Source organism: Manis pentadactyla, chromosome 3, assembly GCF_030020395.1.
Source record: "Manis pentadactyla isolate mManPen7 chromosome 3, mManPen7.hap1, whole genome shotgun sequence".
In the NCBI taxonomy this organism is placed as follows: Eukaryota; Metazoa; Chordata; class Mammalia; order Pholidota; family Manidae; genus Manis; species Manis pentadactyla.
Window position 1 is genome coordinate 171,057,020 of NC_080021.1, and position 1,153,433 is coordinate 172,210,452.

The window sequence follows — 1,153,433 nt, forward strand, 5'->3', positions numbered from 1 at the left end:
TGGTATCCCACTGGCCATAAATCCTCTTGTTGGCCTCCTCAAATATCCTGCTCACTCCCCTCTCCAATATTTCAGACCCTTCCCCAGCATTCTCCTGGTCTGCAGAGCACTTGGCTTGTTAGAGAGGAAGACTAAATGTCCTTCTCTTTGTTTTGGAGGTAAACTGAGAATAGTCTTCCAGCAAATCGTTCTCACTCTCAACCTCTTCATCATCAGCTGTGAACATCTCCTTTCCAAAAGCAAAAATAATAGTCCATAACCTGGCAGGTACACTGTCTTCTAGGTTGAGATCACAGTTTTAGAATTCAATGCTAATGTGGCAAAGCAATACTTTTGAGTTATTAACCAATGACTTTTCTGCTATCTTCCTTTAGTTAATTTTTCCCCTCTTCCCTCACTGCTGTTCAACAAGTAGACAGCCTGAGAGGAGGGATGCAGTAGGACTGAAAGCTTCCATGGGGCTGTGTGTGCCAAACACCTAAGCACACTAACAAGATTAGGCTAGGTGCCTCTGAGATAGAGAAGGAGCCTCATTTGGGAGTCTCGGATGGTAATAAGCTGATATCTGCTCCAAGAAACCGAATGGCTTCCTTTCTCCCAGTGTCCTTAGGCAAGAAAATACTCCCAAGAGTTAGGGTGGGACTGGAGACAGAGGGGTGTTATTACCAGAGCTCTGGAGGCTGCTGATCTGTGCTCAGGGCTGGGAGCAAGAGGGAACTCAGGCCTCACATTATTATTGCCTGTGTTTAGCTTCATGCTCTCTAGAGGCCAACTTGGCCTGGTTTCCTACTTCTGCAGTAGAGGTCCCAGGAACCTGTCAGGACACCAGAGAGGGAACCGTACCTTTACTCATTTAGGCAGGCAGTGCCACAGTGAGCCTCACTGACAACTGTGTGGTTTGCTTCACATGTGGAGGGAAGAGGAGAAAGCCACCAGCCTGCATGGGCCGTGTAGTCATGAACATGGTCTGTGGCAAGAAAACCAGCATAGCGAGAAGAGTTGAGGATCAGATGTTACCACTTTCTTCCAGTGCAGATTCCTCTCCTGTGACGTTGGTACATGTTCCCGAAATTATGGGAGCCTGAGGAAGAAATTAAATTTTGTTGAAGAACAAAGTTAACAAATTAAAAAAAATTCTAAATAGTAGATGAGACATATACTTATTACATTCAAGTTTGGCATTTTGTTGCAATTTTACAACAGTGACTTTAATTTATAAAAGTGATTAGTCCTTATTATAAAAGAAAATAAAGAAAACCCCACATCGTACTAAATATACCATACCTTAGAGATAACCTACACTGATGGTTGGTGAGCTTCACCCAGGATATATTTCTATGGGTAGTCATAGATAAAAGGTTAGATAGATATAAATCATCTTATTAAAGTGGGATATATTATATATGCTAATTTAAACAAGGATAATACTTACCTTTAAATGAATTTAATACAGGAAAAAGAATACTGAAGCAAAACTATACCTCACATAATTATTTCTTTACCATATGAGATACTAGTTTGTATCAGATTCCTTGCAAGTTAAGGGGGAAATAAGGAGGAGGTTTCAATTTTTATGTTTTGTTTATGATAATACCTTTTGATTTTAGAGTTTCAGTTGATCTGATAGAAAAGATAAGATTAGTGCTTTTGCACTTCCTCTCACTTCCTATATTCCCAAGTCCCAAATTTAGTTTAAGTCGGTCTCAGGGACTTTGGGTTTGGCAAAGTGACCTGCTTTGGCCAATGAATGGTGGTGGAACGTGACACTTGCCTCTTCTAAGCCAAATGTTTAAATGCGAATGTGTGCTTTGGCTTGAGACGTCTTGCATTAGCCCTCCTCAGTGACAACAGCATGTTCTAAAGAGGGGCTACTTTCAATCTGTTTCCCGTGAGGAGAAACCGTGAGATGAACCCATCAGAGCTCCAGCTGATTCACAGCCCTTATCTAATGTGAGCAAGGGACACATGCTTGCTGTTACATGCCAGGAGGTTATTGAGTTTGTTTGTTGCAGCACCAAACACAGTAACTAATTTTTTTTAACTTTATATATTTATATTCTGTCCTATAAACACTCCAATTATTTAGAATTAGTTTTACATTTACATGGATTTAGCATTTAGCACAATTTTTTTTGCTAGGGGTTGTCTATTTCTGGATTTGTTTTTGTTCATCTTTTGATTAGCTAGATTTTATCATCAAGTGGTTTTTTTTAGAAGAGTTCATGATGGCCATATTTTGTGTATTTTCAAGTTTGTGAATACCTTCTTGTGGCCCTTCTCTACTTGAATACCCACTTTGCTAGGTATAATATTCTTGTATTATAATTTCTTTACCTTAGAGTTTTGAAAATAATGTCAAAAGAATTAGAACAGTAAGTTAAAAGATGCTGTGAAAACATCCAGAGGCCAGGCTGATATTTGTTCCCTCATAAGTAACTTTTACTTTTGCTTGATTACTTGATACATTTTTTTGTTCATTTATTTGAAGTTCAGTAAAAAAACATAACAAAACAGGATTGTCTCTAAGTGGATCACTATATAAACATTTTTTCCAGGTTCTTTTCTATATCCAGGCTTTTCATTTTATGGAAACTTTCCTTTATTGTAGTTTGAATATTTTTTTCTGTTTCATTTGGATTTTCTACTTTAAGACACTCAGTTATCTACATAATGAATCATTGCCTTTTACATTTTAATAATTATTTTTAAATTGTAAAATATGCATAATACAAAATGTACTATTTTATCCATTTTTAAGTGTTCAGTTCAGTGGCACTAAGTACATTCACATTGTCGTACAACCATAACCACCATCTATCCCCAGAACTTTTTCATCTTGCAAGACTGCAGCTCTTTACCCATAAACAGTAACTCCCTGTTACCTTCTCCATTTGCTCCTGGCAACCATCATGTGCTCTCTGTCTCTCTGAATTTGAATGCTCTAGGTACGTCTAGAAGCAGACCCATACTGTATTTGTCTTTTTGTGACTGGCTTATTTCGCTTAGCGCAATGTCCTCAGAGTTCATCCATGATGTAACATGTGTCAGAATTTCCTTTTTCAGCTTAAAACTATTCCATTGTCTGTATATACCACATTTTGTTTATCTACTCATCTGTCAATGAACATTGGTTGCTTCCATCTTTTGGTTATTCTGCATAAGGCTGCTATGAACACAAATACACTATGTATACAAATATCTGTTCAAGTTCAATTCTTTTAAGTATATACTCAGAAGTGGTATTGTTTGATCATATGGTGGTTTAAAAATTTTTTTAAACAATTACCATATCATTTTCTACATCACCTTTACCATTTTACATTTCTACTGATTCGTACAGATTCCATCATCACCATGTTCTTGTCAACACTTGTTTTCTGGTTTTGTTTGTTTTTATGATAGCCATCTGAATGGGCATGAAGTAGTGGATCATTTCTTGATTTATTCTGTCTGCATACCATCTCTTCCTTATTTGCTGCAATCTCTGTCATTCTCATCTATATTTATTATGAATATTTCAGATCTTTGTTTCATTAATGAAACCAATATCTGTTTTTTTCTTTGCTATTAACTTATTAAACTGGTTATGCTCCTGTTTTGGCAATCCATTAATTCCTTTAGCTTTGCAGCATGCATTTTCAACCCCTTCAGTAGTTTTATGACCTTCCTTTATAGAATTTAGATATTTAAAAAATGTTGTATCTCAGAGATTTCCAAGGAGTAGCATTCCATCTCTTCTGACGGATTTTCTTTCAGACTAGGCTCACTAGTTGTCTTTTGCCTGTGATGCTCCTTTGGTTCTTTGCTTTCTCCTTTTTTCCTAGTGTGTTTGTATAGTTGCCATCCACTTCTCTTCTTGTTTATATTTAACCATAGTACAGGCACCTCTAACTAGTCTTCTCTTTGTCCTGACATGTTAGGAGTACAGAGTCCTTGCCAACCTTCCTTCTTTTCCCAAACCTACTTTTCTTTCTGTCTTCACCTGGAATTTGAGGGATAGGTGTAGATTTCTGTTCATTTTTCTGTAGCCTGAAGGCATTGAAGTTTGAAGGAAGGGTTAAATTAGCTGGGGGCTGAGCGCAATCTTTATCAAAGGATGTGAATTTTCCTTGTTTTAAGAGTCATTAAATGCCACATGAGGGAGCCCATTTCTTCAGGAATACACCCCAATCCCATTGCTTTGGGCTGTTCCCCCAGTCAGCTCAGATCCCAAGCAGCACCTTTGGCCTGGAGCTAAGGTCTTGCAGGCATATAGGAGCTTCTACCCTTGAAGACATTTCCCTGAGCTGCTCTCTCCCACAATTTGCTTCTGTTCAAACTGGTAAATATTTCTGTGAAATACTGAATTTTGTCAATTATTCTTTCCTTAGTATAATTTCTGGAAGGGTGGGTTAGAAAGCAAGCCACAAAGAAATCATTGGTTGTCTTTCTTTAACATTTCATAACATCCATGTCATGAGACTTACCCTTTTTTCCTTTTTTTGACTGTTCTGGTTTGTTCATCTGTTTATTAACTTCCAATGCAATTTTTTTAGATACCAAAAGAATATAATAGGTGGCTTTTGAACATCATTGTAATCAGGATTTGTTCTGCTGTCTTTTCCTGAAGTCCAACATACCATTTGAATTTCTGCCATGAAGAGACTCTCCTGCCCTCTAAGGAGAAGCATGCTGTGGTTCTTAAGCATTGAGGGTATGTTGGTTTAGAACATGTGTCAGGCACACTGACATTACGTTTTTCACTTACTGTGCATTTTGGTAATGCCTCGTAACCTCTCCACCAATGGATTTTAGAGGGGCCTGTTTTTTTCATTTTAAATGCTAACCTCTTGGGCTGGGCTTGATGTGGATCATGAGAAGGCCTTTTACCTTCTATGATATCTGAAACGCCAGTTTTCTCTTGAATTCTATTGATGGAGACAGTTGAAGTGAAGAGAACATCAGGGCTGGAGAGAATCTAGCCTGAGGAGCTGGAGAGGTTGGGGCAATCAATTCACTGGCTGAGGAGAGGGGCTGCTGCCCCACAAGACTGTCAGCGAGAAAGGAGCTGTGGGAGGACATGCAGCAGCTCCAGGTTGGGAGGAGTGGGGCCAAGCTCAAGTCTCTGCTGGCCCGTGCTGTTTTACTCATCCACCTGCCTTCTCTTCATCTTGAGTCTACCTCTTTCCTGTATGCTTCAGCTCTGCTCAGTCCAGGTCCAGTTCTATGAGGAACTAACACAGCAGTGTATACTGCAGAAGTAGAACAGGTGGCTTTTGAACATCACTGCATCATTCCAGGTGTCTGTGAGTATACACTCACTTTCATCAGTTACTTTAACCACTTTGTAGGCCTTGTTTTAGTCTCTTAAATGGCTTAAGATGTTTGGATTTGTATGCCTTACAAAAAAGAAAAAGGACTCTTGACTCACAGAAGAGTTCATGCATTTACCACTAAAATACCACAAATGCCAGAGAGAGAGAGCACCATAATGTTCACACTAATCTGGGTGAAATGTTAACAATCTTTTCTGATATGAGAAAAATCATAGTAAACCTGGATGATCTACCATGTCTGAATTATCTACACCTTTTGGGTTCATAAACAAGTAAATTGTGAACATGTGGGAAAACACTCAGAGTCCTAAGAATTCACATAGAGCCCTGGGCAAGGGAACAGTCCCAGATCCCACATGGCTTGCTCTGCTGGTGTTGGCTGGGCTCACCCAATTGGTATCCATCAGATCCCACCTTCTGGGGATGCCTTTCAGAGGTCCCCTCATCACTTCATTTGGCTGTGTTTGAGACTTTCCCCTGGATGACCTGGGTGACTGCACAGGCAACATTGTGTTAGTTTTCCCTGCTGAAGACTGATTCTGCCACGAACTTGAATTTCAGTGGCATTCTTGCCTCTCTGTGGTAGGGGCCTAGAGGTCCCTGATGGGTGCTTAAGATCAGTAAGAAAAAGGGCTTTGGATGTTCACCTGTTTCTGTGCTTTATGAGAATTCTCCCCAGCAGCTCTGGTGGCCTGGTCAGGTTTTCAAGGGCTTCCAGTCACACAGCATCATTCTGTATCTGAGGCTCCTTTTTCTTAAAAAGTAGCTTTGTATCATGCCAGATGCCATCAGCAAGATCATGGCTCTGAGTCCACGGTCACTCTGTACTCTTTTGGTCTCATCAGTAAGTGAGTAGCTCATCTTACTGTGCATAATACTTCTAAGTAAATATATTTTATTTGAAAGGGTAGAGGTAGGATAAGGTCAAGACTTGAAGTCTGGACCCATTCTCCCTGTGATTCTAATTATTATTATTATTGTAATAAAATAATGAAAATCCCAAGCTAGGATTTAAACCCATTGAGTAAGGCTGTATGAGGATTAATTTAAAATAATATATGTAAAGCACATAGGTTAGTTTCTGACACATAGTAAGTGTTCAATAGTAAAAATAAATATGGATTCTTAGAAAGTCACTGTAAAAAATGCAGGTGTCTGTATGCCCACATATATTTATTAGTTGTTTTAACCACTTGCACAAGTTAACCAACATCAAACCTGTGTAGATTTTCTAAACCAATTATGTAGGCTTGCATTTTTCAACAATTCATAGGAAATAACTATAATAGTACTATATAGGAGATAATATATATATATATATTATTACATATTATAATATGTAATGATGCATTATTATATATTAATAAGTTGAATAAACTATACAATATGTTAATATGTAAATGAAAATATTCTGCATTTATAGTACTAATTATTTTAGCTATTATAGCTGGTTTATGGAGCTCTGTCTGTATACTAGTTATTACACAAAGCACTTGACAAATGTGATCTCACTTAATCCTGCATGAGCAGTGGGTGCTACTGTTATTCCTGCTTTCCAGATGAGGGAATAAACTCATCTGTGTGTGTGTGTGTGTGTGTGTGTGTGTGTGTGTGTGTGTGTGTGTGTGTGTGTTGGTGCCATAAGTATTTTCCCTGTACTCACAGAGCTACTAATTTAACAAGGCAGGATTTGAACCCAGGTGTGTTGGGGTCCAAAGCTAGTGTTCTGATTCTCTAAGCACCAGTGTTCCTCTCACTAGTGACTTGCTTGACTGTTCCCTAGGCTGCTGCCTACAAGCTCTCTACCCCTCCAAAGGGCTTTGATGTTGACTATAACCCCAAGTGTTTTCCTTATTCCTCTCCACAGCTCTGCACGGTAACTACTAACATCCTCCTGTTATGGTCAAGGAAGAAGAGGCTCAGGGAGATGAAATTACACCACTCTTTAGGTGGCAGACCAGAACTGATCACGAGTCTAACTCCCGCTTTTTCATCTTCTGTCTTCTTCCCCAGACCCATGTCCACACCCCCACCACTAACCCACCGGCCTGGGAACCTCTCCTCCATGCGTGCAGCAGGACAGCCGCCAGGCGCGGCCACCCCGACAGCCCTGCCTTCTGGTCATGCTTATGCTCCAGTCTCATTGAAAGGGAAGGGGAACATCCGAAGAGTCAGCGGCGTGGCTCTCTCAGGAAGCCTGCCTCGGACCTTCTGCTCTAGCCCAGCCCTGCTGAGATGATGGGGCCTGGCAGCCTCACTGCTGGGGGCAGGGCCAGCCTGCCGGGGTCTGATTGCTGATGTTTGTTACGGTTCTGACATGGGTGTTACTGTCATAGCACTTCATCTATTTCTTTTTAGATGGTCAGTGGTGAAGATTTTCATCCTTGTCTTTGGGTTAACCTCAAATAAAAAGAAAGTTAACAAGTACCAAACATGTTTGGGAGGATTTCAACCCCAATTAAGTGTATATTTAGCATAATTTGATTTGTAGGAAAGGCATACTAAGGAATTCAGAGAAAATCGTATCTAACATGAAAACAGGGACTAAATTTAGATGCTTAGCTACATGGAATGTGAGGTTGCCCACCCAGGAACACAGCTATTCCCACAAATTCTTAGAGGCTGCTTACAGGCTCTCCAGGTGTTCATCGACATCTAACAATTTTTTTTCCCTATCAACTCATGAAAATAGGAATCAACCATTTGGTTTCCACCACCCCTTAGGTGTTAAGAGAACCGTTGTAAGGTGCTGCTGTCTACCTCCTTGACAAAAATGTGATGCATCAGTGCAAAATTAATCTCCCATTATTGCATACCCTCAATTCTGTCTGAGCCTGGGAAACCAACATAGGCCTGGTCTCAATGTACCTAAGGCACTAATTAAAAAGGTGTGTGTGTCAGTCCTAGTCTTCCTGTTTACATACCAAGTTGTTTCTTTATATTCTCCCTCTCCCACCATGAACCTTTTATATAATATTCACCAAGGTAAATGGCAACCTCACCAGCTACTCATTTTTCCCTCCAGTCAGTTGCACTGAACAGCATAGTGTTTTTGGAGGGGACATAGTTCTGTCCACATTCTTTTAAAACTCTTGTTTGCATAATCAACAATATCTATTGAACACTCACTACATGGTACTGTCTTGAACTATTTTATTAGTGATTGTCAATTTTTTAAAATTTCTAATACAGATTGAAACTCTGCCCTTCACTCTTCACTCTAATGGTAGTTAGTCTCTGTCTTACCTGTTTATCAGCCATTTCCTCTTATTGTTGGTTCATCACTTTAGCCAATTATTAAAGAGTGTTTTTCTCCTCTACATTTTCCTACTGAGAATGAGAGAGAGTTTTCTTAAATTTTGTTCTGGTTACTATAATAAGTCATCTTCAAATTTTGACTCATCCTGTAAGTCTTTAGAACTAGGATCTTTTTTCTTTGTCTAGCATTTTTATAGGCCTGGTGTTAGTATTTTTCTCCTCTTTTCTTATTTTTAAAGAAGGAGAGATATATCCTTTCCCAAAGGCAAAATTTATTGTTTGTCTTAATCTCATTCTTCAAATGAGCAGCTGAGCAGCAGGTTAACATACATAGCTTCTAGACCCATTCTTAAGTTCTGAGCTGAGAAAGCTCAAGTATTTGTTAGACTAACATTCCCTTATATCCTCTGCCTGCCTCCTGATGCTGACCCTGATAGAAATCGTACAGGGCTCTCATTCCTAATCTGTGGTGCTCCTGGGACTGCTGCTGGAAAACAACCCTGCCTGTTATGTTTTACTGTAGGGAATTGCACCTTCCGTGCATTTTTTGGGCATTCTTATCTATAACTGGATATAGGAAAAACACATATGGGCTAGGATAAAAAGTGGACAGACAATGGCATCAGTCCTGAAGACTGTCAGCCACATAGAGAGATGGCTGCAGTTATCCAGGTAGTAGGTATCTTGCATTTCTGAGCCAGGGTATCTTCCATTTCAGATACCAAGAAAAAGCAGGGATTTCTTACCTGCCTCCCATCAGCTTTCAGGGTGGGAGGGGGAATGTAGCCATATTTCTGGTGGTTACAGCACAAGGGGTCATGGACTGTGTTTTTAATCCCATTTTGCCAGTCTTATATTTAATGGCAATTGATTCTAGATTCTGAAAATAGGTTAGTTAATTCCAGTTTTGGTGATGGCATAAGTTTGCATTTTATCTGTGTTTTTATAAATACTCTGTTGAACTGTTGGGAGAGATTGAATAAGGGCCTCTAAGCCAGATGCCATTTTAAACCCAACTTTCTCCCAGTCTTCATTTCTTAAAAGTCAAAAGCCCTTTAGTCCAAAATATGGTTATGTTGATATCCTTGTAGATAAAGCATCATGTACCTGACAGGAAAGAAAGGTCTATTCAGCTGGGACTAGTTCTGTAAGGCAGGGAGACTTCTAATTGAGGAACAGGTTTCCTGTAACAAAGTTTCTCATTGTCTGGGGAGACTGCATTGACAGAAGGTCTACATTGATGAAGCCATCTGATCTTTTAACCCATTCACTTTATGTGGAGAGGTTCTGTAAGTTATAATGATCTAATAGCAGAGCTTAGAAACACCTGAATGAAAAAGCCATACAATCCTAAGAGCAGATTGTATTCACTGTGCTCAGGGGTCAGTTACCATGGGATGTGGGCCAATTTTCCTGTCTCTCCAGAGGATTGGCACTGCAGTTCATGTCAAGCTTGTGCATCTAGCCCTCTGTGACTTCACTATGAGGGGACGCCTCCCACAGGCGGGATGGGAGGACGAGCACCTTCCTTAGTCACAGGTGTGTTGACAGAGCCTTTGCTGCAGGGGAACAGCATGTGGACAAATGTTTGGTGCTGGAACAGGACTTGGTCTCCAACAGTGGAGCTGCTGAAGCCAGCAGAGTCCTGTAGTCAGCAGCATCCTCACAGCTTGCTCCGCAAATCCTGAATCCAACACGTGTCAGTCTAGACTCCGTTTGATGGATTGCCCTGTGTACTGGTGATTTCGTTTAAGGGCCTCAGGATGAGTTTGGTCAGGTGGAATAGAAAGATAATGTGCGAGTGTGCTCACGGCTGTTCTCCAGCTTCTCTTTCACCAGAACTCAATGGCTCTGAACCTGGTCCTCTGTAGTTGTAGGAGAACAGCACAACTGGGAGGAAGGATCACATGAAAAGTTTAAAATATCTTTTTTTTTTCTTTTTTTTTTTTAGATAATTATTTTTTATTGAAGGGTAGTTGACACACAGTATTACATTAGTTTCAGGTGTACAACACAGTGATTCAACATTTATATACATGATAATTCTAGGTACCAGCTATCACCATACCAAGTTGTTACAATATTTTGACTATATTCCTTATGCTATACATTACATCCCGGTTACTTATTTATTTTACAATTGGAAGTGTGTACGTTTTTTGTGTGTGTGTGAGGGCATCTCTCATATTTATTGATCAAATGGTTGTTAACAATAATAAAATTCTGTAAAGGGGAGTCAATGCTCAATGCACAATCATTAATCCACCACAAGAATAATTTTCGTCACTCTCCAATCTTCTGATGCATAACGAACAAGTTCTTACATGGAGAACAAATTCTTACATAGTGAATAAGTTACATGGTGAACAGTGCAAGGGCAGTCATCACAGAAGCTTTCCGTTTTGCTCATGCATTATGAACTATACACAGTCAGTTCAAATATGAATACTCATTTGATTTTATACTTGATTTATATGCAGATACCACATTTCTCTCTTTATTATTATTATTTTTAATAAAATTCTGAAGTGATAGGTAGATACAAGATAAAGGTAGAAAACATAGTTTAGTGTTGTAAGAGAGCAAATGTAGATGATCAGGTGTGTGCCTGTAGACTATGTGTTAATCTAAGCTAGACAAGGGCAATAAAACATCCACGTATGCAGAAGATTTCTCTCAGAACAGGGGGGGTGAGGTTCTAAGCCTCACCTCTGTTGATCCCCAATTTCTCACCTGATGGCCCCCCTGCGACTGTGCCTGTCTTAGGTTGTTCCTCCCTTGAGGAATCTTACCCGTCTCTGGCTAACCAGTCATCTTCCAGGGCCATACAGGGAAATGTAAAGTTGGTAAGTGAGAGAGAAGCCTTATTGTTTGAAAAGGTTAGCTTTTTACTTCTTTGCATATTAATGCCCTGTAGCTTCTATGCCCAGCATTTGTCTTGAGGTATCTTTACCACTTGGAAGAATTATGATACTCGGTAAATTTGATATGAGGCACGAATTCTATTTAAGGGTTGTAACTAGGAAGGAAGAAGACAAGCTATAGAAGTAGCAGGTGGAAGAAAACATGGGAAGATTGATTATTTCTTTGACATATCTTCTTGTAGAGTAACTTCAGCATGTATAGGTTTTAAACTACTAATTAAATTGTGCACACACATTAACATAATAGGAGTATAGTTACATAACGAAAGCATACCTGTAATTACCAGCCATCTTCAGTGAAACCAAGAAAACCAGTTAGGCACCTTAGGCATTTGTGAAAACTTATCTGTGATATGGTGGATATTGTCCAATTGAACTTGAACAGTCTGAGAGAATTCAGACAAATTAAAACAACCCATTCCTGGGGACTGTTCACATCCCATATGTTCTTTTAACAGTAAATAGTCTGTAGTTGTAAGATTTTGGAGCGCTACAATTTGCACTTCTCCTAATTCTTGATTGAGTTCCAACAGTATAGATCCAGTCAAATTTGTTGTTTTACTGTATGCACAGGCCAGCTTAGATATATCCTTCTTCATTCCCATGGCAAGTTCAGGAACTGGTGGGATGAGTGCAACTACACCTGTAGCAGTGCGTGGATCTTTGTTGGGGTTTTTTGATGATCATCTTCTGGCATGAGTCTTCCAGAGATTGCTGAGGTTCAAAGTTCTTTTTCATATTGTATCTTAGTTCATTTTTGGGGTAGCCCAATTAGGCTTTGATCCTCTGTATAAACATAAACAGACCCTTTGCCTACACTTTTATATGCCCTTTATATCATTGTGTAGAACTCATTGGAGGTCACCACACAGGAACTGCTTTTTTTTTTATCATTAATCTACACTTACATGATGAATTTTATGTTTACTAGGCTCTCCCCTATACCAGGTCCCCCCTGTAAACCCCTTAACAGTCACTGTCCATCAGCATAGCAAAATGTTGTAGAATCACTACTTGCCTTCTCTGTGTTGTACAGCCCTCCCCTTTCTCTCACCCCCCCATGTATGCTAATCTTAATACCCCCTTCTTCCCCCCCATCCCTCCCTACCCACCCATCTTAACCAGAACCTTTCCCTTTGGTACCTGTTAGTCCATTCTTGAGTTCTGTGATTCTGGTGCTGTTTTGTTCCTTCAGTTTTTCCTTTGTACTTATATTCCACAGATGAGTGAAATCATTTGGTATTTCTCTTTCTCCGCTTGGCTTGTTTCACTGAGCATAATACCCTCCAGCTCCATCCATGTTGCTGCAAATGGTAGGATTTGCCCTTTTCTTATGGCTGAGTAGTATTCCATTGTGTATATGTATCACCTCTTCTTTATCCATTCATCTATCAATGGACATTTAGGTTGCTTCCAATTCTTAGCTATTGTAAATAGTGCTGCGATAAACATAGGGGTGCATTGATCTTTCTCAAACTTGATTGCTGCATTCTTAGGGTAAATTCCTAGGAGTGCAATACCTGGGTCAAATGGTAAGTCTGTTTTGAGCATTTTGATGTACCTCCATACTGCTTTCCACAATGGTTGAACTAATTTACATTCCCACCAGCAGTGTAGGAGGGTTCCCCTTTCTCCACAGCCTCGCCAACATTTGTTGTTGTTTGTCTTTTGGATGGCAGCCATCCTTACTGGTGTGAGGTGATACCTCATTGTAGTTTTAATTTGCATTTCTCTGATAATTAGCGATGTGGAACATCTTTTCATGTGTCTGTTGGCCATCTGTATTTCTTTTTTGGAGAACTATCTGTTCAGTTCCTTTGCCCATTTTTTAATTGGGTTATTTGTTTTTTGTTTGTTGAGGCATGTGAGCTCTTTATATATTCTGGACGTCAAGCCTTTATCAGATCTGTACTTTTCAAATATATTCTCCCATACTGTAGGGTTCCTTTTTGTTCTATTGATGGTGTCTTTTGCTGTACAGAAGCTTTTCAGATTAATATAGTCCCACTTGTTCATTTTTGCTGTTGTTTTCCTTGCCCGGGGAGATATGTTCAAGAAGAGGTCACTCATGTTTATGTCTAAGAGGTTTTTGCCTATGTTTTCTTCCAAGAGTTTAATGGTTTCGTGACTTACATTCAGGACTTAGATCCATTTTGAGTTTACTTTTGTATATGGGGTTAGACAAGGGTCCAGTTTCATTCTCCTACATGTAGCTGTCCAGTTTTGCCAGCACCATCTGTTGAAGAGACTGTCATTTCGCCATTGTATGTCCATGGCTCCTTTATCAAATATTAATTGACCATATATGTCTGGGTTAATGTCTGGATTCTCTAGTCTATTCCATTGGTCTTTGGCTCTGCTCTTGTGCCAGTACCAAATTGTCTTGATTACTATGGCTTTATAGTAGAGCTTGAAGTTGGGGAGTGAGATCCCCCCTACTTTATTCTTCTTTCTCAGGATTGCTTTGGCTATTCGGGGTCTTTGGTGTTTCCATATGAATTTTTGAATTATTTGTTCCAGTTCATTGAAGAATGTTGCTGGTAGTTTCATAGGGATTGCATCAAATCTGTATATTGCTTTGGGCAGGATGGCCATTTTGACGATATTGATTCTTCCTAGCCACGAGCATGGGATGAGTTTCCATATGTTAGTGTCCCCTTTAATTTCTCTTAAGAGTGACTTGTAGTTTTCAGAGTATAAGTCTTTCACTTCTTTGGTTAGATTTATTCCTAGGTATTTTATTTTTTTTGATGCAACTGTGAATGGAGTTGTTTTCCTGATTTCTCTTTCTGTTGGTTCATTGTTAGTGTATAGGAAAGCCACAGATTTCTGTGTATTGATTTTGTATCCTGCAACTTTGCTGTATTCTGATATCAGTTCTAGTAGTTTTGGGGTGGAGTCTTTAGGGTTTTATATGTACAATATCATGTCATCAGCAAACAGTGACAGTTTAACTTCTTCTTTACCAATCTTGATTCCTTGTATTTCTTTGTTTTGTCTGATTGCCGTGGCTAGGACCTCCAGTACTATGTTAAATAACAGTGGGGAGAGTGGGCATCCCTGTCTAGTTCCTGATCTCAGAGGAAAAGCTTTCAGCTTCTTGCTGTTCAATATAATGTTGGCTGTGGGTTTATCATAGATGGCCTTTATTATGTTGAGGTACTTGCCCTCTATTCCCATTTTGCTGAGAGTTTTTATCATGAATGGATGTTGAACTTTGTCAAATGCTTTTTCAGCATCTATGGAGATGATCATGTGGTTTTTGTCTTTCTTTTTGTTGATGTGGTGGATGATGTTGATGGACCTTCGAATGTTGTTCCATCCTTGCATCCCTGGGATGAATCCCACTTGGTCATGGTGTATGATCCTTTTGATGTATTTTTGAATTCGGTTTGCTAATATTTTGTTGAGTAGTTTTGAATCTACATTCATCAGGGATATTGGTCTGTAGTTTTCTTTTTTGGTGGGGTCTTTGCCTGGTTTTGGTATTAGGGTGATGTTAGCTTCATAGAATGAGTTTGGGAGTATTCTCTCTTCTTCTATTTTTTGGAAAACTTTAAGGAGAATGGGTATTATGTCTTCCCTGTATGTCTGATAAAATTCCGAGGTAAATCCATCTGGCCCGGGGGTTTTGTTCTTTGGTAGTTTTTTGATTACCTTCAATTTCGTTGGCAATAAGTACATATCTTTCAATTTCATTGCTGGTAATTGGTCTGTTTAGATTTTCTGTTTCTTTCTGGGTCACTCTTGGAAGGTTGTATTTTTCTAGGAAGTTGTCCATTTCTCCTAGGTTTCCCAGCTTGTTAGCATATAGGTTTTCATAGTATTCTCTAATAATTCTTTGTATTTCTGTGGGGTCCATCATGATTTTTCCTTTCTCGTTTCTGATACTGTTGATTTGTGTTGACTGTCTTTTCCTCTTAATAAGTGTGGCTAGAGGCTTATCTATTTTGTTTATTTTCTCGAAGAACCAGCTCTTGGTTTCATTGATTTTTGCTATTGTTTTATTCTTCTCAATTTTATTTAATTCTTCTCTGATCTTTATTATGTCCCTCCTTCTGCTGACCTTAGGCCTCATCTGTTCTTCTTTTTCCAATTTCGATAATTGTGACATTAGACTGTTCATTTGGGCTTGTTCTTCCTTTTTTAAATATGCTTGGATTGCTATATACTTTCCTCTTAAGACTGCTTTTGCTGTGTCCCACAGAAGTTGGGGCTTAGTGTTGTTGTTGTCATTTGTTTCCATATATTGCTGGATCTCCATTTTGATTTGGACATTGATCCATTGATTATTTAGGAGCGTGTTGTTAAGCCTCCATGTGTTTGTGAGCCTTTTTGCTTTCTTTGTACAGTTTATTTCTAGTTTTATGCCTTTGTGGTCTGAAAAGTTGGTTGGGAGGATTTCAATCTTTTGGAATTTACTGAGGCTCTTTTTGTGTTCTAGTATGTGGTCTATTCTGGAGAATGTTCCATGTGCACTTGAGAAGAATGTGTATCCTGTTGCTTTTGGATGTAGAGTTCTGTAGATGTCTATTAGGTGCATCTGCTCTTCTGTGTTGTTCAGTGCTTCCGTGTCCTTAGTTATTTTCTGTCCGTGGATCTATCCTTTGGGGTGAGTGGTGTGTTGAAGTCTCCTAGAATGAATGCATTGCAGTTTATTTCCCCCTTTAGTTCTGTTAGTATTTGTTTCACATATGGTGGTGCTCCTGTGTTGGATGCATATATATTTAGAATGGTTATATCCTCTTGCTGGACTGAGCCCATTATCATTATGTAGGGTCCTTCTTTATCTCTTGTTACTTTCTTTGTTTTGATGTCTATTTTGTCTGATATTAGTACTGCAACCCCTGCTTTTTTCTCGCGTTGTTTGCCTGAAATATATTTTTCCATCCCTTGACTTTTAGTCTGTACATGTCTTTGGGTTTGAGGTGAGTTTCTTGTAAGCAGCATATCGATGGGTCTTGCTTTTTTATCCATTCTATTACTCTGTGTCTTTTGATTGGTGCTTTCAGTCCATTAACATTTAGGGTGACTATTGAAAGATATGTACTTATTGCCATTGCAGGCTTTAAATTCGTGGTTACCAAAGGTTCAAGACCAGCCTCTTTAGTATCTTACTGCCTAACTTAGCTTGCTTATTGAGCTGTTATATACACTGTCTGGAGATTCTTTTCTTCTCTCCCTTCTTATTCCTCCTCCTCCATTCTTCATATGTTGGGTGTTTTGTGCTGTGCTCTTTCTAGGAGTGCTCCCATCTAGAGCAGTCCCTGTAAGATGTCCTGTAGAGGTGGTTTGTGGGAAGAAATTCCCTCAGCTTTTGTTTGTCTGGGAATTGTTTAATCCCACCATCATATTTAAATGATAGTCGTGCTGGATACGGTATCCTTGGTTCAAGGCCCTTCTGTTTCATGGCATTAAATATATCATGCCATTCTCTTCTGGCCTGTAGGGTGTCTGTTGAGAAGTCTGACGTTAGCCTGATGGGTTTTCCTTTATAGGTGACCTTTTTCTCTCTAGCTGCCTTTAAGACTCTTTCCTTGTCCTTGTTCTTTGCCATTTTATTTATTATGTGTCTTGGTGTTGTCCTCCTTGGATCCTTTCTGTTTGGGGTTCTGTGTATTTCCGTGGTCTGTTCAATTATTTCCTCCCCCAGTTTGGGGAAGTTTTCAGCAATTATTTCTTCCAAGATACTTTCCATCCCTTTTCCTCTCTCTTCTTCTTCTGGTACCCCTATAATACGAATATTGTTCCTTTTGGATTGGTGACATAGTTCTCTTAATATTGTTTCATTCCTGTAGATCCTTTTATCTCTCTCTCTATGTCAGCTTCTATGCATTCCTGTTCTCTGGTTTCAATTCCATCAATGGCCTCTTGCATCCTATCCATTCTGCTTATAAACCCTTCCAGAGTTTGGTTCATTTCTGCGATCTCCTTTCTGGCATCTGTGATCTCCCTCCGGACTTCATCCCATTTCTCTTGCGTATTTCTCTGCATCTCTGTCAGCATGTTTATGATTCTTATTTTGAATTCTTTGTCAGGAAGACTGGTTAGGTCTGTCTCCTTCTCTGGTGTTTTTTCTGTGATCTTTGTCTGCCTGTAGCTTTGCCTTTTCATGGTGATAGGAATAGTTTGCAGAGCTGGGACGAGTGACGGCTGGAAGAACTTCCCTTCTTGTTGGTTTGTGGCCCTCCTCTCCTGGGAGAACAGCGACCTCTAGTGGCTTGTGCTGGGCAGCTGCGCGCGGACAGGGCTTCTGCTTCCTGCCCGGCTGCTATGGAGTTTATCTCTGCTGTTGCTGTGGGCGTGGCCTGGCTCGGGCAGCTACTCCAAAGGGGTGGAGTCGTGTTGGAGGGGGAGTGGCCTGGAGGCTATTTATCTCTGTAAGTGGCCTCCGTGCTCCCTGCAGCCCAGGGGTTAGGGTGCCCAGAGATCCCCGGATTCCCTACCTCTGGATTAAGTGTCCCGCCCTGCCCCTTTAAGACTTCCAAAAAGCACCCGCCAAAACAAAATGACCACACACAAAAAAAAATTTACAAATTAAAAAAATAAATAAATAAATAAAAAATGGCCACTTGTTTTTCTTTATTCTCCAGTGCCAGCCTCAGGCATCTGCTCACCGGTCTTGCTGCCCTGTTTCCCTAGTGTTGGGGTCCCTATCCCTTTAAGACTTCCAAACAGCGCTCGCCAAAACAAAACAGAAAAAAAAAAAAAATGGCCACTCGCTTTTCTTATGTCCTCTGACGCCAGGCCTCCGGTACCCACTCACCATTCTTGCTGCCCTGTTTCCCTAGCATCCAGGGCCCCCTGGGCACGTACTGTGTCTGCGCTCTGGCCCGGATGGCTGGGGCTGGGTGTTCGGCAGCCCTGGGCTCCGTCTCCCTCCCGCTCTGCCTGCTCTTCTCCCGCCGGGAGCTGGGGGGAGGGGCGCTCGGCTCCCGCCGGGCCGGGGCTTGTATCTTACCCCCTTCGCGAGGCGCTGGGTTCTCTCAGGTGCGGATGTGGTCTGGATGTTGTCCTGTGTCCTCTGGTCTTTATTCTAGGAAGGGTTGTCTTTATTATATTTTCATAGATATATGTGGTTTTGGGAGGAGATTTCCGCTACTCTACTCACACCGCCATCTTGGCTCCACCCCCTCTAAAATATCTTTAAAAGTCATTTTGCTGATGTCACAGACTAGTTTTTAAATGTGTCTAAGTAATTAGGTGTTGGGTTTGCGCTAAATAGAAGGCAGTGGTCACCTATCTGGTCACTGGTACTCCATCATCTACACAACTCCCAGTAAAGAGTTCATTACAACTAACTGCTAATTAGACCTCTTCGGAGTTGGCATTGAGATTGTGTGGCCAATAACTAAAACAGTGTCCTCACAGGAAGCATTTGTAGGAGCAAGGAAGTGTATGCTTGTTTCTGTGTTATGGATTCAAAAAGTAGAGATGCTCTCAGTTATTCAGAGTCTGGATGTCAGCCTTGTGAACTGCCTAAGGCTTGTCATTTTCCCATCATTTGTTTTATATCCATCTTACTTCCCTGCTCCACACTGAAAATGAGGAAGAGAAGGGAAAACCCACAATCAAATTCTTAAATTTCTCTCACCAAGGGCTAGGTCCCCAAATGGCATTTGCCTCCCATCTCTCCCTGGAGTCTGAGCCCTGTGCTGACAAGATGGGGAAAGAAGAAACCAAGAATCCTGTCCATGTTGTCCCCTACTTGGGGCAACCAGGTTACTTCACGTGGTTCTGGAATTTTCCCTGGTGTCATTTGAGCTCCTCTGGTGAGACTTAGACTCTTGGTTGGTCTCAAAATCTTGAGGCCATGCTTTAGCAACTGTCAAAAGTCAGGGTTTTCTCTGGTAACAACCAACCTCAAAATCTTAATTACTTACTATAATAAACACTCACTCCTTACTCATACTTCTCACATTAGCTGCAGTTCTGCTCGGCTGGAATTGCCTACAGGCTGCAGGTTGGGTCGCTGTCTGTCCCATGTATCTTCTCATTCTAAAATTCAGGCTGAAGGAACAGTCACTACTGGTGGCAGGTTGTTCTTTAGAGGAGGGAGAAGATCAGAGGAGTGAGAGAAATCCCACCTCCTTAGAGCCTCTGCTCCAAACTGGGACACTGATGCCAAAGATATTTCTCATTCATATTCCACTTTAATGAGGCCAAGTACAAGATCAGTGGGGTGGAAAGGTATATATTGCCCACTAGGAAGTATGGGCAAATCAACTGGAAAATGGATGTTCTTACAGGGACAGAGCAAAAAGTTGAAAACACTAATTCTCTTCTACCACACCAACCAAATAATGGCCTGAAAAAAAAAATTCACCACAACTCACACCAATTTTACTAGATGTCCTCAGTTCATAGGTAATAATATCAACAGTATAGCACCTATCTCAATCATGGCCTCATTTAACTTAATTTTCCTAGGGAGCTAGAAGAGAGTTCTTTTATTACTCCTCATCCCTAACCTCTCCATCAAATAAGGTATGCATAGTAGAAGACATATTCATAAGATTACAGAAGATTTATTTTCTCTCTTCAGTTGAGTGTGTAGTGGAAATAGTCTGGGATCTGTTTTCATTCAGACATGAGTTTCAATCCAACCTAGGAACTAAATAGCTGAGAATCATCTTGGTCAATTTATTAAGCTTTCCCACTCTCCATTTTTCTAGCAAGGAGGACAAAATACCTTCCTTACTGAATTGCTCTGAGATTAAATAAGATGACATATAAATTACTTAGTATGTCTCTTATAAAGATTTATTTCCTTTCCCTTCTAAATTTCATCTGCCATCCAAGGTAAATTTTAAATGCCAGTGCCTTCCTTAAACCCACCTATAACTTCCTCTTGAATTAAATGAGCCCCCTGTCCTCTGAACTTCTGTAGTTCTTAGGGGAGGGATCCCTGAACTGTCCTGCATTCATGAATGGATTTCAGGAATTTCATGGACCACCCCACTTCCTTTTGGAATCAACAGGAATTTTTGTGTGTACGAACCTTATGCGTATTTCTGGAGAGAGACCACATAGCCTTCCTCTGAACTTCAGAGAGCTCCTGGACCCAGAAGAGGTTCTGAACTGTGATACTAGATGAACTGCATAACTCAACTCTCCTGATATACCACCTTGTACAGTGGGTGTTATTTCAAGTGATTGGCCCTCTTTCTCCATCTTAATGAACTTCTTGAGGGGGAGCAAATATCATATCCATGGCTCATGTATCTTCTACAACTTCAAGTGCAGGCTGAACACTTGGTGAGAATTCAAGAAATATTTGTTGATTAATTACTCAGGTAAGGGTTTAAAAAATACCACTACTACCACTGCAGTGAATCCAAAAGGTCAAACATTTAACAGCAATGCTAAAATCACATTGAGATAAAGATCATTGAAAGCAAAAGCAAACAACAACTTTGGTGGTAGCAGAGTTTGTCTGCAGACTCATTCTGCAGTGCGAAACATTGCATCAGTTGTGACTGAAGCACATCTCCTTGCAGATTGAAACTGATGTCCTTGCTTCATTTCCTAAAAGAAATGTGGACTGCTTTAGTAATTATGAGTGTGGCTACAGGTTATTGCTGGGAGAGGGAGGCTGTTGGAGAAAGGGACATTTTGACAGTATGTTGGAATGTTACATAGTCCTTAGAGAACTCTTGGCTCTTTTTGCAAAAAGGGCCTCTCCTAATCCATAGGTTGATGTTTGGGCCACACATAATCTGAGAAGAAAGAAAGAAAATAAGAAATAAAGATATTTATTTGAGCTTTTTCTTCTTTGGGAAGCAAAACAAATATAGGGTTGAGATCATTAACCAGAACCATAAGTACCACCCAAAGATATTTCTCAGAAAGTTTCTAAACATTTAAGATCATTCACCCCACTGGGAGTAGAAGGTAGGCTTGGAGGACAAATAATGGTCAGGAAACTCTTCATGGAAGATACAAGCATGTTGTTAAAAGGCAGGGAGCCCTCCCTGGTCTCTGGTTCCTTATGAGTTATGACTTCAAAGATTCACAACTTTGATTCCCCATGATCTGCATGATAATTTTAGAGGACATCATCCTCAAGGACATCGTGGCTATAGAATTCACAAGACACACTCTCTACATAAAAATTCGCAAGCACACATTTTCACAAGTCAATCCTGTAACACATTCAGAGGGCCAGATTTTGTATGCCTAGCAACAATCCTATTTTTTGTGTGTTTTATCCTTTTTTTCAGCTTCCTTGCAAGGCTTTAGGGAATTAGCAGGACTTACCACCAATTGGATTGCAGAGCTTTTTGGCCCACAGTAAGGCTTGCTATCATCAGGTATGTAAAATCTTGCCCAGTGTAGTCAGAAGTTAAAACCAAACCATCATAAACCTGCAGGACTTATGACCCTGAAAGCCTTGGGGGAGTTTCCTGGACCAGACCTCAATGGAACTTTGCCAAAAACCCCAAATGGGAAATATACATGAACTGATTCTGTGCGGTGTGAAGGCCAAGGCAGCAGCAGATGCAGTGATAGAATAGCAGACATTTAATCTGAGGTTAGGGGTTTAGAGGAGTCAGTCTTCCTCAGTCCCTCCTCTCTCTCTGCTGGTGTTAATAGTCCAGAGTATGGGTTTAATGGTAATGGGCATTTTTCTTTTGTGACACAAATATCTAAGCCAATTAGAAAGTCATTCCATAAAGAGAAGAAGTGCCAGTGGGACACCATTATATGGTGTGGCTGAGATTTGCTATAGGATTGTAGACTTCTCACTTAATTTGGATTGGAGAAAAAGGAAAGACCATAGGTAGTTTAATAGTTATTTGATGACAAAAAATAAATAACTTATCACATTTTAAAGTCTATAGATATCGCTGACTTTAAGAAAGTCTGCTGACATACAAACTTACAGAATCAATGAATTAGGGACTATTGTTTACATTACAAAATTTCTTTGCTTTTTGCTTTGGTTTCCATAAACGATAACTTTCCTGGTTATGTTTAACACATAGTTGATTTGCCAGCACCCAGTGGGTATACTTCTTTTCAGTAGTCAACGTATTGTAAAAAGCAAGATACTTTGCCTAAGTATTAGAGCAAAAAGATGCCATGTTGGAAAATACTTAGGACATAAACACAGAGTTCTTGGCCACAGTTTATGAGGCAGAGAATTATAGGCTGTTTTGAGAAAAGCTGAAAAAACAGACCCACGTGGCTGAGTTTGTGAATCTGATGTCTGGTGTGTAGGCATGCGGAGGTATTTTGATCACAGAAATCATGTAGCAGCACACCCCAAACAGGAAAATCCAGGTGAGGTCTAACCTGCAGGGTTTAGCACTCTTGGTTATATTCCATATCAGATTCTACATTCCACCAGAGCTTAAGCAAAAAACAAAAACAAATGATTCTTAGATTACAAGTCCCTAAAGGAGCATCAGAAACCCCTTTTAGATAAACAATTTGCCTAACAATGTTGAGTTTCTTGCAGTTTGGTATTTCTAATACCATACCCTTACCCTGACTTCTAGATATTTTAAGTCATTGGACTTGTCAGAGGCTCTAAGTATCACCAGTTGCAGCTGAAGATTTCTATATCCTCTTCCTTTGCTAATGAAGATGGAAGTAAATATATTGGCAAGTGTGGTGGGTCTGCCAGAAGAACTAGAAGCAGTGAAAGCTTCTCCCCTAGGCTTTGGGATACTGCCCACTGATCTGTCTAATAGAGGAAGGTTGGCTGCCTCAGGGCCTGCAAACTGCCTGATATTTTTTTCCTTCTGGGACTTTTTCTTCTCAGCTCTGAGAAGTGCTCTGGAAGGTATTAAGGGGAATGGAAAACAAAACAAAAACCTAGGATTTGGAAATGTGCTGTGTTAGAGTGACAGTGAGAATTCAGGGTGCTCCGTCTAGTTCAGAGTGCAGACCCAGATTTCAACTGCTGTTGACTGTGTCCAAGATCTCCAAGTGTTTGGGCTACCTTGCCCTTTAAGATTTACTACAATTGGTTTGAACCTCATGAAATATACAATGTTATATCTGTGTCTTTACTAGTATATCTAGAGGTTCTTGGTGGTGATGATGAATGGTGATGGTGGTGAGTAGGGGTGTGTGTGGTTGTGGCAGTGAGGCTTTCTCTTACTCAGCTCTGACCTGATTCTTACATGTAGTGAATTCTCTGGGTCCTCCTGGATTTTTCTACCGTACCTTTGCAGCACCATGTCATCCCACGGGCACAATCCTAATCCCTCCTTATCCAAAATTCACTGACTCAAGACTGTACCTGGCAGTCTTCACTAAAGGTTTGGAACTAGAATTGCACAATATTAAAATCCAAAATGGAAACTTCACATTCATCTTCTTAAGTATTGAGGCAATTTCTGAAACTAGAACTTCCCTCTTTCATGGTGTTCTCTGCCTCCAACTCATTCCTTATTCTTTCCCCTCCTCTCCAGCTCATTTATTCCTTATTCCCTTCTCCTCAAATTGCTATTCCTTTGTATATAGAGATCCTTTTAGTTCATTCTGTGTCTTAATTCATACGTATCTCAGTTTATCCTTAAGTTCATTCCCAGATAAACCCATTAAGTCTGAACAAAGATGGTTCTATCCCTCAAAGGAATTCATTACTTAGCAGGAGTTAAATAACTATGTTTAATGAATTCTCACTTCACATCAATGCCTCAGTGCACACCTGTCACTCACTCACTCAACAGAAGTACCATCTGAGTACTTTAAACTCTTATCCACTCCCTCTGGGCATGTAAGAAACAGTGTCCCTTTTTCATTAAACTGCATCAGCCTTGAACATGGAATCACAGAGGCCCTGGCCTTTACCTGCTGCCAACTCACTCCCCTTTTGTGTGAAAACTAATTGGGAAGAATACGTAGGCTCTTCTTCTTCTTTTTTATTTTTTTGTTAAGGTATCATTGATATACAATCTTACAAAAGTTTCACATAAACAACATTGTGGTTACTACATTCCCCCCTATTATCAAGTCCCCACCACATGCCTCATTATAGTCACTGTTCATCAGTGTAGTAAGATGCTATAATCACTACTCGTCTTCTCTGTGCTATACTTCACAGGCTCTTCTTTTCAACACTTTACCTAAAATCTCCTGGTGGTTTCAAGAGACTCTTACTCTGCTGCCCTTTTAGCTCCACATTCCTACACTTACCATTCCCAAAACTGGGGGCCAGACACTCTTCTGAGAACCGCCACTGTTCTCACCCTAGATGTGACTGTTGTCTTTCTGCAGCGGACCATCTCCAGGGATGACACCTCTTTTAGAGCACCACAAGATAGCTTTAATTCCTCCCAAACACCTTTACTTTCACTAAGCATAGGCTTTAAAGGGCTGTTTGTAGGTCCATTTGTTTGTATATCCTTTGTGATTAAGGGTTTAAATGTCAAAACCAGGCACAGTATTTTCTTCTGTGCTAATATGTGTTCTTTTGGACAGCTTTTTGAAAAAGTAAACCAGTTTGATGCACATTGAAATTTTATTGCAGCATGACTACCCTCCATTTACACCCCATCTCACTCTACCCCATGACCTGTGCAAGTGATGTCAGGAATATCTTAGCAGCTACAGTATTCACACTGACAGCCTTATCAACACTCACTGTGATGTGCAGACTTGAATGGGCATGGAAACAGTGGAACCCTAGGAAACACTGAGACAAAAAGGTTTCTGCAGCACACTTCCATAGTTCTCCAACACCTTCCTGGCCTTCTCTTGAATTAATATTGGGCTGATAAGCTTTTGATATTAAGGCTAAGTAAGTATTGCATTCTGTCAATCATTTGTGTTGACTTGTGCTGATTACTGTCCTTTGCTTAGACCTGGAGGTTTTCACTTTGCATGGTTTGCTCTTTGTCCTTCAGAATTGCTCCCGCTGATGAATGAGTCATCCCATGAATCTGACCAAGGGCATTGGTCACCTTGCTGCTTCCAACTTTTTCTGAACTTTTGCCTTTTGTTTCCATTGTCATCATAGCCTTTTATTATTGGCAATTTCAAAGCTCACAGTGCCTTCATACTCATCAAAAATGAAGCACTTACTAGGAATAACAGAAATAGAAGCATTCACAATATGGGCTAACACACCAAATGATGGTTGAACTTAGAATAACCAGCATGACCAATGAGAGCATCTGTGGTGGTAGGTAGAGTTCATAGTCTTTTACTATATTGTGTATCACTTTGTTTATGATTTTTTTTTAAAGTACAGAAGTTGAACATTCGTATGTCTGTATATCTCCCTTGCTATTTAGGAGTTCATGCTAGGCTCCCCAGGGGCTGGGTCATAGTGTAATGCCAGCCTGTGGTACATAATCACCATACTGAATTGAATCTCTGTTCTGAGGTGGACTCAGTAATCCTATGCCTCAGTGTAGCTAGTCTGTTTCTTAGGGGTCTCCTCTGAGGTGCTGGCAAGGTTTGCTCTGCCTTTCTTTGTTTTAGAGTCACTCTTTGTTCAAGAGTGAGGCTGAAGGAAAGGAGGTGGAATGACCATTATCAGTATTTCTGCCAGAGTTCCCCTCACTGCTCTTCCAGGAGGTCTAGATGCCATTATGCACATGACTTTCCTGGTGGCCAAATCCTGAATCCCAGACTTCCCAAGTTAAATTCTCCAATTAAATTCTTCATCACGATCCTTGCTAAAGTAATATGAATTAAGGTCAGGACTTTTAACCAAAGTTTTCCCTCTATTACTCTCTATATTAGCCAGTTCCCGGTGCTGAAATATAATAACTGAAGATTCGGTGAAACTTTGCTGTTTCACTGCTTCTCTGTCCCAGGGAATCACAGAGAGGGTGGGAGGGGAGGAGCTCGATGTGTTCCCAGAGCCGAACCCTGGCTCCCACTGCTGGATACACTCAAAGACCTTGAAAGAGCTCTGCTCCACTAATTTTATAGGATTTTGCCCTATAACTTAACCCAAAAGATGCCAAGACTTTGCAATAAATGGTTACCCTGGAAACTCAAGGAAACCCAGGGTAAACCCAAAGTATGAAATCATTGTTTAGAATGTCCCTGGCCTACTCTTTCTAATTCTTGGTTAACGCTTTTTGGAAAGGCTCTCTGTTGCTGAGGAGGAGGCCTGAAACTGCACATGCTTCATAAACAGATGAGAAGTCAAACTGCTTCCGAGCAGACCCAACCTAACAGACAATGGGCCCTGCTTTGAATTTCATCAAAATACCTCATTTTCTTAGAATGCCTTACCAAATAAAATGCAAACCTCTGCCTGTCTCTCTTGTGTACTCTCAGGCTGACACCCACTAACATTCTTTGTTTTTCAGTTTTAAAGGTGTTACATGCACATTTGTTAGACTCATTTTGTTCTAGGAATTACTTGCTACTTTTTTTACTTATCACATCTGTTCTTTATTCCTTGTTTTCTCTCCTTCTTTTGGATTAATTGAGAATTTTTTTGGCCACTGTTGGCTTAAAAGATTATTGGGCTGATCTTGTTGATTTAGTTTTTAGTGGTTGCTCTAGGTTATAGGCTCCTCCTTAACTTTTCACATTGTATTTAAAAATATTACACCATTTCTTGTGTAATGAAAGGAATTTATAATAATCTATTTTCATTTCTATCATCCTGTTGTTTGTTGTGTTCATACAAGTCATAAACCCATAATATATTACTATTATTTTTGCTTTAAATATACATATGTTATTAATTCCATAATGCATTGCTAGTAGTTCTGCTTAATCTCTTAAGTAAAACCAAAATGGAAAAGTTTTAAATATCTATGTCCTTACATTGCTGGTGAGCTTCATTCCTTTGTGAAGATCCCAGTTTCTTTCTGTTATCATTTTACTTGCTCTTAAACAATTTCTTTTAACAAATCATATAATCCGATTGGCTAAAAATGAATTCTTTCAGAATTTTGGTTTCCTTGAAAAATTTTTGATTTTTTTCCTTCATTTTTGAAAACATTTTTGCTGGATTTAGAATTTTAGGTTATTAGCCCCGTTTCACCCCCTATTCCCAACAAGCCCCTTCAATACTTTAAAGATGTTCTGTTATCTTCTGGCTCATATAGTTAATGACAAGAAATCTATTCCATTTTTTTACCCTAGTTCTACTTAAGTAATGTGTCTTCATAAATTTGATTATCACATGCTGTGATGAAGGTTCCTTTTTGTTGTTTGTTTTTCTCCATCTCTCTGGTTTTTAATCCTTCTTTGGGTTAATTGAGCTTTGTGTATCATCAAATTTCAGCCATTATTTCTTCCAATATTCTGACATTTATCTCTTAATCCTTCTGAAATTCGAAATAAACATTAGACAACTTGCTATTGTCTCCCAGATTACTGAGATATGTTCATTTTTTTAGTCTTTTCCCCCCCTTTCTGTTTCATTTGGATAATTTTTTTTGTGTGTGTGTGTCTTCAATTTCATTGATCTTTTCCTTTGGAGTATCTCATACTTTTCATTCAGATCTTGTGGTGGTTTTTATTCCAGAAATTCCATTTATTTCATTTTCCTATCTTTCACTTACATCCTCACTCTGTTCATTTGTTTTGTTAAATACTTGAATGTAGTTAAAATAGCTTTTAAAATGTCCTTGATTGCAGTTTCATTATCTCTATCATTTATTAGTCTGTTTCAATTGAAAAATTCTTATCTTGGTTATGGGTCACATTTTCCTGCTTATTGTAATGTCTAATAATTTTTGTTATATTGCTGGACTTTGTGAATCTTATATCATTAGGGTCTAGATTTTTCTCTTTTTTTTATCCTTTCAAGAATTTTAACTTGTCTTCTGGTGTTCAGTACAGTTTGCTGTTCATTTTGAATATTTTGAGACTTTGAGACTTCTAAAAACTTTCCTTAGGGCAGTTCTAGATTATCCTATACTTTAGGAATATTTTAGCTCTCTCCTAAGGGGGTTCTGCTGAACATCTAAAGTGATCGACAAGACTCACCCGCTTGTATTGTCAGAAACAGAACACCTCCCAGCTCTGTGTGAGCTCTGTGAACCATTCAGTCCAAAGCTCCTGGGGTGCTACTTGCCTAGACTCCTGGATTTTTACTCTATTCATGCAGAGCTCTTAGCATTCAGCTAGACTCAAGGGGACCCCTATGAATAATTTTAAGCTATTTTTTTTCATAGGTCCCGGCACCCAGAATTTTGCACTGTAACTTCCAGTTACCTCAGTCTGCCAGAAATCAGATCTTGTCTCCTAAACTTAGCAAGTCTGCCATGCTCTGCTTGGGACCCCTATCTTCCTGTGGTCTGCAGTATGCCTCCACGCAGAAGGCAAACATGATTGTAGAAATCATTTCTCTTCTCTCGGATCAGAATCCTCCGGCGCGCATTGAACAATGACTGAAAAGAGCTGCTGTATTTCCCCACCCCACCCCCTGTTTTCTAAGTATCTATTTGGGGAAGGTAAATCAAATCTTTGCTACTTCCTCATGGATGGAAGTAGACCTTCTCAAACAAATCTTTTTACAGTCAGTTTGTTTGAATCAGGATCAAAAGAAGGTTCACATATTATATATGGAGGTTTTGTCCCTAAAAATCTCTTTTCTATAACTCATCCCTTCTCCTGTTTTTTTTTTTTTACCCATGCCATTGATTTCTTAGATACACTGGGGAGTTGTACTTGGAAATTCTGGATTTGGCTGATTTCTTCCTTGTGTTGTCATTTAACTTGTCCCTCTATTCCTGAAGATCTGTAGTTAGATATAGAGGTTCAATAACTTATGTGAAATTCTTTAGGCTATGTATTTCGTAGGTGCTGTGTACACTCCTAATGCAGTGCAGCATGGGGAAAACTTTTGGTACTGCAGAGATTGATCATTGAGTTCAGATATGACCAATCCAATCCCTATTATAAATTCTACAAATCAAAATTCTCTTTATAGTTTTGGCATTTATTTGTGATATTTGACATTACTTCATTAGAATTATAAATCATAATTTTAAAATTCTATCATCTTTATGGATTTCATTAGCTAGAACTATATAGCAGCTGCTTCTCAATGAAATTTCTGAATGTTCTGACATTTTAAAGAGCAATAAGTTGGAATTTTGCAAGGGGTATTCACAGGAAAAGACAAATATGGTGTTATATAAACTAAACCATTGTTTTTGAATTTTAATAAGTTAGGACTGTTCCAAGTATTCATAGGAAATCACATAATTTTTCTGTTTCTGCTTGTCGTCACCTAGCATCTTTGCAGATGGTACTGGGGGTAATACTGAACCACAGTATCATATTTTAAAACTCTCTGTAAAAGTAGAAAAAAGAATGGTTCTTCAAACTGGAAGTCCCCCTGTTTTTATTGATGAGAAAAATGAAGCTCCGAGAGGTTAAGTGAAGTAGAATAAAGTACTGGTGAACGCAAAGGCTCTGAGATCATTATAGACTTGTGTTTATTATGACTCCATAATTGACTACCTGTGTGACCTTAGGACATTACTTAACCTCTTAAGTCTTTAGTTTCCTCATTTGGGTTACATGATGACTAAATGGAATAAGACATTTTAAGCTTCTAATGCAGCCTTGAAATATCTTAGCCACTTATAACAGCAAAGTTATTACTTAAAATGTATTTAATAGACAGCTATTGAGTGTCCTGTGCCTGGAACTATGCTACATACCAGATATAATTTTTGTGGGATGCAGAATAATGGTCCCTCCAAAGACATCCACATCCTAATCTTCAGAACCTGTGAATATGTTACCTTAAAGGGTGAAGGAGACTTTGCTGCTGTCAGAGTTTAGGCTCTTAAGATGGGGAGATTATCCAGGTGGACTCAGTGTAGGCACAAGTGTCCTTTATCAGTGCAAGAGGGAGGTAGGAGAGCCAGATTCCAGAGGGAGATGTGATGATGGAAGCAGAGGTTGGAGTGATGTGGTCATGTGCAAAACGATTGTGGCAGCTTTCAGAAGCTGGAAAAGGCAAGGAACAGATCCTCCCCTAGAGCCTCCAGCAGGAACACTGCTTTACTGACACCATGATTTTAACCCTGTAAGACCTATTTCTGACCCTTGACCTCCAGAAATGTAAATAGTAGATTTGTGTTTCTTTAAGCCACCAAGTCATCAGTTATTTGTGCAGCAGTGATAGGAAATGAACATGATTTTAAAGAAGACATAGTCCCCATCTTCAAGGACACTGTTATTACTTCCTAACCATTCTCAGTTGGCCTGTGTTAATCACTCAATTCAGTTGTCTTTGTGCTACTTTAGTATTTCCCAGGAATTGAACCATCACCATCATGCCTTTTATTATAGCTTCATATCAGCTGACACCAACCACACTTGTAACTCTGAGGGTTAGCATAAGGTGACCTACCATGCTGTTATTGGTTTCAGCCTCTTCTCAGCAAATATGCTGGTTAAAATCACAAGTTTGATATACTAATTATACTCTTTCTGATATGCATTAAGATATGTCTATATCCACTAAAGTTATTCTCCAAACCCCCACCCTGAAGTTATATTGCAGACTATCAGAGATGCTCATCAGTATTTTGGGACACCAAGCCATACTCTATTCAGCATTTAGGAATTTCTTATCTTGGAGCTTTTTGTTGGGAACTGTAGCTCACTCCAATGAGGTGTGGGTTAACCAGCGTGACTACTAACCAGCAGAGCAGCAATGGTGGAAAGACGCCAGGAACTCGGTTCCTTGCTGATCTATGATGTTATTAGGCATTGCTCTTTAATAAACTCTCCTGAGAGCTTGTAGATATGTGTAATTTGGAAAAGGAGCATAGTGCCTTGAACTGTTTTGAACACTCCCTCACTCGGGCAGCCCCTCTCAGTCACTGCTTGCTAATACTTTTCTTGAATGAAGAACATTAAAAAAAAAAAAACTTAAAGAAAAGAGATCTTATGTCAGCATTGAAACTCCTGGAATTTGGTGTTGATTTAGGTAAACTTGCCAAATTCTTGCATGTCCTAAATAAAACAATGAACTAGAGGGACTGGGTAAGACAGAGCCTAGTTGAACACATGACACAAATCCTCTCCAAATTTCCTGCATTTATAGGAGTGAGTTGGAACCACATGCAGAAGGCTATAGATTGCAGCTTCAGCAATTATACAGCTGATCAGACCAAGCCTAACTGAATTTGGCATGGCTTTGAGGGCTGTGGTTTTCTTATTTTTTTCCCTTCCTTTCGGGGTAAGACATTCTCAGACAGTCTCTCAACTGTATATGCCACACTTACTTTTCCCCCTCAGGGACACGGGCCTCTCTTCTCCCTTGGCCCTAATGTCTTCTGTAGGGACTGCCCCATCCTGCCCCTCTTAGTCTAGTTTAGAAGAAAGAAGACAAGAACAGAAAACCTGGATTAAATGCCTAGCTGGGGCACATATGCACAGTGTCACCTCGAACAAAATCCCAAACTTTTGTGAGTCTTTTTCCTTATCTATAAAATGGCAATAATGATACCCTAAAATGTTAGTAATTCAAATAAAATTATGCTCTGAACAGAGGACAAATTTTTGTGAAAGCAATTTGTAAACTAGTGTCTCTCTCTTTGCTCTATAGTTGCCTTTAAACACACTGTCCTCCGGCATCTCTTTAGACAAACATCCTAATTAGGAATTCTTTCATTCTTACAGATGTAGGGAAGAGTGGGGTATGTAGTGAGGTCCAGCTTGAAACCCTTAAATATTTTCACATGTTCACTTTGAATCGCCATCATCTGGCCACTGCTTACCTCTATAACCTTATTTCCTTTTGGCTATATATCTTTTTAGCCACACTGGCTTCTGATATTTCCCTAACTGTTAACATCATTTCCATTTCATAGCCTTTGCAGTACATGCCTGCTTTGACTAGAAGGCTCTTCCTCCTACACAGCTGGTTCCTTGATCCCTCAGGACTGGGCTTAAACCTCACCTTCTCAGAGACCCTTAGTGCTTTATCTAAAGGGATTGTCTTGCTTCATAATTCTTTATCACAGTAGTCTATATTTCCTTCATATTGTTGATCATAAACTATAATTAATCTGCATGCCAATTTGGTGGCCAGTTTACTGTGTGTTGTCAATGAAATGTAGGCTCCATGAGGGCAGGCACCATTTTTTTCCTCTTTAGATGTAAAGAATAAAACTCTACGAGGTGGTCATTCATTCTGGCAAAGGCATGTTGGTGCTTTGTTTAGGGCTGTAAGGCTGTGGTGGGGGTCAGGTGAGCATTCTCCTGGGCTTCTGTTCAGGAGGATGCAGTCCTCTAGGCAATAAGGCTAATACTTCGTTCTTCCTCAGTACCTTCAGCATCTAGCATACAGCCTGGCACATGGTTGGGCCTTAGTATGTTTTGGTTTGGAAAACCTGTGTTTTTTGTGTGAAACCTGTCTGTTTTCTGAAACAGACTTCTGGGTGGACACACGGCTGCTCCACTGATCCAAGAGAGCTGGAATCTCATGTTGGCCTCTCTACCCACCTCAGCACCTCAACCTTTGATGACATGACATTCCTGGAAATGCCTTCCTCTTCCCCTTCCCCTCACCCGCCAGCTTGTACCAACCAAATCCCTCTGACTTTGTTAACAGAAAGTAGGGGCTTTCCCATTTCTGTACTACTTGTTAAAAGAAACACTTATGAGAACTTGTTAAAAATAAAAATAATTGATGATAGCACTCATAATAGGATAAATCAAAACAGAGCATTAAAATAGGTACTAGGCTCTATTCCAAGAGTTTTGCATATTAGTATTTGCATATTAACTCCTTTGATCCTTACAATAACTCCATGAGGTAGGTTACAATTATTTCTTCCATTTCATAGTTGAAAAAAGTGAGATAATGAAGGGCTGAGGAACTTGTCAGTGACACAGCTGGGACATGAGCCTGGTCAGTCTGGTTCAAAGGACTCAGCTTAGCTGCTCAGCTGTCAACATTGGAATCCTTAACCACAGATCTTCGCAGCCTATCATTAGCCCAAATGTCAGAGTCTCTAATAAATTGTTTAATGTTTTATTATGTAAGTAATACGTGAAATAAATTCTTCTGTAAAGCAGTTAATGCATCCACATAAAGTACAAGTCCCACTTTGACCTTCTTTCATAACTTGACTGCTTCTCTCTTTTCCAGGGGTAGCCATTATACCCAATTCTGTGTATGTCCTTCCATCCATTGAGGTTCCTGCCTAACATGAGCCAACCTTCTCACACACAACTACAAAGACTATCTCTCTGTCCTGGAGGCAGCAAACTGCAGTCCAGCTAGTGCATGCATGCAGAGGTAAGTCACAATGCCAAGGCCCTTGGCAGCCACTGTCTCCGATGATGTTTGTCCCTGAGTCCAAACTATTTGACAAATGATTAGCTAAATGATCAGTTTAGATACCATATATAAATAGAAAAGAATAAGGCAGAAACATTAAGTATATTATCAATCTTTGTATACTTGAGCAGCATACACAAACTTACAGGTGGTTGTTAAACACCCTATTTTTATAACTGGTTATAAGGCTTTGGCTGGTATTTTGAGTTTAAAGGAAATTATACACTAAAAGAACATTCTGGAAGGCAGTCCTTAGAAACTTTTCAGGTCTGTAATGAAAATATTAAGGAATTAATTGCTTGATCATAGGAGCTAACTTATTTTCTTTCAAAGTACTTTCATGTCTTCCTGGAAATTAACTTGTTTTACCTTAGCCTCCCTTGGGAAGTACTTCAATTTGAATCCTAAAGTCATCATTTTGTCTGGGTTAATAGACTGGAGTGTCACTAATCTTTTTATTATCTTAGGACCGGATCAACAAAACCTCAGTGACTGCCCCACGGTGTGTAGTCATTCCCAGGCCTCACTCAGAAAGAAGGCAGAACCAAGCTGACACAGGAGGCTCTCCCTCCCCTGATACGGGGGTAGACTAAGAAGTTGAGCTCCATGTCCGTGGGGCTAATAAATCAAAGTTGGGAATGGGATGAGCATTTAATAAAGACACAGCATCCAAATGGTGATGACTTCCTTTCCAATTATAAATGAAAACCTGGGAGAATGACTCAAGCTGGCTGTATATATACAGCTGTCTGGAATTGTTTTATTAATTACCTATAGACACTTGAATATGATACCATATATTAGTATATGTAAAATACCTATGTAAAGAAGCAGTTTATAAGATACAACCTTTGGACTTAAAAATATGTATAATCCAATAGTCTATGGAATCTGCAACTTAGCCAAAAAGGTGAAGATAGCACTTGAATATAATTTTTAAACATTTACTGAGCTCATTTTCCACTCTGATCATGAACTATTTATATACACAAAATAGCATGTTACAACATGATTACACAAAAAACTCCCAGAGTGTTCCCACAACACAGATGGTGCCACATAACTCCATAATGAAGGGTAATATTGTAGGATAAAGTCTTGGTGAAAGTATTCTTGTTTGTTTTCTCATGAGGACAGAATAACTATGGAATGTATATAACGTTATTATAAGACCACATGTGCTGCAGTGACTTGGCACAAGGCAGCTGGCTTACAGGTGCTCTGGCAAGTCGTGCCGGGAAGGCTTCTTTCCTTTTGTATTTCTAATAACATGTGCATGAAATGATTTTAATGTGTTTTTTATGCTGGGGTAGATACTGTAAGTATTCTCTTTGGGCTGAGCAGTTTGTCTTTGAATGGGGTTTTCGGAAACAGGTGACAGTCTTTCTTTCTTAAGAGGATTCTTTGTTATGAGTTGTATTAGGGGCTGTTAGCTGGAGGAGCTCTCTTTTGGTCTCTGTCAAAATTGAGGAAAAGAAACTTAATGACAAAATGAACCAAAAAATTACCTTAGAAAAGACAGCTTCAGCAATGCAGCTCTAGAAGGATTTCAGGCCAAGGCAAGAGGATCATAAATGATTAGCAAAAACTTTTATAAGCAAAGAGGCAATTATGCACATTCTTAATAGCCTGTAATGCGGAAGTGTCCCAATGTTTGTTTTTAAATCAGATGGTCATGGCTTTTACTGCAGGAATGCAACCAGCCTGTAGGGAAGAGGACAGCCTCATGATTCAGCCCAAGCAGAGCTTCAGATGAATGAGAAGGCATTTGCCTTACCTAGATGCTGCACTGCTCTGGGGGGATGAGTCTGCTTGGAACGTGGCCATCTAAGGGCTGTTCTTTTAGCATATGCAATGAAGAGAGGAGGGAGGAAAAAAATAGCCACCCATACAACTGGGCTGAAATAAAACTGTTCTTCGTTAGATTCTGAGCATTCCTCCATTGTGCATTCTCGCTGGATGATGTAAAGTTGTTTGGGTGTGGGAAGACATACCATGAAGCACAGGAAATAGCTTAAATCTTTGGAAATGTTTTTAAGGTTAAATAAATGGGGAAATGACTATAGTTAAAGTTGCCAACCACTTTAAAAGTAATTTTTACTGGCAGGTATTTGTTAATTGTCAGTGTTTCTCTGAAAACATCCACAACCGAGTTATACTGGTATAGCCTGCCCCCTGGGTACAGGAGATGCTTTTTAGTGAGGCTGTGGATGTCCATTGATTTCTCTCAGACTTGACTCAGACTTAGGCAATCTTCTAGGAATCAGTAAGTTAAGTAAGTATGTTTGACCGATCTGATAGTGTGACAGGGATTTCTTTATAGATGATGACAAGCAGATGAGATTTTAGGGGTTTTGCCTTCAGTAAAGCCAACAAACACATGTCTAAGCTGCTTTGATGGAAATGTTACACCTGTTTCGTCAACTGTTCAGATATGATGGCTGCAAGGAAATCACGGGTTGTTGGTTTTGATGACAAAATATAAATTCAATTCAAGACAGAAAGTGAAAACTCATTGGCTAAAATTGCTTGAAAAGTTGTACTATTCTCTGAGGCAGAGTAGCCAACATGATTATTTGGCCTAAAAGCAGCAGTTTATATGTGATCCTCATGACCACCAACTGTTGATGGTGGAGATCTGGGAAAACCAGGCTTCTTGACTTCTTGTTTCTCTTCCATCTCTGTAATTTCCTCCCACTTAACTGCTTGATCTCCAAAGAGTAAGGCAGGGAAGGTAAAATGAATTAATTTTAACATCCTTTTGTTATAGGTCAGAGTCTTAGCCATGTGTCATTGTTATGGTTTACATATCATATAATATTATAACTATGTTAGTGTTTCTGTTAGTTCCTCCAGTCTATTAATTCCTTAAGGCACTATTTCATGTTCAAATTTCTATTCCCAGCACCTAGAAGGTTGCTTATAAATAGCAGGCTCTTAATTAATGATTGTTGAATAAGTAAATAAATAATAAAAGGTCAGTATAATATTTAGATAATGGGCAGGTGGTTATATCGTCCTATTACTATGTCTAATTATGCTTTAACAAAACAGCTTTGGATATAATTAACATCATAAAATTTACTTTTTCAAAAATGTAAAATTCAGTGGGTTTTAGTATATTCACAGTGTTGTGCAACTTCCACCACTCTCTAATTTTAGAAAATTTTCATCATCTCAAAAAGAAACCCTGTGATCATTAGTGTTCATTCCATATGCTCCTGCCCCCAGACCCTTGCAACCACTAGTTTACTTTTTTGTCTCTATGCATTTGCCTATTCCAGATATTTCATAAAATTAGAATCATGTGATATGTGGCCTTTGGTGTCTGATTCCTAACAGTTAGTATGTTTTCAGGGTTTATCCATATTGTACTATGAATCAATACTTCATTCCTTTTTATGGCTGAAAAATATACCATTGTATAGATATACCAAAATGTGAATCTACTCATTCATCAATTCATGGACATTCTGGTTGTTTCCACTTTGTGTCTATTATGAATAATGCTGCTATAAACATTCATGTACAAGTTTTTTGTGGGCGTATGTTTCAATTCTTAGGTATATATCTAAGAATAGAATTACTGAGATAAAATGTAATACTTTCCTTAATTTTTGAGGAACTCCAAAACTGCTTTCCAGAGTAGCTGCACTGTTTCACAGTCCCACAGTGCATAAAAGTTTGATTTTTTCCACATTCTCATCAACACTTGTTATTATCTCTTTTTTTAAATCTTAGCCATCCTAGTGTATGTGAAGTGTTTTCTCATTGTGGCTTTGATTTATATTTCCCTGGTCACTAATGATATTGCGCACTTTTTCATGTACTTATTGGGTATTTATATACCTTCTTTGGAAAAATGTTTATTTGAATCCTTTGCCTATTTTAATTTTTTAATTTTTAAATTATTTTTTACTGTGGCACATATAATGCACAAATCTCAGTGTATAGCTCAATGAATTTTGACATGTGTGTATACTCCTGTAACCATCACCCAGATCAAGATATCAAGCACATTCTCACTAATTTTTTCCCCTTCACCTATTTCACCCAGCCCTCCACCCCCATTCCCTATGGCAACCACTAGTCTGAGTCTATTTGTTTTGCTTGTTTGTTTATTTTGTTTTTGAGGTTCCACATAGAAGTGAAATCATACGGTACTTGTCTTTCTCTGACTTATTTCACTTAGCATAATACTCTCTGGTCCATCTGTGTTGTGACACATGGCAAGAGGTCATTCATTTATGGTTGGGTAATATTCCCTTGTATATACATGCTACATCTCCTTTATCCATTCATCTGTTTATGCTTTGCCCATTTTTAAACTGAGTTATTGTTCCTTTGTTTAGTCCTAAGATTTGTTTATGTATTCTCAATACAAATCCTTATCTTATATATTATTTAAAAATATTTTTCCCAGTCTATAGGTTTATTTTTCACTTTCTTGATAGCATCCTTTGAAGCACAGAAGTTTTTTATTTTGATGAAGTCCAGTGTATCTAGGTTTTCCTTTGGTTGTTTATGCTTTAGTTGTCATATCTAAGAAACTACTGCCTAATTCAAGGTCACAAAGTTTGCACCTATCTTTTGTTCTAAGACTTGTATAGTTTTATCTGTTAGATTTAGGTCTATAATCCATTTTGAGTTAATATCATATTTGGTATGAGGTAGGGGTCTAACTTAATTCTTTTACACATGGTTATCCACTTGTTTAAGTATGCTTTTAGCACAAAGTGAATATATCAGTAGAAGTTGAGTGATGTTTGAGAACATAATAAAACCTCAATATTTCAGACAGCACTACACTAAAAACTAATGATAATTTGGATATTGGCTTTTAGTGTTACTTACAAAGAAAGGCTTTACCAAACAAATTATTAATAGCAGAATTTCAGAGAGGAATGTTATTATACTTAGAAAATTCTTCTGAATATCCATAAACTGCATCCAGCCACTCTCAAAAGTTATTTATAGTATTAATATTGCTTTCTTTTAAAAAAAATCATTGAACACTTGGTTTAGTTGGCCTCTCCAAGTGGCAAAGAACAGACATGTTCATCATTAACCTTAATTAAAAAGGAGTTTATTGGAATGAATCTGTAAAGCTATCAGAATCCAAGTCTGGTGCCCACATCCTTAAGTGGGGTCTCTGTTATTTAGTTCTAGTCTGAGAAAGAAAAGAAGCCTTTTGGTATAATAAGATATAAAGCTATGTGGGAAGGAGATTAGCTCCCCATGGCAGAATGTTCTTTTCCTTTGGATAATTCATCCTGAGAGCAGAGTGCCTTAATGGTCATCCTTCTCTCCATACTCAGGAATAAAGGCATTCCTGTTCCAGCAATGGAAATGTAGTGCAGAAGGTAAGCAGGACTTACACCTTAGAAGGTGTGTGCTTCATGAGAAGGGAAAGTGATGAAGAAACCAAGCGCTGTGGAGTGAGTCCGAGGGAGCAGCTCTCTACCTTGCTCAGGGAGTCCCATGTGGAACACTCTGGAAGGCTGGAACAAGGGTCCCAGATTATAGAAGGAATAAGAGCACCAGACCTGACTTCTCCCCACATTCCTAGCTTTGTACAGGTTCGATTTTATTGTATGATGCTGGAGTAAAAAATCACAAGTACAGATTGGTCTCTTTGCCTGTGCAGGCACAGAGAGAGCATGTGAGGATAGCGAGGAGATGGCTGAAGACAAGCCAGAAAGAGAAGTCTCGCCAGAAACTATGATGACACCTTGAAAATGGTCTTCTAGCTCCAGAATTGTGAGAAAAGGTATCTCTGTTGTTTAAGCCACCAATATATGGAATTTTGTTGTGACAGCTGCAGCTGACTAATAGAGTGAAGCAAATGTTGACAGGGTCAATTCTGACCATCCCTAATGCTGAACTCAGTTTTTTTGTCCTAGTTCTATATGAAACAAGCTTATTTAAGTTCTTACTTAATGTTTATTGGCAATCTTTAACAAACTGGGACAAACTCCATAAGGAGAGGACTCTCCCAGGCACACAGTAAACAAATACTGTTTACTGAGCAAATGCATAGATGATGAAATAATTTTGGTACACTTTGGTGAATAAGAACATAGGAGATGTTTTCCATAAATATTAATATTTGACCCAGTTGATCATTCTCTTCTCATGATGCTTTCTACATTTGGCTTTTAGGGGCCATGTGCTCCTGCTTTAATCTCTTATCTTAAGGGCTGCTCCATCACCATCTCCTTTACTAGCTCTTTTACTAGCTCCTCTTATATCTGGATGTAAAAGTCTGAGCTTCCTGTCTCAGGCCTGTCCCCCTGTGTCTTCTGATGGAAGATGAAGCATTGAGTCCTGATCAAGAGCACCAATTCTTGAACCACATTGCCTCAGTTCAAATTCTGGCTCCACTACATATGTATACGTAGAACACATATACCTGCTGCCAAGTTCACTTCTCACATCCAAAAAGAACTTTTGATTTCTTTCCACCATCCTACATTTTCCTTTCCTCCTCTCAGTAAGTTGCTCTGGCCTAAAAATTATGTAGTAGTCTGTGTTTGGGCAAGTGTGTTAACCTCTCTGTGCCTCAGTATTATTTGTGAAATGGGGATTTCAGGTGCCTCAAAGCATTGTTGTGAGAGTTAGATGGGTAATAAGTATAAACTACTTACGATGATGCCTGTCAGAATGGACTTAGCAAATATAAACTACAAGAATTTTTTATATTAATGTTTTTTGTCCTCTACGATCTTTCTACAGATGATTTTATCCAATCCCATTACTTCAATTCCCTGAACTGCCTCAGAGCTCTGGCCTCATATAAACATCGTGTGGTAGGCAGGATTCTAAGATGCCCCTAAGATTCCTGTCCCCTGGCATACATACCCTGTATAATCTCCCCTCCTTGAGTATAGGTGGATCCAGAGAACATGATGTGACACTGTTATTAAGATGCTAATTAGTCGACTTGGAGATAATCAAAAGGGAGATTATCTTGAGTGGGCCTGACCTAATCAGGTGAGCCATTAAAAGAAGGTGAAGCATCAGAGACACTCTGCTGCTGGCCTGTAAGAAAGCAAACAGTTATGGTGTGACCCACGGCTGGGAGCCACATGGCAAGGACGTGAGCACAGCCTCTAGGGCTGAGAGAAATCCCTGACTGACAGCCAGCAAGAAGATGGGAACTTCAGTCATAACAGCTGCAAGGAAATGAATTCTGCCAGCAACCAGTGAGCTTGGAAGAGAATCCCAAGCCTCAGATGAGACTCACAGCCCTGGCTGACACCTTGATTTCATCCTAGTGAGACCCTGAGCAAATGGCCCAGCTAGCCTGTCACTGGAATTCTGATTTGCAGAAACTGAGAGACAACAAATGGGTGTTCGTAAACTGCTAAATTTGAGGTAATTCATTACACAGCAATAGAAAACACATATACCTGCTGCCAAGTTCACTTCTCTATGTCACTGTGAAGGAAGAAACTCACACTTCTCACATCCAAAAAGAACTTTTGATTTCTTTCCACCATCCTACATTTTCCTTTCCTCCTCTCAATAAGTTGCTCTGCCTAAAAAATTAGAATGGTCCTTGATGTCTCTCCTCCCCTCAGACCACACATACAACTCATTAGCAAATCTTATGGTCTCTGTCATCAAAATATATCCTGGCCACTTCTCACCACCCTGCCAGCTGCCACCCTGGTCCAAGCCACCTCCATCACTTGCCTAAACCTCTGCACTAGCACCAGCTGCTCACCACAGTCCATGCAGTTACCCTATCACTGCAGGCACTGGGAGTGCTGCAATGTGAATCACGCTCTGTGCGGGATGCCCCAGTAACTTCATGATGCTCAGAATAAGATCCAGACTTCTTACCATGACCTCAAGGCCCTGCATGATTTGGTACCTGGCTCTCTCTCTCATCTCATTTCCACCACTATCCTTTTCCCTCTTTGTGCTCCAGCTACATAGGCCATTCAGCTTTTCCTTTATGATGCCAACCAATCTTGCATTCCAGGACCTTTTTAAGTATTTTCCCTTTGCCTGGGACAAAACATTCCACCCCATATCTTCCATTACGCCTTCTCACACTTCACTAAGGGTTCTGCCCAAAGGTTATCTCCTCTAGCAGCCTTCCCTGGTTGCCCTAGCTAAAAACCTGCTTCCCCATCACTGCCTGTTTGTCCTCATTGCACTTAGCACCCCTGGCATTGGTATATGTGGTGTGTTCTTTCTCTATTTTCTTGTTCGTTTATTCCCTGTCTCCACTATTAAACATAAGTTCCACCAGGACAAGGACGTTGACTTGATCATCACTCAATCCTCAGGTTTTATAACACTGTCTGGCATATTAAGTAGGCACTTAAATAACCTTTACTTATTAAGAGTAAAGAGAAATATTTGATAAGTTGACACTAAGAGCAGAATTGAAGCTTTTGTATTTTCTAAGCAAGTTCTGATCATGATAACTGTTAAAAACAGGAGTTGAGAAAATACGTTTATTGAATTGAGAAATATTTATGCTATCAAATTACATGGTGTTTTAGAGAAGTTTAGTACTATTAAAACAATATGGACATTGCTGATGCCATTTTTGCTGATACAAGGTCATAGGGATTAAACTCCAAGGAATAATGTTGTTCTCATGATGGCCTCTTTTTATTTTGGCAAGGAAGAGCTAATTTCAGTAATCCAATGCTGAAATCTAAACCCTAGCCCTGATAAAAACAGACATGAAAATGGGGCTGTGTTGAGACCATGTCCTCTGTCAAATACAGACTGCCTTAATCAATAGCAAACAGACCTAAAAAATATCCAAAATATATGTGACATTGAAAATGGAGTTGTTTAGAGCTCATCTCATATTTTAAATATCTGGGTGGATCACAAGTTCAAAGTATCAGCTCAACAAATAGATGCCATTACAATGAAGTTTGAAATATTGGAAAGTTTTTCCCAGTATAAAAAACCTAATATCAGTTTTTAAGTTTAAATTTCCAGGTTTAAAATTATCACTTCACATGTAGATACATATTCCTTCCTTTTCTTCCTTTTCACAATGGAGCTTAATTTAAAGACATTGGTAAATAGTCTCCACTAATCAGTATCTTCCCTGTAGTGTTGAATATGGCATATTGATTACAAAGAAAGCTAGTGCAATATGGTGTGCTCCTTTCCGTCTGACAGCTTAGATTTCTACTCCTTCTAAACTAGCATATCTGCTCAAATGATGCATTTACTTCTTTTTCTCTAGGAGATCAACTCCTTGCCAACTTGAGACTTTTTAAATAATACAAATATTGTTTAATTTATAAAAGGAATGTTTGTGGTAATTTGGAATGGTTTCATTAAGCAAATCAAATTCAACTTCCCTCTAAATTATCACCAAAAGAGTACAATGCAATTATTTATTTAAGGTTTAAAATGGATATGAAAATATTTGTTGTTTACTAAAACGGGCCTTTTTTGAGCTCCAGTCAAGTATGGAAGCATGCTGTGAATTAAAAAATCTGATCTGATAAAGTGACACATAAATATTTTAGCAGGAATTTTGGTCCTAATGCCCAGGAGATGGCTGTAAATCTGTCTGTAATACAAAGCCCTCACTCTTTTGACAACTTCAGAGAGCCAACTATTTGGGTATTAAAAACTCCTGCCCAGATTATTGTTAATGCTAATCCTGATGGAATTACTTAATAAGTCTGATTTTTATCCCTTTTATAATGCCATAGCTGTATGGCTGTTATATTGCATGTCTTCACTCTGACGGGATTCTGGCTTTTTCCATTGTGCACATGGACAGAAATTATGGTCTGTTTCTTGTGAAGGTGGGTTTAGTGCTAGTTGAATGAACATTATAAAATAATTATTTTTTTAAGTGAATGTCAGTGTTGTACCCAAATCCTAAAAAATAAAAAAAAAATCCTACATTTTATTTAGACGAAGAGACAGGGCAATATATTTAAGATTCAAAAAAAAAATCTGTGTTGACCAGAAACAGACTCAGGTCAAATAATCAAAGCTTTAGTAAGTAAGTGGTTAAAGGACTCAGGTGTGTAAGAGCATTCTAAATTGCACTCACACCACACATTAGCAGGTGCTCTAGGAGGGGGGAAGTGTGGACTTTAAGGCACTAACAAGCTGGGATGAAATGTTCACAAATAGACCAACAGAGGATGATTAACGTTCTCCCCTCATCACTTCCCTATTATTTTCTCAGTGATCTTCATACTACTCCTGAGAAGGGTTAGGTGTTTACCTCCATTTGACAAAATAAAGACACTGATGCAAGGAGAGACCCAAAGAGTTTCCACATGTCACCATAAAAGTTGAGGTAGGAAAATGGCAGCAGAATCCAGATTTCAAAACTCCCTAAATACTGCTAGGTCTACAGTGGCATAATCCATTAAATTTCGTTTGAAATTAAATATCTTTACCTATCCAAATAGAAATAAACAGACACCTTGGGCTTATGCTGCCCTCTTTTATGAGAAGGACCTTTTCTTGTTTTACCTTTTACAGGGGGCCTGGAGAGCCTTCTTTATGGAATTTGATTTTTAATTATATAAATTGTTCACTTTTAGAATTAAAATTTGCACATTTGGGCAGTTTAGCAGGCAATGTAGATTGCTAGAGTGCTACTAAATGCACCTGTGGTTATTCAGACCCTTGTCTTCACACTTGGTGACCGATTGCACTGGCCTCAGCATACAGAACACTCGCAGCTCCTCCAGTCATTCCTCTTAAGGCATTTCTAAGCTTAAGACATTTCATTGGTGCTTTATTACAAAATGCCATATTTCAACTAGTAAAGCTGGCCATCAGGACTCTCCACTAACTTTACCACCCTACATTCTCACTCATTTATTCAATTCATATTCACTGGTTATCTATGTCACATATGAGGCACTGCATTAGCGCCCCCCCTTACCCAAAGTCATGTAAATTATCATCGTTTATCTCTTGAGGAACTCACACTTTAATAAAGGGAGACTAAATAATTATTTGGCAATGAAACAAGTTAAATAATGCATTGGAGGGTGTAATGAGAGGACTGTGTCTAAACAAAGAATAAAAACAGGAAATAGATAATTATCTAAAGAAATTTATAATATTGAAGGGAAAAAGGATTTGGAAAAAGATTGAGCTATAAGGCTATTCATACAGGCTTGTTTATCATAGAAAAGAATAAAAATGTATGGTAAGCAATTGTCCTAGAATGGGCTATGGGTTAAATAATTGTGGTACATTCACAGATTGAAATAGTTAGGCCATTTGAAATGTATTGTTCCTAACCTCTTTCCAGCCTCTTTAGCAGTGAGATGGAATCTTCCTCCACCACTACTGCTTGGTTCTCCACAAGGTGCAACACGCAGAGTGCCTGATGATGGAGATCTATGGGAGCTCTTCCCAGCATGCATAGCAGAGCCTTCCAAAATGCCCATGAGCTTTCTGGAAGTTATAGTCTGGTTGGTAGAGATGTACTTAAGAGGAATCAGACATGCACTATTCTCTCTGCCACAAAAAATACCAAGTACTTGGAACAAGGATAGTTCCTCAATTCTGTGTTTGGACTAGGCTTTAGAGTGGACTGACAGTGAAAAACAGAAGAAGGGCTCTCTCTCCTATGGGCCCCTAGGTAGGCATAGCATGATTATCCTTCCATCATTCGCTTAAGTGGAAATTCTTTTCAAATTCTGTCAATAGCTTGATTGATAGTACTATTTTTCACCCTTATCATTGCTCTTCATCTTTTTAAAAAAGCTTCTGAATCATTGTTGGTATTTTAGAGGGAAGTTCAGGAAAGCTTTTTACGGACCCATGCCAGCAGTATTTAAAACCCACTGTTTTATTTGGCTTGTATGATTAAAAACAATTCCTTCAGAATGGACACCAATTCTCCACTTTGTCATAGTTTCTACCACTTCCCACTTTTTCAGAGTGACTTATTCATTTATTCAGATTATCGTCCTGACCATTGAAACTGTCTGTGGTTGCCATCCCTGTTTTACAGCTGTAACAGTAATGGAAAAAAAAATCACTTGGACAGGCATATTATGCTACTATCAGGGATTTCTAACATTTCCAACTTAGAAGTCAATAGGAACCAACAATAAATTCATATGGGGAAACTTTAATGAATCCTAGCATTTTCCACTCATTTCTAGATACAGGGAGGGAAATGTTTTAGTACTTGTAAAGTCTGACTTTAGTCCTTGAATGGGAGGAAGGAATGTGAGGCCTAACAAAATTGATGTATGAAAGGACTAGGAAATGCAAGCTATATAAGAGTGATATGTAATGGGAATCCTGCCAAGTAATAAAGCATTTGCCTTTTAAGTCAGGCACTGGGCCCAAATCAACTAGCTGAATCCTTCATGGTTCAGATCCTCCTTGTTTTCTTTCTAACTCTCCATCTTGCTAGTCAACTCTGATGTTTTCCAAATATTTAGAAACTGGAATGTTATCTCAGAAAGAGAGGGATTTCCTCTGGGCAGCCACCCTGATCTTGTAAAGAGACAAGATTTTAGATTCTACACCCTCTTCCTGGAAAGCCCATTTCAGATTCTTCTCTCATAGGCTACGGAAATGCAGATGCCAGTAAGGAAGACATACACCTTCCCAGCATTCAGCAGAATCCCTGTGAAAACCCTTCTGGTTTCACTTGGGAGAATTCATAGTAGAGTCATAAAAGATTCATTTTATCATTCATAAAACATATGATCAAGGTTGATCAGATAACCCATTTTTATCCAAATTGCTAATCTGTATAATTTCAAAAATATTAAAATGGAGAAGGGAGATTCTGAGACATTGTTTAAAACAAAAAAACACAATGATTGGGATTTTTCAGTGTTAGATAGGACCTGGGAGTCTACACTCTTGACAGGCACCTTAGGTAATTCTGATGCAGATGGCCCATAGACTACACCATGAGAAGCACCAAGACTTTATGTACATGTGCAATGTATCTGCAAACTTTTCACTGTGAACTTATGATTATTCTTGATTATGAGGAAACTGGGTAATATAAATCTTCTAATAATTCAGACTTCTCATTTAGCTATAGATTCCCACATTTCCCCAAATCTCCATACTCTAACAAAATTCTTCACTGGGACAAGGAAGAGAAGTAAATGCTATTGACCCATCAACTGGATAATCCATCCAAGTTCACTATTGAGATACAGTTAGATTTCTTCTTTGGGTGTTAAAGTTTCAAGGGCACAAAAATTTGCAGACGGAAAAATCAGTTTATTGAAATGTGACTTAATTCAGTATTTCATCAATGGAAAACAAACACAAGAAAGTGATTGGAAACGTGGGCTTATTTGTTGCAAAAGTAGAAGAATAACAGCAAGAAATATGTTACTTCTAATGAAATTTGAGGATTACAGTAGATTATGTAAAATCACTTACAGAAATGTAAATATAAAGTTGCCAAATTGGCCAGAGTATTTCAAGATCACATCACTTGCATCAGTCAATGCAAAATAAAACTGCATCCTAAATGTATGTATGTTAAAATCTTATAACATTACCTTTATCAAGATCAATAAGGACTGGAGTTTTGAATATATATAATGTTAACATGGTATGGGTTTTAATTAATAGGCATTTCTTTGAAGATTTTCCTCAGTTTGTGTATTTATTTTGTTTTAGGTCTTGATTGAATTCAAGAGGAAAATGAACTTCTGTTAAAATGTTATGTGGAAGTATTTAGGAAAGTGCAAATGTTGCATAAATGAACAAATTCCTGAAATAATTCACAATTTTTACCCTTGTAAGTACCCCTATAAGCCTCATACCTTATTTTCTCAAATAAGTCTAGAGTTCACTTAAGATGACTGTTAGTAGGGGGCTTTATAATCTGATAAGATTTAGAGACTTTGAAAAGATTCCAGATATTGTTCTATCAATGACTAAAGTAATGTGTCCTTGTTTGCACTGCCAACACCATAATTTGCTCATGTAGCTCAATGAATATATTTATGTACTCAAAGCAGCAGTATATGAGGCATAAGGATTTTAGGAGGTGTTGTTTGCTCTGTGTATTTGCCCACAGATTTCTTTCTTTCCCTTTGGAAAGGATGAAATAAGGCACAAATATCATTTACTGCCAAAGTAGTTTTTATATATTATAGCTAGATAAATTAAGATTGACAGTTTAATTCTAGTATGTTTCTTCCCTAAACTCATTTTCATGTAACAGAATAATGGAAAAGCTTAAAAGCAAAAATAAAATTGAGTCTGTCCTTCTTTTCCCCAGAATAAAGGCACTTAAACATTTAGATTTATCACATTTCTGTGATTTACTTTCTAATCAACTTACTTTCTTACACAACTAAAAGATTATAGCTAGAGTTTATCTTCTAAGTTTAATGACTTTCAGAGTTCCTGTGATTCTCATCTCTCTCCATTTTTCTCTCCTCCCCTCCATCCATTCCTTCAGTGAATGTGAATAAGCACATTTTATGTGCCAGGCACTCTTCTAAGCACTGGAGATGCAAATGAGAAGATAAAATTCTTGCTCTCAGGGACTTACAGACTATTTGGGGTTAAAAGAAGTAAACAAAGAATTACACTGTAGTGTGTTATGAGCAGGATTATAGGAACAGCATAGGAGGGGAAGTGTGAGTTGAGAGGAAGCATTTGCAATCATCTAACCTAGTCTTGGGAGGTCAAATAAGGTTTCCTGGAGAATCTCTCTTAGGCCTTTGTTAATTTAAAGCTATTTCAGTCTTTTAATTCCAAATGGCATCATCATCCCTTGCTCATTATAAGGATGTTTAGTTTTCTGGAAGTTGCCGTGAGCTTCTGAAAGGATTTTTCACATATGGCAGCTACCATGCTTGGCCAAATTTAACCAATTTATCTTTAACAGCTATTGTATTATGCCAGTAAGATTTGGGGCTTTATTTGGTACAGCAGTTACTATTACCAATCCCTTGGTCCTTACTTAGGTCAGTTATGGGATCTTCATATATGCCTCTGAGGCTGAACCCTGTGGAAATCCCTGATGAAGCCCGAAACACATGTCTTCCCTCTCTGGTACTGGCACCTTGGTGAAGGTAACAATTTCCATGTTTTATTTAATTTAGCTTCTTCAAACTTCAATTCTGAAATTTCCTCCTGTGTCTCTTTGTACATCTTGTCTAACATTTGAAAAGCTTAAATGTACAATTTAAAGAGGAAAATATCCATTCAAGAAGTTTTGATGCAAGAGGTAGACACTATGAATCACAATGATAGTTTCTTATTTATATTACTGTATCATTTTCTGCTGATAATGAAGTGCTAATAACCTGAAGGCATATGTGATAAAATTACATGAGGCAGGATAAAATACAACTATGAAACTTTTCTGAATTTTGTCAAGGCCTGTAGTACTTTGTCTATGCAACTAGTTGTTTTCTTTCTTTTTTTCCCTCCAAGATGGGCACTGTAATTTATCAGGTTTCATGACTGCCTGAAAGTTGAGAGCCAAATTTCTGGCTGTAGCTCTTTAAGGAATGTGCATTTGTATTAACTTCATCCTTGGCACCATTTTAAGGCCATATCCTTATTTTTCTTTCTCATCTATTTTTTTTCAAATGGAAATATCTTTATTGTTTTATTCAATTATGAAGTCAACTCATGCTCCAAGTAACAATGTTCATACAATATTGTAAACCAAAATAGAACCTGAAATCTGCCCCTGTAACTCTAGGGGGAAAATATTTTCCCAGTTAGGGGCAAATTACCTTTGAAGCCAAAATCAGTCAAAGGGAGAAATAAAGTGGGAGAAGCCATTTCTTCCTTGCAGGTAGTCGCCCAATTTTGCTTGCCCATGTCTCTCGTGACCTGGCTGCAAAAAGGGACCCCACCCAACCTCTCTGTTCCAGATATGCCCTCGCTCCCCCTTATAATTACCTATTGATATGGAGATGGAAACTTCTCTCCACCCCTTGGAAACACCTATTGATATGGAGATAAACTAAGACCAGGCGAGAGATTCTGGAAATATTGCAATTTTACTCACAACCCATCCCTCCAGAAATCTCACCTCACAATCTACTTAGTCCCCATCTTCTGCAATGGCCCCTGTGCAAGAAAACTGGAACACTGTAGCCAAACTAATAACATACAATAAATAACAGCAATAAAATCACAATCCTCAAGCCAGAGGATTCAGCTAGGTTCAATGTCCTATGTAGATTAAGTCCATAGCTCGCCCATTCCACAGGTGACCAGTGGCTGAATGGGTAGGGAGATCACATGGCAGCTGCAGCCAGGGGGAGGGTCCAGGCCACAGGGGCTGCAGAAGAAAAATAACCTTAAGGGTGATAGGATACATGTTTTAATGACACCAGCATAGGCAAATCTTGTCCATCAGGTAGGAAGCATGCAAGAGAGTGGTCCTAGCTTCCATGACTTTCCCCAAGGTACCAGAAGGGCCAGCCATCACTGGTCCATGTGTTTAAATGTCCAGGGCCATGTCCATTTAACAGTATCTCCAGGGTTTAGTGCAGTTGGGGCTGGCAGCAGGATGTTGCTCTGCTGGCCCTATCCTGGCTTCAATAACTCCTGTTTGGTTTGCCCATATGGTTGAATAGGAGAGATAGCAATGTGTGTTAGCATGTCCACAGGGCACAAGGCTCCTTTTCAGGGCTTCTTATTCAAACGCCGTAGCACTGTCCATAAGCGAACTGACCATCCCTGTAGACTATTAGTGTCTGACATCAGGCCAGATTTCAACAAACCACTGTACCTCTCTATCATGCCTGTCCCAGTAGGGTTATATGATATATGAAACTTCTACTTTATTCCTAATTGCTGCACCCATTCTTGTAATACATGTCTAGTAAAGTGGGTGCCTTGATTGCTCTCAATCACCTGTGGCTGGCAGTAGGCTGCAAAAAGATGCTCTAGGTCCTTTTTGGTTGTTTGCTGATATGTATGATGTACAGGAAAAGCAATCAAGAGTCCAGTAGCTATGTCCACACAAGTCATGGCATACTGATTTACTTCTGATATGGGCAGAGGCCCAGTATAGTCTATCTGTCACCTGACAAGGGGTATCGGCCCCTCTTCTACTGTCCCATGTTGCTGCATATATGCCCTTGCTCCCCCTTGTAATTACCTATTGCTGCAGGACTTCATGTAAGTCCCTCTTAGAGCACTCCTTCCAGGCTCTGCTGACTTCTTCAAAGGTCATTGGCAAGCTCCAACAACGGGCTACAGCCCATACTGTCTTTTCCCCTGTGTGTAACAAATGCTGATGTAGCCTTTGGGCTACATCAGTGGCAGGCTTTCTTTCTAGCCAGTTCACCTGGGCCAATGTGTCTGCTTCATCATTCCCTGGGGATGCCAAAGCAAATGGCCAGTCACATGATATATGGTAGCAGTCTTAGTCTGACCAGAGGCCCATAGGTTTTGCCACAACTCTTGCCCCCAAAAGGGCCAGTGACCAACCATCCAGTTGGCATGGTACCATGTTGGTAGTCACAGGGTCAGGCCCTGATTGATGGCCTAGATATCAGTGCAGACAACTATAAGGGAGGACTCCCCTGGGTGATCACAAGCCATACTGCCCACAACTCAGCCCATTGGCTGCTCTTCCCCTCTCCATCCTCCATCCGTATTGTCTCAGTCTTAGGATGGAAAGCCACAGTCCTCCACTTCAGGGGCTTCCCATGACTGGAGCTGTCTGTATACCAAGGATCTTCAGGTGTAGGGGCTTTTCCCTCCTGATAAGGACTCTCAGCTACCAATGGCTCAAAAGCAAGTTCTTTCTGCTTTCCACTGGTATAGGTCACTGGCCCCAATAAGTGATGGAGTTCTCCATTTAAGGGGCTAGCAGAGAGGGTGCTACACTGCTGTAAATATGTGCCCCATTTGGCCAGTGTAGGCGTTTATGCAATGCCACTCCATGGCCTTTGGGTCCAGTATCTCACCCACCCTGTGATGAGATAGGTGGTTATTATATTAGTCAGAGCAGTTCCAGTCAGTAATGGGCTCTGTAGCCAGCACTATGTGGTACACAGCAGCTGGTTACTTCTCTATCAGGGTGTACCAGACCTCTGATCCTTTCTATAGTTCTGAACAGAATCCAATAGGTTGGAGTGTCTGTTTAAGGTGCTGCTAAAGGCCCCATACATAACCATCTTTGGCTGAAGGAACATCTAGCCCACAGGGCCTTGAGGAGTCCATTACACTCAAGGCCTGTACAGCCTTGACTCCTTGCTTAGCAGCAGTAAAAGCTGTTGCACATATTTCATCCCAGTCCCATCTGATGCCCTTTTGTACCAACCTGTATAAGGGCTTCAGAATTTGTACCAAGTGCGGGATAAACACTCTACAGTAGCCTCAAAGACCCAACAACTCTTGTAATACTGCCACAGTGGTAGGGGTAGGGAAAGCCTGGACCTTGTCTATAACTGCTTCTGGGATAACTTTAGTTTTACCCCACCAGAAAACCCCCAAGAACTTTGAGACAAACCAGTTCCCTGAACCTTGGTGCTGTTCACAGCCCATCCTTTCTCTTATAGATGTTGTAGCAGTCTAGGAACCGCCCCCTTTAAATCTGCAAGAGAATCAGATGTGAGCATAATATCATCAGTGTAATGATATAGCCACACCATTTGTGGTTCCTTCCACATGGCGTAGTCCTGGGCTATGAGTCCATGACAAATGGTGGGACTGTGGAAGTGTACCTGTTGAAGAACAGTGAAAGTCTATTGCCATCCTTCCCACGTGAAGGCAAACTGTTCCTGACTTTCCTGTGCTATGTCAGTAGAGAAGAAAGCATTAGCAAGGTCTATACATAATGATACATCCCTAGTTCATGACTGAGGGTGTCCTAATGGCTGTTATAGAGGGAACAGCAGCATGCAAAAGGGGTGTGAGTTTTTCAATTCCCTGTAATCCACGGTCATGCGCCAGGAGCTATCCGGCTTCTTCCTGGCCATACTGGGGAATTACAAGGACTATGAGTGGGCTTTATGACGCCCACCTTCTCCAACTCCTGTAGAGTTTCTCCAAGTTCCTTGTATCCCCCAGGCAATTTATACTGCTTAGTATTTGTAACCCACCGAGGTACAGGCAGAGCTACAGGCAGGTGCTTAACATATCCCTTCAGAACTGCCTTTACCACATGGTACCCTCAGTCTGAACTCCCCTTCAGTGGTCTGTAACCACAGGTCCTGCAGGATATCTACCCCCAAAATATATTGAGGGATGGGAGAAATGTACACAGTATACTCGTTTGATGGTAAACACCCTATCCCCACTGGGATTTGGTCTAACTTCACTCTAATTGCCTTAGCCCATAGCCATTTATCACAGCAGAGGTCCTAGGAAAATGCTCAGGGTTGCCATAAATCAAAGAACATTTGGCTCCTGTGTCCACCAGTGCCAGGACATACTGTACCTTCACAGGGGACCAATAAATTGGTAATTCTGCATGTGGCCTCTGGTCCCCACCATGCCCCCCAAGGTTAGATCACAATACCCAATCATCCTCCTGTGGGGTGAGGGCCCAGACAAAGCCTGATTACTGTCTCCCAGGAAGTCTTGCAGGGACACATGCCAGACATGGGGCTTTGCCTCCTGCTTCCATGTCCCGGACCTTAGTGGCTGGAACTGCTGCTCTGGCTTTAATTGGTGCCACAATTCTAAAAAGATCCTGTTGGGCTGCCGATCACTAACCTGGTCTTTAACAAGTCAACCCACATCTGGGTCCTTGAGACCTTCACGGGGCCCTTTGCACCTCTCCTTTCAGTTGTAGTCCATACTTCCTTCCATGCTCTTATTGTTTCAACCTCCCCTAGATCTGCTAAAGTACATGTAGCCTCACTTATGGGTTGCCCTATTTGAGGGGACAAAAACTGTCACTAGAGACCCAAAGAGAGATGTGGGAGTTGTATGCAGCACCAGATTTCTCATTCCTACAGTGAACAACTCCTCATTGAGGCCCTGGGGGTTCATATTATAGATGAGATTTTTCATGCCCAGCTCCCATAGCACCTGCTAGAGCTCCGCATATGTTTTCTAGCTAGTGGCTAAGTATGGTAAATCATCCTGATTAGGCCAAACTGCCCTGATGGCTGCTTTTAGCCAATCCAGAAGCGCCTGATTCCCTGAGGTGTGACGGGCACTTTGGAACTGCTGCTGGAGGGAAAAACAATGTTTCCCACCCCCATATCCCAAAGACCCAAAAGCCGTATAGGCAGAGGTTCCTGCAGCTTCTGCCCAAACCGGATGCTCATGTCCACCAGCTCATCCTGTGCATAGGGGTGGAGCATGGAGTGCTCCACAACCTGGGGAGGGCACCACCCCTCCCCCTGAGGAGCCCATGGTTGTTGCATTTTTATTTTCTTAATTACAACCGGGTGGGCCTTTAATACAGGAGAGACTGGTGCCTTAGGCAGTTGGCTCAGCAACAGTTTAGCCCTCCACCCCACCCCCCCATCCTCTCCCAACATCTCCTCTACCATCTCCAGGGCTGAAGGCACCGCTCTTTCCTCCCCCTCCCCCATGACCTCCTGCAATGCAGATCCTCCTGCTGCCTCCTCCCTTTCTGCTAACATATCTTCTAGGAGCATGACCTGTCTTCTCAATAACTGTCTCTCTTTCTTAAGGGCATCCCATAGGTCATTTCCCAGTTACTCTAAGTGATGCCAAATTGTGTCTCTCTCCTTGATAACCCTTTCAACATCCCACAATCCTGGCTGCTACACTGTCACTCGGGGCCTCTAAGCAATCTTCTGTCTCATGGAGGGATAATCCCACAGCTTCCCATGTCTCCACCCTTCTGTAATTCTGGGGATGGCCCCAACCCTCTAGGAGGTGCTTTACCCTAGACCAATTCCCCATGAGGGACTCCCCCATTGGAAGCCCCATGGATAGGGAGCACTCAGGTAAAGCCACACCCCCCAGCACTGCAACCACTGGGGCCTCCCACCATCCACGGGGGTTTCTGGGTATCTCCCCACCATGTCTAGGGGCAGCCTGCCTAAGAGTCGCACCCATGAAGACAGATTTCGTATTCAGAGATTCTGCTGACTACTGCCAGGTATAATTCTGGGGAAAAAAATACATTCCTGGCCCGGGGCAAATTACCTTTGTAGCCGAAATCAGTGAAAGGGAGAAATAAAGTAGGAGAAACTCGTTTATTGCTTTCAAACAGTCACACACTTCTGTTCGCCTGTGCCTCTCAATCATGATCCGGCTGCAAAAAGGGACACCACCCTATCTCTCCAGTTCAGATGTGCCCTTGCTTCCGCTTGTAATCACCTACTGATATGGAGATGGACTACTTCTCTCCACCCCTTGAAAACACCCATTGATACCGAGATGCACTAAGGCCCAGCAAGAGATTCTGGAAATATTAAAATTTTACCGACACCCCCAAATCCCATTCTGACTCTTATCCCCTGAGAATATTAATTTTCTCACCTATATTTAATTAGATATCTTAACATATTTTTAAACATGTATGTTTATAAGCTGCCTTAAAGTTTTCTGGAACATAGCAGTGTACCACTGCTTAAAAAAATATAAAATAACAAGCCCCAAATGGAGTCACATGTACTAAGCCCCACATCAACAAACCAGGACTTAATACCTAACCTGATTGCAGTTACATCATCTCCTAAGAATGTAACCATTAATCAGTCAATCTGGAATTACCTGGTTAGCACTAGTGAGATATCTGCATGTAAGACAACCCCTACCACCTTTCCCTAAAGGAAAGTGACCTTGCCTGAAACAATCCATACTTTTCTGGAAATAATTTCCTTGCCCTGCTTCCTTCTGCCATTTTGTACAGCTACTCAGAGCTCCTTTCTAACTGCTGAGATAGGATGCTGCTTGATCCATGAATCATTAAATAAGCCTAATTAATTCTTAAAATTTACTCAGTTGAATTTTGCTTCTTAACACTAAACAAATAATGAAAAAAAGTACTTGTAATATTGCTTCACAATTTACAAAGTACTTCTACAAGCTTTGTTCATTTAATCTTATAAGCAAAGATAAGAGGTATTTTCTAAAACATGTTTATTTTATTATTGCCCCAAATCTCATTGATTTGGCTGAATTTCATTTTTTCTCCAGTGCTTTTTTTTCTTTCTTTTCTTTTGGCCAGTACATCCAGTTCAGAAAAAACTAAGTCATGCTCCAAAGTTTATGTTCATTCTTCCTAGGGAGTAATGCCGTTATCTACAGGTGCATCCTAGAAGAGGGAGGGCAATATATGAGAATATGTAGGGCAGTAGAACAGGTCAAAGTATATCAGTCATTAATTGGGGGTCAAAAGTGACAATTGCCTTCAAATTATGTTTCATATTGCAATTTGTTTTAATTCTGATTGAAGAATTATTTTACTAAGTTTTAATGAGAAGCAAACAAAATCCCTGTGTATTTATTCTTATGGTGTGATTTTTTTTCAGAGCTATCCAGGGACTCCGTGTTAATTTTTCTAGCAAAACTAAAGGGAATTGTGTCCATATATACATTGATATTTCTTTCAGAATGAACCAAAGAGAGGTATAACATACCACTGCCTTCTATAGATACCTGTAGGAAAACTGAGGATAACTTAGTTCAAAAGAAAAAGGGTCCATTTTCCTTTAGTTTAGACATTGATTTCAAATAAAAGAGAAAAGATGAGAGTTTCTGGTTATAGCCAATATCCAGCCATGGGCAACAACTGAAAAGTAGAATGTTGCTTATTACATAGATGGAAAGTACTTTGGTTTTGTTGTGTTTGCTGGAGTGAACCAGCTCCTGGGACTTATTTTGGAGGTCTTGGGACACAGTCGAGTATCTTGAGATGCTGCATGTGGAATAAGTACTGTATTTTATCTGTTAGCTTTTTAGCATGCCTAGTGTGCCTGGGGGCATGCAGAATGGTAACAAACGCTGTGCTGGCTGATATTGTAATGAAGCAAAACATACCAAAACACACGGAATACTTGGATTTAAAAATAGTATTCTTTTATACAAGAACAAACTCCTCTAATGAAATGTTGATTTAGCTAACTACCTACTAAACCACTAGTACTTTCTATGTAATAGATTTAAGTTAAATCTCCAAATCTGCAGTATCAGCACTTTAGAGAATTAAGGATTCTGATCCTTGACATTCTCTGATGGGGGCCTTAGGAAGCTGGTCATAAATACAGAATCAGTGTTTGTTTATCACAGTGCCTATCTATGGATGTGGTCTGCACTCGAGTAAGTGTTTAGTGTAGTTCATCAAACACGTGCCGAGTGCCTGCTGTTTGGTAAGTGTTGCAAATACAAAAATAACTACAAACACGCTGCAGGGAAAGATACCATGCTTCCAAAATACTGAAATAATGGAGAATGAATATTTTCAAGATAAACATTTCTTTCATAAATGTATTTTGCAAAATTTAATTGTGCATTTGAAAGAACAGGGATCATGTATTTTACTTCTTTTACGTATTTTCATAATGGCTCGTACAAAATAGACACTGAATATTACTGTTGATAGACTCACTGACTTATGGAAAATTATTACCAAGATTAGGTAAACTGTTTCTGAGGTCTTCAGAGAAGATGAGCAGATTTAATATGTCTGTTTATAAATTGTTGATTCCTTTATAATTTGTTGTCCCTTGCTATATTATTTGGACAAAACCTTCAACACATGGAGAAAGAATGACAATATTTTTGAAAAGGTTATTATAAGATTTTCTGTGTGATAAAACCACACCCAATGAGCCTCACCCAGAGGAGCTTATATATGTTATTAGATTCAGGAATGTTAAGTGTGTTAGATTTGGTCCCTGTTGGGCGGTCATATGACGCAAACGGTGACTCTGAAGTAAAGCCATAATATATGGTTTAACCTCTTAACAGTTTGTGATGTCACTTTTTTTATGTGGTAAGAAAAACAAATGCTGTCACATTTTATATTTGAGACTCCTGCAAGCCAACATCAAGAGATTAAGTATGCACATTACTAACACACTATCATGAATGCAGTTAGATGGATGCCAGGAAATCACTGCGACCTCAAACAGTCCTCAGTAACTCAGTGTTATAGAATGAAAAGATAAGTCTGCTGATAAGTTATAACGCTGAGATACTGTGTTTTCCCCTTAGAAGGAAGCAGAGGTAATTTGAAATATTTTGATCTGATTGTTTATTCATATAACTATGTTTATGTAGTTTCAGCCAACCTTTATGCTTATAATTTACAAATCCAGAAATACAGTAGCTAAAATTAAATAAAAATATGTATCTTCATATAAAAGACAAAATTAGAACAGGGCCTAAATTGGGGCAGCAAGTAAGTAAAACTGCTGGTTTCCAGGGTTTACTTTCCTGAAATATGGTTTTGAGTCATTTCTGTGAGATATAAACATACTACTTTATGTTTCCCATTATTTTTTTTATTAGGCACATAATTTAACAGTTTGTAATAGTTGAAGCCACATGTCTCTATGGACTGGAATATTGTCGAAACAGCTTCACTCAAGTGAGGAGACTTTTAACTGTATAATTCAGGTATGTATATTTTCTTTGAACGAAGTGTGTGACATTCAGCTTGTCAAAACTGAACATTTTGCTTGACTGAACAGCTTTGCTCTGTGTTTTGCTTGTCTACCGAGGCAAGTAAAGGCTGACAAGAAGGGCATTTCCAGCTAGTTAAATACCAAGAAGGGAAGGAAGCAGGATTTGAGCCAGTTATCCCTTCTTGCTGAGCATTTTATAACATACGTGGTATAATGTACTAACTATAAATAATTCCGATAAATCTTAACTATGGGTAACAGAATGTGTACCTCCCCATTCCACCTGTTTTGTTTAATGAAAAAGTGTAATTTGTATTGTGGTGGATGTTCTATATATATTATTTACTTGATTTACTTGATTATTTACTTTTCATTTTTTCCTTATTGTGGAAACTTCAAGGTGATGATGAGGAACATAACTGGCTCTGTAGCAAACTTCACTATACATTTTAAAAGGAAAAGTTGTTGGAATGTTTTATTATCTATTAAAGAATTATATAGCCTATGGATTTTTATTTGGCATTTGCCTAGGAATTCATGTAATTAGCAGTTTCCCATTCTCTGTCCATTGATTTAGTCAGTCAGCCAGTTTTTGTTTTTTCTTTCTTTATGTCCCGAGGACTTCCGTACTAGGAAAAAGGTCAATAGCTTATAATGTCTGGTTTCAAGGAGCTTGCAGTTTGTGTTCTACTTGGTGGTTTAGTTTCCAGGTCAGCTCACTGACAGATGTGAAGTACTAATTCATCCATCTATTAATTCAACAAGTTTTGATATTTGTCAAACATGATGTGCCAGGCATTTGGACTGGGTTGGCACTGGAACCACAAAAGTGAACTGCTCCTACAGAATTTACAGCCTAGTGGGAGAGAGAAAGACACATTTTGGTCAATTAATCACATTAATAAAATTACAATTAGAAATTGGAATAAATTCTCAAAAGGAAAATAAACCACATGCACAAGTGCAGATAAATAAGGAATCCAACCCAGAAGTGGTAATGAGTTAACTAGGTAAGGGGGGGCCACACATACAAAAGACATGTTTCTGGGAGGAGCGTGCCAATGTCTGAGGAGCACCAGGAAGGGAAGAGTGGCTGACCGTGCCTCATGGCTTTGGGGGGTGGGTGGAAAGAGGACCAACCTTCATTCACTGGATGTGATAGCATGGAGGGAAGTTGTGACTGGAGCAGGTTCTATGTCTGTAGAGGGATGGTGGCTGAATTCTGACTGGAATGGGTTAAAGATTAAATAGGAAGGAAGGAAGGAAGGAAGGCAATAGGAATATAAATAAAACCTTCAAGAAGTATGGTTATAAAGGAAAGATGTGGGGGGACTGAAGGAGAGTTATTCATTTCTTTATACATGGGAGAGGCTGGAGCATGTTTGAATACTGAAAGATAGGATAGAGTTTACAGGGGGTTGTTGAGTACACAGTAGAGACGGGAAGCCTTGTAGTAAGTTTCCTTATGCGTTGAAGGTCTTGCTAGATTAGATCCAGAGCACTGGAGGGACTGTCCTTAGAGAAAACAAAGGAGATGATGGTTGCAGTTTTAACTCGATTTGGTGGGTGGGAAAAGGTAAGGACTGTTCAGCTGATTTGGTTTTCTCTGAAAAGTTGGGGCTTTGCATATCTGTTGAAGGGGACAGAGGTGAAGTTGCTGGAGGGTTGGAGAAAGTTTTGAACAGTCATTGTGGGGAATGCAGTGCTGTGAGTGAGTAGACCAGGAGGCTTGATGGGCATTGTGAGAGCCCATTTGATGTTGTTGATGATGATACTATGTTAACACTTATCTTTTCCATTCTGTGGCTCTTCCCTGCAGTGTTTGGCTCCTGTAGGGCAGGTACTGAGAAAACAGACAACTGAGTTTGAGTTGAGGTATGAAGAAAAGACCCAGGGACAAGGGAGTGTAGAGTATTAGGAAGAGTGTTTAATGAATAAATAAAGTGATTGGTAAAAAAGGACAGGAAGAGAGGGCTGAAGAAAGAATAGGACTTTGTAAACAGTCCATGGAGCAGAAGTGCACTGAGCAGGTCAAGCCAGCGTGAGGTATTCTAATGTTTGCATGGAAGTGCTCTTTGAGAGGTCTGATTTGTGAAGCCCAAACACATCTGCTGCAAGTCTCATTGAAAGGGCTTGTGGTCCAGAGGAAAGACTCTGCCAAGACTGGGACTGGGGTGAGATCGAGAGCCATCAGTGGGGGCTGGGGTCTTCTGATGCTCCATGTGGATTCTAGTACCTGAGGATTATGACATGTCTTAGACCTTGTGTCTCACTGAGTTTGTTAAGATGTTAAGTAAAGACATGTTTTAAAGCGTCCTCCCTATATCATGCAACATCAAGGAAACTTCATCTTCAGTGGATCTTGTTCCATTCCATTCAGTTATTTCTTAAACTACCAGTGATGCATATTGATTGGAAAGTAGTAGAAGAGACTATAGATGTTTAAGCAAACAATGAACAGATTCAGACTATTTGCTGATCTTTGAGTCTGGTGTCAAGGATCTGAAGTTGGACCTCCAGTGTGGAGATGCTCTAAGGAGGTACCATCTTCTCACATAGAACAAATAAGCTTTCCTTCTCCTGGCTGGCTTTCCAAACACTAACTGTGTTCTCCAGTAGCTAGAGCACATCTCCAGTAATGGATGCCTTCATCATCTTGTTTCTGGTTTACAGCAGCATCTTCTTAGCTGGTCTCTCTCTTTTTGCACTTTCTACCTCTTTCTACTTAACACATAACTGCTTTGTTAATTAACTTTACATTGCTATTTTCTTTTGCTACCTCATAGTTCAAGGAACATAAGCTCACTTTTTCTTTACTACATTGAGGTAGGAATAAGTTTATCTGCCTCTTAAGTGTGTTACATTGAACAGGTTGCTTAATTTTCCTCTGCCTTAGTTTCTGTCTCATTTAAAGATAAAATCATGGCTATTGAACTAGATGGGCAAGGTCTTTGGGGTTTAGAATATATAGTTGGTCTAGAGTTCCCTTCCAATCCTGAGATTCTGTTACTGTATTCTCCTCCAGGGTCTGGTTCCAATCTTGGTGGTATAGCCATTGAGCTTCAGGATTCTCATATGCCATGTTGAGATAATCTGCACCTATCTTGAGGGTTATTTCAAGATTCAATTCAGTTAATGTTGCCTAGCACTGCCACCTGGTGCCCCAATGAGGGTTCCCTTCTTTCCTCGAGCCTGGTGCTCTAGGTTCCCCCACCCTACCACTTTAGGACCCCCCTCCACCACCACCAACACCATCACCATCACCACCACCACCACGCACAGCCTTGCCTTTTGTTGCTCAACCCTGTGGCTCAAACATCCCAGCAAGACAATCCATTTGCAGTCTTCATAGGAACACTTTCCTGTTTCCAGCCTCTATGGTCTTTGTTATTATTTTTGTTATTATTATCTTACCTTTTCCTCTTTACCAATTCAAGTTGAAAACCTGGCCTAAAACCACTTAAAAAAAAATCTTTAGACATTTTGACCTTCCAGCTTTGACTTTCTGGGATTCTGGGCTATAAGGAAGACTTCTTGCCACTTCTGATTTTTCCTTTCATTTTGGGAACTTAAATACACACAATGAGTAAATAGATGAATTCTGAGCAACAGCTCCTTTACCATATACAAGAACAAAATTCCCCTATTCTGGATACAAAGACTCAGGATGGTATATGTAACATTCACTCCCTGTAGGCATTTTTGCCCTGACTGCCTCTGTCAGCAGTTCATGTCTGGTCTGTTTATGCAATTAATATGGGCAAGCTCGGAGTCTGTGTAGATCACTGATGGGCTACAATGTTTGGGCACAGTGTTTGGCTTTAGGAATACATGGACTGAATGAATGGTTGCTAGGGAGTATGGCAGCGTCTTCATTTTATGCTGGGCTCATCTCAATGCGCACAAGTGGGAACTTCACAAAAATTATTTCGCGAGCGCTATGCTGAGTCCTCGTATCATACAGAGTTTACTGAAGTGGGGCCAGCTCCCCGCCTCTGCTAGTTTCGCTGCCAAGGTTCGAGAGGGGTGGAGTGCCTGGAAGAAGGAGCGCAGGGTTAGGGTGGGGTGGCGGAGGGAGAGGGGGGAGCGTTGCTTTTTTAGATGCTTTGAGAGACTGGCTTTGGAGTGCTAGGTTTTCAGGAAGAATTGAGCCTGGGTCCCAGCGGCAAAGAACTCCGTAAGGGCACGAAGTATGCTTTCTGTTACAGAGAACTCAAGTCCAGTGGGTAGGAGCGTAGTCCACAAGAGAGAAGGGAGCACCTGGTGTGCCCCAGAAACCCGCTGGCACAAGAAGGCAAGTGAAGTCAGTCTCACTGAGCCCATTTCCTGGGCTTCCTATGCATGACGCCGGTTGCTGGGTCACTGCGCCCTCACCTAGCTGTCGTGGGTCTGTGCTACTCTCGAGTGAAGTCCTCTTTCCCCAAACTTAAGTTGCAAAACAAACTAATTCCACGGAAGAATCTCTTTGCGCACAGAGCGAATGGGTCCCCACGGACAGAAAAACACACCATAATGTACATTTCTGCCCTACTGTATAGGCTCAGGACTTAACTTAATCTTTGCCCCCTTCGCACACGCACAAACGCTTCCCCAGTCCCTGGAGGGTATTGCGTGGTTCCCAGGGCAGCTGCAGCGCACGCAGCCTCGAGCTCCAGGGAAAGCGCGCAGGGAATGGCTCTGAGGACGCTTCCCGGAAAGCGCCAGCGTCCAGGATGAGCCTTTCCTTTTGCATCCCGCAATCTCCCAGGACAGGCAGGGTGGCATTCCGAACGCGAGGAAGGTGTGCATTGCGACATCCTCCCTTTAAAAAGAATAGATAAATAGAAGCCAGCGCCTAGCTCCGCACCGGGCTCCCGAAGAGCGCACGGCAGTCGCTGCCGGGCGGCTGGGTGTCTGCGCTCCCCGCCTTCACTGTGCTGACACAGGAGGGGAGGAGCGGGAGCCGGAGGTGGTGCTGAGTTGGGGAGAGGTTGGAGCGCGAACCATCCCGAGCCAAGACAAGCAGCACATTCACAAATAACGCTCCCACCCCCAGCGCACGCGCTCCCATTCAAAGCAGCGGGCCTCCGGGGCCGCAGGGCGGCTCCGACGACGCACGGCCGGCCCCAGCGCAGCCCCGCCGCAGGCGCACGCCGCGAGGCCGCCCGCCGCCCGCCTCCGCCAAGCCGTGGCCGCCCGCGCGGGAGGCGGTCACCGCTTCCAGGGACGGGTTTCCCCCGGGACTCCCCTTGCACCCCGCCGTGGGACCATGGCACGGCTGGCTGTGCCCTGGCGCTCGGGGCTCCTGGCCCGAATCCTCGGCGGCACCTGGTATCTGCTGTACGTCGTCGGACAGGTAGGGCAGTCTGCGCGTCTGTGTCCCTCCCCCTCCCGGTCTTAAAGTCTGTGTTACGGCGGGGAGCTTAGTAGCTTGGGGCGCGCCCTCTCCGGGCAGCGTCTGTCCTGGACTGCCCTGCCACCCGAGCTGGGACAGGTGGCTCGCAGTTGGGGCTACGGCGGCCTCTCGCGGTGAGCTCCGGGCTGGAGAGGTCAAACCCTGCACCGAGTGTCAGCCCTGCCTCCTGGGGCCCCGCTTCCCTCCGGGCCCGGGTCCTGCCTCCTGCTGGACAGGGTCCGGGGGAGGAAAGGGCGCCTGAGTCAGGGTGCGGCCTTCTCCCACGGAGCCCACGGCCCCGGGCCCTTAGGGAGAGCCCCGGAGCCCTTTCTCTACTTGGAGGAGGCTCTGGCGACACTGGGAGGCTCGCGGGCTGGGACGCGCCTCCTCACTCCGGTCCTTCCCCAGAACCAGTGAACTTCTGACATCGTCACCTAGGTCACTGCCCCCAAGTGTCGGGGGCGGAGCGTTGTAAGGGGTACGGAGCCCGGATACCAGGTGGGATCCCCGGGTAACTTTGCGGCGGAGCAAAGGAGGTTCTGGCCGGTGCGTGTGGACCCGGCCTCACCACGCCCCCTCTGAATGCCCCCAGGGTGTCCTCTGAGACGGACGGGTGGTATGAACGGGGACTTCTCCTCAGTGGAGGCTCACGCCCCGGGGCAAAGCAGAAGGACCCTGGGAGAGTGTCTTATTCACAGTTGGCTTGGCTATGGCTTGTTATTGAAAAGACCCTGAAGGGAGCTGTTTAGGGAAGGGGGCCGGGGCCAGTCTGTGGTGTCCTTGGCATTTACGCTTTCCAGAGTCAACTAACTTTTGATTAAAACTCAAGATTTAGGCAGTTTGTACATAATTTGGCCTACAGAGATTTGCTTTTCACAGGATTACTTGGGTAATCTGGGAAAATGCCCAAATACTCTTGGCGGGAATTATCACCAGATAGCCTCCTTTTCCTCTGTTTTGCTTATGGAGACTTGTCCAAATCGGGGGATTTCCTTCCCTTTCTTTTACTTAACGTTTTGAAACTTGTTTTCAGATCCTTATTTTAATGGTCATTTTGATGGCGTTTGTGCCCTTTTACAGGCTGAGTGAGGACCAAGAATGATGGCTAAGAAGGGCCTAGAGCTATTATATATAACTTGAGGAGCAGGGACTACCCTAATAAGTGACAGAAATACTCAATAGAGAGCACCTGCTTAGACTGGAGATTGAAAACCATTTCAAGAGCTTGTCTTAACAATCAGCAAGTTTGATTCCCAATATGCTTTGCTCCATGGCAGGGCTTCTCAGAGGTGGCTGTGCATTAGGATTGCCTAAGGGAGCTTTTGAAACTCCTCCTGCTGGGGCCACACCCCAGCTGGATTGCATCAGAATCCTTGGGGCCGTGGGGGTGTGGCCGGGCATCGCAATTTATAAAACTCCCAGGTGATTCCATTTTGCAGCTGGGTGGAAAACCACGGTGTAAAAACGGGACTGCCTTACAGAAATGACCTGTTCCTATAGAATCATGACCCCAAAAGGAAAATTAAAGGAGAACAGTAAAGAGGGCCTAAGACACAGGCTCGGTAGAGAGTCTTAACATGTAGCTTCCAGTCCTGGCTCTGTCTCTAACTAGCTGTGTCATTTTGGTCAAGCCCCTTAACCTTCCATTTCCTCATCTGTAAAAAGAGGGTGTTGGTTTTGTGTTCTCAAAGGGATTGCGAGCTCCAACAACACCAGGCAGGTTGACATCAAACCAAAGTCAAGACAGAACTCCTTATTTTTAAATAATCACAGGGTTAGAAATTTTACTTCATCCTTGAGATGTTGGCAAAATACCTGCTAATATTTGAATTACTGAAGATGCTGAAGAAGATGTGAAGATGCGTAAATGTGGTTTCTCAGGCTTGTGGGTTTCTTTTTTAAACATTTTTGTTTTGTTTGTTTCTTACTTCCACTCTGCCTGTTGAGAGACCTATTCCAAGCCATTCGGTGCCTTGTGGACACTCAGAACAAACTTTATTTTTCCTAGCATTACACACCTGTTCCTTGCTCCACTCTGGATGAAGGTGATGAACACAGATTTGAGCTGTGTGTGCATGTGTATTGGAAGTGGTTTATTAATTCCAATGACTTTTTCTTGTTCCACTTGGCAGGGCTGCTCTGCACTTGTGAGAAGCCTGACTAAACTTGTCAGAGAAGGGAGAACAAGCAGTTTAAAGATGGGTTCTGTATGCTGGTGGAATGCCATACAACTCAAGAGTTATCTTAGTCGGGTGTTGGTCGGAAGCAGCTGGTCTTGCAATACTGTTTAATGTCCTCACTGTTTTAAATTGAACCACCTGGGTGTTATATCTAATCAGCAAATTAAACACGAGAAATTTGAGGATACTTAATATCAAGAAGAAATCATTCATAATAGCCTGTGCCAAATAATTTGAACATTGTTTGGAATTCATACATTCTTTAAACTGTTTTTAAATCAAAGCACTCAGTACACAAAGGCTTGACTACCAGAGTTATCAGATCTTTTGTATATATTGTAGCCAGAGTAAAAGTAGAGTCTGTTCAAGGGTTTCTGTCTGCACAAACTGAATTACACCTGAACTATATTCTCCAAGTCCAAAGAACAGTTTTAATACAGAAAATTATCTGGAAACACCAGCATTTCTCTATTTTCCTCACTGAAATTCTTTCTTGGGCTATTTCCCTTTCCTTCTGTTCTGACTGAATTACCCTCCTCAACTTGGAAGAGTCTTTTCTTTTTCTGTGCAACTTGAAGGTAGCTCACTCTTAGGGTTCTTATGAAACTGATTACTGATATCAGTTTCATTTCATCAGTTGAGCCCAAATTCATCCCATTGCCCAAATTGCTCCCAGGTAAGGAAGTACATGATTAACAGTCCTAAGCACTAGGGGTTATCAACTACTTAATGATTTCTACAACCCATATGTAGCAATCAACTGTAAAAACAAGGTTATTGGAGAAAGTTGTGGCTAGAATCCGTTTGTGGCACAAATCCATTACTGTTGCTTAAAAATGTCACTTAGTGGCAATTCGGGTCCTTGTGGTGGTATAAGAGTGATAGCTTGTGAATAAAATGAGAGTTCCTGTGGCCAGAATTCTCACTTGGCCCTGGTTGACTAGCTCACTGCACACCTGTGGGCAATTTGACACTATATAAAGAGCTCCTCCCAGTGCTCTGAGCACAACACGGTGGCAGGGCTGCAAGGCTGCAGGAGAACAGAGCAGAGGCGGGAGTGGTGGCAGCGCCAAGGACAGAGGCCCAGAGGATGGCTGTGTGGGACGGCTGTGCGGACAGAGGGGCCCAGAAGCAGAGACTGGGATGCTGCATGCAGACTCACTCTGAGTGAATGGGATTTTAGTGACTGACCTGCCACCTGGAAATAGAGTTGGGTATAACCCTTTCACCCCAAGAATGTTTTGCTGTCATTTTCTTTTGTCACACTGAATCCATAGTGAACTTGCCCAGGGCTGAAACCCATTGGCAAGACAATTGGTATAGTCAGCAGGATTCATTGTTGACCAAGGAAAAAGACAGGCCGCCCTTATGGGAGGGGTACTTTAGCAGGCTGCCCCTGTGAATGGGGAGACAGTGGGTCATCCCCCAATGGGTATGTGGTCTGAGGTGGCTTGCCTCCTAGAGGATTGGGCCCCACCCCAGGACTGGAGGCACCTGGAGGTGACACCTGAGGCAGTAGGGGTAGCCCTTGGTATAGTAAGCAGATCCTTTGAGAAGCAGAGTGCCCGTGAGGCAGTGGGGACTGTGAGTCGGCTGCTTCTCACAGTATTAAAAAGTCTACAGAGGAGACCCAAGAAGTGGTAGCACAAGAACACGAGCTGAAAACTTCTGTGGGTTCCCTGAGGAAGGAGATGGCATTGATGTGGGAGGAGGCAGCAAGGTGCCAGTGGAGGTGAGACAGCAGCGCTGCCAGGTGTTCTGAAGGAGGAAGAGGCCATCAAGGAAAAAGATGAGCTCCAGAGGGAAGCACAGGCGGAGGTGGCACGAGAATGTCAGCTGCAAAGCATTGAGCTGAAGGTAAGAGAGCTTCTGAAGACTGAGCTGGCATTGCTGCGAGGCACTGTAGCAGAGGAGGCACTTGGGGGAGTGGAGAGAAAGGTGCCATCAGCCCCAGAAATGGAGGAGCTGGGGAAGGATGAAGGGATGGTGCTGGAGGCACTGGTACCTTCTGTATTGAAAGCACACCCAGTGGTTGTAAAGAAAATAAAGACCCAGCAGCTGAAAGTTCCCCAAAGAGAGGAGCAGCCGCCTCCCCAGGTCATGGAGCACTCTATGGTCTGCCCCTATACTCAGGCTGAGCTGATGGCTGTGGGACTTAGGGGTGGATGGAATTGTTCTTTCGGAATCAGAGATGGGAAAGCTGTCTTCCTGGACAGTGCAGCCTGCCTTGAGGCAGCGAAAATGCGAGGTGGCATGTACAGTAGCTGAAGCAATGAGAACCCACAAAGAAATAAGACCTGTTACTCCAGGAGGAATTTGAGGGGCCCCATGAGGGTTACAAGGACCCAGACGTAGGCTGATTTGATATAGGCAGGAGTAGATGGAAGGAAATTAGATGGGAAGCCAAATAGGACCTTATTGGAGCTATGGCAACAACTGAAATCAGCAGCAGTTCCAGTCATTAAGACTAAAGAGGCAGAGGTCAGAGACAGAGCCAAGAGTCCAGCCTGTGTGTCTGCAAGACTTTTTGCTGGAGAGGCTGGAGAACAATGTTCAAGCTTCCTTGCAAAGGGACCACTGCAGAGGACTAAGAGCACATAGATTGAGAGGAGAGAATCCTGGAGGGGTGGAGTATGGATAAAATGAGAGTCCCTGTGGCCAGGATTCTCACCAGGCCCTGGTTGACTAGCTCACTGCACACCTGTGGGCAATACATGGCTGTTGACTCTATATAAAGAGCTCTGCCCAGTGCTCTGGGTGTGACACGGTGGCAGGGCTGCAGGAGAGCAGAGCAGAGGCTGGAGAGGTGGCAGTGCCAAGGACAGAGGCCCGGAGGATGGCTGTGTGGACAGAGGGGCCCAGAGGCAGAGACCGGCTTGCTGCATGCAGGCTCACTCTGAGTGAATGGGATTTTAGTGACTGATCTGCCATGTGGAAATAAAGTTGGTTATAAACCTTTCACCCTAAGAACGTTTTGCTGCCAATTTTCTTTGGTCACATTGAATCCACAGCAAACTTCCCCGGGGCTGAAACCCATTAGCAAGACAGAGCTCATTCAAACATCGAGATTGAATATTTTCATTTCCTAAGGTATTTTTAACTGCATCCTTGTTAGGAATTCAGTAATGAAGTAAATAGTTACAAGGTGGCTAGAAAGAATTTGCCTTATGGTCACCTGATCTTCAACTGGACACCTTGAGGAAAAGATGACTCTTGTCTCTTTTGTTATCCTCTTGTATATTCTTGCTTTTGTTTTACTTTTATTTTCATTTTTACCATAAGAACTCTGCATGGTTTAAAAAAACAAACACTACTAAGGGCTTATAAAGAAACAGCAACTTCTTGTTCTACTCTTTCTCCTAATCTGATATCCTACAGCCCAAAGGCAGCCTTTCTTGTTTATTGTAAAGTATCTTGAGATATAATTGACATATAATAAACTGCACATATTTAAAGTGTGAGATTTGGTGAGTTTGGGCGTACATGTCCACCCATGACACCATCATGGCAGAGCTCCCTCACTCCCCTTTGCAGTCCCTTCCTGCCACCCTTTCCTGACCCTAACATCACCAAGACAACAGCAATCTACTTTCTGTCACTATAGATTATTTGGTGTTTTCTAGAATTCTACGTAAGCAGAATGATACAGTACGTACCCTTCCCACCCCTGTTTTGATCTGGCTTTCTTTTTATTGCTCAGTATGATTATTTTGTGATTATGCTATGGCATGTATCAATAATTCTTTACTTTATATTCCTGAGTAGTATTACATTGTATGGGTATACCATAGTTTGTTGTCCATCGACATTCACCTATTGATGGACAGTGTTTTTTCCAGCTTTGGCTTTTACAGATTAGGTTGCTATGAAGAATAGTGCACATGTCTTTATATGGACATGTGGTTTCATCCATCTTAAATGCTGGGAAAGGAATAGCTGAGTCATTGGTAGGTGTATGCTTAAATTTTTAAGAAACGGTCAATTTTTCAGAAGGTTGGATCATTTTACATTCTTACTAGCAGTTTGTAGTGTAGAGTTCCAGTTGTTCTACATCCTTGTCAACACCTGGTGAGGTCAGCCTTTTATATTAGCCATGTAGATAGGTATAGTAGCTTGCCTGGATTTTAATTGTGGTCCCTAATAATTAATGGTGATGAACATTTTTTTCATGGGTTTATTTATATTCCATATACATCTTTGGCAAAATTTCTATTCAAATTTTTGCCCATTTTTTTACTGGGTTGTTTGTTTTCTTATTGTGTTTTGAAGTTCTTTGTATATTCTAGCTATACGTCCTTTATTAGATGCATCATTTACAAATATTTTCTCTCAGTCTGTGGCTTGTCTTCATTTTCTTGACAGTGTCTTTTGATGGCAGAAGTTTTTAAATTTGATGAAGTCATTACATTGTTTCTTGGTAGATTGTGTTTTTGCTCTGGTTTGTAGGAAATGTTATTTGCCTAACCCAAGATCACAGAGGTTTTCTTCTAGAAATTTGATAGTATTATATTTTACATTTAGTCTACTTTCATTTCAAGTTAATTTTTGTATTTGATGAAGGCTCTGGATCAAAATTCATTTTTTTGCCTATGGACAGTCAGTTGTTCTAGCATGACGTTTTCAAAAGTCTATCCTTCCACTGAATTGCTTTTGCACCATTGTCAAAAATCAGTTGTTCATACATGTGTATGTCTATTTTGGGGTTCTCTATTCCAGTGAACTGTATGTCTTGTTTTGCCAGTACCACACTGCCTTTAGTACTGTAGTTTTATAGTAAGTGTTTAACTCAGGAAGTGTGATTCCTCCAAATTTATCCTTCATTTTCAAAGACACTGAGTTGACTACCCCATAAGAATTTCAGGTTGCCAATTTAAAAAAAATACATGCAGGGATATGATTGGGAGTGTTTTAATTTTGAGAAAATTAACCTCTCAACAATATTAAATTTCAAGACCTGTGAGTTTCATGATCATATTCAGGGTTAAACCCCATCACTGTTTAGGACTTCTTTAACTTCTCTAAGCAATATTTGGTAGTTTTCAGTGTATAGGTCTTGCATATTTTTGTCAGGTTTATACTAAGTATTTCACATTTTTGATGTTCCTTTAAATGGCACTGTTTTTAAAAATTTGTTTCTGATTTTTCCTTGTTAGTATATAAGAACACAACTGATTTTCGTATATTTTTCTTATTTTCTGCAACTATCCTGAACTCACTTATTAGTTGTAGTAGTTTTTTGGTATATTCCATTGGATTTTCTACACATATGATCATGTCATGCAAATAAAGACAGTTTTTCTTTACCCATCTGGCAACTTATTATTTCTTTTTCCTGTTTAATAACACTGACTAGAATCTATAGTACATGGTTAAGTAGAAGTGGTGAACAGAGATCCTTGCTTTGTTCCTGATCTTAGGGAAAAATAATTTGATGTTTCACCATTAAGTATGATGCTAGGTGTGGGTGTTTGTAGATGCTTTTTGCCAGATTAAGGAAGTTCTTTTTATTCTTCACTTGATAGTTTTTATCAGAAATGGATGTTGGATATTTGTCAAATGCTTTTTCTGCATCTAGTTATTATATGAATTTTCCTTCTGTGTTACTACAGTGCATTACATTAATTAATTTTTGAATGTTAAACCCACCTTACATTCCTAGGATAAACTTAATTTGGTGATAATATTTTACCTTATTTTTTTTATATTATTGGATTTGATTTACTAAATTTTGATGTGAATTTTCATGTCTATGTCCATGAAGGATATTTGTCTTTAATTTTCTTCTCTTGCAATGTCCTTGTCTGGTTTTAGTATCAGGGTAATATTGGCCTTATAGAATAAGTTGAGAAATATTTCTTTACAGTTTCTGGAAGTATGTGTTTAATTTTTTTCATTTAATGTTTGGTAGAATTTACCAGTGAAACCATCTGTATCTGGAGTTGGCTTAGTGTAAAGATTTTTAAATAACTATAGATTTAAAAATTACTGAGTAGATATATGGCAATTCAGTTTATCTATTTCATCTTGAGTTAGCTTTAGTCATTTGTGTCTTTCATGAATATGTCTATTTCATCTATGTTGAATTTTCTGGTATAAATTAGTTCATAGTGGCTTTGTTACCTTTTTAGCATTATTAGAACATGTATTTTTCATTCCTGTTTTTTCCTGATCAGTCTGCTTAGTGGTTTATCAAAGTTATTCTCAAAGAACCAGCTTTTGATTTCATGGATTTTCTCAATTTGCTTTTTATTTCATTCATTTCTTCTCCCATCATTTTTATTTTCTTTCTTTTACTATTTTGAATTTCATTTGGTCTTATTTTTCTAGTCTGTTAGTGGGGATACTAAGGTCATTAGTTTGATACTTTTACATTTTCAAACATAGGTATTTACCGGTACATAATTTTTCTCAGTGCTGTGTACTAACCATAAGTGTGTTTTGGCATACCATAAGTGTGTTTTCATTTTTATTTGGTTCAAAATACATTATTTCCCTTAAATTTCCTCTTTGACCCACTGGTGTTTTTGAAATGAGTTGTTTAGTTGCTAAGTATTTGGAAATTTTGCAGATATCTCTGTGTTCTTGATCCTAATTTAATTCCACTGGGGTCAGACAACATGCTTTATATAACTTGAATTCTTTAAAATTTATTTACACTTGTTTTATGGCCCAAAAATGTGTTCTTGTAAATGTTTTATGTGTATTTGTAAATAATTAAACTTCATATAAATGTGTGTCTTCTAAATTTTCCTGATCCGTCTAACTATTGATGGGTGGTTTATTCTATAAATGTCAATTAGGTCAGGTTAATTGAGAGTATTGTTAAAATTTTCTGTATCTTGACTGATTTTCTTGTACTTTTGGTGTCAATTATTGAGAGAGGGATGTTGTAGTCTCCATTTACTGTTGTGGATTTGTCTATTTCTCCATGCAGTCCTATCAGACTATGCTTTATTTTGAAACTGTTATTGCATGCATAAGGATTTAGACTTGGTGTCTTTTTGGTGTATTGACCAATTTGTCAATAACCTCTATCCCTAATAATAGTCAAAGTCTACTTTGTGGCTATATTAATGTTAGGTGAGTTTTTAATTCTTGGAGATTTTTTAAATGTTACCTCCATAGTTCTTACAGTATACATTTGATGTAATTTATTCTATTAAATTTTCCATTATGGTGTGATTTCCTATTCTCTTTTGCATTTTACTTTGTCATTCTTTCATGATCTTTTATTGCATTTTAAAGATCAATGGTCAGTATTAGTATATTGTAATGGCTACAATGTGCCGGGTAGTGTATTATTCTACTTTTTGTAATTTATTTCCTTTTTAAAAAAACAGCTTTATTGAGATACAATTCACATATAAAATTCACCCATTTCAAGTGCACAATCCAGTGGATTTATTTTATTCACAGAAAAGTGCCTTTATTACATAGTCAATTTTAGTAATTTTTGGTACCTCAAAAGAACCTTTTTACCCTTTAGCTGTTATACCCGTACTTTCTCTCCACTCCCTCCCAACTCTTAATCTGTTTTCTTTCTCTATAGAGTTCCCTGTCCTGGATTTTCATATGAGTGGAATCGTATAACCTGTTGACTTTTGGGATTGACTTCTTTGGGATGAACATGTTTTCAAGGTTCATCCAAGTTACATCAGTACTTCATTCCTTTATGGCTGAGTAATATTTCATTGCATGAATATACCACAGTCAGTCATCCATTTGTCTGTGAATGGACATTTAAGTTGTTCCCACCTTTTGGCTATTATGAGTATAATGCTGCAAATAAACGTTCATGTGTAAGCTTTTGTGTAGACAAAAGTTTTCATTTTCCTTAGAAAATTATTTTAGGCTTTGTAGGCTATGTAGTCTCTGTCACTACTACTCAGCTCTGTAACATGAAAGCAATTTTGACAATATGTAAATGAATGAAACTGGCTGTATTCCAATAAACTATTTACAAAACATGGTAGTAGTCCAGATTTGGCCGATGGGCATAGTTTGCCTACCTCAGAACCAGTTTCATGATGCCATGCTGGGTGTGGGTTATTTAAATTCAGCCTGCTAGGTTCTTCATGGACCTTCAGTAGATCTATGTCCTTCAGTCTGAGAAATATTGGTTCTCATCTGGCTTTGATAATTTCCTTGCCAGCATTTTATGTGTCTGCTTTTTGTGAAATTCCTTTAGTTGTTAAGCCTCCTGGATCGACCATCTTCTCGTCTTTATTGTTATCTTTTTGTTATACATTCTAGAATATTTTCTCAATTTTGTTTTTCAACAGAGTCATCTTTAGATAAGTTTTCAACCAGCATTCCTGGTTGCATCCAACATCTCACCTTTTGCTGCACCAGGTGCCTTCAAGTCTGAAGCCTTTCTAAAGTTTTACAGGCCAAATGTTCTTGCTTCTCATCATTCTGTCCCTCTGCAGGCACACTTCCATTAAGTCAGTTACCATTCCTTCACCAGTTTTTCATAATCCAAAAATTTGTTGGTATCTTTTGTCTGTTGTCTCCTTTCCAGTTCTCTTGTCATCTTTATTTACTGTCATTTTAGCAGACATTTGGGAGTAAGTGGAGAAAATATGGCATTCAATCTGCCATGTTTGACTGGAAATTAGTACTATTTATTCTCTTTCATTATTTCTATTTTTCCTGTCCTGATTCATCTCCAAATACAATTATAACTCATTCTGTTTATTATGCACACTTTTCAGAGACTCAAACTTTTTGTTTCCCAGTGTTAGTAAGACTTTGGTCAGTAAGACACAGACTTAAGGTCTAAAGATACTGGACTTGCTGAACTTCTCTGCAACTGAGAGATTTTTGTCAAGGAAGGAAATCCATGCTTACCAACTGCCTGCTAGTTGGCATAACACAATAATAGGTACTCCCTATTTTTATGTTTGTTTTAATCTTTCAGTAACTCTTTACTTCTCATTCCTTGCTTAAGTAAACATAATCTAACCTATTTGCTCACAATACAGCACAGAAATATTGTTTTACACATTTTGATGTTTGGAAACAGTTTTATGAGAGAACATGGAGTTAACGATGTAAATATCTGGCATTAAAATATCATGTATTAAAATTTATTCTTTAAAGCGTGATTGGGTTCAGGTTTTTTGTGGTGGAAATGGGGATGAGGTCAAATGAATGGGGAAATAGTTTTAAATAGTAATACTATATCAGTTTTAATACATTAATTTGCACTGGGATGATCATTAAGAGAAGTTTTGGGGGTGATGGAGTGGGAAGTACAGGAGCTACATATTTCTTTTCAGCTCTGCTCATGACTATAGGATTATAGAGCTGGAAAGAGCCTTAGAAATTCTTTAGTCTTATGGTTCATGAACTTCTTATGCATAAGTCAGTTTGGCTGAATTGCCTAAATTACAAAGGTTAACACAGATTAAGAGCTGTGCAGCTAAACCTGAACTGCTTTTAAATGCGGAATCCTGGGCCTCACTCTCAGAGATTCTGATTCAGTAGGAGAAGTATTGGGTCCTAGGAATCTCCCATTTGTTACAGCTACACCTTCCCCTTCACCCACATATCCACAGTGGAGTCAGACCTAGTTGGATCAAGGACCACATTTCAGGAAACGGATTTTCTCTGTCTTATTTAGGATAGGAGAAACAGCGTCCTAGGAAATTGAGTGACATGTCCTAGTTTGTTAGCGGGAGAGGTAGGAGTGGACCACAGGTCTCATAACTTTTTTCAATGATTTTTCCCACCAGAGCATACACTATTATTTTAGTGTCTAGTTACATCATGAGCTAAAGATATGAACCACCAGCTTCAAGTATCTTTATTTGTAGTAACCTCAGTTTTTTTATAAATGGTTTTCAGATGTTTGGGAATAGCTTTAGCTCTCAGTCACTGCCTGCAGCTGAGGAATGATGGTGGGGGAAGGGGAAGGAAACCCTCCATCCTTACCCCTTGCATAACCTGTTAGAAACTGGCTTCTGTGTATTTTCTCCCCAAGTCATCATGCCGCTGGAAGATTAACAGATCCTTATTTAGAAAACTGTCCAAAGCATCCAGGAACTTGACACTTGCTGAGAGGGAGAGTACGTGCTGCTGAACACCTTCCCTACCCAAGTGTGATGTAGCAACTGTTGCTACGTTCTTGGAGGACAGGAAGGAAATGTTTCATGTGCCTATTATTTAGGATGTTCTCCCCATCTTTATCACAAACCAGCCAAACAAAGTATACACACACTCTCCACTGAGTCATCCACAGCCTATGATGTAGCACTACATGAGGAAAGGAAAGAGGCTTTCTTTATTGCTAAGTCATTGTTAAACATCTTGTACATTTTATGAAGAATGATTGTGAACTTTCTTTCAGATATTAGTCAAATAAAGGTGCTTTCTCCCCCTTTCTTACTATTAAAGACTATCTACTTGCTCATGTAAGCTGAAATTCAAATTCTCATCCTATTGGTCCTTTTAAAATTCTGTATTAGTCAGCATGGACCAGATTTTGCTGTGGTAACAAACAAGCCCAAATCACAGTGGCTTGACACAAAGGTTTTTCTCCCCATCAGTCTGCATGTCCAGTGTGGGTTGTCAGGAGGGCTTGGCTCACTGTGTGCACCCAAGAACCTTGCTGAGAGCAACTCCATCTCAACTTCTACCCTTCCACAGTAGCCAGGACAGGGAGAGGAGACTGCGGCTCTGTCTTCCACTGGCAACTAAACACTTCTACTCAAAGTGACAGATATCATTTCTGCTCACATTTTAGTAGCCAAGTTAAATTCAAGAGGGTTAAAATGTAATGTTATCATGAACCCAGAATGTTTTTTTTATTGCTTTGGTTTCAACCTCATTCACTTTTCCAAATTTTCTGACTTCTAAGATGTGGCCTGGACATTGTTTTCTGATTATGTTTGTGAACAGAGGTTCTCTGACATTAGTTTAAAAATATTTAAATTTATCTGTGCCTTATCTTTAAATTGAAACATTCTAATCATGAAATGTGCATAACCAAAAATTTGCCATCTTAACAACTTTTTGAGTGTATAGTCCAGTAGTAAGCACATTCACCCTGTTATGCAGCCAATCTCCAGAACTCTTTTCATCTTGTATAAAAGAGAAGCAACACCTTCAGGCCTGTAATTTGCTATTTGGGAGGTCCAGGAGTTATTTGAATTTGGACATATAGGCTCAACTTAGAGAATCTTGTGCCAGTTGTTGCAACAAAAGCTAAGCAATACTTTCAACCAAATTAACAGTGCCAGTGGGTTCTGGTGTTAGTCGTGTATGTAACCTGCAAATCTTGACATTTTTCATGATAGGCGTCAATATGTGGTTAGGACATTATTTGCCTTCTAAAAATTTGAGAGCATGGCAAAAAGAAATTATATCTTTTTCTTCCTTGTACATTGGACTCAAATACTATATGAAGGGAGGGCACATATGAATTAGCATGTAAAGTGCAGCCATGCAAACTAATTGCATGGATAGCATAGATTTGTGGAGGGATAGGGTAGAATTTTGGGAACAGTGCTAAAATTTGGATCTCTGCAAAAAAGGACCTGGGCTATATGATTTTGGTGGATTAATACCAATTAACCATAACTTTTGAAATGAAGAGGGGTTTCTAATCTTTTCTAATATGAAAACTTTTTAAACAAGGAAAAATATTAAAAGCTCTCCTGGAACTTTTAGAAATGATCATCGGATTGTGGCACTCCCTTGCCTGACACCTTTAGTGGATTCCTGTTGCCTTTACACCAGTATCTGAGTCTTTTTTCATTGTTGCTTCCCTTTTCAGACATTGTTAGACATTTTCCCTAAATCCACCTCTACCCCTATGAAATTTTAATGCTATAAAGTATCTGTTTGCATGTTCTGGGGTCTATTGGCGGGGGGAGGTCTCAAACCATTGTATCATCCTCAAACCATTGCTATGAGGAGGTGTCTTCTCCCCCAAGAACCAAGTTTTCACCCCCCTTGGAGGCATCATTGCGCCCCTTGAGGAAGTATGGTTTACACTAAGATTGAAGATCCTTACCAGTCTTCAAGGCCTGGTGGGCTGCTTCCGCTGCCTCACTCTTCACATTCCTGCCCGTCTCCCCTCTCGTCCCTCTGCTTCCCCTTGCTCATCACTGTACCACTGCCAACCTCCTTGTAGTTCCTCAAGGGGATCTAGCTTGTCTCTACTTCAGCGTTTTTGCACATGTTGTCTTTGCTGGAGAGCATGCTCTTATTTTTAATTAATTAGCTGATACTCACCCATCTGTTATCTGGCTTAAATATCACTTCCAAAAAAGACCCTGTCCCTCCAGCTCCTCTTGCCCTAGTCTTTAGATCTCTTCAAACCTCACAATGTCCAGTTTCCTTCAAGCACTAGTAATTTGTAATGATACACTTATTTGTACTTTGATGTCTACCCTTCCTAATATATTATAAACTTTTGAGGCCAGCAATTGACTTATATCCTCTGTATATGTCACATCTAGCTCAGTGCCTGAAATTTTTGAAAAGAGTTAGTGTTTTTGAGAAAATACACAGTGACAAAAAACTGCTCTGAATTTGTTGTTGCTTTTTAAATGAATATATACCCTCATGTTGTGTTCTTACCAAAATAAAAAAATAAAATAAAATGAATATATACCTTATTAATCATAACAGCACCTATGTACAGGTATTATAATTAAGGACACATTGGCTGCTATCACTGTAAAACCAAAAGAGTTTGTTTTGTTCACATGAAGTCCAGTTGAGAGTGCTGACGTGGGGGTAGGTGATCTCCAAGCTGTCATTCAGGGACTGGATTGATGGAGGTGGTACTGTCTTAAGGCATGGCTTCCACCGTTACCCTGGTGCCTGTGTCTGGATGATGGGGTGGGGCAGAGAGAATGTTGGGAATTGCCTGGGAGTCATTTTTCTTGGGGGTAATCTTGGGAAAGGAATGCATCACTTCTGCCCACATCTATTTTTTGCATTCCCGACTGGACTGACATCTCCAGTAGGATCCCAAACCCTGTTATCCCACCACAATAACTCACATGGCCACACCTGCTAGCCAGCAAGGTGGGCAAGACAGCTGTGAACTCAGAGGAGCTGTAGCCTTTGCTACAATACACTTGGAAAGTCACACATATGTGTGCCAGTGTGTAGTTGATGTCTAGATGTATGTGGGTTTGCAAATCACACTCAGCAACTTAAGGGCCCTTGAGTCCAAGACCCAGAGAATAAAAACCAATAAAGATAGGAAGATGTGAATTTATTTTAGGAGAGGTTTTTGTTTCCTCCTTCATTTTCAAAATTATAAGGTGAAAGATGTTAGATGGGTGGAGAGGGGAATGGGCTGTGGATTAGAAATGTACTATATACATCTAACTGAACATAGCTGTTACCCTACAAATGCTTATTTTCCTAGGCTCTTGTGTAGCCGTGTTCAAATTGGGCAGAATTAGCATCTTGTCAGCTGAAAGTGAGCCCTAGTAGGGTTTTAGCTGGGCTTTTGGCAGTATTGTCCTTAATAAAATGGAGCCTTTTTACCAATGGACTGTTCTCAGTTCCCAAATCACCTGATAGGTCCTTTTCTTTTGATGAACTACAAAGAAAAAGTAGTTTTCCATCCCATGGGGCTGCTAATCAAATAGTGTCTGTTTAAAGAAGAAGAAGAAAAAATAAGGCCTATTGCATGTCTGGTTCATAATACCACAAGGCAGTTGTAATTGATCTAGGAAATCATGATACTGTACTTTTATCTGGGCCAAAGCTTACCTGGCCATCCTTCAGGTTTGCCATTTTTCCTGATGCCATGACATGGGAGTGGAAATATGAGCCTGGGCATTTCTTTTGTGCACAGTTGGTGAGCCTCTCTCAACTCCTATCCTTAGCAGAAAGAAAGAACTCAGAGCATGGTGGCTGAGGCAGGCTGCTGAGTTACTTCTGTTTTGTTGTGTTGAGGAGCTTTTGAGATTTGCCCTGTTCTTTTCTCTTCTGCCATCCACCTAATTCTATAACCTAGGTACTCCTTTGGAAAAGCTGGGAGGAAAAACAGCATTTGGACACCAACTATATCCTCCAAGTAGAACACTGTTGTACATTTTAAATTCTGAAATTCCAAACAGGTTAATTGGCAAACTGAATATTTTTAAACATTTTCCACCTTCCTCTTCCAGCAATTTTGTTTTTTTCCTATTGCATCAGGTGTATCCTTTCAGATCAGTGTTGCCCTGCTGTCTCTGCTTCTGATGAAGCTGGGAAGTATGTGACTGACATTATCAGAAAGTCGTGGCAGTTGTGAACATGACCCCAAAAGCAGGCTGGTGCGGTCACACCGGCATCGTTCATGGTGCCTTAGTAGGATAAGGAGTTCATGCTGAAGTTCCAGTCAGGGCCAGAGCTGGACAAGGGACCTCCCAAATCCAAGGATCTAGACAGAACTGCACAGGGTGGTGACTTGCAGCAAGTTGGAGGACAGTCATCTGTGTATTATGAAGAACGGTCTTGGGTAGAGCCAGAGAGCACTGTAAAAGCTGTGAGGAAACAGCTCCGTGGACCTTTGCAACAGTAGGACTGTTTGTTACATTCCTCTGGACCTGCCTGTAAAGAACTTTAGGGGTCCTTGTGTTTGGCAACGTGCCATTTCCTGCTGGATTGTGTGCTGGGTCTCTCCCTGAGTAGATGGGGGCTGTTAAGAGGAGTGCCGCTGAGTGGGAATCCAGGAGCCTGTCAGCCAACCAGGAGTTCAAGCAGTGCTTCTTCCTTACAGCTGGATTTGGTTTATTTTTAGCTGCCACTGTCAATGAGTCAAAAGCAGCATCTGCTGAAAGCTGGGTTGGCACTTCCCGAGCCCCTTGCCCCCTTTCCACCGCTTGCTCCAAAGAGGGCCCAGGGGCTGAAGCAGATAAACCTGAATGTTGGGCATGTCATTCTTTGAGGCCATTTTGAGGGAAAATGATTGACTTTGACATTGAGTGACTTGCCAATGACAATTTATACCTCTTATGTTTTTTGTGTATTGGTTGCTTTTGTTTAATTAGAAGGTGTTCAGGGGTAAGCTTGGTTTTGGTTGGAGTTCTAGTTCTGAATTTAAAGGCTCGTTAGTTTTTTGGGTGATTTCTCAAGTTGAGACTTTGAAACAGTTGACAAGAAGCTCTTCCACTAAACTTACTTTATTCATTTTGTAAGTCTTTTCTGTGTTGGGCAGGTTCCCTTTAGTGCAGGCTATCCCAGAAAATGTTTTCATTTTGAATAGTGTGATCTAAGCAATCAGGTTATTACAACATGCTAGTCTCCATGTTTTGTTTTTTGAAAACAAATATAAAGTGTAAACTTTTTGGAATTTATTCAGGAATCCATAATCTGGGTAACTCCTCTTGTATTGTGACCTAATATATGATCTTTTCCCCACATTTTAGGACACGTTTCTTAAAGTAGTATGACTTCTGGATTTGATCTGTTACTTTTTTCAGAGTAATTAAATTAGATATTTAAAACCTTCAAGGAAAGGACTAGGTCCCCTGCATCTAGGGCCTTCCCAAAGTGCCCAGCCCAAGCCCCAGCAGATACTCTTTGGTTAAGTTGTATGTGTTTCATTTGGTTGTTGAAATAAATTACCACCAACTAAGTGGTTTAAAAGAAAAATTGATTCTCTCACACTGCTGGAGGCCAGAAACCTGAAATCAAGGTGTCAGAAGCCATGGTCCCTCAGAGGCTCTGGGGGAGAATCTGGCCCTCGCCTCTGCCAGCTGTGGTTGCCAGCCTTCCTTGGTATCCTTGGCTTGTGGCTGCATGGCTCCAGTCGTCACCTCGGTCTTCATGTCACCTGTTCCACCACATGTGTCAGACCTCTCTCTCTGCATCTCTCTTGTGACGGCATTTATGACTCACCTGGATAATCTAGGATAAGACCCTCATCTCAAAATCCTGAACTTAGTCACATCTGCAAAGATCCTTTTCCAAGCCATTATCAGACTTCCACATCCGTGTATCCTTTCTGCATAACCAGGTGGCCAGTCATTGGATCTTCATCTAAAGCCCTTACCCTCAAGGATATTTCCTGCTCTTTTATTTTTTGTGGGCTCTTTGCTTCAAGTCACTTCTGTTTTGATATTCTTTTGTTTATTCTTTTGCCTTCAGGATAGCAAGTTATTTGCAGTAAAAATGGCTTTCACTTCAGTGGGAATCATTCTGGCCTTGGCGGTCTGTTGTCAGTAGTGAGTTTTACATGCTGTTTGGCGCTGAGGGCAAGGCATTGAAGCTGTTATGCCCGAAACCAATGAAAAGCTGAGTGTGGTGTTCAGAGCAGGCTTACTGTGCATGTATAGGTTAGATTGCATCAAAGTTTTGTCATTAACAATAAATGTAATTCCCCCCTAATCTCAATCATTTTAGTCTCTAAGCTTCCTCTTATCTTCCACACTCACTTCCTCTGGAATTCCCAGCACCCATTCTTCAGCCGCCTGGATCCCGCACGTGCTCACTCCTGCCGCCTTCTCCCCGCGCCTCGCTCACCTTACTCCTCCTTGGCTCCCTGTGGCAGCCATGCCCCCACTTTCTTTCTTCGTCTCTCTGTGTTCCACTGATGACTAAGCAGTCAGCCAGATCCACCACATCTCTACAGTTGCTTGTCATAGTGTTAAATTCATGATCCCTGTCCTCAAGTGGGCCCTCAGGCTGCTCAGGGTCAGGCTCTGTCTCCCTAGGCCATCCACTCTCCTGTTACCTCAAGTAAATAAACATTTGGTTTCTTTTCTCTGATTAAACCTGACAGTTTCTTCCCTGTCCCCAGTCACAGGTTCTTCTTTAATTGGAAAAATAGAATCCGTCAGAAGAAAACATCTACATTTCGTCACCTACCTGCCTCTGGTTCCTGTGTTCTGACTTCTCTCCAGTTCTGATGGGTGAACCATCCATTATAACAGAAGCCAGTCTTTCTATTTGATGTCCAGGATCTTGTCCCTATTTGCCTATCCAAGGATATCCATCTAATAATTCTGCCCCTCTTTTCTGCCTGCTATTTTTTGTTGTTGTTCTTTTTTTTTAAGCTCATGTACTGGTCTTTCCCTGGCAGCCCAAAAGCATACTGTTATTTCTGCCACCTTAAAAATTTTCTCCTGATACTTCTTGCCTCTTCATTTACGACTCCATTTTCCACTTTCTTGTACAGTAAAACTTTGAAAGAATTGCATATATTTGCTCTATTTCTAATTATCTCTTGAATGCATTGTAGCCAAGCTTTCACACCATTGCTCCTTTGAAGCGTTTTTTTTATTAAGGCCATCATAGCCTTCAGAACACCACATCCAGCGGATAGTTCTCAGTCTTTATTTTACTTATCATCTTAGCACTTAACACCGCCGAGCGTGCCCTCGTCCCACGCAGTCTTCCGTCTCCTGGTCTCTGGGACACCGCATTCGCCCCTCTTCCTGCCTTGTGGGCCTGCTCCTCTTCTGTCTCCCCTGCTTCCCAAGAGTCAGTTTGTGGAGTCTGTTTTTTTCCACATTTATTTGGTAATCTCAGTTTCAGGACTTACTGACTAATTAGACTCTGATATCCAGACTTACATCTGCAGCCCAGAACTTTTCCAAATGCCACCCTCATGTATTCACCACCTAGTTAGCATTCCTACATGGATATTTAATAAGCATCTCAAACATAACATATAAAGCTAAACTCCTGACCCTCAACCTCCCCACCCCTGCCAAAATAACAAAACAAAATATACTGCTTCTCCTGTAGACACACCCATCTCATTGAAAGTCAACTCAGTTCTCCCATTTGCTCAGGCTAAAACATTGGGACTGTCCTTGACCCCTGTTTTCATCACACCACACAAACCTCACCTAGCAATGCTCTGAACTCCTCTCTGTAGGTGCAGAAAAAAAATCACTTCTTTAATGTCACCATCTTGGTTCAAATGGTCCATCTTTTGCCTGGATTTTTGGAAAAGTGCTATCCAATAGGCCTCAGCCTCTGCTCCTGCCTACCTTTAGTCTTTTCTCAGTACAGCATCCCATTAATCTCATTAACCTCAGTCAGGTCATGGTACTCCTCCACGGATACCTTCCAGTGCTTTCCCATATCCTGAAGAATAAGTGCTAAAACTTTAAAATGCCCTAAAAAAACTTATTATGCCTAAAAATATGGCCACCTCTCTGATCTTATTTTCTGCCCTCCTCCTTACTTACTATGCTCCAGCCGCATTGGCCTTCGTGCTGTTCCTTGAACATGCCAGGCATGCTCCTATCTCAAGGCTTTGTATTTAGCTTTTTATAAAAACAAAACAAACAAAAATGGTGTCTTTATGCTTTTTCTACTTTGGTGATATGGGGACAATATGTATGCATATGTGGATTTTCTAAGCATAATTTCCTTGCTATTTGCTAAACAAGTTATTTTTATGTGAAATAATTTTTCACATAAGACCCTTGTGCTTTTATGTTATTTTACAGACTTGTTATCTGTCCCCTTTGGACCCCTACAAAATAGTTGAAATCCTCATTTTCTTATGCATTTCTTTAACCTTGTGGCTCATTCTTAATTATGATTCATTGTTGTTGTATGCTCAGTACTCATTGGCATCATGAAGATTGACAGTCCACCTAACATAAGCAGTTCATAGATAAGAAGAGCCCTGCTTACGACCAAGTCTTGTTGCATCCAGGCCCGATGAGAGAAAGTATGCAGGCTGGGTCCTGGCTCAACCATGTAATTGGCAGTGTGACCTCAGAGAAACCCCTGTAACCACTGAGAGCCTTTGTTTCCCATCTGTGAAGGCAAAGAGGCTGAACCAGTTGATCTCTGAGGCCCTTTTTAGCCCTAACCATCTGTGAATGTGGACAGGGGCACCATTAAGCTATAAATGCCTACTAGATTATATTGACTTCTCTCCCTTTCCTTACCTGCTTTCTTTGCCAGGTTTCATGTTAAATTTTTCCACCCATCAGGAACACCAGAGTCAAAGGACTTACAGGCAGGTACCAGCCCTGCTGACTGCCAAATATCCCTGCAACCTAGCCCCTGCCCACATGGACAGGTTTTTGCTAAAACTTGGCCAGCTTAAGTCCCCTTCCACAAATAAACTTTAAAGTACTCCCTTGAAGAGTGAGAAGCTGCCAGTGGTACTGGCAGTGAGTTTTATAATTATTTTTTGATGTTTTCCATGTGACTTTTGGTCTGACAGCAGGGTGTTTGGTTGGGTTATACTGACGGGTTTCCCACAGACATGGTTCACACCTGCTGGCCGTGTGGAAGACTATGGTAAGGGAGTTGCTCGTTTTCTGGCTCTCTGCTAGCGTGGGTACAGATGGACGGCTATCCCTGCAGCTGCCAGCATGGCCAGCCTGTCTGCCTTTGTTTGTGCCTCACACATGGCAGGCTGCGGTGAGTGGGCGCTACTCCACTCAGACCTGCTGCAGCAGCCTTGGCATGCATTTCCCCACGATTGGGGGGTTGGTGATGAAGGATGACCCCAGAGGTGCACCACTGTAGGGCCTGCCCGGGTTGGTCCTATCTTTAATCCTCACAATGGCCCCTGCAGGGGAGGCTTATTTCCCTGTTCAGATGATGAAAATGACCTAAATGTTAATTAGCAACCAGCAGAGGGTTGAGCCAAATTGGAACCCAGACCTCTCTGACTTCACAGTGCATGTTCCCTGCCCTGTGTTGCTCTGCACTGCCTCTTGGATATAGTCAGTGCTAGACTCAGATCCCTTGTTGTTAATTAGATTTTGATGGGTTGATCGAGAATCTAGATCTCAATTCTGAATCACCGTTTTGTGGACAAAAGGAATTCCTCTTTTTAAACAACTTAAAAACTTTTGTAATATTAATGCTTTGTAGGTTGGGGATCTTGGCTTCTTTGTTGATTGAAGTTCAATTTTTTTGATCATTACTCAGGCACCTCTTCCAATAAAAAATTAAGATAATTGAAGTTAGTTGAAAATTGGTCTATGACTATCGTGGGCTGTACTGTTTCCTCATTTCTCTCTTAAAACAACAAAGCATTACCTCTACCAGCAAAATTATACAAATAAAAAATTAGGGAAAGGGGAAGACTAATGCTTTCTTTTAAAACAATGGATCTTGAGGCTTGAAACAAAATGATAATGCTTTACAATTCATATCTATTTAATTGTGACATGGTACACCTGCTTGCTTTGAAGAGCAGTAATAGAAGTTTAAGGTGGGGGGAAGGTGATGTGGACACCCAATAACGCTTCTCTGGTGATATCCTGATGAGTTAAGCATAAATGAATAAGAAACAGATGGACTTCTTTCTCCCTTGAAATACACATGGGTTTAAGAACCAAGGGAAAGTGTGCTTGAAAAAAATGTTCTTTGTTAAAGCCCAAACATTTGAATTATAATTTAAGATTCTCCTAGGTTCCAGCAGGTAGTTGTGTGCATTCATCTCTGATGCAGACAGGGTGTGTGCATAAGCTGAGCTCTTAAACTATTCTGTGGAGCTGCTGTCAGGGAGGCGTGACAGTCCTGTAAAATGACATAAGGCACAAGGGCCTTATGTGCAAACTCATTTCACATGGCTTCTTGGGTATTGAGTAACAGGAATTTCATGTAATTTGATTCTTGAAAATTTCATAACATTTACCTCAGTCTTTATGTGTGAAAGTGGAAACAGTTTCAAAGGGATACTTCCAGGTGCTGTGCTGGGCATCTTCTTCACTCTCCATCCTTCTGCCAAGGGTGGAGTATCATCTCCATGACCTTGTGCTTAATTGATTTTCCTTCAGTTTCCTTGGTTCATTGTTTCAGATTCGAATGAAGCTGGTATTCCCCAAATTTGTTCCACTAGCTGCAGGGGTTCCCATGGACTTCTACTTCACATCAACTTCACTGTAAACTGGAAAACTGCAAAAAGGTGTCAATTGGCTATCAGGAAATCCCCCTCACCAAACAGCCGCTGAGTACTAGAACAGATCACCAAGTCATCTTACTCTCGTAAGGCCCTTTGTTGTTGACTGGCTTACCTTGTTGTAGAATCTATGATTTGAGGAACTGTGGGAATGGTGACCTTTTGATTTTGAGAGCAAATTTTTCCAAATTATGAAGATACTAACTGAGCAGATCTGCTGCTTTTCTTGGTATTTCTGGCTGGGTGTGTTACTACCATCTTAAGCTAGAAATGGAGAAGATCCTTCGTTTTTTTTTTTTTTTTTTGAAAATCATTAAAGAGCTGCTCTGCCTAATGCCTTTGTCTCTGTTAGGAGGGAAAATATCCCTTATGCTGTCAATCTGAACTACGAAATCTTTCCTTTCTCACAAATACCCATCAGTTTTCCCACTTCTACTCTCTCTTTGCATAGCTTGGTAGCTGTTGCATAAGTTTTGTCATCTGGTTATACAAAGACTGCCCTACTTCTCTAGAAAATTCTTCATCTCCAAACCATTTTTATTTAGTATCTTACTTCATCCCTTCCCTTTTGCTGGTCAACTAGTTCTTTTAGCATAAATTTATTATTTCTGAACCTTGCAAAGCCTTTCTTCATTAAACTTTTTTTTAAAAACTCCTACCGTCAGCATCAGGTTTCCAATTTGTTTCTTTGTTTTTAATCAAACTAGTTTTCTTTTTGGGTCCCTTTCATTCTTTTTCTTACTTATTATGTTCTATGCCATCTCCAGTGCCTAAAATACTGACATTTCCACCTCATCAGTGTCTTTTCATCTCATTAAAAAATCTTCAAGATTCTCTTTAAAAATAATGTGTACTTGGCTGGTAACAATGATGTATGCCTGTGATATATAAATTCCATCTCAAGAAAGCTTTAGTTCATTAATGAAAGAATGATTATAGTGATCAGAGTGAATCTTGCTGGGATTTTGTTTTTTTTCAGCTGGTTGATATTCTGCGCCATTCATTCATTTCCTTAGAGCCCATATATTGAACACACACCATATTCCCATATTATTTTAAACACTAGGGATAAAAATAAGAATAGTATGTTACCCTGCCCTCTGAAAGTTTATAATCAGAGGAATGCGGTCATATATAAACTATATTACAGTATACTGTATCTACTATGATGAATGTTTTAACAAAGTCTTGTGGGATGTGGAGGAGGAAGTAATAAAGTCAGCTCAAGAAAGGGAGGACATCACTAAGAAAGTCAGTCACATTGGACTTGAGTCTTGACTGAGTGGTGGAATGGGGAGACCCAGGATATTGCAAGAGGCATGTAAGCGTGAAAAGAAGGGTGTGTTGGAGGAGGGACAAAGAATAAAACAATAAGTGGGGTTAAAATGTGGAGTGTGGTAGGAATAGTTTGTGGTATAAAACAAAAGGCAGAGTAGTAGTTTAGACCAGATTTGTGAAAAACTCTTTAAACCTTGATAAGGAGTTTGACTTTAGTCCAGAGTTCTTAGAGGTTGATTCATGCTGTGTGTGTGTGTGTGTGTGTGTGTGTGTGTTGGCATAAAGCAATGATCTAGTTTGTTTTTAAGATTGTAATCCTTATACCATTATGGAGGATGGATTTGAGAAGTGAAAAGATTCAACTGGGATATGAGTTGACATAAGTATTCCAAGGATCTGGGTGAAAGATAATAAGGCCTTGAGCTGTGGCAGTAGGAGGGAAAGGACAGAATAGCAGATAGAAATCAGGGGCCAAGTACAAAGGGAGAGGCAGCTGACAACTCTAAGAGATCCATAGCTTGTGGGGATGGTGATGCAGGTTACAGAGATAAGAATACAGGAAGGAAAGCTAATTTGGTGCAGCTATATAGAGTTTATTTAGTTGTTTACTTGGTTAATAGGCTGGGAGGCATCTAAGTAAATCCTGGTAGGCATTTGGAAATGCAAGATGGGTATGAAAAAGAGGGAGTTTGCCTTACAAATAGCAACTTATCATGTCCTTAGACTTCCATCTCCTGAACAATGGTACTTTACATATACACTTAAATAATACTGATTATACCCACCTTACTCTTTTCCCTTGGCCATTTTCAAATTTTCTTGATAAATTGTTCCATTAATATCTCTTCTGTGGCTCCAGATTTTGATGTTGGTTCTTTTTTTTTTTTTAATAGTTGTTATTCTTGGCTTCAACTTCAGACCTTTGGGAACGATAACAATTTCCTTTCTTTGTGCCATTTTGAAGTTGCAGTTCTTTGCCAACCATGTTTTTTTGTGTATCATAAAAGAGAAGCCAAGCATATTTCTCTTGGCTTCAACATTTCAGACAGGTGATTTCACAGCTGTTGTCTATTGGAAATCTTCCCGTTCTTCTCCTTATCACATTGAGCAAAATGGAAACTAGCAAGGTCTGTAATTTTTAGTTTGTAGTTATAAAAATTAATGGTTTCGTTCCCAAAGCAGTCAGTGTTGTAGTTAGCCAATGTTACTTCAAAAGGCTTCAAGCATTACTATAGCTTTTGAATACTCATAATTAATCCATGTATCTTTTAGTTGATGCAGTCGCCAAGAGACATCCCATCACTGGGGAGAATATCCTATATGCTACTATCAAACACATGTCAGACCTCACTTTTCAAAGATGTGGAGCTTTGAGTGTAGAGTCAGAAATAATATTAACGACTAGTATGTAACATGTAAATGTTTATTTAAAAATATATTGCCTTATGAATGTTATTCTCATCTATATGAAGTATATAATAGGCAAATTCAAAGAGATGGAAAGAACAGAGATTAACTAGGAGGCTGGAGTAATGGAAGTTATTTTTTAATGGGTACTGAGTTTCTCTTAGAAAGGACAAAGAAGTTCTGGGAATGAATAGTGATGATGGTTATACAGCATTGTGAATGTACTTAACAGCACTGAATTATGCAGTTATAAATATTGCCTTGTAGTCTCTAAATTATAAATATACATCATAAAATTGCCTACCAAGTATGGTTCAAATTATCCATCAAATTATTGTAAAAATTTCCAAGTTATTTCTGGATGCTTAGAAATTGTTGATGCAATCTTCTCTTTGACAGAAGATGTCTTAGTCTGAGCTCTGATGTAACACAGAGAAACTGCTTCAAACTCTTTCAAGTTCTCCATCACTGATGAGCAATCAGGCCCCTAGTGCTGGCACTTTGTTATAACTCAAGGAGACTGACTGATGCTCACCATGTGACCTGGGAAGACTCTGTGCCTTGACTTGTACCAAAAAAGCTACTACCAACCTTCTCATTGTAACCCCTCATGCACCCCTCACACACATGCCCTGTGCTGCCATCACCAAGGTGGTTTCAGCAGCCATTGGAAGTGACTCACATCTGTGCTGGCACCACTCCAAGGTCTGTTACCTGCTCCCATGGTGGCCACTGGATGACATAATTAGGTAGCTTGTAGCTTGTAGGATTTCTTTTTACCAACTGGTATGAAAGTACTTCAATATTTTTACCACCGGTATATATGATATGAATGTCAGCACTGGTTACTTACTGCAGTGTGATTTATATAAGAGAATTTACAAGAACAGTGTTCACTATTATAATGGTTTAGTCCTTAGAGTTTAATGTTTTATACCTGGACTTGACCTGGATTGCATGTTGAAGTTTTGGATTTTGGGGAGTTCAGAGGTATTGCTACTGATAATGAGATGGAGTAAAAGACCATTCTTACTTCATCACAGGTTTGTACAGAGATAAATGTTTTTTTAAATTCCTAAATACTCCTCTCCTATCCCTCATGGGATGGCAGCAGAAGATCCTTGCTTACGTTACCTTGTCCCATCTGCACATGGATGTATTCCTTTTGCCTCTATTCTGCATGAATAAGAATAGCTTATAAGTTATGTGTTTGAATCATTTTCAGAATATGAAAATGCTGTGAAAGCTCTTCAAGTCATTTCCAAGAGAACTTCATGGTTCCACAAGTAGATTCTTATTTGTACAACTTTGTGTTAAACTTTACTGGCATCTGTAGCTCCAGGAGTAATGTGGTTCCCTGCCCGGAGCAAATTCCTTATGAATCCGGTGAAACCAAAGGAAGACAAGGGAAAGGGCAGATCGGTAGGAAGGGTTTTATAGGTCTTAGCTCAGTCTCTTGCTTGTCTCCACTAGCCAGCCCATACTCTGTCCATGTTGCTGCAGCACATGTTCTCTTCCCCTGCCCACCCCTTCCAGGAGAAACTCTGTGGGTGAGTCCCTGGTGACTGGCGGGCACCAGACCGATTAGGTACCAGGAATGGAGGGGAGGAGAGAATGGCCATTTTCCCTCCACCCCTTGCCCCACCACAGGCTCTGCTGTGGTAAACATCCATTGGTATGTAAATGGCCCCTTATCTGCCCACCACTATGGAAGTCAGGCAGAAATTCTGGGTGGAAACTTCCATTTATCCCCCAGCATCTTTTAGAAAATCTGGTTCTACCACAAATGACTTTTGAATGTGTTTATAATTCTTTGTACTGAAAGACAAACTCATGGTTGTATGTGAACAAGAAGAGTGGAACCAAGTAGCATCACTAACTTATTAACTACTTGTTCAAATCACTTGTGCGAACAGCCAGATCAACACAGTTCTAATTAATGATACTTACAATTTACTGAGCAAGACATTATGTTGGGCTTTTCCTATAAGTTATTGCTAGAGGGATCATAAGATTTAATATTCAAATAAGTGAACTTTTGTGAGCAAAAGATGGCAGTAAAGAATTATAGTGATAGATTTCTGAAAAACATTAATCAACAGATTGGCTTTATTATATACAAAATAGTGCTATTTAAAAATAATTTTGTAGAACAATTCTAAGAAATAAGAACAGTGCATATTAAAATGTAAAAGTTTCTTTATATTGATTCTCTGAATACTAAAACCAACAAAGGCAGAATAATTATAACATGTATACATAATTTAAACTATTACCTTGCCATTCATTTCTCTGATAATATATCTAGTAGTCTTCTGAAAATTGTACTTTCAAGATGTGGTTTATATGTAAACAGTTGCCTGCAAACTTTTGTTTGATTAATACATATGAAACTATTGTGTCCTTCAAATGTCTCTTCTCTGTAGATCTTAATATTTTTGATAGAAAAAATACTTTGTCAACTGGTTTATAGGTACCTGTTGAGTCAGTGAACATTCTAGTAAATAAAAATTTTCTCATTTCCATAGCTTTCCATAATATGTAGAATTATTTCAGCTTCAATAAGATTACCATTTTTGAGTCTCCAGTTAGAAAACTTTTCTTTCACAAATAGTTTCACAAGACAAAATTCATCAAATAACTTGCCTTTATTTATGACCCTTTTTAATGTTTTGCTAAATTTAGATGCTGTGAAATTTGAGGCCTTGTGTATTTTTTCATTATACAAATGCAAATTTTCCTATTAAAGATAGGAATTCTAGAATTCCATCAAAAGATTATTCCCTACAGCTGAGCTAATGAAGAGTGCAAATGGAGAATTTAAAATGAAATCTTGTACACTATTTGAGAAGATCTTATTTAATTATATCAGTTGCTACCTTGCTTTTGTAGGGATTAATTCCAATGTCTTCCTGTTTGAAAGCTTTGATTTTATGATTGCAATTAGCTAAAAGCTTCAAAAGCTTAAGTGTTTTGGCATTTCATTGACTGGCACTTTGATAACTATATATTAGAGATTTCTGATGGATTTTGAGCAGGATGCAGTAAAATTTAGAGGATTTGTTTATAAAAATAAGCCAGTGCATTGTACAATACTGATACTAGGTTTGATTTTAGAAAACTTGCAGAACTAATTCATAAATATGATTGATTGAGAACAAGGAAAGAAGACACATACTGCCATGCAGAAGCATGTGTAAGCATTGACTTGCCATCAAAATTTGTTTCTAGTTGCTTTAACTGTGTGTGTGTGTATATAAACATATATATAAGCTATTTAACTACATAGTTACTTAATTATAAAACTACATACTATACATTATATATGTTTGTGTATAAAAAAGATATCTATAAAACTATACATATATGTATGTATATATATTATATATACTATATATACATACACATATAACTATATATTTAAATTATTTTATATTTATAAATATTCTTTATATATATATTCTGTATATAAATGTACATTATATGTGTGCATATATATATATATATATATATGTATATATATATAAACCTAAAAATTACAAGGCATTGACCTTATAACAGACACACACATGCACACACACACATTACAGTTGGTAATTTTATACACTACAGTTATGTTTTGATTAGTTGACTATCACAGTTTGGACATAATTTTTAATTATGTCAAGTATATTTCTGTACTATGCATTTTTTAAACACATTTTTTGATTGGAATAAAATTGATACACAATATTATATTGGCTTCAGATGTACAACATAGTGATGTGACAATTATATCCATTGCTAGATGCTCACCATTGTAAGTGTAGTTCCCTGTGACCATACCAAGATATTACAATATTATTGGTTATATTCTGTATGTTGTACTTCCATTCTTATGATTAACTTATTTTACAATTTGCAGTTTGTACTCTTTATTCCCTTTACCTGTTTCACTCATCACCCCACCCCCTCCCTATGGTAACCAACTGTTTTCTATAGTTATAGATCTATTTCTTTTTTGTTAGTTTTGTTTTTTTAGATTCCACATATAAGAGAATTCAGATTGTATTTGTCTTTCTCTGCCTGGCTTCTTTCACTTAGCACAACATCCTCTAGGTCCATCCATGCTGTTGCAAATGGCAAGCTTTTCTTCTTTTTTATGGTTGAGTAATATTCCAAGGTATGTATGTACCACATCTTCTTTATCCATTCATCTATTGATGGGCACTTGGGTTGTTTCCATATCTTTGCTATTGTAACAATGCTGCAATGAACATAGATGTGCATATATTTTTTTGAATTCATTTTCTTTGGTTAAAATTATTTTGTTTTGTTTGGGTAAATTTCCAGAAATGGAATTGCTGGGTCATATGGTATTTCTATTTTTAGTTATTTGAGGAACCTCCATGTTGTTTTCCACAGTGTTGGGCCAATTAACATTCCCACCAACAGTGTAGGAGAGTTCCCATTTTTCCTCATCCTTACCAACACTTGTTATTTCTTGTCTTTTGGATTGTAGCAATTCTGACTGGTATGAGGTGATAACCTCATTGTGGTTTTGCATTTCCCTGATGATTAGTGATATTGAGCATCTTTTCATGTGTCTGTTGGCCTCTGTATGTCTTCTTGAAAAATGTTTATCCAGATCCTCTGCCCATTTTTAATTGGATTATTTGTGGCTTTGGTGTTGAGTTTTATGAGTTCTTTATATATTTTAGATACTAACCTCTTATCAGAAATATCTTTTGAAAATATATTTTCCCATATAGTGGGTTGCCTTTTTGTCTTGTTGAGGTTTCCTTTGCTATGCAGGAGATGTTTAGTTTGGTATAGTCCCACTTTTTAATTTTTGTTTCTGTTTCCCTTGCCTATGGAGACATATCCTTAAATAAATATTTTATGTTGATGTTCATGAGATTCTTGCCTGTTTTAAGAGTTTTATGGTTTCATATCTTAGGTTTTGGTCTTTAATTTATTTAAAGTTTACTTTTGTGTATGATGTAAGATAGTGATTTAGTTTCATTCTCTTTCATATAGCTGTCCAGTTTTCCCAACACCATTTAATGAAGAGGCTTTGTTTTCACCATTGTGTATTCTTGCCTTATTTGTCATATTTTAATTGATAATATATATGTGAATTTATTTCGGGGCTCTCCTTTCTGTTCCATTGATTTATGGGTCTAGTCTTGTGCCAGTACCATACTGGTTTAATCACTGTAGCTTTGTAGTATAGCTTGAAATCAGGGAGCATGATATCTCCAGCTTTGTTCTTCTTTCTCAAGATTGCTTTGGCTACTCAGGATCTTAGTGATTCCATATAAATTTTAAGATTATTTGCTCTAGTTCATGGAAAAATGTGATTGGTATTTTGATAGAGATTTCATTAAATCTGTAAATTGCTTTGGGAGGGATAGTCATTTTGATAATATTAATTCTCCCTATCCATGAACATAGGATAGATTTCCACTTATTTGTGTCTTCTTTGATTTCTTTCATCAGCTATGTTATAGCTGCTAATTTGCCCATCAGCTGAGGAGATGGAAAGGGTGTGTACAAGTCAGGTATTTGTGAAATGTGTGTAGGAAATAAAGGCTAAGTAGTCCTACTGGTGAGCATACTGAGGGTCCTTTGAACACTCTTGTTAACAGTGGTTTCATCATTTATTGTGAAATTATTACAACAATCAAGATAATGAACATATCCATAACCATGCAAAACTTTCCTTATGCCCCTTTATAATCACCCCTTGTTGACCTTTCCATCTTCCCCTAAGCCCACCCAAGGCAACCACATTGATCTGCTTTCTATAACTATAGATTAGTTTGTATTTTCTAGGGTTTCATATAAATGGTATCATACAGTATATATTTCTTTGTCTCTTTTTTTCATTCAGAGTAATTGTTTTAAGATCCCATCCCTATTATGCGTATCAGTACTTGATTCCTTTGTGTTGCTCAGGAATATTCCATTATATAGATATATCACAATTTGTTTAACCATTCACCTTCTTTTGGGCATCTGAGTTGTTTCCAGTGTTTGGTTATTTTACAAATAAAACTGAACTCTTGAGCATGAGGGTTTCACATACTAATCAATAAAAACATGGCAGAAACTCAAAGTACAAAGTGGTTTATTGCAATATTATAAGTAACTAGAAACTAGTTAATCCATGGTGGTTTAATTTAATGCTAATGTTAGTAAAAATATTTTAAAATCAGAAACAGCAACAATAGGACAAATGTTAAATTAGATAGAATGCTAGGTTTAAACCATGACTGTAATGTAATCCTCTCTACAAGGTTGGCATCATTATGCCCATTTCACATAAGAGGAAACTGAGGTTCAGGCAGTTGAAGCACCTTATTCAGGATCACATAACTAGTTAGAAACATCTGTATGATTCCAAACCCTTGTCCTACTATCAATCACTGCCATTCTAGTATCTGGCAACTTTAAGTATATGATGAAGGTAGAAAGTTAAAGAATATGTATCTGAGCTCTTCATACACATTTGTATTTAAAAAAGTATTTAAAAGATACATACATATAGAACCTTTATATTGGGACAAGAAGGTTGCATGAGAGGTTAAGTTATGATCTCTCTTTCAGGGAGGGCATCTTTGATCTTGGAGAACTGCTATAAAAGTGGGGAAGGTGTTCAACCTAGGATAGAGATAGCAGGTGAGAGCCAAGCTTCAGTGTAAAAGGCCTGAGTGAGTGAATAGAGAGTGCTTGCTGTAACAGTTGCCTGGCAGGTACTGACAGGAAGGTCCATTGGTCAAAGAAAAAAAAATTTGGTTATTTATACTATTAAGCAGGGCTTTGAATGAGAGTGAAGGTCTCTATTCATACTTCAATGGGAGAGCATCCTCAGGTCCTAAGTGGGGGGCTGGCTAACTTTTTTGTTTTTTCCTCTTATTAATCAACATATTGTAACATTTTAAGATCCTTATTCAGTTGTTTGGAGATAATGCTATAAAAATATTTATGTACTACCACCTAGAATTAATGTGCATTATATTTTACCACATTTCTTCTTAGTTTATTAAATAACTAAATATTACTGATAGCAGCAAAGTACTCTTTGAACCTAATTTTTCCTAATCCCAAACTCCCCCAGAAGCAACTGCTATCATGAATTTCATGGGTCTTCTTACATTCCCCTTTTTATACTGTTAGCCACACATTATGATGTATGTATTTAAAATTTTAAACATTTATGTAAATTTTACATATTACACTGCATGAAATAATCTGTTACTACTTTATGCCACACTATTCTTTGTGATCCAGTCATATCCACACATGGAGATCAAGTCATGAATTTTAATGACTGCTTAATGTTTCCATTATATGAATATATCAGAGTTGATGGATTTCTCTGTTGATAAACATATGTGCTGATATAATTGCGAGTCACAATAAAAAACAGATGGCACACATGCTGGGTAACGGAGGAGAATTTAACAAAGGGTCTGTTTACAACTATGTGGGAAAGGTTTCAGAATACGCCGAGGGAGGGTGTATTATCTCAAAAGATGCAACAGTGCACCTGTTACTAACCCTATGCCTGACACAGTGCTGTTCTTCCCAGAGAGAGAGAGAGCTGTCTAGAGAGGCCTGACATAAGTTGCAGCCCTCTGTCTCTTGTGACCCTCAAAAAGAGAGGACAGTAAATACCTTGACTGCATTCTCTTCCCTCCTCCTGACTTCCTGTTGGAATTCTCCATTGGATGTTCTCAGCTGGAAGACAGGTCAAGGGAGTCATTGCTCTAGCCCGTAAAGAATTGCTTCCCAAGATATAGTGTCATGGAGAAGGGTGGATTTTGAATCTGGAAGGGTAGAGTAGAGACACGGAGCACACCATTGTTTCACATACTTTGCAGCTATACTCAATACTTCAGGGGCCATCTTTGTCATGATCCATATCCACCTGCCCAGAATTTCTCCAGGGTATGTGTGCACCAGTGGCATTGCTTAATCTTAGGATTGTAGATTTTTCACTGTATATATGTTGCCATGTTGTCCTCCAGAGTGGTTGTATCCTCTCCAGGTCTGTGTGGGAGTTCCTTTCCCCATGTCCTCACCAGCACTTGACATTTTATATTTGCCAAAATGATGAGTTTGAAATGGTATCACAGCCTGGATTTTAACATGCCTTTCCTTGATTATCAGAGGTTGAATACTTTTTCCTATGTTTATTAATATGGGCAGAAATGAAATTTTTATATTACATCTTCCCTTTTTTTAATTTGGTACTGTACCTTTCAACTTAATCAGGTCTTCTTGTCTTTCATTCAAGTTTTGTCATTTTTCTCAGAAAGTCATCTATATTATTGGTTGGATTTCTCTATAATTGCCTCATTATAATTATGTAAACTCAGTTACATAAGAAGCTTGTAAGGACACAAAGGGTCTGGGGTATTAGAAAGACTTAAATTTCATCCTATATTTTTCCAGAATGGTTTAATTTGAAAAAAGGTCATTATAATAACTGTATGACATTTTTTGATTGAATAAACAGTCCCCAAACATAGTTATTCATAAAAATCTAAGGGAGCACAACATTGTACGACTGGTTGAGGCATGGCAAGACTCTGTGCTCAGTCACTGAAATTGTCCCTCAGTGTGCCCGTGAAGTGTTTGCTCTCTTGCACAAGTAAGGGGTTAGAGCCTATGAATAGGGAAAGTAGAGGGCAAGGTTTTAGTCTAAGTTAACAACCCTAAGTGCTAGAAGGGAAAAAACATTAAACACAGTTAGGTCTGTTTAGGGTTTTCACTTGAAATGGAAATCACTCTGTACAGGAAAGGTTCATGTTTCCCCTAAACTTCCTGAATTCCCATTCCTCCCAGTTCAGCCATTTGATGGTCCTGGACCTGGAGTCTGTCAATCCAAAGGTGAAAAGGTACTGGGCTGCTCTTGAACTCCTAAGGCACCTTAGGAAGTGTAACAGCAGTGTCTAGCTTGCAACACAGGGGTTAGGTGCACATGGATGTGGATCCAGTTAAAAGTAATGAGGAATAAGATAAAAAATACATATGCACATGTGTATGTGTGAATTTTTTATGTCATATATAGGTGATATCATGTAGACAGAAAGTTATAGAAAGATTGAATCGGCTACCTTGCACATATACATGCCATGACTTTCTCTTAAAAACACAGATGAGCCTGCTTCTCATATAACTGAAGCCTGTTCCTTGTGGCCCTGGGTTCTGACAACCTTTCAAGTTGATGAGTCACGGAAGTGTCTCTCATTCCTTCCTGGGACCTAGGATAGGAGACTGACAATCAGCAGAAAGGAAGGAGGGCTTTCACTTTCTTAATTTGCTTGTTTTGCTGAGGCATGAATCTTGAATATTAGGGTTGTGTTTATAATGTCTTTGGAGCTTCTTATTTTAAGTTTATTTATTCAATTTTTAAATTAGGAAACTTTTTCTTTAGTTTGAAAGCTTTCAAAGGGGAAAAGAATTCTAAAAATATTTGCTGAAATTCTTAAAAACGACAACTGAATACCATGGAAAAATCTGAATTATTTCATTTTATTTAATTCAAATATGCACAGTTACTAATACAAGTCAAATGTTTTATTTAAGAGAAATTTGCATTTTTCATGAATATATTTCACCTATAATGCTTTTTGAAGTAGTTTAACCTTCCTTGGAGACACATGCCTTTGCTGTTCTGCAGAGAGATGGCCTAAATCTCATAATCAATTACCCTCCATATAAAAAATAGTTTGAGCACTGAATTCTGATCTCGTTGGTTTGGCTATACTTCTTGGTACAAGTGCTAATAGTAATATTGATAGATTGGTAGAATTGGTAGAATTGACAATGTTGTTGGCAGTGTGCTCTTCTTTTGCCCTAAAGCAATTAGAAACTCTAATGATGTTTTACGTTATTTAAACAACAACAACAACAAAAGAAATGAAGATAGCAAAGAAAGTTCCAAAGTAAACCACCTCATGAAAGGGAGTCCTAGGTAACTAGCTTTGGTAGGTTTGTCTGCTGGCAGGCCTGCCAGTCTATGGGAGGACACAGAGGATGCAGTTTTCCTGCACTCTTCCTCCACTGGGACTGATGCAAACCTCTGTGTCACCGTGGGGGGGCTGTTGCCTTTCCCTTGGTTTGGACATGAAAATTAAATATTGAGTTCATTGCTTTTCTTTTTCTCATTGCTTGCAATAATTAAAATCATACTACTTTGGTGCCACTAACATGTACACTAATTGTTGCACATAATTATTACCACTAACATGTACACTACAATAGCATAGCTGTCAGATGATCCAGAATGTATATTTCCTAGATTTTCAAGAAAATGCAGAGAGTGAAAACAGTGCTCTAGTGTTCTTAAAATTAGTATTAGAATGGAATTCAAAGATGGAGATTTATATGCACATAAACACATACATATGCATGTATATTAACATGTGTATATATATATATATATAAATGAATGAAATGTTTCAGAGATTCTCTTAGACCCACACACCCTCAGTTTGAGAAACACTGCTGGAGAATCAGAGTGTAGACAAGCCCATTGTAATCTCCTTGAATTCTACCTTCCACCTACTTCTGCTTTCCAGATCTTGCCATTGCTGGTCTTTCACCCGGTGTTTGCAGTATTGCAGAACAGCACGCCTTAGACTCTGCAGGTACTACCCCCAGGGCGAGGCTGCCATCAATGGCCTTAGAGCTTTTGGGGCTTTCTCATCTTCTCCACTGCTTCTGCCACTGCTCTATTGCCAGTCTAATTTTTGTCTCTCCATGGGTTCATCTCCAATGGTCAGGGAATCAATAATGCAAAATTGGCCTTTGTTCCCCACTGTAGCGGATGAATAATGTCCCCCCATATTCATGTCTACCTAGAACCTCAGGATGTGACCTTATTTGAAAATATAATTAAGAGACTGTCACACTGAGTTAGGGTGGGTCCTAAATCCAGTGACTAATGTCCTTATAAGTAAAGTGGACAGAAGAGGCACAGAGAAGATGGTCATGGGAAGGAGGAGGAGGAGACTGAAGTGATGCAGCTATAAGCTAAGGAGCATCATGGGTTGCTGGGAGCTACTAGGAGCTAGGGAGAGGCAAGGAAGGATCCTCCCCAGATGGGTGAGGAAGCATGGCCCTGGCAACACCTTAATTTCAGACTTCTAGCCTGCAGGACTGTGAGAGAATACATTTCTGCTGGTTTATGCCTCCCTGTTACGGCTGCCGTAGGAAGCTAATACCTACAAAAATAGATTGATCTTACCCTGTCTCCATTTACTCCAACTGCTGTTCTTTCTAGTCTTTTTCTAAGTGTCTCTTCTTCCTTGTGTCTCAAGTCATTTCACCTCCTTCTAGTCCAACTCCACTATTTAAGAAGGAATGGGTAAGTTTTAGCTGTACAGTGCAAGCCCTCCTTGCATACAAAACTGCTTTCTTGTTCCTAGTAATAGCAGTGTAGACAATAGAGCCACAATAAATAGTGTTAAGATTTGTTTTTCCACTAGACACTCAGATGAGATAGTGGGGCAAAGAAACAACTTGCAGAATATTCCTTCCATCTTGGGAAATACTTAGCAGTCTTGTTTATTAAAGGCTCAAGTTTTGTGATCAAGTTCATTGCATTAATTTTTGTTACAGGAAGATTATTTTAGCTGACATTTTTTCTTCCATGTAAAATTCATGGAGTGCTAACAATGTCTTATCTTTATCCTGAGCCAAAATAATTTGCTGATCCCTAAATGAAGAATGGCTCATTAATTGGGCCCTGGACAAAATGTTCTTTTCCTGTATTTGTCCTTAATTACTTTAATTAGCTGCAATTTCTATGGCATTGTATGTTCTGTGCATAGCACATTCCAAGGCAGTTCAAGCAAGGTGATTTCAAAATTGGATTTGTATATCAAAACCTAAGACCCAAAACCAAACCAAAAGCCACCTTTACCCTCTTTGAGAACTTAAACATATTCAAGATACTTAGCAATCCTTTCAAGTACCTTTTCACATTTTAAACTATGTATAGAACTTATGTTGGCACTTGAAAATATTTTAATGCACTATAGTACTAATTATTTTAATATTCCCACAGACCAAAAACTGATATTGATTCAGGAAGTTTCTAAAATCTGAAAATATTTGTGAGGCACTCAATTCAATATTTTTAGGGTTCTGATAAAATTAAAAATTTAAATTTTTGCCCAGTCAGAATTTGCTTTAGCCCTGATTTAAAGTATAACAGTCTTAGTATCAAACTGATATGGGTTTTCTCAACTACTGCCTGGAATTATGACAAACCCAAATTTCTCATGGAATTTAATAGTGTTATCTTTTTATAATAATACACATTTTTATATCAGGCAAAATCTCACATGTCCTCAAATGTAATTTTAAAGGCTTGCTTTCCTTCCCACTGGCGTGGAAGGAAAAAAGTACAATTTGGGCTGTGATTTTGCCATTTAGACTTTTAATTATATGATTAATGTCATTTCTCATTTAGTATATGACTTAATGTCATAGTTTTTTCTCAGCTCCTAACGTCAGCATCTGCTGCTTTTAGCTTTTCTGTATAATTATATAATTGATACTGTAGAAATAGGTGATAATGATACCCCCTCTTTTCCTACCCACTACTTTACTATTTGAAATACATCACAGTTATGGTCAAGTTTTTTTTTTTCTGCATTTTCTTCTTTTTTCTCCCACGACCCATGTATTTTATGCTAGAGCATGACTTTCTCAGTTTGGGTTTCCAAGTCTGATCTGACTTATTCATAAAATGGGTCTTTGACTTTCTGCTAACAGTGGTTTGGGCACTTTCTGGTCTATTACAGGAGTCCCTGGGACAGAGAATAGGGTAATTTTAGCTGTGCCAGAGAACCTGAAGTTTAACAGTGCCTCAAACAAGATATAAAAGTCCAAAGTCCATTTCTCTTTCTCATCAAACATTGATGGTCCAGGCTGGTTATACTTTAAATCATGGCTTCATGATCCCCAGCACCCTCTTTCTTGTGTCTCCATTGTATTGTCTTCTCTAACAGTTTTCTGGTTTAGTCCACCATGGCTGCTCCAGCGCCACTATCATGGTTATATTCCTTCCGGCAATAAGTGACAAAAGGAATACAGGAGGGCATGCCTCTCCCATGGTGGGCACTGTCTGGAAGTTGTATGTATCATATCTGCTTGTATCTTACTGGTCAAAACCTAGTCATATGAACACATCTAACTTGAGGAAGACTGGGAAATGTAGTCATATTCCAGGCAGCTATTTGCCCAGTTAAATACTTGGGGTTCTATTCTTGTGGGAGAAAGGGAGATGAAATACAAGGAATAACTAGCAGTCTTGGTCACAGTTATAGAAAGAAAGGTCAAGATGCCTAAGGGGAAGTCTTGAACTCTGCTATTGACTTCATGACCTTCTGAAAGATACTTGCTCTGCATCTCAATTTCTAAATCATCATTAGTTTTATAAACATTTATTGATCTCTGCTTTGTGCACAGCACCGTCCTCATCATGGAGTAGATAGGAAAGCACGTAACATTGTCTTTTTTCCTCAAGAACTAATAATCTACCAGATAAGAAAGAGGTTCGTTTCCCTCCTTCCCTGTGCTCATCTCACACTTTAACATCTGACCCGGAGATGCATCACCACCTCCACCTCCACTTCACTGGCCCCCTTCGTGCGTCACAGAGCTTTCATTGCCATTCCACTGTAGGAGCTTGTATAGCATGTGGCAAGCGGTAAATGCAAAATGAGCAGGAACTGTGGCAGGTCTCTGGACTGTTCACCCCTTTTCCTTTCCTGATCCTAAAGCAACATGATTCTGATTCACTCACAGAAGTCTTTACTAAGTTAACATAAATCTGGAGACAAATAGTTTAGTCAGTCTAGAATCTGATTTTAAAGTATACCTTAAACCATTTACTTCTGTGTGTATTTAAATTACACTTGAAATTCAGAATTTTCAGGCAACTTAGCCTAATGAATCAAAGGGACCTTGGAGTCTTTTGTTCTTAGGAATGTACTTGGGCTCTGCCAGTTTCTTACTATGAGAACTTGGATGAGTTTTCAGTTTCTCTGAGCTTCTGTTTTTTTCTTCTTTTTAATGGGTATAATAACTTTTCATGAATGTTGTGACTGCTTATAAGGAGACAGTGAAGGGTGGTGGTGAACTACTTGCCATTTGTTGTTTTTGTTTCAACAGTTTTAAAATGATCACTTTAAGTCTGCTTGTTTGGTTTTGGCTTCAGATGAGTTTTGATCTGGAGCCCCTTGTCATTGTGGGGCGTCAGTGGTGGGAAGAAGCACACTGAGAATTTGCTCTCTCTGCCTGTGGCCCTTTAATCTGGAATCCATTCCCATTTCTGCTCAGTCTCAGGGAGTTTAAGGTGGAGCAGCAGGGGTGTGGTTACCCCAGCTCTAGCTCATCTTCAGAACCCAAGAATCTGGGTTCCTATTCAGGACTCCCTGGGGGTAGAGTATGTGTCTAATGTAGAATTCCCATGCTAATTCTAGAAATACAATAACTTACTCTATACAGAACTTTACCATGTAAGGACATATTCTTTGGCAGCAGGGAGATTAGTAATCTTTACAGATGACAAAATCTGAGTTTTGTAGAGGTTAAATGAGCTAGCCAGAGGTCACAAAACAATTAGAGAGCAGAGCTGGGGCATAGATCCAGGTGTCCTAATTCCCAGTCCCACTTTATTAGGTGTCTTGATCTTCTCCCAGCAGACCAGGGTGAAAGCTGAAAGACCAGGCAAGGTCTTACCAGCCTTAGCTGGTACCTGAAGGGCTGTCCTGAGACCACACTCCAGGATTGGGTGGGCAAGAGAAGCTTAGCATAGAAATTTACTCTTCACTGTGTGTATCACAAGATGCCTTCTGAATACTTTCCTGTTGATCTTTTTACATTTTTCATCTTATTGATCTTTTGTTCAATATCAAGTGTTATGATTTTTGTCTGTGGAAATAAGCCCAGGCTAGAATTGACTTTCTGACATTTCCCATCTCAGTGCTATGCTTTGCCTTATACTTCTAATATGAGAGGAAAAATCCAGGACCAGCTTTATATGTATAAAGAAAACCTATTAAGTATGTCATCTAAATCATTAATGGCTGTAACTGTGACACAGCAGAAAAATATGAGGTCCTGGCAAAGCAGTGCTTAAAGTTCAGAAATTCCAAGTTCTAGATCTGCTTATGATACCCTTTTTGTAGGTTCCTTGAACCAATTCCACAGTTTCTCCCATGTGATATTTTTTAAATTATGATTTCTGATATAGTTATATATTTCCAATTTTCAAGTATGTTTTCATCTATTTTTCTTAAGAAACATGTTTAAGATTTTTTCCTTTGGAGACAGTCTTGCACAGCATGTAGTTATTTCATTGGCTCAACAGTGACGTCATACTCAAAGTACACAGCCCTGTTGCCAAGTTTCCTGGTGAGGTAATTGTCAGTTGGTATTTAAGAACCCACATCAATTGAAACTGTTTCTCATGATGTCACCCTGTCAGGGCAGTGGTCCAGAAGATATGACTCCCTTTGACCTTCAGGGCACAGAAATGTGCAATTAGCTACCTTTGGGCAATATGCCCTTGAGATAAGTAAATGAGATTAAGAGGTCCCTTTGAACAATTCCATTAACATACTTTGACATTTTTGATTTATGATGATTTTCCCAATTCTATCTGGTTCCCTTTCTGAGGATGATGTTTTTTGTGCCTTTTATTATGAAAAATTTCAAACATGTGGAAGAGTCAAACATACAGAACAGTACTATGAAAATCCATATACCTCTGCATAGATCCTACAAATAACATTTTGCTGGGTTTTATCACATTTATTCATCTATCTCTCTGTATGGATGGGGTTTTTAAGCATCATCATATACTAAAGAAGGCTAACTATTGGACTGTACATATTTGGTACCTTTAAGGAGAAAATTAGAGTATGGTTACTTCCTTGAAGAAGTCCTTCAAGAAGATGCTTCATTGCAAAAGAGTGATTTCAAGATAATCATTGTACAAGTAATGAGATAACAGTATTGAAGTTGGGATTAAAGGTGAAAAAAATTCAATGTGAAAAAATAATAGGGAATCAAAAAAAATGAATACATTTTTAGGAAGTCCTTATACTCTGATGTCTGCGTGTTCTTAATTGTAAAGGGACAGACATTCAATTCAGGAAGCTTGGGTCCTAGTGGCTTCCTGCTTTTTATAAGGGTCACCTCATTATGTAACATCAGGTAGTCCAGATGGAGATCAAATTGAAAGACACTAAAACTGTTATGGCCTTTTATTCTTCTGGCCTAACAGAATTCTTTGTTAGTAGATCCCTTCAATTTTATTGTTGAACGATTCCCAGGAATAACAGAATTTTATACCCTGGTTTCTCTTTTTCCTACTTGAGAGCCAAATTTTTTAAAAAAGAAATCCTCAGTTGTAGCCGGAATAGTCTGTTGGCTCCCACTTTCCAATTCCCTTTAGTTATTTAGTTATGCCTTTGACATACTAACAGATCTATATCCCTCAAATTATGATTTTTTAGTTTAGTGGAACACACAGCATAAAAATTAGACAAACTTTTATAATGCATGGTCAAAAATATTTTTGATAAGGAAACTGAGGGAAGCATGCCCCCCTTGACCACCCTGGTCTTTGAAAATTAATCCAAAAATTTACAAGATTACTTATTAGTGACACATTATATGGAAAAATAGCTCTTTCTGGGTAGTAAAAATAAATTTGTTGGTCCCTGGATGTAAAATCATGTGGTCTGGGTAGTTTTAGTTAAAAACGGCTGCCATCTTGTTCAGAAGCTAGGTCATCTCTGTGTCCTCCTTTCTTCAATTTTTTGCCTGTAACTTTGAAATTGTTTACTAGAACAATATATTCTCCAAACTCCAAAGTCAGTGTTCTATATTGTATGATTCCATTTATATAGCATTCTTGAAATCATAAAATTATCGAGATGGAGAACAGATTAGTGGCTGCCAGAAGTTAGGGGGAGAGAAAGAGGCAGGAGATAGTGTGACTATAAAAAGGGCCACGCAAGTGATCCTTGTGTGGTGATGGCACTCTTCTGTGTCTTGGCATGTATATACATGAACATACACATATGACAAAATTGTATAAAACAGATACACATGCAAATGAGCATAAGTAACACTGGAAATATAAGATAGGTAGATTGTATCAATATCCTGGTTATGATGTGGTACTGTTTTTGTGTGAGATGTTACCATTAAGATAACTGGGTGGGATATCCCTGTGTTACTTTTTTACAACGGCATGTGAATCTATAATCTAAAATTAAAAGTTTAAAAATGTTTATTCAATCATTTTCTCTTTGGGGAAATAATTCTTTTGTTTAAAAACAGAATTCAAGCCCTCATTTCATCTAGTTTTTTTTCCATGTAGCATTTTTACAATTACAATGACATATATTGGATAACTTTGAAATGAATTGGAATCCCAAGAAAAGTAAGACTTAATTTTTTTTAAACCTCATGGTAATTTTTATTTTCTACATATTTTCTGATGTATATTTCGTTAGGACAGTCTCAGTTTTTTCCCAATGAACATTTTACAGGTGAAAATAATTTTATACCAGAATAAAAGGGAATAATTTACTAAAAAGAAGAAATATGATGTAACCAAAATTGAGCATATTTTGTGCTTTCTATCTTCAGAGAATATACTTACATTAAATATAGATGTATTATTTATAAACCATAAGGGCATGCATATTGATTTCTCATTGATTAAATGCTGAATTTCTGGTGTTGTGGAATAAAAATATTCCATCAATGTTAATTACTAGCTGATGTGCTCTTTATAGACTGATAAAAAAATAATCACACCATTTATTATTTTATCTAGTTACAGGAGACAAAACAAACCAACTGAGTTCTGGTGAAGATTGCTAGGGCATCCTTAAAGAAAATTCCATTATGTTTGTGTGATAAATTGGGATATCGAAAGCTTTGATAATTTCTATGACTAAAAGGAAATAATTTTCAGAATTTCAATTCAGTGGGGCAGAATAACTGATTCTGTAAGAGGTTGGAGGCCCTAAGGGCATGAACTAGTCTTCCAAGTCCATGTGGTTGACTGTGTCTCCAGGCTATGGGAATATTAGGCAGCTCTGGGCGGCTCAGAACTCTGCATCCCAGTCTTCTGGGTGACTTGATCCTCCATCCGAAGTAAAGCCAAGCAGCTTTTTTTTTTTTTGCTGATGACTGCACATCTACTAGCCAGGGACTGCTGCCTGTCTAATCACTGTGTCGTCTTTGCTTTGTTTTCTTTGGCCAAAGTTTGAACTAGTGAAAAGGAGCAAATTAATCTCCTATTACTGAGTATCAGTTCAGTGATAAAAGTGATAAATTCAGTATAACAAGAAAAGCTGTTTGTTCACTGTTGCAAGTCTAAAGCATACACATTTTAGGAATGCAGAGGCCCACGAAGAGTTTGTAGGATAGATCCAGATCAAGATGGGTTGAGGGGACATATTGAATATACGAAATGAAGAGCTCAAGACATAGTTCTTGCTTTAAGGAGACAAGTCCATAGGGAAGACTGAGAAGGAATAGTAATTATAATCAGTAACAGGTCAGAGTGCTCTGCTAGAAGTTTGTTCACTCATTAATTTTTTGTTTTGAACTTTTTACTATAAAATAGAACATAGATTCAGAAAACAAATACATGTTTAATTAATTATAATTGATTAATTATAGGCTACTCAGAAGCCTGTTTCACATGCCACATTCCAGTCACAAATCCTTCCTTTCTGTATATTCTGCCTTTTATACTAAATTTTTCTTTCCTGTGTTTTTCTTTTTCTAGTTTTATCAATGAAATGTGATTGTGCAAAATGTGCATCTATAGATAATATAGTTTAATCTTGCCTTTTAAAAAATATATGCCTTTTAGTGTTCTTTCTATCTGTAAGTCCTGCAATCCCCATCTTATCCTTTTCTTTTGTTTATAATTTTCCATTGTAGAATGAGGCCCATTGGACCAGTATTACTTCCTTCATTTGTGTTTTGTTGACTGTCCACTCCTGGTATAGTTCAGTGTGGTCCTCTGTCCTGGTATTTCTGCAAATTGGTCCACTAGACCCAGAGATTGGATCAGACTCTAGTTCCATCTTTAAGGCAAGACTTCATCACTTGTAACACATAATTCCTTGTGATTTTAGCAAATGTCTTGTTTTGTGATTTTAGCAAATGTTAATACTTAATGCTTATATCTCTTCGTCCATTGAAGGTTGCAAATAATGATATTCTAGCATTTCTTTCTTTCATTTATTAGTTGGATTACTTTTTAAAGGAATATTTCCATTCACCCTGTTGTTTGATTACATAATGGTGTAGTTCATGTAAGAAAAAAATATGTGTCTAATATTTCCTTTTACTTAGTAATTGCCAAGGTAATGACTTAGTTCTCTATCAACTTTTGAAATTAACTAACATTTTCAAATATCATTATGAACTCATGGACTTAAAGGAATGTGGCTTCCAAGCCACTGATGTTTTTATTACTGAAGTTCAACTTGACTGAATTCAGATGTCTCTCTAAAAGCCATAATTACTTTTTATAAGAATGGTTTTTCAGGACCATAACATGACATTAAGGAAGTTTATTGTTACTGGGTCAATCATCGTCTTCAGGGCTTTCAGTAGACACAGGTGGCAAACAAAGAAAGAAAACACATGTTCACATTCATTCCTAGAATTAAAATTTGTAGGAACTCCTGATATATACCGTTTCAAGGCTTTTGATACTTCTTGTCAGATTTCTTTCCAGACAATTTATACCCATTTATATTCCTACTGCTGCATTATCTATAACTTTATGGTTAATTAGTTTGCTAATCCAATTTGCCATGATTTCTTATTATGTTCTCAATTTAGATTAATCTCTAAGTTGCTTAGTATGTGTGTGATTCTTTAAAGATGGGCAATAACAGCAGTAATAATAATAATAATAACATGAGTACCTGCTGTGAGTCAGGAGCTCTATATAGCACTTCACATACAGTTCTCAAAGTCACCCAGTTAGGTAAACATTGTTAAATTAATTTTCTAGATAATGAAAATGAGATACAGGGAAGTTAAGTAGATTATAAATTTATATTTGGATTTTCAGTTTCTGTATCTTTATATGATTTAGTTTGCATTTTTATCTTAGCTTTTTCTTTATAGATTTCTGTTCTGAATTCAGAGGTCTTTTTGTGTCCAGTTGAGGACATCAGCTGGTTTTCTAAATACTCTTTTTGTTTGTGTAGTAATTTTTGAATGTACACATTTTCTACATTTTCTCCAGATGTTGTCTAAATTTGTTTTCCCCAGGTTTTTTTTTTCCTGTTTATTCACCATGGGACAATGAAAAATCTATCCAGACTTGGTATTTGCCAACAGACTGGGTGTGTAGCTTGCTCTTGGCCTTGCTCGTTGACCACTTGTGAAGTGTCAGAGCTCATTTTCTGTTACACAGCTGGAAAGCAAGTCTCTGTGCAGTGCTTCCACTTCCACTGCAAGCTTTGCTGAACAGACATTTGTCTAATGTAACTTTAGTTTGAAGAGGAATCTCATTTCTCTTCCCAATTCTCGGAAACTGAACCAATTGGTTACCAGAAAGACTACAAATCTTAGTGTGTACTGGGCCCATCCTGTCTTTTTCCTCCATCATTCCATGGTAGTATACATGCTGATTCTAAACCTCACAGAATGCATGTGCCACTAGCAGTTCCCATCCGTTTTCTGGCCTGTGCGTGAGGTGTGTGTGTGTGTGTGTGTGTGTGTGTGTGTGTGTGTGTGATCTTTCTTTGTATTTTCTTCCTGTGTATTGCAGTTTGTAAATACATGTTGAAAGAGAAGAACTGAGAGGATGGGATGAGAACAGAGTGCTGGACATTGCTAATTGCTCACTCATGCTTCAGAGGTGTGCCTGCCCAATTTCCTGGTTAGTTCAAATGCCCAGCCAAAAACTAGGTGAAGTGGAGCAGATGAAATTATATCCCTGTGTTCACTCAGATTGGTGAGTGTGCTTTGATAAAGCAGGCATTGGCTACTTATGCTTGAGTCTTAGTTTACCTCCATTAGCAATGTAGTTAGTAGAATTTTCTCCTAGATTCTGGCATTGTGTGTTTCTCATTTACTGGAGCTGGTTTGACTTCATCTATTTTTGGATCTTAAAGAGATTTTAGTGTAATGTTGAAAGGGCTATGTTACATACTAGCTAGCACCATGCCATTTTCAAACCAAGATCCAATGAGTTTTGATTATCACTTATTTTTTAACGGTGTTTGGAAGACTTCTAATATCTTGTCAGTTCTTTAAATGCAAAATAATGTATAACTAGCTGAATGACATTCCACATAGGCTTTTGTTTCTATCCAGGTATTGCCAGTACCACCTTTTAATTGCATTGACCCATAATATATTTCTGATGTGCTTCACTAGTTCTTCTTTTGGGACCTCATTTTGAATCCTCCTTTGGGAGTTCTGTATGATAAAACTTTGTTCTTCCTCCCAAAGCTTCAGACACTTACCTCCTGATTGAATTATATACTCACTGTCTAGAATATTTTTCTTTACATATATATATTAAGCCTAATTTTGATAATTTGCATAGATACTAACTGCATAAATATCAAAAAACAGATAGAACAGAAATGGAGTGTTTGCTAGATTGCCAGTTAGAATCAGATTTCTGTCTCCTATTGGGAGAAGAAAGCCTTTTAGAAAATAGGAAGGAGGTGTAATACTAGAGAATGATATTTCTTGGGCGATTTTTATCCTTCCTCAGCAAGGAAGACAATGTGGCAGTGATGCCTGGAAAAGTCAGTGAGGCTGAGTTATGAGGACGGAAGCTCTTTGAGAGAGGAGGCTGACTTTGCCTCCAGGAGGTCTCTGGTTTCAGACACTTCTTTCAGCCATATTCTAATAAACAAAAAGGAATTATAGTCAGTAAATCAGTACCCTTTAGGATTTAAGATCTTAAGGCAGTACTATTCTTTTTTTTTTTTTTACACATCTTACCTTTTTACCAGAGCTAAGAAAATGGACATGAAATTCTGTTGAGTATTAAATGTTGTTTAATCAGAAGATCAGAAGAAATATTTGAGTGGTGTGCTAAATGAAGTAGAACATCTACTTGTAGGTTAAAAGCATACATCTTATCTATAAGTTATTAAATTATTCTTAAAGAGTGTTTTAAATAGGCTAGATACAGACAATTTTTAAGTCAAATATTTGTAATTAACAAAGTAAAAAATAATTTTTTAAAGGAGGAAGGTATTTTAGCCATATGTAAACTTCTGTTGGTGTTACAAGTCCATATTACATGCTATATTAAAAATCTATAATGAAATTCTTTGTAAAAGTGAAATGAAAATAATTCACAGAGCACAGTGCTAACATGAAAAGTCACAATGCTTTGTACTGGTATATGAAATGCTTTACCCCATGAACAACTTACATAATTTTAGATAAAACCCAAGTAGGGCCTCAGTTTTGTTTGTTGAATTAAAGACACATCGCATAAATTCATACTTTTGAAAAGATAATGTAGTGTATTATGTTTTGTTACACTATTATAAAGTGCTTGGAGTGGACATACATTTATTTAAAATAGAAAATTGTTAGATTTCTATTTCCTCAAATGCCCTTTTTAATTCCTTCTGGTTAGGAATGTTATATAAATTCAAGGACTTGCTTAGGGTATCCACAGAATAGGTATACATAATAAAAGAACATGGAGCACTCTTGCTTATATAATGAAATACAAGCTTAGGAGAACATGTGTAAACAAAGGACATACAACTGGGATTTTCATGGAGACAGTGTGAGAATATTTTATGTATATGCGGTTTCATACACAAAGATATAGTGATATGGCATTATCTTATGTGATATTGTACAAGTCCAATAAACATTAGGTCCTCTTGAAAATTTATTTTCTTAGCCAAAAGGAGGAATATGTTAAAGGAAGACCTGTTTGCCACATTTCACATGTTCTAGAAATGGTTTACATGCAGAGTCAATGACAAGGCAATATATTTCTCAGAAGCAATCAGGCCAGGCTGGCTTTAGCTGTTGATTTACATCAATGGGTTCTGAGGCCCCCTGGGGTTTAACTTGGCTTCATTGTTAAATGTCTCTGTATCTGGTGCCGGTGCCTTTTTTTTTTTTTTTTAATTTAGATTCAAGTCCTTCCTGACCTTCTACCTACCTACCTAGCTAGAGAAACAATCGGGACAATCATAGGTCACAGTAGTAGCCTCATGCTGGACCTGTGGGCTCATCTGTTACCTGTCATCAGTTCTTGGCTAATCTTCAAGTAATGTATTCAGATACCTGCTGTACATTTCCATTTGGGTTTTGAGACTGATTTTTCTTAATGAATGTGACCTTATCATCTTTCCGCAGCTCCCATTGTAGACCATCAGTGTTCTTACTTCAGTTATTCTACCATTTATCCAGTTAAAAAAAATCATGGGAGCCATTTTAGACTCTTCCTGCATGGACCCATTACACTTATCAACAAGACTTTAACCATCCCCTCCACTCTACCCTGTTTGTTAGTGCTTACTCAGAACATGGCCATATCCTCCTTCCATGGTCAAATGATTCACACAAACATCTATGCCATTTTCCTCTTTAAAATCCTTCAGTGGCTCACTACTGTCCTTAGGGTGAAATCAAAACCCTTGGGCATGGAGTATAGGCCTCATGGTGACCTTTCCTGAGCCTTCTGGACAACCTCTCCTCTGTCTTCATCACCTTTAACTCTATGCTTTGGTGATTCTGAGCTGTGTAGATGTTCAGGCTTCCATACCGACCTCTCTTCTGTGCTATATATACAGAATGACTGTCCCTTTCTTCACTAAACACGCTCCTTCTGACCCTTCAAGTCTCAGCTCATGCATTATCTTCCATGAGATGTCCCTGGCTCCACTCCCCACTACCCCGTAGATTGGATGAGGGGCTTTTGTGCTCCATTAATGCATTGCACTTAGTCCTGTCTTGGCAGTGGCTTGAGTGTAACTCTGCACTCACCAAAAATTATCTGGTTATGTCTCTTTCCCATACAACTCCATGGTGTTTGAGAATTGAAATCAAGTCCAATGTGTCCAGGACAGTTCCTAAAGCATGGAAAATCTTAAATTGAATTATATATATAATTATTAAAATGTCATGCTTTAATTAATGTTTCCCTAAACATTGGCATATATATATGCTGTTTAGTAAATTTAGTTATTGGTACATGTGTATGTGTTTATATGCATACACATAAATAGCTAATTCTGTTTATATACAAGACTTTGATTTTTGAAATACAGCTTTAATGCTATGCTGTACGTTTTGTGAGGAGCAGTCAGGTATGAGAAAGTGAACTGTACCATCAGAATGTAATTTTCTTCAATTTTTTTTTTTTTTTGGATAGGGTTAAGGTGCAAAAAATGTAGTTGAACAAACTGCCAAGTATCCTTCGAACATTAAAACAACCTTCTTCCTAGAGTCAGCTTTTGGCTTTGAAGAATAATTCCTTGTCTTCTCATCTGACAAGAGCAAATTCCTTAGGCTCTCCGAACTAGTGAACAGTTTTGTGACTAAAATTTGTTTTGGCTTGTTAGTCTCCAGATTCCTGATAACTATCAATGCTCATTTAATTCTGATTTTAAAGGCTTTTAAAGCGAGGATACACACAGCCATAGCTAATTAAAAGTCTTAGGAGTCTTAGAATTGGTTCATAATTAAATTACCTTATGGGTATAAAATTTAAAAAACTTAATCCACAAAATACTTATGTTATTACTAGAAAGGTAAATATGTACAGTATATGACTTTATTAAAGTTATTTTTTCCATGTCAACAGCTGCTTTTAAATTGTGGCCAACTTTAAGTAGCTCTACAAATTTAACTAAATGGAGTTTTTATTCAGTTTTACTTTATTAAATATACTTATGTTTTAGTGGTTCTTCTGCTGGCTTACTTGAATGTGCCTATCCAAAAGATACATTTTTTAACTGCTTAAATGTGACCATTGATCAGGAAGAAACCATCCTTTGTGTTGCTTATTTTTTTAAGAAAGCCAATTTAAAGCATACTATCTGTGCATTTTCCTTTTGGGATTCTAACCAGAACTAGGTTACACCTTCTCCCTATATCCTCATTATCTTTCTGTTCTGTCTTCCATCTTTTTGTTTCTCTATGCCATATTCTAGACAGATTTTTGTCTTTTTCCTTTCTTATCTTCCAGTTCACTAATTTTTCTGTTACCAGACATGGCCATTGGATTTTAAATTTGATCACTATATTTTCAATTTCTATCACTTACACTTGACTTCTTTTCAAATTATCACTTTTTATGATTCCCAGTTCCCTGGAGGTATTTTCAAGCTTGTCACTTATTTCACTAGCATGCCATTAAAAGTTATTGTGATGATTTTTATATATAAAGCCTCTATAGGGACCTTACTGCTTGTTGTTTTGCTGGTTCTTGTCCATGTTGTTTTGCTTCCCATGTGCGTCAGTTATTTCACTGCTTGCTTATCATCAGCCTTGGAAATTGTGTGAGCCCTCTTAATGGTCTAGGATGAATGTGACCTTTCCAGAGATGTTCTGTATTTTCTTCTGCCAGGTACTTGAGGGTACTACCTTTAGAAAGCACCACTGTGTATGTTGAGGTTCCCTGGCCCACTGGGTACCACCTGGTTCCACTCAAGGTGCAGATCTACTCAAGGCCCAATCTGTGCCCACACATGCTTAGAGACAGGCTCTTTTTATCCTTTGTCTTCTGTGCTTTGGATCCAGGCATCCTTCTCTTTAGTCTCTGGAAGCTAATGAGGGATAGGGCAGGGCTTAGTTCTAGGTCTCTTTTACCATAGGGTATAGCTATTGGGGTATCTATTTAATGTGGGAGACTTGGTCTTTATTTCTGCAAGTTAGGAAACAAAGGCTCAAGGGTGAGGTATAAGTGAATGCCCTTGGGGCAAAAATGACTAGAAGCTACTAAAAAAGAGAAAAACCACAATTCATGGATAAATTGCACTACTTACATTTACTTTGCTTATAACTATATATTTGTCAGCTTCCAGTTTTACACATTCACTACTGACACCAAATGACATTAGTTTTGTGATGATGCCATGAAAGTCATATAGCATTCAGTCAGATAATTTAAATGTCTATAAGTGGTGGCTCTGCCAGATAGGAAGACTGAATAGAATTAAGAATAAAATCACGCAGGGAATACGCTAGCAAACTGAGTGTGCAGAACTGCAGACTCAATTCAAATGGCAGAATCAGCTGACATGTAACCCGTCTATAAGGCCATTCTATTTGTGGGGAATGAAATATTTAAAGGGACTCACTTGTCTTAAGTTTCGATACATTCAGCCTTACCGCCAGCCCCCAGAACTTCATCATAATCAACAGTTCTCTTATTGCCATTAAGATAGTTAAGTCAGTTATTGTCTGGATTGGTATAATTATTTCCTTCGAACAAAGGTTCTCAATCCTGACTTGTTATTTCCATCATCTGAACCACTCTGGGGAAAAAAGAATCCCTTGAGATTCTGAGTTAAGTGGGTTGGATTGACATTAGGCTTTAGTCATTTTTTTTTTTTTTCTTTAAAGAATCCTAGGTGATTTTAGTGTGTAGACAGGATGGAGAACCCTTTTCCTTATTGGGTGTTTCCTTTAACCCTTAAAAGCTTAGCATTAAATATAAAGAAATAAATGCATTGTATTAAAATGTTGCATTGTGTTTGAGAGTAAGCTCTGTATGTGGTTGGGTACTATTCAAAATTTTTAAGAGAATTAAATGTTATTGACTAGCCTTGTGAATACATTTTAAATTATGTAATTGGTTTTAGGACTTGGGATTTTAAAATTAAAATGTATTAAGGTAGTTTGGCTGTATATGTAGACAGAATTGGACTGTTAAAGAACTTGAGAGGCCATATTTAAGTCTAATTGACTAGATTTATTAGGATTAATAACCAAGGAACATTTTGTTTGTTAGTCTTTTGAAGTTTTTAAAGAGAAAACTCCACATATTAAATTTCAAAATGTAGTTTGAAATGTTTAGGGGGGTTAATTATCTAACTTTGTAAATGGGACCACATGACACCACATGTTAAATCATCCCTTGAAGGTGATTGTAAAATATACATTATTTTTTTTATAAACAGATAATAGGATTTATAAATTCAATGTAACTGCTTTAGGAATACTAGAAATTTTAATTTATAATTTTAGTTAATTGAATATTGTTTTCAAGGTTGCCACAGATGGTCTATTTTTGTTGTTTAAGAACCTCTCAAGAATACCAAGAACTTATTTTAACAATTGCTGGGTCCCATTGATTTTTCTATTTCCTTTGCAGAAATGAAAACATTTTATTTTCCTATTTATAAAAGTGACACATAATTCGGAGGGCAAAAAGATGGAAGGAATGAAGTGAAACTCACATTCACAGTGCCTCAATTACAATTGTTAGCAGTTTGATGTGCCCTTTTGAGTGCCTAGTTGGCTGACTGATGGGTTTAATCTGTGTATCTTTATCTGTCAGTCATCTATCTGTTAGTACATTTGACCCTTGAATTGACTTATAGGTACTGACTCCCATGCAGTTGAAAATCTGTGTATGATTTTTAAGTTCCTATAAACTTAAGTATTAATAGATTACTATTGAATGGAAGCCTTACCAGTAACATAAATAGTTGATTAACACGTATTTTGTATGTCATATATATCATATACTGTATTCAGTAAAGTAAACCTGAGAAAAAAGAATGTTTTTTCACATTGTCACAAATCTCAAAAAGATTTCCAATATATTGACTGAAAAAAATCCACATAAAAGTGGATACATGCAATTCAAACCCATGTTGTTCAAGGATTAACCATATTTGACTAAATGTGATAATACCCTGTGTTGTTTTACAATCTTCTTTTTCCTTTGATATGCTCTTTTGGACATATGTCTTTATAAATTTTAACTATAGGGATTGCATTGCATTCATTATTGGGATTTAGCATCATTTATATGAGCAGTGTACCAATTAGTAAGTTATTTCCAAACTTTCCTATTATAAACACTACTGTGAGGTACACACTTGATTTTTTACCTTTAGGCAATAGTGTGATGATCTCCAAAGGATGCATTTCTAAAAGTGGTATCTATTCTATGAGTTATGAATTTTTGGATGTCAGATTGCTCTCCAGAAGTGTCCTGGGCCTGCAAGAGTTGGAGAAATAACCTGTCTTTTGATGGCAGTTAAGCATTTCCAGATAAATTTTTTCCTCCTTTTGAAATGAGTTTGTGGCCGTATTCTTGTTCTGATTTAGGCTGTGCCTTACTTGTGGGAGTTTGGAGGCCTGGGTAGAAATCTAGCCTCAGCACCAAATACCTTTCTTATTTAAATAAAATAAATACTCAGTTTCTTATGTCATAAAGTGAAGATAATAACATTTACCTTAAACCATTTTTGTGGGAGAATAATTTTGTGAAAGTAGCTACAATGGAGACTAACACACAGAAAAAGCTCAGTATGTATTTATTTTTTCTCTACTTGAGCAAGAGAAGATGGAATTCAATTAGTTCCTCCTAGTTCCATCACTGAACTGAATGAGAGATTGGCCACAATTTTTCAGCTGTTGCCCGAGACTTCACTCTGACATCTCATTCTCTTTCCCAGTACCTGATATTTACTAAAATTTGAATGAAATGAAGTAATCACTCTCTACTACAGAAGCTTCTTACATGTCTTTTCATGATTGAAATACATTTCCCTAACATTCAAACTTCCTTTGAAAATGTAACTAGCAAAAGCATTTAAAAGAGTTATGACAGTGTTTCTTTTCCTACTCATAAAGTTTACATAGGCAGATTTAACTACAAGGAAAATAAAATCTTGAAAAACACTTTATAGTTCTGAGTATTACACAAAGAGGTGTTTGGGCTAAGATATAAAGGTAAGAGTTCACTTGCAGTATGTAAGACAAAGAGGAAGTGGATTGACTGAGTGCAGAAACGTTTTGCCTTGCAGAGTTTGAGTGGATACAACTTAGTAAAAATAATTTTTCCTCTGAGCAACTTTGCATGATTACATAATTGAACATGGGATCCTACAACTTTACATATCACATAGGAAGCAAGTTTAGTGAAATCATATAGTTCAATTCTTTTATATGTAAGCAAAATGAGACTCAGGAAAGTTCTAATGTATATTTGATTTGATTAAAAAGAAACCCTTGGCGTTTTTGTTAGAATGAATTATAGACACCATCTTCTTCATTTTATGCAAGAGGAAATTGGTAACTGGAGAATCTGAAATATGTTGGTGGTGATAAACCAGAGTCTAAGCCTAAGACTCTTATTCTAGTGTTCCTCTTAGCACTGATCAATATATACGCTGAGTGGGCAAGAATAATAAATGGTTTTATTTATCAGCCTGAAACTTTTTTATATGTGAAGGAAAATTCATTCCTTTTAAATGGGATATCAATTGGCTAACAAAAAACAGTCAACTGTTTGCACACAGTTTTGTTGATACTTGTTTACTTCTTGGAGGCTCTGAGTTTATAAGTGTGGGAAGGTTTTCAGGCATGTATTTTAAGGAATATTAGAGCACCAGTCCCATGTTCCCAAGTGTTTCTACTTAAGGCAGATTGGTCATTAGAAGACACATTCCTTTAACTGCTAAGCTGGAGCAACGATTATCCTTAAGAACTTAGCTGCCAGCCCTCTCTTATTGTCTATGTAAAGGCTGAAACCACTCATTCAACCCAGTTGTCCACATGGTAGAAGTCTAGGAGTTTTGGAAGAGAAACTTACAAGAAACAGTTCTGAGTACATACCCAAGTAAGAAGCAGTGGACTTAAGCTGAAAACTCAGTGTGAACAAATATCAGAAAGTAAGAACGATCTGTTATCCACAATCATTGCATAAATAAATATTCTTAGGTCTTCTCCATTTTCTCTCACTTGCATTTGTCAAAGATAAGATGCATGTCCGAGTTAAGACTATGTTGAATTTAAAGAGGTCAGATGAAGAGATCCACTTAAAATTCTGCTTACTGTCCTTTAGGAGGTTTGAGGTTTCAGGTAAGCCCTACCCCTTTGCCCACTCTAGCAAATGCTAACCAAGACATGGCATTGCAGCACAATAATTTATTTCAAACTCCAGGTGTGTATGAAGTACCAGTATTTGGCCTTAAAAAAATTTATTACAGATGTCTGGAACTGAAGACTGTTGACTAGGTGCAAACATTACCTCATACTCCATTTGACACTAGCACAGTTGGGGGGAGATTATAAAGGTAAAGAAAATGTGCTAAAATGTAAACATGTGCTATTTCTTCAGCAAATTGGATTTTCTTGTTATAGCCATTTCAGTGTTTTATGAGTCAGATAATAGAAATCCTGAAATTAGGTACAGATTTACAGCCTGTTAGGGGTGCAGTTCCCACTGATCCCTCAAATATTTGATACTCATGGCTTCTTCATGGACTTAAGAGATAATAGCTTCTTCTATGTCATGTGTCTTTTTAAATTTTTTTATTAAGGTCAATGTTGTGGTTACAACATTCACCCTTATTATCAAGTCCCCCCACACCCCGTTGCAGTCACTGTACATCAGCACAGTAAGATGCTATAGAATCACTGCTTGTCTTCTCTGTGCTATTCTGTCTTCCCCGTGAGCCACCTACATTATGTGTGCTAATCATAATGCTCCTCAATCCCCTTCTTCCTCCCTCCCCACCCCTCCTTACCCCACCTTCCCTTTGGAAATCGCTCGTTCCTTTTTGGAGTCTGTGTCTGCTTCTGTTCTGTTCCTTCAGTTTTGCTTTGTTGTTATACTCCACAGATGAGTGAAATCATTTGGTACTTGTCTTTCTCCGTCTGGCTTATTTCACTGAGCATAATACCCTCTAGCTCTATCCATGTTGTTGCAAATGGTAGGATTTGTTTTCTTATGGCTGAATAATATTCCATTGTGTATATGTACCACATCTTCTTTATCCATTCATCTACTGATGGACACTTAGGTTGCTTCCATTTCTTGGCTATTGTAAATAGTGCTGTGATAAACATAGGGGTGCATATGTCTTTTTCAAACTGGGCTGCTGCATTCTTAGGGTAAATTCCTAGGAGTGGAATTCCTGGGTCAAATGGTATTTCTACTTTTAGTTTTTTGAGGAACCTCCATACTGCTTTCATAGTGGTTGAACTAATTTACATTCCCACCAGCAGTGTAGAGGGTTCCCCTTTCTCCACATCCTCGCCAGCATTTGTTGTTCCTCGTCTTTGGATGTTGGCCATCCTAGCTGGTGTGAGGTGATATCTCATTGTGGTTTTAATTTGCATTTCCCTGATAATTAGCGATGTGGAGCATCTTTTCATGTGCCTGTTGGCCATCTGAATATCTTCTTTGGAGAAATGTCTGTTCATATCCTCTGCCCATTTTTTTAATTGGGGTATTTGCTTTTTGGGTGTTGAGGTGTGAGCTCTTTTTATATATTTTGGATGTTAACCCCTTGTTGGATATGTCATTTATGAACATATTCTCTCATACGGTACGATGACTTTTTGTTCTACTGATGGTGTCCTTTGCTGTACAGAAGCTTTTTAGTTTGATGTAGTCCCATTTGTTCATTTTGCCTTTGTCTTCCTTGCCTAAGGAGATGTGTTCAGGAAAAATTTGCTCATGTTTATATGTGTCTTTTAAAGTTTTCAGAGTCTTTGTAAATTTTGATGACAGATAAAAGATTGTCTGGCATTGAGAGATCTAAAGCAATGGCAAGGGTGGGTTCACCAGGACAGTGTACACAGACTGCTGTTTCTATCATTGTGCTCATATTGTGTTTTCCCATCCTGATGGTAGGTCCCCAGATGGCAAACACTATATTGTAAGGATCCTACAGAGTCAGAGCACAGAGAACTGTCAATACCATTTGATAATTATCAGCAACAAAAAGTGGCTAAAGGAAATTAAATGTCACAGAAATCTGACCTTATTGTCATATTACATAGGTTGAAAATGACATGTGGATCTGATCTGTACAGCTAAAGTAAAGAGGATTTAAAAGAAATATTAATGGATGAGGGAGGTGCTTGGGATATTTGGATCATTTTGGAGTTGTAGACTTAGAGTTTGTAATGCTTTTTATTTTGGCCAAGGGAACCACCTGAAATGTGCCTGTAGAATCATCTAGTAATGAAAGAATTGATTAACCATCAAATCCTTGTAGAAGTCAGCCAGCAGCATGCTTATGATGGTTTCAAATGCCCGGCTCTTGCTTTGGAGCCATTGCAATCTTTTCCTGCCTGTCTTCCAGAGGTCAGCAGAATCAAGTTCCCTAATGTGTTGCTTGAATATTGGAGTCAAGTGCAGACTCAGTCATTAGGAGTTGAGACAAGTGGCTCTTCAAAGAGCTCCTATATTCTTAGTCTCTGTAATAACCCAGGCTATGCATCTTTGCTTTTGCAGAGAGCCCATCCCAGGATCCCAGCTTATTTTGCATCTTTCTTTCAATTATACAGGTTATGACAAATGTGTTTTGGTCCACTAAAATAGTCATTGCAAAAGTGTACTCTTAATTCAGTTCTGTGATTTCTAATTCACATTGTCTGGTGTTGATCGTCAGTTCACTATTCTGACATCTGTGTCTGTGTTTCATCTTGGAAGCCATGTACAGTTGTAACTGCGAGTTGGCAGGTGGAAGAAAAGACTAAGTAAAGCTTTGTTGGCATTGTTTTATTCCTCAAGATTCCTTTCAGAAAGTGAAAGAAGAAATATTGACTAAATAGGGAGGACTGGCATGTTAAAGCCTGTTAAAGGTGTGACCTGTTTCTGAGTTTATATATTGCTCTCTGTTGATATCAATGCCATTGACAATTATAACAGAGAATTTCACATTTGTATTCCAATAATTATTCTTTCCCACAATGAACATATCCAGTTCATGCAGATTTAGAGATCAGAAGGCCCTTGAATTAATATATTGTAAGTTTCCTTAGGGGTTATTACACTGATGTTAAAAATCAGATGTGTTCACACCATTTCATGTGTTGCTAGTTACGTAATTTTTTCTATAAAATCACTTATCAGTCATTAAAAAAAAAACAGTTTATTGGAGGAGGTAGCCCAAGAGTACCATCATTTTTAAGTGAAGTATTTGACTTCACCTGCCAAGGGTAGCCAATCTGATAGGAAATTCTGTTAAGGATTTAACTTTTGCTGGCATCAGCATAAATATGTTAACTGCTTTCAATTATCAGTGAGATCTTCGCCTTTTTTCAGAGGAAGAGAATTTATGTTGACAGTACAGATTAGCATTATGATTTGGGTTTTTATTATAAATAATGATTTTCATTTTATATGAATAATGGTAAAACATTTTATCTTAGTCTACTTCAGTGTTTCTCCATTTGTTTTTTCAAACAAATACTTGTTTGAAATACTTGAAATAAAGATTTTTTTTTTCAAACAAAAATGAGCTCCTTATTTGTTTTGTCACAGATAAGGAGCTTACTTTTAGAAATTATTTTTCCTAATTGCTCTCCCTTTCCCTTAAATGAAATTAAATAAAAAAGAGGAAGATTTTGTGGGGCAGGATTTCACACATACCTGCAAGACTCCATTTTCACTCTCTTGGGTGTGATATGGCCCTCATTAAAAATGCATGGTGTATTTGAACTTATGTACAATTAAATAATTCTTAAAATTTTCTTATCTGTTATAAAACAAATTAATGTTCATTGCAGAAAAATCAGAATACAAAACAAAGAGAACATAAAACCCATCTGTAAGCTCACCTACCCAGACATAGTCATTGATGACTCTTTGATGTACACTTGCAAATCTTTGTCTTGATATGTTGTTTGTTTAGCATTTTAGACCAAGAGAAAAATAGATTGCCACATATAATGTCCTTGCTTTATTCAGCTGATATCTTTGGACACCTTTTCAGGCCAAAGGTAGACCTGCACAACATCATTTTTACTGACTGAATGCTTCATTGCTTTGCCATAATTTATTTCACTAATACCCTATTTTTGATGTTTTGGTTATTTAAAAATCATTGCATTGGTGAAAAAATCATTTAAGAAGTTACTGTACTTTCCTTGTAACTAAGATTTTTGGCACATAAATTGCTTAAAAATTTTCAGAAGCAGAATTAAAAGCCAGGCACACTTCAAAGACTTTTTGCAAAAATCTTATACCAGTTTACATTCCCACTAAAATTAATTGTAAATGTTCATTTTCTCTCAACTTAACCAATAAAAAGTATTATCACATTTAAAAATATTTGCCACTTTGAAAAGCAAAGCTTGTTTTAGTAGGTATTCTTTTATTTCTAGAAAGAGTGGTAGTATGTCAACATTTTTTTTCATGTTTCTTTGCCGTGCGTATTTTGTTTAGCCTTTCTCTAAACTAAAAAATGAGCATCTGACTTTGGTATTCAGGTATACAAGGTCAGTGTAAAAAATCTTGAAGTGAAAGCAATTCCTGAGGATAAGTTTACATTATTGCAAAACAAATATTTGTTTTTAAGATGCAGATTTATTAAAAGAAAACTCAAGATTATTTAAACAGAACCTTTCTTGAGACAAGAGAATATTAGGTGGACTGAGCAAGAATGACCTTCAGATTTAGGGTTTATTAAAATAAGTAATGTTTTTTGAAGTAGAGATGTCTTGTAAATTACTAACATGGCATAGAGAAATTATCTTTGGTCACGTGTTAATAGGCTTACTTTTTATGTGACAAATTTGACCTTTTGAAGAGTTGGAGAAATAGTTCTGCTTGGGAGATTTTGTATATGACCATTTACATAATTTAATTCATGTCATTGATCTTCAAGAGTTTACATATTTTTATCATTGGGATTTTCATAGTCCTTTTCATTTTGTTTTTGTTCAATTTATTGACTCAGTGAATTAAGTCAATTTATTGCTACAAAATAGCAACTAATTGATGCTAAGAGACTTAGTGGCATTTACTTCACAAGAGGAACCTCAAGAATTATTCTTTCTCACATTTTTTGCAGTAGATTTATGTATCAAAATCTATCATTGCACACATTTTATTGGCCACACCTTGAGATGAGTTCATTCTACTTCCATTTAACTTAACTTCCAATTAACATTTAATTATTAAGCCCCTTTTTCAACAAGGAGAACCCAGAAAGTCAGATGATGTTTTTTAAGTGAAATATTGAGAAATGCATATTTTTAAGCTGAGCCATGTCTGTGGATAATACTGTTTTGCTTTTGAAATGACATACTGTCAAATGGCTGATGGCATTATTTCTGTCCAAAACTATGACATCAGTTCTTCACTGTTTGGCATATTAGATATTAGTTACACCAACTTGAGCAGGTAGGAAGGTTGTAGGTAGAAAGATGCAGGCTCTTTATCTATGGTTAGGATCCTTTTATTAAAAATCTCAGTAACAAAGCAGATTATAATACATTAAAATGAAGGAAATGTTAACTTTTGACAGAAAATCCCAAATACTTGCTTAGCTTCATTAAACTTTTTGCCAAGATATGGTCCTAAAATATAGTCAAGGGTATATGAAATTTACATGTGGATGTACTTTATCCCAGACACTGTACTAGGAGTTGAATACATCTTATCTCACAACATTAAACTAATACCCCTGTTCAAAATATAAGGAAACAAGTTCAGAAGGGTTAATACCTTCCCAGCTTGATCTACACGCTTTGTGAGTGTTCTGGAAGCAGTGTTGATGTCATTGCAATCCTTTCCCTTTCCATGACCATCTGTGTAAACATGCAGAAATGCAACATTCTTATAAGAGCAATGATAAACATCACATGGTCATATATGTAGGCAAAGGGTCTGAAAAATGCCCAGAAGAGGGGTTCTAAGCCTCTGACCAAGTCAGGGATAATGGAGTGATCACCTCGGGGCTTAACAAATTACTGGGATCCCAGTCCCAACTACCTTAATCTTTTTTCAGATGTTGAAAAAGCCAAGTCTTTTAAGGGGTGAATGGTTAGGGCATAGCTCCTATCTCCCAGATTCCCCTCTGGTTGGCTTCTGTTTGAGTAATCCCCATTTCCTACTGCAATGCCTGAGCTCCTTAATAAGAATATAAGTAGCAACTTGAAAATCTTTGATTTTACTAATAGGATTTCATTCTTATATGAAAGTTGAGAAAGTGTTCATCAGCTCCTACTGAGTTTTGCAGTTGACTTCCCCTGCACGCACATACATACTTGTATGACTTCTGCTAGTTAGCCTCACATGGTAAGAAAGTCTGAACCTGGGCTGTACTGAAAGGGATGGAGACTACATTTGTTAAGTCCTTCTCCTGTGCCAGGTGCTTTCATATTCTGGTACTTCTCAGAGTTTGTGGTTAAACTGTTTCACATGTGTGTTTGCCTTTCATGTTGTAACTCCTGGGGCAAAATACCTTTGAAACTGAAATCAGTCAAAGGGAGAAATGAAGTCGGAGAAACCCATTTATTGCTTACAAGCAATCGTCCAGTTCTGCTCACCTGGGTCTCTCTCCACCCAGCTGCAAAAGGGGCCCCACCCAACCTCTCAGGTCCAGATATGCCCTCGCTTGCCCTTGTAATTACCTATTGATATGGAGATGGACTACTTCTCTCTACCCCTTGGAAACACCTGTTGATACGGAGATGTGCTAAGGACAGGTGAGAGATTCTGGAAATATTGCAATTTTACACACACATGTAACTTCATTTACTAAGTGATATGTAGTGTAATGAAGAATTGAGCCTATTCATGACTGTTTCTTGCTTACACTTGGAGATGTTTCTTGGGGAATACAGACAGGTCTCTACAACCCCAATTCCTGTGCATCACCTCCTTGCCCCCCCCTCCTGCCATTTCTTCCCTTTGGGATGGAGCCCCCCAGCCACCATGGGCTCCATGCTTGATCTCTCACCCCTGGAGAGGTCCAGGAAGTGTGATGCCTTTGCTGCCCAGGTTCTTATCCTACAAACTGAAGTTTATTCTTGCCACTTTTATGGCATGAGGCCCTGCTGGCTCACAGGATGTACAGGTGGGCATAGAAAGCAGCAAGAATGACCCCTTTCCTTTTAAGGGGTGAACGGTTAGGGCATAGCTCTTATCTTCCAGATTCCCCTCTAGTTGGCTCCTGTTTGAGTAATACCTTGTGTAGGGCTTTCCTTCCCTGGTTGCCTACCGGAGCCCTGTGGAGAGACTGGGGGGGTGGTAGGGTAATGGCTGGAGGAGGCGCCTTTCCTGGTGGCCAGCAGCCTGTGGAAATTTATCCCCATTTGCTGTGTTGTCTGTAATGCTTGTTTGTTTTAGAAGTGGGTGCCTTCTAGTATTTTGTTGCTTGTAGAATATACTTAATGTCATTCATATCATTTAATCTCAGCTATCCCTTTTTAAAAAATGATTTAAAAAGTGTCGCAGAAGTTTGTACTAACTTTGTTTCTTTTCTGAAAATTGCTTGTACTTGGTCTCTCTAACCTGTGGGAGGTAAATGTTACTATCCCATCTCTTATGATGAGAAGAATGGGAGGTCACATAACTGGGGGTGAAGGCAAGATTAAAATGCAGGTTTGTGTAATTCCAAAAGTGACACTCATTGCTTTGTGCTGCTATCCCACATTATACATGATCCTTTACTGAATTTGAAAATTAAACTGAATGTAGACTAGAAGATGTGGAGAGAGGGATATTCATCTATGTGAATTTACATACGATGCAGAAGTTACTAAAGTGAATAGCCATCTTACGGGTTATAAATAACATACTCCATTGCAATGCTGTATTCAAAAGATGACAGAGGTGATAATACATTCTTACTAGCATGGGATTTACTTCTCTAAAGATTTATATAGCTGCTCTTCATGGAAAGGAAGAAAGATCATAAAAATGCTGGTAGGTTATCTTGTTGGGTGGAGTAAGAATTACAAAATCATGCAGAAGGGTGTAGCACACATCTGGCCTTTTATGAAGTTAGGGGAAAGTGAGACATTCATTCATATTCAACAAGTTAAATTACATATTTGGTCGTGACTTTTTTCTCTTTTATTTTAAAGGTTTTTCTCCATGTGTGTTTCCTAAGAAACAATGGGTACCCCTAATGGCCTGGTCAAAGTAATGGCTGAAGTTCATGCCTTTCAGATTGTTCATTAATAATACAATAGGTGCCTCTCTCAGCTTGCAGAATTCTATTCAAATAAAAATTCTTCAGCTATTGGAATTGTGTTCATATTCATGTTTATTGGTCATAGTTTTCCATTTTGGGGCAGCCTGTGTCAATCTAATGAAAAGGGACAGGATTCCATCACTGTCAGCAATTTCAGCTTGGTCACTATTAGCTTTTGTCTCAGTTTTCTTGCAGGACTTCCATAGTTATGTTGTTAATGGGGGCAATTTTGGGGTGGTTGATCCCTGAAGTTTTTCTAAATCAGAGTGCTATTTGATTCTCACTTTATTAATGAACTTGACTATTATATTATGCAAAAGTTTGTTTCTTTAGCATTTTCAAATTTTCTGCTGTCCTGAACTTCATGACTTAAGTTGTGCACCCACATTTTCTGGGATTTAGATATGTCTTTGTTGAAGAATGTTGAGTTTAATATATTCCTTAATATCTGGATCTCCATATTAGTAGGAATCATTCCTCCTTGTCTTACTTACCTTTGTCTATTTTATTAGCATTCAGCGAGGACTACAGGAACTAACTTATGTTTGGATGAGGTGGGTTTTTTTTTTTGGGGGGGTTTACTTTTTTTAGACCCATAGTGTGACTTTGCTGTGTTTTCCCTCATCAGAGATTATTTCTCCACCTCAGCAAAAGTAGCCCTTTAAAATAAAAATGTTGTCATTTTATGTGGTTGACAGGAGTGATACTTAGAATCCACTGGTTCACCAAAGGCACTGACTGTTCTGAGCAGTCACTCTGGCCAACTGCAAGGGGCAGTGGCTGTCAGCAGCTGGGGTGGCTGTTGCCCTGAACAAGGAGTGGTTGCTGGTTGGGGATATATGTGAAACATCTGCATCAAATAACTTCCCTGTCTTTTTGCTTTTTACTAGCTATGCAATTAGTATCATAGATATAGAAAATGTTGGCGGAGAAACCATCGCAATAGTCATTGAACGTGATAATGATGAAAGAGCAATTGGAAAATAGCTTCTAAGTCATTTTCATGTGGCCCTGTGATAATTAGATGGTTCAGTATAATTAAAAAATGCATTTATTAGATTTTTGGTGAATTCAATTCTATTTTTTTTTCCATCTTCTGTGAGTACAACCACTTAAAAATATAAATTCCTAGCACTTGTACATAATGTATGAGAGCTAACTATCCTGTATTTAAGATGAATTTAACAAAGCAGAGAGATTAAATCTGAATGCTGTCAGGTTAGTGGTAAATTTAGGGTCAAGGTTCAAAAGAGACTGTGCATTTGCAGTCTTCATATTCCTCTGAAATCCAGGCATGGGCTCTTTTAGGTAGACTGAAATGTTTATTTAAACATTTTAAAGTGATTTATTAAAGCAGATGCATCAATATTTTTTGTATGCATGTAAAATCCTTGAGAAATTACACATTTATAAAGGAAATAGATGATACTTTGCCATTTACAGACCAAAATTCCCTTCAGCTAAAAATACACTTGGAGAAAGAGATTCACCATTTTTAAAGAGAATGTCATCTGTTTATGTTTATTTCTTATTCTAGGGATTTTTTTCTGACAGAATGTGTTGCTTAGCATTACCTAAGGAATCACGAGCTTTTCTCCCTCCATTGTCTTCCTTACTTTGACAAAGAAAGGGAGCAGAAGTTCAGGGCTAGCAGTATCTTTTTTTTCAGCCATGCTTTGTAGTAGTACTTACATCTCCCTTTTCTTAAGCTGTGAGACCCAGCTTCTTTCCAACACTTTCTTTCTGAAGGTCAAGGAAAGAGGAGGTGGTCACACCATAGTCATGTTATCCTGCTAGGTCTGGCCAGGGGATGGGAAATCCTATTTCTGATGGGAAGTAGAAAGATTCTCTGACTATCTTTGAATATTTGTTTTGGTCACATATATGCTACTATGAGAAATGCTGCATTCTCTCTGTTGGCAAAAGAAGGGCCGCTAGTGAAGTGCAAGGCAGATAGGTTGAAGTGAAGAATTAAAATGGACTGAAAGACTCAATAAGGAGGAAGTTGCATTTTTGGACAAAAGGAAGTTAAGTGCCTTAATACTACAGTGATTTCAGAAAACATTTAATTTTGGATTAATTTGGAATAGTTCGGTCTGCAGGAAAGACCGAAGATAAAATGTTAATGATCTTGAGCTTATTATTTTAAAAATTAATTTAATTCTTTTTCCCACTAATTCCTTATCAAATTATTTCTTCACAGAAGGTGTTCAAGTAAAGCTTTGCCAAGATTGCTTAACTTAATAGAAGGAATACATGTATAATTGAAAGTATGTATATATCATAGGAGTTAGAATGTAAAAACTGAAATACACTATGTTAGGCAGGGTATAGATGATCCAGACTTAAATCCTGGCTCTCCCCCTCCTGGACTTTGAGGACTGACTTAGTTTATTTCTGCCCCAGTTTCCTCATCTCTAAAATCACATAGTATGTGTAGCTAATTCACAGTGCTGAGGTGAGGGGTAATGTAATCCAAGTGCCTGAGAATAGCGGCCAGCCCAAAGTGCTCAAAAATGTGAGTTGTTACTACCAGGTGAACATCAGTCTTTTCACACTGTTCATGGGTAAACTTCGTCTCATCAATATTAGATGATCACACTCTAAATCACCATGCCCAGAGTGTTTGTCTGGGTTTTGTTTTGTTTTGTGACAGAATCTTCTGCGAGCTTCCCCTTGTGTTTAGTCCTGCTCCCACCCCACCCACTGCAGCCCCCGAGCCTCGTTAAGGGACCCAGCGCTGTATTGATGATGGTGAGGAGTACAGACTTTGGCTTGTTTTTCACTTGATTGCTTTTACTTCCCTGGCACGCAAACCAAGATGTTAGTTAGACAAGATGGGTTTGAGGATAGCAGCGACCCTTTTAGTGGGAGGTGAAGATGATACTGATTGCGCCACAATGTTAGTTTCAGTTCAAGTAACTGCCTCTTTTGTTACTTGTTGAGAATGAGCACAGAGGTGAAGATTAAACACAGGGATCATTGGGCAAGGCGGAATGCATTCTTGGAGAATTTTATAGTACACTGCGCTTTAGTTTAGAAAGTTCATCAAAATGCCACCTAATGGTCTGAAAGTTATGGGTATTGTTTTCTATATTGAATCCCAAGTGCTGTTAGCTGCTTGCTACTTTTTTCACCCCGCATTTTCTGTTCCTTTATCTCTCTCACTTGCGCACCCCATCTTCTCTGCTTTATCCTTCTAGGTCTTTGTGCCTGTATCTCACTCCCTTCTCACCTCTACCCCCTGTTGCACTTTTTTATGGTAAATAAAATAATTGTGTGGTGTAAGCTCACCAGGGTAATGTGGCATTGGCTTTTGCATATCTTTTTGGTAACATAAGCCAATATAAGTGAATATTCTCTTATTTATAAACAATGTACACATAATTCCATTTAACTAGAAATAGCTTAGGGTGCTTTTGAATTTAACCTTCTTGCTACTTCAGATAAAGAACCTACACAAGCTTTCATTTGAGCAGGCATTTTGCCTAAAAATTGACCCTTTGATAGTGAGCTTTTCAGGGCAGTTCTGCATTCCACTAGTGCCATTAGCCTTTAGTATGCATGTTGAAAAGTAGCATACAGAGTTGGATTTATTCCAATCAGTTTAGCATCTAGCTGAAACTTGCACCGAGAATAAATGGAAAAAAAAAAGTCAAGCCAATTGGTCTAAAAAATAAGCTCCCCAAATAAAATTTGAAGTTTTTGGTTAAGGACCTTTCTTGCATTTTGATATTAACTGTAACAGACTAGGATGTTGGTTATAATTTTACAGAGCTCAGCTATCTTTTGAACAAAGAAGGAATTGACACTGGTTGTGATGAAGAACTACTGTGTCATATATATGGGTGGGAGGATACATATGTGTTATATTATAGATGAGAACATTTGTCCTTCCTCAGTACTCTAGGCAGGAAATTAATTCCTTGGAAGTCTTATTTACACATATGTGGTAATGTTTATTACTTGTTAATTCTATGTAAGTGGCTTGACTTTTATTAGAGACAAGTATCTGTTTGAAAAGAAAAGTATTTCTCAGAAGAGTCCTCAAATGAGGACGTCACCACTCGGTGATGTGGGTGTTTCACCAAGCCTCATGTACAAGTGCTGCCTCTTGAATTAACACATAGGACAGTTCTGCACAAAAAAAGTGAAAAAGCACTAATATCTCCCTTGAAGAGTTGTTTTGAAGATCAGACATGTAATACATGGCATATGCTAACATTTCACAAATGGCAGCATTGTTTTAAGGAAACAGATTTTTTCATAAAGATGGGACCCATGGGAATATCACATCTGTCCTACTGGACCTCTTGTCCTCAAGCTTCTGATACCCCAAATTAGCTGCTGCCTCCAACTACTGTCCCCTTCTGAAAATGCCATACTGACAGCTGTGCCTGAATGTTACCGGGAATGACTGGCACCACTGTGTTCTCCATTAATAAAAATGAAAATAGTGTTCACCTTTAATAAAAATTGGGCCATTCTCTGTTAACAAAAACTAGATTACTTAGGCATCTCACATAGTCCTAGCCTTGCTATTATTAGCAGACTAAAAAAAGCCAGTTTAACCTAATAAGTGGAAGCAGACATGTTAAAAGTATACATATTTAGCATATGCACATATGCTTACAAACATATGTCCACACATACTTACACTTGTGGAAATTCAAGCACCATGTCGTTCATTAATGGAAACCAATCTCTCAGAGAAGGCAAGGCATAGTACTAAAAAGGAAAGTAGTGAAAATGAGAGAAGATGAGAAGAATACGATCAGCATAAAAATGTAAGGAAATGAGGGAGTCAGGTGGCGGGTGGGTAGCAGAGCTAGGTACGCAGGGAACAGGCTGCAGAGACGGAAGTGGCTTGTCAGCAAAGTCACCCTGGGCTGCTGGCCCATGATACCAAGAATGTCTAGGAATGCTAATAGACTTGCAGGTAAAACTATATTAATTGGGAGGCCTTACCTGAGAGAAAGAAAGCAGTATCTTCTCATGCTGTGTGGATTCAGCAGTATCAGGGTATTTTGCGTTATATATTTTTTTCTTTTAATAATTATCTAATATTACTGGGTCATCTGGGGAAGGAAATGGCTTGGAAAAGAAACTGTTAGTAAAGGGGAAAAGTCTTAGAAAGTCAGACTATGGAATGGGTTGGTGGGTTCTTTATAAGTATTTAATTTCCTGTCCGAGAGGTAGGAATTAAGGAATTACCTACCTGACTTTGTGTCTTAAGAGTGAGGTGACCTCTCAAGCTATTTGCTGTGACCTCTGCTCCTTTCCTGCCTGTTTTACCTCCTGGATGGCTAGAATAATCAGAGAGGAGACAACAGAGAGCAAGCATATGTTCAATACAAAGGCCTTGTGAAATCTGTGAGCCTGCTGTGCATCAAGTTGATGTAATTCATTTATTTTTTTATAGTGGTGATGATACACTTTTTCCTCTGGATGACAAATTACAGAGCACATCTGAAAAGCCCTCTCTTTGGGGAAACATTCTGCCTCTTTTTTGTTTTTTGCATAGTATCTTTATTATGTATAATGAATTTAAAAAAGCAACATTGTCTAAAAAGCCCTAAAAAGAAAAAAAAAGATAAAAGAAGTAGATATGAATATATGAATATAGTAATGAGCACAAATACACATGCACTATACATAGCATTTAACTAGGAGAAACAGTCGTTTTAAAGTTTTTGCAACTGTCTAAAATATGAATTACAGCTCAGTGCTATTGTGTTTTCACTATGTTGGAATTAGAGTCTAGAAAGAGCTAAGTTTAGGAGTAGGAACCACAGTGAAAGTTTATCTCTGTAGGATCAAATTGGTTAGTGGCAAACTGTGATGCCTGCCTAAGTACACCAAGAGAATAGCTTTACTTTCCTCAAAGAATATTTTTTAAAATTAATTAATGATTTATTTTTATTTTGGTATCATTAATATAAAATCACATGAGCAACATTGTGGTAACTAGATTACCTCCATTATCAAGTCCCCACAAAGAATATTTTTAATAGTCATTACTAAGAGTTTTGGTAGTCATTGTAGATATTCATTGTATTTGCAATGGGAAAGATTTTCCACTGATGTTTTAATGTTATGATATATTGATATTTGTCTTCAAGCTGCCCAGCAGTCCTCATCATCATTGATTTCTCAGTGTCTTCCTTAGACAACTATTTCCCTGTCTCCTAAGAACCTCTAATAACCCTCCTCTCCCATAAATTTCTTCTTCTTTAAATAAAAATTGAGGGTCCAGCCTAACCACCCTCATCTACTTTTTCCTGTAGTTTGACGTCTCTCTCCTGTGGATCCAGAACCAGAGGAAGGGAAGGGCATGTCTCCTCTGAGCCAAGCCCCCTAGTTAACTGCAGCTGATAGCCTCTGTCTTCCTGCCCCAGGTGTTTTCCCATGTTCACCATCTTTCTTTGTAGCATATGTATTTCCTTCCAAACCTTCATACTTCTAGGAATTTATTGGTCCTTTTTAACTTGGGAAAAACATTCCTTTCATTCAAATACTCATTCATCATCATTCATTTGGTGAACATTTGTTGAATATCTATGTACCTCTTAATGTTGGTTGTTTGCAAGCCACAGAAACAGACTTTGGTTACCTTGAACAAAGAAGGAATGTGTCGGAAGGCTATGAGGCAACTCACAAATGGACAGAAAAGTTAAGGATCTGACTTTGGAGAAGACATTGGCAGCAGCAGTTCAGGAGAATCCATGTGGCAGACTAAAGAAAAATCTCTTCTGGGATGAATTAACTCTAACCACCCTCAGCCTCTGTATTAATGTTTCCCAAAATTTAAATTTCAGAGAGTGACTGATTGGCTTGGATCTCAGTCCCATCCCTGGACTTAAGTGAGGAGGGCTGGAAACCTGGATCGACAGTCTCTCTAGGACCGCACTCCCAGTGGGGAGGGATAGTTTCGAGATGTTTATCACCAGGAGGAAGGAAATGGGTATCAGTAAGGCAGAAACCATGGCTAGCCCTCCAGTATGTCAGGCAGCCACCATGATGGTATTTAGAACAGATAGATCAAAAAAAACCTAATACCTACTAAAAGGAAAATAATGTGAAAGAAGTAGACTTGAATGTGAATTTGCAATAATGAGTCCAAAGATTAGAAGATCCCGTTCACATATCATCCAGAGGAGAAATAGTCCCTTTTCAAAGATGAAGGAAGACAACTGCCAAAACATTCAATTATGGTTCCATCACACTATTTTGTCTCAGTGAGAAGACAAGAAACTGGAACTTGTCCACGATGAATAAGATAGCACCTGACCTCAGGGAGCTTATTGTCAGTGGGGAGTCCAGTGCAGAAAGAGCTAATTTTTAGAAAATGTAGAAAGCTACTGATATGGGGACACTGAGATGCACCTAATGTTAGAATGGGCTGATTCCGGGGATGTTTCATGGAAGAAACAGCTGGAATTTAAGATCACCTCATCTGTGGTAGATGGAATGGTGCAGTGGTGAGAAGAGCACACTAGGAAGAGAGAATAGCCAGAGGAAAGGAAGTGAGGTGAGAAACAATTTGTAAAAAGAACTGTAGTTGTGTTGAGAAATGACTTGAAGGAACAGAGGCTGGAGGTAGAGTCTTTGGGGCAGAGTCAAAACAGTCAAGGAACATGCTAGAGAGGACCAGTGGGGTGAGCAGTGGGAAATGCCTGCTGGTGTTGGAGGGCAAGGAGCTAGTGGTGAGCTCCGAAAGGGCAATTGGAGTGGAGCAGGGCAGGTGGCAACCAGTAGTGACTGAGGGAGGAGTGAATTGGAAGTCAGGAAGTCAGCTGGAAATGGAAGCTACTGTGCAGAGAAGTGTAGGTTAGAAGGAACAAAAGCAGATGGGCTCATAGCCGGAGAGGATTGGAGTGAAGGCTGTATTTTTATGCACTGCAAGGATGAAGTCAGAGAAGAAAAGATAGACAACACAGAGGGAGAGTGAACTTAAAGATCAGAGAAACAGGAAGGAATGTTGGCCTTAAATAGAAGACATGACTTATCCTCCAGTACTGGAGATTAGGACATAAGAATAGGTATCAGTATATGGAAATCTGTGGGTAAGAGGATGAGGATGTTGAGGGGAGATTTTATGGATAGCCTCAATAGGAGACTAGATACTTTGGAATTAAAGGAAAAATGGGTTCAAATTATAGTTCCACAGTGTAATAGCTGGGTGACCTTTGGAAAGCTTCTTAACCATTCTGAGCCTCAGTTTCCCCACCTGTAGAATGGAGACATTAAAGAACCTAACTCAAAGGACTGCGACAAAATTAAAATACTGAGAATTGTCCCTGACATCCAGGAAGTACTTAATAATTAATTAAGTATATCTTATTATTAGCAAAAGTATATATGAAAGTATTAATGAGTTACTTTATAATACATGTGATCTCATATATAAGAGAGGCTCTGGAGCCACTGAGTCCCATCTGTGCCAGTTATAAACTGTGTGACCTTTAGGAAGTCATAGTATCTACCCTACAGGGTTACTGTGAAGATTAAGTAATTCATATAAAGCACTCAGTGAAGATGCTCCAAGTGTTAACTGTACTAGTGTTTTAATTTTTATTCAATATCCAAAGCAGTACTCTTCATAAATTGTTACCTCCAGCTTGTAATGGGGGGGGGCCTTAAAGTACAGAAAGGTTAAATGACTTACCCAGAGCCAGATAACTAGCCAATGACAGAGCTGGACTGAAACCCAGATTCCCTGTGTCTCACATTTTATTCACTTGGCATTAGCTATGACTTTGACCCAATGTGTACCTTTCACCTTTAGTACCTGTTTACCTGTATTCTCAATTGCTCACCATCGCATACTCTTGAGTTCATCTTGACTGTTAGCCTCCAAGCTCATCCCTGAGTCTAGCCAACCAACTCTATGTCCTGCCTTTGGGATCTGCTGCTCCAGCTCCAGCTACTGGCACTCTATGTATTGAAGAAGCACGAGGGTAAATATACATTTGATTCACCCAAAGATGGTTCTACAAGTGTGCGGTGGAGGTCAGAAATACTTGAGAAACAGAGGATACCACAATGCCTACAAATACCAAAGGTTCCATTTATTTTTGTAATGAAATGTAGTTTAAGAAATCTGCCCTGGCCAGTCCCAAAGATGCTGCATATCTGTGCTTCTTCTGCCTACACACGCCTGCATTTCTTTCTCTTCGGCAAGGCCAGTTGCTTTACTGCAGTCCGAGTCAGCACATTGGAAACACCCAAAGACTTACCATTTGAATTGTAGTATGGATGCTTGATGATAAAAGTCTGACCCTATTTCTTCTCTTTTAGCAGATCTGATGGGAATCTCAGTTCCAAATGTTACATAATATCGTGACCTTTCTTTGAGGTATCACGGTGTGGCAGAAAGATGTACTTAAGCATCAGCATCTGGAGTATTTCTAACTACCCTTGTTCTTCATAACAGGATTAGGAGACAGAATGGACCTTCTGTGCAATCCAACTTTACCATGTGAAAGAAAATGTATGTAAAAGAAAATGAAATGTATGTAAAAAGCAGATTCTTTGTATTTAGAGACGAGGTTCTTTGGGATCAGGTTTTATTTAATTTAAATACACTTAGGTTTTATTCAAAATATATTCCCACTTCATGGCCTTAAGGAGTCAAACATTAAAGATTGAAAGAAGAATTCCAACAGCATTTTAAAACAATTAAGCTGCAGAATGTCAATACTTGGTTACCTAAAAAGAAAATATTTCTTTTAATGAGTGTTAATGTAATCACTAATATGCCAAAGGAAGGGTTCATAGGGACCATTGAATTCACTAATGTTTTAAAAAAGGGCAATTTTAGTTCAGCTGCTGAGGAAAATGTTTTATTTCAATTAAGAATAAAAGGGTTTTGTATACAAATGAAATGATTCTACAATATGGGAAGGACTTGGAGTGAGTGGGAAAAACCCCTAAGGATCAGAAACGTTAAGCAGGGAATGTGAAGGAAGGATGAGAGTGACAGGAAGCGGGGCGCTATCTGAAGAAGGGGTCAGATCCTTGGCTGTTTCTACAGGCTGCTAGTTGGAAGCTTCCTCTGTATGTGGTAAAGGGATTCTCACAGGTGGCCCAGGGCCACCTCATACATTTACATGAACCTCACTAAACACAGGCTGAGGGAGCAGAGGAGGGGATCTGTACATGCCAAAGGGAGGGTGGACAAATGTGCAGAGATAAACCACACATGTGCCACATGAAAGGTTTCCATTTTACTATTATCTCAAACCAGTTTTAATACCAGTTTTAAGCCAGATTTACAACCTGGAAGTCTACGATTCTTTGACATCCCTTCTATCACTAGTAGGAAATTTCTATGTTCATCAGTCTCAGAGGGACTATAAAATGATACCTCTGATGGATTACATGCTATGACTAAGTATTAGAATTTGGTCATTAAATTTTCTCAGAAAATGAGGGAAATTCAGTATCATTTGTTAGAACATTGAAACAATAGGTTTTACAAAGTGTTGACTAGAGGGAAACTAAATAGAAACCTGGGGGCCAAAAAGGTGAAGAGATGTAACAAATGGAACTAACTGTCTAAAAAGATCTAGTAAGATCATTAATTTACTCAGCATATATTATTAAAGCACCTTCTGTGTGCTAAGCATTGTGCTGGGTTCTTTATATACATTGGTAAGTAAGATAAGTATAGGCCCTGACCTCATGGAACATACAGACAAATACATAGTGACAGTGAAGTTTGACCTGTGTTCTGATGGAAGATGGCACTGTTATGAGGCCAAACTGAGCTTACTGTGTATCATGGACAGCTTCTCAAGAGATGCAGCTCTTCTTAACTGATAACTGAATGGGAAGAGATAGCCAGGCAATACCAGCATACCTGGGAAGCTGACCAGCTGAGACCTGGAGATGACCCCAAAGACCTGCACAACTCACTAGAGAAGCTGCAAGAAGGTAGATCATGGCTGAAGAAGGAAGCTGAAGGATGAGAAGTAGTATTTATTGAGTACCCACTTTGACCATGTGCTTTACATACACGATCATATTTAATGTTCAATAAAGCAGATTTGCTTTAATATTATGGATGAAGAAAGAAGTTGAGGGTAAATAGGTGACTTGGCCAAGGATACACAGCTTAGTATAATACCAGCCCTATCTGGAACATAGCTTCAAACATTGCTGCCCCTCAGCCTGTGCTTCTACTGGACTACCCTGTCTTCCCCGGATTTAAGGAAACAATAACCTATTCCATGAAGATGACTATTTAAGTGACAGGCCAAATAGGCCTTAGCCTTTAAGTAATACCAAATCTTTTCCAAAAAAAGGTTTCATGTGGTGCATGGCCACTCAACAAATGAGTGGTAGGTATGTGGAGTATATGTGGTACTAGGAACACAATTATAGGAATATATTGGAAGCCAAATGGTCTTAGTTTTCTGGCATCTTCAGTATTATCACCTCATCTTTAGGTGAATTTTCCAAATCCAGATCAAACTGCCTCTTCTTGTATTCTCTTAGCTGCCATGCAAAACTCACTGCTTCCTGCTCTGTTCATCTTGTGACTATAGGACTTTTTTGTATTATATTACTTTTGCTATATATGTTTATAATATATATAAATATAATTATACATATGAATAATATATAAAATATATATAATACAAGTATATATTAAACAGGCCTTTGCCTTATATGGGTCATAAATCTGTCTCACAGGACTTGAAAGAGTGTATGAGATCAAGAATATGTAAATTTCTAGTCCTACTGTAAACTACATGCTACAGTCAAGTACAGTCTATATCAGTGGTGAAGTGATAAAGGTTGAATGACCACCTCATAGGAAAAAAGATTGCTAATCTCTAGCATTTGCTGATTTCCATAGTGTAAATGCTCCCTGGATTTCAAGCTGCCAATATGATATCACTGGCAGTGAACTTGGGAAGGGATGTGCCAGAGCATTCCATTATCTAGTTTTTTCACTGTACACATGCACTAGATCTAAATAACCACAAAAGCATGGAAATATAGTAAGATAATTAGGAAGTACTGTGGTTTGAGTGTTTGTTACCTTGAGTTTCAGTATAATGTAATTGCTAGTTTATACAACTTAACTTTTAATAATTTCTGTGTTTAATTATTGGCTCACAAAATTCCTGAGACTTTAACAATTGGCCTTTCTGAGCTGGTAGCAGCTCATTGCAACACACTACTGAATCATGAGTGTTTGAGGCAGTCAACATTTTGTGTTCCTCTTTGTGCTTTCCATGCTTAATATATGGCTTGGAACTCAAATGTTTGGTACATCAATAAATAATAAAAAGATGAACAAGTGCAAATGTGAAACAAAGTCACCGCTGCATATGAAAAAAGACCTTAGATGTACCCCATTGCCTCTCTCAGCCTCAGTTTCTATAAGGCAGGGAGTTGGCCTCAGTTTCTATAAGGCAGGGAGTTGGGTGATTTTGACTAACCTAAGGCTCTCACACATTACATGTTTCTAATGACTTAGGAGCAAATTCTGTGATTATGTCAACTCTTTTCTTGGCTCTATGCTTACATTGTGATGATATCGTTATGACTACCTCATTTAGGACTTAGGCACTAAATGAATGGGAGGTTCAGAACTTTATCCTGAACAGAAATGAAGATTAGTTATTTTGCTTTGGTTTACTATTCAGTCATTAGAATATTTGTCTAGATTTGCTGTAACAACGCATTGGCATGTGCTCTTACACATTTGGATTTAATGAAAAAATCTGATTGTTTCTTTCAGTGATAGAAAAAAGAAAAACAGAGAAATACCTCATTTTCAAATGCTTAGTAGAGTTTAAATGCTAACTTTTGAAGCTGTGGGTTTAAGATGAATTTTACCTGTTATTTTGTTTGAAGGGGAGATCAGAATAAACACTAAAGATAAAGTCTTTAACATAGTTTAAGTCATGTTCCTGAAACTCATCTGATTCTAGAACGCCTTTCCCCTGGGAGCTACAGCAATATCTCACAGAAAACACTACTCTTGATGGTTCTTTCTGACAACTGGCCATGAATTGGACCAGAAAAAAAAATGGCTTTACTATTTCTTTACATATGTTAAATAATCCATAATTTTGAAGTTTCATGTTTGCAATTATTAATTTAGAATTCTACCTTTCCAGGTGTCATATTGTCAAGTCCCTTAACCTGATCTGTAGGAAAAATTAAGAAGCAATGTTGTATTAGCATAACTTCAGAGTAAAGGTAGAAAGACTAAGACATTTTCCTCTTCCAGATTTCCTGAAGATACCCAGTCTAACCTGCTGCCTCAGTCATCTTATTTGTAAAGTGAGGTGGATTAGATAGGCCCCAGAATCTATGACTTATTTATGCCATTAGCCTACGTGTAAGCACTGCACAGGGAGCGCTGGCAGCGGGAGGATTATGGTACTAAAACCTTGAGAACATTCTCGGAAGTGAAGGGGCAGCCAGAGAGGAGTTTAATTAAGCTACATGTTCTGATGTTGAATGTTGACACACTCAACTGTGCTTAGGTCCAAGAGAGTTTAAAACAATTTTCTCCTGGGAGAATAGACTTGATTTACATGGGACTCTTTCATTAAATTCAGTGAAGCCTGCAAAACTTGTTAATGAAGGAAAATTATGAAGTATTCTGGTTCAGTTTACTTGCTCTTTCCATAATTATTTGGCCTCAGACCATCTGAACACAGAATCTAAAGTAAAAAGATTTCAAAGAATTAACCCCTCATTCTTTAGCTTAAAATTCAAAGAAGGGTGTTTTGATCTTATCAGAAAGATTAAGAAGATGTGGTAAAGCTGGATTTCATTGTAAGATATTTAGATTATGTTTTACATGAGATTTTAACATATTTTTAAATATCTCTCTAGAGGTTTTCAACTTTTCTGAGGTAAGTTACTGCTGTCTCAACCCTTAGAAAACAGGTCTAGAAGAGTTGTTTAACCGGGCGATGAAATGGTGAAATTAAGACTTTGCTGGTCAGGAATTTGAGATTTTTATGTTGCCCCTCCAATCCATTCTGTACTTTGCAGTCAAAGTGATCAATATTATCATGCAAATGTATGTAAAGCCTTTCTTAAAGCCCTTTAAAGGGGTCCCAGTGCCTTAGCATAAGCTACACACTCCTTAGTAAGTCTGGGAGGCCCTGCATGATGTCTCTGCCACTCTCATCTTGAACACATTAGGATGAACTTTATTTTGGTTACTGGTTATTCCATGGTATCAACAACCCCAATTCTCACGAGGTTAGCACAACACAGGTTACTCAGGCGCCAAGACCAAGTGGTTAGCACTGGGAATCTGCTCACTGTAGTCTACTCTCGGACTCAGGCAGCCTAAACATCTCCACGTTGAATGTTTCTTGTCCTCCCAGAGGGAAAAAGCTCTGGAGGGTCCCACATCTGCATGTAGGAGCTTTGGCCTGTAAGTGACATTTTGCTTACTACTTCTGTCCATAACTAATCACAAGGTATCATCTAACTGCAAGAAAGCTGGAGAGACAATCCTGCTGTGTGCCAGAGGAAAAGAGGGGACTGGGCGCTGGAGAGCAGCCCTGACTGCCCCAAGCTTTGCGTCTGTTGCTGTTTACGCTCCCCTACAATCTACACTCCAGAGTCAGTAGAGCACCATTCACGCAGTTATGCACGCCCTTCATCATGACACTAGGTATGTTCACTCAGATCACCCATGCAATTTCCTCATTCATTCCTCTCCCTCCCTCCTTCTCCACTTTGCACCGGAGCCTAGAATATTCTTCCTTTTCTTCCCTTCCTCTACCTCTTCCCTCTTTGTTTACAACTCAGTTTTTCCATCACCTTGTTGAGGAGGCTTCTCTGTTTCCACCCCACAAAGCTGGCTTTTCAGTCTTTCCTATGGTCTCTCTAATGTAAACAGTAACACACTGCATTGTACCACTCCGAGATGGTGATGGATACATAAGCATGTACAAGTCACTCTTGTGCTCAGGGTACCTTGCATGATACATGGAAGAATGTCAATTAATAAGCACTTAATTACTATTTGCTGCTTGAGTGAATTAGCTACAAGAGATTGGTTTAGTGAAGAATTTAGCATTATTATGGATCTAAGAAATTCCTTGTACTATGGTTTTCAGAATACTGCTTTAGTTAAAAATTATGCAACTGTAGGTCTGTTGGTTTTACTTGATGAGAACAATTCAGAGAATGAATTTTAGCTTTCCAAGTGGCTATGATTATAACTATCTACTGATGCTAGAGGTGTTGGAAATAGGGCTTAACAACATGTAAGACTGAATTTAAATTCAAAGTAAAATATTCTAACTCAATGGCCCTTATAAACATTAAGCAAATTGTCACCAATTAATTCTACTTGTATTTAGAATCCAGCCTTGAAAATACATGGACTGAAAATATGTCAATTTTCTTTAAATACATTATTTTCTTTCTCTGAACAATTAGAAAATAGAATAGAGGAAGAAATAATATAAACATTTTTTTTTACTTATAACTCAACAATCTTCAAGAAATTTCTAAACTGTTTTCAATTACGTGGGAAATTTATACCCAAAATAAGAATAATTCTCTTTCTCATTCCACAGTTGATACTGTGTATGGTTAAATTATCTGGGGGACAGCTGAGAGCATCAACCGCTATACACAGTCCTGGCTTTCAAATTCTGTCCCCTAATTTTGCCAAGTTTCTCAGATGAAGCTCAAGCAGCTCTGAGAATTAACACAATGGTTAAGGCAGATTCTTTAAGAATAAGCATTAAGGATTAGTTCTGAGCCTTATGTAGAAAAATTGCCAGTAAAACTAAGGGGATAATAGCTTCTAAGCAGAAAAAATTATGACTATACACATGTACATAAGTACTTATATATGCATTACATTACATGCTTTAAAGTCTAGAGATTGTTACTAGAATATTAAACACCAGGGAAAATCATTTTTTGGAAAAGGAACATATCCAAATAAAGGATTAAACAGCAAATAGTCTAATTCTGTTCAATGCTTAGCTAATAAGGACCTGTACTGATTTCCTTCAGAGCCAGAACTTGGAGAGATTTATAGTGAGCTACAGTTAGTTATTTCTGACACCAAAACTTAACATTTGTGGAAGGATAGGTGTCAATTCCATGGGACGCTGGGGAAGAGGAAACCATTTTCAGTGCTGCTTCTCTGCTTCCTTAACTCAGGAAGTGCTACAACCCTCAATGACGTACACGGGGAGCTAGCTTAGCCGAATAGGGTTCCCAGGCCTTGATGTGCTCTGTTTGATCGGAGTAATCCTAGACCTACGGGTATTCTTTCCATAATTACCAAACCCAAACACCACTTTGCAATGTACCCAAATACTTTTCAGCTTTATATGTTATATATATAATGTGCAGTTAACATTGTTCATGAGTTTTATGCAATTGCTTATCTTGATATACATTTACTTTTGTGAACATAGGGTACCTTGCGATTATTATTATTATTATTATATATTATTATAATATATATAATATATATATAATATTATATATGTATAATATATTTTTTATATATAGATATAATAAATTATATAAATAAATAATTTTGATTATTGTGATTTCTTTAGGTAGTTTCTCAAATATGTCATCATGAAAATTATGAAATTTTTCATGACAGTGTCAGGTATCTTATGAATGGTAAAAACATTTGTAAGAATAATAATGACAAAAATTATTCAAAAATAGCATGAAAGTGCTGAAAGTTCTTAAAACTTTATAGAAAGCCTAGAACTGATGTTTGATATTGGGACAACATAGATACAAGTCAGAAAAGATCTTTCCCAACTATGAGATTGAGTTGAAGGTAATCTGAGATCTAATACTTATAAAAAATGACAGCTGAACTTTTGTTTGAATTATTATCATAATATAATAATGTCAGTCAAATATTATCTATGGATTTTAACAGAAAAAATGTTCAGCAACTTAGACTCTTACTGAGCCATGGAGTGGGCCAGGCAAACAACTCTTACACCTAGAGGTTGCAATGGAGTATTTATCCTCTGGAAAGGGAGAAGGAGGTCACTCTCATGCCCATGAGATGAAGGATGGAAGAGGGCAGGTAGCTGCCCCCAGTGTTGGAACTTAGGTTCTCAGTTAGAGAAGACATGTCTTGTTGAGTACACTGGCTCAAGAAATCTGCCTTCTTCCTCTCAAGTCTTTTGCTAGATGCATCTGAGCCTGCCAGAGTCCAGGGTCTTTTTAAAGCCTTCAGATAGGGAATATAAATGACAAAGCATTTAAAACTCAGTTTTAGAACTCAAAGGAATAGTAAAGATCACTGAGCCTCTTTGATTTTGCAGATGGGAACCTGAGGCCAAAGGGGTTGTGTGACTTTCCCAAGTTCATACAACGACTGAGCAACACTAAAGCCAGACTTTAGGCTTCTCTCCCAGTGTACTTCCCATGACACAGGCAACATGTGAGTCATCTGGAGAAGGAAGCCTAGAGTTAGGAGGGTGGGGCAACTGGTGAAGAGAGACTTAGGTGTGTGGCTTTGGCACAGTGCTCCCTCTGAGACAAAGGGGCCATTCTTGAGCAAATGTCCCCCGTGTTAGCACTAAAAAATCCAAAATATACACTGGGATCTTTAGCTGTCAGAGTGAGAAGGTTCCTATCTAGAGAAAGAAACAAATTTGTCCTGGCAAGGGTCTGAACATTGCAGGGGCTCTTGTGGAACCACAGGCATCCTTGCCCAGGCTTGTTTGAGAGGACCCCGTCATGGAAGGGTTTCCCCAAGAGCTCTGACCTGCAGGACCCATGGCTACTAAGAAGGTGGCTTCTACCAGATGGCTTCCATCTGACCACCAAGTCAGAACTGCCTTTATGAAAAGGCTGCCACTTTCCAGGGTTTCTAGCATGTACATTCCAAACAGAATCAAGAACATCTGGAGAACTTGGAACCAGAATCAAGCTTAGGTCATGGCCTCTAGGCAAGCAATCAGCAAACTGAATCACTGAAATCTCTCTTTTCTGAAGCATTAGCTGTAGGTCGGGACACAGCACTGAGGGGAGCCCACGTCCATAGTCGACTTCTCTCCACCCGTGTCCCTGGATGCACTTGTGCTGGAGCCCAAGGTCATGGGAACATGGCCTCCCAACCAAGGAATTTAAAAGCATGAGGAAAGAGAATAGTCATAGATTGTGGAGGTGCTGAGATGGGTGGCAGAAGACCCGACCCTTGAGCCCTTCTGAGTACCTGTGGTGGGTTTTATGAGGGAAGGTGTGGGGTGTAGGCTTCTCCCATGAGACTGAGAGACCTCTGGGGTGTTTTGATCCTCTGTAGCATCTTCCACAGTTAACTGAATAAATGTCACCAAATGGGGGCTTTGTCTTTCTCGCTCCTCCATGTATTTTCTCTACCTAGAAAGAAAGGAAAAAAGGAATGATAGGAAAGTTAATGTGCATAGTAAAATTTTACTCTGAAATGGTATTTGTAGGAAAGTGCCTTTACAGTTAGGACTGGAATCCAAGACTGTATTCTGTTTTTGAGCTCCCCACTGCCACCATCATTTACTGACACAGCAGTTACATTTTACATATTACTTTTTAATTTTCCATATTTTTGTTTCTGTTAGTTACCTTTAGATTCTAAGTACCTTAAGGGCTTTCATGATCCATTCATCCTGTCCCTTCAGCATCTGGAATTGTACTTATTGGAAGACTAGAAGTAGTGATTCTCACTAATCAATAATTGCCAAAAATGACTATAATTACAATAACAATTATACATGTGCAGCATTTTATATGTAGTGTGCAAAGCACTTTCATATGTATTTTACTATTTCAAATTTTGACTACGCTCTTAAAGCAGAAGAGTGAAGGTGTTCTTTGAGAAAGTTAAACCTCCCATGGACGCACCTGCCTGGGGGTTTGCAGCTGACATCTGGTGGAACTCCGATTCCTCCGATTATCATCAGGTCTTGCAACTCCAGATCAGATGCTTTTTTAATGCAGGAGGATATCTGGATTTCAGAATAGTGTGTTCATCAGAGCACAGAGTGATCAAGATTGATAAATTTATACGTATACATTGTGAGAAATGGAGGTATGTACAGTCTTACCTTGAGTGTTTAAAATTTCAGAGCAACACATTTTTGTAAATTTTTAAATGAAGGAGCTTTATAATGGTGAAGAACCAATTCAAAAAAACCAAACAATAATACAAATATCAAAGGGACTCTAAAACATTAAATGAGGAAATTCTTGAGTAAACCATTAGTTTTTCAATTCCTGTTTTTGGTGCCACAAGCAATTATGTGTCTCTTCATATCACTTCACTTTAATTTTCCCACCTGAAAAATGGCATAGAACCAACTGATGCCTCTGTCACATTGTATCTTAGTGCATTCAGGCTGCTATAACAAACATACCTTAGCCTGGGTGACTTAAACAACAAAAATTTATATCTCACAGTTTTGGGAGGCTAGGATGTCCAAGATCAAGGTTCCAGGAGATTTGGTGTCTGGTGAGAACCCTGGTTCATAATGGCTGTCTTCCCATTGTGCCATCACTTGGCAGAAGGCGTGAGAGCACTTTCTGGAATCTCTTTTATGAGTACTAATCCCATTCATGAGGGGTCCAGCTCTGTGACCTAATCACTGCCTAACAGCCCACCTCCTAAAACCATCACATTGAGGGTTAGGAGTTTGACATTTGGATTTTGAGGGGACACAGATAATCAGTCCATAATACTTCCCATAACAAAATTCCACGCTTCTGTTATTCTAATTAAAAGAGTTGGAAGGTTGTCACTCAGTTGTAGAAATGAGTGGGGTGACTTCTCCAATCTGAAACTTCAGCAGAGTTACTGAGATGCTGCTAGTTAGGACTCAACAGTTAAAATTCTGCATGTACGAATGCTTAACAATCAGAAAACAAGGTTGAGAGGTCACTTTTCATGAGTCCATAACTATGGGAAAATAGAGAAACTGGGGGGCATGTCCTTCAAAGGTTTGAAATTTATGCCCCTGGAAAATTTTCTTATGCCATCTTCCACAGATTATCATCAGTCTAGGACATGGTAAGCACATTTGGTCAAACTGCACTGAAGATGGTACTCTGCAAATATGAAGTTCATTAGAGACACCTCTTCACATCCTATTTATGCTGTCGTCCCTTCTCAGCTCTAAGACCTGAGCACTGCCACTTGAGGATCACGTCAAGTATGCCATTTCTAAGCAGGACCAGCCCTACATTGGCAAGATGTGCTGCTAATAAATCACATTCAGAGCCTGAAATACACATATGAAAATTCAGTACTGTTTCATTAATTTCATGGAAGGGATTGACAGTCATATCAAAGCATAATTTGGAAATAGAAGCCTTGATTGTCTAGGAAATATAAGCATAACAGGGGCTCTTATTCACGCACAGAATTTCCTAAAGGGCATCTATTTAAATCCTCTGGTGAGAATTCAGAACCTGGAATTATACCAATAAAATATTAAAATAGTGTAGTGAAAATGAATTCACTAAGGGCTTATACCTGATACATTAAAACTTCAACACTTTTCATGCAAGCCAGGTGTTTGTGAAAGGCCCAGAAAATTGCAGGCTGAAATCTTAATGTGACCATCTCTGCATGCAAAATCTTAATAACTAACTGTAGGTTTCAAAGCAAAGTTGTTGATGCTGAGGATCATGTTGAATCGGTGGAAACTGCTTGCAGAGGAACAGCACAGAGGCTAAGGCAGTGGAGGCTGATAACATCTAGGGTCTCAGTCATCTGAGTGGTGTCTGCTGTTGCACCTGAATACATCAGAACTGTCTTCTCCATTCCAGAGTCATTTCTAGAAATGTATGGAGCTGCTGGAAAAATCTATCAATCTGTAAAGCCTTCCATTGTCTGTTAATATTTTTAATGACTAAAACTCAAGTAGGGTGAACATCAAGAAAAACCATGATAAAATTAGAGTGTAGGTATCAGGAAAAGTTTGTAGGTTATAATGGAAAAATATTGATAAGAGAAGTAGCATACATTGAATGTTTACTGCAGAAATACGCTGAAATGTTAATGTGCACAACATCCGCATGGGTTGGTATGAATTTTCTGAGTGTACAAAATTCAGGAACTAAGACTGGGAGAAAAGCAGCAGCTTGCTCTAGTGCACATGCCAGTGAGCTGAAGAGTCACAGTTGGAATGCACATGTGTCTGTGCTCATGTTCTCTCTCTCTCTTTCCTTGCTGGGGGCGGAGGGAATCCAACCAAAGGATTGTAAATAACCTGAGCAAGTTCCTAGAGGAAAATGGAGAAGTTACATCATTAGGATGATCTCATTTCATATGCTGATGGTAGTTGAATTAAATGTTAGGTTCTAGCTATTAACAGCCCTGTTTTCCTCCTATTCATAGGCTGCCTCGGGGTCTCCTGAAGCTTGGAGATTAACCATGGAGCAGAGGCAATTTTGATCCTAGAGCACATTTTATTTAGTGCTGTTTACTACAAACTGCTGGTGGCCCAAGGACTCACTCGGCACACATTATTGCTGTGAGTTGCACCATGACGCAGAAAGATGGGTATTATTCCCACTTTACAGTTATAAAAGAGTCTCAAGTAGCAAGCTTTAGTAATATTCCTAGTATCCTGTGCTTGGTAAGTGGCAGGATAAGAACTGAGGATGCCAATTCGGAGACTTTTCCTATAGGACAGGACTCATCTCATCCCAGGCTACTCATTAGGAACGCCTATGACTTCAAAAAGTAAAAATGCCTGGGTCCCTCCCCAAACCAGCTAAATTAGAATACCAAGATGAGGGATGACATGGACCTCAGTATTTTCCAAAAGCTTTATAAGAGATTCTGAGTGATTGTAATTGAGAATTATTGCCATATATAGCCACCGATCAAGTTATCCTGTGGAGCACAATAACCTCATAGTCTCTTAAGAAAACACAGTGGCTAAGTGATGATGATGATGATTATTTTTAGTTATTATGACAGAACTAATCCCTTCTGCAAAGCCTTCAATGCTAGGTTTGTGAAAGTTGATACAATCTACCAAATTCTTCAAGGATTTGAATAGACAGGAATTTTCCTGGTAGTTGTAAACATAAGAGGACAGTCAGGAGAGGTCTAGTGAATGCCCATCCATTTTGACAGTTGCTTCATTTCTCTAGTAGCAATAGAAATGGAATTCATAACTATTTTATTCAGGGCTCAAGTCTCTGTGAATACCAGAGTACCTGGACCCCAAGAGGGCTTGCAAGAGCCTTTGGTGGACTGAGAAGCGAGTCCTTGGCATTGTCCTGACCTCTTGCTTCAGTGGGCCCATAATCTTGATGTCAGTAGTCAGGTAATTTTCTTCCAGTATCAGTCTTCCTTCAACAAGCTAATGGTTGATGTGGCATGGGATGGTATAAACTCTCTTATACTTGAGACTCAGAGAATCATAGAATGAAGGGTCCTTATTATTATTGGGCGGGTACGTCTGGGGAGGTCTCTCCTTGTGCACCAGGTGAAATCTCAACCTGGATAGGGGAGGGTTCTTGACTCTGATCAAGAAAGAATTCTTGAACACGTTGGACAAGTGTTGGTAAGGAAGGAATTCATTAAAGTGAAAGTAGCGGTGAATGCAACAGTGGTGTGCGTAGCAGAGAGCAAGGAGGACAGAGAGAGGAAAGGGAAGCTCATTGAACTCCTGCTCAGCATAGGGCAGAACCCACCAACTCTGGAAGCCGGGGGCCCTTGGTGTCCAGTGTCCACTTGAATCTGCACGGCATGGGAACAAAGCCCCTACCACCCCAGGATTTGGGGGAGCCACACAGGACTGGATGGAGTGATATTATATTCTGACAACTTCCCAAAGCAAAGAAAGGAGATTTTGAGGCAGGCTGCTAAAGAGCATGACTGTGCAGCTGCAGTCCCGTCCAGGTCACCCAGGTGATGGGAACTGGCAGGCCCAAATCAGAGCTCTCAGTAGCCCTTCCCTACTTGTCTAAGGTAGAACAGAGAAAGTGAAGACTTGTGCTTAAGTCTAGAAAAATGGAATGAAATAGCATTGTAACGAGATGCTTACCAATGGGAAAAGGGGGTCTCATTAATCTCCCAGGAGGCTTGGAAGAGCACAGAGACAAACTGCAGTACGTTGAGCATCAAGAAGGCTTTATTTAAGGCAAAGCACACACTCGAAAAAAGGGGAGTGTGGGCAAACTCAGAGAGGAGGTGTGCTTAAAAGGTTTAGGATTCTGTCTTTTAAGAATCTCAAAATAGGGCAAATGTCCAGGGGCAGGTGTAGGCCTGACATGTGGTCTCATGATGTCTGTCTCCAGTGAGAAACATTATGTTATTATCCATGGTCAGTCCTCTAGATATTCTGTAAGACAAATGTAACACAAGGAATCTCTTGATCCTGTTCTTCTCCAAAATAGTGGTTACCCTCAAACAATGGAAACATATCATTTAGGACTGCTCACCCTGCCCTAAGATGGGGGTGGTTGTTGATTGATTACCATAAAGTATGTTGGGAATCTTCCCTCCTGACTTCCTGGTTTTTAAAATAGAATCTTAACCTTAACACAGAGTCCCTCCTGTTCTTACTATACTGTTTATATCTCAGTGTTTTTCATCATAGCCAGGAAAATTAATCATGATGCTTGTCCTATGTCACTGCTGTACCCCACTATGGGTAAATAATTTCCCCCAACAACATTTGCAAGGTATGTGACTGCAGAGACTCTTATGTATACAGTATTTCTTCTATTTCTTTCTTCCCACCCACCCTCTTCCCAACTCTAGACACAATAAATAATTATGGAATGGAATATAAATTCTGGGATAAAACTATTCCAGAAGTAACAGACTCAGTTGTGGTTTTTAAAGATTGCTTGAGATGATTATCATGCATCCCATAAAGGTGACATGTAAAAAAAAAAAAAAGGAATGCTTTGTGTTGCTAATTATGATGTTAAATTTAACTTCAAATTGGTGGATGGCAGCAGAATGTGGTCTTTGAGTTTAAATTATTGGTATTCTGTGTCAAGTTAAAGCTAGTATACTCAAACTGTGGAAGCTGGTTTGTAGTAGAGTTTGCAACTGAAATGATGAAAAATATTTTTTTCTGGAAATTAAATATTAACAAATTGGAGGACATAATAACGTGCACATTTGCATATGACTGGATGGATGGCAGGTACCTAGTATGTTTACCCTTATTCCATTCTCCTGGGCCCCTCGAAGACATTATTAATTGATCATGATATTTTACCTCCTCTTTTTCTGGTTAAGCACAGGCATGAACTCAAACATTTTCAATATTGTGACCCATGTAGTGACTACCAATAGATCAGATTTGGCATGAAAGATAAAACTTATTTTCCATCTCTATCATAGCAGGGTACAGTTTATAAATGATATTTATGCCCATTACCTTATTGATACTGCTCTTTGCAAAAGTAAAAGCCCTATTAAATATGTGGTGGGGAAGCTTATATAAAAGATGGCTGAGCTTCTCCTATTCATTTTGAAGGATAGGTAAATACTGCAACCTGTTCTGTTTTTTTGAATATGCTTCCATGTTCTTAAATCCAGCAGGGGGAGTACCCTGCTTTTTTAGACCTTGCTTTTAACACCTGCTTACTTTCAGTACTGACAGTTTATTTTCTAATCCCCCCAAATTGGAGGAATCAGTTGGAAAAAAAATCACATTTAGTTGTTTAAGATTATCAAGGAAATTAGAGCTCAGTTCCCCCACAACTCATGGAGTCCCATTTGAGGCACCTCTTGTTCTTCTCTTGGATTCCGCACCCAAGCCACATGCAGTTGGTTCTAAGGATGTGGGCAGCCAGCATTCTTGTTGGAAATCCTTTCTTTATAACCGAACATGGGATCATGATCAAATTTTCTCTTGAGTCTAACAGGTTACATGATATCCCTGTGTACTGGCTAGGTTTCAACCCAGGTAATTATATCCAACTTCCCAAATTCCATCTTAGTTTATATGGTTCTCTTTCTTTACTTGCCTCCATGAAACCTGTATTGGCAAGGAGAGATTGTGGCATTCCTTACAGGGACAGGCTGCCTTTTCCTGGCATGTGAACTAATGTCTGTTTACTAAATGGCATCATACCTGTCAGATCAGTGTACAAGTGATGGTATGCTTTATAATATAAGAAATAACAATCTCTTTGTTACCCTCAAAATTGTGCTTAATATCAAGCATTGTAAAAATTAAAAACCCCTACATATACAAAGAAGAATATGCAGAGACTGTATGTGGCCTGCAAAGCCTAAAATATTTACTAACTTGACTTTTACAGAATGAGTTTGCTGACTGCTGCTTAAGATGACCATAATAATCGTAGTAGTAATAGGATGCCTGTTGTACACCTGAAACCAATTGTATATCAACTATATTTCAGTTTAAAAAAATAGAAATAGTATGAATAAAAGCCCACTTATGTTGTAGTCAACTGTGTAACATTTAAGCATTCTTTATGTTTTTACTCAGTTAATGTTCATAGAAGTTATGAGATAGTGTGTAGGCTGCCCATAAGACTGTCCCCAGTATTCCCTACTTACGGCCTTCATGTCCTTACAGAATTTCTTCCCATTTAGTATGGGCTGTATTTAGAGGCTCCCTTCTAATGAATAGTGTTTTCCTTCTAATAGAATATGGCAGGGGATATAGAATATGATGATGGGTTATTATTGAGATTACATTATGAAAGACTGTGGCTTCCTTTTTGAATTTTCTTCTGGGTTCTCATACCCTCCCTCCTTCCTCTCCTTCTCTCTCTCCTTGTCCCTCTCCCTCTGACTGATCATATACCATGTTGAGATGCCCATGTAGAAAGAGACTGAAGTCTGCCACTTAACCCTCTGCATGAGCCAATTCCTCCCTCCCTCATCCCAGTTGAGCCATCAGTTGAGACCACAGCCCCAGCCAACAATTTGACAAGGAGAACTTGAGTCACAGGCAGACAGCACCCAGCTATGTTGCTTCCAGATTCCTGATCTACAGAAATTGAGATAAAAAATGCTGTTTAAAATGTTAAGTTTTGGGCTAAATTGATAGGTATCAACAGATAAATACAGGTTCTGGCACCTAGAAGTAGAAGTATTGCCATAACAAATACATAAAAAGTGAGAGTGGCTTTGGAATCAGGTAGTGGCAGAAGCTAGAAAGATGTAAGAGTTGTAGGAGAATGTTAATGAAAGCTTAAAGTACTTTGAACACATTCTTCATAGAACTGGGGCCTTTGAGGATACTGAGGGTGAGAAATTGAAGGAAAGTGAAGAATACTGGAGGAAGGGGAGTCTTATTTAGTGGCAGAACTGTGGCCTGCAGGTGTGTGGAAAATAGAAAATGTGGCTAATGGACTGGCTGATTTACAAGCAAAATGTTGAAGATGCTGCCTCACAACTTCTTGATAACAGTAAACTGTGAGAGGGGAGAAAGAAATTGAGAGAGAAACAGGAGCCAAGACTTGATGGCTTTGAAACTTTTCAGTCTCTATAAATAGCAAATGATGCTAAAATTAAGAAATGGCTTCTAAGCAAAGATCAAATAGAGGGCACAGTCAGGAAAGCATGAAGCTGAAGCTGAATGACTGTAGATTTTTTAAGTCCACAGAAAAATAAGAAATAGCGCTTCAGCATACTCTTCAGCCATACAAAGGCTCTTTAACGCAGTTGAGGTTGTATCTCACACTTCCTCTCAGTTTAACAATAGGGCCTCCAGGAAATTTAAAGCTGTTGTCTCTTAGCCATCTCAGCAGGCACCCAAGGTATAGAGAAGGACTAATTTGGAAGAGATTTTTAGGTGTGGCTTTTGTCTAGTGGAGTGAACTCAAGCAGATTCACCGGAGACTCACTAAGGTTTCATAACAGTTACACATGCAGGGACGTGAAAGCTGTAACGGAGGGGGACAGGAGGCAGAGAGAATAAATGCCTTGGGATGCTCAGAATTCTGTCAGGAAGCAGGCTGGGAGAGTTGTTTAGCTGCAAATATGTACTACTTTTCATTAACATAAGGAAAGATGACTCAGAAAGTAGAGCCAAAAGTCCCGAGGATGTAGCTAAGAGACATGGAGAATTATTTCTTCAGCCTTGAGAATTAATCAGGGAACTCTCAACATTTTCCTGGCTAGATTTAGAATTCCTTGGACCAGTGACTCCCTTGTGCTTCCCATTTACCCCCATTTGTACAGGAATGTGTATCATGGTAATCCTGTGCTTGTCTCACCTTTGGATTTTGGGTGTATATATGAAGCAGGGAAAAGTTTTTAGCGTTAGTCTAGAATCTGCATTTGACAGGCTGTACTCAGGAACTATATGTGAGGAGAATGATCTGCATTTGGACCTGATTTAGATAATAAGATTATAGACTTGAGTTGATGCTGTTATTGGGTGAAACTTTTGGGACCCTTGAGGGAGGTAAGTGTATTTTCCATGCGGGACGGATGTCAATCACTGAGGGGCAGAGAGAGGACCGTGATAGGCAGCTTCTAAAATAGTTCCAATCTATTGGCATTCAAGCCATTGAGTGTAAACAAGATTTAGTGACTCATTAACCTTATTAACAAATAGAATATTGCAGAAATGATGGGATGTCACTTGCAGTTATAAGTTATAAAAGATTGTGGGTTCTCTCCCGGGTGTTCTCCTCTTATTCTCTTTTGCATTGCTTGTTCTGGGGAAAGCCAGCTATCATGAGAAAGTCCCATGTAGAGAGACTGAGGCTTGCCAGCAACCATGTGAGTGAATCTGGAAGCAAATCTTCCCTCACACTGGGCAAGCCTTCAGATGAGGTCATAGCCAAGGCCAACAGTTAGACTGCTGAGCTAGGGCCTAAGTTAATTGCACCTGGATTGCTGACAAAAAGAAATTGTGAGAAAATAAATGTTTATAGTTTTTAACTGCTACATTTTGGGATAATTTGTTACATATCAATAAATAACTAATACAGATGGGTATAATTATTATCCATATTTTATAGAAAAAAATGCGGTATCTGAACCTGTCCAATGCCAAACCACTGAAGAGGGGGGAGCTCAGATTTGAACCCAGGCATACTGGCTTATATGCATTTTGAATCACGATGATCATAAAGAGACTAAAGTAAAGTAGATGAGAATGGGAATTCATTAAATGAATGAATTGGGAGCATAAGCATTGAGCCCCCGTTACTGGTGTGTGTATGGGTGTGTGAGCACCAAGATTCAGTGACTGTGAGCATATCTGAGAAACAGGGAGGATCCTTTTGGGAACTTGCTCTGTTGTCAGGGGGTGCTGGGTACAGCATATATTTTTAAAATGGCCCATTTTTTTCAAGTATTACTTACCAAAAGTTGAGGATAGCATTCCGCTTCAACCTGGGGATTACTGAAACAGCTTTTGGCCTTAAACACTGAAAATTTAGGGAGAATATGTGGAAGTAAGGTTAAAACAATAGGATAAGTCCTACAGCCAAGTTCCCCCTCCATCGATGTTTATAACTTTGTATGTGTTATGAATAAGATGTGGATGTCCAACTACTAATTCAGTTAACTTTTTGGCACATGCAAAGGATAATTGTTGTGATGTCATGACTTTCCTAGAAAAGGAAGTCAGTTACATTAATCACTTTTGTGTTTAAACTGATACCTTTAAAAGAGTTTAATAGACTTTATTTTTTAGGGCAGTTCTCGATTCACAGCAAAATTGAATGAAACGTAGAGATCTCCCTTATATTCCCTGCCACCCCTCACTGCCTCCTCAAAGCCCTCAACTAATACCTTTTAAAAGCAAAGTTGAATTACCATGTTCTCACTAAGAAATCTCCAATGGGTACCATTACATATTAGTAATTTTGTCAAATCATCAGGTATTAATATGCCAGGGAAACATGTATTCTCTTTGGTTTCAGGGCTCCAATAAACTGCTAGGTGGTAACTTTAATTTGAAGAATTTTACAGACCTCACTATGTTTATTTGCGTGTTCCGCTTATTTCCTTTTTTTTTTGTACAAAATGTCATCAGGATTCCAAGATTCTGTAGACACTTCTCAATAAATAATTACAGAACTTCACTTAACTTCTCTTCTTCTGTGGGGTTTGAGGTGGGAGTGGCAGGGGCCCTGGAATGTGGAGTAAGGGGTATATGACTTTCAGCTATGGGAGGCTGTTGCTGTAAGACATCTGTGTTATATTAAAGACATCTGTCAGCTGTCAGTGTATTTTCCTGGGTTCCTTAGAGTAAGTGTTGACTGACATAGAACGGACCTCTTGAAATGTGTATGCACCTTGCTGTTGCTCCTGAGACATCATTTTGGATTGCTTGCATCAGCTACTGGTGACTGAGTGAGCAAAGCATCCATGACTTGGAAAATCATTTGCACTGTAGCATTTTCAAAGCCATGATCATACCGAGGAGAAAGATACAGATGCTCCTTGGCAGTATAACTTCAACCCAGCTTTTGTTCCCAAACTGCTTAGTGATCAGGGAATAGGTCCAGTGTCACTCAGAAGGGAGTCTGTACATGTCACCTTTGAGCTGATTAAAAATGCAAATGCTCGAGGCCCATCCAGATATAGAATTTCTAGGGTTAACCCAGCAAGCTCTGCCTTGCCTGTGATTGCTGCACACATTAAGTTTGAGAAGCACACGAACTTGTGCTATAGGTTTGATTAACATTGTCATGGTTCTGAAATCTGAAATACAGGTTTTCCCCACTATTGGAAAGTAGAGCTTTCCTATGAGACCTTTTGTAAACTGAAATGGTGTAAAGCAAAGAGTATGACAGACCCATGTTAGTGGGGTAACAATTTCCTTTTCGAATTTCTTTTGGTCAGTGCAAACGGGTACTAATGCAGGCCTTTTGTAAAAGCGAAGTAGCCTACTGTGAGCTTTTGGATAGCTGAGAGATACCTGAGTACAGTTTTAGCCCTTCTGGCAAGAGTTACTTTGTTCACAGTAAATTTCTATTTTAACACCTCATTTTTTTCTTCTGTGTAGTAGTGCTATTTGAAATGCAGTTTGCAAGAACTCATTTTAAAAGGGGAAAATGCCTTAACAAGTTGATTCTATATAACTCTGTTTTTCCCTGTGGATTCTGCTATGATTTCTTTTTGGCTATCTAGAGATTAACTTTTCATTTGAAAACACGGTTAAATATGCTAATTGTAACAGCATCAGAATTTAAAATTGTGGCTAGAACTACAGTGTCTATCCTTAAATTCCTTCTTTACAAAACAAGTGATTGTTGTCATGGTTCCATGGAATAAGCATAAACTTTGAGAGCCGTTAGAAAATAATTATTAGCAAGCTCTAATAACCTTTTATTATAGATAAAAAGTTATTTAGTTTTGTAACTTTCTCAGAAGACACTATTTAAAAGAAGATAGATATCTCTTAATCTATCCAGGGGTCTTCTCATTAATTGTCAGTTGAACTGTGCCAGGAAATTATTCTACCGTTTATATACTATTTTAAGCTTATTGCAGATGGGGAGCTTCACGTCGAGGCTGGAACATTCTTAATCTTTCCTGTCTCTTCCAAACAAGAAGATAATAAACATTTCTGACAAAATGTAATCAGGAACTGGTCTTGTAGTTAATGAACGGGTCAGGGGTGGCCGTCAGGGATGTTTATGAAGGATGTTCATAGCACATGCTCACTGGCTTAGACCTACAGCTTCATGGAAGTGGTGATAAAAGGCATTGGGGCCAGGGTAGGGGGAGACCATGGATTAGAGCCAGGAAGATTCTACATGGCCGTAGGAACCACAGTGCTCACTCTTCTCTCATTGTGCACTCGTAATATTTCAGAGTCTTGGATGTGTCTAAACCATCCATCCGGCACTGATCACCACCTTGGAGGGCTAGGTTTGGTTCCACACCTTCTCTGTGGCCTTGCAGGAAAGACCAGCATAAAACAGGAGGAAAAAATCTGAGGTTAAATTTGGGTTTGGGTACTACCTTTGCCTCTGAGTGCCCTTAGGAAAGTCATGGATATGCGGACAGCTGTCTGGGAGGAATACCATGCTTAGGCCCCAGCAGGAGGCAAGAACTTTTGTCCTGCTTTCCTCCCTTAAGAGCAGTCCCATCACCAAGAACTGAAGCCTTGTTCTTTGACACTGGCACTACCATAGCACACCATCTTTGCCTCCTGCTGCCACATCTCCTCTCAGGCCGGTGTGGGGGACACCTAAATTCTGCAGTAATTCTTGCTACTTTCGCGCTTCCTCCAGGTTGTAGCATAAATGAAACAATGTTCTTTTTTTTTATTTGAAGAAGAGCATGTGATTGAAGCTGAGTGTGTGCTGAATCTGAGTTGTGTGTCTTACAAAGCTTGTGAATTTCAGGTGTGTTCCATAGAAAAAAGTGCTTATTTACTAAGGGAAACTATAAAACAAAGGCAGTTTTTAAAAAGCTAACAGACTATATGTAGCTTTCTAAAATATATGTAGAAGCATAATTTATATGTTAAGTTGATTTATGTGTTATAATGTATGTATAATGTATAACATGATTTCTATGTTAAATATGATAGATATGTTAAATTATTTCCCACTGTGAACATGAACCAGAATTGTCTCCTCTATTAATATTTACTCTGAACATATTTTTTGAGCACCTACTATTTGCCCATTTTGGTTCTGGGACTACCATGCAAGATTTGGTGCCTGCCCTCCTGGGTGGGTAGCAATTGATCAATGTCACCAGCTCTCAATCTCCCTTTCTATTCCCCTACCCTGGTCCTCTCTCCCTCTCTTTGTGTTCTTAACACTTTTTGTATGAGTCAGTCAGTGGTGTGACTGGTTTGGAAGTCATTCCAAAATGGCTACTTCTTGAAATTATTACTTACAGTCATGGATTTCTAGATCTCTATGTCAGGATAATTTACTGTGTGTATATAAAGTAGCAATTTACCTGAGATAATGGCTCTCAAATTGTAGGATACATTAGAATCACCCAGAAGGCTTGTTAGACCACAGACTGCTGGGTCCCACTCCCAGAGTACCTGATCTAATAGGTTTGGGAGGCGCTCAAGGATTTGCATTTCTAATAACTTTCCAGCAGATGCTGCTGGTACTGGGATTGCACTTTGTGAACCATTGACTGAGGACATTGTTTCAGGGGGAGACTTTGTTAATGTCTTTCTTTGTGGAATAAAGAAAAAAATAACTTGTGGTAGGATATTTTCTGGGGATGAAAGACCAGATGGGGTTAAGAACCCCAAGATCATCTACTTTCTCCAGACTGCCCTTAATCTCCAGGAAATTCCCTGTATCTGGCTCATTAACACATAAATTTGCATTCCTGTTGATGGAGCTGGGGTGGCTGTTGGCTTTGGGATTTTATTTTCAAATTTCCCATTTGGGTGGTATTGGAATAGTATCATAGCATATCATCTCCCCAGATTTCCCCAGCTGTGTGGATTGTGGCCATATGTGCATAATATTCCGGTTTAGAACACTTGTGTGCTTTTTTTGTTTCTTTGTGTAAAAATTCCAAATAACTGCACGTATGTCTCTTCAAAGACCATTTTAATAATTTGCAATGAAAGCAGACAGGAAATGTGCTAAATGATCTGAACATTCAAATATGTAGTAATGTCAGGATAAAGTCATTCAGTAAAATTTAATTAAGGAATCTCAACTTATTAAACTGTCATGTTCAGAAAGAAAAATGAGAATAGGTGTTCTATTTTTAAATACTGAGATATTCAACTAAAATACTTTTTCCTTTTTAAGTATTTCCTAAAGGTCTTTCCTCCCTTCCTTTCTTCTTTTCTGTTTTAAATTATCATTTTGTGTTTGACTGCATCTTAATCAACTACTTTAATATAGTTTACTGCTTAATTTTTTATTGGTAAAAATGGGTCAATAGCGTTCTTTGTCATGAAAATTGTAAATGTTTGGTCATAAAACAAAGGGAAAAGAGTGTTTTACATTTGTGTGAATATTATGCTTCCTTTTTCTTGACCCTAATAGTTTGTGAGAAATAGATCTCTCCATTCTCCATTTGACCCCTCCATCAAGGACAATTGTTAATTACTTTTCAAAATTAGTGAATAATTTTCTTTCAGATTAAGTTAGCACACTCTTTTCATGAGCTAGGCAATGGTTTGTAGGAAGGTAGATTAATTCTTACGATAACACTTTAATGATAAGAATCACTTACCAAAGATTAGCAAGTGATGTAAATATAATTTTGGCACATTATTTCCACATCTTTTCAAAGCTCTTTTAGTTGTCTAAAGGCTGCTTCAAACAGAGATACTCAGCCTTGAAGAAAAAAAGAGGGTTTAAGGAAGACCACCTATCTTGCCTGTTCCTGGTTAGAAAGCTAGAAGTACGACTCCAGTGGTAGCCATCTACTGAAACAGAAATGGAAACAACCTCTCAACGTGCTATCCAGTTTTTAACTTTGAGACAACCAAGTCTCATATGTAGTCCACAATTAGCTCTTACTCACACCATCTGTTGAACTTAGGTCCAAATTTTCACTTTACATCTTTTCACCTACCATTTGCACCTCTTGAGAACATCCATTAGCCTTAAGTTCCTTTAAGGGGAGAGACTACCTTTGACATACGTCCCTCTGCCCCATGTAACACAGCATCATAGGTGTTGACTATGATTTTATTGGTTATTTTCATCTTTTCACTTTAACACTGATTATCACAAAGTCTTCCTTTCTAACTCAAGTTTTGTCCATGTTCTCACTCCTTGCATTCACCTTCCCTCCTTGCCTCTCTCAGACAGAGGATAGAAATCAAAGCTAAGAGCTTTTACTCAAACTGGTTCTCTGTAGTACTTTAATCTCTTGCCTCTTCAGTTGCTTCTGTATTTTATTTTTTTCTCTTAACCTACTTTTTCTCTTTCTCACCTAAGAAATGGCTACAGAAACTTACTCTTAGAGTTAACACTCTTATTGTTCACCCCTTTCTCTACCAACTTTCTGGAGAAAATAGTCTCGACTTTATTGTCATCTGTCCATTCACTTCGTGACCCTCTTGCCCCTCAGCATCTGCCACATGGCTCACTGAAACTACTCTTTAAAACATTACTCTTGAGTTTCTAATTCCTAAACTGGACCCCTTAAGTCACCTTCCTGTCTCCCTTCAAACTCTTTTCTCCTGGCTTCTTGGGCACAGTGCCATCTGGACCCCACTCCATCTGTATGGACCCTTCCAGCTCTTATTTCATTGTCCCTGCTTCTTTCTGGTATTTAAATGTGAATATACTCCAAGATTTTGTCTTTTGTCCTAGCCACTTAGGTTTCTTTCTACTCTTTCCTCTGTTCATTACATCTGCTTCCATGATTCAACTTTCACTTGTATACAAGTAACTCCTACATCTTTATCTTAATCCCACAATTTTCTACCAAGCTTTGGTTCCATATATCTCTCTGACTTCTAGAAATACCTATTTGGGTTTCTCACCAGGAGGTATGTATATAAATATAAATTCACCATCTTCTTTCTCTTCCCTCAAACTGATTTTGCCTTTGACTTCTATACATCTGTGAAGAAGATGATCGTTCCTTGAGTGGTCTTGGCTCAAAACCTCAGCACTGTCTTTGACGACTTCCTCTCCTTCTCCATCCAGATCCAGTCCTGGTGGCTCTTCCTCGGCCACTCATGCCTTCACGTCCACTCATGCTCTTTCCGCCAATCTCCGTCCCTCCTTGACTCAGACTTGAGCTATTGCTACCGAGACTACCTTGATGGTTCCATTTCTGATTTTCTCTATATTCTACCCACCTGAGCCATCTAAGACACCTACCCATCTGAAGACTTCTAGTCTTATTTTCCTAAACAACACAAAATTTGTATACTTTGCTATTCTGAAAATGTCAGTTTCTCCTCATGTCCTAACAAGTAAGTTTTAAACTCTTTGGTCCGGTAATCAGAATGTTCTAGTCTTAACTTGTCTGTCCTATGATACGTGATCCATATCGTGTTCTAACCATGTACACTGTTACTGTTTTCTCAGTGACCTCTCGGTTTACCCAGACTATATAGGATGTTTTTTTATAGGGGACTATAGTAATTAAAATTATTTTTGCAATTAAAACCATTAAAATTTTATCAAAGAATAATATATTCTTAAATTAGTGTGTCATTAAACAAGGGCTATGCAAGAAGAGGACTTAAAAATTCCCTAAGCTGTTCCTCTTCTTTCAGGTTCTCCACTTAGATGAAAGGAGAAAAATGATATGCGTCAACTGAGTGGGGCCTATCCTTGGCTCTTGGCAGCCAAGTGGCATTGCAGAAAGGCCATATTCTGTCCCTGTACTGTAGGATTACAACGGCAGGAATGGGTATTGGGAAGAAATGTGGTAGCATAATTTATCCTGAGGAAAGCAGTCCATTTGCTTTGTCTGGAATGTCCAGTTATTTGTATGGCTTGCTTCCTCACCACCTTGTCAAGTCTACTCAAATGGCTGCGGAGGCCTGCTGTGATCATCTTATTTAAAATTACAGCGTCTTTCCCTTGGACACTCTGATTCCCTTTAAGCCTGCACTATTGTTTCCCTATAGTACACCCCACCTTCTAACATTCCTTATTGTTTACTTGTTTGTTATATTCAGTGTCTGCTGTTTCCACTAGTAGTTCAGCTTTATGAGGACAGGTACATTGACTATTTTATTCTGGTAATTCTCCTAGAATTATGACTGACCCTAGTAGGTGCTCAGTGAACATACGTTGAATCAAAGAAGAAATTAACTTCTTCAACAAATAATTGTGTTATACTGAGTGCATGCCAAGAACTGTGCTGATTATGGGGGCCAATGGTGGAAAACTAAACAAGCATGGTCCTTCCCTTGCCTACCTTACAGTCTAGTCAAGAAAACCTACACCAAAGTTAGAGTGAAATAAGGTGAGTGCTCTGCTCTGAGAACACTGAATTACACAAGGGATCTTGATAGGACATCAGCGAGGGCTTCACTGAACAAATGATGACCGAGATGATACCTGAGGTTGAAACAGGAGTTGGCCAAGTGAAGAAAGATTTTAGAAGAAGGAGGAGGTCTCCTCAGGCATGGTTTAAAACATTACTAGTTCAAGGAATTTTAAGAAGTAAAATGGCTGGACTGTAGGAAGTAGAAGAAAAGCTAATGCTAGAAAGAGAAGCAGGTAAGTTCAGAGAGGTCTTTTTAGGTCCTTCTAAGGAGTTTGCACTCTTCCCAAAGGCCAGAGATGTCTCAGTACACACTCCATCACCCCATTTAATGCAAATCCATTTCAGAGTGTGATTGTCTTGCAGTTGACTTTGCTCTTCAGCGGATTGGAGAAATACTTTGTAAAGAAGCATGCACTTGGTCAAAGTAATTCTAGGTATAAAATCACATTTTTATTTTTAGCATTTGTGGCTGTAGAGCAGTCACAGTTCTGACCATGGTATGTTTGGCTTGGCATTAGCCAATAGCTTGTTGCTTAAATAATATTCCATCTTTCTTAAAACAGCATTGTACAATTTTACTTCATTCTCCAGGGTAATCAGATCAGTGACATATATTGGGAAACTGAAGAAAAAATTTTAGGAGGTATCAGATATCTTTCCTGGTAATGACCTACTGTGATATAGGTCTCCTCTAATTAACTGTGTGTTAAAATTCTGCTTTCAATATGTAGGTCAAAGCCCAGACCATATTATTGACATGGGTAGAGCTTTGTTTTCATCTTTCTCTTAATTATCTCTGTTTATTTAGAGTTCCCTATGGACATATTAGTGTCCTTCTGCAACTTTGGTTACCTAGAGGGACATTTTACCTTATATTGTATATGCACACACACACACCCTTATTAATACAGTGTTAGTGATTTTTTACTCCACCTATCTGTGAACCTACATGTACTAATACTAATGAACCTACAGCCTAACCCTCCTCTGTCCCATCCCTTTTGGGTCTTCCTAGGTGATTTGTTAACTAATGTCTAACAACGCTTATTCATTCTAATGCCTTTATAACTACTACACTTCTCAGAAGTATTTGCGTTGCAAATAATGAAGGGTTGAACCTTCAAACTTCAAGCGGCCACGTTGGAGAGTAATTTTGCTTCTGAAGGGAAACTAAGCATACAAGGTGGGACTTGTGGGCCCTTTAATTTGACCCTTAGATGTCTAATACTCAGTCTATATCTAAGACCTGTCAGTTTCCACAGAATCTGTCTTGATGATAAAATGTCACAAGGGCTTTACTGTCTCCTGGGTGTTTGTGGCAGACTGCCCTGTTTTGGGTGGAAACTACTTAGCAGTAGAGGGTAAAACATCAGTGTTAAAGGTAGAACATCTCTGGTTCCTGATAGTCACAGAAATTGATATGTTGCCAAACTTCCTGGAGGCTTGTTTATTTTTCCTCCTGTTCTGAAATGTACTCTTTCCACAAAATATTAAATAAATATTAAATGATTATCAAAGTATTTCAAAACTACAAAGTGCATACAGATAGGAGTTGGTATTTAAATGCTTTCTTTCAGAGTTTTAAATATTTTATTTGTGTACGATTTTGGGTGGCTGCTCAAATGAACAATTCCAGTCTATTGCATCTCAAATACTGATGTATGTAATAAAGTTTAAAAGGTTTATACTTTTCTTTATTTAACCAGAACTCTGTTACAACTTCTTACTTGACTGAAGTAAAATTGTCCCATATAAGAGAAATGCATCCTCTCCAAATAGAATGTGCAGAAATAGCATATGAAAATTTATTACAGAAACAAAACAAATGGCGCACAACTAAAATAGGCATGTTCTCCAGGAAAAATGTCTCTCGCCAGCCTCAGTATTATGACTCTACTTTTGGATTTGTCTGGTCTGTCATATATACCAAGAATATAAAGTATTTTAGAGTGATGCAATATTTTATTTTAGTGGTCATGATACGTGAAATCCAAGGGCACCCAAGAGAGTGTGATTCAAAATCTGGCCCAACAAGAAGCAGTATCCACGGGCATCAGTGACCTGACCTGACCCAACTCCTGGGCTGCTGCCCTCATGGCCATTAATCATGCCTACCCCTCCCTGGAAGTGTCGGCCGCACCTCTGTCATCAGGTGGACCATCTGCTCATGCTGCTTGCCTGTGTGAGCCTGGTTGCTCATTCCAGAATAGCTATTAATGGGACAGCAGTTTGGGGACATTTCAAAGTGGCATTTTTGTCTGTCACTCTTCCCTGGGCCTCTGGGGATCTTAGAATAGTCCATTTTCCACGTACTCCAAAGCCAAAACCAAAATTAAAACCAAAGCCATTCCTGCCAGCATTTCAATTAATTAGGAAACCAAGAAGGCCCTAATCTCCCTGAAAGATCAACTTGGAAAGACTTTTTTCACTTCACTTAAGTCTGATTTCAGAAGTCTTCAACACATTGGTAATCATAATAGCTTTAACCTGATGGCAATTTAATATTTATCTTAACCTGCAACTTTTATATCTGGTATCTTGCCTACAGGATTTCAGAGGAGGGCTAGGGAGAAGACAGAGAACAGAGAAAGCAGCTGGGTGGGGCAGCAGGACCTGCGGGAAAGACAATTAACTGGCTTGGGCGTTGCCTGACTTGGGTTCGAATCCCGGCTCCACGAATTCCCAGCTGTCTGACTTAAGTTACCACTAACTTTTCACATGGAGCTTTGGATTAGATAATGAACATTAAACACCTAATAATGAGGTTCAGAATACATGTTAGTTACACTTCTCCATAGGAACAAAAACGTTCTGGAGAGAGCATTGCCTAAAATTTACTAATATAGAACTTCCCACATAGCTGGTCAGATTTCTGACGGCAATTACCAGTGACAAAGCTGTGAACATATAAATCAGATAAGGAATGGGGTGCATCACCTGCTAAATAAACTCATGCACTTCTCACCATAGAATAACAGAACATTAGCCCTAGAGCATAACCAAAAATTTGTGAAAAGTAATTGAAGTCCCAGGACTTTGGGAATCACAGCAACAAGGACCGACTGGCACTGGCTGAGAAAGAACCTTACAGGAAAAAAAGACACTAAATTTCTGGGTCATTATTTTAGGAACAAATTGCATTGCTAACCTCAACAGAATGGTTATCTTGTGCCGTAAAGAGAAGACCGAATTATGTTTGGTATGTATATATCATTATATAATACCATGGAGTCATTAAGATTTGGACATACAGTTATCTTTATTTGGAAAATGTCACCATGGGGAACCTCACATTGACAAATTGATGGGCTATTACTGTATTTTATTTTTAAAGACGATCAATATCTTCCTATAGGTTATTTTAGAAAGTAATTCCTCCAAAGAATCATAGTAGGTCAATAGAGTTTTCTGATAATTTTGGTGGGCTCAAGAATTAGTGTGAGTATATTATTATTTTTTTGATCTCATTATAGGATGGAGGTTCTTTCTGTAGAACAAACATTTATCACAAGGAGCTTTTCTTCTTACAATACTTAGAGTGAACTGAGATTGTTTCCAAGGCTGTTACTGGAGGAATTTGAAAAATTTAGATTAAGAAAACTATCAAGTTAACTCTAGGGAGATATGGACACAAAAACACCTCCCCCCAAAATAAACTTGATTGTTTCTTCCCATTTCTCTTAATGACTAACATACATCAAGTGGTGTTGTTAAAATTAGGATTTTTAGGATGACCATTTAAAAAAATCGACTTTATTTCTGAGTCAGGATAAAGATGAGGGAAGGAAGGAAGGTTGATTGTGAGGATGTTTGTATATTTAACTAGCTAATCAGATGTATAAATCTGGGAATTTTTCTCTTTAGGCATATGCTACTTTATATTGCTATGAATAAAATAATATATATATGTAACGGTGGGGTTACCATAGATCCTTGTTTCCTCAGGACAGCCCTTATTTATGTGTTATGTCTTGACATTTTTTCTGGCATAGTATTTATCCAGTATTTATTTTATTTTCTTATTTATTATCATTAAAGTTATTTAAAAAATAAACCAAGTTGGGTTCTACCATAGTCTATTTTGCAGTGAGCAGAGCTCTCCCCTTAAATTGTGACTCAATTTGAAAGACAAGTAGTGATGACTTCTTTTTCCCATCCCTTTTTAGAAGCAAGGTAACAGCCCTTCTCTTTCAATGAGGAAATGCTCTCTGATTAAAAACAAGCTCTCTTGGATGTGAGTAGATAGGGAGAGCTAATTGCTTCTGGTTGCTAAGTTGTGGTGGAAGAATCTTGATACTGCTGTCCCTGCTAGCCACTTGGTTTTCCAGCTAGTTGGGCTGTGGCCCAAGCATGCAAAATGCACAGACCCTTCAGGCCACCAGTGTGCAGTGCCAGTGGCAAACAGAGTAAATTATACATGAGGAGTAATGAAATATGTGTGGGAGAAAGAGGTTGAGCAATCCTGTATTAGCACACATAGAGAGTGATCTGAATACATCTGCTGTCATGATTTGGTCATTTACTATACAGTACAAATCTATACCTAAGTATTTGCTTTATCCAGGTTGTCAGAATTATTTCAGTTATCAGAGAAAGCTCTTACAACCCAAATGGTTCACTGTTTCAACTCTTATTTGGTTTATATTTCTTCCTGGAGCCAGGTGAAATGGAAAGTTAATTTGGGGGGAAGATAAGATTCACCAAAGCCTGGAGAATGTAATTTCTATTTTGTTGTCAAAGGAGAGTCCAATAAGATATCTCAAAAGTCCGAGGCTCAGTTTAAGTTAACTGTTGTGCTATTGTTCTGTAACACTTTTATTAAAAATATTTCAATAAACCTATTTGGCCCCAGTGAGCTTTAAGTGTAGTGTAATGAAAATCCATTTCTCAAGTAATTGATAATGAATGGGAAACACAGAAGAAAATGCTTATTGACATTTACCGTCCACTAGGGGGGCTGCAGTGTTATCAGTAACCACAAGAAAACCAGAGGCAGAAATCTGCTGCAGGAGCATCAGAAGCGATTTTGTAAACTACTGGTTATGTTAAGATGATTTAGCACATAAAGCTGCAGAAAGTGCTTCTGTCATTACTCTGTGAAGCCTGCCCTGAATTAGTTAAGCTCATTTACTTCAAATTTATTTTGCAAAAAGTGAAGCAGGAAGAGTTGTTAATGTGTTAATTTCATTAGCAGGAAAAGAATTTTGCAAATATTAAATGGTGCAACTTTTATATCAATGTCATCAGCTGCTTCAAATACAAAACTCAATTAAGCTAATTTCAGTAATGGTTTGATTATTTCCATTCAGTTTGTGGAATAAAGATAAACATTTGGAAGTGAATTCTATAGAAGATAAAACACTTGACACTATTTTTAATGCTGTTGTAGATTCAATTAAAAATTTAAACATGATGAGATTATTCTCTACCATAATTATACATTTACACATGTTGGTGGAGGACTGAATCATCTTTAAAATGGCCTTGAAATTAAACCTATAGAACAAAAATTACTCAGAATTGGTTGGGTGTGCACATAAGTCACAATTATGTTCAAAACAAGCAGATATTATACAATTGTGATATTCTCCAAATTGATAGGGAAATTATAACTTGCGAGATTTATAAAAAGTTTGTATATCCAGAGTCAGAATAACTCACAAAGTCAGCTGATGTTTAATATAAAAATAAAATAAAACACTTCAGCGTGGTAGTACATGATCTCTTTGCTATTCACAAATCAGATTTTAGGAATGTTTGCAACTTTGATGAAGCTCTTTGCATGTCAACTTTCCGGTCCTATAATCACACTGAAAATTTTTATAGCAGTATTCTAAATTTTGGTTACATTTTGTTCAAAATCAGTGAGGTGAAGTCTTTGAGTAAATTTTTCAATACATGAAATGTGAATTTTTACCTATACAGTTTTACTGAATTGAAATTGCAGGAAAAGTAAAGAGAAAATGCTTACAAACAGTAAGAAATTGGAATGTCCTTCCATACATATGGGATATACTGAAAATACTAAGCCATGAAAGCTTAAATATGTACAAATTATAAATCAGAAATAGTTACAGTTCATATGCAAAGGTCTACCTTTATTGATTTAGGGAAAATTGCCTAATATAGAAAATACTCTTTCAAACATTTTATTTTTTAAATTATTTTTGTATTGAGGTACATACAATAAAATGCAGAAATCAGTGTACAGCTTGATGAATGTTGCATGTGTATAGTTATGTTTCACTTATGTAACCTTAACCAGATAAAGATAGCAAACATTCCCACTAATATTTTCCCCCTTCACCTACTTTACCTATCTCTCTAGCCCCTTCTGTATGGCAGTACCAGTCTGTTCTCTGTGTCTGTGAGTCTATTTCTGTTTTGTTTGTTTGGTCTTTTTTTTATATACCATGTATAAGTGAAATATTTGTCTTCGACTTATTTCACTTAACATAATACCCTCTAAGTCCATCCATATTATTGCAAATGGCAAGATTTCATTCTTTTTTGTGGCTGATTAATATTCCATTGTATATATGTACCATGTCTTCTTTATCCATTCATCTGTTGATGAACACTTAAGTCTCTTCTGTATTTCGGCTATTGAGAATAATGCTACAATAAACATAGGGGTGCATATATTTTTTCAAATTAGTGATTTTGTTTTCTTTGGGTAATTTCCCAGGAGTAGAATTGCTGGGTCATATGGTATTTCTGTTTTTAGTTTTTTGAGAAAACTCTGTACTGCTTTCCATAGTTGCTGCACCAATTTGCAATTTCACCACCACCATATGAGAGTTCTCTCTTCTCCACCTCCCTGTCAGCACTAGTTATTTCTTCTCTGATTAGCCATTCTGATTGATATGAGATGACATTTCATTGTGGTTTTGATTTGTGTTTCCATGATGATTACTGATGAGGAACATCTTTCCATGTGTCTATTGGCCATCTGTAAGTCTTCTTTGGAAAAATGCTTATCCAGATCCTCTGCCCATTTTTCAGTTGGATTGTTTTGGTGTTCAGTTTTATGAATTATTTATATATTTTGGATATTATCCCCTAATTGGATATATTATTTGCAAATGTATTCTCTTATACAGTAGATTGACTTTTTGTTTTGTTATATTCCTTTTGTGTAGAAGCTTTTTAGTTTGATGTAGTCCTACTTGTTTATTTTTGCTTTTGTTTCCCTTGCCTGAAGAGATACCCAGAAAGAAAAACTAATGCTGATATTTAAGAGTTTACAATCCTTGTTTTCTTCTAGGAGTGTTACAGTTTCAGATCTTATGTTTAGGTCTTCAATCCATTTTGAGTTTATTTTTGTGTACGGTATCAGACAGTGATCCAGTCTTATCCTTTTGCATGTAGCTGTCCAGTTTTTCCAACACCATTTATTGAAGGGACTGTCTTTTCTCTATTGTATATTCTTTTATTTTTTTGTCATATATTAATTACACATGTAGGCATGGGTTTATATTTGGTCTCTTTGTTCTGTTCCATTGATCTATGTATCTGTTTTAGTGATAGTACCATACTATTTTGATTACTGTAGCTTTGTACTATAGTTTGGAACCAGGGTGCATAATATCCCCAGTTTTGTTTTTCCTGGTCAAGATTGCTTGGTCTATTTGAGTTTATTTGTGGTTCCATACAAATTTTAGGATTATTTGCTCTAGTTCAGTGAAAAGTGTCATTGGTATTTTGATAGGGATTGCACTAATCTGTAAATTGCTTTGGGAAGTATGGCTGTTTTAACAATATTGATTCTTCCTATCTATGGCATGGAATAGATTTCCATTTATTTGTGTCTTCTTCAATTTCTTTCATCTATAGTGAATAAGTGTCTAGTGACAATAGTAACTAAAAGCAATAGGATTCTAGTTATGACTGAGCTTAGCAAAAATAATGAATTCTTACCAGAGGAAATTTTAAAATAACATTTACTGAGCATTCAATATGTTGTAGAAACCAGTCATGGACTATCTCATTAAATCCTCTGACAGTTCTCTAAAATGAGGTAAAATGATCTCTTTTTTAGATGAAGACATGAGGGTTGAGAAATCAAGTCATTTATTCAAGATCATCACTAATATGTGGGATCTGAAACCAGATCTGCTTGATAAGAAAGCACCCCCAATTAATGACTGCCCTCTACTGCCTCTGTGTAGTTAGTATTACATCAAGAGATATCAAAGAAAGCTCTAACCCTAGTGGTTCACTGTGACAGCCTTTATTTAGTTTGTGTTTCTTTCTGGAAGCCAATTGAAATGGAAAGTTATATTTTGGGGAGATTAGACTCATGAAAACTTCTATTTAGATGTCAGAGGGTATCTAAAGGCACTCCTAATAAGATATCCTTAAAAGTTTTGCAGCTCATTTTAAGCATAGCTAATATGTAATACATGGGTGAGACTGTGAGTGACTTCATTCCAAGTTTGTGGTGTCCAAGGCCTCTTTAATTTCAGAAATCTGCCAGCCAGGAAAAACCCACAGGGGAACCCACGGAAATGTTCTGTGGTAAGGTGAGTGGTTGAACCCAACATTCATAGCTGGGTAATTAAATGAGGATTCCTTCTGTAAGGCAAAAAAAATCAGGAAACAAGAACATTTACAATCTAGAAAACATGATTGGGTGAAACTGTGATATAGGCCGGTCTTTTCCAGACATGTCATGTATTGGAATACCTAGGACACTTAAAGTAGTATATATTCATATGCCCCACTGGGGAGGAATTGTGTTTGATTTCTGGTAGTGGGATCCATGTATATTTTTAAGAGCTTCCAAGGTGATTCTTTTATCAGCCAGATTTGGGAACTATTAGGCCAGAATGCTCTCAAGGAATAGGAGGCTACTATACTTCGGTACATTGGAAAAAAATTATCCTGGTAAAGTAGTCAAGTTCCTTAAAAAATAAAAGTATATATATTTTTAGGCAAGTTTAGAACAGAGAGACTTTCTGGAGTAAGTAGACAGTTCAAGTTATTTTATGTCTTCTGCTAGTGCAAGCAAAAGATAATTGGATATATAAGAATAATTCCAGATTTTAGTGAATTTTCCTAATACTACACTTGGATGATAGATAAGAAAAAAATATAACTTAGAAATGGTGAATAATTTTACTAGCACCAATGCTAAATAACCTGATGGCCACCCTCTTCTTTCACCTAGTGCCTAGTGAACTTTTATAACTGTACATGCCTATCCTCACATATGCAACCCCTCCCACCCAGTAACTTATTTTCTATCATTTACTATTTGTCACCCTTGGGAACCACTGTTATCATCATAATCAACAACAAATATTTATTAGGCACCTGCTATGTGTAGGCTATTGCATGAGATACAAAAATAGGGCTAAGTCGTTTCCTGTAGGGAATGGTCTTTGATCTAGTTTGGGACAGAGGGCATTCACCAAGACCAAGTGCCAAGTGGCTATGGATCAAACAGATGGTCAGAGAAAAAAGACATTGCAAAGGACTATGCAGATGCTATGTGGAGTAGCTGGGGCTCAAGTCGGGCCTTGAAGGAAATACCAGGACTTAAGTTCATAGGAATGAAGAGGGTGTTCAGCAAAAGCCAGAGGCAGGGAAGTTTATGGTTCTCTATAGAACAAGAAACAGACCAGGTGGTAGGGTGGTTTGCTTGTTTTTCTTAAGGGGTAGGATTTGATTTAATAGTTTAAGACTGGGCTTTATAGATTTTGACTAGTGTTTTGGTTCAGGGAGTTTAAGGTGTAAAACAATATTAATTTATTTGACTGGATTGGTTTTTTATTTCTTCACCACTTCCTTTAACATCTTATTACAAGTCGTAGAAAGATTAGACGATAAGGAAGATGGAATAAATTAGAGTTCAATCTGCCAAGCTAAGTCAAGGTGTCCAGTGGTCTTTCTCCCAATTCTGTAATCATAGAACCAGGGCATGTAAGAGGCATTTAGGAATGTATTAAATTCCTTCACTTTACATTGTCTGAATTTAAGTCAACTCAGAAAGTTATTAGCAGAGTCATGCCTAGAACAGAGATTGATTTGCTCCCATTTCAAAGGTCTTTCCTCTACAAAATGTGGCTTTCTTCAACTATGCAATTGTAACTCTGGGGGGAATTTACCTTTGAAGCTGAAATCAGTCAAAGGGAGAAATAAAATGGGAGAAATCTGTTTATTGCTTACAAGCAGTCGTCTACTTCTGCTCGCCCATGTCTCTGTGACTTGGCTGCAAAAAGGGACCCCACCCGACCTCTCTGGTCCAAATATGGCCTTGCTTCCCCATGATATGGAGGTACACTACTTCTCTCCACCCCTTGGAAACACCTGTTGATACGGAGATGCACTAAAGCCAGGTGAGAGATTCTGGAAATACTGCAATTTAGCCATAGCAGTATTAGAACGTTTTATTGTTTTTTCAATTGTGACTATTTAGAAGGATGCCAGCTCATTTTTACTTACTAGATTTCATTCTTTATTTTGAATATAAAGCAGTGAGAGTAGAAGTAAGAGCATTACTATGATGTGGGATACCAGATTCTTCTGCAATGTCTGCCTTCTGCCAACTTACAGAACCTTAGTTAAGTTCTGGGACCCCTGTGGGCCTGGAGTTCCTCATCATCAAAGAAAGGAGGTTACATTAGAAGCACATTAAAGTACTGTAAATATTTATTTGTTCTGAATTTAATATTTTTTCAGGTTAGAAGTGTCATTTGCAAGAGAGTTGGACCGTATCACAACTGAGTATATACAGTCGGAGAATTGCAAGATTTATTCTCTTGCTAGATGTATACTGATGTGGTGCATTATTCTATTCCTTGTCAAGTATTTCTTAAATCAGCAGTTGGAGTTGGCATTAGTGAATGGGGCACTGATGAGTGTAGCTCTGAAATCTTAACACAAAGAAAGTGATTTTGCCTTCTTTTGCTGACTCTAGGCGAATTCAGCAAGAAAGAAAAAATCTTCAGAAATGGTTTTGACTAAAACTTGGCATTTTGCTTTAAGTCTGTCCACAATGATACCCATTCATGATTAATGAATGCTTATTAAATTAGATGAATGGGTAGGTCTCAGAGGGAATTTCATTGCCCAAATACAAAAGCATTGCTCTTCCATAGAAATTCTCACATGTAGTGATAGGTTGTAGCTTTCTACAGTGAGTTTAACTCTATTTTACCCTCATACATTGTAGTCATCATTTTCCATGGATCAGCCTATCTAACTTTATATTTCTTAAACCTTGGATTATCTTCTTTAGTTTGCCTGGTTCTTTCCTTTCGTGTGTCCTGAGACTTGGCTGGCACCTTTATTTTCTAGACATTCATCTGGCATCTTTATTTTCTTTGTGATATTGATATAGGTAAGTTCATATATGTCGATATTTTCATCTCAGTCAACAACTGTGGAACCAAAAAGATCTCTGCTCTAAAGAGAAGAAAAAAAAAAGAATAGATATCGGAGAAGCCACTTGTAATTAAAATAGGGAGTGTTAATACTTCAGTGGGGGAAGATATCTGTTTGTAGCCATAATGCAGAGAATCATCTTATTCCACAGTGGATTTTTAAGGAAATGGCAAGTTGAGGCTAAATTATGGGAGGCACACATGATAAAGGAAATGTACTAGTTAAGAGTTAAGATACAGATTTGGCTGCCATAATGAAGAGATTATGAAACAATAGTGGCTTAACTAAGACAGCAATTTATTTATGTCTTAAGAGTTAGGCTAGATAGTTCCAGGGTTCTGTGGTAGCCCCAGAAGCTAGAGGGACACAAGCTTCTTCTGTCTTGTTGACTTGCCGTGCTCAATGCATGGCTTCTGTTTAGTGGTTCAAGATGCTGTTCCTGCTCTGGCCATCACATCCGTAGTCAGCAGGAGGAAGGAAAAGAAAGAGGCGAGCAGGCTCACTCCTATTAAGGACATGGCCCCAAAGTTGCACCATCACTTCTCTTGTCATCTAATCGGTTAAAACCTAGTAACGTGGTCACATCTCACTGACAGGGTAGCTAGGATATATAGTTTACCAGCCCATTATGACTCTTACATATGGGCTATTCTTGAACAAAAGTTTATTTTTTCATCAACCCACTTTTTGTTTTTTTTTGTAGTCTGTACAGTCTTTTTGTGATTCCTTTCTGCCCATGTTTTCTTTATATGAAAATGTATGAGTACATAAATTTCATGATGCTTTTTATAATTCTTCATTTTACAAAGAGATAAAGGTTTATTTCCAATTGGTTTTATGCACATTATAACTACTATATACTGAAGCAAAAATGACATTAGGTAAAAACTAAGGAAATCCTAATAAAGTATGGACGTTCACTCATAATAACATATAGATATTGGTTCATTAATTGTAACAAACATACCTTATTAATTTAAGATGTTAATAATAGAGGAAATTCAGTGTGTGGTATATGTGAATTCTGTCTTCACAATTTTTTTGTTATTCTAAACCTTTCTAAAATATTTATTTGAAAAAGGAGATTTTTTGAATGGTTGTGGTTTGAAAAACAGGAAATGTCTACAGCAGACTCCTCAGTGCCCACCTTCCACTTACCAGCCTAGTTCATCCATCTACTCTCTTCCATGTCATCATGTGCTTAAAGGCTAGTTCAGCAGCAGAGGGTAGAGCCTGTGTATCAGTTTCCTAGGGCTGCTGCAACAAAGTGCCACAAATTGGATGGCTTAACTAATTTATTCTCTGACAGTTTAGGAGGCCAGTAGTCCAAGATGAAGGGGTCAGCAGGGTCAGTTCCTTCCTGAGGAAGACTCCATTCCATGCCTCTCTCCTGGCTTCTGAGAGTTGCTGGCGATCTCTGATGCTCCTTGACTTGTAGCTGTATCCTCCCAATCTCTGCCTCTATCTCCATTTACCACCTTCTCTGTGTCTCTACTTTCCCTCTCCTTTCTCTTATAAGGCCACCAGTCATTGGATTTAGGTCCACCCTAAATCCAGTTACTAAAATTAATACTAATTTTAGTATTAGTTGCAGTATTTAGATAAATACCAAAATCCAATACTAAAATTAATAGTAGTAGCCAGTGATCTGTTTCAGCCTCTACCAGTGATCATTTCATCATGGGAATTTATCACAATTCTGGCCAAAAGATGAACAGGAAAGTTGGGGGTTTTCTAGGAAAGAAAACCTAGGAATGGTTTTATTGCTTTTAAAACATAATAGAGGTTAAAACAGCCCCACTTCTTTCTTAGGCCATGAATATGTTGCTATGTCCAGATATAATGACTGGAATTACACAGCCATTTTATGATCATATGGGGATCTTGTCCAATGGTAAAACCATTATATGGGTAAAGGCAGAGCCAAGAGTGACAAAGAAACAGAGATAGAACCTTGATGAAAATATACCTGAAATTTTCTATTTTTAGACTTATTCTTTAGGGCAAAAATGTCTTTATTGTTATAAGACATTTGTCACTTGCATCCAAAGGAAGTGCAGTAGATATATTATCTATGTTTACATATCTCTTTAAAGAAAATTTAGTGGTCTCCATCATCTAATGGAAAATTTTACATGATGTTTGATTTTTCTCACAGCCAGGCATGAAATTGAATAAAAATTAAATTGTATGGAGTTCACATCTCTTTATATAGAAATCATAAAATATTCTGTTGACATTATTAAAATTAAAGTAAAAATATTGTCTTTTAAGCATTGACTTGTAGATTTTAATGTAACAAATGCTTTAAGTTGACTTTTCAACTTTTTAAGTGGGTAATCCTTTCTAAAAGCAAATATGCAGACCAGTAAACCACCTTACTTTAGTTTTCATCTATCTATATCAAATTACTAAATACAGTTGGGTTGAAAGTCAGTAATCTACTTTCCAAAAGTATTCCTGGGACTTGCAGCTAAAAGATGGTGGAGTAGAAAGGCAAATTAGAACCTCCTCCCACATACATATCAAGAAAGCAATATAGCAAAAACAACTACCCGTGAAAATGACCTGAAGACCATCTATACTTGGTCTTGCAGATTTTCTATTTTTAGACTTATGTTTCCAGAGCAGATCTCCACTGGCAGGTGTGCAGAGTTCCTGAGTATTTATCCCCTCCCCGCTCTATTCCTCTCCTTCCTGCTTGTGAGCTGGGTTGGAGGAAGGGCTTGGGTCCTGATCTATGGCTTCTCTGCCAGTTTACCCTTCTCCCTGTGGTCTTCTCTTCTTCTAAAGTGGAGCACTCTAGGAGGCTGAAACTAGTCACTTGTGGAGGTCAGGCATGCTCTGTCAGTCCCACTGAGATCCAACACAGAGGCAGCAGTGTGAAAGATTTACCAGTGGCAGGAAGGATACAAGAGGGGCCAGGGTTGGATGGAGTGCTCTCTGCAAGAGAAAGGGCAGGTAGACAATGCTTCCCCAGCCCTCCCTTAGTCCAGTTGGTTTCGCAGTCACAGGAGCCAGCCCCAAATGCTCCATCCCTGTGCTGGTGGCTCAGCCCTCAGGCACTTCTTTGTGTACCCAACCTGCCTACCCACCTTGCCTGTGCAGCCCAGCAGCAGTCAGATTTTGCAGTCTGGCAGGCAGAGGGAGGCTTTCCCAGCTTTCCTGGCCCTCTTTCGGCCCAACTGGGGAGGTGCCTGTGAGAGTCAGCTCCAAATGCTCCTTCTTGCTCACTGGTGGCCCAGCCCTGTGCAGTGCTACCTGTGCACCTGCCCTGCTCACCACACCAGTCCAGCAGTGTGGTCATCTCTGCAGGGCAGGAAGAGGGTGGCCCCACCCACAATGATCCCAGCAGAAACACCACTGCATGGCCCACAAAGGGCCTCTGCTGACAGAGATCAGCAGATAGGAAGATAGGCAGAAAGGCAGTCCTGCCCACTGCCCACCAACAGCAACTGAAGATCTGCTGCAAAGGAGAACCAGGCACAGGTGAGCAAAGAGCCTCGAGCTTCTCATTTCCACAGGCCATCTTCTTCATAAAGCCATTACTGTCTAGGCCAGGAGGCATAGTGGATCTAATGCAAATGAAGAACACAGAAACATAGACAAAATGAGGCAAAGTAATATGTTCCAAACAAAAGAAAAGGATAAGACACAAGAAAGAGGGCTAAATGGAATAGAAATCACCTATCTTCTTGATAAAGATTTCAAAATAACAGTCAGAAATGTGCTCACTGATCTGCAGAAAAGTATTGACAATCTCAAGGAGGACTTCAAGAAAGAGAGAAGAGCTGTAAAAGAGTCACTCAGAGCCAAAGAATACAGTAACTGAAATGAAATGCACAATGGAGGGAATAATAGATTGCTGCAAGTAAAGGAGACAATCAATGGGATGGAAATTAGGGAAAGGAAAACAATGAAGCTGAGGAACAGAACAGAAAAAGAATCTAGAAATGAGAGGATGCTTAAGAGAGCTGTGTGACAACTACAAATGACATATAATAGTACCCAAATTATATGGGTACTAGAAGGAGAAGAGAAAGACAAAGGAGTAGAAAGTCTCTTTGAAGAAATAATTGTTGAAAACTTCCCCAATCTGGGGAAGGAAATAGGTACACAGATCCTGGAAGCTCAGAGAGCTCCTATAAAAAGGAACCCCAGAAAGACAGCACCAAGATATATAATACTTAAAGTGACAGATTAAGGATAAAGAGAGGGTATTGGGAGCAGCTAGAGAAAGGAAAAAAATTACAAGGGTAACCCCATAGGGGTATCAGCAGATTTCTCAGTGAAAACTTTACAGGAAAGAATGGAATAGCATGAAATACTTAATGTATTGAAACAGAAGTACCTTCAACCAAGAATTCTCTACCCAGCAAGGTTATCATTCAGACTTGAAGGAGAGATTAAAAGTTTCCCAGATAAATGAAAGTTAAAAGAATTCATCACTAAACTGGCTTTATAGGATATAGTAAAGGGACTTCTGTAGATGGAAATGTTCTTAAGCCTAAATAGCTTTCAGCAGTGAAAGTAAATTCACAGTAAAGTTAATTAACCAATTAATTACCAAGCAAGTATGAAATTAAAACAAAAGCAAAATCAAGTATTTACAAAATCAGTCAAGGGATGCACAAAAAATGCAGATTAAGACATCTAATACATGAAGTGTGGAGGAGGAAGAAGAATAAAATGTACTTTCAAGCTGTGTTTGAAATAGAGCAACCATCAACTTAATATAGATTGTTATGTATTTAGGAACCTATCTATGATCCTCATGGTAACCACAAGCCTAAAGTCTACAGAGATACACCAAAAATTTTTTAAAAAAGAAAACCTATCACAACACTAAACAAAACCATCAAATTATAAGGGAAGAGCATAAAAGAAGAAGAAAGGGTCAGAGAGTAGTTACAAAACAACCAGAAAACAGTTAACAAAATGGTTAAGTACATACCTATCAATAATTACCTTAAATGTAAATGGACTGAATGCTCCAATCAGAAGACACAGGGTGGTAGATGAAGACCCATCTATACGCTGCCTACAAGAGACTTATTTCAGACCTAAAGACATACATAGACTGAAAGTGAAGGGTTGGAAAAAGCTGTTTCATGCAAACAATAGAAAAAATCAGGAGTAGCAGTACTTGTATCAGACAAAATAGATTGTAAAACAAATAAGGTAATGAGACAAAGGACATTACATAATGATAAAGGAATCAGTCCAACAAAAGGATATACAATTATAAATATCTATGCACCCAACATAGGAGCACCTAAATGTATAAAACGAATACCAACAGAACTAATGGGAGAAATAGGGACTTCAACACACCACTCACATGAATGGGCAGATAAATCAGACAGAAAATAAATAAGGAAACAGAGGTACTCAAAAACACACTTGATCAGATGAACTTAACAGATATACATAGAACATTCCACCCCAAAACAGCAGGATACATATTTTTCCAGGTGCAAATGGAAAATTCTCTGAATAAATCATATACTTGGACACAGAAAGAGCCTCAGTAAATTCAGAAAGATTGAAATTTTATCAAGCATCTTTTCGGGTCACAATGGTATGAAACTAGAAAATTATATAAAGAAAACAAATACCCTGGAGGTTAAACAATATGCTTCTAAATAATCAGTGGATCAATGAATAAATCAGAAGAAATCAAGCAATACATGAGACAATTGAAAACAAAAATAGAACAGTTCAAAATATGTGGGATGCCACAAAAGCAGTTCTAAGACAGAAGTACATACAATGCAGGCCTACCTCAAGAAAAAAGAACAATCCCAAATACATAGTCTAAACTCACAACTAAAGAAACTAGAAAAAGAACAAATGAAACCCCAAATTAGTGGAAGGAGAGACATAAAAAAGATCAGAGCAGAAATAAATAAAATAGAGAAGAATAAAACAATAGAAAAAATCAATGAAACCAATGTTCTTTGAGAAGATAAACAAAATAGACAAACCCCTAGCCAGACTTATCAAGAAAAATAAAGCACACAAATAAATAAAATCAGAAATGAAGGAATAATCACAATGGATACCACAGAAATACAAAAAAGCTATTAGAGAATTCTGTGAAAAATTGTATGCCAATAAATTGAACAACATAGAAGAAATGGACAACTTCCTAGAAAACTACAAACTTCTAAAACTGACCCAGGAACAAACTGAAAATCTGAACAGACCAATTATCAGTAACAAAACTGAATTGGTAATCAAAAACTCTCAAAAAACTAAGGTTCATAACCAGATGGCTTCACAGCTAATTCTGCCAAACCTTTAAAGAGCTAATATCCATCCTTCTTGAAGTATTCCAAAAAATCGAAGAGGAGGGAACACTTTCAAACTCATTCTGTGAGGCCAGTATCACTCTAATACCAAAACCAGACAAAGACACTACAAAAAAAAGTTAGAGACCAATATCTCTGATGAACATAGATGCAAAAATCCTCAATAAAATATTAACAAACCGAATTCAAAAATACATTAAAAAATCATCCATTATGACTAAATGTGATTTATTCCAGGGATTCAAAGATGGTATAATATTAATAAATCAATGTAATATACCACATTCACAAAAAGAAGGATAAAAACCATATGATCATCTTAATGGATGCTAAAACCACTTTATAAAATTCAACACCCATTCATGATAAAAACTCTCAACAAAATAGGTATAAAGGGAATGTACCTTAACATAATAAAGCCCATACACAACAAACCCACAGCTAACATCATGCTCAGTGGTAAAAAGCTGAAAGCTTGTCCTTTAAGATCAGGAACAAGACAAGGATGTCCACTCTCACTGCTTTTATTCAACATAGTACTGGAGGTCCTAGCCATGGAAAAAGACAAGATAAAAAGGTAAAAAGCTTCCAAACTGGTAAGGAAGAAGTAAAACTGTCACTGTTTGCAGATGACATGATACTATATAGAGAGATTCCTGAAGACTCCACCAAAAAACTATTAGAAATAGTAACTGGATCCAGCAAAATTTCAGGATACAAAATTAGTATGCAGAAATCTGTTGCATTCCTATATATTAACAAAAAACTAGCAGAGAAATCATGAAAACAATTCAATTTACAATTGCATCAGAAAGAATGAAAAACCTAGGAATATAAACCTAACCAAGGATGTGAAAGACCTGTACTCTGAAAACTCTGAAACACTTATGAGAGAAATTAAAGAAGACACAAATAAATCAAAATCTACCCCATGCTCATGGATAGGAAGAATTAATAGTGTCAAAATGGCTATCTTTCCCAAAGCAATTTACAGATTCAATGCAACCTATCAAAATATCAATGGCATTTTTCAATGAACTAGAGAAAATAACTCTAAAATTCATATGGAACTACAAAAGACCCTGAATAGCCAAAGCAATCCTGAGAAAGAAGAACAAAGCTGGGGTTATTATGCTCCCTGGCTTCAAGCATACTACAAAACTATAGTTACCAAATAGTATGGTACTGGCACAAGAATAAATCAGTATTATAAAATAGCCCAGATATAAACCCACTGATATATGGTCAATTAATATATGATAAAAGAGCTATGATTATAGAATGGGGAAAAAACAGTCTCTTCAGTAACTGGTTTTGGGAAAACTGGACAGTTTATGCAAGAGAATGAAACTGGTGTGCTGTCTAACTCCATATACAGATGTAAACTTAAAATGGATTAAAGTCGTAAATGTAAGACATGAAACAATAAAACTCTTAGAAGAAAACATGGGCAAAAATCTCTAGAACATAAGTATTAGAAATTTTTTTCTGGACACATCTCCCTGGGCAAGGAAAACAGAAACAAAAATGAACCAGTGGGACTACATCAAACTAAAAAGCTTCAGTATGGCAAATGACACTCTCAACGGAACAAAAAGGCAACCTGTGGTATGGGAGAACATATTCATAAATGATTTATCCAATGAGAGGATAACATCCAAAATATATAAAGAACTCATATGCCTCAACACCAAAAAAAGTAAATAAATAATAAACTGATTTAAAAATGGGCAGAGGACCTGAATAGAAGAAGAAATACAGATGGCCAAAAGGCACATGAAAAGATGTTCCACACTGTTAGTCATTAGGGAAATGAAAATCAAAACAACAGTGAGGTATCACCTCATACCAGTCAGAATGGCCACTATTCAAAAGACAAGAAAGAGTAAGGTAGGTGAGGATCTGGAAAAAAGGGAACCCTCCTACACTGTTGGTGGGAATGTAAATTGGTGCAGCCACTGTGGAAAGCAGTATGGAGGTTTCTCAAAAAACTAAAAATAGAAATACCATTTGACCTGGTAATTCTACTTCTAGGAATTTACCCAAAGAAAACAAAAGCCCTGATTCCAAAAGGTATATGCACCCCTATGTCTATGTTTATTCCCACATTATTTACAGTCACTAAGATATGGAAGCAATCAAAATATCCATCAACAGATGAATGGATAAAGAAGAAGTGGTGCATGTGCACAATGGAATATTATTCAACCAAAAAAGAAGAAGACTGCCAATTGTGACAACATGGATGGACCTAGAGGGGATTATGTTAAGTGAAATTAGCCAGGCAGAGAAAAACAAATACCATATGATTCCACTTATTTGTGGAATCTAAAAATAAAACAAAATGAACAAAATAGAAGTAGACTCATAGACACTGAGAAGTGACTGGTGGTTACCATTGGGTAGGGGTTGGTGTAGGTGAGGGGAGAGGGTGACGGGAGATAAAGGGGCACAAAAATTCTCAATCATAATATAACTTGGTCATGGGGATGGTAGTACAGCATGGAGAATAGAGCTAGTGATTCTGTAACATCTTCCTATGTTGACAGATAGTAACTGCACTAGTTGCAGTGAGGATTTAATAATGTGGGTAACTGTTGAACCACTGTGGTATATACTTGAAACTAATATAAGATTGTGTATCAACTATACTTCAGTTTAACAAAAGAGTACTCCCATATGAGAAGACTTTTTAAAATTTCATTATTTTCTAAAGGATTCCAGCATCAATTCATATGACAAATCTCTATATTAGTACAGTTGCTTCCATATTAGAATAATTTCCTTATTTCATCAAAATAGACTCTGTGAAATAATACTGGAGATTGAAATATGTTTTTTTCTAAGTCAGACTATTGCAGAAAAGTGCTGCGAAAGGTCTAGCCTTTTGTAAATCTTCTGATTTTCAGGCTGATTTTACTTTATTTCTATTTTAGCTTCGGGCCATTTATTTTTCATTAGTGATTTTATTGATGTTATGTACTGGTTTTATTTGTTACTTATTTATTGGTGTGATCTTTTCATGATTTTCACTCTTATAGAGGCCCAGAGGAAGATCTAAAGGGATAGACAGTGCCACAGGTGGCCCAGGTTGGGGGCCCAAGTTACCTGAGTGTGAGGGGGAGAGTGAAGTGAGAGCTTCATGACCATGGCAGAATGATTGGGCACCATGCTTCCATGTCAAAAAGCTTGTGTTAGTAAAGGAAATCCTTTTGTAATTCTCACACTGGTAATATGACCATTGCACATCAATTGTGATGTGACATTCCTTTTTACCCAATGGGACTTTATCACTTCACTTGATCCCTAAAATATCAGACTATGAAGGCTATCATTGACTGTGTGACTCTAGGCTGGGAGCTGGTGGAGCACATGGGAAGGGGGTCATCTGTGAAGGGAAAGGTAGGGAGACTTGGAACATTTGACCAGCAGTACGTCCCAAAGGGCCATTTCAGTGGCATGTGTCCTCTTGGGCTGCATGGCTTTAGCTCCAGAATTGGGTTTTACCTGGAGAGAGAGAAAGATGCAAGAATAAAAACAACTTTTAGAATTTTTTTTTTATACAGAGAATCCCTGAATTAAGTGGACCTTTTCAAATACAGTTAGGTTTTCATTTAAGTATTTTATACTTAAATGGTACATGGCTATCAAATTCCTATCCATATTGTATAGCATAAATGGTATAAATAATATAGATGAGAATTCTTTGTTTTGAAGCTTTTGGAAAGAAGAGTGTGTCAGAATTTTGATTCACATCTATTTGCTAAGACAACTACCCTATTTCTCTCCCTGGCAGAGAGCAAGTCCAGTAGCCCTTTACCTCCATTTTTTGGATATCATTATTATACTCAATTGTTTCAGGCAGTGAGTCAGTCAGTCAACAAGTATTTACTTAACATTTGTATTTGCAGACATGGCCCTTGCCTGTGTGGAGTTTACAGTCTAGATCAGAAAGCATTGGCATGGAAGTGAATACATATGCCACACTACATAAATGTCCTGTGGGAAAAGAACAAGATGCTGGGCAAGAGAATAACAGGGTACTTACTTAGGTTGAGTGGACATGTAAGGCTTTCCTGAGGTGTTGACTTTTAAGCTGAACTTTAAAGGATGAGTAAGAGTTGTCCCAGTGGAGATGGAGGGGAAGGGGAATGTTCCACGCAGAGGATCCAGTGCAAAAAAGAAAAACCCAGTGGGCAGACCAGTTTGCTGGTATTTAGAGATTTGGGGTCAGAATAATAGCCTAGACTTTGGTTTGGTCTGTGCTTGGCAGCTCTGTGAGTTCAGTCAGGCTGACTGCCTTCCCCATGTCTCAGTTGCTTCATCTGAAACATGAGGCCAATGATACACCTTTGCTGTATTGTACTGGGGATGAAAGATGACCACATAAAGCAATTGTGTGTAGTTAAAACTATATTAGTGTCATTATAATTATTTTTGCTAACAAGGAGTCTTTATGTCGTTTTGTAGTTAACCCAGATGTGTTTTGTACTTTGGGGTGGGGTCACATTTTGGAAGTCAGAGCAGTAAGTCCTCTGTACATTTTAAAAATGATTAGAACAAACCAAAGTAAAATCATCTTCACAGCTCTGTCATGCCTACCACCTTTTCAGGAGCTCATAGGTTTGAATGTGGGAATCTTACTGAATGAGAAATGGGTTATCTTTCTTCAAATATATCTATTTCTTTAATTTGTCAGGTAAATTTTAAGAAAACTTCTTGTTTCTTTGATTCTTACCTTAGAATACTGGGTAAAAATTAAAACCCATAAAGCTAAGGGAACCCCACATGTGGGGAAGTGGAATCTCAGAGCTGCAGGCCTGTCCCCGGCGTGCAAAGGCTCACTCACCTTCATGGAGGTGGGTCTTAAGTTGGGCCCGTGCAGCAGGGTCAGCACTGCTTTGACGAGTAGAGTCTCTGCTCTGGATTTTGTCCTAGATCTTCTAATGAGACAAAGAAGGCAGGGGAGGAGGCAACATCTACTTCACTGCTCCTTATATTGCACTTTTATTTTCTCAAAAAGAGTCCTCTTGGGAGTTAAAGCTTTTCATGCTCATTCACAATGTAGAGATGAATCTGAGTCCAGAAATTATAAGAAAATTGGTTCAGTATGTTTCATACATGACACTATCTTCATTTTTAAAAACATGATATATTTTCTGATTTCACAAAAAGTTGTATATTGTAATAATCGTGTAATGTACTCCACCTTCTTGTCAACTCTCCTTTTCTCATTCTGAATATATTTCTTTGAATATATATGTATATATTTCTTGGACTTTCTTGTCCAAGTGTTTTTGTTTCCAAGAAAAAAACAAAATAGAAATCATGAAGGCCATTATAATTATCCATCATTCTAATGCTGCCTTCATTTATTAGTTCTCTGAACAAGTATTTACTGAACACTTACAATGTACCAGGCTCTGAGCAGACTTCAAGGGTAAAGTATGGGTAAGACTCCAATTACTCTGGTCTGTATCCTGGAGGCCATAACAGTTATCAGACAGTGTTTTTTGAAGTGGGAGTATCTTTTGATTTTTCTCATTAATTGTTGGTGTTCAGCTTTTGCTCTTTATGACATTATGTTCAGTGTTCTGGTGGTGTTTAAACTGTGGAATGATGGCATACCACTCATCTTTTTCTACAGTGTTTTGGTAGCCTGATAGCTCCAGACGTTCAAGAGCACAGACACTTATTTATAACAGAAATTATTTGTCCACATCATTTATGTAGCATATGTATCTGATTATGCAAGATATTTATATATAGACACAGATGTATCTTATATATGTATGTATGTGTGTATACATTGTGTATGTCTGTACACCACATACACATCATAGAAAATTGAGTAACTATGAAAAAATCCAAAGAATAAAGTTACTTGCAATCCTACCTCCAAGAGTTAACCTCTATTAATATTTGGATTATGGTCTTCCATGTTTTATTCCATACATATGTAGTATATGTGTGTTGAGGAGTGGAACTGATATTTATTGAGTCTTACATTCAAGGTGCCATTATGCTAGGTATATGTTTTCTCATTGAATTATCCCAACTTCCCTTGGAGTAGGAAAATGTGCTATATCCAGCATGAAGTTCAGGGGACTTGGACTTTCCCATGCTCCCTCAGCTATTAGGTAGAAGAGCTGGGGTTGCACACACATGAATATTTTTAAAAACCCTTTTGATTTAAGCTGACTTTTCATTATCTAGATAGTTCCTTGTATATCCAGATGCTTGGCAGGGTGAAGATAAAATTAAGAATTGAGGGCCTTATGTTAGTGAGGTGGGGGGAACAGCTGCTTTGTAATTTGTCAATTTTTTCTTTACTTCCTTTTACTGAAAGAAGCATTTTTAACAAACCAAATCCTTCTATAGAAATAACAACTGGTCCAGATGTTACTTGGAACTTCTTACAAAGTACTGCAGGACATTTATTTTGACATTGGTGCATGTGCCTGGTGCCATCTGGTACAGCTGGGAGAAGGGGATGGATTTCTCGGGAGTAAGGCTTCCTGCCCCGGTGAGGAGGAGTCTGTGCAGGGTGACCTGTCTCTTCCAGTGCGAGGACTCAGATGCCTGCAATACTGTGCATCCTGGGAACAGACAGTGGCATGCACAGTCTCTACTGTCTTCCTAAAAAGCAGGGTAAAATGGCAAGACCTGGTATCTCAACTGAAATACTAAAGTAGAAACAGTGTTCTTTTTAGCACCTATTCACACTCAGTTTAGTAAAAGCAGTTATATCTCTATTCTTATAATCTGAGTTATAAAATATAAGACTCTGGGTCTCACAATCACAGGCTAGTTTTATTGCTCCTGTTTTCAAAGCCCTTGTTTATAATCATTGTATTTGTATTACTTTTCCTCCATGTGTAAGTGCTGTCACACCCCTGTCAAAGGAAGTGTGTAAAAGTAGGGTCAATCTCTTTGTGCTTTTGTGGATTAAAGCTTCCTCATGTAAGTATAAAGGCTCATCTAAAAACCCTTCTATAAACTTCTATAAGCCCCTAAGACCTACTTGAATGATGATACATTGAATGTTTAATGTACATACAGAGACAAAAGTGATTTTCGCTTTTCTAGGGTTCCCTTCTAAAATTCCACAAAGTCTTTCAAAGTCACAACCATTAGGAATCCTAGATGCAGCTTCATCCATGTGTCACCCGACTGCCAGGGTGCCACGCCTTAGAGGGTGCTGCGCATCACATCACCCAGTCCACACATGCCTCTGGCCCTTGAAAATATTCATGACAGGAAAGAATAACAAGATAAATTAGGACGGAGTCCTGGCTTTGGTTTTGCACTGCCGAGATGTTACAAGTCTAAGTCATTCTTTGCCATCCTGTCAAGGTTTAGTATTCAAGATCCTAGCCTGAAGCCTTTGTGAGGGTAACTAGATAGTAACTCTGCTTTCATGTTTAGTTCTTAAAGAGTTTAACAGTGCACTCATGAATTTGAATTGCTACTATTGCAACCAATAATATTTGAAATTTTACTGTCTGAGCTATTAACTGGTAACCACGGCAAAAGCACTTACCCAGGGTCGGCTCGTCCAGATGGACCATAGGCCTCGGCTGTGCATGTCACCCTGCAAGGGCAGAGGCACCATCAGGAACTGGTAGATATTTAGGAGGGGTGACATTTTTTTCCTCTCAGGAAGAGCAAAAACCTTTTCTCCTCCTTTGCCTTTCTCTTAAAATTTCGATATTATAGAACAGACTCTTACACTAAAAACAAACAAATAAACCCCCACCCCACCCCCACCCACCGGTTTTTCCAAAGTTGTAAAATAAATGTTGATATAGAATGGGAAGTTTTAGTGAAGAAATCCGAGTGTCTGCCCTTAGAAACATGGAGCCGGGGCTGGATCCATCTGGTACGCAGCAGCCTGGCAGGAGCGTGTTTCGGGTCCCTGGTGCTGGCGCCGGCCCCGCCAGGGCTGCCGACAGCAGTGGCAGAGGTTCATGGGACCCCAGACCGGCCGAGAGCCCCAAGTGCTTCCTTGGGAGGGCGACCAGCTGGCTCCTCCTCTCGTGTTCTCAGTACAAACCACACCCGGAGAGTGGCTCATTTGGTGGCAAAGTATATTTATGCGGGAGGCAGGGAGAGAAAGAAGAGGCAATAAAAAGAGACTTAGATAGCGGAAAACTGAAAATCTCAACATAGCAAACAGTCCAGAGCATGGCAGCCAACCAAGAGGAGGACCCTTCATGTGTGAACACACATCTACTCTCTGAGCCCCTCCAGATGTACGTACAGCAGGGAAACGTCCAGCTGCATTTCAGCAAGCACGTTCTCTCGGGCCCACAGAGGAAGCCCTGCTGGGTTCTGCCCGGCCTTCCTGGGCCCACTGCCATTCTTGGCTCGCTCTTTAGTTCCCTCTTCTTCACCTTTAACTGGTCTCCCTATACATGCGTCTGGAAGGCTGGGGCCTAACCCAGACCACCATTATTTTTTGATATGCCTGGTTTCCCCTTTCATCAACCAGGAATCTCTCACAATGGAACAACCTTAAGGGGTATCTGGAAATATCCAGGGAAATATCCACTCCCCTTGTTCTTGTGGAGAAGAACTTTCATATCCATTAAAGCAGAGACACTCCCATCTCCTCCCCGCCAGTAGGCAGCTGGTGGCCTCTGAAGAACGCAGTCTTATTGAGAGCTGAGGAGGTCACAGACTTTGCATTCTCCACCTACAGAATCACTCTACATCTAGTTTTCATGAATGTGAAACTGATGTACAGTGTTGGTTCAGAGGATTTTTTTCCTCTGTAATGAGAAATCTAGAAATATAATGGGGACTTAACTATTTCCCTGTCTGCATCATTTTTAGGCAATTGGTTATGTGGTAATACTCTAAGGAATGGTTTTACAAACCATTTACAAACTATCATGCATGAGGGGTTGATTAATGATTGTGCATTGAGTCCCCTATACAGAATTTTATTGTTGTTAACAACCTTTAGATCAATAAATATGAGAGATGTCCTCTCAAAAACAAAAACAAAAACAGAAAAAAACTATCATGTATGAAGAAATGCTTTTTAAAAAAGTGCAAAGATCATTCTGTTCTCCCAATATAATGGTTAGAAGCATATTCCTAAAATGGCTGTGAAGATCCAGGGAAAGTTGTCTACAGATGGATTTGCAAATTTCCTTACCTGAGCTAAGGAGTATTTTTGATTCATGCATTCAAAACAAGGGAGTAATCATGTAAGCAAATCTGGTATCTAGTTCTAGACAGAGCAGTTTTTGTGATGTTTGAAATAAGAATTCAACTGTGGCCTGGCCATGGTCTATAGATGCTGAGTCACATAGGCCCAGTCAGAAATCATGTCTCACCGCCACCACCATGTTCTCAGAGCTCCAGCCCTACCTGCTGACCCCACCAAGTTCCTGTCTGCCTCAGGTCCTTTACACTTGCTGTTTCTTTGTCCTTCAGAGTCTTCCCAGCCACTCTTTATCTGCTGAATTCTTCCTTATTCTTTCAGATTCAGTTTTAAAATCATGTTTTCAAGCTGGCCATCTTTGAGCCCCAGGACTTGTTTACATCTCCTACATTATCCATCTTAATTTCTTACAGTATTGTTCTTCAGCGCTTACCCATGAAAACATGGGTAAATGGAAAGTTGTTTTCCATTGTCTCCCTGTCTGGCTACAAGTTATAAGGTCCCAAAAACCTGCTTCCTTGTTCGTTTCCAGCACCGAGCTCAGAGTAACATACATAGAACGAAGGACCTACATAAATATTTGCTGAATGAATGGTAGAAGAATGGATAGTTGAAACAATGGGTGATTGGAAGAATAGATGAATAGAAGAATGGATGAAAAAATGCAAGAGTGGTTAGTACAGTAATCCAGGATAATCTTTTTGTTTCTACCCAATTAGTAGTCTGAGCCCAATCACCTTAAACATGCGATCAGATGAGCTTTCCCATCCCTAGATACCAAATAGATTTATATTCTGGGTACCTGAAAATAACATTCCCATAAAGAGAAGAGACCAGATGGGCACACTGTCTACTCCTTGAAATCTTTGTTTAATTTCTAACAGCTCTATTTACTTTAGTCATTGTCCAATCATAAGATTAACCATTGAAGAGAAAATACTACATCTCATTGGTGTGTATGCCATTTGTTACATTTCAGCATATAACACTCCAACACTATGAATATGGTGTACATGATCCTTTTTCGATGACTGTAACTATAAATGAGGATTTGGGGATGAATGGACTTTTACTGGTACAATATAAATACTGACATTGCTCACACAAGGAAAAACTATGTAAAATCCCACACCTTTGACCCATCAAATGGGTCTCACTGGTTCTTGCCACAGCAGAGAACTTGCTTTGTCCTTATGTTGTGAATGCACATTGAGATGTTATTAAAACATCTTTGTCTGTACATCTATTGTATTTCTACACCATTTTATTTTATGAATAAGCCAAGGAGGAACGTTTGTCTCTCATAAATCTTTTACAATAATTCCGGCAAAAGAAACCACAGTTTTAAATTTCTGACGAATAACTCTGCCAGCCCCACGTGAGCTTCCAAGTTGAAAGCTTGCAGTACTTGGAAATTTTATGGAGATTCCTGCATTTTAGCTTTGGGATGAGCTTTGCCAATGATAAAAACATGTTCTTATTTAAGCCTTAGGAATACTGTGGCATTTAACGTTTACTTGAGATTACTTGGCTAATTTGTCCCTGTCCCTCTTGCCCTCCTTTGCTTCTTTCTTTCTCAGATATCATCAATTTTCCTTTAAACTCTGTGCTTCATTAGTTTCAGGGGTATCACAAACACAAATTTCTGGTTTCAAATGTAAAACTTATCACGTAGTTTCCCCTGAGTAAGTTAATTTTCCTACAGGACTGTTAGCTTCTTGCAAAGATGGGATGCAGGTCACTGTTGATCTCAGTGCTGGGACAATGACTGGTATAGGACATTCAGTAAGGCCCATAGGGTCATTTTACAGATTATCTGAATTACACACAACAGAAACTGAACAGACTTGCCAGAAACATTCACAAGAGCTCACACATGGGAAGTCACTGTAAACACAAATACTTGTCTCAGGTTAAAGAACAAGCTAAACTGAGTATCTCTTTTCTGTTGAGTCATTTATGGTACTAATTTTGTGTTGTAGATTTTGTAGAATTTTGAAATGTGTATAAAACTGCCACCTATTAATATGTGAAAGAATGGTGCTATGGAAGCAAGCATATTCAAACCTAGGAACATTTTGACATATATGCCATGTATTACAGCACAGTTTATAGTATGACTTTGATAGGCTTTAGCAGAACATGGAATTTTTTCTCACAGACACCGATAAGGAAGTGAATAGTTTTATGCACAGACATGCACAAACATGACATTAGGTTCAAGAACTAAGTATAAAAGCAAGTACAAGGTCTACACTTGAATGATTATTCTTGACCTTGTAAAATCTTACCCAGAGATGTTTGTGTATCCCATGTTTTTATACTTTCCAAGTCATAAAAGTGGATTTCTACCTCACCTCATTAATTTTGAAACATTACAGTTTGGAATTAAATAAAAATACAGAATTTGGCTTGATTTTTCAGCCTGTATTATAAATCTTACTTTGGTACCATTTGAAGTTCTCTTTATTACATCTGTTTTCCTCCTAACTCAAAGGTCCTTAAGAAACTTTCCTTTAAAAAGTGTATTTCATTTAGTGAATAGGTAATTTGACCACATGGCATAACATTTAAGAGCTACAAAAGAACATATATTGATAAGTCTCTTTTCCTCTGTTGTCCCCCGGCCACTCTGTTAAGCTTCTTGGAATTACTTACTATTGGCTATGACTCATGTATCTTTCCAGAGTTGGTTTATGCCTACATATGCTCACTTGCACACACACACACACACACACACACACACACTTTATGTGTGTATTTTTAAAAATGCAGGTGGTAGCATCTCCTTTTGCTTTAGAGTATATGTCTAATCACTTCTTTAACCTGAGACAAGTATTTGTGTTTACAGTGACTTCCCATGTGTGAGCTCTTGTGAATGTTTGTTGCAAGTCTGTTCAGTTTCTGTTGTGTGTAATTCAGATAATCTGTAAAATGACCCTATGGGCCAAGAAACCTGCCATATTTTGCTTTCTTCATTTCAAAAATGGATAAGAATCTGGCTTCTGTCCACTGAGGGTCACAGTGGCTGTGAATACCCTTATGAAACAGCTTCAGTTTCTGACGTGTTGGGCAAGACCAGACATAAGACTATTTTAGTAAGCTGCCTATAGACATCTGGCAAAGAAACAAGAAATGCCTATCATTTATTTCTTATATATTCTGCCTCCTTAAAAAATATGTACTTTATTTTTGCATGGACATGTCTATTGTACTGATTTTAGTCAGGTTAACATGCTAATTCTCACCACCCCTACTTTTAGAAATTCTTAGATCCTCTGTTTATATGCATAGAATCCTTGCTGGACCAGAAAATGTCAGGGTGGAAACCATGTTTTTCCCCCTCCTTTTTATTTCTTCCAACAGAATTTAAAAAGGCACTATGTCCCGTAACTAAGAAAGTGATTCAAACTGAACTAGAGGATTAATAGTGCGAGCTAGAGGTTTATATGGGAATAATAATTCTGTGATTCAAATTCCTTTGCACTGTGGTTCTTAGTGTCATGTATTCTAAGAGTGGACTTCTTCCTTTTTTTTTGCTCGTTCAGAAAATCCAAGTTCTGTACCTCTAAAGCAGGGAGTGGACATAAAAGAGGAAAGAGCAATGACTTATTATCAGAAAATACTAATATCAGACCAAATCTAAATAGTTCCATTTAACTAACTATGTTACATTAGACAAGTCACGTAGCATCTCTGATGGTAGCATTATCAACTACTATGAGCATAAGAGGGATAGTCAGGATAAACATCCCATAAGAGGGATGTTTATGAAATGCTTTTGTGGTTAAGGTTGAGTAGGTTTCCTTTCATGTAGTCTTCATTGGCTTTCCATTGATTTCTCATTTTTTTCTGATGTCTAGTTACATGTATTTGTTTGTACCACAAATCATGGTGGTCTCGGTTTTTACAAGTGGTACTAGTAACACTTTGCCTGGCTGTATTACGGAATTGCTGTGAGATCAAACCAGTGTAATATATGTGAGACTGGCTCCATCAACAACAAAGCGCTGTGCAGATATAAAATAGTATATTGTTTCCTTGCACGTGGCCTGAAACTGCATCATGTGAACCAACCCTGTTTCCTCACTAAGGATCAGGTAAGCTGGCCCCGGACAAGCTGGGATTGTGCTCCATGCACCATGCTCAGTTTGAAAAGGATTTTTTTTCATTCTTTGAGAAAGGAATTTGTCTGAAATTGATGTCATATCATTTGAAAACATCTTCTAGTTTCTGGTCTCTACAGATCATTCCTCTTTGTATTTCAGAGATCAGTTCATGGTCAGTCTAGTTGAGTCTGTGCAATAGATGGAAGGTACTAACAGTGTAGGAGTCCCTGATGATAGAAATGCTTTGAATCACCAAATGGTAATTCTTCTTCAGTTTCCATCTGAACAATGATCATTCATGCACAGAATCTGAATACCAGTAAAAGGCTACACAGTATTTGCTTTAGCATTTACCAGGGAACAGGACAGAGAAGTACAAGTTGCAATTCAGTGAGTTGGGGCCAGCCGCAAACTACACACAGCTTAGGGGCTCCTTTGTGCTCAAAGGCAGATTTATAAAAACAGGAAGAATGGGCATTTTATCCACAGAGGTTCCCTAAAGAGGCATGGCTAAGATAGGCCTAGAGAAGCTGGTAATTTAGGATATTGCAGAATATTTCATTTTTATTTTCTGAATATTTCAACCAAATGACTTCGTTTCTGGAGTATTTCAGGTTTATAACATTTTCACCTGAATGCAAAAATGTCATGATTGTCTTGTGTTGAATATTGGAGAATATGCTCATTTTATATGAGCCTGTTCAGAAAAAGGCAATTCTGAATTTAGCAATTAAAATTATCAAATTACTGAATATTAAAATAGCTTGTAGAGTATCACAGAATATATTTGAATGCTCTTATTAAATTATTGAGAAAATAACAAATTAGGCAGAGTATAAAAATGATGGAATAAAAATGAAAAATATATGAAGGAAGTTGTACAATGATCAATTATACTTTTATTCAGCAAATACTTATTAAAACATTTGCCATGTATAAGCTATCTAATGAATGTTGGCCATGTACTTTTAATTGTAAATGATTTAAAGAAGAAAATCAGAAACTTATAAGAGAAATAAGAAATCATTTGAACAGTCTGAGTAAGGAGAAGAGTCACAACATAAATATTTGGAATTAAGGAATTATGCAAGATTCTAAAAATGTATAGTGCCTAATTGAATAATTTAATTTTATTAAATTCAGTCTGGGGGCTTTACTGATGACATTGAAAAGCTTATAATATCTTTAAAGATTCAGCTTTAAAAATTTTTTCTTCAGTTTTGTACTGTGATTTGTGTCCAGATACTCTAATGAAATTTCCATTAACAGATACTTGTTAACAGTATTTCCTCCTTGGTTTTGCTGACTTCCTTAATTTTGTATCATCTTGTTCCCTAGGTTGTTGAAAAGAAAGTATTTTGCATGGCCCATTATGCCAAGAAAAAATTCACTTTATTAAACACCTTCAAGTAATATACTGTATTCCTATTATATTTCATATTTTAAGAAACAAGCTGGTGTCCACCCTTTTATTTTGGAATAGTTAACGAAGGGAAGACTTTAGTAACCAGGAGGAAGATACTATATAATGAAATGAATGAATAACTTAAATATATTTTCTCTGTTACCTAAAAATGTTTATGAAATACTCATTTTCTGTCTTGGAAGAGGCCACAGGGAAACAAAGTGTTCAAAACAGGGGTAATTCGGAGCTCTTTTTCTGTTACTGGAGTCAGTGCAGGGGAAAGCCGCGTTGAGTGGAGCATGTCAGCACGGTGTGGACATTAACCAGGAGAGAACAGTAATCCTGTCATTAGGCCGCAGGGAAGAGTTTGGGGATAATCCACATGGATTGCATCCTGTGATTTCATTCACTTAGGTAAAATAACTGGAAGAACTAAACTAGAATTTTCTTTTGAGTATCTGCCCACGCATAACATTTTTGGGCTGAGTGGTTTGGTTGTCAGAAAACATCCTTTTTTCTCACAGCTTCTGTCCCTTGTTGTTGCAGAGGTTTGACCCTGAACCTCCCTTACAAGCTGGTGTTCTACCCCAGACCCAGGGCCCCACTTTCCATCCTGGTTCAGAATCAACAGTCACAGGACTCACATTTTATTCCTTCACTGCCTCCCTTCTCTCCATTTATGGCATCATGTGTATTTTTATGAATCCCTTCCCTTTTCCAAAGTTAAAAGAAAAGTAGGTAAACACAGATGCTCTTACTATAACTCCATGTGGAAACCCACTTTCTAAATGAACAAGTTGTAGATCTGAGAAGTGCACTGAGCTGTCTGGCTTGAGCTATTTCCCCTGGGAATGTGCAGCTGGATGGGATTCTTAATTCAAAAGAGCAGAGGAGAAGGGTATATGTGTTGGGGGCAGGAGTGCATGCAGTGGAATGATCAGTGTAGTCAGTAGGGACATAGAAGGAAAATCTGCAAAATGTTAATCTCCTCCATTCCAAATGATTATCAGACTATCCGATGTATAAGTTTACAGTAGCATTCTAGAGACACTTGAAATTTGAGGAGTCAAGTTTAGATGAACTTCCTGGCTGCTTCTTTCATTGTTCACAATTTAGGAGTACTATTTCATCAGAATTAATTCCAAAAGGCTATCTGTAGGAATATAAAGTCAAAGTCCTATTACCACCTTCTTGATCCATAGTTACTATATTTACTTTTAAGAATGCAATATATTAATACAGATACAAGGTTTTTTAGATCAGGGACTCTCTCCCTTTTTATATGCCCTGTAGCATAAGCCTAATACAGTGAACACTCATGAATGGATAGATGGGTCAATGAAAGAATTATGATACATGGCCTAAAAATAATGATCAGATTGCTGCAAAATCCCATTGGCTTCCTTGTTTCTTTTAATTTATAGATTCATATCCTTTTTTTTTTTGAGGTTTGTAAATGTGTTTTCAAATTATATATACATATGTTTGAAAACTTTGTAGACATTAGTTTAGGTAGACTAATATTTTCTGGAGATACTCTTGAGTCATGAAGTTGGAAAGAAATACCAAATAGGATTGTTGCTCATTCCCAACTGAATGACACTAGTACTTAAAGATTGATTCATAAAACAATATTTACTGTAGATTTTGTTTGGTAGGTTCAGAATAAATCTGGGAAAAAGGAGATGTTTGATAAAGATATGGATTTTTAGTAAATATATTTGAAGCAATTCAGTAACGTTGGGAAAAACAATTTTAGATTTCCAAGAGCCTCTGTGCAGCTGGGAAAGTAAATTCGTATAAAACCTTTTTCACAGCTAACTCCCAAACATGATGTTATGTCTTACCCAGAGGGACAGAGTCCCATCTCTGTTGAGCTGTGCCTGCAAGGATTTCCTGCACATGGAGATGGAATAGTATTGCCTTTGCTGGCAGTTTCTAATCTCAGAGTAAGGAGACTGCATGTCTTTAAGAATTTAGTTTTTCATCTTTAATTACAAGTGGGTTAGCCCATTGTGCTTTTTCACACCCTTCTCAAAGTTCAGTCATTTGTATACCTGCTTTATAATTATTGCTATTTTCATGTACTATTATAATTTTGATGCATTTCATTGAATCAGCTCACTTTGTAATTCAGTCAATTTAGAAGTAGTCTCATCTTACTACCATAAATGGAAAGTCAGTGACACAGGCCACAGATCAAAGGTACACAAAGAAAACAAAATAATGTCATTAAATTCTGTTCTGTTTGTCCATGTCCCTCTGTGCTTGAGGTCTGTTTGCATTTTGTTAAGTGGGAGATTATCAACTGTTGGAGAGAAGTTAAAAATAGGCTTGACTTAATCAGAATGATTGAAGAGATGAGAAGAGCAATAAATTTATGACAGTGTGATGTTATTTAAAACAGGGTTGCTATGTTATTTCAAATCCTCTTGCATTTTCTGTAAAACAATTAGAATATACCTGCAATCCTGGGTACCATCAGAAGTGAGGCATCCCAGGTTTGGGGAAACACTGCACGTTAATTAATCAAGGATAAAAAGGACTTCAGCACAGAAATGGAGGCAGCAATAACAAACTTACTGCGTGATATTTCTCATATTGCTAGGATGCTAACATGATCTGGTAACTAGTTTTGAGTTACATAAGGAAAGATAGTTACAAATGTTCATAAATTTAAGATTTGGAAGGTAGGATTATTTAACCTGGTTAAATTTAAGGTGGCTTTAAAATACCTAAAATAATGGTTATGTTTTTATTACTTTGTGTATCTGTACTCCAACCCTTTTGAAAATAATATATGATACTTTTATATATTATGTACCTGTATGTACAGAATGTGTATAATTATTAAAAGACTAACTCTTTACTGAAATACTATTCCTATATTTTTAGGTAACTGATGACTGCTATTCTCAGTAGATGTTTTGTTGAAATATTTTGTTCTAGTTTGTCTAGTTTCAACTTCAACAGCAATTTGTGGGGAGATAAAAAAATATATATATGACTGTGAGGTCCTAATAAGGATAGATGCAGAGGGTTCAATAAACAAGCTATTAGATTAGAGACCAAAGTGGTGAAGAGAAAGGTGGACTCTAGATTGCATCCCGGCTCTTCCATTTATTATCCATGTAATGTTGGTCAAATTTCTTAATCTTTTTGTGCCTTTTTTTCTCACTGGTAAGGTGACAATAATTTTATTTATTTTTTTACTTTTGTTTTACTTTCAAAGTTAATACAGATGGCGTATAAAACAACACCTGGCATGCAGTCAGAATTCAAAAATATTAGCTGAAGTTACTACTGCTTTTTTGCCATAATACAAGATAAGAAATCTGAAACCCTAAAATGCCACACAATTACATTGAAAGAATAATCATTATCATCTCACTGTCATATTTTAGTGAGTAGAAGCAGTGGGCAATTCAGTTAAACATGAAAAACTCCTGATTTTGAGAATTACCACCATGCTACTTCCAGTTTTCTTGCAAGCATTACATAATGCGAAGGGGGGATGATTCACAGTAAGGCTGGAGTACTTCTCGGCACATGGAGCTGTCAGCAGTGCTAAGCTTTGCAACAGCAGTAGGACATAGGAACTTGGAGAGCCGAGTCTGGAGGCATGCCACTGCAGTGGTTAAAAGCTTGTAAAATAAGATCTGTGGAGGAAGGCTAAAGAATTGTGGATTGTTTACCCTGGAAAAGAAAAGACTTAAGGGTGATTTAATGTGTTATTGAAGTGTAAGAGGGTCCTTTTTTAGCATCTCGTGGTAAGCTCTTCTGTAGCTCTCCTGAGATCCAGAAGGGAGGAGGTGGGCTGACAGTGCAGCATGAAGGATTTAGGGTAGGTAAGAAAAACTTTTCAACAGGGGATTTTTTAATAATTTGAAAGGGAGCCTGTCTAAGTTTTTTCTTGAGTTTTAAAAAATAATCGTGTGAAGTGGTTTGGTCTGGTCCTGCCTTGAGTCATAATGGTGGGCATGTTGCTGGAGAAGGTACCTCCTGCAAATGAGTAAAAGGCTAGCCCATCTGGCTCTCCAAAGTAGGAACTTTATTGACTAACAATTCTTTCCATCAGTGAGAATGTGAATAGCTCCAAATAGTCAAGCCCACAGGGAAGGGTGCAACCCAGGTTTATTAAGTAGAAACAAAAGCATATCAGTCCTGAAGTCCAAGAGTCTCAGCTCCAGCCATGACTGTGTGTCCCCCAGATCCTCCTATAAGTTGTCCATATTGTGAACCTAGAAATTTAATATATTTAACACATTTTTGCTGAACACCCTCAATGTAGTAGTAACTATGCTAAGTTAGAAGGATGTGAAAAAAAGTAGGGTATATGTTTTGCCTTCAAGAAGCTCACACTGTAGGTAAGGCAGCATGGAAAAGAATAATTACAGTGCAGCAGTCTCACTGTAGGAGAGTTTTGCTCTAGGATCCTAGAGGAGAGTGTAGAACTTGGTCTTGTTGGGTCATGGAATTTTCCAGTGGATGTGGCTGGCCCTAGATATAAATCTTTAGAGATAATTTGGATTTGCTAGATGGATTTAAAAACAAAAGAACAAAATTGAAGGAGACTGGGCATAGGGAACAGCATGTGCAAAATCTGGATGGTATAAGGGAGAATGGATTGCTTAGGTAGTTAACGGTGTGTCTAGGACTGCTCTAGCAGTATGGTAGCCACTAGACACATGTAGCTGTGGAGCACTTGAAATGTAGTATCTGAATTAAGATTTACTTTAAGCGTAGCATACACATAAGATTCCAAAAACTCTGCACAAAAGGAACATACATCATTATTTTTTATTTATTACATGTTAAAATGATAGTATTTCAGGCATATTGAGTCAAAGAAAATATTTCATTAAAACTCCTTTCACCTATTTCATTTTACTTTTTATAAAATGTGGTTACTAAGAAAATTTAGATTACATATATGGTTCACGTTGGTGGTTTGCATTATATTTCTGTCAGAATACCATGGTCTAGAATATAAAATTCTGGAAGAAGTGAGGCAAGCTGTGGGAGATGAATCTGGAGAAAGTATTCATGGATCAGATTACTGTAGAGTAGTAGATTTAGAATTTTTTTTTGCAATCCAGAAAAGTACATAATATGCTACAACCTATTACATACATACATGTGCACAAAACACACCAAAACATGCAAAAACTGAAACAAACATTCACAGATCTACCCTCTACTTTGCAAATACACTCTGATATTGTCTCTCCAATTATGTTTCATAGTCTTTTAGTGCCAGTTGAAACCCATTAACTTGATTTCAAAATTCACTATTCCACTAACAGGTCACAACGTACAGTTTTTAAAACACTATTCACTAATCTGGGCTTTATCCTTTAGTAGCTAAACTATTTTTTTTCAATTCTGTGATATTATTGGATTTATCTTTGGGATCTGTTGATATGTGTAAGAAGTGAGCAAATGACCAAAATCCAGATATGGAGTTGAAGCCATTATAATACTCTGTGAGAAAGATCAGGAAGCTCTGAACTATAGCTATAGCAAGTGGTAAAGAGAAGATAATCAGTAAAAAGGTGGTGAAGAAAAAGGCAAAAGCCAGTTAGAAGGTATATTAGTAGGATTTGGTAAGTGATTGGATGTGGGAGGAGAGAGCATAGGAGTCTGTAGCTGAGTCTTTGTTTCCTGGTTTGAGTACTGAGATGGAGGCAGAGTCACTTGTAGTGATAAAGACAGAGCCAGTTTGGGGAAGGTAAGGAATTCAGGTTTGAACATATTGATTGGCAATGTCTGCGTAACTCCCAGAGTGAACCACTGAGTGAAGTCATCAGTGTTGAGCTTAGATGTGGGACAGCAGGTGTAAATGGGACAGCCCAAGGACAGTGTGTGGAGTGCAAAGCACCTGGTGAAGAGGACTGAATTCTGAGAAGGAAATGTGAATGTAGGAAAAGCCAAAAGAGCCAAAAAAAAAAAAAAAACAGGACAGGAGAGGAGAGCATGCTCTAGTGAAGCCAACAGAGGAGGGAGTCTAGAACAAGTGGACAGAGAGTCTGCTGCTGGAAAAGGCTGGTTGACTTAGTCTAGGAAGCTGTTCATAAGAGACACTTCCATGGAGGCCTAGCAGGCACTGCATTGGTTGGAAAATATAAAAGAACAGAGATGATAGACTTTTAAACAGTTTTTCTGGAATTTTGGCTGGGGTGAGCATGTGAGATTAAGGATAGGGAAGAGAGAGGCAAGAAATAGAAAGGCATGAATAAGTGAATGAATGGTAGAAAGTGGAGGATGCAACTTTCAGCCAGTGTTTTTGCCATTATATTTATTGTTTGTTTTTTATTTTAAGAAGGGAGAGATTTGCTTGTCCTTATGAGCTAAGCTAAATGAGCCAATGGAGACGGAAATATGAAGATGAAATCGTGGATGATGAAAATAAAACTAAGCCCCTCAGGAGACAGAGGCATCTTACACTTAAACCAAAAGCCGTGGCCTGAAGAGTGCAGGGGCAGGACTGGACGAGGTGGCTGAGGAGAAGGGAATGTTGTGGGGATGCGTGATGAATTCTGAGCAGAATCGGAGCCCCTCCCTGCCCCCTGCACTGGGGATCAGGCACTCCATACTGCTCGTGGGTTGGGTACAGAGTGGGGGCCCTTCCTCAGCAACACCCCTCAGCATAGACCCAGGACAGGGAGGAAGGGTGGTGGGTTGGTTCAGGGTAGTCATGCCAGAGCTGCAGAACCTGAACTAGGCTAGACGGGACAAGGACAGCACAGCAGGAAAAGAGCAGGGGTCAGAGGACTAGGACTTTAGTGAGGTCAGAGATCAAGTGTGTTTAAAATAAAGGAGGAAGAGGACAGAGGAAGAGGGGATCGCAGACAGGGCTTGAGGTTTTAGATCAGTTTTCTGAGATAGAGGTTTTTATGGAGAATGGTGATCTGTTCACGGTGATGATAATTCCCTAAAAACAAATGAGCAGGGGGTAGAACTAATTTGTTGCTGCTGTTATTGGATATTCTCAGGTGTAAAATATTTAAAAATTTGGTTCTCTGGAGAATATCCATGTGAGCACTTTAGAATTTGTTTGGATAACAAACAGGTGTGTGTGTGTGTGTATAGACATGTGCACATGTGCCTCATTGTGTCCAGATACTTGGAATGACAGGGGTCCCTGTCTTACATGAAAGGAACTCTGTGAGGAAGAAATAGTTAAGGGAACTGTAGTTCAGGGTTCACTTAAAAAGTTAGTAAGCTGTTATGTTATTTTTACAAACTCTCAAATGTGACAAATACTTTGTAAATGTATTTGATATGATAAAAATGCAAGGAATGCTAATATACTCAGAGGGCAGTGATGATAAATCTCGTGGCAGGTTCAATGGAAATGACATTTGTACTGGCATTCTGCTTTTATCCTTGCACCTAGCAGAGCACAAATGAAGCATGTGAAGGGAATGCATCATCAAGAAGTTTTCCTGTGTCAAGGTATTTCCTCAAATAAGTAGATTAACTGTTGTGAGCAGTACCTCAGAGTACAGCCAGTGAATTATTTGATACACTGTGTGTTCCAGGATGACTCAGTCTGGTGAGTGTAAGTGTTGGTGCTGGAGAGATCTGGTGAAGGGTGCTAAATAATGAGATTCATCAGCATCACTTCTTATGTGCCCCTTGCTAGAACACGATCCTCAACTTCATCCCCATTTGACAAAAGAGGACTCTGAGTTCTATTTTAATATAGAACAAGTCTAACAGTTCCAAGCTCTTGACAGTGCCAGAAACCTCCTAAGGCTCTTAGCTGTCCTGGAAACTTTAGAACAAGAATATTGTCCTTCATGTGGCCAAGCTTGGGCTTTCTGGGTGGTCCAATAGCCATGGGCCTTGGGGATCCCACTTTTGGACTGTATTTGTCTGTTTTGTTTTTCAGGGAAATGATGGTTGCAAAAGCAAAAAATGGACAGATTGAGGGCCTCTCTGAATATTTTTCATTACTTGCAGTGGCAACTGGTGGTTTTATGTTTCTTACTACTGTAATGCAAAGCATAACATCATTTCATGTGATAGGCCTATTGCTGGATGGGTAACAATAAGAATAAAGTAAATGTGACCTTCACTGTGAGTCACAGTAGAGCAAGCTGAGCCTGGAGAGTGTTAGGGTGTTAGATCACTTGCGCACATACTGTAGAGGTTCCTGGATTTATAACTGAGGAGTTAAGTCCTACACATCTTGACCCATTCTGCAAACCTGAGAGTTTGCTAGGACACTGGGGTAACTGTATGTAGGAACTCAGCTATAGTGTGTTTTGTTTTTGTTTTTAAAGAAGAGGTGTTATTTTCTATCTTACAAGTACTGTGCCTTAAACAGTGGTATTGCCAAAGAGTAGTCAGCAGATATCTCAAAGTCAGCATCTTAGACCACCTGTATTTTTTATCAAGATGTGTGTACGGTCCACTTATCCATAAAGGGTTGGGAGCTATTGGCTGATGATGTTTTGTGTCTACTGAGGGCTGAGAAGGGTGATGAATAGCGTAGTCTTTCAGGAACTGATGTCCAAAACCATCCTCTGGCTCAGACAGCATCTCTTCTCTTTTCCAAAGACAAAATGATGATTTTCCTTTCTAGGGAAGATTGTAACTGTTACCCATTTCTAGCTTAGGGGCAACACTAAGAATATTTTGTGGGATGTTCAGTTTGTTTGGTCCGTTTAGGAGCCGAGGTACTGGAGAGGATGTGTAGAGTGTTTCCTCGGGTGGATTGATAGACTTGCCAATATGCCACATGTTGTCTCCACCAGTGAAGTGTGCTTCAGGTCATGACATTCTGAAAAGCACAGAATGGGCACACTGTGCCTGTCACCACATTTCCCTTTCTCCCAAATGCCGGGGTTCCTTGGAATTCATGGATTAATTGTACCCACTCTCTACTCTTGAAGGTAACCCTAAAGTCCATGACATGTAGCAATTTGTAACTTGAGTTGTGTGCCCTGTGAGGAGAGGGCTGCGTGGAGAAGAATGGTCCAGCCCAGGTGGGTGCCCAGCCTGTAAGCATCTACATCTCAGCTGGTTTTGCTGTCTTCTATTTAGTCACATGAACTCTTGTGAAGAGCTGCTCTGTAAGTCAGTCTAAGTGATATTAAACAACCATTGGGATCTAAAGTGGTCATGTGTATGTTTTATTTGTATCTATGTATTTGCAGAGGAAATTACATGCCAGAGAAGTATTTGCAATTGGGGTAGTGGTGACGGCCTGTAGACAGGGCCATTGTGCATGCCCACAGGCAGCGTGGTGCTGAGGAATCGGAACTCTTTCTTGAGTGAAAATAGGAATACTTTCACCCAAAATTAAATCATGCTGTTACATTTGTAAAATGTGCATGGATTTTCCATACCCATATATTGTACTGAGATGAGAGACACATGGTGTACTTGAAGGAGCCCTGCCTGGCAAGGAAGGAAAAGCAATGGGTTCTGAGTCCCAGTGCGTGACCTTGAGGAAGTCACCTGGCTTCTAGGCTGTGGCTGTCATCATTTGCTGAATAAGGTAGTTTTAATTATAACTTCAGAATATACTTGGGGACTAGGTGTTCTAGTCAGAATCCTGAAGCCCTGTTTTAGGTTAATGCTTTAAAAGATGACTTTGCAGTGAGATCACCAGCCTGTTTTATGCCTGGCTCATAAAACTGAGTTTCTTGCATTAACAGGTGAGGATGCAGGAGGAAGGAGGTTTATTTATTTTTCAGTGAATGGTGTAAGTAGTTAGGTTCATTTCTCATTTCTTGGAGCATCTCAGAATTCCCTGTCCTTTGAGCTTTGGGGACAGGTGATTAAAAATCAAGCCCCTCTGCTCTGATATGGGTCTGAAGTGTCCAGCAGCTGCCATGTGCCCCATCTGCTCATATGACAGGCAACTCGGGCTCTCCTTTGGCTTAAAAAAAAAAAAAAAAGCTTTGGAGCTTCTAAGGTCATTTCCTTTTATAAAACTACAAACAGTGCAGGAAGCAGCATCCCGGGCATCCATGTGCTGCTAAAGGATGCTGTGCTTGGGATGGAGAGGTCTGCAAATAGATGTCACATAAGCAGAGGGCAGGGTCTGTTTTCAGGTGGTCACAGGAGAGAGGGCTCACCAGCCCTTGTGGGAGTGGGGTGCAGGGGCCTGTTGGCTTTTCGGAGGCCTTGACCAGGTGTGCTCTGGAGTTCCTCCCTGGAGGGAGGCGAGCTCTGCCGCTCGCCTTGCCTGAAAGCTCAGAAATCCCGCGGGTTCTCCGTGGGCCTGCTGTGTTTGCGCAAGATGGATTCAAGAAGGGCGAGAGCTTCCTCTCTAAGCCTCCTTTTGGGTCTCACTTTGGCCGGTTTTTTTCCTTTGGCAAATGTATTCATTTCTCTTCTTTGTGTTCTCCATCTTCAGAGAGGGATGATATTCAACCAGGCAGAACAAATATATTTAATGTGCATTTTTTATTTCCCTGCCTCCCTTCTCCCTTGTCACTCCCCTCCTACCTTCCCTTCATTCTTCCATCCATCCTTTCCTTTCTTTATAAAAGTTCTGTGAGGGAAAATAAACTCTTTCCTTCTGGGTCCTGATGCAAATTTCTTTGTTATAATGGTAATTGACATTTGTATAATTTCTTATTCTAACGAAAATATTGCAGTAGCTGTTACTCAACTTATTAAAACTCACGTGATGTGAATAAGTATGTATAGGACATTTGTACACATTTTTAAAAACTAAGCACCTAACTTGAGGTCACAGTCATTCTCCAAATGTTTCATTTGAAGCAAAAACTATGGTCATTTAACTTGTGTGGGAGCCGCAAAGGATTCTCAGGACCTGTTCCATCCTACCCTGCTCCCCCTCCTGAAACTATAGTTTGATTACTATGTAATAAAACAGGTTTAATGTGTATAGTTTGAAGAAGTCAGTTTCAGTATAAAGGTTTTATGAAAGTCAAGTACATTACCTTATAGCACATTTGATTTTGGCATATACTCTGGCTGCCTACATTGATTTATCCAAGAAAGAAAACAGTTTCATTTGTAAAGGATGAAAAGGCAAAATCATAGCCAATATCAGGAAGTGGATTAGGGAAAGGAGCAACATTTTTGGCCCTTTGCCCACCCTGGGAGGGCTGTGTGACCCTCCCAGAGGGCTGCAGCTCCTTAGAGCTGACCTAGCCTTTGGGGCTTTTCCAAGCTGAGGGCAGCCTGTGCATGTTAAAGGTGCTGACTGGATTTTTATTGATAAGCTATTAAGTCCTAACCCCAAACTGACATTCCATCCATCTGAATTCCAGAGGAAGTAGTATAGTGTCTACACAAATAAACTGAGCTAAGTAATAAGCAGCTAAAAAGCTTGTACTTTTTAAACATCACCTCAAGTTGAATAACCAATTCAATAATAAGGATATCAGTTTTTCTCTTTTTTTAGGCTGCCGTTTGGTTTTCCTAAACAGTGAAGCATTAAATAATTGTTGTTTCCTCGAATCCTTTCAAACAAAGGCCTATTCCTGTTGTTTGGCCTTTATTTGATTTTTTACCCTTTCCTTGTGTGGATAGATGAGCCCTAATAAAATCATTGTTCAACATAGGAAATACTTGCAAAGTGTTATGAAATTTAGGTCATGGCCCTGTTGATGATGGGCTCTCAGAGTAAGACCTCATTCTGAACATACTATCGAGATCCTTCTGTAGACCAGGTATTTTCCTCCTTGTTGGCTGGACACAGGTAAACAACACTGACATGGCTCCTATCTTTAAGGTGCTTAAAGCTTGTAGGAGAAGGTAATGTAGGCATGTTTACAAATAGCTGTAAGCACTACAGCAGAAATAAAAGGAAAGGACACAGTGATAAAAAAAAAATGCAGTGACTCCTGGGATGATCAGAAAAGGACTCTCTGAGGAGTGGAGCATTAGGCTGAGTCTTAAAAATGAATCAGAAGCAGCCCGTGTTTGGATGGAGTGCTTTGAAGTATGTTCCAGTCAAAACAGAACATTTCAAGGTCTCTTTGAGGCATGTACAGACAATGACATTTGGCCAGTGTGGCTGCATCACATGAACAAGGCTCTGGAGCTAATGGCCGGAGGACAGAACTTGGCTGAGTGAACTGAGAGCTTTCCTGTGTGTGCGCAGGAGTTGGAAATGATACGTTCATTGCTGGACTGTCACTTTTGATGACGTGGAATGTGGGTTGGTGGAGAACAGGAGGACAATAGGAGGGACATGAGGCTTTCGCTGCAGTCAGGAGAGCAGTTTGATGGCAGTAGCAATGGAGATGAACAGTTCAAGATACACTTGGAATCACCATGAGGGCAATGAAGAGAGAGAAGGAATACAGAATGACTTCCAGGTTCCTAGTGTATTAAATGGAGGTGACATTTACTGAGGTGGAAAGTGTGAAAGAGAAGCAGTCTGGGAGGAGGTGGAGGGTGGAGATTTAGTGATCTATTTTGGACAAAGTGGAATTTCACATGCCCACGAAATGTCCAAGTGGGAAGAAGTGGTTGGATATAAAAACCTGAACTTCCCAAGAGAGATTTGGACTGGAAATATAAATGTGGTAGTTATCAATATGCAGACAGCATTTAAAGCCACAAAAAGAAAGAGAGGGCAGAGAGCAAATATATGAAGGCCCAAGGGCAAGCCCTGAACTCTCCCACATTAAGAGGTCAAGTAGAAGAGGAGGGGGTTGCAAAGGTGACTGAAAAGCAGCAGCCAGAGAGTGAGGAAAACCAGAACAGAGTGATACTGTGGAAGTCAGGGGTAGAAAGTGTTTTGGAAGTAGAGAGGAACTGGTAATATTGAGATAGTTGAGTCTCATGACCAAAAAAAAAAAAAGTCCCTTGAATTTAACAATTTGGCAGGTGAATTTGTTGAGCAGTTTCAAAGAAGGGACTGGTGAGCTACAGCCACAGTGGAGTGGCTGAGGAATAAATGGGAGGTGGAGAAGAATAGACGTCAAGTAACTGCTACCTATCTGAGAAGATGGGAGAAGAAAAGCCAAGAAATGGAAAAATAGCTGCGATGTCATGTGGGACCCAAGGAAGATTTAAAAAATATGTGTTTGTCTTCAGTTTGTGAATGTATAGATAAACTATGGTATATCCAGATGGTGGAATATTTTTTTTAAAAAGCTGTACAAGCCATGAAAAGACTTGGAGAGATCTTAAATGCATATTACAACATGAAAGAAGCCAATTTGAGAAGGCTACATACTGTATGATTCCAACTATATGCTCTTCTAGAAAAGGCAAAGCTATGGAGACAACAAGAAGATCAGTGGAAAGGAGTGGAGTGGGAGATGGGGGGAGAGAGGAATAGGTGGGGCACAGGATTTTTAGGCATTGAAAATACCCATACTGTTATAAGGATGGATATATGTCACTGTGCGTTTGTCTCAGTCTATAGGAAGTGCAACACCAAGAATGGACCTTAGGCAACTATGGACTTTGGGTGACTGTGATGGTCAGTGTAGGTTCATCCTTGGTACAAATGTACCATTTTGGTGAGTGATGTCAATAAGGGGAGAGGCTATGCAATGTGTAGGGGTAGAGGGTATGTGGGAAATCTCCATACCTTCTCAATTTTATTGTAAACCTGAAAATGCTCTAAAATAAAGCCTTGAAAAATGTGTGTGTGTTGGTAGAATGAATAGGTTGGAAAAGCTGCTGATGGGAGAAGGGGCTAATCCCAGGAGGTGAGACGGGTGGAAGGGGATTAGCCTTTTACAGAAGAGTCGTCCTGGAATGTAGCAGAAGATGTGGCTGATACAGGCGTTTTCATGGGTGAGAAGTTAGAACATCACCATCCTGGAGTTTCTGGTGTCTCAGTGAAGTATGGGATGTACTCATCTAAGGGTGAGGTGGTGGGAAGCGATGGAGGTAGGAGATCCGAACTGAGAGAGGAGGTATAAAAGTCATACAGGGGAGCAGTGGGAGAGCAAGCCTACTGGAGAACTGCAAAGAGCCGCGCTGTGGGCTGCGCCGAGAGCTCACGCAGGGCTTGCGAGCACGCAGTCAAAGCAAGACCAGTACAAGCAGTGTATTTACAAGCATGATCATGATATAGAATATGGATACATTTAAATTTTTTCAATCTGTTTTTTCTTGCCCATTGTCCCTTTTTAAGTCATACAGTGGGGGAAGTTTTCTCTCTACCACAGATAGAAATCTCTAGACAGTCCTTATGTCTCCTAGTGAATAGAAGGCCCTATAGGTATTGCAAATTAAAAACACTCTAGGTTCAGAAATTAGAATGTTCAGTTGTACATATTTGTCAGTACTTCAGCCTTAATCGTCATCCAAAGTAAGACTTCTTTTCTCTCCATCCCTCATTTGTTCCCACTCCTGGGGCTTCCTGACTCTGTCAGGTTCATGCAGGGTTGGTGCTCAGGGAGAGAGGAGAGGAAAGGAGGTGCAGAGTATTAAGTGATTTGCTCAAATAGTAGGAGTGAACTTGAATGTAGATCTTCTGGTTCCAAATTGTTCATTTCTACCCTGTAGTCATCCTGTCATTTATCCTGGACACAGCAATGCCCATCTAGACTGGTAAAAGTTGTATTTTGAGTTAAGAAAAAAAAAAACACACTTCTCTCTTATTATTATATTGTCAGCCCTAAAAATATTTTAACTTGAGCTTAAAAAATATTTATTAATATTTTAAGCATTGGTAAGTCAATTTTTATTAATGAGTATCTGGTTATATAATACCTACATTTAAACCAAAAGGGATTTCTAGTTGTGTCTTTCAGGTAGAGATTACTTGGGATGTTTAACTGACCTTTCTCCTGGAAAAAAGAAAACATTGTATAGCTTATTAATATTTCTGCAACTTGTGACTTTGAGTTGTGGAGGACTTTGGCAAGTCCAGCCTATCAGAATTAGTAGTCAGAGAATGAATGTGGTCCCAGGGTGGAAAACTTCTCTTTTAATTCTGAAACTCCTGAGATGCCAGCCAAGCTAGTTCTTAAACTGTGTGCTCCCAGATATATTTATCACTGATTTTTCCACCTTTAGTCATGCTTTAATGTGAAAGAGTATCTTTTTCAAGCTTGTAACACAAATAATTTTTTCCATTGTTTTTTTTCCTGCCTTACATTACTCTCACTTTATAAAACATTCCCAATCTTTAAAAATCGCCATCCCACAACTGACCTTGCACACAAGAGGACTCAGTAGTCCTATTAAACATTTAACAAGGCTTCATGAAAATTGTGTGCAGGTGGATCAGAGCAAACCTCCTTAAAAATCAATATATCTGAATGACATGTGTGTGTATTTTCACAGATCCAGGGCATTTGTTACTTGGTCAAGGCTATCTTCTTGAAGAAACTGAGATCAGGCACAGAATTTTTTAAATGAGCAAGTAATTTTCTCATTTTGTTTTCACCAAGCCAAAGAACAAAAGTAGAATCCCTGATTTTTGTTTGTTCACATTTTTAATGCAATTTTAATAGTTTGGTTTCTTTAAAGATTATGACACAAGTATATGTTAAGTGTGTCTGCATCATTTTAACCACTTGTTTTAATACAATGAAGAAAAGCTATATATCTGTGAAAATACAAGAGTATGCTTCTCATGGATAATCTAAACTCTTTAGATGCATTTTTGGCATAAGTACAAGGTTAAGATTATCAAAGAGTCTTTATAATGGTAAAGGTTATGAATTGGTAGCTTAATGTATATTAAACTGCTTTTACTTTGTTATGATATGGATCATTCTTTTGGAGTAGATCTGTTGGAGTAATTTTTTTAAATGAAAGACATGAGTAAGCACATTTTCAACAACAGCTATTTATAATGTTAAATATTGAATTCATAATTTTTAGGACAGCAGGCTTATACAGAGCATAGCAATACCTTTATTTTGTCTAATAACATACAGAGCACAAAGAGGGTGAAACTAAATATGTGCCCATATTAAATTTTGAAAGGGTAGAAAACATCAACTAAGGTGGAGATTTGCATTTTGATCACTTCTGCTTCCTAGACTACCCCTTCATTTTTAGGTGCTTACGGACACCTAAAGAGACTGTCTTGCACATGTCCCTTTTTAGCCTCCCCAAACCAGCTGGCCCCCCAAGCTGTCTACAAATCCCTGTACCTCTGACCTGTCTCCCGCTGTGTACTCAGATGTTGAGTTTATTCTTTTGCAGTCCCTCTTTTAGCTGATGTGAGAGAGATGGCAGAAGGAGAAGTGCTGAAAAAAGGAAGAGGTAAAGAGAAAGAAGTTAAAGAGGCTCAAGGAACCAGTTAGAGTGTCTGGCTTCCATTATCTAAAATCCTTAAGTGACGAAGGACATGAGAAAATGTGATAAGAGGGGTAGAAACGCCCATAATTAAAGTGAAAACCAATGGGACCAATTGCAAATGAAAATGGTATGTCAGGAGCTTGGACTCTGAAATAACTCTAAGCAAAATATTATTAGATGAAGGTTGAATAAATGGAGAAATTAAAAGCATGCCTTTGCTACAGCAATGTTATAGCCCAGCATGTGGAACATAAGACTTGAGACCAATGAAGTCTCAAAAAAAAAAAAGCTTTTTTTTGAGGATTTGGGGCCAAACATGAAATTTTATACCTTTAAGTCTGACTACTATTAAAGAAAATCCATGAGTCTTTAGGACCACTGTAGCAGTGATAGTCTGAGGAACATAAGAGAATTGGAAAAAACAGTGGTTAAGTGTAGGTTCAGGTACTCTAAAAGCGGGTTTTTCTTATATAGCTTCAGGTCTCAAGGTTAGAACTGTAATGTCGAAATACTCATCTGACATAGGCTAAAGTCATTGAGGAAGAAAGTTACTGTGTTAGGGAATCTTTCATTGCCAATGAGACTAGGTTTTTCTAGATAAAAATGCCCATAAGCTTGACTATTGGCATACATCACCCAAGAAAAATCTATGTCTGGTTTTAATGTTGATATTTAGCCTTTAGCTAGGTTCAAATGCTGTAGGTAATTTCAGGCTTAAACCCCCACTTGTGTAAAGCCCTGAAAAATCTCAGAGCACTTAAGAGTTCTATGAAAGACAGACCTGCAGTCATCTGGAATTCTAATTCCAAACCTGGTGCAACCAGGGCTCTTTATGAGGAACAATTTGCTTTTTTGTGCTTGCTATTCAGAATTGTGTGAATAACCTTGTCCACAAGACATTCATTTTAAACAATGGTTCTGGATATTCTGCATAACTTGTAAATATCATTCCTGACATTAATGTTAGCTTATCCCCCACTTTTGATGCATTCTTGCTCTAGTCCTAAAATTTGGGTTGTTTCTTCTTTTTTTTCAGGGTTTACTATCTTAGAAAATCCTTTGCCCCAATTCTCATTTCTATAGACCTAGACCAAGACAGCAGTCCTGCATTCTCTGTACCCAGAGAACTCTGGATAGGATTCAGTAAAGATGAAATGAAACATTCTGAAAAATAAGAAGGCTGATTAAAATATTCACAATGAAAATCACACTTGCTTCTGGTTCTTAAGGACACTTCCCCATGTCCCAGGTAAAAAAGATTCCCTACTTCCCAAGCCATTTCACAGAGTGAACTCCAATCCCTGGCCTTAGCTAAACCCAAGACTCTTATCTCGGGGCACTGCCTCCCATAGAGATTAGGTGAGTGTGGTCTGCTCTTTGTTGTCAGATTAGGAGGTGATGATGGAATTCTCCTAACATCTCTTAAGTGTTCAATTCATAGTCACATCTGAAGCTGTGAAGAAAACCAATTACAACCTACAACTCAGGCTGCCTGCCTGCCTCCCTCCCCACTTTCCTTCCTCTCTCATCCTGCCTTCCTTTCTTCCTTCCATATGTCAAACACTATTCTAGGTATTGGAGACAAAGAAGGAATGAAACAGACAAAAATCATTACTGTCATGTAACTTATGCCTCAGTGGGGTCAGGCAGAATACAGTTAAAATGTATGTCCTGTCAGGTGATGCTAAGTGTTAGGGGTGAAAATAAAGCAGGCGAGGGGGATAAGAAATGAAGGGAGAAAAGGACTGCGATTTTATACAGGGTCCTTAGGTAAGACTCTACTACTAATCTGACATTGGAGCAAACCGTGTGGGCAGCCAGAAGAACAGTGTTCAAGTTGGGGAAACTCCAAGTGTCCATGTGCTGAACCTGGGGTGCTGCTATGTTCGAGAAAGAGCAAGGAGGCAGTGAGCCTGGAGGGGAAGGAGAGAGGAAATTAACAGGACCCATGTTGAGAGAAGGCTGGATTATATAGGAACTTGTAGACTTTTTTTTACTCTGAATTAGATGAGAAGCTTCTGGAAACTATAGAGGAATTAATGCCCAGATTGCCTGGGTTTGAATCCCAGCTTTACCACTTATGGGCTCTGTGATCTGGGGCACTTGGCCTTTCTGGGCCTCAGTTGCCTCCTCTGTAAACAGGGATGATACCAGAACCTTCTTCACAGAGTTGTGATAATGAAATGACTTAATATGAGTGAGGCACTGTGCACAGTGCTGGCTACATGATACACATTACATGCGTGTTAACTGGCTGGTTGGCCACTGGAAGGCTCACCAGGTTGCTCTTTGGAGAACCGACTCCAGGGAAATCAAGGATGGGCAAGAGAACACGTAGGAGACTATTTGTGTAAGTAATGCAGGCAAGAGATGCCAGGGGCGTGGACCAGGGCAGTAGCCCTGGATATGGTGAGAAATGGTCATATTATAGATATATTTTAAAAAGTAGAATCAAGATCAGCTGTCAGATGGGATGTGAGGTGTAAGAGGAAAAGGAGAGTTAAGGAGGCTTTCCAGGGCTTTTGCTCTAAGCCAATTTTCATTTGCCAAAAGGCAGGAAGGATATGTGAGAAGCAATTAAAAAAGAAATCAGAATTTCTGTTTTTAGGCATGTTAATTTTGATGTGCCTATTGGTCATCTATCAAATAAAAAGAGTGGCGTTGACTAGACAGAGTTTGTTCTTAGTTACGGGGCCAAGCAGGCATCAGATGGTCCAGAATGAAGGGAGCACAGACCTCCCCACAGAGGACCATAGAATAAAGGGGGAAGCGCTCAGGCATTTGGCAATGGTAATTACGGTAAAACAGAATGACCAATAACTTGAATTCTATTGCCTGTGCGTGATATAAGGGAATTCATAATAAATAAAGAAGCAAAATAGAAAGCCAAAATTGATTTCTTTTAAGAGCCATCACATAATCCTAAACCTCCTTAAAAGTTAGAATAGAATCTCCCAAATGCTGCCTCTCTAAATTTCACAGCTGTGGTAACTACATTCTTCTACCTTCTAATTTACTGCCATAAAAATAAAACAGATACTGTTAAACAGTAAGATGAGAACTGTACATTCTGATACACAGCAGGGTAAGCACAATCTTAAGTAATTGGTAACTGCTGTTTGGTAAATTGATTTATGTGTACTTTAGAAGACATTTAAATGATTTTATATGACAAGGATGGTTCTAGCTGATTAAAGTGCTGCTTGTGACAATTTCTGTAAAAAGTTGGGCGTTGGACCTTGATAAGGGATGCCTAAGTTGTGTTGTAATTTTTCAGATCTGTTAACTTTGTCTTATTCATTTGATATCAAGCACTTAGAAAAATAGTGAACATTTCTTCTTTTTCTACCTTTTCCAGATTCAGGACTTAAGATTTTGATGGCTTACATTTGTTGATTGCTTGCCATTTTAAGAATACTCCAATATTAGCCTATTATGTAGCTCCATAATCAAATCTATTTTTTTTTTTTGTAAAGCCATCTCCCAATCAAAATTCTCATGGGGCTGAGTTAATTTTGTTATTAGACATTTCATTCTTGCTTTGCCTGGCTTGCATTAGATAGCCACTTTGTTGTATGAACTTTATATATTTTTTCATTTGTTTTTCTCATTTACCACACAGTGTAGTTAATTTTACTCATAACCTCTTTGCACTCCCTCCCTGAATACTTTTTAAAAAGGGGGGTTTTCAGCCAGAAATTTTTCATGCTTAATTTCATCTTAAAGCACTTTCTGGAAAGTTTTAACAAAACAAATTTGGCAACGAGTATATTTTATAGAGGAAAATAACCTTTCCACTTTAAAAAAATTAAGTTTTATGCATGGATAATTCTTGAATTAATGAACTATAGATTGGACATATCCATGTGTTTAGGTAGATTTTAGTGAGGAATTTTGGGTTACTTGAAGTAGAATAATATGAAAGTAGTGAGTCCTACAAATCAACCTTAACTTTAAAAAATTAAAAAAAATTTACCTATCTCTTTATGTACTTTCTTGTTAATAGGTCAAGAGTCATGTTGCTATGTAGTTTTAGGTCATTTCTGTCATTTCATGTTAGAAAATTTTGAATGTTTAAACTAGTAGACATATTTGAGTAGGATATAGAGAGTTACATAGCAATTTAACAGAGGTCATTTTGGAGTAGGTGAGATAATGGATATTTAAGTAATGTTCTTGCCAGTGTATTCTGATTTTCCTGTAAAAAAAGAAGAGTATAAATTTTACTTTTAAATGGAAGAAACAAAGCAAATCATGTCAGTGTCATGTCTTATTTCCAGATGTTCTTGGTCTTTTGCAATAAGAAGCTGTAGAAAATATAAATAGTGTCAGCTATTGTCTGTCCTTTCAGGATGGAATAGAAGGTGGCTGGTCATCTTAGGGGGGCTTCAGTGAAATAACAATCCATCTATACATGATATCTTTAGGTCCTGTTATTTAAATAAGACAATTAGCCTGTAGACATTTAAGTTGATACAGTTAGGAAGTTTTTACAGTGTTTTTCACATTTGTTAGCACTTTGATCTTCAGTTTGAATGCTTGGTCATTAAAAATTACTTGTCCATACCTATTTGCATGCTATTATTTTTAAAAAAGAAAAGTGTTGGCAAGGATGTGGAAAAATTGGAACCCTTGTGAATTGGTGGGAACATAAAAGGATGCAGCTTCTTCAGAAAATTGTATGGCAGGTTGTCAAAAACATAAGCATATATGGTCTAACAATTCCACTTCTGGTCATATATCTAAAAGAATGGAAAGCAAGGACTCAAATAGATAATCGTTCACCAATGTCCACAGCAGCATAAGTCATTAGTAGCCAAAAGGCGGAGCCAACCCAGTGTTCACTGAGGGATGAATAGATAAAGAAATATGGTATATACAGTACAATGGGCTATTATTCCGCTTTAAAAGGGCAGAAAATTCTGGAGCATGCTTTAACATGGGTGAACTTTGAAGACATTATGCTAAGCGAATAAGCCAGTCACAAAAGCACAAATACTATATGACTCCATTTATGTGAGTTACCTAGAGTAGTCAAACTCATAGAGACAGAGAGTAGAGTGGTGGTTGCCAGAGCCTGGGGGATAAGGGAATAGAGGTTAGTGCTTAATGGGCACAGAGGTTCAGTTGGGAGAAATGAAAAGAATTCTGGAAATAGATGGTGGTGGTGGTTGCCTAAAAAATCTGTACACTTAAAAGTGGCTAAAATGACAAATTTTATGATATGTGTATTTAACCAGGATTAAAAAAATGCTTGTAAAATTAAACCTACTCCACTGTACTCCAGCTTGACATTTAAAACCCTTTCCAGCTTTATACTGACCTTCTTTCCTGCATGTCCCTGGGATATGAAGACGTTTTTGCTGCTGTTTCTCATAACCACCCTACCCTTCTCTGCATGTGCACATCTGGAATGGCTTTATGTTACTTCCCTACCTCTCACCTACCCTTCCAGGTTCTGCTCAAGACCACCTTCTCCATTAGCTTTTCTCTCTGACTGGAGAGAATCTCTTGTTAAGTTGGTAGCATTCTCTCTGTATCATACCTAACATCAAAATAGCCAGTCTGTTATTGTATATAATTGTCAACCATTATCCCCACTGTTCTGTTTTTATTATTAATTTCTTTGGTATCAGGCATAATTTTCCATTTTAAAAATGGTTGCTTCTGTAATGTTCAGATGGTGTCTTACCTATCTTATTGTTGTTAATGTTACCTATCTTTTGCAAAGGGTCATAGTTTAGTGCCATGAAAAGAAGTATTTGAATTAATAAACCTACAAAGAACCTTGAATTCTACCACTGCCTCTGGCTGTGCCTCTTAGATGAATGCATCATTTAACTTCTCTCATCCTGAGGTTTTTATCTCTCTGTGAAATCAGAATGTTCTTTTACTAGGAGAATAAGCTGTAGTATCATTAGACATTGTTTAAAATACTATTTAAGACATTAGAGAATCAAAGATATTTTGGTCTTGATCTCAGCTTTGTCATTAATTAGCTATGTAAATATTGTCCAAGTTGCTTAATTTTCTTCACAGTTCTTCATTTTCAAATGAGTATAGCTGACATAATAAGCTACAGAATAATGTGGCTAACAGTGGTTTGTAAACACAATGTGCCGTAAAAAGGTAAAGGAACGTTATGATTATTAAGGCACAGCCCCATCTATCTAAAGCAGAATGCTGTGAGTGGTGTGAATAGTGAGTGCTGGAGAGGTCAAAAGTAAACCATAAATGTCCAAGAAAACCTTTTTTATTTTAAGGAATCTAATGAAGTTCTTTCCTAAGTGAGTTCTTTGGGAATGGTCTGTGTCAATTTCTAATCCTAATTTTTTATTTCACCTGGTATTCTGTTCATCTATAGATATTTCTAAGATAACTCTTTCCCAGTCAGGCTGGGATTACCTAGGAAAAGAATCATTCAGAAATGTTTACAGGGCATTATCTTGGCGTGAGGCTTAGCTCTAGAGATTGCAGGATAAATCAGACATTAGCTTTGCCTCATGGGTATCCCAGGAGAGTTGGGGAGGACTGGCATGTGAAGAGACAATTACATTTCAATGTAATTCATTCTCGAATCCATTTAGGCACCCAAGGCTGTGAAAGCACAGGAGAGAGAGATTATCTCCTTGGGGAAGGCAAGGAAGTCTTCAAAGAAGAAGTGACATTTGTGTTGGTTCATAAAGGATGGTTCTCATAGTATGAGGAACCTTGTCAAACTAATGACAGTGTCGTGTCTTCCCATGCAGAGAAAATGGCTTAAAGAACAGAGTTGAGTAAAGGAGTGTGGGGGTGGGGTGGGGTGGGGGTGGGTGGGCACGCACGCGCACATTTGTTTCAAAGTCAAACATGAATAATTTGGGGATTATCTGCTCTCTTTGCTGTATGCCCACTGCTACTTTTTTCTTAATGTGGATAATTGAGAACTGACTCTAATGTCATAGGAGCTTTTAGAATCAACTTGTATGCCTGGTATTTGCACTTTAGGTTTTCCCAGTCTTTCCCCAGTGCTCATGATCCAAGTGGCTCCTAATAAGGAATTTTTCCTTTGCTCTAGAATCCCCAGTTCCACCTCCCACAGAGATAGTCTGCTCAGGATACCTTGGGGCCACCAACAGAATAGCAAGTTGCCAAAATAAATGTTTTCCATCAAGATTTCACACTTGAACTTAATGAAATAGACATTTTCCAAACTGTTTCTTTAGAGCTGAGTTTTTCTTTAAGATTTGTAATGAAAATATTTCATGACCTGTTGACATATTCATATGGTGATTTTCAAAAAGCAGATTTCGTTTACAAAATGGACTTGGCAACAAGGAAGAATATTTGGGAAGTTGAACAAGGCCGTTGACAGGGAAAATTAAGGCTGAATCATAACTGACATTGTTTTGCAGCTGTGCCATTTTTTAAGACTGACCAATGGGACAGAGTTTATAGAGGTCTTGTGGTAATAATGCTGTGATTGGCAGCTAATGACCATTCAAAATGGAACTGCATAGGTAGTAGCTGACAAGTACAGAATAATTTGTTCCTGAACTGATATCTCTTGGTAAATGCTAAAGGAGAAATTATGCCATTTAGGAGAAAGATAGTAAAGAAAAAATTCTGTAGTATTTTTCTAAGTAGCAGATTAAAATCAGAGAATTTTCTTTGTATTCTCCATTCTGTAGTATCTTTTTTTTTTCATCTCATTGTTTGCTCTTTTGCTGGTTAAACTCATTGACTAACAGATGTCTAATTTAAATTTATTATTGCAATGCAGTTTTGAGTAGAATTATTCTGTACTCCCTCCAGTAGTTGAAAATTAGCAGGGAAGGATCAAATTCGGATGACAAGGCAGCTTTGGAAATAGTTCTAAAAATTCATCAGTTCCAACTATTCTTTTAGGTTTAAGAAATTTATATTAGATCTATTCTCATTTTTCTAAGTTTCTACTCCCCATAACAGTAGGGTGAAAGGATATAAGAAAAATAAAAACATTGTTACTTGGAGTTCCCTAGTGATAGATATTACTATAAAAGCTAGGAAATTCTTTAGGAACTGAGAGACACATCTAAAGTTTTTAAGCCATTTCTGAAAATGGTATCCAATGACTCAACAGAGTGTGGTTTTTGAGGTTTGGTTTTAGAAGCAAATAAAATCACTTTTCAGTGAGGAAGATATCACAGAGGAGATATCTTGGAGAAAGCGGCATTTGAAGAAGGCTTTAAGTAGGGAGAGTATTGCTGGGTGATGATGGGGTTCACTGGGGGCAGAAATATGCATTGTTCAATGGGACAACTTCAAGAGGAAAGGAAGAGAGTTAGGTAATTCTGTCATGCAGAGGGGTTGGAAAGGTAAGAGGTCCCAGATGGAATTCTAGATTTGAAAAGTTGATGTAGTATTTTATTCTGTCACACTGGGAAAACACTGAAAAGTAGTTCTCATTGAATAATGTACACAGAGTAGGTTTCAGAAGTTAGAAACTGAGGCCAAGAAACCTTTGAGTAATAGCTACCATTTCTGATTGCCTATCAAATGCCACTCACTCTGATACAAAATTTTTGTGCATTTATTTTAAACCCTTTAAAGCCCAGAGAGATTATATCTCTATTTTATGGTTACTCAGCCCATAGGCAACAGGCTGAGAATAGCCAGCTTTACCTGACTCCGTCACCATGACTTGACCTCCCAATATACTACCACTGTGTGGGCTGCTTAGTTGTGGGATTGGTTTTATCGTTGTCTGCTTCCTTCCTTCTTCCTCCATATGCACTTCATCGGCACATCTTATTTTTTGTCCACCTGATTGTTTTCCAGTTCTATTGAGATATGACATTGTGCAAGTCTAAGATTTATAACATGATGGTGTGATTCATGTATATATTGTGCAATGATTACCATGATAAGGCTAACGTCCCTACCACCCCACATAACTACCTTTTTTTCCTGTGATGAGAACATTTAAGATCCACGCTTTTAACAAATTTCAAGTATTTAGTACAGTATTGTTAACTATCATCACTCTGCTGCGCATTACACTTCCAGAATTTATTAATCTTCTAACTGGAAGTTTGTATCCTTTGACCAGTATCTCCCCGTTTTCCCCACTCCCTAGACCCTGGCAAACACCATTCTACTCTCTACTTGTATGAATTCAGCTGTTTTAAATTCCTTATATAGGTGAGACGGCACAGTGTTTGTCTCTCTTTGTCTGACTTACTTCACTCTGCATAAAGCTTCCCACGTCCATCCATGTTGTCACAAATGGCAGGATTTCTTTCTTTTTGTGACTTACAATAATAAGTCCATTGTGTATATTTTCTTCAACCACTCATTTTTGATGAACACAGGCTTTTTCATGTCTTGGCTGTTGTAAATAATGCTGCAATGAACATGAGAGTGCAGATATCTCTTTGGGATAGTAAATTAATTTCTTTCAACTATATATCCAGAAGTGGGGTTGCTGGACCACATGGTAGTTCTATTTTTAATTGAGGCACCCCATACTGTTTACCACAGTAGCTGCACCAACTTACATTTCCACCAACTGTGCACAAGGGTTCCCTTTTTCGCCACATCCTTGCCAACACTTTTTATCCCCTGGCTTTTTGATAGTATCCATTCTGATGGACATAAAGTGATAAATACATCACTGTGATTTTGATTTGCATTTTCCTAATGATTAGTGATGTTGAGCACATTCTCGTGTACCTGTTGGCCATTTGTATATCTTCTTTGAAAAATGTCTGTTCAAATCTTTTTCCCATTTTGTTTTTTGTGGTTTTTTTGCCTTTGAGTTGTATGAGTTCCTTGTATATTTTGAATATTACCACGTTGTCACATATGTGGTTGACAAATATCTTCTCCCATTCCATAGGTTGCCTTTTCATTTTGTTGTTTCTTTTGATGTGCGGAAGCCTTTTAGTTCAATATAGTCTCACTTTTTTATTTTTGCTTGTATTGCTTGTGTTTTTGGTATCATATCCAAAAAATTGTTGCCAAGACCAATGTCAAAAAGATTTTCCCCTGTGTTTTATTCTTGGAGTTTTATGGTTTTAGGTATTACATTTAAATCTTTAATCCATTTTGAGTGAATTTTTGTGAGTGCTGTAAGGTAAGGATCCAACTTCATTCTTTTGCATGTGAAGTTGCTATTTATTGAAGGTATAATCCTTTCCCCATTCAGTATTCTTGGCTCTCTTGTCCCATATTAGTTGACCATATATGTGGAGGGTTATTTCTGGGCTCTCAATTCTGTTCTATTAGTCTGTGTGTCTGTTTTATGCAAGTGCCACACTGTTTTGATTACTAGAGGACTGTAATTTATTTTGTAATAAAAAAATGTGATGGCTTCAGCTTTGTTCCTTTTCAGGATTGCTTTGGCTATTCAGTGCCTTTTGTGTTTCCATTCCAAATTTTAGAATTTCTTTTCTAGTTCTGTGAAAAATGCCATTGGAATTTTGAAAGGGATTGCATTGAATCTATAGATGGCCTTGGGTAGTATGGACATTTTGACAATATAACTTATTCTGACCATCAACATGGATTATCGTTCTATTTCTCTGCGTATTTTTAAATTTCTTTTATCGGTGTCTTATAGTTTTCAGTATACAGGTTTTTGGCCTCCCAGGTTTAATTGATTCCTAGATATTTTATAGTTTTTGGTTCTACCATAATAAAATTATTTTCTTAATTTATTTCTCCGATAGTTTATTGTTAGTGCATGGAAATGCAACTGACTTTTTTTTATTAAGGTATCACTGATATGCACTTTTCTGAAGGTATCACATGAAAACCGCTGTGGTAACTACACTCACCCATATTATCAAGTCCCCAAAACAAACCCCATTGCAGTCACGTCCATCAGCATAGTAAGATGCCACAGAGTCACTACTTGTCTTCTCTGTGCTATACTGCCTTCACTGTGACCATCCTACCTTATGTGTACTAATCATAACACCCCTTAATCCCCTTCTTCCTCCCTCCCCACCTTCCCTCCTCACCCCCTTTCTATTTGGCAACCCCTAGTCCCTTCCAGGAGTCTGTGAGTCTGCTGCTGTTTTGTTCCTTTAGTTTTGCATTGTTGTTGTAATACTCCACAAATTAGTGAAATCATTTGGTACTTGTCTTTCTCCACATGGCTTATTTCACTGGGCATAATACCCTCCAGCTCCATCCATGTTGGTACAAATGGTAGGATTTGTTTTCTTCTTATGGCTGAATAATATCCCATTGTGTATATGTATCACATCTTCTTTATCAATTCATCTGTTGATGGACACTTGGGTTGCTTCCATGTCTTGGCTGTTATAAATACACCTCCAATAAACATAGGGATGAATATGTCTTTTTGAATCTGTGATCTTCTTTTCTTCAGGTAAATTCCTTGGAATGGAATTACTGGGTCAAATGGTATTTCCATTTTTAGTTTTTGAGGAGTATCCATATTGCTTTCCACAATGGTTGAACTAATTTACATTTCCACCAGCAGTGTAGGAGGGTTCCCCTTTTTCTGCATCATTGCCAGCTTATGTTGTTCCTTGTCTTTTCGATGTGGGCTATCCTAACTGGTGTGAGGTGATATCTCATTGTGGTCTTAATTTGAATTTCCCTGATAATTAGCAATGAGGAGTGTCTTTTCATGTGCCCATGGGTCATCTGAATTTCTTCTTTGGAGAAGTGTCTGTTTATATCATCCACTCATTTTTTAATAAGGTTATTTGCTTTTTGGGTGTTGAGGCATGTGAGTTCTTCATATATTTTAGATGTTAATCCTTTATCAGATATATCATTTACAAATATATTCTCCAATACGGTAGGATGTCTTTTTGTTCTACTGATGGTGTTTGCTTTTTATTTGATGCAGTCCCATTTGTTCATTTTTGCTTTTGTTCCCCTTGCCCAAGCAGATGTGTTCAGAAAAAAGTTGCTCATGTTTGTATTCAAGAGATTTTTCTCTATGTTTTCTAATTGTAGTAGAGTTTGAAATTGGGGAGTTTAATACCCCCAGGTTTATTCTTCCTTCTCATGATTGCTTTAGCTATTCAGGGTCTTTTGTGGTTCCATGTGAATTTTAGAACTATTTGCTCTAGTTTGTTGAAGAATGCTGTTGGTATTTTGATAGGGATCTCATTGAATCTGTAACTGGTTTAGGCAGGATGGCCATTTTGACAATATTAATTCTTCCTATCCATGAGCACAGGATATATTTCCATTTATTGGTGTCTTCTTTAATTTCTCTCATGAGCGTCTTGTAGTTTTCAGGGTAAAAGTCTTTCACCTTCTTGTTTAGGTTTATTTCTAGGTATTTTATTCTTTTCTATGCAATAGTGAATGGAATTGTTTCCCTGATTTCTCTTTCTTCTAGTTCATCATTAGTGTATAGGAATGCAACAGATTTCTGTGTATTAATTTTATATCCTGCAACTTTGCTGAATTTAGCTATTACTTCTAGTAATTTTGGGGTGGATTCTTTTTGGTTTTTATGTACAATATCATGTCATCTGCAAAAAGGGACAGTTCATCTTCTTCCTTGCCAATCTGGATACCTTTTATTTCTTTGTGTTGTCTGATTGCCATGGCTAGGACCTCCAGTACTATGTTGAATGAAAGCGGGGAGAGAAGGCATCCTTGTCTTGTTCCCAATCTTAAAGGAAAAGCTTTCAGCTTCTCACTGTTAAGTATGATGTTGGCTGTGGGTTTGTCATATATGGCCTTTATTGTGTTGAGGTACTTGCCCTCTGTACCAATTTTGTTGAGAGTTTTTATCATGAAAGGGTGTTGAGTTTTATTGAATGCTTTTTCAGCATCTATGGAGATGATCATGTGGTTTTTGTCCTTTTTGTTGATGTGGTGGATGATGTTGATGGATTTTCGAATGTTTTACCAACCTTGCATCCCTGGAATAAATCCTACCTGATCATGATGGATGATCTTTTTGATGTATTTTTGAATTTGGTTTGCTAATACTTTGTTCAGTAGTTTTGCATCTATGTTCATCAGGGATATTTGTCTATAATTTTCTTTTTTTGTGGTGTCTTTGCCTGATTTTGGTATTAGAGTGATGCTGGCTTCATAGAATGAGTTTGGAAGTATTCCCTCCTCTTCTGATTTATGGAAAACTTTGAGGATGGGTATTAGGTTTTCACTAAATGTTTGATAAAATTCAGTGGTGAAGCCATCTGGTCCAAGGGTTTTATTCTTAGGTAGCTTTTTGATTACCAATTCACTTTCATTGCTGGTAATTGGTTTGTTCAGATTTTCTGTTTCTTCCTTGGTCAGTCTTGGAAGGTTGTATTTTTCTAGAAAGTTATCCATTTCTTCTAGGTTACCAAATTTGTTAGTGTATAATTTTTCAAGTATTCCCTAATAATTCTTTGTAATTCTATGGTGTCTATAGTGATTTTTCCTTACTCATTTCTGATTCTGTGTATGTGTGAAGACTCTCTTTTTTTCTTGATATGTCTGGCTAGGGGTTATCTATTTTCTTTATTTTATGAAAGAACCAGCTCCTGCTTTTATTTATTCTTTCTATTGTTTTATTCTTTTTGATTTTATTTATTTATGCTCTAATCTTTATTATGTCCCTCCTTCTACTGGCTTTGTGCCCTTTTGTTCTTCTTTTTCTAGTTTTGTTAATTGTGAGTTTAGACTGTTCATATGGAATTGTTCATTCCTGAGGGAGGCCTGTATTGCAATATACTTTCCTCTTAGAATAGCCTTCGCTGCATCCCACAGATTTTGCAGTGTTAAGTTTTTGTTGTCATTTGTCCCCTTATATTGCTTGATCTCTGTTTTTATTTGGTCATTGATCCATTGATTTTTTTAGGAGCATGTTGTTAAACCTTTATGGGTTTGTGGGCATTTTTGTTTACTTTGCATAATTTATTTCTACTTTCATACCTTTGTGGTCTTAGAAGCTGGTTGGTACAATTTCCATCCTTCTGAATTTACCGAGGCTCTTTTTGTGACCTAGTAGTATATGATCTATTCTTGAAAATGTTCCCTGTGCACTTGAGAAGAATGTGTTGTGCACTTGGGTGGAGTGTTCTGTGGAGGTCTGTTAGGTCCATCTGTTCTAATGTGTTGTGCAGTGACTCTTTCTTGTTACTTATTTTCTGTCTGGTTCATCTGTCCTTTGGAGTGAGTGGTGTGTTGAAGTCTCCTAAAATGAATGCATTGCATTCTATTTTCCCCTTCAATTCTGTTAGTATTTGTTTCACATATGTAGGGGCTCATATGTTGGGTGTGTAGATATTTATAATGGTTATATCCTCTTGTTAGACTGACCCCTTTATCATTATGTAATATCCTTCTTTGTCTCTTGTGACTTTCTTGGTTTTGAAGTCCATTTTGTCTGATACAAGTACTGCAACTCCTGCTTTTTTCTCCCTGTTAGTTGCATGAAACATCTTTTTTCATCCCTTTACTTTCAGTCTGTTTATGTCTTTGGGTTTGAAGTGAGTCTCTTGTAGGCAGCATATAGAAGGGTCTTTTTTTATTTATCCATTCAGTGACTCTATTTCTTTTGATTGATGCATTCAGACTATTTACATTTAGAGTGATTTTCAACAGGTATTTACTCACTGCCATCGCAGGATTTGGATTCATGGTTACCAAAGGTTAAAGGGTAACTTTTTTACTATCTAACAGTCTAACTTAACTCACTTAGTATGCTATAACAAACACAATCTAAAGGTTCTTTTTTTCCCCTCCTTTTTCTTCCTCCTCAATTCTTTATAAATTAGGTATCATATTATGTACTCTTTGTCTGTCCCTTGACTGACTTTGGGGGTAGTTGACTTAATTTTTCAGTTGCTTAGTAATTAATTGGTCTACTTTATTTACTGTGGTTTTACTTTCTCTGGTGACAGCTATTAAGCCTTAGGAACACATCCATCTAGAGCATTTCCTTTAAAATATACTGTAGAGACAGTTTGTGGTAGGTAAATTCTTTCAACTTTTGCTTATCTGGAAATTGTTTGATCCCTCCTTCAAATCTAAATGATAATGTTGTTGGATACAGTATTCTTGGTTAAAGGCCTGGCAGTTTCATTGCATTAAATATATCATGCCACTCTCTTCTGGCCTGTAAGCTTTCTGTTGAGAAGTCTGATGATAGCCTGATGGGTTTTCCTTTGTAGGTGATCTTTTTTCTTTCTCTGGCTGACTTTAATACTCTGTTCTTGTCTTCGATCTTTGCCATTTTAATTATTATATGTCTTGGTATTATCTTCCTTGGGTCCCTTGTGTTGGGAGATCTGTGGACCTCAATGGCCTGAGAGGCTATCTCCTTCCCCAGATTGGGGAAGTTTTCAGCAATTACCTCCTCAAAGTCACTTTCTATCCCTTTTTCTCTCTCTTCTTCTTCTGGTACCCAAATGTAATGTGAATATTGTTCTGTTTGGATTGGTCACATAGTCTCAATATTCTTTTATTCTTAGAGATACTTTTTTTCTCTCTATGCCTCAGCTTCTTTGTATTCCTGTTCTCTAATTTCTATTTCATTTACCATCTCCTCTACTTCACCTAATTGCTTTTAAATCCCTCCATTTTATGTTTCATTTCAGATACTGTATTTTTCAAAGTTTGTATCTCATTCTTGAATTCCTCTCTGGGGTCTTGAATATTTTTCAATAGCCTTAATGAGCTTGTTTATTATTTTTTAAAATCTCTTTCAGGAAATTTGGTGAGTTCAGTTTCACTTGGCCTTCTTTCTGCTGTTTGTGGGAATTTGGTTTGAACCAGGTTCCTTTCACATTTCATATTTATAGGCGGTACTCTCTAGTGCCCAGAAGCTCTAGTCTCTGGAGCTGCCTATACCCTGGTGTGATGGTGGGGGTTGTAGGCAAGCAGTGTTGGTGCCTGCCAGGAGGAAAGAGATCTTTCTTTCTTCTCAGCTGCAGTGCCTGCTTCTACTGCCAGGGCCAGTGGACCGAGCATGCAGTGAGGAGCCTCTATGCTATGCACTTGTAGCTGCCATAGGCGGGGCCACCCTCTGGCTCATCTGGTGCAATGACAGGGCAGCCATGTTGTGAGCAGGACCAGGAGGAAGGAGCAGCAGGTTACGTATTGCAGTGGGAGGCCTCATCACTGCATTACCAGCCAGAAGGATTGAGTGCCTGAAGCTCCTGAAAGTTGCCAACCTGCTGGGATGAGTGAACCAGGACAATTCTGTCCACCTGTCCTTTCTCCTGAGCAGCAAGCTCTGTGCATTCTTTGCCCCCTTAGCAGTCCTCTTGCTGTTAGGAAGTCTCTCATAGTATTTGCCTTTCTTTTGTCTCCAAGCAGCTGGTTGTGGGTATCTGTTCTCCATAAGTGGTTGTATTCTCAGTCTCTCCAAGTATTCTGCCTGTCTTAGCTTTCCAAGCCCACTAATTCCAGAACACCATGTAATGTAGGTTCTTGCTACCAGAGTAGATCTTTAGGGCTGGTTGTTTAGCAGTCCTAGGCCTCCACCCCCTCCCTGCTCCATTTCTCTTCCTCCTGGCAGTGAGCTAAGGTAATGGGAGGGCTTGGGTCCTGCTGGATCACAGCTTTGGGACTTTACCCTTTTCCATGAGGTCTTCTGTGTTCTCCAAGTGTAGGCAGTTTGCTGCAGCCTTCTTCCCTGTTGGTCTTTCAGGATTAGTTGTATTTGCTATATTTTCATATTATAAGTGGTTCTGGGACAAGGTTTCAGTGTTACTTCTCATGCCGCCATCTTTAAGTCAATCAAAATGCAACTGATTTTTGCATATTGATTTTTATCCTGCAACTTTACTGTATTTATTTTAACAGTTTTTTCTCATTTGATGAAGTCCTTAGGGTCTTCTATATATAATAATATCATGTCATCTGCAAATAAAGACACTTCTACCTCTTCCTTTCTAATTTAGATGCCTTTTACTGATTTTTCTTGCCTAATTGCTCTGTCTAGGACTTCCAGTACTATGTAGAATAAACATGGTGAGAGTGGATATTTTTGTCTTTTTCCAGATATTGGAAGAATAGCTATTAACCTTTCACCACTGAGTATGATTTTAGCTTTGTGTTTGTCACTAATGGCCTTTATTTTGTTGAGGTAAATTCATTGTATGCTCGATTTGTTTAGAGTGTTAATCATGAGGGGATAGTGAATTTTATCAAATGTTTTTTCTTTATCCATTGAGATGATCATATGATAATTTCATTCCTTTTAATGTAATGTATCACATTTATTGATTTTCATATGTTGAGTCATCTTTGCATTTCCAGAGATAAACCCACTTGATCATGCTGTATAATCTTTTATTGTGCCATTAAATGAGTTTGCTAGCATTTTGTTGAGCATTTTTGCATCTACAATCATCAAGGATGTTGGCTTACCTGTTGTTTTCTTTTCTTGTGTCTTTGTCTGGCTTTAGCATCAGGGCTTGTAAATGAGTTTGGGAGTGTTCTGGCCTTTTCAGTTTTTTGGAAGAGTTTGAGGAGGAGTGACATTAACTCTTCTTTAAATGTTTGTTAGAATTCACCAGTGAAGCCTTCTAGTCTTGGGTTTTCTTTGTTGGGAGGTTTCGATAACTAATTCAATCTCCTTACTTGTTACTGGTCTGTTCAGATTTTCTGTTTCTTCACGATTCAGTATTGCTGATTGTATGTTTCTAGGAATTTATTAATTTCTTCTAAGTTATCCAATTTGTTACCATATAGTTGTTCACAGTTGTGTCTTATGATCCTTTGTATTTTTGTGATATCAATTGCATTGTCTGTCATTTCTGATTTTATTCGAGTCTTCTCTCTTGCTCATGGGAACAATAGTATCCAAGGTTTTAAGTAATTATCTTTTCCTGAAGTGAAATTTATATGAAGTGCGCACAGTAAAAATTCACTTTAATGGGTTTTTGAAAAATATATATATATTGTATAACCACCAACCAAATCAAGATTAGAACATTTTTGTTCATTCCAGAAACTTCCCGTGTGCCCCTTCCCAATTATTTCCTCATTACTCCTGCTCTGAATAATTGCTCATTTGATTTCTATCACAATTGGTTAGCTTTACCAGTTCCACTCCTTTGTATAAATGGAATAATATCTTATGTGCTCCTTTTGCGTGAGCTTCTTTTACTCAGCATGTTTTTAAATCAACTTTGTTGAGGTATAATGTACATAAAATAAAAGGCAACCAATGTAAGTTATACATTTTGATGAGTTTTAACAAGTGTATCCACCCATATATCAGATATACTATCAATATATACATTCGCATCATCAAAAAATATCCCCTTGTCCTCCTTCCTAGTCAGTTACCTATCACTGCCACAAGCAAACACTGATATTCTGTATCACTCTAGATTAGATTTGTCTTTTCTAGAGTTTCATATAAATGGAATCATATGATATGTACTCTTTAGGGTCTGACTTTTTGGTATAGCATAGCATTTTTGAACATTGTATGTATCAGTGTTGATGTGTAGCATTCCATTGTAGGCATATATTACAATTTGTTGATCCATTCACTTGTTAATAGATATTTGTACTGTTTCTAGTTTTTTGTTTATTATCAGTAACACTGCTATAAACAATAGTGTATAATATTTTAGTAGTCATATGTTTTAATTTCTCCTGGGTAAATACTTAAGAATAGAATTACTATGTCTTATGACATCTGTGTATTTAACTTTATAAGAAACTTCTAGATTATTTTTCAAGATGATTGTACCAATTTACTTCTCAACCAGAAATTTATGAAAGTTTTGTCTCTATGACCTTGCTAATACTTTATATGCTCTTTCAAATTTTAACCAGTCTAATGAATGTGTTTTGGTATTATCACTGTGGTTTTAATGGCATTTTCCTGATTAATGATGTTGACTGATAATAATAATATTACTAATATTGATGAATTAATGTTGACTTTTTGCATGAATTTTTACCATCATAAATTTTTGGTGAACCTTTTACAGACTCTTTAAATTTAGTTTTTGTCTTCCTATCAGTAGTTATAAGAACTCTTTACATATTCTGGTTATAGTCCTTCATCAAATATGCTTTTACGGTTAGTGCTTTGTGTACTGAGAAATCTGCATTCTCCCAAGGTGGTGAAGAATTTCTCCTATATTTTTCCCAGAAGTTTTATAGTTTTAGCTTTTAGCTTTAGTTCTGTGATCCACTTTGGATTAATATTCTGTTTATGAGGTAAAGTAGAGATTGAGGGTTTTTTTTCTCCAGATTGATACCTAGTTCTTACAGCAACACTTATTATAAAGATGATCCAATCTCCTTAATGGATTAGTGCCTTTGTCAAAAATTGTGTGGGTCATTTCTGGAATCTATTTTGTTCCATTTATTAATGTTTGTTTGTCTTTATTGTAGCACCACAATGACTAGATTGATATCATTTTATAGTAAGTCTTGAAACCAGATAGTGTATATCCTTCAACTTTGTTCATCCCCTTACAAAATGATTTTGACTATTATAAGTCCTTTGCATTTTCATACAAGGTTTAGAATCTGCTTGTCAATTTATGCAGAGGTCTTGCTGAGATTATAATTGGAATTGTGTTGAATTTATTGATCAATTTAGAGGGAAAGGAAATCTTACCACATTTGGTTTTCCAATTCATGTTTGTGATATATCTGTCCTTTAATTGAGATTTTATTTAATTTCTTATAGCATTGTGTTGTAGTTTTCAGTGTAGACAACTTGGATATTTTTTGATACATTTATTCCTTATTATTTATCATTTTTGATGCTATTGTAAGTGGTATTGTACTTTAAATTGAATTTTTCCAGATGCTGTTGCTAGTCTAGCGATATGTAGTTGATTTGTGTATAGTGACCCTGTATCATACAACTTTGCTGAGTTAACTTATTAAATCTAAGTTTGTTTTTATAGATTCCCTACTATTATTTATGTAGAAAATGATGTTATCTGCAAACAGTGACAGTTTAATAACTTCTTTTCCTATCCTTGAGCCTTTTATTTCTGTGTCTTGCCCTATTACATTGTTTAGGACCTCCAGAGTACAATGTTCATTATTACTGGGGAGAGTAAATATTTTTGCTTTGTTCTTTATCTCAGAGAAAAGCAGTATTTCATCAAGTATGACATTAGTTGTTGTGTTCTTTGTAGATTTATCAGGCTAGAGGAAGTTTCTATTCCTAGTTTGCTGAGATACTTTTAAACTGAGATAATTTTTAACTATGTAAATTGATTTTGTGCATTCCTGAGAAAGCCTTATTTGGTGATTATGTATTGTCTGTTTTACATAAAGCTGAATTGTATTGCTGATTTTTTGGTGATATTTTGCAATGACATTCATGAGAGAATTGGTCTGTAAATTTGAGTTTTTGTAATATCTGTTAGGTTTTGATATGAGGGTTTTCTTACTCTCATAAAATAAGTTAACATACAACCCCTCCTCTGTTTTCTGGAAGAAATTTATGTAAAATTATATAAAATTAAAGATTTGATCAAATTTACCAGTAATAATCTGGACCTGGAGTGTTTCAGGAGAGCTCTTTGGTTACGAATTTAATTTCTTTAGTAGACAGGACTGTTGATATTTTTTAAGTATTTTGTGTTTTCTCCCTTTCTTCACTAACCTTGCTAGGGCTCATTAATTTTACTAATATTTTTAAGTAATCCACTCTGTATTTTGTTAAATTCCTTTAAATTGTTTTCCATTTAATAAACTTTTGCTCTAATCTTTATATTTTCTTTCCTCCTTATTTTGGTGACAGTTAATTTTATTTCTAGCTTTTAAAGACAGACTCTTAAAAATTAACAAAGAGATCATTGATTTTAAACTTCCTTTCCTAAAATAAGTATTTAAAGCAGCATTTTTTCTATACAGTTTTAGCTGTGTCTTATAAGTCTTGATAGTTTCCATTTTCATTAACTTTGAAGTAAGTCCAATGTCCCTTGTGAATTCTTCTTTGACTCATCATGGAAGTGTGTTAATTTTAAGATGTTTGAACATTTTCTAGGTATCTTATTTTTAGATTTCTAATTTAATCCTGTAGTGATCAGAGAATGCATGAATATTCATTTTAGTACTCAGCACGTGGTTTATCATGGTGTACTTTCCTGGGCAAACCTCATATGGTCTCTCTCTGCGCAGGTACAATCTAGTCCTTGGCCAAGAACTAAAGAGGGAAGCACCCACACCACCCACACACAAATCCACAGAATTCTGGGCATCTTTTTTGTGTCTGGTATTCTCCCCTACAGATTTCAGCCTATTTAGCTACGTTGAACTCTGATCCATGCCTTCTAGTCTCCACAGGACCACAGTGCTCGGTTGGTACTCCGGCTCACTGATGTGTAATAGGGAATTCAGAAATGTCCCTATGCAAAGAATCATATCAATCCTGGGGCTCACTTTGTAAGTTTCCTTTCTTTCAAGGATCACAGTTTTGTGATATCTGTTGATTAATGTTTGAAAATAGTTGCCTTATTATTTTGTTCAGTTTTATCAATTATGGTGGGAGGACTAATTCATGAATTCCATCATACCTGGAAATAGAAGTCCATTCCATGACTCCATGAATACTGGCATGTTGACAACAGTTTTTTCTGTGCAATTCATATTTGGAAATCAGTTTTGCAGGATATGAAATTCTTGGCTCCCATTTTCTGTTCTTGAGTATTTAAATATGTTACTCCATTTTCTTCTGGCATAATATGTTGCTCTTGAAAAAGATCTGATGATAATCTAATTTTCTTTCCCAATTAAGTCATTGGCTGTTTTTGCTTCAGTGCTAAATGGACTTTTTTAAAACTTAAAGTCCAATAATTTTACTAGAATATGTCTTGATTTTGGTCATTCTGGAGATAAATATTCTTCAGTATGGGATATGTTATTTCAATAGGAATTTTCCATTATTTTCAGGAACTTCTTTTTAAAGCATAGTTTTAGTCTTTTTTTTTTTCATTCTCTTGTAGTTTTCTTCAGGGACTCATATTATCTACATCTTCAGTTTTCTTGCCTATCTTCATTATTTGTCACTTTCTCTTGAATCCTTTTTCTTTTTCCCTTCCTTTTTCATTTTTAAAGTTTCCTCCTGTTCATTTTCCATACATATTAAGGCATCATCATTTATTATCATATTTTTGTGTTTTTCCTAATTTAGTTTCATTTCTGATACAGCTTTTCTTATATTTCTAGTTTTAATTCTGGTTTATGTTATCTTTTATGTATTATACCATTTTCTTAATATGCTTAAATTTAGTGAAATTTAGCTTACTTAAATAGGTAGTCTTGTTAGTGAAATGAAATATTACAGATTTAAACTCTTCTGTGGATACGTCTTCCAGGCATATTTTCTTTATCTGTAGGAGTCTCATTTAGTTCCTTTACCCCTTTTTTGCTTTCAATAATTTTTAATGGGAGTTGACCACAGTATTTTTATGTTACTCATTTTTATGTGAAATTTTCTTTCCCTGAACTTTTAGAAGGAGCATCAGGGTAGTTTTTCTAACTTCACAGAGCTCCATTTTTTGTTTTTTTTTTAATGCTCTATTAGAAAGTATGGCAAAAGTACAGGTGAAAGACTCAAGTTTTAATGAGACATCAGGCCTAGTGAAACATTATTACATAGATGTAATAGCTGAGATTTTTGGGATGGATGAGATCCCCAAAGGAAGAAGTGAAAATGACAGAAGTCCCAAAACAGGAAACATTGAAAATCCACACTTTTGGCAAAAGCAGAAGAAAGGAAGGAAGGAAGAAAAGAAAGAAATGAAACCTAGAGTTAAGGAGAGAAATGGTATGGTGCCTTGACAGTTAAGAGAAGACTCTAACTAAAAAGACATGGCAGCAGGATTAAAGGACATAAAACAAGTTAGTAAAATTAGGGCTGAGTAAAATCACTGATACTGTTGATTAGGGGAGGTGAGAGTGGCAAATGAGAAACACTCATTGGACAAGTTTAGGAATGGAGAAAACGGGGGAGGAGTTAGCATGAATGATAGAGTTAAATAAAGCCTTTATTCAAAGGTGGTTGCAATCTGATTATGTCTGAAAGCCAGGAGGAAAAAATCTGTTAAGAAAAAATGAAGATGCTAAAGAGAGAAGGTAAATGGTATGCAAAGGAACTATGAGGAAATTAAGGGGAATTTCTTTCTCTGAAATAGAAAGTAAAGAAGAAATACATAAGGATAGATTTTCAATGAAGAAGGCCAATGAACATTTTGAAAGATGCTTAATCTAAAAATAAAAATTAAAAAAATGGCAGCTTGCTTCCTGAAATTGCCTGGCTCTGTTCCCTTCCTCCACTTTTTTCTGTACATTCTCTTTCCTTCATCTTTGTTTTCCTTTTCCTGTTCAGTTTTGATTCCACTTCCAGTAGTTCCTCTTCAGTGCAGGGCCCTGTGCTGGCAGGGAGTCCGGGCTGTTCAGTTCTGAGTGTTCATGCGGGCCGACTCCTCCACGTCCCTAAGGCCCTGCCAAGGGCCCTTTGTGTTCACTGAGGAGTGGATTAACCAAACCCTTCTCAGCTTCAGCTTCTGTTCTGAAGTTGGCCTGCCAGTATTTTACAGTAAGTACCTGTTGGATATTTTGAGATTATTCTCTTCTCTGGTGTTTCAAATACCCATTTTTTCCCATCTCCCCCACAGGTACTGATACCATGCCAGTTTGGCTTATAGCTGGGGACTCATGCAAATACTCTTGCTGTGTATGTTTATGTGATTTCTTTTCCTCTCCCTTCCTTCCTTGCTTCCTTTCTTCTTTCCTTCTGTTGAGATGTGAGGTCTTTTTAAGACCACGATGGTTTCTGCCATCTTTCTAGATTTCCTACGTTATTTAAAAATGAATTCTAACTGATGTCAAATACAGAGGAATGCCTTAAATGTGCACTATGTTTTTTGAAAAGTTTGAGAACTATTTGCCCTATGTAATATAATCCCATCAAATACCTGCTAGTGGAGCCACTTCTCAGGGCTCTTGTTCCCTGGTCCAGCATAAGTTCAGGGAAGGAGAATCACAGTGAAGTTGGATGTAAGGGCAGAGGATGGCGGTCTAAGAGATGGCAAAGATAAGGGAGATAGACAGTTACTATAGGTAGGAGTGAATGAATGTGTTATATTCAAGTAAGAAGGCATAGTTTAAAATCTACTCGATCAGAAAACAAAAGGAAGAACTAGCTGGGCCCTAGCTCTTGTGCTCATATGATTGGCTATATTTCCAACTCAAGATCAGAGGATGAGGTTCCTTGTCTCACACTGGTGTTTTTTCCTGGTAAGAATTTTGGTTCTATGTATAGGTTAGATAGTGGTAATAAAGATGCACATAAGCAAAGACTTACTGTATTTAAGGCAGGGACAGAAATTTTCATTTAAGATCAAAATATGTAGGAGTTTATTTTTTTTGTTTCTTTTGCATTGTTCATTGAGTGCTTTTGGGGAAAAGTGCTACTTCATCATAGTTCCAAAAAACATCATTTTAAAAATGTACTAAAGAAACTACTAACAAGTATGGCATTCTAAATCCTTATGCATATAGTTTGCCACCTTCTAATGATTTTTTCATACATTCAGATTTTTTTCTCAAGTGTCTGTGTATATGTTTTGATATAAAAGTCTTGAAATTCATTTATTTATGAAAATACTATTTACAAGTACCTCAGATAAAGACATGCTATGTCTGGTCTTTTCTACATGTATCATATACAAACATGGCAGATCCTAAATGCTTCAAAAAGGTATCAGTGTGGGAAAGGGCTATTGGTTCGGTTAGTTAGTGGTCACATATACATGAAGATAACAGAGTTTTCAGAGAAAATCAGAGAGTAAGAAGTGAGCAATGGCTTAGATAATGAATAAGATTTGACCAGCAACATATGGAAGTAGGGAATGAAGAAAGAACAGAGGGTACCATCCAGCAGAAGGGGTCGGCTTGAGCAAAGGTACTAAGAGGAAAGCATAGAGTGTACCCAGGTAATACAAAATAAACCAGTTTGGCTAGATTATACGATGTGTATGAGGAAGTTGTGAGAATTAGCTGAGAAAGGCTATACATACTATCAAGGGGTGAAAGGCATTCTTTTAAGAAGTATTTTTGTAGAGAAAGGGATCCTTCAAAAGTTTTCAAATAACCCATTTTTGTGATTAGAGGTAGAGGATGACTATGTGGAGGGTGGATCAGAGAGGAGAGGGTGCAGAGGTAAGGAGCCCACAGGTATGAGACCTTTGGGCTTGATTGTGACAAAGTTGGTTGGTTTTGTTTAAATTTGAACTGATACCCTTCATTCTTAGACTTCTCTTTTCTCTATGCATATGTACACAAGTCACTTTTATGTCTGAAAAGTAGACTGTTCAGTGAGAAATGGTTTCTCTATATTCCTGGGCCATTTCATAATAAGCAGAGATGCCAAACATTTTCAGGATAAAGAGACCTTTAAGGATATGTAACAAAGTAGATTGCAAAAGGTCAGGAAAATACTTTTTTTCATTGAAAATTAAAGACATCTGTGCTTTTCATTGTAAATATTTTATATGCTTAGGACTAGGTTAACTGATGATTTTAGGGACAATTTGCAGTAAAATATACGACTGTTTAAGCTTATTACATGCTACATATATTTTAAAAATCGGACTTGGGTACCTATAACTATGTTCTCTCAAGAGATGATAATCTTAGGATTTTTATGATGTCAAGAACATGAATGTATTTTAAGAACTAATCAAAGGAAGAGAGTAGAGCTAAACTTTTTTCTCTTTCCTCTCAGGCCAGCACTATGAATTTCTGAAAAATAGGTACAAGATCATCTCAGGTTCTATGGCAATAGGACTATACTCTGCTTGTTGAACAGTTTTAAAGTGTAAGAATTGCATATTTCAGTCTTGCCAGCTATGAAGTATCTGTCATCTTAGGTTTATAGTGGCATTTGACTGCCTGCTGTAAGAAAAGCAGCAAAAAAGAAAATGTTGTTTATGATGTAGGCAATTTTTTGAAATGAAATTGAGATCCTTCAATCTACCTTCCATGGACTCACATGTAAGAATTTAAGAGCTGGAAAGAGCACTAGCTATCTTCTAGGCCGGTGTTCTGTTTATGTGCCCTGTAGAACACTAGTCCCATTTCTGTGGATGTGGCTGCATGTAACACCCCTCACCCTGGAGATTTACACCCTTACTAGCATACTGAAGGCTCAGGGACTTTCCTAGTGATAGAGCCAGTTTGACTTTTTATAAAACCACTTTCTCAAACGTATTTATCATGTTATGTATGTCTGTATGAGCACATGTGTGTGTGTGTATTCAGCAAATTAACATACTGTGGAACTCATGTTATTTAGAATATGCTTTGGGAAAGTAATTGTTCAATATCTTCATTGTATAGGAAACTGAGACCTAGGAAGATTTATTCACTTTCTGCAGGTCACATAGCTCTTGACAGAGCTACAGATCATATTTCCCAATCCCATATTGCCACTTCTCTTTTTAGTGATCTTATTATCAGTAGGTGATATACCATTAGCATGATTGTAATATCCTTTTCCTTTTTCCCTAGTTACTATAAATGTCCCTTTCACTGAAAAACTTTTCACTGAACTAGAAGGAGGAAGTCAGGGATGAGCAACTCAATCCTAATTATAAAGCCTCTAACTTGATTCTACAGTACTTTGCACTGAAGAAGATAGTGTCTTGAGCATCTCTATTTTGAGTCTTTCCATGATCTGTCCTCTTCCAACTACCACCTGTGCTTCCTGAATGCTGCATGTGACCATAGTTGAGGCATTGTATTGCCTCTTTAATTGCTGAAATGTAATTATTCATGCCTTGCATATTCCATTTGCAAATCACCAGTACTCTATGCGTTCTTTATCCTCCAATGCCTATTTGTCATTTATCACTTACATGATTCTTCAGACTAAAAGTAAACAGGAGTAAAGTAAGGCAAATTAGACTTAAAAGGCGAATTGGGGTATATTCAGCACCTGTGCCCCTAAGAACTATAATTTGGGGGAAAGAGATCAAGGTTGTATGTTAAAATGAATAAATAAAAATAAATAAAGCCTGTAAAAATAATCCACAGTAGAGAGTGAAAAGAGAGATGTAAACTGTGAGTCAGAAACTCAGTTCTGCTCTAGGCTTTACCCATTATTAGGTGCGTAAATTTGTTCAGGTCACTTAACCTCTCTTATCTTGGTTATCCCATCTGGAAAATGAATGAATTGGACTAACCTTTCTGGCTCCCCCTGCCCCCGCCCCCAGCTCTAACTTTCTGAGTCTCTGGTCTGCAAGTGTTAGTTATCCATGACCTGATCACTGTGGATAATCAAGATTTGGCTGCACTTGTTCAGACTGACAGCATCTTGATGGAATGACTTGGAAAGAGAAGGAAGAGCAGAATCTCTGTTCATGTTTTCACAACCTTCCAAATTACATATTTTATTTCATTTAATATTGAAAAATTAATATCACCTTATTGTTTTGATAGAGCTTGTTTAAGCCTGTCATTTTATAAGATACCATATTCTTAATTTTTGGAGGGTTCTGGCCTTAGAAAAATATGGCTCTTGAAAGAATATTAGTGTACTGGAGAAATCTCATAGCAACAAGAAAGCAGAAAGAAAACTGGCCTCCCAAAGAGTTCTTTGCAGACCTTACCCATAATGCCAAATGCAATAAAAGACATGGGCTGTTTCCATGGGGAAGATGTTGTAGGAAGATACAACCCATTAGAATGTAAACACAGACATAATTCTATTTAGGTTAGTGACATCTTATATGGCAGAGCCATTTTTCCCTTTGGGGAAACCACACTGACAAATTAGTTAAGTAATCTCCCTGGAGAGCAGGGCAAAAAACACAGGCTCTCTGGACCATGTCAGGATTGTGAAAATTAGAGAACTCATCAAACAAATTGGCTGAGAGACAGGTTTGGTTATAGTGGTGGGATGCTCAGTTCTGTAACCAAACTCACACTCAATTCTGCAACATCAGTCAGGAGGTTCTTTATTCTCTGTACAGATATTTCTTATCTTTGAACTGCTAGGGTGACTCTCATCACCTCCTTTCTTTCCTGGGAGCTTCGTGTAGTGCTGGTTCAAGGCCCTCCAATTCATCACTAGGAAGGCCAGTGATAAAAAGCATGTGCTTGCAAGAAAGTGTGATCACACTGCTTAAGGCAGCATCTTGCTTTAGCCCCTTCAGTCCACATCTTGTTCTCCCAGCTTCTCAATGAAAGCAGCTAACTAGGAGAGAGAGAGCGCCTCACATGAATAGACATTTGTTTTCACATACAATGCTAAACTGGGATTGCTGGCCCAGGCTGTTTTGCATCAGCAGATGCTTTAAGAATGCAGTGAAAACATCTTATAAAGTGAAAACCTATCATTTGTAAAGCTGCAAAGAGAGAGCTTTGTTTGCCCACACAGCATTTCTCAATGGAACCCCTGAGGCCATGAGTTTTTCAGGACAAGTTTCAACTCTGCTTAGTGCACATTTATTGTGCTAAGGAGAAAAGGCCCAAATAAGCAGGGCATACTATTGTGAATCTTGTAAAGACTGCATGAGTTTAAGATCTCTGTCTATCTGTCTTTGAACTAGAGCCAATTCACAATTACCTGTGATCAAAAAAGACAGAGTGTAGACAAACTAAAGTGGAATCCAGATAATCTCTTCTTGACATTGAAATTGCCACCCTCACCTTCTCTTGTTTAGTTATTTGCAACAGAGCAGCTTGCATGTAGCAACAATTGTACATTTGAGTTTTTGGATGAGGTTCTATTCAACAGGAAAGAGAGTCTAAGTTTTGATAGTAAGAATGGGCCTCAATGTCCAGTCTAAATATAATCAAATAGGCTATGTATTGGTAGGACAATTTTTTGTAAGAGAAGATCTTACAAAGGGCTTGTAATACCCACATTAAATCTTTCTTGATTGACTAATGAGAATAGATTGTAGACTACATAGGTTTGGGATTTTTAAATGCAACTTCTTGCAGTCATTTGGAAACAATTTCATTTTTGTTCATTATTCTTCTGCATTACCTTTTCTTTTGTTCTCCTCTTCTTCTATATTCTATTAACTCCACTCCTAAACCTACACCTGCAGTGCCACACCCATCACAGGAGTATAGAAAGGCTAGATTAGATATTGTAAGTTACGTTACTGATTTGGAGGTAGAGTTGATCCACATACAAGGCTATGATCATTCTTATCACCCTTCATGATCTGTGAGATGGATGGCTCCTAATCTAGCAATTTTACATTGATTGTCTCCATGTGTATAAATTTTGCAACTTCCAGGGTCTTAATGCAGATTTTAGTACTAATTTTCCTCTGACTCCTGCAATAGAAGCATTGCCTCACATGTATGAAGGTGAAACAAAACTTCCTGGATGGGAATCCACAGTGAGAGACACTGTTAAATGAGAATGATATTTTGCTCTGGTTCTAAACATGGCAGGTATTTGAGCAAAAGGGTTCTGAAGTTCTAGATGAAAATGGAAATAACATGATTTTTAGAGCTGCATCTGAGAAGAGAAGAATATAGACTCAAAAAAAAATTAAAAATAAAAAGAGAAGTAACAGGGGACTTGAAAATATGCAAAAACAAAACAAAACAAAACAGAAACCTTCTTTAAACAATGATCCATTTCCTGGAGCTTCAGACCAGAAAGATTCATAAGGGCCAGAATGTGTTTCATGTGCTGCCTTTTCCCCTAAACGTTATACCATCACTGTGACTGTGATGCCAGTTGCCTGCCTTAAGACATCACCTGGAAGGCAGTTATATAACCTGGTAGGGATTAGAAAGGTAGGCCAGCAGGTGTTAAATGCTGAGCAAGGACTGAGTCTGGACTAGCCCAGCTGGTCACGCCCACAGGCACCAAGCCCCTCGTTTAGTTTCCTGCTACCAAACCACTGATTTCCACTGGGCAAATAGAATGAAATGACACCGGAATAATCCTGTTTCTAAAACATAGAAGGAGTGGCTTTATACATCATCATTTAGGTCTTTATTAGACTAGAGCAAAGGATTTCCAGGGCTGCTTCTGAAGGAAGAATTTGTGGTGTTTACATTCCTCCAAGGCCCAAGAATCTTAAATTTGAGAGAATTGGGCAAAAAAGTGTTCATATTAAGTCTTATAGACAAGAGTTTTGAGAATGGCAATCTTAAGGATTTTTGGAGGCCAGATCATGGAGAATGTTAAAATAATAGATATTGGCTTGTATTGAGTAAGCAGGAGGTTACAGAGCCTCTGGAGTTCTATTCCAGCTTCTTGCATTTATTTAAAAAAACAACAACTGTATCCTCAACATCAAGGATGAAATTCAGAGCTGTTTTTAATTTTACCCCTAGAATCTATCTGCGTCTTAGTAAGTAAAACTCAGTCAATGGGATGAACCACTTAATAACCTTGGTCATGGACCTTGGGTGAGAGGATTATCTAGATTTTTCTTATTTTTCATTGTATAATTATTTTTCTCTTGAAGTGAAATTGTTTTCACTATTAAAATAAAAATTATAGGACTCATTTGCAGTTGAATTCACCAGTGTTACTCATGAATGCCTTGGTAACAGTGTACAGGGGGAGAGGAGATGCACTTTACTATTTTCCTTGCTAGTGGCATAGAATTACTAAAAGTGTGGGGTCATATGAATTGATAGGCATTACCCAGTCCTGCAGTCTTTCACAGGCTGTCATCAATTTCAAGAATGATTTAAGAGAAAGTATCATGGAAGGCTCTTCTCAGCCACATATGTAGATACTAGAAGTTTAGGACTCTTTAGGACTCTGAATACAAGATTTTTTGGACAAATTTCTATCCCTCATCTAATGGGTAGTTTGTTGGAAGAACTAAATTCTCGTTGTAATCTTTCCTTCCTCACTTTGACATCTGTTTATTCCTATGTCTTATATCTTCTTTGTAAAGATATTGGGGATTCTGCAGATGTGCAGTGGGCTCTGGTGCTCTATAAGGCACTGCCAGGCACCACTCAGAAACATTCAGATGTTTCTGTCACACAGCAAGTCATCCAGGAAGAGTCTGCACCCTGTGCACCTTAGCCCAGGTCACAACTGACTACTGCTTCCTTGGGACATATGCTTGGCCAGGTTGGGGATGTTCTGAAGAAGGTACACGCCCCACACAATGTATCAGCTTACTGTCTTCTGTTACACAACTTCAGCTTAGGACTCATGCATTTCCTCTTTCTGGAAGATAAATTTAAGGCATAGCCAGGTGATCTCTTGACCATGTCTTTAAAATTCAGAGAATATGGAAAAAAGGACAACCTTGCCTTGGAACTGGAGTCCCGGGGACAAACAGATCCATGATAGTAACAATAAAACACGCATCTGTGGTTTATACTGGTAATCTTTATGCCCCTCTTTACCAAAAACATGTAGCTTAATTCTCAGACCCTGTGAGCACAGGTCTCTGAACTCTAAGCTGTCGACAGCATGGTGCCACTCTTGCAAATGAATAGTGCCTGGGAGTGATTTATAGTTACATTCCTGTAGCCACTGCCCTGTCACTTGAAACCAAAAAAGCAGAGAGAGGGACAGACCGATGCCATATTTTCTTTCATTAGCAGTATTACCTTTCACAGCTCTGTGCAAATTAGTTTGTTTTATGAATGGAGTAGACAGTGATCTAGAAGAGAGGAGGAGGAATTCAGACAAGGGAGGAAGTTAACCTGCTTCCTGTGTCCAGCCACCCAACAGACAAGCAGCCCTGGCTTTCAGACACCTTTCTCTGTGCATTAATGCTTTGCTTTCCTCTTTCCTTAAAGACCACTTAAAGGGTTACTAAATTTTCCTTGAGCTGCATTCTCCCCATTGGTGCCTGAGGGCTCCATTTCTGTGAATCTTCTCCATAAGCATCTGTTGTTTGTTTCTGACCTGGATCTGAGGGCAGTTGGCTCTGGAGTGTCCAGTTCTCAGCTCTCAGGCCTCTCATCAGTGGATGAGGCTTATTTATGGTCAGTCTTCTTCAATTCATATTGATTCCCGGTAGGTCAGGAGATCCTCAAGAAGGAACTGGTTCTGAAAACTGGCCCAGAGAATACTTGGATAGGGAAGGTATAGGACTAAGGAGTCATAGAGAATCTTTGAGAATTCAGGCTACCAGGGTCTAGGACTAAAATCAAGATCCTCAGTTCAGGGGATGAAGCCTGCAGATGGATGATTTCCTGGTACCTCCTTCCTTTACACTGTCCTTTGAAACAGACACAACTCTCAACTGAGACATCATAAGCCAGAAGCTTTTAGGGGTCCAGATTTGAGGCAAACATTCATTGTCTCTCTCTCTCTTTTTTTTTTTCTTTCCAGGAAAATACTGGTAGGATGGAATTTCAGCAACAGCCATATTTTTCATGAGGACTCTTTAGACTAAATGGAAATAGGCCCCTTTTGCTTGCTAGGAAATGCCACCAATTTACACAAATATAATTTAGCTGGACTCCACAGTCCAGTTTCTCTCTTGGTCTTACTTTGCTATGTCCACTCATAGATGATAGTTAAGGATCAAACTGAATCTGGTCACACATGAACAGTATATGTTAATTCACCCCACCCTATCAGTTGACTTGGGTGGGGAGGAGATATTGAAACTTGGTGGTTGATCAACTTTGTATAACAAACTTAGACGAAGGAAACACCCCTCTCATCTACCTCTAATCTGGTTTTAGTTGACGTGAGGAGAAAAGTTGTAACAGTTTCTTTCTCTAAAAAGATGCTCTTTCCATGTGTTCATTTTTCAGAGTCAAGTACAGAAATATGTTTCTTTAAGCTTCCCTTGCTAAAAATAACAGCAAGAAAATTGATCTCTTTGATATTTTAATGTGATTGAAGAATTTTCTCCATCCTAAGTCATGGCTAAGTTCTTATAACTGACTAACTATAGTATCTTATATATATATATATATATATATACCAATTTTTGTATGACAGGAGTTATTTTATATATCAAGAGTTTATATTGAAGCTAGACACATTGAATTGTAATTTGTTTTAATATCCAAAACTAAAAATAATTTTAGCAGTGGGCAAAATCCCAGATGTGTTTTGTCAGTCTCTTTTTCACTTAATGTCTAAACCTTTATGTATTTAAGGAAATTTTTATCCATGTGTTTCTCATTTATTTACACTTAACCCATCAGTGTGTTTACTATGAGTTATTTGATGTCCAAGGAGGCTTTTTAACCATTTTGTGTGCTTCTTTTATGTGCCTTTGAAAGGGGAAGTTATTTTATGCCTAAAAAGTACACTGTGCAAAGCCTATTATTATCATTGTCAACAAGTATTTATCCCTAAAATTTCAAAAATGATCTAAAAATCTGAACATTTCTGAATAGTTTTAGACTCATCAACGCTGTCCTTTGAAACAGACACTACTCTCAACTGAGACATCTATTCTCTGAAGAGAGTCTTGTGTGTTCAGGGACTTTTATAGTTATATGCAGCCTTGTATAAAGAAAGAATTGGGGTTCATGGTCTTCATAAGGATCTATGTCAAGTGTTGAGCCCCCAGAAGGAAACACACTGGCTCTTACATGCAGCATTTCCCTGATATCATTAAGCCCACCTCACCAAAACCATGCATCTCTTCAAATGTGCTCATAGCTTGTGCCCATAGCAAAATACCACAGACTAAATGGCTTCAACAACAGAAATTTATTCCTCACAGTTCTGGAGGCTGGAACGTGCAAGATCAAGGTAGGGCAGGGTTGATTTTTGGTGTGGACTTTTCTTGTCTTGAGGAGAGCTGCCTTTTTGCTGTGTCCTTACATTGTAGAGAGAGAGAAAGTGGGAGCTGTCTGGTATCTTCTTCTTATATGGACACTAATCCTATTGGAAAGGAGTGTGTTACCATCCCCTCCTCTCTCCCACCACCTGCACATTTATGACCTTGTTTGACCTAAATTACCTCCTTAATAAAGACCCTATTTCCAAGTACAGTCACATTGGTGGTTGAGAGATTCCGCATATCAATTTGGAGTTGCAGGGTGAGGGGGGAACAAACATTCAGCCCTTAGCAGTGGTCAGTGGTTAGAAGGAAAGAAAGGAAGAATGAAAGAGATCCTTTTAAGTATCTAATCAATGAGTTTTTATCAAGAAAATACCTGATATTTTATCAAGAAAGTATTTCCCTGAAAGGTGCCTTTCTCACCTGTGCCCTCATAGCCCTCAGTGTCACAGAGCAACAGCCACGTGTTGGGCACATCTGTGTCATCATGCTGGGGTAGCGGTCGGTCGTCCAGGCACTCAGCATGCCTCTGAGGGGGTTCACTGTCAGTGTGCCTCAGGCACTCTGATAAGTCCTGTGAATGGGAAGATGGGTCATGTGTACTTGAGAAGCTCAGGTCAGCAGGGGACCGACAGGGACAGGGCTGTAGATGCTCCTGAGGTCTTGCCCATTCTTGCCTTGGCCCACCTGCATCAGCCCACATGCAAGTATAATTTGGAACTGCAGAGAAGTTAATGTCCCTGAGGGGCCGCACACCATCAATAGGGATATGGTGCTTTGGCTTCCACACCATCTGATGTGATGGTTCTGAGATAAGTTCCACACAGTTTATCCGAGAGATTTTAGGGGCACTGAGACCCAGCTCCCCATAGCAGGCATCTACTCATTCACACACCCCTTATTGGGTTTCTTTCCTTGTCTCACTTGTCCTCATCTGTGCTTCCTGAGATCATTCCCCAGCATCCGAGTTTCTCTCTGGGAGAAACCTAAGCGAAAGCCCACAGAAAACCAGGAGTTGCAGTACAGTGACATGAGCTGTAACAGCAGTGTGCACAGTAGGAGGAGGCAGTACCAGAACACCAAGCAGTTACTTCTTTTGGTAGCAGTTTGCAGGGAATTTACTAGCTCAGAGCAACACTCCCCACATTCCCCCTACAGGGTAAGGCAGGGGGACCATCAATTCACTGCTGTATCCCTAGAGCCTAGCACATGTCTGGCATATTAGTTTAATATATATTTGTTGAAGGGATGTCCTTCTTTGACAGATGGAAAACTGAAGTTTAGAAGGGTACTATACTTGTGAGGTCAGTGTTCTAATGTTTAGTTCTGGCTCTCCCCCCAGCTGACTCTCAAAGGGCAGAGAGTTAACTGGAGGTTATGAGGGTCAGGAAGTGCTGTGGTATGTACTAAAGCTGAGTTCTGAGCAACTATAGTATCCTGGGAAAACAAAGTCATTTAAGTATGACTGTTGGAGAAGGTGAATCTTCACTGGAAAAGCCGAGATGCAGGGGTTCAGTAATAGGAATACAGGCTGAGCCATGCTAAGCACTTGGGCTCTCACTGACTGGTGACGCAGGTGGTGGTAAGGCATTATGGGGAGAGTTTTGTTGGGGGAAAATATATGATTATGTCTTAGAAAGAACACGTTCTAAGTTTTTTTCTTTTGCAGTGAGTAGGACAAATGGGCTTGGGCAAGATTGGAGATAACAGAATGGATTTCAATTATGTCGAGGAAAGTGAATTAACAGGATTGACGGTGAGTTGTATCGGTGAGGCGGAGGGAAGAGTCAAGGCTCATGTCCTGGCGTGAGCAACAGGCTGATGCCGATTCCTGAGACAGAACAGGTAGGAAGTAGTCGCATGAGAGGTTATAGATCTCAAGGGATGCATGGAGCATCTAGATGAGGATGTTTGGGTTCTAGAGAGAGAGATTTTGGTTGGAAATATGGATCTGAAGAGCCATCAGCACATGGGTGGTAATTTGAAGCCATGGAAATTAATGGAAAAAACGAACATTTAAATAGTGCTTACTATATGCCAATCACTATTTTGAATACTTAAAAATATTAACTCTAAGATTAAGTATATTTAATATTAAGAATATTAGTATTGGGTATTAAGTGACTAAACTATTTTGTACTTAACTGTTCAGATACTACATATTAACTTAGTATCTAACTCAACAACCTTATGAGGGTAGGTACTGTTACTCCTCCATTTTGTAGATGAGGAAACTTAGGCACAAAGAAGTTAAGTGACTTTCTCAAAGTCATACAGTTAGTGCCTGGTGGGGCTAGAAGCACTCAGTTGAGTGATCAGAGAAGGAAAGACAAGAGTTCTAACTGCAGGGAATGGAACAGGAGCTTGAGATTGATTAAGATCAATACAGAGCAGCAAGAGAGGTAAGAGAAGTAGCAGGAAAAAGGCAGAATCTTGGAAGATCAAAAAGGAGAAGGCTTTACATGGTCACATGCCACTGAGTGATCCAGGAACAAGAAGGCTAAGAGGGACTCATTGGGTTTCACATGGAGAAGAGTCACTGGTGACAGCAGTTTTAATGAAATGATTCAAGTTGGCCAGTCAACTCTAATACTCCCCAGGCCCAGGGAAAGTATGGGCAGAAAAAACCAAACAGTTTAACCAAACTAGAAGACTCGATTCTAGAGAATGAGTTTGACTTGACAGGTGTGCGTTGCAGCTATTGTTGAGAAAATTTTAAATGAACCAAGCTTTCTGGAGGTGGACCTGCCCTGATGCTGGACTGGGCAAGCCTCAGGCAGCAAGAATGCTGAAGAAGGGAGGGAAGAGGAAGGAAGGGAAGACCTGAATGTAAAACAGCAAAACATGAAAATTAAAGAAGATTCTCTCTTAAGGAATGTTCTCAAAATTATTATTCTTGAGACCCAAATTCTTTGCTTTTGGTATTGCTCATATGTGAAGAAATAAGTGTTACATCAGACTCTGGAGCTCCAGATATCAAGAATAAAAGAAGATTCATGTTAAATCCCTTGCTGATGGATATTGGCAGCCTACAAGAAACATGTGGGAGAAAGTTCTCAAGCTTAGAGTACAAGTGGAATGACTTTCACACATGCAGGAGAAAGCACGCCCACAGCCAGTGGCGAAGGCTGAGGGGGACGTGGGTGTTTGGCAGCAATGGAGGCTTGCTGGTGAGGTGGAGGCAGTGCTTTCCCTGGGCCTGTTGTAAGCTAGGTCGGGGGTGTTTAGGCACAAGCTGCTGTGGCCAGCTTTCTCCATAAGGGACTTTTGCTGATACCCGCAGTAAATTCATTAGTTGTCAATGATAATTGAATCAATTGGTGGGGGTGTTTGCCTGGAAAGACTCTCTACTTTCATTCTGACTTGCCAGGTTTTAAAGCATGAAGCTTTAAATCGGTCAGTTGAAATTGGTTTATGAGTTGCTAGAAATCCCTAGACAGACTTCCATCCATTCAGAACATCACGGACAAGCCTGTATATGCAGTGGGCTTTGAGTTATTCATGAAATCCTATTGAACATCTTTTTTGCATTAATTTAGTGATATTTCTCACTGACGTCAAGGTGATGAAAAATAACACTAAACCTTACTTGGCTGGCCGTGGGGAACCTGGAACCCCACCAGGCATGCTGCAGGCAATTTCTGAAAGGAAGGCAGGGAGACCCGGCATGCCTCAGAAACTACCTCAGAAAGGAGCTTTAGAGAAGAACAAGTCTACAATTATGGGAATAAAACTCAAAAATACTTAATAGCTGCCAGAAGTTTCTGAGAAGTTATAAAAAATATGGAAAACATGCACAAATGGCAGAAGTAAGCAGAAGGAGGTACACTTTAAAAGAGAAAAATCAGCACTTTTAACAAACATGTCCATGGGTTTCACTGTTTCGAGTACTTTCCTAATGACTTTATCAGTATTAATTAATATTCTTGACAACCCTTAGGAAGTAGGTACTGTGATTATCCTCACTTTACAGACAGTGCTGGAATGGCACAGAGAGGTTAAGTGACTTGCTTAGGGTATTCATCTGGTACTGAGGTGGGATTTAATCTTAGGCAGTCGGCTCCAGCGTCCAGGCATATCGCCACTGTGCATGCTCTGACTTACGAAGGAAAGCAAAGGAAACAACATTTCCTTTCAAGAGTCTAAACATTTTATGTCTAATAATACTCAGAATGACTTTCCCACATGATAGCTTCTCCTTGATTCTTTTATTACAATGTACCTTATAAAACTGTTGTGGGTTTTTTTGGTATTATGGAAGTAGCCATCTATCACACCATACTGGAATGCTTAGAGGAAGCAGAGACACAATGTTGGTAATCTTAAATAGTGGGGTGATGTTGGTTACCTTCTCTGTGTAGTTGAAAACTTGACTCCAGCACATGTTGAAAGATTATAAATAGGAATAATTTCCGCTGCATAAACTGTGAGCACAGACATTTCTGGGTAATTTATGGACAGCATAGTTCTAATAGATTGTCTTCAGAGGATCAGTAGCTTCTACAAATTATGAGAAGCAGAAAATAAGAGGGTGGTAGCTTCTGCAAAGGATTTTTCTCTTGAGACATAAATTTCTTAGAATGACATCACTATATTTGCATCATTTATGTTGATTATTTCAAGCAAGTTTTGTGTTTCTCATTAACTCAACAAGATAGCTACACCTCCACATTCAATGCAGCATTATTTACAATAGCCAAGACATGGAAATAGCCTAAGTGTTCACTGATGGATGAATGGATAAAGAAGTTGTGGAGTATATATATACACATACACATACATACACACACTCACGTGTGCGTGCAAACACACACTGGAATATTATTCAGCCACAAAGAAGAATAAAATCTTGTTTGTGATAACATTGATGGACTTTGACAGCATTATGCTAAGTGAGATAAGCCAGGGAAAGACAAAAACCATATGATCTCATTTATATGTGGAATTTAAAACAAAAACAAAAAACTCAAATGCATAGAGAAAGAGACCAGTTTTGTATTTACTGGAGGCAAGGATTGGGGAAGGGGAAAATGGAGGAGCAAAAGGTACAAACTTAGAATCATAAGATAAATAAGTACTAGGGGTGTAATGCACACCATGATGACTATAGGTAATAGTGCTGTGTGATGTATAGGAAAGTTACTAAGAGAGTAAATCCTAAGAGTTCTCATCATGAGGAGAAAATAATTTTTTCCCCTTATTCTTTTCTTCTTTCTGTTTATTGTATGTAAATGAGAAGATGGATGTTAGCTGAGCCTACTGTGGCAGTCATCTCATGATACATGTAAGCCAAAGCATCATGCTATATGCCCTGAACTTATACAGTGGCATATATTGATTATTTCTCAAGAAAATTGGGAAGAAAATGAAAAATATTTGTGTTTCTGACATAAAGACTCTTGGTTACTGAGGTTTTTTCTGCATAAATATCTGTCCATCTGATTGACATGTTGCTTGGCAATGAGGTTCTTCACTTGTTAACCTGAAGTCTCCCTATTAGTTTTTCAGCCAATAGGTCTCGCAAGAATCTTGCGGTTTATTTTGAAGGGGATTTTCCCTTTGTGTAGTAGATGTGTTACATAGTAGTCAAGATAGTCCATCTTAATTAAAATATCCTATCTCCAGTCACAACTTCTCAGACTCGTATTCAACTGTCTATTCTGTTATCTCCATTTGGACTTCTAATTAATAGCTAAAATTAAGATGTCTAAAATGACTGTCCATCCACCTGCCCATCCCCCATCTTACCTGAAGGGACCTCTATTCTTCAAATTGCTGACGCCAAAAACTTCAGAGGCATCTTGACTTCTTTCTGTTTCTCATACTCCTCATCCAATCCTGCCGTGAATCTTGTCTCTACCTTCTGCCTATGTCCGGTATCCAATCTATCCTTATTCTGCCTCAAACTATCACATATTTTGAACAACCATGTGCTTCTACTGGGATTACCACAAGAGTCTGATAGTGGTCTCTGCACTCCTCTTGTCCTTCCACAGCAGCCAAAGTGATTCAGTAAAAATCAGGTGACCTGTCACTGTTCTGAAAACCCTGTAGTAGGTCCTCATCAGAGTGAAGGTCGAGTCCTTTGAACAGCATCTGTTGCCTCCTCTCGGGCCATTCTCTCCCTCGCTGGGTCTCTACTCGCTGCTGCTCCCCATACATCAGGCACACTCTCCCCTGGGGTCTTTGCAGTGGCTCTTTCCACCGACCAGCAAGCTCTTCTTCCAGATGCCCCACGACAGATTCCTTCAGCCTCTTCAATCTGACCTGAAATGTCACTTTCTTGATAAGGATTGCCCTGGCCATCTTGTTTATAATGGGACTCCCAGTCCCACCAACTCCTTGGCCCCTTCTCTTTTCCCACAGCACTTGTCACTTAACAGATGGCAGAATTCACTTATTACAGTGTCAGTCTCCCTTGACTAGAGAGTATGTTTCTCAGGGGCAGGGATCTTTGCTTTGTCCACTGAAACATCCTAAATGTCTAGAAGAGCATCTGACATGGAACAGACACTCAATATTTGTTGATTAAACAAAATAATTAACTTTAAAATATGTGTTACATTGGACCTCACTAATAAAACCAACCTTGACTGCTTGAATGCTTCTTCACTGACCCCATGGTTAGCCACATGAGTGTCACATTTTGAACTAGCTATACATTCCACTTTAACATTTGACTATTTAAAACTTCACATTCTTTAAACCTCCATTTAATACATCTATTTACATCACGGTCCTAAAAATAGCCTCCATGTTTTAATTAAGTCCGTCATGAAAATATCATTATCTAAAACACAAAAATAAACTCCTAGAGAAACATCTGGCAGGTAGGACTGGGTTTGTTATCATTTCTTGAGTTTCCTAAATTGTCTTTCTATTCTGAGAATCAAAAAAAGGATCTCTTGTCTCTTGATTAAAATAAAAAAAGAGCCATTGCTGCTATTCAAAAATGGAGATGATGGGCAACAATTCTGGTACAGTCAATGATTTTTATCAAAGAGCAGATTTGCTGCGAGGAGATTCCAGCCTTGCCTAAGGAGATACACACTGGAAGCAGAGGACCCAGTGTGAAATGTTCTATTTTGATTTAAGATGCTGAGTAATAAACAGTCCTTGAAGCTACCAGTTTCCAAGGACACAGATGTAGTGTTTTCCACCTTGTTTGAATGTTCAGTTTAGGCAACACATGGCAGCTGGACTCCATCCTGTTGTTAGGAACATCCCTAAATGAAAGCACCCAGTCATTACTCATGATCCGATTGGTATGCTTAGAAAAGTGGGCCAGCCAGCTTTTAGTCTGGGATGGCCTTTAATGGGGGAGAGAGAGAAAACTTTGGAGCTAAGAGGCAGAAAACAAAGGTAAACATAGAAACAGTATGGTCGAGTGTTAAAAATCACAAAATGCAGATGGGGCAATTTTATCTTTTGCTACTCAGCAGTTAAGATTAGGTGGGACTTAAAAAGCTGCAATGTCATTTGCACAGTCAGTTTGACACAGAGGGGAGGCAATTACTCATAAGCCTCTCTATGCACATATGCCTTTATTCAAAATTGTAGTTAATTTGAAGGTACCACTATTCCCAAGCTGTCTAGAATCCCTGTATTTCTTAACTAAGAGAGTAAATGCTATAAAGCATGTCACTTGCACTTTGCCAGTCCATGATTTTTAAATTCATGGTATGGTAGTGTACTAAACATACTTGTCATTAATGATAGAGGGGTTGAGAGCATGGACTCTGGAGCCACGCTGGCTCCTCACCTAACTGGCTGTGTGACTTCAAACAAGTTACTCAACCTATAATTTCTTCATCTGCAAAGTGGGAATAATCATTTCACCTACTTCATGAATTATTGAAAATGGCATGAGTTAATATTTAAAAAGGGGTCAGCTGGGTAATAGTAAATATTTTGTAAGCTCTTGCTTGAATTCAAATGAATAATTATTGTCATCATACTGCTCTTACTTTTGTTGTAGGTTAGATGTTATCATTTGTACCTAGGAATTTGTTCTTGCCTTTTTTAGGTAACTTTAGCATAAAACTGTAAAAATCACTCCAAGGAAGGAAAACAGACAAGGTGGACTGCTGTTCCTTGTTCTTTAAGTCACTGTTTGCTTTCTGCAGAAGGCCAGGCCAGGAGGCTGAACTGGGAACCTGTGCAGTGATAATGTTGCCAGGTGTGGCGTTCAGGGCATGTGTGCACAAGAAGGGGCTGGCTTCCCTCTTACCCTCTTCCAACATTGCTCTGTGAACAGAAACAGAAAGAGATTGACAAGACATTCTGAACCACTGTACAGTGTGTTCTTTTAACTATGGAAGATCAGAACATCATATTAGAAAAATCTCATGAGTTCTAGAAATAGAACAATTTTCTGTGGATTCATGCTAGATACACACACACATATATATATGATTTATATATATAATTTTTGCCCAAGTATTTGTTGTCTATTTTTAAGTATGTACTCCTAAATTTGGCACTTTAAAACAACAAACTTTTATGAACTCAAAGTTTCTGAGGGTCAAGAATCCACGAGTAGTTTACTTGGGTGATTCGGGATCAGATTCTCTCAAAGGTTGTAGCCAAGATGGGGGCTGGAGCTGTCATCATCTGGAAACTCGATGGGGCTTAAGGATCTCCCTCCAAGTTCACGCACGTGGCTCTTGGCAGGCAGACGCAGCTCCTCACTGTGTGGCTGTCTCCGTAGGACTGCTCACACCTGCTCACGCACAGTGGCCGGCTCCCGCCAGAGCGAGAGTCCCAGGACGCCTGTGAGAGAGCCCACAACGGAAGCCACTCTGTCTCTGTGACGTGATCTCAGAAGTGACATAGCATCAATTTTACTCAATTCCATTGATCATATACCAGCTCTGGTGTGATGTGGGAGGGGACAATAGGAGATTAAGTACCAGAAGTGGGGATCATTGGGGGTTTATCTTGGAGGCTGGCTGCTGCAGCCATACTTAACTTTTCAAGATGAATTTATGCCTCCTTTTTAGAATGGGGCTATAGCCATAAAAGAATCTGAATTAAAACTGAAATAACCAAAGTTCTGTCTAAAAGCATGTATTCTCCATTAAGCATTGTAATTTTGTCTATATAGGCATAAGATTACTATATCTGTACACACAGACACACATTAGAAATGCAGACTATTACCCTGCTCAGACATATTGAATGAGAAATTTTACATTTTAAACAAACTCTCAGATAGTTCTTATGTGCATTATGTTTGAGAAACACCAGGGTAGGTTTTAAACATTTTAAATCTTGAAACCTAATATCTTGAAAATTAATGGAGCTAACAAAATTACCTGTTAATGTTTGCTACTAATGCTCTCTATTCTCTCTGCCCTCCTCCCTCCCATAATTTCTTTCCTACTCTACACAGAAATACAGTCTGGCCCTCCAGAATGTGGAAGCCGACCAAAGCTTTTCTTTTTTTCCCTCACACACACAAAAAAATAGGTGGAGTACTGCAATGACATTTCAAAAAAACATGTTTTGAGATAAGGTTTGCTTTTATTGATGGCAGATGGCAATAGACTTCCAAAGGATACAGTTGGCTCTAAGAAAAAGAAATAGTTTTGAAAATCATCGACTGGTATTTGCAAAATGTCATTAGGGACTTTCTTTTCCCCTTGCCTAAAACAAATACAGACAATTCTACATAAAGAGAAAGCCTGTGTATAAAATTTAGCCATGTGTTTGAAATGGTTCCATTTTTATAAGACAGCTTGAAGTACCATGTCAGTTGTGCAGACAAAAAAACTCAAGCTAATTTGTTTTTGTGGTATTAATGAACTTGTATTGGTCATGTTGGCATTGGAATTGATACCCACCCACTATTTCATTACAGGATCAGTCTCAAGAGAGGAAACCTTGAACTAAAAACAGTTATGCAGCCTGCAGCTTATTAAACTGTTAAAATGTATTTTTCTCTGATTACAAAAGTAATACAAATTCATTGTAGAACATTTGAGAAATATGAGAAAACTATAAGGAAAATAAGTTACTTGAAATCCCACTGACAGAGAACCACTTTAAAAGAGAGATTTTTATTTTGACCTTTTCCTCATAGTCATTTTCTATGGTATGCCCCATATATATGTACAGCATATCGATGTCCTGCCCATACATATCATATAAGAAGGAAATGTGTGAGACACTGGCTATCAGGAAAACAACAATTAAAGCTATAGTATATTTTTTCCATGTTAACCGGACTTCCAAAACTGTGGCATTTCCTGCCATCTATACACTGTCAGACTGACTTTGCACATGATGTTTACAACAGTCACCACTCTTAGAACTCTCTAGGACATTTTGATCACCTCAGAAAGAAACTCCATGCCAATTAGCTGTCATTCCCCCATTGCTTCCTCCCCCTAGCCCCATGTAACCATTAACCTACTGTCTGTCTCTAGGGATTTCCTCTTCTGCTAATTTTGTATTAATAGAAGCATATGATATGTAGTCTTTTGTGTCAGGTTCCTTTTACCTAGCATAATGTTTTCAAGGTTCCTCCATATTGTATTATGAATCAATACTTCATTCCTTTTTATGGCTGAGTAATATACCATTGTATGGACAGACCATGGTGCATTCAATCAGGAGTTCATAGACATGTTGATTGTTACCATTACCACTTTTGAGCTGCTTTATAAATAATAATGCTATGAACATATGTGTACAAGTTTTGGTATGGACATAATTCTTTTGTGTATATGTGTAGAGATATAATTACTAGTCATATTTAGCTCCATATTTAAATAGACTTCATGTTTAGCTCTTTAAGAAACTACCAAACTGTTTTCTTTCCAAAGTGACTTCACAATTTTTCACTTTACTAGTAGTGTATGAAGTTCCTATTTTTCCACATTCTTGTCAAGACTTGATATTATCAGTCTTTTTATTTTAGCCATTCTATTGGGTATGAAGTGGTGTCTCTTCGCGGTTTTGATTTTCATTTTCCTAATGACTAATGATGTTGAACATCTTTCTGTGTGCTTATTGGCCATTTGCATTTTTTCATTGGAAAAATATCTATTCAAATCTTTTGCCTGATTTTATTACAGTGTTGTAATAGTTTTTTATTCTGAATACTAGGCCTAATCAGATACATGATTCACAAAATTTTATTTTATTCTGTGGGTTGTCTTTTCACTTTGTTAATAATGTCTTTTGTGCAAACATTTTAATTGTGATGAAGTCCCATTGAATATGCCTGAAATATGTGTTGTAGCATGTGGATGATATGTACACATACACACATGTACCTAAAATTTAAAGAAATTTAAAGCCATACTTGAACAGGCCTTTTAAAAAGGTAATTATTTGAATAGAATTTCTGAGTGCTCAAGAAGTGTTTTTTCAGAGGAAAAAAAAATTGAAAGCCATTTTAAGGCAAGGCATACTTGACTCATTTGCACCTGAAAAGGCAATTTAGTAAGTGCAAACATTTCTTAGTGCTTTCAAAAAATTGTTTCTGATCCTAAGTTCTTTCTCCAAATATTCTCTCCTTCGAATATTATTAAGGGAAATTCCTAGTGTTCAATATCCAATAAGCACTGTTGAACTCATGATAGAATATAGATTTTCTTCTTTTTTATGAATCTTTTGGAGGAACTCATTCACCCAGTTTGATATTGCTTGGAGAGGAAAATCTTATGCTTTTGGTCCCATCTCTTGTTGTTAAAAAAAAAAATTAATGGAAGTACAGTTTATTATTTCTTTGGTTGTTTGTGCTTTTGGTGTCATATCTGTTAAATCATTGCCTAATCCAAGGTCATGAAGATTTACACCTATGTTTTCTTCTAAAAGTTTTATAGTTTAGGTCTTCAGTCCATTTTGAATTATATTTTCTATATGATATGGTAGGGGTCCAAGTTCATTCTTTTGCATGTGGATACTCAGTTGTCCAAACACCATTTGTAGAAATGACTAGTTTTACTCCATTTCACTGTCTTGGTGCTTTTTTGAAAATCCGTAAATGTAAGGGGCTTTTCTCTGTTGAATCTTTTCTTTACACTGTTGGCAGTGATAATTCTAAACTATAGATGTGATCATGTTTTTCTGCTACTGAAACATCTTCGATGGCTTCTATGGATTATAAGAAAAAGATTTTATCTGGCCTATGCAGTGTCCTAGGGAGGGCGAGGGCTGTAAAACAGGCAAAGTTAGTTTGAATCTGGCTCTGCCTTTTATTGAAAGTGTGACTTGGGACAAATTAATCACAACTAGAGTATGAACCTCACACTGGCAGGGACCTTGCCTGAGCTGCTCACCATCAAAAGCCCAACATCATCACAGAGCCCAACATATTGCCAACATTAGCAAAATATTTATTGAATGGTGAGTAAATCTCAGTTTCCTGATCTACAAAATGGAGATTATTATAACTATTTCAAAGGGTTCTGAGCAATGTTAAATTACATAAGACACTCCAGTGATCCTTTTAAAATATGTTTTTCTTAAATATAAAATGCTGCCAGAAAAGTGTGCAGATCATAACTCTAAGTGTGATTAATGAAAGTGAACACTCTCACGTAGCCACCACCCAGATCAAGCACTCCAGAATCTTCTGCACAAACCCCTTCTTATCACTGCTTCTATCCCTCTTGCCTGTATATAGCCAGGTCCTTTTGAGATTTGGTTCCAGCATTACCTTCCTCCTGGAGGTCTCTTTTGAACTTTCCATTTGGGGCTCAGTGTCTTCCTGTATGTTTCCAAAGCCCCTCTGGCAGAGTCTTTATCACACTGTACTGTAGCCATCTGTTCACTTGTCTGCCTGCCTTCCTTATTGTTGCATCTACCACATGTAGCAGAGTACCCGCCACTTGTAGTAGGCCTTCAGTGATCTCTTGGGGACTGAAATCCGCTGATGTCGTTTTCAGCCCGTGGAGACAAAAACTATTTAACTTCAAGCAATTATTATAATATTTTAGAAAACTTGAAGCAACAGCCATTTGGCTTCACAACATAGAAATGGGAGAAAACTGAGTAAACTAATGATTTGGGTAAATCTAATATTAGGCAGTTATCTGAACAGCTCTACATGGGTAGTAATTAGTTATTTTTGAATCTGTGAAAAATCTGGTTATGGTTATGCCTGTGGATGCGAAAAGAGCGTGTTGAAAATCAAAATTGCAACAAATAGTTGCAGTGTGAGAAGATAGAGGGAGTTTCCTCCACAAGACATTTCAGTTTATCATCAGCAGCCTGCATGATGGCCACCAGTCTGCCTTTTGCCAGCATGGGTGGGGGAAAAGTGACAAGGGCGTGCTTCTAAACTGTGTCCACCAAGAGGCAGTGCAGCTAGCAGAGAGGCATCTCTGAGTTGTAAAGACAGCCTGTCAGGGTGTAAATTTCAGGACTCATTGTTAAAAATGTGTGACACACGGCACAGCTGTCAGAGTTTTGAGCCAGGCAGGGGTAAGCTAGTGGGAAAGATGGGGAGGCAGCCAGACCAATTGGACTTGAAGAGAAGCCCTTGTTGCTGGTAGGAAGAAAGCAGGTGATAAAGCCATTTTCTTCATAGCACAGGGAAATCACTTTGTGGCTCACTGTCTAGGCTGCCAGATGAATAGCACTCTACTACATCCCTGAGAAGGCATTTTCTGATGTAATAGCAATGTAGAGTGGGTGTGGGTGTGTGTGAATGGAGTGGGAGTGGATGAGGAAAAAATTAAAGGGATTCTGTTAACAAATGGAGTGTGTGTGGTTGTGTGGATGGGGTGGGGGCAGGGGGCACACACAGGCACACGTGCATGCACATACTTTAATAGCAGCAGATTACAAACATTTTCACCAGAGACAAAATGTTCCTCGAGCCTGGTGGGCTTGAAAAGTAATACATCCAGTTTAGTTGCTTGGCATGCTGCATGTGGAAATTTTTCACATTTTGTCATCCTTGTTTTAAGGAGGGTTTGCTGTCAGTACTGAGGAGCTTAGCGACTTGGGACTGGGTGGGGGAAAAGAGAGGTGCTTGTCAGTCTGGCTGTATGGGGAGAGTAGAAAATGGTCAGCAGGAAACTTACCATGATCTCAGAATGCTGCTTAGAGCAAAGACACCAGGCTACCACCGTAACATCATCTCTTTTTCCCACAAAGGAGTCTTGCGTGTGTCTCCTTCATGTTTCTAGGGCAATAGAGTGGCAGTGCCCTGTCTTAAGATTGGGCCTTCACCTTTGTTTAGAAGAGGTCTCTGCAAATAGATTAGGGCTTAAGTAGGTGATCAGTTTAAATGTTTTTGATTAAGAGGTGACAAGTTGCCTGATGGTTGCTGAGTTTTATGTAAAGTTTTGGTCTCTTACATGACTAGTACATAAAGTTGGCAAGTGGTTTGTGTATTGGGAGAGTTTTAGGTAGAAAGACATCTGAGCCTACAAAGTTTCAAGTACAGTTTAAACTTTGGGGCAATTCTGTTTGACTATGATTTTGGTGGGATGTGATCAATGGAAAATCAGAAAATTACCTTAGATTTCCTCCTAAGCTATTAATGGGCGCCCAGGGTATTGAGATTTGCATTTATAAACACAGCAGCAATGATAGTACTCTTGAATATCTCCTACGCTGGTAGGAACAGCTCAAGTTAAACAAATTTGAACTAAATCACTGAATATAATACATGAGTCACTATCTGTAATGAAATAGAGAATCATTAGAATTCTACAAATTTAGCAATTCGACTATGAATAAAAAGTAAGGATTTCTCTTCCTTTCTGTCTTTCACCCTGCCATGTCTCCATCCCAATCCCTATTCTCCTTTTCCTATATCGTGCCAGCAAATAAAGAAAGTAAGTATTTAGGCTAGAGGATAACTCTAACATACAGATAACCCTAATAAACAGCACCAGAAAGAAGGTAACTATAAAAGGCTTTTGTGGATCTTATTTAAAAAATACCAAGGTAATCATCAGAGAAATGCAAATTAAAACCACAATGAGATATCACCTCACACCAGTTAGGATCACCAACATCCAAAAGACAAACAACAACAAATGCTGGTGAGGATGCAGAGAAAGGGGAACCCTCCTACACTGCTGGTGGGAATGTAAATTAGTTCAACCATTGTGGAAAGCAATATGGAGGTTCCTCAAAAAACTCAAAATAGAAATACCATTTGACCCAGGAATTCCACTCCTAGGAATTTACCCTAAGAATGCAGGATCCCAGATTCAAAAAGACATATGCACCCCTATGTTTATTGCAGCACTATTTACGATAGCCAAGAAATGGAAGCAACCTAAGTGTCCACCAGTTGATGAATGGATAAAGAAGATGTGGTACATATACACAGTGGAATATTCGTCAGCCATAAGAAGAAAACAAATCCTACCATATACAACAACATGGATGGAGCTAGAGAGTATTATGCTCAGTGAAATAAGCCAGGCAGAGAAAGACAAGTACCAAATGATTTCACTTATCTGTGGAGTATAACAACAAAGCAAAAACTGAAGGAACAAAACAGCAGCAGACTCACAGAACCCAAGAATGTACTAACAGTTACCCAAGGGAAAGGGACTGGGGAGAATAGAGGAAGGGAGTGATAAGGGGATTAAGGGGCATTACGATTAGCACACATAATGTAGGGGGGGCATGGGGTAGGCAGTATAGCACAGAGAAGACAGTGGCTCTGTAGCATCTTACTGTGCTGATGGACAGTGACTAATGGGGTATGTGGTGGAGACTTGATAATGGGGGGAATCTAGTAACCACACTGTTGCTCATGTGATTGTATATTAATGATACCATAATAAAAAAAAATACCAAGGTATAAAGTGATTTCCTTTTAAAAACGAAGCTGTATTTTGCATGCATTGTAATAAAAACAGAGAGAATCTAAAAAGTCTTTTCAAAAACAGACAATAAATATATTCATAAGTGTCTCCCTATTGTTTTTTCTCTAATAATATATATAGAAATTTCTTTTAGTAACACATTATTTTGCCAGTGCATAATCTGTTTTATATCTACATATATAGGGAAGGATGAAGAACTCCGGTCAGTCCAGCATAGTATTTTGATTAAAGTAGACAAGAGATCTACCTGCTAAATAAATATTTCCCTCTGAACCCAAGACTTACTAATGTTAAACTGTGAAAACCTAAAAGCATCTTGAAAGCAAATGTGCATCCTGGAAATTCATATTATCACAGGAGTGAGGTTTAGAATCATAGACTGATAGAGCTGAAGGAGAATTTGTAAGCATTTTGGCACTACACCCCCTTTAAAGATGAAAATATTGCAGTCCAGAGGGTATGAAGGCTCGTCCTAGGTCACTTGGTGTGTTGGGACAGAGTTGGGACTGGAGACAATTTTCCTGGAACTCAAGGCACCCATGGAGACCTTCTCTGTTCACCTTCTTTCTTTCCTCATTATCTTTTCAATCTCATCCCTTTACCATAAGTGTAGATCTTTCATTTATATCAATTCATAGGTGAAAGGTGGGTCTACAAGCAGTAAGACATAAGAATGGATACGTTTTTTAAACTTTTATATTTTTATTGTTGTATTTACAATAAAACAGCAAAATATTAAGCACATTGTAAACTGAAAAGCATTTGTCCTCCCTTTAACACCAGGTTTTTGCAAGGGAATGAGTCTTTTTTTTTTTTTTTGCCACTGTGGAGTTCCTTTTCAACCCTGAGATTCTGTAATTCTAAGTCAGAGCTGCAGAGTGGCTAGAGACTGGGATATTTGCTGTATGTGCCAAACAGGAAGCAGTTTGAGGTCAAGAAAGCTTCCGTGCTCCCCAGGGAAACAGGGAGAGGAAGGGAATGTTTAACTAGGGCGATGCTTCCAGCAACTGGTTCTTATCTGCAGTCCTTACTCCAAGTTGCCCGTTGCTGGACCACATTGGCCCCTTTCGGCCCCCCACACTGGAGTCTAGCAAGGCAGAGTGCTCCTGAGCTGAAGGGGCAGGCACCTCCACCCAGCCCCAGGGCACCAGCTCAGAGACAGGAGGGAGGCCCCCACTTCCTTGGGAACTTCCAGCCTCCTGCTAACTCCTCGCCGGCTCAGTAACCTCCACAGCTTCCCTCTCTCCCTGTCCCACAGGCCTCCCTCTGACTCAGTATATCTTTACCTTGTGTCACCTTTTCTGAGAGGGCAGGAAGTGCCATGGCCATCAAGCCATCTTCTTGAAATGGCAAAAGGAGGTTCAAGGAGAACAAAAATAAATTAATATTTAACAAGTGCTGCTACTCTTATTTTGCACCCTTTTTTTCCCTTGGTCCTTTTAATCAGTTGTCATGCTGCTGTTTCTTATGAAAGCCTGACCAATTGTATATACACATTCGTCATGCCCCACTGGGTGGAATCCAGTTGGCAGGGCCTGGAATAGAGTGTTCATTCAGTTGTCAAATGAGGGTCAAGACTTTGACAGGCCTGATTGCATGATTTCCTCCGTTTCATGATTTATCTTTACAGAGAGATGCTAGCACGTTTTTAAAAGACACTGATTAAGTATTTTAGATGGACAGGAAAGATATGTTATGAAAAGTATTTAGAGCAAATTAGGAATACAGACTGCTAAAGAAGATAGAAAACCAAGCATTACCCCCAGACACGTAGAAGCATTTCTCTTCTAACGCACAGTGGCCTCCTCCAACTCCCTTAGGGTATAATGAATAATCGGTTTCCCTACTCCGGGCTTAGACCATGAGCAGAGACAGCCCAAGCAAGGACAGTCTCCTGTGGCTTGGCAACTTATGTCTCTATCATCTTTTCTGGACTTTCTTGAAAACTAGTTGCCATTCCTGGCTTGTGGTTTTACTCAGCTCCATCAGAAACTAAAACCTGGCTGGCCTGGAGGCCTCAAAAGCATGTTAAGAGGCCAGAGACTGTCCCCAAGGTGTAACCAATCACAGAACTAGAAAATGTCTTAGAAAGGGAGCTTGTCCTGGCACCCTGCTTGTCTCCTTGGAAGAGGCCCCATTTGGCTTGAAATCCTGTGTTCTGTCCGCAACACCTCTCTACCTAAAACATAAGTGTCAGTGTCACTAGCTATCTTTGGGTCTTATTTATTTTGATAAAGTTATTTAAGGAAGTTTTGATAAGTTATTTTAACTTTTCTCCCCACATCTTATGGAATAGTAGGTCATTTGGGGATTCTCTGGGAACGAAATCCAAAGTTATACCAGCATTTCTGTGGGAAATTTGTCTCTGAATAATACTGTTTTAAGTAAAGCTGACATGTCCAAGAACATGAGCACAGCATCACTGAACTAAAGGCTGTGTGAGGGCTGAGGGGTCCTGAGGCAGAGGTGTGGCGACTGTTTGTGAAGGCTTCTTGGGAGCAGTCAGCCTAGTGATGCAGGAATCCAGGGACTCAGAGGATTAGTAGAAATGAGGCAGGAGGTTCTTTTCTGAGATTTCGCTTTGAGCTTCCAAGTTCATTCTTGAAGCTCACCCTCCTAGTCCTTAGTCATAGACCTTTGGGGACCTCTCATCTCTCCTTGTCCCTCACAGACCCTGTAGATTGTGGCTAGTCTTCAGAATAACTGTTGCCTCTCTCATCCTTCCCTCAGGCATCATTTCCAAGGAGTTTATGTTTTTACTTAAACCTAGGGTGATCCTCCCAAATAAAAAAAATCAAGTAGAAAGACCACTGGAATGGGCTTCAGAAAGCTTAGTTCATTCTCTGGCCAACATTGTAGGAGCCACCATACCTCCCTAAGGCTTGGCTTCTCCATCTACCAACACAGCTGAGATCAAGTGACCCTAGTGAGTTCTTCAGAAGCACAGTGAAAACACCTAACTTTAGAATTCTATTTTGTAGCATCAGTGATGCTTTTGGAATTTATAAAATCATTTCTGATTATCACCCAAGCTCTGGTCTGCATTTCCATCTCCTGAAGGTCGATCATTTTTCCTGATTTCCTCCAGCTCCCAAGTGCCAAACGCCCATGTCGGGATCATCATCCTCACCAACACGGTGTCCCAGCTCACTCCTTGTTTCCTGAGAGTGCGCTCCTCTGCACCCAGGCCTGAGTCTTCATGGTCTCTTGTCATCCGTCGTTTATCATTGGCATCCTGTCAATGATCTCATCTGCCATGTTTTCTTTTAAGATACCTCATGTGTTTGTGTTTATTTCTTCCTGTCTAATTCCTGTGTGTGAGTGGCGTGGCAGAGGGAGGCAAAATGTACATAATACAAAATTTATTATCTTAACCTGCTTAAGTATACAATTCATTGGCATTCAGTGCACCACATAGTCTGCAGCCATCACCACTATCCATCTCTAGAATTTTTCTATTATCCCAAACTGAAACTCTGTTTCCATTAAACAATATTTTCATGTCTACTCTTAAATGGAATGTGAGAATATCTTATAATGTCAGAGCTAAATAAATTCTTCAAGATCATCTACCACAATCGTTTACTTAACAAGGTAATGTAAGGTAACCACAGCCCCAATGGATCGAACAGTGTACTCACCAGGCCTTCATTCTCCTACTCCTAGATTGTGTTATTACTCTGCTACGTGGCTTTGCAGCTTCAACTCCAACTTTCCATCTGTTGCATATATTACTTTGAGCTGAATCTACTTATTGTACCCTTTTTTCCTTTCCCTCTATGCTCAGAAACTGGAAGATTCACAGTCATACTTCACTCAGACATCAGTTTCTCACCATTTGTGTTACGTATCTTCTACTTTGTCAGGTTGATGTCCCATCTAGGCCTCCACCCCCATACTTTTCTTTGGTGGTTATAACACACTTATTTTTCTGTTTCTCTGTGATTTAGACAGGTTCAGGAACTTGCCCAGGATTATACAGCTAGGGTTCAGATTCTCTCCCAGGTTGAGCCCATACCTCATGTGATACAGTGAGGTAGTGACTAAGACCAGCAGTGAGGGGCCCACCCAGTCAGCTTAGCTCTAGCTCCAGGTGGCCAGTCCAGCTCTGCTCACTGTTTCTTCTCTACCTTTTGCCTTAACAACCGTAACTACCAGCATTACTGAGCTGTGTGGGCCAGTGTCTGGACTAACCCTTTATGTAAGTTACTGTGCTGAGTTCTCATATTTATCTCCTTTTTACAAATCCATCAACTAAATATTAGACTATTGATTTTCAATACTGGATGCATATTTAAATCATTAGGTGATATTAAAAATAACTGATGTTCAGGCTTCACCCATTAAGCTTTTGATTCTGTTGGTCGAGAATGAGACCCTGAAGCAGAATAACTTAGTCAAAGTCTCACAGCCAGTAAAGGGTGAAACCTGCACTCATTCTGGCTTCAGAACCCAAGCTTTCCCCCAGGGTCTCAGCCCTAGTTGTGGATCAGAATCACCTGTGAATCCATAAAAATCACATAGGAGATACCTATAATACTAAAAAATTTAACATTTTAATATTATAAGAGATATCTTATGATATTAAAGGTAAGAGATGTTAAAAAACAAGCAAATAAACAAAAATAACTCCTTAGAGGACCAACAGTCAACAATAATTGAGAACATAGCCTTAGCCATGATGCAATATTTTACCTCTTTGGGTCTGATTCAGCAAATGCACTACTTCTTCAGCCATTACTAAAACGGCATTTGTGAGCAAGGTGTTTTTCGAAGAGTGTTGGGAGACAATGGAGTAACAGTAACAGTATAGTATTGTTGAATATTAAGGAATGAAAATAGGACATGCAATTCTTTAAGTAATGTACAATTGCAAGCCATTATTTGAAATAAACTTCCATTAAGCCTATCTTTGTAAGTCTGAGTTGGCACAATGCAGTTCTCATCATTTGATAGGAATTCCACATGTGGAAGTAAGTATCCGTTGTGAAAGGAAGTAGGAGTATGCCCAGAAGGGTTTCAGTGTGAGGTTTGTGACTGCTCTGGATGCAACGCTGACAAGTGCATCCGTGTACTGCTACTTATTTGACCTTCTACAGAGGCAAGTTTGTTGCTCTGCGTCACAGGCACTGTTTGATTATTAATGTCATTAAGCTGACATCTTGGGAGTGAAGCCATTATCCTATTTTGGCTTCAGATTCAATTCTGGTTATTGACAAATGGTGGGATGGCAGCAGAGACTGACTTTGCTTCAAGAAAAAGGCCCTAAGAATATAATGTCTCTCAGGGCCCTGTAGAAAGTGCAGTTATATAATTTGTTGAGATGACTTAAGTGGTAATTATCCTAATGTTTGACATTTACGGATTCTTCCCACAGTATACTAGACATTTAACTTAAGCACACATTTGACACTGAATAAGTGCTGTTCTATGTAATGTACTCAAAACTTGCCATTGGGCGTGGTGGCTTTTTCCTTAAGGTAAACAAACAGCCTGAGATTTACCAAAGCTGCTATAGACTACAGGAAAGCAAGTTCACTAGAGAAATGAAAATTAAGGCCACACATCTTGAATAGTCCTTTGATCTTCAAAATAGGAAACAATGGCAGGGTTTACTGTGGAGACAGACACCTTCTGCAGCAGTGACAGCAAGGCCATCAGCCAACACAGAAAGGTTACTGGGGACAGCCAGAATCACTGAATGTGTCACAGTCACACCTTCAGAAACTGTAGGGGAGGCAGTGTCCATACAGAATCCCACTGACATGCCATCTAGTTGATTACCCTGGTCACTTCACTTAGGAGAAAGTCGTAACCAGATGCTGAAGCAATGCAGTTCTTGCCTTTCCTCCTGTCATCGTTGGTAATGCCTAGTTTTCCCCTGGGGCACGTTCTACCTGTTTATTGTCTGCTCAGATGGGCTATTTCTATATTGTTAATTGCAGACATCTCACTTGAAGCTGGCCTGTGCATTCACCTCCATATATGGGAGCTGCTGTAGTCCAGTGAGGGAAGGAATGTGGGAGGAAAAGAGGTCACAGGGGCATCATTACAATAGAACACTCCATCTATACTGTTCATTCAGATCGAGTTTTCAAGGATAAACTTCAACACACAAGCAGTATTTACTAACATTTATGGGACTGTCCGAAAGCAACTATTGTAGAATATGACCAGAGATGCAAAATGTAAAATGCCTTTGAAAAAATTCAGTTACTATGAACTGTATTGCAGGGAAAGAAGCAGGGAGGTGCTCACCAGCAAGACTCTTATTAAAACAATAAGAACAAGCAAATATTTGAAATCTGCTACCAGTCAGATGGTTGAAAGTAAACGTAATTTTCACACCGAATAGTGAATATTTAAATAAGGTGCTACAGCTTAAAGCATGTACTGCTTATTAACAGCACTTTTTTCCACTGAGGGGCAAAGAGAAAATTTAATCATTGCTTATAAAGTTTAAGATATATTTCAGCTTTGTCCACACTTCTAAGTTTCAACTTGTCATGTGCCCGTCTGCAGATTGTTGACATGTGTTTGCTTTGCCTTGATTCTTTTGCAACCTCACAGTAGATAGAGATGTGATCCCATGCAGGGGGCTGCCGCAGCTGGGAGATGGTAACAGTGTGCCTCTTCTCTGCCTCTCCTGCATTCTCTTCTCCCACCACTGCCATCACTACCTCTGTCCCTCCAGCTCTGGCTTTGTGTAGCACTGTCTTGCCAATGGGTTTCAGCCCTGGGCAAGTTCACTATGGATTCAATGTGACCAAAGGAATGACAGTAGAATGTTCTTGGGGTGAAAGGGTTATACCCAACTGTATTTCCACGGTGGCAGGTCAGTCACTAAAATCCCATTCACTCAGAGCGAGTCTGCATGCAGCAAGCCGGTCTTTGCCTCAGGGCCTCTCTGCCTACCCAGTCATCCTGCACAGCCATCCTCTGAGCCACTGTCCTCGGTGCTGCCACCACTCCAGCCTCTGCTCTGCTCTCCTGCAGCCTTGCAGCCTGCCACCTTGTCACCCAGAGTACTGGGCAGAACTCTTTATATAGAGTCAGTAGCAACATATTGCCCACGTGTGGGCAGTGAGCCAGCCAACCTAGGCCAGGTGAGAATCCTCGCCACAAGGACTTTCATTTTATCCACTAGCACTTTGTTAGATTTTACAGGAAATGTTACAGAATGAGACTATCAAGAAAGCAACTACTGTGGAATATATGACCAGAGACTCATGAGGTGAAATGTCTTTGAAAAAATTTATTTTACGAACAACTATGTTGCTAGAAGGAGGAGGGCAGAGCTCGCTAGCCGGAAGGTGGACAGTTACTGCATTATTTACACATCATAAATGTAAATTCTCTTATAGAGAGTGAACTTTCACAGATATATCCAACAGGAGAGGAGAAGGCTCAGACACTCAGCAGGAAAAGGAGGCCTGGTGACTCTGAGCAAGGGAGGGTAAGTGTGCATACCTTGAACTAACCTAGTACATTTCTAAAAGATTATCTGCAGAGTATTGTGGGGAAGTTGGGGTTCCTATGGCCAGGATCCTCACTGAACTTAAACCACCTGCTGATGTGACTGGCCTGTTGCTGGGCTGCCGCTTCCACACCTGTGGGCAATAAGCTATTATTGCGCTATAGAGAGCTCGGCGCAGTGCTCTGGGCGGAGGCAGAGGCGCTAGAGCTCGACCTACCAGGAGAACAAGCCGGGTAATAAACCCTTTCACCCCAAAAACGTTTTGCTGTCGATTTCTTTGGTCACACTGAATCCATAGTGAACTTGCCCAGGGCTGAAACCCATTGGCAAGACAGTATGATGATATAATACATTGGAAAGGGGTCATCATGTTTGTCCATTGAAATGTTAAGGATGCATTGTTCTGTTACGACTTCCACTTCTTTAACTATGGACATGTAGAGCTCTCTCCCAGTGGAGGGGCTGGTTTCATCATCACAACTCAAAATTGTGATGAGCAACCTGTGTCCAGGTGAGGCTATAGTAAGGGCTTTATATAAAGTACCCCTCACAAACAGTCCCTGAGAGACACAGCATTTCTCTCATTTAAAATGAGAAATCCAAGGCGCAGATTAGTCCATTTATTTGCCCACATGATCGTGTCACTAAGATGTCCAGAGACAAGATTCAAACTGTCTTACTCCATAAGCTATGCCCTCCACTGCCTCCCTCGCAGTCATATAATACTGATATAGATGAGGGTAGGAAGAATATTCACAAAACTCAGTATGTCAAGTAAGTTGCATAGGGATTCCCAAGTCTGGCTGCACTCTAGAATCCCTGGGGAGGCTTATTAAAAATGAAGATTCAAAGGCCTACCCTTAGGTTGATAAAGGAGATGAGAGGCATGCCTTGGGAGTCAGGTCATAATTGTTCTCAGGTGATTCTAATGTAGACAGTCACCATGTTCAGGAACCCCTGCATGAGATGATGATGTGTGTAAGCAAAGTGCATTTGGGCAAGAGGAGGCTGCACTCTCTACAAACACTACATTCAAAAGGGTTATGACCTGAATATTGAAAACAGCCCCTGACATGATAGTATGTTAGGAGAGGCAGGTTGGTAAGCCAGAGTGCGCAGGTAAAAGCTCTGTATTAGAATGACGCCAATAGGCCCAGGAGAGAAGGACTATCCAAAATCAGCAAAGGCTTCTCAGAGGGGATAATAGTTCAGTGGGACTTTGCATTGTCTCTACAAAGAGAAGAAAAAGAAGAAATGGCCTTCCAGGCGGGCCATAAGAGCAGTCTGTAAGGCAGAAACAGCAATGTGGGTCGCAGCTTGGAGGCACAGCTGTGCTTGGCTTGTGCGCTGTGGAAGAGGTGAGGACTTGTAGTAAGCGGCAGCCACTGGCATATTTAAACAGGGCAGCGGAGGATGAGGGCTGCATTTGAAAAAGACCCCCGGGGCTGAAGTGTGGGTCTGGCTTATAGAAAGTGAATTTGGAGGGAGCCGCAGCTGGAGGTGGGTGGGGAGGCTAAGCTGTAGTCACAGTGCAGCAGGGAAAGGGGCAGGACGAGAGAAGGGCAGATGGAGAGAAGGGCAGGGGTGACTCCACTCATCTGAGGGAATATCAGAGAAAGAGAACAAACTGAATGCGGTGAGACAGGTGAGAAAAGGGAGGGGTCAGGGATGAGACTGGAATTTCTAGATCATTCAGACAATGGCAGGAGCCCAGGCTTCTGGGCGAATAGCTCTTATTGCTGGAGATGCTTAGCCTAATCCTAGGTTTACGTTCTATTTATTGGCACAGTCCACCATTTTAAATAGAAAATTAATGTAAGTTTGAAGGTAAATTTTAAAAAAATTTTATTGAAATAATTATTTCATTTTTAAAGATGTGCTTTATTATTTTATTCATACTAATTTGGGACAGGTCAAACAAAGCCTTTGGCCTTCAATATACATCTTTGGCAAGCACATTGGATCTTTAATAAAAATTTTTTTAATGTTTTCTGATAGACTAATATTGAAAGCCCAATCTCCATTAGTCCCAGTGGCCAAACTTAAATCTCTTAACGTGTAAGTCTTTCTGTATTTGCTTTCCAGTAATAAAGTGGGTGATGGAATTTTTAAGAAAACATTTCATGGCTCTGCAATAGATGAATTTTTCCACTGGGGTTTATATAATGACTTTGGAAAAAGCTAAAACAATGTATAAAATAAAACTCTATGGAAGAAAAAAAATTATAAGGAATTCCCACCTGAAATGATGGAATGCCTGTAGTTGTACAGTTCTGTATTTTGTTTCACTATCTATTTAAGAATTAAAGGACCCTCTTAATAACCAGAAGTTCCATTTTAAAGCATTTTATTCTAGAGTGCTAAGAATTCCATTGGTGGAGAGCAATAACTTTTTCCAAATGGGGAGGGAAATACTTTCAAAGGAAAGGCACCTTTGGCCTAAGACTCAACCAAGTGAATACAGTCAGAAGGATTGTGCTTGTTGGGTAATAATGGAATGCCTAAAGTCAAGACAAGTAACACATATGAAATCACAATTTTTGCCATTGCTATTGGGCTACTAAAGTTTGAAATTTGAATTCTACATTAGAAAATTTCAAAAATATATCCTGTATTCTTTCCCCTAAATCAAAATGTGATCCCTCATTTTTTTCTAATGACCTTCAGCCAATCACAAAAGATTTTATCTTCTGTCTCCAGAGGCTTCTGGAAATTTTTTAGGCTCTAGAAGTTTAAGAGATGCTAATGAGCTCATATGCAAACAGGCTAACTAAATATACAATATTTTGAGTCAGGTATTGTAATTGGGAGAAATATCTAAATGGCATTCATCCATTCATGTACCAACTATTTACAGGTGTATTTTTTGTATAAGGCATTGTAATCAGTGATACAGAGCTTGATGAATCAAGCCCTGGCCTATTCTTAAGGAATCAGCAATCTAATAGGGAAGTTAGCTGTAGAGAAAAATGACCAAAATACAAAGTAAAAAGAGCTCAGACCATAAGAGGCATACAAGGGAAGCAGGAAAAATGTCTAAGATTTTAGAAAAGCTTTCGTTTTCTGTACCCTCTGTGTTGGGGGTCCCCAAGACTATCCTTATGTTCAGTGATTTGCTAGAACTCACAGGACTCAGCATGTGGTTATTCATGGCTATGGTACAAAGTAAAATTGACAGTGGGAAAGGGACTGTATTATGTGGCAAAATCCAGAGGAAACCAGGAGCAAGCTTCCAAGAGTCCTCACTCCCAATGGAGTCACACACGATGAGCTGAATTCCTTCAGCAACAAGTTGTGAAAATGTGAAATGTATCAGGGAAACCCAGTAGATTCTCAGCCTCAAAGAATTAAGGGAAAGGGGTGCTTGTCACAGGCACCTCTGTCTAGCATATTCTAGAATTCCAGACTCCCAAAAGGAAAGCTCCTAGCGTTCAACATGAATGACATTGTTTGTACAAAGACTTGGGGCACAGTGAGCTGCTCTTTATCAGTTCTGGGAATGATGGGAACATTCCCCCAAATCCAAGTTCCCAGATGCCAGCCAAAGACCAGTCTTCTAAGCAGGCCTTTTGAAGGATAGCAGTGTTTCGGCTGGTAGATTAATGATTTTCTGTGCACCATCAAAAAATTATCTCAAAAAAAAGCAGTAATGGAAAAAAAGGTCCCAGAATAATTATCTTATAATTAATAGAGCTGCCCCAAATTTGGCTTACTTGGAATGCATTCGAAAGGAGGCAGAGTTCCATGTAACCACTTAATTCATCTATTTGTTTATGTGTCCATATACTGTATGGTGAGCTCTGAGTAAAGGAGTGAAAACCACTTGTCTCTTTAAATGCCATGTGAGTTAGCATGCTTGTGTCAGAAGAGATTTCATCTGGACAGTCACAAGTTTTCACTGAGTGACTGGGGCCAGTCACAGTGCTCGGTGCTGGCAGCATGAACCAGTCAGAGCAGGCTCCTGACCTCACGGAGCTCGCAAGTTGGCACTCTCCACGTCCTGAATCCCAGCTCACTGATGCTCAGCTCAGTCAGCAAAAGAGCAGATGAGGAAGGTTTGGGTTTTGCATCAGGTAGGGGGTGACATAGGCCCTAGGACAGCTATGCCTCTACAGCCTAGGAAGATCTAGGCTGGGGAAGAAGGCTCTAACAAAACTGCTCTGGACTCCATCAGTCTGCTCTGGGTGCCCTGGAACACCATCCCAGCCTTTCTAGGACACAGCTTTTGACCTGAGGTTAAAGCAGTTAAGACAAATACCAGTCTCACAGTTGGAGAAGATGAGAGCTCTTCACTCCAGTTCAAGTAGCTAACTATAGGCAGCACAGTGATGCCCAGCACCCCAGCCACACAGGCGTGGCCAGCACCTCCTCCAGGGAGCCCTCCATCTCCAGGTTGGTGGCCTTCTCTTTGTGGAGGCCCCTTTCACTGGACTGGAGAAGTACTTGCTGACATGCCATTGTGGGCCAGTTCCTCACAACAGCTACCCAAACAGCATCTCTGGCACATCGGATGTCCCCACAGCTCTCTGTCACCGTATCTTTCACCAGCAGGTGTTACTGAGCAAGGAGTTGCTGCCATTACAAACTCAGGAAACTGGCTGGATGCTATGTCCCAACAAACCACTGTGCAGCTGGGGACAAGTGACTTTACCTTTCTGTGTAGCCATCCTCTCACTGAGAAAAGAGGACAGTACTTCTTAGGGCTGTGTCCAGATTTAAGTGAAACAACGTGTTTATGTCACTTTGCATGGCCTCTGTCATATAATAAGCAACCTCAATTAATAGCTTACTAAATCTCCCTCTCTTTGGCTTTGCTAATAATGAACAAAGAAAAAGCCAGTGGATCAGGAAACAGTGAAATTAAGCCAGGTTATTCTTCCTCTAAGGGTATATGTTCTCTCCCATTGCAATTTCTTCAATTTTCTTGCTGCTGCTTTAAAACTTTGAAAAGCCTCTCTTGCAACAAATTCCCATTCCCCTCCTGTGATCTACATGGACAGTGCATGTTTCAAGTCCCCCCTGTAGAAGCTGAAGAGTAGACTTAGGTGAGGGAGTTACACCTCTGGTTTCTCAGCTGAAGTTTTTCTGGAAATCTGAATCTGGCCATTGGAATGGATCTTTTTTATTCTGGACTGGAACTACAGAGATATCCACGGCGCACGTCTAGCAAACCCATGGAGAAATCTTGGGATGGCTGCATTATAGGATGTTTCTTTTCTCTCTTTTCTAGACTGAAGCTAGAATTAGGATGCTCTCTTATGACACAGTCCAGCCTTCAATCCAGCAGACTGCTAGAGTTGTTTTCTGCCCCTCTTGCTGCCAAGAAGCCATCTATTCCATGACAAGAGGCACTGACAAATGGCACAGTTCTGGTTAATTTCTCTTGCACTGGTTCTTTACATAACCTTGAGAAGCAACTTGTTGTTCGGTGGGGATGGCGGGAGAGCAAGTACTAAGTCAGAAAGCTGGACTGGTAATGTTCTGTGAGGCTGCACGCACAGTTATCTTGGATAAAATAATTAAATAACAAACTGATGAGACTTGCTTTTGGTTTATCCTGGCTCCACAAGTATATTTCTATATGAAAGTTTTGTTTCTTCCCCATGATTTTTGAAAAGTTGAAGACTTCTCAAACTGCTGGGAATGCAGTCCAAAAGAAGCGTGACTCAAGAGGAAGAGGAGGCGGGTTGAGAATTGGGAATTATGGGTTGTGTTTAGACTAGCTATTGATTCAACCTCGGAGCAAGTGACTTAACCTCTATTCTCAGGAGCTCTTCCCCACCTTTTGTGTAATAATTCTTGACTAACAGATGTTTTAACAACATAAAAATTGGTAAGACAAGTGACTGGCTCCAGAGTGATTGGCCCTGTCCACAAGCACGCTCAGAACCATCAGACCTTATAAGCAATGACATAACAGGACTGAGAGCCCATTCTGGAATTTTCAAACTTCATAAATCTGTGCTCTTTTGTAGTGCACTATGCTTCTCTCTCAAAAAACTGTGAACAGAAGGAGTGATCTTCTGTGCTTTGCTCTGACTTGTCTCTTCTTCAGATTCCTTCCTGTAACACAAACAAATACCAGTAAACACTTCATGAGTGTCTTTTATATGCCCTGTGGCCCTCTACTAGCTTCACACTAGTGAAACCATTCCAGCCACATTTACAACTTGGGATGTAAAAGCAGCCAAGGAATCTGAGGCAGAGGGAAGATAAATAACTTGCCAAAGTTGCTCAACAAGCAAGAGGCGGAACTAGGATTTGATACCGGGAAGCTTGGCCTCAATGCACTTACCTGTGACATTGTGCTGCATTATCAAAAAAAAGGGTTTCAACAGGAAACCACAGCAGGGTCACACCACAAAGTCACCTTCCCACCAATGACCAAGGCCATGTGTAGGTGCCATAGTATGTAAGAGTATGAGCAACTACTGGAATTGGAATGAGACAGGCACAAATTCAAATGCTGACCCAGCCAGTGTTAATCTTAATCTCTGAGTTTCAGTTTTCTAGTCTGTAAAGTTGGGTGACTAAAGATGAAATGAACTAGGGTACATGCAGCACTAGTCAGTGTTCTGGAATGCAGGAGGAGCACAGGAAATACTAGCTGAGATGAGGAGGATGGTCTGCACATGACAGTGACACTAGCCGTGACTGGGCAGTACAGAGCCTGGGTAAAGTAGGGCTAATTAGAGTTGATCGAGCTTGCTGTCAAAGGATTTAACCACCAGCCACTCTCTACTGCCATCTAGGACAATGGGGCCAGAGCCACAAGGACACAGTGATTGTTTTAATACTCCCCATTGGCACGTCTGTGCAAGGGGAGTGCACAGAGGAACCCGGAGCAAGGTCCCTTCTCCTTCACTTAGCAATTACTTCTGAGCCCGGGTCAGTGGACTCTCACTGAAGGATTTTAGAGAGCAGGTTTGCTGTTTCTCTCCATCCTGAGTACATCTTCCTTTCCCACAGTCAGTAGCTTGGACTTCACTTTATCTTTTATGGTGATCGGGGGTTGGGGGCTGGCGAGCTGGGACAGTGTTGCTTAGCAGCGAATCTCAGAGCTGCTGTGTGCTTTTGTGTTTTTTTCAAGCCAGGGTTTTTGTCACTCTGTCCGATGGAATCATATTGGCGTTCCTCCCTGTCAGGACCCCGTGGGTCAAGTATAGGCGTGTGTGTGCTTTATGGAAGGGTCCCCGTTCTCGCCTGGTGCCCGCTCAAGAGGATTGCTGCTGGTTTTGTTTGACACTTCACGCTGCAAATTCTCAAGTGCAAATCACCTTTTGTTTCTTTTATCCCTGGCAATAATGAAGGGCTGAACTGGAGCTTAAATAATTCTTTCAATGAACACATTAAACAGATTCTTTCATTATAGATGTTAGAGGAACGCAAATAATCTGCACAAAGCCACATTTCCTTCACAAAGTTTTAAAAGAAGTGAGGGAACTGCCATTGAGGGAACAATTAATTTTGTTTCTGTAGGAAAATGGGGAGGGGTGTGATGAAATATGTTTCAAGACTTTCGAAAAGATTGCTGGTGGGAACATTTAACAACTGAGTTAAACATTCCCTGGGGAAAGAGAGTGCTATTTGGATCTGGGTTTCTATGGCAGTTTCTTATTATCTTCAGAGCTGCCGAAGAATAGAATTCCTCCTGCATTTGAGAGCTAAAACTTAAGTACAGAAACAAATTCTGAGAATGGCATTTCTGTAGAGGCTTTGGAAGCCACTCAACATGTCATAATATTGTGTATCTCTTTATGGCTATTTGCTCTTGAAATCTTTTCTCCTATTCCAGTGCTGCTTCCATCCTTCCTACTGTTTTCTTACTCCCCAGATACCTTTCCATTATTGACTTCAACTTTTAATTGAATTACAACTAATTCTTGCAAATTTATTAGCTTGTTTAGAAATAGAGAATTTGAAAACTTTCTCCTAAATGAAAGAATTAAGACTTATGGGAATGAAATGAACGGCACAGAACTATCCAGCATGGACCTGGTACCTTGATATCGTATATTTAGTTGGTGCTGCTTCCAAGATGTCAGGCTGAGGATGTTCTCTGTGTTTAAAAATGATGGGACTTGGGTGGCATTGCAGGGAAATGAACTCTGGCTTAGTATGATGTTGAAGGTATTTTCCCCCTGAAGTTGGAGCTGTCAGGAGGTCGCAGACTGCTGGCAAGGAGCAACCCATAGATAATAGGGGTGTCCCAACAGCAGCTGTGAGAGCTACTTTCAAGTGGGGAGGTAGTGAGCTTCATTCTAGCTAAGGGTCTACAGTTCTATGGTGCAACCTGGTCATTCTAACAGCTGAAGTGATGAAACAACTCTCAGTGGTACATATATGTTCAAAGTGGACTGTTGAAGACAGGAAAGACTCCAAAAGCAAAAGTAAGAAGCCATAAGGGTGCAGTAGTAAAAGAAGAGGTGAGCCTTCTTGAATAAGACTCTGTAGGTATTACACACTGGGCACAGTTACACCAGCAATGTTTTTGGTTTTTTGAAGACCATGCAGTGGTTGACTTTAGTAAATTACTACATTCAGTTTCTTTGTAAATGACTCACATTAATGATTCCTAGTATATATAAATTTAGTATACAAACTAGCATCTTTTTAGCATGCTTCAATAGCATACTGGTTACATAGCCAGGTAAATTGTCTCATGTTGAAATTATTAGCCCTACTTAATGCCTTAAATGAGGGGCAGGAGAGAAACTGAAAGAGTGAGACAGAGAGACACTGAGAGAGAGATTCTGATGATTGAGCTTTGGATCTCCCTGTATATATTTATATACAGGGATACTTTCTAAAGAAAAGTTTGTCATTTCAAAGCTTCTGGTCTTGTAAAGTAATCCCACGTTTTTTGTTTTACAATCATCTTTATTCCTCCATTTCTATTCCCTTCTGCAATGACTTAATACTTTTTCAAAAATGCTTTCTGGAAGTTTAACTGTGAGGACAAATATTCTGATTTCTTTGTATAGTAATTCCCCTATTGCCATATGTTGCAGAACAAAACAAGAAAAACCCTGAAGGACAAAGGTGTTTTTTACAAACTCAAATGCATTTTTTTCAAGGTCTAGAATACACTTTCCCCCCCAATTCTATTGAGAAATAAATGACATACAACAGTGTATAAGTTTAAGTCATATGGTGTGATGGTTTGATTTTTATATATTGTGGAATGATTGCCACAATAGGTTCAGCCTAACATCCATGTTATCATTCTCGTTCATCTTTTCATCTTCTCATGAATACAGTAAAAAGAAAGGAAAATAATGTTTTCCTTGTGATAAAAACTCTTAGCATTTGCTCTCTTAACAATTTTCATATATATTGTACAGCAGTGTTAGCTATAGTCATCATGTTGAACATTATATCCCTAGTACTTACTTTGTTATAACTGGAAGTATGTAACTTTCCATCTCCTTCCTCCAATTCTGCCCCTCCCCCACCTCTGTAACAAGTTGGATCTCTTTTTCTATGATTTTTTTATTAGATTCCACATATAAATGAGATCATAAAATAATTGTCTGTCTTTGACCTTACTTAGCAAGACACCTTCAGAGTCCATCCAGGTTGTTCCAAATGGTAGGATTGACTCACTTTTTTATGGTTGAATAATATTTCATCATGGATGTATACCACGACTTATTTATACACTCATCCATCAGTGGGCATTTATGTTTTGGGTACATGGAAACAACCATGTTTTGGGTATTTTAAGTAAAGCTCTTATAAGCATGGGGATACAGGTATCTTTTTGAGTTAGAATTTTCATTTCCTGTGGATATATTGCCAGAAGTGGAATAGCTAGATCATATGGAAGTTCTAGTTTTAATTTTGGGGGGAATCCTTCATACTGTTTCCCATAGTGATTATACTAATTTGCATTCCCATCAGTAGTACACAAGGGTTCCCTTTCTCCATATTAACACCAGCATTTACCTCATCTTTTTGATGATGGCCATTCTAACAGGCAAGAGGTCAAAGGTATTTTAATTATCAGGTTAGTTTTATTCATTATTCCATTAATGACCATGGATAGCTTACAATGATCCATTCATTCTACTGATATTAATTAATATTACCGATATTGCATGCTTATGATGGAAAAACTGGATATCCATATGCAGCAAGATGAACTCAGACACAGACCTCACATCTTTCATGAAAATTAACTTAAAAGTGGGTCACTGACCTACATGTAAAATGCAAAACTATAAAACTTCTAGACTCCAACATACAAGGAAACCTATGTGGCCTTGTGTTTGGTGTTGAGTTTTTAGATGTAACATGAAAAAACATGATCCATTTAAGAAAAAAACTATAAGCTAGATTTTATTAAAATGAAAAGCTGCTGTTCTGCAAAAGACACTGCTAAGAGAATGAAAAAACAAGTCACAGACTGGGAGAAAGAATTTATAAAACACATACCTGAGGAGGGACTTATATCTAAAATATGCAAAAGCACTTAAAACTCAACACTAAGATGACAAATGGGCAAAAGCCCTGATTAGACACCTTAGCAATGAAGATATAAATGGCAAATAAGCATATGAAAAGATGTTCAAAATTATTTATCATTGGGGAAATGCAAATTAAAACCAGTGAGCTACCACTATGCACCTATTAGAATGGCTGACATCCTATTTCAGGAAAACCTGAAAATACCAATTGCTGATGAGGAAGCAAAGCAACAGGAACTCTCATTCTTCTTGGGAATGCAAAATATCACAGCAACTTTGAAAGACCATTTCTTACAAAGTTAAACAGAGTCTTACCATCTGATCCAGCCATTATGCTCCTAGGTATTTACCAAACCAATTAAAAAATCCATGTCCACACAAAAGCATGCAGGTGAATGTCGATAGCAGCTTTCTTCCAATCATCAAAACTGTCCTTCAGCAGGTGAATATGTCCTTCAATAGATGGGTGGAAAATTATTCAGCAGTAGAGGAAAGAAGCCATCAAGCCATGCAGAAACATCAATGAATCTTAGATGCATATATTGCCAAGTGAAAAGAGTCAATCTGAAAAGGCTACGGATTGTTATGATTCCAATTTTATGGCATTCTCCAAAAGGCAAAACTATAAAGATAGCACACAGATCAGTGTTTGCCAAGGGTTTACGAGGAGTGGGTGGGTTGACTAGGTGAAGCACAGAGGATATTTTAGGATGGTATATTCTGTATGATTCTATCATGGGGGGAACATTACACTAAGGACAGAGATGTTTTGAGAGCATGCCCCCTGCAAAGCGTTGTGTGCTCAAAATATCTTTCCTGAACATTTTTGTCTGCAGTGAATGTGGTAATGTGCTGTTATAAAGAATAGACAGGATTCAAGGGCTTAGGAGACTTTCATTTTATATTCTCTATATGCTTCTATATTATTGAAGACAATGTATAAGAATGTATTTATATATATTATATATATATAAACATAAAATGTATTTTGTGGCTTTTTATGGTGATTTTGTACATATACAAAGAAAATTCATTCTATCCCACATTTCTAAGAAGTTGCCACCCTCTGTTTCCCCTTTCTCCTTTTGTTTTCTCATTTTTTGAGGGCTGGCATCTTATCTTTGGATTGTTTGCAGCTTCTAGCAGTGTTTTTCATGTCTTTAAGAGCTCAGGAATATTACTTAAATGAGTTTTATGACTTAATTTCTAAGAAAACACAGTCCAGGATTCAAATTCCAACTCTCAACTGGGCAAGGTATGTAATGTCTCTGAACTTAGTTCCTTTAACTGTAAAATAAAAATATACTGAATGTGCCCTGCTAACTCATGAGGATTTGAAAGACTCTACCAAAGAACACTTTGACCAATTTCTGATGTAAGTTAGGAATCCAGTAAATAACCTTGAAGAATGTAATGGCTACAAATTGATAAAAAGAGAAGCTAAGTATTTTAATAAGGAAATAAAAGGCTTAGTAACGAGAACAAGGAAGTTGGAAGGTGATACAGTGTGGAGGTGGGATGCTAATTGTTCAGCACCTGTTGGACATAGCCTTAGTTTCCATCAGCCCTTTCATTGCTTGAGACTGAGTTGCAACCAGTCTGTCTGCATTATGGTGGAATGGGCATAATCGCTGGGACCCCTCATCCTAGCTGCTGTTGACACAGGTGTAGGTACCCAAGAAGTGGGTATGCTCACCCTTTTATAGGTCTCATTTTCACATGTGCCCAGCCAGTGGGACAGGACTTTCCATAGAGTCTTGCACACAGAGTGGAGGCTCAATTGCTATTTTCTGATTGATCTTTCCCTGAGATTGTTATGATTCCCTGAGATTGTTCCAGAAGACCAAGGCAGTCAAAAAATTGTTATCCAGAGGCTGTTTCCTTCATGGATTGGACTTAGGCATACACGTTAGCAGGCCTGAGAATGAGCATGAGTGGTTTGCAGTTCTCAGACCACATGCCATTTTTCTTGGAGAGAGCACCCTGTCCACTGTTTCCTACAGATCCAAGGCTACGGTATCTCCACATAGCACATACTTCTTTCTTCGTGGCATTTTGGCATCTTGTTACTATTGCACTTTAAGGAAATGCAAATTAAAACCAATGAGATACCACCACACACATACCTAGCACGGCTACCTCCCATTCTCCTTCTCCTCCCAGACCAGAAGATCATGAAGGCCAGGAACCATATTTATTTTTGTGTCTACCCCCTCCAGCACCTGGCACAACTCTTACAATATAGTAGAAGCTAAATAAATATTTGTTGAAATAAAATAATGTAATAAAGGACCAAAAGCTGCCTCATCAAAGTAAAGGAGTCTTAAAAAACTTAGAAACATAGTAATGTTGTGACAACAGAAAACCTGACAGACTTCTAGAATTTAAAAACGTAGCTTTGGATGTGGAAGGAGTGGGCTTTTTGAAACTGAAGGGGGAAAAACTCACATTTTTTCTTGTTTACATAGTACAAACAAATGGAACATCTTATTTTCAGTTTGAGTTAAAAAAAGAATGTTTATTTAACATTGTCACTTATACTTCACTGGCAGAAAAAAAATGATTAAAAGAGTACAGGAATTTATTTGGTAGTTATAAACTAGAAATATCTTTCAAAGTCAAGATCAGATAATAAAGTTGAGTCAACTAGGAATTTGAAAAAATAAAACATGCAACATTTATTAAGGGTGAACAAAATGTTCGAAGAATCCATGAATTCTGTTTCGGAAAGACAAGAAGAAAAATCATGCAGTTCTAAGGAATTGTACCTTTAATAAGTAAATAAATATATTATTTTACTTTTCTCACTTCTCTCAGGGTATTGATAACAGTTGATGATTAGGTTCAGGCAATGAGGCCATAAAAATGAATAGGCAGGCCCTTCAAATGACTCATTAGCTAATCCTTCATTATTATCCATTTTGTAATGGGTGACACATTTAACACATTGAGTAATATGCTCAGGGGGCATATTTAAATGAAAGAGTTTGGTGAAGCAATTTTTAAAATATGAAAATATTTTTATTAGTGACAAATCTGCTCAAATTCCCTTTGATTAAATATAATACAGGTTTTAACTCTATATGTAATATGTGTTTACATTATAGAGATTTTCTTCATCTATTCCCACTTTAATGTTTGTTTTAACCTCTACAAGGAAAAATCTTTTATGCTTATCTCATTTGGACTTTTGTTTTATGATTAGCAGCATGTTCTCCACTAGGAAGTGTTAAAGGAGTGATAAGAATTTTAAGGGGCTTATGCTGTAGACAAATACATTGAATACCAATTCAGCAAACCTTGGAGATGAGCTCCTCTGGGCCAGGAGACTCTGCTTGGGTAAGACCATGGAGACGGGAACCAGACTCCTGTCTCAAGGAGTTCATGGTCCAGTGGGGAGACACTTCCAAAATAGAGTTGAACTGAGTAGGAGTTAGCCAGTAGACTTTGATAGGTGAGCATGAAAGGCAGATGGAACTGCAAGTATATAGGCATAAAGGAGTAGGTGATCATGGTGTGTTTAGACAGCCACAAGTCAGTCAGTATTGCTGGAGCATTAAGAGCAAAGAAGGAAAGGATTGGAGAAGAGGCTGCAGTGGTAAGTAGAGGACCAATGGAAAAAGGCTTTGGGGGTTGGACTGTATTCTGTAGAACCTGGCCAATGAATGTGGTTGCGTCAAGGAATGTGATAGGAATGCAGAATCTCAGGCTCCAACCCTAATTCAGAACCCATATGACAAAGAGACCCCCAGTGGGCTCACGTCTACCTTAGAATTTGAGGGACTATGTGTAGAAGATAGAGTTGTTGAAGCATGTCATGCCACAGGGAGACACAATTGGAACCGTGTTTTAGAAAGTGCACGCCAGCAGCAGTGCAGGTGTTGGTCTGGAGAAGGGCTGATTAGAAACAGAGACTGCTGAGAAGGGTGCTGCAGCGGCCCAGGACACAGCCAACCCAGCCTGGAGACGCAGAGGCCAAGCAGCAAAGACATTCAGAAGACAGCAGTGTCAGAATGTGGCGAGTGGTGGAATGTAGGGGGAAGATGAAAGACAGATTCTAGGCAGACGAGAACATTTCTGGCTCGGGCTGCACTGGAAGGTGGAGTGCCATCTTAGATGAAGTCGGCCGGAAGAGGAGCTTACTTGGAAGTGGGGGACACAGTGATGAATCCTCTTTGAAATATTCAACTGAAAGCAGTGGTGGGACATTTGGTAGGCGATGCTAAATAGGTAACTGAATGCATGTATCTGGAGTTTGGGCTAGAGAAACGTGCAGTTGACCCTTGAACAACTTGAATTTGAACTGATGAATCACTAATACATAGAATTTTTTCAATAAGTATATTGGAAAAATTTTGGAGGTTTGTGACAATTTGAAAAATCATTTTCTTTTCTCTAGCTTAATTGTAAGAATACAGTATATAATAAGTACATAACATACAAAATATGTGTTAATTGTTTGTATTATCAGTAAGACGTCTGGTAAGGCTATTAGTAGTTGAGTTCTTGAGGAGTCAAAAGTTTTACATGGATTTTCAACTGCATGGGGGTCATTCTCTGGCCCCCACATTGTTGCCAGTGTTAAAACAGACACCCATGTCCATAGATGAAGGACACCAGATGTGTCCTTCATCTATGTACCCTCCCAATCAGGACAGGTGCACAACTGGCCTCTGAAGGATGTGGCACCTGCCCCAACTGTAGCTTATTGGTGCTATCTGAATCCACTGGTCATGGCAAAGATTTCCAGGAATACCTGGTAGGATGACAAAATTAGTATAAAGATGGAGCAGCAGAGAACACTAGCATTTAAGGAGTGAGCAGATGAATATCAAACCATGGGGAAGATTTGGAAGAACTTGAAGGTTGTGGGGTCATAGAAAGGAAAGCAGAAGAGAGTTTCAAGCAGGAGAGAGTGGCCAGCTAGGTTATGATTCATGGATATAAGATGAAGACTGGAAAATGCCTATAACTAGGAAGTCATTGATGACAGCTAGAGAAACTTCAGTTGATGACTTATGTCTAGAAAAGTGGCTTAGAGGAAGGAAACATGTTGGATACTACATGCGAGAGCACAGAGTCAAGAAGCATACTCTTGACTTAAATATGAAGACATGAACACAGAAAAATAGCCAACTGGAGATATATAATGATAATATGTGGAGGTTTGGGGTGGAGAGAGCTAATGACTAATGGAGCAAGATCCCTACAGGAGCATTAGTGGATGGAATTCGGAATACAGGTGGAGGAGATTTGCCTTAGCCAGAAGGAAACTCATGTTAATGTGTGAGACCAAGGGAAACATGGGAACAGGGACATGTAATTTGGGGAAGGCAGTCATTTTTAGGTTATTCACACCTAAGGGACTTATTTTTATTTTTATTTTTTACAAAATAGGAAATCACATTTACATAGAAGGGAAAGTGGCTAATAGAAATAGGAGCTCCAAAGGAGGATGAAGGAAAAAGCTGACCAGGACTGGAATTGGGAGGTGAGGGGCATAGCATTTCAAATCACTCCACTCAGGTTCTTTTGGTCTAGAAAATGTATTATGGTAGTTTCTGCATTATCTTGTCCACCTATTTAATGAATAACTAGATTCTAGTGTGTGTGTGTAAATTATCCATCACCTGTGATTCAAATGCATGATCAAAGAAGTCATTATTCATTTGCCAGAACCAGAAAGTACTCCAGAGATGCAAAAACAAACAAAAAGACCATTTCATGACTGTGGTGTAGGGCAAGGTAAATGTCACCACCAATTGCTGAACATCTATTCTATGTCTGCTATTAGAGAGGAGGTGGGGAATGACAGCAGAAATAATAGCAGTAATTTTAGTTACCCACAGAATATCGAAGTTGTATAAATGCTTTCTTCAGGTCCTGTGTGAATACTTACAGTGTAAGAGTCTTCGTTACTTAATAAGTAGTCAACTGCATGCTCAAGACACCATATTTAAACTGTTTGAAAAGTCTATTTTATAAGGATGAAGTGTGGCTGAATTCCACTTCCCTGAAACTAGATGTGCCAAATTTATTTTCATTCAACAAATATTGTGCACATACTAAGTTTATGGTATTTTTCTTGGACTTTCAAGATGATCAATAAGTCAGTTTCTGACCTTGATATTGTTGCAGACTAGTAGGGGAAGTAAGATGAGTTCCCAAATGACCACAGAAGAGATGAAAATACATGTTATTAGAGAAATAATAATCTGCTGTACTTTTTTGTTTAAAAATTAGGTGCCAGGACTCATATCTCAATAAATTATGACATGTGTCTCCTACACCCCCTCCCCAATCCTGTTTACATTGGAACATCCACATGTTTTTCCAGCCAAGTCAATCAGTCAAGATGGAAATATTAACTTCCTTAACTGGACATACTCTGCTAGCTCATACTGTCAAAAAAAAATCCCTGGTAGTAATTATACTACCAAACTCTGTTTGCGTAGTACTTTATAGTTTTACACATCACTTTTTATATGTTAACCCATGTAATTATCACAACTCTGTAAAGCAAATAGTGGTGTTCTCCCCCATTTACACATGGAGGACCTAAGACTCAATTTGAGTAATTTACCCAAATCACACAGCAGGGAAGAGGTGAGCTAAGACTCCAGGTCTCGTGACTTCAGATCTCAACCAGAAAAGCAGGACCTCTGTGGATTCAGTGGCGGAGAAATTACAGGTGCTTAGAGATGATGATGAGGATGCATAGAAGAGGCCTCTAAGGACTGATGCAATTTCATCTGAGGAGATGGAAGGAGGTCATTCCAGGCAGAGGGCAGGGCAAAGTTCAAATTATGGATAGGCAGTGCAGGACATGCTCATGCAAGAGCCATGTTCCATGTATGGGTTTGGGAATCATCTGTCCAGAAGAGAAGGCTGACTCACTAAGAGCTAATAAGAATCCCAGGCCAAGAAACAAGAGAGCAGAAAAGATGCCTGTGGACAGAGCCCTGGGATCACTTATGGTTTGTGGGTGAGAAACATAAAAAGGAACAAATGAGAAACCAAAGGAATAACCAGAGAGTTAGGATCATTTCCAATTACTACAGAAACCGAGGGGCAGAGACGTTTGAGAGAGAGAGCATATGAGCGTCAGGGATGACCACTGAGGACAGGTGGGTGAAAGACCAGCCCTGGTGAACTAGCCGAGAGTGCAGCACTGAACACAGAAGTGAGAAGCAGGTGGGTGGGGCGGACATGGAGGTCACACGTGGGAGAGGAAGACTAAGGCAAGTTTAACTTCGTATCTCAGAAGAGACTGGCGACAGCTTCCGCATCTTCCCATCCTTCCCTTTGTCAGGCAGAATGCCCTTCATTAATTCAGCCGATTGTCACGTGCCTTCCAGAGAGTCGCTGTTGTATTTCTTTGGGAACTGTTGTTGTCAGTCGTCCTTCTTAAAGTTTAACATCTAGAAACTAAATGTTCCTCATGTTTATGGTCAGTTAAGCACAGAGCAGAAGAAAGCTGTCATATGTTTTATATCCTACACTGCATAACTACCAGCAGCCCACATTTAAATGAGCCACATTTTACTGCTGATGCACTGGGCTTGCCATCAGTTCTGATTCCACGTCATCCATATCCTGCGCTTGCCAACTATTTGGGGAGATAACCCGAACAGGGAAGAGGGACACTGGAGCCATGGGGTGCAGAGGCCGCGGGACTGGCATCTGGAAATCTACAGTTTAGTCTGGGCTTTGACACATTAAATATATGCTCTTGGGAAAGTCAGTTTATTTCTCTCTGGGTTTCAGAGGGAGCTAAATTGGATGATTTCTAAGCCTCTTTCTAGCTTAAAAAGTTCTGAAATTAATAACTGATAACCAAAAAAGGCCTAACTTCCTACTCACACATTCATAGAACTCAACCCTGTGCCAGCCATTACTAAAATTTCAGCATATAGTGGCAAACAGGACAGATAGGGTTCTGATCTGTGGAGCTTCAGGTCTCATGGTGATGTTTGGAGGCTGATAAGGCCTTGGTTAAATGCCAGGATGGATGAGTGAGGAGCAAATCATTACCTGCCAAAGGGTGTGTGGAAGGGCAGTGGCACTGAGGATTTTCAAAATACGAAATGAAGAACGAAGTCTGTACATTTGGAATTAGACCAAGAAGTAATCACTTGATGTTATTCCATAGCTATTAAAATTGTATGTGGAATAATACAGTGAACAAGAGACTAGAAAAATATGGCACTGAAACATTTTCCAAGGACCTAGTATTTACGGTAACTACAGTCACTTATGTTGAAGGAGAAGATGTTAATAATGACACCATCCATAATACGGCATCATTATCTGACTTTGATGTTATCTACCCTTAATGTAATAGTGAAGCATTTAAGAAAATTCTAGCAGCAGGCAATCTTTAAATTTATAGAATAAGATGCAAAATCAGAGGGGCCTACTAAAGTGCCATTTTTTTTTCTCTTGGAATGTCAGTTGGAGGATTATCTTCAGTTGGAGGAGTCAGTCAGGATAATCTTAAAATTCCACTTCTCAATAGATATGGACAACCTAGAAGGAAAACCACCCTGCCTTGTGTGCTGAAAGCGAACATGAGCTATAAGGATGAAGTTTCCCTTCACCCTTCAACCTATTCTACCATGGTATTTCAGTTACCTATTGCTATGTAATCAATTAACCCCAAACTTAGTGGTTTAAAGCAGTAAGTGTGTTATTACCTCTCATAATTTTGTGGGTTGACTAGGCACGACTGAATATTTCTTCTACTCCATCAGGTATCAGCTGGGGTTGCACACATCTGGGAGTTTAGCGGGACTAGACTGTCCAGGATGGTTTAGTCACATATCTGGTATCTTAGCAGGGACATGTAGAAACCTGGATTCATCTGGGGTACTGGAACATCTGATCCTCTCTGTGCATAGTCTTAGGACCTTCTCCACTGCACTTTACCTCTCCACTTGGTTGGTTCATTAAGACTTTCTAGCTGGGTGCCTGGAATTCATATTTGACCCAGGACTCCCCAAAACACAAAAGTGAATGCTGCTAGGCCTTAACCCTTAGACCATTAACTGCCATCGTGTCATTTCCACTTTATTCTATTGGTTAAAGTGAGTCACAGGGCTGATCCAGATTTAGTAGTATGTTGTGGGGAGTAACTGTGGACATCAGTGCTGGGGGACTGGTTCTATCAGGGACATTTTGGAAAACAGTTACTACCTGTGATCACTTGAGAAGTATTAAAAATGGATATCAGTATCAAGGACTAGACCCAGTTTAATATGGCCTGGATCTATTGAACACATTTTCTATAGATTAGAAAAGAAAATAAAGAACATTTGCTGACTTTCTATTAATTTTTCTTATAGTATAAACCTAAATGTGGATTTTGAAAATTGGCAGTAAAAAATTATTTGTAATAATTTCATGTTCAAGAAGAAAGGCAGGGTAGCATGTGTATGTAAATATGTGTACATATGTATACACAGACACATACGTGTGTGTGTTTGAATAATTGATGATCCAAAGGCTATTCCAGTCAAAGATTTATAAAGAATTCACATTAATATCAACAGCTTATGTGACTTTTGTCTTACCTTTCACTGTCAGCCTTTCAGATGCTTGCAAGCCCTTCTCCTTTCAGCCTGCTTCCATGAGCTGTATGTACAAACAACTACTGGTTCATTTTCTTCCTCTCCTGTTCCAGCCCTTATGGTGATCCCCACTGCCAAGGCTTCCATGCTCAGGAAGCTGGGGGGAGGCACCAGGTCCCTGCCTGCAGTGATCACAGCTGATCTTCTTCCTGCCACAACCCCCCTTTTCTTCTGGTTGCCCCATCCCCAGAGAGGGTGCTGTTGTCAACCCTGGGAGAGCCACTGGCCTTGCTGGGCACTCTTAGTCGTCCGTGACACTGGTGTTCCAGGACTTGTGGGGCTAGAGCTTCCACCTGGTGAATTGGAAAGCCTGTTTCCATGCTGTTAGAGGAGGTTTTAGCACCATGACTCTTTTTTTTTTTTTTTTACTTAAAGTCTCCCTCCACTGAGTGAAAGCAGAGTAATAGCCACTATGCTGAATGTAAATTGCTCTTCTTTGCTTTGATATCCAAGGTTCTGAGACTAGACCAAGCTGGGATGAATTCTCTCCCAAGAGGCTCCTCCATCCCTCATCTATCAGACATGCCTAGGTCTCACAATTTAGGGTCACACTGGGATTTCTGCTACTCACACAAACACTTACACACACATATACACTGATAACAGAACTACATATACAAGTGTTTTCATTTTCTTACAAAGATCATGTTCTTTACTGGGAACAGCATATTATTAATAAAAAAGAGTGATGAAGAAATAATGCACAAATAAATTCAACATTCTACTTCTCTTTCCCCAAGAAATACATGTGCTGAATTTCAGAAGTAACTGGGAGTTGAGAGACAGAAACATTTTGAAGAACCAGCTGCCATCTGTGTGAAGTACACAGAATGACAGAAATGGGTGAGGAAGAAAGAGTGGACATTTAAGAATGTTTGCTATGCATTAAGTATAAACCTCCCCATTATTTGAGCATTTTCTTGAGATGCTGAGTAAATACTTGAAATTCTTTAAGTTGCATATGCAATTTAAATTCTGATCAACATTTCTCCCAATTTTGTGTGTTAACATTTGTTAGTCTGGGGTATGTGTGTGCAGGGGGAGAGGGCATCATGAACTCACACATATCTGCATTAAACTACTGATACTATTAAAGCACTCTGCATCATATTGAGCTTTGAATATTTTTTTAAAGGGGAAATACATTTGCATGAGTCCAAACTGTCCTATCTTTTTTCTCAGAAATATTGGGATGTGTTGGAGAGACTTCTAGCCAGGCATAGGAGAAACTTAGAATTCGTGACAATGAAATCTAACTTGCCCACAGAATGATTTAACTTATTGCCTTAACTCTTTTATATGTAATTAATGCCATTGAGCCAACTGAATATAGTGAGTATCTGAGGTACATCTGCATTTTTCAGTAGTAGGATGAAGAGGCTTGCTAGATGAGGAGTGAACAGGAGTCTGGGTGAGAATCATGGGGGCAGAATAAGAGCTATCTCTTATCCACCAGTTCTAATCATTGTTTCCTAGTACTAGAAAGAATTAACCAAGACATCAATGCAGAGAAAGTAGAGAGAAGCCCTCACAGTGTTCACACCATTTCTTTGGCATCATGGAAACTATGTAGCCTTTTTGATAAAGATGAGGATGGTGAATCAGAAACATTAGGTCTAGTCCCATAGTACTCAGGTCAAAAGAAGAAGAGAAGCTGTATTAGTTTCTTTTTCATATGTTTCATATGTTCTTTCATTGTTTAAGCGTAGATCTGAATCACAGTTGTTACCAGCTTTCTGAAGCCAAATGTCTTCAGAACTTTGGAAATTGTACTCTGTTCCTCTCTCGATAGGAATGGGGTGTGATGTGTCTTAAAATGTTTGAAGAGCATAAGGAAGGAAGAAGGGAATTGGCTATGAATTTTGGTAAAGTTGCTGCTTCCTTGAGTTATTTGGCTGTTTTGTCATCTTATAAATGGCAAAGGCAGTATCTCAAAAGCCACGATTTCTCTACCCTATGCCTAAGAAGGCGATTTAGGTTCCCTGTCATCTGAAAGAAAAGAGCTTGGTGACGACGGTGTCCAAGTTTCTGCATGGGCATGTCACTGCTCACATGGCAATGGCGCGGTTACCCGGAGATTCGGTTCTCACTGTGCACAGCGCAGACCCTTTCCTAGAATTCCCTTTACTGCTGCCTTACACATTGTTCTCTCAGGGCCAAGGTCCACATGTTTTCGTTTGTTCACGTTTTCTTTTCTCCCTCTTTTTTTTTTTTTTTTTAAGAATCCTTGTCCTTATCAAAAGATTTCACTCATTTGTGGAGCATAAGAACAAAGCAAAAACTGAGGGAACAAAACAGCAGCAGACTCACAGAACCCAAGAATGGACTAACAGTTGCCAAAGGGAAAGGGACTCAGGGCATGGGCGGGAAGGGAGGGATAAGGGGGAAAAGGGGCATTACTATTAGCACACATAATGTAGAGGGGGCACGGGGAAGGCAGTATAGCAGAGAGAAGACAAGTAGTGACTCTATAGCATCTTACTGCACTGATGGACAGTGACTGTAATGGGGTTTGTGGTGGGGACTTGATGATGGGGGGAATCTAGTAACCACAATGTTGCTCATTAATTATATATTTAATGATACAGAAAAAAAAAAAGAATCCTTGTCAAAGTAGATATCTATCTACCAATGTAGATATTTTTGAGCATAACTTTTCTCCCCCCAGAAAAGGTTATTTTGTTAGGGTAATGGAGTTCCTTTTCATTGACATTCTGGGACAGACCTTTAAATTCCACTACATCTGGTCACCTAGCCTCAAACCCATATTGTAGCTCTTTCTCCAAATCAGACCTGAACGAAGCAGGAACATCTGTACCAAAAATTAAGAGGCCCAGCTGAACATTTTGGACCGGTATGTTCCATCTCACTTCTTTCTGCTCTAACCTTTTAACAATTATCTTTATAATCCTTAGAAACAGTAATTAAAGTTGGTAAAAGAACAAACAGAATACTGAAATGTTTTTAAGTTCCAAATACCGGGTATATAAATGTCAGTGGCTTAAATATAGCTATACGAATGTTTTTACTAACCCCCCGCCCCCCACTGATCTTCTTGGGGGTCATGATCAGCCTTTCCTTCCGGGAGTATAACCCTGCTGATCAACTCACATACTTGGCAGTCATTCACTGGGGACGCCTGAAGCTACTCCAAGAATCTTTTTCTTTTCCCAGACAAGCCTGCTCTAGCGGGAGGTATGGGTAGGCATATTGACATCATAAAGTATCTGTCCAAAAAAATTAAGTCGCCCTCCCCTGCTCAGTGCAACAACCAAAAATACTTTCAAAGATAAGCAGGTGGTTTTCTAAGTGGACCCTTTCAACAATGAAATCGGATTATTCAGTTACACTGTCTCCCTGCTCTCGGTAAAGATTTGTGAATGTGTAGAGGCAAAGTTATTGATTCTCATACGTGATGAGCTAATTGGCCTCTTCTGGTTGGTAACCATGAGTTTGGAGATGTTTGGAAATATTATTTTGATACATATTCTTGGAAACTTCTGAAATATTCCTTCTGCATTATAATGAGGAAATTTTTTTAGTAAGATTATATGCTCATAATTTTTTCCTATCTTTACAATTGAATTAATGCTCACTCATTTCCTCCTCTTACTACACTATAATAATCCAACTAGGAACGAGGTTTATTGAGTTTAAGGGAATGGGACCGACTGAAGTAGATTGGATTTTTTTTAAAACATGTTTGTCCATTAAAAGACTGCTCCCAGGAAAAGGCTGTCAAATGGTTAATTTCCTTCCAAAAATCAGAGACTCTTATTTATTACTAATCTACTAATATCAGGCAAACTCAATTTGTTATGAAATTTCAGGACCTTTAATAAAGTTAAAAAGACCTGTATTTATTTTTATTTAGAACCTACTTCCTAGTGAATTTAGTCCCAAAATTTCATTTTACTTTTCTCATTTTTGACTGAGCATATCAACATTTTAAGGACTAGTGATAGGATGCTTATCCTTTGGCTCAGTTTCCTTCAAACCAGAAGTTACTTACACTTTTACATTGGGAACAGATTTCCTCTGCCTTCCCTTGGTCTCTGAGTCCCTTTGTTGCTCAGGATCAGATAGTAATGCTATTGGGTGGCAGGGCTGTCTGGGCCCTTTGGTCCCGTAAAAGTTCTCATCATTTTCTCCTATTACTTAGTAACAATGCTCAGAGCTGGAGCTAGGGATTTTTTTGGCTCCAGGCATGCTTTCTGTTCAGTTATTGATTCAATAAACATGTGAGTGTCTCCCTTGTGCCAGGAACTCATAACCCTGGCACACATCATTTCACCATCCATTGGTATTTAAGTATAGGTGTGTATCCAGGTAACATGCTGGCCTATTAAGTTGCTTTTTATTCTAATCTGATGAGAATTTGCAGCTCCACTATCTTAATTCTTATAAACTGTGAACCAAAATATGGGTATAAGTAGACTTTGCAAAATCCTTGTGGAAAAAAAATTTAACAGTGTGGTTTTCAGTGCTACACATTGTAAGTAATATTGAAACCTTAATCATACCCATGGGACATAAGCTTGGCTACATTTCAGTTTTCACAGAAAAATGAAATGAAGAAAGAACAATAATAATTTGAGGGCATGTTTGTACATTTAAATTTCCATTATTTTTATTTCCCTTTCTCCTAGCCTGAGAGTAAATCCCCTCTCTCAGAGTTATAAGAACATTATAGCCACTTGAAATCTCTGTTTATAATGTACTTTCATCATCAGCATTATAGTTTTCATAGAAATCATGTTTCTTCCTTAATGATGGTTGAGATTCCAGACTTGTATTATTCAGTGACTTTTGTTTTTAGTTTTAAACTACCTTTAACTACTCATTCCCTCTAATAGAGTATAGAAGAAAGAGTTATTTGAAAGACTCCCTTGTTTCCTGCATTTACCTATGTCCCTTCCTAAAATCACTAGATGGTTGATTGCTCAGCCCCATTAGAGAGAACATATACCACAACAATAAATTGCTTCCATGCCTGGATCTAATGAGATTCTATTCTGGGAGCTGGTATTTCTACATTCGTGGGTTCTCTAAGGAGCGCTTTGGTGTGCCAGTGATCAGAAAGAGGAGTCACTGTTTGAAGCAGAAAATCAGACTGCAATTGGAGAAGCTATCTTCATTACAGGGCACAAATTCTAGCCCATGGAAGTCTGCATGCTTCCTGAAGAGTAGTCCTTTGGAGTCCAGAAATCCTGCAGAAACAGATAGGTGTCTCAGTAGTGATTACTCATTTCTTGCCCTATTCCTGTGGGAAATATCCAGATTCAAGTCCAGCAGAGACTTGAGTTTTTAAGAGATACTGTCTTTGGTCCTTAATCCTAACATAGCCTCTGGCCATGTACAAAATTCTTCACTTCTCACATTTCTGTTTTCCCAACTGCAAAACTAACACCATTGAACTATTAAATACAATGGGGTGCTGGTTTTGATGCATTTTTATGATATGCTAACTACCTTATAACTGCAAGGGGAGTTTTGACATATCAAATGCAAAGTAACCATATTTTCCAAACCAAAACCTGGTCTGACTAAGGGAAATAGAATTTTAAAAATCTGAGTTGTCTTAAAATTTTCAAGTTTCAGTCAACATTTAGCTGAATTCAGGGACTGTGGGTTAATGGCCCAATGAGCCATGGTCTCTGTTCTCAAGGACCTAATTGTCTGTTATAAACTGGATATAATGCTGTCATAATGTGTTTTCATAGAAAATCAATAAGAGGAAACCTAAAAATGATGAAAATCAGTATAAGTTTGGGTTCTCCTTGTTGTTTCTGTTAGTATAAATGGGCCATTAGAAATGGATCCATTTCCATGTTAAATATCAATGATCCCCAAGGTTCTTATCCCAGCTCTCTTATCTTCTCATTCTCCCTACTTCCCCTTGACAAGCTCATTCATGCCAAGCACCATCTCATGCCAACAGTTATATATCATCTCCAGACCAGTCTGTTTCCTGTGCATGAGGCTCTGATTTCTTTGCCCAGAGAACCTCAGACTCCACTTCTCTGGCCCCAACTCCTCATTTAATCCATAAACCTGCTCCTCCTCCTTTATTTCCTATTTTGCTAAAAGTACTACTATCCATTGTGCTCTTCTGCTCAAATCCAGGCTAAAAATACAGACATAACCTGAGACTTACCCCTACGTTTAGTTGCCCACCAAATCATATGATTCTTTCCTTCCCCACCAGTTCCTTTGGTCTTTCTAAGTTCTCACCTGAATAAGTGCAATGGTCTGAAATTGGTCACGGAATCTCCAGTCTCACCTCCCGAGAGCCACCAGAACACACTTCCAAACTCCTGAGTCCAGGTCACACTTGGCCTGCTACGTCTTTCAGTGGCCATAGTTCATAATCTGGCCCCTGCTCACTGTACAAATTGTGTTCCCCTCCCTTGCTGTCACATAGTCCATGCTCCTGCCTGTCTCCATTACTTAAAACACACCGAACAAAACAAGATATCTCAAGCGTCCATGCCTTTTCCCAGGCTGTGCCCTCTTCTTGGAACAAGAATCTCCCATTCCCCTTTCCTATTCTCCTTGTCCAGCTGGCAACTTCCCACTCTTCCCTTAAATACACTTGAAAGTCTTTCATAATCCTTTCTGAGAGACTTAATCACCCTTGTGTATTCTTGTAGCATTCTGTACTCACCTAGAATTTTTCATTTTAATTAATATTAATCACAGTAGGTTAACTGTAGTAACAAATAGACTCTAAAATGGATAATGGTTGAAACACAGTAGACTGTTACTTCTTGATCATGTTACAGTATAAGGTAAATAAAAAGGTCATGGGCTGGCCTTTCTGCATGCAAGTCAGGTTAATGGAGACTCTGCCACCTTTAACAACTGACTCCAAGATTTTCCTGAGGCTATCTCCATTCCAAACAGATGTGAGAGCAAAAGAGCATGGAGGAAGGAATATGGGAGATTTTTATGGGCTGGGCTTGGTATATCACCTATTACTTCCATCAGTTAAAACACTGTCTTGACCACCTTAACTGCAAAGAAGGTTTGGAAATGTACTCTCGGTGTGTACCAACAGTAAAGAGAAGGTGGTGTGTTTGGTGAGCATCTAGAAGTCTTTGTAATATCTATATACTCATAAGAATGCCTGTGTCCTAAAAGGAAGAGATAAGTCATATAGTGAAGCTCCTGCCACTCAATAGTGCTTGAGTAAATATGTATACATATGAATGAATGAACGAGTGATGACTAAAAGTACTACTTTGAATTTAAATAAGAATTTAAAAAATCAGCTTGAAATAGAACTCTAAGACTTATATACCTATGCATTGTTATGTATATTTATATATTTATGCATCTCCTTCATTGTAACAGTATTGCTAAAACACACAGAATATAATTATTATTATTATCCATGGCTGATAGGTACAGATATTCAAAACTAACTTAATATTGACCAAATTAATTTGGATCTTTTAAATTGCCTAATTAGAAAAGTGTTCATAGACAGAAATTAAACTAGAAACAGATATGCACAAGATATCCATAGGGGGAAAATGGTTATAATTACATTCATCTAACTTGTATATTCTTATCTGTCTCAGGATTAAATTTAATTTTAGTTTAATTCAGACCTTCTGTGTTGGTATCACATAAAAGTCTTTGCTAAGTTGAGCATCTTGGGGAGAATTTTAAGACTTACAGAATGTCAGCATTCTTTGGAAATACAAAGAGGCACAAACTCTAAAACAAATACACAGTTATGATTGAGAATTAAAGTATAAACCAAGTGGATAAAGTGTTTGCTGGTGGCCACTCATTTTTGTAGTACTAGGGAGTATTCAGTCTTTATATTTGACATCTCACTGTCTCTTCTGGAGGATATTTCAGTTGTTTTTGTCTATTTCTTTAATTAGTTTAACAAAACACATTTTCCAGAGGCACAGAAGTTCTTATAAATAAAATGCACCTAAGCTTACTAGACTTCTCTTCACACTTTAGCTTTTAAGGACTGTGGCATTGTTTGACTAAAGGTGTCCACCATTTTGAATAATTGAGTTAGGATTTAAAATAGTGTAGGATTTTTAGTAACTGATTCTTAAATTGAGATTTAGTAGCAATCAGTATACATTGGTCCCTCTGAAAACAATAAAATTAAAATGCATTAATTCTAGGCCACTTTCCTGATCTTTTTCAAAATATAAGTTATACCAGTGCAGCTATTCGTAGTCTAGAACTTGAAGAGCTGTGAATGGTCCTGAATACCAAACCCATCAATTTGGCATGCACCCAGAAGTTAAGTAGGAATCACTGAATGCTTCCAAACCGGAAGTTATATGGGCAAGAAGTGTGTTTAGCTATAGGCTCAAGGAATGACTGGCACTAATGAGAAAAGAACTAAGAGAAATGTAATTTCAAGTGTAACAGGAATATGTTCATCTAGCCAGAAGGATACATTTCCAAGAATTAGTCTTTGCAATTCTACCTCTGCTTCTTTAGTACTGGTTAATTCTTACAGAACTCAGTGTAGGAGAAGAAACAAGATAACCTCTCATTGCACCCAGCCTCTTGATGATTATATCAGTTTTCTGCTGCTGACATAACAAATTAGCACAGATTTAATGGCTGACAACAATACAAAAGTATTATTTCACAATTTCTGTAGGTCAGAAGTCTGGCCAGGCATGGCTGGATTTTCTGCTTGGTCTCACTGGACTAAAATCAAAGTATTAGCCAAAATGTAATTCTTCTCTAGGGTGAGGGGCGTCTCCCAAGTGAACTCGTTTTCTTCTCATGCTCACCATGTGCCCACTCCATCTTCACAACAGCAAGGGCAGGTCAAGTCTTTGCCAGACCTTCAGCCTCTTCCAGTTCCTCTTCTGCCCTCAGCCCAGAGAGTGGTCTGTTTTAAGGTCTCCAGTGATTGCCTTTGTCCCATCTGGATAATCCTGGATACTAACCCTATGTTGAATTCAACTATAATTAAACTTCATTATATCTGCAAAGTCCCTTTTTTCCATGTTAAACAATATGTTCGCAGATATGACACTAGGGAGTGAAGGGGCCCAAGATTCTGTCCACCACAATGCTGTTGACTGTACTGTACAACGACAGAGGTCATTTACTTGTAGACATTGGCAAACTATACTCCTTTCCAGGAAGACTTAGAGTTTAAAATGATTTTCATTTATTATGAACTATTGCAGACATCCAAGAAGGTAAATATAACATGATGAACACCCATGAATCTCTTAATGATACTACCAATACCATAAAAAGGTATAACATTCAAAACATGTAAAAGTTGAAAAGTTAAACCAATACAAAGATAATATAAAACCCATGACAGATATAATAAATATGGTCAAAGAACTTCATGTATGCTAAAAGCTTAGATTTTTACTTGTTCCTTTAACAGAATGTGCTTTTGATGATAATAATGGCTGTTATTTATTGAATGCTTACTACATGTAAGTCAGTTTACAAAATACTTTACATATATTACCTCCTATCTTGTCAGCAATCCAATAATGCTGATATCATTCCTGTGTTAAGATAAGTGAACTGAAGCTCAGAGAAGTAGTGGGAGGCCTGGGTGAAGTGATTATTTCTTAAATTCATAGACATTACTTAACAGTATGGCCTTAACCAGAGGAGGTTTGAGTAGCTCAGTAGCACAATAAGATGATGAAAAGGATTTTAGAGTCAGACCTGTATTTGAGTACTGATTTCAACACTTACTGACTTGGCAAATTCCTGAAACTCTTCTGCCTCCAGTTCCTAATTTGTAAAGTGTGGCTAATAACAGACACCTCCTCGGGCTGGTGCAAGATAAAATGTGTAAAGAAGCTGGTATGTGATAAACTCTAGATAAAAGCTCTCCAGTGCCAATCTCCAGAGCAGCTAAAGTGCATGTGGTTCTAAAGCACGTGGATGACTCAGGAAGTCAGTTCTGAGCTCCGGCCAGCTCATACCTAGTAGGTAATTAACAGGACATCAGGAATCCACCAAGGTGCTCAGATCAGTGGCAGTAGGGATTGATCCCTGAGAGGCTAAGAAACCCCAAGTGGCACATACATATGTAGAGCCCAGTGGAATAAGTTTGGGAGCCTGACCCTGATGGACCTGGCCTCAAAGATAATTTATAATCACTGAATTTTGGCATTGTACACCAGGCAATTAATAGGTGCCAACTTATTAGAGGAATTTCCTGGCATCCGTTCAAGAAGCCACATTCCAGAATGTTCTAGTGGCTCTCATATTAATATGTATTTGCGTGGGTTGTTTTTGATTGCTCTAATCAGACTTGAAATGAATCCAAGAGGTTTCTGCAACTCTGGGACATTAAATCCTTATTGCCCCCTCCCTCCAGGCTCTGTCTGAAGGCTTAATTCACTATCTTATCTCTCTAGGTATGTGGAGACCAAAGCCAGGGGGCTGTTTTCCTGCGGGAATTTACACTGGTTCGAAGAGAAAGCCTTCATGAAGATTTCCTGTCTGATCTCTTGAATAGTCACAAAACTGAAGACGCGGTACAGTGTCTCTTTTATTTATTCTTAGAAACACAGTTCATTGCTAATTCTGACTTGTGGTGGTGGTTGGTTTTAGCAAATCTGAAGAGGTTTGGATGGTATTTTCTCATCTGTGAGAAGCAGAAGGAAGTGGAGCGATAGGACAGTAGGCAGATTGTATGGGGCAACTTTCTGACTTCTCCTGTGTTTGGCAAGCTTCAGACATTCTACTTGAGTGTTAGAGTTTGTTTGGGGCACAGCATGTGGGGGATTCACACTGAAATAACTGATGTTTTGCCAGCAAGTCTGAACATGAAATGGTAATAATTAAATGAATGAAGAAAAAAGGACATTTATATGTAAAGCCCAAATTGTTTCATGAGTCAATGGAAATTCCACCATCTCCAATCCTGGCTTCTTTGTGGATATTTTTACTTCAAAGTGTTAGTCATATTTATTTTATAAATGTTTGTTTCTCTGGTGGTGGTTTTGAAAAAAAAAATATAGAAAATGAGCACTCAAATGAAAACAAGTAGTATAGTTGACTGGACATGTCAAGATGCAAGTACCTCTCTATTTGAAAATCAAGCTTTGATTTGCAGTTTGTATTTTATGTGAGAGTTCTAAATGTGGCTCTTCACAAGGTGATGACCTTGTGCTCAGAAGTACTTACATTGAAGTTAGAGGATGCTAAATGCATGAGCCAGTGGTTTTCTTTTCTAATTATACAATGGTAGGATCCCAGAAAATAATGCCTTAGAATACCTCCAAAGCAAACACACAAGTGGCTTTATTTCTGTCTCCTCTACCCTGCCTCCTCACAGCCCTTTCTCAAAAGGGTGGTCTGGGCATATTTATCTTGTAAACCTCTCTTTGAGACATGGAGTAAATTAGTTCCCTCAGCAACCATTCACAACCTCTTACTGCTTTTCTCCTTTCCATCTTCTCTCCGATGGACATGCACATCTTTCTCAAAGTGTGTGTCCCAGCTTGGGCAGGAATAGTGGTGAAGTTTCTCAAGAACACTAAAATTCATTTTCAAATGGTTCGTATATATATATATATATATATATATTTTTTTTCTCAGTAAACTCTGAAAATGCAGAGCTTACCTTTTCAACTTTTATTGTTTGCTCAAGGCTTTTTTTGTGATCTGTGGTGCACTCACATTGCCGTGTAAGTTTTATTACTTCTGCCTGTGAACAGTATCTTATAATTATATGTTGATTTTGTTCCATTTGATGTTATGCAGACTCTGAAATACCTTAGCTCATTTTGGATTCAGTTTATGCAAAGTCCTAGAAGGGCTGCTATATGCATACTATATGCAAACTTTATAAGTAAGTCTTATTATTATGTAATCTTCACCATAAATGAAATTGAATAATATGAATTAATTATGAGCATAATGAAACTGTCATAGTGGGCCACAAAAAGCAATTTTTGTCACTTGGCAAGCATTGAAGGGTGCATTAACATTTTTATTACATGGTATTGCATTGATTTGCATCATAATGAAATGTGTGCATGCTGCTGAATTTTCTCAAGCCTACTGAGGTGGTAAGTAATTGAGGGGCTGGAAGCATTTAACCTGCTTAAATAACCTACCAACGCAAATTGTCACAACTGGGATTGGACAAGAAAATGTGAGGGAAAAGATCAAAGCTTCCTAAATACCAGAAGCGAATTCAGTCTCCTAATAAGCTTATGAAATTCTAATAATTTATTTGGAAGGTATGTGTCTCTGAGGACTTCATTTGGCCCATAGGATATAAAAGTTTTGAAGTGTAACTTCACTTTCTAAATAGACATTTAAAGATGAGTCATTGCAATCTCTGTGTTTGTCTGAGGAGAAGGGTTCACACATGAGTTGTTACGTGTATGAACAGCCAGAAAAGGCAAACTCCTTTTGTGCCCCTTATATACGAGTGTCTGTTACGTTGGGAGGAAGCTCTGCAGCACAGTGCGAGAATCATCAACAAGAAACCTTCCTGGTATAGGTCACAAAAACCACTTCACAGAGGCAGGTGGGTGAGAGAGGGAAATTGATTGAGCAACATAATCTGGTTGTATAATTCTATCTGCTTCCAAGTAGGTCCTCCCTTGTGGAGCGCAGTGACATTTATACACATACTTCACTTCCCCTGCCCAGTTAGTAGCTCTGCTCTGTCAGGTTGGGATCCAAGTTGATTCTCACCCCCACCCCAGCACCTAGCCCTGCACTTGCATATGATAAACACTCCGTTGTGTTGTTTGTTGATGGAGGAAGTCCACCATGACTATTCTCTATTGCCCTGTTAGCATTTTTATACTAAAAACACTGTGAGAATTCCACCAAAGACTGCATGAAAAAGGCCTTATAAATCTGAAAATCCTTCTAAATGCAAAGTATTATTGTTAAAATGATACGAATGCCTTCAGTTCTTAAAAAGGTGATGAAAGAATATTTGGGATTTTCTTCCATGATGTCCTTTCAAGCCAGCATATAGGTCTATAATAAAGTGAATTCAGGGATGGTTTTCTCCCAGAAATTTAACAGTTGTGGAAGTAACACATTTACCCCCAATACGTGTAACATTTTGGACAGAAGTAGCATGCACTGTAGGAAACACCTCATCAGACCTCTGGGTAAAATAATTGCTCTCCTCTTTTTAGTTCTTTAATTTTAATTCTCTCATACTCATTCTTAATCTTTTCAAATAATCTCTGAAAATTTTAACAGCCTGATTTATCCTATTTGTGGAACTCTTTCACCTAAAAGCTTAAATTATTTCAGTCATTTTTGACCCGTAAGTGACACTTCCTCAACTCCTGCTCAACTCGGGCTTTTTGGCACGAATTGACTTTTACGTTGCATTAGAAAAACTTTCTGGTTAGCTTCCTCTCAGAGGGCTAATTCCATTGACCACATATTTTGAAAAGCAGTCTAAGGGAGCCATTTGTCCAGAATCCACAGCAGGCATCTAAACTTCTAATCATTGCCTGAAACTCTGCATGTGTGTGATTTTGCGTTGTTTGCAGAAAAAGGATATTTGTCCAAGGCTGTTACTCATTATTGGAAGAGCTGAGAAGCACCATGTTGGCTCTGGTTGTCAGCTGGATTCAAAATTAGGATAATAATTAATATGAAATTCATTACAGAACGGGATTTTCTTTGATATGTGAAACCACATTTGCCTATAGCTTTGGGATTCGCAAAGCTGTTATTTAAGCCGCTACTGTACCTTAATAGAAAAGGAATGTTACTTAAATCATATATTAGTTAATAATAATTTATTTTCAAATAAATCATAATTTTATTGCCTTTGAAAGTTAAGTCTTCCTTTTAATGACTGATAAAGTAGAGGTGTCTTTTGTGGAGCAGAGGTGAACTTTCAGGAGGAGATCCTCAGAAATGCCTATCTTTAATGACTGTGTGTGGACAAACAAGGATTTGTTTTTAAGGTCAAGTCGGTAATTCTCTGAAGCTCAACTGAAAAAAAATGCGATTTATGAAAAATGATTTTGCTTTAAAGTGAATTATTTTCTCTCCCTCAGTTTGGTGGGGGTACAAGAAGTAGAGGGTATTATTTCTATGAACTGAACAATCAGTTTGACCTGGTACATAATACACTTATGTAAAATGGAATGTAACTGTTTCCATATGTTGTCAAGGTGTTCACCAACCACTCAGCCCTGCCAAGGAAAGGGATTATTAGAATTTAACTGCTAACATCTGAAGATAATCACTTAATGTGCTTCATGATACTTCTAAGCTGGCTACTATTGTAAAGTATTTAGTGGACATAAATACAAAGAAGTAGCAATGTGTCAAGGGCATTTAAGTTACCAAAGAATGACTCAGACTCACCTTGTTGCTCTCTTATTACATCTTCCCACTTGAATTTGTTTAACACACTCTTGACAGAATTGCCTTTTCCCAAAACAAAATTTCATCTATTTGCTCCCCACAAATGTTTGTGGAATAAAGAAAGGAACAAACTAACATTTCATGGCAATGTACATGTGCTCAAAACTGCTTATGGCTTCATAAAGCCTTACTGATTAGCGACCTTATTTTTTCTTAACTGATTTTATACAAAGGAAAAATATGTAGTGATATTGAAGGAGCCAGATGTTTAAAAGTGGTAGTGCATTCCAACTCAGTCTTTGATGTCGTGGCACACTTGTTGGCATAACTTGGATTGGCTACTGAAATTCCTCCTTGGGAAGAGATGCTGAGATAAGACTAGGTTTGATTTCTAGTATATTTGCTACTTTGAGTTATATAAGATGGACATCGTGAAGTAAAAAATCAGAACACCCCACAAAGTATATATAATATGTCACCTTGTGAGGGTTTTCAAATGTTTTTATTTGCCTCTGCTTGCAACACTTACCTGATGCATCATGACTCTACCAGTCATGAACTACTAAAAAAATACCTTAAGTATGGCATACAAAAATTTTATATAACTTCACCTTTCTGATTACTTTTGTTATTCTAAACTAATACTCTACATCATTTCTAGATTTCTGTGAGAAGGACAGAAAAAGCTTGAAAAAGGCCATAAATGCACCAAGCGCTTTCCTAAGGGACTTAACGCAAATCCCTCAGAACAGCCTGAGATAGGCAGCAGTAGCTCAGTTTTGCAACAGTAACAACCAATTGTAAATGCAGCTTTTGAAAGCTATCACTCATAATTGCAATAAACCTGTAAGAACTTAGGTCTGAAAAAAGCTATACAACCTGAATGGCCTATCTATGAAAGACTCAAAGATAAAAGAGTTCATTACCAGTGTGTTACTTACTTGTGTACATATGAAGTCAATGGAACCAATAACTGATTGCATCTAAGAAAAGCAAAACAGGATTTAGATACAAGAAAGAGAAAAGGCGGGGGAGAAACAAACTGCAGAATGTTTGCAGTAGTCAACTGTGTTTTAAAATTTTTGTTGTTTGAAATAGTAAACTACTGGCTAGCTGGTAACTACCAAAGGGGCCAGTCTTCTACCTTAAGCAATGAACTGAGTCATCAGAGAAAACGATTTGTTGTCTATGGAGTCTCTAGGAAAACTAGAAGTTCAAGTGTGTGTGAACACGCGATAGACTTTCTTGGTACTATGTTCAGTCAAGTTTCTGTTAGTGCCTCCATTATATCAGGGCTACATCATTTCCCTTATTTATCAAAATTTCTCAGAATAAAATCGTAAATCTTTACTGAAGGATTAAAATTTACTTTAAAAATGAAGAGAGATACAGTGTTTATGAATGAGAAGTCTTTGTATCTTAAGGATACCATTTTCCCCACAAATTATCTATGTATTAGTATAAGCAGAATAACTTTGAAGGAAGAAAGAGATGGGGCCAATATTAAGAAGTATTACAAATTCTTACCAGTTCTCTAATACCAATATTAGGAATTATTTATTACACAGTTGTAAGAATTAAAATTGTGTGATATTAGGACACAGGAAGACAAATAGACCAACAGAGATGTGTAGAAAAGACCCTATTTAGACACACATAAAAGAGAACTTGGTATATGACAGAGGTAATGTTAAAATTATTGGGAAAGGATGTATTAATGAATAAATGTTCACTGTACATAAAGGTAAATTCAGGGTAAATTAAAAACCTCTCTGTGAGAAGCATGACTTTAAAACTTATAGATGAAAATGTAGAAGATTTTGTTTATGACTTCAGAGTTGGGAAGATCCTCTTAAGACATAAAGAACCCAACCTGTAAAATATTGATGTTTTAAATTACAATAAGTATCATTAATATATCACTAAACATTAATGTTTAAAAACTCCATGGACAAAGTAAAAAGACATGATACAAACTAGGATACATTTTCGCAATGTATAAAACTGGCAAAAAATAGTATCTATGATATATAAAGTACTCCTAGAGATTGTTTAAGAAAGAAAAATGGCCTGGGGATAGGGAGGTGGTGGGAGAGGAATGGATCAGCAGAAAGAGACATAGATGGCTAATATTCATTAAAAACATGTTCCACCTTACTAGTCATTGGGGATTTACAAGTTATAACAAGGATATGGCATTTGATGCCCATCAGACTGGCAAAAAAGTGAAAAGAACTGACAAAGGCAAGTGTCAGTGAAGCAGAAAGGTAATACTCCTATATTCTGTTGGCATACAAATTGGTTATAACCATTTTAAATAGCAACTTTCCAGTGTCTATAAAGTTGAATATATACATGTCCTAAACCTCGCCACTTTCAGAATCTACCCCAGAAATCACTCAAGACATATATTCAATGAAGGATTGAACGTTCTTGCCTAAAATTCAAGGAAAATGTTAAATATCCTTCAGAAAGTAAATGGATGAATCATCTGTGGTTTCTTCATACAATAAAATACTACAGAAGCAATTCAAATAACTAGATCTACATGTATGAATACGGATAAGTCTCAAAAATACAATGTTCAGGGGAAAATGATGCCATTTTATAATATACCATTTATATCCATTGTGATATCATATATTTATTAACTACTTAGAGAAAATGCTTATGTATAAAAACAGGGGTGGAAAAATATGCTCCAACTTTGTAATGTTGGTTACCTGCTGGATAGGGAGAGAAGAAGGGGAATTGGATTAGGGTGTGCACAGTACACTTCAACTATATCTGGAATATTTTTTAAAAGAATACAGTAAAATGGTAATAAATGTTTGGAATGGCTAATGGCTACAAAAAAGTGTATTATTCACTGCACTTCTTAAGATTGAAATATTTTAATATACATGCATAATAAAACCTTCAGAATAATGTCTGGCAAATAATCTGCACAAAATGAATGTAGTTTTTATTAGCAGTGGTTGAACTGGCAAATCACAGAAACATAAAGTGACAAAGCTCAGTGCCCAGGACTTACTGTATACACTGTTCACATTTTTGACTCCCAGTATAATTGAGAAGTAGTCAAATCCATGACCACAGAGCCCAAGACCACGGGGCCTCCTATCAGTTCATGAACTGCAACTCTAGTAAATAATGTCATGATGATGAATCTCAGTATTAAGAAGAAGGACTAATTTTTTACACTTGACCTTTGGAATTAACTGAAGAAACCATTATGCTTTAAGGAAAAAAAAGGATTTTTTTCTTATCAAGTTCTAATTTACTTACAGCTTATACAGTTCCTATCTGCTGTTTATGAGATGTCCACCATTTGCAAGGATTCTGCCATCTACTCCAAACAACAAATAGATATCAAGATTAATTTCCTAAAAGACACTGGAATTAATAAAATTTGAGGCATTAAAAATCCTAATTCTCATATAGGGAGATTTTAAGATCAAACAAGCTCACACACACACACACACATACACACACACACACACATATACACACACACACACACACACACACACACACACACACACAAATCCTGTTAAAAATATTTAACATCAGTAAGAAAAACATAACGTGTGAATTTTAGGGCTCTTTCAACACATTTTCAGGTTTCACTTAGGTCCTTTCCAAAGAGAACTTTGTCAGTAGTGGTGAAATTTTAATATTAACTAAATTCTGCTTAGGCATGAACTCCAACATTTTTCCTCTAAGTTAGCTTTCAAATTCCTGAGATAGTCTCCACTTACACTTATCCTAAAGTAAACTAGCATACTTTGAGATGAATGTCAAATATCTTCGGTAAAAGTTATAATGCAAGGAGCTATTTGCTGCTTAACTGGATCTATCCTAATAAGCATAAGCTAATTCCACAGACTGGGATTTAAACGACATCTCAGAATAATCACCTGGGTCACCAGAGAATAATTTATCGCTTCCTTAATATAAAGAGCTATTTCATCTCATGGAAAGATAAATAACTTTCAAAGGAGTTCCATAGTTGTTTATAAGGTAGTGCTGAAACTTTCAGCCTGTGTGACGAGCTTAAATGCCTGTCCTAAGAGGCCATTTATATTTGGTCATGCATGGAAGCACTGCCCATCAGTAGTTGGAGTCAGTGACAAAGGAGTGGTTCCTGACTCCTCTAGTGGCTGGACAAGGTCACTTGGCTCCAGATGTCTGCATAGAAAGGAGCTGAGTAGAATCTGAGAGGTCAGGGGACAGCCTAATGGAATCATGTGACTGAGAGTCCAAATTCTGTCACCTGAATTTAAGAAAATAGAAGAGAGTACTACTGGTTGTGGGTAGGGGCAAAATGTCCCTTCAAATGCCGCACGTTTTCTTACAGTTTGTTTAATCTTTTAATATGGACAGACATGATTTTTTTTTTTTAGAGCAGGTGTTACTTCAGAATAGGTAGAAACTTAAGCCTTAAACTGACATCATAATTGGGCTGACCATTTGAAGTAAAACATTGAAAAGGCATTCTTTATTAGCATGATATTTACTGAACAGAGGTAATCCTAAATGTTGATTTAAAAATTCTATATACCATTTTACTTTTGTTAATAGTAACTCTTAAATAAGAAGGACATTGCCATATTTTTATTCAGTTTTTAAAATAACAGCTTTATTACTCAATGGAAAGTTTTGAGAAGGAACACATTTTAGTTTTCCTTTGTGGTAGTAAATTTAATTTCAACTCGATTTTGATAAAGAGGAAATGAATTCTAAAAAAGACAAAGATTTGTATTACTTAATATACATATATAACTTCAAGAGAAAATATTTTTGTCTACAAATAAATTGGCTTACCAAAATAAACAATGTAGGATTTGATTAAAAGTAGCAGAGCCTAAAACCCAGGGAGAAGGTGTGTTGTCAGGTTGAGGCTTCATTTCTGTCTGGCTGTGGGACTTCAGGCAAGTCATATAATTTCGTGAGCCTTGTTTTCCTGGCTTTTAAAATGCACATATTATGTATGATTTTACAGCTCTAAAATACTAATTTTCATGTCAGAGATTTAACAGAAACTTTATATTCCTTACACTTGCTACTTGATGAAATTTTCTGATTTCTACTCAAGTTATTTGTTGTGTCAAAATCAATCATGGTTTCTGGAATCAGGTCTTCCTACCTATCGTAGACTCATGTTTCTGCCCAGTTCTCCACAAACACCAGTTGGCTGCCCTTCCATTTTATCTGTCCCTTTACTAACATAATATTCTTACAGCTCCACATTACCCTTCATACAATGAGTCCTTGTACATCAAAGCCAATTTACATGTTCTAAAAAGTCAGGTTCCTCAAACACAGTTTAATGTCAGAACCCCTTAGCATGGCACCTACTTAACTCTTCCAACAACATTCATTTAGACCTTCTTCACTCCAGCTTGCTGAGACCATGCTTTGTTCCCATGTGAAATTATCCACTCAGTGTTTTGCTCGCAGGGCCTCTTCTGCCTGGAATGCCTTTCCTCTTCTCTTAACCTTCCTTTATTTATCCAACCCAGTCTCACCTGTTCCAGGGAGCTGGCCCCCAGGCTGATCCTCAGGGTGGGCTAGTTTCTCTGAACCCTGTAGCACTTACTGTCTTTGTTCATGGAACCAGCTGGTGCTCTGCTTTTCTCAGGCTGCCTAGAAGACCCTACAGAGTTGTAGAGAATCCTTGACCCAGGCCTCAGGGTCATCCACTACAGGCTCTTCATGGATCTCAGAGGTCAGAATATGATGGAGGGACCTCAGTGGCAGTGGGGAGGAACAAGTCAGGTGAAGGTTTGGCTAGAGGTACAATAGGGTACATACAAGGCAGTCAAACTATTCAGACTAGGAGTTTATTCTGGGATCCTGTTCCTAGAATGTTGCCCATTTGTTGTAGCATCCCTCCTACTTCACATCTTCATTTATCTTTTCATACATATAGACCATCTGGCCTTGAAATCTTGTAAGCAAGGACTATGTTTTACAGTATTTTGTTTGCCCAACACACAAAATATAATCTCAGGCAGAGTAATAATAACATAGTAACAATAAAAATATCAGCAGCGGTACTGAGAATGCTCCTGCCGTACCAGGTGCTGCCCAAGGGACTTTGCACACATACCTCATTAATCCCAGGAACAGAGTGATAGTCTCTCCTAAGAGATGAAGAAATGAAAAAGAAAAGTAACTTTTCCAAGGTCACAAAACTGACCTGTCACTTAAGTGATGAAAATGATGCATATTTCAAGAATACTGATTTATCCCACCAACCATTTACTGAGCACCTGCTATATTCCACACACGTCTCGGTACAAGGATGTGAGGAGTTAAACATTTTTATATATAAATATCTCTGCTCTCTAGAAGTTTAGGCTATTAACATTTTAATTCTAACTGTCAAAATGTTTTTGTTTTTAGGTAAGCTCACCAAGGTAATTGAAGAGTGCTTAGATTCAAGTATCATTTTAGGGCACCTCATCCTATTAATAGGAAAGTCTTCAGAAATAGCACTTGATTTATTTTGTTTTCTTTAAAGGGTTGAACTTGACTATATATGAAGCAGGTTCGAAGGAGCTGCTCAACACAAAATTTAAGTGGATTTAATTTTAGTCTGCAATTAGATTCCCATAGAGAGTTATTGCTTTGCACACTCCATTGCCCTTTAATGGATTTGAGTGTGGATGTACATGCATACAGACGGCTGCTTGCCTCTCCAGTTTGAAAGTATAATTTAGTAGATTGATTTGAAAGTATGACCAGTTACCATTGCTGGTTAGTGTTTCAGGTTTCTATGGGGACTATTGATCTTCATGATTACATATGCCCCAAAGTATGAATGTGTGATGGGTGTGGAGAATATATGTAGAAACTAAGTGAAACAAGTTGCCGAAATCAATGGTGTTATGTGCTGGACTCCAATTTGGCATAATTCTTGTGAAGAACAGAAAAATTGGCCTTAGCTTTTCAAGTACTTCACCTTCTTGGCAACTCAAAATATATATGACACTGAAGGGAATATGGTGCAAAGGTGGTGACATTTAGTGTTAAGTCCACTGTATGTGACCAAAACCTTTCAAATAGTGGCACAAACATAAGACATTTGTTTCTCTCCTATGTGAAAGTTTTCCAGAAATAGAAATTTCAGGGTATGTATAATCAAATGTGCCAGGGACCCAGGCTCATTCTATTTTTCTCCCAAATCAGCCTAGCCTCTGACTCCAATTCTCAATCATACCTGGTGACCCCAAATGGCCACTAGAGCTCTGGCCTTCGCACTCATATCCTAGGCAGTGGGATGGAGGAAAGGACAAACAACGATGTGGTCATAGAGAATAAGGCATAACCCAGCTGGCTCGTAAGGGCTTTCCCAGAAGCTGTCTATTAGTATTTCCTTTAACAGCTCATTAGCAAGGGCTTATACCTATGTGCATGGGAACCCGGGACTTGCAGTCTTTATGCTAGACAGCCATATACTTAGCTTAAGGAAGAAGTGAGCATAAATTTTGGACTGAGGAGCTAACAGTCTCTCCCACAGTGATATACTAGGTGAAACAAAAATTGAATAAATCCCCAGAGTTTGTGTATCGAAATCAAAATTCATTTCCCAGTGGCTTCAAGAGTTTTGGGGGTGATAAAATTGTTCTGGATTTAGATAGTAATGATAGTTGCACAATATACTAAGAACCACAGATGTTTACGCTTTATAAGTTTGGATTCATGGTATGTGAATTACATCTGAATTAAAAAAAAAACCCAACTCTATAGTCTACAAAGTTTCAGTCTAAGAGGAGAGGAAAAAACACGAAGATCTTTAGTTCCCAGAATGTAAGGAAGGTGGCTCAAAAGAGAGAACAAAAGGTATCACAATCTATTTCTGCAGGTCTCTTCTGTGTATGGAGAACTGCCCCTCTGCCTGGTGTTGAAGGGTGAGGGAAATGCTGCAGTGTTAGAGCAGGTGGTGGTGACAGTGATGGCACTGGGCATAGCAGCCACCAGTTAGCATCTCTCAGATTCTGGCTGAATTCGTTAAATGTATGATCATCATAATGGCAAACACTTCAGGTAATATCAAGATAATCTTAAGGGAAACTGTGTCACGTATTGGTTAACTGACTTGTCCATGTCATACCCTGCGTATATTGCAGAGCCTGATTTCAAATCCAACCGCCTGGCTCTGCAGTCTGTAGTCCTGACTGCTGCACTACACTTCAAGTCTTTCTCTTGCTTGCTCTCAGAAGGGATCTCTCTAATTGGGAGAAAAAGTCATCTTCTTTTATGATTTTTGTAATATACTTAAAACTAAATTTGATTATAGTTATTCATGTGATTTTAGGCTGTAGGACTGGACATCTTCTGTCTCCTGGTTGCCTCATTCATTTTCCTACTGAAATGCTATCCCACAGTAATTAGGAACCTGAGGTGGATTATCAAACACCACACACACACACACACACACACACACACACACACACACACACACGAGGCAAGTGACCTCAGGCTTGCTTTTAATTAGCTATTTAAAGCACAGATTTCTTTTGTCGACCCTAATGCAAGGCAAAAAGACAACATTCTTTCATTTTTCTCCTTCCAGATGATTCCATATGGTCCTGGTAAGTGTATGGCTTATTTTTGACAGACATAGCATCTTTTTGAAAAATTGAAATTGTTTGTAGTTTTCTGACCATTTAGGGTATGGATATTTATTGCACTCTTGTTGCTATAATTAAACAGTACACGTGAGCCAGAGAGTTTATTTGTCAAGGCAGTCAAATCTCAGGCAGCCCTACCTTAGAGCAAAAATATTCTCCTTCAAAATGTAGGTCCATGGAGCTGTTCTGCAAGTAATCAGTGTACATGAGTTGCATAGCATACATTAAAACTCAGAGGAATTTACATTTTCATAGAAGTACAAATTTGAATTTCCTCTTTAGACAGGTGCTGCTTTATACCTATGAGAATAGGTTGTTTTTATGTACTTAAGGCATATCTGATTCTAAACCATCATTTTACTTACTCTGTGAGTGTGTTAGGGCAAGATTAGGACAAAAATTATCCAAATATCTTAGTTGCAAAACTAAAAATAACATGTATGGACATGTGATCTTAATGGAGATAGAATAAAAAGGTGGTTTTAATGGGAAGACAGTAAGAATCCTTACCCGGCTTCTTAAAGTCTACTGAATATCCATTATCTCCAAAGAAAAAGGACTGTTATTGTACACTTCTAAAACCATTTTTAAAAATCTGTATTTCAAAATTTATTTTGAATTTTGCCTGAGTAGGTACACAGATGTGTAAAGGTGACACTCACATGCACAGGTATGCAAAAGACTGATTTCGGTTCATTTTTGTAATCTAACTTAATTTCTGTTTTACAGTATCCCCTCCCCATTTGTCCAGATGCAGGAAGCTAATTTAGTCCTGTCTAGGAAAATTTAGTCCAAGTTAGTGGTTTGAGTACAGGGTTGTCTGTTGTATAGCCCCTGCCCCCCATTTAAGCATGTATAAATTTCATGGCAGAAAAGAGGGAAAAGGTCCATAGTTCTAACCTGGCCTCTCACACAAGGTGTTGCTCAACCCACTGGTTCTTGTTATAGATGAGTCTTACAGCCACTCGAAAGAACTTGAGGTGGAGAGAAGGCTGCTTGGACTTGGACCTCCTGCCAGTGCTGACAGAGCCTGGATTCTTGGGGCTAACCTCTCTGCCAAGGAGCAGCCTCATGCATCAGATACTGGTGGGAAGCATCTAGGCCTTGTCCGCCTGGCCGAGCATTCTCAGTGGCAACCATTCTGGCAGACAGGACACCATTTTCTCTTTCTCTGGTGATCCCTGGGTTCCGCCAGAATCCACAGGTGTTTTAGGAGTATTCTAGAACCAAGGGGAAACCAGAGCTGAGGGTGTGAACATATGAGTGATGGTCTCTTTCAGTCCTAGATCCGTATGTCATGCCACCATTTCCATTATGGTCCCCAGCGTGGCATAAAGGACTTTTCTCAGAAGCCTGGTATCTCCTACCACTAAGACAAAGTGGCAACATCTTTTCTTCTTTAAGATTCCCAGACTTAAAACTTAGGGACACACTCTTCCCTTTTTCCCAAGCAAGACTCTTTCTGGTGGGCGAGAAGAGCATACGGTTTTCAGACATGTCTATCTTGCCCTCTCTCCATGACCTACTTCCTCAGCTTCTATAGAAAGTTCTTTTCATGAGGTAGTTGGGAGGAGAGTGCATGGGGAAAAAAAGTATGCTAGATCACATCTGTTATCAAATATTTAATTTTTAACCTGTATCTCAGCATTTGAATTTAGGATTCTGGAATTCAACATCTTTGTTCTCTGGCCTGATTTGATATTCAATAGATGTGGCACTTGGGATGAATGATGACTCCCCCATATCCCATGGAGCAACATTTAGTAAATTACATAAAAATGAATAATCCAGCATGTATTTACAAATTGGATGGCTTTGGGCATGATTTCATTGTTCCAGTTACAGTTTTGAAGATTTCTGTACTGCTGAACTTTCTATTACTTTCAATTTGCACCATGGAATTAACATTTTATGTAGTTGTAATAAGCACACACTAATTAAATACCGTGACTGAGGGAAAATGTTTTAATTGTGATTTAAAATAAGAGAACATTTTCCAGACAGGACTTGGTCATAGAATGAACTTGTGCTGTTGCTTACTGTCCCCATGCTGTCTAAAAGAGGGATTATTTTCATCAAGCAACAAATAATTCCCAAGTGTACCAAATGTTGACAGAAGTGACAAGCATTTGACTTTCTTTGAATGAATTCCAAAATTCATTCCACTTGCTGCATTTATTTCTTGTTCTACAAATAACCAATCAAAACAAGTCTATAGTGTGCTAGCAACTTTAGTCTAAGATAGTTATGCACTAAATATGATGCGTATGACTGCTACCTCATGGTGTCAAGAAGGCATAGGGATCTGACCTTTTAAAGTCTGGAAGAAAAAACTAATTTAGACAAGTTCCAGAACTGGTGGGTATAGGGCAGGAGATACCAGTGTTGGTCAAGTTTATCTGGGATTATTCAAGTATTTCCTACACAGAACCTTTCTGAGAATTTTTTTAAATTACCACTATCAAAATATGCCATAGGCGGTCAAATAACACAGGGCTCAAGAGGATAAACTTCCAATTTTCCAGGAGATAGAGAAAAAGGAAGATGTATACTTTGCCTGTTATCTTGGGAATTTCACTGTAGCAAATACTTAGTCCTGACTGGCTGTGGGGTTAGGTAGTCTTTAGTAACTAAAGTAGCCAGAGGCAGATTCAACCTACTTAATAACAAACTGTTTTGATGTAGGAATTGACCAGCATTTTCACAACGCATCTAGAGAAGGAAAATTACAGGCAGCAATGTTATTCCTTGAAAGTGATGACCTCTTGCTTGAGAACTCATTCATATATCTAAATATCACATATTAAATAGCCTGGACTATCCAGAACATGGTCAAGATTTGGACATTATAGTTAATTCAGAAAGGACCTTTGGTCTCTTGTTTTTGGGTATATTAGACTAATTTTGTATTTGATGCTCAGTAGATTAATTAGTATGACTAGTAAGTTTTAAGGTAGCCTCCATGACCCCCACCTCCTGGTGTTTATGGCCTCATGTAGTACCTTCCTTTTGAGTTTGGGCAGGCCCGTGACATACTCCTAATCAATAGATGTGGCAAAAGTGATCATATGTCATTCCTGTGATTATGTTACATAAGATTCCATCTTGCTGGAAGACTTACTTGAGAGTCTTGCTCTCCTTCCTGCTGGCTTTTAAGAAACAAGCTATCATGAGTCCTACAGACACAGGAAATGAATCCTTCAAACAACCTATAACTTCATAAGGGGACCCTTCCTCAAATGAGCTGCCAGATGAGAACCCAGCCCTGGATGGCACTTTGCTGTCTTGCAGCAGATCCAGCTAAGCGAGGCCCAAACCCCTGATCCATAGAAACTCTGAAAGAAGCGTGTGTTGTTTTTAGCCTTTAAGTTTATGGTAGTTTGTTATGCAGCAACAGCAAACTAACACAACTGGTTTCTTAGTTATAAAAGAGATTGCTACTTGAAACGGATATTGATAGCAACAAGAAACAACTGACAAGGAGACAAAAGATATGAGACCATAAAAGATATAGGATATAAGAACAAAAAACATGAACTAAAAAAATAAAATCAGATCATTGTCTGAACCAATTTAGCATACAAACCAGTAGCCTTATACACCTGTAGAATCTGTGAAAGCATAGTTGAACAATTAAATGGCATTCATAATTACTGAGTCCACAAGCAGCAGATATATCATGTAAAACACATCCTATGCAAGATGGCAGAAATCTGTATAATACAGTTGTAAAAAATCTCATAATCATTGACATAGCACTGAATGTGTTTGATCATGGATCTTGGAATTATTTGAGAACTTGATATTTATCCTAGGATTTATTCAAATAAATCATAATATAAGTAAATATTTGTGATCAAAGAGTTGCATGGGCCTTTTTCACAGTGTGATATGTCAGAGTGCTTACAGAATCTAAAGTGAGAATTTTAAGTTATAAATAAAACTTGAGCTGAAAATCCAAATCTCCACTTAACTTCCAGGTAGCCTGTGAACAGCTTGGCCTCTGTTCCTAAGCAGGAAACATACCTGGAATTGGAAACAATAAATAATGACTAATAATGGTAGTGGGCTGGAGGCTGACTTTTCCTTGGGCAAATAGGGTATGAGAGGGAGAGAGGTTCTTTGATCTAGGAATGAAGCTAGTCAGGGAAACAACTCGCATGCACTGCTTATTTTCAAAGTGAAAACTTGAAGCCCATTTAGATGACTGTGCCATAAATCTGCATGAAGTATATTTTTCAGGGTGAAGTGAGAATCTTCTCTGCATCCCATGAGTTTGCAATAGGCAGAGATCATGTGAGTAAATGTTGGAAATGTCCTGGATTCTGCAGAAATCCGAAGCCCTGTAATCTAGTTACAGCTCAAACCCATACTAGTCACATCACCTGCCTTTAACAGACTGTAGGAAAATTTTGTTGCAATAATTTTTGTGAAGGTGCTGATAAAAAAAAAAGAAGCTGTCCAACAGGTTTATGAAATCCATACGATGAAGAGTTTTGAGGAATCTCTTTATGTGATTTGGGTGTGGAATTGCATTTCACATGATAAAGGACTTTTCATTGTAGCTAATCATTTGATGTTCTTGGTTATCCCAGGAGGTGGGTATTATCATTATGTTGTGTCACGTGCCTCTTATAGTCATGGAGTTGCCCAGTGTCCTGTAACTGATGAATGGTGGAACTGGGAACACAACCAAAGCCTGTCAACGAAATCCCACATCTAATTCTGGAATATTTCAATGGAAAGATATCACTTACATATAAGCAGAAGTAGTCATCTCTTCAGAGAAAAGGTACTGCTGGGTTACCACACTGCCTTCTCACTCCAGCAACTGAAACGGTCATGTTCCCAGTTACTGGCTCACATGTGATGCAGCAACACACTCCCGGGCCTGACTCCACGCGGACTGAGTTCTAGGTCAGCAGGAAAGCCTTCATCACCCTCTCTCTAGTAACTCTGCTAAGCAGAGTCCATTCCTCATAGAAGATGGTAAAAACATGGTCTTTATCCTTGCCCCTAGAGCCTGGAAACTAATTAGCTCACAATTAAGTATTATTACTCTAAGAAAAACTGTATTCAATTCCAAACAAAAAAAAACAGAAGTTTAAATAAACATGACCTGTCCATACATTTCATATTGGGGATTATTCATTATTTAAATTATTTATTTATCTAAAGCATTTAAATATCTAAATATAATAATAAGCTTGTACAAAAATGCATATAATGTCCTCATTTTGGGTAAAAAAGAAAAAGAAAAATTTAAATACATGTGTACGTTTATATAAAAGCAGGAGAAACATGAAAGAGGCAGCTAGATTATTTAGTTTCTCAGGTACATGAGAAAAGTTGGTACTTAAGTGACTTCTTTTTTTATACATATATATATATATATATCTGGATTTTTTTCACTTATAACAAGGGTCAAATAATAATTTTGTAATTTAAAATTACTCAACAAATAAGCTAATAAGGAAGAAGGATGGAAGGAAAGAAAAGGAAGGAAAATGAGTAATCATTCTCACAGCTGACACAGACCTCATTTGCTAATTCATAGATGTTATCTTGTTTGTCATTGTGAAAGAAATAATATATTGTGATACTAGTGTATTTATCCTGTACCTTCATAAATGTGTTTAAATGCAATTTATACATTTCCTGTGATATCTTTTGCTTATGTCACTGAAATTTAAGAACACTAGACTTTGATATCGTAGAGTGTGTGAAATGTATGAAAAAGCCATTTAATCATTCCTTCTCGCAGCTAGGTACAGGGGAGCACAGGATCAACACAGTACGATCCTGACCTTGAAAAATAAAAAAGACCTAGGATTGCTCACAGTCTGTTTAACAGAGATAGTAAATAGTTGGCTCTCCTACCACCTGCCCTTTCCCAGGTAGAAAGCTCTAATTGTGTTACTCTCAGCTGCTGAGTCAGAGCATCCTTCTCTGCCTTAGGCACAGGCAGTCATTAGGAATGGGTGGCCTTCGGCATTCACTCTGCAGTGGAATTGAACACTTCTTGGGAATTTGAAGGCTATGAAGCCTTTCTATTTGCCTTGTTACTTGTGTTTTCTCATTGGCGCATGAAAACATGAACTATGCAAGTGACCTTCCGTGAGAAGGTATCTGCAACATGATAACTGTCTTCCAAATAGCTTCTCAAGTTTCTTATTTTTTTTGCACACCTGTTTTGTGGACTTTTAAACTCTCTGAAAACTGCTGTGTGTGGAAGATGAATTTGCTTTAAGTGGATGAGAAAAGGGGGAAAATGGGGGAAAATCAGTGGAAGGCAACTTATGGAGAATTTTAAGACTTATTTTTAAGGAAAAATGGTGCAATAATTAGAGCTGCCCATGAGGTGTGAGTTCTTTTTTTTACCAAAGCTATTCTAATAGATTCTAGTGACAAATTGCAGAGATATTGTAGAGGAGATTTTCATGGATTACCCCTCCTTGGGGCTTGCACTGTATCTTGTGCACACACTCTATGGTTTCTTTATTTCATTGTTTTTGTAGTTATTAATCTGTTTATCTCCTATTATGTGATGATGATTAATTCATCAAAAACTGTCATAAGCCTGGCTGTCCTTAAGTGCAATTAACATGTTTTTAATTTATTATTCACAATAAAAGTATGAAGCAGACATGAGCCCTATTTGGCAGTGAGGAAACTGAGGCGCAGGCAAGCGAAGTAACTTGTTAGGTCTTTATGTCAGCCACTTTGCACTCTTTACCACTGCACAGTATGGTTTCCTAAGACAATTCGTGGCTGAGTGATGCTTGGATGAGAATGGTAATAAGCTTGAGTAAGTGGGAAAAGCTGTCTCATAAGTAAATCATTTCTATTTCCCACCAGCTAATTGGAGACAGGCGCTAAGAGGAAGGAATTAGTTCCACTCCACAGTTGCCAGGCTGAGCCATGTATTTACTGCCTCCGACAGAGGTCCGGGGTGAGAAGCACAAGAACATTGTTCTAATAGAGATCTAGAGGAAATTGCTCTTGAATCAACCATGAATAGCCATTGTGAAAATTTACTTGATATAATTTTGTTAACTTATAAGGCACAATTATTAGATAAACTTGCCACTGTAATTCACAAAGCAGCAAACTTCCCAACTGATCTATGCTTTGCTCTATAGCCAGCCAGGTAATGTCTGTGTAAGATTTTTCTCAAAATAACTTCCAACCAAATCAGTCTTTGTATCAAGCCATGTCCTACCTACATCTTTTTATACTACTCCAGAGGGCAGACTTGAATGCCTTTTTGTTCCAATTTCATTTTTAAAATCAATGAAACAAAAAGTACAATACAGTTCAAAATACAATTGCCCTTCTCATTCCCCATACACCCAGATTCCTGTGACTGTAAAATAAAAGCCTGATGTAAAATAATTTCCATTAGGGATTAACTCTTTTAGGTCCCAGAATTATACATAAGTTCTACTTTGTTACAGAACTGTTTGGCAAGATAAGAACTTTTTTTTTTAACTTCTCAAGTTTCTTTTTTTTTTTGCACGCCTGTTTTGTGGACTTTTAAACTCTGAAAACTGCCCTCTTAAAGGGTTTGTACTCTCTCTCTAGCAAGTATTATTCAAGAAATCATTCTCAACAGCTAAGTCAATAAGCATATTAGCCTATGTGTTGCATTTAAACTGGGCTGTTAACTGGCTGCATTTTGGCAGTGTGCCCAATTAAAAGCTGTCATAATGAATCTATCTAGAGCAGGAATGAGCCCAGTCAGGTTTCAAGTGAAATGTGTTTTTGTACAAGTAACCTCTGAGGGGATCCCACACTGCAAATTGTGTAATGGGACACAATAGTCCCAGAAGCTCAGAAATTCAGGAGAATGAAGTGCAGCACAGTCTTCCAGCTATGGCATATATTAATCAGAATGTTTTAATGTCCACTTTTGCTTTTAATTTCCAGTGAATAAGACAGCTTGTTTTCATAAGGATATCATGATGTCTATGTGTACTTTAAGTGGAATGTTATGAGTGAGTAACGCTTGTCCAACCAACTCCTTTTAATCCTTGACCATTTAAATGGAAAATTCATCTAAGCTGACTTTATTCCATGGAAGTCACTTTTCAGTGAGGGAGATTAGAAAGTGTCACTGTGACCAGCACAATCTTGCACCTTAAGCAAAGGGCTGTTACTATGCTTGCCTGAATTTTATCCTTTATTTTGTTAATTTGGGTGGCTATTTCGACCAAATTTCCAGCCAGGCTTTTATTGATTGTTCCCAAACATGGAGGGAAATTCATTTATTTACAAGATAAGAATTAATTCTCAGCCCTATGTATAGAGACAGCTTTCTTCACATTTAAACTTATTAAAAAAACATGAGTGGGTCCTGCTCAAGAATTACAATTGTTATTTGAAATGTTACCATATGAATTTTTATTGCATATTAATTTTTCAAATCAGCCTATTTGGTTTTCCCTAACCCATCTCTTTGGTTAACAAACTGCTCCTCATCAGTGTTCATAAATTCTGTGGTAAGAATAGGAAAAACAGTTCTGACCCCCCCCCCCCATGGGGTGGCACTCTGTCTTTGCCATTCAGAATAATGGGTTTTGCTCTAACACACCCCTAGGGCAAATGAGTGGGTTTCTTGTTAACCTGCCTGCAGGTGTCAAAATAATCCAAATTTCCACATGAAATCTAGGATGATGTTACAAATAAGCAGATGAAAATTATCCTCTTCTAATAGTTTTTACAGTGGTAAAGGGAACAGGAGAAGACTCCAAAAGAAATATTTAGGTCATATATTTCTACTGGAAGGTGCCAGTTGGGTACTGGTTTCAATGTGGAATGCTTATGAATTGGCCTTGGGTGGCTGCCTGCCAGGCAGTCAACTGGCCTGACAGATGGGGGTGAGGGGAAAAAGAAATTAGCTTATGTGCTTTTCCCTCCCCTTCGTGTACTCTCTGAAAATTGCTAAGAGGAGCTTCTGTTCTTGCCTCAGAGTTCCAGAGTCTTTCTTGTCAGGCCCTTGCTACTCTTCAAGGCTGAGGAGAACAGGCCTGTTCTCACTAGGAGGCCCAGACAGCATAGCTTGGAGACTGGTGGCATCTCTGACAAGAGAGAGCACCCATACGAGGGTACTGTTTTCCTTAATCCCTGGAGACACAGACTTCAGTAAAGGAGCCTGGCAGGTTGAGCCCAGAGCCTGGAGACAGTCTCTAGTTGCCTAGGACAGTGTCTCTTAACTAGCATCAGAACCCTGAGTTCAAACAAACCGTAGCAGGAAGGCTTCATCATTAACTAATTACCAGCTTAAAATTCAGTTGCCAGCACCGAGACCCAACTTCCATGAATTTCCAGGCCTGCTTATTAAGACGTCACTTAAGACTGCAAATAATTTTGGTAACTGGCATCCATTCCTAGAGAACTTTGTGAAGCTTCTTGTTCCAGAGACTAGTCCTATTTTATTTCTTGAATATTTTATTTTGCTCATATTCTCTCTCCATTTCTTGAAGTTATACTACAACATTTGAAGGGAGGCTTCAAAAGAAGAGAGCTATAAAGGGAAGTCTTAGGATCTTGCAATGGAAACTTTATTATTACTTTAGTCATAATTGCCTAGCTGGCCCCATGATTAATGCAATTAAGATCTACTTTTGATGAAGGAAACTTAGAATTAGGGTCATGATGTTTGTTATTGATGGCATAGTCTTTCCTGAAAGTGGTATATTTTTAATGGTCATTTAAATTTTCTCATCCTGCTCTCTTTGTGCTTAAAATAATTAAGTCTGTTTAAATTCCCTCATAGGAATACTTGGATTCCTGGTCACTGTCTTTTCTGCTCTTACAATGACTTAGTCTGTTTCATCCTGCCAAAAAAATTCAGTAATGATGTTTCTGTAACCCTCTTTCTTCAGACTTTGTTATTGAAAATGCCACCACTTGGAGCATATCAAGAAGGCTGAATTTCAAATGGAGTCGTTCTCTGACCTGAGCAAGAACTGCTTATATTTCAGTTTCTTCAAATGCACTAAAGAAATATTGTCAAGTTGACTGAATTAAGATCATTAACAGATCAGATGTAATACAACTTGCACATATCACAGGGAGGGACAGAAAGTTATCCCACCATGTGTGTCTGATGCTTATGAGAGTATTAAGCTTGTTGCATCCTTTTCTGATTGAATTTTCATAATGATATTTGGAGGAAAGGAATAAGATTTTGGAAGCTATAATATCCTTCAATGCTCTTCCATGGCACATGATAGGGACCTGTGGTTCCTGGAGAAGACATTTCTAGATTCCTTTGATTGTATAATATGTGCATCACTTTGCAAATGTTCAGTATTGCATTTTTACTAGACTAAGGAAACATTTAGAATACTGTCTTGAAGAATTGATACAGAAGAAAATATGAAACAAATAAAAATACAATTAAAAAACCACACAGAAGTGTATGGTTTTTAAAGAAAGGAGGAAAAGCTTGACCAACTTTGAACATTTATAGAACTGTATCCCCAAAAGATTTTACTTATTTAATATACATTCATTGAGCAGCTTTTATGGCATGCACTATACTAAACACAAACTTTCAAAGTTGATTATTTCTGCTTTCTACAGATCCTGTTTTAGTTTTATATATAACATAAAATAGAAATTATCTAACCATGAAAGTGAAAGATTTAAAGAATATTTAGACAAAATGTGCTGAAGAAATTAAAATAAGAGTAGGATCGGTGGCCTACTCTTGTACCAGATCTGGATTGCCTTTCCCAAGGTTTTAGATTGGGCAAAATAAATAAGGCTATGGTTGTTTAGGTTTTCTATTCCTTTCAGAACACATCCCCAGCAGATTCAAACTATATTCAAGGTTGTAGTTGAACCTCAAGAATCACTATAGATTTGTTATGTCATAAGATGACAATGGTTCTACATAGTTTAAAATGGTTTTAAAAAGGTGCTTGGGTGAGTTGAAGAAAGATAACTAGGAACTGGTAGCCTCCTAACCTCCGGTGGGTTAGAATTAATGAGGAAGAATCATGTAGAAGCAATGTGACAGCAGACAGCATGAGGGCACATGGTGACATAGCAGTGCAGGATGAAGGAGTGTGAAGGAGTGTCTGTCAACAGTTCCAGTTAGCTGAGACACAGCAGGGGCGGTGGTGCCTTCACCAAAACCGAGCTGCTGTGGGGACCTTCTGCCTTGGATGAAGGCTCTCTTCTATTTCCAATGCCCCACTCCTTTTCTCTGCTTTACCTATTAGATTTCAGGTATTGCTATAATGTCCAAATCTGGATCTGAGGAACTAAAAGAAAGAGGGGCCAAAATATAGAAAAGTTAATGGAGAAATGGCAAGAAAAACAGAATTGCAATTTACCATGCACATCAAAAGAGAAGGAACCGGCATATTTGGACAGCCCTCTTGCAACAGCTCATACAACTTTCCCACCATTGATTGAGCCAGCTCTTCTTTGCCATAATCCTAGGGGTTTTTGGGGAGGACTTAATATCCCTCTCCTTTCCTTCCAGCTCCTTATGGTTTCAATCCTTGTATTAAAATAGTTTGCATTCACAGAACTTTTATCACCTTCCTTCTATAAGGATGGACAATATGCTTAATAATCTCTTACTGTGTCCCCTTTGTTGAATAGCACTACATTTAATAGTATTTGGTGGCTAGTTATTGCAGTGGATCATAACACCAGGCATAATTACAGCAGAGAAGAGCTATTGGATTTGACTAGGGAAAATGTGATCAATAAACCTAGTGACACTAGAGCAATAGTGAAGTTGTAATTGGAAGAAATTGAGTTGTTAAGGAGTGAAGTCTGTGGGGAGAATAAAGACCACTCTTGAATTTAGGTACTAAAGTGATGGCCTGAGATTCTTCCGTAGGTTGAGGGAGAAAGCATTGCTACCTCTTCAAAATGCCCAAGTTAAGAACACAGGGAAGACTACTGACCAGTTAGTCCTGTTTTAATAATAGTAGTACCTATAAATTGTGAGGATTAATTTAAATATGTACAAACACTTAATATGGTGCCTAGCATATGCACTCAATGAGAGTGAGCTGTTATTATTTTTATTATTTTATAGTGTTTATTTTTGGAAGGGGGAGGTTTTAGCCACCCATGTCCATTATCAAGGAATAAAACACATAGTCAGCATACTTGAGTTCAGCAGCTCTTCACCGTGGAAGTAGTTCTGACCCCTGGTAGCCTGGGCCTAGTCGCTCTGTAGTTGGACCGGTCAGCGTTCAGGTGTCCAGGTGGCAATGTCTGCAGGGCTGCTTCTCCACAGAGCTCTGCCTTGGGTGGTAAGGATCAACACTGCTTCGGGGACGGGGTGGAGGGGTGGCTTCCGTGTGCTGGGCTGCATACCAGCCATGTCAGTTTCATTATTTCATGTCATCCTCCTGACAACCTAGAAAGCAGGTCATCATAGCCTACTTTTAGGGATGAGGAACTAGGATCGAAGGGCCGACTGCCTTTGCTAGTAGGTGACAGGACTAGAAACAAACACGAGTTGTCTGACTCCAAGTCTCATGCTGCTTCTAAGGACATGGCTGAAAGTTTTAAAAAAGACCCTAAACAAGTAATGAAGAAGCAGTCTAATGGAGACATTCCTCTTGGTGAAATGTTTTCTCTGGCCGTATAATCTCAGAAGAGCTGGTACATGTTGATCTTTATTTGATAGTTAAATCCATCACTGTAAGACAATTCACGTACAAGCAAATGCTATGAGCCATTAGCCTTATTCATAATGGGCCTAAGACATTAGCTTCACACTTGAAAACTTGTTTATCTCAATGCCCTTTTAAGTTATTTATGTTTTCTTTGCTAAAATGTAAGTCATATGTTCATTTGGTAAGATGTTAAACAAATTGTTAATTAGATGTCCATATAGAGTGATTTTCTCTATACATTTCCCTCTTTATTCTTGAAAACTATTTTAGCTGATTCACATTGTCCCATGAAAAGTTAAAACCACATTTTTGAACCTTAGGAGAAAAAAAAAATTCATGTATCACTTTCCACTTTCTGTTTAGGGCCAGTCAGGGAAGTTTATGTGTTTTAGGACATCGAATGTAACATGCCCCGGGTGCAAGTTTTGTAACAAAACTCAAATCCCAGGGCCTTTGCCATTCATCTGCAGCAGAGAGCTTTAGTTCAGTTACGTCTTGTATGAAGTTAGAGACTTCTCCAGGTTTCCATTCCTCTTTCTACATACCCCCTCCCATGATAAATCCACTTGGCTGGGAAACAGATGAGCTACTAACAGGAATAACTTAAGAAATAACATGAGTTTATTTGCATTTTAAGATGTGTGTGTGTGTGTGTGTGTTATTCTTTGCCTCATTATAAAAGACAAATTCCTGAAGTTAGAGTTCCAGGAAACTAAGTTCAGAGATATTAATGAAACAATATATTCAAGTTCAGTTGTAGAAACCTTTGAAGCCAACCAAACTGAGTAGATGGACCTCCTTGGAGATTCCTGAATAAAATCGTATGAAAACCAACTTTGTACGGCAGGGATGCAGAAATCTGAGATTATAGAAATATCTGCATGAGTGATTCAGAGATGCCTTTGCTAAATCTTGTTACAAAACATTAGCGTATGTTTAACTTCAGTTTCTTCAGTGGTCAAAACCTCTAATTACTTCTATTAAAAAGTCTATAGATATCACTGAAATATTGGACAGTGTTTATATAATAAATGTTAATTTTATGCTGGGAAGGTATCTTCCTTAAAAAATAATGATCAGAAACTCCTGAAAGTTACACTAAGGAAAACAAGCCCATATGATTTTCTTGATTTGCACTGTCATTTAACCATAACAAACAGGATATTGTACACATCACCTGACTTTGAATGAAGGGCTACAGTAATTGTGCACTGCAAAATTACAATCCCTTTCATGCTTTTGCTCTTCCGGGAAACAGTACCACATGTAAATAAATGTAAGTTAATGGAGTACTGCTTCAGGGCACAGTTTCCAAATGAGTTATGCTTATGTTGAAAATAAGTTTAATATATACAAAAACGATCAACACATCTCTTCTTTGCCTTCATAGAAGAGCTAATTAAGGAGGAGCAGTTGTGATGTTCTTTTGCAATGTACTTGTCTTGTTTTCCAGAGTTGAACATGGTAGCCCTCAAAAACCACTTGATTTGCATGAATTAGAAACAAAATTATGCTACTTCCAATACTGTAGTTCTAGTCTTCACTCTGATCTTTTGCAACACTGAGAGACTTCATCATGCTATGAAAAATTCAATATGAAAAAATCCCTGATTGTATGCCTCTGAAAATCCATCTATGTTGCTTAGTATGCTATAACCTAAGATGTCAGGGATTTTTATTTTCTTTTTAACTGAAAGCATAGACAGTTTATCAAACAGTGTTTTGGACTTTGAAGAAAGAAATTGATTTCCCACAGAGAGTGAAATTTGGTCCAGAAATGAATTCAGCACATTGGCTTTGTTAAGGAAATACTTGGCTGTATCCATTTGGGAATCTCTTTGAGCAATAAATTGGATGATTTAGGCATGTACCTTCCAGAATGTCTACTGGATTGGATGATGTTGAGTTATCTCTGATTAAGGGGAGCATGCTTCGTTATGCTAAATTGTTTTCATCATTATTCATTTTTTTAGCTGCTTTCATGTATTCTCCTGATATTCTCTCATTAATAATAAAAATCAATTTGGATTTTGCCAGACATTTTTGGAAGGCTCCTAAGAACATTCCTGTCTCACTTTTTCTCTGCCCTACCTTCCCTCCTACAGGCTATACAATGTCATGTCTTTAGAAGGAGCAATGAACTCCAAAAGTTTTTGTCTTGTTTTATTGAGATAAGAGCAGAAATTTAAGGAACTAGCTCAAGGCTTTGTATATATAGCAGCCAAATAATAGGAAGTATACCATCTGCCTCTGCTCTCTGGTCTTGTTTTCACAGTATAATATATAAGAGTAAGAATAAGGGGTTTGGGATCTGGAAGATCCCAGTTTGAATTCTGGTTCTGCAACAATTGCCTAGATGCCTTTGGATGTGTTATCAAACCTGTTAACCTGTAGTTTCTCCATCTGAAAACTAGGAATAATAATGTCCATATTATTTTTTTGCCTTGAGAATTCATTGTGGAAAATACAGATGAATCAATTATGAATACCAGACATGTATTAATTCAGGGAAAGGGGATTTTTCCTTCTTTTAAAACCTCATACATTGAATTGTTATACTTCCTAAACAGGCTTTTTCATGAGAAAACCATTTAGTATGATTTGCTGTTATTATATTTCTCAGGCTTGTTGTGATTACTCAGGTTACAGTTGTTGAGTAATTTGCAGTGATTGTCCCAATGATGAAATAAAGTGGGTTATAAATAAAGCCCGTACATTTCCAGGCAAATGTGAAGTTATAGAGGAAAAACATGAGTGTAGATTCATAAAGAACTGCTTTAAGATTCTGTTTTTAACATATTAAAGCTGTGTGACCCAGAGACATTTAATTAAGTATGTTCCCTGGTCTCTTGAGAGAACAACAAAAACAAAAGTAAAACTCAAAGAATTGTTTTAAACATAATATGCCTTCATATTTGAGTGTTTGGGACTTCATATAGAAGTCAATTAATGTTAATGTCCTTTCAGTACATCCCTCGATCTTCAGTGGAGCAGTTTACAAAGCAGATCCCTGACATAGCTAGTTATCTTTGAAGATGGTCCTATCATTGGACTTCATCTGTTACTTTAATTCTGTCTGCCCACTGGATCATGTTCTGTCTCTCAAATCTCCCATCATGCTCAACCTGCAGATAGTGCCTCATCTGTCAAGAGCCAGGTGAAGGCTTTCCTGACTGCCGGTGAAATGGATGGCTCCTCTCCTATGCCTCTGCCACACCCTGAACACACCTCTGTCTTAACTCTTGTATCACTTTTGTCTCCTTCTTCATTTGTGCATATATTTCCCTCTTTAAGGCTAAATGTACCCCTCGGAGGCCAGGATCAGGTCTTTGTTTTTGTGTCTTCAGTGCTTGGCACAAACTAGACATTCAGTCTTTTGTTGAGTGGGTGGATGGGTGCATAAGAGAAATAAGCAGATTGTTAGGTAAATGATCCCAAAAGCTCTTTCTAGAGTGCCTAGAAATTAGCTAGGTAAAACCAGGGAAGTGGCCCTCCAGTAGGAATGGTTATATGCAAACGCAATTTTCCTTGTATACGAGAATCTGGGGCTGCCAAGATCTTCGGGTCAGGTAGCCCCTCTTCCAGCTCTCTCCTAACCAGGGTATGTCCAAGCTCAGACTTTGACTCCAAAGCTGCCCATGAATCTCACAAGGCCATACCCAGGGCTTGCTCTACACCAGAAAGACCATGAGCTCTGCAGGAGGCCCTGTGTTGCAGGCTGGCACCTTGGTGCACTGCCACACCACGGCCCTCAGATGCCTCTAGCGGAATGCCGGGAGGGTGAGGGAGAGACTGCATTCACTTGCCGCTATTTCTTCCTAGACACGAGTTCCAGCTGCACCAAGGGATGCCATTGGTGCTCTCCCCAAGTCCCTTTGAAGATGGGCAAGTTGGTTTGACAAAGCCATACAGGTTAAATGTTTTCTGTGATAATTAATGAATACAGGACTTATGTAATGGGGGCATTTGGGTAATATAAAAAGGCAGGTCATTGTAACAAAAAGCCTAGACTCAAGATAGATATTGGATTGGAACAGACATCTGAGCACTGAAATTCCTAAAACATAAGATCTTAGAGTTGAGCCCTTAAGAGACTAAAACATGTTTGATTATATATTTATGCACATACACATGTATTCAAAAATGATTTGAGGCAGCTCAAAAGCTCACATATAATAAGAAAGAAAAATATAAAATATTAGAAAACCAAAGTCAGGGGAAATACTACCTACACTGAAGGGTAAACTTGGAGAAAATGGGGATGAAGTTCTGTAGGCCACGGGGTCAGAGTGGTTAGCACTGGTGTTGTGTCAGATTTGATCTAAGCTTCACAGACAGACATTGTCAGTGAAAATCTGGTCAGAAAGGAGCCTTTGCCCAATATTTCTTTGTTAGAAATAGAGTTGAGAGGGAAAGACCTTTGTGTCCTCCACAGTTGTCACATTAGCAAAAGAAATACTGAGAACTGATTTGGGGGGAGAAAGGAAGAAGGGAAGAAGCAGTGTAATTTACTGCATTATTCTATAGACATAAAACCAAGACTCTCAGAAACTGTCATCTTGAGCTAGGCACTAAGGACCATCTCTGTCTTTTAATAAGAACATATAACTATATTAATAATACTATTTAATGTCTACTGTGGGCTAACTGCTCTTTGAATTTCTCGTGAATTCCTTAAACAACCTTATGTGATGGATACAGTATGCACTTGAGAAAATTGAGAGATCCAGTGAATTCCATGCCTAGGTAGATAGATCTGTAAGACTGCTAAGCCTCCCTGCTCACCATCAAACCATGTTGCTTCCACATAGACCCATCTGAATCTCTAAAGAGTGATTTGCCAGAAGCCTTCTATTGCTCAGCATGAACCACACATTTACAAGTGAGGACAGTCTATTGGCCATGGTAAAGCGAATGGTGTCCAAAGCCAGCAATCTGATTGCTCTGGATGATAACTCCAACATAGGACTTGAGAGGCACCATCTGTTTGGACTTGTTTGTTACAGAATAAGCTTGTGAGAACATCTCTGTTCATTTTTATCCACTGAATATTGTGGCTCTGGTGGGGAGGAATGACTGTGGTTGGGTTGGTATTGGAATTGGGCATTATCACAGGTAAAATGCCACAGGCACAGTTACACCACAATCATCTTTTGTAAGGATCCCAAAGGCTAAGGAGAGTGGAACCAAATCCACGGCCGAGCTGCCAGCATGAGCTGTGGACATGCCTTGCATCTGATCACAGGGCTCTCTTCCAGGGAGAGATCAAGCCCAGCCATTTTGCTAATGAGATCTGAGAGAATTATGGCCTAGGGTAGCATATAAACACTGATTTTACTCTTTTAAAACAATTAAACAGCCATCAAAAGACTTTAAGCATTAGTTATAATTATATACACTATAATGCTCTTAGAAATACAGCTTACCAGTTTAATTGATCTCAGAATTAAGAAAGGTGAAAATGAAAACACACACTGATTTTGTAGGATATGCATTTACAGTTCTCAGAATTTGTATTTCCAAAACAAACATCTTTTATTTTTATTATTTTTAAATAAATACAGTAATAGATTTACATCCTCCCTTTGTTTCTCAAAAAAAATATTGCAGTGTGTCTTATATTTCACCTCTATTAGATGATTTTTCATTACTGGGCTTAATTCTTTTTAAAAAATTTAATAAAGTTCTTAAGATAGTATTAACTATATTACCTATGGTGCACATTACATCCCCCATGAGTTATTTACTTGTAATTGGAAGTTTGTAACTCTTAAGTCCCTTCACATGTTTTTCCTACCCTCAACCCCTCCCCACTCTGGTAACCAACAGTCTGTTTCCTGTATATAGTAGTATGTTTCTGTTTTGTTTTGTTTGTTCATTTGTTTTTTTAGATTCCACATGTAAGTGAAATCATATAGATTTGTCTTTGTCTGGTTTATTTCACTTAGCATAATACCCTCTAGTTTCACCCATGTTGTTGTATATGGCAAGATTTCATTCTCTTTTATGGCTGAGCAACATTCTGTTGGATACATATACCACATCCTCATTGTTGGCTATTGTAAATAATGCTGCATGAACATAGGGGTGCATATGCTCTTCAAATTGGTGTTTCTGTTTTCTTCAGACAAATACCCGGAATAGGGGCTGGTAGTTCTATTTTTAATTTTTTGAGGAAACTCCATACTGTTTTCCAGAGTGGCTGCACCAATTTACATTGCCACTAGAATGTAAAGTCTAAGAAAGTGGTTCAGTTTCATTCTTCTGCATGTAGCTGTCCAGTTTTCCCAACACCATTTTTTGAAGAGTGTGTCTTTTCCCCTTTGTGTATTCTTGTCTCCTTTGTCATAGATTAATTGGCCATTTATGTATGGGTTTACTTCTGGGTTCTCTATTCCATTGATCTGTGTGTCTATTTTTATGCTAGTATCATACTGTTTGATTAGTTGATCTGTGTAGTATAGTTTGAAATCAGGGAGCATGGTCCCTCTAGCTTTATTCTTCTTTCTCAATATTGCTTTGGCTTTTTAGGGTCTTTTGTGGTTCCATACAAATTTTAGGATTTTTTGTTTTAGTTCTTTGAAAAACATTCTTGTTATTTTTGTGAGGCTTGCACTGAATTTGTAGATTGCTTTGGGTGGTATGGAGATTGTGACAATATTAATTCTAATCCCAAGTAAAGAGTATCTTCCCATTTATTTGCATTGGTTTCAATTTCTTTCATCATCAGTGATTTACAGTTTTCAGAGTACAGTTCTTTCACTTCCTTGGTTAAATAATTGGGAGCTTAATATTTATATAAACCTTGAAAAATCTGAGGCACAGAGAGTTCAGGAAACATGATCAAGGTCTTAGAGGGGAAAAAACAGAGCCAGGCTCTCTGGTAAAGACCCTGTTCTCTCCATACTCTATGTTCTTCTCTCCTGTGAATTCATTCACATTTTCTGGAGCAAGTACGTACTAGCGTTCTCTTCAGAAATCATAGTCTTGTGCGATTATGGATCAGGAGGTTTCTTCACAAAAGCCAAGCTCTCAAATTTTTACATGGAAACTTCCCAGCATTGGTTTCATGGTATTTTATTGTTCACTAAGGATCATCTTTTCATTGCAGAAGCCAAAAGTTGGAACCTCTGGCCAGGAAGGTGTCCATTAGAAGCTGGTATATTTTTGGTCCTTGACCCCTGCCTTCTTTGATTTGAGGTACACTATTTGATTTACTTTCTCAGAGCTGTGCAGGTGACTGACATGGAGTCAGTTTGCTGGGTGTCCTGGAGCACATTTGCTGGCTGAGTCCTGTAGTGCCCTCTTTCCTCCTATCTCAGATTTCTCCCCTCCTCAAGCTGCTGCTCTTTAATGAGGCTTTCAGTAAAACCCTTTTTCTTTGTTCTCTTTTGATTTCACTGAGGCTGAGTTATTATATTTTCTAATTATTGTTGTCCATCTCATGTTCATGCTCCAAAAACACTCCGTGAAGACTTCCAGCCCTGCCTTCACCATATCGTGTCAGAATGATGTTTACCAGCACCTCCCTTAAAGTTGCTTTATCCACTCCCATATCCCCAGCTTGCAGGCTTTAAAAATATCTATTTGTCAACTCAGTCAAGAATATAAATTACTTAAACACAGAATGTATTTACTCATTTTGCATCCTAACTTTTCCTTAGATAGTACTTGGCTATCTTAGGTAGTAATTTGGGAGTTGATCCCTAATGAATCTGGAAATCTTTTGACTTGGCCAAAATTGATATTATTCTTATAGGTGACGAACCAGGGAGGAAGGGAAATAAAAGGGAGGGAAAAGAAGAAAGTCATAGGAGGAGAGAGGAAAAAGGAGGAGAGGTGAGGAAAAAAGGTATAAAATATGACACGAATATGACCATAACACCACTAGTTACCAATTGTGGAGTTCTTACTGTGTTATTTGTCAGACAGTGTACTTGGTAGTACTGTAGCCCTTTCAGGGCTCTCATTCCCTGTGAGAGACAAGTACTCTTCTACGGTTGAAAAAACTAAGAAACTGCCTCAAATCACCCAGCTAGTCAGCAACCAAACTGAGATTAGAATTCAGGTCTGTTTGACTAAATAATGGTGGCTTTTGACTAGTTCAGTACTACTTTCTTCAACAGTAACTAGTGTGTGCATACATACACATCACACTGGGGCCCTGCATAATATTAATACTGCATGATGCTGCCACAGGAGAGGATAAACAGTTAAACTCTTTAATGCTGATGAGAGGTGATTTTACAGTCTGGTGCTAGTCATTTTAACATGCCTTGAAAGTAGGTGTTTCACTCTGGCCTCAATTCTATTTTTGCTTTCCTGTTTGTCATCCTCTTAGAGAATTTGTATTTAGCTTATGTATTTGTGTAAGGAGTCTCGGGTCATTATGAAATAATACCGAATATAAAACAAAATAGGATAAATTTGGTTTCTTCCAGGATAAAACAAGATAGGTAAGTCAATATGGCATGCCTTGGCCTTAGGAGGAAGGAAGCACTGTCTGGTGTCATGGGCGCAGTGTGGAATCAGACAACACCTGTGAGCCAGTTGAATGTTGGTTTTACAACTTGCCATGTGTCTTTGGATAAACTAGCTCCTCAGAGTCTCACTTATTAAATGGAGGCAATGATGCGTATTTTTGTAAGGAATACAAAAATTGCTGCTAACACTTAGCACAGGGTTTTCTATCTGTTTTACTGAGCAGGTGCTCAGTAAGTGGCAGCTGTTATTCTTTACAACAAATTGAAATGTAAAAGATGTAACTTCTTGAAATACAATATGTAATTATTACCTCACGTTACAAAGAAGCTATGAATCCCAAATGGCAGAATTTCTCCTTGCCCCTGGATAGGATACTATGAGATTGCTCAGTAAAATGTAGAGAAGGGAGCTCCCTGCCCCCTGGTGGCAGGATTCCTGAGGTGATGCTGGAAGTTCTCTTGCTGGGTGGCAGGGATCAGGGGGCAGGGGATTGCACCTGCAGCCCATGGATCATCAGATACATGACAATCAGCAAGTGTCCCAGAGTCCACCCCACCCTCAGGGTCAGTGTGTTATTTTGCTAAGATGAAATCTGGAGAACTTTATTTTATTTACTATGTGCCAGATACTGTCTTAGTGCTTCATAAATAATTTAATCCTATGACAAGCTATGAGATAGGTGATTTATTATCCCAAATTAATAGCTGGTGAAACAGGCACCAGAGGTTAAATCACTTGAGTAAGATCACATAGCCAGTAAGTGTTAGAGTTGGAACTTTAATCCAGGCAGGATGAATTGTTTCCATTGCATGAATAACATACTGTAATAATTTTTATTTCACTTGGACAGGTTATGTTCAGAGAGTAAAACATGTAAATTGGTAACACAAGATTTTGATGGATGTTTAACTTTGCCTCTGTGGCCACAAGGTGACATCTAACTTTTGTTTCTACACCTATAAAAAGGGGATGATAAAAACAAATTATCTTGTGAGGATGTGAGAGAGATAATGTACTCAAAGATGTTTTGTGAATTGTGTGATATGTTATATAAAGAAGCATTACTGCTTATGACTTAGGTTTATCATATGCCAAGATATGGGCGTGTATGTCTGTTTATGTTGCAAATTCAAATCTGCATTGTATAAATTTGTAGGAACATTGTACAAGTTAATTTTTCCCCCTTTTTTGAAGTGTTTGTTGTGCTTGCTTACAGTTGAAAAAAATCTTTGAGATAAAAATACATATAAAATTCATTCCAGTCAGAATTGATTATGATGATTGAAAGAAACCACTTGGGTTTATTATAATGTATTATGATATCATCATTAGAACCTTCAATATTGTTCTGCTGAGTATGGCACATTGATGCATTTTATGTTCTGAAGTGTGTCGTATAATGCCTTTTTGTTACAGAATCCGTACCTACTACTCAGAGTTATGTGAACATTCATTTGAGACCTGTTGTAAATATTTACACCGCAGAACCAAAACTAAACTCTGCTCGAACTCTGTGTCCAGATTTAGTAAAGGGAATTTAATTTTATAAAATTATAGGGGTGCCCTGATTAGCTTAATTAATCTAAATAAGCTACCTGAATTCAACTGAATTATCTTAGCTATTCTAACTAATAAGTTTGTGAGCTTTAAGAAATGCAAGTTTTAGCTTTCTTGAAGTGACTTTTCTCATTGAAAGATATCCTTGTTTATTCAAACACTCTTCCCATTAGTTGCCTTTTGCTGGATAATACTGACTTTTCTATTACTTCCTCTTTGCTCTATTCGAGTGACAGATCATAATGGACAATGAGTTCTTTTTGTTAGGTGATCCTTTTGATGGGAGCTATGCAGGACACATGCCAGCTTGTATATAAACAGTGGAAAAAATGTAACTCTCCCCTGAAGCATCCCTCTGAACCTGTGTCAGGTTCCCTAGGCTGTGGATCCTAGCAATGGCTGTGTCTTGCCAGTTCAGATTACATGGAAGGAACACGTATTGGTTCCTACACGTTATATTTATGTTTATGCATTTCTTTAAAACCAGCTGTTTTATGAGTGCTATGCTGCAATCTCATGTTAAACTTATAAAAAGGGCCTTCTTTTTGATGCCTTCCTTTTCTTCCCTTCATCAGCCTCTTTTGCTTAATAGAACCACAACCAGATCACATCAGTCCTCAAGAATGGGCACATGTGCTTTCCAGTTAGCCAGTGCTCCATTTTCTTTCTTTCCTCCTGTGGGGAAAATGGAAGTTCCTATGGCCAGGATCCTCACCTGACCCTAAACTGCTTGATGATGTAGTTGGCCTGCTGCTAGGCTAATGCTTCCACACCCTAGGCAATAAGCTATTACTGACTGAGTCACTATATGAAGAGCTCTGCTCTGCGCTCTGGGTGGAGGCAGAGATGGGGGGGTGGATTACTGACCTGCAGACTGCTGGATGCAGACATGGTCCTAGTACTGGACCAACTGCTGTGAGAATAAAGCTGGGTATAAACCCTTTTACCCCAAGAGTGTTCCGTTGTCATTTCTTGGTCTCACCAAATCCATAGTGAACTTGCCCAGGGCTGAAATCCTCAGACAAGACACCTTCTTTCCCTTCTATTTGGGCATAATTTTTTTAAAGATAAAAATCATGATTCATACAATATAAAATAAACACATATCATAGATTTTATATGACTTATTAGAAGAACCTGTAAAATGCTGCAAAAATGTTTAAAAGAGACTTCAGAGAATACATACACAGAGGCAATCAGGAATGCTGCAATGAACTTAATAGATGCAAAGCTAGACATTACTCATCAGTTAAAATTCAATTGCCCATTCACCAAAACCATTTACATTTCTGTGGATAACAATCATTTGCATTACCTTCAGTTTTCTATAATTTACAGAGTTGAAACTATTCAGCCGGTGAATCTTCTCTGATGACCCAGAAGGGACACTGGACAGGACACCTTGTAGTCTTTTTGCTCATCTTAAAGTCTTCACACTGTCTCCTGACACTGTTCCTTAAATATGAATTGAGTGCCTGGCCAGGCATGCTGTACCAATCAATGACAGAAGTAAAACCTGCCACCATAAGAGTTTAAATTGGAAATCAAGGGAGAAACAGATAAACAGAAATGATATTTAATTACACATTGTGACAAGTGGTGTAAAGGAAAGATAAAGTGCAGAATGAGAGATTATAACAAGAGGAGTGGCAAGAAATGTCTGAGGAATTGATATTTAAGACATTTTTAGGATGAAACAGAAAAACTTCCCAGCTTCACAGACAAAACCAAGTTGAATGAATCCCTAGGCTAGCCTCTAAACCCTGGAATACTGTTTGATAGTTCCAAATCTCCTTACTTCCAGTGCTTTTTAAAAAAATATTTTTTAAATTTTTAATTGAAATATAGTTGGTGTGCAATATTAAATTGGTTTCAGGTGTACCACAGTGATTCAACAGTTATATATATTACTAAATGTTCACAACAAATGTAGTTGCTGTCTATCAACATACAAAGATACTAAAATATTATTGACTGTATTTCCTATGCCATACTCTTCATCACTGTGACTTATTTTATATTTGGGTATATGTGACTTTTCATCCCCTTCACCTATGTCACCCATTGCCCCCCACCACCTCCTCTATGACAACTAACCATCTGTTCTCTGTGTTTATGAGTCTATTTCTGGTTTGTTAATTTGTTTTTTAGATTTTACACATAAGTGAAATCATATGGCATTTGTCTTCATCTGTCTGACTTATTTCACTGAACATTATACCTTCTAGATTCATTCAAGTTGTCACAAATTGCAAGATTTCTTTTTTTATGACTGAGTAATATTCCATGGTATACATGTACCACTTCTTTATCCATTCATCTATTAGGGAATGCTTATATTGATATTAGGTTGCTTTCATATGTTAGACCTTGTAAATAATACTGTGATAAACATAGGGGTGCATTTATCTCTTCAGATTAGCAATTTTGTTTTCATTGGGTTAATTCCCAGAATTACTGGATCAGGTGGTATTTCTATTTCTAGTTTTTGAGACACTTCCATACTGCTTCCCATAGTGGCTGAACCAGTTTACATTCCTACCAGCAGTGTACAAGGGTTTCCTTTTCTCCACATCCTCATCAGCACTTGTTATTTCTTATCTTTTGATAATAGCCACTCTAACAGGTATGAAGTGATATCTCATTGTTTTGATTTCCATTTCCCTGGTGATTAGTGATGTTCAACAATCTTGTGTCTGTTGGCCATCTGTATGTCTTATTTGGAAAAATGTCTCTTCAGGTCCTCTGCCCATTTCTTCTTTAGGTTATTTGTTGTTTGGTATTGAATCATGTGTTCTTTATATATTTTGAATATTAGCCCTTTACCACATATAACATTTGTAGGTATCTTCTCCCATTTAGTAGGTTGTATTTTCATTTTGTTGATGGCTTCCTTGGCTGTGCAGAAGGTTTTTAGTTTGATGTCATCCCATTTGTTTATTTTTGCTCTTATTTCCCTTGCCTTGGAGACATAGCCACAAAAAGTATTGCTAATTTTTATGTTCAAGAGTGTGCTGTCTGTATTTTCTTCTAGGTATAATCCTCACATGCTCAAAGGGCTACAAAGGATATCATCATCAACTATGAAGTTCTATACACAGCTCAGATATACACTAAGAGAACTGAAAGATGTTCATTATATAACTGTAGATCTGTGTCCTTTTGCTAGGTCACGTGGCCTCTAGGGTGCTGTAAGTTAATATTTTCATATATCCTACAAATAGGACAGTAATTGTGTTTTTATATTTTTGGCTTGTTAAGTGTAAAAACTTAAAGTGTACCACAATTTTGGTATATTCTTTTCTCATTTTTTCATTTTTGAAAATAGATTGGGAGCTTAAATAAATAGAAGTGGGTGGGGCCACTGTCCACCTCCTAACAGGATAACTGTAGGCATTGTTGTTGAGTGAGTGAGTGAGTGAGTGAGTGAGTGAGTGAATGCTCCATAGGTCGCATTAGTCTGATGTTGGGCAGGAGGTAAGGATTAGGGCAAGAATAAAGAAACATTATTAGTAATAATTTCCACCTTTTACTTTTATGATAACATATCTATGTGCTGAGATCATGATTTGACCTCGTGGACCTATGTTTCCTGTGTGATGTGACTAAGTTCCATGTATGCCCAAGATTTTAAACTTAGTATAGTTTATGTTTGGCAAATGCATCTATGAATAGCTTGTGTTGACCAGCCAAAAAAAAAACTTCATAGAAGTAATATTTTACCTTTCAGTTTCGTCAAAAAGCAGGTTCATCCTGATGGTCTTGAAGAAGACTGGATTGATCAGCCTAAAGTGTAATTTAAAAAGTTGTATTATAATCACCCAATACAATGTTCTCTTTGCAATTTTATATGCAATTGCAAATACATATATGCAAATTGACATCAGTCCTTTTAAAAAAACGCTTTCATATCAAATGTATAAGAAGCTACTAAATTATACATTTCCTATAATGCGTAGTTAGCATTTGCATTGTCTTTCGTCCAAAGACAAGACAACTTCTAGCTCTGGAATGAGTTTCACCTTCACCTTTGTGGTGTGGACGATGCCCCTTAGGCAATGAATGCTGAAGTCAAGTGGGACGTCAAAAAAAAAAAAAAGTTTTCATGTCAGTCATAACACTAAAAGAATATGGGACAGAATGACATCTCAAAGTCATATTTCCATTTTGCCTTTTTTATGTAATTGTCAGCTATGGTCCTATGTGCAAATTACCTTTCCCTAGAGATGTTATTATAATGGAATCTACTGTATTTATGCTCACAGTATTTTGAATGTCAACTCATCCTAACTTTAAATAATACAGCGTGTGTGACCATTTGCAAATGTTTGTAAAGGTATATGAGTGATATTTTAGCAGAAATTCCCTCACATACCCACACACCCTCCACATCTAACATTCACTAATCTTCATGACTTGAACCAAGGAACTGTAAGCTACAAGCTCTGTTCTTGTCCCTTCCCTGTTTCTGGAATCTAAGTGTCTTTTTCACCTGGTTAGACTATAGACTATTATATTGCTGGAGCTTGAGAGAGTCTCGTTCTCTCTCATTTTGAGTTCAGGCAAAACACACTAATAGGTTCGTGATTCATTGGAGCCGCGCTGGTAAGGGACATTTTCAGGGACAGAATTAGATTTTATTTTCTGTGGGGTAAGACGTTGCGTGTTGCTGCTGAGAAAACTTTAAGTTGCAAACTGCCAGCGCCCTCTAGTGTTGTTTTCCCTTCGGAACTCTGCGAAAGCTGGAGCTTTTGCTCTGATGAGAAAATGCTGAAAGGAGATTCAGGCTGGATCTGTTGGGTCCAGTGACTCGACAAGAACGTGTAAAGATGTCTTTTTACTTTCTTCTGTTCCATATCTGCAACTAGGAAGTGAGGACATTCTCTGCCTACCTTTTGGGGAGTTCTAATGAGTAAAACAGTCTTCATTACATCTCTTGCAGGAACTTGCAGGTTTTAAAGATAGCATATATGGAACAAGGAAGTTGTACCTGAGAGGCTAAAGACAGAATCTTGGTCCAAAGAAATGTGAGCATAATTTAAAAATTTTAATGTATGTAATATATTTAGATAATGTTATACATAGTTAGCTTTTACTGATCTAGAGGATAATTATCTATGGTCCCATTATCACCCCTTATTTTCTTTTCTCTTTCTAACAACCATATTCCTCTACCATGACCATCAATCAACCCAGAATCATATTTACAAAGCACATTTAAAATTTTATTTTTTAAATGAAATATAAAGAGCACAGTAATACTACATGTTAGCATAAAACATATTCCAAAGTCAAATATGATTTATTTTCAATAGCTTATTTGAAATTACTTGGAGTATTTGTTATGAGGAGGTGCAGGTTCTGATGTGCTCACAGCCTTGACATTTGTTTGGAACAGTTCAGAGATCATATGTACCATGGTGTTTGGATCTTCCTGAAGATGGAATATCTTGATGAAACAAACACTTACCAAAATTCACCTTTTAGCCAGTTTTGGACATCTGATGCCTGGCATTGCCAACTCAATGTTATTAAAATATTTAGATTAAATGTAGAAAAGATACACTAGAACAGCTACATGACACTACAAAAGATCCATAAATGAAGAGTGACTCATGGTCTTTTGAAGAAATGAATTTTGAATTTGTGCTATCCATAGCCATTTAGTGCGAACTGTTGCTTGTTATTAATAATAATGCAGAAGTTTTATTTCATAAAAACCCAGAAATATCAAAGTTTGGTTACATCATTTGATAAAAGACTTAAAAATATTTTTGAACATTTTAGAGAAAATGGCTTTACTAAATAAAAAGAAACTGAAAATCAGTGCAACAAAAGTGGCATTCTAGTAAATGTCATAGATACTCTAAGGGGAAATATTTATATATATGTAACCCTGACACAATTTTCTATAAACATTATTTTCTGGCTCCCATGAATCAAGGGATAGTGCAGATTGAAAGATTTTAACAAATTGAGCAATCTACTGCTATTTATAGTTTTCTTTATAATAAGTTAATCTTGAAAAACTTGAAAGAATATCTAAATGTTTTATGGACTTAGATTATTGCTTCTAGAGATAGTGGAAACTGAGCATGAGAGTTGATTTGAATGATAAAATTAAAATACTGTTGTATGTTCTATAAAAATGAAAAATTATCATTTGTGATTCCATTTTAGCATTTGAACAGTAATATGTAAAACTAATGCATCCTTTTAAAATTAGTTTTACTTTAAGAATTTCCTTGACAATTCCAATAGTTATTGCCTCAGCAAAAATAACTTTGTTTCTATTAAAATGAATGGAAAATTATAAAAACAACAACGACTGAAGAAAGATGATCTAATTTAGCATTATTGTCAATATAAGAAAATTTATGTGAAAATCTAAACTTTAATAATGATTATTTTACAGAAATGAAGGCAAGGACAATAAAATTTTATGAAATAAACATATAATATCTATGAATTTTCTATGTGTTTATAACTCATCTACACACTGCTGGCCTATCAAGGGAACCCTGAGACAAACACGTTAGTTATCTTTGATGTCTCACTGACTGTCATTCATAAAAAAACCATAGCTCTCCACCTTTTTCACTTTTGTTGTCATGGAGGCTTATTCATCAAGGTGGGAAGATAGAATATTTTATTTAATTGATAAATTGACTTTTTGAGCTTGACTTGCAACCTTTTAACTATTTAGATTTGTGGTGTGGGAGCCCCCCTGTGTTCCCTTGTTCCTGCTCTTGAGAATGCTAGGGCTGACCTGCAGAGAGAGCTTCTGGGTGTGACCCCAAGGCAGGGCAGCCGTACCTGGTGTCCCCAAGAGAAGTCTGGTTCACAGTCATCCATGTGAGTCAGCTGCCTCAAGAGCAAGACAGACACCTTAGGTCAGCTTTACCAGTTCACTTCCTGGTAGGGCTGTGAACCCACTTCTTCCTAACCAAGGAGACCATCATGAGAGCAGAGTTGGGATTTCAAACATTCATCTGTACAAGGAAAGATTCTGGGATGAAGTCCTGTGATAGCCTCTCTTATAACACCACCACTTCTGGTAAAACATCCTAGTTATATTTAAACACATTTTTCACATGAATTCCATTGATTAATTTAACCACAGTATGTCTGTCTGTCATAAGAGGATCCTCAGTGCAACATTAACAAATTACTAGGCTTATACAGAGTGAAAAAATGATATCCAACTTTTGTTCTTCCTTTTCAGGACTCTTTACACACCCTCAGGTGTGTCCTATTTGGAGAAAAAGGTTGACTTTAATCTGAGATTGGAACACAGCATGAGGTGTAGTCATATGTAATGTTTCATTTTAAGTGATTTGCAGGTAGAGATGGAAATAAAAACTCTGCCAGGTTAGCTGTTGACTAGGTGGCTTTCATCATGACTAATTCTTTTACACTTGCACTGATGCCTCCAAAAGAAACATAGAATATCAACAGGAGAAGAACTTAGCACAGACCTTGGGGGAGTAAACACCTTAGGGTTGGCGGTAACAGCAGGCTCGCTCTGACAGGTAGGCCCCTAAGCCAAGGCAGTAAGGCCAGGACAAGCCAGCACGTCCCCAGACTGGTTTGGGCACACAGCAGCACCTTACTTACACCCTTGGGTGATAATCCTGAATACCATCCCTTTACAAATTTTTTCTTTTATTTCAAGAAGACACACATTTCATAATTTTCTTCCTTTTTCCACTACCATCTTCCCCACCCTTGTGGTGAATGATGACCCCAGATATTAATTTTTTTTGTTATTTTCCATTTTTTAAAATTAAAATACTAGGTCATGTACTATAACATGAGAGTTAAGAGCAAGCAAGGTTCAAATCCTGGCTTTATGCCTTACTAGCTGTGTGCCCTAAGCCTTTCTTGAGCTCAGCTTTCTCATCTGTAGGGTGGCAGTACTACTGTACTACTACGAGTACCACCTCCTTTCATTGTCGAGAATTGAGATAGGGCTGCGGGGAAAACAAATAAAAGGCCAAGCAGAGAATAGCAGACACTTTCTCTAGGTAGGTGATCAGAGAAGACTCTCAGGAAATGGTATTCAATCTGGGCCCTAAAGGAAGAGAGAAGGGATCAGTTACAGCATCTGTCCTGAGAGGTGTCGAGATCAAGTTCCTGGTTTTTTTCAATAAAGCTTGTCATAGAGCTCCTCAGTATTGACAGCTCTTAAGGTACTTTCACATACTGTATCTGAGCTCTTTGTTCTTCATAACAACCCTGTGAAGCTTAGATGAGGAAAGTGAGGCGCAGAGTTCATTGTTTTGCTCTTGTGTTGTTTCCACAACACCTCATGGCCCCTCCTGGAGCGCCCCCCTCTCTCTCCTCCCTGTCTCTCACTTTAGAAATCTTGGGGTCTTGTAGTTTCTTTCCTGTGTTTTGGAAGCAGTGCAGTGAAGGATCCTATGGCCTTTTCCTTTCAAAAGACTTAATTGCTCCCCATCTCCTTACTGCTTACCATTCCATATCTCTGAGGAGATATGTGGACACTAGTGGGCATGACTGGTGATATCTAAAATGTAGTTTGGGTTCATACGCATTCAACTCTTGCTCTTGCCTAATGATCTCTCCTGTTCATTCCAAGGGCCATTTGCACCCGACCTTTTGGTCATGCCCCAAGGTCTTACCAGGATGGGCACTGCGAAATGTGAGGTTTCCAGAAAATATGGCCAATGGCTGAGTTCTTCAGCACAGACAGAGCTTGCCTTTGATTTAGACACAAGAAAGTTTTCTTTCCTCTACGGGAAGGACATGCAACGCTGAGAGGCATGTAGAGACACCCAACTTCAGGGGGATATAATTGCTAATAGCTAGAATTTGAAGTTCTTTTTAACAACTAACATAGTAAAATCATAATCGCTTGTGTAATTGAAGTGGGAGAAGGAATATATTTCAAAGAAAAGTAAAAAATAAGAAATCTGGACTCTTTCCCAACATTTTCAAAATGCTTCCTTAGGGTAAGTGGAAAACAAATGCTCTCAAATAATCTCTCCAGCTATACTTATCTTACAATTAGTCATGTTCATAACCTGAATCATAGGCTGAAGATCCAAATCTTATAAAAGAGATTTACTTTCATTTTTTCTGACATACCCAACACAACAGAAAATATGGTTAAGTCCTACCAAGTGTTAGTACTTTCTTTTAATACATACATGATTTATCTGGTATCACCATTTAAAGAAGCATTTCATTTAATTTTGAATATTAAATCCATGCTATTTAGCTGATAATTTTTATTATAAATATTTTTCTGCCACAAATATATTTACTACTTGTTAGTTCTTTATGATAAAATTGTTTCTGCATTTTTTTAAAAAAAGGTTCAAATGTTACAGAATGATGTGAAATGAAAGGTGCAGCTAATCAAAGTAGAGACTTTCTTTGATTAGAAATGATGGTGGTAGTCTTTATATATGTTTATTGATCATTTCTGTTTCCTTTTTTGTTGATTGTTTGACTCCTTTGCCGAGTTTTCTATTAGGCTGATTGTCTTTGTCCTGTTGATTTGCATGCACTCTTTATATATTCTGGACACTAATCATTTGAAGATATATTCTTTAGGCTGTGGCTTACTTTTATTTTTTTCTTTATTTTTATCTTTATAGCATTTGATTATAAAATTTTAATAGATTCAAATTGTCTATTCTGTTACGACATCTGCTTTTATGTCTTATTTAAAATACCCTTATCTATTTTGATTTATAAAGATATTCTTTATTTTCTTCCAAAATTTTAAAGTAGTATTTTCACATTTAGATGTTAATTACTCTAGACTCTATTTAATGAGTAATTTGAAATAAAGATCCAATTTTATCTTTTCTAATATGGATTACTCATCCTCCCATCTTCCTGTCCATGTTGATTTGTAATGCTACATCTGTCAAAAATCAGATCCATATATATTCTCTATTTATTTCCATTACTCTATTGGTTTTTACGTGTGCCAGTATTATACTACCTTAATTGCTATGGGCTTTTTGAGTCCTGCTTTTTTTTTTTTTTTTTCAGTATTTTTTCTCAAACCTCTCCCATCTCATTACTGTTCAGCATGGATTAGATTTGACTTTTTATGTCCTATAAAAATATCCTTTGGTATTAGTATAGCCTTGGCTTTATCGATCAATATATGCATAGTTTGGGTCTTTATGATGTGTTTTTATCCTCCTAATATATGTAGCCAGTTAATTAAAATAATTTTCTTTTACTTAAGTTGTCTAATTTTTCCTAAAATAACTTCAAATGCTTTGTTAGCTTTATGTCAAGGCTCTTTATAATTATAGTGCCATTATAAAGATACCTTCTTCAAATTAAATATTTTACTTGTTTGCTGGTAAATAGGAACACAATTAATATTGTTTTACTGGCCTTGTATCTAGCAGTCTTTTCTTCTGTGCGGTTGCTTGGATTTTCTGTCAGCCTTAACCTGTCTTTCAGATTTGTCTCCTCGTGCTTGACTTATCCATAGAACTTATCCACCAGCTGTGACAGCACGGTGACTAGGGCCCAAGATACTCTTAGGGTTCATGAAAATATTTTAGTTTTAATGTATTTTAAGTAAGAAAAAATGAATGATAATTATGAATAATAATCATGAAACCAACCTGCATATATTTAGCTTTACACTAACCAAATTATAAAATATAAATTTTAATGTTTTAATGGCAGAAGGGGCCCATAAATGCAAAAAGTGCCTGGGATCATGAAAGTTATAATGCATCCCTGTTTGTGTACATAACTTGTAGCCCAATGAGATTCCTCACTGTTCAGTTAAAACCTTTCCTGCTTATTTTCATCACTGTTTTTCTCTTCACCTTGAAGTCATATCCAGACTTAACTCGACCAGTTTTCCCTTAAGTTATTTTTCTCTGTACTACCTAGAATTCACTACATTGTGCTTTATCTCCCATTGTGGCTACAGAGAATATGCTGCCAGTTTAATTGCCATGCCTTTATAAATAACCTGTCTTTTGTCTCCTTTTAAGTCCTCTTTTTGTTGCTGTTGCTCTGCAGTCTCTCTGGGATGTATCTAGGCATAAATTTCATTTTCTTTTTTTTGTGTGTGTGTTTATTTTTAAATTTTAATTGTGGTTTATGCAATGAAATTCACACATCTTAAGCAATGAAATACTCACATCTGCATAGCTTGATGCATTTTGACATGTGTATACACTCATGTAGCCATCACCCAAATCAAGATACCAAATATTATCACTAGTATTTTTCCCTTTTACCTCTTTCACCCACCTGCCCTCCCTCCACCTCAGGCAATCACCAGTCTGTTCTTTGTGTCTGTGAGTCTTTTTCTGGTTGGTTGGTTTGTTCATTTATCTTGCTTTTTAGATTCCACATATAAGTGAAATCATATGATATTTGCCTTTTTCCATCTGGCTTATTTCACTTTGAAAAATGCCATCAAGGTCCATCCATTCATCACAAATGAGAAGATTTCATTCTTTTTATGGCTGGGTAATATTCCATTGTGTATATGTACCACATCTTTTTTACCCATCCATCTATAGATGGACATTTTGGTTTCTTCCTTATTTTGGTTATTGTAAGTAATGTTCCAGTAAACATAGGAGTGCATATCTTTTGAGAAACCTCCATACTGTTTTCCATAGTGGCTGCATCAATTTATATTCCCACCAGCAGAGTTCCCTTTTCTCCACAGCCTTACCAACACTTGTTATTTCTTGTCTTGTTGATATTAGCCATTCTGACTGTTGTGAGGTGGTATCTCATTGTGTTTTGACTTGTGTTTCCTGATGATTAGTGATGTTGAGCAATCTCTTCATGTGTCTGTTGAACATCTGTATATCTTATTTTGAAAAATGTCCATTCAGGTTGTCTGCCCATTTCCAATTCAGGCTATTTTTTGTGTGTGTGTGTATTGAGTTATATGTGTTCTTTATATATTTTGGATATTAGTCTTTTATTAGATGTATCTTTTGCAAATATCTTCTCCCACTTAGTAAATTGTCTTTTCATTTTGTTGATGGCTTCCTTAACTGTGCAGAAGCTTTTTAGTTTGATGTCACCCCATTTGTTTATTTTTACTTTTGTTTCCATGGCCTGGGCAGACATATCCAGATAGAAATTGCTAGCGCCAGTGTTCAAGAATGTACTACCTATGTTTTCTCCTAGGAGTTTTATGGTTTTAGGTCACATTATGTATGTCTGTAATCCATCTTGTGTCTATTTTTATTTATGGCATAAGATGGTGATCCAGTTTCATTCTTTTCCATGTACCGTCCAGTTTTCCCAACAGCATTTATTAAAGAGACTGTCTTCTCATTTATTCTTTGTGTAATTTTTTGAACTTCTGAAATTTAAAGATGGTTATCTGTCATAAATTCTGGAAAATTTCCAAATAATTTATCTTCAAAACCTTCCTCTACCCTATAGTATCTTTACAATTTCCTTTAAGAACTATGACGATATAGGTTAAAAGTTTTCATTTTGTTTTCCATGTTTCTTTACCATATTTTTGTTTCTTTTTGCTGCATTTGTGTTAATATACTTAGGTCTCTGTTTCAGTTCATTAATTCTATCCTCAATAGTGTCTAATCTGCTCTTTAATCGGTAATCTATGTTTTTAAATGGTTATACCTTTAATCCCTAGAAATTATGCTTGGTTACTTCTCAAATAGACATGATCAATTATGAAAGTATCTGTTACTTAATACTTTCAATAATTTAATTTCATTCCTTTAAATATATTATGCCTATTTTATATTCTGTGTCTGAAAATTCTCATATATGCTGTGTATCTAGCTCTAGTTCAATGCATGTTATTTTTACTGCCTCTTACTTGTGGATGCTTGTTTCCTCATGGGTTCAGTGATTTTTTTCCCATTGTGTATTCACTTTCTTTTGAATTTATCTGTAGGAAAATTTTGAAGCCTAGGTTTAGAACATGTTCCTTCATAGAGGTTTTGTGTTTGTTTCTGATAGACATTTAGGAACATTATTAACACAGGACTTTTTGTATTAATTTTTTTAACCGCATAGGTATTGTTAATCCAGACACCAAACCGATATGAATAAAAAACCTACATCCATTTTCCCACTTTTCCAGAGGCAAGGCTGAGATTGCAATATATCCTACCCACTCCTCAGAAGGGATTTTTCCTAGTTCATCTGTTGAGCAAGTTGCCATCTGTGGACCCTGGAGTTACATGAGATTCACCAGTTCTCCAATTTATTTTCCTTAGGCCTCTGGCTTGGCCTTCTCTTCCCAGAATGAATAACTCAGAAAACAAAAAAACAAGCAAACAACAACAAGAACAACATACACATACACACAAGCTCAGGGCTATCAGCAGATACCTACATAGCAAATTTTAACTGCAGAACTTACTTCCCTTAATTTGTGCTTTCTGAAGTTTCTGGTTTCTGGGAATTCTCCCCCACCCGTTTTTTTTAAGGCAGGGGAGCCAAGCAATTAAAATTTTTTTTTCATATGTATTTGTCTAGTATTTTCAAGTCTCTGCTACTAGGAGGATATCTCTGAATCTTGTGTCCACCAAATTATTGGGACCCTACCCTTTAAGTAGAATTACTGAACATTAATCTTTTTTTTGTGAATTCTTGGTTATCAATATCAACAACAGTTATTGTATTGAATCAAATACAGTGACGCACCCAGCACATAGTAGATGCACAGTAAATTATGTTGGATAAATAATACTCTCAAGGTTGGTTTATTTATGTAAAACTACTTTCCCCTGTATTATATCATCCCAAATTTCTATGATTTTCAATTTAAGTAAAATGCTCTTAGTATTTTTTCTCCCTCTTAATCATCAAGCTTCCTTCCTTGTACTTGCACCTGTAAGAGCACTCTGCTCTCTGACTCTAACATTTACCTATCTTCCCTCATGTTATTCTACTTATAAAAGTAATGTTTTGAAAATAAAATAGGTTTCACTTGAAATCCCATCTCCAAGAGATTATCACCATTTATACTCTGATTCCTCTAGTCTTTTGGTTTGTATATGCCCCATCTACCTATGACTGATCTCTTGGACCAGCAAAAGGGGAGGGAGAGTTCTTCTGCAGCAGGCTGGAGGGGTTACTCAGCACTCTTGTCAACTGACAAAGGGCCAGGGAGATGGAGTACGTGCCCTTTCTGAAACTATGGTTCTTCCCCGAAAACAGTGCTAATGAAAGAACTAGGAGAATAACTAAGTTAAACAACTGCATTATTTATCATCATAGAATATATTAGTCAGTAGAAAAAAAAACTCTAAGTCAGGAGGAGACTGTTATGTTGGCAGACTCAAAAGCACTTTCTATATTTAACTGAAATCCTCCAGTTTCATTCCATAATTCTTTGTAGTGTATATAATCTTCTCAGATCTTCCCCTAAGTAGGCTACCTAGGACACTAGTGGCCAGTCATCCAATTATTGCCTCATTTGCATATGGTTTTTCTCACTATAATGCTATTACCATAAGTGAGAGTAGGTCACATGTAGGTCACCTTCCTACTATTGGATACTGGACATAGTTGAGATTTTACTATACTGGTAATCTTATAACCTACTTATTTCATTTAACAACATATGACATAAGACTTATCCATGTAACTGTTTTAACAAAAATGTACTTTTCTGTCATATTGGTGTTCTACAATTTATTTTCCATTCTTTCTCTGTTGAAGATTTTCCCAATTTTTTACCATTTCAGTTACCTTATTATGAACATCTTCATGCATAAAGCTTTTTTTTCAGTCTTTTTAAAGGACATAAAACTATTCCTATAAACTACTCATTGCTGCTTATAAACTGCCCTTGAATAGGAAGTAAACCTATTTACTTTTTAGAAGTAAACCTAAGTTAAAATAGGCTCTAAGGGAAAATTAAATCCATTGACTCTGTGACATTCTGATGTCAGAAAAGTTGTGTGTATGTGTGTGTGTGTTTCCTGCTTCCAGGCCAGTCCAGATGGTGAGTTTTGCCTAATAAATGCCTTCCTGAAAAAAAAAAAAAAATCCACTAAATGCAGCTGTAGACCTGGTTGAAATGCAAAGGAATTTTGTAGCTCAAATTGTTAATGTGGTTTGGAAGAAACATAGACACAAAGTAAAACCTCATTCACAAAGATCCCATTAGGTCATTATTTACATATTACTATGCTAGGTAAAAAAAAAAAGTATTTGTCCTAACAAATATGGAAATAAATAATGTGAGTAAGCATTTTTAAAACCTGGTGTTTGCAAAAAACACATATTTAATATTTATCCATTATATATATCTTAGTTAAAATTTTCCATGCAACTCCTTGTTAGCACATTTTGAATTATTCTCTGTATTTAAAAGCAATAAAATCATGTATTTCTAGAATATTAAACAATGCTGAGCTATTATCCATTCAGATGATCCTCAATTATTCTAGTTACTGAATTTTTATAATAGCATAGTGGAAATATTTCTTTATTCTGAAACACTTTTAATAATGCTGAGGTAATTAGTGCAGAAAAGAAAAAAATTGAGGTGGCTCCTGGGCAGTGAAAATTAAATATGATTTATGGAATAATTATTTAATTATATAATTATAATAATTATTCCACTTGTGGAATAATTATTATTTTTCTCTGCTTAATTAAAATCCCTAGATACTTACCTTGCTTTATTCTTGCCTGGGGTATATATTAAAGTATATATTTGTGAATTGAAGGCATATATTTCAGTTCTTTTTATGTCTGATTAATCTTCTTTCTCTTTTACTCTCTGTAACTATTTGCTACCCCAGATAGGTGGGTGCATATTTCATAGTAAAGCTTATATTTTGAGAGTAAAGGTTTATGTATGGTGGGCACATAGCTGTTTTCTCTCATCGTGCATATGCCTTCTATAAAGAGAGTTGCAGAGAGCTGTAAGTAGTAGAGAGCTAAAGAGCATCATTTTTGAGGCAACTTTATGTTTAAAGTGTTTAGTAGTGTTTCTGCTCTTGAAAATGTATTTAAAATCTTCATCCTGGTGGACTGTCTCCGTCAAATCCACTCATCCTCTTGCCTTTCTGTTACTGGCCTCGCCACTTTCCTGGTCACTCTGGTTTGAAATGACAGTTATTTTCCTGACTTCCCCTTCTCTCCCCATTCTGTCTGGCTCAGTTCTCATAGATTCTCTTTCTTTCATAACTCTTCTGTTCACCCTCTTTATACATTCTAGCAGCCTAAGGATCTTTGACTCTGATCATCTTCCCTGGCTGGTTGCAATTATATCCTAATTCATTTTTTAATTTGCAGAACCTTCCCCCTCTTTCTAGATATTTTCATCCTTATTCTTTCTCCTCGTGGCTCTAGTCATGTCATCCCCCTGCTCGTAAGTCTTCACTGCCCTTCTTTTGACCTCAGCGTAGCATTTGAGGCTTTCATTCTTCTTTCAAGATTTATCTCCTCTTGCTCGCTTAATCCTTTGGGCCAACTTACCCACCAAGTGTGATAGCACAGTGCCTAGGGCCCAAGATACTTTTAGGAGTTGGTGAAAATATTTTCATTTTAATATATTTTAAAACCAGGAGATAAAAATGAATACAATGATAATGATTAATAATCATGAATCTAGCTTGAATATATTTAGCTTTAACCAACTCAGTTGTAAAATATAAATTTTAATATGTTTTAATGGCTGAAGGGTCTGCAAATGCAAAAGTGCATAGGGCCCATGAAAGTTGTATTGTATCCCTGTTTGCGTATGTAAATTCCAGTCTGATTAGATTTTTCACTGTTCTTTACACACCTTTCCTGCTTCGCCCCCCAACTTTTTTTTTATCACTGGTGTTCTTTCCACTTAGGAGTTGTACCCAGACTTAACCCATCCAGGTTTTCCTAAGAAAATTGCACCTGTACTTCAAAACACAAATAACCATTTTTCCTTCATGTTCCCTAATCTCTCATCTATCTTATATTCTAAATCAATCCTGCATTGGCAGCCATTTTTTAATTCAGCAATTATTTATTGAACACTTACTTTGTGTCAGGCTGTAGGCTCTGTGGAGTCCAAGAGGAATCAAATACCTGATTCCCTATGAATTATTATCTTAGTGGGAGCAGAAAGACAGGAAAGTAAATAATTATTAGCCAATCATCTGATAGTGCTATAGTAAAGGTGCGTTCATGGTGTTGAACTGTAGATTTTTGTCTGTACATTGTAAATTGACTGGAGTTGATTCATTTGCATGGAGATGGTCCTTAACTTAGAAACAAGATGGGTTTCAAATTATTTTTAAGTCCATACTTCACTTACATATTTAATCTGACCCTATGCAAGGTAGCCATCTATCCCATGAATGGCCAGGAAATATGCCTGTACATTCAAATCTCTGTTTCTTTTTCATGCTGGAGTTTTTACTTAGAATACTCCTTAGGTCTTTTACTTCCTATTAACGGCTTAAATTGAAAGCCTCTTTGAAACCTTCCCTAACACCCAGGTAACACTAATTACTCCATCTCCTCTATTCGCATAGTATGTTAAATGGCATGTATTATAATACAGTACATCATAATTGTTTCAGAATGAGGAAGAAAAAGGTATGGTTGGTAGCTCCTTGAGGAAACTGTGTCTTCCTTCATTCTTAATATAAAGATGCTCAAGCAGTATTTATTAAATTGCTAAAAGAATAATAAGGTCAATTGTTTAGAATTTGGAGTGTATTTTTCTATTTCATCATAGAAACATATTATACAATGAGTTAGCTCTTCCAATCTAGCTTACAAATAGCTAACCAATAGCTGAAATATAAATCCAGTAGTCATGCTCCACCTAATTACCATGGATTGCTTAATAATGTTTCTCTATAGAAGTTATTTAAAATGTCAGTGAAGGTTACAAGAAATCTTTTTTCCATAGAAATTGGCTATTGTCTTCAGTGCTTGCTGGCTGGTAGAAGTAAGAGGAAAGTTTTCCAGACCTTAAGGTTTGATAATAGTACCTGTGTGGCCGGATTCTATATTCTAGAAAGGTTCACCATAGGCACATGTCTAAAAGGACCAGAACTGGCACCTTGAGAAGGAGGAAATGGTGAAATATAATCCTGTCATAATCCTGTTATTTACAAAAAATCTTATCCACATTGCCACCCCTACCCCACCACACCACCTGATCAAGGCAAAGGCCAAGACCTCTAACGCTGCTTGAATTTGTGTTCTCATATAAAGGTAAACTCTACTCCTTTCATTCTTATATTTCTCCCAGGAAACAGATGTATGATTGGAATTGAGTAGTTTCATCTTTTTGTTGTTTTTCTGTGCTTCCCCTAAGGTTAAACCATCTGCTTTAAACAGCAAGCATTTGCCTCCTTACTGGATTACTCCTTCTTTGATCTCATCATTACAAATAAAGTCGTTAAAGTGTTCTTAGCACAATTTTTTTGCAAATCTTAGTGATTCTTTTGTGCTTTAGATCCATGTTTGTTTTACATATTCAACCTCGATTATATATCCCTTCATTCATCATAGAGATGTGCCTTTTGTATGTAAATTCACCACCGCCTCCCGTGACAATATGTGGTGGTTGTCACCACCAGTAGCGCTATCGCTCATGACATACCTATCAGATGCCAGTGCTTTGCCAAGTGTTCCACATTATCATCTCATTTAATCCTTAATTTCCCTCCAAGCCTTCCCTGATTCCCCCATCTGCTTTATTTATTTATTTTTATTGATACATAATTGACATATATTAGTCTCAGGTGTACAACATAAGGATTCATTATTTGTATATATTGTGAATGAAAAGCATAAGAAGTCTAGCTAACACTTATCATACTTAGTTTCAATGTTTTTCCTTAGAACTTTTAAGATTTACTCTCTCAGCAACTTTCAAATATACCATACAGTATTATTAAATACATTTACCATGCTGTACATTTATTCCCAGGACTTATTTATTTGATAACTGGAAGTTTATACATTTGACCTCCTCATCTGCTGTATATTCATCCAAAAGCACTTATAATAATATTCTGCATTGTCATCTGTCTTTAGAAAGTCTTCCAGATCTTAAGACTTAAGTGGCCTGGATCTCAAACTCCAGAGAGATTGGTTATAGGCTTGTGAGGATAGAAGGACTAGAACTAACTCCAGGGGCTTAGGCAGGAGTAACTGATGGAGACCAGCCCCGCTTGGTGGCTCACACCCCATCCTCCTTCTCCATGTCAAGAACTAATCCTGTCATCCTGAGCAAAACTGTCCACAGATGGTTAGGTCTCTGGAGAGTCCAGAATGACAGCTAGAAGTTGACTGGGAGAAGAATAGAGAAAGAGCCCCCTGGGCCAAGAAACAATGTAAGGTCTGGAACCCAGAGAGATAACAGCATACATGGGGAACTGCCCTCATATGACTGGAATGTAGAATTCAAAGGGAAGAACAGTGCTCAGGAAATATGAATATATGAGTATGAATAATTGAACATATGAATGAGACTGAAGAGAGAAGATGTACCATGAAATCCTCTTTCTTAAACTCTAGAAAGGAGTATTTGCAAGAGGGAATCCACAGAGCCATGTGCTATGAAATGCTGTCTTTAGACTGGAAAGATAATATAGAGTATCTCATACATATACATATAACATTTTTTCATTTTTTATTATGATTAATAAAACACAAATTCAAATAAAAGGATTACTGAACTTGTGATAGCTTTTTGTCATAAATTTTTAGGCAGTAGATGTTAAAATTACATCTTTCCTCCTGCAAGTGACTGGTAATATACTTTGCATTTCATGAGAGTTGAAAGGCTGAAATGTATTAGTCTGTTGAGGTAATTTCCTTCCATTCCTAGTTCATTGAGAATTCTTATGATAAAAGGATGTGGATTTTTGTCAAGGGCTATTCCTGCATCTACTGAGATGATCATGCAGTTTTTTTCCCCTCACTCTGTTAATGTGGTGTATCTCATCCATTGATTTTTATGTGTTGGTGAAATTCGCTAATCTGGAACACACGTTCATGTCTAATAGGCTCATTCTTTCCTATTCTCTAACTGGGCATCATTTATCAATTTTGTTTATGAACTCTTTGTTTAATATACCACTTCCTTTCTTAAACTTCCTCATCAGACTGGGCCAAGCCTGTTCACACTGGACTTCCCAGCAGGAGCTTTGTCTTCCTTGATGTGTAATTTGGAAACCCCAGGCAATTTTGCTGCTTTTCCTTCAGAGGAACTACTTGGAAACTACCATTGCCCACTCCACTTGTGTGTACCCTTTGATACCAAACCTTCCGGACATGTTCTATATTCTAGATTTATGTGCCAGCTCCTCTCTTTCTCTCTCTTAGTGTCATTTTAGCCAGGCTTTCACCCCCATTATTCCACCAAAACTATCCTTGTTAAGGTCCCCAGTGGTTTCCATATTGTCAGACTCCACAGCCAGTTTTAGGCCCGTGTGTTCTGTGGCCTGGCAGGAGCATTTGGCCAGCTGACAAATAAGCCTCCCTCCTTGGAATCCTTTTGCACTTGGCCTCTAGGACAGTGCGTCCCTTGGTTTCCCTCCTTGCCCTCTGGCTGTTTCTTCTAAGCTTCTTTTGCTTGTTCTTTCTCATATCCAGGACTCAGAACTTAGATGGTTTCTTTATGTATATTCATGCCTTGGGGAATCTCAGCTAGTCTTGTGTCTTTGAATATGATAAGTACACTGAAATTCCTAACCTTTCACTCTGCTCTGAGCCTTTCCCCTGAATTCCAGACTGTATATCCAACTGCCTCCCTGATAGACCATTGCGTATCTACTTGAGATCTCCAACTGGAATCAACTCCTGACCTCTCCCCATGCCAGTTTGTGGCTACTCTGTCCTTGCAGCTACTCAGGCCAAAAATCTTCACGTCATCTTTGATTCTTCTGGGCCAGGCCTACTACAAATCTTACTGGTTCTACCTTCAAAATATTTCCTATATCTTGCTCTTTACCCACATCACCACCACTCTGGTCTAAGCCAACATCACCTCTGCCAGGAAGATATAGCCTGCTAACTGGTCTCCAAGCTTCCACTGTCGTATTTCCCCCTAAAGTTTGTTCTCAGTACTGCAGCCAGAATGTAACAAAGTGATGTCAAACACAAGTCAAATCATGTCGCCTCGCGGCTCTCTGTTTCACTCAAAATACAAGCCAAAGTTGGTGCACTGGCAATAGGGCCCTTCAGGGGTTTGTCCCCTGTTTCCTCCCTGGCCTTTTTCCCCACCTTTCTGCCCCAAATCCCTCCCATGGGTCACCCAGGGTTTCTTTGCTATTCCATAATTTTGCCTGCCTGGTCATTTACATTTGCTCTTCCCTTTACTTGGACTGCTCTTCCCCAGAGAGCCACAGAGTTAGTTTGCCCACTTGCCCAATTCACACTTTCTTTGGTGAGTCACCTTGTGGGTAAAGCCTTTTCTGACCATCACATTTAAATTGCAACTTCCCGTCCTGGGCTGCAGCTCTCCATCTCCTTTCCTTGTTTTATATTTCTCCATTTGCCACTCTTGTCTCATTTTCTCAGTTATCCTATTTATTCCATGAAGGTACTGTGTATGTCCATTTCTTTCGCTGATGTATCTGTAGGGCCCAGAAAAGTTCCCCATGTATAGCTGAAGCTCACTAAATATTTGTAGAATGAATGAATGAATGAATGGAAGGAAGGAAGGAAGGAAGGGAGGGAGGGAGGGAGGGAGAGAGAGAGGGAGAGAGTAGATACCTGTAGTCAGACCTCTAGGGTTTGACTCATTCACATTCCTTCTATTTCCACTCTGAATCATCCTGCCAATAGAATGTTTGGGTCACCAAACTTGTCTTTCTGAATGTACATGGCAGCAGTGTTATTATCTTAATAATGTTTGGCATCTTTATTTAGAGATATAGCATCTTGCTCAAGTGTACAGTAGAAACTGTTAGGAAAGCCACTTTGGTTTCAGAGAAAAACTGTTCATATTTCAGTATATTAATAGATTTTTATAAACATAATATTTTCATCTCTTCTGGGAGGTTTTGGTAGCATACAGATTAGATGAGAGGAGATAATAATAACTAAATTCTTTATGACATTTTATAGTTCACTGAAGACAAACGTAGGGCAGGCATTACGACCGTCACCTCTATTTCTTATCCAAGGAATCTCTGTAAGGTTTCTGCTTGTTAAACACAAAGCTACCTGGTCAATGCTGAAATTAAAACAATAGCTTCAGATTGCAGAAACCATGTGTTCTACAGAATAAGATAACAAGAACCTTCTTAGATTGAAGCTGAGAAAGACGTTTACTTACCCAGAGGGCACTGTATACTTTTTTTCATAAATTCACTGTTCCATGTTTTAACATGAAATAAAAATTCTTTCTTAACATCATCACGAAATTGGCAAGTACAGAAACAGGATAAACAAAATTAAAATAACCTCCAACTCCATCAATGAAAAGTAATAACGATAAACACTTTCGTGGATTTTATCTTTTTTATTTGTATGTATTCTATGATTTATTTATATAAAATTAGGATCAGGCTATGAGTAAACATTTTTATGGTGCTTTTCAGGAGAATTGAAAGACACCATACTTACTGATTCATTTATTCATTCAATAAATTGGGCACCTGCTTTATACCAGACAATTCTCTAAGCACTAGGCCTGTGTCAGTGAATAAAAGGGCTCATTCTTTTCCCTCTAGAATCTTACAAAATTGAGAGGTGAGACAGACAGCAAACAACTAAAGAGAAAGAGCATTATAAAATATGAAAACTGCTATGAAGAAAATGAACAAGAGTCAATAAGAGAGGAAAAAGAGCCTTTGAAAATCTTACTAGAAGGGGTGAAGAGCACTTCCGACAGAGGAAACAGCACAGGAGACTGAGAAAGGCCAGCAGGGCCCTGGGTGACCCGTGGGAGGGACAGCAGTGTGCCACGGAGCGGGGAGTGGATTGTATTCCAAAAACGAGAAGTCCTTGAAATATGTTAAGAATGGGAATGATAGTCCCTGAATGTTTTTGAAACTGCATTCTAGCCGGTATGTGGAAAATTGATTGTGAAGGGTGGAAGAGGAAATAAGAAGACACACACAGGCACGAATTACCTGGAATCTGCTGGGAGGCAAGGCAGATAGAGAGAAGGGGACAGAGCTGAGAATTAGCTCACAGGTGGAAAGGCTGACACTTGTTAAGGATTGGATGTGGAGAGTGTGAGTGAGAAAAAAGGATGGAATCCAGGATGCCTCCTACATTTCTGGCATGAACAAGTGGGTGTCTGGTAGACACGTGGTGCCATTTACTGAATTGGGGAAGTCTGGGAGGAAAACGTGTTGGCAGAGGAAGGAGCGTGTGAAGAGGTGTGAGATGAATCAGTTCAGTCTGAAACCTGTTAAGTCCGAGATATGTGGGAGACATCCAGGCAGAGAGGTCAGAGAGGCGGTTGGACGGCAGCAGCTGAAAATAGAAGTAGAAAGGGAGGAAGCTGACGGTTCCGAGCATCCGCAATCCTAGATCCTGTGCATATGGTGTTTGATACTCCCCAGAGCCTTGAGAGATAAGTGAACCTGTTTCAGAGAGAAGCTGAAATCAGAGTGCTTGGCTTCCCTTGCCCTAACTGGTAGTAGTGTAAGTGCCAGGGTCGCACTTGAATCCAGAAACCACTGTTTCCACTCCTCCATGATTGACAGTTGTTCTCATTTGACTAACATTTAGCTGAGCTAGAATTAGCTAGATGTGCATTCCACTAACCATGTTTTAGGAGTGTTTAAGAATATAGCAGTATGTATGTTTGCTTAGTACAGCAGATTACAGAATGTCTACCTGTGAATGATTTAGAAACAGACTAGTCCTCCGGCAGTCTCACCACTGCACTTCCCAGTCTTGTATTAAAGCTGTCCAATACTTGCCACAATAGCTTAAATACCATGTTTGCCAGGGAGCCTTCTTTAAGATCAATGTTTCATTTTAAAATAGTTTTATATTTATGAAAATATGGTGAAATTAGCATGGGAAGTTCCCATATACCCCACACCAAGATTCCCCTGTGGCTGACACTTCATGTTACTAGGGCACATTTGTCACAAATAGGAACCAACATTTGTCTGTTATTCTTCATTGTAAACATTATTCAGGTTTCACTAGTTTCCCCCAGTCTTTTTCCTGGGCAGGCTCCCATCCAGAGTTTCTCCTTGTATTCAGTCATCCCGCCTCCTTAGGTTCCTCTTGGCTGTGATGGATTCTCAGACTTCCCTTGTTTATCATGACCTTGACAGTTTTGAGGGATCCTAGTCAGGTATTTTGTAGAATTTTTGCAATTTGGGTTTGTCTGGTGTTTTTATGATGGTGAGACTGGTGTTGGGGTTCTTGGGAGGAGGACCACAGAGGGAAACACCCTCCTCTGTGGTCTTCTGTTAATTATTTGAAGAGTTAGTGGAGGCATCTGGCTCGGCATATCCTGATGATATTAACCTTACTCACTTGACAGGGGTGGTGGTAGCCAGATCGCTCCACTGTAAAGTTCCCACTAGCCTCTCATGAGGCATATTTTAATTGTCTTAGGTTGTCTTCATGTGCTTCTGGAGCTGACATGTTGCACCTACTCACATATTAGCTGTAATAATTAATAGAATATTGAGTACTTGCCAAGTACCAGGCACTGGGCTAGGGGGTTACCTTGAAATAACCCCACATGGAGTATTAATATTTCCATTTTGTGTCTGAGGAAAAAAGCATATCCATGATGAGAGAGGTACCCTAACCTGACCACAGTTGCACAGCTGCCAAGTCCAGGCAGTGTGACTGCCCATCTTTCAGGGGTGGAGCTGACCCCTCACTCTGCCTCCTGCATTGATCTCAGCAGAGCCCAAGACAACAGAAAGGCCAAGCAGAAGGCCCGAAAGACTCTCCGGTCCCTTTGCTGGGGATTTCTCCCCATCTTTGGGGAAGTCTTTAGGCATTAGTTCTCTGTTCCTTCCCTTTTATTATTTGTTGCTCATGACCACATTGCTAGAAACTAAGGAAAAGTACCTTCCTGGCAGGGAGGATGGTACTTTTGCCAGTTTCTACTCTTAGAAAAGAGGTCCAGAGTCTTTATTGTGGTCTCTTCTGATTCTAATGGAAATGATTTTTTTTGAAGCCCCCACAGCCTTTGCTGCCTTTCTATTCATATTGTGTGTAGCTACATCTGTACATGTCGGATTCTAAGACCCAGTTGAGTATCTCTGAATAAAAAGGCTCATACTGCTCACAGCAAATGCTATTTCAGCCTTAGCAGTATGCAGACCTACTTCCCTTAAGTGTGATAATAATGGAAAATGTGTGTTTGCACTTTTCGTTAAAGTTGGGGATAAATTTCATCCAATTGTTATTTTTAGGTTGCTAAAAAAAATGAGAAGCTGCAGTCTGTCTACTAAATCCAGTATCTATTCATATAGCCAAGAGTAGATCTACATGGTTAATTTATTTCAGAAGCACAGAAATTAAATTAAAATTTGATTTATTTTCAGGAGACTATGAAGAAAAATATACATCTCAGTCAGATATATTCTTTTGGAAAATGTGAAATGCAATGCAAACATGGATAATCTTGACATTTCAGTACTATTCGGTTTCCCATCATGTAATATATCTTTTCTCTTAAGGAGTCATAAAGGATATGGTTCAGAAAAACTTTCAAACCTATGTGCATCTACAGCTAATCATTGTGAAAATTTTCATAGTTTACTCCAATGTGAGGGGCAGAATCTTCACACAGATAATCTTTCTTGCAGAGGCTGACTCTGTTCTACCCATTTTTAAGCTGCCTAATAAATAGGAACATTTTTATGTCTGCACATGACAGCAGATCTATATTACAAACAAATACACCTTATGTCAGTCTTTAATCTACTCCTCAGATTTCCAACAAGGTGTGTCAGGCATGTTCCACTTGGGAGACAATGAGCCTTCCTATATGGGAGATGGGTCACCTGACCATTTACACCCCTGGAATTCGCGCCTTTTGCCCTGTATCACCTCAGACACAAGTGGAAGCATCTGGCTTGGCATATCTGTTTACTAGCTCACGAGGGGTGACATGACCGTGGTGATTACAGACGAGTGTGGGAAGGATGGATTTACTTCATGTTGGCACTTTTAGATCTATTTGTATCTACACTCTGTTATTTTTCTCACTCTGCTAGTATCCTGTGCCATACTGTTCACCTGAGTTGCTTTTGGCATTTTGGCAAGTGTTTGGTGTACTTTACATAAATATTATGGATAAAGCACTTGGACCTCTCCAGAGGAAAATCACTATATGTAAATCTAATAAATCTAAGATGTCCTCTTGTACAGAAACCTAATGTAGACTGCCTCTGAGATACACATATTTGATTTACTTCTATGTCAAATAAGTGAAACGTAGGTATTTAGAAAAACTTAAGTAATTGACTTAAACCTTTTAGTTGCACCCGACTGCATTTGAAAAGATTTTGTAAACCCAATAAACTGCTCTATTCCATTTTAAATGGAGCATCAATACTAAATGGCTTATTGTTTCTTCAATTAATTTTTTTTATTTTAAGCTCTGTATTGGATGCATCATTTGATAAAGCAATGTAAAAGTAAGCATAATTGTTCTGCTAAAAGTCATGATTGGTTTTTTTCATTCGTTCTTGGAAACTTCCGTGTACTTGACCATAAGCCAGGCACCCTGGAACATACATGAAAGGAGATAAACTCAGAGATTTAGCCGTTGCTCATGCTGTATCGCCCTCTAGAGGCCAAAGGAAGGAGCTTCAATCATCTTCCCTGAAGAACATTTTATCTGGGTTCTAAATATTTCTTTGAAGAACGCCACTTTCCGTGTACAATTCTGATTTAGAGTCAGAGGCCTAGGAGATGTTGACTATAACCCTCCATGGGGATAATTGCCGCATTGTTTTCTTTTAAGAGATCTTAAATGGGTAAGTCTTAGGATTGTGTGGAGATAGTCTATTAGGAGATAGTCAAGATACTTATATTTAATTTCAAAATGTGGTTAATTGTAATGGAGAAGAAAAAGAATTAGGAGCCCAGCTTACACTGGCAGTGATTCCATCTTCTATTGTTGGCAGTTAGTGAGTGACTCACTTGCAACACAGCACCTACTGGGTCGGAAGATGGGCAGTTTGAACGACACCACTTTGCGTAGCCAGCACAGTGGAAGGAGCGGGCTCAGGGGCCATGCCTGGTGCAAATCATGCCTGTGCACTCGAGCTGTTATGCCGTCTCTCTGAGAGTGTGTTTCTTCCTCTGCAAAATGGGGATAGAGTAGATTGTTAGGCATATTAGATGAGATAGCACAATGCTTCGCTTGTAATAGGTACCAAAAGATGGGTAATTCACTTTGCCATCCCTTCTCTATTATTATAGAAAGAAGAGTAAAGAAAAACAGCAGTATAACTACATAGTAAAGAGACCCAAGGGAAAGGTGGGCAAAAAGCCCCTTAATAATTGTTTTGTGATTACCAGTGTCCAGTGAGAAGCTGGTGTTTGGAGAGCAGTTATAATTCCCACAAGTGATAGAAAACATTTGTTCTGATATATTTGGTTTATCAATATTGTTTCCTGATAACTTGTTTGTGTTTCAGAACTGGTCAAATAATTTGAAATAATTAAGGAACACTGGTTTGTTTGTTTGTGTTTGTTTTTAGTCCACTGAAACTAAAACAGTTGACTTTTTAATTCTTGATAGAAATCACTTCAGATAGGAATAAACCTCAATATTCTAAGGTAAAGGGCACATAGAGGAATATTCTGATTAAATTTAGGGGAACATTTAGAACACTGATCATGAATTGGTAATAATGTGTTTTTTAACAGATGAGTATGTTCTCCAGAGGAGCTGAACAATTAAGATAAAGTTGGTTAAGGCTGCCTAAAGCCCTAATGGACAAAGTGGTGATTCCAATAGTAAGATTTTAAGAACACCAGCTATTACCTCTTTTTTCTTTGACCTCTCCAACCGAAATATAAGAGTTATTTCATTAGAGAGTGATTCCCAGAATTTGTCTCCTTTTAGCATAGGCTAAAAATTCAACAATAAACCAACAGTAGTGGGCTTTACTAAACTAATTTACTGTAATGTATGTAGTGTTGGTAAGGATTTTTCCAACTCACTTTCTTGAATGAAATGAGATTGGGATTGGAAGTGGTACGAAAGAGAAAAAGATCAAAAGAGATGAAACCTTCAGGATATCAAATTCAGAGTGAGTTGTAGAGCAACAGAGTGGATTTCCTGTAATCTTGTTTGTTTTTACTGTAAAAATGTTGCAAATAATTTACCTTAATTATGCTTAATGAGATAGCTACTAGGTTATGTTTTTATTGTCAGGGAACTTTATTTTTACTGTGAGAAAAAATAATCTTTAATTCCAATACTTTTGTAAATATAAAATATTTGGGTAAAGAAGAGAAGCCCTTATTCTATATTGTTTTAATTAAGCAGTGTTTGAAATACTTTTTAAGTCACAAATTTTTATTTACACCACCTCCCCTTTGAGAGCTATATAACAGTTTTGCTGGCATGAGTGTGTACGTAGTTACTTATATTGAGATAAGCTGGCAAAGTAAATGCAGTGGTGATAGACCATAGACATATTGAATGTCATTCTTTTTTCACTCTAAGTTATTATTTAATATGCAGACAACATATCAATATCATGTACATTCCACAAAAGTTGAATAAACCAGTCTGCATTTCCTCCCCCTTTGGAGCCTCTGTCCTGCATGCTTGAGGTAGCCAGACTCACTCAGCTGTGTCTGAGGGGGCAGGCTGACCAGTGGATATAGTCCAGTCAACCTGAGCCAAACTGAATGACCAGCATTTTGTGTAGCCAGAATAAGAAACCATTAGAGAATGGTATTTCCAGTGATCAGTAAGCATGTTGTCCATTTTCTTATAGCTTCTGCATCTAAAGTGCAATCATATTCCTTCTTTCCAGTAAAATGCCATATATATATATATATATATATATTCAACTTCTGAGATGATTCTGTCTTTTCCTCCTCTTCCAATGTTGATCAACCTTAACTTAAATGTTCCTCACACTTCTGATAAGTAAAAGAGAGAAAAATCAGTTTTCTTCCATGTGCTGATTTATAGCTTTCTGCAGCACTGTTTTGAGAAAAATCCAGAGGTTGTACATGGGAAAGAGTGCCCTGATCAGCTGTTAATGTTTACCGGGAGTGTGGAAGGGAAAACGTCAGCCTCTCTGGCATAGATTATTCCAAGAGTTTCCTAATTGGTCTCATCAGTTCTAGGCTCTTCCCTCATTCCACTTCAACTGTACAACATTATGATTATCTCCCTTAAGTGTGGCTATACTGGCTCACCATTGTCTACCACATTAAGTACAAACTCCCTAGCCTGGAACCCAGGGCTCTCACATTCTTAAGTTCCAACCTCCATATACTTCTCCAGCTTTTTGATCCCTCTGCTGCAGCTGAATTCAATTATCCATCCTCCCCCAAGCATTCTCTATACCTCCCGGCTTCCTCCTCCTCTCTACCCCAAATAGGTGATCCTTCACCTTTCCACCTCAACCTTCAAACATGAACTCGTGTATCATTTCTTTCCTGAAACTATTCCTGATCTCCCTACCTCTCCGGATTTTCTCTCATTTCTAAATCCCTGTGGTACATTATAACTTTCTGATACAAACAGGCAGCACGGATGAATGATGTGCTGGGTAAGGATCAGATCACCCAGGGGCTCATCTGCTCTTTCCTGCAGAGTCATGCCCTCCCTTCTCTCAGCCCAGCTCAGCTCACTTGTGCTTCCCTTTCCAGTGGGCTGTGCAAGCTCCTTCCCCCAGGAACTGTGCCTGAGCCCAACCTTGCTTCCTCATAGTCCATGCAGCAGCTTGAGTAGTTTATTGCATGTTGGCATTGGAGTGAACTGCCACAACTGTTCTAAAATAATGTTATGTATTGCTTTTTATTTGCATTTCACTTAGAAGTTCTGAAATGGAGCTTATATCTGGCAAAAAGCCTGACCATCAGGGTGGGGGTGAAAAGTTGAGGTCAGGTGAACTCTTGCATAGCAGGGCTTGGATCAGGGAGTTTTCAGCAGGGAAGCAAATAGCCTTAAACCATATGTAAAGCTGAAATCCAAAACATTGTCAAGGGAGCCTAGCGTAGTACCCTCCAATGGAAATATAATGCAAGTCACATATGTAATTTGAAATTTTCTGGTTGACATATTTTAAAAATGTAAATAGTAACAGGTGAAATCAATTTTAGTGGATTTTATTTAACCTAGTATAATAAAAATATCATTCTGGCTTTTAATCAATATACAAAAGTATTAATGAGATACTTTATATTCTTTTTATTATAGTAAGTCTTAGAAATCCAGTGTGTATGTCACACTTTCAGCCCATCTCCATTTGAATTACCCACGTTTCAGGTGCTCCATAGCCCCTTGTGGCTTATGGCGACCTCACTGGGCAGTGCAGGTCTAGAGTGCTGCCTGACCAAAGGTACCACAGGCATACATCTCACCTTGTGCTTCAGTTTATTGTGCTCGCAGATAAGGTGTTTTCTCAGATCAAAGGTTTGTGGCAACCCTGCATTGAGTAAGACCGTCAGTCCAGTAGCATTTGCTCCCTTTGTGTCTCTGAGTCACATTTTGGTAATTCTTGCAATATGTAAAACCTTTGTATTATTACTATATTGGTTATGGTGATCTGTGGTCAGTGATCTTTGATGTTACTATTTTAATTGTTTGGGGGAGCCACAACTGAGCCCACATGATGTGAACTTAATAACTGTTGTGCGTGTTCTGACTGCCCCACCCGCCAGTCATTTCCTCATCTCTCTCCCTCTCCTTGCTCCTCCCTACTCGCCGAGACAACACTGTTGAAATGAGACCAATTAATAACCCTACAGTGACCTCGAAGCATTCAGTGAAAGAGCCACACATCTCTCACTTTAAATCAAAAGCTACAAGTGATGAAGCTTAATGAGAAAGGCAGGTCAAAAGCTGAGACAGGCTAAAAGCTAGGCCTTTTGCACCGAATAGTTAACCAAGTTGTGAGGGCAAAGACACAGTTCTCGAAAAAAATTAAAAGTGCTACTCCAGGGAACACATGAATGGTAAGAAAGTGAAACAACCTTATTGCTGATACACAGAAAGTTTTAGTGGTCCGGAGAGAAGATCAAACCAGCCACAACATTCTCTTCCACCAAAGCCTCATCCAGAGCAAGGCCCTAACTGTAATCCTGTGAAGGCTGAGAGAGGTGAGGAAGCTGCAGAAGGAAAGTTTGAAGCTAAGAGCAGAGGTTGGTTCATGAGTGCAGGAAGCCGTTTCCATAACAGAAAAGTGCAGGTAAAGCTGATGTAGAAGCTGCAGCAAGTCATCCAGAAGGTCTGGCTCAGATAAGTCATGGAGCTGGCTGCACTAAACAACAGATTTTCCAAGTAGACAAAACAGCCTTCCATTAGAAAAGGATGACACCTAGAACTTCTATAGCTAGAGAAGTCACAGCCTGGCTTCAAAGTTTCAAAGGACAGGCTAACTCTTTTGTTAAGGGCTAATGCAGCTGGTGACGTTAAGTTGAAGCCAGTGCTCATTGGCCATTCTAAAACCCGTAGGGCCCTGGAGATTATGCCAAATCCACTCTGCCTGTGTTCTATACATGGAACAAGAAAGCCTGGATGACAGCATATCTGTTTGCAACATGGGTCACTGAATATTTTAAGCCCACTGTTAAGACTTACTGCTCAGAAAAAAAAAGATTCCTTTCAAAATATGACTGCTCATTGACAATGCACCTGGTCACCCAAGAGCCCTGATGGAGATGTGCAAAGAGATTAATGTTGTTTTCATACTTCCAAACATATCCATTCTGCAGCCCATGGATCAAGGAGTAATTTCAACTTTCAAGTCTTCTTACATAAGAAATACATTCTGTAAGTCTCTAGCTGCCATAGATAGTGGTTCCTCTGATGGATTTGAACAGTAAATGGAAACCTCCTGGAAAGGATTCACCATACTAGTGCCATTAAGAACATTCATGATGCATGGGAGGAGATCAAAATATCACCATCAATAGGAATTTTGAAAAAATCAATTCTATCCCTCATGGATGGATGACTTTGAGAGGTTCAAGACTTAAGTGGAAGAAATGACTGCAGTTGTGGTAGAAATAACAAGAGAACTAGAATTAGAAGTGGAGCCTGAAGGTATGACTGAATTGCTACAATGTTGTGATAAAACTTTAACAAATGAAGAATTGCTTCTTGTGCATGAATAAAGAAAGCAGGTTTTTGAGGTGGAATCTGCCCTTGGTGAAGATTCTGTGAAGATTGTTGAAATGGCAACAAAGGATTTAGAATATTACATAAACTTAGCTGATAAAGCAGTGGTATGGTTTGAGAGGATCGACTCAAATTTTGCAAGAAGTTCTGCTGTGGGTAAATGCTTCCAAGCAGAATCACATGGTATGGAGAAATCATTCATGAAAGGAAGAGTCCACTGATGTGGTAGACTTCACTGTTGCCTTAATTTAATAGATCATGGCAGCCACCCCTACCTTCAGCAACTGCCACCCAGATCAGTGAGCAGCCATCAACATGGAGGCAAAACCCCCACCAGCAAAAAAAGATTATGGCTGCTAAAAGCTCAGATGAAGATTAACATTTTTTAGCAACAATGTATTTTTTAATTAAGGTATGTACACTGGGTTTTTTTAGATGTAAGCTATTGCACACCTAGCAGACTATAGTATAGTGTAAACATAATTTTTATATGCACTAGGAGACCCACAAATTCATTTGATTCACTTTATTGCCATGTTCTCTTTATTGCAGTGGTCTGGAACTAAACCTGTGGTATCTCTGAGGTGTGTCTGTATAGGTTTAAACAGAGACAGTGGAGTTCAAATGAAGAATCCAGGAATCATGGGGATGAGCAACATTGGGCCAGGATTTAACCGGTGTCCCATTTAGGAAGTCAGGGTAGGAGAAGTGAGTAGGGCTTCACAGGCTCCACTTTAGTATTTGTGTATGAGTTTATTCCAGAATTGACATAGGAGCACCTAAGCAGCTCATTCAAATTTTGAGATCCAAGAAACAAAATCTACCCCAAGCACTGATTCCAAAGTCTCAGGCTTATTATTATTGCTGCAGTACCTACCTTTTGCTGGAAGGTTAAGCAAATTCAGTAAGTGATCATTTAAGGGTCTGGGGGAACTTAAAGGGTATTTACAAAGGAATTTGGCCAATGTTTGGTTGGCTGGTTGAATTTTAAAGAAGGATTTATCTTCTTGCTTAAATCACTTAATTTGGTTCAGATATATATTTGTATATGACTATCAGTGAGATAAAGGGAAAAGAAACCTCATAAGGGAAATGAAAAAATGAAATCTTCGTATTTCCTAAGGAACATCCCTTTTTCTCTCCTACCCTCTCCACAGGGGAGTGAGTGATGTAACCTCCTAGAAGACAGACCATGTCTGCTTTGTTCTCCACTGAGTCCCTAGGACCTAGAATAGTGTCTGGCACAAATAAGAGCACAGCCTTTTTGTTTACATTTTTAATTTTTTGTCACTGAAGGAATGAAATTACAGAACAAAGGATATGATCTGAAGTTCTTAGACCACATTTTGAGTAGCAGCACAATTTACCACTGTGTTTTTTAAATTTAAATTGAGCATCTGCAAGCAAAATTTCATTTCTTTCTCATCCTTGGACCTCAGTTAGCCCCTGTCTTAGAATCCTGAGTGTCACCATTTTTTTTTTCAATCTACAGTGAAGTCTTCAAATCTTTTTAGAGAAATGAACAGAAACTTTTGTTCTTTAAAGATTGGCAAATTGTTGCTATTACCATAAATTAAAATACATTTCACTTCTGTGTCCCTCAATTGGTTGCTGTGGATAAATTACAGATGCAAATTAGACACAGATTTTGCCCTAGGGGAAACTATAAACAATCAGGACGTTAATTTTTTTTAATAACCATGTCACCCTACAGCCATCTGGTGTATATTTAAAGTAATGTAATTTCTACTCTTGCTTGATGATATTGATGTTATGCAGCAAATATATTGCCATTTTGAAGAATAATTGGGTTAATTTCTGCATGTAATCCAACAGTGATTTAATCTTTCATTCTGTGTGAACCACAATAAATCCTGAATTAGTTCCATTTTTAGAAAAGTCAAAGAAAAAAAAGGGTACACTGAATGGCTAATGTGTATTAGTATATGAAAACAGAAAATGATTTTAACATATGCTCATCTAGGAGGCTGGTCTAAGCATATCCAAATAAGAGGAAGATGAAACATCAGGTAAAAGAAAAATGATATCTAAACAGGATAATAATGATAATAGTTATAACTTATGTTGTGTGGTTACCTATGTCAGGTATATGATACCAAGGAGAATTTACCTTATTTAATTTTTATAGCAGTGCTCTAAGTTATGTCATTTTTCTCTTTTTAAAGATAAGGCAAGTGAATCCGAGAGAAACTAAATTACTTGCCTGCAATTTGACAACTTCAAAGTGATGCAACTGACATGCACACCTAGGTCTCTCACTACTTTCCACGTATTTTAATATGTGAGGTGTAGTGGGAACACACACCCACACACGTACGACCATCACACTTTGCCACCACCATCAACCACAGGAAAATTAAGATAATTCAGCAAGTTCAATGTGACAGATATATTGGTGTGGATGGGAGACTTTCTAAGTGGTTAACTCTGCAGGACAATACATGCATAGCTCTTTCTAAAGGCCAACAATTAGAGACGTCTTACCTCGGCCTCGGTTAGGCTTAGGAGAGGTCATGAGCCCAGAAATTTTCTAGAGAATTTAGGTGTATATGTATCTTTCTGTTATAAGATCAAATAGTTTTAATCAGATTTCATCATAATCTCAAAGGATACATGGTGATCAAAAGTTGAAAAATAGCTGTGTTAACAAATGTAAAGAATGGGGAATGTTGGCAGGCGTGAGATACATATTGTATAACATTTTCTTTATAAGTAATAGGATATAATATCCATTTTGCCATGTTCTAATATTTATAGTAACTGATAATAGCAACTGTAGCACTGACAGCTAAAGTAGTTATCCACCTATGGCATTTATCAAATGTGTCTGGTAGCCTAGTGAGAAGTAGGATATAATAATCATCTTATTTACTTACATTTTGAAGAAACTGGAGCAAAATGTCACTCATCAGTTCTTTTCAACAATATTGCATTCATTTGTTCAACAAATGTATATCGAGTGCTGAATTTGGAGGTGTTTGGAACATAACAGTACCACTGGAGTTCCTTCTTGTGTGGAGTTTACCCTGAGAGAAGGGGTGGGTAAGAGAAGCCAGCACCTAACACTTCATGGCGGGAAGTGCAAAATGAAAATTGAACAAGTGAAGTTCAGAGTCTGATGATGAATGATGGTTGTCAAGGTGATGTCCGAGCAGAGACCTGAAGGAAGAGGGGAGGACGGTGAGGATGGCGAGCACAGGCGTGAGAGGAGGCCTGTGTGGCGGGAGTGGGGGAAAGAGGGGCTGGACTGGGATAAGATAATGCAGATGAGCGAGAAGAGCAGAACCCGCAGGGCCCTGCCACTTGCTAAGAAATGTGGATTTTATATTAAGAAAGGAAGACGATGTTGTGTTTTCTGCAGAAGAGCAACTTGACCTGACAAGGTAGTAATTTTATTTTTCTTTTCCATAGATTGGGGAATATATTCCAAAGCTGATTTTCTCATAAGTGTATTCATTTTCAAAGCTTTCTCATTTGTATACTGGCTGAGTGCATTTTGGCTACATGTAAGAATCTCCCTTATTTAGGCTTTATTTTAAATTTGAGGGATGCAACTTTGAAAATCTCTAGATGCCATGATTTCAGTATTTTCTAAAGTAACAGATCTGAGCACTCACGCTGCTCCCTATGGATGGAGTGCAACATGAAAGCTATAACTGTAACAGCTGGGAGGGCAGAGCCTAGCATGTGCCCCCTTCCTTCTTTCTGAAAGCAACATCAGGCAGTCATAGATGCTGGACCGTGGCTTATGTAGTATGTGCAAAGGCTGGCTTCCCACATTTGCTGTTCTAGGCTTCTGCATTGCGAGCAGTCGGCCAGGTGTATCCAACCAGTCCAGGAACCTCAGGGCAGTTTCCAAAACACTTCTATCTTACATTCAGAAATACTAAGTCTGAACAGTAAGGAATGGCCTGAGTCTGACAGTGGTGATCATTGGTACAAAAAAGGAATTGAGTATCTCACAGTAGTGACCTTTAGTATAAAAGAGGAATGAATGGCAAGCAAAACTTTTTAATTGATGCAAAGGAAAAGAGAGAGAGTAAATCAGTAGTATGTAAATACCACAGTCAGAAGATTCTGGAGCCCCAACAAGGCCTGGGCCCTTTCAATTTTGTTGGGTTCCTGAGCTGCAGCAAACACATCCTCCAGCAGGGGGCCTCATAACCCTGCGTTGGTCTGTAGGCCTTCTCAGACAAAGCGGGACTCATTCCCTCCCCATCGCTCTTTTGCTCTGTGTGTCTCTCTTCCCTCCAGTTTCTTTGTCTCTGCCTCTCTCTTTCAATATCTCCCTCTTATGGAGAAACAGATCTGTTAAGAATGTTATGTGTATGCATTTTTTCCTACATGGTTGTCTAATTCTCAGTATTTGAAAAAGAAAACAAAATACTATGTGATACAACAAGGAAACATCATCAATGTGTTACATTTACATACACAGTCCTGAACATTTATGTCATCAGGTTGGGGATAGTTTCAAAACAGACTGAGAGATAATGGACTATTAGGAGAAACCTCGGGTGTTTTGAAGAATAGAGTCTTGGCCCCCTGGGGAGGCTGATTGTGCCAGAGAGCCCTACTTTATACCCCTTCACGTCCAGACATGGAGCCAGGAAGCCAGCTGAGTGACTGTTTTATTACTCCTAAGGTATGAACAGTTAGTTATAAATAAAAAAATAGGAATGATGCGGTATAGATAGGACTCTGTAAAAATATTACTGTTTGCTCAGATCACGAACACACATTCCAGACTTGCCAAGTGGAAATGAACAGCTTACAAAACCATTTTTAAACTATTTGATCCTCGGTTTATTTCCTGGGTCTACAGAAAGGTGTGGTCACTTCTGCCAGTGTGTCTTTTGAATTTAATACAAAATGCTTCAAACCTACAGAATAATATATAGAGAGAGACACTACAAACACCAATGTGCCCATCCCTACATTTAGCAAATCCTAGCATTTTGCTATATTTGCTTTAGGATTTTTCTTTTTTAATAGGTCAAGGGTTCAAGAAAAAAATTAGGCTAATGTAACCTACTGCTAATACTTCATGCTAGTTAGAATATTTCATATTCAGTGGAAATTCTTATGTGGTATTGCTAAGCATTGTGACTGAAGGATAATCAAAAATGATAGTTCTTGAAAACCCTAAGGATACCTAGGTCTCAAGGCTCCTCATGTTACCCTTAACCAAAAGCCAAAACCAAAATGCATGCCTCAGAAATGATTAGACTGAAATGTTCTTTGGAAGGAAGAGTTCAGGGCAGAGAGTTTGGCCTGGACTCAGTGATTGACGAGGTTGTGATTCACAGCCAGGGATGGAATTCTCTCAGCAGCAGCGGCTGAGCTATTTGGAATCCTCGATGGAGTCCCCGATTGAATCGTGTATTGTGAGGCTTCTCAAAAATACACATTCCTTAGAAGTAAAACAGGAAACCTATATTTATCTACATTAAAACCTTATTATCCAATCTCCTGCCCCATTGTATAGAAGTGTGAAATAGTCATGAAGCAGAAAAGTGTTATCAGTTGAGCTTATATAAATTACCATTCAGATTCTCTGTAACTGGAAGAGAACTGAGTATCTGACAAATGGCATAACTGTCCAGTGTTTGCTCTGTTCAGATCTCCTACTGGGATGTGTGGAGGGGACACTGAATGCCTGTCCCTGTCCCCCTCTTCAGGAGGGGTTGGGAGGGCACCTGTGAGGGCACAGTTCACTTGGAATCCCTGGGGACTAGGCAGGTAGGAATATTGTTGTTCCTGGTGCCCAGTGAGAGCCTGGAGCAGAAGAAAAGATTGTCCTTTCCCAAGTCAGAGTAAGAGCAGCCTTAGAAACTACTTCTGAACCCTAGGAAGCCTGGGGGTGCCTCCCCTCAAGGAGGATCCTACCCTATGCAGTTGTTCCACGTGACCCAGGAAGGCCTGCTCCGTGTTGTTCTCCCCAGAGGTGATTCCTGCTGGAGGCAGAAGTGTTCGCAGGCCTTGTTCTTGGGAAAAGGGGGCTGCTTGTTCTGGGGAGGCTGGGTGGCTGAGGGCTGGATCCCTAGGGCACCACCCCCGCCGCCCCCCGCCTGCAAAGGGCTGTCCGTTTGCGAAGTGTTTCACTGACAGATACTAAGGGAAGAAGCTACTTGTCTTCCACCTGGCTGCGTGTCTGCTATTCCACAGACTTTAGAATCCTGAGCTGTGTGACGGCTGAAGGAGTGCAGAGTCAGGTGAGGATGACGACAACTCCCAAAAGAGAAGGGCATCTTGAGAGGGAACCCATTTTAGGACACCAGGTTTCAATGGAGCAGCAGTGATGGGAGAAACAGGAGAGAACCTGAGCCAAAAATGGCACAGAACTGTCAGAAAGATGTGATTAGGGCACAAAAATTAAATTCCAAAGCCAAAAAAGTTCATCATTAAAAATTAATAAATAACCTGATTAGGAGAATGATTATTGCAGAGAACTGAATTTGTGATATGGAAGACTCAGAGTAGAGGTACCCCAAGATGCAGGGAAGGCATAAGGAAGTTAGAGTCATAAGATAGGAGACTTGGAGAGCATATTTAGGAGATATAACATGCAATAATAGAAGTTCTGATTCAACAAATGGGGGTAGAAGATAGTTAATAATAGAAACAAAGTTTTCCTAAGCAGAAGAACAGTTTGAGTCTCTAGACTACATTTTGAGTTTCTAGTTTATCACATCTTTAAAGAAGGTATATATTTGACACTTCCTAGTAATTTTCTGAACTCCAAGGAAAGTGCAAAAAAATCTTACAATCTTCCAGACAGAAATCACAGGTTACTAACAAAAGATGCATTCCTGTATATAGGGAAGGGAGTTTTTTAAGTGTTTATCCCTTTAAAATCATTGTTTAAATTGAGTTCATTTTCTAGTACAATATCAGTTCGGTTTCTGTTTTGTTTATTTGTAGGAAGGGACCTGATAAAATTATTTCAAGGTTCACACAAAGGTGTGAGAAGAGCCAAGGAAACAATAAGAGAAGAATAATGTGGGGAACCTTGCCTTCCTGGATATCAGACATTTCTATAAAGCTACTGAAAACCAAAGAGGATAGAACTGATACAGAGACATCAGTACAACATCACAGGTGTCCAGAAATAGATACAAACATACGTGAGAAATTACTTTTGACAAAGATGGCATTGTAGTTCAGTGGGAAAAATTTGGTTCAGTTAGACAAGACTGAATAGCATTGATGACATAACTGGCCGTCCAACATAGGAGAAAACAAAGCCCAATGTCAGTCCATGTTAGAAAGTGAATTCCAGATCAGTGAAAGGTATAAATATAAAATATAAAATATAAAATAATAAAGACATTAGGAAAAAATTCCTAGCAAGACAGGAAACCATGAAGCCAAAAGAAAAATTATATTAAAGTGTGTAACTTTTTAAATGGGATGTTGCAAGATACTATAAAAGAAAAAAATAGGAGGCTGGGGAGGAAAGTTTCAATGCATATGAAAGAACAAGGGCTAATGTTAAAAGAATTTCTATAATTTCTTAAAATGACTATAACCCAATAGAAAAATGGGCAAAGAATATGGAAGTGGAATCCAAATAGTCTGTTGATATGCACATGCTCAACCTCATTTATCAGTCATAGAAGAAATGCAAATTAAATAAAAAATGAAAATAGTTAAATATCACACTGACAAAAACTTAAGTTATCTATTGCTGGTAAGAATGTTAGGAAATGGGCAGTCTTACACATTGCTGGTTGAATATTCACTTATCACCATTTTTGAACAGTATCTTGTAATATCAGAGAAAATTCAAAATACACATGTACTTTGACTAAGCTGTCCAACTCTGGAGAATCTCTGGAAAGTAAGTATCAGGAGGTAAAGATGTATGTTACAGATAAGTTGCCTCAGTATCTCCTAGGGCCCTAAACTAGAAACAAAATCATTTTTCACTGTCAGGGAAACACTAGAATTAATTAGTCTCCTCCATGCTATGGAATGCTGGACAGCTATGAAAAAAACTCTTTTATTGATTTCTGCCAATTCAGAGAGGTATCCATGATGTAGTGATGAAAACCAAGTTGCAGATAGTACATTTCCTTTTCAAAAAATTAAACCTGGCATATGCCTGCCTATATATGAGTGTGCCTTTAGGTACAGAGAGAGTAGTGGAAGGACTGACACTGAATGCTAACATTAAAAGGGGACTCTGGGTGGATGGAGATGACTCACTTTCTTTTCTACCTCTTCTGATGGTTTGACTAGTAAGGATGATCATGTGTTAGCTTAGTAATGAAAAATAACAAGAAATTTTAAAAAAGCTAATTGTCCAGTGTTTTCAAAGATAACATAAAAAGCTAAGTTTCTCTTTCTTATCTGAAATCAGAGCTAAAACTCTTGCTTTCTCCATTACAACAGAAAAGGTCATTGATTTCTTTCTAAATCCCTAGAACAGAAGTGACTTATCCCCCGACCCCCAAAAGAAGTGTATTGTCAACTACCTGGGCTGTTATCTCTGGTTTCTCTGTGGTAATTCCAAAGAAAACATCTATTTTCAGAGGCTGCCAAACCTCTCTGCAGTTAGGGCTCCAATTTTCTCAACATGGTTCCAGCTGTGCCCTTGTTTCTAGCCAGAACTGTGATTCAGAACTTTCATTTTAACCTGATTTTATGCTTTAAAAACTGCTAGCTGAGGGGAGCAACCCCAAAATTTGCACAAAACTCTCCCCTGTAAGCAAGCATTCCAGTAGTATCTCACCTTCAAGCAGAACATTAGGGGAAGGGTTGCAGTTGTAGTTCATAGGTGGTGGAATGTGGTGAGTGCCAGTATGTAGAGTGGCACCCCTTTCTTCTAGGCCAGTGTTCATACACAATTTTTCAAACACATTACCGTTCCCATCTTGGTTCTTAGTTAACAAAATTATGCACGAGTCCATGGGTTGACCCATCTGTATACCCTTCCCGTGTGGACCCTATGTAGTGTCATCACATCTGGGAGGCAGCACATCCCAGACTGAGCGCTCAAGCCCTGGAGTCAGACTCCTTACCTCAGCTACCCTCAAAAGCTCTGTGGTCTTAGGCTCGCTTTCCTTCCCAGTAAAATGGGGTAGATACTAATGCCTCCATCCTGGGTTTGCTCTGAGACAATCTCCGTAACATTCTTGGTGGATAGTATATTAGTCATCCTCATCCTCATCATCGCTACTAGAAGGCTAATATTCATTGAGAAGTAGTCAGCTTTTCTTTTACTAGTATCTTAAACAGCCATATCTGTGGACCTACCCTGGGCACTCTGATCAATGGACTTGGAATAAGGCAAAAGTAAGGGAGGAAGGGAAATGTGAGAGCTGCATTTTATAATCTGTCAGCATGGCTCATTTTAAAAACAAAAACACAACACTGGGAAGATATAGTGTTAGTAGCTATATGTGACAAGAAACAAAAAGCTTCATCTGCTGTACTGATTTACTCTTTAATAAATTTAAGTCCTATACAAAGAAACTAAATTGACCACATCATCTAGAGCAAGAATTAGCTCCCCTTATCCTGCTCCCAGGGTCCCAGTTTTTGAAAGCCAACTCACTTTCACCTGATAATGTATAGGCATATTTGCACCTGTATTCCAAGGGTAACCTTGCTATATTTGCAAGTCTGCATTGATCTTCATTGTGATGGTAAAAATTGTTATTAAAAAGCTGCACTGAAAGTTCATATTCCTGACTTGTATTTATTTTTCTTTTTAATAAAAGCTCATATTGTTTGAAGTTTTGTTTGAAATTGTATTAACAAATCCAAGCTTTCGGTGTTTTTGTTTTCTGGCAGTCTAGGGATGAAAACTGGAAGGTCCCATCGTCGGCACGTCTGTGGACTATGAGGACTGTGACTGAACTCAGCGGGCACTAGGGGGCGCTGCTACATTCTTTTTTCCTGTGACAGGCGTGCCAGCGTTAGCTAGCATCTTTAAGCTTAGAGCATGGTGTGTGTATGCACATACTTAGACAAAAAGAATGAGGCATTCAGAGTAAAAACAGATGAAACTCTCAGCAGGTTTCACATGTCAGTACTTAATTTCTGCAGAGTCAGAAAGAAGGCTTTGTTTTTTCGGCTCTACTCCTGTGACTAACTACTTATGTTAACTTCTAGAAAAGCTTTGAGCTTCTCTGTGAAAGCTCTTCTGTGAATCCCCAGTGCATTTAGCATTTCCTATGTAATGAGAAATAGGCCTTTACATTACAGGATATGTATGAATAAAGGTGTGAAATATGAACCAATCATAAATACTGTGGTTTCCTCTCTAAGGGAAATATCTATGTTTGCAAATCCAGAGACAGGTGAAAATAAGGACTTTGTCTTTTCATACTCTGTTATTAAATCTTATTTATTTGGATGCAATTCATCGTTCTGTCACAATCCCACTGTCTCCCTACTCACTCTCTCCCACCTCCCTGTCTCTTTCCTGATCCCCAGCAGACCCTTGGTAAGCCTTACCACCAGCCCTGTTTGCCAGAAGACCCGTGGAGTCTGTTTGACAACAAATCTGAGAAGGAAAGATTATAATCTGTTTCTAAATCTGCTTGTGGTCGTGTTCCTCAGATGCCACTGACTTTCACTTCGTCAAAGGGCTCTGTTTTTTATGTTTCGTGTCTGGATGACTGTAACATTACCTTTGGCAGTTCCTTGTTCCCTACCCTAAAATGCTCTTCCAACCAGAAAGTGTGATATCTTTTGCACTTATCATAAGATTCCATTTCTTAAAACCCCCCTCGTGACACTACACTTCTCTGAGCATCGTCTATATGCGGCACCTTTGAATTGATGGTCCTGTTCCCTTTCAGCCTTCCCCAGCTTCTGTGAAACTTCATAAATGGCCTTGAGGATGGTTTTGTTGTGCTGTGACAAAGTCAAAGGGCATCATCATGCAGGCTGGGTGGTTTGGCTGAGCATGACAAGTCTGATAAAGATGAGAGATCTAGGTGGGCAGTAGGTTAGTTGTGATAAGAAAGAGCAACTTGGACCCTTGAGATCTTGGCAGGGTTTCTAGGAGTTCTCTGAGATAGGATTCAAATACTGAATGCAAAGAAAGGAAGCTGAGTGCAAGGTCCGCTGGGCCCTAAGGTTGGAGTATATAGTTGCTTGAGGAGGCTTCCAAAAATACACTGTAGACCTTTTATGTCAAAACAGTATTCTAGGTGTTGGGTGTTGACATGAAAAGGAAATGGGTACAGAAATGAATAGAACATGGTCCCTGACTTCCAAGGAGTTAACAACCCAGTGGGGAAGACCAGAGAGTCAGTGCAGTAGGAGGAGAGGGGCAGGGGGGCTTACAGCTAATTCTGGAAGCTACTAGCCTCAAGCAGGGTTACTTCTAGCCCCCCGGATTCCCTGCTTAGACAGGCACCAGATGAGCTAGTGGTTGCCCAGCAACGACAGTAATATACAGCCCAGTGCTGTGATGGTGACATCCCCCTGTCAGCACTGCATATTCCCTGGGAATACTTTCTTTGATTCATTTTCCCCAGAAATTTCATTAAGCCATGTTCAAAGTAAAGGAGCTAAACCCTCACTGACTTTTAACGATCTTCTGCTCTTATACTTTATCTGCCAGAGAAGTCCCAGGAACAGCTGTGCCCCTGACTCAACCTTTCTTATAGATTTTATGAGATTGCATTTTTTATTCATTTAAAAATCATTTCTTGATACCTGCAAGTTATTTAGAAATTTATCCACAAAATAGGCTTGACTGACAGACAGGCAAAAGCTTGGACAGAGGATATACAGGTATAAGATAAGTCAAATATAATAAACTATTAAGTTTAGAAGGTAGGTGTTAGGTATACTGATATTCACAATGTGACTTTTTTCAACTTTTTTGAACATTTAAAATTTTTCATAACGACATCTTAGAAAAAAATAATTTCTTAATTCTTTCATTTATCAAGAGCACCTTGCTGTGCTCAAAAGTGGATCCAAAAAGATAATGCAAAAGGCAAGAAATTCCATCTACAGCATCTCACTCTGCTGATGGACAGTGACTGCAATGGAGTGTGAGGGGGACTGAATAGCAAGGGTGAATGTTGTAACCACAGTGTTGCTCAAATGAAACCTTCATAAAATTGTATATCAATGATACCTTAATTAAAAAAAGGCAAGAAGTTCCACAGAAAACCAAACAACTCAATTCAAAAATGGGCAACAGACTTGAATAGACATTTCTTTTAAAAAGATATGCAAATGGCCAATAAGCCTATGAAAAAATGTTCTACGTCATTAGCCACTAGAGAAATGCAGATCTAAATCTCAATGAGGTACAACTTCACATTCACTGTGATGGATCTTGTCCAAAGTAATAATAATAATAATCATAACAAAATCACAAGTTTTGGTGAAGATGTGGAGAAATTGGAACCCTCATGCACTGCTGGTAGGCAAATAAAGTCATAAAGCTACTACAGAAAATAGTTTAGCAGTTTCTCAAAAAGTTAGACATAGAATTACTGTGGGATCCAGCTGTTCCCCTCCTAGGTATATACCCAAGAGAACTGGAAGCAGGGACCCTGAGAGGTACTTGTGCATCCACGCTCATAGCAGTGTTATCCATAATAGCCAGAAGAGGAAAACAACCCAAGTGTCCATCAACAGATGGATGGGTAAATAAGATATGGTATATAAGTGCAAGGACATATTTTTTGGCCATAAAAAGGAATGAAATTCTGATACATGTCACAGTGTACACAAATTAAACATGCTAAGTAAAATAAGCCCAATATTAAAGGACAAATGTGATTCTACTGGTATGGGTTACCTAGATTAGCCAAATTCAGAGAGACAGAAAGTAGAATCAAGGGTACCAGGGATCGGGTAGAGGGAAGGAGAGTTATTGATTAATGGGTACAGAGTTTCTGTTTGGGGTGATGAAAATTCCTGGAAATGGAGAGTGGAGATGGTTGTACAACACTGCTAATGAATATACTTAATGCAGTTGAATTGCACACTAAAAAATCATTAAAGTTGTAAATTTTATATACACTTAGGAATTTAAAAAAAAGTTACTTTCCCAAACAAAACGTATACCTAAAAAAAATGAAAAGGCAAGTCAGGGTGCTATTATGCAAAATGAGGTAAATGAGTAATTATCTGAAAGAAGAGAAAGAAAGTAAGATGGAGACAACAAAAGAACTCTGGAGGAGGTAGGTCCTGCACCAGATATCCAAGCAAAAGAACAGGGCTGGGAAATACAGGGAGAGTTTGCCAGATACGCTTTTCATCTGCAGCTTTCCCAGCATTCTTTGTTCTTCCCTTAATCTGCCCATCCTTGCCTCTTGCCATCCAAGGTGTAGGTCCCACTTGACAAAGACAAGAACATTCATGTGTGGCCTGCCTGGATCTCCACCCACCTTCTTTAGGACCGTGGCTATCCAGTCATCCCCTCCTGCGTCATCAGTCTCTCCCTGGATCCTGGGATCTCCCGTAGCTACGCAAGTGTGCTCAGACTGCTGTTCCAAATCAACCAGCCCACAAAGCCTGCCATCCTTCCTGGTCCACCCCCGATCTGCTTGTCTCTCATCTCTCTCCTTCCTTCCTAGCCAGCATCTTCACTTACCTTCCACACTTCCTTCACTTTTATGCAGCCCTTAACCTGTTCTGTTATGGTTTCTCTCTTGATCATCCAGTGGAATAACTCTTGCCCAGGTCAGCGATGACCTTCACCTTACTACGTTCAGTGAACACTTCTCAGTCCTGATCAGAATTGCCGAGAACAGTCAACACAATTGATGACTCCCTTCTGGAAATACTCTCTGCCCTTGGCTTCTAGGAAGTGGCCTGTATTTTACTCTGTCTTCATTGCTCCCTTTTATTTTCTGCATGTTCCTCCTGGCTCATTATATCCTCTCCTCTCTACATCCACTTCCTAGGTAACTTCATCCCCGCACATAGCTTAAAATATCATCCACACCCCTACTGAAGTTAGAGTCCCAGCCCAAACTGCTTAAGAACATGAGGCCCTATAGCCTAACTGCCTTCTACCCATCTCTATTTAAATTCCTCAGCTAGTGTGTTCCCTTAATGCCACATACAAGGCTCTGAGTGAGCACAGGCTTCCCCCCACATTCTCCGCCACACTCTCTGGGTTTCCCAGGCCCTTTCTGATTCCCAAATGTACCAAACTCATTTTCTTTGTAAATGGAGTCTCATAACAGTTAACCTACAGAGTTTTTGTAAGAGGAAATAAAACAATACGTGAAACACTTAGAGTACTGGGAACTGTTGCAGTCGCTCTTATCTTTGCCGTGAGTTTGCATGCTGGCCCACTTAGATGAAGAAAGCAGAACAATTAACTTCGATCAGATTCATGCCTGCAGTTGTGTTCTAGTCACTGAGAGAACCGGTATCTTTGATCACTTCTTGGCATTTTCAACTCCTTCAAGGCGTTGAACATACTTCTTTGATACTACTGCCTCTAGAAATCTTGGATATTAGTTTTTAATCAGCCTTTTAAAATTGAGAAAACTGAGGCTGGGAGTTCGGTCATCAAAGGGATCAGTCAATTCAGGGCACATAGTCACACCATTATGCATTGTTCAGCCTGGGGTAGAGCTTTAATTCCATTTCAGCTTTCTAGCTAGCAATGCTGGCATTGTGCAGACACCACCATAGATGCTAAAAATGGTGACTGGTCCACTAAAGCCCCCTGCTGAGCTTTCCACCCACTGAACAAGATTCCTTACTCTTTCATGAAGGACAAAGCAAAAATGTTTCAAGTACCAAACTGTCTGGCAGTCTTCAATGGCACGAAAAACAACTGTTTGTCTAGCAAAATATGTTCCAGAACTAGGAGCCTGTAAAGATTATTGCCTTCTTTTTAGTCCCCAGAAATATTCCTCAGGCGTGACTCCTCAGCTTTCTGCAATATGGCACCCAGAAGGGAGAAGGCTTTCTCCTCTTTCCGTGTGACGTTCTCGACTTCGTCATCACCTTGCGCAGTCCAGGCCCAGGCCCCTCCCGGTGCCTGCTCATGGGCCCTGCATCCTCCCCGCAGCCGCGGCGAGAGCAAACCCGGTGTGTGGGCCCTCCCTGCGGGTGCCGCGGCCTTGGCGCTGCCCCGGCTGCCAGTCTGGTTGCCTCCTTGCTGCCTTTGGAAGCCTGTGCTGTCTCTGTGGCTTTTGGGGTCGTTTCCACCTGCCAGTGTGGTCCCTCTCAGAGGCACTGACGTGCCAGACCAGCCTATTTGAATTGGTGCCAGGCCACTTACTGGGGAGGTGAAGCCAAATCCCATATATTTAAAAGTGTAATGCTTTGCTTGTCCACCTCGCTCCTGTCTCCTGAAGTCATTAGTTGTGGTCTTACTTTACTGTTAAAACACTCTTCTTTGTTTCATTTCTCTCGGCTCTGGCTATTTTCAGCTCTATATATTTAGCAAGCTGTATGTAGGTAGAGATTCTGCTGTTCTGCTTAAGTGTCTTTATTTTTTTCTGTGTGTGTGTGTGTGTGTGTGTGTGTGTGTGTGTGTGCATCCTAAGGAAAGAAAATGTGTTTCTTATTAAATGGGGTGAAAGAGGGAGGGAGAAGATAGAAAGAGCCGATGTTTGTCAAGAATAGAAAGTACGAAACTAGCGGCAGCCTGCCCGTTTACACAGGAGTAGGGAGAAGCCCATTTATATGGCCATGGGACAGATGTCGTTCTGACCTTGAATCGCCTCAGTTGTCTGAGAGATGCCTTTGTCTTCCTTTGGTTTGGTATATTTTAAGATCTTTAGAATGTCACAGGGATCCTTTTGCTTCATGTTACGTTTGAGGCTTTGCAAAGATGGAGCCTAATTGTACAAGGTAAGATAGATAAATAATAACATTTCCATTCCGCAGCTGAATTAGGGAAGTTAAGTGATTTTCCTGAAATCCCTCAGGAAGCTGGAGACACATCTAGGCATACAACATGTGAGTTCTGAGCCTCGGGCCTTTCACCCGTGGCCGCATCTCCCTGTCTCTGTTTACTCTAGAATTCCACACATATGTTGGTCAAGTAAATATTTGGTTCTGGGGCGATTTGGGGTGGAACAATCTTCTAACCTTTGCCAGTTAAAGGTGCTGGATTAATGGTGCTTTGACGGAAGTCTGCTATTGATGGAGCTGTCGCTGCAGCTTGAAGGGCAGCTGTCCCACTTCACAGGACCTAGACTGTAGTCCTAATACAACACATATTTGCCGCAAGCAAAATGTAATTCTTATATGAGCTGGCACTTGCATAGTAAGCCTTTTCTAGAGGCACCCTACATCAAGAATGGAACTCAGAGCACAAAGAAAATACCTTTCAAAAGGTGATAATAAAACAGCTTGCCAACAGTGGGTAAATGTGAATGCTCCACGAAGAAAACATGGGTTAGCAAGTCCCTTTAAAACCTATGAACCTATGAAGCTCATCCTCTGAAAAATATGTGAATTTCTCATCTTACTGAAAGATTAAAAAATATATGGGACATGCCAGAATTTGTAAAAAGTGAGGATTTTATTAATGTAGTGCATGATAGATATAATTGAGCAAACCCAACAGCTTCACCTTAGATGGGTCTTTCCAGAGCTAGGGTCACATATGACACCTACAAATGTTTTAAGAGCCTGGTAAGAAACAAAAAGAGAGTAATGACTAATGGATTGTAAAGGTGTTGGGAACTGTGTTAGGGAGTGGTGGAGGCTGGGGACTGGAGCACCAATGTCTGCCCACAGATCTAAGCAATGCTTTTCAGGCAGGATTATAGGCACAGTCTGGTCAGATTGTCTGTGGTCAGGTTGTTGAAGAGAACATAGAAATCCAGGTTGTTATAGAAAAAAAAAAATCCCAATTTTTAAATGTTAAAAACTAATTTTTTTTAAAATTTATAACATTGTGTTGGCCAAAGACAGCATATTCTGCAAGACATATTCAATGAATAGACTGCCAGTGAATTTCGTTTTACTCATGGAGGTGACGATTTATGTGATGAAATACGGGAGTTTCTAGGGGGAGTTCGTAGGGAACCAGGAGAGGAATGGGATGGTTTTGTACATGCCAGAGAGTCACATATGACACCTACAAAAGCAGTATATTGATTCACAAATAGGAAGTCTACCAAAAATATTTCAATAGAAGAAAAAAAGGAAACCTAAATTCCAGACTCATTGCCTCCTCCTGCTCCTTGAACATGCCAGGTCTGTCCAACCTCAGGGCCTTTCCTCTTGCTATTCCTTCCTCCTGGATGCTCTGCTGACAGGAATCTGCATTCCTTGCTCTCTCAGTTCATTCACAACTTTCCTTAAGACTCATCTCCTTGAAGAGGCTGCCCTGACCATCTCATCTGAATTTCACCACCACCCGCCCAGCACCAAAACTTTATACCTTTCTTCCTGACCCACTTCTTCTCTTGAATACTTACTGCTAGCACATTATTTTACTTACTCATCCTTTGTTGTCTCTTTATCCCATTACATGAAGCCAGGGGCTGTTGTCTCTTTTGTTCTGTAGCATTAATGGGTTCTTAGTAATATCTATTGAATGATTGAATAAATAAGCTGTAACAAAACATTCAGTATAATGTGTACACCCTGTGAATATGATATGTTCACTTAATAATCTGCTAAGATAAAATTTTTACTACTAATCTTTTCAGAAAACCAAAAAGAATATACTAGCTGGTGTATTTATACAAGCAATGATGAATTTTTGCAAAAATGCCTTTTAAAGTAATCTAAATTAGAATGTTTTCACATACATAGTGTGCAATTCTAAAAGGAAGGAGGACACTTAAATGTTTAAGAAAATGAGAAAACTGAGTTAAACTGTAACTTATTATTGTAAATATTTGTATATGGCACAGGATCAATCATTTCACCTGAACCATAGCTATCACCCAAAATGAAAAGTCATACTGTGAAAGTTAGAAGTGGCTGCTATCCACAGGACTCTATGGAGCTCACTGTGTTTTTAGAAAAATATTTTTTTATATTAAACTGAAACAACTTAAATTTAAAATAAAAATAATTGGAATTTAAAAGATACAGTAATTTTATCATTTTAAAAACATTCAAATTAAAAAAGAACAGCCTGGCTTGTAAAATTATTCTTATTAGGCATTGACAACCCGGAGAAGTAATTTACCAGGACAGTGGGAACCCCTGTTGTCTCTAGCTGTGTACTTCTAATTGTCTTGCCTTCTGCCTAGAAAACATTATTTTCTCATCTGTACTTCTTTGCTAGCATAACTTTTTCAGTTATGTAAATTGTGGTTTGGTGGGAAGGAAGTTACAGCAAGGGGCTAGGTCTGGTGACCTTAGTAAGGTAACCATGACCTTAATAAGAAACCATGCTTCTCAGACCAAAAACAGCTCTGTGGGGTGATCCACGGGAACTGAATGACTGACCAAACTGATTTAAATGGACAGAGATGGATATGCATATCCATTCATAATAAAAATGATATCTCTTGAGTTCCTGGTGTCATATAAACTGTCAAGTGAAGGTTGGGCACTCTCTCCCTATGGGAGAGCTCTGGGAATACTGAAACAAGAATCAGGAGTTTTGTTTGTTGAGTTTTTACAAGTATCAAACCTGAACAGAAGAATTCAGGTGTCTCTAGAGGGTCACCCTCAGGGAGGATGACCTGCATGCACCTCCTTCACCACCTGATGATCTCACTTCAGGGGCCATAATGATGAACCCGGTTGGTCAAAGTTGTGTAAACATGGCCATCCTTTGCCTCTCTTTGGAATTTTTCCATTTCTGTGCTTCACCTCACTGGTTCTTTTTTTTCTTAAACCTTTCTCTGGACAAATGAAATACAGTTAATTAGGCTTGAGCTTGCCAAATTGCAGTCATAGTCCAGACCCAGGCTCATTGAGATGACTACTCCTAGGGCCTCCCCTTTGGAATTGGGGTGCCTCTAATCCTGTCAGTTCCTCAGCTGCAGGCACTCAACAGCCAGGATGAGCTTGCTCAGGTATAAGAGGGACTGCAGGTCACAGGATCTTGCCACCACTACATTTGACCAGACTTCTGTGTGCTGCGCCCAAAGAATCGCAATGGCATCTAGCTGGTCTACCATACAGGACCATGTGACATCATTTTATAATACTCTTATCCCAGCTACATTGGACTATTTTGAATCATGTCTGGGCTCCCAAGGCCAAGTTTGGTGCAGTATCATTTGGGGACTATTTTCAGAGGCAATATAGTCAGTCACGCAGTGATTTCTTACCTCATAGTATGGGTATCAGCCAAGTGCAGTTCCAGATGGTATTTTAAAGGTAATGTTTTGAGCTTTTATCTTTTACAGTTCTTACAGGTGAGAGAGCTGGTAAACAGAGGACCTGAATCTTGCAAGTGGCTAAATTGAATTCAGGTTAGCTCATACTCAAAAATGTATCAGAAACACGTTTTTCTTGCCACTAGAAGAGGGGACAAATGGCAGGAAATGTAAAATTTGTGCATTAGCATGCTTCAGCGCATGGCTTACAGAAATGAACCTGCCATTGTATTCAGGCTCACAGGAGTCCTTAGTTAAGAGGCAAGTGCTCTATGAAACTAAAGAAAGAACAGACAAAATTCAATCTACAAATGTGCTAAATGTAAAGAACTAAATTCCTGAGCCATCTTTATAAGCATGGTTTTTAATATTAAGTTGACAAAAGTAGCAGGACATTAAGTTATGAATTGTAAGTCCTTATGCCTTTCTCACACTGCTCAAAGGCTATCTATCTTCTCTTTCAATACAAAATCTTGATCTTAGAAAAGACGCTGAGTCTAGAAGCCAAAATAATTTTCTTGTGGTATCTTTGATACATGAATTCCTCTTTGAATGAAAGATTCCTTAGAAGTTGTCTTATCCTGAGTTCTACTTTCTCATAATCTTACTCATCTCTCTAAGTAAACTCTGGGATCAATTTTAGTTTTAAATATCTAGACCTAGAAATTTCTAAGGTGCACTTTAAAAATAAATGTGCAGATTTTAAAAATTTAAGTATTGTTCTAGGAACTTCATTTAAATAGGAAAGATTTTTTTTTCTCCAAAATTTTTTTTATTTTGGTATTATTAATCTACAATTACATGAAAGACATTATGTTTACTAGGCTCCTTTTTTTAAATTAAAATAATCCCAAAAGATATGGACCTTCTGTTGGTATAACTTGCCACATTAAATTATGTGTCTTTTAGCATAAGCTTTGGAAGCTGAAATATTATGGTCAACATTTAAAATACAATTTACTAGCTGCTTTTGGTTACTGTGTTTATTTCAATACCTGTGATTTCCTCCTATCTGTATTCAAGACTTCAGAGTTGGAGTCACTGGTATATGCATTGATTATAACAGCATGACTTGTGAACAAAATAATCTCCTTTTGATGTATATTAGTCCCAAGATCACTTTTTTCCCTCTGCTAGTTTCTTCCTACTTGGATTCAGTCAGTTTTAAGTTACAAAAATTACAGCAGCTGCACAAAAATACACATGATGAGGTTTTAGAATTGCTCTTTTATGTCATTTGGTAAGATATTAGTCATTTAAAAACATTTAGGGGAAAAAGGAGGAGGGGACATTGACAAGAAGGCTCTGATACACTTGTGAAGCTTTCCTGTCCACTCTGGGCTGACAATGCCTCCATTCATTTCTCTGGGCCCTGGGGAATGTGTTCTTCCTTTCTTCTAGGAGCACTGGGTTAGTCAGATAGAAAAAGGAAGAGAGAAGGGCAGGAGATTCCTCTCTAAATCACGTTAATACCTTTTCAGCTGACAGACCAGCTCATTGTCAGTGTGCACTTTTAAAGAAGGAAAGCTGAAATAGGTTCTTTCTAAACAGCACAGGGTGATTCCTTTGCTAGTAAGATCTTTCATCAGTTTTTTGGCACTGAAAAACAAGGCAATTGGGTGATAGTTCATTGGATATTTTATTATTTTTTTTCTTCTATGGTGTATAAAATTGAATGTCAGCTCCTTCAAAAATTGAACAATAAGCTAACCTTTCAGTAACATATAAAATTTCAAAAGACCCTATTGGAAGAAGACTGTTTTTCATTATACTTCTGTAGTTCTGAGATTCTGTATAAAGCATTTAGTATATCCTAGTCTGTCTATATTATCACATAGTTATAGGAAATGAGGAAAACCAGATAGGTGTTAGGACATTTTTGATCAACATTTATATAGCAGTGATAAATAATCCTTTATGGAAAATATGCTATAAAGAAGGGGATATTATGATATGATAGGCCAAATAAAAATTTGTAGACTCTTGCTTTCTAATTATTTATATAAATATCATATCTCTCCAGCTATATTGTATATTGCTTAAGAAAAGGGGTCACTTCATTTTTATATCTTCAGGGAACTTAGCATAGAGCTTCTATGTTGGAAGTGCTCAATAAACATGTACCAAAGGGAGGAATAATACTGTAGGATCCCTCTGCTTGAATTTCTTGAGTCCTTCTCTATCAGTCCTTCAAATAAACTTGAAATTTGGAGTTCTGTGAAAATACATAAAACATCAAATAAAATACCTGACAAATACCAGTAAAGAACACCTGAGGCAGAATGTGTAATGGTTTTCTCAGAACAGATAAATGTGGTCTCATCATTGATAGATTTGGCAATAGTTTTCCTTTAAAACATATAAATAATTAGAGCATAATCATTTTAGCCACTAATTGGCTTTGCAAAATGTCTTTTTTTTTCTTTTATAACTAGCCTACTTGAAAACGTGGTGAACCATAAGGACCTTTTCCTTGGAAAGGAGTACGGACAAGCCCCTTGTAGTTTTGTTTGGGTGCCGTTCAAAGCCAAACACTAAACCTTTCCCTAAACTTGAAACGAATGTAAGTGCTGCCACAAACCAAAGTGGGAGCCTCTGAGGAGAGATCCTTTCCACTTCCTCTTTTTAGTTTTTTATTTGTGAATCCCAACTGTGTTATTTACCAAGATGTATCCTGCTTTCTCATGGCCATGCTACTCGCTCTGTCCAGTGAATCTCAGGGCCTGGGATTTTGGAACAGTGCTTTGGGGAGGCTTATATTCTGATGCCATCTATATAGGACTCCTTCCGATAAGAGGCCGTAAGGACTTCCAAGGGGGCAGGTCAACTGGAATCCTAAAATCTATAAAGATAGGATTATTTTATTATCTTTCCCTAGCCCAAAAGAATTTGTTGGGGAGCTGAATCTCTAATAAGGTCCTTATGGGATGACACTTGTATGGAATGAATGCCTCCTAAAAAATGTAAGTATTGATCCAAGAATAATTGACTCCTAGGTAAGCTTTACTAATAGTTCCATCATATCCAGTTGGCCTATTGCTTTTATGGGGACTTTTATCCAAAAAATTAGACCTAATGACCTAAAATATATATAAACTTTTTAGAGGTGCCAAAGGGAAAGATAGCTGACCATCAAGAGTTTCATGTGCCCCTTCCACAATATTGAGTTGTCACAGAAAAGTAACTGTCCAGCCAGGGACCACATTTTCTAGCCTCCTAGCATCTAATTAGGGCACTGTGACTGGTTTTAGTGAAAGGAGATATGAGTGGAAGTGATATATGTCATTCTGGGAAGTGCTGAAGAGGCAGACGTATCTTCTCCAGTCTCTTCCCCTATTCTACAAGGGGGTGTAACTACAATATAAAAGGACCCTGGGTTTCAGAATGACCACGTGGTGTGTGGGTGGAAGGCTACCCACTGGGAGCATCTACATTAGTATGTACCATGAGCAAGACACAGCATCTAGAATCATAACAAACCAGGGGGAAGATACAAATGTCCCAAACAATGGTTATTGTAAGATGGAATGTTTTTTTTCCTATTCTCTATGCTAAAAGTTAAAGGTTTGTACAAGTGAAAGCATCTTTTGAGAATTATATTGAAACTGCAGGACTTAGAGACAGAGAAGGCACAAACATTCCTAGAATGCGAGCCTGTCCTAGACTGTGGTTTCTCTAGACATCATGAAGGCCGTCTTAGATGCTCACCTCTCTTTAATCTACATGAACTTCTCCTATCTGTTTTTCCACCCAATTCCCATCTCTTCCATGAAGGATTCAGGTAGCACTGAATGAATCATTCCTTTCTCTAAGTTCATAACAATTAAAATCTGTACAAGCCTTTACACTGCCTCATCTGGCTCGTGAGTGCACTCACATTGTTACATTATTTTTAATGAGTAAATGCATCATTTGTTTCAAATGTAAGGTATTGGAGAGAGAGAAATAACTTTAAAAAAATGGGAAAAGGACACCAGAAATGGACAAACTTATCCTTTTGTCTATTTGATGATCTCAAGGGGGAAGAAAGGTTCCAGGATATATGCCTGCTGTCTAACTGACCTCCATCGTAGAACACTTTCCATGTTCTATCCTAGAAGGGTATAGCTCTTGCTGAGCCTTCTATTTTCCCACAAAAATTAAGACATTTATTTAGAAGCAGAGAAGTGGAAAACTGGTCAGGAGTAGTGCAGGTAGCTCTAGTAATTTTGGCTATGCAGGCCCTGATCACAGTCATCTTTTGAATTTGAGGGTGTGTTTTTAGCTAATTTAGTCCTTGGCATCATTCTTTTTTCACCAATAAGAGTGTCAGTTGCAGTACCATTCGGATGGCAAGTTTTATGTGTTGATCCTACCTGATAGTTGAAACCAGATTCATTCCACCCACATTGCCAGCCATGTAGTAAACCCCATCTAGTTCCTTGGATAGGACCTGCTTTTCAATGGACAAAATGTAATGTGAAGGCTCTACATCCTGTTAGCCAGTTCTGAGTGATTAGTGCTCCACAGTTGAGTATCAAATGTCTGCATTTATCATACCAGCTCTTAATTATTGTCAACTGTACAGAAAGACCCTTAGAGATTTTTATATTCACTGAAATCAGGAAATTCTCAGGTATGTTTCTCTCCACAAGGTAAGCCATGCCGCTTGCATGCACACATTGCAAATCATAATTCAAAAGACCCATTTGACATTTAGGCTTACATAATTTTGGAAGGTCAGTCCAAGAGGAAGCCATAGAGGAGAAATTTTGAATGAAGGGTTTTAGATATTTCACACTTGAATTGCAAAAGCAAGAACTACAATTCTCTTCCATGCAGTTTAGTCCAATTATTTCAAGTAATTATGGAAAAGCTTAAATCATTAACCCTGTCTTTAGACATGGTTTATTAGAGGTATTTTTTTAATGTGCATGATATCCACTGCTTTTTCTTCTTACACATTAAGCTTCAAATTAATGTGGTACAAATGCAGCATTATTCAGTTGTCTAGTTCTTTATGTAGCATGAAATAAACAGTACAAAAGCTCATGTGGGCAATCTGAGCTAGTATTTCTTTTCCCCAAATAAGTAACAGCTACTCATCTAGATTCTTTTCAATTATGGAAATCGGTGATATCTTCATGGAAGTTTAGTTTAAAAGGAATTCTAGATGAATTAAAAAGAATTCTACAGTGTTTCAGTTACTTAACAAGACAACAGAAATGAGCGAAATAAAAGTTTGTACTTGATACAGAAAAATAATTTATTATGCCAATGGACAGAAAAAAGTCTGAAAAATTTCAGCACCAAAGTTAATTTTTATTATGTAATGAATGCATAAAAACAGGGTTTGGAAAAGATGTGATTTTCAGCTGCTTTTCTAGTATAATTCTGCAATAACAACAAAAACTAAACCGAGTGAAATTGTTGAAAAGGAAGGAGACTATCATAAAAGATAGTAAGTAGGTTTACCCACCATTTATTATATCAATCTGTTTGCAGAGCTGCAGTTGAGATTGTGTTAGCACTTCCATTATAAGCCTGTACTTTGAGGAATTTGGAATGTGGCCAATAAAGGATCATTCTGAACTAAAAGTTGGCACAGAAAGTTTCCTCCCGTGAGCAAAAATTGTTTTCATTATTTCTTCTTCATGGTCTTCTTTTTTCCCCTCTCTTTACAAAATACCATAAAATTTCATCTGGTTGCTTTTAAACTTGGATATCTAAAGTAAAAGTTAAGTATACGAGAACCAACCCAGTGATTTGAAGACAATACATCTTTTGTCCATCTGGGCAGAATTTGTATTTGGCATTTTATATGAAGGAACCAAATACCATTCAGTTGGGAGTATTTAGAGAAAGAGTAATAACTAATTTCAAATGACCCCTTAGTCATTGCCTCTGATAATGAACTTAAAAGTAATGAATTGAGGGTGAAAGAGCTTATTCATTTATTCCCATTATTGTGCACATGACCTTATAATTATTTATACAAACTGTTCTTCACAGCACTCTGGCATAGTTTCATACCCATTTATCTTACACTTTTATAGATGTGCAATTTACATATGATAAAATCAACCTATTTTAAGTATGCAGTTCTATGATTCTGTTAAGTGTATATAGTTGTCCAACTATTACCAACCATAATCAAGTTTAATAAAAAATTCCATCACAGTGAAAAGTTCTCTTGTTGCACTTGGCAGTCCTTTTCTATCCCTAGCCCCACCTCAGCCCCAGGCAATGACTGATCTTTCTTTCAGTATAAATATGCCTTTTATAGAATTTTAAATAAATAGAATCAGAGGACACATCATTTCTTGTGTCTATATCTGACTTCTTTCCTATAGCATGATGTTTTTGAGGGTCCCTTATAGTCTTGGACATCCAAGTAGTCCATGCTTTTTTACTGCTGAGAAGTTCTCCATTGTACGGGTGCACCTGTTTGTTAATCCATTCAGGAGTCGTGGGCATTTGAGGCTCCTTCCAGTTTGGGACTATTATTGGTAAAACTGCTATACATATTTGAATAGAGGTCTTCTTTTAGGTGTGTTTTCATTTCTCGTGGATAAACACCTCGAAATTGGATTACTGGGTCTTACGATGAGTTTATTTTTAACTCTATATGGAACTGCTAAACTGTTTTCCAAGGTGGACATGACATGTGGCATTTCCAACAATGTATTGAGAGTTCTGGTTCTCCACATGCTCACTAACAGTCTTTTTCTTCGAGCTGTTCTTGTGGGTATGTACACATATCTCACAGTGTTTATTGACCATTTGTATGTGTTCTTCAGTGATTTTTGTTTTCAAATCTATTTTCCCACCGACTTTCTTTTTGGGCATTTATTTTTTTATTATTGAGCTGGAAAATTCCATTATACATTTTGGAAAAGAGATTTTTGTCAGATACATACTTAGTAGATGTTTTCTACCAATATGTGGTTTGCTGTATCATTTTATTAATGGTATTTTTTGATAAGCAAAATTTTCTAAGTTTAAAGTCTAATATACAAATATTTTTTCTTTAATGGCTCATTTGTTTTTGTGTCCTTAATTCTTTGCCAAACCCAAGGTCTCTACGATTTTTTTCTGGGTTTTCCTTTAGAAGTTTTATGATTTTAGTTGTTAGGTTTGGGTTTCTGGTCCACTTCAAGTTAATTTTTATGGTGTGAAGCAAGGATTTAAGTTTACTTTTTCCCATGTGTGGAAATACAGTTATTTTTGCAGCATTAATTAAAAAGCTTATCCTCTCAACATTAAATTTGGCACCTTTCTCAATAAACATTTCATATATGAAGTCAAGTATGAGTCTTTTTCTTGACCTTAATTTTTGTTCCATTGATCTATATATGTAAGTCCTTCTAAAACTACACTGACATAATTACAGTAGCTTTATAATCAGTCTTTAAATCAGGAAATCTAAGTCGTCTGACTCTGTTCTTCTTTTATTTTTTATTTATTTTTATTGAGGTATAGCTGACATACAACATGTGGGTTTCAGGTGTACAGCATAATGAATCAACAATTACATAACTATAAAATGCCCACCATGATAAATGTAATTATCAATTATCACCACACAAATATTTTACAGTATTATTGACTATATTCCTTATGCTGTACTTTCATTACCTTGAGTTATTTATTTTATAATTAAAAGTTTGTACCTCTTTATCCCTTTCATCTATTTTTTCCCATTCCTCCACTGCCCTCCCTTATGGCAACCACCAGTTTATTCTCTCAGTTTGAGTCTATTTGTGTTTTGTGTGTTTGCTTTATTTTTAGATTACATGTATAAGTGAAATCATATGACTTTTGTTTTTCTCTATCTGACTTATTTCAATTAGCATAATACCTTCTGGGTCCAACCATTTTGTTATAAGTGGCAAGATTTTATTCATTATGGCTAAATAATATTCCATTGTATATATGTACCATGTCTTCTTTATCTATCCATCTATTGATGGACACATAGGTTGCTTCCATATCTTGGTTATTGTAAATAATGTGCAATAAACATAGGGGTGTACATATCTTTTTGAATTTCTGTTGTTTTTAAAAATGATTTTGGCTTTGCTAATATTCTAAGTCTCCATATAAATTTTAGAGTCAGCCTATCTATTTCTACAAAAAAAAAGGCCTGCTGAAATTCATATTTATATTGCATTATATCTATAGATCAGTTTGGCAAGAATTGCTATCTGAACAATATTGAGTCTTCTAATCTATGAATATGGTATATCTACTTAGGCCTTCTTCATCTCATCAAAGATTAATAGATTTCAATGTTCAGGCCTTATACATCATTTATTAAATTTATTCATAAGTGTTTTGTTTGATGGTATTATAAATTTATTTTTAAATTTTATTATCAGGTCGATCTTGGCTACTGAGTAAAAATATAATTGTTTATCAATGCTGTATCTTGTGATCTTGCTGAATTCACTTACTAGTTCTAGTAGGTTTTTGTTGGATTCTTACATTTTTCTAATACAAGCATTTGTATTAGATTTATATTATATATTTTTTATCTATTAAATAAATTTCCCTATAGGCACTGTTTTAGCTGAATCCCACAGATTTTGATGTGATGTTTCATAATTTGTCAATTTAATATGTGTTCTTATTTCTTTGACCTGTAGGTTATTTTGAATTGTGGGAAATACATGGAAATTTCCCAGATTTATTTCTGTTACTGATTTCTACTAAATTCTGTTGTTGGAGAACATAATTTCAGCTCTTTTAAATACATTCAGGCTTGTTTTATGACATAGCATATGCTCTCTGCTGGTAAATGTTCCATGTGCACTTGAAAAGAATATCTATTTGTTGTTACATGGAGTTCTCTATAGATGTTAATTAGATCAGGTAGTTAATAGAGTTTTAAAATCTGTAGTTTCATGGACTTTATTTGTCCTAACAACTGCTTATAGAGAATTGAAATCTTCAACTATAGCTGTTGACTTGTGTAATTTAGTTTTCAATTTCGATTTTTACTGTATTTGTTTTGGATATCTATTGTTAGGTAATTAAATTTATATAATTGGTTTATCTTGGGTGACCCTTTTATCATTATAACATGTTCCTCTTTTCTCTAGCAGCCTCTTCTTGACTTAAACCCTATATGGTCCAATATTATTTTAGCCTCTCCAGCTATTTTGTGCTTATACTTTATGTAATACATTTTCCTATCCTTTTACTTAAAGCCTATCTTGTTATATATTTAAAGTTTCTGTTTTAGACAACATTATATACTTGGATCTTTATTTTTAAAATCCAGTCGGACATTCTCTACTTTTGGTTGGGATATTTAAATATTTAGTCAATTCACATTTTAATGTTATTATGGGTATGATTAGAGTTAAATATTGGCATTTTGCTGTTCTCTCTTACTGTTTCTCTATACCTCCTCATTGTTATATATCAAACAAATACTTTTAGTATGCCATTTTTACTATATTTCTTTGATTTAGTTCTTGTGATTGCTCTAGGAATTATAAATAACATCCTTCACTTACCATAATCTGCTTGAGGTTAACTGAGTTCTGTTAAAATATAGGAACTCTGAATCAGTGTACTCTTTCCTACACTTTGTGTTTCCTTTTTGTTATTTTATTAAATCTATATAAGTAATAAATCCAAAAATATGGTGTTACAATTAGTAGCTTAAAGAATAATGTATCTTTTAAAGTAATTAAAATAAGCAAATACACACATATATATACATATACATATGTACACACACACATTTCTGGTGCTCTTCATTCTTACTTGTGAGTCTAAGGTACAGTCTGTTGTCATTTCTTTCCATTTTGAAAAACCCCTTAAACATTTCTCATAGCACAGGTCTGCTCGTAACAAAATCTCTTATCTCAGAATGTCTATATTTCACCTTTCTCTTTCTATGATAGATTCAATGAATACAGAACTCCTGGCTGACAGTTGTTTTATTCTTTCTCTTTATGGAAATATCATTGATGTACAATCTTATATTAGTTTCAAGCTACTACACGGTGGTTCAACAGCTACCCATATTATTAAATCTTCACCCCATTAGTACAGTTACTATCTGTAAGACAGTTGTTTTATTCTTAAGCAATTTGAGTATATAATACCAATGTCTTTAGCCTCTTATGTCTGATAAAGAGTGAGTGGCTTGTCATTTCATTTTTTCTTTGTATATAATATATTGTTCTTTCCTTGATGCTTATAAGTACTCTTTAATTTCACTTTCAGCAACTTTTAACTAAGATGTCAAACTAAGATGTTTTTCATTGATTGGTCCTACTTGTGTTTTGTTGAGCATCTTAGTTAATAATAATAATTAGCAGTTAATGTTGGTTACTTTATCTGCTTAATATCAGTTGATTTAATTAGTTCATTTAATTTATTGCTCTTAATCAATATTATTTAACAAATTTGGTAAGTTTTAGACATTATCCCTTTTCAATATTTTCTGACTCTTTTTTATCTCTTCTTATTTTGAGATTCCAATAATATACATATTGGAATACTTCAGGTTTATGTTCATTATTCTTGAATATATTTTCTCTGTGTTCTTCAAGTTGAACACTTTATACCACTCTATTATCAAGTTTACTGATTATTTTTTCTTTTAAAATCTTTTAATAAGCCCATGTAGTTTTAGGTTATGGTGTCTATTAGATTTTTTTATAATTTCTATTCATTTGTTGGCATTCTCTGTGTTTGTTCATTAACAGTATATTTTTTAATCATTTGAGCATATTTTTTTTTAGTCTTTGAATATACTTTTAATAGCTGCTTTAAAGTTTTGGTAGATTCAACATATGAGCCAGCTTGGAGTCAGTTTCCAGTGAGTATTTTTTTTCAATGAGTATGAATCTTAATAATTTTTTTTAATATCTAGTAATTTTTCATTGAAATGTGGACATTGTAGATAATATGCTGTAGCAATTTTGACTTCTATTTTGTATTACGAGGACAGTATTGGTGGTGGTTTTTATTTGTAGGTAATTAAATTTTCTGGATTGAAATATTTCTGAAGTGAAACCTGTCTCCCAAGAATGTGGACTCTTACTACTTTCATTCAGTGTAGTACTGGAAATCCTTGCCATAGCAATCAGACAAGGAAAAGATGTTAAAGTCATCTAAATTGGTAAGGAAGAAGTTAAACTGTCACTATTTGTAGATGACCTTATATTATACATAGAAAACACTAAAGAATCCACAAGAAAACTACTAGAACTAGTTACTGAATTCAGCAAAGTTTCAGGATGCAAAATTAATAGAAATCTGTTGCAGTCCTATATACTAACAATGAACTAGCAGAAAGAGAAATCAGGATAACAACTCCATTTACAGTAGCATCAAAAAGAATAAAATACCTAAGAATAAACCTAACCAAGGAGGTGAAAGACCTGTACTCTGAAAACTATAAGACACTGATGAAAGAAATTGAAGAAGACACAACTAAATGGAAATCTATCCCACGCTCATGCAGAGGAAGAATTAATATTGTCAAAATGGCCATTGTACCCAGAGCAATTTATAGGTTCAGTACAATCCCTATCAAAATACCGATGACATTTTTCAATGAACTGGCACAAATGATTCTAAAATTTATATGGAATACAGAAGACCCCAAATAGCCAAAGATATCATGAGAAAAAGAAAAAAACTGGAGGTATCATGCTCCCTCTCTTCTAGCTGTGCTACAAAGCTACAGTAATGAAAACAGTATGGTACTTGTACAAGAAAAGACACATATATCAATGGAACAGAAAAGTGAGCCCAGAAATAAACCCACACATATATCATCAATTAATATATGACAAAGGAGGCAAGAATGTACAATGGGGAAAGACAGACTCTTCAATAAATGGTGTGTTGGGAAAACTGGACAGCTACATGCAACAGAATGAAACTGGATTACTCCCTAACACCATTCACAAAAGTAAACTCAAAATGGATTAAAGACCTAAATATAAGACACAAAACCATAAAACTCTTAGAAGGAAACAGGCAAAAATCTCATGAACATAAGCATGAGTAATTTTTTTCTGTACACATCTGGCTGGGAAAAAAAGAAAAAGCAAAAATAAACAAGTGAATCGAAATCAAATGAAAAAGCTTCTGTACAGCAAAGGAAGCCAAACAAAAGGGCAACATACTGTATGAGAAAATATATTCATAAATGATACATCCAATAAGGCGTTAACATCCAAAATATATGAAGAAGTCATGCAAATCAACATAAAAAAAAATTAAAAAATAGGCAGAGGACCTGAATAGACATTTTTCCAGAGAAGACATACAGGTGACTAACAGGCACATGGAAAGATGCTCCACATTTCTTATCAGCAGGGAAATGCAAATCAAAACCATAATGAGATATCACTTCACACAAGTCAGAATGGCCACAATCTAAAAAACAAGAAATAACAAGCACTGGTGAGGATGTGAGAAAAGGAAACCCTCCTACACTGTAGGTGTGAATGTAAATTAGTGCAGCCACTGTGGAATGCATTATGGAGATTCCTTAAAAAAACTAAAAATAGAAATACCATATGATCCAGTAATTCCACTCTAGGAATTTTCTCAAAGAAAACAAAATCTCTAATTTGAAAGATATGTGTACTCCTATGTTTATTGCTGCATTATTTACAATAGCCAGGATATGGCAGCACCCAAAGTGTCCATCAAAAGATGAATGGATAAAGAAGTGGTACATATACATGGTGGATATTATTAAGCCATAAAAAAAGAAATCCTTCCATTTACAACACTATGGATGGACCTAGAGGGTATGTTCTAGGTGAAATAAGCCAGGTAGAGCAAGACAAAAATAGTATTTCACTTATTTGTGGACTCTTAAAAACAAAACAAAACAAAATGAACAAAATAGCAGTAGGCTCATAGACACTGAAAAGGGAATGGTGATTACCATGGGAGAGGGGTTGAGGTGGCTGGGTTGGGAGGGTAAGGGGGATAAAGGGACACAAAAATTCTCAATCGTAATATAACTTGGTCATAGGAATGGTAGTATAGTGTGGAGAATATAGACAGTGATTCTGTAGCATCTTCCTATGCTGGCAGATAGTAACGGCACTAGTGGGGGTGAGGATTTAGTAACATTAGTAACTGTTGAACCAATGTGTTGTATACTTGAAACCAATATAAGACTGTATATTAACTATGCTTTAGTTAAAAGAAAACAAGAAAAAAAGAAAAAGATATTCTATTATTCATCCATAGAAAAGAAAGAAATCCTGCCATTTGCAACAACATGGATGGTCCTAGATGGTATTATGCTAAGTGCAATAACTCAGGTGGAGAAAGACAAATGCCATTTTTTATCCATTATTTCATTTATATGTGGAATCTAAAAATAAAACAAAATAAATAAAACAGCAATAGACTGATAGACACTGAGAAGAGATTTGTGGTTACCATGGGGGAGGGTTTGAGGTGGGTGAGTGAAATAGGTGAAGGGGATAAAGAAGTCTCATTCACAATATAAATTAGTCACAGGGATGAAAGTATAGTATAGAGAATATAGTCAGTAGTTCTGTAACATCTTTCTATGTTGACAGTAACTACACTAGTTGGGGTAAGGATTTAATAATGTATATAACTGTTGAATCACTATGTTGTGATTTGATCCTTGAAACCAATATAATACTGTATAGCAACTATACTTCAATGATAAATATATTTAACAAAAGAAATATGTCTCCCTGTGATGTGTAGATGCTAATACCTCTGCTTGGTTTCTTTTCTTCCTACTTCATTTTTTTTTAGTATGACTTCCTAAGCATCTCCCTGGCACCTGTGTAATTTAGTGGCCAGCCAACCAATAATTGGGCATGGGCTATGCTCATACAGTCAAGCCAATAAAGTTTCTATTCTTGTTATTAAACTGTGGGTAAAGGACACAATCAATGGTACAACATCTTCTTGTCCCCAGGCTTTCAATTTTTATCAGACATTTATAGGTTAGCAGTCAGCCAGGCATGTATGTATAATTTATTACCAGAGCACTTCTATAGCCCTCCCACTTCTAGAATCCCCTCTCCACTGAATTTCTAGTTGCTCTGCCACCTGCCCCAACTCAATTCCACCATCTTCAACTGGTAAATCTGTGTATTTTTGTGTCCCAAACTTGAAGGAAATGGGAACACTTTCAAGTAAGAAGGTAATCACCAGTCCCTACTCAAATAGAGTAGTAGTTTTACATGAATAAACACTTACAGACTGTTGCCAGCTTTTGGCTACTTCCAAAATATTCTGCAGTGGCTGTTTTGAATCACTTCATTCAGTTTTATCCTTGTTTTCCACTAAGAAAAATAGTCTGGTTCATTGCACTGCCTATTCCCAGAGGTTGGACTTATACCTATTTGATAATGTGAAGTAAAAATAAACTTATCCTTCCTTGTTATCACTAGAAAATTATAAGAGAAAAACTGAAAGAAAAATACCTACTGTTGGATGAGGATGTAGGTAAACAGACGCTGTGGTAGATGATTTTGGCAAACTTTCTGAATGGTATTTTGGCTATAACCTTGGAAAGATAAATACCCTTTGTTCCAACCTTTAAATTAAAAATATCCTTTGACCTAGCTATTCTAATTCTAGGAATTATCCTAAAGGATAATTAGAAATGTGACCAAAATTAAAACTACACACATACTCACTGAAGTAGTACTTACAACAGGAAAAGTGAAAGTAACCCAAATGTCCAACAATAGGTTTTCAGCTTATCTGTAAGATGAAACACCATGTAAGTAATTGTAAAGAGTAATAGGTAAACTAGGCTCAACTTTTTGAAGTTCATATAGATACATTGTAAAAACTCTGAAAGACATATATGAAAGGTTATTGTAGCTATTGAGTTTAGGTGTCATTTTTGCTGTTGTACTTCAAATGTTTCATAGTTATTTCCTGGAACATGATTGATTTATATATAAAGAAATGTGATGGCATCACAGCTCTGCGATGAGCCTTATGGTTGTTTAATGTTATTAAATAATATATTTAAATAGATTCACTGCTTGATTTGCCTGCTGCATCAGGGATTATGGATGGTCTCATCCTTGAAAGTCACTCTGGCAGAGACTGGCTTTTCCAGTGCTACAGGAGGGCAGAGAAGGTGGGAAGAGTAAGATGGCAAAGTTATGATATCAGTAGCCAAGAGGAGGCCTGCATTCCCACCACTTGATGTGTGAGTTCACTGTAGATTGTATGGATATCAAAGACGTCTAGGGTTGAGTTACCTGAAAGAATCCCTTCCCCTTGCCCTCTCAAGGGTACTAGCCATAGTGGAGGCTTGGGATAGGGTAAGAAAGAGGTCAAGCCTAAGATGGATCTCATACAGGGGCTATGAAGCAAAAGGGCACAACAGGGTCTTCCCCCAAACCATTACACATGCTCCACAAAAGGACTAAGATTCAGAGGCCAACCCAATGGCTAAAGCTATTCACTAAAGGCAGTGTTTCCTTTTCATCCTCCTCTGTGGAGTGTTAAGGGCCTGGGGTCAAAAATTAATTTGTGAATCAGGTGAGAGATCAGATTTTACCCAAATCATCTAGCTGAGCCTGCAGGGGAAGGAAAAGGAGAACACAGAGCTTAGAATTAAATAGGACACTCACATTCTAGAATGAATGAGACTAAATTCTAAGAACTAGAATGAAGCACCATACCAAGTGGTAGGAGTTACTGGAAAATTAAAACTGATTTCAAATTTATACCAGAACAAGTCAAGACCCTTCAGTATCAAGTGGTTCCTCAGGTAGCAGAAGCTAGCTTACAAACTAGAAGCTATTGTGCTATCATTTCATTTATCTGGTCAACAAATATTTACTAAGCACCTAGATATGCCAGGCACTGTTCTAGGTGAAGACATAGCCACATATATGGCTCTTAGAGACTGTCCTTCTCAACTTGCTATCTTCAAATATCTACTCTGGCCCCAAAGAGCTTGAAGCATTTCAGAAACACCTGAAAGAGACTTCCTGTTTCCTAACTTTATACTCACAACTGAGAAATCTGTCTGATGGATTCTTGCCGCTGATAATGAAGACCAAAAGACAGACTCCACCATCCTCTCACACACATAGATACGCAGACACTTCGATCTCTAAGGGAATCTCTTTAAATTCTATTTCTGTAAAGTCTAAAGCACATACCTCTAGATACTAACAATGACCTTAGCTTTAAGGTGAGATACTGCCCCTTCACACAAGGATGTACCTTTACTCCTTACAGCCAATTAGTATTGATCATATGGATCTTGCATCCATATTTCAAGGATCACATATATAAGGTATGTATCAGGTAGGTGGTGGGCCCAGGGAAACTGGAACAAATCAAAGAAAACACTAAAGGATGAGACTCAGCAGCATGGTGTGGTCTGCCCTTGATGGACCAGCCTGGGTCAAGCCAGTGTCAGACACAGGAACATTACCCAAGTGAGGAACTGGTCATGTGATAAATGGGATATTAATCCAAAGAAAGATCTGTATTTAGATCATCAGTTCCTAAAGGAAGCTTCACATAACTCCCTAAGAACCATTAATTTAAAAGTTCAAACCAAGTTCAGATACTGGGCAGGGTTAGAGCAGATGAAGAGTGGGTAAATCAGCAAAAGCCTGACCAAGCTTGCTGTATGGGGGTCTAGAATTCCCTGAAAGAAGTAGAGTATACAGCATTATGATCAAGTCATAGCAGGATTCAAGGCCAGTCATGGTTGTTGAGGAATTGGAGGTGTCAGGATTAGAATAGAACAACTGGGTAAAGAAGAGAAAGCATATTTATTGAGGGAGTTCTAAGTGCCAGACTTTCCCTCCTAAGTCATCTCATTTCTCTCTCATCAACTCTGTGAAGAAGGTGATATCTTCCTTCTTCACATCCTTCCTCAAACATGGCACAACAGTGTGCCGAACTCTTTCTTTAGGGGTGAGCAAATTGAGGCCCAGATTGATTAATAACTAGTGAAAAGTCACACAGCCAGAAAATTCTAGAGCCTGGAAGAGAATTTCGGTCTTTCTGACCCTAGTGTCAATTTTTCCCACTTGCTTATTATGCAAAAGGTGAAAACAGGAAATAACTATCCCATGGATTCCTATTCTGTGTGGATGCAAATTGCATTTAGAAACTGGGACCAGACCCCACTCACAGTGGACAATTCATAGGATTACATGGTCAGGAGGTAGGCAGCTTATTCTAGTCATGTTATGTCACCAGCCTTAGAGAATGAACACAGTTTCTACCACTGGAGTAAAGAAAACTTAATTTTTTTAAAAAAAGTTGCAAGATGAATTTGGTTGACAGGTTATAGTTTACAGTAGTTGACAATAGTTTATAGTCTCCTAGTCTAGAAACATACAGTGTCTACCATAGTGGAGGCAGAAGCATTTAATGCCTAGGGACCTGTTAACTCGTGAAATCATAATTGATTAGGCAGGCTGCCATCATCCTTTATTATTTATTTTTTGCACTTTTGGGTTTTTATATTTTTTATGGAATAAAGTTGATATACAATATTATGTAAGTTTCAGGTATACAACATAGTGACTTGATAATTATATGCTAATTAAGTGCTCACCACAGTAAGTGTAGTTACCCCCTGTTACCATACCAAGATGTTACAATATTATTGGTTATATTCTCTGTTGTCCTTTCATTCCTATGACTAATTTATTTTATGATTTGAAGTTTATACCTCTTTATCCACTTCACCTATTTCACCCATCTCCCTACACTGCCTTCTCTATGGTGACCAACAGCCTGTTGCCAGTATTTATGGGTCTATTTCTTTTCTTGTTTGTTTTTTGATTCCAGATATAAGTGAAATCATATGGTATTGTCTTCATCTGACTTGTTTTGCTTAGGATGATACCCTCTAGATCCATTCATGTTGTCTCAAATGGCAAAGACTTGTTTCTTTTTATGGCTGAGTAATATTCCATGGTATATATGTTCCACATCTTCTTTAGCCATTCATCTGTCAGTTGGCACTTGGGTTGCTTCCATATCTTGGCTAATGTAAATAATGCTAGGTAGCCATCATCTTAAAAAGGAGGTTTCATGCGCCGTGGGACTCCTGGGAACCAGAGAAACCCAGGGGCCTGGCTCAGAGGAAAACACTGAAAGCATACATCAAGGGCTCTCTGACTAAGAACATAAACTCTGTGAACCCCACATTTTTTCTCAGGCTGTGCCAGAGTGAGCAAATGAAGAGTCCTGGGAAAAATCAAGATACTGAGAACCTCATGTGGAATTTGGTCTGTCTTCTCCTTTGCAGGGTTGTAATATGGACTCTGGCCCATGTCAAAGGAGAATTAACTTCTGCTTAACTAGTTTTTGTCAGGATGCATTACCTTCTTCCCAGAGAGTGGGCCTTAGTTCTAGATACTGCAAGAGTTACTTATATAGACTATATAACTGAAGGATTTGTAAGTACTAAATAAGGAATACAGTGCTTCTATTCAGTCAAAAATGGGTTGGTGGTGGAGCTGAGGAGGAGGTGATATATTGTAATAACCATATTAAACTGTACTAAACTTGAAATAAAAGGGAAAATATTTCCTTAAAGCTAATAGGAAAAATCAGTTACCAGACTCAAAACTATGAATCTAGGTTGTCATCCAGCTGCATGAGCTTATAGGGAGAGTTCCTGTGCTGAGGTTTTCATTATAAAACACAGAGGCATTATTGGGGGTAAATGAACCAATATGAATAAAATACCTGTAATTGCCAACCTGAAATTTCATGCCAAAAATCATCTGAATCCCAGGCTGATGTGGAGTGGCTTTTCTCAAAGTTCAAAAAGAATCCACTTTGTTAGTGGAGTGGGATACTTAACACGATTGCATTTATAAACTTGGATTCTTCAGGTTTCCTCTGATATTAGAAACAGAAGAAAAGGGAAGTTCTTCCTTGAATTGTTTTCCCTGAATCTACTTATTGTAGCCCTTTGTTTGGTATGCTAAAAATAACAGAAGCGGTGCCCAACCCCTGGGGCTGTAAGGCAAGATCCTACCAGGCTCTGATGGCCAAGTTGGGAGTCAGTGGGACTCTCCACCCAGGGTGCTAACCTTTGTGTAATTCATCGGCCAGATGGGTTACCTTTCTCCACATTTGCACAAAGGAGCCATGTATTCTAGTGGTGACTGTGTCTGGTAGTGCTTCTGGGTCCATCCTGGACTTGCTGGAAAGGGAGAAGGCTGTGATAATACTTGAACTTTTTCTAGTGAAACCTCCCAGGAACAGTCAGCAGGACCCAGTGGGTGTTCTGGACTGAGCTCTGCACCCACATCCCAAGGGCATAACTTTGCAAAATGAAATCACATGATAAATAAGACCCAGTGGGAAACTCATGAGAGGAGGAAACTGACTGAGCAAAAGCTTCACTGGAATCCCCATGGCTGTAAGAGGAGCAGGAAGGTCAGCTATGCTTCTTCTCATTTGCCTGTATTAGATTTCTGTGCCCTTCTCTTCCCTTCTTTTCTCTTCCCTCCTCCCCTTTTCTTCTTCTCCTTTCCTCTCATCAGTACCGAGATCAGCTTAGATCATAGCGTTTGGCTGACTTTCCCTCTCTCCCCTCCCCCTCCCATTCTCACGCACTTGCTCCCATAGTTCCCCTTGCTACATGTGCACGTCATGCTTTGGTTTCAGTAAAGCTTTATAGTGTTTTCATAAACTGTCAACCTATGTGCTGTACTATATATATCATGGTCACAATACAAATGGGTCACACAGCTTTATAACCCAAAGTGATGAGTGCATTAATTGTGGCAATGAGGCCACATGTCGGTAAATCATTAACTTTATTGAGAGGGCCCAGGAGAGGGCGCACCAGATTGTCAAAGGAGAGGGCAAAATGAATAGCCCTAAAATTGGATCCAAGGATGAAGGCTTTGACCTGCAACCATTGTTTTTAGTCACTTTTGTGTCTTCATCCCTTTTGAAAATAGCATGAATATCATCTTCTCTGTCCATATGCATATACACAACATTTTGCAAGCAATTTAAGGAGTTCATGTACATCCTCCAAACCCCTCCATGGATTTGAGGTTAAAAATGATTGAGTGTGATGAATCTATAATGATTTATACACCATATATTAACATCAAAATAGGAACAGATTGTTAAAAATGTAATAACAACAAGGAAAAAATATACTTTATCATGGGGAGATCTGTCACATATCACCTTAATTAAATGATTAAACTTAGCATCACTAACAGTGGGCTTGGCATTATGTGTCCCCTGTTAATGATGCAATGTAAACTTAAATGAATAGCCAAAACTATCTACCTTACATCTAAACAAGCCTTTAGACCTAATTTATAGTTGACAGGAAACTATAGGAAATAAACAAGTTAAATGATATTTATCTGAAGGAAACAATTAGACCAATTCAAAATGAGAAACATTCTGAAAGACCACTAGTTTGGTCTCTTGAGAAAGAGAAGATCTTTAAAAACCAAACAAATAAACAAAGCAGCTGTGAACACTGTTCTAGATTAAAAGAAACTGTAGGGACATTACAACCAAATGCAAATATGAATCTTAATTGTATCCTGTTTCAAATAAACAAGCTATAAAAAATACTTGAATAACAACAAAAATTTAATATGAGCTAGGTTCTAGATGATATGGGGGAATTATTGTCATTTTCCTTAGGTTGATAATGGTATTTAATATGTATTATATAACTTGATGTGTGTATAGATATATATATATACACCAGTGCATAGGTGCATATACATATAAATTAGGTACATATGGCAAAATCTTAATGTTGCACTGTAGCATTCTTTCGATTTTTCTTTGACATCTTTAAAATAAAATGAGAAAAAATGAATTAAATGTAATTTTTTTTCAAAAGTAATTGCATAAGAAGTTATGGTTCTTAATCACATATTATGTCAACTTAAAATTTTTTTCTGGACTATCTGGTTCTGAATCATTCACAGAAGCAAGACTGAGCATTTGGTTCAGGTCATCCTTGACCAAGAAATCGCAGGGAAGCTCTCTGTTTCTCTCCTTCATACCGGAAGTGAACGTGATTAAGAATATGTATCATTAACGCTAAAAATGCAGCATTGCTTCAGGGTACTTTGCATCTCAGATGCTTAAATAATGCTTTCTGGAAAATGTTAAAGTTGAGTCTTTTTTAAAAGAAAACATACCAGAACTGCCACTGGCCAGCACCTCTACCACCACCACCAAACTTCACTGATGCAGTAAAAGGAGATACATAAAAGTTAAGGAAATGTTATCACCTGAGATCATATTTTCCAACTGGAAACCATTGAGAAATAACAAAGTTGGACTTAAAGAGTCACAATTTGCTGGCATCCCCAGGTCTAATTAAGTCAGTGAATATTATTATCTCATGTCCCGTCCGGTGCAGTGCTATGTAATGCTATAGATTACTGGGGATTGCCAAGGACTTACTGCACAGTATTAAATTGTATAGATAATGGCTTTTGGCATTTTTGTTAGAAGGGACTGGTTTCAATATGCAGTAAGGCAACATTGTTTTACTCTCAATGGTTAGTTCATCACTGACTTTTTTCTTTTTCTTTTTTTAAGTCCTGAAAATAGCTTACCAAAGATTTGTCATTTCCTGCCTGGAGAAGGTTCTGGGGTATTTGTGTTTTTATAAATATCAGATGTGTAATCTCAGACATGAACTTATTATAACTAGCCCCAAGGCATCAGGAACTGCAAGTTGCCACATGAAAATTAAAGGGGTCAGATTCAAAGGGGATGTGTGTCAAAAGGCTCTGGAAAATAGCATGAGCTTAATAAGCCTCCCTCAGATGAACCTGTGATTGCTGTGGAACTTGCCATCTGTCTTTTGCTGTTGGTTAGACTCCCAAATACATTTTATAGCCCCCCCATAGTGAACAGGGTCCCCTGGGTGCAATTGGAAGAAAAATATATTAAGTTGGCTCCTTTTAACTGAAGGAGAAAGGAGAGAAGTGTTTAAATGACTTACTATCTCTTGGGCTGTATTTGCTACATTAAAAAATATTGTACCCAGTATTTCAGAAGTGGGCACCCTTTGAACCTCCAGCAAAAGTCTTTTGGGGGTGATTTGGTATCCTTTTGGAGCAGGGGACTTGATGCTATTGTTTTATTGGCAGCATTTATCATTCAGTCCCACTTTCCTATTTTACCTTTTTGCTTTAACATGGGTTGATAAAGTTGCATCATAAAAACAGACCTGCAGGTTTGAATCAGTCTCCATTTAGCTTCCCCATTGTTTCTCAATTGGAGCCTGCTACAACTAGGTGCAGGTTCTGTGTGCTAGGATATATTCCTGAGGGAGTAAACAGAAAGGGTCTACCTACTGTGATGAGGGTGGTGATTAGAATAAAAAGCAAACTCTCGAGAGTCTAGAGTTAAGGCAACTGCTTGGAGAACAGCAATTACATACACACAGAAGAGACCAAATACCCAACGTGCCAACAACCAGTGGAAAGCTAAAGAAAGGTGGTCATGAGTCACTGAGAGAAAGAAATTCTTCTTTTTTAATTGGAAGGGACACCAGAAAACAAAATCAAATGACAGTAAGGGGTCACGTTAAAATCAAAGGAGTGGAGACCCACTCTGAATCCAATAGCAGTAACCACAGGACACCAGGCACGGAATTTTGATTCAGAAGTATGATCTCTGGCCTGGGTAGGTCAGCTCAGAAGATTAGACCAAAGATATATGTGTGTGTGTGTGTGTGTGTGTGTGTTTATTTACATAACTAACCTTTATTAAGTGCTTACTGTGTGCAGGCTCTGAGCACATGCTTTGTGATCATTTAACCATTTAGTCTTCGGAATCATCTTATGAAGCAAGCACGCTAAGTAATCTCATTTTCCAAGTGAAAAAAAAAAATCAAGACTAGGGGTAAGCAGTTTGCTTAGTCACATATTTAGGGTCAGCCCAGGACTATAATAATAGCTGCTATTTCTACTAGGCAATATGTATACTTACCTCATTTAGTCCTTCCAATAACTGCTTGAAGTAAGTATAATATTATCACCATTTTACAGATAAGAAAAATGAGGATTAGAGGAGTTAGGTAAGTTTCATGAGATCCTGCAGCTAGTAAGCATGAGAGCCAGAATTCACACCCAGGAAGTCTGATTACAGTACCTGGCCTCTGAGCTGCCACACTATTCTCCCTCTTTATGTAGTTTTTACTGTATATATTTAAGTTTTCTGTCCTCAAAGTCCATCTGTATCTTCTCCATTGGTAGAGAAAATGGCTTAGGGAAAAAATTTGATAGCTATAAAATTAATTGGGTTTTAACTGAATGCCATAAAACAACTACTGTCATCAATTGGAATGGTAGTTGATGTTGCCACATATATAACGATATTAATAGTCTTTCTTATTGCTTAGAACCGAACTCTAGGAGCTCTGACCTCCACAGATGAGAAGAGGGATCTCAGGGACAGAACATAAGAAACTGGCTTAATTCTGAGTCCAAGTTCTCTCTGGAGAAGTCCTTCCATGTTCTTTGTGGGACCAGGGTACACACTCACTATTTCCAAACCAGAATTCTTAGCTTGTACCAGAATTGGCTGCAAAACTGAGACTGGCAACCCTGGGTGATGGATCAGAGTCTGAGTGTGAAAGTTCCCCAAGGGTTGCAGAGGACTGGAAGCTGCAAAGTCAGACCTGCAGCCCCATAGCCAGGTCAGTGGGAGCCAGAGGGTAACAGAAATCTGGAACCAGTGACATGGGGAAGAAAAAGATCCATACCAAAGCACACTATCTGCTGAAATTTCAAAATGCTAGGGAAACTGGGACAATGCTAAAGTGTCCCAGAGATCTAGGAACCAAAATCACATCAGTCTTCTCACTAGCAGCATTAGACTAGAATAGAGCAGAACAAGGCTTTCCACATTCTGAGTGAGAATGGTTTCCAAGGCCTCTGTTACCGGGTGTATGCCACAAAAACAAGCCACGGATCCAGTGAGCTGATGACCCACTATGGGTAAAAGCACAATAAATTTTCAAGATAAAGGAAAAAAGAAGTCCCAATATGACAGCTAGATAGCAAGTGTAGAGCACCCAGCCCAGATTAGAACAGAAGTAAGTGTGGGATTCCTGAGAGAAACTTGAAGAAATTAAACTAAGAACTATCTGACAGGGGCTATGTAGGAAATTATATTGAGAGGCATTTTACAGATGTTTGGGATGAATTAGTTTGAGTTTAAAAGATTTTAATAGTGAAAAAGTTGGACAATTATTTTAGTGAAGGTGAAAAAATTATAGAAGAAAAAATATAATCAAGTCACTACTTAATTCTATAGTCTTATTATTTTTTTTGTAGTTATGATCACAAAGGCCTCAGATTTATATCCCAAAGGAAAAGTATGGAAGGATGTATTCATTTGCAAACAGTTCAGGTTGTATCATCTTTAAAGTTTCAGTGGAATCCCATTTCATGGAAGCTTGTCAAAAGTTCTGTCATTATGTGACCTTTCCCTTTTCTGGGTTCCTGTTGTACTTCAGCCATTCCAGTGGTTCTCCATTCCACAGGGGAGGGGAGGGGAGGGCCAGGGCCAAGGAAGGAAGGGGAGCTCGGCCTGCTGGTGAGGGTTTTCAGGTCGCCTGTGGAGCATTTTCAAATATAATATGGCCTCAATGATATACTGATATTGTTCCAGGAAGATACTCCCCAACCCCAGTAAGGTCCTGTTTTGTTGAGGCATTCCCATTGTTACTGATGAAAGTATTTCTTTCATATTCCTTTAGTACTCTGGGGTCGAAAAATATTGAGAGTCATTGCATATGACTTATCCCTTCATTCTGCGGGTTTCCTATTTATACGTATGGGTATTTCTTTTCTCATATCTTTAGGTGTTGCCGTTGCAATAAAACTGTAAAGTACTTGAGGTCCCACCCTTCTAATGCTCTGGTGCTAAGCACAGTGCTAGGTGCCACAGGTACACAACAAATATTTGCTGGTTGATTTTAATAGGATTTCACCTCTTGTATTTGCTTGTGGCTGATAAGAGTTAACTGCACACCTAACAGTCTAATTAGCTGTTTACTTTGTTGTCTTTTAATGTCTTTGTTTCAAGTTTCTTATTAATAGTTAAGGATGACTTAGATTTATAGGCATCTTTTACAGTCCTGTGCTTGGAAAATTTATAACAAGAAAATGCTCTTTGAAACAAGGCAATTTAATTTTTAACTTTAAAATCTTAGCAAAGATTTTTGAATTTTGGTTCTCATTTTTGTAATTGAGCACATATTGTGTGTATTAAGGAGACAGATTCAAGTTAATGGACACCTTGGGCACAAAGTTAACTATCATTCCCATGAAGGTAAGTTCAACTGAAAGGGGTGATTTTATATGTAAGGACAGATACATTGAAACTTACAATTTTGTCTATTCATCAAATATCTTCAAACAATTAATAAAGATAGAAAATGGGAAGTGTCCAGCATGGTCTGGGTAGTACATAGGCACTTATTCACAGAAAATAATAAAATAGATGCTGAATACCAAGTTTGACATTTAAAGGTATCAACAATCAGTTGAGTGTTCATGTCTAAAGTAAAAAACTGAAGATTAAAAAACATGCTAATTTCTTCTGTTAAGAGAGCTGCCAAGTTTCATCCCACATTGAATTGCTTACCTCAGTCATCTTTCTCCAAATTTTCACTCTTCTCAGGACGGAGAACTTGTCTGGCTTCCCAGCCTCCACCAGGGAGTGATAAAGGCCTTCTTTCCCTAATAAGCCACCCCGACCCCCACACCCAACCTTCCCAGTTTGGGATGCTCTACAGTGAACTGGGAGCATGGGCTCTTCCACTCTGCAGCACACGCAATGGGGGTCTATTGCACTCAGCTCAGACCCCGGGCCCCCGCAGGCTTCTCCAGCTACCAGGAAGGTCGACAGAGTCCCCGATGAAGTTTCACGTTTAAGCGCCTCCGTGTACTTGCTGAAACGTCCAGCTGAGGGCGCAAGAGAGCCCTGCAGGAAAGGGGAAGGCAAGAAGAGCAGTCAGGAGGGGAAGAGAGGGCCCCAAGTAAAGGCAGTTATGTGGGTGCGAAAGAGCTGACATTGCTGAAACCAAATAGAATAAAGAACAGTCCTGTCTAATGAGGAGAATGGTGACATTTTTATGACCGTTAATGGATTTAGCAGCAAGATTTCACTTTTTAATAATCATGGAGTCCATTTGCAATTTTGACCTGGGCTTGGAATGGCCTGCTTTCCTCTCCACCCCCTGCTAAGCTGTCTTCCTTTCATCCTACAGCCTCTGAGTTCTTCCTTCCTCTGCCAGGCCTTCTCTGGTAGACCCGTGGGGAGGTGACAGCTCCCTTCCCACAGCTCTCTACCCGTTTAGACAGTTACATTGCTCCACGCCAATAAAATGCATTTAACCTTGGCCTGCTGGGGATGTAAATCTTTCAGGGTCCATTTCTATATCAGTTTAATATTTTTATTTTCCTGTCTCCATGTCCTCTATATGTCCATCACTGTTGTAAAACAGTGGCTTTCAAACTTTTTTTCTGTTACAGGACACTTTGTTCAAATTTATTCTCACATAGAACCCTGTGTTTTTATAAAGCAACATGAACCTGGGGTTCTTTGATGTGAAGGTAGGAAGAAGGGGGTCTGCACACTGGCCCACTTCTCCACTCCCACCCCTACCTCCAGCAAGCCCTGGGGGGCCTCAAGGAGCAAAGCTTGGTAAAAGCTACTTTTTAAAAAAGAAAAACTTGTGCGCCCCTGAATGCTGGAAATGTCTATTTTATTTCCTCTCTACTGTGCCCCTGATGGTTGGTCATGTGATACTGAAATAGGGGAACCTCAGTTGAAATTTCAAATCAATAATCCTTTTCAAAGGATACAGGCTCCACTTTATCTTGTACGATTAGTAAGGCAAAGGATTTTCTAAAAAAATCTTACAAGTACAAAAAAAATACAAGCAGTTTGTGTACTTACTGAGAGAATAAACTACTTCAAACGTTGGTGCTGTGAGCATAGACCTGCTTGGTAACACACAGCCTAAACTTATATTTTGAGGACTCTTTTGTATGCTAATTATAATTTTGTTTTTCTAATGAGTAGTATGATTCCAAGAAAGATTTATCTCTATTACATGTACAGGTTTTAGGAATATTCCATAATTCATATTTTCATTCATTCAAAATGACTTTCTCATATGTCTGGAATAGTTTTACTGTAAATTATTTTTATAAGGAAGATGCATAAAAATGTTTCTCTTTAATACCTCATAAGTTATATATATACTTAAAAAATACCCTCCAGAGCAATATGGTTTTATTACTGTCTTCACCTTGGAGGAGATCTGTTTGAATCAGTTAGCATTTCAGTGTGTTTCCAATCCAGAGTATCAAATGAGTCTCAAACGAGGTAACATACCTCATGAGATCAATGAGATAACAAGCTATCACGGTGCCTGGAAATAGTGGGTGTTGCTAAGTGGTAGCTCCTGGCCTTCCTTCCCTTCAGACCCAACCTGACTCTACCATGTTTATTCAGTGTGGATTGGACCCTCAGGGCTTTCCCAGATCTGAATTGCTAAATATCCGACTAGCTAAGAATTGGTCTGAAGTCCCAGGAAGGCTCCAGACCATAGAATCCTAATGGGATCCCATGTGGAATCACTCACTGCGGATACCATATTAATAGAGTCCTGTTCTCAGGACCCTCACAGTACAGTGGGAAGGTAGACATGAGAACATTTATAGTTGTGTCACAAGGGCTGCCATAAAGGGCTCCCCTTCCTACATTGGGCTAGAACTGTGGCCTCATGGCCAAGAAGGCACATGGCAAGTGGGCAAGTCAGCACTGTGCAACCCAGAGACGGAACAGAATGTGGAGAGGCACAGAGACTCACATACTGATAAAATATCTGTTACATACTGTTCTGCCCTATGGATAAAAGAGCATTTGAAACAGAGTTTCAGTTCCTGGTAGCACACATGCTGGTAGAATTAGAGAAAGTACAGTGCTTGGGTACTGGCAAATGGCTTATTGTAAATGAGGAGAAGAGGGAAAGATGAGGCTGGTAATACAGCTTGGTTCCCATCTGTAGAGTCTTGAAGGACAAACTTAAGAATCTGAACTTTAACCTGTAAGATGGTACCAGGGTTTGTTGACCAGTTTAGCCTCTGGAGGGCAGGATTGATGATGACTTCCTATGGATAAAATTAAAACCACATGGTATGTCTAAAGTTTAACAGTATTTATCCTTTTGCTTGAGCAAAAGTCCATGAGCTGATTTCATGTCCTCTGTTGGATAGGTATTAAAATGCTACACCATTGCATATAAGAGGATGTAAAGAGAAAAATTAAAGTGAGAATAGGAATTACAGGAAATGGCTGCAAAGTTGTGGCCTTGTGAATTGGCCTTGGATTTGAACCTGAATTCCTATTGCCTGCCAGTGGCTTGGAGTGTGCACATGGCTTCACCTGAGGTAGCCAGATGGATAACAGCAAATGCTAGGCCAAGATGTTCCCACTGGGTACTTTAAACTTTCCTGGAGCAACACAAGGCTTCTGTGCAAAGCCTGAAAATGTGTAATTTGGGAACCCATTTTTCACCCGCAGTTTGAAAACAGGAATCAAATCTGTTGACTCTTGTTGGCCAGCCCCCACCCCAGCCTGCCCCTGCCACAGCCTCTCCCACTGTCTTAAGGTTCCTTGAAAGTGCCCCACGTACAACTTTCTGCAGAATGATTGATTTTTTTTTTTTTATGGCAGTCACTCTACTAGTTTAGCCTCCAGTGGAAAGTGTTTTTAATGAGATTTATATGAGCAATGGGCTGCTCTGGACACCACCCAACAAAGCATGCACTTCTATTCTTTAAAGTACTAATAAAGGGCCTGGAGTCATTCACACTGCCTTTAACCAAAGGCCTAGATTGAAAGTATGGTCTGCCGCAGCAGACGTAGTTAAGGATCTTGTTTTATGAAGATTTGCCCCATGACTACCAGTGGCTCTCAAATTTTTGCATGGTAATTTGTGCATGAGAATCACATGGGAACTTTTTAAAATAAGGATTGCTGGGTTACACTCCCAGAAATTCTGATTCAGTGGGTCTGAGGTAGGGCCCAAGAATTTGCATTTTTCATAAATTCTCAGGTAATGCTGATGCATCCCATGGACAGCATTTTGAAAACCATTCATTCTTGTATTTCAAATTTACCTGATCTACTGAAAACAGAATCTTCAAGGGAGGGTCCCTCAGATGCTGATCCCCCACTGAGTGAGTTATGTGATCATGTTGGAAACTTTTCTTAGCATTTATTCAGAGTAATGAATCTTGATGTTGCATGCATATTAGAATCACTTGGAGATGTTTTCAAAGTACTGATCTCTGGGTCATACTCCCAGAGATTCTGATTCAACTGGTCAAGTTAAAAAATAGGCATCTGTGTTTTTAAAAAGCCCCCCAGGTATTCTGCATGTGTAGCCAGGATCTGGCTGCTAGAAGGCCTTTAGCACCCTTTACCAGACTATTAACTTCAGCATCCAGCCAGATACCCTCCTGAAGAAGTCTTTCACCTCCACCGTGAGGGAGGGTGAATTTCTTCTCCTCTGAAGAATCAACAATTCCACCTAGATAGTTAGCACACATTGGCAACAATGGGGAACTTAACCAGTGTCTCCTGTGAGAATGTTGCAAACTTCTAGAGAACAGACACCGGGTCTGAATTTTCTTTGCCTCCCTATGTCTGGAGAAAAGAATTCAGTCCACTTTTGAAGGAATGAGACAAACTTTTGTTTTCTGTGATACCTCCTTCATTAGAGCAGAGGGCATATCTCACTCTCTCTTACCTGCCCTGGACATTGGACGTGTTACTCAACCTCACTGAGCCTCTGTTTCCTTCTCTGTAAAATGGACACCTTTGGGGTAGTTATGAAGTCTAGATGAGTGTAAGCACATCTCATGATGTAAGGCACGTAGTAAGTGATTTGGTCAGTGTTAGCTATTTTTCCGTTTTTCCCATTCACATGGGTGAGTTTGTGTTCTCCAATATTATCACTGCCAAACTAGGTCATAGTTCATTCATACCTAGTATTAGACAGTGGCCCCAAAGTGTCTTTATGGGTGGTCATACCTATTTTCTCATTCTTAAATTTTTACAGTAATAGTTCTAAAAGTGTGGTCTGGACTGGCAACATTTACGTCACCTGGGAACTTGTTAGAATGCAAATTCTTGGGCGCAACACCAGATGTACTGAATCAGAAACTCGGAATTAGTCCCAGCCATCTATGGTTCCACAAGCCCTTCATGTGATCTTGATATACACTCTAGTCTGAGAATCACTGACTTGAAGACTCTCTGCTTTAAAAAACACTTTTAGCGGTCTGCTACACATCCCTAAGTTTATCTGAACCACTGGTTCCCAACCACGGGCAAGAAGGATGGCACCTCGTTCCCACAGTGGTGTATCAGATCTCCAGGGGCATATAGGATTTGAGAAAGTGATCCTGAGGTTCTCATTCTCTAAAATTCCTTAGAAGCCATGTTCTCTGTAGTTTTTTTTTTTTAAGCCATAATTTTGGAAGTGATTCAGATTCAGCCAACTTTAACTGAAAGAATATCATATGCCAAGCTCTATGCTGAGTGCTTTTGCATGTATAATTTTATTTAATGCATACATTCATAACTTCATCACTGACACTTTACAAATAAAGAAACTGAAGGTAAGGCAATATAAGTAACATGTCTTTGGTCACACAGTTAATAATGATAAGGCTGAGATTTAACCTCATTCCATTTTTAATCACTTGGAAACCTCCCTTTCAATTATTATATGTATATTTTCTACTTACTTTATGTGCCCCAGTCTACTTATGTTGAGAATGGATTTCTTTAAATGTAAAATAATCTCAATCAATTTAATCATCTTGTTATTATCAATAATTTTACTATGAACTATAGCAGTAATATTTCTCCAGCTTTAAAACAAAGGCAGGCGAAAGATGAATTTCCAATTTTGATAATAGTTAACACTCCTAAAGATAACTGTAAATCTCAACAAATATTTAAAAGATCAAGTTTTGAAGGCAATAGAAAAAGACAAAAAGCTGGCAGAAACTGGAGAGGATTTGACCTTTAAAGAAGAGAACTGAATTTGCTCAGATGTACAACTGTCCATTTCATACAGGACAACTGCTGAAAGGAAAGCGGAAGTCTCACAGGCATGGAAGCTGTAGTTGGCAGGATAATACACTCCCATCTTAAGATAGTCACATCCTGATCACCTGAAGCTGTCAACATGTTACCTTCATGGCAAATGGGACTTTGTAGATGTGATTTAGAATATGGGTCTTGAGAAGAACAGATTATCCTGAATTATCCAGGTTGGCCCTATCTAATTACCTGAACCCTTAAAAGCAGAGAAGCTTTTTCAGTTGAAGCCAGAGAAATACAGCAGGAAAGGCAGGAGAGATTTGAAGTATTAGAGGGCTTGAACTGCCCTTTCTGGCTTTGAAGGTGGAGGAAGGGGTCCATAAGCCAAGGAATGCTGCAGCTTCTAGAAGTTGAGAACAGCCCTCAATTGACAGCCAGCAAAGAAAGAAAGACCTTGGTCTACAATTGCAAGGAACTGAATTCTGCCAACAACCTGCTTAAGGAAACTGATTCTCCCTGAAACTCTCCAGAGGGAGTGAAGCCCTGTCAATGTAATACTTCTGGCCTTGTGAGTACCTTAGCAGAGGAACAGCTAAGCCATGCTCTTACCAGAATATCTGAAATATAGAGCTGTGAGATATAAAGTTGTATTGTTCTAAGCCAGTGTTTGTAATAATTTGTTACAGCAGCATTAGAAAACTGATACTAAAGAAAATGTATAAATATCTTTAAATTCCTGAAAGAAAAACAAGTCCACATAGAGCTCTATATCCAACAAAAATATCTTCCATAAATGAAAGTGAAATAAACACGTTTTTCAGATAAATGAAAGCTGAGAGAATTTGATGCCGGCAGACTTACACTATAAAAAAAAAGCTGAAATAAGTTCTTCAAGATGTAGGGAAATGACAACAGGTAGAATTCTAGATCCAGAGGAAGAAATGAGGAGCACCAGAAATGGTAAGATTTATTTTTTAAATTTATGTAAATTTTTATCTGATTTTTAATGCAAAATTTCAGTGTTGTATTATGAGATTTGTAATATAAGTCAGTGGAAATTATATAAAAACATTACAGAGGATGGGAGAGGTTAATGTAATTATATAGTTGCAAAATACTTATATTTCATGTAAAGTACAATATTCTAAGTAGACTTTGATAAGTCAAGGATGTGTTCGTACAGTAATCTCTAAAGCTATACAAAAGATATAGCTAAAAAGCCTTTAGAGAAATTGAAATGGAATACTAAAAAGTAGGTATATATCCAAAGAAAGCAAGAAGATAGGGCAAGAGATGGGACAAATAGAAAACAAATACCAAAATAGTGGACATAAATAAAATGTATCAATAATTACATTAATTTTAACTGACTAAATCCAGATCAATACAATGAATTAAAAGCAACTAATGTAGGTTCGTGAACTGTAACAAATATACCATTCTGGTGGGGGCTGTTAATCATGGGGAAGGCTGCATTATGCATAGAGGCAAGGAGTATATGAGATACCTCTATACCTTCAGCTCAATTTTGCTGTGAAATATGACTCTGTTTGTGTCCTACAAGGTAGACTTCAAGACAAAAGGTATTACTGGAGACAAATAAGAACACACCATAATGATTTTTTAAAAAGCTAATAAAACAATAGAATCATAAATGTAAATGAAACTAATAACAAATCTTAATGATTTACGAAGCCCAAACTGACATATAAAAAAGAGTAGATAAATCTACAAACAAGGTTGAAGTCTTTCATATCTTTCTGTTAGTATTTCATAGAATAACTGAACAAACAAACAAAAAATAACCCAAGGATACATAAGGTTTGATCAGCACTATTCAACCACACATTTAAGGAAAAAGTAATACCAATTTTACATGAAATCCTTTAGAAAATAAAAGAGAGGATATCATATTTTTTCCCTGATTTCATTGAAAAGTAATACATCACTGTATAAGTTAAAGGCTTATAGCATGATGGATTGATTTACATATATTGTGAAATGCTTACCGCATTAGGTTCACCCAACATCCAACTTCTCTTATAGATACAATGAAAAGAAAAGAAAGAAAAGATAAAAGCTGGAAAAAATTCTCCTTGTGCTGAGAACTTTTGAGATTTACACTCTTAATGACTTTCCTGTATATCACATAGTAGTGTTAGCTATAGACAAAATAGTGTATATCTCATCCCTAGTACTTGATCTATTTTATACCTTAAAGTTTGTACCTTTTGATAACCTTTCTCCAGTTCCCCTTTCTCTCACCCCCCAACCTCTGGTAACCACAGCACATTTTCTTTTTTTATGAGTTTGTCTTTTTTGTTTCAGTCTGGGTTGGTTCAGTTTGTTTTTTTTTATAGTCCACATATAAATGAGATCATACAATATTTGTCTTTCTGTGACTTACTTCCCTTAGTATAATATGTTCAACGGTCCACCCATGTTTATGGCTGAATAATATTCACTTACATGTGTGTGTGTGTGTGTATCTGTGTATGTATATATGTGTGTGTGTATCCTACAACCTCTTTATCCATTCATCTATCAGCAGATACTTAGGTTGTTTCCATGTCTTGGCTATTGTAAAAAATGCTCTGTGAACATGGGGGTGCAGATATCTATTTAGTTAATGTTTTTTGTTGGCTTTAGATGTATTCCCAGAAGTATAATTGCTGGATCATATGGTCGTTTTATTTTTAATTTCTTAAGGATCCTCCATACTGTTTTCCGTGGTGGCTGTACCAATACAATTCCACCAACGATGTAGAAGGGCTCCCTTTTCCCCACATTTACACCAGCATTTGCTGACTCTTGTCTTTTTAGTGATGACCATTCTAATAAGCATGAGGTGATATCCCATTGTGGTTCTAATTTGCATTTCCTAATGACTAATGATGTTAGGTATTTTTTCATGTACCTATCAGCATTTTATATATCTTCTTTGGAGGAATGTCTATTCAGATCCTTTGCCCATTTTTTAATTGGGTTATTTGCTTTATACTATTGAGTTGTATGAATTCTTCATGTATTTTGTATTTTAACCCCTTATCAGGTATATGGTTTACAAATATTTTTTCCCATGCCATAAGTTGTTATTTTTACTTTGTTGACAGTTTCTTTTGCAGTACAGAAGCTTTTTAGTTTGATGTAGTCTCACTTACTTATTTTTTATTCTGTTGCTTGTGCTTTAGGTATCCAAAAAATCATTACCTAGGCATGTCAAGGAGCTTTATTCCCATCTTTTCTTCTATGAGTTTCATTATTTTCAGTGTTACATTTAAGTCTTTAATCTGTTTGGAATTAATTTTTGTGAGTGATGTAGGTAGGGGTCCAGTTTCATTCTTTCGCATGTGACTATTCAATTATCTCAAGAGGTAATTGACAAAACTGTCTTTTCCCCATTGAGTATTCTTGATTCCCTTGTCCAGTATCTATATATACTTGGGTTTATTTCTGGGCTCTCAATTCTGTTCCATTTGTCTGTTTCTCTATTTTTATGCCAGTACCATACTGTTTTGATGACTAGCTTTATAGTATAGCTTGAAATCAAGAAGTGTGAACCTCCTGCTTTGTTCTTCTTGGGCTGTTTGGGGTCTTTCATGGTTCCATATAGACTTTAGAAGTGCTTTTTCTATTTCTATAAAAATTGATGTTGGAATCTTGATAGGGATTGTACTGAATCTATTGATGCCTTTTGGTAATACTGACATTTAACAATACTAATTCTTCCAATCCATGAACACAGGATACCTTTCAATTTATTTGTGTCTTCAGTTTCTTTCATCAGTGTCCTATAGTTTTCAAAGTGGAAATCTTTTACCTCCTTATTTAAATTTATTCCTAAGCATTTTATTATTTTTAATGCCATTGGAAATAGGATTGATTTTTCCTTCTTTTCTGATAATTCATGGTTAGTATATAGAAACATTAATGATTTTGTGTGTTTATTTCATTTTCTGCAGCTTTACTGAACATTGATTGGATCTAACAGTTTTCTTTTTTTTGGTTTAGTCTTTAGGATTTTTCTATATTAAAAACCACATAATTTGCAAAGACATGTTTACTTCTTCCTTTCTAATTCTAATTCGTTTTATTGCTTTTTCTTGGCCAATTGTTCTAGCTAGAACTTCCAGAACTATGATCTTAGAGGAAAAGCTTTCAGTATTTCACCACTGGAGTCTGTTAGCTGTAGGTTTGTCAGATATGGCCTTCGTTAGGTTGAGTTCCTTCTATGCCCAAAAAAAAAAAAAAAGTTTTTTGTTAAAAGTGTTCATCATGAGTAGATGTTGAATTTTGTCAAATGTTTTTTCTGTCTCCATTGAGATGATCATATGATTCTTTTCTTTCATTCTATTAATGTGATGTTGAGCCATCCTTACATCCTAGGAATAAATCCCATTTTAATCATAGTAAGTGATCCTTTTAATGTGCTGCTAGTAAATTAATGAAAGCTACAGAGCCAGTTTTGCAGATCAGAGCTCTATTTTCCATATACTGACCTCTTTATGGTAGTTGACTATTTCCCAGAATGTATTTTTCCTAATGTGAAACTTTTGTGTAAGAAGGTCTCTAATATAGGGATATCTGCCATTATGTAAGTGAAATATGACCTGTTGCTTGCAGTCAGGTTTAAATGCAACATCAACCTTAAACAACAAAAAAAATTGAGTTGGTTTTTTTCCAAAAGCTTTAGTTTTGCCATTGCAAAGGACAGTAAAAGAGCCAACAAAATTATGTGTTTAAGATCTCTTTCGCAAACAAGGAATGGCTGTTTGATTTGGAGTGGACAGGAAACTTAGGAAAATCTGATAACATCTTCAAATTATTGATCCTCCACTTTTATTGAGTTTCACAGTAAGTCATTTTTAATTACATGCAGCTTCTTTCTAAAAGACATTGACACTCCTATTTCTGTAATAACTGAGCAAAAACTTTTGCTCTTCTGGTATTGCATTTTACAAAATCAACTGAAACTTAAATGGAATTAGACTTATGGGTGTTTGGCATGATGTCATAGTGTGGTTGTGTTATTCTTGACTTAAATGACCTGTTTTAAAGAATGAACTGAAGAGACCTGTTAATGACCTATGTAGAGTCAGACCCTGTGGACATACTTTCTTTTTATATTTTGGGGATTTAGAAACTGACCTTCTACTTTAAAGCTGGGGAATGTGGGGTCTTTCTTTGGCAGAATTGAAAGTCCATCAGCCTATATAAGCATTTTCTCCCTCCTCTATAGAAGGTAACAATACCTCAGAAATTGTCTTCCCATTTAATAGATGTACATACTAAGGAGCAGACTGGCAGCAAGGGGTTTCAAAAGCCACACGATGAGACAGAAATAGGCAACAATTGTATTTTAGATTCCCAGTTCTTGCTTCAGTATTTTTAATGTTTGTCTTGTTAGGCAAGTGGATTATAGTCCATTGATATGAGTACCCTTGGGATAATGTTAAAATCATTATAAAGGTCCTGACCTTGAGATTAAAAGATAAGGGAAAGGAATTACATTTTGGGTTCAAGTAACACAAAAGCAATCCAATTAGGAAAATACATGTTAGGAAGAAATATAACTTGCTTACCAATCTAACCAAGTTGGCTTCTCATTTATTCATTCAATAAGTATTTTTAGCATGGTTTTACATTGTGGGAGTTAAAAGATATTTAAGATGATTTTGTTTTAAAATAACATACAGTCTAGATATAAGATATACCCACTAGAAAACTTGAATTAAATCAGTATGAGACTCTTAACAGAATACATCTGTAAAAGGGGTGTTAAAGTTAATAAATGTGCAAAAGATCATCATTAATTAAGATAATCTTGCAAAATTTGAGAAAGAAACTGAATATCAAGGAAGAATTGAACCTTGTTTTTAACAAGTGCTTGGTTGGGTATCATTTAGCCAGTTAACCAATGTGTTGGTTTTCATTCCTGTAGAGAGGACATGTGTGCTCTCAGGAGGCTCTAATGAGCTATGATTCTTATTGTGAATGTATATATTTGCGCACCAGAGCTACTTATTATAACTCTGATCACAATGTATTGTAATGATTACTTTCCTATTTGTCTCTCTTTCTCGATTCTGTGACCCTGAGGACATTAACTGTGACTTAATAACCAACATTTATTAGGCTCTTACTGTATACCAGGTATTATTTTGAGTTTCAATTACTTTCCATATATTAGTCCTCCTAATAACATGATAACATGGATATTTTCCACATCTTTACAGATGAGGAAACTGAGGTATGGAAAGCTTAAGAAACATACCCAGAAGGTATATGTGGCAGACCTGGAATATGAGAACACATGTTAATTCCTACAGTGTACCTCATTTTAGCATCGTTAGTGCCTAAAATAATGGCCGACACAGTATCACTGGCTAGATGAACACATGGAGGATGAGTCATATCTATAATTGTAAATTTTTCTGAAAAGGTATGTCAGGATGCATGCAAACATTGATGGAGCAACTCCAGAAAGAGTTATTTCACCCTGAAGGACACAGAGATGTCCCCTGGAACGGGCAGTGTGTCCCAGTGCATGGATACCCTTAGGCTTTCAGTGCCCCTTTATCCTCCTATAGCTACAGCCTATGTTATAGCATGCACAATTCTCTACTTAGATCTCTTTATGAGAAGTAGAAACCTCTCAAACTTGCTCAAGTGTTAAGTTTAATGTAGAAAACTTATTGGGAGTGGAGGACAGATCAGTTATCAGAGAATGGTATATGGCCCAAGTAGTCCCCTAAAATGTGTGTGTGTCACAAGTAAGTAGAACTTATATGTTTAAACTCTATAAAGTATATGTCATTTAAGGATTTATTTATTTATTCTCATAAGAAGCTAAACAGTACTCAAAATGAAGGCAGTGCTTAAAACCTCTCATTGAAACATGCAGTGGCCTGTCTTTATCAGCCATACTCATCTATTCAGGGACCCAAAGGACTTTGGCACAGACCAAAGCTTTGTGCTTTTCCCTTACATGTACAGTTGGTTCATTCATTTTATTCATTTCCTTGTTTATGTGTACATTCATTCATTTGGAAACCTCACTCTTCTTTGCTTCCTGCTTGCCATGAATGGCACTGGGGCAGTGGGTGCACAGTGGTGAGTAGACAGGCTCAGGTCATGACCTCTTTGACTTTATAGTGTCAATATATAAACATATGTCTTAGTGAATATATGTACATGTCACATGTAATTCTTAGGCACTTAATTACTGAGTCCAGCTTCCTCATCTATATAACAGGGCTAAAAACTGGCCTGGCCTTTCTTACATGCTGAAATGAGGCTTAATGTACATGAAATCCCCTTTTTAAATATAAAAACTGAACTTAGAAATAGAATGCTCTTATTTTGTCCATTAACAGTAGTAGGTAATGATGGCAGCTGGAGCAGTTGACTGTTTCCCAGGTTTTAGGAGATGGTCCAGTGTGGTCCATGGATGGCTCTTTAAAGACTGACATCTGAGCTTGAATTCAGACATCAGTCATGTCTCCCTGGGCCCCAATTTCCTCATCTCTAAGAGAAGGCAAATTATGCCTGCTTTGCAGTGTATTTTTAAGGACCAGAGAGAGTTTGTAAACCACATTACACTGTTGAGTCTTCGATAAATGCTGGCTGTTATTGTCTGAATCCTGAAGTATTCACAAATTATGTGTTAGGACTCTGAACTTTCCTGGGTATCCTCTTTCTTTCTACCCCACCCTCTTCCCAGTGGCTGCCATTTCCTGCATCTGCCTAGACAGCCTTTGGCCTGACAGCCACCCCCTGCAGCTCCAGGGGCCAGGTGTGCCTCCCCAGTTCTATTCCCCACTCCACTGGGAGCCTTGTTGGTTTCACCAGTGAAAACCAGTGTCCCTCACCCATCCCCTCAGGGTCCTCTTCCTGTGTGGGTGCTTGATGCCTAATGTTATCTATCATCCCAGGAATGAATGCTACTGACCAATTTGTTGAGCACCAAATACATGCCACGTGTTTTATCCTTATATAATATTTTTGCCAGGCAAACACTTTTTTCCACTTTAAGGACAGATGGAATATTATCCCAAGTTCACACAGTAGAAAGTGGTGAAAACTGGCATCTGAACACTTTCCATTGAATCCTATATCTGGTGACTCCCTACAGACAAGGTAAATCCCACTTACCAAGAAATACAATCGTTAGGTGTAGCGCTAAACCAGCCAATTGCTAGGGAACTACATTTTAAGAAATGTATGTCCTTCCTAGAAGCAAGTTCTAGGGAAATCACTGATTAACCAATATTTATTGAGCACTGTGTGCAGGCCTGTAACTGTCCTAGATTTTATCATACAAAGACATACATAAGCATGATATTGCCCAAAGGCATTCATGTAAGTGAGGAAGGGGAAGTAAGGGAATAGGAGGGTGAATATGAACACAAGGAAGAAATAATTAGTTCAGTCTGGATCGGGGATGGCAATGTCAGGGCACATTTTTCATGTACGTTCTGGTAGAGCATGTTCACAGGCAGAGAAAGGATGAGCGGCGCATAAAAGACAAACAGCATGATGATGTGACAAAGGTATGAGAATATAGGAATTATTCAAAGGGACTCCAAGGAAGAACCTGGCTAGACAGATTCAAGGGGAAGGAGAGATGAGGCTAAGGAAGTATGTTGGGGTAAGACAAGGTGGTAGAAATGCCTTTGCTGCTGTCCTAAAGCACAGCGTTAGCACTAAAGCATTTAGACTTGGGCTTATAATTGCTGAGCAACCATAAAAAGCCTGCCTTTTAAAATGATGACTTTTGTGATAGATATGTTAACTAACTTTACTGTGGTAATCATTTCACAATATATATGCAAATCAAATTATCATATTGCACAACTGAAACTTATATAATGTTACATGTCAGTTACATCTCAATAAGTTTGGGAAAAGATAAAAAAATAAAATGACTCTGTATAAGCATGATTCAACCGCATAGTGTTGTCTTAGCGTTTCTGAGGTCAAATCATGCCTTCCTCCTGGATTTGCCATTGGTAAAAACTTAGTATGACCCAGTCAGAATGAACAATAGGCCTTGGTCCTGAACCATGGCTTGGCTTATAATCTACTACATGTGGTGATAAGGAATATGGGCCCAAGGACCCATGAACATATGAATGAATTATTGAGGTCCTATAGTAATTTTAAGTATGACACAGAAGTTGAACTAGCCATTAAAGCAGGCCCAGGAAGAAAACCAAGGAAGCCCCATTTGCCACAAGACCCCACACTTTCTCCTCCACTGCCCTCTTTCCTTTCTATCATGAGTTCTATTTTAAGCCCTAACTTTCCTAAATCAGATGCTAGAATTGTAGGAGCTAAGCATCAGTAGCTCTGGCATGCCTTGGAATCTTCCTCAATCCAGCAATGGAACTAAAATGAAATTAAAATTATGGAAATGGCAGATGCAGTATCTTATATCACTTTTATTACATTATATTTTAGCAGCTGAGACAGGAGGGGAGAATATTATAGAATCAGCTTGCTGCAGTCTCGCCTATAATTATATTTTTCCTTGATAAGGCATTGGCAAGGAGCCCACCAAAATATTGATGTGAAACTTGATCTCCCAGTGCTGGGGAATTTCTCCAGGCCTGGGATTGAGACTGAGAGGTTTTGGAAGTGTTTGGCAGCTGCAGTAAATTCAGGAGCTGGAGGCAAAGAACAATTCCTCTAGCACAAGCCCAAAGTCAATATATTATATAACTACAAAAGACACACTCCTCACTTGGCTTTTATATTCTTGATTGAATCTCATCCTATGTAGGTGTAAACACACACTTTCCACAATATTTGGAGAAAAGGGTGGGAGTCTTATAAGTATTTAGGGATGAGTGTGTTACTTATAGAGATGCTGAATCTGAAGTTCTCCAAAAACAAGTGGCAGTAAAAACTGTGTGCCCCATGCTGTCACATATTTTGAGTTTTGCTCTCCCTTGCTATCTTTTTTATAAGTACAGTCCACTTTTTTTTATTCAAAAAAGGTATTTGCTGCAGTATGGGCATACATCATGGGCAGAGTTTGCTGAGGAGCTACACATTTGTAAGTAAAGTTATGTTAAATTAGAGCCCAAACAGTTATTCCTGCAGTCAAAGCTAAAAGGCCTAGTGTGCTCTGGCCCATCACAATACCTGAGTTTAGTGTGACTCTATCAGGAGGCTGCTGGCAAAGCGAAGAGAGCATAGGCTTAGGAGCCAGATGCACCTGAGTTTAAAATCCTGACTGTGGCATTTAGGAGCTGCATGATCTTAGTGAGGATCTGACTCCCTTTGTCATCTTTGAGAATGTGAGCAATAAAATGGGGTTACCTACCAGAAACACCCAACTGTGGTTGGTACCTAGCAGGAGTTCAATAATACATTCTTTTCCCTTCCCTTTCTTTGTCTTTCCACCACAGAATGTAATTGTGCAGGAGTGGGCAAAATGCCAGGAACTTTACCTCACAAATTACATGGCAATGAAGGGATCTTCTTTTTAAATGGCTTCAGGTGTGAATTTTTAATGTTGCCATCTGTTTATACCATGCCACTTTTGCAAAAATGATTTCCAAATAAGACAGATGCAGCAAACTTGATAAAATGACAGCAGAGAGAAAAGATAAGGCAACAGGGAACAAATATTCTAACCCAATTGCTATAACTGAATACAGTATCTGGCCAGGGAAATTCCTTACAAATCTCCATTATGTGTTGCTTGCATTATAAGAAAAAAGGAAAGATGACAGTCCATCAGTGAAGACAGAGTTTTGCCTGCTAGTCAAACCAAGTTCTTATCTAGGTAATTTATTGGGACTATTTAGTGGCACATTGATTTTAATATGATAGATGATATTCTTAATTTCTACCTCTGAGACTGCAGCTAGTACAGTAGATCTGGTCAAGGCAGCCGGACCTTCGATCAGAAGCCTTGTCTCTGAGAATGAACTAGCTTCCTAGCCAACCCAGGGAAGACACTGGTAGAGTGGAGATTTCCTAGGCTTTGAAGTGGAACCAGCTCTGCTACCTACTACCCCATGAAGCCTTCACGTTTGCTTAAGCTCTTTAAATTAATGTAAAAAGGGGATAATGAAACCTACATCTTGGACTGTTAGCAAGCATTTAATGAAAAAAATATATGGAGAGAAAAGGGAATGTGCCTACACGATCTGCCTCTTGTCCCAGAAGTGCCATGGCATTCGTTTCCTAAGCACAATACAAATTTGTATTGTCAACCTCTGATGAAGGCTCCATGCATCCTTCTGTTGGAGATTCCGCGCACAAGAGATGCCTGTGAGCGCTCACCTCCTTAACAAATATTTGGGCATATGGGCCCACCCCCACCCCCACACAGGAGTGGCCCTTGTATATTACTTCATGGATATGAGAAAATTACACACAGAAACTATTTCTATCCTGTCTGTCTTGAATGCTGTTGTTTCCACTGTAATTCTGAAATTATATCCTGCACACTGGCTAGTTTGTATATTTGAAATTCTTAGTCCTAATAGTGGTATTATCTTGTCAATTTTTTTGTTTGTTTTTTCAACATGACATACTTACAAATCATTTTCTAAATAAGCCAATCCATCGAGCTAATTTATGTATTTCTTCCAAATTCACAGAGTAGACAGAGTAATCTTTAACAAATAGAGTCTGTTATCAATTTAGGTCACAAGACAGAGGCTTGGAAAGAACAGAAATGCAATAGAATTATATGACTTCTCTCTTTTATTTAGTTTTTATTTATTCTTATTTTATTTTTATTTAATGTTACTACTAAGTATTCTCTTCTCCAATTCTTTATTTAGAATATATTCTGTTGTTCTATTAACCAAGACAAATCTTTGTGCATGTAACCAATTATCACTCTTCAAGAATTATTTGTATATAATATATAATAAAAGCTCTTGATCATTTAGATTGCTTAATAATCTGAAAGCTGTATAACACCTGTGAAAAGATGTCAGCCTCTCAGTGTAATGACAATCAAAGGAGTAACTGCCATAATAGATCCATGAAAACAAGAAATCTTATCCATGGGGCTCTAGTTCTGATGCGAAAGGAGCCACATATTTACATACTTGGATTTCTTATATGGAACATCTTCCTAATGTTGTTAGGTTAAGACAGGCTACTACAACACAGTGAAAATATTCTAAGCAGATATTCAGCTCATTTGCCCTGGTTTTATATTTGCTAACAACCTATGGGCCACTGATAAATTCCAAACTGGGGAGGCAATGTATTTCAGTCTTCATAACAGACTTGCCATACACTGTAACCTATTGTAACTCTGGGGAAAAATCCTGGAGTAAAATACCTTTGAACAGAAATCAGTCAAACAAGAAATAAAATGGGAGAAACCCACTTATTGCCTACAAGCAGTTGTCTGCTTTTGCTGGCCCATGTCTCTCACAACACGGCTGCAGAAAAAAAGGGACCACACCCCACCTCTCCAGTCTAGATATGCCCTCCCTTGCTCTTGTAATTACCTATTGATATGGAGATGGGTACCTCTCTCCACCCCTTGGAAACACCTGTTGATATGCAGATGTACTAAGGCCAGGTGAGAGATTCTGGAAATTTTGCAATTTGACCTATACACAGGTGTTATGTGGGTTTGGTTAATATAGCCAAATTCTATGAAGATAGATGACCCCATAATAAAGGGACCCTTCCAAGGCACTTCACATGTTGAAAAGCCCAAATCAAAAAAATCTTAATATATATTCACAAACATCATTAAATAACCTCCTACCTTTGCCATTTTAGAACCAGGAATTCCAAAAACAAATCTTCAAAAATGAAAATCTGAACTATTTATGCCATCCTTATAAAGTGTTATTAAAAATAGGTTAATGCTGTTAAGCTTCCAAACTATTTGGAGGCACTGCCATATTTAAAAGGTTTTTTTTCTTTTTAATACTTTCAAACTTTCATGGAGTAACAGAATAGTTGAAGATGTGCAGGTTTGCCTAATTGAATTTGGGAAGTCATAGAAATTTTTCCACAAAGAAAAGTAAATTCTGGCCCCCTGATTTTAGCATTTACTCATAGTAGGAATGAGAAAGTTAACTATACATCTGTAGTCTGTAGGGAAACTAATCAACACAGCATTAATGAGAGAGGCTCTGAAGCAAGTCTCTAAGACAGTCTTATGAGTAAATAAATTCAGCTTTTATTACATTATGCATAGCAGAATTAACTGAAATTTAACAATTTACCTAAACCTTATACCAAAACTTATGCCATACAGTTGGAATAAATCCTGGTGAAATGCCCAAAGTCCTTGTGTTCCAGGTAGCTGGACCTAGGTGAGAACTTAGAATTGCCTTTGGAGAGGTATTGTTTTGTCTGTAATTGGGCTATACGAAATCTTAGGTAGTTTGTAAGGATTAATCATGATTTTTAATCATTTTGCTTTTAGGGGGAAGTCATAATTTCACACTTTTTACCACAGGCACCATTTACCACAGGCACATGAATAGATCAAAGGTGAAATGGGAAAAAAAAAACAAATATGGTGTGGATATTTGAAATTACTCAAGAAAGATTCTTAGATATTACAATTTTTCTTCAAAAATTGTAATAAAATTACTCTTGAATTGTCAGAACAGCACAATATTCAAGAATATATTTGTAGGGCTAAATATTTAAAAGTAGAACCCCGTGGTTTATATAAAATTCTACAGATGATACAGTCTTTTACATCATGGCATTTTTAATTTTTAATGTAGTCCAACATCTATTTTTTGTTGTCAATTATATACAGTTACATGAAGAACATTATGTTTACTAGGGACCCCCTGCACCAAGTCCCCCTGACAAACCCCATTACAGTCACTGTCCAGCAGAGTAGTAAGATGCTGTAGAATCACAACTTGTCTTCTCTGTGTTGCACAGCCCTCCCAATGCCCCCCCAACATTATACATGCTAATCATAATGTCCCCTTTCTTTTTTCCCCGCCCTTATCCTTCCCTTCCCTCCTATTCTCCCCAGTTCCTTTCCCTTTGGTAACTGTTAGTCCACTCTTGGGTTCTGTGATTCTGCTGCTGTTTTGTTCCTTCAGTTTTTCTTTGTTCTTATACTCCACATATGAGTGAAATCATTTGGTACTTGTCTTTCTCTGCCTGGCTTATTTCACTGAGCATAATACCCTCTAGCTCCATCCATGTTGTTGCAAATGGTAGGATTTGTTTTCTTCTTATGGCTGAATAATATTCCATTGTGTATATGTACCACATCTTCTTTATCCATTCATCTACTGATGGACACTTAGGTTGCTTCCATTCTTGGCTATTGTAAATACTGCTGCGATAAACATAGGGGTGCATCTGTCTTTTTCAAATTGGGCTGCTGCATTCTTAGGGTAAATTCCTAAAAGTGGAATTCCTGAGTCAAATGGTATTTCTATTTTGAGCTTTTTGAGGAACGTCCATACTGCTTTACACAATGATTGAACTAATTTACATTCCCACCAGCAGTGTAGGAGGGTCCCCCTTTCTCCACAACCTCGCCAACATTTGTTGTTGTTTGTCTTTTGGATGGTAGCCATCCTTACTGGTGGGAGGTGATATCTCATTCTGATTTTAATTTACATTTCTTATAACTAGTGATGTGGAGCATCTTTTCATGTGTCTGTTGGCCATCTGAATTTCTTCTTTGGAGAACTGTCTGTTCAGCTCCTCTGCCCATTTTTTAATTGGGTTATTTGCTTTTTGTTTGTTGAGGTGCATGAGCTCTTTATATATTTTGGATGTCAACCCTTTATCGGATCTGTCATTTACGAATATATTCTCCCATACTGTAGGGTACCTTTTTGTTCTATTGATGGTGTCCTTTGCTGTAGAGAAGCTGTTCAGCTTGATGTAGCCCCACTTGTTCATTTTTGCTTTTGTTTCCCTTGCCTGGGGAGATATGTTCATGAAGAAGTCGTTCATATTTATGTCCAAGAGATTTTTGCCTATGTTTTCTCCTAAGAGTTTTATGGTTTCATGACTTACATTCAGGTCTTTGATCGATTTCAAATTTACTTTTGTGTATGGGGTTAGACAGTGATCCAGTTTCATTCTCTTACATGTAGCTGTCCAGTTTTGCCAGCACCATCTGTTGAAGAGACTGTCATTTCCCCATTGTATGTCTATGGCTCCTTTGTCATATATTAATTAACCATATATGTTTGGGTTAATGTCTGGAGTCTCTATTCTGTTCCACTGGTCTGTGGCTCTGTTCTTGTGCCAGTACCAAATTGTCTTGATTACTCTGGCTTTGTAGTAGAGCTTGAAGTTGGGGAGCAAGATCCTCCCCACTTTATTCTTCCTTCTCAGAATTGCTTTGGCTATTCGGGGTCTTTGGTGTTTCCATATGAATTTTTGAACTATTTGTTCCAGTTCGTTGAAGAATGCTGTTGGTAATTTGATAAGGATTGCATCAAATCTGTATATTGCTTTGGGCAGGATGGCCATTTTGACGATATTAATTCTTCCTAGCCAAGACCATGGGATGAGTTTCCATTTGTTAGTGACCTCTTTAATTTCTCTTAAGAGTGTCTTATAGTTTTCAGGGTATAGGTCTTTCACTTCCTTGGTTAGGTTTATTCCTAGGTATTTTATTCTTTTTGATGCAATTATGAATGGAATTGTTTTCTTGATTTCTCTTTCTGTTAGTTCACTGTTAGTGTATAGGAAAGCCTTTGTGTTAATTTTGTATCCTGCAACTTTGCCATATTCCGATATCAGTTCTAGTAGTTTTGAAATGGAGTCTTTAGGGTTTTTTATGTACAATATCATGTCATCTGCAAATAGTGACAGTTTGACTTCTTTACCAATCTGGATTCCTTGTATTTCTTTGTTTTGTCTAATTGCTGTGGCTAGGACCTCCAGTACTATGTTAAATAACAGTGGGGAGAGTGGGCATCCCTGTCTTGTTCCTGATTGCAGAGGAAAAGCTTTCAGCTTCTCGCTGTTCAGTATGATGTTGGCTGTGGGTTTATCATATATGGCCTTTATTATGCTGAGGTACTTGCCCTCTATACCCATTTTGCTGAGAGTTTTTATCATGAATGGATGTTGAATTTTGTCAAATGCTTTTTCAGCATCTATGAAGATGATCATGTGGTTTTTGTCCTTCTTTTTGTTTATGTGGTGGATGATGTTAATGGATTTTCGAATGTTGTACCATCCTTGCATCCCTGGGATAAATCCCACTTGCTCATGGTGTACGATCCTTTTGATATATGTTTGAATTCGGTTTGCTAATATTTTGTGGAGTATTTTTGCATCTATGTTCATCAGGGATATTGGTCTGTAATTTTCTTTCTTGGTGGGGTCTTTGCCTGGTTTTTGGTATCAGGGTGATGTTGGCTTCATAGAATGAGTTTGGGAGTATTCCCTCCTCTTCTATTTTTTGGAAAACTTTAAGGAGAATGGATACTATGTCTTCTGTGTATGTCTGATAAAACTCTGAGGTAAATCCTTCTGGCCCGGGGATTTTGTTCTTGGGTAGTTTTTTGATTACCACTTCAATTTCTTTGCTCATAATTGGTTTGTTTAATTTTTGTGTTTCTTCCTTTTTCAGTCTTGGAAGGTTGTATTTTTCTAGAAATTTGTCCATTTTCTCTAGGTTTTCATAGTATTCTCTAATAATTCTTTGTATTTCTGTGAGGTCTTTCGTGATTTTTCCTTTCTCGTTTCTGATACTGTTGATTTGTGTTGACTCTCTTTTCTTCTTAATAAGTCTGGCTAGAGGCTTATCTATTTTGTTTATTTTCTCGAAGAACCAGCTCTTGGTTTCATTGATTTTTGCTATTGTTTTATTCTTCTCAATTTTATTTATTTCTTCTCTGATCTTTATTATGTCCCTCCTTCTGCTGACCTTAGGCCTCATCTGTTCTTCTTTTTCCAATTTCAATAATTGTGACATTAGACCATTCATTTGGGATTGCTCTTCCTTTTTTAAATATGCTTGGATTGCTATATACTTTCCTCTTAAGACTGCTTTTGCTGTGTCCCACAGAAGTTGGGGCTTAGTGTTGTTGTTGTCATTTGTTTCCATATATTGCTGGATCTCCATTTTGATTTGGTCATTGATCCATTGATTATTTAGGAGTGTGTTGTTAAGCCTCCATGTGTTTGTGAGCCTCTTTGCTTTCTTTGTACAATTTATTTCTAGTTTTATACCTTTGTGGTCTGAAAAGTTGGTTGCTAGAATTTCAATCTTTTGGAATTTACTGAGGCTCTTTTTGTGTCCTAGTATGTGGTCTATTCTGGAGAATGCTCCATGTGCACTTGAGAAGAATGTGTATCCTGTTGCTTTTGGATGTAGAGTTCTGTAGATGTCTATTAGGTCCATCTGTTCTAATGTGTTGTTCAGTGCCTCTGTGTCCTTACTTATTTTCTGTCTGGTGTATCTATCCTTTGGAGTGAGTGGTGTGTTGAAATCTCCTAAAATGAATGCATTGCATTCTATTTCCTCCTTTAGTTCTGTTAGTATTTGTTTTACATATGCTGGTGCTCCTGTGTTGGGTGCATATATCTTTTTATAATGGTTATATCCTCTTGTTGGACTGAGCCTTTTATCATTATGTAATGTCCTTCTTTATCTCATTACTTTCTTTGTTTTGAAGTCTATTTTGTCTGATACTAGTACTGCAACACCTGCTTTTTTCTCCCTGTTGTTTGCCTGAAATATCTTTTTCCATCCCTTGATTTTTAGTCTGTACATGTCTTTGGATTTGAGGTGAGTCTCTTGTAAGCAGCATATAGATGGGTCTTGCTTTTTTATCCATTCTATTACTCTGTCTTTTGATTGGTGCATTCAGTCCATTTACATTTAGGGTGATTATTGAAAGATATATACTTATTGCCATTGCAGGCTTTAAGTTTGTGGTTACCAAAGGTTCAAGGTTAGCTTCTTTAGTATCTTACTGTCCATCTTAACTTGCTTATTGAGCTATTATAAGCACTGTCTGGTGATTCTTTATTTCTCTCCTTTCTTATTCCTCCTCCTCGATTCTTTATATATTGGTTGTTTTATTCTGTGCTCTTTTGTGTTCCCTTTAACTGCTTTTGTGGGTAGTTGATTTTATTTTTTGCCTTTAGTTAGTATTTGGTTGGTCTGCTTTCTTTGCTGTGTGTTTATTTTCTCTGCTGACATCTATTTAGCCTTAGGAGTGCTCCCATCTAGAGCAGTCCCTCTAAAATACCCTGTAGAGGTGGTTTGTGGGAGGCAAATATCCTCAACTTTTGCTTGTCTAGGAATTGTTTCATCCCTCCTTCATATTTAAATGATAATTGTGCTGGATACAGTACTCTTGATTCAAGGCCCTTCTGTTTCATTGCATTAAATATATCATGCCATTCTCTTCTGGCCTGTAATGTTTCTGTTGAGAAATCTGATGATAGCCTGATGGGTTTTCCTTTGTAGGTGACCTTTTTCCTCTCTCTGGCTGTCTTTAAATCTCTGTCCTTGTCCTTGTTCTTTGCTTTTTTAATTATGATGTGTCTTGGTGTTGTCCTCCTTGGGTCCCTTCTGTTGGGGGTTCTGTGTACTTCCGTGATATGAGCGATTATTTCTTCCCCCAGTTTGGGGAAGTTTTCAGCAATTATTTCTTCAAATACATTTTCAATCCCTTTTTCTCTCTTCTTCTTCTGGTACCCCTATAATACGGATATTGTTCCTTTTGGATTGGTCACATAGTTCTCTTAATATTGTTTCATTCCTGGAGATCCTTTTATCTCTCTCTGCATCAGCTTCTCTGGGTTCTTGTTCTCTGATTTCTATTCCATTAATGGCCTCTTGCACCTCATCCAGTCTGCTCTTAAATCCTTCCAGAGATTGTTTAATTTCTGTAATCTCCTTCTGGACATCATCCCTTAGTTCTTGCATATTTCTCTGCAGCTCCATCAGCATGGTTATGACCTTTATTTTGAATTCTTTTTCAGGAAGATTGGTTTGGTCTATTTCCTTCTCAGGGGTTTTCTCTGTTATTTTCATCTAGATCAAATTCTTCTGCCTTTTCATGGCGATTGAGGTAGTTGTGGGGAGCTGGTGTGTATGTCTCCTGGGAGAACTTCCCTTCTTGCTGGTTTGTTGCCTTCCTCTCCTGGGAGAGCAGCAACCCCTAGCGGCTTGTGCTGGGCAGCTGCGCGCAGACGGGGTTGCCCAGCCACTGTGGAAGATGCTCTGCCCAGTTGCTGTGGGTGTGACCTCTGCTGGTATGGCGGAGTCGTGCCAGAGGGGGAACGGGCAGGAGGCTGTTTACCACCATGAGGGGCCTCCGAGCTGCGCTGCCGCCCAGGGGGTTGGGGTGCCCAGAGTTCCCCGAGATTCCCAGTTACTGGCCTGATTGCGCCCAGGTGCTTTCATCCAGCTGTGAGGCCCCTGTCTCTTTAAGATTTTCAAAGGGCGCTCACTTTTCTTTGTCCCAGGGGCGCTGGCTGTGGGGACCCACTCACAGGTCTTTCTGTCCTGTTTTCCTAGTTTCCAGCACTCCATGCACGCACTGTGTCTGTGCTCTGGTGCGGATGGCTGGGGCTGGGTGTTTAGCAGTCCTGGGCTCCCTCTCCCTCCCCGCTCTGACTCCTCTCCTCCTGCTGGGAGCTGGGGTGAGGGGGGCTTGGGTCCCACCAGGCTGCGGCTTGTATCTTACCCCCTTCGCGAGGCGCAGGGTTCTTGCAGGTGTGGATGTAGTCTGGCTGTCGTCCTGTGTCTTCTGGTCTCTCTTTTAGGTATAGTTGTATTTGTTGTATTTTCAAAAATATATATAGTTTTGGGAGGAGATTTCCACTGCTCTACTCATGCAGCCATCTTGGCTCCACCCCCAACATCTATGTTTATAGATAGATGAAGTGATTAGATCAGACTTGCAAGTTAATGCAAACACTGGACTAGATTCTAGACTTCTGTCTTTGGTTATTCATAAACAAACGTATGATCCTGTTTGCAGAGATGTCCATCTTGTTAGGAATGTGTAGAAATAGAAGAAACTCTAATAATGTCAAGATAACACCACTTACATAAACCCCACTGTATGCCAGGTACTGGTCCAAGCCCTTTATTTTATGAACTCATCTTTTGAGTTAATACAATAGGTTATTATCTCCATTATTTCTCCCCTATAGTATCCTCATTTTATGGATAAGGAAACTGGGGCACAGAGAGTATATTGTTAACTTAAGATCTGCTAGAAGGTGGCAAAATCAGGATTTAGACCCAGCCAGCAAATCTTAGAGTCTGCTGTATTCTTAACAGCCATACTGTAGTCAACATTTAGAATCTTTGTGTTAAAGGATGAACATATTTCACAAATAGATTTTAGTATGGTGCTAATCACTGGTGCTGCAGTTCATGGACTAGCCAGCCTTTGGGTGATCTGCTGTGTCTATGTCTTAGAGGCACTTAGAGGCAACTGCGGACTTAATCCTGAAGAGTGGTGGAAATGCTAGTACAAAAAAAAAGTGGTAGAAATGAACTTTGGGAAGTTGTCAAACTCCTTCCTAGCCAAATGGGGAGGTAGACTCCCCCTGAACTGGGTTCCAAGAGCTCTGAACCCAGTGGGCAAGCCTGGCATAGTTTTGAGGATAGACAAAGATGAAATGGCACAAGATAAAAATGATTCTTCAGGATACTGAGGTGCAGTGGTAAAAACCATACAACTCTGCAATTATTTTCTCTATAATGCATAGTCAGCTGCCTCAGCTGGGCCCTCAGTGAGGGCTACCTAGTCACTCTTCCACTTCCCCTTGCTGGCTTTCTCTCCCTGGTGTTCCCCAGTGAATACTGTGTTCTTTTTCTGACTCCTTACATGATTTGCAAGGCTCCTCAAGAGCTGGTCCCCACTCATCTCTCCCTCTCATTGTTAAAACTCCTCTCTCAGGCTCTGTGGTCCAGCCATACTCAGAAAACTTCCCATCCTTGAAAGTTGTGTTAGGTCTCTTTTTACCTTAGTTTTGCTTATGTTCTTCCCTTTGCCTTTGCAACACTCTTGCACATACTATTCATGTTCCTCTCATTCATTCTTCAGGTTCCAGATTCTAAACATTTTCCTTTGGTGAGCACTTTCCTTCCACATTCAGAAAAAATGTCTCTCCCTAAGCCTTTTGACTTCTTGTGTGATAGCACTTAGCATGCTGTTATAACTGCTGATATCTTACTTCAATTGAATGATTTATAAATACTTAATAAATACTTAGTTACATAACACATATTTTGTATGTTCTCTCATTATTTTAGAAATCAAGTCAATTAAATTTGTGATCCATCACCTCAGAAAATAAGCCTAAATCAATTATAGCTTTGTATAAATTTACCCTGTATTTCAACGGGCCTCAATGAGTAAGTGTTTCCCCACTGCTTGTATATATATAAAACAAGATATACCAAAGACAGAAAGAGACAAAGAGCTGAACTAAGTTTGCATGAAAGCCAAGATTATGTTGAGTGAAAAACCATCTGTACATATGAAGGGATTAATTAGGTAATACACTTGGTTGATGTCCATTTTGCTTCAATTAATAGTTATTGGCCATAACTCCATATGACACTATGTTCTCTCTGTGGGGAACTTGTTAGTGTGAAATACGTATTTGTGACAAAATAATGAGTTAGGTAGATACCATGCCGTCACACTTGTCCCCTCGCTTCCCAAGCCCAATCCTATTCCCATTCCCTCCATTCCTAAGGAAGTCATCTCACCCCAGTATCTATACATAAGGCTGGTCCCCACTGCAAAGAAGAGACAGAATAAGGCACAGGCCAATGAAATTACAAGCTAATTATAACTTGGGAAAATTGTGATTATTTTTTTCTTGGTCTTCCTTTGAGCAATTTTCTTAACTGTTTAGGCAGTGTATAGATCATACCTTTTAATTCTTATCTCATGACTTTAATGTTTAGAAAGTTTCAGACACATTTCACATATATCACCTCAAGTGGTAGTAAGCATTAGGGTGATGGAAATGACAAAGAAGAATCAGAGTAGCATGGCAAAAGGGACCGAAAGGAGTGTGCATTAATTTTTGTAGTGCATCTCATCTTAGCTGCTTCCCTCTGACTTAGATATTCAAATTAGAAAATACCACAATATTTAACTTATTAAATTATATGTATATACCTTAAACTTTCAGCCTTGGCCTTTTTCTCTTTTCACCTTTAACAACCTCACTATGATCAATGGATTAATGACCAAATAAAAACAGAGATTAAGCAATATATAGAGACAAATGAAAACAACAGCTCAACAACCCAACTTCTGTGGGATGAAGCAAAGGCAGTTCTAAGAGGAAAGTATATAGCAATGCAGGCTTTTCTCAAGAAAGAAAAACAATCCCAAATGAGCAGTCTAAACTCACAATTAATGAAACTAGAAAAAGAAGAACAAGTGAGGCCCAAAGTCAGTAGGAGGGACATAATTAAGATAAAGAAGAAATAAATAAAATTCAGAAGAATGAAACAGTAGAATGAATTAATGAAACCAGGAGCTGGTTCTTTGAGAAAATAAACATAATAGATAACCCTGTAGCCAGACTTATCAAGAAAAAAAGAGAGTCTATACACATTAACAGAATTAGAAATGAGAAAGGAAAAAGCAATGTGGACACCACAAAAATACAAAGAATTATTAGAGAATACTATGAAAAATTATATGCTAAAAATTCGATAATCTGAAAGAAATGGACAACTTGCCAGAAAAATACAACCTTCCCAGACTGACTCAGGAAGAAACAGAAAATCTGAAGAGACTAATTACCAGCACTGAAGTTGAATTGATAATCAAAAAACTACCCAAGAACAAAATTCCCAGACCAGATGGCTTCACCACTGAATTTTATCAAACATTTAGTGAAGGCCTAATACTCATCCTCCTTAAAGTAGTCCAAAAAGTAGAAGAGGAGAGAATACTCCCAAACTCATTCTATGAGGCCAGAATCACTCTAATACCAAAACCAGGCAAAGGCACCACAGAAAAGAAAATTACAGACCAATATCCCTGATGAACATAGATGCAAAAATACTCAACAAAACATTAGCAAACCGAATGCAAAAATACATCAGAAAGATCACCCATCATGATCCAGTGGGATTTATTCCAGGGATGCAGGAGGGTACAAGATTTGAAAATACATCAACATCATCCACCACATCAACAAAAAGGACAAAAATCAAATGATCATCTCCATAGATGCTGAAAAAGCATTTGACGAAATTCAATATCCATTCATGATAAAAACTCTCAACAAAATGGGTATAGAGGGCAAGTACCTCAACATAATAAAGGCCATATATGACAAACCCACAGCCAACATCGTACATAACAGCAAGAAGCTGAAAGCTTTTCCTTTAAGATCAGGAATGAGACAAGGATACCCACTCTCCCCACTTTTTATTCAACGTAGTACTGGAGGTCCTACACACGACAATCAGACAACACAAAGAAATAAAAGGCATCCAGATGGGTAAGGAAGAAGTTAAACTGTCACTATTTGCAGATGACATGATATTGTACCTAAAAAACCTTAAATAATCCACTCCCAAAACTACTAGAACTAATAACTGAGTTCAGCAAAGTTACAGGATACAAAATCAATATAGAGAAATTTGTTGCATTCCTATATACTAACGATGAACTAGCAGAAAGAGAAATCAGGACAATTTCATTCAGAATTGCATCAAAAAGAATAAAATACCTAGGAATAAACCTAATGAAGAAGTGAAAGACTTAAACCCTGAAAACTACAAGACACTCATGAGAGAAATTAAAGAAGACACCAATAAATGGAAATACATCTCATGTTCATGGATAGGAAGAATTAATATTGTCAAAATGGCCATCCTGCCTAAAGCAATCTACAGACTCAGTGCAATCCCTATCAAAATTCTTCATCGAAGAAGAGCAAATAGTTCTAAAATTCATATGGAACCACAAAAGATGGAGGATATAAACAGACACTTCTCCAAAGAAGAAATTCAAATGGCCAAAAGGCACATGAAAAGATGTTCCTCATCACTAATTATCAGGGCAATGCAAATTAAAATCACAATGAGATACCACCTCACACCAGTTAGGATGGCCAACATAGAAAAGTCTAGGAACAACATATGCTGGTGACGATGTGGAGAAAGAGGAACCTTCCTACACTGCTGGTGGGAATGTAAACTAGTTCAACTATTGTGGAAAGCAATCTAGAGGTTCCTCAAAAAACTAAAAATTGAAATACCATTTGACCTGGGAATTCCACTCCTGGTAATTTGCCAGAAGAAAACAAGGTCGCAGATTCAAAAAGACATATGCGGCCCTATATTTATTGCAGCACTATTTACAATAGCGAAGATATGGAAGCAGCCTAAGTGTCCATCATTAGATGAATGGATAAAGAAGATGTTGTACATATACACAATGAAATTCAGCCATAAAAGGAAAACAAATCCTACCATTTGCAACAACATGGATAGCACTAGAGGACATAATGCTGAGTGAAGTAAGCCAGGCAGAGAAAGACAAGTACCAAGTGATTTCCCTCATTTGTGGAATATAACAACAAAGCCAAACTGAGGGAACAAAACAGCAGCAGACTCACAGACTCCAAAAAGAGACTAGTGGTTACCAAAGGGAAGAGGGGTGGGGAGATAGGGAGAAGGGGATTAAGAAAGGGGTATTATGATTAGTACACATAATGTAGGAGGGTCACGGGAAAGGCAGTATAGCACAAATACAAGTAGTGGCTCTATAGCATCTTACTGTGCTGATGGACAGTGACTGCAATAGGGTATGTGGGGGTGACTTGATAATATGGGTGCATGCAGTAACCACAATGTTGTTCATGTGAAACCTTCATAAGATTGTATATCAATGATACCTTAATAAAAAAAACCCTCCCTATGGTTTAGTAAGACATTTTGTGCAGTGAGGAGGAGGCAAACAATGCCAGTCCTGCCCAGCCATCATCTCACCCAAGTGGTTCTGTGTGTTTGGAGAAGCTGAGAACTTTGAAAATGTTTGTACTGATTTTTTTTTTCTGGGTCCTCATTTGCTTCAAGTTAAAATACTTAAAATCATCTCAAGCCTTGACATACAAAAATGCCAGGATTGAGAAAGGCAGAGCTTGAGAGAAAGGGTTACTTTGTTTCCAGCTTTTCTATCCCTGGGACTGTATTCAATATCAACTGAGGATCACATCTCTCTGAGTTTAGAAGGAAAGGGACTCAAGACAGATTCCATCCCAGGCTTCTGATTTCCCAGTTTCTCCCTACCAACAAGCCCTAGCATTAATACTTCTTATGATATGGCCACTGGAGAACAGATAATAAGCTACACTTTCATTTCAGTGGAAGTGAGCATAATTCTCACTAGCCTAAACAACATTTTTCATTGTTTAAATAAAAATTCTTCTTTAATATCAACTGGGTGGACAATTTTGTAGGTCTGATGGATTTTAGTTTTCTTTTAGGAAAGCTTCCCCCATCTAAATGTTTTAAGAATATTTCTCCCCCTTTCATTTTTCGACCCTGATCCTAAGCCTTAATGCTTTGCTTTCCTTTTCCCTTTTTCTTCTTCTCTCCTTTGCATGTTAATATCTAAAAATGAGGTTTCCTGCTTCTCCGTCTGAACCCTAGCTGTGATCAGTGAAGTGAGTATCAATTACAAGCACTCATCCAGCAGGAGCCAGTTTGGCTTCCAATCAGCCTGCCTTGGTAAACCAGGAGAAGATATAATCCTGACTGATTACTCCCAAAGAATATATTTGTGTCATTGGTAGTCACTGCAATTGATCTAATACAATTCTTAATTCTAAAAACTCTCTTGGATTTTTACCTTCTCACATGTCTATGCCACAGGTAAAGAGTTTGGATGAAGAATGAGGAGAAGAAAGCTTATTTCAAAGTTTGTACAGTAGTGAATAGCTAACACCATCTGAGATCCTTAAGCTTCTTAGAATGTGGCTTAGAAGATGTAATAAACTGTGATGGATTTGATCTGGCCCAGGAGCCCTGTGCATTTTAACTTGAGAAAATTCCACTTATTGAGTCCTTGACTCTAATGCAGGTACTCCAAGCACAATCTATCACTAAAACAGCTTTACTTCTGAAGAATGTGATAGGCATGTTCGCTCTCTAGGGAAACAAGGTTCATAATAACCTGTATGGGAGTCCCTCCTGCAGTCCAGCATGTTTCTTGTTGGAATACAACTTTATTTCTTCATCTTTAGTACAGAGTACTAAATTCTCATTTTCCCCTCAGAATTACTTCATCTATTTTAAGGAAACTTGAACAATTCTCTTAAAGCATGTCTGTGCACCCTAGAGCCCATTCATGTCATGAGAATGGAAAATGTCCTGACCCCTAAAGTTTAGGATTTGCCCCCCAACACACACAAACTGAAATTCTTTTGTGCAACTAAAATATCTTAGGCTGTAACAATGTATTTTTCATTTGTACTCTGCATCCCCCACATAGTTACTCTGTAAATCCTCAAAGGAGTAATCTAACTTTGACTTCTGCTGTTTAAGAAAACTTTAATTATTTCCATTGACAACTTCTGGGTCATGCCTGTATATGTCTTTTAAATTTGGGAACTTTCAAGTACACAATGAGTATGTGAGATTCACAAATAGGTTTGTTGATGGTGATGATAGAATAAACTTTGGCATTCCATATGGAGGGGACCAATCCTGAGTACTTGGGGTGACAAGCAATGGGGACTTGTTGAACCCCAGATTTCCCTGTGGCCTTTAACACTGATACAAGAGTAGTAAGGTAAAATCCTGGGAAGGACACAAGTGGGTCCACAAGGCTGGGTAAATACATGAGCAGTGGGGTGTAGGGGTGAGCACTGCATCAGCAGCAGCAGGTGCCAAGTCTAAGCACAACACATACTTGAAAACTAACATCCAAGACTTGGTCTGAGTTCAGAGCCTTGGGGGTTCTGGGGGAAGCTCAGCAGGAGAGTTTGGAAGCTCTCTTTTCATCCTGAGGGAGCTGTTTATGCAAAGTTCTTCTCTGGAGGGCCTCTTCTGAAGGCTGATGGATATATCTCTGCTAAGATCAAAGGCATGGTTCTGGGTTCTGAAGACCTGATGAGAGTGGCCAGGTGATTCAGATCTCCTCCTGTGCCTGGAGGTTCATCTGATCCACTCAGACACAGTGCTGCACCTGCAATGCTACCCTGACCTTGTTCCCTGTGTGGGTCCAGGGCATGGTAAAGAATATTCACAGGTCAGACAGCATACTGACTGTTGCCTAAACAAGGACACACAAGTTAATGACCCAGCATCTCAGAGTAAGAGTTGCTGCTTCCACAGCAGCTACCATTGGGTGCCACATTGCAGGTGCACTCATTACTATGCAGAACCCTGAGCTGCAGAACTGACCCCCTCCCCATAAACTCAAGTGGCAAGTCATACCTCAAATCAGTGATGAGGACAGGACAAGGAGACCCCCCCACTGCATGTTCATCCAAAAAGAATTTAAAAAGTCAGGGACTTCAGACCACTTGACGGCAATTGGCCTGGCCCTCTCACTCTGCTCCTACTATAGTTGTCCTCTCCTGGATCCACCCAGTGTCCAGTCACTTCTAACACATACCTCCCCTTTGCTTCTTTCACACTATACCTCCATTAGTCTTCTACTTCTTGGAGGTTCTTGTTTACTTTCTCTAATATAACAAATACATCTGTAGTGTTATGTTACTATGTGCCATATACTGGATTAAGTTCTTTACAAACATTATTTCCTGCATTTAAGAGGGCACCCTATTGTAACCCAGCTTACAAATGAATTTGTCCTGGCTTGTGGTCCTGCATGTTCCTGGACACAGCATATGGCCTGTGCACTAGGGACCCAGCCAGGCATGTCAGCACTGTCAGTACCCTGTCAGTGTCTTCGTCAAAGCTGGGCTGGACTGTGACCACTGTATGGCTGCAAAAGAACTTCAGCTTTTGGAGCTGGGAAGTTTGGGTTTGCATCACTGGTCTACCACTTACCAGTTGAGTGACTCTACGCAGGTTAAGTTTTCTCATCTATATAATGGGAATAATATCTAGCTCAGAGGGTTAATGAGGGGTTAGAGATCACACAGGGAACATTTAGCGCAGTGCCTGGAACAGTTGGCATCTAGGACGTGACAGCTGCTGATGCTCCCTCTGCCTTCCCCTAGGAGTATAGACACACGTTCCGCTTGATGACACTGCACCCAGCAGAAGCTTCACTGAAGTATCCTTAGATTTCAGCTAGTTGTATTCCCTCTTTTTTGAATGAGGAAACTGAAGTCCGGAAAGCTTTAGATTTTCTTGAAGTCATCAAACTAATTAACAAGAGAAGTGATAAAGAACTTCCTGATTCCTAACTGAGTCTTTACCTCCTGCTTTATCTCCTGCAGATGTACTTGAGGGGCTCCATCTAGCACAGATGGAGTCCCCCACTGTAGATGATCTGTCAGAACACGGAGGCCCAGCACATTATTCTACTTCCATTCATTTGCAGTAGAAGCAACTCCCCATCTCTGATCTCTCCCTTCAGATTCTTCAAATAAGAAAGCTATTGTTCAGAGGCACACACAGAGCCCCTGCTGCCACCGCCTCCATGAGCTCTTGACTCCATTCTTCTCAGCTCTGTAGACGGCTGTCTTGGTTAAAACGGAAACATTGCTCAGAAGACATGCCTCTTCTGTCTTTCCCCCACTATTTCTGTAAGTGGTCAACCCCTCTTCTAGAGCAGTAAGGTACATTCAATAGAACATATTACTTTAGCTTGTATCACATGTATTCTCTCCTGATAATTTAGAGATTGAAATTCACATCTAAGAGACAGGAAAATATTCCTGGGTGCAGGGTCGAAGTTGAACTATCTGATGTCTCTGGTAGCAGGAATTTGGTTTTGGTAATATTGTTACCATATGGATGGATGTGTACTATTGAAAACTGGGATGAGAATTCCAGGGCATTTTACCAAGACCACCAAGATGATGAATGACATATTAGAGTCTAAGAAACTAAATCGAAAAAGAATTTCACATTTTAAGTTGAAGTATCATGTCAAAATGAAAACCTTATTATACATAAAAATACATCCGTGCATAGGAACAAAACCTCTTTAGCTCTGGGAAGGATCTACATGACACCAACATAATAGTAAGAATGTTCCAGAATTATTTTAAAAAAACAAAGAATCAGCATAGCTGTCACCATCTTTGTTCCTTTCTTCCTCTACCACATAGCCCTGCTCTTTTTCTTCCTCTAAAGGAAAATTGGTCATCCTAGCCTGGAAATGTTGAACTATTTGGGGGTTTTCAGGCCTTTTTGCTCATGATATTTATCACTGGGGCCACTCATTGGTGAGCTGGACCCATCATACTCTGAGTGGCTTTTTCTTTCAAGCCCTGCTTTGTTTTAAGTTAGGTGTTGAATGCAGCATCAAAGGTAGGCAAGCAGACATTCAGAGGCAGAAGTGGGCACATTCCCAAAAGCTCAGTGCCAAGGGCCTTGTGTTTCTTAACAGAGGTGACCTGGAAAGACTCCAAAAACAAGATGAAAAATATAAAGTTGAATTTAGTTAAAGAGAAGGAGAAAGGAAAGCATTGAAAGCTTGAATCCCGTTAACTTGAAAAGTTGAGTCCTGGCCTTTTAAAAGCTTCCTTCCAAAACAGACCTGTGTTAGTTTAATCTCTGGCCAATAGTAGATTTAAATTGAGCTTCTCACACTTATTAATCTTTTCAGGAGTGAAAATGGCCATTGTTGCTAGTAGGGGACTGATTTAGTATTTTCAGTTTTAATGGACTTGTACTTATGTGGATGGTTAAAACAGAGACCATTGTGATTATTTTATTCACGGGTCCCTAGCCAAACAGCCTGGCAGCAGAGCACAGTGATCGGGGCCAGCACGCAGAGTCGGTCAGACCCGAACACACCTTCCAGTGCTGCCACTTGGCGATGTAGCATGGAGAGCACATTATTAATATCTCTTAACAAAACTTCACTGTCATCTTCTATAAAAGGGGTATGTTTTTGTGACAAGTAAGCAAATGAATGCAAATTGTAATGCTTGCTATATAGCAAATAAGTTCCATATGTCACGGACACATAAGTTGCATATCTTTAGAAAGATCTGGAAGTAGTATCAAGTCCAACTGCTTTCTTTATTTTACACTTGAAAAAACCAGAATAAAGTGGGATGTTTCCCCTGATATCAGTCCTGTGGCCCATAAGTTGCAGAGCCACGAGAACCCAGCGTCTTTGTCTTCTCTGCATTGAAGCCACTCTGTATAATTATAAAAGGCTGTTTTAAATGTAATTACTATAAAGTAATTATTTGTAGCTATATAAAAATGCAGTGGTACATATATTATAACAGATCTGTAAAATAAAAACCATCCTGTTAAGCATATATTATTTGCAAGTCATTCTACTAGATCCTTACATTATTACCTAATTTAATCCTCTTAGTGGCATTGAACAGAGTACTACTATTGGCACCTGTTTTTTGTAGTTGAGGAAAGCTAGACACAGAGAGTTTCAATAATTTGCCACAGTCCTACACTTACCACTGGTGGAGACAGGACGTGGATGCAGGAGCAGCTCTCACAGCCTCCACACTCACTGCACTTCAGTACTTGTCCCAAGTAAATGAGACACACATGAGTGGTAATCACTGCTGTCTCCATAGGCAACTAGAAACACAAGACCACAATGCAAAGGGCAGTAAGCTTGGACAGCCACACAATGTATGGATTTATTTAAATGCTTGCCCAGTGTGTACAGGTAGCTGTTGCTCATAAGCTACACACAGAGCTGCAGACCCCGAGCCATTCACTGTGTCGACTTTAAGAGGAGAATTGCTGCCCACAGCCTCCTTGGTGTGTTTAGCTTTCAGGACACCGGGCCCCCGTTTAGTCTGAGAGAAGCTTTCTAACTTTCCTTGAGCCCGGACCTCTGAAGACAAAAAAGCACAACGTGGGTGTTAGCCTGCAGGAACCTGGGCCCTGGCACAACCAGAAATGGAAAATACCCCCAACGAGTTGGAAGAGGGGGAGCATATTTGAAAAGAGTTTTAACTAGTGTGGCAAATGGTCCGTCACACATGCTTCTCTCTCAGTTTATTTTGATACATCCCCACCTGGTCCCCAGGTGTGTGAGAACCACAGAATGCGGTTCGTGCTGCTTCTGTGGACCAGACTTGTATGGTGGAAGCCAGACTGCACACCTTGGAACAATGGCTTTATTCTTTCAGGTGCCTGAAGAGAGGTCTGAGTGTAGAAGGAGCTGCTGCTAAGAAAGGCAAGGGAAGAAAAGGAGAAAGAAAGAAAAAAAAGAAATGGTGTACTTGAGGGAATTTGGGCCCAAGGAAAAAATTCATAATGTAGAAAGAAATCCCACTGGAAAAATGTGAATCCAGTCCTATCCTCCCAACCTGTACTTCATGCCGTTAAATAAATGTCAAGGTGAATTGGCCACATATTAGAAAGGAGAGGAACAGGGAGAAGACTTTTTTCTTAGAAAACCCAGGAATTTAAATCTAGAAATACATAACAGTTGCCAGAATGGAAAGTTGGGAGTGTTCTTGATTCCACATATGGATTTGTAGGAATAAGGAAAGCCCTAAAGGGTTTGATTTGGCATTAATTATCTCACACTGGAAACCATCACAACAAAATGGCAAATTTTGGAATTTCTGTTTTTCCTTCACCTGAAGAAGGTATATGTTTTACTTTGGCCAGACAGAGACCTCACATTATTAGAGACACGAGTAAATTGGAAAGAATTGTTTTCCACCTCTCTCTTTTATGGAATTGGCAGGAAAACTTTACTAGTCTCAAGGCAAAATACAGTCTGTGATACTTTCACATTTTTCTATAAGGAGAAAAGGTGGTGAGAACTTCATAGAATTTTGTCTGAGGAGAATTGGAAGAGTACCATATATATACACACACACACACACACACACACACACAAATATTACTTTTTATATATATGAGATTAAATTTCTTGTTTTTTATTTTTAGCAATAAGGAAACAAGTTGTATCTCACATTCATGGGATGAGACTTGTTAGTCCATCTGTAACTTCACCCTTTTGAAATTACTAAAATAGTCAAAAGACATTAAATAACAAGCAGCCTGCCCCAAAACAGATTTTCTGGTTTGAAACAAATGCCTGCATCTAGATTAATAAGGTGACATAAGACACTACATCATCTGGCAGAAGATTTAAAGCAGGTCAGGTTCCTTGGGAGGAGAGAAAAATAACTTTAAAGATGAAAGACCAGAAAAAAAAAAATCTGTGTGTGGCTTTATTTTGTAAAAGAAAAATTTGCCAAAGGTGTTTAAGCTGCATAGTTTTCTTAAAGTTTCAATGTTTCACTTGCAAGGTGTGATGGGTCATATATTTGACCAGAAGAGGAACACATAAATAAGAACTTTTAAAAAAAATCATTAGTGTTTGATTCTAAGGGTATTGGTAAATGTGAAGAGAGAAGGTGCACCTAATAATGTCTATTCTCAAGCTGAAGTAAGGGGTTGTTGGCATGTAATAATAGCACATTACACTTTTAAAATATAATTATAAATACTTAGTAAGTTTAGAACCAAAGGGGAGGGCAGACCTCCCAGAAGGCTTAAACAGAGGTCAGACCTTCTGGTTCTGAGGCTAGTAATGGGTCTGCTGGATAAGACCTACTTAGTCTGCAGCTCAGTCACATCTGAAGAGGAGTATTTGCTAAATTTATTGTCCTTAAAAAATATGTATGCTGATCTTCCTGACACCACATTCTTTGAGACAGCTAACATGTATTGGGTAACTTTGTCTCAAGAAAATTAGATTTTTTTAAAGAAAAATTTATATAAATATCCTTTTGTATTTCACTTGGTAGTCAGGGCCCAAAGACAATAGTTTCAAACCTCAAGGATCATCTAGTTGTTCAATTATAACCACTGTGTATTTATAGCTGCTTTGAGAGCTGGGAGAAATAATAGATGGGATTACTTGTCCTAGCACTTACGGAGTTGGTAGCATTTAATAACTGTTCTCATTTAGTATTATGGGAAGAAAACTGAACATGAGATCTACCCTCATAACAAATTTTAGGTGCATAATACATTATTGTTGTCTATTGATACCATGTTGTACAGCAAATCTGTAAAGCTTATTCATCCTGCCAACTGAAGCTTAATGCCCATTGATCAGTAACTCCTCATTTCCCCCTCCCCTAGCCTCTGGCAACCATCATTCCAGTCTTTGATTCTATGAATTTGGCTATTTTAAGTACGCATGTAAGTGGAATTATGCAATACTTGTCTTTCTGGGACTGGCTTATTTCACTTAGTGTCGTGTCCTCAATGTTCATCCATGTTGTTGCATATTTCAATATTTCCTTCTTCTCAAGGTTAAATAGGAAGTATTCTATTGTATGTACATCCTACATATTCTTTATCCATTCATCTGTTGATGGATGTTTAGGTTGTTTCTACATCTTAGCTATTGTGAATAGTGCTACAGTGAACGTGGGAATGCTAATGTCTCTGAGATTTTTATTTCAATCCTTTTGGAAAAATACCCAGAAGTGGTATTGCTGGATCAGATGCCAGTTTATTTCAAATTTTTTTAGGAATCTCTATACTGTTTTCTATAGCAACTCCACCATTTGCATTCCCACCAATAGTGTACAAGAGTTCCAATTTCTCCACATCCTTGTCAACACTTGTCTTTTATTTTGTTTTATTTTTGGTAACAGCTGTCCTGACAGGTGTGAGTTGGTGTCTCATTGTGGTTTTGCTTTGCATTTCTGATTATTAGTGATGTTAAGCATCTTTTCATATACCTGTTAGTTAGTTGTGTGTAGAAATGTCTATTCAAATCCTTAGCCCATTTTTTAATCAGGTTGTTATCTTTTTGACATTGAGTTGTAGGAATTCCTTACATATTTTGGAGATTAAAATATATTTTATAATTTTAAAATATTGTAATTATTAATTATATTAATTATATATTAAATATAAAATATTATATAAATACAATCAATTAAAATAAATATATATTTATATATAAGTATATAAATATACTGATTATGGGATCATTAATAATTATAATATGATTATTTAAAATTATAACTATTTTATAAAATGTATTTTGGAGATTAAAACCCTTATCAGATATATGGTTTGAAAATATTTTCTCGCATTGCATAGGTTGTCTTTATACTCTGTTGATTGTTCCCCATGCTGTGCAGCTTTCTCATTTGGTGTACTCCCATTTCTTTTATTCTTGCTATATTGCTTGTACTTTTGGTGACATACCCATGATATCATTGCCCAGACCAATGTCACAAAGCTTTCCCCCATATTTTTTTCTGAGTTTTACAATTTCAAGTCCTATGTTTAAATCTTTAATCTATTTTGAGTTGACTTTTGTGTATGGTATTAAAAAGGTCAAATTTCATTCTTTTTCAGGAGGATACCCAGTTTTCCCAGAACATTTGTTAAAGAAACTAACCTTATCAATATTACTTTAAATGTAAATGGATTAAACTCCCCCATCAAAAGACATAGAGTGACTGAGTGGGTAAAATCGAGACTCAAATTTTTTTCCTTAATATAAAGTTGAAATTATAAAATCAGTTTATTCTCTTTATCCTTATTTTAAAATAGTTGTATCTTCTACATTACTATTTTTAGTGCATCTTTGAATAAAGAAACAAATAGCATACTGTAGAAATTGATGTTAACAGCAATTTCTTTTAATATTTTAAGAAATGTGGGAAATGAAAATGTACAGTGAACTTTATGAGATTGAAATCTTACCATGTGGGAGAAATGTTTCAAAAGGTAGATAATGTAAAATTTTGACATTATTTGTGAGTATTTAGTTTATAAGGGTATTGTTCTATTTCTTCCTTCTACCCATATCATAGATTAATATCCAGAGAACATGTGCCAATTCAGGTGATTCCTCATCTTTATGGTCCTAGCATTGTCCACATGGTATATAACTGTTATTAAATATAACTATTACAGCCTCCGCCTTCCCCCTCGACTGCCAGTTTTTCCAGGTTAGGGATTGTGTTTGAATTTTCTTTATATCTAATAGTTAGGATAACTGTATGTGTAAGTGTTCATATCCCTTTGTTTTTGTACTTCAGTAATATTCAATTTGCCGACCTTAATAAAAAAGGTACTACTCCATATTAAGCAGTTTCAACTTATTCCCATAAAAAACTATCAAAAGTTATTTTATTTTTTATTAGTAATAAATATACAGGGTACAAGAAATAAAAGCTTTAAAGAGCATACAAGAAAAAAATAAGTGTTCACCTCTATCCCTCCATCACCCAGCTTCTCTAAAAGGATGCAATACCTCTGTTGGATATCTTATTTCTTATGAATATCTCCCAGAGATATTCTATATGTATATAAGCAAATACATATATTTGGCAGGGCATGACAACCCACCACCATAGGCCTTAATGCAGTGAGAAAGAAAATATGGCAAGCTAAAAAATATCCTTATACAGTTGTGGGCACAGACCCTTCAGTATTAGCATCATGTGTCCATCAGGAACCCCCAGAAAAGTAAGTTCACTTTTCTGGGTTCCTCTGATGTAATGATATCTCACTCCATGTGGCCATCCTTGGCACAGAATATCAGGCATGCATATATAGGAGAACAGGGAGGCATAGAAGAACTCAACTCATTTGTATTCTTACCTCATAGATATCTTTTGCAGTGTTCCTTTATCACAGAGGTAAAAATAGTAGTCATAGTAATATGGATAATAGTTACATAGTACTTGCTATGTTTCAGATATGATTCAAAGTATTTACTTTTTCTTAACTTATTTAAATTAAAGTCAACCTTAAACTTGAACTCAGGTGTTCTTTCCTTTAGTGATTAAACCTGCAGCAGACGAGGGCCTAACATAGCTTGCTATTAGGAATTTACCCCCAAGTGCAGAGGATTGATAGGTTTACACACTTTCAGGTAAATTCATGGCCTTGCATAATTGTTCATTGAGGATAAGGGGATGTTTCTTGGTCTAATCCACCAAGTTAGGTTAGGATGAGCAAGGCATGCCCTCAGTTATAAAGCTATCACTTATCTGACTTGGAATTCAATTATTTCTTGGGTTAAATTTAACTAGGAAGGATGCCCATAAATTCTTATATTTCTCCACCAGGGGGCAATGGAAAGTCACAGTCATAGCTTCTATTCTCATAGGTTATAAGGCATAACCCAGTGGTTGCCATCGTGTGTGTGTGTGTGTGTGTGTGTGTGTGTGTATAAAATTTAATCTTTTCCTCCAAAATGAAACTATCCTTATTGTTTCTTCTGATTGTGAAAGTAATATATGCCTATTGTAGAAAAAACTTAGAAGATGCAATCAAATGTAAAGAAATACTTTACAAGAGTCATAACCTTACAAAAACAGAAATCACTGTTAACAGTTTAAGATATATCCTTTCAGACCTTTTCCTACACATATATATAACTATAAATATTGATTTTTTTTTGCTGAAATACGATCATATTCTACATCCTTTTCCTTCCACAGTACATCATGTATATCTGTTCCTGTTATAAATACATATTTACATCACCTTTTAAAATGGTTGTATAGTATTCCATTGTATAGATATACCGTAATTTAATCATCTATAGATATACTGTTAGATATAGAGGTTTTGATAGTATAAATGTTACTACACATACTTCTCTATCTGCATCTCTGGTCGTTTTATATGTATTTGGTTAAGTTATTAGGCAGATTCTTCAACAGCTGCTAACTACATATCCCATAAGTAAATTTGTATATTCATGAGAAGAGATACTTTAGAAACTCTGATGCTATGATGAATGGTCACTTCTTTTTATTTTAAATAAGAATCCATTCCTCCTGACAGAACATGATCATTGATATGTTGTGAAGTCAAGATTGTATTATTCCTTTCTCCTTTTTTGAAGAGAAATAGGATAAAAAGTATTGCTAGTGCAAAGAGGAAGCAACACAGATATAGAAGGTGGATGTGGTGTGTCTCATATGATATGGGTTATAAATAGATATTTAGGGTAGGGAAATAGACAAAGCACTTTGACATTGCCCCACTCTCCATGCTTGGTTCTACAGAAGCTCCCAGAAGACCAGGTCTGGAAATCCCTGGGTTCAGAGGCCAGGCCTGGGAGACGCCCCCCCCCCCACTGAGGAGGCCCCTGAATCCTGCTGTCCTGTCTCTGGGTGTCTTCTCTGTTTGTGATATGGTAGCACTTTGCCACTTTTCTCAGGTAGTGTCATAAAAATGAACCAAACCCTAGCTATTTGAAGATCCTTGAACTTCTAAGAGCAATTTCTTATGGTATAAAGGGTAATATGAAATACATATGTATATATGTATTTTTAATTTTTATAAAAATTCTAAAATAGGTTAATCAACTGACATAGTATGTCTCAATATGCATATTTTAGAAGTGCTGGTGAAACATTAAGCTGGTTTAAAAATTGGTTGTGGTGTTTTCATCCATCTCAGTTGTCATTCCATAGCAATAAAGATTCCTAAAATCATAAAATCTCTTTTGAAATGAAAATGAGAGTATGTTTCTAAAGCTATTTTGATATGTTTTTGTAGTTAAGGAAAGATACTGATAAGTAATATGTACAGTAGCCAAAGTTTCATTTTATTTCAGTCTATGAATATTCCCAAAAAGGGAGGGTGTTTCTGAGCTTATTCAATAAATGTTGGAGTTTCCACTGTTAGCTCACATTGTAGCACCAGACTTTAAAAGGGTTGTTTAGATTAAGCTTAATTTCTTTTATTTTTCCTAACTACACTAAGTAAGGATTCCTATCAAAAAACAATTCTATTATCTCTTTCCTAAAAATTTCATTTGTTTACTCAATGTGTGCTTTCTTTTAAAAAAAAATCTGTATTTCATTTTGCACTACTTTCCAGAAGGTGTTAAAATGAATCAATAAAGTGGACACATGCCAGGATTTGGAAGTAAGGAATAAACTCTGTTGTCAGAGAAATAAGGTAGCAAGAGGGGATCTAAGTGGATGAAGAGTTTAGTACAAGCTACTGAATGGCCTCAAGGAGAAAGAAATATATGTAGTCCATTAATTCATGTTCTAAAAAGCATGAAAGTTTTCTCATACTTTTCACATTGCAGACATCTGTGCTGAGATCTACTCTGAGTTTAAAAATCCAGCACTCCCAACACAACTTGCCCTGGTGATTCCTGAAACAGTATCTTAGTAATATTTACATGGAACTCTTTGAATACATATTAAACAACATTATCAAAGCTGAGAGACCTTAAATTTGTTATTGACCCCATCTCCCAAGCTTATATATATATGTCAGCCATACCAGGGCGTTTCTTTCTGAATTTACAAAAAGTTAAAGAAATACTTTTTAATAGAAAAATATCTTGTATTAAGAAGACCCTGGAATGTATGCCTTAATCAGAAACCTCCTTTGGAGGCTCTTGATTGGAAATATAAGTAGGGTTGCCCAGAACAAAGTATTTTTATTTCGATTAATTCAGAAGATTTCTGTTGAGAGAACTGAAAGTTTTGATTAAGAGCTTTAATTAAAAATATGTTGAGGTCCAACACTTTGTAATCCCTTTGATAGAAGCATTATTAACATATTCCATTTTACTTCAACAGAAAATTTAAAGGGATAAGGACTGAGTTCCCCTGGCCCAGGGACTCCCAGAGGGCAAGTAGTTCTAGATGAGGGTTTTGCTAATCAGAGAATACCTCAAGTGCTTCCTAGAGTTCTTTGGAGTATTTTGTAACCAGAGATTAGCTTTGAGTGTTCCCATGACATTCCTGGATTTTTTTTTTTAGCTATTTCAAGTTTCTGTAAGGATAATATTTAAGGATATGAATCTAATTCCTCCTTCTTCATCTGAACTGTATTCTTTAGCTATGTATTTGGTCCTAAGTGTAGTCAAATGTAATGCCAGAAGCTCAGTAGTCTAAATATTGCCAGCTACAAGGTAGAATATGTATTTCATTTGTTTTTCCATAACCTAGGAAAACATGAAATGAAGGAGTCGTCATTACAATCTTGTAATCTTCCTCTCTAAGTTTATTATTCTAATGGAATGATGCCACTATCATTCAGACTCTACACCCTCCCCACTCCCAAACCCTACTCCCCTCTCTATGAATTAGACTCCAAAGGAGAATGTGTTTCATTTCATTTCATTGTTGCTCAGTCTAAAGCTCCTTCTCATTCTGCTTTCCGAGAAAACTACATTGAATAGTGAATGAAAGCATTAGGCTTTGGACTAAATAGTCCTAAAGAGTCCAAATCCTGGCTCTGCCATTTATTAGACATAAAACTTTGATCAAATCAGTTCATCAGTTTTCTCATCTGTACAGGAAGGATAAAAATAGCACATTTAGGATTGGTGTGAAAATTAAATAAGAGGTGCATTAGGTATGTTGTAGGGCCTGGCATAAGGAAGAGCTTAATGAATGATAGTTAACCTAAAACTCCTTTTCCCACACATTGAAGTATAGAATATAGAGGAAATGGCAGTTAACTTCAATGGTGTTTCTGTTCTTTGTTCCCACTGTGAGATAATTAGGACTATTAAGAATATTTTCTTGCAATTTTTTTCAGTGTGAAATTCAATTTTTTCTAGTGCATTCACAATGTTGGGTAACCATCACCACTAACTAATTCCAGAACATTTTCACCATCCTAAAAAGAAACCTTGTAACTCTAAGCAGTCACTGTCAATTTCTCCCCTCCTCAATTCCCTGCAATCTCTAATCTACTTTCTGTATCTCTGGGTTTGCCTATTCTAGGCATTTCATATAAGTGGAATCATACAATATGTTACATCTGGTCTTTTTCATTTAGCATAATGATCACAAGGTTCATCCATGTTATAACATGTATCACCACTTCATTTCTTTTTATACCTGAGTAATATTCCATTGTGTGCATATACTATGTTTATTTTTCCATTGTCATTTGATGGACATTTGAATTGTTTCCATGTCTTGACTATTATGAATAATGCTGGTATAAACATTTATGTATAAAAGTTTTTGTGTGAACATGTTTTCAATTAGAACCATTAAGAGTTTGCTTTCCAATATCACATGCTGAGTAGTAAAGATTATTGTAATTGTCTGAAGCAGGCATTCAGAGTCACAGGGGGGTGTTTTAAGCATCTGTGACTTCAGAAAGTTTGATCCCTTTCCCCCTTTTTGGAGTATATGCCATAACAGATGTACTGTCATGCTCTTAATCAGTAAACCTTAGTAAATTTCAATTTACTCAACGATTTCATTTTTATAGCAACTATATACAATGATATGGCACACAGACAAACATACATACACGCAGCCCCTAAGCTGTAGTGACTTTTCTAATACAAAGTAATCGTGGTCCTGGCTGAATTTTTAAAAGAGTGTTGCATGTGAAGATAATCCACTTCCCACCATCTGGGCCCTTTCTGATTCCTTCATCCCCCATCTCTTCCATTCCTCCCCTCCAAGATTCCAATGCTCTCCTAAGAATGTTTGGCCTCCCACATCTTCAATGAAAAGTTTCATTATTAAATCGTTCACTGGGCATTTATGGCTAAACAATGTGCTTCTTTCCCAGAGATAATCCTACATTAGAGGAGAACAGAGAGCAGTAGACAAAGGACAATGCTTAACACAAAAGGTGACTACTAATGATGGTATTTTACAAACCAGAAAGATATGTAAATTAGGGTCCTTATTGGTGTTCATAGCTTTTTATCAGGGAGGTGACTATACACTATGCTTCTTGTGCACCACAACTGTGTTTTCAGATCTTTTCCCACCTTTTCAGTGCCTTTAGCCATTTTGATCATGTCTGATACGGCTTAAGCAAAATTCATGCTATTTTAACCTTTCTAAGGTTCCTCATTAAAATGTTGGCCAGAGGTCCCCACTCAGCAGGATCATTATCCACCCCCATCCCGCTAACACACATACCTTGCTTTGACATTCAGATACACCTGGGCTCAAGTCTTTTATGTAACCTTGAAAAAGTTACTTAACTTCTCTGAGCCTCAATTTCCTCACCTCTAAAGCAATCACAGTGATAATGTAAATAGTGCAGAATCATTGTGAGGATTAGAGATGAAAGCATCTGGCAGAGTTTCTAGCACATGATTAGTGCTCAGTAAACAGTAACCTTTATTAGTGCTGGTATTCCCAGTGAGGGGAAGCCAGAAAGTGGTGTCCGAGGCCCTACCTGTCCATGGATGGCTCATGTGTCTGGTGTAGCTTTGCTCAGAGACGGTCTGCCTTCCCCATCCCCAAGCAGCTTCCTCTGTCTGCTTATTACCCTCTATGGCTTTATCTCCAGACTGAACTGAGTTGAATTTAAAGCAAAGTTGAAATAATAGTAACTTAAAGACATATGATCTAGGAGCTACACAAAATATGTTAAGGGACTGAGAAGCTGATTTCACGAGTCCAGTCATGGTTTCTATGTAGCAGGTTGCAGGGAATCATATACCTAAGTTCTAGTCTGGTTCTGCCATTTCCTAGGTACAAGAGCCTGAGCAAGATATTTAAACTCTCTGATCTTCTGTAGTAAGAAAGAACTAATGGTATTAGCACTAACTACTCCATGTTTTGGGGAAATAAGTGAGATACTTTATATTAATTGTGGGCAAAGGGAGACAACTGTAAAATTAGTGGAAAGATTTTGATTATCCCAGTGGCTGGGGGGATTTAATTACTGGCTAATTAAGGGTGTAGGAACAGGAACACTTAACACTCTGCAATGTGGGGGTCCCATGCAACAAACAACTTCCCCAGCCAAAATGCCAATAGCATTGCTATTGAGAAAGATTGCACCATATGAATATATTTTGCAAAATCCAACATCTACCATGAAAATGTCACATAATGCCCACTGATTAATGCATGGATTTGAGTGGCAGGCGATGGGTTTCCCTCTCATTTGTTGTGTGACTCACAAGTCTTGGGCATAATCTTAACCTTTTTATTTCCCCTTAGAAAAATGGGCAAGAAAATACCTTGTTTTTTAATTTCCTGTATTCTGCTTCTGTGCTAACAAATAAATAAATGATCTTAATCTCAGTAAGTCTCAAGAGTTAACAATAGCTAAGAAACATCTCAGAAAAACAGTGATCAGAATCATGAAATGAAGCTTCTTAAATGTGTTTTGAGTGCTCGCTTCACAGCACACATACTAAAATTGGAACGACACAGAGAAGATTAGCATGGCCCCTGTGCAAGCACACAGGCAAATTCCTGAAGTGTTCCATATTTTGGAGGATAAAGAAGTGTAATAGCTCAATTATAATAGAAATAAGTCATGGGGATGAAAATGCAGCATACAGAATATAGTCAATACTGTAATGTCTTTCTGTGTTGACAGATAATAACTATACTAGTTGGGATGAGCATTTAATCATGTAGATAACTATCGAATCACTATGTTGTGTACTTGAAACCAGTATTGTATATCAACTATACCTAAATAAAAATCAATAAATAAATGGATTTATGCAGTGGGGGAAAAAATGCATTTTGAGCCATTTGGAATGAAGGAGTTTCATAAAATACAAGATGGTATTGTTTTTCCCCTGAATGGAGGTGACTCATACTGTCAACATGTCTATATTTTACAGCAGTATGCAAATGGCACAAGAAGAAACAAAACTATCTGTAAAGTTTCTAGGGTTCTTTTCCAATAAATGTATTTTTCTATTATAAAAAATATTAAAGTCACATTATAGAAAATTTGGAAAATAGAGAAAAGAGCAGAGAAATCATTTATAATCATTCCACTCCCAAAATAACCACCATTAAAATATTATTGGTGTTCCTCTTAATGTTTTTTTTTACTTGGTATAGTCTCAATTTTTCACCAAGAGTTTTTTCACTGAACATCATATCTAATATTTACATGATTCCTTTTGAAATTAGAGGTTATTCTCTAATTAATATATTTGAGGCTGCAGGCTTTTGAGGAATGTATTGTAGTTTCTTCCATTTAAATGACTTAGAAATGAACAATGTGTTGCTCCTTGAAGCAAATAATAAGGGAAATTAAATTTCTCAGCATCTAGAATTGTTTATGTTATATTCCAAAGCCACTTCTTTTTTCCAACCTTTAATCCCCTAGAGTACTTCAAGGAACATAAGAAAAGCAACATCAAACTGATTTAGATTTCGTGCAAAGAATATTGTAGTGCTGGATTCAGATATTTTTGTGAGCAAATAAAAGCTCCAGAGACTTTATAGCTTAGCGAATAAAGGGTTGGCCTCCAACCAAACCCAACTAAATGATTTTGGTGGTCTCAGCTGAGTTTCCAGCAAGTTTTAGCCTGCATTACAAATTCATCATGCACAATTATGTGCAATTTGGCACAATTTTCCAATCCCTGCTTAGGAGAGGCCTTTAGTTTGGGGCTGAAGGGAAGAATAAAATACCTCTTATGTCTAAAGGAAACAGTTCTCTTAGGTCAAAGGTTGTGGTGCATCTGGAAGAGGGTGAGGTAGAAGCATTGTCAAGCACAAAGAATGTAGGGATAAGGGGGTACTGGATGTCCACTGTGCTTACCATTTGAAATTCCCCACTCTAAGAGTCTTCATTCAAACAAAAGATGTTGGTAATTCCAACACTGATGGGCACATGGACTCTTTTCCACTGATAATTGGCACAGGTGAGTAAGATGTATGAAAATTTCCTATTCACCTAACATGGGAATGCAATGAACGATGCAAAATCAGTTTAGAAGGTAGTTGGGAAAAAATTCACAGACTTGATAAGGTGCCTAATAAGTTGAAACAAGTATACTATGAATCTCCAGAAATCTCAAATATTTCTAGTATTGCAGTAATGCACAATAATTGTTTGATTGAACAGAGGCCAACTCAGGAAATGAAAATTCTAGCAATTAACTTTTTTTCCATGGTGCACTCCTCTAACATTCCATATATTCAATTGGATATGTTTTAATTATTTGGAGAGAGCTGTGCTTAACAGCAAAATGTTCCTTACTTTGTGTTCTAGTTCTTAAAGAGTTGGCATATTCCTGGCAAACTCATTATGTCTAAGACTAAATAGTTAGCTTCCTGAACAAATAATCATGATCCATAATCAGAGATTGGGCTGTGACTGTCCATCCAATGTCATTCATTAGCTGGGTCTGAGTGGGGGTGATAAACCCAGCCTGGGAGTTGTGCTATTGATAAATTGATATTTCCTTCTCTGAATGAGGCCTGCATCAGTATAACCAAAAACTCAGACTAGAGTTTGTTGGTAGTTGGACATAACCTGAAATAACTCCTGTTGATTGCATTATCAGTAATTACAGCTTAAATAATGGAAACCAACAAACTGTTAAGACGAGTAAAGCAATCCAACTAAGCAGCCAAAGGAAAATAACTTAAATAAGCATGACGCTGACATTTCAACTCATATTCCAAGAAATTCTGGCATGGGTATCAAACATCTTGTCTTTCTAATTAAGAACTAAAGGACTAACGCTAAACAGGGGGTCATAGGTCAATAATAGGACTTCCTCTCCTCAGCTTCATATCTGAAAATGGTATTGGAGACAAATCAGGTGATTATGGGACTCACCCACCCAGAGATCCCAAAGCATTTGGTTAAGTGGGAGGTCCAGCCATCTTACTGAGGAAAGTCAGTGCCCTTCCTGTCCAGATGAAGTGTTACTGAAGGCCTCCCACCACTCCCACATCTCTCTGCTCAGGCATCCCGCCACAGATTGTTGGCAATGGCTACTGCAATTCTTCTGAGGTTTCTCATAAGTAAACGATCATAAACCCAGTTATGTAGGCAATCTACTCTCTTATTTGCCTGTTCTAAGCTGACATATATGTATGTGTGTGTGTGTGTGTGTGTGTATATATATATATATATATATATCTTCATTTATATATAGGAATTAATTAATTCTTTGGGAAGCATCATAGAAAGATCCTAGGCTAGAAATCAGATTAACATTCCGTTTTGATTTGCCTCTTCCAAGCTGTGTGATCTTAAATTAAATTATTTCAGATTTTGTGGTTTTGCTTATTCATTTGTAAAATAGGAATAGATAATGCTTCATGTTTTTAGTAAGGAATGCTTATAAACCACGTAACAGAACTTAGCTACAATCTTTACATGACTACAGTTATTACAAGTGATCTTTAAAGTCTTGTTGCAGTACTTGTAGCAAATGTGTGTTATAGGCAACGCAGTACATACCAAGTCCCCTGATTAATGCTTGACGAAGGAGAAAGTCAGAGCTGACAGCTCTTCCTTTCTTATATGCCACACATCCAACTAATACCTAGTTGCATGGATCAAGAGCAAATGAGAAAGGAAAATTAAAGGAAGAAGAGGAAATATTTAAAAAGCAAGATAAAGAGAGGGCAGGGTGTCCTCAGGAAACCACAGAAAGAGGAGAAGCAGAATTAAAACCACTGAAAATAGTGAAAGCACCATCCTTTCTAGCAACGTGGTGGTCTAGACATCCTAGATATGATGGAACACTTGAAGATACTAAAATGTTAAAATCACATTTTTACAGCATGTCTGAGCTGGAATTAAAAGAAATCTTTAGAAGCTAAAAATGAGGAAAAAACATGAATCCAGAGAGGAAAGCATGGGCTGGAGTCAACTGCCAAGCCCTGATGGTCATACATTTAGGACAAGAGACAAAGCCTCACATCCAGAGAAGAGCAAGAGATGAGAGTCTAGACTTTATCACAAATCTGGGAACCCCCCCACCCCACCCAAATGGTAGTACCTACAGTGGGAAAAACAACTTCACAGGGACATCTTAAGTCTCCTTATCTTTACCTTGACTCTGAATAGAATGAGGAAAGAGTTCTTTCTAACATGTCTACTTACAAGCACAAGTATGGGGCCCCAAATAAAACTCAAGTGACAAATTAGGTTAAAGTGGATCTGTGCTGATAATGCCCCAGAAGTCAAGGCAAGCCCAAATTCTTTCTCAAACAATAAAGTGTAATCTCTGACCTTAAAGAATTCCCTGAGAGAAGATTCCAAAGAATTTTGAGTTCATAGTCTAAGCTCACTAAACCCATGTATGTCTCCATGAAGTATAATAAGCAAAAGCAACAAACTATGTAAACAGACCCTTAAAACCTACAGATATTGGAATTATCAGATACAGAGTAACATGCCCATATTTCATAATGTTAGGCACTGACATACACCCCCAGGAGATATGTACAAAAATATTAATTGCAGCAATTTTCTTAATAACTCCAAACTAGAATCAATCTAAATTTTCCATCAACAGTAGACTAAATAAGTGTGGTATATTTATTGAATGGAATTCTTTCCATCAGAGCCCCTAAAATTAATGAATTTTAGATATGTTTATCAATATGGTTATAAATCAAAAACACTGAGGAATAAAGGCAAAGTATAGAAAGTCTTGGAGAGGGCTTTAAGCCTGAGATGAGGTACAGAGGTATTCATTTTTAAACTTCATTCATATCACACATGCACGTTATATACATTCCTTGGATGCATGATAATTTCACAAAAATATGCAAACAGCAATTAAAAGAAAGTGTCAAGAGGAAACAAGATTTATTTAGACTGAGTTAGAGGAAGAATTTGAGAGTCTTGAATTGGAAAAGGAAAATGAGTTTGAGAGAGAAATGGGGGTTTATTTAGTTTTCTAAATTACTGTGTATTTTGAGTATAATTTCCATTTGGCGTTTTTCTCAAGAGATAGTAATAATAATGTAATCTACTTTTTATTTATTGGATGCCAGAGTGAAGTTTCTTTGAAGGCAACCAAGCAAGAAACAAGGCAGTTTAAATTTTATATGGGTTGCACCTTTTCTTTTTCCTATTTGTTTGAATAAATTTTTCATGGCAGGAAAATATTGCACCTTCATCAGCTGTTTAGCTATGTATCTATGCCTGAAGTTATCACAATGCTCCCCCATTTCAACATGTTCCTTTTGTGTTAATTCCATTTCTGTTCTCTGTCCTCATTTGTCCCATTTACCATAATCCTCATTCATATGTACATTCTAAGTATCATCATGTACTATTTCCTCATTTCTAAGACACACAGGTTTTTCATATTATAACTTCAGAAAGTTGGTGGCATTGCATAATTAGCACATACTTTAATTGCAGTATAATATTTTATCCTCTAAAAAATCCCTTTATATTGAAATATAGTTGATATGAAAAATTATATTGGTTTTCTACAACATGGTGATTGAACAATTATATGTATTACTGAATGTTCAACATGATAAATGTAGTTACCATCTGTCAACATACAAAGATATTTCAGTATATTGACCCCTAATTTATTATATAATTAAAAGTTTGTACTTCTTTATCCCCTTCACCTATTTTACCCATCCTCCAGTCCCCCCTTTCCTATGGCAGCTATTGTCTGTAAAACCCCTCTGTTTTTAAATTGATGGTGTGTCCCTTAAATCAACCTTTTAGAGGAAAAATATCAGAAAATCAATATTTAGTTCTATTTTGTTGTCTAATCCAAGTGTGGGCAAATACATTTCCCCTTCCCTGGATTCACCAGGTATTAAAATGGTAACTTTCTTTATATAAGGAGCCCTTACTATTTGACATTTTTCCCATTAACCCTCTGTTGAGTCTGCTCAGAAAAATCTGTATCTCTTCACCTACCAATGTAATCTGCTCATTTAAAGGCCTTCTACCAATGTCCAAAGGCAACAAATAAGGGCAACAACCAAAATTTGGGATATAATAATTGGCCTATAACATATAAACATAGGGTTTGGTTTAAAAGAAACATATCTATAGTCCCCAGGAATGCATGAAGTTCAAGCTTTTCCATTTATAATGAACCATAATGATTTAGTTATTGGAATTAAATTAATTTGGGTAAATGAATCTCTCAAATATTAGAAGAAGAAATTTTTTTCAGAGAGATGCCATTATAGGATGGAAAGAAATGGAACTTGACATGCAGAAACCTACCTGGGTCCAAGCCTTAGGGTTGCCATTTACTAGCTGTGAAACTCTGGGGAAGCTATAGTATCTGAGACTGTTTTTTATTCTCTAATAAGAATATTTTTAAACATTAACAATTTGATGAACAGCTACAAGTTATTCCAAGTGTTGTTTATGTAAAGTGCTTAAGTAAGCACTTAACTCCTAATCCTCAAAATAATCCTATGAGTTAGGTACTCTTATTATCCCCAATTTAAACAAAGTCAGAAAACTGAGGCACAAAGAGTATAACTTTAATTATACAGAGTTGCACATTTAATGTTAGAGCCAGGTTTGGAATCCAGGCAATGATGGGTGGAAGGAAGGAAGGAAGGATTGATGGATGGATTGTTGGATGGATGGATGGGAGGATGGATGGATGGATGGATGGGTGAGCAGGCAAGCAGGCATAGATATGAAGATAAGACATAAAATGTATTACATGCATTCCTGCCTCACAGATACAAGACAACAGTGAATCTTTTATGACATTACAGGACTGTCCTCATGAGCTCATGCTACAACACAATGCTGTGTCACAGCCATGCTTCAATAGTAGCAAAATGGGAAGGGCCTGCTGATCCCAGGCTGTCTGCTGTGGTGCTGGAGTGCATCCTCATAGACACCTGCAGTCCATGAACAGGGGAAAGAACAATGGAAGTCATATTTGTTGCATAAGCACAACACATCTGGCAGTGTAACCATTTTTTTCCAAATTTTATTGAGGCAGATTTTATTATCACCATTTTATACAGGAGGAAATTGAAACTCAGAAAATTTAAGAGATTTGCCCAATGTCCCACAACTCTTACATGGTCAAGGCAGGATTAGAGTGCAGAATCGGCTGCCTCCAAGGTTTGTCTGTGCTCTTTATGCGCACGTGCCGCCTTCTGTAGTGAGGTTGAGCCTGTGGATGGGAGGTGAAATTCTGGATGGGTGTGTTTGATTCAGTTAAAGATCAGTGTATAAATCCATGCTGTGGTCATTTCAATTACACTCATAAGACAGATATAGTAAAATTGTGGACTTCAAGGAGGATTAAAAAAATAATGACTATTGAGACCTTAGGGTAGTAATATTTGGTCCAGGATTTTTCTAGGGAAAGCACAAAACAGTTCACTAATGGCTCACACTGATGGGTATTTTTTTGTCATTTGCTCTTGATTAACTTTGTTTATACCCAAAACAAGGATTCTATTCTAGAGTTGCTTATCTTTAGTTGGAAAAAAAATGTCTAAATATGACTATGAGAGGATCTGGAGCTATGTAATATTATAGGATAATTTATAAACTGACCGATTCACTGTAATTTATACAGAAAAGTGATTTTTGCTAAATTTAGTATTTTTTAAAGGAGGGTTCAGATTTTAGGTAAAGTTCATACTCTATTCACCAGATAATAGCTTGAATAAGACTGCCACTTACTATTCATGAGATCTTGTGTAACATAAGTAGCCTGACTCAACCTTACTTTTCTTATCTGTTAAATGGATATAATGATTATATCTATGTCATAAAGTTGTATTAAATTATATAATTCATGTGCCTCATACATGCTTAAGGCTTAGTAAATGATAGTAGCTCATATTCATATTGATAAGGTTAATAACAAATTGCTGTAGCTTTCATTTTATTATCACTGGGCATCTAAGCAGTTATTTCCTTTTTTAGGTTGTGTGTGTGTGTGTGTGTGTGTGTGTGTGTTTCACACATAAATAAAGGTGTGTTATAGAGCATCTTTATTTTCAAGAGAACACAGTACTTTCACATTGAATCCAGCAATGCCCATATGAGGTAGGTTCAATTGTCTAACTGAATGTAGATGGAGACTGAAGACATTGTCCCTGTTTTTTTTTAAGGTGGAGAAACTGAGGTAAAGTAATCTTAAATGATTATGTCAAGTCATGATGTTAACATGTGAGTTGAGGGAAGCACATAGATGGAAATATTTTAGTTAGAGTCATTTTTAATAGATGTATCCAGGTTGGTACAAAATACTACATTGAAAACCATTGCTTAAGAGAGTAAATGCTTTTTATAGGTATCCCATGTTGACCTTCACATTTAATCCTATTTTATTGGCTACATTTGGGCAACAACCTTTCAAAATTAAGAAAATAATTTCTTGCTTTAAGCAGTACATTTCTCAGGTAGAATAAGATCCTTGGCTTTGCAATGTTCTTGAGTTTTTATTCCTGTTCTGATGCTTTGTATTTTGAGCCATGTATATGTATTTGCATTATCCATTCTGACCTTGTTCAAAGATCTTGGTTTAGGTTTACTTCTTGATATAAAACTCAGCATAGTTATCATACATTCCATCATTAGAATAATACTTTATGATTATATACCAAATGTCTTTCTCCTGCAGTTGGTATTTTAATAAGGGTGGAGTGCATCTGAAACTTATATCACATTGCAAACTGCATATATTGCCAAACCTTAAAAACACACTAGGCACAAGAAGGAGGTTTTTCTTTTTAGTAAAATCTGATATTATCTGAGTTATTACTCTTAGGTTTACTAGGTATTTTTATTTGCTTTATAAATACATGTTCACTAAAGCATGATAATTTTATTATTGTGATATGTTTATGTAGTTCTTCCAACATATATTGTTAAGCACAAAAAGATAGTAAAGTTGTATTAAACAGTGTTTTAGAATCATGAAATACATGACATTATAAAGTTTACCAACTTTTTTGATATGCTGTTGTAAATTTTAGAAAATGTACTTCACAATCACAAATAAATGTGAGCATTAGGGTCTGAGAAGGCAAATCTTATTCCAGTTTAGAATCACTCTCTGGAGCCAGATGCAGTTTGGATGAAAGCCAGAACTTGGAGGGTAGATGTGTTACATAAATGAACTAAGTTCCTCCCCAAAAAGGGCTCACAGCTCAGCTCTGATGTTAGGTCACTAAACAGCCTCACCATCAAGCACCACAGTGGGGATGATGAGGCTCTAGGTAATTCTAAGATAAGCAAAATTATATATACATTACAGACAATGGGAATTTTTAATCAGTGCAAGAGTAGGTCTGCACAACAAAGCAACTAAAAAACTAGTAGAGAATCTTTTAACCACACTTCCCCAGTGACGGATTTAGAAAGCAAAAGCTAGGAGCTTGGAAGGAGCAGAATAAATTTTGTCTGCTATACAGCATCTAAAACAAGAGGGAATGCATAAATAAATAAACTGTAAACTTGAAAATGGCAGTTCTCAGGACTAAGTAATGCCAGCAAGAAAATCACTAAATGTCATCACCAAGGTTTAGAAAAGGAGAGAAGAGAATAGGGAAAGATGCTAATGGATAATCAGAAGGATAACTGCATGCCAGGGCTCAGACTCTTTTGGAATAATAACATAGTGTGTGTGTGTAGCATTTGCAGCTCAAAACCCTATAAAGTGTCTCTTTTGATTGCCCTGATCACCTTATACTAAGTAGAGCAGGAATCATCTATATTTTGTAGTTGATAAAAAAAAACTAAGGGACAAAGAGGGGATACAGGCTGGCCCCAGTTCTTAGTAGTGGATTTGAACTGCAATCTTCAGACTCCTAGTCCAAGACCCTTTCCATTACCACACATCCAAATTCCAAATTTCACAAGTCTCATTTTCCTATATTTAATATGTGTTCCCCAACACTATAAAAACACATAATCATTAAACTCTATCATCAAGATCCTTTGGTTTGGCTCATAATTGAAGGGTTTACTCCCATCTCTTACAGATACAATGCAATATGGAAGGGTTTGGTTACACATGGGTCTCTCTAAACTATATGCTTTCTGTGTACACAACCACATCCTGATTCCAGATTAAAATACTGGACAAATCATAATAAAATCATAACCATAGGAAAAATAACAAAATAGGACAAAGCAGCACAGACTATGGAAGCATCTCACTTGCTTATTCACAGTGCTTGCTTGGGAGGCACATCGTAAATAAGAGCCCACCCTCCCAAAGTGAGAGGAGGTGAGGCTCGCTGCAGAATCCTCAGGAGGCCCTTTCTCTTCTAGAACTTGCTACTGTGATTTCCAAGATTATAGGATTAAATTCTATTATTTCTAGAACCCCTTCCCATCCAACTCTAGGATTCAATTAACCTTTGTTGAGCCTCCCAGGACCAAAAAATATGATCATTAATCATTATGCCACAAAATGACCTCTGAATTAACTGTCTCAGCTTCCATGTATTGAGAATTTACTCTAAACTGAACACTGGCCAAAGAACTTTTCATTTTCCTGTGGAGTCTGGAATTTAACCTGGTATATACATGCAAAAATAAAACACAAAAAAAACATTGCATCACCTTGTAAAATTATTTAATCTTGACAATAAGTCCCTCACTCTGCGCAACAGTTTATGGGGAAATTTATACTTAACCTTATCATGTTCTAGTCACTGTATTTCAGCTGACAACACTCCAATATTCTCTACTCCTTTTCTTCCCAAAATAGTTTCTTAAATACAGGGTGGTTTAGCTCTGCCTTTGGGGGGTCAGCAGAGGGGTCGGGAATCTGCAAGCTGATTCTTGGGCTCCCACTGTCCCATATGATAATCTTCTATTAACCACCTCAGCACTGCCAAAAGGGGGTCTTCTAGAACCAAGGGAGAATTTGGAGGTTTAAATTCAACACCCCCCCAATTCCATAACATAGCTACATGTGCGTGGATACCCTAACCATGAATTCCATCCTTGTGCTGGTGAAATGAGGTAAGCATGATATCCCCTAATACCCTGAAGGCTGCTGGGGTAACCTTGCCAGCATCATGACACTTAGTTTGCATTGTACCCCCTGAGTGGTGCAAGCATGACCCTTCCCTGGCAGAAAGCACCACCTTTCTCCCTTTCTTTCTCTTCTGAATAAAAGAGTGATAGGAGGAGGCAATAAAGATTGTTTTTGTTTACTCCTATCTGTTGGCCCAGCAATATCTATGTAAGGCCAAAAATTAAAGGAGAAGGGACCTGCTTTTGGTTCTGCCTTTGGCCTGAGGAATAAGTCTTCAACCAAATTAAAATACAAACACTGTTATTTGAGGACTAAAGGAAATACTGTATATGAAGCTCAGGTGTGTGGCACATAGTAAACACTCAATAAATGTTAACTATTTTGAGCTGTATTTTCAAAAGTATAATGAAAGTGAGCAAGTAGAAACTTTGAATAAAGAAATCTTTCAAGTATCTTGGCAAGATAGCCAAAGAGGGATGTAGGATTGAAATGACTATTAAGATTTTTCTTAATGTGTTTTGCTTTTGAGGATGGGGAGATAGAACTTTATTGAAGCCACATCTTACTGACATTTTTCTTGTTTTGTGTCACACTAAAAGAAGCACATCCAATAATGTGTCTTTACTGACATATTTTTCCATGATGCTAAAGCACTTTCTCATCAGTCCCCCAGGCACTATCACATTTCTCACTCCCCCTGCTCTGCGGAACAAACTCCTACTTTACCTCCAGGCTGAAGACTTGGTCCCCCTCTCCCTTCTCTCCTCTTCCCATTCTTTATTATGTGTATTACTTTCATCTCTTATTCAGTGCGTCCTACCTTCCTCTTCCTCTTGAGCCCTGTCATCCTCTAACTAGATGCATTGATTTTTTTTTTTTCATCACAAAAGCCAGTAGGATCAAGACATGACTGATGAAGAAAAGTTTTGGGAAGGATGGGGTTTAGAGTCCAGGTGTAGGAATTAGCTTTGGGTTGTGGGAACTTGATCCTCTAAGACTGGAGAGAAGCAACAAGTAAGAGGGGTGGCAGATGCTCCTGAAAGATCAGGAACTTCAAAGAGCTCCTGACCAATACCTTTATTTTTTTCTGTGAATGAAGAAGCAGGGTTATCCTCTGAGTTGTAAGGATGGTGGTCACTGAACTGTGGGGCTTAATGGGGAAGAGTTGGAATAACAGGACAGCCGTGGATAGCATGGAAGAGGAGGCTGACGGGGGTGCCGAGGAATCTACAGGCTGCCTTGAAAGGCAAGAAAAGAAAGTATGTCATGGAACAAAAAAACGGCAAGATTGTTACGAGGAGATGTAAAGGTGAATGAGGAAATGAGCAGCATTTTCCATATTTGTATTCTTGGGCCATTTCCTTTACTCCATCATCCCATTGGAGATTAAGTGCTTTCATTAAAGTCCCCTTTCCTGTTTTCCCTTTCCAGGGGCGTCAAGAAATAAAGCACATACTGAATGGGATAGCTGAATTTGGGAGTACTCCAAGGCTGTTAAAATAAGAAATATTGGCTATTTCCCTACTTTCTCAATTTCTCCTTTCCTCTTTATCCTTGCTGTATCCTTTCCTTTCTATGTTCTTATTTCTTCTTCTACTGTATCTGTTTTATTATTTATTTCTGTAACAGCATTTCCTCCATTTATTCAACCCCTATGCATCTCTTTTTCCTTGAATTTGTTAGTATAAGAATTCAGAAAGAAGAATATGGGGAAGAAAGATTACCAAAAATTATAAGACACTGACTAAATGTGAAATTAGAAGTTTTAGAATAAATGCACAATTTATAAAACAGAAAGAGGATGTACAATACAATGAACAGAAGATTAAGATAAAAATAAAAAATGTTAAGGAAATGAATAAATGAGAGAATTAAGGAATATCTAGACTTTATGTGGAGATTCTAAGGCCAATTTGGCTTTTGTATCCCTTCCCTCTACCCCCCGTTAATTGCCCTAGTTTTTGAGTTATAAATAATTTTTTACTTGACTTTACTCTTCTGGTCATCCCTTCTGGGAAAAGAACATTAAAAGTCGCTACTTTTTACATTAGGCAAAGGGCAGTTCAATGAAAACTCGGGGAAGGAAGAAAGTGCACATTTTCACAAATAAACTTCCAAGTGACTCAGTCAGTCTGGAGAGTTCACATTTTATATACTAGCGTTTCATTTTTTTTTTTAAGTTCTCATGTTTTTCTCATTAAGGCAGAATTCACCTCCATTTCTATCCATCCTATTTTCCTCACTTATTAAAGTGCTTCAGGTGAACTTATATCACAAACAATGCAGCCTGAGCCATTGCAAAATGGAGTGAGAAGAGTTGCTCATTTCCACGAAGGAGAACCCTTTATTCTGAAACGCATCCCTATCGGACCTGATGGAAAACCCATGCGGATAGCACATAGTTGCGGCAGCTCCCGCTCCTTTGTCCCATAAGGTGTGCTAGAATATTTAAGTATGTATTTGGGTTTCTCTTATTTTCTCTAGACCATTCAGTTCTCCTCCTGGCTGAAATCATGCAAATGGAATGCATTTGAATGGGTGCAAATAATTGGAGTGAAATGATAATGTTCATATGTTTGACTTAAATAATGAAAGCTTCCAGTGAGCTTAAAATGCTTAAACTCTCTCAACCGCTTGGCCCTCAGGCTACCGGCTGACCCAGGCAAAGCAGACCTCCTTCATATAAGTGGTTTTACTATGTGGAAAGGATAGAGAATACATTTACTAATCTATAAATTGTTATTTGGTTTTGTCTAGTCATCCTTTCCCTCTGTTTAAATATTTGTTTTGTTCCTGCATTGAAAAATTAATAGTTCTTTGTGTGGAGTTTTTTTTTTTTAAGGTACAATAGAAATGTTTGTAATAGCTCAGAATTGCTGAGTGCCTATTCTGTGCCAGGTAGTTTTGGATATTTTATATTTAGTGTTTTGAGCAACTCTCTGAGGCAGATAATATTAGGCCTATTTTATAAATTATGAAGCTGGGGCTTGGAAAAGTTAAGGTTCTTACTCAAGTTCTCATACCTGTTTGGAGTAGAGCACATTTGAAGCAGGACAATATGATTCCTCTGCATCCTGCTGTCTCTCGAGGCAGTGTAATCCCACATTGCTGGGTGATGGTGGGAGAACAGGGCTGGAGAAAGAATGTTCTTCACCTGAAGAAGGAAAAATTTTCTTTCACAGAGAATGAGAAGTTTCCTTTAATGAAATGTATGCAGAAATCTGGAATTTACACTTGATGAAGGGCCATGGTGTCATTAGCTGTGTAAAGAAGTAGGGAAAGGAATTGAGCCCATTTTTAATACTGTGTATCACTAAGAACTTATTTAAAGCAGGGGAGGAGAGAATTGGACTTCAGTTCTTCCATTCTTCTGGTGCAGTAGTTCACCATGATCAGCCAGGATCATTTTAATGACAGCCGAAGGTTGAAGGAGAAAGCATCCATGTTTGCTCCTTTTACTTAAAATGCAGTGGTTTCCTTTTTTTTTCCCTTCCACAGCCTATAAAATACTCTTTCTAGACAGACAGCTCAATGAAATGTTCTCCCTGTACCATATCTTGGCTCCTTTCTGCAGGCTTCTGTTTTTCTAATGACTGGTGGTATACAAAGGCAATAAACTAGATTTGTGTCGCAGATTCTCAGCCTGCTGCTGGAAAAAGGTGACAGGTGGCAGGTAGCTTGCTCTTCCTTGCAGAGTAAAACTAAGAACTTTCCTTGATTATGTATGTTTCCTAGGCTGACACATACAAAAGATTAGCTCATGTTCAGAGATCTGTGAAGTCTTTAAGAAGCTAGTGAAGATGTCTTCCTGGTGTGAACTCCAGGAATGCTCATATTACCCCATTGGTAAGCATCCAGCCTCATATCAGTCTTACCACGTGTGATTTTCTAATTCAGAATTGCTTGGAAATTTTCATTTTGCCAGAATCCTGGCGGGAGAGAGGACTCTAAAACTTGGGTCTAAATTTAGCCCACTTTCCCTTTCAACTGTAGTTAAAATGACTTTTTCCTTTTCTTTTTTTTTTTAATAGCAAGAATTGCTTTAGATTGGGAAGAGTGGGAAGTATGTTTGTTTTGGAGACCCTCTACAGGCACACAGACTTAGAGTACAGAGAGGAAAGCCATGTTGGTATCTCCAAAGAAACAAAGGAGCCATAAAACGCAGAGCCTGTTTAGGGGTATGTTAATGGCTGGAAGGAGACCAGTGCTTCAGGATATATCCTGACTGTGTGTGAGACTGGCTTATGAGCAACATCAAAATGTATTTTTGTGGTTTTCTCGAAATCACCACCCAGCCCTGATGCAGACCTAGTGGGAAGAGATCCCCACTAAAAAAAGTCTGAGTGATGATAAACGATTCTTATAATAACAGAGGTCTGCTGGGCCGCCTTCTTTATAGGCTGGACTTCCAAAGGATGGTCACAGCCAAATAGAAGGATGGCAAATACACAGAAGGAACAAGTGGAAAGTGCAGTGGGTGTGCCCGGCAGCAGGGCATCAGCAATACGACATAGCTGAGGGTGAATGCAGAATAACAACACTGTGCTCTTTCCTTAAATGAGGTAGAAAGAGACAGACTCGGTTCCATTTCTGGCCCCACCACCTACAAACTGTGCCTGAGGGAAGTTAGTCAGATACCCTGAGATGAAAGGAGCCTCCCTCACCTGTTAATACGTCTGTTACAGGCTTGTGGGGTTTGTGTGTATGGGTATTTATTAAAAGTGGTAACTTGCACTAAGATACAAATGCAGTGGATATTTTTAAAATGAAAAATGTTCCTGTTCTCCCATCCTGGTCTTGCCCTCGCTTTGCAGGCAGCTTGCTGTACAAACTGCCTTCGGCTGTACAGAGAGTGGTGGGGAGGGCTGATGAACCACCCTAGAACAAAGACTTGGACTTTGAGTACCTTAAACCCTTTAAGTGCTGACTCACTTGCAGGAGCTAGGCCCAGGAGGACAGGTGCTGCTCTAACTTTGGGGCTATCAGCTGACCGCGGAGATCCCTCAAGCCAGCCTACGCTAGAACTGCCCAGCTGACTCAGAATCATCAGAAAAATTGCAAGTAATCTTTAAGCCCCTGAGTCTCAGGGTCATTCATCACTGAGCAATAAATAACAGCTGCAGAACTTTGGAATAGTGGAGCTGTCCTGACTGTCCCATCTGACTGAGGCTGAGTCTTATATTAGTAAAAGACTTGTCCCAGAAGCAGTTTTAAATTCAAAGGCTCTGCTGCTCCTGGAAGGGACATATGTCAGTAGCTCCTGCTCCCACCAGCAAAGGGAACTTATGATGAGGCTGAGCTCAGGTATAGAGCGATAAAGACAATTCACATTCCCAGACTTGTGAATATCTTTAAAAGGGAATTTAAAACAGTGCTCCTCAAACCTTGGTAGCCATGTGAGTCGTCTGGTTAAACGCACTCTGCTTCTGTAGGTCTAGATCTCTAGATCTAGCTTCAGATTCTGCATATCTAATGAGTTACCAGGTGATGGGGATCCTACTGCCCTGTGGACCACACGGATTTCCATGACCAAATGCTTGGTACCTGATCATGGGTGATGATACTCAACAACTGGGAGCTCTGCCCTGCCTCAGTATCTTCTTCCCTTTCACGCGCCATTCCCAGGAAGTCTTATATGAAGATATTCGACTCCAGAAATTCCCTCATGTCCTCTGGGACTGTGTCGTCTCCACTACTGTGACCTGTTTCTCCCTTCCTCCCCTGAAGTCTCTAGTCTCATTAGCACATCTGCCGTCCACGGAACTGCTTAGATCTCTGTTGTCCTTCTGGTCAAACCCAATGGGATTATTTTTTTTCTGATTCACCCTCTCCTTGACATTTCTCCTCTATTAGTCACTACTGGCCACTTCTTTGCTCTTGAAATGGTCTCCTCATTCTGCTTATACATCTCCCAGATGTGTTCATTACTCTTACCTCATCTTCTACTATCTCCTATTCCCTTCCTACACTCCTTCTAAACATTTTACAAAGAACTACTCTGTGTATATCTTCTTAATCTATGCTTTGGGCCTTTATTTCCCAATGTTTTTGTCTACTCAGCGAGAAGCATTCATTGACTCCTCCTATTGTGCCTGACTCACCAGGAATACAGACATAAACCTTGTCCTCTAGGAGCACACGGTCAAATGGGGACAGGCTACAGGCAAAATTTGGAGGGGCAGGGCATTTAAATGATGCTATTATGGAGATTCTGGGTTATTTTTCTCTTTTACCCACCACAGAAAATACAAATCCATAACTTTTCTACCTAAGTGCTTCCTTGGAATTGACCTGTTACTAACATTTCTTGGACAGTTTCCTAGGCCTCTGGCTTTATCATCTACCCAGATTCCACATTAGCCTCCAAGATGTAGTGTTGCCAGACATCAATCTAGGGTAGGGATGGTATGGCTCATTCTATGGTGAAATGAATCAAGTGTCTCCTCTGTAAGTGATGAGAAATTTACTTTTCTATGTGTTTAAGAGATTTTGCTTTATTTTTATGTTACTTCTTGAATACACTTCGAATAATACCTTAGTTACAGTGAACTTTTTAAAAGTCTTATGTTTATTTACCTTTCATTTGAAGCATATGTTATAATAAAGAATAAAGCTTCTCTCTAGCCCTTCCTTTTACAATACCTTTTCCATACAAGAGTCCCAAATGCTTTTAGTAATGTTACCTGTAAAATGAATGTTAAGTTTTAACTTTAGTTATAAAAAGAGTAATTATTCACCTTCAAAACTTCAGCCCTCTTGTTAAAAAGCACAGAATTAATTTTTAAACCCTTGATACATGATGAATTGTGGTTTTCCCTACTCCGGTAGTATTTGGCTGACATTTCACTTTATGCTTCTCACACTTATAGTCCCAAACTAGCAACACATGGTGCAGGAAGGGAGTTATAGGCAATTGGTGGCAGGATTTGTTTTAAATGATGTGAGAATGTCAGTTACTCATTCTTGTTTCTCAAGTAGCTTTCCCCCACCTACATTCTCTCTATTCCAAGCTGAAATGATAATAATAATTTTATGGCAGCACATAAATGCCAGTAAAGTCAAAGAATGTATAATAAAACAAGTATCTGAAAATCATTAATTCATAATATCTGTGCTTAACTATTATTTTTTTAAAAATCAGTGAATATGCTTATTTTAGTTCTGCTTGCCTCACTGCTTTAGGAATAGTCTTTTAGGAGTCACTGTCTAAATGGTTGTTCAATAAAGAGTGCTAAAAATATTGCAAACAGAGTTGAAAACACATTGTTGGCTGACAGAAAATGATCACTAATTCTACCATTGCAAAGTAATGACAACAAAATGACAAATTTCTGAGTGTTGAACCTTTGATTTGACGTGGTTTAGCATTGAGCCCTCTGTGATTTCTAACCCCTGAAGGTTAGTGGTGAGGTAGCTACTGGAGCCATGCATAATTAGGCACTATGTCACATTAAAGAGCCTAGGATACTAGGGTTCAGAATTATTTCCCTTTTCCAAGGTGGTGGTGTGCCTCCCAACAAATTAATAAGGGGCCTCTCTTTTCCTTTTTTCTTCCTTTTTTTTGCTTTTTCTCATTCCTTTTTTTCCTTTCTTTTCTTTCTTTGCTTGATGCATGTTTACCTAAGCTCTTTCAGTAATTTTGCCTATCTGAAATTGCCTTTATTTTGTATATGCTTAATAATCTGATCCAATTCAACATTTCTTCTTCACTTTGTGGCATTTTACTTTAAATTATAGTGTATTCTGCATGTGGTCATTTATTTCCTTTTAATATATACTTCCCTTTTTAACATTTCAGTATGAAATGAATGAAATGACCTGACAGGATTTCTTCACTATTCTGCATTTCTTCTCAATGATCTTCATCAATTATTCTTGAGTATGATTAGCTGAATTTCTTTAAAATAGTGTTTTTTAGTACTCATTTTCCTTTTAATCCCAAATTCCTTCCACTGCATACTCAAATATTCTTTGCTTTCATGGACAAAATTCAAGGTGTCAAGAAGTGCAATTTTTTGGTACACATCCAAGGTCTTATAGATGATGTGTAGGATGTATACTTATTGATGTGAAAAGGATGTTCAGGAAATATTGTTGCATGAAGAAATACTTTTCTAAAATCAGCATATACATTGGGATCTCATTTGTTATGTATTTATACAGAACATGTGAAAAATTTCACATTTTGAATATAACATATAAAAGAACACCCTGTAAGGGTAGAGAACATAAAAGATAATTTTACTGTGAAATATTTTAACATATAAAATGTTTAGAGAAAGCATAAAATAAATAAACAATGTAATAGTCACACATCTGTGTTCCCATTTGCCAAGTTTCTCAGTCTAAGTATTTCACTGTATTTTCTAGACACACATTTTAAAAGATATATAGCAGTGATACCATTTAAGTCGCCAGTACAGCCTTTCTGTATCTCACTGCCCTTCCTTTCTTACCTGGGCTATCATGATCCTGAAGGTAGCGTTGATCACTTTCATCATGTTTCTAAGTTATTACTCAAATTTAGGCATGCACAGGTCATATATAGTATTGTACATTTTAAATTTTATTTACATTGTTTCACTTAGTACATAACATTACACGACTTGCTTTTTTCCTCTTAAATTCATCTTTTAGATCTATTCATATAGACACTTATATTTCTAGTCCATTTGTTTTCATTGCAGTATAATCTAACATATGAATATATATTAATGATTTTAAGTTTTCCTGCTGATATGCATTTGGCTTGTTTGCAGTATTTTTTGGTTCTATACATTGCAAATAAAACTTTTAAATTCCCATAGGTACTTTATCTTTTTATTATGAGTTTTTTATTTAATTACATTATGACCAGAGACAATTATCTGTATGATAATGATTCTTTAGATTTTTCTCTGGGTCTTATTCCATGGTCACTTTTATGACTATTCAGGATAGACTTGAAAAGGGTCTATTCACAGACTATAAGTTAGGTGAGGGATATGAAATGGATGTTCGCGTTTTTTCTCTCTTATAATATTTTTGTTTTATCTATCAGCTAATGACACGTTTTCATTTTTTCTCCTAAATTTCTCAATTTCTTCTTCTAATTCTGGAAATTTTTGCTTTACATATTTTGAAGCTCTATTATTAGGTACATAAATATCCAGAATTGCTATGCTTTTCTTACGAAGAGCTTGTGCTTTTTTTCATATGTCATAATCTTTGTCATGCCCACTATACTTTCTGCTTCAAGTGTATTTTAATATTTAATATAAATAGCCCTGTTTTATTTTGGATAATATTTGCCAGCTAGTTTTTCATCTCTGTACTTTCAATCTTTCTCCACCCTTGAGTTTCACATATGTTTCTTATAAACGGATATTGGAATTTTCCTATTTTTTAATTAATAATATCCGTGTATTTAATAAATAAATCTAGTCTGTTTACAATTATTTTTAGTAATGACTTATTTGTATCTATTTTTAAATTCTTAATTTGTGCTTTATGTTTAATAGATTTTTCTTTGGCTTTTTTTTTTTTTTTGCTTCCTAACATTTTCTTTTTCTGTATTTTCACTATTATCCTTTTTTTCCCCCTCTACTGGCTTGGAACTTAAATATTCTATTTCAGTTTTTTGCTGAGTAATATGAAACTTTAACTCCTGTATCTGATTTCAGTAAAATTAACCAATATTTCTACACTTTTCCCAAGCAATACAAAGCAGTCGGAGTTCTTTTTACCCCAATCACCTCTACTTTTCTTTTTTTAAGAAACTGAGCAGAGTTTCAAATTCTTTACTTAATTACTGAAGTATAAAGACCTCCTCAGGGCTACATATGGGTCATTTGAATAAATTATTCAAAGGATTGTTTTCTCTGTTTCTTCTAGAAGACGTAAACTGGTTATATATGTAACCCAATTTCAATCCAGTCACCAAATTAAAAATCTGTATTGAGCATCAAATATATTTCTAGAATTGAAGCAAGTATGCTGAGGTATGTAAAGAGGTGCCCCTCTAGCTGCATCTTCTTTCTATCAAAATAGCTATTTTAAATCCTAATGACTGAAATCATTTCACCCAGACTTGGTTCAGCCAATGACATCGTAATTCTTGTGAGGAACCTTGAGCTCCACCCTTCTCATGGCTCCACCTATATCCTAGATCCTGAGTATGAGAGGTTCATGTGCAATACGTAGAGATAAAACTTTGACAACCCCACTCATAGAAAAAGATATTTCAAATTATACATTCTCATCAATATATTAACTTCTGTACACTGAAATTAGTGTTTATTAAGTACTTTACAAATACAGATATGGATGAGCATGTTATTAGAATAGAAAGTAAATGCCATAAGGAGAAAAAATTAAAATTGTAATCTTAAATTAAATAGTTTTTAACAGTATTTATTTAGAGACAAAAGTAGTTGAAGACTCCCACAGAAAGGCACAGATTGCTTCTGCAGAGCAAGAGCACTAATCTTACAGTCATGTGTAGTTTACATTGTTCCAGAAAGGGATTTTTAAAAAGAATATAAAGGAAAATATGCAGTGAGATAAAATAAATTATGAATAAGTACTAGGTAGTGAAGCTTGGGTAAGTTAAAGATTGAAATAAGAGTATTTAAGCCAGAATTTAACAAAATATCTGCCACAAAGTCCTCTATATTTATTAGAGATGTGATACAAACGTGGCTCCAGCAGCTAATGCAAAGGGGAGGGATCATTATATAATCCATAGTGTCCGTGAGATTAAAAAACATTGTTCAGGTAAAACTTACCATTTCTGGCACAGAGACTAGAAAGTAATGTTTTCCTCTAGGTAATCATGAAGCACTGAAATGTAGCACACAATAACCTGGACAACTAGCACAGTAAATCTACCACAAGATGCACAGGCATTTTCAGTGTAGACAAGTGGTTGTTTAAATCAACAAAGGCAGTTTGTGGTATTGAGTTCTAAAGTGATCTGAATTTGTTGGACTATTCTGCAGGCACCCTAACCTTCCTTTCTCTCAGGCAGCCTTGGCTTATGATGTGCACGGCAGTCAGCATGAGATTATTTACCCCACCGTGAGCTTCTGGAATGCAGCTAGTCGTCCAGGTTAATGATCGTGCAGAAACGCAGGCTGTAACATTCAGCAGCACGGGAGCTGGCCAACATCCTCTCAGAAGTGTTGACAAACTCTCAACAAGAACCCCTAAGGGGACGTCTTCCTCATTTCCCCATGGAAGAAAACCAAAATACCTGTATTCAGGACCAGCGTTTTCTCAGGATGCAAGTTGGGGCTCACTTTAGCACACAGATAAATATATGAAAACCTCAAAAAATTTGCAGTGAATCATCCATAGAATTTTAAGCCTGTCCAAGAAAGCTCTCCAAGATAATCAGGATTGTATAATGTATGCTGAGATAGCTAGAGGTGTTAATTTGTTTATGTTTGTTAACTATAGGCTCGATGTTGGGGTCATCTAGTGGAAGTGACTGCTTTGGCTGTAAAATGCATAACCTCCATGACCCTTCCTTCCTGGAATTCATGAGTGACTTGGATCCCTGTCACTCCACATCTTTTTCAAGTAATAACAGCCAAACCATGCCCTATAAGTGAGGATCTCATTGATTTTGTTGGATCTGAAACATGGTGGACACTTCTGATATTTAGACTCTTCTTTCTTTATTTCCCTATCAAAACTCATATTTTAAAATCTATTTCTTTGCCATTTCAAATTTTAAAAACCTTTTTGATAAAATTCTTATCAAAATTCTCAGAGGAAAAAAAATTTATTGGGCATAACATCCTTGTTACCCCAGTTTGCTAAATTTTCTAAACTGTATTGTGTTTAATTACTCTAAAATTCCATTGTTAAACTTATAAATATGAGCAAGATGTTAGAGTGTAGTTGGTTGGTCTTTTTTTATCTGCAGAGATCCTGAGTATAGTTTTCTTAACTCCCTGTGAGAGTATTTTTGCATGATTCAATGTTAACCTTTCATTTACACTTGGATGAAGAAAATGTTTTACTGGGGCACCTCTAACAAGATATTCCTTTCACATATCATGGTAATGATTAATGACCCCTCAACTGAGGTACCCCATAAGGCAAATGGAAAGCCCTTCACTGTGTGCATGCTCGAACTGGCCACTGAAAACTTGCATCACACCAGTTTTACTAGGAACTTTGATTTCATGGCCCTTTTTAGAGAAGTGCATAATCTCTTCATGAAAGTTTGAAACTCCAACTCTATTTTTCTTTAGCAAAAGTAGAACTTTTATCTTAAAATATTTTACTCCCCCCCCCAAACTTAAATACCCACATGACTTTACTCAAATTTCCAGAAAGAAAAGTCATCTTTGGATGGCGTGAATGAGAGCGTTTGGAAATGTGCTGTAAGACAACCGTATTAACAAGTCAGATGTAAATACCTGAAGAGTGGGTTTCTCCGGCCATCACATTTATTGGCACAGCAATGACTCACATGCTTAATACTTAATGCCTCTTCCAAAATCAACATATGGGAGTACATTTCTGTCCTAAAGACCAATTTTCTAAAGTTCTTAAAAAGAAGCTTTAATTAGAAAGGGAGTGTTGGTGTGGTTCCTCAGACGATTTTGGTTCAAGTCCTAGATCAACTACCTTCTAGCTTATTTTGGACAAGTCACCTAAATTCTCTGAGTCTTAGTTTCTTTATCTGTTAAAAATATAATTAGTGATACTGGTCTCACTATCTTGCAGTATTGTGAGGACAAAAGCAGTGTAAAGTGTGTGAAAATGTTGAAGCTACCCATGCTGTCAATATGTTGCTTCAATAGCAATAGTTTGTAAAGTGGCACTCTACTAGCCCAGCTTTGTGGTAGGAGAAAAAGGAACACTGAAGTAGGTATTTAGAAACCTTTCTCTGCTCTGGGACTTACCTTACAAACAGTGCCATCTTAGCTCTGACTTTCAAACGAGTATTGCTTCACTTAACCCTGTCCCTGGGTGTGGCCTAGCTTGCCCTGCTAAAACACTGCTCGGTTCACTTCCTTGATTTTACTTGGTATGTTGACAAGTTTTCCATGCTGATGGCCCTTATCTTCATCTCTGCTTTTCACTAGCTTTTTTGAAACTTCTGTCATTGGCCCTGCATTCTGAGCTTCCATTCCAGGCTACTTGTGTTTACATGTTCAAGTTACAACAGAGCCTCAGTGAAAAGTATTAGACCAATTGAATTAAGCAATCGTGTATAATTTGTAGAATGATGAAAAAAATCACTTTTACATGTTTTTAACTTTAAAGGATACTGTAAATTTATATAATAAATACATAATCCTCTGCCTGACATTATGGGTCAAATATCAGTCTTCTTTCTTTTTTTTCACTTATCTGCTCCTCGGTGCCTGACTTCTTCCTTTTTCCAGTAGAAAATCAGTAAGCAAAGAAAATCTGTCTCTTCCAGTCTTAGGTTGTACCACAGCTTGTTCACATGCTAACTGAGGCAAAAAGATTTTTTACCTTTATCTACATGTGACTACTCAATCCAGGAAAATATTTACTGAGCCCTTGTCATATTTCATGCATAATGCTATTTGCAAGGGACACTTGTATTCCCTCAAAGAGTACTTGCAGTCTACTTGTAGAAAGGGTTTTTGCTTTGAGTGTTGCCCTCTGTTGAATGAAAGAAAGAAAGAATGGGAGATTAAGCAAGGAATCTCCATAGTTTACTGCAACTCACAAAGTCTATGAGTCTGTGATGCACATACATGATATAATTATTGCAGATTACACACACATATAATGTGCTTTTTATTTTTTACTAGAACTCAACGGTGGACACTTATAAAAGTGCTGTTGGTTTTGCATTCTACTTACTTGCCTGTGAATGTATTACTTCCTCTACTAGTTCAGGAGGGGTCATGATGGCTTGAACCTGGCAGGGATTAAAGGGCAGGCAGAGTAGTAATAGGGTGACCACCCATCCCAGTTTGCCTGAGACTCAGCCAGTTTTAGAACTAAAAGTCCCACATCTTGGGGATCTCCTCAATTCTGGGCAAACTGGGATGATCATCTGGATCGTATTTCTCCTTGTACCTTGCATCATTCAAATTTAGTAAAGATATTAGGGAAGACAGTGTGGTAGCCACCAAGGTTGACTCCCAACATCCATTTCACTTCAGTAATAGCTCACCTTTTTGCCAATGTCTGCTTAGGGGTGGGAAAGTCTAAACAAATTTGGGTCAAGGAGATGTTAAAAGAAGTTTGCTAGGGAGCTTCTGGAAATGGCAATATCTTACTTTTAAGAGAGAAACATAGAAAGAGAGTCTCTCTCTCTCTCTCTCTCTCTCTCTCTCTCTCTCTCTCTCTCTCTCTCTCTCTCTCTCTCTCTCTCTCTCTCTCTCTCTCTCTCTCTCCCCTGTTAAATGTCCCGGTGTCCTTGGCTACCATCTCACAACTTCAAAGGGAACAAACTTGGAATCAAGCCAGCAGTGTCAATAGAAAATAAAAGAACATAGGATCCTTGGTGATATTGTTGAGTTGTCAAATAAACCAACTCTGCAGCCCAACCTATCTCTCTACCTGTTAAGTAAACAAGTAAATGTCCTAATGCGTAACCAGTTTAAATCAGATTTCTGGTTTGTTTTTTTCAGCAGAAGGAATTGCAGATGATGCACATGTGTATGTGAAAGTAATAAAGCCTTTAATTGGTGTCTGTCCTGATGGGGTGAAAAGTTTAGCCCATTGTAAGGAGATGATTATGCAGGGTATGCAGAGACATACAAAGGTGATTGCTTCAACTTTAAATGTACAACTGGGAAAGAGAATTGTTTTTAAAAAGGAGAGGAAGGTGAAACAATATAATGAACCACTGAACAATAAAAAGCTCTCAAAGCTTGTAAATGTGGAGCTAAGATCCCTGACTCCAATAGCAGACTATCTATCCATGGCAACTTGTTTTGGTCCCTGTGGGGAAAATGGAAGTTCCTATGGCCAAGATCCTCACCTGACCCTACATTACTTGATAATGTAATTGGCCTACTGCTAGGCTAATGCTTCCACACTCACAGACAATGAGCTATTACTGACTGAGTCACTATATAAAGAGCTCTGCCCAGTACTCTGGGCAGAGGGAGAGATGAGGTAGATTAGGGGCCTGCAGACTGCTTGTGATTCTAGTGTTTGATCGACCGCCATGAGAGTAAAGCTGGGTATAAACCCTTTTACCCCAAGAATGTTTCGTTGTCACTTCTCGGTCTCACTGAATTCATAGTGAACTTGCCTGGGGCTGAAACCCTCAGGTAAGACAGTCCCATACCTCAGTAAGTCCCTTTTCACTTTTCAGATATTATTTGTTGACTGGATATAATATCCTTGACATTAGAAGTGTAAGACCAGATCAAAAAGGATAGAAATATAAATGAAGAGACTTTTCTCTCTCTTTCTCTCTCTCTCTCTCACACACACACACTGAAAGAATGACATTTATTATAAACAGTTCTGCTTTAAACTTATCACAGATAGTCTATTTCATATTCTCAAGTTACTAACATAATGACCCTGAGTGTAGGTAATAGAAAGTTGATTAGAAATTCAACATGAGGTTAATTATTCATTCTGTATCTCAAGGTTACATTTATCACAAAGGCATACCAACTCAAAAAATAATTACCAAATCTCCATTTTTAGACAGCATGGGACAATATGAGAACAGTGGGTCTGAAGTAAAAGAAAGCATTCTTTGCATTCTGCTATTATATGGAACACTTAATCAGCTTTTTTGCCAAGAGAGAACTTCCCATTATGTTAAATTATAAATAGGGCTGTGGGGAAAATATCTGCAAACTGAAAGGATATGGACCTGTGTCTGTTGACTTTGGTTGTTTCATGAAGTGTTACAAAGTCAGCATTTGTCAGAATGAGTAACTCGCAAAGATGCTTGGAAACCTTGGTTTTAAGGAATTCTGTTTACCGCGTAATCTAAGGTTTGATAGACCATCTTGGTAAATAGCGCATTTGTCAGGGCACTATTTACTGAGCTTCCTCTCCCCTGCCCCCTTTACTCCTGCTTTATCCTTCAGCTGCGTCCAGGTGTGTGAGTGTGGCAGCTTTCCTGCGTGTCAGGGAAAAGCAAAAGTTAAGATTTGTAAACTGCATTTCAAAACACCCCTCACAGGAGGCCAAAACGAATTTACTTAGGTTTAAAAAAATCAAGTATATGTTCAACCAGTAGTGGCTTTAAGTCCTACTTTTTCTACTAGAGATAAAGAAATGAAAATACATGAGTATTGGTTGTTGCTAGGCCAGATCTTGACCTAAAGTGTATAGCATTCAGGATAGAATTAATTTCCCATGCTTTATTCAGAAATCTCATCCATTGAGGAATGGGATCTTTTAGTTACAGGACTGGTGGATTATACCTACTCCTCTCCAATGAACGACTTTGGAAGTGCACTTTACATGACATAATGGAAGCTGACCCATTTTCTGACAGGGCATTTATTTGGCAAAAATGAGTAAGTGGATGGTTGGAGAGTCAATGTAGAATCACTTCTGGAGTTTCTGGAGCAGCCCTAGACCAACTTACATCATGAATTGGGTTCATCTCAACTGACACTTCTTAACTGCAAGTGAGCAGAGTGCTCTGAGTTTAGCTTATCTAGAGCTGAAGAATGCTGTGAAGGGTAATTTAACTAGTCCTGATTCAGCCTAGTTTACAGAGGACACATTTTAGTTTCCTAGGGTCTGTGACACAGATGCCTGTTGAATGAGTGGTATGCTAGAAGCTAAACTAAAATTTTTGATTGTGCCATTTTTCTGTGGAGGTGATATGTATATCAAAGAGGAAATGCAATATCCCAATATACTGTCCTCTGCTTTCCAGATGTTGCTGAAATGACTCCCTTTCATACTGGCTTTGCTCTAGAAGGGAACCTCTGATGTTAATCAGCATTCCAAATAGGCCACTGAGGCTGAGAATTCCTAAGGCTGCATCTTGCCTCTGAGGAGGCCTTTCATAACTCATCTACTGTAATCCATGAGGCAGACAGGATTATACTCCATCTAATCCTGAAAGCACTCCTGTTCTCTTCATTAAGCTGCTGGACTGCCTCTCGGGTGTTTCTGCTTTTGCACAATCCCAGGTGATGCTCAAACAGTTGGTGTTCATGGCTGGGAAAATTGAGCTCACTAGAAGTATTCCAGAGGTTGGTAGAATCCTGGAATATAGGGATTAGTCCCTAGTCTAACCCAACACAAAATTAGATTCTGGCTTAGATAGAGGAAGTTTGCTGTAACTCCTTAAAACTTAAATCTCTTTATGCTTCAGTTTTTAGTTTCACATCAACATTGTTTAGTGCAAATGAATACAAACTTTCCCTAAAAACTGTGTCCCTACACAAGAATATGCCTTTGTTTTGCCATGATGATCTAAATTGGCAACTTTTAATCACTCACATGTTTCCAACCCTGTTTCAGTTCGTTCACTTTGTCATTTTTAAACTGAGGGCATCAGAACTCTATCCAGCTCTGAAAAAGGATTCTAAGATGTGCACGTATTGGTTCTATATGCACCACACCTATTTGTATCTTAATATTGATCTAGCTCTTGTACTTTCTATCAGAATCCCTGATGATTTATATTCTTCATACTACACCATTCATCTGTGATCCTGGGATCTCTTATGTTTCAAACCATATGCATAAATTAGATATTATCACTAGGCTCAGATTTGTTTAGATTTCTTATCCATTGCTTACTTCTCTTCTCTCCCCACTCTTGTATTGTTATCCATAAGTGGTGTTCTTGAAAGATTTCCCAGTGGTCTATGAAATTAATTTATGAATGTAGCCTGAACTGAGAATGCCTTGCTTCCTTTCCATTATGATATTATCATCCCAAAAAGAAATTCTGCCTTTTGGTATTACTCTTTACAGGAAAAAAAAGGGACAAATTCTCTGAGCTTCATTAAGTATCATATTTCTTAAATCCATTATGCCTTGATGAAAGATGCACTATTATTATTTTATGTGCAACCCAAAAAGAGAAAAGTTCAAGATACGGAATCTAGTAAGAATATAGTCTGATAATATAAGAGGACCTAATAATGTAAGAGAGCTTACTGCACATGAGGGCTACATCCTTAACTGTATGAGTAAAGGAAGACAAATAAACAAAACTACCATTTTGGAAATAGTGGAAAACTTGCATTTCTCAGTATCAGCACTGAGTAGAGGGAGTAAAAAATCTCCCTGATTATTTGAACCAAAACCCATTACAAACACAAGTTTGCAGTCTGAATTCACAAAAATGATTGTAAGTTGATATCAGATTTATAAGACATATCTCAATTTCAGAGATGTTTGAAATGTGAGAAAAAAAAGTTTTAGAATTTTTGAAAGGAATGAATTTAAATTATTTAGAGGTTTGTGTTGTTCACATGTTTGCCTATATTTTCTTAACTTCCTAAAAGGTTTGGATAAGCATATATACCTCATTGTTCTACTTCAAACGGGATTTCCAGATGTCTTAAGGTCATTTATCACTGGATAAAACTCTCTGGGTTCAACTTGATGTTTTCTTCTAGCCTCCTTAAGATGGAACATTTTAGAGGCTGACGTCCATAATGAAGTGTCTACATTTTAAAGACCCGTGGAGCAAGCAGTGTTGTCTTGCTCAGAGCAGCGCACATCAAGATGCAATTGTCAGATGTAAAATGACACTAAAAATATGCTCAGCCTAACAGCTGACTTTATGGTATTGGTTTTCAACACTTTCCATCAGATACACAATAGACTCTCATCTTATTAAATTTCTCAAACTAAGTGGAGTCAGCCTTCTTATTCACATTGAATGGTTGACTTTCAAGAAATACCCTGATGCTTCATGTGACATATGTGCAGTTGAATTATTTTGCTACTGACCCGTATGTCCTCCCATGGTGTCAAAAAAAGATAATGTTGTCCTTCTGATAAAATAGAAGTAGGAGATCACATTGAGTTAAAATTTACACTAAGAATGACCTGAACACTTTTGTATTCATCAGACACTAGATAAATGCAAATTTTTCTCTACTTTGACCTAGATCAGGGTTTCCTACTCTGGATCAACATTACAGATTAACATTAATTAAATTTAGAAATTATGCACACTCTGTTACTCTCTTAAAATGTCACAGTCACAGTTGAGTAGTAAATGCTGTGAGAAGCACTGCAGGCCCTGACAGAATGAAACCTCGTCATCTTTTCCCCGTCACGTTACCATGAACCCATGTCTTTCACATAAAGTTTGTTCTCATTCTGCATTGCACAGTTTAAGATGCTGAGCTAGATCACAATTATTCTTTTGACCTTATTAGCAAGGACTAGAGAGATAAGAAAGGGGCAGCTGGGATGGGGCGTTATGGGCTATTTTAATGGGAAGGCACTGAAGGGTATTAGATAAGGGAGTGATTAATCTTGTATGCATAGGGATAAAGAAACCAAATCCTTTTCATCAGTAAGGAGTTCATTCCTTCATTTATTCACCCTCAACAAATTTTTAATGAGTGTCTATTCTATGCCAGGCATTGTGTTAGATGCTAAAGAGTGAGGCTCAAATGATAGAGTAGATAGTCAAATGTAACCTTGATAAAGTGATGGTCATCCCCAAGACTGGAATCTTAAGATAACATGTTGGAAAAATGTCCTCATTGGGAAATTCAATACAACACACACTGGCTGGAGTACCACTCACCGGCTCTATAGCTATTCCTTCCCAGAGATATGGAGTTGGATCCAGTAGGTTCTGGGATGCTGGGGACCTTATAAGCTTGTGGATAGAGCCACATCTGTTTGGTGCAGTATGTCAAAACATTTGTAGAGCAAGAACTGAAGAAAGCACAATGGTCTTTTCTTTGCCCTGAAATAATTCCTAAACTTAAGGATTGAAGGATACTATAAATTTCTCTAGCTCCATTATCCAATTACAGGAATTGATCTAATATTTTTAAGTCCCCATTTTAGAATATTAGTAGGCCATAGCTTTACAAAATAATGTATTTTTTAATCAAAGGTTATATAAAATCATAAAAACACTTAAAAATGATCTACAGAGCTGGCTTGCTCCATGACAGAGAGACCAAGGTTTCCTATAGTTGTCTTGGTTGCTGACAGATTCCCATTTTTATTCCAGTGCACATAGGTTCTTAAAATCAGCTCCCTTATTATAGGAGGTAACTTGGAGAGGGTCCCTGTTTATGCAATAAAAAGCACAGTTAACAATGACACAAAAAAATCTAATTGGATGCACTGTAAGTTAATGCAGATCAATAAATTCTATCTTGTATCTTCCATTAAAATGTATGATGTATTTATAATTGTATATAGAATATGTTTCTAACAGGTGAATTTCCATTTTGACTTAGTGTCAATGAAAACTAAATCCTCAGCTTAAAACTTTTATGTCTAATGAATGGAAAAATTTTCCACAGACCAGCTACTGGTTCTATATATTCCAAATGTTGTTTCTACTCATTAGACATATACTTCTGTTGTTATATGCCTCTTACATCAGGGTAAATCCAGTAGGACCTCTGGCCCTGCACTTTTGTGTCATGACATTGGGTGCGTCAATACTGGGTAGTGGGAATATTTCTGGAAGCCATTTGTATACCAAGACAGCTAGCAATAAGCGAGCTTTAAACAACATAAGTGCACCTCACTAAAGACAAACTGAATCTACCCCAATTTCAACTCCCCCTTACCTGGCTTTCAAAAATGTTCTTGATCACTCCATTGAAATTTGACCAGACAGAAAGTATAATGAAGAGGAATTGAAGTGGAGAGAGAAAGCAGGCTTAACCAATTGTGGTTTAATTATTTGATTTCTGCAATAATTTGTGAAACTTATGGTCCTGTGAACACATAGATAGGGCCCCTCCCACGGTCTTGGGAGGGCCTCATATAGTTGAGTTTGAAGCTTAAACTTAGTCAGGGGTGTGTTTTCCTACATACAAATCAAACAATAACAGTATCATACACAGCAGTAGTGGTAGTATAACTCCATTTAGGTTCCTGGACCGATTCCAAATGTGTGTATGTGGGAGGGGGTTTTCTCACCCATAACACCAAGCAATTCTGGAACACCAACAGAGTGTTGAGAACTCAACTCAATTCTGACACTATCTTCCCACAAACAGCACCAGATTCCCCAAGTTAAGGGGTCTGTCCTACAAGACTGCCCTCTACCTCCAACTCCAGATGCCAGTTGGAAGCCCCAGGCTTCTGACCTATGGGCTACTGACCTATGGGCTTCAGGTTCCCACAACCTCCCCCTTAGGTTCAATTAATTTGTTAGAGCAGCTCACAGAACTCAAGAAAACACTTACATTTACCAATAAAGGATACTGTACAGGAATACAAGTGAGCAGCCAGATGAAGAGAGACACAGGGCAAGATCCCAAATAAAGGAGCTCCTGTCCTCGTGGAGCTCAGGGCCTGGCTCGATGGCACGTGGAGGTGATCCGGTTCCCCAAGCATAGAAGCTCTCTCTGACTGAGAAGCAGGACCCAACAAAGTGTAGAGTGATAAGCTCTTCTCAGGGGTTTTGTGAGGGCTTCATTGCATAGCCATGATTGACTAAATTATTGACCATTGGCTGTTCCAGCCTCCAGCCCTGCCCTTGCGTGGTTCAAAAGTCTCTCATTCACATGAGAAAACACCCATTTCACCTTCAAGACTCTGCAGTGTTTTCAAGAACTGTGGATGAAGATCAGATATACCTGGGAAATATTTATTTGATCAGAGAGTGACCAAATATGTATTTCTTATGACTCATTATATATGACTCATGAAAGCAACTTCATTAGCTTTCATATTTTTTTATTTCCAATTGATTTGGGCCATTTTCTATTGCATGTCTTCCTCTTACGGTTTCTGTTGACTTGCATGGAGCCCAGCTCTACCTTCTAAATTTTTTTACTGCAGCCTTTCAGCTTAATCTCTCACTGCTGACTTCTTTTCCCTCCAGAAGTAGTTGCTTTTGATGCCAGTACCAATGCCTAGAACAGGTGCTTATAACAGGAGTAGGGGAGAGTGGGGGGCAGTATCCCATGCTCTGAACAGGACTGCCCCCAAGCATCACCAGGTGCTAACATCAGGAACATAGGAAAGCAGGTCAAGAAACCAGCTAGGTGGTGAGACCTGCCCCTCCTGGTTAATGGTGGCGCAAGCACCCTTAAAGGAATACCACCGCTTAATTACTATGTTTCTCAGTTTTCCCATCACAATGAATCCTTTTCATCAGGATATTTTTGATATATTAACTTTAAAATGATAAATATAATACCACTGACCTTGGCTGTGCTTCTGGGGGTTTCTCTTTAATGAAAGTCATGGGATAATAATTCTCACATACAGGGGCTCGGGGACAAGCAGGATCCATGACTGGCATTTCTAGTACAAGTAAATATTTAAGTAAATGTGTGTATCTAATGTAAGATATTTCATTTTGCAGAGTGAGTTATATATAAATGAAAGCAGAATTATTGTGTGCCATCTGGTAATATGTGAAAGTTCATTGTCTTCTTCCTCTTCTTGTTCCTGGGGGTCATCCCCCAGATCTTTGCCTCCACCCAGGTCTTCCCCCGCTGAGCTTCCCATGAAACTATCCAGATGACCAGTTTGTCTAAAGCCATACTTATTCCAGATCTGCTTTTGCTCCATTATTTATTTTTGCCATGAATACCACCACTTGTCTTCCATACCAGCTGCCCAGGACAAAAAAGGAGCCCTTTATACTTGACTGGTATGGTACCCTTCTCATTGAATTGGTCAATAACAGTTATCAGTTCTAAGTTTAAATGTCTCTCAAATCCACCCACTTTTCTCCATCTCACCTCCACTATCATTAATGTGACACTCATCATTTCATGGTGAATTAAAACATTTTTAGCCCTGTAAATGGCCACTCTTCCATCCATCTTACCTACCTTGTTTCTGGTCTAAATCTTTAAAATTACTGTCTAAGTCATCTCTATAAACCACTAATCTCTTCTTGTCTCTCTACTGCTTAGGATTTCTCAGGATGAAGTTTAATTTTTAGTTATCCCCCTGGTACCTTTTACCAACTTTCCCCAGCCATTCTTAACCCTTTTCAGTCCATTAAACATGTCATGCTCTTTCTTCTCCCTAGATCATTGTTTCATTTGTTTACCCCCTCCTGAAATACCCTCTGGCCTTCTTGACCCAGCTCAGGTGTCACCCCTTTCAGAAAGCCTACCCCAAATGCAGACCCCACCCAGCATTCTGAATTAGAGCTTCCCAACCCGCCCATGCCAACCAGTACTGTGACTGTCAATGGATATTTACAGGATGCTAGTGTTTGTACTTGATACACATTCTTTTATTTAATCCTCACAAAATGTTATGAGGTTGACTTCATTAATTTTCCCATTTTACAGATGAGGAAACTAGGGCTTAGCAAAGTTAATGGACTTGCCCACATTGACATTGCTAATAAGTCATAAGTGGCAGAGCTGTGATTTTACCCTGGATTTATCAAATGGAGTCCAAAGGTAATGCTGTTAGTGTCATCCTAAGTGCTGCCCATGCATTGCACTTTCTTGTAATAATCTTTCTTAAAAAAATTGTATAATAGACTTTATTTTTAGAACAGTTTTAGGCTCACAGCAAAATAGAGAGGAAGGTGTAGTGATTTCCCATCAACCCTCTCCCTTCACAGAAATGTGGCCACCCCCAATATCAACATTTCCCACCAGAGTGATACCTTTGTTACAATTAGTAAACCTACACTGGTGCATCATCATCACCCAGATTTCATTCACCATTTTATTTACCTCAGGGTTCACTCTTGGTGGTGTACATTCTGTGCATTTGGACACATTTAGTGATGTATTTACCATTATACTATCATACAGAATAGTTTCACTGCCATAAAAATCCTGTGCCCCATCTACCTGTTCCTCCCACTCCCTAATCTTGGCTCATGCTGATCTTTTTACTGTCTCCACAACTTTGCCTTTTCCAGAATGTCCTATAGTTGTGATCAAATAGTACATAGCCTTTTAAGATCAGCCTCTTTCACTTAGTAATGTGCATTTACATTTCACTATGTCTTTTCAAGGTTTGACTGCTCATTTCTTTTTAGTACTAAATAATGCTCTGTTGTCTGGATATACCACAGTTTATCTATTCACCTCCTGAAAGACATTTGGGTTGCTTCCAAGTTTTGACAATCATGAATAAAGCTGCTATAAAAGCCCATGTTTAGGTTTTTGTGTGGTTATAAGTCTTCATTTCCTTTAGATAAATAAATACCAAGGAGCATGACAGCTGGATTGTATGGCAAGAGTATGTTGACTTTTATAAGAAGTTGCCAAACTTTCTTCCAAAGTAGCTGTACCATTTTGCATTCCCACCAGCAATAAATGATAGTTTGTGTTACTCCACATTGTAGCCATTCTAATAGATGTATATTAGTATCTCATTTAATGTCTCATTTCCCTATTGATATATGGTATGAAGCATCTTTTCATATGCTCTTTTGCCTTTTGTACATCATCTTTGGTGAGGTATCTGCTAAGGTTACCCATTTCTTAATTGGATGTCCATTTTCCTATTGAATTTTAAGAGTTCTTTGTATGTTTTGGATAAAGTCCTTTATTAGATATGTCTTTTGCAAGTATTTTCTCCCAGTCCATGGCTTGTCTTTTCATTCTCTTGAAGGTATTTTTAACAGAGCAGAATTTTTTAGTTTCAATGAAGTCCAACTTATCAATTCTTCCTTTGCTGTCATATCTAAAATGTCATCATTAAACCCAAGGTCCTCTAGATTTTCTCCTGTTATCTTCTAGGAATTTAATAGTTCAATTTTTGTGAAGGATCTTGTAACTCCTGGGGAAAATCCTGAGGCAAAATACCTTTGAAACCAAAATCAGTCAAATGGAGAAATACAGCTTAGGAAACCCGTTTATTTCTTACAAGCTGTCTTCCTGTCTCTCTCTTGACCAGGCTACAACAGAAGAGAGAGCTCCACCCAACCTCTCCAGTCCAGAAACCCTTTCAGGCCCTTGTAATTACCTGTTGATATGTAGATGGATAATTTTTCCACCCCTTGGAAACACCTATCGATATGCAGATGCACTAAAGCCAGGCAAGAGATTCTGAAAATATTGCAGTTTTACCCACAGGTCTGTGTCTAGATTCATTTTTTTTGCTTGTGGATATCCAGTTGTTCCATCACCACTTTTGAAGAAACTATCTTTGCTCCACCTTTGCTCCTTTGTCAAAGATCAGTTGACTGTATTTATGTGGGTCTTTTTCTGAGTTCTCTATTCTGTTACATTGATCTGTTTGTTTAAACTTTCACCAATGCCATACTGAGCTTTTGACCTAAATCATGTTCCTTTTCTCTGAAAAACTTTATAAATTCCCTGAATTGTTGTTTGCCCAAGAAAGTGTTTATTTCTCCTTTATTTTGAAGAGTACAATATTCTGGTTAGTACCTTTTTCTCTCAAGACTTTTAAGATTTTTTTTTTTTGCTCCACTCTCTTGCTTGCATGGTCTGAGGAGAAGTCTGATATAATTCTAATCTTTGCTCCTCTCTAGGTAAGGTATTGTTTTCCTCTGGCTTCTTTCAGGATTTTCCCTTTACCTTTGATTTTCTGCAGTGTAAATGTGATATGCCTAGGTGTAGTTGCTGTGGGGTTTTTTGATTTGTTCTATGTTTACCTTGCCTGATGTTCTCTGAGCTTCCTGGGTCTATGGTTTGGTGTGTGACAATTTGAGGGAAATCATTGGTCATTATTGCCTCAAATACTACTTCTCTTCCTTTTTCTCCTTCTTCTCCTTCTGGTATTCCTATTACACATGTGTTACATCTTTTGTAGTTCTCCCACATTTAATATTCTCTTCTGGTATTTTCTCAGTGTTTTTTCTCTTTGCTTTTCAGTGTTGGCAGTTTCTTTTGAGATATCCTCAAGCTTGATTCTTTTCTCAGCCATAGCTAGTCTACTAATAAGCTTGTCCAAGGCATTGTTTACTTCTGTTTCAGAGTGTTTGATCTCCAGCATTTTTTTATTTGTAAGAATTTCCATCTCTCTGCTTACAGTGCCTGTTTTTGTATGCTGATTACTGTATCTATTATAGATCTTAGCATAGTAATCATAGTTGTTGTAAATTCATGGTCTCATAATTCTAGTATTGCTGCCATATCTGGTCTGGTTCTGATACTTACTATGTCTTCAAACTGTGTTTTATCTTGTTTTGCCCTGTAATATTTTGTTGGAAGATAGATATGATGTTCTGGGTAAAAAGGACTACTGTAAATAGGCCTTTTAGTAATGTGGTAGTAAGATGCAAGGGAGAGGAAACATTCAATGATCCTATGATTACGTCTCAGTCTTTTAGTGAGCCTGTGTCTCTGGACTGTGCACTTCATAAGTGCTTCTTTGTCCTCCCCCACTTCGTGGAACAGGATGGTTAGAGTCTGCTGGAATTGAGTATTACCCTTCTTCCAAGTCAGTTAGGCTTTGATAAAACCCCAGCCTGTTGGGTTCTAGCTAAACAGTTTCTCTTGAGGGCAGACCTTGTTAAGAAGAACAGAGTGCTCTGTGATATTTCAAAGTGGCTTCTTTCCCCCAATGACTGCCAGAAGCATGAGATTTTTCTCTGCTAGTCACGGTGAGAACCTGATTAAGCTTATAGAGGTAAAACTCACAAAAGTGTGAGGGTCACCCTGTGACTAGGTCCTCTTGGACTTCTTGACTCTCAGAGTGGTTCACACAAAGCCTCTAGCAATTCATCAATGGCAGGTTAGGTTTTCTTACTGGACACCAGTTCCCATGGATGTTTCTGCTTGTGAATTTCTGCCCCAGTAAGTTGTGATTTTCTGGATCCACCTGTCTGTCTCTTCGATCTAGGGACAGCAGTTTGCCCTGTGACTGCCCTTCTCTTACAGATTAACAAGGGCTGTGGATTTCTCAGTTAGCTTAGTTGTCCAAGTGTGAGGTTGGAGAGACAATTTCCAAACACCTTACTGTGAGCCAGTCCCTCAAGGGAAGGGCACTTGCCTGATTTTCTGTGTCTCAGCAGCACCTAACACAGAGCCTAACACATTGACAGCTGTCACTAGAAATGTGTTTAGTGCCTGAGTGGTGAACATTAAGGACTTTAAGTGAATTAAGGACTTTAGCATTTTAATGACATTGATTTATTAGACATAGGGTTCTGTACTAGATGCAATTTTGTCTCTTTTTACCACACTGTCCCATCCATCTCAGATTTCTGTGTCCCAGTCAATGGGCACAATCTTGCCATTGAGCTGCTTCTGACATTTTACTTTCTTTACCTGAAGTTTAAGAACAGGTCTTACATTACTGAAAAATATTTTTAATTATATTTTTATTTTGTTATTTTGCATGTATTAACTTTGGGTGGTTTTCTTCTGGGGAAAGGATGGTTATAATATATGAGCCTTTCATGTAAAAATTAACTTCCCAGGAATTTCTTAAATATAGCTCCACATCAAAAGATCAATAGCAAGAAATAAAGATGAGGTTAAGGCCTCTCTTCCATCATTTTATGGCCTGCAATAAAATAATGCTATATAATTTTCATAAGGGTGAGGTTATTTATTCTGTCTTTTCTCATAGGAACATCTTTCAAGAATATTACTCTCCACCATAGTTCATTTTCTCTAAGTCTAAATCATCAAAATTTTATTTCAAGTATGTGAGATAGATTTGTGCTTTTTTTATAGTGGTCATTATTTTACAGAAACTTTTTATCTTTTTGTCTCATTGTTCATTTTTTTATTGGTGTGATTAACTCCTGAATAGTTCCAAAGCCCTTTCCCTTTTGTACCACCAAACAGTGGGATATAATTATAGCAGTTAATAGTTGTGAAGATTTTATGAATATTTGAATCTAAAAAGCATCATTCTCCCATAGCTCAAAGAATGGAGATTTAATGTGTTTCTGGCTGCTTGACCCCGCAGGAACGCAGGTCTAAATCATCTCAGAGTTTTGTTCACTGGGCTCCTGTCAGCCTCTGAGGAGGTGCCCTGTTAGTCTTGGTTTCTGTCAGAACAGCCGGATGATGAATTCACCCAGGCTTTCCTTTTCAGCTCCATTTCTCTCAAGCCACCTAAGTGTCTTTTAACAAATAGTCTGAGCATCTTAATCAGTTTTTCTCCTCTCTAGACCCCAATCCTGTCAGGACCCTGGCATTGTGCCGAGTGGAGGAAAAATTAGTAAATTTCCATATAAGCTCATCAGTGGGCTTTCCATTAGATTTCTAGGTGCCACTGCTGCAGTGGTTAAGTCTCCCATTACAGGAGCTACACAAGTAGGTGTTTTCAGCATCCCCGACTCCCTGGCAGGGAAAACCATTACCCGCCTCCGTATTCCATTTCCCCCTTTCAGACTGTCTCCCACTGCTCCTCATGCCCCCCTCCCCATCCTCTTTGATTCCTGTTGCTCCCTCTCTCCCTCTGGCCCCTGGATTCAGTCTGCCATCAAGTCTGGCCAGCAGCTCTCTTGACTATAGACTCTCCTGGCTTCTCCCTCCTCCTTTATTTCCAGAGCTCAACTTACTTCCCACCCGGTCCCTAAGTACCTCCAGGATTTGCCTCCCTACAGCCTTGTGACACTAGTCTTAAGGCTCATCTTGCATTCCTGTGTCTTTTTCTCACAATGCTTATCATACAATTCCAACTATATTCAAACAGTGACAGAAAAAATTTTTTTCTGAAGGCAAAGAATCACTTGACTTTCCAGTCACATCAACTACAGCAAACCCCTTCTATGCACTGCCCTGCAGCGTCTGTTCCTCACCCTCAACACAGCTTCTGTGTTTTCTCCATTTGCATAGACAGGCAGCAACTCAGTTGTCTCCAAACCTTGAGGCTCATGGGAGGATGGAAATGGATGATGCTGATGGTGCCACAGGGAGATCAGGCGGCAGATTGCGTGGGTACTTTTCTTACCTCTATGAACATCTACAATTTAAATTCCAGAATTAACTGTACAAATGTGGCCTTGGACCACCCTGTATGTTGGGATTACAGATTCTAGTCAGACCAAGCAGCAGCTGAGCTGAGAGGGGAAGATCCTTCTCACATCAGGGGGAAAGGTCATGTCACCCTGTGTTCCTGCAAGTATTCCCTTTGGAGAGAAGAAAGGGAAAACTTGGAAAAATAGTAGGATGGGAAAAACAGTTCCATATGGCTCAATTTGACTTAAAAATAGCACAATAGTACCAGTTATTTTGAAAATCTTCTAGCACTGACTAAAATTTTACAAGACAGTGTACATATTAAGATAAAAGAGAAGTTAAAGCACAGGTGAGTGCAAAATCATGTCAGTTAATGAAATCTGGGGAGTATTCCTTTTCGCCTGACAATTTTATGGCTCTGAATAGCTTGGTTTGTCTCTATTTCTTTCTGAAAAGCAACTCTTTTTTGGAAAAGATTTCACTTTCTCTATAGGATTATAAGCAGATAAGTTACTCCACTAATTTATCATAAATATCTTTAAACCTGGTTGTTTAGCTCTTGTTGGGAATGTTAAGTCTTGGACAAATTATATATCCATTATTAAATTGGCAAGACATGCATATTGAAAACAATCCAATCATGTCTTAGATATTCTTCCCAAACACATCTGTTCTTCGCCAACTCACGAAGGTTTAGGTCTGAAGAGCAACCCTATTTTCCATGTCTGAAAGCATGACAAAGAAGTAATGCAGCCTCTGGTGAAGAAAACTCTGTTCAAAATATAATCATCAGAAAAGTAAAATGGCATGGCTCATCGTTATAAGGGACTTTTCTTCCTCCATGGAAAAATACTCATCTCTTTGTATTAATTAATAGGCTCTAACCAATTCAAGGAGTCAAAGCTGTTAACACCCATATCCGTTGTATTCTACTCAAGCTGCTCAATTGTATTTTGCCCCAATGTATGTGCCTAGAACCCTGGGAACAGAGAACGAAGGCCTGGGTTTGTGTCCTTAGTCTGCCATTTAACAAATGTGTACTCGTGGGAAAGGTTCGTTTTTTCTCATTTGTAAAATAGGAATCATAATAGTATTTACTTCTCAGGGAGGCTGTGAGAGTTGAATTTATTAACAAATGTGAAAAGCAGATTTAAAACAACAGCAAAAGATGTATTTATTCACACAACAAACGTATTTGACATATTTATTGAGCTCCTACTAAGTATCAAGCTTTGTCCTAAATAGTGGGACTATAAAAATGGCACTTTGACTATGTAGAGGTCATATTCAAACATTTAAATAAGATATTTAATTAAGGTGTATATAAGTTCAGAAAGAGCAGACAAAAAAACTCAAACCTTCCTGGGGGAGTGGGAAAGAGCTTCAGAGAGGAGAGAAGCATTTGGGCTAACTTGAAAGAGGAGTAAAATTTTGCTAAATGAACAAGCAGTGGGAATTGATCTAGGAAGAAGAAAGAGAATGTGTGCAGACACAAAAACAGGAGGGAATGTGGCGCATATATAATCTGGAGCTGAGGGAAAAGAGCTGAGCTGGAAAGATAGATTTAGGTGTTCTCATCACAGGAAGCAGTTGAATCTAGGGCAGAACAAGAGGAAATGAAAGCTAAGGATGGTTTCCACCAAACCCATGGTGGAAAATGAGAAGTAGCTGCTAGAGAAGTAGAAGGAAAACCAGAGGAAAGTAATTTAGGAAGTAATGAAGAGATAGATGTGGAAGAATTACTGCAGTGTTTGTAATGGTGTGAATGTCACAAAGGTGTGAAAGGGAAGTCAGAAAGTAGAAATAGCAAGTATTTGCTCTCCTTTGGCTGAGAATAGGGAGAGAAGGATGGGGTTCTTGTCAGAGAAAAGTAACCAATGTGTCAAGGGTGTTAGCGAATGCTGACTATTTCCAGCAGTGAGACTATGAAAAGAGGGAACTGTGTGGGGTTGTAACTAGGGAAGACAGAACTGTTGTAGGGGACATTGAAGTTCAGTAGAAAAGACTGAAATATGGTTATATTTTACATATGCATATAGCTTATATATGTATGTAATTTAGAAAATTTTATTAAGTTGTTACAAAATACATCTTTGTGGCTTTACTAAAATGTGAGTATGCTTATCACAGGATATGGTTGAGAAAAAGTTCTAGAAACAAGAGTAATTTTCTTTAAGTGAAAGCTAGGATGGAAAGCTATACATTCTTTCATTTAAGTAATATACTGAGCATCTATTATGTGCCAGTCACTGCACAAGGTCCTGGTGATACCATGTGGGCAAGGTAACCATGGTCCCTGCCATGCTAGAACTTAGTCTGATGAAGGGGGAGGACACCAAAAAAAATTATTATAGAAACATTTACTGAAACATAATTGCATTCAATTCTTTCCTAGATATGCCACCTTGTTTTTCCATCTTTCAGTTTTCTAATATTACAATTATTCCCATTACTATCCACAAACCTTTTAAATTTTATTTTAACAAGCATTTATTGGCATCAAATGTTGTCATGCAATCAACTAGGCATAAGAGGAAGAAGGATTTGGAAGGCGTACATTCTGCCATGATGAGGCTTATAGCTAATTGTGCAAACTGGACCTAAACCTTTCAAGAGTAAATATAATAAAGGATCACATATAGTAAGTTTAAATAGGGATAAAATACTTTTTATAGGAGTACTACAGTACACATGAAACATTTTTAATTGCTTTTTTAGCAAATTAAGATGCCATTAAGTTAGAACTATAAGGGATCCTAATGATCAAGTAATACGTTAATTAATTTCATAGATGAAAAAACTAAGAGTGTGAGAAATGAGGGGCTTGCCTAAGATCCTACAAACCTAACAAAAAAATATTACAAGTCTCATCAAATACTTCTGGTTTTGTGTTATGCAGCCATTAATCTGTAGATTAACAGGAAGATGTCTATGATACAGGGTTAAATTATTTTATTACCAATTCCCTGCAATATTCCAGTCCAAAATGGTTGGTTGGTTTTTTTCCAGTAGTCTCAATACCTGTGGTATCCAATTTGGAGATTTTCTAAGTAGACAGGGATAACCTACAAAAATATGTAATGAGAATTTGTTCCTTGATCTCTAATTCCTGTATCTTGCTGCTTTTACTTTTCAAATTGTACTGGCTAGAATATACATTATAATGGAGTACTGACAGTATCCTCATTTTCATCCTGAGTGTAAGTGCAGCATTTTAAATATTTTAATAATGAGTTTGATAGTTAGTATACATTTTTGTAGCTACCATTTATTACATTAAGCAATTTTCCTTCTACCCTAGTTGAAGTATTTTATTATAAATAACTGTCAAATTTATAAAAATTAATTAAATTTATTAAAATGTAAATTAAATAATTCCTAGATCTAGTGAGATACCTGAATCTTTTTATCTATACATGTATTAAGTTACATTGGTAGATTTCCTAATGTTCAACCATAAAATTTTTTTATCAATTCAACTTGATTATTAACATATGGTCTCTTTGGAGTTTTGGCTTTATTCTTATGATTGTCAAATATACACTGAAAAAGAGAAAGCAGTGAAATATATCCTAATGTTATCATCACCTAGCTTTAAAAATTATAATTATTTTGCTATTCTTGCTTTATCTATTCCTCTCTTAACTCCAATCTGTTTTTCAAGGAGGATCATTTAAAAGCAACTCTCAGACATCATGTCACTTCACCATAAATATTTCAATATGCATCATTAATTGATAAGGTATTGTTAAAATATATAACAACCATCTCACTATTGCATCCAACAAAATTAATGGGAATTCCTTAATATAATTTAATACCTATTTTATATTCCCATTGCCCAGAGAGTCTTAAATATATCTTTTTTACCTTATCACATTCCCCTGCAAGTCTTATCTAAACAAGATCCATACATTGCAAATTATATACCATGATTATAACTCTTAAGTTTTCTTTATAACTGTTCCACCTACATGATCCGTTTTTTTTTTTTCCATGACATTGATTTGTTGGGGCATTTGGGGTATTTGTCTAAGAATGTTCTGCATCTGGATTTGACTGATGGCTTCTTTGTGGTGGCACTTCGGTTACTCTTCTAGGCTCCACTTTTCCTGTTAACTAAAGTTCAGATTTAGAAGCATTATTGAATTTAGGTTTGATTTCTTCCTCAGGGATTCTTCATTGGTGGTGCTGTGTCCTTCCTGTTCTACACATTGTGAGGTACAAAATATCTGATTGTCCCGCACTTAGTGCCACTAACATTGCCCAGTGGGTCCAGGTGGGGTTAGCCTAATCCTCCATTGTAAAGGTCTCCATCATCACTTATTAATGGTTTTACCAGCCATCCATGGTTACTACCCATATGTATTGTTTCTTTTGGGGTTGTAAAATAATAATGATGTAATATTCATTTTTGCCTTGTTAACTGAATTATTTTTCATAGAACTTTTTCTCATCAACCTTTTAGGTACAAGGAAATAGAGTTCACACAAGAAAGTCAGCATAAATGCTTCACTCCCTCCCTTTATCAATTCTCATACTATGAGTTTTTTTGTCTTAGCAATCACCAGTGATGACCAAAAGGCAGGATTGTTTTTGGTTTGGAGTTTTTAGTATCATTATGGTTTTCTGGATATTATATTTTTTGTGTTTTAGTCCAATATAGTTATTGTTTTCATTCTCAAATTGTCCCATATTATGCCAGTGGAAGCCACATTTTATCCTGTGCCCTTTGATATAATTCTATTCACCTTTACAAGCCTCTTTACTTTCTGACAAAATAAGACTTAAACTTCTTTATTTCCTTCATGAGATTTGGAATTAGTAATTCTTCTAGAAACTTTATTTCTTTTATTTTATTGGGCGAGATTTGTTAATATATTGTATGTGACTTTTGCATCTCTGTTCAAAGTGAAATTGGGCCTTTACACACATACCCGCATATAAACACACATACACTGCCTTGTCTTGTTTGGTTATGATTTAGTAGCCTCACCTAAAATCTAAGGAGTGATTTCTCTTTTTTTTCCACACTCTGAAAGAATTTGTATAAGAATGTAATTTTTTGTTCCTTAAGTATTTTGTGTATTTACTCCATAAACCTTCTTAGGATGGGGGTTTCTTTGTGAAAATATGCTTACTTACTCATTCCATTTCTTTAATAGTTTATCATCAGCTTAACTGTGATTTAAAGAAAGGAGTGGTTTATAATATTTTCCACCACATTTTTAGATGTTTCCTATTGGGAGAGTTATCTCAGCACATCTGGTACAATATATTGACATGAATTTTTTTTAAAGTGAGGCAAAGGTGGAAGAAAAAATTTCAATTACCCCAGAGCCTAACTCTTCATTCCATTTTATTGTTGAATTGTTGTGGCTTGAAAGTATGGTTGTAAAGACTCTTTCCTCACTCAACTTCCCATCCATTTTTCTTGCTCTCCATCACAGCAGAATTACTCATGACATGTTTATGGGCTTTCCTACAGAGCTTTAAAATAGAAGTTAGGCCACAGTATGATATCCTGGCACAATTTTGTTTCTCAGATACCAGTTAAAAAAAAGAAAGAAAGAAAATGGCACAATTCTGTCTAGCCAACTAAATCATTATTAAAATTACAGAATCTGAGTTGTTGGAGCATTATTGTGAGTGGCAAAAAAGCAAAAGGAGTTGCCCATTGATCCTGGATAGTGAGATAGTGGGTACTGTTAAAATTTTAAATTGTTTCTGCAAAAGATATTTCTCAGCAGCTGACTGTTTAAGTATTAGTGCAATAAAATTTCTGAAGCTTGTATCATAAAATTCTGTCACCTCATCAATTTTAAATTTGAATTCTTCAGAAGAGGTTTATGCCTCAAGTTAAATCAGAGATATCACATAAAATATGTTGATTAATGCATTTGTCAACATCTGTAATATATAGAATGTTGTCCATATTGATTGGTCCTAAAGAGTTAACCATAGTAGAAACACACTTTGAATAAAACAAGAATTTCTTCATTATATTTAGATAAAAGGTTATGTATTTTTTCAACATAAATAGCTTTTGTTAAACATTTTTACAAAAAATAAGGGCTTCCACCTATTTTTCCACTCCAGGATGGAGTAATTTACTCTCATCTCAGAGGCAAATTTACTCTCATGCCTGAAACAACCTAAAACAGACAAAGTATATAAAACAACAGTTCTCAAGACACTGGCTGTCATTGAAGGGCAGTGACTTTGCAATGATGGGAAACAGTTTAGATGAGTCCCATGATTGCTCCAGCTTACCTCCTTGAGACAGTTTCTAGGCTGCGGGGCAAAGAGTGAAGACTGGGAAAAACCTGGTAAATTCCCTGAGTTGAAAAGATGACCTTTGAATTGGGGACACCAAGACCTAGTTCATAAGAGAGAGTACCAGCAAGAAGAAAACTGCACAGAGGAAAAGAACAGAGACCTGCAGAAGGTCCCCTCTGACTGTCCAGCAAAAGAATGACCAATGCATGCATGTGAGAAAATTAGTCACTGGCAGGAAAAGAATTCCCTGAAACTCACAGAAAGTGAGAACAATGCCTATTCCCATAAGCCAAACTTGAATACTTCCCAATTTGCAGTGCTTTGAGTGAAGCACTAGAAGCAGTACTGGAGTATTAGGGCATAACTGGCCCTAGTCTAAGCACAGCTCTGACTACAAGTAATTTAAATGTAACTTAGAACAAAATTTAAGAATGTTTACACAATCACAAAAATGTCCATTACCCAACAATGTAAAAGTCACAATGTCTGGCATCCGATCAAAACTAAGCAGCTATGGGGAAAAAGGAAAAAGTAGAACTCATGAAAGATAAACAAAATCAATCAATCAATCAAAACCAACCCAGAGTTGACACAGATGTTAGAATTAGCAGAAAAAGACATTAAAACAGCTTATGCAATTGTATTTCATGTGCTCAAAAGTGAAGTAGAGACATGGAAGATACAACAAAAGAACTAAATCAAATATGCAATTGTATTTCATGTGCTCAAAAGTGAAGTAGAGACATGGAAGATATAACAAAAGAACTAAATCAAATATCTAAAGATAAAAATTGTAATATCTAAGATAAAAGATCTAGATGAGATTAGCAACATATTCGATTTTGTGAGGAAAACGGTCAATTTAAAGATTTTTTAATAGGAATATCCAAAATGAAATTCATAGAAATATAGAATTTAAAAATTTTGATGATAAAGCATCAGTTAAACCACTTCAAGTGGCCTAATACACATGTGGTTTGAGTTCCTGAAGATGGGTATGGGTCGAGAGAAAATACTATTTGAAGAAATGTCAAGAAATTTTCCAAATTCCAGTTTAAAAAACAAACAAACAAACCTCACATATCCAAGAATTCCAACAAACCCCAAGCATAAAAAACATGAAGGAAGCTACACCAAGAGACATAATAATCAATTTACTCAAAATCAGAGATAAACAGAAAAAGGTAAATGCAGTCAGAGAAAATGACATGTTTTGAATAGAGAGGCAAAGGTAAATATGCTAGTAGATTTTTCACTGGAAGCAATATATACAAGATAACAGTGGAGCAATATTTTTAAAGTACTGAAAAATTTTTAAGTGTCAGTCTTGGTCTCCATACCCAGCATAATATCATTCACAAATGTATGGCAAGAAAAGCTTTTTCAGATATGAAAGCTGAAAGAATTCATCACTAGTAGACTCACACTAGAATCAAGAAGAATAAAAATTATGCCAAATAGAAAATGTGGAACTTCACAAAGGAATAAAGAGTGGTAGAAATGGTAACTTCATGGATAAATACAAATGCTTCCTCTTATTATTTAAATGTCTGTAAAAGATAATTTACTAAACAAACAGTATAATGTGGGGGTTATAACATGGGTAAAAGTAGAACATATGCTAACAATAACACAAAAGTCAAGAAGGGAAAAACAAGACTACGTTATTGTAAGTTTCCTATACTATATGAGAACTAGTGTTATAACATTTGATGACCAACTGCAAGAAGTAAAAGATATGTACTATAAACCCTAATGCAACCACTAAAATAAAAGAATTATCGCTAAGCCAATAAAGGAGGTGGTATTAGTAATAAGTATTACTAATAATTACTAAACTAACAATGGAGATGAAATAAAAATATGAAAACACTCATTCAAAAAGACAGAAAAATGGGAAAAAGGGGAACAAAGAATTGATGAGGCAAACATAAAATAAATAGCAGTTTATAAAATTAAAATTAACCATAATAATATAAAATGTAAAAGGTCTAAACACACTGATTAAAAACAATTTATCAATTTGGATAAAAAAGCATAACCCAACCATGTGCTTTCTACAAGAAGTATACTTTAAATATAAAAACACAAATAGGTTTAAGGTAAAAAGATGGAAAAAAGATATACCTTGTTAACATTAATCAAAAGAAAGCTGGAGGGGCTATGTTTATATCAGATTTCACAATAAGAAATATTAACAGGAATAAAGAATGTTGTTTCATAATGATAAAAGTGTTACTTCATTAGGAGGCCATAATAATCCTAATAATTCATGTAATTAAAAGAGATCTTCAAAATGCATGAAGCAAAAGCTAGTTAAAATTACAGGAGACATAGACAAATCCAAAATTATAGTCAGATTTAAATATCCCTCCTTCAATAACTGATAGAACAAGTAAACAGAAAATCAACAGGATATAGAAAACTTGAATAACACAGTCAACTAATTTGATCTAATCAACATTTGTGGAATACTCCATCAGAATACACAGTCTTTTCAAATGTAGATGGAACAATTACCAAAATAGACCATATTCTGTACCATACAACAAGTCTCAATAAATATAAAAAGGTTCAAGTCATATAAAGTATGTTTTCTAATTAGTGTGGAATTAAATTAGAAAATAATTACAGAGGATCTCTACAGAATACTCAGAATGTTTGAAAATGAAATAACCATTGCTATGTAAACCATGGATCAAGGAAGAAATTAAGGGAAATTACAAAATATTTTTAATAAAAATGAAAACACAACTTAAGTAAATTTATGGGATGACACTAATGCATTATTTGGGAGGAGAAATATAGTATAAAATGCATATGTTAGAAAAGAACAAAGTAGAAATATGTACAAAAAGCATGTGTTAGAAAGAAAGAAAGGTCTTAAATCAATTACCTCAGCTTCCACTTTCAACTAGAAACTAGAAAATAAAGACTAAATGAAACCTCAAGAAAGCAAAAGAAAAATAATAAAGATCACACCAGAAATTAATTTAAACAAAGAACGGAGAAAAATCAATAAAAATGGAAGGTGGTTTTTAGTATTGGCAAAGAAAAAGAGATGGAAGATTTAAATTACCAAATCAGAATGATAGGTGAGATTTTACTACACACTGCACAGAAATTAAAAGAATAGGGGAATACTATAAACAACTGTGCTCATCTAAATTCAACAACAGAGATGAAACTCCTAGAAAACCATAAACAACCAAAACTCACCCCTGATGAAATAGATAAACTGCATAGTCCTGTAACTATTAAATAAATGGAATTTGTAGTTAAAATACTGTCAAAAAGGAATTTCCAGACCCAGATGGGATAACTGGAATTTTTCTACCAAGCATTTTAAGAGGAAAAATACTAATTATACAAAATCTCTTCCAGTAGATAAAAAAGGAGAGAAAATTTCCCAATTCATTTTATGAAGCCATTTTGATACCAAAACTAGACAAAGAGAGTAAAATAAAAATTAAAAAAACACTGGAGAACACAAATATCTTCTACAAAATATTACCAAATCAAATTCAGCAATATAGAAAAAGAATAATACAATATAACCAAATACATCTTATCCTGGAAATGCAAGACTTATTTTTTAAATTGCTCAATGCAATCTTCTCCCTTATATTTAAAGAAGAAAGACAGTCAATTAATACAGAAAAACTAATTAAAAAATTCAAAATTCATTCATGATAGATTTTCTCATCAAATTAGGAATAAAGGGGAATGTCTACCTGATAAAGGGTATTAAAAAAATCTGTAGGTAATTTCATACTTAATGTGAAAAACTGAAGCTTTTTCCCTACTCTTGGGAATAAGGCAAGAATGTCCATTCTCACCACTCATATTCAGCATTGTACTGGCATTCCTAGCCAGTGCAATAGAGCAAGAAAATGAAATTTAAAAGCATGCAGATTTGAAAGCAAGCAGTAAAACTATCTCTATTTGAAGAACACCCAGTTATAATAATCTATGTAGAAAATCCTATAGAATCTACCAAAAAAACCCTCTTAGACATTTAAATGAGCTTAGCAAGATCATAGGATATAAAACAATTATACAAAAATTAATAGTATTTCTATATAATAGCCATGTAAAGATGGAAACTGAAATTAAAGACCAGTAATATTTTTTAAATAGGGATAAAGTGGAAGAAAAATTAAGTAGGGCTAAATTAATTAAACATGTACAGCATCTGTTTGCTAAAAACTAAAAATTGCTGATGAAAGAAGTCAAATAAGACTGAAATAGATGGAGAGGCATACCTTTTTCATGTACTTGAATACTTAACATAGTAAAGGTGTTAATTCTCCCCAAATTGATCTACAGATTTTATGTAATTCCAGTCAGAATCCAAGGAGGATTGGTTGAATATATGGACAGGCTGAATATAAAATGTATAAAAGGAAGTAGAACAGCTGAAACAATTTGGAAAAGAAGAAAAGTTGGAAGAATTAGCTGGTTTTAATATTTACTATAAAGCTGTGGTAATCAAGAGAGTGTGGAATAGCAAAGAGATACATAGATCAATGGAACAGAATACAGAGTCCAGAATTAGATCCATACAAATATGACCAATGGATTTTTTTTAAAAAAATTTCAGAGCGATTCAATGGAGCAAGAATAACATTCTGAACATATTCCGTTGAAAAAGATTGGACATTATATGCAAAAAAATCCCACAATCTAAACCTTGTATCTCATACAAAATTAATTCAAACAGATCATATAATTCAGTGTAAAATCTAGAACTATAAAACTTTTAAAAGAAAACATAGAAAATTCTTGTGACCTCAGATTAGACATGATGCCAAAAGCATAATATTTTTTTTAAATGATTGATAAATTTGTCTTTAAATTAAAATATATTGCTCTTATAAGTACACTTACTGTATAACCCAGCAGTCCTACTTCTGGTTACTCTAAATAAATAGAAACTTATATCTGCACAAAAACATGCACAGGAATATTTATAGCAGCTCTACTAATAATCACCCAAAATTGCCCAAGATACATTCAACAGAGGAATGGATAAACAAATGGTGATACATCTATACCATGGAATACTACTCAGCAATAAAAAAGAGACAAACTACTGATTCATACAACTTTGATGGGTATCAAAGGCATCATTATTCTGAGTTGAAGAAGCCAGTCTAAAAAAGTTACACACTGTATGCTCCTATTTGTTACCTGTTCTTCAAAAAACAAAATCACAGTGTAGGGGAACAGATTGGTGGTTACCAGGGGTTAGGAGTAGGGATGGAGTTTGACTATAATTGGATAGCATAAGGGACTTTTAGGAGGATGAAAAAACTGTTCTGTATCCTTAATGTCATGCTGGCTATACAAATCTACAAATGTATTAAAACTCATGGAACTGTAAACCAAAAAGTAATTCTTACTGCAAGATAATTTAAAACATATTTTTTAATTAAAATAAAAAAATAACTAAAATCCCCTTCTTAGGTAACCCCTATTAATAGATTCCCCCCTATGAATGTATTATATGCACATTTTTTAAAAATGTGTTGAGGAAGAAGTCAGACTGGGAATTGGGACCTTATCAGCAGAAGTGAAATCTGAAGCTTTATAAAAAGGTGAGCACACCTGGAGGAGGAAATATGTAAATGGGTCACACATCACTGATTTCCTTTCCTGATCCCCTCTCTAACTCCCAGTCATCTTTTGGCTGGGCTGGGTGGGAAATGTGTCTGTACCTATTTTATTGAGTATTGAATATTATGAGTACAGATTACCACTGATAATAGAAAGAGCACAAACTTTGCAGTCCTAGGTTTGAATCCTGGCTTTACCACTTACTAGCTATATGATATTGGACAACTTTCTTAACCTTTCAGAGCTGGTTTTCTCCACCTTTAAGAATAGAATGATAACTTGTAAGACTTTTGCAATAGCACAAATGATGTGTGTAATAAAATAAGTGTTCAATAAATGGTTAATACAAGTATTGCACAGTTATTCAAATGCAATATTCTATTTACCAATGGGATATTATTTCATTATACAAGTAGACCATTACATATGGTCAAGGATTTAAGAATAGAATATTTGCAAGATGGTTCTTTCATTAGAATTTGCTACATAACAGTAGCAGAGTAATTAACTAAATGCTAGAACTGGTGATAGGTTTGTGATACAGAATTAAGTATAATAATCATAGCTTTTTAAAGGTTATACTGCCTATATCTGTTAAACAAAGTTATAAAATTGGCAACTTATAACTGCATCCGGCTCATCTCCATTTCATTTCTCCCTGGTCTCCTATAAACTCTCCCTGGTGGCCTTCTTAAGTTACAAGTGCTGTATATTCTGGCTTTTGAAGGAAATCCTTTTCTTTTTTTTTTTTCTAATGAAATCTTACACATACACAAGCAACCTTAACCATTAGAAAGTATATTTCGGATATTTGCCATTTTTTTAGTTTTGGTGCAGTCCTTAAAATTGTCAGTCACATCTAAACAGTCTCTGGGATCTGATTGTCTAGCATCTCCTGCAAGTTCCTCACACACATCACTGAATCTGCTCTTCTGCTTCAGGAAATATACATTGGCTTCCCTCTGAATAATGTTAAGCCAGGTTTCTATGATATTCAGACACATCCTCTCTGTGGTATTTATGTGGTTTTTTTTATCATCCCACTTTTTAATAACATAAGCCATGATCTTGCCCCTGCTTCCCTGAGCTTCCTGACTCAGCCCATGTAAGCCATGTGCAGCTCTTCCAGCCGCACTGCATGTGCAATGTGCCCCCTTCCCCCTGTGTGCCGTATCCCATCTTGCCCTACTACAAACACTATCTTTCTCTGTCTAGTCTTCACAAAAGACACACCTGAGTCATCCTCTGGGAAGCCTTCCTGGGTGTTCACGAAAGGATGTGGATCTTTCGTCCTCTCTTGTTCCTATAGCATCTGGTAGGGCCTCTGTCATAACCCTTATCATATTGTGGGTAGCAGGTGGCTTTCTTGTCTATCTTCTCTTCCCTAAGGATAACTTTATTGCAGCTAAGACTTTACCTTACTTCTTTTTGCATCCCCCAAACTTATGCCGGTGTCTTGCCCAGAACAGATAAGAAATGCTACTGAATGACCTAATGAAATACCTTGCTGTGTAACCTCAGGGTTGACAAGAACACTGAGTTATTAAGTAGTGTTACTTATAAATCCGAAAGATCCAATTTGTATCTTCCAGACTTTGGTGCGTCCTGTGTGTAAGACCTTTGTATAGGATATAAAAACTCATTCGTGTTGTGGTAGCCAATTTTAGTTTCTCTCTCCTTCCTGGAAATCTCTTTAATTAAATTTCCAAGTTCTTTTTCTAGTGACCTAAAGGCCCCAAGGGATTACATGTGTAGGAACTAACCTGGCTTTGAGCCTAAAAACGGTTTATTGCTTCAGGGAGAGAAATTACTTTCTGGACAATTTAAACTGGATTTTCTTTCTGTATATGTTTTAGATAATAATGGAAAAAATTATAAATCAACCAGAACGTAGGAAAGAAGGCTTTAAATTTGTTGTATGGCATAGGTCACCCATATAGGAAATGTGCATTTTAAAAGATGCCAGCAAAGAATTGATTACCTTGTAGTTTCTGGTCCACTTGACACCCCCTTAGATCTTCACTACCAGCTCTGTTAATAACTGAATGTGTAAACATAAGCACTCAATCTCCTTCTTTCTTTGACATTTCTTGGAAATAAAAGTAGCTTACATGACTACATTATTTATTCATTTAACAAACCTTAATTGAGAACTTGTTAGAGGTAAGGCACTTGGAGGGTTGCAGTCTTTTAAGGACAAGGTAGTTACAATTGGCAAGATAAGAAACATTTATAAAACAAAATAAAAATGGTATATGCCGTATTGGAAGTACAGGTATGTGCTTTTAGAGGTCAGAGCAGGGGAAGGTACATTTGCTTGAACTGCGTTATAGAATATCGAATGTTGAAAACATATTGTCTCACAAAATAAGTAAGAAAGGCATGTCTTATTGGCTATGTAGGGATAAAATAGGATGGTTTCCATGGCCTTTTGAAGAAATTTGAAGATTTAAAATGTATATATTTATCTTCACTTACTTCAATCCTAAATTTTGTATCTTTGGTTTTCTATTATAGGGTTAAGATAAACATATCCCTTAATAGCATTTATCCTCCAAGTCTGTATCCCACAGGCTAATGGGTGCAGTTTTGGTATGTTGATAATGGTTCTGAGTAAAGGGCAAAAATGTAGCTCAACATGAGAACATTTGAGCTACTTATTCAAAGATATGCCAAATTTAACCTCAAAGAAATTATTACTTCATTGGTATCTCTGAATGTCTTCTAAAATAAGATCAATTTCCCTCAGTCTGGGATGTTTTAGATATGGCCTTGCTTAATGGCAAGGGAGTGAACAAGAGCTGAGCTATTAATGACCTTGCATTTCCAAGACTCTCTGCTGACCTTCCTGGCCAATCAAAGCACCAGCAAATAAGGCTGGAAGACAATCGCCCTGTTGAACTCATGCTATGAGAAAATGCATGCAATTCCCAGCAACACATTCAATGAAGACTCTTGGCTACATGCTGTGCTGGAAAGATGAATCTTGTTCAGTCTTTGTGATAGCACTCATAGCTTACTGGGGCAGTAATAAGCATTTATTACCATAAATCAGACATAATTTAATAAGCTCACAAGACATATGAAATAATTACTGTGGAGTAGATAATTCTCTAGGCCAGCTTGCACAGAAACTATGGCATTTGATAATATTGAATAATAAACCTTAAATTAAGAAAAACAGAAGAATCAAAATAAGCATATGTGAGAGGAGGAAATCCCTACCTATGTATTGTCCTGTTTATTACAATGAACTAAGATGATTCACTCAGTCACAATCCTGAAAGAGGTGTTGTAGTTATTTTTCTGGTGGTGGTCGTCACTGAGACATTCAGACACACCTACCCAGGCTCACCGGTAGCTGGTATGAGCCCATTTTCAAGCAGAATCTTGAGATTTGTGCAGTGTTCTGGAGCCACCCTTTCTGATCCACTGTACACTTCCACACTGTCATGATATTTGGAACTCCATCCCTCAAAGAGTATTCCTTGGTCTTGACGTCTTATCCAAATACCCCTCAGAAAGTATTTGGTTGACTACCTGTGGCTTAGATATTAGTTGGCAACTGCTTGAAAACAAAGCTGAATTATTAAAAGAATTGCAACCTTTCAGAACACTACTGAAAGTACTGAGAAGAGGGATGGAAGTGGAAATTAGGAATTAATATATCTGTTTTACAATTTTGCTGTAGCAGTTCACATGTATGCTCTCACATGCGTGTACTCTTCTTATCTAAAAAAAAGAATTGTAACATGATTAGAGTTACGGGAGTTTCCATACTAAAGTGGAACAACCTGGGTAAGATGTATGAGATGCACACATTCAACCTTCTCACTGCCATTCCTTAAGCAAATTTGCTACTCTATCTAAGAGTTCTCTTTTGCCAACACTCCTCCCAGAAATATACCCTTAAACAAGCACAAGACATTTATTAATCCTCAAATATTGTTAAAATAACCAAGAGAATTTTCAAGTTCTGAGATAATTTGGTGGGGGAAAAAAAAAATAGCTTCTTACTTTACTGTAACCCTGACACTGGTTGAGTATAGTTGTTAGTTGTGCAGCAGTATTTCTTTGTGAACTAAAAAAGAAAACTTTATGTATTTTAAATTAAAAAGGGGTGTTTTGGGGGGAGTAGGTGTTATTACTGGAAGTGGAGACCTTCAATGAAAAATTTTCCATAAAGATTCTTAGAGATAGCTTGATCTTCAACACTGAATGTAGGATGCATGTATTTTTCCCCCTAAAACACTCAATTGGTTCCATTAATGGTGTGACTGCAGAAATCCTAATTAGAATTCTTTAGTGAAGGGGCACTGACCCCTAAAGTTCTCAGAATTATAAATAGATCAGATGAGATAGCCTCGTTCATGGCACTGGTTAAGAACAAAAGCCTAGGGTTAGGAGGGAGAATCCTTGCCAAGGAATTCTGTCCATTGGCCGCCTATGATCCACACAGGAAATCTCCGTGACTCAGGACAGTGGGGAGCTGGGGTAGAGGAACACTTGTTAATAGTAACTTTCCATTTTGCATTCAAGTTATTTCTCCTTCCTAAGAAATGCCTGCATTTTCAACTTCCCTTAAGTTAGATTGGCAAGTAATCCCCTAAGTACATGAAAAGACCATTTCAAAAGACTCAGTATTTCTTTTGCATCTTGGTACTCAGCTCTTAACTTCCTGGTGGTAATTGTTGGAAATTATTTACTACTAATAGCTATTACTTATTGATTGCTTACTATGTTTAGGAGTTTTTCTAAGCTTTTTAAACACAGTTTCTGCTTCTGAGGTAATAACATCTTAAATGATGATAGTTTAGGTAAACTGCCAAGGGTTTCAGAGTTAGTTAATGCAGGTATGCATAACTCTGAGTGCAGGGGTCCCACTCAACCATGAAGTCACACTGTAACCTGTGAGGAAACTGAGGCTCAGAGATGTTTCCTGCCCAAGGTCACTCAGTTAGCTGGATCCATACTCAGGCCCACAAGCAGAGCCTGCACACTTCCAAAACTTCAGTGTCTGTAGTCCGGAAGAGTAGACCCAGCCTCTAAGCAAATGAAGAATAGGCAACAGCTTATCTCTATTTTTTCCAAGGAAGGCTATTCCTTAATGAATCAGGTTATCATTACAAAAGATTTTATTACTAAGCTTGGAGAATTGTAATATCTTGGAAACATTTTTATCACTTGATGTATTTTTCTCATATAACCCCTTGTTCTGAGTAATTACAGATCTCTTGAAAGACTTTAAGCCAATGGCTACATTGATGCCTCTGTGATTATTGTACCCAAATGGTGTTTTCTTCCACCTACTGGTCTAGGCATCAAAGATGTATTTTGAAGCAAACTGGAAGAACTAGGAATTAAATAAATCTAGCTAAAACTCTTGTGCACAGAATCTTTACTTAAGAATGGCTCTGTAATTATCAGCTTTGGTCAGTTTAGATTCATATTAACTGAGTTGCTCAGTTGCTGAATAGGGATGTATTCAGTTAGATATGCTGTCAGCAGATGCTTCCATGGGTCATTCTAGGGATAATCCCTGCCTTTGCGGAATGAAAACAATTTGATAGGTATCAAAAGTAGGTAACCCTGCGATTTCATAGATGATGTTGCTAAAATACTGGGAAGGGGACATTTCTATCAAAGCAAATAATAAAGTCGGCATAAATAGACATTAAGTGGTAGAAAAATTTGACCATCTACAGCAAAGAGAAATGTGATTTTTAAAATTTCCATAATTTTGTGCCTGTCATCTTATAAACCTGCTTCTTTCAGAGCAATTGAACTTAAACGAGAGTAGCTAACTGCCTTTGCCCACATTCTTTTCTTGCTCTCTTAAAAGGTGAGACTTTCATGCCCAGGCAGGAGCCTAAGACCTGCCCTGAGGTTCGAAGCTTCAAAAAATAGGCACAAAGACCTCCAGGTTCCACTTTCTGAAACCTTTCAATTAGCTACACTGTTATGTGTAAGCCTGTGGCTCTGTGCTGATTCTCCTTTCCAAAGCAGGGGTAGGGCCTGCCATGCCATCATAATGAATTCAGAGATGATGGGTGCCACTCAGGGCCCTCTCACTTCCCATGACTGTTCAAGTGGATGTAGTGTGTGCTTAGTACATGGCAAAGAGCAAAGTCCCCATCCTTCTTCTGTGCCCAGTCTAGGTCTCTGATGTCTGATGGTGCCAAGTGTCACAGTACCGGAGCGGTCAGGCAGTTTGCCACCCTCCTTCTCTACCTACCCTGCTACCTCACCCTCTAACTATGTTATTGCCTGAGGGTTCCCTTTTGTTTTCAACAACTTATAGTCATCCAAGCATGGTAAAGCAATTTTAGATCATTATATAATTTTTCCACAAAATTCAGCTGCCCTTTATAAAATCTGTATGTACCTGGCATTGTACTTGGCACTATGGAGAATACAAAAGGTAGGTAACATGGTCCCTGAAGATTGCAGGGATTTCTCTTGTTTGTGGAAAAAAAACATACATATACAACAATTGCAGGGCATCTTAAGTCAGAACACAAAGAGTACCATGAAAATAAGAGAAGGTAATTTATACTACATTTAAAAAATCAGACAATATACATGATTTTTGACCATTTTAATTTGATTTTTCTTTAATGTGCATAAATAAAAAGCCTCAGTTCTTTTGAATGCCTTCTTTCTTACTCATTCTGATCTTTAGCGTGTAATCCATAAAAGACTATTGCTCCCTCCATAAATCTTCTTTAATTCAAAGCATAACTCTCAGAGCTCAAAAACTGAGCAGATTAGCTATTGCTGCTCCTCACTGAAATTGTCAGTGTATAAACACCTCCCTTGAGTCACAACTACAGTTGGCGTAAAAAATAAATCAGAAGTCAGCTATAAGTTCCAATGATTTATCAATGAGTTTTTTAATGGTGTATGTCTGAATTATAGTATTTTTGCAGACCCCACCACTAATTGCTATTTTGGTTAGTTCATAACATTTTGAGTTTATGTGTGTACATAAATATACATACACATATATGTGTATTTGCATCTATAAATTTTGCATTTCATAATGGCATGTTCTTTGCCCCTAGATCAGCTACACTATTTTTGGAAACATTACTCTCTTTACTTGGAAATCATAACCTCTTAGTCAATCTAAATATGACTTCATAACTTTTATAGCTTTTACCCCATGCTTTTGCAAAACCTTATTGTGATTGCAAAAGAGCTCTGTGTAGTTAAGATTTTTTTTTTTTAAGTGATTTTTCACAAGAAGCCCTAAAAAAATGCCTTGGGTTTCTGTTTGCTGTTTGGATCCTAATTTAACTGATATGTTTGGGTGGCAGTGTGTGAGCAGAAAATCCAAGAGGCTGTATAAGGAACATTTTTATGTGAAACTGAAATCTTGACTCCATTGCTTCTCCAGCCACTAATTAAATTAAAGTTGAATCACCCACAACAATACTTTCAGGAGTCTCTCTATCCTGGAAAAAAAGATTAACATTAGCTTAAAATGCAGAACATCATTAATTTTATTCATTAGGCATAAGTAATTCTTCTACTAATTCATCATTCCCCTTTAGGGGAAGGAGATCTAAAAGTTTTGTTTCTGTTTTTAAAACACAAAGGTTCTTTTTTTTCCATTAAATGAAATTAATCTGTAGTAGTTTTAGGTAGGGCTTTTAAGAATTTCATATAAAAATCCTGGAGATCTTGTCGAAAGGTACATACTGATTCAGAAGGTCTGGAGTAGGGCCTGAGATTCTGCATTAACAATCACCATGTGATGTGTCCCTACTGCTGGACTGTAGACAACATTCTAAACAGCAAGATTTCCAAGTATCATATACATGTATTATTGCAAAGCTTCATCAATAGCATTGTTTTTCTGTGAATCACAATGGCTTCCTAGAGTATGTTTGCCCAAGTTCTCATTCCAGTGCCAAGTTCAGCATTTCTTACTCTTTGCATTGCTTATGGCAGAAGTTGCCAAGTCCAGAGGAATGTACCAATAAACCTTCTTAGTGAATTGGAACTGATCTTGTTTTAAGTTTTCTGTAAGTGTGTGTTTGTCCAGACTTTGAAACTGTTCTAGCTAATGTAGAAAATGAAAACATGCTTTAGATATATACATTAAAGTGAGCTCAGTGCAACACCTAGTCTCATCCCAAACTGATCTCTATTTGCCTGACTCCCAGGCATCACAGAACTGAAAGCAGCTCTGTGAAGTCCTGTCTACCTGGGATCCTGAGACAAGGCCAATCCATCCTCCTTCAGCTGCTCTAGTCCCCAGAAAACCCCTTGCACCAGGCAGAAAACCCCAGCAGGAAAGAAATTGTGCATCTCAGGGAGGGAAATAAATGTTTGCTGAATGAACTTGTGTGAGAGGAGTAAGAACATGATGCCACTTGTACCATCAACCAATACTTACAAGTGCTTTAGTTGGGGTGGGGAGTGGGTTAAAATGATTAGCCCTATAGTGATTTAGCCATAAATTATCTATACAGATATAAAATAGCAGATAGAATGGGTCATGTGACTGTTGTATATTTTAGGTTCCCACAGAGATGAGGGCAAAATGGTGCCAAACAGTCCAGGTGGGCTCACTAATCATCAAATGCCAGACAGACTAAGCACTGAATGCCAGACAGACTGTGTGGGCCGGATATGCAGAATAATTGTGGGATGTACTTTACTAGGTGTATTTCACACCTGTGCCACCAGCCCCTGGTCACCTGCTGAACAATATCAAGTAAATTTCAATCAAGACAGGCTTAAGGGACAAGCTCAGGTTTAGAAATGCCCCACTGGTGTTTCTACTTGTTGAGATGTTGAGTTTTCAAGTCCAGAATACAAGTGCAAAGGAGTGCTGCTTAGATGATTTTCAAGTCTGGTGCTGTCAGAGGCAAATCCCATGAAATATGCCATTTATGAAAGATGCTAAAAGTGTTATCAGCATTGCTCACTATTCCCAAGTCTCTTCTGGACTAACCTTGTGCATGTTCATTAAGAGATAATCATGAACATCCTCTGAGATGTTAAAGACCCAGATTCCTGAGCTTGGAACAAATTTCTCTGGGTATAAGAATTTGTATACATAGGACACTATACTAGAAATACCAAATCTTAGAGTTGGAAGTGACCTTAGAGGTCATTAAGTCCAAACTCTCACTCAAAGCCGGAATCTTCTCTGCCATATCTGTTGGCAGATGGTCATCCAGCCTCTTCCTGAAATTTCCAGCCATGGGAAACATACCACTTTTTGAGATAATCCATCCCCTAATGACAGATGCCAGTGTTGAAACATTCTCCCTAGAACAGAGTCCAAATGTGCTTTCTGTAATTTCTACCAATTGTTCCAACTTGTGCTACATGGAACCTTCCACCTTCTTCCATCTTGACAAAGAAAATCTCTCAGCTGCCCCAAAGTCTTCTGTGCTGCCCCTTAGTACCACTGGTTCCTCCATCCTTTCTTCCCAGGACTAACCCTTACCCACCCAGATGAGCAGATTATCAACATCCTAAAAGTGTGATATCCAGAACTGAACCTAGTAATAAAGTGATGAAATCAGTGCTGATACAGCAGAATTACTGTGTTCATACACTGGAGTTTTATTCATGTGGCATAAAATTGTAAATTTTTTTCCACTAGGCACATGAGTCTGCTGACTTTTACTAAGTTTGTGGAAAACTAAAAACCCACGCATTTCCACATGAACAATAAATAGCAAAACACTGGTCTCTTCCTCATTTGGTATTGGGTGATAGATTTTTTTCCTTTCATCTGAATTCAGTCTAACATATATCCCTTGAAGGAGGCCAGTTCAGTAACTTTGGTCTATTGTTGTTCTAGTTGATCAAGATTTTTTTTTAGCTACTCATCTTGGCTGGGATTCAAACACAGATTACGTAAAAAATAGCCTCCATGTCTTTAATCGGATCATTGCTGAAGATGCCGTAGATGGCCAAGTCTTTCACTTCTCTCTTTATACTGGCATTGATTTAGTAGTTTCACAAACCTAGCAGAAAGCCTGATACATAGCAATTGTCCAATAAATGTTCAATTGAATGCACAGGTTTTGCTTCAACTAGAACCCTATGTGGTTCATATTGCTCTGTCTATCACCAAAGAGTATCAAATGCTTTGCTAAAATCAAGCATGGTCATATAATACAAATGAGCACTAGACTGAGTAAGCAGACCCAGGTTCTAGTACTTTCTGTGAACCTCAGATAACCTTTTTTAGTCTTTGTTTCCACTTTGTTTTTAAATAAGAATTACTATTATCTGCCCTGGTAACCATACAATTATTCTAAAAAGCAAATGTGATAATATAGGTGAAGGTAGTTTATAAATTACCAAGTTCCAACTGCACAAATGTTAGGGCTCATAGTTATGTTATATCATCCCTCTGATCTAGTCAGTCTCATATTGCTAGGAAAAATAAGTTAGATTTGTTTAATATCACTTGTCCTAAATGAGGCCATGCTGGATGCTAGTGATTATCACTTTATTTTTCTATATGCTCACAAAGGACCCTCAGATATGGTAATTCCAGATCTGAAACTAGCTGGTATTTTATGCTTGAGTCTAATTCTAACTCTAAAGCTTTTCTTCTTATAAATCCTCCACTGATTTCATTCCTTTTCTTAAAAAACAGATGGTGAGGCTGACAATTAGTGTGTGTATGAAATTGCTAAAGCAATATGAAGTGGAGCGCCCTATTTCACGTCTCTGCTAATGCTCATCGTCTGCAGTGTTTTCATGTTGTGGTTTTAGGTCTTAAAACTAATGCCAGTACCTTTAATTGTGGGTTTTGGTGTCTTCGGATACCAGCAGATACCCTACCTTCTTTGTTTCCAATTTTGACTTAGCTTTTAAGACCTTACCTGTACTGGAAAATTTCATTTTAGTTTGCGTTTGTTTACTCAAAACATGCAACATTGGCTAGTAGACCAGAAGATTCAAATAAAATGTTTTCATCTTTTTCATCCACCGTGGGCACATACACTACTTTTAATCTTTGAAATAAGTTTGTCTAGATTTTTTAAAGCAATAAATCCCTTACTGATTTTGTTTTAAAAATAAGAGGAAAGTACAAATCATGCAAAATGCAAATAGCTGAATAGGCCTTCATAGACCCTACCATACTGACTACAACTAATAAACAAAACCCAAAAGTCTTCATTTGTATAATTCCATTACTTAAATGTTGTGAACCATTTTAATGACCTTCAACTGGTTCTTTTTTTAATGCATTTTTAATAGAAGTATAGTTGATATACAGTATATTAGTTTCCAGTATATAACACAGTGGTTCAACAGTTATACACATTACTAAATTCTCTCCTCAACTAATGCACCCCAACTGTCAATATAGAAAGATGTCACAGAACCATTGACATATATTATATTTTTAATGCCATGCTTCCCTCCCTGTGACCAACTTATATTATGATTGAAATTTTTGTGTCCCTTTATCCCCCTCACCCTCCCTACCCACCCACCCTAGCCCCTTCCCCATGGTAACCAACAGTCACTTCTCAGTGTCTATGAGTCTATAGCTGTTTTGTTCCTTCTGTTTTGCTTTGTTTTTAGATTCCACATATAAGTGAAATCATATGGTATTTGTCTTTCTCCATGTGGTTTATTTCACTTAGCATAATACCCCTTAGGTCCATCCATGTTGTTGAAAATGGCAGGATTTCTTTCTTTTTATGGCTTAATTATATTCCATTGTGTATATGCACCACCTCTTCTTTATCCTGTCATCTATTGATGGACACATAGGTTGCTTCCGTATCTGGACTATTGTAAATAATGCAGCAATAAACATGGGGTGCATATAACTTTTTGAATCAGAGATTGTTTTCTTCTAGGGAATTCCTAGAAGTGGAGTTCTGGGTCATATGGTATTTCTAATTCAGTTTTTTCAGGAACCTCCATACTACTTTCCGTAGTTGTTTCTTAATACAGACTGTTGAAAGCTCATGATAATCCAAATGGTATCAATATTTGTATTTGTCTCCCCTGAAAGGACAAACACTTTTATGAAATGAAAAAATATAATGGAATTATTCCTTACTCCCTCTAGCCTGGACTGGAGAGCTTTACCCCAGGACTATAATAAAAATTATTGGAATTTCTCAGGGACTGCAATGAATTGATTTCATTGAATACTGCCCTTTAAAAAAAGTATTTTGAACTCCCTTGATGGGACTGAAATTAGGGAAGCCAAATCACTTTTAATAGGCCTGATCTGGATGTATGTCCAGATGGTGATATACCTCAGAAAAAAACTGGGCAACCACTCATACAGGTCAAATTAAAGGCACAATTTGAAAAGGAAGTCATGATTTTATAACCAGTTTTATATAAATCCCAGAGATCTGAACAGAAAACTCAGTTTATTCATACAAAGATAATTAAGCCTAAATACTGGCTAAACTCTAAACTACACACTTAACAATAGAGTAGGAGAACTTTCAAATAGTTCCACAAGTTTCAACAGAGTAACTCGTAAAACTCTAACAGACCTGGTCCATAATTTCTGTATGTCCTGACTTATAGAACATGAAATTTCCACTGGCTTCAACATAGAATGTGTCCACATAATGCTTTGCTTTTTAGGAGGATATTAATTGCAAGTCTCATATCTTTCCACCAATCCAAAGAACTTTTCAGAAACTATAAATTATAGTGCCTCACATAGGTTGGTTATGATAAGTTGTCTGGCAAGGAAACGCTAAACCTTTATGTAACTTTTCCAACTCAGGAAAGGTAGTTGGTAGGTCATAGCTTCAGCAACTTAGAAAAGAAAAGTCATAGGGAGGGGTACATGTTTATGTTTAGCCCCACTCTTTGTTCCATTTTCAAGAGAGACCTATTAAGAGGTTTTCAAAATTCCCTTGTTTAAGAGTTTAGTGTCATAAAAGCTTTAGGCAGGGTCCTTTAAGTCCATTTCCATGGAAAAACCAGGACACCATTATAAATTGGTAAAGAAGAAATGATATTATTCCCAGAAACTCAAGCACATGTCCCTCCGTGTCCCACCCCCAAAACAATAGAAGTTAAAAGTCAATATTGGCAAATTTTTATGAACACCTACTATGGACCAGGAACTAGTCTATAATAAAGAACAAGAAGACAAGATTCCCGGATTTCATGGAGCCTACATCCTATTAGAGAAGGAGGATGGGAAAGACAAGAACAGATTATTGTAAGACGAAAGCAAAATGTTCATTAGCGATAACAGTTTTGATAGAAACAAAACAGGGTGGTGTGATGAAGAGCCAGGGAAGTTCCTGTAGATTGAGGGAGCAGTCCAAAAATTCTGTGAGGGGTAGCTCATCTCCAGTCCATTCTCTAGCCTGAAGACAGAGTGAGATTTTAGAAATGCAGTTGCTTGATTTCACTCCCACCCTGACTCAAACAGCTTCCCTTTGCTCACAGGGCCCAAGTCTACATCCTTCATATGACCCACTGGTCCTGCCACATCTGTGTGTGCCCGCCCCTCCCAGCACACCTCCAACCCTGCCTCAGCTTGCTGTCAGCGCTCCAGTCGGTAGTCAGCACTGTCTTCACAATCTTGGTCACAGCTGAAATCTTGCATCTGCCTGCCTCTGACTGGTGTCTGAGTTCAGTCCCAGACTGGGAACTCCCTGGAGACGGACCGCACCTGGTTTTGCTCACCACTCTATCACCAGAACTGGCTCAGCTTCTGGTGCATGATAGGTGCTACATACACATTTTGAAATGTATGAATGCACTGGCAGAGTAAAGTGGGGATCTCAGATCTCACAGCATAGTACTTCCCGATACCAGTCAGCAGCATGACCATGCAGTCTAGGGATTCCTTTTAAATTTGGTTAAAAACTGTTGATTGCTCACTCAGCTGAGGTACATTGGGTGCATATTATGTGCACAGACCTGTGCTAGATTCTTTGGGAAATAAAAGATGAAAATGCATAGCATCTGCTCTTATGGAATTAGATCGTAATTATTCTTTTCATATGTGAGATAACCCCAGGGTAGCTTGTAGCAAGTATTCATTTATTTATCCAACTAAAAAATGTGTCAGGCACTGCTCTACAGTGTTATGGTCTAATGGGGAAACCAGTCTTAGTCAAATAATCACACAAATATGAAGCTGTCACTGTGGCATGTGCTGTGAAAGAAAGCACTGCTGTGAAGCTGTCCAGTAGGACTGCGGAGTGCGGGTCTGATCCGTTTGGTTCACTAAGAGAATGGTAGTCCAGGGAAGGTTTCTGAGGGAGAGTAACCCAAACAGAGGTAGAAGGCAGCTGCACCCTGAGAAGAGGTTTATAGGGCAAGGACAGAGAGCAAAGAGGAATGTGTTAGTAATATTTGACCTTCTACTTTAAAGAATGGGTAGAAATTTTAAAACAGACAACCCTGGATAAGTTCAGGGGGCAGGCCAAAGAAGTGGTAAGAACAAGATGCAGCAGGAATAGAATCTGGGGAGCCTTGGAGTGGAGCGTTTGCAGTGGTCTGGAGTGGTTTGAGGGTTGCAAGTCTGAAGGAGATTAGTGGGAAGTAAGGGCTGAAAAAGAAGCTGAAGAAAATTGTGCAGGCCCTGAAGTGCTAAGAGAGGGATCCAGGGTTTGCGGTAGGAGGTGGTATACAGCTGCCCTTGCCTCTTCCATCTTCTCCATACTTAGCTGCAGCCAGCATTAGGGAAAGACATGGCCGGGGATCATACCCCACCCCAGCTCCTCAAGTTCATCCTTCCCTTAATGTTTTGCTCTTTCTCCAGTGCCATCATCTTTTTTGCCTTTGGCTATTGCACCTCAACTCAGGTCTTTTCTGCTCAGGAGACCCTTGGTGCTGTGTCTTTCTTTAACTTCCTCCTCCTTGTCTCTTTATCTCCACAGACAAGCCTCTCTGAGCAGGTAGTCTGCACTGACTCTCTCCAGTTCCCCATATTGCCCTGTAACACTTCAACCCGCTGCCAGCCCTCTTCTACACTACTGCTCCCTTACATCGCTCCTGCCCAGGTTACCCGGAGTTCACCTCCTGGCTGTTCAGCACATGTTTTGCAGCCCTTATTTTACCATGCCTCTTCACTGCTGGCTCCTCCTTCTCCTGGAAACTTCCTTTTCAGAATCACCTCTCTTCTATTTTCCAGCCATCCTCATGGTATCCTTTTCCTCTAAGCACACTCCTGTGCAGTGTTCCCTGGAACGGACTGTGGGGTAGAGTTACCTGCAGAATGTTTTTGGGGAAGAACCCTCAGGAGATACACTGTAAGGGGAACGGAAGGCAGGAGTGGGCAGAGGGAAAAGCTGGCCCACAGTGAGGCTGCACCCAAGCCTAAGGCGAGCTTGAGAGCTGGAACAACTCTTCAGGTTGCCCCAAATTGAAACCAGGGCAGGCCTTTGTAAGTGTGTGTCAGCCAGGCATTGGCTGTGGCCCCCATCTGGGAGTGAGGTGCTCTTGGGCCAGGCAATTTCTTGTGGCTGAGAGGGACTTGCACTGAGGGGTACTGGCTATTATGGGGACTTCACACCCTGCATATCATAATGAACTCACCACCTCCCCTTCAACCTTCTCACAAACCAACTTCTTAACTCCCCATCTTTTTAAATGGCAGCAGCAGATCACTAACTGGTTTGCTGGTGCCAGAAATGTTCTCCCTTTCCTTCTGTCCCATTTCCAAATAGTCACCACATGCTATAAACTTTACCTTATTAATATCACTGCATCCATCCCCTTCTCTCCATTTCTGCTGCAGTCACTGTCCCTCCCATTTCTCCCAGCGAGACCTCTTCTTCCCGTCCTGATTGACAGCAGTCTACCCCGTTTTATGCACAGTTTAAAATCCTTTAACTGCCTTCTCACTGCTGCAGGGCGAAGTCTTCAGGATGTCAGGAAGGCCTTTCCTGATCTGCCCTCCCTGCTCTTTCCCTCCCTTTCTGACTTCTTGAATACTTGCTCTTAGCTAAGGCTCTCCAGAGTCTGACTTGTGGACGCAATTCTTGAGAGTTGAGAAAGGCTATCCAACACTAGACACATTCTATTTGAAGTGATTTCTTTTCAGAAACAAAGCCCTTGGCCCAGAACAGCGATGAGCAAGGCATTTCATTAAATACCAGTGTTAATCCCAGGTGGTCACATGACCTTTGGAGCTGCCCAGCCTCGGCCAGAAGACAGCTATTTCCTGGGCTAATGGGAGACTGAATGTTGCCACTAAATGCTTATTGAGCATGACTTATGCACCCAGCTGTTAACACTGTTACACACGCGGCACCAAGAACCAGGCGCCATTCCCCGGGCACTTACACAGCCCTGCTTGCTGATCCGGGGAGCGCGCTGGGGTGGGAGGGACAGGAACACGGTCAGCGCCAAGTCGGCGAGGGCAGCGGGCACTCCTGGCATCGTGTGCCTGGTGGTGGTACGCTGCGTCTTATTTGTTCTCCGGGTCAGAATAACATCAAGTAGAATGTGAATTCTTTTCATTGGCGTTATGTGACAAGAAAGCATCCATTGCACATTTATGGTCTTAATCCTGGATGGAGAAAGGAGGTGGAGAGAGAACTAGAACACGGATGATAGGAGAAATGGAGAGAGAGAGTGCGTGTGTATCACCCCAAACTTTTTAATTTCGAAAAACAGCTTCTGGTGGAAACAAAACCCCTCTCTGAAAAATGCGTGCCAAGTTATGCGTGAAGAGTAGCGGACTCCTCTTTTGATCTTTTGCAAGAAACGCAACACGGCCAGGGCAGCCACCCCCACGGACAGCAGAACTCCGGTCTGGAAGCCCCTCCAGAGGGAGGGATGTTTTCTTTTGGTGTCAGCAGGACCTGACGGCAGTGTTTTAGAACCACGGCAGGCTCCGCCTTCTCCCCTCCAGCTCCAAACCCCGCGTTTCGAGCCTGTCCCTTCCGAGCCGCCTCTCGCATTCGCTTTCTTCTAAAGCTCCCCAGTGTCACCCCAAAGGGGGCTGCAGCACCGCAGGCTTCCTCCTCGCCGCCCCCACGGCTGCTGCTGGCTGCGAGTCCTGGGCCGGCTCCAGCTCCTGGGCAGCCAGCGGCGACCCCGCGCGCTGCTCACCCAGCAGACGGCCGGCGCAGGGAGACTGCACGCGGGCCGCGCCTCGACCCCGCGGCCCCCAGGCCGCAGTCCCGGGCCCGGGGGCGCGCCTCACGGGGCGCGCGCCTCACCCGCGTGCCCGGCCCGCCGGCCCCAGCGTCCCTCCCCCGTCCGCCCGCGCCCCCAGCTGTCTGTGACGGGGAGCTGGCGGGTCTCTCTTCTTTTTTCTTTTTAAATTGATCCATATCAGTTTTCTGCCAAGTTCCTTTTGGAAGCTCCCCGGGCATTGCGTTCTGAAAGCGTTTTAATAAATACAGTGCCTTCTTCACTAGGTCACGGCCAGCCTCCCTGCTGGGAACCCGCAAGTCAGGCATTGGCAACTAACAAGCCCCTTGAACAGTGTGGTTACCTCTGGTGCCTTTGTCTTCGTTTTCTCTTAAAGATATATTCCAGCAAGAGCAGTAAAGAGTATACAACTTCCTAAAGGCTGAATTTGCTGTTATTCTTTGCTGAAGATACCAGTTTCTAGAAACATACGGCAGATATAAGGAAATGAGAATGCCATCATGATAGCTAACTTAAAAAAATTAAACACTTACATTGTACTTTGTTCACAGCTATCTCCTCAGACTCTCAAGTAGTGTCTGGCTCCCAGAGGCTCAATCAGTACTCACGGAATGAATGCCAGGCAATATGCTAAATATTTTACATTATTACTAACCCATCTCATCTCCATGCAGTTCTATCATTTGATATATAATGAATTGGAAATGTAGAGAGGATAGTTAGCATGCATAAGGTCATATAAGAAGAAAGCAATTGATCTTTTGACCTGCTGTGTAGTTTGAGTTGAGGCCCTCAATCACTACAGGAGGCTGCTTCATACCATCCAGTAATTTGTTATTTGTACTCGATTTTAAGTCTTCCCCCAAATCCTGAGATATCTTCTCTCAAGCATTGGCTAGCTAGCCACTGCACATCATGCTTAGAATTCTCTTGTTTAAAATGTTCTCAAGTAGCCTTCCTCCCATTATACTTGTTATTATGCTTTTACATATACAGGTAGTTCTACTCTAGTGTGATTGGCATTTCTGAAAAATCTTGCATCCTGGGAACACACCCTAAAACTAATAGGATTTATAAGATAATCAGGGCAGGCCACTCAACACCCTTGGAACTGTGTGAGCAGAACATCCACACACAAAAAATAACAAACCTATAAAAACACTAGCACCGTTTAAAAGGTGTGTTAAATTTCTGTCAAATACTACTATAAACATAGGACTTACCTTTAAAAAAAAAAGTAAAAAGTAGCTTAATGGAAGGCGTTGATGAGGAAGGGTGGGGGTTGTTGAGTAATGTAGAAAAGGACAAAATGTACCAAGATGGAGAAGCAGTAGCAAACACTTCCCAGCAGAGCATGTGCCCCTATTGGCAAGAGGAGGAGATGGAGTGAAATGCATGGGGCCCAGAACAGCAGCCCTCCACAGCTGGCCAAGGGCAGGTGTGTTAGCACACGTGACCGTGCAGCAAGGGTTGGGGAAATCATGTATCAACCAGCCAGCCTCCTCAGGATTCTGTCATCATTCCCCCACCAATCACATATGCACTTCTCTATGGTACAGGAACATTTGTTAGGACACAACTCTTCCTCCCCAAGAGAGGGTAAATAATGAGTGGAACAAAGGATATAGCTTATTTTTTTCCATATCACCAGTGCTTAACAATTTCCATATTCCCAGTCCTGGTATTTACTACTGTTTCAAAACATGTTAGTTTGCATATCCTTCTCTCATCAAAGAACACATGTACATGTACCTGTTACTATTATATTATAAAACTGTATATGGATATTTCACAAATAAATATTTGGGTCCTTGTTTCAGATGGAATACAGGAGTTAGCTGTAATATGTTTTTCCTACATACCTTTTAGCTTCATTATTTTGGGTATAATATTACTTAGAAGAAATGTTTAAACCAGGACAGGATGTATTCCATATCAGCACTAAAGATTATTTAGTGTTAAAAAAAATGCAGTTTGATTTTTAAGTCATTGTCAATCCATCCATTCATCCATTCATTCGACAAGTACCTGCTATGGACTAGACACCATGCTGAGAATTAGGATAACAGTGATCAGTCTAACAGCCTTCCTTGATAAAAAATAGTTCAGGTTAAATTTTTGGGTAAGTCAAAGTGGCACTTTATTTTTTTGTAAACAAACTATTTCCAAATGTTTATCTCTTTATTTTAAAGTCAAATATTTCTCTCTTACTTTATTCTTAGGCTTTCCTAGAAATCGACCAAAATTTAACATTATGCACACCACCTTGAAGAGATGATCATGTTTTAGAGATATTTTTCCAGTATTCATTATTGAGAAGTGAAAGCAAGAGATGGGGGAAATCAAAAGGAATTTTGTTTTATTTTTATTTACCAGAATATCAGGCATTTCTGGATATCAAAATCTATTTTGATTAAACAATTAACATTTTAGCATTATGTCTTCCGGGAGACCATTCAAAGACCATGTTATAAGCAGTAATTTATCAAGATAAGCAATAATTATCACCCAAGATAAGCAGTGTTTTATTATGAACAATTAGGAAAATGTTGGCACACTATTTAGCTCTAAAAAGGATGGGGGTACTGACCATGCTACATGGATGAACCCTGAAAACATTATGCTAAATGAAAGATATCAGACATAAAAGGCAAAATATTATGTGATTCCATTTGTAGTTAATGTCCAGGATAGGCAAATCTATAGAGACAAAAAGATTAATGGATGTCAAAGGCTAGGGAGAAGGAGGAATGGAGAATAACTACCCTGTGCATAACGCTTCTTTTTGGGGTGATGGAAGTTTTTTGGAATTAGATGGTGGTGATAGTTGTAGAACTTTGTGAAACATTGTCAAAACTAGTGAATTGTGCACTTTAAAAGAGTGAATTTTATGGTATGCAAATTACATCTCAGTTTTAAAAAAAGAAAAGAAAATGCTGACTCCACTCATTCTTCTAATAGCTGAAGCTCTGTGGGGAAATTCAGACTAGCGAGAGATTCATGTGGGCTGGCAAATATTAGTTCTTAGTCACAAGGCTGCTACACATGTCTTAACTTCTAATCAGTTTTAAAATAAGGACTTCAGATACAGTATTTTCCTTCTTTTGGGGATAGACAGGAAGATCTGGGAAATTCAACATGGACTGTCATGAGAAGGAAAAGAATTCACTACAGAAAATACAAACAAAGCTAAAGCCTCATGTGTAATGTCAGGAGATGAAGAATGGCATGATGCCTCTTCAAAGACCTGCTGAGTTTGTAAAAGGAATCCATTTTTTTTTCTATAATAGTAGATTCTAGAAGACAAAAAACGTCAGATATGTGTGTCCCTGGAGTCTTAAGAGTGTAATGATCTCAGCCTGGGAGGGATAAGATTTTGAAATGCAGTTTCTCCAAACAGTTGAACATAAAGTTTTAACCTATGTTACCTGGAACAAAAGGTCCTCAGTTCAATTTTTAAGTAGATTTTTTTGGTACTACACAAGTATGAAATATTTAAAAGGCAAAAAATATACTAATGTTAATGCTAAATAAAAACTAAATCCAGTAAATGGCTACTTTGGAATGGCTGAACAATAATGGATATTATGGTAATCTGTACACCAATTGTAAATAAAGTTTTGTCTGTAGGAAAAGAGCTGCTGGCTTCTCGTTGTACCCTTGAGTATTAAAAGTGTCCTTCTTTAACACCCTTCATACATAGGACTCAAAACCTTCTGAAGACATAAGGTGGAGCCTTCTTCTAAAAGAACCATTATATCAAAAAGCTTGGTTTAAGTTTTAGAGGGAATGTTACACCTGTTAGGATGTGTAATAAGTGTTTACTTTTATCTACAAAGCAGACTTTGGGCTTTAATCTTCATGTAGTATAATTTCCAAAGTTGGAGGAAAATATGAGAAGCCAAGTATAACTTGCCATTCTCTGAAATTTTGCCGTGTTTTTTTTAAAGGCTTGTCATATTTTCTGTGGAGATTTTCAAAGCAAGTTATTAAAGTTCAAATTTGGGAGACACTGTCTTTGCAAGTGACTCCAAACATCATTAGCTCAACTGAATGAATGTTTTGTGCTCTCTCAAAAGGGAGAAACAATCTTCTATCTAGTTAACTTTAACATGTATTAAATCTCCCAAATATGCTAGTTATTTGTTTTTACAGTTTCAGAGGAGGAGCTTAACTACAGGATTCCAAAATGGGCCTAATGATTTACCTCCAGCTGCTGTGATAAGGGAGAGAAAGAGAACCTGACACTTTATTCTTTTCCCTTTAAACTTTTTTAATAAGATGGAGCTCTGACAGGCGCTTTGCTATCACGTATGAATGTGATAATACAATAGAGCGCCACCTAGTGGCATGGTAGTCGTCCGGTTGCGCTGTGGACCGGGGGAGAGCCCAGCTGCGGAAAAGCAATAGGAATTGAGTTTCTCCTAGGCCTTCTACTACCTGCCGCAAGTCAGCACAGCACCTAATTTTATAGAACTAAACCGTGTTTCCTGCTCCCTGCATGGCAGCCCCTCGCCAGCCAGGGCTGGTGTTAAACAGTGTCTTTACAAGCCTGTGCTTGCCATTTCTAACGTTGCCATCGCCACTGCCATCTGCTTAAAATGAAGGCTTTTGGGGGCCTGGATATACCTGTTTCCATACAGGGCTTTGAAAATCTGGCCTTTGATGTATTTTATAGGGATAAGGAAACATATATTAAAGTCAGCCCTGCTCTACACATGAGGCTACATAACTGAGTCAATACTACAGCTGTAATTTCCTCTTCAATTCCGGGGGAGCTTAACTGTTCTAGCCTTCCTGTTATTGATGACATCATAGGAAGTCACATATGAGCTGACAACTTTTGGTGGTCTACCTGAGGTTATATTGTCTTTGTCTCTCTCTTTCAGCATGTAATGAATTCCAGTGCCTATACAAGTGTTAAGGAATTTCCTGCAAAAGAAAATTGGGCCTTCGTCAAAGTAGACTGAAAGGCAAAGCCAGTAAAATATTCTTTCCAGGGGTTTATCTTCTGCTCCATAATCAGCCATGGAGGTTATACGTATAGAACTCATTCAAGGTTGGAAGATGCACTGAAGGGAATATTTGTAAACAGACGAAAGCTGGAGATTATAGAATCAAAAATGTCTTCCTAAATTAGTTTGGGGTGAATCAAAGGTCTGGCTAATTTGAAGTTCTTTTCAGCCTAGATGTATATTTATTTTTTAGTTTCTTGGTAAGGTATGGAGAGATATGCTCTACACTTGTGGCCCAGCTCATGAATTCAGCATGTATGGCTTACAGCTCCATGTCCATGGCAGGGGGAACTACTGTCTTATAGGTGAAAAGCTAAGACTTTTCTGTATATATTTTTAAATATTGTGTCTTTTGCTTTTCTTTAAGTAATTGTAAAAGGAGAATGGATGCAGGTGAAAATGGTGATTTGAGGAGGGCCAATTGATATGCACAGGGTGGACAAATATCCATAAAACTTCCATCCAAGTGTAAAAATGTCTTTAATGTCTTCCTCCTACTAATTAAAGAAAAAGTGTGCATCTTACCAAAGGACTAATAATATCAGCAACCACTAATTTTAGCAAGCACTTTCTTTGTGCCAGGCACTTTGCTCTATCCTTTACAGGTTGTTTAATTTTCTCCCAATAATCCAGGAGGATGGGGTTAATGATTAATGTCATTTTAGAGGAGAAACTAAAATTCAGAGTTTAGAAAAATTGTTTAAGGTCAAATAGAATGTTCTGAATCCAGGATTCAAACCCAGCCAGTTGGACCCCAAAGTATAAGTTCTTAAACACTTTGCTACTCTTCAATAAAATAGATGTACAAACTCATTTTCCTTGAAGGAGATGGTTTCTTCTCAAGATTGAAATTCTTATGGGATTCTTCTGACAGTGATAACCAGATTTTCTCTTCACTGGCTCAGTTTGGTGGTTCCTTAAAGTACAAACTTTGGTTCCAAAGCTCACAAATCTTTCACTGCCATTAAGCATCAAATATATATTTTATCCTCAGTGGGAAAAAATAAGATCATTGATAAAGAATGCTTTGACAATGCTTCTCTAATATGCAAAAAGAAAAAATTGAATGTTGGATTTGATAATATGAAATCTTCATTGTTCGTGCTTAAATATAAAAAGGTTGCCCTTATGGTACTTTTTAAAATCACCAGTATAGGTGAAATAGTTCTTCAACATTCCATTATTTATAAAATAAATAGCCATCTTTGGTATTTACTTTATTATAAGGTTTCAAAGTTTCATCATTCCATTTCATTGATGGGAAAACTGAAGACAGAAAATTTGCTATAAACAAAAAGTTTACCAAATGATGTCATAAAAGAAAATACTAACCAAGACTCTGTACAAAATACTGAAACTATTTGACACTCTGCTTGATTGATATCATGAAAATTTTTTGCATCAGTTGCATTTTTAAAAAACATCTTTACTGAGCTTTATTTGCATGTATGTAGAAAGTTCAGTATTTTTCAAAACCTGTATTTTAAACAATTATTCATCAGAATAATCAACAATGCACTAGAATAAGGAGTCAATGCTTACTATACACATAATACAGTATCAAATACTTTTTAGACTTTATTATGTTTAATCCTTAGAGTAACCTTATGATATAGGTGTTATTTTCCTTATTTAGAGAAGAAACTGTAGTTTGGGAGATTAATAACTTGCTCAAGATCATACAGCCAGGAAGTGATAGTCAGAATTTGATTCCAGATCTGACTCTAGAGCCTAAAACTTTTTTCTTCTGTTGTACAACACTCACATTAGCCCAATTGTATGAGCACCTCTACCAGGAAGGCAGAAGTTTTATAAATACCCTATGAAGTAGAGACAGGAAAAAAGCAACTCCAAAGTGATCTGTTAGGATTGAAGTTCCAGAAACTCTACATGTGGGCTTAAGTCTAAGACCGAAACTAAATCTCACTCCCAAATTCTCAGTGGTACATCCTGGGGTGTGGAAATGCTGATAGAACTATTAGTCTGAATTCATGCTAGTGTACATGATTTTCTCAGCATTTAAGATATAGACTGAAAATGTTCTGTACTCAGGTTTATTTTTTGTTCTTTAAAAATGTAAAAATTAAACTGGTATGGGACTTATAAGTGGCTTAAAATTTGTCGAAGTCTACCAAATTACAAAAAGTATTCATCTCAAAGTCAAAGAGCAAAGATACAGATGCAGACAGTCTGAACTGACATGTTCACTGTAATGTGAATCTGCAGAAACTAAATAGTAGGCCAAATGGGTCCATCTCAATTCTGAACAACTATTTAAAACTAGTTGAGTTGCACAAGGCAGGTTGGTTCCAGAACTAAATAGAATCAGCAATGTCTGTACCATGTATCTAAATATAGATAAAATGCATCTGAGTACAAACATATATTTCCAATAACACATGTCATCTAAAAAATAGCACTTTTGATGTTTGGGGGCAATAGTGTTTGTCTTAGAGCAGACTTAGGCCTACTCTGGACTTCATCCAAAGAGAAAGTTTCATTCCAAAAGTACCTTAAGAAGACTTCATTGTAAGATGATGTCCCATAAAAGGCAGTCACCAGGATGGACTAACAGCAGTCCTGAGGGGCCAAAGTTGCTTTAATGTTGACATGACTTAAAAAAATTTTTTTAACAAAACTTTGCCTTTTCTGGAAAAGAAGGTGAGGCAATCACAAGATCTGGGCCACAAATCACTATGCTGATTGTTTACATAGTTTTTAACTAGTTTGGAACAATGGTAATAGAGTGTGTTTTGAACTCTGTTTACCACAAGGAACAAAAATCAAAATAAATATTCAGTTGGCTTCATAATGAAGCAAATACTTTCTGTATTATGTAGTAATAAAAGTCAGCATGCACTGTAAATAAAGTTTGCTCAAGGGCTCTGACAAAAATCCAACTGTCGAATAACAGCCAGAATTCTACTACAGAGTAAAGACAGCTGAGAAATTAGTCCCAATCCCTGAAGCCGAATGTTACAGCATGTTTGGTTTGGTTCTCTTTTATTTTGGAGAAAAGGGAAAGTGTAAAGCACCGGTAGGTTTGGCTTCATGCCTGTGGTATCATTACTCATTGAAATAATGGGGGAGATGACTGCCAAACCTATAGGGAGGAGGGAGAAGGGAGACGCCACGCAGACCTCAGCTCAGTATTTAAAAGAAAGGGGAAAAAATAGAATCAATGAAAGAAAGAAAAGCGATGGCATTATCCTAAGGATCGTTAACAGAGGAATCAGGGCGTTTTACCTGATGCAAAACAAAATGTCCCATAATGTTAAGTGTACGTTTGGGGGCTCAGCAGGACTTGGAGTCGATGTGCCCTTGTGGAGCTCTTTACTACACCCTCTCTGAATGCCTCTCTGTTCATTCTCTCTAGAAACAGAGAGCCTTCCTCGAGTCTGACAGCTTTCTGCCAGCTGAGTTTGCATCTTTTCTGTGTGCATGCCCCTGGGGGCCTGACGAGGGCAGCTTTTTGAATGCACAAGAGCTCACACTTTGATGTATAAAAAACTGCAGGTGTCGCGTACACATGGTTGTGCATTTGTGGGATGTGAGTGGTTCAGGTTGGTTTATAGGTTTCAGTCCAAAGCTTTGAAAACTTTGGAAAACGCTTTTCAGGACCTCAACAAAACAAGAGGTTTTGCATGCACTCTCTCCCTCTTTCATCCCTTCTCCCTCTCTTGCAAAAAGTATTTGACCAATAAACAAGAGAGAACAAAACTAAATTAATAAACAAAACCCCAAGTCTCAATAATAAATCCTTTTATAGATTTCTGAATACCCAGTTAAGAATCACTCGGGGTGTTTTGTTCTTTTATGATGCTTTTGTCGAGCTGCCCAGGAAGAATGTCAAGACTGAGCCCTGGAAAAAGCTGCTGGGCATGGACAGTTAAGAGTCTGCAGCCAGCCAGTGTGGGAAGGACACAGGGCACTGAATGAGCTAGTCATCCACTCAGTGTCCAGAGAAAATTACTGCTGTTGTGACCGAAAACTGAGAGGCCAGAAGACTAGAACAATGAGACCAGGGCCAAATGTCACAATTGCCAGGGAGAAAAGGGAAAGAATGATAAAGGTCGTGACCTATCTTTCAAATTTTTTAAACTAACTGAAAGAATTTAGAAAAATTATCTGCACATTTTTAAGTTAATATGTAGAATTTGTGACCATAAGTTAAAATTTACAAAGGATATAATATCTGAGAATTATAAAGATGACCATTTTAGATGTTTCCACTGGAATCTTAATCCTGTACCGATTCACTCATAATTATCCATTTAAAATATATACTGGACATTTATTTCATTTTTTTCTCTTTGAACACATATTATCTTGTGCAGTACATTTCATGACTCAAATTTCCCCCTTACTACAAAATAAAAAGGAACCAAAAGTATGATCACCAATACTCATATTTTCTACAAAAAGAAAATATGTATATAAAATGATATTTAATTTTTAAATTTTCTTTGATCACTGGTCTCTAAGTTTTGAAAAAAGTTTTTCTGGGTGGTGCTATTTCAGTTATCAGTACTCAAACAATAAAACAAATAATACAAATTTTCATAAGTAACATGCTTTATTGAAAATGTTTCTCTAAATAAAATTTATGGGGCTTTCTTTTTCCCCAGGTAGTCCCTCTATCAAGGGACAAAACATTATTTATTGCCAGAATGAGACAGGGTTACTCATAAATCCTATTTCTGATGTTCACATTTGTTCATGTCAGTAAAGAACATTGATAAAAGGAATGAATTTGGGAGTTAAAGGAAGGAATTTTATAATAATGTAACTCAGTTCCTTGAACTCCTTTGGAGTTATAAGACAAAAATCCTTTATTGATCAAGCCATCAAAACTAACATTTAATAGCTTATCACCTAACAATTCATTTATATCATTTAAAAGCAAATAATTACAAATGGCTTCACCAGCAAAATGATTTGTGACATAATCTTTAGAGCCATTACCTTCTCAGTTTCTGCTTGACCAAGACTTATCAAATGTCTATTAATTATACCTGTTGCTCTTTGTCTTAAAGGGACCTTGCTTAACTTAATATATTCAGGAAGAATTAGGAAATTGAAATATAGTTAATATATCTTTTCCAATACAATGTATTTTGATAAAATGTTATTACTGCACCCCACGTTTTAAGTACGTTTTTATTAAAGCCTTATAATTACAAACACACATCTGATAAAGGATTTCTGTTGAAAATATATAAGTACTTCTCACAACTCAGCATAAGAAAACAACACTAAACAACAAAAGATATAAACAGACACTTCACTGGAGAATAGATACAGGTGGTGGATTGACACATGAAAATATGTTCAACATCCTTAGTCAATAGGGAAATGCATATTAGAACCATAATGATGGAGTATTTTATACCCAGCAGAATAGCTAACATTTTTTAAACTGATAATACCAAGTGTTGACAAAAATGCAGAGAAACTGAAACTCTCTTACATTATTTTGGGAATGCAAAGTAAGATAACCACTTTGTAAACAGTTTGGCAGTTGCTTCTATTATGTCAAATTTGCACTTACCATAAAATCCAGAAATCCCATTCCTAGGTGTCTACAAGAGAAATGAAAATATATATCCAGGCAATTATACATAAAAGAATGTTAGTAGCAGCTTTACTCATAATCACCAAAAACTGAAACAATACAAATGTCCATCAACCAGGAATAGATAACAAATTATAGTACATCCATACATTGGATGTATATTCAATGGTAAAAAGTAGGGAGAAGACTGACTTCAAAGGGACACAAGGGAGCTTCACTGGGTGATGGAAATAGTTCTATATCTTGAGTATCATGGTGGTTATATAACTATATATGTTTGTCATGGACTCTTCTACCTAAATTGGGTAGATTTTACTCTCTACAAATTATATCTGATGTTTTTTTAAAAAAAACACTTTGTAGATGTAGACTTAAATCACTCCTCTCAATAAATGGAAAAATATTTCCCATATAACTTAGTCAGCAAAGTCAGTCAGAAAAAGCCGAACTTCATTTTTTAGTGGAAATGGATAGATTAATTCTTAGCTAGAAGAAAACCATATCATTTTTAATTCTAAAAAGACATATCAATACATATATTCATTCATACATACATTCATATACATGTACATACCATAAAGATCTCCCTGTGACCTGGATAAAGGAAATTGATATCCTTTAGTATTCCTTACCAAATTTTCTTTGCTTTGATCTCACTGGATGTCCTCTGGATCACCAAACCCATTTTATGTGAAAGGAGTTTGAAGACCTTAGGTTCAGAGCCCCGTTTTAAAGTTTAAAGAAAGAGACCCAAAATGCTTGCCCTCTGAAGTGATTCCTTCTTTGCCAGTGGTTGGGGAATGCAAGAGGCAATATGGCTGAATGAAATTTGTCCTCATTCCCATTGGCCACTCTGAAAAACATCTGGATTCAGAATAGCTTTACAGAGACCAAAATATCCTGTTTCTAAAGCCACTTTTTGTTTTTACAGAATATTGCATGAAACAGGAAAAAGCAGAAACTCTACTGTGGGTTTATGGTGCCTTCATTAAAGAGACTTCACTGAAACCAATATTTTGAATCATTCTTTTGTGTGATGCCCCTAGTTTTATGCCCTGGGGTAATAAGCCAATGTAAGTTTCCAATACATTTGAAAAGTCCAAGAAGTATGCTCTAAAAAGGGGACTGGGATAGGCAGCCACCAGCACACCACAACAGCATTTGCATTCTCCTGCAGTTCAGTTTTAAGGGAACATACGTACGGAAGTTGAGTACATGGAAATGCTTCCCCCCAAAATAATCATGTTTGCATATTCCTTGGAAAGGCTTTGTATTTTCATGGGTGCCTTCTTGGGATACCTTAATAGGTACCTCAATATAAAGACCACACTTGTGCATCGATTTTTATGGTAGGAGAACCACACATGATAACTGGCTGTCGTATCAATATCTATTATCTATATCTATCTATTTCTCTGTCTTTTAACCTCACTCATCATCAGTTCAGAGATGATTTTATGCCTGTAATACCTGTTTGATTTGATACCTGGACAATGAAGTACGGCTTTACCTGTCTAAATGAGGTTCTTTATTTGTACCTATGTTATGATTATGAGTGAGTAGAAAAGAGGAATTATATTGCTGAAACCATTGTTTCGGCAACTTTCAGAAAAGCTGTTGCCACTTATTATGTTCTAGTTTAAAATTTGTATGACTCAAACAGCTATTGTGCAAATAAATGTATTTATCTAGCTACCCCAAAAAATGAAACCTTAAAAATTTCTGTTCTGTGTGGTATTAATTTACTGTATCTGAACTCATCATTTCATTGCATACAATTCTTCAAATCTGTAAAGGATGGAGACCAATGATTTGATGAAAAAATCTCAAATATGTAATGGGAATGCATACCTATCACTCTCAGTTATTATTCTGACAACTCACACTTAACATTTTTTGCTACCAGACCAAAATCCCAGAGAAAAAAGTTCTAATACCATTTTACCTCTCATTATTTCTCATTCTCAGTTTTACTACTAGCTTGTATTCTTCCTCATCCTTTTTAATAATGGAGCCAGAACTAAAGGAAATTTAAGATTTCATTATGTTTTAAAAATAATTATTCATATAAAAGATGAAATGATTACTGATGATCAGATAAGAAAAATGATTGCAGACTTATGCACAATCAACCACATTTGTACATTTGTGTATTCAAAGATGCACATGAGTTTTGTGGGCCTCATAAACTTTTTACCTTTCATTTTTGCTTCAAACATGAAAGAGAAAACAAAGTATAGAACTTTGTGTTTTACCTGTTTCATGAATGCTGCAATTTTCCCCCTTTGCACAATTACAGGGAGTAGATGTGTATGGATATCTATATGCCCAATTGCTTATGATTTTTATTACATCACTTCCTGGGGATCTCTGAAATTTATGCTATATTGAAAACTGTTTAATCCATCAAGTTAAAATTACTGTTCATTGCAAAGTAAGATTTAGGTATGAGAAATTTAATATGGAACCTGATAGTCTCCTACTTATTAACATTATGATTTCTTTCAGTGTTTTACTGCTTGCTTATAAATACATTTTTTGTTGAAACAGAATAGTGCATTCATAGTCACGATTGTATACAGGTACAAGCTGTTCACTTTTCTTAAACATTTGGAAGAAATACAAACAAAAAACATATGTTTTGAATATTCCACAGAATACCTTTCTCCCATTTGCTCATGTGTTGCGAACATTTTTTAAGCTGGTACTATTCCCAAGGAGTACCATTTACCCTCCAGTTTATGACAAGTATCCCTATGTATATTCATAAATGCATTTTTCTCTTAAATGTAATTTTTTTAAACCTAATATTAGTATCCTAATCTTTTCCTTTTTAATCTTTAGAGCAGTCATACATGCAAGTCTCAAAGTCTCCTAAGCAGCTTGTAAGATACTAGGCAAATTTAAGAGGCATCTAATCCACTCTCTATCTTCAGTTGGAATGTTCTTCAATTGATCAGAACAGGTGGGAATACAATCGGTTTTTAAAAAGCAGTGATTTTTTTAAGCATAGACTCAAGTGGCCAATCCTCTTTTCAGAAAAAAAAATGGACATGTATACATATACCCACAAAATTTTACACTGAATTTGGCAAGGATCATCAAAGCCATCTATCTGAAAGGAGTTCGAAGACCTTAGGTTCAGAGCCCCATTTTAAAGTTTAAAGAAAGAGACCCAAAATGCTTGCTAAGTAACTCACTCTGTTTTGGATAATTTATAATCCAAAAATTCTTTTCTCTCACTAAAAGCCCTCCCATTTCAACGTGTCCTCTTCATAGAGGTCATGGAGAACAGTCACCATTACCTTTCATATTCTTGAAGGTCATATTAAGCCACCCCTTGGATGTGTTCTCACCAAGATAAATAATCCAGCTAAATAATTCCAGTTTGGCTATACCTTTCCTCAGAGGCCCTATTATTCAATTCTTGATTATCTTTGTTGACTTCCTCTAAAACAGTCTTCAAGTTTTCCATACTCCTCTGAGATTACCAAGCCTGTCGTTATTACTCGGACTGTAGCAAAGCTCTGCCTAAATGGCCTTGGTGCTATTCAGTGTGATGAGTGCACCCTTTTCCTGCCATGTTGCAAATCCTGAGCTAACAAGTTCATGAAAATTTCATTGGTGGTCCTTTGATTGCTTGGTCTACTAGATTTTCCTTTTTGGATACATAATCTCATAATCTCTTCCAACCAGCCACCAAGGTTATGAGCTGCACTGTGCAGCTGTGCCATTTCCAGAACTCCAGTTGCATTGTTAACACTCTGCCTAAGAATTAAGTGAGGGCCTTCCCTTAGTATTTAAAGAATTCATTTAAAATAAAATATGAAAAACCTTGATCACCTAGATTTCTTTTTTTCTGTTAACATATCTCTATCTCATTTTCAAGGTAGGAGATTTTTTAATAACACCTATCTAAATACCAGCGCTCACACCTACTTGCTTTAATCTCCCCGGAAACTCTGGCTACCTCCTTATTCACTGACATATGGGTTCAAAGGTCACCCAACTCCACCATGAGGTTACTTCTGTTTTCTGTTTTTTCATAGCATCTACCACTATCTGAAATTACCCTGCTTATTTGTCCAATTTTTTCTCATATCTTTCCCCCTGACTAGAGAAGGTACCACACAATCAGGGATCTTATCTAGCTATTTTCATTAATTCCTATAGCATCTAGAATAGTCCCTGACATATACCAGCCTCCAAGTAAATGTATGTATTTGTGAGTGTGTTTTTTTAAAAGCAACCAACTCATCCCCTACATATCACACTTCAAAATCTTAAACTCTATGTGTTTATGAAAAAAATACATTTTTCATGCACTTTATGGACATAATTACTTATTAGGTAAGAGTGCTGTGGACTGTCCAGTTATTGAGCTAACTTTAAGGCTTTACTTTAAAAAAAACACCAAAAAATCTTTTGATAAGTAAAAGGAGATGGAAAAACTGAATCATCAGTTAAAGTAAAATCAAATTACAGAATAAAAAGTTTTATAGACATGCACCAAGAAGAGAGGACTTTCTATCTGAGGTGTTTCTACTTCTAGAATATGACCCCTGTCCTCCAGAAGCCATTACTGGTTCCGTGAAATCCCTTAGACAGAAATGCAGGATGCCAAAGGAGAAAGAGGAGGTGGAGAAAGCTACAGTGCCTTTCCTTTCCCCTCAGGATGGAAAAAGATTTCCTAGTTGTACTTTTCTGCGTGCATATCATGCTTCAATAATAAGTTTAAAGCAAATCCCCTGGCTAGCCTACATTCTGTCTTAGCTCACATACAATCACAGTTAGGCACAGCTGACATCCACCTTCCACCAGGGATGGAACAGGGGATGTGCCTGTGTCTCCAGTCAGATCCATTAGATTGAAGAGGCTGGGTTTAGTGATTTTGGCTTCTGGTGTTCATAATTAAAGGGTGAGTTTGGTGCTCATTCCTTGAGGAAAGAAACCTTTCTGTTCACACCCTACTTAATTTCTGCAATTGCATAGGATGCCCACGAGTTCTTCAGTATTTCATAGAATTAATTATAGAGTCTGAAAGGACTTTGAAAGTATGTTTTCATTTAAACCAATAGTTTTCAAAGTTTTTTGAATGTGTTCCACAAGAAGAAATATATTTTGCATGGTGACCTAAAAACACACACACACATATTCTTGAATTAAAAGTTTCATTGAAGGATACTTATCCCTACTATATGAGACTCACTATTTTCTTTTCTACTCTGAACTATTTCTTCCTCTTATTTTTAATGCTGGTTGTTACACACTAAATTGATTTCATGACCTATTAGTGGATCACTACCCACAGTTGAAAATTGATGCTTTAACCATTCCACAGAGTGGGGAATGTGAGATCTGAGTGCTTTACCTAGTTTTGCCTTAACTTTCCATGATATTTAGTGTCTTCTATCATTGGGACACCAATCCCCAAACTTGATTATGGTTCATGTTAGGCTTTCCTTGGCTTTTTAAACAAGATTTCTAGAACATCCTTAAAAGAAAAAGTCTAAGCTAATACACCATGAACAGGACTTGAGCCAGAATATGCTGACTCCACAAGAAGTCTCTACCCAATGACAATGAAAATTCTAAGTTACAAAGACACTACTTCCCCTTGGATAATTTTTTTTTTAATCCAGAGTCATACAATTTTTGTTAGAAGAGACTTTATCAGATCTAGTCCAGCCCTCTGATTATAAGACAAAAATATTCCCATGCGCATTGTGAGTTCAGAGCATGAGTCTTGTTCCTTTATCAACAAAATTTTAAAAAACAGTATTTGCTGTCATGATCCAACATAGTTAAAACAAACAGAATTTTTATGTTTTAAGAAATAACAGAGGACTAAAGTTCTTCAGTAGTATACAAATGTTGGAAATATTATGATATCTTAAAGGGGGGAAAGTTGTTATCTTAGCTCTATTTTTTAGAAGTTGCCAAAATAACTGAATTTTGGAGCCTGGATTTTCCATTATTTAGACATGCAACAAATATTATTTGGGAACCTAGTATCTGTTCTCAAGCAAGTGATATTGTAGTAAGGATAAAATACTTGTATTTTATATTAGAAATTACGTTATCCAGGAAATAATACATCATAAGCATCGTGTATTTCATTGGTCAGACTTTATTGTTTTTTCACTGGACATACTTGATCTACTTTCAGGATCCTAGTTTCTTGGCATGGACCTAGACCTTTGACTTCAAGTCCTCTGTAGTGCTCAGGACCCTACCTTACTAGTTATTTTATTCATTAATTTAATAAATACTTACTGAATACCTTAGATCTGTTGAGCACTATTCTAGACACTGGAGTTCACAGAAGTGAACAGGAAGATTAAGTCTCTGCACTCTGGGAATTTACTTTTCAAAGGGAACCATTAGGAATAGAAAATCCCCATCTGGCTTAGTTAATCACACACTTTGGGATAGTATTGAACTATGTCAAATTTTACAAAAATTAATTCCCAGATCTCCAACAGCACTAACCAGATGTGTGTTTAAGAAGTTGTATTCATTAGGTTATTTAAAAATTTTTGAACTCATTACCTCACATTGCTGGGTGTTTAGATGTGCATGTATGATTCTTCCCATTCGATTTTAACCCCTACAGGTGTAATATTATTAAGGAACAATAATAGACAAAGAAACAGGAGGGAAGACAGGGATAGAAGGAATGTGGGAGAAAGGCAGGCTGCAGGGGAAGAAAGTATCCTCAGAATGGAGAAGCTAGTATAAGATTCAAGATCTGCCGATAACATTTTCAGTCATGACTAGACATTATAATGAGAAAGCCTACTAGTGCCTCCAACTTGAAGAGTTGAATATAGCAGATGTGGAGAAACTGTTGGCACTCTCTTCCCAGAATTGCATTGTTTTGATGTTCTGACTCAAGTCTTAAGTATGATATTTCAGGACCAGCTAAGCCACAGAGCAACCACACCCTATTCTTGGCAAAAATATATATCATATTACATACCAAGAAGGACACAATGGAAAGCTTTTTAAAATAATAAATAAACAACATATCTTATTTATAAATCTTGTCAAGATTTTCAAGAACTTGCCTAGCTCTGTGGCAAAACCCCATTTGTCTGCTGTACACAATGCAGCCTACAGAGAAACCACGTGAACAGCAAGTTCCTTTTCAATTTCAACTTCTGCAACCCTAACTAAGGGGGAACTATCCTCTTTAGTGGTAAAAGCAGAGCCAGATTTTATGGCTGGAGAGAATCCAGGCACTCAAAGTGAAGCAGACAGTTGTGAAGAATTATTTACGGCAGCTTTTGTGATGACTATGTTGTACTCTGATTTAATGGGGGGAAAATGAAACCTGAAGCAGAGTGAATTCAGTTTCCAAATTTTACTAGATGTACATGCAGGTTTTATACCAGGGTACCTACCCCCAGCTTCTTTTCATGGCTTTCATTCTTTGCAAAAGTAAGTTCTCCTGTGAACAGACCTGTGAAAATAATACGTTGGGTCATCCACAAGAAGTCCCCAGGATAACACTTTGGATGTCCGCAGAGCAGCACTGTTCTACTATAAAACACACATTGGATGGCATCCCTGTCTAAGGTACACAAACCCACATTTCAGTGGAAAAGACCCCTTCAAAATTTTGAAGGGGAAATAATTAGAGAAACCCGGTGGGAATGTAAATTGGTGTAGTCACTGGGGAAAACAGTATGGAATTTTCTCCAAAAACTAAAATAGAAATACCATACAACCCAGCAGTTCCACTTCTGGGAATTTATTGAAAGAAAACAAAATCACTACTGCAAAAAGATATATGCAACCTATGTTCATTGCAGCATTATTTACAACAGTGAAGAAATGGAAGAAACCCAAATGCCCATCAGTAAATGAATGGGTAAAGAAGATGTGGTGCATAGACACAATGGAATATTACTTAGCCATAAAAAAGAAGGAAATATTGCCATTTGTGACAACATGTTTGGATGAGGGCAGTATGCTAAACAAACAAGTCAGCTAAAGACGAGTACTATATGATGTCACTTATATGTGGAATCTAAAAAAAAAAAACAAACAGAAAAAGAAATAGACCCACAGATATGGAAAACAGACTGTTGGTTACCACAAAGAGGGAGATGAGGAGATGGGTAAAGCAGTTGAAGGGAGTGAAGAGGTACAAACTGCAAATTGTTAAAGAAGTTAGTGACAGAAATGGAAATACAGCATATACAATATAACCAATAATATTATAACATCATGGTATGGTAATGGGGGAAACTACACTTAACTATGGCAAGCATTTAGTAATATATATAATTACTGGGCCACTATTTTGAACATACATTTTGTTTATATAGTGAAACAGTATAATTTTACATATCAACTTTATTCCAATTAAAATATAGTTGTAGAAGACTAAAGAAATGACACCACAGATTACTTTTTCTGACTTTTCATAAAAACATTATACTGACCATTTAAAGATATTAAAACATTGTCATTTGCCAAGGAAAATTAAGTACATGTCTCCAATCTAATTTTTAGTTAAGTGTAACTTACAAAGCAAGTCTTGATTATTTTCCCACATCTCATCTTCAAAGGGAATACTGTGAATCCAAGCAAGTTGAGTAATTAAAGAGTAAGCAAAATCTTATCTTGTTAAGAAACATAATATATACATTTACAGCTTTTAATAAGTACAGTGTCAAATTTTATTATGTATCAGATTTTAGCAGATATTAAAATTATTGGTAGGAAAATTTCATGTACATCATCTTTTTCTCTTTAATTTAGTGAGCAAACTGTGTCATTATGGTTCTATCATTATGAATAGACTGCCCAGTATATCATTTCATTCGTTTGCAAGGTACATGTAGATGAATTTCCCTTGCCTTTTTATTTAGCCTACTCAATATCTTTTATTATTAAACTGCCATCCCAGAATAAAATTTAAAAAGGAAATGAAACCACATTCACTTTCAAAGCAGTAAACTATTTGCCCTAACCTAACAGAGAAGGGAGAGAGAGGAGGGAGAAATACAACAGGATGATGAACCACAATAGTGGTTTTTGAGGAAGCAGGTCAGAAAGGGAGTAGCCACATAGAAATAACATTTGGCTTCCTTGGTCTACTGATCAACAATTGAGAAATAAATATATTTATAAATAAGATTTATACATGCAAACATATATACATGTAAATACAATGTTCATGTGTGTTTAAAGCATATAGAATTATAAATTATATGTGTGTGTGTATGTATACAAAGTATTAAAAAAAGTGATATGCTGATTATCCATTACCCAGCTTAAGAAATTGAGTGTTACCAATGTCTTTTCTGTTTAGAAATGAGTTTATTCATTCAACAAATATTTATTGAGCACTTACTGTGTACTAGATCTGTGCTACGTACTAGGTTACAGTGGTTAACAAAACTGAGGTGGCTCCTGCCTTAGGGAGTTTACCATCTAATGAGGCGGAGACATTAAATATGTAATCACACAAATAAATACATAAACAAATACAAATGAATTATAACTATGAACTATGATGGATTCTGCGCAAAGCATTATAAACAAACACTAGGAAAGGCCAGTTTAGACGGACAGAAGCCAGAAGGCCTCTCTGAAGAACTTTCAAGATGAGACATGACGAACCCTTAGAATATAATCAGTAGAAGAATGAGGGGGAGAAAATTCCACACAACAGGAAGAGTGAGTCCAAAGGCCCAAGGGCACAGCCTCATTCACATTTAAATTGAGAGAACCAAATCCAATCTACAGATGTGAAAACTTAGTCCATAGAAATACCTTGCTAATATTTGCTTGCCTTTTGAGTGAGGATGACATTATTGACATAACATTGGTAAACCTTGTGTTTGCATTATTTTTAACTTATAAGAAAGTTAGTGATGAGACATGGTTCATCATATCCATTATTACATTGAGTTCCACAATTATTCAGCACAAGGATTAGGAATTCACATCAGGAGATTTCATTGGGATTGTTTTACATAGGTAATCATTTTTTATATTGTTTTTTCTCTTCTTTAACTTTTTTATTATAGTAAATATACATCACCATTTAAAAATTTGCCATTTTAATCATTTTTTAAAGTATAGTTCTGTGTCAATAAATACAAATTATCATGTATTCATTATCACTAACCTCTTCAGTACTCTTTCATCTTCCCCACCTGAAATTTTGTACCCATTAAGCATCAACTCCCTATTCCCCCTCCCCACCCCAAGCTTGTAGGAATGACCCTTCTACTTTGTCTCTATGAATCTGACCAACTGCCTCATATAAATGGAATCATACGTATTTTCAAGGTTCATCCATGTTGTAGCATGTGTCAGAAGTTCCTTCCTTTTTGAAGGCTGCCTAATGTGTGTGTGTGTGTGTGTGTGTGTGTGTGTGTGTGTGTGTGTGTGCACGTGCGCACACCACATTTTACTTATCTATTCATCCATCAGACACTTGGGTTTCTCCTACTTTTTGGCTATTATGAATAATGTTGCTGTGAACACGGGTGTACAAATATTCATTTAGGGTCTTTGTTTTCATTTTTGTCGGGGTATATCCAGAAGTGGCATTGTTGGATCATATGGTAATTCTATGTTTAATTTTTTGAGGAATCAAACTTCTACTTTTATAATTCAGATATTGGGCAAACACTTATTAGACTCTCTTACTGTGTGCCAGGTAATCAGGCCACAAGTTGAGAATGAAAAGGGAAGACACAAACACTGCCTTCAAGGCTTACAGTCTGATGTTTGAGTAGTTTGTTGTTTTTCTTGGATGGTGGTAACGATTTGCAGTTGGTTCATTAACTTTCCTTCTCAGGCTTCTTGAGACAAGTCATATATTCATACAATGTATGGCAAAAGTGCCCTCATGATTCCAAGCTTTGCTGACTTGAGGCTTTGAACAACCTAGTCAACTAGACCCAGATGGAAACAGTCCATTGTCCCATATGACAGGTGACTCAGGACATTGTCAACCCCTCCCCTATATATGTGATCTGTAATCATAGCTTGAAGAGAAAGTAATTTCAGCAGAAATGAAATCAGAAATTTGATTAATGGAACCTGTGCAAATGAGATTATATTGTTATATGAATTCTACAAAGATATTAAATTTGATTATGGGAGAACTAATTTTTCCACTTGAATGGCATTATATCAATGGAAATAACATATAAGGAAGAATAATCCAGTTTGAATAAATTTTCTTAAAGAACCTCTAAGTTTCTACACATAAGAACAAAATGTGAACCTTAGAAAGGGTAGAAAAACCTTGGAAAGTTTAACAGATGATGACAGCAACAAAAATGAGTTTGGTTGCCATAAGGAAAAAGAAAAACAGTGTTTTCAGCAGCATGAAATCACTCTTATTCCAACACCTCCTTCAGAGTGCTTCATAGATGGCTTCTTTTCTAAAATCACAATGTTTTATTTTATATGTTTCTATGTCACCTTCTTCCACACAAAGGAAAAGGTTATTTAGAGTAAATTGCTCTTCAAAAAAGACCAAACCACTTATATATGAAATAACAAAATGTGAAAATCAAGGAAGAATGAGAGGATTTTTTAATCTTTAGGCTGAGGAAAGATTTAGCCATTGAATGCAAATTTTTGTTCTGAGCTTCTTAGTAGCCAAAGTAAAGATGGAAATTCAGGAGTTATATAGCTCTCATTATTTAAAAAATGAAACATTCCAATCTGTCAAAGACATACTTTTTAGTATCTGACCATGATGTTCTGAGAATTTGTCATAGGGATTCTTATATAACTGAGCTACAGTTAAGCAAAATTGTCCTAGGTAATTTTACAAGATCTCATGAGTATTCCACATAAGTACATTGGCCATTAGTCAAAGCCAGGGGCATCATGTTATTCACAGATATATTAAGGCAATTTTGCAAGAGATCAGTATGCAATGGGCCAGGCTTATAGGTTTCTGATGGTCTAAATTGTTAGAGGAATATATAGCTTGGCCTATTTATTGAATAGCTTTCCACTTCCCTGCCACCCATGTATTATGTTAAAATGTACACGTTGTATTAAACACATTTCTTTCTCTCATAAAAGTCTAGAGGAGCCCTGTGATATTCCAGACTCTCAGGAAGCCATGGCCCTTTTTTGGTGTATAGTATCTACTTCAACGTTACCTTAAGAACTAACATGGCTGTTCCAGTATTATATCATCATTCCAGCCACAAAAAGGAGGAAAGGGTGAAGCAGGGTATCCCCCTCTTTTTGGGGACATCACTTGGAATTGTACCCACTCTCTTCCCTTACACTTCCTTAGGGAGAACTTGGTCACACATAGCTGCAAGACAGGCTAGGAAATGTTCTCTTCTGGATGGCCATGTATGTTTGTTACCAAAGCAAAGAAATAATAACAGATAATAGAAAGCAGATAATATTTCTGCCCCATGTATGTTATTTTTTAAGTGTTTTCCTTTAAAATGGAGGCATGAGTTTAAAAGCCAAGCTGTTGAGAGCAATAGTAAATGCATATGATGATAGTAAACATTCTACTTACAAGTCCATGCTGACGTTGACAACATTTTTATCCCAATCCAAATGATGGAAAAGTGAGGGGTGTAAAGGGAGAAGTGGGGGGTGTAACAGGGACAAAAGGAAGGTAAATAACCAAACACCAAAACTATCATCTAGGCCTATGTGACCATCTGGGCAAGGATGTACTTCTCTAAAGTAGAACATGACACAGACATGCTCCTTGGACCTTCCTGCCTCTTTATTTTGCACACCCGAGACATGTCCGCATGTGTATTCCTCCTGGAAGTATGTGCAGTAAACTTAGTTGCCCGGCCTTAAATGCAAGAAACCTCAAGCCCAGGACTTGTGCCCCTTCCCACTGTTTCCAACAACTTTTGTGACTGGCTCCCACCCTACAATCATATCTAAGGAGGGTTCTCCCCTTTATTCTTGGAATCCTATACTTTCTATAACTACTAGTTTCTCTGCTGGGAAACCAATATTGTATTTAAACTTCTAGGAAACACACATGTAAAAATGATAAATCTCTGAATTCTTTTACCTATTCCTCCCAATTGCACACCATATTTCGCTCTCAGGACACCTGCATATTGGTAATGTTTTTGTTGTTGTTAGCCTGTATTCAATTCTCTGTTGTTACCCTGTATAATTTTTTTCCCTTTTTGCCCTACTTACCAAGTTCCAAATTCCTTCATGAGATTCTTTTCAAAAGAAAAGTCCACCACATTGTCAAGAGTGAAAGATAAAACATTCAATTCTACCCACAAATTCTATGTCCTTTCAGCTTAAAAAATAAACTATACCATGAATTATTATTATAGGTTCTTTTTCAGTATTTCATTATTTGATAGTTTTCAATATTTCTTTGACAGTGTTTATAATTGTGATATGAGATAATCTTTCTAACTTAACAGAGAAACCATTCATCTATTTGGTGTTAGCAAATATAACCAACATGTAACATGAATAAAACTTATGACTTCGCAGTGATCTATTTTAGTTTAAAGGAAGAGTGCTCTGATTTTCCATGCTTTAATTGCTATTCTGAAATTCAAACTTTATTTCAGTTTTAAGCTACATTTTTCCCCAGTTCTCAGAGACCATCTTTTCTAATTCTCCTGCTTGTTTTTTGTTCTCTGTTGTTTTTTTTCCTGCTGCCACATCTGTAGACATAGATATGGTCATCAACTCACAAGTTAATTAACAGGTATTTATCTAACACCAATTATGTACAAGGGTTGGTGGAGGAGCTGACATTTGAGCTAAATTACAAGTTAAAAAGGATTTTAGCAAGACAGAAATGGGAGGAAGGATCTTCCAGGATGAAGGGACAATACGAGCAAATACCCTGGAGTGGAAGAGCTTGCAGTAGAGGGGCAATATCACGTAGTGCCCTTTGGGCTGGAGCACGACTTTCTATTACCCTGGGACTGGAAGTTGATCAGTGATGCCAAGCTAAGGAATTTGGTTTTTGCATTTTTAGCCCACTCTCTCTGTATTGTCTATAAATCTGTTAACACCCCTTCACCTTATTGTCTGGCTCTGGTATAATTATTTTATCTGCGGAGAATGATGTCATGGAAATAGTACTAAACTAAGAATCAAGGGCCTTGGATTTATATATTACACTTGGGTTTCATATATAAATATTACAACCATAATTCAAACCTCAGTGATTAAATTGGTGTCTCTCTGTGTCAAAAAAGCTACAAAAGACAGTTTATCTGTTGCCAGAATTTTCTATTTATCCTGCCTTGCATACAGTAGGCACTCAGTAAGTGTTTCTTGAATCTAATTTAGTAACAAACCTGTGACACAATCCCAGCAATGTGGAAAAAGGAAGAATGAGGACCACTGGTTTGGGGGCGGGGAGCAATTCTATTTTCCCAGGGCAGCTCCAAGCTCTTCAAGTTTGCTTTCTTGGTGAGGGACAGTTCTAGCACTAGACTCTAAATTATGATAATGATTTTTTTCCAATAATTTTTTTAGGATTTTTAAACACATAGAAAAGTTGACAGACATGTACAGTGGACACTCATATGCCCAACACCTAGCACAGTGATGATTTATTGATCTTTTATTACATTGTACAGGCTCTGAGGTAGACTCTGCAAACCCCTCATGCCACTGCCCACAACCGCCCTGCAGTGCGGAACAATACTTTCATCATTTAACAGCCTAAAACAAAAACAAACAAAAACCGGGCTCAGAGTCTCTCAGCAATTCATTTCCTTAAAGCCCTCCGGTAGTAGGTAGAACAGCTATGGTTTGAACTCTCTGGCTCCTAAATCTGGGTTCTTTCCACTACCCCAAGCAGCCTCAAGAATCCCTCTCTGCACTGGCTAGGGTCCCAGATTCTAACCAAGTGCCTACAGTGTGAGCAGCCCTGAATTAAGCATTCTAGGCAATAGGAAGAAATGTAAGCTGAGGCTCTTAGTGCTTCCCAGGCAACCAGAGATGAGAGAATGAATCAAATCAAATTTTAAAATTTGTTGAGTTCCTTCCATATGTAACGTGTAGTGCTAGACATTTTGAAGGGAGAGATCACTGAGTATGTAATCTGAGACTGTGGGACAAAGAATATTTTTAAAACCTGTTTTCCCCTTTAAGCAGACTGAAACTGTGGGTCAGGGTGAGACAAAGCCAGGGCCTCACATATTCCTGTTTTTCTCTCTGCTTCCTGGGTCCTCACCTGCAAAGACTTTTCCCTTTTCCTATCCTAAAGCCTCTGTATATCTCAAAGTCTATGTCAATTTCTTTTTCTCCCATTGGATATTCATCACTGAGTCCTGAAATGCACAATGACCTCTCCCTTCAGTGAGCCCCTGCAGTCCTCTGCTATACAGAGAAGCAGCAGAGCCTAGTGGTCAGGCACAGATGTCCCCGAGGTCTTGGCCCTTCCCCTTTCTGCATATGCGATCTTGGAAAAGTATTTAATTCTCTGGGCCTCAGCTGTCTCTGTTGAAGGGGATACGTTGGTCAAGGATTCTTCTGCAGAGTGCAGCATTTACTCTTGCTAATTTAAGCAGAAAGTGTGATATTAATGAGTATTAATTAACTCACAGAAAATTGAAATTGCCAACAAATAAAGACTATAATTTGAGCTATCTGAATACTCCTATGCAACTCTACAACAACCTATCTGCGGCTCTTCCATAACCAGGAAGTCACCTGATGAGTGGAAATGCAAGGGCTGCAAGTAGGCTGCCCACCTTCTCTGTTCCAGCTAATAAACTACTTGCCCCAAGCCTGCCTCTGGACTGCCACAAAGGAAGTAACTAATTCGCATGGCTGTAGACAAACTGCCTTGCTCTGTAGCTATTTTTTTAGGCAGAGCGAGCAAAATATGGTCTCAGCCTCACTTCCTCCTTCCAGATCTTATGGGAGTGCTTCTGAGTGACCCAATCTAAACTACATCCAGCACCTTAGCTGCAAGGGAGTCTGGGAAATGTAGTTTCTGGGTTTTTGGCCTGTGTGATTCAGGAAGGCACTGGTGGAAATGGATGTTGACTGCTGATCCACCATGAATCACATCCATCTGAGAAGAATAAGTGTGCTACTCCACAGGTGGTTGTAAGGATTACATGAAATAGTAAGTATAAAGTACTTAGAATAGTGCTTGGCACATGGGAGACTCTCCATAAATGTAGCTGTTTTCATCAGTCAACTTCACAGAGAGTTGTCCAGAAAAAAGTCAAATTACCTTAGATATAGTAGCACCAAATTCCCACCTGCTAATAAGTAACTAATGAACCCACTTATCACATAAGAATACCAGTTTCATCATCTACAAACTGAGGCTCATAATCACTCTATGGTATAGAATTTCTGTGCATCTCACATTAGCTCATATGTGAAAAGTGGTTTGAAAATTGTAGCAGAAGCTCCAATTACTTTGGCATTAAATAGATATTAGGTGAATTAGAGAGCTACAGACTCCACCACAAATTCCAGCCCTGCCCCTGAGAATAGCAGTCAGCTTCCTATAGTTTCACCTTATTCATCCTCACACCATTTTTTCCTCTCTTTAATTTTCAGAATTAGCCAGGGAAATCAAACTGCTCCCGCACATGCCTGTGAGGGTGGTAAGGCACAGGCACTGCCATCACCACCCCTTCCCCACCTGCCTGGCCAGTGCTCCCTACCCCGAGCACTTGCCAGAAGACCCTCTGCCCTCTCAGCGCCAAGCACTGTGACTGGAGGGCCCTGCGAGGAGGCTCAACCTCAGGAGTAGACAGGTGGCTCTGGCATGAACACTGTAATGCGTTCTCCCCTGGGAGAGAAATTCCACACGTTTAGCTCACTCTTTCCTGCCATAAAGCACACTGAATGTTAACAGCTTGCTCCTGTCCAAGCCGGTGTTTTTTAAATTAAGTATTGTTAAATCCATACCATTTGGAATGATGCTTCAGACATCCCTGACACTCTCTCTCTTGCCTCTGCTTTCCTTTCCCTGCTTTATTGTGCAGGCAGCCGGGAAGTGGCATTATGGTATGGCAGCCACCACTGCTGCCCAGACACTGGCAGACGGCTTTAATTTAGACACCTGAAGAGGAAAACGGAGCTCGGCCAATGCCCGGCTCTGATGCTATAGGGGCCTTTCCCAGGCTGCTGCTGTTAGTATGGATCTAGCTTACTTAGGGTTTTATGTTGTTTTTCCTTGGCACTGAAAAAGGTCTTAGAAATGACAAAGTTGGGAGACAGAGAAGCTGTAGATTAAAATAAGAGATTTTCCATTGTCAGGTAACAGACACCCACAATAAAACCTGGTAGCCTGCCTTCTGCTCCCTTACTTTCTCTATAAACACCCCTTCAAGCAGCATGACACCACAGCCAACATCTGAAAATGTGTGTGTGTGTGTGCACATATATGCACATACCTGTACATGTGTATGTATATATGTATACTCCCATGTATACACATCTATATGTGTGTGTGTGTATATATATATGTAAATGAGATGAAAGCTATTTAGAGTCAGAAGACCTGATTCAAAGGCCAGTTCTAGCCAGTGGGGCCTGAGGCAAATCTCTTACCTTCTCTGGGCCTCAGTTTCTACATATATAAAATGGGGGTGAGTACTTAACCAGCTTCACAGAGTTGGTCATGCAGACCAAAGGAGATTGTGGGTGTAAAATCATTTTATAAACCTTGAAGGTACCACATAAATTTTGTGGTATTAGCTCATCCCCAAAACTGACCTCAATCCCCCTAACCCTGCTTGAGTTTGTTCTCCTTTTTCTGGAGTTACAGTCAGCTTGGAGTTTTCCCTGTGCTGTGTAGTGCTTCACTGTACAATTGCTTTTGCTAGTTACTCTGGGCATTTCCAACAGGAAAGGAGATGTGACAAGCATAGGGACCAGAGGTGTGAGACGTGGCGGGCATCCTGCAGGCATTCAACAAATGATTGAGGGCTTCACTTTAAGATATTGTACTACTATTCCATGACTTCACTGAGGTGACCATCTTGCCATACATTGGCATGTCCATCAACCCTTGAAAGCAGAAATCTCTGACTCAGAATATCCAGACAGCTGTTATTTCCAAAGCAGGAAGGAATCTAGACTAGCATACTGGTGGCTACCAGTTTTTCTCTGAACATGACAATTTTCTTTCTATTCTTCTGTTTATGGTATTACATCATTACCATTGTTGCTACTATTCCTTCTACCACCTCCTGTTCTCTTTGGATCTACCTAACGCGTGATGGTTATGTGTGAAGAGGCAAGAAGGAGCGCTAGGTAACATACTCTATTTTAGAGAACTAGTTAAAACTCTTTAGCTAATGACTCTCATGGAAGAAAAAAACCCTGTAACTGAAAACTCTAATTTGTGAGAGAGACATTTAACATAGCTTTATTAATAGAAGTTTATTCCATCAGTTCTCTTTTTTTAATATGAGGATTTCAGATAACACTAGTGAAGCATTCTTACATCTACTCGTGAATACTCTTGAGCTTATGATCAGTAGCTAGTTTTTGAGAGATTTGTAAAACTCATCTTTCTGCAATGGAAAATCAAACTTAAAGAATAGGATTCTTTGTTGTGGATATGTAGTATCTGTTCTCCCAGCTGAGGAAAAAGGTAGATCCTTGTATGCAGTGACTTTCCTAACATGTTGAAAATGGGAATTTTAAAGTCCTTCTGTCTTTAATTGATATACCCAATGAAGTAAGTAACCTGATGTTGAACAACCCACTTTCCTTCACCTTTCTGAAAAGCAATGCAGCAGGTATGTACATAGGCAGACCTGCCTGTATTCACATGCCTATTATGGCTTGATCAGGTTTTCCATATTTGCATGTTTCCTGCCTCTTGTCAGTGTTTCTATTAATGAAAAGAAAGAACATTACTTCTAAATGCCTTCTACCTTCACCATATATTTTTCTGGACTATCAGGAGATCTACAAAGGAAAACTTCCTGGTGACATACCTATGGAAATGGAAGGCCAGGTTTGCTGTTTCATTCTTTCAAAAAACTCAACGATTTCCTTAGCAGATAAGGAGAAAGACATCCTTGTTTGACACTTGACACTTTCTAAAGCTGTAATAAAATCCTCCTCTGGTAGAGTCAAGTTTGCTTGCTGGTGGGATAACCGGACTCAGAAGCTTCCTGACCTTCCCTTTGCTGTCGCTGGCCTTGTTGGCATTTCATTGCTCTGCTCATTCGCACTTCCTCCAGGGCTGACTGGATCTGGAAGGTCAATTCCTGGTCCAACCCTCTTGCCACAGTAGAAGGTAAAGGAGGTAAAGTTCCCTTCAGCCTTTCCTGCTGCCTTATAGCAGCTCTGGTAAAGGACGTGATAAGGAGGAGCCTGAAACTGTTGGTTAAAAGGTTTTAGGATTAACTGAGGATTTAATTCATCCTTTCTTTCCCTGACCCACTAAAGCAGATAGCTGAGAGTTGGCGGTGTGTCAAAACCAAGCTGTTCCTTAACCTCAAATTTCATCTCCACTCATCCCAGAGTCTTTGTTAAAGGGCTTCTTTTTAAACTAGGGGATCGAAATTTCTGATTGTGCCATTAATATAGCACGCTTGGATGTTTTCAACTGTCACTTTACAAGGAGGCAACTTGCTTTATATCCCCCAGACCAAGTCATTAATACACATTGTAACTTCTGCCATTATTCAGGTTTAGTGAGGAGCTCTCAAACACTTACATAGTCTCTCCTTTCCAAGCCGAGGGGGAAAAGAAAGAGGAACTTTATGGGAGAGGAAAAAAGCAGTTGTACAGAACACATTTAAAAGGCATGTTAAGTCAGTTTTGTCTATGGTTCTTTCCCTTTATGGCATATGTTATGTATTGACAGGGATTAAGTTTCTCTGCTGAATGGAACAATACAGATTCACAGGGAGCTACTGTACTTCACAGAGCAACAGGCAGCAGCACAGGCAAGTGGCATGTAGAAATGTCTCTCACAAAGACTAACCAGGTCAGTGAAAAACACAGGGCTTTGCTTCATCTCTTGCAGTTCTGCATCTTTGGCATTTCTCTTCTCGCTCTGCTGCGTGCTCTGCTCTCCTTTCTCTCTCCTCCTTTCCTCCCTTTTTCTGCTTGCACTGTTACACTTTCTCTGTCCCCCTGGCTTTGTTATTCAGCATGTCTGATTAGCAGGAGCCTGATTGGCTGGCTGCCTGCTCCAAGAGAGATTCCATTCAGCTTACCCCCCACCCATCCACCCACCCACCCACCCTCGGTCAGGAAATGTGAGCGGAGCTGATGGAAGCTGATAGGCAGGGCTGGAGTGTCAGCACCAGTACTGGATGTGACAGCAGGCAGAGGAGCACTGAGCAGCTTATTCACTGTCCGATTCGGATTCCGGCAAGGATCCAAGCATGGAATGCTGCCGTCGGGCACCTTCTGGCACACCGCTCCTCTTTCTGGCTTTCCTGCTCCTGGTAAATGCCTTTTCATTTCAATATGTTGCCATTGCCATTTAGTCTGGGTGCTGTTGGGGTGCTGTGTGTGTGTGTGTGTGTCTTTATCTTCAAATGCCAGGTAAAATAATTTACATAATTTTTAAAAACTTTCTTCCAAACTTTAACCTTAATTTCCCAAGCAAAATAAAGTCTGCACAAGTTTGTGGGATTCGTTAGAGGTATATAATAAGTTTGAGACACCAACTTTGGGGTATACTGCATAGAGCTTGTGAGTTGAGGACTGTATAAATGGTGGTGTGTGTGCTTGGAATTTGGGGAACAGTCGTCCTGAAATCGCACTCACTCACTGTGGTGCTTCTGGAGTTTTGTGGAGGACCGGCTGTGAGGGGCTTTCCCCCCGCCTTTTGTGAATTCTTCTCCCTCTGTGCACATGTACTCCTGTACTCCGGGACCAGGTGAAAGAGGGAATGAGAGCCTCTTTGCAGCCAACCCAGATTATAGCTCATAATTACTGCAAATCATCTATGGATACAAGTTAATGCTAGTATTTATGCATTGAGGATTATGTTCTTTGATCTCAGATCTGCTTTTGAAGAAAAAGAAAATGCTGACTTTTTGTTCGGCTGCTTTCCACCGTCACAGTGATAAGATGCTCTGCTCTTGAACATCAGCACACACTGCATTTTTGACTCAAAGTAAATGTTCCGTTGTGACTCATACTTGGTTTTATGGGCAGAAAATGAACATTTACTGTCCAAAAAATATCCACACTCAAAATATTAATAGCAATGCACACTTTTTTAAACCGGAGTATTCTGGGCAGGCAGCTTAGTAAGCCTCATCTGAAGGTTTGATTCCAATATTTGCACAAGATATCCAAACAAGCGTGATTGTAGCTCTCCCTGTCACATTTATGGCATGCCATCCCTTCCTCAGAAGGTAACAAGGCAAGAAAGGAACAAGGTAAAAACACGATGAAGATATAGGTTGCATTGATTTGTTGATGGTGAGGAATGCTTTGTTCTGATTACACAAATTTGAACTGTGCTATCATTTTGAAGAAGGGAAGCAAGCCATTTGGTACAAATTGGAAAACTCCAGGATGATTCATCAGATAAGAGTAATCAGACAGTGTTTAAAATATTTTATACATTCCCACTTCTTATTTGCATCACTGTGGCCAAGAAATCATTTGCTGTTGCAAATGTTGTAAATACAGAAACCGATTTTCCAGCTTTCATAGAAATTTAAAGGCAAACTGAATTTTAAGCATGAATGGACTGTAAATTTTAGCTGTTCGAGGAGTATGAAAAGTAGAATGTTTAGGTGTGCCTTATGACTAGTGGAGCAAGCAGTTTATGAAAGGTGTCTCATTTTTTCCATATGGGACGTGTCACTAATATACACACCATTAGTTTGCCTGTCTTTCCTGCTTTGTGATTTTTAAAAAGTGTGTGCTATTTTCCCATCTAATTGCATCATAAGGAAAATTACCAGTACACATTACTTTTTTGGTATCTTCATATGGAAATATGATCTCACTGTACTTTGGAAAAACTTTTCCATTCAGGAATAGATTGTTCTACCCATTTGGCAAATGCATTATGTCCTCCTTTGATATCTTGAATATTCACATGTGTATTTGAGCATATAATTAGGGAGGAAAAAAGGAGTGTTTGCTTAATTCAGATTTATAAGAAAGTGTATTTTGTTTAAATTATAATAATTGTATTATGAGGATAAAATGAAGTTAAACCCAAGTTTGTTTTGGCCTATATTTGAATGATTTGGGTTTCTGAAAGTTATGCTAGAAAAGAAGGTGAACTGACTGGTGAGCACCAAGATGGAGCCCTGTGCAGCGTAATAGCACACGTAATATGCCATGTATGGTGTGTAAGAGTGCGCCAAACCCAAGGCTGGTTGTTTGAAAAACATTATAAGGAATCCTCAAAGTAACTTTGCAAATAAGGCATTTTAAAACCCATTTTACAGATAAGGAAACAATGAAGCCAAAGGTCAAATAATGGAGAGAAAATGTCTGTTTTGTACTATGTCTGTAAAATGTTTAGCAATGATGGAACAATGGCATAGGTTAGCCGGTAGTCTTTGTGGGAGTTATTTTAGTTTTCTTGCATCATCTTGGCCATTAAAGACATGTACAGTATTATAGGCATTTGTTTTACTTGCTCATTACCCTCCCCCTTCAGCTCTGCAGCCAAAATTAAATCATTGCCCTAAGAGAAAGTGACTTTAGCCTCTTCACTAAGTTGACTTAGAACTAGAAGTGTGATGTTGTCCTGCTCAACCTTCAGTCTGGACAGAGAAATTGAACTGGATGGCTTATTTTTCTTATAATTCTTTCACATATTATGAAAGTCTGTCTACTCTTAGAATTAATACAAGAAGTTGTTAAAGATCCCTTTAACATAATTGGAACATACCCCTTTGCTTAGCAGCAAGAGCCCTTTTCTACTTCAAAACAGCCTTCTTCTCACTGGTAGCTAAATCATCTGTATAATGATGTGGTTCTTAAGTGGGTACAGATATCGAATATTGTTCATCCTTAGTTTTGTCGAAGTCCTTTCCCCTTCAAGTATTATTCCTGACAGAATAAGGTTCCAGTGTCTTTTGTATCTATTTTAGGTTACCACCCATATTTTCATGCAAAGCTTACACATCATAGCCTTCTTTTTCACTCTGGGCAGTTGTCCTGATCAAGAGATTTCATCCTGATATTCAGGTCAAATTAAGCCACATAACCCAACTTTTCCCATCTTCCTACCCTGCTCCCCTTTTTCATTCTCCTTCCTTTGTCCCAATTGTTTAGCTCCAAAGGAATGTGGCAAAACCATGACCGGCCATTGACATATGTGTCCATCCAAATTTGAAGTCAAATCACTTCTTGTCAGAAAGGCATTTAATCAAATTTGCATTCGCTTTTTGTTTCTTTTAAGTGGTTTTAAGCTCTTTTGCCTGCTATTGTGGGAGTTGCAAGAGTAACACTCAGAATTATAATAAAGTACATGTGTTTTCCTGTTGAATTTCTTTTTCTTCTCTGCGCTAATTTATACATGGAAAGTAGTCAAACACAATAGCCCATTCCTTTCAGTCTCTCTGGCCCTCTCCTCCACTATTATCTAAGTAGATCTATCTTGGATGGCGAGAAGCACCATTAGCTTGTGGAATGAATGTTAAATCCCTTATTCACTGTGGCCTGCTCCAATAAGTGGTGTGTGTGTGTGTGTGTGTGTGTGTGTGTGTCTGGGTGCACAAGGGCCTTTCTCTAACTGTTCTCTCTACATCTATTTATTATTCTCATGCCTAGATTGTCCTTAAATCAAGCTTCAGATATTGCATGTAAATCTGCAGAGCATATGAGATATTTATTTAAACATTATTTTCTTCAATTTTCTTTTGAAATTTCTTGTCTAGACATGGTCAGCTATATTTTTGTTTTCTCAGGCTCCTCCTGTTTTTAGTGTTTTGGTCAGCTCAGGACCATTTTCTGGCCCCTGTTACTGTTTTCATGTGAACCACTTCTGTTGCTTCGTGTATGTTGAGAGAAGTATGTCCAATAGTGGTCACTAGTGAACTACAAAAGAATCCTGTTACACCAGGAAAGTTTTTACTTGAGAGACTACATGGATATGGAAGACTTATGAAAGAAAAAAGGGAATGTATTTGTTCATGCATTTATGCAAGTGTTAATAAGTGGTGATTCCCCTTTACCAGTACATATGAACAAAGTGCAAAGCAGTCCTCTAGCATACCATGGGGTAAGCTATTATTCAGACTTAGCAGCTGCACAAAGTTTGTTCTTATATCCTAATGACAAAATTAAACTGAAGATTTGTGCAACTTTTATCAGCAAAGAGTAGTTAACCCCTGTACATGTTACTCATTTTTTTAAAAATCCCAGTTAATATTGGTGAATTTGCATAGGAATTATGTTTAGATGAGACATAGTCTGGTGTTTTAGTTCTCCCCTTTATTGTTGTTTAATCAAAATATAATTTTAAACTCTTTCAGGAAAAGCACTGCCCTCTGCAGTTCTGCATGTCCTGTAGCACCTAGTAGAGTGCCTTACATATACAGGTACCATAACTGCTTGTGAAGCAAATTAAGAGAGGAAAGGACTTACCAAGACTAACACATGGTTCTCTTTCTCCACACATTCTGTGTTTCCCAACTTGATATATATGGTCCAGCTTCTTAGGTCAAGTGACAGCTCTCTTTTAGCTTGTCTGTTTCAAGTTCCAGGTCTGTTTAAGTTTCTCACATCTCACTATTCAAGTTTCATTCTACCTTTCCCTCATTATGCACATTCTACCATTTCTTGTGGTCTCCTGAGTAGAGTGACCCAGAAGTGACCTCTTCCTAGTATGAGGAACATAGTCTTTTCATGAGTGAGAGCATTCCTTGAATCATCATGCATAGTCTACTGGTTAAGTGTGTTGAGATAATCACAGGAAAATATGTCTAAATCAAGTGGTACCATCTAGCTGACTTTACTAATTTTCTTCTGGAGAGCTGGCATCAAACTTGGTGTTTTCACCAGAATGAGACAAATTCATGTCATTTCTGTCTACATCATAAAAAAAAAAACATAGCATGTGGTTGACTTTTGGCTTGATTGGCAGTACTGGCTCATGAGCAGCTTAGGACTGGCATACCAGAGGTGATGTAAGTTCTAAAGGATCCTAATTGAAATAGGCCAGCACAGCTGTGTGGGGAGCCTGCCTGCTAACTGGGGTAAGCTGTTGCTATCAACCCCTTCTTTCCATGAGCTCAAAAATAAATGACTAAATCTCCCCAGTTCCCGAACTTCAAGATTAAAAACTACATTGAATAAAGCTCAGCTGTTCTGGTTTCCCCTCATAGGGCCTCTGCTGATGGGAGCACCCAGCATGTAGGTCAATTAGAAATTTTTGGTCATGTCAGGATGTCCCCATCGCAGCAGTCTGCAGCCAGTAGTGACCTCTGGCTTTTTATTTGTTGTATTTCCAGAGGCTCAGTATTTATAAGTCAGTTTGAATGTTTTCCTGTTTTTACTAATGGCCTATATTTCAGTCATAGACATATATCTTTTCTCATTAACTATTCCAACCTTCTTCAGAAGAAATACTATAATTTCTGTGTTTACCTACCCCACGTCCCAAACTCTACCAATGTGTAGCTCTACACATATAGTAAGCATTTAGTAATTGTTTGTCCGAGGCAATAATTTTGAATTGTAATCTCTACAATATTTTTTAATGAATTTCTTTGAGTTCTTGTGCTTCCTTGCATTTATTTCTGTCATTGTACTTCTTACTGTGTTTACAATTCTGTCTACTCCATGAAACTGTAACAGCAGGAGTGACTTGTTCTTCCTACCTCCATCAGAATGCCTGGTAATTAGGTCTCAATACATGTTGTTGAATGAATGAATAAATGAATGAACAAGAAGGACTTGGCAAGAAATGATGAAATGAGGGTCAAGTACAAGTAAGAAGGGAAAATGTGGATATCCATTTCACATGTGAAACATATCACTAATTCTGGTTTTGGTAAGATCAAGTCAACAATCTAATAAATTCCAAAGAGACAACATACATTTTGTTTTTCCTCTCTCTCTCTTAAACCCGTATCGCCACACACTGAACAACAATGGAACAACAATCCCTTTTGCTGTTGTTAATTATAATGAATTTTGCATGTTTCATATCTTTTTAAATCCATTTAGTCTCAAGTATTTTTCCCTTTATGAAATTTGTCCTCAGGGGAAAAAATGATATTTGCATTAGTCACAGTTCTATAAAACTGGAAGGTAGTTGTAATCTCTTATTTTAGCAGGGGTAATGCTATAGGTTCACCAAGACTCATTTCTTTTTCCTACTGGATGCAAAGATAAACAATATTTCCCAGCTTTCTCTGAGATTGGATGGTGCAACGTGATTGAGTTCTAGTCAGTGGAATAGTTAGAAGTGATATGTGGCACTAATATTTCCCACATAATCCTCCAGGCACCAAGGACTCTCTCTTTACCTGGCTGCTGGGTGCAGAGAATACAGTAAGAAGGATAGAGCTCTAGGGAATGGCAGAGCCACCAAGTGGAAAGCCAGGTCCCTGAATGACTACATGGAGCAGAGCCCTCATCTCCACTCTCACAGAATTACATCTGTGAGCATTCATTTAACCACAAGCAAGAAATAAACCTCTGTTGTGTGAAAACACAAAGATTTAGGAGAAAGTGTTGTTTGTTATACTGAAAACATTTTAAAATAAGATATGCTTCAAATTTAGATGCTATGCCTGTTACTACTACGTATAAGTACAAACTCCGCTTTCCATTTATTATATGGGAAAATTGAAATAAGCAGATGCCATGTCATCCTAATGGTGGTTTCATCTTTGTAGTTTGCCACTTATTACCTAGAGTGTGCTAAGTGCTGAGGGGTATGTGTCATCACTGCAGGAAAAATAGGAAAATGGGTCCCTGTTCATTTTTCAAACACAGAATCCAGGAGTGAGTGAAGCAGTAAGAAATGAGAAAAAAGAACCAAGGAAGGCATGGTTGTGGTAGAGAGAATCTCCTGGAGGAGAGCAGGACCAACGAACCCAGCCAAGGACACAGAACCACACAGACCCAAGAGTAAAGGAAACAGAGATACTGAGAAACTCCAGAAGACAACACTGGGGCTGCCCGAAAGGCACAATGTCAGCAAATAAACGAGTGAAAAAGTGTCAGAGAGAGAAGAGGCTCATAAATGCAAAGAAGACAAACGTTTCACACAGCAGCATATAAAGTGGAACACACTTCTGGAGTGCAACGAGTCTCAACTATCTTTGATACCTTTTTCTTAGAGGTGTCCAAGGTGTCATGAAAGAGCACTGGCTCTGGAGTATAAGTATCGGGGCTGTAGGTCTGATTCCACCTCTAAGATCTTGGCCTAGTCATGTAACTCACTTTAGCTTTTGTCTCCTCAGCCACACACTGTTGCCCACCCCACCTAACTCTCCAGGACACCATGAAAAGCAAATGCAGCATTAGATGTCGAGGTGTCTTGTACACTCCAAAGTAGTATCAAACTTCAAGTGATTACTTTCATTTATGTGAAAATTATTTATCTGTCACCAACTGTATACCCAACACAGAGTCAAGCTCCAGGGAAGATGGATTAAGATACAGCCCTTGCAATGAGAGGAGCTTGGTAGTTTGTTGGACATTTTTGTTGTCAAGTGTTTTATTTTAGTTTTCAAAAAAACTGTTCTGTAGGGAATAGTTCTGTAATGGACATTATTATGTTCAGTTGCCCCAGAAGCAGGCACATCTTATGAGTAACTCTGTTTCACCTGCTGAGATCCTGTTTAATCTTATCCATGTGTAACTGTAAATCATGGCATCCCACAGGTTATTAATGTATTATATCGGTGGATGTTATCAGTCAATATTGGACTGCAAACATTAAATTTTTTTCAGTTTCCATAGTTCAGAATATCAATTTGTGCAGCAGAACACACTAAAACAGTTTCTTAGTTAAGGCAAATTCTTTAGGGGAAAGCTTTTCTCAAAGCAAATTCTTATCATTGTGAGAACTAGCATTAATTTTGTGTGACTGATAGATATCTAGAGTGCTTTCATCTGCCTGCTGCCATTGGGGCATCAAGCTGGCAAACGTCTGCCCTCTCTAGCATCCACTACCTCATGCTTTCTCTGCAATGACCAAAGAATCTATCCAGAAATCAAGCATATTCCATTTGGAATTGTATTTCTCTAAGAGCAGTTGCGACAGGAGGTTGGATCTCCCTTTCGCACCGGATTTTTCTCTAGAATTCTTATTAAAATAATTACAACAAACCCAAAAAGATCTTGTGTATGGAAAGGGGAATAGTTGAAATAAAAGGACTAGCAGAAAAATCATGCATGTGAGCATACACCATTTATAATACAGGAGATTTATTCCACTTCAGAGGCAAGAAATTGCAGAACTCTAATAGTTTCACCACCTGTGAATTATTTGGGTGCACCTCATAAGCGGGCTCTTTCTTCTATTTGTTTAAAGAAATAAGTGGTATGTTCGCCAATTCTACACTACATTAATTTTCACAGGGTTTTCATTTTCGTCTTCATTACTTTTTCAGATTTTTTTCCAAAGCTTCTGCCATTCTCTAACTAAAGCTTTGGGTATTTTCCCCTTCTTTTTTTGTCCGGGGACTTTCTCTATTCTAGTCTGTTGGCATAAATGTTGGGACAAAGGAGAGAAGGCATGTGATAACCTAAGACATCCTGACATAAATTCTAAGAGCACTAAAGAAATGAGACAGGAAATTATGAGCAACCTGTAATAAATTCAAACTGTCCAATAAAATAAATATACCTCACTTTGTTCCCATAGTAAGTTATGGTAGAGTGTCCAATTTCTCAGCCTACTTTGCCGGCTGTAATCTCAGTCACCACTTGAAGTCTGCCAGAGTATTGTTCAAATATTGTACTTCATCAAGAGAACCCAAAATGAAAAAGGGTAATGGAAACAATAAGAACTCCTACTGTTCAGGTGCTGAGTAAGATTTGGAGGAAAGCTTTTTAGAAAAAGTCTCTTTTTTCATCATAGTTATTATAACCATTTGTCATTGAGCCCTGATATAATTTTCCTGATGTGCCACACACTTTTGTTTTCACTCTGGGTCTTGTAGCTGGTCTGAGATAACAAACATGCTTGGAAATTACTGTCACAGAGTTAGTTCAATTGACATTTGGATTCACAGGACATAGATTCATAGTGTTTTAAAACTAAAAGAAATCTCTGCAATAGCATAAGATGTGACCTCAGTTGACTGAGATCTCTTTGAAGCCAGGAGTTTGGTTTTATTTTGTCTTGAGTATCTTTGCATCTGCAGCACTGGGCAGTGAGTTTGATGTATACAAAGTGTTCACCATGAGTTTGTTGTTTGAATAAATGAATTCATCTCCTCTTCCAGCTCTTTCATTTTGCAGATAATTGAATTTAACCTACAAGTTTTTGCAAAGAGATTTGAGACATATTTTCCAGGAACACCTCGGAGGTGGATCCAGATCCTGGAGTCTGGAATCCCTTTCCTTTGAGTTCATACCCCTTTGAGAAACAGTTCATTCTCTTTGTATTCTACTGTATGGCCTCTAAGGACCTTTAAATAAGAGCCAGCCAAGCTGGCCATGGTAGAGAGGGGTTGAAATGTTGAACTGCTACAGGCAGCATAAACCAAGGACCTGGTGAAGCTGCTGAAAAATCATCCTGAGTTAAAACTCAAGGATCGTTGTTGGTTTTTCACCTGGCAGGAAGAGGGGACTGAGTCTGTAAAGCTTGTCTCTCACCCAAGACCTGTGTGATAGCAATAAGCTTCATTTCTCTTGCTTTCCATATCCATGGAGAATGTAAAATATTTGATGATGTATATGTGAAAATAACTTCATGTGGGACTTTGCACACTGCAGGTCTTCGAGTCACGAAGTGTTAACTTCCTTCCCTTCCCCTCAGTGCAAAATAACATATTCATTGCGAGCCTGCTGTTTACCTGGCTCTCTGCTAATACTGTGTTTACTGTGATGAACAAAACAGACATGGTCCTAAAGATGGGTCTTTCCACACATAATATCAGAAAGGATTTGAGCAGGAGAGTGGGGAGGACAGGGATTAATGAGCCCATACTTTCCATTGGTTTCATGTTGCTGTCATGATATTATTTTCTTTAAACTGTATATTTAACTATTGCTGATGTAAGGGGGTCTTTGCCTAAAGAAATAGACACATTAACTCATTATTTATAGTGATTTTAGAAAGAATGTGTTAGAAAAACTCTGAAACTCTAAAAATTTATATTTAAAGTCACTTATTTGAGTTATGCCTTTTTTTCCTGGAATCCTCTTTTTTAGTAATATTGAAACCTAAGCTTAATAAGTGTATTACTTGTCTTTGTTTGTTGATATGTAAACACCTGTCTCTTCATTTTAGAACTATGCTTATATAGTGAAACCTTTAAAATAGTCCCTCATTCAAGTGAATAAAAGGCCAATCAGTGGCATATAGAACACTAATGATAGTAGGTTTTTGCTCTGTGTAAACTATTTGCAGGCAGGAACTTTGTGAATCCTTGGGCATCACCCTGAAGACCAGTTAGCATGTACTCAGCTTTCTCCTAGGAGGGGTTCTGGTTTTCCAATGCCTCCCATGTCCCAGTTACTAACCCCAGCCTACCCTAGTCCAAGGCAGCCATTCTTACCCCTGGTGGTTCCACTTTGCTAACTTCAGTTTGGCAGAGCTGGTACTCCTGTCAGTCGGACTGTTTTGGCTCTAGACTCCAAGGTCTTGATGTTAAGAAACCCATCCTGCTGATTATGTCTGTTTTAGATTTCCATGTAATTGAAAGAAGTGATTCTCAAACTTGGGGATTTCATAAACTATCAATATTTCACAAGTAAATTAAGGGTATGTTTGCAGGCAGGTAGGAAGTAGTATGGAAAACAGTGTTTCTAGGGTTCTGTTTTGTTGAGCAAGGAAATTAAATCAACCTCTCTCACCTTAGTCAAATAAATGAAGAGACAGTGCTTGCTTCAATGCAAGAACCATTTTACCTAGATCTCATTATCAAATTATCATATCTTATGATATAGTCATGATTACTTTTCCCATTTTACAGATGAGAAAATTGGGGCAGAGGGAGGTTATATATCACGCTTCAGGTCACTCAGTCAGTAGTGGCAGAGTACAGATTTGAAGGCAGAGTTCATTCTTGTACCAACTCTGCCATTTGGTTTTACAGGTGCAAGTTTACTTGAATTAGCCAAAAGTTCAAAGTGCAAGATTTCAGAAGAAAACCTAACTAAACACAGTTAGCTTTATGGAAAACTGAGCAATGTCCTTATTTTTGTCTTTACTTGTTCTTTGTATCAGTGCAAACTTTGTTATGGCCTGACCTGCTCGATGCCCAACATTTTCCTTGGGTCACAAAGATAAACAAGACAGTCGTAGCCCCCAGGAAACTCACAGACTCCAAATAAGCTTTAAAGAGATAACCCAGAGGCCGGAGTGGTGGGGGATCGAGGGTGCTGTTATGGCACCAAGGAACAGGACAAGGAAGCTGGCATTTATCATCAGTGGTGTCCAAGGCTCTGTACTAGGCAGAGAATAACTCAGCTTTGAGGTGGGTCAGTGAGGGTGACGTGAACAAGAACACCTGAGGTGAGGGTCACAGGATCGTGGTAGCTCGCCAGGTAGACATGGGAGGATGGGCATTCCAGCAGAGGGGCCTGCATGTGCAGAGGCTCAGAGGAAGGAAAAGGAAGGTGAGCAACAGGATGAGCGAGTAGATCCCAGCGGCCAGAAGCATGGCCAGCCCAGGCAAGGCCCTGCATGCCACACCCAGGAGCTTTGACCCATGTTTGTGTTTTAGAAAGACAGCTGTGGTGTCTGCATGCAGTGGAGAAACCTGGCAAATGGAGGCCAGAAGTCCAGCTAGGAGACTGTGGCTCCCTTCCTGATAAAGCCCATGAAGGCCGCAGCAGCACTGGGAAAGAGAAGAAAGGCTCCAGTTACATGGCTGCACAGTCAGGTGCAGGAAAAACCCCCATGGCCTCCCTTCACCTCATGTCTCGAGGCTTCCAAAGCTCCTAAAGCGGCAGCTGTGGGCTCCGGCTCTCCGGCCCCACTTAGGAGACAGCCTGTAGCCTGGCACGGAGGCGGCGCTCAGTGTGTGCTCACTCGGTGTGTGACAGAGGGAATCATTTTCCTCAAGGCCTCCCTGTTCAGAATTGTGATCAATTATCAGTTTTCTTTTCCCCAAATTATGGAAGGCCTTCTGAAACAAGTGTGTCAATACCCTAAAAAGTTAAGAACTTTCTGTCACTCTCAGGAAAGAGTGAATTTAGGCCCAATCTCTCTGAAGAGATTGCCGCACTGTGGTGACTTAACCCTTTATTTACTCCGAGTAAAGAGAGGCTCTTTCAAAGGGGGCACTCTTGGGCTTTCTGAAAGCTTTGTGACCCAAGCACAACACAAAGCCCATAATGTGGAGTTGTTTTGGTACCTTGGGTGATCACTGCAGTCAGAAACTGCGGGATTTTCCTGTGTGTGGTTATTTATCTGTTTTCTCACCAAACAGTGTCATTCCACTCTGCAGATTCTCATCACAGCTATAACTCTTTCCATGGGAAGCCAGCAAATATCTTTGTCCTAATTCTTGCAGCTCTCCACATTATCTAATATGGGATCCACATGTGGCGTCCCTTTGAAAGCTGCTGAAACTCCAGTAAAAAATGCAGCGTTAAGGGTCTAAATTTATCTGCCCTGATTAAGTGTTAACTGCTGTGGTGTCCAGAAAACAATCAAGCTCTATCTGAAATTCACAAATTTATCATTTTATACAAAAAAAAAAAAACGCGACTGAAAAAAATAACCCACAAGTTTTATAAAAGAAAGCATGAGTGAACTGCCACATAAATTCTTTATAATTTTTTCTTTATGAATCCAATTGCTAAGGCATCAGATTTTTAATCAGGCATTGGAATCCTGTGGGTATATAATTTCTTCTCCTAATTATGAATAGTCTCCCATATGCACACAGTTCTTCATTCAGTAATAATACAAATCTGATTATAGTTTGGCCTTACCTCATAGAGTAGATTTGCTTTGGAATAGCATCAAACAGGTATTTGTTTTAAATCATATGGTCCTTCTGATTTTCATTCTGATTTTGGACATCTACCACTTTTACTCCTTCCTCCTTCTCCAAAACTGACTGCAAAAACATAACAACCTGTTCAAACTTAGCAAAGGGGGAAAAAATGTGATTTTTTTTCAATTTCCTCCTATGTGCCAAGCATGGTGCTATTCTCAGAGAAGCCTTACTACAGCCCATTTCACAGAAAGAAATCTGAATACTGAAGCCTCAAGGGTGGTGTGAATCTCTCTACTCTTAGCATATGTTTATTCAGTTCTTATAGCAGACAAGTCATACTAAAATCGGCAGTACAGACCATTTTCCCATGTTGTTGGAACTGTTACTTGGACTCTTGTCAGCAGGAGCCTCCCCAGGGTGCTGAGGGTTTGTGACAGTTTCAGAACCAAGTTCATTAGAGTTCACTGTGTGTACCATATTTCATCGATCCTAAGACACACAATTCTGTTCTGATTTTAAAAACATGGGTGCATCTCATAACTGATGCACAGTTTAATGTGTAGCTTTTCCACGGGCACAGCTTGATGAGTAACTTTGTACATTCTTCATGGTACATAAAATAATAATGTGACTTCGATCTATGGCATGTTGGATTCGACGGAATACTGTATCAAGGTTTTTCCAATAGTAGCTACTGGGAGCAAAGCTAGGCTTGAGATTCGGATGCAGAAACAGGGCTGCAGACCCCTCCCCGCTCCGTCCTCCCATTCACCATGCTCTGATGCCGGCGGCTCCTGAGTTTGCCTTGCCAATCTGAGATACTGATAGTTTGTCCATTGAGCTTACCTCACTTCTGTTCTATTGCATACCAAGGTCAACACCCTCTTGAATAGAACCTCCCTGTTTAATCTGTATGTGCCTCAGTGACTGATCTGTAAGCAATACACTGTAATGCAGTAGTTCCCGACTGACAGTATCACAATCAGCTGAGCACCTATTAAAACCATGAAGGCCTGGCTCCTCCTGCCTCCACGAGCCTGGGCCCCTGTGCCTGTTCTTAGATCCCCAGGTGATTCTGATAGTGGCCAATATGAGAGATGCTGATGTGGTTGTTACGAGCAGGAACTCTTGAGCCAGACGGCTTGGACTTAAATCCTTGCTCCACCAGTGTAACTTTTATTTTCTGTGTTTCCTTGTCTGTAAAACAAGGATCAACAATAATATCCACCTCAAAGGATTATTGTGACGTTTAATAAAACGATTCATGCAATATACTTAGCACAGTAACAGACACATAGCAAGTGCCCAATTAACCTCAGTTGTTATGACTGCCTTCCTACAGGCTGAAATTCCCCTATCACATTCCTAGAAACCAATCTCTTACTTTTCCTGGATTCAAGGCAGCTCACAGTTTTGCCTGGTAACTAAAGCCTCCTCTGCAAAGAAAAGAGCTGAGAAAAAATCTGGGATTCCTTTTTAATTTTGGGTGGGGGGGGTGGGGAATGGGGTTCTGGGGCCCGTTGAAGCCAGGGAGTCTGAAACAAAAAAGGATAAAGGTTGTTTTAAGAAAGTCATCCTGTGAATTCACTGGTAAATGCTTGTCTAAATCAGAATTCTAACCCTCCTCTGTATCAAAATCATGGTAGGGACTTGGAATTGAAATTTTTTTGAGCAGCCACCAGCTTCCCTCCCTAAGAGATTCAGTTTCAATTGACTTGGGGTGGGACCCACACATTGGCAGTTTTTTCTTGAGTTCCCAGGTAATTTAAACATGTAGCCAGAGTTGATAATCACTGATTAAAGCAAATATTTTAAAGGTTCTAAACACACCTTACCTGTTAGGCAATTTGTCTCTTACCATTGAAGATGCTTTACAGAACCCTCTCCACCTCAAAATCAAAACAAAACAACTTAGGAGCCCCTTTTTCCTAAATAAGGATACTGTACCACCTTGAAGAACTCATGTAGTTTATATAAATGCATTTTATAAATTGTAAATACATGTGTGTGCCATGTGAGAGAGGAGTATGATGCATAATGTAAAGAGAATTCTCCTGTTATGTCATGTGACGTGCACAGAGGGACCTGGAGCTCTTCCAGTTAATAGGATGTAGTGTAAGCCAAAGTATCATCTACCAGCCCTTTGATTGTATAAACTTTTTATTTGAAAACAGGAACCATGAACATTTTGGGCAAGATAGAAATTAGAACCTTCCTGATTCTGATTTGAACAAACAAAACAAAACATAATCTGAAGATACCCAGTCTTCAGCATATACTAGTCATCTAATCTTTTCTTTATTTTCCTCCTTCTGGATGGCCATTGTGTTAGATTCAATATTTGGTCTTATTTCCCACTGCCTTCCTCAGACAGCCAGGTTTAATTCCTTTCCAGATGACTGACTTACTCTTATCCATCCTTATCCTACTTGCTTAATTAGACATACAGAGATTCTAAAGTCCTCTTATCTCTTGGGGAAGTGGTTATAAAGTGGATTTCTCTCTTCTTTTTACAGCAATTCTCCATCTCCCAACCTTAGTAATCCTTTTTCCTAAAATGCCCATAAACCTGCTGTGTAAGTACTTTGTAAAACTCCAGTCAGGCCATGCCCTGCTCAAAAGACTTCATTGGCTTCAGCTGTTGGTCTGCTCAAGGACTGATTAAAGCATCTCAGGCCACCATTCCAACCTCATCTACTGCTGTTCTGACTCACTGAGAGCCCAGCAGCAGAGGAAGAGACCTACCCAAAGCTGGAAGCAGACCAGGCCACCAGTTGTGTATCATGTCCACGATGTTAATTAAGAGTTCAATTTATGGCACCAGCAGATGGAACGGAAAAGAGGGAACAGAAGATATGTTACCGAAGCAAAATATGTAACACAGGCAATTGTTTAGGTATGTGTGTGGATAGATGGGGCAGGGTGGGGTGAGATGAAGGACAGAGAGGTGGACGGATAGGAAATGAGTTAGAAATATTTATATCTTTAAATGTGCTAAGAGGAAGGACTTCTAAAAGATTGGGGACCCCAATATTGAGTTTGGTTTGGACACGTTGAGATTAGGTACTAACAAGGCATTCAGGGAAGTGCAACTAGAAGCCTGGAGATTGGGGTGGAGAAGTTTTTGCCTGTTGTCTACCAAGAGAGGACAGTTGAAGTGAGGGAGAGTGGACGAGCTCAGCAGGAAAGCAGAGGGAAGAGCCGGCCCCAAGGGAAAAACCCTGCGGCTGCTGGTGTTTACCAGCCAGGATGAGTACGGAAAGGCAGGGCGGGAACAGGCCGGCTGTCGCTGCCAGAGAAGCCACAGGCTGGGCCAGAGCACAGCCCTCAGCAAGGTCTGACGGAAGGTCATAGGATGTGGCGAATTACGGATCCTGCTGAATTTTAGAGGAGCCACGTCACTCGGGGTGGGGCAGTAGCCAGCTTGCAAAGGGTTAAGGAATTTGAGGAAGTGGGTGCAGTGAGTGTAGATGAGCCTTTCAAGAAGTTGAGAAGTGAGAGGGAAGGAAGCAGGAGACAGTTTAACTCTCACCGCTGACAAAGTGGAAAGGAAATGCAGGGAAGCACGAAGCAGGAGCCAAGATAAAAGTGAGCTTGCTTTTAATAAAAAGAAGAGAAAGTGCTTTTGTCTTATAGCTCAAAAATGCTGATAGCGGCCGTCTGTGAAATGGATTTCTGAGGCCCCGTACCAGGGACAGAGAGGCCATGAGGCAAATGGGGTAGTAAACCATGATTTAGCACCTTCACGTTCTCTGCTTATTACAAAACAGGCTTTAAAAAAGATGCCTGTGGTGTGCCTCAGCAATCTTGATATTGTCCATGGCCAAGATCCATTTTAATGCATTCCTGAGGCATTTTAATGATTATAAAATTACCGTGACCTCAATCTATTCACTTTTCACATTGCTAAATATGCTAAATGCAATGCATATAAATATTCCTATCATTAACTAATAGTGATGCAGAAGAAAAAATTATTCTCGCTGAAAACAAAAAGGTGACAGACTCAATATTCTTGCCCACTGACAGCAAAATTTGAATTTTATGAATTCTCAGAGAAACAGTATTTGCTTCTCTTTTATCAAGCATTGAGTCAGAGAAAGGCTCAGAAGAATCACAAAAAATGTATTGTTTCATAATAAACATTTAATAAGTGGGTTTTCTCATGGCTTCTTGACATTGTCATTTAATTTACAAACAAATGGAAGACTATGACTTCCATATGTACAATACTGAATAATATTTTTCAATTATGATTTTAAAATGCTAACAGTACAGGGAATTTAGCCAGTTCAGAAATAGACTTTTCATGAACTTGACCCTGAGAGAGGAAGAGATGATTGGTATATTTCTGTAATCACCAATTTTATTTTCCATCTCAAAACCAGTAGATCTGTTTACAGATAATAATGACAAACTATAATTGACTGAGAAAGACAAGTCTTTTTAGAAAACAAAAGACTTGCAGTGATTTAAAGTAAGGAACTTTCACTATACTCTGCTCTGCACAATATTAGTGAAAAAAACTATAGGCTGTTAGGTTTATGAAATAAATAATCATTTAACTAGAGAATGCTTGCCCTGATTGCTGTAGTTACAACAAAAACTATACCAGGCAAGAGCAGTTGACTATCAATTGTTATTGATAAAGGACTAAACATACTGAAAATATATCTGTAAATCTAAATACTTATAAAAAATAGTAAATTGTACCAGTAGAGAACTGCAGTAACATAGTTCTGAGACAAACTATGTCATGAAAATTATTGATAGACATTATTATAGTAGAAACATCATCAGAAGAAAAAGATATTACTCTGTAACACTTGGATAGGAAATAAGTTAATACAAAAACTAAAAAACAGCAAATGAAGCAACTTTTATCTCACCATTTGGAAAACTTTTGCTTTATCTGTATTTACTGATTTGCAAAGAATTAAATAGCACACATTTAATAATAAAATGTACAGAGTATAATTTAGCAGTTTTTTTTCTTCAAAAGGCACTTTAGGATTTCATAGAGGTACTGCATTCTACTAAATGTATTACCAATAAAAAAATGATCCCAAATAGAGACTCTGTTTCAAGAATTACTTTTTAATAAAAACAATTATTTTAACTAAAGCATAGGATCATTGCTATTAGAATTTCATTTAGCAATTGGACTGGTCAACACTTTCATATTTTAGCACTTTAATTTTTTCAGTAATCTTTACAACAACCCCATGAGCTAAATCAAGCAAATGTTCATATCCCATTTTACAGGTTAGAAAATTGGTCTGTAAATATGCTGAAATGAGATAGGCTAATTTAGGATCATAGACATTTTTATGGCTAATGATGCCCCAAATTCCTTCTTGTGGAAGTGAGTAAACGGATGCCTGGAGAACTAAGTAGCCCAAAATACCACTATGGAAAAGGCAAAGTATCTGAAAAAGAGCATAATGACCGAGTCCTAACCCCCAGCCAGTGTCCCTGTTTAGAATTTTTTTACCATCAATATTATCCATGTCCATTCTCGGAAACATTTTACTTATTTTTTCTACCCATTTCACCTACCTTCCTATTTCCTGCCCTATGAAACAAAAAGCACTCACCAAAAAAAAAAAAAAAATCAGTTAAATATTAAATATTCCCTGAATGTCATTCTCCTTACCAAGCCCTGCATTAGCCATTAGGCAGAATATCACAGTCCCTACCTTTAATGGCTCATAGCAATATTTTACCTCTATTAATTTTTTTCAACATCAGAGCTCTATGATTTGAATTTTTAGATTTATTTTTGCATGGAATCCAATGGAATATATTCTCCCCAGCCTAGAATCCTTACTTTAGAACTTCTATCAAAACTTGCTTCTATCAAGTCATTTTTCCTGATTAATTCTCTTCAACATTAAAGTTTTCTGTGCTTTATGGTTATATTTTCTGTGCTAATTTTTGCCTTCATGGGAGTATGATTTAATCAAGTATTCTTTACTGTTTCATTGGTAGAGCCTATGCCTTTAATTAAGTCAGGACCCCTAACCCACCGACTTTGTTTCCTCATATTCCCAGCACACTCGTCTCCACAAAGCACTGCTTCCCAAGTACTGCGGAAGGACTGACTAGTGTTTACTAGCAGTGAAGACTCTGACAGATAGTCATCTAGGAGTTGGGTTAGGCTAGATGCAGGCAAGATGTGACAGGCTAATCAGCTTTCTGCTTTAAACATTTTTGTTTAAGTTTAAAGTTGGCATAAAGAGACAAGTGAATAAGCAGAAATATGATTGTCTTTTTCTTTCATGGGTTAGGTTAATTTTTTTCTTCTCTGATTCCATTGCTTATCTGCAGTTTCTGCTTATATATAAATATCCCCCCCACCATCTCCCCCACTCTCATCTTTAGAGAATCTGACTGTATATGAATAAGTGTGAAAGCTGACAGCCATTATGATTTAGATGCTCACCTACAATTTGTCCTAGCCCGCCTTGTGTTAATTATTCATTTGACGAATATGCACTGAGACTGATTACATATCTGGTGCTCTATAAGGCACTGGGGGTACAAAGACATAGTCATCTTCACCAAGGGCCTTAAGAAACACACAGTCCATTCCTGGGGATAGATGCATAAACAAGTAACTACAGTACAGTGGCTGACAAATGCTAAACCAGTCATGTGTATGAAGTCCTGGCAAGATGCTCACAAGACAGAGGGGAGGCAGTGACTGATTGCATCTGGAGACTGGAGACCATTTCATTAGATGATGGTGTTGGAGCTGCATCTTAAAGCAGCAGCAGGAGGAGTTCACCAGGTGAAGAAAGTAAAAAGATGCAAGGAAGATGGAGAGGAGAGAAGTGTAGACAGCAGCAAGATCATAGATGGAGTATCAAGAGAGCCCCAGGCAGCCTGTCTGAGCAGCAGTGCCCAGTCACTGGAGTGTAGAGGACATGAGTTACCAGGAATAGCAGAAGTAAGTCTAGAACATTGACTTAGGGCCAGGTTAGGAAGGGTGTTGTATGCCACACTAATAATTTGGAATTTGTCCTATACCCAGTGGTTCTTAACCTCTTTTGGAGAATCTGACAAAAGCTATGAGTTCTCTTTCCAGAAATATGATAATAACACACGCCCAAAATATTGCATACAGTTTCTGAATCTTCATAACCCATCTGGAATCCATTACTAGATACCACCAGCTCTAGACAGTGGAGCCAAAGAATGTCTTTTACCAGGGAGGGAACAGTTTAGCTCTAGATTCTAGAAAGACAACTGGCAGCATTGTGGAGGACAGACTGGTGGAAGGAAAAGCTGAAGGTCAAAAAATCAGAAAGGAAGCCTGTTGCAAAGTGCCAGGCACAAAATACTAGAACCAGAATTAAGACAGTGAAAGTTGGGGTGGAGAGGGTGGAATTGGAAGAGAGAGGCATTTCAGAAATGGAATTGATAAGACTTAGTGTCTGATTAAATGTAGAAGATGTTGAACAGTCAAATATTTGTTTTTGTTTATCTTACTTCCCCACTAAATTATAAATCCTCTCAAAGATGTTGCTCCACCAGGCTGGGCTCAAGGGAGTGAGCAGAAGTAGAAAAATATCATGCAGGATGAGAATTTAACATTCAAGAGAAAGTTAACAAGTTCCTCCATAAGCCAAGAGGCAGAGACTATGGGGTAGTGAGCTCTGCTGATGGGAAATTGCTAGTAGACACAGAATCAAAGAGGGAACTGTTGGAAATGGTAACTCTGGATGGGAAACCATCACTTGCTGGTTGCCATCTCTGCCTTACTTACAAAGCTCCCTGGCCCCAGAGCATCTAGTCGGGTGTAGATGCTAAAGAAATCTGTTGATTATTGGCATAAGACTGCGTTAAACAATTACGATGCTTTTTGGATTTCTGGGACGTTTGGTTGCTTTGCTTTACATTGATGGAAAAGTATTACCAGGACCCTAAGTAGACCCTCAAAATGATTTACTGCCCAACTGCAAAACTTGCAAAACTGTGCTAATTATTCAAGCTGCTACCAATAGCTACAGGCTAAAACTAGAGGGAAATGTTATCTATGGAAGATAGATATATGGTGATTGAAAGAGCTAGTGCTTTTTGAAACAAGCATCTGAGTTACAGGTGCAGTGTTTTTATACATCATTCATCTCCTAGTGTGTAATAGGGGGTTGGTGGTACATATCTGAGCTGGAGAAAAGAAGAAAGTGCCAGAACTTAAAACCACTTGGAAATTTCAAGTAACACAATCTTCCCCTCTCTCCCTTGACCTTCTCTACCCTCTTCTTTTCTCTCCACCCACCCTACGCCACCTCCTGGCTTATCCCATGCCCTGTGTATGTTTTTGAGAAACAAATGACAGGTAAGCAAGTGATCTAGAATTTAAAACAAAGCATTTCACCATCTATTAAATATTTGTCTAAATCTCATATTTTCTTCTAATCATGCATAGTGACTGTTTCCATGGTAACTGTAGGAAGCTCCTAATCTCTGCCCTTGAAGAATTTGCAATCGAGAAGATAATTGTTATGTAAAATGATGATTCTAAATAGCTACAAAAACTTGTTTAAAATTTATTCTGTATTAAGTCTTACAAATTGATCATGCATAGATGGAACACCAAATAATTGCAGATTAAGTAAAATATTGAGATAGAGCTTATTCTGCTTTTTCTAGGTAAAGATAATTTCATGGAAGCAAAAGTAGAAACAAAAATATAGAAAAGAAGAACATATAATGTTGAGTCAGGGAGAATGTTTAGATTTCAGTTCCAAGCATTCATTCCACAATAGGTGAATGGGACTTGAGAGGGGCAGCACCTGATCATGAGCACAGGAATAGAGCCCCAATTCCACCCAGATTCCCTTTGGAGCTTCGTGCAGAACCATGACAGCCAATTTTTTTCTTGGCTCAGGTGGCACTATGGTCAAACGAAGAAGAATTAGGTTAAGTTCTGATAAAACCACAGTCTTGGTAAGAGGCACGAAGTTAACTGGTGTGGTTTTTTTTTTTTTTTTTTTTGCAGCTTCTCTATTATCAATTATAATTGGGATTTTTGTTCATCAAACTGAGGCATATTAACTTTCCAGTTTCTTCAACAAGTCACAAAGTGAGCTTTTTCTCTGTCAGGAATTCTTTCTCCACAATTCCAAACTCCAGCATGTGCTTTACAGAGCCTCAGATACTTCGTTAGTTCTACAGATGTTCTGTAAATGCATTTCAGCAGAATTTGCCAGGGCTGCGGAAAGTATCTATGGCTGATGGGAGTCACAGTTTGGACAGGGCTCTAGTTAGGCTGGATGGAAATGGAAACTGAAACTTCTAACTGGCTCACCAGGCAGTCAGGAATTCACAAAAAAGAGCAGAGAAGGAATTTCATTTGCAGGGTGTTTCAAACATGCCTGTTTTGAGGAGTGCAGGGGTATGGAAGCCCCAGGAGACGATACTCCACTATTTTCCCTGGTGCTTGGGCTACATATTATTTCCCACCAGAGATTTTTCCTTTCTAAGTATAGAAAAAATAGCCACTAAGAAGAGAAGCTTCATGGTTAGAACCCCAGGTAGCATAACTTCAGTTTCACACTTGAGGTGAAATAGTAAAATATCCCTTCAAAATATCCCTATGGTACAAGGGACAGGGAGGCCATGACTGTCAGCACAAGCATGGGAACAAATGATTTTTAAAAAAATTACTACAGCTTGTTTCTACAGGATACAATTCTCCTATTGTCCAGTTTTCCTTTGTGAAAGAAGTGGAGTGACTGGTTTCAACCTATTCCTAATTGAGCAGCCCCTGAGTTCAAGAGTTTGGCTTTTATAGTTGTTATTATAAAGCAAATTATACAGTGGAAAAAGAAAACCAGACTGACAGGGTTTTTCTAGTAGAAAATCTCTTTAAATCTTCCAGACTCTATATATAGAGAGAGGGAGTCTGGAAGATTATAATGTGGAAGATTTATATGTAAATATGTACACATACATATGTATGTATATATGTGTATATATATATGCGCATGCATACGCACACACATACACAGACACACACAGGTTTCCATCCAAACTTCAAGTTTGAAATCTCCATCAGGAAGAATGCATAATAATATTTATATTAATATTCTATCAGTGTTACAAAGCAGAGCATCTCTATTTGCCAAGTTTATGCTCTTAAAGGAATAGAAACTGACAGTAGCAGAATATTTTACTATGCCTGTGCCTGAGATAAGCTGACTCAAAATACTCAGTGACCAGTTGCAGATTTCTTCAACACTAATCTTTGCTCGTATCAGCAATTATGGATTTTAATTCATCTGGCTGTGAAATTGTGTTGTGGTGGAACTTTGCAAAACAGCCAGAAGTTTCTCAGCAGTTTCCTAGATGAGCTGTAATCTAGCCTTGTCCTTGGATAGAATACAAAAAAATCAAGTTATCATAGTTCTGAAATAAAAATCTTACTGAAGCATTTGACATTGAGCAGAGTCAGGTTTTCGTTTCCTAAAAAGTAATGAAGTTGTCTTAAATCCATCTCCAAGTTGTTATTCCCGGACTGAGAAAAAATTCTGAGGACAAAATGATTTCTTCAAAAGAAAGGCAACATTAGTTGTTCTTCTATTTTAAAAATTCATGTACTGATAAATGGGAAAAAAGGTCAAAATTGACTAGCACAAAAGATAGTTAGAGAGGGTTTAAAACCTGGCTCCACCAGGTACTAGCTGTGTGATTTGTGGGTATATTTGTGGCATGAATGGAAAGGTGAAATAATTAACACTAAAACACCAAAGACTCTACCAGATGTTCTCTCGGTTAATGTTCACAGTCACTCTAGTAAGAAAAGTATTAATGTTCCCATTTTACAGATGAAAAAACTCTGGCTCAAAGACATAGGCAGTATGCCCAAGTTAAGTTTACTAGTATATGATTAGTAAAGTTGCCTGACTCATAAGTCTGTGCTCCTTCTCCTGCACCATGATACACTGTGTTCAACTTCTCTGAGCCTCCCATTTTCTTATTTATGTCATAGGAAAAAAATCTCCAACCTGACATGGATCATTGTGAAGATTAAATATGATAATTTGTGTAAATTCTAGCATACTTCCTGGCACATGGGTACTTAATAAGTCCCAGTGTTTTCCCTTCACCACCAACCCTCCAGGCTGAGGAGCAGTTAGGTGACCTCACAAGAATGTGAAAGGGGTATCCTTGTGTGCGTGCATGCATAGGCACAATGGGGAAAAAAGGAAGACAGGTACCCAAGAGTCCTTCCTTAGCCTGGATAGCTTTTATACCCTGTTACAGAATTGACTTTTATCCTCAGTAGCAGGGGACAGGCTTCATGCAGTGGCCTCTGAAAGATTGTGCACTATGTCACTGGCAGTTCATCATATCCCCCAGCAGTGCAGTGGTGATAAGAACCAGATGATTGGAATTTCCTAAGCAAAGCCAGCAGCAAATATCTGGGAAGGTACATGCCTCAGTATCCACACATTCTGCTCCTTAAGAAAGTGCATCAGAAATGGGCTTTTACAAGAGCCCAGTAACTGCTTACTGTCTGTAAGCTCTCCAGAGCAGGGAATCCCAACCCCTGCCATGTACAGTTGGTGGCAGAAGCACTATTCCAAGTTGTTAAAGAAGCCAAGGATTAGATAAGATTTTATAGAGACCCAGTGTGTATAGGGGAGCTAAAAATGGAATCTGCAGATTCATTTCCAAAGCTTGGTATGTGGACAGGATGTTTCTGAGTATAGATTTCTCCCCTTTGCAGAGCATAGGCACACCACAGGATAAATGGTTCTCTCATCACTGGAGGAGTTGTCCGTCCTTGTAATTTAGAGGTGTGTGACATCCATTTCATGCAGTCAGATACGTAGCTCCAGATGGCTTAAGCTAAATGCTGTCTGTCTGGGAGGAGAGGAAAACCAGAGACTCAGGTGCCTTCTTGCTGATCTTGAAATAGTAAGAACAGCTCTTTGCCTCATCGCATAACCCATTGTCCTACTTTTGAAGATCTGTTGATGTCTGAAAAACTCTGTTATACTATTACTTCATCTATTACATGATTTCAATTTTACAAAACCCTATCATCCATTTCCTTGACACCTACTTTCGTTTTCATTTAGTCCTATTGTATAGCTTGACCTCTCGTTACAACATTTGGAAAAAATATTTTCCAAGTACACTGCATAGGTACGTGTCTATGAGCAAATACAACTCTAGAGTTTTTGTTGCTGATTTGTGCTTCCCCCTATAACATCTACTGTAAGTCCTTCATAAGCTGTCCAGGTTCCAGTGAAAGAGGTTTCTGGACAAAGTGATACATAGGTCACTCTAAGGTTAAGTATCCATTGGGCAGTGAGATGCTGGGAAAGAGAACTATTGCTTCATGTGATCACCTGAGACCTGGTTGCTGCATTTGGCTCTGAAACCGACCATGAAGCTCTCAGATGAAAACCAAGCTTAGATAAGCCAGTCCTGCAGAGGAAATGATACCATTCTGAGGTTAATGGGTGGAGAGGAGATCCTCTAATCTTCTTCTGATAGTCCTAGGAGGTATATAATGATCTATGGCCACCATCTATATTCCATGCAATTTGCTTTGACTGGAGCCTCTTAACTGACCAAGAACAATGGATGGAAGGGACAGAGGACCTGATTGCTGACTCAAGCAAGTAGTTGATTTAGGAGTCATCATCGGTGCTACATTCAAAGACTTAGAAATAGCTAGACTTTTTTAATTATTCAGGGAAGTATTCAATTTTCATAGAACCAAGATTTTCTTCTCTCAGTGTTCACTGGACATCTGAAATGCTGGCTCAAAAGAAGTGTTCATCATCATTCTAACCCATCCAATGACTATAAAGTAAAATAAGTGCTACAATAAGAATGAAATTGTAACAGGCTTTTCATTCAAGTTCAATATCAGATGCAGTTTTGACCTTTTCTGATAAGTCTACAGGTGAACATTTATGTGTGCTTCAGTGGCTGAGCATCCTCGCTCTCTCACTATTTAATAAAGCTCTAGAACCAAGAACCCCATGTTGCCTTGATTAGAGATTGATTTTATGAATTATAAAAATCAGGCTTTGGAGCTCTGTAAATACTTCTTTTAGAAATGACAGGCTTTGAGGTACCCAGTGTGTTTCTGTTACCTATTCTCTGCACATTTGATAAGAGCCACAAAGTACTGACAGATCATATCACCAGGTAGACGCAGTGGAGCAGGTGGCTGGGAGGTTCTGCTGTGGGAAAGTCAGGATTTTCAGGGAGATGGTAACCTTAAGTGTGCAGTGTCTCAACTAAGCTCAGCAGGAAAAAAACACGGGTGCTTTCCCAGGGTACGTCCTATAACCTCTTAGAGCACATACATGTTTATAAGTTGCTGTTAATAATAAATAATGCTGGTAATAGCAAATGTTTATATAGTGTTTATTGAGGCCCTATTAGCTTTTAAAAATGTTTATGCATATATTTTTATTGTAATAAAATATACATAGTATAAAATTTACCATTTTCACCATTTTAAGTGTATTGTTCAGTGGCATTAAGCACATTCACACTGTTGTGCAACCATTGCCACCATCCCTCTCCAGAATTATTTTCATCTTCCTAAAGCAAAACTCTGTCCCAATTCAATAAATGCTAACTCCCCATTCCCCCTCTGTCCCATGGTAGTTACCATTATTCTCTCTGTTTCTATGAATTCAACTACTCTTGAGTACCTTGTATTAGTGGAATCACAGCCCTATTTGTGTCTTTATGACTGGCTTGTTTCTCTTCACCTAATGTTGTCAAGGTTCATACACGTTGTAGCATATGTCAGAATTTCCTTCTTTTCCAGACTGAGTAATATCCTATTGTATGTATACACCACATTTTGTTTATTCATTCACTGATGGATATTTGTTTTTTTTCTGCCTTATGTACTTTATATATATGAATTATGATATAATGAGTTATAAGAAATACATATTTGGTCGTTCATCTGACCAAATATATATTTCCCAGGTATATTTGGTCTTCATCCACAGTTCCTGAAAACACTTTGGAGTCTTAAAGGTGAAACAGGTGTTTTGTCATGTGAATGAGAGACTTTTGGACCCCACCCAAGGGCAGAGCTGGAGGCTGGATCAGCCAGTGGCCAGTGATTTAGTCAGTCATGCCTATGTGAAGCCCTCACAAAACCTGTGAGAAGAGCACTCTCACTTGGCTCTGCTCTGCCTGTTCTGCTCAGTTGGATCCTGCTTCGTGGTTGGAGAGCCTCTGTGCTTGGGGAACTGGATTGCCTCCACGTGCCACCAAGCCAGGCCCCGAGCTCCACGAGGACAGGAGCTCCTTTATTTGGGACCTTGCCCTGTGTCTCTCTTTACCTGGCTGTTTGCTTGTATCCATTAAGGTATCCTTTATTAAACATAAGTGTTTTCCTGAGTTCTGTGCGCTGCTATAGGAAATTAATTGAACCTAAGGGGGAGCTTGTGGAAATCACCAATCTGTAGCTGGTCAGAAGCACAGGTAACTGCCTGGGGCTTGCAACTGGTGTCTGGAGTTGGGGTGGAGGGCAGTCTTGTAGGACCAAGCCCTTAACCTGGGGTATCTGGTGCTATCTCTGGGCAGATAATGTCAGAATTGAGTTGAGTTCTCAACACTGTTGGTGTTTGAGAATTGCTTGGTGTAAGTATGTGTGGGAAGACCACCTCCCACATATTTATACACAGTGGAATTAAATCTGGGTACCCAAATGAAGTTACACCATTACTGCTGTGTATATTGTTACTGTTAAACATATATACAAATACACCATTGCATTTGGTGTTGCAAGAATGGGAATTGCAGAATTATTTTAATCCTCACAATGACTCAGCGATGTAGGTCATCTTTATTATCACCACTTCATGACTAGAAAACAGACCATTAAGAGGTCACCGCAAGGAAGCTCTGGAACCAGTATTCCACCCCAGGCTTAGGTCCACCAACTCTGCCCTTAACCACTATCTTATGAGAGTCCCTTTCCAATGATTTAAGAATCTAAATAAAGTATGCACCAGTTAGAGAATCCTTGATACAACACTTTGAGGCCTGGTTTGTGACTTGACATGACAGGTTTTTAAAAGGGCCAAGGGGTAGTCAGTTTGACAACTCAGCACCATAGCAACTGATTTCTAAAGAAACCCTTCACTGCAAAATAAATCGTTTTCTGGGGCAAGAGGATGTTTTCTTTTCTGGGGACCCCTCCTGCTTGGATGATACAACCTTGAATGTAACTAAGTAGGGCATGAGAAAGTAATTAAAAATTAAAATAATAGCCATAACACAACAGCAACAACAATAATGACAGCTGCCATTTGTAGAGCCTACAACCTGCTCGTTACTTCCGTCACCTCTAGTCCTCATGATGCTTTGTATGAGGCAACCCCCTTCTGGCCTCCATGGCCCATTCTTTCCCAGTTACCACACTGCCTACACTCTCTCTTCTGAGAGAAAGCTGGGGCTGAAATTGTCATATTGCCTAACATACATATTTAATGGTATGTTTTTTGAGAATACAATTTTTAAATATTAACATTTGTCATATGTATTGTCACATGAGAAGATACCACCTTTAACATTTGACATGCTCGATTTATTCAGTAAAATAATTTGGCCACAATTTACATTAGTTCTTAGTAGAAATGTTGCCCTGTACTGAACTGTGTCCACCCACCAGAAATCAGACCAGTTCTACCCCTGATGTGATGGCATTTGGAGGCAGAGCCTTCAGGAGGTAATTAGGTTTAGGTGAGGTCGTGAGGGTGGGACTCTCCTGACGGGTTAGTGCCATTATAAGGAGAGACACTAGAGAGCTGCTCTCTTTTCTCTCTCTGAGCTCACATACTGTAGACGATATGTGAACACACAGTAAGGCAGCCTTCTGCAACTCCAGAGGAAAGCTCTCACCAAGAGCCTCCCATGCTGGCACCCTACAGACTTCCAGCTTCCAGAAGTATGAGAAAATCAGTTTCTGTTGCTTCAGTCAACTAATCTGGTATTTTGTTAGGGGAGCCTGAGCAGACCTACAACTATGTATGCATATAGGTGTATGCTGTGCATGTGTATTCTCAATTTATAATAACATAATTATGGGTAATATTTTTTAGTGCTTTACTCTGAAACAAGCCTTAGGCTTAGTTAAATGAACTAAGTTAAATAAACTAAGCCTTGGGCTTGTTTCAGAATAAAGCACTAAAAAATATTACCCAAAGTATATATATATATTGTATGTGTGTGTGCCTGCATGTATAGTGGCATGGTTATAATATTGTCCCCATTTTATAGAGGGGAAAACTGTGGTATAGGCAGGTGGGAAGTTAATTGTTCAAGGACCCACAGTAAAAACCAGAATCCATACCCAAACCCAGACAGTTTCTAACTCCAGAGCCTGTTTTATTAACTATGGCTCAAATTCTATGTTTGTCTCTCCTAAGAAGTGTGAAGTGCAGCACGGGTGCCTCTGCATAACGACATTCCTTAAAGTAAATGCATATTTCGTTAGGAGGCCTGTCAAGAACAAGCAAATATTTCTGTCAGGAGGCAATCCCTGCATTACTAAAGTTACTTCATGCAGTTATTCCAACAAGTCTGAAATCTGGAAATGACATTGCTTTATTTAAAAAATTGTCAATTGTATAAAATGTCAGATTTTGGAAAGTGGTGCTGCTATGCTTATGTCCAGCTTCTGAGAGCAGAAACATCTCTGAGTATGGTTTCTCTCTTTTCATCAAGAGATGACAAGTAGACTCATGAACCCTGGCCCAAATTGTGCCTTCAGTATAATTTTTCTTTCTCTAAACCAGATTCCCATTTCTGGCCCCCTTTTCCATGTGCTGCATTAGTACAATCTCTTGCTGCTTTCAGTCATGGCCCAGGGTCCCTAAACTCAAATAACCCACTTCCCCACATATACACATTATTAAATTGGAAAGAATGTGAGAATCTGATGCATGTTTTTATCCCCAGCAAGGCCACCATGTATGGACATATAGACCAGCCATACTTTAGGACACTTGTTTTGTGGTTGGATAGGGACATGATCATGACTGTGCTTTCCTTTCTCACAGAGCTCCAGGACAGCACGCTCTGAGGAGGACCGGGACAGCCTGTGGGATGCCTGGGGCCCGTGGAGCGAGTGCTCGCGCACCTGCGGTGGAGGGGCCTCCTACTCACTGAGACGCTGCCTCAGCAGCAAGTAAGTCCTGCACGCCCGGGGCCAGGCTTTGTAAGGTGCAGAGGCAGCAAGTCCAAGTGTACTTTGTGGCTGGGGTCATGCAGAGCATTTTGTTGCACACACAAATCCAGATGAAAGAGTGGAAGGAAGGTACAAGGAATTAAATATGTGCATCTCCACCTAGGTATTTATAGTCATGTGATAAGAAATATAGGATTATTTCATTTGTCAAGCATATATGATCTGTTTTCATGTGATAACTGGAAGGAGAATATATTGTTAGAATGGATCTAGTATCTTTAGCCTCAAAATATACTGTATTTTTTGTATCATCTTGACAATGATGATAATAAAAATAATATTAACAGAGAAGTTAATTGTTCAAGGACCCACAGTAAAAACCAGAATCCATACCCAAACCCAGACAGTTTCTATCTCCAGAGCCTGTTTTATTAACTATGGCTCAAATGTTGGATTCCAATGTTACCAAGTATTTTGTAAATGAATGATATATTGGTTTAGTTTTTTAGATGTTATAATAGATAGAAGGTCCCTAAGTTTATTCAGTTCAATGAATGATGGATTTTGAATATATTGAGATTTAGAAAATAGAAGCTGCAGTGGGAGTTGGGGCATGAATAGCGAGAACAATGATGGAGATAGAAGAGAGTGCCTAATGGCTTCCAAGCTGAAAGGAAAAAGCCCAAGGCCTCAGAATGGAAACTCTTTACTTAGAATAATAATAATTCAAAACTGCTTCTTGAACTGTGTCGTCTCTGACTAGATTTTTCTCCAAACTATAAAATATAAAGTACCATGGTAATATTTTTTAATGAAAGATTTTATTTGACGATGAAAAGTGTTATATGTGGCAAGTAAGAGGTTTGATCAAAATTACTATATATTATAAAACATGAACCAGAAGAAGAAAAAAAAAATTTACATCTACTGACCCTTTTAGACTCTTCATAAGTGGCAGAAAGTACTGAGATGTGAGTTTAGGAAAATGTCAATTTATTCTAATGAATGAGAACTCCTTGAAATCAGGGTCCAAATCTTGTTCCTTTCTGTATCCCCCCCAGGCCTGAACTGGGTCTGACAGATATTAGGAGCTCAATTATTGTTTCTTCACTGAATCCATAGTTAACGCAAACCATTTTAGTTCCGGAGGGGTCCCAGTGGAAATGACTTACCCTGAAAAACATGGCCAAAGGGCATGTCTTGCAAGAAACCAGATCAGTTCCACTATTTAGCCATTCCCGTATTGGGGTCTGCAGTGAGGACGGATCCATAAGATTGCATTTACAAGCTAGTTTGTTATTGGAGTCCAGCTTCATATCATACCAGATCCCTGAACTGATTAGAAAAAAATAGACCTTTCATCCTTCATGATTCACCTGTGGTCTTCATCTTGGATATCAAAAACTCCCTAAATCTTCACTACACGTGGCTACATGGTGCTGGCACTCTGAGGCATAACTGATAGTAAACATACATCCGTAAAGCCAAACGTACACACTGGGAATGTTTCTGTTGTGTACTTTTCTCAAATTAGCTTGCTTGATTTTTCTACAGGGCTGAGCCAAAACATGTGTCTCACAAAGCTAGTAAGAATGTATGGGAACTTTCATATTGGCTCAGTGATGTGAATGTTACATTGTGAGAATCTTGTACTGAGTGAGAGATGAGAAACAACTTAAGGAATAAATTAAAATCACAAGTAAAATTCTGTCATTTGGCAATTCATCAAATACTGATGCTGCGTGAAACTCACAAATACTATTTTTGTCACCTAGTAAATTAAGACTCCAGTTGTTAGCATTTTATTGAGACACTATAGAAGATACTGGTTGTCGTCTACTTATAACAAATTAGAAAAAGTAGAATGTAAATTCTAAAATTATAAACATATAGACCGTACATCCCTATTTGACTGTCAAATATTGAAACAATACATTCAGTAAACTCATCCTGGGCTGAATAGGAAGTGGAAAAAAAATGGAGAGGGAATAGATCATCTACTCCTTAGAGATTTGAAGAAGGGAGAGAAAAGCTTCCAAACCTGGCATTTCCAAACCCAGTAAGGACATAAAGAAATATTAAAAGAACAGACTGAAATGACTGAATCAACCCATGTGTTGTCTGCCTCAGGAAAACCAGAATCAGTACAGTTCACCATAAACTCACCTCACAACACAAGCCCTATTGAAGAATGGTGTCAGAATATATGCTGGGCCATAGATAAGTAGTCCTGTCAGGACTTTCTTTTTAAGGTGCACATTGGCCAAAGTAAGTCACCTGGCCAAGCTCAAAATCCAAGTGGGAGAGCAAAAATGTTATGTGGAAAAGCATGCATTTGTAGGGAGAGTGAGGAATTGGGACTATTTTTATAATCCACCATGGATGTCTTCCGTGGCTTTCTTGTTCATTTTCTGTGGCTAATGAACTTAATGGTTTTCTCTTACCTCTCTACTCTAGATTTAGACATCTGAACTCAATTCAGTCACTCTTATACTCTTTGGAAAGATCAGAGGTTATGAATGTATAGGTCTGTAGAGGCCCAGCAGGTAACCAGAACATGCGTTGTAGTCTAATGGAAAGCATGCAGATTCTGCCCAAACAAGTCCCATCCTACTGCTGAATTAACCACCAGGCCAATTTTCCAGCCCTGGTGATGTGATCTTAGAGGTTGCTTTTGGGTAACCTAAAGAATAGCCCTGTGAGGGGAGCTAAAATACTCAGATGTTGTGGAATCAATAAATACTATTCTATTTCTGAAGTGAAATATGTTCCCTGATGAATTGGGAGCTTATGAAGAGGCTTGGTTAACCTTCTGAGTAGAGAACATTTTCTCTGAGTGGTCTTTTGAAGATTGCATGGGAAAAAAAGCAGTGGAGGTGAAGCAGAGTGAAAATATAAAGCCTTGAATATAAAATCCTTCATTCTTAATTGGCAGTGCTCGGTGCTGGGAGGAAGAGTCTGGCCCAGCCAGATACTGAGCAGAATCCTTTCTTTGGCTTCTCCCCCCTCCTTTTTCTAGGCTCACAGAAAGTAAGCAGCTCTTGATTCTCCCAATTTCTGATATTGTAACACTGATAATCGCCTTTACCTGAAGTCCTGCTTTGAACCATAATGCAAGGCACAGTATAAACATTTTCTATAACACTTACTACGATTGTATCAGGTTTCTTGGAGTAAATGGTAATGTAACTGTTGCTAGTCTTGTATCACCAAGTAGTACACAATGTCTGCTTTCATTTACTTTTTTAATTAGAAAACAAACTATACCCCTTGTACTTGATGTTGATTCTTTATTTTATTTCAAGTGAATTTAAAAATATACCAATTACTTTGAGAAGGGGCTGCTTCATTCTCTCCAATTCTCCACCCCCACCCACTAAATACTCAGAAATAATATATTTAACAAATGCATTTTTCTGAACTATACTTCTGTGTTGTTCAGTGGAAACTACCCTTCTTCAACCTGAGTTACTTAAGCAGATATTTTTTAATTTGATACTAAAGATCTGCCTCTGAGACCTTTAGGTTTGTCTTCAGCCAGTGAATTTAGCTTTGCCCATAAGGAGTTTCAGAAGCATAAGGCACTCAGGCATACTGTGTGTAATGTCATATGTACCATTGCATTAGGTCTTGACAAGACCAAGGTCAAAGGGACAAACTGCAGCTCATTTGAGACAGCAGTGAATCCATGGAGTGCCAAGTGTGGCGTTGACCTTTGTACAGGTGGCTGAAGCATATTTAAAAGTTGTTTATGACCTTTTACATTTTCTGAAATGCCAAATTAATCTCCAAATTAATTCACAGTATGAATTAATATATTACTACCATAGGTTAATTCATATTTAAGCATATGAATGTTTTGTTTGATTCCAACTGGCTTAATAAAGGCCTTGTCAACTTCATGTATATCCAAATAGCAAAATACGGCTTACTTATAAAGGATGAAAGCATTTTTTAAAAGGTAACTTTTGAATTGAATTTTTGGGTTGAAGAAAATGTTTTTGAGCAGAAATAAAATTATTAGTTGAGGAAGAGATAAGTCATCACACTGTGGAGGTGCCTAAAAAAAGTAAGATTATGGTATTATTCCAAGGGGATATCGCTGCCAGAATATTGTCAATATCAACACAGAAAAATTAAAATAAATAGCCCCAAGGAGTCTTATCTCACAGGAGTGGGGAAGTTCATTCAAGCTCGTCATTTCATAATAATTGTGGAAGGGAAAGGAAGCTAACTCCTCTGATTTTTAAATTGCAAACATAATTTTTCTCCCAGACAAATACTGATATTTATAGTAATAAAAGCATTAGTTAGCAACTAAATATTCTATATCACTTAATAATGAATACCAAAAGAAAAATTTTAATGTTTAAATTTGGCTTCTTAAACAAATATTTTTTCTTTTAAAATTATCTCATGTCTATCATAACATCCAATTAAGGTACACAGGACTTGTTTTAAGAAGTTTTAGAACTCAGCTCAAGAGAGCCCCAAAGCAAGATTTATGTTATTCATCTAGTGTTTTATGTTATTTGCCTTGTTTTCTTTGGAAATGTTTGAGGTTTTGTTTAAAAGAAAGATACACGAGTCCAGAGTGGGTCTGACTACTCATGTCATTTATATGAGCTAGTCTTTTCTATTGTGTTAGTGATTTCACGTATTAGGATATATGCTTAAGAGTTTGTGGTGTTCTTCCTTTTTTGGGGGGTCAAAGCCTAGTCTAAATGTATTACCAGGACTTCTAATATTCTAGGTAATATATTTTAGATGGATGTTTTGTTCCAAGATCAGATCTCCTGTCAGGAGGAGAATGCACTAAGGCCAGTGATGGAATGTCGGGACCAAATTATGGCCGGGTTTATCCCACAAACCCATTTGTTGGAATAAAAGATAGTTGGAAATGCGTTTGGTGTCCATAACCTTTACTAGACATATCAGGGAACTGTAACTCTTGGCTGTCTTTTTCTATTTATTTAAAAATTCCTTATTTGATTAGTTCAGTAGCCTTTCTGAAGTTTTTTTTCTCCTTAATTTAAACTACTTAATTGAGATACCTTTGACATGTAAAAATTATATGTATTTAAGGGGTACAACTTGATGTTTTGAAATATGTATTCATTCTGAAAATATCACGACAATCAAGCTAAATAACTTATCCAACACCTCTGCATAGTTACTGTGTGTGTGTGTGTGTTGAGGAGATTTAAGATCTATCCTTTTAGCAAATTTCAAGAGTATACACAGTATTGTTAATTACTGTCACCATGCTGTACAGTAGCTCTCCAGAGCTTAAAATCTGTTAAGATTAAATAATACTACATTTTACGCCTCTTCCACATTGTCTTTATCCATTTATCAGCAGACATTTACCTTGTTTCCTCGTCTTGGCTATTATGAATAATGCTGTGCAGATAGCTAAGATCCAGATGTCACTTCCTTTGGATATATATCACCAAAGAAAAGATTGGATATTGCTGAATCATATAGTTATTATATTTTCAATTTTTTAAGGAACTTCCACAGGTTTCCCATAATAGCTTTACAAATTTACATTCCCACTGGCAGTGGACAAAGGCTCCCTTCTCTCTACATCTCTACATGTTGTCTTTTGTCTTTTTGATAATAGCCGTTCTAACAGGTATGAGATGATATATCATCATGGCTTTGATTTGCATTTTGCTAATGATTAGTGAATTGAGCACCTTCTCATGTATCTGAGAGCCCTTTCTATGTCTTCTTTTGAGAAATATCTTCTCAAATCCTTTGCCCATTTTTTAATTGGATTATTTGTTTTTTACAATTAAGTTGTAAGAGTTTCTTATATTTGTTGGCTATTAACCTGTTATCAAATATAGGTTTGCAAATTTTTTTCCTTTTCACTCTGTTGATTGTTTCCTTTGCTACACAGAAGCTTTCTAGTTTAATCTAGTTCCCCTTGTCTATTCTTGCTTTGGTTGCCTGGACTTTTGGTGTCATGACCAAAAAAATCATTGCCAAGACCAATGTCAAGGTTTTTCCTTTTTTTCTTCTAATAGTGTTACCGTTTTAGGACTTACAGTAAGTTCCATCGTTTTGAGTTGATTTTTGTATTTAATGTGAAATAAAGGTCCAGTTTCATTCTTCTGCATGTGGATATCCAGTGTCCCTAACATAATTTATTGAAAAGACTATCCTTCCCAAGTGTGAATTCTTGGCACTTGCTAGATATAACCAAGTATAAAAAGTGCAAAGGTCAATCATCTGCTATTGATAATTTACCAAATTAAGATTCTACTGATTCTACTGAGTTTCTACTGATGAGAATTGCAAGATATTTTAAGGAGAGAATTTTCCCCAATCCTGTAAATAGATAATATATCTGTAGCAGTGGGTCTTAGCCTGAGTTGTACTTTAGAATCACCCATAAAGCTTTTTTTTTTTGAGAGGAGCCCCTCTCATATTTATTGATCAAATGGTTGTTAACAACAATAAAATTCTGTATAGGGGACTCAATGCACAGTCATTAATCAACCCCAAGCCTATATCTCAACAGCATAAAGCTTTAAAACAAAAACAATACAAATATATGGGCCACACTGAACACCAATTAAATTAGAATCTCTTGGGCTGGTGCCCTGACGTTGATAATTTTTTAAAAGCTCTCCAACTGATTTTAATGTGTATGTAGCATTATAACTGCTGCTCTCTTGAAGGGGATGAAAGTGAAATGATGAAGTTTGTCTCTACCTCTCTGGAAATTTAGAGATTGGTGTAATGAAAAATGAAGAGATTTTTCTGATGAAGAGATTATTTTATGTTTGACTTACTCATTCAGGTTTCTATGCAATAATCCTGCAGCATGAAAGGAAAGTAATGGTCACCAGCATGTCAGGACATAAAACTGGTGAATGCCTCCGTACCTCTCTGAGCCAGGAGAGTAACTTTCCTAAGTAGTTACACAGTTGTCCAGTATTTAGCCTTGCCAAAAGTGGCAAATGGACTAAGTGATTTCTGAAATTTTATTCCATCCCATTATTAAGGCTACAAGTATGACCCTTTGAGCCTCCAGGTTGTTAGTGAATGACTAAGTTAATGCCCAGTGACTGGGGAGTTTTATGTAAATTTTCCAGGATCTATTTCACCTTAAATTCATTAAATTTCTTATCCACACAGTAGAGGTTAACGTTCCACTTTCAATTCAGCATCTATCGTTCCCCCGCTCCCCCTAAAAAAAGAAAGGCTTCCTCATGGTACTTGAATTCTGTTATTTCCTATGTTTGTGCCCAATATGTATGGTAGAGAAGAGTTTATTTAACACTGTTTTGCTTAGTTTCAATCACTTAAGGGTGGGGGTGGGGTGCTGTATAAAGGGGAAGGGGGAAAATGGGAAGGAAGGGCTGAAGAAAGAAAAAAGAGACATTGAAATTAAAGGGACAAGAGATATTCAGCGCAAAAAAAGAGAATATCATACCTTGGGAGGGGGATTCTTTACCTGGGGGCAGAAAGAATAAGTATGGAATGTGAAGTAACCTCATATTTATGTGTGATCATCTGCTGAAGACCATAACTACATACGCCCACCTCAAATCGCTGCAGAGCCGATCCCCACGTCTGTGCTTTGGAGTAGGTCTCTCTGGTCACGATAGATGTCATTTCCTGGTGGGAGAGAGTCACGTTTGGGAACCTGGCTCTCATAACAATATGTTTCATTGCCTCAGAGAGAACCTTAATCCTATTTTGTAGATTGTACCTTTATTTTTTTTAAATCAAACTACTAATTTTAAATCTTGGCCCCCCTGTTTTCTAGCTGTGTGACACTGGCCTGGGTTTTTAGTTTCTCTGGGGATTAAGTTTGCTTGTCTATGATGTTAAGTGGGCAGTGCCTGGAACAGAAAATATGTTCAATAAATATTTATATTAAATGAATATCTAAGGTACCCATCAACTCTAAAATTGAACGTGTGAACCTGAGAAAGAGAGCCTTTCTCCCCCACATATGCAGTTAGAACCCATTTTGCTGATAGATAGAAAGAGGAACAAAAGCTGCTTTAATATGATGGTTTGGAAGAAAAATATTGTTATTCTCTAGGCCCCCATTTTGCAGTGGACATTTGGATGATATGGGCAGATTGAAGAACTTTTTTCTCTAGCCAAAATAATTCATAAATTTCCAGCTCCAGGGTTGTACCATGTGAGGTTGTGAGAATCCTAGAGTTTCATAATATACATTTTCCTCATGGGGAAAATGGAAAAGTGGGAACTGATGTTGCTAAAACACATTTGTTTTTATTCACATTCTTTTGCCTCTTTTGGCTACTGAGCAAATGTAAGATCATTTGCAAACCTTATGGTTTGTGTGTATGTATTATAAAGTGCATGTCCTTCCTGCTGGTGTATCTCAAGCCAAAGGCAGCAATATCCCTGGCCTCCACCTCGCTCTGTCTTCCAGAGGGAGCAAATGCATTTCAGTGACAGATACAACTTAGAGTAAATATGTGAAAATAAACATGTCCACAAAAAAGAGCCAAAGTTTCTTTCCTTTGGTAGCTATTCAGTTTCCTTTTAAACTTTTCATCTTTGGTTTATTATAGAAAGATTTTAATCAGGTTTCAGGGTTCAAAAATCAGAGCAAATATTACACCAAAAGTTCTACATGCCCTGAAATTATCCTTATAATATTTTCCTTCTGTTCTAGTCCTTCCCTCTACCCTTTCCTCCTTTTTTTACCCACCATCCTTCCCTCCCTTCCCTATCTCTTTCCCTCCTTCCTGCTCTTCTCTCCCTATTTTCTTTTCTCAATGCTTATGAAGTACTAATAATACACCAGGCACTTTGCTAGGCTATGGGGCTCAGAGATAAAGCACATAGACTGCAGGGGAGAAAAACAAATAAAGAAACAAAAATAGGTCTTTTAAAAGTGAAGAGTCCTCAGCAGCTACAGAAGTGTGTGCCAGTCCTTTAAAATGCTGGCTACTTTGCTGTCTCTCTTCCTCTTCTGTGCCCTCTGCCTACAATGTTCCCCCATGTCCACACCCAACTAACAAAATGCTAAATGTTATTTAAAGTTACTTTCTCCCGTGGTTGCCCTTAGTCTCACTTTGCTATGTTTGTAAGGCATTTTGTTTGTACCACTTTGAATCACCTGTCCATAGTCTGCTTATGCTATGGTATGTATGGCACTGTCCCCCACTATACCATCAGCTATAGGCACAGGCTTTATCTTACTTTTATTTATATCTTCCTGCCTTGCACATAGTAGGTCCCCAATCAATGTTGTGTGAGTTTACTGAATAGAATATTATTGGACTCAGAAACCTGATGTGGTACCTTGGGAAACAGGAAGGAGTAGTAAGGAAGGGCTGTTTCTGGAATTCTCCTTTCTCCCATCACTCTCTTTGGACTCACATAGCCCATACAGGACATCCCACCTAAGATATAGCCTTCATAAGTTACATCCTGCTCATCAACCTGTCCCTTTGATTCCTCTGTACTTAGTATCCAGACCATGTGCATTAGCCATTGACTCTGCGTTACACGTTGTGTGTTCTCTTTGGACTGATGTGGATTTTTTTTTCCTAACTAGATTGTAACTTTGATAAGCGTCAGAAATGTCATCCTTTTTGTACTTTTCACGATTCCTTGCTTGGTACTGGTTCAGATTGGATGCTCTAAAAACATCTAAGTGACTGCAAATCAGAAAGCATATACAAAAAAGTCCGTTAACTGGAAAGCCCTGCACGAGGGTTCATTTTCACTTCAGACTGCCTATGTGCAGTCTCTCTGGATTGTCTGAACAACAAGCCCAGAGCAGTTGCTGGTCTATTGGAAGCTGGGCATGATCGTCATGGTTTACACTGTCATGATACCTGCTTTTTTGTTTTTTGATTACATGACACACTCATTTTCATAACCTCAGCCCATATCTGTGAGAACTTGATGCTTTGTTGTAGCATGTCTGTCTTTGAAGAACAGGCAGAGATATGTAAAATCATACTTGTTTGGAAAAAAATTGGCAGGTATTTTTCTAGTTGTAATTTAGAACACACAAAACACTCGTAATAGCAAGTAAAGCAATTTGAAACTCATAGGACAAACTCCAAAATTCAGCCTTTAATTTCCTCACATAAGTCTCACTCTTCAGCCTCTTAGCTCAAGAATCTATGGAAGAACAGAGAAGAGTTCCTTAGTTCCCTGTGGTTGAGAGAAGATCAAATAATCAGAGGGGATGTCTTGTTAGAATGTTTTCCTCAAACCTACATCATTTCCATTTATATTGAATTTGGTCTCCACTTTAAGCTTTACTCTCTTTGTATATATAAATCAGGGTCCCAAGCTGGCACAGCACACAGAATGTTTTTATAATGAGAGATTAGCATAGAGCAGAAGTGTTGAATTATAAAACTAAGGTTACAAAAACATGTTACCTATGCCAAAAAAACACTTTTAAGCCCAGGCCTCAATTTATGGAACCATTTTTTAAAGTGGGCCTCTGCCACCCCCTATTCTGTTCAAAATTGCTTTGAAAATGCAACTTTAAGGCTGACTCTTCTTTTGGCTCCTTAGGCTATTTTAGAGCCTCTGGCAGATCGAGAAGAGCTAGTATGACACCAGGGCTGTCTGTTCCCAGCCAGCTCACCTACTGATGGATGACACCTGGCTGTATGCCTCCTTGTTGTTTGTTGTATTATTACAACAGAAAGTATTTTCAAAAGCTTCATTTATCAAAGTGTCATAATAGTTTGGCTTGTATATCTATCTATCCAGAAAAAAATAAATAAATCTCTCCCTTAGCACTAATCTGTTTGAGCCTCACGATGCATACATGCAGAAGAGACTGTGCAAAATGAATAGGCATGCTGCGTGGGATTCAGGCACTTTTCAACGAAATGCTTAAGGGAAGAGATAATTTTTAATGTATGCATTTGAAAGTCCCATAGCACCAAAAACCAGTCTCCTTGTTTCAAAGGTACTTTCCACGGGTGGCCATGTGCGCTGGGGAAGCCTTATTCCTAGAGTTCTGGTAACTTTGTCTAGTGAAGGAGATTTAACCTCAAGTGAGAAAAACTGAAGTTTGCCACAAAGAAGGTCAAAGACACCTTTTAATGTTTAAGCTCAGTTTTTCATAGGCAAATGTTACCAGGTTAAACATTACTTGTTATGGAGAATTTGAGAAGCAGCTTTCTTATTGTTTGAGATTGGTGGTTGGGAACACGTGGCTGTGTGTGGTGGGGGTAGAAGTCAGCGGGGAATTCAAAGTCATTGTCCTGAGTAACTGTACATATTCATTAAATATTTGTTAGAAAGTACTTCTAATCTTTTAACATTAATAAAGTACTCACTAGAGATGCATATACTAGAGCACCCCCAATTACTTAGACAGATACTATATAATATGCAATATAAGCATCGTTATCTATAGATATTTTTTGAAATATAATTGGCATATGACATGTAAGTTTAAAGTTTACAAACATTGTATAAATTTAAGGTGTACAACCTGTTGATTTGATATGTTTACATATCAACAATATGATTGCCACTTTAGCTAACACTTCTATCACATCACATAATTATCACTTCTCTTTTGTGGTGGGAACAATTAAGATCTAGCTTCTTAGCAACTTTGAAGATTATAATTCAGTATTGCTGTCTACAGTGACTATACTGTGCATAGATCTCTAGGGCTTATTTTTCTACTAGTTGAAAGTTCGTACCCTTAAACAACATCTCCCCAATTCCCCCAGATCCCAGGCCCTGGTAACCACCATTCTACTCTGTTTTTACATAGATACTTTTTGATAAAAGGACAGTGTTCATCTGACTCCTGTTGTGGGAACCAAGTGCCACACAAATGTTTCCACATGAATAGGCTCCTTCTGATGGTCATGAAAGATACTCTAATTTAGAATTAAATGACAGCTGTTTTAAGCATGGAAGAAAATGGAGAGCCTTAAAGAATGACTTTTTTAAGTGAAAGAGCTAAGGGAAAGATCAGCACATGGGACTTAAGAAACCCGCAGGGCTGGTGTGTCACCTCCTTTCCCTGTCCCTGCACGGCAAGCCTGGCACTAACCTCTGGCACCCGGACTTCAGTGGCAGCCCCCGGGTTTTCAGCATCCAGTTTGACCCATGGATGAGGACAGTATGCATCTGAGGATAACTTTACACACAGGGCCTAGAAGTTCAGATGACTTCCTTTTTAATAGCTAAGTTGATGAGTATCAAGTGTTTTTTAGTGAAAGAACCTCTCACAATAATGTGTTCATGGGAAATGAAAAGCAGCCCAACAGTGCATTTGCACTGATCTCTCTCAGGTGTTCTCAGAATTTGTTATTCCCCTTGAAGACTTTGTAAAAAGCCCCAGAAATGTAGAAGTGTTTTAACTGGCTCCTTGGGGCCACCATCTTGCAATGACTCCAGTGGGTTCTGAAATGCTCCCTTGAAGGGAGGGCAGAAAACAGTGCGCCAGTGCTACATGCAATCCTGGCTATGGCTGTAAATCTGCTTGTCTTGTCTAATCCACGCTCACTTTAGGACCCACAGTCTCAAGGACCCAGAGTCCCTCCAGCTTGAATTGCTGACATAGTTTTATGTCTGTTCTCTTGTAAAGAGATCATAGTTTCCTTTTAGATGACTGAGAAAAGAGGGAGGTATAAGCAGAGGGACTGTCCAGTTTTAAAACTCTCTGCACATGAGTCCACATGTGAAAGGCAGGAGGTAGTCTAAGAAATACAGTAACCTGTTCATCCTGAACAGCACTCTTCGCTTTTTGGAAATCAAAGGCAAAGCTTCTTGAGCCTAATACAAGTGCAGTTGTATTAGGTTTTCAATACACGGTTATCAGATTTTCTTGAAACTGTTCACTGACACTGAGGATGAATCTGGTTATGTCACCAGAAGGATCTGTTTGCTTAGAAAAGAGATGAGAAGAATTTTAAGGTAAAAACTGATGTATTTCACACAACCTTTTTTTATTCCTAATGAGAGATAAGTTGAATATGCCTCCTTTTAAAAACATTATATAAGCAGGGGGGGACGAAGAAGGAAAACAGCCAACAGATTGCTAAAGTCTGGAAAGAGAGCTTTTAATAGCAGTTCTTTTCTTCTAAAGCTGCTAAATTATGATAATTGAAACTAAGATAATATCAGGATTTTAGGAATTGGAAGAGTGTGGATGGTGTTATGTGTTGATGAGAGACCAATAAACTATGTCTCAAGTCTATGCTAATCTCGTAGTAAGTGAATTAAAGTCTGAATAATTCACAAATAATAGATTGTGATTGAGGTGATTTACATTTTTGAGAGAAGGGATTAAGTCAAAATTAATAAGTGACTGGCTAAGAGTAAAGTGCTAAAATAAATTAGGGACTTTCTGTACTACAAATTTGGCTTGCACTATATTTTAATATTTATATTTTGTTCTTTCATACTTGAACTAGTTTTCTGAGTCCTCACTTGGGGTTACTTAGCTCACTATAAGCATAGACCTGTAACTGTTCCATAGTTTTCAGGGAGAGAATGCATTACCTTACATCATCTGTTATCAGTGGTCTCTAACTTTCCTCAGAAACCATTTTGGACCAAAATTTTGATGTTTGTTTTCATTTCCAGAGGTGAATTTTATTTTGTTTAAATGTGAAAGAAACCATTCAGCTGTTTTACATTAGCAAACTATTTAAAAAAGAAATGAAAAAGTTTTTTTATTGCTTGTTTCTCAGATGAGGCTTTTGTGCCCAGATAAATGCCTTCTATGAAGAAATTCACACTTAGCAAGACTTAAATCCTTGTGGTGAGATAGTCACTTCATTACTTAAGTAAAATTTATATTCAGGTTTAATAAATTTGATCTTTTAGAAAATATAAGTTTCTCTGCACACAAGTGCTTTCACATTGCATTTTACTGATGAGTTTGCTCTCTTGTAGATGTTCCAAATGTACAATGTGTGTGTAGGTATCCTTTACTTACGAGAAGTGGATTTACCAGAATTGAGAAGCAGCTGATAAATTGATATAGTAAAACAAGCTACAGTTAACTTACAGCCCAACTCCCACCCAGCTTCCCAGATTTAATCTAGTGTTAGTATTTTATTCATCTTAAGCACGTCTTGTTCCATTTTAAATTGCTTTATATGCTTTGGTGTTAGATAAATCTAGCTCCCAATCCCTGTTTCTCTCTTTTCTGTGGATATGTTTTTAAGCCTCCTTATCTCTCTCAGCCTCAATGTTCTCACTTATTAAATGGGAGTAATAAGACCTTGCAGAGTTGTTGAAAGATTCGAGATAAAGTATATGGAATATCTAACACTGGGCCAGATACCTATGATATATTGAGTATATGTATCTTATAGGCTATCATTATATCATAGAGGCTAGGATTATTGTGCTACCCACAATTTGATAACACCTTTCAATAATGAGGACTTTTCCAAACTCCTAATTCAGAATTTGTTTCCGTTATTCCTTTCAGGGAGATAAGGTTAGGAAAAGAAAGTAAAAGGAGATTAAGGTCTTAGTTATTAACACCAGAGTTCACTTCTTTAAAGCAAGAAGTCATCATTGTATCTCCTCTGTTTTTAAACCTTGAGTGGTTCCCTTTGCCTATTGCCAAGTTCAAAATTAGAAGGTATGTCTCTCATCTTCTACAATTACCAACTTAAACCCAAAACTCCAATAAAACAGAACTGGTTGAAATTTTGCAAAGACACCAGATCTTTTTATACCTCTATGCCTTATATGAAAAGAGGACTCTGGTTTCAAAGTGGGCACTCTAAACCATTACACTATGCCATATATGTACTTGGTATTTCAGAATTGAAAAGTATAGCACACTCAGCCTCAATCATGTCTAAGTGGCACACTACCAAAAGCCTCTGGGTTGTAGAATTCATTACATTGTAAATTTTCCATCAATCAGAGCCTCACTCTCATCCTTTTAGACTGAGAAACTGATATTTTTCAGCAATCATACCAAGAACAGATCATTCTCTTGGAGGTGGATCACAATGACTTGGCTCACAAAATTGATGTTTTAAACTAGAATGCCAGTTTATTAATGTACAGTGAAGAATAAAACTGTACACATAGACTAGAAACCCATGTCAGCATGATCAGGATATTCAGCCTCTTGGCAGTCATGAAAAACCAAATACTCCTGGCAAGTTGCTTGGTCAACATGGCATCATAACAGGCAGTTTCCCTGGGATGAGCGGCACCTCATTTGTATCAGCTAGATTGGCATGAGGCATCTATGTTGTGATAGCAACAGCCTTGCAAATGGGACCTGAGGGCTTGAAGGTCTTTGGCCTTTTGCCTGGGACATTGCAAGGCTGGTCTCTGACAATGGTCTACCTCTGTCATTCTATTTTCTGTGATTCTAGTGCCTGGCCAGCCTTCCTTTCCTTTGCCACATTCTACTGTTAATGCATATTCATATAGTCAATCTTTGTACAGTCAGGTTTCAGGCCTGGGACCTTTCTTTCTCTTTAAGGTAGCCTCTGTGTAACTTGGAAATGTACCTAGAATTCTATAACTATGAGTTACTAGTGTAATCATTCTCTCTCGTAATTTCATATTGTATTTTTACTTGTTTTATAAAAGGTGTGACTTATTTTGAAAAGAGCGATGTTCTTTTTTAAGTGTCATTATTCAGTGTTTAATCAAACGTTGTTTTTGCTCAAAAGATTCAGTAAAATAGAAACTCCCATGATGGTGGGAGTATGTAATGGTACAAACTTTATGGAATGCAGTTTGGCTGTATTTATTAAGAGCCTTATAAAAGTTCATTCCCTTTAGTCCAGCAATTCCCCTTCTCGATATTTTTCTATCCTATAGACACAGTCAGAAACTTGGAAAAACATATGCATGGACATGGTTTATCACACTATTCCTTATCAAACCCCAAATTGGAAATCACTTAAATGACAAGTAATAGAATGATTGTACAAATTATGTTATATCATTTGATGAAATAGTATGTAGCTCTCAAAATGATGTCTTTAATGTTATTTAATAATGTGGGAAAGTGCCTCCAAAAAATTTTAAGGGGATAAACCAAACTACAAAATTGTGTAAATGATGTGATTTCCTCCACACTTGCAATAAATCAATAAATCAAAATAATGACTGATTATCTTTAGATAAAGCAACTAACTACAGGGAATGTTTTTTGCAGGAGGTAATCATTCTTTTCCAAAACCTCTGCAGTGAGCATTTTTTAGAACTAAAAATAACTCTAAGAATTATGAGTTTTCATACCCTTAGATGTGCAATTTTAAAAGACACTGAATATTAAGTCCAATTTTTTGTCATATTCAAGATGTAAGTTTTTTCATTGAAATCTCTTCAGCTGTATACCATAAATAATTAAGACAGGATTCACATATTTTAAATAAACCTTGCATTAATATTTGTTTGAATGAGCACTAACTGTTCATGCTTATTACTTTGAGCTCTTTTGAAGCAAAATGAATGCTTAGTTTAAACCCTCATGGAGAAACTGATTGACATGAACCAGTCTTTAGATCTGCCCAATGTTGTGTTTGACAGTGACTTCTCTAAGAACATAAAAGAAAAGAGTGGCTCTTACAGTAGTATTAAGGGATAATTGTTTTTATCAGAAAATAATTCAAATTTTGAGCCTTTCTCAGGTAGTAATGAGGTTCTTCTTTTTCTTTTTGTGACCTAGGAGCTGTGAAGGAAGAAATATCCGGTATAGAACATGCAGTAATGTGGTAAGTAATGAGGGCATGATGGTGATGATGTATTTTTTTAAGCACTTAATGATGCTGAGCAGTTTTCTGTATCCTGAGCAGGAAAGCAGTCAATTAGTGTTTCACTAAGAGCTATTTGTCTTACTCTATACTGATTATCCAACCTTAAAAAATAGGTGTTTTTAATGTTCTTCAACATAGATTTTTAATCATTTGTTCAGATTGAAACTAAGTAGACTATTTCAGAACAAAGACACTGTATTTGCTCTCTGCTTTCTGACTTTTCCTATCTAGGTCTCTTGAGAATGAGGAAGAGGAACGATAAAAGGGAAACCACTTGGGGTTTCATGAAATAAATGTTAGTTAATCAAACTCAGATTTGACAAATTCATTCATTCATTCAACAAATACACTTCAATGCCAACTCTGTGTGAGGCACCATGCTAGTACAAGGATAAATAACATGTGGTCACTGTCTTAAATGTGTGACATAGTAAGGGATGTAGAGCGAGAAGACAGAGGTGCACCTAACTGCATTCTAGGGCAAAATATGGCAATGCTGTAAGAAAGGGATAAAGTTCTTTGTGGGTTGAAAATGGAGAGCTATCTGAAAGGTCTTCAAGGAAAAAGGTCATTTGAGGTGGGGCTTAGAGGACTAGGATGGCTGCGATTTGCCCAGACTGGGCATGAGGAACTGAAAGTCAGACCAAGGGAACGAAACATAATAGACAACTTGGTGGCAGGAATGTGTTCTGCGTATGAATATGATTGTATTTATCAATTACAATTACAATCAATTACAATTAAATACAAGGGTAGGATTGTGTTTATCAGTACTCAAAAGGAGAATTGAAAGATATTTTGAGGTTACACCATGAGCAGATTTGAATGTTAGGCTTCCAAGTTGATGTTATCTCAGTGAATAGTGGGAGTTTCTAGGGGTTTGGGAATGAAAGTATGATATTGTAGAGTTTCACTTTAGGAAGATGAATTCTGTGGTGATGTGAGAGATGATTGAAACAGGAAATGGATGGGGAGCAAGAAGTAATGAGGGCTTCAACCAGGAGGAAATAGATACCAGAGAGGTCAGAGTCACTTTGCAAGACCTAACAACTGAAATTAGAGTGATAGGCTGAAATGAAAATAAAGGCTTATGCATATTTAGAGCTCTTGCACCTGCTGAATCCCTCTAGTAGAGATGCTCTTTTTTCAATATGTTCACGATTGGCATTTTCCTTATTCTAGCCTCAGCTCAAATGTCACTTCCTCAAAACGGTTTCCTTGACCACCTTATCTAATGTGGTTGTCCCAGTTTTCAACCCCATCCCTCAATATTGTCAGTCTTTCTTTCTTGATGGTACTTCTACTTTCTTTATGGCACTAATCTTTACCAAAATGTATCTTATTTGATTTCTTGTCTACAATGTAAATTCCATGAGGTTAGGAGCCTCCTTCACTTAGTCTTTTTAGACCCAATGTCTAGACCTGTTGACTTACACATACTAAGCACACTATTGAATGTAAAATGAGTTCTTAGGCTTCTGGAAAAATATGGTGAATGCCATAACCAGAAGTAAGAAAGTTGGGAGGAGATTTGGGAGCAGAAAATGATCAGTTTGATTTAGGGACACCACTGAGTTTGACATTCAGGCTGGACTTGGACGTGGTATATTCAGCTGTGCAACAGATAGTTGATCTCAAGAAACAGATTGAGGCTCAAGCCATAAAAACCAAAGCAGAAATAGAAAATTTGGAAGCCGTCTGTAGAGCATATAGAATCATGAGAGAAGGGAACCTCAGAACTTTGGTGATGTCTGTATTCATACAGAGAAACATAGTGCCAGGTGAACCATAAAAGGCAATATAAGAGAAGTAGCAGAAGAAATAAGAGAGAATTCTTATAGATGTTCATTTGGGTGAATGTTGCCAATAGGCTGAGGAGTTTCTATGGTGTATTAGTAACTTAATCAAGAGCACAGTGGGTAAACAATATAAATGAGGAAATGGAGTCAATGGGTATAAGCTATTCTTATTAAGTGTTAACAGAGCCATCTCACCATTTGTGGAGTCACAGAAGGGTGAATGGGTTGACTCTCCACAGGGAGAGGCCCTTGAGAGGTAAGTTGATCTACAGGGAGAGATGACATGAGGATGCCACTGGTCCAAAAGGAGATGGTGAGTCACAAGAAGAGGAATCTTGATAAAGGAAAATGCCACATATTTCATTCTTAGAAAACAGAAAAAAGGAACAATGAGGATATAGAAAGATTTTGAAGAAAACTTGAGGCTGCTCAGAATGAATGAGCTCAAGCTTCTCTGTAAAAGCTACAAGATTTTTCCAACTATATTTCTAAGTCGTCTACTGAAAGTAAAGGAGATGAGTTGAACTTTGAAAAGTGAGCATGAAGGCCTAGAAGAGCCACTGGGGAAAAGGAATAGAAGGCAGAAAAGCAAAATAAAAGAATTTTAGGATGGCAAAGAGGACTTGGCTGAAGTTGGAGAGCTTGATCTTACAGAGAACGCAGTCAGCAGAGTGTTAGGACTTAGTCCAGCAACACTAAGTTGCACTGAAGAGGGTATAGAGAAAGTGGATGTTGCAGGTGCCCCACAGCCAGAGTATAGATGGCATGAGAGACACTAAAATGAGTGAAAAGTGTATGTTCTTAAGTACTTGACCAGGGAGAATGTAAGGGACTAGAAGGCTCAGTAATTGGGAATGAGAGTAATGGTTCACTGGAAAGTTTTGCCTAGTTCATTTCTCTATTTCCATTTAGTTCATAGCCACATAGTTCAACTGTCAATTGATTAGAAGGATCAAATAACTGAGTTCTCTAATTTTCAAAGAATGCTATTGTCAGTTTGTTTTTGAAAAAAATTGGAATGGTATGAAAAACATTTGGATGGAAATATACTTCAGCTCTTTGGTTTTCTTTACTATGTAGTATATATATCAGGGTTATTTTTTTTTAAACATACCATGATATTATTAAAGAAGTTAATTCCATTCTTTTTCTTTTTACCTTTTGAAATAGTGGTAAGGATCCAAACTATCCTAAGGAGATAAATGCCTACAGCATCGTGAGCAGATGTCTGTCTACCCTTTCCTTAAAGCACTTAAGACACAGCCCACAATTTCCTTGTATTACCAGCATTTTCACAGACAGATTGCAGGCTGAAACTCTGACCTAATAATACATAAAATCCATAGCATCACACAAGCCAACTTTTTACAGCTTGTAGAATCAACTGACACTGAGTTTTTATGAGAAACTAGAGTCTTCAAATAATTTAAGCTGTTCTTTTTTTTTCCTGGCTTCAGGCCATGACAGAAGCAACATTGCCAAAAAAACAAAAAAACCTCATAAGAAAGGATTTTTTCATAATCACATTCCAGTTTTTCAATCTAAGAAGTTCAGAACAAGTCAGGTATATATGCCCTTTTGGAAAAACTTGATGGTCTCTTGTTAGCTTAGCCTCCAGGGCCACTGGTTAATCCCTGACAGCTAACTAGGGCTCTTCTGAACCACTTCTTCTCCAAAGCTGTGCCCTCTTTGTCTGTTCTTTGTCGGCACTACGTACAGCATTTCTTTGTGTTCTTGTTCCCCAAGGCTAAAAAGAAAATGTCCCCCCAGTTTCCCAATTTTTCTGGGTTGCCTGAAAAATCAGTTCACATAGTTTTAAGGTTTTATAGTGAATCACGCTACAGACAGAATATGTCAATAAAGTTAAGGTTCCATAATGTGTGCATAGTTCTTTTAGTAATGGTACCTTCTAGTACTCTTTCTAGCTGGCCCAAGTAGACTATTTTCATGCCTAAGGACTTTTCCACATTATAGTCCCTTTTCTTTTCAAGGGAAGTGGCAAGGCCCTCTTCTGGAAGGAAAGACTAAAGCTGCTATTGGGAGAAACGTAGGTGTGAGTTAGCCAACCATTCAGGTGAGGTATTTAGGTCTCAGATCTGCCCTGGGGCCCCTCCAAAAGGTTTCCTTAGGTTATTATCTTCAGGTTTATTCAAATCAAACTTCAAGTCTAAACCCCTTGATCTTAATTAGGCATTTTAAATTGACTTGCAAAGTGTTGAGACTAATGCTGTGTTGCTTACAAACTACTTCTTTACCACTATCTTAATCTTCACAAGAATTGAGGTCTAGGAGACAGTGCCCACAATTAGCAACATAATAGGCCAAGGTAGCTGTGGTCCCTGGTGGTGCTCTTAAATTCTTTACTAAGATTTTATTGCTCCACTGCAACACTTTACTCTACTTAAAAAAAAAAAATCTATAAAGTTAGGAAATCATATTTCCATATCTCTTTTAGAACTCTTAAGAGAGGTAAGTGGGCAGGATTTCTGTGCTAAGATGTTTCAGAAGGACCATTTCTGATTCTTTCACCACTACACCCAGTTCCTAGCACGAAATGTTTAACACCATGCTACTGAAACTGTGTGCCAGAGAACACAGAAACCTCACAGAGCTGCCGTGGATATTTTGAATATTCAAGGGAAATACCACAATACTTGACATCTGTTAGACACTATGCAAACTAGTAGACAGTGCTATTATGTTCCTATCTATGGTGTCTTACTTTTGCAAATTTCATGAATAAGACCAAGCCCTAATTCTCCTGAAGCTTTGATAAAGAGCAAGTACTGGGGGAAAACCAATGCGGGGCAGAAAGTGCGGGTGGCATTGTCCAATCAGATTTCATACTTTAAGAAGTGCAGGGCCCAACAGGTGCATACAGACCATTGATAAATAAACCTCATTATTTACGAATAAAATAAAATATTATTTTTCTTTCAAGTTATGTGTACTTTTTTACAAATGGCTACTAAGTTAAAAGGACACAAATACCTATTAAGTTGCTTGGACCTAACTACTTAATAAATGGAACTGTCAGGTATTCCTTTTGGCCTAGGGATGCCATAAAAAAAATTACCACAACATTAAAGGGGCTGTGAATAGATAAATTTAGCCCCCTCTATCACAGAGTAGGCACTCGACACATAGGATGGACTAATGAATGACATCCTAAATAAGGTCATATTTGAGCTGAGCCTTTCAAAATGATAGGAATTTTTCCAGCCTACAGTGAAAGACACTGTTAGGAAAAATGGGAATGAAATTCATTCAACAATTTCTATATGACCTACTAGGCACCAGGCACTTGTTCTAGGCACCAGGGTATAATATTACAGAGAAAGATAGGGCCCTGTTCTCATATAGCTTATTCGCTAGTGGGTAAGCAAGTAAGACAGTTTCAAATAGTGAAAGATACTGAAGGAAATAAAGCAGGATAATGGTATAGAGAGTGGCCCGGAGGAGGCCACTCTATTTGGGGGTGGTCACACAGTTCTCTCTGAGGTGACTCTGAGGCCCAGTTAATGTGTGCGAACGGCAAGCCCTGAGGAAGCCCAGCTTGTTTTGGGTCCTGGCAGGTCAGTACCGTACAAGATATATTGTAGGAAAAGCGGCATTAATCTGTGCTGAAGAGTCAGCACTTACCCTGAAAGGTTGTTTCCTCAGGGGCATTTCCAGCCACTCACTAGGGGTTGCGGGCATTGCTCCAAAGAGGACCAGAAGGCGGGCAGACACCTGGTTTGCCCTAACCATCCCGTTCTGTGCATTTCTCTTCTCCCCAGCGCAGGGCCAGTCAGCCTCAGACTGAAACGTATGAAAGGCAGTGGAGGAATTTCTTAACCTCCGGTGACCAGTCTCTTAACTGGGAAAGAAAATATGAGGAGAAGAATGTTGGCTTCTTCTTAATTAATATTCTAAACCCCACCTACTTATGGGGGCTTCCTGCAGGCACCCGGGCATTCTGTGTGGTTCTCCCCAAGGCTGACTCAACTCTCTCCAGCAGTGGACAAAGAAGTATGCTTCTTACGAGGTCCATTCATGCTTGCCTCCCTACTGGCCCATCCAGCTGACAAGCAGAAACTTCCCTGATAGTACAGTCTTCACTGGGAAGGAGAGGGCTCTCATTTTAAAGTCTAAGAGGGCATGTCTTTTTCCAAGTAAATGTATTAGGGCTTCATTTGTAACTTAATATAACAAAATTGGGACCAGGCTCTTCTATCCTTTAGATTCCACATGCATTTTGTATCTTAATTGTCTCTGAGACCAGCAAGATGGATGGGTAGAAAGAGGGGAGAATAATTTGGAGGACACACTCTCCATTTTTCAGTCCTGTGGACACTGAGCACCGAGCGCACAATGTGTAGCAGAAGGGACAGAAGCTATTCTGAGTCCTGAGGCTGCCGCTTAGTAATTATGTGTTGGGGAACAATATTTGTTAACCCCTCCGTTTTCTTACCTCTAAAAATACCCTTCTTACATATGTACAAAGAATTTTTGTTAATACAATGTTTATAGTAGTTTAAAAATTGAAAACAAATGGAGGAGGACTGGTTAAATAAATTGTGGTGTGTCCTTGCCATGGAACACTCTACAATTGCTAAAAAGAATGAAGTGAATCTCTATAAACCTATAAAGTTCTTCCAAGACATATTTAGTGTGAAGAAAGGCAAATTGTGAATTAATCTAGTAATCTCTTTAATATGATCTCAGTCAGTTAAAAAAAATCCACAAACGGATGTCTGTCTGAGTGGGTGGCATATCACAAAGTCCGGGAGGACACATCAAACTGATCACAGTAATTGTGTGTCGCAGAGAGAGGTTTTGAATGACCTCAAAGGCATTTTCCTTTTTTAATTCCATATACTTTTGTAGTGTTTTATATTTTTTTATAATTAACATGTACTCCTCTATTAGTGGCATAAGTTTTTAAAATACATAAAATGAGGTTGGGATAAAAATACTTTAAAAGTCATTAAATATATATTTATTTTTGAAACACTGAAAAAAAATGCCACCTCACAGGTTTTTCGGAGGATCACATGAGAAAATATCTGAAAAACACTCGGCATGGTGCCTACTCAGTGATACTGGCTCTGCCCTCCCTCGATCCCTGTGTTTAATTTCCCCTTTCTATGACGAACTACTGTTTTCTGGAGAACACCCTGTTTCAAAAGTTAAAATTAGATCACCTTAAATGTTGGAAGGTTGGTTTTACTGTGCGGCATCATAGAGAACTTCTGATTATTTTGCCAAATAATAGGTTCCAGTTATTCTGGCACAGGAACACTGGCTCACCTGTGGCAAAAGTACAGACTTATAATGCCCTTCCTTTGGATGAACTATAGAAAAACAGGCTTTCTGTCTGATGCCCAGGCCTCAGGCTGGACAGTTAGGTGTCTGGCAGCTTTAATGCATGGCTGTTCTCTGGCCAAATACTGGGTTGGAATTGCTGTATATGCTCAGAGACGTATCCCAGGGAACCAGTCAGTGTCCCCGCTAAGGAGCCTGACTTACCCTAAGGTCAGAATGGTGCCACATGGCCGCTGAACTGCCCACAGGGCTCTGTGGTTTGTGAGTGTGTGTGTTTCCCTTTCAGCACCGAGCATGGCTGTCACTGAAATGAAAGGATGTTCTGTAGGGAACACATGTTCAAAAACATCCTAATTTCCCTGACTTCGGCCACGGTTCTTTCTGTTTATTCTGAAATTAGCTAACAAAGGGAAATAAGTTTTAGGAAGTGAAAAGTGACAAATGACCTTTATTGCTTCTCTGAGGACAGAGCCCCTGTCCCACGTAGCACAGCATAATGCTACCTAAGCTTTGACCATCTTGCAAATGGATTAATCTCTAAAGGCAAGAACATCGCATGCCATGTAGATAACTAGAGGTTGGTTTTGGTTCAAAACAAATCATTTCTTTTCCAATAGTTTAACACTGAGCCTTTAGAATAATGGTTGAACATATTTGCAACACTTACTCTGGGAAAAAAAAACTCATCTTTTATGACTAACTGTTTTATCATTTGTGGCATAAAGAAATAAACATTTTTTTAATGATTCACAGATTCCCTTGTTTGGAGGATCTGGTGGACGTAGATTTCCGTGCAGGGCTGGCTGCCAGGCGGCCAGCCAAGTTTGTTAAGGATTTTCCCTCCCAGTGGGTTGGCTTTTCTGCTTCCCTTCTCCCCTAGGCCTCCTCCTGAAGGCTGCGCACATTTCTTTTTCTTTTTAAAGGCTTTTTCTGACATGTCTGACATGTCGCTCCTCAGTCTCTCTACTTTTGCCTTTCTCCTTAAAGTGCTCTGAGTTTCTCCTCCTCCACCTCACTGGGGGGAGTGGTGTGATACGGCCATGACTCCGTGGTGAGGGTGCAGCCTCGGGAGCTCTGTTGCTTACTCACTTGGTGGCTGGGCACTCTTCAACTTCCCACAGCCTCAGTCTCCTTGACCATGAAGTGGAAGTAAGAATAATAGTCACTCTACAGTATTTCTTTGTAGGAATCAGTGCAATAATGTAAACACATGGGAGATACTCAGTGAATTTTAGTTCTTCTTTCCATCTTACTTTGGCAAAGGTGAGTAAGGGATGGTCTTTCAGAAGAGCTAAATTCCCCAGCTCAGGACAATTTCACCCATGCCTGCAACTGAAGGTAATGAAGATCTCCAGATTGTTGGGGAATGTATAAAAGGAAATATATTGATACCACTGATTTGTGCTCATTGGCATCCTTCAGGTATATTTAAAAGGCCATGGGGATTTTTTTCCCCCTAGGTTGACCATGATTTTTTCTAGGCCAGCAAAATCATCCCATAGAAACTGCTAGAGAGAGCATTGGCAATGCTTGTAAATGGCCTTTGAGTGCTATGAACTGGCCTTCCTGCACTGAAGACTCACCTGTTTCAGTGCACACATGTGAGGCTGACTGATAGGAAATCGAAGTGCCTCATGCAACAGCTCTGTTCGTTTCTTGTGGATTGATAACTAACGTCCAGCCACTGCTTCCCTAAGGAGAAGTACAAACATTCCTGTTAGTATGAATGGGAATACCTACTTGGTCATCCAGAACTTGTTTCCTTCAGTGTTTTTGTGATCAATTGCCATACTGAAACGCTCTGAAAAACAACTTGAGCTAGACCTGTAGCAAATGTGGGTCTTGTTATTAATGGTACAGTACTGGCTTGATAGATTTTTGAAGGAAATAAAATTTCCTCATCAGTTCTACCACTGAAGAGAATTAAAGAATGAGTCCATCATTTCCTAGAGTGCTGGGGCTTATTAGATTGAGAAAAGCTGAAGAGAGCCCCATCTCCCAGGTAGCTCCATGACTTAAGGCTACCAGCTTTCCCCTCTATGTGCCATCATCCTCCTTACTGAAAATGACGAGAACACTGGTCCTGTACCTCAGAGAAGTCCTGGCAAAGTCACAGACCTTGAGAATATTAGAAAAGAACTAGTATTTGGGGGGCATCTACCATGTGCCAGGCATGGCATTAGCATCTTTTCAGTCCCTAATTCATTTAATTCTCACAACCACGTTGAAAAGTCTTACCCTGATTTTACAAAGAGCTTTGAACATTGAAAGAAGACATGACATACTTTATCTTGGCCAGCACTAAGGCATGGTGCTACGAGGTCTGTATAATGCCAAAGCCCATGCTCACTTCACTGTAACACAGGAGGGGTAGAGATGGTGTAGACTAACTCATTTAGCAAATAACAAAACTGAGCCAAAACAGAGTTTAAGGCTCGAGCATTCTCATAACATATGCTTTTTCTTTTTGAAGGAAAGATATACTCAAGTAAGTTTACTATAGCAATTATAATTCTTCAAGGCTAGAAGTAGATGAACTGCTGAGACTTTTAAATCTGAAAATCAAATACAGCAGGAAAGGCAAATCCAAGAATCCTTGCTGAAAGTACCCCCAAAATCTCTCCCCTTTGAGCTTCCCACCTGTCAAGAGGCTATAAATTTATTGAGTTGATACTCTTCAAAATCTACTTTACCAAGTCCTCATTTCTGAATTGCCTGAGATGTAGGGTGGCCTCTGGTAACCCAGCTAGAAGCTTGCAGAGGGGATTTGACAGTGACTTAGAAAGAAATTACTACTGCAGGTCTTCCTTGGCTGAGTGCCCCATGGAATGAAACCAGATAAGCTGCCATGCATAGATTGCTAATGTGCAAATACTTGTCTCTGCTCAGTCTGGTTTCCATGAGACTGGAAATGATAAGCAGCATCGGGTCTTCCGATTAACACCAAACTGTGCTGAAACTCAAGCAGTCTAAACTCCCATGTGTCTCTGCTCTGAGAGATCGCTCACAGACCTTTGTGCTGAGTCTCAGGAGCTAGGTTCGTTATTGAATTAGTTAACTCTCTTTTGTTCTGTGTTGCACCTCTAGGAATCCTGCCTTCATACGTTTTTCTTTGCTTTTTAAACATTGTCTTCCTTTTCACAGGAAATTGCAAAGTATCAAAAAGGTGATTTTTGAGGTTTGGCTCTATTTTTCTTTATAATCTTACTATGAACAGAAGCTACTCATGGCTCTTAGAGTGTATTTAATGTCGGTGTCAAATTCCATTTAGAGTTTTGAGTGAAATATAGTCATCATAGAAGAAAGGGGGAAGAGGCATGCTTTAGGTTCCTTTTCCTTTGAATTTTCAGTTAGCAAATACGCTTCAGAAATTACTCAACGTCAGTATGCTATCACTTCTCATCCTCATTTCCCCAAGCTATACAGTCACTATAAAAACTCTTACCCTCCCCAGAGTTTTAAAATGTTATATCACTGTATTTCTCAAAATGTACTTTATAAATGTTTATCTTTTCTATTTCTTCCTTTAAAATATTACTGGGAATCACTTGCTTTAAACTGTTTCAGGTAATGGAAGTAATTTAGACAAACCTCTCAATCCTTACAGACCTGTAATTTGGAAAACAGTTTTCAAATAACTTTGTGCAGAGCCACCTTGACATCACTGCTGGGTGATAAAGGCTAAGCAGCCAGGTTTCAGGGCACACGACCCTCTTTCATCCAGAATAGCTCTGTTTTTACCTGCCTTATTGATTAGCATCCTATGTAAGATTCTTTGGGGGCAGAAATTCAAGATGGTGGCGTGAGAGGTGAGACAGAGAATTCCTCCCAAAACCACAAATAGTATGAAAATATAGTTAATTGCTACAACTAACCCTAAAACAGCAACAAGAAAGAAGGCTGAACCAGACTGCACACAGACCTCACCAACACAGGGTAACTACAAAAGCCTTTACTAGGCGGGACCCAAGCCCTTCCCCCACCCCAGCTTACCAGCAGGAGGAAGAGAAACGGAGTGGGGGAGGGGGTGAAAGCCTAGATCTGCTGAACACCGAGCTCTGGAGGTCTGCTTTGGGAGCAGAAACCTACACTGTGCAGTGCTCTGGACGTTGGGGAGAACAGACAGGTGGAGTGCTTGAGAGACAGATTCCAGCCATTAGTGGAGGACGGAGATCCACACCCAGTTGCTCTGGGACAAGGGAAAGGCATGCGGTTTGAGAGGCTTCCTAGCAGCGGAGAGCTGCTGAAGGAGTGGGGTTTGCATGGAGCTTGCTGCATGGGGGAGGGGAGAGCTGGACAAGGTTGTCTGGGTGAGCTCTGCCCAGCTGTTTGGGAACTTTGAGAAGCTTCAGGTGCCCCATTCCCCTGGCTAACTACTCAGCTCCAAGGCCCCCCACTGTGACATGCAGCCTACTGCACCTTCCTCCTAGCCTGCCGGCACCGGTTCGCAAACCAACAGTCAATGCACTGGCACCAGGCCAGCCAGAAGGAGGCTTGGCCTACAACAGCTAGAGATGCAAAGCACAGAGGCTTACACCTGTGTGCTTGGCCCACTGGCTCTGACACCAGAGACAGGCACCGCAGACGGGAATCAGGAAACAGATCTTTCCTCCCCCCAAGGCACCAGCTCCACTCCCCTATGAACCCCAGCCTCACTCTAGGGGCTGAGCAGCTCCAGAGACTGGAGCTTCTGGGCACTAGTGGGTACCACACAGAATTATGAAACGTCAAAAGAACATGGTTCAGACCAAAATCTCACAAACTCCAGAAAAAGGACCTAATGAAACTGAACTCACCAATGTGCCTGAAACACAGTTCAAAATAAAAATCATAAACATGCTTATGGAGATACAGAAAAATATTTAAGAATTCAGGAACGAATTTAAGTCGGAGATTCAATCATTAAGAAATTCCATATCTGAAATGAAACATACAATGGAGAGATTTAAAAGCAGATTATATGTAGTAGAAGAGACAGTAAATGGAATATAAATTAGAGAAGAGGAATGCAAAGAAACTGAGGCACAAAGAGAAAAAGAACCAATAAGAATGAAAGAATATTGAGAGAACTGTGTGACTAATCCAAACGGAACAATATTCATATGATAGGGGTACCGGAAGAAGAAGAAGACAGAAAAAGGGATAGAAAGCATCATTAAGGAGGTAATTTCTGAAAACTTCCCCAATCTGGGGAAGGAGATAGTCTCTCAGGCCATGGAGATGCACAGATCTCCCAACACAAGGGACCCAAGGAAGACAACATCAAGACATATAATAATTAAAATGGCAAAGATCAAGGATAAAGACTGACTTTTAAAAGCAGCTAGAGAGAGAGAAAAAAGATCACATACAAAGGAAAATCCATCAGGCTATCATCAGACTTCTCAACAGAAACCTTATAGGCCAGAAGGGAGAGGCATGATATATTTACTGCAATGAAGCAGAAGGGCCTTGAACCAAAAATACTATACCCAGCAAGGTTATCATTTAAATTTGAAGGAGGGATTAAACAATTTTCAGATAAGAAAAAGTTGAGAGAATTTACCTTCCACAAACCACCTCTACAGTGCATTTTGTAGGGACACCTATAGATGGAAGTATTCCTAAGGAAAAATAGATGTCACCCAAGGGATAGACAAAGAGCACAGAATATGATTCATAAAATACAAAGAATGGAAGAGGAAGAAAAAGGAGGGGGGAAAAAAAAGAAGAACCTTTAGGTTGTGTTTGTAATAGCACACAAAGTGAGTTAAATTAGACTGTTAGATAGTAAGGAATTACCCCCTGAACCTTTGGTAACCACAAATCTAAAGCCTACAATGGCAATAAGTACATACCTGCTGATAACCACCCTAAATGTAAATGGTCTGAATGCACCAATCAAAAGACATAGAATCACTGAGTGGATTAAAAAACAAGATCCATCTATATGCTGCCTACAAGAGACTCACTTCAAACCCAAAGACATACACAGACTGAAAGTAGAGGGATGGAAACAGATATTTCAAGCAACTAACAGGGAGAAAAAAGCAGGAGTCGCAGTACTTGTATCAGACAATATAGACTTCAAAACAAAGAAAGTCACAAGAGACAAAGAAGGACATTATATAATGATAAAGGGGTCAGTCCAATATGAGGATATAACTATTATAAATATCTGTGCAACCAACACAGGATCACCTACATATGTGAAACAAATACTAAAAGAATTAAAGGGGGAAATAGAATAAAATGCATTCATTTTAGAAGACTTCAGCATAACACTAACTCCAAAGGACAGATCAACCAGACAGAAAATAAGTAAAGAGACAGTCACTGAACAATGTATTAGAACAGATGGAGCTAACAGACATCTACAGAACACTCCATCCAAAAGCAATAGGATACACGTTCTTCTAAAGTGCACATGGAACATTTTCGAGAATAGATCATATATTAGCCAACAAAAAGAGCCTCAGCAAATTAAAAAAGATTGAAATTATACCAACCAGTTTCTCAGATCACAAAGGTATAAAAGTAGAAATAAATTGCACAGAGAAAATGAAAAAGCCCACAAACACATGGAGGCTTAATAACGTGCTCCTAAATAATCAATGGATCAATGATCAAATAAAAACAGAGATTAAGCAATATATGGAGACAAATGACAACAGTAATTCAACACCACAAAATCTCTGGGACGCAGCAAAGGCCATGCTAAGAGGGAAATATATTGCAATACAGGCATATCTCAGGAAAGAAGAACAATCTCAAATGAACAGTCTAAATTCACAATTAATGAAACTAGAAAAAGAAGAACAAATGAGGCCCAAAGTCATCAGTAGAAGGAGGGACATAATAAAGATTAAAGCAGAAATAAATAAAATTGAGAAGAATAAAACAATAGAAAGAATCAATGAAAGCAGGAGCTAGTTCTTTGAGAAAATAAACAAAATAGATAAACCCCTAGCCAGACTAATTAAGATAAAAAGAGAGTCTACACACATAAACAGAATCAGAAATGAGACAGGAAAAATCACCATGAACACAACAGAAATACAAAGAATTATGAGAGAAATACTTTGAAAAATTACATGGTAACAAACTGGATAACCTAGAAGAAATGGACAACTTTCTAGAAAAAAATAAAACCTTCCACAGCAGACCCAGAAAGAAACAGAAAATCTGAATAGACCAATTACCAGCAAAGAAATTGAATTGGTAATCAAAAAACTACCAAAGAAAAAAACCCAGGTACCAGATAGTTTCACTGCTGAGTTTTATCAAACATTTAGTGAAGACCTAATTCCCATTCTCCTTAAAGTTTTCCAAAAAGTAGAAGAGGCGGGAATACTCCCAAACTCATTCCATGAGGCCAACATCACTCTAATACCAAAACCAAGCAAAAACACCACAGAAAAAGAAAATTACAGACCAATATCCCTGATGACCACAGATGCAAAAACACTCAACAAAATATTAGCAAACCAAATTCAAAAATTTATCAAAAAGATCATCCATCATGATCAAATGGGATTCATCCCAGGGATGCAAGGATGGTACAACATTCAAAAAATCCATCAACATCATCCACTACATCAGCAAAAAGTTGGACAAAAACCACATGATCATCTCCATAGATGCTGAAAACCATTTGACAAAATTCAACATCCATTCATGATAAAAACTCTCAACAAAATGGGTATAGAGGGCAAGTACCTCAACATAATAAAGGCCATATATGACAAACTCACAGCCAACATTATACTTAATAGCGAGAAGCTGAAAGCTTTTCCTTTAAGATCGGGAACAAGACAAGGAAGCCCACTCTCCCCACTTTTATTCAACATAGTTCTGGAGGTCCAAGCCATGACAATCAGACAACACAAAGAAATAAAAGGCATCCAGATTGGCAAGGAAGAAGTCAAACTGTCTATGTTTGCAGATGACATGATATTGTACAAAAAAAACCCCCTAAAACTACTAGATCTTATATCTGAATTCAGCAAAGTTGCAGGATACAAAGTGAATACACAGAAATCTGTTGCATTCCTACACACTAATGATGAACTAGCAGAAAGAGAAATCAAGAAAACAATTCCATTCACAATTGCATCAAAAAGAATAAAATACCTAGGAATGAACCTAACCAAGGAAGTGAAGGACCTGTACCATGAAAACTATGGGACACTCTTAAAAGAAATTACAGAGGACACTAATAATTGGAAATTCATCCCATGCTCTTGGCTAGGACGAATTAATATTGTCAAAATGGCCATCCTGCCTAAAGCAATCTACAGATTCAATGCAATCCCTTTCAAAATACTTACAGCATTCTTGAATGAACTAGAGCAAATAGTTCTAAAATTCATATGGGACTACAAAAGACCCCGAATAGCCAAAGCAATCTTGAGTAGGAAGAATAAAACAGGGGGAATTACACTCCCTGACTTCAAGCTCTACTACAAAGCCACAGTATTCAAGACAATTTGGTACTGGCACAAGAACAGATGCATAGTCCACTGGAACAGACTAGAGAACCCTGAAATAAACCCAAGCCTATATCACTAATTAATATATGATAAAGGAGCCATGGATATAAAATGGAGAACTGACAACCTCTTCAACAGCTGGTGTTGGCAAAAAATGGACAGCTACATGTAAGAGAATGAAACTGGATTATTGTCAAAGCCCATACACAAAAGTAAACTTAAAATGGATCAAAGGCTTCAATGTAAGTCATGAAACCATAAAACTCTTAGAAAAAAGCATATGCAAAAGTCTCTTGGACATAAACATGAGTAACTTCTTCATGAACACATCTCCCTGGGCAAGGGAAACAAAAGCAACAATGAATAAGTGGGACTATATACAACTAAAAATCTTCTGTACAGCAAAGGACACCATCAATAGAACAAAAAGACATCCTACAGTATGGGAGAATATATTCACAAATGACATATCCGATAAGGGGTTGACATCCAAAATATATAAAGAGCTCACGCACCTCAACAAACAAAAAGCAAATAATCCAATTACAAAATGGGCAGAGGATCTGAACAGACACTTTTCCAAAGAAGAAATTCAGATGACCAACGGACACATGAAAAGATGCTCCACATCGCTAATCATCAGGGAAATGCAAATTAAAACCACAATGAGATATCACCTCACACCAATTAGGATGGCCAACATCAAACAGACAAACAACAACAAATGTTGGAGAGGATGTGGAGAAAGGGGAACCCTCCTACACTGCTGGTGGGAATGTAAACTAGTTCAACCATTGTGGAAAGCAGTATGGAGGTTCCTCAAAAAACTTAAAATAGAAATACCATTTGACTCAGGAATTCCACTCTTAGGAATTTACCCTAAGAATGCAGCAGCCCAGTTTGAAAAAGACATATGCACCCCTATATTTATCACAGCACTGTTTACAATAGCCAAGAAATGGAAGCTACCTAAATGTCCATCAGTAGATGAATGGATAAAGAAGATGTGGTATATATACACAATTGAATATTATTCAGCCATAAGAAGAAAACAAATCCTACTGTTTACAACAACATGGATGGAACCAGAGGGTATTATGCTCAGTGAAATAAGCCAGGCGGAGAAAGAAAAGTATCAAATGATTTTACTCAATTTTGGAGTGTAACAACAAAGAAAAAACTGAAGGAACAAAACAGCAGCAGACTCACAGAACCCAAGAATGGACTAACAGTTTCCAGAGGGAAAGGGACTGGGGTGAATGGGTGGGAAGGGAGGGACAAGTGGGAAAATGGTGCATTACAATTAGTACACATAATGTAGGGGGGAGGCGACATGGAGAAGACACTATATACAGAGAAGACAAGTAATCATTCTATAGCATCTTACTATCCTGATGGACAGTGACTATAGTGGGCTATGTGGGGGGGACTTGATAATAGGGGTAGTCTAGTAACCATAATGTTGTTCAAGTAATTGTACATTAATTATACCAAAATAAAAATAAATAAATAAGAAAAAAAAGATTATTTGGGGACAAATCATTCTGCAACAAAAATGAGTGTGAAATCCCTTCATTTATAGTCTTTCTCCTAAGATGTCTTCTAGTATCTGCCTCATATTTCCAGGGGAGAAAAATACTCAGTCTTATGTATTTTTTGTACAGTGCCAATTGCTAGGGGAGTGTTTCTTATAATAAGCTGATGTATATCTCCTATTGCTATGTAATTTAATTCAACAGGTACTTATTGACTATGTGCAAGGCTTGGAGCAAAGGAAAAATGAAAAGATTTGTTAAGACAGTTTCTACTTCCAAATGCTTTGAAATTGGTGGCAGGGAGACAAGAAAGACAAAAATACAGATATATAGAATCCATTGCAGAATAAGATAAGTTGTAAAAGAAAGGTGTAAGAAAAAGAGTCAAGACAACTTGTAGTCAATGTTACTTCATTTCCCATGAGCCACAATGTCAGATAAAATATATAATAAAACTAATGAGATAGCCAGGTTCAAAACCATGATTAAAATGTCCATGGGCCAAAAATGTAGCATAAATATGAGATACAAAAAGCTGATACCACAGGCTTTTTGGCTACATGACTGGAAGCAAGCACAAATTAGCAGCTCAACTCCTATGGCATAAGCAAAGCTAAACTTATGTTCACAGGAGATCGGGCACCTATGCCTGGGAAAGAACTCCATGTCAGCAGCTCAGATAGGGCTCCCTGTGTAGAGAGAAGCCAAAGTTTTGTTGTGCTTTGTTTTAAAGTAATGCCCTTTTGTCTAGAAGAGAGCTGTATCTGAAACTGTGAGCCTGGGGTGGCTGGTGGACAAAGACAGCATATCATGAATTGAAACCACCAAACTACACTTTATCTTTGTAATGGGACTTGCATTTTCCTCATTATGGATTAAAACCCAAAATTCCCATTTAGTAATCTGATTCAGAACTGGGAGGTGTGTGAAACACGTGGAGATAATCAGAAAAACTACTAGAACAGACAAGAATAAAGAGTAAAAAGGAAAAGAACAATCTTTCCATTCAAAATAAGCCTACAGACTAAAGTTACCAAGAAAATCAATGAAATTACCAAGAAATATACCAAAAAAGTCAGCAACATTAACATTCACTCTAGATAAAATTGAGTGAAACAGTTTGACAAGGAGTTTAAAACTGACACATTCAATCCTCATTATTCTTGATTTTCAATAATTTTAAAATCACCAAATTTCTAAAATTTTTCCTGAGTCATTTGCAGACATGTGCAGAGTGGCAAATATTTCCATTCCTTGTGAGCACATTCCCAGCTGAGTTGGAACAAGGCAACACTCTGCCTTCTTGTTTCAGCCCTTGTGCTATAAACAAGTGTCCTTTTCACAATATTTTTAGCACAAGTTTTTCACATTTTCATGCCACTTTTGGTGATTTTACTGTTTCAAATGACCCCAAAGCATAGTGCTGAAGGGCTGTCTAGTGTTTCTAGGCACAAGAAGGCTGTGGTGTGCCTTGGAGAGAAATGGTATTTTAGAGAAGCTTTGTTCGGGTGTGAGTTACAGTGCTCTTGTTTTCATTAATTAATTCTATGTGAATCAGTCAACAAACATACATTAAGTGAGGTGTTTTTCAATAGAAGCACATATAAAACAAGGTTGTGTGTTGGTCAGTTGGCCAAAACATGACCAGAGACTCATTAATACTGAATTTCCCTAAGGAGCTATGGTAGTATTTGCTAATTCAGTGTTTATGGTGAGTCTTGGAAAATAACTACTGTGAATAATGAGAATTGATTATATGAGTAACAGAAACACATTGAGAAAAAATAAATATTAAAAATAAACAGTAGGGAGGGTAGATTAAAGATGGTGGAATGAGAGGTGGGACAGAATTTTCCTCTTAAAACCACATGTAATATGAAAATATAATTAATACAACTAATCCTGAAAGAGCAACAGGAAAGAGAACTGTGCCAAACTGCATACACCTGGAGAAAAGAATAAACCTCACAGAACAGGGTAACATACCAAAGCTGTGCCCAGGCAGGACCCAAACCCTTCCCCCATCCCAGCTCACCAGCGGGAAGAAGAGAAACAGAGTGGGGAGGGAGTGGAAGCCTGGGACTGCTGAATATCTAACTCTGGAGATCTGCTCTGGGAGCACAAGCCTACATTTCATGGTGCCTGCATGGTATTTTTGTGATCAGGGGGTTGGAAAGCTAAGACAGGCAGAATTCCTGGAGATACTGAGATTCTACCACTTGTGGAAAGCAGGGACCCATATCTGGCTGCTCTGGGACAAAAGAAAGGCAGGCAGTCTGAGAGACTTCCTAACAGCAAGAGGGCTGCTAAAGGGGCAAGGATTGCACAGACCTTACTGCACAGGACAAAGGACAGGTAGACAAAATTATCTGGGTGCACTCTGCCCAGCAGGTTGGGAGCTTTCATGATCTTCAGGTGCTCCAGCTCCCTGGCTGACTACACAGCTCCAAGGACCCCTCCGTGATACACAGCCTACTGCACCTTTCTCCCGGCCAGCCCCACCTGGCTTGCAAACCGGCAAACCCTACTCTGGCATTAGACCAGCCGAAGGGAAGACCTGTCTACAGTAACTACAAATGCAAAGCATAGAGGCTTATACCTGTGTGCTCAGCACACTGGTTCAGGCAGTAGAGACAGACATAGCAGCTGGGAAGCAGGAAACAGCTCTTTCCTCCTCCCAGCACCAATACTACTCCCCTGTCATTCCCCGACACCGCTTCAGGGGCTGAGCAGCTCCAGAGAGTATAGCATCTGGGCACTAGAGTGAGCCATATACAAATATGAAATGTCAAAGGAACCTGGTTCAAAGTAAAATTATGAATACAACTCCTGGGAAAGATCTAAATAACATCAACCTCGTGAATCTTCCTGAAAGAGATTTCAAAATAAAAATCATTAACATGCTCATGGAGGTACAGAAAAATATTTAAGAACTCAGGAATGAATTCCAGTCAGAAATCCAATCATTGAAGAGCACAATGGAGGGTATTAAAAGCAGATTAGAAACAGTGGAGGAGACAATAAATGAAATAGAAACTGGAGAAGAATACAAAGAAGCTGAGGCACAGAAAGAAAAAAGGATCTCTAACAATGAAAGAATATTGAGAGAACTGTGTGACCAATCCAAATGTAACAATATTTGCATTATAAGGGTACCAGAAGAAGAAGAGAGAGAGAAAAAGGGATAGAAAGTGTCTTTGAGGAGGTAATTGCTGAAAACTTCCCCAATCTGGGGAAGGAGATAGTCTCTCAGGCCATGGAGGTGCACAGATCTCCCAATACAAGGGACCCAAGGAAGACAACACCAAGACATATAGTAATTAAAATGGCAATGATCAAGGATGATAACAGACTACTAAAAGCAGCCAGAGAGAGAAATAAGATCACATACAAAGGGAAGCCCATCAGGCTATCATGATACTTTTCAGCAGAAACCTTACAGCCCAGAAGGGAATGGAATGATTTATTTAATGCAATGAAGTAGAAGGGCCTCCAACCAAGATCACTTTATCTGGCAAGATTATCATTTAAATTTATGGAGAGATTAAACAATTTCCAGAGAAGCAAAGACTTAGAGAATTTACCTCCCACAAACTGTCTCTACAGTGTATTTTTGAGGGACTACTGTAGATGGAAGTGTTCCTAAGGTTTACTACCTGTCACAAGAGAAAATAAAACCACAATAAAGAAAGCAGAACAGCTAATTGCTAAGCAAATGCAAGACTAACTGTCCCTAAAGTCAATCAAGGGACAGACAAAGAGTACAGAGTATGATACCTAATATATAAAGAATGGAAGAAGAAGAAAAAGGAGAAAAAATACCTTTAGATTGTGTTTGTAATAGCATATTAAGTGAGTTAAGTTAGACTCTTAGATAGTAAGGAAGTTAACCTTGAACCTTTGGTAACCATGAATCTAAAGCCTGCAATAGCAATATATACATACCTATCGATAATCACCCTAAATGTAAATGGACTGAATGCACCAATCAAAAGACATAGAGTCACTGAGTGGATGTAAAAACAAGACCCATCTACATGCTGCCTACAAGAGACTCACTTTAAACCCAAAGACATAAACAGACTAAAAGTGAATGGATGGAAAAAGATATTTCATGCAAGTATTAGGGAGAAAAGAGCAGGAGTTGCAGTACTTGAATCAGACAAAATAGAGCTCAAAACAAAGAAAGTAACAAGAGACAAAGAAGGACATTACATAATAATAAAGGGGTCAATCCCACAAGAAGATATAACTATCATAAATATTGATGCGCCCAACACAGGAGTGCCTACCTATGTGAAACAAATACTAACAGAATTAAAAGGGGAAATACAATGCAATGTATTCTTTCTAGGAGACTTCAACACTCCACTCACTCTGAGGGACAGATCAACCAGACAGAAAATAAGTAAGGAGACAGAGGCACTGTACAACACGTTAGAACAGATGGACCTAACAGACATCTACAGATCTCTACACCCAAAAGCAGCTGAATACACATTCTTCTCAAGTGCACATGGAACATTTTCAAGAATAGATCATATACTAGAGCCTTGGTAAATTAAAAAAGATTGAAATTGGACCAACCAGTTTCTCAGACCAAAAAGGTATGAAACTAGAAATAAATTACACAAAGAAAATGAAAAACCCCATAAACACATGGAGACTTCACAACATGCTCCTAAATAATCAATGGATCAATGATAAAATAAAAACAGAGATCAAGCAATATATGGAGACAAATGACAACAATAATTCAACACTGCAAAATCTGTGGGATGCAGCGAAGCCCAGGCTAAGAGGAAAGTATTTTGCAATACAGGCGTACCTCAGGAAAGAAGAACAATCCCATATGAGTAGTCTAAACTCACAATTAATGAAACTAGAAAAAGAAGAACAAACAGGAGGAGGGACATAATAAAGATTAGAGCAGAAATCAATAAAATCAAGAAGAATAAAATAATAGAATAAATGAAAGCAAGAGCTGGTTCTTCAAGAAAATAAACAGAATAGATAACCCCCTAGCCAGACTTATCAGGAAAAAAAGAGAATCTACTCACATAAACAAAATCAGAAATGAGAAAGGAAAAATCACTATGGACACCACAGAAATGCAAAGAATTATTAGAGAATACTATGAAAAATTATATGCTAACAAACTGGATAACCTAGAAGAAATGGACAACTTTCTAGAAAAATACAACTTTCTAAGACTGACCCAGAAAGAAACATAAAATCAGAACAGACCAATTATAAGCAATGAAATTGAATTGGTAATCAAAAACCTACCTAAGAACAAAACCCATGGACCACATGGTTTCACCACTGAATTTTACCAAACATTTAGTGAAGATGTAATTCCCATCCTCCTTAAAGTTTTCCAAAGAGTAGAAGAAGAGGGAACACTCCCAAACTCATTCTATGAGGCCACCATCAATCTAATACCAAAACCAGGCAAAAACACCACAGAAAAAGAAAATTACAGACCAATATCCCTGATGACCACAGATGCAAAAATACTCAACAAAATATTAGCAAACCAAATTCAAACATTTATCAAAAAGATCATCCATCATGATCAAATGGGATTCATCCCAGGGATGCAAGGATGGTACAACATTCAAAAAAATCCATCAACATCATCCACTACATCAGCAAAAAGTTGGACAAAAACCACATGATCATCTCCATAGATGCTGAAAAACCATTTGACAAAATTCAACATCCATTCATGATAAAAACTCTCAACAAAATGGGTATAGAGGGTAAGTACCTCAACATAATAAAGGCCATATATGACAAACCCACAGCCAACATTATACTTAACAGCGAGAAGCTGAAAGCTTTTCCTTTAAGATCGGGAACAAGACAAGGAAGCCCACTCTCCCCACTTTTATTCAACATAGTTCTGGAGGTCCAAGCCATGGCAATCAGACAACACAAAGAAATAAAAGGCATCCAGATTGGCAAGGAAGAAGTCAGTCTCTGTTTGCAGATGACATGATATTGTACAAAAAAAAAACCCCTAAAGACTCCACTCCAAAACTACTACATCTAATATCTGAATTCAGCAAAGGTGCAGGGTACAAAATTAATATGCAGAAATCTGTGGCATTCCTATACACTAACAATGAACTAGCAGAAAGAGAAATCAGGAAAACAATTCCATTCACAGTTGCATCAAAAAGAATAAAATATATAGGAATAAACCTAGGAAGTGAAAGGCCTATACTCTGAAAACATCAAGACACTCATGAGAGAAATTAAAGAAGGTACCAATAAATGGAAACACATCCCATACTCATGGATAGGAAGAATTAATATTGTCAAAATGGTCCTCCTGCCTAAAACAATCTACAGAATCAATGCAATTCCTATCAAAATACCAACAGCATTCTTCAACAAACTAAAGAAAATCATTCTAAAATTCACATGGACCCACAAAAGACCCTGAATAGCCAAAGCAATCCTGAGAAGGAAGAATAAAGGTGGAGGGATTATGCTCCTCAACTTCAAGCTCTTCCACAAAACCACAGTAATCAGGACAATTTGGTACTGGCAGAAGAACAGACCCATAGACCAATGGAACAGACTAGAGAGCCCTGACATAAACCCAACCATACATGGTTAAGTAATATATGATGAAGGAGCCATGAACATACAGTGGGGAAATGACAGCCTCTTCAACAGCTGGTGTTGGCAAAACTGGACAACTACATGCAAGAGAATGAAACTGGATTATTGTCTAAGCCCATACACAAAAGTAAACTCAAAATGGATCAAAGACTTGAATGTAAGTCATGAAACCATAAAACTCTTAGAAAAAACATAGGCAAAAGTCTCTTGGACATAAACATGAGTAACTTCTTCATGAACATATCTCCCTGGGCAAGGGAAACAAAAGTAAAAATGAACAAGTGGGACTATATCAAACCAAAAATCTTCTGTACAGCAAAGGACACCATCAGTAGAACAAAAAGACATCCTACAGTATGGGAGAATATATTCATAAATGACATATCCGATAAGGGGCTGACATCCAAAATATATAAAGAGCTCATGCACCTCAACAAACAAAAAGCAAATAATCCAATTAAAAAATGGGCAGAGGATCTGAACAGGCACTTCTCCAAAGAAGAAATTCAGATGGGCAACAGGCTCATGAAAAGATGCTCTACATCACCAGTCATCAGAGAAATGCAAATTAAAATCACAATGACATATCAGCTCACACCAGTTAGGATAGCCAGCATCAAAAAGACTAAGAACAGCAAATGTTGGCAAGGTTGTGGAGAAAGGGAAACCCTCGTACACTGCTGGTGGGAATGTAAATTAGTTCAACCATTGTGGAAAGCAGTATGGAGGTTTCTCAAAAAACTAAAAATAGAAATACTATTTGACCCAGGAATTCCACTCCTAGGAATTTACCCTAAGAATGCAGGAGCCCAGTTTGAAAAAGACATATGCACCCCTATGTTTACCGCAGCACTATTTACAATAGCCAAGAAATGGAAGCAACCTAAGTGTCCATCAGTAGATGAATGGATAAAGAAGATGTTGTACATATACACAGTGTAATGGTATTCAGCCATAAGAAGAGAACAAATCCTACCATTTGCAACAACATGGATGGAGCTAAGAGGGTATTATACTCAGTGAAATAAGTCAGGTGGAGAAAGACAAATACCAAGCAATTTCACTCATTTGGAGCATAAGAACAAAGAAAAAACTGAAGGAACAAAACAGCAGAAGACTCACAGAACCCAAGAATGGACTAACAGTTACCAAAGGGAAAGGGACTGAGGAAAATGGGTGGGAAGGGAGGGATAAGGGGGAAAAAGGGGTATTATGATTAGCACACATAATGTAGCAGGGGACGGATACAGGGAAGGCAGTATATACAGAGAAGACAAGTAGTGTTTCTATAGCATCTTACTACACTGATGAAGAGTGACTGTAATGGGGTATGTGTTGGGGACTTGATAATAGGGGGAGTCTAGTAACCCTAATATTGCTCATTTAAGTGTACATTAATAATATTTTTAAAAAGTTAAATAAAACAGTAAATGAGGGGGAAAAGCTGGACAGAAGTGAAGTAATAGATGGATAAAGAAAAGCAACTATTAGAAATTTACAATAAAAGAACATAGTAACTAAAATAAAAATCTCATTAGATAAGACAAATTGTCGACTGGGCACACAGAATTAGTGACTTTGAAGATCACAGTTCACAGTTAGAAATTTACCCAAATACAGCTCAAATTCCACAGATACATATGAAAAAGCCCATAAGGGACATAGAGAGTGGATAAAAGGTTCGCTCTCCACATGCATGTAATAGGAGTTTCCAAAGAAGAGAAAGAGAGGAATGACTTTTAGAATATTCCAGAAAGGAAAACAGATTTGAGTCTTTATACTAGAATTACAATGTGTCAAGAGAGTTTACTACCCAGAGACTTTCACTAAAATAATTATTACAAGATATATTTCAGAAAGAAAAAGGTGGACCCTAGGAAAGGCAGGCATGTAAGGAAGTGATGAGCCCAAAAGCATGTGAGAACGTGGTTGTATGTTATGTTGCTGCCCTTCACTAATGTCGCTGGTTCTCTTCCTAATGAGCACGTGGAAGTATTGAGTGTTAGGCAAGACCATATGACTACTTTGAGTTGAAATGATGTATATTATGTTCAGGGGGAAGCAACGAAGGGTCCATTTCAATGGTCTCCATGCTCTCTTTTCCATGCCTTTGTAGTAGTGACCAAGGAGACCATGTGTTCCTAAACCTTGCTTCTCAAAGGGTGCTTCGGGTACCAGCAGCGTCACCTAGACTCAGGTGAGAACTGGAGAATCTCAGGTTCCATTCCAGGCTTGCAGAATCAGAATCATCATTTTAACAAGATCGTCAGAGGCCTCTCAACTGTACATTAAAGTTTGAGAGGCACTGTTCTATCAGATAGTACATCCTCTCTCAGTCTGGGTCACTGAGCCACCCCACATTTTAAATGTGTTTTTCAAATCTCTTACTTCTTCAATGATTTTTTTTAACCTGCTTGAGAGAGGATATTTTAAGTGTTCTGTTTTACTGGTTAATTTTCTAATTTCACTTTGTGGTGTGTTTGGACTACTTTGAACCTGTCTCATTGGATAGATACATATTTTAATCTATATAGATAGATACATATCTGTAGATATATATAATTTTATCTGCCTGGGGAATTTAAGCTTTCTTCATAATGTAGTGACCATCTTTATCAATAGTAATGCTTTTGCCTTAAAATCTGTTTTGTCTGATACTAATATAGCTAATCCACCCTTCGTTTGGTTAGATTTGCCTCATATATCTTTTTCCATTCTTTTACTTTCAACATTTCTCTATGCTTAAGTTTGTGAATATCCAGAGTAAACATTTTTAATTGCAATCTGATTGTTTTTGTTTTCTTTAATCTATTTTTTCCTCACTATGATTCTGATAAAATTGGAATTGTTCCTACCATCTTTTGCAATCTCTGTTTGTCCTGCTTTTCCAGTATTTTTTCCTTTCCCCTGCGTTCTTTGAATTATTGAGACTCTTTTATCATTATTTTTTACATCTTCTCCTCTACTGGTTTTACAGTTATGCACCTATTTCTATTCTTTTAGTGGCTACTCTACTTTTTAATATGCATACTTAAAACTAAAGTTTAGTAGTAGCTATATGTGCATATCAAACAATTCAAGCCTCATAGAACATTTTAACTCTAATTACCATCTTTCAATTTATGTGCTTTAGTTATCATTTTAGCCCTATTCTTATTAATCCCACAGATTAGATACTTTACATAGTCAATGTTTATTTAGATTTACTTGGAAATATTCTATTTTGTTTGTTTGCTGTTCTTTCTTAGATCATAGATCTTCAAGTCTCTTTTATTTCTGCCTGGAATACATTCAACAGAAGTTTTTTTAGTGAGGGTTCAATGGAAATAAGTGCTCTTGTTTTTGTTGTTGTTTCCATAAAATATCTGTATTTAGTTCTCTTGAAAGTTAACTTTACTGTGAAAATAATTATAGGTTAACAGTAATCTTCTCTCTACACTTTGAAGATTGTCCGCTGACTTCTAATTTCCACTCTAAGTGCTCTTCCATTGTCTTTTCTCTCTTAGTTCTTTTATGATTTTATCTATCATTGGCATTCTGCAGTTAGCTATGGTCTGTGTAGGAACAGATCACTTATTTTTACTGTTTGATTTTCATTTGACTTTCTGGTTCTGGGATTTTTATTTTAATTATTTTGGAAATGTTTCAAAAAATTATTTTCTCTGTATCATCCAGATTTTTGAACAACAGTTCATGTTTTCTATATCTGTGTCTCTGTGCTACACTTTATATTATTTCTTCAACTCTTCATTTAGTACTGTGTCTTCCTTACTGTGTCTAAAATTATTTTTAATCTACCTAATGAGTTTCTGAAGACACATATTTTTCATTTGCCTGTTCAATTTGGTTCTTTTAAAAATACACATGATCATGCTTGTCTTTTGGTTACAATTTCAACATCCTTTTTAAAAATATCCTTAAGCACGTTAAGTTTTATGTTGTATTCTGTGTCTAATAATTTAACTACATGAATTCTCTGTATTTTCTTAATTCAATCCTTAACAGACACTCTGTGCCAGACTCATATTGGTCCCTAAGTAAACCAAGAATGCAATACAGTGTGCTAAGTCGAGGGATGGAGGTATGTCCAGTGCTGTAGCACCCAGAGGGAGTGGGCTCACACGAGCCGAGGATAGGGAGCTGTCAGAGATGACCAGGAAATGATACTTAAGCTCTAAGGAGTTGGCCAGGTGAGTAAGGGGAGACTATATTGGATAATGTCAGCCAGAGGAACACAGCATCGAGAGAATGGCAAATGTTCTGATTAAAGTGTGGGGTGGACAGGGACAAAGGAGGAGAACTAAGGCTATGGAACAGCAAAGCTAAGTCAGCTCCCGCAGAAATTTGCTTAGGTATTTGTTGCACTGCCACACCATATAGAACAGAGTAAAAAGACTGAGAGGGTTCTAAATAATACTGATGACTCACAGGATGGGAAGCATTTCTGGCAACCCTTTACCTTCACTACCTTGTCCAGCTTCAGTCTTAAAGGAAAACAAAATAGGAAGAGGGGTTGCCTCTGTCCAAAAATTATCCCCCAATTTTAGCTGCCATTCTTCCTGTAATCCTATCTGTAGAATAAAAGTTTGACTCGTCACTTCAATGCCTATCTTCCCTCTTTAACTGTAAGCATCCTGCAGGCAGGGAGTACCTCTGACTCTCACCTCAGCCTAATCTTTGGCAAGTGCCTCTATGTTTTTTTAACATACATAATTAACAGTTGTTGGGAGCGATTAAATAGAAAACGTTATTATCTATTCAAACTTTACTCCAGATGAGCTGAATCAGTTTGTGTTCCTTTTCACTCTTACCTAGCACAGCCCACTGACAGCAATAGACATTATATAGGAAAAAGAAAGGAAAATCAACTTTGCAGCAAAGCTCTCTTCAAGATGAGGCTGGTGCTCAGAAACTTAGATTTCAAAGAACAACCTAAAAACACTGGGTTTTAGGGATCAGAAAATATATTTCTGTATTATTATTATTATTTTTTTCTTAAAATATGTCCATGGTCCAAGATCAAAAGACTAAGAAATATGAGCACATATGAACAATCTTGAGTGTTGTCATCCATTAAACTTCTAACCCAGCAAACTTGGCACATGACACTGTTTGATTAGACTCATATGTTAAGACACTCACGTAAGTCATTTTAATTAAAATTAGGTTTAAACAAGTAAATAAAGTAGTTCTAGAGGCAGCAAAGCAATTAGAAAGGCAAAACTGGATGAAACAAGCATAAGCTCGGGTTCGCCTGGAACCGTGAATGGCCCTCCCCTCTGTGGCGCTGGTAGGGTCAGTAACCCCTTACATTCGTTGAGTGCTCTCTATGTGCCAGTACTGATTCAAACATTTCACGTGTATTAACTTACTTGTGCCCCATTTTTGTCCATAGAGCCACCATATGACAGTGCCAGCCATCTTTAAGCCGGGGCAAATACTAAGACTCTAGGGACAGACTGACCCTTTTCTTTGGTTGAGAAGCTGATTCCTTTCACTGTGTTCTGAAAATAGTGCCCCGTAGACCAATTTCGGGCTGCATATTGGAAGCTAGTGAGAGAAGCATTACAGGAGCAGTGAGGGACCCGTCCCCTCTTGCAGGGGAAAGAGGAGGTTTGGGAGGTGGAAAGAGAAGGCAGAGGTATGCCTAGTGATAGTGTGTAACTTCTGGGCCCTGAGGAAACGAGAAAGGGTAAAATGAAGGAGATTTAGACAGGGAAGTGGGAAGAGATAGCAAACAATTTCTAGGTCCCTTTTGGCCAGAGTGCCTGGGGTAAAAGGAAGGGTGGACTCCTTGCTCTGGGCATCTCAGGGAAGCCTCTACTCCACCCTGCAGTAAACTATGCTTCCACCAACCTCCGGAGGGCCTCCCGCCACCAGGGCCTGCTGCCTGCATCCCCTCGAAAGGAAGCTCCCTGCTTTGCTTCTTCCTCTTGCTCACTGCTCTGTTCTGGTTCTGCGGCCATCAGATTTTTCTGAGATGATTACCCTTTAAGCTAGTCTCCTGGTGGTCCCATGAGTATCCTCAAATAAACAGGCAGGAGTTCTGACATTTGGTAAAGGATGGTCACCCATAATTCAACATCCAGAAACCTGAGGATGCTTCTTTAACAGAATCCATTCATATAGTATTAACCATGAACTTGGATGTCCAGAGTAGGAATTCTGATCTAGAAATTAGAAAGAGACTATGGAAGGAAGAAGGAAAGCATCTCAATCGTTGTACCCATAGAGCCCTATCCCATTCCCCTCATTCCAAAGTCTATAAGGACAGACCCAGCTAATCTTCACTGGGACCATGGACAGTCTGAGAACACCTTGTTTCATCTCTTTGGAAAGTGTGACACAAGAGAGAGAGCGCCTCCTGTCTCTTGCCAGGATTTAGTGGTCTGGGTTAGAGTCTCCCATCCAGAGAGGACCCTGGAAGAGAGGAGACTCTATCCCGTTCCAGTGATTGGAAAATAGATACCTTTTTCCTTCACCCACAGACCTGAAGCTTTCCCCAACCAGGAAGGCCTCCACTCCTAGTATCGTACTTCAGCGTACTGGCTAGTCATTCAGATAAAAGCGTGACCTCAGCTTTGCAGGAGCTGACCAACGTGAACCTTGTGCTATGTGCTCAAAAATCTTACCTAAAGAATTCCCAGAGGTATTGTAAGCCATTCCTGGTGCTGTATTACAAGCCTGGAGAAAGGAGCATTGGTTACAGACAGTGCCAGGAAAACAGCTGAAAGCCAAATGGAGTTGACTTCAGGTGGTTTGCTATAGACCGGGAGGGGGACAAGGTGAAGAGAGGGTGGTGGGTCTCCTTTGAATTGTTTCACCTGCTATTTATCTTTGAATTGCTCTAGACAGTATCTTTTTGCATTTTTCTTTTGTGACTAGCATAAGCCCTCCGTGCTCCAGTAAACAACTTCAGGCTCTGTATTTGCTCCTTTGTACCAAGCTTTATTACCCTTTCCTCCTTATAAATAGAACCATAATGAAATTGTTACGCAACAGGCCCAACGCATAGTAACAGTTTAAGTATTTACGTGCTAAAATGTTTCCCTTATACTAGCCCTTCCTTTAATCTGACTCCCTACCACAAATATTCTGGTAAATACGGTCTGGAACAACAACAACAAAAAACACCTGTGTAATTGTATACTTATGAAATTAAATTGTATGCCATGTCCAAAAAAGTTTACAAATTACCACTTCAGATATACTAATTTGGAGGAGGGGAGGGAGGAACATTTTTTTAGACTGTAATAAAAAGTAGTAAAAAGGCAGAAATGCTGATTTAAGAAAAGATACTGCTAAATTGGAGCTAATTCAAAGAAAGGGACTAAAAATAATAAAATGCCTCAAGGAATGAATATTTTCAAAATTGAGAGAATTTAAGAGTCTAACATGACAAACTACAACCAGTCCTACAAATACCTCTGAGGATTGGATTCCAAAAGTCTGCATTGTTCAAAGGAGAAAAAATAAAAGCACTGAAATAAAAGCTACCCAAAGGGGGGAAAAATGAACTTTTAAAACTAAGTGTTTCAATGTTTTTACTTAGATAAGCTCTTAGATGCCTGGAGACATTAAAAGCTAGGCAGGCAAAGCATTTATTTTCAGATAACAAGCTCTAATAGAGTAAGTAGGGTGGGGCCAACAATTTATCATATCATACATTTTGAGTATTTTATGTCTGGACCTGAATAAATCCATTGGAATGAATGATGTAGAACTGTTTAATGTACCTGTAACCAGTGTTCACTTAGTAGGCACAGAGTGGGGCACACCCAAAGCCTGAACAAATTAGAGTTCTGTATTATTTTACAGGGTCACAAATCTGTAAAGATGTTATTGATTATGAACCTTATCCATAGGTGTTAAAATGGTTAATGATTAATTTTTGTGGGCACTTATTTCTCTTAAACATGTTATTTTCAGAAAGTGTTGGCAATTTGGAAGGAGAATAAAGAAAATTTGTCTATCTTTTACACCAGGGAAAAAAGCTAACAAAAACAAAGATTTTAAATATATCTTGGATGCATGAAAATATAGTATCTGAAGAAAGTCGGTTAGCATTTTCAAAAAGGAGGAAAAATGAGCCAAGGGTGGCCTTTACCTATTGCGGGTCTGGCTTTGCACTCCTCGTGATGTTTTAGAGATTTAAATATTATGCTCTTGAAATACAGTAGAATTGTCTCCATACAGACTGTCTAGACAGGGCAGGGACTATGTCTGTTTAATTTCATTTTACATAGCAGCTAGCAGTCTTTTACAAATAAATGCTTTTGATGATGGTGTTGATGTTAGTATAAGCAGGTGGCCAAAACTGGGATAAAGCTTGATAACTTAACATGAGCACTTTATAGCACATGCCTGCAACACTGAGTGTTATTAAAATTTACAAATGTCTGGCTATTTATTGAATAATAAATAATTTCAGCTCATTTTATGTTTCTTACTATTTCCCTGTTACCTCTGTTTATATGGAGGAGGAAATGTCGATCTACTAACTCAGAGAGCAGGCACGAATCCCTACTCAATTTTCCTAGTGTGTAAAATGTACAAGCATTCTTGCAAATGCATATTTAAGGAAAGAAAGAAGAAAAATTAGATATTTTATCAGTTAGAAAGCCGTCAAGATTTAGATTTCCTACAAGATTTAAGAAAACAGAATTGGAGTTTCTACAGTGAAAAACACGACCTCTGTTTCGTTTTTTTGATGCGTTAGTCGTTCATTCTTTCAACAAATATTTGAGTACCTGTATGTAACAGCAAGGCAAAGGTCCCTGTCCTCTGGGAGCTTACACTTTCGTGGGAGGTACAGAAAATTAAAAATGAGCATAATAAATAAGTAAATTACATGGTATTCTTAAATATAATTAAGTATGATTGGAAAAAAAGGAAAAGTTGAAAAGGTAAAGAGAAATACATAGTGGGAGTGGATGTTGCATTTTTGTATAAAGTAATCATGGTAGGTCTCATTAAGCAGGTGATATCTAAGCAATACCTTGAAGGAAGTAAGGTTCCTTGATGCAAAAGAAAATTCCAGACAGAGGAGATAGATAATGCATATGTCTTAAAATAAGAGTATTCCTGGAGTGTTCAAAAGGCAGCCGGGAATCCAGTGTGGCTAGAACCAAGTAAATAAAGACAGTAAGAAGTGAATGAACCAAATCTTTACCTCTATCTGAGATGAGGATTTTGACCTTTAATCTGAGTGGAGTAGGGGGCCATTGCAGAGCTGTAACAGAAACATGACACAATGTTCTTTATGCTTTAATAAGATCATTCTGGATGCTATGTTTGCCAAAGTCTCTAGGTCAGCAAGAGCAGAAGAAAAGACCAGTTAAGAGGCTGTCATGGTAATTCAGGCGGCATGATGTTCGCTTAGACTAGGTTGTGGTCAGATTCTGCATACTTTATGTAGGACCAACCTCTCCTGATGGGCTTTCTTGGGAGTTAAGGATGACTCTGATGTAGTGGTTCTCAAACCACCAAACCAGCAACATTGGAATCATTGGGAAATTTGTTAGGAATGCAGATTCTTGGTCCTACCCCCAGATCTACTGAATCAGAAACTGGAGAGTGGTGCCACAGAATTCTTGTATTTTTAATAAGCCCTTCAGGTAATTCTGTTGCAACTCAAGTTTGAGAACCACTGCCTTAAAATTTTGGATCCGAAAACAATGGAGTGCACATTGACTGAGATAGGAAGGGCCACAGAAGAAATAGATTTTTTGGGAAAGGGAAGGATCAGGGGTTCAGGGTTGGAGATGAAAAGTTCATGCTGTCTTAGACATCCAGACGGTGAGGAAGTAGTTGTATATACAAGTCTGTAGTTCAGGAGAAGGGGATCTGAGTTGGAAATAAAAACTGAAATATTGATTATGTTTCTGAGAACAAAGTGTCACATTAGATTGGATTGCATCAGTGGATATTTACTCTTTAGTGGATTCATCTTAATTTTGAATAAAAGAAGCAGAAAGCCAAGTAACAGAGAAAAACATATATGAAAGTGGCAGTCCGCCATCTACTTAAGTGTACTAAGTGATCTGAGAGCTTGAGGGAGTATATTTTCCAGAGCCTCCATCCATTTATTGTAGAGGAACCTTTTATGGTAGTCTTTTCCTATTTTACCATCAGTACACTGAGGACTCCTAGTATTTTGAGGGTAAAACTTAGAACTAATAAGATTTTCTGCAGTCACCAAGCCGCTAATAAATTTCTACATGTTTTGATCATGCAGTGACAATCCAGAATTGCTGGAGGATAGAGATGTCTTACTAAGCAATTCTAATTTTGGATTCTTGCATAGTAACTTTTATGTAGGGTGAAAGATTTAGGTCAGATTGAAGAGGAGATTAAAGATTTAGAGTAACAGTTGCAAGATAAGGAAATGCAGTGAGAAGGATAGATTTCTTCAGTTACTGCAGTTCATGTGTCACCTAAATATAATTTCCAGTGTTTTCTTGATACTATCAGGTATTAATATCAACTCTATAAATAAAGCCATAGAATCAGAATATGGAATTTACACGATGACACTCATATAATAAATTCAGTGCAACAGCAAAATTAGCAGAACAGGCCAACCAATTATGAGTATTTAAGGATGTCCCTTTTCTAGAAGGAAAAGATCTTCTTTAAAAAGAGAGAAAATGAAGAGGTAATGCTTGTCCTGACCCTGAATCTATATCCTGTATATTTTTCAAAACCATTTTAAAGGCCTGTCAGATGCTACCACCTTAGCTGCTAAGATATCATCTTTTACATTTCACCCAGTGAGCAAACTCTGGAAAGCCTGACCCTCCTTTGTCCCACAGTGTAATCTGACCCACCTGTCATCGTCAGGGGACATCTGGGATCCACCTTATCTTTCCCACTGGCTTGTTGATTAACCAGGAAGTGTTCTGAATTGGAATCATGTATGGCAGAACTCCACAGACTGTATGAATTATAATGGGAACAAATAAAAGGTCAGATACTGTATTTTAATGAAGAAAACTCTGACACTGTTAGGATTGAGTGCCTAAAAACTGGAGAAAGAAACTATTACATTTTATTAGTGGCTAAATACAGTAATTCATGGGATCATCTATTTTAAATATATTTTTTTCAGAGCAAGGAAATCCTAGCTCAGTAATCTGACAGAGAGTTGTCAATCCTCAGATATATTACAGTTAGTTGAAAATAGAAGGCCAGGGAAAGCATTAGATTGTTCTCTCTTGCTCTGTTTCTATTGATGGTGTTTCTGGAAACATATATGAGAGACTGAAAGTTTGGGGATCTTTAGTTCAAATAATCACTAGACTTTTCAGTAATTTTAATGGTCCTCATCATTACTACCTATAAGCTAAGTGCAGTGCAGAAATATGTAAATAATAATCCATTTGCTTTCTTCTTTATTTTAAATATACCAATTGATAACTCATGATTCCTACCACTAAGGTTTTATGAAAGCAGAAATCTCACTATGAATATTCAGTACATTCTACATTCCATTTACCCTAAGGGAAATGGCCTTTTATAGTCTGGACTGATGACTTGTGATATCATAAAGCAGCATCAGCATATCTGAAGCTGATATTTCAAAAGTGATGCCCAGGATAAGATGCTAAATGTTTCTCCAAAGGGCATCAGTTTCTAAATCTGACTTTTAGGTGACTCAGGAATCATAGTGGTTTCATGACTAAATTACAGCTAAAATCTAAAAGCTTTGTGCATGATGCATCTCTATACAAATAAGTTATTCTGTTGTAATTATTATTATGATACTTTTGGGATAAGAGACTATGATTACTTTGCTTGAGTTTCTACTCAGGCAGCTGGGTCATCCCAGATGCATCAGGGGTTCAGTGAGTGTCTTGAACTGTTTGAGATGTTTTGGGTTCAACAAAAGAAGCTTTTGCCAAAACCTTCTTCCCTTAATTTTTAAACGTGTATTTCAAGGGAAATTTGATTCATGTGTTTCTGATTCATTTACACTTAAATCATCAAAATGTTATTTTGTAAAAGCTATCTGATGTCCAAGAAGCTTTCTGAACCTGTTTTTTAAGTCTTCTTAAGTCCTTTTTCTTATAACAGGAAGTTGCCTTTTGCCAAGTGCAAATAAACTCAAACATTAGAAAGGTTCAAGTTCAGTTTCCAACTCTGAACTCAAGGTTTTAAGTGCATTCTCAATTTAGCAAAATATATTTTCCCAACCCCACAGAAAATATGGGCAGAAGGAAGACAGTAGTGATGAAAATGAGTAAAGGCATTTACAACCATTGCTATTCTTAGAGATATTTCTCCAGTTACGAAAGTTCATAAAACCTGTAACAGGTGATCTTGCAGCTATTAGATACAAGTAAATTGCAAACAAGAACGACTATCTGCTTGTTAATTCTCTATGTTGTGTCTAAATAGGTTCACTGTTTTTGTCATAGAAAAGAAAGCCTAAGTCTCAATATTTTAACTTCAATTTTTACTAATTTTACCTTTGATGGCTTTTGAGTCTTATTTTAGCAAAGAAGAGAAGACTGAACACATTATGAGAAGGGACTCATAAGAGACTGTGTAGGAGTTTATGTCTGCTTGAGATGATGTAACATCAATTTTAAGATGTAATTAGCACCCTTTTCTTAGAATTGCATTAAGTACAGGAAATTATCTCTGGTTCCTACCAGGAGGGCTCTTAGTTATATATTACCCTTATAACTTTGATGCAGAGGTGATTCAGACTGACCCTAGAATTCCCTTATAGCTGGTTCCCTTTATTTATAGAAAAAGGAGGTGAAAATAATTATGGTGATGGGGATTCAGGGGGACTTTCTAAACAATTTCCTCATTGTTCTGCTTTACTGAGAGTCCACTTCAGTATTTCTACTGAGTAATCAAAGGATTGACAGGTGTTATGCAATTGAAAACACTTTATTTAAACATTATTAATTAAACCATCAGTTTCTGTGGAGATTCCCATGGATTGGCCACCAGGACTATCTGAAGATCATATAAAGCTGGTTTTATTAAATTTGCTAAACAAGGGAGAGCAGTACTTTGACCATCTCTCTAAATGTTCCAAATGGAGGAATTTAGGGAAGAAAATGGGTAGCGTTGGAAGGCTGTGGTAAGCCATGGTTATTTCAGGACAGAAGCTAGGAAGTGAGGTCTAAGCAGAGACTGGTAGGATTGGTAAACTAGGCAAGTTGTGATCTTGCCTTTAGAATGTGAGTCCACAAAGAATTAATATAAATCAGTTTGTTTTTGCTCTTCAATCACATGGTCTGAAAGAAGCTGGTGTTAAAACATTGAAGTTAAGATAGTTTGTGTTGCCATCATACAATTTACCTGTTTTGAGATTCACAATGTAATTTTACAGGTTATGGTTTTATTTCTCATAGCAAATAAGTAAGTATCACAACAAAGTATAACACACTTATTGACTGGTTGACCTTTAAAAAAATTACACTGTAATCTATCATTTAAGAAATTAATAAGTAATTAATTTTAATGATACTTTTTTAAGACAGTATTCAAAATCACTTAAGCCTTGGATACCTATGTTATAGAAATTCTCATCCTTTAATATTGTTTTATTTATTTACTAAGAGTAAAATGCCTCTGAGATTTTATATTGTAGTTTAAGCTATTTTATGTTCATCCTAAATAAGGATTTACTTGTTTATACCCCATCTTGACTAGGAAGAATTTATGCTTCCCCAAATATTAGAGCCTTATATGTAAAGCTTAAGAAGAGTCAGAAATTCCATTTTATAAAATAGAGAAATTCTGTTCTCACAATGCTTATTTAAATGTAAAGAGATTTTCAGAGAAAGGGACCTTGATAACTCTCAAAAATGATCATATAGTAGTATATGTACTGCAAAAGACCATATGCAAATCCCTATTTAAGATTTAAAAATTACAATAAAAACTTCAACAGATGGATATTCTACAATCTCCCATAGTCAATCCTAATCTGAACACAGGTAGAATAACTTAGACATATTAAAAAGCCTTTTCAAGGGATCAGTGATATTTGTCTTTTTAAAGTTGAATATTATTTGCTTACACTGAAGTTTATCAGTTATTGGAGAATAGCCATTGCTAGTTACAGTTTTAATCTTTATAAAATATACATTTAATAGAGTCTTGTTTCCCACTGGTGTCTGCCAATATGCTTTAAAGTTCAAATTCAAATAATCTTTTTCTCCTCAGTGCCTTCATTAAATAATAGTAATAGCTACCATGTACAGCTTCCTTATGCCAGTTTTTAGCTGATATAAACTCATGAAATTCTCCCAATGACCTTGAGAGTTGAGTATTATGATTGCCTCTGTTCTAAACATAAGGAAACCAAGGCTCAGAGACCCACCCTTTTGCAGGCACACTCCCATCTGACGAGGAAGTCTATACCTTTCCACACGGCCATGCTGCCTTCAACTTAAGAACTTTAGGTGTAAATCCTGTTTTCTCTTTTTTGTTCCACAGGTTTAATTCTAGATACCATGCAGCCTAAGTTTTAGGAAAAAGAAAAAAAACATTCAAAGAATGCTATAAAAAGTTTTTAACGAAATTATCATAACTTTTTGTTCCAACTTACTCAAGTTTTGCCATAGCTTTTGGTATCATAACTGAAAACACTATGGCTTTGCAACTAACACTCTGACTTTATACCAAGTTCTACTTAAGTTAAAAGAGAAACAAAATGACATTAGACTGTAGTGGAAGCAGAATCCATGGATCAGTCAACATCTTTCAGAAAATATATTTCAGGGTGGTTACTTTCCCAACTAATATCATTCACACCTATCTCATATTGGCTTCTCCCCACATAACTTAAGTCAGAAAATATATTTCAAGGTGAATACTTTGAAATCTCTACTTTTCGAGAGTCAAATAATCACATGACCTCTCAGATAACACGAGAAGATCCGTCAGCAATGGCCACAATATCTGCTCTGTTTTCTAAGACCTTGACAGACCACAGAGCTGCTCCAGTTTACTGTTCGGGCTGCCCTCATAACCTATGTGTGTCCTTCCTGCTTTCTTCTCCAGGACTGCCCACCAGAAGCAGGTGATTTCCGAGCTCAGCAGTGCTCAGCCCATAATGATGTCAAGCACCACGACCAGTTTTATGAATGGCTTCCTGTGTCTAATGACCCTGAAAACCCGTGTTCACTCAAGTGCCAGGCCAAAGGGACAGCCTTGGTTGTTGAACTAGCACCTAAAGTCTTAGATGGGACTCGTTGCTACACAGAATCTTTGAATATGTGCATCAGTGGTTTATGCCAAGTAAGTAATGGCTTCTTTTCAGTCTATTTTTCCAGAGTTTTGGTGTCTATGTGTCAATAGTTTGTGTAGTCCTGCTATCCAAATCACTCACTGTTACCTTTCCTAGAGTTTATAAATGATGAAAGAATTCAAATTCCTGAATATGTCTCACTTTTATACTAGACTCTGAAATTACCTCTACCTTGTTTGTCCCTAAAGTATTTGTGTGTGTGTGTGTATAGGTGGAGACATTGATTTTCATTTACTTACAGCTTCAGACTCTTGAGTGCAATTAAGTCTACAATATCCAAGTAAATTGTAGGGGAATTTGCTGCTCTTTTAATGTAACAGTCATTTTGTTGAAAGTTCAGACAAACCATAGAGAAAAGCATGGCAGTGTCAGCTAGGTAAGATTTCAGCCAGGCAAGACTTTAAAACAGAGATAGCAAAGAAGTTTGATTTCTGGTCAATTTATCAACATCTGCTTTGAGTGGGGTGTTAGTAAGATGAGGGAAAGTTAGTCTGTTTGCCATATATTTGCCATCTTTTTTTGGAAGTCTACTCTTTGGATTAAGATGACCAGTCCTGTTTTTGGAGCCAGCAGTTGCTATACTTTCCTGTGTGCTGTCCTTGACCTATACTTTATATTGTACACAATAGACATTTTGAGAATCTTTGCCTCTCTCAGGAAGATATTGGTTAAAATTTTTCTCTCTTCAGAATCTCTAGTATCACAACTCGCAACGTAAGAATAAACATAAAATATGCTTTGATAATTTGTTATTTCCAATTCACATGTTTATCTAAAACTCAAATCTACATTCAGATCTAAAAGGAATAACTCAAGTGTGAATTGCTGCAAAAGATGTGTCTTGCAAGGGTTCATGTATATGAGAGGGAGACAGACATTCTAAACTTTTAGGAAGTCTCAAATCTGAGAGAGGGTTAGTGTGGCATGTCCAAGCCCTTCTCAGAGAGGAGGGTGGAGATGATGTATACCATATCTGAAAGTTTCTTTGTATACAAGAGATAGGAGAACTTCAGATATAAATTTGAATATGCAATCTTACTATTTTTAAGCTAAGAAAGGCCTAGGAGACTAATCAACATCCTTAAAAAACACTGTATTTGAACTTGTGGTGTTTGATGTTTACTGCTTTCTCTGGGCTTCTCAGTGGTGTTGAAATGAACTCATGGAATCTGCAAACACTTTGTCAATAATAGAGAATTCTAAAGCCAGTGGATCCAGAAAAGGGGCTTATGTTGTAGGCATGGCTAGTAAAATAATAATAAATCCTTATGTGTGTTTACTGTTTGACTAAAGCAAAACAGATCTCCATTTTGTAAATGAGAAAACTGAGGCCCAGAGAAGTTGTGTGATTTTCTTGAAGTTATGTGACCAGTCACAGCAGAAATGGGACTAAATTCCAGGTCTCCTGATATCTCAGTTCAAAGCTGTTTGAATTACATTATGCAGATAAACGAACCAAATAAAAGTCAGGCCAGCAGATTGGGTTTCGTTTGTTTGTGCTGCGTGGGGCGGTTCAGCATGGTGTCTTCTCTTCCTAGGCTAATCCTCCAGCTGGCCCCAGGCACCTTGGCAAATGAAAGGAAATCCTTTCTCAGTGGTGAGAGAATACATTTTATATACAGTGAATGTGGAGTGATAGTGCTGAACTTTTGGGTACAAGTATAAGTATGCCTCCTTAACTTAGATTCATCTAAGTGTAACTTAGATTTGGGGGCAAATGTAAGTTACAGGATATCTGAAAAGAATTATAACCGGTCTGCAGAAATTATGATCAGCTATTGCTTTTTTCTTCATTTATTTGTCTTGTTAGAGGTAACAGTGTAGTAAAGGAGGTGGAAAAGCTAAGATTGTGTTAGATACTAACAAGTAGTACAGCTGGAGAGCAAGGTACCCACCCCAGGTAAACGGGAAAAAAGAGGAGATAGTTTGGGAGAAGAACGTGGAGGCTTGAAGGGCAGCAGGACTACGGTAATCAGTGGGTGGCCAAGAAAAAGTTTTAGTGGAGAGAAGACATAATCATAGTTATTCTTCAGAAAGATGAATATAATCCTGCGACTGTAAGATGCTTGAGATGGAAGGTCCTAGAGGCAAGGAGACCAGCTGAAAAGGAGGCTCTTCTAGTAGCTGAGGTGAGGGTAGTATGAGCGCGGGCTAGGCAGTGGCTAGGAACAAAAAGAAAACTAAGTCTGAAACCTAAGTCTGAAAGGAGGTTTTCATTTTTATTGTAACTGGAGCAGAGGGCAGAAAGCAATAAATCAAATTAATCATGCTCAAGGGATCAAAACTACTTCTTAATATGAATATACATTAGATATAATTCTGGATCCTTGGTGCTGTTACCACATAGCCTGTGTTTCCATGATTAGAACCTACTTGAGTTTTTATAAAAGGAAGGAAGACATAGAGGATAGCAGGGTCACAGAAGAAAGATGGAGCACTTACATGCAGTATATGTTTTTTCAGAAGAACAAGGGTAAGTCAATCACCACCACAGAAGCACTCACTGCTATCTTAGAGTTTAATAAATTCCGTTCTACTTAGAAAAAAATTCCTTTATTTAGGTTACATCTGTATACTAGTGATTAGTATTTTCAGTCGTTTCTAAGACACGAGAAAAAGCCAGATTTTCATAATTTTTAAAACAATGTCAAAAATTTTAATGCTAACTTAAAGGTGAAGTTTTTATAAATAGCTTCTCCCATATTTCCTAAAAAAAAAAAAAATCATCTCCGCTGCCCTATAACCTCCTCTCTTCCATCTTGACTGCGTTTTTTAAAATTTATTTTTGCCTCATTATAACTTTTTGGTAAGCTGCCTCAGATATTTTTGATGCTAGGAAGATATGAATTATAAACTAGGAAGAAGTGAATATCTAGCTTTGGACATAACTTTGCCTTGGTAGGAAATGACAGCATAACTCAGAAATTTGTCATTGATAAATACCAGTTATTTCAGTAATGCCTGTTTAATACTCAGTTAAGAGCCACTTCCTCAAAACTGTTCAGGTCTTTAACTTTTGAAAAAGCTATGGAGTATTAGACTTTTAGAGCCAGGAGATACTTTTGCAATTCATGTATATTGGTATGTCACAGAGGAGGAAACAAGAGACCTGGACACTGTCCCAAGGGTATGAATGAGTAGGTTATCTGTATTCGTTGTGAATTTGCTACAGGAAAATTCTAGAATCTTCGCTTTTTATGATAGATACCTTCTTCTTATTCAGTAATATTAGAGCATCACACAAGGCAGTATATTTATTCTAGTATAGTAGTAGATATTATTAATAATAATAATAAAATAGATTCCATTTTTGAATGACTATCATATCTAGGCACTTTAAATGTATTTTTCTAATATTTACAACTCCATAACTTATCTTCACATCACAAATGAAGAACTGAGGCACAGGTAGATTATGGGGCTTCCCCAGAGACACCCAGTTCTGTCTGACTCCAGAGCTCCTATTCCTTCTGGTGAGGCTGGCTGAACAGAGCTAGGTACCATTTGATGTTGAGTAGTGGTCCCCAAACTAGGCTGCAGGCTAGAATCACTTGGAGAGCTCTTAAAAGATATAACTCTTTTTGAGATTTATTTGTTCTCTGTATATAGAATACTCTCTTTATGACCCTATTGCTTGGCCAGATTTATGAACAACTTCTAGATTAGAAAACAGAGAAGATTTAAAGTCAAAAGACATGGGAATGTGGCTCTTTAATGACCTGTGTGATCTGACCAAGTTACTTAACCTTCCTAAATTCTGTTTTCCAATCTGTAAAAAAATAAGATTGTCTCACAGACCACAGAGCACCAAGCAAGATAATTCATGTGGAAATACTTAACAAACTGTAAAGGGCTGTGGAAATATAGAGTACCCTGAACATTTTGAGTTGTACAATATATTGAGGTAGTTGTCCCCTGTATGGGATTTTTACCCTAGAGCAATTCAAAAAGTTTATAGGATGAGATAAAGTAATCATCTTCTTATTCTGCTAAGAACATTAAAGAAGAAAAGGAGACTCCTTTATCGTGTACTTTCACCACCATTATTTCATAATTGAAATGTCAATAACAAGGAAGGAGTAAGAATCTGATTTTGGAATCAAGGACAATCCTTTAAGTTGAATACAGTTTCCCTAAGAGAAAGTGACTGGCCTGTATGTATTTTTCTCTTTTTCTCCAGAGCACCCAAGCAGTTGCTAACAGTGCTTCACAGACCAGCATTTGGAACGCACCGCCTTTCCATCATCTAGTCCAGCCCTAAGAACTAGTGCCTCCAGGTTGTGTAATTTTCCCAGGATCTGACCCCCAGTTAATGGCAGGCTAGAGGTCAGAAAATGTCAGTGTGTATCAACATTTTTAAACTATGCTCCCTGCAGTACTGCTTCAGCATATCCCACAGGCCACGACTTTGTTCAGCTTTAACTCTGTCGTTTACATATGAAAACGAGTCTCTTTTCAAATCACTTTTTCCCCTTTCCCTCTACCCTACAATCTGATAATTGTCCGCAGCAGGTCATTGTGTTGGTGTCTCTCCCCACCTTGCATCTCAGGCTGAGAAATAACTGCAATTTCATTTGCTCATTGTCGTTCTAGACTAGATGGAGTTAAAGATGAGATTGAGCTAGGGAGGCAGTTGCTACAGTATGGATAGTTAGGGGCAAAGGTGCTGGGCTCAGACAACATGGCTTGAATCTCCACCACTCATTGGTATGTGACTTTGAGCAAGTTCTCCTACCTGCCTCAGTTTCCTCATCTGCAAAATGAGGCTAATATTTGAGACTACCTGATTGGGTTGCTATGAGGATTAATTACTCAAATGCATTTGAAGTGCTTACTATGAACTTGATAAAGACTACCTTATGGTGACCGTCAAAGTAGTAGCCAAATTACTTCTTGTCGATGACTTTTTCCTCCTTTTGAGTGCATCGTTTTTGTGGTTATACGTATAAAAGATGATACATCCCAACAAATGAAAAGATGTGTTAATTTCCTATTGCAACCTCCTTTTGCTAATAGCCCCATGTTGCATCATTATCAACTCCTTGTCCAGGGTAGTGAATTGCATCCTGTACAGAGTTAATGAGCCATCACAAATAGGATCAGCTCTATTAGTACTGCTGTTATTCACTTATTTTCATTAGCCAAATTACCCCATTTATATTTGTTGTAAAACACAATGTGGGTTTCTGCTTTAAATAGGTATTTCAAAAGAGCATAAATTTACATAGAACATGTGCTGCGATTAAAAATGATTTTGAGGTTATTTTGAAGTCAAATGCAGAAAAGTGTGCTTCATTTTTATAATTAATGAAATTCATCAGTTGGCAACTAATATACATATATCAAAAAGACAAAGTGTGATTATAAACCAGCTATTTTGTAATGAATCTGTATATTTATAAATTTGCTTGTTGCTATATCAGAATAGAAGGCACTTTAAAAGAGGAAAAAATTTATTTCAAGTAGTGCCTTATATAACATTGTTTAAAAATGAATAATACAATAAAGAAATGCTTTAAATTGGATCATGGGGTTTTGACACCTATACTGTGGCAACATTAAAATGAATCATACTTCTAACAAAGAAGTTCTTTTCATTTTTAATAATTCCTGTGGTGAGTAGTTAGAAATGAATTAACTAGGATGATTATTTCTCCATCTCTGTCTGTGACCTAAGTCACTAGTATCAAATGTCTACCAGCGATTCTAAAGATGGTGATGTCAGAAAAAAGGGGCTGGCCATTTTTCCTTCTGTGTTTTGTAACCTAATTCCACATGGAAGCATGGCATTTCTTAAAAGATTTAATGCATAATCTTTCTTCCCTTTGCATGATACGGTAAGGATGAACTGAGCTAACTTGCTACTTGCTAGTTATATTTTCAAATTATTACTTTCTGAGCATTTTCTGTTCTCTCAAGAATCTGCTGTTTGTTAGGTACTGAGGGTACAAAGTTGAGTAAGATCTCTTCCCAGGGGTGGTACCGTCCTAGAGGTAGTATGAAAAATGCAGTCATTAAAAAAAATGTATTTGTTTAACAAATACAGACTGAAGCATTAACAGTGTGTGTGCTCCAAACTGGAAATACATGAAAGGACAGAAAAAACAGTCCCTGCATGTATACTCTGATGGGAGATATGACAAATACACAGGAAAGTATACTATTACCACTGTATGACGTTTCCCTCACTGATTACAAGAGTACTCTAATCACTGCACTACTCTCCTCACTGTAAACAGGATGATCTTTTTAAAATATAGATTTGACTCGTTTCTTACTGCTTGAATCATTTCAGTCACACTCTTTTGCTTCCAAGTAAAGAAAGCCCAAAGTTCTTTACACAGTGGGTTTCTTTACTGGATAGTTCAAAACAACAGCAATTCATTCCCACACCGTTCTGGAGGCTACAAATCCAAAATCAGTGTGTTGTCAGAGCCATGCTTCCTCTGAGGCTCTGACTAGAACCTTTCTTTGCCTCTTCCTAGCTTCTCATGGTGGCCATCAGTCCCTGCCTCTATCTTCAGGTGGCCATCTCCCTCTCCATCTTTGTTTCTATGTGGCATTCTCCTTCTCGAGTCTCTGTTTTCTCTTCCTGTAAGAATGACAGGGATACTAGATTAGGACCCATTCTAATTGAACATGACCTCATCTTAACTTGATTATATCTTATATATCTTAATTATACCCTATTTCCAAATAAGATCATATTCACAGGTATTGAGGATTAGAATGTCAACATATCTTCTTAGGAAACAATATTCAACCCACAAGAGCCTACATCCCTGTTTATTTGTACATAGTACAAATACACACATACACACACACACACATATGTATATATTTGAATGGTGTGTAAAAACCACAGTGGGAGCAATTTAGACTGTGATAAATGGGAGAAATATTTAACAAAGGCATGGAAATCAAGGCATTCTCAGAGGGAGAGAGCCAAAAAGACCTAACTAGTGCCTAGAATTGAAGGAGAATGAAGAGATGAAAGGCTAACAAAGATGGCAGGGCTTATGTCATGAGAAGATGTGTAAGTTACATTAAGAAGATTTGGGATTTGTGATATTGAGGACAAAACAATGCCCTTGAAATAATTCAAGCAGATGAAAGATAAGGGAAATGTGTGTTTCAGAAAGTGTACTCTATCTGCAGTGATGACAGTAGGTTGGAAGGGGCAAAAAATGGTAGTGGATGGAAAGGAGAGATTTGAAAACAAATCAAGAGATAGAATATGTGGACTTGGTAATTGAGATGTGTAAGAGGAGAGAAAACCTGAGAGCCAAAGATGTGTCCAGGTTTCTAGTTTGAGCAAAGTGTGAAGCTTCCATTCACCGGGATGTAGCAGGAGAAGGGTCAGACATTGGTTTGGGGCAGTGGTGAAGGATGAGATATATGTACACTGATATTCAGTCAGTAAATTGCATCCTTTCTTTTTCCCTCTTACACGTGTTTAACTGAAAGGTGTGTTTCCATTAAATTTGTATAACCACAGGCCTATTTACATATGATTAAAAATTGGTTAAGTAAAACTTCTCTGTAACCATGTACCAGTTAGATAACAAGTCAACTTAAATGTTTGTCTCTTTCAGGAAAAACCGAAGTCAAATTGGTGCATAGTGTTTTGAAATTCCTTGAGGTGTCGTCTCTTTTTACAGAGCTAAGAGAGAAAGAGAGTAACATTCCCTCCGTACTCATTCATTTCATAATTGTCCCTTCCCACCAACCAAGTTCGGTACTTTGTTTATCCATGTATCTTGTCTACTCATGGAAAGAGTTACTCCACTATATCTGAATTTCTTTCCATTTGATAATCAATTTGTAAGGTGCAGAGCCTTTCTATAGCTTTCATAGAAAAACATTTTGGAAAGTTATATATATTGAATTTTTCCTTTGAAATTCAGCATGGACTTGGAAAGACAAAATCGTTGATTTTGTTTTCCCAAAGAGATTCAGTGAAATAGATTCAGTGAAGACAGAGTTTATCCAATGTAGAAAATTTTTCAAATTTCATCCTTTTCAGTGCTGTATAGTTTGCAGAGTGTACTATGCATATCACCACATGCCTCTTGTGCCAGTTCTTTGGGATATCTTTATTGCTTTTATTTTATAAATGAAGAGATTGAGGCTCATAGAAGGTCATACAACTAGAAAAAGGCAAAGCTACAGTTCAAATCCTGTTATTTCTATTCTATATTACCCTTTCCTCTGGGAAAAGACATTTTAACAATGAAGCACAGTATCCATAAGCCCACCTCTTTGTTAATGGGGGTGTAACTGACTAGCACAGGTAAACTATGGCTGAGTAATTCTGTGTTCCATTAAATGAAAGCTCCACCAGTGTCTGGCAACTTTCTCGATTCATCCTCTAATGCTGTGTCTCATGATTTATTCTTCAGGCCACTTTGTGGAAATACTGAATGTGCCAGGTTTTACCTAATCATCTTTAAGAGTGTCTCAGCATAGCTAGTAACTACAAAGTTTGAGATTCCCCAAGACCACCCTCACTTCTAACACTGATTTCAAGTTCAGGATCTCCAAGACTGTCCCTAGGTTTGATAATTCACTAGGACTCAGAACTCACTAAAAGCTTTATATTCAAAGTTACAGTTTATTACAGCAAAGGGAAACTGATTAAAATCAGACCAGGGAAGAAATGCATAAAACAGATCCAGAAAAGTTCAAGTGCAGACCTTCTAGTTGGCCTCATGGAGTACAGCTGTGTCGATGTGCTTAGTACTCCCAGCAATAATATGACAACGTACATGGAGTATGGCCAACCAGGGAAACTCACCCAAGTCTTGGTGTCCAAAGTTTTTATTGAGACTTGATCACATAGACATGGTTGACCACTTGTACAGCTGACCTTAATCTCCAGACCCTCCAGAGATTGAGCTGATGTCATGTGGCCACATAACATTGTTAGCATTAGACTATCTGGCATGGCCCAAGGCCCCCAGACAAATATAGACAATTACTGGTCAGGAAATTATAAGGCCTGAGAGAGTAACACCCAGGAGCCATGGGCAAAAGCCAGACTTCTCTTCAGGCAGTTTATCCTTTACTATACAATGACTTTCAGAGCTATTCATTCATGTAATAAATATTTAATGCTTACTATTGGTCACTAGGTTTTCCTCTGGGGTATACAGCAGTGCACAGGACTCAAGCCCTCCCCTCAAGGAGCCCAAAGCCTAAACTTTCTGCAGCAATCATAGCTAAAGAAATTAATATGTCCTATTTTCTCCCATGTGTTGTTTCTAACTTTGGAGAATTACTTCATAAGAGAACTCCTTAAGAATTACCTCTTATATATGCCATATAGCCATTAGTGTATGTGTGTGTATGTGTGTGTGTCTTGAAATGTGCAGAATGGTACAGTTCTTCGGAACATAGTCTAGCAGTTCCTCAAAGGTATATACTCAAAAGAAATGAAAGTTTATGTTCACACACACAAAAAAAACGGTACTCAGATGTTTATAGCAGCAGCAGTATTCATAATAGCCAAAAAGTGGAAACAACACAAATGTCCATCAAGTGATGGATAAAATGTGGAATATCTGTACTATGGAATATGATTCCACAACAAAAAGGAATAAAGTGCTGATACATACTTTGACATGAATGAACCCTCAAAACAAGGTGCTACGTGAGAGAAGCCAGGCACAAAAGGCTACGTGTTCTATGACTCCATTTATATGAAATGTACAGAATAGGCATATCTGTGGAGACAACAGGTAAATTAGTGGTTGCCTGGGGCTGTGGGTTGGAGTGAAATGGGGAGTGGCTGATAATAAGCATGCAGTTTCTTTTGTGGGTGATTAAAATATTCTACCAATTTTGGTGATGGTTTTGCAATTGTATGAATGTATTCAAACTATTGAATTGTATACTTCAAGTGGGTTAATTTTATGGTATGTGACATATCTCAAGAAAGATGTTTTTAAACTGTATTACAAAGATTCAAAAGTCTCATCTAAATCAAAAGATTGTGTTGACTTTGAGAGCAACTGGACCTCATTCTTAGAGTTGATGTGACTAATCCACTGGTCTAGATGGATGTCCCCATCATTAATTATTGTGCCAGGTCCTTTCTGACCCTAAGTATTTGTATGTATTCAAACTGATTTAGAAGCCAGCACAGATCTTCAATGGAGTATATGCTGAATGAGTGGGTAGTAATATCAGGCCAGAAGTTGAACATCTTTTTCTTTTTTTTCTTTAAGGGAACTAAGTTTAGGTTTGATAAGTTCTTTTCCCTAGTATAGTAAATTCTCTACAAAGCATTATTCATTTAGCTACATGATATATCAATCTGCTACTTCATTCACTGAGTGATTTCATAGAAGACAGTTTTGAAACTAAAAAGGGCATTTGAAATCTTGCAGTTTAATTAATCCTTCCAATTTATACTGGAGATGTCTGAGGTTCATATAGGTGCAAACAAGTTTTTAAATAGGGCTGCTATGTGGTCCTGAATAGGCTCTATGGGGATATGAAAGTAAATGTCACAATCTCTGTCTTCAAGAAACTCACAGTATTAGAGTGATGAGGCTCAATCACAAATAACTATAATCAGCAGCAGCATGAGATGAGAGAAAGGGCTTGAGTTTGGGATCATCAGATATAAGTTTGACATCTGACTTCTAAACTTACTATTTGTGTGATCATGGACTAATTTATTAGTTTTTTAAGCCACATTTTTGTCTGTAAAAATAGAGGTAATAATGCTTAACATTAATAATAAGAGCCAATGAGCACATATGTGCCAGGCATTGTGCTATACTTAAGTATTTTACATATGTTACCTCCTTTAATCCTCACAGGAACACATTTGGATTATATTGCTCCCATTTTCATAGAGAAGGAAAATGAGGCTTAGTTAAATATGTTGATTCATTCATTCAATGGGTATTTGTTGAATCTACTAATGCTAGGCATTACGCTAAACACTAGGAATGCACTGTAAGTACAGCGTGCGGCAGGAGCAGAGAGGAGGTGCTCCTAGGCAGAGCCATGTCATTTGGCTTTGCAGAGGTTGAAACTGTCCAGCTCTCAGGTTGCGCTCTTCCGCATGCTCATAGTCCTTCAGTGACACTCCCCAGGGGAGCTCATATTCATTCTCATCTCTTGCACCTGATTTTCTCTTGTTTTCTTTGTCTTATATTAATTTTCATGACCATCTAGCTAGTTACATTGAAACCTCCTAACTGGCAGACCCATATTACTCATCTTTTGTTTCTTTATATCAAGTTGCTCAGTATAAGATTTTTGCATGATGAATCAACGAATCAATAAATCTCTCTACTGACTATTTTCGTCTCTTGATGACAGATCACTCTCTAAATCACATAAATTATTCATCCTAAATATCTTTTTTTATCTTTTAATTTATTTGGGCTTTGCTCTCATTTCCTTCAGGCTGTGAAACAAAGCCCATTTAAGTGACTAAATTTTTTTGTTTTATGATACTAGGCTAGAAATAATTTAAAATTTGGGGTCTCCTGCCATCCATTCTTTATGTACCATGGCTTAGGAGATGGCCAAGATCTACTCAGAACCTTCTCCATCAAGGTAACTGTTGGTTTCTTTATTATATCAACTAGATTCTCTGGATGAACTCTCATTGCTGAAAGCATTAGATCTTTCCTGGGATTAAACTCACAAAATGCAGGGATTCCAAAGGCCATAAATATCAATCAGGATTTCAGTGTGATGTAGTATCCTTTCCAGCTATATATTAGAAAATAGGTCTGGAGACTGTTTTCTCCTAAAGGGTATTCCATGATTAAATTAGATGATCTTTATACATATTTTTAATTAGTTTAGCTCTCTCCATAATTAATGATTATCAAGTTTCGGGTCATAAAATATCCAAAAACTAGTCTTCCCAGAAACTTGAAAATGCAAGGTTTTTTATATGAGAAATTTGAAAAACTTGAAACTTTGCCTTAGGTTTAAAAAATAGAGTTTAAATTAAAATAGTAAATGAGGAAGCTTTTTTTTTAATTGGGTGCCTCAGCACACTTGGTATAATTGTTTAAGAATATTAAAAATCAAATCCAAATATGAAAGGTAATTAGTAAGTTAATTGTACATTAGCTGATTGGCATATTTCCAAGGAAATATCAAGTTAGGTAAAGACATAATTTTTTTTTAAAGTTGTAGCTACTTTGTCAAAATCCTTAATAAAAACAATTTAAAGCATCAGGTACCTTCCAAATTTTGAGCCATGAACATAATTTTACCCAAGTTTTAGCATACTCATGATTGCCAAAGACTGTCCTGGAACATTCCTAAGGAAGGGCCACTTGCCAGCTTCAGGAAAATCCATGGAAAGCATCTAAAATTAGTGTAATAAACCCCACCTGTCCTTTCTATTGCCTCTGGTTAGACTACCCTGAGGAGCTCAAATCAAGAAGGAACAAAGTGTTTTTGCTGTAGGCTGACTACCTATGATTCAAGAGAACACTTAAGAATCTGAGAAATCTAGAGAAAAAGGCAATAAAAGATCTGTGTGGTTAACAGAACACAGAGGCCAAGACAAATTCAGAAGCCTAGGGAGATATTTGGAACCTCTTTGCAAAGCTAATCACAAAACAATGGCTTTGAAAGGGAACTTGGAGATCACCAGCTATGTCTCTTCATTTTATTCCTGAAGACACTGAGCCTTGGAGGAGGCCTGTGACTTAGCCAAGGTTTCTCAACTAACAAGTAGCACAGCCAAGAAGACTCAGACCCATATCTTCTGGCTCCAGGTCCCGGGCTCCTTAATCTATATTAAGTACAAATGCTTTTTTGTATGTGTGTTTTTAAGAACTTCTAAGAGTTTAAGATATTTTCTTTTGATTTGGATTATTTATTCATTGTTAGTCTTTTTCACCATAACTAAGTGCATTTCAGTCCCCAAGCTAAATTTCCCTCCTTTGCAGCCAAAGTATCACAGAACATTCCATTCACTTAAAAATAGTTGTACTATAAAAGAAAATAAAAGGGGAAAACCTTGCCAACAATAAACATCCTAAAAAACTTAATGCACACCACTTCCTTTCCTTCAGAAATGCCAAGTTCAAACCTATTGCACCTGCAAACTGTAGGGATCACACAGCAGCCAGGACCTGGTGGCTAGTCCAGTGTGCCCTAGGTTTGTACTTGTACTTGAGAACTCCCTTACTTTCTTTGCCAGCAGAATTACAGGTGACTTAAAGAAACAAACAGGTATTTCAGGGAAAGGAGTGGGAAGTAGGGAAGCCTGGGTCAAACTCAACATTAAAATGAATGAAGACAGCCAGTGTTTTGTTTTGTTTTGTTTTCCCATGTTCTCAGCTATAATGCATTACTGTCCTCCTCTCTGCCCCCTAAGGTTCTCCTGGTGGGGAAGGAATTCTTCTCATTGAGTGTCTCTCAGCTTCTAAGGCAGAAACTTCAGTATCACTGTTGGTTGACAGAAAGACGTGTTAATTTGTTCATTCATCCAGCCACACAACAGTCTTTTATTGAGTAACACATTTGCAATATAATGTCTGTGCCGCCATTTCCACTCTTGACTTTTTATGTGACCTGAGATGGAAGGGTTTTTTTTTTCCTTTCAAATAGGGGTAGCAAGGATATACTTTGCTTGGGTAAAGGTTACAATGTGGTTAGTCAAGGCAAAAACACACTCAGTGGTGCAGCCTGTGCAGCTCTTCTGACGCCTGCTGCTTTTTCCTTCACTGAGGTGTGCCCTGTGGTAGGCATGCATGGCGCATGCCGAGGGGTAAGTGCCTGGAAGAGGGCTGGATCCCACCAGGGCAGAGGAACACTGAGTCTCTTCATTCATGGGCTCTTTTTTTAGTCCAGAGAAATATTTTTATACTTATTTAAAACATGCTCTCCTAGGCGGTGGGTATGTAGAATGGTTTCATCAAGGCTCTGTAGGTCCAGCCCCCTATTTTTCCAGATATTCTTCATGTTTCTTTCTATCATTTGAGGTATAGGCTTTAACTTTCTCCCCAGGTGATTTTCATGGCTCTAAAGCAGGAGTTGCACCCTAGCAACCGTCCAGCCAAATATATCCCATTGACAACTTTTGTTGAGTGCACATAATATGATTTTATAAAAATCTGAATTAATTGCCTGTATATACATATGGTATTTCTGATAAACATCCAGATTCACAATATATCCTTTACAAACTCAGATCTGCAGCATTTGGTCTACGCTCCAAATGGCAAGTATTTGATAGAGCTGAATAGTTGCTACAGTCTTGAGATGGTGTGAACACAGCCTGAACTTTGTAGCCATTTGCCTTTCTGACCCTTCCCCAAAGGATAGGTAGGCTAGGTATTTCTAAGGGCAAGGAGAAGAAGTTGAAGTCATCTTCATGGTTATGATAAAAATAATCAAATAATCTGCCTCATATACAGAGCACTATCTATACCAGATATTGAGCCAAGCACTCGACATGCCATTTAAACCTCACGAGAACCTCGCTGGTCGCCCCAAAGGTGCATCTGCTTGCCTGAGGTCATACAGCCTCTGAGTGGCTGAGTTAGGAAGGAACTTAGATCTGTCACGCTCCAAAGCCTGTGCTTTTCATTTTATCACACCACCTCTCAGAATCACACCTCCCTCCCAAACAACCCTCTCTGAATTTAGACCTATAAGGATCTATGTTGGATGCTAAGAATTGAGGGCTCCATGGCCACTAGTTTTCCAGTTTCTATTAGGAAGAGGAGAAAAGAGGAGCTTGGTTATCACCGGCAATGCTTCTCTGCTCTGATTTATCCTCCAGCTGAGGAACAGCCCTAGGTGGTAATGCATAGAGCCACTCCCTGGGTAAAAACAACTCTTGTGGAAACTTGTTCTAAGTCAGTTTGGAGTCACTTTAAATACTTTAAATAGAGCATTTGAATATCAGGTAAGAAGCAAGTGTCCAAATTTTTAAAAACCTTTAGATATGAAAATACACAATCTTAACTGGAGCCGATGATTATTTCAAAAGGAAAAAATGAAATTTCTTATTCTTAGAATTCTATGTATTATTTAAGTTATCCTCCTTTCCCTTGATTCCACCCTTCTACCATTTTTAAAGCCTCCTGCTTTTCAAATCCAGAATATTATAGATTTGCTCTTGGTTTCCTTTGGCATTATTCTCCTTCACTTCTGTTCTCCTGGATTTCTCAAAACCTTAAACTAAAACTCCTTCGGTTTTCACATACTTCTTTCAAAAATGCTGGGAATATATATATCAGCAAAATTTCCTTCTATACATTTAGCTCCAGGGTAGAAAACTAGATGCCCCTCACAACAAAATACATATGCTCTGTGCTAAGATTCTTTTGGTTACAAGTAATCGAAATGTGCTCTGTTCAGCCTAAATTCAAAAAGGGGGAATTATGGAAGGATAGAGACCAGTGACAGAACATCAACTATTTGTTTAGAAAACATTTACTGGGTGACTAGAATGCAAGCTGAAGGGCCTGGCTTCAGGAAGCTTAGGAACGAGGGCGGCTTTGAGGTCCTCAGCTATAGATATGCACAGAGTTGGTAAAAGATAACTACCCCAGCTGCCTCCTGTCTCTTTCTGTCTTCAGTCAGATTTCATATCCCCAGGAAGACAATCGGCCTAGTCTCAGTATCTCTACCATTGAACAAATTACCCACGGCCAGAGGTTGGAGTAACTAACACAGTCATAGCCCCTGGAGATTTACGGGTGCTCTGTGTGACTACGGACATGCTGCAGTCTGTAACTTTTAATTTTCTTGTATATTTATTTCTAAATACAGGCTTCAGTCTACATAAGTAGATTTTGAATGTAAGTGGCTTCTGTGAACTATAGTAAGATTATTTGACAGAAGGCTCTTATAACTTTAAAAAGTTCATAAATATTGTTATTTAGAAATTCAGTCTGAGAAACATCCCAGGTATTTTTCTGTAATAGGAAATAATTTATTAAGGCAATAGTTTTTAAGTTGCATTAAACTTCTACCACCTTCATGGTTATTAGTAATTGTAACATGGCACTGCTGTGTGGGCTCATGCATAAGAAATGTGTTGCAGGTTAATAAATGGATAGGATTTCACTACTGCCTGTTACCTATAAGAGTAGTTACACCTTGAGTCCTTCTTCTGTTCCCTGGACAGTGAGATGCATCCTTTATCCTTTGGTGGATGAATTTGATGGGCTGGAAATGCTCAGAAGTTAATACAGAGAGACAAGCCATGGAAAACCTCTGCCTTGGTTCATACTTAAAATCTTTTTGTACTGGGACAAGAAGAACCTTCTGGTGCAAATATGAGCCTCCTCTCTTCTTCAGCCAAAAGTTCACCAAGGTTCAAACAGTGTCTTAATGGATTCCAGCAAGATTTTTGTGGGGCTGTAAGAAAGAAGTTTCTGGTTTGCAGCCTGGAGGAATGTGTACCAGCACTGGAATCAGGACCCACCTGGATTCAAGCCGTGGGCCAGCCTTCTAGTCTGCTTCCGATTTGAGGGGGGGGGGGGACACTTGGCAGTCTGCCTTTACTGTTCCAAAGTATTCTGCCATTCTTTAATTCACAGCTCACATCTCACCTCCCTCCATCAACCCTTCCCAGGCTGATGAGAAACCAGTCCAGTCCCATGTGTACCCCAAATCTAGTATAGAAGACCCTTGTATTCTCCCATTCAAACAGAAACAGACAGTTCTCAGTTGTCTGCATTGATGAAGGAGTACATTCCTATAGATAATCTGTTATGTAGTCTGTCAAGACTTTTCTTCCTCATCAAGAGGTATATGACACATGAAATCAAGTAAGTCAGACACTGAGAAGTGGCCAGACTGGAAGGCAGGCTAAGAGCACAACCAGTTTGTTGTGGTGGTGAATCTCTGAATTTCTAGGGACTACTCTTTGAATAATTCTATTTTTTTTTTCTTATTGTAGATCAGTGGATGTCTTCTGAAAGGGCAAATTAAGTTATTTGAATAATGAATAATAATATTTGTATGTAAAACGAGAATCCCATTTTCAGGTTTTGAAGAACAGCAAAGAATGATTTTTAAAAACACATATTAGCCTCCCCTTTCTTTCCTTTTTCAGTTCTTCAACTTTCACCATTATATTTGTTGTTATAATAGTAGTAGCAGCTGCTCCCATCAGTAAACTTTAAGAGTTTTATATTCTTAGGATCCTCACAACTTTTAGAGGTGTAATCGATACTATTTTGCAGAATAAACCAAGGCATCTGGAGCTTTGGCAGCATGGAAAAAGTCATGCAGCTAACAACATAGCGGCATTCACATGGAGAACCTTCCGGCTCCAAAGCTGTTACACTAAACTGTACTATACCATACTGTTCTGTACTATACGGCACTGTACTATAACATACTGTGTATGCTGTACCACACTGTACTACACTTTACTGTGCGGTACCATACTATACTGTATTACACTATACTTTACCATAATATACCATACTGTACTGTGCTATATCACACTATACCATACTATACTATACTGTACTATACTGTGCAGTGCCATACTATACTATTCTAGACCATACTGCACTATATTATACTATACCCTATGATACCATACTATAATATAGTATGCCTTACTGCACTATACTGTGCTGTACTGTACTATATTATACTGTGCTGTGTCATACCCTCCTGTACTGACCTGTACTACAGTGTACCATACAGTACTATACCATACTATACTGTAGTGTACTCTGCTATACTGGCTACACTGTGTTATACTGTACTATACTAACTGTACTTGCTATACTGTACTGTTATATGTACTATACTGTGCTGTATTATGCTATATTATATGGTCCTATATGTTCCATCTGTATGTTAATTATTTGTTTCAGTTGCTTTTCTACTTCCTATTGTAAAGATTTTTATTGTAGTTAATATGTATAACATAAAATTTATCATTTTACACATTTTTAGGGATACAGTTAACTGGCATTAAGTATATACACTGTTTTGTAACCATCACCATTATCCATCTCTGGAACTGTTTCATCTTCCCAAACTGAAACTCCATGCCGGTTAAGCAGTAAGTCCCCATCTCCCCCCATCTCAGCCCCTGGTTGCTCTCTTTCTGCTTTCTGTCTCTATGAATTTGACTATTTTGGTACCTCATGTAATTGAAATCTTTTGGCGTCTTGTTTATTTTACTTAACATAATGTCTTCAGGGTTCATCCCTGATGTATCATGTCAGAGTTTATTCTTTTTTATTTATCGCCGTGAGGGGCCTCAGAGCTGCGCTGCCTCCCAGAGGGTTAGAGCACCCAGAGTTCCCCGGGATTTCCAGCTGGTGGGCTGAGTGTGCCGGAATGCTTCCGTCCAGCTGTGAGGTCCCTGTCCCTTTAAGACTTTCAAAAAGCACTCGCTTTTCTTTTGTTCCAGGGGCGCCGGCTGCGGGACCCACTCACAGATTTTACTGTTCTGTTTCCCTAATATCCAGCACATCACGCACTGTGTGTCTGCGCTCCCAGTGCGAATAACTAGGGCTGGGTATTTTGAGTTTATTCTTTTTTGTAGCTTGACTAATATTCCATTACATGAACTATTAGAGATAAACTGAGGCATATTAAAAATTTTAAGCACTTATCAATTAGAATGCAGAAGCATTAAACTGGACATGGTTAGGAGTGCTCTGACCTCAAGAACTGAGGGAAAGACTTATTTAAAGATAAAGTGCAGAAGCAAAGGAAGTAAATGATTTGATTGGCTAGAACTTAAAGCCTAGTTGGCTGGCTGTGACTGGTTGTCCTTAGCATTTTGATTTTGCCAACTTGAGGCAATTACAGGCTTAGATTTTGGATTGCTTAAAGAGGCCACCTTGGCATTAGAGCCACATCAGTGTAACAGCCTCCTTGTTTGATGAATTTAACAGTATAGACCACATTTTGTTATATGCTCATTTTGCAGTGGGATTAGAACTTGGTTCTATGTTGATGGGCACGGGGTGACTCCACCTTTTGCCTATTGTGAGTAATACCTCTATGAACATGGGCCTGCAAATACCTGTTCAAGTCCTTGCTTTCAATTCTTTTAGGTGTTTACCCAAAACTGGAGTTGCTGGATCATGTGGTAATTCTATGTTTAAATTTTTGAGGAATCTCCATGCTGCTTTCCCCAGCAGTTGCACCAGCTCGGCCTCCCACTCTTACACCCATACCTCTAGCTTAGAAAGCTCTCTAAAGCATGGCTGTGACTTTTTCACTCCTCTGTCCTTTAACAGCTAGTACAATGCTATACCCATAAAGGATGTTGAGTAAAGGACTTGCTCGTTGTAATGGAGATCAAGACGCTGAAACTTGCTCAGCTTCTCTACGCAATTTACAAATGTTTGGGCATGGAATTCCTGTAGCCTGTATTCTACCCTACCTTTTCTTCCTCTGCTGCTCCCAAGCTCAGAGAATGGCTATGAAAATAGTGAGATGCTGTCTGCAGGAGAGAAATAAATGTATAGTTGTGCCTCTTTGCATACCAATGAGGTGTTTCAGAGTGTAGCAGCTGCTGGAAATGTGGGTGTTGATTTATGATAGCAAGTACATGTTTTGGCAGGCTGGGAGTCCACATCTGCAATTTAAATGACTACTTAGAAAATAGAGCCTATTTTCCTTAATATCTAGTTAAGCCCAATGGCTGCTTTATAGTTGAGAAAGCAGTTAGGTCTAAAACCAAGTTCTAATCCCACTGCAAAAGAAGTTAACACTTGTGGGACTATCAGGTAAGTACTTGGTGCAGGAATGGAAGCTTGACAGTATACACATTTTAAAGTAAAGTGTGATTACCTTCAGCAGTGGATTCTGCCTTCACTTTAGGAAATTTGAACAGAAATGTCATGGACTGCTTTTGGTTCAGGCATGGAGACGGAATTGCATCTTCAGGAGTATACGTGGGATGCGAGTTTCTCACATAAATCTTCCCAGCGTCCTTATTTTGTACTTACATCACCACTGCTGCTGTCATCTTGAATATTTTTAGAGCCAATCTTCCTGCTTTTTGGAATTCTCTGAGGTTCCCAAATAAAAACAGCTATGAAAAGACCCTGTTCATATACTTTCTAAATGTTTTTATTTTACCTTTGACAGAAAGGATCAGAGCTGAGTGTAAAGGTGCTCTGATATTGCACCTTTTTGCCTCAAACCTTGGTCCTTGACCTTGGCCTAGCCTGGGTGGGGGAAGCAGAGGCAGGTACTATGTGGGTGGACCTTGTGTTCAAGTCAACACGCTGCCGTAGAACTGACAGTGTGCCATTCTAGGTTTTCTTCTTCCTGACGCTATGTGGGACAAATCAGAAGTTCACACAGAGGTCATCCTCACTGACCATTGGCAGGGTTTGTAAGGTCTCTGCTGCATTAGGCTGTCCAGATGGGAACTGAGTTTGCACTGAGTTCAGTTTGTTTCCATTTTCTTGCTCCTAATGCCTCCCTCTCCTCTGTCATGCCAACTGCTACTGGAAATGTTTTCCCTCTATTTAAGGTAATCACCAACTTACTGCTGAAGCCAAACTACTGACAAGCGGTGGAAATACAGTTGCTGGGCGCTTATTTTCATTTGACTAGAATCTTTCTGGGAAGTTGTTGTTTCCCAAGACATTGCCCTTCTGGAGTCTCTTGTCCTCTTGCGTTTCCTTAGCTGGGTGCTAAGTAACAAACTTGGTGAACATGATTGATACATGGTGGGCTAGGTTTTGAAGAGAATGATACAAACAGCCCTCAAAAATGATTTCTTAAAACAATTTTTTCTCAGAGCTGCTGTATAATATGACACTGCTCTACTCTTTTGAATAGCACACTGTTGACTTAAAAGTCCTCTGGTGTATTAGGCAACCCAGTGTAATAGGAATGATGGATTAGAAAAGGGTTGGGATCCCAATTCTGGCATTTTCTAGGTAGGAAATTTAGGAGGTTGCTTTAGTGTGTCATCTGTGGAGTCACTGAGTTTGTACAGGCTTTGTGAATGCTGCAAAACACTGCTACTACCTCCCCCATAAGTGGGGGTTCCTAAGAACTGTGATTCCTTCCCCTTCAGTACTTAGTTGGTATTGTCTCTTTGTGACATCAGATTTGATAAGGGAGACTCACCATTGCAACAGTTTACAATTCCCAGTGTAATTCCCGCTCTTCAGAGTGAATGTGGCTGACAGTATATATTTCCTATTGTCCTGCCAACTCAGACACAACTGCCCCCCACTAACCACAAAACAGATAGGCTTCGTGGACTGCAGTTGGGAAGACCACACCTCACTGAGACAAGCGACCACTTTAGGGAAATCCATGTGTCTTTCCTCTTGATACTTTTTTTTTTTTTAGAAAGAATTAGAAAACCAAGGTTGAAAATCACCAGAGAACTCAAAGCCCAGCTGTTCTGGGGAGCCCCATTTTCATAAAAATTCTCATGCTCATCCTAGCAAATGCGTTTTCATCTACACTGTGATGTATATCCCAGTGATTTCTTATAGTACACCTGCACCTAGACAAAATAGTTGAACTTTATAAATAGTGGAATTTTAATGTAGAAAAATAGCATGAAGACTAGGTCACAAATAGGCAAAGGATCCATTAGAAATGACAACACTTGGACATCTTAAAATGAATGGCTAAATCATGTTTTTCTAGCAAACATGGTGTTCAACAGACCCAGCCTTGGAGAATTTGGGGACTTTTCTGTTTAGAGTCACATACATATATTAATAGGGACATACTGCTTATTTTTAAAATACAAAACAGTTATCTCAAATTACATGCCTTGTACATAATACATGTGGAAGAAAAGTTACTTGGTTTAGTATATCCAAATTATGCATGATTGTTGCATGAATCACAAAAATTTCTTCTCTTCTTTGCTCGTAGTCTGCCAGGAAGTAATAAGGTGAGGACACTGAAGCAAGTGATTTGGGCTCTTTTAGAGAGATTAGAAGACAGCACATTTATAAGCTTTCTGTGTTAACTTTTATCAGGTAATTTTAGAAAACTGACCAAAAACCATTTATAACTACTATAAAAACTTGAATTTTAAAATATTTCTACATTTAAATGGGAATTTAATTGTGTTCTTGAATTAGACATATGTTGAGTGTTGAATTCTGTCAGATTTGAAATGTAGTTACAGCTGGTTTTAAACTAAGACTATGCTAGGAAAGAATAAGAAATCATTTTTATATATGTGAGTGGGTGGCTAGTGGAATTTTCTTAATCTTTCTGAATGGGAAAAATGTATGTAATCTTTCTCTTTTATTTCAGGAACTTTGAGTGCATTTGTTTTTGTGTAAAATGAAAGAAGCAGCAGTTCATTTTGCCACTGTCAGTATTGCAGTGACTCAGCAGAATATCATTGATCATCTACCCACAGCCTAGAGTTTGGAAGGGCACTTGCACTGAGAGCTGTCATCGGCTTTCTTCCAGCCCTGTCTTGTCACCGCACCCAGCAGCTATCCTTTCATCTGGCTCAGGAAGTGTTTGGTCCATTAAAAATCAGCCAGTTCGCTTTTCTCTTAGGACTGTGTAACTGCAATTTTACTGGTTTACTGCTAATTCTGATTAATAAGCAACCCAAATTCCCAGTTTCTGGAAGGCAACTTAAAAAAGAAAAATTAACTGATTTGTTTTGGGCTCATGCATTCAGATTCAAGCCATCTTCCCCATTAAAACAAAAAGATTTTGGATATTCTCTATTTGAGATGGATTTGCGGAGTACTCACTCTCTTTCATTAAATTCAGCTGTTAATGACAATGCACTGACATAGGTGCAGGCTCCCTGCAGGAAACAGGACCCTAAGTTTCTCCTCCAGCTCCTGAAAATAGATCCTTCCCCAGAATGTCTTTGAGAAATCTGTATTTTGTGTTGACAGATACAGTTAGGGATTGTTACTTGCTTTACACATATTTGAAAGTGACCCTGAATTAACTCTGGATTAGTGGTCTAGAACTGAAGAGCTAAGGACAGATATTTTAAGAATCCTAAGCGTGTCCCTCTCATTTGAGTAGGCTGCAGAGATCATTTGCTACTCCATGGCAATTCCAGGGAGGTGTATTTTTTGTTTTTCATTTCTAACATAATCTTTAAAATATCCTTTAAAAAAAAAAAACTTAAAATAGCTCTTTTAAAGAGTCATCCAGACTTACTGCTATTTCATTGGCTGCTTTAGTAGGGCAGAGGGAAGTTAAAAATTCTCTAGTGAAACTCCATCTGCTCTCCCCCCTAAAGGCCCCTATTTCTTCTCCACAACCGGGGTTGTGATCTTACTTCATATGCGCTGTTGCCCAGTGCAGAGGAACTGAAATGGAACTGGGCTTTTTTTGCAAACATGACCCTGAACCTAGAACTGTGGGACTGGTTTACATGTGCTCTGGTCACCAAGGCACCCTTTATAGCTTGAGACACACTTTCACAAATAGGAGCAAATATACATTATGCATTCCCTCAAAGTAATTAGCACATGTGGTCTGATAATTATGGGATTATAAATTAGAAGGTTTGAAAACAGAATTGTCCCAGAATTTCCAGGATATGTGATCAGAGCTGTTAATATACTAGGCCCTGTACTAGATCTTTTTTATATAAGCTATCACATCAAATCCTTACAACACATATATGAAGTAGACCTGATTATCCTATAACTCACAACAGAACTGAATTTCATACCAAGAGTGTGTGATAGTCTAGTAAGTGGTGCTGATCATCACATCCAAGATGAGTTGTTTGTTCCTCCCACATGTCCTGCTGCCTCTTTCTGGCACAGGGCTACACAGCACTTAGATTCGTGGTGTAAGTAATGCTGTTGCAGAGTGAGAAGTGGCCTAGGAAGTGAATGTGTAGAGAAAATGCTGATGTGGGACACTGTGGTCTGTTTGGTCATAAGTGCAACATTTTCAGAGGGGAAAGAAAATATTTTAAGCAACTCTTCAGACTCAAGGTGGAATTGAGGATCACGTCTTGGCTCTGTTTGTTCTACGACAGTAAAAATATCTTTTTTTTTAAATAAAGGTTCAGTATCCCATCCAAATATTTTGTGATATGACTTATTCCTCTGTGAATAATCTTAGATTAACAACTTCTAGTTTCTCAAGCTGACCTGAAATTTTCTGCCTTGTGCGGGCATAGAGCCATATGGGATATAAATTTATAGTTTATTTTACAGATGATTTTTTTACCTAAATTCCATTTTGATCAATTTGCTGTGGCTTTACCCTGAGATATAAAGAACAGGAGAGAAACCAGTAAAAGGAAAGGAAGTAACTATATTAATTGAGGACATCTTGGACTGACTTTAAGTCAGAATACTAGTAGCACCATCCAGAAGCTCCAAATAAGTATAAAACAGTATGTTTAAAAGTGACTAGGAATTGACCTGAGAACCAGGGGATGGTGGAAGCCCTCCTGACTTGGAGAACTGAGACACTTGAACAGTTATAACAGAAGGAGAACTATTTGGGGAGACAGGTATGTCCCTCTGTACCTTTCATTTCTCTTCATCTCTAGCCTTGGCATACACACACACATCAGCATATTTACTGCTTTTGAAATACTGACCTCAGCATATCCAGACACATAAATGAGAGGTTCACTGCATTCAGAATTTTGCTGAATTATGGCCCATATTTGAAATTTTGAACTCTTTGTACATTTTCAGAACATTTCCCAGTTCTGAGGTATATGAGTGAGTTCTAACCATCATAACAGAATGAACAGACACATTCCAGCAAGATCCATGTTTGTACGAGGGTGGAAGACCAGCTGCTATCCTTTCTTCTCAACAAAGACTCTTGTGTTTGAACAGAAACTGGGTACTGTATGCCCAGCAGCAGAAGGGAGTCTGAGCAGTGATGTCAGAGTATACCTTGATGTCACCACTATTCACAAAGAATTACAGTTAATGCCATGTGAAGTGGGGCCAAATTCAACACTTTCCCTCTTGAGTACTTCACAGTCTAGGAGACAGAAGCAAGGCCAGAGGTCAGGCCTTTGTATAATTTTGTTTCGTATTCTCCAGACACCCTAATTTTGGAAGCAGGGGAGGAAGAAGACAGCCTGTTAAAAAAAATTCCCCTGGCCATGTGTTGAGAATGAATGCTAATGTCTGTATGCCCAAATATCCATACTAGGTTAATTCTTAGGATTTCTGCTAAAGACTACTAGAAAAATAAATTTAACTAAAAAAAATATGCAAAAAAAAATCCAGATGTTTTTAGCAATGAATTTACACAAGAATTTGGCCAAGACCCTGAAATAAATAAGAAAGGAACAAAATTAATCAGAGTAGGAGCACCCTAGAAATTTACTAGAGCTTGGAAAAAAGGGCGTTTATCCAGCCATTAGATGGGTTGGATTCCTGATCTCAAGAAAGGCAGCACTAGAGAAACTCTTTAAAATGTTTGTAATTTAATAAGTTCACTGCTCTATCAGCTGTTTCATATCCCTAACATTGTCATTTCCATTCTCTTTCATTTACTTAATAATATAAGGGAAAGCATCATAAAACCAGTGGCGATCCCCCAGCACCACTAGAACTGCAGGATAAAGAGGCTAATAAGGAGCACAGGAAAATACTGATAGCTCCAATCACAAAAATAGAAATAAACCCCTTAAAAAACAGCACCTGGGTAAATCTCATCCCAATAAAACCTGGTCCTCCTTTAGACTTTAACAGTGGTGGTTGAAGTCCCTACCCTTTGATGGCGTTGGGGGCAGGTAGGTTGGAGAAGGGCCGTGGCTCTGTTCCAGCCAGACAAGCATCCAAAGCACTAATGCTCACACAGCATAGGGGAAGTCAGGCCAGAGTTAAAGGCCCTTTATGAGGAGCCAAGCATCAAGTGCTGGGGAGATTGAGTACAAAGGAGTCTCCAGGTCCAGAGCTGGTGTCTGAGCTAAGGTGTGAAGCCTCTCACTGTACCTGGTGGAAAAAGAGGTCAGAGGGAGAGTCACTCAAAAATAATAAGCATTTGTAAACCAAGAAGTTTTGGAGTAATGGTAAAGAACTAGAGACATAGTAGGCAAAGTGATGAGCGGAAATTAAACTCTTAGATTACAGTGCTATAAAATGATGCATCCGTAGAGATCTTCTCCTTTTGACAGAGAGCTCTTTATTGGTCTTTGGAACTAATGGCAGAGTGTTTAAGTGGTGGAAGCCATTATTAAGTTCTGGGATAAGGAGGAAAATTCTTCAAAACCATAATATATCCCTGTCCCCTGTGGCCCTGCTTGTATGTGGAATTCATCCATTAATTCAAAAAAATTTTATTAGTTACTTGTGATTATTAGACAACTATGGCCTTACAGTGTTACATTGTAGTAGGAGATAGAAAATAAACAATAAACTTAATAAATAAAATAAAACTATATAATACTGTGAAATACATGCCATAGAATCAAAAGAAAACATGGGACAGGGTTGAGAACTTGGGTCTGGGAAGGAATGCAGTTGTTAAGTGTTTTGTCAAAGTAGGCTTTGCTGAGACGGTGAAAGTTCCCAGCACAAGCATAAAGGAGGCAAGAAAGCTGCTGTAGAGGTGCCTGGGGAAGAAGGTTCTGTCACAGGCAACCACCAGTGCCATCCTACGAAGAGACAGTACTTGGTTTGTTTGAAGAACAAAAGTAGAGTGAGCCAGAGGCAGATGAGGTCACAGAAGTAACTCGGTTGGATGATAGAGGACCTTATGGACCATTGAAAGGACCTGTGAATCAAAAGGACATTGAGTAATCCTACTAGGGATTGGTAAACCCAGAGGAGAGACCAGCATGTATTGGGAGGTTACCTTCAGAAAATCTTTTTCTGGAGAAAAGGGCATTAGTGCCCTCACATAATTTTCTTTCCACATTGTGGTGTATTACAGTGCAGGAGAGCTGTGCTTCATCCTCTTAGCCCAGTGACTGCAGGTGTTTACCAGTATTTCCCTGTGGCATGTGTTGTGTGCCTGTTGAACCAAAGCAACTCATTTTTGCTTAAATCAACTTAACTGCTCCCTCAAGAAAGAAATCCTGCCCATTGAAGTTACACTTTCAAAGTTATTGAATGCAAAAACCCTACCTTTTTCTGGTGTTCAATCTTAGTACTAAGAGCTGTAGGTTGGTGTTGCTTTTGGCAACAAAGTATAGCTGACAGAAACATCTTTGTGCTTCCTGGCCTTTCACGGCCTTTCTAACTCCAAGAGGGACACAATACATCATAGAAGAGAGGGATCACTGGTCAGTGACATAGTGCTGTTCAGTGTGGACTTCACCTCTGGTGACACCAATGCCTAGTAATGTCGTCTTGGCCAAGTTGTCCAGCCTTTCTGAGTCTCAGTATTATTTTTGTAAAATAGACATAATTTTAGCTAATTTTTAGGGATATTAGAAGAATTAAGTGATTTTAACTAGACATATTGTGGTCATTTCACAATGTATACAAATATTGAATCATTATTACATTGTATACTAATTGTATATAACTACATCATATATAACTAATATAATGTTAGATGTCAATTATATCTCGATTAAAAAAAGAATTAGGTGAGAAGATATATATTGTACCTAACTATAACAAGTGTTTGGCAAACACCAGTTTACTTTCCGTTCTTTAGGTGGCTTTCCCTTCTGTCTTTCTCCTTCCCCAGACCCCTATTGACCTTAGTGATCTTGCTCCTTTCTGTTCTCACCTATTTTGAGGAAATGATCTGATTAAACCCGTTCACCCTAGATTAGGACCATACCTACTCCTTACGTGTATTCCCACAGCACCTTAATGGCCAGCAGCATGCCTTAGGCGCACTTGATTTGGTTTAATTTAAGTATAATCAGCAACTTCATGTGTTACTCCTCCCAAGGGTATTTGAACAACAAACAAAGGACTATACCAAAGGTTCCCAACTTTCTACCACAAAGGGGTCCTTTATTATTTTTTCCTATGGGCCTTGCGTTTTGGAAGTTTCCGTCTACTCAAAACACTGCATGTATTAAGTAATCATTTGTTTTCCTGTTTTATGACTTAAAGACCTGAATACATTAAAAAAATAAATGCAATAAAGTCAGGATTCAGATGATTTGTATAATGAGATGGTTTGAGTTTTGTGGTTTTATTGCAGGTAAATATATTTCCATTAGCCTTTTGGAAATACTGCACATAGCTCATGGGCCACTATTAGCACCTTTGCGAATAACCAGTGGTCCTGTTCTCCTAATGGAGAGATGGGAAACATAAGGTTAGGTGGGAATGGTACCTTCCCATTTACTTCCTATGTGTTTCCAAGTCACACAGTGCAGATGAAGCTGTCCATCCCTGTGCATAGTCTTGTTCTGGTGGTAGTGATCTTGATAAGATTATTCAGCCTTGTTATCACCATTCACCAGTGCCATAAAAATTGTATATGTCTTTCCATGGTTCATAGGCATTATAACCTATAGTCAGAAATCTCAAATTGGAATGTTGTTTTTGTTAATTACCGGCTATGTTATCTTGGAGAAGTTGTTTATCATCTCTGAACCCCAGTGTTATAATTTGTACTTGAAATCATTCGAACTCTAAGAGAATGTTAATCTTAAAAGAAATATTTGTGGAGAATTATCTAAAAGATAGTTCACTTCTCTGATGCTGAAATAGTAAATTGGCTTCATCCCCTCAAGTGATAGCCATCATCTATCAGATCTGGCTTCTAGAGCACAGTGTCATAGAGGATCTGGGGCCGCATAAAATCTCAGTGGAAAGGACTACAGCTGATTAAGCAATGTCTGCAGTGGGACCTGGCAGGAAAAGTAGCTGTACATGTGCCATATTTTTGCTAGTCCAGCCCTAAGAGTAAGCCTGACCATTACAATGCTTTGTACCTGGATGATTTGTTTGGGCTTCTTAAAATTTGCCCTTACCAAATGTTCCCTGACCATTAGGGTTCATCAAAGGTTATGGAAGAGCCAGTTCTTCAAAATTTCTTGTACTTATTTGCTCACATATTAGCAAGACATTGTTACATGGTATTGTCTTTCAAAAAACTCATGGCAGATATATATCTAGGATTTCTGTACTTTGAGTAATTATGGTTTTCCTAAACCAGTTTGTCATTCATTCATTACATAAATATTTGTTGAACATCTACTACAAGGAACACATTGTCCTATACATTTCCTAAAAGACCAGTCAATGTTGTGACCCTGGTAATTGTGCACGGTTTCCTCTTTTCTAGGAAGCTCACATCCAGATATGTGACCACCATCTGGCAAATGTATAGGACTTCACAGCATACATTCTGTACATTTGTCTCACTTCTGGCTTTCACTTATCTTTCTTACCCTTCTTTTCTCTTTACCCCATCTACCCATTTTTTTTATTTTGGTGTCAGTATGTATATGTTACAAATATTTTTATAAAAAGTTAAAGCATAAACCAATCAATATCTAAGTCTTCTGACGATAAGGTTGGAGATATACTATCTTTCCTTTTAACATAAATAATAAATGAGTTATAATGTGTGTAAGGGCACATTCTTCCCCATAAAGTTCTATCTGAATTAAATAATTATAAATAAGAGCAGCTGTGAGCAGATTTGCAGAGTATAGTTTTCCATATTTGTCTTTCCCTGTGCTGAAAATAAAGGGATTTAAAAGTTTCTTACTTCATGGTATTGGATCAAGAAAAGCTTGACATCACTGGCTCAGTATTTGATGCTAGAAATTGAGATCCGTATGGGAAACCATTTGAAATGTGGCCAGTGTGAACCCATCTAAACATGTCAGTCTGGGGCTGGTATCTGCTTATAGACTGTGTTTATTTACATTCTCCAAATTATTCACATGGTGGTAATATTTCTCCTGTGGCTCCTAGAGAAGACATTTTTAAATATATATTTCAGTCATGTGTTCTGTCCATTCACTTGCTATCAGCTCTGTAAAGTGAAGGAAGAAACTTCTATCAGCACATACTATAGCCCTAGTGCCGAAATCTGCATGATGTGCTCAAAGCCTATGAGCCAACTTGTTTGGATATTGTCATCCTAGTTTTTTTGTTTAGGGAGGGTTTCCCCCTCTCTTTAGTCCTGAAGGCAAATGAAGTAAAAGCACAGTGTTAAGTGTGTATATTTTATTCAAAAATAGGACAGAGGACTGCATGTCTGTATTCATACATTCATACATTCAAGATAGAAAGGCAAAAGTTGATGACCCGCTAATGGTGTTTAAACAACAAAACATCTCAGGGCTTTTCACCTTTTATGTCACCTGAGATAAAAGTTTTGTTTCAAAAAAGACAACCCCGTGCAATCATTTTTGGATGAGGAGACTAGATGCCTAGATTGAGCCGACACCTGGTAGCAGAACACTAATAAGCTGCAGTGGGCAAAATATTCAGTTAGTGTTCCACCCTTTATTAAAAAATTCCATGTAGTTGCCAAAGCTATGAGTGGTCATTATCTCACTTTAATGTTTTATCCAGAATGGGGTGTGTCTGGGAAGTCAGTGACCTAAACATAGCCTTCCATGACATTTCACTAATAATGAATGTAGGTGCACTCAGGAAAGAGTCTCTTAAAAGTACTAGCCTGGTACAGTAATTCTTGTTCATGCATCAGGGCAGACGATTAGGTTTGGCATCTAGTTCTCATTATGGTCTGTCTAAACAGACTTCTCTGTGTACACAGATACAAACTAGCACACATAAACATGCACACTCATATGCACATTTTTGTATACATGTGTGTCATCAGTGACTGCAGTCTGAGGTTACCTATCTGTAACCTATAATAGAATTATTAGCAAACCATTATGATTGTTTTCTGTTTCATTGATTCACCAGCATTTGCTGTGCATGTCAAATGTCAAATACTGTGCCACACAACAGAAATACAAAGATTCATAAAGCCTGGGCTCTCAAAAAGCCTGTTATCCAGTGTGGAAACAGACATGTTAATAGATTAAACTCAATGTTAGTTATACAAGTCTTTGAATTTGGTGTATATAAAAGAAATCTCCAAGTGATAGTGGTTTCAGCACATAAAGGATTTACTCTCATACAAGAAAGAAGTCAAGATGTAATTAATCCAGATGGGGTTCCAGAACCAGGCTCTTTCTGTCTTTCTGCTCTGGCATATTTAGAGCAAGGCTTGTTATCTCACAACTGTGTCATTTTTCAAGGTAGCAAGTGAAGCTAACAGGAAAGAAGGAAGGCAGAAGGCAGAATGAACCTTTCCCAGCTAAGGCAGCTTATTCCTTAAAGTAGCCTTCCAGAAGTCCCCCGCACCACTTCCACTTTAATCCACTGATCACAACTTGGTCACAGAGCCAGTGAGACATATGCTCTTTTAACTACTTCAAATAAAATTGGAGTTCTGTTACTGAGAAAATGAGGAAAGATGGATATTGGGTGGTAACCAGTCATCTCTGCCACATGGAATTATGAACAAATAGTTGAGGAAGCATAAAACAATAAAGCCATTAACGGTGCAATCTAGAAAAGACCTTTTTGAGAAGAAGACTCTTAATTTGTGATTTGAAGGATGAATAGGAGTTTGCCAAATTAAGATTAGGAAAGAATACTCCAGGCAGAAGTAATAGCACATGCAAAGACACAGGGGCGTCTGCCATTATATCTGCCAGTTAAACCCACTTCTGTATCCCTCTTTATTTTTTCTGTTATTAATGGTAACTCTTAAAGTAATAGTTTAACTAATTTTCAATTAATCTAACAGTGTCAAGCTCAACATATTGAGATATGTCAACAATGATTTTCCTGATACAACTGCCAACAATTTTCCTCTTGGATCAAAATAAGAACATTTTATCTGATGATAAAGTATTTCACATTTTAAAAATAAGTGAGTTAGAATATTTTGGCATCTTAATAAGGAATTGATTCAGTGGGGGAAGAAACAGTTTTGTCAGGAAGATGTTTGTCTTTTTGATTCCCAAGTTAAGCAAAGCCCAGTTAGAACAGACTTGGTTTCTATCCTGGGGTCCATGTACCCACAATGAGCGCTAAGTTGGTGGTCTGATCAAGTTAGCCTTAGATTATTTAGTCACCCTCTATTTAGTTATTCCTTATATGACTGTTAACTTTGAATCTGTGTAGTTGGATTGTTCTTTCCTTAAAACAGTTTTGGAGCCATAGAAATCTTTAGGATTAGAGGGAGATTGTCTTGATTATCTCCTTTCGAACTCCTTTAGAGATATCAGAGCCCATTAAAAATTTTTCAGAGAAAGTTAAATACTTTCAGAAACCTGAAGTTTCTTTAATTTAAGGAGTACACTCATTAGGTTTAAGACAACTGAGAGTGTAAATTCCCGTACCTCCTGCCCACCATCTTTCTACATTTTTTAGTATCTTGTAAGATTAAGGTCATCTCTTTCTAACCCCATACAACAACAGTAGAGTTGATGATTCTTTGAATACTGCCTAAATGAAGATTGCCATTTTCTCAAAGCATTCAACCCTACTAAGGTAATCAGATGGGTTTGTTGTCCGGCAGTTGTGTAGGTACAGAAGGAATTCATTAACGTGAGAGTAGTAGCGAACGGCAGCAGCCATGCAGGCTGTAGAGAGCAAGGAAGAACAGAGGGAGGCAAGGGAAGCTCATTGAACTCCTGCTCGGCATGGGGCAGATCCCTCGCCAACTCCTGAAGCCAGGGTCACCTGGTGTCCAGTGTCCACTTGAATCTGCACAGCGTGGGAACTGAGTCCCTACCACCCAAGGATTTGGGGGAGCCGCAGAGCACTGGATGGAGTGAGATTATGTTCTGAGAGTTTCCCAAAGGCAAAGAAGGGAGATTTTCAGGCAGGCTACTAAAGAGCATGATCATACAGCTGCAGCCCTGTCTGAATCACCCAGGCAATGGGAACTTGCAAGCCCAAATCAGAGATCTCAGTAGCCCTTCTCTACTTGTCTAAAATAGAACAGAGAGAGTAAAGACTAGGGCTTAAGTCTAGAAAATTGAATGAGGTAGTGAAGCAACAAAGATGCCTACCACTGGGAAAAGGGGGGCTCTTATTAACCTCCTGAGAGGCTTAGAAATATAAAGAGATAAAATGCAGTAAGTTGAACATCAAGAAGGCTTTATTTAAAGCAAAGTACACACTCAAAGAAAGGGGAGTGTGGGTAGCCTCAGAGAGGACTCACACTTAAATCTTAGGATTTGTATCTTTTAAGGATTTAAAGAATGGGGCAAAAGGCCAGGGAGCCATAGGCTTCATATATGGTCTCATGTCTTTTTCCAGTGAGAGGCATTATGTCACTATCCATAGTCAGTTCTAGATACTCTGTAAGATAAACTTAACACAAGGAATTTCTTGATCCTGTTCTTCTCCAAGATAGCGGTTACCCTCAAGCAGTAGAAACATAATTTAGGACTGCTCACCCTTCCTTAAAATAGGGTCGGTTGTTGGCTAATTACCATAAGTATGTTAGGAATCTTACCACCTAACTCCCTGGTTTTTAAAATGGAACCAGCCTTAAGATAGAGTCCCTCCTATTGTTACTATACTATTTATATCTCAGCATTTTTCATCACGGACAGGATATTAATCATAATGCTTGTCCCATGTCTTTGCTCTATCTCAGTTTAGTTTTTTGATACTTTGGGAGTTGGTTTTTTGTTTTTGCTTTTGTGTTTTTGCCAACTTTGTTTTTTGATTACTTTCTAATTAGTATCTAGGCATGACTAAACTACGAGGTAAATCTCTCAGCAACCTCCTCTTTGTCTAGTTAATTCTGACTCCTCATCCATATCTTGGCTCGAAAGACTCTTCCCCAGGAAAGTCCTCTCTGCCCTCTCTAACCAGATCAAATTCTCCATATTTTATGTTTTCATAAAATGATTATCATTTTACATTTCTTAGGTATGATGACTTGAATAATATGTGCCTCCACCACTAGATTCTAAGTCCCATGAGGCTGGGCCCTTATGAGTTTAAACTTACCATTAAATTTTGCTCCTAGCATAGCACCTTGCCCCTAGAAAATCTTGATCATTGTTGGCTAAATAATTAAATGATTTTTTTAAAGTTACTTCTGCTTAAAATACGAGTAAATGCAGAGTTGTTCAGCTCATGTGTGGGTTCATCCACAGATAAGAATTTTGAAAATAACTTTCCTGCAGTTCCATGGAGACAAATCGAAGTGTTAGGCCAGCATGTACTGAAGTGACCTCACTGCTGCCTCTGAGCCTGTTGAGGAAAACTGCAGCCTGCCACAGTGAACCCCTAGGGGTGGAAGCAACCCACCTTTGTTCTCCACTTAAGAGCTGGGCATTATGTTATTCTGATATCTTTGCATTTCAAAAAACGTGCAATTGTTGAAGGAGTTTTTACTTTGTCATCTGTTTTAAAAGATGCCTGTGTGCTCTTAATGAAAATATACACATTACCACAATTAAAAATACAGCACATACATAACACAATGCTAAATAGTTATATTTTTCCAAAACTTTGCCCACACATGTGTTGGCAATTATTAATTAAAGGTACAAAAAGGAAAAGAAGCCTCAAAGAAAGTTCATATTAACAACTGGATTTTGGAAACAGAACAAATTGTGGGGACTTTGTCAAGATAAGCCCCTTCAAATGTCATGACAGTTCTCATTTTACTTTGTCAAAGACAGCAGTTGAAGCCATTTGGGAGTAGATTAAGTCTTTTCATATTAGGCCTAACTAGAACTCAGAGGTACAGCCTGCTAGAGCTTGGATTCAAATTTTTTTAACTTGAACATTGAGAAGTAAAAAGTACAAATAGGGATCTGATAAAGGCTTGTGATTTTGTTAAGCCTGTTTGGATAAGCATAAATATTTTGTTAGACGTATTTAGAACTCAGCTTATTATCTATGTGACCTTAGCAAGATTCATGGCCTCAGCTATAAAATGGGGGTATCTTCTGTAATTGTTTTGAGAATTAACTAGATATTTGTATTATGCCTGGTACAGGACAGGGCCAGGCAAATAGCAGGGTCTCAGTGTTGTTTTATCTCTGCTGCCTTCCAAGTCAACCCTTTGCTCCCTCCACACACACAAATGCTAACCTTGTTACTGTTGGCTGATTCTGTGATTCTGTTTCTCTTTACTTAGCTGAAGTGCTAGCTAGAAAAGAGCTATTTTCATTATTCAGCAAATACTTGTCAAGGGCCTACGCTTGCCAAGCACTGTTCTAGTTGCTGGGAATACATCAGTGCACCCAACATACAAAATTCCTTCCCTTATTCTGCTTACAGTCTAAGGAACATATGGAACATGAAAAGTGTCCATAAAATCTTTCCTGTTACAACTACCTTATGATTGCATTTTTTATGATTTGAATGAATCATAATTATTGACAGTGGAAATTCCTTTTGAATTAAGGTTCTATACTATCAGCAGTTCAGAATCTCCCTCTTTCCCTCACCTTCTCCCCATGCCTGCCTCTTCCTTCTCTCTCTCTCACCCATCCTTCTGTTTATATATTTGAACTGTAAGAACATTTTTACCTATGCTACATTTTTTTCTTCCTTAGCTTGCTTCAAACTCCAACTGAATTCAGTCCCCTCCATGGAAACCATGTTTTATACCTCCTCAAGGATGAAAGGAGGGTCATTTGGGGGTAATCAGTCTCACAGTGGATCCCTCTGGCAGGCACCTGGTTGAATTACACATCTCTCTTTCCTGTTAGATTGTTGGCTGCGATCACCAGCTGGGAAGCACCGTCAAGGAAGATAACTGTGGTGTCTGCAGCGGAGATGGGTCCACCTGCAGGCTGGTCCGAGGGCTGTATAAGTCCCAGCTCTCTGCAACCAAATGTAAGACTCTACAGAGATGGGCCAGTCTTTGGGTTTGCTGGCTGGCTCACCTCCTCTTGCTTAGCTCTGGCTCTCTCAGCAGCTGGGGAATAACAACTCCAGCAAAATGAAGACACATCTGAAAATATGTGGGAAGTTTCATATTCTTGCTTTGTGGGTTAGTTTAGGTAGAACAAGTCAGGTCACCCATGGCAACCCCAAAAAAGAGACCTTTCCTTTTGAGGCAAAGCACAAGTGATCCAGACATGGATCTAGGTATGGTCTATTTGTAAACATAGACATGCAGTTTGCTGGCTAACATGAAGACAGACTGCATCACTGCCTCTGATGTGCCTGGTGGAATATAGCAGGGAGGGTGGGAAGATCAGAACAGTCACTCCTGCCACTGTGAAATCACCTTGTCCTAATTTATACAGTGACCTTTGATCAGTACCGATCACAGTTTCTTTTAGAATTAATAGTAAGCAATGCTTATGTAAAGCCATTTATTGACTTTTGTGTCCTAATCTCTCTATACCAGCACAACAAATAGGTGCTCACTAAACATATATGTGCTGGGAACTTTACATCATCATCTTATTTATCTTTATAAATATGTATATGTAAAATATAAATATATAACATATAAAATATTAAAAGGTACTGTTCATCCCCATGTTACAAATGAGATAACCAAGGCCTAAACAGATTACACAACTTGCCCAGAAAGTCATACAACCATATAGTAGTAGGGCCAGTCCAGAGCCTGATTCCAGAGCCTAAACACTTACTCGTTCTTCTGGACAGTCCCATAACCTTGCTGACTGTTGCCATAGGACATTTGTAAAGCAATTGGATGGATCAAAGCAAGGAACCATAGACGTCTGCCCAGCTGGGTCCTACTGGGGTGGATGGTTTAAGTTCTTAGGATACTCAGGCCAACAACAGAGTCACATAGCAATCCAGATCATTTTCCGGTACACTGTCCTCTGTAACAGCCACCGTTCTAGGTACTGAGAAAGATACAGATAGAAATGAGACAGACTTGTACTCAAGGACATGCATTATTTTTTTAGAATAATTTGACCTTGCTTGGTATATTGTCTCCAGATTTTGCTATTATCCAAAATCCTTCAATAGATCTTTGATTGAGTATCTCTTTGCCAATGTCTTCCCTCACATGGGAAATGAGAATGAATATGTTTACTGAATGTTGTTCTGTTCTCTTGTTGACTAGCTGAAGGAAAACAACTGACATACGGGGGGCTGTGGCTTTAAACAGACATGTAGGTCAAGAGAAAGGCAGTGTGCAAAAGATCTGTTCGAAGTAGTCAGGAAAAGGCAGCTTACCGAAAGGACTAGACGCTAGGGAAGCAGAGGGGGCAGGGAGAAAGACTAGGGACTTTTAAACACATGAAACATTGGAGAGGCCATCTTAGGGAACTCTCCACATTCTGACACCCCTGTAAGCCATGAAAAATGGGATTCTGAATAAAAGAAATGACTCTGGAAGAAAGAATGAAGAATGAGAAAAGTTAGACATTGACAGAGTACATTCAGGTGAGGGTTTTTTTTCTTTTCATCTATTGGTAGCTTCTTCTATATGATGAAAAATTAGAGAATTTAGAAGATGGGGACCAGAGAAGGATAAAGGCATAATTCTTTTGTAAATCCCTGAAATCATAATGAGATATTTGGAAAGAAAAGTTTGGACTTAAAAGGTCACATTTATAGAATTCTGTAGGGAACAATAGAAGAGCTAAAGTCTTTCTAATATTTGTATCATAAAATCAAACCAGAGCCTATTATCTAGGAATCTAGGTGTTTCTGTTAGGCACACAGAGATGGCATGCATTTGGGCAGTAACTGCTGTGTGGCACGTGCTGAGGTGTTCACTGTGAATCCTCCATTATCTGCACCCCTGTCCCCACTCTTTCCGCTCTCATAGAGGAGCCTGGACACTGTATGGACAGATATTCCTCCTCCCTCCTGTTAGGAGGTGATCAGGGACCTTTGGGGCCTGAATCCCTGGAACACTAGTGGAGAAACTCTAAAGGAACAAACCAAAGCAAACTGAGAGCCATAAGTCATCTCCAGGCCTGCACATAGATACCTCAATGAAAAATATCTCTCTTTACAACCAAGAGTAGGTAAATTATATAAGACACAACCTGATGATTATCTATAACAACCAAATGCAATTGATTCATTTACTTTAGCACTGACAATGCCTCATGACAAAATGATTTATCAATAAAGCCCAGCATATGCATGCACCTCGCCACAATTTATAGCAGATGCTGAACAAACTGCCTCATTTATGTTTTCTCCACCCCAGAAGAGCCTTCCACTCTGTGCTTACAGACTGTGAGGTGACCCACAGGCAGGGGAAGATCAGGCTGTTCTGCGGGGCCCAGTGTGCTGGTCAGGTGAGCAGTTCTCCACCCATGAAGGCCTAGAGGAGCTCTGCCAGGTCTCTCCTGTGCTCTGCCAAAAGGCACTGTAAGCCAGCCACATGCTCATTTCAAACTCCTACTGCTTGGATTCCCCATATTGAAGTCATTTTCTTCTGAACTTACATCCAACTTTTTTCCCTTATGTTATCAAGCCTTGGGGGAACATAGAAAAATACAGAAGAGTGGAGAAAGACCAAGGTATAAAGTGCCAGAGGAAAAAGAGAAGTAGAAGGAACTAATCCAAAGGCTGCCATTTGCTGGCAGATAAAAAAGAAACCATCTTTGTATTAAAAGATACTATAATTGCCTAATGTAAATAGAGATAAGAAGAAGAGTTAGTTTAAGACACATTTTCCCCTATTTAAAGAAAAAGTCTGTCCACTGATAGGATTCAGTCTTTCCATTTTTCCTGATCACTTCTCAAATTCTCCAACCCAACAAAGAAAGGATCAAATTTAGCTAACATTAACTTACTTTTGATTCTAGAAATTAAAGGCTTATATTCTCATACATTTTATTGGCTTGTACCATATTATGTATTTTTCAAGTATACTCAGAATACACTTAGAGCTGAATCCAGCCTATCTACTATCAATTTGATGTCTCCAGTTTGCAAACCTATCATATGTATCTATGTGTTTTGAAATCACTTGGGTATCCTAAAGTGCTCTCTCCACCTCCCTTGAGTGGTAAGAGCTGGAAAAACTAATTCATATCAAGATAAAATGAAGCACTTAATACCTGGCTTTGCCTCTCAGACTGTGGCTTATGCTGATTTATAATGGCTATAGGATTTATTCTTGGACCATCATTTTGGCTCAGTGGTTTTGAGGTAAAGTATGTTTATAATAAAGTGCAGGTCTATATATTATAGAGTGAAAAATACATATGAATTTTAGAAGAAATTTCCCCCTTGCACCTGAATTCAGGCTATACTCACAAGCCACTCAATCATTCATTTATTCAACAGCAATTCATTTGTTTATTCATTCAACAGCAAATATTTACTAGACACCTGCCATGTGCTGAGGAACCAGTTTAAGTGCTAGAAACATAGGAAAGAGCAGAACAGACAAAAATCCATTTTTCTTATGGGGCTTACATGCTAGTATGAAGGACAGACAGAAAAACAGATGAAACGAATAACTAAATAAAAAAATACATATGTCATGTAGTGTAGGATTCATGAAAAAAAGTAAAGCAGGAAAGAACAGGAAATAGAGATAGGCTACCAGCCAAGGGTGTTGGAGGGGAGTTGCAATTTGGAGGGTTAGTAAGAAAAGGACTCATTGATAAGATGGCATTGGAGCTAGGATCTGAGGAACCATGCAATAGTCAGGGGAAAGAGAATTCTGTGCGTAAATAAAAGCAAGTGCAAAGGCCCGAGGTAGGTACATTCTAAACATATTTCTTGAAGAGCAAAGAAATGTGACTGAAGTCATATGAGTTTAAAGAAGAGTAGAGGAAATGATGAAGGCAGGAGGGTTGTAAGGTGGTGTGAAGGATGACACAGGGGTTGTAGGACTTTGAAAGGAATTTGGCTTTTAGTCAGAATGAGTTGAGAAGTCATAGGAGGATTTTGAGCAGAGGAATGACTTGATTTGCTTTTTAGAAGAGTCATTCCATCTATTATGTTAAGAATAGACTATAATTGGTCCAACTGTGGAAGTAAGAAAGGCAGTCAGGAGGCTGTTACAGTAAGCCAAGCCAGGAGTGATGATGGCTTGGACCATGGTAGTCATAGTGCAGGTGATGAGAAATGATTTGGTTCTGGATACACTGCACTTCGTTAGATCTAAGAGATCATGATTAAAAGATGTACCATTAACAAAGAAAACAGATGCCATTGAAATTAAGAAGCTATGACATAATGCCTTCTTAGGGCTTTTACTTCTGAACATGTAGGGTTTTCACTTGACTGTTCTTAAAAGGCCTATAAATTTAGATACATATCTTTTTACCATATGTTACTCTTATGCATACAAAAAAAAAAGCAAAATTGAAATAAAATCTTTTTCTTCAACTTATTAGTCATTTTGGACTCAATGTCTACATTTCATAGGACTACTTATGATATGACATTTTTAAAAGAAGCCAAAAAGGTATGAGATACATTGGTACTATGTTCTTTCCAACAGCTTTGTTGAGGTGTGAATGATGTACAGTAAACTGGGCATTTAAAGTGTATACTTTGGTGAGTTTTTACATATACATACACCTGTGAAACCATCGCCATGATCAAGATCACGAATATATGCATCATCCCAAAAGTTTTTTGTGCCCTTATAATACTTTCCTTCTGCTTTCTCCCATCCATATCCCCTGGCAACATAATCTTCTTTCTATTACTTTATTGTATACACTCTTTTCCATCTGACTTCAGTCTTTCAGCATAATTGTTTTGAGCTCATTGATTTTGTAGCATATATCAGTAGTTCATTTTATTTTGTTGTTGTGTAGTAATTCCCCTGTGTGGACATACCACAGTTTGTTTATCCATCACCTGTTGATGGACATTTGAGTTAGTTCCACTTTGGAGCTCTTACAAATAAAGCTTCTATGAACAAACATTCAAGTGCAGTTTTTGTATAAACATATACTTTGATTTTCTTGAGTAAATTTCTGGGACTAAAATGGCTAGATCATATGATAGGTGTAGGTTTAACATTTTAAGAAATTGCTAGACTATTTTCCAGCAATTAGTGGTATACTGTTTTGTATTCTACCAGTAATGTATGATATCATACATCTTGCCATCACTTGATATTGTCAGTATGTTTTAATTTAGCCATTCTAATTGTTGCATAGTAGTATTTCATCATTATTTTAATTTGCATTTTCTAATGGCTAATGATGTCGAACATCTTTTCTTCCTTAATTTCCAGTTGCTGCTATATCAGATTGTTGCAAACTTAGTGGCTTAAAACAAAACACTTACTATTTTACAGTTCTGGAGGGTGAGAAGTCTGAAATGAGTTTTTCTGGACTACAATTACAGTGATAGAGGGCTGTGCTCCTTCTGGAATCTCTAGAGGATAATGCACTTTCTTTATTTTGATTTTCCAGCTTCTGTAAGCTCTCTACATTCATTGGCATTCTCAGAACCATGAGAGCATCTTTAGATCTCTGATTCTAGTCCCCTCTCTGCCCCTCTTCCACTTTAAAGAGCTCTCACTATTATATTAGGTCCACCCAGATAATCCAAAATAATATTTTTATTTTAAAATTAGTTGATTAGCAATCTTAATTTCCTCTCTCCATGTAACAGAACGTATTCATAATTTCTGAGGCTTAGGACATGGACATCTTTCATGGGGCCAGGGGATAAATTATTCTGTTTACTCTACAGTGCTTGCTTATTCTTTGATGTAGTGTAGTATATATTTTAATGTCTATCCTGTGTTTTGATTGATTGATTTTTTCTCTTCAATATAGGCTGTATATTTTAGTTTCTTTGCAATGCCTGGTAATTTTTGACCTGATTCCAGACATTGCAAATTTTGTCTTGTTAGATACTAGATATCTTTGTATTCCTGTATTCCTGTAAATGTTCTTGAGTTCTGCTCTGGAAGCAGTTAAGTTACTTGGAATAAGTTGGAGCTTTTTGGATCTTAAAATCTGGCAGGACCAAAGCCATGTTTGGACTAGTACTAATTGTGCCTTGCTACCAAAGCAAGACCCTTCTGAGTTCTCAGTGTCCCATGAATTATGAAGTTTTCCAACCTGGATATCATAAGAAAATATTGTTCCCATCCCTATATGCATGCCTGATATGCATATAATTCTTTTGTGTGGTTCTTTCCCCATAGGTAGTTTCTTCATATGCTTGTTGAATGGTATGATTATGCTGCTGGATACCTAAAGGCAACACTTTTTTTTCTAATATAAAAGAATATATTATTAGCATATCACGTAAATATTTTCCCCATATTGTGTAAATATTTTTCCTAGTTTTATTGAGAAAAAATTAACATATACCACTGTATGTTTAAGGTGTACAGCATGATGGGTGGATGCTCTTAAATCTGCAGCATTCTCTCTGTGTGGCTCTCTCCTCTCTGGTAATCTGTCCTTCAGACTCTATTTTGATCTTCTCGGATTCTTGGCTTTGTCTCCTCAACTCAGGGAACCCACTGGGCTCTGTCTGAGTTCCTGCCCTCTGAGCCACAGCCTGGAAAGCCTTGAAGGCACTAAGCTGGGGCAGTGTTCAGGCTCACCGACTCTGTTTCCTGTCTCTCAAGGGGTCACTGCCCTTCTTTACACAGCATCCAGGGTCTTGACAGCCCCAGTTCCATATAGCTTTTTCTGACTGTGTGGTTGTCTCAAGCAGATTAAGTCTGGGCCCTGTTACTCCATCTTAGCCGGAAGCAGAAGTTCTGATGCCAGGCTCCTCAGTCAGGTTTGCAGTTATGTAGAGCTAGCTGGCTCTTGACTCCCACTTTGGAAATGTTGTTATCCCTCATCTCCCTACAACCCCCACAGCTAGTTGGTTCCAAGAAGTTAAATAAATGTGTTCCACTAGTATCTGGGAATCTCCTCCCAAGCTACTGACATCCATTTTGCAAGTTTGATACTGGCCATTTTGGTGTTAGCAGTCTACAGGCAAAGATAACCACGACAGGATTACTGCTGCAGTGAAAGAGAAGAGAGCGCACCATTGACTGTGGGATGCATTCTGATTTCATAATATTAAAATGTGAAAGATTGTTTCTCTTAGAACCAATGAAATATGTATTTTGACTCTAGTGACAATAGGACTTTCTAACTGATTAGATGTAAAGAGGAAGTTAAGGATAGCTCCACGATTCTGGCCTAGGCAGCTGCAAGGATGAAGTTCCCCAGCTGTGAAAGAGGGGCCCATCTTGTTTGGCTTGTCCAGTACACAATCTCCATTTGCAATTACTGATATCCTCGTAGGGAGAGGAGGCAGGGCATTTGAAAGGCTTGAATTTTCAGCTTCACCTTATTTTGTTGGATGTATTTTTGAAGTAATAAAGTTGCCATGAAGATTAAAAATGTACTATTAAAACCTGCTCAAGACTAGAGACTATTTTTATATATGGCCTGTATTCACAATGGCCCTTCCATTCAAAAAAAAAAAGCATCAATTCCATAGGCTTAGAGGGAAGAGTACTTTAAAACATGAACATATCAATAGGTCTAACAGGAAGACATACGCAGGTCTCAGAATAAGAAATCCTGTCTTTTCAAAGATTATCATTGTCACTTTCCTTTGATAGATACATCAGTGAATGACTCAGAAAAATCCACACATGACAAGATTTTTTAAAGAATCTAAAATGTTCTATAGAAAATGTAGAATACACATGTAGCTATATAGTTTTTGAGGAAATATTTTAGGTACAATCATTAAGAACAATTTTTTTTTTTAAGAACAATTTTCTTAGGAGAAATTTGCAACCTATATATGTGACATGACAGACTTTGTGATGCCCATGAAAAGCTTATCCATTTAACTAAGAAAGAGGTGTTCTGGTCTCTGAGGTGGATCTTTTAGAATTGTGGATTAATAACCTAGAGATATGTCCTGAAGATGGGCATCATGGTTATGTCCACAAAGCCAGAATGGATTAGGGCAGATGCACTTGATCACAGACCAGTGTGCCTCTGTGGGAAAGAGCACCTGGAGGAATGTGCAGCATGATGGGAGAAGATACAGCCACCTGCCTCGCCAGGCATATCCATTGAATTAACCACTGAGGAGGCAGGTAATAAATCCAGACTGCTGGCACATTCTTGGATGTCTTAGGCACCGCACTGTGCACAGTTCTGTAGTAGATGTCAGGTACAAGAATACCCCAACCTATCCCTAATCATTGAGAGTTTATCACCAAGTGAGACAATTGTTAATATATATATAGCTCAAAAACTGGCTTTTTATCTAAATGCATAAGATGAATTTTTTTTTTCCTATCTTCTTTTTTTTGTCAAGTTAAAAGCACCCTTCCTTAAAGTATATTTTTAGATGTATCAGCTGGTGCTAACAGATGACACATAAGAAACAATTTCCCTGGGTAAACACTTTGGGGATAGTGCTGGGTTTAATGGGTAAAATGGGTTTCTTTGGTTCAGAGCTTCAAAGAAACTAATGTGCTTTAAGAATTTCCATGAGCAGGGGATAGCATGTGGCATTTTCCCATACATTTTATGTTGGGTACCTTTTTCAGGAACCATCTTGTGGGGTGGGTGCTTTGCTTGACTTTGTTATTAAATCTCTGGTACCTAGCATGGAGCCTGACACTAGGAGACACTCAAAAAGTATTTGTGGAATAAAGTCATGAATTTGCTGATGGCCTGATGACCTGCCAGTTTTCTGTGAGCCCTTTACAGACCCATAGACGAACCATTGACTCTTCCTACCTCTAATCAGTGTGTGGCTGACTGTTCAGATTTGCACCAGCCTGAGTTGCTGCCTATTTCTCTTTGACTAGGCAAGTGCAGAGGGAATCAGGAGACATTCCATTCTTGCATGTCTACTCTTTCCTACCCTCTTTCCCCAACAAGCATCTACTTTCCTCCCCATCTTCCTCAGGGAGCATACAAAGGTTACTGCAGCAGCCGAGAGCTAGGGTTAATGCCCCAGCATGCAGAACAAGAGGGAGGCCGCCTGAGCAGTGTGTGGGTCAGAAAACGGCCGCTGAGCAAGGCAGGACCGAACAGCAAGCTCCCCTTTTACTTGCACTTTACTTGACCTGTGGATAAACAAAGACTTCTATTTCCAGAAATCCCATTGTTTTAACTGCTTTGAGTTTCTTTTGTAAACTTAAAAATCCATGTCTTTATGCAAGGCATTTAAAGCTCTGTGGGGCCAGTCTGAACATTTTTTGTTCCTTTTCTATGTTCCCCCTTATGTGTTTTGTTGTTATATGCCACATACCCTCAGTTCTCTGAAATTCAGCCTTTTCTTCAATAATGTATGACATTAAAAACAGCCAGAAGGTTCTACTGTGAGTAGAATATTCAATATTTTAGAGAACTTGATAAATTTAACCTCTTTAAGGAAGGAATTGAAAGCCTATGATTCTTCTTTCTCATTCAGCTGGCTATGTGCTAGCTGCCTTGGGACATTAAAAACATAATAAAAATAGTTTTTCAGTGCCTGTCCTTAAGAAAATTTGGAATATAGGAAGGAAAATAGTATTTACAAAATACTTCTTGTGTTTCAGGCTATTATACATCCATGTAGTGGTATCGACATTTATACCCATATCTATATCTCTTCACAACATTATGAGATGAATGTTGTTTACTCTGTTTACAAATGAGAAAACTAAGAATCAGAGATATTAGGGGATTTAAGATTATTTTTGAAACTGAGTTCTCCCAAAGACAGGATGATAATGTTAAGATTCAGAGAAATTGAGTACCTTTTGGGATTCTTTCTTTAAAACTAAATTCTTCCAATGTTAGGAGGGTAATGTATAATATTAGAAAGATATGTGTGAAACAGAATTCCATAAGGCTTCTAAATATGCTTGTGAATTCTAAAATAGTTGCCTTTCCCTAGTCTCCTGGAATGCCCTCCCGTTCTTGGATCTTGGGCTTCTCATTATACTTGTCAGAAAGCTTCATTTCTTCATCATAAAATCATAAAATGGGGGTGATAGTGTCCTCTTTCCTGTGTTATGAGTTTTGGGTAAAGGCATAAACAGTATAACATAAGTGAAAGTGAAACTCTCTAGTGCCATGTAAATATATAGCAGTGCTGTCAGGAATGGTGTTCAAAATAAGAATGCCTGTGATGTGTTTGGAGTGCATGCAAAGAACTCAAAACCTTTTTTAACTGTAGATTTCGAGACTGCTTCCAATGAATTGAGGCTCAATTTGCAAGTAGGGTTTAAAGTAATCCATTTCTAAGTGATCTATGATTTAGCCAATGTTGTTTTTCATTTTCAAAACAGGGTGTTTGGGGGAATATTAATAGCCTTATATGGGTCACTTGCTATATATAGTATTAGGTGTATTATTAAGGCTGTTAAAGAATTGGAAGGCATGATTTCTGCCTTTGAGGTTTAAAGAACAAATGAATTTATGTTCTCCTATTCTTATCCAACCTATTTTGGATGATCCAGATACTGGTATCAAAAAGCTATCCTTTGAACATTATAATATATTTTCCTTAAGTAATTCAGCACAGTTGCTCTAATTCTAGAGAAATTTGGCACTTAAGACCAGGGTTTAATATCAGAAATAAAAACTTACAAACACATTTTTTCAATATATCAAAATGTATACTTATTTTTTAAAAGGCCAGCTCCCCCATGTATTAACCAGTGACCAGCTTTTGAGCATATTTTATTTTGAGAAAAGTGGAAATTTTTATTCCTAAATATTGGCATTCATGTTTTCAAATACATAAAAAGGACTGTCATCTGGGGGAGTATGTCTGTCAGTGCATTTGTGTAGGAGGCAATCGGTGATTTTATGGCAAAGGGTGTGCTTTTAAGACTTTGCTTTGTCTCTCTCCAGTGGATGATACCGTGGTTGCTGTTCCTTATGGAAGCAGGCATATCCACCTTGTCTTAAAAGGACCTGATCACTTATGTAAGTAAACTCAGTTGTTTTCCTTTGGAAATTGGGCAATTTTGTCATTATTTATTTTTTGTTCCCACAAGAGATTAGAATACAGTAGAAATCTCTCTACTCTATCATAATAAGATATTTTGAGTGCTTCTGTTCATCTTTTGGGCTGCCTGATGAGATAGCAGAAACCTCAGTGGTAATTAACCTCTAACCACAGCCATCCTGAAAAATACAAAATAGATGCTCCCAATAGGCTGCTCATGACTTAAGCACATGTTTACGCTTTTGTGGATATTATTTCTCATCCCTTCTCTTATGCCACCCCAATCAGTCTCAGTCCTTTTCTTGCCTTGCCTCTCCTTTTCCTTCCTCCCAACCAGCCCTTCTTCACCTCCATTCTTTCTCTTTTTCTTCTTACTCTCATGTTCCATTACCTTATCAGTTCAGGGAACATAGAAACACCAAACAACTTTAACCCTGTGGCTGGCATTCTAAGGAAACCATTGTGGTATAATTAAGCATTGCTTTTATTAATGACAATATAAGGCCCCCATATCTTGAAGACAGCTACTGGGACTCAGGATTGAAGGGTAATAATCATACCCCAAACATCAAAGAGTAGTATGGTCCCACCAGCATTTGCACAAGAACTGATCTGCAGCCATGACAAGGCAGCAGGACACAGCTACATCTTTTTTTTAATTCCAATTAGTGCCGTTTAGATGTAGACCTGTAAATTACAAGCAGAGAATCATAGGCTGTAAAGCAGGGAGGGGGAATGAAAGGATATGCCAGTATTTTAGGTAAAATTCAGTTTCACAGAAGGGCTTCACTCCATTTGGTCCCTTGTGCATTTCTGATCTCCTCCACTGTGATTGTTCCTGGATTCCTAAAGAACCATTTATCATCTTCTGCCCTTTCTCCCCTCCTACTCACATGCCTATGAAACCAATTTAGGTAGCAAGCATTATCTTTTGGCAACTGGATTATGAATGGAATCATTCCAGAAAGACAAACAAGAGAGAGACAAATTGGAGCCTGTAAAAGTTCAGATAGCCTACTGTAGGCTTTCTAAAAATAAATACATTTCACAGGAGGGTCTTGTGAAGTAAAGGAATAAGTAAGGTACAGTTCACATAAAGCCAGAAGATGCTGATAAGTCACCTTATATGGATCCAAGTTCTTTCCTAACCCTGAAAAACCCCCAAAACTGTGGTGTTCCCATGTCAAGGATGATATATGTGTGTACACTATTACCATCCCAACGATTTGTTCTTCCCTCTGAGAATTGGACAGAGGTAACTGCTGGTGTAACAACCCCACTCAGAAAAACAGTATTTTTCTGAGCAGTGACAGGCTAAACTAAAACACCCAGGCCACGATCATCAGTAAGTGGGGGATTAACTCCTCAATGAAGAAAGAAAAACCCAAAGGAATAGATTTTTAAGAGAAAAATGTATTTTTATAAATATATTAACCTTCCAGATTTCCTAATTATTTGATCTCTATGAAACCAAACACTGGCTTTGTTTGGTTTAATTCTTGCAAGAATTTGATGGACAAAGCAGCAAGATGATATTCATAAATGGTGAACAGCAAAATAGAACCTGCTTTTTTGTCCCAAACAGACATAATGTTGATAACATATGTGTAATTAGGAAGTTTTTGTTTTGTTTTTTTATTTGGAATATAATTCAGCAAAATGAATGTGTGCATAAGTGGCACCCTGTTTCTCTTGCGACCCTTTTGCCATTTACTCCCAGAAGCTGGTCCAGTGTGGAGTCAACCTTGCATATTTAGGACCAAACCAGAAGACTGGGCGGGTGGTCCAGCCCCAGCTTATCTTTGACCAGAAGTACCTTGAGAAGTATAGCTGGGAGACCTGGTGATAAAATTGATTCAGATGCTCAGATCAGACTTAGATCTCCAAGGTTTTTCCAAAACCAAGCTAATTTATGTCCTGGAGACATTTTCACCAGTTAGTACAAATATGTGTAAGGCAGCTTGAGGGATGAAGGCAAGAGGAAGGAGATGGAGTGTTGGTGCTTTCCTCTCATGACTGTCTCCCCCCTGCAGTGCTCCCCTGGTGGGCCTTGTGTTCTTCTCTGAGATCCTTTCTGCGCAGGGGGTGAAGCCTGAACTACTGCAGGAGAGTTGCTGCACAGACTTCATGCGGGTCACGGGCGTTCGGGTGGACGCTCCCTACCTGCTGGTGTTCGTTAAAGTGGCCAACTTGAAGTAGACAATATCTAGAATAATTTAGTAATCAGTACTTTCATACCTCCAGAGACCTTGAAATTCTCCCAGAAGTCTCTGAAATATATGAGAGGGGGCATTCTGATTGACTGTGGGATAGGAAACCCAGAGCCCCACCAAGCACCTTGTTTTTCTGCTGAAGAACCACAGCCAAAACCAAGGGTTCTTGTGAAAGTGTCTTGAGAAACCGTTAGAATTAGCCGAAATCTTACTTCATGCAGAGGGCAACACTCTAAATCACTTTTCAATCACATGAGAATTTAATCTGCTCTGAAACACATGTCATAATTACCATCATTCCCAGCATGCTCTGGTTTCTTGCAACAAAAAAAATGCTCATTAGGCTTTCTTGTTGGCCAAATTCAGATGGGAATGTTCCAGGAATCAAGAAGTTCTCTCTGTCTTAAACACTTACAGAGTATCTCATACATGCAAAATAGTGAATTAAGTACCAAAAAGGATTTTTAAAAGAGAACTAGAAAAGATACGTTGTTAGTTCTCTGTCTTTAAGTCACTACAGTTTTCTCGTTGTGAGAAATAGCACATATGCAACAAGAAAGCAGCAAGTATACATAAATACAAGATAATGTGTGAATATAAAATCACTCAAGTCCTGAGGGAACTCAGAGATGCACCCTGGATCTCATAGATTAAAAGGAAAACTTTTGAAGGCATTCTAGACTGAGGGCCATAAAGACTGAAATCAGTAAGATATGTATGGGAGATGGTTTAGTTAAAGGAATAGGATTATGATGGGGGGGGGTTACCCAAACAAGGTGTTCCAGGGAGTCAAAGATTTTTTTCACAGAGAGCCTTGAATGCTTGGTTGATGAGCCTTAAAATAATCAATCACTTGTGTGATCCAAATGCACCTATGTATTTTGTTTATATCAGAATTTCAACTGTGCCAACTCTAGAAAGAATGATACTTCTCCTTATGTAGCTCTAGACTCTGCTGCATAAAATGTGCTTGCATGTGGTCTATGGTGCCCTGGGAACATCTTTCTCTCTTCTTCATGTGTTTGATCACGCAGATCTGGAAACCAAAACCCTCCAGGGGGCTAAAGGTGAAAACAGCTTCAACTCTACAGGCACCTTTCTTATGGACAATTCTAGTGTGGACTTCCAGAAATTTCCAGACACAGAAATACTGAGAATGGCTGGACCACTCACAGCAGATGTCATTGTCAAGGTGAGCCCACTTAGGTACCTTGTTTTTGAGCCACATCCAAACTGATGTTGCTTATGATCGCCTGAAGAGAGAGAGAGAGACTTTAGGCTTTGACATAGATGTGGAAGGCCTGTTATGCAGGAAATGTTTAATTCAAGGATGTTGAACTACATTGGACTTAATGAGAACATTTGAAAATTTCAAGGCCCTAGGAAAATCCTTATGTGTGTGTGTGTGTGTATATATATATGTATATATATATATACACACACACATATACACACATATATGATTTAATATAAAGACTCAAATGCTAACATCATTAGCTGGGAAATATAAGCTCTTTTTTAACAAGTTAGAATAGTCATTGACTCATGCAAGGTGTCCTCAGTCAAAGAGAAAGACAATCTAATGATCCATAGGCTTGGTCATGATTCCAGCTGCAAGTTCTGTTTTCTCTTATACTGGCAACAAGACTAAGTTGTTTCCTTCTATCTGAGCTTTCCTACTCTCAAGGTAATATAAAACACATTGCTGGAAGCAACATATACATTCTGTAGGAAAAATGTACACACTAGAAGAATGTTTGGGAATCACAATAAAATAAAACATATTTTTCCTTCAGTAGGTCAGAAGGACATGAAGGATTTCAGCTGTAAAGCTGTAAACTTGTAATGTGTCCAGGACTCCATAAATTTTTCATCATGGGACCTGGAGCCAGAGGACATTTGATTTAAGCTAAGGCTTGATGACCCCATGGCAGCTGGAAGGAAGAATGCCTATAGGAAAATGTGACAGACAGTGAGGTTGGACAGAAGACAGGTTCCAGAGCACTGTTCTCTGTCTCTGTCTGTGTGGTAGCTCTTCTTCATCCAGGCCAGATGCCAGGCCACATGAATGTGAACAGGAAGCCACAAACCATCAGAGATAGACCACAATAGAAATGATGCTATAGGTACTTGAATAATTTTAAAATGCAGGTATAATAAAAAATTGAGAAATGTCTTTATTTTTTTGAAATCCTTGGAGTACTGTTGAGTAAACCATGTATACTGATTTCCCTAGTGATCTTGCAAGAGTTAATACACATTCTGAAAATATAGAATTGGATTCAAGTATGTTATTCACATTTGAATATTTCATAGCATTGTGGACTCCATTTCATATAGCCAGCTGCCTTCTGCAGATCACCACTTGCATGCCATAGGCACAAGTTCAGTATGTCAAAAACTAGATTTGTCCAGCCCAGAAACTGATTTTATCTTCTTCATTTCTTATTTTATGTAATAATATATTATTTACCCAACCAAGTCAAAACCTTTGACTCACACCAATTTCACCTTCTCCCATATACATTAAACTTTGTCAATTCTCTCTCCCTACCATCTCTCAAGGTTTTTCTTTCTTCTCCATCTTTGCTGCCACTGCCTTAATTCAGACCATTGTATTTCCCACCTGAATTAATACCATGGACTCTGAATTAGTTTCCCAGCCTCTGATCCATTGAACATGTTGCCTTCAGAGTGTTTTTTAAAACTATAAACTTCCCTCTTCATGGTCCTTCAATGTCCATAACCTCGACTCATTGCTTTGAGGTTAAAATGCAAATCCATACCACAGCATCTTACTCTCAACCATCTGCAATCTAAATTTCCAATCACACTTTTGTCTTTTAGCCTCTTCTTTCACGGGTCCTCAACATCTTGTGTGCTCACTGACATTACTTTTGCATCATGCTGTGCCCTCTGACTTCAGTGCTCTGATCTTTTCTTCCTCCATTCTCTTCACTAACTCATCCTTGTTCTTTAGGACTTCCCCCTTCCAGAAGCATTTTGTCACTTGACCCCAGATTCCTGTCTACATTACATCTCCCCATAGATAATCTTTTGGGGCAAGCGCAGAATTGTATCTGTCCTCATACCTCCATAAGAAATCCCAAAAAGCACTAACAAGTGTTGGATGAATAAAGGACTTTTGCCACGTGGTGATTATGGAAGGTGGACAGATGCTGGTATCTTCATTTTACTGCAAGGAAACTGGGCTCCAGGGGAGCTGGTGACATGACATGCCCACACTCACAATGATGATAAGCCAGGACCAAAATCACTTCTCCTTACCTCTGCCCAGCAGTCTTTTTGGTATTTTATGCCACTGTATTTCTTCCTCTATGTGTAAATATACATATTTAAGAAAAAACATACTTTAAAGAAGTTTTTGATAATTTCCTGGGTACCTAGAATCTGTAAATATCTTCATTCAAAATAAGCTACACTATCACTCTAGTGATTTTTGCTTTCTACATCCTCTTTGGTAATCTAACTTCAGGTTATAATGTTTTTTTTAGAAAACATCACAAATCAAATAACCATAACATTATCCTAAGAAAGATTATATAATTTTTTTAATCAGCTCACTTAAACTTGAAAGTGAACCTGATAATTTTAAAAGATATATAAAAAACAGAAGAAAAATACTGCTTTCCCAATGATGCATCATATAGTGAAGCAACTTTTCCATCTCTAATTTCCCTGGGAAATAGCTGAAGATGAAAGATTATTATCTGATTATTCATCATCTTTCATGATATAGGTGTTTGGAAATTATATACATAGTTTGTAATTCAGTTTTCACTATCATCCAAAGCAGAGTCTCTTTTGCAATATGCATTGAATCAATCAATGTCTTCCTTCTAGTATGAAACACAAAAGAATCAGAATAGTCATTTGTCAACATCTCCATGGAATTTTATTGCCCAAATAGCATATTTTTGCCTATTTAAAAGGAAAAGACTTTTTTTGTTTTTTATAAAAGGAAGATAGTCTCACAGTGAGAATTGCTGAATATTGCCACTGGTTCCAAAATGATTTTTTGAAATCTCCTTTTCTGGTTCCCTTAAAAACTGGGCTAAATTCTCATCTTGCTTCCTAGGAAAGCATTTCTTCCAAAAACTTAAACTTGATACGGTGGCTGTACATACATTTCCGGCAATGCTAGTGTCCACTGGTTGAAAGGATAAGCACTCCCAATTTGGTATGTTCTCCTGCTTACTGGGTGTATGACCTGGGGGTTAACTTACGTCCTTGAGCCTATTTACTTGTTAGAAAAATGGTAATAAAAATTCCCCTTAACAGTGTCTTTGTGAGGAATTGAGTGAGAGAGTGTGTATAGAAGCAAACAGAACCAAATTGCCTCCTTTCCATCTTTTTGAAATGCTTTAACTTCAGGTGCAACATATCACAGTACTCTGCCCAATGGCAGAAAGCTGCTTCTCTGAAGATGGTCAGAGGCTGATCGATTTACAAGTGGTATACCTGGGAATAATTTGGCAGGTGTAGCTACTAAGACAAATGGATGAAAGCAGACCAGCTATGACATATCATCACATCAGTTGTTAGGGTGATTGGCCATTAGTTGGATGACCAGCTGGCTCGGTGTCCACTTCCTCCCTTCTTTGCCATGTGCATTTTTCTGAAGCTGCAGCCCCAGTGAAAGATAATGACCTTCCCAGATAGAAGAGGATCTTTTTCTGTCGTAGCCCATCCCATCCTTTATTAGCACTTCCAACTTAGCTCTACTTCTGAAAGCAGCTCAGACATATCTATTAATGTTTGGTCTGTGTCCCTTTAAAAATTTTAAGAAACCGTGTTACAGAGAGAGAGAAGTGATTAATGAGTACCTAAGCCACCAAAGTAGCAGAAATACACAGCAGAATAGTAAAAGATAAGCCTACTCAGGGCTATGAACACTGACTCACAATTCATGCACCAATAACTAGAGAACAATTACTCCCTACAGCAGATAATTTACTAAATGGGTTACATTTTTATAGTAGGGGAATTTGGTTAGGAAGATTGGCATCATCCCCATTATTGCCTAAGTAGCATATTTGAGTACTCGAGGGAATAGAAAAGTCATGATTTCCATTTGCATCAGTCAGAGTATTAGGCATAGATGACATAAGGAACATAGGAAATATCCAAGGCTCATAAATTACCCTTTTCCCAACTGAAAAGATATAGGGTTAAGTCTGGACAGCCTTGAACTTAACCCTACATATAATTCAGCACCCAAAAACCTTTTTATTATGAGAGGAAACAATAGGAGGAGCCTCTGGAGAGGAATCATACATACAAAGTTCTGGGAATTCACTTCATCAATTAAATTTATAAAACTTCATCAATTAAATGTATATCCTTCTTTTAGGATATGCTTGATGCATGCGGCAGGATGACTTTTAAACCTCTCCTTGCTCATAATGTCATTTGAGAGATAAACACTGGGTAGGAAATTTTGAAATATAGGAAATTTTGAAATAGTGATGCATATCATTAAGTACTAAAATAAAATGAACAGCTAGTAAACGCTGTAGACACTCACATCAGGCAAATGTGATCAGAAAGCCTGTGTGGGATTTGCACAGCCAGTGAATCTTAGGTAGGATCAGGATTATCCATTCTTTTCTCCACCATAGGCTGAGTGTTGGCAAATGGTTAATCCTAGGTTGGTTTTGCTCTGCCACCCAGCCTGCTCCAAGATGGCCACTCGATACCAGTCAACTTGTGGTCATACAATGACAAAATCATTGTTGTAAGGCAAACATTTTTGAGAGGAAAATTTTTAATTAGCTACAGGAAAGAAAAGAAACATGTAATAAATAGTTTTTCTACCCAACTTTTAGAGGTAGTGATTCCCCCAATAAATATGTTCCTGTGTGCTAGTAGATTCTGAGAGTTTAGAACTGAGCTAATTAAATACACTGTTGGGTTTCTTGTTAGGTTCCCACATTATTTCACCAGTTGTACAGCTAGGTTAAGGAGCAGGATCAGAGCACCAACTCCTCGCCTTTCTCTCACACTCAGAGTGCTGGACCCCTGATGTACTGTCGGGTGAGGACTGTGGTAATGATACTGCTTCTTTTCATGAATTTTGTCAATATTTTATCAAAGAGCAATGATCAGTAACATCTTTAAGAAAAGTGGCAGATATATGTAAAAGGATGATAACTACTCAAAACCTGTCACAAATAATAGTTTGCAATTCCAAAAGTAATTTAAAGAACTACAGTCAGTATATAAAACATTTGTTCATTCACTTTTCCATTTACTCAGCATTTAGACACCTATGATGTGCCAAACATGGTAAATGATACTGAAGACAGAGTGGAAAGCAAGATAAATGGTAGCTGCCTTTCTGGAGTTTACAGGGTATGAAGGAAAAAGGCACTAAAATAACAATTGCATCAATATGAAGTATAGTTGACCCTTGAACAACACATGGGTTGGGGATGCCAATCCCCCCACGCAGCCAAAAATCCATGTATGAGTTTTGACTCCTCAAAATCTCAACTACTAATAGCCTACTTTTGACCAGAAGCCTTCCTGATAACATAATCGATTAACATGTATTTATTTTGTATATGTTTATATACTATATTCTTACAATAAAATAAGCTAGAAAAAAAATGTTTTTTCAAATTGTTGCAAATTCCCCCAAAATTTTCCAGTATATTTATTGAAAAATAGCCATGTATTAGTGTACCCATGAAGTTCTAAATTGTGTTGTTCAAGGTCAACTGAACAACATGTAAATACGTTAAGTGCTATAAGGCAGATGTTGTAATTTTTGCACATTTTTGAAAGCCTGAAAAAAAGCATTCATTATCACCATCAACTACCAGAACAGCCCCAAACTGAATATATAGACTGAGGCATTTAATAAACAGATCCACCTCTCCCCATTGTTCCCTCCCTAGCAGGCATACTGATTTATTTCCACCATTTCCAAGCCCTCCCAAATCATGCCATCCCCAGCTGCCCTGACAGTAGTGTGACTGTGGCAAATACCACTGTGGATCCCTGCTCAGAGGGTCTCTAGTGGGTCCACCCACAGCTCTTTTGTCCACCTCTCATCAAGCCAGAGCAACGACTCAGTAGCAGCCATGGTAGGAAGGAGTCCCAGACTACCAGCCCCTTTGCCAGTCTATCCAGGGCAAACACTTCCACATCAGTGAGAGAAGGGAACATAGGAAACATCCAAGGCTCACAAATTACCCTTTTCCCAACTGAAAAGAAAGAAGTATGACATTTCATAGTGCTTCATCTGGGAGAGTCTTTCCATACTTGATAACTTTCATGTGTTTGAAATTTCTCCTTGATTCCTTTGATTTTACATGGGCGTCAACATCATCCATCTGTTACCCACACACCCATTTGGACTGCCCTGCAGCTCTACAATGGCCGTACAATTAATTGCTATGGAAAGTGATCAGTGTTTGTCTTCTCCTCTCCTTTCAGTGTGAGAAATCATTATATTGAGTTAGAAATGCTAATCCATTGTAACCGTAGGAAGAAAACCTTGGTTCAGAACATTCTTTTTCTTTATTAACTTAAGGAGGTCAAAATTACATATGCCAGATGTGTTTAGCTCCCTAAAACAAAATTCTAATACATCAAACTGAAGCTTTCAACATACTCCTGCGAACTAGGAACTAATGCTTGAGGATTTAGGGTTTATGAAGCTCTAGAGCTAATGATAACAAGGGGTCCAGCAGCCCAGAATTAATAAAACCAGAAAAAAAGGAATATGGCAGCCCATCTCTTTAAGCAACAATTCAGCGTCAAAGGTGAACATCAGGTTAATCTCTTCTTTTTATTTGAAACACTCTTTTCTCCTTTAAAATTAAAATTTAATACACTAAAAGAGATGTTTTGTTAGTGTTGTGAGGATACAGGCATTTATCTTTAGCAGTACCTGATCTTACAATAGTTTTAAGATCAGATTTAATACCAATATCATGTACCCTGCACACAGTAGGGGTATAATAAATGCTGGTTGTTGTGGTAATTGTTACTATTAAAGACAGAAGGTGACTATAGAGAAAAGAGCAGCAGGAGTGTCATCGGTGTAGAAGGAATAAAACAAGAGATGACGTGGATATAAGCAAGATTTGGATACATAGTGATCACTTTTCTATTTGCAATGCCAGTGTCCCTTGTTCACTTCTAGTCTCTTTCAAATCCAGACATGCAGTCTCCAGCAGTTATGATCATTATACATGCATTTCATCAAACTCACTGAGAACGATACGCTTTCTAAGCTGCTTGCTTTCTTTCCTTCAACATGGTGTTTGCTGACCACCACCCTTTTAACCCCAAAACCTGCAGGCATTCATCTCTCACTGTCAGGGCAGAAGGGGTTTTATTGGGAACTTTCAGGGAGCTGAGAAAAGGACCTGCTCTGTCTTTTGCCTTCTTTAATCAGATCAGAAGATGAGACCAGACACTGTACAGATATTCTAGAACAAGATTTCTCCATGTGTTTGATGTTATATCCTTCTCATTTTGATTTTTCCTCCACCTAGGACTTAATGTAGTTCCTAGCATCTCGAGAGAGACCCCTGTAAACCAACCCACCTCTCTGAGTCTAAATAAATTTACTGGTCTTTTGTTTTTTTCATAGAGCGTGTGTTCAAATGAGAGCCCTCTCCTAATAGCTTTCCAGCATGTTAACTGCACATCCCAAGGGAGTGATAGGCTTTGGCTTTTGTGAGCTTAAAAAGAAAAAAATCCAAAAACATGTGAGTAATACCACATCCCTAAGCAAGCAATTAAGCATCCTGTATCTGACACAGAAGACTGAAAAATTCTAATTTGTAGGCCATGCTCCCCGTTTGTGAAAGACCCTGTACTGACTGCTTCAGCTGCTTCAGCTGGTTTTGCTTTATAGTTGGGAGTTGCCTCACTGTTTATTCTCACTAGAAAAGACCTCAGTGCTGCATGGGTCAGAATCCTAGACAACATGAAATATTCTTAGCTTTACTCTCTTTCTTCTTTCTTCTTTCCATCTCTTCCAAATTTCTGAGGAACCTTTCCATATTCCCATCTGAATTCCAAAAACTGATCTATGGTTTAGTACTATACCTGTTTCCTCAGTGTTCCTATTTTCCTCTGCCCGTTTAATGTTTAATCCAGTTGTTAAACTCAGAAGCAGAAAAATAAGGCTATCATTTTAAAAATCTGAAGGCTAAGCCGTCCATTGATCCCACATAAAGAGTAGCTGGGACAGTGTAAGGCTTGAAAACATTCAAGACTGGGCCACAGGATGCAGCTGACCCGATACTTCTCTAACGCCGACATAGGTAAGAGGAGGTTCTCCCAGTTGTCCAAGGGACTTCCTTTAGTTTAATAAAAGGTCCCAACGTTGCCCAGCTGTCTGAATGTTATACGACAGGTCATCCTGTCTTCATGAAATGAAGGCATTGCTCCTGTTAGGTACTTTTTCCTTCTCTTTCACTTTGAGTACATTTTCTCCACCTTGTGCTCTTAAGAAGCATTAAAGAAATACTGCCTTACATCCTCCTCCCTTTTAAAAACAAAGGAGTTGTGATTTCCCTAAGTATGTGTTTCATTTGAAGTTATTTGCTTTTTGATATGTGCAAGTTGTTGCTTTTTAAATTTGGTTCTTGGAGTAGCTGCCCTGGAATTGCCTGAATCTCTGGGCAGGAGCCCAGGAATTTGCATTTTAGCAAGCTTCCCATTGGTAACTTTGTATATTAAAATATGAATCATTAAATTGCCAGGAAACTCCTTCTATGTCTCTGAATGGGCAGAGTTGTTTAATTCTTTATTTTTTTTTCTCTTAACCAAAGACAGTATCTTTCATTTTCTATAGTGTATGGCATTTATGATTTTCTTAGAAAAAATTGTGTATTTATGAACCTACATGTAAAAATCCACATAAAGCTCCCTGTTATACCAGAGAGGTTGGAAATAAAGGAAGGAATGGGATAAGTAGCCTGGGCAAAGATCCTACTGCATCACAGTTGAGACATCGCTTTGGCAACAGAGCTGAGAAAGTGCTAGTGATGGGCCATGCAAGGGCCAGTAGCTGGTCAGTTGGTAAGATAGCTACTACCGCTGTACACTTCTCTCCCAATACAGTCCTGCATACAGTCTAAGGCCATCAATACTACCACACCGTCCTTATCCAAAGTTGCAAGAGTCTGAGAAAACACCACCCTGCCACCCTAGTGTCCCTGCTTTGCTGTTGTCTCCTGCAGATTCGCAACACGGGGCCCGCTAACAGCACAGTCCAGTTCACTTTCTATCAGCCGATCATCCACCGATGGAGGGAGACGGATTTCTTTCCTTGCTCAGCAACCTGTGGAGGAGGTAATGGTATCCACTTGGGCTAAGAACTACTGGCTTCTATGAGGGAAGAGTCAGGTATTCTAAGCACAGAGTCACTTTAGCTGGAAGAAATTCGGTGCTGTGATGGATCGGAGCCTTTGTTCTGCCTGGGACCAAATCCTGAAGCCCTCCTGTGAGACAGGTCCCTTGGTCTAGATGCCCCATGAACATTTTGTGTCTTAGGGTCCCATCAGAGGAAATGGCCTTAACTCCTTTCCTTGATTCCGTGGAAGGCCGGGACCAGAAATATCAGAGCTTGGCAAAGTCTTGGTCTTGAGGCGATTCTGTTCTTTTGAGACTCAACTGTCATCTGGTTGAAGTGAACTTATTTGTTCAGGAATCAAGCAGAGAGTGTTTGTCTGGCCTACTACATAGCATGATGTGTGTGTGCAAAAAGAATCAGATTAACTTAATTAGAGGAAATAGATAATTACCAGAAAAAAGAAGTCACTGCCCTGTAGACTTAGGCTCAGGTATTTTGCAGCACGACCCCATCATTCATGTAGTAAAAGGAATGCCACTTGCTGTATCATTAAAACACACCTCTCCTGAAAATCACCGAATGAGTTCCTGTCTCTGCTCCATCACATCTATAACATAGACGGCATTTTGTGTTACTGGAAAAGTCTCCTGCCCCCACCATTTCTGCTCTTGGTAATTATAATAATTCCTCTGAATTATTTCATAATTTATCCATATCCCTATAGAAGATTATTTTCTTCATTTAAACTTTTCTATTATAATATAATAAATAGCTTAATATCTAAGTATTTTTTCCCTTCAAATTATTTACTTGGAATAAATTCTCAAGAGTAAGTTGCAAAATTTTTGTGGCTATTGGCATATGTTACCAAAATTCTTTCCAGAAGGGTAATAGGCAGTGTATGAATATTTGTTTCATTGCCAACCCAGCCAGTATTTGTGGGTTATCATTTTTTTTAATTTTATTAATTTAATAGTAAATTATACTGATATTCCTTTAACAACTAGCACATCAAATAAATTCTAGCTCCAGCTTCACGAAAGCCTGTTTATTGGCTGGTTTTAAGTGGCTAATCCATGTAGGTATGACTAGATTATTTCAACAAGGGAAAGGAAAGGAAGAATGGCACTTCACAATGGAGACAATTTTTATAAAAAAAGAAGAACATGAGATATAATTAACCTTCAGCTGTGTTATCTATGTCTGCATAGTGTGAACCAACCCCTGAGAAAAGAGATGCTATGGAGCAATGTTAGATTTTAGTTTAAAAGCAGTTAGTCAAAAATACCATCTACTGCTTTAACTTGATTGCTAACTATTCAAAACCATTTCAGTAAAACGTGTTTCCAGTTGCTGTGTCTGTCCTGAATAGAAAATTACTTTCAAAATTAACTGCCAATTGCAATGAGGTTTTGTGGGAATATGTTATCGTGAAACTTTAGAAAACAGTTATCTGACAATTTTGGCCATTTATTTCATTTTTGTTCAAAACTTTGATTTCACAAACTCTAGAACAGTTTCATAGCATCATTTTTAAGTTGACAAGTTATGACTTTTAAAAATCAGAATCTCAGATCTATAATTTATGTATTGCTATACCCACATTTTACAGTATGCTAAATTCTGTCCTTGAGTGAAAACGATTATATGGAAAATCATAAAATGATCAGCTTGTCATGAAATTATCTGCTTTAGAGTATAATGTAATTGAAAAATAAAAGTATGTTTACTTACATAAAATAACATTTTGCTCTTCGATTTTCTTATAAAACACAAAATTTAATGGCACATGTGTTCTTACCCATTACTTTCCATGCTTTTCATCTTTACAGTAGAATTGTTTAAAGGTCTTTTTTAAGTCTTAAATGAACAATTAATTTTTGTGGGTGGTCTGAGAACACAGCTTCAAGCCAGGAAATCTAGTTTATAAGCCTCCTTCTGATTTCCTAACATCTTTTGCAAGTCTTTTAACCACTCTAAATCTGACCTTCTAACGCATATTTAGCAGTAGCAATATTCAACCACCTGCCAGGAAGAATACACTTTGGAGGTTGGTTCAGCTTACAATGATACAAAAACCCTAATTTTTAAAAATTCTCTGTGTACAAGAATCTAAGTCTTCACCACCACCACCCCAGAAATCCACAGGACAAGAACGAGGCAGGCAGAAAAGGTAAAATACATTATAAACAGAATTAAGTATTATTTAACAACATTTTTTTTTAAAAAAGGATGCTCTGAACAGTGGAAAATTGTGCGTAGAATAAAAAGTATTGGCTAGAGACTTAATTTAAAGAGAAATGACAAAGAATTTTAAGTCAAAATTGCAACAGTAGGAAAAAAATGAATAATGAGGTGTGGTTTTTTTGGTTTCGGGGGTTTTTTTAGTTCTGTGGAAATTCCTGGTGGCTACTTTAAGGACCTTAATCATCCACTTACTCAGCTTAACCAATTCAGTTTAAATTTAAGCAAAAAGTAATGTTCCCAGGCAGCTTGAAGGATCTGAGACATATATATATTTATTTATTTATATATATCCTGTGCTATATTCCCATTGACCAAGGAAAGCAGTGTTGGGATTTATTTTATTATTATTTTTATTTGGGAGTTTATTCTCCTTGGTCCCCCAAGAAGGCAGTTTGTATCCTTGCATGAGATGGTTGAATAAAATACTGATGATGTTTTTTGGATACAGAAATCTGTGTCAGACTTTTAGATTATACAGAACACATTAATAAGGATAGTTCTTATGACAAGAGTTTCATAATCTTGCAATGCCCTTATGTAGTTCAAGCCCTATAATGTAATTTAATTATTAAAATTCGAGTGGAAAAACGCAGCATTTGAGGCCTACAAAAATTAGTGAACCTTCCATTTATCTGCCTTTTGTCCTGGAAGTGACTGGAGCATTGGGGAGCAATTTCCATTAATGTGACATAGCAAAAAGCATAAAGAAATGTACTGCAATGATATGTACATTTAAACTTGCTTGGATGGTTTGATACTGCAGGTTACCAGCTAACATCGGCTGAATGTTACGATCTTCGGAGCAACCGCGTGGTTGCTGATCAGTACTGTCACTATTACCCAGAGAACATCAAACCCAAACCCAAACTTCAGGAGTGCAACTTGGATCCTTGTCCAGCCAGGTCAGTCAAATTTACTAGTTCATTTGTCATAAACATAAATTAAGTTCCAAATAAGCTTCTTAAGTTAAAAACATTTTTAATTAAAAATGAGTAAGTATTGCTGTCCAGTGTCCATGCCTAGCCATGTGTTATTAGTCCCCTGCCCCTTGCTCTTGCCGCTATGTGAGCCATCTTGGGGTCTGTGGATTTTCCATTTGTAAAGTTGAAGATGAAAAACTCTCCCCAGTCATTTTCTTTTCTGGGTTCTTTTTATTCTGTATGTTTCTCCTCTTAAAAAAGTCCAGGCCAGTGAACCTCAACAAATGTGATGGCACAATGTTCTCAGGATTGTTTCCATTTTCGCTCTCACCTGATCAGTGACATGATCAGAGCAGACCATGTTTCAAGGTCACAGCTGACCCACTTTAGCCTGTGGTGGTCCACACTTACTGACGAGAACCGAAACCAGTCTTAGAGCAGTTTTGCATTTGAACAAACTCAGCCTTGGTTACAGAGACAGCAGGACTTATTTCCAACAGTCAGATTTTTTTTAAAGGTCTTTATCATTAGGAGCTTTGAAGAGACACTTCACACTTTTCACCTATCATTGTTGACCTTTTGGAAACCATAAGTGGCCCTCAATTATTAGTGGGATCAAGAAGCAGACAGAGGAAGAAAATAGCCCAGATGATGAGTAATCCCAGAAGTGCAGGTCGGGGATCTTTTTTATGGGTGGAACTTTTGCCTCTATCATTGTAACACTTCCTAGTAAATCTCTATTAGCTTACTCATCCTCAGCATAGGAGAGAATATAAGAAAACTCATCTACAAAACTAATCACAAAGACCGAAAGATAAAGAATCCTTTTCCAAGCTCCTTGAACTTGAGAAACACTTCAATATTATTTTTAAAATCATTGCCAATTAACTGTATATGCATAAAATGAAACATTGAATAGTTAAAAATACTATATGAGCAATGTGGATGAAAGTCTTTCTATCTTTGAATTGTAGGCAATACAATTTAGTTTTTGTTTTCTGCACCTAACTTCTTAAGGTTTATTTCCTTGTACTCTTTCTGCCTCATATTCATGAATTCTAAATTCTGTATGTGAGGTGAAGTTGCCTGTTGTATACCTAGCTCATAAAAATGAACTTAGAATAACACATTTTCATTAAAGAAACATAAAGAATACTTTATAATTACATAATTTAAGTGAGGTTTAATTTAGCTTCAATTATAAAATAATGTATTAAAAATTGGGTATGGTATATAAAACTGAGCTGTTAAAATTTTGCTTGGATTTCTTTATTTTATTACTATTAAGGGTATGAAGCATTTTTAGCCAAAATAATTATAACTTACACATTTCAACCCTATTTTAAAATTATTCTGCTTATTATACATCTTTTCCATATCTTTACAAGGGAAATCAGGATGTGAAGAGCATAGTTATCTCAACTCAGACAAGTCAGCTCAATCATAGAAACACTTTGAAAGTCTTATACACACTTCCATGAAAATTTTTCTGTGTACTTCTAGGAGAAATGAGGGATTCACTCCCACACTACAGAAAACTTTTCCCCACTGGGAAAAAACTTCAATGAAGAGATAGCCATGTAAGACAGTTCAAAACAAAAACATTTTATTGTAAATTTTAAGAAAATGTTTATGATTAGAAAAAAATGGGTAAATTTTTTTCTGGCTTCTGATTTTCACCTGTCTCTCTTTTAGAGTAATATTTGTGGCCTATTCCTTATTATCCAAAAGCAAAGGTCACTGCACATGGAAATAAGTTTGCCTGTGAAATTTATGCTGTTCCTGCATCCTATGTTATTTTGAAACATCTAATACAGCATATGGATAAATGTTGGGACAGGTGGCTACTCAAAAAAAAATAAAGGTGAGAAAAGGAGAAAAAAATAAGTTAGAGGCAAATGTCAGGAAGCCTCTTTTTATTGCAATAGTAATAAAACAAAGCAAATTAAGACTGAGCAGTAGGAGAGGTTTACGAGGAAAGTGCTTTAGGAAATATAGATAGGCTAGTCTGAGGTTAAGATACTTCTGGATTGCTGTGAAATTCATTGAACTGATTTGCATACCTGGATTCAAAGCACCCTTTCTGAATTCCAAGAGAATATAAGAAGTTATGGTCTAAGAAAAGCAGATAAAGAGACTCTAAAAAATAAGTCAATCCTCCCCATCACGCATAGCAAAATCAAAGCCTCAAGGGACTGTTTTCTAACAACAGATTTAACTGTCCAGTAGTAAAATCAAGAGTGACACAATGACATTAAACCAATGTTTTTGTGTCTAAAATTAGAAACCCCCAAAAGCAAAAACATAGACATTCTTAATGTAATAAAGTCATATACTTTTGAATTTGAAAAGAAACTTATTTTACCTAGGCATTGAGGTATTTGTTCACTCTATTTATATTAGACTAGAATTTTGGTCCTATTAGATAGTATTTGATAGCAACATTCCATTCAGATAGCCAAGTTTATTCCCTGTCAAGACTGGAAAGTACTGTGGACCAAAAAAAACGGCACTAAATAATTAAGTCTGTGAAGGAAGGTTTGTTGTTTTACCCTTCTAGGCCTCAGTTTTCTCATCCACAAAATGGATATGAGAGGGATGGTTGTTACATTAATGGTTTTCAGATGGTGTCTACAGAACCCTGTTATTCCACAGGGTTGCTTCATTAAATTTCATTTTATATATTTTGAAGTATATTTAAGCAACAATTCACAAAGAGTATATATTCCAACATGTTAAACTAATCTTATTCAATCTAAGCTAAATTGTAAGAATTGTTGTAACTGTCTTAAAAATGTTAATACAACCAAAGTAAATACTTTTTGCCTTCATCAGTAAGTTCCTTGATTATATCTGTTTAATTCGGAAAAATTAATTTCCTGAGATTGCAAGATGAGCTGTAAAAACTCTCACTGTTAGCAACTACTTCTCTCTGACAGTAAGAAATTTTTTATTACTACACATCTAAAACCAAAACCAATAAGAAATAATTTGGGTGTGACCACCCTTAGCCACAATCCTAGGTATCCAGTTTTTTCTGGTTACCAAAATAGCCTGACTCTTCTCATTAATGTGCTTTGTAATAGGTGAGTATTATATATTTGAACTAATGAACTCACTTAAATGACATCACTTACTCATGTCGCTCACCAACACCATCTGCTGGCTTCCATGGTTATGGATTGGTTCATCTAGTAGTTTGGGGGACTAAAGAGATTGTTGACATCCAGCCCATTTTTCAAAATAATTTTTTATATTTTATGGCTTTTTCTCATACTTATTGCTACCTTAGAAATGTTTATGAGTTAAGAAGCTATAACAAAAACAATAAAACTCACTAATAGTGTTCAGTGACCGCAAATAACCACTGTTAATGTTTTTGCTGTATCTCTTTCCAGCCTTGTCTATAGCTCATAACATAGATGAGATGCTATTGCACACAGCAGACGCTTGGCACTCAGTGGTACAGCATTCTTGGTTTCAACTTTTCTAAAGCAAGCCTGAAATGTCTTGGCGCACAGGAACATGGCATTTTGCTAAGATAGGAACTTTAGTCCCTTATACTGGAGCAACAGTCAAACATAGCTGACTACCAGAAGTTCCATCCCCAGAGAGCTTTGTTGCTCTCTGCTGGTGTCCTTTGTGCAGTCATTTTTAAGAAAGTGATAGAACAGTTTGTTTCCTAGTCAAAATGGTCTCAAAAAGGAAGCTAATGGTAATGGTAATGGTATGGAAGAGAAAGTGATGTTAACAGTCTAATGACTTTTAGCTAAAATTAAGAATGTTTCTCACTGGTGACTCAGAGCGATGACATTGCTAATCCCATCATATGCTCTATAGACACTAGAGTCTGCCTTCTGGTGGCAGTCCAGCTTGGGCTCTCCCACAAGTTCAGAGGCATGCCCCTCCTGTACATCAGGGATTTGCCACATGGGCTTTTTCTGCTTCATTCATTTAACACGATAGTATGAACCGTTCCCCAAATAATAGCTAAGACACTTGGAATCTAATCAAATGTCAAATTGTCTCTTGTACCTGCCATGCATAATCATAGTTTCTGTTTTACTCCAGGGGAATTTTTTTTTTAATGCACTGTCTGCTGGTTTTAGCAATGGTGTATGTCATTCATCTTTGCCTCTTGGGTGAAGGGTGAAGTCTATCATGTGGCCAGAAAGCCTCAAAATATTTGTCTATGGTGCAGCAGCAACCAAAAAGGCATAGGTTTAGTTCAGCTAATAAGCCCCTTATGTTGTCAGAGTGGTTTTGAATGTAAACTGTGCTACATTTGGCCTTACATGTCTCAGTCTATGAGATTATTAAGGCTGTTAAGGCTGTCTGGGGAAACTGTGTAAGACATAGTTTGTGAGAAGATCAGAGAACCACCTTTTCAGATTTTTCTGGCACAGAACTCTGAGTTCCTCTCCAAGACAGTAATGAAGGTGGCTTAAATTGGCAAGGGCTGGACGAGTGAAAAAAGCTCTCACTCATCACACTATCATAGTCACAATCATTAGTAAAAATGACCTGTTTCTAGCTGAAACTGCATCCAGATTCCCGCTTCCCTCAAGGAATTCACAGTCCCAAGCAAATGCCCAAACTTGCATGCCCCAAGGGGCAGTTCTTGGTGAGTGCCAATGGACTATTTTTTTTTTTTTTTGGTCCGGCTCCATTTAATTTGACAGCAAATCATGTAAGTCATCCCTGGCCATGGAGCAAGTTGTGAACAAAACCTCAGAATTGAATCCCAATACATCTTTAAAGAAATGACCTGCATCATGCGAGGCAGTGTGTACAGTGGGCATATCAAAACCTGGTCACCAACTAACTAGTCCAATGGCCATACAGCCTGGTCATTAGGAAGGAGTTTGGAGCAAAAGAGCCTGGCTTGCGATCCTGGCTCTGCTGCTTGATGGTTGAGTGCCTTGGGCAAAGTGCTTGTCCTCACTAAGCCTCAGTCTTTTCATCCTGTGAACCGAGGAGAGTTAACAGTACTTCCCTCATAGAGTCGTCATGAGAAATAAATGTGTTACAAATACATTTAAGGGGCTTAGCAGAGTGCCTGATGCATGACAAGTACTCAGAGAGTGTGAGCTGCTACAGCTATCGTGACTAAGATCACAGTTATGATAGTGTTGATGCTACCTCAGAGAAACTCCTAAACTCTCCAGAAATCTGCTTCTTTCTTCATGAAAGGAAAAGAGGGAGGTCTAGAGTAGAGTCATACATGGGTCTAGAAATGTAGCTCTCCATTTGTTGTTTTAATAAAAGGAGATAGAAATTCCTAGGAAATATCTTCATGAAAGAAAAGCACATTTACCAGATTTGTTCAATAGAATGCCCATGAGAAATTAAGATAATCAGCAACTCCTGAAATCCCAATGTACTTGTCTAATAATCCCCACTAAGCCTCCTGTGAGACATTGCTATTTACATGGAATTCATACCATCTCCAAAAAAAAGGAGAACTCCGTGTAAGGACTACAAAATGGTTGGCTTGGTTTGCAGTTTGAGTATAAGGAAATGTTTTCCTAATTAGAGAGGTCTTTTTGCTTTGTTACAATAGGTAAATCATTTAGAAAAGTAACAACTTGTTTTCATTTGTCAACCTCATTTAAATATACTGCTTTGTGCAGCTTATGAGTAAGCAATAAGACCACCATAAAATCCCATTTCCACTTTCATGCATTATTTATAATGAGATAAATAAAGCAAGATTCTGGTATTTTTAGAATTTTAGAATTTTTCTAAATATGCATGGCCATCCATACCCTTCCCAAGTTTATGGACATACTACACATGGTCAGACAATCGGCTATGACTCAGTTATTTGGGATGTTCCGTTCTTCCACCAAGAAAGCACATCACTAATAATAATGATAACTTCTTATATTACATTTCAAACTCTTCAAAAGTATAATTTTTCAAATTTAATTATTTTAATTAACTTGTGAGTCAGAAGCATTATCATCCTCCTCATTTTTTATCCCAATCTATTAGTTTGACTTTCCTAGGTAAGTAACTTCATTACTTAACTTTTCTAGGCTTGAATCTTGCTGTCTGTAAAATGAGTATAATATTCCTGTCAGAAAGTAGGCATGAGAATTAAATGAGATAATGCATGTGAAGCTCTTATCAAGGTACCAAGCACCCAACAAAAGTCGGCTATTATCATATGATAAATTCAGAGCCAAACCTGTGCGATGACTTGTCTGATGTTGCTTCTATTTGAAGTTTATAAAGTGCTTCCACATCCATTATCTCAATTCAGTTTTACAATCCCTAAGAGGCTAGGAGGATAGAGATTGTCATTGCTATTTACAGATGAAAAAACTGAAGCCTGAGGAGATTCAGTGACCTGCCCCACATTAGGGTGAGCAAAAGAAAGCAGGGTGATGTTTCCAGTTCCCTATGTGACATAAACTCCCTACACTACATAACACTCAGTAACTTGGCCCCGGGTGCAACCGTGTGCCATCATATCCACAGGTACGCTTGTTCTTCACGATGCTGTCAGCACCCTGTGAGATCTGGTTTAAACCCTACATAGGCCCCCACTGCTAACCCAGAACTGCCAATCATATCAATGGAAAGTTTGGTGCCCTGGATCTTTGAATTGACCACATACCCAGGGTAATTAAGCAAGCCTCTTATATATAAGCATACATACTGACGTTTCCTTGAACCAAACAATGACCAAATCACTTGGGACAGTACAAGAAGAGAGAAACAAAGCCCAATAAAATATTAGTCCCACTTTTTGAAAAGCAGTTTGTAAAATTGCATTCATTAATACAAGAATGTTTAACCATAGAAATACAGATGTGAGGAAATTTAATATTTTGGGTCAAATGATCAAAAACTCTCCAGTAGTTGGTTTCATAGCAGAAAATGAGTATATCCTTTAAAATGTTTTCAAAGCCAGGACAATGAAGTGGGATTCTTTTGGTTTCAAAAGATAAATGAATGTTGCCTAGAAAGTACAACGGTTTTAAAAAAATCGTGACATGTTTACAGAATATCTTCTCATTGGCTGGATCTCAACTTGCTCTTTGAATAATACAGAACTGTACTGTGTTTCATGAAGTCACCAAATGTTACAGTTGGAGAGATTTTGAGATGATCACCTAGTTCATTGGTTTTCAATCTCTGGTCTGCAGAGCTCTGAGCTCTGCCCTCTGCAGTCTAGAACAGACACAGGTAAAATAGAGCTCCATGAAATGGGATTCAGGGCACCCATTCTTACTTCATTCTACAACTCCTAATTTCATCCCTACTTAGATTTTGCAGAAGACCAAAGCAGAAGTCCAAAGGTAACACACTCAAGGTCACACAGAAAGAGAGTGGAGGAGAGGAGACATGGTTTTCCATCACCCAACTGTTCAGGGTGTCCTTTTCCTCATTATACCATGATTCTTTGTCTCTGCCACTCATGAAAAAGCAAATGCTTGCGTCTCTTCCAACTTTTTATTACTTCTCTCCTGCCCCATTCTAAACTGTTGCTTAGGAAACAGTTTCTGTCACCCTGGAGTTGTTGAGAGAAAATGAATTACCCTCTTCTGTGCCAGAACTCCTTCCACTACCACCAATTTCATCATTTTTTTATTGAGTACCTATCCTGTGCCAAGTTCTGTGGCTGGTACCATGGCAGAGGCCAAGAAGGGCCAGCTGGAGTCTGGGCCCCAGCACTGAGCAATGCGACCTGTACAGTTACAAAGCAGCATGATATGTGAAAGACATGAGACAGAAAGGGAAGAAAAGAAATTTTTTAAAGCTGTCCTGCCTGTTTCTGGGAGATACCCAGTGGAAGACATCCAGGGTTAAGCCAAGCAGGCTAGAAGTATGGTCGCCATTAAGGTGTCCTTTCTCTGCCTCAGATCGCCCCTCAGTTCTGCCTGCCAGAGCAGCCTTCCGAACCTGCCATACTCCCCTCCAGCACAGTCCATTCCCCCACACAGATGGCAGGGCTACACAGGGCAAGGAGTGGGATGAAAGATGTGCTCAGCGAGCGGCAGATTGTTTAGGGGTCTCTCCAACCTTGATTTTCTTCTGGTGTTTACTTTAATTCCGAATGGAGGTTGTTCTGCTTGCTTTTGTGTCTGCACACTGATGGCATGATTTCACTGAATAAATATTCACTAATTGCCTCTGTGTAGGGCACTGTGTTCAGAACCAATATGGATTATAAAGAACCAATATGGATTCTGTCCCATGGTGTTACAGTGAAGAAAACTTAAACATAGTTAAAAGAGATGAGAGGAGTTAGTGCTTCAGAAGGAGAGAATTTCTGCTTAGATGTTGAGAGGGCAAATTAGAACAGGCTTTCAGAGAAGTAGCACTTGATTAAGAAATTTCATTGAGCATTAGGGGAGCCACTTTAAGACTTCTGAATAGGAAATTAAAACGGTGGTTGCTCTGACAGCAATGAGGGGGCAATGCCCGCAGGCAGATCTGTTGGGAGCCTTCTGCAAAAGGAGCAGCGTGTCCACGTCAGGAGGAGATGTACGTGGCAGACATTGCAACTAGAATAGCTGAGTGCCTGTGGGGACTTGGGAAAGAGAAGAAGCAGAGGTGTCCCATGTCATCCAGCCTGGGAGGGTGACAGCTCTCTGCACAGTAACGATCACAGAAGGAGGCAGCTTTGCAGGGGAAGACAATGAATTGTCTGGTTGCGCTCAGCTTGACAAACCTAGAGCATACGTGTCCAGCTGTCAGGAAGTCAGAAATGAAGCTCTGCAGCCCAGAAAAGAAGCAAGAGGTTGTGAGAGATTCACTAAAACGGAAAGTTCAAATCATGAAACGGACTCCTTATGGTTCATTTCCATGTAAAAAGAACCCAGACTATAAATTGATTGCCCCTGGGGTTTGTTAAGTTAGGATTTTTCTTGGAGGGAGAGATTTATCACAACATGTAAATTCCACAACTGAGTAGTATGAGCCTGAATATGGACTGATTTTTAAACTCACGGATATTGTTCTAAAAGTAACTTCAAGATGATTTTAGGACAAAGAATAACCTTTAAGCGACACTGGGATTTGAGGTAGTGGCTTAATGTCATCCATTTATATCATATTGCCAAATGTTTCTTATACTTCCTCAAACTTGAGTTTTGTCTTGCTTGAATGGTCTTATTTCTGTGACTATGCATTATTGAAAACTTAGAAAACAGAAACATAAAAAGAAGAAAGCAAAAACACCCAAGAATCCAAACACCAGGAACTGACAACTGTTTTTGGTCTTTTTCTAATATGTGTATTTTTTTCTATATGTGTATTTCATATATTTATTTATTTATTTATATTTGTATTTATATTTCATACACATATATGGACTTCATGAAAATGGTTGTACAGATGATAATAGACATGTGAATTTTCTTAGTGTTGTGGATCACATGTATATTCTATTTTGTATTAAATTTTTTTCAGTTGACATTTGAATATTTTCCATGTCATTAAAAATGGTTCAAAAGGCTTCATGTTTATGTACTGCCCAATATTTCATTACATGAGCCTGTCATAACATGGAAGCATTCTCCTGTCATTGGACCATTCAGCAAGGTGTGGACTTTAAGAGCATGGGGTGCAATGTCTTTCTTCTGCTTACACCACCTGAGTCCAGAATGACCACTTGCTCATGCTTATCTTCCTACCTTCCCATCATGACTCCTGACATTGGGGATTTTCAATGGAGTCAGGTCACTGCCCAGTGTAAGTGAATGAGAGCTCAAAATAAGTGAGGCATGGAGAACAAGAGGTTCTTCCCCAAAACTGTTTCTCATATCTCCCCTTTGTGATCATTTTTAAAATTACCTTTGCCCTTTTGCCACTCCACACATATTCAGATGCATGTCTGCAAACGTGCACACACACATATGCACACACACACACACACACACATCCGAATCAAGACCTAAACATGGGAAGAATGTCTTAAAATCCCTAAGTGACATCCTTTTTCATCATTCTTCAATATGTATACAGTTGCCTAAGAAAAAGACCAAGTGTGTTAAAAGTAAGCAATAGGAAGTGAAGTTTAGGCAACATTGCCTGCCCCTGTGTGACAGTGTGGTGAAAGGCCAGGACCATACCAGGAACCCCAAGAGAGAGCCGAGCCCATGTACACGGATACACATTAGCAGGACTGGACAGAGCACCATTGTTTTGGTATCTTTCTGTTTTCACAGGTGCCATAGAGTCATGTTATGGGTCTTCACCATGAGCCATGCCATAGAAAGAAATACAGCTTTAGTTTGGCTGAACCCAAGTTTAGAACTCCTTGTTCAAACAGAAACATTTCTAAATCAGTCCAAAGCAAAGCCCAACATCTTGAATTCTATACATACACTCCCGCTTTTATTCCCTTTCTTCTCTTCTAGCCTGTCTCCTTCAATATTACTGCCTCCATTTTACATATCATCAGCTGATAAATCAGTTGGCAGAGGAAACAGTGATCTACAACAGTTCATTCTAATGTTGAGGATGACAAGTTATAGCTATAAGTTTTTTCAGGAGAGAAGGCAATGATATGCACTCCTGCATTTAGAAATTGATGGAGACCTGAGTAAAGATACTAGGTTTGGCTAAAATAGAACTGCAAAGTCAATTTGATTTATTCCCTAATTAATTACTATTAGACGTATGTCCAAAGTTATCAGAAGAACTTCAGAAGTTTGAAATTCTTTCAGGCATAGTTCTTTTAGAAAGAAAATTCCCCTAATTACTCAGTATAATAATTATTGGAAAGAGAGCACATGATTCTAACAAAAGACAGGGTTGGCCCTTCACATATGATTTCTTGTCTGTCTAAAGAAAGCAGAAAATAATAGGAAGTTCCCCTAACTTGGAAAAACAGCGAGAAAAGTTTAAGGTCAATATTCATTCCCTTCTTGTGTTAGAGCTGTGGGATTTTGAGTGTCCTTTGAGCATCCTCAAAAGGCAGCAGCCAGTTTCATGAACATTGTTATGTAAGGGTAATATACATACATATATCATGAAAACTTAGTCATACAAATAAATATAGAAACCTTATTCATGTAAGATAAATAAGGTAAATTAATATCCCAATGGTTGACCCCTCTGTGAACAGAAATCTATCTTCATAGCATGTTTTCCCATTTTCTTTAAAATTTAATTTTCCCTTATAGATCTCCTTACCTTTCAATAATTTCTTTAGCAACTACTGTCTTTATCATTCCCTCTTTCCTCCCTACCCATCATGATCTCCTGTTAATGCTATCTTTTTATCTTTCTGATCAACAGTATGCCCAGTTCACTCTTTCCATCCAGAAGCTTTGGTTTGCTAACCATATAAAAAGAACATATATCATCTTATATCAGAGGATGGGAGGATCAAAATAAAAATATTTATTTACTTAAATATAAATAAGAACATTTATATTGACTACAGACACATAAATATATATCCATTCATCCAAGAATACATACAGAATACATGAGTTTCTTCAGTATTAAAAAGAGGGATTTCCTATCATTCATCAGTTGTAAAATAAGTGTCTTCTGCTCCTGCCCTGCCATGCTGTGCCCCAGGGTGACATCCATGTATTGAGCTCTCTCTGTTTCCCACTCTTGATGGAGGGTCTGTTGTGATAGCCCTTTTATCCAAGACACCCATGAGTCATAAATCTTTCACAAGGCAGGGGGCTCAATAAGAAGAAAGTTTTGCCAATTAGAGACAAGTTGAAATCAGTCAGGTAGGTTAGTGTAGTTTATTGAATCTTAAAGACCTCTGGGGACTTCCATAGAAGCCATAATACCATTTTTTGCAAATCCATTAGCCAAAGAGCCTATAATGTCATTTCTTACGGCTCCTTTAGACTCTATCTCTAAATCTCATAGGTTTCTCCAGGTACTAGGAGTGCTAACCATGCTAACTGCTAGTTTACATTATATCACATCTTATAGACCACAAAAAAGATCTTTTATATTTATTATCTCATTTTAACTGCCCTACCTTTATTTTGGTGGGGAACTTGCTTTTGTTGATAGTTCCTCTTCATTTTATAAAATAACCAAGTGACTGCTTTCCAGGTATTTCTAACATCCTTAAATCTGCCAAGAGAAGAAATCTATATTCTAATGCAGATTACATAGGATTGTCAATTCCCAGATATATACTCTTATATCTAACTCATCAGAAGTGAGACAGTAACTATAATTGTTTGGTGAGCATCTGGAAGTAACATTAGTAATGATGATAATAATGACCTCATATAGGATGTATAACTTGAAGGATTAATGAACAGGTATAAGCTTATCATGTCATAGTTCATGACGAGGTGCCAAGTTTTCTTGCCACCACCCTATCCGGGTGATATTTCCTGCTCCATCAGAGAACTAATTATAGTAAATGGTGCCCTTTCAAAGAACTTGACCCATCCTAAAACATATACTAACATAAGATATTGAATTGTTTCAGTGTTGTGTTTCAGAGACTATTTATTGATGTTGTTTTGCATTTGTCTGAAAAATTGTATAATGTAATCATTTAGTGTTTATTTTATTGTGTGTACCTTCTACTCAGAGGGTTGGCATTATTGTTCCTAACAGTGGCGGATACAAGCAGATCATGCCTTATGACCTCTACCATCCCCTTCCTCGGTACGTAAATCAATCATCCTGATGCTAGAAGTAGTAAATCAGTCTTCTGCCTCTTATATATATACATATTATATATGTAGATTTTGTGGGTCTTTTTGTAAAAATAAGATGGTAGGTAATATATTTTGCAATCCATCCTGAGCTTTGCTTTTGAATAATCCTGGCCTGCTCAGACTGTAAGCTTGCCATTCAAAAACCATTTTAAGATAGGATCATATTAAATTAGAGTGGACGCAGTAATTTACTCTGATTGGAAACAGTGTATGGGGTTTATGTTTTGTCTTTCTTTCACTCCCTTTTTCCTTTTCTCTGTTTCCTCTGCAATAGGACCCTACTCATTAAAGCACTGTTGCTGTTAACCAAACAGTGCCTGAAGTATTATCTCAACACCACAAATGTGGAATTCCAGATGTAGTATGGCTCTGTATAGGGGCTTTAAATATCCTCGTTTTGTTCCAAAGAAATTATAATTAAATACCAAAAGGCAGCTTTTTCATATCTTTATTGTTCAGAACATTCAGGGGGACATTTTTTTCCAAAACATAAAATTCCATGCACTGTGCTGCTTTTTTAAAGCACAGTATTTTTTAAAGCTAGAAAATATAATGGTAGTGATTGAGGAACTTTGAAAAGAACATGCTCTCTTTATTAATATGCTCATATGAAAACTGGAGAAGCTGAAAAAAGCTAGCCACTGAGTGTGTTGCCTGCCACTCTGGAAGCAGTTCCCCAGATAGAAGAAATTAGAATTGCGTTTGATGTAACCCTTGTGCTAAGAGAAACCTTTGCTGTATTCTCTTTGCTCATTTGGATTTCAGTGAGTCAGCTGCTCTTTAGAGCCCAGGATTTAAATCAGATTACAAATAGTTAAAATAATCCATGGCAGTTTGCTCAGTCTCAAAGTAAACAAATCCCAGAGAATAATTTTATTCTGAACTATAAAAGAAAGCAATGTTTGATTGAAAATCCCTAAATAATGCATTCACATCTAAATAGAGGCCCTTGAGGTCATCTCGTCCAGCCCTCCTTCCCATGGCCCAATGATGCTTCCTTCTCCCTCCCCTCCCCAACAGTCATACTTACACACCACACATGTACAAACATGTATTCACGCAAATATGCACATGTGTATATTTTTAAAATGCATATGTATTCACACATGTATAAACACCTATATGTACATATTTATATAACACATATACACTAGTGCAAACTGTCATCCAACATCTACTTAAATACTTGCAGTGACTAGCAGAGAACTCACTTTTTACCATTTCAATGGTAACATGTAGAGAGGGGCATTTGATTTACACTACGTATCTTTGTTTATCATTTTTTGGACTTCTTCCACTAAAAGGTTACCTCATTAATCAGCTCCCTCCCACTTTCCTATGACTATGTTGATAAAGATGATAAATGACTTTAGAATGCTATTCATGTATCATTTTGCTGATTTATCCAGAACCAAACTTATATATTAAATTCTTCTTGAAAAAAACAGAATGAAAATATTAAAAAATGAATTTAACTGAACCCAGATTTTATTTGATCTCAATTCCTGTATCTGCAAAATAATTATCCATAGGACACATGTATCTGTTTGTGTAAAGGCCATCAATTTCAATATAAAGGCAAAGTAGGGCTTCAGGGGTACAACATCAAGTCTGTTTTTCCTGTAAGGGCACTCCTAAGTTTCTCTCATTCTACAATCTCTTATTTATATTTCTCTGGTATGACTAATGCCTTCCTTAGATCAAACTTAATTTCTTATATATTCAGACTTCCTCCAAATGCCTGAAGTCCAGTATTCTGAATCATAGAGTGAATATGCTTCCTCAGTGTTTCTTTGAACCCTCTCCTGTGTACACATTGGCCTGTCCATTCATCACAGTGGGAAAGGACAATCAGTACACAGACTGTGTTTCTTACCCCTTGCACTTGTTACTGAACTAGCTATAGTTAGATATTCTGCTTTATTGAGAAAGTCTCCATAAATGGAAGGTATTTCTACAAATAATGTCTTCATTTCATAAGAAAAATTGAGACTCAAAAATGGTTCTCAGTTGGCAGCTACCTAGTGATCAAGACAGAAAACTTTGCTTATTGAGATTATTTAAAGGGGTTTAAGACCACAAATATAGATAAAAGACACATTAATGAATTTTTAGATTGTGTTTTCTTGCATTCAGTCTTTTGCTATAACACATACCTGAACATAATATAAGAATGTAGTCTCATATTGAATTGAATTGAATTATATTTAATTCAAACTAATAATATACAACTTTTCCACATCATTCTTAATTCTGAGACTTTCTTAAACACACTGTGTTTAAAAAATTAAAAACTAATGGTGTTAAAAAATATATGATTTATAAACTTACTTATTATTTTTCAGGACAAGATTCTTGGATATGCTTTTTCTTTTCCAAGAACTTACCAGGTCCCTGTTTTAAGATATCCTAAATGATGCCCTCTCTAAACTTCACATTATCCTTTTTTTAAAGCACCTAGACATGTTTTGCCTTGAAATCCCACATAACCTTAGTATTGCTTAAAGATTCACATGATAATTTTTCACATATACAGCTGTAGTTACATGCTGCAAACAGACTATAAATTCTTAGAATAATATTAGCATCATTTTTTTTCTGTGATCACTGACATTGGAAAGGATACTTACTGCTATTTATGAAATTACACTATGCGTCAGGTCCAAGTGTTGAGACAGAAATTAATCACTCTCTCTTTAGTAGGGTCAAGTGTAGCAATGTTGGAGTACCAATTGAGAAAATGTGCTCTTTTTATGGCATCATAATGGTCTAAGAGATTAAATGTACATTCAGAAACACATTCCCACTTCACTGCCGAATCAAATCCAGTGCAAATATGTACTTACATATTCAACCCAATTTCAGTCTGAACAGACCTGTTACCACCTCCAGACCAGAGATTTACATGGAAACAAATGAGAGCTGGTCTTACCTTTTGGGAAAAGAAACTCTCTACAGAGCTGTTTCATTCTCTTGAAAGGATCAGAAGGCCTCAGTTTCCCCACACTAACATTTTCTTATGTGTCTCTTGGGGAAACATGGATAGGAAAATATTGTATTTGGCAGCATGTTTAGGCTGTTGGCAGTGGAAATAATAGTTGTTGCCTAGACTTGAACAATATAGGGAAAATGTGCAGAAAATTCTCTATAACTGGGAAATATATATTATCCAGGCTTATGCACAAGAGAAGTCAGGCTCACAATGTACATGAAATCCTACTTATAGAATAATTAATGTCTCCACGGTATGCCTGTGCAACATTTTTAAATCTAACTATTCAAGTGGATCCACTTGGTGACATTTTGGTTTTCGCTTATTAAAATTATCTCTCTCATAATTCTCAGAGAAATCTTAAAAGTTCCTTAGCAGTCCTCATCAACAAGCAAGAATAGATACAAGAAAGACAAGGTAGTCCCAATGTTTCTATTCTTAAAAATTCTACATTACCTAAATCTATATGAGCAGAGAAGAGAATCAGGCAAAGATATCTCTTGGCATATGGTCCCAGATACTTCAGAGCTGTGTAGAGATCTAAAAAATCAATAGAATTCTCTTAAATGTTATTGACAATATTGTTATTTTCTCTCTCTGTTAATTGTATTTCTAGATTCCAATGCCATCAGCCTTCTAACCGAAACCAAACTTCTTCACAATTCCAGGATTTCTCAATGAGTAGATAATGCCTTTAATAACACCTTTGCTTCTTAGTGTAATAATGGCATGGTTTGAACATCAGAATTGTGTTGAGTCTGTGTAGTCCCAAAGCTACTGACTGTAGATGATTGTAGAAACAAGTGAGAAAGTGTTGGTTTATTTTGACCTTTCAAGAGGAGTTTCTCATGTCAAAGTATCCAGAAGCTAAGAAAGTGTTGCATTGAAAATAAAAAGTATCAGCCCAGGTACAAACTATTAGTGTTAATGGATTAAGCAATTTTAGTTTTGACATAGGTTCTTAATGGGATTTAACAAATATGTCTAATATTGTACATGCAGAATACATGTTTATAAGATATAAAATAACATAAGTATTATACACACCCAGAGAATATATACTGAACCTAGAAAGAAGGACAGCCCTCTGGAGCAGGTTACGCACAGCACAGATTTCCTTATGCACAGCTCTCAAACAGTCATTTCTTACATTTGTATAGAGCTGTAAGGATTACAGGGCACTTTTGACAATGTGGAGTCCTTCTCTCTTACTCAGCAGATTTCAGGCAATAAATGGCTTTGGTTCTCTTGACCACAGCCTCTCAGAATCCAACTGCCCCAATAGGCCCTGGGAACCGGGTTGGTCAAAAGATCGCTGAGGAGGATTGACAATGTGCATGTCTGCCCTGATGACTCCCCTTGCTTCTGTAGGTGGGACGCCACCCCGTGGACCGCGTGCTCCTCCTCGTGTGGGGGGGGCATCCAAAGCCGGGCAGTTTCCTGTGTGGAGGAGGACATCCAGGGGCATGTCACCTCCGTGGAAGAGTGGAAGTGCATGTACACCCCTAAGAAGCCCATCGTGCAGCCCTGCAACATTTTTCACTGCCCTAAATGGCTGGCACAGGAGTGGTCTCCGGTAACTGGGCCTTCTTTCTTTGTTCGTTAGGAGAGTAAGTCCACTCTTCCCTCTCGTCATCGTGACCTCACCAGCTATCCCGTGTGCTCCCCACTTCTCCTCTTGAGGTGTCTAGGGCCAACTAGTTTAGCTCCTGGAGTAGACATGGCCCGAATCCAGCATAGCCAAAAATAATAAAAATCTATGAATAAAACATACATTTTTTTTTCAAGTAACTTCAAGGAGCCTGTATCACTCCCCATAATGTTCCCTCAGTGGCAAGGGGAGGCAAATGTCTGTCATAGTAAATGAGGTGAATAACTGATCCTGAATCACTAAAGCTGCTCTGACTGAGCTAGTAGACCAAAAGTTTGGTTTCATTTTTTATTTATTATACTTTGTCTATATCCAAAAAGGGTCAGAGTGGATTGAAATTTAAAATGTATAATTTCATTTTTACTGTAATTAAATTGAAAAAAGGATGAAATGAAAGCAGCAAAATAATTGGAATGAAGCAGGATAATTAAAACCAAAATATTTTAGATGTTAGGGAAGCTGCGGCAGCAGCTTAAAAATAAAAGGTTCTTTTGGGTTTCCTAGCTGTTAATGCAAAGAGGTTTGAAATGGCAAAGGAGAGGGAAAGAGGAGATAAACCATTGTCCCCCAGCCACAGAGATGGCAAGAGGCTATTTGCTGAGCTATGTGCTTTGTGGCAGCAGATCAGAGCTGATGACATTTCTATCTATCCATACGCTCCCAGGCATGTTGGACCACCAGGGGTGCTGTCTACATCTAGCCACTGAATCAGTTCCTTTAAACATTTTTCCCATGTCAGTATAATCAACTGGATCAGCCACGCTGCAATACAAATTAGCTATGATGTTAGTTTAAAAAACTGCTCATGTCCACGTGGGAGCTAGCATTTCCCATATTTTAGACCTAGCAGTCATTAGCAAAGTGACAAAATAAAATTAAACCGCCATATTGGTAGTCAAATTTGAGCACACTCTACAATTACCCTTCTCCTTTTTGCTGCTTGGTTTGGGACTTGCACACAGTGGGTGCTTAAGGGATACTGACTGAGTAATAACCCAAAGCTAAGAAAAAGAGTGATATAATTTCTCGCCAGCCTCAGCCTAAATACCAAGTAGAACACAGATCCCATGATGGGTAAGAAGTGGTGTAAATCCACCAGGAGTCCTTGTATAAAAGCAGCCCTTGAAAGGTCTCAGGTGGGAAATGAATAGAAGTAAACAAGGCTTTGCCTATGAGTCTCCTTTCTCTTGCATTCTCCTTCCAGTGCACAGTGACATGTGGCCAGGGCCTTCGATATCGTGTGGTCCTCTGCATTGACTACCGAGGAATGCACACAGGAGGCTGTAGCCCAAAAGCCAAGCCCCACATAAAAGAGGAATGCATCATACCCACTCCCTGCTATAAACCCAAAGGTAACTTGGTGGATCTTTTCATTGTTACGTGCATTCAGGTGCTGTTTTAAACTCCTTGAAATATTTTTAAGTATCTGAATGTTCTTATTAACTATTCTTTGTAACTTAGACTCTACTAAATGGACTTAACTCTTTTTAACAGTCTTTCAGACAGTTTTGCTTGCAAATTGTTATTAAGCACTCCATTTTGTATAATCCTCTCATAGGTCATAAAGTTGTTTGAAGGTTATTGCTGAAAAATATCAGATATAGCTGCCTGAAAGGAGATACTGAGATATTGTAGAAATAGTTGTATAATTTACTACCCACATTTCTTGCTGTTAGAAACAATGCTGTTAGAATCCAAGAGTGTCTACTTTGCTAAGCACAAAGTACACTGGGAAGTCTCGTACTTCAAACTGCTGAAACAGAAAACTGTTGCTTTTTATACTGAAAATTAAAACATTAATATGAGGGTAGATTTCAGAATCATGATTTGAAATGAAAAACTGGAATAAATCAGAATTTAATAGGTAATGCAAATAATATATAAAAAGTAAATTTCAGAAAAGTTCTACATAGTGATCAAGATTTATTATAATTACAACAGGATCTCTCAGATTAGCATGAAACTAACCGGACTTCTTTGCTAATATTGTTAGTCTGTGTCATTGAAATAGAAAGTTCCAAAGTCACAAACCATTTGGAAGAACTTACTATAAGCTTCCTCCTATTTATAATATGAAATATCATTCCTATTTGTAATTTCTTTCATTAAGCCATTACATTTCTCTGAAAATCAGCTGCAGTGTAGCTCTTTATTAAACTATAGGTGACTCTTGGTGGGATTGAATGGCATTATGAAATTTAAATTCATGATATAAAAGGAAACCAAAAAAATAAAAACATCCCAGAAATCCTGATTAATTGTATCAATACATCTCTCTCTAAGCCTCAGTTTCCTCATTGGTAAAATAGAGATAATAATAAGAACCAGCTCAGATAATAATAAAATAGAGATAATAATAATAAGCACCTCAGAGATCATATGAGGATTAAATGAGATATAATGCAAATAGGATGTTTAGTCCACTGCCTGGCTAATAGTAAATTTTCCACAAATGTAATCTTCAACTCTTGATTATCATTAGCATCCTCAAATATGGGAGGAGTAGCTTCTAGTACATCTGACAGGATTTGGTTCAAATAGACAGCAAAGTATTACAAGGTTACTATTAGTGCTGAACTGAGGGCTGCAGAGAGCTCGCACTGTCAGGGGTGGTACTGTTGACTGAGTTATTCGGTTGGGAGAAGTGGACTAGTTGTAAAGTGATGTATGTATAAAGACCGTGTTGCTGCATTTGAATTGTTAGTAAACCCTTGTGGCTTCAGCAGTTTTATATTTCTTACTTGCTTTGTTTTCTGACTATTAGCAATTGCTGCACATAAGGACAAGCAGTAATGTCCCCAACTTAAAAGAGTCCATTATTTATTAGCTCTGTCTTTATCAAGCCACTTCAGAGAAAGGAAAATAGTTTGTGGTTAACTATCAAGAATAAAATCTTGATTTTCACAACTGAGTAGTGAGTGTGGCTCTCTAAACATCATTAAAACACCCTATAATTTGATGGCATATGCATATATGAACATATTTCTTTCATCTTTACAATTATGTGCTATAAAATGGTGATGGAGCTTCACTGGCTCATACTATAAAGGCAAATATTTAAATGACCCCAATAAATATGTCAGAATGGGAATCTTGGCAGTTACTTCTATAGGAGCAGTTAAAGCCTCCCTCTTTCTTTTTCTCCTCCACAATATTTTTTTCCAGGAAATAATTAGGAAGCTTGTTCTGAATTGTTTGACCAAAGCTAGATAAATAGGTGAAACAAGTCAATTTATGGGGTTTGGACCCTGAGTTGCTATTCAGTTGTCAGAGAGCTTTGGGATGGTATTGAATGAGTCAGATATCTAGAGCAGTGACTTAACGAATTTCAGAGTACCAGGTTTGTTTGTTTTTGACAATACGGCATAGATCACCCTTAGCCAAAAGACAAAAGAAAAACAAGTTAGAATTTATGAAAGTATTACAATATAACTTATTTGTGTTTATTTTAAAAGGGAAGTATTACCAAATCTTTCCCAAAGGAAGTAGTGAAAGATACTTTGATGACTCTTTATGCCCACATTGAGCTAGTGCTCCTGTGATTATGACTTTCATAATAACAAGATTTGCCTTTGCTCTTCAACATAAAAAAGAGGAAGCATGTACACAGAGAATAGTATCATTAAATATTTTTAAATCTGATTCTTTTTTTATATGACCATCATCAGAGGCAGAAGTTTACCTATTTGCATTTATCAGCGTAGTTTCTAGGTAGTACAAAATCAAGAACTGGTAAGGAGAAAAAGTAATTCCACTCAAATCCCAAATTGGGTCTAACCTCTTCTCTTTTATGTGCATTCACTTAATTCTCAGAGAAACTTCCAGTAGAGGCCAAGCTGCCATGGTATAAACAAGCTCAGGAGCTAGAAGAAGGAGCTGCTGTGTCCGAAGAACCCTCGTAAGTTTTGAAACCACAAGTCATTTTGCTTTGGAAGCTGATTGGTTTAAATAAAGCAGTGTCTCACTGGCTTTCTTGAGTTGTGAGCTAATCTAATCTTCTTACCAAGAGCAAGATGATGCTTTGAGACGGTCAGGTTAGACATCTATCAATTTCAAAGTGCTTCTCAAACTTAGGATCACCCTCTAAATACTTTTCAATTTGGAAGTAGGTAAATGAAGGTATAGCTCTTACCATCTTCTCCAAAACCTGACCTCCCCTTTTCCAAGAAGCCAAAGTGAGAAGGCCCAGGGACATCTGGTGATATAACATAGATTGGTGTGAAAGTCTGAGCAGCTCTTCACACTCCTTATCTCCCAGCTCTGCAATATAGCCATTCACAGAAAATAAAGGGTAAGTAAAACCCTTTATCTGATACTTAAGTATCTGAGGGCAAGGGACATTTACTACCTTTTCTTTTCCCTTTCTTACTGGGATTGATATCAGATGGACACCAGGTCTTTGCTACACTCAATCATGCCCCATACCCACTCACTCTTATCAAGGCCATGAAATTTAAGACCATGAGGCCCAGATTTCCCAGATGCTTCAGAAGAGGAAACAGAGACAAATATTGATTGATTGACTGGTTGATAGATAACTGTATATTGATTCTACTAGAAAACACCAATGGGCATATCTACTGCATCATTTTAAAAATAAGGGAAAGCACTCTATTAATGAATTTCATTTGTGACCAAAGCTATTTCTAAGATTGATGACTTTCTACATTAATTTGTTTAATACAAGTATGAGGCTCTGTGTTGGGCATGCATATGTACGATGAGTTACCTGTTACTCACCCTCCATGAGCTCACAGTCTAACATGTAAGATATGACATGGTTTCCAAATTTCATCCCATAGTTTAAATTTTACTAGACATATAAGTTAACATGGTAATATATATATCAAAAAACAATTCAGAATTTTCTCAGATTCATCCTTTTTGAATCTAAATCTGGTATGATTTGCAAGAACACAAATTGTGTTCCTGAATCACCCCTTCAACAGCAAGAGATTAGGAAAGAAATCGAGAATGCAGAATGGTACAGGGACCAAAGTTCATTTGTAAAGAAATGATGCACAGTCACTTGGTTTCACAAAGAAATGGCTCCTACACTTCTTACATAAAAGGACAATGAGCGAACATAAATTATTTCTTCACTACAAAGTTCCTACAGCAATTTTGTCTACTTCTTTGAGGAAAGCCCTTAAGAAAAAGCAACTAGTCATTGTGGACCTTTGGAGGAAAGGAAGTGACTAAAGATCACAGCACAACCTTTACATGAATATATGAAGTCTTAAAATTTTTTGTTTCTCTCCTACCAGTACCTGGCTTGACAGGCCTTCTTTCTGCTGGAGAGGAAGTAAACAGTTCATTTTGGAGAAGTATTAACTTTTTAATCCACTAAGGTCCTATTTAAGACACAGAGAGATGCCATGTATTTGGAGCTAGTTATTCCTTCTATGTATTCTTAGGTTAAATATGCTTAAAAACAGATATGTATTATTTTAAATAAATTAACTCTGCTCTTCTGTAGCTGTACTTTGTCATTTGGACTCAAGCATAATCCTCTATATAATTTTGCATTATGACTGATGTTAAATAATGTAACCAAGTTGAAATTGAGTCAAAACATCTTACGTCAATAATTAAACATCTTCTGCATTATTAGATACCTTTCAAGGAAGAGATTTAAGTGGAGTTTAATGCTTCTACAGAAGCATTACATAGACCGTGGTCAACCATATTTGGTAACGAGTGTTTTCCACTAAAAGTCTGATTAAGAGGCACTGTTTAACTTCAATCTTAATAAAATCCCTAAAGTAGTTAAACATATAGTTTTAGTCATTGAAACTATAGCCACATATTAGATTATTAAATTTTACTCTTGATGTAATGGAATTGCCATCTTGGCATGATTAATCTGAGCTGAAGTGGATTGTAATTGGAGTGCTGGTGCCGGGTAAAGGAAATGTATACTATTATGCTCAGAACAATAATTACTTTTATACCACAATGAAATAAATGACAGCTGTAGAATAATGTAATGAAAGGTATATAGTTTCCTCATTTTAATACACTTTACATGTTTAGTGCCCTGAGCCCTAGGAAAGGTCCTACATGTCACATTATTTTTTTATTGATTTTGAATTTTAAAAACGTAATTTTTCATGGTCTTCTTTCTTTTTTTAAACCACACAGACTAGTTTCTAAATGTATGTAGCAGTCTATAATTACTCTCTACAGTATAATGAAAAAATGATATATTGTCAGCAAGTCTTTCCTTCCCCCTACCAAAGAGACTGACATTGCTTAAATTAAATGGTAATGTTTAGAAGCTGTGGTTGTCCCTTCTGAACTGGTACAGAGAAGCAGGAGCAGGGGTCCACACTATTGTCTCTTGCTTGGCTCTAGCTGACATGGAGAGTTCGGTAGCAAAACAGCAAATGTCAGTTATTTTCCCTTATGTAAAATGAAAGTATCACCAGCCTGTCTCATTAATTAATATAGGACGATCAGCAGCCACAAGTCTTCAGCATGTAGAGATACTGTTATTGAATATTAGATACTCTTGGTAACCCCAAGATGAAAAAAAAAATAGTTGGTTAGCATTCTGGCCAAAAACATGTTTGTAAGCAACCACTCTAAGATATGTTTAGAAGAAAACTATGATTGAAGACTGAGAACTGAACTGCCAAGAATAATTAAAACTTTATAGAATGAGAGCATATACCAATGTTGTTGCCCCACTAAATGAAATGCCATGCAGAAGACATAAATAAAGATATCAGTCTCATAGAACAGCTGAAATAAGTATCAAGATTCATTCACATTACGGTAATGTCTTTCGTATATTGAGATTCATTTTATAAAGCTGCAGCTGCATTCAGAAAGACTTTCAGACATTGATTGTTCTTTTCTTGGCAACAGACTGGTTTATTCATGATGTATTTGATTCGCATGGGACAAAGGTAGGACTTGTGATGAATATATTTTCATGATATAAAAAATGATTTCCTGACCTATTTGTTGGAGTCATACCCTCTCAGCTGATTTTTCTCTGGTGGTCATGGTTCGTCTTGAACCAGGCACATGTTTTGATCAGGTTTCCTTGACAAACAAAAGCAGGAATCTTTAAGCAGAGTATTTTTGTGTCTCTCCCTTGGACTGAACATGGACAGACCAAAATTAAGTGATGTGGGGCTTTAGCCACAGAAGCTGATCAAGCACACATGGTCTTATAAATAAATAAAGTAAAGTGAGCTTGCTGTGGAGGAATCCATAGAAATCTCTACTACCCAATTAACACAGAAGGAACTGTGGTTAGAGATAGACTTACACAAACAATAAGATTTTGGGAGACATGGATTTTTCTGAGGGTAACAACAGTGCCATTCTAGCACTAGAAAGGGGAAAATGGAAAAATGACTGGTGGAATTCTCTTCTGCTCTTATTAGAACTACGTGTTTTTGAATTTGCCTCCAGCTGATGAGAGTAATGTTAGGTTTTAAACACATCATTTAAATGACAGATTGAGCCCAGCTGGTTTCTCCTATGGACAAATATAAGGGAAGAGCTTTCTAGGTATTTTTTTAATCCTCAGAATTTTAGTTTACTTGGTGAGGGATCCGAACTAAAATATGGTAGTACAATTATATTCATTAATCAGGTAGAAGCTAAAGAAATGACTGACTTGATTTCCCATCTCCTATTTTTATACCTTAATTTCAGTCTTCGTTGAGTGTCTGCATACACATCACAACCACCTCAAGCCAATACACATTACGACCACTTCAACAACTTCATTTCTTGACCAAAACTGATACTAGGGTGATCAGTAGGCCACATAAAGATAGCTGGTCTACTGTTGCTGTACAGGAAGTCACTCAGCTGGCCACTGTAGAAAGCCCAATCAAATTCAGCACAGAAAGGATATTATTCATTTCTTTGACTTCTTCTGGCCACTAATAGACCATCCAGTGCCCTAGAAGGTATATCCTTTCAGGGAGGCAGGTGTAAGAGAAAGGTATGGCCTGGGTGCCCATATGTTCTGCCTTTCTCTTTCCAGACTTCCTGCTCTCTGATCAAGTCATCTCAGAGAGAGGAAGTAAGGACTAACTGGACATCTAGGGAAGCCAGTTTGCTCCCAGATTTATTTCAGTGGCCAGGAATCCTGCTTGGATGGCTCAGAGAAAGCAACAGGAGATAGGTGATTCCTTTGGGCACTATGTGACCAACACAGCCATTTTAACCAGCCATCCCTCCATAAAACCCTGGGACACACCAGGTGGAGAACCTTAAGAGTGCCTTCCTCTTCAAAGGTAGGATTGGGTGGTCCTATGCCTTGATCTTGCATTTAAAATATCTTGAGTTAACAGCTTTACTACATGGTTTAGAAAAACATTTTTGTGCTTCAACACAATACCTGGCCTTAAACATATTGCCATAAATAATCTTGGTGTGAGCCATTTAAAAAAGGAAGAAGATTAAGGAAAAGCAAAGCAGGCAGAAGACAGAAGTAATATCTGGATGCCAGATGGCATCAGCTTAGAAATGGGGCTGATTCAATATGAGAAGCAAAGAGAAATTCCTGTCATGCATCTGTGTGAACGGAACCCACAAGGAATTAGATACAGAAAGGAAAGCCAATAAGAGTCACCATGGAGACCCTGCAGTCATGAAATGCCTTGTTTACCTTGTTAGAAATAGGATTTAAATACATAATATTTAAGCATACATTTACATTAGTTCATATTTATATCCACTAGGTTGTCTGAGAATGTGGATGGCTTAACTCAGTGGTTAAGAATGATGTCAATTCATTTTTTTTAGTGGCTAGAAATGTTAATTGTGTGACATGTGTTTTTATATTTTCCCCCAAAGAATATTTAGGGAATCAAACATCAGTAATGGATCCAGATAGTTTTGCTGTTTATATCCTCAATACAAAATGCCTGAATTACAATCTCTTTGTGAATCTCAGGCCACAGAAAATAAAAGGAATATCTTACATGTGTGGATATAGATATGTGTGTGTGTGTGTGTGTACTGTACACACAGATATATTTCTTAAGAGTCAAGAGTCATCTCACCTAAGATTGAGAAATTTTAACACTATTTGCAGATCATTAAGCCAACATAAAAGGTGTTCAAGCAGAACAAGGTTGAGCATTAGAATTGCAGGATAAAAAAGTACAAAAGCCTTTGATTTTGAGAATTAGTACAAGGCAGAGCTGAAGCCTCACACTGGCCAGGCTTTGTCCCTGTAACTTTTGTGACCTCTCTTTTCCAGCTCTTTCCTTTCTGCTCCCCATCTACCCAAGTCATTATATCCTCTGCAACAGCAGAATGATTTGTGTAAGTTCTCTGGCTGATTATATACTTCAGACAACAATGGAGAGTCACTGGACCTACTAAGTTTTCATTCCCCTTAATGAAAGAAGCTAAATGTGCTCATAAGTCATCTGTTCCATGCCATGCTTTGTATCAGGAGTAGTTACTATAAAAATAAATCCAGTAGTTCTTGCCCTCAAGAAACCTTGAGTGTGTTCTTCTCACAAAAATGATAGAATTGTAACAAAATGCTGAATATTGGCCAATTATCCACAGATTGAACAAATGAGCTAGCTCTTTTTAAGTAATGCCATTTGATATCCGGGTATACACAGCATGGTAGTGTTATTGATTTAAAAAGGTATGTAGGAGAATTATTTATTAAATTCCCAAATTCTCTCCACTGCCATATGTTTCTCCAAGCTAAAATATCAGAATAGTTATGCTAGCACATGGTAATTCACAAATGCAAGAAATAAATGTAAGAGTGTGATATACACTGAAAGATTTGTTGGGGGATGTTAAGGAGATGTAGATATAACTGAAGTTTGGCAGATTGTGATAGAATTTGAATCTGACTGGGGCTCCAAACGAGTACTCAGGGAAAGATTATTGGATCATTTTATATAGCAAATGATCAGCTATTGTATATCAGTATATGCACCTCAGTGATTCCTGTCTATATGTTGAAAACAGGCTGCAGGAACCACAGATAATTTCCTAAAATTTGAATTGTTTTTCAGACAGTCATGCTGCCAACTATGTGAGTTGATGAGGGGTGAGTCTGTCTGTGTGTGTGCTCAAACAAGAGTACAGCCTTGCTGGGATCAAAGTAAAAAGCAGTTTAATTATCAATCATACTCCCATACAGAGCAGCAATGTACACAGTCCTGAAAAGTGTGGCCTCCTGTGACAGACTGCCTAGTTGTTGATCTTGGATCTGCCACTAGCAGCAGGGGACCCTGGGCAAGTCACTTACCCTTATAGGCTGCAATTCCCTCATTTGTAACATGAGCATAATCATAGTACCTACAGCATAGGGTTATGTGAGGATTAAGTTCACACATGCACAGTCGCTAACAAGCAGGAAGCTGTCTGTATGTGTTAACTGTCTTTATGATTGGGTCTTTTCCAGCATCATTCATCTTCCTAGACAACATGTAAGAGAGTAAAAATGTATAACAGTCACTCATTTACAAATGGAGAAGTCAAGGCAGAAGTTGTATTTGTCTTGTACGCATTGTACCTAATGGAATGTGAGTGAGAAGTACAATTTAACTCAAAATTCAGGCACTGGTTCCCCAGCTAACACCACCTCCCTGCCTCTCTGCTATACTCTGAGTCTCTCTGAAGACTCACTTGTAAGCATCACACTTTGACTTTAGCGCAGAGTTGATCTGGAGGGACAAAGTTTAGTTACCCTTATTTGAATAAAAAGGAATCTATAGGGAATGCCAAAGTTAATCAGAAAAGGTTAGAAAATGCTTGGGTGGACAAGCATCCTCTCTCAACAATGCATTAAATACAGCTGACCCCCATAGATTGCCCCCAGCATGTGCCAAGAAAATTCAATACAAATTCAAGAGAGCAGACAGAGTCATTTTTATGTAGTCACCAAAAACCCTTTATTGCAAACCAAGAAGTTCTAAATTTGTCAGCCCTTCCTGTAGTCCCCACTTATTGCCCATTCTGTAGCTACTTTCAGAAAGCTAAATCTGAACCGTTGCTCTGCTGAGCCCTAGAGAGTGACAAAGACAAATTAATGGGATCTGTGTGAGCCAAAATAAAGCATGGACCCTGTCACCACCAATATATGTTAAGTCCATTAAGGTCGTTTTTAATGACTGAACTTTTCATTGGGAAGCTTTGCTAGGCTTGCTGAATTAAAGGAAAGAAACCTTTACAAAACTGCAAGATAAATGAATTTCACTCCACATGAAGAACAAACAGCTCGTGGGAAGTGTTCTGAGTTTATAATATTGTAGATTTTTATCAAAATCAGGAAAGATGATCTGCATTAAAAACTATATCATAGGACTAAGCTGAGAACTACAAATGCATTAATAGCACTGGAAACTATAATGGCATTTTAGTGCCTGGGACGTGGCTTTTTAAACAATCAGACTTGCCTCAAGGAAACCCTAATCTTTAAATCATGTTCTGTCTAATAGATCAGAAAAGCAATGAGAGAGAAACATGCTCTGAAGCAAGTGTCATACCCTCATTTTTCATTTGTAAAGAGAATGATCTGGTCCCATTTATATCTGCTACATACAGGTAGTGACTCATCTTCTCTTTTTCCCTAAACTCTGTGCATGTGGAGTGTATCAAGTACACAGAAGCTTTCTTTGGGCTCCTCTAACATAGGAACCAGTCCAGAATTCTCCAGAGCCCTTCACTGTTGGGTACCTGCTGGTAGGATAAGGCCTTGGCAGACCAGAGGCACATATAAACTACTGAAGGCAGCCACTGGCTTAAAGCCTAAAGATCCTTTCTTCTATACAGTAGCCTTTTTATTGACACTAAATGAAGTGCGATAGACACAGAATTTAAACTTGCCTCAAGCTATGTGATAATCTAATACCCCTTCAAAATGAAATGAGGCCAGCACACACTGCCTGAGTTCAACTATGGGAAATATAAAATGAATACGGCCACTACAGCTGCTAAGTTTGGGCACAAAAACTTTTTAAAAGACCAAAAGGAACTCATACAGCCAGAGAAGGTTTTTGTTTCCTCATGCCAATGCCTGGAACTGGGAGACATGATTTAATTTCTTTGCGTTATGCGGCTATTGCCTCTTTATCTAGCTTGGTTTCAGTCTTTGGGCTCAAATCAAGCCCAGTACCAAGTAACTCATAACATCAACTCTTACCCTCCTATTTATCCATTTATTTATTCATTTGAAAACATATTTGAGTGTCTGGAATGCAAAGTTCTGCCTTCATAGAGGTTTGGTCTACTGAGGGATCCAATTAATACATAAAAATTCATACTTGATTTTCAAAAACTGAGAACTGCTATGAGAAAATGAAGAGGTGCTCTAAGAGAGCCTGACGGGACCCCAGTAGGTCTGGGTGTCAGGGAAGCCTTCTTTGAGAGGCACATGTCAGCTGAGCCCCGAAGGATGAGTGGAAATTATTCTGTGCTGAGAGAGGGAGGAGGGTCACCCAGGGAGTGACCCAGAGATGCCGAGACTTTCAGTCAAGAAGGAATTACACACACTGCAGGAAGACAGGAGGTAAGGATGGAGAACGGCAGGATGTAACCTTTAAGGAGTTTGGCTTTTTTCTGGATCTAGAGGGAAACAACTGAAAGCTTTACATTTTAAGATTCCCCTGGCTACAAGTGAAGAATGGATTGGTAAGGGTTAACAGAGAAAAAAACAGACCAGTGGCTTTTGTGATAGTCCAGGAGAGAGAGAGTAGCTGCAGTGATCATGGCTTGTGTGCAGCCTCAGAGCCAGTATGGTCAGGTGATGAAGAGCATGGTTCCTGGAGTAGACAGCCACAGTTTGAATCCTGACTCTGCTGTTTATTTAGCAGCATGACCTTGGAAATCTCTGTGTCTCGATTTTAGCATTTAGAAATCAATTAAAAGAACTTCTTTCTTTTAACTCATGCATTATTGAGAGAACCAGTAAGATGCTAAAACTAGTTCAAACAAGAATTGGAATCAGAGAAGTTTTTATTTTCTAGCAAATTATTTGCATTAACATGAACAGAAAGAAACTCCATCACTATGGACAAGGAACATTTGTACCATCACCAGCACTCACAAGGAAATTTCTATCTGTACAGAGTTGCAAAATCTATTAGCTGACGACAAAGACTCACATGTCCATAGAATAGCCAACTCCTGAAAGTCAGCAGGGCAATGCCAGCACTCCACCGGAAGGACAACCAATCATCTCTTTTGCCCATTTCACAGTGTTTATACCAATACTTACCTCCTAACAATATATAGTTAAAATATAGAAAGGCTTAAAATGCATCAGAAAGCATGAGCAACTGTTACTATTTTTGTCATTTTTTTATTATTTTTATACCAAGGTGGTGTGGATGGAGAGCTGTAAATGAGTTTTAGAAATATTTTTGAGGGAGAATTAATAGAATTTGGGAATCACGTGGAAGTAGTCGGAAAATGAGGGGCCACAAATAACTCCTGAATTTTTACTTGAGCAATTATATGGCCATTAGAATCATTTCCTGGGATGGAGAAGATTGGAAGAGCAATAGGACACTGAGGAGGGAAATCAAAAGCTCCATTTTAGACATTTTCAGCTGCAGATGCCTTTGAAATATCAAAGGAAAAATGTCAAGCTGGAGAGAGAGCAATGGGTAGTGGTGACAAGCACTTGAAACCTTGCTAACTGTGTGACTGACTTACACTTAAGTTTCATCACCTATATATTAAGTGGAGATAATAATAGTTCTTATCTCAATCGGGTTGTTAAAAAAAGATTTAACACCTTTTATGTTTAAAGTACTTAGAATAGTGTGTGGCACCTAAGAAGCCCTAAATAAGTTTTTGGTAGATGAATTATATTAAACTAGTGTTCACTCCTTTCCAAGAGTAAATGGCTCTCTATCCCAAATCTTACCAAAGAAAGTTTGGTTATAAAGCTCAGGAAAAAAAAAGTCTAAAGATTAAATACTCAGAGGCTGCCCACACATTGGTAGTGTTTGAAACCAAGAATCACTGAAGGACACATCAGAAAACAGCAGCAATCTGAGCTCCTAGGTGCTGCCGCATTTAGAGTTTGAGGGGAGTAGAAGCAAGTCACCAGAAAAGGAAAGAAATCCAAGAGAGGTTAGTGTCCTGTAGGCCCAGAGGAGAGCGTGATTCCAGAAGAAAGGCATTGCCCGGTGTGTTGGATGCTGTTGGGAACACGAGAGCTGAGGACTGGCTTTGTGGGAAGGGAGGCAAGTTAGGGCCAGCACTCTCAGAAACCGATTATTAACTGTCCTCCCACCAGCTTTTTTCTGTTTCAGAAGCACAACCTCCTAAGGGTCAACAGCATCCCTCCTTTAGTGAGTGAGACTCCTTCCAATGTCTTGTCTGGAACCATGTCAGAGAAGGTCAGAACTACAAGACGAGCTTGATGGAGTCCTCAGACAGGAGGTCCTATGCCCTCAAAGAGCCTGGTAGTCTGTCTCAGAACTTTGAGAGAGCTCTGATCCCCCACAGTATTTCCTTCTAGTGTGAAGTCTCCTTGAAAGGAAAATGTGGTCATTAATACAGTCAGCTTTTCTTCCCCACTTGTAGCCCTGAGCATTTCATCAAGAAAGTCCTGAGGGCATTCTTGCAGAAGCCAGCTGCCTCTCAAAGAACCCAAAAGGGCATCATTATCATGAGAAAATGAAGTCTACTACTTGGAAAATGCCACGGAGTATCATTCTCTCAGCACTGCCTTTAAGTGCATTTTGGAACTGGGTCCGTCCTTCACATTTATTTATTTATTACTGCTTAGGGGCATGAAGCAGGACTGTCACTGAAGTTTGTTTTCCCAGTAGTTATGTTGGTGGCTGCATCATAATTGTCATTTGTTTTATTATTTTAATCTCTAGGATTCATTCTATTCTTGGTTGTGATCATTCTTTCTCATGGGGCACTTTACAGGGCTAAAGAACCTCACAATCCAGACATGATACTTTAGGATCTGAGGAACCTATTAAAAAAAAAAGAGTGGTGCTGTCAGCTGTTTTTGGGGTGGTGTCCTGGACCCCTTTGAAAAATTTTGCTCAGAGACTTCAATATGAGTTGCATAACTAGCATGACTTATTTGCAGCTCCAGAGAGCTGTAAGCTAACAACAGCAGTTGAGAAATATTTTCATAATTCCACATTCAGATCAAGTATCCTTGACTAAAGATCTTTCACAATAAGTTAGGTTCTCATTTATTTGGAATGATTTAGGTGTGGTTCTGAGTGAATGTAGAGGCATATTTTGGAAAAGTGTTCTCCCAAAACTTTAATGCTTGAGCTGTATTTTTAAATAATCATTTTAAGGTTGTCTTGCTATTATGGGTTTTAGAAGGAATTCTAAAATTTCTAAGTAATTCAGTTAAAGAGCTGCCTTCCTTTGGAGCATTCCAAAGTTTTTGTTTGTTTACTTATTCTGAAGAGTCTTACAAAATCTTCCCTTTTTAATTTGAGGGACATTAAGTAACTAAAAGTTTTTCATGAAGCCTTTGATCTCATTGTAAAATTGAGACTTAGATGAAAGAAGGTGTTTCCTGTTCCCTTTTCCAATTTTCTTCCCACCCAGCAGCAATTTTTTTCTCATATACCAAATGCCAAAATGCCCAGCTTTCATTTAGGTAACTGTACCTTTTCCTAAATGTCTCAAGGATTGCCCAGAACCAGGAGAACAACCAACTTTTTAAAGCCAAAGAAAAAAAGGACTAGAGAAAGAAAGATTGGATCAAAACTTAGATGAGGCAGGATGGACTAACATCTTACCAATAACACCTGGTGATTTTTGACCCCCAATGACATATTTATGCAGAAGACTTTCTGGTTAATCTAGGGTAGGGTAGAATTACTTATACGATATTTTATTTTTCCATATCCCTCTATGGCCATTAGCTAAATGATAAAATTTTAGAAAGAGGAAAATGCATGATTCTCATGCAAATATAAAATGAACATCTTTCAAAGACTTTATTTACCTCATTAATTAATGAGGGAATCAGGAAGATGTTACAACCAAGTCCAAAGGAAAGTTCAAGAACCATGCATGTTCAGGCAAATAAGAAGGCTGCGTTGAATTTACAATGAGATGCAAAATGGGTCTTTCCAAAGGACAGGAATCAATTGCATGCCATTAGACACAATCTGCATTTCTGTGGGCAAGAATCATTTGCATTATCCATTTTTTGCAGTTTATAGAGTGGCAAAATAGCTCACAGTCAATGAAAGATTGCAATAACTAGGAAGGATGCCCTTACCAGGATACCCAGTAATCTTTTGGGTCCATTTTAGTCTTTTATAATATTTTTTTCCTACAGTTTGGTTCATTCCCTCCACCCTTTCCCCTGTCACTCTCACACACAAACGTACTCCAAAACAGAGAGGGAACAGAAATCCACGACCCCTATCAACTTATAACTCAGATGTAATGAAATTGAAAAGTAAACCAAAAGTAAGTATTTCTGATGTGATTTCCTGAAAGTTTCAGTTTGCATTTTTAAACTAGAGAATGAGGCTCTAAGAATAAGATTATTCTTATTTTGAATATATAAGTATATATTATATAGTCTACACATATAATATATACCTTATGAATAAGATTACTCTTATTTTGAATAATCCCAATGATTTTTTAAACAAAAATGTATATGAGAAAGGAGGAAAAAGGAAAATAAGAGGCAAAAAGGTAAAGTTAAATATCTTAGTTACAGACCATGTGTGCATTAAACTAGAGCCTACCTGTAGCTAATGTCTGCACGACATGAGACTAATTAACCGATAGTGAATTGTTTCTGTTGAGCATTATTATTAATGAAGTGATCGTTTTTATTGTTTCAGTCTATGCTTCTGACTCCATAATAGCCACAAATAAACTAAACCACTGTGGGATTTTACAAGTGAATTTGATTATTACTGTTTTCTGTTTCATAAAAGGACTATAGTATTAACTCTAATTAAAGGATCAGCTTTTTGTTAATGAACAATTAATTTTGTAAATCGGAGATCAGACAGATACATATTATTTGCCTTTTTACAAAAAATTCTTAGAGATAAGAAGATTTTCTGAAGTTCAAATCCATCTTTTAAAGAACTCTCTTATCCCGTTCTTCCCATCTAGGGCTGCTACAAAAAAAAATTGAAAATTACTCAAACTTCAATAATAAGAATTTTTTCAGTGCACATTTGTGCATCAAAATATTTTTTTAAACCTACTGACTCCATTTTAAAGGTCCCACTTTAAAGGTTCTAACTCAGCAAGTACTATTCAAATTGAGTCTTTTAAACCTTACGCTTAAACCTCCTGGCTCACTTGCCTGCCCTCTCACTGACCTTGCTTTCTCCCACTTGTGGCCAGAAAGTTCAAGTTAGTCAGTACAGAGCTGGGAGATGGAGGGATGTGGGGAAAAGTTTCATATGAAAAACAGATACTATTCATTTGGCTATTTGCACTATTAGATATTTTTCTTTTGAAATATAATCTGCTTTCAACAAGAGAGAATATGCTATATCATGCAGCATATGCACTAGAGAAATGAAGATGACTGCCAAAAGACAGCACCACTTAAAAGGCGAATTGTTTTTAATTGGTATGAACTTGATGAAGACCTAAGAATAGTGTGTTGGGAGATAAGCCCGTAAGGCTATTTGACATTTGATAAGACTCTCACTTGGGAAACATAAAGTAGAAGTTTATTGTTTTTGCTATTAACCCTAAGTGTCCAGATAGTCACACACACACACACACACACACACACACACACACACACACACTTCATTTCGATGCTACTTAAAAAAACACAAGTTTCAACCATTGCAACAGTTCATGGGGCTTCAGTAGCTTCCTTTCTGCTCTGTGTGCTTTTGTTGTATCTTCCTCACAGTAGAAAGAGATCAAATGCAAAGTGATGGATAGTATAAGCAAGGAGAACTGAAGGTTTTGTTTTGTGCATCCTTTATATTCTAGATTTCATCTGAGACTCACTTTGGGAGATAAAACATAAGCAAATCAATCTAGCTACTTGTCATTCTTATAAGCTTATATATGTGGGAAGAGATGGAACCTAAGATCTAAAATCAGCTTGGAGATATTTATGATCTCAGTGTGCTTGGTATCTCCACTAAACATCCTATAGAAGAAGTTGGAACACAACAGCCCAGAGGCGAAATTCAGACCCTTCCACCACTCTTCCCATCCCCATTCCCCATGAAGTTTTACTGGAACACTGCCGCATGCACCTGTTTGCACCTTGCCTCTGGATGTTTTCACAGTAGGTTGGCAGAGCTGAGAGGTTGGAACAACAGAGACCCACAAACATGGCCCACATAATAGGAAATATCTTCTATCTGACCCTTTACAGAGAAAGCCAGCTGATCCTTGTTCTCTTGTAATGGTCACTGAGGAGAGTTATTATTGGAGAGAGAACAATAACCTCTCCAACACAGGAAAAGCTGATGCGGCACAATTCTTTTAGAGCTCTTGTCATTTTCTTTTTTTTTAAAACAAAATTCACCAGCACATTATTAAAGAAGCATTATTCATCATGTTATTATCAAAGTTGGCAGACTTATTTGCTTTTGGGTTTTTTTCTTTAATATTCAAAGGAATTTAGTATACATTTTCTTTTATGTGTATACCTGGATTGTAAATCTCAGTGCTCATGTTTTGTCATGATTCTTGTTCCAGAAGCTAGGCAGACCTATGAGAATGTGTGATAAGAGGGTTAAAATTATTTTGATTGCAGATTTTGGTTTTATATTTCTAGAAAGCTCCTATAGGTAGCATGATTTAAACAGGAGACTTTTTAATCTTTGAGGATGCTGTTTTCCCCCACATTCCCTAAGTGCCAGAAGGTGGAGTCAATAATTCAGAAATAAGAGAGGGAGGTGACCTTGTGATGAGACTTTCTTACAAATAATTTTGGGTGGCCCCTCCTTCCTGTCCAGGTTGTATGTGACCTTCATTCTGTCCTAGGAGATGGATCTGCAAAAGTAGCAAGCATGGGGTCCTTGCTGAAGGAACTCCTTCCATGCCTCCTGACACTATGAGCTGCTTGGCGGGACTTGTGGCTCTCCCGCCAGATCCCCGGGCTCCACACACAGCCCAGGCTCAGGCCTGAGAAGCACTCTTATTGAGCAACTTCCAGTTTGAAAACTTGGATGGGTTCATGTTAGAATTTCAGTTGCCTTAAACTGGATATGAACCATTTGCACTTGCTAGAACTTAATGCTACAACTATCTTATCAGTTCTTTCCTTTTCTGCCAAAGTCAAGGTTAAGGAGCCAGACTTGCATGCCACCTCAGCATGACTCTGTGAGAAAGCAGTAGCATCATGGAAAAATAAAATTTTTATTCCAAAATTCTTCCTCCAGATTATTATCCTAACTTTTTGAAAATGAGAGTGGTTCCCTCTGAGCTTTTGTCCCTAGGCCCCTGTCAAGGTCATTGCAATTATGGCCATTGTTGATTAGTGGGAGAGGGGAAAAAGCCTTGTTTTGGAATCTGAATAGTATCCTACATTCTAGAGAAACTCAGAGAAAAACTAGGTTCTCACTAGTATGGCTTCTCTTGGAGTGGGGGGTGGGGGGTGGGGGTGGAAGCTCCTAAACAGACGTATGAGTGCAGAACCTCTCATTTACGGTGACATGCCTGTGGACTTAAATTTGTAGCACAGCTTTTCTCCATGATATAAAAAGGACTGTAGTCCAGACTAATTCAAAGAATGTGTGAGGCACAAGACTTTGCTCCATTCTTGGAAACTTACAAAAAAAACCTCTTTCTCCATATAAATAAATCTTTGGAAGCACGTAGAGCAGAAAAGCAAAGAAAGTTACAGAATATGAGATCCAGACTAAAAAAAATACTTCCTTAAATATCTCCAAGGGCTTATTTTGTTATAGTTTTAATATCAGTATTAGTCTGCTGTAAGAATAGCCAGCATCTTGCAGGAGGCACAAGTGCTGGGATTCTTGAGCGAGTGAGAAGAAACCACCAATCCCCTGCTCTGAAGAGCTGCCTCTGTGGGTGCAAAGCAGAGAGAAAGCAGGTGGCCTGTGGCTGGAATGCCTTGCAGCTGGGAGTTCATATGACACTCACAAAGAAACCAATCCAGAAAGAGTGGCAAATGAGCTTGTGAACTAAAGCGAAGCGCCCATCGCAGGACAGGGTGGCAGAGCCCTGAGCACCTCCTGTGACAGCACTGGACTGTGGGGCAGGTGCTATGTGGCCCCTCGCAAACCCCACCATCTCCCATCTGGGGCTCCTCATCCTGCCCTTTTGTTTGCTTGCTGACTGCAGGTTCATCCCCGAGGCCTGGTCAGCCTGCACCGTGACCTGTGGCCTGGGGACCCAGGTGCGAACAGTCAGGTGCCAGGTGCTCCTGTCTTTCTCTCAGTCGGTGGCTGACCTGCCTGTTGACGAATGTGAAGGGCCCAAGCCAGCATCCCAGCGTTCCTGTTACACAGGACCGTGCAACGGGGAAGTTCCTGAGTTCCACCCAGAAGAGACACAGGGCCTCTTTGGCAGCCTGCAGGATTTTGATGAGCTGTATGACTGGGAGTATGAGGGCTTCACCAAGTGCTCCGAGTCTTGTGGAGGAGGTAAGAAGCGGGGCTCTGGCGCAGATCCCCACCATCTTCGTGTCCTTTTCTGTATCCACTCTCCCTGTGTCATGTGACTGCCTCTAGTCCAGGAATGATAAGCAGGGGAGAGGGGAGGAAGCTGTTCTTAATGTAAAGCACACTGAATGAAACACAGATGTATTTCTCTTTGGGCTTGAGTGGCTCTCTAAGACTGTCAGCTGTGAGTGGCCAGCACAGCTAATGCTTTTACTTTCAGTTGTCATTCTGATATTTCACAATATATCCTAGCATTTCTGATGGAGAAACACAGTTGACACTGACTTGGCAATGCTCTCAACATCCAGTTTTATTTATTTATGCCCTTGCCTCAGTGCATGTGGTGGGGACCAAGACCCAAAATGACAAAACATTCTGCTGTTCCCAAGAAGAAGTTGTAGTCCCTCTGATTTACTCAGTTGATTTTCCAAAATCATATCTAGTTACAAAGGGAAAGGGTGTATTAAAATGGCAGTTAACACACTGGTTACCTGGAACCGGAGAGAAATTTAAAGTCTGAAGCCACCGCCATTTCACAGATGAGAAAACTAAGGAACAAAGAAGCTGAGCGACTTGTTCAAAATCACACAGATAGTGAGTGACAGCCTGGACTAGGCCTGCTATTTATTTATTTCTGTCTAGAGTATTTCCATCATCCCACACTTCTTTAAGCACTTAGAGAATTCCTGAAGCTTTCTCATTGTGAATATTATTGAACTAATGTTAGGTATTTCCATGTATGTTGACCTGGTTCTGTTAGATATATTCTATGGTGATATCAGAGCCAGTGGTTCTTTATTTCAGGTGTTACAAATGGGATTGTAGTGAGAGACAAAGACATTGAAGTCAATTCTTCAAGATTATGATCTTTCTTACCACTATAGGGAATACATTACATTCGTACTGCCACTGTCTCCAAACCCTACTCCCAAGAGAGATTTTGATAGGTGAGGACATGCTGGCTGGTTTTCTGCCAGATCTTTCTTACTGGCTGTCAGTAACCCCTTTTGGCACATTAAGGTTCTTTATTCCCAGTAAAGTTTCTTACTTCACCGGTATAAAGAAATATTAAAATCATTTCCCAGAACTCTTCTCTAAACCATGACTTTCAGAAAGGCATCTTTTGTCCTTATTGAGAATGTTAAGAGCAAATGTGTGCAAATTGTTCACACGTAGTTGAGAAGCAATGAATAGTGGAACAAGTACTAGCAAAGAATTGATTTCTCTATCAGGTCTTTTAGTAAGCATTTAATAGTTTTGACCATGAGGTTCTTGTTTGTTTCTAAGTCTTCCGATTTCAAACCGTGGAATTCTTAAGTGTTTTAATGGAGAGCCCTGTTATTTTAAAACCTAAAATTTTCCATGTGATTCTGGGAGAGTTTCCTGGAATTCAGCTGATGTATGTTCTTATGGTGTTGTCCACACACATTGAGGACATCTTTTCTTCCAAGCTTAACAAGGGAGAAGTGTTAAATAAGCTATGGTGATCTCTGAGCCCAGACAGGAGCTGAGAGGTCAGGTGGAAAGGTCACAGCCAGTGGCTACAGTTGCCTTTCCATTATAATGAATGACTCAAAAGTTCAGATGGTATGTGTTTATCCTCAATTTCCATGATCACCTGAACTGAATAATCATTATCTCTAGTCTAAAATAAATGCACTTAGAAAAAAAATATTTATGGTTCTCAGTTATAGGTCAAACCTGGAACTTCATGAGCAGATGGAAAATACAGACTCAGTAATAAAATATATAAATAACCAGATACGTTTATCTTTAAGATTCTGACCATTCTGCTGATCAACCAAGGGTATAAAATTCAAAGCATAAAGAGTGTGTGGAATGTTTTTGATTTCAAATGTTTTCAGAAGACACTAATTTGGATATCAGATTTAGATGTGTGCTATACAATTGATCTCTGCCTGTTGGAATTCAGCATCATTGTATAACATAAATTGTACATCCTCTATATCCAAGATAGGGTAAAGCTGCTGAAATGTCTTAGGTCTTTAACTGTCAGCAACTGTGCACACTTACATACAGGTATGTCCCTGTGCCAAGAGAATATATTTATGCCTAAAATGATAGAGTTAAAAATTCCAAAGTGGTGAAAATACACCAGGGTTATAAGGTCCATGTGATGCCTGTACACACTAAAAAATTATTTTGCTCTATGGGACATGTATATTTTCAAGTAAGTGTTTGGCAGTCACACTTGATTGCATTATCAACTTTGATCTTTCGACAAAATATAACCCACAAGGTCGTATATGATTTTAATCATCCCGACTGAAGCCAATCAAAAACGTGCAGGATTAACAGATTTTATATCAATTTTGGGTTGTAAGGCTGGTCAGCCTAATTTTATTGTCTTTGCAATCTCCAGAGATGAAACTGGATAGACACAGAAGTAACCTCTCACCTAGCAGAGGTCGTGGGCAGAAGGAACTGTTAGCGATGCAGGCTGTAGTGGTGGCTGCATTTCCCCATGCTGTCGTCAACTATCAGGCAACAATTAAGCTGTTCTCAGAGATATAAACACAGTAAAATCCCATTTTCTGGAAGACTGAAAGGGACCCTAACTTGTTCAGATATGTGTCCTGTGTTCCACTATCATCTCTTTGTTATGTTTAATTTCCCACATGTGAACTAATAGGTGTGGCAAGGAGAGTGGATTTGAACCCAAACACCTTTATTCTGTTGAACTCCTAGGTGGTAAAAATCAATATTAAAATCTAGCCAAAGGAAAACTTGAAATCTACTTCAGAAGGAAGGAAAGGTGAAGTCTTGTACCTATTGCTCTCTTTTCTGAATCCTCTCTCCTTTCGCTTCTGTCAAGAAAGAAAAACTCAAAGTCATAAAGTACTATACTTTAAACATGTGCTCTGTGTTAGTTAAAAATTTCCTTCTAAGTGCATATAGTAGCCTGTTTGGAAAAAGCACAAACTTGGTGAGCTAACTTTTCACATCCCTGCCTGACTCCCCAGGGCCAATTATCCTGTGAACTCACAGGTGAAATGCTCACACTGCCTCTCTCTTCCAACCTCTCACAACCCCATTCCAGGCAGTGCCCTCACTCCGTGTCCCTTCCTCCAGCCATCCCATCCCCACCTCCCCTTAGCCTAAATTGTGCTATGTGTAGCCGTGCCCTTTAGACTTGTCATGCCACAAAAATGTATTGTGTGTTGACCGCAGGGCTGGTCCCAGATACTCCTTAATTACCGCAGTGCTCTGTCCTCAGTCGGCCCCCACCACCCAGGCCCCACCTAGGAATGCTGAGGCAACCAGCCCCTATGGCCATAGACATTTAATGCACAGCATTGCGGAGGCCAAGCACATTTGTTTTACAATACTCTAGATCAGAATTTAGCAACTCAAGAATGCTTTCTTATCTCTGCATTTACCCACCCCCAAAGTGATTTTTATCTTGAGCTAGGGTTATTGGTCTGGGGTCAGGTAAATTTGTGTTCCACATAGCTAAAAGAAGACCTACTGGGGTGCTTTGAGTCTTCAGCACTTGCTGCACTCGTTCCTTGCACTCCTAAAAGAATACACACAATATAAACAAGGAGCTCACAAGTCCTCACTCATACACCTGAAGCACTTTAAGTAAGGTTAACGACAAGCCCTGTGGTCACTTCCTGCCTCGGATCACCAACGCAGCTTCATAAGGTGTTCAGTAGCTGCATAGGGCAAAAATTTATTTTATTTTAGAGCAACACTTAGAATCTCTTGGCTTTTACCAGTCAGTGAATTTAAAATGTAATTTCTAACATAATCACCGCTCTTGGTTCTGTATGGAGTAATCAGCTTCATCCAGCCCCTTGTCGTCCCTACCTTAATAATGCCAGACTATTCCAGTGGGAAGTATCTGTGATGATATCAGCAATTCATGTGAAATGTTTTGCTTTATCATTATACCATGAAATTCAAATGGCTCATCCCAGCTGCAACCAAGAGAACACCGCCCTATAGTCAGCCTTACGGGATACGGTGGAGTGACTTGAATATCTAGTACAAATCTCAAACGTTCCACCCTAAACTGGCCACGGTATGTTTAAGTGAAGTTGTGAAGTTCATACAAGGCTTAGAAAAAAAGGAAAATTATATTCCTGGCCACAGGGTAAATATTGTGACTAATTTTTTAAATGTTTGATTTATCAGACTTACTGAGAAGAAAGAAAGGCAACTCGGATTCTGGCTTTAACATGCCACTTCTTATATGATGGTGTCACTGAGTGAACTGTCTCAGTAAGTGCAACATCACCTTAGGAAGCATTAGCCTGTTGGTCGGGGTGATGAGTTCTTGGAGAAACATCAAGGAGAGAAGAGGGAAGCAGCAGGACTAATAAAGTGTCAGCTGTCCTAGGTTAGTTCCTAATTGACAAAGCAAGGCAGAAAATAAAAATAAATGTGTGTGCAATTTATATATAAAACTAATTACACAGACTGTCACACACTCTGCTATAACTGTATACAAATATTTGACTACAGATAGATATCTTTAGACGTGCACATCTGTATATACATAGATAGCTATGTATGACTGAAAGCAAATTATCCAGAACGACCTGTCTCGCCTCTTCCTTACACTGAACTCTGCTAAAATGATCCCAGACAAATGTCTAGGCTATTCCTGAAGCTCTCCAGCAGATACAACGGCCTCCTAGTACTTTTAAATGTTAATGCTGTCAGTCACTAAAGCACAGTCTCACCATTTATCAACTGTATGACACGAGTAAAACTTCCCACTCTCCCATGCCTCTGTTTTATTGTCTGTAAACTGGGGACAATAGTGCCTACCTCATGGAATTGTTGAGAGGATTAAATGATGCATGTCAAACTCCACCTTGGTACCAGGCTGATAATACGCAACCTATGGCTTTTGACTATTGTTCTAAGTGTGGGCACCAGAATGAAATGCCTGGCCATTACCTTACAGGTACACGTTTCCTTGCTCCATGAGAGTCCCCGTTAGGGATCCTATACACCACGTTGGAAGACCTGCCAAGTGACCTTGCACCCATCGCTGCTCAAACCCTCATTTCACTAGCGCTACATCAGCAGGTGTCAGTGGGAACACTGTTTCCCATGAATGTAAGGATATTGTTTTCCATGGATGTAGTCCTTGTGCATCTTGTTCTCTTTCTTTGTTCCAACTTCCAAAGTTGCCCTAAATCATGAAAAAAATGAACCAGAACCAAAAAAAAACCAACAGACTGGAGTGAGGGATGCAAGGCCCCAGGAGAAAAGCAGCATACAGAATGTTGGGTATTAAAATGTGGCTCATGGCATCCCTTCCAAATATGATGATCTGTTGGTTAAAATGTAATATGTGGAGGTCTTGGCCATTTTCTCTTGTCACTCTGCCCTCTTTCTGCATTAAATAATCACTTTTCGGCATTGGCAGCTACTGAGCTTGGTGGCATTTTTAAAAGCACTTTAGTGGTACTGGTGGCAGCCTCCCCTCCTTGAGGGAGCTGCCCTCCTCTTGGGGCACGAACTTTTGAGTACTTTCTCCCACAGCCAGCAGGGCTTGACAAGATGGGCAGTCATGGACTTTGAACTGCCGTCTCTGACATGCAGCAAGAGTCCTACCAATCCCAGAGACCTCCCACCACTGCCTTGTCTACACTTCATCACTGCACACATGCCCACTTTGGCCTGACAGCGTGATTTGCACACAGGTCTCCAGGAGGCTGTGGTGAGCTGCCTGAACAAACAGACGCGGGAGCCTGCTGAGGAGAACCTCTGTGTGACCAGCCGCCGGCCCCCGCAGCTACTGAAATCCTGCAGCTTGGACCCCTGCCCAGCAAGGTAAGGGGCTTGCTGCCTGCCTGCTACCCAGGGGCCTATTCAGGGCTGGGTGTGTCTGACCATGGGCAAGACCAGAACACTTATTGTTACCAATGTTTTGAAAAGCAATTAACATCAGTTCAAGCTTTTAGTCAAATCCACTTAAATTTAATTGAAACCAGGACCTTGGAATTCTAGCCCAGTGGTCATGCTCGGGGTCCAGAAGGCTCCGTGCACTGAAACAAGCCCCGTGGCATGGCTGGTGTGTCCACGTGCCACACTGTTGCTTTCTCCTGGAGGCAACAAGAACTGGCCACACTTCCTAGTCTTTACCACCTTTTAGCCTGTGTCTCATGCCCTCACACCACAGTAATCGATTGGCACGTGGATCGCAGGGTATAAGGAACTGAAGCATCTGGGTATAGAATTGATCCACTGTGAAATCTATATGCACACAGCATGCAGACTCATTATAGCATGCTCAGGGTACATGTGTCATCCCACATGTACAAAATCAATTAGAGCATTTCATTGTTTAGCCCTGCCTGGGTCTAATTATTACCCAACCTTGAATCTTACATAATCAGTCCAATCACTGCTTCATTCCACATTATTTTATGGTGTCTTGAGACTTGCTTTCAGATACTTCTTTGGAGCGAGTCTCTGTAGAAGTTAAACCATCTCATCTATGATTCTGGTTTCAAAGGGAGATGTTTAAGGAACCAAATTCAGAGTTCCAAGCCAGATGATGGGGTGAAGAACATGACTGGACATGGACATATCCTAGATGCAAAGGGGAATGCTGTTTCTGAATGATATTTCATCTGTTTCTTCTTTCTGTAGAGTAGCATGTAAACAGCAGTGTGTTGCCTTTAGGAATTAACAGTGTTTTACTGGTCAAGCTGATGTGGCTTGTCTGACTCCTCTGCCAACTAGATGCCTTTCTCTGGGACTTACAGATTACAGGCCTCCTCAGATCAGATCGTGGCACACTCTCACAGTGACACTGCCAGAGTTGTCCCATGTACTGATCTGCATGGTGGACCTGGCTTCCCCTCTCAGAAGTAGAAGTGAGGAGGACCACTCACATTCTCCAAGGCAACCAGAAAATCAAACGCTGCTTGGAGCAGAACCCAACCCATGAGAACAGCAGCCAGTAAAACAGAGTCATGGGCTGGATCCAGTGCATGGAATCCTGAGAAACATCTTTTCTGTGCCTGTCCAGCCTGGTCCTACATCTCTGTCCTAAACTCACAGTTCTCCAGTTGAGTGAACCTAAGACCTAACTGCATGGGCAAGGGATACAAACCCCTTCTATTTGACTGCATTCTCCCCTCAGAGGAAAAAGCAGAGTGCATTTAGCATGGACAGCCTGCAAGAGCCCTAGGTAGGGGGTCCAGAGGCTGGCTTCTCATCTAAACTCTGTCACCCACTAGCTGTGTGGCACTGGGCAAGATGTCTGCCTTTTCTGTTTCCACATTTGCAGAATGACCCGGCTGTACACACATACCATGACTCTTCATTACACTGTAGGCAGAAGCATTAGACCACCAGGGCTGCTTTTGTGCACTGGTAATTGGGATAATTTCTGTTCTGCTTATTTACCATCACTTTAAAAACAAATCTAAGTGTCTTTCTCACCACATTCTAGTGCTGCAATGGTATGTATCCAAATGCTGTGATGAGCTGAGGCAATGCCAAGTACCTGGGACTAGCTGAAAATCTTCTGGGATTTGCAGCTGCTAAACCCGTCCCTACCTGGGGCAGCAAGAGGAATAGGACACAAGATGTTACTCCCCACCCTCAAGTACTATGGCTAAATTAGATAAGCTAAATTCACTCTCCGCCCTTTTTATTGACTCCTGGGAAAGGACTCTTGTGAGGCTTAAGTTCCTTGCATTTGCTTCAGATAAACTCAGTGCTTTGATTTTCCACCAAGCAATTGTCAGACTGACAGGCAAGTCATCTCTACTGGGCTCAACCAGGCATTTCTTGGGCCAACCATACACTGCTGAGCATTTGTAGATTGCTGTTAATTAAAACAACAAGGAGGGCCAAAGTACAGTGGCCTGATATGGCTCACTCTCCTCATCTCCCATTAAAGAGCCAAAGCACATTTTCATCTTAGAAGTGAGAAATGTATGGAGGGGCCTTTCCTGTAGAATATTTCAGTATAATATCAGGGGAAAGAAAAAATCTCTTTTTGAAGGTTGATGTAGGATGTATATGGAAGAGGAAATGTGTTTGGTAGAGGCATAATGGGTGCTGTTTTCCCAAACACCTTCTGTTCAGTTGGGAATAATTTAAATCATTAATTCACAGTTCTTACTGCTCATGAACCAAGGTTCCCTGCACATTTTTGGGTGTCCTCTGATGGGCCCTGAGTTTCTGTACACTGATTTTTGGGCTCTTGGTCTATGCTGATTTCCATATGTTAAAAAAAATAGTAATTTTTGCGAGACATACAGAAATGATGTTTCTAGTCTTTGTCACTGGGCTTATATCCCTGAGAGGCAGTGCTGGTTAAGATAGGTGGCTTTCTCAGTTTGTCAGTCCTATGCCAGTTAGGAAGCTGTTTTTTCTCTTATATGTGATCAGAGTCATCAGATCACACGGAGAATACCAAAGTCCCTGGAGGCTGTGTCCTATCAAAGCAGCCTTTCTAACATTAAATCTGCCTCCTCCTGACTTACTCTGTGTGAATGACAGAGCTGGTATCAGAAGCACACATCCAACTTTCACCAGGTTTAGGCAGAGACGTTCTCAGACCTGGCTATCCACAGCAGGAAGGTGTGTTGTCAAGCTGGAGGTATTCTGATTGTTCCAATTCACCCATGCACACATGTGTGTGTGTGCATGCAAGCCCACAGATGCCTGCATATTTTTTAGGGCACATAAAAAAAAAAAACAGTGGTTTTCCATTGACGAGAACTAGATTTTCAAGTCCTTGCTGTCAGCTTTATGTCTCAATCCTCTTCTCTATTCACATAGCGCCTGGCATATTATCTGACACATAGCAGGTGGTTGTTAAGTGTCTATTGAATAAATAAGCATAAAGGACTAAGGCCAAACTGAAGTAGTGATGTTTAGGCTCAGTGATTAATGATAGCTGAGAAGACCTAAATGCTATTTCTGCTCTGCATCCCCCTTATCCCTTCTCTCCCACCCACCAGAAGGTGCTGAAAATGCCATTATTAGAGTCCCTCCCTTAGGCTTTAAATAACAGTTTAAAATTTAAATAGGCAAGGAGTAGCCCTTTACATTAGCAGCCACAATTGGCAAAAGATGCTCAAAATAAGAATGGAGGCAAGCTTTACTAGAAGGGTAGTAGACGCAGTGGGAGTGGGTGAACTGTTAGCATTACCCAGGGAGTTGATTGTCGGGAGAGATGGAAGGTAGCACATGGAGGATAGGTGTTAATCCTTAACAACCTTGCCTAATTCATTACAAGGAAGAAAAATCACTTTAGGCACCTTTACCACCATCTGAGTCATCTGAGTCTGGGAGCCCCACCACCTTGCCCACCTCCACTGGTGGGTTAGACCAGCTTAAGTGAGGAGTGTCCAAAAAGGAGCTAAGATCAGTTACTAGCAGAGAAGTCAGCCTCCTGTTCCCAATAAGAAAGCTTCCTGAGCATTACAGTCGTACAAGTAATGCACAAAAAATCTTTCTTTAAAAGTGAGGCCTAGCAGAAGTAATCAAGACAGACAGATACATGCTCTACTTTCCCCACCATGCTCTACAGTTCCACTCAATTCTTCTCCCCAAAGATAATCACTATTAATGGCTTGGTACATAACTTTCCAGTCTTTTTTTTAGGAATTTATATACATATATGATCATATTAAAATATACAAGACTTTCTTCCCTCTGTAATTGGGATCATATTGTGTATATTGCTCAGGAACTTGATCTTTTGCTGAATAATATAGCCTACAGGTCTTCCCCACCCCTGAGACCACCAATATAAAAACCAGTGGATTTAGACCTGTGTTCAAATTCTGCCAGTCATGTTTAGCTATGTGACCTTCAAGAGATCATATACTTTTGGGGTCCTCAGATTCCTGAGCTCTAAAATAGGATCCTGGTGGGCACTCAGAAAAATTCCCTTTTTCCCCCTTTCACTTCTTGGTGAGAAATCCTTTAAGTTTGAAATGAAACAGAATTTTTTGTATTCAAGACTTAACTCAGATTTGATTAGATTTTCTCTCTCATTCAACCAAGTCTTAATAATTAAGCTTTCCTGACCGTCTCCCTGGTTTATACTAGTGATGACATGAACAGCCCAAGGAAAGCCAGAAAACACTACCTTAAAAGACAAAAAAAAAAAAACAGAGTATGACTGTTATTAATTATAAGCATTTGATAGCTTGGCCAGTGTGTGTTGAAAAGATTTGGTAAACGGACATGGAGGAGGGGAAAGAAGTAAGCAATGAAAGCCAGATGGCTGAGAATGAAGGAAATTCCAGGCAATTTCTGCAGCTTTGTTCTAACATACTTTTTAAACTAAACTTTTATTTCTGTGCAACAGAGAACAGCTGAGTGGTGCAGAATAGATAAACATTGAAGGGGGAAAAAAAGCCCTTAATTCCAGGAACAGTGCCTGGTTTCTGCCCCTAGCCCCAACCCCAATCACTTCTCTCAGACCTAGGGTGGCTTCTTGAACCAGCAAGAACTATAAAATAAGTTTGAGAATTCCAGTTTGAGACAAGAGAGTTAAGAAAAACGTCGTAGAGGTCACAGAGTGTCCTCTTTAAAAGCAAATTTCAGAATGCCTATTTCATGGTACGCTAACAAAATCCATGCATACTAGCAGCAAATGATTTCCAATTTCTAATTTTCTTTTATATTAGCCTGAAATGGCTGGAGCAGAAGGTGTTGCCCTTTTACACAACCATGTTTTAATTTGCTTTCTGGTGGAGCTTTCACAGCTTTGCAGGCACCTTCCCTTTGACAACTTGTTTTAAGGGTTACTGTTTCAACATGCTCTCTAAATATTGGTTTATCTGCTGCTGTGTTCCCAAAGTTTCCATACACTGCCTTTGGCTCTGTCCACACTAACCGTTTAAAAGTGTGCCAGAGCTCACTGGCGTCCATAGAAATTGAGTCCAGATTTGGAGGCCATTTTCGGGCGCCTTTGGAGAGCTAATGTTATTACTATTGTCATCCTCCTTGGTAAATCCAAATGCATAATTACACTGTCTTTCCCTTTCTTCCCCTGATAGACAAGTTACAACAGAGGAACCTGCCAAGACCTGTTTCTTAACTTTGGGACCTGATTGGCCCAGTGGCATGTTCTCTTATTTCTCTACCCAGGAATGTGTTGGCCCAGTGATGAGAACTATTCCCAGCAGCATTTTGACATCAACAAGGGTAAACGTCACATGTATGCTGGCCTTAGGGCTTCAATCTTCATTTCTCTTAAAGACTGCCCTTCCCATGTCACCTGTTATATCAACCTTGAACCTCTGGGAAATGAACTTTGATGTTATTAAAAATTGCTTTGCATGCATAGATTTAATTGTTACATGAATCTAGGGTAAAAATCTCAAGGGATTGGATCTATCATCCTGTCATGTCCCCTGAAAGCACAAATGACTTGTTCTGGGAAGACAGAAACATCAGCTTTAGGAAAATCCATTCAATTAAGCTCTGAGAGGGACGTGTCCCTGTTCTCTTAACATCTCTGTAATTGGATAGTGCCTGAGACCACATAATTCTGCTAGGACTCTGGGGAAGTCCTTATATAGACCACTGATTGAAGATAACCTTCTGCACAAAATAGTAGGGTAGAAAGTGTTTCATATCTCAATTCAGTAAAAAATGAAAGTACACTGGGCATCTTCAAGTACAGCAGTCTGCTTGTATTTGGTCCTCAAAGATAACTAGAAGACAAAGACACACCCTATTCTAAAGGAGTTACAGTTACCAGTTAATGGAGGAAGATTTCAAAGCAGTAACTGCTGTGAATGAGGCAGGCACAGGCTTCAGTGGGAGCATGAGGCTGACGGAAGACTTCCTGGAGGAGGTGATATGATGCCTGTGCTGAATTGTTAAGGCATAAGTAAGGATTTCCCAGGGGAAGAAGAGAGAAAAGAGATGTTGCAGGCAGAAGGAAAAGCATGAACACAAAGGAAAGGACAAGAAATGGACGCTAGTGTTAGCTGGTGAGTAGGGGCCAGATCCAGGATAGCCCAGTATGGTAAGTAGAGGTGTTTGGAGTTTATGTCCTATAGGCACTGGAGAGCCCCTGAAAGGAGTTAAACGGGAGAGTGAAACAGAATCACTTAGAGAAAGATGACTCTGGCTGCTCATGCCATGGAACTGAAGAGCTAATGGTCACTAGCTTTTATATTATAGGTGGCTTACACTTTTTCTCATGTAGAGTCACAAATAAATAGTGTGTTGTGTGAGATCTACACCATTATGTTTTCATTAAATAAACAAGGACCCCTTGTCCTAGGGCTGTTAGCATTCTGCATGCCCCCAGTATGTTGTGGACTCAGCCAGTCCACCTGGCAGGAAGAGAGAACCCAAGTACGGGCATCACAAAGGCCATAAAAAGGTGCAGCTGGATGCCCCCCAAGGCCCTTCCAGCTCTAACATTCAGTGACTCTCTGGACGTAATGATAATTATCTGCAGAATGGAGGCTTCTCAGGAAAAAGAAAAAGTGAATTCTATAAGGGAAATACCTTGAATTAAATTTAAGTCCTGAAGACAGAGCACTGCTATTAGTCCCAAAACAGGAACTGGCTTGAACTATAAATTAAGGAGCCATGACAAGTCTACAGGGAGTAAGATGTACATTTCCATAAGAAAGATTCAGGCAAGGGCACTCAGCAACAAGGAGGGTGAAACACTGAAATCATGGCCATTTTTATAATACCTTAGTGGTGTTTGTCCTTGTGTACAAGGTCCAAAGTATTCTGCATCCCCCAATTTAGAATTGTACAGTGACCTTTAAGATAACTAGAATTTCTCTTCATTCAACCTCATTGAACAAATATGTATTGAAGGTTTACTTTGTGCCAGGCATTGTGCTGGGGATGCAGTGATGAATAAACCCACTCTGTTCCTTGGAACAGGTAGCCAGAGTTTGGGGAATGGTCCTGGAGAAGCTATTACATTTTTTATCTTGGATCTTTAAGTGCTGCCCTTCTAAAGATAATTATTAAACTAAACAATGTCCAGCACTCTTCACTGCTCCAAGAGCTGTCATATCTGTACCAGTCATCAATCCCATTGCTCATAAGCCCCATGGGGTGGAACTATCACCACCCGATAGCTTTCTGCTCTGGATATGGTGTTGAAACATTGGCATTTTGCAGTTCAAAAGCCCTGCAGCTTACAGTCAGTCAAAAGTAGAGTATAGACTCCCAAAGTAAATCTTTTTTTTTTTTTGCCTTTCACTATAATCCAGTGTTTGTAAAGACCTGAAGTAGTAATTTAAGGGCAAGCAATGATTTGGCTGTAGCTTCAAAATGAGAATTATTACTGCCTAAGTGTACCCAATGCCTTCTTTGGAAATTGTGAAGGAAGGCCTTATACTCAATTTGAGATGAAGAGCTTTTCTGTGACCATAGTGTTAGAAATCTGTTCTGTGACTTTGTTCCTTATACTGGGAAAACAAAGGAGTAGGAAAAAGACATAAGAAAAAGAGGTGTTTTTGAGCCACATAAAAATAAAGAAGTGAAAAAGAGACTGCACTGATTTGTGCCCAATAACCCAAAGGATGCAGTTCAGAAACAGTTCATCCTTCTAAATATATTCCTGTCATGGTGCAAGCCCAAGGGCCAGCAGGCCTTAGCTTATCTGCCATGGCTACAGAAAGATCTGTCAGAGATCAGAGCCCGCCAACTACTGCTGTCCTGCCTGTGGTGAATCAGTGTGCCCCCTTCAATCTTATCTTTACCATTCCTTCGTTCTCTTCGTCATTTTGTCTAGTTATCTTTACCAGGGCTGCAGGGAATTTGGTGTTGTATTCGGTACATAAGAAGCCTAGGATGATTGTCATTGGATTAACACAGCTCCCTGACCCACCAGATGCTCACTGCCTTCTCATGGGGCTTCTAATTTCACTCGTGGAGTGACTTGTCCATAAGGCCAAGACAGGCGCTGACACAGGCCGTAGGCTGCACGCTGGAACAGCTAAGCTGGCGTGTTCTAACTGCTGCTGGTGATGCTCGTTGCTGGGCGGGTGGGCAGAGCTGCTTCCTGGCTGGCCAGGATAAACACAGCCTGACACTGACCCCAGCGCTCACGATCATACTAAGTGCCAAAGTCATGGTCCGCATGGCTCTGCGAGAGACAGAGCCCATTATCATCTCAGCATAAATTTTTGTCAGGCATCTTATTTTTCATAATCAGAATCTTAGCAACAATCAGGAGAAGGATGACTTCAGGACAGGAACCAAAAGGAGATGTGGCAATGCCAAAGCTGAATATTTTCCACTGAGGACAGGGAAGCTACCTGGGAAAAGGGAGAAGATGTGGGTTTTGAGGTCAGACAAATGTGGACTCCCTCATTTGCTTTGTGGTCTTATGCTGGCCATTTCAACTTCCCTAAGACTCAGTTGTCCTGAACTGTAAAACAAACAAACAAAAATTGGCCACACCACAGAGGGGAGATTATAAGGATGATCATGTATATAAAACACTCAACCAATTCCTACCTCATATAATAGATGCTCAAAAAAATAGAGGTCCACCATCCTTCTGAGTTCCCTATGCAGAAAACCATATGGTATAAGAAGACCTTCCTGTTCTTTTATGGCCACTGCAGTTTATTGCTAAAATTTCCTGATCCAGCTAGTATGGGATCAGAGTAAATGGGAAAGTGTAGGTAGAACCCAGTTTCAGGGCAGTCTCTTAGGAAGTTCTAGAAAAGGAAGCAAAGCAGCTGGTTCTCACAGATTCCACCACACCTGCAAAGGGCAGCAGTTGCTGGGCTATTCCATTAGACTTTCACACCTAATCTAATAGGTGTGTTTTTTTTAAGAACAGTAGTGAGGTGATGAAGTGGGAAAAGGAGAGACAGAGTCCAAATATTCATGAAAAGTTAATCTCCTGTGTGACACGATTAAAGAAAGTGAGGCCCGTGGGCATGTGAGGTGTGAGTCCTAGAAATGAACAGCTGTGTCCTGATGGTCAGAAAAGCCTGTGGTAAGTCAGAAAGAAATCGGGAAGCTTCTATAAATAATTATGTTATTCCTAGCCACTTGTCAACTCAAATACTTTTGGGAGACAGGAGGAAAGGGAAGAGGAAGGAAATGAAAGTAAGAGGAAAGGGGAGAGAAGATGTCAAGTTTAACCCAGGGCATGTTGCCCCCACATCCTTGCGAACTGTCACAGGCCATCTTTCAGCAAGGCAGGATTTCCCTAGTAGCTTCCATTTATTGGGAGCTTACAATATGCCAGGCACTGTCCTCATTACTTTACATACATTATTTTGTTTAATCTTCTCCACAGTTTGAATGAGTATTTACTATTCTAACTTTACAGTTGAGGAAATAGTTTTTAGAGGAATCATGTAACTAGTGAGTGGCAGGTTCAGATTTGGAACAAGGTGTGTTTAATTCCAAGGTCATTACTAAAGAGCTATGGTTCAGTCTTTGCCTCTATCAATGATATTTATAAGTCCTCCTTTTCTTCTTCCCTCTCTGTCCCTCCATCCCTCCATCCATCTTTCCCCCATCCTATTCTAGGCACTCAGCTCTAAGCACGGGAATTATCCCAGTGAAAAGAACCAGCCGTTCCTAGCCCCAAAATAGCTTATGACCTAGTGAAGATCACAAACAAGTTAACAGGCCCTTCTTTTTTTTATCACCAGCAGAAAATCTTCATCTCATACTCTCAGTTGTCAAGGGTAGAACTAGACTTTGATGAAAGCTAGTGCTTGAGGGATAGTGACAAATAGTTAGAGCCCACTCTGCTCAGGGCAAAGCCAGTTCACCACAGGAAATGAACCTGTGAAAAGAGACACTGAATAGACCTACAGTGAATGGCTTCAAACCCAGCATGGAGTCATTGGACAAAGCACACAGTTCCTAAGCTAACATTTTTATAAAGAAATATGAAGTCAACCAAGGAGGTGCAGCCTGGGCCCACAAATCTGGAAGACACTGCTGGCTGTCTTGGGGCTGTGCGTCTTTGCTCTGCCACCGCTAACAACCACTGACTTAGTTTATGCTTAGCTGATGGCCTGTTCATGTAACACACACACACACATACACACACACACACACACACACACACACACACACACACACACTTTTTCTTCTCTTTCCCCAGTTTCCCCAGTGCAGCCCTGGGTCTTTGCCTCCTTTTCTGTGCTGTTCTCTTCTTTCATTCCTAGTGCCTCTTTCCTCTCTTCCCCAGACTTAATCCTAATTACCTTGCTGTCTGACTACTCAAATACCCTGATGGCCACTTGTGCAGGGCCCCAATTCTTTCAACCCTTTTCTCCCACTCCCTCCCCCATTCATTCAGTTCAACTCAACTAAGAAAGCAAAACTACCTAATTCACACTAAGGTGTATGTGACTGCTCCTAACTCCTTCATTCCAGCCTTAAGAGCATGGCTTGGGAGTCATACAAATCTGGGATAAAATCCAGTTCCCACCACTTGCTCATCAGCCTTAGGCTGATGGGTTTAACTTTTCATAGCTTCAATTTCTTCATCTTTGATTTGTTGATATTTGTTGTGAGGATATGTATGTTTTGTGCTCTGCATGGTATCTAGCTCATATTACACACTCAGTAAATAACAAGTATTACCTGTGTTTTTTTTATGTATCTCTTTAAGAAGTTGTGCCTTGGTTGGAGGATGTGGGTGGCTTGTCTGCCCTTTAGGGAACTGGGGCTCTCATCTTTTGTCCTGAAGGAGGAGGGACCAGCTCTGGTACAGATTAAAGGGGCTGCCCAGTCTAAGACAAGAATGCCTGGCCCCTGATTATCTCCTATATGCTCTAGTCCCTGAGGAGTGGGGATTTTCTGCTGGTTAAGGGAAAATCCAGCCTAGTTCAGCCAACATTTATTATATTCTTGCTGTGTTTTAGGCTCTGAAGAAACGAATAAGCCTAAGACATTGACCCTGGTTCGAGGCACTAACAGCTTAGAGGCCAGGGCACAAACATTACATTACAATGCACAGTCATAAGGGCTGTAGTAGATGTATGAATGACTGTCTTCTGGGAGCGCTGAGATGAATCACCTGATCCAGATCAGGAAAGGTGACCACTGAGCTGAGTCTCTTGTTCTTATATATGTCAAAGTATTTTTTCATAAAATTGCAATTCAAACATGTTATGGATATACTATGTAATATTCCCAACAAGGTCCCAATTCAGGCATTTCAAAATTCAGCTTTGTGTCCTGCCTTCTGTCACCTTTCAGTCTTCCAGATGAGCCTAAAAATGCTTAATTATAAGAGGATCTCTGATTGCTCTCCATTAACTACCAGGGAACTGATAACATTTATGTCCCAGAACCACATAATGGAATAATGATTATGCCAACTATTTTAAATGGGCCAAATTAATCTATTACCAGTTTTATTGGCTCTCCATCCCTAAGGGCAATGTTGGAACTTGAAGCCTGAGTATTTGTCTGTATATTCCATGTCCTCTCAAAGATACTATGCCACCCTCAGATAGTTCTGATGGCTCAGGAGATTCAGAGAAGAATCCAGAGGGCAATGTATTTGTGGCGCATCTTGCAGCACGGGTAGGTGAAGAATTATGGAAAACAGAAGGACCCCTGATTCTTACAGCCCCAACACCCTGCCATTTCCCTCAGATGTAAACTCAGGGTCGTGAGCTCTTGGCTTAGACAGTTTTGCAAAGTTCTCTGAGTTCTGTGAAACTTGGTGTTGTGTAAACACAAAACACTGACTTATTATTCCCTCTTTCTTCTTCTAAGTCACTGCTTCATCTCTTGCCATGTGAGCTATTTCAGAGGGTTGGTTTTCAGGGCCCTGCTTTCTAATCAGCCCTCCAAATCCTTGCTTACTGTGTAGATGTCATTGGAAGATCTTCTCAGCTCCCAGAGGCAACAATATTACAGAGAAATCTCAGTTTGGGAACTGACACTGCAGCTGTTTTGAAGTGTAAGGAGTGAACAAAAAGGAAATTTATACTCTGGCCTTGGTAAAACTCCACAACCCAAACGTGGACCTCTTCTTTATTAGAGTTACAAGTGTAGTGAGAGGACTCTGCAGATCCCTGCTGACTATGTCCAGGATGCTCTTTGAGAAACTGCATCAAAGTTCTTAATGATAGAAAATGAAGCTATTGCATTGCTGATCCATTTACAAGGGGGATTTCCTGGAATTTAAAAAAAAAACCTCTGTGGGTGGTTTTGCCCACTCCACCCCCACAATACTTTTCCTGCCTCAACTTCTTTCCTAGACTAATAAGCCAGCAAAATCAAAGATTGTAATACCCAGAGCTTGTACAATTTCAAGCCTCATCAAGCTATGGAAAATCACAGAAGGAAACTGTTACGAACAAGGTATTTATTGATGTAAAACCCACCACAACCAGACAGATACTATTTATCAATGCTCTTTTGTGAGGAAAATGGTGCCAGAACTCTGATGGGAGGGAGAGGCTGATAGTGGAGCCAGATCTTCCTAACAAGATGTACCCCACTGTCAAGCTCAATTTTGTAGCTTTTGTTTTTTTGCACTAATAGGCCGTTTGTGTGCACCTGGAAGAGACAGTAAGATGACAGTTTGGAAGCCAGGGAAGCTTCCATTTCTCTTGTCTTCATTCTGTTACCTGCTCGACACTTCCACAGGTCTTCTGAAAGCACGTCCCAAGTGCACCTGCAAACACCTTATGCAAAAATGGGCACCGTCATGCACTTCATCTTTAATTTGATGGAGGCTGACTATCTAACTGACCCACAGTGGAGTGAAGTGAAACCACATGTGGGCTGGATTGACTCTCCCTTGATCTAGAAAGAAAAATGTTGTTTTCCAGCTCACCCTTGCCTACTTAACGCCTCCAGGAAGGTAATTCTACAGAACAAGGTTGGCAAGAGATGGACTGCTTTTCTCCACACGTGGTCTTGCCACAGCTGTGTATCTCTCTAGGTCTGGAAAGTGGGCCTATGGCTTGTATTCCTTTCCCTTGACATATGGAAAGGGACTATGTTGAAATCATATGTACTTGGTTATGATATCTTGCTACATCTTTTGATCCTCACATGTATAAAATTCCATTTCCATTGCCTCTCTGGGCACAGGTAAACTCTAAATGTAAGCCTATCCCAACATTCATGCCAATTTCATAATTGCTTAATTATTTGCTACTTATTGCATTTGAGAGCCCAGACCCTCCTCTATGGACAAACTAGTGTCTGAAATGAATGGGTTTTCTGAGCATCAAATGTAGCCATTTATTTACAAAGAACTCTCTCTACCTGCAAAGCCAATTTAAAAGGTGAAGCATAGGGTGAATTTCCACTCTGAATCCCTACACGCATGCCTGTGCTCATGGCAGATAATGCTGATGGTTCAAGAGGCTTGACTGTGAATCCATACTCCTTAAGTACTGTTGGGAATCCCTATTTGTTGGGGCAATGATTTTGAAAAACAGTTACTGGAAGCTGGATTCTTTCACCTCTGGTGGTTGAAGGATTATAGTCACAGGAAGAACTTGTTGGACATTGAATTCTTACCACTTCCCAGTCAGCTCGCTCAGAACTGTTAGCACCATTTCTACCAAAATACCACAGGGCTTCATTCTTCACACTCTAAAAAGCCAAAGTGGCAAGGAGCTTAGCTGACAGACTTGTCTAGAATCTAAAACTTTGACAAATAAGCCTCCCTCAGTGACTGGGGTTATAGAATCCCAGAATGCAATTTGGGCCAATTCTCTCATTTATCGGTGAAGGACAAGAGGCCAGTGGTATTAAGTGAGTTTCCCAAGTGACCAATGCTAGCAGAACTTGAGCTAAAGCCTGAAAAATGTTTCCCAACTTTGAGCTCAGTGTTTATCACAAACAGGTAGATTCCAAAAACTTGCATAATGAATCGGAATTTAGGATCTAGAGCCAGACTCCTTGAGTTCAAGTTCTGGCTCTGCCGCTTATCAACTGTGTGTCCTTGACCAAGTCCTTAACCCCTCTCTGTCCTTGGCTCATTATGTGTAAGGCAAGGATGAAATGAAACCTACCTCAGCAGATTACTGAATTATCACTTATGTCAGTGCCTAGTTTTTGAAGAGTGGGTTCTATATAAAAGTTTTCCAAGGCTGCAGATGCACTAAGAGCTGGAATTGGGTGACAGAATAGGAGACCCGGCTGGTCATAGGTGGACACAGTATACTCTTAACTAGGGTAAGAAAGGATTTTCTTACCAAACTACTGAAAGAAGTTTTTATTCTTTCTCACCACCTCATTAACACAATAGAATCTGATTGAATATTTGACATATTAAAAAGATACCAGTTGCCCCAGGTAGAAATCTTTTATCTTTCTGAAGATATGCATATTTATTTTTAAAAATTCTTTACTTTTTGAGAGTGAAGAGTAGAGGGTAAAAGGTCAAGTGGGACATAAAAGGGAAAGAAAGAAAATAGCCACATTTGTAGGGCATGAGGATTTTTCTAGTTATTTAATATGAGTGAATGATAGTCAAGAACTCAGAGTTCACTTGACCTCCATGTGGCAGGGAGTAGAAACCCTCTCCATGGGGTTTTTTTGGCAGTCATACGGATTCCAATTCTCATTCAGAATTTAGTTACTGGGTTGCCCCACTCTTTCTCTTTTTCTAACTGGAGAAATGGATACTATGCTCTGAGGGTAAGAGGGCAGCTAGAAAGTTCTCTGTGGCCTGGGGAATGTTGGGCTGCATGAAGCTGAACTGTTAATTATTGTAAGTGTGGGACAAAGCAAGTGAAATTGAATAGCAAAATAGTTCCTCCAGTTTGGGTGTAGTAATGGCAATAATTCCAAGGAGCCACCAACAGGCAACAACTATAACAAGAAAAGGAACCCATTCTTCTTATTCAACTCTCTTGTGTATGAGAGATAATATTGTCACAACAATGGCCACAGTTCTGATGATGGCAGCTACCATGTGGTATTTTGCTCCAGCACCTGTGCAAGCCAGAGGCCAGCAGGTCAGAGCTCAGGAGGCAGACGACTTAGGATTGAATCCTGGATCTCTCACTGGCTAGATATGAGACCTTGATCACACTACTTCAGTTCACCCATATATAAAATGGCATAATAATGCTACCTGTTTCTTAGGTGGCCATGGGGATTAAGTCAATTAGTACATTTAAAGTTCTTACAATAGAACTTAGCACCTAACAAGCATCCCATTGCTATTGGAAGCTATTATTGTAGTTGTCCCATTTTCTGGTAAAGAAGTTGACATTCAAAGTGGGTAACTTGTCCAAGGTTACAACACAAGTGGAAGTAGATCCCAACCCTGTTCAGCTGGAATCAAAGTTTGGTTCATTGTGATTCTTTGATGTCATGCTCCTGTGTCTCCTGCTTGATGAACATAACTCAGGGATTTAGGGCATTTAACTCATCAGTGCTATTCAGATCCCAGGAATAACAATATGAGCAATAAACGAGCATCATGGATAATCAAAAACAAATGAGGGATTTAATAAGTCAATATAAATCCTACCATGAGGATTTGAATTTATTCTGACTTTAGCCTGATAATAATAATCCCTTAACCCACCCCAAGATAACAAAACATCAAAGCGTAAAACATACATTCTACTTGAAGAGATCTTTGAACCTAACTTGAAAAATAATTGTCAGTCATTTTTGTGTGGTCAAATATGAAAACATTTGTGAAAGGCCTCACTCTTCCTGCTCAAGTAAACACCCTTCAGGGCTTGGGAGGGCCTGGGCTCCTGCTCTCCACGTCCTGTGGATAGAACATCTGTGGGAATAGAAAAATTCCTGATCTGCGAAGAGCAAGTGCTGACTGTAGCTGTGTGTGTGTGTGTGTGTGTGTGCGTGCATGCGTACTCTGGACACTGAGACAGGGAACCCTCTCCAGGGGAAATGGCTCTATCTTTTGTTTTCCTCTGCCACGCTGGGTTTTAATTGAATTTATGGTCTGACTAAACACAATGGAGGGCCCGTTTAAAGCACCAAGTCACCCTGTGTCAGGGGCCTGCTGGAATCCTCACCCAGGCCTGACACCCCTGGAATGGACAGAAAGGGACATGTGGGCACCCAGCACTCAGCAGCTGGGGCAGGGAGCACACAGTGTGTCCCAGAGGCCAGGAGTTAGACCTGCAGTGAGCTATGTCCTGAGGCTTTGGCTGCCCACAGTGCCTCTGAGTCCCAGGCTCCCTTACCCACCCCATGATTACACCAAAGACAGAGACTAGAGTTTTCTAAGGACTTACTGAGCTTTCAGTTCAGTATTCTTTGTAGCCCCAAGATGGAAATAGAGAATTAGAGTGCTCCAAATGCATCCTGCTTCCTTACACCTCATTCTGCCTGGAATACCTTTTCTTTACTTCTGCCTTTGCCTGGCCACCTCCTACTCACCCTTCAAGACTCAGCCCAGAGATCACCAGCTCCAGGAAGCTCCCATGACTCCCTCTTCCCTCCTGACTCTCCGGAGGGCTTCCCGAACCCCTCGGACTTATCTGTCTCATAGACTAAACTCTGAGCCCCATGGAAATAGGGTCTATGTCTGTCTTGTTTACTTTTCTGTTCATACACATGGAGTCTAGCCACAATACTAGTTGAATGAATTGCACATGTTATGGTGCCTTGTGGTTGTCTGTGAAAGCCCTTAAGATCAAGAATTTTTTAAAATCTCTGTGTCCCCATCATTCGACATAATGTATGTTGCATAGTAGGTCTTCAATAAATGAATGCATGGCTGTAGGCACACATACATATATGAATGGCCAAATTCCTGGGTAGAAGTAAAAATTAAGTCTAAAAGACTGCACAAAACAATCAATGATGAAAAAAAGGAGGAGGCAGAATTTTGCAGGAGGTAGTAGAGTCATATCTGCAGATCCTGGCATGAACGACTGACTTTCCCAGGCATTTCACTTACAGAGAAAACACATGAGTACAAATGTCTGAAAAGGTTTTTGCCTACAACATAAATGAATGCATTACACATTAAAAACAGCTCAAGAGAACGAACTCAAGGGTGTGTATTGGTTTGCTAGGACTACTCTAACAAAGTGCCACAAACTGGATATCACAGAATAGCAGACATTTATTATCTCACAGTTCTGAAAGATAAAAGCCTGAAACCAAGGTGTTGGCAGGGCCACACTCTTGCTAAAACCTGTAGGGGAGAGATCCCTCCTTGCCTCTTTCCAGCTTCAGGTAGTTTGGGCAGTCTTTGGTGTTCATTGGCTTAGAGATGTATCCCTCTAATCCCTGGTCTTTATGTGGTCATTTTCCCTCTCTGTGTCTGTGTCCAAATATCCTCTCTTGAATAAGGACACCTGTCATATTGGATTTGGACTCACCCTAATGACCTCACCTTAACTTGATTATCTCTACAAAGCCTTCTTTCCAAAGCAGATCACATTCTGAGGAATTGGCAGTTAGGAATTCAACATATCTTTTGGGGAGGAGGACATTTTTAGCCCATTGCAGGGAGAGTGTTTGAGTGAGAAATAACACCTGCAAATCACCCAATGGATAGAGCTCTTGATTTGATAGATGCTTGACAATTCCTTTAACCCCAAAATGTTTGCTCCCAAATCTTAAAAGCCTTATATTCTACTTGGGATGATAGCTAGAGAAAAATACTGAAGCAAATAGAATTGTGTAAATAAGATAGTCTAGCTGGCTTTGGACAGCTATGTGGTCAGCATTGTACAATTCAAACAAGGGCCAAGTGATAGTGATTTTAATAGGACTGCAAAGACGGTGTGGTTGATAATGAGTTGGGATCGTGAGGGAACCTTCCCAGATGAAGGGCTTGAATCAGACCTTGAGGGAGGAACATGGAGAGCATTCTAGGCAGGAGAAGTTGGAAGTAAATTCGCAGATGTGAAAAAGAAAAATGGTATGTTGAAAACCCAACAAATGGTCAAGCCTGGCACTCAGTCCATTTGAGGGAGGTAATTCTGGAAAAGAAAAGAGCTCATTTCATGGAAGACAAGCAATGAGGATGCTAGTCAAGTAAAATGATACAGAGAAAAACTGGAATAAAAAACAAAAGATGGTTAGGAGAAAAAGGAAAACAACAGATGCCACTTGTGTTTATGATCAGAGTAACTCCTTCTTTGATCTGGACCACAACGGCAACAACTATTTTTAAAAGGAAATTTCCCTCTAGAATTCTAAGTAACCAACTAAAATCTCGAACTGCTGAGGGCAAAAGTGATCTTGCAGGTCATTGAACCTACTAATCTGTTTATCAGAAAACAATATCTGAATTATCACAGGCAGCAGAAATTCTCTCTCATTTTAATGTACTAATGAAGACAAGGTGATCAGAGAATGTGAAGCAGAATTTAGAAGTTTTAATTAAGTCAAGCTGCATGTAGGTAGACAGGCCCGTGGGTATTTTTTGGACAAGGGAATGTCATAGAAAATCTTAAGGGGCGTAGGAGGGGAGGCTGAAGATACTCTTTACAACTGGGCCTGGTTTGGTGCCACCCTGCTGTTTGATATGCTTTGTGAAGGAAGTAGGCTTACAGCAAATGAGAAGCTTGCAATAAGATAGTAAATGTATTTGCTGCAAGTGCCTTTTTTTTTTCAAGATCTATTCATTAATCTTTTTAAAGCAGAGAAGACTTGACAGGAGTCATTTGCAGTGTTGGTAACCTTAATTTACTTTTTCATTTAGAAATGTGTGGTTAAAACAGTCACTTCTGGCCACACTGTTCTCCAGTGAAAATGAGTGCTTTGACATCTCAGGTGTTTAGTATTGTAACTGTAAATATATTTCATGGAGCCAAACCTCATGTGAAGCCAGCTGACTTCCAAGAGAAGCATGGTTCTATCTTCTGTTTCTGAGCCTTGCAAGCTACTCTTTAATAGAGAGCTCTGATTCTCCTGGTGCTAGTTATTGTATGTGCTTTTGGTTAATTTTTGGCCTTCAAACTTATTTTTTCTGTAATGTATAATGTTTCCTTTGATCTTTTCATTTGTTTTTCCTAGGCCCCTTGAGTTTTCTTAATATACAGGTTGTATGTGAGGGTAGCAAACCCATCTGCTATGGAGTAGCTGCCTTTCTAATTCTGTCTGTCTTCCCCTCTGTGAACCTTCATGTTTCCCTTCTCCATCCTTAGTGGCTTAACAGAGTAGAAGGGGTCACCTGAGTTCCCTTCCCAACTTTGGGGAAATCACTTGTTTCTCTGAACCTCTGCTTGCTTGCCTGTAACAGGGAGATAGGAATGCCTGCTTTGCTTACTTCAGGGTTAGGAGGATCCAAGAAGATAGCGTAGATGAACGACCTGGTGAATTGCAGTCACATAAATGCAAGTGGTTATAGGCACTGCACTGCCTGTCTTCTGAAATTCTGCAGTACTCATGGTTCAGCCAAATAATTTAACAGTTAGCTCATTACTATGACCTGACATCGCTTGCCACGTCTCCTGGGCGTTCATGCATTCTCCCCAGGTCGAAGGTGGTGAGCACGTTTCCCGTTTCAGTGTCTGTCACAGGGCTGAGCCATGGATGCTTAAATGATAAGTTAATGTGGGCAGGTCACAGATGTCCTTTTCCTCAGCCTCCATAACTGATGGACACTTTGTCTGACTCACTCCAGGAAAAATTCTCAGTCTACTCATTTAACCTTCATCCTCGCAACAGTCATCCATGCATGAAAACAAATATTTACTGAGCACCTAGTAGTAACAGTCTGCATTAGTTAGTGTTTATAGAGCCCTTAATCTGTGCCAGGCACTGTGCTTAAGCCCTTTAAATAGATGTTCCTATTTAAACATCCTAAGTACCCTTTGAAGTGGATATTGCTGTTATTCCCTTTTTAAATATGAGTCAATTGCTAAGTAACTTGCCCAGGATTATGCAGTTAGACGGTGGTAGGGGACAGTCCAGTCACAGATAATCCAGTGCTGCAGCCCATGCTCTGCTCCGTTACACTCCCTGGGCATCTGTGATGTGCCAGACATTGTGGTAGGTGTTGCAGTGCACAGTCCAGTGAAACAGATAGACTAACAACCACAGTGTAATGAAGGTGAGCTTGCTGCCATTAGGAGGGAAGAGAGAGTAGCCTGCTGCAGAGAGAAAGTCTAGCCCGGCCTCGTGGGAGGGCTATCAGAAGTGTTCAGGGAGGGGAGTGGTGTTAAGGATCTGGCCTGAGAGGCCGAGGAGTTGGCCAGCCAGAGGAGACGGGTACTCTGCTGGGTACTTGGCAAAACTGACTATAGCGGTGACCTGAGATGAAACCAGAAGATACGTTCAGACTTCTTTGTGAAGCACATTAGAAACAAGCCAAGGATTTAAACCTTAGCTTGTGGGTATCAGGAAACCAATGGATATTTTTTTTTTAAAAGCCTTTATTTTGGAATAATTTCAGCTTTAAAAAAATGTTGCAAAATAGTACACAGAGCTTGCTTATACCTGTCCCCTCCATTCCAGGGTTCTTAACATTTTGGGACCATTTGAGAATAATTTCAGGTGATTCAATAATTCCATTGTGTCTTAACACTTCTGTGTTTATTACCTAAGTTCAAGAATGCTCTTGAAAATAACCATAGTGTAACTAACAAAATCAAGAAATGACATTAATTCAGTATCACCATCACATCCATTCAAATTTTGCCAATTGTTCCAACAATGTCCTTTTTAAGTCCAGATCTAGTCTAGGATACATGTTGCATTTGGTTGTCATTTCTTTTTAGATTCCTTTCATATGGGACAGTCTTTCCTTGTCTTTCATATCCCTTTTTTTCCTTTGAAGAGTACAGGCCTGTTTGTAAAATGTCACTCCTTGTAGATTGACTTTATTTCCTTATGATTTTTGGATTTTTGACAGAAATGCCACCAAGGTATACTGTGTAGTTCTTAGTCCCTTGTATCTGGAGACGATGAATTGATGTTGTGTCCCACTCGTAACCAGTGATGTTAACTCATTACTCGGTTAAGATGATGTCAGTAAGGTTTTCCACTGTAAAATTAACAAGCATGCTGCAGTTAATAGGAACAAAAAAGTATTGTTATAGGTAGATAATCTGAGGCTAAGGAAATACCCTGTTCCTTCCTCATCAACTTTTCACCTATTATTTATAGATGATTCTTGCTTGAATCAATAATTATTACTGTTGTGGGAGAGGAAGAAATTTCCTCTACCCCTTGAGGTTCTTCTAGCTGGTTTAAAAACCAAACTGACACAAGAAAAATTAACAGGAGAAGAAAAACAAAGCTTAATTATGTATGTATGGGGAAGCCATAGATATGAGTTCCAAAGACAGTCAGGGAAAATGAGGTCTATATGCCATCCTGAACCCAGGAGAAGGGGCAGAGGTCTGAGACTTCAAAGGGAAAGGGAAGTAATTCACAGAAATATGGAAAGTGTAAATGTTTGAGAAACAAAATTTTGGTTTGATGGCCCCACAGAAATAATGAGGGGCACAAAGAGGAGTTTTAACAGACTCAGCCACATCCCTCCCTGCCTACGTCACCTAGCTCACCCTGTAATACAGCTGCCTAGGGTGATATCCCTCGGGTGCAAGCTCTCCTCCGGAAATACTTCCTCCATCTACATTCTTTTTATGCAGTTGTGGGGTGGGAGGTCAAAATATCTTTCTGAGTCTTTTGGGCCTTGATTGTTCCCAACTCTGGAATAATCTGCATGTCACAATGACACATCTTGGGGCAGCCTGCCCTTGGTTCCTAAACTGTAGTTGACAAATAGTGACTTTCTAAATTCTGTCATTCCTCCTAGGTTATAAATAGGCATTCTCCTGTAGGGTAGAGATTGATCTTCTTATTTATTCATTTGTTTAATTTTACTTTCTGGGTTAAAATCCCTTTCTGTGAAATAGTCCTAGACATGGCCAGTGGACGCACCTTCAAATTGGACCCTGTGTCCTTCTGACATATACTCTATCATTTTTTAAGCACTTCCCAGTTCTAAGCCCACTTTTCTGTTTTGTTTTTTTTTATATCATTAATCTACAATTACATGAGGAACATTATGTTTACTAGACTCGCCCCATCACAAAGTCCCCCCCACCATACCCCATTACAGTCACTGTCCATCAGCATAGTAAGATGCTGTAAAATCACTACTTGTCTTCTCTGTGTTGTACAGCCCTCCCTGTGTCCCCTCTCTACATATATCTGCTAATGGTAACACTCTCCTATTCTTTTTTCCACTACTCCCTCCCTTCCCACCCATCCTCCCTGGTCCCTTTCCCTTTGGTAACTGTTAGTCCATTCTTGGGTTCTGTGTTTCTGCTGCTGTTTTGTTCCTTCAGTTTTTTTCTTTGTTCTTATAATCCACAGATGAGTGAAATCATTTGATATGATACTTGTCTTTTTCTGCCTGGGTTATTTCACTGAGCATAATACCCTCTAGCTCCATCCATGTTGTTGCAAATGGTAGGATTTGTTTTCTTCTTATGGCTGAGTATTCCGTTGTGTATATGCACCACATCTTCTGTATCCATTCATCTACTGATGGGCACTTAGGTTGCTTCCATTTCTTGGCTAATGTAAATAGTGCTGCGATAAACATATGGGTGCATTTGTCTTTTTCAAACTAGGCTGTTGCATTCTTAAGGGTAAATTCCTAGGAGTGGAATTCCTGGGTCAAATGTTATTTCTGTTTTTAGTTTTTTGAGGGACCTCCTTACTGCTTTCCACAATGGTTGAACTAATTTACATTCCCACCAGCAGTGTAGGAGGGTTCCCCTTTCTCCACAACCTCGCCAACATTTGTTGTTGTTTGTCTTTTGGGTGGTGGCTATCCTTACTGATGTGAGGTGATATCTCATTGTGGTTTTAATTTGCATTTCTCTGATGACTAGCAATGTGGAGCATCTTTTCATGTTTCTGTTGGCCATCTGAATTTCTTCTTTGGAGAAGTGTCTGTTCAGATCCTGTGCCCATTTTTTAATTTAATTATTTGCTTTTTGTTTGTTGAGGTGCATGAGCTCTTTATATATTTTGGATGTCAAGCCTTTATCAGATATGTCATTTATGAATATATTCTCCCATACTGTAGGATGCCTTTTTGTTCTATTGATGGTGTCCTTTGCTGTACAGAAGTTTTTCAGCTTGATACAGTCCCACTTGTTCATTTTTGCTTTTGCTTCCCTTGCCTGGGGAGATATGTTCATGAAGAAGTTGCTCATGTTTATGTCCAAGAGATTTTTGCCTATGTTTTTTTCTAAGAGTTTTATGGTTTTATAACTTATATTCAGGTCTTTGATCTGTTTCGAATTTACTTTTGGGTATGGAGTTAGACAATGGTCCAGTTTCATTCTCTTACATGTAGCTGTCCGGTATTGCCAACACCAGCTGTTCAAGAGGCTGTCATTTCCGATGCTCCTTTATCATATATTAATTGACCATATATGTTTGGGTTAATATGTGGACTCTCTATTCTGTTCCACTGGTCTGTGGGTCTATTCTTGTGCCAGTACCAAATTTCAAATTGTCTTGATTACTGTGGCTTTGTACTAGAGCTTGAAGTTGGAAAGCAAGATCTCTCCTACTTTATTCTTCCTTCTCAGGATTGCTTTGGCTATTCAGGGTCTTTTGTGGTTCCATATGAATTTTAAAACTATTTGTTCCAGTTCACTGAAGAATGCTGTTGGTATTTTAATAGGGATTGCATTGAATCTGTAGATTGCTTTAGGCAGGATGACCATTTTGATAATATTAATTCTTCCAACCCAAGAACATGGGATGAGTTTCCATTTGTTACTGTCCTCTTTAATTTCCCTTAAGAGTGTCTTGTCGTTTTCAGGGTATAGGTCTTTCACTTCCTTGGTTAGGTTTATTCCTAGGTATTTTATTCTTTTTGATGCAATTGTGAATGGAATTGTTTCCTGATTTCTCTTTCTGCTAGTTCATTGTTAGTGTATAGGAAAGCAACAGATTTATGTGTATTAATTTTGTCTCCTGCAACTTTGCTGGATTCAGATATTAGTTCTAGTAGTTTTGAGGTGGAGTCTTTTATGTACAATATCATGTCTTCTGCAAATAGTGACAGTTTAACTTCTTCTTTACCAGTCTGGATGCCTTGTATCTATTTGTTTTGTCTGATTGCCGTGGCTAGGACCTCCAGTACTATGCTGAATAACAATGGGGAGAGTAGGTATCCCTGTCTTGTTCCCAATCCTAGAGGAAAAGCTTTCAGCTTCTTGCTGTTAAGTATGATGTTGGCTATGGATTTGTTATATATGGCCTTTATTATCTTGAGGTTCTTGCCCTCTATACCCATTTTGTTGAGAGTTTTTATCATGAATGGATGTTGAATTTTGTTGAATGTTTTTTCAGCGTCTATGGAGATGATCACGTGATTTTTGTCCTTCTTTTTGTTTATGTGGTGGATGATGTTGATGGATTTTCTAATGTTGTACCATCCATGAATCGCTGAGATGAATCCCACTTGATCATAGTGTATGATCCTCTTGATGTATTTTTGAATTTGGTTTGCTAATATTTTGTTGAGTATTTTTTCATCTATGTTTATCAGGGATATTGGTCTGTAATTTTCTTTTTTGGTAGGGTCTTTGCCTGGTTTTGGTATTAGAGTGATGCTGGCTTCATAGAATGAGTTTGGAAGTATTCCCTCCTTTTGTATTTTTTGGAAAACTTTAAGAAGAACGGATATTATGTCTTCTTTATATGTCTGTTAAATTCAGTAGTGAATCCATCTGGCCTGGGAGTTTTGTTCTTGGGTACTTTTTTGATTACCGATTCAATTTTGTTGCTGGTAATTGGTCTGTTTAGATTTTCTGTTTCTTCCTTGGTCAGTCTTGGAAGGTTGTATTTTTCTAGGAAGTTGTCCATTTCTTCTAGGTTTTCCAGCTTGTTAGCATATAGATTTTCTTAGTCATCTCTAATAATTCTTTGTATTTCTGTGGGGTCTGTTGTGATTTTTCATTTCTCATTTCTGATTCTGTTTATGTGTGTAGATTCTCTTTTTCTCTTAAGAAATCTGGCTAGGGGGCTTATCTATTTTGTTTATTTTCTCAGAGAACCAGCTCTTGGTTTCATTGATTTTTTTCTATTTTATTCTTCTCAATTTTATTTATTTCTTCTCTGATCTTTATTATGTCCCTCCTTCTGCTGACTTATGGCCTCATTTGTTCTTTTTCCTCTAGTTTCAAAAATTGTGACTTTAGACTATTCATTTGTGATTGTTCTTCCTACTTTAAATATGCCTGGATTGCTGTATACTTTCCTCTTAGAACTGCCTTCTCTGTGTCCCACAGAATTTGGAGCTTTCTGCTATTGTTATCATTTGTCTCCATATATTGTTTGATCTCCATTTTAATTTCATCGTTGATGCATTGATTATTTAAGAGCATGTTGTTAAGCCTCCATGTGTTTGCGAGCCTTTTTGTTTCCTTTGTACAATTTATTTCTAGTTTTATACCTTTGTGTTCTGAGAAGTTTGTTGGTAGAATTTCAATCTTTTTTAATTTACTGAGGCTTTTTGTGGCCTAGTATGTGGTCTATTCTGGAGAATGTTCCATGTGCACTTGAGAAGAATGTGTATCCTGTTGCTTTTGGGTGTAGAGTTCTGTAGATGTCTATTAGGTCCATCTGTTCTAGTGTGTTGTTCAGTGCCTCTGTGTCCTTACTTATTTTCTGTCTGGTGGATCTGTCCTTTGGAGTGAGTGGTGTGTTGAAGTCTCCTAAAATGAATGCATTGCATTCTATTTCCTCCTTTAGTTCTGTTAGTATTTGTCTCACATATGTTGGTGCTCCTGTATTGGGTGCATATATATATATATATATATAATGGTTATATCCTCTTGTTGGACTGAACCCTTTATCATTATGTAATGTCCTTCTTTATCTCTTGTTACTTTCTTTATTTTGAAGTCTATTTCGTCTGATACAAGTACTGCAACACCTGTTTTTTTCACTCTGTTGTTTGCATGGAATATGTTTTTCCATCCCTTGACTTTTAGTCTGTACATGTCTTTGGATTTGAGGTGAGTCTCTTGTAAGCAGCATATAGATGGGTCTTGTTTTTTATCCATTCTGTTACTCTGTGTCTTTTGATTGATGCATTCAGTCCATTTACATTTAGGGTAATTATCGAAAGATATGTGCTTATTGCCAATGCAGGCTTTGCATTCATTGTCACCAAAGGTTCAAGGGTAGCTTCTTTACTATGTAACTGTCTAACTTACCTCTCTTATTAAGCTGTTATACACACAGTCTGATGATTCTTTATTTTTCTCCCTTCTTATTCTTCCTCCTCCATTCTTTATATGTTAGGTGTTTCATTCTGTACTCTTTTGTGTTTCCTTTGATGGCTTTTGTGGACATTTTATTTTTTGCCTTTATTTAGTATTTGGTCGGTCTGCTTTCTTTGGTGTGATTTTATTTTCTCTGGTGACATCTATTTAGCTTTAGGAGTGCTTCCATCTAGAGCAGTTCCTTTAAAATACCCTGTAGAGGTGGTTTGTGGGAGGCAAATTCCCACAACTTTGGCTTCTCTGGGAATTGTTTAATCCCTCCTTCATATTTAAATGATAATCATGCTGGATACAGTATTCTTGGTTCAAGGCCCTTCTGTTTCATTGCATTAAATATATCATGCCATTCTCTTCTGAACTGTAAGGTTTCTGTTGAGAAGTCTGATGATAGCCTGATGGGTTTTCCTTTATAGGTAATCTTTTTTCTCTCTCTGGCTGCCTTTAATACTCTGTCCTTGTTTTTTATCTTTGCCATTTTAATTATTATATGATTGGTGTTGTCTTCCTTGGGTCACTTGTGTTGGGAGATCTGTGGGCTTCCATGGTCTGAGAGACTATTTCCTCCCCCAGTTTTGGGAAGTTTTTAGCAATTATTTCTTCAAAGACACTTTCTATCCCTTTTTCTCTCCCTTCTTCTTCTGGTACACCTGTAATGCAAATATCATTCCATTTTGATTGGTCATGCAGTTCTCTTAATATTGTTTCATTTCTGGAGATCCTTTTATCTCTCTCTGCCTCAGCTTCTCTGTATTCCTGTTCTCTGATTTCTATTCTATTAACAGTCTCTTTCACCTCATCCAGTCTGCTCTTAAGTCCTTTCAGAGATTGTTTCATTTCTGTAATCTCCCTCCTGACTTCATCCCTTAACTCTTGCATATTTCTCTGCAGGTCCATCAGTATGGTTATGACCTTTATTTTGAATTGTTTTTCAGGAAGATTGGTTTTATCTATCTCCCCAGGCCCTCTCTTGGAGGTTATCTGGGTGATTCTTGACTGAACCAAATTCTTCTGCCTATTCATGGTGATAGAGGTAGTCATAGGCAGGTGGTGCATGTGTCAGCTGGGAGAACAAAGTCCCTTCCTGCTTGCTGGTCATCTTGCCCTTCTCAGCTGCCTGTGTCAGTTACCCGCACACCAGGAGCAGCCTCCAGGTTAATTCCCTGAGCTGCCGTGGGTGGGGTGGCCCTCGAGGTAGCCCAGAGCCCTGCAGGGAGTGGCAGGTGCCCCGGTTGTGCTCTCCTGTGAGAACAGCACCCCTTCACGCCTTGCCCCAGCTTCCTTTGTCTGTGCCAGGCAGCTGCACACCAGCAGCCTCTGGGTCTATCCTGGGTAGCTGCCTGCTGGGAGGATACTCTGGGTGGTTGCTGTGGGTGGAGCTGCTCTCTGGCTGCTACACCCCTGTGGCTGGGCAGCACCAGCTGGGGGGAATGAATGGCAGGCTGCTTATCACCATGAGGGTCTTCAAAGCTGCGTTGCCACCCAGGAGGTTAGGGCACCTAAGTTCCTTGGGATTCCCAGCCTGCTGAGCTGAGTGTGCCAGGATGATTCTGTCCAGCTGTTAAGCCCCTGTCCCTTTAAGACTTTTGAGAAGCACTCGCTTTTCTTTTGTCCCAGGGGAGCCGGCTGCAGGGGCCCACTTGTAGATTTTACTTTTCCGTTTCTCTAATATCCAGTACACCATGCAATGTGTGTCTGTGCTCCCAGTGCAGATTACTAGGGCTGGTTATTAGCAGTCCTGTGCTTCCACTCCCTCCCCACTGTGACTCCTTTCCTCCTACCAGTGATCTGGGGTGGGGGGAGTTCTCAGTTCCTGCCGGGTTGCGGATTTGTATCTTACCGCCTTTGTGAGATGCTGAGTTCTCGCAGATGTAGATGTAGCCTGGCTGTTGTACTGTATCCTCTGGTCTCTCTGTTAGGCATAGTTGTATTTGTTGTATTTTCAAAAATATATATGGTTTGGGGACGCTGCCCTACTCACGCCGCCATCTTGGCTCCACTTTTCATTTTCACTGTCCCCACCTGAGTCATTTCTGTAGGAACTGTTTCCTTAGTGGAGAATAGTATTTAGAACCCAAGATCTGGGTACTTGATGTGCTCAATGGTACTCAGATGTCATTGTGTCCAGGCCTCTCAGCAGAGAGAACTAAGAAATATTGTGTACCTATCTGTATATCTATACATAGTTAATTATATCTGTTGATACATCTGTCTATCTAGATTTTCTGTCTATTAAAAAGCATGAGTTCACACTTTATATCAGTCCAGTTTCACAAGGCTTATTCTAGTCTCCCTACTTTCTGTATTTGTAACTCCCTCTCTGACAATAAGGAATCTGGTTCCCATTATCCTTCATGTATTTATTTATGTATCTCTTCAACCGTCCCCAAATGTTGGGTTCCCAGCTATCCTGGTCTAGTGCTGAGCCTAGTCGCATGCCAGTGGCCCACCCCCCACCAAGCTTCAGGCTAAAAAGTTCAGTCCCTACAAAAGGGAGGGAGGAAAAGTCATTTAGAAAGTTCAGCTCCAGCCACATAGAACCCCCACATCTTCACTGGGTATGCTGAGCCAGACCTGAGTGCTGGACATGTTATGGGCTGTGTTTGTTCTCTTTGGTTCTTGGCCCCATGGCAACAAATAATTGAAAGCCAGAAATACAATAGTGAAGCAGAGTGAAAGTTTTATTTGAATACACTCCAAGGTAGGAGTGGGCCAGTCAAAGTAGACAAAGGCCCTGAACTTTTAGGGGAGGGTCTATTTATCATGTCCTAGCTGGGAGGTGCCTGTTTGATTGACACTGTGACGTCATTTTGTTGCAGCAGGGACAAGAACAGAGAACAAACTCTATCCCTACGGTAACAATCTGATTAGCAGTTCTAGTTATACACCCGTTCCTCTTTTTTCCCAAAATGCCCACAGAAAAGCCCACAGCAGGGGTGGAGAGGGGCAAAATTGCTATTTTATTTTAATGAGATGATGATGAGGTGTGGTTTGGGTGGTTCTTAGTTCTGTTGGATTGCACCTGTGTGACCTGGTTGGGACTTGTTTGGCCTGGTCCCCACAGGCAAGAAGTTATCTCCCTGCAGAGCTTTTTTGTCTTCAAGTGAGAGCCCCTAACTGGGTGGTTTTTTCCTTGAACCTCATCTTCCCCTTCCCCAGATAACACACGTATTGGTACCACCCCTCTAAAATCTCAGCTCAGACTCCTGTGGAGTTTGTTAATCAGAAGAAGTAAAATGACCAGATGTACATTTTGGAAGCATCAGGTTGTGGATAAATTGGAACCTGGGAGATGGAGAGAGAAATTGGGATCCCCTTGTAATAGTCCAAAGACCTAAAAGTGGGACAGGGCCCTAAGCAGTGTCCCAGTGGGTAGAGTTCTCTTTGCCCTACCTTAGGCTTTCTCAATCTGGACATGCTCCATGATGTCTGATTTATTATTGCCTCATTGCTGTCTACCTCCTGACCTCAGGGGCATTCTAAAGAAAATAAATATCTTGAAAACTTTTTTTAAAAAATCACAGGATAGAAAGGTTGAGTGGAAACGTCAAGTTAGAGAATCACAAGTTTAAAGAATGCTTTTAAAAAACAGCTGAAATTTACAATGTTTTGCCTCCCCAAAATAACAGCATTTTAAAATCTCAAGTAAAGAAGCAATGCCTACTTGGCTGCAAACACCAAGATAAGAGAAGTTTCTTAGGGAGTAATCACTTGGGGTGGGGAAGTCCGTCATTAGAAACTATGTGTATTTATACCAGGAATAGACAGTGAGTTGCTGGAGGCAACAGCCATTACCTTCTCTGAAAGAGTAGGGGAGAAAAACCTGGGCAACACCCAGAATGAGCCCTAGTCCAGAGGCAGGCAAAAATTTCTCTTTTTGGACCTTAGGATTAGCATGTATAATGTGGGGGGCGGCAGCATAGGGAGGGATGTGAAACACAGAGAAGACAAGTGTGAGTCTACAGCATCTTACTACACTGATGGACAGTGACTGTAATGGGATTTGTGGGGGGGACTTGGTGAAGGGGGGAGTCTAGTAACCATAATGTTCTAAATGTAATTGTAGATTAATGATAACAAAATGAATTTTAAAAATTCCTCCTTTTGTATAGCTAATACGAACGCAAGCTGCTAAGAAGCTCCAACCCCATGGGGCCTTGATTGCCCACATTATCTCCAATGGCCACCTTTACAAAAAACAAACATGCCCTTGGGGGGACCATTCTTGCTCTTCTGGCTGCCAAGTGCCTTTACTCTTTACTGAAATAATAACTGCAAGTGTATTCATAACCCTGAGTGGCGTCAGGGTGTTTGTTTCTATTATTTAGGAACAAATCTGTCATTTTGTCGTTTGGCATTTTCTGAAGTTACAAGCACCAGGGATTCTTGAAGTTGCAATCTCAGATCTACTTTGTATTGTGGTAGTCATCATCCTGACCCTAAGAGGCACGCAGCAACCAGGCTGCCTGGATTTGAGTCCTGATTCTATTGTTTACTAGCTGTGTGACTTTGAATGAGTTACTTAAGCTCTCAGAGACTCTATTATGTCACCCTGTACAATGAGAGAACTCACGGTACCTTGTTCATAGGGTTGATGTAAGTAATAAATGAGTTCATGTATGTATCCCACATCTAGTTATTCAATTAGAGAGTGGTGAGCTTAGCTCTGAGTCCTGCTAAGACCTCTGTGAAAGAGGCTGGGGTGATGCAGACCTGGCGTTTATAAATCCAAAGTGCTGGCCTTTGTGATAAGGAACAGACCCATTCTCAGAGCCCAGGTATCAAAGTCATGGTAGTCTTGGATATGCTGAAGGTGGCATTGATGTCTGTGAGACCTGGCAGGAGGTACTCTGGACCCTAACTAATCACATAACTCCTCCAGGCTTCAGCTCCTTGTTATTAAGGAACAATAACAGCTAATCAGGGCTTGGGAGAGGATTTTAAGAGACAGTACATTTAAGGCAACTAACACAGTACCAGTACATTGTAAGCTTTGTGTAAATGTTAGAATTTCAGGTATTATTGGTGATAATGTGTGATGTTAGCTAAATTGTTGACATATCATGGTTTATAGCTCATGGCTAAGGGTCTCTGCCAGCCCAAGGCCAGCAGCTGGCCAGATCCAGGCAGAGTTACTGGACCATAATCCAGTAAACTGGACTCGGAGCAGATCTCCAGCATCCTCAGGAAAACAAAGTGAGAACTGAGAAACCAAGGCTAAAATCTAAAGTCCAATTATAAAGAAAAGTCAACGCAGGTATACTTGATGCTAGGCAGAAGGCAGGAAAACTAATTCCAGTCTTAGGGGGTGGGAAGTAACCCTCTGTCTCCTGCCTGCTCTTGGCCAGGAGTGAATTGCTCAGGAGCTGGGCAGGGTCCAACCTGAAGCTACCAGTATCAGCTGTGATCCGTCATTCACAAAGCCTTTCCTGCAGGCGGGTTTTGGTAAAGGGACAGGAGTGTGGAGAAGAAGGGCTGAGAGACAAGGAAGCAGCATAGAAAGAGAATGCTGGGGGAACCAGAGTCTACCTAACATTTGGTCCAAGGACCCAACCATGACGCTAAACATCTAAAGCCTAGAAGCTTCAAGAAACCATAATGAGTATATTTACCTTTTCCTTACACAGGGCCACGATCCTTTAGCCAAAGCCACTGGGGAAGATGTGTTCTGGAATTCAGAATTTTTTATATTTTAGCAATATGTTAGTATTACTAAGACATAAATTGTATAATACCCCTAGTAATTTCTGTGGGAAAATGCCATAATCCAACAAACTAATAATGCTATAGTAAAATGTGTACATGCTGGGATGACGAATTTGTTCCCCTTGGTTCTTGTCCCCCCGCAACAAAGATTTGAAGGACAGAGACACAGTAGTGAAGCAGAACCAAAGTTTTATTTGAATACTCTGTGGGAGGAATGGGCTAGAGTCAAGGTAAATAAAGGCAGGTTTACTTGAATAAAGCAGAAAGGAAGGAAAAACAGAGGGAGGAAGAGGAAGCTCATTGAACTGCAGCTCGGCATAGGGCATAACCCCTTGTCAACTCCTAAAGCCAGTGTCATCTAGCGTCCAGTGTCCGCTTGAATCTGCAGGGAATCCGAACTAAGTTCCTACCACCTCAGGATTTAGGGGAGCTTCAGAGCACTGAATGGAGTGAGATTATGTTCTGAGAACTTCCTAAAGGCAAAGAAAAGAGATTTTTCAGGCAGGCAACTAAGGAGCATGATTGTATAGCTGCAGTTCTGTCTGGATCACCCAAGCAACGGGAACTTGCAAGCCCAAAAGAGGGCTTCCAGTAGCCCTTCCCTACTTATCCTTGGAGTAGGATAGAAAGAGTGAAGACTTATGCTTACAGTCTAGAAAATAGAATGGAATAGCAGAGTGCCAAAGACACCACTGGAAGAGCACTGTGACGAAATGTAGTAAGTTGAGCAGTAAAAAGTCTTTTGAAAATACACACTCCAAGAAAGCGGGGCACAGGCAATGGCACTCCCAAAAGCTGGGATTCTGCCTTTTAAGGAGTTTTGAGAATGGGATAAAGGTAAAGGTTCGGGGACATAGGCTTGTCAGCAGTCTCATGATGTTTATCTCCGGTGGCAGGCAATATGTCATTGTCTATAGCAGGTCCTCTAGGTAATTCTGTAAGACAAACCTTTTGTTCCTCTCTAAGGTAGTGGCCACTCTCAAGTATTGGGAGCACATCAGTTAAGACTTCTTGCAGTCCCTCCTGTTCTTATTATGCTAAGCTCAGCACTTTTAGGAAAATTAATTATGCTTGTCCCTTGTCTCTGCCATATCTCACCTGCGTTAGCTAGGGCAGGTCTCAAAGTCAGCCCAGATTTAGAGCATGTGGAATAAACCCACACTGAAAAGGGCATTAATTCTGTGAGTTCTTTCTGGCTCTCTGGCTTTATCTGATTAACTCCCTGAGTTTTTGGTGGGCTTCACCCTCTTTTCATCCCACTCATATCTGTCTTTCTGCCTAACATAAATATTTACACTAAGTGGGATGAGCTCTATAAAGGCACCATGTCAACTCAGATCCAGTGTTGGCATCAAATAGTTTGCACCACACTGAAGAAAACTTTGTGGTATTCAGAGCTTTTGGGACTTTGAAATTGGTGGTGGCAGTTGTTCAGTGGACCCAGCTGAGGTGGTTGACCAGCTGAGTGACTAATCCAAAGGTGTATACAGTTCACTGGGGCTCCACGAAGACTGAGTCAGCTCATATTTACTGAGCATCAGCTATGCTAGGCACTGAAGTTACAGTGGTATATTGGTTTCCTAGGGCTGCTGCAACTCAGTAACACAAATGAGGAGGCTTAAAACAACAGAAATGTACTCTCTCACAATTCTGAAGGCAGGAATTAAGGTGTCAGCATAGCCATGCTCCTGATACCTATGAGGGAAAATCCTTCCTAGCCTCTTCTGGCTGGTGTTTGGTGGCAATCCTTGGCATCCTTGGCTTATAGATGCATCCCTCTAATCGCTGTGTCTGTCATTGCATGGCATTCTCCCTGGATATCTCTCTTTCTCTTCTTATGAGGACAACAGTATTGGATTAAGTGCCCACCCTATTCTAGGATGACCTCACCTTAAGTAATTATATCTGCAGTGACCCTCTTTCCAAATAAGATCACACTGTTAGTTACTGTGGGTTAGAACTCTGACATATCTTTTGGGGGGATATAATACAACCCATAACAAGGAGTAAATCAAAATAGGCATAGCTCCATGCTCTCATCAAAGTAACAGTCAAGCAGGGCTATCAAATTATAGGTGCACTGAGCATGGCAAAGGAAACAATCAAAAGAGTAAAAAGACAAAACAGGGCGAAAAAAGTTGCAAATCATAAGTCTGATAAAGAACTAATCTCCAAGATATATAAGGAACTCCTACAACTCAATAGTTTAAAAAAGCCCTAAAAAACCAATTTAAATGTGGGCTAAATATTTGAATAGGTATTCCTCCAAAGAAGACATGTCAATGGAACAAATATATAAAAAATACTCAACAGCACTAATCATCAGGAAATGCAAATCAAAACCATAATAAGATATCACCTCACACTTATTAGGATGGATGTTATCCAAAAAAAACCAAAAAAAAACCATACAACTGTTGGTGAGGATGTGGAGAATTTGGAACCCTGTACACTGTTGGTAGGAATGCAAAATGGTATAGCCACTGTGGAAAACAGTATAGTGGTTCCTCCAAAAAGTAAAAATAGAACTACCATATGATTTATGAATCCCACTTATAGGTATTTATCCAAAAGAATTGAAGTAAAGATCTCAAGGTATATTAACACTCCCATGTTCACTGCACCACTCATATTCACAGTAGCCAAGATGTTAGACAACCTAAATGCCTATGGACAGATGAATGGATAGAGACAATGTGGTATGTACATGTGCTAGAATATTATTCAGCCATTAAAAAGGTGGAAATTCTGAAATATGTGACAACATGGGTGAGCCTTAAGAATAGTATACTAAGTGAAATAAGCCAGTTACAGAAGGAAAAATACTGCAAGATTCCACATATATGAGATATCTAAATCTGCCAAGTTCATAGAATCAAAAAATGGATAGTGGTCACCAAGGGCTGCAGGGAGGGAAAATGAGGAGGCACTAATCAACTGGCATAAAGTTTCAGTTAAGCAGATGAATACATTCTAGAGATCTATACAACAGTGTACCTATAGTCAACAATACCGTATTGCATGCTTAAAATTGTATTGAGAAGGTAGAGCTCATACTGTATTTTTACCATAATAAAATTGAAAACAAAAAAAGTGTTGAGAATTTCCAAAAGCAGGAGGGGTATTAATGGCACTATATAGGAGTAAATTTTTACCCAGTTGAGGGCTTCCTCCCTGAAGAAGGAACATTATCAATGAAGATGAAAAGATGAGTAGAAGTCAGCCAGGCAAAGTGGGTGAAGAAGCACTGATGCTCTCACCCTCTCATGCCCAGGCCAGAGCTCCTATCCCCCTTAGCACTGCGCACAAGTGGAAACCTGGTCTAGAATCCCAGCAAAGGCTGGTAAGTACCTCACAGGCTGCCAGCCACAACCAGTCTTGCCCCATGCAGCTTCCCCTGCCTACAGTCCCTCCCTCAGAAACAGCCAGAAGGCACAGGATGCAGGGGGGGTGACTATCAGCAGCCAGCCAGACCAAAGAATGAGGCTCAAAATTGTTAAGGAGAAATAGGGGGAAGAATCTCTCTGTTCCCTTTTTTGGTCTAAATTGATTCAAATACTTTCTACACAGATAGCTTTTGTTGACCTCCTTCCTTGAGAATGTATGTGCTTTTATCATGGGTAAATATGATATGTCTGCTTTGTGAGTTTCTCTGAGCAGCATCGAAGTGGCTGTAAAAAAGGTCTCTGCTTGAGGGTCCCAGTGACTGAGTTTCTGCCACAGGCTGGGGCAGGAGTGTGAGCTGTGGAGCTATAGAGCCCATACTATGACCAGTTTTAACCCAGGAGTAGCATTCACTGTGTAGGCAGCTCCCTCATGAAGCATACATAGAGTGGTCATTAGCAGTGGTGTGGCTGTTGGATTTTGTTTTACACCCACAATATTTTAGTATTTCACTTAGAAGTGGGGGGAAATAACCTTTTTTGAAGCACTGCAAACATAGACAAAAGAGCACAAATCCTCCATATACCTCCATATGTAGCTTGGGAGTTTTTCACAAAGTGGATCCAAATCCAGCACCCAGATCAAGGTAACATCCCAGAAGCCCTCTCCTTTGTACCTCTCTTCTAGTAAATACCCACTAGGGGTAACCACCATCCTGACTTCTAAGACCATAGATTACTTTTGGGTTTTTGAGCTTGAGCTTTGTTTAAATGAAATCACAATATGAATTTTTGCATTTATGGTTTTCTTCACTCAATTTTATGTTTGTGAGATTCATCCATGTTGCTTGTTTTTATAGTTTATTCTCATTGTTTTATGGTATTCTATGAATATATCATAATGTTTTATCCATCCAACTGCTCATGGACACCTAGGCTGTTTCCCATCTGTGCTATTATGAATAGTACTGCCTTGAATATTTTTATATATGTCTTTTGATGAACATAGACACATTTTGGGGGTAGAGTATTTACTTGCATTAATTGTCTATTGTTGCATAACAAATCTCCCCAAAACCTCATATCTCATAACAAAAATAAACATTGCCTCTCACTGTTCAAGGAGTGAGGAATATGAGAACAGCTTGGAAAGGTAGTTCTCGTCATGGTCTCTCATGAAGTTGTAGTCATCTGATGGTGAGACTGGGTCGGTTGGATTTGCTTTCAAGGTAGTTCACTCACGCAACTGGTATCTTGGTGAGCAGCTTCAGTTCCTTTGCATGTGGACTTCCCTGAAGACTGTCTAAGTGTCCTCATGATATGATGGCTGGCTTCCCCAGAGTGAGCAGTCCGAGAGAGAAAGCCAAGGAGAAGTTGTATACTTTTTATGACTTAGCCTTAGAAGTCACATAGCATCAGTCTGTCTCATTCAGTTCATTACAAGTGAGCCAGTAAGTTCAGTCCATGTTCAAGACTGTCTGTAAAAGGGAGGAGTGGCCAAGAATGTGTGGATAGATTGTTAAACCAATAACCTCACAACATTTTGAAGCTTAGAATTAACCTAAGCTAGTGATCTAAAAATAAGTTTATAGAAATTCACACAAGGTTCTAAAAGAAATACAGGCAACCCAGTCTCTCCTCTCTACTCATTTAAAATTTTATGAATGTTTATGTGACAATTTTCAAGGTGTTTCCTGGAGACAACATGGTACAACAGTACAAAGAAAGGCTTTGGAGCCAGACACAGCAAAGTTTAAATCCTGGATTCACTACTTACTAATTATGGGTATTTGGCAAGTCAGCCTTTTGGATTCTCAATTGTAAAATGGGGAAAATCAACAGAGCCCATCTTATGTTGTTCTGGAGGTAATAAAATGAGATAATGTGTGCAAAGTGCCCACTATGATTTTAGGTCCCTTCCATTTGCTTGTTTATTATAAAGTATTAACCACATATATTAACTATCTAGCAGGTGCTGTGATGATCACTTTGAGTGATACAAAACTGACTCAGACAAGGCCTTATCTCTAGGAGTTATACACTTCAATGAAGCCCTTGACAAGTAGAATAGCTAGAATACAATTGATAAAATAATCAGTGTCTGGAGCAGGTATGGACACAGTCCTTTAAATATGGATGAAGTTTGGATACATAGACCTAGAAGACATTTTCGAAGGACAAAAAGTATTCCAAAGCAGGAGTTAACAGCTCGAGTAAAGGTAGAACTAGAAAACAGTGTCATGAGTTGAGAATAACAAAGTAATTCACTACACGTATGACTTAAACATAGGGGAGATGAAAGGAGGTAGTGGAAATAGGGGTTGGTAAGGTAGTTACATATAAGAAAGAGATTGAAAGAGTTTTATAGTCTGACAAAAAAACATTAAGGCCACAGATTTTTAAACCAATTTTCAGGGCTAGTTACAAAACTAAGGCAGGCCTGGCTACTGAAGGATCGACTTGCTCTGCTTTTCTTGGCTAACTCCTATTTGTAGAGTTTTTGTGCCTCCCATTGTAAACATAACTTTCCAAAACTGATCGTTAAAGACACTCTGACTCTAAGCCTAAGCACCTGAGCCTTTTCCTCATTGTTACCATTTTAGAGGCGTCATCAACAAGGAAATGCAGTGGGATTGTTTTTATAGGCCCTTCACTTAAAACAAATGTACTTCTCAAGACCTGGTCATTGGAATGGCCAATCTGTGCACTCAGCTCCTCTCTGTGTATTTGACCTCTACTTCCATATAATTTTTAAAAAGGCATTCTCTCCACTTATTTCTCCTCAAGAAGACTGATCTATTTAGCAACCTTCTCTTTTGTTACATTCTCCAGTCTCAGGCAGTGATGATATTTATACATAAGACAAAGATATTTCTATGGTATGATGGAAGTTTGAAGGAAGTTGGAGCCAACAACCTTTCACTTTAAAGCCAAAGAAAAACAAGCACAAATTTCTGTCTTGCGAAGGAGGACAGCTGGGGAGATTAGCAGGAACACTTCTTCTAGACCCACTATTGCATATGTGCTACCTAGAGCCTTTATGTGCTCAAACCTATGTTTTTATCTAGCATACCCCCTTATTTTTATGGTTCATTTATTTCATCAAAATAGACACGGTTGTGACCACCCTTGGTGATTTTGTGGGTAAAAACTGGATGTTCCATTTTATCACCCTCTTTCTTTATTCTAAATGAATTCTAGAGTATGAAGGAGAGGATGGGTTCTAGGCTTGGGAAAGAATTCCTAGCCAGTCTTGTGCTGGAACTTCCCACATCCCCAGGTAGGTGTTTTCACTCCATTTAGTAGCACTTGACTCCATGATCTTCTCTGCACAGGATCTCAGAGTGTCCTCTTCGTCTCTGATTTCTCCCCAGGTGGGAAATTGGCAGATGGAGTCCATGTAGTCTCACCTGTGGGGTCGGCCTCCAGACCAGAGATGTCTTCTGCTCTCACCTACTTTCCAGAGAGACGAATGAGACAGTAATCCTGGCTGATGAACTGTGTCACCAGCCCAAGCCCAGTGCAGTGCAAGCTTGTAACCGCTTCAACTGCCCCCCAGCCTGGTACCCTGCACAGTGGCAGCCGGTGAGTTCGGAAGTTACTCCATAATTGGGGTTTGTGTTGGCAGTTGTGATTCAGGATGGGAGATGCTCTCTCTGCATGGTTTTGTCACACTAACGGAATGTCCAAGGCCTGCCCATCTCTCTCTTCTCAGCACTCCCCCAACCTTATTCAAATCCAGATATGTTCATTATAAATACTGTGCATTTTTCCACATCCAGTGAACTCCAGAAACAGTCTGTTAGCCTGGGTATGTTCATGACACAGTTTTCACCAAACTAAGAAAAACTTTTGACATAAGGACAGTGTAGTAGGTTTTCCATAACACTAAATTTGGTCTGAATTTGTGCCCTTTCTAGTTTTTTGCTGTTTAAAATTCTAAGAGGTGAACATAGTAGGTAATGCCTTTCCTTTCTTCTTTCCTTAAACAAAATAACTTAGCAAAATAGAAGGTTAGAAGTAGAGTCTATTCTAGACTTTCTTTAATTATCCTGGTGCTATAAATTCCAAATATCTGGTTACTATTATTTTACCATAGGAGCTGGCAAACTGCTGCCCAAAGCCAAATAAAGCGAGTCATTGTAAAAAAAGTTTTATTGGAACACAGCTACACCCATTCTTTTATGTATTGTTTATGGCTGCTTCTACTACAAGGGTAGAACTGAGTGGTTTTGACAGAGACTGTATGTATGGCCCATAAAACCTGAAATACTTACTCAGTCCTTTTACAGAAAAGCTTTGCTGACCCCAATCTAAAGCATACATTACAATAATACAAACACAATTATTCTATCATAATATCCTATCTAAAATTAATATATATTTATTGATGTTTAGTTAATATTTTTGCATGCTTTTAAAAAATACAGAATGATTTTAGATTATTTGTATAGAATCTTATTTTGTAATTTCCTCCCTGCTGGACTATCAGACATAGCTTTAAAGTTGGTCACAAAATGTAAGCCTGAAAGGTGCGGGGTTGGGGGAAGCATACATCCTAGTTTTACTGAACCAGTTTTTCATTTTCAAAAATGTCCCAATTGGAATGATAAGTGTTATGGTCATCCAGCTGAGAAGGAGAGAGCATAGCAGCTTGCATGACCCTCATCTTCGTGCTGCAGAGGGGCTGCCATCTCTAGGTCATCGTGTACCTTCCATGCTTTTTCACAAACAATTGGCAGAGCCCCTTCCTGCTCCCTGCCTTTCTTGGGGCTGTGATTTAGTAGCTCAGAGAATCAAAGAGTAATCAGTGAGCAAAATACCAAAGTATAAAGCATCTGGGAACAGATGTTGACCATGTATTTCCCTTTAGAGCTTAAATATATATGGCTAAGTTCATAAATTCTGTGCTACTGTGTGATGGTTTGTGGAAGTCAAGAAGATGCTATATATTTTGAATGCCTATGTTCCAGTGTTCTGCAAAGAAATATTATTATAACACAATTGTCATAATAATTGAAGTAGATCCTCATAATAATCCAGTGAAAAGTAGGTCTTTTCTTCACTTTAGGTGTGAGGCTCATACAGGTAGCAGATATAGGGTTGGCCATCAACCCAGTGTTATGTGTTCCTTCTCACTATAACCCATTGTCAGAGACTACTCTGGCTGAAAAGACCCTCAGGGGTTATCTGTGGGCCCCCTTGTTTCACACATGATATAACTGTGACCTTGATGTGTCCTTGCCCAAACTCATAAAGCCTGGTCCAGAACCAAGGTCTCTTGATTTCCAATGCATTTGCACTGTAATCTTTAAGTAGAATGACTCCATGACCTCCAACTACAGCATCAACTCCTGCTGACCCTGAGAAAAGACCAGAAACAACCAAATCAACCTCCCCTATTATATTAAGTCCCTGTATTATTAACTTGTATTGCTATTAGGTACATTGTGAGTTCTGAATAAAATGTTTGTTTTGAATGAAAAAATGATGAATAGATCAAGATACTGCCCAACAAATCCTGAAAATTCTGACTTTAATCTTACCAATATGTTTGTTTTATGGCTATAGGTCCTAATATTGATCTACTAGTGAATCTCAGTGAACACCAACCTCTTTTCAATAACCACACATGCTACTGAAAAATGGCAGTGACCCAGGATCTTTCTTCAGTTTTTAGAGCACATCAGTATACATAACCTTTTTCAGTCATTTGCTACCACCACCACCCCCACACCCAGTGTGCCTACTGAAACACTGGATTGCCAAAGAGGCGATTATTTGTCCATTTTCCATCTACCATAGGCCTATTAAGACAGGAAATTATTTTGAAAACTTTCTTTTTCCTTCCATTAGAGAGAATTGGGGGTGAGTCTGATTTAAGTCCATTTTTCAGATCTTTGAAGTCTGTCCAGTGAACCACTCAGTACATACTTGTAAGACTTTTAAAAGTATCTTCTTTCCTATCCAATACATAATAACTGTGAAAATATATGCAAACATAGTGAAAAATAAAGAATGTAGAAAGTGAAAGCCACCAATAATTCTGTCCTCTAGAGAAAACCCTGTTAAGTGCATAAGCATTTGTGCAAAGAATCCTTTTTTTTTTTTTTGCATGCTTTTTAGAAATCTCTCTAAATCTAGAGGAACCAATAAACTGTTCTTTATTTCCTAGAATCCTTCTTCCATTAAGCTTTGTTAGGTGAAATCAGCTATTACTGACTCTTTGTTAAAAGGAAGTCGTCATTTACGCCACATGGTGGAATAAGAGTAATATCAGTGACTCCAAGCTAATTGGCTATTGTCCTAGGACTCCAGTTAGTTGAGACACCAGCTGCTGATTATCTGTTTGCCTGGTGAGCCCTCTGGTTCCTTGGCCATCCTTGTTGGGACAAGGGTCCTACCGTGCACTCATGTGGTCTTTTCCATTTAGTTGCTTGGATCTAATAGAGGACAGTGTTGAAGTCTCTGATCCTTCAACTCCAGCCTACAGGTTTTTTTTTTTATATGATGGGGGAGCACATGCTTCATTCAAAGGGATGCATAACAAACTGATGGACATTGGCCTGTCTTAAGGTAGAAACTCCCCTCTTCGCCATTTGAACACTGGGCTACCACTGAACTCATCCATATGTTTTTCATCCTGGAAGGAAAGAACATAAATTACATGAATTGTCATTTCCCAGGTAGGAAATGCCACCTCCTTGGTCCTTTGTGGAATATTTTCCAGACAAATAGCAAATAGCCAATGTTTACACATTCATCAAGTTTGGAAAGGACTATCAGGGAATCCAAGTATTTATGCCAAAACTTTATTTCAGAAACAAACAAAAATATAGCAAAAATCTAATTTTAGCTTTATTTTAGGAGTCCTTTATTTCAGTTCTAACTCTAAATACTGTACCCCTTGGTTTTCATATCTGGTTTTGTGTAAAGGACTCATTTAATTTTTACCTTTAATATTTCATTGGTTTGTGTTTAGTTGGCTTTTGAAACACATATTTAATGGATTGGTCTCCTGAATTTTCTCTAATTTATTAAACGTATACAGCAGCAGCATCTGTGGTGTTGGCTATGCATTACTTTGTATACCTCACAAGGGATCTTTTCACAGTGTACGTTACAGCACCATGATTGGGAACCACTGATACGTATGCCATAAGTCAGTCCAAGACACCTTGATCATGGCAGTCTTCTGCTAAGAAGGTTTTTCTCAGGGACCCTCTACTGCCATACAGTAAGGCCTGGTGTCCTCGGCAGCAGCCTTCGTTCCCCTGCACTTCTGCCCCATCCATCTCCAGTCGCTTCTCCTTGCCCTGCTTGCACGTTCCTGTTGGCCGTGCCCGCATGCAGTTCCCCTCCCTTCTGCTTGTCAAATGGGGTAGGAACCCTGCCTCTTCTGCCAGGACCCCTCTCTTGCCCTCCCCCGTGGGAGCCACACGGTGCTCATGGTCAGTCTGCTCACTTAGCAGTCACAGACCACCATACCTGGACAGGCACTTTCGCATGACTTCTTCCTGAGACCAGAAGATCAGTTCTGGTGGAGACCAGGTCTCAGCAAGACTCCGTAGTACGCAGTGCAGGTATGTGAAGCATAGAGGATGCTGCTGAAAATGTACATGGCCCGTCTGCCGGTCCATTTATGGAGCACTTGCTATACTTCAGGAGCCCTTCCCTTTTTAAGGATAGCAGCATTTACTGTGTATCAAGCACAGTTCTAGGTGCTTTACTTATTTACCTCTTTAATCCTCACTGTCCTATGTGATGGTTACTACTATTATCCCATTTCACAGATGAGTAGCTGTGAGGCTAACATTAATTTAAACTTAATGTAGAACTCATTCTACCTCTCTGGCATTTTCTCTTTTAATCCCTACAGCAACACTGTGAGGAAACAAAGCTCAGGGAGGTTGTGCTTGCCTGGGTCACTTAGCCAGTAAATGGAAAAGGGGTCTATATGCTTTGAACCTCTTCTTTTTTTCACTATGCAATGAAGCTTTCCCAAGACCTTATCATTTGTTCTAAAGTATTGAACTGTGAGGAAATCTGATAACAGCTCTAAAATCAGCAGTTTACATAAAACCCAATATATGTGGCCTTATTCAGGGCAGTTAATCTGTGTGTGTTTCCTGTTGCTGCTGTAACAAATTACCCCACCTTTAGGGGTTTAACACAACTTGAATTTACTATTGTATAGCTCCAAAGACCAGAAGTCTGAAATCATCTCAGTGGGCTAAACTCAGAACAGTCCTGTGTTCCTTTTGGAAGCTCTAGGGAAGAATCTACTCCCTTGCCTCTTCCAGTTTCTAGAGGCTGCTAGCTTCCTTGGCTCCTGGTCCCTTCCTCTATCTTCAAAGCACTTCACTCCAAACTCTGATTCTGTCCTTACATCTTCTGTCTCTGATCCTTCCTGCCTCCCTTACAAAGACCATTGTGACTACGTCAGGCACACTTGGTAATCTCCCCACCTCAGCATGCTTAACTTATCACATCTTCAAAGTCTCTTTTTACTGTGTAAGGTAACATATTCATAGGTCCTGGTGATTAGGACATAGATGTCTTTGGGGTCACTTCTCAGGTTACTACAGTGTGCTGTATTGTGGGCCAAACATTAGTCTCTACTCGCACAAGGCCCTTGAGATTTAAAATCAGCCTTGTACCTCCCCTCTCCCTGCCACTATCTGTGAGCTTTGTATGCATCAATCTTCTTTCTGTATTCATTTTTATTCTAAAGAACAAAAGAGCAATGAGAAATGTGCTAGAAGGTTTAGTTGAATTTGACAGTCCACTCTGAAGCATAATTTATATTTCTCTAGATTGCATATGTTTTATGTTCAGGATTGTGTCCATCCAACTATACACACATATTGTACACATCTGTGCAGAAATTGAAACAATCACCATAGCCTCTATTTCCCCCCTTGCTTAAAACTAAGATATGTGGCCATTTCCCTATTAACTTTTATTTTTAATAGGGTTACAATTTAAAATGCCTATAGTTTAGCTGTGTAAAAAGGTATATGAGAGATGAGTCCCTGCTGGTAATATTAAGAAAAAATAATTTTAATGACAACTATAAATGCTTGAGAATTAAATTTTTATATTCTAGATTTAAACACAGAAAAGAATGACTTTGGTCTGGATTAGAGGGCTGAGTTCTGGCAGGAAGAGTGAATTCATTCATCAGTTTTGTTAAATTCCAGTGACTAGAATACAAGTCCTCATAAATTAGATACCATGTTTATTTAAAATGTATCTGGGGAGAAAAATAGAAATCTATTAGGATGCCTGTCTCATTTTTAGTTGAGTATTTCATGAGGAAATGGACACTGATCTTACCTTTAGAAGCAATAAGAAATGTGAGCAAAACAGATCAGATGTTACATGAGCAGTATTTTTGTTTTTATTTGCAGAAATAATTGCTTTTATTCTTTGTAATTGCTCTGAATTTTAGGGGATGTGCAACCCCATACTTCACATCATAACAGGAATACTGAACACAAAAATACTCTACGCCGCTTGTATTTCCAGGATTCAGAAAGTTTAGTTGATATTAAATGAACAAGGTAATTCCAATCCACAAAATGGTTGGGATGGAAATTCTGTTCTCATTTAGTGATTTTTTTTGTGTGTGTGTGTGTGTGAGATTCCACTCCTCATTTTCTTTGTTTCGCTGAGCCCTAATTTTGGCTCAGTTTTGACAAATGTCATATAACAAGCACTGCATTTGAACCTCTGAACCTCAAATTCCAAAGGTCTAACACCAAGTTCAGTAATATAACTACCTGCCTCCTTCCCCAGAAAACCCAGTCTTCCTTGGTGGGTCTTCCACTGTGAGTGATGTCACCATCTAGCCTGTTCTAGCTGGAAAGTGGAGCCATCTCAGCCTCAGTTGTCCCTCACACTCAGTCAACATCCAAGTCCTGTTGACTCTGTCTCCTGCATCTCCCCACCACCTCCTAACCCTCCCACTGCCTGGGGTCCAGCCCTCCCAACTCACCAAACCATCACCAACAGCCTTGTGCTGGCTATCTCACTTAATTCTCATCCAGAGTTTCCCAACCTGGTATCAATGGTTCTGTACCACAAGCCTGCGGTCAAGCCTTTAAAGTATTAATATATGCTGAGAACCTCCAGTAGGGGTATGGTACACAGTGTTATTTAGACTTATTTGACCTGGAAACCTTTCTTCCATGGCACACCTCTTACTATCTCACAGGGCAATACTCTTTGGAATCCAGTGGCTTTTGTTGCCTGAATTATTTTGTTGCCTGAATAATGACAAATTGCATCATTACCCCCTACTTTAAACCCTTAATGACACCCCGTGGTCTTAGGATTATGTCCAGATATGTCCAACTTCCTTCCCTATCTTCCCCTCATCAGGCTTCTTAGCCTCATTTCTGACTATACTTCTCCACGAACTCTGTGCTCTACCTTCTCAGGACTCCTCATAGATGTCTGAACATGCCATGTTCTTTTACACCCTGGTTCTGTGGGCACATCGGCTAACTCTGCCAGCACTCCTTGTCTCCCTGGGCACACCCTCATATGTCATCTCTCCTGCAGAGCCTTCCCCAATTTTTCTATAAAGGGTTAGTTTCATTCTTCTCTGTATTTCTTCTTTGGTAGTAATTTTTTATAAAGTTTTATAATTTTTCTCCCTGATTGGACTGCAAATACCTGAAGGAGGGTAACCATTTTTTAGTAATCTTAAATCCCCAGCGCCTAGTACAATGCCTGGCACTCAGCAAGTACTCAATAAATGTTTGATGAAAGAGTGAATGAGTGAATGAAGAAATCAATGAAATGAGTTAGAAACTATAAGTAGAACACATTATGTTAAAATTGGAAAGTTGACCTTACAAGGCTGTGGAATTTTGTGTTGAGCTCAGTAATATCACTTGAGATACCAAAGAAATAACTCAGCTCTCAGTAAATTTTTGTGTTGGCCTCAGTAATATGACTTGAGATACCGAGGAAATGAACTCTGTTCTCAGTAGATTGAACTACCAAGATGAAACTAAAAGTGTCAATACAGGTAGAATTTATTAATGTGCTGATTATGGGAAAATTTTTAAATACAGACTACTTAGGCCATTGCATTTTTGTACAGTAACATAACCATTAAACATTCCCTTTATTGTATATTTTTTAATTTTCTTATAAACTAATGGATCTATGACTTTATATCATGAAATATGTATGGCGGGAGCATAAGCACTATAAATACTCTTTTTGGTTATTTATTCTGTATATAGCATATATTTTAGAATAATACTTCTTACCATAGATCTACCTCTTCATACCACAATATCATTTTAAATGACAATTCTTAAAGGCATACATTTTTCATTTAGTTTTATTAGATTTCTCTTGCTGTCTCATTTTAAAATTTCTTGTCTTTGCATTCTGCCTCTCTTCAGAACCATCAGCCTCAACAGGTAATCTCAACATGTTCACAAAGTCATCACAGAGGTTGGAACCTTTATTAATCTGAAATTTCATCTTCAATTTTTAAAAATTTCTGAAGACTTTTTTATCACTGTAAATACATCAGTGAAACTTTTTGAGCAAAAATGAGACAAGCATTTAAGAGCAAAATCCATGACAATATTAACTTCACTAGACGGTTGTCTACCAGCCATACTAGCCCGGGCAGGTCAGAGCCCCCAGCCCATCATACCCTGTATCTGGCTGAAAGCTACTGCTGCCTGACTTAGAAGCTGCTTCTGGCTAATGACAAAACAGCCTGATAAAAGGTGGATGTTCAGCCCATCAGCTGGATGTTTGTTTTACATCTTTTAACCATCTGGATTTAGGGCTCTTTTGTTTATCCAATCATCAATTCAACAAACATTTATGAAGTGCATGCTCTTTGCCAGATGCTGCACGAGGCACTGGGGAATAAAAAGATGAATACATTCTCTTTCCTCAAAGGATGTATAATCCTGTGTGCATGCAGGGAGGCAGAGGAAAAGAGCAGGCACATAAATGACTAGCCCTTCGAGGAGGCATGCAGCACCTTTCCAGGTCAAGGTGGGGTGCCAGGTGACTCATTTGCCATGAGGTGGGGGGGTTAGATGAGGCTTTTGTGAAATGGCCTTTGAGCTAGGCCTGCAGAAATGTCTTGGAACTTTCTGGATAGACAAAGAAGAGAAGGGCATTGCTCACAGAGTGAATAACATTATCAGAGGCCTGGGCAGAGAAAGCATCAGTGTGCCCAATGAAGGGCACATGGTCACCTGTCGCTGAAGTACCAGTCCACAGCAGGCCAGGAAGGCGTGTGGTCAGGAAGCTCACCATGGGGTAGTGTGAGGACTCTGAGGCCATTCTCAGGGGTCTGCACTTTAATTTCTGGGTATTGAAAAAGTCCTAAAAGCTTTCCGTGTAGATCAGACTTCAAAATAATAAACTGAATTTGTAAGGCTCTTTTTGCAGTTGTTTTGATCACCATATTGTTGCAGACTGTATAGTGTTGGGGGGATCATTTGAGGGTCTGTCCTTTAAATCAGGTCCTATCTGCAAAGTGATAACCCAGCTATGTTATTCTGAGTGGTCACACTCTAGCACAATTTTGTTATATCTCCACCCTTAAAACAAGACCAATTATTTTCATCATCTACTTCCTCAATTTGAAAGAGAGAAAATTAACCTTCATTTTTCCTTGTTGCCACATTCACTAAGAAGCTTGAGCAGCTTGAGTCTGAGAAATGGTCTTATTCAGCTACTTGTTTATTTTTGGAACATTTATCCAAACTGAATGGAAGCCTATATGCCTTAGAAGATATTTTTAAAAAGAAAATTTCAGCCATCAGGCATTGAAGAGGTCTGTAGTCCTACAAATCCAACATCACTAGTGCTGTGTCTAAAGTGTAGCCACCAGGTAACAGAAACTTCAAGAGCATGTTCTTCGTGCCTAACAAACTAAATAGGACCCATGGGGAATCTGACTATGAATTATAATCGAAGGATTAGAACAAAAGTGGTTTGATGTCATTTTGAGGTTTAGGGGATGAATTTTCTTAATTAGCCATTTATTTCTTACATAGAAAAATACACTGCATTTTCACTGCAGTATATATTTATTTATTTATTTATGGATCATACCAAAAGTCACATACCTCCAGCATCAGTTATAAAATGTCACTCTGTTATTTAACTCCTACCCTGACCACTTCTTTCAGAGAAACAAACAAATCTTCAATTTTAAAAGAAAAAAATTGGGGGACACATTTATGTCAAGATGTCTGTTTGCATTTAAGTGGTCATGTGCAGTAGCCATAGGGGAAAGTCAGAGCTTAAGATTGAAACTTTTGACTCATCAGCATAAATTTGTTTGTTTGTTTGTTTTCAGACAATTATGTCTTGAACAAAATTATGTTTAGTTCACAGAAGAATTCTAATAATGCATAGAATGGAAAGAATGGTGAAGAATACAGTCCCTAAATTTGGTAAATCCTTAGGAATCAGTAATCCACATGTTAGTCTTCTAGTTATAAAAGAATTCTGAAGGAGGGCTTAACAGTAATAAAAGGTATAATTAATCTGATGAAGGAATAACTGGTTGGTTAGAGATAAGAATTCAACAGAAGAGAAGACTAAACCTGAGAAATCATGCACAAAGACTATAAATCCAAATTTAAAGCTGTAGTTGTAATAAAAAGAGCTTATTCTAAGTAAATGGATTTCTTAGCCTCTGATTTAAATGTATCCCAGCCACCAACTTCAATTCAGTTCCACAATTATTTATTGAGGATTTACACTCACAAGAGGCACTGTGCTAGGCAGTGTGGATACAAAATGTATTAGAGGAGTAAAATCCTTTAAGAGTTTATTGAACTGCTGCTAAACAAGAACTAAATTAAATGTTTGTTTTGCTTCTTCCATAATTGAAAAAGCCAGGGAGACACCAAAATGAGCCACAGAAGCCAAAGGCCTAGGCCACTCACAACTTGAATCATTAGCACAAAGGCCATAGACTTTTTCTGTAATTAATGCTAAATGACATGCTAGACAAGCCCTTGGAAGGAACTGTTTGGATCTGCGATGAGGCTAGAGAGGTGAAGGGATGCAGCTAAGGCCACACAGGACTAAGAACTGTTGTATTTCCATTCTGTGCAATGTTCACCAGCCCCTACCAACCACATGTTCTAGGCTGGGTTGATAGAGCTCAAGGATGCGCTCAAGCTCAGCTTCTCTTTGACTGCTGTTTCACACTGAGGGCCTTAGGCCTCATAAGCACCAGGCCTGCCAAGGGCCTGGTGTCACCCTGTCCCCACTGGAGGGTGGCACTTTACAATTCAATCCTCAGCCTCCACTCTGTGATCATCCCTGATGGTCAGGAGCTGGCCCACGATCCAGGTTGGGGACCAACATTCTCAAATAGTTCATCTGCGTTGTGGTCCAGGAAACATGTTCTCCCTAGAGCCTTTGATTTCTGAGCCAAAGGCTACATTTGAACACAGACAGCTTCTAGGCTATGCCAGGAAGCTGGGTGTGTAAGTAGACTATACTAGATAAACTGTAAAGTGGGGACAAGACCTACTCATAGGGAGAATCCACCTTTATCATTAGCCTTCTTTTAGGAAGAGTTATATTTGTTGTATTTTCAAAAATATATATGGTTTTGGGAAGAGATTTCCACTGCTCTACTCATGCCGCCATCTTGGCTCCGCCCCATCATTAACCTTCTTTTATTTAGTAAATAGGCAGTTGAATCCAGCCATATGAAATGTTTTTCCTATGGTACTCAATAAGTTTATTCTCATTCCAAAATTTTTTAATTTAAAATGCAAATAAAGATTCCTTGCTACTGGTTTGGATGGTTTGAAAAGCTCTAGGTAGTGTTAAAAGCCCTAAGTAGACACAGTTGATAGCTTTTCTAACTTCATTATCCAGGAGCAGTGTGACCTCAAGCCACTGACAACTGCAGGCAAAGGGCATGTTTGTGCAAGTGGAGTCCAGACCCCATGGGATCTCTCAGAGGCCTCTCTGTGTCCTGTGTTTTCTCCACAGTTATTTTACTCCCATTCAAAATGGTGGAGGGGCTTTGTTTGTAGAGATGATTGTCAATCCTGGTTGACAACCTGGAAATTTAAAAAAAAAAATTTTTTTTTAATTTAAAAATTGGATGCCTGGGACCCACCTCCCATAGTTTCTGACTTGACGGATCTAGATGGTGCCTAGGCCTAAGGACTTTTTAAAAGCTTCCCAGTGATCTTAAAGTGCATCCAGGGTTGGGACCACTGAGTAAGAGGGTGACAGCAGGGCCACAGCAGCATTCTGACTGTACTCAAGGGCATTGTATTACCATCCCAGCCTGGACTGTGGGCACAAATCCTTCTTGCATTCTGAGTAGGGCCCACTGAGCCCAGATCCCCAGGAGTTCTGAGAGGCCACAGCTACAGCAGGAGCAGCTCCTTCAGCACAACCTCTCGGGCTCTGTCAGCCAAGCCTGACTTCCCAGAGAGCCCAAGGACAGCAGCTAAAAGAAAGGGGGCTATTCTTGAAGGAAACAGAGCCTTTGAATTTTTACAGTAAAATATCCCCAGCACAGAGTAGTCATCTGTTGATAGACTAGGTAGGGATAGATCTGACTGAAGATGACAGAAAACTCAAAGTCACAAGTGGCTTAAATGAGAGCAAATAGTATTTCTCTCTCATATAAACAAACACAGGCCATCCAGGGGCTAGCATGGTGGCATCACCACCAGGAAGATAGGTTGCTTCCAACTTTTTGCCTATCACTGTCCAAGATGGAAGGTTAAAATGCTACACTCTCTGTGGTCATTTCCTGAAAGTTGTGCACAAACCTTTCTGTGTATATCTCATTGGCCAGCATAGTCACATCACCACATGTACCCTCAAGGGAGATTGGCAGATACGGTCTGTATGCTGAAAAGCCATGTGCCCAGCTAGAAACTGGGGTTCCTTAGCTATTGCATGGGAGGAGACAAACACTTGGGATAACAGCCAATATAGTCTGTGCCCCAGGAGGCCTCCCTCCCTGCTCGTGCAACAGCATTGTAACTATTAAGTTATGTGTAAACAATGTGTTTGATTGGGGTCCCACTGAGCCACTGAAGGATGCTATTTTTAATGTATTCCAAATTTCAGTGGTTCTTGTTCCCACTGCCCTGAGAAATCACCAGTCCTACCAAAAAAGAGTGTTCTAGGGGAGTTCTCCAGGTCTCAGAACTAATGCCTCTCCAATAGGGTAGAGTGGATGTTTACACACTTAAAGAGCAAAAGCGTTGCCTTCTCTGCAGATTAATTCCTCCAGATTTACACTGATGGCTGGAGCTCACTCTTGTTCATTCTGGAAGCAACACAGATGATTTTCCCTGGATCGTAAATATGTTTAACACTCTATTATACTAACCTTTTAAACCACTTATCTTGGGTGGCTGCAAATCATAATTCAGGAAGGCACTTGAAATTCCTGGATACTCTGGTTAAATACTTGAGATTAAGAGCAGAAGGTGTAGATCTTGCTACAAAAATCATTTCAAGGAGAGGAAGTGAAATCCCTTGGGCTGGTTCCTGGTTTTTCTTCTTTTTCTACTTCTTTTTTCCCACTCTTTATTCAGCCTCTGTTAAGGTTAGAATCGGTAAGTGGTGAGTCAAACATACCACTGTCCTATGTCAGGTGACCTTCTCTTCCATCCCCAGTGCTCCAGGACATGTGGAGGGGGCATCCAGAAGCGTGAGGTTCTTTGCAAACAACGCATGGCTGATGGCAGCTTCCTGGAGCTTCCTGAGACGTTCTGTTCAGCCTCGAAACTGGCCTCCCAGCAAGCCTGCAGGAAAGATGACTGTCCTAGCGAGTGGCTTCTCTCTGACTGGACAGAGGTATGTACACTTTCCAGAAGGAGATTATGAAAGAGGCATAAGGAGGAAAAGAAGGCCCCCCAAACTTATGCACACAGAAGGTGAGAACAGAACAAAATGATCCTCCTAACATTATGGAGTATTTTTGTAGCCATTTATACCATAGGGTGTAACTAGCTTTTCACTAGGCTGCAGGGACATGAGTTAAGCAGCCAGCCCTTACTCAACAACTGGAAGCATGGAACTGTAAACGGGATCCTCATGGAACAAAACCAGGCTTCATTCGTGCTTCTGGGGCCCAGGATTCTTCTCAGAACACTGGGTTCTTCTCCCTCTCTCTCTCCACACTGCCTTCCTGACCTCCCTGCACCTCCTACTCCCAGATGTTTCTAGTCTCTAGTTAGGAAGGGCAAAGCCTCTCTAGTTCTTCTCTTCCAAGTTACTGGACAATAAGGAACATGATTTATTAGGAAAAGAAGGCCAAGGAAACCCTGTCATTTTTCTGGCTCCAAAACTTCAACAACTTCCCAGCAAGAAAACTTGATTTCCCCTGTTGCCTTTCATTTGGGGAGACGATTGCCTCAGCCCTCCCCATTCCTGACATCCCTCCTAGGTTAGGGCTATACCCCCAACTGACCTGCTTTTCTCATTAATTCCTACTCTAACACTTAGTTAATTCATTTGCACCCAGCTTCGACTTGTTTTCAGCCCCAGTTCCTCTGACTTCTCTACAACTCCCCCAGCTTCACAGGCCTGCATGTCTTCCACAGAGAAGTTCCCCTGCAAAAACATTGCCTCACCAGGAGAGTTAGCCAAGAACAGGATCACCAGGTCTGAAAGTGAAAATCTCCGTGTCAAACCCAAATTCAAGATTCTCCTTTTCCCTGCACAGAGCACATGAGCTGGCCTTGCGAGCCCATTGCCTCCTTGGTAATGATGCACGGCTTCCAGAAGGGAGCTGCGGCTGGCTGGCTGAAATGCCTCACACAGACACTTGCTTCCCCTGAGGAAGGCTGCCTCTGAAAATTACAGTGTCACCACATTCAACCTAGGTTCTTAGAATTCTTGGCCATATTTTATGAACCCATATTTTATGGCCATATTTTATGAACCCATCCGATGGCACCTGCTCAGGTCATTGCCATAGAGAGTCAACCATAGGCTGACTTACATACTTACATACTTATCATTGGTTTTTTATCTTGCCAGTCAAATTGCCTTCTAGTGGTATCTCACCCCAAATGTCTCAGAACAGAAGGGGGATTATTTTTCATATTTTAGAAACAATTTTATTTCAACAGGTTAAAAGATCAAAAGTGTGTAGAGTAAGTATGTGTGTAGGTTTCTGCGCATGTATAAACATGTTAGAATTTTCCATGGATTGTTGATTCGGGGTGTGGTATTACATGCGAAAAAATCTTAACAAAAATAGCAGTGCAGGAGAGAACACTGATGTATTTGAGAAGTGAGCGGAAGATGGAGAGCTCCTGCCAGGCACATTCTGTAGAAGGTATTACTCTCCTAAGTCTATAGGTGATAGTCTGCCATCAGTGGGATGCTCAGAAAGGGACTTGTGTGTATCATAATTGTCCCCTCAGGTCCCTGAGTGTGTGGCCTCTGAGCATATAGGTCTACAGAGAATTCAGAAAAAGTTCTTTTCAGCTTGCACATTTGAAGGAGTGCCTTTGTGATTAGGAACTAAAGACAGGACACGGCTGAACTGAGATCCCATGTGTCCCCTTAAGTAATGCAGACCTTAAGAAAAGCATCTTGGGTAGTTGAGAATTCAGACTCAAAGACAGACAAACTTAGGTTCTAATCCTGACTCTGCCACTTACTGGCTGTATAACCTTGGGCTACTTACTTAACCTTTCTGGACCTCAGTTTGCACATCTGAATATTGGAGATAATAATAGTGACCACTTATGTGGTTACTTGGAGGCTTAAATTACATGATGCATATAAAGTACTCTGTGCCCAGTAGAAGTTGCCCCTGATTACTGTTATGATTCTTTTTCATCCCTGCTCATTGTCAGAAAGGCAGGAAATAAAAGCAAGCACCTACCTTGACTGGCTGGATTCAGGGTCATGGCCTAGGCCTCCCACAGGCTTTGCCAATCTTCTTCAGGGGAGGAAGTTACATTTGAGGAACTAGGAAGAGTTTAGCCCTTATCCAAGGAATGTTTTTAGGTTCTGAGTTTTCTGGGTTGATGAATGGAAATTCCAAACACTGGGGAGGGACTTGGAATGGTGGGAAATAACCACCAGTTCACTGGGATTAAACTCAAACTGGTGCCATAAAGAAGTGCTCCGTACTGTTTTCACACCAGCAGAGGCTGCGGTTGGCCCTCTCACCCCAACAGCCCTTCCCCTGGCCCTCTGGCTGAGATGAGACGTGCATTCCACACCCCCCACACCACTCCCTGTGGGGAAAGGAAGGCTTGGATGATCTATGGGTGTTTTTCATCCTCAACTATCTGGGCTCAATCTTATGGTTATTGCACAGAATCCCTCAGAGATAGAATTAAGCCAAAGTTTTAGACACTTCAAATAAAATTACTTTCAGATTCTATTCTGAGAATGAGACCTCTCAAAGGCCTTACTTCTTTTCTTTTATAGAAACCCTTGCATCTCCTGAAAGAGTTGGCTATTAAATATTTCCTAATCACATTTTTATGGAAGTTGTTCTCCCCCTCCAAAAAAATACAGAAGAAATGAATATCACGGTTGTCAATTTTAGAACCAGAAGGAACAGAAGATGCTACAGCCTAATTGTGCTTTTAAAAATTAAAAGCACAGAACCCTTTTCTCAAGTGCAATGTTATTATGAAAGCAAAACTCTAAAACAGATTTAATCAGAGCCGTTTTTATTGAAGTGTCGCTAGGGGTCCCAGTTCTCTAACAGTGGGGTCTCCAGATCGCCAGAGAAGCCCCTGAACCACTTCTCAGCATGGCTATAGAACATGGTTTGGAAATTCCTCCTCCAGCTTAGTTTCCCTGTTTTAGAGAGGTGGAAGTCGAGCCTAGAGAAAGAATATAACCCCATCTTCTGACACACTGTCTATTTTTCTACTTGGCAGCACTAAAATGACCATGCTTTGGAAATTTCCCAGCTCTTTACCTCCACCCCACCTGATCCCTGGATTTGGCACTGTCATTTACAATAAATAAGGGATGGGTGGAATCTAGAATCCACAGTCATCAGGGAACAAAAGCATTGGGTTTGATTCTCTTCTCTGTTTTTTGCATCTTAAATGTTTTTCAGGGTGCTGTATATCATAGCACTTTGCATGGAATAGTTCATTTCAATGGACTAGCATATAAAACTTGAAACTGGAAGATAGTATTTTTTTTTGGTTTTTACTGTCATTTTTCAAATTACCATGGCACATTGCCATGACCCTAGTTCAAGCCTTTATCTTCTCAAGCCTGGACTACTGTAGCAACCTCCTCAACTGATATCCCAGCCTGCCATCCGTCTCCTACTCCTGTTCCTCCTGGACACGATTGCCAGATTAACCTTCTCAAAACACCTCTTTCATCATTTCACTCCTCCCTTCAATGGCTCCTCTTTGCATTATGGACCAATTCCAAACCTCCTGCCTGAAAATTAAGTCTCCAACATCTGGCTCCAACCTACCTCTAGCTCCTGACACTCTCAACCTGTCCCTCCATTCAGTCAACCTAGTTTAGCTCTGTCCCCCGGTCTGCCTCGGACTTACGCACTGAACTCTTCTACCCCTGTTCTGAATGCTCCCCTGCCTCCCGTGCTTATCCCAGGTTCTCTGCACCCATCCAGTTTCTACCCATCTTCAAGACGTTGGCCAGGAAATCACTGGTGCACCATAAGCATTCAACAACTGTTAGCATTAATTTTACAATACTTCACTTATCTTTTAGTTTTACAGTTTTACTAAATTCTTTTTTTACTATTTAATTCTTTAAACAGATTTGTTGAAGCATAACTTACATACTGTAAAATTCAACTTAGCATAATGTTTTTAAGGTTTATCCATATTGTAGCACACATCAGAACAACATTCTTTTTTATGGTGGACTTAAGTTTCATTATACAGATACATCATATTTTAGCTCCTCACCAGTTGATGGACCAGTTGTTTCAACTTTCTGCCCATTATGAATAATGCTGCCGTGAACATTCACATCTAAGTCTTTGTGTGGATGTATGTCATCATTTCTTTTGGGTTGATAGACACCAAGGAGTAAAATTGTGAGGTCATATGGTAATTTATGTTTAACTTCTTAGGAAACTATCAAACTATTTTCCGAGAGGACCGTACTATTTTCACACCAGCAATGTATGAAGGCTGTAATTTTCCCACATCCTCACTCAAAATAATAACTTATTATTGTCTTTTTTTATTATAGCCATTCTAGTGGATATGAAGTGGCATCTTATTGTGATTCATTTCCATTTCTCTAATATACTATTTCATTTTAACAGTGTCTTTTGACTTTTTTCCCCCTATTTGTTGACAGCACCCTTAGGTTAGGAACCATCTTGAACATTGTTTTTCCATAGTATCTAGCACCCCACCCCAGACAAAGTAGATGCATAACAATTATCTGATGCTTGACCTTAAAATATTATAATTCATGTATGAAGGAAGGAGAAAGGAATTAGTATTAACTCAGTGTCACTTCTGTGCATGAAATTTAAAATGTATTATTTTGCTTAATGTCCAGCCTTACAAAATAAGTATAAGAAGTAGAAATAGACCCAGAGTTTAAGTAACTACTAACTAGTGAAATGCCAAACTGGGATTTGAACTCAAGACTCTATGTCTCTAAAGCCAAGGCCATGTAAGTAAAAACAGGCAAAATATCTACAGGAAACCTTACAGTAGAAAATCTTAAGAGTAGAATGCAGATACAGTATGGATGTGTTTTCACACATTGTTACCTAATTAATATTTCTCTCTTTCACCAAGTGGCTACTGCTTTTCCAAGCCACTTTTCTCATATTTTGGTGAGTTTGAGAGCCTACACAGCAACCAGTTAGCCTCTAGTTCCCTACATTTATATGCATTTGGCCTTTCTTTCCTCACCAGTGTTCCACGAGCTGCGGGGAAGGTACCCAGACTCGAAGTGCCATTTGTCGGAAGGTGCTAAAAACCGGGGTCTCAGCTATTGTCAATTCCTCCCTCTGCCCTCTCCTGCCATTCTCTTCATCCATCAGGCCCTGTATGCTGGCAACCTGTGCAAGTGAGTATTTCAGAGCTCTGGGGCTGGGGAGACGGAACCCACACAAAAGCAGCCATAGCCACTCAGCACTCCCTAAACCCAAGACCAGTAGGAGACTGTCAGTCAGGAAAGCCCAAGGAGGGCAGCAGGCTGGGAAGATCAGCTGGAGATGGAAAAGGAATCTCAGTTACACGTAGCCAGGCAGAATTCTCTTCTCTGCTGCAAAAACAGTTTGCAGGGGGTAGAGCAAAGTTCACTTGCTGGCATACAGAAATCTGGAAGCTGGAGTCAGATATTACTAATGAAGTCTAATGTTATCCACTCTGGGGTTTTAAACTACTCTAAGCAGATTTGTTACGTTTAATATTAAGCCCTAGAGTTGTAACACTTCTGGGCTCTCCTCCCTGTGTACACTAGGGCCCTGGTGCTCTGCAGGACCCAAAGGGTAAACATTTGAAAGGGAGGCATTTTCTTTCCCTTTGTCCTCTGCCTCTATTTATAATGCTTTTTTTTCTTCTTTAGTCCTTTTAATGAGAGGAACTTCCTTTCCCCTGGAATCCCCCTCCATCTAGAACCCTGAATCTCAGCTTTTAGGCAGAGTCCCAGCAGGGTGATAGCAGGTTGCCCCAGTGCACCTCATTAGTTCTCCAGTTAGTTATGGCAGCAGCTTGATGATCCACAGCTGGTAGCCAGTTCCTCCCTATAAATATTAGGGGTAAATGAAGGCCCTAGCCAAAATAAACTCTGAAGCATGTTCTTTACCTCTTCCCTTGTCCCTCACTGTCTCTTTCTCTTGGCCCTCTCTTCCCTGTCTTTGTCACTGCATCCCACTCGGTTTTTCTCTGCTCTTCTCTTTCTCCATCTGTCTGACTTCCCTTTCATTTTAGGGCCCGGGCGCCCATCCACAAAGCACAGCCCTCACATTGTGGCTGCCAGGAAGATATACATCCAGACCCGCAGGCAGAGGAAGCTGCACTTCGTTGTAGGGGGATTCGCATACCTGCTCCCCAAGACCGCAGTGGTGCTGCGCTGCCCGACAAGGCGCTTCCGCAAGCCCCTCATCACGTGGGAGAAAGACGGCCAACACCTGATCAGCTCCGCCCACGTCACCGTGGCCCCTTTTGGCTACCTAAAGATTCACCGCCTCAAGCCCTCTGATGCGGGCATCTATACCTGCTCTGCAGGACCAGCCCGGGAGCAGTTTGTGATTAAGCTCATTGGAGGCAACCAGAAGCTTGTGGCTCAGCCCTTGAACCTGAGGAGCGAGGAAGAGGCCCTCACAGTGAGGAAGGCCAACCCAAAAGAGGCCCTGCAGACCCACAAACACCAGAACGGCATCTTCTCAAACGGCAGCAAACCTGAGAAGCGAGGCCTCACTGCTGACCTGGGGAGCCGCTATGATGACCTTGTGTCTCGGCTGCTGGAGCAGGGCGGCTGGCCCAGGGAGCTCCTCGCCTCTTGGGAAGTCCAGGACTCCACGGAAAGAAACACGTCCTCTGAGGAGGACCAGAATGCCGAGAAGGCGCTTCTGCACCTGCCTTTCACCATGGTGACGGAGCAGAAGCGCCTGGATGACATTCTCAGGAACCTCTCGCAGCAGCCCGAGGAGCTCCGCGACGTCTATAGCAAGCACCTGGTGGCCCAGCTGGCCCAGGAGATCTTCCGCAGCCATCTCGAGCACCAAGACGTGCTTCTCAAGCCATCTGAGCGGAGGATTCCCCCTGTGGCCCTCGCTCCTCATAAACATGTGTCTAGCTTCAGCAGCTCTGTCCGGACCTTGTCCTCTGTGGAGGCCATGGGTGGCTCTCGACGGCCACACCGCAAGCCCACCATCTTGCGGAAGATCTCAGCTGCCCAGCAGCTCTCGGCTTCCGAGGTGGTCACCCACCTTGGGCAGACTGTGGCCCTGGCCAGCGGGACGCTGAGCGTGCTTCTGCATTGTGAGGCTGTAGGTAACCCAAGACCTACCATCAGCTGGGCCAGGAACGGAGAAGAAGTTCAGCTCAGTGGCAGGTAAATCTTGGCAGCCGCTACCTGGTCTAGCAAGGGATTGGGGCAAGGGGCCATATCTTGCCCCAAGATATCCTATGCACTCTTACTTCAAGGTGTTCCCAAGGATAGGGCTTAGAGCACTGGGCCTCAGAGATCCCACTGTGGATCTCAAGCCATCTCTTAACTCTGATAGACTGCTGCAGCAAAGACAAGGTATTTAATTTCTCTGAACTGTATGCTCTCCTCTTTATAAGGTGAATGACAATATCTTTACACCCCAATCCCTGTAGGATCCCAAAGATTAATAAGTACTCTCTGGATAGCTTTGAACTTTTGGCAGAAAGATACCATTCCAAGCCAAGGTACTATTACGTTCCCACTTTGTGAGATGAACCATTGAAAAGCTTATAAGCCAGGATACTATCTCCATACGTGTGGTCTCCCAGCACTGGAGGGAGAGTGCAGCCAGCACCTGCTGTTCCCCTTGGGTGAGCCTGTCCTCTGTCTGGGCTGGAACAAGGCTATTCCAGAAAGCTTTTATTCCCCATGAGACCTGTGATCACTTATCCTAATATTTCTTGGTGTCACTGTTTTTGAATGTGTCATTACTAGGATGACAGCATGTATTACTTACTCATTTTCTTGGACCTTGGCCATTCATAATATAAAATCAATAGCAGCAGTAGAAATAATCAGAAGCATATTTTTTTAATGCTACCTACATGCCCAGCACTGTACCATGCTTTCTACATACATTCTCTTTTAATCTTTACAGTAACCCTGACAACAGTGAGAGCTGGCATTGAGTTTTGACTCTCTGCCAGGCATGTGTAAGCTCTTTATGTCATTTATCTCACCAAATTCTAATAATAGCCCTGGGAAGTGAGTACAATTCTTATCCACATTTTACAGAAGAGAAAACAAAGTCTAGTAACTTGCTAAAGATCATATTTATAAGGTGGCAGAGCCAAGATATGTGACAAAAATAAGGCAACCAATGGAAAAATCATATACTATGAATGAGAGGAACCTTTAAGGTCCCCCAGTCCACAGTCATTTTTATTTTCTCTGAATCCACTTTGAATGGCCTTTTCATTAAATATACTTCTAAATGCTATTATTCAGCTAATCATCTTCTCTAGCCTTGCTACTTTTGGGTATAGGAAGGAAAGAACCCAGGATTTATTGTGCCAGGCAGTATGCCAGGCTTATTTATATGTAAGTGCATTTGTTACTCTAACAAGTCAATCCACAAGATTGACACTACCATCCAGTCTCACATAGAAAATCAAGGTTCAGCACCTCACCCAACAACATACTTTAGTAAGCGCTGGAACAAGGGTTCAATATCACGTTTATTTTATTCCAAAGTGTAGTTTTGTCTACTCTTCTGAGACTTGGTGAACAGACGTGGCTTTGTCCAACCTTTTGGCCCACATCTTTTGTGCCTTTGAGATGTCAATCATATTGCCACTCAACCTTAGTACTTATAGACCAAATAGCTTTAATAGCAATACTAAGTATTTTTTCTGTCCCTTCTTACTATATGCCAGACTCTGTGCTCAATGCTTTAAAAGCATTGTCTTGTTTAATCTTCCCCAAATCCCTACGGAGTAAGTACTATTACTGATACCACATCAATGGTAAGAAAGCTGAGGCACAGATGTTAGACCCACACAGAATGTGGGCAGCATGCACTGAGAGCCCATGATGGTAAGCTCCCCTCTTGTTTGCTTCTTGGGCCTCCTAAGATCATACTTTTCTTGATCAGCTTAGCAGTCATAATTCTTGCAATTCTTTCTAGAAATCTTTATAACAAATTTTTGGGTCAGGCCGAAGTTGCAGTAAATCCCCTCAAAGGCCATTGAATCACTGAGAGGCAACCCCGGTGTCAGGCCCCCTTTATGATGGGTACAGGCCAAACAGGGTGCCCAGGCAGGTGGTACACTGGAACTCACCTCTGTCAGTGCACCTCTCATACCCACTGAACCCAAACCATGCCATCCTCTCCATTAGCCAGTTTCTCAAGTGTAAGTACCATTTTATTCATATCCCTTGGTCCTACTGCCCAGGACTGTAACTAATGGTATTGAAGACAGTAGCTATTGGCTGTGTGAGGGAAAATGTGAGAATTAACATTTCTTGACTAACTACATACCCTGTGCCCTGTGCTAGCAACCTTTATAGCCATCATTTCAGAGTCCACCACAAGGCATAACATATGAGCTGCTTCAGAGAGGAGGACCTTGACAGTGTTAGATAGTTAGTCAAAGGTAGAATCCAGACGGCAGATTTAAATCCAGTTCTGTCTAACTTGAACCCATGCATTTTGAGTGAATGAGTGAGTTCATGCTTCCATGCATCTGTACTTCACTAGGAATGCCAAGCGGCCTCAGGATTCTTGCAGTTTTCTACCAGCGATTTCCAGGGACTCTTCCCTTGGACAGTACCTACTTGTAAAAGCTGTAGAGCAAAGCAGGCTGTTGGGAAGGGGGAGGGGAGTCCTAAGACCTGGGCCTGCAGGGAGAGCACTGAGATCATGGCTTACTCAGAGGTTCTGACAGCTGCCTCAAGTGCTAGACATTGTGAAATCCAAGGATCACAGACCATCTAGGTCACCTGTAGGAAAGATGTGGAAGGAGTTAGAGGACTGAGGGCTTCAGGCTGACCTTGAGAAGGCCTGTCACTTTTCCTGGCCTTAGTCCCTTCATTTCAGAAGTAAAGGGATCGTACCAAATCATCCCTGTAGACCCCTCTAGCTCCTTCACTCATTTACAAAAGGCCACAGAGGTCAAAACCCATATGTTGGTGGGAGTGGTGCAAGCCTTGAGCACAGGAACTTCAAAATGTGTTGCGCAAGTTGTTTCAGAGTGCTCCACCAAACAGGGCTTCACTGATCACATGAGTTTGAGACGTGTTCACTTAAAGCTAAACAGATGTATTTACTGCTGGATTTTATTTCAATTTTTTTAATATAGTGCTTGATTTTTTTCCTTTTTTTATTATGAAAGCAATAAAGGGGCTATGAAATTCAAATAATACCTGAATCTATAAAATAAAAATGCAAGTCTCCCTTATCCCCCAGTCTTATCCCCCAGAGTCTGTCACTCTTAATAATTTGGTATACATCCTTTTGGAATTTTTATGTATTTGATTGTGTTATATATAAAACACATATACACGCATAGGCTTTGATTTTTTTAATGGGATATTACTCATGCTTAGCAATTTGATTTGGTTTCTGCTCAACAACATGTCTAGAAGACATTTCATTATATTTGTAGGCATCTGCATCACCATTTTTAATATCTGATTACTATTTCTGAGTGCATTTAACTATCCCCCAAATGAAAATTATTTTGGCTTCTCCTTTTTTTTTAACTCCCTTGAGCATTCCAACATGTGCAGTGACCTTCCAAGTGGACAATATAATGTGCAGTATTTCCCAAGTACTTGTTTGATCAATGAACAGTCTTTTGAGTGTGCTCAGGAATAGGTTCAGCAGAATCTTGCTAGGAAAAGACACATGACCACCAGGTGCTAAAGATACTAAAGGGGCTGGACCTAGGGTAGCAGAGGGCAAATCCTGGATCTTCAGCCACCAGGACTTTGGCATGAGTGTAGGTGAGGAGGACCATTAAGAGGAAGAGCACGTGAAGGGCATGGGCAAACAGTTTTACAGTTTTTGCTACTGTCAAGATTTTTCTAGATCATTACAAAGCTTTGTAATGCAAGTTAATGGCACACAATAGGGGAAGATAAGAGATTTCTCTTTCTGTTCTCTGACATTGTAGTTTTTCCATTCTACCTAGTTAGCCAGTAAGAAATATGACTGGAGCTTAATTTTCTGTACAGTTTTCCAAGTCCCATCTGGGAAGAGAAAGTAAATGTATCTGCACAGAGCTCACAGGAGGCACAGAGCTGCCATTGGGATTGCTTTGCTCTGGGCTGTTGGTGACCTCCTTTCTGTTGGGTTTTATTGTTTGTCATTGTTACTGTGTCTGGAAGAAGCTTGTTAATTCTCAGAAGTGCTGAAATGCCCAGTGTTAGAGTTCAGTCAGTCTGTTTTTGCTTAGTACCCAAGTCCATCCTTCTGGAAAAACCTGTGAGATCCAGCTGGTTATTGGTCTGTAGGACTTTGCAAAGTATTCAAGTGTGTTGAAGTACATTCTCAGTAGCCTGAGCCAGCAAGACAGGTCAAAGGAGGAAGAAGTGCCTGAGAGAAGTCTATTACTTCTTTGGCTTTTAAATATGCCAAATCTTGATTTGAAAGAAAGAAATCACATGAAAGAATCACTATCGATGTAGATGCAATTGTATCTCATCACATAGAAATGAAGTCATGTGATTCTTAGAAGCTCATGTCAACTTAAGCAATAATTTACAGAATGTCTCTGATTTTACTATGGCAGACTGTTCATCATAGTTCCTGCTGCTTCCTTTATTTCACAAACATTCCCATGCTTACTCGGAGCCAGACCCTATGTTAGATACTGGGCATGGAGGAAAAGAAGACTCATTCCTTATCAGTGAAACTCAAAGGCTACTTTGGAAGCCAGAGGAGAAAATGCAGGGTTTTAAGTACTGCAAGAGGGGTATTGATATTTATTCATTTCATAAGTATTTATTAATCTACCTGTCATATGCCAGATGCATACCTAGTCACTGGAAATGCTGTTTTAAATGAAACAGAAGTCTGTATTCACTTGCAAGTCACATGTATTTTGAGTCCTAAAATTTCTGCAGTAGTAAGGCCTTTCAGATCACTGTAGCTAAAAAAGCATCCCACATCACCTTCTATCCCCTTAACTCTGCTGTTTTGAGCACAGAATTTTATCATCTGATATATTATATACTTATTTGTTGACGGCCTGTCCATAAGGGCAGGGACTTTTTTAATGCTGTATTCCTAGTGCTGGGAATAGTGCCTGGCACCCAGTAATGACTAAGTGAATGCATTAATGAGTGGATGAGCAAGACAAACAGAAAAATACACAAGAAAAATATCAGGTGATAATAAGTTTGGGCAGCAGATTAAAAGAGGGGTTTGATAGGAGTGATTTGGTGACCACTTGAGATGGGTACACTGAGGAGGTTACCTGTAAGCCAAGATCCAAACGATGACCAATGTCCAGCAGTATGGCGCCAGGAGGAACAGCACTCCTGGACAGGGGAAAGCAGTCCAAGACCCCCAAAGTAAAGACAAGTGGTCTTTACTTCCAAAAGAAGTTCATAAGTTCATTTTGCGGGACTGGTAGGCAGGAGGGAAAGGTGATATAGGATGAGGCCATGAGGGAAACCAGAGACCAAGAGAAGGGGTTTGGGTTTTAGTCTGAGTATCACAGGGAGATTCTCAAGGATATTAGGCAAGAAAATTATCCAATTTCTATTTGTATAGACTCACACTGGCTATTCTGTGGCCAGTGGATTGTAGAGGAGCCTGAGTGGAAGCTGGGAGGATAGGAAGGGGTCCTTTGCAATCATCCCTTCAACTCCACAAATGCATATTGGCATGAGATAGTGACAGGCACCAGGCAGTGAGACAGTAAACAAGGAAAGGCCACTGCTCTCCAGAAACTAAGGAACACTGAAGTGCTGGTGTAGAATAAAATAACTTCAGCCACAAGTTTGTTTTAAATACAAGTGGGGAGAATGCTTCTCTTAAAATGTCTATGCTTTTAAAAGTGGATAGAGGAGGAATTCCCAAATTCAGTGTGCATAATAATCACCAAGAACTTCTTAGAAATGCAGGTTCCCACATCCTATCCCAGAAGTTCCTTCTGCAAGATTCCATAATTTGCATTTAACAAGCACGACAGGTGATTCTGAAGCCAGAGTTTCAAGGACCACCTTTAAGAAGAGAAGCACTCAGAAACAGGGAGGAACCTCAGAGTAAAATTACCCACTTGCTAGTTTAAAATTTTGGTGGAGGTAGACAGAACTCCATGCTAAAATGACACTGAGAAATTCCAAGCACTCTCCCATCCTATCTTCCCTCATAGACTCCCACAGCCCACGTACTCACATGTGGGTTAGATTTAGTTCACCCCAGGCCTTGGATTTGAGCAAGACCACAAAGGGCCTGTGTGTGAAGGGAGCAGACATGATGGAAATGGACACATTCCAAATCTGCCAGTTTTCTGGAAAAGTTCTGGCCAGGCTAGAGGTTAAAATAACTAAATATGGCCACTGGTTCAGCCTGAGAACAAAGAAGTAGGCTGGACTTTCCAGCACAGCCATCTGGGTCAATCAGAAAGTTCTTTTCAGAGGGTTTGTATGTGGCTGGATTTTGAAAACAAGAGAACTCTGCCTCATTTTCTTTTCACTTTCATTATCTGAATCCTTTCAGCTTGTGTGCCTCAAAGTTGACTGGTTTCAATATTTTGCTGCTCTGCAAAGTCTGTCAGAAGTACCATAGCCTCACTTCAAGGGTCTAGTATACTAATGGTACCTGAGTGGTTTATAAACCTTAATATTATTATAGCCCCAAAGTAGCCAGCTTACATCCCAGAAATACTTGGCACATAGAAGGCTATCTTAAGTACCCTCCAAGGTTGTTACAAGTTTTTAAAGTACTACCTGATATATCTACTCAGTTTATTATAGAGTTGGCCTCTATTTGCTCACCTCATATTCTAAAGCTGCATGCAGTATACACTTCTCTTGGGAAAAACCCATCTGTACCAAAAGAAGTTATTTCTTGTTTGTCCAGAAGAAGAAAGTTGTCTCTCAAAACATTCCTTATCTAATCTGAGCTCTCAGCAGCACCATACACAGGCTAAGCACATCTTCCTAAAAACACTTTTGTGCTACTTTAGAAACCACATACGCTTGGATTACTTCCTGCTTCTCTGGTTAGTCTTTCTCAGTTGTCTTTGTGGACTCCTCTTCCTCTATTCCACTCTTATCTGCCCTCTTGGGAGTTTCAGTCTGTATACACTGTGAGTCCCAAGGCTCCAGCATTCCACGTATGATGAGGATTCTCATGTATCTAGCACCAGCCCAAATCTCTTCTGGCTCATATGTACCACTGTCTGCTGGACATCCTGACCCACCCAGATGCCCCACAAGTAGGTCAACTCTATACACCTAAAATAAACTCCTGAGTCCCTAGCTCAGTAAAATACCACCATCCATCTAGCTTCCCAAGCCAAAATATTTCTAGATTGTTCTAGCCTCCCCAGTGGCTCTTTTTTTTTAATTGAAGTATAGTTGATATGAAATATTATATTGGTTTCAAGCATGCAACAGTGATTCAACAGTTATCTGCATTATTAAACATTCACCCCAACTAATATAGTTTCTGTCAACATGAAATGATATTACAGTATCATTGACTATATTTTCTATGCTGTTCTTACATCCCCATGACTAATTTATATTATGATTGAGATATTGTGCCTCTTTATCCCCTCCACCTGTTTCACCCACCCACCCCAACCCCTCCCCCGTGGTAACCACCAATCTCTTCTCGGGGTCTATGAGCCTGTTTCTGTTTTGTTCATTTGTTTTGTTTTTTCGATTCTACATATAAATGAAATCATAAGGTATTTGTCTTTCTCTTCCCGGCTTACTTCACTTCATATAATACCCTCAGTGGTTTTTTTCACCTTCTCGCATTTCTCTGTTCTCACTCCCTCTACCTTGGTAACCTTTATCAGCTCTAGATGATTGCAGCAGCCTCCTAACTCTATGTCTGCCTTCTCTAGACCAGGGATTGACAAATTACTGCCAGTTGCTTTTGTGTTTTTTTTAAGGATTATTAAGAATGGTTTTTAAAGAGTTATTAAGAGAGCTATTGAAATTGAGCCTAGAGCTATTAGGATAACTTGCTCAGACTTAGTAAGTGGTAGAGCTGGGACTTGAACCCAACATGACCCCTTCACAACCCATGTAGTACCCTGTACATAATACTCTATCTACTAAAAACATTCCTTATCTAATCTGAGCCCTCATCAGTGTTCTACCCTACCACCATATATTAGAACTAACTATTTGTTTTTCTACATTATCTTCTAGATTTTTGTAATCTTCATTAAGGGCAGATGTTTAAGAGTGTTATGTTATTTTCTCAACAATTCCAAGAACATAGCAGATCCTCAAGAGATGAAAAACTGATAAAAGAAGGAAGGAAAGCAGGAGGGAAGGTAGAAAGGGAAGAAGGATGTATGGATGCCCATGATTAGGAGGGAGGTTTCCTATTTGCTGGAGACAGTGGTCTGCATGGTTGTGCATAACCTGGATTTCTCATGCGCAGTTATGGCAGTTTCAAGGTGGTGCCAGCTCCCAACTAAACATTTCTGCTTTGCCCGTGTGTTCTCCACTAGAGAATTTTCAGGAAACTCCAGCCAAGATTCCATGGCACACAACTATCATATTTGAAAAGCACACCAGTAGAGAGTAAATAAATTCTTTAGGGCATCCTATCTCCTATCACATCCAGACCAGTAGAGAAATCATCATCGTTGCTCATGTTTACTGAGCGCTTGCCTTGAGCTGGAGACTCTTTCAAGTGTTTTACGGGTGCTCATTAATTCTTACAATAATGCTTTCAGGTTCCTAACCCAGTTTTACAAATGGTGAAATTGAAGCACAAAGACATTAGATTAACTTGCTCAGAGTTTTACACTTAGTAAGGAGCAGAGCTGGGATTGGAACCAAGCTGTCTGGCTCCAGGGACTATTTTTTTTACTGATTTTAACCCCAGTTGAATACATGAATTTGCTGTTGTTTTTAAAAGAAGCCATTGGGGTAAGCTAGATCTTGCATAAATTAGCATTCACTCTTCTAGCCACCTGGCTTCCAAACTATGAGGCTTTTGTCTTTATTTTGGCATGTGTTTTAGGGAGTGCCTTACTTCTATTGACAGCTCTACCTTTACATATACACACCCAGCTATAAAAATGCACAATGCTAGGCTCTTATTAGGCAGTCAGTAGGCACTATAATAGTTACATCGGTGTTTGTGTCTCTTACTGTGTATGTTTACAGTGTTGATGGCCTTTGCATGTGTGTGTTTGGAGACCTAGACCACAAGCAAGAAGCTAAACTGTTCCTTCTGTTTTAGTTGCTCTGTATAAACACTGGATACTTATTGGGTCCTCCTACTCTTCACCACATTTTGAGTTAAGATTCAGGCAAAAGCTAACTGCAGTTTGCATCTGGACGAGGTGCCACACTTGAAGAACCTCATGCATAACTCTTCCCCACATCTAATACCAGGAGGCTCACATAAGATGGCCAAATATATGCTGAGTGTTCTTACATCTAAATCCAACTCCAGAAACAATACCTGTAAGGCTGCTGCTGGTTTCCTTACAGAAAAGAAAAGTCAGATTCTCCAAAATTGGCACTGGAGGTTGGATTACCAAATTGGGAAGGAAAGCTGGATAAAGATTGGAGTTTTTCCTGCCAGAAAGATCTAAATACTGCTGACAGCCCCACACTAGCAGGGCGTCCCTGCTTGCTATTCAACACTCTTGGTCTAAGAGTGAGCCAATAGTCACAGGCTGATATAAGTCTTAAAGCATTTATTTATTTATTTATTTATTTATTTATTTATTTATTTATTTTTTGTAGATAATTATTTTTTTATTGAACGGTAGTTGACACACAGTATTACATTACATTAGTTTCAGGTGTACAACATAGTGATTCAACATTTATATACATGACAATTCTAGGTACCAGCTATCACCATACCAAGCTGTTACAATATCTTGACTATATTCCTTATGCTATACATTACATCCCAGTTACTTATTTATTTTACCATTGGAAGTGTGTACTTTTTTTTTTTTTTGTTAGGGCATCTCTCATATTTATTGATCAAATGGTTGTTAACAACGATAAAATTTTGTATAGGGGAGTCAATGCTCAATGCACAATCATTAATCCACCCCAAGCCTAATTTTTGTCAGTCTCCAATCTTCTGAGGCATAACAAACAAGTTCTTACATGGAGAACAAATTCTTACATAGTGAATGAGTTACATAGTGAACAGTACAAGGGCAGTCATCACAGAAACTTTCGGTTTTGCTCATGCATTATGAACTCTAAACAGTCAGTTCAAATATGAATACTCATTTGATTTTTATACTTGATTTATATGTGGATACCACATTTCTCTCCTTATTATTATTATTTTTAATAAAATACTGAAGTGGTAGGTAGATGCAAGATAAAGGTAGAAAACATAGTTTAGTGTTGTAAGGGAGCAAATGTAGATGATCAGGTCTGTGCCTGTAGACTATGTGTTAATCCAAGCTAGACAAGGGCAATAAAACATCCACGTATGCAGAAGATTTCTCTCAGAACGGGGGGGTGAGGTTCTAAGCCTCACCTCTGTTGATCCCCAATTTCTCACCTGATGACCCCCCTGCGACTGTGCCTGTCTTAGGTTGTTCCTCCCTTGAGGAATCTTACCCGTCTCTGGCTAACCAGTCATCTTCCGGGGCCATACAGGGAAATGTAAAGTTGGTAAGTGAGAAAAAAGCCTTATTGTTTGAAATGGTTAGCTTTTTATCTCTTTGCATATTTATGCCCTGTAGCTTCTATGCCCAGCATTTGTCTTGAGGTATCTTTACCACTTGGAAGAATTATGATACTCGGTAAATTTGATATGAGGCACGAATTCTATTTAAGGGTTGTAATTAGGAAGGAAGAAGAAAAGCTATAGAAGTAGCAGGCAGAAGAAAACATGGGAAGATTGATTATTTCTTTGATATATCTTCTTGTAGAGTAACTTCAGCATGTATAGGTTTTAAGCTACTACTTAAATTGCGCACACACATTAACATAATAGGAGTATAGTTACATAACCAAAGCATACCTGTAATTACCAGCCATCTCCAGTGAAACCAAGAGAACCAGTTAGGCACCGTAGGCATTTGTGAAAACTTATCTATGATATGGTGGATAATGTGCAACTGAACTTGAACAGTCTGAGAGAAATCAGATGAATTAAAACAACCCATTCCTGGGAACTGTTCACATCCCTTATGTTCTTTTAACAGTAAATAGTCTGTAGTATTAAGATTTTGGAGCACTACAATTTGCACTTCTCCTAATTCTTGGTTGAGTTCCAACAGTATAGATCCAGTCAAATTTGTTGTTTTACTGTATGCACAGGCCAGCTTAGATATCTCCTTCTTCATTCCCATGGCAAGTCCAGGAACCGGTGGGATGAATGCATCTACAGCTGTAGCAGTGCGCGGATCTTTGTTGGGGTTTTTTGATGATCATCTTCTGGCATGAGTCTTCTAGAGAGTGCTGATGTTGGAAGTTCTTTTTCATAGCGTATCTTAGTTCATTTTCGGGGTAGCCCAATTAGGCTTTGATCCTCTGTATAAACACAAACAGACCCTTTGCCTACACTTTTATATGCCCTTTATACCCTTGGGTAGAACTCATTGGAGGTTACCACACAGGAACGGCCCTTTTTTTTGTTTTGTTTTGTTTTTGTTTTTGTTTTTGTTTTTGTTTTTGTTTTTGGTATCACTAATCTACATTTACATGACGAATATTATGTTTACTAGGCTCTCCCCTATACCACGTCTCCCCTATAAACCCCTTTACAGTCACTGTCCATCAGCATAGCAAAATGTTGTAGAATCACTACTTGCCTTCTCTGTGTTGTACAGCCCTCCCTTTTCTCCTACCCCCCCATGCATGCTAATCTTAATACCCCCCTACATCTCCCCCCCCTTATCCCTCCCCACCCACCCATCCTCCCCAGTCCCTTTCCCTTTGGTACCTGTTAGTCCATTCTTGAGTTCTGTGATTCTGCTGCTGTTTTGTTCCTTCAGTTTTTCCTTTGTTCTTATATTCCACAGATAAGTGAAATCATTTGGTATTTCTCTTTCTCCACTTGGCTTGTTTCACTGAGCATAATACCCTCCAGCTCCATCCATGTTGCTGCAAATGGTTGGATTTGCCCTTTTCTTATGGCTGAGTAGTATTCCATTGTGTATATGTACCACATCTTCTTTATCCATTCATCTATCGATGGACATTTAGGTTGCTTCCAATTCTTGGCTATTGTAAATAGTGCTGTGATAAACATAGGGGTGCACTGATCTTTCTCATACTTGATTGCTGCATTCTTAGGGTAAATTCCTAGGAGTGCAATTCCTGGGTCAAATGGTAAGTCTGTTTTGAGCATTTTGATGTACCTCCATACTGCTTTCCACAATGGTTGAACTAACTTACATTCCCACCAGCAGTGTAGGAGGGTTCCCCTTTCTCCACAGCCTCGCCAACATTTGTTGTTGTTTGTCTTTTGGATGGCAGCCATCCTTATTGGTGTGAGGTAATACCTCATTGTAGTTTTAATTTGCAATTCTCTGATTATTAGCGATGTGGAGCATCTTTTCATGTGTCTGTTGGCCATCTGTATTTCTTTTCTGGAGAACTGTCTGTTCAGTTCCTCTGCCCATTTTTTAATTGGGTTATTTGTTTTTTGTTTGTTGAGGCGTGTGAGCTCTTTATATATTCTGGACGTCAAGCCTTTATCTGATGTGTCATTTTCAAATATATTCCCCCATACTGTAGGGTTCCTTTATGTTCTATTGATGGTGTCTTTTGCTGTACAGAAGCTTTTCAGCTTAATATAGTCCCACTTACTCATCTTTGCTGTTGTTTTCCTTGCCCGGGGAGATATGTTCAAGAAGAGGTCACTCATGTTTATGTCTAAGAGGTTTTTGCCTATGTTTTCTTCCAAGAGTTTAATGGTTTCATGACTTACATTCAGGTCTTTGTTCCATTTTGAGTTTACTTTTGTATATGGGGTTAGACAATGGTCCAGTTTCATTCTCCTACATGTAGCTGTCCAGTTTTGCCAGCACCATCTGTTGAAGAGACTGTCATTTCGCCATTGTATGTTCATGGCTGCTTTATCAAATATTAATTGACCATATATGTCTGGGTTAATGTCTGGATTCTCTAGTCTGTTCCATTGGTCTGTGGCTCTGCTCTTGTGCCAGTACCAAATTGTCTTGATTACTATGGCTTTATAGTAGAGCTTGAAGTTGGGGAGTGACATCCCCCCTACTTTATTCTTCTTTCTCAGGATTGCTTTGGCTATTTGGAGTCTTTTGTGTTTCCATATGAATTTTTGAATTATTTGTTCCAGTTCATTGAAGAATGTTGCTGGTAGTTTCATAGGGATTGCATCAAATCTGTATATTGCTTTGGGTAGGATGGCCATTTTGATGATATTAATTCTTCCTAGCCACGAGCATGGGATGAGTTTCCATCTGTTAGTGTCCCCTTTAATTTCTCTTAAGAGTGACTTGTAGTTTTCAGAGTATAAGTCTTTCACTTCTTTGGTTAGGTTTATTCCTAGGTATTTTATTTTTTTTGATGCAATTGTGAATGGAGTTGTTTTCCTGATTTCTCTTTCTGTTGGTTCATTGTTAGTATATAAGAAAGCCACAGATTTCTGTGTGTTGATTTTGTATCCTGCAACTTTGCTGTATTCCAATATCAGTTCTAGTAGTTTTGGGGTGGAGTCTTTAGGGTTTTTTATGTACAGTATCATGTCATCTGCAAATAGTGACAGTTTAACTTCTTCTTTACCAGTCTGGATTCCTTGTATTTCTTTGTTTTGTCTGATTGCCGTGGCTAGGACCTCCAGTACTATGTTAAATAACAGTGGAGAGAGTGGGCATCCCTGTCTTGTTCCTGATCTCAGAGGAAATGCTTTCAGCTTCTCGCTGTTCAATATAATGTTGGCTGTGGGTTTATCATAGATGTGGCCTTTATTATGTTGAGGTACTTGCCCTCTATTCCCATTTTGCTTAGAGTTTTTATCATGAACGGATGTTGAACTTTGTCAAATGCTTTTTCAGCATCTATGGAGATGATCATGTGGTTTTTGTCTTTCTTTTTGTTGATGTGGTGGATGATGTTGATGGACTTTCGAATGCTGTACCATCCTTGCAACCCTGGGATGAATCCCACTTGGTCATGGTATATGATCCTTTTGATGTATTTTTGAATTCGGTTTGCTAATATTTTGTTGAGTATTTTTGCATCTACGTTCATCAGGGATATTGGTCTGTAGTTTTCTTTTTTGGTGGGGTCTTTGCCTGGTTTTGGTATTAGGGTGATGTTAGCTTCATAGAATGAGTTTGGGAGTATCCCCTCCTCCTCTATTTTTTGGAAAACTTTAAGGAGAATGGGTATTATGTCTTCCCTGTATGTCTGATAAAATTCCGAGGTAAATCCATCTGGACCGGGGGTTTTGTTCTTTGGTAGTTTTTTGATTACCGCTTCAATTTCGTTGCAGGTGATTGGTCTGTTCAGATTTTCTGTTTCTTTCTGGGTCAATCTTGGAAGGTTGTATTTTTCTAGGAAGTTGTCCATTTCTCCTAGGTTTCCCAGCTTGTTAGCATATAGGTTTTCATAGTAGTCTCTAATAATTCTTTGTATTTCTGCTGGATCCGTCGTGATTTTTCCTTTCTCGTTTCTGATATTGTTGATTTGTGTTGACTCTCTTTTCTTCTTAATAAGTCTGGCTAGAGGCTTATCTATTTTGTTTATTTTCTCGAAGAACCAGCTCTTGGTTTCATTGATTTTTGCTATTGTTTTATTCTTCTCAATTTTATTTATTTCTTCTCTGACCTTTATTATGTCCCTCCTTCTGCTGACCTTAGGCCTCATCTGTTCTTCTTTTTCCAATTTCAATAATTGTGACATTAGACCATTCATTTGGGATTGCTCTTCCTTTTTTAAATATGCTTGGATTGCTATACACTTTCCTCTTAAGACTGCTTTTGCTGTGTCCCACAGAAGTTGGGGCTTAGTGTTGTTGTTGTCATTTGTTTCCATATATTGCTGGATCTCCATTTTGATTTGGTCATTGATCCATTGATTATTTAGGAGCATGTTGTTAAGCCTCCATGTGTTTGTGAGCCTCTTGCTTTCTTTGTACAGTTTATTTCTAGTTTTATGCCTTTGTGGTCTGAAAAGTTGGTTGGTAGGATTTCAATCTTTTGGAATTTTCTGAGGCTCTTTTTGTGGCCTAGTATGTGGTCTATTCTGGAGAATGTTCCATGTGCACTTGAGAAGAATGTATATCCTGTTGCTTTTGGATATAGAGTTCTATAGATGTCTATTAGGTCCATCTGCTCTACTGTGTTGTTCAGTGCTTCCGTGTCCTTACTTATTTTCTGCCCGGTGGATCTATCCTTTGGGGTGAGTGGTGTGTTGAAGTCTCCTAGAATGAATGCATTGCAGTCTATTTCCCCCTTTAGTTCCGTTAGTATTTGTTTCACATATGCTGGTGCTCCTGTGTTGGGTGCATATATATTTAGAATGGTTATATCCTCTTGTTGGACTGAGCCCTTTATCATTATGTAGTGTCCTTCTTTATCTCTTGTTACTTTCTTTGTTTTGAAGTCTATTTTGTCTGATATTAGTACTGCAACCCCTGCTTTCTTCTCACTGTTGTTTGCTTGAAATATGTTTTTCCATCCCTTGACTTTTAGTCTGTACATGTCTTTGGGTTTGAGGTGAGTGTCTTGTAAGCAGCATATAGATGGGTCTTGCTTTTTTATCCATTCTATTACTCTGTGTCTTTTGATTGGTGCATTCAGCCCATTAACATTTAGGGTGACTATTGAAAGACATGTACTTATTGCCATTGCAGGCTTTAAATTCGTGGTTACCAAAGTTTCAAGGTTAGCCTCTTTAGTATCTTACTGCCTAACTTAGCTCACTTATTGAGCTGTTATATACACTGTCTGGAGATTCTTTTCTTCTCTCCCTTCTTATTCCTCCTCCTCGATTCTTCATATGTTGGATGTTTTGTGCTGTGCTCTTTCTAGGAGTGCTCCCATCTAGAGCAGTCCCTGTAAGATGTTCTGTAGAGGTGGTTTGTAGAAAGCAAATTCCCTCAGCTTTTGTTTATCTTGGAATTGTTTAATCCCACCATCATATTTGAATGACAGTCATGCTGTATACAGTATCCTTGGTTCAAGACCCTTCTGTTTCATTGTATTAAATATATCATGCCATTCTCTTCTGGCCTGTAGGGTTTCTTCAAGAAATCTGATGTTAGCCTGATGGGTTTTCCTTTATAGGTGACCTTTTTCTCTCTAGCTGCCTATAAAACTCTTTCCTTGTCCTTGATCTTTGCCATTTTAATTGTTATGTGTCTTGGTGTTGTCCTCCTTGGATCCTTTCTGTTGGGGGTTCTGTGTATTTCCGTGGTCTGTTCGATTATTTCCTCCCCCAGTTTGGGGAAGTTTTCAGCAATTATTTCTTCTAAGATGCTTTCCATCTCTTTTCCTCTCTCTTCTTCTTCTGGAACCCCTATAATACGGATATTGTTCCTTTTGGATTGGTCACACAGTTCTCTTAATATTGTTTCATTCCTGGAGATCCTTTTGTCTCTCTCTATGTCAGCTTCTGTGCGTTCCTGTTCTCTGGTTTCAATTCCATCAATGGCTTCTTGCATCCTATCCATTCTGCTTATAAACCCTTCCAGAGTTTGTTTCATTTCTGTGATCTCCTTTCTGGCATCTGTGATCTCCCTCCGGACTTCATCCCATTTCTCTTGCGTATTTCTCTGCATCTCTGTCAGCATGTTTATGATTCTTATTTTGAATTCTTTTTCAGGAAGACTGGTTAGGTCTGTCTCCTTCTCTGGTGTTGTCTCTGGGATCTTTGTCTGCCTGTAGCTTTGCCTTTTCATGGTGATAGGAATAGTCTGCAGAGCTGGGACGAGTGATGGCTGGAAGAATTTCCTTTCTTGTTGGTTTGTGGCCCTCCTCTCCTGGGAGAACAGCGACCTCTAGTGGCTTGTGCTGGGCAGCTGCGCGCAGACAGGGTTTCTGCTTCCTGCCCGGCTGCTATGGAGTTAATCTCTGCTGTTGCTGTGGGCGTGGCCTGGCTCGGGCAGCTGCTCCAAAGTGGTGGAGGCGCGTTGGAGCAGGAGCGGCTGGGAGGCTGTTTATCTCCGTAAGGGGCCTCCCTGCTCCCTGCAGCCCAGGGGTTAGGGTGCCCAGAGATCCCCGGATTCCCTACCTCTGGATTAAGTGTCCCGCCCTGCCCCTTTAAGACTTCCAAAAAGCACCCGCCAAAACAAAACAACGACCACAAAAAAAAAAAAAAAAAAATTTTAATTAAAAAAAAAAAAAAAAAGGTGGCTGCTCGTTTTTCTTTATTCTCCGTCGCCAGCCTCAGGCATCTGCTCACCGGTCTTGCTGCCCTGTTTCCCTAGTATTGGGGTCCCTATTCCTTTAAGACTTCCAAAAAGCGCTCGCCAAAACAAAACAGCAAAAAAAAAAAATTGGTTGCACGCTTTTCTTATGTCCTCCGGTGCCAGGCCTCCGGTACCCGCTCACTGTTCTTGCTGCCTTGTTTTCCTAGTATCCAGGGCCCCCTGGGCACGTACTGTGTCTGCACTCTGGCCCGGATGGCTGGGGCTGGGTGTTCGGCAGTCCTGGGCTCCGTCTCCCTCCCGCTCTGCCTGCTCTTCTCCCGCCAGGAGTTGGGGGGAATGGGCGCTTGGCTCCCGCCAGGCCGGGGCTTGTATCTTACCCCCTTCGCGAGGCACTGGGTTCTCTCAGGTGCGGATGTGGTCTGGATATTGTCCTGTGTCCTCTGGTCTTTATTCTAGGAAGGGTTGTCTTTGTTATATTTTCATAGATATGTGGTTTTGGGAGGAGATTTCCGCGGCTCTACTCACGCTGCCATCTTCCACCCCTCCCCCCAAGTCTTAAAGCATTTAAACAACACCTTCCTAAAGGTTATGGGATTTTTTGAAAGGAATGAAGGTGAACATGAAGAATAATATGGAACTGGATAGTTTGAGGAAAATACTGATTCCTTTTTTTAGAGGTGAAGTGGCTCATAGGTGGTCTTCCAGCTTCATGGAATCCTAGAGAAACGGCTAATGCCAGGAGAGAAGTTTCTGCCTTTTAATTCTTAAGCCCCTGTTTCCTTTCTATACTGAGTCTACCTAATACATGCTAGTCATTTCTGGCCACAGCCTTGGTCAAGAGGAACGACCTGATGACACATCAGCTAACAGAGGGCAGCCCACAGCAGCAGCGGGACAGCAGGGCTAGAACCAGAGCCACTTGGGCTCCAATTCCAGTTTTGCTACTTAGTATCCATGTGGCTCCACTTTAACCTATCTGATTTTCTCATTAGTTAAATTGAAATCATCATACTTGCCCTTAAGAAAAGTAACGGTTTAAAGAACAGAAATGATAACTGTAAAGTGCTTGGCATAGAAGGGATACTTGTCTGTGTGTTAGTATCTATAATCATTGGCATTTAAATATAGGGCCAATATATCATACCGTCTTCCAGGACATCACAAAATAAGGAGCTTTGCTCTTATCTTGAAGAACACTTAAGCAGTTGTTCAAAAAGTTGAGACAGAAGGGTATCTAGGAAAGCACAGGGTAATGGATAATTATCAGCCTAACTCCAGGCAATAGGAGAGGATGCTTATACTCTACTGACATTTTTCTTTCATCTCTGACCTGGTAGGAAAGAGAAATCTATATGCTTATATGCTTATTCTCAGGCAGTTTTGGACAACATTCCAAAGTGGCGTTGAATAGCAGATACATTAAGGAGTGTTTGGAAGGCTTTAGCTTGGGCAATACAGAGTATCCTCAGATGGAAACTTCTCAGAATGAAATAGAGAATATGATGAGAAATGCCTCCAGGATCAATTTCAGAACCACAGTTGTGAATAATGCTATATATGAAAGTCACAAGCACATGAAATGCAATTTCCAAGTTTGCAGAGAATGTAAAAACTGGAGGCACGGCAGACAGGAATCAAAGAAAAAATCAGTTTCGGTTTGGTTTGGCTTGTTGCCTTTACAGAACTAAAGGAAATGGGGGTGACAAATGTTTTTCCCAGTTGAAAGTGTAAGAATAGGAGTGAGAGAAAAGGGGGTTATCCCAATGAGTACTTAAGCCTCAGGAAAAAAATAATAAGTTGAAGGTTAGTCAAAGTTCAGAGAAATGACCAGCATGAATGAGGCAGCAGAGAGCATTGGATGACATAAGACAGTGACAGCCAAGTGGCACAGGTGGCATAAATGAGTCATAGAATCTGGCACTGTCTGCTCCCTGAAAGGCTAAAGGAGTCTGAAAAGATTCCCCCATCAGTTAGTTTTTTTCTTCCTAGAAAAGTGTCCTAGCAAATGGCAGAGTTTTGAAAAAGTAGTTAATATTTTTGTATAGAGAAGGAAAGCACTAAAACCAGAAATGAACATTCTTACATGTTCTAGATCACGGTCAGCAAACTTTTCTGTTAAGGGCCAGATAGTAAATATTTTAGGCTTTGCACTAAAATATCTCTGTCCCAACCATTTAATTCCTCCATGGTAGCATGAAAGCAGCCATAGAAAGTACTTAAACTGGTGTGGCAGGGTTTCCAATTAAACTTTATGTACAAAAGCAGGTGACAACTGACTGGAATTTGATGATCCCTATTCCAGATAAATAGGAAATCCAATCAGAGTTATTTCACACAATGGTTTGTAGTTTGAAATGCATTACCCAGTTGGCAGATAGAACGACATATATTAGGAAATCAAGACTTCGTGAATTTCTGAAGAGAAAGAAACTGAAGGGTTTGGCAAAAAGTAGGGACAGGGTTAAGAATGTGTGGTCAGGTGGCCTTTCCCATTCCAAAAATATTTTCTGTACTTCCACCTGGAGCAATAGTAAAGCTTCCAGCATTAAATAACTTTTAGTTGGCAATTACATTAAAAACAGCAAAGGTTAAGAAAAGTTACCCTAACCAAATGGTGATATGAAACTTCACAAACCTTAAATCTGTTCCCCAAAATACCTGTACAAAATAAAACTCTCCCTTGCAAGTCTCTGGACTACTATAATTTTTGGTTTCAGAAAAAAATTCTTGCTCACAGAGGTCTTCTCACAGCATTCTTTTTGTTTTTCCTCCAGCTTCAAGCTGTTTAAAATCTCGAATATTCTTGTTAGTGATTGTCCATTTCCCTGAGTAACAACAAACCTTGGCACAAATTACCCCCCACCAAAAATAAGGCCAAACCACATGCCTTCCAGTTATTTTTAATCCAGAATATTCTTGTTAGTGATTGTCCATTTCCCAGAGTAACTACAAACCTTGGCACAAATTACACCCACCCCCATCCGACCACCACCACCACCAAAAATTAAGCCAAACCACATGCCTTGCTATTGGACCCCAGCGGATGCCTGGATATGGTCAGTGTTTTAAAAGTCAGGGGTCATTCTCCATCCCTGATTCCACCGTGCACTAGCTAAGCAAGTTACTTCTCTGAACTTCTGCTTCCTCTCCCAAATGGGATAAAATTATCAGTCTAATAACATAATAGAATAAGATTACATCAAATTAATATACTTGCCTAATAAACATCGGTTCCTACTCTCCCTATGTGGTTGATTTGATGTCCTAATCTAAGGAATTCCTAGGCAGGAAAAAAAAAAATCTGCATTTCAGGCTAAAGAAAAGCCCTGAACATCTCCTCCTAGGAGTTTGGAGCTGATGTTCTTTGCACAGCTGCCTTTAACTTTGCTCATTTGCTTCTAAGCCCACTTTTTTCCAACTATCATTCTTTTAGTCTCATTATTTATATGCTTCTTTTGCAATTGCAGGATTCTGGCTTGTTTTTAAGTGTTCTAGGATTTCAGTGTTTGGTTAATAGCATTAAAACAGTTATGGAAATAAGTAGCTGTCCTTATTCAGAGATTCGTGAGTCAAGAATAAAATTGAGGCAGTTTCCAACCCAATGTACCATGTGTCCTCTGTCTCCTGCACCTCCTCTGCATCCCCAGAGCTCCCACTGAGGTAAAGGCACCACGGCTCACTCCATTCTCGCACACAGCTACCCCTTGCTCCCTCTGCAGAGGCCTGATGGCCAGGTTTTTCCTTGATAACCCTTTATTTCAGTCATATTCCCAAGCAAAGCAGTTCCTCCCAACATCCAGAATACTTAGGCTCAGGCATGAAGAGTGAATAAGGGTGACGGTGATGTCAAGCACAGAAAAACAGTAGCAGTAACCTGCCCTTGCACAGTTTTTACCATGTCAGGCACTTTTCTGTGTTCTTTCAATACCTGAGCTCATGTGAAATATTCACAAAACGCTAGATGGGTGCTATACTTCTCCTGATTCTGTATATAAATGCACTGTGTCACTGAGAAGTTAAGTAAAATGCTTGCCGGAGGTTACAAAGTTACAGAGCCAGGGTTGGAACCCAGGCCACAGGCCTCCGGAGTCTGGCTCTAACCACTGTGCTATATGGTCAGGATGGCCATTTTCTGCTCTACTGCTCTGAAAGTGACCAAACAAGTACTTATGGAGCATGCCAGCACTCTGCTGAATACTGGAGAGGGAACTGTGAAAGAAATAAGTGTCCCAGTCCTTCAAGTATTAGTTTACAACCTAACTGAAGGACCAAGACATTCTAGAGTGAAATGGGCTTTGTAATACAAGCTCAAGCTTATAACAACTCTGGAAGATCAGAAAAGGGAGGGAGGGATTCTTGTGGACCGTGGTCACACAGGAGGTAGAACTTCTTAAGAGATAGGAAGAAATTGGAAGGATAGACAGGAGGAAGAAAAACATCAATTCAGCCCCAAGTTAACAACAAGGAGAGTCAAAGAGGCCATTTCAACAGACAAGTTTTCGTTGAGATGTGAGGCAGGTACATCAAAAGTTGAGGAAGATTCTGTTCTAAAGAGAAAGGATATACCTATCATTTCCAGCTTCCAGTCCTGTGTTGAGGCCCAAGATGGGTTTAAGGATACTTGCTTGTCACCACGGGAAATACGTCAGGGCCCACCTAGCAGATGGGTGTTTCTGTGTGCAGAGCTTGGAAATTCTTTCTGACACCTGGAAATTCCAAGGAGGAATTCCAAGATGGTAACATAAGTTACCACCCACTGTATCATTTAAAAAACAGACAGACAACTAATTTACTAGATGCATCTGATGTTTAGGCTGATGCCTTTTTCTTTAGAAAACAGTTAAGAATGGGCCTATATACTCCTTTATTTGATCCTCCTAAAACCTCCCTGGCATCAGTATTATCCTCAATTTGGAGAAAGAACTTAGAGGCTCACAGAGTTGAAAGGCTTCTCCAAGACCACCATATGACTCCATGTCTCGACTGGAATTTGGAAGCCTCCCCCTCCACAGTAGCTTCACATGTTCATGGAGGTCATTTTGGGAGATGACCTGTCCAAGGCAGTGATGTTCACAGCTGAGCCAAGGACTCGGAAGGCATCGTGGTACTGCCCTTTTCATAGCATTGCCAGAGACTCTCCATTCAACACCCAGAGCTGCCTTCTCTCCAGATAAGAGTGCACAGTCCTCACTGTGCTACAAATGCAGAGGAGATGGCTTCACCTTTGGAGCTTCTACTTGTAGGACTGGCCCACGAGCACTTTGTCCATATGCCACTCTCATGGATGACAAGGGTTTTACCTGTGTAACTGAAACAGGTATTGTACTCTTCCAATAGCTCCTTATTAATTGGTAGAAGGCTTGAGAAGACATGTTGTCACTAAGAAACTTACAAGTAAAGGCCACCTGGAAAGCCTTCACTTTATGGTTAAAAGTATGACCAGAGAAAGAAAGCAGTAAGTTTTAGCCCCATAGGCCAAAAGGGAAGTGGGGTGTGGGTATGGGAGAAAAGCAGCAAGTATTAACATACCTAATATGACCACAGGTTCCATTTGCTATGTAGGTCTTAATTCAGCCCCATTCCAAGTCCCCTCATCCTCTGGTTCTCTAAATTCCAAACAACTCCAGAGAAATCTTTCTGGTTTTGCTTGGAAAGCAGCACTATGTTTCAGTGCCCATGCAATCTAAAACAGACCTGTCAAATCTGAAACCTAAATACAAGCTGACAGAAATCAGCTACTAACATATTAAGTTAAATTAATAGAGTAGATGCCTGAAATACAGAGAAAATGGGTTGGGTTTTTTTCCAGGAATCTCTCTCCCTAGATGCCAGGCTTGATGGAGAGACTAGAACAAACCTCCATCTTCACAGCATGCCCTCTCCTTTGTTTTGTCATGTTTCCTAGAGAGCCCTGCCTGGAAACCCTCTCCAGAACTATTGCACCCCCTAGTGGCACCCTCCAAATCCCCAGCTAGTGATTCTATGAGCATATTCAAGACAAGAAAAATTGGGAAAAAAAGTGCTGGACCAAGAAATCCTATTTCAGATCCTGACACTGCCACCAAATAACTGTGCAGCCCCTTGAGTTCAGTTTGAACTAAAGAGTTCACTTTTACAAATATAAATAATTTCTGAGTATATGCAATGAATGACAAATTCAGATTTTGTCCCATGTAAGTTTTGTCTAAAGACAGTATTTAAGACTATTTTGGTGAAAGCAACTACTTTAGCTTCTCTATCTTTGCATACTTTATAGGACAAAAAAATATATACAAATGCTGAAGCTTAAGGTCTAGATTCGTTCCTTTCCATTGTCACTGTTCCCATCGTAGTTCAGACCCCTACGGCTCTGTGCCTGGTGTGATGCATCTCCTCCCTTCTCTTCACCAACTCTGTGGAAATTCTTTTCTCGGCTTCAGACTTGGGCAGAAAGCAGGACAGAGGAACAGGTGCAGCTATGAAAGCTAACTCCACCTAAAAAAAAAGGTAGATGGTTCAGGCCCAGCATGGGCGTGGAGTTTATACCCTCTGTATGAGGCCAGGCAGGTGCAGTAGTTTTATGAGAAAAAAAATCTGAATATGGAGATGTAATGAATTGGGGGGAAATTAGCAGACCTCATGCCCCTCTCCCTCCCTTCCTCACAATCTTTTCATTGCCCCTCAGTTCCTCATATTTTGTTCTCTGCTCAGAGTGTCCAGTAATACCAAAGAAGGGTCATTGGAAACACAAAAAGATGGTCTGGAAATTCCTTAGTTTCTCATTCCAACAGTTACCTCTGCTGGGTAGGGAAACATTTCAATTGGGTCTTAGAAGTTGGTAAGCTGAAATATAGGAAGATGAAGGTATTTGCCAGTGGCAATTACTTAAATCATAGCAGGACCAAAATAAAGTTCATCAGACCTGTCTTCTAACCTCTGCTCTGAATGTTCAAGAACGCTTTCTGTAGGGAAGAGAGAGGGCCAGTTTTAGGGAGGCAGATATTCCAATGGACTTGGGAATTAGCAAATTTTAATCCCTGCCTTTTGAGTGTGGCAAAACTGAATAATGATTTACTATGTTCAGTTATCCTAAGTAGTCAATTCTATTGAAATTGGACTAAGCCTGCTTTCATTATTCCTGTTTGGAAATTTTGATGGAGGCGTGCATGCTCCTGGGACATAATAAAGATTTAAATCATAAAATCAATTTTTAATTTTTTTTAATGTAAGACAGCCTGAACACCTGAAGAGATTTAACAAGCATGGAATGTTTCCCCTGTTAAAATTCCTTCAGGAAACAGTGACAGTACTACCTAAAATATTATAAGGCTTACCAAAGATACAAGTAAGTTGTATAGTCATCATTCTCTTATTAACTTCTTTGAAATAAACTAACATGTAATTAGTTGACATTGAGAAAAAGCACTTAACACTTGGTGGATGAGTGAATGATTAAGCGGATGACTTCTTTGACCATCTCTGTCTTCTCTCACAAAGCTTCAGCTCTAGTTCAGTGCCACAAAAGCCTGACTGTCCTCAGTAATAGCAGTGGTGGTTTGGAATGGCACTGGAGCAGACATAAACCATCCAGTGTCTTTCCCCATTTTTACCATGACTGCCCATAGGTAACTAGATTGAAGACTGATGTGAGCCTTGCTCCTCCTCTTTCCTACCTTTCCTTGAGAAGGTTAGAATAAGCAATGCAACCGGGCCAAGGCCCAGAACAGTGGAGGAAGCCAGATTCATTGCCAGACTGGTCACCCACCTCAGGACGATTCAGAGCTGACAAGAGGTGGTGTCAAACTGCAAATACCACAGAGTCTGGAGAGGATCCAGCAAGAGAAATGGTGAAAAAAGAAAAGAATTGTGTAGTAGGGAGAACATGTCTGATGGAAAGGAGATCTGACCCCTCATCTTAATTTCATGACCAAGTCTTGAGAGTCCTCCTGACCTTTTCATACTTTTTTTTACCCCCTTTCCTGAAAAATGACCCATTACCTGCTTGCCTCCTCTAGATGGGTGCTAACATGATATTAAGTGAACAGTTCTTTTAGTGTTTTGAAATTAGGGAGGTGGAAATAATCACAAAGATGGAAATGATTGACTCTAAGAATCCAAAAGCCATCTCTAAGTCATTTAGGTTTGCTGTGGAATGATTTACCAGCCTCAGGCCCTGACATATCCATGCACTGGTTCTCTGAGCTTCCCATCCTGTTCTCCCCCCATCCTTTCAGAATCCCACATCCACATTCCAGTTATCATCAGCCTCACCAAGTCACCAAGACAGTGGCTGCAAGTCATCATTAGTCATTAATCTGTTTAACCGCCATGATGTAGCAGGTAGTTCTTAGACATGGCATAAATCTAGAAAAGAATAAATAATAGAATGAGATTGGAGTGGGTTTTGAAGCTTATGGCAGGCACTCACAATTTGATTCTTGTAATTCTTTTCAGGTAAAACAAAATGTCTGAACTAGGTGGTGATTATTCTGGAATTCTCTGCCATTGTTCTGAAGGGCAGGCTTTGCCTTCATTATACTGGGTACCTCCAACAGAAGGTGTTCTGCCAAGTACTGTGGAAAATACAATGATAAGCTCTGAGGTTTATGCCTCAGAATGTTTACAGATTAATAGAAATAATAGATGTATATATGGCTTCCTAGAATTGAGAGGTAGTTACACATCAAGATCCTTTCATCAATATTTGCTTCTTGGCTTCCTGTTACCCACTTCCAAGCCTTTACAGATGCCTTTCTCCATATCTGGAAGCCCTGCCTACTTTCCTACATCCAGCCATGCCCCATTCTTCCTCTCTAACTTTGCCTTTTCTTTAATAAGCCTTCACCCAATCAATCTGCACCATTCATTGTAGCATCCCCTTCCACCCATTTCTGATGTGTATACTCTATGTATTCAGTGCACATATGCTGTCTGTTCTGATAGTATTTAGATCAAATAATCAACAAGCTTCATAAGCAACCAAAAACCTCCTTACTTGCGGTTGCTGTTAGAATCACACCAATCAAAGTGACAAGAGAGCCTGGATTCCTGATTGTCGTTGTGGCTGGTTTGTCTCTGTTGTTCAAACAGGGTTCTGAATGTCCCCCTATGTTCCTTCCTGCATTACCAATACTAAATGCCAGAAATGAGTCAACTGGCCTGACCAGGTCTGCATTTCTCTTTTGTTGCTCCAGGATTCTCCTACAGCCAGATGATTCCTTACAGATCCTAGCACCAGTGGAAGCTGATGTGGGTTTCTACACTTGTAATGCCACAAATGCCTTGGGATATGACTCTGTCTCCATTGCTGTCACATTAGCAGGTAACATGAAAATCCTTGTTCAGTTCAATTCAGAAGCCATTATTCAGTGGGTACCTACAATGTGCCAAGTAGGCCCAGGAACACGTAGATAAATGAGATCCATACTCCTGCCTTTAGGAAGTTTATAATATATATTTATAATTAATGGAGGTGAAGTACAATATGAAGTAGAATGAAATAAGTACCATAACTGATAACCAATGACTGTGCAAGGACATTTCATTCCATCAGGGTGGCTTTAGAGTTGATATGAGCAGATTTTGATCAGCAGACGAGATGGGGGAAATATTCCAGGCAGAAAGAACAACATGAGCAAAGGAGCTGTGTACAAGTAATAAGCATGTTGGGGGAACATGAATCATGACCTAAGACCATTGAATGCTCTTTTGGGATCCTGGCATTTCTCCTTGTTACACCTTGCAATGAAGACTTTAAGACCCATGGGTAACTGGAATTATGTGGTCATGGTTTGGAGCAGGAGTGTTCTCTCTGATTCTGTTTTATTTCAACCTCTTACTCTAATGCACCTGCCAACACTTTGCCTTTATCCATAGAGGTTATGCCAAACATTCTACACATGTGAATGACTTAAGAAAATTGCAGTTCAGAATACAATGTCTCCCAAAGTTGTGGTCTTGTAGTAACGTACTCTTACAAAACCTCTCTTACATAGGACAAATCCTTGCCTTTGAAACTAAAAAAGACCATAGATACCAGCTGGACCAGTGCCCTCATTTCTCAGAGGCCAGGCAACCTGATGTCACACAGCCACTCGGCTAGCAGGGGAGAGAAGGGACCTAAGGTCTCCTAATGCCCAGTTCATTGTTCCCTCCGCTTCCCTGCTGATCCTACCAAAACAGGATCCTTTTTCTCAGATCGGGGCCATGCAATCTCTTTGGCAGTATGTTGCATGTGTTCATATTTATTCTTTTCAGTCGCTGCCCCCATCAGATGATTCAGTAGATGCTGGAAAAGCCAGCATCACCCCACACTGACCTCATCAGTCCATGCTGGGATTATGTTGTCACACACTTCTCCAGTCACACATGCTACTCCCTTGCATATCTGTTTAGCAACAGTATTTCTGCCCCCATGACCTAAGGCTGATCTGGAAAAGGACCTTCAGCAGGAGGCTTTGCTGGGAAGATGAAAGTCAACATGAATAAGGCAAGCTAAGAGGCCCTGGGGTGGATTAAAGACTGATATTATTAATGCCTATTTTCTCATGAATAGAACATTTGCTTTTCTCCTAATGTATTCCAGTCACAATCTTTATTCCCTTCTTTATACAGAGTCCAGATGCTCAGCACCACTCCTGTTAAATCTCTTCTGCCCTCCACCCTCCAACCTGCCTTAGCAAAGGCACTGCTGACGTTCTTCCAGTTGCTGGCAAATAGTGGCTCTTAAAGGATTAGCTCTCTTGTTTATATTTATCCAGATGCAGTTCAGTTCTGTCCGAGTCCAAATACCCTTTGTTCACCTGAATTTACTACGGTTAATTGGAACCTGTCTGGAATTAAGCAAAGCAATGGTGACATCAGGCTTGTCTTCAGCTCTTTGAAGAGTAGCTGCTCGAGGCTGCCAAAGGTTCAAAGCCAGGGAAGAAAGAGCAGCCTAAGAGGCACCAGGGGACAGGAGGAAGGGGGCTGATGGATGAAGTGGATCGCAAACACCACTGCTCGGGCTTAGGGAGCTGCTTCCTTGGGCTTCAGTGCTGGGGTTTGTTCCGGTCTGCTGGCGAATCTGTCTAACAAGCCTTTTAAAAGTTAAGACCCAAATGTGTATGTTGCCTTAAGATTGCATTTGTCCTTACCTAGGCTTTTCATCTATACCTATGCCAGTGTCAACACAGCATTAAGGGGCTCATGAGCTACTGCTCTGAGCATACCCTCTGCCAAGTATTATGGACATTTAGCAAGCAATAAAGCCTGCATTTTGTGCCCCAAAAGGCCTACAGACTAGTAAAGGCACATGGAACTACCTAGAATTGAGAGATAATTACAATTTCCTTCAAATGTATGCTTTAAGGTCCTGTGTAGTAGCATTTAAGATAAAGCCCAAATATACCCTAAATATGGGGGTGAGGAATGGTATCAAGCATTTCTAAATCTGATTACCAATTACACTGCTTAATTAGCTATGAAATCTTGAACAAAGTGTGTATCTTCATTGAGTCTCTGTTTTCATCTGTTAAAATGAAATTACTAATATTTTATGAAGGGTGTTGTGAGGTTAAGATTGCACGTGTGAAAACGCACTTAGCCCAGTGCCAGGCACATAGTTAACACCCAATAAATGTTTCCTTTTCTACCTCTACCTCTTCTAAAATGAAACACATCCTAAGAGCAATTCTAAAATGTGTAAAACATTAGCTCAACTTTGCTGCCATGTATTTTTCCCTGTAAGTCTTCATACTGAAAGTTTTCGAGTATGGACTTAGTCGCTGATTCAGCTCACTTGCAATGAGACTCTTGGTAAGCCTCAGTGCTTCTGTACTTCTAAAGACATGGCAGAGTGTGTGCCTTGACCTCAATGTGAATGTAGACTGAAAGGGGAAAAAATTACTTTGAGGCTCAAGACACTCAGGTGACTCCGTGCTTTGTCAGGCAGGCCTGGACTTCCGTCTAGCCAGTGCACCTGAGCTGCCAGATGCAGGGAAATGTATCCCTAATAATCGACAAGAGCAGGCAGAGCACCGGCAGTTAAGCCTGGGGGCACTGGAGCCTCATGGTCTGGATTTGAATCCTGGTTCTGTCACTTCCTCAAGCTCTATTACCTTGAGCAAATTCTTAACATTCTCCAACTCAGTTTCTTCATTTGTAAATGGTGATAATAATCATGCTTGACTCAGGGAGTTCTTGTGGAGATTAAATACATTCATTCATATAAAATATTTATAATTGTGCCTGCATATAGCAAGCCCTCAATATTTGTTAGCTATTGTTATTATTACTGTGATGATCATGCATAAAACAAAAGCCAAGTTATTGCACAGTAGGGGAGACTCCCTTTCAGAGACCAGAATGCTCACAGTTCCTCATTCTCAGTGTCAGCTGGGGAAGATGAGTTAGCCCTCTGAAAGGGCTGCAGTGCCTGCATTCAGAGCAAGGGAGGTGGCTGGTGGAAAGGAATCTTTCACACGGACACAGCGAGGGAGGCCCGATGAACTCTCCCGGCCTACAACCAGACCTTTTCTGCTGAGTTGTCCCACCCTCTGGATTGAGTGTGTTGCCTATCCACCCCTCAGATTCATTTCAGGGCCATTACTACTCTCCACACAATTTTTCCTTAAACATATAGTTTAGTTTTAGACATACTATTATAGCCAAATCTTCCTAGCTCTACCCTCTTTGAGTCTGTAAAATAGTGTCTGTATTACCCTTTTGCTTCTTTCCAAATTCATCCATTATGTGTTGGTTTTATTTTTTAAGACTCAGAGATTTGAGAGCCCTTTGCAGGTGCCTCTCAGCATGGAGACGGTCAGTATTCCCCTGCCTACATCCCTGATTCAGGAAACTCACAGTCATGTAAACCCAAAAGCACAAAATTTCTTCCTGTCCTAACTTGACTTCATCGAATGCCCGTTTCACTACTCTGAATGTAGATAAGAGTAGAAAACAATGGAAGGGGGTAAGGGGAGTATAAGAATATCACCAAAATGTCACATACCTAACATTCTGAAGTACTAATTACTTTGTATCAGGTATAAGCAGGGCCAGGTAAAGGAGAGTGTCTGGTGTACACAAAGATAGGCGCAAAGATGCGTGATCCATTTAACTAGTCAGATTCAGTGCTCAGCTAAGTTGCTCAGAAACCTTCCAGACCCAAATGGTGTAGACAGTGTTCTGAAGAAAAGCAGTAGCAGTTGTTTCCTGGTGAACTCTTTCAGCCTGGATCAGCAGTTAGCTCTACTTACCAATGCAGATGAGGCCTGTCCAGGTGTAGACTGTGAATGAGGTCAGAGCCGTAAGGGAAACATTTTTGGTTGTCACCGATTTTATAAGATCACAAAAGAGATACTGTAAGGCCTGCCTGACAACTTCAGTGGAAGATGAGCAGATGAGGGCCAAGGGGTGAGCATATCTTTCATTGAGAAGAGAGAGCACTGGTGAGCTCATCCAAAGTTGTCACAGGACAGGAAAGACAGAAAATATTTCTCCTTTCCTGGCATGTTTTTCTGCTTTTTTATGAGTTGAATAGCTGACACATATTGTGTCTAATAAAGAGATCATAGAAAATCAAATAAAAGGCAGTTGTCTTTGAAATTCTTCTCTCTCTGCCCCCTCCCCATCATGACTTAGTAACTAAGATAGAAGCAGCTTTGTAGGCTTTTCATAGTGTAAGCCATTTCACATTGGCATTTCTGAGTTTTTCGGTCAGCAGTTCTGTTAACCGAAGGAGGGATGTTACTATATAGAGAGTCAGAATCAGGGCCTTGGCCCCGGTGGCAGAGACTGACAAAGGAAGGTTTGCTCTGAAGGTAGACAAGTTGGCTGTGTTCCCGATGGCTCCTGAAAAAGAGGGGAATGGCCATTGACTAATTCTAGCTGCCGTCAAGGGCCCTTATTATCTGATAGACTACTGAGTAACCAAGGTCCTTAAATTTTCCTCAAGATGCACAGATGGGTAGAATGCCCACTAAAGCATCCTAGGTTATAACACTGAGTTAAAATGAGTAGGAGTGTAGTGGGAGAATCTAACTCACTCTGCTCCTCAGCAGGCTAAAGGAAACAAACAAGAAAGCACAAATGATCCGAGTAACCATCTCAGATCCTGAAACTGCAAAATCCCACATCTACCAAAAGGAATGAGAGAAGGGTGGGTGGGCAGACAGGTGGGCTCTACTGTATCGTCGGGAAGCTGTTTCTCAGAGAGGCTGTAGCAGGTATGGAGTTTGTTGTCTAGGATTCTGCAGGGGAATAAGCAAAAGAAATTATGACAGCACCACTTGCTGCCTTAGTCCTCTGAGGAGTCAACAACTTCATCTGAGTAATTAGAAGGGGTAATGGCAATAACCTGACACACAAGCTTGACAGAAACTCTCTTTAGGGAATGGTAATGAAAACAAGGGCAGAGAGGGAAGCCAGACAGCCTGGGAATGCTCAGGAAAGGGCAGTCTAAGTCCTGCCCACTTCCTGTGGTCTGAAGGACCCTACAAAATTTTACTGAAGGCACAGCAACCAAACAGAATAGCAAAGGCAAAGAAACTCCAATTCCTTCTGATTTCTTGTGCAAGAAAATTACTAGTCACATTGTTGACCCTGAATCATCAAAAGTAAAAAAGTTTAAATCAGACCAGAACTTCTTTTTTTTTCAGTTTTACTGAGGCATAATTTACATGCCATAAATTCACCCATTTTAAGTATCCAATTCATTCATTATTTCAGCCAAGTTTCCAAGTCATGTAACCATCACAAAGACCTAAGATGGTGGTTTTAAAATTTTTATTGAGGTATAATTTACATACTACATAATTCAGACATTTTACACTGCACAATTCAATGGCTTTTAGAACATTCAGAGTTGTGCATCCATCACCACACTCAATTTTAGAGTTTTTTCATTATCCCAAAAATAAACTTCACACCCTTTAGCCATTGCTCCCCAATCCTCCCATTTTCCAAGCTCTAGGCAACCTCTAATATACTGTCTCCATTGATCTACCTATTTTAGACCTTCTATATAAATGGAATTGTAAAATACATGGTTACTGACTTTGTTACTGACTTCTTTCACTTTGCATGATTTTTTTCAAAGTCCATCCATGTTATAGCATGTATCAACGCTCCAGTCCTTTTGAATGGTGGAATGTCCATTATATGGACATACCACATTTTATTCATCCACCCATCAGCTGGATGGATATTTGGGTTGTTTCCACTTTCTGGCTGTTACAAATAATGCTGCAGTGAACACTCACGTGCCAGATTTTGTGTGAACATGTTTTTCTTTCCTTTGGGGATGGGTATCTAAAAGTAGAATTGCTGGGTAATTTGGCACATTTGTTTTTAACTTTTTAAGAAACTGCCAACTATGTTTCAAAGTGGCTGCACAATTTTACGTTTCCACCAGCAATGTATGAGAGTTCCAGTTTCTCCACATCTTCACCAAGCCTAGCTATTATCTTTTTTGTTATAGCCATACTCATGGATGGGAAGTGATATTTCACTGTGAATTTAATTTATATTTCCCTAATGACTAACAGTGTCAAGCATCTTTTTTGTGTACTTATTAGTCATTTACATATTATAGTGATAACTTTATTAAAAACAAACAAAAAAAGATAATCTTATAGTACTGTAAATCCAAAGTCTGGTAGAGTCTCACCATGATAAATCGAGATGTCACTGGGCTGCATTCCTTTCTGAAAGCTCTCAGGGAGAATGCTTTTCATGCTCATTTAGGTTTTTGGCAGAATTTAGTTCCTTGTGACCTAGGATCATGGTGCCTGTTTTCTTGCTGACTATAAACTGAGTGCCAGTCTCAGCTACTAAAGGCTGCTGTATTCCCTGGCTCTTGGCCCCCTCCTCCCCTTCAAAGCTAGAAATGGTGGATTGAGTCTTTCTCCTGTTGCCTCTCTCTGACAAAGTGTTCCATCTCCCTCTTCTGATTTTAAGAGCTCATCTGATTAGACTGGGTCCACTTAAAAAATCTAGGATAATCTCCCTATTTTAAGGATAGCTTGTTAGAAACCTTAATTATATCTGTAATCTTAGTTCCCTTTTGCCATGTCATGTAACATAGGCACAGATTCCAAGGATTAAGATGTAGACATCTTTGGACAGCCATTATTCTGCCTATCACACCCTGTCTGAAGGGCACAGTTTGTTTTCAACCAACGCTTGCCAAATAAAAATGCAAATCTAATATTGATAGACCTTCCGATTTTTCCAGATAAGCCAAACCCAAACACATACACATATACCTATTTTAATCTCTCCTCTTTTAACTGAGCCCAACCAATTCAGTTTTTTGAAGATTATTTTCAGGCTGCACATGTCTGTGCTGTGAATATAGCCTAGAGGCTACCAGTACCCTCTGGTTAAATCTTCCATTTTCTGACTCTCTGATCATGTATTATACCTCATTTCCCAGGATAGTTTCAGAGTATTATTTAAAGTCCAGTAATTTATTTTATTAGGTTACACTAACTGAAACCATGTCATGATTTGGATGGGAGAGAAACATTTATTTTTTACTATTTCTAAAAAGGAAGCTTATTGTAATAATAAGTAAGATTCTAGGGAAAGCATTTGCCTCATTACGAAATTTAGAAGGAGATACAGAACTATAAACCTGTGTCCTTATACACCGGGCAGTTTTAAAGAGATGTGCGCTTGGGTCTCTTTTAGACTAAGAGTTCTATGAATCTCTTACAAATGAAGTACAGCAGTCCCCACCCACCCCTGCCAGCTATACACTGCCCTTACCTGAAATTCTAGCATTTACAAATTTACTTCCTTTATCCTTGGGAGATTAGACAACTAGATAGCAAAGAAGAATAGCTTTTGCAATGACGTCTTGGAAAAATAACAGATGAAAGGAAAAGTTCTCAGAGGACTGTGAGGAAAGCAGGGTGCAGAGTTAATGAGAAGGTCAGATGCTCACTCAGGAGGCAGGAGGTAGGGGTGAGGGAGACCTTGCAAGAGAGACAGCAGGACAGGAAGGAGTTAAAAACTCCTGAGCTATAAAATGTGAAAGGTGTTTGAAAGGAGAACCAGACTACGAAAGAAATTTAATATGACTATTATCTGTAACAAAGCAACCCTTGTTGAAATTGCCAGGTACCCAGATACTTCCTGAAAAGTTTCTGGATAGCAAAGGATGGTTAACTGGACCTTGACAGTATCCATCATTACTAATTTCAGATATATAAGATGTTGGTATTTAAAAGGGCTTCCATGGGATCAGACTGATCATGGTCCCTTAAAATTTATTTAACTCATGAGGTCTTGTCTTCTCCACCTGGGAATTCTCATTTCAGGGTATTCACCAGACTTAACTCCCATGGCCCTTGCGAGAGACCTATGGTGAATGCAGAGGAAGCAGAGGCTAGCATGTCCTTAAGGAATTGCTTTGATACTCTCACCTTTTACAAGTCATTATCCATTGATTAAATCTGAATTAAATGTAATTTCCTTAGTTTTAGCTATTGAAGGTATGTGAAATTTATAATCCCTCATTGCTTTATATTCACGTATCTTATTTAGTGGGTGTCACTCTTTCTCACTTTCTCTTGAATAGAGATTTGGGTCCCTGTGGATATCCTACTGTTTTCTAGAACAGGGTTGGGGGGCATTACCAGTAAGTCAGCCAGGTATATATTGTTTGATAGCTTCTCTGGAAGTAGATGCTTTCTGAGGTATCCAGTAAAATCAGCCTTGATGTAACTTTTAAGCTCTTATCTGTCCAGATACCAATACCAGTTTGGGGACAATCCACCATGTTTTAATTACTACTACTTCTAATTATCCTGAAATCTTCACAGTTCTTCAAAATGAAGCAGTTTAGTTCTTCTCACTAATGGATTTGTTCCCTCTCCTCTTTCCTTTCTTTTTCCTCTTTCTTTAAACTTCTCTGTATTTTAACAGAAATACTGCCAATGATAGCTAACATTTATTTAAGCCTCACGCTGTGCTAAGGAATCATTCTAACAGCTTCACACGCACTAATGCACCTAATCCTCTCAGAGCCACAGAAGAAGAAAACCAAGGCACAATGAGATTAAATAACTTGCTAAAGGTCACTCAGCTACTAAGTGACAGAATCCAGGCCCCCGACTCAGGCTGCCACCTCTCAGGCCCACTATGCCCTTACCCACAGCAGGCATCACTAGTTTATCCTACATTTTTGCTGTTCAGTCCTCATGAATGTAACCCAGAATCCATACCTGAGCAGAACTCTAGGAAGTACTGCCAATAGCCAGCATAGGCTTCAGAATCTCAAACCTATTTGCATTTATGCATCCTTTCTGGAACTCTCAAGCGGCCTCCAAACTTGCCTCCTGTAGTCCTTGTTTCTGTCACTGCACTGTATCCCAGTCATCCTCGACACGTCTTCTCATTCTCCTTGCTGATGAATGCCCATGCGTGCGTCCTAGCCCAGACTGCCACAAGGTAGAGTGAGAATCTGTAGTCATTGAAGTACAGTTTATTTTTGATGGCTAAGGATAGTGAACAACCATCTTCAAATGACATTTGTAATTCATAATGTTAGAAGAATTAAAAGAAGACCCATTTGATTCATTCAATGAGTCAACAAATCTCGTTAAATCTGGATGAATTCGTATTTCTAATTATCATAAATAAAATCACAAATATATGATGGCTAAACTATGATAAATTATTTCTTGGTCACATAAAGTCTAAATCAAATTATTGCACAAGAGGGTTTCTGTGGTTTGGGTCAAGAAATGGCACACTTCCGCTCACATTCCATCTGCTAGAACTCAGTACCTTGCCCATACCTAATTGCAGAGAGGCTGGGAAATGACCTAGCTGTGTAACTAGGAAAAAGAAAAGGGTTTAGTTAGGAGTAAATCAGTCTCTGCCATGGCTTCTAAAATGGAAGGCATCATGCTGTTGAAAACGAAGTTAATGTTAGCACAGGCCTGGACTTCAGCCCTGAGAAAAAGTTATTCACAATGTACTCTGTTCTTGGCTGCACTCAAAAAACAAACCTTCCATCTCCTCTGGCTCCTCTTTCAATCACCTTTATACTGGGCCAAAGATGTTTTTCAAGCATATAAGTTCAGATTTTTTCCCATTGGGTTTTGATTTTACCCAGAGTCACACATGCGGGAAAGAGGCATGAGCCAGAGCCCAGCTATGCACAGGAATGTATTTCCCGCAGTAACTCCTGGGGTTCCTCATTTGCCCCTGCCTCCCTCCATCATTCGTCCTGCAGGATCAGGACATTGTCTGGTGGGCTGAATACACTGGCTGTGGAGGCATCGCGAGGTGGCACTCCTTCACACTGCTGGCTGCCAACACAGGAGATTTAGCCACAGCCCGGGTTCACCAGTTGTACTGAGCCCTTGTACTCAGACCCCCTTTGGGCTGCCCTATTTACTAGTGAGGTTCCATGTTACTTCTAAGAGGAATCCGAATACTAAGGGCTATGCTGAAATCTGAAGGAACTGAGCAAACATGACTCACTTAACACTTCTGTTTCTGTGTCTGCCTCTCTTGGAGGGACTTGGTTCCTCATATTAGGCCGATAAATTGAACAGCTTGCCTTTGTTTCTGTTCTTTTGTTTTTCTTAAATGTACACAGACAAAAAACTAGGCATAATTTCCTTCTGTGCATTCAACTGTAACACAAATTTACAGGTTAAATGAAAGAGTAATCTCTAAACCCTATCAGTTTCCATAAATAAGAACTAACCGACTGGCTGATGCTGACTCTGGCTGCTTGCAATATGTACTTTGACCTGATGGCTGAGGCGCAGCTCACATACTGCAGAGGGTCTGTGATCACAGGTCAGCTCTCTTGGCATGTTCTTCTGTTTTACCTATAGTGAGAGCCTTCTGATACAGCGTGCCAGGACCTTTTTCTAGGATTCTCTTAGCACAAACATACAACCTGTCATTTCACTCCCTCTCTGCATCTTGTTTTCTTCCTAGCCAACTTCTGTAATTAAAGGAGCATTTGTAAGATGAATGTAACCACACACAGATACAGGCTTGGCAGCACACAGCAGCGCTCACTCACTAAGGTGATCACCTGCGTGACCTCAATAGCCTTCCCTCACTGTTATGCTTTTAACTGGCCATTAAAGATCTCCAAGTTGAAATTTTTGAATAGAGAACTAGCAGTGGTCTCTCAAAAGAAATCTCCTCAGCTTTTACCAGCAATCAGAGAAATCAGTTAAAGGAAAACTCAGAGTATAATTTGTTCATTATCAAACCTGGCTGCATATCAGAAGCACTGAGCAACTCCTTACAAATGGAGATTACAGGTTCCCTCCCAGAACAAACAACTTTATCAGAAGATTGAAATTCTGTCCCTGGAGAAGCCTACGTACTAGGATGGCATAGTTATGCCCCCTGGAGGAATCTGTCTCCTTGGCAACCATGATTGAGTGAATAAAAAGGCACCAAAAACGATTTCATGTTCACCTTGCTCTTGGGGTAGGAAGGACCTTAGAATCCCAAGTCAAAATCATGGCCCTGTCTGCTGGTTTTAAACCACCTGACATTCAAGTTTGGTAGGTCAGGGAGTGAAAGTCAATAATATATACAAGCTTTTTCTAATGGTTGTAAGAGGGTTGATGGCTTAAGAAACATTGTTTTCATTATACCTTTCTACTGATTATAAATACTTGGATACCTTTGAGTTTTAACAATGAATCATGAAGGTAATAAGAATGTTAAGTAACCTGTGTTAAGAACAGCGCCTCTAGTGATAGAACAGAAGGCCATTACTTTTCAGAAAAAGCTCCATACAATTAATTAAGGGCTGAATTTAATTCAGTGACATTCAAATTTTATAGCTATACACTTGCAGCTGTAAAAACCACCTCTATTATTAAAATTCCTATAGGAAAAACAAGTTGATAATTGTGAGTCTAACACTCTCTAGTCCCTAACCTGCTTTCCCCACTGGCACAGTTGTTTTTACTGCACAGTGAGACAACTATTTATTATAGCAGGACAGATTATGTTTTTAACAAATGTCCTGGGATTTCTGAGGAAGCCAGTCCACAGACAAGAATTTGAGATCCCCTGTGACAAGCACTGGACTCCATGTGAAAAATCCAAGGTCCGGTTTAGCCCCACTGCTTGCTTGCTCGGAGGGCTTGGGCAAACCATGGAGCCTTTCGCAGCCTGTTCCCTGTCTATATAAAAGTAGAAGTCGCTTACCTATCTTTCAGGGTTGTGAAAGCCAATTCAGATAAAGCACACAGCATACAATATGCACACATACATGCACTTACTAGATATTTATTGAGGACTCACCATATGCCAGGACTTCATGGTAGAAATAAAGAAGAAAGAAAAAGAGATGAGAGGTTACATTATGAGGGGTGGGGGCAGCAAACACACAGATAAATAAGATAAATTTTTCTGCTTATGAGGAAAAGTAAGTGGGTGGTGAGATCATAGTGACTGGCAGGGGAGTGAAGGGGTACATGCTGTAGATGGGGTGGCAGGAAAAGTCCCACTAAGAGCTGTTATTTGCACAGGAACATAGATGATCAGAAGAAAATAGCCACGCAGAAGTCCATAGGTGGAGAACGTCAGGGAGAAGGAAGAGCCAGGGCAGCTGTGCTGAGGTTCTGGAGGAGGGGAGGGAAGGCCAGTGAGGCTGAAGCACAGTGACTGATGGAGAGTGTGGCTTCAGGGACAGATGCACAGTGGGCCCTGAACAGGTAGGGATGCTTGGGTATGAAAAGAAGCTCGAAATTTTGTTCTAATTGCACTAAAAAAAGCACTGGATGATCTAAGCTGAGGAGTTACATGATCTGATTCATGTTTTAGGAAGATCGCTCTGGCTGTCATGAGAAGAGCAGAAGCCAGGGCACCAGTTGGGCTGTGCGGCCGTCCGGCCAGGGGGGACAACAGCATTGGGTCATAGCCACAGACAGGCGGCTAAGCTTTGGGGTGTTTAGAGTTAGAGCCGGGAGCATCTTCTAGGAAGGAGGCAAGGTAAATATGCCAGTATTAATTCCATGTCATCCCAGCTGCATTCTCCTACTGTCACCCTGCATTAGTCTCAGAAACCATCCTGGTACAAAATCGCCCACCTTCTCCTCAGGTCCTATCTATGGAATACAGGTGAAATAAGGAAAAGGCCCCCAAACACTCAAAACAAATATGGGAAGCCTATGCTCATATCCAAAGGTGAGCTCCTCAGAACTTTCCTCAGTTTCCCCGTAACCATAGCTCTGATGAGCTTCATATGATGCCTAGAAGGCAGTTAAAAGGGGAGAGGAGAAGCAAGTGGGACAGCTTCTAACATGAGGATATGTGACCCAGTGCAAGCAGGAATAAAGGGTAAATAGAAGAGGGAGAAGACAAAATGTATTAAAAAATAACAAGTATAAGACTCTAGTGGGCATTGTTGAATGATGGTTTTCTTCACAGTGAATAAAGGCACAGAAGAGTGAATACCATTACAGAGTGTCCGGCCTGTAAAATGTTTAAAGCAAAATTAAATCTATTTGACTTAAAAAAAATTAAGCGTTAGGTATATGAAAATGATTTCATGTGAACCCTCATTTCCTTAAGGTGCTCAGTAAATGAATCTTCTCTATTTTGTGTTCATTATGAAGTGCTGATGTTTATTCCCAGCTGATGAAAGCCTATTAAAATGTAATGTACACAGAACTTCCACTTTCAAGAAGATGTCATAGACATTCTTTTCCCCACTCCTCCTGTTGAATATGACTGAAAGCCATGGATAGTATGTACAAAACCAATGTAAGAAGACTGAAAAGTGGAGAGGAACAAGCAAACTGGCTCGAGACCTTGAGAGCAGAGGAACAACACAATCATCACTTTGCCTCCTGAAATCCAAAATTTGGAGCTGAGGAAGCTGGCTGCCAGAAAATGGGAACAGAAAAGGTGCCCCAAATAAAGACTGCTCCCTCTAGCCAAAGGAGCAGCCTAGCAAGGCAACACTTTTGGAAAACCCCGCTGGGCTCCAAGTACCGCAGAGAACATTGTGGTCCATCAGCACCCACGTGAGCAAAGGCTGAGTGGGGAACCTACACCCCACCTCATCAGACCAAAACGAGGCCCTTGAATACACCTTGGCTGCGGTACCAGAGAAGACGGTCTTTATCCTCGCTGGGGCCTGATGTGGGGAGCAAATGGGGAGCCTAGGATTCCAGCCTCCCCCTGCCCTACCCGCCTAGCCCTTGTGTCTGGGGTCGTGGCAGAGACGGCCTCCTGAGAGCCAGGGCTTTCACCCAGCACCCAGTAGTAATGAGGCCCCTCCCGTGGCGGGGGCAGGGGAGACCATGTGGGGAGCCAGAAGCCCCACCCCTGCCCAGCAGTGATGAGGTGCATGGGTGGCAAAGGAGGCCAAGAGGAGAACCTGGATTTCTACTTCCACTAGGTCGTAACAAGGTGGCACCTCCCTGTTCCCCACCTCAAAGGTTTCAGAGAAAGCAGACTAAAACAGAAGTTTTAAATAAGACCCAGAGTTGCATAACATAGTATAAAAATGTCCAGTTTTCAACTGAAAATCACTCATCATACCAAAAACCCACTTTCAGCACTCTTACTCAACATTCTTACTCAATTCCAGCACTCTTATTCAAGTGCTAGAAGGTCTATCCAGGGAAATAATGCAAGAAAAGGAAATAAAAAGCATACAGATTCAGAAGGAAGAAATAAAACTATTTGCAGATGAAATTATCAGCTCCTCAGAAAATACCAAGGAATCTACAAAAAAAGTCCTTAAACTAATATGTAAGTTTAGCAAGGTCACAGGATATGCTAAAATCAACTATTTCTATATACTAGCAATGAATACTGAAATTGAAAATACTGTGTCATTTAAGATCCCTAAAAAAAATAATAATAATAAGGTATAAATATACAAAATGCATAAGGACTAACATGCTGGGAACTACAAAACTCTGATGAACGAAATTAAGGAGAAAAATTTAGTAGACCTGCAGTGTTCGTACATTGGAATATTCAACACAGTTAAAGATCTCAGTTCTCCCCAAATTGATTTACAGGTTTAATAAAATTCCTACCAAAATACCAGCAAGATTTTACCATTGTAGACAAGATTATTTTACTATCTACATAGAATATATGTGGAACAGCAAAAAAAAATTAGAATAGCAAATAAAAATAAAGTGGGAAGAATCAGCCTACCCAGTTTTAAAATTAAGTATATAACTATAATAATTAAGCCTGTGTGGTATTGGTACAGTGATGCATAGATCAGTGGAACAAAACAGAGAACCCATAAATCCACAAAAATATGCCCAACTGATTTTCACAAAGGTACAAAAATAATTTCATGGAGGAAATCTTGTTCAATATGTGGTGATGGTGCAATACCACATCAAAAGGCAGAAAACAAGTGATCTTTGACATAAGTCTTTCTCCTTATACAAAAAGTAACATAAAGTGTATCAAAGGCTTATTACATGTAAAACCTTTAGAAAAAAACATAGAAGAAAACCTTCAGGACCTAGGTTTAGGTAAATAGTTCTTACCTTTAGCATCAAAAGCATGATGCATGAAAGGAAAACTGGGCTTTATGAAAGTTAAACGTTTGCCCTGTGAAAGATCCTGTTAAGAAGGTGAAAAGAAAAGCTGGGAGAAAGTCTTTACAAACCACCTATCTGACAAGGGACTAGTATCTGAAATATAAAGAACTGTCAAAATGCAACAGTAAACAAAGCAAACAATCCAACTAGAAAAATATTCAAAGGACATGAAGAGACATTTCACCCAAGAGGATATAAAGATGGCAAGTAAGTACATGAAAAAGATATTCAATATCATTAGCCATTAGGGAAATGCAAATTAAAGCCACAATGAGATATCACTACAGGCCTACCAGGATGGATAAAATTAAAAACTAATGATAACACCAAATGCTGGCAAGGATGCAGAGAAACTGGATCACTCATACATTACTGGTAGGAATGTGAAGTGACACAGCAATTTCAGAAAACAGTTGGAACAGTTTCTTTAAAAATGAAAACATGCAGCTACCATGTGACCTAGCAATTGCATTCCTGGGCATTTATCCCAGAGACATGAGGCTTATATTCATACAGAAACATGTACAGGCATGTTTCCAGCAGCTTTATTGGAATAGACAAAATCTGGAAGCAACCCAGATGCCCCAACAAGTGAAGAACTAAACTATAGTGCCTCCATACCATGGGATACTAATCAGCCTTAAATAGGAACAAACTATTGTTTGATACACACTATTGCATATTGATCCATGCAACCACGGTGCCATGTGACGCCTAGAAGAATCTCCAGGTATTTTCCTGAGTGAAAAAGAGTCAATCAATAAAGGTTACATACTCTATGATTCCATTTATAGAATGTTCTTAAATGACCAAATTAACAGAAATGGAGAACAGATTAGTGATTGTCAAAGGATTCACGTGGGTTGCAGGCAGCAGGTGATGCCAATGTTCTTTAGCTTAGCTTTCTCAATGTCAGTCTTCTGGCTATGGTATTTTACTCTAATTCTGTAGTATATTACCATAACGGATACTGAGTACACAGGATTGCTTTGTGTTATTTCTTACAAACACATGTAAACTACAATCATCTCAAAGTAAAAAGTTTAATGTAAAAGCAGCTCTTAAAAATAGAAAGTACAGGATTATTTGTTAATTTAGTAACATGCACAAATCATTCCATCTTGTTGGATACCATGCTCTATCCTCTGATTCTTCAATCCTTATTCTTTTTCTGACAAGGCTATGGTGTGTAGATGGGTGGACAGTTTTCCTAGTGTGCAATTACAATTTTTTCAAAGGAAAACATGGTTAGTCGAGAAGGCCTGGGTACAGCAGTCATTCATTGTTGGTTATCCCATGTTTCAAGTAATACCCCAGGCCTACAGCCACCATCTAGTACCATCTCACATTCCTTCTCATCTTAGGAAAGCCGCTAGTGAAAACATCACGAGTGACTGTGATCAACACCGAGGAGCCTGCAATCACAGTGGATGTAGGGAGCACCGTCAAAACAGTGCGCGGAGTGAATGTGACAATCAACTGCCAAGTTGCAGGTGAGAAATTTATTTCTGTGTTCATTCATTTGTTCAAATACTAATGGAACTCTGTGCTAGGTTTGGGGACACAAAGATAAATACAAATTCTGCTCTTTTGGATTCAAGGCTAGTAGGAAAGTTAAGGCATGAACCTTAGTCACTCTGAAAGTGCAAAGTGCTACAGAAATTTAGAGGAGGGAAGATTAAATCTGACTGGGACACATGAGGTAGAAGAGGTGGTTTTTTTATCTCAGCCTTGCACACTGATAGAATGTGAACATGCAAAGGTGGAGACAAAAGGTGTTTCAGGTGGACAGAAGAATGTGAAAACTTTGTGAAAGTCGGAAAGCCTCAAGACTGTAAGGGACAGTGTATACTTTGGTCTGGCTGGAAGCCAGAGTGCTTCACCTGTAATCAGGCGGGTTGCACCTACACCAAGGGAGAATTTGAACGGCCAAGGAGTTTAGACAAAGGCAGATAGAGAGTGACTTTAACAAGCTATGCTTCCAGAAGAGTAAGCCACTAGCAGTGCATAAAATGGATTGAGGAGTAGAAATACTGGGACAGAGAGGCTAGTCAAGAAGCAGCAGGATGCATAGTAGACTAGAGGAGAGGTAATGCGGACTGAGGGCAGTGGCGCTGAAAGGACAGGAGCGGAGGAACATGAGAGAGCTGGCAGAGGTGAGATCCACAGGAACCGGCCACTCACTCACCTCAGAAGCGGGTGGGGTCATAAACCCAAGTAGCCAGTGCTGTTAGGTCATGATACAGACATTGCCCTTGGGTTGGTCTTGCAAATTCAGGGGCCAATCAGGACCAGAAAGTCACAGGGAAGTGGCAGAGCAGTGGACAATAGGAGTGTTACTATGATCTCTATAAAGTATTTACCTCCAGGTAAAAAACAAGGACCCCAACTCGGAGCCGAGCAATGCCCAGCTGCTGACTGTCCCTTCCTGTGGACCGCTGGTTTGTGCCATCCACCCTCAGGGTTTTCACTCCCACCGTGCAAAGAAGAAATGAATGGCTCTTGTTCCGGACCCAGCCAAGTCTCCCATTTCTGTCCTCATCAGATACACCCTACCTTAACCCACCCAAACCCAGGTTCCCTGTCATCCCCTGCCTGCGTAGCCGACAGCCAGTAGCACCTCCTGCTCTGGGTGATTCTTCAAATTACATCTCAGCCCTGTCAGCAGAGGGTTTACCTTCACTTGTGATTTATAAGCCCAAAGAACTCATTTAGAATATGTAGGAGGAAGATGTTGATAAGTAGAGCATGTTGTTTCCAAAGAACAGCCAGGTCTGGTTTTCTCTGAAATATTCTGATAGCTCCAGGAAACCAGAAATATAAATCCATCTCTGTCATCATACATTAGCTGCCTTTTTTTTTTTTGTAAAGCTTCCCTTGGCCTGTGCATGCAGCCTCATCAGTGAAACCTTCTAGAACCAAATCCCTTCAAGCCCTTTTCCCCCAGATAGGAAATAAGACAAGAGCTCTGCCAGGGCTTCCTGTGAAGAGCCACCCTCCATGCAAGGACTGACGGCAGAGAGAGGGAGGGCCCGGGAGGGAAGGCCCTAGGGTACAGAGCTGCCCCCACCACTGATCACTGTGACACATGCCTCTGAGATGGAGTACTGACCGGAGGTATAGTGGAGCATGTTGAGAGCTGGTATTGGTAGGAGTAAGAGAATGGGGAGCAAAGGGCGGCAGAGCAAGGAACTGGGCATTTAAAGGAGATTGAGAGAACCAGAACCCAGGAGGGGCAGTGTTCACCATGGGGAGCCCGGGATGCTAAACCAGCTTCGGCCCACTCTCCCATGCTGCCTGGGGCTCCTTCTCCCGCCTTCACCAGGAGACTCGCTCTTGGTAACCTTGTCGTGGGATCGTAGGTTTTGTGTCTGGTTTTTGCCTGGCTGTGCACATTACCATCTTTATTTTTATTTTTATTCATAGTATTCATTTGTATTAATTATGGTTAACTAAAATAAATGTGTGTATCTGTCATTATGCCTTTGTTAAGTAAGATATTTATTCAGAGGGTTGGAAAGAGACCTGCTTTTGATTACACAGCTGGTCTGTGAATTTACTGGACAAAGAAATCATCCTTGAGCTGGGTCTGCAGTCAAAATACTGACAGCTGTAATGCTAAATGTCAGAAGGACCTACTTTGCTGCTACAAAGGGCTCTGTGGTTCTTCTGTGGCATAATTTTAATGCTGTATTATAGTCTATTTCAAGAATACTACATAATTTACATAGAGTAACTCCTGGCCTTACATGTTTAAGTTGTTAGCAGTTTTTCATTAAATAACTTTGCACTGTATGCTTTCATCTTGTAAAATGCAGCTTCACAAATTCTTCCCAATCCTTAAGCATAAAAAAATACTAAGTAATGAGTATAGTATGATGAGGCTTTTTCTTGAAAAGTGATCCAATCCACTGTTCCACTCCCATATTTGTTCTCTATTTGAAAAGAGTTCAGAAAACTGAATAGGTGATAAAGCACTGGGGGAGGAGAAGTGTTTTAGTCACTGGGAATAGAAGGTACAAAGGGCCTGTAGTAGAAAGAGCATGCTGCATCTAAAGGAGTGAAATATGGCTGGTGTGACTATAGTATAGAGAACAGAGAAGAATGCATGTCATATGGCTAAGGGGGTGTAGGAGAGTAGGCAGCAGCTAGATGTTACACACTGTCATAGATTGTGGTACAATTTGGGATTTTATCCTAATGGCAAGGGAAGCTTTTGAAGGACTTACTTAGGAAATAGAACTTCCAGGACTAGAGATGCAAAAAGAGAGTTGAGGAATCACTGATGGGCAGTATATTAGGGTAGACTCCGGTAACAAACAGACCCTTAGCCTTATAATAGATCAAACCAATAAAAGTTTATTATTGTTTACCTAAGCACCCAAAGAGTCTTCCTGGCCAGCTGCCCCATACAGTCATTCAGGGTCACAAAATGCTGGTGACTCTGTTACCTTTTGAGGTCTCCCTGGGGGGGTGTCTCAAGCCTGTCATCCAGAAGAGGAGAAAAACAATATATGAAGGATGGCTGGGAAGGCATTTAAGGGCCACACCTGGAAGTGGCACACATTGCTACTTCTCACATTCCCTTAATCACATGGCCACTCACAACTACAAGAGATGTTGGGCAGTGTAATGTAGATGGGTACCCAGGAAAAGAAGAAAACAGGTGTGGTAAAGAGAGTCAGTGTCTGGCACAGTCAGTATGGAGAAATGTGGAAAACTAAAAACCTCCTTTCCACCCTTCCGTGGTTCTTTAGAATAATTGCCAAGGCTGCTGTATCCTTTCCCTGTCTTGCACCAAGTCATTGAAGAAGCTTCTAAAACATATCACATCAAGGTGCACCTTTCAGTGGACGCCCCACTTCAAGATGTTGAGAAGCTGCCGTGGTGCAAGCGGTCTTCCAAATATAACAAGTGACCTAGTTAACAAGAATATCCTGGCTGGGATTTTAAAAAGAATCCTATAACATATCACCCTACCTTGCAGCTCAATAGAGATTAAAGGCACTAATCCTTATAATCATATCAGGTTTACAACCCATTATGACCAGACTCACTTATTGATCCTTTCAGGCAACAGGGAGAGCATTGTGTTGTTGATAAGATATACCACCAAGGGGAAAAAAGAAAAGCAAGTTTTTTTTCCCCTTCCCTTTTTTAGACACAGATCATACCAGGGAGTCCAGAACAGGGAGCCTATCCAAGTAACTTGTCAACAACATAGCTTTGGACTCTGTTCTGCGGCAGGGTGCATTTTCTGTCATTTCTCAGACATTACTTTCTGTAGAATGTGCTGTCACATCACAACAGGCTAGAAAGGAAAAAATTTCCCCCACAACCTGACCAAGCTTCTCAATAGGAAGAGAGCTAACAAAGCCAGCACACATGGACTCTGGAAACCTCCTTCCTAACACCAATCTTAGTGTCGCAATTATAGGAGAAAAGTTAGTTCTGCAAGTGGAAAGCATTTAAGGATTTGACAGTTCAGAAACAACAGTGCATCTGTTCAGATCTTTTCTGAAGAAGCAGAGAAACAGTCCAGCATAATGGCAGGTAGTGTCACTCACCTGTCAAGGTGGGGACCTGTGGCACCACTTGTATGAGTTTGGATCCCCACCCTGCCATTCGCAGGTCACTAACTGGCGCTGGGATGAGGTGTAGGGGGAGACAGGCTCTGACCTGGGTTAGCTGTCAGGGACCCAAAATAATGTCACTATAGGTAGGTGTCTTACTCTATTTGAGTTCCACTTTTCTCATCAGTAAAATGGAATTTATAATAGTGCCTAATAGGATCATTGTGAAAAATGTGATTGTGTTTATAAAATGTTTGGTTTACTGCAAATGTTCTTTATCCCGCTAACATGTTCCAGATATTTCGTGTAGGTCCTAACCGTAGTGCACTCCCAATGCTCAGGTACTCTGAACATACTCAGGTATTAGGCATGTGCTCCTGGCTTACACAGGGGCTAGTGACCTTTTCTAAAGCATCATTGTCATCTCCTGAGAGAAAAAGAAAAAGGAGCTCTGTGATGCCTCATTTATTTTTCCTGTTCCCTTATTCCATCTTTGTTTGTAATAATGTCAGAGCCAGTCTTGGAAGGATTAAAAAGATTCTGAAGCATCTTTTTGGTGTTGTTCTCTGCCTAAGGACCACAGTCCCAGGCAGGAAGCCTTTAAAATGACACCAGCAACAGCTCCTTCATTGGCAAGTTCATGACACAGGTCTGTGCCTGAGTGAGACTGAGTGAGGTTTGCTAATAAATATATTAAAGACCATCTCCTACATAATTCCCTAAGCACTGCTGCCACTTTCATTGTTCCAGTTTTACAGAGACTGGAGGTTACTTCCTTCTACCCTTTACTGTCCTGAACATTTCCATTTCTCCCACGAACCCCTCCTCCCCTCACCTGAAGAATTCAGCCCTTTTGGTAAACACCCTGATTTCACGAGGGTGTAAGGCAATGAGTGGTGGAGAGAATGAAAGAAGCTTGCAGCCACTTCTGGGGAGATGAGAAACGGCTCCCAGGTCTCTCTCCATCCCTGGGTCCTCCCCCTTTGCCCCCTCCTCCTCTTACCTACCACCCCGCATGCCTTTCCTCTCTCCGTGGAGCCTCTGCCTCTGGCTGCCCTGCAGGAGGACCACAGGCCCTGACCGGAGGCTGCACTGCTGAGTGGCAGGGGGTCTTGCACAGGACTGTCTGAGCTACCCAGGGGGGCAGCACAATTGTTGGCCCCACGATCCCAGAGAGTGTTCACTGAGTCATCGTGCTTTTTTTGGCAAACCTGGAAGCCCATAGAGTCCAATCTCTTACTCTGCCTCACTTGTTTGGAACAGACTTAGTTCCCACTAGGGACGGTGTGCTGCTGCCCACAGCCCTCCTCCAAGGAGCGCGCCAGTGAGAAGCGCTGCATGTGAGCAGTTCTTAAAGGGAAATAGTTGTCGAAAATGGTTTGTAAGATCTCATTTTCCCTTGAGCTTTCAGTGTAGAAATGGCTGGGAGTATTTTCTTCAACTTGCTTTTCAGAGGCTTTCTCCTGAATGCTGTGGGGGCTTTTTTGTGTTTTTTTTTTTAACACGTGAAAACTGAGTGAAAACTGTTTCAGTTTGCCAGGGTCTAAAGTCCAAGCTGGCATGGCTGGGCAGCATGATGCTCTTGCTCTCCCTAGTGGTGCTGCTATGAAAATCAGCCTCTCACCTGCATCTCTTCTCCAGGTGAACGTAGACACCGAGTCAGCCTGGCTCCCCTCACACACGGGAGCATCAGGTATCAGGGTGTGTGCCTCTCCCTCATGTGACAAGGATGTGATATCCAAGCCACCAGTCCCTTTTGGCAGCCCTGCCTCCTCTTTCCAGCCAGTCTGCTTGTTCCTAGTGATGCTCACTGAACTAGACCAGAGAGTCACTCCTCCATTCACCCTGACAGGAGAAAGGGCCCACAGATTGACAGGACACTTCGGCCACCACCTTAGGTCACTGCTCCAGGTCTGAAAACCCCATCTGAGGCAGCAGAGCAGCCAGGACACCAGTGAATCCACACAAGATGGCTTCATATTAGCAAGGAAGCATGAGACCACCTTCCCCGACCCCACTTTCCCCCTCCAGGAGCTCGGGAACAGCAAGTGCCATGAGAGGGGCCATGAATCAGGCTCTTGAGCTGGGTGTGGCAGAATGGGCTGCTGCCAACTTTTGTTCATAGGATTCAAGGACAAGTAACAGGTGCACAGGTAACCCCTGAGGACATCTGATGCTCAACAGCAGGCTACCCATTAAGGGCAGCACTTCCCTTGCTCCACAGGCAAAATCAGCCCCAATTCAGGGGAAGCACAGGACTAACGGTCTGGCTCTTTGACTATTCTGTCTTTGACTACATTTACCAGGATTGGACATCCTAAACATGCCCTAGATACATGGCCAAGAGTTCAATGAGCGAACTTTGTAAGCTGGGTCAGCAGGCTGAGTGGTGCAAGGGATTGAGCTCTCTGCTCCCTGGAGACCTGTGAATAGATGCCACAGACTTTGTCTCCCTGCTCAGAGCTCAGCCTTCAGCCAAGCCTCCTATGCAGACCATCTTGGGAGGCTTGTCCTGCACTGGGGCCTGTTTACCAGCAAACCAGAGAGAAACGTCCTAATGAATGAAGGCTGATCCTTTGTCTTAGTCTACTAAGGCTGCTATTACAAAGTACCAGTGACTGAGTGGCTTAAGTGACAGAAATCTATTTTTCATAGTTCTCAAGGCTGAGATGTCTGAGACCAAGGTGCCAGCCCATTCAGTTCTTGCTGAGAGCTCTTTTCCTGCCTTACATATGGCTGTCTTCCCGATGTGTCTCCTCATGATGGAAAGAGGGGATTAGCTCTCTGGTCTCTCCTTATAAGGCACTACTCCCGTCACAAAGACTCTACCCTCAGGATCTCATTAAATCTCCAAATTCCATCACACTGTAGGTGGTTAGGACCTCGACATTTTCCCCGGGTGGTGGGAGAGACACACATTCAATCCAGAAAACCCCTACAGGGCGAGCCCACCTTCCAGAGACAGGCATCCTGTCGTGATTCACATGCACCCGCTCTCTTCAGCTCACTCTCCCCCAGACAATTAACTCAGATTGAACCAAGTACTTTGTTTCTGTCTCTTTTTCTGTGGTGCAGCTGACCATAGTTCCATGTTCTCTTGTTCTAAGAAAACACATAGGCTTCAAAAAATACAGGCTTGTTCTCTACATATAGGGTCAGCTCTGGTAAGGGTCTAGCTGCTTTCATTTGTCTGGGTCATAATGTATTGACATTTTGTAGCTCTTTTTATTGAATGGTAATACCTCTACAGAAAGGTGCACCTATAAAGGTACCAAGCCCACTAGACCGGCCCCCAGGTCAAGAACAGAGAATATCAGCAGCCAAGGCCCTGTTCCCCTTCTCAGTCACAACCCCTCCCCATTTTTCCCACCCCTTCAGAGGAACCACCACCCTGACAACTAACAGCAGAGACTGATGTTACCAGTTCTGGGGTTTTATTTACAAAAAATGAAATCAGCATGCACTCTTGTGTGGCTTTGCTTACTCAACATGGGGCTTGTTTCACGTAGCTCTCAGCCATTCATTTTCATTGATGTGTAGATCTGGTTCTTAGGTTTTTATGTTTTCACCAAAGAATTGGGGTACCTTCCTTCCACCTTGGCAAGTGCACTTTACCAGCTGCCTGCTTTCTTTTCCTTTTCCTCTCTCCTCCTGCCTCATCAGCACAAGTTTTAAAAGACAAAAGATCTCAAGACAACTGGAGGTTGGAGGCATTATTTAGTTTGGCCAAAGGACAGTAGCAGACGCCGAGGCAGATGCTTCCTGCAGAGCAGCTGCTGAGAGGGCCTCTGCCAAGGGACTATAAATGCCTCCAGGGTCACCTGAATGTGTTTGGCCATGAGTTTATTTTTTTTCTTCCTAGGCGTGCCCGAAGCTGAAGTCACTTGGTTCAGGAATAGAAGCAAACTGGGCTCCGCTCACCATCTCCACGAGGGCTCCTTGCTTCTCAGCAACGTGTCCTCCTCAGATCAGGGCCTTTACTCCTGCAGGGCAGCCAATGTCCATGGAGAGCTGACCGAGAACACCCAGCTGCTGCTCCTAGGTAAACACCTCAATGCTGGCTGTCCTGGTGGACTCTGTCGGGGGTCACTGTCTAACCCATCCTACACCTCCTCTTCCTTTGATCCATTAGATACATAAAGGTAAAATCAATATCCCTTCCCTTCTCCCCACCTTAGGTCCTTCCAATAAATAGGACACAGAATCAGGCAGACATCCTGAACCCAGGACTATGGCTCTGCCACTTACTGTGTGACCTTGGGCAAGTTATTTAACCTTGCTAAGCCTTAGATACCAGTTGCTGTGTGGAGACTACACAGGGCAGGTATCAAATAGAGGTAACAGAAGTAAAGCAGTTATTCTTAACTCATCCTTTGTTAACGATTTCTTTGAGAATCAAATGAAAACTATAGATTACCCCCTCCATGCATGCAAAATTTCTCATATAATTTCAGAAAGTTCATAATCTAATCCACCTAATGTCCACACATGTACCCCCGCCATCTAAGTTTATTCAGGCTACTATAACAAAATAACACAAACTGGATAGCTTATAAATAAATGTGTTTCTCATACTTCTAGAGGCTGGCAGTCCAGAATCAGGGTGCCAGCCTGGATGGGTTCTGGTGAAGGCCCTCTACTGGGCTGCAAATTCCTGACATCTTGCTGTGTCCTCACATGGCCAAAGGAATGAGCCAGTTCCCTCCAGTCTTTTTTATATGGGGACTGATCCCATTTGAGGGCTCTGCCCTCAAGACCTAATCACCTCCCAAAGGCCCCACCACCTAATATTGTCACTGTGGTGGGTTAGGATTTCAATGTATGAATTTCGGGGGGACAAAACTTTCAGACTCTAGCACCCCCAACATAACCCCAGATGAAAGGGTCTAACACAGTCAACTCTTTAAGTAAATAGATATCTGAAAATAACAACAAATGGTGGGACACCATTGAGCCCTTATTCCTGCCCAGTGCTGGACTTGGCCACGTTGCGAGCTCTAAACCCTCTTGTCCCGAAGAATCCTCTGCTTATCTTCCCCACAGAGTCTGGGAGTTGGTAGAATGGAGTAAAACAGCTTAGTTTTGTCATTTTTTTTTTTTTAAAAAAGGCAATTACTGGAGCACTAATGCTAGTTTTTTCACAAAGAGAGCACTATCTTTCCAAGGAAAAAAGAAGGGAAAAGATGAGAAATATGAATAATTACACACCACACACAAATTACACATTCATACATTATGGGCTTCCTCAGGGAAGAATAAACTTTATGCTGTATTTTCACACCCCAAATTGATGATATACCAAAGCAGAGGGTCTCTTGCCCCGGCAACTCAGATTTCAGAAAGGCCCAGGTGGGTTTTCATCTCCCCGGTGGCTGTGTAAACCTCCAGCCACCTTAGGAAGCCACAGAAAATCAGCTCAATGAAGGATGGCATTTGTGTTGTGTTGGGTTTCATCCGGCTGAGCTGCTGGTCTGGAGCCCGGGCCCAGAGGCTGTGGCCCCACACTGAGCTGCGGTGCTTACTGTGGGTTTTTCCTCCCTAATAAACCGTCCTTGTTGCCTCTACTAACAGAGATGAAAGCGTGTGGCTGCTACCGTAGCTTTGCCAATGAGGCGTGTGTGTTCTGTGAGCCAGGTCCTGCGGCATTCCAGCTCTGATCCGGTGTAGCTGTGAACACGGAGCTTGAAAAGCATACTGTCTTTCCATTCTGACCAAACCTGATGGAGGAAAAATCGTTATTTAGACTCAAGTTTAGGGCTTTTCTTAATCAGAAGTGTTGGTTTATTAGTCAAGTTTGTTGGTATTTATACATACTTTATGACCGTAAAGTGATGTCTCTCTGTTAAGGTACCAATGTGGTGGCTTAATTTTTAAAGTAGTAATTTTGTGTATAAAAATGAGGCTTCATGCTGCATTCTGTGACTTAACCTGTAGCATGGAGACTTGAAAGGTAATGAGACAGACTTTCATTCATTCATTGAAATAGCCATTGGATGACTATTCATTCATGTTGCCTCTAAGTCCCATGGAGAGCTTTAGGACAAGAATAGGTGACCTCTGTTCTTGCAGAATTTTTAGTTTCCCTAGGAGAATCAAAGGGACGTGCACCAAAGAAGAAAATTATGATAGAAGCTGTCAGGACAGTAGGAGGGGCCAACATTCAGCCCAAAGAGATCCAATGGTTTTGAAGATGGGACATGACCTTCCCTTTTGGCTTTTAGTAAGTAACCAAAGGCTTCCTGAGTTTTACTATTCTTGAATGAATATTTAATGGCAACATTGAGGGAACACAGTATCCCTCAATATTCAATTCAGTATTCTCAAGGGAATATTAAAAAGGGTGGCACGAAGAGAGACTAGGTTTGAGTAAACTGCCACCATCAATTCCTCAAGTCATGGAATTTCAGAGTTAGAGTAAGATCTTGAAAATGATGAGGTTTCTACATATGTTATACTTAGAATTTAGAGGCAATACTTAATGAATATCCCTCCAAAGGCTATATGAATAAACGAATGAAAGTCTGTCTCATTACACTTCAAGTCTCCATGCTGCAGAACTTGGCATGAAAACTCCTGATCATTTTTATAGATGAGAAAACTAAGGCTCAGAGGGATTAAGTGACTTGCCCAAGTTTGTGAATGACAGAGCCACAGCTCAAACTGAGGGTGCCTAACCCAAACACTGTGTTTTTACTCTATACCATATAAAGAATATATTTAAATTATGTAATATATGTAATATATATGTTTTTGTAATTTTTTAATTATTTTATATATGTAAGAATTTCAAGCTCATCATTGTTTTCTGTAAGCAATGGTCTTCCACAGTTCAGGCAGAGTACACAGAAGGTATGTTTCTGAAATAGACTGGCACCATCATGACTTCTTTGCCATCCCTAACAAGTACCTAACAAGGTGACAAACACATAGTAGGCCTTCACTGAACACTATTGAAATGACCATCAATTACAAGAGCAACACATTTGCTTCTCTTTCTACACCAAGCGCTCTGGGCAAAAAAAGGTGAGAGTTGGTCTTGGGAGCATGAGTCGCACTGTTGAAGCAGGAGCTGCAGGAAGAGAAGGAGCAGGGTTCTGCTGCTTTTCCAGAAGAATCTGGCCTCATCCCACTACTAGCTTCAGTAGGTGCTTGCCTCTTTATTTGTGCAGTGAAAGCGGTAAGCAAGCCACTGTATTTCCCATTTGTGTCACTTTAAGCTCTGGTTAACTGTGACCACTGATGACGTCAGCTCTCTTTATGAGATCTTGAGTGACAAACCATCACTGTCCTGCTTTCTGGGCCCTACTTGGGCATAAAACTCCAGACCACAAAGCAAATTAGCTTATGAACTTCATCAACGGGCCTTTTTCTTCATAGAAAAAGCCATTCATAAGCTCCTTTTAAGTAAGAAATTCCTGCGGTGTATCTCTATCTGTGGGGACAATAATAAAGTGCTCTAAAGAATGTTATAATGAAAAAAGAAATGAGAACTATTTAGCACGGGACCTGGCATATAGTCAATGCTGAAGAAGTGTTGCCTTTTTAAAAGTGTTTTTATAATATGGTTTGATTTACCTACACATTTATAGGGACCCAATATGACTGTGGTAGAAAGTGGTATACAGTAAGGAACACTGCAAATCAACAGGCCTGATTCTTATTACTGACCTTATTGTTTCAAGCATCGAATATTAAATCTGAAATTCAGATGCACCTTGAAAGGCACACCTTCACTATAGGGAAAAAATGTTAAAAGGCAACAATAGTAATGCCTGCCTTACACACAGACACATTTATAGGCATGCCCACGTCTTCTCACCTTAATACAGCCTTTAACTTTAACCTGCCTGATGCACCATCTACCTCCCTGCAGATCCTCCTCAGGTTCCCACACAGCTAGAAGACATCAGGGCCCTGCTTTCAGCTACTGGACCAAACCTTCCTTCAGTGCTGACATCTCCTCTGGGAACACAGCTGGTCCTGGATCCTGGGAATTCTGCTCTCCTTGGTGAGTCCAACCCTCTGGAACATTGGTCAGAATTCCAGAGCTGGACAGAATTTATGGATGGGTGACTGCTTGCAGGTTGGGGGTGGCCAACAGGAAATCACTAAACTGTCTACAGAATCTAGACTCACCAGTGGAAACTTGGCTGACTTTCCATATGAGGTGAGTGCCGTTCTTAGTCTGGACTCTAGCTTGTCTAGATTCCGATGTGGCTCCCTTCTGAGTCCTCTTGGGCTGATGCCACATTCCAGATCCTCTGTCAGACTGACTGGCTGAACAGTGAGTAAAGAATGAGCAGTTAAGCACAGCTCCTGTGTCTCCTCTCCCCTCACCATCCACACCGGGTGCTCTGCCGTGACGTCCTCCCACCTCAACTAGAGCTATAATCAGCTTTCAAGGATAAAGCTGAAAGACTGCCATCCCCCAAAAGCCAGAGAATTCTCGTTAGGCTAGCCTTCTGTGGGTAGGGCTTGAAACCAATCCAGGTGGATGCCTCAAAGCCAGTGTTTAAATAACTTCACTAAGTACAACTTCACTGACATCTGTCTTTGGGAATCTTCATAAGTTATTGCCCACATAGATGGTGCCCTCAGGTAGCAGAGAGAAGTGCAAGGAATCCATGTTCTGGAACCTCACACCAGAATCATGGAGATGCCAGAGAAACCTCTACATTCCCGTCATGACCTCTGGAGATGATCAAAGTGGAGGAAAGTTATTCTTCTGCCTTCAAAGACCTGAAAAAAAAAATAGGCCTACAAAAATGGAGGAAATCCTCATGCTACTTCTTTGCAGCCCCAAATGTTGGTAGAATTACTCCCGTGCCTCAAAATGGAAAGTTTCTCTATTCACCTCCCCACCCAACTAGCAAGGAACAGGAGGCCACTGGGATCCCAATCATACTGGTGATGACTTATCAACATGGCCACAAGGACTGGTATCTTTAAGATTATAGCACAGAAAGATTACCTTCAGTTTTCATCATCTGAAATTAGAAAGAATGCTTATAGCGTATGAATATATGGGGAAAGCTGCTGATTTCTCTATTTCTGATATGATCTTAAAAATAAGATGCACATATAGTAATGGGTAGCCCTATTCTGTTCCCTGTAACTTACACAAGCTTGGCTCTGCATTTTTCCACATCACATTGATCAGAATTCACAGACTTTCCAAAAGATTTTTTTAATTTGTCTTATAAATGGTAAATGTATTCCTGATTAGATGTGTGCATTTTAAGTTTTTATTCTAGACTCTTCACTATGAGAAACAGCCATAACTGTTAATATTAGCCCAGTCATTAGCAGGCTGTGCAACAGGTATTTATTTTCAAGTTCAATAATTCTTGGGTCACTCAGATGCCATCCAGCATGCTGGAAAAGTTACCATCTCATATTTTTCTGTAAGAGCTTTACTTTCTTCCTTTTATTCTGGAATAATGTTTTGTCTCATTTTAGCCACAGGCAATAAGAATTTATTATGCTATTGTGCTTTCTGCTGCTGCATTCCATTGCTAGCTTATGGTACTTTTTTACCTTAGAATGGTTTTAAATCTAACAGTGAAGAGACACGTTAAGCCCCTTTTCACATCCAGGCTGCTCCATTTGAGTAAGACAGTGAATCAACACCCATGAAGTCCCTGAATGTAAGTCAAGGGTGAAATGGCTTCTAGCAGTGAATGTCGGTGTCTTGCCAGCACAGCAGAACTAGGAAAGATCTGTGTGAAACTGTGGAGGTGAGCTAGGGAATGATGTCAAGTATCAGGATTCTGGGAAGTGGGTCCTTTGAAACACACCAGGGCCTCGCTGTGATGCTCTGGAGCTGAGCCCTGAAGGATGCGTGGGGGCCAGTCAGGTACTCAAGGTGAAGAAGATAGCATGAGCCCAAGATGGAAATCTGTAGGGTATGTATCAATGTCTATTCAGAAATAGCTATAAAATATCACTGCTTTAAAACTGGTGATGGGCTGTAAACTGGGATCGAAAGTAGGCCACCAAGAGGAACAAGCTGCAGCCAAGAGCTTGTCTGCCCAGGTCTGGCTTGGACCCTCACCCAGGAATTCTAATACCTTCCTCTGTCTTGAGCCCCACAGCTATTGACTCATCCTGATCTGTTAGTTGCTCCCATTGGGACCAGCTCCCATCCCTGCTCCTATTGGTGGTCCTGCTGGACCAGAGTGTTGTGTTCAGAGTACAGGAAATCGGTCAGGGAAGTGAGTGATTCTGTGTCAGGTGGCTGAGAACTTAGAACGGTAAATCATGTCAAACTGTGGAGGACCTTGATTATTAGACCAAGAAAGAAAAACTATGTGGGAAATGGGGACAGACCTGTAGAGGGTTTTTATGGAGTAGAATGATGTAGTGGAAGTGACCTTTGAACAAATTAATCTGACATTCTGTAAGAATAATCAGTAGTGGAGTGATGTAATGAAGAAATTAATTTGAGAGTAAAAAGTGTACTAGACCAGCGCAGAAATATGTGGCAGAGGTACTGCCGACTACACCTGCCACAGCCAAGCATCCCTAATCAGTCCCAAAGGTCTTTCTCATTCAACCCAGGTGCTGCCTTGGAATTCATTTTTATAATCCCACCAAGCATGGTGGCAGTTGATATGTAGGATGACAGCCATTTGCCAACCCTTTTGTAGCCAATAAATGGCAAGAGTCCTGTGTATGTATTTCTCCCACCTACAAGGTCAGTTGGCTGCAACAAATTCAGGGAACTTCATGGTTCTGTGCACAGGGACGGTAACTCATCGACCTTGATTTTCATATTTTCATAAGCAGAAGGGAAGAAGGGAGATTTGAGGTTTTTAAAGTCATATATCAAGCTAACTCTTCTCTGTTAAGTCTGAAGTGGAGATTCCCAGTAGGTGAGTCTATTCCAGAAACGGCTGTTTGTTATCAGACACTCTGGCATTGACTTTACTTCAAGCCACTGCTGCAACTTTCAAGAAGGAATATTGACTGGACAGCACATGCATGGGCCTATGTGGGCTTCACTTTCTAAAACTATAAATGAAGACTTGGGATTAGGAAGTCCCTTGTTGCTCATACTCTTTATTATATGACATAAGCATGAAATGCACCCAGTGTAGGTTCAGCCATGCAGAGTGGACCCACCCTGACCCGACCTGTGGTCCCAGGCAAGACTGATGCTGGTTCTCTTTGTCCTTGTTTCAGAGCCATCCTTTCTGCATTAAGGCCTAAACTATGCTAGCGGCTCTGGAGGACAAGCCTCCAGCTGGTGCATTCCAAGTCCAGTTGCTAGGGCTCTATTTTTAGAGCAGCAGCATCTCAGGCCTTCCCTAGCACCTACACCTTATTGCAGCCTTCTGTTAAATTTTGGGGGGACTACTAAGGCCCAAAACTAGTATTTCTCACAGCATTATTTATTGGGCATTAGCACTGATATTATTTGAAGAATAACTTTTATTGGAGTTTTATTATGAAAGCAATACATCTTCATTGTAGAACAATTTTTAAAAGAAGCAAAAAGAGGAAAATGAAAATTATGTATAATTACCTAGCCCAGAGATAACCAGTACAAATATATTTTTCCTAAGCATTAATATAAATATCATTATACATATATTTTGTCTAAAATGAAATCATACTCTATATACTACTTGTAACTTTTTTCACTGAATGATATATAACAATCTTCTTTCCATATTTCTAAATGTTCTTCTACAGTTTTATTTTTGAGGGCTGCTTTGGTAGGAGGTACCATATCTTATTCACCAATTCTCTAATGTTGACTTTTTAGATTCTTTGCAATCTTTTGCTGACATAAAAACATAGATGAATATTTTTATTCCTAAATCCTTGTGTACATTTCTGTTTATGTGTAGCAATTTCTGGAATTGGAATTATTGTGTCAAAAGTTTTGTATATTTTAGGTTTTTGCTATAATATAGTTGTCAAATTGCCCTCCAGGAAAGTTTTACCCATTCATGTGTCCACCAACACTAGAGAATTCCCACTTCCATAAAATTATCAACACTAGATAAGACCAAGAGTTTTTATGTTTACCATTTTAATTGGTGAATACACAATAGTAAAAAATATACAAAAAAATAGTATTTTTTTAAATTTTCTTTTCATTATGATTTTCAATAATTTATGTGCTTAATGTTTATCAGTTATTTACATTTATTTATGAGTTACCTGTTCAGGCCTTTTGTTCATTTTTTGATAGGTATTTATCCTATTTTATTGATTTGTACGATACAATACATATTTATGTGTTTAACATGTATTTGACATATACATTTTTAACAGCTTTATCAAGAGTTAACATACAATGAGTAACATATAAAGTCTAAAATTTTGTTATATGGATATATCTATGAAACCATCACCATATTCAACATAATGAACTTTTTAACCATCCCCGAAATTACTTCCTGCCCCTTTATAGTCCTTCCTTCACGTCCCTGCCCCCATCCAGCTCCCACTCCAGGCAGCCACTGATCTGCTGTCAGTACAGATTAGATTGGATTTCTTGAATTTTTATAAAAGGAGTTATACTTTTGTGGGATTTAGCTTCTTTCACTAAGGGTAATTACTTCGATGTTCATCTATATCATAACGTGCATCAATAATGCATTCCTTTTTTGATTAGTGTTCTGTTGCACAGATATACTACAGTTTGATAACTCACTTGTCGAGGGACAGAATTGTCATTTCCCATTTCTGGTTATTACAAGTGAAGCTGCTATACACCCTCATGTACTTAACCTTCATTCGGACACCTGCGTTTCATTGCTCTTGATTAAAGATCTAAAAGTGCAATGGCTGGATCATATGATAGGTATACATTTAACATTTTAAGAAACAGCCAAACTGTTTTCCAAAGTGGCTGTACTACTTTAGATTCTCACCAGCAATGTCTGACAGTTCTAGTTTCTCCACATCCTCACCAACAGTTGCTGTAGTCAGCCTTTTTTAACCTCAAACATTCTACTAGGTATGTAGTGGTTTTTCTTTGTTCTTATTTGTATTTTCCTAATCGCTAAGTGTTCAGCCTCTTCTTGTGTGCTTATTTGCCATCCTAATTTCTTCTTTGGTGAAATATCTATTCAGTGTTTTGCCCTGTTTTTTTTAAATTGGGTTATTATTGAGTTTTCAGAGTTCTTTGTATAATTTGGATACGAGTCTTTTATCAGATATATAAATTTCCAAATATTTTGTCCTAGTCAGCAGCTATCATTTCAGTATCTTTCAAAGAGCAGAAAATTTTACTTTTGAAGAAGTTCAACTTTTTTCTTTTATAGTTGATTCTTTTGGTGTTGTATTTAAGAAATTTTGCCTACTCCAAAGTCTCAAATATTTTCTCCCATATTCTAGAAGTTTTATAGTTTTAAATTTTACACTTAGATCTGTCATCTATTTTGAGCTCATTTTTACATATGGTGTGACTTACATATTGAAGTTCATTTTTATGCATATGGATCCCAACTTGTTCACTGCCATTTGTTGAAAAGATTTTTTTTTTTTCCACTGAATTACCTTTGCACCTTTGTGGAATATCAGTTGTCCTAGTAGGTGTGGGTATATCTCTAGACTCTCTATTCTGTTTCAGTGATATATTTGTCTCTTTACACCAATACCACATTCTACCCAGTGCCCTATGAATCATGATGTTTTCCAGTCTGGCTGGTGGGAACAGATACTATTCCCTATCCAGTATGATCACCAGAAACTGGTATCTCAAATTCTTTCCCTTTTCCCTTCCTCAGGTAGTTCTTCACATGCACAGACTGATCTGCATTGTGCTGAAGACTCAAGGGATCATCTTCTGTAAATTTCTGGAAACCATTCATTCATTTACTTTCTCTCTCTCTCTCTGCAGTTCTCTCCTCTCCAATACTCTGTCCTGTGAACCCTAGCCACCTTGGTCTCCCTGTGCTTTCGGGTCCCTCTTCTAAACTCAGAGAGCCCACTGAGCTCCACCTGGGCTTCCCTATGCAGCAGCCTGGAAACACTCTCGTGGCGTACGCTCTAGCATGTGGGCTCGCCTCGTTTTGTTCCCCATTTCTTGGGAATCAGTATCCTTCATTGCCTGATGTCTAGTGTCTTGAAAACCATTGCTTCATATATTTTGTTCATTTTTTTAAGTTGTTTTAGGCAGGAAGGTAAGTTCAGTGTCTGTTATTCTGTCTTGATCAGAATGGACATATATATGCAAGATGTATGTGTGTAAATATGTGTATATGTGTATATATGTGTGAATATGAATATAAACACAAACATACCTATGACCTGTATGTCTTAAGTATTTCCTCAACCAAGCAGATACCCAAATTTGATAATCATGTTCTAGAATTATTACATAGATTATTTTAAGAGATAATGTCTTCCTGGATTGGCAAACTATGGCCCATGGGCCAAATGTAGTTCATTTGTTTTTGTAAAGTCTTTTTTGGCATGCATCCACAACCGATTTATTTACCTATGTATCATCTATGGCTTCTTTCACTCCGTAATACCAGAGTTGAGTGCTTGCAACAGAAACATATGTCCATAACTTAAAATATTTCCTTTGTGGCCCTTTACAGAAAATGTTTGCTCACCACTGACCTAGTGCACCCACCTGATTATGTAGAAAAGATACCAAGGTCTATGGTGGTATCACACATCTCCTGTTTGCCATAGGAAGTCCACTGTCTTTCCACTGTATCACTCTGTCCTGTAGCCTGTCACTGAGCTCGGCTTTCTCCATGAATTAAAAGAGCCTGAGAGAAACAAACATAACTTATAGTAGAGATCTTCCTCAGGAAGATCAGGAGACACAGAACACTACCTTAGAAAGGCCCTGGATTTTTCTCAGAATGACAGGACCTCAGTTGCCACCAGTAATAAAGTATATATCTGTATATGGCTTGAGAAAAGCAGTTTGGTGTCTTTTCTCAACATATCTTATTTAGGTGCAGAACCCGTCAGAATGTCTTACAGAATATATGCATACGGTTTGCTCTGTCCCCTATATTTGGTCCCAGCCTCTCCCTCATGAGTGAGCAAGCTGGGATGCTCCAGTCAGAAGAACTCCTTGTCATCTCTGCTAGAAGCTCATGTCATGCTAGCCCCGTAGAGAGCCAAACAGCACAAGCCTTTTCTGGTGCCTGGTGATTTACCAAGAGGAGAAGGATTCAGGTATTCAAACCTGAGTTTACGGAGTAGGTTTTCCATAAAGAAGTCATGGATTACAACTTTGACATTAATATTTACTCAACTGCTTTCTGATACACCCTCCTTCCTTGAGGATTTCACATGTGAACAGTGACTGTGAGCTCCCCTCGGGCCCCAGGCCTGGGTCCCCTACATTGCCTAGCCAGGGGCTGAAGGTCACAGCCACACGTGCAGCAGCCTCTCCGCAGCATTGGCGCACTCCCAGGGACCTGCACGTGAAACAGCCCCACTTCCCTAAGCCCTTCCAGCCCTGGAGAAGCCAGGCAGTGAGGCCAGGGCCCACACACTGCTATCAGGTGGTGATGCTTTCTTCTGACTGCCTGAGGCAGGCGGCTCACGCATTTTCTTCTCCACTCATTTAGCATGCTGAGAATTGCAGAGCCTGGCTGTCATGAGATGTGATTCTGAATGTCTTTGCTAAGTGCAATTATCTTATTGTTAACCCAAAATGTCATACTGAAAGGAAAAAACTGATTTCTTTCTCCCAGGGCTGAAGTTGGGATCAGGCCACGCCTACAAATCCTATCATAGACAAGGGCACCGTGGCTGGAATGTAGGGGACCCAGGCCTGGGGCCTGAGGGGAGCTCATAGTCACTGTTCACTGTCCTTGAGAAAGGAGGGTCTATCAGAAAGCAGTTGAGTAAATATTAATGTCAAAGTTGTAAGCCTTGGTAAGGGGCCTAAGAAGGCAGTATCTCCAAGGTCAATTTACTCGTTCAAATATTTGCTGAATGCCTGTTATGTGCCAGGCCCTGTGCAAGGGCCAGAGGTACATGGTTAATATGACAGACAAACCGAGCCCTCATTCATTAATTCAGAAAAAATTTATTGGCCACTTACTATGTACTAGGCACCAATCTAGATACTGAGGGTACAATAATGAGCAAATAGATTAATGTACCTACCCTTGTGCAGTTTGAATTCCAGGGGTGCAGTTCAAATCTCGTGGGGAAAGTAATTCAAGAAACAGGACTATGATTATGATACCACCAGGAAGAACTGGGTGCTTTGGGGTCATGTGACAGGACAGCACCCTGGTTTGAGACCCAGGCAAGGTTTCCCTGTGGAGGGGAGACTGAACTGAGAGACCCTTGGGAGAGTGGGTGGAAGTAATCCAAGTGAAGAGAGGGCATGCCGGGCAGAGGAATTCCAGAGGAGCCAGCGGAGGTTCTGAAGCAAGAAAGCCTAAAGCAGTTGGGGAGTTGTCAGAGTGATAACTAAGGGGAGGGCGACCTGGGACCACGCTCGAGAGAGAGGTGGGATGGGAGCGAGTGCTGGCGCTCTGCAAGCCATGGGAAGACCCGCCCACTTGGCACCAAGTGCCATGGTTTAAAGGCAGGAGAGACCCATCAGCTGACTGTGCTTTTAAAAGCTTGCCTGGCTCTGTGCAGAGGATGGAGTCCAGGGGAAGAGCTTACATAGGGACGTGGTTGTAGTACTCCAGGTAAGACATGACCGTGGCTGAGACAGGAGAGAATGGAGAGAAGTGAATGAATTCAGGGATATGTAGGAAATAGTATCAACAGGACTTGGTAAACAGATTAACATGGGAAGGGAGAGACAATCCATATGACAGTAGGTTCTCAAAAGCATCTGATTTTTTAGGCTTTTCTCACTGAAACTCATGTACCTCCTATGTGATGATGACACATTTCAGGCCTTGACTCAAGACACGATGCTGGAATCAAATGGAGAACTACGTAGGTGTGCAACTGCAAAAAGTGTAACTACGGAAGGGTAGTCCAAGGCTGCTGTTGTTCAATCCTGACTTAGTTCCTTAACACACACCCATTCAGTCCCCACTAGATGCTAGGTCCTAGGCCGTATTCCCAGCCGTGAAGGAGCTCAGTAGTAGTAGGAGAAACAGGAAAGTCAGTAACATGTGAGAAAAGCTCTGAAGAATTGCAGCAAAAGAGAGAGGGAGCAGAGGAGGGAGGACTCATTTCTTTGGCAAAGGGGAAACCAGAGAGGGCTTCACAGAGGAACTGTTCAAGCTCAGCCTTGAGAGGTGGGTAAAAACATCCTTAGCGCGGATGCAGCAATGCACACTTTCAAGTCCCTCCTATGTTCTGGGCCCATCAAAAGTAGGGGTGCAGCAGAGAACAAACCAGATAAAAATCCTTTCTCTCATACAGCTTTTTGTGGTAGGGGAAAGAGAAAATAAACATAAGGAAGTAAATAACATAGTACATTAGAAGTGAGGATGGATTCTAAGTGATGTTGAACTAAAAATAAGACAGGGCAGAAAGAAGCAGCAATTTTAAATTCGATGGTCAAGAGAGGGTCACTGAGAAAGTAGCCTTGAGCCAAGACTAGAATGTGAGCTGCTGTGCTCTGCGGGTGTCTGGGGCAAGAGGAGGAAGAGCTTCCCAGGGCGTGCAAGGGCCCGTGGGGAGTGCTGGAGGCAGGGGCGGGCCTGGTGTGCTCAGCAGAGGGGCCCGCATAGTGAGGGGGCAGTGGAGTCTTCAGGGCTGTGAGGGAGAAGGAAAGTTAGAGAGGTAACGAGGCGGAGGGCAAATTGCGTAAGGCCTTGTAAATGGTCATGTTAAAAGAACAGTGAGAGAAAAATTTATGAATGCCCAAATTTATAAACTGACACGATATTGCATTGAGCATCATGGGCTTTTCCAGGATTAGGCAAGGGCAGGCAGAAGTGATTTCTTTTATTGAAAACCATGTGGCCAACTAAATGTTATACAGCTGACTCTAGTAAAACAGGAGTTTATCAGGCTGGCTCTGGTGCAAGCCAATATTGCTGGCTTAATTTGACTCACATGTGCTGGGCACCTGCTGCATCTACCTGGCACTGAGCGGGGCTTCGACAGGTACGTGCCTGGTCGTTCCCTTCATCCAGGAAGAGATTCCCAATTGCACAATAGAGTTACTGGAAGTTAAAAAAACAAAAAACCCACACAGCAATGTTCCACCCTAGACCAATTAAGATAGAGTCTCTGGGAATGGGACTAGGCATCAGTACTTTAAAAAATCAATTCTCAGAGCTTGAATGGACTTCCCCATCTCCCTCTACCCATGTAGAGGCTGGTATGGGAAAATGGCATGTTTTCTCACTGAGAATATTTTAGCCTGGTGTTTAAGGCCCTTTGCTATTCAGACCTAAGCGCTACCTCCATCCTTCCATCGTATTTCTGTCTCACATAATACCTCCCTTCCAAGCAAAGTTTTCCCTACTAACTGCCGTAGCCCTGAGCCTTCCTTGCTTGGAGCACCCTCTCTACCAGACCCTCACTAACGAAACCCTAGAATTCCTCACGGCACCGTCTGAGTTCTTCTGTGAAGCCTCTTGCAGGGCTCCGCCTGGACTGATCTCACCGTGCTGACCTCCTGAGGTCAGCTATTACAGACCAGGGTTTGGCAGGCTTTTTCTGTAAAGAGCCAGATAGGAAATACTTTAGGCATTGAGGACCGTAAGGTCTCTGTTGCAAAGACTCGACTCTGCAGTTGAGTAAAGCAGCCACAGACAATAAGCAAGTGAACGGGTGTGTCTGCGTCCCACAAAACCTGACAGAAACCGGGCTGGGTTTGTCAGCCGCTGCTCTAAACCACTAATGTGCCACTTATCCTACCACACCTTGCATCATTAAAGATAATGCCCGTCTGCCATGTCTCCCAGCTAGATTCAGGATCCTGGGGAGAGAAGAGGCTGCCTAAATATTTCAGGTGATTTGAAACAGAACTAGGTAGCGGGCTCTTGTCTTAAAAGACCTCTTAAGTCATTTCCAGCTCTCATTTATGTCCTAATTGTACCTTTATCATCTGTCCCACATACTTCCACCCTGACCCCACCCTGTACACTTCCTGATTCTTCTGGTACAGACTGGATTATGCATTTCCTGAGCCCAATTATGAGGAAATTCATAAAGCAACAGTAAGTACCGAGGCCACATCTATTGGGAAGCCACTTTCATATGGTAGTTTGGGAGACTAAGCATTACTACTTCCTCTCTAAAGAGAATTGTGAGAACAACACGTTCTGATGGTCACAGATTAGGTAGCAACCCACAGTGGGGGCCCACCCCATCAGAAACTGCAGGTGTGCCAAGGAAAGTGATGCCGAGGAAGGGCTAAAGAAAAACCTGAAGGAGGCCAGCATGCTTGAGGGGGAGAAGGAAAGGAATTTTCCTGACCCTTTACAAAAAGACATGAGTTGGCATCCATTTCCTCATTTATATTGTAAGCCTGAGGTTTTATGGCACAAGGAAAATGCTTTTGATTTCCTATAACTTTGCCCACAAAGAGAATATGCTTTGCTAGGAAGAAAGGTCAGCATTTTGTGGTTGTTTATGGCACATGCTTACATACTTTTGTCCTTTTTTAAAAAATAAAATTCAGAGTACAGAATAGAGACCCTGTAGAGACTGCAGGAAGTTCTATAGCACAGAGAATGTAAAACTAGATCAGTATTCAGAGGGCATTTAAAGGAAGCCACAGGAAGGAGTAGAGCAGTTCTTTGGACTGTGTGAACATCCATAAATTTAAAAAAGACACCAGACCATAAGTGACACTGAAAATAATCGGACACAGAAAGCAAGGCAGTAAATCTCCCTGTCTAGCCACTGTTCCAACCCACAGCAAGCATCCAGGCACAGGTTTATTTTAAGACTCAAATAGGAAATGGGGACCTTGAGAAACTCAGTCACACTTGCCCCTGCCCTTTCCTGGCACCAGGATACAATTCCCAGGCCCATCTGCCCTCCCTACCATGTTTAACAGAATGACGTAAATGAGTTGGATGTCCCTGAAATAGACAGGTATCAAAAGTCCATCACTGGGAAAATGAGGAACTCTACTCTTTCACTAATAAATCCTTCCCTGAGCCAGCTCTTGAAAATTTGCACTCTGGTTCTCTGCCCCCCTGGTTGTCCGTGTGGTGCTGGAGGCAGTTTTACAGCAGCCCCAGGGCCTAGAGGCAGATGGCAGAAGGGAAGACAGGATCAAAATGTACTGCTTCCTGCCTCCATTCCCAGCCCACCCTGTAGAGGAGAGAGAACAGGGGTACCTCCAGATCCTCAGCACCTGCCTTCACATTTACAAGTAATCATCCGAGAATACCAAGGCTGCTACAACAAATGCCACAGAATGGGTGGCTTAGAAACAGCAGAATTTGTTTCTCACAGTTCCCATAGTGAGGAGGCCAGGATCATGGCTCCAGTCTGGCAGCATGCTAGTGAACTCCCTCCTCCTGGTTCGTAGGCAGCAGCGTCTCACTGTGTCCTCAAAGCAGAAAGGGCCTGGGATCTCTGCATGGTCTCTCTTACGAGAACACTAACCTATTTGGGAGGGCTCCACCCTTACAACCTACCGAAGGCTGCATGCCCTAATACCACCAGATCAGGCATTAGGATGTAGACATAGGAATTTAGGGGGGACACTTAACATTCGGACCATAGCAATAATGCCATCTCACACAGTTCATTATACTAAGGGTTAAGTGGAATACGTGCAGCCTACCCAGTTTAGTGCTTGCTACAAAGTGGATGCTAATACATGTTAACTTCTTGCCTCTATCCCTTCCTTCCCTGCTGAGTCTGTGAACCAGGAAGTCCCTTCTCTTCACCGTCGTCTGCCACAGATCTTCCTATAGGGTCAGAACTTGTTGCCACTGCGAGTGTAATTTACTGAGTGAAAATCACTCGGGAGACAAGTGCCTTCTTGAAGGGTTCGCTCTACACCTGGTTCTGGGTAGGAGAGGAGAAGCACGAAGTGTGTCCCCTGACATCAAGGAACTTCTTATTTCATTAGAGAGAAAATACAGAAGAAACAGTGAGAAAGCTGTGTGATAGAGGAGAAAGGAGGGTGAAAAGAGAGCACCACATGGCTGCTCTGTGAACTTGTAGTAAAAGACCAAGGCTTCGGTCCTGTCCTAGACATTCTATTCCCTTCTGTCTGCCTAAGTCCCATGCTGTCTGCTGGGGCCCTTCACGTGCGCATTAGAGCGTGCCCGGCAGCATGGCTGGGAACATAGGCTCTGGAGCCAGGGTGCCTGGCTCTGCCACGTGCTGACAGCGGCATGTCCTGGAGCAAGTTCTGGGTGGTCTCTCTGCCTCTGATGTAAAGTGGAAGCTATGAGTGCATATACCTGTGGGTGGTGTGGGGGGTTGAAGGGAGTAAGCGAGGTAACATATGTAAAGTGCTTAGAGTGGTGCCTTGGCACACAGTAAGTGCTCACTTAACGTTAGCAATGATTCTGGCAGTACATGTTCTTGCCCCAGCCTACCTCTTCTTGAAGTGGACAAACCAGGAAACATAAGAAGGCTCTTGGGATACCGTTATATACTGAAAGTTGCTAAAAAAGTAAATCTTAAATGTTCTTACCACAAAAAAGAAGTGAGGTGATGGAGGTGTTAGCTGTGGTGGTAATCATTTTGCAATAAATAAGTGTATCAAAGCAATACCTTGCACCCTTACACTTATACAGTGTTATATGTCAATTGTATCTCAATAAAGCTAGAAAAGGAAAAAAAAAAAAGAATGCCCTTGGGGGCTGGGTGCCAGAGGCAGGGATAAACAAGCTAGATTCAGGGCTCATCAACCTATCTTTTCATTAACTTACCCATTCTATGCTATTTATGTTTCCTGTGTATATTTGCTAGTTTCTTTAGTATACTTTTTAGTCAAGTACCCTTTGACAATTCCAGCCTATCTCAGATCAATTAAAGAAGAAAAAGGAGGAGGCTTCTGCACACTACTGGACCAAAAGGATGAAAGCAGCATGAACTTTGGAATAGTAGTTGAACCGTCGTCAAATCACATGACCTTCATGAGTCTTCCTTTCTCATGAGTAAAATGTTTGATAACCTGTCAAGACTGATTTGTGAGGCCAGTGAGATTAAATCTGTAAAAACATTTTGTGAACTCTAAGGCACTCTGTAACAGGCACTGCCTTATTCCTGGGGCAAGAAGCAGGGATGGCAGCAAAGGCAGGATTTCCTGGACCTCAAGGAGAAGGCAGAGTCTTAGAGCAGGTTCTGGACCACTCATGAAGCCCCTCTTCTAACTAAGAGCAGCTTCTACTTGTTCCTCCTTGCTACATACTAGAATATAGATTGCATTGTCAATTTTTTAAGAGACCTTGGGAGAGAATGCTGACTGTCCTGGAGAGTGTGGCTCATAAAATACAGAGAACTCACAGCATCTGAGTAGACTTCATAGGGAAATAGGATCTAAGCAGCGCCATGAATGATAAATTGGATTAGACAGGCCAGCAAGGAACTCAGGTGTGAATTAGACATCCTTTCGTGAGAGTCAGGGAGTCATATAAAACAGGACAAGATCCAGTTCCACATCCAGGGCTTGGCCTGTGGAGTCCAAATGCCTGGACTCACTTGGTGTTTTGTGTATATGATGACTTGTAATGAAATCAAAACTCAGGCAGGGTCTTGTCTGTAATCAGTTCCTAGGGTCACTTGTAGGGGGTTACAATCTTCCACCTGGTCATGTGTTAAACCATGCTACATCTAGAAAATGTTTGGAAAAGTTGAGTGTGGCAAACATTGTGGAAATCAAGTTTATTTAACCTCTTACCAGAATTAGTTCAGTTTCTTCTGTCTTTCATGAAGCAGGAGACTTGCTACCCAATTTTTGCTTTATGATACCTTTTTTTTTTTTGGATAAGAGTTTTGAAGTCATACCTCTCTCTCTGTCTCCGTCTCTCTCTGTCTTTCTCTCTCTCACACACACACACCTAAGCTTCCTTTCCATGTTGTGCATGGGTGTTGGCATTGACATTATAACTTTAGGCCTTAAGACCCCCAGAGTTTAAAAAACATTTTAATTGTACCTGGCTCTTCAAAGGTAAAAAAAAAAAGAGGAAGGTATGATTTTCTTTGGGGCATCAGTTTGAATATTCTTTTGTGTGTCAGAAAGTACCTTCCAGATACACAAACTGGGAACACTGGTTGCCTGTGGAGAGGAACCAGGTAGTTGGAGAAAAGATGTGAGTAGGAGACTTTCATAGCATTCCCTTTTGTCATCTTTTAAATTCTGAATCAAGTGTGTGTATTAACTATTCAAAAATAAATGAATAAAATCTGGATCAGAAACCTAGCTCAATCCCACAAATATTTCTTGAACCCTTACCATCTGCCAAGAACTCCATGGTACTACAGCTTGGTTAATAGTCTGGGTCTCCCATTCCACAGAAATGTAGGGCTAACCACTTGGGAAAACACCCTGCCTTTGTTGGGGGTGGGGGTGGAATTTGTTCCCCTTGGTTCTTGTTCCCACCACAACAAAGAACTGAAGGGCAGAGACACAGTAGTGAAGCAGAATGAAAGTTTTATTTGAATAAACTCCAAAGGAGAAGCAGGCTAGGTCAAGGTAGACAAAGGCAGGTTCACTTGAATAAAGCAGAGAGGAAGGAAAAACAGAGGGAGGAAAGGGACGCTCACTGAACTGCTGCTCGGCATGGGGCATAATCCCCTGACAACTCCTAAAGCCTGTGTCACCTGGCGTCCAGTGTCTGCTTGAATCTGCACAGTGTTGGGGACTAAGACTCTACCATCCCAGGATTTGGGGGTGCTGCAGAGCACTGGCTGGAGTGAGATTATGTTCTGAGAACTTCCCAAAGGCAATATCTATTTTTCTCATATCTATTTTTCTGCCTAACACCTTAACAGGTGGAAAGGAGAGCAGGGGAGTGAGCCAGCATCATATTTTGGCACCCTTCAGACCCCAGTAAGGAACACACTGGTATAGTTGGATTTTTTTGTTTCAAAGTTTTCATGAGCATTCTCAGAGAAACATTATGCCAGGACATCCCCATGCTAGGATTTCAGGTAACATTCCTGAAAATAAAAAAGGATTTGCGCTGTTCTTGAAAACCTGTACAGCTTGGTTGACCATCTGCTGTTGGCTATCCTATATAGCCTATCAAAGTAAATCTTAGAAAGTAGATTGGACCAGAGGCAAATTAGGCCAAGGAAAAAATGATAATACTAATATTTATACTCTTACTCTAGAAATATAACCTATTAATATATCTATATCTGTTTAAAAGCTCAAACTCCCTTTTATCCTTCACTATTAATACTTTATCTCTGAAAGGTATGCAGAAATACAAGTTGCATTCCAAAAACATCATTCTGTCAAGAATCTTTTTATGTGAAAATCCATTATATTACAGAATCCTCCATTTGTCTGTTGGCAATGCCTGCTCAGAAATAATGAGCTCCCTTGTAGCTTCTGTTGCTGAGGAGGTAAGACCAAAAATTCACTCAAGGCCCTTTCTGGAGCATGGCAGCGACCATTGTATCTAATGTGTGACTCTTTGAAATGGAATCAAGATAGATAAGCCAGCATAAGCCTGTGCGTCTGTTGTCCTGCCAGCTTCCTGAGCCCAGCAAAAGAATTCAGGCCCAGAAGAATGACCACAGTGTTTCTACATGCACAATAGAGACTGCACCTCCTCTTAATTCTTCTTGTAATCCTGCTGTTCTCAACTTTAATGAACTTTGGCGGCATCTCAGATTCTTGCTCAAAGCCAAGGGTTCAGAGACCAACTCATCAGTTCAGAAATGCATATCAGGGAGATAGAAAGGGCCTCAAGATTTTGCTGAACATTTTTCTCCTAAGCACACTGAAATCATTCCTAAAATAGTATCATTTCAGAAAGAAAAAATATAAAAATTCAAATTACAGGGAAAATAAAAACTTTTGTTAAGTAGTCTTTACAGAGCTTTACATATAAGCTTTTTCTATTTCATAAACCAAAAAACATCCTGTTCCATGACTTTTGAAAGATTCTCCCTCCTTTTTCACCCGGCTTCTCTGAAAATGTGTCTTCCCTACCCATTAATACTACAGACAACTCAAAGTCTGTAACTTAATAACTTTATTTATTCAAATGCTGATTATTTCTTTTCACCTCTTTAAAAATACTTAAGATCTGATTAAACATATGTGACATGAAACTAACAACTGCACTTGCTGAGCCAGCAGCAGTTTTGCAGCTTTGGATGTTCATCAGCTCCCCTGTCTTCCATATCCTGAGGTCTTAGAGGAGAGAGGTTTCCCTTTCCTTTCACATGTTGTTTTATTTCTTGATTTGGCATAAGAATTTCTTTTTTCATTACCATACTTTTATTTTTAAATAATCTCAATTCTACAGAAAAGGTAGTATAAGACAAAGAACATTTTCTACTGGACCCATTTGATAGTGAGTTGATGACATGGTACCCCATCACTCCAGTGTATTTTTCCTTTAAGTTTTGACAGTTGTCACAGTAATGTCTTTAATGGCAAAACAATTAGTCCCAAATCACACACTCCATTTAGTCATCGTGTCTCTTAAGTCTTCTTCAATCTGGAACAGTTCCTCAGGCTTTGCTTGCTTTTTGTGACCTTGACTGTTTTGAAGATGATGGGCCTATTACGTTAAAATCGGCCCCTGAATTTGGATTTGTCTCGTGTTCCTCACGATTAGATCCAAGCTGCGCATCTTTGGCACAAACACTGCAGAAGTGGCGCTGGACTCTCCTCATTGTGACAGAACACATGATCATGACTTGCCCTTATGCCGTTACAGTTGATGTTAATTCCAGTGACTTGATAAGGTGGTATCTGCCAGGTTTTTCCATTCTAAAATGATTCATTCTCCCTTCCTTATAATATGTACTTGGTGAAGAGGTACATTGTGACTATGGTATATGTCCTGTTCCCATTGAACTTTCAGTTTATTCATTTTTTTATTTATATCTGCATGGACACAAGGATTCCTGTCTTATCAAATAGGCTATCATCTATTGCTGTCCTGTTTTATTTTGATGTAATAAATTTCCCAGATTCAGACAATGAGAGCCCCCTTAAGATGACCCCTGTATACTCTGACATATCCAAATCATTCTTTGAAAATGTCACTACTCTGTGGCTCAATTTGAACTTTATCAGTTCCAGTCTTAGAGAATAGCATTTAGAAACTGACCTCAGTATCAGGTCTGCTCACTGATATTAGAGTGTCACTACTCTCAGGCCTTCTTCAGTGCACAGATGTAAGGAATAGCTATATATGCACAAACATGCATACATACACACAAAAACACATCTGCAGTATGTCTATATTTATCTATATATTAGGACCCATAAATTCTCCCTTGTATCTCCAGTTCTTATCTGACACCACAGGACTTTTTCTCTTTTTCATCCTGTCAATATGTGAAATTCTCTGGCTCCCACTATCCTTAATATATTTACTTATTTAATCAAGTCCTCTCTCTATAACCTATCTCCTGTCACCACAACCTCTGCTTTCACTCACATGCAGTCCCTACTCCACTCAGGTTCTGACACCCCTCACCTGGCTGTAACAAGGACCCTCCAGGTCTCTACCTGTTTGCCCTGCTCAGGCACACTGCCCCACTCTGGTCTACCATGGCTCCCCCTCCTCCCGATGAATGCTGTCTTCTTTGGCTTCACCTACTGGCTTTAAAGTGAATTGTTAAAAGAAAGGAAAAGGAAAATAATTGCTGGTGTAGAATTTCTAAATGGAAACTAAACTGCTGCCAAAATTAGAAGCTAGAGAGCAAAACAGATAGAGAATAAGAGGAGTGGGCTCCGGGCATGCCCAGCCTCTATACTCTGCAACAGAAAGGTCTGATTGGACAGGTCACTGATGACTGCCTCTAGGCCAGGCATTTTTTTGATATCATTAATATACAATTACATGAGCAACATTGTAATTACTAGATTCCGCCATTATCAAGTCCCCACCACATACCCCATTACAGTCACTGTCCATCAGCATAGTAAGATGCTATAGAATCACTACTTGTCTTCTCTGTGCTATACTGCCTTCCCTGTGCCCCCTCTACATTATGTGTGCTAATCATAATGCCCCTTATTCCCCTTCTCCCACCCTTCCCACCCCCACTGCACCCCTAGTCCCTTTCCCTTTGGCAACTGTTAGTCCATTCTTACATTCTGTGAGTCTGCTGCTGTTTTGTTCCTTCAGTTTTTGCTTTGTTCTTATGCTCCACAGATGAGTGAAATCATCTGGTACTTGTCTTTCTCCACCTGGCTTATTTCATGGAGTATAATACCCTCTAGCTCCATCCATGTTGTTGCAAATGGTAGGATTTGTTTTCTTCTTATGGCTGAATAATACTCCATTGTGTATATATGTACCACACCTTTTTTATCCATTCATCTACTGATGGACACTTAGGTTGCTTCAATTTCTTGGCTATTATAAATAGTGCTGCAATAAACATAGGGCTGCATATGTCTTTTTGAAACTGGGCTCCTGCATTCTTAGGGTAAACTCCATACAGCTTTCCACAATGGTTGAACTAGTTTACATTCCCACCAGCAGTGTAGGAGGGTTCCCCTTTCTCTGCATCCTCTCCAGCATTTGTTGTTCCTAGGCTTTTCGATGTTAGCCATCCTAACTGACGTGAGGTGATATCTCATTGTGGTTTTAATTTGCATTTCCCTGATAATTAGTGATATGGAGCATCTTTTCATGTGCCTGTTGGCCATCTGAATTTCTTCTTTGGAGAATTGTCTGTTCATATCCTCCACCCATTTTTTAATAGGGTTATTTGCTTTTTGGGTGTTGAGGTGTATGAGTTCTTTATATATTTTGGATGTTAACCCCTTGTCAGATATGTCATTTACAAATATATTCTCCCATACTGTAGGATGTCTTTTTGTTCTATTGATGGTGTCCTTTGCTGTACAGAAGTTTTTTAGCATTATATAGTCCCATTTGTTTGTTTTTTATTTTGTTTCCCTTGTCCAAGGAGATGCATTCAGGAAAAAGTTGCTCATGTTTATATTCAAGAGATTTTTGCCTATGTTTTCGTCTAAGAGTTTTATGGTTTCATGATTTATATTCAGGTCTTTGATCCACTTTGAGTTTACTTTTGTGTATGGGGATAGACAATAATCCAGTTTCATTCTCTTACATGTAGCTGTCCAGTTTTGCCAACACCAGCTGTTGAAGAGGCTGTCATTTCCCCATTGTATATCCATGGCTCCTTTATCATGTATTAATTGACCATATATGCTTGGGTTAATATCTTGACTCTCTATATTCCGTTCCACTAGTCTATGGGTCTATTCTTGTGCCAGTACCAAATTGTCTTGATTACTGTGACTTTGTAGTAGAGCTTGGTGTCAGGGAGTGTAATTCCCCCTGCTTTATTCTTCCTTCTCAGGATTGCTTTGGCTATTTGGGGTCTTTTATGGTTCCATATGAATTTTAGAACTATTTGCTCTAGTTCATTGAAGAATGCTGTTGGTATTTTGATAGGGATTGCATTGAATCTGTGGATTGCTTTAGGCAGGATGGCCATTTTGACAATATTAATTCTTCCTATCCACGAGCACGGGATGTGTTTCCATTTATTGGTATCTTCTTTAACTTCTCTCATGAGTCTCTTGTAGTTTTCAGGGTATAGGTCTTTCACTTCCTTGGTTAGGTTTATTCCTAGGTGTTTTATTCTTTTTGATACAATTGTGAATGGAATTGTTTTCCTGATTTCTCTTTTTGCCAGTTCATCATTAGTGTATAGGAATGCAACAGATTTCTGTGTATAATTTTGTATCCCGCAACTTTGCTGAATTCAGATATTAAATTTAGTAGTTTTGGCGTGGATTCTTTAGGGTTTTTAATGTACAATATCATGTCATCTGCAAACAGGGACAGTTTAACTTCTTCCTTGCCAATCTGGATACCTTTTATTTCTTTGTGTTGTCTGACTGCCATAGCTAGAACCTCCAGAACTGTGTTGAATAAAAGTGGGGAGAGTGGGCATCTTTGTCTTGTTACCGATTTTAAAGGGAAAGCTTTCAGCTTCTTGCTGTTAAGTATAATGTTGGCTGTGGGTTTGTCATATATGTAGGCCAGACACGTTTTATGTCAAATCTTAGGTGGCCATAGGAGTACTGTGATGTTCTGTGTTTCTGACCTTGAATGAGAGAATGGTATCACTGGAACCCCTTCCACTGGTGCTCTCTAGCCCAGGTGTTCTGAACCTGGGGACCATGAGCTGTGGGGACTCTAGAAGCCCCAAGTATATGCAAAGATGTGCTTTTCTCTGGTGAACCCACAAGTTTCTTCAGATTCTCAAGATTCTTCAGAGCCAATATCCAGCAACATGAACTATTTGCTATACAGCAAAACATTAAAAACAGATTCAGTCTTACTAGTAATCAAGAGCTGAAATAAAAATATTTGTTGAATAAGTAAAGATGAAAAATATGTATGAAATCTGTATTAATTTCTTATTGCTGCTATAACAAGTTACTACAAATTTCATGGCTTAAAACATAAATTTATTTTCTTAGAGTTGTGGAGGTTGGAAGTTTGAAACAGTTCCTATTGGCCCAAAGTTAGGTTGACCAAGCTGTGCTTCTCTAGAATCCCTAAGGGAATCCCATTTCCTTGCCTTTCCAGCATTTTCCAGAAGCTACCTACATTCTTTGGTCCTTCTTCCATCTTTAAGGCTGACAGCTAGTGTCATTTTCACATCTTTCTCTGACTCTGACCCTCTACCCTCCCTATTATGGGGACCCTTGTGATTATTTGGGGCCCACCTGGGTAATCAAGGATCATCTCGATCTCAAGATCCTTTCTTAATCACATCTGAAAGTCTCTGGTCATGTAAAGTAACATATTCATAGGTTTCAGGGATTTGAATATGGATATCATTGGGGGCAGGGCATTATTCTGCCTACCAACCACAATATCCAAGAATTCATTGACATGTACAATCATGTATTGTTGCCCAAAACATAAATTAGTATAACACTTCTGGTGGACAGTTTGGAAAATGTTTCCAAATGTATCTCTATTTGTGGGCTGCTCAATATTTTTAAATGATATACTCCTTGACCCAGTAATGCCACCTCAGTTGTGTAACCTAAAGAGATACTTGGATACAGAGATGTATATACTAAGAAAGTCACCATTCCATAGTTTATATTATCAAAAAATTGGAAACCATGTAATTATTTAATCAATTCTCTATAAATTGAGAATTGATTAAAGTTCTAATACCTTCATGTACAAAATCTTGAGCAATTTAAGAAGACATGTAGATTTATGTTCATTGAGGAGACTATCCAAGATTCATCAATGTATCCAGTGATATATGTGCTTATGTATAAATAGAAGGAACAATATTCATAGTGGTTAGGATTGTTTTATTTTTTCTGAACTTCTTATCTATAATGAACATGCATTAGCATTTGAGCCTGTAACTTAGCAAAGAAAGTATTGAATTCGTTTTCTCTCTCATGACAATGGCAGTTGTCTTTGGAGGTAAAAATACATCTTGCCCAGACATTTAGTGGTTTTATTACACTGTATGTTCTCAGTGTACAGAAACACTAATGATCTCGTACCCTAGACCAGGGGTTGGCCCTTGGGCTAAGTCTAGATTACCATCTATTTGTGAATAGTTTTAGTTGGGTACAGCCACACCCGTGTCATTCCTGTTTCATTTCTTTATTGTCTATGACTGCTTTTAAGTCACAGCAGCAGAGCTGAGTAGTTGTGACAGAGACCACACTGCCCACAAAGTCTAAAATATTTACTATGTGGCCTTTTACAAAAAAAAGGTTGGCCAATTCCTGCTCTAGACAGTTTTACCAACAATGATGAAAAGCTTTCTACTGTTTAGTTTTCAAGAAATTATTTTGACAAACTGAGAGCAGTATTTATGCACTTTATTATAAACCCTTTTCCATATCACCCCTGCAAAATCATAATCCAAAAATGCATATTGAAGGGAAAATCTCATTACTCTAGGGAAAAGTTCTTTCCTTCTCTATTTTCTGGAATTTCCCAGCATTTGTCTTTAGAAACCCCTAGAAGGAAAACTCTAGTGAAATGCTAATTGTACATCTTAATGTGTAGGGTATGTACCTGACAGGTTACTGAAAAACCCACAGCCTCCCCCACACCACGTCTTTGCCCCACCCAAGCCCCAAGTGTGGACCTCTGCGCTTTCCCCTCTCTCTCCTGTCCTTGGAACGAATGGCTTTAAGAAGTTCAGTGGGGATGTTAGTTCTCAATTCCATCACTTATACAGAGATGAGGTCAACATCTATGTTTCAAAATGCATTTTCCATTCTAGACCCTCTGCCTTCACCTGATGTGAGGGTTTGGAGAATGGTAACACCCCAAAAGAATGAATTTGATCAGGAAGTTATCTGTTCCAGGCAGAACACCATGCACTCTGCGTCCCCAAGGGCTGGCTTGCCAGGAACCCAGGTGTGCTCCAGGCACTGCACTGGCTTTAGGTCCTCTAAGTCCAGGTGACTCTTCCAAAGGTCGGACCCCAGAGATCTGAACCTACTACCTCTCCCTTGCCTTTGGGGAGCCCACTAAATGTTCTAAGTGAGTCTCTGGACCCGACATATAGGACCACGGCATATCTGGGAATGGAACAAAAAGATTAGGATCCAAAAATTTAATGCCAGAAATACACGTTTCAAGACAAAGAGCAGGCATCGGCACAGCTATTCTCAGATTGTCAGCTGCATGTCATCTTGCTTCAGTGGCCTTTCCAGGCAGGGTGATGGGTTTCTGACCTCCTCTTCATAGGATGTCTTTATTTGTGGGCTGCTCACAGGCCACACGCTCCTCAGGCTTGGCTGCCAAAGGCCAGACATCACCTACCAGAACATACTGCTACCCCAGCAGAAGCCTCATTATTAGCCAGCACCGTCCTTAAAAAGACCACCTCTCCTCACTCTTCCTCCTCCTCCATCTGCGCAGCTCACAGCCCTACTTCAGCTCGCCTGCATAACTCTCCCCTTATTCACTTCACTCACGTTGCTTATTATCTTTACTTTGTTGAGAAGTTTCTGGAGCCTCCAGACCCAGGAGACTGAGAGGGGAGTGATCAGTTCAGGCTCCCCTCCTGCTCACACTGGAATCCCTCGTCAGCTCCTTCCTGACTTGCCGCTGAGTGCTGTGGCACACCCAGTGAGGCCTCCCAGGATGCCTGCTGTGAATATTAGCCATCTTTCATATCCACTGCTGTTCTGTGGCTTCAGTTCAGCAGAAGAAAACTGAAATGGGGTGTGTATGGGACTGTGAGCAAAGGCTCTTCTTTTGTGCCTATGGGTTCTTCTTTATTTGCAAAGGCTCTGGCTCATAACCAGAGCCAAACCTAGGCTGAGTTCATGAAGGCATGTTGCCTCTGAGCTGCTGCTGGCTTCTGTTTTTCCCCCAGCCTAATGTGGGTATTTTCTTGCTTGCCCCCCACTGGCCAGAGTGAGGGGCTGAGGATGGCTGTATTATTCAAGGAAAGCGAATACTCTGAATGCCTGTGGCTTCTACTCTGCAGTTTTTTGTTTCCTTCTCCCAGCAGTAGCACCTCTTCTTACAGAGCACTTCTTGAAGTCCTGAAACATTCTCCCATTGCAAACCACATGTGAAACATCAGTCTCTTTCTTGGAGAATCTACACTTCGTAGATGTCACTCATTAACATACACAGAGATGGGAGTTCTGAACTGGAACCCTCCTCAAAAATATGGTATGGTCCAAATTGGAGCCACTTGTGGGGTTCATTAAAAGGCCATCTCCTCAGTGGATTGAAACCCCTTCCTCAGCTCCAGGCAGCCTGCAGCCAGGCCTCCTCTGGGGTCATCCCAGTCTTCCCTCCTGCCCGCCAGCTAGCACCTGCCAGCAGCCTGAGGGTAGAGTCAAGCAGGGACTTATAAACCCAGAAATTTGAAACTTTAAAAAAATGCTGATGTGTTTTTAAAGGTGTGCTTTATGCCAAGAGCCTGCTGTCAGAGAAGGACACATGGGAACTCTGTATTATCCACTTGAGATAGCTTCAATCCCAATCAACACTACTGTGAATATAAAGAAATTGGACCCGTTTCCTAAAGCCCCCTTCCCTAGGAGGTGGCCCAGGCAACCCTGGGTAAGCCTGTTACTTAGCACTGCCAGACTCTAACTCAGACAATACAATCCTGTTTTCGTAGCCAAGACTGTATATGCACGGACAGCATAAATGGCACCTCACCCTCCTTACCTGTAAGGGAATAACCAGGTTCTAAGATACAGACGAGGGCAGTAACCGAGCAGTACCCAAATCATTTGGAGAAGGTAAGGCCGTAATCAAGTCATGAATCTGGATGCAGCTACTCTCCCTGCTGGGAAGTATATCAGGTTCTTCCACCAGATGCCCAGGAGCATGGAGACATTAGCAAACCCCTGCCAGTGGAAACCCAAAGCTTGCCCTAGGGGTAAAAAGACATTTGGGGAATGGAAAATGGGCTTCTATAGCTGCTTTTTTCCAGGAATGTTTTAAAGTTAGTTTTCTTTGGGCGAATGTACATGGGAATAGTCTTGGCCTCGTTATTTGACCAGCTTTTTGGGAGGTCCCAGCAATCAGTGTGAAAATTACAGTTGCGTGTCTTCTCCCTCAGCCTTCTGGGGTCCGGCTGACAAACAGGGAGTAAGGAACTGAGTTTTTTCCGATGTGAATTAATCATGTCTCTCAGCCTGCTGCCTGGTGCCAGTTCACACTCATTCTATGCCACTTTAGAAACCATCTCCATCGCCCAAGAAAATGCCAAACCTGAGAGGAGAGGGAGCCAGAAAGGCAGGGAGGCCACTTCCCTGCTTGGTCCAGTCACCCCGTGGCCTGAGAGTAAGGCCAAGACACCCTATGCCCTGCACAGAATGGAGATCCCTCTGTCAGTTTCAATGGATGAGTGTTTTCCAGTTATGTAAAATTAAATTGAGGGAAGGACTCCCAGACCGACTACACCAAGTGCCAAGTTTCATCCCAACACACATCATTTTTATAGTAAGTTTTAACTCCGTGAAAAATACAGGATTATAATGGAAATGCTGGCAGGCCTGGAGCCAGCTCATGAGGTAACTGTGCCACGTCTTTAATATTTTTACACAGCATGTCCTAATCTGCCACAGTTTTCTTTCCATTTAGATAGCAGCTAAATAAGTGAAAACCTCCAGAGCACTACTTTTTTCTCCTCTTTTAGACTCTGTCACCATTTTCAAAGCTTTCGTCCTTATGATCCTCATTCAGCCCATTTACATTTTTTGCCCTGAACTGTTCATCAAGCCCAGCTGCCTTTTTCTGAGCTATTTGGATGGAAAGGGAGGAGAGGAGGAAGAAAATGAACTCTGAACTCTGGCCTTCTGTACTTTAAGGCTAAGAGCGCATGAAAATGAACTCTGCCTGTGTGCTTCACTTAGGTGACAGCTAACAACTGCCTGGGTTTGCTTGATCTACTCTGCAAAGGAGCCCATATATTCTCAGCAGGCCGGAAATCCTGCTGTTATGTGGCCCTTCAGTTCAGCAAAAATGATGAGTAATGACTGTGATGAGTTCAGAGATTTTTTTCTTGACAGGTGCCTCAAAGGCAGCTCGGTGCCCCCACCTTTAGGGTGAGCCAGCATTGCCCAGAGGATGCCAGGAAGTGGAGATCAGGGCCACCAGGTGCCCCCATTTTCTTCCCCTATGTTTTCCTCATCTGTTGAATCAGGCTGTTCCCCTGAGTAAGGCTATTTTGGTTACAGAAACCAACGTGAAATGGGAGACAAAGGTGAAGAAAGTCAGTGAGGTCAATGTGACTTAATTAGGCATGTCAACTAGTGGCAGGTAACAGCTAAACTGACTCCCAGAGGATGCAATTTCATATATAATTTGATTTTCTTAATGTGCACATCTCCCTCTTTCTAAATTTTTATCACTCTCCATTTAATGTGTTTTTAAAAAAAAAAAAAGGTGAAACTAGCAGACAAAACCCTCATACATATGTGAATCTTACCTGGCTTTGACTCAATTTAGAGCCACAGTGGAGCTAGGAATGGAGGCCTAAAGGCAATATTTTCTTTCACTGGTAAAGAAGGTTGATAGGGAGAAGCTTTTTGCTGCCAGAACTCTCATTACTCAGTCAGCCTTCCCAAGCACTGCTTCCTCTTCAGACACCTAACCAACTCAAGGCCCATAGTAACTGAGGTCTAAGGAGAGTGCACTGTCATTCTCTGCTGGCTGTTTCCTGTGGTAGGCATTGACCTTGGGAGGATGCAAATGGCCAATACTGATGTAGCTGGGAGGGAAACAGAGAGAGAGATGCTAGGCTGAGCACGAAACACTGTTAATGTCCTCTGGAAGCAAAGGAGGTCGGGGAGTGTTTCATTATATGGCCTCTGCTGTGGTGTGGAACACATTAGCACAGGGTTCTGGTGTCCTTGTAACTGGCATACAGAGAGATTGCTCACCTTCAAAAAATGACTGATACTTTTTTACTTTAACAAATGAGAAATGTCCGTGACAGAAAGGAACCCTTGTTACAAGCCAGGTTTTTTCATTAGCGGTGAAACATGAATAATTATTCACTGGGAACATATACTGTGGGAATTCATGTTAGATTCCTTATTTTAATTATTGCTGTGGCAAACCTCAGAGATCACTGGGTACGCATAGAGACAGGCACATAAATATGTACATAAAAGCACAGAGGCCTGTACTACATGGGTACAGAGGATATCAATTCTGAGTACAAAGTAAGTTTTTAAGAGTATAAACTATGTACTCAGTTAAAGGCATTGAAGGACAGATTAGGGATGGAAAAGGCAGGTGACTGGCAATTTTGTTCATTTATTTTAGTTATGATTAGTTTCTTTGGGTCTTTAATTTCCTTTTATTGTTAAAAATAGGCTTTGCTAAGGGTATTTTTAATCCAAGAATGGGCACTAACACTTAGGAGAAATATTCTTTATGATCACTGTCCAGATGTAAAGAAAAATACAATGACCTGTATAGCAGATGGTCACTGCCTCAGTAAGGAAAGAATATTTGGAATTGTCAGGATGTACATTCAGCAACCTGTAACAAAGACCCAAAGTAGTAGTCGGCAAGACAGGAGTATTCCAGAGGAAGACAGTGACATTCTAGACATGGTCTGGCCACCAACCATGTCACCTAGGGACCCAGGCAAAATGTTTTTAACGTCCTGGAGTATTGTGCTTATCCACCGAGGCCAAGCTGGTTTGCTCCACAGAAACGTTCTCAATAGCAGGATAGAGGAAGGGGGAAGAAGAGCAAGTTCATTTATTTTAAAGACATGTCCCAGGAGTCATACACATCACCCTCCCTCTCATTTTACCAAGTGTAATTCCATGGCCCACATCATTGCAAGGGAGGATGGGAAATGTCTCTGTTCCGGGCAGCTGTGTACCTAACGGAAATTCTGTGGTTCCTATGCTCTAAGGAGGAGAGGATAGCTAAGAGAGAATAACAAGCAGTTTCTGCCATACAGGGCCACCAAACTACAGTTGTTGGAATCAGGAGTGACAGAAGTACAAATGAAAGTGATCTCTGGCTTCAACAGAGCTGAATGGATAAAGGTGAACCTACCAGCAGAAACTTGTAAATTAGGCAGATTATAAAATATTTGAGTTAACATCTGCAGAGAGCAGGCTAGAACAGCAAATTTTCTTAACTTGTGAAACCTTATAAAAAAAAGCACAAAGCTGAATAAGCAGAATATGTGAAAAGCAACTGAGTCATTCATGATAATGATTACACAATGCAAACATGTTTTTGCCTTTGTATTATGGATAATGGCATATATATGCAAAGTAAATAGAACAACATAATGAACCCCCATGCACTTACACCAGCCTCAATAAACAACATTCTGCCATTTCTATTTTATTTGTACTTCCACCTGTTTCACAGCCCCTCCCTAATATACTATTCTTTAAGGTAATTTACATACATTAAAATGTACAAACCCTAACCATACTTTTTGACAGAGACACCCATGTAACTATATCCTATCTAATATATGCTTGACCACTTAATGTTTTGTTTTCCAGTCTTTTTTCTCTATGGTTCATTCTAGCCAATTTCTATTACCACATCTCCAACTTCACAAATCTTTTTTCTGTGGTATTTAATCTTCTACAAGTCTAGTGAATTTTTCCTTTCATAAAATACATATTTCATTTTTAGAATTTCATTTACTTTTATAACTTCCATTTTCTTCCTCACTGTGTGCATGTTTTCCTTTAAATACTTAACATTTTTAATATCCTGTTTTAATATCCTTGCCTACTAATGCCATCATTCCTATAATATATAAGTCTGTTTCCACTGGCTAATTTTTGTCTTGGTTTTGAGTTGTATTTTCATGCTTCTTGACTTAACAAATAATATTTGACTGAAAGCCAGACAGTAAGTTTTATATCATTAGCTATCTGGATTTTGTTGTCTTCTGGAGATTGTTGGATTTTCTTCTGTTAAGCAGTTAACCAGTTCAAAGCTTAATTTTATTATTTTTGAGGCTTGATTTTAAGCTTGGTTAGGGCAGCTCTAGAGTAGCCTTTACTCCAGGGCCCCTCTGGGATGTCTCTACCGAGTGCCCTAGATGATCGACAGGTTTGTTCCACTTCGGTTGCTCAGAAGTGGAAGGTCTCCCAGCTGTTTCTGAGCTTTGGGAAATGGTAAGTTCACATCTCCCTGGTTGTCTGTGCTCAGTCTTACACAGTTTCACCCTATGCATTATATCTTCATTGGGCAAAAATTCAAGATGAATTTATGCAGATTTTGGAGCTCTTTTATGTAGCACTGTCATCTCCGGAATTCTCAAGAACTTCCAACAGCCTCAGCCTCCTTGAACTCTGTTCTTTGTCTCATGCGTTCATCCAGACGGCTGTGCTCTGCTTGTGATAGTTCTTTGTTGTGGGTTTGTTACCAGAGAGTGGACTGTGGAATTCCTTGGTTCTTGTCTTCTCAAAGGAAAGAATTCAGTCAAGACACCCAATAGTGAGTTAAAGCCGCAAAGGGTCTTTTTATTTAACAAAGCAAAAGGAAAGTATGCTTCAAAGAACAAGGAGCGGGCTATCCCTGAGGGTGGATAGCAGCCCTTCAGGTGTTACATTCTATCTTTTTATGGGGGGTTACCTAGTTTCCTCCCTCCTATTTTTTCATTCTCACACCATCCTTTGGATCTGCCTTGGTTCCTCCCCTTCAACCTCTTTGTACAAGTTCGTGTTCATCTATTTTCCCATGAGCGCCTAAGGGAAACCCAAGGTGTGGCCAAAACCCCAATGTAAATGATACTACAATGGCCTCTGCATTATTAGTGGACAAGGTTTTCCTTAAATGCACATGCTCCAAAACTGGGAAAGTTCCTATGACCCATATCTTTTGCTTATCAGTTTGTGCTGAACCACAAAAAGAGTTGGTCTAAGGGAAACAGGGTGGTCTCTGTGCAGAGACAAGGTGGACACACTGGGTAGTCTGCCACCCTTCTTTCTCCCCTCCTGTTCACGTCTATCTGTCTACTCTAACAGGTTGAATTGTGTCCCTAACAAAAGATGTGGAAATTCCTAAAATTCAGTACCTGTGAATGTGACTGTACTTGGAAACAGATGCTTTGCAGATAATCAAGTTGAGATGAGATGATTAGGGTGGACACAAATCTAAAAGGACTGGTGTCCTTACAAAAAGGGGATATTTGGACACAGACATTCACTCAAGGGAGAACTCCGTATGACCATGAAAACAGACTAGAGTGATGTGTCTACAAGTCAGGGGACACTGAAGATTGCCAGCAAGCCACCAGAAGCGAGGAGACAGTGTTGGAATGGGTTATTCCTCACAGCCCTCAGAAGGAAATAGCACTGCTGACACTTCTGCCCTCGAGAACTGTGAGACAGTTTGTAGTACTTTGTTACTGCAACCATAGGAAACTCATACACCCGCCATTCTTTGCAATTCACAATGTGCCTCCAGGAAGGAAGCCAGGAAATTCATAGGGCTCACTTAATCTGTTTTCCTTCTTTCAGGGATCACGGTCCTCTCCTGTCCCTTTGCCTAATGTCTTGAAAACAGTGTCCAGCTTTCTGGTTGTTTATGGCAGGAGAGTAAAACCAGTTCTTGTTACTCCATCATGGCTTTCAGGATTTTTCTTTAGCTACTAATTTCAACAGTTTGATTATGATGTGCCTCAGTGGTTTATTAACCTTATTGGAACATCATGGTTTTCTCAAAATATGGAAGGCTTGGATGTTATTTTTTCCAGTATGTTTTGTGTCTCATTTTCTTCTGTCCATCTTGGTCTACAATTACATCTATATTAGACTTTTTAATATTTTCTGACAGGTCCATGAAGCTCTGTTTATTTTCCTTCAGTTTTTCTCCCCTCTGGTCTTCACATTGGATGATTCTGAACTATCTTCAAGTTCACTTCAAGTTCTCCTGCCATCTCTAATTTTCCATTGAATTTTTCATATTTTTATACATTTCAGTTCTGGAATTTGCCTTTATAGTCGCTACTTCTCTACTGAGATATGCTGTCTGTTTATTTATTAATCATATTTGTATATTTTCCTTTAAGTCCTTTAGCATATTTATAATAGTTGCTTTAAAGTCCTGTGCAATCATTGAAACATTTGCATCTCAGGACTGATGCAATCTCAGTTTCTCTTGAGTATGGGTCACACTTCTTTATCTTTAGTGGTTTTTTACTGTATCTGAACATTATAAATGATGTATTGTAGATTCTGGATTCTGTTATGTTCCTCTGAACTGTTTATTCTTGTTCTAACAGGCAGTTAATTTGACTTGTCTCAAATTCCAACCTCCATCTTCCCTGCAGTGGGCACCAAATGAACTCTCCATTCTGTTCTTTCAACTTCTATCTGCTGTTTCTCTGATGGGTCACCTGGAGTTTGCCTACTAAGAATCTGGGCAGGATTTATGTAGATTATGAGGTTTATTACCTCTGTGACTCTTCCAGGATTTTCCCCCTTAAATTTCCAGCTTTTCTAACAGCCACTAGACTCTCCTCTAACATCTCAAGCCAATAAAGTTATAAATTTTACAGCTCCCTGAGCCACATGGGCATTGAGGAATTTCCTCAGGCAGAAAGCTGGCAAATCATACCTGTTGCAGTTTCTGAGTTTCTAAAATAAACCCCCTTCCTTTTTCTGCCACTGCTTTTGGTCACTCTTCAGTGCTTTCAAAAAGTTATTGTTTCATGGGGGATTTAGGGGCATGGGGGGTGGGCGGTACATAGATTTTGTGATTGTTACCTGCACTAAGGTTAGTCCAACCAAGTTATTCACCATTACTGGAAGCGTGAATCCCCAGTCAGGTTTTAAGAGTTTTCTGGCCATGATCTACTCTGTTCCTGTTTTGCAACATTTGAGGTATTCCTATTCACCCTCTTCTTTAATCCTTTATCTTCTTAATAACCCAGTTGTTCAAGATCAGTTGTTCATGAGAGGTAAATTCTTAAATTAGATAAATAAATATACATGATACTGAATGAGAAGTTTTAATCATACACTTTTATTTCCAATTATATTAACTTAGAATTTTTGATCATTCAAACATGAGTTAGAACAAAGTTACCTATACCTAATTGGGGATGGGGGGGCTTATGTGGAAAATGTTCAATTATTTTCATTAATTCTTATTAGGTCACTTATTTTCTAACAACTTGTTTAACTCTTTCCTTTCTAGATTTCTATGTCACAGTCTCAGTTTTCCTTCTCTCTCTCTGACCATTTCTTCTCAGACTCCTTTGATACCTCCTCTTCCTTCTTCAGTCACTGCCTGGTAGAGTTCCCTGCTGTTTTGTCGTGAGGCCTGATCCCTGGAAGACTTCAAGGAGATCAGTTCCCAAAATGTATGTCTCTAGTTCTTACCTCTGACTTAACTTCCATTTTTATCTTTATCATCTTGATGGATTTTTCTATCCTGTGGTTCCATCACAACCTCTAAAGTCAATATGCTTAAAAATAAACTTCTCTCCAGGGGTGGGGATAAGGAATAGCTTCTCTTCCTGACCTACCTGTTTCTGTTAATTGTCACACTAGTGTACCAATCTCTTTAGCTTCTCCTCTTTGCCTCCATCCCTCCCCTGCTCACTTCTGGATAGAACTATGCAAATATGTTTCATTGTTTGTCCACATCTAAACTGATATCCTAGACTCTTCTTTGTCTCAAGCTAGTGCATCTTGCAAAGAACCACCTTAATGATCTTTCTAAAGCCAGCCTAGAGCATATCGTTCCTTCTCTTCAGAAACCTGCAGGGGCTCCCAAAAGACTAGATTCTAGTCATCAAGACCCTCCCCATTGGAACTCCCAGCCACCATGCCAGCCTTTCCATATTCCAGTCAAGTCAATTGGTCTTTTTTTTTCATCCACATCACCAGTTTTCTCATCTTTGCACCTGTGCTCACACTGTTTCTTCTATACTGCCCTCCCCTGCCTACTTTCTATCCCTGATCTCTGCTTATCTTAATCCTAACTAACCTCCATTTATAACATCTCTTCCATGAGTCCCTTCTTTGGCATAGTTTCACTACACATTGATCTGAGCAATATGGATTGAATAAGCTTATTTAACTCTTGGCATTTGGCTGTCTGGGGGAGGAAGAAAGAAGGGTGAGGATGATAAATTAGAGATGATGTTGAGAAATCTTGGGACCTAAAAGCATCTTAAAGATCATCTAATTCAGTAGTTCCCATTGGTGAAGTCTTCTTATGCAAAAACCCAGAATCCTGCTGTGACTGAAATGGGGGTAGGCCTTAACGCCCCACCGATGCTGATTCCCCCTCAAAGTCCCCTCCCCGGGTACCTCTGCAGACCCCTAAGGTCCAAGAGAACATCAATTTGGAAATCAATAAGTGAAAAGCTATCATTTATTGTTTATAAAACTGAAACCAGAAAACCCTCTTAGAATCGACAGTTCTCTTCAAGAGTCATGAATCTGTGTAACTGCATTTGAAAATAACAAAATTGCTTTTCTTTTTAAAACATTCTACAAAACCTGTCTTCACCCTGACAGGCCTCAGAATGAAAAGCATCACTAGGAAGGCAGTCACTCAGATATCTGTCTTAGCTGCTGCTCCTCACAGGGCTTTCTCAAATTGAGAGTTGGGAACTCCACATCAGTGGCAGCCTTTAGGCCTGCCCTGGGAAGGACCTCTCCCCTCTTCTTTTCCGCACTAGGAGCACCAGGCTGAAAGGCACTAGGAACATGTACAAGACCCAAGGCCCAAATGGCCCAAGGCAGGTGTCCTGGCTGCTCACCAAGGCCTCTGATTCCAAGAAGGAGGGAGGACTTTGAATGTAATTGTTATTCAGATGCACCTCTTAGCTAAGATTTCTGGCTCCTAGATGAGTAACATCATCAGCCACAGAAAACAGCATGAGGTGCCTAAAAACTCTCAGAAAACCCTAATGGGGTTAGAACAATGGGGGTTAAGCTAAATATGAGAGATGCCGTGGCCAAATGTCTCATTTTCTTGAGAATAGAAAGGTTCTTATTTATCAACTTAGACTTTAACAGCCTCCCCAGGGCTGTGTCCCCACTGACCAAACAGAGTAATTCATGGAACCAGAATCTCAATAGTGTAAGGCACCTTTTTCTTCTTCAAAGGCCGATGTGATAGGGAGACATATTATTTGCCCATTTAAGTCAACCTGAAAAGCTGTACTTGTTTCCACCTTCATTTTTTAAATCATACTCTTTGAGTAGATAAATATACAGTTTTCCTGCCTCGTATTAGAAAATGAAATCAGCAGCTGACTCCAGACTGCATTTGGACTAGACAGGATGGGTTGCTGCTATAGCAAGAGATCCCAGTGGACTGATTGCTATTCCCCTCCCCCCCAAGGCCATTCCCACCCCCATTTCCTAACAGGATAATAATGGCACCACCATGGACCTCCTAACATAGAGATGCATGAATGCCACCAGGAACATGCAGGAAACAGCTCTTCCTGAGTATCTGAATAAAAAGATACAAGTCAGGTGAGAGATGGATCAGGTAGAAACTCAGCCTTACCCCAAGCCCTGGATCCATAGGCCAAGAACTGCTGGAAGCCCCCCCTCCCTATCCCTAGGTGTTTCCAGTTAACTATAACCAAAAAACAAAAAATCTGCATTTTTAAAATCCCCAAGACTCCATGACTTAAAATAGTAATCATGTATTCTTACTGATCTTACTCATTTATTCTGACTGACCTCAACTTAACTCGGCTTGGATGACTCGGCCTTTCTCCACATTCCTCTCACCCTCCTCTGGATCATCGGCAAGTCCAGGCATGTTCCTCTACTGGTGATGGCAAAGCATCAGAGCAAGCAGAAGCTCACAGGTCTCTGGAGGTCTAGGTCTGGAACTGGTACACCAGCACATCAGCCTCATTTCTTCTTTTGTGGCAAAATACACATAAAATTTACCATTTGAACCATTTTTAAGTTACATTCACATTGTTGTGTAACCATCACACTTTCCCTCTCCAGAACTTTATCATCACCCCAAACTGAAATTCTGTATCCATTAAATAACAACTTCCCCTTCTCCCCTTCCCCTAGCAGTCCCCAGTCTAGTTTCTGCTTCCGTGTGTTAGGCTGGAGAAAGGAAAAACAAGGACATGCAAACAGAACAGAGAGATGCCATAGGGGGAGAACAGACCAGACCCCAAAGTCCGTGCCGTATATGGAAAGGGGACAGCTCTCCCTGAATTCCATCCTGATGTGCCAACTAAGACCCGGATGTCAGCCTCCTCCCTCTTGGAAGGAAAAAAGTTTCTAGTTGACTATTATGTCACCTTTAGCCAATCATACCTCTCCGCACCCCCTAGGATAGCTTGCCCACTCCTCCCCCTCCTAACCCCTTATAAGCCCCCCACCTCCCTAACCAGGTGTGACTTCTCTGGCCTGTGACAAGAAGGCCACCGAACCTCACCCAGGGGTATTTAAATGAATTACCTGTCCCTTTGTTGCCTCTCTTTGCCTGCTTATTCCGGCTAGAATTTATCTTACATAGTGAATTTCACTACACTAGGTACCTCATATAAGTGGCAACATACAATACTTGGCCTTTTGTGTCTGGCTTCTTTCATTTAATGTTTCCAAGATTCATCCGTGTTGTCACATGTATCAGAATTTCATTCCTTTTTAAAGCTGAATAATATCCATCACACAAATATGCCACATTTTGTCATTCATCCATCCATGTTCATTTGCATTGTTTTCACCTTTTTTGCTCTTGTTACCAGAGACAGGTCCTCGGTCTTATCAGAAGAAAGAATTTAATAATGGGCACAGAAGCAGTTGAGTTTTAGGGATTTATTTGGAGAAGAGTTTAAAAAAAAGCACGAGTACATGCCTGCAAGTTGAGCATGGGCAGGCGCAGAGGGGGTTGCCTCCAAGAAACTATAGGGAGCCTTTTTATATAAAGGAAGATGAATATTTACTAAGTGGGGATAGGCTTCAAAGGGAACAGGCAGTGTCTTCTAGGGCTTGCCCCACCCTCACATTGGGCAGGGGAGTTTCTGGCTACAGTTGGTTCTCATTGGAACTGTCATGGAAAGGGGAGGCATAATGATGAAGACGCATGACTTTTTACTATGTTGATGAATGTATAATTATTTTGGGGTAAAGTTTGGGTCAACTTTTCCTCCATGTTGGAACCAGCTGGTTTTGGCTGGTCTGTTATCTACATTCTCACTCTCCACACCCTTCACGAACAGCTTACAGGAATGTGTAGAATGTAAACATCCAGCCAAATGTAAACATCGGCTATCTGTAGACAATGGGCCAAGGTCCCCATCCCCCTTCCCTGCTCTTGTCTGGCTATCTACCAACACCATCATGAATAATGCTGCTATGAACACTGATGTACAAATAGCTCCTCGAGTCCCTGCCTCTTGTTTCTTTGGGCATATACCAAGAAATGGAATTGCTGCATCAGACAGTAGTTCTACATTTACTTTTTTAAGGAATTGCCATGCAGTTTTCCACAGCAGCTGCATGATCTTATATTCCCACCAGCAATGCACAAGGGTACTAATTTCTCCACATCTTTGCCAACACTTGTTATTTCATGTGTGTTTTGTTTGTTTTTGAGTAATAACCATCCTAACGGATGTCAAGAGGTCTCTCATGGTGGTTTTGAATGCTTTTCCATAAACCGATTAGTGACGTTGAGCATTTTCTCATGTGCTTACTGGCCATTTGTGTATTTTGGGATTAATGTCTAATCAAGTCTTTTGCCCAATTTTAATTTGGCTGTTTGTGTTTATTGTTGAGTTATAGAAGGTCTTTATATAATCCCTTATCAGATCTATGATTTGCAAATATTTTCTCCCATTCTGTGGGTTGCCTTTTCACTGTGGTGGTAGTGTCATTTGATGCACAAAAGCTTTTGATTTCAATTGTGTCCAGTTTACCCATTTTTTATTTTGTTGCCTATGCATTTAGTATCATATCCAAGAAACCACTGCCAAATCCAGTATAGTGAAGCTTCTGCTCTATGCTTTATTTTAAGAGTTTTATATTTTAACTCTATGTTTATTAAGTCTTTGATTCATTTTGAGTTAATTGTTTTATATGGTATAAGGTAAGGATTCAACTTCATTTTTACATGTGGATATATAGTTTTTCCAGCAGTAGCTGTTGAAAAGTCTACCTTTCCCCATTAAAATGGTCTTGGCATCTATATTGAAAATAATTTGATATATATGGAAGAGTTTATTTTGAGGCTCTCTGTTCCATACATTGGTCTGTATGTCTTTATATCAGTACTATACTGTTTTAATTACTGTAGCTTTGTAATAAATTTTGAAATCAGGAAGAATGAAGCTTCCAACATTGTTCTTTTTCAAGACTGTTTTCACTATTCAGGGTCCCTTAAAATTCCACATGAATTTTAGGATGGATTTTTCTATTCTGCAAAACAAGAGTCATTGGGATTTGGATAGTGATTATATTGAATCTGTAGTTCACTTTGGGGAGTATTGACATCTAAAAATATTAAGTCTTCCAATCCGTGAATATGAGATACCTTTCCATTTACTTATGGTTTAATTTCTTCTAGCAACATTTTTTAGTTTTCAATGTATGTATCTTTCACCTCCTTGGTTAAATTTATTCTCAAGTATTTTATTCTTTTTGATAATGTTGTAAATGGAATTGTTTTCTTAATTACTTTTTCAGATTGTTTACTGTTAGTGTAACATGTGACTCATTTTATTGGCCAAAGTAGTCACATGGCCAAATCCAAAGTCATGGGAGGGCACTGCAAAGTTACATGGCAAAGTGAGTCAGTACAGAGAGGAGTGAAGAACTGGGTCCTGTAAGAACTACATCCCATCCTGAGCTTTGTAGTTCCTATAATATAATAGTATTTTTCCAGGCCCTTCTTCAAAGTAGTCTGCTCTACCTCCTTCAACCTACACAAATTATAGTGAAAACTGGGGTGGGGAGGGAAGGCAAAGGAATAAAAGAATGGAGCAAAGGAAGGAGATAACAAGGTGCTTAGGCAAATTGCAAGCACCCAGCCTAACAAGTAGCAGGTGTGGGTTAAAGAACACATGGCAAGGAATCAAAAAACCTACCACTTGATCTTGGGAATGACTCTTAACATCTCTGGGACTCAGTTTCCTCCTCTGTGGTAGGCCAGATGATCTCTAAGGGCCTTTCCTGTGTTAACACTGTCCTATACAAATTCTAACAGTGTTGCTCTTAGAATAGAAACCAAGCTAATATTAATTTTTAAATTCCCTCTCTGTACAGATCCATAGACACACACATCCTTGCAGGTGGCCATCTTTATGTCTCATAGATCTCATCATTTCTGCCTTATGTATGTTTTATTAGTATGCTTTTTTAAAATCCTATACCAGTTCAGATCTCCTTTCAAGAGAAAAGATAGTCTTAACTGTCCCTAGAACAGTATGCACCAAATTGGTATTTTTGCTAACTGAACTGAGGGAAAATCTCCAGTATCTTTTCTTTTAATTGAAATATAGTTGACATAGTATATTTTCAGGTGCATGGCACAGTCATTCAACAATTTATACATAATATGAAATGCTCACCGTAAGTATAGCTACCATCTGTCATCACACACAGTTATTATAATATTGACAATACTCTGTATTTTGTACTTTCAGTATCTGTAATTTTGAATGATGTATCATCTGTTTTAAACAATTTTCTGTAAAACCTAAGTTGCTGGAGACAAAAAAATAGCAAATTAAGCAAATACTCTAAAGAAAATGAGCTTTCCCTCACAGTTGCAGTCAGTTTATTTTACTAATTCTTTTCTACAAAAGCTTGAGTAGGTACAATATCTCATTTAATATTTTAGAATTTTAATGTATCAAACTATGTTCCCTGACTATAGAGATAAGTGTAATATTATATGTGCCCAATGGAGGCTTGGTAAGAGTTGTCAGAAGGCTCAAGTTCTTGACTTAAAGAGAAATGAGATCAGTGTTTAAAAAATTGTTTTTCTACTCTTTGGCTTGAAAATCATATAAAGAGTAAAATGGAAGCAGATATTAGACTTTTACCAATTAAAGTTTGGTTCTTAACTATTACTATATAGTATGTATTTTTTCAGCTCATTGCATTTGAAATATTTTCAGTATAAAATTGATATAGGAACTAATTCACTTGAAAAAATGTTCAATGAGTAAATATTAATTGCTTCATTTTTTTAAGGTTAGTATAGGGACATAGAAATAAGCACTTTGTGTTCTCCTAGAATTTTTACTCAATTGAAATAAATAATAGTCACCTTCCTAGAATCTCAGGGAATAAAAACGTCCTGTTTGCTTGGGAGTGACAAGCATGAGAAAAATGTCATGGATAAGGCTACATTGTATGATAGCCTCTAGAGCCACAGAGACAGTAAAACAGCTCATCAGGAATGTGCCCCTCTTGGCTTTACCAATCAATGGCTTACCTCTCCTCTCCTCCTAGGCTGTCCAATCAAGGGTCACCCTACCCCCAATATCACCTGGTTCCATGGTGACCAGCCAGTTGCCACTGTCACAGGACTGAAGCATCATATCTTCGCAGCTGGACAGATTCTCCAAGTTGCAAATCTCAGTGGTGGGTCTCAAGGAGAATTCAGCTGCCTTGCTCAGAATGAGGCAGGGATGCTCATGCAGAAGGCCTCTTTAGTGATCCAAGGTAAGAAAACCTACAGGCTTTGGGTGCCTGACTCATTTTTTGAATAAGAGAGCCTACTTAGGAATCTAATTCTCTAGTAAAACAAAGTGCCTTCTGATTTCCAACAGTTCCTAGAGCATGAACACTAAAACTGAACCATGTTTCCATACAATGAGGCCCTTCAGAAATGCCACCAGGCCCCATTTCAGCAGAACCTGGGAAAGTCAGTGCTGTGTTCATTACAGGCCCTTCTGCTCATAATGTTGGGGCTTCTTAGAACCAGGGAAACACCACCATATATCAAAGTCAAATGTGTTTCCTTTATGCTAGTTTAATTAGGAAGGTCATGCATGCATGCACATACATATGCCTGCAAAGTCACCTGTTAGGAAAATGCAAGTTTTCTCTGTTGGATTGGTTGAAAAATACCTCTTGATCTGAGCAGCTGAGTTATTGCTTCCAGCCTTGGAAACTCGGGGCTGGTACTGGTACCTGCTGATCATCCTGAAGAGTCTTCAGCTGCAGTCACCTGCTGAATGCCTTCCAGGCACACTTCCTGTAGCCCTGTCAGAAAGCAGACTGAGAAGCCTGTGTGGCTCATGCACAAACCTTGCAGAACACAGGCAGGTCAGAAAGCCCTTGGGAGGGGCCTGGCATTAGCTGCACCAAGAAGGAGTTGTGAATGAGCCCAAAACAGTAGGAGAGGAGCCTGAACTGGCCTTGTTACAGAAACTAAGTGGGGCCTTTGAGTTTTCCATAGGTTAGTCTACCTGTGGCCTATGGGTGATAGTTTTAGGAAAAGCAAACTTTTGCATATATTCAAAAATCAAGGATTCTGTGGGGATGGACAGAATTTTATGCCAACATAGCACATAAGGTGGGAGATTATTCTGAGGACACAGGTTTTCTCCTTGAACATCCTCCCTGCCATCTGGCTTTCCAGACAGGAAAGTACATGTTCCATTTTCTTGCCAGTCCACCATTCTCTGCTGCAAGCTGGAAGCCAGTGCCTATCTGCAAGATTTGTAATACATATCTTTGCAAATAAGCACTCACAATTGACCAGCCCACAGTTATTCAGCAGCTTTCCTACCAGTGAGTCCCAAACCCCCAAATAGAAAATTCAAAGAAATTGCCTTTCTTACTGACATCATGGTCTCACATAAATGAGAACTCTCTGATGGGGTTATTTCTTTGGTGATGTCTTACATGGCCCACCTTGAATGTGCACTTTTAAATGATTGTTAAGTATCTGATATTTTCACATCTCCTTGCTGAGAAGTAAAGTCCCTTTCTTCTTTCACCTCTGATCCTCCTCCTGTGACAGATTACTGGTGGTCCGTGGACCGACCGATGACCTGCTCGGCCTCCTGTGGAAACAGGGGTGTGCAGCAGCCCCACCTAAGGTGTCTCCTGAACAGCACTGAGGTCAGCCCTGCTCACTGCGCAGGGAAAGTGCGCCCTGCTGTGCAGCCCATTGCCTGCAACCGGAGAGACTGCCCTTCACGGTGAGTGGCAGATGCTGTCTCAGGCCTCCCCACCCCCAACCCTCAGGCTGTAGCCCCTGCGGTAATGGACGGGTTTACAGCTGGCACCAGCCTGGCACCGTGAGCCCACAGGGACTCACTAGGCCCCGAAATGCCCCTTTACTACGTATCTGTGGACTTTCATACACTGTGAGGCAACAGCTTGTGTTTTGCCAGCTGAGACATAAGGAGCAGCTGAAACCAGGAGAGACTCAATGAAATATGAAGCACACTCATTAATATCAGCAGTTTGACTTGCTGACGGGAAGGTTTCCATAGGAATGATTAATGTCCTTTTATACCCTTCCTGAACCGTAACATAGTCCGTACCTCTCTTTTCTCAAACCCCCTCACTCCTGCTCCTGAAAAAGTGCTGAAATGTATATTTGGAAGTAAAAGTTGGTTGAAATGCAGGCCTGACATTCACCAGGGATATGAGAGACTGGAAGACTCCCCTTGCCAAGCTTTTTGAAATGAAGAAGAGGTCTTGGACATGCCAGGGACTTTTTGATTTGCTGTGCTGATGGTCAGAGTCAATCAGCCTCATTTACTTCTGCAAATGAAATAACGTCTGTGTCTGCTCCAGTCTCAGCGCCCCCAGGAGCTTTCAGAATCCTCCAGCCTGCTTCCTCTGTGGCTCTGCCCCTCTGAGTAGGAAATCTGCATGTAGTCATCTCTCTCCAGGGCAAATGGAGCAGAGAAGTTCCACCAAACTACATAAGTCACAGATCCTAATTCAGGAGAAATTTGCTCCATATCCCAGCCACTTGCCTCTCCTGAGAGCCAGCTCGGCACCACTAGCTTAGGAAGTGGCCACAGGTTCACCTTTGCCTGGTTTTCCCACCAGGCTGCTTGGGCACTTCAGAGCCTTCTTTGAACACAAGCATCACCCTGGTCATCTTTTTAATAGTACTGGGAAGTCCCGCTGTGGCCCAGGTAACCATTTCATTTAGACAATGTTTTTTTCTCAGACAGTAAAACCAAAGACTTTTTTCTAGATCAAATGAAATGGCTGGAGAGCAACACATCTTTTCTCAGTATTTTCCTCAAACTGTCCCCACTTCCCTTCCTCTTTGAGAATTATCCCAGGGTACAAACATGCAGAGAAAAGCCCCACGTGCTTGTATGTGGGCAGAGGGTTTCAGAGTGTTTCCCAGCTTCCAGCATGGCTTTGTGAGAAAGGCCATGTGTGACAGTCTGGCTTCTGAGGGTCTCAACTGTAGGTGGAACCTAACATTCTGAGAATAAGTACTTTCACCATGCCTGCAGCCCTCTAAGAGGCAGAAGACCTATGGATTATGACTCATGGAGGTGGGAAATTGCTCCAGAAATCTGGAAGGAACTTTGCATGTTTCTGAGGAATTAAAATCAAATGAGATATGGGTTAAAGTGAAGTAGAAAATACAGAAGGTACTAGGAGATAAAACACTGACTTACGTGAGAACCAGATTGCCTTCTGGGTCAGGAGGCGACACAGTTTGGATCTGATTTCCCCAGGAAAAAGTCCCTCTTTGGCCACATACCTGGATGCCTTAGGAAGTACCAGAACTGCAGTGCCTGTAACTAAGGGACTGTCCTCCCAGTGTTCCATCGGCAAGTTCATAGTTTTTTGGGCCGTTGTCAAGCTGAGGCAATTGACCTTCAGAATACTCTTTCAAGATGCACCTTTTTAGTAAATTTCCAAATGGTATTAGTTTTCTGTAGCTGCAGTAACAGATTACCACAAGCCTGGTCGCTTAAAACAACAGCAGTTGATTCTCTTATTCTCTCACAGTTTTGGAGGCCAGAGGTCTGAAGTCAGGTACCGCCACGGCTGCCACCCCCACCCCACCCCCACAGGCTCTCGGGAGTCTGTGCCTCAGCCCTGCAGCTTCTGGTGGCTGCAGGCCTCCTGGGGCTTCTGGCTCTTTCACTCCCTCCACTGCCTCTTCTGTGTTGATGCTCCCTTTGCCATTCTCTTATTAGGACACATCAGTGATGGCATTAAAGGCCTACCCAGATAATGAAGATAATCTCATCTCAAAATACTTAATTATATCTGCAAAGACCCTTTGTCCAAACAAGGTAACATTTACATGTTCCAGGGATCTGCCGCAGGCTATTGTTGGGAGGCTGTTTTTCAGCCTACCACTCCAAGTATATATTATTGTGAAGAGGACATTAGCCCCCAATTTGTAGCCATGTAGTGAGCACAGGGACTCCTCTGAGAGAACAAGGCACCATTCCTCCCCCAAGGCCTGACCCTTTGCAGCTGCGCTGACTCTCTTCCCCCTCCCAGGTGGATGGTGACCTCCTGGTCCGCCTGCACCCGGAGCTGCGGCGGCGGTGTCCAGACCCGCCGTGTGACTTGCCAGAAGCTGAAAGCCTCTGGGATCTCCACTCCTGTGTCCAATGACATGTGCATGCAGCTCGCCAAGCAGCCAGTGGACACCCAGGCCTGTAACCAACAGCTCTGTGTAGAGTGGGCCTTCTCCAGCTGGGGCCAGGTGAGAGGGTTTTATTTGAAAGATAAATCTGAAGGTGTGGGCCCTGACAGGACAGGAATTAAAAGGCCACCAGTGCTATGTCCTCTGTGATGACTGACCTTTTAATCAACTAACCCTGCCCGATAACCTTCCTAAATATTGATTTCCCTTCCCGCTGAGGTCTTCCCTTTCTCAGATCATCATCACGCAGTGTCCCCCTTCAGATTAATTTTCTGTGAGGTCCCCTCTTCTCCCTGGCTAGGATGATGAGATCCATGTGGAGACTGTAGTGTTGTTCTGGGCCAGGGGTTCTCAGCTGGGTTGTATGGAAAGAATCACTGGTGAAACTTCCTTAAAAGATCAAAATCTAGTTTGTATCTCCCAGAGATTCTAAGTCAATTGTCCAGAGATGCAGTCCAAGCATATGAGCAAGATTCAGAAACTCCTCGGGTGCTCTGATGTGCAGCCAGGGCAGAGAACCACTGTTCCAAGGCGAGAAGGTTGAAACCTAGCTGGGTCACTTTCAAAAGCTACTGGGGCCCTACTGAGCATTTAGGAGGTACCTGTTGGGACTGATAATCAGCTGGCACTCACCGACTGTGCAGTAGCAACTACTGTGGTTTGCTGGAGGTTAGTGTGAACTGGTTAGGATGACCATTCTGGTTGCTCAGGCATACTTTCTCACTGGTCAAGTGTCTGAAACAGACCATTAAGCTTGGCATGCTGGGACACTGCCAGACAACTACAAGGCTCTTAATTCTTTGGGTAAGTGTATGAACTAATGTTCCTGAATGGCTGGGGGGAAGTTAGCCACTCAAAGCCTGTTGGAAGTGGCCATCTACATATTACTATATTCATGTTCCTCCATCCCCACCCTGAGGCGTGCTCTTTGGGAAACAAACAGTCACTTGGAATATCCTAAATTAACACACTGGCCATCTCTAATTAGTATCAACTGTTATTTGGGGTAAATGTGCCCACAGAATTGATTTGAAATGCATAAGCCATTTATGCCCCAGGTGAGTCCAGGGATAAAGCTCAAGGCCAGCCTACCAGCATACTCAGCCCCAGGCTCCTTGGGGCCTCAACCACTCCATCCCCCATTTCCACTGACCTAATATATGTGCTTTGTAATCGAGGCATGAGCCCCTGGCTTGCTCCCACACCTGGGGATATCTTCTTTCTCTTACCTGGAAAAGCCCCTCTCATGCAGCCCCAGGCAGCTCTGCCCCGAGGCCCTCAAGGCTTATTAGCAGTTTGTGAAATTACAAGTGGAACAGATCTGGCTGCACCTGGGAGATGTTTCTGCATTGTATCACTGAGGTGCCTCAAGGGGACATACAGTGAACATTGATCATTCACAGTGATTATTTTTCCTTAAAGAGAGAAAAAGCAGTCTCTCACCCCTTTCTTCTAAACACTCTAGGCAAGTATTTCTCAAGCTTTAATGTGGAACCTGTTAAAAATGAAAATTCTGATATGGCAGATCTCAACTAGAGCTTTGGATACTGATGGTTTTTATTGAGGTATAATTGAAATATATACCTGAAACTAATATATGATAAGATATTTGTGTACATTGAGAAATGCTCATCACGAGTAGAGTAACAACAAATTTTTTTCCCATGATGAAAACTTTTAAATATGCAATAGAGTATTATTTACTATAGTCATCATGCTGTACATTATATCTCCATGACTTATTTATTTTGTGACTGTAAGTTGGTACTTTAGAACCCCCTCCCCCTTATCATTTCACACCCTGGCAACCACCAATCTCTTCTCTGATCTATTTTATTTTCTGGGGTTTTTTTTTTAGATTCCATATATAAGGGAAATCATACAGTATTTTTCTTTATCTGACTTATTACACTACAGCGATACCCCTAAGGACCATATATGTCACAGATGGCAAAATTGCATCTTTTATGACTAACATAAGATCCCATTGTGTGTGTATGTACATGTATACACATGGGCAGCAGTCACAAAACTCAGGGCTCCTGGTGAGTATATAAGCCCTTCTCTAGGTGATGCCTGCAAGCTGGAGTAAGGCAGGAGGGGAGCAGCTCCACAGTCCACTAGGTGTAGACTGGGGGTCCTCAGGCTACTGTCTGTGCAGTGCTATGGATCTTGGAAATATAAGCCCAGGTGGCCACCAGGCAATCAAGAGGTGTCCCCTGAGGGGCAGCCACAATGACTGGGGCACCAGACACATGTAGAAGCTCTCAGGAAATACTGGTGCTCTGGAGCATGGCAGAGGGACAGTATAAAGATAGCACCTGCCAGTCCCCATCCCTGGAAAGTATTCCAGTAGGCTCCTAAATGTGCATGTGAAATTAGACGCCTGCCCCCTGTAATGTACAGGCTGACAATGTAATAGAAGCAGGTGAGCCTCCTTTACTTTAAGTCTGGGTGTGATCAGCTTCCTCTGGACCCTTCAAAGCTGTCTCCCTGATCACTGCAATCTTGTGGGTCTCAGATATGAGCCCCATTGCTTCTCAGAGTTAGATGTGTATATTTTATCACAATAATTTTAAAAACTAGAACTCCCAGTTAGTGTCAAGGGGGTACTTTTTTCCATTTTTCCTAACCCTGGGTCTTTGTGAACAATAGTATCACACTGGGGCCTTTCAGAGCCTATCATCTATCTTCTGAGTTCACAACTTCGAGCACCACTTGGTCATACAAACAGATGTGGTTGGTGAGACTTTGGTACACTCAGCCACAACAGGAGCAGTAACCTGCTTTGGACATAGTTGCCTTACCCAGAGGAATATTTTTACCTTCAATCTTTCTTCTTCAGCGCTTCTTAACCTTTGAGCAGCTGATGAAATCTGGAGCCTTGTGGTAGAAAAATATCAAAAAACACAAGATTTGGGGTTCTGGTTAATGATGGTGATGTAGGAAAATCCTGAACTCACCTCCTCCAATGGACAATTTCCTTTAAAGACCTAAAGGTTGGCTAAGTGATGACTTATATATAGAAGCAGGTAGGAGAGGCTGGGACACAAACTCTAGCCCTAGCCTTATGACCCACAACCAAAGCTCAAAACCCAGACTTTACCCCAAGGAGCAAAAGTTCACATTCAGCACCTAAACTTTTAAGGCCAACTCCTGAAGGACCCATGTGCTCAGTCTTACCCACTTTAGGGCCCAGAGGAAGCCAGTCACACCCAGACTTAAAGGAGACTCACCTTCTTATATCACAGTATCAGCCTGTATATTACAGGGCAGGCATCTAATTTCACATGCATATCTGGAAGCCTGCTGGTACACTCTCCAGGGATGGACACTGCTGGGTACCATCTTTACACTGTCCCTCTGCTGAGCACCAGTATCTCCCAGAAGGAAAGAGATGCTTCTACATGTGTCTGGTGCCCACCAGGGCTTGCATTCCCAGAATCCATGGCACTGCAGCAACTGGAGAGATGGTTCTTGGTAGGCTGCCACCTGCACAGAGAGCACCCTGAAGCACACTCCCCCCCACCCCACCAACCCCCAGCGCCCCTTTGCTTGTCTGGAACTTTAGCCTGTGGGGCATGCTTCAGGCTTGGCACATCCTTAACTACTGTGAACATTGGGCAAGCACAAAGGTTTGAGAGTTGGGGAAGGGTTGGACATCAATGGTTCATCTGCTACATGAAACCACTCCTTCAAGACAGCAAGAGGTAGTTGTTTCATTTACAGTACAGAAGCCAACACAGAGTCAAGAAAAACGAAGAGACAGAGGAATACATTCTAAATGAAAGAACAGGATAAAACCTCAGAAAAAAATAGCATTAAAAACAGCAAAAAAAAAAGCAATGTCCAAAGGAACTGAATTCCCATAACACTATGAGCAGATTTTTCATCAGAAACTGCAGGCTGGAAGGGAATGGCACAATATATCCAAAGTGCTGAGACAAAAATTTGAATATAATACTCAGAAAAGTTACCACCTAGAATTAAAGGAGAGAGAAACATTTTCTAGACATGCAAAAGCTAAAGGAGTTCATTACAATTAAATCAGACAAAATAGATTTTTTTAAAGTCTGTAATAAGAGACAAAGATTGGCATTACCTAATAATACAGTCAATCCTACCAGAGGCTATAACATATGTAAATATTTGGGTATACCTATGTAGGGTGCATAAATATATAAAGTAAATATTAATAGACCTGAAAAGGGGTAATAAATTGTAATATAATAATATTAGGGAAAGTTAATAACCCACTTACATCAATGAATAGATCATCCAGACAATATCAATGAGAAAAACATCAGCCTTAAATAGACCAGATGGACTTAGCAAATATATATGGGGCATTCCCCAGGATAGATCACATGTTAAGACACAAAACAAGTCTCAATAAATTTAAAAAGATTAAAACCACATCAGCATTTTTTAACACAAATATATGAAACATAAAAAGATAACTGGAAAATTCACAAATATGTGGAGCTTAAACAACATGCCGTGCTTGTCAACAACCAATGGATCAAAAAAGAAAATATACCTTGAGATAAATGAAAATGGAAATACAACATACCAAAATTTGTGGGATGCAGCAAAAGCAGCTCTCAGAGGGAAATTCGTAGTGATAAATGCCTACATCAAGAAACAAGAACAATCTCAAACAACCAACTTAACCCTACACATCAAGGAACTAGAAAAAGAACAAAGCACAAGGTTAGTAGAAGGAAGGAAACAACAAATATAAGATCAGAGTGGAAATAAAGATCAATGAAACTTAAGAGCTGGTTCTAAGACAAACAAAACTGATAAAGCATTTAGCTAGACTCACCAAGAAAAAAAAAAGGACTCAAAATTAGAAATGAAAGAGAAGACATTAAAACTGATACCACAGAAATACAAATGATCATATGAGACTACCATGAAGAATTTATATGCCAACAAATTGGACAACCTAGAAGAAATAGGTAAATTCGTGGACATATAAAACTCATGATGAAATAGAAAATCTGAACAGACTGATTACTAGTAAGGAGATTGAGTCAGTAATCAAAAACTTCCCAACAAACAAAAATCGAGGACTAGATGGCTTCACTGATGAATTCCACTAAACATTCAAAGAAGAAATAATGCCATCCTTCTCAAACCATTCCAAAAAAGTAGAAGAGAGGAAATGCTTCCAAACTCATTTCATGCAGCCAGCCTTTTACCATCACACCAAAACCAGACAAGGATGCCACAATGAAAGATTATAGCCCAATGTCCCTGATGAACATAGAATTTTTTAAATCTTCAACAAAATATTAGCAAACCAAATTTAACAATACATTGAAATGATCATAAGCCATGACCAAGTAGGAGTTATTCCAGTGACATAAGGGTGGTTCAACATCTGCAAATCAATGTAAAATGAAAAATAAAAATCATATGGCCATCTCAATAGATGCAGAAGAAGCATTTGACAAAATTCAATATCCTTTTAGATAAAAACTCAAATAACTGGATGTAGAGAGAACATACCTCAACATAATAAAGGCCATCTATGACAAGCCCACAGCTAACTTTATACTCTGTGCTGAAAACCTGAAAGCCTTTCCTAAGATCTGGAACAAGACAGGGATGCCTCTTCTCACCACTTTTATTCAACATAATATTGGAAGTCCTAGCCAGAGAAATTAGGCAAGAAAAATAAATAAAAACATACAAATTCAGAAGAAAAAGACTCACTATCTGCAGATAACATTATATATTTTAAAAACCCTAAAGACTCCATTGAAAAATTGGTAGAACTAATTTAGTAAAGTTGTAGGATGCAAAATCAATACATAAAAATCTGTTGCATTTCTATATACAATAATAAATTATCAGAAATTTTTTAAATTCCATTTATACTTGTATCAAAAAGAGAAAAATACCTAGGAATAAATGTAATGAAAGAAGTGAAAGACCTGTACACTGAAAACTGTAAGACATTAATGAAAGAAGTTGAAGAAACATATGAAAAGGTATTCCATGCTTCTGGACTGAAAATATTGTTAAAATGTCCATACCGTCCAAAGCAATATACAGATTCAATGTAATGCTATCAAAATTCCAAAAGCATTTTTCACAAAAATAGAATATGTATAGAACCACAAAAGATCCCCAAAAGCCAAAATAATCTTCTGAAAGAACAAAAAAGATGGATGCATAATGCTCCCTGATTTCAAACTATATTACAAAGCTACAATAACCAAAATAGTATGGTTTGGCATAAAATAGACACAAAGATCAGTGGAACAGAAGAGAGAGCCCAGAAATAAACCCACACATATATAGTCAATTAATTTATGAAAAATGAGCCAAGAATATACAATAGGGAAAAGATAGTCTCTCAGTAAATGGTGTTGGGATTACCAGACAGCCATATGCAAAAGAGTGAGATTGGACCACTACCCTACACCATACACAGAAATTAACTTAAAATGTTTGAAGTTAAGACCTAAAACCCTAAAACTCCTAGAAGAAGCTTCTTGCTTTTGGCATCAGATTCAAAATATCATCAACAAGATGTTAAAGGCAACACAAACAAAACAGCATAAAACTAAAAATATCTGCACATCAAAGGAAACCACCCACAAAATGAAAAGGCAACCTGCATGGGAGAAAATATTTACAATCATAGCTGATAAGGGGCTAATATCCAAACTATATAAAGAACTTATACAACTCAAGAGCCAAAGAAACACTCCAATTTAAAATGGGGCAGAGGATCTGAAAAGATATTTTTCCAAAGATGACATACAGGGGCCAATAGGTACATAAAAAGATCCTCAACATTGCTAATCATCAGGAAAATACAAATCAAAACCACAATGAGCTATCACCTCACACCTGTTAGAATGGCTATTATCAAAAAGAAACAAGCATTGGCAAGGATGTGGAGAAAAGGGAACCCTTGTACCCTGTTGGTGGGAATGTAACTTGGTGCAGCCAATATGGAAAACAGTATAGGGGTTCCTCAAAAAATTTAAAATTTAACTATCATATGTTCCAGCAGTTCCACTTCTGGGTACCTATCCAAAGAAATAAAAAACACTAACTCTAGCAGATATCTGCAGCCCATGTTCACTGCAGCATTATTTACAATTGCCAAGATAAGGAAACAACCCTAAGTGTCCATCATTGGATGAATGGATAAAGAAGATGTGATGTGTGTACACACATACACATACACACACATGCAGTAGAATATTTAGCCATAAAAAAAGAATGAAATTTTGCCATTGACAACAATATATGTACACCTTGAGGCATTATGCTAAGTCAAACAAAGAAAAATACTATATGATCTCACTTATATGTAGAATCTAAAAATAAAGACAAGGTGGTGTGGGGGTGATGGAGTAGCAATGAGTGATGGGGGTCAAAAGAAAAATTCTTTTAAAAACACAAAATTTCTACTTACAATTTTAAGGAATAGGTCCCTCTGAATCCCCATTGGAGACCAAAGATCCCTAAGCTAAAAGCCTTGTTCTAAAATGACTTCCAAGGGACGTCTGTCCTTCGTCTACTCAAATAGCAGATATCCGCTAAGGTCCTGCTGTTTTTGTATTTTCCAGACACTGTTGTTGTTGGTAGGGCTATTTACTGTGATTGTCTAGCTCTGCCAGCTCTAAAGCTTAACAATCTCCATGCACGCATAGCAAGAGAATATGAGCAGGGACTAACTATACATACCTAAGTCTACTTTTGTTCTGCTGTCCTGGGTTTAATGTGGAGAAAATGAAGCCAAGAAAAGGGAAAAAATGATGGACTTGGTTATGTGGATGAAATTAAGCAAGAAAACAATAAACCAGATTACCCTCTGGCCTGAAAGGAGGACAGGGCCTCATTTAGAGGCCTTCAGCTCTAAAGCTTACCACCACATTCCGAGTACATTGTGCCAAGAAACCTTTCATATGGTTAACCTGGGAGCGAGCTGACATTCTCTGACCAGCTCTACACTACCATTAGCTGTTTGCTCGCAGAATGCTACAGACCACAAGAAAGCTTACATTCCACCATGGAACAAAGAAAAGAAAAGGTGCCAGTGAATGTCCTTTGGTTGGCCCAAAGTGGGCCAGCTAAATGACCTGAGGCCTCAAACAAGACCCTACACAAGGATCCTGTGTCTCATGCAGCCTCAGCATTGCAGCCTCCCCCGTGACTTGGCTAACACTATGTATGCCACGTTTTTCTGCTTCCCAGTGCAATGGGCCTTGCATTGGGCCTCACCTAGCTGTACAGCACAGACAAGTCTTCTGCCAGACACGGGATGGTCTCACCTTGCCATCAGAGCAGTGCAGTGCCCTTCCAAGGTAAGAGAAATCCACAGACCTCCTTCCTCCAAACCCTGTCCCAACAGCACAGAAAGATGCTAAATGGACATTTCTCCTCCAGCTTCCCACAGTCAGACACCCTCCCCTTTCCCCTCCAGTCTCCCTAGGCCACTGCCCTCCCCAGAGGTAGATGGCTCAGTGGTAGCCTTGTCCTTAGCTAATAGGCCAGGCAGGCTTTCCTCTTTTGGAGATGAAGGAGGCAGAGGGTGCTCTTCCTATAATAGCAAGAGGCCTGGTAGCACAAGAGAAGTGCATGAGCCCCAGGGTGGGCAGAAAGTGAGGTCCACAAAGTGGCCACCAGACTTCAGAGGTTCCACCAGCTCCTCACTCTTACTAACCTCCCTCTAGAAGTTATGCTGAGATGAGGGCCCTTGTCCCTCGGTCTCAAACTATCATTCCTATCCAGCCCCCAACCCCTGTCATACTTCCTTGTAGATGTCCCCATTGGGTGAGGGCTCATCACCCCCACCCTTAAGATACCAGCTAAGACCAGTTCTGGGTTCTGGCTCTGTCACCCCTACCCTAGATAGAGCTCATTCTGCAGTCATGCAGTGACATAGACATTGTAGAGATGAGCAGACAGAAGTCTATTTAGAGGAAGTGGCCTTCAGAGATCTTCTGAGATCTTACACCCAACTCAGGAACAGAGCAGAGATCAGGACCCAAATCTGAGAGCACTGGAAGCTCTTGAGGAGTTGCCCAGCATTCTTGGGTTTGCACATCCACCCCAGATCTGTCCCTGACAGAGGTAAATCCTAACCCTGCCACCTTCCTCCTGCAGGCCTGTGAGCACCAAGAACTGCTGGTCAGAAGCCTGCAGTGTACACTGGAGGGTCAGCCTGTGGACCCTGTGCACAGCAACCTGTGGCAACTATGGCTTCCAGTCCCGGCATGTGGAGTGTGTACACGTCCGCACCAACAAGGCGGTACCTGATCACCTGTGCTCCTGGGGGCCCCGGCCTGCCAACTGGCAGCGCTGCAACATCACTCCGTGTGAAAACAGTATGTGCCCCGCCCCGCCCCGACAGCCTCCTACAAATACCCACAGGGCAGCGGGCAGAGGGCAGTCCCTGGGCCTGAGCCAGAGCACAAGATCAGGCTTCCCAAGGGCTGTGAGTTGGGCCAGGAGTTGGATGTTTGCAGAGGGGCACATAGTTGCAAAAGGAATAGCGTGCATGTTACACTTTCCCTACATCAGAAAGCAGTTAAAAAGGCATCCTGGGAGACCTCGTACAAGCAAGCAAAGATGTGTGCATGTGTCCAGGCTGGGAAAGATGGCTGGTGTTCCCCCACAGGCCCCATCCTGGTCCTGAGCAATCCAGGTGCTGTTGGCCAAGTGCAGGCTGAAATCAGATTCCAGCTTACTTGCAGTAGTGTGGCTGGTACCCAGAGGGAACAACTACACAATGGCTCTTGGCCAGGCCACTGAGGAGAATGCAGTGTTCCCACTAAAGCAGCAGAGTGCCTCCCACTCAGCCGGCCCCATGCCCATCATGGCTCTGCTTCCCACACACCACCACCTGCTGACACCTCCCGCTTCCCAGCCCTGTGGACACCTACCGCAGCTGTGCAGGAACCCATGCCTGGGGATCTCAGACTCACTCACTCCCTCCTCCCTCAAATCTGGAGCTTCCTCAGGCCAACACCAGCATTTGTATCCTAGTTAGATGGGGATTTATTTTCCTTCCCCTGGACCTAAAACAAATTGCAGGTGCTTCCCCACAGGGAAGATGACAAAACAAGAGGCAAACAGGGAATTTTTAAATGTTGCAGTGCAATTTCCCCCCAAACAGGGCCTCACTGAGCATCAGACTCCCAGTGCTGAGGCAGATGCCCTGTAGGCAAGTGGTGCCATTGCTTTCTATACACTGGGAGGGAGGACCTCCATTCTCCCATGGGGTGCTGGCCCATCTTTGTGTCAGCGGGTCACCAGTCTCAGTACCAACGTTCAGTGAAAGTGGTTCAGACCTACTGTCTTCATCACAAAGGTCTACAACCCAAATCAGCACCTGTATTTCAGAACCATGTAATCTCTGCCGACACTGAACTGGAAAGCCACATGCTCTAGGCATGGCAGGGCACGGAGTAGAGAGGTGTAGATGGAGAACACAGGACAGTGAGGCCCACAGGGAAAGGAGTGCTTGTGTTCCAGCTGGCGGCGCCAGCCATAGGGCCTCACCTGCATGCTACTTCAAAGCAGAGCAGAATTTCGTCCTCCTGGAACCATCTCCAGGAGCAGAGTCACTTGCTAGAATACCACAGGGGAGGGCAGGCTTGACTAGGACGTGGGGCAGTCCCAGGGAGAGGGCAAGGTCGAGCACCCTCAGGAAGGAAGAGAGCTATCCCAAAGACAGCGGAGTGGGCCAAGGGCTGGGCCTGGCACCACCCCCACTGTGGGCAGTCTAGGGGGCAAGTGCCTGAGCCCTTCTGGAGCGAGGCAAGCCCAGAGTGCTGGGCAGTGGCGGCCCCTTCAGCATGGGATCAAGTGTCTGAGGCAGACCCCAGAAAACACCCGATGGCCTCAGCCCTTCGCTCTGTCTCACTTCTCCTTTCTGTCCCCTTTCCCCACCCCTCCACTCCTCCCCCAGTGGAGTGCAGGGATACCACCAGGTACTGCGAGAATGCGAAACAGCTGAAACTCTGCCAGCTCAGTCAGTTCAAATCTCGCTGCTGTGGAACTTGTGGCGAAGCGTGAAGACAGGGCATAGGAAAGAACTCTACCCTGGCTACACAAAGGACTCATGCGGCCCCCTGGGACAGAACTTAAGCTTTCTTCGTTTTATTTATTTATTTCCCCCTCCCCACCTCCATCCCCCCAACACACACCCTCCTCCAACCTCCCCCACCCCCAACAGGAGGATCTCAGCACGTCTTCCCTTCGGTTAGCTAGAGGACAAATGTTGGGGACCAACAGGGACCGGGGTCTAAAGGAGGTTGCAGAGCAGATGGGGCCAGACAACAGGAGCTCTCCTGAAGAGCCGGCTCTCTGCCGACTCTGGGTCCCAAAGAGACCTTGGAAGAGGCAAGCACAGCCCCTGAGGACAGCAGGGAGCCAGAGCCAGCAGCACACAAGAGGCGCGAGGGCAGCGTGCCAGAGGGTTTGTGAAGCATAGGGACGGACTTTGGACAGCCAGCTGTGTCTCTGTGGGCAGCGCACTGTGAACTCAGGTGGGTGCTGCCCCCGCATCTCCACCTCTGCCCCTGGGCCTGGAGAGAGCAGGCAGGGATGGGGAGGACACCGGGCAGAGGTGGACCCAGCCCAGAACTCAGCTCTTCCGGTGGGGGGCACAGAGCTGCGAGAACTCAAAACACAGATATGTAGAGGTGGAGGCAACAATCCAAGCAGGCCTACAGCGCACATGAAGCAGTGAACTAAGTAGGGAGGGAGGGGACACAAGCTAAAGGAAGTCTTTGCGTGGCCCTCAGCAAAGAAGCAGAGGTAGACAGAGAAGGAGTGAGCAGGCAGGAGGCTCCCCTGAGGGCTTCTGGGCCCCAGACCTGCATGCTTGGCACTCTGTAGGCTCAGCGTCAGGGCTGGGGAGCTCAGAGCTCTGCTGCCCTCCCGGAGGGGACCACACTGCATAGTAGGTGACGTGCCCTCATGAGATGAAGTCGAGTTCCCAGTCCCCATGCCATCACAGCAAACTTTCTGCCTATACAGTCAGGCCACCCAGGGCATCTCTATCCAAATCAAGAGTCCACCAACCCACTACTGGTGTGGGCCAGGGGCATTTTGAGCATAAATAGACTGGGTTTTCTGCTTATGTGGCCTTTGCTGCTCCTTATAGGCCAGAGACGGGGGTCAGTTTGCCAGAGTATCCATCAGGTAACAGCAACCACTTCCTTCCAGAGCTGGCACAGGGTGGGCCCTTCCCAGAGCAGTGAGAGCTGTGGGCATATTTAGGCAGCAGGTTGGGGAAGGATGATTGGGCAGGTGACAGAGCCAAGGGATAACTGAAGCTTCCAGGATGGTCCTCAAAGGCATTTCAGCCCATTCCCCACTATGCACAATGAAAGACGAAGAACACTATAGTTTTAATATACACCAGTTTGGCTAAGTGGTGGGCAAAGCGCACACACAGTCCAGTAACGCTGGTTAGCTAAAGTAAAACGGCTGCAGCAAAGTCAAGTGTCAAAATAGAAACTTTGGGGCTATTTGGCAAATTGCTCATTCCATAGAGTGCCTTTGGGCAAGTGATTGTGGCCACCTCTGCCTGAGTGACCACCACTTACTGACCTGGGTGGGGTGGCCAGAGTTACTTACCCCTCAGATAAATCCACCCCCTACATACAGACTTGGGAAATGCCACTCAGCCCAGGGCCGCCACTGACATCACAGATGCATTTTCCAGTCAGCCCAGAAGTTAATGCTGGGCAGGGAGACAGTATTGAACTGTATCTTGCCCAGATGAGCTTTGGGCGGCTCAGGTGGGTCTCTTTCCTCCTCACCACAATAATGGGCTCTAAGAAATCATGTTAACTAAAAATCAGTGTAATGTTTATTTAAAATAAAAGAGAATGTTTCTATGTATATCTTTTGTGAATATTTATTAGGATTACTTGTATAAAAAAGTGCAATATTAATAATTGTACATTGTCATCCAAACAAAATATTTGGGGGGCTGTTTATTAACTTCCTGCAGATGTGTTCCTGTAAACTAAATGGTAATTATTGTAATTGTTCCTATTTTTAATAGAACCTGATGTTTAACTCTGGATCTATTCACTGTGTATAGAAGACATTGTAAAAGCTAATGTGGGGTGACTGGGCATTAAGGAGGGATTCATTTGTGACACAAGAGTTATGCATGAAATGAAGAGGACAGACTCCATACTACTAATGATGTGGTTCAATAGATATTGAAACCCAGTGGCCAATATTTTCACATTTTCTAACAAACAGGCAGGTGTCCTCCGGCTCCACCACGTGTCAGATTGTAGCAGTTGGAGGTGGGTTTCAGTGTGAGTTTGGAGGACCTAGGTTTGGAGTGGAAACAGCATGCTCCTTGCATGAGATGAATGTACATTTACTGTTTGTTCTGTGAATTGTGACTCAACAGCACCACAAGATTATTAGGGCTGCTGACTAATGTGGAAGGAGGCACTTCCTCCTCTAAAACACAAAACTGTATTTATATTTTTTTGTACAGATAAATACAGCCTATTTATTTTAATCTTGTCATTTGAGTCTCTATTAAGCTCAGCTTTCCCACCTTGTTTTGTGCAGGCATGAGGGTGGTTCCCAGCCACTTATGTGTGTGTTTGGGTAAAGTGGGAGAATTACAATGTTCACCTGTGCATGGGAAGCTGGGGGCCCATGACTGGAAAGGCCGGCTCTGGAAATGAACCCAGAAAAGCTACATTTGTAGAGGAACACATATTCAGGCTTCGTGCTGGCCTTGACAGCCCTCTCCTTTATGACCCTCAGTTGTGGGAAGGTGGGAGCCACAGTACCTCCAGGAAGGAAAGCAAGCATGGGCAGCTGTGGGGGTAAGGTGCAGACTTTAGCCGCAAGAGTAGCCTCAGTCCAGGCTGTGCACAGTATGAAGTAGCTGTGTGCTAGTGTACACTAGCCTGGTGTGTACACTACATAGGGTGCACACTATGAGTAGGCGCTGACATTTATAGAGTATTACTATATTTAATCCTTACATGAGCCCTATGATTATCTCCATGTATATATGGGTAGAGAGAGGCCCAGAGAAACCCCAGGTCACCCAGCAGGTATAACATGGATTCAAACTCCAGTCAGTCTAGCTTTTTAACCAGAGCCTTGCTCTTCCCCACTGTGCTGTGTGTGGCTCCCCTGGGTGAGAGCTGACTATGCACAGCCACCTCGGCACGTGCAACACTCTTCCCTGTCGTGTGGAGGTTGGTAGATGACAATGAGACATTTTACTGGAGTTGTCACTTTCTTGTCCCTTCAAATCAACTCTTACAGTATTCTAAGGGCCCTCAGTCCCTATTTTTAAAGCATTTTAATAGACATAAAGCTGCTGTGGGAAGTACAGACAAAAACAAAAGCTTTATTTGTAGAGTTTTTCAGAAACAGACTTGGGCAAAAAGGCAGCATATCCCTAGGCCCAGATGATGTCCCCATGAGGACCCGTGGGAGACGCTCCAGAGGACCCCAGCCTGAAAGCCAGATTCAGCAACTGGGCCAGCACATCGCACTTTGTGGAGCCATATAAAAACACAACAGACAGCTCTTCTTGAAATTCCAATTATTTTCTTAGTTTTAGGGTTTGCTTAAAGAAAAAGCCAATGCTAGAACTATTAATATTCACATACCAACAACCAAATAATGTCCTACAGAGACCCAGGGATGGGTGGGCGGGAATGAGTCAGAGATGCCAGAGCAAAACCCCAGGAAAGCTCAGATGGTGGGAAGGGCTCAAAGAGAGGGCAGGGACATTCTCCCAGCCAAAATCACAGAGCTCAACAGGGAGGGGAGCAGATTCCAACCAAGATGCCACCAGCCGCACGGTAAGAGCTTGGAATCAACCATAGGTCAGTCCCAAGGTTGTAACTGCTCATGCTAGAGCCCCCTGTTTGGCCTCAGAAGTTTCCAGGACTCTGACAAGAAGAGCCCAGGAAAGCTGGGGGCCCATCAAGACCAGAACAGTCAACAATCATCACAGCTCATTCATGCTTCACCTTCCTGACACTGAGAAAGAGGATGCCTCATAGGATAGGGTTGTTGTGAGGAAACAATTAATGTGGAATAAATATAAGGGTACCTGGCTTACTGTTGAAGCACTTACTGAATATTTATTGTTATTATCATCATCCACGCTACCATGGAGAGATGGGGAGATGAAGGGCAGGGCTGGCAGAATTTTTGCCATTTCACATTACTTCCCATCATCAGGGACTTTGAAAAACTCCCCCATGCTTCCATTTGTGATTAAGGACATCAGTCATTCCTTGAAAGCTCAATACTACACAATAGCATAAATGCAAGGTATTAGCAAACTGAGCTCCATATCTTAGAAGAAAAGAGAGCAGTCCACATAGCCAGCTCAAAGATTCACCAAAATGCTGACAAACTTCCAGAAATACTTTCCAGGACAGATGTTATCTTATAATCCCAATACACAGCCTCACCTCAACTTAAAATGCCCAAATGTACATATAAGTGCATAAGTCCATTGATTTACTAAAAACATGGAAAAACTACTCTTTCAAGAGCAAATATACAAGTAAAGCAAAAGCTAAAATTAAGGCTATCTCACTTACCAGGTGGTAGACTTGCTCATAAGCAGCATGCCATTATCTCCTCACCTCATCCTGCAGATAAACCCAAAGGAAATAATCTGATTTATTGTTTTTAGCTAAACTGAGAGAAGTTAGATATCAACATCTAGCTGTCGGACTCCCAAAAATAGGCAAATTCACCCACAAGGACAAAGCTTTCAGGAAATAATCCAGTGAAAACTGAACTGTTTAGTGAACTAACCCAGGGAAGGATAAATTAGGAAACAAAGGTGATACCCCTTCAGGTTTGTTTCTCTCTGTTCCTCATTTCACTCAATGAACCAGCTATGATTTCAAGATGTCACAGACTCAGAATGCACTGAATGTGAGTTAAATCAGAGTTTATCTACCCAGGCCATGCACAGCCAATGAGAAAAATGTCACTGTAGATACAAGCCTTGAAGTAAATAGTAAAAAGGTGAACACCCAGTGAATTCTCTCAATCCTCTAAGATTAACCTAAATTATTGTCTGCTCCCCACTGGCCTCCTATCCACTTGGAGATGATTTTACAGGTCAAATACATACCAACTGATCAAAGATTGTTATTTTTGGCCAGACCTTAGCTTCTTTTCCACTGCATCCCAAGGTTTTTTACTCAGTTACTACCCCTAAACTAGAAAGCAGATATTGGTAATCAAGCTTGGCTAACAAGAACTGGGCTGTCACCTTGCCTGTCTGTCAAGTAGAAGTTTACAACTTCACTCATATGGATTCTGTGAAGCACCTGGCCCCAATCAACTGCATGTGTCACGCTTCTGATAACACAATATACAGATGTCAACTCACCTCTGTGTTTTCCAGTGGCAAAATCCATCTTCAACCAAGATTTCCCAGGCTGCTCCTAAAGATATGGTTTATATATGTGTAAACTGAAATTAAATGTGCAGCTTTATGTGAGTGAAGAGAAAGCAGACAGTGGGGAATGGTTCTCCTGCCGAACATAAATAATGTTTGTTTAAACAGAATGCTTAGCATTGCACAGTCAGCATTCAGACCCGAAAGTGTGCCTGGTAATCCTGCCTCCTTCCCCAGGATGACATAAAAAGCCCTCCTCCAGGTCTTTGTGATGGCCAACGATTGACCTTGTTACAAATCCCATGAAGGGTAGGAGACAAGCTGTGAACAGCTTAGTTACCAGGTGAGTAACTCTAGGAAATTGCAAGGGGTGTGGTGATGAAACACGTCATGGGCTTGGTTTTCTTCCCCCCAACCCTCACCATCATTTTTTAAGTATCAGTGAAAGGACCAGGAAATGACTTAACTGTAGTCGGTTGAAGGATGATGACGTTGTTCAGTCAACCAGGTGGTTCTGTCTCATAGCTGGAGCTCAGCATGTCCCAGTGCCACGGCACAGAGCAGGTGCCAGATCCACACACCAGGCAGTCCTGGGCTGAACTGCTTCACCTGCACAGCGCCCCCATTGGAGTGGAGACACTTGAGACAACCACCGCAGAGCAAGCTCCCATGACCTGGCTCTACCACGCGCTTTGCACTGGTAGTGTCTAGCCTCCTCACTTGGGTCCAGCTGGGATAGAAAACAACCAAAGTCCTCATCAGATCCTAGTGGACCTCACTCTACCTTTCCCCACCAGATAGGCCTCCATCCCTTCTCATCTCATCTCCTTCTCCCTGATTTCTCTTCCCATCACATACTGTTCCTTTCCCTAGGAATCTGACAAACTCTTGCCGAGCACCAATTCTGTACCAGGCCAGGGCCAGCCCCAAGGACACGGGGTGAAAGCCTAGTTGCTGCTCCCAGGGATATTAGAGTCTGATCAGGAGAGCAGGCATATCCCACCACAAATGCCAATGTGTCCAGCTATAAAGTCCAAGTTTTGGGGAATCTCCAGCTCAGTTTTCTTCCTTATTTAGTTCTTTCTACAGTCAGCACCCAGGGATTGCTCCTTTTATTCCTAATCCTCTCTCACTGGGGCTTGTGTAAAGGTATCCTGAATGGACTCTCTAAATCTACTCTAGTCTCCTCCAACCCACCTCCCACACAGCAGCCAAAACTATTATTACTTTGCTTGCAAATACATAATTGTTCACTGAAGTGTATGTGTGAAATTACATATGTAAACCTACCCCCTTGGGACAGTTAGCTAACACTTAACTACCCAATCATCATTCCACTATCCAAAAGTGACCACTGCAAGCTTTCAAATACTGCTACCTAAATCTGCCTTAAAGGGTTTGTTCATTGCACAAAGTTTGTTAATTACCCCCCAGTGAAATGAGCAGCATTAGAGGACCAGAAGGGCCACAGAAGCACCAGGGCTCTTGTACAAACAGTCTAAGAATCCAGCAAACCCAACAGCCTGGAAATCCAAGTCCAGAGCTGTCATTGGTTCTGTGCCCCTGACTCTGCTTGATTTGACTAGAGAAATTTGGGAGTTATCTTAAATAGGAACATTCACATTAAAGTTTGTCAGAGGGCCTAGAGTTAGACAATAAGGACCTAACTCAATTTCACAGAGCAGGTTATGTGGCTGTGCTGGGCCAGTTTGCTAGCACTTAGGCATGTGCCAGAATTTGGCCTGAGATTGTTTCCACTGAAACACATCCCCTTAGGTATGTGGACACAGAACCCCAACCTCTTGCTGAAGCTACTCACTTTACCAAGACAACCTGGGGACTGGTGATAAGCCAAAATGGCTTAAATCCATCCACAAAGAGATTTTTCCAAAAGACGTTTTGGGTTATACCAGTCCTCTGTTTTAAACCCTTGGATACCTTCCCAGTCTCTGTGGCTGGCAAGTCCATCCATCCAGTCACTCAGACCCAAGGTTCCGGAGTCCTGCTTGACCCCCTCTTATTTTCACTCTGCCTCCAATCCACAGTTCCACGTAACCCACCTTCAAAACATACCCAGGATGTGACACTTTTCTCTTTACCCCCATACTTCCAGCAGCCAGGTATGGGCCCACATCACCCTCTGTGCAGTAAGCCTCCTCCCAGGTCCTGCTTCCACCCTTGCTCCCCGGCAGCCTGGGTGAACACAGTGGGTTGTGATATAAACCAGATCTGGGCATTTCTCAGTTGCAAGCTTGACACTGGCTCGTCTCAGCATGACAGCCAAATTCCTGGCTTTGGTCTCTACAACCCTCACTGGCCACCTCGCTGCTCCCTGGACACACCTGGACAGAAACATGCCTGCCTCAGGGCCTTTGCTCTAGACGTGCCCCGATGTCATCTTCACCGAGACTCTCAGATCTCACCTCTGCAAGGCCCACCCCACCATTCCATAAACACAATCTGCACCCCCAGGACTCCAAGACTTCTCGGCCCCATGACCTTCTCCTCTGTCCACGACGCTCTTCACCTTTCAACTGATCATACACTTTACTTGTTGTGCTTCTTAGTATGTATTGGCTATTTATGTAATATACATTATCTTATATAATTATTCATTGTTCATTATGTTTATTATGAATGAATGTCTGCCCCAAGGACAGGCTCTGTGTGCGCTCTATTTACTAGTGGAGCCCAAAGCACCCAGAAGAGTGCCTGGCACCCAATACATATTTTCTGAAGGAATGAATAAATGTACATATAGGTAAGTGAATGGGAAGAGGAAGCATGGCCAGTGCTGTGATAGGCTGGGCATCCCATCCATCCTGATGAGCAGAGCTCAGACGGGCTGTGAGGTAGGCGGGGAGAAGGAAGGCCTATCTAGAAGGCGGCATATATGATGGACCTCGTGGAGGGAGAAGCAAGGTTTCTGAGTCACCACCCCTCAAGGAGGGAACCCACTGGATGGAGTCAAGAAAACAAGAGCCATGGAGATGCTGGAAAGCACTGAGGACCATCTGGGCGGGTCCTCAGCAGGCACGCCCAGGGCACAGTGACAGTCACGGCTGGACCAGGAGTCTGGAAAAGAGCGCTGAGAGAGCCTCAAGCCAGACAGATCCCTGGGGCAGATGGCAAGCAAAGGTAGGGGGCACAGTGTCTTCCGAGCCATAGAATCGGCAAGCACTCCCTAAACGCCAATGTTTGAGAGCTTATGGTAAAACAAGCATAGTAGATGGGACTACATGTTACATCACAAGATGAAAATATCTTTTCCTCTTTTCTAGGATAAAGAGAATATACTCATAAGTGATTAACTATTGCAAGCCAAGAGCTTAAACATTCACAGATCTCCTCAAATGACCTCCAGCTCCCAGATGCAATCTTTCCTTCCTATATATTAGACTTGTAAGTAAAAAAAAAACATTGTTCAAAGAAGCCCTATGGCACCTTAGATGACATTTTTGTATCTGTGTGTGCCCAGAAGCAGTCAGCAGGTCTGACCGCTAACTCAGTACTAGGCGCAGCAGGGAATGACCCCCACACACATACAGCTGCCATTCCCAAAGGGCTTTCAACCTGATCATTTCCCAAGCCACACACCTGTGACTGTGTGCCCCTTGAAAGGCATCCCAAAATTCCTTCAAAACCTTGACAGCATCTTGCCTCTTACACTCCCTTTCCTCCAAATTCATGGTGTCATTTGAAAGCATCGCTGTTCACAAGGTTTGCTTTAAAAACATCGTTTCCTCAAATGTCCCAAGTTACTTAACCTCTCCAAGCCTCAACTCCCCATCCACATTGGGGAATGACAACCACAAAGAGGGTTGTGCGTGGAAGAAGTGAGATGGCATGTGCCAGCACTGTCAGAACTCGAGAGCTCTACACAGGACATGACACACTTGCGGCCACTGTCCTATAAACGAACTTTCCCAGGCTCCCCGTGCCCTGCACTCTGGCTGTGCTGTAACCTCCCATTTATCAAGAAGCAAATAATCTCATTGGTGAGTGAACAGGATGTTTCAACACTCAGGTTAACCTGAGGTAATGCATGATACACTGAGGTTTTTAAATCATCAAAGAAAGGTTCAGTCACACATTTGCCTGCATGCGTATTTTATTGTATTCTAAACTTATTTGAAAAAATGTATGATAAGCACTTGGCAGTATTTCTCCATGTGTGTTCCAGTAAGTTTTACACAATAAAAGGGCTCTATTGTCAGAGTTGGAATCTGTTGTTTCTGCCTGCTCAGCATTCATCCCTCCCTTCCCTGTAAGTACACCTCAGTTTTCCTTCGAGGACCCATCCCGCCCCCATGTTCCCCCACCACCCAGTTTGTATAGTTTGCAAGAGGCTGTCCCACACATACACACTGCTTGGGCCAGAGTTGGACCCTGATTCAGGCCTGGACAATAAGATCTCTCTGACCATGGGAATCAGTTCAGGGATCAGCATGAAACTCAAGCCAGGCAGAAAGAGACTCAATTCAAGGATTTTTACCAGAACCACTGAGAGGGAGCAGCTCTTTAGCTAAAAGGATGTTGTAAGCTTAGAATTTTAGAAACCATCACATGGAAAGAGCCAGCCTAAGAAGACAGAGCAGAAGAAAATTAAGCCACAAGATGAAGAATGAGCCCCCATCACATCATTCAGGCCCCGGGACTCAGCTGTGGCTAAAGCCCATGGACGACGTCCTGCACTGCTCCATTGCCTGAACCAGCAAATTCCCTTTGGCTTGGGCACTTGTAATTGCAGGAATGCTGATTCATACACTGAGTTATACAAAGTTAAATAAGGTTCCTTTACCACAGGGTTTCACAGAGACCTCAAAGTATTATGAATATGAATCTCCAACAGGGCAGTGGAACATGTGCCCTTTCCCAAACTGACATGCCCATGAAGTTCTTTGAAGACCATACCACTCCATAGGAAACACCCTGGGATTAGCCTCATATTCCAGTATTCCAAATCCCCATGCCCTCATTATTCTGGATAAATGAGGTAAGTGGGAACTCTTTTATCCAACACTGTTCATGCATTTGTCAACTTATAAAATGTATAATTTTTTCTTTTTACTAAATTGTAGTCATAAGCACAAACCATGGTATATTTTCCCACACTTAATAAAATATTTATGTATGTGCATGTGCATGCTCATGTATGTATATACATGTATGTATGCATACTTGTTTCTTTGTTATTATATTGTGGGCATAATTCCTGAGCTGCCATACTCTTAAATCCTGAATTTTTAAAAATATATCAGCCTCTAGTCCCAGTGCCAAGCTATCAGTGGTCACTCCTTTTGGTCTACAGAGGTGTCTCCCTCATGGGGGGTCATGGGAAAGACAGCGTAGCAAAGAAGACAAGTAGTGACTCTATAGCATCTTACTACACTGATGGACAGTGACTGCAATGGGGTGTGTTGGGGGGGACTCAATAATATGGGTAATGCTGCAACCACAATGTTGCTCATGTGAAACCTTCATAAGATTGTGTATCAACAATATCTTAATAAAAAATAAACAAATATAGAGGTGTCTGCCTGTAGAAGCAGCCCCTCCTTCTCTTCTGTGGGTCAGTAAACCAGAGAAGAGAAGCTCACTGGAGCTGCGTGTTTTAAAAAATGTGAGGGAGACAGGCCAGTATCTCAGAGGGAGAGCCAGGATAGCGGGCGTGCACTGAGTAAGGTACCTGAGCTCCCATACACAAATGTGTGTCAATGATCTGGGCAACTTACAGACAGCTTATTGCCAAGAGCTTGCCTTGGGTTGGGACCACTGAGGTTGTCAAATAACTGACCTTCAAATATGGGAGGTGTTATAATACTTAGCCCCGAAAAGGGTCGCCCCAAGTTGGTAATAAGCACTGAGCTCTGCTTAGAACCTTTAAAATGAAAAGGTTTGTTTTTGTTTTTTATGTAGCCCAGGAGGGCTGATAGTCCAAAAAATTCCGTTTCTTAGTTTTTAAGTCATTCACTGGCACATATGTCAAACTTCAGTCATTTTTCAGACATTCTGTCTGCCTATAACTCTCAAGTAGCTGCTTGCCTGTTAAAAGGGTATGTGTGGGCTCCCATTTTATGATCCTATTACATGAAATGGGTGGGAATTTGCAGCAACAGGGAAGTAACCAAGTTTTCCCCCTTGCCATTGAAAGAACAGCCCTGGCCCTGAGTAGGTAGGCAGGGTGCAGGTGGGCAGGCTGGCCAGCTGGTCTGCACAGTGAGAGCTCAGAAAGCAGTGTTAGGATCACTCCCAGGAGTGGGGAGTCCCTGGATCCTTTTGGTTAGAAGCAAGCTGGATTTGCTGCCACAATGAGAGGCTTAACAAGGAAAAGCCATCAGGACTTCTCATGTCAGTGTCCAAGGATTCAGGCAGAGACCAGGGCACCTGTGGCCCAGGAGTATGACTGAAAGTGGAGTCCACTTAGCATTGCCCTGATGCCTTTTGCAGAACCCAGAGCATGTGTTCAGGAAGGCTTACAAGCTCCTGCACTCCTGTTATGCCTCCAAAGTGAGGCAGGAGCCAAGCACCTGCTCAGCCAGCCATGTGGAAATTCTGAGCCTGCTCAGCCAAACAAAACACCCTTGCCTGCGCACCCCCAGTCCCCCAACCCCTCACAGCCCCCAGCATTTACTCTCAGAAGGGCCTCTGTCTTCCCACTTCAAGGCCTGCTGACCAGCTGTGGACCTGGGGTGGCAGGGCAGGCCTGGGAAGCCAGGGGCCATTTCACCTGCAGTTGGGTCCTGTGCACACCCCATGCACCCTGCTTACTTCCTCCTGACAACTGCATAGCCGAAAGTGCTTTTAGAGGAAATGGATCACTCAGTTCATCTTCATGTCCTCAATGACCAGACCCCAAAAGAATCAATCACTCAGGAAAGGTACAATTATGCAATCCCATTGCCTTGGAGCAGTGAGCCTCACTCCTGCCTTAGAGGCCAAAGCTTGGAGGACAATTATTGTAACTATGTATACTTTTTTCAAATACATTTAGGGCAATGAGACTACAATGAAAAGGTATTTGGAAGACTGCACATGACAGCAAAACCATGAGACAGAGTGCTTGGCCCCCAGTCACCCCAATACAAGCCCTGGCCCTAGCCAAGACTGCTGCTCCTGATGTCAGAATTGGGCTGGGTCTCTGCTCAGCTGAGCCCCCAGGATCTCCTTCCATGAAATTGCTGGTGATGTCCGAGAGGTGTAAGAAGGCTGGAGGTGGGGAGCACTGTCCGCTGCTGCCTGCACAGCCTTAGGGACAGCCTGGGGTTCAGAGGCTGATGGCCCACACCAGGGCTTCCTGCAACTGCAAACACTGGCTGGCCAGCTAATTAGTCTACATTCTCCAGGTTTGCCCTTTTGTCCAGCCACGGGAATAAGTCACCCTCCAGGTATGCTTCCCAGCTGAGAAAACCCCAGTGAAATCCCTTAAGTGCTTCACCTCCAACGGGCTACGTCTATGGCAGGCCAAGGGGTGGGCTGCTTACCCAGGCTCTTCGCCTTCCTCCCCCCTCACAAATACCATTAAGCTATAATAAAGCAGTAATGAAATTATAAAATACCATAGTGAGGAAGATGAGAGGAAGGGTCTCAGTGGACAAGGGATCTCAACAAATTTGAGGAAAACAGGAGGCAGATGGGAGAACAACAACTGACAAGTGCAGAAGGGGAAGAAGACACAGCCCCGGATAAAAATGCCACAGAAGAGATGGAGCTGATAGGGAGCAGGTCCACAAGGCAGAACCCAGCAGGGGTTCAGGATTTGAAATTCCATAGAAAGCAGGGTGACAAATGCTACCAAAAACGGGGTGGATGAAAGAATCACTTACAATGGGCCCCACCGTGCCCACCCTCCAGCCCGGTATAAGGTCTTAGAGTCAAGCCAAAGGGATGGAGGGCAACTTTAAAGACGTCAACCCTGTCAAGACACAGCCAGTATTAGAATGCAGTCCTTTAGGCTGCTCTTTGTGCTGTATTGATATTTCAGTCAGGGGGCAAAGTAGAGTGAGGGATCCCGATCATCAAAAACAGAGCGATCTGCTGGGGTCTTCACCGCACAGGCAGCTCTGCCCTGTCACAGGAGATAAAGACCTGTCCTGGCCACTCGCCTGCCGATGCAGGGGCCGCCCTGCACATGGCACAGGCAAGGAGACACCAGCGCTGTGAGTGGGGCCTCAGCCCAGCAGACACTCTGGGCACCACATCCCAAACCAGCAGGCCAGGACCGACCAGCCCAGGGCTCGCACGCCAGATGATCGCACAGTCTCAGGCCTGTTAGCCTCACTCAGAGACTTGGCTTTCCCCTGATAGGAGAGCTTGCTGTCTTTGGGCTCTAAAAGCCCATTCCCTATTTTCCTCCCCAGAACTCATCCCCACAGCATCCTGGATTCCACTCTGGAGCAGGTTCCCTGCTTGGACATAAGACTTTTCCCTCTCTCTATGTCCTCTCTTTGTCCTCTCTTTGGTGTACTTTTATTTTTCTTTTTTAACATGCTAAAGCCTTGACAGCCCTGGGCTGTGGTAGTTGATTAAGCCCCCACTTCATCCTCACAAGTGAAAAACATACAATATAAATTATAAATGTCTGTATATTTTTGAGGGCGTGTTTGAAGCCTTCTATCATCAGCATTCATTGAGCAGGATCCCATCGAATCTCGGAGTGGTGTGTGCACACATGTGCATGTGTTTTGATGGAGCAAAACCCTCTGCTAACACTCTTCCATAGAAGCCCAATACACAGCACTGATTAGCAAGAATCCTCTAAGACAGAAGGGGAACCCAGCCCCATCAGCTCTGCTCACCTTCTCTGTTCCTCCTACTGGCCCAAATTACTTCCTAAAATGGCATTTCCAGGGAGGACAGTTAACAACCCCAACTCAGAACAACTAAAAATTAATTTAACTACATGAAAACAAGTATTTTGCTCTGGAAATATGTCAAAAGCATGAGAAGTTATCCTTGCGGACATACTGACAAATAAAATCATATGTAGATTCAGCCAGGGAGAACTCAGCAACCACTTTCATCATCTTCAGCACCATATCATTCTCACCTACATTTAATCAGAGTCAGCCAGGAGCCAGGGCGAAGTGCCTGGAGTATATTCTGTCATTCACTCCAAACAACCAAACCATGGGGAAGCACTGCTGTCACCCACATCTCAGAGAGGACTCAGAAGAGCCAAGTCATATTCCCAGGGCTGTGGACTCCTCGTGCTGCCAGCCACCGTGTTCCAGGAGTCCCAACCATAGCACTTGTGTTTTTCTTTACATACTGCCTGTGTTTTCTGTTTTTTCTTTTTCACTGTGTTAACCCTCCATAATAATAAGGATATTCTGATTTGAGTCCAAAAAAGGGATAGGTAGTAGGAGAAGCTGATCCTTTACTCCAGAAGTGGTCAAGGCAGGGGTGCCCTGCGTGGCTCACCTAGCCAACCCCTAAATGTCACAGAGGGAGGGCTCTGAAGAAACTTCTTACCCCAAGAGCGCTCAGCAGTCCTTAATCAGCCAGGTCCATCCATCCTTCCCCAGCTTCTTTGTACTCATCAGAAATGTCAGAAAAAGCTTATCAGTCTTGATACAACCAAGCACTGTCATATCTATACTGAGAAGAAGGGAGAAAGAAAGGAGTGTAACTCAGACTCTTAATCAACCAAAACAAACAATGTCTAAAATTCCATGAGGCAATAGACAGCAGTATATGCATATTTTTAGGAATGTAAAGGAATATATTAGCAAAAACAGATAAAATAATTTGAAATTCTCTGGGGAATCAAAAATGAGGGAGGCTTAAGGTCTAGGGCAAAGAGATTGCTGCATTTTTATAAGCATTTTAGCACTATTTGGCTTTTCAAATTACATGCCAATATTTCTTTGATTTGTAAAAAGTGACAAAACAAAATTAATGCAAGTTACCCTCCTTAGAAGTCTCTTTTAGCTTAATGGACTCCAGGAAGGAGATCAGACACAGAGGATGTGGCTTGACATGGCTTGTGGAACCTTGAAATCTGAGACACAGCAGATAGGAGATGCTGGGTATTGTGGTAAGAGCAACAGATCTTGAATCAGAAGACCTGGGTTCCAATCCTGGCCTTGGTGCTCCAAACTCTGTGACACTAGTCCAGGTGCATAACCGCTCTGAGCCTCTTTAGGTCAGGGATCCAGACTCCATATAACCAAAAGCCAATTAAATTATGTAGATCCCTACCCAGTGATGCAAACTAACCTCATGGTGAGGCTTGCAGGGTTAGGGACCTGAGAGGTCTGGCCCAGGTGAGTGAGTCCCACATAAGAGATGGAGGTTTCTTGTTCATGGGCCAGACATTGAGCCTAAACCCAAGTCTCTAGATTTGAGCTGGAATTTCCTCTCCTATCCAAGCTGTTCCCAAGTTCTCTGAGACTATGGAGCATATCTTAGGTTCTGTAGACTCAAAAGACAGGAGAGTGTCCCAGGTATCGTCTGCATCCCTCTGCGTGAGGTTCCCCCAGACCAGGACTCCACCTGGCCCTGGCGTGGGCCCCCTTGAACAAAGTCTTCCTTCAACTCTTCTCAATCTAAACAAAATCTCCAAATCACTTTAGCCTTAGCATCAAACCTTAGGCCCCAAAGAGAAACCTCCAGCCCATTCTCCAGGACAGGGTCCAGCACACCACTATGTCAAGCTTGGTCACTCAAAGGATAAAGGAGTGTCCCAGGTATTGTCTGCATACCAGTCTGGCCTCAGTTGTCATTAAAGGCAGGTCCAGCCTTGGCAAGAACCAACCCGGCACAGGACAATTTTTTCCAGGCTCTGAGCATTTACAAGAGCCCCCAGCCTGGCTCGCCCAGGGATTGGCTGCTGACTGCCTGATCGCCAAGGGTCCCTCTTTTCCCTGCTCTCCCTGGATTCAGAGCCTGCACTCGTTCAGAAGTGGGAGAGGTCTGGTGAGTCCAAGCTCCCCTGGGACTGCCACAGGACCTCTTCATCCCCCTCCATATTCCATGACTAAGAAGCCCATCAAACAGCATCCTTCTTGCTGGTTTGTCTTGGGAGAAAAAGGTAGAAGGATGCCTGTGGAGCAGCCCTGGGCAGAGAGGACACAAAACAAGGCCCCACCCCAGGCCCGAGGCACCCCCACCAGCCTTAGGATGCAGTGAGGGCCTTAGTCTGAAATATCCCAAAGGTCCCAGTAAACCCAGTCTTTCTGCATAGGCAGCACATGGGGGTGAACACACAGACCTGCAGATTCATTCCCCCCAAAATAAAATTTATTTTTTGGCACTTCATACTTGGCAGGGGCTAATCATGGTATCAATTCACACAATGATTAAATTAATCAAATACATCTCATTCAGGGAAAATCCCACAGAGACCAGCTTTGATTCCAAGAGCCCAAGGAAAGGGACCCAAGGCGGGGGAGATAACAGAGGGAGGATTAACGGGAATAATTAGTCAGTGATTAAATGTCATTTTCCTCGAGTCAAATGATTCTCATTTTATTCAAGTGTCCTGGACATGATGATGAAGATTTCTTTTTTTTTTCATTTCTGGGAATTCTTTTTTTGTCCAATGAATAACAACTCTCAATCATCAGCTTTTAAAAGTATTGTACAACTTCTAAATATCAATCTTTTTTAAATCAGGCCGACACTGCCAACTCCCTCTGGTTTTCACCTACCAAAAGACGGCTGCTTCGCTGGGAACCTGTCTGGGAAACTGGCCTGTATATCCTGTGCCCCAAAGCATCTATTTCCTCAAAGATGTAACCAGGGGGCTCAGGGTACAAAGCCAGGCACCGGCCCATTTCCTTGGGAGTAAAGCTGATGGTGTATGTGGTCTGGCCCTCCATGGGGGTATGTCCTTGGGGGCCAGACCAGTGGGGCTTACAGCTTTTGGTATGGATGGGTGGGTGGGGCACATAGTGGGCCCGCACAGTGGTCAGGCAGTCCAAGGGTTCTTTGGCAAGGTTCAGCTGGGGAACAGGCTTGAGCGGCTCCATGCGCATGCTGGCCCATGGCTTGTAATCGTCCTTGGTGGTGGTAGAGCTCTCAAAGCGGCCGCCCTTCTTGACTGACAGCACTGGTCGGCAGGACTGAGCTGGGACACCCTTAGGGTACGTGTAGTGGGCTTGTACTGTTGTCAGAAAGTCCATCTTTTCTTCAGAAGGGATATAAGAAGCAGGAGCTTTGGAGAATATCTGGGGTGTTGGCCAAGCTTGGTACTTATCTCGAAACTCCGTGCTATTAGAGAAAGGTGTGTCTAGAACACAGGGCCTGGCTGAAGGTTTCAAGCTCTTGGTAGGCTCCCCCATCAGGCCTCGGTAGGACTCTTTGTGGGTGGTAAGGCTCTCAAAGGGGATGTCAGAGGGTTTGAACTTCTCGGCCTCATACACAAAGCGCTTTTCCATAGGGTGGGCCACGTAACTCATCTTGTAGTTAGTCAGATCCTCCAGGGGAATGTTACAGAGCTTGGGCACAGCCGGAGGCTTGCAGCTCATGGTGTTCACTACGCCCTTCATGGAGTAGTCATCCTGGTGTGTGGTTCTACTATCAAACCTGGTTGATGCTGGCCGGTAGCTGTGTTCTGGACGAAGAAGTTTTCGTCTTGGTTGGCTCCAGGGTAAATAATCACCTGAAAATAAGGCAGAAGTGGCAATTACTTATAAATCAAGTCCAGTCCAACTCAACCTGCATGTATTCCTAGGGGCTCCAAACCACCAGTCTCCAGTGAGATATTCTCTGAGACAAAAGAATAGGTGATCCCTGCCATCATCTCAACCAAGGGCTTGATATTTCAACTTTATGTATTTGTGGGTTACTGTGCAGAACAGACAAGTTTTCAGGAATCTCATCATACCACACAATGCTGTACCCAGGGATTTTAGAGGGTCCACAGCAGTGGGAGGATCTGGGGAACTGATTCCAGCTGAGGAGTCTAACCATTGGCTTACCCCTGTCCATGAACAGTTCCATTCCCCTATGGGGAAGGTGCCCTCTCTGAATCAGCACAGAGTGACTGGGAAGCTGCATGTGGTGTGGTGAGATGGGATTCACAACCCACTGCTGGTGAGCCACCAGCCAAACCATGGAGACCTCACTTGTCCGCATGGTGGCCTTCATGGGTCCCTATAACCCACACACTTAAGCCACATAAATCAAATATGCCAGTCCAGGGGAATAAGGACATTGTGTTGGCTGGCGAGAGAACAGTAGCTCTCACTTGGATATAACTCCCTGTGTGATAGGCAGTACTCTAAGTGCTTCCTATATTAACCCACTGAATCTTCAAACAGGCCTAATAAGCTGGGTACTTTCAATATGCCCATTTGACAGATGCAGAAACAGAGGCACAGAGAAGTTACCCAAAGAACTTGCCCAAGGTCACTCAGCTAAAAGCAGAAAAGCATGTATACAAATCTAGATGCAGAATCCACGCTCTGACTCACTCTACCATTCAGTTCTGACAATTAAGGAACACTGACTATGTGCCAGTCAACTGTGCTCAGGGCTTTTCATACAAGATTTGGTTTCATCTTCACAATAACCCTTTGTGATGGGTATGATTATTTTATAGATTTCCAAGAGCAAGACTCAGAGAGGCTAAGGAATTTGCCCCAAAGTCACATGGATAAGAAGTTAAAGGTTAGAATTTAAACCACATGATTGACTCTGAAGTCATGCTCTTCTGACAGCCCATATCACAGCTAGGAGCATTGCATTTCTAGATAGAATGAAGGTTAAAGAAAAAGAAAAAAGAACTACTGACAAATAATCAGGGAGTATTTGCAGGAGAATTTCAGAATGCTTAAAGAATGAAAGTCATTGGCCAGCAATACATAGGGAAGGTCTGTCTCAGGAGGAACCTGGGTAGTGAGATTGGAATGGCCAAGATAACGCAAGGCCAGCACCCAAAGGAAATCTGCCTTAGAGATGGCCCCCAAGCACCTTGAGGAGCAAGTTTTAGCTTAAGACAGCACTGCAGGGCTTTCAAAGTAACTGCCACACAGATCCTCCCAGAAGCTTTGAGAATGGAAATCCAGCTGAGAAAAAAAACTGAGACAGCAAACTGTGTCATTTGGCCACCTCAGTACCACTGCCATTCTTTTCACAACACACAGCTCACATCCAAGTCTTGCATTTCCCCCATTGTGCACATAAATTATCAGATCTAAAGTAGCCAGTATGGAACCCTAGTGAAACCTCTAAATCCACAACGAATTCTCTTGCTTACAGTTTTACAAAGGGTTAGGAAAGAAAGCAGCTTCATAGGAGCTTGGATATCTATAGCCAACACCAGTGGAGTCCATAGGCACACTTTCTAGACAGTATTATCAAGATATAAGCTGTATAAGATAGAATACACCATCTAACACAGACAATTCAGTAACATTTACAGTATTGGGCAACCATCACCAAAATCCAGTTGTAGAATATCCATCACCCCAAAAATATCAACCAATCCTACCTGTAGCCAATCTTCATTCCTGTCCCCAGACAACCATTAATCTGGTCCTGGCCTCTTTTAAATGTGCCTTTTCTAGATATTTTACATAATAGAATTGTGCAGTATGTAGTGTTTTGCATTTGGCTTCTTTCACTTAGTATATTGTGATTGAGGCTCATCCCTGTTGCAGCATGTATTTTACTCCTTTTAATACTGAATAGCAGTAGGATTAAAGATGGTGGTGTGAGAGGTGAGACAGAGACCCCCTACTAAAACCACATATAATAAGAAAATATAATTAATACAACTAATCCTGAAAGAGCAACAGGAAAGAAGGCTGTGCCAGACTGCATACACCTGGAGGAAAGAACAGATGTCATGGAACAGGGTAACGTACCAAAGCCATGACCAGGCAGGACCCAAGCCTTTCCCCTACCCCAGCTAACCAGCGGCAGGAAGAGAAACAGAGAGGGGAGGGAGTAGAGGCCTGGGACTGCTGAACACCTATAGCCCTGGAGATCTGCTCTGGGAGCACAAACCTGCATTGCATGGTGCTCTGGTGATTAGTGGGGTTGGAAAGCTAAAACAGGCAGAATACCTGGAGAGACTGAGATTCCAGCTGCTTGTGGAAAACAGGAAACCATATCTGGCTGATCTGGGTGGGCAGTCTGAGAGGCTTCCTAAAAACAAGAGGCCTGCTAAAGAGTCAAGGATTGCACAGACCCTACTGCTCAGGAGAAAGGACAGGTAGACAAAATTGTCTGGGCACACTCTGCCCAGCAGGATGGGAACTTTCACAATCTTCAGGTGCTCCAAACCCCTGGCTGGCTACACAGTTCTAAGGCCCCCCACCATGACAGGCAGCCTGCTGCACCTTCCTCCCACACCTGGCTCGCAAACCAGCAAAACCTGCCCTGGCATCAGCTCAACCAGAGGAAAGCCTCACCTGCAGCAGTTACAAACCCAAAGCATAGAGGCTTACAACTGTGTGTTCAGCCCACTGGTTCTGGCAGTGGAGACAGGCATAGCATCCAGGAAGCAGGAAACAGCTCTTTCCTCCCAGCAGGCACCAGCACCACTCCCCTGCAACCCCCAACATCGCTCCAGGGGCTAAACAGCTCCAGAGAATAGAGCTTCTGGGCACTAGAGGGTGCCACATACAAACATGAAACAGCAAAGGAACCTGGTTCAAACAAAAATACTATGAACACTGGAAAAAGAGTCAAATGAAACCAATCTCATTCATCTCTCTGAAAGAGATTTCAAAATAAAAATCATAAATATGCTTCTGGAGGTACAGAAAAATATTCAAGAACTCAGGAATGAATTTAGGACAGTGATTCAATCACTGAGGAACACAATGGAGGGGACTAAAAGCAGATTAGATACAGTAGAGGAGACAATAAATGAAACAGAAATTAGAGAAGAGGAATACAAAGAAGCTGAGGCACAGAGAGAAAAAAGGATCTCTAGGAATGAAAGAATATTGAGAGAACTGTGTGACCAATCCAAATGGAACAATATTCATATTATAGGGGCACAAGAATAATAGAGAGAAAAAGGGATGGAAAGTGTCTTTGAGGAAGTAACTGCTAAAAACGTACCCAATCTGGGGAAGGAGATAGTTTCTCAGGACATGGAGGTGCACAGATCTCCCAACACAAGGGATCCAAGGAGGACAACACCAAGACATATAATAATTAAAATGGCAAAGATCAAGGATAAGGACAGACTATTAAAAGCAGCCAGAGAGAGAAAAAAGATCACATACAAAGGAAAACCCATCGGGCTATCATCAAACTTCTCAGCAGAAACCTTACAGGCCAGAAGCGAGTAGCATGATATATTTAATGCAATGAAGCAAAAGGGGCTGGAACCAAGAATACTTTATCTGGCAAGGTTATCATTTAAATGTGAAGGAGGGATTAAACAATTTCCAGATAAGCAAAAGCTGAGAGAATTTACCTCCCATAAACCATCTCTACAGTGTCTTTTGGAGGGACTTCTATAGATGGAAGTGTTCCTAAGGCTAAATAGCTGTCACTATAGGGAATAAAAAGGGATAAATGACATAAAAGATGGCAGCTTGAGTAGGGTTGCAGAAATCTCCTCCCAAAACCATATATATTGGCAAATACAACTTTTCCTAAAAGAATGACCAGAAGATACAGTACACAAGCCAGGCTACATCTGCGAGACCCCACCATCTCATGGAAAAGGGTAACATACAAAGCCGTGACCTGGCAAGACCCAAGCACTTCCCCCACCCCAGCTCACCAGAAGGACGAAGAGTCAGAGTGGGGAGGGAGTGGAAGTACAGGACGGCTAAATAACCAGCCCTGGTAATCTGCCCCAGGAGCACAGACACACACTGTATGGTGCACTGGATATTAGAGGAGGGGCAAAGCAAAATGCAAGATTAAGCCTGCTGCCCTGGGACAAAAGAAAAGCGGGTGCATTAAAAGTCTTAAAGGGACAAGGTTTTAACAGGTGGACAAAATTGTGCTGGCACACTCAGCCCAGCAGGCTAGGAAATTTAAAGAACTTCAGGTGCACTAAGCCCCTGGGTGGCACTGCAGCTCTGAATCCCCTCATGGCAATAAGCAACCTGCCATTCCATCCCCACGCTGGCACTGCAAGCAAACCGGCTGAGCCACCATCATTACAGAATAGCCAGGGAGCAGCCCCACCTACAGCAACCACATAGCTTAACACAGAGGCTTCTCCCTGCATGCACCAAACAGGCCCGGACCCAGAGGCTGCTCCCTGTGTGCAGTTCACAGGCACAGACAGCAGATACCAACGCAGAATCTGGGAGGCACAAAGGGGTTTGTGCATGCGGCAGAACTCATGCCGCTTCCCTGTGACCCCTGCCAGGGCCCTCCCGAGGACCACCCCACCCACAGCAGCTTAGGGGATTAACCCAGAGGTTGCTCTCTGGGTGTGGTTAACCAGCAGAGACAATGGATACAGGCAAGGTGACCAGGAAGCAGGAAGGGACTTTGTTCTCCCAGCTGGCACACACACCACTCACTGGCAACCACTCCCATCGCCATGAAGAGGCAGAAGAACCTTGTTCAGTCCCAAATCCCTCAAACACCAGAGAGAGGGCTTGGTGAGACTGAAATCACCAATCTTCCTGAAAAAAAATTTAAAATAAAAGTCATAAGCATATTGATGGAGCTACAGAGAAATATTCAAGAGCTAAGGGATGAATTCAGGAGGGAGAGAACAGAAATGAAACAAACAATGGAAGGACTTAAGAGCAGACTGGATGAGGTGGGAGGGACTGTTAATGGAATAGAAATCAGAGAACAGGAATACAGAGAAGCTGAGACAGAGAGAGATAAAAGGACCTCTAGGAATGAAAGTATATTAAGAGAATTGTGTGATCAATCCATACAGAAAAATATTTGTATTATAGAGGTACCAGAAAAAGAAGACAGAGAAAAAGGGATAGAAAGGGTCTTTGAAGAAATAATTGCTGAAAAATTCCCCAATCTGGGGAAAAAAATAGTCTTTCAGACCATGGATGTCCACAGAACTCCCAACACAAGAGACCAAAGGAGGACAACACCAAGACATATAATAATTAAAATGGCAAAGATCAAAGGCAAGGACAGGGTATTAAAAGCATCCAGAGAAAGAAAAAGATCATCTACAAAGGAAAACCCACCAAGTTATCATCAGACTTCTCAGCAGAAACCTTAAAGGCCAGAAGGTAATGGCATGATATATTTAATGCAATGAAACAGAAGGGCTTCAAACCAAAAATACTGTATCCAGCAAGATTATCATTTAAATTTGAAGAAGGGATTAAACAATTTCCAGATAAGCAAAAATTGAGGGAATTACCTCTGACAAACCACCTATATACTGTATTTTAAAGGGACTGCTCTAGATGGAAGAATGCCTAGGGCTAAATAGCTGTCACCAGAGAAAATAAAACCACAGCAAAGAAAGCAGACCAAACAAATACTAACTAAATACAAAATAAAATCACCCTTCAACAAAATCAGTCAAGGGAAACACAAAGAGTACAGAATAAAACACCTAACGTATGAAGAGTAGAGCAGGAACAAAAAGAAGGGAGAGAAATAAAGAATCATCAGATGGTGTTTATAATAGTGTAATAAGTAAGTTAAGTTAGATAGTTATATACTAAATAAGCTGCCATTGTACCTTTGGTAACCACAAATCCAAAGCCTGCAATGGCAATAAGTACATATCTTTCAATAATCACCCTAAATGTAAATGGTCTGAATGTACCAATCAAAAGACACAGAATAATAGAATGCATAAAAAAGCAAGACCCATCTATATGCTGCTTACAAGAAACTCACTTCAAACCCAAAGACATACACAGACTAAAAGTGAAGAGATGGAAAAAGATATTTCATGCAACTAATAGGGAGAAAAACACAAGTGTCACAGTACTTGTATCAGACAAAATAGACCTTAAAACAAAGAAAGTCACAAGAGACAAAGAAGGACATTACATGATGATAAAGGGGTCAATCCAACAAGAGGATATAACCATTATAAATATCTATGCACCCAACACAGGAGCACCTGCATATGTGAAACAAATAATAACTGAATTAAGGGGGAAATAGAATAAAATGCATTCATTTTAGGAGACTTCAACACTTCACTCACTCCAAAGGACAGATCAACAAGACAGAAAATAAGTAAGGACACAGAGGCATTGATCAACACATTTGAACAGATGGACCTAACAGACATCTACAGAACTCTACACCCAAAAGCAGCAGGATACACGTTCTTCTCAAGTGCACATGGAACATTTTCAAGAATAGATCATAAACTAGCACACAAAAAACGCCTCAGTAAATTAAAACTGATTGAAATTGTACCAACCAAGTTCTCAGAGCACAAAGGTATGAAACTAGAAATAAATTATGTAAAGAAAATGAAAAAGCCCACAAACATATAGAGACTTAACAACATACTCTTAAATAACCAATGGATCAATGACCAAATAAAAACAGAGATCAAGCAATATATGGAGACAAATGACAACAGTAATTCAACACCACAAAATCTGTTGGACACGCTGAAGGCCATACTAAGAGGGAAGTATATTGCAATACAGGCCTACATCAGGTAAGAAGAACAATCCAATATGAATAGTCTAAATTCACAATTAACGAAACTAGAAAATGAAGAGCAAATGAGGCCCAAAGTCAGTAGAAGGAGGGACATAATAAATATTAGAAAATAAATAAATAAAATTGAGAAGAATAAAACAATAGAAAGAATCAATAAAAGGAGCTGGTTCTTTGAGAAAATAAACAAAATGGATAAACCCTTAGCCAGACTTATCAAGAAAAAAAGAGTCTACACTCATTAACAGAATCAGAAAGGAGAAAGGAGAAATCACCACAGACACCACAGAAATACAAAAAATTATGAGAGAATACTATGAAAAATAATATGCTAACAAACTGGATAACCTAGAAGAAATGGACAACTTTCCAGAAAAATACAACCTTCCAAGGTTGACCCAGAAATAAACAGAAAATCTGAACACACCAATTATAAGCAAGGAAATTGAATTGGTAATCAAAAAACTACCTAAGAACAAAACTCCTGGACCAGATGGCTTCACCACTGAATTTTATGAAACATTTGGTAAAGACCTAATACCCATTCTCCTTAAAGTTTTCCAAATAGTAGAAAATGAGGGAATACTCTTGAACTCATCCTATGAGGCCAGCATCACCATAATACCAAAACCAGGTAAACACACCACAAAAAAAAGAATATCCCTGATGAACATAGATGTAAAAATACTCAACAAAATATTAGCAAACCAAATTCAAAAATACATCAAGAGGATCATACACCATGATCAAGTGGGATTCATCCCAGGCATGCAAGGATGGTACAACATTCGAAAATCTATCAACATCCTCCACCACATCAACAAAAAGTATGAAAACCACATGATCATCTCAATAGATGTCAAAAAAACAGACAAAATTCAACATCCATTCATAATAAAAACTCTCAACAAAATGGGTATAAAGGGAAAGTACCTCAACATAATAAAGGCCATATATGACAAACCCACAGCCAACATCATACTTAACAGAGAGAAGCTGAAAGCCTTTCCTTTAAGATAGGGAACAAGACAAGCATGCCCACTCTCTCCACTTTTATTCAACATAGTTCTGGAGTTCTTAGCCATGGCAATTAGACAACACAAAGAAATAAAAGGCACCCAGGTTGGTAAATAAGGAGTTAAACTGTCCCTGTTTGCAGATGATATGATATTTGTACATTAAAAAAAACCCTAAATAATCCAATATTTTGACTAGTTATAGAATTCTTGGTTGACAGTTTTTTTTTCCTTTCAGTACTTTCAATATGTCATTACACTGCCTACAGTTCTCTACTGTTTCCAATGAGAACATAAATTTTTGTTTCTTTTCCCTGTATGTAATGAGTGGCTCTCTTGCTTTCCAAATCTTTGGCTTAGGTTTTCAACAGACTATTATGTGACTAGGTGTATATCTTTTCATATTCTCCTTGGATTGTGTTTCTTGGATGTGTAGATTATTATTTTTCATGAAGTTGGGGTTTTTCAGGCAGTTAAACATTTTTTCTGCCTTTTTGTCCTTCTGAGGCTCCCATTATGAGAACAGTGGTGTGTTTTATGTGTATCCCACAAGTCTCTGAGTTTCTTAATTTTTTTTTATTCTTCAAATTGGATAATATTTATTGATCTATCTCCATTTTCACTGATACTTTCTCTCTGCCAGCTCAAATCTGGTGTGAAGTCCCTGTATGGATTTTTTTATTTTGGTTATTGTCCTTTGAACTCCAGAATTTTCATTTGATTATTTTTTATGACTTCCTTTTATTGGCATCCTCTATTAGATGGAAAATTGTCATATTTTTCTTTATTTCTTAAAACATGCTCTTTTTTTCCTGTTGTTCTTTCAAAGTAACTATTATCGGACACATTTATAATAGTTACTTTTAAATATTTGTCTGCTATGTCTAACATCTGGGCACCTTCAGAGATAGTTTCTCATAGCTGCTTTTTTTCTTCCTATTCATGGATCATACTTCCCTGGTTCCATTCATGCCTCATAATTTTTTTTGTTAAAACTCAACACTTTAGATAATATGTTGCAGCAACTCTGGAGTCTGATCCCCCACTTGGAATTGATTTTGCTGTTTGTTTAGTGACTTGCCTACAGTAATTCCATATAGTCGTCTCACTCCTGTGGTGTGTGGCCACTATATTTTTGCTCAGTTTTTTTCAGTTGTTTTTATTTTTAAGCCTAGAGTCCTATGTCAGCATAGTTTAGTTATCAGCCAATGACTGATCAGAAGTTAAACTTAATCACCTCATGCCAGTAAGTCTTTCCCTATTTGCTAATGGGTCTGTATGTGGGCTGGGAAATGTACTCAAAGATTGGGTGTTCACATGTCTTCCCTGGCTTTTATTTTCTGCTGAGCATTCTCATATCTCTTGTGCACATGTACTAGGCATCATATTCAGCCAGAGAAGATGAGTAGATAACTAGGCCCTGTCTCTGATCTCTTGAGTCTGTACACCAGTACTGACCACATGCACAGTCTTCCAAACCACCAGGAATATGTATGACCTTTTCAAGACCCACTGTGTCTTTCTCATTCTCTGGATCACCTTGTTAAACTTCTAGCTAGTATGCTTCTCTGTGGCTTATTTAGTTCTGCAACCTCCAACTAGCTACAGAATGTTGCCTATTTTTTGCCATTGAGACCACTATTGTTTCTTGAAACTTCTACTCCAATCAAATTAGCCCCAAATGGCAGCAGAAATTCTGTTTTTCACAGCCTAGTCTGTTTAGGTAGAATCACCACACAGACTAAGCTTAGGGTCAGGGGTGATAGAAGCAGCCTCAGAATAAAATGCCAGAAACTCCCAACTTTTCATAATCATGGTTTAGTAGTTTTTTTCTTAAATAAATGCTTCTCAATTTGTTGTATGCCTTTGGTTGATTACCAGAGCCCTAAAATGGTTAACTTTTACTGGTCTGTCCAGTTCTACTGTTGCTTTTTTTGGGAAGAAGATTTACCAAGCTCCTCACTCCACCACTCCAGAAGTCCTAACATCCTCACCCCCAGGCACACTCTTCAGTTTATTTTACGCTAATAATACTATCAAATATTTATTTTAAATTGGCTTCATTTTAATTGAAACTCTAATCTTTCTCCAACAACCATTAATGGCTCTATCAGCATCTTGAAAGCATTAGTGGGTCTTAGAGGGAACCATCTTGCTGAATATAAACCATATGTCCCCACCCCCCAGACTTCAGGCCTCACTGAAATGGGGGCATCTACCTGTAGATGCCTAAGCACTGCCTCAAGGTGTGTGGGGGTAGGTAGGACAGGATTTTTCTAACCCTCTTCTGTGATAGATGAGGTGTTAAGAAAACAGTTTCTTAAGCTGAAAGCTGCCTCATGTGATTTCTGATACCCAACAATACCATTGAAACCACATTATTATCCAAACGTCTAACTTCCTCCACCCAGCATATATTACAAAAAACCTCCACAGGACCCTGAAAACCTCAGAATTCCACATGACATACTATTCACTGCCTGAAAAGCCATCAGTAAAGCCCTTCAGGGCCAGGGTGTCATGTGGGTAATTGGCAAGAACCTCTTTAAAAGGGATTCCATTCAATAATATGTCTTTTTTTTAAAAAACTTAGCTAAACATAAAGCTGAGCATCAAGTAATTATACTCTCAATCTTTCCAATTGCACAGTGTTTTGAAAATGTCAAAATTACAACCAAATGCTGCTTCTGGTGCATTTTAATGGTGGTTTTCTGGATCTCAGTAAAGGTACTACATAAGAGTAGAAAGGGAGAGGTTTGCATATTTTACCTGTGGAACTATAGTAAGTAGAGCACATAGACATAATATAGGTGGTATTCACTGAAATACAGACATTTAATGACCTTTGTCTTTAGTTTCTTTTTTTTTTTCCTTTGGAAGGAGAATCAGTGTATGGCCATAAAATTATGAAGGTTGCTATGGGAAAGACATACTAAAGCAGCAAATTTCCACAGAAGACAAACAAGTCATCAAAATATATATACTTATACATCAAGAGATAAGGCAAGGGTGTGGGTGCTTACATGTGTATGAGATTGTACAGGACTCACCCTGTAAATGTCATAGGTCTTTCCTAAGAGTCACTCCTGCCCTTGGCCAGAACCCACAGAGTAATTGGCTGGGTGGGGATTGTAAATCTAATGCCAAACTGTGTCACCTGGAGCTCTTGTCTCTTGTGAACAATGGTTCAAAACAATTCATTCACTTATTTATTTCCCCACTAAACATGCCCTTGTTGTGTCATCACCAGGCTAAATGCTGGGAATACATACGTTGTATTCCCAGTTTGGGAAGCCATTATATCATAGGGGAGTAATGGAACAAATAAACCATTTAAAGTAGTAGAATATGGTATGTGTTAAATCCCTCCCCCTCCAAAAAAAAAAAACTTAAGATGCATAGATTGCAAACAGGCAGCTATGCGTCAAATCTAACTACAAATATGTTTCCTTTGGCTACATACTGATTTGTTTGTTTTTCAATCTGAATTTCAGCAAACTATGAAATCCAACCACAAGTATATGTAAGCCAGGACAAACAACACCACCACCACCCCCATCCACCCACACACACAACCATCTACATATGCCTAGTTCTGGGCAGTCCTGTTGATATTTGACTAGTATTTGTTCATTAATTCTATATAAGTAGGTAAGCAGTTAACAGATTCCAGAATTTTAAGAAAAATGGAAAAGAAAATGGGTTTTTTTCTATTTTAACTTTATCAGTAGGGAAAAATCAGCCAAGATTCCACTGTAGGAGTGGAATACTACTCTCTGATTTGCAGGAGGCAATTTAATATGTAACTGGAGAAGGAGACTAATATGGGACCAGTAGAGATAGGAGAAACTAAAGCCTAAGTATTAGAATTTTTTTTCCTGTGTGAGTATTTTGAGGGGTGAGTATTTTGCTAGGAGGAGTAGGAAGGACCTTTCTTCAAATAATAACACTGGGCTACCTCATCCTTCCAGCCCCTAAGGTAAGCAGGGAGCATTTCTCACTCCCAGACCTCTCCCTGTATCTAAGGCAAGGTGGAGAGTGGGAACTGAGCTGAGCAGGCAGTAACTACAACACTAAGACTGATAAATCCTGGCAACCCACAGGAAGGGTGTGGAGGAAAGGACGTATTGCCCTGCCAGAGGCCCCACTCCCTCACCATGAGAGGTAAGGGTTTGCTTCAGCTCTGTGCCTCCTTGCTGCCTGCTCAGTGTCCATGGTACCCCATTTCTTGCCTCCCTGTAAATACTGGATGAAAAGGAAGAATGGGCCCATAGAGGCAAGAGCACCACCCCACTATGCTCCTGGTTTATTGGCTCCTCTGTAAAGCATCCACTCTGGTGCCTACCTTGTTGAGGTGCCTGGGAAAGAAAAAGAACCCTGCCCTCTTGGAGCATACAGTGTGGCCAAGGAGACACATGTTAAGCAAAACAAAAGAAAGCCACACAATGAGTTAGAAAATAGGGGAGCACAAGCACAGTTAGGGCATCTAACAGGCTGTCTCATCTGGGACAGGAAAGGCCTGGAAGGCTTCGAAGGGCGTGATGTTCCCACTGCTCAGGAAGGTGAGCACTAGACAGGGGAAGGGAGCAGGACTCTATAAAGAAAGAATGGACTGTGCCACATGCCCCACGGCAGAAAAGAAAAGGAGGAAAAGCACTGAAAGAAGGTGCTGTGGCCAGGGCAGAGGCATCCCGGAGGGAGCGCAGAACCGGCAAGGCATCAGAGGTGTTGGTAAAGGCTCGGGATTTTATCCTAAGAGCCTTAGTAATTATTTGAGGAGTTTTCAGCAGAGAAGGGGTCAGATCAGATTGCAATTTTTAAAGACCTCCGTGGTTCCTGTCTGTGGAAAATGGGCTAGACCTGACAAGATTGGAGATATGCTCAGGTATATGTCCAGGCATAGATACAGAGAAGGCAGGATTAGGGCTTTGCAGAAGGAAACAACAAAAGGACAGAGGAGAGACGGGGTAAAAGATGCACTGCAATGACATAATGGGGAGTAGGTATGGGAGGGCAGGCCCAGGAAGGGCTGGTAGTGGGAAGGAAGGCTGAGGCACTAGCAGACCAGGGTCCCAATGAGAACAAGGACTGTCGTAGTGGGGTGGATAAAAGCTGGAAGGAGATGCTTCACAGAGGAGCCAATAAACCAGGATGTTGGGGTGTAGGAAGTGAAGCCATTTTAGGGTACAATGCCCCAGATGGGGTCTGGCAGAAGGAGGCGATGGAAGAACAGGAGAGGATGACACTAAGATGGTTAAAGGACAAAGCCCACGTTTCTGAAGAGGACCATGTCAGACTGGCCCTAAGTCCCAGTTCCTGGACAGTCTTTGGGAAGACTCCTACATCCCCTCAAACCTCCCCACTTCCCATTGCATAAGCGTTTGGCTTGACTAAATAAAAGCAACTATTATCACAGTCATTTAGAGATCCACAAGCATGTTGCATGAACAGTTCAGCATGTATTCCTAGGACAACCATGTGCATCATAAGCAGAAGAGCTACTGACCACAAACTGACTCCCGTTCCCATGGTCTCAGCCTTTGGCTCGTGCCCCACAGAGAGACTGCTGCATCACCTGCACCACACACAGGGCTCTATCCTGTCCCTCTTACTAGACTATAAAGTCAGGGCAGGTCAGTATGCTTCCTTCGCAGTTCCTCACACCATGCCTGGGATATAGTGAATGCTCAGGAAAGAGTGAATCAATCCCATTTATATGAAGTACAAAACTGGCAAAACTAATTAATATTGTTAAAAGTAAATGTAATGGTTCTACCCTGGGTGGGGAGGGTGATTGGAGGGGAGTATGAGTGTTATATTTCTTGATCTGGGTGCTGTTCATATGGATATATTCCCTCAAAAGTCATTGTCTGTATGATTTGTAATTTTTTCTGTACATACATTACATCTCAATAATTTTTCAAATGGGCGGATGAATCAGTGGTTGAATCTAACTTAGCTTAAACTTGAAATGCTTCACTAATGTAGGATTCCAACAGCAAACAAAGACAGGGGTGGCAAATATTTTCTATAAAAGGCCAGATATTAAATGTCTGAGGCCTTGCAGACCATATGGTCTCTGTCACAACTACTCAGTTTTGCTGCTCTAGCACAGAAGTAGCCATAGATAATGCATAAATGAGTGTGGCTGTGTCCCAACAAAATGTACATATGAACACTGAACTTTGAGTTTCATATAATTTTCACATTTCCTGAAATAACACTCTTATTTTTTTTTTTTTAGATCATTCAAAAATTTAAAAACCATTCTTAGCTATCCAGCTGTTCAAAAACAGGCTGCAGGCCAGATTTGGCCGGCAGGATGTAGTTTGGCTGACCCCTGCACTAAGAGGGTGTGCATATAAAACACATTTCCCATCCTGCATACATTCCTCAGCCTGTCCTCCCCACGACCTGCCCCTCAAATGTTCTCCCACCTTTATAAGTAGGAAGACACTCCATCTTGTCCCCACACGGATATTTACTGTCCCGAGGTTTGATGGGGCCCACTCGACAGACCGGGTAGGGGTTGTAATCTTGCTTATATGTTGTGAGCAAATCCATATTCTCTTCACTTGGGATGAACTGGTCATGCTGGTGGATCTTCACTGGTAACACTTTGTGAGGCCCAAAATCTCTTCTGTAAGAAAAATACACACATCAGCGGGGCCCTTGGCTCAAATGATGTTCATGGGTTCTATGCAACCCAATGTTACAAGTGTTTGCTGAGAAGTCATCTTCTGCTCTGTCCCCTTACTGCTCTTCCTCCTCTCTCTCCTACTTTTGAGAAGGGCACACCCTTCTCTTCTCGCCCAAGTCAGACACCAGGACACTGTCCGCGACCGGCCCCCTCTCAGGGCCAGGCTCTCACCAAGTGCAGCTCCTCCACCTCGTGCGTTTGTCAGTCCCCTTTGGTTCAGACCGTGTAACAACGTACCACGTGGACTTCCTGCTTCATTCCCACCACTTCTAGTTCAGTTCCCATAGTGTGGCCAGAATAAACTCTCTAAAATGGAAATTGGGGCTTTTCATTCCCCAGCTTAAATAATCTTGCAGATAAAGCCTGACTCTCTAGCATGCTTTATAAGCTCTCCCGGACCTGCCTCTGCCTCATTCCCCAGCCTCATCTCCCACCTCTCCTGCCGGCCCACAGGCAAGGCCTCTTCCTTCTCTCTCCTCACTGTGGAGCTAACTTCTATTTTTCAGGTTCCACCACCTCCTTGTCTGCGCTCCCTAATCCTGCTTAAAGTTTGTCTCCTTCCTCTACTTATCTTACAGAAAACCCAGAAGGACAGAAAAGTACAATAAAGTGGGCTCTCTGGCATCAATGCCCCCACTATTTCAGGGGACATGAAAACAGTGGGATACCAAAAGCAAGATGGCCTTCAGGAAACAGGAAGCACTCACCTCCCAGAGCACCCCACGGTTACAGAACTGCCAAGATGTTAACCGTACCACCACCAGGAACCAGCCTGGCAATGACAGGGCTCAGCAAGGGTTTACACTGCCCACCAGGGGAATCTCAGCTTCCTACTGCTCAATGCAAGCTATTGTAAGCAAACATTGCCCTTTCTCCCAAGGGCCTCTGCTTTATGCAACAGCCTGCTTTTGCCTGGAACCCATTTATCCCACTGGACAAGTAGAAGGGAGATTTTCCCTAATGGTGCTTGCCAAAACAGCTTTGCCAAGGGAAGGGGGAGGTTTCCGGACAGGAAAACATCAGGCTCAAACACCAATAAAATCTACTTCCCGGCTGAAATCTGGAGCAGCATTACTGAGCCATGCTTGACTAGCAAAGGTAACACGCTCCACTGTAACCTGTCTTGCATGAATTATATACATGGGTGTCAATAAACCCAAATCAGGCCCTGAAAATGCCTGGTAGGATGGGAGGAGGGAGTTAGGAAGCAGGAGAATTGGCCTCTCTAGGGGTCTAAGGAGGAAATGGGAGATGCTCCACTTGAACTCCCAGTGACACCCTCTAGGTAGGTTTAAAAATATATCTCAGCAGCTGTTACAAGGTCTTCAGCCTGGTTTCCCTTCCCAAGGGCCCCCTATTGGCAAACAGCAAGAGGAAGCTGAGTGACCTGAGGGGTCTGGAAGCTGGCTGTGTATAAACCAGAGCTTATGGAGTGAACAGGCTAAACAGGAACCCAAGGGTCATTTCCACATTTCTACTCTTCTTAGGGTCCAAGTACCTCATGCTGGCATCCTTTTAATACTAAACCAATTGCAGCAGGGAGCAAGAAGCATAGGTACCAGGCTGCAGAAAAAAATGGGAATGCCCAAAAAGCCCTGTCTGAAAACATTAACTACAAAGCAGCTTTTATCAGAAAGTTTGCATTCTATGGGGAGTGCCCCCAAAGGAAGTGAGCTCTCCTCACTCCCAGAAGGGGTAGTGAGGGGCTTGCAGGCAGCCTGAGACCACACATCCCCATGTAAACCCGTGTTCATCAATGGCTGCTCAAGTGATCAGTACTCTTCAGCTCCAAGAAGGAGTATCAGGAAAGACCGAGGCAAGCAATGAGCAACAAAGCCAAATGCTCAAGGGCCCCGCGGAGCCCTCCCAACCACAGAGAAGCCAGGAGTGCTTTCCAGTCACAGGCCTGCCTACCCTGGGACCCTTCACACAGACCATGACATCCTCTTCTGCCCTTACTTCTCCTGAGGGAAGCACCGCCTTCCCATCAGAGTTGCTGTGAGAACCTCCTTCCGAAGTCGCCAAGGCCTCTGGCAGTTACACTTAATGCCCCACATCTCCCTCTGTTTCTCCAGGAAAAAAGCATGTGCATGCCCACAACCAAACTCACCAGTTCATGCACTGTCCTGAAGTTGGTTACTCAAAGGCAAAAACTGAGGCAGCAAAATCCTTGCTCGGTATGTTTAGAGAATGAAATTGTTAACTGAATCTCCTTCTCCAGTACAAAATTCAAGTTCCTTTGTGAAAAGTACATCTATGGTTGAATTTACTGATCAGCTATAACTAGGGCAAATGATCTTTGGGGAGTGGGGGGCTGATCTACAACTGAAGATAGGAAAAGTTTTAAGTTTCATTTATACACCACCCAAAAATATTTATTGTAGCTTAAGAGTGAATTTAACAGACTGTGTTTTCTCATTGTTTTTATGTTGAGAACATTCACTGAAACCTATCATTAACCACAATATAATGGCATGTCCCCAGTCTCACATAACCTTACAGCTTTTAAATTCACATAAAAGTATTTTATTCTTACCAGAATTTTCTCAGCCTCAGTAGTTTTTTTTTAAGAATACTCCCTTCTCTTCCTGTGTTAAATCTCCTAGTCCCTGTGCCCATTGTGACTATGAGCCCAGAAAAAAATCGGTCAAAGATGTTAACCTTCTTCTAGTTGCACATCCATAAAAGTTATATAGCATGCAAGGCCAAGAGTTAAACTCCAAGTTAAGTAAAGGTTAAAGTGGCCCTGCTGGGAAAGTCATAACAACTTGACTTCCAATCATTAGGCAAAGCTAGACAGAGGTGTTTGACAAGAGTCTGACAAAAGGAAAAAAAAAATAACATAACAACCAACTAGGGTCACAAACCTGGAAGTAGGAAATGGAGATTTTCACCATGATAAAATGGTTATGTGACATATTTTATTTAAAACTACATTCATCTATAAAAACTCTAGAATTTGTTAATGTGCCCAATTTATCAATCATATTAAATGGAATTCATTTTAAAATGTCCTCCTCTTGCCCAAAGCCAATCTCCAACTCTACCCTAAAACCTCTCCTTTCTCAGGAACCTGTCCATGGACTACCTCCTAGTCTGTGGTTTAACCTTTACCTCCTGCTGGCTCTTTTCTGTCAGTATTTAAACATGGTCCAGTCTTCCCCATCCTTAAAGGAAAAAAAAATAAAATATGACACAACCTTGAGTGCAGTCTGCTCCCCTCCTATTCTCTCCCCTACAAAGGGGTGTCTGCACGCAGGCTTGCCTGCCTCATGCCCACTCCTCCCATCAGATGGGATCCTCCTCACTCTGCTCCAGCCACGGCCTCCAAAGCACCACCTTGTTTCCAAAGCCAGTCACTGCTCCTTAGGCCTTCAGCCTGCACCATTCTAACAGCGTCCATCCTCCCACTCATTCTTTGTTAATATTCTCTCCCCCCCTTGACCTCTCTGACACCCCTCCTCGTGGTCTGTCCTCTCTCTCAATCTCCTTTGAGATTGCTGTTTGTCAATTGATTTAGCTTAATTCCTTCCACACAGAATCCTTAAGTTTTCCAGGGTTAAAAGGCACCCTCTAAGGAAATCATTGCATCATCACAGGTGGGTTGGGGAACCCATGCCAGCACACTGAGAAAGACCCTTAGGCCGATGGACAGGATTTGATTCATGCCTCTGATCCTGATAAGGACACACTGAGCCCTCCTTATCTTCATTGACAGATGGGATTCCAAGTACCTGCCTCCAGGATTCAAGTCACACAGCACCTGTCCCCTGTTCCACTCTCTCATCAACTCACCCCTACTAAAGCTGAAGCTAATATCCGTTACCACTTCATATAAACTCTAGACAAAATATAAAAAAATAACTCCTCGTGAATACTAAAGAGCATCCAAAATAGGCAGATTCTGGAACAGAGCCAACAGATAGAGGAAGGGAATGGTATTGGGTGAGCCTCTGTGTAACTTTCCATTTTTTTCAAAGCTTCCAGTCTGAAGACAGGCTTCAGTCTGTGCCAAGCCAGGCAGCTAAAATGTGAAGAGAAACCTTCCTCCTTGCTTAGCCACAGAACCAGGGGACCAAGTTTGAGGCAACCACAGGTGCTGGGAAGTGAGGAAGGAATCCTGGAAAGGAGAGAACCGGAGACAAGAAGCTTCAATATCTCTTTGTAAACTGGGCCCAAATCTCTGGTTGACCTCACATGCACGAGGCAGACCTCAGGCAGCCACACTAAAGAGAAAGAGCTGAGCTGAGATTTGAGCTGCCACCCAAGACACAGAGTTTGTTTGCAGTTGGAACCCAATCAAATTATCTCCTATCTGCCTTTAAACACACACACACACACACACACACACACACACACACACACACACACACACACACACACACACACACACACTTTTGAAGGAATGTAAAAAAAAAAAAAATCCAGAGTCTCCACAACATAACCTTAAGAAAATACAGGATCAATCCAAAATTAGTTGACATATAGAGAAAAATGTGACCCATTCTCAAGAAAAAAATAATGATCATGAAGACCAACCCCAAGCAGACCCAGATATTAGAATTAGCAAAAATTTTAAAGCAACTGTTTTAACTATGCTCCATTACAAAAAGAAAAATAAGGCCATAATGAATTAAAAGATTGGAAATCACAGAAGAAAAATAGGAACTACCTAAAAAGAACCAAATTTAAGTCCTAAAATTGAAAAAAATACATATATACAAACAAAACCTTCACTGGACAAGCTTAGTAGAGTGAAGGGGAGGAGAGGCTCAGTGAACTTGCAGATGGATGAATAAAAAGCATCCAATTTGGAAAACAGAGAAAAAGGGGGTGGATGAAAGAAATTAACAGAGCCTCAGAGACAGAAAAAAATACTTCGAAGAAATAAGGAACAATACATCCCCAAAATTAATCAAAGATGTGCAACATCAAAGGCTCTGAAATTGCCCAGGCAAGTCTAGTGCCGAGACCTATTTCTGGATGTTTTCATTAGTTCTCAAGCCCAGTCTACAGAGGGGGTAAGTATATGCTCAGGGATGCAGCTCTGAGAAGTATGTATTTGGACAGAAATATGGGTTGTGAAAGATTCAAACCCACGACAACTTTCTCGCTTCTTTTCTGGCTTTCAGAGAAGATTCCAAATACATTTTCTCTTCTAGCTCTTCCTTCCCTTACTCTCCCCAGTTTGCCCAGGAATCTTGTCAATAAATGAAGAAATCTTTGCTGCCAACTCCCTGCCCTCTACCCTTCAGCCAAACCCATCACATCTGAACCCAGTTCCACCTCCCCACCTCGCACTCCCAGTTCTCACTGCCCATGGTCCCCCTTCCTAGAGAATAAAGGTCTGACACCAAGGTCTTGAAGACTCAGCTCTTTTTTATGAATCTATCCACTCTGCCATCTTCAGAGGTTTAGCTAACAAAATAATGTCCCAAAATGGGACCCAAGTGTTTTACATGGTGACATGCCTAAGGGGAAATGAGGCTTGAAGTGCAAACCCCTTATTCATAAATTGATCTCGTCTATCTGAACTAAAGGCAGTTCCCATGTGACAGAATTACCAAGGCCTTCAAGAAACAGTTTCATATAAGAAGGGCTGAAAATCACAAGCATTCCCCTCATGGCACCTGCTGTAAATCCCCAAGATTTACAGTCAGTAGGAGTTGCGTGCAGCTGTAATCATGCCTCATGCTGGGATGATAACCTTTCCAGAAACCAGGTGTTTTTTGTGTCTGGGCTTAATCACCAAACCTAGCCAAGCCCTGGGCCACATGACTTTTTCATTCAGCAGGTGGCAGCCCCATGTCCAATCTCAGAAACTAAGCTGGGTCTGACTTCAGACAGGGAAGTGTGTGGGCCATTCTGATACTGAGGGTTCTCAGGGCAAAAGGATGACAGCCATGCAGATACAGCAGAGAGCAGACAGAGGGCTGACCCAGCCCTTCCCCCAGAAGCCTCTGGTGGAGCACCCAGATGATGGCTTCTCTGCGTTCCCCAGTAGGGAATGGTTTTATTGTACGTACACACATATGGACCAGAGCCTCTGCTAAGTTTATAAGGTTGAGAAAGGATGGTTGGTTAAATTGGTTTTTGTTAATTTATCTCAATAAAAGCTCATATGAACTCCAAAAAAAAAAATGCATTCTGATAGGAACACAGTTGTGTTCTCAGTCTGAAAAGCAGGACCTTGCATGGCAGGCACAGGCCTGAGAAATGATGAAACTGACCTACAGGGCAGAGAAGAAATACCCTCTGCTCATTTCCCCCTTGGTTCTCTTTCTGGAGAAGGAAATAAAGGAAAGCAGAGGAGCTTTTTGTTCTCTTTCCTTCCCATGGATCCTTTTTAAGGCCCTTATGATTATTAATAGCTTGTTTTGGAAATTCTCTCATTACCTGCCTTCCTCCAAATTAGCCACAGCTTGACATGAGTGATATTGTGACTCTGGCTCTGACAGGGACAGAGGGAACTTCTGGGTGATATGTTTATTGTTGTCAGTGACATGAGGCAAGGATAATTTAGGACAGGTCAGAGGGGAAGTTATTGTTTTGCAAAGAACCTTGAGGAGGAGTAAGGGTGTTAGGCTTCTATGGGGAGACCTCAGAGCTAGCTGAAAGGGCAGGGCTCCTATCCTGGAGGGAGGGTTTGTCCTCATTCTCTTAAGCTTGTGGACAACAAATAAAGAGCATCCTTCAACATCCAACCCTCAAAACATCCTTTTCTATATTTCCAGGAGAGGAAATATATCCCTAAGATAACATCTGAAGCTGTCCTTAACTTTCCATTTCACGAGACACTCTTGATTTCCTGCACATTGGGTCCAAAGAGATGGGAACACCAACACCCTTACTCCTCCTCAAGGTTCTTTGCAAAACAGTAACTTGCCCTCTGGCCTGTCCTAAATTATTCTTGCCTCATCTTACTGACAACAATAAACATATCACCCAGAAGTTCCCTCTGTCCCTGTCAGAGCCAGAGTCACAATATCACCCATGTTAAGCTGTGGCTAATTTGGATGACATGAGGCTGAATGAGTATTTGCAAGTTATTCCTCAAGGCTACTCTTTTTCTACCAATGATATGTACTTTATTCAAATGCCTCGGAAATATATGGTTTCTTAAAAGGAAAAGCAATGCTCAGGACTGGTCCACATCTCCTGTTGTGGCCTTTAGACTCTTAGAAGCTAAGGATGCTGTTCTCTTGGTACAATGAAATCCAGTCTTTGAAGTTCATATAGTTTTATAAGTCATAGTTTGAAGAACAGGTTAAATGATAAAAAACAGCATAAATTATAATTTTGTTTAGTGCAGCAGGACCAAAACATGCTTAAACTGAATCATTTAAGATAACTGCTTAGCATAAAGTGACCTGTCAAATCTTGCATCAGACCAGGACTCCCTCCCTGTCCAGTGGTTCCCACCAAGATTAGGAATCCCTTTACTCCATTTCTCCCCCTGTGGGTCTTTCTGCCCCATAACCAACACATGGACTTCCTTTGGATCCAGAAGATGGCAGCTTTTTGTAGGAACACCTCATATCTCCAACTCACAATGTCAAAAGAAGATGTTTTCAGGTCTATCCTGGGGAAAACCTGGAGGCAGAATGAATTAGAACTGTTCTGCGTAGCCTGGCCCAGCTGGGACCTTTACTAGAAAAGCACAAAATTATGAGCAAAGGGGGAGCAATAGGAAGAAAATTTACCAGGTCTTGAATCTTATAATGTGCAGGCGCTATGCCAGAACAATTTACATATCCTATGATCTGCACCTCACAGTGATCCCGCCCTGTAGGACGAGGAATGTCAGAGGCAGGGAAGACATCCATCTTTCAGGCCTCACCTAGGGACAGAGCCATATCATCTGAGACAGTGCACAACTGCACTCCAAAGTGATTTTGCTCACTAGGTCATCAGTCACAGGTCCCCACCTGGAGGTCACTAACTGAGCTGTCAATAGCAGATTCTCCCAGAGTCCTGCAACGCTGAGATGGATCATTTCCCCCCACCCTCTCAGTACAGGTACCTCTGCAACTCTGATACACAGGGCCAGGTGGTTCAGTCTCTGCACAGTCCTGGATCTAAAGAATCAGAGTTTAGAAGTCAAGAGCAATTTAAAAGGAGATATTCTTTGTTCATATTCTTGAAGAACATTCAAGGGGACCCCAGTTCAAAATCTGTGGCATCATTTTTTTTTAAAGTTCCTTCTTTGTTACCAAGTTCTCTTTCACCAAGACTACCATCATTACATCACCCAAGCCGACCTGGAGTTTATGCGTCAAAGCTCAAAAGTCCTTTTTTCGGCATCAGCCCCTTTCCATCCCTTTATTACTTTACTTAACTTCTAACCCTTTATTATGTAATCAAGTTAGCCTTCCTCATCCCTGCTTCAGCATGTAAGAACTCTTTCTCTTTAAGAGGACGTTGGGAAAAACTGAGCATGCTAATAAAAGCAGGATGTTCTTTCAGAGATACAGTATATTGACATGAAAGGCTTTAATAGCATGCACTGATCATGCACTGATGCTGTGCATTCTATCAGTACCACACATTACTCCATTAGTGTACTACTCGCCCTCACCTCGATGTGCTCAGGCCTTCCATTGGCACGGATGCTTTCAGGTACTCCAACTTGGGCTTGAAGGACCCTCTGGGCAGGTGAGAGTGATAGAGGGGGTAGTTCTCGGTGTATTCGGAGATGAGACATGGTTTCTCTGTTTTATCGTAAATCTTCGTAGGGAGATGGGGACAGTGATGCCGCCTGTAAAAAAAGCACATGAAGTCAGGCTGGTTACCTTCTTGGGAAGAACACAGCCAGTCCAATAGCACTGCTGCCTCAAAATGTGACCCAGACTAGAAAATCAAGACTGTCAGCTTTGAAAACAGCAGTTTAACCCTTCCTTTTCTCTTCTAAACTATGTAAAGTGGCCAGAATTTTTTTAATGACCTATAACTGCAATTGGTTAGCCATCAGAATCCCTTGGACACAGAAACAGGGCCAATGTCCAGCCGTTCCACATGTCATGCTGCTTTTTCAAATACTGAAATACTTCCACAGCATAATAGGTAAATGGTTGTGCCCACCCTCCCACCGTCTGAGTGCCACTCCAGGCTGCCCTCCCGAGACCTCTCTGGGCTTGCCAATCACGCAGCAATTCTGGGCTTAATATATGCCTAACTGGGTGCCCCAAGGCTGCGTGCTAGGGCATCTTTCCTAATCAGTCTGGTTCCTGGGTCAACTCAGAGTATCCCCTGTGCACACCAGTGCCTCAGTGATGGCAGGACCACCTTGGCACTGAGTAGACTAAACACCATGGGCTGTGTGCAACCATTTCACACTGAAAATCTACCTCATTTACTTTTGGGGGTCTCATCTTAACTGTTGCCTCCTTAGAAAGGCTTCCAACTGATTATCTTCACCTGCGGTACACCCCACCAGGCCTGCCCCTCACCCACAGCTTCTCTGTCATCGTGGACTCCGTCCCCATCAGGTATCGTTGTCGGTAACCAGCATGTCCGTTCATGAATCTGTTGTCTGTCTCATCCATCAAGCTCAGGAGCTTTCCTATCTTGTCCGCTGTTACAAACCTAGTCCCTCATATCCTGCCTGGCACATGGTTGGCTTTCAATAAAAACATACTGAACAAATAACAATAAATAAATGAGTAATTATATAAACTTTATGCTTCATTACATAAGACGATGACAGATAATAATTTGAAGTTATAATGTGTGATTAGCTTTCCCATTTTACATGCATAGCAATAAATGAAAATTATTTTACTTACTAGTGAACAAAGGGTAGCTGTTTGAACTCTCAAAACCTAAGTAGTATATATCAATTATTTATATGCCTACATACAGTCTTTACAAATGAACTGTGCACTGCTAGTCCTCAAGCACCAGCACACCAACAAAATCCATGTTAGTGATTCCTAACTTAGTTATAGTCAATGCCTTAGACAGGCATTCAATTATCTTTTAAATTTTTACACTGATTTTTAATTATAGAAACTAAGATACAGAGTACTCTGGGTCAGAAGAGAGAAAGAGACCCCCAGAGAACCCATATCTGCTCTACTCTAAAGCAATTTTCCAGGCAACAGTTAGCATACTATTCCTGTTGTTAATTAAGTTCAACCCTCTATGTAAATGTTGCTGCCACCATTGTTATCATGTACTTCTCGTCAACCTCTCAGCCCCCAGAGAAAATGATGAACGTCTGTATTGTTCATGTGGCTAGAACTACATATGAACAAGTACTTTAGGAGATATCCCTATTTATTTTCTTCTCATTTATAGATTGTATGTTGAAAAGCCTTAGGATGCTATAAACTTGACAAATTTACTTATTTTTGTTATTATAAAATTACCATAGGTTCATGATGAGTATTTTAGATTCTCCTAGTTATTTACAAGGAAATCTTCCATAAATTGCTGTCCTTATAGTGTGAGTGTCTGAATTTCAGTGTTAAATACATTCAATAAAAGTTTAGTTTTCCTTTTTCAAAATGTACATTGTCGCCACTTAATGTACAAGGATGAATGCACACTTATATTTTACATACTTAATAAAATATCTCCTAATCTTAGATACCTAAATTGATGAATACTTTAATCTTCTATCCACTCAAAAAATAAATTGTTGTTTGCACAGTAGACAAAACAATCATCTCCCATAGAATATAAACATTAGCTATTACCATTTCTGTGTTTGCAATTAGTCCAATTATTTGAGATTTCAATCTGAACTCATTAGTAGCCTATCATTTTAGGATTCCTGCAAACCTCAATTCAAAAGCCAAGAAGTGCTGGCTACCAAAAATACCTCTGCAGATATATTTATTCACATTGAGAGAAAAGTCAAGATTTCATTAAGGGTAACACATTCAGGCGCTTGCTGTAAAACAGACACCACAGACATAGCAATATTTTCCCTCTCCAGTACCCTTGTTTTTTAAACCAATAAAATGTGGCTTTTACATAACCCTCTTTTCATATTACCTTTTTAAAAAGTGTAACATACCATAAATGCTTATTCCAAAAATAATAATAAATTGAATGGCAAAATACTAAAGTGTAATTGGTAGGACAGAGGGTTCCAGTATAGAAACAAGTTTCCACCCAGACACTGACATTCCGTTACATGGAATTGAATCTGTAGCTGTGGAGATTTTATTTTATTTTATTCGACTTGTGGCTATCTAACTTAAACTTTGTCTCACTTTGAAATATCAAAAAATCTAATTTCAAAGTAAATGTTTCCTTGCCTGAGTGTGCACATAGGGTCATTGCCTTTCCTTATCTGCACCCAAACGCCCTGCCTGTCCTAAAGTCACCAAGGACGATGCCTTCTCCTTGTTGGGCCATCCCCCTCTCCATTTAATCAGGGATTCCTCACAGATAAAGGTCAAGTCTGACATCTCTAGCTTCCTATGCAGGTATATTTAATAGATTGACAGACAATCCATTTAGGAGGATGAACTGCTGAAAGATATTTACAAATCCTCAAGAAAAGGAAAATGACAGATTTTTATTAATGTCAGTAGAACCCAAAGGGAAAAAACCTCAATTCTCAGTTTTAGGGACCTACAGTTGACCCTTGAACAACACAGGTTTGAACTGCTAAGGTCCACTTACATGCAGATTTTTTTCAATAGATACAGTACTGTAAATGCATTTTCTCTATGACTTTCTTGACATTTCCTTTTTTTTCTATCTTTATCTTAAGAGTACAGTATATAAAAAATGAGTACAGTATATAATACATACAACATACAAAAGATGTGTTAACCCACTTCTCAGCAAAGCTTCAGGTCAATAGTAGGCTATAGGCTGGCTATAAACTTGACAAAGTTTTGGGGGAGTCAAAAGTTATACATGGCTTTTTGACTGCACAGAGGTTTGGCACCCCTAACACCCACATTGTCTAAGGGACAACTATAGTGTCTAAAGAAATGTGTGGAATCACCATTCCTGAGGTATTTTAAAGTAGGTGCAATGGTCATGAACCAAAGAAATGAGACCTGTTCAAGCTCCCTGATACTTGAATCATTTTAGGAGCTGCCATGGCCACTTAGCTGGGGAGCACACAGGTTGTTTCACTGTGTTTCACTTTATTGAACTTTTCCCTTCTGTTTAAAAAAAATAAAAAATAAAAAAAGTTCTGTGGCAGCCTCACATCAAGCAAGTCCGTCAGCACCATTTTTCCAACAGCATTTGTTCACTTCGTGTCTCTGTGCCCCATTGGTACTTTTTACAATATTTCCATTTTTTTCAGTTTTATTATATCTGCTATGGTGATCCGTGATCAGTGATCATTAAGGTCACTATTGTAATCGGTTTAGGGCACCACAAATCATGCCCATATGAGATGGGGAACTTAACCAATAAATGTGTGTGTTCTGACTGCTCTACCAACCAGCCATTTCTGTCTCTCTCCCTCTCCTCAGGCCTCCCTGTTCCCTGAGACACAACAATGTTGAAATGAGGCCAATAGGCCCTACTCTAGGTAGTCTAAGTGTTCAAGTGAAAAAAGAGGCACAAGTCTCTCTCTTTAAATCAAAAGCTAGAAATGATGAAGTTTAGTGAGGAATGCATGTCGAAAGCTGAGACAAGCTGAAAGCAAGGTCTCTCAGGTCAGTTACCTAAGTCATGAACACAAAGGAAAAGGTCCTGAAGGAAATTAAAACTGCTATTCCAGTGAACACATGAATGATGAGAAAACAGAAGTCTTACTGCTGACTGATATGGACACGTTTTAGCGGTCTGGATAGATCAAACCAGCCACAACATTCCCTTAAACCAAAGCCTGTTCCAGAGTGACCCTACTTCTCTTCAATTCAAAGGCTGAGAGAGGTGAGGAAGCTTCAGAAGGAAAATTGGAAGCTAGCAGAAGTCGGTTCATGAGGTTTAAGGAAAGAAGCCGTCTCCATAACATCAAAATGCAGGTTGACACAGCAAGTGCTGATGTAGAAGCCATAGTAAGTTATCTAGAAGATCTAGATAAAATAATTAATGAAGGTGGTTAAACTACAGATTTCCAATGCAGACTAAAACAGCCTTCCATTGGAAGATGTCGTCAAGGACTTTCATAGCAAGAGAGAAGTAGTCAATGCTTGGCTTCAAAACTTCAAAGGATAGGCTGATTCTCATTAGGGGCCAATGCAGCTGGTGACTGTAAGTTAAAGCCAGTGCTCATTTGCCATTCCAAAAATATTAGGGCCCTGAAGAATTATGCTAAGACTACTTTGTGCTCTATAAGTGGAATAAGATAGCCTGGATGACAACACATCTATTTACAACATGGTTTACTGAATATTTTGAGTCCACTGTTGAAACCTACCATTCAGAAAAAAAAAAGAACTCCTTTCAAAATATTGCTGCTCATTCATAGTACACCTAATCACCCAAGAGCTCTGATGAAGATGTCCAATGAGATTAATATTGTTTTATGCCTGCCAACACAACGTCCATTCTGCAGTCCATGGATCAAGGAGTCATTTCAACTTTCAAGTCTTACTATTTAGGAAATACATTTCAGAAGACTACATAGAGAGTGATTCCTCTGATGAATCTGGGCAAAGTAAATGGAAGAACTTCTAGAAAGGATTCACCATTCTAGATGCCATTGAGAACATCTGTGATTCATGGGAAGAGGTCAAAACAGATCAATATTTGTTGGAGTTTGGAAGAAGTTGATTCCAATCCCCATGGAACCCTTAAAGGATTCAAGACTTCAGTGCACAAAGTAACTGTGGATGTAGTTAGAGAAAATAGAACTAGAGGTAGAGATGGAGATGTAAATGGCTGCAACCTCATGATAAAAGTTCAATGGATGAGGATTTTCTTCTTGTGGGTGAACAAAGAAAGTGGTCTCTTGAGATGGAATCTACTCCTGGTGAAGATGCTGTGAAGACGTTGAACTGACAACAAAGGATTTAGAATTATATAAACTTAGTTGGTAAGGTAGTGGTAGGGCTTGAGAGTATTGACTCCAGTCAATGAAAGTTCTACTGTGAGTAAAATGCTATTAAACAGCATTACATGATATACAGAGAAATCTTTCATGAAAGGAAGAGTCCATGAATACAGCAAACTTCATTGCCGTTTTATTTTAAGAAACTGCCACACCATGCCAACCTTCAGCAACCACCACCCTGATCAGTCAGCAGCCAGCAACATGGAGACAAGATTAGCACTTACTGAAAGCTCAGACACTGGTTAGCAATTTTTAGCAAAAAATATTTTTTAATTAAGGTATTTACATTTTTTAGACATAAATTTACCTTAATAACTATAGTACAGTGTAAACATAACTTTTATATGTACTGAAAAAATTTATTTGACTCACTTTATTATGATATTCACTTTGTTGCAGTGGTCTGGAACCAAACCCACAGTATTTCAGAGGTATGCTTATATTCAAACAAGCCTAGATGTGGTCAGTAGACAGAGAAGGCAAAGGAGAGGAAGAAAATTGTTTTATCAGAACTCTCTAAAGTCTTTCCACTCCAGAATTTACTAAAGGACTCAAGGCAAAAACAAATAATTCTGGCTCTTTCTGATATTTCATAAGGGGAGTCATACAGCCCTTTCAACGGAACACAAAAAAGGTTAACAATAGTTAGCTCTGAGCATTGACTCCAAACTAGAACCATAGAATTTTTAAATGGAAGGGGCCATGGAGAATTTCTAATTCAATGTCTCCAGAATGCCATTGAAAAATCTGAAGCTCAAGAAACAATGCACATGACCTTGTGACAGCAGAGCCTATGTGTCTCTCACATCTGAATGATCAGGTATACTTCCTGACACATACCTAGTTCAAAGACATCTCTAACTCAAGTAATCCTAGATTGGATAACAGAACTTTAAGGAATATAACCCATACCTCTAGAATGGAACCATCCAACGGAAATAGAAAGCAAGCCATGAATGAAAGCTGCATGTGTCATTTATAAGTTTCTAGTAACTATATTAAAAATGGTAAAAAGTAATAGATAAAATTAATTTTAATATTTTATTTAATCAAATACCTTCAAAATATTATAATTTCAGGCATATCAACATAAAAATTATTAATGAGGAGGAGGAAAAAAGATAGTGGCATGAGAAGTGTGGTGGAAATCTCCTCCCAAAACCACATATATTTTGAAAATACAGAAAATACAACTATTCCTAAAAGAGTGACCAGAAGTAAGAGTACATCAGCCAGTCTACATCTGGGATAAGTGAACATCTCACAGAAAAGGGTAAAGTAAAAAAGCCACAACCCAGTGGGACCCAGCAATGTCCCCATCCCAGCTCACTAGTGGGAGGAAGAGAATCAGAGTGGGGAGGGAGTGGAAGCACAGGACTGCTAAATGCCCAGCTGTAGAAATCTACTCCAGGAGCACAGACCCACATTGCATGGTGCTCTTGGAGATTAGAGGGGCTAAAAACCAAAGTCAGAGACTAAGACCTCAAACAGGTTCACACAACTGACTGCCTTGGGACAAAAACAAAGCAGGTACTTTGAAAGACTTCTCAACAGTTAGAAGGCTGCTAAAGGGGCAAGGGTTTAGGAGAGGGAAGATTTGGACAAAATCATACCAGCACACTCAGCCCAGCAAGTTGGGACCTTTCAGGAGCTTCAGGTACTCCATCCACCTGGTTGACAATGCTGCCCCAAGGTCCTTCACCACAATAAGCAACCTGCCCCTCCTTCCTCCCTGCTGGCGTTTGCGCACAAACCCATTGTCCTGGCCACTGCTGCAGACCAGCCAGAGGGCAGCACCACCTAGAGCAACTACACAGCTTAATGCAGAGGTTTCTCCCTGTGCCCAGCTAACCAGCCCAGACAGAGGAGACAGGCACTGCAATCAGGAAGCAGGAAGGGACTTTGTCCTCCCAGCTGACACCTGTGCCACTCGCCTGTGACCACTCCCATCACTCCAGGTCTATGAAAATGCAGAAGAACCATGTTCAATCCAAAATCCCTCAAACATCAGAAAGAGGTCTCAGTGAGACTGAAATCACCACTCTTTCTAAAAAAGAACTCAAAATAAAAGTCATAAGCATGCTAACTGAGCTACAGAAAAATATTTAAAAGCTAAGGGATGACTTCAAGTGGGAAAGAGACACCTTAAAAAACACAGCAACTGAAATGAAACAAACAATGGAGGGATTTAAAAGCAGATTAGATGAGGTAGAGGAGACAGTAAGTGGAATAGAAATTAGAGAATGGGAATACAAAGAAGCTGAGGCAGAGAGAGAAAAAAGGATCTCTAGAAATGAAAGAATATTAAGAGAACTGTGTGACCAACCCAAATGGAACAATATTTGCATTATAGGGGTAACAGAAGAAGAGAGAGAAAAATGGATAAAAAGTGTATTTGAAGAAATAATTGCTGAAAACTTCCCCAAACTGGGGGAGGAAATAGTTGCTCAGACCACGGAAGCACACAGAACTCCCAGCACAAGGGACCCAAGGAGGACAACACCAAGACACATAATAATTAAAATGGCAAAGATCAAGGACGAGGACAGAGTATTAAAGGCAGCCAGAGAGAGAAAAAAGGTCACCTACAAAGGAAAACCCATCAGGCTATCATCAGACTTCTCAATAGAAACCTTACAGGCCAGAAGAGAATGGCAGGATATATTCAATGCAATGAAACAGAAGGGCCTCCAACCAAGATACTCTACCCAGTAAGATTATCATTTAAATTTGAAGGAAGGATTAAACAGTTCCCAGAAAAGCAAAAGTTGAAGGAATTTTCCTCCCACAAACCATCTCTACAGTGTATTTTAAAGGGACTGCTATAGATAGAAGTGTGCTTATGACTCAATAGCTCTCACCAGAGGAAAAAAAACAACAGCAAAGGAAGTAGACAAATTAAATACTAACCAAATGCAAAATTAAATCAGCTACCTACAAAGCCCAGTCAAGGAATAAACAAAAAGAACAGAATATGACACCTAACACATAAGAGAGGAGAAGGAAGAAAAAGAGTGGGGGGGAATAATCTTCAGATTGTGTTTATAATAGCATAATAATTGAGTTAAGGTAGACTGCTAGATAGTACAGAAGCTGCCTTTAAATCTTTGATAACCATGAATCCAAAGCCTGCAATGGCAATAAGTACATATCTACTGATATTCACCCTAAATGTAAATGGACTGAATGCACCAGTCAAAAGACACAGAGTTACAGAATGGATAAAAAAGCAAGACCCATCTATATGCTGCCAAGAGACTCACTTCAAACCCAAAGACATACACTGACTAAAAGTGAAGGGATGGAAAAAGCTTTTTAATGCAAACAATAGGGAGAAAAAAGCAGGTGTTGCAGTACTTGTATCAGACAAAATAGACTTCAAAACAAAGAAAGTAACCAGAGACAAAGAAGGACATTATATAATGATAAAGGGGTAAGTTCAACAAGAAGATATAACCATTATAAATATCTATGCACCCAAAATAAGAGGTCCCAAATATGGACAACAAATACTAACTGAACAAAAGGGGGAAATAGAATCCAATGTATTCATTTTAGGAGACTTCAACACACCACTCCACCCCAAAGGACAGATCAGCCAGACAGAAAATAAGTAAGGACACAGAGGCATTGAACAATACATTAAAACAGATGGACCTAACACACATCTACAGAACTCAACACCCAAAAGCAGCAGAATACGCATTCTTCTCAAGTGCACATGGAACATTTTCCAGAATAGATCACATACTAGGCCACAAAAAGAACCTCAGCAAATTCAAAAAGATTGAAATTGTACCAACCAACTTCTCAGATCACGAAGGTATGAAACTAGAAATAAATTGTACAAAGAAAACAAAAAGGCTCACAAACAGATGGAGGCTTAACAACATGCTCCTAAATAATCAATGGATCACTGACCAAATTAAAACAGAGATGAAGCAATATGTGGAGACAACTTAAAACAACAGATCAATGCCCCAACTTCTGTGGGATGCAGCAAAGGCAGTTCTAAGAGGAAAGTATGTAACAATCCAGGCCTATTTAAAGAACAACAACCCCAAATGAACAGTCAAAATTCACAATTATTGAAACTGGAAAAAGAAGAACAAATGAGTTCCAAAGTCTGTAGAAGGAGAGACATAATAAAGATCAGAGAACAAATGTATAAAATTGAGAAGAATAAAACAATAGAAAGAATCAATGAAACCAAGAGCTGGTTCCTTGAGAAAATAAAAAAAAAAAGATAAACCCCTAGCCAGAATTATCAAAAGAAAAAAAAAAGAATCTACACACATAAACAGAATCAGAAATGACAAAGGAAAAATCACCATAGATACCACAGAAATACAAAGAATTATTAGAGAATACTATGAAAAATTATATACTTACAAACTGGATAACCAAGAAGAAATGGACAACTTCCTAGAAAAATACAACCTTCCAAGACTGACACAGGAAGAAGCAGAAAATCTGAACAGACCAATTACCAACAATGAAATTGAACTGGTAATCAAAAAACTACCTAAGAACAAAACCACTGGACCACATGGCTTCACTGCTGAATTTTATCAGATCAATTTCGAGAAGACATAATATCTATTCTTAAAGTTTCCCAAAAATAACAGAGGAGGGAATACTTCCAAACTTAGTATATGAAGCCAGCATCACTCTAATACCAAAACCAGGCAAAGACATCACAAAAAAAGAAAACTACAGACCAATATCCCTGATAAACATAGATGCAAAAATACTCAACAGAATATTAGCAAAACGTATTCAAAAACATATCAAGAGGATCATACACCATGGTCAAGTGGGATTCAACCCAGGGATGCAAGGATGGTACAATATTCGAAAATCCATCAACATCATCCACCACAACAAAAAGAAGGACAAAAACCACGTGATCATCTCCATAGATGCTGAAAAACTATTCGACAAAATTCAACATCCATTCATGATAAAAATTCTCAATAAAATGGGTATAGAGGGCAAGTACTTCAACATAATAAAGGCCATCTATGACAAACCCACAGCTGAAATCATACTTAACAGTGAAAAGCTAAAAGCTTTTACTCTAAGATCTGGAACAAGATAAGGATGTTCTCTCTCCCCACTTTTACTCAACATAGTACTGGAGGTCCTAGCCATGGCAATCAGACAACACAACAAAATAAAAGACATTCAGATTAGTAAGGAAGAAGTTAAACTGTCACTGTTTGCAGATGACATGACATTGTACATAAAATACCCTAAAGAATCCACTCCAAAACTACTAGAATATCTGAATTCAGCAAAGTTGCAGGATACAAAATTAATACACAGAAATCTGTTCCATTCCTATACACTAATGATGAACTAGCAGACAGAGAAAGCAGGAAAACAATTCCATTCACAACTGCATCAAAAAGAATAAAATACCTAGGAATAAACTGAATGAAGGATGTGAAAGATCTATACCCTGAACACTACAAGACACTCTTAAGAGAAATTAAATGGGACACTAATAAATGGAAATTCATCCCATGCCCTTGGGTAGGAAGAATTAATATTGTCAAAATGGCCATCCTGCCTAAAGCAATCTACAGATTCAATGCAATCCCTATCAAAATACCAGTAGCATTCTTCAACAAACTAGAGCAATAGTCCTAAAATTTATATTGAACCACAAGACTCTGAATAGCCAAAGCAATCCTGAGAAGGAAGAATAAAGTGGGGGGGATTATACTTCTGAACTTCAAGCTCTACTACAAAGCCACAAATAGTAATCAAGACAATTTGGTACTGGCACAAGAACAGAACAATAGATCAATGGAATAAAATAGAAAGCCCAGATATAAACCCACACATATATGGCCAATTAATATATGATAAAGGAGTTATGGATATACAATGGGGAAATGACAGCCTCTTCAACAGCTGGTGTTGGCAAAACTGGACAGCTACATGTAAGAGAATGAATCTGGATTACTGTCTAACTCCATACACAAAAGTAAACTTGAAATGGATCAAAGACCTGAATGTAATTTATGAAACCATAAAACTCTTAGAAGAAAACATAGGCAAAAATCTCTTGAATATAAACATGAGCAACTTTTTCATGAACATGTCTCCTCAGGCCAGGAAAACAAAAGCAAAATGAACAAGTGGGACTCTATCAAACTAAAAGCTTCTGTACAGCAAAGGACACCATCACTAGAGCAAAAAGATATCCTACAGTATGGGAGAATATATTCATAAATGACATATCTGATAAGTGGTTGACATCCAAAATATATAAAGAGCTCATATGCCTCAACAAACAAAAAGCAAGTAACCTGATCAAAAAATGGGCAGAGGATCTGAACCCTTATCCAAAGAAGAAATTCAGATGGCCAACAGGCACATGAAAAGATGCTCCACATTGCTAATCCTCAGAGAAATGCAAATTAAAACCACAATGAGGTATCACCTCACACCAGTTAGGATAGCCACCATCCAAAAAACAAACAACAAATGTTGGCGAGGATGTGGAGAACAAAGAAAGTAACCAGAGACAAAGAAGGATATTATATAATGATAAAGGGGTAAGTTCAACAAGAAGATATAACCATTATAAATATCTATGCACCCAAAATAAGAGGTCCCAAATATGGACAACAAATACTAACTGAACAAAAGGGGGAAACAGAATCCAATGCATTCATTTTAGGAGACTGGTGGGAATGTAAATTAGTTCAACCATTGTGGAAAGCAGTATGGAGGTTCCTCAAAAAACTCAAAATAGAGATACCACATGACCAGGAATTCCACTCCTAGGATTTTACCCTAAGAATACAGGATCCCAGATTCAAAAAGACATATGCACCCCTATGTTTATCACAGCACTATTTACAATAGCCAAGAAATGGAAGCAACCCAAGTGTCCATCAGTAGATGAATGGATAAAGGAGATGTGGTACATATACACATGGAATATTATTCAGCCATAAGAAGAAACAAATCCTACCACTTGCAACAACATGGATGGAGCTAAAGGGTATTATGCTCAGTGAAATTAGCCAGACGGGGAAAGACAAGTACCAAATGATTTAACTCATCTGTGGAGTATAACAAAGTAAAAATTAAAGGAACAAAACAGCAGCAGACTCACAGAACCCAAGAATGGACTAACAGTTACCAAAGGGAAAGGGACTGGGGAGAGTGGGTGGGAAGGGAGGGATAAGGGGATTAAGGAGCATTACGATTAGTACACATAATATATGGGGGGGCACGGAGAAGGCAGTATAGCACAGAAAAGACAAGTAGTGACTCTATAGCATCTTACTATGCTGATGGACAGTGACTGTAGTTGGGTATGTGGTGGGGACTTGATAACAGGGGAAATGTAGTAACCACAATGTTGCTCATGTGAAACCTGAGCATAAGATTGTGTATGAATGATACCTTAATAAAAAATTATTAAAGATATGTTTTATTTTTTTCAACATCTTTAAAATGCAGTATGTGTCTTACATTGGCAGCACTTCTCAATCATGACTACCACATTTCATGGACTCAGCAGCCACGTGTGGTAATGGCTTCCCCAGCAGAAGGTGCTGGTCTAGAATTTGAAGATATAAATAAAAGAACCGCAAGCATTCAGGTGCTGGACATTCTCTACAAGTGGAGAAAAGAAAAAGCTGCCTTTAAATGTTTTTGTTCACTAACATGGTGTCTGTCTGTGTCTTAGACTCTGTGACCCAATCAGAGTAACTAAGAGAGTTTTCAGTAATTCCTCTCACTCCACAGAACCGAACTTCAATTTTATGTACCCATGATGCTCTCTGGAGCTGCTGTCTTTCCTACCACTTCCACTTGATGATATCACCATATTCTGTTACTGGCTGTGACCCTCTCCTCTAGCATGGCTTTGTGTCCCCACGTCCTTTAGGACCCTTTATCTTCTGTACTGCTTTTCAGGTTAAGAATTTTCAGGGTTGCCAAAACATGCCAGAACAAAAGCATGCTCTCTCTTCCTGCCACCAACAGGCTGAATGAATACTTCTACTAGAACTTTGGACTTTTCAAACAAATGAACTTCCAATAGTCTTTTAGAACCTAACCTGTTTGTAAAGAGAACAGCATGTATAGATATTGATGACTTGTCCTGCCTCTACCACAGTCCTTTGGAATCCCCCGAGCCTAACCTGATATGGCAGTGCAGAGGCTCTCCTCCACTCCACGAGGCAGAGTGCATGGCAGAAAGGCAATTTTGGAGGGCTGGTTTCCAATCCTAGCTCTATCTCTGACCACTTGTGTAATGTTGAGACAATTAGCTACTTAACTCTCCTGAACTTCAATTTCCTCCTCTGTAATATTAGCATAACAACTTCTACTACTTAGTATGATTATGTGGATTAAACCAGATACCTAAAGTGGTAACATGTATAGTCCAGTACAAGGCAAGCACTCTAATAGGTCATGTTTATTGAGTAGTTACTGTAACACCAAATGGGCAAAGAGTTTCTTACATTATCCCACCTAATCCTCACAGTGATGCCACTGGAGAGGCACCTTAATATCTCCATTTACAAACATGAAAACTGAAGCTTAGATGTTTTCTCTCTCAAGGGCATGAAGTCAGAACTAGAACCCCAGGTATTCTGCCTGATTCCAAAACCTGAGCTCTTAATCACAGCCTTGTACCTCATGGCTCATGCCAGGCTGTGACAGACACCTCGGCATCCTGGCTACTCTGATAAACTGAAGGGCAGCCAATTAACAGGCAGTTCTTAGACCTGCTCCTTCCCCTCCCCTTATATCCCCTCAGAGTCTTCCAATGCAGGATACTCTCCCCTTCCCCAAGGACTATGAAACTATTCTAATACAAACCAACAAACAGATACAATTCTAGTGTCCTTTAAAACTCTGATCTTTCCACAGAACTAACTTAACTTCCCAAACAAGAGAGTATCATTAGATAAAGTAATAACAGTAACAACTAGGAAAACTGAGAAAATGGAATGTGGATCTGGAAGAACCCTAGGGGTCAGCTGCCCTGAAGCTTCATCATACACATGTGGACACTGAGACCAAGAAATGCCAGGTTACTGGTCAGCAGCCGCATTCACCACAGGTCCCATAATACCTCCCACATAATTGACTTCCATTTACAATCCAATTTAAAACTCAAGGTTCAGACTCTTAAGAGATTTGCAGCCTGTTTTCCTTTTTCCCAGTAATTGGGAGCCTGTGACCTGTCACAGCTTCTGTGCAAGGGAGGAAAACAGAGCAGAAAATGCATTCTTGGTCTGGAAGAGGGGAAGGTGCCAAAGATCATCAAACCACAAGTCATAAAAGTCATCATTCCATGCCTTTTAGATTCCAGGGTGTCTGGAATAACAAAACTCTAAGATCCTAGGGGCAAGGTCTTCTCAGAGGAAGACCCCTGTCTCTACAATGGTCTTCTCCTTGAACAGCTCACAAAGCCAACCCAATTAGCCTCTGGAGATTGGTAAAGCAAGTGTTTTTCCTGAAGTGCATGTATCTACCTGTAGGGGTTTGTAAACTTTTCAGGTACTTACAAAATTTATTCTCTTGCATTTATAATATACCCAAAGGCAAAAGGACAAGTGAGAATACTTTTAAAAACTGCAAAATAAGGATATTTTGAACATACACAGACATATTTCATGCCTATCTTTACACAAGATGACTCATACTCCCTACCAACCTCTTCTATATAGATATTTTTTATTAAGGTATTATTGATATACACTTATATGAAGATTTCATATGAAAAAATGTGGTTATTACATTTACCCACATTATTGTGTCCCCCCCATACCACAGTCACTGCCCATCAGTGTAGTAAGATGACACAGAGTCACTATTTGCCTTCTCTGTGCTACACTGTCTTCCCCATGATTCCCCCTACACCATTTGTGCCAATCATAACACCCCTCAATCCCCTTCTCCCTCCCACCCCACCCACCCATCCCCTTTGGTAACCACTAGTCCCTTCTTGGAGTCTGTGAGTCTGCTGCTGTTTTGTTCCTTCAGTTTTGCTTCATTGTTTTACTCCACAAATGAGGGAAATAATTTGGTACTTGTCTTTCTCCGCCTGGCTTATTTCACTGAGCATGATATCCTCCAGCTCCATCCATGTTGTTGCAAATGGTGGAATTTGTTTCTTTCTTATGGCTGAATAGCATTCCATTGTGTATATGTACCATCTCTTCTTTATCCATTCATCTACTGATGGACACTTGGGTTGCTTCCATATCTTGACTATTGTAAATAGTGCTGCAATAAACATAGGAGTGCATTTGTCTTTTGAATCTGAGAAATTAAATTCTTTGGGTAAATTCCTAGGAGTGGGATTCTCAGGTCAAATAGTATTTTTAGTTTTTTGAGGAATGTCCATACTGCTTTCTACAATGGTTGAACTAATTTATATTCCCACCAGCAGTGTAGGAGGGTTCTCCTTTCTCTGCATTCTCATCAGCATTTGTTGTTCTTAGTCTTTTTGTTACTGGCCATCCTAACTGGTTTGAGGTGATACCTCATTATGGTTTTTATTTGCATTTCCCTAATAATTAGTGGTGTGAAGCATCTTTTCATGTGCCTGTTGGCCATCTGAATTTCTTCTTTAGAGAATTGTCTGTTCATATCCTCCACCCATTTTTTAATCGGGTTATTTGTTTTTTGGTTGTTGAGGCATGTGAGTTCTTCATATATTTTGGATGTTAACCCCTTGTTGGATATGTCATTTACAAATATATTCTCCCATACTGTAGGATGCCTTTTTGTTCTGTTAATGGTTTCCTTGGCTGTACAGAAGCATTTTAGTTTGATGTAGTCCCACGTGTTCATTTTTGCTTTTGTTTCCCTTGGTCAAGGAGATACTTCAGGAAAAAGTTGCTCATGTCATTCAGATTTTTGTCTCTGTTTTCTTCTAAGAGTTTTATGGTTTCATGACTTACATTCAGGTCTTTGATCCATTTCGAGTTTACTTTTGTGTATGGGGATAGACAATAATCCAGTTTCATTCTCTTGTATGTAGCTGTCCAGTTTTGCCAACACCAGTTGTTGAAGAGGCTGTCATTTCCCCACTGTATGTCCATGGCTCCTTTATCATATATTAATTGACCATATATGGTTTGGTTTGTATCAGGGTTCTCTAGTCCATTCCACTGGTCTATGGGTCTGTCCTTGTGCCAGTACCAAACTGTCTTGATTACTGTGGCTTTGTAGTAGAGCTTGAAGTCGGGGAGTGTAATTCCCCCCACTTTATTCTTCCTTCTCAGGATTTCTTTGGTTCTTTGGGATCTTTTGTGGTTCCATATGAATTTTAGAACTATTTGTTCTAGTTCATTGAAGAATGCTGTTGGTATTTTGATAGGAATTGCATTGAATCTGCAGATTGCTTTAGTCAGGATGGCCATTTTGACAATATTAATTCTCCCTATCCATGAGCATGGGATGTGTTTCCATTTTCTGGTATCTTCTTTAATTTCTCTGATGAGTGTCTTGTAGTTTTCAGAGTATAGGTCTTTCACTTCCTTCATTAGGTTTATTCCAAGGTATTTTATTCTTTTTGATGCAATTGTGAATGGAGTTCTTTAACTGATTTCTCTTTCTGCTAGTTCATCATTAGTGTACAGGAATGCAACAGATTACTGCATGTTAATTTTATATCCTGCAACTTTGCTGAATTAGGTCTAGCAGTTTTGGAGTGGATTCTTTTGGGCTTTTTATGAATAATGTCATGTCATGAGCAAACGGTGACAGTTTAACTTCTTCTTTACCAATCTGGATGCGTTTTATTTCTTTGTGTTGTCTAATTGCCATGGTAAGGACCTCCAGAAATATGTTGAATAAAAGTGGGGAGAGTGGGCTTCCTTGTCTTGTTCCCAATCTTATAGGAAAGGCTTTCAGCTTCTCGCTGTTAAGTATGATGTTGGCTGTGGGTTTGTCATATATGGCCTTTATTATGTTGAGGTACCTTACCTCTATACCCATTTTGTTAACAGTTTTTATCATGAATGGATGTTGAATTTTGTCGAATGCTTTTTGGGCATGTATGGAGATGATCATGTGATTTTCATCCTTTTTTTAATGTGGTGGATGATGTTCATGGATTTTTGACTGTTGTACCATCCTTGCATCCCTGGAATAAATCCTACTTGATCATGATGGATGATATTTTTGTTGTATTTTTAAATTTGGCTTGCTAATATTTTGTTGAGGATTTTTGCATCTATGTTCATCAGGCATATTGGTCTGTAATTTTCTTTTTTTGTGGGGTCTTTACCTGGTTTTGGTATTAGGGTAATGCTGGCCTCATAGAATGAGTTTGGAAGTATTTCATCCTCTTCTACTTTTTGGAAAACTTTAAGGAGAATGGCTAGTACGTCTTCACTAAATGTTTTATAAATTTCAGTGGTGAAGCCATCTGGTCCAAGGGTTTTGTTCTTAGGTAGTTTTTTATTACCATTTCTATTTCGTTGCTAGTAATTGGTCTGCTCAGATTTTCTGTTTCTTTCTGGGTCAACCTTGGAAGGTTGTATTTTTCTAGGAGGTTGTCCATTTCTTCTAGGTTATCCAGTTTGTTATCATATAATTTTTCATAGTATTGCCTCATAATTCTTTGTATTTCTGTGGTATCCTTAGTGATTTTTCCTTTCTCATTTTTGATTCTGTTTATGAGTGTAGACTCTCTCTTTTTCTTGATAAGTCTAGCTAAGGGTTTATCTATTTTGTTTATTTCCTAGAAGAACCAGCATCTGCTTTCATTGATTCTTTTTACTGTTTTATTCTTCTCGATTTTATTTATTTATTTTCTGATCTTTATTATGTCCCTTCTTATACTGACTTTGGGCCTCATTTCTTCTTTTTATAGTTTCATTAACTGTGAGTTTAGACTGTTCATATAGGATTGTTCTTTCCTGATGTAGGTCTGTATTGCGGTGTACTTCCCTCTTAGTACAGTCTTCACTGCATCCCACATATTTTGCTGTGTTGAATTATTGTGGTCATTTGTCTCCATATATTGCTTGATCTCTGTTTTTATTTGGTCACTGATCCATTGGTTATTTAGGAGCATGTTGTTAAGCCTATGTGTTTGTGGGCTTTTTCATTTTCTTTACATAATTTATTTCTAGTTTCATACCTTTGTGGTCTGAGAAGCTGGTTGGTACAATTTCAATCATTTTGATTTACTGAGGCTCTTTTTGTGTTCTAGTATATGATCTATTCTTGAAATGTTCCATGTGCACTTGAAAAGAATGTGTATCCTGCTGCTTCTGGGTGGAGAGTTCTGTAGACATCTGTTAGGTCCATCTGTTTTAATGTGTTGTTCAATGCCTCTGTCTCCTTACTTATTTCTGTCTGGCTGATCTGTCCTTTGAAGTGAGTGGTGTGTTGAAGTCTCCTAAAATGAATGCATTGCATTCTATTTCCCCCTTCAATTCTGTTAGTATTTGTTTCACATATGTAGGTGCTCCTGTGTTGGGTGCATAGATGTTTATAATGGTTATATCCTCTTGTTGGATTGACCCCTTTATCATTATGTAATGTCCTTCATTATCTCTTGTGACTTTGTTTTGAAGTCTATTTTGTCTAATACAAGTACTATAACTCATGCTTTTTTCTCCCTATTAGTTGCATAAAATATCTTTTTCCATCCCTTCACTTTTAGTCTTTCTATGTCTTTGGGTTTGAAGTGAGTCTCTTATTAGCTGCATATAATTGGGTCTTGCTTTTTTATCCATACAGTGACTCTATGTCTTTTGATTGGTGCATTCAGCATTTACATTTAGGGTGATTATTGATAGGTATGTACTTACTGCCATTGCAGGCTTTAGATTCATGGTTACCAAAGGTTCATGGGTAACTTCCTTACTATCTAAGAGTCTAATTTAACACTCATTTAGTATGCCATTACAAGCACAATCTAAAGATTCTTTTTTTTCTCCTCCTTTTTCTTCCTTCTCCATTCTTTCTATATTAGATATCATATTCTGTACTCTTTGTCTATCCCTTGACTGACTTTGGGGGTAGTTGATTTAATTTTGCATTTGCTTAATAATTAACTATTCTACTTTCTTTACTGTGGTTTTATTACCTCTGGTGACAGCCATTTAGCCCTAAGAACACTTCCATCTATAGCAGTTCCTTGAAAATACACTGTAGAGATGGTTTGTGGGATGTAAAGTCTTTCAGCTTTTGTTTATCTAGAAATTGTTTAATCCCTCCTTCAAATGTAAATGATAATCTTGTGGGTAGAGTATTCTTGGTTCAAGGCTTCTGTTTAATTGCATTAAATACATAATGCCACTCGCTTCTGGCCTGTAAGGTTTCTGCTGAGAAGTCTGATGATAGCCTGATGGGTTTTCCTTTGTACATCATCTTTTTTCTCTCTCTGGCTGCTTTTAATAGTCTGTCTTTATCCTTAATTTTTGCCATTTTAATTATTATATGTCTTGGCATTGTCATCCTTGGGTCCCTTGTGTTGGGAGATCTGTGCACCTCCATGTCCTGAGAGACTATCTCCTTCCCCAGATTGGTGAAGTTTTCAACAATTACCTCCTCAAAGACACTTTCTATCCCATTTTCTCTCTCTCCTTCTTCTGGTATCCCTATAATATGAATATTATTCATTTGGATTGGTCACACAGTTCTCTCAACATTCTTTCTTTCTTAGAGATCCTTTTTTCTCTCTGTGCCTCAGCTTCTTTGCATTCCTCTTCTCTAATTTCTGTTTCATTTATCATCTTCTCCATTGTATATAATCTACTTTTAAAACCCTCCATTGTGTTCCTTAACAATTAGATCTCCACTTTAAATTCATTCCTGAGTTCTTGAATATTTTTCTGTACCTCCAGGAGCATGTTTATCATTTTTATTTTGAAATCTCTTTCAGGGAGATTGATGAGATCAGTTTCATTTGACTTTTTTTCCAGTGTTTGTAGTATTTTTGTTTGAACCAGGTTCCTTTGATGTTTCTTATTTGTATGTGGTTCCCTCTAGTGCCCAGCTGCTCATCTCTGGAGCTGCTCCACCCCTGGAGCAATATCAGGGGTCACAAGGGAGAGGCACTGGTGCCTGGAGGGAGGAAGGAGCTGTTTCCTGCTTCCTGGCTGCTATGCCTGTCTCCACTGCCAGAACCAGTGAGCCGAACACACAGGTGTAAGCCTCTATGCTTTGCATTTGTAGCTGCTGTAGGCAGGGCTTCCCTCTGGCTAGCCTGACACCAGGGCTGGGGTTGCTGGTTTGTGAGCCAGGTGCAGGCTGGCTGGGAGGAAGGTGCAGCAGGCTGTGTATCACCATGGGGAGCCTTGTAGCTGCGTAGCCAGCCAGGGGGTTGGAACACCTGAAGATACTGAAAGTGCTTAACCTGCTAGGCTGAGTGTGTCCAGACAATTTTGTCTACCTGTCATTTCTCCTGAGCAGTAAGTTCTGTGCAATCCTTGCCCCTTTAGCATCCCTCTCGCTGTTAGGAAGTCTCTCAGACTGCCTGCCCAGATCAGCCAGTTTTGGATCCCTGTTTTCCACAGGCAACTGGAATCTCAGTCTCTCCAGGTATTCTGCCTGTCTTAGCTTTCCAACCCCACTAATCACCAGAGCTCCATGTAATGTAGGTTTGTGCTCCCAGAAAAGATCTCCAGGGCTAGGTGTTCAGCAGTTCCAGGCCTCCACTCCCTCCCCACTCCATTTTTCCTCCCGCTGGTGAGCTGGGGTGGGGGAAGGGCTTGGGTCCTGCCAGGTCACAGCTTTGGTACGTTACCTTGTTTGGTGAGGTCTGCTCTGTTCCCCAGGTGTATGCAGTCTGACACAGCCTTCTTTCCTGTTGCTCTTTCAGGATTAGTTGCATTTATTATATTTTCATATTATATGTGGTTTTAGGAGGAGTTCTCTGTCTCACCTCTCATGCCACAATCTTTTCTTCTATATAGATCTTTAAAGGCTCAGAACAGTGTGAGAAATCTGAATAACTCCAGTTTATACTCTGACCATGGTGCTATGGAATTGAGCAGGGATTATAAACTAGAGCACTTTGGTAGCAATTAACACTTCACGGGACCAGATCCTGTGGGCCAGACAACAGGGCCAAATGCTTCAATATGTGAGGGAGAACAAGCAACCTTAAAGACCATTTGATACAAATATGACAAATAGATGCAACTAACATTAAACTAGCAGTGGCTGCCTAAGGGGACCACAATGAAAAGATTCTGAGGTCACAACCAAGTTTAGTAAGAAAGACCATCTTGATTGATTAACTATGTCTATTAAGGGTGCCAGGTTAGGGAAGTGGGGATTAGTGACAAACATATGAATGAATGAATGAATGAATGAATGAAGGGAAGCAAAGCGAAGAAGGCAATCCTTATGGAAACATCCACAAACTTGAAAATGGTAACTTGTAGGAGTCATACATTTGGAAGACATCTAGAATGACAATGAAGCCATAAAAATATGCATGAAGTTGACAAGTAAGAAGAGAAAAAAATAAAAACAAGGCCAAACCTTGAAGAACAGCATATTTAAGAAGCAAAACAAAAGTTTCAGGGTATAAAAACTGATGAAAAAGAAAACTCAATGGCATAGATTGAAATAAAAGACTTAAGCTGACCACTAGTTAAAGGTCACAGGAAAATCAAAAGGCCTGAGGGCTGAGAAAAGGTATCTCAGGCAGTGACCAGGAGGCAGCTGTGGGAGAGCAACTGGCCAGGGCCAGGAAACAGTTATGAGGGGGAGAGGCCACCATGCTGAGAACTCTGGTGGTGAAAGCAACCAGAGATGTCAGACAGGAGCTCAAGAAGTTACTCAGGAAGTACACCAGAATTGTTACCTGTGATTATCCTCCTGGGGTGGTGGGTAAAAGAAGGGGAATCCGATCTTCATAGGTAGAGGAATAGATTAGCAGGTAGGGATTCTTCCAGAGCAACAATAACTGATGGAGCCAGAGGCTGGACTGCAAAGGAGATATGATTAAGGAGGGAGTGGGAAGGGGCCAAGGAGACCATTTAAGGGGAGAGATGGGAATCTGAGCAGCACTGGCTTGATGGCCTCCACCCTGACCCAAAGGCATCCAGAGAGAAAGTGGATGAGGTGCTAAAGGCAGCCAGAAGAGAGGTTCACGGTAGGCAGGGGACATGGCAGGGGGTGTGCTGGAGGGGCAGCTGGACAAGCAGGCAGACTTGCTTCCGGGAGTAGAGAGGCTGGGTGGAGGGGCCCATCCAGGCTCAGTGTGGGGACTTCCAGCAGCGTGCTCAGCAGCTCTGGGGGAAAATACTCTGGTTCAGCAGAGTGAGGGGCTGAGGGACTTGTGGGATGGCAGACACTCATGAGAAGAGCTCTGTGGGACATGAAGCCACCAGGCCAAGTGGGCAGGAAGGAGGTCAGCATGAGGTAGTGTTCCTTAGAGAAAGTGAGGACCAGGAGAGAGCAGCAAAGAATAGGTACAGGCTATTGGAGAGCCTTCATGGGGTCTCCCAGTTCCCCTCTCCTTGGCGGTCCAAAGGAAGAATTTCTTCTGTGAAAAAAATACTTAGATTCACTGGAGGAACCTCTGCAAGAAGGTGCAATTAGTCAAGGCATCCCTAGGAAATACAGGGGATTTGGGCAATGGACCCACTGAGTCTTAGAGACACAGAGAGAAATGTGCCAGTCACCAGGGCACCTTCTCTTTCCAACTTGCAGAGAACCAGTCCTCTGGGGGAGGACAGGCACCATCCTAGGCTGTTCTAACTTTGCAGGTCCCCCCACCCCCTACCCCAGGCTCTGGCAACACTCTTCCCAGAACACTGTTCCTACCCTTGCCTCTTCACTTACTTCAGGTTTCAGCTCAAAAATCCCTCCTGCCAGCTCAACCATGTTTGCTCTGCTGGTCCCCATATTCACACACCACATGCATGTAACCTCCTGCTCAGTCTGACTTCCTGGCAGGTAGGTCTTGGGTACCACTGTATGACACACGATGGACACTCAATACCTGATTGCTGAAAGCATGCAAGACAAGGGCAAGTATCACACATGGGTACATTCTGTCCACTGTGGCATGACACAGCAGCAGGTGTACAAAAGAAACCTAGCAGGTAGATTCATATCTGTTTGCCCTTGTGTGTCACTCCCTATGTAATGAAGCCTAAAAATTGGTTTTAAAACACAAATCTTTGAACCCAATCTCAAATAACATACATATATAATTTGAGCTGGATCACAAACCTAAATGTAAAACCTAGACTTACAAAGATTTTAGAGGAAAACAGGAGCATATCTTTGTAATTTGGAAGAAGGCAAAAATCTCTTAAGTCATAGAAAGTTATAGCCATAAAAGAAGGAATTAGTAAATTAGTTATCATCAAAGTCAAAATATTCTGCTCAACGATACCACTAAGAAAATAAGCAAGCCACACACTTGAAAACAATATTTGCAAAACAGATACTAGCAAAGGATTGGTATCTTGTGTATAAAGACTTATAATTCTATTGAAACACAAAAAAGTAAGAGGCAAAAGACTTGAAATTATGCATCACAAAGGGAGATACAAATGGACAATAAACATATAAAAAAGTGCTTAACATCATGAGTTATCAGGGAAATGCAAGGTTAAACCAAAATGAGATACCACAACACACACCAGCATAGCTAAAATTAAAAAGACTAACAAAACCTATTGTTGGCAAAATGGAACAAGAATTGTCACACGTTGTTGGTAGAAATGTAAAATGCTCCAGACCAATCTGGCAAAAGGTAGGACAGTTTCTACATGCTGGAATTCTACAATTCCATCTGTAGGAATTTATACAAAAATATTTTTTTTAATTCATGAAAAAGAGTTGGACAAGAATGTTCATAGAAGCTTACTGATAAAGCTCAAAACTAGAAACATCCCAGGCATCCATTGGTGGGAGAATAAACTGTGGTATTCAATGGAATACTACACAGCAGGAGAAAGTTACATACAGCAGCATGAATAAATCTCAACATTTTGCTGAGTGAAAGAAGAATCGATCAAAAGAATGCATGCTTTATTAACCCATTTATATAAAATTCTAGAACAGAAAGAACCAACCTTTAGTGGGAAAAAAATCTATCAGCAGTTGCCATTTGATAGCAAGAGAAGGGACAGTTGAGAAAGTGCAGGAATTTTCTTGGGTGTTGTAATGTTCCATATCTTGATATAAATTTGGGTTATACAAGCACTTGAATTTGTCAAAACTCAGCAAATAATCTCCAGATGTGTGCACTTCATTGTATATTTACCTCAAAAGAAAAAGGAAACCAACATTAATCTGTTGTTAATGATATGAATACTGAACTGTTTAGGGGTGAAGTTTACCAAGCTCTGTGATTTACTTTGAAGTACATGGAAAAGATGGATGATGGATAATGGGATGAACAGATGGAGAGATGTGTCGATGTTATTGATATAATCTAGGTGATGGATACACAGCCATTCACTTTAAAATTCTTTCAACTTTGTTTTATGCTTGAAATTTTTCATAATCAAGTGTTGGGGAGGAAGAAGAGCAGAAAAACTTTCTAAAATTCCAGTTTTTATATGTGATCATGTCATTTGGGATTATATAAGGAAAATACATACTTTTAGAGAAGCATAATAAATATATAGGGTGAAATGACAAGACATCTGGAATTAATGCATGAGTCAAATGTGGCAAAATCTTGATAACCATTGATGCTGGGACATGTATACACGAGAGTTCATCATTCTATTTTCTCTTTTTTTCAGATTTAAGGTTTTTTTTAATTAAATAAATACTAAATCCCTACGAGGTAGGGCCTACACAAAACAAGCATGTATCTGTTTAAGCAAGAGTTCCCTGGAGGCTAATACGGCTTTATTCCAACCACCTGGGACAAAACAGGATCTTGATTTAAGCTGATGATAAGTGCAGAGCCAACAACCAAAGGCAGCTTCCTTCTCTCACTGTGAAGTTGTGTCAGCTGCACTGGGCTTGTTCCTACACGGCCTTTCAGTGTCCTCCAGCCAAAAAGCAGCAAGCTCACATACTTCACTTGCATTTCACTCTCTTCTCAAGACATCTAGTAAGTACCCTGTGAATTTCGGATGAAACCCAACAGCTGTGCTAAAGCACTCTTCCCAAGGCTCTGTTTTAGATGTTGCGAAAAACCACCAAAGCCTCTTTCATCTCTGTCTTTAGTGTCCTTGACGCACCACCTGACCCCTACCCAAGAGGGGGCTGCATGTGTAGCTCTCTGTGATCACTCTTACCGTGCATTTTATCCCACAGCATTTAGAAACGCTTGTGTAGTTGTTGCCCAGACTAGGTTCCTCGTGTAAGGGAGGCGGGGCATCTTGTTCACTGTCACATAACCAGCCAGCACATTGCCTCTGACACCTACATGCTTACCAAAACGTTTTTGGGTGTCAGCACAAACAATGTGTAAAACGTACAGTTTACACAGCTTTTCCATATGGTCCCATCTTATTCTCCCTGCAACCCTACAAGTTAAGCAGGGCAGGAATTATTAACCCCAACAATATCACAGATGAGGAAGCAAGGCCAGAGGGTTCAAGACCAGCTCCATCTTACAGAACAAGCAGTGGCGGAACCAGGGCTAGTGCTGGTTTTGCTGTCGCCTCAAAAGATGCTCTCTTCAACCTATCAAATTCCTTCCTAAGAAAAATTCAGGTTGATCACTGAGAATGAGACACTTCTCCTCCCACAATCACAGAGCTTGGCGGTGGGGCTTGTGTGGCCTCTGACTTACTAAATTTAAGAGTGAACAGGACCCAGGGAGCATGGATCTTACTTGGAAAGCAGGGAGAGTAAACAGTTGGATAAAAGCCACCATCCATAAAACCCCAGATGTTTGGCTTAATGTTTGAACATGTTAAATGTCTCATATCATTAATTAAGGTAGAAAGACAACAGTTAGGTTATACACCATGTTAATTTCCACCAGCCAGCTGACATCAACCACTCAACATGTATTAATTTGTTTCATAATTTCTCTCGCCACACATGCCCCTTTCCCTCATATTTCATAAATAACAAGGAAGGGTTGTGTTTTCAAAGCCCTTTTCTTGGGGATGATCAGGGACTGGCTAGGATTACCCTGAGCTGTCGTTTTTGAGATCATATTACCCCAAGCAGTGGTTCATAAAAGACTCCTCCTCCTCTCTTAGCTTCAAGTTTGGGGAAAGATCTGGAAGTTCTGGGCGAATCTATAAATAAAACACTGGCCATCGGCTGAGGTGCACTGCCTCTGTTCTCTACCCAAAGCCATTGACCTGCAAATCCACCATAGCCCTAGATTCTTGCTATGAATTTCAACAAGTGAACTGGTGACAACTTGAGTGGGGCCGCAAGGTCCAAAGAGCAGGACTCTAGGTAGAGCTGTACTCCTTCAGAAAAGCATCCCAGCATCCCCACATCCCATCTCTGGGGAGCAATCATAATCTCTTCATGTCCCACACAGAGCTAGTGAAAGGCCTGGGAGCTGCCAAGGGCCTTGTGAATTACTGAGAACAACCACTGCACAGTAATTATAGACATCCCACAGCTTTGAGCCCCAAAACTTGGTGCTAAGGTTGCCTTAGCCTCCGTGTCAAATTTTCAATGCCAAGGTCTCTGTCAAAATTTCTGGGGCCCTTCCTTCTCTAAACATGGCCCTGCCCCATGCTGTGGATACTGGAGAATAAATGGCTCCCATCAGCTCTCCCCTGCCCAGCCCTCCTATCCAATACCATTTCCTACCTGAACAGCCCAGAAAGGAGCCCTTTCTTCCTTCACAGCAAGTGGCAGAGCAAGGCGTGCAGATAGAAAGATCGGAATCCATAGCCAAGGCCTAATTCAAACAGGAGAAGATTTTCTCCACTGCTCACCCGTGAACTAGTGAGTTAACCATCATTAACTAAAAATTCCCCATGCCCCACCGTGGCTTGCTTCAATTCTTGAGACCCTTGGAATTTCAACTGATACCAAAATTTCAACAACTGTTATATCCCCCATCAAAAAAAGATTTACAAATGCTAATCTACATTTTTTTTTCTCTGCCTCTAAGGAGATTTTCAAAGTTTGAGCCAAATCTCTTATAATGTCATGAAAGTGAAAGAAAACTAATTTAAACAATGAGTAAAATAATTTTCGAAAAATAGCCTATCGCATTAAATGTATTCCTTTGTGTACCATAAATATTTTAAACAAGATACACACACCCCAAAATAGCAGGAGACTGAATTTTGAGGATAATTATTACCACAGCTGAGCAGCTGGAACAAAATTACTTCACTGTGCTGTGTGTTCATAATTCAACACGTCAAAATGATCTCTGATTTCATTAATGATTTTTCTCCATTTCTCCTCAGATGTTCAACTTAAAGGGAAAAATTTTTAATCTTTTTTCAACTAACTATATATTTATTTATTTATTTATTTATTTATTTATTTATTTATATATAATTCTCTCTGGAAATTAAAGTTTACTCCTAGTAACTTTGTACTGATAATGTGAAACCCATTCATTCAGTAAAGTACCCACTTCTCTTACCTGAAGAAATGCCATGCCTTATATTGATTACCCAATAACAAAAATTCTAGGCTTTGCTTTATTACTTGACAAGCACACAAAGATTTCTGGCATAAAGAACCAAGTTACAGAAGTTGAAAGTTTTTTCATTTTTCTTTTTGTGGTTTATATGTTTTAGCTAAAATCAGAACTTGTTAAACCCCTTGGGCTTCTGGAAGAATGCAGAGGATTTAAAGAGCATTTCTTGCTGGACCTCCCCAGTGCTGGCAAAGTTTTAGGGAATGAGGAGGTGTTTGGAGAGAATAGGCAGATACACACACCATGGGTGTTAATTCCATTCTTGATTTCTGGTAGAATGTAGCCTTTCTCTATTAAAAAAAAATATACAAAAATAAAATTCTTATCCCTCTATAATCTCCTTTTTCTCATCTGAAATCACTGAGTAAACATGATACAGTTCTCTGTTAGACTGGCTGAAAACTGTTCTCCATGGGGCTTTTGCCTTTTGTTCATAAAAGTATAAAACTTGTACACCAATAGATGTGTACACTTTCAAAGATAGTAATATGAATAGTTAACATTTATTAAGCACTGTGTAACAGGCACAGTTCTTAAGTGAGTCTTCACAATAATGAGAAGGCACAGAGAAAACGCAAAACCGCCAGGAGAAGCATCCTGGTTTCTGCCCAGCAGTGCAGGGCCCAAGTCTGATCATGAGGGAACACTGCACAGTCCCAGACGGAGGATGACCCCAAGGAATGTAAGTCCTAGCAAGGGCTTGAGACACAGGGCAGATGAAGAATAGTTCCAGACTAAAGGATTTTAGTGAGATGAGATAACTAAGTACAATACATGCTCCTAGATAGGATTCTGGACCATAAAGGAAAAAGAGACATTGATTGCTAGAATACTTGGAGGAATCTGAACAGGGACCGTGGATGGGATAGTGAGCACTGTGTCAACACTGCTCTCCCTACTGAGATGGTTATAAGATAATGCAGAAGAGGTCCTTGCTGGGGCAGTAACAGGGGTAATGAGTCATCATGTCAAAAAAAGATGCGTGTTGTAAGGTGTGTGGGTTCATGTACATGTGGGAGGGGTGATCAAAAATTAAGGTAAAATATTAACAATTGGAAAATCCTGATGAAGTAAGGGGGACACAGAATTCTTCGTACTGTTTTTACAACATTTTTGAGATTATGACCATTTCTATTTTTTGTAAAAACACACAAGAAGAAAGAGGACACTGGCCCTAAAGTCACACTGAGCTGAGTTTAAACTCTAACTCAGAAATTTATTAAATTTATGGCTGTAAGGACATAATTTGAGTCTCAGTTGCAGCATTAAAAAACAAACAATTCCTACCACACCTCACAGAATGGTCTAAAGATAAACTAGATGACCAACAATAATAGTTACTATTTATTGAGGACTTACTATTACATGCTAACACTTCAGAAATACTACTTCTAAACGCCTGAACAAACTGGCATAAGCATTATGATTCCCAGTTCACAACATGAATAGCCTGAGACTCAGACAGAGGACCTGTCCTCACAGTTAGCAAAAGAACAGGGCTCAAACCAGAAAGTCAGCTTCACACCTCCACCCTCTTTCTACTCCACTGGGCTTTCTAGATGGGCAGGGCTTCCCAGTGAGTTGGGACATTGAAGGGAATCAGTTAATATTGATTTTTCCCAAGTAGTGTAGGAGAGCAGACATATGATTAAATTATTATGGGTTAATAAAATTACGCATATACAGAAAGCAATGAGAAACTAGAGAAAGAAGTGATTTTGTGGAGTCTGGCTAAGAGGCAAAAAGGCGAGGAGGCTTCAAAGGCAGTAAGAGTTGAGTCAGGGGTTGAAGGACATGGCGGCAATGGCCAAACAAGAGGCAAAGGACTGCAGGCAGAAGTTCAGCAGATGCAAAGCCATGTTGGCATGACGGCCGGTGTGTTGGGGAAGCAGTGTGAAGGGAGGATGCAGGCTGGGGAGGGGTAAGTGATTCTGGACAGATAGGCAGAAACCAAATCAGAAAGAGTCTTATGTGTCAGTGCTTAGTACCTTGTCTTTTTAGCTAGAGATAATATGGCACAGCTGCTACCACCACCCACCAACTCTGCCCACATGCCAGACATTACAAAGCATTGCACTTTTTTCCACTTCAGACAGCCAGTCAACTGGAACTGGCACCTGAAATACAATCATTTGCCGTCCCTACTCTTGCCTGTGGCAAAGCTTACAGGTCTTTAACAGGTGGCTCCTAAGACTGGCTCTGCCTGACAAAGCTCAACCAGGACAGCACTGAGCACCGATCAAGGAACAGCCTGCCAGCGCGTTGACCAGTGGAAAAGCCCCTACAAGAGTGCTCTGCATCGTACAAATAAGAGGTGCACGTCCAAATGATGTTAGAATCGGGTCAGACTCCCAGCTTTCATCTAGTCACTGTCAGAGGGCAGATAATGGTGGGGAGAAAGCAGTTCCTGTTCTCTTCAGTCATTAAACTCCAGGACCCAGGGGAAGCTGAAAGCTGTGCTGAGGGGCCAGTGGGACCCAGGACAAAGGACTGGAGTGGAGTGCAGCAAGCAGACCCAGAGAGATGTGAATAGGTTTCCTGAGCCTTGAAACTGCACTCAAACACAGTGGCAAACTGAGCACAGCGGGACGGTGACACCTCGGTGCTATCAGACTAGTCATCATCCCTGCAAGTCAGGTGCTCAGCATAGGGGTATTACTGAACAGCAATTAGTCACAGTGTCTACATCTTAGGAAAAGACATATGATATTTAAGTACTGAAGTTAAAACACATGCACACAGTTATGATATTTAAGTACAGAAGTTAAAACACATGCACACAGTTACTCCCATGTGTACAAAGAGACCTATGACACAATTAGGAGGCATTCCAACCCAGGATAAGGGCAAGAAACTGTTTTCTTGAGTTTCAGAAGCAGTTGAGTGCTGGGTCTACTGGATTTCATCCCTGCTCTAGGCCTCAGTTTCTTTAACTGAAAGAGACAATCTCTTCTAACATAAAAATGCTAACTCTAAGCTCTCCCCTCAGGAGAAAATAGCAGGGAGATTTGGGTGAGAGTTCTTGCTATGAGCACAAGAAAGTCAGGCTAAATCCTTCCCCACATGGATCCGATGACGGTAGGAACTCACATTGTGTCCAGAAACTCAGTAATACAATTGAGAAAACTGAAAACACAGAATAGGCAAAGGCCTGGGGAACATACACCATTCTGCTTTAAGATGCTGACTGTTTTTGAAATAAAACTTTAAAACATGCTATAAAAAGCAACTATTCCTCTGGGGAAAGAGTGGCTTAAAGTGTCTTTGATTGTAACTGTGGGAAAGACTTTCATCTGTACTCTTTACAAGGTTAATTGTAACTCTCCCCAAAGCTCAGAAACTCTTTTCTGAATCTTGTGCTTGTAATCTTACACTCTGCATGATAAACCTTCATTTTTCAATAGGCACATTCTAAAATGTTGGACTTACAGCTCAGAAAGCAGTCAAATGAGTGAAAGCTGATAAAGCAGCTCCCTGTTTGCTACCCTGCATACACATGTGCACATACATATACACACACACACAGCCTGCTGACCTCCAACTATACCTAGTGAAAGTTCTTTATCTTTTGACTTGTGCTCTTCTAGGTGACTGAGGTTCTCCAGAAAGGTCAGCACAAACCCACACAAATGGGATGCCCTTAGCACAGTGCCTGGCGCATGGAAACTCTTCAGTAGCTCATAATGTTATCATCCTCAACTTATCCTTTTTCTTCATTTTTGCTGATGAATTATAAGTATTAGTATTTAGCAGTCATTGAGTGAGATTTATTCCCTCCAGGGGAATATGTGAAACACCCCTATGAAATGCTTGCAGTTGTCTTATTTTCCAAGCAGGCATGAGACACCATAAATTCATTGCCTATACAGATAGAAAACCCCACCACATTGTTATTCACAATTATTATACAAGATCTCAACTAAAAACTGTGGTTCATACTTTCCTTCCAGCTGCTAATAGGAATTAATCTCCTGCTATACTTTTGTGGCTCCCTTAGAGCAGGCTAATAAAAATGTGTTACCGTTTACTGATCATTTACCACATGCCAGGCTTAGTGCTAATAGCTTCTTGCTTATTATTTCATCTTCACTATAACCCCATGAGATGCTGCTATTATTCTCATCTACATTAGGTGACTGAGGCTTTGAAAGGTTAAATTATCCAAGATCATTACATCATTTACGGAGATACATGGCTGATCAACACAAACTTGAACCACGTATTTCTGAATTCAACATCATTAATGTTTGCACTAGATTGTAATTACTAACAAAGGGTTCTTAACTGAGGGTACTTACATGGAATTCAGGGGACCCAAGAGTCCCTGGGAATTATATGTAAAATGGTGTGTACATGTACACATTTTCCTTGGAGAAAGTCAAAAAATGTCACCGTATCAAGAGTCCAGAACTCATTAAAAAAAACAAAGACTACTCTTGTCATCTTTATATTCTGCACCATCATTCTAATCACTGTCCCCACCTCCCAAAAGCAGTGCCTAGAACATGAAAGGTATTCAAGAACCAGTCATCCAATTGACCCAATTCTCTTCTCTCATCTTTTCTTGGTCTTTCCCCCCATGGAGATACAATGAGAGTGGCAGGTTTTTTAAGCTATTTTTAAGCCATGCACATGCAAGACCTCCATCAATGCACAGTTCCTGAGCCCAGCCTCGCACATTGTTGCATTTCACATCCATACACTCTGAAAGAGCAAACAGGACCCCATCCTGCCTTCTCATTCCAGAACACCAAACATCTGCTTTTTCTGGCCTAAAGACCTTGCCTGCCCAGCACAGCCTAGCACAGCACACCTGGCCTTTCCTGCTTGAGCTCAAGCTCCATTTTCAGGGTCAGCTGTCAAGTAATTCACTGCTTTATAAACAATCTCACATTTTAATAAAACCCATTGTGCAAGATGAGCTTTTAAAATAACATAAAATTGGTTTTCAGTCTGCAGCTGCACTTAATAGATACCCCACTTTCTAACTGAATAGCTATGAATATAATTAATCATTACTGCATTTGACATGCCTACTGTGTGCCAGACACTGTTCTAGATGTTTCCACCCATCATCCTTCAATCCACACAATAATGTAAGGAGATATTAGCAGCATTTTGTATATGAAGAACCTGAGGTCTTAACAGAGGTTAAATAATTTTCCCATGGCTAAGAACTGACCCTATGTTACGCTGACACCAAAACCCTTACACATCTCTATCCATGCTCCCACTTTCTCATGGAACCAAAATTACTCCCTTTTTCAAGAAAGTCTACTCAAGTTGGAAAATAGGAAAAACTTCCAGTCCTCAGCATCTCAAGCAGCATAGTACTCTACTAAAATGGGATAGCACAGAATTTTTTTATTTTTACTCTTCATGAGTGAAGCTCAGAAAAATTAGTATATTTCATAAATCTATTCTAGATGCCTCATTAAAAGCCATTTTTAAATGCCTACCTCACAGATAAGCAGTTTGTGTATTCATCTGCCCAAGGGATTGGAATATCTGTGAGGTAGCCAAGACTAACTTACTTTTTAGGATCTCTCCATACTGTCTGGCTGAGTGCCTTGAACCTGTATTTGTTGAATGTAATCGAATAGTAGGCAGATGAATACACAAACTGCTTAATATACTACTATAACAAGAGAAAGAATTTCATAGCATGCTAATGGACCTCAGAGGAAGGATATAAGGACACACTTGTTTTCATGAAGTGGGAAAGGGTAGGAAGGTGTATGACAAATTCAGACTTCATAAAAGGAAAGCATCCAAACTGAGAATAGGTGGGCTTTTGCATGTACAGACTAGAGGGAAAGGAGTCTAGAAGTGGGGAGACCAATTATGATTGTTTATTGCAAAATGATGAAGGCCTAAACTGGGGTGTGGAAGAGAGAAAGTAGAGTTAATTGGAGACATCTTGCCCAGACTCGGTGATAGACTGTATCAGAGCAAGGAAGGAAGGGAAATTCCCCACTAGCAAGACATTGTCTAAAGTGGGGTGGTCAGAAAGGAAGTTTGCTTGAGAAAGGACAGGATTTCTGTTTTATAACTGATTGAGTCTGATCGGCTCAAGTGTTTACACTTTGGGAACTAATTAGAATAATTTCAAAGTTCATTTTACAGGGAGGCCTGAAAACTGGGTTATTCTAGAGTCATTTTCCTGCTCTGGGTTTGCTGTGCTGATTCATAAAGCTGTGTTCTGGCACGCTTTGGCTTAAACTCTCAGAGTCAAGAGTAGGAATAGAGGCACTGCTGCAGAACATACAAAATATAGTGGGAGGTGGGATGCAGCTGCGGTAGGTCCTATTTGGAATCTACTGTTTCAAAGGAAGCTTCAAGAGATGAAAAGTCAAGTTTTAGCAGTTCATTAGTTCTCCAGACCGACCGAACCTGGTATGTGCTGCTCACTAAACACCCAACTGGTAAGGAAGGCCTAGCTAGAAAGGCAGTCACATCCCAGCTCTGAGCAGCAGAGGGAGAGGGCACAGGGCTCCCCACAAGGGGGCTCAAGGAAAGCTTCCCACCCAACCTGGTCTTTGGGGATTTTCCAGATACACTAGGCTGCTTCAGTTCACTGGCAAGTTACAAATTTTAAAATCCATATTTTTTTCTACTATTGAGTAATAGCACTAAATTGGATTTGTGGGAGGAGGTACACATATTTTGTTTAATTCTAAAACCAAAACCTGTTATTGAAAGGTTGAAAAGTACATGTGGGTATAAAGAAAAAAGAATCATTCAGGACTCTACTATGCACCCACTAGTTAACATTTTGGCATATTACCTTCCAGTATTTCTACCCACATTTTTAACATAGTTGAGAGATTTTTCACCTTTTAAATGTGCTTATCCTGTACAGCATTATCTAAGAGCTAAAGAATAAGTTGACTCATGGACTTGTGAAATTCAAATCTGACCAGCCGCTAGACCAACCCCTGACAGCAGAGCAGGTGTGAAGTGTTAAACCAACTTCAAAGTCTTTCCTAAGAACCTCTGGAAATGGATATTGATGGCTCCTACAAGAAATCACTTTCACAGAAATGCTTCTCCTCCCTGCTTCTAGGTTATTTCTTTGTGACTGATAATGAAGTGCCTTGCTAATGGAAAGAAGGGAAACAGAGAGGAAGAAACTACCCCACCAGTCCCCATTCTCAGCTATAAAATACCCTGTAGTATTTTGATCTACAGTTTTTTGTTTCTACAAATATCTTGGGAGGTAAGCAAGGCTGGTTCCACACCGATTTCCACATGAGTCCGGAAACAGAGGCAAACACAAGGCAAGTGATGCACCTGAGGTCACAGAGGCGGTTGGTGGCAAAGCCTGGGCTCGAGCTCAGGCATCCTGCCCCCTCCCCCTTCTGAAGGGGCCCCGAAAGAAATCCTCCGGCCTGACTCTGGCTCCTCACACGGAGTGTGGAGCTCTAAGGCTGTGATACTAGTAATTTCAGCCATTTCACTAGGCCAGTGTGCAAAACAAAAGTCCACACTCCCTTTCTGTGCCTCCAGTATTGTTCAAATGTATTGTCAGGATTGGTATTCACTCCTGTCTCTATCAGCAATGCCCACCAAAATGCTATCACAATTAATCCTTGCACAACCCAAGGAGGGCATGGGCCCTGTTTTATAAGCTGTTTTTTTTAAAGCAACTCAGCAACTTGCCCAGGGTCCTGCGGTAAGCGCCAAAATCAGGATTCTAATTCAGCCCTGCCCAACTCTGAAACCCTTTTCCTTTCCATTTCGCCATGCTCCTGAAGGCTGAGTGAGGTGGGCCCTCCTCACCAAGGCATGAGGAAACCCCATGACAGCACAGACTTCCTGCTCCACAGACCTCCCCAAACCCACTGTGGGGTTGACGCATGACAGCCCCCTCTCACTTTGCCCCATGTCCTCTCTGTGACAGGCAGGTCTGCATCCTAAGGACTGCAGATCTGCACTCCAAGGGCAGCCTTCCGAGTGGGGGGTGCAGAGCCCTCTCCACCCTACTCTGCCAAAACCAGCCGCAGGTAGCAAGTGAAGATGTCCAAGCAGTGAAGATAAAATTGCCCCCAAATCTGGAGAAAATTAAAATCCCATCGCATGAGACACCAAGAAGAGAAAACATCTTACTACAAAATGGAGCTTGGTGGATTGTGATGCCACATGTCTTGGAATCCCACAGCAATTTTTACCAGATAATGAAAATACCTTCCCAAGGGAGGGCACCCAAGGAAGCCCAAATTTGGGGCCCTGGCAGGAGTTCTGACATATCAGTAGGGTAACCAGCCTCCTGAGAAAACCTCTGCAACATACATTCAAACACGTACGAGGGAAGGCCAAGAGCGCACACTCCTGCCCCAGTCCGAGTCACTGGCAGACTTCCAGAAGAGGCACCATGGCAGTGGGGTGACCCTGAGCAGAGCCTTCCTCCGGGTGACTTTGTACGTATTAACATCAACATAGAGATTAAAGCAATAAGCACAGAGGTAGACAAAGCAATTCAGCTGATTTTCCACGAAGATACATGAATTTTTTCCACCAAAGAAAATCCATTCTCTTACATGAACTTGATGGATTTAGAAACATCTGCCTTTTAAAAGAACTGCTTTGAAGATTCACTGAGCAATACCTTGGCAATCTCTCCTTAATTCATTCACTGAATATCTATATACCAAGTCTAAGGAGATACAGATTAAAAGCTATGATCTTCAACCTCAAGGATCTCAGAGTCCAGTCAAAACCAACAAGTACTTGTACTACTAGGTAACTGCTCTGATGGCTGTATTTACATAAAGCTCAGTGGGAGCACAAGAACGCTGAGCACCTAAATGAGCAGAGGAAATCAGGGAGGGCTTCAAAGATGAGGTAGCATTTGGGCCCAATGAACCCTTAGCCAGGAGGACTTCCAAGGAAGAAAGAAAAACAAGAGCAAAGGTACAGAAGTATGAGAGACCAAGGTATATTTCCAAAATTAAAAACAGTCCTGCACTCCTGGAGCATAAAATGAAGGCAGAAGTGTTGGGAGACTAGGTTGTACAAGGCAGACCCTGAAGTGCCTTCAACAGCATGTGAAGAAGCTCTGATTATATACTGTGGGTGACAGGGACCCCGGAGGAGCTCCCACAGGAAGGAGAGGAAAAGCCCACCTACCTTTACAAGACTGCTCCGACCACAGTGTGAAGGGTGGGCTGCAAAGAGCAGGGAAGCTTGTTAGGAAGGATACCACCAGTTCAAGCACAACTCATGGGATCCTAAAGCAGGCACGATGTCAGGGGTGGAGGGCAGGGGCTGACAAGAAAGATGTTAGCAAATAGTTGTCAGGACTTGGAGCATCTGCACACTCTTCCATGCTCACTGCTGCTCCAGGCACCAGGTAGGCCTTCCTTTAGCAAGTATTTCCAATGGAAACCCAGATGGTGGAAATATAATTACATACAGTGGGGTGACTGTAGCTGGACTCTGCATGTAGAGGTGAGATTCGTGTGACTTGGTTTGTTAGCCAAACAGAGCACCCATGGGCTTGGCTCATGGGACTTCTTGACTGCATGCCCTGGCACCGCCACCCAAGGAAAGGCTGTGGCCCTGCAGGTCAGGACACGGCACAGAGGGCCTCCTGCGAGGAGAGGAGGTGGGGGTATTCACAGCCACCGTTCTGTCTCCCCTGCTCTTTCTGTTCCAGCAGCTGCATTCCAAAGACTAATGAGAACAAGGTGCAACATGGTTTAACAATTTTGATACATTCCTTAGCAAAACATAATTTCTTTAAGAACACATAGACTGCATTACAGTGACTCCATCAGGCAAGACACATGTCAGGGAAAAAGAATGAGAAAATTTGGCAGGTACGTATAATGTGTCAATAAATTAAACTAAGTTTATTTGCGCAAAACCAAATGGTCAGACTTGCTCGTGGTTTCCTACCAAGAAATAAGAATTATTCCCTAGAGAGAGTAATCAAAGGGCAATTAGACCAGTCCTTGAATTTTTTTAAACATACTATCGTTTCTTCACACATGATTGCTCCTTCATTTTTACCAAGGATTCTTAACTTAGAGAAAAAGTAATGGGCTTTTCTAGGTTTTCGTCGTTCTGTGATAAGTCAGTCATAAAACAAGTTGTTGTTGTTGTTGTTTTAAAGCAATTGGTTTACATTTAAGACTAAGTGTCCTACACAATGTACCTATTCATTTGTCCATTTAATAAATAAGAGCACTGCCTACTGGGTTGGCCTATTTCAAATGCTGGCAAACAGAAAATCTCTTTTCCTAATAATTTTTAGCCCCTGGACAGGAATTTATCATTTTGAGGATATTCCATTAAGATCCTATTTGAGTAAAAGGCTTTTGAATAAAAAGGAACTATTGTAGCAGGAGTAACTCCATATTTTCAAAATGTAGCAGATGGTCAAAGAAGAGAGAAACCAACAATGGAGTAAAGTAGATATCATTTTAAAAGAAATCAAACAAAAGATGCATGACATCCGCCTCGGGGAATGGTATACAAGCTTGACCTTATGAAAAGAAGTGACACTTTTTTCCTATGGCCTAACAGAACAAAAATCATCTTCTCCCAAGAAGCACACCCCATCATGTTTACAAAGTTGGGAAAGATTTTTACCTGGGCACATCTGCAGATTTTCAGAAAAAACCAAAAGCAGGAAGTGAAGGGAACAAGGCTGCCACATACAGCTGTGCAGTCTGCACACTGCACGAGGGTGACACATTTAAGGGGCACTGTTCACAGACATTGTCGATTTGTATGTTTTGACAATTTTTCAAGAGACAGTAGTGGAGGGTATTGTTCTAATAAACTCAGCATGACAATTTTCTGACAGATGAAAGTAAAATGCATTCAGGAAGGAGTACCTGTTTCTAATTTGCACAAAGGCTTCATGTGGGCTAACAGTGGCCCTGATGCAGAAGTTATGATTATCGGATGAAACACAATCCCAGTGATTCTTTGGAATGAATTGCTGCTTTGAATCAACTTTCCAATCCAATGCCTTACACACAAGCACTCCATAAATGTTTATTAAATAAACAAAAAGCCACCAAGATGATTGCCAGGTTCAGTCAGCTCAGGTGATTAAGCAGGATGTTACTGAAGACAGTGTCATAATTCCATTGCTGTAGAAGCCAATAATCTCAGCACAGAAGAACAAATGACTGTGAGACCACACACCGTTTCCCTTAAGCAACCACATGTTTTTTCCCCTTAGTCCTCATACCTGGAAAAAAGGAACTCCAAGATGGCAGCGGCCCTGATCCTTTAGTCACTGCACAAAGAGCCTCCAATTTGGTGTGATTGATAGATCTTTGTTATAACTGCAATACTGCAGCATTGACTAGTATTCCTTGACTAATACACTAAAGCAAAGACATGTGACCCCGCTTCCCCTTTCCATGTGCTTTGCTCGGCTTGTGCACCTGTCTCGCTTGCCAGGACCACCTGAATTCAGTAATGCTATGGGGGTAGGGGGGTGAAGAAAGAGCAGACTCAAGAGCCTCTTCCTCTCTGAACCCTCATAGCTGAAGTCTGTGAAAACACCACACTCTCAGATGCTGTAATAGTTCCCTTTGAGGGTGACCCCAAATTTAAACACTGCTCTAAGACCCCTGAAATAATTTGTATAGCATCTGCTTACTGCAGGGGAAAGCATCAGGTTCTTATGCTCTATCTGAAAGAGCACAGAATGAAGAGTTAGAAAGAACAGGTTTTAGTTTGGGCTTTGCAACTTCCTAGTGCCAAAGTGACTCTGAAGGTGCCATTTATCTTCTGTGATCTTCAGTGTCCTCTTCTGAAAAATGGGGATAATGCGTCTTCTGTTAGAAAGTGATTATGAGAGTAAAAAACACATGCAAAAACATTTTGAAACAAGGCACATAAGCATGAAGAAATACTAACACAAGAAAAGCATCCATCCAAACTTCCCTATATATCCTAGCTCATGAGCCACTCAAACCCTGAAATGTCCTTTCAAATTCTGAGAGCAAAAATATTCCTAACTAGACATTTAGGAATGTCTTACTGCACATGTATTAGGTTAAGTTACATGCACAAAGCTAGTAAAATTTCAGCTTACATCTGTAAAGCCCTCTATAGTTTATTAAGTTCTTTCATATACATTAAATCATAGCAGAGCTGTGTATTTTATATGCTGAATGTATATTTCATAAAACACTTGGGCCCTATGGATAATCGATGTATATACAATATGCATGCCCACTGTATGTAATTAGGAGTATAATACTATTATTTAAAGTATTAAACAATGTATATTGTTGTATCATTACTTTCATAATATATTAGTGGCCATATTTCTGATTTATATGATCCTGAGAACTTTGTCAGGAATAAAACCCCTAATTAAAACTAGACTCCCATGGGAAAATATGATTCACTTTCTGATTTTTCCCTTTACACTGGTTTTCAGATCATATAGCTACTCAAACCATGGTCCTTTTGTGAAAATAATTATTAATCAGAGAAGGGTATAAAACCCTTTGGAAATTTCCTCTGTGTTTTGAACTTTTGCCTACAGAATTTATACATTTTCATTTTTAAAAGGAAATAAGGTCATTTGACTTTTAAGTGCACAAAAAGCAGTTATAAAGCTGTATTGATTATAATAAAGCACAGATCAATCTCCCATCATCTATCATTATTTTCATGGAAAATGGCAAATATCCCACCTCCTTATAATGGAATCATCTGAGAATGGCTTTGAGACCAGAAAATTAATAAAATAAAATGATGCCAAAACATAACATTCTATGCCTCTTTCTTTCCCTGACCCACTGCTTTTCAAGTGAAACTAGAGAGCAGACTCCTTATCCAATACCAAATGACTAATTCAATTAAGCCCAAACTGAAGTCCTGTTTTATATATGGATATTAATACAGTCTGCATTGGTGTTTATAAAGAGCTTAGAGATTTCTAGGTTATTGATATTATCTGATCCCTAAGTGCTCAAATAGCCATATTATTAATGCAGATTTATCTTAGAGACCTTCAAAAATATACATTTAATTTACAGAGATGACCAATTCATAATTAAAGAACACTAGCTATAGGAAAATTTACTTTTTTAGCCATCATGCACACACACACAGCCCCATCTCATGATACCTCATTCTTCAAGTGTTTAGTACTTTCAGACTTTTTTTTAAATAAACTCAGAAGTTATAATGTCACCATAAGAGCCATGAGTGCAATATCAAATTCACTTTCAACCACACTGAAATAAAGTTTTGAATCTGAATTATGTCACTCAAAGATTCTCAGCCCGCAGGTGGTAGACAGCTTTCTACAGAATATAAATTAAGGAGCATGATAAGTTCTTACCTGTCCCAGGGTAACCTCCACATCACGCCTGAAGTGACCAACATTTGAGCCATTGATTGTGACAATTAAGGGATGGGGTAAATGGGGGGAAAAGAACTTTTGGGATATGTACCACATAGAAAAGGCATTTCTAGCCTATGTTATCTTAGTTCAACCTTAAAGCAGCCACTTGGGCAGGTGTCATTACCTTTGTTTTGCAAAAGGAAAAGCAGATGCTCAGAAATATTAAGTAATGGCCCCAAGGCCACGCAGGTTCAGGGGCCAGGCTGAAGCCCACATAGGATTCCAGGAGCCACTCACCTCCCACACACCAAGAAGGATTCACAGATTTAAATTTTTCTTCTAACAACTATTCAAATAACCAGGCCTTGCTTTCTGCAGCTTACAATGACAGACATCTTAAAATAAGGACATCAATAGGTACTGAAAGCTATAATATGTAACATAAAATGAGAGCTCCTAGTTAAAATTGTTACCCGAGTGGGGTGAGGCCACAGCCCATTAACACATGCTAACCTATTAGGATAGGATAATTTTGTAGACAACTTGCTGCCGAGCACTTTGTTAGGAAAGGAAACACTAATTAAATTAGTCCTATAGGAAAATATGATTCACTCTCCACTGGGACTTCTAGATCTCATGGCCACAGAAACCAGAAACCTGCCTGGCTAACCAGCCTCTGGAGAAACGCAATGAGGGATTGCTAAATTTAAAAGTGGTCCAGAGCAGAGGAAGGCCAGGAGACTACAGAAGAACAGTAAGGGATCCAATTACTAAGGGTCTTCCCAAAAGCCAGGCACTACTTGATCCTCGGAAGAACGTTATGAAACAGGTATGATTTTCATATCGTCCCTTTTGACAGATAAGAAAATGAGGCTGAAGAGATTAATCAACTGGCCTGCTTCACACGATGTATTAGTTTCCTGGGGCTGCCATAACAAAGCAGTAAGCACCAGGTGGCTTAAACAACAGAAATGCATTGTCACAGAGGCTGGAAGTCCAAAATCAAGTTGTCAGCTGGGTAAGTGCCTTCTGAGGGCTGTGAGGCCTCCCTCTAGCTTTGGGTAGCTTCAAGCATCCCTTGTCTTATCAGTATTATTCTCTGTGCCTTCCCATTGTCTTCTCTCTATCTGCTTCTTTGTCCAAATTTCCCCTTTTAATAAGGACACAAGTCATATTGGATTAGGGTCCACCCCAATGACCTCATGTGACTTTGATTACCTCTGTAAAGACTCTATTTCCAAATCGTGTAGTCGCCTTTACCCAGGAGGGTTACATGCCAGGGCTCCTAGTGGGTACCTGAAACCCTGGGTAATACCAAACCCTATATACAGTTGGAACATGGTTTGAACTTCATGGGTCCACTTCATATGCAGTCTTTTTTAAGTAAATATATTGGAAACTTCTTTGGAAATCTGCAACAATTTTAAAACACGTTTTCTTTTATCTAGCTTACTTTACTGTAACAATACAGAGTATAATACCTGTAAGATTAAAAATACATGTTAAGCAGCTATTTACAGTAAGGCTTCCAGTCAGTAGTAGGCTTTTAATAGTTAACTTTTTGGGAAGTCAAGTTATTTGCAGATTTTTGACAGTATGGGGAGTCAGCACCCCTAACTCCCAGGCCCATTTAAGGGTCAACTATATATGATGTTCTTTCCTATAATGCATACCTGTGATAAAGTTTAATTTATAAATTACTCACAGTAAGAGAATAACAGTAAAAGAAAACAATGTACTACGACAAAAGTTATGTGAATGTGGTCTCTCTCTCAAAATATCTTATTCTACTGTACTCACACTTCCTGTGATGACATGAGATGATAAAATGCCCACTGATGAGATGGAGTGAGGTGAAATGAGATGGGTATTGTGACATAGCATTAGGATACTACTGGCCTTCTGATGATCTGGCAGAAGGAGGATCATCATATTCCGCACTGTGGTGGACCATAGGTAACCAAAATTGCAGGTTGGAGGACTACTGTATGGGCACATTATGAGATTCTGGGGGTCAGAACTCCAGCATCTTTTGAGGGACACAATTCCACTCATAATGTATAACTTCTAAGTAGTCAGGCTGGTGCTGATTAACCACTGCTCCTCAGGGAGGCCAAGCCTGCTGGGTGACAGGGCACAGCCCTCCAGGTAAGAGGGCTGGAGGAAGAAATGGGCAGCTGGTAGCAGCAAGGGTGAGGGAGACAGTAAACACTTCATGAACACGTGCTATTCTACAGATTTATTTTAAAACCACCCCACACATCTGTTGAGAGCTTATTCATGATCACACCTGCTGTGTATGCAGCATGCCTGAGTGTCCTCATCCTCACACAACCTTCCATCCAGAGGCTTGGCCAGAGTGGGGAGAGGGAGAAGAGGGGGTGCACAAACAGGCCCCTGAAATCACCGTGTTGAAAGACATCACATCAAAGACCGTACAGGAGAGGTGCAAGGTAGAGCACTATGAAAATCCAGAGCAGCGTGACTTTCCTTCCCACTCAGGATGGCTGCCTGAGACAACCAGCTCTGCTATGGCCAGAATCTCAACAGAAGAGGGTATAAAATAAGTGTAGAAGGCCAAGGGAACCAACATCGATTGAAAGCTTTATATGGAGAACCTGCGTGGGTGTTCTCATGCAGCTACCACACCCAATCCTGAAAATAACCCTATACAATAGGTTTTACCATCCCCAAACTGCAGGTGAAGAAGACAAAGCTTGGGAGACTTCAAGGAAGGGGAAAAGGCCAGAATTCCAATCCCCAACTCAGCTGGGAACACAAGGGTCTTACACAAAACCGGACTCAGGTAGTTGGCTCTCAAGAGGTAGAAAACTACAAAATGAGTGAAACCAATTCATCTTATCACTTCTGACACTAAAACACAAAACTATGGTCCAGCATGCAAAATCAGATTTCATTCCAAAAATATCAAGTCTGCTCAAATTCACCACAGTATAAAAGAGTTTACCAGAGCTAAAGCACAAGAAAATTTCAGAAAGGTATAAAATCTGTGATTTCTAAAAACAAAAGTTATCATGTAGCCAGCTTGGGTAGCTCTGCATATGTGGGAGTGTTTGTGTTCGTGTATTTTTATGTGTACACTTTTCCCCTTAAGCCATTAAAACCTTAGAAAAACTTCATGGCAGCAATGTGCCATGTACGTAAAAGATGGATGGGTTAAAGTTACTGTTTTCTTAGGATCTATCTGGCATTTGACAGCCACACACCAGTGCACTATCTGGAAAGATTTAGGGCTTCTGCTGTAAAATTATTTATTAGTTGTTATTTATACTACGTGCTTCCTGGCAGACCACCCAGTGCTATAACAACAGAAGCAGTCACACTGCATCTCTCCAAAACAAGCACAGGACCACAGGGGGTCACCTTTGGGTGTCACACTGAAAGATGTGGCTTCCGGCAGGGAAGTATGTTCTATGTTTGGAAGATGTTGCCATCCTAACAGAAGCGAGTAAATGGAAAATGCCAGAGCTCAGCATAAGAGGGCTCTAAGCCGACCCTTTTGGGCCTCAGTTTTGTAAAGGGAATGCTGCACGGAAAGCCTCTCAGGCCCCTTCCCCTCTGAATCCTGGATTTTTAGAGGACTAAATTCTGTGAGCAGTTGCACATTAACCTCTGGATGTGATCTGCGGCTGCTCTCAGTACCTGAGGCCTTGGGATCTGACAGGCTGCCAGCATCTTTTTGACCTCCCAGTTTGGCTTGAGTAAGCTAACCAGGCTTATCTGAACACCCTTAAAGGCCTTAAAAGAAAAACTCACTGCACAATGCTTAATTTTATTAAATATGCCAAGGTTACAGTCCCACTAGACCATACAAGAAGAGATCAAGTTTTTCTTTTTGAAATGTAGAAAGTAACTATAGACTGCCATGTTTCTACTACTTATGCTGAGTTAAATAAATAAGTGTAAAAATAAATTTTAAAAACAAGCTTCTCCTCCCCCAACCCCAAAAAAAAGAAAAAAAAACCCTTTGGGAATTTATAGGTATTTCCCTTGAGCAATTTGTCTAAAAATTTAATCAACTGAATAGTGATACACAAATATCTTCTTCAGTGCACAGGATTATTCCACACTAAGCCCCTTACTTCTAATGATCAACGTCTCTCTTCCAGGCTGAAGCTGGCATCAGCCCAAGTCTCATCACGGAGTAACTAACTCATTCAGGGAGCTCAGCAGTAGAGTTCAGTCTCTGTTTCTCCAAGGGTGAAGTTATCTGCTCAACCATAGCCACCAATATCTACCGACTGGACTAGGACTTCTGATTCCAAGTCCAGCTCTCCTCCCACTAAAGCAGGACATTCTCCAGGCTGGTAGGAGGGAGCACAAAGGGACGTAGTAGCTCCTGTGCCTTTTCTGAAGACTTGCTTGTACTTACTGATTCCCAAACCTGACTGCATCCCACTGACTTCTGGGGACCAAGTCCTACTCTAGGCCGACAAATCTGTCTACAGTTCAATACTTTTTCCAAAGTTCCTTTGAGTAACTCAGGATTAGAAACTACATTCATACTAAGCACCCAAGAATTCACAACAATCAACTTTACCAACTTCTAGAGGTGAGAAGAGCACTTTAGGCAAGAGTGAGACTATTACAAACAGAAAGAACATAAATAGATTCTTTTTCCACCTTGGGGAAAGCAAAGTATAGTTGGATGTTGCGAAAGATCACAGTATTTCCTAAAACAAAGAAGAAATAAGTGAAAGTAACCAAAACAATGATGATTTTAAAATCAGAAAGATATTTTACTAGGAACATTCAAACAATAATGTAAAACAATAAAATGAGTACTTCAATGACAGTTTTTTAAGTTTTTACTATGCAAGTTTCCAAACATACTCAAAAGGAGAGATACTAGTTTAATAAATCCCCAAAGCATCATCCATGCTCTACAATTATCCAAAGTTTGCCATACCTACTTCATCAAGTTTTTTTTCTTTGCTGAAATATTTTAAAGTAAACCTCAAAAATCATGCTTGCATACCTTAATGTGCATCTCTACAGAAGAAGCATTTGATAAAATTAAACATCCTTCTTGATTAAAAAACATTCAAACTAGGAATAGAAGGGAACTTCATAACATGATAAAGGTCACAAATGAAAACCTCATGGCTAACGTCATATTCAGTAGTGAAAGACTGAAATCTTTCCTTTAAGATGGAAAAAGGTAAGATTTCTACTTTCACTTCTTCTATTCAACATAGTATTATCAGTTCTAGCTAGAGAAATTAGTCAAGAAGAGAAAGAAAAGGTATCAAAATTGGAAAGGGAGAAGTAAAGTTATTTCTGTTTGCAGATGCCAATCTCATATGTGAAGACTCTAAAATAATTTTTTTAATTATAAAAAAGTTTTAATTGTTAGAGCTAATAAATTCAGCAGTTGCCCAGTATAAAATCAACACACACACACACTCAGTACAGAATTTCTGCACACTAACTTAAACGAACTATCCAAAATGGAAATTGAGAAAACAATCCCACTTACAACAGCATCAGAAAGAATAAAATACTTAGGAATAGATTTAACAAAGGTGGAAAAACTTGTTCTCTAAAATTTTTAATTTTTCTGATATTATACACAAATAAATGGAAAGATATCCTATGTTCATAGATTGAAAGATTTAATAGTATTTAAATGGCAATACTATCCAAAGCAATTCACAGATTCAATGCTATCCCAAAATCTCTGGCATTTTTTGCAGAAATAGAAAAAAACCATCCCAAAATTCATATGGAATCTCAAAGGACTCCAAACAGTCAAAATAGTCTTGGAAAACAGGAACAAATTTGGAAGATTCACACTTCTTGATTTCCAAACTTACTACAAAACTACAGAAGTCAAAACAATGTGGTACTGGGATAAGAAAAGACATATAGACCAATGAAATAAAATAGAGAGCTCAGAAAGAAAACATTTATATATAATCAAAGGATTTTCAAAAAAGGTGCCAAAACCATTGGCACAATCTTTTCAACAAATGATGCTAGGAGAGCTAAATATCTGCATGCAAAAGAATGAAATGGTACCCTTACCTTTACCACATAAAAAAAATTAATTGAAAATTGAAATAAGACTTAACAAAAAACTAAAAAACTAAAAGTTAATAAAACTTTTAGAAGCAAACTTAGTGGAAATGTGGAAAAGGGTATGGAGGTTCTTGGAAAATTAAACATAGAATCACCATAGCAATTCTACTTCCAGGTATGTTACACAGCAAAGAATTGAAAGGAGGGACCAAACACATACTTGCACAGCAATGTTCACCGCAGCATTATTCACAACGGCTAAAGGGTGGAAATGGCCCAATGTCCATCTACAGATGAGTGGATAAATACAATGTGGTATATACATACATAGAATATTATTCAGCCTTAAATGGAAATGAAATTCTGGTGCATACTACAACCTGGACAAACCTTGAAGGCATACGCTAAGTGAAGCAAGCCAGATTTTTAGAAAGGACAAATATTGTATGAATTCACTTACATAGTATCTAAAATAGGCAAATTCATAGAGATAGGAAATACAATAGAGGTTACCAGGGGTTGGGAGGGGGGACAGATAATGGGGAGTTATTCTTCAACAGGTATAGAGTTTCTTTTGGGGTGATGAAACATTCTGGAAATGGATAGTAGTAATGACTGCATATATTGTGAATGTAATTAATATCACTAAATTGTGCATCTAAAAATTGGTTGAAATGGTAAGTTTATAGCATATGTTATAGTTTATCACATTTAAAAACTAAAACATATCTCTTTAAAAATGTTATTTTCTTCATCCAGTGACATATTTTTAAGCATTTTAGAATATGTGGCCTCAAAAGTTAGTTCATTCTTCTAAATATTTTTAGATTGCCCTTCCCTCCATCCCATTCCAGAATCTCACCCTAGTTGACCAACTTGTATTTAGAACAGCAAAACATTACTTTCTTTTCTTAGAGCTTATCATTTCTACAATCATCATCTAAATTAGGAGTCAGCAAACTATGGCCCTTGGGCCAAATTTGGCTCACCACCTGTTTTTGTACAGCTTGTGAGCTAAGAAGGATTTTTACATTTTAAAATCATTGGAAAAATTAAGACAAATAATATTTCATGACACATGGAACTTATGTAATTTATATTTGTGTGATAATAAGAGTTCATTGAAACACAACCATTCTTCTATGTTTTGTCAGCAGTTGCTTCTGCACTACAAAGGCGAGCTGAGCTGAGTAGCTGCAACACAGAGGATATTCCCTGCAAAGCCTAAAATAATAACTATCTAGTCTTTTACAGAAAAACTTTGCCAGTGCCTGACCTAAATGATCAACTCAGAAAAGGCCCGATTGCAGTGCCAAACCATACTGAACTTCCCACTGAGCTAATACAACACTTAAATTACTTTTTTAAATATCTGAACAGGGTCATTCCCAGATTAAAATGACCTTTGATTTCACAAATCAAACTGAAGATTTCTAAAAGGAGCAGAGTTATTTTGAATCCCATGGTAAATAAGAAATTTACGGAAGGAGTGGAGGTTGCCACACCTGAAGAGTTAAGAGACTGTGGTAAAAAATACTAGCTACCTGCTTCACTATCTATACTCCCCTTCTGCCATGATAATAAGATCCCTGCATGATACTTTTGTGAGGTCTACATAAAGGATGTACATGATTTGGGAGTTAGGGAAGACTACTCCTTCCTGCTGCCTTATGGATGTAATGACTGCGGAGGTCAGGCAGCCATCTTGGATCAGGAGGCAAAGCTCCCAAGCAGGTCAGCGAGTCAGAAAGACCCGGGTCCCTGGCATTGCGAGCTGTCCCTTCAGCCCTGAACTTCTCTTAAGTAAAAGAAAAATAAACTTTCATCTTGTGTAAGCCAGTGTTATTTTAGGTTTTCTGACACAAGCAGTCAAATCTTACCCTAAATACTACTGTGGTCTAAAGAAATAAAAGATGAAGTTAGTCTTAAAACATGTAATATTGAATGAGATTATTTTAAGACAAATACATGGTCTATCCAGGAATAGCTGTGGGGAAAGAGACAGATGGTCCATTTGATCAGGGCCTTACAGTAACAAAAGGTAAGAAAATGGGTACATTTGTCTCATATTATTAAAGTGGGTTGCAATATGTAAACATATGCTTGCCTGTTTACAGAAATTCTAAGACACATAAGAAATAAACAGTGTTTGCCTTTGGTAAAGGGAACTGTGGGACTATTTGAACTTTAACCATGAACAAATATTTCCTTTAAAAATGTTTTCCTGCTGAAATGAAAATGATACAAATGCTGCAAGCTCAAACCTAAATTCCCTATAATTATGGAAACAATATTAATAAAAGATTTGATGCCATCATTTGTGTTTCCGTATGAATTAGGTTAGTCAGATTGCTTTCTATCAATAAACTAAACTACTAATTTATTCATTCAAATACTTGTCCAAAGCCTACTATGCGCCACTGTCCTACGGATTAAAATGACAACAATTTCAGTCATCACAAATAATTAAAATGCAAATTACAAATAGCAAAAGGGAGATTTGAAGTCAAGAAAGGAGAAGTAATTATTTGGCCTGGGGACAGGAGGGGCAGGCTGGGCTGGGGGTCTTTGTCTAGCCACAAGACATTGAACTCTTGAGGGATGGGGAAGTAGAGAGGCAGGAAGCAGAAGAGAGGCAAGAACCAAAAGGGGCAGGAAAGAAATTTTCCTAGAACTCACATCCAGCCTCTCAGACGCCAGCAAACTGACCTCACCTCCTGTCAGTCTGCCACTCCAGTCCCCACTCAGCCTATCGTGTTGCAGGGTGAATACAAATCAAGAAGGGGAAGGGAAATGTAAATTGGTGCCACCACTATGGAAATCAGTATAGAGGTTCCTCAAAAAGTTAAAAAGAACTACCATATGACCCAGCAATCCCACTTCTGGGTACATATCCAACAGAAATGAAAACAGGATAACAAAGAGATACCTGCACTCCCATGTCCACTACAGTGTTCGTCACAATAGCCAAGACATGGAAACACCTAAGTGTCCATCAGTGAATGAATAAAAACATGGTCTGTAAATATATATGGAATATTATTCAGCTATAAAAAGGAAACTCTACCACTTATAACAACATAGATGGACCTTGAGGGAATTATGCTCAGAAAAATAAGCCAGTCATAGATAAATACTGCAGGGTGTCACTTACATGTGTAACTAAAAAAAGTCAAACTCGTGGAACAAAGAGTAGAAAAGTGGTTGCCAGGAACCAGAGGTGGGAAAAATTGGGAAACGCTGGTAAAAAGGTACAAACTTGCACCTATAGGATGAATAAGGTTTGAGGATCTAATATCTAACATGGTGACTACAGTTAATAACCTGATACTGTATAATGAAATTCACTCAGAGTAGGACTTAAATGTTCTCACCAAAAAAAAAAAGATAAATATGTGAGGTGATGGGTGTGTTAACTCAATGGGGAGAATCCTTTCACCACGTATACATATGTCAAATCACCATGGTGTGCACCTTACACAACTTAAAATTGTGTCAATTGTACCTCAACAAAGCTAGAAAAAACCTGTATACAAACTATTCCACACAAGGTTAAAAAAAAAAAAGGAAGGAGGTGGTGGGGAGAAAGGTGCCTCAGCCACCACAGGAGACTCCTTCAAGGACAGGCTAGTGTTCTGGGAGCACTTTTGAGCATACATGCAACTTAGCAACTCTGCTAGTGAATGCTGATCACAGCACCCAGAATTCATTAATCCCCAAACTGAAAGCAATTCATTCATCATCCAGCTAATTGAGGGACCAATTTATTTCAAATGGCCAAATCCATTCACAGTGCAAAAACAGTTATTTCCAAACATAAATCCTTATTTTGCTTTCAAATAAAGAAAGATGCCTCATTTTAATCAGTGTCACACAGCATTGGCAGTCAGAATCTATCTTTATTGCCTAGAATTTTCCTTCCCTTGGAAAGACTGATGCTGACAAGACTGTGCTAAAGCTATTTTCTTTATCTTTGGGGGAAAAAAATCATCTTCACATATTTTTTAAACTCTGCCTAATTAAAAAAAAATTCCAGCACAGATAAAATTAAGTCACCCCAAACTGTCACAACAGAAAACTCTCCTAGATGATGTTAGTTTTTAAGCACGGGAAGATCCACCACTTCTGAGTACAGCTTCAGTTGAAACTAAAAACTCAACTAGGAATACCCAGAGATAGAGTGATGATGACATAAACAGCTCAGAAAGCCCCCAGTTATAAGATATGGTGAAAAGGGGAAACTGAAGATGCTTCTTTGACTCTGTGCAAACTCCTGAGACCCCAGGTGGAAACTGTGAAGTAATAGAAGCAGTTTGGTATTTACATCTGTGAGAAGAGGAGTACACAGAATGAAATGGAACAAACACCACGAAAAATTGAGATTTCTTGTGGTGTTAGTCCCCAAGTGGAAGCACTCTGCCTACTAAAACAGCTGTGAGAAATCCAGACTTTCTTTACACTCGTTCATTACCAAAGCCAGTCAGATTTTCCTTTAGTCATGCTATTTCTATCACCTCAAAAGAGAATACTCACTCTCCAAAGAGCCAAAGTCCATCAAAGTTTTTTTTAACAAATAAACATTATTAACCTAAAAAAAATTCTTATGTGAAGTTGAAGTTCATGTCCACTCATTCTGCACCTTATTCTTCCCAGGAGGGTCTAAAGTGCTTCAGTAATTCCAAAGACCTCCACAGACAGCAAATGCTACAGAAAGACAGCCCTGACATTATGAGGGCTGGAACCCACATTTCCTGCCCCCTTCTGAATCATCCTTTCCACCAAGCTCACGGTAAATAAAGATAATCCAGGAGCTACTCGCTGTGTTTTTATATGTCTGGTCCTACTAAACAAACACTCCATTTAGCCAGGTTCCACAATCCAGAAACCCCGACTGTCTTGCCAATGGGTTTCAGCCCCGGGCAAGTTTGCTGTGGATTCAATGTGACCAAAGAAAATGACAGCAAAACGTTCTCAGGGTGAAAGGGTTATACCCAACTTTATTTCCAGGTGGCAGGTCAGTCACTAAAATCCCATTCACTCAGAGTGAGTCTGCATGCAGCAAGCCAGTCTCTGCCTTTGGGTCCCTCTGTCCACACAGCTGCCTTCTGGGCCTCTCTGCCTGCACAGCCATCCTGCACAGCCATCCTCTGGGCCTCTCTGCACAGTCGTCCTGCACAGTCATCCTCTGGACCTCTATTCTCGGTGCTGCCACCACTCCAGCTTCTGCTCTGCTCTCCTGCAGTCTTGCAGCCCTGCCACCATGTCGCACCCAGAGCATGGGGCAGAGCTCTTTATATAGAGTCAACAGCCATGTATTGCCCACAGGTGTGCAGTGAGCCAATCAACCAGGGCCAGGTGATAATCCTGGCCACAGAGACTCTCATTTTATCCACACTCCACCCCTCCAGGATTCTCTCCTCTCAATCTATGTGCCCTTAGTCCTCTGCAGTGGTCCCTGTGCAAGGAAGCTCGAACATTGTTCTCCAGCCTCTCCAGCAAAAAGTCTTGCAGACACACAGGCTGGACTCATGGCTCTGTCTCTGACCTCTGCCTCTTTGGTCTTAATGGCTGGAACTGCTGCTCTGGTTTCAGTTGTTGCCATAGCCCTAGTAAGATCCAATTTGGCTTCCTGTCTAATTTCCTTCCATCTACTCCTGCCCGTATCAAATCACCCCACATCTGGGTCCTCATAACCCTCACGAGGCCCCTCAAATTCCTCCTGTGAGTAACAGGTCTTATTTCTTTGTGGGTTCTCATTGCTTCAGCTACTGTATGTGCCACCTCACATTTTGTAACTGCTGCCTCAAGGTGGGCTGCACTGTCCAGGAAGACAGCTTTCCCATCTCTGAGCCCGACAGAACAATTCCATCCACCCCTGTCCCACAGCCACCGGCTCAGCCTGAGTATAGGGGCGGACCATAGAGTGCTCCACAACCTGGGGAGAGGGCTGCTCCTCTCCTTGGGGAACTTTCAGCTGCTTGGTCTTTATTTTCTTTACAACCACTGGGTGTGCTTTCGATACAGGAGGGGCCAGTGCCTCCAGCACCATCCCTTCATCCTTCCCCAGCTCCTCCATTTCTGGGGCTGATGGCACCTTTCTCTCCACTCCCCCAAGTGCCTCCTCTGTTACAGTGCCTTGCAGCAATGCTAGCTCAGTCTTCAGAAGGTCTTTTACCTTCAGCTCAATGCTTTGCAGCTGACGTTCTCGTGCCACCTCCACCTGTGTATTCCTCAGGAGTTCGTCTTTTTCCCTGATGGCCTCTTCCTCCTTCAGAACACCTGGCAGTGCTGCTGTCTCACCTCCAATGGCACCTTGCTGCCAGCGCTCTCGTGCTGCCTCCTCCCGCATCAATGTCATCTCCTTCCTCAGGGAATCCACAGAAGTTTGCAACTCGTGTTCTCGTGTGGCCATTTCTTGGGTCTCCTCTGTAGACTTTTTAATACTGTGAGAGGCAGCTGACTCACAGTCCCCGCTGCATCACGGGCACTCTGCTTCTCAAAGGATCTGCTTACTATACCAAGGGCCACCTCCACTTGCCTCCAGTCCTGGGGTGGGGCCCATTCCTCTAGGAGGCAAGCCACCTCAGACCACATACCCATTGGGGGATGACCCACAGTCTCCCCATTCACAGGGGCAGCCCACTGAAGCACCCCTCCCATAAGGGCAGCCTGTCTTTTTCCTTGGTCATTCTGCCGACTACGCCAATTGTCTTGCCAATGGGTTTCAGCCGCAGGTAAGTTCACTATGGATTCAGTGTGACAAAAGAAAATGACAGCAAAACGTTCTCAGGGTGAAAGGGTTATACCCAACTTTATTTCCACGTGGCAGGTCAGTCACTAAAATCCCATTCACTCAGAGTGAGTCTGTATGCAGCAAGCCAGTCTCTGCCTCTGGGCCCCTCTGTCCACACAACCATCCTCTGGGCCTCTCTGCCTGCACAGTCATCCCACACAGCCATCCTCTGGGCCTCTCTGCACAGTTGTCCCGCACAGCCATCCTCTGGGCCTCTGTCCTTGGTGCTGCCACCACTCCAGCCTCTGCTCTGCTCTCCTGCAGCCTTGCAGCCCTGCCACCATGTCGTGCCCAGAGCACAGGGCAGAGCTCTTTATATAGAGTCAACAGCCATGTATTGCCTATAGGTATGCAGTAAGCCAGTCAGCCAGGGCCATGTGAGAATCCTGGCCACAGGAACTCTCATTTTATCCACACTGACTTACAGAACATGGCCAGGAAGGTGGGGACAAAAGGACTGTGAGTCCAAAACACTGATGTTCTCCAGAACCTAAGCCTTTTCCTGATTCCATCATATATATTGCTCAGCTGATTCACCAGGATAGTAAAGCTTATTAAAAATAGGGGCTTAAAATCAATCTTCCCAGGTTTTCTTCTGCCTGCTACTTCTATAGCTTTTCTTCTTCCTACCTAATCACAACCTTTAAATAGAACTCATGCCACATGTCTAATTTACCGAGTATCATAATTCTTCCAAGTGGTAAAGATACCTCAAGACAAATACTGGGCATAGAAGCCACAGGGCATAAATATGCAAAGAAGTAAAAAGCTAACCTTTTCAAACAATAAGGCTTCTCTCTCACTTACCAACTTAACATTTCCCTGTATGGCCCCGGAAGATGACTGGTTAGCCAGAGACAGGTAAGATTCCTCAAGGGAGGAACAACCTAAGACAGGCACAGTTGCAGGGGGCCATCTGGTGAGAAAATGGGGAGCAGCAGAGGTGAGGCTTAGAACCTCCCCCCTCATGTTCTGAGAGAAATCTTCTGCATACGTGGATGTTTTATTGCCCTCGTCTAGCTCGGATTAACACATAGTCTACAGGCACACACCTGATCATCTACATTTGCTCTCTTACAACACTAAACTCTGTTTTCTACCTTTATCTCGTATCTACCTACCACTTCAGCATTTTATTAAAAATAATAATAATAGAGAAATGTGGTATCCACATATAAATCAAGTTTAAAAATCAAATGAATATTCATATTTGAACTGACTGTTTATAGTTCATAATGCATGAACAAAACCGAAAGCTTCTGTGATGACTGCCCTTGCACTGTTCACCATGTAACTTATTCACTATGTAAGAATTTGTACTCCATGTAAGAATTTGTTCGTATGCATCAGAAGATTGGAGACTGACGAAAATTAGGCTTGGGGTGGATTAATGATTGTGCATTGAGTATTGACCCCCCTATACAGAAATTTATTGTTGTTAACAACTATTTGATCAATAAATATGAGAGATGCCCTCACAAAAAAAAATATAGATAGATAGATAGATAGATAGATAGATAGATAGATAGATAGATAGATAGATAAACACACTTCCAATTGTAAAATAAATAAGTAACCGGGATGTAATGTATAGCATAAGGAATATAGTCAAAATATTGTAACAACTTGGTATGGTGATAGCTGGTACCTAGAATTATCATGTATATAAATGTTGAATCACTGTGTTGTACACCTGAAACTAATGTAATGTAATACTGTGTGTCAACTACCCTTCAATTAAAAAAAAAAAAAATAGGGGCTTAAATAAAAGCAATTTCAGGCAGGCACTTATTATTTAAAAAAACACTGATTTGTAAGAAAAGACACTTTTTAAGAAGTTGGGGTCAATGGATCCATATTTCTGTTATCAGAAAAAAATGTGTTAAGTCAAGATGGTATATAGAGGTATTTTAAGAAACTTCCTTTGAAAGTGATTTACGTGAGCAATGAGCATTGGGAACACTTCCTTCTCAATAAAACTGCAGAAAGGAATCTTCTTTAAATGCAATTATTATAATTATCTACCAAATATTGAACTTTTAACTACATGCCAGGCTCTAGCCCAAGTACATACATTGTCACATATAATCTTTAAAACATTCCCATTTTATATATTAAGGAACTAAGGCTCAAAAAGGTTAAAAAAATGCAAGTCTGTCTTACCCAGAATCTCCAGGCTAGTAGCTATACCATGGTGTCCTGCATGGCTCTCTGTCTTATGTGCATGTTCCAATCACATAGATCTTAAACTTCTTAAAAATAGGGATAAAATCTTCTACTTATCCTAATAGCACCATGAAACCTAAGTAAAGTTCAAAACATTACAAAGACATTTAAATACATGCTGACTGGACTTGGGTACCAAATAATTTAACTATCCTATTCCTCCAAGTCCTATAAAACTGAGGTAGAGCAGAGACATGTGACAAGCATCATGATTAATTTTTCCTGTCTATGAAATAGAAATAGTAAGAACAGGAGGGACTCCATCTTAAGCCTAAAATTCTATTTTAAAAAGCAAGGAGTTAAGAGGTAATATTCCTAACATATTTCATTGCAATGATCAAAAACCTAACCTATCTTAAGGCAGGGCAAGCAGTCCTAAATTATATGTTCCCACTGCTTGAGGGTAACCACTGTCTGGAAGAACAGGATCAATAAATCCCTTGTGATGAGTTTATCTTACAGAATATCTAGAGGACTGGCTATAGATGATGACATAATGTCTCTCACCCAAGATGAGACCACATGATATCAAACCTACACTCCCCTGACCCTTTACCCCATTCTTGAAGGCCTTAAAAGACACAAATCCTAAGCTTTTCAGCACACCTCCTCTCTGAGGCTGCCTGCACTCCTGTTTCTTCAAGTGTGTACTTTGCTTTAAATAAAACCTTTTTGCTGCTCAACTTACCTGCATTTTGTCTCTGTGCTCTTACAAGCCTCTTGGGAGGGTAATAAGAGACTCCTTTTCCCAGTGGTGTCTTTGTTACTTCACTACTTAATTCAATTTTCAGACTTAAGCATGTCTTCACTCTCTCTGTTCCACTTCAGACAAGTAGGGAGGGGCCACTAAGATCTCTGATTTGGGCTTGCAAGTTCCTGTCACTTGCAAGGACTGCAGTTGTACAATCATGCTCTTTAGCAGCCTGCCTGAAAATTTCCTCTCTTTGCTTTGGGAAGTTCTCACAACATAATCTCATTCCATACAGTGCTCTGCGGCTCCCCAAAATCCTGTGATGGTTGGGGCACAGTCTGCACACACTGTGCAGATTCAAACAAACACTGAATGCCAGGTGACCATAGCTTCAGGAGTTGGCAAGAGATCTGCTCTGTGTTCAGTGAGCTTCCCTTTCCTCCCTCTGTTTTTCTCTGCTGCCTGCATGGCGGCTGCCACTCACTACTGCTCTCACTTTAATGCATTCCTTCCTTACCTACACTTGTCCAAGAATTCTTTCTCTATCAGAGTCAAGAACCCTCCCTGTCCAGGTTGAGGTTTCACCTAGTACACACAGACCCCTCCCCAGAGGCAGCTGCCTGGCAACAAAGCTCTCCAAGGAGGCCTTTGAGCCCACTGCCACCCTGTCTGATGGGGAAGGCAGGGATGGGAACAACCATAGTGTCACCACATATTCATGTGTCACCTGCCTTTGTGTCAAGAACCCCGGGAGCCATGGTGGTTTTAACAACAAAACATGACTGAAGGAGACACACCCTGGAGCACGTGGAGATTCCCTCTTAACTGAGCACTTGAATTAAAATCACCAAATATTTTTCCTAATAAGCACTCACATTCCTTGTGTGCTCAGAGTTAAGTCTTAGATTGTAATATTAGGCAAGAAAATAGATTTGGGTGGGATGCAGAGAATAAGACCAGGAAAAAGTCCACAAAAAAAAGACCCAGAGTTAATCAGTTAAAGCTCAAAAAGCCAGGAGCAACTTGGCCTGAAATGTTTGAATATTCCCCAGATAAAGGAGGGCACCTCAGCATAGCTCATGTCTTTATTGTGTTAATCATGCAGGACCAGCTTATTTTTTAACTTTACCTATATGCTTTTATTTTTCTCCTTCAGCCCTAATCAAGTAGTTTGCAACCAAGGCAAATAATTTAGCATGCAGGCCCAGCTGTGAACAACATAGTAAAAGCCAAGAAGGATTCCATCATAAAGATTGCATTTTAATACCCAGGAAGTTGAAAGGTAAGATTCTTAACTTACTCTTTAGCAAACAGACAATAACTCAGCCCACATAGGGAACTGGGCAGGCAGTCTTATTTGATATACTCCCGGACCAAGACGCAGGAGAAATCAGAGCAGGAACTTCCTTGTGTTAAGTTAATTCTAAGTATTCAAAGATCACTTAACAGGTCTGCACACTCATTCCTTAGTCACATTTCTGAAGAATCCTTAAAAGGGGGAACCCCCAACCTTTCAGGGGGCTCCTCGCTCTGAGGTTTCTAAGTGCTAACCTTTTAATCTTAAACTTTCTCTCTCCAAACTTTCAGGGTGCCTCTCCTCACTGAGGTGGCCTGTACTTTTTCTCTCTTTAAGTAACTTTAAATAAAACTTTTACTCTGCTTCACTACTGTGTCTCTGCCCTTCAATTCTTTGTTGCGGCAGGTACAAGGACCGAGGAAAACACACAACGCTCCCCCAAGAGTAAGACCCAAGGCTGGGTCAACATCCTTTCTAACTGTAGACAAATTTGGTGGAAACTAAAGTCAAAAATAGGATTCAGGGACTTCTGCGTATATATATTTAATTTAGTATTAGTTTTACTTAATGGAATATGGATAGGTTTTTCAACCCAAATACAGGGAAAAAAAAAATCAAAAGTTTTTTAACCAAAACCAGTTTTTTAAAAACTGAAAACCTAATTATACCATTTACACTCTTTCTCTTACTCTTCTGGTTCATATTTCCACATTCTTATTACAAATCTTACTAGCATTAAGGATTTTTAAAAATGGGGCAGGGATGAGCTGTTTTGTCGTTTACCAATGGCACACAAAGAGAAGAAAACCAGTAGAGAAAGATTTGGAACCTTCGTTTTCACTTACCTGTATTTGGTTACTATCGGGGTAAAGAGCTAGTTTTCTTAAACCTTTGAGATCTCTTTAGGTGCACTTAGAGGTGCTAAAGGGGCCCCACCCCTAACCCTCCCAAATACTTGGGCCTAAGTTATTAAAATCATCTGTAATAGGTACCATGTAAACACCATCTAGAGTGAAAAAGACCACGTGTGAAAGTAATCTAATAATTTATGGCATTATCTGTTGACCTGTAAATCCGGCCTGGACCATGGCGGAGGAGGGCGCGCAGACAGTCCCAGAAGCAAACTCAGCAAAGCGCCCACAGTCCTGCTGCTCTGGGACGGCGGCCCAGCAAAGGTGCTCCCCCCCTCCGTCCAGCCCTCACTGCAGGAGGGGGCACCACATCACCACAAAGGGACCTCCAAAAGTGCAAATCATAGCAATGCTCTTGCTCAGCGCTTAAGCAAGCAACCTGGCAATTATATTTGGCTTCTATTATTAATTTTTCTAACAGGAAAGTATACTCTGGCCAGCAAAAATGAGCTTCTAACCACCCCCACCCCTGCACAGGCAGTCATTCTAATAGGCATCTTGGTTAACACTTCAGTCTCTGTTGGCCTGGTTAGTGTTAAGGCACGCCTGGGGTGACTGCTCTGCTCTCTAGGTGCTGACAAAAAGCAAGATTCTGTGCCAGCAAGAAGCACCAAAGAAGGCTAGGCTGTGCACTTGTCTCTGGGAGTCAGGCTTTCCCTGCAAACAACCCTGCTCTGTCAGGCCTCCATCAGACTTCCACAACCCCCAGCCTCGCCTGAACGGTGGTGGCTCCAGGAGCTCGCTGGAGGCCCTCCTTGCAAACGTTTAACTCAAACTGGCTTTAAGATGAACTGAATTAAGATCCTGGAGTGGAACCAGGCTAAAGGAAAGCAGTTTGTGCAAGTGTGAATAATAATGGCACACAGCATGCCGCCGCCCATCCAGCAGGCAAATCGCAGATAGGTGCCTAAATAACATCTTCAAAGCTTCAGTAACAAAGTCAAGCCAGCAGCTTTTTCAATTTCAGTCCCTTTTACTTTTTTAGAGATTATATTGCCCTCTTGTGGGAAATAAGAAGGTAAAGGTCCACAGTATTTCCCCTTACCTTTATCCAAAGACACTATGGAGAGAATATGCCCTGTCCTGGGGCAAGAGCAGATAGTCACCATTTAGGGACATGGGCACAGTAGTCACATTTTTTTTCCCCCAAGAGAAATGAAGTCCAGACTTTTTTAAATCAGGAAACTTCATGTAATGTTAGCAACCAATTCCATTCTTTTAAAAAAGTATTTGGCAGGCACCCCATTTGTGAACGGAGGATTGCATGTTAGTCTATAGCATAGGCTGGTGATTCTGGAATATAGGGTGTTAGTATAGGTAGCATAGTTTAGGGAACCTGGAATACATGGCAGGGAAGAGCTGGAATGGTTGAACAGGGCCTGGAATAAGGGTAGAGACTGTCCTTTGATCAATGGGAAACTACCAAAGGGTTTGAGTCAGAGCCACATGACCTGAGTTTTAGAATAGCTGCTGTCAGAAATAGCACCATGTGGCGCCCCCGCTAGAGCAGAAGTGAAAACAGACCCAAGTGGCTCCAGCAACCCCCCCAAACATGGGAGAGAACTACGACATGCTAGGTCGGTGGATGGAATCTTCTCTCAGATTCAGGCTTCCTGAGAGAGGGGCAGAGAGTCAGGAGGGCCACAGCTCCATCGCAGGTATTATCAGGTGTCTCCTCTGCCCCTTGCAAATTAGAAAGTGGGGTCTAACACCACGGAGGCTCTGCAGGGGAAACAAAGCCAGTGATGCTGAGAGACAGGCTTCTCTGCCACAATCGGGCTGGAGTGTCACGAACGAGACCACACAACAGACCAATCAGCCCTGGAAAGCATTAAAACCTCCCTGCAAAGTTGGACAAATACTTGCCATGGAGAGGAGAGTGAAGTAAAAGGTTCTTTCCCAAGGAGGACTAAGAGGGAAGGCAGGGCTCAGATCAGAAGACCCTTCTCACTGATGGTGATGGAGGGCAGGAGTGTCCGCATCACATGCCAAGTCTGGTTCCAAACAGCTCTTGCCCCAAAACTCCCATGAGAACAGGCGACATCTTTACCTTGCTTCTTTTTAGGCAACAACTGGAAAGATTTGAAAGCCTTAAAATTGTGATTCTTCTCCTTGAAGAAACACAAGACTTTTGTTTTTGAGGTCAGTCCTCAAGAGGTAGCCCCGTGTTTCTTGTGGCCCGTAGCCCACCTGCATCAGGAGCACTAGGCTTGGTTATTAAAACTTGCAGTTTCCTGGACCTCAGACCCTCAGGGTCAAGCTAAAAGAGGCAGGGCCCAGGAATTTGCATCTTTTATGAAGTCTCCAGTTGATCCTTAAGTATACTTTAGTTTGAGGGTCCTGGAACTCCAGACCTTCATAAGCAGGGGAAGGGCACCATGGTGGGGAAAGCTTTGTCTCCCTCCAGGGACAATAGTATAAAATCCATTCCCATGATAAAGCCATTATTGCAAGGCTAGTAAATCATAATCCATGGTTTGAGAAAGTCTCTATCCCAGTAATTTTCAACTGGGGCAATTTTACCCCCAAGGAGACACTTGGCAATATCTGGACACATTCTTGTCACACTTGGGTGGGTACCACTGGCATCTGGTGGGTAGAAGCCAACGATGCTGCTAAACACCCTAAAAAGGACAGGACAGGCCTCTACAACTAAACTACCTGCATGTACCACCGCTGAGAGACCCAGCTCTAATTGAGACTTATTTTTGTAAGTTAAAACAGAAACTTAAACACTTTTTAGCTACCTAATATCCAAAGCCCTTCCTTTGAAGAATTCCCAGCCATGTTAATCTTGAGGCGCATGCCTACCTCCCACTACAGAAACTGTAAACACACCCCTTCTGACCTCCAGTCCCACAGCGAGTCCTGATCATGTGACCAAGGCCTAGCAAATCAAAAACTCCCATCTGGACATTTTAATCTAGAACAAGTGAAGGGGAAAAAAAAGGTTAAAAAGTGGGGTGACAGTGAAGAAATCATTCCACAGACAAGGGACATTAGCAGGGCCAGGGCTATGTCCAGCGGCAGCATCACAGGTACAAATTATCTGAGTCCAGAGAGAGCATCTGCGTCATCCGAACCAGACGGTCTCTGGAGAGTGAACGAGCTGTGGCTCTGGCCTCCTGTCCTCTCCTACACTTGTCCATCTTCCATTCCTGGCTCTCAAGCCTTCCCAGTCATTCTGTGAACTGTCCTATAGCTTTTCATTGGCTTAAACTAGCCAGTGTCCACCTCAGGTGCTTCAACCACAAATTCTGAATAATACAACCAGGAGCTTTCCTAAGTACCAGAGTCATCATTTTAAAATATCCACACCTAGTTTCTATACCTTCCTATGCAGGGACTAGAAGCTGGAGAATCTAAGGATAGCAAAACAGAATCCCTAAATCCATATAGGGTAAGGACTCAGCACAGACACACCAGTGCACTATTTAGAAGACATGGAACTGTTCACAATGGTTTCCTTACTGTATTGTGTGAACTTATTTAAGATTCTTCAAATTCCTTTGGGGAAGAAAACACCTTAATAAAATCCATTTCTAGATAAAGCAGTGGAAGAGAAATAAGATTCATGGAAGTGTCAGAATGTCAGGATTTGCCATCATTGGCAACAAAAGCAAGGAGGGCTCCCAAACCCAGAGCCCAGTTTAGAAAGGGCTCCAAGGCGGTGTGAAGTGGAACATCCTAAGGAAAAAGAAACACAGGCCATCCCAGCACTGCAATGGAATGTGTTTCAAACATCCATACACTGGTTGTTGGAAGCCTGAAGTACATTTCCAACAAAAGTATTGCTTCACATAATGGCTAGAGTCCCAGGCTAGCCCATAAAAGCCTCCTAAGCATGAACTGCCACATGCAGACATAATCAGAGAAAGCTGTGGATGCAACAGATAAAGCTTTTTTTATACATTACACAAAGGTTATCAAAGGGCTCTCAGAAAACCCGGAACATCAGGTGAGAAAGGCAGGTTCAGCAGGAGCAGTGGATAGAGACAGGAGGCTAACATACACATGCACACTCTGTGCATTAAATATAAATGCCTTAAGAACTCTTGAACTTCCTTGGTTTTTCAGATACATATAGATCTCAACTTCCTTTTTTTTTAATTAAGGTATTATTGATATACACTCTTATGAAGGTTTCACATGAAAAACAATGTGGTTTCTACATTTACCCATGTTATCATGTCCCCCCAATACTCCACTAAAGTCAGTGCCCAACAGTATAGTAAGATGCCACAGAGTCACTATTTGCCTTCTCTGTGCTACACTGTCTTCCCCATGATACCCCCTACACCATGTGTGCCAATCATAATACCCCTCAATCCTCTTCATCCTCCCTCCCCCACCTCTCCCCTTTGGTAATCACTAGTCCCTTCTTGGAGTCTGTGAGTCTGTTGCTGTTTTGTTCCTTCAGTTTTGCTTCATTGTTATACTCCACAAACAAGGGAAATCATTTGGTACTTGTCTTTCTCTGCCTGGCTTATTTCACTAAGCATAATATCCTCCAGCTCCATCCATGTTGTTGCAAATGATAGGATTTGTTTCTTTCTATGGCTGAATAATATTCCATTGTGTATACGTACCACCTCTTCTTTATCCATTCATCTACTGATGAACACTTAGGTTGCTTCCACATCTTGGCTATTGTAAATAGTGCTGCAATAAACATATAGGACTGCATATGTCTTTTTGAATCTTAGAAATTATATTCTTTGGGAAAATTCCTAGGAGTGAAATTCCCAGGTCAAATAGTATTTCTATTTTTAGTTTTTTGAGGAACCTCCATATTGCTTTCCACAATGGTTGAACTAGCTTACATTCCCACCAGCAGTGTAGGAGGGTTCCCCTTTGTCCAAATCCTCGCCAACATTTGTGGTTCTTAGTCTTTTCAATACTGGCCATCCTAACTGGTGTGAGGTGACATCTCATTGTGGTTTTAATTTGCATTTCCCTGATAATTAGTGATGTGGAGCATCTTTTCATGTGCCTATTGGCCATCTGAATTTCTTCTTTGGAGAATTGTCTGTTCACATCCTCCACCCATTTTTTAACTGGGTTATTTGCTTTTTGGTTGTTGAGGCATGTGAGTTATTTATATATTTTAGATGTTAACCCCTTGTCAGATATGTTGTTTATAAATATATTCTCCCATACTGTAGGATGCCTTTTGTCCTACTGATGGTGTCCTTTGCTGTACAGAAGCTTTTCAGCTTGATGTAGTCCCACTTGTTCATTTTTGCTTTTGCTTCCCTTGCCCGGGGACATATGTTCATGAAGAAGTCGTTCATATTTATGTCCAAGAGATTTTTGCCTATGTTTTTTCCTAAGAGTTTTATGGTTTCATGACTTACATTCAGGTCTTTGATCCATTTGAGTTTACTTTTGTGTATGGGGATAGACAATAATCCAGTTTCATTCTCTTGCATGTAGCTGTCCAGTTTTGCCAACACCAGTTGTTGAAGAGGCTGTCATTTCCCCACTGTATGTCCATGGCTCCTTTATCATATATTAATTGACCACATATGCTTGGGTTTACATCTGGGCTCTCTAGTCTGTTCCACTGGTCTATGTATCTGTTTTTGTGCCAGTACCAAATTGTCTTGATTACTATGGCTTTGTGGTAGAGCTTGAAGTCAGGGAGCATAATCCCCCCAGCTTTATTCTTCCTTCTCAGGATTGCTTTGGCTATTTGGGGTCTTTTGTAATTCCATATGAATTTTTAGAACTATTTGCTCTAGTTCATTGAAGAATGCTGTTGGTATTTTGGTAGGGATTGCACTGAATCTGTAGATTGCTTTAGGCAGGATGGCCATTTTTACAAGATTAATTCTTCCTATCCATGGGCATGGGATTTGTTTTCATTTATTGGTATCTTCTTTAATTTCTCTCATGAGCGTCTTGTAGTTTTCAGAGCATAGGTCTTTCACTTCCTTCATTAGGTTTATTCCTAGGTATTTTATTCTTTTTGATGCAATTGTGAATGGAATTATTTTCCTGATTTCTCTTTCTGCTAGTTCATCATTAGTGTATAGGAATGCCACAGATTTCTGTGTGTTAATTTTATATCCTGCAGATTTGCTGAATTCAGATATTAGATCTAGTAGTTTTGGATTTTGGTTTCTTTAGGGTTTTTTATGTACAATATCACATCATCTGCACTCAACTTATTCTTATATCATATGCACCCATAGTTCTGTGCTCTGCAGTCATCTTTCAAGCTCAGCCATCATATTAAAATAAATGCTCTTCTCCCTTTCCAGAAATCTGGGTTTTCAGTGTTGAAGGGGTCCTCAAGATCATTTTGTCAAACCTCCTGTCCAATGAAGGAATCCTTCCCACAGCAACCCAGTAGGCACACACTCAAGAGGACCAAAGGCAGTCCACTTCAAGTCCCTATGGCCCTAACTGTTACAGAATTCTTATTTGTTTTGACCCCAAATCAGTTTTCATGAATCAACCACTCAGTGTTGTTAGTTCCACCCCAACAACAACCCAGAACAAGTAATGGCTCTCCGGTGCAGAATACAGCCTTTCAAATACTAGTTGACCATTTATCCACCCCCTGATTTCTCAAGTTCATGTTTTTTTTCAAATCCAGAATGCCTTCCCCATAACCTGGCCCTCCTGGTTGTTTGCCAGTATCTTTAAAAAGTGAAGTCTCCAAATAGAAAGGCATCCTTCAGTTATGGTCTGAGCAAGCCAAGGTCCAGTGAAGTAATTACATCTGCTGACCCAGACACCCTACTTCCATTCAGCCTGAAAATAAGTTAATGCCTGTTAGCAGCCACGTCATACCATCATATCATATTAAACTTGTGGTTAAGTGAAACCCAAAGACCTTTTCACAAACCATGGCCAAGACAAACCTCTCCCATTATGAATATGTATAATTGATTTTTCATCCAAATGCAGAACTTCATATTTACTCTTGTGAAGTTTCAGCTTGGTTTGGGGCCCAGCATTCCAATCTGTCAAGATAACTTTGTATCTTGATTCTGTCATCTATCACATTTGTATGTTCTTCCCATTTTGTGTTTTCAGTACATTTGATAAGGATGACTTTGCTTTCTTCATCCAAATTTTGATAAAAATGTTGAACAAGACAAAGCTAATGATGGAGTCCTGTGGCATGGTGCTAGTCATATTGCTCCAAATAGGTAAGAGGCCATCAATCAATACTCTATGGGTCTGCTCATTCAATAAGCTATAAATCTACCTCATTATAGAATCATCAAATTCATCTTTCACCAATTTTATCTACAAAGATACCTTGACAAAACTACTCAAGAGGCCAATAATTCCTCTTTTAATCATTTTTTTCCTAACCATACCACTATTACTCAAAACAGCCCCTCCCCAGCTGCCCAGTTTGTATTATGTAAGCCCACAGCCCCCAGACCAAGGGGAAGGACTATAGACCCCAGAGGAACCAAGTCATAGGCTGGCCCAAGCATCCCTCTTCCCCTTAAAATTTGGAAATAGTACACTAAACAGTTTCTTTGGTTATCTGAAATGATAAGAAGTATAAAGTAAGGCCTGGGGCAGCCACACATGGCCAATGTGCAGAGGGATTCAGACTGCCAGTAGGAAAGTGGATCAGGCATCACCCCAAGAGCCCATGAGGCCTAAGAGAGACATTCATTCATTCCAACTAACCATTCAATAATTTTTGGAAAAGTCAAAAAAATATGTATCCATCCTCAACTCTGTGACACATCTCCACTTTTCCCTCATTCCTCTAAGATCACCAACAGAGGCTGTGCAACACCTCTGCACACACCTCCAGAATGCTAGGATGAAAAGTATCCAAGCCCAGAAAAATGCCATTGTTGAGAATGGGGGCTATATCATCATCTAATGATTATTAATTTTTTATTTGAATTTTACTGTGGTAAGAACACTTTATATGAGATCTACCCTCTTAAAATTCAATATACAATTAAGTACTGTTTCCTGTAGGTACAATGTCATACAGCAGGTCCCTAGAACTTACCACCTTGTACAACTGAAGCTTTGTTGATTAACTCCCTATTTGCCCCTCCCCCAGCACCTGGCAAACACTGTTTCACACTTTGATTCTATGAATTTGACTATTTTCAGTAACTCCAGTCAGTAGAATCATGCAGTATTTGTCTGTGACTGATTCATTCTACTTAGCATAATATCTGTAAGGTTCATCCAGCTGTCAGATACTGCAGAATCTCCTTTTTTAAGACTGAATAATGTTTCATTGTACGTATATGCCACATTTTCTTTATCCCTTCATCCGTCAATAGACATTAAGGCTGCTTCCATACCTTACCGATTATGAATAGTGCTACAATGAACATGGGAGTATCTAATTTCAGATCCTGTTATTAATTCTCTTGGATAAATACCCAGAACTGGAATTGCTGGATCACATGGTAGCTGTATTTTTTTTTGAGGAAACACCATACTGTTTTCCATGTGGCTGTACTATTTTGCATTCCCCCCAGCAGTGTGAAAAGGCAACCTACAGAATGATAGAAAATACTTGCAAACTATTTATCTAATGAGGGGTTAACTTCCAATATATATAAGGAACTCATAATTCATTAGCAAGAAAAAATTGATGTTGAATAGACAAAACATATATGAAAAAAATGCTCTGTCACTAATTATTAGGGAGATGCAATCAAAACCACAATAAGTTACCCTAACACCTGTCAGGATGGCTACTTTCTAAAATAGACAAATGATTATCACTAATTTAAAAGTCCAGAGATGTTAAAGGACTAAAACAAGTTCACAAGCTTATAATTAATCAAAACCAGGACTAGAATTCATTCTAACTCATTGTTCCATGTTCTTTCTCTGACATTACCCATATGAAGCAGGACAGGAAAACAATATATTCAGTTAATTCTTCGCTTTCATTTTGAACTCTCATTTACAGGTATTGTGTAGATTTTATTTAGAGAAGAGTTGAAATACATCATTCTTGAAAGAAAAAAGGATAGTTAAGGGGAGAAATTTTGGTTTTTAAAAATAAATCATACAAGTGTTCATCAATAGATGAGTGGATAAAGAAGATATGGTAATATATATACAGTAGAATATTACTCGGCTATAATAAAAGGATGAAATCATCTGATACAACATGGATGAACCTTAAGGGTATTTATACTAAGTGAAATAAGTCAAAGAAAGACAAATACCAGATGATTTCAGTCATATATAAAATCAAAAAATAAAAAACAAACAAAACAGAAATAGACTCAAATATAGAGAACAAACTGTTGGTTATCATAGGGGAGGTGGCAGGAATGAGCAAAATAGGTGAAGATGATAAAGATATTCAATCCAATTATAAGATAAACAAGTCACGTGGATGAAAAGTACAGCATAGGGAATATAGTCAAAAATACTATAATAACTTTATATGGTAACAGATGGTAACTACACTTACCATAGTTGACATTTCATAATGTATATAATTGTTTAATCCTATCTTGTACACCTGAAAGTAATATTGTGACATCAACTATACTTCAAGAAAAAATACAAATAAAAAAATAATCATATAAGGGATGTTTCTAAAGTTAAGTAACTACCAGCACAGGCAGAAATTTCACTTATTCCTTACATTACAAACTCAGTTTGTTAATTAGAATGAGAGGCTGTTGAATAGTGTGGATATCCAAAATACATGGATGTATTTGGCTCAGTGGTTACCTTGACAGCCACTTAGAAACACTGTTCCTTCCTTTGAGAGAAACAACACAGATGCTTCAGAGTTGCTCGAAACAAGCATAAAGCATATGGTGGGCCATGAGGATGTTTTTAATTCCCTGATTATTGTTTTCAGAATTGGAAAGCTCTAAACTGGCTACAAACTTAACTTCAATGTTTGTTGACATCAGTCTGAACGTGACACATATAATCATTGTTCAACACAAGTGTAGGTGTCCCTGAGAGGGCAGAGGGCCCTCCCAGTTGTGTGAATAACAGATTCAATCTTCAGACTGTCCCTACCCTTGAAAGGTAATCCAGTTCTCCCAGCAAGTGAGCACATCGCCCTGTTTTAATTCTCTGCGCAACATTTTTCATTACCTGCCAGTTAATAAACAAAATTAACACTCTCCCCTACGGTACAAGTTCTCCATGAGAACAAACCTTGTTCACTCTCCCAAGGGCCTTGTGGCTTAGAACACAGATCGGCATCTTTATATTTATCTAATAACACCATCCTATACCTTACTCTGCATGCTAGGCATTGTGCTATTGACAGTAGCAACTCGAGCCTCACAACCCCAATGCAAGAAGGTGTTACTAACTTCATCTTACAGCAGAGGACGCTGAGGCACACGGAAGTAAAGGCCCTGCTGTAAATGGTGTGACATGACAGGGCTGGCGAGTGGGAAGGCTGGGATTTGAACCCAGTGGTCTGACTCAGGACCTGTGCTCCTAACTCCTGAATTCTGCTGCCTCTCATAGTAAACCATCAGTGTGTTGTTTATTGAATAAAGCAAGAAAATGACAAGAATGGAATGGAGGTATCTTTAAGGAAATATTAGCGAACTACAATCCATTCAGAAGATCTAACTGAACAGCAACTACCCAATTCTGAATTAAGCCAACTTGATTTCAACAGAAGAAAGAGATGCTGCTCTTTGGAGTACTTCTTTTCGGGAGAAGACTATTTCACCTGTGTGGTTCACCTGCTCGAATCCATGATTCTTTGCTGCCCAAGTCCACATCCTGAGGCACCTGAGGGCTCCCTGCTGTTGGCCCCCCTGAGCTTTGGGCACGACCCCCTCCAAGGCTTGTGCACTCGTGTGGATGTGATGTGTCCGCGTCTCCACACCAACATAACATTTTCCCTCAGAGCTAACCAAGGAGTCCCTGTCCTGTCCCACCCAATCCTCACAGCTACTGTAAGAATAAGGTATTGTTTCTTATTATCCCTATTCTACAGAAAAGTTCAATGACTGGCACAAGTGCACACAGTTTTAAAAGTGCCAGAGCCAGGATTTGAAACCAGGCAGTCCAACTCTAGCACTCACTTTCCTAATCACCCAAGTAGGGCATTTCCTCCTCCCACAGCTTTCTCTGCTACCCCTTTCCAAAGGGATCTCCACCTCTGAAATCCTACATCACTTATTTTTCCCTTTATTTTTTCATCTGAAGCTTGGGTACTTTGCCGCCAAGAGCCATGGCATCTTTCCAAATGAACTATTAATCACCTGATGGTCAGTCCAAAATATTTTAATCATGCTGGACAGAATGGTGTTTAAAAACTGCCCACACAAGATGGAATTAGAGCAAGGGTACTCCAAACTGATGGATTTGCAGACTGTAAGATTGAGATTACTGACTGTTATCATTTGAATTACTACTAAATTGTACTCTGTAATTTCATATCTGAAACTTGACTAATTGTACACACTGACTTATACTCATCTTGTAAGATGAAAGGCATATCTGAACAATTAAACATTAATTCTGATATCATATAAATGCTATAATTTATAAAGAGCATGTAAGGTAACAAAAGTGCACAAATTCTGCAATAAAAATAATTCAATATGAAAGGGTTTTTTTCCTTGGCTTCTCTACCTGGATTCTGCTAAAGATAAAAAGTCACCAGCAAGCATCTATTGAAAGCTGTTCTTTGTCTTTTTTTCTTAATCAGAATTTATGAAGTTGATTTTATTTAAATTAAAAACAAGAATTCTTCTTGAAACATGTAATATCAAACCAATACCTTGATTTTTTTCCTTCCTTTTAATTTGTAACAGAGACTCTAAGAAAATAAAATCTAAGGTTAAGGAAATTTCCATCAATGTGAAGAAAATATTTTCCAAAATTAAAATAACAAGTTCCTCCCTAGTTAACATAACTGATTTAAGTTGCAGATACATGGCTGGCCCTGAGATCACCTTCCTCCCCAAGCTCTGTGAAAGGGCCAAATCCACATCCTTTTCAGTAATTTGCAAGTCCTCTATGGGACTACCTTTTTTATGAAATGCTGCACATACTACCAATGCTACATAAATATTTCATGATACATTACCCAGTCCTGGAATTTCCTGCAAGACTGCACAGTCTTTAAAATAGTGCACTGCAAGCCTTAAAATAGTCAGATATAAAAGTAAGCTATATCCCTGATTAACCACAATTTTTTTACAAGAATTTCAGAAAAATTAGTATTACTACAGTTTAATCTCAGTAGAGAGATTCGCTATTTATTATTCTACTAAAAGGCTTTTAGAATTACAACTTTTTTAAAACATGAGTTAATATTTTTCAATTGGACAGGAGCCTTCATGTTACAATCTGTAGCCAAAAATGGTCCCCTGTGACTTGAGACCATAGACAGAATTGTGACAGCTAGCAGCGTCTGATCCACGGCAGATGAGAAAAATTTCATTGATTGGCCTACATTGTGCCTAAAGCTTAATGGAATGTGTTCTTGTACATTAAGATTAATCTCAATGCTTTATCAGTAAAATAGCTAGAGATTGCTACCATCCCTTTCAACTTCATAAAGCTGATTAACATTCTACTTTATCTACAGGCCTCCCCTAATCCCAGTTTCATATTTAGTAATTTGGGACATGAACAGCTCAGTAAACCAAAAACATCCCCAGTGCAAAACAGAGGCTAAAATTAAGGAATCAAACTTCCAAAGAAAGCGAGGTTTCCCAGTTGAGAGATCCCCAGGAAAATGATAACGTATGAAAAAGTACTCTCAGAATTTTCAAAGCAGTACAGAAATGTAAGGAGGTATAATACTGAAAACTGAAGGATGGCCTTTTTTCCAATAATAGGAAATACTGGAGATACTCAGACTTGATACTCCACTCAAATCCCCCAGTGTAGCTTTGTTGTCAAGATAATTAAGTAACTTTTTAAAAGATAATTAAATAGTAAGATGGTAAAAAAAAAAATTTTTTAACTGCATTTCTACAACTCGTGAATATTTTTGCTAATTTGGCACTGATTATATTGAAAAGACAATACAACACTTTATGACAATAATTTCAATAGCCAGGTTTTGACTGTCAAGTGGAGGGAGAGCCTTGAGCTTGATGCAGTAAAATATGTCTTTTTTTTAAAACCAGCAAAGCTCATTAAAAAGTTTTATGAGTGGTTGGAATCTTTAGATTTAGATATTTGAACACCTTCACTTTGTAATCTATGATCTCCTCAAGGTATACCACTTCCTGAGCTCTTCTGGGCCCTAAACTCTGAATAATTGCTCATTTAGAAAAAAAATAATAAGGTAAATCTTTATTTTTTAAAAAATGTTTTTTTCAAACTGAAAGAACACCCAGGACTCCAAGGCTTGTTTTCTACTTAGGCTGATCTTGACCGGCCCTGAGAGTTGGCCGGGAGACGGCTGCCATCTTGTGGCCAAAAGTAATAACTTGCTCCTAGAACTGCGATCTCTGACAGCTGCTCCTACAGAAATGCAGCCTTCCTACCCAGCAACCGTGGATCCCCAGCCTCCCCACTAACAAAGACAAAGTCTTCAAAAATTTTAACTGAAAGGACATTAAAGAACTCCACTCAAGCATATCCTTAGGAAGAATATGAAGTAGAAGAGAGGAAGGACAAATGTGGGCTTCCTTCCCTAGCAGCCCCAAAGAGCCTCCAGTCTCCTGATTTAACAAACTGGAGGAACCAAAGCCCAGAGGAATCACATCAAACCCCAGTCTCCCCTCTCCCACTGAAGGGCTCTCTCTGACAAGTAGTTTTTCTGCATACATGCTTTACCTTCAGATTTCTCATCACTTTTTCCCATAACTTCAGGCTGGTAAGGTCAAAAATCACCAAGATCTAGAGCTTAGAGAACACCTGTAAAATTCCTCTCCATCCCAACTCACCTCTGAGCAGATTCAGTTGGGGGTGAGGAGGAGGAGGAGGAAGATTTCTAAATGATGAAACTCTAGATCAATGCTGTCTGATGTAACTTTCTGCAGTGATGGAAATATTCCCTATGTAAACTGTCCAGCAGAGCAGTCACAGCACACATGTAGCTATTGAGCACTTGAAATGCGGCTAATGCTATGAGGAATTGAAATTGCAATGTTATGTAATTGTAATTAATTTAAATGAAATTGCCACATGTGACTAGTGGCTATCCTACTAGACAAGACAGCTATAGATCTTGTCTCCCTAATCCATTCCAGCATCATCACCTTGACAAACAAACAAAACATGCATCCATTTATTCGAAAAGATAGTTTGAATGCCATATGGAGAACAGTGTATATTATACAGTGCACACATACACAAATAGAAAAAATACTCTTGGAAAGCAGAGACCATGATCAATAGAGGAGATAAAGTAATGCAGACACAACTAGATCCAAGGACACAGGGAGTGGGGTCCCTCTCTGCTGGGGAGCCCCAGGGCTGGGTTAATGCAAGGCTTGCAGCTGAAATAGGGCCATGCAGCAGGACGAGGGGACAAGCATTTTAGAATAAGGGCAGCAATGGGAGGCTACAGGTTTGCTCAGGGGATGCCAGGAAGCCTGATCCAGCCCAAGGGGTAGTTTCATGTAAGGGGATAATGGGAGAGAAAATTTATAAAATTACATTAGGACCAGTTTCCAGAGAACAATGGGAATAAAAAGAGAAAGAACCAATTACAGAAAGATTACGAAGGAGGAGGGGACCATATTTTGGAAATGATTAAATGTTGGAGAGGAGGATGGATAAGAAATGATTCAAATTTTTAAACCCAGGGTAAGGGGAAGACAGCAGGCACCATTAATGGGGCAGATACTGGGGAAAAGGGGAAATGTTGAATGTCTGAAGGTCTGTTGAAGTTTGTGAGATAGCCAGATGACCAACAAGCACTTTGGGAAGTAAGGCTGAAAGAAGAAAGTTGAGACTGAGAGATGTGGGCATCAAACCAGAGCCCACTGACTGAAACCACAGAGTGGAAGGGTAGACACAGGAGGAAGGGGAGGGAGAGGGAGAAAAGGACAGACTCTGCCTCTGCTGACAAACAGTCCCTTTGCAGGGATGAAGGGAAACAGGTAGAACCCGTACCACACTATGGGAGGGTGACTTCTCACTGCACACACTTTGTACCTCTTGAATGAGTAACCCTGCCTTCCTCACTAGATTGTACACTGTGCAGAGACAAACTGTGTCTTCTATGTTTCAATCCCAACAGTGTAAATTAAGCCCTAATGACAATGTTACCTGAATCTTTCAGTACCTCAGGCAGTGGCAGGAGGGCGATGTAAAGGACCCCAGTGGAAGCTGAGCCTTGGAGGTTTTCTCTCCATAGTCAGGAAAATTAGCCCTCAGCTAACACACTGCTCTGGTCCCACCTAGCAAAGCTTGAAAGCCAGCCTCAGGCTTTTATGTGATCTAGATCAGTGGTCACTCAATCCTGGCAGTTGGTCAGAATCACCTAAAGACTGCTGGTGGGGCCCAATCTCAGAGAAGATGATTTAACAGTCTGGGCAACTGCTAGCAACAGAAAGCTCCCAGGTGACTCTGATGAGCAGCCAGGGTTGAGAATCACCTACTGACACCAGGGATGGGGAAGGTTTCTGACCCGGCTTTCAGAGTGCCCTGTAAGTCTCCCCACTACCGATGCCAGTTTTTATGTGCCTGTAGCATATTGCAGGTGGCAAGCACTTTTTGCAGATTTCAGGCCGCTAAGATACATGATGCATAACCAAGTAGAAGGAGTCTTGTGCACATTCTCTCATTTAATCCTTAGAGAATCCTAGGGAAGTTCAGTTATCTGCCCAAGATCCCCCAGCTAGCAACAGCCCAGTAAAACTGACCCCAGAGCCCACCCTATTATGTCTGTTGCTCCTCTCCTTTCCCAGAGCCCAGCAGCAGCTCCCCAGGTGTCCTGGGAAGCAGGGGGAAGGAACAAGCCAGATAGTGTGAGATAGCAGAGAGGAGTGGGCCACGGAACTTTGACTGAAGCCCACCATTTCTCCCTGGACCAACTCCCTTTGCAGAGCTTCACCCAGGCAGAGTCCTTAAAGGCCACTGGCCAGGAGACACACTTCGCAGGGCCATGACAAGAGACCCAAAAAGGAATTTCCTTTCCTTATTCTTGTTCAACTGTACACCAGCGTGGAAACAAGGTTTACAAATACCTTGCACTTCTCTGACAAACTAACAACTCTCATTCAGAGAAACTCTGTTATCATAAAGGCCTCCTCTTCCCCCACACATCCCTTCCCAAAGGAGTCTAACACGAGGAGCAAGGACTGCCCCCCAACAGGCCTGGGGTTTGTCATCCTTGCCTGCAGCTTTTTGGGCTGCAGGGAAGGGGGGCGCAAGCCGTGTGGGTCAGTGGCCACTTCCACCTCGGCGCAGCTCTAAGGAGAAGGAACGCGGGAAAGGCCTGAGGGCCTCCACATTCCCCCAGCCTGATTCAACGCGCGCACTACACGCCAGGTGACAACATTGCCACCTAAGAAAGGTTGACAGAAGGATGAATCCACCACGATGGCGCCTGATCACGCAGCGCAGGGCTGGGTCTCAGCCTGGCTTTCAGAGCCCGCAGATCCAGACCTTACCCGCAGGAGCACAGGTCGCAGATGCACTTCCTCTTCAACCGGGCCATCCTGAAGCCTGGATGTCCGCACAGAGCTTACCCCGCTGCCGCCTCGCTTGGGGAGCGCTAAGTCTCAAGAACCTTGGCAAATGTTCTTAATATCTACTGCAAGGAAAACTTCAGTGGCCCTTTTGCAAAGTCCAGGCATCTGTTCCCTTCCTTGAGCTGGCCTGACCTGAAAGCAGCACCGAGCGCAGATGGCCAGCCCCGGCCACCTCCCCCTGCACGCCGCCACCGCCGGCCTCTGCAGGCCGGACCCAGGCACCTGCAGCGGCTGTCCAGCTTGGGAGTCTGGGCGCCCGAGCCCGCAGAGCCTCTGTGACGTCACCTCAGCCCGCAGGCACGCCTCTGAGTGTCAGTCATGTCACAAGGGCCGCTTGTGAGGTCAAGAAGCACCCTGCACCTCACCTGGCAGGCCCAGGACAAAGGTTCCCACGGGGCCTGAGAGGGACGTGAAGGACACAGCGACTTGGAAGGCCCACAGGTGCACAAGTCAGCAAATGCCTTGATCACGTCTGCAAAAAGGCTGAAAACTCCACAGTCACCATATTGGGTTGCATTTTCTATCTCTAGGATCTGTGGTGCCCCTTCTTACAGAAAGGTATCCTGACTTCCAGGATGCTAGCCTAAAATACCATTTCCATATCTTCATTGTGGAAATGAATGCCTTTGGCTCCACCCGTGGGCGGTGCACTCCAGAACACAGCAGTTTCAGGTCACCTAGGCCTTTACTGCAGGGTGGGTACTCAGTCACTCCTCCAGGTGCTAGTAATGCTGGCTGAGGCCGTGGTTCTTGATTTAGTGCGCATCAGAATCACGGTGGCTTGATAAAACCCAGATTGCCAGCACAACCCCACCCCCAACCCCACAATCCCTACCCTGGGAGTTTGATTCAGTAGGTCTGGATCCTCAGAGAATTTGTATTTCTACATTCCTGAGTGAAGATGCTGCTGGGCCAGGGACCACAGTCACCCACAGCTTTGGAGGGTCTTTTAAAAGCCCTCTCTAATCAGCCTTCCCTTAGTACAGTGGTTCTTAGCTTACCTGATCCTGGGAACAACCACAGATCCTGACTAGAAGCCACCTGCATTAAAATCTCCAGTGTAAGACTAGTTTCAACCAGCCAGGTGATTCTGATCATGAAACAAGCTCAGGAGACACTGCTCTGGTAGGTGGTTTGGAAATACACATTATGACGATTTGTTGTGGGAAATGGGAGCTTAAACTCTTCCCATTAGTTTTAGTGAATGAGTCAGAGGCATGTTAGGCTGCAGGACCCTTCATATTCAAGAGTTTTGGGGATTTATTTTCTTCCATGTTAGGCTCTGAACAGAGGTCAGCAAACTATTGCCTGCAGGCCAAATTCAGCTAGCCACCTCTTTGGGGTTGGTGTAGGTAAAATTGCAGTATTTCCAGAATCTCTCACCTGGCCTTAGTTCATCTCTATATCAATAGTTACAGATGGCCAGAAAGCTAAGAATGGTTTTTACATTTTAAATGGTTGAAAAACTAAAGGACTATTACATGACACATGAAAAATACACAATTCAGATTTCAGTGTCTATAAATAAAGGTTTGAATGTTGCCGGAAAATTTGTGGAAATATTCCTGGTTTTGCCTCTTGGCCCACATAAACTAAAATATTTACTACACTGCTGTTTACAGAAAATCTTTGCCAACCGATACCAGCTCTAAAGAGTTAAAAAGGTAGATCCAAAGGGGAGCAAAGCTTACTGATCATTCTTTTTTTTTAAATTAAGGTATCTGTGGGGAAGTTGGGGTTTCTATGGCCAGTATCCTCAGTGAACTTAAACCACCTGATGATGTAACTGGCCTGTTGCTAGGCTACTGCTTCCACACCTTTAGTCAATAAGCTATTATTGTGCTACATAGAGAGCTCGACCCAGTGCTCTGCATGGAGGCAGAGACACTAGTGCTCGACCTACCGCCAGGAGAACAAGCCGGGTAATAAACCCTTTCACCCCAAAAAATGTTTTGCTGTCAATTTTCTTTGGTCACATTGAATCCATAGCGAACTTGCCAGGGGCTGAAACCCATTGGCAAGACAGTATCATTGCTAATACAATCTTATGAGGGTTTCAAATGAGCAACATCGTGGTTTCAACATTCACCCATATTATCAAGTCCCCCCACCCCATTGCAGTCACTGTCCATCAGCGTGCTTACTGATCACTCTTAAAGACCAGTGAGGCTGAAGCTGCTCTTTGCCTTCCAAGTAGGAGGCCAAGGGAAGGGGACAAAATGGAGAGGTGGGAGCCATTATAAGCCAAGGTGAAGCCTGCATGCCATCCCATGCCATTATCTGAATATCACATGACCCTTACAGAGGAATTAAATAAAGGACAAAAACTACTTATCTTCTCAATAGATTCAATTAAAAAAGGCATTTGCCAAAATCGACACTCATTCTTGATAAAAATCCTCAAGGAATGAGGAAAAGAAGGGAATTCCCTCAACCTGATAAAGGGCATTTACAAAAAAGCTACAACTACCATCAAACACTGAAAGCTTCCCCCCCTGATGTGAGGAACAAGACGTCTGTTCTCACCACTTTTATTCAACACCCTACTGGAAGTTCTCACCAGTGGAAGAAAAAGAAAAGGAAATTAAAGAGATCCAGATGGGGAAGGAAGAAATAAAACTGTCTTTATTTGCTGATGGCATGGTCCTATATGTTGAAAATCCTAAGAACTCTGTATTTTTTTAAAAAATACTAGAAACAAAAAACAAGTAAGGCTGCAAGAGACAAGATCAATTAAAACTCAATTGGATTTCTATATATAGCAACACATAATCCAAAAGTTACATTAATAAAACAATTTGATTCATGATAGTACAAAATGAGTAAAATACTTAGGAATAAATTTAACACTTTATACAAACCTTTACAGTGAAAACTACAAAACATTGCTGAGAAAAATTAAATTAATGGATCTAAATGAATGGAGAGAAATACCATGTGAATGGATCAAATTCAATATTGTTAAGAAGGCAATTCTCCTTAAACTGATTTATGAATCCCTATTAAAATCCTAGCAAACTTTTAAAAATAGAAATTGGCACACTGATCCTAAAAATGTATATAAGAAGGCAAGGGGCCTCAAATAGCCAGATAATCCTGAAAAAAGAATAACAAAGAAGACTTAAGCCACCCAATTTCAAACTTGTCATTCAAACTAAAGAAATCAAGCTAAAGCTAAAGAAATCAAGAGAGTGTGATATTGGCTAAGGATACATATATAAATGAAGGAGCAGAATGGAAAGTCTATAATTAAACTCTTACATTTATGGGCAATTGCTTTCCCAAAAAAAGTGCCAAAAAATTTAATAAGTTAAGGATGGTCTTTTCAACAAATGATGTTAGGATGATTGGATATCCATATGCAAGAAAAAAAACTTACCCTGACATCGAGTTATTCAAAAATTAACTCCAAATGCATCACAGATATAAATGTAAAACCTAAAACTATAAAATTTCTAGAAGCATGAGAGTAAATCTCTGTGGCCTTCAGTTAAATCTTAGATTTACACAAAAATCATGATCCATAAGAATAAAGAAATTGACAGACCAGTATATTAATAACTTCAAAACACATTGTTAGAAGAATGAAAAGACAAGCACAGACTGGGAGAAACTCTTGCACATCATTTATCTGATAAAGGACTTATATCCAAAATATACAAAGAACACTTACAACTCATAATAATGCAACCCAATTTAAAAAGCAGAAATTTTAAAAGATATTTTACCAAAGAAAATATATGGGTACCTAATAAGCACATGAAAAGATGCTTGTGCAGAAAACAGGTAACAAGGCAAGCTTGAAACTGCTATCCTTAGAAAGTACTGCTTGCCAGTATTGCCCTTGGCTAAGAAGGGGATTCTGAGAGCATTCCCAACATTCCCTGATAATAATGGCTCACTGTGCCAAAACTGTACAAGCAATGTGGCTTATGCTAAAGACCTACTTCTGAGATAATGAATTTTGGTACATGCTAGGTAAATGGTGCCTATATGACTAGCCCCTAGTAAGTATCCTGGGGCCTGAATCCTCTTGTGAGATTTCCTTATAGACAACATTTCACATGGAGGTTCACAACTTGTTTCTGGGGGAATTAAGTAAATCCTGTGTGACTCCACTGAAGGAAACAAGGTTTCCTTCAGACTTCATCTCCTGTGGCTTTTCCCTTTGCTGATTTTGTTGGAAGTCCTTTCACTGTAGTAAATCATAGCCTTGAGTAGGACTACATGCTGAGTTGTGTGAGTCCTCCTAGCAAATCATGGAGCCCCAACACACTGCACAACATCAGTTATCATTAAGGGTATGCAAATTATAACCATAATGAGACTCCACTTTGCAGCCAGTAAAATCGCTGTAATTCGGCATTGTTGCAAAGGATGTGAAAAAGTAGAGCCCTCATATATTGCTGATAGGAGTGTAAAATGGTACACTTTAAAAAACAGTTTGACAATTACTTAAAAAGTTAACATATACTTACCATGTGACACAGTAATTACACTCATGTATTTATCCATGAGAAATGAAAATATATGTCCATGCAAAAATTTTAATATGAAAGTTCATAATAGGATTTTTCACAACAGTATAAAAACTGGAAACAATCCAAATTTCCATCAACTGGAGAATGAACAAACAAAATGTAATCATTGTATATTCATACAGTAGAATACTATGCAGCAATAAAAATAAATGAAGTGCTAGTACATGCTACAATATGGATGAACATCAAAAATCTTATGCTAAGAGAAAGAAACCAGATAGTTTTAAAAACCACATATTGTATGACTCCATTTACAAGAAATTTCTAGATAAGGCAAATCTACAGAGAAGGAAAGCAGAACAATGGTTGCCTGGTCTCAGGGTGAGAGCAGAGACTGACTGCAGTGTCAAAGGAACTTTGAGGAATGGTAGAAATACTCTGAAACTGAGCTACAGTGATGGAATTCTCTAGTTACCAAACAAGGTAGCAGACTGAACCCATGCATTTATCTTCTCTCTAAGATGAGAGTAATGGGATAAGAGAGCAAGGATAAAGATGGGATAAGAGATATAAAATCAAATTTCAGGAAGCAGAAAAGCACCAGGAAGAGTAGTAACTGACTTAGCTAATTCAGGAAAGCTGAATCCTTAGCCAGCAATGGGAAAAACCGCGAAGAAGCATTATTTTTTACCAAAGAACCTCCAAAATATTCAAGAATTGGCTGCATCAATGAGAGTAAAGGTTGCACTAAAAATAGATGGTTGAAGATCTGTTTAAGAAGCAATTAGACTCGCAGATTTCCTCCCCAATTCCATGTAGCTGTGTTTCTCTTCCACCTAATACTAGTAGTTTTTATTTCCTGGAAAGACTAAAACAGAGAGTTTCTGAATGGGGGGAACACCAAAGACAATGAAGACTGAAGCACCAGATGAAAACAGGAGGATTAAGTGAAGTCTGCCTACAAATGTAATATTAGGACCCTAGTTTTCTTCTCTCAGAATGACCAGAATGCTATTTATCAGGTTTATTGTCACCCCAGCCCAGTAGTAGAATCTTGGGAGAATTGACCAAGCCAAAGAAGACAAGTCTACAGATATGGACAACAGAAGTTTCCTCAAATAAATGGCACAGCCAGATCACCCTTCAATGAACCTCACAGTCTGCCAGTGCTACCCACAGGTTTTAAATAACTTTAAACAGGGGTAGACAGCCAAAGATCACTAGGCAACAGAGGAAAGTTGAAAACAAAGGAACAAATGGGTGACCCCCCTGGGTCTGCCCACACCCCAACTCTCCCATGCCCCACCTCTCAGGCAGATACTTTCTCCTTTCTTTAACCTTTACTCTCCAAATAAACTCTTAATGCTCAATGGCAAAAAAATAAAATACAATAAATTTTTAAATAAACAAAAGGGATTTAGAAGAAACCAAGACTAAGCAGAGATGAAAAATATTTTTAGTGTTACTAATATCCTCAGGGAGATAAAAGATGTTTAATCTAAGAAACTATACTATTTAAATGAACAATCAGGATAAGAAATGGCCTGTGGAAATTAAAAAATATGATACCAAAATTTAAAATTCCAAAGAAGAGCTGGAAGAGTAATATAAGAAAAAACTTCTGGTAAGTAGAACAAAAAGGCAAATAGAAAACAAGAAAGGGAATATAAGAGCATTAAAGGAAACTAGGCAATTCAATATCTGATCATTGGAGTATATTGATAAGAGAGAATAGAGAATACAGAAGAAATACTTGTTGAAAATCAGTAACATTTTCCAAAATTAAAGGATGTGAGAGGGCCCAAGATAATGAAAACTAGGGCTCAACAATGTCAATTACGATTAAATTTCAGAACACTACAAACAATGACAAAAGCATATTTTTAGAGAGAAAAAAAATAGATCAAATATGAAGAAGCTGGCATCAGACTTATTAGAAGCTGAAAGACAATGGAGTGATACCTCCAAGACTCTGAGGGAAAATTATTTCCAAACAAATCAAATGTAAGAGTAAAATTAAAGACATTTTCAGACGTGCCATGTCTTGAAATTTTTACTGCCCCCATACAACTTATCAGGAAGCTACTGGAAAATATGTTCCATTCAATGAGTAAATATGCCAAAAATTAAGAACACATGGGTCAAGGAAAAAAGGTACTCAAGATGAAGGGAATCCCAGAATGATATTGAAAGGACATCAGTGCACCCACGGAACAGATACTGAGGACTCTAGGGCAAATGTCACCAAGGTGAGGGAATTGTCTTTGAATATAATGAGATTTTCCACACACTATTTTGCATTACGGCATTTTTCTGAATGTTTTATTTCCATAAACTAGAGCAGAGACCATTTTTTAGCTTCTTATCCTGCACACATATTAACTTGGTGCCATACATGTAGTAGGTATTCAAATATTTTTTGAATAAATGGAAGGATGGAATACCTATATTAGTATAGTCTAGCATTCAGAAAAGGGCTTTATGATAGACAGAAAGTATTCTGACTTAAAAAGCTTCATTATCCTGGTGACACTGATTCATTCTGAATGAATGATACGAATAACACTGATTCATTCATTTATTTGAAGGACAAGTACAGAATCATACCATATTATATATTTTGGGGGGGATTCCAGCTTTTTTAATTTTTCCCCTTTTACACAAAACAAAGTAGAAGAAATTATACAGTATTAAAACCACAAAAAGTATTAATTGGTAGAACACATATACAAAAAAAAAAACCAGACAGGAAGACAGGCTTATTTACAATAAGGAAACACATGTAAATGAAGGTAGTTTGTAGTTTTCAAATGAAACATTAAAAAAGAAAAAAATCAAACATATGCTACATGGGTGCCACTGTTTACAGCAATATTGAAGGAGAGAGAATACCACTTATTTACGGACAGATATACCACAAGGTCCAGGGTTTACAGCATCAGTGCAATAAATTCACAAAACTATATTATAGCTAGTCAATCAGAGCTTAAGAATTGTTCCCAAGTAAGTCAAATTTTCAGCCCTCAGAGGTTCATTCCTACAGATTTCAACCTCTATACATGTCTAGTTACTGAGAGGAAGAATGATTTTAAGACTTTCCAAAGAGTCACAAAATCTCTATAGACCAGAGGCCACCTGTCATCACCACAAGTCTGCTCCCACCCACAGCCCAGCCCTTGCATTCTTCAGAGAAACATCTAGGAAAAGAGTCAGATACCAGCATAAGTCACTGCCTCCTATGCCAGATCTATGGGGCAGAGCAGCACCCCCACCATTACCATAAAATGAGAATTCGAGGCTTACCTTTAAAAGCTTATTCTGTTCTTGAAAACTTAGTAGGGTGACATTATTTTCTACTGAAATGAATCTTAACACAGGAAGACTTTTGTCCTTCAATGGCTACTCTTGGGAGTGAAGGTCACAGACATGAGTCTTAACCTTTCATGAATTTAGTTTCACACAGCTGAAAATTAAAAGCATGCTGAAAATCCTAATACAACCTTTTGGAACTCTATTAAAAAGAACCTTTAAGGATCTACTAATTGAAGTCTCAGTGCAAGGGGACAAGAGTTCTAAGCCTATCAGGTTCCCCAATTGGTAGGAAAGATCAAGGTTTCCTATGAACTGCTAAGTTTTGCAGAAGACAGAAACATATAGCACAGCATGGAATTAGTTTCATTCATCAATAAGGACCTTCTCCCATGGTACAGAAACAGAATGAGGAAAGAATCTTAACTGGTTCCTTCATCAGAAGGGGTAAACTTGGTCTCCTTATTCATAAAGCCAGACGGTTCTTTAAGCAGACTGTAGAAGCAGACAGTAGAACCAGCTTCCTGGAGCCACAGACCACTACCCTGTATCAAGCTAAAGTGAAAGTCAACTCCAACTATCCAAAGTCACTGTTAACTGTACTAAAGGGTGAAGTTCACCACAATATTATTTTAAAGGAAGTTGTGTAAGAGAATTCAATTAACTCTGGGTGAGAAAAAAATAAGTCATACTCAAGGCAGAGCCAAGATGGTGGCATGAGTAGGACAGTGGGAATCTCCTCCCAGAAACATACATATTTTTGAAAATACAACAAATACAACTATCTCTAAAAGAGAGACCAGAAGACACAGGACAACAGCCAGAGTATATCCACACCTGTGAGAACCCAGTGCCTGGTGAAAGCGGTAAGATATAAGCCGCAGCCCAGCGGGACCCGAGGCCCCTCACCCCAGCTCCCGGTGGGAGGAGAGGAGTCGGAGCAGGGAGGGAGAGGGAGCCCAGGACTGCTAAACACCAAGCCCTAGCCATCCGCACCAGAGCTCAGACACAGTGCATGCGTGGGGTGCTGGAAACTAGGGAAGCAGGACAGTAAGACCTGTGAGCAGGTCCTGAAGCCAGTGCCCCTGGGACAAAGAAAAGTGAGTGCTTTTTGAAAGTCTTAAAGGGACAGGGACCCCACAGCCGGAAGGAAGCATCCCAGGTCACAGTCCAGCAGCTGGAAATTCCAGGGAGCTCTGGGCGCACTAACCCCCTGGGCAACCCCCTCACGGAGGTAAACAGCCAAACAGCCCCCGGTCCATTACCCCTCTGGGGCCCCACCATAGCAGAGCAGCAGACTGAGGCTGGCCACGCACACAGCAAGGGAGCTTCCTCCATACCGGACAGGCAAGATACAGAGACCCAGTCTACACGCAATCGCCAAGACAATCCACTAGGGGTCGCAGTTGTCCCAGTAAAGAAAGGCCAGGAGCAAGTGGAAAGAGTCTTGGCTCTCCCAGCTGACAGACACGTTAATAGCATACCACTGTACCTATCAACATGAAAAGGCAAAAAAATTTGATCCAGACAAGACTAACCTAGACATCTTTGACATCTTCTACATCTTCCCCTGAGAAGGAACCTGGGGAGATAGATTTAACCAATCTTCCTGAAAAAGAATTCAAAACAAAAGTCATAACCATGCTGATGGACTTGCAGAGAAATATGCAAGAACTAAGGAGGGAGAATACAGAAATAAAACAATCTCTGGAAGGACTTCAAAGCAGAATGGATGAGATGCAAGAGACCATTAATGGACTAGAAAACAGAGAACAGGAACACAGAGAAGCTGATGCAGAGAGAGATAAAATGATCTCCAGGAATGAAAGAATTTTAAGAGAACTGTGTGACCAATCAAAATGGAACAATATCCTCACTATAGGGGTACCAGAAGAAGAAGAGAGAGAAAAGGGGATAGAAAGTGTCTTTGAAGAAATAATTGCTGAAAACTTCCCCAAACTAGGGGAGGAAATGGCCTCTCAGACCACAGAGGTACACAGAACTCCCATGAAAAGGGATCCAAGGAGGGCAACACCAAGACACATAATAATTAAAATGGCAAAGATCAAAGACAAGGACAGAGTATTAAAGGCAGCCAGAGAGAAAAAAAGGCCACCTACAAAGGAAAATCCATCAGATTATCATCAGATTTCTCAACAGAAACCTAACAGGCCAGAAGAGAATGGCATGATATACTTAATGCAATGAAACAGAAGGGCCTCGAACCAAGACTACTGTATCCAGCACGAATATCATTTAAATATGAAGGAGGGATTAAACAATTCCCAGACAAGCAAAAGTTGAGGGAATTTGCCTCCCACAAACCACCTCTACAGGGCATCCTACAGGGACTGCTCTAGATGGGAGCACTCCTAAAAAGAGCACACAACAAAACACCCAACATATGAAGAAGGGAGGAGGAGGAATAAGAAGGGAGAGAAATAAAGAATCATCAGACTGTGTTTATAATAGCTCAACAAGCGAGTTAAGTTAGACAGTAAGATAGTAAAGAAGCTAACCCTAAACCTTTCGTAACAACAAACTAAAAGCCTGCAATGGCAATAAATTCATACCTTTCAATAATCACCCTAAATGTAAATGGACTGAATGCACCAATCAAAAGACACAGAGTAATAGAATGGATAAAAAAGCAAGATCCATCCATATGCTGCTTACAAGAGACTCACCTCAAACCCAAAGATGCGCACAGACTTAAAGTCAAGGGATGGAAAAAGATATTTCAAGCAAACAACAGCGAGAAGAAAGCAGGTGTTGCAATTCCGGTATCAGACAAAACAGACTTCAAAATAAAGAAAGTAACAAAAGACAAAGAAGGACATTACATAACGATAAAGGGCTCAGTCCATCAAGAGGATATAACCATTATAAATATATATGCACCCAATACAGGAGCACCAACATACCTGAAACAAATACTAACAGAACTAAAGAAGGAAATAGAATGCAATGCATTCATTCTAGGAGACTTCAACACACCACTCACCCCAAAGGACAGATCCACCAGACAGAAAATAAGTAAGGACACAGAGGCAGTGAACAACACACTAGAACAGATGGACCTAATAGACATCTATAGAACTCTACATCCAAAAGCAACAGGATACACATTCTTCTCAAGTGCACATGGAACATTCTCCAGAATAGACCACATACTAGGCCACAAAAAGAGCCTCAGTAAATTCCAAAAGATTGAAATCCTACCAACCAACGTTTCAGACCACGAAGGCATAAAACTAGAAATAAACTGTTCAAAGAAAGCAAAAAGGCTCACAAACACATGGAGGCTAAACAACACGCTCCTAAATAATCAATGGATCAATGACCAAATCAAAATGGAGATCCAGCAATATATGGAAACAAATGACAACAACAACAGTAAGCCCCAACTTCTGTGGGACACAGCAAAAGCAGTTTTAAGAGGAAAGTATATAGTAATCCAAGCATATTTAAAAAAGAAAGAGCAATCCCAAATGAATGGTCTAATGTCACAATTATCAAAATTGGAAAAAGAAGAACAAATGAGGCCTAAGGTCAGCAGAAGGAGGGACATAATAAAGATCAGAGAAGAAATAAATAAAATTGAGAAGAATAAAACAATAGCAAAAATCAATGAAACCAAGAGCTGGTTCTTCGAGAAAATTAACAAAATAGATAAGCCAGACTAATTAAGAGGAAAAGAGAGTCAACACAAATCAACAGTATCAGAAACAAGAAGGAAAAATCACGACGGACCCCGCAGAAATACAAAGAATTATTAGAGACTACTATGAAAACCTATATGCTAACAAGCTGGGAAACCTAGGAGAAATGGACAACTTCCTAGAAAAATACAACCTTCCAAGATTGACCCAGGAAGAAACAGAAAATCTAAACAGACCAATTATCAGCAACGAAATTGAAGCGGTAATCAAAAAACTACCAAAGAACAAAACCCCCGGGCCAGATGGATTTACCTCGGAATTTTATCAGACATACAGAGAAGACATAATACCCATTTTCCTTAAAGTTTTCCAAGAAATAGAAGAGGAGGGGATACTCCCAAACTCATTCTATGAAGCTAACATCACCCTAATACCAAAACCAGGCAAAGACACCACCAAAAAAGAAAACTACAGAACAATATCCCTGATGAACGTAGACGCAAAAATACTCAACAAAATTTTAGCAAACCGAATTCAAAAATACATCAAAACCATTGTACACCATGACCAAGTGGGATTCATCCCAGGGATGCAAGGATGGCACAACATTCGAAAGTCCATCAATATCATCCACCACATCAACAAAAAGAAAGACAAAAACCACATGATCATCTCCATAGATGCTGAAAAAGCATTTGACAAAGTTCAACATCCATTCATGATAAAAACTCTCAGCAAAATGGGAATAGAGGGCAAGTACCTCAACATAATAAAGGCCATCTATGAAAAACCCACAGCCAACATTATATTGAACAGCGAGAAGCTGAAAGCATTTCCGCTGAGATCGGGAACTAGACAGGGATGCCCACTCTCCCCACTGTTATTTAACATAGTACTGGAGGTCCTAGCCACGGCAATCAGACAAAACAAAGAAATACAAGGAATCCAGATTGGCAAAGAAGAAGTTAAACTGTCACTATTTGCAGATGACATGATACTGTACATAAAAAACCCTAAAGACTCCACCCCAGAACTACTAGAACTGATATCGGAATACAGCAAAGTTGCAGGATACAAAATCAACACACAGAAATCTGTGGCTTTCCTATATACCAACAATGAACCAACAGAAAGAGAAATCAGGAAAACAACTCCATTCACAATTGCATCAAAAAAAATAAAATACCTAGGAATAAACCTAACCAAAGAAGTGAAAAACTTATATTCTGAAAACTACAAGTCACTCTTAAAAGAAATTAAAGGGGACACTAACAGATGGAAACGCATCCCATGCTCATGGCTAGGAAGAATTAATATCGTCAAAATGGCCATCCTGCCCAAAGCAATATACAGATTTGATGCAATCCCTATGAAACTACCAGCAACATTCTTCAATGAACTGGAACAAATAATTCAAAAATTCATATGGAACCACCAAAGACCCCGAATAGCCAAAGCAATCCTGAGAAAGAAGAATAAAGTAGGGGGGATCTCACTCCCCAACTTCAAGCTCTACTATAAAGCCATAGTAATCAAGACAATTTGGTACTGGCACAAGAACAGAGCCACAGACCAATGAAACAGACTAGACAATCCAGACATTAACCCAGACATATATGGTCAATTAATATTTGATAAAGGAGCCATGGACATACAGTGGCGAAATGACAGTCTCTTCAACAGATGGTGCTGGCAAAACTGGACAGCTACATGTAGGAGAATGAAACTGGACCATTGTCTAACCCCATATACAAAAGTAAACTCAAAATGGATCAAAGACCTGAATGTAAGTCACGAAACCATTAAACTCTTGGAAGAAAACATAGGCACAAACCTCTTAGACATAAACATGAGTGACCTCTTCTTGAACATATCTCCCCGGGCAAGGAAAACAACAGCAAAAATGAACAAGTGGGACTATATTAAGCTGAAAAGCTTCTGTACAGCAAAAGACACCATCAATAGAACAAAAAGGAACCCTAAAGTATGGGAGAATATCTTTGAAAATGACACATCCGATAAAGGCTTGACGTCCAGAATATATAAAGAGCTCACACGCCTCAACAAACAAAAAACAAATAACCCAATTAAAAAATGGGCAAAGGAACTGAACAGACGGTTCTCCAAAAAAGAAATACAGATGGCCAACAGACACATGAAAAGATGCTCCACATCGCTAATTATCAGAGAAATGCAAATTAAAACTACAATGAGGTATCACCTCACACCAGTAAGGATGGCTGCCATCCAAAAGACAAACAACAACAAATGTTGGCGAGGCTGTGGAGAAAGGGGAACCCTCCTACACTGCTGGTGGGAATGTAAACTTGTTCAACCATTGTGGAAAGCAGTATGGAGGTACATCAAAATGCTCAAAACAGACATACCATTTGACCCAGGAATTGCACTCCTAGGAATTTACCCTAAGAATGCAGCAATCAAGTATGAGAAAGACCAATGTACCCCTATGTTTATCGCAGCACTATTTACAATAGCCAAGAATTGGAAGCAACCTAAATGTCCATCGATAGATGAATGGATAAAGAAGATGTGGTACATATACACAATGGAATACTACTCAGCCATAAGAAAAGGGCAAATCCAACCATTTGCAGCAACATGGATGGAGCTGGAGGGTATTATGCTCAGTGAAACAAGCCAAGCAGAGAAAGAGAAATACCAAATGATTTCATTCATCTGTGGAGTATAAGAACAAAGGAAAAACTGAAGGAACAAAACAGCAACAGAATCACAGAACTCAAGAATGAACTAACAGGTACCAAAGGGAAAGGGACTGGGGAGGATGGGTGGGTAGGGAGGGATAAGGGGGGGCAGAAAAAGAGGGGTATTAAGATTAGCATCCATAGCGGGGTGGGAGAAAGGGGAGGGCTGTACAACACAGAGAAGACAAGTAGTGATTCTACAACAGTTTGCTACGCTGATGGACAGTGACTGTAAAGGAGTATATAGGGGGGACCTGGTATAGGGGAGAGCCTAGTAAACAAAGTATTCGTCATGTAAGTGTAGATTAATGATTGAAAAAAAAAGCAGTTCCTATGTGGTGACCTCTAATGAGTTCTACACAATGATATAAAGGGCATATAAAAGTGTAGGCAAAGGGTCTGTTTGTGTTTATACAGAGGATCAAAGCCTAATTTGGCTACCCCGAAAATGAACTAAGATACGATATGAAAAAGAACTTCCAACATCAGCACTCTCGGGAAGACTCATGACAGAAGATGATCAGCAAAAAAAAAAACTCCAACAAAGATCCACGCACTGCCACAGGTGTAGATGCACTCATCCCACCAGTTCCTGGACTTGCCATGGGAATGATGAAGGAGATATCTAAGCTGGCCTGTGCATACAGTAAAACAACAAATTGGACTGGATCTATACTGTTGGAACTCAACCAAGAATTAGGAGAAGTGCAAATTGTAGCACTCCAAAATCTTACAACCACAGACTATTTATCGTTAAAAGAACATACGGGATATGAACAGTCCCCAGGAATGGGTTGTTCTAGTTTATCTGAATTCTCTCAGACTGTTTAAGTTCAGTCGGACAATATCCACCATATCATAGATAAGTTTTCACAAATGCCTAAGGTGCCTAACTGGTTTTCTTGGTTTCACTGGAGATGGCTGGTAATTACAGGTATGCTTTGGTTAGGTAACTATATTCCTATTATGTTAATGTGTGTGCACAATTTAATTAGTAGTTTAAAACCTATCCATGCTGAAGTTACTCTACAAGAAGATATGTCAAAGAAATAATCAATCTTCCCAGGTTTTCTTCTGCCTGCTACTTCTATAGCTTTTCTTCTTCCTACCTAATCACAACCTTTAAATAGAACTCGTGCCACATGTCGAATTTACCGAGTATCATAATTCTTCCAAGTGGTAAAGACACCTCAAGACAAATGCTGGGCATAGAAGCCACAGGGCATAAATATGCAAAGAAGTAAAAAGCTAACCTTTTCAAACAATAAGGCTTCTCTCTCACTTGCCAACTTAACATTTCCCTGTATGGCCCCGGAAGATGACTGGTTAGCCAGAGACGGGTAAGATTCCTCAAGGGAGGAACAACCTAAGACAGGCACAGTCGCAGGGGGCCATCTGGTGAGAAAATGGGGAGCAGCAGAGGTGAGGCTTAGAACCTCCCCCCTCATGTTCTGAGAGAAATCTTCTGCATACATGGATGTTTATTGCCCTCGTCTAGCTCGGATTAACACATAATCTACAGGCACACACCTGATCATCTACATTTGCTCTCTTACAACACTAAACTCTGTTTTCTACCTTTATCTCGTATCTACCTACCACTTCAGCATTTTATTAAAAATAATAATAATAGAGAAATGTGGTATCCACATATAAATCAAGTTTAAAAATCAAATGAATATTCATATTTGAACTGACTGTTTATAGTTCATAATGCATGAACAAAACCGAAAGCTTCTGTGATGACTGCCCTTGCACTGTTCACCATGTAACTTATTCACTATGTAAGAATTTGTACTCCATGTAAGAATTTGTTTGTTATGCATCAGAAGATTGGAGACTGACGAAAATTAGGCTTGGGGTGGATTAATGATTGTGCATTGAGTATTGACCCCCCTATACAGAAATTTATTGTTGTTAACAACTATTTGATCAATAAATATGAGAGATGCCCTCACAAAAAAAAAAAATAATATATATATATATATATATATATACATATATATATATATGTATATATATATATATATAAACACTTCCAATTGTAAAATAAATAAGTAACCGGGATGTAATGTATAGCATAAGGAATATAGTCAAAATATTGTAACAACTTGGTATGGTGATAGCTGGTACCTAGAATTATCATGTATATAAATGTTGAATCACTGTGTTGTACACCTGAAACTAATGTAATGTAATACTGTTGTCAACTACCCTTCAATAAATAAAAAAAAAAAGTTCCTTAAAAAAAAAAACAACCACATGATAATCTCAATACAGGCAGAAAAAGCATTTAAGTTCAACATCGATTTGTGATTTTTAAAAAAAGTTCATCAAAATAGGTATAAAAGGAAATTTCCTCAACATAATAAAGGCCATTTATGGAAAGCCACAACTAACAACATAATCATTGGGGGAAAACTGAAAGCTTTTCCTTTAAGATCCAGCAGAAGGCAAAGATCCCTCTTGCCACTTATAGTCAACATAGTACTGGTAGTACTAGGAGAAGCAATCATACCAAAAAAGAAAAAAAAAAGGGGAATAAGAGGCATCCAAATCAGAAAGGAAGAAGTAAAATTATCATTGTGGCAGAGAAGAGAACATGACCCTATATGCAGAAGACTCTAACAACTCCACAAAAAACTTGTTAGAACTAATAAACAAATTAATTAAAGTTTCAGGATCCAAAATCAAAATGCAAAAATCAGTTGCACTTCTTTATACCAACAACAATCTATCCAAAAAGGAAATCAAGAAAACAATCCCATTTACAATTGCATCAAAAAGGAAAAAATACTTAGAAATAAATTAAAACAAGGAGCTGAAAGATCTGAACACTGAAACATATAAATGAATGATAAAAGAAATTGATGACACAAGTAAGAGAGAGAACCTGTGTTCAACGATTGCAAGAATAGCATTTAAATATCCATATTACCCAAAGCCACCTATCAATTCTATGTAATCCCTGTCAAAATTCCAATGGCATTTTTCAAAGAAATAGAAAAAACTTTAAAATTTGTATGGAACCACAAAGTCTCCAAATAGCTAAAGCAATATTGCGAAAGAACAAGTTGGAAGGATCACACTTCCTGATTTCAAATTAAATTGAAAGCTATAGTAATCAAAACAATGTGGTACTGGCATAAAAATAAACATATAGACCAATGGAACAGACTAGAGAGCCCAGAAATATGCACCTATAAGGTCAACTAATTTTCAGCAAAGGCCAATAATACACAATGAGAAAAGAACAGTCTCTTTAATAAATGGTGCTGGGAAAACTAGATATCCACATGCAAAGGAATGTACCTGGACCCCTATTTTACACCATACTCAAAATCAACTCAAAGTGGACTAAAGACTTGAACATAAAGCCTGAAACCATAAAACCCCTATAAGAAAGCATAGGCAGAAAGCTCCTTGACAATGGTTTTGGAAATAATTTTTTGGATTCAACACCAAAAGCTCAAGCAACAAAATAAAAAATAAACAAGTGAGACTATATCAAACTAAAAAGCTTCTGTGCAGCAAAGGACATCATCAACAAAATGAAAAGTCAACCTATGGAATGGGAGAAAATATTTTCAAATCAAATATCTGATAAGGGGTTAATATACAAAATATATATATATATATAACTCACACAACTCCATAGGAATAAAATCAGATTTAAAAATGGGCAGAGGAACTGAATAGACATTTTTCCAAAGAAAACATACAAATGGCCAACAAGTATGTTGAAAGGTGCTCAGCATCACTAATCATCAGGGAAATGCAAATCAAGACCACAGTGAGATAGCACCTCACACCTTTTAGAATGGCTGTCTTTGAAAGGACAAGAGATAACAAGTGTTGGTGAGGATGTGGAGAAAAGCACACCCTTGTGCACTGTTGGTAGGAATGTAAGTTGGTGCAGCCATGATGGAAACAAGATGGAGGTTCCTCAAAAAATTAAAAATAGAGCTACCATGTGACCCAACAATCCCCCTTTGGGATATATATCCAAAGGAAATGAAATTACTCTCTCAAAAAGATCATTTGCACCCCCATGTTCATTGCAGGATGAATTACAATTGCCAAAACATGGAAACAACCTAAGTGTCTATCAACAGATAAATGGATAAAGAAAATGTGATATACATATATATATAAGAATATTTTTCAGCCATGAAAAGGATTTGTCATTTGTAACAACATGGATGGACCCTGAAGGCATTATGCTGACTGAAATAAATCAGGCAGAAAAAGACAAATACTGTACCATCCCATTTATGTGTGGAATCTAAAAAAAAACTCATAAACACAGATTAGTGGTTGCCAGGTTGGGAGATGGGTAAAATGAGTGAAGGTGGTCAAATGTTACAAACTTCCAGGTATAAGATAAATAAGTTCTGGAGATGTAATGTACAGTATAGTGACTATAGTTCACAACACTGTATTGTATATTTGAAAATTACCGAGAGAAGATCCTTAAAGTTCTTATCATAAGATAAAAAAGTTCATCTATGTGAGGTCATGGATGTTAACTAAACTTACTGTGGTGATCATTTGGTAATATAAAAATCTTATATTTTGGTAATATAAAAATGACATACACCTAAAACTAATACAATGTTGATATCAATTATACATCACATAAAAACTGGGAAAAAACCATCACTATAGCCCAATTTAAATACTAAAGGAATTTAAATTCATTGAGTGCAAAAAAAAAAGTTCGATTTCTCTAAGAGACCACAGGAATTCTGCTATTGATATACATTAGCTAAATGCTGTGTCAATATCTGCTTGTAGAATATGGTGTTAGAGAATATTCTCAACGGTTCATAAAACTTATGGTGTGCTGTTTTAAACAAAATCGAAATATTTTACATTTAAAAAAAGTAATGGTGGTTTATAAATATAATGGAATATTATTCAGCCTCTAAAAAGGAGACTGTGCCATTTGCAACAACATAGATGAATCTGGAGGACATTATGCTGAGTGACATAAACCAGATACAGAAAGAGAAAAGCTTGCCGAATCCCATTTATACTGGAATCTTCACAAGTTAGATACAAACAGCAGTGAGTAGAATGGTGGTTTCCGGGGCCAGGAGGTGGAATAAATGGGGAGATGCTGGTCAAAGGATGCAAAGTTGCAGTAATGTTGCATAAGTCTAGATAACCTACAGAAGATCAGCAACATCATTAAGCAGTTCAAGATGAGCTGCAGAAAATTGGCCGCTGGGAAGCGGAGCAATGGAAGTTTGGAAGTTAGGAATTCCAGAGCATGGAAGTTAGGAATTCTAACTTCGCTGCGTTCATCGACATCTTCACATCAAACACGTACGTGATGGTTGTCTAAACCTGTACAATTTATATTTCAAAATAAATTGCATCTCATCATTTAACAGATGTGTAACTTAGTAAATAAAGTTACTGAACCCTTCTAAGCTTCAAGTTACTCACTTGAAAATAGGATTATTTATTCATAGGCCTATTGTGGGTTGAGCTAATGCACGGGTTCCATATTACAGTTTCCTGGAGCTTTGGAATTCTGATAATAAATTCTTAAGCCTGAGATTACCGAAGAAGCAGGTGTGAGAAAGGAAGTTTACTCAAACGGAAAAAGCTCTAACGGGTAGTCAGTGTATCATCTCCCAGTATGGATTTACTACCCTCTGGCTGGGTAGCACTGGACAATCACTTAACTTTTCCAAGCCTCACTTTCCTCATATACAGTTTGCATTTGCCCTGCCCTTGTACTCAGTAAACCAGAGAATCTGGGGAGGCCGTGCCGAGCTGAAAAGTGAGGCCTTCCTCTGCTTCACCTGTCGTTTGCCCTGGCCGAAAACCAAGCACCGGCGCTCTTTAAAAAGCTGTGTGCGGGCGCCCTTTCGCCAGGAGATGCAGCGCTCTCCAGCCCACCACGCACGTACGCCTTGCGACCGTAAGCCCAGTTTAGGCAGAGAACGGAGCACCACAGTCCTGTGTTCCCCTTCCCTTTTATCTTTAGCGGCGCGGGCGGAATCCCCGCTTGGTTTCAATAAAACAGCAGTTTACCGCACCCCGTTGGGCAGCGAAGGCCGAGCGGGAGTTCTCGCGAGATCGCCGCCGGAAGTGGGTGGCAGCCGGGACGCAGCGACTCTCTTCTCCGGAAGGCGAGCTTTCCTCCGTCGCTGTTGCAGCCGCCGGACCTGCGACGCTCTTCTCTGAAGAAAAGCTCCCCCCGCCGCGGCCTCTCCAGCCCGAGCTCGCGCTTTCTGCGTCCCCAACTGCACAGCTGCGGCGCCCTGCCTGCAGAGATCCCGAAACCTCCGGCCCTCCCCGCGTCCCTTCGCGCTGCAGCTAGGCCGCGCCCAGAAGCCCAGTCCGCGGCTGCTCCGGCGGGTAATGCCAAATACAGCCATGAAGAAAAAGGTGCTGTTGATGGGGAAGAGCGGGTCGGGGAAGACCAGTATGCGGTCGATTATCTTTGCAAATTATATTGCTCGAGACACACGGCGCCTGGGGGCCACCATTGATGTGGAGCACTCCCACGTCCGATTCCTGGGCAACCTGGTGCTGAACCTGTGGGACTGTGGAGGTCAGGACACCTTCATGGAGAATTACTTCACCAGCCAGCGAGACAACATCTTCCGTAACGTGGAAGTTTTGATCTACGTGTTTGACGTGGAGAGCCGCGAGCTTGAAAAGGACATGCATTATTACCAGTCGTGTCTGGAGGCCATCCTCCAGAACTCTCCTGATGCCAAAATTTTCTGCCTGGTGCACAAAATGGATCTGGTTCAGGAAGATCAGCGTGACCTGATTTTTAAAGAGCGAGAGGAAGACCTGAGGCGTTTGTCTCGTCCGTTGGAGTGCGCTTGTTTTCGAACATCCATCTGGGATGAAACGCTCTACAAAGCCTGGTCCAGTATCGTCTATCAGCTGATACCCAATGTTCAGCAGCTGGAGATGAACTTAAGGAATTTTGCCCAAATTATTGAGGCCGATGAAGTTCTGCTGTTCGAGAGAGCTACGTTCTTGGTCATTTCCCATTACCAGTGCAAAGAGCAGCGTGACGTCCACCGATTTGAGAAGATCAGCAACATCATTAAGCAGTTCAAGCTGAGCTGCAGTAAATTGGCCGCTTCTTTCCAGAGCATGGAAGTTAGGAATTCTAACTTCGCAGCGTTCATCGACATCTTCACATCAAACACATACGTGATGGTTGTTATGTCCGATCCGTCGATCCCATCTGCAGCTACTCTGATCAACATTCGCAATGCCAGGAAACACTTTGAGAAGCTGGAGAGAGTGGATGGTCCCAAGCACAGCCTCCTTATGCGTTGAATATTGCCAAATGCTCTTTTTGCAAATGCTGAATTGCCCTTTTTTCCCGCATCTTTTTTTTTTGTAATATTCATAATGTTGTGTGCTTAAAAGTGGGCTTTGAAATGTGTGCTGCTTACTATTCCCTATCCATTTCTTCCTACTCCCCAGTCTTTAAACGTGGGACGCTATTTACTCAGCTATCCAGTAGAGCTTCAAGATGGCTTTTTCTGAAAAGTTGGTGTGGTGTACACTGAAGTAGGTGGTGTGTGTGTGTGTTCTGATACCTGGTTATAATAGATATATACATCAAAGCCTTTACAAATATATTCCTGTATTCCTTTCAAGATTGCAAAAATGGAATGTTACTATTTTATCAGCAAGGTATTAAAATGCATTTATACATTCTTCTTGGCTTCAGTTGTGAATAAACATTTGCTGTTAGCAATTTAAAATATGGTCTTATCTGAAATAATTTGAAGGTGGTTAATATGTAAATCTAAAGGTTCTGGCTGCCCACAAGTATACTGGTAAATTTGATTTTGTGACCTTTGCCCCCATCAGCTTATCTATATTTCATAGCGGCTGTAGCAAAGTAATTAAGAGCACGGGCTCTGGAGCTAGACCATCTGAGTTAAGTTAGTATTCTAGTCCCTTCACTTAGCAGCTTGGTGAACTGGGCAAGATAGTTTCACTGTGCTTTTCTCCTTTGTAAAATGTGGATAAGAGTATCACTACATCATAGGACTGCTAAAATGATTAAATTAGAAGCAACATGAAAATCATTGAGAATGGTGCCTGGCACATGCTATACATATATTCACTATGTAAGCATCAGCTATCAGTAAAACCGCCTGAGCTGTCCCTCCACCCCCAAATTACTGGATGTGAAACCTAGCTAAATATGAGCCCTTACTAAATGCCAGTTATTCTTAAGTACTTGGTGTGCATTTTCTTATTTAGTCCCCAAAACCTATGAGGTAGATTACCTTTATCTCAATTTTAATAAATGAGAAAAATGGTATTAGCTGTATTGTTCATACAACTGAACCTAGGAAATGATCACAAATCCCTATTATATACATACCTCTTCTGTTGACAGAAAAGTTTATCATAAAAATCCACCTCTTTAGGTGTGTATTATTCCTTCAGATAATTCCCCTAATAATACAGCCTGAGGAAACTGCAGCCCAGGAAGCTAAGTGACTTCTCTGAAAGAACAGTGTTTCATTCACTTTGGGCAAGATGACTCCCATCTTTATCTGGGAACTGGATGAGACTGAATTAGATTCTGAGATTACCTAGTTTGGGGAAGGTCCTTAATTTCGATTGGCAATATGGTATAGTGAAATCAGAAAACAGACCTAAAATGTCCTGATCCAGCTACCATATAATTTTAAATGAAATCTATTTAGGTAGAGCCAAAAGACCTATGATCAGCTGCTCTCACCTCTCATTTTACAAATGAAGCATGACAGCTGCACACAGACATTAAATAAGTGATAGGACTTGAGAATTCCCAAAGTGTTACAAAATTATTTAACATTTTTTTAAACCCTTTGTAGTAGCAATGGTGGATGATAGGTTCCCTATGTGAAGAGCAGGAAGCTATTCAGATGTAAGTTACTAAACTCATCTAATTAGGGCCTATGGCAGTAATTAGTATAAAGGCTCCAGATTTTAAAAACTCTTAAGGTATATTTGTACTTCTTAAAATTTAGTAATTAAAATGGCAACAAAATTTTTTGTTTTTTTCTGAATCGCTGAACCTCAAATTTTTGATCAAGTAACTGATATTTGATCAAGTTACTGATACACCTTTATATGTGATCATTTTATAACTTTCAGGGTATGGTTCTTGATATATAGGAAGTTCCAGAACCAGGTAATAAATATTGAAAGTTTATTCAAGACTAGTATGTAGAACATATTTATAAATAGTCCCATGGAGGACTCACAAATATTTTAAATACAGAATGTGGACTTGACATTCACAGTGCACAAGAAAAGGTAGACCAACTATGAATTTGCAGCTTAATGGGAAAGAGAATTTTACTTTAGCAAATAGAGAAAATGTCCTTAAACATTTTATTCAATTTTAGTAGAAAAGTAGGAAAAAAGTAAAAAATAGGGTTTTTCAGACTAGGAAAAAACACGGTTTCTATTTATAAATGTCTCAAGAATTTGTTTTTCCTTTAGATAAAATTAACTTTAGATCAATAACTTTAGATAAAATTGTAAAATGGTTAAGGAACACGTAATAAAGAAGTTTCAAAATATTCATATTTCTCTTTTCAGTTGAAGTCCCCCAAATGTTTTTCCTCAACCTCAAGTATTCTTTATTCCACTTGATTTTTCATGTTAAGCAACATTCATGCTTATTCTCTTCAAACATTCAAAATAGGACACTTGGCATTACTAAAGTTGCAGGTTAGAGAAGTCAGTTTATAACCTTTATATTACAAATACTGAATAAAACAAGGTAAATTCTGTGTAGTCTGCTATGAATGTAATGAGGTACATTCAACGTTATTAATAAAGTAGCCCTCTTTACCATTGCTTTAATTCCATCACCTAAGAGGCAAAGAAAGCAATTCTACTTGAGTTGATTTGCTGATGATCCATGACCCTTCAAGCATGTGTGAACACCCCCACACACAAGTATGTATGTTTAAAAACTGTGTAACTGGAGAGATCACATGCAACTGTGAAAAAATATGGTAAACGCAATTTAAAAAATACTAAGTGAATAGAAGCTAAAATGAACCATAGATTTCAGAGAAGGGATAGGGCCGTGGATATGAAAAGGACAGATCAAGACTTGAAGGTGGAAGCAGTATTTGTTGTAAGTTCTGAAGGACAGCTGTAAGCTGGTAAAGTAAGATAAGGTATTCAGGGTTCAGAATTGTGAATTAGGATTTCTGAAGGCCCATGCTCATCAAAGCAGTACAGTAAAAAACAAGAGTGGAAGGGGAAATAGAGGGATCTACATAGGGGACCTTATAAGCCTTTAAATGTAAACTCTATTCTGGAATTAGCAATAAACTATTAATTTTAATCAAAGTGGCATGATCAAAGTAGTCCCTTTAGGTCAAAAGGCAGCTATGTATGCAATACTAAATAGGGAAGAGGCTGAATGCAGTTGTCATAATCACAGTGGTTTAGGAGAAAATGACAAGATTTTTTGTTTACACTACTGACAAAGGATAGGGAATCCCACAGCCTATCACAGGTATGGCTCACTTATGTGGTTTTTATAGATCTACGTCATCCAGAGACATTCTGATACTTTGATTCTCAGTAATTAACGGCCTCCCACACTAACTGTGAACTTGAGCTTATCAGACAGATAGTGAAGGATTTCTAAGGTAGTATACATGTAATAGTGTACCTGCAACTTTAAGGTACCCTAGGACTAAATGTGAATCTATGTCCCCTAGGAGTGATTCTCAATCTTTATTTGAACCTAGGAATTACCAGAGAAGCACATTTAAAATGCAGATTCATAATCCCCATTTTAGAAATACAGAATCTACATTTAGATGGGTTCCTGATGATTCCTTCAGTCCACCTTAGTCATTTATGCTCCTTCGCATCAGTGCCATCTGTAAAATAGGTATGATAACTGCTATTTTACAATTCTCAGAATTACGTGAATCTGTATGTATTATCTAGGAGTGGCTCTGGCACTTCGTAGATGCAAATATGACAGCCCTACCTCCTCCCTACGTTAACTCTGGATTTACAGACACTGGGTTTTCTTAAGGGAGATGAGAAAATAGTTTCCCACTAGACCTGAAATCACTAATTTTTTCTATTAAATAATAAAAGAGTATAGCACCTTTTCTCTTCTTCTTTCTTTTCCACTACAAATAAAGTAGTTCTATGTGCTTTCCTTCTTTTGCTCACAAGACCAACTGGGATCGAACAACTTGAGAAAGCCAGCGCAAAATGAAAGATGAACTACTAAGCCCATCCACTTCCAGAATTTTCCCCTTCAATTTTTCACCTCTCCTTGCCAGTTTGTTGGCAAATGGACAAAGTCTGGATAGTTACAGGTTGGGGCTAGACAGTGGGGTACTGTGGCACTATCACCCTTCCAGTTCACAGAGGGCGATAGCATGTTTACACCTGGATTACAGAGACAAGCCCTTTCCTTGGCCAGGGGCCATGAGTGAGTGAGCAGGACAGCTGTACAAGAGGCCTCACATTTGAGTCAAGAGTCCAGAAGGTCACAGGAGGCCCAGTTCTGCAGCTATACCCTCTGTCCTGGCTTCTTGGTTATTTCTGCGACATGGTGTGGTATATTCAAGAAGGAAAATAGGGTCAAATCCTAGCTTTACCAATGATGTAGCTGTATAACAGTGAAAAGTTTTTTAACCCAAATTCCATTTTATCAAGTTACTTTCAAGCTGTTCTGTGGGCAGTGGGGAACTGATGGTTTTCGAGAAGGAAAGTAACACAGTCGAATTATCTCCTTGCCCCAAAAAACCATGCCACCACCACCCCCAAAAAAAACAATAAACACAGATTAGTAGATTTTTTAATTTACTTTTTTTCTGGTAAAATATAAAGCTAGAATTAAATTAAATCTCAAAGTCTAAATTAGACTAAATATAAATCTGCTACACAACCCAGCGAATGGATTTATGGTTTGACAGTGTTCTTTTAAGTGTCTAGTCATCATTTTTCATCTTTTGCCTTTTTTCTAAATTCATTCTACCCCACTCTACCATCACATGCACTTTATTCCACCAAACATCATTTTTCAGGATCAACTTACTTGAATAATCATTGAGCCTGTTTAGAACTTTCCCAAACTTAAACTCTGTTATCCTGACTACACACATCCAACCATTTTTCTCACATTTTTTGGTTAGTACCACAATGTTCCATAAAGAAACATGTTACATGTTTCCCTAAAATGAAAGAACAGCATTGCTAATGGATATTATGTTAACCACTTAATAAAAGAACATCAAAATCCACCTGTCCTTACATTAATTAACTGAAATTACAATAACATTTTGCCATTTACTTAATGCTTACAAGATTATTCAAGAAATCAGAATGGCTTCACATAACTTGATGTTTGCTTTCCAAACACAGTTGACCCTTGAACAACACAAGTTTGAATTGCTCAGGTCCACTTATATGTAGATTCTTTTCAATAAATATACTGGAAAAGTTTTTGGAGACTTGTCACAATTTGAAAACATGTTTTATTTTCTCTAGCTTACTTTATTCTAAGAATATAGCATAAAACATATTTAACATACAAAATATGTGTGCATCAACTGTTTATGTTATCAGTAAGGCTTCCAGTGAACAGCAGAATACTGGCAGTTAACTTTCTAGGGAGTCAAAAGTCACATGCAGATTTCCAACTGCACAGGGGTTGGTTCCCCTTACCCCCCCTCATTGTTCAAGGCGGTATTGTACTTCACATTTCAATTTCACAGCCCTACAGAGAAAATCCAAACATTCTGTCCTTACCTAAAAACATTAGAGGAGGTTAAAAGGTATTATTTTAGATTTTTAGGCCTTGAAAAAGAGTTACACTTCCAATGTGTATTTAAATTATATGAGTTTTGAATCCTGTGACACTGCTTGAATTTAAGTGCATCATAGTTAAATTAATTCAGCTAAACTGCTTCATCTTTTCAAGTCAGAGTGATTCTTTTGCATCAAGGCTCTTAATCAAGACTTCTTCTTCTGAAAAATTGATTTAAAAAGAGAAAAAAGGATAAACATTACAAAGGATAAAAGGATAGATTTCATGTAGTAGCAAATTTCAGTCTTAAGTAAAAAAGCTCACAAATACTTAAGTATGATAAAATTACCACTATTCTCACAGAGGTACCTTTTCAATATGCCAATGTTTAACTATCATGGCCAAATGAGTGCTATATGATGAATCCGTATCATCAGATCTGTAGCTATTCTAAGATGCTTTAAGAGGTTTTATTTTAACTCTTTATGATGAACATTTTCAAACATACAAAAGTAAAGAGAATTATGATTAACCAGCTTCAATAATTATTAATATTGTTATGGGTTGAAATGTGTCCCCCAAAAAGATATGTTGCAAAAGATGAAAGATGATGAAACCCCAGTACTTCAGAATATGGCCTTATTTGGAAATAGGGTCAATGCAGGTATAATCCGGTAAGATGCGGTCATTCTAGAGTAGGGTGTCCTTATCTACACATCTGATGTCCTAATAAGAAGGTACATAGACACATGAGGGAAAAACGCTATGTGAAGGCAGAGGCAGAGATCAGAGTCATGCTGCCACAAGCCAAAGAGCACCAGGGGCTAAAAGAGGCGAGAAGGACCTTCCTCTGGTGGCTTCAGAGGAAACTCGGCCTTGCCAACACCTTGATTCTGGATGCTAGCCTCCAAATTTTATTGTCTCCAGAGACAATCAGTTTCTGTTGTTTTAAGCTATTTGTCTGTGGTACTTTGTTATGGCAGCCGTAGGAAACTAATGTACTAACCTACCTTGCTTTTTCACCCCCCCCCCCAATTTATTTCAAGGCAAATCATAGATAGAATAAGACTGACACTTAACATTGTATTTTTCTACTTTTTTTAGAACCATCCTCCACTAGCCAAGATTTTGACGAGATTTACTTTCAGTAGTTTGTGTTACAAAAAACAATAGGTTTCAGGTTTTTGGTTGTTTTCTATCCCAGTCCCATACCAATTGCAAACTATATATATATATATATATATATATACACACATCCCCAAAGGTTCTCAAATACCCATAAAAGTGATGGATTCACTCTTCTCATCCTTGTTGAAAGAATAACGAGCATATTTTGTCACATTAACAGTAAAAATTATGTAGCATTCATTTATATGAGAATTTGAGAGAAACCTTCAATAAGTCAATATGCACAGGTCTGGTTAAATCTTACCTTTTAAATTAGGTGTAAGTTCCCCAGGACTACATGGTATTGTGGTCCTCAATTTTTGCTCCACTGGAGAAAACTTAATTAGTGGTGAGAGAGACTGTTTCCTTTCACCAAGGGACATGCGTAAAGATGGTTTTGTATAGTCAACGTGCAAATCCGAACTGTCCAAAAAGTTAAGTGTATTATCTATTTGCAGGTTTCGGAAAGTAGGGCTCCCTTCTGGTGTATGTTTCTCAAGTGTCTCTGAATTAAAGAGGTAAATTTCTTCCCTTTTCTTAGACAGAGGTTTTTTCAGAGCCTCATATCTACTGCAAATAGCCTGTAAACTGAAGTCTGATACTGTAGTAGTCTGTCTTTCTCCCACAACATCTTCTGGAAAAATGTCACTGTGCATAGGACTATTTGGTTCCAGATTAAAACTGGCCTCTGTACTACTATTAAGACTTAAATGACCAACTTCTTCTGGAAGATTTTCATGTAATATGCCAAAATCAGTATCCTGAAAACTGGAACTAATTCCACTTGATGTTTGAAAAGAGTTCCCTAACACACTCTTGCGCATGGAAGATTCTTTATAAGAAGATTGCAAGTGGTCTGCTATTTTAATATAGTCCTCTTTGCAGCTTCCCATCACATCTCTCCTATCACCTACAGCAGGGGAGAAGGTCTCTGTTTGGCTAGTTTCTAAAAGCTTGTTCTGTAATGTTGCACTCCCCAAATTTTGCTTGCACGCTATTTTCTTATTTAACAAATCTGACTGATTCTGTGTTGTTGTTTCATCTATGTGACTGGTCACCATATGCTTCTGGGGCACACACTTGAGGCGATCTGAAATAACTTTCTCTTCAGGCAAATGAGAATGGCTAGAATCAGACACACTGGTTGCTAAGAGAAAACTGGTCACACTAAATTCTCTTTCATTAGGCAACACAGGTAAGGATTCTGGCAATACTTCTCTAGTTTCAGTATCCATCTGAATCGGTTCCATACTTCTGTTATCTTCCATTTGAAGAGCTTTTCTCCATGAGCTCCTAATTTTACTTACTAATTCAATCAAAAGGGTAAAAAACACAATTTACTAATATGCTCAAAAAAAGCAGGCAATCAAACATTTCATTGCTAGGGCTCAAAATAAAGCTACTGACACAGTACATGTTCCATAAATAAGCCAGTTACATGACAAGGCTCCACAACATGCCAAAGCCCACCACCACCACCCACCACCATCTCCGATGATCACACACAAACAACAAAAGCTGTTCCTGAGATGTGCATATGCTTTCACACAGCACATACAAATTACATGTCCTAAGGAGATATTTCCTTATCCATCTCAGCTAGGGTTCAGCAAACTTTTGCTATAAAGGGCCAGACAGTAATATTTGAGGTTTTGCAGGCCATCTGGTCTGTGGCAACTACTCAACTCTGCCACTGTAACCTGAAAGCAGCCATCAACAGTATGTCAACAAATGAGCATGGCTGTGTTCACAAGTTGATTTACAAAAACACCCAGAGCTGGTTAAATGGGTTCTTAAGCTGTATGTAGTTTGCCAACTACCCACCCAGACTGTGGCTTGCTTTGACTGAACTGAATCAATTTAACTCTGTGTCATTTCCAGCAGCAAATAAGAAATTACATTTACTCATTCAGCCAGAATGATGTGACTACAGAAGAACAATAATATCAGAACTATGCCAACAAAATTACAGGTTATGAGAAAAAAATGCCTATTAGGCAGTCTGACTAGCTTGGGGGTGTAGAAAAAATCTCTGTACACACAGTTTTTGGCCAATGTTGCTGGTTGCTTACTGGGAGAACACAGCCTTTATACTCTATAAACGTTAAACATAGGTCATGTGGAGGCAGAGGGTTTTTAGAAAGTGCTCAGCTCAAGTAATTTCCAGGAAAAAGCTAAGTAAAACAACAAAAACAAAAGTGTAGAATATCGGCAAAATAACACTGCTGCAGAACTGCCATGTAAGCGGGAGTGCCCATCCTCGCTACTTCAAAAAAAGTCCTTTACATCAAAACAAAGACCCATTGCCATTAAACTGAAACAGAGTTTTAAAGTGAGTTTCCAGAAGATTTGTCAGATCACAGTTCTAATACTAGTAATATATCTAAAAAAGAAAATGACAGCATTAACTTACTCAAGTTTTCTGGAGTTCGGGGAATTCGGTTCCTTGTTAAGAAAGGGTTAGAAGCTAGAGAGTCAATTAGTTCCTCCAATTTTACTTCTCCTTTAGAGGGCTGTGGTGAATCAGATAAAACTGCCCTAGCAACCTAAAACAGAAAAGAAAAAGTAGAGGGAAAATTACCAAGCCCATTGGTAGAATGCAACAAAAGCCCCAATAAAACAATCAACCCTTCAAGTCAGCACCCCCTCCCATAGCAGACGGTACAAAAATTAGCTAAAAAATGTAGCTCCACAGACACTCTATACAGTCTACCTAGGCACAATCCTATAAGGTGAAATCAAACACAAAACTGTTTCCTCTCTTCTTATCTTAAATGGATATTTCATTATAAAGGAGAGAAAAGATAAGAATCTTAATACGTGGTTAGATTTAGAGATAGTTCTGACTGCACAGTGACTGAAGATGCCATCTCCCACATTTTTGGGCTTGACAACTCTACGTCTGCTAAAATGACTACAGTTTTAAAGAAAGTTTATACATTTTTAACTAAAATCTATTTACACAATAACATGTATATTAAAACCAGAATACATTCTGACAACACAGTATTTGCCAGAAAATTCATTATCAAGTGAACAAGGCATAGGGCTACATTCTAAAATAGCAAAGTATATAATACGAAAATAGCATCTGTGTTAATTGAATTTCAATAAAACCAGAATAAAAAATGCAAATTAAAATTACTACCCCTAAATTCCTAAAAATAACTTCCTACAACCATAATCAAATTGACCCCCAAATTTACCCTCCCCCAGGAAAACAGAATTCTACGAATCCAAACATTAAATATTCCTTGTCACAAACACTAGAAAAGAAAATTAACTTCACTTTATTTTCAGAGCTTTATGAGCTTTTAGGACTCTCCTCTTCCATTCTATCCCACTCCACTGCTAATACATAAATTCTTTTAACCAGAAAAATGTGCTTCTCTTTCCATATAAGGAAAGGGAAAAAAAAGACTGAACATCTTTTCTTTAGCGTAGAGTCTATCAGCTAACAAAGAGAAACAAAAGATCCTTACAGATTTAAAAGTATATAGAGACCATGAAACTGGTTTATCCGCTTCATGTTACAAATGAGAAAATCACTGGCATCTAGAGCTCTTATTTGGCAATGTTCATTTACTTTGAACAGGACTGAGATAACAGAGTACCTGAATCAATATGCGCTAAATTTTTCTTTTATTTTCTCAGGAATATAAAGTAACTGTCATTTTCTGGCTGCTTATCCAAATTCAAATAATGCTAGGGGATGTTGCGGGAAACATGTAAAAAAAATATTAGAGCACAGTTTGAGCATTTAGTTTATATAAACTTTCAGTAGTAAATGGTACAATATTACTACTGAGCAACAGTAGTTTTATGTGGTCACTTGCCAGTGAAAAACAGGATAGCATTAAGGAACAAAGCCAGTTAAGAAAACCAGTTATCATGAACAATGATGCATTTAATAGCTTTTTAAATATTTAGAAGTGGAAGGACAAAACCTTGATTCAGTAATAATATGATACTGCATAGTCTTTGTTCTCATATTCAAAGAAAGAGGAAGAAGTTCAGCTAAGAAACAGACAACAGTCACAGAGTATTATAATAGAGTATAATCATTGGGTATATTTATCCAACAATTTAAGAAATGATTAATTCCAAAAATGACATAAGTGTATTATTTTTATACTTTTGGATATTTATAGAATGGGACATGGGTTGTAAATTGTGGATATAATCTTAACTGAGTAAGTTTATATTTAATCTATTTCTACTTTTTAGGAGGAACAATTTTTATTATGGTTTGCTTTAACCATTTTTATTACCTAGGACCTCTTTTCCTATATTAACCTCAGTTAATCAATGACTAATAATATTTGTGTAATAATTAACAATAACTGTAACTTATAATCCCAACACCAATGAAAAATGATAGCTATTTCAGCATACTTATTACAATCTTTTTCTAACCTCTTCTACCAGATGATCTTGTTCATTTTGAAATGGATCACTTTTTTTAGCTGGCAGAGCCCCTCCAAATGCACTATTCTCTGAATTTTTTGCAATATTTGATGATACAGAGTCTTCTACTTCAAATTCTGCTGTTTTCTTAGAAATTGTTTCATTTTTCTCTCTAGGAGTTCTCATCTTCACGTCCTGAAGGATAGACATGTAATATTAAAAACTTAATAACTATAGCTGATCTCCATTAGAAATTCATGAGTTATCATGAACCTGTAAAGAATTATTAACATTTTTATGAAATTGTGTGTCCACTGAACAATTAAATAATTCCAATATATCCACTTAGAAGCAAGAGGGAATGTGTAAATAGAAATGGTACATGATGTACAAATACAGGGAAATGTGAAAATACAAATTACATTTAATTAAAATGGGATATCAACAAAAATAAGTAGCATTTTATGTTAAATAAGTATAGTCAGAATTAATTAAAAATAGTTTTAAAATGTACCTTTTCAAATAGTGTAACACTGTTTCTATCTGATGACAGTGAAACTGGTTGCAACAGGAAAGAGGCAGGGCTAAAGGGAAAAAGTAGTAAGTCCATGTTGTAAGTAAGAAAGAGTTCCAATCACTTTGATGTGTCTGAATAATCTAAAGAAACTGTCTGCCCCGTATCTGTCCGTTACGATTTCACTCAATTCGTCCCGGTCATCAAAAGGCAGTTTATTCTAGGGAGATATGGTGACAATTAGGGTAGTACTTCCACCCAATTTATGTATCAGCCTCCCAAATTCTCACATCTCCCTTACCTACTACATATTTTAAGTCAAAAGCATTTTTTTTAACAAGAGTTAGACTTGATGAACACTCAAAAAGATGAGTACAGGGTAAAAGCAAATTAACTATAGTCACATTACTACAATGTTCTCAGGTTTCAGATCGTGAAATTTAATTGTAGCAGAGACTTTCTTTTAAGACTTTAATACCTCACATCCTAAATCAATTTCTTTTATGCTGAATTTTGCTCTATAGCAAATAAAGTTAACTTACAGTAAAGTCTTAGGGTAATTAAGTTTCAGTTTGCTGCATTCTACACATAGTTTTTTCTTAATCTCTTAGATTATCTTGTCCCTTTGGATAAACATAAAACCTTATGCATTCTTTCATTACAATAACAAAACAAGTTACTAATTTTTAAAGCCTTCAAAGAAATGATAACTTTAACTATCTTTATGTTGAAAGAGCTTTCAAATTGTAAATTGGCTCTGCTCACTGGCCAAAAGCTTTTCTATCCTAGGTAATATGAAAGGCAGGATTATTACAGAACCCACTTTCAACATCAAGCACATTGGGGCTTTGCTTTCTGTACATAGCCAGAATTACAAAATCAACAGCTTTGCAAATATTTTATACAATAGCAAATATGCTTTTTCAAATATGACCTTCTTGGAATTATCTACCTTCCAAACACAATAACTGAAACTGCTCAAACTTCAACTTAACCTCAAACAAGATATAATCTAAATATCAAAGGAAAAAAATTTACCTCCTGCAATTTTATCTTAATTTTCCCAAAAACTTAACATTAAAATAATCTAAAGCCCTCTGAAAGAGGGCCATAAATCAGCAATGCCACTGTTAGATGTGAGCTCCTGGAGGACAAAGAGTCCAAAGGCATTCCCAGGGGCTAACACAGTGCCTGGTACTTGACAATGCACTATGTACATGTAACTGATTCAATGAGTGAATGTCACTTGAGGATGAGGCTCTATACATATATATGAGATCTACAGATAGAGGTTCTACAGATTTTTCTACTTGAAATATTCTTAAAGAGCCTTACAATTAAGAAAAATGGAAACATATTCTATATATTCCCCTCTCTCATTTCTGAACTGGCAACGTGCTGTCATTAGCCCTAACATCTCAATCCCTGACAACTTTGAAGAAGCCTTGGCTCAGTCCTTACTATCTGCTTGCCATGCCAAAACTGAAGCCTGTGAACTTCTAGCACTATAACAGATAAAAAGAAAGGATGTTGATCCCACTGTGGGAATTTATCCTAAGGAAAGAGCACTTCGAAAAGAAAAAAAAAGAAAGCGACCTGCTTTTTATAGTAAAAACGTTGAGGAAAACCTAAAAGTCTAAAAATAAATGAAATATTACAGATAAATTAACTAAATAAATGAAAATGTTACATTGTAACTGAAAACTGGTAACATGCTAAGTAAACATGCATACACACACCCAAAATTTTGCATTCATGCTATGCTAATGTTTAAAATTTTTATTTTAGAATGCAAGACTATAACCCACACTTTGATTAGAATTAAATTTGTTTACATTGGTAAATAAAACCTAAAAAAATCTGATAATGGGAAGAATCTAATAATTTGTTAGAAATTTTAATTATTTTTCATTTTTACTTGCTATTGTTACAATATATATATAATTAACAGAAATAATAAAATTATAAAAAGAGAAAATTTTCAGATTAGAATTAAATTTCTAAGATTAAGGATGTTTAGTTGGCATGCAGGCAAGATTATACTGCCCTATCTTTGAAATGCAGCACAGGAGAAACTGGAGAGGTTAAAGGTCTAGAAGAACTGCATCACCACCACTAGAACTTCATGGAACCCTACCTTCCAAAAACCACTGCAAAGAAAGTTAGTGCCCACAGTATACAGCAAAGGCATCACCAGTCACTGGTTTGAAGTATGGTAAAACCTCCATCAGCTCACTCTGACCAAAACCAGCCATGAAATTTATGGAGACTACTTATATTTTGGTACCTGTGAATGACAACTGCATGTGAAACAGCTAATAACACACTCTAAAAAATTACATTCTTTCCATGTTTTTAAATTGAATAGCTGTATTTATCATATGAATTTCCCAATTATCTACATTGATACTAATGTAAGATGCCACTACAAATTAAATTTTTAGTATAATAGCTTCATTACATGCAAAAAAAAGTATTACTTCTTCTAAGTACTATCTACCTATGTTGCATATTACTAATTAAACATTTTATTATGAAATACCTTTTATAGCATAAAATTCTAAGAAGTTTACTCCACATACCAGTGACTCAACTCTTGACCTGTCTTCTTTTCTGCTGTTAAACAGTTATAATCTTTCATACCCCATTAAGCATTTGTCCCTTGCAACCTACTTTCCTTCAATAACCCAAACATGTAATTAAAGTATCAGAAGATAATTAATAGATCCAGGAGCTTGGAAGAGGACAAATGTGAAAATCAAATTATATTTAATACAACTTCTTTTTCCTATACTAAGAGAATTCCATTTGAACCAAATTCTTAGGGGCTAAGTGTCTGGCTCCTGTAGAATTCTGACAGTACATCTTAGTAAAAAATTCTACTTCAGGAAAGAATCTTGAGGGTCAATGGAGTTCATAAATAAAAACCTGATTTATGAATTAATCTACTAACTCCATCAATCTTTAGTCCATCAGGAGACTTTAATCAAAATATTAATTTGTTCTTTTAAGGGAAGACAAACCAAGAACATAACTGAGATTGGGAAGCACCAACTATTACCCTCCAGCATGCTTTAAGAACAACTCTGATAAGGGTATAAAATGGCAAGCCCATTGATGTTACTATCTATCTCTTCAATATCAGATTTCACAAAAGATTTCTATTTTTTTAGGTACTCTGGAAAACCAACATCATATCCAAATCTAAAAACAAAGATAAAATTTTTCCACAAGTAATCCTGACCTCCTGTGAGGCTGAAAATTACTGCAGAAGAAACTGCCAATAGCTCAATTTCACATATTAACTTTTGACTCTTATTAGGGTGGTTTAACTTATTAGACTATTAAGAGTATAGAGAATGAAGAGGGCTTTGATTCATTTCAAACTTCGAATTATCTTTTAAAATTGTCTAAGTATTTTGTTTTCATATCTGTGCCTCAATTACATGGAGAGGTTAGACTGAAAGACACCTATTTAGGTCAAAGGATAATTAAAAAAGAAAGCAAAACAATAAAGGAACCTAATCAATATATCTGCATTTGATTACTTAACAGCGCTTTATTTAGAAAAAAACACAACACACACATATATATATATTCCCCAACAGATAACATACATGTAGAGATTTTTGCTTATATAATCTCGCATTCAGTTTAAGAAACAAAATAGGTAACAGAGTAAGTGGGCAATAAAGGAAATAAGAATACTCCTAAAGGAAGTTACAATAAACTAAGTAGGCTCAGTTTTTTCATATGTTAAATTCTGGGATTAGACTGAATCAGAAGTCTTCCAAATTTTTTTTAAACATAGAATTCTTATTTATCAAATGACATATAAAAACCCAGACATATAATACAGAAAAAAGAGCCAGCTGTTCAAGCTGAAGCAGAAAAGGGTTAACTAGCCACAAGCTAGATTAGATTCATCCACACCACCAGAGGGCACTGCAGCCTACACCTGAAACTACCAGACTAGACCGTCTCAAAAGCCTCTAAATTCTTGGATTTAGTCAACAGCTATGAGTAGTTTCAAATAAATTTATAGACATAAGAAGGCAGAAATTCCCAAACTTGCATTAGATAATTTCCACATATGTTTTTTCTTCAAAAATTAAATAAGCTCCATGAATCCCAACATTTTGGTAAACAATAGAAAAAAAAAAATGCCCAGGCATCAGAAATGTTGAACCTTTCCTAAAAATGTGGATCCACAGCAGAAAAACACATCTGGTTAAGCAAAGAAAATAAGGTACTCTCCCAAGTAAGAGAAGCTTAGAAATCAGCTGAAGATAGCATTTAATGAAGGAAAAAATATCTATGAAAATCAAGTTTGTTTTACCTGCTGGCTGGGTAATATACAGTTCCCAGTGTATCACTGGCTCTTCTGCAATCATTTTCTTGGTTACGCTGCTTAGGTGTATCTGAAGGAATATAAAAACTAATTACTCTTTAATTACATTTATACATTCTAATATTCAGGGATCTCAGGGATGAAATTTTAGCAACTTCTAAACAAAAGAAAATACAGAAAAATCAGAGTAATATGAATGCTAATAGGAAAAGACAATTATTCAATTGTTAAGTATAAAGTGATAGGCAGGACAGTGATAGAAAGTATCTAGCAATAGGCTTTTACAAAAGCAGTGATAGCTGACATTAAGCCAACTTTCCCAAAAGCAACAATCCATAATAATTCTCTAGCATTATATGCCCATGCTTCCTGTTTATGTACACAACATGCAATTAAGTACAACTAAACCAACAAGGCCAAAAAGTTACAGTACTTAGCATACTTCACCCCAGCATCTGTGACATCAGTCAACTTACATATTTATTCTTCAACAATCACTGAATAACTATGTGCCACTACTGTATGAACAATGGGAGAAAGAAATAAAAGATGGGAGAAAAAAATAAAAGAAAAAATAATGCCTTCAAGCAGTCAGTCTAGAAAAGGCTGTCAATGAGTAGAGAATTATGGCATACTATTATAGTATATGAGAGAAGTAGGCACAGAAAGCAAGTAGGCATAAAGGCGCCTGGCCCACACCAGGGAGCATGAAGAAAACATGAAGGTACAGAGAGAATGTGCAAGTCTAGTATGTAGGAGTACGGGGTATGTCAGAGAGGCGCAGTAGGAAATGAGATTGGTAAAGAAATCCATGGATAGATTACAAAGGATTTGATATTCCAGGGGATTCTCTTCTTTCATTATGTTAGCTTCTGAAACACTTTCCCTATTTATACATGCCTAAAGTGTAAATTTGCACATATACAAAAAGCCAATGTGTATACCATGTAAAGATTTTCTTTTAATCCATCACAAAAGTAGGCCGCCTTACAACATTTTCAATACCCTGTTCTTTTGCACCTACTGATGATAGAATTACTGATATTTAAAAAATATTCCAAAAATCAGCACAAATACATCTATACCACAAAATTAGTAGAAAACCATAAACTAAAATGATTACGTACAACTATAAACACCACCTGTGATGCAAGGCAGAGTTGATACACATTTGTTTTGGTATGTAAGAAAGTTTGTAAGATAAAATTTGCTAAGTGAAAAAAGCTTTTTTCTTTTATTTTTTTTTCCCTAACAGTGATAAGAAGCCACTGGTATATACTATACCAGGAGATGAAACAAACCATATTCACATTACAGAAAGATCACTGATATCCATCTGCAATATGAAATAGGTAAATATAGGAGACAGAGTAGCTAGTTAGAACACAATCATATAAAAATAATGTAAAAACTAAACTACAGCAGTACAGACCTAAGGATAGCAAAGGAGAGACAGACACAACAAGGCAGTTAGGCGGTAAACAAAACTGAACTCACCACAACAAAGCAAACCAAGCTGAAGCACTGATTTCTACCATAAAAACACACTCAGAACTGCTATATAAAAGAAAAAGAAAGGAATTCCCAGAAGAACAAATTAAAATCATCATGTGCCAGGACCAAAGATGGAAAGTATGATCAGAACGGTTAGCTCAAGGAAGAAACAAAGGCTCAATAAGACAGGTTCCAAGGTCTGAACAATGAAGACTTAATGCCTACATGACAATAAGAAACATCATCTCAGGTCACTCAGAGTCAGGACACTACAAAGGCTGCTCAGCCCTTCACTGGACCAGGGAAGTAGCAAGGAAGATTGAGTACCTGAGTCTTTGGTGATAAAAAAGGACGGAATGAAGAAATTTTAAGCCTACCTAGCCTACTCAAAAGAAGGTATGAAATTCAAATTTACACTAGCTATTTGTACTAGGAATCCCAGACCAAAGACACTAACTGGCCTAGTTCAAGGGAAACACCTGGGACTCTGTAGAGCCCATTCTACAACGAGGAGCCCATGTGACTCCTCCAAGGCTGGGGAGACCCAATGAAGTTGAGATCAGTCAAATATTTTAATAGGAAGGAAACAATCATCAAAATCAGCAGGGAGAAATATAGGAGCAGAAGTATCTGAAACACAGAGATATTAGAAAAACTGAAAAAAATAAAATCAATAAATTTAAAATGATTAGCAAAAAGAACAACAGGAGCTATAATGAAAGATGATACATGAAAAAGAACAGGAAGTTTTGAAAAGAAACAAATGAAAAGTATATTCATGAAAACTAAATAGGTCAGAAAGGAGATTAAGCATAACTAAAAAGATAATTAGTGAACCATATGAAAGATCCAAGGAAAAAACTTAGAAAACAGCCCAGAATTACACAGAGGTAATAAATAGGAAAGAGAATTTTTAAAATATGGAGAAGAGAATTAGAAGCCAAAACAATAGGACTTCCAGAAGGAAAGGATCAAAAGAATGAGGTGGTATTAGAAAAGACGTTGGTAAGTTTGCAAAACAGAAGAAAGTTATGAGCCTTCACATTAAATAAGTACACACAGCCCCAATGGCTAAAAACAAATGTACATAACAAGCTTTCATAATACAAAAATAAATATATAAAAATCTTAAAAACAACCAGAGATCAAAAATTACCTACAACTAGATGACCGACAGCTAGATGGACAACAAATGTCTCAGAAACAAACGAAGGCAGAAAACGAGGAGGAGCCAAGTGGAGGCATGAGTAGGGCAGCGGAAATCTCCTCCCAAAACCATACATACTTTTGAAAATACAACTATTCCTAAAAGAGAGACCAGAAGATACAGTACAACAGCCAGGCTACATCCACACCTGTGAGAACCCAGTGCCTCGCGAAGGGGATAAGATACAAGCCGCAGCCCGGCGGGACCCCAGCACCCCTCACCCCAGCTCCCGGCAGGAGGAGAGGAGTTGGAGTGGGGAGGGAGAGGGAGCCCAGGACTGCTAAACACCCAGCCCTAGCCATCCACACCAGAGCACAGACACACAGTGTGTGGTATGCTGGATACTAGGGAAACGGAACAGTAAAACCTGCGAGCGGGTTCCCACAGCCGGCGGCCCTGGAACAAAAGAAAAGCGAGTGCTTTATGAAAGACTTAAAGGGATAGGAGCCTCAAAGCTGGATGGAAGCGTCCCAGCACACTCAGCCCAGCAGCTGGGAAACCCAGGGAACTCTGGGCACCCTAACCCCCTGGGCAGCAGCACAGCTCTGAGGCCCCTCACAGAGATAACCAGCCCATTCCCCCTCTGGCGTAGCCCCACCATAGCAGAGTGGCAGCCTGAGACTACCCACACCCACAGCAGCCAGGAAGAGTCTCCTCCGCAGCTATCTGGGCCAGACTCAGAGGCCCCCATCAACGCACAGCTGCCCAGCACAAGCTGCTAGGGGTCGCCATTCTCGCAGGAAGGGAAGGCAACGGGCAAGCAGGACTTTGTTCTCCCAGCTGACACATGCACCAACTGCCTACGACTACCTCTATCGCCATGAAAAGGCAGAAGAATTTGATACAGACAAGAATAACTCAGACATCCCCTGAGAGGGAACCTGGGGAGATAGATTTAATCAATCTTCCTGAAAAAGAATTCAAAATAAATGTCATAACCATGCTGATGGATCTTCAGAGAAACATGCAAGAGCTAAGGGATGAAGTCCAGAAGGAGATTACAGAAATGAAACAATCTCTCGAAGGATTTTAAGAGCAGACTGGATGAGGTGCAAGAGGCCATTAATGGAATAGAAATCAGTGAACAGGAATGCAGAGAACCTGATGCAGAGAGAGATAAAAGGATCTCCAGGAATGAAACAATACTAAGAGAACTGTGTGACCAACCCAAACAGAACAATATCCGCATTATAGGGGTATCAGAAGAAGAGAAAGAAAAAGGAATAGAAAGTGTCTTTGAAGAAATAATTGCTGAAAACTTCCCCAAACTGGGGGAGGACATAGTCGCTCACACCATGGAAGCAAACAGAACTCCCAACACAAGGGACCCAAGGAGGACAACACCAACACAAATTATAATTAAAATGGTAAAGATCAAGGACAAGGACAGAGTATTAAAGGGAGCCAGAGAGAGAGAAAAGGTCACCTACAAAGGAAAACCCATCAGGCTATCATCAGACTTCTCAACAGAAACCTTACAGTTCAGAAGAGAATGGCATGATATATTTAATGCAATGAAACAGAAGGGCCTGGAACCAAGGATACTGTATCCAGCACGATTATCATTTAAATATGAAGGAGGGATCAAACAATTCCCAGACAAGCAAAAGTTGAGGGAATTTGCCTCCCACAAACCACCTCTACAGGGTATTTTAGAGGGACTGCTCTAGATGGAAGCACTCCTAAAGCTAAATAGATGTCACCAGAGAAAATAAAATCAGAGCAAAGAAAGCAGACCAACCAAATACCAACTAAAGGCAAAAAATAAAATCAACTGTCCACAAAAGCAGTCAAAGGAAACACAGAAGACTACAGAATAAAACACCTAACATATAAAGAATGGAGGAGGAAGAATAAGAAGGGAGAGAGATAAAGAATCATCAGACTGTGTTTATAATAGCTTAATAAGAGAGGTAAGTTAGATGGTTACATAGTAAAGAAGCTACCCTTGAACCTTTGGTGACAACAAATGCAAAGCCTGCATTGGCAATAAACACATATCTTTCGATAATCACCCTAAATGTAAATGGACTGAATGCACCAATCAAAAGACACAAAGTAACAGAATGGATAAAAAAGCAGCACCCATCTATATGCTGTCTTCAAGAGACTCAACTCAAAGCCAAGGACATACCCACACTAAAAGTGAAAGGATGGAAAAAGATATTTCATGCAAATAACAGAAAAAAACAGGTGTTGCAGTACTTGTATCAGACAAAACAGAGTTCAAAACAAAGAAAGTAACAAGAGATAAGAAAAGACATTACATAATGATAAAGGGGGCAGTCCAACAAGAGGATATAACCATTATAAATATCTATGCACCCAAGACAGGAGCACTTACATATGTGAAACAAATACTAACAGAATTAAAGGAGGAAACAGAATGCAATGCATTCATTTTAGGAGACTTCAACACACCACTCACTCCAAAGGACAGATCAACCAGACAGTAAGTAAGAACACAGAGGCACTGAACAACACCCTACAACAGATGGACCTAACAGACATCTACAGAACTCTACACCCAAAAGCAGCAGGATACACATAATTCTCAAGTGCACATGGAACATTTTCCACAATAGAACACATACTAGGCCACAAAAAGGGCCTCAGTAAATTCAAAAAGATTGCAATTCTACCAAACTGAAACCAACTTCTCAGATCACAAAGGTATAAAACTAGAAATAAATTGTACAAAGAAAACAAAAAAGCTCACAAACACATGGAGGCTAACATCATGCTCCTAAATAATCAATGGATCAACGACCAAATTAAAATAGAGATCAAGCAATATATGGAGACAAATGACAACAACAGCACAAAGCCCCAAATTCTGTGAGATGCAGCAAAGGCAGTTCTAAGAGGAAAGTATATAGCAATCCAGGCATATTTAAAGAAGGAAGAACAATGCCAAATGAATAGTCTAAAGTCACAATTATTGAAACTGGAAAAAGAAGAACAAATGAGGCCCAAAGTCAGCAGAAGGAGGGGCATAATAAAGATCAGAGAAGAAATAACTAAAATTGAGAAGAATAAAACAACAGAAATCATCAATGAAACCAAGAGCTGGATCTTTGAGAAAATAAACAAAATAGATAAACCCTTAGCCAGACTTATTAAAAGAAAAAGAGAATCGACATACATAAACACAATCAGAAATGAAAATGGAAAAATCATGACAGACACAATAGAAACACAAAGAATTATTAGGGAATACTATGAAAATCTAAATGCTAACAAGCTGGGAAACCTAGAAGAAATGGACAACTTACTAGAAAAATACAACCTTCCAAGACTGACCAAGGAAGAAAAAGAAAATCTAAACAGACCAATTACCAGCAACAAAATTGAATCAGTAATCATAAAACTGCCCAAAGACAAAACACCCAGGCCAGATGGATACACCTCTGAATTTTATCAGACATATAGAGATGATGACATAATACCTATTCTTCTTAAAGTTTTCAAAAAAAATAGAAGAGGAGGGAATACTTCCAAACTCATTGTATGAAGCCAGCATCACTCTAATACCAAAACCTGGCAAAGACCCCACCAAAAAAGAAAATTACAGACCAATATCCCCGCTGAAAATTGATGCAAAAATACTCAACAAAATATTAGCAAACTGAACTCAAAAATACATCAAGAGGATCGTACACCATGTTCAAGTGGGATTCATCTCAGGGATGCAAGGATGGGACAACAAATGAAAATCCATCAACATCACCCACCACATCAACGAAAAGGACAAAAACCACATGATCATCTCCATAGATGCTGAAAAAGCATTTGAGAAAATTCAACATCCATTCATGATAAAAACTTCCAACAAAATGTGTATAAAGGGCAAGTACCTCAACATAATAAAGGTAATATAATATATGATAATCCCGCAGCCAACATCATACTTAACAGCAAGAAGTTGAAAGCTTTTCCTCTAATATTAGGAACAAAAGAGGGATGCCCACTCTCTCCACTATTATTCAACATAGTAGAGGAGGTCCTAGCCATGGCAAGTAGACAAAACAAAGAAATACAAGGCATCCAGACTGGTAAAGAAGAAGTCAAATTGTCACTATTTGCAGATGACATGATATTGTACATAAAAAACCCCAAAGACTCCACTCCAAAACTATTAGAACTAATATCTGAATTCAGCAAAGTTGCAGTAGACAAAATTAACACACAGAAATCTATTGCTTTCCTACACAATACCAATGAATTAGCAGAAAGAGAAATCAGGAAAATAATTCCATTCACAATTGCATCAAAAAGAATAAAATACCTAGGAATAAACATAACCAGTTAAGTGAAAGACCTATACCCTGAAAACTATAAGACACTCTTAAGAGAAATTAAAGAGGGCACTAACAAATGGAAATTCATCCCATGCTCTTGGCTAGGAAGAATTAATATAGTGAAAATGGTCATCCTGCTAAAGCAATCTACAGATTCAATGAAATCCCTATCAAAATACCAACAGCATTCTTCATCAAACTGGAACAAATAGTTCTAAAATTCATATGGAACCACAAAAGATCCCATAGCCAAAGCAATCCCGAGAAGGAAGAATAATGCAGAGGGGATCTTACTTCCCAACTTCAAGCTCTACTACAAAGCCACAGTAATCAAGACAATTTGGTACTGGCACAAGAACAGACCCACAGACCAGTGGAACAGAATAGAGAGTCCAGATATTAACCAAACATATATGGTCAATTAATACATGATAAAGGAGCCATGGACATACAATGGGGAAATGACAGCCTCTTCAACAACTGGTGTTGGCAAAACTGGACAGCTACATGTAGGAGAATGAAACTGGACCACTGTCTAACCCCATATACAAAAGTAAACTCAAAATGGATCAAAGACCTGAATGTAAGTCACGAAACCATTAAACTCTTGGAAGAAAACATAGGCACAAACCTCTTAGACATAAACATGAGTGACCTCTTCTTGAACATATCTCCCCGGGCAAGGAAAACAACAGCAAAAATGAACAAGTGGGACTATATCAAGCTGAAAAGCTTCTGTACAGCAAAGGACACCATCAATAGAACAAAAAGACATCCTACAGTATGGATACAGATCCAATAAAGGGTTTACACCCAAATATATAAAGAGCTCACGCACCTCAACAAACAAAAAGCAAATAATCTAATTACAAAATGAGCAGAGGAGCTGAACAGACACTTCTCCAAAGAAGAAATTCAGATGGCCAACAGACACATGGAAAGATGCTGCACATCGCTACTCATCAGAGAAATGCAAATTAAAACCACAGTGAGATATCACCTCACACCAGTAAGGATAACCACCATCCAAAAGACAGACAACAACAAACGTTGTCGAGGATGTGGAGAAAGGGGAACCCTCCTACACTGCTGGTGGGAATGTAAATTAGTTCAACCATTGTGGAAAGCAGTATGGAGGTTCCTCAAAAAACTCAAAATAGAAATACCATTTGACCCAGGAATTCCACTCCTAGGAATTTACCCTAAGAACGCAGGAGCCCAGTTTGAAAAGACATGCACCCCTATGTTTATCACAGCACTATTTACAATAGCCAAGAAATGGAAGCAACCTAAGTGTCCATCAGTAGATGAATGGATAAAGAAGAGGTGGTACATATACACAATGGAATATTATTCAACCATTAGAAGAAAACAAATCCTACCATTTGCAACAACATGTATGGAGCTAGAGAGTATTATGCTCAGTGAAATAAGCCAGGCAGAGAAAGACAAAAGACAAGTTTCAAATGATTTGACTCATATGTGGAGTATAAGAACAAAGAAAAAAACTGAGGGAACAAAACAGCAGCAGACTCACAGAACCCAAGAATGGACTAACAGTTACCAAAGGGAAAAGGACTGGGGAGGATGGCTGGGAAGGGAGAAAAAGGGGCATTACGATTAGCAGACATAATGTGGGGGGCGGGGACATGGGGAAGGCTGTACAACATAGAGAAGACAAGTAGTGATTCTATAGCATCTTACTACATTGATGGACAGTGACTGTAATGGGGTATGTGGTGGGGACTTGATGATGGGGGGAGTCTAATAACCATAATGTTGCTCATGTAATTGTAGATTAATGATAACAAACAAACAAAAAAAATGGTGGATTTCTACACAAACTTGTAAATGAATGTTCATAGCAGCACTACTCATTATAGCCAAATAGTGGAAACAACCTGGATCCATCAATGTATGACTCAATAAATAAAATACAGTTTAGCCATACATAGGATGTATTCATAAAAGTAATGAAGTACTGATAAATGAACCTTTGTACAAAGTGAAAAATTGCCCCCCAAATGAAAGAAGCCAGATATGAAAAGGCTCATGACTCCATTTATATGAAATATGCAGAACAGCAAATCTATAAAGAAGAACATTAGTGGTTGCAAGGAACTAAGGAAGGGAGAAATGGGGAGTGACTTCTTAATCGGTATGGGGTTTCCTTTTGAAGTAATGCAAGTATTCAGGAACTAGATAGTGGTGATGGTATACAACTTTGTGAGTTTATTAAATGCCACTGAGCTGTACACTCTGCAATGACTAAAATTCTATATGCATTTCATCACAAAATAATAATAATAATTGGGGAAAAAAACAAGACAGAATGTAAAGGAAATATAGTGAAAAATACTGATGGGAGGGAAGTTTGAAAAAGAAATAAATAAACAACCAACCTGGAAATGAAGCAGGATACTGCAAAAGAATACTCCTTGCATATACTTCTTCTGAAGCAGGATCAAACGAGAGGGGAGACATAGGTGGTAAAAGATCCACAGCCTTAAAACACAGAATTCATGATTTTGAAATACAATCATTTTACTTACTACCATGATAACACTATGTAAATTAATCTATGAATAGATTATTTTTCCCCTAGCAAAGACAGAATTACCAAGTATATAAATTATCCTGTAACTATTTTTAAGTGAAGGAGTACAATATTACAACAAAGGGACTAGTCTGTCCTCCAACTGTGCCTCAAATGTCATATTACCTAACATCAAGAGGAATGTCTCATTTTCTTTTTACTACAATTCTCTGAATTTGAAAACAGTAAACAGCAGCTTTATGAATATTCTAATATGTATTTAGAAAAACTATAGAACCCAAAACATTTGAACTTTGGGCTCAGCTGCAAAGATGACAAACATACACACACATATTGCATTTCTAGGTCATTTGTAACATGATAAATCAAGAGATTGCCTTATATTAAACTACTCTCCAAAAGGCAAGTCAACATTACTTACTGGAGTCCAACCTTTAATGAGACTGAAGGGAGACAGACCAAGACATTCTTTCCACTTTTTATCCCACTCTCCTTGTTTCTCTACAATAGAATGTCTTATAGTCATAAGATCTTCTTTTATTTTATACCTATGATAGCATAAAAATTGACATCCTTTAAAATATAAATACAGCTTTTAAAAATATTGAGTAAAATTTAAGAATACAAGTTTGTAGAGAAGGGGAAGAAAATATAACTGAATGTTCAAACAGTACAGCACATATAAATTGAATAAATTTTCAGTGAACATACAGAACCTAAAACCCTTTTTCTTTTTAAGACTAGAAAGCAATCATACATCTTATTCCAATTATCTTTAAAATAAAATTTTTTCCTAGTTCTAAACTACAGTTAAAATTCTACTCCCATTCTGTTCATTCCTAAAGGCAGCCCGTATCTCCCAGTCACTCTGCTCAAATAAGAATTTTTCTGAGACCTAGTTTTATTAGCAGACCCCACGAAAGAAAAGCTAAAGAAAAGTTAAAATTATTTCATGAAGAAGTATCACTTAGAGCAAATAATTTATTAAATATAAAAAGAAAACTACATAATTTTCCTTTGCACTTCATGTGTCTCTCTGAGAGTTCAGTTTTTTGAGTACTAGTAGAATTTTCACACTTGTTGCCAAAGCTGAAGAGTTGTTAACTACACAAGTTGTGCTGAGAAATTATCAAAACCATCCTCCCCCAATAAATAACAAAAGATCTTTCTAGTGTACCTCATATGCTTCAGATCTGATAATCTTTCTCTTTGAAATTTGGTCTCTTTTTCAAGGAAGTGAAGGTCTATTGTCAGTTCTGCTTGGTCAGCCTGACAACGTTCATATTTCATTACTTTCAAGACTTCATTTAATAACTGAATAACTGTTAAGAGGTTCAATTTTCCAGCCTCATAAACATTACCTATGTGCAACTAAGAATTCAGAGGGAAAAATTAATGAACTGTAAGTTCTTAAGATAACAAACTGCTAACATATTTATGTTTTTTACTATTATATAAAAAGATTACCTTAGAGTGAAAAAAATCAAATGTTGACCCAAGAATAAAACCATGTAAATAATTTTGGTCCAAAGGAAACTACTGTGGAGGAATTAACATACCATGCTACATTTTATATTATGTAAAAAGCTGAGAACTAGAATAAAAGATATGCAAATAAACGAAAAGCAAAGCAAAGATTGAGGAGAAAGAGAAGATTTGGAGAAAGATAATGATTTTATGTTCTACAAGTTACTAATTGATGCCCCCTAAAGGCCAAATCCAAACTAAGACATGTATTTGGACTGCACAGTTCCAGTATTTTTATATCATGTGAATTATTTGCCAGTATCTTAAGATTTTACACAAAGATTACTATTTCTCCAGAAATCTCATCATCTCCTACTTTATCCCATTTATACAATTAGCCTTTTTATATATTACCTACCTAGCCCCTATCAGAATCTGAGTTTGCAGATCATGACTTTTATGTACTCAGAACCTCAAGTGCCTATCATGCTACCTATTAAAGTGAAAGCTCTTCACAACATTTTATCTTTGTATCCCCTATACTATAATCAATACGTGGCATATAGCAGATGCTTAATGAATTGCATGTTTACAAGAAGAAAAAAAAAAGCAGGCTATCCAGATGGAAATATCCCATAAGCAAGTGGAAATAATTTGATGGTGTTTAGGTTGGACAGGAAAACTAGAAATACCAATCTGGGAATATTATTGTATAGGAGGCAGATAATGTTGTAGAATTGAGTAAGAAAATGAATTACAGATGAACTTCTAATGTAAGAAAGAAGAGGGAGCATTAAAGAAACCCGTGGGGAATACATTTACTAGAGAAAAAAGAACCAGTGGAAAAAAGTGAGAAGAGCAGTCTGAATAGCCACAGGAGAGCAGAGACAAAAGTTAAAGAAAGAAATGACTTTAAAATACAACAGCATCAAGATTAAGGATAGACATATTTTCAAAAGACATTTAGTAGTTAGGAGACAGACCACTGTTATTCCAGAGTTTATAAAGAACTAGTTACCGTATTATCTTCCTACTAAGCAACCTTCTACTTTCTACACTGTATAGTACAGTACCACACAAGGAAGAGATAATTTGTAAATGCTGATGGATATAAATATACACACCCTTAACAGTACTCCTTGTTATCAAAGTTTTACAAAATGTAACAATAAATTCTGGAAACATTAGAAAAACAATATATAATATATAAAATAACTATGTGAATGGAGTTATCTCAAAAGCTTCCTAAAATCAAATACTTACCTGATACCTTTGTTTCTCAATTTTTTCAAGTAAGAGCCTTGGTATGTTAATAGAAACATTAGTTCCATCTAATGTATACTGGTCAACAAGATTAAGAATGGAACTAACAATTTCTCTCTCTTTTTCCACAAAGATGAGCATTTCATTCACTGAAGCCCACAAAGACCGAACCTTTGAAAACACACACAGACAAGGTATTAAATTCTATACATAATCTGTACATACATTAAAGAAATATAAAACATAAATATATGCTCACTCCCAGGAACAAATGAAATATTTTTGGAATGACTTCTGGTGAGAAAATTGTCTAGAAGCACTGGTATTATTTCCAAAAGGGGCTTAAAACTAAGAAATTTCTCAGGAGAATCTAGCCCAGTATGATTTTCGAAACAAATCTAAGAAACCTTATACTACCATGATGCAATTAGAATAACCTGTATTCTGTATATTGTGCTATATTCATAAAACAGAACACTATAGAGAAATGAGAATGAACACACTACTACTACACACACAGCAGCACGGATAAAACAGTGTGAGTGAAAGAAGTTGAACACAAAAGAACATACTCTATACACTACCATTTACAAGAACAGGTTAAACTAATCTTTACTGTGTGAAGTGAGGCTTGTATTACTCTTGTGGGGAAATAGTTGTGAATGGAAAGGAGGCTCGAGGCTTCCAGGTGCTGGTAACGTTCTCTTCCTTAAACTGTGTGTTGGATACATGGGTGTGTTCACTTTGTGAAATTTTGTCAAGTCATACACTTACGAATTTTTGCATTTTTTGTATGTATGTTAAGCTTCAAAAGAATTTACAAAAGTGGCAGGGAGGTGGGGAAATACAATGATTATACCCATGTTAATGTCTGTGTATTCCCATGGCACAAGGTAAAGTTGTCCCCAAAGTAAGATTCATCAGCTGGCAGTCTAAAGAGGTCTCATAGGATGGCATTTCCTTGGTGAACTTAACAAAAATCCAAGATCTGGTTCTCAGATTTTAAGTTCTAGAAAGTTTATCTTGACTATGGTTGAAAATTGCCCTCAGGGAAACTGAACATCAATCCAATTCAGGAGAGACTGCTGTGAAAACTTCAATAGATTTCACACCAACCTATTTACATATATATATTTTTTTGGAATCATTAATATACAATTACATGAGCAACATTATGGTTATCAGACTCCATCATCAAGTCCCCACCACATACCCCATTACAGTCACTGTCCATCAGCATAAGATGCTACAGAATCACTACTTGTCTTCTCTGTGTTGTACTGCCTTCCCCGTGCCCTGAGCCCCCTACATTATCTGTGCTAATCGTAATGCTCATTTATCCCCCTTATCCCTCCCTTCCCACCCATCCTCCCCAGTCCTTTTCCCTTTGGTAACTGTTAGTCCATTCTTGGGTTCTGTGAGTCTGCTGCTGTTTTGTTCCTTCAGTTTTTTCTTTATTCTTATACTCTACAGATGAGTGAAATCATTTGATACTTGTCTTTCTCTGCCTGGCTTATTTCACTGAGCATAATACCCTTTAGCTCCATCCATGTTGTTGCAAATGGTAGGATTTGTTTTCTTCTAATGGTTGAATAATATTCCATTGTGTATATGTACCACGTCTTTATCCATTCATCTACTGATGGACACTTAGGTTGCTTCCCAACCTATTTATATTTACAAGCAAAGATATTGTGCTCACTAATAGGAATATTCATATTCACTAAATTGGTCACTCCACAAAGAAAGTAACTACCTTTTTCTTCACTGCTATAGCTCTAGCAAGCATCTAGAAGACTGTCTGGCACAAGGCAGGTGATAAATAAATGTCCACTATATGAATAATTGTTTCCTGAGAAGGACACTCATTTTTTCCAGTGACAAAGTGTCTGGAAAGCCAAATTAATAATCAAAGCAGCTTGGTGACCATAGAATCAGAACAAAAAGCTTAAGGGAGATTTCATCTGAACACAAGAAGACCTAAGAAAACACTCCTATCCCACATCATAGCCAGCCTCTGAAAATATCAGATCATTTGTCTGCCAGATTCCTCCCTACTACCAAGCTAGCCTCAATGTGACTCATTTTTCTTCGATACTTACCATCTCTCTCCAGTTAATGTATTTTATTTAGATAAACTAGTACTGCTGATTAAGTAACATAGTCAAGCTAAACTTTTCTTACTGGCATGAAAGATTTTAAATTAGCCATATTTAAAAACTGATTTTCTATATAGTCTTATAAATTATAAACTAATTTTTCCATTATATGAAAGCATTTTAGAGTGCCCTGTTGATACCTTTATAAGTATCACTTACAACAAGTAAAAAAACAGTAACAGTGCCACAAAAAGAAATGACAGAAAAATACAAGAGGTTCAATTAAGCAAGCAAGCATTCGCATATCACAAACGAAACATTACATTTCTCCCTTCAAAAATTGTCTTACCTTTTGAATTTTCTCTTCTGTATTAGTTTGGTCATCACAAGGCTCCATTCTAGTTAAAAATTAAAGCTCATTAGTCATCAAAAAAAAAATCACGTGGTAATTCTCCATCCAATGAGTTAAGTGATCTGCAAACCCAACAACCATTCTAATTAAAAACAAAAATAAAATTCTAGCTCAAAGCACTAATAATTTGTTAGTAGAACTGGACTAGGAATCAGAACTATGCTCTAGTCCTATCATTATCTAGCTAATGATATATTATTTTAACTGTTTCTGGGACTCATAGTTATCTTACCTGTAAAATTCAAGAGCTAAAATAAGGTAAGTTTCAGCTCTGCAAGTTACTTACTTTTTTACTTGGTTTTGCAGTTCCACACATTCTGACCTCAAATTTCGTACTTGTTTAACTGACAATCTGTAAGATAACATACAAAATGACAACTATCATTCCATTACAATTAACTGGAGTAGACCACTTTGTATTTGTCTATTTCATATCTTTGTTCATAGCCTCTGAGGACTCCTCCAAACACACCCAGCAGCCAGCTAATGGACTTTAGATTCGCTGTAAGAGTTACAGGAGCAATCAGACATACAGACTGCTATTGACATGGCTCATATAACTCTCTGACTTTGAGTAAAAATGTTGGAAGTAAGACTACTGTGCTCTCTTATCCTTGTCTCACATACCTAAGGAATAAATTTTAACTTTATCTATGTCAGGCAACACTGCAATTTTAAGGCAATTTCAAAGGCTCCTGTAGCTTTCATAATAGATAACAGAGCATTTAAAAAGTTATCTCACTGTAGTTAATTCTAATTGTAAAAAAAATTAGACACAATCTATTTCTTGAGAATAAGAACCCTGACTATCTTGTTTAAAGCTGTAAGCCCAGTGACTAAATAGTATCCGGCTCATTGAAGTTACTAAAAAAAAGAATCTGTTAAATAGATGAACCTAAATATAAAACAGTATGAAATGGTTAAAGAAACTACAGAATACCTATGTGGAAGGAGTGTCTACTTAATGGATACTCAAGAGACTATTAAGCAGACATTAAAAACAAAACACTATGGCAGTCAAGAAAAAAGGATACTACAATTAGAGCTTAAAAATGTATACCCATGCTAAAAAGAAACCTAAGAAATTGGATTTTTGAACTAAGACTATCTTTTTCTTTTCTCTAAACTTCAACTTACAATGTGCTTAGTGTTTTAAAGCATTTTACTCAGAAATGATCTGGCTTGAAAATCGAAAAATAACAGCCAGGGGGTTTTGAGGTAAGCATGGATTATTGCCACTGACAGCATATTGATGACATCTGTTTAAAAAGAAAGGCATTTTCATTTTCTAACTATTCAAGTATTACTTACTGTGCATTTTCCTGATATTTTCGGATAACACAATCTTCTCTTTGCAAAATTTGTAAAAATCTATTACGTGCTATATGGGATCTGGCAGTGCACTTATTCAAATCTTGTGGCTTTATATTAAATATCTCTGTAAAATGTACAGAAGAATCTACATAGAACACAAATAAGATCATAGAAAACTTAGACTTACAAGCTGAGAAGTATCAAAAACATTGAATTTTCTTAATTTTAAGACATTAACAACTTACTATAACTAACAACTCCTTAAAAGCTGGTATGACATATATACAAAAACAACTAATTTCAACAAAAGTGAGGATGAACTACTTTTAAAGCAAATAATTTAAAAAGGGTATCTGAAGTTGTTTTACATAATTAAAAACCTTGAGACTGCACCTGCCCAAAATAATTCCTATTATCACAGGTTCATGTATCCATGAACAAGTACATTGTCACACATGAGCAACTTCCTAACAAGACCTCTTAACAACAAAGGACAATCAGTTCAGAGAGATGAGGTGAGATCACATCACCTCCACTGCTATCATCAGCACACTTATACTAAGAGCAACAGGACAGGACAACCAAATAAAACAAGTCTGCACTTCTCAAGTAACTCTTGTCTCTGTTACTAATGATCAAAGCAGGCCCTGATAACAATCACCCAAACATTTCAGAGTCCATATTTTTACCTATAATACATGTAGCAAGTCCTACCTTAAAATGACTCAATGTAATAAAGATGGATGGCCTAGAACAGGGGCCCCACACTATACCTAACATTATTAATTCAGGCACTAACATTACCCTCCAAAGTAAAACTTCCATTTCTAAATATTTACTGGGATAAATTTACTGAGTATAAAGTCACCAAAAGACTAAACATCCTGACTGGATTTGTTTTAAATCAGAAATGGGACAACCCATGCTTAGAAACCTTATGCACAATGAACTCCTTCTAAATCCAAACACACATATTTCATGTAAGAGTTTTTTGGGGTTACATGTAATTGGAGTAGATCATCTACTAGAAAAACTGGTCTGTAACATCTTCCTAGGTTGACAGATAGTAACCACACTAGTGGGTGTGAGGATTTAATAAGATAGGTAACTGGTGAACCACTGTGTTGTATACTTGAAACTAATACAAGATTGTATACCAACCATACTTCAATTAGAATTTAAAAATTGGTAAAATGCTGATGTTACATTAAATTTAAAATATGTAAATGCTTATAAAGCAAGATCACATGTATTTAAAAAATCATGCATAAAAGATAAACTGCAAAAAAAAGGTTTACATGTCACGTCACAAAAGGGATATTAATAAAAACACCTACAAAAGACCAATAATAGAAAATTGGACAGAGCATGTGAACATAAAGTACAAAAAGAGTATAAATTGCTCTTGAAAATATGAAACAACCTTCAACCTAACTAAATAATAAGAGAATAGAGATGGGAAATAGACTTTTTACCTTTTGATTTCCGAATCATGAGAAATAGTATCTATTCAAAATAGTTAAAATGTATAGACATAACATGTGCACTAAAATAAATACATAAATAAATTTTTTTAAATTTCAATAATGGTATCTCTAGAAATTGGAAGATGGATGGGGCTTACTGGATCAACTTTTCTGTATTTTCCTGTACCTGTTTAATGAGCATACACCAATTAAACAGAGCAGTATATTAAATAAGCTACAAATAACATTCTTTTAAGTCAGCTAGAAGATCCAATATTTTGTTTCTGTGAATTAGCAAATAGGTCGAAATTCCTTTAAAACAGCAATTTCCAACAAAAACTTCTAACATAGCCAATAGCTAAAATAAACCTCAAACAAATTCAACACATTTCATGTAACGTATTAGAGGCAAACTATAACCTGCAGGTCTAATAGGCCCATTGGCTGTTTTTGTGAGGTCAGCAAGGAATGTTTTCTATTTTTAAAGAGTTGTATTAAAAACAAAAACCCAGATAGGTATATGTGAGAGAGACCCTGTATGGTCCACAAAGTCTAAAATATTTACTATAAACCCCTGTATTAAAACATAATAAATAGTCACTTATGTTCACTAAGAGAAAATTTCAAACTATGGTTCCAATAGAATACTAACAATTCACCTTTTGAGGTAAATTAAGTTTTTATCTTACCTTGCTTTATTAAAATAGCTTGAGGATTTACAAATTGTGAATAATAATAAAAACTCAAGAAACAAAACAAAATATTTCCTACTATAAATTTAACTTACTTTTAGATTGGGTTTTTATGTATTTTATCGCAACGAATTTTGCAAAATGATACATCAGATGAATAAACTTAGGACCCCCAGGAGAAAGAAATAGTGAACCAACAACTTGAGGAAAGTTACTCCCACATTCAGCCTATGGAAAAAAGAAATAAGATTATTTGAAACCTTTCAACAATAATCTTTATATTTACATCATACTGTTTTTGAAACATAATAGGATTGATCAGGATTATTCCATTTTCCAGAAGGTGAATTTTTGAATCTTTATAAACTCTTGGTGGACTTGGTCACAAAAAATAATTACAATATAGAGCCGCAATTACTGACACTATTTGGGAACACAAGCTAAAAGGTCAAAAGTTTTCTTTAAACAGAACTGTGATATAAACTGGCAGGAACTCAAATTTCTATTTCCAGTGCACATAGCCAGCAAGCTGGTTTCCTAGAAATATATAGCATCACAACCAAAAACCATTAAAAAGTATCATTCTAATTAATATTTCCTTGCTTATACTTGCTTATACTATGCTTTGTCAGCATAAAGGCATTAAGAAGATAATCACCTCTAAAATTTAATGTGCAATTATATCTCAATAAAGCAAGGGAAAAAAATTAATGTAGTTTTCACATTCTCAAAGTTTGCATCTTCCAGAAAAAGATTACTTACAGAAATCTTTTTTAACCATTCACAGCAATGTTTCCGGAATTCGGTATCACTTCTTTGGTCAAATGGAGGCCAACAAAGTCTTTAAAAAAAAAATAAAAGTATTAGAATTATGAGCAAAAAAACAATCTCAGAAAAATTTAAAAACAAAATTTATCTCTTACACTAACATTAATGCTAAATGAACCAAGCATTTACATTTAGCAGAAACATTAATGCTAAATGAACCAAGGCTAACATTTGTAGATTTCAACTAAAGAGGAACACCAACCTGTGAGAAATTAGGTATTTTTCTTTATAAATATATATAGGCTTGAGTTCTGTTTCGAGCAAATACTCAGTGAATAAATATATTAAAAGAAGGAAGGAATCACTATTAAAATTACTGGAAGTCAGCTAAAGAGGACAATACTCAATGATTCACTGGACTAATGCATAAAGATGGCATAAATAAATTAGAATGTTAACCTTGGGGGAAAAAAGAGAAACATAAATGGTTACACTTGAAGAGCACAGGAGAAGGAATGACATGAAAGTTTTTTACTCCTACAGATAACCTATATCCTATATGATAGTCAGTGGGTGCTACTACTGTTCAGTGGATAAAGAAGATCTAAAATTATTCAAAAAAAAAAGTTTTATCTCAGGTTTAGTTAAAAATGACAGGCTTGAAACTTTACTTATTGCTTTCCCCTGATAATCAGTTTCAGTAAGTTTTTATTCTGAGGAATAATTATTTGTTTAAGGCCCCATGTTTTTTATATTTCAATGGCATAACATAAATTCTATATTCATAGACAAAAATTAAGTATGCATAGGAAAAAAGACTCAAAGCCTGGAAGGTCAACAGTGATATTCTGGTTGGTGGAGTTAGGGACAATTTTTGTATTTCCTTCTTTCCATTTTTCTTTATTTTCTGAATTGCATAAAGTAAGTTGTATTTTGATAGTAATCAGGAAAAAAAAAACAGAAAATCTATTTTTATTTGGGCAGAGAAAACCCTATGCCTTAATGATAGAGATTTCAAAAAGATGTTTCAAATATACCCATTCTCGTAGTCATTCAACACTTTAATTGAAAGCAAAACATCAAGAATCAATTATCAAAAATAAAAACAATGCTTTAAGCAATGGGCTTGCTTTTCTATATAAGAGGATAACAGCACGATATAAACATCAGAACAAATATGAACACTTTTCTTGACAGAAGACATCCAAATAATATGCAGAATAACTTGGAACCAAGGCTAGTTTTTACATTTTAATCTCCTTCTTAAACTATTTAATATTCAACAGTATATAATAGGCTATACTTAATAGGAATGTTTTTTGCCTAAAGCACTTGACACCTTACTATATGTCTTTGACAAGCATAAGGATTTACAGAGACCTAGAAAGCAAAAAGAGACAAAAGAAGTAACACTACCTACAAGAAGAGGTTAAGCAGTAGGTAATTAGCAAATAAATAATAAGGCAAAATCAAGTATATGGATTGGTACCAGTTAATTGTTTTGTCTAATAATTAAGACTATGAGGAATGTTAGGAACTAATTTATAAAACAAAAGCAAACCTGACTTTTGTGACATCCATTCCATGTAACAGTCAAAGGCCAAAGCTGAAATTCTTGCTAATATTAATGCATAGTCCCTTTTCAAATTTGAGAATGACTACTTACAAAGAGAAAATGAAACAACTTCTACTCACTTGAAAACTTCTTTGGTGAGAGGCTGGTCCAATGTTTCAAACAAAAAATAAGAAACTATATGAAAGGCATCACGGTTCAGCTTATCAAACATGTCCCTAGTGGTTTAAACAGGAAAAAAAAAACAAAGAAAATAGTTAATATGACTAAAAATCATCAAAAGCTATATACGAGTTGACACAAATTAATATTTTTCATTCTCTTTAAAGGGTCAAGGCAAATTAATTTTCTCATTATTTAGACCCCAGAATCCAGGGTCTTTACCCTTACATTTTATTCTCAGGATGATCTTATACTGTAATTCTAGCAAGTCCCTTACAGTTTTTATAGTCCTCATTTCCCTAACTAATCACAACAAAGCCTAAAAAAATAGAATGTGTAAACAATAAAAATGAAGCAAAAAAACCTAAGCCTTGTAAGAAATGTCACACAACTATAAAGAATCAACAGTTAACATGACAGCCAGTGACTGAGTCAGGGTCATCAAATACTGAAGGCTCTACACTCAATATCCACTTCTCACACCTCTGGCCAGACTCCTGGGGTTGTGCAGGTGTCTGATAAGAAGTGGAAAATTCAGATTCTGTAGATTGCCAGGGCCAAGGGAAGCAGAGTTTTCTGAATTTCATAGATGGTAGCAACCGGCTGATAGAGATGATCCACTTCAGATACCAGTTCTGCTGCATGGCCCACCTGCAGGATTTTAAGGTTTATTATGGCAATTCACAAGGCAAAACAAGTCACACTTGGCATGGAGGTATAGTTACCATTTTTTAAAGTCCCGGTGAAGTGTGGAGACTAGTATGGAAAATAAAGCAATGTAAGTTCTCTGGATATGCAAGAAGAGGATACAAGTGGAACAAATATCCCAATAGAAGTGAGTGTTTACACTCAAGAAAAAAAAGAAATAACCTGTCAAAATTAACGAACAAAATATTATGAGACCACTCCTCCATTACTCGAGTATTAAAAGGTCATTTGCATGGATGCAAAAGAGAATGGTTTTCCACTGAAGTATCAAAAGAAGTTAAAAGCAAGTGAACCAAATAACTAAAAGGAAAGGTCTCAAGACATTATTAAAAAGAAGGAACAAAAATTCACTAGAACACAACAGAATATACCTATGGATATTCTCTCCATCTGCTAATATAAAATATCTTAACATTTAGAACAGGGAGCTGAGATAGCTCATGTTTAATATATTTTCAACAATGACCTGAAGAGATAGTTCACTTAGGTGATTGATTGTTTTCAGACTCCAAAAAGAAACTGGGTTTAGGAGGCAGTCAATTAAGAAAGGGGCTGTGGGACACTGGAATGCATGACAAACAGATATGAGTACTCCTGCGAACAAAGAAAACGATTTTCTTGAGCTAAAAAAAAAGTTAACATTAAAAGTTCCCATGTTTATCTGTAAGTCAAACAACTCTTCTTGTCCTTGGAATGTTTCTATTCCCCAGCAAACAAAAATGAAGTTCCCACCATCTTATCATCTCAAACCAGTAATTTTTTTCACATAGCATCCTGTTCTCTTGGACACTGATAAATTTTAATAAGATACTTGTTGAAGGTCTGTTCACCCACTAGACTGAAGTTCTCTGTATGGGAAAAGTTTGTACCTATTCTACTCACCACTGTATAACCAGGCCCAATACTGGATTCAATTAATATTTGTTAAATAACCAAATGAAGGAAATCACCTTTTCTTTCCAATCACACTGCCACCTTAATTTAAGCCTATGTAACTGACTCCTCCTCTAATCCATTCTCTGTAATGCACCCAGGACGATTTTTTCAAAATGCAAGTCTTTTGGGCAAATACCTCAGAATGGAATTTCTGCATCACATGTTAAATTTATGTTTAACCTTATAAGAAAAGTAGTTACACAACTACATGCTCACAGAAACTAGAAAACTATAGGGCTGCACCCCAAAAAGAATGAATTTTACCATATATAAATTTAAGTGAATAAAACAATTTTTTAACGTTTTAAGTTAAATTTCATTCCACTTTCATGCTTAAATCATTTTAAAGGTAACATCTGTTTCAAAATAGTAGCTCCCTCCCATAACCCACAGAAATGACTCTAAGAAAAAAAAAAACTGCCATCACCAGACCAGCACTGACAGATTTTAACTAATTTTCAAAGGCAGAAAGCAGGCTGCAATTGGATAAACCAAAGCAGAGTAAAGTAAGATTGCTGAAACACTGGAGAGAAGGATGCAACGGCAATAGAAACTACTCTCAGTAGAGACCTGAAGCTTTAAGCTTCCCTGCCAATACTGTGGAGCAATCAAATCATGTGAGTATGTGTATATATATATATATATACACACACGCACGCACACACACACACACACATACTGACCAATGCTATCAGCTGGTTGTCAATTTTTAGAATAGTAGTAACTTCTAAACAAACAGTTACCAAATAAAACTGATTTACAGCTCTAAACCTTGACAGAAGTTATAACACAGCTGAAAAACGTAAAGAAGAAGAAAAAAGCAGAGGAGGGTACGAAAGTGTAGGTGACCTGATTATCTGATAAATAACAGCTACCTTCATTGTGAAATTACATAGTAAGGAATCAGGAGATACTTTTGAGATTGATACATCAAGAAATAGAGGTCTAAGCTTGCCACTAGAAGAAAATAATATTAACTGCAAAAGTTAAGAAGATTTAAGAGAACGTGAGATAGCCTATGTATCCCCAGTTTCTCATGGCCTATAGTGGGAAAGGTAATAGATACTGTCTAAAACTGGTATGTCAATAACAGAAATATTAAACAAAGTAGTTAGACTACGATCATAATCATAACATTAGGGGAAAGTAGAGAAAAGGCTTTTCCTTTTCACTTTATTACCCTTCTCTAACTTTTTTTTCCCGCAAGTTTGTTAATTATTTAATTTAAAAAGTAAAAATTGTAAACTAAAAAGCAACCACCTTGAAAAGGCTCCCTTGAGTTCTAACGCCGTTTACACATACTGATCCCATGTCCTTCCACTACCAACTCGCCACCCTTCCCTCGACTTCACAGACCACCCAGTATTACCACCAAAGCAGGAGGAGTAAGCTATCCCTCCAGTTTTGCCCCAAATGCAGACTCTAAAAAGGCTTTCCAAGAAGTGTTCCCGGCATGATTTTGAAACCGATAGTCTCTGCCACCACGGTGGCAACCACCGGACACGGGCTCTATTGCCGGTGCCTAGCACCCAGTAACCGCTCGACTACTAGATCCTTCAATCTGCGAGATCCGCGAAAGGGCGGGCCAGCCCAGCGTGTCCAGCCTCAGACTCCCGCGCCCGGCCGCCCCGGCATCCTTACACTCCGAGGTGTATGTGCGACACGATCTTTCCGCAGGCAACGGCCGCCGGGCCTGGGTCGAAGCCGAGCGCCTGCAGATACATCCAGAGATGCTCCTTCTCGAAAGAGTTGACCCAAGCCAAGCTCATCTTCGCAGGCCCAAACCACTCGGGTGTCCTCGGGCTCTCTTCCCTAGGATCCTTAGGTAGAAGCGGCCCCTCCTCTGCCACCGCCGGCTCCTCTTTCGCCCGGAGCCATTTTGCCTCAAACGGCCGTTCTCAGGGAAATGGAGCCTCTATTGGTAGTACTCCATAGCTGGCTAAAAGAAGCCGCCAAAAACACCGACTATCGCGCTTCCGGAAGAGTGGTATCCGCCTCCTCGCAGAGGTCCCGGAGGAGAAGGGACTTCCGGGACTGCATCTCCCGCCATGCAATGCGTCCTTCTCTCAGGCCTCTCCCATCACACCCAGCGGAGAAACTGCAAGACCCCACCGCGCTTTGCGCAGCCAGCGAATTTTCTTGCGCTTGCATATCCGCCGGCAGCGTCTTGTTCATGGGCTTCGCACTTTCTGAGCCCTTTGCAGTGCCTTTTATTCCTTTGTGCTTATTTCGTCAGATAAAAGCCGTACGTGGAGGACTGGGGCCCGATGTAGTAGAAGTACTGGTTTCAATTCTCAGCCATTCTCACCAGTTGAGTAGCCACGAACAAGTCACCTAATTTCTGAGCCCCAAGTCTATTATCATAGTAAAATCTATGCACTCAAATGCTGAATGTTTCTTTCATCTTTTTGCACTAAGAAATCTAGCCCCCTGCTAAGCATACAGGATCCCCCTGCAGCTCTCAATTGATGACTGTTTTTTCTCCCAGAACCCATGTACAATAGGGCCTGGAAATGAGGTTGGGGTGAGATAACCTACTTCTCATTGCCACCTCTGGCGATTATTGCCTCACTAAAACCAGCTCCTTTGAAGTTTATGCTATCACCCACAACTCGTACTTGTTGAGGTCATGTTTAAGATTGAGTTGCTGGACTTCATTCTGAGAAGTTTTAGCATTTAATTCTCTGTCTCTCCAATGTTACTCCTGCGATAGTTTTTGGTGATTTCAGTATCCATGTAGGTGACCTTTCCAAGGTCAAGGCTACTCAACTCCTTGGCCTCTTCTCAGCTATCTGGTCTTTTTCTCCCTTTGCCAAATTTATCTGGCAGAACCCAGATCTGCATTAAATCCAGTTATCTGCCTAATCCACACTTTCAGTTTGGCAGCTAAATACAATTGTGATGTCCAGTGTCACTCAAAACTGACAATAACTGAAATGAGCTCTTAGGCCTGCCTCTTCACACTACACTATAATCTAACTCTCCACACAATTATACATACCTTCTTCCCTCCCTTAAACTTCCAGTCTGTCCTTTCCCCTACTCACTCTTAATTATTTTTGTTCTTAGTTAATAGGTGCTTGTGGAAAAGAACTACCATCAACAATTTACACACCTGCCTACATCTTTGTCCATATAGTCTTCCTTCTCTTGTTAATCTGGGTGAATCAAGGTGTGCCTATCTAAAAGCAGTCCTTTCACTTGTTTGATGTATCATATTCCTTTTCTCCTACTAAAAGACTTTGCTCCAGCATTTGTTCTGTACTCCCTCCTACATCATCAGCTCTTTCCAGCAGCAAACATACCGTAGTATCTTCTGTCATTAAAACAAAATATCCTTTGACCTCAATGCCTTTCTGATGCCATTCCATTTCTCATTATAGCAAAACGTCTTCAAAAAGTTATCTATAACCACCCCACCAATATTGGTAACTTGCCAAGATCACTTGTATTGGCTAGCATTCTATGGTTGTAAGCAGCAAAACTGACTCTAAAGGAGTGTTAATAGATGGGTACTAAATAGCATAAATAAAGGCCAGAGGATAAGTTTCAGGAAATGGCAGGCCCCATTGCCACTCCACTCAAGATTTATATCCCAGGCAAGTCCAATTAACCTTTTTAAAATAGTTTAATGTATTATGTAACTACCACCCTGGACAAGAAATAAAACTTTTCCAGCCATCCCAAAATCCCCTCCTTTCCCAAAAAGGAACCACCATTCTCACTTTTGTAGTAATCATTTCCTTGCTATGACTTGTAACATTACCACCCAAATGTGCTTTCCTATAGTCTTGCCCTCTTTTTTGTCTTGCCTTTTTTTGTTTTCTTGTTTTTAGTCTTTCCTCGTTTTTTTTTTTTAATAATTTAATTTAATATACAGGTTTTCCTCTATGCACCCCACCACCACCTTCTTCTTAAAATTTATCTGGTGAAGAACTGGGGTTATTTGACCTGAATATTTTCCCATCGCCTGGGTTTTACTGATTACATCTTTATGGTGCAGTCCAAAATCTTCCACTCTTCCTATCCTCTGCATTTCCTTCAAATTGGCACCTGGATCCAGAGGACTGATCAGACTCAGGTATGATCCTTTGGAGAAGACTGGATGATGGTTGGTATATGCTCTTTCATCAGGCAGTACATAATATCTCTATTATGCCATAAACAGGCATCAGTGCTAAACACCTAGATCCACTAATTTACTGGAGATTGCAATATGTTGAAATTCTAATTTATTATGTGTCATCGACTGAATGTTTGTGTCCCCTCAAAATTCTGTGTTGAAACTCTGCTCCTCAATGTGACAGTATTAAAAGATAAGACCTTTGGGAGGTAATTAGGATTAAACAAGGTTATAAGGGTGGAGCCCACATGACTGGGATTGGTGCCCTTATAAGAGAGCTTGCTTCCTCTTTCTTTCTATCATATAAGTATACAAAGAGAAGTTGACTTTCTGCAACCTGAAAGAGACCCTCACTAAAACCCAATCATGCTGGCTGGCACCCTGATCTCAAATTTCCAACTTCCAAAACCATGAGAAATAAATGTTTGTTATTTACACCACACATTCTAAAGTAATCTGTTATAGCAGTCCAAATGAAAATATCATTTCTTTTTCATTTGTTAGCAGGAATTTTATGAAAAATTTTCCCTCATTTACTGTTTGTTTATCTAGTGGTAAAGATATAAGGAAGGATAAATTCTTGATTCTTTCCTTTTATTTACCAGTTCTCAAGATAATGAATTGGTTTGCTATCATCCCCTGAAGGTGATCAGTTAGGCTGTTTATATATGTAATGATATATATGGATATTTAATGGGGTTTACATTTGATGGGGTCCAATCTATTGCAGTCATTATCCTTACTGAAGTTCAAATTGTCTTATCTTTTGTAAATGGGAACTTCATCAAACGTACTTTCTTTTTGCAATAGCAAAAAGTTCAAGGCTCACTTTGTATACTTTGTGCCTCAGACCTGGAATTTTTCTCTAAGAAGTTATGATTTATTTTAGAGAGAAAAGGTATTTCAAAACTACAATCTGGACACTAGGTTTGCTCACTGCTACTAGATTTGCCATTTGTTTCTCCAGTTTTCGTAACTAATATTTATTGCTGCCCTGTGCCAGGCATTACTCTAAAGTTTTCAAATGTTAATTGTTTTTCATAACAAACCTACAATTATCCCCATTTTACATATGAGGAAATTGAGATACAGAGAAATTCAGTAACTTGTTTAAAGTCACACAACTAGCAAGTGGTAGAACCAATATTAAAATCCAAAGTCTGATCCTAATTTACCCATCATGATACACTACCTCCCAGTTGCTCTGTTTTTAGTCATATGCCCAATCCTAGGCTAGAGTAAAGCAAAAAAAACCTTGATCAGCAGACATACCAAGACTACCTCCCCTTCGCCAAAGGACATGAGGGTGCTATTACCAGAAGTAGGAATGAATCCTGGGAAGCAAAACAAAAAAAGTCCACTATGTCAGTAAAAAAAGATAAAATAAAATAAATCACTCTGATTGAAGATTATACAGCCCAATATTTTATTATAGGCATTTCAATGATTAAAATTTGAAGAATTACATAAAATGATCAATCAGAGTTTTGTTACAATTAAGACCAAATAGCTGATAAATAGACTAACCAACAATAGATTAATCCCCAAAGCCACAGAAATAAACACATGAACAAACGTGAAGTTTAATGTGATAAAAATTGTGTATTCAGTGGAAGGGAGTCTATTGCTATTAGTTATTCAACATTTTGCCCTGAGAGGACTCAGGGCTGTTAGCATGTGAATGATGTGATCCATGCTCCTCTTCCAAAGCTATAATGTCTGGAATTTCATCGGTCTCCGATGTCAAGTCTAGGGTAGTGAAATCAAATACCTGGAAAAGAAGAATCTTGGATATTAAAACAAACACTAATGATGTGAGCTGTCAAGCACAGGTGAGCTTATGGAGACATTAATTATGAGCTTATGGAGATATTAGCAGAAAGAGAAATCAGAAAAACAATTCCATTCACAATTGCATCAAAAATAAACTTACTTTGCTGATAGCTGTGCTTTCTGAGGTGTTTATGATCTTAGTCCCACAATCACTCATATTGTAAAAGCATTAAGCAAACTTCTCCTTAAAAGGAAACCAACTAGTTGTAGAACTTATTAAATGAAAGCTTTTTTCAAAATACAAGACAAAAGGCATTTCTAGGTATTTGTCTATTAATTTATCATTGTCTTTAAAACAATAATAAACCACTTTTTCATAAGTCTGACTTTCAATAATATAAACCCTTTGGGAATATCTAGGAACTAAGGAAGCAAAGGTCTTTTAATAGTTGAAGTAGCTATCACAAAGTCCTAGTTCTTTGCAGAGGAAAGGCTTTTAAGGATAAGAAGTTTTATTAACTCTTACTTTACATACAATGTTAATAAACTAAATAATGTTTCTCAGTGAACAGCAGATTAGAAGCATAAAGTTACTATTGTATAATAAATTATTAAAGGTTGGAATCTTGATGGAAGAGAAAGAAAATTAGCTGATCACCTAACAGAGGCAAAAAAAAACTACAAAAAATGCATCAAAAAAAGAGAGAAAGGAGATGGGGGACTTCTTGTTTAATGGGTACAGAGGTTATGCTTGGGATGATGATGAAGTCCCAGAAATGGACAGTGATGATGGTTGTACAATACTGTAATAGACTTAATATCAGTGAATTGTATACTTAAGAATAACTAAAATTGTAAATTTAACTCTATGTATATTTTACCAAAGTAAAAAATTTTTTAAAGAGAGAATCTTGCTTTGTTCTTTATCCCCTTACCTTGAAGTTTGTGGTCCCTATCTTGCTTTTCCCTAAAAGCCAAGGTCCTCAATTATTACTCAACATAGTGTGCTAGAGATCCTAACCGTGACAATCAGATAACACAAAAGAGATAAAAGGCATCCAAATTGGTAAGAAAGAAGTTAAACTGTCACAGTTTGCAGATGACATGATAGTGTACATAAAAAAATCTAAAGAATCCACCCCAAAACTACTAAAACTAATAACTGAATTCAATAAAGTTGCAGGATACAAAATAAATACACAGAAATCTGTTGCACTCCTATATAATAATGATGAACTAGCAGAAAGAGAAATCAGAAAAACAATTCCATTCACAATTGCATCAAAAAAAATAAAATAATTCCATTCATAATTGCATCAAAAAGAATAAAATACCTAGGAATAAACCTAACCAAGGAAGTGAAAGACCTATACCCTGAAAACTACAAGACACTGTTAAGAGAAATTAAAGAAGATACCAATAAATAGAAACACATCCCATGCTCATAATAGGAAGAATTAATATTGTCAAAATGGCCATCCTGTCTAAAGCAATCTATAGATTCAATGCAATCCCTATCAAAATACCAACATCATTCTTCAATGAACTAGCGAAAATCATTCTAAAATTCACATAGAACCACGAAAGACCTCGAATAGCCAAAACAGTTCTGAGAAGGAAGAATAAAGCTGGGGGCATTACTTTCCCCAACTTCAAGTTCTACTACAAAGCCACAATAATCAAGACAATTTGGTACTGGCACAAGAACAGACCAATAGACTAATGGAACAGACTAGAGAGCCCTGATATAAACCCAACCATATATGCTCAATTAATATACAATAAAGGAGCCATGGATATACAATGGGGAAATGACAGCCTCTTCAACAGCTGGTGTTGGCAAAACTGGAGAGCTACATGCAAGAGAATGAAACTGGAATTGTCTAACCCCATACACAGAAGTAAACTCGAAATGGACCAAAGACTTGAATGTAAGTCATGAAACCATAAAACTCTTAGAAGACAACATAGGCAAACATCTCCTGAATATAAGCATGACCACCTTCTTCCTGAACGCATCTCCTCAAGCAAGGGAAACAAAAGCAAAAATGAACTCATGGGACTACACCAAACTAAAAAGTTTCTGTACAGCAAAGGACACCATCAACAGAACAAAAAGGCATCCTACAGTATTGGAGAATATATTTGCAAATGACATATCTGACAAGGGGTTATATACAAAATGTATAAAGAACTTACACACCTCAACATCCAAAAAGCAAATAACCCGATTAAAAAATGGGCAGAGGATATGAAGACACAGTTCTCCAAAGAAGAAATTCAGATGGCCAACAGACACATGAAAAGATGCTCCACATCACTAATCATCGGGGAAATGCAAATTAAAACCACAATGAGATATCAATCACACCAGTAAGGATGGCCAGCATCAAAAAGACAAAGAACAACAAATGCTGGTGAGGATGCAGAGAAAGGGGAGCCCTCCTACACTGCTGGTGGGAATGTAAGCTAGTTCAACCATTGTGGAAAGCAATATGGAGGTTCCTCAAAAAACTAAAAATAGAAATACCATTTGATCCGGGAATCCCACTCCTTGGAACTCACCCAAAGAATACAACTTCTCAGATTCAAAAAGACATATGCACCCCTATGTTTATTGCAGCACTATTTACAATAGCCAAGATATGGAAGCAACCTAAGTGTTCATCAGTAGATGAATGGATAAAGAAGAGGTGGTACAATATATACACAATGGAATACTATTCAGGCATAAGAAAGAAACAAATCCTACCATTTGCAACAACATAGATGGAGCTGGAGGACATTATGCTCAGTGAAATAAGCCAGGCGGAGAAAGACAAGTGCCAAATGATTTCCCTCATTTGTGGAGTATAACAATGAAGCAAAACTGAGAGAACAAAATAGCAGCAGACTCAGAGACTCCAAGAATGAACTAGTGGTTACCAAAGGGGAGGAGTGTGGGAGGACAGGTGAGGAGGCAGGGAGAAGGGGATTGAGGGGTATTATGTTTAGTACACATGGTGTGGGGGATCACGGGGAGAACAGTGTAGCACAAAGAAGGCACATAATGGATCTGTGGCATCTTGCTGCACTGACCAACAGTGACTGCATTGGGGTATGGGTGGGGACTTGATAATATGGGTAAATGTAGTAACCACATTGTTTTTTCATGTGAAACCTTCATAAGAGTATATATCAAGCATACCTTAATTTTAAAAAAGTAGAGAAAAAAATAAAATAAAATAAAATACCTAGGAACAAACCTAACCAAGGAAGTGAAAGACCTATACCTGAAAACTACAAGACACTCATGAGAAAAATTAAAGAAGATACCAATAAACAGAAACACATCCCATGCTCATGGATAGGAAGAATTAATATTGTCAAAATGGCCACCCTGCCTAAAGCGATCTACAGATTCAATGCAATCCCTATCAAAATACCAATGGCGTTCTTCAACAAACTAGAGCACATAGTTCTTAAATTCATATGGAACCACAAAAGACCCCAAATAGCCAAAGCAATCCTGAAAAAAAGAACAAAGCTGGAGAGATTACACTCCCTGACTTCAGGCTCTACTACAAAGCTACAGTAATCAAAACAATTTGGTACTGGCACAAGAACAGATCCATAAATCAATGGAACAGAATAGAGAGCCCAGATGTAAACTCACACATATATGGTCAATTAGTATATGATAAAGGGCCATGAATATACAATGGGAAAAAGACAGCCCCTTCAATAACCACTGCTGGGAAAACTGGACAGCTATATGCAAGAGAATGAAACTGATTACAGTCTAATCCCATATACAAAAGTAAACTCAAAATGGATCAAGGACCTGAATATAAGTCATGAAACCATAAAACCCTTAGAGGAAAACAAAGGCAAATATCTCTTGAACATAAGTATTCGCAATTTCTTCCTTGGGAAAGAGAAAAAAAAATGAACAAGTGGAACCACATCAAACAAAAATCTTCTGTACAGCAAAGAACACCAGCAGCAGAACAAAAAGGCAACCTACAGTATGGGAGAATATTTCATAAATGATTCGTCCAATAGGGTGTTAACATCCAAAATACATAAAGAACTCATATGCTTCAACACCCAAAAAACAAATAACCAGATTAAAAAATGGGAGGGGGCTCTGAACAGACATTTCTCCAAGGAAGAAATACAGATGGCCAACAGGCACATGAAAAGATGCTCTACATCGCTAATTATCAAGGAAATGAAAATTAAAACCACAGTAAGATTTCACTTCACACCAGACAGAATGGCCACTATCCAAACAACAAGAAATAACAAGTTTTGGTGTTGGTGAGGATGTGGAGAAATGAGAATACTCCTGTGCTGTTGGTGGGAATGTGAATTGGTGCAATTGCTGTGGAAAGCAGTATGGAGTTCCCTTAAAAAACTAAAAGTAGAAATACCATTTGGCCCAGTAGTTCTACTTCTAGGAATTTACCTGAAGAAAACAAAACCCCAGATTTGAAAAGATACATGCACCCCTATGTTTATTGCTGCATTACTTACAATAGCCAAGATAGGAAAGGAACCTAAGTGTCCATCAATAGAAAAATGGATGAAGATGATGTGGTGCATATACACAATGGAATATTATTCAGCCATTAAAAATCCCTGCCATTTGCAACAATATGGATGGATCTAGAGGGTATCATGCTCAGTGAAATAAGCCAGGAGGAGAAAGACAAATACTATATGATTTCACTTATTTGTGGAATATAAAAACAAAGCAAAAAAGAATGAACAAAACAGCAGTAGACTCATAGACACTGAGAAGTGACTTGTGGTTACCATGGGGGAGGGGTTGGAGTAGATGGATGAGGAGGGTGAGGGGGATAAAAGGGCACAAAAATTCTGAATCATAATATCAGTCAGTCATGGGGATAATAGTACAGCATGGAGACTATAGTAAATGATTCTATAACATTTTTGTATGTTGATAGATAGGAATCACTCTAGTAGAGGTGAAGATTTAATAATGTGTGCTTAGCTCTCTTTTCTGAAATATTTCTATTATATGTGTATTTTAACATCCAATATCATTTTATTTGTTTTTAATAAATATAAAGTAGAACAGGAAGCTACAACACAAGAATATATAGGCAGAGAGATTTTCTGGGCCGCAAACAAGGAAGCAAGGTGCAGTTTTCTCCTGTCAGAAGGCTAGAGTGCTAAAACAGAAAAAAAGTACATATACTTTGAAATCAGTAAGACATTGGGCTAAATCCCCAGTCTGCCACTTACCTCTTTTTAACCTATTTCCTTACCTTTCAAGGGAGGAAATACCTAACTGATTGGGTGGCAGGTAAAGAATAAAGGTCATATGAAACTGGCTTTTATTCTCATTAATACCACCACACACACACACAGAGGCTTCCAAAGTCACCTATAGACCAGATAACTGCCGGCCTAATGAAGAATTCTTTGCAGAAGGTTGGTTAGCTTTAGGAGAAAATTTTCTGTCACTATCAAAACAAGTACCTCCAGTACCTGAGATGATTTAGGAGAGCCAAATGAATCATTCATCTTTTATATATCCAGACTGATTCAGAATGTCTAATTTCCACTATTTTCTTGGCTATCTACTTGGGAGCTGTGAAGGAAATAGGGGAAGGCATGGCAGCTGAGAGGTAGCCACAGTCTATCAAGGTCCATGGCAAGTTTAATGCAAAATATAGTAGCTGTGCCTGACCATCTTCACAGGGTTTTTAGAAATGTGGAACAAGAGAAATCATTTTGCAGGTTTATAAAACAAATCCCTTTTTCTTTGACACCAATAAGTATAGTTTGGACCACCGAAAGAGTGTAAGGAGTCTCTTGCTGACATTGCCCCTCAGGGGTGGAGGCCAATCTGAGTCAGATGCTTACTGTGAAACTAATGAAATAACCATAGTACCTCCCTAAAAGGACAGGAAACCAGCAACACATTCTTTTCAAGAAAACCCAAATGACCGTGCCAGGATTCCAGGAACCCTGTGTACCTTTTGCAGCATAAAAGGCAGGGGTCTCCTTTCATATCATAAACTTCATTGCTTTGCACATTTATTATGACAACTTTCCAGAAGGTGGCACTACACACATTGAGGATAACATGCCACTTTCTAATTTGCATAAAGGTACACGCTGGAGGCGGCCAGGGGCCCCGGGTAGGTGAGGTTACTACAGAAATAAAAACACCATCTGTAGGGATGGTGAAGTTGAGAGTGCATGTAGTGCTTATAATCTTGACAAAGAATCAGGAAAACTGATTTTGAAATAGAGAATAAGTAGAACTAATGAACTGAACTAATGAAGTGAAAAGAAAAATGAAAATTGTTATATAATTCTAAAATACAGGGCTATAAAAGAATCAGGCAAGAGGTAATGATTTGTTCTAATACCAAATACATAAGACTAACCCCATTGAGAGTTTGATTTTACCAGAAACCTCTCACCAGTATTAACAGATTGTATATAAAGCTTGATTATGTGTTTATAAGCTAGAGGGCCAGGAGCATCTTTGTTCTGCTTTACTGTCTCTTTAGCCTGTACCTGAAAAATTTGGTACTACTGGGCAGGGTGGGGCACATTCCCAGCCCTATGGTAAGAACCCTGTCTTGTATCCCTTTGCTCTGCCCTTGGCTAACAAGAAGCTATGGAAGTGGTTAGAATGCTCAGCCTAGAGAGCAGGTTAGCACTGATCACAACAAATTAAAGTGATATTTGGTATCCATTGCAGAACATTCAACTCGTAAATGTTCGCTCCTGTATATTTGTTTCATTTGAGCAGGTATATCAAGAGTAGGTGTTCCTGAAATAAGACTTTGTGAGCCTCATTTATGGAGACTCAGTTTATGGGTCTCGTTTGGAGAAATGACTACTGGTAACCTTAGCCTTATTTTTGTTTCAAGTTTAGAAGTGCAGATACCTGGTACTAAATTTCAAGACCTAGTAACCAGATTCTTGCGACGGGGTGGGGGAGAACCCAGGAATCTGCATCTTGTCAATCTCCCCAGTCGATTACCTCTACCATAGACAGAGGTGGCAGGAGGCAGCTTCACAAAAGATGGTATGGTTTTATGCTGAGAGCACTTAGGGCCATTTTAGACAAGAGAGTCAGTCTGATAGACACATTAGCTATCTCCTTAAGGTGAATTTTCCTGTGCTCTAACCTGTATAGAGTAGGCAACAAAAAAGGAAACCTCCCAGTTTCTCCACCTTTCAGATGAAGTAGGCTGCTACAGGTTAGCCTGGGAATTTAGATACTCAACAGTGGAATCATTCAGCATCTTTTCCTTACCAAATGGCTATTGAGGAACTATCATAGGATCTCTTACATTATAGGATACCTGTAGGGAATGTGGACACCTATAGCACAAAGATGCTGCCTTTTGAGATACAAGCAATAAATACCTTGGTTGACAGAGCAGGGATGTCTCACAAGCCCATCCCCCATACAGGTGTCAGTGCCGGGTCACTGCTGGAGCTGGAACAGGACTGAGGCCCAGATGGCCAGACCCAAGTCCATGACAGCCCAGGAAGTTCAGGTTAGCAAGAGGCTGTCCTTTCCAACCCCCATACCTGCTCTCCCAGGTATCATTTAGATCCCTTTGTTTAAAGATTAATACACAAATATCTATCCTGCCCTTTCTTCTTTGATGAGCTAAATAATACTCTAAAAGTACTCTAAAAGATACTCTCAGGGAAATGAAATTTTAGTCTTTCCTTTTTCACTTCATTAGTTCTTCAGTACCTACGATGCCTTATCAGAGAGGACATACTTTGCTAATTATGACCTAACATTATGTACTCACACCTGAACTGGCAAGTTAAATATACTACGTCACTGTCCCACAGATGGTGTCCCCATACCTCCACTGGAAAGCAGAAAATGACAACCCATGCTCAAACACTTCACTAATTTTACATTACAGATGAGAAAACTAAGGCTAAGGGATTAATGGCAAATACACCATGTTCCTTCGATTTTTTTACCTAGAATTAACCAAAGTCTGTATTATTACATACAAAGGAAAAACATCCTTGAAACTCAGGCACACCATGCCAGGCTTCATGCAGCCATAGATTAAGCTTTGTCAGCTTTTTTCAAGAGAACTGTCTTCCTTGGAAAAAGTCTGTTAAACTAAAACAACTATGTATGCAACAATAAAGCTGTGATATGCAAGAGCATCGGATTTTGAGAAATGCTGACAACAGAATGAAATACATGTAGGCACAAACTTGAGACACAAAAACAGACAAAGCCACTACCAGTGTGCAGTTTGTGGCAAAAAGCAAGGGCTAGTGATGTTCCTCTAAAAGCTGAGAGTGGGCTCCTTTATATTTTGTCTTGCTTATTAATAGCCTTGAGATCTGTCTCCTTTTCATAAGCAATTCACTTGGCACTGTAACTCTCATAATGAAGAAATGCAAAAATTTATGTTCAGGATAAGAAGGTATGTATGTAACCATAGTATATGAATTTTCCAACCAATTAGAATAAACCAGTGTTGGGAGTTACATGGCAGAAGGGCAAGGTCAAGTCCAATTCAGATTAAGCAAAACTTTTTAAAAAGGCAGTTGCTATAGAAAATGCCAATTACTGGGGGCAGGTAGGCAAGTGAATGCATAGGCTTCATCCTGGATGCCCAGAAACTGAGACAGGCCACCTTCCTGGAAACCACAGATTCCTTAGTTTCAAGTATCTCATTGAGTCCCTAGCCTCCAATTCAACTCTTTTACTGATTCCTGGAGTTACCTCAAGGGGCAAAATTTTAGTTGTGTAACCTTGTAAGCTTTGCTGGGCTCATTCAAACCAAGGGTGCACGTGAAGTTACATGCTGCTTCCTTGTTTGCATGGGGGAAAAAGGGGTGGAGCAGGGTAGAAAGTGGGGACAAATTTGTCTTAAGACTTTGGTTCTGCTTTAAGGTAGCACTGTGAGACTTCTATCAGAAACAGACAGAAGCATGACAGTTGACCCCTGAACAACACAGGGGTTAGAGGCACTGAACCTCCCAGAAAGTTGAAAAGCATGTGTAACTTCTGACTCCCCCAAAACTTAACTACTAGTGTTAACTAAAAACCTGATAACATAAAGTTGATCAACACATACTTTGTGTATTTTATATTCTTACAATACAGTAAGCTAGAAGAAAAAATGTTTTTTCAAACTGTCACGCATCTAAAAATTTTTTCCAATATATTTATTGAAAAAATCCACATACACATACATCTGTGCAGTTCAAACCTGTTTTTCAAGGGTCAAATGTAGTTCTATTTAAGTTCTAAGATGTTTTTTTGTTTTTTTAAACTGCAGCTTTGTTATAAGGAGATTCATGTTATTTTCTAAATAACTGGCCAACATTGAGGGGGCTAAAAGTCTGAACAGCCTTAGCAGGAGGTTAGAAGAACCTTTTTCTAACAGGGGATCCAAAGACTTTTACTTCTCATTATTCTCTCACGTTCTTCTAAAGGAATCTCACTAACAACTGTTAGTGACTTTTTCCCAGTGACAACACAGTAAATTAAATCCAGCTGGGTCTGAACACTGAACAATCTTGCTCCAGGGCTCACACTTTGCAATGGCCCCTTGTTAAGAAATGCTTATTGCCTTTTCAGGAGACTGGTGGAAATAGTCACTGGCTTCCTTTCAGTTTGGATTCCTTTTCAGCAAGGCAGTCAGCCATGAGTAGGTCCTCCTACTGGCTTAAAAACCCACTTTCAGGGGCCCAGTTAATGGGCAAATGAAGGCAACACCTGTTACCTTATAAAATTCTTACATACACATTAGCTCTTAACTTGTTTAAAACCTGTTATCAAACACTCCATTTTTAACACTAGCCTGGCAATGTTTATTACCCTGCCAAATTCCCCAGCAGGACAACTGGAATTCATGTCTGTGTATTAATACCCCATCATGCAGGCCAAGCAGCTCTATGGAAGCAACACATGAAGCACATGGAACACACAAGCATAAAATTCATCTATTCTGCAATGAATTTTATTGAATTCATCAGGGGACATTCCTTTATGGAAAATAAAAAACTGAAGTTGTACAAGCATGTAATGTGAGACAAACCAGCGAGGAGGCCTGCTCAGACCATACTGGAGCCGACATCAGTTTATACCATAGGCAACATGAAGGTGTTTTTATTCAACAGAGACAGCAACAGTGGTAACACAGAGAGACTATAAATGCACTGAACTTTTTTGAGTTCTGGCAATGCTCCAATCAATCTATCATTCTTTTTTACAAGCCAGATAAACAGAACTCATCTGTTACAGCCAGAAACTTCAAAGCTCTTAATTCAGTTGGAAATGACTACAACTGAGAACCTTTTTTCTAGCAAGCTACTTCCCCAATCAGAGTTGTCTAGCAGGTTAATTTCAGCGTAACAGAAGGTATCATCTGGCCGGCTGCAACATGCACTGGCGACAAGGACAGGTTTAATGTGTTCTGTGCTGAGGCTGTTGGGCCTCCTGGCTAGCTGTGTCTGTTCCTGCACCTTGGTCCTGAGTATTCTAGGACTCAGTCGGCTGAGGATAAAAGGGACCTACCAGCCAGTTGAGGGGTGTGTTGTTAACAAGATAATCCATCACATCATCTAAAGACTCCTTCATTTTCTGCAGCTGCCCCTTGCTAGAAGTGAGAAGGCTGTCGGACACTTCCTTAAAGGAGGCAGCATTGCGGAACACTGAGTAGATGTCGCCAGCCATCATCCCCACATGACTGGCCTGATCTTGGATGTTCTGTGGTAAACCCTGCATGTTGGACAGGAGGGTATGGCACGTGGTCTGGAGCTGCTGAGTCAGGTTGCGGGCAACAGCAAGAGTACGTGACTCAATGTGCTAAAAATAAAACAAATTTAAAAATAAGCAGTAGGTCCAACAGTGCTATATATATGAATTAGTTCAATTATAGTAAGCTGGTTTATGTGTCCACCACATAACATAGATTCTCTGACTTTTAAAAACCCTTATAACAACTCTGAATTCAGTATTATTCACATTTCATAAGTATACATACTAGCTCCTAGGACTACAACATGCTCTTTCTTCTGTCTTGAGCATTAATCTCCTTATTGCCCTTTCACCTAGTTTATTCACCCATTAAGTCTCAGCTTAGCATTTCTCTCTTCCAGGAAGCCATGTGACTCACCCATCCTCACTCACCTTTCCTGCTATCATATGATCCTTCCTATTATATCGTATAACATTCTTATAGCACCTATATTTATGCTGTCAAATAACTATGATAGTAAAAATGCCTGTATCACCGTTAGTCTGCACCCATTATGAAAGCAAGGCTCATGTTTCTCATTTAATAGTATCCTGATATCCCTGTCAGTTGTTAGATCAAGTTTTGCTTTTTGGTCACATAATAAGCAACCTATATACAGAGTAATGTTCAAACATTTGATACAGTATTGAATAATGGGAAAATTGACATGAAAAGTCTGTTAAAAACAGCTTCAGAAACTCTAATGGGTGGCCCTGTCCCAGTCATCTTACTTCAGCACAGTGGGATTCATCTGTATCATCATGGACAATGCTTCTCTTCCACTCCACCCAAGAGACATAGAACTTATCCTGAGCACCCTGAATTTTCTGGTTGGCACTATGCACATTCTTCCTGGCAAATTCGATCTGGAACACATTGAAATAAAACAAACACACTAGTTGGACATTAATATTAGCCTGTTCTTAAATCTACAATAACATAAAAACCAAGAATTTCCAGAGCTACACCTGCTATCATTGTTATTTTTTGTCAGTATGTGTAAGTCACCAAAGTAGTCATAGTTCTTTACTACCTCTAGTTAACTATTAAACTACTGTCTCCAAATATACCCCATTTAGCACAGGCAACTCAAATGTAGTATGTGTATGTGTAAAATGCAGTTAATATTACAAGACGGAAAGGAATTCTAAGTTCCTCTTCCCTGTTACCAGTCGCCTATTTCCCTTTCCAAGAAGCTGGCTTCTACTGGCAGTACAACACATACTCTTCTGCAACCTCGTGATCTTTAATGGCTACACAATCATCTTTTGTGATGTATTAACTTAATTATTTCCCCATTAGTTGATAGCTATTTAGTCTTTTGAAACTCAAATCAAATATATTATCTGTAAAATAAATTTCTACAAGTAAAACTGCTTGAGGCATAGGTGTGTCTGTAACTCCTAGAACAGTCCTCTGAAACCTCCAGAAGTGTAAAGGTACACCTCTTTCTCTATACCATTGCCCACATCATCAAACTTTGCCAGTGTGAGACATAGAAGAGGAATCTGTGTTTGACTATCAGAGTAAGATTAACATTGCTTCATAAATTACAGCTATTTATACTTCCCTTTCTGTGTCTGTATACTCTTTGCCTATGTCATTATGGGGTTGTTCATAGGTCAGATTAAAAAATTCTTGATTTCATATATTTACTCTTATCCCTCAAGATAAATGAACTCACAGCATATATACCTTTAAAGTGTGACTCACCAGGTTAACAGTGGAATGGAGCTGAGAAATAGTCTCTTGGCTTTTTTGCTTAGCTTCTTTAATCCTGTTGAGAGCCTGCTCGTAGGCACGTGAGCGGAGCTTGGTAGACAGGGATCCCAGTCTAATATAATAAGTTGGCTTCTGAACCACATCAAACCCCTCAACTTTTTTTGCTTCTTTTTCTGAAGTTAGAAAGAAAAAAGGGACAAAAAAAGGTAAGCAATTACAGCCAGAAGTGACAAGGCCTGGAATTTAACCTCTTGCCTTGCTAATTCTACCCACTTACCTGTCAGTTATGCACTCATGTACCCGAGACAGCTCATTTCTGCTGCCGGGCTCCACCACCCAGAACATTATCACTATAGCGGACATTTTCATCTATACATACCTCTTCCCACTAGTGTGAGCTTCTTGGACAACACAGTACCTGGCACATAGTAGGCACTAAGTGTTTAATGATTCCATAAAGCAGCCCATTAGACAATCCATTTATAAAAAAAATATTTCTCTAGGCTGATTTCTTCTAAAATTTCAAAACTTACTGTAAAATTCAATGGGAAACTTAAGACTGGTTAAGAAACTCTATACAGATGCAGAAAGATTAGTGGTTGCCTTGGGGAAGAAATGGAGACTAACTACGAACAGGCATGAAGGGTCTTTGGAGGTGATAGTAATGTTCTAAAACTAGATTGTGGTGATGGTTGTACAACTCCGTAAGTTTACAATGAAAATAGGTGAATTTTCTGGCATAAAAATATATTTCAATGAAGCTACTTTATATTGCTTTAAGAAAAAACATTATTTGCAGACACAAATCCAGTTACCTAGTTCTTCCTGAGTGAGAGGGAGGTACTGGTCTACCAGCAGCTCTGATTTAGTGAGCGCATTTTCTACTCCACTGCTAACCAGCTGCATCATCCGACTTCCCAAGACTGTGTTAATGCTGCCATTGACCACAGACTTGGTCTTCTCCACACTGCCAGTCACTGCTCCTTTGGTCCTGTCCATCACTCCAGTGATCGTGCTGGCCATGGAATCCTTGGCCCCAGTCACAGTAGTCGTCACAGCATCTTTTGCCCCAGTCACGGCACCTTTGGCACTGGCAACAACCTATAAGTAGAAAAGCAGATCAATTGGCTGATGGGAAACCTGTGCATAAACACCTAACTACGGTCTTAACTAAGGCAGCCGAGATGCAAAGTTAAAGAAGGAATCTGGCCCTTCCACACTCTAGCTCGAGGACAGTAGCTAAGAGCTAATGAGCTTCAGTTTCCCTACCAGGTATAGTTGCCCTATTTGCCACCACTCAAGGGTTGTTGGAGGATCAAATGAGGGAAATAGATATAAAATTAGTCAATTTGTCAAGGTGTTTGTTTTTTTCTTAACTAGATGAACCTGTAGCAAGGGACAGGGGGTACTCTAGTGAAGAACAGCATTTTCCATGTTGACATGCTTATACTGAGAGCAGCCAATGCATGCCTATGAGCATAGGCAAAGGTACAATGCATGCAGCCTCAGGAGTCCAACACATAGCAGAGCTGGCAGTTCTTCATTTTACTGGATGTGCTCTCAAACACCAAGTAAGAAAAGGTTCTATATACCACCTCTGCATTAATCCAACACCACACAGGAATAAGTTATTGGAGAGAGCAATTTCATCTGAAGAGGCAAAGCCACAAATTGACAGAGATCAGACAAAAAGTATTCTAGTCCAAAGGTGGCTAGTTCATCTCTGCTTCTTAGACATTACCTGCAAATAGTTCAGAATGTAAGGCAATGGTCATTAGTATCAAAAATACATCAGGTTGAGGGAAAAATAAGTATTTCCTAATAATGGCATAGTCTGTGCCAAAAGACAGAATGTGAAAACATGTGAGCTGGAAAGCCTCTGCAATCTTGTGCCAAGCTCACCTGGTTTGTTGGCTGACTCAGAATAGGCAGTTTCTCCTCAATCCTGTCTAGTCCCTTACAGGCATAGGTATTGGCAACCACAACTACAAGAAACAGAAATGGAGAAAATGTTAACAGTGTAAGAATGAATGCATAAGCAGACTCACAGAACCCAAGAATGGACTAACAGTTACCAAAGGGAAAGGGACTGGGGCAGATGGGTGAGAAGGGAGGGATAAAGGGGTAAAAGGGGCATTACGATTAGCAGACATAATGTGGGAGGGGCATAGGGAAAAGACAAGTAGTGATTCTATAGCATCTTACTATGCTGATGGACAGTGACTGTAATGAGGTATGTGGTGGGGAGTTGATAATGGGGGGAGTCTAGTAATCATAATGTTGCTCATTGTAATTGTAGATTAATGATACCAAAATAAAAAATAAAAAAATAAAAGAATGAATGCATAGTATTATACTTTGAATTGTTCTTCAGCCTTATTATTAAAAAAATAGCAAAAATGCTGATCTTCATTTATAACACCATGTATTATATTGCCTAGTTTCTCTAGATCAGACAGCAGTGGCTTAGAAGTTGCTGGTAATTTTCTTCAACTGACAGGGAAATAAGTGGGCGTAGAGGAGCAGCAGGCAGTCAGTAACAGGCCACATAGGAAGCTAGCTTAAGAAGCTTCTTCCTCATCAAGTGATCTCTAAGGTTAATACCAAGGGAAGCCAGGCCTTTACCAGAACCCTCATTCAGGGAATAAAGTAACTAAAAACCTCTCAAAAGAACATTTCCATGCTAATTTAATTCCTATCTATGCTTAAGTCAGTATGTGGCAGTGTATTCTGGGCTGTCACCAGGAAACAGTATGCTAACAGCACCCTGGATCTCCCTAACAGGGCCGGATTTTAGTCCAAGCTTACCTGCAGCAATGATCAAGCCAAGCACTAGTACTATTCCAAATATCATTCAGAAAGTAACATTGGAAACTGATCTCTACAGGTTCCTTATAATTCTAGAAGTCTGTGATTTAACCATTTGGGGGAATGATTTAAATCTTTATACAAAAGCAATTAATAATATAGGAGAAACTGGAATCTTCATTCACTGCTGGTGGGAATGTAAATGGTGCAGCCTCTTTGGAAGAGTCTGGCATGTCCTCAAAAGCTTAAACAGTTTTTTTATGACCAGTAATTCCAGTCCTAGGTATATTCTTAAGAGAACCCAGGATATATGTCCACACAAATACCTGAACATAAATATTCACAGTAGCATTCATTATTCCCAATCACCAAAAAGTAGGAGCCCAAATGTGTTATTTATTCACTTATCAATAAATGAATGTATGAAATATGATTTATCCACACAATGGGATATTATTCTACAATAAAAAGAAGTGAATGAACCTTCAAAACATGCTAAGTGAAGGAAGCCAGTCACAAAAGACCTCTATTTTATGGGTTCCATTTATATTAAATTTTCATAATAGGTAAATCTATAAAGACAAAAAAACAGATTAGTAATTGCCTACACGGGGTTTGGAAGAAAATGAGGAATGACAACTAAGGAGCATAAGGTTTCCTTTTTTTTTTTAATTGTGGCAAAAAATACATATTAACATAAACTTCACCATTTAACTATTTTTAAGTATACAATTCAGTGGCATTAAGTTCACTTACAATGTTGTGCAGCTTACCACCATGATCATTTCCAGAACTTTTTTATCATCCCTAACAGAAGCTGATATGATGTTCCCTTCTGAAGTGACGAAAATGTAGAACTGATTATGGTGATAGTAAAAATCACTGAACTGTACACCTTAAGTGGTGAACTCCATGTTGTGTTATAGCTCAAAAAAGTTTTGTGGGTTTTTTAAGTAGTTCATGGACACTGTGTGATTCCAAGAAGTTGGTTATTTCAGTTCACCTAGTGGCTGCCTTGTGATCTCAATTTCCAACAAAGAGGCATCTCTGGGGGATTTTTTTAAAAAAAACATCATGAACATCTGCCACTGTTATGAAACAGGCACTCTACAACATGAAGGTCACCTGGAGTTTCTAGGTAAAGACACTAAAGCGGCTCAGGAAAGGCTGAGGATTCCCTGGTCTTGCTGCTGTACGCTCAGGCCCTGAGACTGGTATTCACCTATTCAAGACAGCTCCTGGCTCACCCCTGACCAGTCCCTTGGACTAAATCTTGACGGGGACACACTCACTTTGTGGCTCCAGCTTCTGGATGATAGGCAGAGTACTCGTCACGGCCACAGAGGTGATGGTCTTCACGCCCTTCTCTGCCATCTCACACACCGACTTCAAGCAGGGATACTGATCTTTTGTACTGATGTAAGCCCAGGAGACAAGGTCGTATGTGGAGCTCACCAAGGGTAGGTTGGCCACCCTAGTCACCACACTCTGTAACCAACAAGAAGGCAGGAGTTAACTCCTCAAAACACGTGGGGAGGTAACGCAATCAAGAAAGAGCCGTTTGAAATTCATACCGGGTATGGATCAACTGCAACAGATGTCATTTTTCTTCCTGGTAAAAGAAGAAATCTGTGGAAGAGAAACTTATTTCAGGACATTGAGATAAGACTCTTCCAGATTCATTCCCCAACCCAAGTACATGCTAATTTCAAAGTGCAGAAAAATTCAGTGATTCAAGTAGAAGACATTTTAGACTGCCAGGACTATCAAGTTGGAGCACAGTAACTGTGAAAGGCCTGAAAACTAGTTTACGGGAACTGAGAACAACAGGAACGAGGTGCTCCGAGGCACTGAGAAGCATTTCAGGAAGCTTGTAAAGTTAGCATCCCCAACGACCTACACCCACGTAAAACCGCCTCATGGCTAAGCAGCTTTGCTGGGAAGAACCGGCACGCCCGCTGCTCACCACTTCCGGGCCAGTAGGTTCACCCTCCCCCCACCAACAGTCCCAGCGCTTCCTTTCAAATATTGTCCTGTCTGGAAACTCGTACCTCGCAAACAAGCCAAAAACCTACAACCTTACTAAAGCTGCGAGCAGAAGAGACTTAAACAAAAAAAGCAAGGTAGAAAGCGCAGGCCCACGAGCGAGCCCCTTCCAGCCCAGGTCCGGGAACGGCCCAGGGGCCGCCTGGCGGGCAGCTACGGGGCCACCCCAAGCTGTCCAGCCTAGAACTCCGCGGGGAAGCCGGGCCAACTCGCGGGTCCCAGAGAGGACGCGCACCCACCGACCAACAGCAGCCCAGAGGCGAGGGTACAGCGAGTTGGATGACCGGCAACCCCGATTGTGAGCGCGGCGTTCTGAGGGCGGAGCCCATGGCGACCCGGCTATATACAACCGCACCCCCACCCCGCCCCAACACCACCGCGCCTCGGCGACACGTGACCGGCGGGCGGGGACGCGGTGAAGCACCGGGGTTCAGTCGGAGCGTCGGCTTCACCCGGCTGCGGCGCCTTCCCTCACCGCCCGCCGCCTCGAGGGTCTGTCCTGCCTGGGTGGGGACCCTGCCTGGTGGGACCCCTGCCTGGGTGGGGGCTGTCCTGCCTGGGTGAGGCGTCCAGAGAGGCCGGTAGCAAAAATGCGCCGGTGCCCAGGCCCGCTCTAGGGTTTGCAAAAGGTAGTGCGGGACTCGGCGCGGACAGAGTAACAGTAACCAGCCTGCTGATTACCATCAGTCTTCAAAATAGAGCGGTTTTTAAAAATGGAAAACAATGGTTTCTAGACTTATTTTTAGCAATAAACTTAAAAACCTTGCGAAATTCAATCCCGATGGAGGACCGTAGAGATTTGTGTCTTCCTGCTCTTTTGACTTTAAAGTGAATTCCTCAGGCATATCGCTAATCTAAAACTGAGTCGGAATTTACAAAGACGTTCTTAGAATCCCGTTGGTTGGTCTCCTTTTTTTCTGAGACACATCTGAATCACTCGGGGATGACGGCGGCCATTGCTTATTAAGTAAGATGCCCCTCCCCCCTTTTTTGAGTTAAGGGTTGTGCTTAAAAAAAGTCAACATTTGAGTCACAGTTTTTTCCTGTGTAAAATGAACAGACTTGAGCCAAAACATTTGAGCAAACAAGTTGCTCAACGGCCTCGGACAAGGTAGGAGTTCATGTATTTCTCCCAGAGTGAGTGGCTGGGAATCTCCAGTTGATGTTGCCGCGGGCCTCAGCCTCTCTGAGCTCTCCTTTCTTGAGGAAGGTAAACGAGAGGACAGTGGGAAGCGGAAAGGGGAGATGGTAAACGGTGCTGGCGCTGACCTCAGAATGGGGAGCAAAGGGAGGGCAGCGAAGATGCTGGAGCCTAAAGTGCTTTATCGAGCAGGTGGAGTTTGAATTGTGAAAATCCCTCAAAGGCATTCATCTAAGTTATGTCATACTACAGATACTCTTTTTCATATTTAGAGCTCCAAACTAACCGATTAAAAATGTATCCTTTACACACAACAGCATTAATACAGCTAGAGGCCTTTAACAAGAGTACAAAAAATTAAGGTGTTTCTTCCTCTCCCTTCACCATGTAATTTAAAATAAAATACAGTACCAAATCATAAGATAAATGTTAGGAAGTTCAGAAAGGTTCTGGTGTTTTTGTTACTTTCCTATGCTGACATTTTCAATGCTTTAAACAATAGACTTTTTTTTTCTTTTTGGTGTTTCCGCTTGGTTGAGGCTGTAAGCAGATGTTCCATGTACCTACTGGTAATCTACCTCTGCTGTTTTGTGAGATGTCAGGAATGTACTGAATTTTGAGTAATGATGATTTGTTTGTTTTACTTTCTCACTAATCAGACATCTTATTTTGCAACTGAAGACTCTTGCCCTTTCACCTACAAATGCCTCCATCTTTTCTTTTTTGGTTTGAAACCTGTGAGTCACTTGCCCTGTTTTAAGGAGGAACAAGCTTCCTTTGCTCTTCTATGCCTCTAAAGGAGAGGGCTCCAGGAACTAATCTTGAGGCCATGCTCTCCAAGCCCACAGAGGATGAAGCACACCACATTTTGCAGCTGCACTTCTCTTCCATCTTCATGTGTCAGTGAGCTAGCGGCAAAAATAATACCCAAGTTCTCTAGAGGATTCTAATAGTCTCTAAAGTTTGAGAACCATTGTTTTACAGAAGTGTTTTTTCATAGTGTGGTCAGGAGACTAGTGCCCCAGAATTACCTAAGGCACTTGTTAAACATTCTGCCTCCTATCCTGACCTACTGAATCAGGATGTACAGGGATGAGGTCCAGGAGCCTGCATTTTTAACAATACCCTTTTTGAGTACCCCCACTTAACTCTTCACAAAGCACCTTCACATGTTCCTCATATTTGAGTCTCACAACCTGAAAACAGTGGAATGGGGATTATTACTTCCACTTAATAATGAAGAAACAGGCTCAGAGAAGTTACGGGATTTGCCCACAGTCTTATAACCGATTAAGTAAGCAGCAAGCCAGTCAAGATTAGATCCCAAGGGCGTGACCTGGGCTAGGTCCCTAATTTCCCTTTGCCTTACTACCCCATCTATAAAGTGCAAATAATAGTCGACCTTCATGTTCTAGGTAAAGGGCATATGGGTGTTCAGTGCACTAGTTCTGGGTCTTAAAATTTTCAAAAGAAAAGGTAGAGGATATAACATAGCAATGAGAGAGAAGGAACAGAACTATAACTATATGCAATGTAATGTAAAGAAACTGCATCCGAGTAATATTGCACAAAACAAGCAAACTAAGGTCTGCTGTTAGAAGTAAGGATGGTAGATGCTCTGTGGCGTGGAGAGGACTAGTGACTGGATGGGGCCATGAGGTGCCTTTTGGGTGCTGGTAATTTTCTGTTTCCTATTCTGAATGTTAGTTAAATATTTGTGCTCTTTTTGTGAAAATTCATTAAACTGCCCACCTATGTACAGTTTTATGTACACATGTTGCGTTTCTACAAAGAAGTTTTGAAGCCGAGGAAGTAAAAATACTGGTGCTTCATAATGTTTTTGTAAGGATTAAATGAATCAATACATTCAACAATTAGAATAATGCCAGGTAGATAGAAATGGTAGCTAGTATTAATGTTTTCTAACCACATCCAGAGCCTTTTTGGCCAAGAGCGCCTTGCTGAGCATTGGACTGAAGAGAGCTCAGGTCACAGGAGAAGTAGATGGGGCTCCAAGGGACCAGCAGTATCCCAGGCCCCGCCTAGTCTTCCTTCCTGGGCTACAAAGTATGGGAGACCCTGTGGACAAAGACACACTCCTAGAGTTTGTAGCAACTGAGCCTTCTTTAGGTATATTATTGATGCAAAGTAAAATAGCAAGAAAAAACAAGTCTGGCAGTGAAGTTTCCTCTTCCAGAGGTTGGGCAACTACCTCCTTCCCCCGGCCTCTTATCATTCTGTGCCCGCACCTTGCCCCCCACCAAAGCACCATTGCGGTGTATCTACCTGTATCCGCTCCTCCAGGCAGAGCTCTCTCCCTCTCATCCTCTCTTCAGACAGACTGTCATTCACTCTGTCAGGAATGCCTGCCCATCTGACAAACTATCACTCTGCATCACAGCTCTTCAGGCCCTCCTCAGCCCCAAGGTCACAACTAGGTGAGCAGCAGAACTCATAACTAGGTGAGTGGCAGAACTGGACCTCACACCAGGAATGTCTGACTCTAGAATCTGCACTGTTTACCACTACTTGGTGTGTGCTCTTAGGCTCACTTGACCTTCATTTACTTAAGTGCCTATAAAATGGAGGAGTTAAATAATCTAGGGTTCCTTCCAGCTACAATATCTTAATCCAAAAAATGGCAATATTTTACATTGTTTATGGCTTTACAATGTTTTTCTATAAACAGTATCTCAAACCAGACTGGTGCCTTTTCCTATTCCCTCATTACAAGGCAGCCCCATCCAAACACAGATATATTACTATGTTCATTTCTTCTTTTCACCTGAAATTAGATGAAACTGCCTTTCTCATGGACAGATAAGGATAATGGGCCACAAGTGTTGTCGGGCAGCTGCATCTGGGGAGATCTCTCCCTGAGCACTAGGTGAAACCTGAACTTGGACTGGGGAAGGTTCTTGACTCTGATGAGAAAGAATTCTTGAACAGGTGGGACAAGTGTTGATAAAGAAGGAATTTATTAAACCGGGAGTAGTAGTGAATGGCAGCAGCCATATAGGCTGAGGAGAGCAAGGAAGCACAGAAGGAGGAAAGGGAAGTTCATTGAATTGTTCAGCATAGGGCAGATCCCTTGCCAACTCCTGAAACCAGTCACTTGTGTCCCATGTCCGCTTGAATCTGCACAGTGTGGGAACTAAGCCCCTACCACCCAGGATTTGGGGAAACAGCAGAGCACTGGATGGAGTGAGATTATGTTCTGAGAACTTCCCAAAGGCAAACAAAAAAGGAGATTTTGGGGCAGGCTACTAAAGAATATGGTCTTATAGTGGCAGTCCTGTTTTTTAGCCCAAATCTGAGATCTTGGTAGTGTTTCCCTACTTGTCTGAAGTAGGACAGAGAGAGGGTAAAGACTTGCTCTTAAATCTAGAAAATTGAATCAAATAACAAATGACAAAGGCATTTACCATCAGAGGAGGAGGTTGGTGTGTTCTTATCTTTATCACAGAAAAGAGTTCAAGAGACAAGTGCAATCGGCTTATGCAACAAGAAAGTTTATTTGATATACGACAGTACACACTCAGACGGGACTGCAGACAACCTTAGAGGAGGTGCGCTTAAGGGTTCAGGATTCTGTCTTTTAAGACTTTCAAGAATGTGGCAAAGGGTGGGGGTCAGTGTGGGGGGCATACGCTTGACATGTGGTCTCAGGATGTCTATCTCTGGTGAAAGACATTATGTTACCATCCATAGTCTGTCCGCTAGATATTCTGTAAGATAAATTAACACAAGGAATTTCTTGATCCTCTTCTTCTCCAACATAGCGGTTACCCTCAAGTAGTGATGACATACCATTTAGGACTGCTTGGCCTGCCTTAAGATAGGGTAGGTTATTGGCTGATTACCATAAAATATGTTAGGAATCTTATCTTCTAACTCACTGGTTTTTAAAATGGAATCTTAGTCTTGAGATGGAGTCCCTCCTGTTCTTACTATACTTTATATATCTTAGTATTTTTCATCATAGGCAGGAAAAATTAATCATGATGCTTGTCCCATGTCCCTGCCCTACCTCACAAATAATGAGTTATGAGGCCAGATGATTTCTGTTTTGACCAGTTCAAACTCCATGCAAACTGATCACCAGCAAAAAGAATTTCTTACATACATGACCCAATTAACCTACTCTCCTAATCACCCCCAAATAACCCTGTCATTCTTATTTTATTCCCTTCCAAGTAACCTTGGAGAAGAAAAAGCAATTCATCTTCCACATGGACTTCATCTTGATATTCCAAATGGGCCAACCTCCTAATGCCCAACTGAACCTCATATTGTTTAGTCTGCCGTGGCCCCTTTCCTTTCTAACTGAAATAGGTAACTCAGGTGGAAGCATTCAAAAGATAGATCTCATCAAATTTTCTGTTTCTCATCTAATCTGTTTGTTTTCCCCAACATCTGAAGCTAGTTATAGGTTTGAGGTTTTATGGACTGAAATTATCCTAGGCTAACAACATTTCATGTATTTTTATTCTCTTTAAGTAGATGCAACTATTAAATGAATTCATAATATAGCTTAATTTTTATTGGCATCCAGTTTATTCCCCACCACACACAGTGGACTTAAAACTGTCTTACAAAAAGCATAGAACACAAAAAGAAGAAATTTAAATAGGTAAGAAAAATAAGGCAAAGAGTAAGGTGAAGCTTATTGCTTCTATATTATCATCATCACATCAGTAATCAATGTTCACTATAGGAGAAATGCAGTGATTCAACAAGGATGAAGAAACAGTTCCTAAAATAGCAATCTATGGTATGCCGATAAGGTGCCATGCTGGAGCTTATCAATTACAATAAGCTCTTTATAGCAGGATGCTGTGGGGAAAATACATTGACCTTAAAATCAGAGTCCCAACATTTTTCCCCAGCTTAATTTAGATACAGTAGACATATAACATTGTATAAGCTTAAGGTGTACAGTGTAGTAATTTTGAACATGTATTTCTTTTCTTTCTTTTTAAAGTATGATTGATATACTCTTATGAAGGTTTCACATGAAGAACAATGTGGTTACTACATTCACCCATGTTATCGAGTCCCCCCCCATACCCCATTGCAGTCACTGCCATCAGTGTAGTAAGATGCTCCAGAGTCACAATCTGCCTTCACTGTGCAACACTGTCTTCCCCATGATCCCCCCACACCATGTGTGCCAATCATAATACCCCTCAATCCCCTTCTCTCTCCCTTCTGACCCACCGTCCCACACCCCTCCCCTTTGGTAATCTCTACTTCCTTCTTGGAGTCTGTGAGTCTCTACTGCTGTTTTGTTCCTTCAGTTTTGCTTTGTTGTTACACTCCACAAATAAGGGAAATCATTTGGTACTTGTCCTTCTCTGCCTGGCTTATTCACTGAGCATTAATATCCTCCAGCTCCATCCATGTTGTTGCAAATGGTAGGATTTGTTTCTTTCTTATGGCTGAATAGTATTCCATTGTGTATATGTACCACCTCTTCTTTATCCATTCATCTATTGATGGACACTTAGGTTGCCTCCATATTTTGGCTATTGTAAATAGTACTGTGATAAACATAGGGAAGCATATGTCTTTTTGAAACTGGTGTCTTGTATTCTTTGGGTAAATTCCTAGGAGTGGAATTCCCAGGTCAAATGGTATTTCTATTTTTCATTTTTTGAGGGACCTCCATACTGCTTTCCACAATGATTGAACTAGCTTACATTCCCACCAGCAGTATAGGAGGGTTCCCCTTTCTCCGCATCCTTGCCAGCATCTGTTGTTCTTAGTCTTTTCAATGCTGGCCATCCTAACTGATGTGAGGTGATATCTCATTGTGGTTTTAATTCCTATTTCCCTGACAATTAGCGATGTGGAGCATCTTTTCATGTGCCTGTTGGCTATCTGAATTTCTTCTTTGGAGAATTGTCTGTTCATATCCTCTGCCCATTTTTTAATCAGGTTAATTGCTTTTTGGTTGTTGAGGCATGGGAGTTCTTTATATATTTTGGATGTTAACCCCTTGTCAGATATGTTATTTACAAATATATTCTCCCATACTGTAGGATGCCTTTTTGTTCTGTTGATGGTTTCCTTTGCTGTACAGAAGCTTTTTAGTTTGATGTAGTCCTATGTGTTCATTTTTGCTTTTCTTTCCCTTGGTCAAGGATATACTTCAGGAAAAAGTTGCTCATGTTTATATTCAGGAGATTTTTGCGTATGTTGTCTTCTAAGAGTTTTATGGTTTCATGACTTACATTCAGGTCTTTGATCCATTTCAAATTTACTTTTGTATATGGGGTTAGACAATAATCCAGTTTCATTCTCTTGTTTATACATGCATTTATTGAAAAAGGATTACCACAATTTGGTTAATACACCTATCACCTCACATAGTTAAAATTTGTGTGTGTTTATGTTGAGAACTTTTAAAATCAACTCTCTTAAGCAACTTTCAAATATACAATACAATATAGTCACCATGCTATGCTACATATTATAGCCCTAAAACTTATTTATCCTATAGGTGGAAATTTGTACAGTCTCAACTTTGAATCTATGCACACGATGGTGATAATAATAATAATACCTACCTCAAAAGATTATTGAGCAGAGAAATAATACATATATAAGGCCCCAAACAGTGCCAGACAAATAGTAGGTTCTTAGCTAATGTCATTTATTTCCTTTCCCCTTTTAATTTTGCTTTTTTCATGGAAAAATAGAGCTAACTAAAATTAAGATCATGAGAATTAATAGAACTTTAGAGTAGGAAGAGATCCTAATTGATGGTCCAATCTTTTTGGCCTGGTTTCATTTTTGGGAAAATGCCTGATCTTTCCATTTCTCTGAATCCTCCTATTGGTCAAGAGCAAGGTAGGAAGTAGGGGGAGGAAAGGAGTGATTTGTTTTTGGTTTGACTGAGCCAAAAGTTTCTGGAGTGACTTGATTATTATATTCACAATTGAGTGTCTCTCTGTGCTTCTGTGTGTATGACAATGGCCTGGGGCACTTGTTAAGAATACAGATTATAGGGCTTCATTCCCAGAGGTTCTGATTCACAGGATTTAGGAGGTAGTCCAAAAATGTTTAAAAAGTAGCCCAGACCATTCTAACGCAGGTAATGCAAGAACTACACTATAAGAAACACTGCATTCAAGCCAGACTATTCTGAGGGACGAGGCAGCTGAGTGTTTGCCTAAGTACCACAGCTGGCAGAGCTGAAATCAGGACCTGAGGTGGCTGACTACATGGCCTTTCCATAGTGTATATGAAAATACAACCCAATGAGAAGTTTGTTTTATCAAATCATTTTGGCATAAAGGATTATCCTTTATAACATATTATTAATTTATACTCTAACTCAAGCTCACTGGCCTGCCCCAATGCTACGAAGAGAACCAGTTCCCAGCCTCAAGCCTTCATATCCCAAGACCAGATGACTCTGGGGTTGCTGGAGCAGAACAGTTTGCTTTGCATGATGAGTGCTTTGTCCTGGGTAACCTAAGCAGCTCTTCCTGGAGGCTTCAGTCTGCCTTCACCTATTTCCACTGAGGGATCACTGACAGGGCCTGACCAGGAACATCAGAGCAGGCAAAATATTTTCTGAGGGCCCATCACCTGCTCTTTCAGCCCTGGTCTTCCTCCTTAGAGATCCTAAGAGGTACAGTTATGTCCTTTGTCTGCTTTGAGTCTCTCTACTGCAGTATCCTCCCCAACACACTCCAGTTCTATAAGCCTCCACTTCCTAAGTCAAACGCATTTTATAAATGAACTCAAACCAAATGCTAAAGACAAGTTTATTAAGTCCTCTTTCCTAGAGACTTTTACAAATTCATAAAAATCTTTCTTAACAATTTACAAAATAGCTTTGCATATCAAGTAGGAATGCTATGCCTATTCTGTGACTCAAAGTCACTTGTCCAAGGTTACGGAGCTTGTAAGTGGTAGACTTGATCAAAGATCCTGTCTACAACCTTTGAGGCCAAAGTTCTTTCAGCTATACCATGCTGTCACCAAAGGATAAACGTTTAAAGGTCCCCAGTAAATGTTTGTTGAATGAATGTTAAAACAAAGAGCAAGAAGGAATGAGGGAGAGAGAGAGAAAGGTGAGGCAAATTTCCTTAGAGGACCAGAAAGGAATTATTCTTGGCAGATGGGGAAGAAGGCTATATGAAGATAAGAAAGTCTGCCCCACACTCATATGTACGCATCATCTCCCATATATACTACCTATGTGCCAGTCCCCAAGCTTGATCAGTTCCCAAAGGACATCAGGCCTGTGGATAATGTGTTTATTTCCTTTTTTCTCTTTTTCAGGAATTAAGAATCATAGGCCATTTTAATGATTTTAAATCATTAAAGCCCAGATGACAACCCTAGAATTTAGAACATGAAGAGAGCCTACTAGATTATCTAACCCAGTGGATCTCTACGCTTGTGTGTGCATGAAAGTGACCTGGCGCACATAGCTTCAGCCAAGTGCCTTCTTCTCAGATGGCTGTTTTCAGCCATTTTGTTTGAGGCTGGAGGTGTGGCCAGCCACCCTCGCAAACTGATCTATTTGGCCTGGTTTCATTTGTGTGAAGATGCCTGAGCCTTCCATTTCTCTGAGTCCTCCTATTGGTCAAGAGCAAGATAGGAAGTAGGGGTAGGAAAGGAGTGATTTGTTTTTTGTTTTTGTTTACGTATGTTCATTTTGGGAAGACAACTGAACCAAAAGTTTCTGGAATGACTTAATATTTACTGTCGACCCCCATATTCCAGCTCTGGAATTAGATTTGGCAAAGATTCTTTTCCTAGGTTGACTTCTGACAGAACCAATATTAGCAGTCCTTAATGACTCAACAAACAACTGAGGGTGTTAGGAGAAACATGGCTTTACCAACCAGTGCCAGAGCCACTTCAGAATAAAACCCTCAAGTTAGGTCCAATTTTTATCATCCTAGTATGAGTCTTTCCTTTTATCTGAACCAATAATCAAAGTACCACCTTTGATTTAATATTTCATTAAAGAAAAATCCAAAAAGCTTCACTAAGTAACGACAGAAGGATATGTAATGATCTCTAAAGTTTAGGAGACATACAGAGCCATACTCTGTAAATGTCATGACATTCATCAAGAATTCATAGTTGATTTTCTATCATTTAAGACTGTATTGGTATCGAGTAATCCTGATGTCATTTTAACAAATCTGTAAAAAAAAAAAAAATCGGTCTTTGATGATCTTCAAATGTTAGAACACTAAAATGAAAAAAATAAAAATGGGTTTGTGACACTGAAGGAACAAAACAGCAGCAGACTCACAGAACCCAAGAATGGACTAATGGTTACCAAAGGGAAAGGGACCAGGGAGGGTGGGTGGGAAGGGAGGGATAAGGGGATTAAGGGGCATTATGTTTAGCACACATAATATAGGAGGGGCACGGGGAAGGAAGTATAGCACAGAAAATACAAGTAGTGACTCTATAGCATCTTAGTACACTGATGGACAGTTACTGTAATGGTGTGTGGGTGGGGGCTTGATAATAGGGGAGAATGTAGTAACCACAGTGTTGCTCCTGTGAAACCTGAGCATAAGATTGTATGTAAATGATACCTTAATAAAAAAAAATAGGTTTGTGACACAAAGTTATGCTTGTGAGAATGGTATCTATGATAGCAGTATCACCCTTGCAAGGCTCCAGAAATTTTCATGTTTGGCTTTAGCAAACTAAAACCACTCTAGTTTATTGTTCCAGAAGAAAGGGAAGGCCATTTTTCTGATGCTGAAATACAGATCCACTAGCTACCACTCCCCTCACCTCTGATTTACACTGAACAGTTAGATACTGCTTAGATATAACTAACAGGAACATCATAGAATATGGACTCAAAAACACTCCCTCACCCTCCCTAAACAAAGGAGCTTCAGGCTGGTCTTACAGGTTGTAAGATATAATCTTGGAAATACAGACAAATAACTGAATCCATATTTGGTAATATAGAGCTGAATTAAATTGAATGTCATACATATAACACATGCTGGTGTTTTATTCCTCTTCCCACCCCACTCCTCTTACAAAATTTCTGCTTCTCAAAACCATTGTTTCAGAGTTGAAAGAAAACCAAACAGCACTTAGTTTGATAAATATTTTAGATAAAGAGAAATATTGGGAGAGAGATGATGTTGGAAATAAATGCAAATTCCTTTTTTAAGTATCGTTTTTGATCAATAAAGACTATGATCTCACAATAAAATAACATTTTATTATACAAATAATACATTAAAAATGTAATACATGCTTATGAAAGAAAGTATTTAAATATAAAGATGAATGAAATAATAATAATCAGCCACAATTCTTTATTACCTGGAGATAACCACTGCTATTTTCAATTATAGAATTTCTATATTTTTTCTATGTAAGTGTATCTTTCTAATGTTATATTTCAATAAAGGTGGGTTTATATTATCAGTATCATTATGTAGCTTGTTTTTTTCTTACTAAGTATATCATGAACTTTAAATATTGCACAGTTGTGTGTCCAGGTTGGCCATTCACCCAGTCACCCGCATAACTGCAGTCTAAACTGTATGACTCTTTAGTTGAATATATCTCTCTGAGGACAAGAGACAAGCACTCAAGGAGAGGGAATACAGAAACAACCAGGGTTGAAGTTTAGAGGCTAGCAATGTTGTAGCTCATTTAAGGATCAAACTAGAGCAATGCTGATTAAGGCCTATGGACTTTATTCTGTGAATAATATAAAACTCTCTTTTAAATGTAACGTGTCTCAAAAAATGTAAGTAAAAAAAGAATGCTGTTTGACAATGTGTATTTAAAGAACCAAAGTATACTAATTTATCATTTGCTTCTCAATCTATAGTAAATAGAGTGCATTTTCACTCTTTCATAAAGAAATATCATAGCCCTTAATGTCTTTACCCAGAAGACGAGGATACAGATGTTTAAAACCCTCAAGGTTGCTATTATAATTGAATAAAAATAATTCATGGTCAAATGTTTTTGAAAAATACAAGTAGTAAAAAAACGAAAGAAAGAAAGAGACATCATAGCTATCCCTAAATTGAAATAAAAGAAAAAAGGAAAACTTTCTCATATATATAACATCTATTTATTGAAACTAAAAGATGGGGACTTTAGAAGGAAATTTACTAAAATGTTAATTATCTTTATCATTCGGTAGGAGGATTACAGCTTATTTTTTCTTATTATCTCTAGTCTCTAAAATGAATATGTATTACTTGTGACAGAATAAAAAGTTTTTTACTGAAGATTTTTATTAGATTGTACTTAATGCTCAAAAATTAAACAACTCTCCAGAAAAGTTACTGATGATTGCTAAATTCTACCCAACAACTTAGTTACAGAGAGCCAGGAACTGGGGGCATCTTGCCTATGCTAGAAAATCCAACTGTCAGCTTTTACAATGCACCTGAGTCAGGAACTCCCACAGCTGCTTGCAATTGGCCAGTTAGGGAGTCTCAAGATTGAAGTTCATTTCATGAACTGAGACATACACTCTCAAGTGTTCTGAAAAAGCGTGGGCGTGGAAGCATAAACTGAGCAGAAGTAACAACAGCTCACCCATTCCTAATCACCTTCCAGGTTTCTACGCCTGCCTTCTCTGAGCAGCACACATGCCTAGCTAGCTGGCACCAATCTCTGTAACTGCTGGGTGGGCAGTACTTTCCAAAGGCACATGGTTTCACTACCATGAAGGTGTCTACATTTAAATTGCAGGTTCCCAGACAGTCATTTACAAAAAGAATTCTCCTTAAGCCACTGTTAGGAATCTAAGACGTGGATACTTCCTTTCATGTGCTCATAAGAATTTCTGAGATCCTCAGGCAGAAACCACCCTAGGCCACCACGTTCTTGACAGCTCTCCAACAGGGGAGCTCATATGTAGCTCATAACTCATAAACAGTCCTTTTATTTTTATTTATTGTTATTTTTGGATAATTCAGATTAAGGCATTCTGTGACTGAACTAAATTTTAACACATTCATACTAAATAAATGACCTGACTCCCTAATTCATAACACAATTTCCTATAAAAGATAAAAATCAAGAACTGAAGAGCATTTCCCAGAAAAGAAAGGAGTAGGGAGATTTTATCACATTTATTCTGTCTGTATGTCTCTCTCTTTACATACAAACATACACACAACTTGATACCTATGCCCCAAACTGCCAATGAGTATCAGTTTGTGATGCAATTTTTTTTGGCCAGAGATATTGTGTGTTAAGACACAATCTGCTTCAGAGTCACAAAGTATGCCATCTTGAGAGACATAGCAAATAACTAGCAATGGCAATTTAAGTAGGTGGGCAGAGATTGAAAAACTTCTATTTTTCATATATATCTTAAAACATTTGGAAATGTTTAATGAGCCTGTATTTCTACTTATGCAAGCAGAAAGCATAACATAAAAAGTTTAAAAACAAAAAGCATCATAATGTGAGAAACTTGAAGCTTTCCCACTAAAATCAGGTACAAGGTAAGGATGTTTCCTTTCACCATTCCTATTCAACATCATAATGGAAGTTCTACGAATGCAATAAGACAAGAAAGGGAAATCAAAGGTATACAGTTTGGGAAGGTAGAAATAAAACAGCATTTATGCATGGATAACATGATAATTTCTGCAGAAAATCCAAAAGAATTGACAAAAGAACTCCTGGAACTAATAAGCAATGATAGCAAAAATTATTTCAGGATACAAGGTTAACATACACAAAACTGCATGCATGTCCCTTAGCAATGGACTGCATATTACCATAAGTGGCTTCATGCTTAGCTTTCCTGTGATTGTCCTGCCTATCTCTGAGAATCCCTAGTATAATCTCCAAGCAGCTATGGGGACTGAGACCTGAGAAGACTTGGCAACTCCTTACCAGTCCTCTGAATGGGTAGGAAACTGTACAGATATAAATCTTGGAGAAAGTAGAAGCACCCTGGGCTTCCTTTTCCTGTGAGCCCTTCTCTTAATCTGCAGGCACTGTTTTCACCCATTTGAAACTGAGCAATTTTCCTCTAGGTCCTTGCCCCTTGCCCCTCCAAAGGGCCTACCCCGACCCCTCATCCCCTACCTTTTGTTTACAGTTGATTCATTCGGCCTCTCAGAAAATGGCTAATGGCCATAGGGGTTTAGTCTAGTATTGATTGTTGGCAAAAACAAATCTCATGCTCAAAGACATGTTAGAACTGGACTATTAGACAGAGCTCTCAAAATGTGTGGATGAAGAATGTTGGAAGTGAGGTGTGGAACTTTTGTGCTTTGGGGCATGTAAATCATTTAGCACAGTGCATATTGTCAGAGAGCCAAGTACCCATTATCCATGATGCCCAAAAGAATAATATGTAAGCTATATTCAGAGGCCCTGCCATACAACAGATGCAAAACAGGGAAAATTCATGACTCCTGCTCTTGAGGGGCCCAAAATAGAGTTAATGTCTGAGGATTCTGAATGTTGCGAAGGGGCAAGGTTCTTCTCTCTTTCCTTTCCCCTGCTCCCTCTGTGTGTGTACATGTGTGTGTGCAAGCACTCGTACACACATAGTACTGATTCCTCCTAACACCAGTCTGCTAACATACACAATTTTTAAAGACATTCTTCTTTTCTTCACCAAATCAAGTACTGCTGCTCAAGCTCTCACTTTCCTTTGGCCTTTCTGGTGTTGGCGCTCTCCTCCTACTCTCCAGCCACACTTCCTGTGTTTACAGAGACATGTGGGCAGGAGATAAGCACTCTAATGCTCTGGTCTTCTGCCTATGAGAGTTGCTTCCACAAGACTCAGCTTATCTGCATTGCTTCAAAATCTTTTCCTTCATCCTTATACTGCAGCCCTTCTCCCACGCATTGCTTCAGGGTCAACCACTCCTAGAATTCTGGCTTCCAAGGGGTTTCTGCTTTCTTTCAAAGCCAAGAATACTGTAGAAAGTAAGCCCTAATTACTCTAACAAAACATTCTGTCCTTTCAGAATGAACTCCTGATAAGAGTCCTAGGAAATCATACAGCCAGCCAGATTGGTGCCAGCGATTTCCAGGAAGAACTTAGAAGAAAGAGCGTGCTGGTTCCTCTGCCTCCTCACCACCCTACGTTAAACGGTGTTCCTCTCACAGCTTACAAAGTCCCTATTCTCCTGGAGACACCATTCCAATACTTATACGGCTTCCTCCTTACGCTAACATTTGTGGGTTTATGATATTTCCTGTAAACCATAGAGCAACCTATAAATGGTAGTTCTTCTGGCCCACAAAATTCCTAGAATCTCAAGGTTGGCCAGCATTATTACAAACCTCAGGGCATAATAAAAACAATGAAAAGTGGAGATGGAGACTGTTACAGGACTAACATTAAACAAAGAACAGCACCACCAACAAAAGAAACCTCAAAGTCTGCATATAAACTAAACAAAAAGCTTTGTGAAACTGAATCTTATAAGTTTACATAAATTAATAAAGCTCAATCATATTTTTAACAAGAAAATATTTTCATTTATGTGTCTATGTAATATGGCAGACATAATCCCATATACATAGATACTTTTCATAATAAAGTATCAAAAATGACAGCAAGGTAGTTGGAAAAAGGATGTGGCCATCCAGTCACCCAAGGTGAAATGAATTTCATGAAAAGAAAGACAATATAGTGCATTGATTAGAAGCACAGCCTGGAGTCACCCAGACCTAGTTTGATACAAAAACATATTAAACTTGCAGGAAATGTCTGTATGAGAAAATGGGATGGAGCCAGGAAAGGCTGAGAGAGCAGCCTGTGATGTAGGCCTCACCAGAGTGAAGAGATGGCAGGAAGGCTGGGTGAAAGAGTGTTAGACTGCAGTGTATTCCAAGGAAAGCTCAGCAAGGCTACTGGGGAGCACTCAAGCCATCAGAGGAGCCCCCATCTCCAAAGAATGAGCCTGCCTTTATATGCCTGCTGGATTCCCACGCTGGCTGGGAGCAGCCCACGGGGGAGCTTGGCCTCTGCTCAAACACCTGGATGGATTTCGAGAACACAGCAGGGACCCTCAGTCAGTTGCTCTCTGCAGTAGGAAGGATAGCTGAGAGGCATAAGTAATGGCCTCCACACAGTATTCTCTTTGGTAAAATAGGACAAAATTATGGCCCACTTAACCTCCTAAAGCAGTTTTGTAGCTCAGGAAACAGTGTTTATGAATATTTTGTAAACTGTAAAGTGTGAAATAAGTAAACTATTATCTACACAGGACTATGCCTCAGTCATGAGGAATAATTCTTCACTCCTTACCTGTGTCTGCCTCCTTTAATGCAGGCCTGCAACAGTGGGATCCAGCAGACTGCCAGTCTGCCTCTGAACACCTCATTCTTCTGGGTTCCCCAGCTTAATTACTTCCAAAGCCCAGGCCTGTCTGCAAAGCAGGAACGGGAAATGCAATCCTTTGGCTCATAGTTAACATCCTCGACAGATGTAGCTGGGCGTGTGTGCTGTTCAGGAAAAGCAGACATAGATGCCTGGAAGGTGACTAGGAACGGGTCCTATAAGCTGTTGTTGCCTCTCTCAATTCATGCTTCCAAACCCACACTTTTTCAGGACATTTGAGAGAATATGTCTCAGCTCATGTAGCTGTCATGTTGCTGACAGGTCATTCAGCCCTAAGATGCACTACTTCATGAAGCTGAACGCTGCTTTTTTGCTAACCAAGGCCAGACACATCAAGTCTGCAACTTAACACTACTTGGAAAAGAGGCAAACTGTTAGTCTTTGTGAGCTCTACATTTGTTTTCTATTTTATTTATTTTTAAATAGGTAATACATACTACTGTGATATTATTCAAAACTTACAAAAGGGAATTCAGGGAAAGTCTCCCTTCCATTCCTGTCCCCTAGACACAAACTTCCCCCTCCATGGAGGCAACCAATGTTATTATTTTCTTGTGCATCTTTCCATAAATATTTTCTGTATATTTATGCTTATAAAATAATTTCTGAAACTGCTAAGAGAAAGTTCTTCAGAGAGTACCCACTGTTCACTAATGTTATTTAGATGCATCTATGGTGTTCTAATTTATCTAACTTCTACCATATGGAAACTTTGAGAGGTAGGAATCACAATCTTTTCAACACTTTCTGTGTCTTGGGTTCAATGGGTATCCATTGAACAATACTTTCATCTTCCCTGTGTGTTGAAAAATCTTCATAATAAAGTTATTAATAGCCACAAATATCCAATAAAGTTATTATGAAGATTTTTCAACACACAGGGAAGATGAAAGAATTGTTCAATGGATACCCATGTGCCTACCACCAAAATTCTATAATTAATAATTTGCTGTATTTGCTTTAGTTATTGTTCCCATTTTATTGCTGGAGAAACTGTCAGATGGTCTAGGTAGTGTAATTAAAGGCACTCCAGTAACATGTGTGTTGGTGCTTTTTCTAAATCATCACACTACTTTGCTAGGGGATAAAAGTGTTAATAGTTTGTTGCAAAAGCCTCATGTGCTATCTTGTTCTCTTTTACGCTTATAATTCCCCAGCCCTTTGGACCCATCACCCCATGTGATACTGTTTTTCCTGACAGATTTTATCCTCCCTTAGCCGACCTCATTCTTCTGGAATGCTTGGGGGTTTTTGGACATGTGAGAGAAGCAGGCCAGGCAGCCCAGTTGCCCCATCCATCTTTCTTTGTCTCAATAGCCTACATGGACAAACACCTACCCACTGCTAGCATGGTTCATGGACCAACAGCATTGCACCACAAATATCCAATCTCAGATCCACCCAGACCCACTGAACCAAAACCCACATTTTAGTGGATCCCCAAGTGATTCCTGACACATGTCAGGCTACTACCCTCTTACTTCAGCCATGGATAAAAAGGAAGTTAATGTGATTTGCTGGATAAATCCCAGGTGGGGGGGAAGGAAACATTTATCTTAAGAAAGACCTTATCCTCTTTTTAAAAATATCTCTTTTGCCTCTTCACCCACCTTCTTCCCAAGCTATAATACCACTTATTGATCCCCTACTCTGTCCCAGATTCATTTGTTTCCAAACCTCAGAGAATTTAAAATGATATTTTTATTCTTAATGTGCAGATGAGGCTCAGAGGTTTTGAAATCCACCCAAAGTTAAATACCTGTTCATTTTAGCACTGGTGTGTTCCGTCCCAAGCCCTGCTGCTCTCTTCCCACTGCATGACATTGTTCCACAAAACCCTGGCAATTGCCCCAGCCTAGACTTTGGCCACCAGCCACCCAAGGCTTCTGGAATTTTCTCTCCCTCTGAGTAAAATTCTCATGTCCCATTCACTGCTAGTTTACCTCTTGCTTTAACCCAGAGTAATACGGGTTCAAAAGCCAGAGTGCAGGGAGTTCAAAACCCAGTTTCCCTATTGATTGGCTATCTACTATTTCTGTTTTTTTAATCTACTATTTCTTTAAGCAAATTATTTAACCTTTATGTGCATCAGTTTCCTTGCTTACAAAATAGAGATAATAATAGAACCCAAATCTTCTGAGTAATACCTAAAGGGCTTACAACAATACCTAGCATGTGATAAGGCTCAATAAGTATTATTTATTACAATCAATGCAGGATGAAAAAGATAAGTAAAAGATAAGCTGTTTTCTGCAGTTGAATTGGAAGGGTGGTTTTTAACTTCCAATGTGTGTGCAAATAACATTCATCAAATATTTAGATATCTCAAATATCAATGTATCAAGTATTAAAAAGAATTATTAGAGGCACTCAAGATGGCGGAGTGAGTAGGACGGCAGAAATCTCCTCCCAAAACCATATATATTTTTGAAAATACAGCAAATACAACTATTCCTAAAAGAGAGACCAGAAGATACAATACAACAGCCAGGCTACATCTACATCTGCGAGAAATCAGCATCTCACAAAAAGGGTAAGATACAAAGCCATGATCTGGTGGGACCAAAGCACTCACCCCACCCACCTCAGCTCACTGGCGGGAGGAAAAGAATCAGAGTGGGGAGGGAGTGGAAGCACAGGACTGCTAATTAACCAGCCCTAGTAATCTGCACTGGGAGCACAGACACACATTGCATGGTGTACTGGATATTAGAGAAACGGAAAAGTAAAATCCAAGATGGAGACTATGAGTGGGTCCCCACAGCCAGCTCCCCTGGGACAAAACCGTCCCAGCACACTCAGCCCAGCAGGCTGGGAATCTTAAGGAACTTCAGGCACCCTAACCCCCTGGGTGGCAACGCAGCCCCGAAGCCCCTCACAGCAATAAGCAGACTGCTGTTCATTCCCCCCCACCAGCGTTGCAAGCAAACTGCTGACCCACCAATGCTGCAGACCAGCCAGGGAGCAGTGCTGCCCACAGCAACCACACAGAGTCTTCTCCCAGCATGCAGCTAACCGGGACAGACCCAGAGGCTGCTGCCAGCATGCAGGCGCCTGGCACAGGCAGAGGAAGCCTGCGCAAGGTCCAGAAAGCACCAAGGGGTGCCATTCTCGCAGGACAACGCACCTGGCACATTGGCAAACCCCGCAGAGGCTATCAAGAGAGAGAAAGAGAGAGAGAGAGAGAGAGAGAGAGAGAGAGAAGCTGAAAGCTTTTCACCTAAGATAGGGAATAAGACAGGGATGCCCACTCTCTCCACTGTTATTCAATATAGTCATAGTACTGTACGTCCTAGCCATGGCAATTGGACAAAACAAAGAAATACAAGGCATCCAGATTGGTAAAGAATTCAAACTGTCACTATTTGCAGATAACATGATATTGTACATAAAAAACTCTCAAGACTCCACTCCAAAACTACTAGAACTAATATCGGAATTCAGCAAAGTTGCAGGAGACAAAATTAATACACAGAAATCTGTTGCTTTCCTTACATTAACAATGAACTAGAAGAAAGAGAAATCAGGTAAACAATTCCATTCACGATTGCATCAAAAAGAATAAAATACCTAGGAATAAACATAACCAGGGAAGTGAAAGACCTATATCCTGAAAAATATAAGACACTCTTAAGAGAAATTAAAGAGGACACTAACAAATGGAAATTCATCCCATGCTCTTGGCTAGGAAGAATTAATATTGTCAAAATGGCCATCCTGCCTAAAGCAATCTATAGATTCAATGCAAACCCTATCAAAATACCAACACCATTCTTCAATGAACTGGAACAAATAGTTCTAAAATTCATATGGAACCACAAAAGACCCCAAATAGCCAAAGCAATCCTGTGAAGGAAGAGTAAAGCAGGGGGGATCTTGCTTTCCAACTTCAAGCTCTACTACAAAGCCACAGTAATCAAGAAAATTTGGTACTGGCACAAGAACAGACCCACAGACCAGTGGAACAGAATAGAGAGTCCAGATATTAACCCAAACATATATGGTCAATTAATATATGATAAAGGAGCCATAGATATACAATGGGGAAATAACAGCCTCTTCAGCAGCTGGTGTTGGCAAAACTGGACAGCTACATGCAAGAGAATGAAACTGGATCATTGTCTAACCCCATACACAAAAATAAATTTGAAATGGATCAAAGACCTGAATGTAAGTCATGAAACCATAAAACTCTTAGAAAAAACATAGGCAAAAATCTCTTGAACATAAACATGAGCAACTTCTTCATGAACATATCTCCCTGGGCAAGAGAAACAAAAGCAAAAATGAACAACTGGGACTATATCAAGCTGAAAAGCCTCTGTACAGCAAAAGACACCATCAATAGAACAAAAAGACATCCTACAGTATGGGAGAATATATTCATAAGTGACAGATCCGATAAAGGGTTGACATCCAAAATATATAAAGAGCTCACACACCTCAACAAACAAAAAGCAAATAACCCAATTACAAAATGGGCAGAGGAGCTGAACAGACACTTCTCTAAAGAAGAAATTCAGATGGCCAACAGGCTCATGAAAAGATGCTCCGCATCGCTAATCATCAGAGAAATGCAAATAAAAACCACAATGAGATATCACCTCACACCAGTTAGGATGGCCAACATCCAAAAGACAAACAACAAATGTTGGCAAGGATGTGGAGAAAGGGGAACCCTCGTACACTGCTGGTGGGAATGTAAATTAGTTCAACCATTATGGAAAACAGTATGGGTGTTCCTCAAAAAATTAAAAATAGAAATACCATTTCGCCCAGGAATTCCACTCCTAGTTTACCCTAAGAATGCAGCAGCCCAGTTTGAAAAAGACATATGCACCCCTACATTTATCGCAGCACTATTTACAATAGCCAAGAAATGGAAGCAACCTAAGTGTCCATCAGTAAATGGATGGATAAAGAAGATGTGGTACAGATACACAATGGAATATTATTCAGCCATAAGAAGAAAACAAATCCTACCATTTGCAACAACATGGATGGAGCTAGAGGGTATTATGCTCAGTGAAATAAGCCAGTCAGAGAAAGACAAGTGTCAAATGATTTCACTCATCTGTGGAGAATAAGAACAAAAAATAAAAAAACTGAAGGGACAGAACAGCAGCAGACTCACAGAACCCAAGAATGGACTAACAGTTACCACAGGGAAAGGGACTGAGGAGAATGGGTGGGAAGGGAGGGATACGGGGGAAAAGGGCCAGATATCATGTGGGGAGGGGCATGGGGAAGGCAGTACAACACAGAGAAGACAAGTAGTGATTCTATAGGATCTTACTACACTGATGGACAGTGACTGTAATGGGGTATGTGGTGGGGACTTGATAATGGGGGAAGTCTAGTAACCATAATGTTGCTCAAGTAATTGTAGATTAATGATACCAAAAAAAAAGAATTATTAGGCTTATGTGCCATACTATTAATAATTTCAGGGAATCAGATAACTAGGTGAAAGCTCACAGAGGAGTAAATGTCATTGCAACACAAACTAGACCAAAGTTCAGGGGTAAACAGAGTTGCTAAGTATTCATTTTTCCTAAGACAAGTATACCTTTTAGCACCACAAAGTAGATGTAACATTTAACAGGAAATGACTCAAATCTAGGGCAAAGTTAGTTCCCTGCACGACAAAGAAGTTGTGCCAGACAAAAACGATGAGTGCTACGTGTCATGCATGATGTGGGGATATTATTGCTCAAGATACTGGTGTGCAAACAGTCTTTGCAAGAGTTAGATCATTGTCTCACTTTAGAAAAGGTTTTCCACTTGCCCCAGGAACTTTCACCCTCTGGATTACTTCCCAAAATACAATTACCATAAACCAATAAGCAAAGAAAACTTTTCACATGTGCTCTGAGTTTATTATTCCTGTTCGCCAGACTCTGTCATTAGGGTCATGTGAGTGTAGACAAAGTTCCCAGAAAAGATCCTCTGAAGAGACTGAGGGTTTACGGACTTCAGAGGTGTTCAGGAGGCGATACACCTCGGGCTGGGAGGCACAGGGGTGTAAGCATAATGCTTTCTCATACAACTGAGAGGAGTTAGGAAGAGTCATCCTCTGAAATCAAACAGCAACAGCATAATGCTGAGTCAGTGTGGTGCAGAAGCCAAGCAGCTTTAAGGTCAGACAGATCTTGGGTATAATATTGGCCTTCACCTTTGCAATGGTATATGTACAAGGTAATTCAATGCAGCACTGTTTATAATAACAAATTACTAGAAATATATTAAATGTGTACCAACAGAGGACTAAATTTAAAAATCATGGTATAACCATGTGGAAAGTTATCCAAGTAGGAAAACAAGATACAGAACCATGAATAAGGTATGTTACTCTTCTTGAAAAAATAAAAAGGTGGGGCTATTTTCTATGTTATATTTGCTTGTTTAGGAGAGAAGATATCTCTGGAAGAATATTCAAGAAACTAAGACTGATTGCCTGTGGGAGAGGAAGAGGATAGCTGAGAACACTGAAAAAGAAACTTGCTTTTCAAATTTTAAACTATGTGACACTGTCACTTGTTCAAAAAGCAAACATTTTTTGAAGAAGAAATAAGGAGCTACATCTGGAGGAAACTTACAAAAAGAAAAAATATAATAATCCTAGCTTTCCTTTTTACTAGTTATACAGCCTTGAATAAGTTATTTACCTTCCAGAGGCTCAGTGTCCCTATGCATAAAGGAGTAAACAATAGGACCTATCACCTAGATTTTTGTAAGGACTAAATGATTAAATATTAAAGTACATTAAAGGATTACATTTGCATTTACATTGGTGGTGCCATGCATGGCACATAAATACTAGATATATATTAGTTATTAACATTATTGTATCTTGCTGGAATTCTAATTATGAAGGCATTATTAAGAGGTGGCCAAGAAACAGAATATACTCGCTATGCCTGTAAGGAGCTCACAGATTATACATACACCCCTCCCCATTTAGTAATTAGTAACTCCATTCTCCCAGTAGTTCAGGCCAAAAATCTTGGAGTCATCTTTGAATCTTCTCTTTTCTCTCACACCCCATATTTAAATTATTAACAAAATCTGTTGACATTATCTTTAAAATATTTCCAGAGGTCAGAATCTAGACCTTTCTCACCTGTTCCTTCTATACAGCCCTGGTTCCAAACCATCACCTTCTCCTGCCTGGATTCTACCAGTCCCTTAACTAGTCTCTTACAGAATCCCCACACCCACAACCCCTATTCTATTCCTATTCCTATTCCTAACACACCATTAGTGTATTCCTCTGCTCACAACCCTTAAAGTTGGCTCAACTCTCTCACAGCAAATCCAAAGCCTTTGAAACATGATCTGGCCCCAATGCTTCTTTGATCTGAACTCCTACTCCTCTCCTCCTTACTGCTTTTGAACCACACACTGGTCTCCTTGCTATCCCACAAGCATACCAAAATTGCAGTGTATATCTAAAAAAATGAGAACCCAAGCCAAAACAATGTTTTAAGAGGATGAAATTTGTACAAGACAAAACAGTTCCTCAAATAATTGACAGAGAACTCTGCAATAGCAATTAGAAAAAAGCCACACGTTTTAAATACATGAGGATCATTTAATAAAACTGACAATGCAGTAAGCCAAAAAGATGTCCAAAAATAAAAAATCAGTAAAAACCAGATCCTCAGATAGTGACACAATAAAATGAAAAATCAGTAACAAAAAGATAATTTAAAAATTCAAGCCACCCATCCTTGTATGGCCTTTTGATTTTCAAAAAAGGCTTCAAAGCAATACGAGGAGCAAAGGAAAGTCATTTCAATAGATTATGCAGAAATAATAGAATATTAATATGGAAAAAATGAATCCTAACCCTTAGCTCACAACATACACAAAAATTATTTTGAGATGGATCACAAACGTAAGTGTAAAAGCTAAAACCGTAAAGTTCTTAGAAAATATATGAAAATTACTGCATGATTTGTGATTAGGCAAAGATTTCTTAGGTAAGACACAGAAAGCACTGGTCACAAAAGAAAAATGAATAAAGTAAACTTCATCAAAATTAAAAACTATGGTTATCAGATGTCACCCTGAAAGAAATGAAGAGGCAAGCCACACATTGAAGAAAAATATTAACAAACCATATATCAGATAAAGGCCTGATATGTATATATATACATATATACTTCCTACAACACAATAATAAAAAGACAAACAACTCATTTTAAAAATGGGTAAAAGATTTGAATATACACATCACCAAAGAAGGTGAGTGAGTGGCTGGTAGCACAGGAAAAGATTCTCATCAGTGATGGGCAATACAGCCTAGAACCAAATGTGATACCACCTCATACCTAACAAAAAAGATAAAATTTTTTAAATGGTGAGGATACGAGCACCAAAATTCATACATTGTTGGTGGTAATTATAACTTAAAGAGTATTTTACAGAAATCTATTTTAATAGAACACTCATAGACACTGAAGAAGTGACTGGTGGTTACCATGTAGGAGGGACTGGAGTGGGTGGATGGGGAGGGTGAGGGGACAAAGGGTCACAAAAATCTCAGTCAGTATAAACTGGTCATGGGGATGAAAGTGCAGCATGGAGAATATAGCCAATGGTTCTGCAACTATCTTTCCATGTTGACAGACAGTTTCCATGCACTAGCTGGGGTGAGGATTTAATAATGTGTGTAACTGTTGACCCACTGTGTTGTATACTTGAAACCAATATTAGATTGTAGGTCAATGATCTTCAATTAAAAAATAAAGCTCTTTGTAACTTTCCTTTGAATTTTCTTCACATTGATCAACATACACAGAAAGCAGGCAAAGAGGAAAAAGATGAGGGGAGAGGGTGTCTCAGAAAAAATAGAAAATGTTTTCTAAAGACAGACTGGTGAACCAAAGACAAAAATAATAGAAGAGTAAACAGTAGAGCAAAGGAGTAGGAGTCAGAGGCAAAAGCAGAGCTGCAAGAAGGAGAAATGCAGTTAGGAGGAGCAGGGATTACAAGAGAGAAGCCAGAGGAAAGGTTAAACAAGTTCCTGTAGAAAGTGCCTACCAAAGTGCCTGGCACATGGGATACAAAGTATCCAAATGTATTTATTGACTGAAAATCAGGAGGAAAATTAAAGGAAAGGCCAGGTATTAAATAAGAACTTCAATGTTTAGCTGCTCTGGTGACATATAAAATAGATTGGTTGTATGTGTTCTGAGCTAAATTAGCATTGCATTTCTTTCCTAATTCTATTTTTACTTTAGCCTTCTATTGTTTTAGGTCTATTGTTGAGACAGCAAGGAATACTCAGGATGTAATTGGATTTCTCATTTTCTGGCAACAACGGTGAGAGAGACAGAGAACCTTTAACTAAAGGGCTTTTTTAATCTGTAAAATGAGAACAAATACTAAGTAATCCACTTGTGGCACAATATAAGCTAAAAGGCTGAAATTCAGTCTTTATCTAATGAAACCAGAGTTCACTGTGAAACTGTGATTACACTCAAGGTTCTGTACAGAAATGTGGTATTAGGCAGGAACACTTATAAACAGCAGAATTCTGAGGAATGAAGGGTTTTTGGAAGCAGTGAATCCCAGGACATTTCTTTCCCCCAGGGGGATGTCAGAGGATGCCAACTTAACAATAAAAAAGACTCCTACTGTGGCTTGATGGTGCCTAACCACAGGTCACCCACCTACTAGCTGTCACACATAACATCCTCCTCCCTCAGGTCAACATTTCCCTCTCCCTATCTACATCTACAAAAATTAACTCATGCTACTATTATTCTTCCTCATCCCAAATCTTATTAAGTTGTTAACCTAGGACCTGTTAATCTCAGACCTGGCATGAACTTTTCTTCTTCTGAGTTTCATGGTGGTGTGCATCTTCCTTCACCCCTAGTAAAGCCTTCACTGGAGTTTTCTAGAAAGCCCATCATTAGCTATTTTATGTCAAAAAAACAAACAAAATAAAACAGAACAGAATTGTGGCAGATGAACTTAAAAATCATTTCTGAAAGTGTTTTATGTACAAATTGCTAACTTTTCTTAGAATTGTGGAATATCAACTTTTTTATACTATGAAATCACAGAGCTGCTTTCATGCAGAGTTTAGGTGATGAAGGAAGGAGGAATGAAGATACCACGAACATAAAAATAAAATACATTCAAATAATTTTGTTGGCCAGTATTTTAACAATAAACAGAGATTACAAATCTTTATTTTTTTAAGGACGTGTTGGGCCAGAAAGCTTTTTATATTATTGTAAGAAAACAGAAAGAACTCAAAGATTTTATTGGGTCGTGGATAATTGGTCAATTGAAGTTTATGTATTAAGAATTTTTTGCAAAAACCTAAATGCTTTGCTTTTGCTAAATTAACCAGTTTAATATGTCACCTTTCAGAGAGAGAGTTTTTAGCACAGTAAGGAAGCATGTCAACCAGGAAAGTATTCTCCAGATATCTGTGTCATAAGACACAGGGCTCCCTTGTGAGATTCTTTTTAAAGTAACACTTGCTATTGTTAAAAAAAAATTCAAATGGTGGAAGAGGATATAGAAAGTGGTTCTTAATGCCAATTTCACATTCAAATCATCTGGGAAGTTTTGAAAAAAATGCCAGTGCCTGAACTCTTCTTCCAGAGATTCTCATTTAATTCACTTGAAATGGGACCAGACAACAATATTTTTAAAAGCTCTCCAGGTGATTCTAATGTGCAACGTAGAGAACCACTCATGTAGAATGTGAAGCTCTCCTTTCACCCTTGACCTTTAACCTCAGTTTTCCTGCCAGATGCAGCCACTGTTATAGGCTATTAAGAATTCAGATATATATGGTGCATAAATATACACTGTGCTTTTAAAATATATATATATATGTCTGTATATATGTATATGTGTATATATATATATACATATATATGTATGACCTGTGGCTAAAATGAGAGTTCCTGTGGCCAGGATTCTCACCTGGCCGTGGCTGACTAGCTCACTGCACACCAGTGGGCAATACATGGCTGTTGACTCAAGCTCCGCCTAGTGCTCTGGGCACGCCATGGTGGCAGGGCTGCAAGGCTGCAGGAGAGCAGTGGCAGAGACGCTAGTGCTCGACCTACCGCGGGAGAACAAGCCAGGTAATAAACCCTTTCACCCCAAAGAACATTTTGCTCTCAGTTTCTTTGGTTACACTGAATCCATAGCGAACTTGCCCGGGGCTGAAACCCATTGGCAAGACAACACCTCTATGTCCCCTATACTACTATACATAAATGTAGTATAATGATAAAGAACAAGGGCCCTGAAACTAACATTACATGGGTTTAGATATCAGTTCTCCCAATCATTAGTTAGAATCTCTACAAATTAACTTCTATCTCAGTTTTATCTGTGATGTGACAATGATATAAGTGCCTACTTCTTAGGGTTTTTATAAAGATTAAATGAGAAACTTTTAATGTAAAAGATAAAATGAGTGAAATTTAAAGTATTCAATAAATGTTGACTATTACAATTTCACTCTTCTGCAACCTAGCAATTTTCTAATAATATATTTTGCAGATAATTTTATATTGGTACTGTCTTGCCAATGGGTTTCAGCCCCGGGCAAGTTCGCTATGGATTCAGTGTGACCAAAGGAATCGACAGCAAAAACGTTCTTGGGGTGAAAGGGTTTATTACCCGGCTTGTTCTCCGGCGGTAGGTCGAGCACTAGCGTCCCTGCCTCCGCCCAGAGCACTGGGCCGAGCTCTCTGTATATCGCAACAATAGCTTATTGCCCACAGGTGTGGAAGCGGCAGCCCAGCAACAGGCCAGTTACATCATCAGGTGGTTTAAGTTCAGTGAGGATCCTGGCCATAGGAACCCCAACTTCCCCCACACTACCTATAAACGTACTTCTTTAATAGTTGCAAGGCAATTCACTGTAAGATGTACAATTTAACCAGTCTCCTGTTGGTGGACATTTAGGTCACTTCTAGTCATTTGTTACCACAAACAATTGTGCAGTGAACATCTCCTTACACAGACACTTGTGTACATGGGCAAGTATGTATCTTTAGGGAAAATATGTAGAAGAAGAACTACTGTGTTTAAATGTTGATGAAAATTGCCAAATTGTCTTCCTGAAAGCATAAACCAGTGTATACTTCCACTAAAATGTATGAGAATGCCTGTTACCCTAAACCAAACACATTATAAAAATTGTGGATATTTGCCAGTCTCCTAGGTGAAAAATGGCTTCTCCTTGTAGTTTTGGCATGCATTTCTTGTATTATGAATGAGATTTAGAATCTTTTCCATAATTTTGGGAGACAGATTTGTAAACAAACATAGTACAAAAGTATTATGACAAAGATTTTTCTACAGTGTTATGGGTTAAGAAAGAGGGTCAAATAAAGCTCCACAGAAGAGGTAGCATTTGAGCTAGTCCTTGAAGATTGAGTGGGAATTCTGCCATGAAGTACCTTGATCCTGGTATGTGGTAAGCCAAATGCTCAACAGCTATATATTGACTTAAGTGGCAAAATTAAAACATTTGGTGAATATGTTTTCTGTATGGCTGAGTGGATTTCTTGCTGCATACCTGTGGATAAAGCAGGATAAAGTGAAGGTGCCTATGGCTAGGATCCTCACCTGAACCTAAACTACTTAATGATGTAACTGGCCTGCTGCTAGGCTACTGTTTCCACACCTGTAGGCAATAAGCTATTATTGACTGAGTCACTATATAAAAAGCTCTGTCCAGTGCTCTGGGTGGAGGTAGAGATGAAGGAAGATTACAGAACTGCACACTGTTGGATGCAGACATAATTCTAGTGCTCCACCTAAAGTGGGGAAAACAAGCAGGGTAATAAACCCTTTCATCCCAAGAACGTTCCATTGTCATTCCTCGGTCTCACTGAATGCATAGTGAACTTTCCCCAGGGCTCAAACCTATTGGCAAGACAATACCACAAGATGCTAACACACAGATACCAATACATGACTAAGCAAACCGAAGATTCAGACAGTGGGAAGGGGCAGGCCCTGGAGTTTTATAGCACGGCTGGTTTCTTACACTTCCTGGATATTGAGTGACATCTAATGGCCAAATAGGAAAAAGAAGTCTATATTCTCATTTTACTTTCAAATAAAAGTCCTTGTAGTAACATGTACTTTACAAATTTATGGAAAGACGTAACCTTTGTTTTGCCATGTGAACAAAGTGGGGGAAATAAACAGATTAATTTGTTTGGTCTGGTGAACTGAATGATAAAAAAAAAAAGATGTTAGTATTGGAAGACCAATTAGACCATAATCCAAACTCTTCATTTTAACACTGAGGAAATTTCCTTCCAGAGAGAAATGGCTTTCCCAAAGCTACACGGCTAATGAATTATTGGTGCTCTGATATAATTATGATTTGGTACAAGAGAATAGTGAATATTTACCAGTCTATTGGCAAAGAACAACATAAAAAAAGATAAACACTTTTGATTACACTAACACCTATTGATTTACAATAAAGGGCATTTAGTGCTACCTGTAATAACTGAGATAATGAAATAGTCACTGGCTGGCAATTGGGCTCTTACCTGGGGTATTTAATTTTTCAGGCAAGTAGTGGACAAAAACAGTCAAACTCCTTTGGATGTCAGAAAATAATTTTTAAAATCCAAGTAAAGATTTGGCCTCTATAAGCTAAGAGTGATTTCCCTAATTTTTCTCCTTGTATCTGATAACAGGCAAAGCTGGGGCAGAAGATGACATTCAATCCATATCATTCAATCAACCAACCTCTAAAGACTTTTTGTCCACTGGTGCACCATCACAGGGATAGTGAGGGACACAACACTACACAGAGCAAAGAACAAGTCACAGTGAACTCAACTCCAAACTGTTGATCTGAGTTAAATCAAGGGCAGCTTAAAGATGGAAAAGAATTTACAACTGTAGAACCACAACCTTGGGAAATATATTTATTAATTCATCAGCTTTTTCTCAGAGCTTCCAGAAAAATGTGGAATAGGAAGGCAAGGTGGAAACCTCCTCCCAAAAATGCATAAAAGAAGATACAGCAAATACAACTAAACCTGAAAACGACCTGAAGACTGCAGAACAGACCACCTACACCTGAGGAAGAAGAGAGGACCACACAGAAAAGGGTAAAGTAGCAAAGCTGAGATTGAGTAGGACACAAGCCTTCCCCCACCCCAGTCTACAGGTGGGAGAAAGAAGAATGGAGTGGGGAGGGGGTAGGAGCCCAGGAGTGCTGCACACCTGGCCCTGGAGATCTGCTCTGGGAGCACAAGCCCACATTATACTGGGTTCTGGGGATTAGCAAGGCTGGACACCAGGGACAGGCAGAACACCCTGGGAAGCTGACTCCAGCCAGTGTGGAGGGCAGGCATGCTCTGCCAGTCCTGAGACCCAAAGCAGAGGCAACAGTTTGAAAGACTTGCCAGCAGTGAGAGGTGTACCAGAGGGGTGAGGGTTGGATGGAACTCTCTCTTGAGAAGAAAGGGCAGGTGGACCATACCTCCCCAGCCCATCCTTGGTCCAACAGATCAGGAACTCTTGGGAGCCCCAGATGCTCCATCTCCATTGCCAGCAGCACAGCCCTGAGGCTCCTCCCTGCACACAGCTGGGAGCTAACCCACTTGGCCCAGTGGCAGCATTAGAATTTGCTGCCTGGCAGGCACAGGGAGACCCTCCCAGCATCTGTGACTCCGTTTCAGCCCAACCAGAGAGGTACCTTCAGAAACCAGCCCCAAGAGCTCCTTCCTCCCTGTGGGTGACCAAGCCCAGTGCTGCATGTCTGGCGGGGCAGAGCTGCACATTAGCTTGTCCACCATATTAACCTGCAGCACCACCATTGCTGCATGCCAGGCAGAGGGGGGCCCCACTCACAGCGACTCGAGCAGAGACTCCTGAGCTGATCACATAGGCGCGGCTGCAGCAAACTGCCCACCCAGACTATGACCACTACAGAAACCAGACAGAAAGGAAGCCCAACCCACGGCATGCCAACAGTTGGGGACCCTGCAAAATAGAACCAGACACTAGAAAATAAAGAATCTTGAGCTTCTGGGCACAATAGGACACCTTCTTCATAAAGCTATTACTGTATAGGTCATAAAGCATAGCAGAGACATCTAATACAAAGGAAGAAACACAGAAACCTGGACAAAATGAGTAGGCAGGGAATATGATCCAAACAAAACTCTAAGACAGAACCCCAGAAAGAGGGCTAAATGAAAAATAGATCACCAATCTTCTTGATAAAGATTTCAAAATAAAAGTCATAAACATGCTCACAGATTTACAAACAAGTATTCAAGATCTTAGGGGGGACTTCAACAAAGAGATAGAAGACCTGATAAGAATATAGTATGTGAAATGAAACATACAATGGAGGAATTTAATAGTAGATTAGAACATGGAGAGAAGATGGTAAATGAAATGGGAATTAGCAGGAAAACAAAGAAGCTGAGGAACAGAGAGAAAAAAGGATCTCTAGGAATGAAAGCATGATAAGAGAGCTATGTGACCAATCCGAACAAAACAATATTCATATAATAGGGGTACCAGAAGGGGAAAAGAAAGATAAAGGAATAGAAAGTCTCTTTGAGGGAATAATTGTTGAAAACTTCCCCAATTTGGGGAAGGAACTAGACACTCAAGTCATGGAAGCACAGAGATTCCCTAACAAAGGAGCTGCAGAAAGACAACACCAAGACATATTATAACTAAAATGGCAAAAATCAAGGATAAGGACAGACTGCTGAAAGCAGCCAGAGAGAAAAAAGATTACTGGTAAAGGAAATCCCACCAGGCTATCAGCCAACTTCTCAGCAGAAACTCTACAGGCCAGAAGGGAGTGGCATGATGTATTTAATGTACTGAAACAGAAGCACCTTTAACCAAGAATCCTCTAACCACAACATTATCATATAAACTTGAAGCAGGGATTAAACAATTTACAGATAAACAAAAGTGGAAGGAATTCACCACCACTAAACCAGCCTTACAGGATATGTTAAAGGCAGTGCTGTAAATGGAAATGACCCTAAGGCTAAATAGCTTTCACCAGTGAAAATGAACTCATGATAAAGGTAGTAGACCAGCAAATTACAAAGCAAGTATAAAATTAAAACAAAACAAAAGCGGCAAAAT

At 39.1% G+C, this 1,153,433-nt stretch overlaps 5 protein-coding genes, 2 long non-coding RNA genes and 2 other non-coding genes across 15 annotated transcripts; 5 read left to right on the forward strand and 4 right to left on the reverse strand.

Annotated features, from left to right (window-relative positions):
* Positions 1–47,392: 47,392 nt before the first annotated feature.
* Positions 47,393–58,408, forward strand: LOC118913527 (uncharacterized). Its single transcript, XR_005025238.2, has 3 exons — positions 47,393–47,499; positions 48,680–48,787; positions 58,131–58,408. It is a non-coding gene; the product is annotated as an uncharacterized LOC118913527 (long non-coding RNA).
* A 4,682-nt stretch (positions 58,409–63,090) lies between these two features.
* ADAMTSL1 (ADAMTS like 1) lies at positions 63,091–922,492 on the forward strand. 5 transcript variants are annotated; one of them, XM_036888127.2, is made up of 30 exons: positions 63,092–63,581; positions 299,402–299,521; positions 588,678–588,805; positions 605,469–605,514; positions 644,335–644,571; positions 680,169–680,295; positions 691,221–691,295; positions 694,565–694,722; positions 703,760–703,871; positions 706,883–707,021; positions 719,607–719,657; positions 724,074–724,278; positions 725,558–725,705; positions 728,167–728,251; positions 744,619–744,920; positions 750,623–750,752; positions 789,573–789,783; positions 802,873–803,052; positions 808,104–808,257; positions 809,124–810,249; positions 836,572–836,699; positions 853,302–853,430; positions 861,373–861,552; positions 865,384–865,518; positions 905,461–905,673; positions 906,980–907,160; positions 909,457–909,664; positions 917,831–917,940; positions 918,743–918,963; positions 920,550–922,492. In XM_036888127.2, exons 1-30 carry the CDS (start codon positions 63,495–63,497, stop codon positions 920,654–920,656), a joined length of 5,433 nt encoding a protein of 1,810 aa, XP_036744022.2. In that variant the 5' UTR covers positions 63,092–63,494; the 3' UTR covers positions 920,657–922,492. The 5 variants fall into 5 exon arrangements, with proteins under 5 accessions (XP_036744030.2, XP_036744022.2, XP_057354709.1 ...); XM_057498726.1 differs by lacking the exons at positions 63,092–63,581; positions 299,402–299,521 and adding exons at positions 558,448–558,530; positions 558,800–558,996; XM_036888135.2 differs by lacking the exon at positions 719,607–719,657 and having other exon boundaries at positions 63,091–63,581.
* On the forward strand, positions 459,489–459,593 carry LOC118913943 (U6 spliceosomal RNA). Its single transcript, XR_005025421.1, has one exon. It is a non-coding gene; the product is annotated as a U6 spliceosomal RNA (small nuclear RNA).
* A 14,905-nt stretch (positions 922,493–937,397) lies between the features above and the next one.
* On the reverse strand, positions 937,398–962,824 carry SAXO1 (stabilizer of axonemal microtubules 1). The gene is made up of 4 exons (XM_036888308.2): positions 962,697–962,824; positions 961,858–962,037; positions 953,017–953,219; positions 937,398–938,622 (listed from the first exon to the last, which is right to left on the reverse strand). Exons 1-4 carry the CDS (start codon positions 962,822–962,824, stop codon positions 937,631–937,633), a joined length of 1,503 nt encoding a protein of 500 aa, XP_036744203.2. The 3' UTR covers positions 937,398–937,630.
* Positions 962,825–1,058,008: 95,184 nt separating this feature from the next.
* Positions 1,058,009–1,059,612, forward strand: RRAGA (Ras related GTP binding A). Its single transcript, XM_036888112.2, has one exon. The coding sequence runs from the start codon at positions 1,058,284–1,058,286 to the stop codon at positions 1,059,223–1,059,225; it is 942 nt and encodes a 313-aa protein (XP_036744007.1). The 5' UTR covers positions 1,058,009–1,058,283; the 3' UTR covers positions 1,059,226–1,059,612.
* Positions 1,059,613–1,063,730: 4,118 nt separating this feature from the next.
* HAUS6 (HAUS augmin like complex subunit 6) lies at positions 1,063,731–1,099,559 on the reverse strand. Of its 3 annotated transcripts, none has more exons than XM_036888094.2 (17): positions 1,099,198–1,099,559; positions 1,095,873–1,095,968; positions 1,094,172–1,094,250; positions 1,093,505–1,093,637; positions 1,091,249–1,091,396; positions 1,090,224–1,090,289; positions 1,089,875–1,089,923; positions 1,087,427–1,087,597; positions 1,085,874–1,086,067; positions 1,085,118–1,085,244; positions 1,084,542–1,084,644; positions 1,075,126–1,075,207; positions 1,070,787–1,070,856; positions 1,070,282–1,070,467; positions 1,068,279–1,068,411; positions 1,066,131–1,067,171; positions 1,063,731–1,064,919 (listed from the first exon to the last, which is right to left on the reverse strand). In XM_036888094.2, the coding sequence occupies exons 1-17, from the start codon at positions 1,099,323–1,099,325 to the stop codon at positions 1,064,873–1,064,875; spliced, it is 2,853 nt and encodes a 950-aa protein (XP_036743989.2). In that variant the 5' UTR covers positions 1,099,326–1,099,559; the 3' UTR covers positions 1,063,731–1,064,872. The 3 variants fall into 3 exon arrangements, with proteins under 3 accessions (XP_036743989.2, XP_057354712.1, XP_057354711.1); XM_057498729.1 differs by lacking the exon at positions 1,099,198–1,099,559 and adding an exon at positions 1,096,396–1,098,172 and having other exon boundaries at positions 1,091,249–1,091,375; XM_057498728.1 differs by lacking the exon at positions 1,099,198–1,099,559 and adding an exon at positions 1,096,396–1,098,170.
* Positions 1,070,937–1,071,067, reverse strand: LOC118913948 (small Cajal body-specific RNA 8). Its single transcript, XR_005025422.1, has one exon. It is a non-coding gene; the product is annotated as a small Cajal body-specific RNA 8 (non-coding RNA).
* Positions 1,099,560–1,113,423: 13,864 nt separating the features above from the next.
* Positions 1,113,424–1,121,140, reverse strand: PLIN2 (perilipin 2). Its single transcript, XM_036888045.2, has 8 exons — positions 1,121,037–1,121,140; positions 1,120,326–1,120,380; positions 1,120,044–1,120,239; positions 1,117,846–1,117,928; positions 1,116,759–1,117,044; positions 1,115,935–1,116,116; positions 1,114,953–1,115,087; positions 1,113,424–1,114,289 (listed from the first exon to the last, which is right to left on the reverse strand). The coding sequence occupies exons 2-8, from the start codon at positions 1,120,353–1,120,355 to the stop codon at positions 1,113,963–1,113,965; spliced, it is 1,239 nt and encodes a 412-aa protein (XP_036743940.2). The 5' UTR covers positions 1,120,356–1,120,380; positions 1,121,037–1,121,140; the 3' UTR covers positions 1,113,424–1,113,962.
* A 131-nt stretch (positions 1,121,141–1,121,271) lies between these two features.
* Positions 1,121,272–1,126,470, forward strand: LOC130682993 (uncharacterized). Its single transcript, XR_008996525.1, has 2 exons — positions 1,121,272–1,122,022; positions 1,126,150–1,126,470. It is a non-coding gene; the product is annotated as an uncharacterized LOC130682993 (long non-coding RNA).
* The last annotated feature ends 26,963 nt before the right edge of the window (positions 1,126,471–1,153,433 follow it).

Excerpts from the sequence above, each read along its gene's own strand:
- ADAMTSL1 (XM_036888127.2), top strand. The coding sequence starts at position 63,495 with ATGGCACGGCTGGCTGTGCCCTGGCGCTCGGGGCTCCTGGCCCGAATC. Across the intron at positions 865,519-905,460 it reads TGGGAATTCTGCTCTCCTTG|GCTGTCCAATCAAGGGTCAC; the intron begins GTGAGTCCAACC and ends CTCTCCTCCTAG. Across the intron at positions 918,964-920,549 it reads CATCACTCCGTGTGAAAACA|TGGAGTGCAGGGATACCACC; the intron begins GTATGTGCCCCG and ends CTCCTCCCCCAG.
- SAXO1 (XM_036888308.2), bottom strand. The coding sequence starts at position 962,824 with ATGGATGAGACAGACAACAGATTCATGAACGGACATGCTGGTTACCGA. Across the intron at positions 962,038-962,696 it reads CCTGGTGGGGTGTACCGCAG|GCGGCATCACTGTCCCCATC; the intron begins GTGAAGATAATC and ends CTTTTTTTACAG. Across the intron at positions 953,220-961,857 it reads GAAGGCCTGAGCACATCGAG|AAGAGATTTTGGGCCTCACA; the intron begins GTGAGGGCGAGT and ends TTTTTCTTACAG.
- RRAGA (XM_036888112.2), top strand. The coding sequence starts at position 1,058,284 with ATGCCAAATACAGCCATGAAGAAAAAGGTGCTGTTGATGGGGAAGAGC.
- HAUS6 (XM_057498728.1), bottom strand. The coding sequence starts at position 1,096,556 with ATGCAGCAGAACTGGTATCTGAAGTGGATCATCTCTATCAGCCGGTTG. Across the intron at positions 1,070,468-1,070,786 it reads GTGTTACACTATTTGAAAAG|GACGTGAAGATGAGAACTCC; the intron begins GTACATTTTAAA and ends TCTATCCTTCAG. Across the intron at positions 1,064,920-1,066,130 it reads ACTTACACCTAATTTAAAAG|AAGAAGAAGTCTTGATTAAG; the intron begins GTAAGATTTAAC and ends TCAATTTTTCAG.
- PLIN2 (XM_036888045.2), bottom strand. The coding sequence starts at position 1,120,355 with ATGACATCTGTTGCAGTTGATCCATACCCG. Across the intron at positions 1,116,117-1,116,758 it reads TCTCACTCAGGAAGAACTAG|AAAAAGAAGCAAAAAAAGTT; the intron begins GTAACTGGATTT and ends TTCTAACTTCAG. Across the intron at positions 1,114,290-1,114,952 it reads ATGAATCCCACTGTGCTGAA|CACATTGAGTCACGTACTCT; the intron begins GTAAGATGACTG and ends TTTTATTTTTAG.